This window comes from Nipponia nippon, unplaced genomic scaffold, assembly GCF_047370975.1.
Source record: "Nipponia nippon isolate SJK-2023a ecotype South Korea unplaced genomic scaffold, ASM4737097v1 scaffold_5, whole genome shotgun sequence".
NCBI lineage: Eukaryota > Metazoa > Chordata > Aves > Pelecaniformes > Threskiornithidae > Nipponia > Nipponia nippon.
Window position 1 is genome coordinate 28,388,599 of NW_028262369.1, and position 1,118,902 is coordinate 29,507,500.

General features: G+C 39.1%; 3 protein-coding genes and 3 long non-coding RNA genes across 15 annotated transcripts; 4 read left to right on the forward strand and 2 right to left on the reverse strand.

The window, feature by feature from the left end:
• Positions 1–5,577: 5,577 nt before the first annotated feature.
• LOC148052102 (uncharacterized) lies at positions 5,578–10,465 on the reverse strand. Its single transcript, XR_015699141.1, has 3 exons — positions 10,194–10,465; positions 9,819–9,888; positions 5,578–6,389 (listed from the first exon to the last, which is right to left on the reverse strand). It is a non-coding gene; the product is annotated as an uncharacterized LOC148052102 (long non-coding RNA).
• Positions 10,466–10,819: 354 nt separating this feature from the next.
• BEND5 (BEN domain containing 5) lies at positions 10,820–974,284 on the forward strand. Of its 6 annotated transcripts, none has more exons than XM_087732922.1 (14): positions 10,820–10,837; positions 11,492–11,604; positions 28,763–28,885; positions 61,867–61,991; positions 256,725–256,819; positions 402,070–402,286; positions 526,090–526,129; positions 747,254–747,343; positions 770,671–770,785; positions 810,665–810,776; positions 866,892–867,044; positions 882,653–882,815; positions 958,314–958,410; positions 971,643–974,284. In XM_087732922.1, exons 2-14 carry the CDS (start codon positions 11,520–11,522, stop codon positions 971,764–971,766), a joined length of 1,539 nt encoding a protein of 512 aa, XP_087589048.1. In that variant the 5' UTR covers positions 10,820–10,837; positions 11,492–11,519; the 3' UTR covers positions 971,767–974,284. The 6 variants fall into 6 exon arrangements, with proteins under 6 accessions (XP_087589048.1, XP_087589049.1, XP_087589050.1 ...); XM_087732923.1 differs by having other exon boundaries at positions 526,093–526,129; XM_087732924.1 differs by lacking the exon at positions 958,314–958,410 and having other exon boundaries at positions 882,653–882,859.
• An 8,467-nt stretch (positions 974,285–982,751) lies between these two features.
• On the forward strand, positions 982,752–987,509 carry LOC148052103 (uncharacterized). Its single transcript, XR_015698607.1, has 3 exons — positions 982,752–982,786; positions 985,822–986,039; positions 987,216–987,509. It is a non-coding gene; the product is annotated as an uncharacterized LOC148052103 (long non-coding RNA).
• A 9,215-nt stretch (positions 987,510–996,724) lies between these two features.
• On the forward strand, positions 996,725–1,042,782 carry SPATA6 (spermatogenesis associated 6). Of its 3 annotated transcripts, none has more exons than XM_009461282.2 (13): positions 996,725–996,858; positions 1,002,419–1,002,556; positions 1,004,102–1,004,150; positions 1,005,047–1,005,088; positions 1,006,446–1,006,570; positions 1,011,125–1,011,205; positions 1,013,871–1,014,149; positions 1,015,784–1,015,871; positions 1,017,571–1,017,611; positions 1,019,349–1,019,521; positions 1,028,785–1,028,884; positions 1,032,700–1,032,788; positions 1,036,676–1,042,782. In XM_009461282.2, exons 1-13 carry the CDS (start codon positions 996,811–996,813, stop codon positions 1,036,854–1,036,856), a joined length of 1,434 nt encoding a protein of 477 aa, XP_009459557.1. In that variant the 5' UTR covers positions 996,725–996,810; the 3' UTR covers positions 1,036,857–1,042,782. The 3 variants fall into 3 exon arrangements, with proteins under 3 accessions (XP_009459557.1, XP_087589604.1, XP_087589605.1); XM_087733478.1 differs by having other exon boundaries at positions 996,745–996,858; positions 1,006,449–1,006,570; XM_087733479.1 differs by lacking the exon at positions 1,011,125–1,011,205 and having other exon boundaries at positions 996,745–996,858.
• Positions 1,042,783–1,050,711: 7,929 nt separating this feature from the next.
• On the reverse strand, positions 1,050,712–1,078,175 carry SLC5A9 (solute carrier family 5 member 9). 3 transcript variants are annotated; one of them, XM_087731194.1, is made up of 15 exons: positions 1,078,088–1,078,175; positions 1,075,015–1,075,212; positions 1,073,535–1,073,606; positions 1,070,946–1,071,050; positions 1,068,922–1,069,086; positions 1,066,229–1,066,334; positions 1,065,572–1,065,652; positions 1,064,624–1,064,829; positions 1,063,677–1,063,812; positions 1,062,648–1,062,755; positions 1,062,313–1,062,463; positions 1,060,928–1,061,096; positions 1,060,062–1,060,277; positions 1,053,671–1,053,800; positions 1,050,712–1,051,676 (listed from the first exon to the last, which is right to left on the reverse strand). In XM_087731194.1, exons 2-15 carry the CDS (start codon positions 1,075,141–1,075,143, stop codon positions 1,051,468–1,051,470), a joined length of 1,983 nt encoding a protein of 660 aa, XP_087587320.1. In that variant the 5' UTR covers positions 1,075,144–1,075,212; positions 1,078,088–1,078,175; the 3' UTR covers positions 1,050,712–1,051,467. The 3 variants fall into 3 exon arrangements, with proteins under 3 accessions (XP_087587320.1, XP_087587319.1, XP_087587317.1); XM_087731193.1 differs by having other exon boundaries at positions 1,050,712–1,051,673; positions 1,053,653–1,053,800; XM_087731191.1 differs by having other exon boundaries at positions 1,053,653–1,053,800.
• Positions 1,055,165–1,057,201, forward strand: LOC148052104 (uncharacterized). The gene is made up of 3 exons (XR_015698691.1): positions 1,055,165–1,055,421; positions 1,055,760–1,055,846; positions 1,056,896–1,057,201. It is a non-coding gene; the product is annotated as an uncharacterized LOC148052104 (long non-coding RNA).
• Positions 1,078,176–1,118,902: the final 40,727 nt, after the last annotated feature.

The window sequence follows — 1,118,902 nt, forward strand, 5'->3', positions numbered from 1 at the left end:
GGCTATTAACTAGCTTAAGATTTCAGTGCACTTGTGTACCACTGCTCGGCATGCAGCCTTCTCACAGAATTCAAGTTGTTTGATGGCCATAGTTGGAAAGTACAGCAAATGCACTTTAGCCTATACTGTGCCAAGATAACTATTTAAAAAGAAAAAGGTGTCTTAATAGTGTTGACATGAAAGACATTAAAGCTCCTGTGGACATCATTGGTTTGGAAGAGGACTTCTTGGGAGATTCATTAGTATTAGTTGTTTGTATTATATGACAAATGGTGCTTCTCAATCCCCATGGATTATACCACTGCACAGAGCGACATTCAAGGGAAAATATCGCTCTCTCTTCACAGAAGAGGCAATATATGCCTGGCCTCTAAACCTCTTATTTTCCCTACAATTTGCAGTGGTATGTCATTCCCCCAGTACAAAGAAGATAAGCAAGAAGAAAGTTAATAAAGCAGAGTTTGCTTTGTTCCCGAGACTGCATTTGAATGGATTGTAATGGCAGGTATGGTGCTGCCAAGTAGAGACAACGCTGGAGATGCTGCAGAAGCTTGGGCCTTTCCTATGAATAACCTGGAGGCAATCTGGGGGGGTTAGGTAAACCCAGGCTGCCCTCCATTGCGAAATGTCTAGAGAAGCTCTACAAGATGCATTTGTCACTGAATTTGCAGCTACATGGACGAGTGTGTACCTGCCATTTAATTTCCATTAGTTCAACAAAACATATATATAAATATCCCTATTACTTGCAAATGAACTTTCTTTAAAAGGACACTTTGAAATAATATATGGTCAATGATACGAGGTCCTTGGGAACTGCTATAGGCCACATGGCTCAAAATCAGAGAATTTGCTCTGTGAAAGCAAAGGGCATGAGGGCGCCTAGAGCTTCACAGTGATGGGCTAATAATGTACCGCCGAATAGGGTGGAATATCCATCAGGCTGGTTTTACCACCTTCAGTGTCCTAACAAACACCGATCAAGCTTCAATCTCTATAGAAAACTGGCTGTGTTACTTAAAGAAAAGGTATTCTCTGACCTCTGGAGCATGTTATTACTAAAAGAAGGGCATAATTGACTTTTTGGATACACAATTATTTGTTCTTCCTGTTGTCCCATAACAGCATGGATTATAAACCTTATATCCCAGTCATGCAGGCAAAACTCTCTGTTACCTTAGCCCTGCTGTTTAATTAGCTCTTACAATTGGACATTGTTTATATCCCAATAAATGTTGCTTGAGTAAGGACTTCCCCTTAACCAATTATACCAGATGTTTTTTTCTGTGAAGGTCCTAATTAAATAGCATCTTTTCATGTGTTTGTTTTAAATCCTGGCTATTGTGTAAATCTCTGTAAGAGTGCAGTGCTATACTGGGCCACTTTACCAACATTTCTGTCACTTTCTGGTTCACTGGCTGGTTGCAGCTGCTCCCTTTAAAAGTTCTTGCTTACTGTATGGGAGGAAGGTCCTGATGGGTAAGCTTGAGACTCGGGAAACCAAATCAGTTCTTTGCTCTACAGCAGGCTTCTCAAGTGATGCTAAGGCATGTATGACCCCACCAGGATGGTACAACTTAAGGTGGCTGGTGGGGTTACCACTCTAGTGTGCAATCCTGCAGTTTCCAGTACAGAATTTTAAGCAAAGGTGGAATTTACTTGAAAGTCCTCCTCTATAGACATTGTCAAGTTGCAGACACTGTGTCTGGTTTGTGAGCAACTCTGCCACCCATTCTCATTTTGGCACAGTTTCAGGAATGGTCAAGGTTAGCTGCCCTAAACAGTGCTGTGCCCATTCCTTCATCAGACTCTTGGTATACTTGAACTTCAGTTCTTCTGTATAATGGAACATTACTTTCTGGCAGGTAAGATTTTAAGAGCTTTTATATTCCAGGTGCTGCTTCTAAGAGCTGGTTCCTAAGTTGCCACCACTTTTGTGTGTGCTCAAAATATGAAAAGGAAATCAGCTTCCTTTCTCTTGTATAGCAGCCACTATCCTAAGTGAGTCAACGAGCTCCCAAATGTAACATTTCAATGCCATGTAAAAAAGTAGAAGGAGTGAGAGATGTATTAATGGGAACACTGTCTCACTGCCAATCCTTATGGGTCAGAGGATTAAGAGATACAGTAGCCCATCTGTGCTTCACCAAATATCTTCATTTAGAAGATAAACATGGTATGTAACTACATTTTTTTTACGCTGTACTTCCTTCATCCAAACTTCAAGTCATTCTAATTTCATATTAATGTCTTAATTTTGAAATTGTCCTTGATTTCAAGATGGATTAGGCAGTAATTACATTAAATGATTTCTGCAGTTTTTATCAAATACATATATACCTGTTCATTTCCTTAAGATCTTAATTTAAAGGATATTTTTTCTTCTATAGGACCACTAACTCTTGCAGGGAGGGGTAGAAAGTTTGCATGCTGTGAAGGTCCCTGAAGCTCTAGAATGCAGAAGATGATGTTATGGATGCAAACTTTAAAACGTTCAAGTAATTTTTTTCTACAGACTCTATATTCAAGGTTGGGGACAGATAATTGGGTGTGATTATGTCTAACTGAACATCCACTTCTCAGCATTGCTAGTTATAACAAGGGAAACAACTTTGGTAATCGCACTGTTCAGGAATACCTAGAATTTTGTATTACTTGGCCAAAATACAGAGAAATTAAAGAAAAGATGCTGTGTGGTTTATGTCTTCAAACACATAAAATAGTGATTTTAAACTGTTACTATGAATGTCGTCTTGGTGTAACGATTCTCTAATGACGCTAAAGCCCGATCTTTGCCTCTCTGAAAATGGTCAGGCTGGAGTTTGCGTGGGCGGCACTAATCCCTGATCATCTTGCTAACCATCATCAGTTGCAACGTTGTCCTTAGAGGCATAATGACCTTTTTCACCTGAGTTCACATTATTTTGCCACAGCAGACAGTGTTTAGGACTAGACTCGCCAAACAGTGCTATTTCCTGTACTCTTGGGGGAAGGTGGTTGGCCTTGGGTAGGCCCCACATTTTGCTTTACTCTGTACCCTGGATTCCACAGAGAATGGCTCTGACTTGCTATTACCCCTTTTCTAAGCTGTTTGGAGTGCTGCTACGGGCTTGAGTTTTCCTTATTGTACTATTATTAAAAGCCAGTGTCCATAGTATTTTGCACTACAAGGACTTCTTTTGGTGGCACTGCATGGCTGACGGAGTAACTGGCAGGCCAAGAGTGTTCCTGCACCAGTACAGTGCAAAAACAAAAGGCGTAAGGTGAACTAGGACCTTGATGGCTGACAGTCTTAAGCCATCTGGTACACTGAACTCAAGCCCACACATGAACTTAACTACCAAAGGCAATCTACCTGCTGCCTTTGGATTCATTGCTTGGATTCTTTTAAAAGGAAAACAAAAGATCATTGTTAGTCCATGTGGCTTACATTGGCATAGATCTATTTCATTCCTATCTGAGCACTCGTAGGCCTTGTATATGATTGGAGAAAAAGATGGTTCTTTGCCACTTAGCATGTGAAAAAAATCCTAGGGAAGACAAGTGCATATTAGGGTGAGCCAACTGTTTACCATGATCTGCTAACAAATGTGAAAACTAAAAATGGCCTTTCTGCACTGGGATTTTATCGTGTATTAGTTGCCATGTGTTAGCTAACATAAGCTTATTGCAGTCTAAAGTAAATTCCTGCAATTTCAGTTTACCTCCTCTCTCCCAGCTGCTACATGTAGTGATTGTCTCTCAGTGATTTGCTGCTCCTTTTTCTGTGCCACTGGAACCTTGAGAAATTTTAACTAAAAACAAATCACAGATTTATTTAAAAAGTATGGAACTTAACATGGTTCCTAAATCCATTATGAACTCTCCTTTCCTCTAAAGAATTAAATTTCAGTTGGGGGCCCAATAATCAGTTTCAAGACAGCAACCAATTGTTCAGTTCATCCCAAATTAAGTTCTGATTCTGCCTCTCTCATCTTTCCAGATGTTTACTAGCTACATTAAAAGAATTTTAACAGAGTAGATGATAAAAAAGGTTAAAAGGTAGAGAAGAATTGTAGAGTTTATAGAATATTAAAATGCAATGCATAAAGTGTCTCCGTATATATAAACATAGGACAGAGTCTGGAAAACGTCCATAATAAAACAGAAATATTCATGAAAAACTAATACTTAGATATTAAATAATTTTCAGTAAATATATGAAAACATCACACAAGCATGTATTTCAGTTTCTAAGCATAGGTGTAGTAATCACTGCCACTAGGTCTGTATCAGGATCATGTAGAGCCCTTGGAAACATCCACAAAGTAACAGCTTATTTAGCAGCTACGTGATTAGAAACTACTTGAAAGTGCTTTCACTACTGAGAGCTTCCAGGAAACTGCAAGGTTCCAGTGCAGGAGAGTTCTTTGGGCCCCTTCTACCTGCCCCTGAATGGCACAGAATAGTTATTCTCGCTTAGCATTACACTTTAGGTTTGAAATTCCTAAAATGGCTTGATCCACACGTTCAAATCCCAGGAGAACTGACATAGCCCTTCATCTTTCCCAGATAAAGTGCACTTTTATCGTATACATGTGTATACCTTTCTGATGGGAACTTAAAAATGAAGGTTCCTTATTTCCTGAAAATAATTTTAAAATACCAGTTTTGTAATAGTAAGCATTTGATCCTGTCCTTGGGTAATCTTTCTTTTTCCATTCTGCACCTAGGTGGCTGGCACTGACCTTTCTTTCCTTTCCTAGGCAAATGCAGGGCGTAAGTGCACACTGGCAACCAAGCCCTCAAAAAAGCTCTGCCCTGCTTAGAGGAACAGTGGAAGAGGAAGGAACCGTGTCTGAGAACGCACTACACATTGGCAGTCCCCTGCTTTTGCAATCTCAAAAGTGCTTGTGGAAGAGTGGAAAAGCAAGGTAGCATCCAAAATCCTGGAGGCACAAATGGCTCACCTTCCCTACTCAGTGTGGTTGTAATTTACAGATTGGGTTCCTTCAGGCTGACAGTTTCTCTGTGTAATTACACAATATTGATGCGCATCCGTGAGGACGATTGCTAGGAACAAACAGTTAAAAATAGCCATAAAATGTAAAATTAAAAAAAATATTGTCAGGAGTGAAATGAGATGATGCTTTGCCTGCATGGGCACAAATTGATCCAAGTTTTGTGATCACGGTGCCTCAGGTTTCATATCAGTTATCTCAGCGTAACTTTTTGATTATTTCTAAAGTCATGCACAGAATGAAGGGAGACACAGTTTGACCTTTCCAGACTTGCTGCATTTTAATTTTTCCTATGCTTAGAAATAATGCAGAAAAATCCAAGAGGTAATATTATTTTTGTATTGAATGTCTGAAGTTATACTAGGCATGTTGAGAATACATAAAAGATACTGTCCTGACACAAGAAATTTACAATCTGTTTTAAGATATTACATAACTAATGAGAGCAATAAATGCTGGAAGAAGAGAAAGAGTGGATCAAGGTTACAATAATAAGATTATACCATTCCCCCACTATGTATGCATGTTTTAAAATTGACTTCAGTTTTGCTACCTCAGTCTAGGCTTTAGTTTTTCATTTTGACTCTCTTTTTTTCTTTATCAGATTTAATTTTCTGTCTGAATCCACCAGACCATAACATCCTGGCTAAAAACTCCGACCAGACTTTTTTATCTTTTTTTTCTTTCATTTTCTTTTTTATTTTTAGTTTGGATTGTACCTGCTCTGCTTGCACAGCCAACATTGTTGGCCAGTTTGTAGCAGAAACATTGTCATGGCCTTTTCTCTGACAGTACTTAAAGTTGGAGTACCAATAGAACATATACTTGAATGCATGCACCACTTTATTCTACACAGGAAAAGTGATACAAAAAAAGTAATTATATGTTTTCTACACAATTACACCTGGATTTTTAAATCCCCACTTTGAAGAACCATACCATATACTACACCATATATGTGGTGTGTGAAACACATGCAAAACTTGTGTTAATAGTCTATCTTCTCATTCTCATCCAGCCGTAACAGTCACTTAAATATGATTTGTGAAAAATTAATAATGCACCTTACTGGCTTTTTTGTAATGTATAAAAAAGGGTGGGTTTTGCCAATTTTTTAAACACACTGAAAATATCAGGATTGTAAAATTAGTTTTTTATTGGTTTTCTTGGAAGATCTTTGGGGTTTCGACAGATATGTATTGACAGCAGCCACCTCTAGTTGAATCGAAAGTATTGAATGTGTAATGCAAATCATTCTGTCTTCAACATATTTGAATTATACTCATGTTAAAAAAAAAAAAAAAGATCCAAAATCTTTTTTCCTTTCAGTCTTTGCTTTTCTGGTATTATGCTTTCTCATGTTCTTTAGTCACCACACAGTCTTGTGGGCTGCAGACAAAAGACAAACAAACAAAAAAATGGAATATCTAATGTTTCAAATAAAAGCACAGATAAAAAAGTAAAATATACTCCTCAAGTCCTTATAGATTATAAATAAGTAGAAAAATGGCACAAATCTGTATTTAGAAAAAATCACGTCTTTCTCAATATTTGCAATGAAGGGAGTTGTCAGTCACATTAATTTTTATGTAAATTTACCTAAGCTGATGAATAATAACCGAATTATTGCCTAATCTTCCTGGTTTTGGCCAGCATTTCCATTTTTATTTCCATTGCCTCAATTTATGTTTATTTGTTTATATAATGGATTTTAAGAGTCCATTCCAGAACCCATAACTAGCACAGCAAAAAGAGGGGGCCTGCTTCAAGTCACTTTCAGTCCAACACAAGAAGTGGATGCAAGAGACAGATCAGAGTAAGACGACACAAGTCCCCATGATAGACAGTAATCTTGGCACACAGCTGACTATTCATTATCATTCCTTCAGTAGATATCACAGCATAGGAGATTTTTAGGGAGGGATTTGAAGGAGGAAAATTAGGTGAGTGGGAGTGAGAAGCAGCAGTGAGGGAAAGCATGAAGGTGCTGGTTTGAAAATGTAACAAGTAGAGAGTTATTACTGAATGAAATGTGTGGGGGGAAGACGTTGATTTCTCTATAGGATATTAAAAGACAATAGGGTGGGAATAAGCTGTAAAGAGCCACAAAAGTGAAGTAGCTTTTGCTTGCTAAGGTGCTGAAGGAGGGGGGGATACACTGAAATAAAGAATATGGCTGAAGCAGTGATTATGAAGATAACCAGGGCAGCGGTGTTTTGCAACGGTGTTCCATTATTCTTTGTTGTTTTGTGATGTCCAAAATTAGATTATTAGCTTTGGAAGGGCAGGGACCAAAGATGTCTTTGTACTAACGAACACCCTAACATATTTTCAGGTGCTCTAAAAATGCATAAATAAAAATAAGGAACTGCTTTTCCTGAATACTGTTTCCCTCATTCTTCAGCCCTTATTCTTCAAGATACACGATTCAGTTATCTTTCTATTTTCAAAAGAACTTTCTATATGAACTTTCCAGTTCTCTCTTGTCAAATTATCTTACTGTTTTTGGAAAGACTGCATATCATCTATATTTAACACCATTTCAGCTTGGTGAGGTGACTATAACATAGCATTAAACTCAGACTAAAAAAATGAGTGTGGCATTCCTAGGTTTTTCAAGTGTGTTAACTCAGAAGAGCTAATTTGACTGGAAAAACTGCTTTCCCCCAGATGTCTTGGATTTCAATAGACCTTCTTGCAGGTATTTGAGTTGAGTTAATAGAATGGCGGTTAAATGCAAAACGCCTTTGGATTAGTATTTGTGGTCACCATAGAAGTGAGTCTCTCAGAGAAATGTGAATAAAGAGGTCATCTGAAGAACTGATATGGAAGGTTTCTCCACAGGCACTTAATTCTTAGAAATTTACAGATGAAAAATGCTATATGAGTATTAATAGATAGGAATGAAATATGGATGAGGGGACACTAAAGCTGGAATAGCAAGTAGAACAAAGGGAATAAGGGGACGTGGGGGACATGATAAGAAACCAGACTAGAGCTGCAGACTTGGACAGAACTGTCTAAGACCTAAAAAAAAAAAAAAAAAAAAAAAAAGAAAGTTTAGATAAAGGAATGAAGGAATGAAGAGGTAAGAAATATAAATTATTTGAAGGAGGGATGGGATGGGACATGGCTATCAGGGAACCTAAAAGAAAGGGGCTGTAGCAGGATAAAGAATGACCAGAAGCAAAAAAGTGTCCTAGCTACTGATACAGATATGGTCACCTTTTCATAAAGAAAGAGAAAGAAGAGAAAGCCAGACTTGATAACAGACTAGACAAGTAAAGAGGAAAAGAAACAATCAGGTTAGTTTTTTGTGACAGACGGGTAGGAGGTACTGTAATGCACATACATGGAGAGATTCCAGGAGAGACTGGTTTTGTCTATGTTAAGCCTGAATTGGTGCTGACAATGCTTCTCAATGGATGTGCAGGAACATTTAATATAAACAATCAGCCATGAAAGCTGAATGGACAGAAGAAAAAGATCAGAGTACATGTGGCATATTTTGAAAAGGGATGTCCCAGGATCATTTGCCCAGCAACAAACAAGGAAGAGCACAGGGCCTGGGTGATCTGCTAGCCTGGAGAAAGAGTATAAGGGTGAGGATATATGTGTGTGGGTGTGTGTACTTACTGTAGTTCACTGTCAGCAGTGAGACAAATCAGCCTTTGTAGTGTGCTAGTGACCCCTTATAGTTTATGAAGACTGCAGAGGGAAAAGTTACAAAATATTTTCCAGAGCTTGGATCTAGATGGCCCTCGCTGAGCAAAGAACAGTATCCACACTCCAATATTCTTCTGTGCAAGGGTGTATCTTCTAACTCCATCACAAAGCCCCCTTGTTACACCACTTCACACAGGTATTTCATTGAGTCATTGGCACAGGAATGTGGCTAAAGAAATATTAAATTAGCTTATATAATACTAAAGTAAGATACCGAGAGTGAAGAGAAGTAGATGAAGGAAAGAGGCCTAAATGCCACTGAAAATGAAAGGAAACAGCAAAGGAAGAGAAACCACAAAAATAGGTGCTGCAAAAATAACCAGAGAACTACGGACTGAAAGAAGAATGAACAAGGCCGCAAAAGTCAGGGAGAAAGGAAGCAACTGACCCTACAGAAAAATCTAAGCGTGTAGAACCTGCAGGTATTATCCATGTGAGTCTTGTTAAGAGGCGTTGAACTGGAGCAGAAAAGGCACATACCAGATAGGAAGACAAAGATGTAAAGGGATGTTTAAAGAAGAGAACTTTAGATGTAGGAAGATACAATTCTACCCGCCTTGATTTTTAAGCTTGGAGTGTTTCACTGACTAGTCATTGGTCACTAGGAATTGGTTACATTAATTTACTAACTATAAGGAAGCAAACACCTAAGTGTGTACATTGCCATAAACAGTCCTGCCAGTTTCCATTGCTTAGCATTGCATGCATGTTAACAGCTAGCCAGTTTGGGGTATATTCACCCCTGTGTGTCCATGTATGCAAATATATATGATTCTAGGCCTTGATGCTTGCGCTTGTAACACTGTGCTTGTCCCATCGCCGGCCTCGCTTCTGAGAGCTTGGAGTTCATCTGCGTTGAGGATGTACAATGAAGCTTCCGTCTCAGCCTTGCATTAGTGAGACACGCATGATCAGACCCAACCTGCTGGGTCTCTTGGGAAACACACACATAATTAGCCCCTTTGCACCAAAGACTTGATTGCTGTATTTGCCACATGGTGAGTGTCACCCAGTGGGCCTGCTAACACACTCACACAGAAACCCTCCCATCCCCAGGAAGCATCACTATATTTGCCATATGGTCAGGCTCACCTGCTAGGTCTAGGAGAAGGAGACAGACGGGCAACACTCACACACATAATGAAGCTCCCCACTGGGCTGCCTTAAGAAATTAAAAAAAATAAAAGTTGACATAACTGCCACACGATCAGACTCACCTGCTGAGTTTTGGGACAGGGTGGGGTAATCACACACATGAATTTGCCATCTCTGCTCAAAGGGTGCCTTCTCGTAATGCCTGTGCTCCACCTCAGTGCATCAGGCTGGAAACCAGAGCAAGAGGGACGCACTCCCTTCCCCACTGGGGCGAGAGAGACCCCTAACCCAAACAGGCCCCTCTGCCCACCGCTTCCCTCCGGGCTGCAAGGCTGTAACTGCTCCCTGATCTGGGTGGAGGGGGACATTCACCTCCATAACGAGCCTCTCCTCGTCGGAGCCCTGGGACTACCACAGCGCCAGACCTGACTCCCCGCCGGCGGGGAGCGAGGCCCAGGTGGGGGCTCAGGTTCCCGGCTACTGCCCGCCTCCTCCGGGGCGCTGTTACTGTAATTGCCGAGGTAGAGGCAATCACCAGGGAGAAGATAACAAGCCCTTCCTTCCCTAGGCGAGCAGTGCCTGCAAACACCAGCAGCGACAGGCGCCGAGGGGCAGGCGGCCGGCGGGTCTCTCCTCACGCACGGCCGTTCCCGCCCCTCACGCAGCGCCGGCTCCCCTCACGCACGGCCGCCCCACCCGCCACCACCGGGACGGTCGCCGGCCTGGGCGACGACGGGAGCAGGCACTCTGCGCTCCCCGCCCCGTCCCGGGCCCGGCCGGGCTCCTCGGGGCGCCGGGAAGGTTTTCCCCGGGCACCGTCCGTCAGCGCGGCGCTGCCGCCGCCCCCGCTCCCCGCGCTGCTATGGCGGCCCGCGGGCGGGGCGGGGGGGCGCGGGACTCCCCTGGCGGTGACGTGTGTTGCCATGGCGACGCTCGGGCAGCGTCTCGCTCCGTGGGGGGGGGGGTGGGGGGGATGACAACAAATATGGCGGAGAGGAGCAGGACGGCAGAGACGGGTCAGTGCCAGCCGCAGTCGCCTGGGCGGGGGGGAGAGGGGAAGAGCCCCCCTTCTCCAGGGGCTTCTCGCAGTAGAGGGGGCCTGCCTCGCAGCTGAGTGCAGGAGACGGAGCCCTTCTCCCAGGGGAAAGGGAGGGAAGCGCCTCCTGGCCCAGGGCACTGAGGTGGAGAAGGGGCCGGGGCAGAGGCCCCTGCCCAGGGAGCTGTGGAGGAGGGCAATGCACCTTCCCTTGGGGGATGAGGAGCATCTTCCCGGGGGAGAGGTGGTCGTGGGGAGTGCCCCTTCCGGCAGGGAGAGGGGGAAGAGCCCACAGGCACTCCAGCCCTGTCTGAGGGGGGATTGTCCCGTTGTGGGGAGGAAGGTGAGAGGGCAAGAGCCCTGCTCACCCAGCAAACAACATGTGGGGGAGAGTCCAGGTTGTGCAGCGGGAGAAGCTGATAGTGGGGTAGCCTGCACTGTGCACCGTCCTCCCCACGCAAGGGGCAAAGGTGGTGGTGGTGAACAGTAGAGCAAAACGGTGGTGCACAGGAGTTCCCCTCACACAAGAAACCACGACCTGCTTTATTTAAAATGAAAAAATAACATGTGAAGACATGGGGTTGGAATTGAAACTTGCAACCACAAGGCTGATAGTTTGGTGGTTGACCTGCAGGTGCTGCTTGACCTGTCCCGGGAGGTGTATGGTACCTGGAGGCTGCAGAAGGGCGGCATGCCGTACACCTTACATCTCACATATGTTATTCTGTGAGGGTCTCTTTAAGGAAGGTGCGAAATGTTGTTCTTCCTATTCAGGATGTATTAACAATGGCTCTAACTGTGTATGTGAAGATAAGTCTGTCGGTGAAACTAAAGTTTTGTGTTTCCTCATGAATGATAAGGATTCTCTAGGTACAGGGGTCTTTGCTATTGTAACAAAACACAGTTAAGGTCTTTTCCAACCCACATGAAAACAAAAGCCCCCAAAATAAGTTATGAAAATTAGAGATATTAACATTTAGAGGATGAAACAAAGATAATGACAGTTTTTCTGAATATTTAATATCCCACAGCATCATACATAAATTATCTGGGTTCCTGGACCAAAAGTTCATTTTCTTAGTCTGCTGTGTTAGCTGCTGTGCCTATGCTTTTCAGCCTCAGAAGTGGCTCGAAATGAAGAGGCATTATCCATAGAACTGATTTTGGATTTTTTGGCCACTTAAAGTAAAAAAAAAAGTGATAAATATGTGAAATGCTGTTGTGCTCTGGGAAACAATACTACAAAGGCTACATCTAAATGGATTGGCCATAAGGTTCTTGAATTCTCTGTGTTCAGCTGTGCTGTTTATGAACCCCTGAAACCACACTGTAAAATTTATTGTACATTAAACTTGTCCATGAGGCAAGTGATTATTTTAATCCACTGTGTTTTGCAACACTACTCAACATAGCTGATCAGCTCTGACTGCGCTGTGAAACAGGAAACAAATCTCCAGTGGATGTTTGACTTTGTCAGCTTTCCTACCTACTTTGTCTGCCTGTGCCTGTGCCATTGTCAGTAACTTTCTTTAGCATATAATGTAACTTTCCTACTATTTCCAGATAAGCGCGTAAATTTACTCTTATATTGTGTTCTCTGCTATATTATTTAAATCTGCAGCCTTACAGTATTTGCTTTTTATTTTTAACTTTGTCCAGAACTTTTTCCACATCTAGCCATTGCAGCTGGCTAATCATTGGTTTTCTCATAAATGTTGTGTTTCAGCTTGTGCTGAGATCATGTTTTGTTGCATGTTCCTGATACAAGTCCGCTTAAGTTTTGCAATGCCTGTCTGGCCATTTTGCAAATCTTTGTTTGCGGGTCCTTCTTTTTTGGAGAAACCAGATGAGGAATTAAAAATGCAAAGAACCACAAAGTTAGGAAAAAGACCCAAAACTTTCAGAGATCAGTGGGGCTTGGGAAGCAAACTTGTGATCTTGGCCCATTTTTAAGAAAGGGCATGGAAAGTAGGCTGTGGAAAAAATAAGGTGGGGTGGTTTGTTTTTTTTTTGCCTTTTTCCCCCTAAACTTTGGTTTCTGACTCTCACCTGACGCTAAGAGGACAGACAGGGTCTTTTAGGGATCCTTGGCAGATCCCTAAAAGAACCTGTTTGTCCCCATAGTGCCGGGTGACCTGACACTGTTGATGTGCATGTAACATAACTGGAAAACATTCTTGTTCTTGGTGCATTCTGACTGCTTAGTATGTCTTCATGATATGTCAGATCTGGACCACACTTTCGGAGATACAGGAATCTAGCTCTGGAACCTGCATTTTGCACAAATTTAAGTTTTTATGTATGGATGCAAGGAGAATAAAGCCATTACAGGACTGAACATAGTTCAAACCATATAAATCGATTTAGCCAGTATGACTATATTATACTTGCTGCTTTGTTTTTACAGCAACATCATATTTTTATTCCTGGATCAGAAAACACAAGTAATAACTAAGTCTTATCTTCCCATCTTGAAATATTGATTGTTATTTGTAATTTTCAAATGAGAAAACTGAATTACAGAGAAATTAGAAGTAACTTATCCATGCTTTATAGCAACAGAATTTACTGTTATGGACCATTCTTTACTGGTTTAGTTCAGTAACCTGTGTTTGACAAGAGTCAGTGTCAGGAAAAGATGTCAGAAAAAATATAATGTACACTTACAGAAAGGTGGTTCTAAAAATTAAGTTTCTTCCTAAATATCTGATACTGAATGATATGCATCTAAGATGCTTACAACCCCTCTAAACTCCTGGCTTTGAAAATATACTGTGTCAAAATGTTTTGTATATTAATTATACTTTATGGAAAACATACCTTTTTATAATGTAAGAATTTTTCATTTCAGTTTTATTAGTATCTCCTTATTCTTCTGTTGTAGGAAAGTAAATCTGTTAATCTTTCTTACACTGGTAATTATACTTATTGTTTTTGTATATACAAATCTTTTAATATTTCAATTCCTTTTTGTAGAAGATTTTTGTAGAAGATTTTTGTTTCTGTAGTAGTTTTTGCAAATTTTTAAACTTTTATTTTATTGGGGAGGGGGATTGGGACACACAAATTGGGAATTGCACAAAGTACTTAAGACGAGGGACTACCATCAGCTTTTATTATACTGTTACACTAGGCATTATTTTCTATATCATGGTTTAAGCCAATCTGTGTGTTTCAAATGAGATTGAGACTTAATATGGAAGGCAGATTATCTCACATCTGTCTGTTGCAGAGTTCATATTCTGGTGCTATTCTCTCTGGACTAGGCAGATATCTGGTCTAATCCATTAAAATAGTTTCTGTGTTCTGATGTTTGGTTAGAGAGCTGCAAATCAACTCACCTTACCCTGGATTAATCAATCATTTTCCCATTGCAATTGGCTCCTTAGTCCTAGCTGGTTTCTTGGAACTGCTCAAATCAGCTTTCTGCAATAAACTGTAAGTTTGTATGCTTCCCTGTTTGGGTTTCTAGGCTGAAGCCTTCATGTCTCAAGCTGGGAATCCAAATTAAAAGCTACTTAAATCTTTACAAATGAAGTCTGCAGGAGAATGAAAGTGATTAAGACTAGTTATTTACTTTCAGAAGCTTCTTGGTTTGACTTCCACTTGTTCTGCTCAGATGACCGTGATGTCTGAAAACTTTGGAAGATACAGAATATAGCAAGATGGCCAGTTTAGTTAAGTTTCTTCAAAAACTGATCAATGTTATTTTTCCAATTCTGTAGCGAAGAGGACCTTATTAACTTCTCTAAGGAAGGTTTATCAGTAGGTCAAAGTGAGTACAGAATGCCTGTATTTGCTAATTTTTTGACACGTGAATCAGATGGAAGTATTTAACTTTTCAGACATAGATCCAGCTAAAATTTCACTAGATATCTCATTCTCCCCAGGTTACTCTTATTCTTCTAGGCATCTATATTACCTTCAGAAGACTTGCTCCTAGAGGCCTGAATGATCAAAAGGTGCAGGTTATCTCTGAGTTCTGTAATAGTTTTCTATCTGAGGCAGCTGAATATTAGCCTGGATTGACAGTTCTAATATGTGTTATTCCACAGTTGCTAGTCATTTTGTGGATATTAGTATTTCTGATATTTCATTGAGTCATCGTCACTGAAATCATAGTGAAAGCAAAAAAAGGCATTTACTCACAGTACTGGACAGGATATAAATATATGTCTTTAGACCAAAGATCCTTGTTATCAGAACAAACAGATTTCCCAGCTGAATGTGTTGTTTTTCATGTTTATTTACATGTCATGATAGATACCTTGCAGAGCGATGTTAAGTCACATTTCATATTAAGAATGGTTATAATTTTTGAAAGCATTTCACAGCCAGGCTGACCTGGCTTCAGGGAGGAGAGCTTCAAACAACTGCTGAATGCTGAACCCCCACTCAAAGTTGTGGTAGTAATTAACATTTCTAAAATACTTAGTGTTGAGATCATTATTTCTGAGATCTTCATGTGGAGGGCCCAATAGAATAGCTGTGTAAATTCTGCAGTGTTTTCTAATTGATTTCAATATGATAGTGCTGAGCTGGACTATTTTGAAAGATAGCTTTTGATTATTCTTTCAAAAAAGAATAGCAATTTTAAAAATATTTAATCACATATAGTATGATACATTCTAGTATCAGGAACATATTGCTTTCTTTTAGGTGGCCTTAATTATTAAATAAAAAGCCGAACTATATAAGACAACCTAATTTATTTGTCTTTAAATATAGGCCTTTTTGATAACTGGAACTTCTCATTCACCAGCTTTATCATGAGGAAATCTAAAATAGGAGAAATCAACTAATTAACAATATTATTTAATCTTGGTCTTTAAAATAACACTGTACGTCAGTGGTGCTGCTGGTCTTCCAGGCAAATTTAATTTCTTCAACTGAATTGTCCTTTCTTAAATTATTTCTGAATTTTCAAGTATATATAAACAATATAGCTTATTTCCTAATATGCACTACTGGCCTGTAAACATAGCTGAATTCCAGTGTTTGGAAAAAGACATTGCAGTCTTCATGCTGAAAGGGATCTGCCCACTGTATCCTCCTGTCAACACGAAGAGATTTCAAAAGTCAGTGGAAAACTGTAAGGCTACTGGGCCCAGACTTGCAGATGTTCACACACCATAAAGAGCTATTTACAGTTGTTTATAAAATGCTTCAGGATATATTTGTAAACAAATCTAAAATGTGTTTTGTTCAACAAACACATTTGCCAGAACTTACTGATAGCATTGGTACATTTTAGCTTAAACAATTCAAAGTCCAGGGGATACTGGAGAAAGGTTTGTTAGTAAATTTGAAGCACTCTGTAAGACCGTTAACTACTTCAGTTTTTACTGCTTAAGTTGAAATATTCATTGAAGTGATATATAGAAATTAATTATAGTCACTACAGAAAAATATTATAATAATCATTATACTCTGTTGCCAGTAGACTGATATTCAACTAATTTCCAGCTTCTTCAGTTATCTAGTGGAAACAATCCCCACTAGAAGAATTCACTGAAGAAGAGCTGCTAATATATTTTTGGTACTTATAGCTTTGATCATATTTCTATTACATAATTTGCCATATAAGGAGACCTGAGAAATACTAATGAAGGCTTTATACAGCCAGAAGATATAATTTCAGAAAAAGAAAGAAACAGGAATATGTTGGGTATTCCAGTTGCCACTTCTTAATGGTTTACCATTTCCTAGCCGTATTTCAAACAGTTTTTTCTTTGACAAATAATCAAAGCTTTTGAAAGTTACTTACCTCAAGCCTCCCGACGTTTTTTCTTTCAGTGAAGTTCAAAGCACCCTATTAATTATTAGTGCTTGTGAGAGGAGGTTTTTGAATTTGTAAAAAGTGAAATGAGACATATTGAGAATTTTAATAGGTTATATACTGAAATTTGTAAAACAGAAGTTTCTGCAAGTTTCTTTTAGTGTTGCTGTCACTGTATTTAGTAGACAGAAGTCTCATGCAAAAAACCAAATCAACCTCAGAATGCATTTATATGGCCTACATAGCATTTCTATTTTTTGAAGTTGAGCTTTATAGATACAATACTCATTAAAATAGTTTTTAAAGTCTGCTTCCTGTGTTAAAAGGTAACTGGCTTGATCTTAAAATGTAACTGGCTTGATCTCCACATGGGGCCAGTAACAAGACTGGGAAACTTAGATCGGCAGTGCAAGCCTGCTTTCCAAATGGGACACCTAATAACAGTAGCTGTTACCTTTCACAGAAGAAATGGACAACTTGTCTACACTCAGAGATTTTCCCTCCTCCTGTTCCTCTTTCCTCAGCAACACCTGTTTAGGGGCAAAAGCAATAGAGTGAAATGACTGTATATTCATCTTTTTTTTTTTTTTTTTTTTAATAAAGAACTAGGATACCCTGATAACAGAAAGCACTAACTCCCAGATAAATGAGGTGCTACAGGATGCGAAGAGGAGTTTGGCACAGATACTTCTTGCTAACATCACTCAGATCCAGCAGTGCTGCCTCTGCTCAGCAGTGGTGCTGCTGGATGCAGACGCACCTAAGCGTATGTATCGTGCTACATCACTCTTGTTTCTGGAGGATTGATTGTGCTGCCCTTTTCCAGAACTAAGTGATTCTATAGAAACCAGCTCAGATTTCTCAAGTAATCCCCAAAAGTAGTTGGTATGCAGAGCCTTGATGCAGAATTGCGATGTTTAGATTGCATTGTACCTGAGATAAAAAGTTCTTCGAGGCTCAAGCTGTGTTTGCAATTAATCTACAATAGAGGTAAACCAACTTACAAGTAATCAAGAGTTGGTTATGGGTACACACCTATGTGTCCCATATCCCAGCTTCCCTGTCATATTGTCTCCACAGCTCATCATTTTCTTGACATTGCCACTGAGGCCAAGCCTGTAATTTAAGAAGTGATATATTTTTTAACCTTAGATTTTTAAATACTTTTTTGGAAGTAATTTCACTATTTATATGTCGCAATGGTTTGGAAAACTGCTCTACCAAAATAATAATAATTACTTCAATTTCATTTTGTCACAGGCTATGCAAATTCAGAGATGTGGACTTTAGTATTAAATCTAGGGCCCTGATCCTGCAAATGTTTGGCATTGAGTTTGATGTATATATGTGTATAGTAAAGTGTTTTCATGATTGGTTCTATTTTAGGATATTATTTAGGATATCTATTCAGGATATTCTCTTTTAGGATAAGTTAGAGACTAGAACCTATACAGTCTGATACATATGTTTTCTAATATATGTACGTGTCCCTGTTCTTTCAGTATGGTTAACTGGCTGATTTTGTAGATTCATTGTGGCAAAAATCAAGCATAGAAAAGAGGGCGGGAGAAGAAATAGTTGTCTTAAATTATTATTATTAAATAAATGATCTATCTAATTGTATTTCATTTATGTGCTAATTGATAGAGCTATTTACTTAGCAGTGGATCTCACAATCATGAGTGAAAACTGGTAAGATTTTGCTTTTACATATTGTTTCATAACCACCTTGAAAAATGTGTTGAATTTCAGTCACTGCAAAAGCAAGTGGAACGTCAGTTCCCGTGAATCACCAGAGCAGAGCAGTAGGAATCCATTCCAAAGAAAGCCCAGCTGGATTCATTACAGGTCTACTGATGTGTTTTCATTTGCAATAAGCAGCAAAATTGCTGTACGATTACAGTAAACTTTAGAGCTGGGTAACACCTATCAAGTGACTATCATGTTTTCATGCATATATAATGCAGATGAGATAGCACGATGCACTTGATTAATGAAAAATTCCTCAAGTAACCTATACAAATCCAAAGGCAGCGGCATTATTTCAGGGGAACTGTCCATGTAAAATAGGATTGTGAGATAAACTTGCCTCTGTACTGTTTACCTATACCTGAGGTCTGTAGTACTGCAGAATAACAGATGTTTTTGTAACTACACAGAATACCAGTATATCTGCAGGTTATTTTATTTCTAAGCAGTAAAAATAATCAGTAATTTGATCTCAGAGCTTTCTGTATGTAAGCCTTCTTGTAGGTAGAAGTTTGGCTTGTGGTCTGAATATTTGAAATACTTTGTATGCATTTCATATTCCTATAAATATTGTATCAACTTAACATTTGCTTAGTTAAAAAACTGCTGAACATGGTGTATTAGTAGTGTTCTCTGTAGTTAAATTCCTGTTGTTATGTTGCTGATGCAAGAGAGTTAATAGATCAAGTTTGCTTTGCTGACATTTTTATGTTAGAAAACAGGAATTCTGAAACAATGTTCAAATCTTTTGCTGTACAGTACTTATATTTTGTGAATAAAATAAAACACTGCAATGATCTAATTATTTGACATGAAATACTAGGTTATGTTAAAGTGTTTCTTAACTAAAGAGTAAATTCAGCAATGTGAGTGGGCAATGCTTGGGTGGAAGAAATTCTCAGTGGCTTAAAATATTCCTTTTTGGAATGGACTGTTTCGGAAAGTAGGGGGAAAGATGCTATTCTCAACCAAGAAGTTAAAGGAGTTGTTTCAATGAGTAATTGTAATTATGGCAGTAATTAATAGTGTAACTGATTTCAGCAACCTCGGGGAACAAATTATTCCAGAAATAGTACTAAAATCCCCAAATTATTTTCAATATGTAGTAGTCAAGAAGATTTTAACTCCAAAGTGAAGAAATTAGCTGTCTGAAACTGCTGTTGACTTAAATTGACTGACAGAAGACATGCTTACTTCTAAACAAAAAGTAAATAGGAAGTAAGGGTAAACCTATATCTTTAAATTACACATACTCAGGAGCCAAGGAAAAATAGAAATTCAACCCAAAGAAGGATGCATGAATTATGGTGCATAATACACAGTATGGAAATTGTCAGTGAACTTACATTGCCCAGTTTTCACTTATCACACTCATAACAATAACCCAAGCAGCTGTAGCGGTGTGCAAGTACTTCTCTTCCAATCATTTGTGAAGTACAGGGTCTCGAAGAGAAAGATAGTGCTATGCAAAACTGCTGCTGTGTTTCCCCACAGGATTCTGTGCTCTGTGGAGCCCTTGTGGAAAGCCTAGTTTCCCAGGGATAAGGATTCATTACTAGCATAAAGATGTTAGTGGTTGAGTCAGGAATTGAATTCAAGTCTCCTGAATGCTAGACTTACTCAGTGATAATCAAATACATCTTTTTCTTTGTATAGGTGTATCCACAACAAATTTACAATAGTCACACTTCAGATATCAAAAAATCAAAATACCTCTGAACAGTGGGTATGGTGTAGCACCACAGCTGGCCTGCGTTGAGGCTCACCAGACTGATTGCTTTTGGAGAATACCTGAGAATGAGCTAAAAGCCTGATCCAAATTAGAAGGCACAGCTGTATTACCTCAGTGCTGAACCTGAAATAATATCCATGATATAGCTTATCTGCTCAGGTGTGGCATCACAGCTATAGCTGGCTTCCTTTGGCCTTGCTGGGATCACAGCAAATAAGCTCATGTCTTCCAAAATATGGCGTAGACATCTCTTTAAATACAGGTCTGGAAAGCCCCTGTTCAATCAGCAAACATATTAAGACATTAAAACTGCTAGGAATTTGACATGAAAGGTAATTTTCATAAACAGAAAAATCACTATTTATAAGTCTCTTACTTGATGTTGCCAATACTCTTGAAAGACTTCCATAGTACTTCATACTTAGTACTTTTGGGAGATGCTTTTTGTGGGCAAGCATTTTGAACGTGATAGTCAGGACTGAGAAGTATGAAACCTAGGACAATTGAAATAAATAAACCCTTGGCCTTTTGAGGAAGCTGAAATAAACCTACTTCTCTGTTATATCAGGAATAATTATTACCTATTGAGTCTTTTTCAGTTTTCCAGCTGAGAATCAGTTGGTCCTAAAGCAGAGAGACACACAAAGTTGTTAACTTACAGAGATTTCAACTTTATTAGTCATTGAAGGCTACATAGTCATGAGTCAGGGTCATTGCATTGGTTGCTATGTATTGGATGTTTTAGTTGCATTTAGCCTGCCTTAATGTGAGTTATTTTTAATTTAGAAATTTATTTTGTCATGACTTCTTTCAGTTATGCTGTCATTAAACCAATTTTAATTATGCTGTTCTTGTAGGATAAAGACCACCTGATTCTCATAGTGCTCACTCCTGGTTAGGATATCATAATCTGACTGTTGGTTAATCACATCTTGTGCTCTTAAATCAGAAAAACCGTATCTATTCTAGAATATACAGTGCAGATAAAGAAAAGAAAAAGCCATGGAGGAAGTAATGTTCGTATACTGAAAACAGTTTTTGCTATAAAATATGATTTTACTGCATAGGAGGGAAATGGTCAATGTAGTCTCTGGGCCAGATCTCTGTTGCTTTATCAGTGTAAGTATGGATTAAGTCTGTCTGTTTCATACCTTCTGTATGAAACCTGAAGCATTATACATGGAAATTAAAGTTTGATCTGCACCAGCTGTAACTAACTGAATCAATATCCTTTCGCTGGTGCTATTTCTTGAGATTGTTCAGAAATATCTTTTAGTAAGCATTTTGCAGGTAATCATTCTGCATTTAAAAACCTTGTCAAAGAAAGGATTTTGAAAATACTTGGTATATACATATGTCTCATTAATATACCTGAAAGTTTAAGCTAGGTATCCTGCTTTTGTTAAATCAATGCTTCATACCTGGGCAGCTGTTGAAATATGGATATATACCTAGCATCCATATGTATATATGGATATATACATAGCATATATCCATGAACCTTTCCTTCCACTTTCCTCCATCCTCCCCCACATATAATACAAAACTAGGTGTATAAAAGCTGATTTGTTTCAGGATTAGGTGGCATGGGAAATACTGGTAGCATTTTAGAATAGTACCAGAGAATACTAGTGAGTGACTTCAACCATGAGCCTCTTTTTCCAGTTTTGTGGGTAGTATCATGAGCTTTTGCCCTTATCTGGCATTTTCTACCAACTACAATGCCAAACCCTGCAATTCTCTGCCTGTTTCGACTCAATATTTTTTGCAGGTCACATGCGCTCCTTGTCTTTGGGAAATCAGTTGCTTACAGGTTTCAAAAACACATGGGATCCTACGAAAGAAAGTTTTACCCATTGAAGTTCTGTAGTACCACACAAGGGATCTGCTTTAACTCTTCAGTTCTTTTCCTGCCTCAGAATCCCTAGACACAGAATTTCCTCTTGCTTGGTAGGAGCACCCCCAAAAAATCTTTTGCTGACCTAGAACTTGAATTCCTATGCACTCTTCAACTGGTGTTTCAGCGTCTCCTATTACTCATATGCAGACCTAATTCTCCAAGCCATCTCTTATCTCCCAGGAAGAACAGACTTGCTGATACAATTACTTTTTGCAGATGCAACTCTGAGGACTAGCTGAGCTCGGTAGCTATTATTTACTCTTTTCTCTGCTAGTTGGGGATGTATGTGATGCATTGCATTTTTGTTTACAATTTTTATGCTTTATGCTTTTGTTTGATCTGTTTTTTGTTTAAAGAAGTATTGCTACTATAGCAACGGTTACATCATGTGATATCTTTGATATTATCAAGGTGCCAAGTACTTGTTGAAGAATAAATCTGTATATCAGATGAAATTCACTGATTCTTACAATGTTTTTAAGTAAACATATTTTCAATTAACATATTTGGTATTTCTATTTTTTTTTCTTTTTTTTTTTTCATTTCTGGTGATGAGCGTTTTAGTGGATAGGTTAGAGATTATAAGTACAGTAAAAAGAGTAATGGATATTATTTTTTTTCTTGCTTACTGAGTTCAAAGCATTGATTGCTTTTTTATTTTCATGAGGAAAAACCGTTCAGACCTTCTTGGACTTTTTGGGTTTCACTAAAGTGATACAAAAAATTCCATGGCCATTTGCCTCTGACAGGAAGGTATGTCCTTGCAGATAGGCCACATTGAGGTAATAAATAAATATTCTTGAAGTAAAGCTTGAAGTTATGCTTTTAGGTTAAAGATAGGAAACAAATATTATACAAGTTGACTTATTTTCTTTTCCTGTAAACTCATAAGACAATGCCAGCCACTGGGAGTGAGGAATCATTGTTCAGAGCAGTATTTGCCAGATGTTGTCTTCAGTTCCATGTTCTTCACTAGATTTTGGAAAGGAGCTGTAATTGACCTTGGATTGATAATTGTATTTCTATCTGGACCTAGTTTTTTTGAATGGACTGGGAACTGGAGATTTCTCATCATCTTTCCATACTCGATCAGCCAGTAAACTTACAGCTTTGTTTTGGGCTAAGCACCTTATGTACTTTTTTGTTCCTGCTTATCTTTGGACTGCCTGCTGTCTGCTCAATATGAGCGTTTAAGCAAAGTGTTCTTTGCGGTACCACCTGGCCTTTTGTAGGGACCCCGTGTGACATCTTTAGTGATCATTTTGCTTTGACATATTTGCATATAACAACAAGATTTTTTTCTGCTCTCAGCTTCGACTGAGACACCTATGCCATACCTTCTGCTAGAGTAAATCAGTTTGGGTATGTATATCTAAAGAAGTATGAGGTATTTAGATGTACTTATGCCTTCTAATGCAAAATAAAAAGTTAATGGTGCATTAACCAGGGAATTAGTGTTAGGAAGGTTAAAAGGATATGTTGTCTGGTAGCCTCTGTAGAAAGAGTAACTTGTGCAGTAAAAGTAAAAAAACCCAAACAAGAAATTACAACGTTTCCTTCCTATTTATGCAACCTACCACAAGCTTTTTCAAGTCTGTGGCAGTAAGCTTGCAGTTTATTTTTCTTGAGTACTTTCAGAACCTTTGCAAAGCTCAGAATTTACCTGATAATCTCTTCTAAACTAGTGCTTGTCTTTTATTCTGCATGTTTTCTTGAATATGAATATCCTCTTACAGTTTGGAGACAGACTCTTGACAAGCAGTCTGTTGGTCAAACTGTAGGAGGAAAGTAATTGAAGAGACAATTGCTTTAAAGATGCTTTATCTCAAATTGGGTTTCTAAATAACAATGCAATGTTACTATTTTTTTGAACTAGACCAAGCTGTATGAGAATGCTGCCTGTGATAATCAACATTTTCCTTGTTCTGCTTGACCTTTGAAATAGGTAATGGTGAGAGTATGGGCACAGTACCTGAATGTGAGGCAGCAGGTGTGGTTGGTACCATACCAGGTATTCTCCCAAACCCTGGGATTTGTAGTTTTAACATAATTTCTTCCATTTCTTTTCAGATTACGGTGACTGTGAATTAAGTACCTTTCAGATTGACAACACTGTCTGCAGTATGTTTAGATTCTCAGGGTTGTGCCCAGTCCTTGCTGCAGGATACATAGCTGTGAAGATCAAAATGACAGTTGTGTTTTCTTCTTTTTCTTAGCATTTTTTAAGCCAGTGGAGCTGGAATTCCAAGTTCCTGCTTGTTGCTGTCTGTAGGATTTTTAGAATGGCCATAGAGCATTCAGAACTGATAGCAGAAATAACAAGTCTTCTTGAATATCAGTGCTGCTGAAGCCTAGGGACAATGATATAAAAGCTTTTATTTAAAAAAAAATAATCAAGGAACAAGAGAACATAACCAGCTATTAAGACTATAGATTTCTACAAATGCTATCATATAAAAGAATTTTGCTAAAATTACACTGTTTGCAGTTTTCTGATTTGTGGAGAAGACACTGTCATTGGCATATCCTCCATAAGCATTACTTGTCCAAAACGTGAGTTCAGCAATACTTGTTGTATTTAGGAGCTAATAGGAGTTGCTGTGGGTTGTCTGAATGAATTTTTGTTTGTTGCAAACTGTACTGAGAGTTCAGATTCACTTCTTTGTATGGGTTTACAGTAACAATACTGCTCAAGGCTGATGAAGCTCTTTGTTAAGATACCTGGGAACATTTTTTGGTCCCTGGGTGATGGGAATCTGGCTATTAGATCTTTACACTGTAGAAATTTTCAGTAGCAAAATGTATCCTAATTTTCTTCTAAAATAAGGATCTCATAGCAGAACGAGAGGCATCTTGGTGACATTTGTAATATTTAAAGAGAGACTTCTACAAGGTTCACTTGCAGTTATCATCTCTTTTCATGTTACCTTACTTTTCTAATTGGCTATCCTTGTTAGGCAGTAAGTCTGACTATAAGAATGCTGCAGGTTTTCCAGGCAAATTCACTCTATATTTTTCTATGTCTGTTTTAATGCAGCTGTGCTCTCCTACCTAATGTAGCATGAGGGTAGCTGCCGGCTGCTAACTCCGTGGATTCTGAAGTTTGTCGCGGCTGGAAGCTGAGGTTGTTGTTTACCCAGTTCAAAGAGTGACTATTACTTACTAAAGAGGTACCTTCCTCTAGGAACTGCAGTTTTTAAAGAAAATGTACCTAAATTTGCATGATGTTTATTATAGCAAATACTGTTTTCATCTTTGCCTAAATGAAAAAAATGTTGGCTTTACCCTTTGAACTTAGGAATTGCAAGAAGCTCCCCTGTAACTGATTCTATTAATTTTCAGTAGTTTGATGTGAAATATATCCATGATGACAATAGTGATGAATGCACATACCAGAAGACTCTGTCCAGGTTTTATTTTAAAACCTTATATACTTACAGAGATTTCAGACACCTACAGATTTTATACCTGATAGAAAATTACCATTAAAGTTTAATATTGTGGTAAAAGTAAATCTTAGGGATTTGCTGGAGACTCCAGGAGTTTAAGCTATGAAGAATTAGAATAAAATAGCTGTGTGTCTTACAACCTATAAGAAAAATAATTGACAAAATGAGACCTTCAGTCTGAGAAAATTTCTTTGCTAAGTTACTTTTGCCTTTGCTTGTCTTATCTAACCTTTTTTCAAAGGAGAATCTGATCTCCTTAAGTGTAACATGCAGGATTTACTTCAGTTAATTCTTTTCTTTCCCTTTCAGTTTGTTTCAGATTGAAGTACTATTTCCCTTCCCTACAAGGTTCTGTCATACATCTTTGCCTTCAGTCAGGAAAATCTACTTAGGGCTCCCCAGTTGTGAGGACAGTATCTCTTTATTGGCCAGAGGACTTACGACACAGAATAACAGTTCTCTCCATCTGAAGATGGTAATGTATTCTCAGCAACACTCGCTGCATCTGCTGAACAGACAAGCGTGAAGCCATGTCTTATAATCTAGACATACAGCAATGCAGGCTCTTTTTGGGCCAGTACTCTGGCCTTTTCTTTATCACCCAAGGAGAACATGCCAGAAGGGACATAATGCTGTTGTGCTATATAATAATGTGAAGTTCAAAGACTGCAGTTTTACATGTTTAGAGATTAACTAAAGATCATATAACTCAAAATATAACAATATGTTCTGAATATTCAAAGTACTGTGTAGTAAAGAACATGCAAGAAGAGATTAATATTATTAAATGACTATGAATTATAGGCTCTTTGATGATTTTATTCTCATTCCTGAATGGCTATATTAGGCCAGGAGGAGCAGATGGAAACTTTTTGCTAGGACACAGTTACTTGACAGCTTCCTTCTGCATCATGTAAAGACTCCATTAGCAGATTTTCTAATTTGTCAGTTAGGTGGAAAGGGAGATGTAGCTCTGTCTTCTGCCTGCTTTTCCTACACTGTCTTATGGTGGCAGTATTATGAATGTAATCTTTTCTAGTTTCTTCATCTTTATCTAAGCGGTATTTCCCAGCTATCTTTTAAGAATTACAAGAAGCCTATTACTTTTAGCTGAGACTTAAAAGTGAGCATTTACCAGGAGGAGTTCAGTCTTCTTTCTGCTCTACTCAGTTGACTCCCTGCCTCCCATTCTTTCACTTTCGTCCCTGGCAGCTCATGCATTCTTGGTGGAGATCTGCAGGTTTTCCCTAAATTTTTCTTTGTATCCTTGATTCCATGTGTTGGATTACAAACAATTAACTTGAATAACCATGGCAGGTATATGGGGACTGTTAGTCAAAGTGGCACTGAACTGAAACTGAGGAAATGGTTTTCCTGTGGCTGCTGTTCTGAATTACAGGTTGCATGATGCAGAGGGATGAATTGTATTAACTGACACGATCATGGCCATACAGATACACAGATGCCCCATCCAGGTCTAAGTTTGCCTCTGGTGTTACCAGCCTTTAAGCAAATTGTATCAGCATGCTGGTAAAAACCATCTAGCTAAAAATAACAAAAGTAGCAATTTTACATTTAAAGAAAACATTTTAAATGCTACAGATTGCTATCTGTGGGTAATTATTCAGTCTAAAACAAATAACCTTGAGTTTGCAAATAATATTTTTACTAAAAAATAATAGTATGCATTATTTAATATCTAACTTTTTGGATTATGGTAAAGAAAAGGTCTAAATTCTCTTTGTTCTGTTGTAGTACTTCTTAAAGAGAGTAAGTTTCAAATTTCTTCCCTGGGAAGACTGGGGATTTATATGCTGAGTGTTGACCTGGATATACATATTTTTTAGTCTGGGATTTATATACCTCTGAAAATATGGGTATATAATAGAAAGCCTGACAGACCCTTTAACTGTGGTGTCACTAATACATTGGTATAATTTGTTACCTTAGCTAAGGTGTTTTGCCTCAAGAGGTGGAATACATTTATATATGGAAAGGTCAGTTTTAATTAATAAGCTGTTTTCATCATTCAGGGCCAATATGAATTGCTTGTAACATTTGTGTGAAATAGTTTTCAATATAAAAATAAAACAAATTGAGCTTTGTGTCACATTCATCATCCCCTGTAACCCATTTAAATGTCAAAAAATCAGTACAGACCAGAAGTCTATTTCTAGAAGCCTTAGTAGCCCTATTTATCAGAGTGAAATAAGATATTATCATCCCATTATTCCATCACATGCCTCCTGCACTTGAAGACATACACATTTCTTCTAGTTTTCTGTAACACGGAAGATAGTTTTTCTATTGTTAAATATTTGTTTTCCAAACAGTAAATAGTGAAGAAAGTGCTGAGCCAACATCAGAAGAATGAACAGCTAGTTATATTATTGTGTATTTCTTTCACTATACTATAATATTAATGTGTAATATAATATACAAATATTAACTTACTTTCTTGTACATGTCTCAAATGAAAAAAAAAAATCACTGTGTTTTTCCATCCCTATTTGGAAACAAATGTTTTGCATACTGCAATTTGTTAGGCAGTATAATTTTACTGGAACGACAAGGCTTTCAATGTATATGCTACCGATATATTTTGACAAAAATCATGTCATTGTATAGAAAATTTATGTCCTCGTATATTTTATTATGAAATAAATGCCATATTTTAAAATTTTTTTCTTTATTTAAGTTCTTTTTCTGAGTTTTGTTTCCTAAGCAAGCAAAGCTCAGATAATCGCATGCCTCCATGAGTATATGTCTCTCCCTTCTAATAATTTTCAAATTTCAAATATAAGTGGGACTTAACAGTCTCAAAGGTTCTAAGTTCATTTAAGATGCAGGAAAATAGGCAGTGGGACAGAGGAAAAAGATCCCATTAATGCCCATAGTGAGGAAGATGCTGCTGAGGATTATGAGAAAGGAAGATGCTGCTGAGGAGTTCAATTCTAGGGAATCCATGCAGAATATATGTATTAGAGAGCTCCAGTCAAAAGAAGTGGATCCAGCTGGATATCAGACTATTGCATATGAGAGTGTTCAGCCACAGGACATGCATGTGCAAGAAATGAGGCTGTGTGGTTTGTTACTTAGAGAAGCTTTAACGTATGATGCCATTATTATATCTGAATTCTTAAATAAACTTTGAAACGAAAGAGTTAATTTACTGGTGCATATGTTAAATGGTGCAAATTTCATGTTATGTAGAAAAGCATGGGGGAATATCCTTCTACTGTTTTTTATAGTTTTTTGTTTTATGCTCATGCTTTTTTTTGCTTTTACTGCAACAGGTAGTGCCATAGGAAGTGATGAGATCATAGCAGGGAACGTGAGCAAGTACACTGTTCTTCCAGCTGGTTATTGTGGACAGCCTAAAAAAGGACATCTTATATTTGATGCCTGTTTTGAAAGTGGTAAGCATTTTCAGCATTATTTTATGTTATGGAGTTGTCAATATATTAACACTTTTAACTATATCACTCACCTTTGTATAAAGTGTCTTAATTCTAAAGAAGACTTACATTAAATACTACTTAACTCACTGATTCACTTCAGTCAGAGTGTGACACAAAATCAGACTGTTCAAATGTAAAAAGGGTTGTGAAGTTTGTTATTACCTACAATGTACATTTCATCAGGTCCATCTCTTACCACAATATAGATACATAATTGGATTTTATTCTGTTGTTATATACAGCATTTTTAGACCACTAATCAAAGATGTAGTATTTAAAAGATGTTATTTTAAAATTTAATTTGGAAGTTTACTGGGGAAGTTAACCTCATAAAGTGCCAAGCCCATCCTTGCATATTTAGATTTTACAAATGTGCACGTGCTGTCTTTAAATATATTTCTATGTTTTCTTGTGGCCTAATTCTGTATTGCTGAGGTTAATGGAAGTTCTGCCTCTGATGTCAATAGAAGGAGAATGAAACTTTAGGAAGCTACTGCAAATTGAAAGAGAAATTATTTTTGCAAGAGTTATAGTTAGCATATTAATTTAAAGAAAATTTTTAATCATGTATGTTTATATGCAGGTAGGGTATGTAGGTAAATATATATGTGAATATGTAGCATTGTTTAAATTATTGGGTTACATATATGTGTGTCTCCAGATTTTTAGCTTAAATCTATTATTATTGGCTTATAGACCTACAGAGCACTGTTAAACACCATATGTAGAAAGGCATTTGGCAGGATAAACTATAGTTTTCAGCATGGTTTATGTGAGAGGTGCTGATAAAGCCAAAAAACTGCTACAGTGTCTTGTAAAAAGAGCTTTTTATGAAGAGTTACGTCCCTCAGGGTAGAATACTGGCTGCCAGTTCCTGGATAAATAATAAACTGAGTTATTTAAATCCTTTGATTACGTCATATAAAAAGTGTAAATGATGCAGTGAATAATAAAGAGTATCTTATTTTTAAGGTATGTCTCTGAAGGTTCAGACAATAGTTATGTATTTTTAAAAATACTTTGGATGCTATTTCATAATAGTTATGGCTTTATGAATTTTTGTATCAGAAAATGGCTTATGAAATTAATCAGTTGGCCAAGCTAAGAAATTTATTGTGTTAAGCTGCTCTGCAATGAAAAGGATCAGTAGCAGCCATCAGATTATTTGTGAAGTAATGTGAATCATTCCATGATGGTTTAATTCCAGTTTTTGAACAATAGAATTAATTTTATTTTTAAATTAAAACATTTATTCAGTTCAAAGGTAATGTTCATATTTTATATACTTTGACAATAATAGCATGTGATAGAGGCAGATGCTATTTGAAATACTATGTTTATTTACATTGTAGCATGATGAAGCTGTGATGTTGCTTTGCATATTCACACACCTCCAAAATACAAATATGAATAAAATTAATACCTTCTTTTATTTTTTCATGATGATGATGTATTAGCAAGAATGATAATAATATTGTGTACACTTCATATGTAAATTCACTTCATCTTTTGTTATATGTCAGCCAAGTAATTGCTTAGAGTACCTTAACTGGTGAAAGCAAATTAATTGATTATTGGATATTTTATGAAATTGTTATTAATGCTAAAATCTATCCCCTCCTATTATCCAAACAGTAGCATACAACGTTTATACAGTAGTGTATTGATGCTCTTTGAGTACCACCTTAAAATGGTATTATCCTATTGGAATTGCCTTTTTCAAAGAACTGATTATAAAACTGATCCCACCTGGAGTATTACATCTAGCTCTGGGGTCCCCACTACAAGAAATATGTGGACCTGCTAGAGGAGTCCAGAGGAGGGCCACGAAAATGGTCAGAGGGCTGGAACACCTCTCCTATGAAGGAAGTCTGAGAGAACTGGGATTGTTCAGCCTGGAGAAGAGAAGGTTCTGGGGAGACCTTATTGCGGGCTTTCAGTATAAAAAGGTGGCTTATAAGAAAGACACAGAAAGACTTTTTACCAAGGCCTGTAGGGACAGGACAAGGAGCAATGGCTTTAAACTGAAAGAGGGTAGATTTAGATTGGATATAAGGAAGAATTTTTTTACAATGAGGGTGGTGACACAGGTTGCCTAGAGAAGCTGTGGATGCTCCGTCATTGGAAGTGTTCAAGGTCAAGTTGGACTGGGCTTTGAGCAACCTGGTCTAGTGAAAGATGTCCATGCCCATGGCAGGAGGGATGGACTAAATGATCTTTAAAGGTCCCTTCCTACCCAAACCATTCTATGATGCTGTGATTCTATGAAAACAGGTCACATTAATTTTATAATAATTCCAAGTTAGTGTTATCTTATAGACCTAAATATACCTGAAGGAAATAGGCTATTGGGATATAATATATAGATTTTTTCTAAGACTTGTGCTTTGTCTGTTATGATGATGCTGTTACTAAACATGAGGATGTCATTGAAATCTAAGATCCCTCATACTTAAGAGGTATTAAAGGTTCTTTATGGTTAAAGTTTTGTAAGGATTTATTAAATCTTTAAAAATAAACACTGCAATTAAAAACACAACAGTTACACTATACAGTGATTATAACTCTATATCTAATGTAACTTTAGTAGAACTTTTGACATGGTTTATATAACATTTTCACTGCAAATGATCTTGGTCTTAATGAAGCTATGTTATGATGGAGCAAAAGTGGCTGGACAGTGGTACCCATGGAGTATTCACTGATGATTTCCTTACAATACAGAAGTTGTGTTAAATGTGATTCCATAAGTGGCTTTCCTCTCTTTGGCTGCATTCTGTATTTTCTTGAAAGATCTGGTTGATAGAACTGGAAGTTCCCTTCTAGACCTATTTTTCAATGAATATGATTTTATATTGCAGAAATGAAAGTAAATACCTTTCAGAATAGCGAAAGAGTATTAAACTTGTAGAAAGCAGGAAAAAGATTAACACAGAGAGAAGAAATGCTATTTAATATGCTTTCATTTTTGTAATGGCTACCATTATTGTATTAACTAATGTTGACAAGTATGAATTTGTTTGAGACAGAGAGGTGTGTTTTTATGTAGACTGAAAACCAATGTCCAGTGTGCTGTTTTGAAGTGCCTTGCTTTCAAAAAATCATAAAAAATAGAATTGAAATGAGCATTGGGATTTCTTTTTAGTCCACTCCATTGTTGAGAGGTAAAATACACTATTTCTGCCATTCCTGACAGATATTTATCTATCCTTTTCAGAGACTTTCAGTGAGGAAAGTTTCAATGAGGAAGCAGCAATCCATTCTAACGCTGCAATTTGCTCAATATAAGAAACATTTTCTGTCTATCTAGAAATGTTCTTACCAAAAATGGATTAATTCTTGTCCAGTCCTATAGGCACAGAAAGCAGATTATTCCTTTCTTCTTTGACTTAATGGAAAGCTGCTATCATATCTTTCCTTGCCCTTTCCCTCCTCAGGTTAAATAACTGCTATTTTTTTCAACAGTTTCTTAGTGGTCACATTTTCCAAATTTTTATCATTCTTTGTTTCCTCTGGTCTTTCTCCAGCTGTTCCATGCCCTTCTTGACAGGCAATGGTCCAAGGTGAACATGATACTCAGATAAGTTGGTGCCAGTACTATGTAGAGTTTATTACATGACATGCCTTGTGATCTGTTTACTTCTGCTATGTGACAGTCCAATCTTTGTCACAATAGCATGGCACTGTTGACTTCTATAAAATTTATGATCCCTTATACTGTCCAGATCCTTTTCAGAAGAGCTACCTCACCAGTTTGTAGCTTGCACTTAACTTACCCTTAATGAATCTAATACAAGCAACAGAATCATTGCTGTAAAAGAAATACAATTATTGATAATGAAGAATGGTGGCTGAACCGTTTATCTTATACATAACAGACAGAAGAGTGAAGGAGAAAGAGAATTATCAACTTGCAAGTATGTCAGGAATTTGAATTTGTGTTTCCTGTAGTTCTGGCTAGTGTTCTAACTGGAATCTTCCTTGTTAGCTTTATTAATATTTAAGAATATATATGGCCAAAAGAAAATTTTTACATTAATTTATCATTAGCATAAAAGAAACTGATGAAAACTCAGATTTCTTGCATACCACAACATAATTTTTGGATAACGTCAATTTTCACAAGAAACATGAGTTAGTTTCAGGGAAAAATGGAAGCACAGTTATCTACGCATAGAACCAAGGAAATAAATGTCACATTTGAAATGTATACATTTGGCCGGTTGTAATATCTTTTCGTATTATTCATTAATGCATTAATTTATTAACATAGCTTCAGTTTAGCAGCAATGCAGTGCTGTACAAATGTTCACCTCTCATCCTATCTGTTCTGGCAAAACTGTGAATTTTGCAGAATATAGCGCTTTGGGGAAAAGGGTGTGTTCATTCTTGCTATACAAAGAAGTCCTTCCTGATTGAGTCAGGCCCAGATTTTGATGTAGAAATGTTCTTCAGGGAATCTGTCATCTTATACTCAAGGTGAATTGGTATTTCAGACATTTTATTTTGTGTGGATCTAAATGACTTTAAAGTTTAGTTTAACCAGCTGCCCCTACTGTCTTGCATTGGCTTAGTCCATGTTATTTCTGGTGGCATCAATTTAGTCAGCAGCCTCTTCTGTGTTGTGGCTAAGATTTGTTTTTGTTTGCTTAGGCATTTTATGCTTTTATTTTATTGTACCAGATGTTTTTGGAGATGATACCTCCAGTGCTGGAAAACATTTTTTTCCTGGGAACTTACATAACTGCTATAGCTTTTCTTCTGCATGAGGCAACAATTACTTAATTTATTCATTTTACATGATATACACGAAGCCTTTCACACGTATTTTGCAAAGTGGACAAAGAAAACATAAAGGAAATGTCTCATTCCTTAAAAAGAGACCAATATTTTTATGGCACTGATGCCAGTTCAACCCTTTGTGCAGAGTGCCAGTCTAATCTTCTGGCTCTGAAAAAGGGAGGATGAATTTTGGCAATGACTCCAAAGCATGGGAACTTCCAGGATTTGACCATTGCTTATGCAGACTGCAAAAATGTCATTTATGTCAGGATTCAGAGAAAAGAAATGTAGCTGACAGTGACAACACTTTTCTTCCAAGCCCCAAAGCATGTCTGAATAGGCCAGAACACTATGAGTTGTATTAGAAACATGATTGCAGCTATCCTATAGGTCTGAAATGAACCATGAAATGTCAGCAGCTCTTGGTCATGGATATTTTTCTTTGTTGTTGTGTAAAGATTGAAATCTACAGATTTAAGTTTATGCTGTCCTATGGGAGCATTGGTGATTGACTAGATTCTCTGAGTGTTGAAGCAGTTCGATTTGTTTGAAATGACATTCCATGCACACTCATCTTATATAAATCAGGAGAAACCTCAAACGTATTGAATTGTTGTGGTAGTCCAGAGGATGCCATCAGACAATATGGATTACTTCCTCTTTAAAATACCTGGTCTTGGGCTGCCTAGAGTCCATCAACACCTATTCTAGCAGGGTAAGAAGCATGGCTCACACTGTCATGCATTCAGGCTGTATTTCTACAACCGCTACAGAAGTATGCTTTCGAAAAGTATGCCTTCCACTCAGCAGCCATCTTCACTGCCGTGCTTATAGTGCTTTGACAGGACCGAAGTTCCTCTGAGCTCAGAATACACCTGTGCCCACAGAGGCATCCACACCTGTTTTCTCATTGTGCAAAGACTGTTTGCTGGGTGTAGCCACAAGTTGCCTTCACAGCTCCATCACAGAGTGCTTTCAAGGTGGGCTCAAAATGGAGGCTTTTGCCTCCCCAGGGTCTTGATGTAGAGAACTGGCATATGAAAAACTTCTGTTGACACTGCCGGATGTGGCTTCACTGAAGAAAAATGCAAGGGGAATTAAAATATTGTTCCTTTTGTTTGTTATCATCTGGCTTGCCAGTCACCACGGATATATTTGTTGGTCACTCTGGCCTGTACATACTTCTGGATTAATCACAGTGCCTTCTGTCTTGCCTGGTAGGATGTCACAGGGAACATGGAAGGTGGCTGGAGTTAAGTGGTAGACTGTAATGTGTTGTGAGGATGGTTATAGTGATGGAACATGGAACAGGAAACAAAACCCTAAAAACCCAAGCTCAACAGTTTCTGCTGCTTGTGTCTGAAATTGCTTGTTTTATAATTATTTTTGAGGATTGAAGGAGCAGTGTTGGCTCACAGAGGTTCGTAAATCTCAGCATTCATACTGTTAAATACAGGGGCTTTTTATAAGGTTTTGAAAATACATATTTTGGCTTGTTAGTCAAATATAATGCTGTTTAAATGTTAAAAAATACTGTGTTTCTTGAAATTAGAAATGAAGCTGCCGTCTGCTTTTATTCTCATTTCAACCAAAAAGTGGAACTCCGCCAAGAGTCATTAAATCTTCTATCCTTTGGATGAATTCTTATTTTTTTATGAAAAAATGTTATGATTGGGTAATTTGTGTATTGTGATTTATGTTCAAAAGGTTGTAATTAAAGTTTTGTAAAATTTTAGATTCAATCTCAATTACTGTAAACCTCATATTATTATGTTGACTGATGTACCACCACCTTTGCAGTGAAAATGATTGCAAACATTAGTTTGTCTTTTCCCACAGCAGGTTTGTAAAATATTTTGTGTTAGAAACCTGATAAAAAAATTCAGTGCTGATGGATTGCAAATGATATTAATCAGTTGGAAAAAGTTAAGATCTGCAATGTATTAAGAGATCTCATGTGACTGAGAAGTACCCTCGTATCATTTTTGTTAAGGTTTTAAATATCTTTCTATATTTCAAAAATAGCTTTACGTACTTCTAAAACTCTTTGCACAACACTCAAAATTGCAGTAAGTGATTGTAATTCCGCTGATCTCATTGTAACCACTTACAGGCGTGAAATAGGCCATTGAGCTTTACCATGAAAGATATCTTTTGAACAAAAGCAAAGATAATATAGGATGAATTGCCCTTTGGGGGTGCCTATGTCCCAGTTGCCAAGACTTGACAAGTAACTTTAAACAGCTAAAATTAGGGGAGATTAATCTTACTTGTGATTAATAAAATACTGTAAAATTTGAGTTGCAAAACATTTTCTGAAATGGACATTTTTGTTTGCAAAAAAATTTAAAAACGGAAACTAAGACGATACTGTTAGCATTATGTTCAAAGAAAAACTGAAATCCACCCTAGGAAATAGTTGCATTTTGGCCATCTAATATGCAACTGTAATATGCTTCCAAAATGGTTAAACAAGCTGATCCTGCGTGTGTTTACATTTAGGTGAATATAAATACCCTTCTTCACCTTGATTTCAGTGGCACTACTATGATATCCTAGAACAGGAGTAAAGCAATACATGCAAATATAATAATGGCACATTAATAGAAATAAAAAGTGCAAAAGCTGTTTAAAGCTACTTTCTTCCAGTGTAAACACTGTTAGTAGTAAACAAAACTGTGTTTTGGAGCAAAAACTAGTTGTTATTCCAAATTTTCTAAATTATGATATGTCATGTTTAGCTAGAATCACTAAGTAAGGTAGACTCTTTTGGCCTTCACTTCTATGAGAATGCTCATATGCAATGTAGAAACAAAAGAAATGAAAGTCGGTATATTATTTCAGTAATGATGTCTGTTTTCAGCCTACTTTTGTGGCATCAAGGTGCGTCTGATTAATGAAACACTTTAGTTATTTCCTTATTTGGTGACAGTAATTTATGCCATGTTTCACATAAAGATATTAAGTGGTTATTGCTACCAGTAGGGATAATTTAACAAATGTTTCCCTTTTCTGAGAATGTCTGTTCCCAGTTCAGAGCAGTGTTATTCTATCAGAGTATCAATACCTTTGGACTACTGCAAGTTAGAAGTCACAAAAAAATTAAGAACAAAAGATTGATTTTAATTTTTTTTTGTTTTTTAATGATGACCCTAGGCATAGATTAATGGATGTAGCATGCAGAAAGTGATATCAGTTAACATATATGACATTACTCAGATGTCTCAAACTCCGGAAAAAGCATGTGAATGATTTATGGAATTGATATTAATCTCTTTCCAGTAAATGCATTACTAAAGTTACATGGGAAATTGATGTTACTGCTGTAATGCCAAATTAATTTCTTTCTTGCCAGGTCAGCATTGCAAATGGAACTAAATATTAACCTTTTAAATATCTAAACAGAATATAGTATGGAAGACATTTTTACAAACGGGGGTGTGCTTAGTGTTGATGTGATACCAGCTAACAAATACAGCATTAGTCAAGTATTTTAACTTGTGGGAAATAGATATTAATGACTTATGGAGCTAATGACAATGCAAGAAGAATTAGTATAATAGCATCAGTAAAAAATTAGGGTGTTAATTGTAGTTGGTGTGCTGATTATAATGTTCACAGTCAGTTTATCTTCTGATTATCATGCTACCTTCTTTAAGACCTAGCCTTTCCCTCCTGCCGCTTACCACACATTTGCATCTCCTCAGCTAGTGTGCAAGCAAATGTGTTGATTTGATGTTTGACTGACCTGAGAGGGACTGGAATAAACAACTAGAAATGGAAGCAGAAATGTCTTGTAATTGTAAGTTCAGAGCAGATTTTCAACAGCCTCTGTATAAGGAACAACAAAATAGAGCAGGAATCCTTAGTCTGGAAAAGAGACAACTGAGGAAGAATATACTAGAGGTCTGTAAAATCATGATTCTTAGTCAAAATGTGAAACAGTGGTTCCCTGTCTGTTCTATTTGTACAAAATTAGGGGCCATCAAATGAAACTAGCAGTTAACGTGTTGAAAGCAAAAAAAGGAGAATGGTTCCTCACATATTGTTTAAGCAAGCTGTGGAGCTTCTTTCTGCAGGATGTTGCAGATGCTAAAAGTTTACATGTCATGCTTTCAAGCAAAAAAAAACAACTGACAAGACCAGGGAAGAGAAATGAGTTGAGAGCTACCAAACACTGACACCATCTCTGGCTCAGAAGGTTCATAAACTGTACATTGTAAATTGGGGAATTACTCTGAGGAGGTATCTTCAGATGATTGCTTTGTTCCCATGCTCTTCTCTAGGGATCCATTTCTAGCAGTTACTGGGCTAGACCTTGATCTCACCTGATAGATACATCTAGATAAATTGTTAATCAGTTTTAGTACATATGATAATCTTTTACTATTTTCTAAAAATAGATTACAGGTTATAGTTACAAGCCAAAATTAACATCATGCAAAACTATAATTTGATCAGAAAATAGGAAGGAAAATCTCACACTTATTGTTTCCATTCAAACTAATTTTCTTAGGAAGATAGTGGTTGAAGATGCTATGCTAACATTAACAACAGTTGTCCAGAAACACACCCAATGCAGATCCGTTCTTAAGATTTCGCACTATACGTTCCTGGTACTTACATTTCCATCAGACTTTCAGGTTTTGGTGGGATTTTTCTAAGCTCGCTCTTTGACAGAGAAGGAATTAAAAAAAATCAACAACAAAGATACTTTATACAAAGATGTTTAAGTCGTTTTTGAGAATAAGCAGGAGGACTTTTGTATGTACTAGGTTGTGAGATAAATTTTCTAGTTTCCTTTTTTCTGGCTGTGTTCAAAATTTTCCATCTGGAAAAATGATAGAGAGAAATATAAGAAAGAATAGCAATGTCCCTGCCAATGTGAAGGATCATTACATTACACTGAACAAATATCCTTATCTGAATATACAATCACTGAAATAAATGCAGCTGTGTTTATTTCAGCATAATCAGATATATTTGAATATAAAATCATCGACATAAATGCAGCTGTGTTTATTTCAAACTGCACATGTTAATATGAACATGAATGTGACATCAGTTAATCACTTATGAATGTATAGAGGTATGTATGTATACTGGCACAGTAGAGGCCTGTGACAGTTGAAAGTATGAAGAAAAAATCCAGCTGACTTCATGCGTTACCTAAAAATTTTTATAACAGCATTGGAAGTCACTGATGAGGATATGTAAAATTCTTCTCATATAAAATCCTTGGATTTGAATAAATCTATAGTTACTCTACAAAGTAACAGGTGACCTATTCTTCAGTTACTGACTAAGGAAATAATTGCTTTGAATAATTGCTTCTTAAAATAGAGAATCGTGTTAGTTTTCAGTGATTGGTAGGTCCAGGTCAATCTCTCCTGCTGGGTGCAGTGCAGACCTTAACTTTACCTTAGATTTTTATCTGATTTTGAGCCTTAAAAAGAGCTGCCAACCACCCTTCCAGAATTTCATCTTGCTGGGTTCTCAAACCCAGGGAAAATACAGTGAAGAGCAGTGCCAGTGGAAAAATTTTGGCATTGTTTGTTAGGGATGCTTCTTCTTCCTATTTCCCCAGAGTAGTTATCCGCCTTCACTGTCCTGTTTGTATCATAGAATTATTTAGGTTGGATCACCAAGCCCAACCGTTAACCTATCACTGCCAAGTCCACCACTAAACCATGTCCCTAAGCACCACATCCACCCGTCTTTTAAATACCTCCAGGGATGGGGACTCAACCACTTCCCTGGGCAGCCTGTGCCAGTGCCTGACTACCCTTTCAGTGAAGAAATTTTTCCTAATATTCTTAACCTCTGTCTTTTTAAATCAGAGCCAATCAGAACTAGAAGAAGTTGAAGTGTCCTTTACTCTGCTTATGCAGATGGCGCTATATAGATTATCAGAAGGAATGGCTGGACTCAGAATAAAAGATAAAGTGGCATCTGAACAGTAAATATTTTGGAGCTAAGAGGTATTGGAAAGGCTTTATTTTCATCTGGGAGAAGGTTGAAATATTCTGCTAAACTAAATAGTGGTATTTTGTTCAGTTAGTTCAATAACCCGTAATATTATCCCTGTTTTGTAGAAGACAGCAGCACAAAAGACATGGTTCTTGACTGCCTAGCACCTTTTGTAGTAAATTTCAGCTGTGTGAAATAAGTGTGAAATGGCTGAGAAATGTTAAGAGTGGTTTGAATTAGTTTCATATGAACCAAACGATGAGTGAAATTTAGGAAATTTCATATCTTGTATTATGTCTACTAGATTTGATCAAGTAGTGATGTTATAAAGAATAAGGGAACAGAAGGAAAGGGACTGAAGCAGTGAAAATGCATTCGAAACGTTTGCATCAGGTCCTGCACTCAAAGGGACATTGGCTGTGTTGCACAGCAGTGCAGTGCTGGTGTTTCTCTGTTACTGTGTGACATGCAACATGTGGTGCTGCTGATTTGCTCAGTACATGGCTTAGGCAGCACTAACTGGGAGAACAATATTTCTTTAACTTGCTTCTCAGCTCCAGATAGATGAATACATTTGTATGATCACTTTTTCTTTTTTTTTTTTTTTTTTTTTAATGAGTTGAAAACACTGGAACAGGCTGCCCACCAGAGAGGCTGTGGAGTCTCGATCCATGGAGGTATTCAAAACCCAAGTAGGCACAGTAAGGAGCAACCTCCTCTTGCTGACCCTGCTCTGAGCAGAGAGGGTGGACCGGACAATCTCCAGAGATCCCTTAGAAATCACTTAGAAGATTACCACTTCCCCCCACTTCCTCCCACCCCCGAAATTAGAATACACTTCAGATAGATTCTGTTCTTGCTGTTGTTCTCTAAATTGTTTTAAAATTCTCAACTGCCTGCTGTTCCAAAGTTAACAAGCCAAATTAAGATCTTTGCTTGTTTGAGCTGCCACTGTAACACAAAAAGAGACAAAACACTCTGAAATACATAATGGTCTGTACTTTTGAAAGAATAATGGTTGAAAAACATACTTCAGAAGAGGTGTTTCTGCATAAACCAGAAGTATTTTTATTCTTGGATTGATACTATCTGATTTTAGGAGAAAATATTTTAGAATATTTTGCTCAGCCTAACAGGAATTTGGATACAAGTTATTAGGTGGGAAACATACATTATTTTGGATACTTGCAGAGCTTCATTTTGCATTTATCGATTCTGTTAATAACTAATTGCCTTCTAGGTTCAGCCTTTAGCATGCTAATTTTGTTTTAGTGTTTGTATTTCTGAAAACAAACTGGGAACAAACCATATATTATCAATGTGTGTTCTTTAGACAGCTACTGGAATTCCAGGATCTACTACAATAACATAATGCGAAGGTAAATTACCATAATATATTAAGGGTTATTATTATATTCTAACGATTTCTGGTAGATCACATCTCTTTTTCTCTCATCTGAAACTGTAAGATAATTTTTTTTTCTGTAAGAAGTATGATTTATTCTGTTTTAAAAAAAATTGGTTTTGAGTGTTTATTGTTGCTACTGTACTACATTATGACTAATTCATTTTTAGTAGCCTTTTCTAAGATTGTAAATGAATGTCAAATTTCTGATGTGAAAAACTTTTAAGCCTTTTTCATGAATGCAATATAAAAATGTATGGAGCTAAGGAATAATACATCCAGATTCTTTTTTCCTTTCGGCATTTTGGTGGTCAGCTTAAGAAATTATGTTCAGAGTGAGTTTTGAAATGATTGACTAATAATTATTTGACATTTGTGTTCCTTTTTTGTCTTTCTTCTTATTTGCAGTTTTTATTTACTTACATTGTTTCATTTATATAAGGCTTTACACATATCTTTCATATTACTGTTAAGTTGTATGATGAAATATCTTCAATGCTCTAATGATCACATAAATGCACATGTACCTGCACTGAGCTGACTGCCACTTGTGTAGGCACAGTCAAATTAGATTGCAGAGCAATGTTAGCACAGCCCAAAATGTCTTGAGACTGGATAAATACTGAGTTGGTGAGTTCACTCTAAGTTTTGTGCTGTTACAGGTAGATTGCTGTCAGAATACCAGAGCTAGCTAATTTGTGCCTGAGCTGGGTAAGGTGACATATGATGATGCCCTTATTCCTCTGAAATACATTGTAGATGTACTCCTTACTAAACAGTAAAGTTAAGACAAGGAATGGAACAACAATGTTATAATTAATTCATGCTTTCATCTGAAAAATAAAAGATGATAGCAAGTTGAAACTTGCCTTTTGGTGTTTACTGCATGTATTTCCTGTGGTTCTCCTGTTTCAATAGCTTCAGGATTGATCCATTCTCACTTATCCCAAACACTTGTCATCTTCTTACTTGATTATCACAATGTTATCCTGCCTGTTATTTCTCTTTCCTCTCTGCATTTTTGTAAATGTTATTGCTGAAATATCTTCTTTTGTATAATGAGAGAATGTTGAGCCCCACCTCTTGAGCCTGTACATTGAATGCTATATCAAATTAAACCTTGTTATCCTCATCTCTAGGACTCTATGTTATCAGCCTTCCATTAGCATGTTTTGTTTTTCATTATTCCCATCTGTGTGCTCTTCTTTATTCTTTTGGATTTAGTGATCCATTTATTTCCTTCCCTCATATTTGCATTTGCGTTGTCATCAGTAAACATTTTTGCCCCTTTTATTTCAGTCATGGTTTCCCATTTTCATGTTTTTTCCTCTGCAAATATCCCTTCTATTTTTACTTGAAAGATTTTCTTAAATCTGTCTTTCCAAAATTCTTTCTCTTTTTTTATTTTATTTCATTTTTTTTAAAGGAACCGGGATCTGGAACTATTGTCCTGATGTTTGGTTATTATTTGTCCTTAATCAGTCTTCATGTTCTTTTGGACAGGAAACATTTCTCACCAAAAACTTCCAACTTCAACTGTGTGCTTTAAATCTTTTCTCAAGCACAGGAGATCTGTGTTGACAGATGCCACATCTTCAGTGCTTGGTCCAGGGCAGAAATCAGTGGGAAAATTTCTGCAAAACTATGACTTCTGTTGGCTTTGGGTCAGATCATAAGCTTGTGAAACTTTCTATGAATTAAGCCATGTGGCAATTGGGAAAATGTTCTGTTATTCAGTGGGCCAGAGGTCAGTAAGAGTGAATGCTAGAAGAAAGATAACTGATGAGATGGCATGAAAATAAGAACATTCTGAGAGATTACAATCAAGTTCAATTAAAAGTGTCCAGTATCTGTAGTGTAATGATCATTATGACATCTAGATACTTCTTAGGATGTGAATACATGACTTCCAAGACCTCTAATTTTATTTTCTCTTTAGACTATTAGCCTAGTTAATAATAGCTTATGCTTATAATCTCTTACTGCAGGAGATCACTGTGTGCTTTACCAGGTGCTTTTGTTTTCATTTTATAGTTCAGAAATCTGAGGCTCACAGAAGTTAAGAGCTTAAGAGTTATACAGTAGAATCACCATTTGAAGCATTTTGACATTATCTTCTTTGAAACACACTAATTGGATTTAAGTCCACACCTTTGATTACTCTTTAAAATTGAACAAAGTATGTGTCGTCCTGAATCACGGTGGATAAGACGGACTTTCTTTTGTAGGGATGCTATTTTAGAGTTTGCCATGCTTCAACAGATATTAGGAATAATAGATATTATTTCAGATATAACGTAACAATAACTGATATTATTTCAGCAGTACGGGAAAACTTAAATACTGTTGGAAAAATTGTGTCAGGTTATCTCTACTGACTCAGAGTAATGAAGAATGAACCAGCTGAGTAAAGAAAGAGTAGGGAGAACAAGCATTATCTTTTGCAACCTATTCAGTTTTGGCTGATTTAACCTAGATGAGGAGATAAGCATTGTTGTGTGCTTTGAGAGTACTGTAACAAGCTTTGTTAACTGATAATAATAACTGGAAGGCATATGTTAAATTGTTGATTCATATGAGAAAGAAAGAATACTGAAATCAGAAAGTTGTATTACTATAATTTGATAGTTGTGATTTAGTCTTTATTATCTATGTGGCTTCACAGCGATAGCAAATATAGGCTAGTATATTTTAGCAAAATAAAATTCCAAAGTGGATGAATTAGAACATGTGGAGAAAATTAAGTATAAGCTGATTAATGCAATCCAGTGTGATTTTACTGTGGATGCTACATTTGAGAGATATAGTTTGTGAATGATTTCAAATCTTGCAGAAAGGTTTCAAGACCAAGAAAATCTAACAAAATAAAATAAACTTATTTATTATTAATATTCTTAATTAACATGTTTTAGTCCTATAAAATAATCTTGTCTTGCAGTAATAGAGCCAAAAAAATATTATTAGCCAATCATTGCTCCATTTTTATTATTGTTTGCCAGATGATTGATAGCAGAAAAATGTCCTAATATGGTTTGGGTATCATTATGTCAAATGCTTTGCAGAGGATTGCAGACACTCCGTTCCTTATGAGAGTACTAGCCAGTGTAATTGTCCTGTAGTATGGTACACACAGGTGGTGCTACCTTGAACCACGTAATTTTAATGGAATGTGTTCAGGCTAAGGTCTGTGTGGGTTCAGTTTCAGGTTGGGTTCTAGGCCTTATCAGCAGTAAGGTACAGCAAGCAAATGCAAAAATAATAAGAGAGAAAGGGGAAAAAAGAAAGGTACTAATATCCATGTGACTGTGTAAACCCTGCTTCTGCAGGGGCCAAATCCCTTGGCATGTATAGAATTGGTTTTTGCAAGTGAAGTTTTGTATGCGCTTAACAAAATCAATTTGCTGATTACAAAAACTTAGTTTTTTTAAAAATTCAAAATATGCCTGATAATCCTTCAGGTTTCCTGATACCCCCTATTATATTTTTATTTGTAAAAGAAATATTTTTGTTTATAAATTGATATTTACGACACTCCTGCCATCCTAGTGAACTATAGGAAGCTGCCCACCTGTTCAGAATTAGAAGCCTTTTCAAGTTTAATTGTAATTCCTAAATTGTAAACTATTTCCATCCTTAGAGTGGACAGTGGGACTGCCATTTTTCTTGTGAGTCTGGGATGTTCAAAAGCAAAATATCATTCTGTTGCTGACTTCCTTGCACGTCAGCAGTATGACAGAAAGTCATCTTTCAGTCACAGAGGTAATGTTTTCATGTCAGTATGGTAAAAACACAAAAATGAAGACAAAGACTTTAAAAGGGCCACAAAAATAATCAGAGGGATGGAACCTCTCTTACAAGGAAAGGCTGAAAGAGCTGGGGTTGTTCAGCCTGGAGAAGAGAAGGCTGCGGGAAGACCTTATTGTGGCCTTACAGTACTTAAAGGGGGCTTATAAGAAAGATGGGGACAGACTTCTTAGCAGGGCCTGTACCGATAGGACAAGGGGTAATGGTTTTAAACTAAAAGAGGGTAGATTCAGACTAGATAAAAGGAAGACATTTTTTACAGTGAGCGTAGTGAAACACTGGAACGGATTGCCCACAGAGGTGGTAGATGCCCCATCCTTGGAAACATTCAAGGACAGGCAGGATGGAGCTCTGAGCAACCTGATCTAGTTGTAGATGTCCCTGCCAATTGCAGGGGGGTTGGACTAGGTGGCCTTTAAAGGTCCCTTCCATCCCAAAGCATTCTATGATTCTATGATACGTTCCTGGTTTTGAAGACTGGCTTTTGAAAAAGCGTGTCTATTTGGTTAAAGCTAGTGACATATGTTAATATATTTTTTATTTAAAAGTTTTTTCACTATTGATAGTAACATTTATAAATTGTTCTACTAATACATTAAATATCCACATTTTTATTTTGAAGTAAATAAATAAAAGTAGTACAAGTTATAAAAGTTAAAGAGCTAGAATATTATTAAAATTAGGAACCACGAATAATGACTTACTTCTTAAGATGATAATTGTTTTGTTATGCAACTGCTAGCACAATGTTTCATAAAGTAATAAATCTTTCTAATGCATTTAATTGAGAAAAAGATTTTTGTATGTCATAATGAATGTGTTGTAAAGTGCATGCATATAGATTCAAACTCAAAATTGAAATTAACCTTGGATATATTTAAAGAAGTAATTTTAATTAACCCTTTTATCTCATAGTTAATGTGCTTTATGTGCTAAAGGACTTATATTAATACCCCAGTACCTTCTTATATGAGAACAAAGAATTATTTTTAAGATTAGGTTTTGGTATAAAATGACCTTGCTATGGATTCACTGACAGGGTGTACTATCAGAAGTACAATACAGTATATAACAAAAGTAGTGGGTTTTGTTGTTATTTTTAATTGAAAAGGTTTGATACCCCCTCGGCTTCTTACATAAATAGAGGTAAAGTGGCACCTCTCTTTAGAAATTGTGTAAGAGTAATTTTGATTAGAAATAGTACTGCTAATTGTGTGTGTATGTCACTGGTTTTGAAGACTCAAAAGCAACATTTGAACTATATAATTGACCAAGGTCACTTCACGTCCATGAGAAACAATAATACAGCTCAACAATGACTGTATTATGATTTAAGTACTAATTGCTTTAAAAATTCTGATTTGTTTTCTGGTTTTGTGAAATAACTTGTAAGAAGATTTTGCCTGTTTTGAAAATCTATGTCTTTCTTTTTTTGTTTTTTTTTTCTTTCTTTCTGGAAAAATATGGTCCTACTAAACAGACCCAGTGAGAATAGATTTGGAGATACAGTCAAATAAAAGAAAATTTAATTTTAATCCACTTAATTAGAATCCTAAATCAAGCTTAACTGGACATCTTGATAGGCTAGAAACTTCTGGGTATCAAACAATTACTAGAAGAGCAGAAAAAGTCAGTGTGTGATGTGATTGACTTTGTCTATTAATATAGGAGCATCTCTGCCGACCATGCCTTTATATAGCCCAAACCTCCCACTTAGCTCGCCATCCAAGGTTTTGCATATAGCTTATTGACTCAAATATGCCTCTGACTATACCCTGCCCTTCAGCCTATATATAGACATGAGCAATATGAGAATAATTGGTCTGCTCTTGTTTTACGATTTCTTTCTTAATGCAGAATAAACATTACACAGATCAAGGCACCTCAGCTGAAGACCTACTGAAGGGTTAAGATTGTGTGCCTCCTCATTAGGAACAACCTGATATCTGTAAGACCAAGTGCTACCTGTCTTTCTTAGCAGATGGATGGAGATCAGACTTGCAGTATGATGGAAAGACTCAGAAAGAGAAGCTGAGAACATGCCTATGAATTGTGAGGCCACACTTCCTCTTCCAGAAGCTCTGGGTTTCCTATTAGCCTAGCTAGAAGGAGCTTACTTGCCTCTGTTTCATGGATGTAGTCCTTCTCCTGTCTCCATGTCTTCTACCCTTCCACCCCCCTCTGAGTTCTCTGGCTCCCATTAACTGACTGCTAATATAGCTGCAATATAAAGAGCTGTTTCTTCAGGATGTTTCAGTTGTAGTAATTCCAAGTTTTGACAGTCAGAAAGGCATCAGTTGTATTAAGACTCAGTTGTAAGAGGTGCTGGGTTTTTTTCCACTGTAGTGGCAGCATTTGGTTAAGAATTCAGTTAAGAAGAAATGGGACTTAAAATAATAGTCATATTTCACAGGACTTTTAAAGTCATAGTTTCCTCTGGGTTTTGTGTGTTGAAGATAAAGGTGAAAAGTAACAGCAAAAGTAGAAGAGAAGGTATGTGATTTTGTTGGCATGGGGAAAAAGGGAAGATCTGAAATCCTTGGTTACAAAGGCTCTCCTTTGGTATCCTCTCTCCCTTCCATGAGGAGGTGTGAAGGAGCTGAATACTAAGGCATGCTGAGAAGGGTCTACCTGGTATTATGAGTTATTTGATTGACTGTAGCACTTGAATTGTCCCCATGTGGATATATAGTATGTGAGAAGCAGGAGTTGTTAGGGAGAATCAGAGAGGAAGTTTGGAGGTGTCTTTTACAATGTTGATTTGATGAAGTTGAAGTTTTCTGTTTAAACCCGTTGAAAGAGATGTTGTTTTTTTCATTTGTGCCCTGTCAAAAGGGGAATGACAAAGCGAAGTGGAACCATCTAGAGGGAGGGGAGATTTCACCATCAATTGAGAGGTGCTGAGCCTGCTCAAAAGTGAGATGCTTTCAAAGCACAAAGTAGCAAGGGCGGGAGAGTGAGGGTGCAGCAAGCAGGAAGGCTGGAGTGCCTGGAGACTGCAAAACCTCTGAGAAATACAAGGAACAGATACAGGATTGGCCATAGAGGTGACAGTATTTTTCTGGGGATCCAGTGGAGGCTACCTAGAATTTGTTGCAATTCTAGCAAGTTCACTGAGTAGGAAACTAAAGGCAATTATGGGAACAGGATCTGCTTGCAAGGGCACAGTGGGCAGGGGAGATCTGTTTTGATTTTTATTCCTTCTTACTTAGTCATTTTGAGGTTTCTTTATTTAAAAGGCAATTAATCTAGTTTATTATACAGTAAAAACCCCTGCTTTTTGTTTAAAAGCTTTATTGGCTTTTTGGAGTACTCACTTATAAGAAAAAGATCTAGGCAGTTCAATTTCAATAATATGTCTGACTCAGATTCTCATCCCATCCATCTTAAATCCATTTTCTTTCCCTAATCACCTGCATGCCCTCGTCACAGTTCCCAGGCTTGGTTTGCTTGTACAGTAGTTTGCAATTTGCACTTTTTAGATACCTGGATGTCTGATAGACAAGGCAAATTACATTTCTTTTGTGACTCAAGCACAGGTGGCTGTATCCAAGAGGACACTCATTTGTATCCAACAGGACACTCATTTGTGTCCTCACTACCTTTTAACCAACTCAAGAAGTTTACTGTCAGTGAACTAAAGTATGCGACTCTATGAGGATGGAGAAAATGAATTACTCTTTTTTTGCCACACTAATGGTCTTTAGTCTCTTGCTTAGCAGACTGATTTTCATATGTCTCCTAAATATGTGGAATCGAATTACTTATGATCATTGTATAATTAATGTAACCTGAAATTTTGGGAACATATGACAGACATGTAAACACCCACGCCCTCCAACCAAGCCATTACTTTGAAACTAGTTTGGTGTTTACATGGCTAGAGACATGACTTTAACAGCTTGGTTCTGCAGAGAAAGTATTGTTGGAAAACGAAAGCTCATAAAGGAAAGTTGCACATTTTTAATGTAGATAGCAATGTATTTGAAGGTAGAAATATGTCCAAATGTCTACACATATATGTGTACTTCATGGATATAAATGTGTGTTTTCATGAAAATTCCGGTTTGTATGGATGTAGCTATTTTACAAATAACTCTCAGCTGATTCATACTTAAAATTAACATTTAACATTAACATAATACATTGAATTGTAAAAAGTACATCTGTTCTAGAATACATATTTTCATTGCCGACTGCCTCTCTATAACAGTCTTCCCTCTTGACTTCCTACCTTGCCCTCTTCTTGCCCTCCACTCTCCCCATGTTTTAGGCATCATTTGCTGATGAAATCCTCACTTTGTGTTAACATGGGGAGTAAAATGATATGTTGACGGCTTGGATTCCTGTTGGTATTCTGATGATCCCAGAGTAGAGAGAGTGATGTGCTGTCACTCTTACCATAACTGTCCAAGGTTGAGAATTTTATTACATCTTTCAAAATATCTTTTTACTTTCATCTGAAAATGAAAATAAGTTGAATAAAATCCAGTCTACATTTGAGCTGGGCTGCATACTCATTTATGTATATAAAATTAAACTTGGTTTCCTAAGGAGTTTTATCTGTTAATACAGTTTTTGTTCCTGCTTTATGACAATTATCATATATGTTGTTTGTGTTTGGTTTTTTTTTTCTTTTTTTTACTGCCACAGTTTGAAGTGAGAGCATTAAGTTAAATTAATTTGACTTTGGTTGGCAAACGGTAATAGTAGTACTTTAGCAGCTGTTTGCTTTCCTGAATTGTCCTTGGTGCTGAAATTGCTTTTGTATCTAAACAGCAAAATGTGTTTATAGGGCTACAGAATATGGAGATAAATTTTGCCTGTCAAACAGATATTATTGGGGCTTTTTTGTGCTGTGTTTCTGGGAGTGGATCCTGACTACAGTGCTTTAATTCCAAGCTGTGTGTGCCTTTGGACATCTTACAGGACTGTTTGTGGAGCTTTTCTGTTTGATTTATGACCTTGCCTGTATGGACTTCTGATCAGATTTTCTTCTCATTTAGTGCAAGAGGGGCTAATTATGAAAGTGACAAAGACTCTTTCATTGTGCTAAAGCTTTTTGAATGACAAAAAGGGGGCTTTAAATTAAAATGAACTTTAACAAGGCATTTTCACATTGAAGTGATACACACTCTACCACTGATAGAGTAATTCATTTTCAACCCTTTCTGATTCTATAAACACATTGTCTCACAAGATCAGTAATTTTTTACCTCTCAGGCTAATGAAGAGTGGATGGTAGACCAATGAATTCTCTTCTTGCAGAACTGTTTTGACATTCATAATTTTTTCTTAAATATCAAAGAAAGGACAAAGAGCTGTGATTTTATTGCATTAATATTAATAATCATTTATCTGCCAGAAAAACATTTAAATATCACTTGACATTTGCAGAGAAAGATTAATGTTTAATTTACTACAAACATAGAAATACTTTGAAATAATAGGAAATGCTTCTGGATTTGGCAAAATGAAAAAAAAAACCCAACAAAATTAAGACAGACATTCAGATATAATAAAATATTCTAACCATAGCAGAAGACAAAAACATGTTGGTGCCATCTGAAATGTCAATATTTAAATTATCACTTCTGATTGAAAAAATAACATCAACTAGATAGTTTCTTAAGGTCTAATTTAAGCTTTAACTAAATAAAGATAAATGAGGGTAAGCAGTTTTCTGTTACATTCATGTGGGTACAGTTAAGAAGGCCTGCTATAAATTCTATCAGTATTATAAAAACAAACCAACGTAATGTAATTCCTTGGTACTGTATAATTATATATAATACCTTGGAGTGAAGCTAGGGTGTAAACAGTATTGGAATTTTATAATTATTGGTAAGACTGGAAGTCAAGGAGGGCTTCCAGAACAGGCTGGTGACTGGAGGAAAGGAAAATAGCAAGGCACGGGAGTCAGGAAGTTATATAAGTAAAAATACAGGAACAAGTTCCATTACCTACAGAAGGCTCAAAATGCTGTATAATAAAGAGAAAAGTATGGAAATCACGTTGTTCTACAAAAGCACATCAGACTAGGAACTACAGCAGAGGAGTAGGTGAACAGTGAAGTAGTGTAGCAGTCTAATCTGATGAAATGGCTAAAAATGTACCTAGGCTGCATGAAAGTCTATCTGTAAATTTTATCATGGAGATTATATTATAAGATTTCACTTCTAGGCAATGAAATAATGGGATTAATATATTGAATGAGAATAACATTTCTTGCCCCCAAACTGTTTTTGTGACTAGATTGATAATGGCATAGAGAACCAAATTCAGTTTCATAATAAACTAGGACTGTTTCTTCTGCAAAAGCTGTATATAGGACAGATATTATTCAGATCCAGTATATGTACTGAAAGTCTATCCTTACAGTACCATTGTTCAAGGAAATTTTTGTATAAGATACAGAAGGAACGTTTTAGCTATAAAATCAGTAATTTAGTAGTTAAAGAAGGTTCTTATTCAGGATCCATCTCAAAAAGCAAGTTTCTTTTATAAGAATACCTGGAGCCTTTCCATTACTCTTCTTTTTCTTTTTAATAAAAAAAAGTAAATTTATTTACAGCTCTGGTGACTTTGGAGAAGTCCTTGAGAATATAATTTAACTATAGATCTCCAGACTGATTGAGGTTTCTGTCAATTACTTTTCCTCAAGTGGCAGTTTGTAGTTATACTATGGAAGGATTCCCCTGGAAAAAAGGTGCTTCTGTGTATCAGGCACCAAACTAGGCCAAATGCAGAATTACAGCATAACCGTACAGTGATAAATCAACTGGAATATCCTCACTTGTAGGATGAAAGAACTGTTTTGCCTTTTGCATTACAAGAATTCTTAGGGTCTTTGCAAAATGATGACTATATTAAGTAGGAAGCATTACGTAAGTAGGGCTACTGTAATGTACTTAAGAATAAAGAATATGTGGCTTTTAACATTTTTAACCATTTGTAATGTGTTGCTTGCACACCTGTGATGTCTAGGTAGCAGGTAAATATGAGAATGTTTTACGTTAGAGGCTATAGGTAGCAACAGATTTCAATGCTGTACATTGAGCATCAGTTTAGAGATACGTTTCTCCCTGCTACACACCAATAATGGTACATCCCACTGTGGTACAGTAGTTCATATTCCCTGTTCTGCCTTGGTGGTTGCTTCCGTGGTTAAGGCTGCAGACGTTGTTATAATTTATTTATTAACTTATTAATTATTTATTTAGGATAGCACCCATTATATGCTAAGTGACTTCCAAACAGAAATTTCCCCAAATGCTTTTCCTTTAAGAGCTTTTCTTTGAAAGATGTGGTACATACACAGTCGTGAGATACCCATTTTGATAGCATATACTTTGTTAAAGAAAGCTGAGTTTCATGCCGCTAATGCAAAACCTCTTTGTATTCTGATTTTCCTTTAACAAAGGTTCATTGCCATGGATAAATAACTGCCCATCTGTCATTGGAGGCCTTTGGGGAATTCCTAAAGAGGGAGCAGAGAAATCAGTAGTCTACTGTTTTTCTGGGGATTTGGTGGTTTTGGTGTAGTGGGTGTGCAATGGCCATCTTAGGGCGTGGGCCTCTGATTTTTAAGCATTCTTGTCACTCCCTGCTAAGTTGATGCATTGCTACTTTACTGCTGCCAGTTTCTGTATTTACATGATTTTGTGGTTTTGGAGAATTTGTCCTGCAGTCTTGGGCTCTACTGATATTTTTGTAATTCATAAGAATCTCACAGATGCGGGAGGAGGAGTCAAGAGACTGAGTCCATTTTATCCGTCCTTTACAATTTCCATACACAGTGAACATTGACATTTTATTCTTTACAGCTGCAGGTTTTTAGGTCTGTTAGCTGAAAGCATCAGTATTTATTGATAAGGGCAATTTTGAAATAAGGCTCTTTGACTGCAAGTGATTAAATATCAATCTCATTTGATCAAAACTATTGAATTCCTTCAGCAAGATTTTATTATATAATTTCTCTATACATATGTAAGCCTTCTGTTTACACAATGATATTTGTAGTATATTGGGATATGTGTTGCTTGTATATTGTGCTATTTTGCTCATGGTTTTTTTTGAGCAATGATGATCACTAAATCTTTAGGATTACTTCTTGCTGTTTTTCATTGTGCTCTGAACTGGGATCACCATTAAGACTGCTCCTCTTAATGAACATAAAAAGACAGAAAATGTTCCAGTTCTCCTAGTTGCTTGTGTTGTTGCTAAATGGTATTATTTACTCTTCTGGATTATCTTTAAAGGAAAGTTGCAAGTGATGTAAGTAAGTGGCTTTTGGGATTAACACAAGCTAGAACTTTAAAATTATTTATATTGTAAAATCTGTAATAGTATCCTCATTGCAGGAGGAGCCTCAAAAATACTGCTCAATAAATTTTAATCCCTGTATTCCCCCTCCCCCCTCCCCCAGACATCACTCAAACATCAGTGACCAAGAGAAGTTATTTTTTTCTGAAAGGAAGAACTCATCCTAAAATTGGTGCCATTGGTGGCACTGTCCAGACTGCTAAAATATGAGAATATTTTTTGTAACTGTTTTTAGTAAAAGAAAATAAATCACAGCATCCCCCTGCCCCCAACTTTCTTGTCTTTTATATTCAACTAATAAATTTAAGCTGGTTTATGCCTCTTTCCTTTTTCAATCAGTCCTTCTTTCTTAAAGGTTTCCAATTCCCTTAATTTTCTGTGTGGAAGACAATGGCTTGCTTAAAAACGGCCTTGTACGTTTTTCACTTCATTCAGAGGTTAGTCCCACAACTTCTTTTAATCTAATGATTCAGATTAGCTGCTGTGGGTGATAAATTCTGCCTCCTACTCTAATTCAGATAAAAGTTTTAATTTATAAAACTCCTGTGGGTGTTTTAGTCTAGGTCACGCTGTTCATTAATATTTCTGCAATTTAACTCAATACGAAGGAATTATAGATTTATTCATTACACTTGTTTGGGACCACTGAGAAACAGTAGCTGTGAGCCCAGATACTATAGGCAGAATGCCCTTAGGAAATGGGTCTAGTGCACCTACTTACATCACTTGTGAGGAAAAATATTGGAAAGAATGGAACTCAGACTGTGATACTGAAAAGGTGTGGAAAATCAGATAGTGCTCTCATTGTTAAGAATTAGGAGCAACACCATTAAAATCAATATTGTTACACCAAAAGAAATAAGATAGTTGGAAAGGATAAGAACATTTATAAGTTTTGGATTCATTGCTCTTCTCCATATTGTTGCTGAATCATTAGGTAGTGAAACAAACAAACAAATGGAGACCCATAACTCGTATATACCCAAAAGATGAATATAATTTATTTTAATGCTATGTTCATACATAAACAAGAAAAGCGTAAAAGCTAGAATTTTCACGTGCTGTCAGTCATAACTAGATTTTATCACATTGTCTAATTACAATAAAAGCTCAAACAGAATCGCTCAGCCTCTATAAGTTATGCATTAATATGTACATCTCAGTTTACCCTTTCCAGTGATGGGAGCTGGCCTTTTACCAATTGCTGCTAAGAGCTAAGATAGTCATTGTTCCCGTACAATCTTTTTCACAAAAGCTACTGATTTACTGTCCTTTGGATGTCACTATTGTTAAAAACTTAAAACATAATGGAAACACAGCGATTTCCACTTGTTTAACTGAGGAGGGAGGATAGAAAAGAGACTACAAATACAAGCCTGAAGCATCCAGCTTCTCAAGCCATGTACTTTTGAAATATTTTACCTATTTGATAGTCTTGAACATTTTTCAAAGGTGATTTGGATTTTGACTGAGAGCTGACTCATGACCATTGCTATTGTTTATAAGTGGAACAAAAGGTTCTTAAAAGAATATTATACTGTTCAAGAGTATTGAGTTTTTTTTCCAAAAGGTTGATTTAACTGTAGCAGTGTAGATATTACTTTGTATTGCAGAGCTTAATATGTGCAATTTTAATAATTTAAAGTATACTTTAATTTACAAGTTGTGGTAGATGTGTTTTTTGTGGTATTGTCTTTTTATTCAAATTGTGTTTTGGAGTTTCAGGAATCTTGATTTGACATATGCTTTGGGCAGGAGTCCAGGAGATGATGCAAAAACAGTCACAGGTTTTTGGAGAGCATCACTATTTCATTAGATTTTTCCCTATCATTTAAAAATCAAATGCTATTTAGAAGCTGTTTAGGACTGCTCACCAAACTATTTTTTAGAAATTCTTTTCACAGACAAAGACCATAAAGCCAGTGAGAATTTACAACTTATGTTCTTAGATGCACTCCTTTCAAAAGATATCTAATCTTTCACTCAAGAGAAGTTTTTACAGATCTTGGTCCCTGTACTTCCTGTTCCATTTAGAATGTACCTATAGAATTTCTTTGCATTATCATCTCAACGTGTTTTGTGATCTTTAAGGATGAATTCCATTGAGGGTATTCCATATTCTACATTTCACTGTATTTTGTGAAATATAGAGTTGCATGAAAATATAGATTAATACTGTTTGGCTATCTTGGACTTGATCCCAGGTTCAACTGGTGAAAATGATGTATATTCCAATCTTTTCCTTGGTTGTTTTTGTTTAAAGAATTTGTATAGATTGAAATGCAGCTGCAAGTGTATTAGTGATTTTCTATTGCTTACTTGTCAAGATTTTTATTGTGTGGATGAAAAATAGTATTTCAAAATCTGGCAGCATATTGACAAAAACAGAAGAGCACTTTGTGTAATTCTCTTTTGAAAAACTACCTTTTAGAGACAGAGATTGCCTCAGCTACTTCCATTCATATGTATCTTGATCAATAGATTTATTGATAGCTTTTAGCCGAGATTTAATTCTTTTTTCTTCTCAGTTCACCATGGTGCTCACTTTTCTGAATTAAGGAACTAGAATTAGGCTCCTATAAGCAAGGCATACAATATGCAAGTGCTCTAGGTGTAAAAGGAGGCATTTGACCTTTTGTTGCTAATCTGTGACAGGTGCAGGCTATTTTCTTCCAAATGGTGTTAATTTTCATGTGCAAATCCACCCCCTGAAACCTGCATTCTATATATCCACCACAGGGGAATTGGTGGTCATCATCAGTACTGTAATGGACAGCTGAGAGGGATAATCACTGATATTTCAGCACATTCATGCTTGCGACTCAGTCGTTTTTAGTGCACTTCTGTTTTCACTGCTTATTAGGGAGGCTGAAGTTAGTTATTCATTGCTGGACAAAAAAAGTGTCTGAGAAAGTTCATGTGCAGGGAACAGCACATTGTTACAAATTAGTTTCCTTTACCATTTCTGGCAAACTCATTACAAAGTAATCGCGCCCTGCGCTGAAGTGCACTTCCTCTGGGACCAATAACTGTAAATAAGCAGGGCTGCAAGCTGGCTGATAAGTTGTTGTTCTGAAGATAACGGTCCTTTTTAGCAGAGTGTTTGACCTTTTTCTTTATATTGCCTCAGGCTTGTCTAAGACCCTCAAGGTCTATTTTTCATCTTAAAATTCTCTGTAGGAAAGCACAATGTGTGGTTTAAGAAGATTTTAGGATTGCTTAACATATCTATATTTTCTTTTCTAGCATTTTTATGATAATTGTTAGAATGCTTAGTAAGTTTAGCTAGCATTTTCTTAAGCAGGTTTTCTTTCTTTGCGTAAAGTACACTTTTTATTGATGTAGGAAGCAATATACATTAATATTTTATGAGGACTAAGTGTATGTTGCATGATTAATAAAATAGTAACATTGGGCTTTTTTCTGACTTTTAAAGAAACTTGAAACATGCCATTGACCCCTTTCACTATTCACATTTTGAGAGAATTGCACTAAACATTACTCTGTAAAGCAATTTAAGCAAATATAATTAAGAATTTTGGCTTGAATGATTAAAGAAAAGTATGTCTCTTCTCAGTATGCTGAGAGTATTGAACAGAACTGTGACTGAAAATTGAGCATGTCTTAAAAACAAACCCCAAGGCTAAGTGAAAGTCAGTTCATAGACATTTGGGAATTTGATTTGTTCACATCTTCCCATCAGTTTAAAAAGATCTGTGCCAGTATTTCTGTAAAGTAAAATCATAATAGAAAGAAAAACCCGCAACTAATTTCAGAGTGCATAGGAGAAAAAAAATCCATAATGCTTTGTAAAGTACTGGCTACTCTAATAAATTGCTTATTTTACTTTTAAGATGCAGTTATAAAGCCATTTCACAACCAGACATGCACCCAAACTGTAAAAAAAAAAAAAAAAAAAAAAAAAATTAAACAAGAAATGTCTTAGAATACCAATAAGTTGGGATCTTACTGATCATAATGTTGTTGGGCTTTTTTCCCATGCAGATCACATTACTCAATCAGTTCATTAGTTTTATATGTACCTTAAATAACATTATTAATCTTATGTTTTATAATGTTAACCCCCAAATATAATGCTAATCACAAATTATAGAATGATTATGTTTTGAAAAATGTTTTATAATCTCATAGATACCACTTCTGTATTTATTGAATGGAGTGGTGATGATTTCATGCGGGCATGAACCCAGAGCAAAGTAAAGCAAAGCTGATGTTTTAGTAGTGTGAGACTTTTTTCTTTAATTTTAAAAGAACGTACTTAACCAATATGGTTATGAACAGACTTTCTTACTGATACCACAAATTACCAGACTAGCAATGTACACAGAATAAAAACTGTGCTTGGGAAGGGTCTTACAGTAGTGGTATCGAGACTGAAAACTATTGGTAGGTATATTACACAAAATTGGTGCTATCTAGCTTTCTCTTAAATTTATTATCATTTCAGCACAGAAACTGTCCACCTCAGGTATTGCAAAGTAGACTGTGTGTATTGTGTAATTGCACAGAGATTCCTGTGACATAGGAGGAACTTACTGTCTAACCATTCATTAAACAGTTTTCTCTCTTGCTATGCATTTAATAAAAAAAGAAGAGAGAAATTTTAAGCAGTCTTATAGAGCTATTAAAAAATAAAGGTGGTTTAGAAGTCATTTGCGCTTAAGAAAAAAATGTTTATTTTCAATGTTAAAATATTAAAATGGTATCATGGCTAAATGGAATAGCATAATCAATGTTTTAATTCCTGTTTCATAGTTTCTAATATGTTTCACTGTGTTACCTGTGGTATTGGAATATAATTCTCACTCTTAGAATAAGTCTATTTCCCATGAATACAGCAGTGTGAAGGCAGTACGTAAAATTGTTAACTTTGTTTATGAGATTAACATTGGGAAGTTTATATCCTTTCTTGGACACCAAAAAATACTTTTCAGTGGTATTACCAATTTTCTACAAAGCATCTCTTAAAGCAAGGAAGTGTTTTGTTCTTACAGTTCTAGGCTTCTTTGTACCAAAACTGCCGTCTTGTTTAATGACATTGCTATGTGGGTTGAAATTAGGCTGACAGATTGTGAGCAAAGGCTGTGATATTACAAACAATAGTCTATTGAGCATGAGGAACTTGTTGAATTGGTTACCGAAGGCATTAGTGTTCGGTCCAGCCTATTTAGCATCTGGAAGACAGAGAAGAAATAGTGCGCTAATGAAATGTACAAATGATACTAAACTGCAAATGGCTGCAGGTGACTATGGCAGCTGACGTGTACTACAAAGGAGCCTAGTGAGAGGCAGTTCTTTAGGCAAAAAGTAATAAAGTGAGATACAATTCACAAAAGGAAAAAATACTGCATTAAGAAGGAGGTGAGTATTCAAATCAAGTATTACAGATAAAAAGAGAAAACAGTGTTGGGAGTCCCAGGGAACTGTGCACACAATGATTACATTGTTAAAGGTTCTGCTGGATTTGAGATCGGTATATGGGTTTTCCAGAGCAGACTGACTTGGAGTGGTTCCAGCATACCAGCTCTTCATCATCAGTGATTTCGCTGACATCAGTACAATTCTCCAGTGCTAGTTTAGGGATCCTATGGACTCTGTAAAGTAGTTCTGAGTGGGCCATCTGTCCCCCATACAGTTCAGGACAGTCTGATGTTGAAAAAGAAGCTGAAATGTGCAATAGGTCAGAAATCAAGGTCTCATTGTGCTCTGTTTTTATTTATTCAGTTAATAATATTTTCATTTCCAATGCCTTGCAGTACAACTTTTTAATGATCTTTGAGCCTAAAATATAAATTTAATCACTTCTGTGTCCTTCTTTGGAAGTAATTCAATCAAAATTTGCACCTCTGGTCTGTGCTGCAGATAACTTAATCCATATCTGGAATTGCTGGGATCATTGGGAGGCATGTATATCTAGTAGTTTACAAGCTGGACCTAGTCCACAGTCTGTGTTTATCCAGCCTGCTGCCTTAATCTTAGGGGATCCACCAGCATCACATGCACAACTCAGGTTGAAGTGACTCCGGGCATCCACACATTAAGCTTTGTCCACAGAGAGCTTAGACTGTGATCTGTGAGGCAACTGGAATTCAATCTATGCAGTTTAACAGCTTGGAACACCTAAATTCTGAAATACGTGAGGAATATTCTTTTCCTAACAATGTCATATGTTAATGACATTGAATGAAAAATACAGTAAAGCAAAGTCCTTTAATTAAAGGTATTACAATGCAATAGCTTGATTTTACCACTCTTATTTACTTTGGATAATAATCTGTAGGAAAGAATAGTTTACGTTAAGATTCAAGTTGTTGTGAATAGCAGTGATAGATTTGACCGCTGTGGCAGAAAGTGCACTTAGGTGAGTAAGGGACTTAACCTCAAGTCAGGCAGATGTGATGGGTTGACCCTGGCCGGCTGCTAGACACCCACCCAACCACTCTCTCACTCGCCCTCAACAGGACGGGGGGAGAAAATAAGATGAAAAAGCTTGTGGGCTGAGACAAAGAGAGGGAGATTGCTCACCAATTGCCATCACAGGCAAAACAGAATTGACTAGGGGAGAACTAATTTATTTCCAGTTAAAATAGGTTTGGATAGTAAGAAACAAAAAGAAATTAAAACACCACCTTCCCCCCATTCTTCCCTGTTTCCCAGGACCAACTTCACTCCCCCCACAAGGAGCAGTGCAGGGGGGCAGGGGGCTGCAGTCCATAGCAGTTCCTCTCTGCCGCTCCTCCCTCCACACACTGTTCCCCTGCTCTAGGACGGGCCCTTCCCATGGGCTGCAGTTCCTGTCAGGAGAGCCTGCTCCAGCATTGGTCCTCCGCGGGCCACTGGTCCTTCAGGAAATATCCACCTGCTCCAGCCTCTCCCCACAGGACACAGGGGAGTCTCTGCCCCAGTGCTCAGAGCACTCCCTTCCCTTCCTTCCTCCTCCTTCTTCTCCTCCTCGAACCCTGGTTCTCCTCAGACTTCCCCACTCCTCTGCTTGTGTGGCGTTTTTGCCCTTCCTTAAATACATTTTCACTGAGGTGCCACCACCTTTGTCGAGGGGCTCAGCTGTGCCCTGCGGTGGGGCCGTTGCGGAGCCGGCTGGAACCGGCTGTGACTGGCATGGGGCAGCCCGGCCTCTCCTCAGAGAGCTCAGGCCTGCGGCCCCTGCTGCCGGCACCTGGGCACGGACACCCGATACAGCAGATGACATTATTTATATTTGGCAAAGGTATTCTAGCTGTACAATATTGCTGGTTTTTTTTTTTTTTTTCAAATATCTCATATGCCAAATGTATCCTTCAGGCAAGTGTTTAGGAACAGATTGTTAGCATGAAGCGGTTTTCTGCAGAGGGAATCAGTGAAGAGAATTTTCTTCTGAAAAGAAGACTGTGGGTAGGAAAGTAGAGGATAACATTAAAAATAGGGAAGATTAAAAGTGTTCAATTAGTAAAGCCAGAAACAATTTAGGATAAGGAAGAAATCCTGCAAATATATTGATGAACAGAGTTGAAAATGTTTTTTCCTGCTTCTTTTCCACCCCAGAACAGCATGTTGCTGAGGAGGGAATTGTTTAGCTCAAATTGCGTTATAAAAAACTATTTGAACCCAACAGTATATATCCAACCCAAAAATATGTATCTAAACCCAAAAATATATCTGAAACCATAAAACCAGGTCATCTTACAGTGGTATTTTTTTTTAATAAGTATAATTTAGCATGTGAGCTAAAGCATGGCCTTGTCTTACAAGGCCTGATAAGATGGTTTTTGGATTGGATCAGGAAAATGTGAAGTCTTATTTTTCTAGTGTATGAATGAAATGGGCAGTCTGAACCCTGTCTTTAAGAATCTTGGCACACTTCAAAGGAAAAATGCCAATTTAGCAATTTAAAAGCACTTAGCAAGTTTTCCCAGTGCTGAACTTCATTTCTATAGCCAGTGTGGCTGCTTGCTGAATAATGCCATAGGGGACAATGTAGCTCTGACTATATTTAAAAATATTAGTCCATGAAATTCACTAGCAAAAAGCTGAGGCGAAATCTTACAGCCTCATTTGTGTCTTTGGAAGGAGGTGATTGTGGCTCAAATGGTAAAGGCAAAGTATTAAGATAGCTTTTGAATCACAAAGGAGATGAAGGCTGGCCCATCTGTGGGGAGAGAGGGATGCTCAGAGCACCAGCCAGAGGGGCCAGGTGGAAATCTGAGGACTCTTTAATCTTAGAGGTGCTTGAACATAAGCAGCAAATAGAAAGAAAGAAATCCGTACAAGTGGTGGCTAATAGAGGTGCAGAGACATTATCAGAAAGTGGGGGGAAAAAAAAAAAGGAAATAATTAAAAGGATGTTAGGACACTTAACTGGAATACTCAGATAAGAGAAGACAAAAAGTCAATTTGATTGAATAATAAAAATACATGTTGTCTTCTTTTTGGTGTATTCATATGCGTGTAGCTTACACGTATCTATTTTATTTTGTGACTATAATTAAGTCTTTTAAAAATAATTCTGAACTGTTGTAAGGCTTATTATATATTTTAACCAACAGAGGTAGAAGTTTTAAAAACTTTTCTCAGCGTAGTTCCTGAGAGTTTATCAGCCATTCATTAAAATGCATTCTTTTTCATATGTTCTTGGTAGGTAACCTTGGACGGGTGGACCATATCACAGAGTTTGAGTATGACCTGTTTATTAGACCAGATACCTGTAACCCACGCTTTCGAGTTTGGTTCAACTTCACTGTTGAAAATGTAAAAGAATCACAGGTAAGTGATACTAAATTAGATAGTATGATAGCTTTAAAAATTGCTTACTCCAGAATATATTTTCTTGAACAAAAAAGATGACATCCAGGGTTTGTAACTAAAAATTTTCTGTAAAATATATTTTTGTTCTTTGAATTTTTATAAGTAAAAGCAGGTGTCAGCATGACTGGATATCACCATGTTTTTCAGCTATCCAAGACAGGAAGTACAAAGACAGTGTAACATTCACCACCTAACAAGAGTTGTATTAGTAATGGCTGCTATATATTTGTGTTAATATATACAAACCAAATATTTGTGTTAATATATGAAAAAGAAGTCCATCATAGCAGTTCAAATATTACCACTCAAGCCTTCATTTAATACATGTAGAACAATGAGACAGCGTTGCAAACAGGCATTACTCTAGTGACTCGTAGTAGAGGAGCTGCCTGCCAACATGTCCCTTGTGAAAGAGGAGGTTTAATGTGAAACAATGTGATAGGCAACTGTTTCGCCTATTTTTAAATAATGTTTCTTTGCAGTAAAAATACCTCAAGAAAGGAACTTCCTTGCTCTACTTTTTCACTTGTCTTAAACTAAGCCAAAAAAAGTTATGTACTAACTTTCACATTGACAAATCAAAAAAGATTGAATTCCTCTTTTCACATGTACCTAGCATTTTATTCTGGCGTTCTTAGTTTATCATAGTCAGACTGTCATTTTCACTTAATAGAAAGAAAACATATTTAGTAAGAGAAAAAACTACGGAAGCTTGATATTTGTATTCCTACAAGACTAATATCTTAATATCCACCACTGTACCATTGCTGTTACAACTAGAAATCCTGAAATTGTTTATCTATCTTCCTGGAGCCTGATACTTTATCAGACAGACCCTTTCGCCTGCTGTGCCTTACTCAACTATGATCAAATTATATAGTCATGAGATGAATGGGAATCTGTCTCAAGGAGGCAAAGAGATCTGGTAGAAAGATACAATATATATCTAGTGCTTACAGGATATTTGTTTTCATGGTTGTCTACATGAAAGAGAATGGTTTCACTATTAAGTTTGACTTGTGAGGTCTGTTTTTATAATGTGTGTTCCTATAATCTTTTTTTCATCTCTCCAATTTCCGTTAAAATGAGACCTGCATGAACGTAATCTAGTCTGGAACCTTTTTTAGGTCTTTGTACTAGCGGACATGGGCAGTATTAGTCATTGCAGCTCAGCTATATTAAATGAATGTTAGAAATTGCTACATCAAACATACTGTGTAATCTGGTTTGTGCATTTTGATTATTTTCTTTTATGTTTTACTAGAAAATAATAACAAGGAAACCCATACCATTCAGTATTGCTTAAAAACGTTGCACTAATACACAGGTAACTTTGATCACTTTATGTGTAAAAGTAGATATTTTAATAACTCTATATAAACAATTATCTATATAATATTATATTTATTTTTGATGTATCATGTGGAAGGAAGGCAGATCTATGCATTTATATATCCTAGGTCTGGTTTCAGCCATTTAGATGAGGACTCAAAAGGAGTAGCTACTTTTATTAGTTTTATATATTGTCTATGTTACATTTCCTTCTCATTGTTCCTCTTCCTTCAACTTCAAATTCTTAAACAACTTTATTTACTTATATTTGAAAATATGTTGAAGATTTTCTTCTCATTATAAGAACATCTCCAGTTTTACTTAACGTTTCACACTAAAGCCTTTACTCACAAAGAAATTTATTGCGTGAGAAAACAAGAAACCTCCTTTCATTACCTGAATTAGAAATCATCCATCCTGTTTTTCTCCTGTTGCATCAGACCAATCATTGACACCCAACAGTGGACAAATGGATAAAAAAGTGAACGAAAAAGACACAGTGTATAAACAACAGCCATACAAATACTAGGAATGCATAATTGTACTGCTTGTATTTCTGATTTAGGTTTCAGTTCTACTACTGGATGGTAGTGCAGATTTTATAATAACTTTAGTGCAGTATTTTGTGTTATTAATCTAGTGATAAATGAAAAGAAAGACCTGTTAGGCATTCCTGCCAGTCTCACCATCCATGCATTATTGTTCTGTAGAGAATAGTTTTTTTACCTTCCAGTTTTAATTTTCTTAAGCCATGGAGCTTCCACTTCCTATGTCTCAAAACTGTTCTATAGACTCATCTCACTTACAGTGTCGCTTGATTTTTAGCCTAAAGCTTTCCTTTATTTAATCCCACTATTCCCAGTTGCAATTCAGCTTAGTAATAGCTCCTCTTGGTACAAATAAATCCTCATCATCCTTGGCTAACATTTATATTTCTGTAAATTATAACATTCCTCATCATTTGTGTCTTAACCTAGCTATCATGTTTGGTTCTTTCAGCCCTATATCCAATAGAGCACTTTACCTTTAAGTGTTTAATTATTTTTCCACTTTGGGGCCTTTGGACTTTAATCATAAGAGAATCTTTCCAGCCCTTTGATAATTAGCCTAGGTTCCCAGGAAAAAAAAGCTTATATGATCACACTGCCTACTTGCTAGTCTAGGATGTTGTGTGGCTGCTGATCTTTCTTGTCTCCTTTCTCCCTCAATAGCTTCTTAACTCTTGGCCAGTTTTAACACCACTGGACAGGAATTCCTGTAAGTTTGAGGAAAGCAGGCTGCCAGATGGGCAAGAGACCCATCTGTGTTCCCACTGGCAGAAAGGCTGTAGTATGAGATCATTTCTTATTAAACATCAGAGAATCCACAGAGGAGATGCATAGGAGAAAGTACTCATTGGAATTTGCATTTTTAAGATACCAGAGAATCCAACTATGAAATCCAAATCGATAGCACTTAGTAGTTTTGCTTCTTGCAGAACTTCGTGTTTTTATTATTATTATTCCTCTTCCAATTCCTTCATTATTTTCTTTATAGTGTGGAACTAAAATTTAATGGAGAATTCTGAGTATACTAACATCCCAACTTACAGAGAAGAGACTGTAGTCCCTTTGCTCTGTTACTGTCTCAGTATAGACAGTTGAAAATTGCAGCAGCCTTTTGTTGCTGAATCACTATGGAAACTCATGCCTAATTTGTTGTTCACTATCATACATAAGTCTTTTTCAGAATGATTGCTTCCTTCCTCCTGTTATGTATGTCTTAGGTTACTGTTGTGCTTCAGTAACAAGGGCAGGTAAGAGAGCTAAGTTCTGTAGCATAGCAGTAAGAGCCCTAATCTTTTCAGAATTATTTTTAGAATTTTATGATAAACTTGGTTTTTTTGATGTTCACTTCCCTATGTTACAGTAGAACCAGTAGACCGAACCAGTAGACCTTTTTTTTTTTTTTTACTTGGAAGCTGGTAAATTAACTTCTTGCTCTTTATGACTTGGACTTCTACATCAGACATTTTTTGTTGTCAGTTTTATTTTATATATTTTTTGCAAGGAAAAAATCAAAAGAATTAGCTAATGGTTTATACTTACAGAAAAAAAGAACCATCATATAAGATATCTGTGAGATTTAAAATTTGGTCTTTTGGTCTCCTTATATGGTTTCTGTCTTGCAAGTCAGTTGGTCTGACAAGATCTGAGATGTGGATTTTTTTGTCATTTGTTCAGTGAATTCAATTAACACCAATATTGGAAAAAACAAAAAGAAACGGATATGTTATATGTAAGGACTATAATCATGCAATGATTACACTTACAATAACCATGAAAGGGAGAATGAAGGAAATAGGATTTGCTGTGGAACACATGGTCTCATGGGAAAAGCCTCCAATTTCTCTAATTATATACATGTCACAGGCTGCTGTCTGTTTCTGGATAATGCTCTTTATTGGGCAGGGTTTGTTTCCTATTAACTTCAACCATGGCCCTTACAACACCATCTACACTTTTGCTAAATTCCTTCTCTGTGGAACCGGAAATTGGATGAACAAATGTCATCTCCAAATTGCATTTCAAATATTTTAAATAGACAGTGCTTCAGGTGCATGATTACTTCTGAGCTAGAATGTCTTTAAAGGTGTTAGTAGCAACAGTGATTCATTTGAGATTTGGGGCAAAAAAAGACATGTGTGTACGTGTGATAAATTATAAAAATATGCTAGTATACCAATATTGGAGGATTTTACAGGTGAAAAGAATGATTATTTCTCTTGGGGACATAGCCAGAAATTATAATCAAGTAGTTGGCATTCACTGTTCCAGATAATGTAGCCACACTAGAAAAAGATGATCTCTGTCCTGGAAAATTTACTTTTGAGGAATTTGAGAAGAGATAAGAGTTGAATACAACAAAGTGATGAAAGGATTAAACGTATCTGCAAGGATTTTAATTACTCTAACAAACAGCAACCATATTATACCAATAAGTAATGCACATCTAGGCTGCGTGAATATATTCTGTATGTGTATGTACCCTGAACAACTCTGCTGTCTGATGAATCATGTTCAGAAATGGTATTTTCACTGAGATTAAAAAAAGAATTTCCAACAGAAGGGGTTTCCTAATAGTGCCAAATTTTGTTCTGTAAGTGTTGATAAACACATTTGGAGTTCTTCATCACAAAGGTACTGACAAAATATACCAAGAAGGATAGAGGAGAAGAATGGATATTTGGCAGCTAGGATTTGATCATTACTTAGAGTTAATAAATCAATCCAGATTAAGGTTAAAATCAAAGAACCAAATGTTATTTACTTCAAAGACATTCTCTCTGTTACTTCAGTTGCAGTTGGACTGAGGCTAGAATTTTGACTCAAGATTTTTTGGTTTTTTTTGTTAGGTATATGTGTGGATCAGGAAAAAGGGGTAGCCTATTCTTCTTCAGAAATTAAACAGGATGCCAAGGGAAGACAGATAATATCATAGCTGGACATTATTATGAACGCATGGAGCTCTCATTATAGAGTTTTCTCTTTTTTGTCCTAAACTGTTTTGTAAAGTAAAAAAGGCTGTAAAATCTCTGTTGTCTTTAATTGATTAGATTTTCAGGCCTCTTTCTACTGTCCTAAAACAAACCCATGATCCTTAGCAGACAACTGCTTCATTGTGATGTTACAGCTGTGGTTGTTTAAAGATATGAATGGTATATGTATAGGGAGAGATAACGTCTTTTATTATACCAATTGATACATTTTTGAGAAGCAAGGGGGAATAAAAGAAAAACAGGCATGATTTGAGGTACTCAAGCTCTTTTTCTGGCTTAAGAACTCATCTTGTACAGTTAATTCCTGCAGAAGCTTCCTCCAAAGTAAGATGGAGTAAGGATGACATCAAAAGCAGTCTAAAGTTGGAAACAGGCTACCTTTTTACATTCTTCTTAAGCAGACATTCTTCACTCTGTTGTCATTTGGTGATGTAAGTTACTGGTATCAAGATGCATTATAACATCTAGTCTTTCCAGTTTCTCATTTTATAAGACAGGTATTTTCTTTACTGTGCATTACAGGCTATATTGCATTTCCCTAGCTTTGGAAAACATATGTATAAAAGTGCATATGTTTTTATGAAGGAGTGCAGTTCTGAAATTTTGAAAACTTCTATAAAGCATTTTTTGGCTTGCAACATTTCCTAACCAATCTGAAATATGTATCTTCTGTAGTGTGTTTCATTACATATACCTTCTTACTAAATTAGGGCTAAGTAATTCATTGTTGAATAGTTTGCATTAATAATTTATTAATGCTCTTCTGGTCAGCTCATGTAGTCTCTCTAAATAGCTCTTTATAATAATTTATGAGGAGAATTGCTAGATTATTTGAATTTTGCCTGTTTAGGGAGTCCCCAGCTATTACTCATCTTTATGTGTTTTTGTTATGTTACTTTTTAGTGTGCTAGAAAGATACCTCTACCTCTTCCTGTATGTTGGTATTTTATTCACCCTTTACACAGGTAGACAAAACCTAATCTTTTTCATGTACCAGTTTTGTTTTGTCATATAAATTTGTTTCCTCACTTCTGATACTTTTCTTGAAAATCATCTAATTTTAAGAGGTTAAAGGTAAAGGTTACTGATACCTATGCACTGCCTATCCAAGCACACTTAATGAATTAAAATTTAGAAATTTGAAATTTGGAAGTTTATAACAACTAGGCATGTAGAACTAATAAGCAATCTGAACAAAGCTGTCATCTTAGATGGTTTCACTGACGTATCTGAATGTGTATAAGAACTTGATTACTAAGAATGCTTATGTTGGACTGATTTTTATACTCCATACAACCATTGCAGTGTAACGCAGCAGAATCTTGCTGGGACTCAGATTAAGAGTGCTGTGATGTTGTTTGGTACCAAATCAGAATCTTTAAAGCATAAGACAAGGTCTGTGTTGCTGAAAAGATAAGCTTTAAATTTATATCACTCTTATAAATCTGGTTTTAAAGAATGATTTTGCTTAGCTTTTAAAAGAAGCTTAGTATCTAGCTTACTGTAGCATTTATTGTCCAAAAAGGTACAGTGTTTCAAATTTGCTATTTATCGAAAATATGCGTACTTGCCTAATTCTTTTCCTCTTTTTATGTGTTTATTAAATAGTAAACAATTAAAATGAAATTCAATTTTGTATGAAAACTTTGTGGCAGAAATTTATATCTATTACTGTTGCTGCCAGTAATGTAAAACATGGATGTAAACGTAAAAGAAAAACTTCATGCAAGTAAACATAGGGTAATATAAATGTAACAATGTACCAGAATGGGTGAGTTTTACATTTATCTCTGCTGCTGGGTTGATCTACTACCAAAGAAAATGAAATATTTATATTTAAATTTCATGCAAAATTTTATGGGTGAGTAGTTTAACGCTTTTTTTTTTTTTTTGGCAGCAATAAGAATCTCCAATACTAAAAAGAAAATGAGTCTTAGGAATAGAAAGTTTTGAGATATGAGCGTTTGAGTTCTTGAAGCTTCTTTCTAACTGACTTTATTCTGTCAAAAGACAGGAACAGTTGTAACACAAGTATCAGGTGACTACTGATGTAGGCAAAACTCTGTGATTGATTCCTTTTTGTTTTACAATATTCTTATGAATTAGTACTAAGCGATCTGAGAAGAATGCGTTTTGTTTAGCATAAATGGTATGAAAATACCAAGAAATACATGTAAGTCCAGAAAGATAGAGGTTTTGTGGATAATTTTCTGTACCAACCCCTGTATCAGAACAATATCACTCTGAGTCTGAATTTTTTTTTTTCTTTCCTCCCTAGGCTTTCTACTTCCCTAAATAAAAATTATGAATCTATTTAGCAGTTCTCAAATAGGCATCTATTTGTCAGTATTTGTTTAAGTTCCTGTTCCTCAGTGATATTTTGAGTATCTGGTATCTCTGAGAAACACTGTGGATACTCTTCAGTTTTACCTCTGCTATGACTTCATGTATGGCAACTGGAGTGGAGATATTAAATGACAGTTTTCCAGGAAATCTGGTCCTATTCTACATATGTCAAAGTCTAACCTAAGTATCAAGCTGACTTAGTTTGAGTTATCAGGCTCTGTTTTCATGCTGCTGTCCATCTATTTGGTTGAGTAAAATGAAATTAATTTTAATTTGTTTGTTAACTCTCAGTGATGAAGGCTCTCAGCTGCTCTTTCTTCAAGTCCATGTTTGTATGTGTTTGCTAGCTCATGTGTTTGAAATTGGGGTCCTTCAGTCAATAGTGACATCTGAATTTCCATCTGTGTCTTGAAAGCACTTGAGCCATTCCTCCAAAGCCATAAAGGGTTGAATGGTTTTTGTCACCCCATATTTCCAGCTCACATTGCCATTTTGACTTGAAGATGAAACTGAAAGTAGCATCACTGTTATAACTTTTAATTCATGGCTTACTGTAATTTTAGTATTGATTTAGTTAGATCAGTATCAAATTTTTATTTATTTCATATGTGAGTGATGTTTTTCCTTTGTTTTTAGCTACCAAATAGTGGGTTTCAGTTCTTGTGTGTGAACTTGGTCAAGATTTAAATTTTGACATTCATCTAAAGCCTCTGGGTTTATCAGTCATTATCATTCACTGTTTTATTTTGCCTTGGAGAAAGGCATACACTGCAGAAGTGCTGAAGTTATAATTCTTTTTCTAAGCAAGATTAAAAAGGAAGTGAAGCTCTCTTGAAACATTTTCGTCAGGAAAAATCAGTTTCTTATGCAGGTAAATAAATTTAATCTGAATTAGAGAATGCTTTCACTAAAAATTCTCTAGTGTTTACTAGCAAATATGACAACAGTTGAAGCAAAATAAGAGTTATGTGTTTGTGTCCTTTGGGATGCATATTTCAGAATCTAGAAGCAGCAAAAATCTGGACTTTCTGTTAGTTTTTGTTTAGTTTGACGTCATCACTGTATACAATAATGTTGCACTGCCTATACTTCACTGGCCAAGTTCCTTAAAGCTACATTTGAGTGTGTATGTGTATTTTACGTATACATATGTGCATACATATATATCCATCTGCCTTGAAAACATGAAAGGCTGAGTTGACTGCATTTGGACAATATCTTTTAAGTAACTGCAGTTAGTACAGGGTAAGTAGACTATTTTGTATATAGCACATGCCATTCAACTTGAAAAAAAAATGGAAGAAAGAATGGTGGAGCCAGATTTATGATGCAAATTTTGTAAGATCTTATGATACCATAGCATGTGGTAATATGGATCCATTACTTTATATAAGGGAAGGGCTTGAATTATCTGAAATGTGTATTAAAAACCATAATGGATTATTTCGAAGGAGCCTTTGGACTTTTTAAAAGTAGTTTCACTGATCTGTATGTTGGAAAGTGACACAATTTTATTGTAAGTCAAAAGTGCATAGGGTTAGATGATATGTATAGTGATTGTAGTAATTATTTATTTACTGAGAAAGCCATATGAAATGTTAATTAAATAAGAAACAAAGTGATGACATTTAAAATAGATTGCATGTTCATCTCAACATTTAAAAAAAGAAAAATCAATTGAACATACTGCAGTTTTGAAGAAAAATAATTTTGCCATTTTGGAAACTTGTGCCTATATTGGTCATGTATAAAATTAGATTTATAAATGATGATTCTTCCAAGTTGGAATCCTTTCAAGTACATATAATTTTATTTTGGATCAATAATTCAGTTGTGCTTGGAATAGATTGAGGGTGCATGTGAAGCTTTGGTAAGTGCAATATAGTGTGCATCTCCATGAAATTATCCAAAGCTGTCATGACATGTATCATCCTTTAAAAAGTAATGAATACAGATAGGTTAGTAAACATAGACAGTATTCAGTGTTAGCAAAACAACTGCTGTCCTGATGAAATATTCTCTCTTGGCAAGACAGTGTTAAATTCATAAACTTTTTCTGTTCCAGGTGTCTCTAAGAACATTTTCGATGTCAGTGTTCAGTAATTATTGCATACATACTGTATGTTTCAGATTTAACACTGGCTTTGGCTTTTGGTTACGGGAAACTAATGACCAGGTGTGTTTAATTTCCTATTATGGTGGCATCTGTCACTCAAAATGTCAAAAATACATTATAAATGCCATAAACAAAATCAGCACTATGATGATCTTGATGTCAGTGATGTGACATGCTTACTTTTCTTTCAATTTAAAAACTTTTTTATTTATGATTAAATACCCGCTTTTTTAGTTCCAGTGTTAATTGTCTTCCATGCAAATTTCCTTTCATTCTGCTTTTATTACTGAAAAGTATTTACATCAGAATGCACAAACATGTAACTAAAGTAAAAGAAAAAAATATTTACATTGAAGAGATGAAGATGAAATGTTTTAAACTTTACTGCTTTTAGATTTTTTTAATCTTTCTTATGCATAATATTCTATATTTGAACCATGGAAGGTTGAGATACTGTGCAGAAATTGTTGGAATTTGAAGATAAAAACAAGCTGAAATATACATAGGTTAATTCATGTTACTGGGGGAGGGAAATCATTTGCTCTTCAAATGGCAGGGCAGAAAAAGAGAAGCTACTGCTGAAAAACTGTAGAAAGTTATGTTTTTTCTTGCCACCAAGGAAGTCTAAGAATGAAATAGTAGTGATATTCCATATGAGGTAATTATTTTGGAATTAGTTGGGAAAGAGCAGTGAAGGCAGTATTCTGGCTGCTGATCGTCGTTGAGTGTATTAAACATATGGCTGCGGTAATCCCCTATTCTGCTATTAACTGTTGGTGGTGGAACTGGACACCTAGATCTTGTAACACATTTCCTTCATTATTGTTGCATGCTGCCTGTGATTTTAACATATGAACCCAATATGAACCCAATATTGGGTCATTGTGCACAGTGTCTTTACATATCTGATACCTTACAATAAGTGAAAGAAAAAGCAGAGAAAACTTGAATTTTGATGGTGAAAATGAGAAATAGAAAATAGAAAAATTAATATTGAAAGGACAAACAAATTCCTGAAAATTAGTGTTGTGCCACATTATAGGCAATAAAAGCCTTCCACTTCGCTTCTGTGGAAGCTGTTAGGTGGAGCAAAGGAGCTGTGAAGAGCGGTAAATCTTTCACTGTTCTTGAGCACCTATAATCTCCATCAGAATCGGACATCAAGTGCCACAAAGATGTAGGATTATTGTACTTTGTTGAAAAGATTGCACATTTGAGAAACCCTCCTAGGCAGTGTGGATTCATTCTTGCATTTACCAACTGGTAACTCATTTTTAATCCCAGCATTCAGCACTTTGTTCAGCAAGTTTCTTGGACACACAAATGTAACTCAGGGCTTGCGCGTCCAAACCATAATGTTCGTGGGTTGTCCAAGAGAATCATGAGTAACTCTTGACTGAACTAACCTGATTCACTGAAAGATGGAAACTTACCTTCTTCGAAGTGTATAGTGCCAATACTGTTTATTCCAGGAGGCAGCCAGTTACTCCAGAACATTGAACTGGAACTGCCCTGTGACCGTGAAGGGGACTAGTCTGGTAATGAAAAGATGGTGAAAAAGCAATCCACTGTCATTCTTGCTGTGACTGCCCTACATCTCAGATTCTCATCTGCTCTTCCCATTCTCCCATCAACAGCCACTGTAATTGAGTCCATCTTCTCACTTATGGCATTGTCTTGGTTTTGGCTTTACTGTAAAAGTAAGGAGGTGGCACAGCAGGTCAGATAAAGGAGCTGTCTAGTCTGGTATCCTAATCTGGACAATTTCCAGTAGCTGATGCTTTAAAAATATTAGTAATAACTGGGAATAATCCTTCCTTTCGGTTCCTCTGTTAATTGTATAGGCAGAAATGACCTATGCATGCTGCACAAGTTACAGGAAAACCCTGGTGCCCTGCAGGCCAGCCTGGCAATTATTCCTCACGCACTGCATGTTGCGGCACCACAGAATTGTGAGTTCCCACCAGTCTAAATTAGGTACAGGCTGTCAGAAGTCACCAGGTTCATTGCAGTAGTTGCCTCCAGATTGTTGTTTTTTACAGGCATAGGTGGACTTTATGAATTGTATCATCCTTGTCTAATCTGCTCATACTTATTGTGATCTTGGAACACTGAGTTCTGCATCTTATTTATGCAGTTTGTATGAAAAGTACTTTTCTCTTTTTTAAATATGCTGGTTAATATTTAATGTAATTTTTGTGTTATGAGAAATAGTGAATAATTTTTTATCTGCTCACTTGATTTGTGATTTTTATAAACTTCATATTTCCGCTTACTCATACAGTTTATCCAAATTAGAGAATTTTAGTCTATTTAGTTTCCTCTTCTACACTGCTCCCACCTCTGCCTAAAGAAACTTTAAAAAACCTGGATATGCTCTATATTTACAAGTAATTTCGAAAAACAGATAAGGGTATTTTCTAGGAAAAAAACAGATGTACAATGGCTCATCAAAATTAGTTCTGTACAAAAAGGTTTTTTAACATTTTTGCCATTAGGATATGAAAATAGCATTTGTCTGTTTTATAGTAGAATGAGATAGCATATCTCCCAATGATTTCAGAGGGACCAAAGTTCCTACTATGTTAAATTCCCCAGAAAATCCCATCCTAATCTCGATTAAATATTTTGTTCTATTGCTATACTGCTTATAGATATATGCTTAGTTTATAGAATTCTGGAGGTATCAAGCATTAAGATATGCATTTTCAATTTTTTAAGGGAGCAAAGAAAATTAAAAAGCCATGGTTTGTAGCTACTTATCCTTTTTTTTTTTTTTTTTTACTGTTAATTGAAACTGGAAGATTCTTCTGCACTGTATAGGTGACCCAAGATATTACAGTACATAGAGTTAAATCGTTGTGTTTCCTCCAGCAAAAAATATTTTAAACTTTCTATTGAAGAGGCTGTGAAATACTCTGTAAAATGAGTGTGCAATTTTTTGCTTTGAGAAATTAAGGAAAATATCACTGGGTTTATATAGGGACCCTCAAAATTGAACTGCTGTATTTTTTATACATAACACAGTATAATAAACTGTGTACAATTATAGTGATTGAGTACAGTTACACCAGTTTAGGATCTGGACTGTAAACCTTAGATAGACAATATCTGCTCTTACACCACTGCTCATGATGACTGATAATTTTTTTTTGAACTGAGAAGCTTCATGGAAGCTTCTAATTTTCATAGTAGCACTACCATGATGAACTGTAGCTCATTACTGTAAACTGATGGCAGCTGTTAATACTATTACAGGCAGAGACTTTTTATTTAAGGGAAACATTAGCCAGTAACTGGTAGATTTCTGACACAGTATTACATAAAGCTTCCTGTTAGGAAGGAGAGCAAAGAGAAATGGATTTGAACCCATTAGTATCAGAATTACGTGTCAAAAAGCTAGAGCAGAGTTCAATTTATTTCTGCAATAAAGTGTAAGCTAGAGATTGACTTGACAATTATTTTACCTTACATTGCTCTGGTTGTTCTGAGATGACTATTCCAACATCAAATAATCTTGTTTGGACATCTTTTACTGAATAACATGCTAGTCTAAATATGCATTATGTTATGTAGGAGCTAAAACTCGGAAGGTTTTTCAAGTAGAAATGAGTTTTTTATTACTATTTTTACTAAAGGATGTATATACAGTGGAACATATTCAGTATAGATTTAAAACAACTGCATGTGTTTTTGCTAAATCTGGTGTATGTTGTTGAATAGGGTTTACATTGTCATTGAAAGGATAATCTTTCTGAAGCTTTTAGTAGCTTGGTATAAGCAATATAAATAATCTGCCCCCAAACATTTGTCTTCTCTAAGCCATTCACTGAGCAGGGTTGTTGCTTCTGTTTATCAGTCTCGTTTTCCCTAATAATTTTCCAAGATAAGTGACAACAAATTAGACAACCACTTCCTTATTATAATTTTCAGTTTTGAGAAGAATATTTTTATCAACATTTTTGCTCATTTCACATATATAGCCTCCAACTGAACACTGAGGTCCATGAATTCAGATCCTTAACCTTGCACATTGTAAGAGACTTTTATTGGAATGACAAATCTGACTGTATTTTTCTTGTCTTGAAATGATGATTCTTAAGAACGCTTAAGAACGCTTATTTAATTTTCTAGTTGCATAGCATAATTTTTTTGAAGGGGGTTGTGTTCATTGTCCTTGTATTACCCTCTGAAAACTCACATGAAGCTTCACAGAAATCTTTTATTAAAATTCTTATAAGTAATATATTACACTGGTGTGTGGATTTTCCTAGCAGGTTTTCATATGCCTTTGCGTATTTCAATGCAAGACCATGTCATACTCTGGGGTGATGCAGAGAAGTAGAATGCTGCTTGCGTTGCATCTTGTTACATGTTCGTATTCTGATCTGTGAACTCTGTGGGCAAAACTAATCCCAACATCAGAGGACTACAGAATATTGTGGGATTCATGGTAGGACATGCTTGCCCCTGGAAATTTGACATTGATGCTGAGTACCTCCAGTGTTAGATTTAGAATCGCCTCAATAGCCAGAGTAAACAGAATATCCTTCCTGGCAGGCATGTGGAATGGCAATTCCATGGGTTTGGAATAGCCAGGATGAAACTACAATAACTGTTCCCTGTGGGTTGTCTCTTCCCTATGGCTGCAGAAGGACCAAACAAATTTCTTTGAAGCAGAGGTTAATATAGCTACCTACCTAGGTAAATTGTTATTTTACATGGATTCTAGCTGTTTTTATCACAAAACTAATTTGAGTAACATGTATTTATTTTATTGATTTAAATCTTGCTCATTATAAAAATCAGCCTATAAAAAGAGATTGTATGTATGCAGGAAGAGATTTTGTTTTTGCCAGGAATTTCTCATGCATAAATACAAAAGAATATTCTAAATGTAAATGTTTGGCTAGATTATTCTTCAGAGACACATATTGATTTCTGTTGTCACCCTTCAGTGAGATTTAGTGTAGATTACTAGGAAATCCTTTCCAAGCACATACTGAAAAAAATGGAAAATATGATTTCCTTGACAGCCAGTGAAAAGAGACAGAGCAGATGTTAACAAATTAACTGTGTTTACTCCATCTTCACCAGTGTAAGAGTCTTTCAGCTTTTAAAAAACTAACTGGTTTGATGCTTATAGTATACAGGTCCATATTGTGCTTGATGTGCTAGAAAGCATGTTTTCAAATTCATAGCTTAGCAAAAAGTGAAGCTTTGCATTTCCTGATTTTCCTTTGCTGATATAAATGTAGAGTTGTGGATCTCTCACCATAGTGGGAAGTACAGTAGAATTTTGCAGCTTAGACTATTCTATAATGCAAGTAGTATGAGTCTCATGGTAAGCTGTGTGTGATGGCCAAGTTTAATCCTAAAATATGTTCCATTCAGCTTTCTAATAAACCTGGAATTCATAACTTGTTGAATGTTATAGTGAGTTTGATAATTATGGATTATACTAATTTTACACTTCAGTGGTTAAATACAAATATTGTTCTACAAATAAGATACTTTTCCCATTTTTTTCCTTCTTTGTTTTTTAGAAGGTACAAAATATATTTCAACAATTCAGTCAGATTGGAGGGAAACCTATGAAGAATTTGTTTTCACAAACTATATGATTTTATAGCTATCTAAGAAAATATCAAGATTGTTAAATCTTAGTCACTTCTATTTTTTGAGCATTTACTAGGAGATTAGAGAATAAGAGAATGTTCTTAGATTAATTGGAAAGAACTTTGCAAAACATGAGTATATGACAGAGCAGGTTTTTTTTCCCAAATAGGTATCAGTTTTAGTTAAAACCGTTTGAATTAAAACAAAGAAAACCCATGCAGTTGCAAACATTTTGATTAATACTATCTTTCACCTCAGTTCTGCTAGTCACGGTCACTTGTGTAGTTGGTCTATTTAGTTTGCAAGTAACGCATAGAGTTTTATATAAGAAATGCAATAAATAAAATACAGTCATTCTTATGTGAAAGTAAGAACTAAAAATATGTGACACAACCAGGTAAAAGCAATATTGCATATCAGAAAGTAAGGAAGAAAACAGCTGTGATATACTGGAAAAGAATGCTGATCTCTGTAGGTCAGTTGTATTTTTAAATGGTATTGATCATGTGAGTAGAAATTAAAGAAGTTATTTTAAAACTTACATAATATAAATGTCTTGCAAGCACTGTTAGATATCAGTGTTGAACTACTTGATATAGATGAGTGATAATATCATAATCGTCTCAGAATTCATAACAAATTATATTCAACATCTACAAAATCTGAACAATTTTTTTTTTTTCTTGGCAGTGTGGTATTGTTAACCTACATTAATTCGTTTTGTAAATGGTTTAAAAACTATTAATTAATGCCATGTCACTTATAAAGTACTGTCAATAAATGTTTGGTTTAAGAAATATGCTTTATTATATAGGAGATGACACTAAAACATTGCTCTGCATTACTGTATTGTAATAAGATTTAAATAATATTTTCTATCCACTACTTTGCTTGTTCTGTAGATAATAATAAACATACTGACTTGGAAGCAAAACTCGGCTTCTGTTCTTTCAAGGGAACAGTGATGTTTGTGATTGTATATGGTTAGTAGTAAAGTTACAAATATTAAAATTATACACCTATGTATTCGTATTTTCTCAAAACATTTGGGAGCATTTGGAATTCAGATTTTTTTATGATACCTCTCTGATGTACTGCAAGGAAACAAAGCAGAAAGACTTTGGGAAAAATATTAAACTTTTGTGGTAAAACTGGCTTTATAAAAAGTCAAACAAGCAAAGGCATTTTAACATAATTTTTCTCCTGACTTAAATAATCTTAATTTTATCACTTTTTCCAAACCGTATTCCTTTGCATGAAGTATGTGCAGGAGATACTTCTGAATTTGCATTTTCATTAGATTTAGCATGCAGCACCTAATGCCATAAATTTGTTTTTGAAACTCTTTAATTCCCCTGAGTGTTCCAACATATTGAATGCTATTTGCTTTGTATTATGTTGGCAGCAAATCTGCAGTGAAAATGCTGTCAATATATATTCATAGCTAACATTGTTAACTAAAAGCAATATTGTTTTTCTATTGTAAGCTGTCACAAATGTTTGGCACCCTGTTGTGTAAGCCAAAAATTGTCAAAGAAAGGAATGAATATTTTTGAAGAAAAGTGCAGTGATAGTGTCAAGTTCTCTGTGTTAAAATACGTTCCTATTTGTACAAACCTTTACAATTTATAAAATTGTGTTTTGTAGTAATGTAAAGTTAGAATATTGTGAGAACATGCATGCTGTTACAGATATTATATTAAATGATAGGAGCATAGTAAACGATACAGCCATTTTACTTTCCAATGTAATGTAATGCTTATCAGGCTGTAAAACGCATTGCACTAAACCCAAAGATTATTTTATTAAAAGATGTACTATATATGTGGAAAATGAATGAAAAATATTCTTCTTTTTTGCCTGTTTTTGAAGATGAAGTGTATAATTAACAAGAACAAATGCAAAGTTTTTAACATTCTCCTAGGGACTATCCTTATCTTTGTGTAAGTCACACTGATTTTGTTTATTTAAGTTTGTGTATCCCTTTTCCCAATCATTCATTCTTTTCTAATGGAACTGTTATATTTTTGTATCTGCATGCTATTAAAAGAATGTCTCAGAACAAATTATTTGAGAGAACTTCTGTGGGGAGAAAAGTGTGTAAGAACAAAACGAAAAAAACCTGTCTACCGCACAAATAACCATGTTAGTGCTAATAAATAATAAATGCCCATAAGTTAAAATAAGACAAATGGCAATCTTTTGTGCTACTCTTGCAAATATGTTAAGCCAGAGAACTTGTAACCTAAGCAATGTAAAGAGAAACTTCTAGACGAGGTAGTCAAAACAGGCACAATGATGTTCCCTTGCCACAAGCTAACTTACTGTGGTATCAGTACAGAGTTCAGCTGATAGCAATGGAGAACACTGTGAAAAATGGATGCTTCAGCCCCGTGCATGGCTCTCACTGAAGTATCAGAGCTTCATAAAGATACGGATTTTCTAGTACTCTCATCTGTCCAAGTAAAATTTTTCTATATGCACTTCGGTGAAAAGATTAATCCATATATAGTGAAATACTGGAAGATGCAGAAATGTTGTAATTCATGACGCTTTGTGTCAGTGATTAGAAAACTCTGCTGTTTTCTAAACTTACTGAATCATAACATGTTAAATTTAGGAAACATTTTTGGGAAAACCTTAATATATCAAATGTTCAATGTAATGTCCAAAAAGAAACTTAAATATTCTAATCTACTGTTCAAATACAATCATTGATAAATCTGGTTGACCGCTATTTTTCATCAGGCAATATGTTGGTGATACATATTAACGTGCATTGTCTTCTGTGATATTGGCACATATCCCAAATACATACCGCCTGATCATACTACATGATGCCAATAATAATTTAGTTTTTCCTTGCAGCTGATTTCACCTCTCTATTTCATAATAACCTTCTCTGCTTTCTGCACTGATATATACTCTGCTAGGGGAATACAGGTGCCACAAGTGATTTCACAAGGTCCCTGTTATGGACTGACTATTTTCAAACATTTTCTGAGAAGTGCAAAATAACCTGAGTTTCCATAGACTTTAGTGAGATTTCAGTACTATTAGCACATTGGAAAACTGGCCCTTATATTCCCTTGCACCAATCTCTATACATTCTCTCATGTACTTTCAAATAAGATTGCACAAAACTTCAGAGCTTCCTGCAGTGATAGTGGAACAATATATGACAGTGGCATAATTGTGCTATACGCTGCAAATATCTGAGCATTTTGAGGCATTTCAAAGTATGTATCTTTGATACTGTTTTTCTTTTTATTGTCTCCAGGAAAGTAGGACAGACAGATTCTTTCTGTTCCTGTTTAGATCCCAGCTCTCTGGAGTCATGTTCCCATATCCATTCTGAGAAGACACAGGAGAGTCACCACCCATAAATGTGGTGACATTTCTTCTGTCATTCTCCCAGGAGAAGAGCTTCTGTCAGTAATTACTTTTTCTCTCAGAAACTGTAAATACGATAGATGCCTTAACACAAGTAATGTGAGGCACAAGTGACAGAAATATCGAGGAATAAAGGCACCTATTGATGGCTCCCTTATAACTGATGTTCATGGCTTAGGTCTACAAATCATGTTTTGGATATCTGCCAAATACTTAAAATACTTTTCTAATGAAAAAGATAATATTTATTATTCACTATATATAGAAAATTTTCCTACTTCCTATGTTTTGTTTTTACACTGGCTGTCTTAGACATGCCTTCTACTGCCTTCACATTTGAAAGTCTTTTTAGATGAAAACCAAAACCAGTTGAATCCTGACATGGACTGAGGAACAACTGATGTATCCTGTGAGATTCACACTAATCACTAGAATAGTGTAGATGACAATGTCAAGAACCAAGGCTAAATTGCAACGCAAGCAAGGAAGACAAAAATGGTCCCACATCCACAATTTTTATGGTCTACCTAAATGTGATGAGTAGCAAATACTAGACAGTTTTTACCGAGTACATCTGAAGAAAATATGCTACATCTATCATAAAAATCAGGAACAGGAGAACCTGGCATTGTGTTAAGATGGTAAAGTACAATACACTGAGTATGCCATCTCTCATAATTTACTTTTGCTTATTCTAACAGCCAGTGTGGTCTAACTCAGAGACAGAGGAGTCAAGCTTGGACTCATGCTTCACTAATGGGAATGTGAAACTTAGAGGGGGATTCCTAAAGGTGGACGCCTACAGTGTCCTCTCTGTAAAGAAAGCAAGAAATAGTAGATTCTGATTTTTCTCAAAAGTAAGAATGTCATTAACTATACAAAAGGGACTGATCTAAGATTAAGAAGGTGACAACTTTGCATAGCCACTTTCATTACCAGAGCAAGGATATAAAAAATCTAGAAAATGTTTTCATTTTCAGAAGTTATTCAGCACTTGGAATATGAAGTTAGTGCTGAGAGACCATCCCACTTTAGAAAAAGGAACCAGATTTTTAAATCACTTAGAACCTTGGCATATCATGTCTAATGAATATGTTTGGGTACTATGGAAGTAAAGAGATTGAACTAGTTGTAGGCATTTCTGACTCGTTATATCTCATATTCTGTACAGCTTTAGCTAGGTAACATGTTTTTCCTAAGTTTCCTACTAATGTCCAAATTAATTTTTTCTACCTTTTGGCTCCCGATATTCTTCCCTAATTGTCATAAATTAAGAAAAAAAAAAAAAAGCTGAAATAACACCTGATTGAAGGTATTGCTTTCTGAGTCTTTGATGGGCATTATGTAATAAGGTCAGTGATATTTAAAATGTTCTAGGTGAATGTCCAGCACATTCAAGTCTAAGAGAGAATGTGCCTTGCCCCGTATTAATGGTTTTCTAGATTATTCCAAGAACTTGGGGATGATTGAGTCTAATGTGTATCCAGAGAGGCAATATACTTGTACAATTACATTCACAGGTGAATAGTATTTTTTTAATACAATAGAAAACTTCAACATGTCTTAAATAGCTCACTAGATAGGGATTGCTAATATTGAACAGGAGATAGTACTGCATCATACAGACAATTGACAAAATGGACTAGTGGTTTTCATTGTTAATTTGACTCTTTTTCCTCAATGGCAGAGAGATGCAGGGTTTTTCTAACATTGTTTATCTTATTTTGGCATAACAGATTTAAGTATGACTATATCCATTTTCCACAAAGTGTCTTGTGTCTTGAATCACAGAATGTTTAAATCTTGTATGGGTGTGGAACAACTGTGTGCAGCTCAACCTACTGGAAAGCTTTGGATTTCTGTGCATCATGGAGGAATGCACCTTTGTAGAATTTTCAGGAGTGTTTATGAAGCTTTAGAAAGCGATGTGTCATTTTATCTGGCAGTTAGGTTTCTATCATTTCTTGCTATTGTTAGAGTTCCCTTTTATTATTTACTTTAATATGTAATGTGCAGGGGGACCTTCTTCGCCATTTTACTTTTTTTACTGTTGCTTTGTTAGATATGAATTTGATGCTGCAGGAAGGATGAAGATGTGTAAACCGAGTTATTAATCATGCACAAATCTTTGTTTCTTTGGCTTTTCGACATGTGGTTGTTTAAACACTTGTTGTCCTTCTAGTACCCTTATATGAAATAAAATTATATCTTTCTTTTTTATGCTTGAGAGTTTAGACTTCATAAAAGATGAAGGCCTGTTGCTTGTGCCCCTTTGGAGAAGTGATGCCACAGAAAGAAGCAGGACATTTTTTAACTTTTTCTGTTAGCCAGAATTATGCTTACCCCTACTGAGGAATATATATGGAGGACTCCTCCAAGATGTGTTACCTGCTTTTTCTACTAGAAGGAATGACTCAGAATTCTCCTGTGGGTGGGTATTGCAACAGTGGAACACAAAGACTGAGAAATTAATAAAGTAAATAAGAAAGACAGTAAATATAGACCAAAACATCCTCATTTACTGTTAGAAATAAGAGAGGAACAGTATTAATGTACATAGATGAAACAAACCAGCACTTATCCATGGTGAAATCTATAAAATGTCTTCGATTGCTCAAGGGATCTTTAGATATAGCATTATTTTCTGTATCTTATGGATGACTTGACCACCTTCACTATGAATTTTTCATGATTTTCCTGACCCAGCAGCTCTTGCCTGTGGAGAGAGTAATACAGTATTGATTTGGGTGTTAGGTTTCTGCCTTTTTTGCCACAACAGGATTTTTGTAGCCTAGAAACCTCAATCCCTGATTACTCATTAGAGACTTGAACAACTTTTCTTAGATCTGGAATGTAAAAGAAGAATCACTTGGTTACTTTTGTCATAGGTAGTCTTTGTAGTGGAATTTCAGCTCATCTCGATAATGAGTGTTGTTACTAAGCTTTCCTGATTGAATGGGCACTACTAGGCCTTCAGATTGCAAAAATACTGTTTAACAATTAGTGTGTTTGCAGCAGAATTATACTGGTGAATGTCCTTATTTAGAAGTATACTGCAAAAAAGTAGAATAAGTAAGGGTCTGTCCTCCTGCATTCATCCTGGAACTGATGTCTTAGTGACTTATTTTCTGTGCCTCCCAGGCATATTAGAAAATTGAAAAGAGGCCATGATGTTGGTATTTCTCATTTAAACTGTTTTCTTTTTTTTTTTTTTTTAAATAAAAAATCCATATCTTACATCCTCTGAAAACTTACTTTCAGCATTGCCATGGAAACAAGATTTTTAAAAGGGACTTAACTGAAATTTAGCAGCAGTTTTTATTTCTTTGTGATTCATACTTCATAAAAATGCAAATGTCACACCAATACATATTTTACCTTAATATTTTATACTACCATTTAGTCTTAATTGTTCTAATGTTTTTCTTAATTACATTTTGAGCTTCTTTGAATGATTTTAAAATTGTACTGTGGACCTATCAAGCTTTAAATTTTGACTGTGTGACACACAATTTAAGATACTGTCATAGAGGAAAATCAGTCATTTCAACCTGTAATCACAAGCACAACAAAAGATTTAAAAGATTTAAACAGCCTTTTGTACTGACTGGAAATTTCTTGGCCTTTATAGTCTTCATTTCTAGTGAAGTATCACAGCAAAAAGAATTTTATCATTTCTATTTCTTTGTTTTTCACTTTATTCCCTCTAACTATGTGAAGTTGTTTAGAGGATAAATTATACTGCTCTCCTAAATAAATCTTTTACTCATAGTTCTCTTAAGAGGGGTATTTTGATTATCCAAAGCTACAGTGCTGGCATTGGTATACACATACTTATATCAACATGTGTAAATAAACTACATTAATTTAACATTTTATTTGGGTATAAACGTGCAGCTGTTGATAATGTTAGTTCAAAAAAGAAAAGATATCTAGCATTCCCTTCTGAGTGCCTATTTGGTCAGACCTCACATAACATACAGCATTTTGCCTTTTAAAAATGAAAATAAAGACCGTTAGAGCCGGGACCTCATTGATCAAGACTGAAATGCAATGGTAATGTAGAAAGGCAAGCTTACTTGACTTTTACTTTCAGTGTGCTTGGCTGCAACAATACTAAGGTACAGCCTGAATATAGCTTTGTACTTGTTTAACTTTAGCTGGTTTAAAAAGGTAGCTTAGTTAAACCAGTATACAACCTTGTGTTCACAATTATCTGATTTAAAAATCTGAGTTTTATTTATATAATTTAATATAGACGTGATTTATATCAGGCATAAATTCAATTAAGAATTTCCACAGAAGGTTTTGTATTTTTTTTAAATTGTTTTATAGTCTTGCTTTTATGTAAGCCACTGTAGTCTTCAATATAAACGAGGTCCATCTTTGTTGAAATCTTATAATTCTACCAAGACAACCTGAGCATTACATATCTTGTTCTTGTATTAGGAACTTACCTGATCAGGAGGACTTGAAATATCCTGCATGTTTATTACATCATTCTAAATATATTGGGTAAAAACTAGACATTTATTCAGGATTCGTTGTTGTATTAGGTTGATTTTTTAACATTTTATTACCAATATTGAGCAGTTCACTTGGAAAAAATATCAATAATATTTGGAGTAAAGAGAATAATCAAAAAGCACATGCTGTGCTCACCCTCATTTGTGTACATTTTTTTCATGATGAAAAATAAGAATCCGAAGTTCTGTAAAAAAAAAAAGTCTTCCTTTTAAAAAGGTAAAAATGTATTAGGTTAGAAGATGGTTACACCTATATCTCCTATTCTTAAAGAAATATGCTGTTCCTTTGAAGGAGATTTGTATAATCTCTAAAAATATTGCCACAAAAGTGTTTTGAATTTAATCTTTGGTTTTGAAAATGTAGTTATCAAAAGTTTTCCAACAATGTCTTTTTTAATTGAAGGGAATTTTGGATTATTGTTAATGATTAAGAAAAAATATTGTTATTGGCCTTCACTTTCAAATATAGCTTCATGTTAACTATTTTAGGCAATGAAGTGTTGGTAAGACATCCAGTTAAAGCCAGTGTCTTTTTTACAGTAGTACTCTTACCTCTGAAGCCACTGTAGCTTGTATCACTGGCATTAGAAAGAAAAAAAAACCTGTGTGCACCATGTACACTAATGGCCTCACTCAGAAATTGTTAGTGCTTACAGCTTGAGCGGTATGGATGATAGATCCCTCAGCACTGAACTGTAAATGAACTGCATTTCTCCTTTTTATTGTATTTTTATGCATGTTTTGAACATGTAAACCAAGCAGAAGGAGATTCATGTAAAATTATGCTTTATTGTAGAAAAAGAAGTGTAGTTACAGAGAAAATGCAGAAATATAGAAAGGCTTTTGCCTTGATGACTTCATTTTTTTATTAAGAAGCTATTCTCAAATATTTTTACACCCTTTATCTTATTTACTTAAGATTTGCTTTGTACATGCTCAAGAGATATAGACACATATCTTGTTCAGTCTTTGGAAACCCCTTATTCTGATTAAAAGGGTCATGGATATATGTCGAATGATGAAACGAAAGAGTCTCAAACTATATTTGAAGCTCAATTTTATGCAAATTTTCACTGAGATTAAACAGCATTAAATATTTACAATGAAGTTCTGGGTAATAGGTAAGTTTTCCCATCAGACAATGATTGCATGAATTTGACCACTTAGTCGAGTCCATGGAAAAATGTTTTGGATATATTTGTAGTGTTTAGTGCAAGTGAAATATAAGTATGTTTATTGCTGAAATTGTCAATTATTTAAATACATGAACCTATTAAATAAATGTATCATCATTGCCTATACTACAAATGCATTTAAAAGCTTAGAAACATGTTGGTCAGGTTCCCAGGGCTGCCCACGCAGAGTTAGATGAGTGTGTATAAAAGCTTTCTTTTGTAAACATAGCAAGTCCTGCAGTTTGAGCAGTGTGTTTGCCCATTTTTGCATGCTCAGCTTATGTGCATCTTTCTGAAGATTAATGCTTGACATTCTGTATAGATTGTACTTAACACAAGAAAAGACAAAATTCTTCAAAATATCATAATATTGAGGAGCATGCATACACATGCGTGCACTTACAGAAACAGTAGTGGAGAGCCAAAAAATATATTTGAAAGGTAATCAAATTGGACTTTTATACTGAAACAAATAAACAGAATTGTTCAACAATGTCTTTCTCTACAGACACTGTTACTAGTGTATTAATAATCCTACCTAATTGACACTATCCCTGTTTATATTATGGGTACTGTACTACTTGCAATGTTCAGTTTTTCCTTTTTTAAATAACAGTTGTTTCTGCCTCTCTCTAAAGATGAAGAATATTTTTCCAAGTTGATGAGATTCTATTTTACTTAAATAAGATACATATTTGCTATCTTTCTGTTGTTTTAAAATGTAATTGCTATGAATGTGTTCAACAGTTTGACTTGGGTTCCTCATCCTGTACTCCCTAATTGAGTGAATTAATTAAAAAATGGTGTTTGCCCATAAAAGAGTGAATGAACAGACTCAGTGCTTGATGTCAGAAATAAAACTGTAAATGAACATAATTATGTTTCACCTTCCTATTTACTCATTTGTGTGGGCATAAGCATGTAGTTAGTTGAATGCAGTATAGTGTCTTAAACAGTTTCATTTACACTTTCGTTTTTAAGAAGAGAGGAAGGGTAAAAGAAAAGTTAACGACTAGATAATGATTTCTTTCTGAAAGGCTGAGCATCACTTCTAATATTCAATTTGCAGAACATCAGGGTAGAAAACACCTTTCTGACAGTTTTTTTGTAACTGTACTTTATTTGGAAAGAAATTCTCAACACAGAAAACGAGAGATCATTTTGACTCCAGGTGCCAGGGTGTTATTCCTACATACATTTATGGTATAGTGTAACAACTGTAAGCAACATGATATGCAAAGATGTCTTCTCTCTGTATTATCCAATATACTTCTTTAAAAACAACAGACACTGATGATGGCTACCATTTTGTTTAAAATATCCACATTATAGACTCAATATAGCATGGCTTTTGTCCTTAAATTTACATAACCAACACAATATTCTTTTTCTATTTTGACTGCTAACTGCATGGAAAACAAAATGCAGTTCAGCCAGCATATTGCCTGTTATAATTTTTTTTTTTTTGTGGGATTGTTTTTCTTGTCCCTAGAGAAAGCCAGCATTATATTAATGATTTGGATAGGCTTATTAAACAGTAAGCAGTTGCTTTGTCTCTATGATGGATTCTACTACCCAACAGCAAGATCAGACAGGAGAACAATTTGGCATTTCTATACAGGAACATTGTCTTGCTACTGAATCAAAGAAAATTTACGTGATTGTAGACTCTTTTGATATACATCAAATAAAAAAGTGTTAACTGTGGAGAAGAATGTTGTATCAATTCATTTTAAGCTGAATCAAATTAGAGTGATGAACAAAAAGATGTACAACTGAAGATTTCAATTTTAAAAGGTTAAAATTCGAGAAAACAGGGAAAGTAGGACATAATGAGAATGAACTTAGTGGTCAGTGGTTGAACACCCCTCCACCATCATGCCCCCTGCATGAAATATACAGAAGTAATACAATGCTGGACAGGAAAAGAGTTTCTATTGTAGACAGTTGAATTCTTTGTTATCACAAATTCCTAAATTTAGCCAGCTAACCTTTAAAGTGAAGTATTCCTTTACCAAGCCTGTTCCAGATGTTAGTCCTCTGAAAGTTAGAGGCCCTCTAATTTCTTAACTAATGTATATATAACCACTTAATACCCATTTGTTCTTTTGTCAATATTATTCTTAAGATGAACTGGCAATTCTGCCTCCCTGCTGTTTCTTTCTCCTATGTATTTATGGGGAACAGTCATATCCATTTCCAGATTTCGTTGTTCCCTACAATAAAGTCAGGCCTTTGAATCTCCTATAAATATATATGCCTTCTTTCCTGCTTATGGCACTTGCATTCATCATTTCTTGTTTCTATTTGAATCTCTCTTTCTTGAGCATGCATGACAAGAAATGAGACAGGTTTGGTTTTTTTTGGTCTGAGACTTTTGCAGTTTTTTCTCCTTGCTTCAGATGCAAGTTTCTGATATTGTTTCACTTTTAAGTTAAAGATATTGGAAGTCTGTATGTTTGAACTTCAGTAAAGCTGACCTCAGTAATTGTTTTCCGTAATTTCTCAGCACATGCCCTTTTGAAATAAAGGGTGTTGTTTGCTAATCTGTTTCCACATATCTTTCTGCTTACTCTGAATGGAAGTAACTCATGGTTTTTTTCCTAAAGGTATTTTTTATGACCACTCTTCTGCAATACATCGTTTACAAAATAGATTTCTTTCTTTAACTGTATAGATTTCCTAGTTCTGCTTCCATCAGTATTGTTATTCATACTTCTGATGTTCATTTAGCACTTATTATATCCATGTTTACATGATCTTCCTATGCATTAAAACCAGGTTTGTCTTAGTTTTAAATTATAGCTCTTTTTATCAGCTATTTGATCTCAGAAATTAGCACTTTTAGAGCTCAACGGGTGTCATTCCCACTTCGAATGCTGTCTATGAATATTTCACAGTAACTGAAAATCCCCAAACTTTTCTCAAAATACCAGTCTTTGAATCATCTTTGATGTTTTGTCACCCTTCTCATGGTGACTAAAATAATTCCATTGTAGATCACTTTTGTGTCTGCTTCTTCAACTTTTTTTTCTTGTCTGGCAGATTTTCCTGTAAGGAAAGATCTTCCTTGCAAGGAAGAGGCAGTGTTATTTGCCCTGAAATGAAGAATAATCAGTGGAATTTTCCCCACATTCCGCGGGGTTCTTCTCTTTGCCCTTGATTCTGTGTCCTGCCACATCCTTGCTTGATACACGTACTTTTAGATGCAAATTATTTTAACATTTAGTTTTTTAATGAAAGTGATGAATAAACTTATAATGACTATTACTTCTAAATGTTGTAGAAATTAAAGGAGTTACCAGAATACTGAAAACAAGAAATGTTACACCAAAAAAGACTCTATCTGAAAGCAAGTGATGTTATTTTGGGAGTACCCTTATAGTCACACAAGTCTGCTAGTTCAAATTTGTGTGTATGCATTTACTGGCTCACATAAAATAGCAGGTGCAAATTTTCAGTTTCTTAAACTAGCTTAGAGCACTACAATTCTAATTCAACGTTGAAATACAGTGTCAGGACTGTACGAAGAATTGTGTATGCCAAATGTACTTTAGTTTGATCAATACATTAATTCTTTAGTTTCATTAATACCAACTATAATCTCAAAATCATAAGATATAAATAAGAAAGTAATGTGCATAAATTGTGACCTCTTATTTTCCTTGGATAGCCCCTGAGCAGTACAGAATTGGAAGAGAGCGAGCTGTAAGGCTGGTTGCTACAGAAGTGTTATTTCAGGTTTCAGGTTATTACTCAGCAGGAATTTTATCAAATATGAGAAATCTGTGGAATGTGTTTCTTTCTCATAATATTAAGTTTCAGTTGACATTCTCTGCATGAATCCTTTGAGACAACACAGATGCATTTTAAGCATTAACAAGTATTCTTAATCTTCTACTAAAATTTCTGAAAGTCTCTTTCTTTTTACACTGTATTGCAATGCAATTCCCTAATACCATTTTTTTCGTGCAGAAAGGTGACCTGAGTAACTCATAAAAGGTTGAGCATGATGTTATAATGACTGCCAGCATTTTCCATTTAGTGGTTAATAGCTTGTCATGGATTAATAAGTAGAATATTGATAGTCAAAGGTGAATATCATAACTGATGTATAAATAGAATATATAAATAGATAGTGCAGTCCTTGTTTAGCTGCTGTATTAGACAATGAACAGGTTTTTTTTAATGACATGAGACACAAAACACAGAAAAGTAAGATACTACAGTCTGAAAACTGGTATTTCTGCCTACCCTGCAATCATGAAGGCTGTATGACCTCAAGATTTTTAGTCCTAAAGATAATTTAAAGAGTTTTAAAAGATAGATACCTTGTGAATACACGTACTGCTGCCCAAGGATACAATATAATGTTTAATGTGTCTGCATGGTGTGCTTGGGAAAGGGTGTATCAAAAATGTGCTAAAGGAAAAAAACTTGACTGCCCCAAATGGTTGGCTAAGTTTCACCTGTGTTCTATTAATAAAAAATTAAATTTTGGTATAAATATAGCTATTATTTACATGACCTTTAAGGTTTCTTAGAATAGTAATAACCAAAGATGCAAAAGACATATTAAGTGACTTTTTTTTCAGTCCCTTCAGAGCCAATGGAAATTACCACCTCTCATCAGAGCCAAACATACCTATAACAAAATAGAATCAAAACAAGAGAGGAAACTCCAGTTTGTGCAGCAGGAGCCCTACACTTGGTAATAACATTTAGTATCTTATACCATGCTGAAATTTTACGTATTTCTGGTATCATCCATCATTTTTCCTCCAAGACTGAAATGCAGTTTCAGTTTGTAAGTGATAATGTTCAGTGATGTATTGATGATTATTTTGCCACGTGGGGCTTTTTACATCTTTTTTTCTTGTTTTGTTTTGTTTTGTTTTTAAGCTAGTGGTAGAGGTCAGAAATTCCACAATTCTGCACTGCAAAGGAAAATATTGATTATTTTAATTATAGCTTCAGTGGTGAAAAATAGATGTTCTGCAATAACAAATTGTACTGAGATGATTTGAAATCTACATTCTTCTTTATTTTAAATAATTCATTTAATGTAATGTTTATTTAATGATTTAAATGTGAAATAAATTTCTTTTATAATAGCAATGGCAAGAATTTCCTCAAATTCACAGGATTTTCATAATTTTAGCCCACAGCATCTCTGCTTGTGAATGGCAGATCTAGTTTTGCCATATGAATAGAGTGCAAGATGCCCTGTAAGGGTTACAGACTTTCCATTTAGAAGAAAGGAATTTTTCAGGAATACGCAAATAGACTTTATTGCAGGCTATCAGTTCTTCAGGAAGCAGATTCTTATAATTTCTGAATAGGTGGATTTTCAACACAAAGGACTTAATCAAAATTTGGACCAATGAAATTTAATGTTATAGCTGAACTTATAGATAAGAATCTGATTTTCATAATAAAAGAAAGCTAAAGAAAGCACTAACACAAGCAGTAGCATTTAAATGTAATTGTTCAGGAGCAACGAGAGTGGGATGCTCCCTATGGGCTGGGGAACTGGAAACTGAGAATGACAAGGGAGGCAGGAGCAGAGATCTCATTGATGAGGGGAGCAGGGCAGGCCTGGGGATGGTAGCCAGGTTCAGCCAAGTGTCCAAATTATTATACAAGTCCATGGTGACAAGCCAATAACAAGGCGGAAAGTCAAGACCAGGGGTCAGGGGCCACGTCAGTGAGGTGTGTGGGTGGGCACAGATTTAGACGCCATGTAGCTCAGGCAAAGGACAAAGTTGTGAGCCAGAGCTTACCTGCAGCTCCCGAGCAGAGGGGTCCAGGTCCCTGCACCTTACAGCTCTTTCCCCAACAGGCTGAAGTAAGATTGCACAGCAGCACCACATCAGGTCTGGTCTTGCCTGTGGGCAACTAAAACCTTTCACAGGAACAGGAGAGTGCATTTTGGGCCCTGACAGTAAGGTTTTACTCTTAACTAGGGAAGAATGTAAAAAAAATTACTGGATAAACAGCAATACCTTTTTTCTTTGTCTTTACTCAACTTTGAAAAGAGCACTCAGAATCTTAATGTTAGGGACTTAGTAGTTGAGAATAACTAATTTTTATTTTTTCTAATGATGAAGGATCTTTACTTTCATGTACTAAGGGGCCTTATAACTATACTATTAGGAAAAAGCAAATTAACCCTATTATTGGGAAAATAAGGAAATTAAGTCCATCCTTTTAAAATGGCTGACTTTATTCTTTCTGGTTTAGATCAGCTGAAAGTAGGAAAATAACGTAGTGTTTTTGGCAAAACTCTTTGCAGAATCTTTGGAAAGGCATACTTACGGTTGGATATGACAGTTTTAATGGCAATTAATAAATATATTTGTGAAAATTTCAGCATTTTTTCCTAAAAAAGCCCCAACTGTCAAGAACGTACCAGAAAATATGAAACAGTAAACCCTGTAAACAGGGTAATAAAATAAGGGTAAGAGAATAACCTTGGTAAGCATCCTGGAAAGCCTTATAAAATAATGGAACAAAGTTTAAGGAGACAGTGCATGTATCAGTAAGGAAACATGGACCAGTAGGCAACAGTGATTTACACACTTCTTAGTGAACACGTAACTACCGTTTTGTTCCTGTTGTAATAATTAGCAGACAAAAGCAGCAACAGTAACAGTAACAAAACAGCTAAGAAAATACAATAAAGCACTTCACTAGGTACTTTCATAATATTAATTATTTCTTCAAATTTTTATATAGGTATAAAACAATATATGTCATGTAGTACACAGAAATTCCAAAGTGAAAACAGAAAACATTTATGATTTCCAATGGGTAAACTGTAAAAAGTTAAAATAATTTGCAGGACATAGAATGAAAAATTACTGAACATACACAAACAAAAAATAATTACAACCAAGATGAAACTGCTCATTAAAGAACTGCCAGGTTTGGTGATAAGTCTAATTTTATTCGACAATTTTGTAAATGATATGGGGGAGGAATAGACCTTGAATTACATTCTTACATTGTACTAAATTGGAAACTGCTGTATATTAATGAGGACAATAATACTTCAAAGGTACCGAAAAATTTTAGAAATCTGAATATAGGGTAATAACATTATTTCAGTTTGGATAGGACATAAGAGTATAAAAATAATAAGCCCTTAAAAGAAAATTAAACCGTAAAGAAAATGTTGGCCATATATGTAAAAACTGAAAGATGGAGACTTTAGAAACAAACACCAAGTGATGTTTTTGCTGAACTTAAGCTATTGATGACTTAAAAGAGAGGAGTATACTACTTTTCAAGATTGCATTCCTTTTGAAACTCTTCTTCCATTCTAATAAAAACTATTTCCTGCAATGTAAAAAATATTTACTTAGATAGCTCTCATTGTGTTTCATGATGCAAATTACCATGGTATATATGACATTACAGAGTGAATTTTTCTCCAGATTTGAGGGGTCTTTTATATCTGCAAAAACGTATTCCCAGACAGTGATACTATGCTGTCTTTGTTTCTGTAGAGTTTTGTACCTTGATTAATTTTAAAATGAAAAAGTCTACTCCAGGTAAATAATAAAAAGTTAGGAAATATATATGCCTTTGTAGGACTGTCTTTGCAGACTACTGTCAGCAAAAAATAGACCTGTACTTTATACCTGCAAATATATTAATGTACTAAGTTTTGTGGAGTGCAAGCTGACTTCCTTCATGCATGGACTTTTCAAATTTTTCTTTTAGAAAGTTTAGAAAGAGTGGGCAGACTATAGGATGACATTGTAGAATACTGTAAGATTCTTGTAATGAGAAATAAAGCAATTTTTAATATGCAATTAACTGATTCATTTCAGTCCTATGTTACATTAAGTAATCACTTAAGAAATACTTATCAATTAAAAAAATCTAAAAGAAATACAGCTAAAAGATTAAATAATACTAAATTGCATACTGCATTTCAGTTTATTCAATTAAAGCATAGTATCACATTCTGCTTTTATTAAAGGAACACATATATTATTGGTTTACTCCTTTTATTGTTCTGAACATTTACTTCTCTAAATATATTATCTTACAAAAAAATATTTTCTTATATCTCTTTCTCATTTTCTTGTTGTATTTTGTTGCTTTTAAGTTCATCATATTTGCCACTGCCAAACAGTGTTACATTTTGGAATTCAACTCGCATATTGCAGTGATATTCTGAAATTGCAAGAATTTTACAGTGATACTGATTCTGCAAACCATAATGTATGTGCATTGCTCAAGGATGAGAGATTCTTAGTTATATGTTATATCTAGTGCACCAGATAAGCTTAGCCAAGCTCTAAAGAGACAATTTTGGAATCCCCGTCTTTACTGTCTACATCCCGGTAGACTACTTGCTTTATTTTCTCACCTCATTCCTGTGGAGACTTTTCAGTCTGATTGTTCTCTGTCTGTCCATTCCTCTGCCTCATATAAACAGAGATGTGGGTACCCTTTTTTATGAAGGGACACTATGGAAAAGTGCCTTGTCAGTCTGTAATAATACAGCACTCTGTTGTTCAATAAACAATTTCAACCACAGGCAACTTTTCAAGCAACGTGCGTAATTCATGTCCCAGGTCTGTCTTTATCTGTGAATTGAAATATGGTGGCATTTCTACTTTCTCTTGCTTCTTTTGGGGTATTTTAGGTTTCTTTTTATTTAGGTTAGGAAGAATTTCAGAGCAACAGTTCAGCGGTTTCTTCAGTGGAACACAGCTTTCCTCTGCTTCTGGTCTGTCTTGGTATTTTCATTAGTAGTTTTGTCATAATTTGATTGCACCAATGAAATTTCAACAATAATATGAAGATGGGAAGCATGGCCGTTAAAGACAAGGGTCAGACTAGATAGACCATAGGGAACTTAAGCAGTACAGTTGAAGTAAGGTATGACAGTGTGATCTGTAAGATTTAGTGGTTAATAACATAAAACTGTCATAAAATGGAAACCATTAACTGCAAAACACAAAGCATGAGAAATGGTTGAGTATATTAGCTGATCATCTGTGACTGCGAGGCATCAGAATGATGTGTTTATAAAAATGATCTTGAATATATTAAGTGAAGGTAACATTAATGTAACTATAAAAGGCATCAGTAAGACCTATTGTCTCCAGTTCACGTTACTAGCGTTAAAAAGGAATTCAGAGAGGAACCAGTACAGATAAAGATCATTACAATTACAGATAAGTGCAAAGCCTATCTTACGAGAAATGACCGATGCTTTCTTTACCTAATATCCACAAATTGTGAAGAAATTGTCCCAGTTACTGAATAAGTTGTTTTAGTTGCTAATTATCTTCATTAACAGAATGTTCCTTATTTCTTGTGTGTATTTGTCTAGTTTCAGCTTCTAACCATTGGGTCTTATTATGTCTTTTTCTGTTAGAGAAAATAGCTGTTTTTAACTGTCTGGCATTTTCTACAAAACTTCAGCCACAACATCCATTCTATTTTAATAAAAATAAAATTGCTTCAATCTCTTTTTAATTCCTTTATTCCTTGTTTGATTAGTAAAGGAAGACCGAAAACTTGCTGCTCATATTGTGCTGTCACATTTCCAGAAAAATTCCAGTCTCTTTGTAAGAATTGTGGCTGTATAGCTACACTTCTGACTTTTGAAAACAGAAATGTTTGCTTTCATGTAGTTGGGCTTCTTTACTGAGTCTTTAATCTTTGGACAGAGAGCATACAGTGCCCTTCTAACATTATAAAAATTCTTATGGTCTCAAAGTTTTGGATCATATTTATATTACATGACCTAAAATTTAACAAAAGATGTTAAAACATAATTATATTACCATTTGCATATTAAATGTGTTTACAGATAATCTATATTGTGTTTTCCACCAAATGGCACTAAAGTTATCATGGCTTAGTGAATTGGGATTTTAGAATTGCAGGGCTATTCATTCCAAAGCAGTTTTGTGTAAATTCTTTTATATTCCAGCTCATTTTGCTAAATCAGTATGTTCTTTAATTAGTAATGGCAGAAGGACTGCTGATGCAGATATTCTCTGAATGTGCAGATGAAGTCAAGATTCTGATCACTGGTGAACATTAAAGTTTCTGGGACTCTTTTCAAAGATAAAAGTATTGACTAAATATGTTGACTAGATTGCATTTTGGTTTTTGTTTCTGATCTCATGATTTCTTACTGTTCTTAGATACCATAGGTTGTATTTCATATGCTAAACACATACATTAGTAATGGTGAATTACTACAGTTGTAATGTGAGGCTCAAAATACATATCAGTCAAACAGACTTTTTGTAAAACAACTGACACTTAATTTTGTAAGGCTTAATTAGGTTCCTGTGTTTCACAGTCTAGAGTTATATCCTACAGCATTTTAGCCAGAAGATAGCTGTGTTCAGGATGATGGAAGATGAAACCCCTTTCCAACCATATGTTTGTAATAGTCTCCTGGTTGCCTGTCTTTCTTGTCTGAGTATTCTTCTACAATATTACCGTTCACATTAATTTCACAGGAAAAAGGTTTTCTATTTGAGACTTCCCCTCTTTCTGCTCCCTCATGTTATGTCGACCTTATACATATAAAATGTAAAATGTAAAATTACAGAAGCTTTGGTTCTAAAAGAGATGGAAAAAAAGAAAAGATGTTCTAACGAATGCAATTCTCAACAAAAACAGGGTTCTCTTTTGTATTATAAAATTTACTGAAAGTATATGTGTGCTTCTAAATATATAGGACCTGAGAACTGCATCTTTACCAATAATCAGTGTGTAGAACAAATAATGAAAGTGCAGAAAATTTACTCTTCAAAAAGGTTTTATTTGATGTCTTCAACTTCCTTAGCAACAAGTTCTTTTAAAATCCCGGTACACTCTGTGGTGACTGTCACAGAATGGTCTCAATTGGTAGCAAAATTTGTGGAAAATCTCCCATGAAAAAGTATACCTCCCAAATCTCAGGTCTTTGCTACCACCAGAGACTGGTCTCCAAGACTGGTATACTTAAAATAATGAGGAAATGCACATTGAATAATTGTAGATTGAGATACTTGATGTAAAAATTACTGGCAGAGCAATAACTAATTTTGTTTGTTTATACATACCATTCACAAAAACGTTAACTGTAGAAAGGCAGCTTAGAATATGTAACTAGTCTATGTATTGCAGGCAGTTGGTACAATTATGACTTCAATTATAAACAGGCATACGTAGGAAAATAGAGTCTTCTTTTTTCACTCCACTGAAAGTGTCCAACACTGAAGCTGAAAACTTTTCCTTTAGTTAGCGGAAATAGCAGCTCACATGTTCTTTTCTCTTTAGGCCAGTATTGTTAGAAGAAACCAAATAATATTCAGTCATAAACATAAAGCCAGTGCCAGGCTATCTAGCATTCACAGGACAGGAAATTCAATAATTCAGGAGTTCAGGGGAATTTCTCTCCCCCCTCCCCGCCTCGATTTTAATCTGTTTCCATTCTCTTGTTCTATTTCCATGGACATCTGGTTCCAAAGATAACTTTAAACAAACATCAAAGAAGAGGGTGAACAATATTTATATTGCATATATTTGTATTTATTTATTTATTTATTTATTTATTTATTTATTTATATATTTATATTGCATATAAATATTTTTTTCACCAGGAAGTCTTATGGCTATGTGAATTAACCTCCTCTTGAAATGTCTAGGTGATTGGGCTTAATCAGCCTTAGATGATAAAAAATTTTTAATTGTTGAAACTTCCATCCTTCTGCATGTACCAAAATAAAGTATGCTTCTGCATATACCAAAATAAAGTGTGCTAGAAACATTTAAAAACCTCAAGATGTCCAGAAAGAAAAAAAATCTTTTAGCTGAATATTATAATTGATTTGGCTATCTCTTTGAGGAGGGTGACTTCAAAGGAGGCATTCCAACATGACAAAGGAGAGCTGAGGATTAAAGCTCAGGGAAGTCACCTCTCACACTATGAACACAGAAGAGAAAACTGAAGAACGTAAGTGGTTACACCTTACTTGGTCTCATATGACACATGAAATTATTCAGTTTTTTTTAATCTTTACAAGAAAAGCTTTTTAAACTTCAGGGTCATGATTGGATAGTTCAGTAAAATGGGCCAACTCAGTGGGTTTCTTCTGAGGATGCTGGCTTGTTTATAACTTGAATTATTATAACCTCTTTTCTTCCCCAACTTGGCTGTTCTAACTTCATCAGCCAGAGTAATATAGAAGTTACTGAGCAGAAATTCTGAATTGAGGACAAGCAAACCCATCCTTAAGCCTAACAGAAAAAAATTAAGATCAAACTTAGTGACCCTAACAGACATTTTTCTCACTTTGCTTGAAACATCAAAAAAGACTTCTTTAAATTTCTCTAAGTAGTATTTTACTGACAATATGGTCAGAAGAATGAAGATTTTATATACCTGCCATAGTTGATTTGATAAAGGAAAGGAGAAGGAAAAAATATTTCTCCCAATTAACTATTTCTAAGATTGCCTGAAAATTACAAATTATTAGCTTTGAATATGGAGGATGTCCATAAGACATGCGAGGCAGAGCTAACATGCCTGCAGGGTTTGTTTTCAGGATGTACTTTGGAAAGGTGTGCTTCTGCAAAGATTTATGCGTATATGTTACATACTACAAGTAGTCCCACTGAAGTCAATATAGAGGGTAACAGGACTCCACATAGTCTGTAGAGTTAATCAAATATATAAAACAGTGATTTACTTACACAAACACTAAGTACATGTAAGAAAAGAAATAAGGAGGCTGGGATGCAACATAGTTGTATAGTTTATAGTTGCTTACTTGTACTTCTTATACCTTTCTAAAAGCCTTTTCTTCTTCTTTAGCATTTTCCTTTTAAATAATCCTTTTTGTTTGCTCTTTTCTGTTTACGATTTAATCCATTTCATTTTCAGTTTTCTTCCTTCAAGGACTTCTGAGCTCTCTTCTACCTTTTTCCTCTTTGACCCAGTCTAACAACTGTGTCCTAGCCTATTTCCCAGCTAAGTGAGGCTCAAGGGTATTTGAATTCAATTTGGGCCCATCTCTACTCCAACAACAATGTTGCTAAAGTAATACCATTAGGTCGCTAAGATACTGTATAAGGCAACAGAACATGGCTAATAAACATTATTTCTTTTCTGGACAAAGTAAACTTGTGCATTGTTGTAATTGATGTTCAAGGAAAGTACTCTGTTATTTGTAGATTCCAAGCACTGTGTCATATTCTGCTAAATGCTCATTTGACTGTTCTTTTTCAAAGTTGATTCCCCATAAGGAAAAAGGTGCTTTATTTTTTTTTATGATTCATTTAAACTTGACACATCTTAGTGAATGCAGAAGCACTAGGGATGGTATTTTTTCCCCATCTATGTTCTTACCAGACGTCTTCTGTTTGTCTCTGAAGAGGAAAGGTTCCCCACAGTAAACTCTAAAAGCAATGTGATTCTTTTTGTTTAACAAAAGAGAGTTAGTGTTAGAATGCTTTTTAAGTTTTTCTTATAGTTAAGAGGTAGATAGTTTAACTTTACTTTTTATATAAAACAATTCTGACGTGAAACAGTTGTGTGAAATCCAATAGAAACTGAGGTATAAATTCAACAGCAAAGTCTGTACAGTTTTAAAAAAGAATATTTTATAAGCTTTATGGTTGGAGAAGAAATAGTAAATGCCATATAATCTTGATGTAACAGGGCTTTTGTCCATGTTACTAATAATATTATCATTAACAAAACGTGGAAGTAAGGTATAGATGAGATTATATTATGGCTGATACTATATTGCTTTGAAAGCTATCCAGAGAGTGGTTGTTAATGGTTCACAGTCAAAACTGTGAAAAATATACTGGGTGGGACTCTGTGGCATTCTGTTCCTCATTAGACTTTGATGACAGAATTAAATTTCTATGTGATGACACCATTCTAGGAAAGATTATTGAGAGACAAAAGTAGAATTCAAAATGACCTTACACTTGGAGGGGGGAAACAGCATCCTGGGATGTATAAGCAGAAGCATAGCCTACAACACATGTGGAGTAATTTTTCATAGCACAAGTAAGGCCAAACTGTATCCTGTTTTGTATACTTCGCTTCAAGGAAACTGTGGAATGACAGGAGGCAGCCGAAAGAAAAGCAAAGAGAATGATCAGAAATGTCATAGGTTATCTGCAAGGAAAAATGGAAGAACTTAAGGTTGTTAGGGAAGAATACTGAGATAAAACATAACAATTTTCAAGTATGTGTTGTCACTTGTGATTGGGACAGTAAGTAACGGACTTGAACTGTTGCAGCACATTGGAAGTGCTGAAGGAGAATTCAGAATAGGTATTAGGTAAAGGCGTTTAGCTGTAAACGCAGTGAATCACTAGAATGGCCTGCCTAGGAAAATAATAGTGTCTATCGTTAGATATCTGCAACATAGATTAGACAAGAATCTGTCCAGAGTGCCAAAGGTAGACCTGATTCTTCTGTATGGTAGTGGGATGAAGCAAATGACATCTGTGGTCATTTCCTTAGAACAATGCCTATTTTCTTGGTAAATCAAACTTTAATTCATGTTACATTTGTACTAGCAGGAAAACAGCAGAATCTTGATTTACATCTTGATTACCTCCTTTACCTTCTCATTACCTAGGGGAAATTAAATAGTTTGCATTAAAATTGGCTGGCATATAGAACAATGTAAAATATTCACAATGAAATATGTACAAACAGGATAGTGCAACCATACTTGCATTCAAATTAGCATAGTTTCACATGCTCCTGTTGACAAATGATAATAATAGGGATTAGTTTATGAACCTTAATTCACATGTGGAAACCTGATTTACACAAGTAGCTGAGTAAAACTACTTGCTTTTGGGATAACTAATACGTTCCAGAATTAGGATATGTTTGGAAGCAGTGCTGCTAAACTGTGCAAATTGGGGCCCACTCAGCAATGACTTTAAGTTTGCAGTTAACTAAGTGTGCCCAACATCTGTGTAAGTCTGCTTGTGTTGAAAATGATGAGTATGCTTTGCTGGATAAAGGCCAGAATATGCATCATCCTGGTTGAACTCTGTCTTATTTGATGAAAAGCTTCATTTGTTATTTTCTAAATTTGAAAATCATGATGTATGATAAGATTTGAGGTAATCAAAGCATATCAGTATCTTGAAAAAATGGTGCTAGGCACGTGAGCCCAAAAATTGGGACTAAGGAAATTCTGTGCTCAGATTCCATCTTTACCTTCTATCCAGGTCTACCGATATCTTTACCTCAGTTTCACTGATTATGAAAAGATGACAGCAGTACATACTGTATTCTGGAAGTACCATATACATGCACGTAAAATAGTACATGTATCATAGATATTGCTGTTAATATTTGTTAACTTATGTTACTATTTCTTAACTATTATTTCTTTTGCACGAATAAACACCTCCAATTTAGAGCTGTTAGTGCTGCGTCTCTCTAATTAGGTTTGAGATAATAATTGGACTGATGTAATATACGTAAATTTTGGTGGTTTGTTTTTTTTTTTGTGAAATATAACAACTTAATGAAGGTCAGCTGAAGAAATATTTGTATTTGTTGCATATAACGTAAAAGGAACAAAATACTTTATAAAATCTTAGGACTGTGAGCATCTAAATTAAGCCTGTTGACAGAAAGATGAAGTTCGAGTACATACATGTATATCTATTGATTTAAATGGGTCTTACTGCCAAGGCATTACAAATGAGACTGTCAGTGTAGTAGCAGAGTACATCAGCAATATCAGGCAGACCAAGGAGACTAGGACAAAATTATTAATGGACAAATCTTGTTTAAGAGCTAATGTAACTCAATTTTCTTTCAGTGTTAAATAAAGAAAATGTACAACCTATAATTGTGAGTAAACATGATATATTATTTTTTAACTGTCACTAAAAATGAATCAAATTTGGGAAATACTGTTTCTTGGGAAAATATGTTGCTATTACATAGATTTTTTTTTAAAATGTCTTTTTGGGGGCCTCTTTCTTTGCCAAAGAATGTGTTCGACTTATACTAAAGTCAATAAGAAATGTGTTTGTCCAACTCAGAGTAAAATCTATGCCTTTGCCTTCAGTTTCTTATGCATATTTGTTTTTTCTTTCTCTCTGTTTTCAGGACTCATATTCCTTGAATCAATCCTTCTAGATTCAAATCTCCCCTTTTCCTCCCTGTCTTTCTCTTTGCTTTTAGATCTTTTTAGTTCTCCCTCCTTTTCTTTTTCCCCACTGCTACCAAGTTATATAGGTTTTTAAGTTGCAGTGACATAAAATCTAATTGCTTTCTATTGAAAAGAAAAGGAAAAAAAGAGAAAAATTCTAAAACAAACCCACTAGCCTTGAAATCATTTTCTGAAGAAGACAAGCTGTTATGTTTTTAGCCATACAATTATAGACGTACTTTCATTATGGATGATGCTAAATTCTCAGGGCTGTACTTGCACTTTTTTTGTGAACCAGGTTTGTATCTTTAGATTTTTTCCTTTAAAGACAGGATTTTGTTCTCCGTTCATGAGATTGGAAGTATTAAACTACACTTGTCCTTGATTCAGTTTGCTGCTTCTTCGTGGTCCAAATTGCCCTTCATGCAGAGCTGAGCTTGTAATATGTACTCTAGATGCTGAGTAAATGCTTTCACTGACTGTCCCTGGCTTACTTACTCAGCCAGTCTGAGTCACCTTCAAAACATCAAGATTATGTGTGTATACACTGTAATAAATAACCACCTGCACTGAGGTAATGCAAATTGAATTTGTTAAAATATGGCCTATTATATTAAAATTTATGTTTCTATTATAATTTTCATTGTACGAAACAAATTCGTCCTGTATAAAATTACCGAGAAATAAGAACTGTATCCATATATAGGAAAGCTTATCTTTTCTTGGGAACTGTTTAATAATAGATTCTTACCATGCACATATCTTCTAAGTGCCTATTTTCTTCTGCATCCTCTTAGAAATACATAGCTGGATTTTGTCATTCTTAAAACAGGCCAAATAACTTAATCATAATGTACTCGTGTATATACCCTAAGTATAGATGATTAGAGAGTTGGTTTCTTTTTATACTTGAACCAGTTATTTTATAAATAATGTCAACAGATTAGAAATAGACCCAAACCATATTCATTAAAGGGATTTCAAGCCAAAATTCAGCTGTAGGGTTGTTTTAATTCTGAATCTGTACAAATGGTGACATGGTGAATGAAGGTGAGATATGGTGAGAATAGAAGGACTTTGTAATACACAGTCCTGAAGTTGATGCACCTATAGTGCTTTTACTGGACTGAAACAAGTTACTTAGTGAACTGTATAACAAACAGTGATTTTCCTGAATGAAAGAAATAAACATTAAAGAAGAAAATTTGAAATCAATTGGTAAATATGCAGGCTCTAAATTAGTCTTATTTCATGCTAATTCAGCTTTATTGAATTCATATCACCATCCATAAAAGCTGCTTCTGCTGTTCAAAGTAATATCTAGTATATCTCAATTAGCAATGTGTTAACCTTTCATCCAAGTTGGCTAGCAGAGTGAAGCTAAATAGATTAACTATCAAAAAAGGGAAATAAAAATCTAAGGACAAAAAGAGAAGTTAAAAAAATTTATTTTTGATAGTAATTTAAAAAATGTCAGTAGAATAGACAAAATAACATTAAACCATGAGCATTCCTAAGTCTGATAGTATATATATTTGTTTGTTAAATGTTGGAACTAGTCATGAATATTGGAAGAATTTAAAAAATGTTTGGAATAACAATAGGCCATACATGGTCTTAGGTAGTGTAGCCTGCTTGGTCTTAACAAAGAAAGAATATATCTGAAGAAGATAAAATCCTGTTCCAGCAGACAAATGGGAATTTTGACAGTTTATTCTGGTCAGTGTTTTAAGGTGAATTAAATAAGTGAAATACAGAGATGGTTCATTGGCATATGCTGTGTCATAAAGTTATTACTAATAGAATGTAGTTTTTAATAAAAACATGTAATTAATAATTACATTATAATTAATAATCTTAATTTTATAATCTGGAGTAGTTACCTGAAGAGGCTAGAAAGAATTCTTTTCCCTTTGTAATGCATATTTTTTCCTCTACATTGTTGTTTTTTCCCTCTTTTCTGATACTCTCAACTAGGCTGATGTCTTCATTTCTGTAATACATTGAAAGTACTTGATTGTTCTGCCTTGCTCACAAACTCCAGGTTAAAGTGGTCACCAGATTTAGGGGTAGGACATAGTTTCTCCTCGGGCTATATTGGCAAGGGTTTTTTTTTGTTGTTTTGTTTTGGTTTTTTTTCTTTCTAAATTTTGTGTAGTAAATATGGTGCACTTGCTAATATAATTTTGGCATTTTCACCTCTTGCTGTTAGAGACCACCTCTGAGTTCTTATTCTCTCTTTTTTCTTGTGGTGTGTTAGAGCATGTGGTCTTTGGAAGTTTAGGCTATAGGCCTTAAGATTTCTACTGGGTATTAAGAAGTGTTTTGAGACCCGTATGATGTGCTGAGTACTTAATCTGTGCGTTATTTCGCATTAAATATCTGTGGTTGCTAGCCACTGAAAGGAATTAGAATCTATGATCTGAGCCTTCATTTCTATAACTGTGGCAACATTTTTCTACTTAGTTAAAATTCAAATTCAAATCACATTTGATTAGTTAATAAAATGCATCCTTCTGGTAACATAGTTTATAAAAGCTAGGGCTAAAGATAACGGTCAGTCATATTTTTAGTCTTTTAGTTGTGATTTTTAATCTTTTGGAATAGGACACTAACTCTCTGGATTTAAACTCTTTGTTTCTTTTCTTCTATATTTTGTGAGTTAATCAGTTCAATACTGAGATGTTCTTTCTTTATTAACTGATCTTGGCTTGATTTAAATCTAAGAAACTATGTGGCATTATTTTTTTATTACATGTAAAAGCACAACAAGAAAGACAATCTTTGAGGTTCCAACAACATATGCAACAGATGCATATTATAGTGTATTTAAACCTGAATTTCTTGTTAAGTATAGCCTAATATCTGCACTAAGTATTTTAGTAGTTTATGTACTAAAAATATACTATAAATTATACAGGATGGGTGATGTTTCAGAGTTATTGTCGCTATTGATACCTTCACTCTTGAATCCCAAATTTTGTTTCAGGCTTTTTCTGGTGTAATCTGAATGTGACATTAACATTTTTTTTCTCCTTTACTCACTAATAGAAATTGTGACTATCATGAATGGAGGGACCATATGCTGCTTTGAAAAGGCAGCAGGGACCATGGAGGCAGTTTATAAATCATCTGAGTAAGAAATGAACAGAGACCAATTAAGCTAGTTAGGAGGCCGAAGGTTTTGGAAAGCGAGGATACTAAATTTGGTTCCTTTCAAAAATGACAGAAGATAGAATTAAAAATTGTACATTTTTTTTTCTGTCTTTTCGCCTAATAATTTCTTCTTCACTTGCAACAAAGTAGAGTACGATTTGTTTTTTCTTTTTAATGTGGGACAAGGATTTTAACACTGGAAGTTGTTGCATGTCAGTGAAATTACCAGGATGGGACTAGTGGCCACTCACAATATGGCTTTTGTCACTGACGAAAGTCTGTGCACTAAATAATGCATGCATAGTTACCACATTAATCAGGCTGGCCAGAACAGGTGATCCAGTGAATATCTTTGTGCCCACTGCCATTTAATGCTATTCACCCATGTGTCTATTATAACTATTCATTTAACACCACAGGTGTGCTAAGTGCTTTGCAGATAACATGGAGATGAAGGTTCCTTTCTTAGAGAATTTAAATTCAAAATATCCAGAATACAAATTAGATGGTAATAAAATGTGGGAAAATCTAGTGGGTTTTTTTAACCATACTTTATTTAATTTCTTGATCTTTATTTAGCTTTTGAGAGCTATTTTGGGAATATGTTTTAGGCTTTTTTGAGTCTCTGGAAAGTATCCAATTAGTGAGAGAAGAGGACGTAGCCAAGGAATGGTTTCCAGATGTAAAGGGCGGAATGAAAAAGTGCCACAGAATAGAGCAAAAGGACAATTTGAATACAAAAAGCAGGCAGATGAAGACACAAATGGCTTATTGTAGTTACTATTATTTCTTTTGTAAATGCCAAAAAGAAATAGTAAATTCAGTAGTCTACCTGTATTAATTATATACAGAGACAAGAATGGGAAAGATATAGTGCTGACTTAAATGGGACAAAGGGAAAAATCATATTTGCCATTAGGATGATATTTATTTTAAAATAAAGAAAACTCCAGGAATAGAAAAAAAAGGGTTTCTACTAGGGAACATCCGAGTTCCCTTAGAGAATCTTAGAGGTTCAAACATAACATATCTTTAAAAAGAAAGTAAAGTTTTGATTCCACAAAGTTTCTCAAACTTTGTACTGCAATGTGTCAACAGGGGTTATAAATTAATTGACTGCTTAGTGGTTGCAGTCATTAAATTAATTCATTATTCTCTTTTCCCTTCCTGCAAAACTCTTTTTTCCCCTCTACACAGATAATGAAACAATGTGACAAGCGCTGGACTGCTGGTGTATGGACACCACAGTCATTCAGGCTGACCAATGGTGTCTTACTGCTTCCCTGTGCTTTCCCATATGTCTGCCCCTGTCTGTTGTCTTCTGTCTTGTACTTAATGCTAAAAGGTCCTTTGACCAACACCATTTCTTCCTCCTGCTTTTGGGCAGCACCTAGAAAAAAAAAAAAAGAGATGCTGATCAAGGTCTGAAACTCTCAGATACTAGGGTAATACCAGCAATACACAACAGTAGAAAAATAATGTGAAGAACGTAGATTTCTGCTTTGCCTAGATAAGTGAAACAACATAACATGGTGTATCTGAAGTGTACTGCATATCTAAGTATCTCAAAACACTTCACAGATTATAGTGATTCATTGTAATTGCATCATGATATTGCCATTATGTTGCAGTCATGTTATCATTTCCATAATAAACATTTATCTTAGGAATGTTTGTCTGCACCACACAATTAGCTCTAGAATAAAGAGTGCTAAACATGAGGTGTGATTCATTAGAAGAATGATAGAATTTGATTTTTAAATTCTAACAATTTATTTTAACTGTTACTTGTTAAAAGTGAAAATAAACAGTGAAGTTTTCTTAATTGCAATACTCTAATATAAACCAAGCTTAAGTAATGATTGAAAGCTAGTATGTATTTAAATATTAGCACAATTAGTTATTGTTGAGTTTTTCATTTCCTATCACTGTAAAAGTAATTAGTAGGTCTAGATCTGTTATATTTCTGATTTCAAGTAGGACTCTTTGATCTAAAGTCTTAACTAAGAAAGCCCTTTATTCATCAAAAAACAACCTAAAATAACAACTTTAGCCAATATCTTCTTGCCTGAATCTGACCTTTAGTATCACTCCAAAAGTAATTTATAAAGTATTTATGAAGTATTTATAATGAAGTATTTATAAAATTAAAAAAAAAATGCATTCAGCTATCAAGATACCAACCATACAAAGGAAGCAGAAAATCTTTATAAAAAATCATAGAATCATAGAATTGTTTAGGTTGGAAAAGACCTTTAAGATCATTGAGTCCAACCATTAACCTAACGCTGCCAAGTCCACCACTAAACCATGACCCCACATGCACCACATCTACACGTCTTTCAAATACCTGCAGGGATGGGGACTCAACCACTTCCCTGGGCAGCCTGTTCCAGTGCCTGACTACCCTTTCAGTGAAGAATTTTTTCCTAGTATCCAACCTAAACCTGTCCTGGCGCAACTCAAGCCCATTTCCTATTGTTCTATCGCTCGGTACTTGGGAGAGGAGACCGACCCCCACCTCGCTACAACCTCCTTTCAGGTAGTTGTAGAGAGCGATAAGGTCTCCCCTCAGCCTTCTTATCTCCAGGCTAAACAGCCCCAGCTCCCTCAGTCAGTCCTTGTAAGACTTGTGCTCTAGACCCTTCACGAGCTTCATTGCCCTCCTCTGGACACGCTCCAGCACTTCAATGTCCTTCTTGAAGTGAGGGGCCCAAAACTGAACACAGTATTCAAGGTGCAGCCTCACCAGTGTCGAGTGCAGGGGGACGATCATTTCCCTAGTCCTGCTGGCCACACTATTTCTGATGCAAGCCAGGATGCTATTGGCCTTCTTGGCCACCTGGGCACACTGCTGGCTCACATTCAGCCAGCTGTCGACCAACACCCCCAGGTCCTTTTCCGCCAGGCAGCTCTCCCACCACTCTTCCCCAAGCCTGTAGCATTGCGTGGGGTTGTTGTGACCCAAGTGCAGGACCCAGCACTGAGCCTTGTTGAACCTCATACAATTGGCCTCGGCCCAGCAATCCAGCCTGTCCAGGTCCCTCTGTAGGGCCTTCCTACCCTCCAGCAGATCAACACTCCCACCGGACTTGGTGTCATCTGCAAACCAACTGAGGGTGCATTCAATCTCCTCATCCAGATTGTTGATAAAGAAATTAAACAGAACTGGCCCCAATACTGAGCCCTGGGGAACACCACTTGTGACCGGCCACCACCTGGCTTTAACTCCCTTCATCGCAACTCTTTGGGCCTGGCCATCCAGCCGGTTTTTTACCCAGCACAGAGTACGCCCATCCAAGCTCTGAGCAGCCAGTTTCTTCAGGAGAATGCTGTGGGAAATGGTATCAAAGGCTTTACTAAAGCCTAAGTAAACAACATCCACAGCCTTTCCCTCATCCACTAAGTGGGTCACCTTGTCATAGAAGGAGACCAGGTTAGTCAAGCAGGACTTGCCTTTCATAAACCCATGCTGACTGGGCCTGATCACCTGGTTGTCACTGTAGCTTACAAGCAAAATATACTGTAAGCTAATCACTTGATTATTCTCTTCTGCGCAACTTTTCCCTTCTGAGGTTTGTCTACATAAGCCAGTGATCTAACTATAACTGAAGTAGCTTGGTTACTAGAAGAAATATAGTCATATTAGCTTCAAGTATGTTTATATAGCACTGAGTTATGCTGTGAGGACAGTACCCATGGCTTCTGAGAGTTGGGGTGTTGTTCACTTCTTGGAAGCGTGATACCTAAACCCAAAACAACCAAGCAAACAAAAACTGCAAATGCCCACAAAGAAAAAGAAGGTAGAAATAAATGAAAACTATTTGTCTTTCTTTGTTCCCAGCACTTGAGAACTTCAGAAAAGATCATATCGTGTGAGTCTTGTTATGCAGTACAAGCATATTGTTTAAAAACTTTTGTTTTCAGACTAAAGACTAAATAATAATCAAACATTAATCTTATAAAAATAAGAATGGCAGGATGAAGATCCAGATCCAATTTCAGACCTCAGTGGCTAAATCTGCAGGCTTACCATGTCAACCTTCAAGGAGCCTGTGGAGTCAGGGATATCCTAACGGTGGATGGGAAAGTTGCATGTCTAAGAACAAGAATTCAATAGGAAATAGGCTACAGGTGACCCATAGTATCTGCAGAACTATAACCAAACTTCTACATGACAAAGGATAGGCATACATCACTGAACAAAAATTAATAATTTTGGGAGGAGCTACTAGAATTCACAAGTAAACAGCCTTAGAAACTAACCACCAGGACAGTGGTCCTACTTCACTAGCACTGAAGAAAGATGCTCTTGCTGTTCTCTGTAGTAGATAAAAGGTGGATTTGCATCTATTCAGGCTTGAATAGGAAGTGAACTCAGACACCTCCTTTCTGGCTGAATATTTAGCAGATATTATGCAGAGAATTGTTGACATCACCTCCTTGATGTTTAATTACAGTTTAAAATCAAGACCTCTGTAACAAAGGCCTGATCCACTATCTTCATGCTGTAAGGAAAGCCACTTGGAGGTTTTAAGTACTGTTCCACCTGGTGTCTGATCCTAGGTTACTTGGAGTAGAGCTGGTTATCCAAATGCTCGGGCAAAGCAGTCCTGGGAATTTATACATTGAGAACACTCATGTGCCTAGAGAACTTTTCAGTCAAAAAGGAGTGTTTGGCAAGTTTCAGTAGCTTGTATTTCCTCTGAATTGAATTTTGGATTAAAATGTGGACTTAATTACCAAAGTCTGCTGAGTACTTTTTATATGTTTTTGGGAATCTGAACCTAAACCACTTTTGTTATAAACTAGCTTGAATGAGCATATGTTTTTACACAAGTGTATTGCTGATTCCCCAAAGGGTCAAAAAATTATTTAGATAACATAGTGCCTCCAATTTATTTCTGAAGCTCAGGCGTATTTATACAGACCCAAATTACTTCTTCACAGACATATACCCATGACAAGGAATACCATCAAGATTATCTCCATAATATTCATAACACACTTCCCCTAAAACAAGAAAGGTTGCAAAACTTATAGAACTTCCTAATGTTTCAGACCAACTAAATAATTTCATATTAATCCAATAGAACCACTTGTTCTTAACTCACCACTGCACGCAAATTTCTTCTTTGGGAAGGTGAAATTGTTAAAAGTGTCATTTTTGTAACATTAGAAGTTTTTGAGATCAGTGCAATTGACTGTAGATTGAACAAATTAATTTACGTGCCTTTTTTGACTTCAGCTTTTGGCACTCGTTCTGAATAGTGTGAAAGTTGGAGTATACTTTGGTTACCTGTGTAGTGTCCTATTTGGTACATTATTGCTCAGCTGCCTGAATTTCATATCAGTTTGGTGGCAATTGCTAGCTTACGTGTAATTACATGATATTTTCCATCAATAAGAATCTTTCAGAGCAATGGGGGAAAAGAAAAATATTAATATACATATTATATCATACAACGTTACATATTTCTGTAATTATCTAATTTTTTCATTATGTACTTTTTTCATAATATGATTTCGTAGAAAAAACACACATTTTCAAGTTTTAATTTTATGCAGAACAAAATATTTAATTTTTAAGGTAGTTTGATATGAAAAGAAATTTTAAGGTTAAATCCTAAATTCAAGGTAAGGTTATTTTGAAGAAGTTTTACCCTTGTTATTAATGGAGTTTGTGTGGTTGAATTGTGTACAAATGATGAAATCCCAAGAGAGTTAATTAGAAAGAAGATAGGCTTAGTACAACCACAGTATCTAGCCTGATAGATTCTGAGAAATGTTTAAATTATGGTATTACAGTCATACATTATAAAAGATTCCTGGAACTCGGAATTAGTACGTATATATACTAATATATAGTATATGTACTACTATATATCCTAATTGCTAATATATGTACTAATGATATATATATGTAGCATTTAGATTAGTTTGCACTAGGGAGAAAATTTTTGTAGGTGGTGGATCACAACTAGGCTTCATTCCACTTTTGCCTGGTCAAAATATAATGCTCGTAATGAGTACATTTCCAGATCTCGGTATGCATAGCAAAAATGATAGCTTTTGTTTATGAAGACTTTTAAGGACAGAAAGGATCTACAGGGGATGTAAGAAAACGACCTAGTTACTTTCAACACCTACAAAAGGCATCAAATAATGGCCAGCTTTTTGCAAAGAAAGTTCTTTTCAAAATTAACACCTATTGGCAATAACACTTTTCTACAGTGCTTTTAGTCATTGTAGTATTTGTCTGCAGGTTTTAAAATTGGTAGTCAAAAATTGAGTACTCTGTGGCTTTATAGGAAAAATAACTATCAGTTCTTTACCAGTTATTATAGGTTAGTCATATTAGAACTGAATAAACATTAGAAATCTGATCAGGAAGTGACCTATCCAAATAATTTTCGTCTGAGAGTAAGTCTACCCTGTATTTAAGTTAAAACTCTACCCACTTTTCTGAAAAGATCAGATCATATATTCTTCAAAGTGGTAAATGGTTATTTACTATAGGTAACAGCAGGCTTTACTTCTTAGAACATTTTTTAGCATAACATGACACGTGGTCATAATGCCAACTATCTTCTTTCTTCAAAGCTTTTCAATGTTATGTTCTCTAAGTAAATGACTCAAGTAATTTAAACCCAAACTACTAGAGACTAGGAGGTCTCTACTTTTTATTTTTATGTTTTTCAAATAAGTCCTACACTTAAGGCTAAATTTTTATTACTATCCAGGTGCTTAAGTACCATAGGAATCTTGCATTTAGTTCAAAATTATCTTACACTTGTTCCAGGACTAGCAGTTTGTAATCAGTCTACTGATTTGAGGTCTTGGGCCTTTATATGACAACTCATATTGTTTCAGCGTAGTTTGCTACAGAATGTGACTGCTACTGTTTCTAACTCTTTGCAATTCATTTAAAAATTCTTTTGCTGTTAGTGCAAATAATCCCTTAGTCTCAGTCTCCTATCCTTGACAGAGGAGAAAATTCTCAAAAGTATCTGCACTTACTTCAGCTGTGCTTCTTGGAATTTGAAAATGGAGGGCCAGACTGTGTGCCAGATGAGTATTCTGTTGTTTCCTACAGTCCATGTAAACTACGTTTTCTACGTCCTTCTTGTCTTATTAACATAGTATCTGCTTTTATGGAGACAGAAGAAGATAAGGGGCAAAGCTATAAGAACTGTTTATTGTGTCGGCCAAAATAACTGGATTTGATATAGAGGAATGAAACTGCCACAATTCCTATGAGATTATCTCCTGTTTTGATTCATTTAAGTCTAGAGAAGAGTGGAAACAATGTGAAAAAATGTATCTGATTCATCAAGTTGGCAGGGAATAAGGAATAATTGTCAACGGCCAGTATGTATTTATCAAAAATCTGTCTAGAGAGTCCAGGGTCAGAATTATATCTTAAGCTCACCAAATTTCATGCTAAAAGAAAATAAAATCATGAAACTAATTTAAACTGTTTAGACTTTATATCAGACTGGTAAACCTTTGGGATGTTTGAAAATATAATATTAATATAATCTCTGTAAAGCTGGGGTTATTATTACATATTGTACCATACTAGTCACACAGGTGATCATCAAATAAAGCTTGGTAGGTTTGAAATCCAGTGTTAGTGCTCTGGTAGTTTTTTATTTTTTTTAAGAAGAAAATACCCTCATCTTCTTTGGAATTGGTGTCTGGATCTGAAGATATTTTTCTCTGAGGAAATTTTTACTGAGATGTGAGTTAATCACTGGAAGTGGTACTCAAAGCTTTGAATATAGAACTTCCATCAGTTTTTTTTCTTTATATATATCTATATCATCTATATCTATATTTATATCTTAATGTCTGAATGACTTCAGCAAAGAACAGCTTTCTCCAGTGGTAGGTAATTTTTGAGCTCTTAGATGTATAGTGTTTAAAATTACTATCATGATTTGAAAGAAAACATAAACCACAGATGAAGATCACAGTGACAAAAAACTGGGCAAGTAATAAATAATGAAAAGGGTAGGTGTTCATGTCCATCTAGATGGGGAAACTTTGGCATAGGAATCATAGAATCGTAGAACCATAGAATCGTTTAGGTTGGAAAAGACCTTTAAGATCATCAGGTCAATCGTTAACCTAGCACTGGCGAGTCCACCACTAAACCATGTCTCTAAGCAACACATCTACACGTCTGTTAAATACCTGCAGGGATGGGGACTCAACCACTTCCCTGGGCAGCCTGTTCCAGTGCCTGACTACCCTTTCAGTGAAGAATTTTTTCCTAATCAACCTACACCTGCCCTGACACAACTCGAGCCCATTTCCCTTGTTCTATTGCTTGGTACTTGGGAGAAGAGGCCGACCCCCACCTCACTACAACCTCCTTTCAGGTAGTTGTAGAGGAAGAAAGACCCTGAAAAAAAACAGGGTTAAATCAGGTTGCTTTATGAACTGAATATGAATACAAAGTCAAGAAGGGTCTGGATAAATTGGAAATGCTCTAGAGAAGAGCCACAAGGATGAGTAAAAGATTAGAAAACAAAGCTTTGATAATGAGCTTTTTAGTTCTGTAAATAAAAGTATAAATAAAATGACTGGAAATTGAAGTTGAGATGAATTCAGACTAGAAATTATTTATAACCATTACGTTAATTAGTGTTGGAATGATTTACTATAGACTAGTTTGTTCTCCATCACTGGCAACTGATGGATGTTTTTGCCCTAAAATATATACTTTAATTCAAAAAAGAATTAATACATGCCTGTATTATACAAAAGGTTAGATTAGATGATCACAATGATCCCCTCAGGCCTTTAATCTAAAAATTTATGAAATTCTCCAGCTGCTTTGGTTGTTCCATTGTGCTAGGCCCCCGCTGTTGGCCACTGCATCTAAATGTATTGCAGTATGGCTCCACTTACGTGTAGCTGCCAAAAATGTGAATCTGTTGAAACATATATCTAGAGCTTATTTCTATTATAAACTCTTGTTTAAATTGTTTTTCTTCCAGTAAAATAAACAAAATGGCTTCTTTCAGGAAAGAAACCTGTAATTACATATACTATCAAGCATTGTCAAGAGGAAGTGATAGACCTGGAGATTCTGAGAAGTCATTCACCAAACCCAGACTATGTGCCTTCCTGAGATAAAGTACATATATGAATAGAAAGCCTATCCTAGGCAGATGCCAAAAATAAAATGTGTCATTGTATAAATATAGTGGAAATGAAGCTTGCAGGGCTATAAGCTCTCAAATTTGAGAATGTAGTAATATTTAATCAGTAGCAAGTAAGAAGACATATTTATTGTATTCCTTTTCCAGAGTTTTATGTATTTTTCTTTGAAGCAGCTTTTATTAGCCCCTGTCTAGGGGTCTGGGCTGGATAGACTAAAAATGGAATTATTTTTTTCCTAAACTGGATTAAAGTTTCAGGCTGGCCAGTATAATTTTCTCTTTTTTTTAACACTTCAGCAATAGTCTCACTGCTGTGTGTGTAAGACATTACAATACCATACCCATCTTCCCCATACCTATATAGGTCCTCCTCACAGTTCCACAGGCCTTGTTCTTAGTCATTTGTCTTGCTCTTCATCCTTGTACCAATCCCTTTGCAGACCCATTTATTGTCTCTCTGTGTCGCCTTATCTGGATCATTGTCTTACTCTAAGGTTTAGTTTCCATTTTTAGCCATTCCCATTCAATCTGAACCAACCTCACATCTCCTGTTATCCATCCAGTTCCTTCTCCCAACCTATAGCAACATTCTCTCTTGCTAATGACATTTGTTTGCCCAGGCGGTTCCACTTTCCATCATGGATTATCGCCTTTTGTGTCTTCTTTCAATATATGTCTTGCTCATGGACTTCCATTTCAGGTCTCACTGCTCAGCCACACCTAATCTCTTCACCTTGATTCTCATCCAATATCTATCTTTCAGGTTATCACCCACTAATTTCATCTCCCAGTTGTACTTCTGCAGCTTCCAATTCATTGCAGTTCTCTGATTCTTGTCCTAAATTACTGTCCTAAATTACATGTTTTCTGTGTGTTCAGCCTTTGGGGCTTCCTCCTCTGTGCTGCCTGTACACAGAAGAGGGAACATGGAAAGCACAAGAAAAAGCATTCTTTTTTTCCAAGCAACAGTGCTTGGACCTGGACAATTGCACATTACCCACAATGTGCTAAAGCATCCTGCAGAGGAGGTCTTGTGCATGGCTGGAGTATGATTTCAGCTTTTCTCTTGTTGATCCTATTTGAACTGTTATTTTTTCATGTATGACTTGCTGAGTTTGGGGTAGCTTTTAATGGGCATGGCAAAAGATGCACCTCTGAATTAAGGGTTCTTTGTGTCTCCTCCTCTACCTCTGACCTTACTACCTCACTGTAGTAGGGGATATAAAAGGAGACATCACTGAATGTTTTTATAGGCCTTCAGTATTCCTCTCTAGCCTCTTCCACAGGAATGTTTAAAATATTTTGCCTGCAATTTTCAAGACACATTAATTCTCATCAGGCAATTGGCAAAAAAGTCACCCCATTTAAACACAATGTTTGAATTTTGTTAGAGTTGTAGGCCACTCCTAAGCTGGTTAAAGAAAGAGAATTAGAACTCAGTAATTAACAGCACTGCCTATCTCACCAGTGTATCTACATATGCGTGCTATTAGAACAATTTCATTCTTATTCTTGAGAAAATACTGAAGTTATTCAGAGGAATTTTTTTTTTTTTTTTTTTTTTTTTTTAGCTAAGAGCAGCTCCAGTAATGTACTGTGTATGTGGTAATTGTGATTTGTTATTGTTGACACTTGCATTCAGAAACAGCATATGCTTTCTTAAATCTAGCAATTCTTTGCAAGAGCAGCCCTACTGTAGGAGGCTCTTCAGTCTTTATTTGTTGCCAGTCAGCCAAGTAATAAATCAGCCTCATTTGCACAGAGCTGGAACTCTTCTTTCATAAGCCTGTTCAGCTCTTTTACCTGAGTTATGCTTTGCACTTTTATTCAAGTATGTAGTATTTGAGAGTAGTTTTCCATGAATGGAAACAAAGTCCAGTCGTCTTGAATGGATCTTTATGGTTAAATGGTCACTTATAGACCTTGTGACACACAATTATTTTTATTATATCTAAAAGCACTTAGAGGCCTTGCTTCTTATTGCATTAAAAATTGTAAGGGTTATACACATCAGCATGCAGATGAAGGAATTTATGCAGTTGATTTTGACTACTTTTTCAACTTAATTTGAACCTGTGTTGTAAAGTTGACATGAAACTATACCAGCCTAGGCATAAATTCACTCATAATCATTTTACCATAATGATTGATGATAACAGACAAGACTAATGATAATTTACTTGCCTGTCAAAAGAATTTCTCACCCCAGGCAAGTGGGCAATTAGAACTTCGCAAGGCTGACTTAAGGTTAGTTATTTGTGAATTGCTTCACTTTTTAATGTTCTATGATAAAGTTTGTCTTATTTTTAAAAAACATATGTTTGTAACAATTGCTGCATTTGAAAATTGCTTTTCTCTGTAGTTGTTTTTAGCTTTTTGAATGGGAGATATTGATTTCTGTATTAATGTCCTACTGAACACATTAAGTATATTTCTCAAGACTCTAAGTTGCTAGGAAAATATCCATGGAAAATTAATAATTTCTTCTTTTTAACACCCTCCTGAATATAAAAATTTGGAAAACCTCTATGTTTTTTGGTTAGTCATTTAATACAACACTATTTGGTGGCACTAAAATACGAGAAAAGTGTAGAACTTTTTTGCTGATATATCTGATCTTTTGGTAATGGATGCAATATGTAAGTATTACCACTCTTATGTTAGCACAAGCTCACATTCTGAAAATTTGGCCCTGAGCTTAATGCCACGTGGTGAATTTGCTATTTGTTACAGGCTCACTGGCATTGAAATGATGAAAATGTTCTCATGCTTCTTTTCTACAAAGATTTCGCTTTCACACGGTTTTGTTTCATAACTAGCTGTGTTCTTAGATATGGATGAAATATCCCTACTGGTGGTTGGTGGTGTCTGGACTGGAAATATCAATTCTGACTGGGGAAATACATCAGTAAAAGTTGCTTGCATCTTTTGATAAAGTGTCCTTGTTAATCCTAAAACTCATCTCACTTAAATGTTGCAGTCTGAAATTTAGATTTCCAGTCTAGATTAGCTGTCTAAGTACTCTCTGTATATCACAAAAAAGCCCCAGAAGTCCCTCTGAAAGGCTATTAATCCCATTTTAAAACAGTTTCTGAGAGGGAGTGGGGTGATGGACTGCTCTATAGAAGTGCCTGCCTCTTTCCATTCCTCCAACCCTGTGCTTTTGATCACACCTCTCACCCTGGCCCTTTGTTCAGACTGTATCCAAGTCTTGCCATTTCTTTCTATGCCATCTGTCACAGATGTTATTTCCTCTCTATACATGCTCCTAAAACTCTTATTCCACATTCTTTCCAACTGAACTGCTGTGGTTTGAGTATGTGGAAGATGAATGTTGAATTTAAGAACCCACACTGTTGTGTGTACACACCTTATATGAGTTTATATGACCAAGAGCCACACTAAACAGAACCCTAGTGGATCCACTGCTCCGTGGAGCTTCCCATATCATATGCCCTAGGAGAGACCACATCAGTGTTCTGCTTTGTCTTCTGTCACTTGTTTGTATTTAATACTAGTGAGGAGTTAAACTCCTCTTCCCTGAGCCAATCTTCTAAGAGTCAGGCCACATCTCAACCAATAAGAGCATACTTTTATTTATATTCCTGGTGTCAGAGTCTGAACAACTTGGAAGGACTAAAATATCTCCTCAAACCCTCAGATACAAATCTTGCAACAATAAAAATTCCCCAAAGTATTGATGCTACAGAAAAGAAGTTAGTCATTTTGCTATTAAGTGCTATATGTAAAGGACAGAAAACTGACTTTCTGGAAGGACTAACTTCTTGACAGATACAATTGGCTGATTTTTTCTATTCTCTACCTTAATGGATGACACCTGTAAAAAAAGTAAATCTATTTTTAATGGGATAGTCTGCCTAAATGACCCAATTTCAGGCAGAGTGCACTTTCATGAATATTTATTTAATATGAAAACACTAAAGTAAACTAGAAACTACATTCTATAAATAAAAACAGCCCAGAGGGTCAAACAGTGATAGACTGTATGATATGAAAGCTAATTTAGTGTTGCTTTATGTGCTACATTAGGAAAACAGATCCTAGTGTGTAGCTGTTGCTCACAACGGCAGTCAAGAGGTCTTTTTGTTACCTTTACACAGGCAGCAGGCACCTTCTGGGTACCAAGGAGTGGTTGAAGCAAATACCATGCTTTAAACATGTATTCTCATAGTTTGCTGTAAAAAAAAGAACCCGTTTTCTTTTGTCCTATGTAATTCTTAACATTCATTGTCAGTATGGGTTGTCATTGCAGTTTAGAATATGTTTAGACAGGAGGTGCTTTTGAGAGGCCATGCAGAGACAAGTCCCTGCTTATCCTCCAGATTCTTGTTAGTCAGTTTAATTCCATCAAGATGTTCCTATTTAGTGCAGATTCTTTTCTGTGGCAAAACAATAACCAGTGTCCTATAGGGTGTCCTTAGGAGGTAAACTTAATAGCATTAGACAGCTGTTTGGGGATATGCAATTGTGATGTTCCATGTACCTATAACTGTATTGACAAAATAACTGGCATAATGAATCTAGTCTTATTCAACTCCTGACACAATCAAATGAGTTATATAGGCCTGCCATGTCATGTTTATATTTTCTTAGACTGGACATTTTTGTGTGCGTTTTATTTCTAAAGATGTTATACCAGTAGGATCTGAATATGAAAAGGATTTAGGAGTGGGCCACTAGCTACTGTCATAATACACATTAGAACTAGATATGTACTCTTGTGTCTGTGATGCTTACACAGGAGAGGAAGTGGTCTAGATAATGAGAAGACCAGCATTAAAGCAGAGTGAAGAATTCTACTCAGATATTTATACCTCTTTCAAATGAGTGTACAGAATAATTTAAAATAACAATTATTTAAATAATTTTATCATCAAACTGTATTGTAGCCAGAAAGCCAATATATCTAAACTCTTTATCTTTGCTCCAATTATAAGCAATTATATTTATCAGTGATTCCTATAAAATTTTTTAATTTTTTAATGTAAGTTTAGCTCTTTTTTATATGCAAGTGCCAACATACCTCGTACATGACCAATGTTGAATTCAGTGCTTTATTCATTCACTCACATGTAGGTAACCTTAGGATTTCTCTCTGTTGTCTTTCAAAACAGTAATATACCTTTATTTATGGAATACTCAGCATTTGAGGCTAGGCAACATGTGATATCACTTCTTTTTTTATTTAAGCAACACCAAATCGTCACTTTTTTGGATTTAAAAAATACCAGTTTGAATGACAACATTTATAGGAAGTGTGTGAGAACTGCTTTCCTACACAAAGACAAGCTATAGCCAAACCATCTGGTTCCAGTGAGACAGTAACTCCTGAACCCACTAAATTCTTGTACGTTCTGTGTAGCTGACTGGCCTGGGAGCCTTTCCTTGCAGAAACCCAAGATATTGCCAATTAGGTTATCATTGGTAACTTACTGCATGCAAGCTAAAGCTCTCCATAGTATCTGTGGGAACTCACCAGCTGCTGGTGCCACTTCCTCATGGGAGACTGCTGATCAGATTTGTTTTCTCCTTGTCAAGTACCAATTCCTAGCTCAAGCTATTTTAGTAACCACATAAAGTAGCAAATCTCATCATTTTCGTCTTACCTTGAGGATGGAGAATATTTTACACACTGTTGTTCTCCACATTTTTAAAATTGCAGGAGGTACAGGAAGAAGACACAAACGTTTTAAGAGCTGGAGAAAATGCTTTATAGTGGGAGATTTAAATAGCTCAGTCTGTTTATCTTATCAAAAGAAGACTGATAGATAACATGATTACAGTGTGCAAGTAAATTCACAGGAAGAAAATACTGGGTATTAAAAAGCTTTCTTAATTCAAGCACAGAAGCTTGGTAGAAACTAATGCTTGAATCTTAAACCAGATAAAACAAGTTGGAGTGAGGTGCAAATTCTTACTGGTAGGTATCATTACCTACTGGAGCGAACTCTTAAATTGGGCCTCCATGTCTTGTGATATCTTTGAAATGGGACTCTATATGCACTGGCAAAAAACATGTCATTGTACTAAATAAGAAGGTGAGTGGCCTGTTTAATGACCTATGAGCTGCAGGAAGCTAGCCTAAACATTTTACAAATACTTCTGTCCTTACCCTTTATAAAATCTATGAAATGCCAAAATTCTCTTCTGTTGGAGACATATTGAGCCCACATGCTGAGTTTGTAAAAACACTTATGCACATGCTGAACCTTAGTGGATTCCAAGATACTCAAAACTCAAAAAAAAAAAAGGGGGGGGGGATTTTTTATTTGCCAGGACTTTTAATATCATTTTTGCATGACATTTTACAGCAAAGATTCTCATGCTGAGGTTCACTTCTAGTCTGCTCACCTCTTGCAGCTGGTCATTTGTAGAGAGTCTTGTTTCTTTGTTTTCCCCTAGCAACATGTGTTAAAAGAAAAGATAAAATACTTTTTGACTCCACTGAAGTCAAAGGCACAACTCCAACAAGCTGTGACAGGGCTAAGATTTCACTCTAATATTTAGCTAATATTTTTGTCTTGATATACACAATGCCTGTACTTCTCACAAAGGTTTTAAGATTTCATAGGTTTGCAGATGGAAGGCCTTGGACTGCAGTTGTAAATGAAAGGAAGGGTAGATTATGAGATTATCTCTGTGAATACAAGATGGATTGCTATGAAAAATATTACAGGATCTTATAGTATAGTATGTGATATTTTACTTATTGTCATTTTATTGTTATAAGGCCATGGTACCACATTAAAATGTAGGACTACATAAGAATAAACTTTATGTGGGAGCATCTGGTATGTCTCTGTACATACTGTGAATATTTTTATTTGAAAAAATCAACAAAATAAGAGAATCACTCTTTCTTATTTTACCAGTGTACAACTTTTCCCTAGATTGCTGCCAGTTTTTCATTTTCAAGTCCTTTTTCTGCATCATTTCTGTCATACATCCTAATCTCCCTTTTTATAACACCGTCTCAGAGTGATTCATTTGTGACAGTCACAGAAGCATGCACTCCAACACCCACACGCAGGTAAATCTGCTGCGGTGATATATTTTAATTACAGATTTAGTCAGAAGTAATTAAGGTTTTATGTCACAGGGATAGCGGAGACTTTTAAAAATTCATGTGGTTTCAGTCTTTGTGAGTGCGGTTTGTGACACAATGGCTTGCAAAACAGGAACGACCCCTTAGTGCTGTTAGATTAATTAATAGAAAGAGAATAAACTTAATGGAGCTAGAAAAGTGCAAAAAATTGTGTTTTTTCCACTGTATATCACACAGATGGAATGGTCGTCCTGGGATTGCGGCGGGGGACAGTAATTGCATTTTAATTACAGTGCTGATGGCTTCTGCTTCCTACCAGATGGAAGGCCCTTTTAAAATAGAGGCACAATAGCAAGCCTCTGCTTATTTTCTCTTCTGATGCTGGCTAACATAAAGTGACACAAGACAAAAGCTATTATGGTATGGTTTGATCAGAAAGACTTTATTCAGTGCTATAATACTTTCTAGTATGAAGAAAATCCATTCTCTGCCAATATTAAAGAGACTTCTGTCTAGAAACTAAAATGAAAATATGCAGGGAACTACCTGCTACTTTTATTAGTAACAATCATAGTTAATCACATTGTTGCTAGGTTGATAATATTTATAGAAGCAAAGATAGATAACTGAGATTTCCTTTGTTTAGAATGCTTAGCAAAGATGGTTCTCAGGATGGCACTATACAGAACAAAGTGTGGGTTAGATTGAAGTTAACAGATAGAAAGTTTACTCTATGATGTCCTTTATAAATATTATTGGGAGTTAGCAAACATAAAAGTGCTGATTATTGAGAAACTGATATTGCAGAGAAGGGTCAGATCTGTGAATAGTGTGAAAATTACATTCAAAGCCATTCAATTGCATTAAGAAGCATACCTTTGTAGGTGCACATACAGTATTCATAAGTGAATAAATGAATTATATTTAATAATATTTCACCTTTTTGTCATAGTTTAAGTGCTTTATATATTAGTTTTCTTCAGCAAGATGCTCTTCCATTGTCATTGCATCTTTGGGACTATAGCCTCTGTTATTTTTTTATTGTAAAGATATACATGAGAATCTTTTATCTATGCTTTGAGTCTTAAAAAAGTGTAGGTAGCAATAAATAAATTTGTTTCAAAGTTAATGTATAACTGATTTATTAAGCCGCTTCTTTGTACCAAGGGTCACTCTCTGTAATTTGTATGTAAGAAATACAGTGGGTACCAGGCTAAAATAGTAATATTATTTAATACTTGTAATAATTAATAAAAATTAGCACATTGTAGCTCAGAAAGATGACTTTCAGTGCTATGCTGCCAGCAACTCGGCTGCCTCCCGGGCAGTTTCCAATTAACCCACTGGAGTCACTTCCATGTTGTCAAGGATTTATGCTCAGAAAAGACACTGAGCAGGCTGCCCAAGGTGCATGCTTGGAGAATGTGAAAATAGATGGAACTGGGGAGAGATTGGAAGGATCCAGACAAAGGGTTCATGCTGTGCATTCTCTAGCTCTGTGGAATTTCAATACTGATAATAGTGGAGCATCTCCAGTCGGATTATTCTTAATAAAAATATATTTGCATAAGCATTTATACAACCAGTATTTTTGCAAGCCATTAATACACTCATCATTTTCTTCAGTAACAAGTTTATGTCTAATTTTTTACTACTACAATCCAAAAGGTCGCTTTGAGTATAACATTAAGGGTTCAAAAATGAATTTAAAAAAAGCAACAAAGACCAAGTAAAATATTCAGTGCTTTCCTCACTTTGGTCTTCATGAAATTGTAATCAGTTAAAGTGGAAGGGCTTGCAAGCCCGTTGGAAGAAGGTCTCAGAATCCTGAGTGATCTTGACAAAACTGCAGGAATGATTCAGTAACACAAGACCAAAGCATGACTTTTAGGAAGGAGAAGTAAGTTGTGAGTACAAAATGTAAAGTCACTGGTTAGGGAGTTGCACCATCTGAAATGAGGAGGGTGACAGAGAAATAAAAGCTGAATTTGAATTATTGTAATCGAATGGCAAAAACAGGAGATATTTTTCTGAAATGTGTAACTAGGAGTGTTGTGTTTAAGACATGATATATTTATTACAATTTACCTCAGGCTCGTGATGTTAAAATGGATAACATCTCTTGCTTTAGTGTTTACTTCAAGAAAGATAGAGGTAACTTGATGAAGTTTTGGAGGAGAGCAGTTTAAAGATACCATAATCAATGGTTCTTCATATCTTCATGTCATAGGATTTTACTCACAGCAAAACATTTAAATTAGATTGTAAAGGGTTTTTCTAACTATAGGGATAATTAGTGAATGGAACAGACTGTCTAGGTCATGAAGCCTCTTTCATTAGAGACTTCAAAGACATTCTCATAATCTGACGAGGGATGTGTGGTCAACATGAAATCACAGTGATGTGACTGTATGGGGTAAATATCTGTGATGAGTAGTTTTGGTCTATGTCAGTGTATACTTTGTCAGTATTTACTATTATCTCTTATGGTCCCACAGTTACCTCTGTGGTCCCTTACAGCTCTTCATTCATTATGGTTCTCACTTATTTGGCCTTGTGCTCTTTCTCTAGTTACCTCTGTATTTTTTAATTTATGTAAAAATGTAAAACAACAACAGCAAAAACATGCTTCATATGAGATAAAAAATATGCCTCATATGAGATATGAATTTTTCGAGTATTGAAAATGATTTTTCCATTGGGCATTTGTGAAAGTCGTATAAAATGTGAATTTTGTGTTGGAGCAGTTTAAAATGTACATGCAAATTTTTTGTACTTCACATTCAATTCAGAAAGACACTGGTGTGTTGAAGAAGTCAAGCGAAAAACTTCTAAAGGAATAAGGAAATGGCAAATAATTATTTGCTGTAATAGAGTGAAAGATCTAAGGCCATGGTGCAGCAAAAGAAAACATATGCTGAAAGTTATAAATAGTTAACGCTGACATCAGGGTTAGCGCATCGTTTGGTTAAATGCTCCCCTGGGTAAGAATTGATCAAATAATGTCTAAGATTGGGAAAGGTACATGATGATGCCCTGTAAATATTTAAAAGGTAAAAAAAACCTAAGGGAAAGAATTTTGAGACAGTATAGGAAACTATTAAAAAATAATGGAGTGAAAGAAAATACTACCTTTGTGCAATATCAGGAAGTTAAAAATATCCAATTACATTTGTGGATGAAGATTTGATCATGAGATCAATAGACTTTAGAACAGTTTTCCAAGAGTAGTGGTGCATAAAAACATAAAGGTCATAGTAAGAGGTCAGAAAAAATGTCCATCTATAGCAGTCTCTTGTGGCCATCAGCAGATGTTTCTGTTTGAAAATAAAACCAGGATGAGAATAATTAGAAGCTACACTATTTAACATTTAAAAATCAGAAACAAACATTAGTATAAAAATATTGTAAAAACAATGCAGCACTAATTGTCGGAATGGGGTACATGACCTAACAGTTTTTTTTCATTCTCCAATTTCACAAAATCAGTCTTAGGAAATGTGATTTCATCATAAAATTAATCGAGTGAAAAACGTATTCTAGAATGCTCTAAGAATTCTATTTTGGGGAGTCATCATTTTGGTATTGGGTGATGCTTCTGGGTAGAGAACACCACAATAGAGATTATTCCTCATTATTCCAGTATCTATGCATATTTTTGCTTTTATTTGCAGATCTGCTGCTAAATACAGGTGCTGGGAAAACATCATGTTGACTCCAGCTTCTCTGGAAACAACAGGAAAAAGTATTTGCTAAGTAGAAATTAAGTTTAGACTTACTAAAGAACAAATAACAGTAACTATTAGTATGAGATGAAATTTAGAGTAGTCCCATACAGGAATAATTCAATAAAATGCATAGTACTTATTATGTTGTTTCATTGTGAAATTGAAGTTTATAGCGTTATTTGCAAAGATCTGAAATGGCTAAGAACTTCCCAATATCAAGCTCCTTATTTGAAGACATTTTTACAGGTATATTATTTCTGGCATTAAAACTATAAAAGTCTCTCACACATTATGCACAGACTAGGGGACAAAGATGGCTTTAAACTTGCAAGAATTAATATATAGTTCTTTATGTGAAATTTGCTACTAACCATCACAACATTTGTAAGTACTTCATATGATAAATATCTTATTGTACTGAAATGATTATGATAATCTGGCCTCCTAAATTTCAAAATATAAAATCATAAGTTTCCTTTTATTCTAAGATAGAGTGCAATTGCACAAGAAATATTTAGATCCCAAAGGACTGTAGCAACATTAGCAGAGATGCTGGACGTTTGTATTAAATATCTACTTAAATTGTTCATATTATCTTTCGAATCATAAATAATAGAAGATTCATCTAGATACCATGGTAATAGGTGCTATAGAAATTAGTAAAAAGAAACAAATATTTGACATGTGTATATCCATATTTAGGCAAATTGATGATTTCTGGCACCGTTATAAATTTCTACATTGTAGAGAAAGTTTGCCAGCAAGGAACAGAAGGAATATTGACTTTTTACTATAATGACATTTCTATCAAATTAATTATAAACTTGGGAAATATTAATCTAATTGAAATAATACTGCTTAAAGAAAAATACAGTTAGGGTTTTTTTTTCTGACAGTTTAATGGTTCACAAAAAGTGAAGGACTTGAAATACAAGAGTATTAGAGAAAATAATTGCTAGTATTATAAAAATTCATATGAATCTTGTTGAAAACTATTAAAAATATCTATTCACCTATTAAAACTCCATCTGACAACTGTGGAAATAATTTATTTTTTACTACTAATAAAGAAAGTAATATGAATAAATAATAAAGAAAAATGTATATGATACCTATTAATTTATTATCAAAACACGTGTCAATCAGCAATCTATCATATTTAAAATTTTGTCACGACACAATAAAAATGGCAATGACCAAATTAAAATGGGATTCACCTTCCCGTCACGTTTGTATTTGCCACACTAAAGAAAGTGTTCTAAAATTGAAAAATGAGATATTTAAAGATTCTAATGATGTTTCTTTAAAGCAACAAAAGACACTATTTGCCAGGTTAGTCGAGGCCTCAGGTAGATGCATAAGACTAGCTGATGCTCAGCTGAACTGCATTAAATCCAGGGTAAAGGCCAGAACCTGAGAGAAAGCTGGGAAGTTAAGGGGTGCTCAGCATCTATTAAGGACAGGATTTAAGTGTAGAATGGTGTAAATGAACACTTCTATTAAAGCACAATAGGCACACACAGAATTAGGAGACTAGTTTGTGCAAAGAAAGCATTGACAAAAAGGCAGTGGCATGCACCTTATTTGCACCTTTAGTGAAGATAATGACCTGAAAACACTGAACTTGGATGTTGATGCTGTTTTCTTTGCAGGTGCAGGAATGATATTTGGTGCATCTGAAAAATGTAACACTAAGTGCTCTTGACCCAAACGGTTCCTTTCAGTATTCCTGGCATCTTCTGGTTCAAATATAAACATTTTCTTAGCGGCCTGCTAAAAGACACTAAAACAGCCTTTATCACCTTATTTTGTGTTGATTGTCTAAATAATGGCTGCATACAGACCGGGAAAGAATGTCTTTTGGACTAAGTTTAGTAAGTGGTTGATTCTTGAATCAGGTAGTTTACTTATGAGTGCACCACACTTGGATCTTTAAAAGAATTGTTAACTCTTGAATGACATGGGTTGATCTTCATTTTTGCCTCATGCATTGCACAGTTTACTAAAGATTTCTTGTGGGACAGACTGAAATTTTCTTTCTCTTCATCGTGAGAAAACCACAGAGCTCCTTAAGTGACTGTCACTGCATATTCATTTCAATACAAGCCATACATATGTTAGGTTACACTTTTGTAAGAGGACTAGCTTGTGCACTGCAGCACTCAGTTTCAGTCCCAGCATTGCTCCTCTTGGTTTATCTTCCTTATTGAACACTCACAAGAAAAAGAGAGACACAAAAGAAGGAAGCCTCTGTGAAGCACCGTGGTGTAAGGTCAGCACAACAGGGCTTCCAAACCTGGATCCTTCTCTTGCATTAGGGCACCTTTGAATTCGTGAAAGGGGACACAAATTTCATTTTAAACAGCCACTGGATGTGGTAAGCATTAACAGTTCATACTTGACAAGTAATCCAAAAATGGGTTGAAGTGTAATGTCTTAACGTGTAAGCAATACTAACAGGTCCTGACTTTTGCTCAAGGCTGCTTTGGGCCTAAGAAACTGGTTGGCTGACTCACAAGTATTAGGATGGGCTTTCTATGCTGTAACTGTATTAGATTCAGGGGGGTTTGAGGTATCTAGAACTTGATTAATTTCTCTGCAGGTTCTGGATCTGACCGTGTGAAAAAAAATGCATCACTAGTGAAAACAGCATGAAACTTGTTTTTGTTAGATTTACAAGATGGAAAATAATTGGTGCTGCTTTAGTATTTACAACTTTCTCTTGAGAGACAGGTAGTATTCACAGGCAAAAATTGGTTTTTCTGCCTGTGGGTAGGTGGGTAATACTGAAACAATTTCGGTCTGGTTGTTAACCATAAAATAAAATTAACCCCACTCTAAATTCTTTGCCATACTCCAGAGTTGGATGTTGGAAGTAGAGCTCTTTTGCAACAGTGGCATGCTGTGATTGCAATGTGCACACACCCTTTAGCATGAGTCTTGTTGTTAATCTGGGCTTTCTAAAAATATAGGTACGCATAGGTTGATTATAGGTATGCATATAGGTTAATTGTCTGTCCCTGTTCAGGAGTTAGCTTTCTGCAGATTTTTCTAAATTGCGGTTCTTACTCTATGCTCTGAAAGAACTTTTTCTGTGTAAGGATGCAAAGTGTATTAGAAGGGAATGGTTTTAAAAGCAACTGATACTTCTGAATGATACGTTATAGGGAACTGTATTCTGCTTGTAATGACAGTATTAACTCCACCCTTATATCAAACACTTGTGCTTTTGGTATAAAAGTATTATCAATTTGTTTTTCTCATTGTTTGTATAAAATGTATTACTGTAGTATAGCTACATGTTGTTTGTTTTTATTATCTTTATCATATAGTAAAGATAGTGTAAGAGTTACACAGAAATGTCTCTCTTTTCCAGAAATGTAATTACTTAGGTATTCATTTGCAAGTTCTCCATATGTTGATTCACCACTGAAGCAGGCAACCCTTGTGTAAAGGAGTCCTACATAAAAAATACTGTAAATATATAAAAGACATTTATCAGAGAGTAGCTAAATGAACCCTGCATAATAAGAAAATGATAAACTGCTTTGTATTAATTGCTAAACGCAGTGATTCTATTTGACAGAGCACTGAACTGAGACTTAGGAGATCATATTCACTGGCTAGAGCAAATTCGTTTATCAGCTTGCCTCATTTTCCACATCTATATAATGGGAAAAATGCTATTGACTTTGTAAAGCAGTTTTGAGATTTAATGCTGAATAATGCCATATATGAGATACATATTGTTTATAATTACTGAACACAGAAATACAAAATCAAAGTGACACTTTGGGTCTAGAAACTATCTAGAGTAAGGATTTGCAAGTCTTCAGGAGAGTGCATTCCAGATTTACGGCCTTTAAAAAGCAGTGATAGAAATTTAGAGTGTTTGAACTGGGGAATCAGTAATAACAGGAACCACATAGCTATGACGTTCATGAGAGGACACAGAGAGAGGACTGTAGCTCTGTACCAGTGCCCTGAATTGCTTTCAATTTATTCTTCAGTCCAAACAAAAACTGTTCCGTTATATAAATCATGTTTAACTTCTGTACAGCTTCTGAAAGTTTTAAGTGTTGGCTATATTTTAATTTGATTTACATATGGCAAAGAATTAAGATGTGCATGTCTATATTGTAAATACAGTGGTTATATTACTCATTTGAGAAATAAAGTAGTCTGTAGGTAGGTAAAAAATGCTTCAGAAGATATCAATTCTTCTTACTTTGTTTACCATTGGTACTCTGATCCCTCATTACATCACACAGGATGAGTATGATTGTGTGCGAATCCTCTTACAAGTATCTTCTCCAGCGTTACAAGTACAATATATTATTCTCTTTTCCAACAATTCTACATAGATTTAGTTCTAAAAACAGATATTCCCTGAACAGAAAATCAGTTCCATACTGCTCATTCCCATGTCCTAGCCCATTTAGTCAGGGTGGTTATTTAGAACATCTTCACAGTACATCTCAATGAGCTTGATGAGCACAGACAAAATAGAAATTATGATTATGAAAGGCCATGTAAGATTTCTTTGCTGCCCACAACAGCTTCATTATGCTTTGGCACTTCCTGTTTTGAGTTCTGCTCTTCCTTAGCTTTCTGAGTCACTTTCTAGGCCCATCTATCACCAATAGCTTTCTGGTGTAATTGCCTGAAAATACGTTCATGTAGGTCAGCTTCTTGAAATACAAAATTTGAGAAATATAAGTAAAATGAAGCCTGATTCAAGTTCCTCCTAAAACCAAGTGTGCTAATTTAGATAACACTCTCCCTACAGTTTTTTAGAGTACAGGTCTCCCTCAATTTTTGTTTTGGTTGATTAATCAATATTTTCTTAGAAAGATCTATTGCTCTTAAAGGAATGTGTTTTATTAAAGACAATTCTTAAGGAAACTGGTCTAATGATTCCTTACAGAGAAGCCTCTTTTCAGTCACAGTTTTTGTGCATAGAACTATATGCTTTTATCTCAAAGACTGCACATGCATTTACACTACGTGGCCAGAGTATTTCTTTATAGACTGCTTCTGTTGTTGAATATCTCAAAATCTTCACATTAAGTAATATTTATTACCGTGAATGCTTACAGAGGACCTATTAAACTGTAATGTGTATCAAAGGGAAGAGAAGCAAAAAAATTACTGTGGTCATCATGATCCAAATGGCATTTATTTGGTACACATCCATAACAAAATGTGTAAAAAGAGGTGACAATTATTTATGTGAGGAGCAGTCTATGAACTTAGCCTTCATTAGACCGTCATGTCTACAACGTTACAGCAGAACTTTCATTTAGTGTTTGTACAGAAAAAAATTATTTACCAATTACAAGTCGTAGCCAAGGTCAGTGAGGTAGAAGAAAAATGTTAGAGAAGTACTTAGTACTAAATACAAGCTGTAGCCACATGTCTACTGTTTTGACATGAGTCAGCTTGTGTTTCATTTCTCCCCCTCTAATTTTTGGAATAATACATTATTTGATGCCACATACATTGGTTCATGTGCTACAAACAGAAATATCACATTTTTTTCCCTGGCATTTGACATAGTTCTGGAATCAAAGAGTGAACTTCTGTATTTCAGCATTTATTAGGGATTACTATATATCTGTGATGAATTTTGTCTTGTTGGGTAGAATGTTGAATATTTGTGTCAATATACATACCAGATAGGTTATTCATATGTGATGGTTCATATGTAGGACTATAATTGCACACTCATTTCTTTACTTCACTGCATTAAAATTCTCAACCACAGTGTTTCATTAATGGGTTTATTGCCCTAATAAGTTTCAGTGAACCCCAGTAAAAGAATATTAACTGTTGTAAGTAGATTTTAAAAGTTTAGATATAATAACCTGAAGTTAAAATATTTAATTATTGTAGTGTCGTGTGCCTTCCAGAGACTGTAAGGGGTATAAAGGAGTGAATTTAAGGTAGTGACACAGATAAGACTGATATTGTCTTCACAGAAGTTCCAAGTGATACATCCATTACTATCAGAAATAAGCTAGAGTGAAATTTCCAGAGAAATCTAGCTCATCAAGGGTTTAGAGAAAAAATCTTATATGTCTTATTTCTGAATAAAATTAGCACTTACATGTTCACCCAACACTGCCAAAGTGAAGTCCAGAAAAGAGAGGACAATATGATGCAACCTCTTGAGAGGAAGCACAAAGGTAAAAAGAACCTCACTCTTAGACTTCAGGAGAGCAGACTTTTGTCTGTTCAGGGACCTGCCTGGAAGAATCCCCTGAGTTACAGCCCTGGAGAGAAGAGGTGTCCAGGAAAGCCGGTTGATTTTCAAGGATCACATTCTCCATCATCCATCCTGACAAGACGGAAATCAGATAAAGACAGGAGTCCTGCATGGATGGACAAGTTGCTCCTGCAAAAGCTCAAACATAAAAGGAAATGTACAAGAAGTGGAAGAAGGGATAGGTGACCTGGGAGAAATATATAGACTGAGTCTGAACATGCAGGGATAGAGTTAAGAAGGCCAAAGCCCACCTAGAGTTGAATCTGTCCAGGGACTTGAAGGGCAACAAGAAAGGTTTCTATAAGTACTTCAGCAGTGAAAGGAAGACAAGAGAAAATGTGAGCCCACCGCCAAATGGGACAGGGGATCTGGTGATAAAGGACACAGAGAAGGCCAAAGAACTTTAATCTTCTTAGTCTTTGTTGGTAAGACTGGTTTTCAGGAATCCCAGGTCCCCGAGGCCAATGGTAAAGTCTGGAGCAAGAAAGGCTTACACTTGATGGAGGAGGATCAGGTTAGGGAAAATTTAAACAAATTAGTTTGGCAGGGGAGTGAATCTTATCAATGTGTATAAATATCTGATGGGAAGGTGTAAAGAAGACAGAGCTAGGTTCTTGTCAGTGATGCCCAGTGAAAGGACAAGAGGCTATGTGCGCAAATTGTAATTTCAAGAAAGTCCATTTAAAAATAAGAAAACACTTTTTTTTTTACTGTAAGTCTGGTTGAACACTGAAACAACTTGCCCAGAAAGGGCATGGAGTGTCCATCACTAGAGATATTAAAAACTTGACTGGACATGGTCTTGAACAGCCTGCTTTAATTCACACTGCTTGAGCAAGGGGGTTGAAGTAGACAGCCTCCAAAGGTCTCTTCCAAACTCAACTGTTCTGTGATTCTGTGAATACAAAAACAATTACTTTGCTGCATCAAAAAGTATTTAAGCTTTGCCCAACTAACCAATCCCTTAATCAAAGAAAATGGATTATTGTACTTTTGCAAATGCTCACCCAGAATAAAAAGGACTGTTCTTACTTCGGAACATTAACTGATGACCTCTACTTTCTTTATTGTAATTTGTAGTTTTAATATTGTGTTAGTAGCATTAATGCTTATGAACTTGAAAATGACAGTGCATTGTAAGAATGCTTTGCATAATTTTATATTTGAAACTTTAAGCTATATTGGAGATTTTATTTCAATTCACTCACATACAGAATTTGCATGAATATTCTGAAGTAAATGCTAGTAAACACTAAATATATTCTTCTCCTGCTCTTCAAAGCACTGATTCTCTTAATGCACATGCTCTTTCTAGCATGTTATCTCTTCCTAGAAATGTTATTAACATGAACAAAAATTTTATAAGATCAGTAATCACAATCAATTATTTTATCAGTCTATAATACAGATTACATTAAGGCTCATGTACTGTTGCATTTCCAATAATAAACATTTATAGCAATTATTTATATGACATATCCATACTGGGTTCCCATACTGCATTTATCATTAGGTTCCCATAGAGATGAAACGGCAAATGTAAAATTCAAAATTCATACTGGGTTTTATTAGAAGGCATTCAAGAACCTTCAGCATTTTGACTATGTTAAAATACTCTGTCAGTTCTCTGTGCGGTTACTAAGATTAATTGCCTTTTCTGTGATTCAAAGAGATTTAATGTACTCGGTCTGTATGTGAATTTTCTGTATGTGCATGCTTGTTGCACAAAATTAAACTATAAACTTTTCTGTGCACTGTGCATAATTTTGAAAGCTTATAATAAATTCTAATGTTTTTTGTATCTATCTCCTTAAATAAAGGTTAAAATGGAGAAAAAGAGGGAAGCCAGTGAATGGTGAGAGAGTCTGATTTCATCTTCCTTTTTTCCTGCAGTGCATATGGTAGTTTCTTGCTGTAACTTGTGGACCTGAGAAATGGGATTGGAACAGTTCTCCTAAGGGGAGGGAGATCCGACTTTTTTCTTAGCATCTGTGTGTTTGTTCTGATGCCTATTTCACAATGCAGAAATGGAAGACAGGATATTTGCTTTGCTTGTATTGGTTGCAGGCATCTAACTTGCTCATTTTACTAGTTTAAGAAATATGTGCATGATTAATAGAATTCTAGTAGACATTGATGATATTTAGTGCAGCTGTTACTTAAAATTCAAATGATTTCTTATATTCTTACCAATATTTTGGCACAGATTTCAGTGACATTTTGATCCTTGCCTCATTGAAATGAGTGGGAATTAGAAAGTCAGCAAGTCTTTGCAAATCTAACCTTAAATCCTCAAAAATTCTTGTATGGTAGGATAACACCAATAAATACAGAAAGTAAAACAGTCGGGTCCAAATGCTGCTTTTATTTACCTTCTGTGCAGTAAAAGTGAAGAAAGCCTTTAATTCTTTTAGTTCATAAGAACTACATGAACTGGTGAAGATCATGCAGAAAAATCCATTGCGTAGTCATATTAGAAATGATAGAGTTCTGGCTTAGAGTGCTTAAACCAGTAGGTCATATTGCCTCATTTAACTTATGAAGGTACTAGGATTAATTAAATCAATTACTTGGCATCTCAGTCTGAAGGCTGGGAACAAGGATGTCTCAACTGTGTCTGTAGACTCCATCACTGAATTACCATAAACTTTTTTTTTGCCATTTACTTTTTTTGAGGCCAAATAAGTTAATGCTTCTACTCTCTTGAAAAATTTTCAACAGTAATATACCAATGCTTTAGTATATAAATAGTATGTATTGGGTGTATGTGTGTTTGTGTCAATTTATTTGTTATATGTAACATTAGCAGGCCATGAAAAGTGGTGTAGTACTTGCTCGTAAGAAGTCAACGATTGCTATTAGTTATTACATAGTGAAGTACAATAATTTCCCTCTATACTTAGTTTAGGCACTGAAGCAGAGAACAAGGTAGCATTTCTGTCAGAAGTTGGCTGTGTAATTCACTAGAGAGAGAGGCACAGAGAGAGAAGCTTTGCTCTCATTTTCAGAGGTTGTACCTATGTGATCATGTTAGCATCTGAGCAGTAGAGAGTCTCTGCTAATATGGGAAGGTGAGCTAGGCTGTATTTCTGCATGGTACATTATTGACAAAAGTGATTAGTAAGTTCAACTGCAAAATTTATTTTGCTGTTTTCGTAGCAGCCAGGAAGAGCCCAGCTTGTCATTCAGACACAAGGTTATGTTTACATGGCTAGCGGTAAGATAAATTATCTCTTTAATAGTAATTTAAAAAATTAGATATGAACATAACTGAAAGACAATAAATATGGAACTCTACAATGCTATATTTGCCACCATTTTTTACTGTGTGGCTATACTCTGAAAGCCACCAGAAGACTGCTTATGGCAGTCAAGAGTTACTCTTCACATTATAAAACACTGGAGAAAAAATTTAAAGCAAAGTTGTTTCTTTGAAACAAAGTGGGAATGCAAAGGAAGAAACTTCCTGTTGCTTTGAGATGTTGTGAAATACATCACATTTCAAAATACTACCATCTTTTTTATATTTTAAACACACCAGACTCACTGAAAAAAGAACACTAAAGTTGCAGTATCTCACATTTAAAAGTTAGGCTGCCTACAGTTTTAATTTAACTGTGTGATGGGATACTGCTTTGTCCTACCAGGGAAGAAAAGATTAAACAGTTGTTTTTGAGGGATGATTATTTGGAAGTGTTAAGACGACTGATATAGTAGGGATTTATAACCAGGTGATATAAATGGAGGGTGGGGAAGGCAGAATTGTAGAGTCTTTAGAGTGAAGGGTTAGTGAAGTTTTTGAGACTGTGAGGGCTTGATGCTGGTGGGAACTCTTGTAGAGGTATGAGAATTTTATGTCTTATTAATGGTGAGTTACTTTAGGGTTATGATAAAAGCCCATAATTGATAAAAGGAAAGGATATGCAAAATGGAGGTAGGACAAATACTGGATATGGACTGCACCTCTCAAAAGCATGATGACTAATCATGGACTGCTGTGGAGCTGGAGTGGTTGCTGTGCTGTGAGTTGCCCATGCGGCCTTAGCTTAACTTCCTCACAGGCTTTTCTATAGCACTCATTGTGGTAAGATTGGAGCATCTTCCAATGTGAAATAAATTGCCACCTTAATGCATGTTTGTTGAGGAGAGACTATTTCTGCTCTCAAGCACAGATGAAAGTCAGGCATATTGTATATGTCCAGTTTGAAACATCTGAGACTTGATTTCTTTGAGTACTCACCAGTATACAATACTTTATTTGATGTATAGTTCCTATGTTCTTCAGTTGCAGCTGAGACTATTAAAAGATGTTATAAATAGGGAACACCTGTGAGAATCTCCCGTTTAAGTTGTTTTCACAGTGTTTGAAATTTCTGGTAGAGAAAAGTGTTATGTGTAACTGTGCTTTGTATAAATGGGATCTTGTGAACTCCTGCTGTCATGTTTAGGCATAGATGCAGTGATTTAAAATGCTCTGAGGAGACAAATGTTTGGAATTATTTATGATCTCTACGAAGTTGGGGCAGGTGAGTAAAATGATGAAAAAACTTTCAAAATTGCTTAACAATGTAGAAGCCCAACTCCCATTTTCAAAAGCACGTAAATTGCTTATGAGCTTAGGTGCTTTCAGAAAATTACTTTCTCTTTTATTCTGCAATAAAGATGATGAAATAATATCTATATCATTGTTGAAGGAAAAAATTGCTAATTTGAAAGTTATCTGCATGTAATTTCTAACAATACTTCAAAATTTAGTTGAAAGCTATTAAAGAAGTATAGCTGAATTAAATAAATGCAATGTATCTGCCTTGTGAACAGTATATAATGATAATTTTTTATCTATTATGTAACAAAACTGAATCTTTAGAGAAAGTGAATACTTTTTGAGACAACATTGTTAACTTTACTGCTGCTAACACCATCAGAAATTTTCAGTCTTATATTCTTACCTGAAATACTAAAATAAATCAGCTTGTCTGAGAGAGATGAATACTTATTTGACTTTAGAAAAATAACTTCACAACTTGTAAGTGAACATCTTGTACCATTTTAAACTCTGTATCAAATATATATTGCAGGCAAAGGTATACTTGGGAAAGACCTAGTACTACAGGCCACCATGAATATAACAACACAATAGAGTTTAAAACTGATTATTTCTTAAATTGCTGCATGTAATTTAGTGTATTAACATCGATTACTGCTAACAGCCTAATATAAAGAAAAATATATAAATTGCTTCTCAAAACTGCATAGCAAAGGATGAAATAGTACAGGCAATATCACTTGTGAAACTGAAGAACATTTTCATAATTAGTAACTAATGCATATTACATTGCCTAATGTAAAAATGTGCTTGATTTTAATTCTCTTTCTATAGTTCTTTTTTTTCTCTATTCCAGATTTCATATGCTTGTCATTGCCCTTAAATACTTATATTTGCTGTAATGCTTCTCTGAGGTATTTGAAGAATATGCTAATATAAAGTGTAATGTTTTATCATGAAACAAATAAATTACATTAGCATAATGCTTAGTTTGAACCAGCTTTTGATTGCAAACAAACCTGAGATCTCCAAATTCACTTTTGCAGTATCTTTCAGAGATTGTGGTATTGATCCGACTACCTTTGTACTTTTAGTCTCTTAAACTTTTGAAATGCAATCACTAAATCAGCTATACATGGTAGTGGCAACTAAAACTTTTCAGAAAACTATAACAGAGCTTAATTCATCTGGTCTGCCTTCTTACATGACATCAATCTTGCATTTTATCTGTTAATGATAAACTGTGTTTAACCAAAATATATCTCCTGAAAACATATCTGATCTTGATTCAAAGCTATCAATGAATGGAGGAAATAATTACTAAATTTGGTAATTTCTTCTAACCTTTGCTTATTAAATTAAAAAATAAAACGTCCAGGTTTCTAAGATGTGTCTGGCTTCAGTTTCCAGATACGTTTCTAACAATCACTTAGAACAAAGTATTTATTTTTCCTTTGGAACGTTTAATATACTGTATTTGAGTCACTTCTCTGCCCTTGTGTACACTGACAAAGTTGTGTGTGATAAGCGAGAGAGCAATTTTATTATAAAGCAGCACTAACTCTCTTTAAGAGCTGTGCTTGAAACAGGTACCTTATGCTGGTTCTGTAGTGGAAGAAGCTATCTTGCATAAAGGTCAGAGTATAATGTAGAACTGTTTGTGTACAGAGCTAATGCACTGTAATTCATACTCTGTGAAATGACACTTTAACAGTATGGTAACTTCTTGGTCTATGCTTGCGTTTAGTCTTTTTTTTTTTTAATTAAAAGTACAGTTTTGCTGTAAGGTACTTCCAACTTACAAACCACTTTGGGAATTCAGTTTTCAACATCCACTTTAAAATAGGAATACTCGAATTGTGTATACAGCCCAAATATCAGGCTTTCCTGGTCTTACATAGAATTAATGTTGTGGCTCTTTTATTCTTTATTTCCCTGTTTATGCATTCAAGAGTCAAATTTGCCCCTTTGTAGCATGGTATGGAGTTCTAGTGTTAAATTGCACATCCAGTATGAACTCAGTGTTTCCCAGGTCTCTGGTTTATATGATATGATCTATATATTTAGTGAAAAGTTTGTGTTCCTTATGAATTTTTATACAGAAAAAAATTATATCATTTAATATGTGTACATGAGACAAAATAGGTGATTCAGTTCACTTCTGTAGCAGTCCTGTCCTTTGCATTATTTGCTTGTGTAACCTGCAAATTTTATTAGCAGACTGAATCCCTGTATTCAGATATGTGATGAATATGTTCACCGTCAGGTTGCACATCAATCTTTCCAACACTTCTCTAAAACTGCTGATCGGTTTCACAGAGTAATTACCAATAGGGAATCGCTACCAAGTTAGCTGGTTCCTAGTACATCTAATATATGCTCTGCTGATATTCTATAAGGCTAATTTTTAAGTTAGTTTCATGCAGTATGGCTTGAAATAGTTTTAAAAAGTGTAAGTATATTACATGTGAGATTAACACGATCAACCACACTTTTAGATTAAAAATAATAAAATCATTTTTGACAAGTGTCATTTTCCATAAAATCATTTTGACTGGCACTATTTATGTTCCCTCCTTCAATTCTTTATCAACTGAATCCCCTATCAGTTTTTTCCTCTAACCTACTCAGGATTGATGGGGTCAACCTGGGTCATCTGCCTTGCCCTTTATGAATATTTTCATGGTCTTCTAAGACTGTAAGAATTTAATTTTTTTTCCCCACTTCTGCCAGATTTATTAAAAGCAGCACCCAGTGGTAGACCACTCCAGCATCTCTTTAAGTCTACTGGTTGTAAGTTTTTAAGAGTAACTGACTGAAAGGATTTTTGTCCAAAGTAATTATAGTTTAACACTCTGAAGAACAAAAGGTGAATCATTCAGTTACATCTAGGCAAAACTGTACAAAACTCAAGACTGGTTTCAGATTTTCTGGCCATCATGGATGGTAATGTGTTTTTTCAGCAGTATCTTCTGTGACATTCAGGAGTGATTCCAGCCCTGAATTTCCTTATGGTTCTCTCTCTACTACAGGAAAATAGAGTGGCTTCCAGCAACTCCATCTAAGATAACAAATGCCTGTCATGTGTTCTGCTATCTCTAAATCTGCATTTACAAGATTTATAATAGGCTAGTGTTAATTTTGTTTGCTGCAACCAGCTTGCTGAAGAGAAATGGATAAGAAAGAAAATAAATTCAGTATTTGTTGCAGAGTGAAGAAAGTGCAGGAAAGTACACTTCCACCAGCCTTTTATCATTGAGTCTGCTGTGCTTTGTCCTTAGCATCATTCATTCCTGTCCTGACAGTGATCAGTCTTCTTTTTGGATGATGTTAAATTCATCACATCTTTTGCTCCTTGCAGACCATTAGGAAATTGCTATAGAAATACAGTTTATAATATTACTTACCCATGCAATCCCTGCAATAAAGTTATCTTCATACATAGGATGAACATCTTGACTCTGTGTTAATGGCAAAATCATAATTTCATTTAAGTAGGGAAAGGATTTTTCTCTAAATCTTAACTCATTGTCAGGACCTTCAGTTTTCAAGGGAGAAGATGGTCCCTTAATGAAACTGAATTGACTTTTTTTTCTTCTTTGGATGGTAATTGCCACTGACCAGTCTTGAACATACTTATTTTTCTAAACCATCCACAATTACACTGGGAAAAGGATTGCTTCAGCAACATTGTTTCTCCCTAAGTTTAGGTCAGGGAGCCAGACTGCAGAAGTCACCAAACAGGAATTCCAGCCCTAACTCTTGACTTTTCCTTTCGTGACTCCTCCTTTCTTTTGTGTTTATATCTGAGTCTTGACAGACTATTGATCCAGTGTGTTAGCCCATGGCAGTGGGCAGATTTCAGCCAGATGTGGAACACATGGGGGGGAAAAAAAGTGTGAGAAACATTCCAGTGACAGAGTTGTATTGCTAGATTTTGATATAGAAAATTTGAATATCAGTAGGTGGCAATTCATATATTCTTACTGGAAAAAAGTTGAATTTATTAATTCATGTCAGGTGTAATCACTGATTTCTCATTACTGCCTGGCATATCACACTCTCAGGGCTGAAACACTTTCTCCCTTTTCTCTGAAAAGATTTTTTTTTTTTTTTTTAATGGAAAAAAGACATGTGTGTACCATATTAGGTGCTGGATGTGTATGATAGTACGTTTATAATAGAACAGAATTTTATTTTAAACAGTGCCTTTCTTAAAATAATTTTGAAAACATTAGAGGCCCTTAATGAGTTAAATACTGGAACTAAGTACTCAACGAGCTCTCTGAGTCACTTTGTGTATTCTTGACAAGAGCTTAAGCAGAATGCTGATTATCAGAACTGCACTGAGAAAAGGGATGCTTTTCAGTGTTAAGACACAAGTCTAATCTCCTATTCCTGTTTAAAAAATGTTGAACTATATTTAAGCACACCTGAGGAATTACCTTCCAAAGCTATGATTCAAATTGCATTATAATCAAGTCTGTTTTTTATGATACAATGTGTGTGTGTGCTTTTTCTCGCAGTTCTTCCCCCCCTGACTTTTGCACTATGCATGTTTCCGTTTTATTTTGGCATTGATTCTGCAGTACTACTCAGACATGCTCATATGAGCCCACACAATGTGAGATAGGTGCAGGAAATTGCACAATCAAGTCTGTTAAATAGAATTGCACTTCCATAACAAAATATGATGGCTGTCATTTAAAACTGGGAATTCCTTTTCCCAACAAGCGTATTTTATTCTGAGACAACAGCAAAGATGATCATCTCCCATTAAAAAACATAGAAAAATAGAGAATATAATGGAGGTTATTTTAATCTAGTTTAATCACCTGAATAAATAAATGGCTAGGATTTGAATTGATTTGTATGTTTGGTGCCACAAAGGGAGGGAAGGCAATTCCTAGCAACTGACCCACACTTCTGTGGCATTAAATTTGAAAAGTAAAATGGGCCTTAGAATTTTAGTTATTCCATCAGGTTAATACAGAAACAATTCTAGACTAAAAACTCTGTGCAGCATAGGCTTAAGGTTCTACATGACCTACAAAGTGCTATGTTTGGATTATTGGGACATATTCCAGCATGGAGCTGTGCCTGATTATCTGCCAGAAAATCTAAGATAATTATAGGTAGAACACAGAAAGTGAACTTTCCTCTGCATTTTGGCCTCTGCATACAGTCTGTAAATAAAGTAATTTTGAAGCTTTGTAAAGCAAAACTCGTAGGCGGACTTCCAAGAATAGTCAGTGGCATTTTTATTCCTTCCTATGTCTTTTATGAATAACCATTATGAAATGCAGATTATACTGATAATTCTGCGTATGTGTATATGCTTTTGATGGAAGGCAGCAGCCCAAAATTTGGCTAGCAAGATGAATTTTTAGTAGTTAGATTATGTGAAAGAAATTAATATGTGTATAACTCTGGCAAGTTTGATGGGAATGATAATATGATAGGCCAAAAGGATATATTGGTTCAACTTGCTAAAAGTGTAAAAAAAAATTAACAGTAGAACCTCTTTGAACAGAAACAGAAAACCTGTCAGATGGTCTGTAGGACTGAAAAATATTTGCAGTATAAAGAGATAAAACAGTAACAGAGAAGCTAAGAAAAAGTTCACGTTGAAGGACGTTATGGAAGTTACCACACCAGAACCTGTGGGACTCTCAAACTGAAGTTTCTGTAAGCTAAGTTTTGAAAGAGATCCATGAAATAAGTAATAATATTTTGCCAAGAGATGACGGAAAAGGATATGTCAGATGTCTGTTAAATTGTAAGTGGCATAGATAATTTTACTGGATGCTGCCCATTCTTTTTATCCAGCCGTGTGTTTCACAGAGCAAATAAAGATCCTGGGGAATGTATTGCTACAACTGGTTTTGAAAGTGGATTCTTGGAGTGATTGGACAAATTAATGGAGGACAATGATTCCAAGGGCTATAAATAAGGTCATCTAGGTGCAACCACTTGCTCATGAAGTTCCCAAAGTGCTGACTACTGGAACCGTACCCAGAGAAATACCATTCTGTAACTGTCCCAAAATACCATTTCTATAATGGTCACTGACAGAGACAGGATGCCATGCTAGACAGACATCTATCTGATTCAGTCCTGCTCCTGCTATGTTATGTTTACAAAGGAGCCATGTTACACTGAGAAAAAGTGTGTTTGAAAGACTTTGAGTAATGGGCTATTGAGTCTGGTGAGGTTTCTGGTGGGTTATTACTAGCACTACTGTGAGTAGTGCTACTGTGAGTAGTGCTATCATCTTATCAAATGATAAGACTACATATAATGTTCTGAAAGGAGGAGGGAATTTGGAATAAAATGTGCAGGCAATAATAAGTTACGAGAAACTGAAATTGCCAGTGAGGACCACGGCTTATTCCAGGGATCTTGAGGTCTAGTCTGAATTTCTTAGGTCTTCAGGCAAAGCTCCCACTGGATTAATTTTTTGCGATTTATTCTACAAAAATTGACATTATCTCTTCAGCTCTTCAAAATCTACCCCAAAATTGTAAGTAAAACTAAAAACTAGTCTAATTTAATTGTATTAACTTCAGTGGGATATTTGCCTGTGTGAGGACTGTGCTGTATAAAGATTGCCTCTGTTAATAGAAGGAAATTATTCCTATGGACACTTTCAGAATCATAATGGACTCGAATGTCTGTTTGAATCTTTCTGAACAAAAGACAAGATGCATGTACTACTGGTACATCTTAACCCCTCTATTGAAGAGCTTTGTTTTACTGAGGCTTGCTCTGGTCCTCTATGCGGGGGTAATTTTTGCCTGAGTATATGAAAAAAAAGTTTTTCATAGATTATACATAGAACTGGCACACAATAGCAGAGTTCATACCCTTGGAGGCCAGGCTCTGATACGAAAATTGGAATATTAATTGACAAGTATTAGAAGAGAAATATCCAAGTTACAAAATTTAAAGAACCTTTGGCTTTGTTAAATAATAATTTATTTAATAATAAAACATCAACTGACTGAGATTAGGAAGAACCATTTTGATGTAGTTTATTTTTTAAGATATTCACTTCATACAGCTGCATATTTGTTCCTGTCACTCTCCTCAATATTAAATTTCATGTCTCTAAATGGTGTGAGTTGGTTTTATTTTCCTCAGTCAGAGCCTTTAATGTTTATGTTATTGATTCATGCTAAAAAAAGGAAATGATGAAAGGCTTCTTCAGGATACTTGAAATCTGATCAATTTTTTTCTTTTAAATTGGAAATACAATATACCTATTACTCTAGGATACGTGTCTCTAAATGCAAGTGGTTGGAGCATACATAATAATTTTCTGTTTTATTTGAACGTACAGGCTCAACATCCATATTTTATAAATACTGACACCCGAAAGTTAAGTAGGCAAACATGGCAGTTTTGAAGTGGGAATTTATGTTGCAAGTAAGGCATTATTGAAGTTAAATAAGTGTTTCACAACTAACTTTTTCATGCACACTTTTCAAATACTTCATATGATATTTCTAAGTACAGTTCTAGCATATGATAAGAGTTTATAGAGCATGATCTGAATTCCTGTCACTTTCTGTCCAATATTAATTTTATCCTTGTGCATATGATTAATATGCCAATAATTAAAAAGTGAGTGACAATACAAGAGGAAGAAGGCAAACAAAAATGGATTTCTTCAGACACTGTCTTGGGACTGTTGGAATGTATTTCTACCTTTGTTTTGGTTCAATTTTAATCACCAGGGGAAAGAACATCTAAAAAAAAAAAAAAGAGATCTTTATTATGTGTTGTATGGGTAATGAAATAGGGAGAAATATATAGTCAATACAGAATTATTCAACTCTAAATTTCTGCTTTCACTGAGTCATAACCTTCTTATACTCATTTCTTTAAGGTAAAATGAGATATGCTTATTTTCTGTTCCAAAGTGACTTCTTTTTTATACTGAAAGCATAAACAGAAATCCATAAAGCTTTTGTGAGGGTAGAAAAAAATATTTAGATTTCGGTTATTTTTTTGATTTACAGACTGAATGTACAGCTAGAACTAGCAGTTAGAAATGAGCAGAGGGAAGGGAAGTTTCTCCCTGCCTGGAAGTAGAAAGTAGATAGGATTTTCTCAAACTTGTCTCCTATAAGGAACTAAAAAACTGAAAGTTGTTGTTCACTTGACTTTTGGTGCAGGTACTGGCTGGGGGCTTTGTAGGGTCCTGGTACCCTTCCTTTGTTTGCAAGTTCTGGCTGGTGTTATAGGAAGGGGTATGCATGTGTCTGTGAGGAGTCCAGTGCCCTGCTGCATGAGGAAGGGTGATCATTCTGAGGAGGGAAAACACTGCTTCTTGCTAAATTTAGGTGGCTCAAAAGTAAGGAGAGAGGGTGTCAAGGCAGTGGGCAGTATGATACAAAAGAAAGGAGAATTTTGGAGAAAGAGCCTCTGGAAGTTTCATATAATAAACTTTTAAGTGTCTAGCATTGGGAATTTACTACTAGGCAAATGGGATTACATAATAGTATATCTCCATAATTTTCATTTTTGAGGACTGTTATGCAAGAGCTGTTATTTCATGCTTTGGTTTTTCCTCCCAGTAGTCTATGTCTTGGTTCTGAGTCCCACGTTTTACAGATTGCTATTAAAGGTGCCATATTTCATTCTGAAAGGATCATAGTTTGAGAATGTTCAAAGTATAATGTAAGTGAAATAAATAATACATATCTTTCATTGTATCACAAGGATAGGGTGCATTTTATTGCATATTCCTACTCTATAAATTCCTGCTGATCTTTTTTTAACTGCTTCCTTTATCTGTTTCCACACAGCTGCCCACCTTCTTTCATGCTGTTCCCTATGCTTGTTTCATACTCCTCCTCCCCTCTCTTAGCTACCTTTATAACAGTTGTTCTAGGTCCTCCCAAGCAATGACACAATCCCTGCCGGTGAAATTTGCACTTGGTCCTGAAAGCTGGACAGCCATGCTGCTTTCTTTGTTAATAGGCTTATAGGTTTTTATAATCATTTTAGTAATAAAGAGGAATTTTAATTTTCCTTTCAAATGCAACGGCCATAAATAATTAAAGGTTAAGTAAAGAAATTATTTTTAGATGGGTTCTTCATCATGCAGGACCTAGAGTTCTTTATTCACAGTAATTAATGACAGTATTAGTACCTAAAAAGGAGTGTAAAGACTATAGCATCCTATTCTGTTTTGGGTTCTAAAGTGGTATCATCCAACTATTGCAAGATGAACACAGGGTTGAGTGACTAAAGTCAATTCACCTTAAAGCACTTCTCTCATTAAACTTTTAATAAGAACATTAGTAATTTGCACTAATGACTTCTATTTGTATTAGAGATGACCAAACTGTGTAAATTAGGAAGTAAATGAATAAATGGAATAAATAACTCAGAGATACTGCATTTTGTTGTGGATTTTATTCTTTAATTGAAAAGGGTATTTTAATTTAATTGATGATGATGATCGTGCACCAGAATGTGTTTTGGAGTACACCTTGTAAAAGAAAGGAAATCTGAACAACAGGAGAACAGCCTTCGTTCAGCACAAAGGGGCAGGGCAGGGAAGGGACCATTTTTTGATCTTTGTGACTTTCAGGATATGTAGATTACAAAATCTGAAAAAAGAAGATTCTCTTATCCTAAGACTTGTTTGATCTTTTGCAATTTAAATCTTCCTTCCCTCCAGTCAAATCTACCAAAATCTTCTCACCAAGTTATTATCTTTTTCTTTCTGTTTTCATCACTTGAATTGACAATGATTTGGTTAGAATCACTGCCAGTGTTTGGACCTCAGAGGTGTAGGATGCTTTAACTTTATTTGCAGATTTATACCTCCATCTCCATTTTACCTTGTGCCAGAGACATTTTTCCCTCCCTCAAAAACATTTAGCAAGACTTGTCTACTAGTAGAATGTACTTATATCTTGAACAATGCAACATCAAAATATCTATAAGCCAGTTCTGTTCTCAGTAACACTTGGCATAACTAAGTGACTTTATTGAAGACAAAAGAGCCAATCTACTGTCACTAACTGAGACCAGAATTTGACTTTTTTGTCTTGTGTTTGTTCAGTTTTGGACCTTTTCTTGAAAGCGTTTCCTGCTACATTGCCAAAGTAACAAATAGAGGTACAGTTTATAACTGTTGCCCTGGTTAACTTAGATTTTTTTTTTTTTTTACTTTTATTTTGCCAATGTATGCCTTGTGTGGCAATGTGATGTATTCTAGGACTTTTGCCAATATAATATGCCAAAGACTTAATTTTTTTAAACTTCGCTTATATTTGTAGTTGACATAACTGCAGTAGCAGGAACCCAACATCAGATAGACAAGTTGTTCAATGGAGTCCTTTGTCCAACTTTGGTAATTTCTTTCCATTCTCCCAAAGCCTTTCCATTCACTGCACTGATATGTGTTTTCACTAATTTCTATGTAGTGAGTTCCCTTTTTGAATAAGACAACTTAGCAGTTTAATCCACACCTGATTTCATAAGTTTGTTTCCCTGAGTGAAGAGAATTATTTCCTTTAAACATAGCAAACATTTGTAATTTTTTTCCTAGAATAACTGCAATTTCTGTCAAACTGATGTGTTAACCATGTATGTACAAAATTCTGTTCACAAGCCACAGAACTCTCTGAGCAATAGCTTTTAAACAAATAATTAGTTCCCTTATATTTTCTATTTTCACATTCTTTTGCACGATTCTTTTATTCTACCACTTTATATTTTCTTTTTTGCTAGAAGAGAAACTATAGTTAATAGAATTACAACTGTCAGCTATGCGTATATTGGCAAGAATAGTAAACTTCAAACTTCTTACATTATATCTCTTAGAAGGAAAAATTTGAATCTAAGTCCCACAACACCATTTCAGCTTCTTACCACGTGGCTGACACAACGAGTCTTATCTAAGAATAAGAAAAGCTATAAAAAACACGGTTGGGCTTTCTTTGTTTCATGTTTGTATTTTGAATAATAGGTGGCAAGACATGTTTGACATAAGACTGCAGAATGATTAGACTAAGGATTTGGAGTGCAGCTGCACTGATGATATTTGGCAGCCTTATTGACGCTTTGTATCGCCTCAGGCTAATGATTCTTGTAGTTTTTCAGTCATTTCTTGCAGTCTTTTTAGGGAGAAAGCACTTAGTTAGACCTACTTTTGAGCTGGGTTTGTCTCCAGCCTCTGTCTCTCTCAACTTTGCGAACCAAAGCAAATGGCTGCAGAGTTGACTAGTCTGCTTCTGGCAGCAAGGAGGAATACTTTCTCTCAGAGCCAAAGGCCCTACATTGGCGACCTGCCCAAGACTTAATAGATGGATTATTTACTAGGCGATTATTAGCTGCTTTTGCTTTTTCCGCATTTGACTCAAGTCATCCAAGAGTATGTTCTATCTGCCAGTTTTATTACAGTGCATCAACAGCTATTTCTGATATATGCCCAGGCATGCAGAATTAACAAATATTTGCCTACCCACAGTATCAAATGCTAAGGATACTTACTTTTATCCTCTTAGCTAATTATTTTCTTTGCCCTTTCTGTGACTTCAGTTTTATTTCAGCTGGAGTAAGGTAATATCTTTAACTGCCTTGCTTTTGCATAATGTTATAACTTGCTACTTCTAGCATATACTGAAATAATATTTCTGGTAACCATTATCTTGGAGAGGAGGAATACAAGAGCCCACGCTGGGCCTCTTTATAGTGCTTTGTATTAGGTTAAGTTCTTATTAGCTCAAATATTGTATTTCCATGTAAGATAGCCAGATTTTAATTTCAATCAATTATTTTCCTTCACAATCATTCTCCAAATCTCATTGAAATTCAAATTAAATGAAACAACATATTTTGAGGTGTAATAAAAGCATTGTTCTGCCAAGAAACAGTTATTGAGATCATTGTCCTAAAGTACTTATAACATTTGCAGACCAAATTCTAGTACGGTCCATCAAAAGCGTGACCTACTCTAGGTCAGTCTCAGGAAGCTGTATTACCTACATCTTTATTCTATGCCTTTCTGTTAGTGTAACCTAACACAGCATGTGCTATTGCTTCATTATGTGATTATGGTCAGGCTTCCCATCCTGGTCATCTAGACACAACACAAATAATATTGAAGTAATATTTATAAGAGTAATTGCTAATTAATAAATTGTTTAATGGGTTATTAATTATTTTTCATGGTTAACTTTTCTGTCTGTCTGACATACCTTGTCCACATGAATTTTATGATCCAGACACTGTCCTTACTACCTGAGATCCTTACTGGGTAGGAAATAAGCCTATGTTTGCATTTACCTGTGGCTATGCTGATCACAAGGCCATTACTGAATGAGAGAGCACTCTTAAAAAGAGTTGTCCTATGCCATGAAGCACATGCATATGACATGTTCAATAGAAATCACAACAACTTGAAAAACTGCTATTGCTGGAAGATATGCAACTGTTCCCGAGGTAAGCTTGTGTCATTAGATGTATAATTCATATTAAACATCTCATCATTGCTGTTCTATAAAATGATTTGCACTCAGTGGTCGCAAAAAAAAATGTCAGCCTTGCAGGAGTTTGAAGCTTTTTTTATTCCTTTAACTTTGCACTGCTTAAACTAAATGTTTGGTCTGATGTCCTGACTTTATGAGCAATTTTGAGGCCATTTGGTCTAATCTTAATTTTAGAAAGGCAGCTGTGCACTGTTGTGTGTCAGTTCTCACTGAGCTTTCCCATCTCCTTGAAATGTTGCGATCTTTAATATCTATAACTGTGCAGTCATCTGCGACTGAACCTTTACCTGTCCCTCTTCAATGACATGTGGGTTATTCTTTAGCTTGTGAATAATTACAGTGAAGGTAATTTTGTTTTCCGGTATGTAACACTAAGTGTTTGAAGATTCTCTTACAGAATTTTTGGAGGCTCAGACTTTTTTGATAACTTCTTGAGGTGAATTCAAGCAAGCTTGGATTGTTTAAAAACAAAACTACTTTTTGTGGTATAATCAAAGGATCAAATTATCTTTCAGAAACATTTCAAATCCAGAATTCAAGATGTGAATTTATCTGTAAAGTAACCTTAGGGAATCTTTTTTTAAGAAAATAGTTTTCATTGTTATAAGTGTCTTCCAGAGAAGAATGAAAAGAATTAAAATACTAAATTTTATACATCCACTTTTAGTATATTAAAACAAAGAAAAATATTTTCATTGTTTGGAAGCAATGAAACAGACCTGTTTTTCATAAATTATGTGGACCTTTTTGTGGTTATAGAGAAGTTAACACTTGAGAGCAGAGACTCTTAACCAGTTTTAGCTGGAACCGGCAACACTTTGTGTATAGCAATCCTGCTATAGCTTGTTTGCCTGTTTCTAACAAAAGATAACAATGTGAAGACTAATGCTATCCACTGATCAGCTATGGAAAACAATTGCAACAAAAAATGTTTTTCTTCTTCTTGACTATTGCTTGGAGGAGTGAGAGGACTGAAAGAGAGCCTTCGTTATCCTTCCTCCTTTCTAATCACGAAAGAAGGAAGTAGAAGTTGGACAGAAATAGAAATTGGAGAGCTTTATTGAGCTTTGTAGCTCTACAGAGAAATAGAGGTGATGAACTTTGAGTGAAGTTGCTTCTCCACTCTCCCCTTGTTTATGGACTGGGAATTGTGGGAGTACAGTTTAGGTTTCAAATGCCCTTTTATTGACACATTTACACACCAGAGACACATACATTATCTACAGGTATGGCAATTTCAGTAGCGGTAGCAGGATTGAGAATCTGGTCATACTATGCATGGTTTAAAGTTATCTTGTATGAAAATATTGTTCCCTAATGAGAAAACCTGTTCATTCATCAACAAATACTATCAAGCGTAGCAAACAAACAAACCAGATTTTTCAAGATTTCCAACACTTCTGTAGAGTTTATCTTACAGCAACATTATTAAATTCAGTCATTTATAAAGAATCCAAAAGTGGAGATATTTCATACAAAACAAGTAACATGTATAACTGAGTATTACACCTACTTTTGAAAAAGCAGTCTGCATTTTTTTTTTCATTTTTGTTATAAATACCTTCACTTGTTTGCTCAGAAGTATCTGACAATACATATTACAAACTCTGAAATGTCAAATATTTGACGCATTGCTACCTACTTTTAGATTCTGTTATTAGCTCCTACTAAATAAGATCAGTTTTGCAAATTGGATGTTTGCTTCCCCTCCCCTCCAGTGAAGCTTGAACTTAATAAATGAGGTCAATAGCTGAATAGTGAGAAATACTTTCCATTGTGATGTTTTCTTATTGTAACCAGTCACTAAAGAACATGTAATGAACTAAGTGTGTATGAACAAAAAGCCTCACCTTTTTTTGATATCAGCAGGAATCCTGTTGGCTTAAGCCAGAGCTGTATTTCATCTGATGTATTTTACTGATTGCAAAGGGAAGTGTGCTTGTCAGTATTGATTTTATTTAAGGTTTAAAACATGTTTTGAGTTCCCTAACACAAATATGATATTGGATAGTTTAAACCTAACTTGCCTGACAACTTTTTAAAGATATCTCAACACTTTTATACTTCAATCAAAAGTGTTCCATGGTTCCTGTAGTTTCCAGGTTTAAGATTTCTCTTTGTATTATAACCTTGCCCACAGTTAAATAGTAAAGACTTGGAAATATCTGCTGCAGTTCATTTTGTCACTTTTATAGCTATATAGTTAATTTTAACATGCAAACAAAAGTTAGGTGACTTTTTTCACATCATTTATTCCTCAAACTGCAAATAAACAGTGCCTACTCTTAAGTGCCTCATACCAAAAAACCCACTAAAATAATATATAATAGATGCAAACTAAAAATCCATTTCCTAATCAGAAATCAACTTTTTGGTCCAATGACATTTCTTACATTCCATTATATTAATTAAAGGATTAAAACTCTGCCTCGGTTTCTTCTGCATCTGATTGAAAACCAAGTTAGTGGCAGCACCCTTGCCATGAACATCCTTTTTTTTCCCTAGCAGTCAGTCTGCTTTGAGGAATTAGAAGTAAGATTAATTCGATTTAAGATTAAGAAACCATCTAGTGTAAGACAGTCAGAGAGAGCAGAAACCTGCGACATTATACCACAGATTAACTTAGCCAATTTTACTTTATTTGGTAGAAAAAAACTCTTCTCGGTACATTATTTGGAACAAATTTGTTTCAGCATTTGAAGAAATGAGAATTATTATTTGAAGAAATGCGAATTATTCCATCTCAAATCTTGAGACTAAATTAAAATAAATTTCCTGTGTAACAGGATTACCTAGGGACTGAAATGTAACCTCTATAATTATTTTCCTTTTCATTTCTAATATCCCTTCTTGTATTATTTAACATGTGAAGTGGCATGTACTGTTGGATTTTTTTTCGGAACTAAATAAAAAAAAATTATACCTTGATTTGCTCTGACTATAGTATGTCATTTAATGAGTTTAGGATATTTAAACTTTTAGAAATTATCATTACAATGATAGCTTCAAATAAGTAGCTAAATATTAAATCCAACTTAACAGAATTAAATTAAGTCCTTTTAATACAACACAAAATATTAGTTAACTTGAAATTAATGATCTGAACCAATCATAAGATATTGACCAAACTGAGAAGAGAGGGTTTTTTTCTACCATTGAAAGATGGATGTGCCAGAGCCACAGTAATTATAGGTTGAAACTAAAACTGTGCCGAGATTGGAAACTACATGTTTTTGTTAAGATTGAGTGTGAAGAACTTCTGTGGAAATAGTTTATATAAACTCTAATGTACTTTGACAACAGTGGAAGCTTTAAAAACTATATGTACTATGCTGACAGGAGTAAAAACCTCGCAGATGCGTATCTTCAGCAACAAAGTCCTATATTGCTGGTGTGTTGACCAGTTAATTTTTTTTTTAAATTATTTTACATATTTAGTTAAGATAAATACCCTTAATTTAAAATCTTCAGTCAGTTGCATGCTACAATCCTTCAGAGCACTATGTGTGGTGTTACAAATGCTTTCCTGCGCTTCCACAGTGAAATTATTGGTAATTTCTGGTTTAGTATTTCTTTCATGGAACAAAAAAGAGCGTTACAAACATGCTTTTTAAGACATTAATGCTTTTACTCAATAATGGCCGTATCCTCATGAGTCCTCAGTAACAGAGACAGAAGAAAGGAAAAGTATGAGGTTTGTTTGCTGTGTGAAGTTGCATAATTATTGTGTGACTAATGGGAAGAATTGTGCTCAGTAGGACTCATTTCACAAAAATTGGACTTTCGTGCAGTTTATTTACTCAAACTGAGTTAACTTGTCCTGGCTTTAATGTTTGTCTGAAAAGCTATTATTTCTCTTCTTTGTACTGCAAGTTACTATATTACAGCTGATACAATGCGTGCTTTATGTATTTTTATGGTGTCAGTCAACATTATGAAAAGTTATCTGGAAAGATTTTAAACCTAGAGGATTCTGCCTGAGGGACTGTAGGAAGACTACTGATAGCAATAGCTTTGGAGGGTCATTAAGAGGATTTCAAGGATTAAACCCCCTCTTTTTTTTGGGTGGAGATTAGTGGAGGAACCTGCACCAGTGGGCATTTGGTGTAATCAAACCTGACTGTGGAGTTCCTTTTGTGTTGTGAAGGCAGCTGGACAAAAGGGAGCTTAATGAGGAGCCTGCCTTGGCTATACTGTGCTTGACCCAGCAAGAACAGGCTGCGTACAGGCGAGGCTAACGCATGCTGAAAAAAAAAAAAAGGAGGGCTTGGGGACAAAAGTATAAGGTCAAGCAAGAGACAAAAGAAGACATTGTTATATGCAGATATAGAAGCCAAAGCTTGTAAGGAAAGCCAGAGGAATATATATACAAATTAAAAATAGCGGTGGTTTAGTTAATTTTCCTCAAATGCCATTCTCATTTGTAGCTTTCTCATTTTGCAAATCTAGATTTAAGGTAAACAGGACAATACATGTTGCAATTATATCAACAGCACAGGAGAAACCAAAGAAGCAAAAGAGACTCTGGTTCTTCTGGTTATTGACTTAGTAAGTACTGAAATTCATGAATACGTGTTAAAGAACATCTGTGATTGATGAGGAGAGGGAGAAAGTTTGCCAAATCAGGAGTTTCATAAAGGAAACTACTGAGGGAAGTGCTAGAAAGTCATGGAAAGGTCTTTAAAAACAGAATAATCTGGAAATAAAAATGTCAGGTATGATATTGAATACAAATGGCTGAACATGGCTGTAGAATCATAGAATGGTTTGGGTTGGAAGGGACCTTTAAAGATCACCTAGTTCCAACAGGGACATCTTCCACCAGATTATGTTGCTCATCTCCAGTGGTGATCTCCAGCAATGGGGGTTAAACAGGGAGAGATGCAGGCTCGTCAGGATGTTCTGCAGTAGCCTGTGCTCCTGGAGATGTGTGTTGGAGGTGGTCTTTTGGTTCTCCTTGTGACCTCTGGCTATTGGTGAACGTATCTACAAGAGAGAAAAGGAAAAGGACCTCTGCCTTCCAAGGTAGTCTTCCCAAACTGTAGCTGTGTACAGTCTTTGCATAAAAGTCTGTTTCAGAAAACAAGGTTGAGTATCTCAAGTTTTTCATTGATACAAGTTAGTTCAAATTATCCTCCCCTTCAGTCTCTCATCCCCCTACAAACTGAGCTGAAACAGTTTGAATAGTTTTTTTATTTAACATCCTAATAAGATGATTCCTTTTGGAATTTCTAGATGAAAACTCTGCTGTTTTCTTGTTTTCAAATTTTTAAAATTCACAATGTTCAGTGTGAATTTAATATGGAGGCCCTCCAGACTTCTATATCTGGGGCACCCAGATATTTTTTTCAACAAGGAACTCTGGTGTATCTGGATTACACGGACAGTGATATAACTCCTTTGTCAACATATTTTGCATGTCTGCTTCTGCTGAAACCTTATCTAAAGCTTAGACATCCTAAAAAGGACAAAATTTTAAATGTTGTTGCTTAAGCTGAACCAGTGAAATTATGCTACTGGTCATGTAGCTTAAGTTTACATTGTAGAGTCTGAAGAACTGTAGACACTGATGTAAATATAGCAGGTATTAGAGAATATGCTTTATCATCTTGTCTTTTTAGACTGCCCAGAACAGATCAGCCTGGGTCCTGGTGGTGTATTCTAACACGGAGTGAAAACTTTAGCAAGTTTCATGTGGAATTCTATAGACTCTGTGACTGTGAAGGAATTCTTAAATATCTTCTACCTAGAAATGTTTGTTGTTGTGTTGGTGTTTTTGTTTTTTTTTTAAATGTATTGTAAAAAACCCCTCACTGAGAAAACTGTTTTGTGAAAATACTGATAACCTAACTGATACTGGTAATGGTACTGATAATACTTATGTGCAAATACAAATAAATTCAGTTGTTTCTAGAATAAATGTGTTTTTTACATGATTCCCCTCTCTAATTATATGTGCAGTTTCAGCTCTTATTGCAACAAAGTTACTGTGAAAGGCTATCAAAGGTGATGGATCTATTCACATGATTTTCTAATCGAAATCAATATAATCTTTTTGTATGCTTTGTAGGTAATGTTCAATGAAAAATATCCCGTCTTAGGCTGGACAAGTAAATAACTAAGATTCTCAAACATTCCTCATTTTAGAGTATGCATTTGTCTTTGTTTGCTTAAGACTAAAATCTATCAGCTAAACAATCATTTCAAACAAACACTGTTTATTTATTTTCTCTTTTTTCCTACTGTTTCCTGATATTTATGTATAAGAAGCTGTACTACTATCAAAAAACTCATAATCTACAAAACTGATGAGAATGGAAAAATTCTCAAGGGATAGAAAAAAGCTTCTGTAGGAGAAATAACATTTGTTTCATTTTGGAATTTGGCATCCAAGTTCACTGCCATCATATTCCTGTTCTATACGTTTAAATAAAAGTGAATTTGATATAAAATGTGAAATCTGTTAATTGGTATTTTCACAGTCAGACCGTGCCATTTATGATATAGTGAACTTTTTGATCTTCTTTCTGTTCAACTCTAATTTAAAATGGATAAAGATATTAAACTGTGAATATTTCTTCTTCAGATATGACTTTGTTTTATTCTATATAAAAGAATATGTAACAATTCTTTATTGAAAAGGCTTTCAATGAAACATAGTAACATTGAACATTAAAGTGTGAGGGAACTATTGTTTCATCTGTACCAGTTCTGTATTATTGCAAGACTTCAGCTTTATCTTGTAGAGGTGGTAAATTTTTAAACTTCATCTTGCAACTGGTAAGGTTTTTTTGCCACCAATACTTTTATTGGAAGACTGTTCCAGAATTTGACTTATTTGCAAATTAGGACTTTTGAAAACTTTATTATGAATGGTTTAAATGAATATATTCTTGATAATGACTTCTGTGGTATACACATGAACAGAATTATACAAAAATTTTGGTTCCTCTGGAGATCCCTAGACCAACTTCCTGCCCAAAACATGACTTGCGTCAAGTTGCTCAGGGCCTTGTCCCATAGAGTTTTGAAGACATCCAAAGATGAACGTGTACAGCCATAAGCTGTACTAGTGCTTCAAGTACTCTCATTTTTGGAGTATTTTTTCTTTATATCTGATTGGAATTTTCCTTGGTGGTGCAACCTGTGATGGTTGTATCTTGTCCCTACATTGTGTATCTCAAAAAAGAACCTGGCTCTTCTTCCTCAATACTTTCCCCTTTAGATATTGGAAGACTTCAATTACATCACCCTTTAGCTTTCCCCTCTCCAGTATGCAAACCCAGTTTCCCTGGCCTCATCTGTGTTGAGTGCTCCAGCTCCCCCAAACTATCTTAGGGCTCTCTGCTCGCATGTCTCCAGTTTTCAGTCTCCTCCTTGTAATGAAAGCCCCAAACAAGGCACAGTACTCCAAATGAGTACCAAGTAGAGGACGATATTCACTTCCCTCCATTCTGTGCAATCTGTGAACACACATTGTATATGTTCAGCTTACCTAAGTAGTCATAATAAATAGCCATTTTTTTTTTTACTTTACTAGGCTACATGAGCCAGGCTGTTTTATTAACCTCTCAGAAGGTAAACACTGTCAATGTATAGAATTGTGTGCAGTATTCTAAAGAGGATCTCAGCAGCCTTTTTTTCTTAGAAATATTTCCCTTAATATACTTCAGGATCATGTTCATGTCTTATGTGAAGATATCCTATGCATCAGTGGTACTCAGTTTCTGGTCAACTAACACAGACAAATCTTTCTCCTTTCTTTGTGATTTTCAACTGGTGAATTCCCCCATCATATGAGAGAAACTGCGAGTCTCGCAGTAAGGGACTTTCCACATTATCTCAAGCTCATGTTATACAGGAAGAATTTTATTCCAATGAACATCAGGTTTGGAGTATCAGCAAACGTCATTGTTCTTACTTTTTCATGCTAAAGTCTTATACGAAGAGAGTGTGTTAGAGTAGACTTTAGTTTGATAGTTTCTCTTTCACTGTAAGTTGTTACACGTATTTCAGTTGGTTTAGTACTTGTAGGATGCGATACAAAACTCCCTGATTATGAAATACACAGATTGACTGGGTTTTCAAGAAATGTTTTCTCTCCATTATATCTCTCTTAATCCAGCTTTATAGAATGGTAATTGTTTTTTGTGTGTGTGTTTTGCTATTAAAAAGCTTGAAGTGTGACTTTTTTTTCTCTCATTAGTGAAGATGTGCATTCACCTTATGCATTTAAGAGGGCAGTTTGACTTTGAACTAGCTCACAAAATAAAAATGTAAATACTTTACACAACCCATACTGAGGTGTGTGAAACTAAATGATTGTCTGTAGTATTCCATAAAGTTGGTGAGGATTTCAGACCGAATTGATGCGGGACTGTTATTTTAAAATAGCAATGATGCTTTGACAAGCAGCCTAGAAAACGTAATGGATTTTAGAACAACACTAGTCTGGTGATGTATTGATTTTTTTATTATTATTTTCTAAGGCTTTGTAATTTATATATTGAGTGGAAATAAAGTAGGCTCAATGAAATTAGTATTACTTTAGCCATTTTAGGTTTGCTTTTTCTTTTCCTATGTCATAGGTAAAAAAAATTTTAAAGGGAAATAAATATTAGAGAAACAAAGGTCTTTCATACAGTAGGATTACACCAAAGTGCTTGCTAGAAGAATGAAAGAATTCAAGACATAATTGAAAAATAAAAATGAAAGACACTTTCCATAGAATAGTTAGGAAATAATGTTCATAGCTTTAGAGTATACGAAGCAATAAACGGCTTTCACGGGTGATTAAATGCTGAAACGAAGCTAAGATGTTTGATCACCGTGCAAGTAATTTATTTCAACACTATGAAGCATGATTCCTATTATAAGACAAGATAAAGGAAGATACAACAATATTTTTCTTCTCTTGTGAAGGTTGGTTAGAACAATTAATAATGGGGAGACCAGATGGCTCAAGGGACAGGCAGTGGGCTCAAGACTGTTCTTTTAAATGTGGAACATATCAATAGTAAATAACCATTAGTATCATCTGTTTTTCTACCATGCACAAAGTCAGTCAGTTTTATCAGTCCGTTTCTCATGGAAAGTGTTTGCAGCCTCAAAAGTCACCATCGTGGTTGGCACATTTGGTCCTGTTTCAGCAAAAAGACTAAAGAATACATTGACAGTGTCAACTGGGAGTGAAGTAAATGAATTTATAAACTCAGATTTGTGGAATTAGGTGTGTACAGTTGCCCACATATATTTGCAGACTAACAGACCATGTGTAAACACAGATGTATTCCAGGCTTCAGTTCATCTCACTTAAAAATTTTGGCTCATATCCTGTTTTCTTTTGGGGATTTAACTGTTTGAAAGTACTCTTTTATACAGTTGAGTATCCAAATACCTGAGTAATGAAATACAATAATAGCCATGAAACTTCAGTACCATAAACCACGTAGTTTAAGATTGACAGAAAGATACATAGCTTTATAAGGAAACCTATTTGGGGGTTTGTAAATCAAACAATAAAAAGTTAAACTTAAAATTCCAAAGCCTTTCGTCATTATAGATGCTGACAATAATTTAAGAAATATTTTAATACTATGTATTTCATACAGTTTCTATTACTAAAGAACTCTTTTGTTGAACTTTCCAAATTATAAGAATCTCTCCCATGTAAGTAATCAGGACTGTGTGTGGAATCTCAATGGGCAATTTTGTACACACTCATGTTACTACTCTGTACTGTTAATTATTCTACCATATTTGCATACATAAATATCTCTAGTCAGTAGAAATGTTCTTTTACAGGAAAACGTATCAGAAGGGCTAATAGATTTCCTTCACTTAATTCTTTTGTGGGGCAAAGAAACAATTTTTCTGGCTTTTGCACAGTTTATTGTCTTTTAGTTTGCTCTTTTTTTTAAATAGGAAATTTCTTTATGGCTCCTCTACTTGCACTTTAGTTGCAGACATCCCAAGGTTATAAATATTGTGTGTTGTGTTTTTTGCTATGACTTTTCTTATCAGTTGAAGAGGCACTAGAATTTTGTATGTCAAAAACAACCTTTTTTTAAAAAAGGGGGATTTTCTCCAAAGCAACAAGCTTTGACACTGACAGTAAGTAACATTTAATAAAAAATTTATTCCTTAGTCCAGAAGCCCTTTTATTCTGCAGATTAGATGTCTCATTATAATGTGAAAGACAAGTTTTGCTTAACCCATAGGTCTGTATTTGGAGTAACTTCTAGTTTGTCCATCTACCTTATCCTGGTAAGTATCAGAGCCCAAACTGTTGGAAACAATTCCTTGCTTCTTATCTATTCCAAAACTTTAGAGCTGCTTAAAACTGACAATGCAGATAATAAAGCTATGGGTGTTATAGATGAGTCATAGAGTGAAAACCTTTGAGATGGAATACAGGCTGCTTCTGTGCATGAGATCCAACCTGTCCTCAAGACATAAAGACTAAATATGATAAAGGCAATGAAAGCAGAAATAAGTTAAAAAAAATAATCCCCGCAACGTCTTCCTCTCATCATCTATTTTCTTCCTCTGTAAAATTCCCAAACAAGTACATAGCTTAATCTTAACCTCAGCAGGTCAAAGTGATTTATTTTGTGCCTTTTCAGGTATACTTAGTGCTTTTAGTTGTGTTCGTATATTTCTTAATTTTTTGTGATCTCTGGCCTTGACAATTTATCTGTACATTGTATAACAATGACAGATTCTCTTATTAGATGACTGCAGGATTTTACCTTATTACATCTCAGTGATTTAATTTTTTTAATTTTTCTGGATTAAATGACATCGAGTGAAAGATGTTGGAGTAGTGAATGTAGGCTTACCTATATCGTATGCAGCAATTCTTATACATTCTGGGAGTGTGCTTCTAATACTATTTTTCAATCGTGTAATTCTGGCCTTCATCAAGAGGGAATGTACGAAGCACTACCTCTGTAATACTTAAAATATTAAACAAACTTAACCATCTGAAAATATTCAAAATACTTGCAATAAGTTTACTGAAAAGTTTAAAACCATCTTTAATCCAGTTCTCACTTTTCCTGAAGGCTGAGATAAAAGTAGAAGGGGCAGTTTTCTAGATTCAGTTCACATGGCAACATATTTCTACCTAAAGTATCTTTCAGTGCAGCTAGTTATTGTAGGCAAGTTAATGTGTAGGCAATTGGTCATTGACTGGGAAGGTATACTTACGCCCCCTCCACAGAGATGTGTCATTTGCACAAAAACCTTAGAAAGAGCAGTGAGTCACTTCAACACTTACACTTGTAGCCTCAAGTCCAAACTTTCACAGGGTCCTGAAGTATCAGAGAAGATATTGTAGAAGAAGGGAATTCTCATTTGCAAAACGTTGGTGGGGAAGAGCAAAACTTTAGACTGTATGTAGCATTTGACAGTTTGTGTTTGCAATTTCCTGGTACTAATTTCTATGGGGACTCTCAGCACTGCAAGAGTGTAGCATTGCCACACACAGTGCATGGCTTTCAGCAAAGCAATCAGTCCTGGAACACTGTTTTGCAGCAATTCTGATTTAGCCCGATTGAGGTCTAATGCTGTGTTCGGGTTCCTGTGGTAGATTAGTATCTCAGCTAGTTTTAGTGCTCAAGGACATCTCGGCTTTCAATTCTTCCCTGTAGCCTCTAAACAAAGATGACATTCATACTTGGGCAGTTCTGACATGCAGATTTATTATGAAATTCTAATTGGAAATGACTATTTCTTAAGAAAAAGTAAAATCCACAAAAGAAATAAGTAAAGAGGATAATAGTGCAGTACTGTGATGGTTTAATTAACGTTAGGCTAACCTTAGGATGTTGTAAATGTCATTTTCTATTGGCTACATTCAGGCTGAGCTGGGGTTTTAGCCCACAGCTATGTGCGGTCGGTGGGTGGGCAGAGCACTAAAACTGTTCTGCCTGAGGATCATACTGCAGTACTCCAGTGCGCCGCCTTCTTTTCCCAACACCCTGTGGCTCAATAGACATTTCATTTTCTGCCTTTTCTGCTCTTGCTGTTTCCCATGAGTTGCCCATGGCTAATGCAGGGGCTGCAAGATAGGCATGCAAACAAGTTTGAGTACCTGATATAAGTAGGTATGTTTAATTATAATATGTAGGTTAGCTGCTGTTTGGGAGGGGTTTTTTTTTGTCTTACAGAGCTCTTTGCATATATTTGGTACCTAATAATAATACTTAACATCATTGTTACAGCATTTACAATTTTCACAGCACTGTACAAACATTGTCTAATTTATCCTATTTGTCTCCTACAATACACATATTGAAGTGGCAGTTCATGTGAAAGCTGGGGTCCTCAGGGCCCAAGCATAAGGGAAGGCCCTTATGCTTTGCCACTTGCCCTCAGAGACCTATATTTACCACAATACCCCACAAATCTCGTACTTCTCTTTTTAAAAAAGCTGAGATAGAAAACTTGGATCATGCATAAATATTCTTATTTTCCCATCTTTACCCCGCTGTTTTACATGCTCTACAATATGCTTTTTCTCCAGTCTCTGTTTCTGATGTATTTTCCCACATGAAACCCAGACCTAGTCTCTAGTATTGCTAGTTGGTACTGCAGCAGTCAAAGTTGTCCTAACCTGGATTAGTCTTTGCATTAATGCTAAACTTTGAGTTAATATAAAAACCTGCACAGTATTTCTTCTGGTGCAGCATTGCCTATAAGACATGGGGAGGATGACAAGGTATTCATTTTTTTTTCTGGATGAAGGCAAGCTGCCATAAGAATCTCTGTGGATCAATAAAGCACAATTTATGTAAATCGCAACAGCTGTCTCCCTTAAATTAAACAAATGGATCTGGTCCAGCATTCAGTACTTTAGTGGCCCTTTCCATTTTGGGCATACAGAAAGTTTCCCTGAGCAGCTGAGAACTATACTCTTGCTTCACCTTGGGTCTCTGGCAAGTTAAGTGCAATTGCCTGGTTTTTTTTCCCATTATCTGTGGCTTAGGTCAGAAAGTACCTTCTGCAGTATCATTTGGATTAGTTCATTCACATTTTCCTGTGCTGTTTTGCCATCTTATCCATAAAACCAGGGCTCCAAACTACAGTAAAAGATAATACAATATGCATGTCATTTCACTTCCATCACTGTTAGGGACAGTACTAGACAGTCACATTGTATTTGCAGCTCGTATTCATATGTTCAGTTTGAAATTTCATATCTGATTTTAAGATAACCATATTTTCATGAAAGTGCTCACAACTTCAGTTCCATCTTTGCTCAGTAAAATTATTTATTGTACTGTTATTGGAATAGGAATTATTGGAATAGCACTGGAAACCTGCCAGCTAACAAACAGTGAAGCTTTGAGGTATTCAGTCATTTTACATAATATGCTGAGGTAGATTTATGTAGACTTTTCTCGCAAATTATGGTAGTTTTCCAATTATTTTCTCCCCAACTAAGGATGTTTTGGAAAAAGATTTTAAATTTTTTATGAAATGCTAAAAAAGACTTTAATGTTAGAAGAGAAAAAATTGTAAGCCCTCCTTTCCCTTACCTTTTCTTACATAAATAAATGGAATACAAAGAAGAATGTTTGTGATATGACTGGAGAAAACTTGAAAATGTTAAGTCTGATACTTAAATGCCAGGTGCTTAAAGCTCTCCAGTCTTTCTGAAATTCATGAGAAGTAAGAATATTCATCTTCCTGAGGAGGGATGACCTTCTAAGGATAGGTTCGTGAGAGGGGGAGAAATCAGGTTGTTTGTTTTTGTTCTTAGCACATCATGCTGCAATATTTTGTTTTCCAGAAGTGAAGAAGAGCAGGTTAGACCACTACCAACATGAAAACTCAGTAAAAACTTGAAGGCACAGAATAGTAGCTATTCTTCAATCTGATTTGCTAAAGAATTTTTAGTATACATTTAATATGTAATTGCTAAATAGGAATTCAGGAATAGAGCAAAGTTCTTTTTTCCTGTGGATGTTGAGCTACCAGTGCAGCTGATACACTACTTTGAATTTGTCTTCCCTTTTATGAATATCAATACCATTTGGAATAAAAGTGATTGTAGATTTTTCCACTAATTGAATAGAACTGATGTATGTTTTATTTTTAATTCACTAATTATAGTGAAGATCTCTTTGTTTTTTGCAGTCCGGCACTGAGAAACAGTGTGGCTTGGTGAATACAGGAGTGGACTGGTAAATTTGGTTCAGCCACTGGACTGTGGCATTGTCTTGGAAGATCATGTTCTTTCAGATACAATTTATCTGCTTCTCCTTTGTGAAGTGTTCTGCCTCTCTTTTTGAAAGGTGTGGACTTAGACTAAGCTATATAAATCATGACTTCCAAAGGAAGATTTTTCAAACTCAAAAACTGCCAAAGACGACTTAAGACAGGACACACTAATAGCCTTCAAGGGTTGGCAAAAATGATATCAGAATTTGATTTCTCTGTCTAAGTATGAAATGCTTCTGTCATCTGACAGCTGAAAAATAAAATTAATATTTTATGGAAACACAAATTAAGTCCAGCTCATTTTGTAGCACTAACCATTCCTGGAATCTGAGCTCCATCCGCATCAAAGCAGCCTATGCCATCTGCAGCATCAACAGATTGGCTCTCTCACTTTCTGAAACAGAAATAACAAACCAGTCTTCCTTTAACTGAGGCTAATGAGGGTTGCTCCCTGCTACTGTACTCCTATGGTCATGACAAAGATGTAGAACAAGGCAAGCCTCTCCATTCCAGGCTCCAGGTGACTGTCTTGGCTCTTCCGAGGTTGGATCCCAACCTCTCTCTATCTTTTTTTTTTTTCCTTTTCTTTTTTTTTTTCTGATGATGTGTTTCTGTATCAGATTGCATCTAATGGCGGTCTTTATAGTCAACCATTATTTAGTTTACTATATCTGATACATGAGGTCATTCTTGGAGTCCCTTTGAACAGTTATGCACTCATTACTCTTAATTTATGGGTTTCAGACACTAAAGGGACCAAGAATTTATGTATAGCTGACCTTACAGTTTTCTTGAGCTGGCACTCCTCAACTCAACTTGAAAATCTCTGCACTGTCTCCTAGTAACAGCTTGTTCATCTTGGAAGACTTGCTGAATTCAGGATCTGAGATAAGCCTTTCTCCTAGCCCATTCTTTCTTGTCCTGTATGGGCAAGATCCCATAATTAGAAATACATTGGGAAGCAGGAACGAGTTTGTTTCTCTTTCCTGAGACAGACCATTTCTAGGAAGCAATGTTGATGTTTTTCTGTAGGTATGAATAAAGACATTGATGAGGAGAGATGACTCGTGTCTAAGCCTAAGTAAGGGTGACCTTCAAAGTCAGTTTTAAATGACATTGTAGACATGTTAAAATAACTAAGCAATATATTACAGAGCATGAAAAGCTTAATATGTCTTGAAAACAACCTTCAGAAATGCAAGAACATAGGATAAAAGGAAGACAGGAATCACATGAGTCACAGAACCTAGGGCTCTGCTATTGCAGGAAACATCATAAAAGTCCTTTCAGTTTAAACTCCATCTTAAAATAAACTGGGATTTTTCAAATAATTGCTTAGGGTATATTATTTTTTTGCTTTCAGAAGAGAATCATGTGAATAATGAAATAGAAATATGTGGAAATATTATTAAAACTAACAGTAAAATTGCATTTATGTTTAATATAAAAATATGTAGCCAACAAAGAGAAAAACATTGATTATTCTTATACAATCTTAAATAGTTATTAAGGTGCTGAACCTTTTAATAAAGAACTAGATTATTTTTAGAGCTAATGCAAAGTAACAAAACCTTTTTAACAAATTATCCTTAGGAGATTTTTAGAGTTTTAATCGGTTTCTTGTACTTAAACTCATTTTCCCAGCATGAAGTACACTATCTGTGGGAGCTTTTCATAAGAAATTCACACTATGATTACGGCACCAGCTATTTCAAGTAAAAACATTGTGAAATGTTACTATTGTTTGGGCAGTTGGAACTGAAATGATTGAGTGAAGGATGATAGTTATGCTGCAGGCTAATTACATGGCTAATGTCTTTGCTTTACATATCAATAGATGCTTCTAGAGATGAACAATAACGGAGACTCCATTATCAGTCCAATACAATGCACTTAAATTAGCCACCATTTATGAATACTATTAAAATAAGAGCTGGATAGTGCCTAGTGATGTTGCACTTGACATGTTTTTTGTTGTCAGTCTGTAGATACTGCATATGGCATACTAGGGAGTTTTGACATAGCCAGAGAAGATGTTTTTACAATATTTTGCTGTTAACTACATATTGATTAAAGTCACAGAATTTTTCAATAAAGTATGAGATCAAAAAAGGCCATCAGAACAATGGAAAACAGGCATTAGAACTGGATGTTACCTTTGCAAATGCAGTAAACTAACTAGCAAGGCGTTACATCGGTGAGAGGTTTCATAGCCAAATGATGAAGCTCATTGGAGCAGTGCTAATGTGTACTCTGTTTCAGTTTTTGATATGGAAGATCATAAGTTGACCAAATTTTCAGCTTTGAAGTCAAAATGAAAGAGATCATCCAATGTCTGAAAGTGCTTGCCATAAGTTTTCATAGATACTTAAGGAGTTACTTTACTTGAGTGAAAGGCTTAACACAGATTTTATGTTAAGCAAGATATTGTCTCTTTGGCATTGCCACTGATTTCAGTGTGTGTGGGGAAAAATGCACAGGAATGTCATACAGGCAGTACATGGATTAAAAAGAATTAAGTTTTTGCTGACAATATGCCTCTTCTAAGTGGCAGCTTAACTGTTTAAAAGCAAAGATTAAAAAGGTGGGATTAATTATTAATTCCTATTAATCACAGAGTTCTTAATAGGCTGTTGTTCCTCCCCCTTTCTCTGCACTTGGACAGCACAGTGCTTATCATATGGGATACTTCACATCTTTTGACAGTAATGTTGAAGCCAATGGTGATATCCAGAGCTGATTAATATCTGGTGACAGCAGGCTTTTTTCACCTACTTACACAACATCTAGTCTCCGATAATGTAAAATTTATAGACCAAACTATCAATCTTCAATACAAATACAATTTTTGCTGTGCTGTATAGCTGTGTAAGCTAGAAAAAAACGTAAAATGTACAGCCAAATTTCAAAATGCTTTCTAAAGCAAATGCTCAGGAAAATATTATCTAATTAAGTGGAATCAATTTACAGCAAATGCTGAAAGTCGTTAGACTTCAACTCCTTGCCTTAAAAGTAAACAAAAAGGTGATGGAAGTATCTCAGATATGTTTGAAGAATGAGGCCTGATTCCCTTGCTATCCATGATATTGGGCAGAAAAAGGAACACGTAAGAAAAACCAATCAAAACAATTGTTCCATGGAACTGCACGAAGCAAGGAAAGGTGTATAGGGTGAGGATACACAAATGATAGGCAAGTATTGTGAACCTTTCCTTAAGCAAAGAAACTGAATGCTATATGCAAGGTAAGAACTGCTATATGTGTAGTTTACACATTATTGTTTAACTGAAATCTTCACTTAAGACTGCTGGAGCAGAATGATGATTAGATTATCTTTTTAATATGTATTCTGATTAATTCTTGCATTGTGTTTTTGCTTTTTATGCTATAATAGAGATGCTTCAAGCAGCAAGGCTTCAGGAATGTTAAACACTTGCCTGTTAAATGTTTGCAGTTATGATCCTCTTGTTTCACTTATGGAAGTTGATATTAATATCAATTGATTTCATTCTGTTTCTTCACATCAGTTGTATTTAAGAGATTGATTTTGTTTTTAATCAGCTTTGTGTCGTACTTATAGATAAATATGGCTTATGCATGTAAGCCTACTTGCTGGCTAGGGTTAGAGCACAGCAACTCCTCTTGATTACAAAATTGCAAGTATATGTTGCATCCTTTACACCATGCCTAAGTCTCGGGTAGCAGGTGAATGTGAATAACTCGTGGTATAAACGTCAGTGTAGGAGTAAAGGCAGAAATATTCCTTATCCATCTGCATTTTTGTAGGCATAAAACTGTATACCTAAGTCTGAATTGAGTTACTTTTTTCTGGTTTTGCCTAAAAATCTATGGAAAGGCAAAGCTTTCTAGTTTTATTTTACTTGTTAAGAAGGGTAGAGCAAATTTTTGAACCTCCTACGATTGCATTCCTAGAAAGACTATCCATACGTTTTTTCCAACAGCTCAAGTAGAAGAGAAGTATTCCAGCATGCCACCAAGTTGGAAAAGATCTCAGTAACAGAATGAAAACACTTTTCCAACTTACATATTCCAGAAAAAAAAAAAAAGGTGCCACTGGCAGAAATGATTATACACTAATTTATTCAATAAATACCATGACTGATTTGCTAGAAGAGCTAAACAGTGGACTAAAAGAACCTTCTCTGAGAAGACACTATGATATGTCCTGCTGTCAAGACTGGTATGCCTTCTCCATACTTGTTAATCATTATTAGAACATCACTTTCCTAAAATACAACAGAGTGCTGTTTTAACTCTGTCATATCTTAGGAGGATGATTTTGTACTAATGCTTCCAGACCAAAAGTTACAGTCCTTTGAAACCTCTTGGCAACCTGCATCTTTTCCTTTATAAGTAACTTAGAGCAGAGTGGAGTGTTGCTCACTTCAAAGTCCTGCCTTAAGTGCAGTGAAGTATTTTCTCCACTACTGCGTAGCATAGTTTAAATCAAAGATTAAGATCTTATTTCAGTCCACAGATAAGCCTCTCCTCACCTGAGCCAATGCTGAAAGATATTCCTTCGTTAACTCACGTCAGACAGGATTGATTTTACTTTGTTGAACCTTCATTTATCTTCTCTCCTTTTCACAAATGGCAACACAGCCTGTACAGATCATCTCTAAAACCTCTAGGGATTTTCTTTGTTCACAAAATCAGTGTAAAAGTATGACTTCTACAATCCCCTGGATTTGGAGTTTCCTAGTGCTAGTTAAATGTGCTTAGTATCTTTGTTTATCTCATATCTGGTTGTTCCATGCCCATGAACCTATAGCTATTAAACCTTCTGCATCAGCTGCTCTTTCATAACACGAAGGTGTCCTACCTCTTGTCCAGCTGCAAGTTGAAAAGTCTCTCTTAAGTTCTATTTTGCCTTTAGAGCAAGATTTGCATCTGGATTTGCCTCTTCATTTCCCTGGGGGGTCTGGAAAGTGCATATTTGGAAAACCTTGCTTTTTGGGTTTGACTTTGGAATGTATCTTTTCCCCTTAGGACTGCTAGGTAACTCTCTTAAATAAATTTATAAGGTCCTTGCAATGAAGTATGTATAATGCTACTGAGGAAGTAAAGCTAAGCACATACCAAAAAACCCTCCCCAGCCCTCAGAAAAATCCAGCAAATGGGAGAACGGAGTCTTGCTGTATTATGAGTGGAAAGAAATGGAGGAGGATTTAGTGCAGCTTTCTTGATGGTCAGCTGCCACCTTGCTGCCTATAATTTGATTGTATTACTTTACTATAAAAGTGAATAAATGTTATTATAGTTACATAATTTTTTAGACCTTTTTTGCAACCAGAGTACTTAATTCTTTGGCAGATGGAAAGTGTGTTTTATGGCCTGTTTTTATTAATTTACATTCATGTGACACTAAATTCACTAACTAGTTGCTTCTTTTAACCCAGCATCAAAAATGTTTGTGGCCACTTTTTTATTGTGTACTTCACAGCCTTTGTTATCTACATTCAGTTCCTTTTAAACAATTTTCCTACTAAAACCAAATAATTTGATGGCCTCCAGAATCCCTTCTTAGATGGAAATACTTACTGTTTTTACTTCATCTTTGATACAGCAGTGTAGTGTTATATTGAAACACGTAATAAAGTTTCAAATAATTTCAAAGCTGGTTGCATTTTGCACATAGTCAAGATAATTGAGCAGAAATATCTCTATGTGGTTATCTAATGCAACTCAACATATATAGGTTTCCTTTTCCTGTGTGTATTATATTTGCAAACACGTTCCTGTCTGTCCCTTCCTACACCTAAGAAAATTGTCACTACCAACATCTTATACAGCTGTGAGTAAATTCCTGGCATGGATAAGTAAGTGTATTGGATTATCTGAAATATTTTTGAAAAGTAATGAATTCAATATGAGGCTTAAATTTGTCTGAATTGATTTTCTGACAACATTACCAATGATGTGCATTATATAAGTTTTAAGTTATCGTTTTGTTATTGTCCTTTCCATGTCACCCATATCTGGAGAGTATTATTGTTGCTACTCTGGTAAGCAATTGTTAGTGCTCAGTCTTTTAAAGGGTGTGATACTTTAAATTCAAGAACAGATTAAATTTTGCACATATGAAAAATTTGTGTGCTATATTCTAGAGTTCAGATATTGCCATCCAAGCAATCAAGAACAAACAGACTCATCGATAATGATGTCTATCCTCATTCTATGTGTGTAGCAAAACTCTTCAGATTCATGGAAGAAAAAGTCATGGTGTTCCAGATCAGAGGTGACTGTAGCTAATGGAGTTTACCTCTGCCTGTTTAGTAGAGAATTTGCTGGTTTTGTCAAGAGCTGCCCAGATATCAGAAATCTTATACTTTGTCTACCAGCTTTGAGGATCAATTCTATTTTTTTCCCAGTTCCACTGGCACTGGACAATATAAGATTACCTTACCCAGTAGCTGAATATCCATCCCAACATCCCAACTCAAGGGATTTTCTCAGAACAGTTTACTGTGATAAGAGATTCAATCTTTGCCATGTCTCAGGGCAACAGAGAAAGCTCCTGGCCAGATTCTGGTTAAAGCATCCATTTAATGACAGACAACTGTATAGCAGTGTTTTGCATGAACAAGCAAGGAAGTGTCACACAGCTCCTTAATGCAAAGGGGTGATTTGTCTAGGGAGATAGTGCATTTTCTTACAGAATAACAATATCCATGATTCATCTGCTGTACTTTAGAAATACATTGGCAGGTCATATTGGCAAACATTTCTCACAAAGTCTAAAATGGACGGTCAAGGATTTGATCTTTATGTCTGCATTGGATCAATGGAATTGGCTATTTAAATGCCATAAAGGTCTTTCCTGCGTTTCTTACATTTGTAATGCTTCAGAGCAAGACGAAGTATAGGTTTTTAGGGACATACTTTTCTAACACCATTTTCAGTAGAATTAAGATCTGTTAAGGCATGGCTCTTGTCAATGTTAGCTGCAATTTTGGTGTGGCAGTGTTCATACTCATTGCTTTCAGCCCTCTAGGCTGAACAAACTCAAGTCCCCCAACGTTTCTTCATATGTTAAGTTCTCTAACCCCTTATTCATCCTGGTGGCCCTCCATTGGACCTTCTGCAGGTTTTCAGTGTCTCTCATGAGCTGGGGGGGACTAAAACTAGACGTGTTATTCCTGGTGTGGCTGAACAAGTGCCGAGCAGAGTGGGATTGTTATTTCTCATTTAATTACACATTTTTAAGAATCTTGTTGGCTAAAGCTGTATATATTGACTAGCTGTATTATAAACACTTTTCAAGTAAATCTTGAAGGTGCTTATGTATGTTATAAGAAATATTATTACCACTTTACAGATGGGAAGCTGAGGCATACCATGGTGAAATGTTTTTTTAAAGGTCATCTCACACATTGAGTCGGGGAAGCATGCAGGTATTGGATCTCGCTGAAGTGTCACACAGAAAAGGTGCTAAATCAACCAGTCTTCTGATTCTTTATAAAAGAATTTCTTTTTAAAACTGTCTGACACAGATATTCACTGCAGAATAGCCTGAGATCACAAGTTGATCCTTTTGCTTCTGGTGCAAGTTACTATATGAGTTCCTATCATATCAGATTTACTTTATCTTGTCCTTGTACTTACAAACCCAATATTTTAAAAATTTTAGCATAAAGTGTCATCCTTCCCAAAACACCTTATTCTAGTATCTAAGAAATCAGTTGTGACAATTTAACAGTTGCTGCTAGCCTTGCCTGTGTCTTCAGGGTGTATACAGTGTATTCCGCAAACTGCATTGATTCAAGATTAAATTATACTTTTATAATATACTGAGATATATAAAAAAAAAAAAAAGAAATATCCACACACAGTACTTCATATGATTGACTGTAAAATTTTACTTGGAATTATCAGTGTCAGTTTGGTGAATTACTTCACTTAAAATAGAAACAGGTCACATGGATTATAATAAGATTCTAAATGCTTTGGAGACAAGTACTGAATGGAGCTTCACCCTACAGAAATATACTTGTCTACCAAGAAATAATTAGTTTCTGAATGACCAAAACACAGCCTTCTGGACTGCAGTGCTATGCAGCATGTGAAAATGAGTGTGGAACATACTGAAAACGTCAGGCGTAACTCTACAGTACGTTTAATTCATTGTAGCCTATTTCTGTTGGTTGTAAGCCACATCCCATTGCTCCCTAAACTGATAAAATCTAAACACCAAAACCAGTGTTTATGAATTTCTGCCTTGCCCTTCTTCTCCCCATTGTACTATTCCCAGTGAAGCATAAATGATTTACGTTGGTAATGTGGGTGAGTGGCCGTACTTTACCATATTCTTTCAGAAGTCTGTCCCTAGGTCTTATCTCTGTATTTTTTGTCTCCTCTCCAAGCTCTGATTGGCAAGAGGCATAAAATGTCCACTCAGCTCCATTTTTAATCTGAACCATGTTTTCTGATGTTTATATATAATTTTAGTTGTCGTCATCATCATCAAGAGGACCTCTTGTTTTTGCAAAAGGAGTTGCCATTACTAGTGGAAAAACTATTGTAACACTGATGAGAGACCACAATGATCATGTATAGAAGGCCAAATGACTACTTACTTAAGCAAACTGAACAGAATTTAGATTAAGGAGAGGAGAATAGCAACAGGAAATTACTATTGAAGGTGACCACATGTGAAAAAATACTCGACTTGGTGAAAATTATTTTCATTAAATATAAATGTGTCAGATTCAGTAAGATGTATATAACACTTCAGAAATGAAGTCAGCTTGCAATGATGGAACCAAATAAGTATACATTAGTATGCTTTTCCTATTAATTTAATTAAAATACAAACTAAATAGTCATAAAAGTGAACATTTTTTTAAAATCTCCGTTGTTAAAGAAAGTTTTATCTGACCAGACTACAGACTTAGGAAGATTGCTTTCAAAATGTGATACTATTTTTTGCATTTCAAGTTTATTGGAACTTATTCCTGGAGGAAACCTTTTTTTGGCCATTTGTTTGTTCCCTAGCTCCAAAATAATGATTCTTTTTTTGAGTGACTTTGCTAATGTTTCCAGGAAAGTGAAGTGGATTTCTGTGTCTTGTCTTTTTATGCAACAGAGAGGACTTTATGGCATAATGTCACAAAAGTTTTTCCTGATAGAAACATTTCTGCTTATTGTTATAGTAAACTGTGAAATAAACTATGTTCAAACTGAATGTCTTCAATTACAGAATACGTTCCGTAGCTGCTTTTCTGCAATTTTCATATATGTGGACAGTAGTGTTTAAAAACAAAGAGGTTACATTTATGGTACTCTGTATGACATGAAAGGCTTTCATAAGAGGAAAGATACATGTGTAATGAGAAGCATAACTCCTGAACACTTAAAATGTTCCTCTTTTTGATGTCTGAACTGACGTGTGTGTGTAAAATTAATAATTGCTTGAATTTTGAACAATGAAAATACAGGGAAAATTACAACATAACAATGGAAAACTATGCAAGTGAAAGTATCAGCTGGAAGAATAATAGCTTTGTTTGACAGTGTTTTGACATCATTGATGTACTGTTGTCGCTGGAGACCTTCCTTTCTGTGTTTGTGATATACTATTTCAATCCATATTATCCCAATAGAATCACAAACATTGAAAAGATCTGATGTGTGATAGTCTCTTACTAATGTGTGAGTTGACATGTTGATTGTTCTTTCATATCTGGGACTTGGGAGAATTCTGTTTAAGTAGTATTCACCAATACTAATAAAGGATGCACAGTTGACAAAGGGGATACAGGTGTTTTGAAAGTGATTAGCATATAAAAAAGCTTATCTACTCCATTTTGTACAAAGTGAAGAAAACCAAGTGCAGGGTTAAATGTACCTACAGCAGCTCCTGTGTTAAACTAACGACAAATTTATCATCATCATTTAATAGACTGATAATACAAATCTGTATCAGAGAGACCTCTTGTAATCTAAAACTTTAAGGTTTCTATTTTGAGAAATGCACATAATTGTTATAATTGTTCCTAATTTTTATAGAGCTCTATCAATGGATTTTTTTCCCCAAAAGACAGACACTCATCAGAAAAAGCAGGTCTGGGGAAAAGAAAGACAGGGAACCAGGGGAAAAATATTCCTTAGGAAAAGGTAAAAAATTGGTAATTACTGCAACTGTCAACCAAATGGACTAACCTGCCTATAAAATCTATTTCTGGGCAAGCCTATAGGTTCAAACTGGTAGTATTTATGGTCTGCAGTTCAGATCTGCTCATGGGTGATAATACATAGGGGAAGGAATCCTCCTGTCTCCCTGTGCCACTTCCATTTTTCTTTGGCTTTTTGGCTGTGTGGAGCACAATTTCCTCATCATTGTAGGCAGATTGGCGCATGATGTAACAGCTACATCAGGCTCGTTAAGATTTCTCTTATCATCAAGTCAGTAATTTTACAGGTTTAGGCCTGGGTACGGTGTAGTGCAGGAAGGCCCTTGGAGAAACATGGGCTGAACAGGAGGGAAACTGCTAAGACCAGGTCAGCTTCCACTCAGGTTTCACTTAAAAAAACAGTGAGAAGCAGGAGATATTGGCGGGACAATTCAGTGTAGAATAGCCCCCTGAAGACAGACTATTAGACTTTTGCTAATCTCTTCTGCTGTCATCTGTAAACTCATCTCAGGAGCCCAAAGGCACTGTGATGTAAGAAAACAGTAAGGAAAGATGAAGTGTTCTTTCTTTCCTACAAAGCCTAAGGAGTAAGGACTCCCCAAGTTTATGACACAACATTGGTTGAATGCAAGAAAACATGGGTTTGAGTTTGAGAACAGTACACTGATAGGAATTTCCATATGCAGTGATAAAATTTGCAGGAGTTTCTTTCTTGCAACAAATGTGTATCTCTAGTTCATAAAGAAATCATCGTCTTAAAGCTGCTGTGTCTTGGCTTTATTTTAGATACTTTTCCTCATCCCTGCCAAATGCTGCTTCTTTGGCTTACCAGTATGAATTAAAGGTATCCGTGTATCTGAAGATGAACAAGATGATTTGGTTTGCTGTCTACATATTGTCTCTGGAAAATGGGCTCCATTTCTTCATTTAGTTCACTAGTTACTATGTTTCTGGTAAATATTTCAATCCTAGGCATAAAGCAGCAGATGGGAATAAAAATTGTGGGTGCCAGGATGTGTGGGAGAGGAAAGGACTGTTAAATTATGGAAGGGAATGCAGTATTCAAAGAGAATAGTCCTTGTGGGGAGAGAGGTGGACTGGACAAAATCAAGGGCAGGACTTAGAGTGCATAATGAGAGGAAAGAAAGAGATTTAAAAAGTGGGAAGAAAGAGGGAACAGCAGACTCCAAAAATTGGTTAGATAGAAAAGTTCTCCATAATGCTGTCAGGAAAAGAGGAAGCACAGTGCAGACGAGAAAGCAAACAGTGGGTGGAGAGCTGTGCTAATGCTCCTAATCTGCTTCTCATGTCCTTGTTTGTTCTCAGCAAGCTTGTATCTTTGACACTGTACCATGGAGACATACATACAATGTTTTTTCCAGAGACTGAGCCTCATAGATTATTATGTGTTAGGTTATTAACGCAGCACTTATAGTAAGACAGGTTTCCACAACTTCACTTCTCAGGTAGTTAGAAATAATCATCTAATTCTCAGCCTAAATTTATTCATGGCTGTTTTCTACCTATTCTTACTCTGAGTTTTTCTTTAGCATAAACACTTTATTGCCTTCCTTGTTTCCCAATTTCCCTGATATATTCATATATATACAGTTTTTAATTCCTTATTTTTCTAATTGAAGCAAACCCCACTGAACCCCATGTGAAGGTGGCTGTGCTTAGCTGCCACCCTGCATGCTGTAATGACCCACCATTTCATGGTTGCTCTGTAAGAGCTCCCTTAATGGCAAGCAGTGCATTGTTCAATGCAGCATCTACCTAATCCGCTGCCTTTACATGGCCTGTCCCTTGGTAAAGCTCTTACACTTGACAGTTCCTGACATCCTATATATAATAGAAATAAAACAGGAGCTGACAGTTTCCAACATTATAAATAAAAACCTCATACTGCGAGTGATACACAAATGTTGTATTCCTTTAAATTGTAGAAGATGAGGCTTTTAGAATATGTTACCACTGACATTTTTTCCTGTTACAAGGGGCTTAGACTGCAGGCTAGGGAATGTTAAATAAATTTCTCAAGCTCTAATGACATCTAATTTTTTTTATACAATGTTGAATCAGAACTGGTGACCTTGTCATTGCAGACATCGCAAAATTTATTTTACAGTTCGCTCTACCAGCATTAGTAAAGAGCATGTTGTGAAGATGGGCAAAAAAAATGCAGCCATCAGTGTGTTAATGTAAATATATATGTTTTTATGACCAGTCTAATGAAGATAACTCCAGCACTCAAGAAACATTTAAGTGACAATAAACAAAATAGTATCTGCTAACACACCTTTTTCTGTTCCTTGACATCAGCAAAGTAAAATCATATTAAAAAAACTTCAAATGGAATTACCTATGCAGAATAATTTTAGTTTGCAATCCCAAAATTTTCCTCTGTCTTTTTTTTTTATGACAGCCTCTTATTCTTCTCAGAGTATTACTGCAAGCTACTTTAAGCACCCTATCATTAATCCTGAAATATGTATATATCTTCCTGCATTGTTAGTCAGATGAATGTGCTGTAGCTCTTATGATCACCTGAAGAAAATTGCAACTTTGAGAGAAATATTTATATGGTAAATTTGCAAAATATTACATGATCTCAAGTACAAATATATAATTGCCTCCTATTAGAGATAAAAAGGATGTGATTTTCAAAAAATATCTCCAGGAACTGGTGAACAAATGGTGCCAAAATTTGAATTTAGATTTATGCACCTAATTTATGTAATCTTTTAAATCCTTCCAAACTTTAGGTGTCTGAAGTCTGGTAGGTACCTGAGATTTTTCCATTGAGGTTCTTTCTGTGCCTTCAGTTCAGTGCATGCCCAGAGCTGCCCAAGTCGTGTGCAAAGATGTTCATTCCTGGCTACCCTAAGTGCAACTCCTATTCTGAAAATAAGCACCCTTTCAATGATTCTTTCATTGAATTTAAAATGGAGGCATATACCTTCTCTGAGCTGTAGTTCAGGACTAAGTGATTCTAGGGGAAAGCATGTCCTTTCAATACTGCCTGTTTTTAAGGTCTACTCTTGTTTCTAAGCTTCCCTGGTTTCTCTAGCGTCTCCAACTAGTGACTCCCTGTTGGGAATCGCTAAAGCACGTAGCCTTTCCCAAGACTTTTTTAGGGAACTCTGTCTTCCACCTGAGGTTCATGTGCCTGCTCCTTAGGTATGACAAGCTGTTATATCACAGCACTGAAATCTCTTGGTGGTCCCGAACTTCAATTGCCTTTTCAATTTCAGGGGAAATTGTGTGCCCAGCTTTTCTAGGTGTCTTCCAGCATTCCAGGCATTACAACAGGGGCTCCTAGAAAATAGCTGCATCTAGCAGGGCTTTACATTTGTAGCTGCAAAACTGAATTAGAAAAGACCATTGTAATTGTATTCAGTACTCTCCAAATATCCTTTTTCCACATGGGCAGATACTAAAATTGTTCTGTGGCTATCTTGTAAATCACTCTTCTCATTCTCAATCTCTTCTGTAAATGATAAATAAAACTTGTACCTGAAAATTATTCTTGATACTTGAAAAAATCCCCAAGCATGTACCATAACTTAAATCAGTAAATACTCTGATACTTATTCTACTATATATTTCAGTATTACAAGATGTAGTGATGCTATTTTTACTAATTTGATAAAGAAAACTAGTAAACTGGTGGGAAAAAAAGAAACACATTACAGTTTTAGCTTTTCTTTTCTCTGTGATGTAATAGATCTGTTCAACTCTAGCAGGTTTTTTTATACCTTTTATTGAGACAAATCCTGAAATCCTTATTCTTTCCTTCCTCAGGACAATCTCCTTTTAACTTCAATGAGATAATGAGGCTTATGCTGCTTTGTAAAGTACTTTGAGATCTATGGTGAACAAGATTTAAATATTATTGAAAGGGAAATTTGATTGAATTTAAATTAAATAAGGAACTTCAGGATTCAGTTTATGGAGATTGCTCATTTTTTTTTTTTGCCATGTGATTCTTTATGCATTCATAAACTCTTCATACTTTTGTTACAGTGTGTAGTGAATTACTCTGCCTTCATGTAGAACAGTGTAGGAGTGATAGTTGTGGCTGGCCTTGAAGCAGGGGCTATCCTCCTGCTCTTGTGCACAATCTGGCACTTAATGGATATATTTGCTTGCAGAAGTACTTTAAATAACTTACATGTGACTGCAGCATTACAAGTAAAATACAGATTCTTTATTTCATCTTAAGTAAAACTTGCCTTGAATAACAGTTTGTTCTGTTAGCTAGGGTCAGCTAGGTCAGAGCTTTAATGGAGAAGCCCAATAAGGTAGATTACAAGTAATTTTCAGTTTATGAACTTGGTCAAATTAATGAAACATGAATAATATTTCTTATACAAATAATAAATAAATTCATAAAATACATGTGTTTTGAGAGAAAATGGTAGATAAAATGGAAATAAAGATGGAAAAGGTGTAATCATATAATTTTCCTATTGATTTTTATTGAATTAGTCATATCCACCACTTAAGCATTTTGTAATCTACTAAAAATGCTTTTATAGTGTAGAAATTTCATTTTATGAGTTCGACATAATGCAAACAGAACATTTAGGCTAACATATTCATACTAAGAAATTTCATCCGCATGTTATTTTGCAATTCTTTTTGATTAAAGGTAATATTTTGAATGTAGACATCTAGTTATATAGAAATATCTTGACAGAAAATACCAGAGTTATGTAATAACATCGTATTCATTGTTTACCAGTGTTCTGGGACTGGAAGAAAAACTTGTGAAAGAATATGCTAAATTTGATTTAGCATTGGAATATATCTCGACACAAAGAGGATCTACTGCCACTTCCTTTGAAATTCATGGAAATCTTATAATTGACTTAAAGTAAAATCAGTTTGGCACTGAAACAAATTATATGAGTTATTTATACTCCTCTCTCTCTCTCCCTCCAAAACCAAAAAGGTAGAGGTAACTAGAGGATTAGGACCACCCAGATCTGGATCATACCTTAGATGAAACTTCATATTGTCAGCCATTTGGGAGAGGAGGAGGAAGGTGGGTATATGGGTAGGGTGGGCTGGTAGGTGTATGCATATGTGTGTAACTCAAATATGAGTGCAGCAGCCAAAGAGCTCTGCTGTAACTGAGGAGGAAAAGGATGCACTACTAACACAGTGATGTGTAACTTCTGCATTCAAAACCCGTTTTCTCTGGCATTGTTGAGGGGATTTCCTCATGTAGGCTAAGGCAATATAATTTCTTTTATATCTCTTACCATACCAATACTGCACTGTCAGTTACTTATTGTACAGCCATTTCAGACTGAAAGAAGTGGACTGAAAAGGAAAAGTTGCTTCTTTTAAAAACAGTTGAAAATTGCTATCTTCAGTGTTGCCTTAATGTCAAAATTTAGTAAGTGATGAGACAATAGATTGCATTGGGTTACATAGACCAAGGCTGGAAGGCACTGGAAAATCTGTTTGCATCTGCCCACCTGTTGGTAGAAACCTTCCATTCCTGCTTTCTAGCACAGCCCCTTTAGGCAGTAATGGTCTGAAGAGCTGGGGTTTGAGGTATAATAATTCTTGCAAATGTACATTTGAAAATTTCCAGACCCTTAATGCGTTTAACATTTCAAACTGTATGTTTGCAATATTTGTGGAGGCTGCAGTTCAAACTGTATTGGATTCCTGTATGCTTATTTGCAAGAATTTGATTAAGGATTGCTGCAATGTCTAAATTGCAGGCTGGTAAATTATATAAGACACTTTATTTCTGTCCGTCACTGTATCTATCACAGATACGATTGACTGGGTTAGAATTTCTCCTCTAGGTATTGACAGAGGAGGCTGCTGCATTTTGGCTACTACAGCAGATCTCTGTGTACTGACTTTCAAAACTATTGTGTCCCAGTTGTGACTTTCATGTAGAGAAAAGCATCTGGTTTCTTAAAATGTTCTGGATCCACTATCTGTGTAATGACTCTTTGGAGGTCAGATATGAGTATCAAAGAGATCTCTCCTCTGTCTTGTTTTTGTTTTTTGCATATCTGCTTTGAATAAAACAAAAGGTGTAAGATGTCAATATTTAATGAAATAGAAGGAACTCTCAGTCAGTGTTGTCAAGGAACAACATTTTATAGAAAGAAAAATATGGTTTCACGGGGTAAATGCCACCTTTTATAGGTTTGCAGGATCTGGCGACAGTGGGAGCTTTTCATAGAGGTACTTAATATTTGCATGACAGAAAGCTTGGTCTGTGAAGTCTCAGTGTATGTCTTTAGTCACCTGAGAGCAAAATAGGAAACAGATGATCTCAAGTGCATATAATTATAATGATCCTAAACTTCATTTTTTTGTGAGGAGGAACAGAGGCAAAGATATTGTTCCAGAACTAAGGCTAATGTAACTTCCTGAGGGCTGTTCTACATTGTATTCAAAAATACTGCTTCCCCATATCTTTAACTAATACGTATTTAAACACTATCTTTAAGTATTTAAATACTATATTTAAATAATTAAGACATTTGAATAAATTTTAATCCAAATATTTATACTTAAAGAATATCTTTATTTGCTTAAACTGGGTTTTTTCTCAAATTTTAGGGAATCTCTTTAGCCCTCAAGAAAATAATTTCCTGTTTCTCAAAATCTTCCATCTGAAATGAATGCAAATAGGAAGTCATCTTGAAATGAGAGGTTTACCTTCATGTACCCAAAGTAACAAGTACTTTATGCTCAAATAGAATTTTTACATCAACAAAGCAGGTAGCCGAGTGTACAAATGAACACTTACCTGGCATTTAATTAGCTGCTGTGCTGAATTTCTAGAGCCTGGGGTTTCAACAGGTCAGCACACACTAACTAAATACAACTTTAAAAATTTTCTTTAGTGTTTCAACTGAGAACGTCTGGGACAGTTGTAGGGTTAATATGCAGTACAGGTTCTGCTTGTAAAACCACATAAACTTTATTCTAGAACTTGTTCAAATTAGTAAGAATCTCTCCATTGACTTGGATGGACTTTGGATTGAGCTCAAAATGGATATTTTTGTTTAAATAAACAAGAAACATATGGTAGACAGCTGACTCTCTTTCTGTTGTTTGTTCAGTTAACAGCTTCTTTAGAATCACTACATTTGTTATTGGAGTATATAGATTAGGGATGAAATTAAATAGTCTTCAAGTTGCCCACCTGAATTTGTTCAATTCTTGGAGGCAAACTGAGTAAATTGATCCCTGAGATAGGTGACCAAGATATCTTCATTCAGAATATTCATCCTTCCACATCTAGGCTGCTTTCCAGAGACTGAGAGACTGGGGCATTTTTTTTTTTTTTTCCATTAGTAAATTCAGCTGATGAATCATTAGAGGCATTTAAAAAGAATTGTTGAAAATTCAAAAATCTGTATGCATATCATGTGTTATTTAGCAAATATTTGTTTAGCTCCTACCAGCACAATTCCTTTTTTTCATGTAGTTTGCTGCAGGTGTAATACATCTCTTTTTCTTGTAGCTACAAAACATTAGACTTTCCTCTGTGAAGAATGCTTATTTCCTATTTTTTTCTTGCCTATGGCTGCTATTACAATATGGCATTGGTCGCTAATTGTCTTCTTCTAAAATATATTCTCATTTGCTCAAATATTTCCATGTCTACCAGAATATTTAATCACACAACATGTCTCCAGTGATAGTGGCTGTAGGCTAGTGCATACTGCAGGGTGACTGAATGTTTTACTAGGTGGATATTTTTCTATATAGAGAAGGCAGCAGCTGTTGTCTTCCTTTAACCTGGTGTGGCATATTAACTATGCCAGCAGTAAACTGAGGCCTGCTCTTAACCATTTTTATTCACCATTTTGCATTTATGCTGTTGGGACATTTTTGTTGTGTTTCTAGAACTACTTCATATCTCAGTCAGCTTTGCTTTCTTTTCTCTTGTGTTCTTCTCTGTTGATGTTTTTAACGTATTTTTTTCTTGATAATTTCTTTTTATTCTCCATTTTATTTCAGCAGCTCAATGCCATTTAGAAAGATGCTGCACCTTTTGCCTGACTGTATATGTCATGCCGGCTAAATCTGTTGTCTATTTAACTTCCGCATCTTCAGTTTGTCTTGTCACGCTTCATTCTTTCTTGTCCTCATGCTTTTGTCTTCCTTCCTCCTCTCTTCCAGCCTCTCAGACATGTTGCGTTTCTGGCTGCGTATTTCCTACTGCATACATAGACAGCAGACCTCTGCTTGCCACAGCTTGCAGCACCACGTGGCTTGCCTTTTGTGATCACTTCAGAGAACAAGCACCCTTTGATGTATCAAAGGGGACGGGGGGAAGTTTTACGCAAATTCCTTTAAACACACAGGCCTCCTTACTGTCTTCCATCATTACTACTTATCATATTGCTGACACATGGATGGAGGCATTTTCCTTTTATGTTAAGCCTGGGCTATGCAAAGACACTGGAAGGCAATATATACACTGCTGCAGCTTATGACAACAGCAAAGTATTTTTACAAGTTTGAGATATTACCACTGTTAAATAAACCAGGATAGTGACAAGGATCGATGAAGTGAAAGAGGCTATAGCAGCTGCACATTTTGATAAGAAAAAAGATAACATGGGAATTCTGTCTTACAACTTAATGAGGTAAAATGTGTATAGCTGTAATACCTGAGGCCACAGTTGAGATTGGACACCATGGTACGTTACTTTGCAATATATATGTTTACCAACCTATAGAAAGTCTTGTCTTTGTCTTTGCCTTTGCCTTGTCAAAGTCATCTGTGACATATGACTGCATAAAGAGGTTTTAAACAAGAATAATGCACAGGAGTTGGGGAAGACTGTGCCAAATAGTAGAGCTAAAGCATTAATCTACTTCGTTATAGTTTGGTTTTACCCTTCAGTATGGCTTCAGTGTTGATATTTATGTCAGCAGGATGATTTGTGCTGATATTGCTTCAGCCTGAGACAAGATGAGGGGCCTAGACTGACAGGAGAAACATAAATGTATATAAATTGGGTTTATGGTTTTCAATTTGTTTGTAAATGTGCTAATGGTGGAATTCAGCAAATACCTTGTGACTAAAAATGAAGATGCCTACACATAGACTCCTCCCTACAGCCACAGTTTATGTTTCCATCTGCAAAGTGTACACCCCTGGCTTGGACCCGTAATTACCTTTTTTATGCTTCTCAGAGCTGAAATGTGAGTGCTAATTTAAATACTTATACTGCTTTGTTTTCCTCTTAAAATTACACCCACTTAAAGAAGAGTTGGGCTTTGACTGTTGAGAATCTGCTATATCAGGCAATGTGATTTTTTAAAGGATGTATGTTTTGCTTTTCACTAAGAAAAACAAGTTATCAACTGTACTGGAATGTAGACAATTTGAAGGGATGGGAGGGGGGTATGTTTCTCTTCCTCCTATCCATATCAATTTATTGGAGCTATAAACACTCTTTGTTAAAAACCTTGAATATGACCCATCTGTATCTATTGTAGGAGGTAATACAAAGACAAACAGAGGTAAGGTTCTCGTAGCCAGGTTGAAGTCAAAACAAAACTGTCCAGCAAAATGAGGCAGCTCATACAGCTCCGCAGTAAGCTTGACCCCTGGGCAGCCTGAGAGGCAAGTTCATCAAGAGCTCACTTAGATGCAGCTAACAGGCTGCTGGAGATGTGACTGAGGAGTCTCTGGGGACACCTCTGCCATGGCTCCTACAAGGTACTTCCTAGAGTGTGAGTCCTGCAGCTTCCAGATGGGCTGTCTAAGATTATGTCGACATTGGGCTTTGGTGTTAGAGCAATTATAAAAAAAGTTAAAACTGTCAGTTTCCATAAGAATCCATACAAAGAGTTAGCCAATTTAGCTTTATAATGCTATACAAAATTATAAGCTCCATTTTGTCTACATGCAGTGTCCCTGTTACTGGTATGTTCAGTGTCTCCAGCAGGAGTTCCTTGCAGGCTGGTGTGAAATTTAGCCTGATGAGTTTGTGTATACTACAGCAGATTAAACCTTAATGTTCACATCATCACCAATTTTATTTGGTCATTTCACCAATTTTTTTCTTCTGCCAGAGTGGTTTGGGTCTGAATTTCAAGCTATGCCTTTGTTAACAACACTAATATAGGTATAAATCTTGGATTCATAAAAATGCATACTCCTGTATACATTTTATAATATTCTAACATATTTCTAAAGCTTCAAATATGTGTTTAAATGAGATTATAGGAATTTACCAGCAAGTGGAGCTTCTTCAAGTGGAGGCAGTGGTTATTCTGTGTGTGTTTTACTACAAGTTTTTATTCAGAGAGAACCTGAGAGACTGGAGAGAGGAAAAGGAGAGTTCAGATTAAAATGTAGAAATAGTCAAGCAAGTCACTGATATATTCCAGTGTCTTAGGAGAGTTGTATCTCCCTAAAACCTTTCTTTTCTGTGATGCCTATTTAAAACTTGACAACAGTGGTGGTGTTCTGCTCCGACTACTGCCTACCACAGTGATCACAATCATCTTGTCACCTTCTATACCTCTCCATCTGTCTGTATTCCTCTGTTGTCTTGCAGATGGTAAGCTGTCTAGGGCAGAAGCTATGTTTTTGTTCTATGCTTACACAGCATCTAGTGTATAGCACTTGGCACAATGGAATCCTGGTCAATGACAAAAACTATGAAGTTTTATGATGATAAAGCAAGTATTATTGTCAACTTCATATCTGTTAGAAAGTTTAGTTATGTAAATAACTAGTTTCCCCATGAGTTTTATCAAATGTTTTACGTTGTTAAATTATTTATGATAAACATGTTGTCTTACTGCTCAGCATAAATTTAAAAGATAATTTTAGCAAGGAAAGAAAATATTTATGAAGAGAAACCAGAAGCAGAAATAAAAGTGATAAATTAATGAAAATATCCTGATGGTGGCAACAGTCCAGATGAGAATGATCTCTTATCTCAGAGGTCATTTGATATTGTAAGGATGATGTTGCACCTGTGCTGCGTTTCCCCACCATTGTGATCCATGGTACAGCTTGGGAATAGTGGAGGACAAGGGTGTTCTGAAAAGATTTTGAGGGAAAATTACCTTGAAATACAATAGCCAGTGAGGAACAGGAACACAGTATTTCTGCTGGGAGGTGTTAATACCATTTCAAGTTTCACTGGGGACTGTAAGAGCAAGGGGGGAGAAATCATGGGCATTTGGGATGTAATAACAATGAATAACCTTTAAAGAATTGCTACAAGATAGAGGTAGCAGGAGCAGACAGAAGAGTCCACGGCCCTGAAGCAAGAGGCCGCTCATAGCAAGGTGTGCCATTTTTGACTGCAGAAAACTATAGACTTGCCTCAGGGAGAGGTCCCTCATGGGACAGGAAAAGGTTGTAACAAGTTCTTTCTATACTGTAAATATCATATGTCAACTCCATATTGGATCTATCCTCTACTAGTTTATGTAGACTAAAATGTCAAAAACACACTTCCACTCAGTTTTATGTCACTTTCACAAAAGCAACTATTTGCAATAGCTAGATTTGTAAAAAAATAGTACTGGATATTATAAGTGTTTGGCTAAAAATGGTCCAGAAGATTATGGTCCTGGGCATGGCCTTGGAATCTAATTTTTAATGTAGATATAATTTTATTTTGACATTATAGAAATACAAGCAACGTCTGTATTTTACAAAAAAGATTTATGATACAAATTGTATACTCATTTTTATATTGTAATATTTTGGGAATTAATATTTTTTCCTACAGGGATGGAGAAAAAGAAAGATGTATTGACCAAGTAGAAAAGATAGGTAATGTGTTTGTACAAATCATGAGGAATTGTCAATAAGTGGAGTTACCTTGAAAATACTGTCAGTATGGACACAGCTAAGCTTTCCTGTTTCGTTCTATACAGCCCCAAAGTCCTATGTCATACTGGACTATGAAAAGTGGTCTTGCTTTTATATTATTATCCTAGATTCTTGCACAAGTTTTCTGTTTGTTATAATTACTGTTCTGACAGTAATTATAACAAAATAAGAGGCGGTATCATTGATTGTAGTCATCAAGGATTTTGATTCAGAAGGGTGTTGTCCAAAAGGCAGGATCATCCTTAGCCTTTGTGGGAATACAGCAGCTGTTCCAGATTGTCTTGCTTCTGGGACATGGAAGGCTTCAGAGAACTGATGCCCTCATGGCATCATTCTCACATGCTCTACAAATCTGGCTGGAGCCTTATGGTCTAGCATATTTATTTTTGTGTGTGCTTGTTGTTTTGTCCTCTCTTCTCTGATTGTTTTCACAACTACAGACAAAACACATAAAAAAATATGAGTTACTTACAGTGGCAGACACCAAGAAGAAATTGGATAATATACTAGATATTGCTATATTTCAATTATGAATCTGAAGTTAAAGATGGGATGCTATACAAGGCCTTTGCAGAGCTCTTAGGCTTTTGTGAAATGCAAATATCAAGACTGCACTGATGAAAAGTGATGATTCCATCAAGTTCCTCCATATACTGCACAAGGTTTGAAAAAAAATTGGCAAACCCAAAAGCTGCAAAGCTGCTTACCACAGAGATAAACATAAAGCAGAAGCAAATGTTCATATTGTAGCAGATAACTGGTCAAAAAAGATGGAAAAACTTCAACATACTTCTGTTCAGAAAAAATCTGAAAGCTTCGAAGACAGCTTGAAAACAGTCTCTGGCTGTAAAATTAGTGGTGTTATATCATTCTGTAGTGAAGATGGTCAAATGCTGTCAAACTGAATGAAAGGAAAATCCTCTGTCACTGGCACAAACATTTCAACAGTTTAAAACACTGTCTGCCTAAAGCTCTAAATGAAGTTCTGCTGTTCCCCACGTAGGAGCAGCACTAACATCTACAGCAGTTTCTTAAAGCTCTCGTGTAAGGTGAAGCATGAGGCCCCAGTGATATTCCTCCTGAAACTTTCAAATGCAGAAGTCAATGCCTTGTCTAAAAGGAGGAGGAAAAATAATACATTTACATTTATTTGCCAACTTGTGGGGTAAGGAGAAACTTTCTAAGGAGTTCAAAGACTCAGAGAAAACATCTGCCTCTGGAAACAAAAGAAAAAGACCATGTGGGCTGTGTTAGTCAGAAAAATATCTTTTTCTTTAGCTTTTTCTTTACCTGTTGGACAAAATTCTTTCCTGAGAAATGTCAGGCATGCTATTGAGTTTGCTGAATTTCCAGTCAAATTAGCTTTTGATCCAGGTGAGGCGCAGTCCAGATTACTTTTTTGCAATCAAATATATCTTAAAGTGAGTGCAATGAGCACGCTACAGCTTTATAAAATTTGTTTCAGGAGTTTTCTGCACAAATTGCACTATCAAGATAGATATGTGAATACAGTTTTCTTTTTTTTTCCTTCTTTCTTTTTTCTTCTTATTTCTTAATGGAGTAATAGCAAAGATTTTGGCCAAGATGGAATGGCAAGAATTTTCACTGTCCAAAATGGCAAGCACTGTGTCTTCATATCACCCTCATCTAACACCTTCTGTGCTGTAACAGGTACATGATGCCTTTAGAGACAGCAGAAAGCAGTAGATGGTAGCGTTTCCCACTCTCAGACCTGCATATTGAAGGCCACGAATTTGCTGTCCTGCAGTCTGCTCATTGCCAGTGACTGCAAATTCTCGGTATGGTGGTGGCATGCACACTTGAGAACATGGAGTGTATTACTGACCATTTTAGTTCTGTTGTCAAGTTTCTTGGTCTGACATCAGCACAGCAAAACAGTAGTTCTGTTCCAGCCCTGGTCTGGCAAAAAGCATGTGAAGTTAAAATTGGGAGCTTACAATGCAGTGTTGCAATCTCCCAACAAATTCTGCTGCTCTGGTGATATGCTGCCTTATGCTGTGTCTTTCTAACCTTTTTACACATCGAGGACATTTGGGGTATGTTTTGGAGAAACCTACCAAAAGCTGTTTCCTTTGGTCATTTAATGTACAGTGAATGGCACAGAGAGAGAGGGCAGTGAAACCTGATAAGGATGTGTAGAAGGCAAGTTCTTGATTTGTAGAGTTGCTGTCCTCTGTGTTGGGAACTACAGGCAATGACAGTCTTTTTGTTACACATACACACACACACACACACGCCCCCCCCAATTTGAAAGCAAAAGTGGCACTGCACTACATAAATGGCAGATGAAAGCAACTGCCATGAGTACAGAGGGCACATCTGTGACAGCTGGCGCTACCAGTGTGCTGCAAAAGTGCCCCTAATTTCTCAGGGAGCCCATTGTGCTGACTCTTCATATACAGAACATATACATATAAAGAAATCTCCATGATGATATTTAAACTATAAGAAATGACTGGACCTTAACAATAAACACTAATAGGACAGCAGAGAGGATTTTAAATATTAGTGTACAGAAAGGTGATTCTAGGTATTACTCCAGACCGCTCTGAATTTTGCTTGTTGATTCCCAGGAATCTCAGTTGTCACAAGAGGCCGCTGAAGCATTCATAGGCTATATTTTTTTTCTTTTAGGGCTTGTATTTTTACCCTTTAATTAAAAAACAGAAAAGGCGTTGCACTCCTGCTTCACTTTTTCCATCAATAAATTGCAGAATTTCCAAGAAAGAAGCATAACTATTTTGTATCTGGGAAGATACAAACTTTGTTTGGAAGTTGTGTTATCATTAATGTAAATGGTCTATAATATTCCTCTCTTGTTTAGGAACTGTTCACGAATTTTCAGAGTCACAGAAACTGGCAACGATGGACCAATCTGATTATTATGTTTATTTCTATGCTATACCTACCTATCACTATTTTTCAGAACCATTCCCAAAGTATCTCTGGGGTTGGAGACAGAAATCTGAAGAAGACAATGTTCTTTGGAACAGAAGGAATAGGTTCTGTTTAGCATATCTCCTAACTCAAAAGAAGGATGATGACCTGTGATCTGGAGTTCTTGGGGTCCTACTGCTTTTATCTACCCTTCAAATTAAGGAGGTTAACTTTTGTTAGATTTATGGAAAGACCTCAGCTGCATATGGAGATATTTTTTTCTCTAATCCTCTGCCAAGTAATGCCAAAGGGATGCATCCATCATTAAGCACTAAGAAATGTTTCTGGATCATCATCAGGTAAAAGATTTGGAGAAACCTGTGAATGTATTGAAAGTCAGACCACAAGTAGGTGTGCAACTTTACTGTGAATTTGAAGATAGATTAATCAAGGGGTAACAAACAACGCTATATGTCAGATTTATAAAGGAAAGAAAGAATACGCATAGTTGCTTCTCCCCATTGCGAAGAAGCAGTTCAGCTATGAAAGCAACACATGAAAGCAACACATTTAGCAATGGATATCTCATACTATCTGGAGGACACATTGCTATTCTTGGATTATACGAGGAAGCAGTATTTTCATCAGGTCCCAAACTGATGGTCGAATGAATTAAGTTCAAGCGAATGTTCAGATACTTAGACAAAGCACCCAAATGGACATTAAAGAAATGGGCTCATCCATCATTAAACCATTTGCATTAGAGAAAAAGGAAAATTGTCATTGTTTGGGGCCTCTTTTGCATACTTGCATACCCAGTATTCTGGGTCTTTATCTAGGTAGGCTGATTTATTCACCAGCTCAATTCACAGCCAGTTGCTGGCTGTGAGCCACTAATAATGGGTTACCTATGCAGTAGCCCTCAAAGAGAAAAAGAAGATAAATTTTTATTATCAAACCAATTCTGTGAATATGTATTTTACTATCTTTTGTTCCATGCTAGAGGAGAAGCCTTTCTCATCTGGAGGTTGTAGTAATGAAGACATGGTAGGCAAGTAGGACTGCTGGGTTTTCTCCCCACCCCCCCACCCCCCCCGAATATGACATCATCTCTGTGCTCACCTTCAAAACAGGTTAGCACAATCTTCCTGAAAGTGATAGTGTGATTAAATTTCAAAAGGTTTTTCTTCTGTTCCTGACAACTGTTAATGAGAAAAAACTAGTAATGAGAAATATGAGTCCAAACTGGGACCACAGGCGACTATTCTCTCTCACTTGTAGTACACTGCTAGCTCAGGCAAAGTTATTTAGTTGGTTCCTCAGCACCTAATTTTTATGAGTGGGGCTTAAATGCTGAAATCTAGGAAAGCACATTTCCTTGTGCTTGCTATCAGCACAATAGCATATAAATGTAGTTTAGAGAAAATCCTAGAAAGCTTCCTAAATTCTTCCTTCTTTGGAAAATGGAAAGCATTATCTTGTAATCTTTAGTTTCATCAGAGAACAAAGGTTTTTTTGGAAAAGCACAGTACTCATTTCTCATTACTTTTACTGCGAGCTTCACATAGGTATGAAGGAAGAATATGTGACTTTTTTTTGGGTGGGGGAAGTTTTGAAAATAATGCTTAAAATCCAAGGAGATATGACTCCTGTGGTCTAATACATAGTGATACTTCTTACAGAGTAGTGTGAGAAACTGAACTGATGTTGTATCCCTGTCATCTTCATCCTGTTACAATCCTTATAAATGGAGATACTGATTGATTATGTATATGAAATTGCGAAAAATTTCTGTAAAGTAAAAGCAAAGCAGTGTTTTCAATTTTCCAAACACCTAACAACAAACAGAAACAAGAATATTAAACAATAACACTGTACATTTGTTATCCAGGCAGGATTTATAATCTTTACGGGTTTATTCTGATGGCTCTTTTTCCCCTTTTTGAATGAATGTTAAAATAAAAGGAAGCAATATTTTTCACGTTAGTTCGTTGTCTTTAGGAAGCAACATAATATAAACTAAAATTATGTCTCTGCTTTCTCTTGAAATGCAGTACACTACTATGAAGTCTTTATAGTGGTCTCTCTTGTTTGTATCTTATTTTCATAAAAAGAATAACCATGATGGTATTAAAACAAAGGGAATTTATTAAAGACTAGTGTTAATAAGAGCCAAACTGTACCAGACTGATATGGATAAAGTTTACCAAACGCCATAAAAAATGGAACATATCAGTTTAATGAACAACGTGTATTACATTTTTTTTTCTCAAAAGGAAAAAAAGGGTAAATTGGAATATCTAGATAAAAAAGTATCTCCGTTCTTGTATTTATTTAATACAGATATTACTAAAAAATAATCCATGTAGACTTTATTTAATTATTGTAATGGTTTAGCATAATATCCTGAAAAATACGTTTTTTCTTCCTCCAAAACACAGCTTATTAGAGGAAAGAGCCACAGTATTTTAACACAAGTAACTGAACTTTTGACAAAGTAGAATTGAAGATCACCTGGAATTGCTGGGGAATAGTACTTACTGCAGTGTGTACTGTCTGTCTTCTGCCTCATTAGTCTTCTTTGGTCTCTATTTGCAGCCCTTTTGGAGGGATAGGTACACAGACCAAAAGCCAACCAAAACATTTAAGACTTGGCCAGCTTTCAGCATAACAGTGGCCATACTTGTTGTTGGCATTCCTCAGTGCTTTGGACACCTATTGGGCCCACAGGGTGTATCTATGCAGTCAATTAAGGGGTACTGCAGAGCACATTTCAGTATTCAGTTCTTTGTACTGTTGGTGATGGTGCTGTTTGAAACTGGGATCGTCTGAAGATGTAAAAAGAGCAACGTTTAGAGGGACGGGTCATATGTTAGAACAATATAGCTGGAAAAAACATACAAGCTGTCTGACATACAACTGTCTTGCTTTTAAAATTAAAAATAAAAATACTTGTGTTACATAATACAGTTAAGGTGGGGAATCTTCCAAAAGCCAGAAAATTCAAAGTGAAGGCTGATGTTCTGTCATTAAATTGTCCCCTTGTATGTGTCTTTTTCACCACAGTGTAAGTGAAGTACAAAGTGTCATCCTCCACATTGAATTTTTTGGTTTTTGTCAGGTTCTGTCACAACTCTACTGTATCAGGTGTTCTTGTTGTGAGCGTACAGGAAGAATAAATGGTAGGAGACCTACATTGCAATCCTGAAACACGTCTGTGTGAATTGTACAATGACACTTAGGCTTGACAAGGGGAGTAAAGAGATCAGATTGTAGCTCAGATTTGGATAAGGAGAAATTATTCCATCCAAGCACTTCCTCCTTTGAAAAGATCTTGAGGGATTTTAAGGAGGAAGAAAGTGATTTGATGCCCACAGGGAGGATATGGGCTCTTAAATTCTTTAAAACTGTGATCATCCTTTTATTAGGAGTTGGCCTGCCATGATAGGGTCCTAACCCATGGTTCAGGCTTGGTGGCATGACTGCAGCATAGGTACTTCTAGTAACAATAATCAGATTTTTAGAAGGCACTGTTGTAAAAAAATCCCTCCTCATAAAGGAGATGGAATAAATGATAAAAATAAAATATCAAACAAAGGAAAATTATCGTATTCTAATCACATGAACAAACAAAAGAGACCAGAAATAAGGACTGTGAAATCAATGAGACTGTCCTTTTGTAACATAAATTTTGTACCAATGAAATTTTACTGACTTCTGGATAGTTACTTTAAACTTGCATAATTTTAAACATATAGAAAAATGGGTCTTTTTTCTCTTTGATTTCTGTGTTTTGGTGTTTTAGGGTTCATTTGTTTAATATATTTGACACAATTTGGCTTTCACCTGCTGCTTTGTTAATGATAGTCTTTAAATATGAGGATGCTTGCATTTAAGTTTCAAAATATGTGCTTCGTATACTGAAGTCAGATGGGAGATGTTTCCATCTACCACTGATGGGAGATGGTATCTAGATGTCCTCATCCGTAGCAGCTGAAATAAAGAAGAGATTATGGCTTATAATAAAAGCTTATGCTAATGAATGAACTTCAGTACTCCAAGGTGCTAAATTTACTTGCCAAAAAAGGTGTCATAAAACCCTTCTGTTTCCAGGCAAAGAGAAATGATAGAACAACTGAAAATTAACCATCATATTTTAAAAGCACTTTATCCACACAAACTACACTTAAAAGTAACTGCACAAATCATTTAAATGTTGTATCTATTAAATGTCTGTGTATCTATGGCACAATTTTCTTTCTAAAAAGCACAAAAAGCCCACAGGCTTTGGCAAGGTATTTTAGCTCTTGATTCTCTCTCTTTTATGTGTATGTAGTTTAATCTGCCTCAAAGGTCTTGTTCACTTAAGTATATGCTGTGAATTATTCTCTTCCTATGTGCTATGTGCATACCATGTCTGACCCACCCAATGGAAGAAAAAACGGTTTCCTCGAGCATTAGTATTTTCTTCAAAATGGTCATTTTCATATTTTATGCACGAAAAAAGGGTGGTAATGCCTTCTTAAAAATAAGGTAACTTTTTGTAGTTTTAAAGGAAAAAGAAAAATAAACTCTGGGTGCCATCTGGTAGGATATAGGAGCTGCAGGTAAGCACACTAATAATACTTAATGCTACCATAACATGCTGTGTTTTCAGCACTGTAGGCATCAAGTGATGAATTCTCACATTTCCCGTGCTTGAGGTGAATGTTACTAATCTCTTTAAGGAATCTTCTTGGTCTTGCTGAGAATAATACCTATGTGCTTGCCAGCCCTGAACCCCTAAAATCGGCTTAATGTTGCATTTGCTGAAGTTTGTTCTTTCTCTCTCCACCCGTTCTTTTTCCTGCCCTTTTCACCAGCTCAGACTCTGCTTCTTCAGAGAACCCCCAGTGAAAAAAGCCGTCAAGTTAGTGGTTTATTTTTTCTGAGAGATCTGGGTGAACACAAGGAAATGGTAAGCTCCCGTCATGGGGTACAGAAAGGCATCTTTCCTTACTGCTGTCCAGCCATTGCCCCATAGAAATAGTAAATCCTGTTCTGTGCAGTTTGTTATTGTAGTAAATATACATACATATTTGCCAAGCTGGAGTCCCTGCATGTTGCTAAGTTCATATTAGCTAAAAGAGTCAGGCAGCAGTAAGTGTAATATATTGTTACAATTAATGTTCTAGCCTGTGACCATGTTTAATTTATCATTTGTATCACATGAGCAGTATGTTTAGCGTGTAATTAATTAGCCCGGAAGCAGAAGAGTAAGGAAGAACAACTTGAAAACTGGTGGTGAAAAGGTTCCTGGCATATGATAGGCTGGTTCGTTCTGTCTTTCTTCATTATGGAAGCTCTTGCAGTGTTTTTGATTTAAAATAAACAAAATTAATCCCTATGTGTTTGCTAAAGAAATTAATGCATCATTTGTTCTGTATGGGACGTTGTATTAGTCCCAAGTTAGTGCAAGATGTATAATACAAGTGCATGAATTTTTTTGATCTCTGTGTTACCCGGCAGGAAAAACATCAGCTCCTATTCAGTATCTGTCAATGCTCCAAGTGGATATGTTACATTTTTCTCACTTCCCAACATGACAGATACTGGGACTGTGGCTGAATCTTGGTCTTTCTAGTTCTGGCAGCTGAATTCTAATACTTGCTCGGGGCTTTCTCTGACAAGTACACTCTTTGGTAAGGATGCAAGGAGCTTCCTCTGCCTTTGCACTTAAAAGCACTGCAGAGGCAGCTCTGTTGCTGCTCCCTTGGGCACATGGACAGAGAAGCAGGCAGGGGGGAAGGCAGGCCATGCCCTTGCCTCTCTCTCCCTTGACCTTTGTGTCAATTCACGAGAGTTGGTGGAATTAGGGAAGCAGGCTGCACCCTTTCCAGATATGTAAGCCAGTGCACACTCAGTGGAAAGACCTGCAGGGGAAATCAGCATAGCACGGCATTGACGTTTCATCCAGGAGTGCTGAGCACAGACCGTGCAGTCTGGAAGACATGAACCTGTCACCTGACACATGTGCCTGCTGAGGTATTAGGAGAGTAAGTATGGGAAAACAGACCCCTGTGGAAAGATACGTAACACAAAATACACGTAGGTTGGAAAGGAAATAGTGGTGACTTGAACATCCGTGCTCAGTCTAGCACACCAGGACTACTGGAGTTAAGGAAAAATGCCACTTTACAATGTGCTGTTAAAGTTTTTTCTTTATTAATGATAGGATCCAAATAAATTAAACACTGATTTCACTTGTCCTGTTGTTTTTCACTGGGTTTATCTAGCTTGCAAATCAGTGTCACAACTGGATGAATGAGTCTGTGGTGATGGCAAATAGCCGCACACACATAAAATGTGACATAGGAACAATGTGCTACCTAAGATTCCTACTGGTAAATGCTGCCTAGTTTTATAACTTGCTCAATGCTACTGAAATCACAGCAATAGCATTAACAATTCAAGTCAGGCATAAGTTTTTCTGTCTCTGAATAGAGATCCCTACAATGCTTACACTCTCTAAATACAGATAATTAGAGGCTGTGACATAATTCTCCCTCAACCTAAAAGCAGTCACGAGTAAAGTCACTGAAGCAATTGGTTACTGTTGCATAAAACTAACAGAATGTGTTGGGCCTACAGTGAGATTCTTAACTTGAATATCCTTGCATTTATTTGAGTGGCAGGATCTTTACATTAGTTCTGTCTTTTTTTTTACTTGAACGGCATAGTATCATGGCAACTGTTATTTGGAGGTGGACATCAGCAGGTGAAGGGAAGAGTTGTGATAACGTCTAAACAGTAGGCAGGAGTGGGACAGTAATGCCAAATTTTAAGTATTCTTTTTCCTTTTTTTATTGTTTGGAGAATAAAAGAATCTACGCTATCTACTTTGCTTATAATTCACTAAAATGGGTCAATGCTTGAGCTAGCAGTTGCTCTGAAATTACAATGACTGACTGTAATTAAGAACTAATTTGTAGTCATAAAAAAGCCAGATAAGGGGCTATCCGCTTCATGAGAGATGAATATAATCAGGATAACTGGCACAGCTGGTGGCCATAGTCTGTCCTCAGTGAGCACACACAATTCCCATAATTTGTAACAGGACTTGTGTATCTGCCTCAGAAGGTGACTACTTAAGGAAATTTCCTTTAGATCAGTGATTTGAAGCGTTAAAGCTTATAGAGTGCAGGGACAGGGCTTGGGGAACACAGTGCAACCATTTATTAATTATACAGCATTAGCATTCTGATGGATGCCATGTCAATGAATCAGGTAGATGTGTTTTGGTTTGCTAGAACAAGTCAAGTTTTTTTCAGAGGAATGTATCAATGCTGAGTGTGCCATTTTATAAATGTAAGCAGGAATTGACTTCAACTCAAGCCATTCTTCAGTTATATTTGAATGTGTGGACTTATTTTCTTTGATATCACAGGCAGACCTAGCAGCAATACCCTGTAACCTTTTCATCTGTGATATTCAACTAACTTCTGTATGAAAACAGTCAGCTTTAGTTTTACTGCAGAAAAAATATCTATAAAACCCTGTTAACTGTTTTCCTTATGCAAAACAGCAATTATGACCTCTTTGACTTAGCACTTATTCTACAGAAATAAGCAATTGCCATTTGGCTCTATTCATTTTGTACTTTGTTTCACACTTTCTTAAGATGTATCAGCAGACTTTTAATTATCCTGCAAATGATTCTATTAAGCATTCTCCTTGCATATTAAATGCAGAAGACATTGTTTTGAGCTTCCTTTGCCTCTTGTGAATAGAATGTGGGCAGACATAGAAAAATCAAATTATTTTACTAAATGAAAACAACCTGAGCAGAAGAAATCATTTTGAATAATGACAGCTTGGGTGAGAGTGTCACCATTTTCTATCAGTTTGCTCTGCATCACATAGGAGCTCACTTGATGGAATGTTAAAAAAAAATGTGTCTAGTAAAAATAAGCTGTGACAGTCTCTAAGTAAATGTAATAAATCAGGAGGATTTTCAAAGGGAATAAAAAGTGTCATTTATGATGGTTACAGCTTATACGCCCACTATGATTCCTGTACTGGTACAGTTTATACTCTCCCATGGTAGATAAAATTATTACTTGATCTGTCAAAATGGAGTGACAAAATTTTTGTGGGTAGACAGCTTATTTAAGAATAGTAAAGTTCTATTGTGTGTTTGCTATCCTAACTCAAAGTACTGTAGAAAACAAGAAATACCTTATGGCTAGAATTAAAGTCAGCAAGGTATCAAAAGCAAATGAAGTGCATATGTTTTGACAGTGGGAAGGAATACGTAGCCTTTGGGATGGGTTGTGAAGGAATGTAATGAATCTGCCATGATTTAGAGCCTTTAACTTGTGATTAGTAGTCCTTCTAACTCCTTAAACCCACCATGAGTTACAGCTGAAACCTGAATAAAGGCCAGATATACTCTTCTGTACCCTTTTTTCTCTGCTTGCATATTTCGAAAGAAATGTTGTGGAGTTACACTTCCTGTGCTAAATGTGGAGTTGGAGTTCTGTGCTCTGTTAGAAAAGGCATTTAGAGGATGAATGCATTTGCATATTTTCTGAAGAAATGATCACAGTTGAAAGGAAAGGATGGTTCCAACATGAGGAATAAGCCCCATATTTCAATATTGTTACTAATTCCCTGTTATCAGATCCCACCAGTTCCCACTGGACAACTTAAACTCCAAGTACTCTGCAAAGAACATGGTTTTAAAAATTTTGTAGTGACTGATCTATAGTGACTAAAAGTATATCTTCACTTACAAACAACTCCTTTCTCTCTGGTATGGCTATTTATTGAAGCTATTTTCTATTCACACAGCTGCATGGAGTGTTCACATAGCTTTAGTAAGGGAAAAGGGGAGTCAAGAGAGAGGAAGCAGTCTGAATTGTGAAGCTATTCCCTTCTCTTCAGACAAACTGTAAAGCTGAATCTGGATTTTCCAAAATGCCTGGTGAGACACTGCTTTGGGGCTACCTGTGGCAAAGACAGGCTGGTTTTCATGGACTTCAGCTTGCTTCTGCTGCTTGCATAGCTGCAAGAATACTTGTTACAGTGGCTGTGGCAAGTAGATTCAAATTGGACTTCTCCCCGTGAAAAAAATGGGCATTCTAGGAAAAAGAAAATGTTCCCTTGTACCATCAGAAAAGTCAGCATAGTGTAGTCTCACTAGGCGAACAGCAAAATTCATGACAAAAGTAAGCAGAGGACATCAAACACACCATAGATTTTTCTTCCAAGAGCAGAGTCTTCTAAATATAGATTATAGTAATTTACTTTCAAACAACTCATTTTCAGCATCTGACATGTTCATTAACCCCAGGTAGAAAAATTATTGTGGTGCATTAATTTTTCACCAATGAAGACATTAGTCATATTTGCAAGTATCATTAGTGTCTGCCACCGAGGTGGAAAAGTCTTACTGTCTCTCTCCAAATGGAGGATGCATTAGAATGTTAACTAGGGTCTGCTGAGTTCTGTGGGTTATCAACCCTTGCACACTTTTATGCATTGAATTTTAATTAGACTTTTCTAAAAGTACATCATTAAAAGACATGTTTTATAAGTGAGTAGGACAGATATGTAATCCTCTAGTAAAATAAGGTAAAATGTACAAGGATTTAGTGTAAGTATTCTGATAGTTCTTCTGACAATATGAAGGGTACAAGTTCATATATTAAACTGTATGTGTGCTCAGCAATTATAAGAAGGAAATGAGATCAGAGATATTATAGTCCACTGAGGGGGGAAGGGAAGAAGGTTTCAAAGGTGCAACAGCAACAGGTATCTAAAGGTAAGTGAGGTCAGAGAGACTTGGGTGTTTTTCTTCGCACTGTGTTATGATAAATCCCTTACACAGTACATTCCTAAAATAAAGACTAAGTATTGGAAAATGTCTCAGAACAATTGGCTCCTATCTTTCTTAGATGCTTTTCTATACATTCTTTCTACTAGATGCTCATAAAGTCTTTTCTTTTATCAAATCTTTATTTAAATGGTTTTGCTTTGGATTTATCTATGACCTATTTTTTTAATCCAGGGAATAAAATAGTCCTTCTTCTAGCTTTTGTTAAAGACATAATGTAAAGGAGAGCAAGTTGGAGCAATGTTGCTCTACTTAAAATTTTTCAGATTAAAACAATGCTCAAATTTTTTTCACTGCAGTGTAAGACTGTATGTCTGTACAGTGGCTAATCTTTCAGAACATTTTTTTGTAGGTAGAAAGGTGAATGCATATCTTACTGATAAATATGACTAAATCTTAGTCAGGAGCCAAGGGGAACTGACATTCCCTTTAGTAATGCTTGTAAAACTTTGAATCAATTTTTCCCTGTTTGCCAAGTTCCTTCCCCTTTTACTTGCAATGTCTGATTTCCACTTAAATGAAAGAGGGCATAAAGTAGCTTGATGCAGAACCTGCTGAGGACAGTCAGCACGTTCACTAACTGGAGTCAACGGAAAGTGATGGAAACCATACCCAATTCCTTTCTCCCCCCAGACTGCTCCAGTTTGGTTTTGCATCTCTCCTGATATTTTTCAGTATAATAAAAGCGTCAAGCTGGCAAAAAGCGCCAAAAGAACAAAGTAGTGAATCAATCCAAAGTTATTTTCTGAATGGTCTGTGGCATTACTAGTGCAGCTGGAATGGGGTTTGTCTTGCACTGCTTTAAATTAGGTGTCTTGTCTAAGAGAATCTTTTATAGACCAGTGGAGTCAATGGAAAGAAACAGTCACTTCCAAAGAAAATGCTTGTTTTTCAGGGTCACTGAAGGCAACCAGACTCCTGGGTATAGGATTTCTTCAGGAGCATGACCAGGGTAGGAGGAGTGGGACACCTCTGGAGAGCCAGCTTGGCCTAGAGCAGTGATGGTGAACCTTTAAATGTTTTTTTTAACTTGTTGTAACAGTTATTGTTAGACCATCCCAACTAGAGGTTGCTGGAGAAACCTTTCACTACACATGAAAACCATAGGCATAGACAAGTGGTGTACCAACATAGCTCTTTAACTAAGGAATTATTCATTTTTCCCTAATTGAAAGTTTGCCCTATTAGAGTTTGAGAATGGGATAGTCTATAATTTCCTCTATTGCAAGAGAAGAATAGGATATTACCTGCTAGGGCACTCCTGTCTCCTCTATATATGACCTTCATCTAATTTTTAGTTGGTGAATGATTGGATTTGCATGAGGAATGCCTAAATGTTAAATGGTATAGCATGTACCTAGGAATCTGATGACAAACTGTGACATCAGATATAAACCTTGGCTTCAAGATGAAAATGAAGAGTTATAGTGGATTCATCCATTCTTAGTAAAGACCTCCACTATTAGGTTTGTAACTTACTATTTTTTTAGCACTCCTTGTAGGGTATGTCAGATCTTTATGATTAAAAAGAAGATTTTTTTTTTCGTGGCAATGTAGGTAGTAGCATACAATATGAAATGCCATGAGATTCTCCTAGGCGATAACAGGCCCTGGGAAGAAGCAGTATAACCGATAGTTGATATTAAGATTGTGTGAGAAGAAATGAACATATGCAAGGGGATACGAAGAACAAATGTGATCATTGTCTTATACTGTACTTGTGTAATTCTGGATTTTGCACTAGGTTTCAATGATGTGACTCCAGGTAAAGTGGGAAGGAATCGCTTGGGTAATGGTCATGTTGAGAGCTTTGGAAAAGGGTTCTTAATGTTTATTTACATTGGATAAACAAGCAGAAAAACTGGATGACAAGTAGATGTGAGCAAGTTTTACTGTATCATCATTTCTTCTTTTGTATTTAATTTCACACTAAGACAACAGTGCCTCTGTGGAAACTACATTAACCAAGAGAGCTTTTGTGGCTACCCATTTTGAAATCCAGTAAGGCAGCAAATCTGTTTGTTTAAATGTTAAAATGGGTAATACAACTGGGAAATGCAGCCAGCAACGCCCTTTGAGCTTCCTATATCAAAATAAGAATAATCTTTTTAGGGCTTTCTTGCATTACTCATGTGCTTGCCTTGATTGTAAAAACTCAGTTTAACTGGTATTTAATTTAGTCTTGCTATCTTATTTTTTTAAATAATGGTAATAAATCTCATGACTGATTATATTAGTAATGGAAACTTTGGTCCAAGCCTGTTTGGTTCAAACACCTGTTAATTTTTGTACATATGAATGATTACTTGATCACATAATTATATGATGTTTATATAGAATGAATAGTTCAATAGTTTCAGATGTTGCTTGTTTAATTTTGGTGTTATAATTTGGATGTTCGGGACATAATAAGTCCATATATGAAGCATTTGTATAACCATTTTTTGAATACAGTTTCTCCTATGAATAAAGTTTCTAGGAACTAGAAAGCTACTTGAATACTTAACCATTGTACAATTTAATTACACCTAATGTTATTTTTCTGGCTTTTACACAATACAAAAGCTATGTATTGCATTTTAATTTGTTTGTCTTTGAGCTCAGCCATAGAAAGTTATTCTCATCTCTAGATACTTGTATTATTTAAGCACTTTTTGTTTTGATGGAAATTACTTTTGTAGAAAGAAATTTACCGCTTTGACTGTGATCAGGGCCACAGCTCAGTCCGTAACATTCACTGCTGACATGCCTATTTCCTACCTGTCAGAATGAAATACTAATGGTAGGTCCTATCAATTCTGACATTGCTTTCTTATTTTTTATAATCAAGGTCACTTTGCTTCAAGTTTGCATTTGGCATGCAAATAGAAATGAAACTATAAAAAGCATTATTTTTTTTTTTAAGCAAATTTGTGCTGATCGTGTCTTATTTTAATGTTTTTCATTTCAAGGAATAAAACATTTGAAAAATTTAAGGTAATAGAAAAGGCATTTACTTGTTGGAAAACAGCAAAAAAGGTGCTTTTTCATCTTTATTATTAAATACACATGCAAAATCAGACTGGCTAATCAGCTGGTTCTTTTCTCAGAGTCTATGTTATTGCATTCATGTTTAAATGAAGCATTTGAAAGGTGTTTAAGGACTATTGTCTAACCCTTATAGAATATCTGTTCACAAAGAGTCTAAAGGAAGCTTTAGTCTCTGTAGGAAAGGGAAGTGATGGTCTTTTAGGGTAAAAGACATTGCATTTCTCTTGAACATACTAAGGGAGGCTTGCATTTCAATTCCCAGGGCCTATTTTTCACTGCATCTTTGTTCTTTAATCATAATTTTCATTATTGTCTGCTTAGTATCATGTCCTCTTTTTTATACTCAGAAGTAGGAAGCCTTGTTTATGCTTCTGAAGACTGGAAGAATAGCACCACGGGAAACCAATGTCCTTGCTTTATCTGCATGCTCACATGTAGCACACGTAAAGCTTCTAACATTACACTGCCAATGACCTCTATCATATTTTAATGGACTCTCTTTGGGTAGCTGGAAAGAAGTAATTTAGCCTGCTTAAAGTTGGTATTTCGGGGGAGAGCTTTCCGGCTGTCAAATGTTTCCAATTGCAATTCACATCATCTTGTACAGAGATCAGTCAATATTTAGGTGATTTTTTGTGTGATTTTTTTTAAGGTTTCTGTGTTTGTTTCTAAGACAAATTAAAATTCTGAATATTTAGCCAACTGGAATAAGGCTATTCTAGCACTCCTTTGACAAAGACAATCTTGGCGTAAGTTGGGGCAATATAAAGGTTTTGTATAACAACCTTTTTATTTGTTGCAAAACTATGAAACATTGTATTTTTGTTGTTAAGAAACGCCAATAAAAGGAGTAGTTTTCATGCTATCAAACAAGCTGCTCTTGTGATGGAAACTCAACACCATGGCACTTGGAATTAGAGTCTCTGGAGCATCAGAATAGATGATAAGTAGGTTCTCCTTCGTAGTTTTTGCAAGGGAAGGGAGTGGCTTCTAGACTTTATCACAGTATACTCAATTTTAGATCTGTTCCAGTATTGCAATAGTAAACTGATAGAATGCTGCAGAATACCACTCTGTTTGGGATATTCAGAAAGAAATAGTAGGTTTTGTAAACTGATTGTCTTTCATACTAGATAGGACCATACGTAAGTGCTCCCCGGTGATGATCTTTGCCGAGCCACCCACACCTTTATCAGCTTTTCATAGGTAGTAGAGCTATTAAAAAACTTCCCAGAATATAGGTGGTATGTTTGGTCTGGTGGTCACCTCTCTATTCATTATTCTTCTGTTTAATCTCTTATCATGCTGCTGCTACACACAGTATTTGATACTGATAGTGTTGCTTATTGCATTAAGGTAATTCCAATTCACTGTACTTGCTAGTCTCTTCCCTCTTCCACCACTACATTATATGTTTCAAAACAGGGCTATATTTCAGAAGGGTTAAATATGTTAAATATATATATATATCTTAATTTTTACCAGTAACGAACAACAATAATGCATAACCATAAGCAAAACTGTTCAGTTGTATTTACCTTACACCATTTTTCAAATACCATCCCATATGCAATCTGAGCAATTTCCCTTCCCATGAAGTAGAAATATAAATGCATTCCTACATTGTAGAGCATTGTTGAATAGGTCAATACCTATAAGACCTTTCAAATGCTCATAAGGAAGGTTCAGAATAAATGCAAAAGATTAAATCATTTAATAACAAGTATTACTATTACTGCAGACTATATCCTTTGCTTGAGTAAAATGTAAAACAAGTCAGGATTTTCCCATAGCACTGAATTCGTGCAGCCCCATATTATTGTTTTTGCCTACTTAGTGGATAAAACCAGACAAAACCTCCACTTTTGGGGCAATTTTTGTTATAAGAAGGATGCTGATGTATGGCATATTTCCTGCAACTTTATCCTTATTGGACAAATTCCTTTATTAAATTTTGTCTGGTGTTTTATTTTTGTTAGTATCAAAGGAGATTTCATGGGGTGGAGAAGGCAGAACAAGAAGTACCTGTTATTATCATCACTTTCCTTTTGACAGTCAGTGGGACTCTGTGCTGCTTTATGTAATCAGCTTTGCAATACTGTAGAAGTCTGGTTACTGAAATAGACAGGGTATTTCAGCAGACATTTTGGTCTAGAAAATAGCCCGACTGCTTCAAAATCTGTAGGATTTTCTCTGGTATATTGAGAGTTCTCTGATCTCAGGAATGGGAGAAAGTACACACTTATGGTGAAAGAACGCAATGTTGGGAGGACGCCAACTCTGAGGTCTGCCCTTGACTTAGCACCTGGTATTTGAAAAGCCTTCAGCAAGATGCTTAGTGCCTCCGTCCTTCAGTGTCCCACCTCAGAAAGGTGTAGGTGTATTTCATAATGTTGGAAGACACTGAAGTCCTGTGATAGGACATACAAAAAGGTATTTTGCTTCCAGGAGAAACTGATACAGCCCATGGTCTTTTCTGTGCTATTTCTTTATGCATGAGTAATTTTTTTTTTTTTTTTTAATATGAGCTCTGTGTTATTCAGTGGCAGTAGCCTTGCAGGGTGAGAAAAATACATGGAAGGCATGTAAAGGACCGATTTCCATTTTGTTGTTACAGAAAAGGTCTCAAATTATTCCCTTCTTGAGTAATAAGCCAAAAGCTTCTATTGTAGTGTGTGTACCCAGCATTGTATCTTTTCCCTTTCAGACAGAAAGGAATAGACTTATTTATCTAATCTGTCAATCTAACCTATGCATTTCTGATGTACACACTTACTAGAGGGCTGAGCACTGTTTGTGCTGCTCTGATTTATAGAGAGTTCTCACTGATATATGGCCTTGATGTTCCTCCTCTTCTGTATTTTAGCTGTCTGTGGCTCTCTTTTGACTGTTATTTGTTAAGTCTTGTTACTACTAGGCTCTAATTATAGCTCCCATTATTTTTAGGAAAATGCTGAAATACAAGCTCAAAAGGAGCTTTAGAAGTGCACAAATGAGGATTAGAGATGTGATAAGCACTCATCAATAGGCTACTGGGGCTTTTCACTTACCATCATTCAAATAATTAGAATATTTAGATGCTAAGTACAGATCTGAGAGAGAAAATCAAATAGAAAGTTTTTTTTTTAATGTATATATAAATAAAATATAATAAAGATATTCACTTGCGTGGATTCACACACAATATGGAGTTATGTATGTTTTGCCTTAGTTTTGCAGAACCATTCTTTACCGGAAGTAATCCTTTTTGTAGTAAATGAAACTGCTAAATATGGATTATGTAGGAGTTGAATTGGTGAAAGACCTGCAGAATGGCTTTGTATTTAAATGCAAAAAGGAAAGGGACAATCTAAAGCCTTAAGGTAGGGACAGTCTAAATCATTATTTCAATCTGGTTTTGACCATAGACAACTGTCAGGGAAAACTTTTAGAAACAAACAGCATAAAAGAAAGGAAATTTAGTAATGAAAATAGAGTAGACTATAGTGGTGAATAAATGGTAAATAAGAAGTTAAATTAACATTTTCTAGAAATATCCGGAGTGGTCACCATTATGCACATCTCTTGTAATCCATGTGTGAAAACATTACCAATTGCCCGTGTTTCAGGATCAGGAAGGCTGCATGAAAGCTATGCAGTTAACTGTGGTTGCAAAAATTCTAACTTTGCAAGGATGAATCTAATTCCCTTGCCATTTCTTCACAAATATTTAAGGCAGCAGACATGCCACTGCTGTATTGATGGTAAGACCAACGATTTACAATAAGATGTTTTAAATCCCCATCTTACAAAACATTTAATTTTTATAACTGAAGCCTTGCACTCTCATAACTATTGACTCTCCGTGAGGCTAATTCTGCAGTAAATATTTTTTCCTTTACCAATGTAAACGTTTCTGATTTCTTATTCATCTCACCCCCCCTCTCTATATGCCTGGTGATCTTCCCTATAGATCCCTTCTGTTTGGATAACTGTGTGCATCAGATGGCAAATAGTTGGCTGCTGGTTTACATGTTGCAGGGATCAATCCTTCACTGATAGGGCAATGGACTGGATGACCTAAGATATGTCTTTCATCTTTATTTTATCACTGCAAAATGCAAGTGGGCGTGCAAATCCTAGCTCTTTGCCAAAGCCATCTGCTCAAAAATATTATACAAACAGACAAGGAAGGTTTAAACTAATTACAACTTTTATCTGTTTATGAAAATTATTCTTTGATACTGCAATCATATATCTGGGCTTCCCCTAGTTGTGTCATCTTTTTAAATCAAAAAATATCATCTGGGCACAATCTGAAGACTTTGGGTATTTTTCGGTGATTTGTCGATGTCCCCAAGACCATCACGAACACTAGCAGATTCTCTGATGGCCAATCAGTTCAATGCACTCATTGCACAAAGACTGCACGTATTTTTCCATAGAAGATAATAGATAGATAGCAATATGGAAGCCCTGTGTTAGGCTTTTTATTATACTGTTGCCCTTGCCTAGCTTTTGCACTTTAAAAGACTGGTCTCTAGGGAAGACCTAGGATTCACATTGATATACAATTTTATGTTTGGCCTAGGAAACTCTTTACATGCACAAAATGGTGTATTTTGCCTGTGTTGAGAAGAACAGTTCATTTCACATAGGCTGAAGAAATTGGACTGAATATAGCCTACTTCCAGGGGCTCCCAACAAACCAGAGGAGAATGGTCCTTCTGAACTTCTGTGATCTCCTCTTTCTCCCAGTGCTCCCTCTGTCCTGTGGGCTGTCCTATCTCCTGATCTTATCAAGAAATGCTTCTGGAGTGAAGTGGATAGTTTCCCTAACTGGGATGAGTTGTCCCCTCTTTTGCATTGCTGGGCTGTGCTGGACAGCCATTCTCCATCCTCAACTTTGTAGCAGCCAGATAAGGTCTGCTGCCTACCCCCATCCAGCAGGTCACCAACCTCAGCACTGAGGCTGTACCATGTTATTGCTGGCTTTTTGTGTGACAGATGGAAAGCCATAAGCTTTGTCACTAAGTGTTGCCTGAGCCAGTAACAGTGTAAGTGCAGTTCAGGGTGTTGGTGTGTTCAAAGTTTTATTTGTGTGTTTTTGTTGTGTTTGTGTGATATGGTAAAAAAGAAAAAAGAAATTAATCTCTTCACTGGTTAAAGAGAGCTCCCCTTAAAAATTGTATAAAGGAAAAAAGAAAGCTGTTTACATTGTATTTTTTGTTGACAGAAATTTTCAGGTTTTTTTTCTTTACAGGCTTTTGACCAACTCTTTATGACTTTTATCTCTGCAGTGGTAACTGCAAAAATATTTTAGCCATATATTGTTTTAGAGGTATTAGCTCCAGTGAAACTGTCCTCTGTATCTAAATAAAAGGCAAATTGTTTGCTCACTGTATATAAGCTGAGAATTTGATCACACTTTTAACGTTCTCTAAAGTAATTACATTAGTTTTCTGTTCCATCAGTCTGTATTTCAGCATGTAGAAACCTTTTGCTTTCAAAAGTTTTTTTAGAATGGTTAAACTACTTATTCTGATGATGTATTTGCATGCTGGCATTTACTTAGTTCTTAGTCTCATAGAGGCTCAACTGCTGAACAATGTTAAAGGCTTAGCTTAGTGAAGGATATGAGAATATTTGCTTAGAATGTGTGAAGTTGGTTCTTTACAGAAAACAACCACCATATTTAACTAATTATTGGAAATTTTTTAGCATTATATTAGTACATAATTAACAATTTTACAACTAGCTTAATAAACAAATAACAATTAAACTTCCACATATGGCTTACTTTACAAAGTTACCCCGCGATGCATAACTAACAGGTTTGCTACCACATGCTAGGAATAATACTGTTACAAGTTTAATGAAGCTGGTGGTTTGTCTGTTGCAAGAATAACATAACATTCATATAGATATCAAATACAGTATTGGCTACAGATTGTCCTGTATTACTTTTTACTAGACTAAGAAAAGTAAGACACCTTGCATTGGGATTTGCAGAGATTTTGGTGTCGGTGAGCACTTCTGTCTTATGGTTTAATGAGGAAAATTAGCTGAATTTGGAGAGGAGTCACTGCACCGCTTTGGCATCTTAGTGATAATAATGATATAACATCCTCATCTTCTGCAGGTTTCCTTTCAGTCAAATATTATTTAGCCTGGACATTCAAAAGATCTAGGTAGCAGCTTAGGTTTTCATGGTTGTAAACTGTTTTAAGAGCAACAGACTAGTATGGCTGAAATGACATTATAGGGAGGGCTGTTAGTATCCAAATTATGAACTAGTGAAGCCAGCTGGGCACAGTGAATGTTTTCTACTTGCATTGGTGCACTTATGATGGCCAGATTTAATTGGCTGATGAGGGGGCAGAAGTTGCACTCACTGAAGCTATTGTAGGTAAAGACTAAATACTACTAAGTGTCTCATGAGCTAATGCTACCAAAGGAGTCCTCTCCCTAGGTGAGACATGTTATAAGGCTGGCCACACTGTTCTGTGAACAGTAGCTCCTGGTAGTCCTTACATTTAGTGCATTGCTTTCCAAAATTGCACCTCCGGTTTGAATTTGCAGATGCTGAGACTGCAAGCCAGGGAAAGCCCAGGAGCCAGCTGTGAGCCCACTGCAATGCTGCAGTCACGGCTGAGTGAAACTGCATTTGTGTGCATTTCATACTAGTAACATAAAGGGGTGCTGCACTAAGAGCCCTGAAATTAAGGAATCTCTCTGACTTCATTCTCATTTTAATTATAACTAAATAAAATCAGAAGCTTGTGTAGATACTTGCACAGTCTTTAATGCATTTGAAATGCATTTTGATGGATGTTTCCTTCAATAAACTGATGATAATCACTTTCTTATCTGACATCAGTATTTTCTCTCTTTTACTGTTCTTAAAAAAGTTGAATTATTTTGAAAAGAGAAACGTGTCATGAAGGGAGATCTTCAACACAAATTGTCTATATTGTTTCATATGCAAACTTCAGCTTTACCTTTTCAACTTGCCTGTACTGTTTTATGCCTTATGACATTTGTGTCAGATCTATTTTTGTTTCACAGTGCAGGCTATATTCTTGTACACTTCAGACTGTTTGTCATCCTTCTACACTAAAGAGAACTGGACAGAGGTTAGGATGCTATCTTTTTCGGGCTAATTAAGTTCCAGCATAATCATTATACATAGCCTATATTTGTTTATTGAATATAAAACTTGCTTTGAGCAGGAGCTTGGATGAGATAACCTCCCGAGGTTGCTTCTGACCTGAATTATTCTGATTCTATGAAAACAAAAGTCGAAGGTGTGTTTTCATTGTAGAATGAAATGTTTCATTGCCTAAAATTCTGTTTCTGAGAAGTCAGATTTCATTGTAGAACATTTTGACTCATGGTAACAGAAAATGAGATTTCCCGGAAGAAAACTGTAACTCTAACATGGGCACAACTAAATACAAGCTTAAAATTCCCATCCTCCAGCCTCTAGGACCTCCATCCTGCAGAAAATACCTGTTCTTTTCAAGGCTATGTAGCCCACAGAAGGCAAACTTGTTTTTCTCAAACGTAGTGCCATCCTCTTTAAAAAAAGATGGAAGTGGAAGACTATAATTTAAAAATAAAAGTCCCCACAGTTGCAGGTTGTGGAGAACTCATGCTGTATAAATTTTTTAGAACACAAATATTTCAGTGGCTGATTTGATGGATGAACTTGGCAGCCTGTCCTCAAACGATCTGGGATTTTTAGAAAAACAAAAAACAACACCCTTAATGCCAGGCTCTAAACTGTATTTAATAAAAAATAGAGCTGTGTGCAATGTGCTTATTTTGCTTTTTTGCTACAATGCCCATCGCTGCATTCAGCTATTAGCTTCTACCTCATTCTGTCAATATCCAGGATAGGAGAGACAATAAGCCACCCTGGCTGCCTTCAGGAAGATGCATACTAAGGAGGGAAAACCAGCTACAACTTAGCCATGACTGTCTTAACTCTTTTTCCTCTGGGTTGGCTGGCCATGGTTATTCTCTCATTTGATCTAGACAGCCTAAAATGTAAATCAAACATGATCAAAACTCCCTTATGGGACAAGACAGCAGGCTATCACACAGCTACTTTGAGCATGGTATACATATTCAGTCACTAAGGAAGACGTATGAGTTTGCATCTGAGGTGGATAAAAGATCTGTGGTTTCTGTATGCTTAACCTTCTCTATATGAAGTCAAAATAGATAATCCTGGCCAATCAGGCAGGAAGGGCAAGGGAATACAAATAGGCTGTGAAGAGATCATGGCCTCTGTTCTTTGTAGAATCATTTCCATTTGGTTTTCTAAAGCCTCCAAAGGTGCAGGTCATCTGGCACCTACATTTGATGGAATATATACAGAGAGTCTTCTGCCTCCATGTCCAAGCCCTTGCCCAATAATATAATTTATTGTTTTCTGTGCATGAGATTCCACAGAACTGCTTACATGTGAATTATTAAAGTCCATCTAAAAATGTATAATGCAATTTAGGGTAAGATTATAATATTGAACTTCACAGTTTCTTCTCCTGCAGTTTCTATTGCCTTTAAGATCGGGAGCTACAAAAGAAAAGTGCATGAAGCAATGCTTTAGTAAATATGCAGGAAGTTTTAAGCCAGGAAACTGGTCCTTGATTGTGTATCCAGCTGTGCAATAGTTTACTGACTTGGTTTCTTCCTTTCTTAAATTGGTCTGTGTCACAGGCAGTTTCAATATACAAAAATGTACACAGCTGGCAATAAATCCACATGCTTCCTTCACTACACCAGTTATAATATGTCAAATTTTGTGCAGTCAATCAAATAATGTAAGTTACACAGTTTTATTTACCAGAGTACTACAAACTATTGCTCCATGTCATTACTCAAAAATAATTAGAAAAAAATAGTTTGGCAGGGGGTTGGGGTAAGAAGAAAGGAATTTAATTTCTCTACAGCTTAGGGCTCATGCTCGGTTAATTACAGAATCACGGAATCACAGAATAATTGAGGTTGGAAAGGACCTCGGGAGATCTCTAGTCCAACCTCCTTCTCAAAGCAGAGCCAGCTGTGAAATCAGACCGAGTTGCTCAGGGCTTTATCCAATCAGATCTTGAAAACCTCCAAGGATGGTGATTGCACAACCTTTCTGTGCAGCCTGCTCCATTGCTTGGTTGTCCTCATGGGGAAGAAGCTTCTCCTATGCAGTCAAATCTGCTCTAATTTCAATTAACGTCAGTTGTTGCTCATCCTGCCGGGATGCACCACTGTGAAGAGCCTGCTCTCTCTTCTGCATAAACTCTTTGTAAGCACAGGGGTCTGCTGGTAGGTTCCCATGAAGCTGTCTCTTCTCCAGGCTGAACAAGTCCTGCTCCTCCAGCCTCAGAGCAAGTGCTTCTGCTCCTGACCGTCCTGCTGGCCCTCTGCTGTACTTGCTCCAGTTGATCAATGCCTTTCTTGTATTGGGGGGGCCAAAACTGGACAAGAGCCGAGTAGAGAGGGATAATTGCTTCCCTAGATCTCCTGGCCATTCTCTTGTTCATACAGCCAAGCATGTTGTCCTTCTTTGCTTCTAAGGCACATGGCTGGCTCGTATGAAACTTTGTCTCTCCACAGTCAGTCAGTTCTCAGTCCCTGTTCATTGCAAGGGGTTGTAGGACTTTGCATTTCTCCTTGCTGAGTTTCATAAGGCTCCTGCCTGCCCATTACTCCAGCCTGAAGGGCAGCCCTGCCCTTGAACATGTTGACTGGTCCCCCAAGTCTCGTCCCCTTTATCTGCAAAATATTGCTATGCATTTCTAATACAGCCATATCTGCTATATTTATTATAGCAGAAATAAAGCAATACAATTTAGACTCAGTGTTTTGACAATATAAATTTTTGTTTATATTGTAGTTGTAAAGATATGGTGCAGAAAGCTTAATAAAACTTAACTAAATCATACTGACATTTAAAATACATAAAAAAATATCTTTGTGTGTCAAATCTCTATTTTATTTGGGTTAAATTTTAATTTTTACATCATGCTATCCACATTCAATTACATTAGGACTCTCTGTGTTAGACCTGCTGTGTGTGTTACTAAGTCAGTACATATTGGCTGTAAAATGTATGATGATGTCCATTTTACAAATGGATATGAAAAGTCTAAAAAATCATGGTTTGGTGCAGAGTCCCATGGGACTGGAAAGGGAAGCCAAATCACAAGTCCCATTCCACTGCCCAGGCATTAGATTAATCTTCTTTCTGGCAGCTATTTAATTCAGAATAGATTTAGATCAGAACTTTTGTTTGAACACAGTGGCCATTTAATCATGCCAAAATGTTTCCACTGTTCCCACTTTTTCTTTCATTACACTGTGTGCTAAAGAAATTATAATCAGCAAAGCACTAGAACTATCACCTGGCTATCCTGAATCATAATGAAGTACTGTGTGGCATTTTACCATTCCAATTCCTGATTTGTAGTTAAATTTGAGATGCAGCATACTGAATTCACATTATTGTGTAAATATTCTCATTATAAGCTATAATTTGCTTTTGATCTGAAAAGGTCATAAACATGCCATCAGTTATTTCATAGTAGTATATAACGATTCATTGTTTTTTTCTTCACTTAGAATGGGAGGTATCTGCAGTAACTGTATGGTAATGGCTGGCAAATGTTGACTTTTATCAATGGCTTGTGTTTGCTTCACGCCTTCAACTCCTACATATTATAGCAGTTATTGCTGTTTCTGTTTTATTCTATGGTGGCTTAGTATTATGCTGGATATACTACTTTGCATAATGTTATCAAATTCCTACTATTAGGCCTTGGAAAATATTCAGCTCAGATTCCAAACTATTCTGAAATAATGGTAAGTTTAAATCTAATTTGCAGTCAATCATTCAAAGTCCATAAATGATTGTCAACCATCAATTTCATGTATCTTTAATTCTGTTCTGAGAAACAAACATTTGAATTTTACCTGTTTCCTGTCCTATCCCAAAGTCTGTTTTTCACTTTTTCTTGTTTTACTATTCCTTCTGGTCCTGTCACAATCTCTCCATGAAAACAGAGTAATGACTGTGGTACAGAAGCTTTTATGAGAAAGCGCTTTAGCATCTCATGAGACTGGGAGGAGGAATTTGTACTCATACTGAGCCAGAAAGTGAAAGAAGTAACAGGTGACTCCTTTCTCACATAAAATCTTGGTGATAGGGAAGGTACTGAGGCAGCAAGAACAGAAAACAGCATTTTTGTTGTATTCATTCAAGTTCTTGCAAATGATAGGTAAATACTGCTTGGAATTGTCCCAAATCCAAATGCATGCTTTACAATACAGTAGAAATGCAGAACAGGAAGACTTGTTAAATATACAGGATCTCTGGGGGCATGGCAGAAGCACGGATCCTTTGTTCGGACTACATAGTTCAGTTTAATTAGCCACCAACATTGCATGTCTATGCTGAGACCTGTGAGATTAAGCAAAAATTAGCCACTGTCTAGGACTGCCAAAACCTACCTACAATTCGGGATTTTGCAATTCTGCAAGCAGTATGTATTTTACCATTTTATCTTGCAGAGAGGAAGCACTTGTACTGTGGGTTCTTCCCTGAACTGTTATGGAAATGAAAATGCCAGGTGGCATGGAACAGAAGCCCATGCAGCGAGTTCCTAATGGAAAGCAGGGAAGAGTTAAGTGGTGACACTTCCTGCTGGCAAGCTGTGATGGGAATCTGAACCCCAGTGCAACGTCTGTGCATTAAGTGATACCTCTGAGTCAAACTTCTAAGTGAAGCTGTGCAACTTGTTGACTCATGGCTTTATTTTTATGTGCCTCTTTGAGCTGCATGTTAACTGACAACCTTTTCATTTTAGTGTTGTTGCTAGTACTTTCTTGGAGCAATTTGCAGGAACAAGTGCACTACATAATCCAGAATTAAGGGGTCTGATGATTAACTTCCAGTTTTATTTTGTGACTTTGCTGTCCTACTGGTGAAGTACATCCTCTGTATTTAAGGAGTTTTTCTGAAGACCATCACATAATATGGCTTTTATTAATTGCATTGTAGGAGCATTAAAAAACCCAAATCATAAATGAGGAATGACCATACTGGTGTCTGAAGTTGATGTTCCAAATTCAGTTGAGTTGTCATGTTATCTGAATACACTGGTGCTATCTTACAAATCTACTCAGACATCTCATTACATGCCCCTCGAAATGTATAGGGAGGTGATGAGCAAGGATTTTGGTGTTATTTGAACTCTCTTCATACACAGCCGCAATTGACTGATGCGCTTTTTTTTCTACCCTTGTATACAGAAAGGAGCAACACTCATCTTCCTTTTCCAGAGTATGTTGAAAAACAGTTTTTGTGGCTTAAGACAGCTACTTTTATGCAAGTTTCTCCTGCAGCTTCAGAATTTTGAGGGAGTCTTCAAGGATGGGCTGTGGATTTAATCCTACGGACACTGCATTTGCTCCAGCCAAAGATGTTTTAAAATCAAAAGCAAATATATGTCTAAGAACAATGCCTCACTAATAGTTCCTCCATCAATTAGAAGAAAATATTCAGGATTACCTTCACTGGGATCCTCAACATTTTGATGATAGGGGAGCGGGTTTATTTACTACATAAGTTATAGCTGAAATTCCTAGACTGTATTTGCTGTGTGTTGTCCAGGATTTTAGTAATATTGGAGATCAAGCAGAGAAAGCCCAAATTTTTCTGGCAGACTACTCTTGGCATCAGTATGTCTGGAAAATCTTCATATGGCTCATAAAAATCCATTTATTTCCACTGTTGTCTCACATGATAGAAAAACCCACATAACATCCTTATCCTTAGATGTTCCTTATATAGCTGGATAAGAAAGTCTTATAGTTCCTTGTGGCTGTTGTTCATTATTTCTACCTCAACACAGAAGTCAGTTAACAAAGAACATTCACTTTTTTCCTTACTTTTATTCAGAAAAAGAAACGAATTATCTCCCTCATTTACATTCATATTTAATTTGTGAGAGATCTTGTCTTTTTTCTGAGGACCAGGGAACAGATTTGTGTCCAGATAGATAGTTTACCAGTATCTGTCTTTGAAGGCCTTTTACTTAAAATGTGGATATATGCTTTCCTGAGTCTGTTTAAATATGCCTTAAATATGTCTTAATCTGAAGATTTACACTTTTGCTTTTAGACCAACAGCATACAAAAATAATAAAAATAGTAATTGGTAAGACAATTTTTGTGGTAAAGGAAATTATTTCTGTATAATTAACAAAGAATATAGGAATCATCAAGGTTTAAAACTTTTGCCTGCAAATGCTTCTTAATAACTGCATAATACTGAAGAGAAGCATATTAGTAAAATGCATTTTTATTTTTTTTGCTATTTATCGTTAGTGATGGATCTGTACGTAAACATCCTTTACATGTCAAGCTATTTCTAAAACATGTGCTTGCTTTTGCTGAAAAGACACATGACGCCGAGGGCTGAGGAGCAGGATCATGTCAAAATATCTGAAAGTCAGCAGGAAATTCTTTTCTAGTTAGAGGGCCTGCACAAAGCTCAATATTTCAATAGTGCCTCATTTAATTCAGGATACAAATGAGAATTAAATACTGCCTAGGACTACACATAGAGCTTGCAGAGTCCAAGAAGAGGGAGAAACAGAAAGAGGTTTTGTATAAGCATAAAATTGAAGCTGGGAGTAAGTTCCCTAACATTCAGGATAAAAGAAGATGGTAAAATTTGTTAAAAAAAACCCAACTCTTTCTTTACTCTTAAACATGCTGGTTAATATTCTAGCCTGACTGAAGTCAGGAACAAGCTCCCACTGACATCAGTGGAGCCGGGATTTCACACTCTGGCTGAGGGAAGCCGTAGATCTTCTTTATTTCTGTCTTTCTTTAGAACTCTGACTCCAAGGAGCTATTTGCTTTGCATTTGACTTTGCCCTTGGGAGATCCGCTTTTCACTTCAGTAGGTGTAGATCAGTCCTTTCCTGCCACTGCCTGGCATGAAGCTAGGAGGCTTCCCCTGTGTGTGGGGGGGGTGGGGGGGGGGGTGGGGAGGTGTGGGGGTGGGGGGGGGTGTGGGGGTGTGGGGGTGTGTGTGTGGGTGTGTGGGTGTGGGTGTGTGGGGGTGTGTGTGTGGGTGTGTGGAGATGCACCCAAGAAATGGTGATTTTTCCTTCCATCCTTTGTGATTACATCGAGGGGAGATGTTTATAAATGTGCTATTTTTATTTGGGATTTTGTTAAGGATGTGGTGTTCTGAATCAATATGTCTATTTTAACATTAGTCACCATACTACAGATAGTACTGCCAAGTCACTACAGCCTATGCAGAGCCCAGCAGAAACCACCAGTGCTGGGAGTTTGTGGTGGTCAGTCTTTATGCTCAAGAGCCACAGAAGAAAGTGTTATGGGAACAAAAGTCTTTAGGGTTTTGGTTAATTGATTATATTAAGAATTAAAAAAAAAAAAAAAAAAAATTATTCATGGAGGTTAACCCCTTGAAAGCGTTCAAAGAACTGCCAGTATCTTTCGAGGCAATATTTATCCTAATAACAAATGGAAAAAAAAAAAAAAATCTGTGCTTCTCAAACTTTTCTTTCCCTGACTTTTCTGCCTTCATCTTGCTCTTTCCCCTTCCTCCCCTTCCTGCTCTTTCTGTTTCACAATGGCAAATTCTTTTTTTATTTTTTTAATTCCTCATTTAACATTTTGTTTGCACATGATGTTGCCTTTCTGTTTAGGAAATATGGAACAGTGAGTATTCCACAGATGCAAAGTTACTACTGTCTTGAGGCTGACACAGAAACAGATACAGAACTATAGTCTGTTTAAATGGAGATTAAAATTTTATGTAGCAATTAATGGTTAACTGGGGGTAAATGATCCAAAATTACCCAGCAGGGTCTTTGTTGAACAGAAACACTGCTTAATGTCCCTTGTTTACTAACAATCTGATGATGAGTGAGAAGACATTTCTTCTTGTATACTGTCAGGTCTACATAGAAGCTAGGATGTGCTACTTTGGTACAGTGGCAAGAAGATGAGGGGTATTGTAAGATGCCCTGGACACAGATTTACTCTCCTTACTACACCATGTTAATGTTCAGGATCTATGACCACCCAGTGAATAGAGTCCACCACTAGAAAGTGCTTAACCTTCCAGCTTAATAGAGACCTAATAAAGCTGTGATTGTTGCAATACAATGCAGCCTCCAAAAAGTCAGCTCCCTGACTCCTGGACACTGCATGGAATGTGTAAGGACCCACACATTTGTTTGCCAGTTTGATCACTCAGAAAAATTACCTTCCTGTCAACAAATGTAATGTTCATTCACATTCTGGACATCAAAAGCAATGCAGGTACCGATTTAAAACTGGGATGTTGGGAATGGACTCCTGGTTTGAGGAAAAAATTCTTTTGGCCCTCCCTCCTTGCTTTTGGGTTTCAGGGAGAAATCCAGAGGCTGCATCCTGGTGCTGCAGCTGTAGGAATGAGAGAAAAGATGGGAAAGGATTGGGAAGGTGTGGCAGCAGCCTGCACCTCCTGGAGGTGAAAAGGAGGAGGGAAGTGGGACATGAAGAAATACTCTTTTAAGCAAGCTGATTTGTTTTGGAAAGTTTAAATTAATGGGCACTCATGACTTAAGGTCATTGTAGTTATCTAACTGTGCTACAATTCAGACACCTTTTTAAGGACCTTATTTCCTATATAGCCCATGGAGCTAAGTATCAGTACTGTAAATATTGGGAAGAGGTAAATATTGCCAGAAAGTGGTCTAGAGCGCCTAGGTCAAATGCTTACAGTTAGAGATGGTGATGAGCTGGTTGTCATTTACTATTTCCTCTAAATGGGAGGTGTTTTCTTCCTCTCTTAAGATTAAATACAGTCCTGTGACTGGAGTACAGTGTATGAAATAGTAAGATTTCCCTCCACCCCCCCCCACCCCCCCCGCTACTTTCCACAGCAATCCTCCTAAGTTATCCACAATAAAAGACTTCAAGCAAACAAGAGTAGCAGTTAAATTGTCTGCTATGCATTAAATGTAGAAATACCAAAAATTAAAATCCTACTTGTAGCATGCATCCCAAAAGATTTAAAGATTGTTCTGTAGGGAAGAGTGGGAAGGCAAATGTCTATCAATGCATTTTATATATGCTACCTGTGACAAATGTTTCATAGATTTGAAGAATAGAAGGGAAAAGAATCCTGGGGAATGAAGCAAAGTGCTGCTTGGTTTTCAATACTTGTAAATCAATTTAAAAATTAAAATGGGGAATATCTGATAAGCACTTTAGTTTATGTGAGAACAACTACCAGAAATTTTCTGTAAAAATTAGATTAATAGTGTACAAAGTATCCCGAAAAACCTGGTAAAAAGTTATAAATCGCCACTGATACAAAATTCAAGCGTGGGCAGATTACATTTCAAGGCGACAAGCCATTTTGCATTTGCTGGCAGGAGCTGGCATCTGTTTTTAGATGTAACATCCTCAGTGTAGCTGAAGAGCCTCTCAGAAAGAACGTTGCTGGGAAGAGCTCCAAGCGAAGACAAAGCCAGGTTTGCAAGATGTGGAAGTGAGTTAGCATTAGACTTCCACCACTCAGCAAGACCTACTATGTGTGTAGTGAGCTCAGCAAGGTACAGAAGTAGTTCATATTTGGCAGAAACAAGAGTCACTTGAGCTTGTCATGATCTTTTCCAAATAGCTCATTACATTTGCAGCTTCCAGGTGGGCTGGATGATACTCTTTGGTCTTTATTACTGCTTCTTGGATGACTGGGATTTTCCCCTGATGTTCCTCAGCTTGACTGTGTGTGACAGTTCTGGCATTGTCTTGGCAAAATTGAGAACTGGCAGAGAAGTGCCTGAGTTAAGGAATCAGAGCTCATGCTACATGGTGTCTTTACTGACACCACACTGTTAAACTGCTCAGAAAGACAAGATAACACTTTCTTTTTCTTGGCCTTGTTGCCTTGATCCAGTACTCACATGCTGAGGTGGGACTGTCAGAGCCCTGACAGCTGGCATGATGACACACATACACACATCTCTAGAGCTTATTTTTCAAGCTAACTCCTCAAAGGGGTTGAGGATGTGAATGACAGTGTCTGCCAGGCTCCACTGTACCTGAGTCAGCACCAGCTGTCTTCAGCCAGAAAGCTATCAACGATTGTTCTTCTGTTCATCCTGTTCAGGCTTTTCAACATGCAGTATGTGGTCTTCCACCTTGTGGCTATGCCCTGGGAGAGCTAGCTCATGAAGAGGCATATTTTGGAAACAAAATTGTTGGTGTATTTGTATTTGCTGAGTATTCAACTCGTAACAAACCTCTCTTAGTCCTTGAGAGATATTTCAGTAAGAAGACTCTTTGGAATGATCTTGTTTAAATAATGTATCATTCATACAGATGCAAAGGAGATGTAGAAGGCATCTTTCTAAACATATTGTAGTCAGCAGCCAGTTACAGCAACATCATAGTATAGACAAGATCCTCTCTGACAACTGCATAAAATTATCTCATCTGGTAAATTTTTGTTGTTTGAACATGTCCAGGAAAGCGTGTTCCAACCATGTATCAGCTGCTGAAGGCCAGGTCATGCACAACCCAGGACATGAAATCTTTAATGGCTAATTGACAAGAGAGCCTGAGCTGTAATGTTCAAAGACCACATACATGCTAGTGGTTATTTTCTGGTTTTAGCATGACTACTGTTCACAGACAACCTTGTCAATTTGCCTGGGATTGTAGTATTTAAAAGCAGAAGAAGCTGAGGGAGTATTTACAATGGGAAGGATGATACTGAAATTCTAGCAAGCATATCACTGACCCGAAGTCCAGGTACTCTGTTGTAAGTGTTCATGCTTTCTCAGCTGGTGCAATTTTTCTTTGGGAGAGGAGCTTTCTGATGCTACCTGTTGTATCTAACACCCATGGTCTTCCTTGCAGAGCTCTCAATGTGGCTGATGTGAAAGTCTGACTATGGTGTGACCTTAATCTTTCCTTTGATTCTTTTATAAGCTTCCATAGATACAGTTTCAGCAAGCTTTTTTTTATGGCTGACATACACTAACCAAATACAACATTACTTTGAAGAATGTTGACTTTCTGGATTTTTTTGCAGCTATTTCTAGCTCAGTAAGAAATGCCCTTTTTTTTCCTCTTGGACTTTGTCTAGTAAGATCCAAAGGGAGGTATATGTCATGAAAATAAGATTTTTGTCATTACAGTAATTAACGAAGAGACTGTAACTAAAAAGCATTGATAGTTGGTTCATCGAAATGATAGGTGGCTGAGACTGCTACACTCTCAGACTTCAGTATCCAAACACTAAAAAAATAGTTCAGAATGACAGGCTTTACAGAAAAAACAAATTTAGGTCAAGCATTTTTCATATCCTTGTGAAGCACTGGTATCTGTTCTTATAAAAATAACTTGTTGAAAATAATACCTCATTTATATCCAATAGAATGTGATGAAAGCGATTTGTTAGTTGCTGTGTTGTGGGACTCTACTGAAATAAATCCACTGTATCGTGTATCCCAATTACTTTCATTCCAAATGCATTTCCAAAGAGTACTTTTAAAAAAAGTCACCTAAAAGCATGCAAGTGATCAATGTTTCTTTGATTCTAACTGCCAGATTGTGAGTTAGGTAGTTATTTTTGTCTAAAAGTTTTCAATCTGCCCATACAACCTAGAAAAATGGTGTTTGTGATCAGGAAGTTTCACCTTGGAAAATAAAAAGAAGTCTACAACAATACTGAAAACACATTTGCTGAGCTGCAAGAATTCTTTACTGGCTATAGACTGTCCATAAAGAAAGCATCTAATTGTACGAGACACACTTTGGAAACTTTCCCAGAGGAATAATAGATAAGTTAACGGAGCACTTTTTAATTTTGCAAAGTGCACTCTTCCTTATAATTTACTTAATATAGAAATTTAATGTACTGCAGTTTACTGAACAAATTACATTTAAAGTATTTCAGAGTTAGCTTGAAAGCTCTGCTTTGGTAGCCAGTTGGACTTTATTATTTGATTATCCAGATAAGGACAAGCAGTAACAAAGTTCTCTGTTTTAAGTGGTTCCAGGGATTATCTCTCAGCCATTACCACTGTTAAATGCAGAATTTAAATTCCCAGGAAAAAAAAATAAAGTAATACAGTAGTGCTTTCCTGCCTCTGCACTAGTTAATGCTTAGTTTTCATTTGACCTAAGTCTGAGAGGATTTCTTATTTGTTCCATAACAGCTTTCATAAATGAACTATACCTTTATGAAATAAAAACCTAGTTATAGCAAAATATAAGACTGCTAGAAATGAATATGACCAGAATCGAATGTCCTCTTTGCATGTACTGCAGTCCAGCTAACTGAGGCTCTTTTCCATTTATTTGCACAAAACATCACGAAAAGCACAATTCTGGATTAGAAATAACAGCATATATAACTTGATTTTATTAATCCATTGACATAGACACAAGATTCATCATAAGTGATACTTCTGCCCTGCCCTCCTGTAGGGCAATCATGTAATTTAACCCACCCCCACCTCCCAATTTGTTTTTAAAATTATGTTATGGTTTTGTTGTCAGACAACAAGGTCAAATGAGTGTTTGTACTTGGAATGACATAGACTGTGGCATAAATTATCATAGGCTCCAAAGTAGTTCATTAAAAAGTTTCATCTGTTACATGAAGAAGCTGTACCCTTCTTCTGTGTCAGAAGTAGAATTGTGGGTAAAAATCGTTATTATGGAGGTCTTTGCTGTCTTTTAGATGCCCTGGGATGGGTGCATAGATCACTTGGAGGAGAGGCTTATTTAAACTTTATGAGAAGGCAATGTAGAGAGCAGAATTTTGAAGTGTTCTTGAAAATCTTAGTGTCTAAGAAGATGCACTGCTGCATACTTCACTGTTTGAATTTTCCTGCGAATGGTTTCTTTACCAGGAGGGGTCATAGAAAAGATAGGCCATCAAAGAAAAGGAAGTATGCCTGAGCCTTTTGGTGTCTGCTACTGTTGTCTTCTGCAAATGGGTATGTGAAGTTGTACAGTGGTGGCAACACCTGGGAAGAACTTCATGGGATGTGGGAGAGAACGGCAAGAGGGCTGGATGAGGGAAATACACCATAGAAGACTGCAGTACCAGGCATTAATGAAACCAGGTTATCACATGAATCATGGAATAGTCTTTGAGTCAAATTCACAGGTGGATGACAGATTCTGCGATGAGGTGACTGTGGAGTCTGAGAACCATCAAACTGAAGAATGGCTCAGACATTTGCAGCTAGGTACCCAGCTAAAAAAGACTACACTGCAATGGCAATTCAAAGTATCACCTGCTCTCAGAGAGTCTCACCACTATTGCTCCTGAGTTTAGTTTCAACAGTCCACCAATGGTTAACCAGCTTATCTTGTCTTAACACAGAGCTAATTTTGATGACAGGAGTGTTTCTCTAACTGAAGTCTGGAGGGGTTGCACAGTCCTTCTTCTCTGCACTTTGCATGTGTCCCTCCAGGCAAGACAGGGATCTCTAAAGGAATTTTAGAAGACTTTCCTTCCGGTGGGCGGTCAGAAAATTCTAGTGATCAAATCATAGAATTATAGAATACTTTAGTTTGGAAAAGACCTTTAAGATCATCAAGTCCAACCGTTAACTTAGCACTGCCAAGTCCACCACTAAACCATGTCCCTAAGCACCACGTCTACCCATCTGTTAAATACCTCCAGGGATGGAGACTCAACCACTTCCCTGGGCAGCCTGTTCCAGTGCCTGACTACCCTTTCAGTGAAGAAGTTTTTCCTAAACCTCCCCTAGGGCAGCTTGAGGCCATTTCCTCTTGTCCTATCATTTGTTCCTTGGGAGAAGAGACCAACCCCCACCTTGCTACAACCTCCTTTCAGGTAGTTGTAGAGAGCAATAAGGTCTCCTCTCAGCCTCCTTTTCTGCAGGCTAAACAACCCCAGCTCACTGGTCATAAGATTTGTGCTCCAGACCCTTCACCAGCTTTGTTAACCATTGGACACGCTCCAGCACCTCAATGTCCTTTTTGAAGTGAGGGGCCCAAAACTGAACACGGTATTCGAGGTGTGGTCTCACCAGTACTGAGTACAGAGTGACGATTTCTTTCCTAGTCCTGCTGGCCACACTATTGCTTATGCAAGCCAGGATGCTATTGGCCTTCTTGGCCACCTGGGCACACTGCTGGCTCACATTCAGCCAGCTGTTGACTAACACCCCCAGGTCCTTTTCTGCTGGGCAGCTCTCCAGCCACTCTTCCCCAAGCCTGTAGCATTGCCTGGGGTTGTTGTGACCCAAGTGCAGGACCCAGCACTTAGCCTTGTTGAACCTCATACAATTGGCCTCGGGCCATCAATCCAGCCTGTCCAGATCCCTTCTCTCTCATAAGGTGGTTCCTACCCTCCAGCAGATCAACACTCCCGCCCAGCTTGGTGTCGCCTGCAAACTTACTGAGGGTGCATTTGATCCCCTCATCCAGATCGTTGATAAAGAAATTAAACAGAACTGGCCCCAATACTGAGCCCTGGGGAGCACCACTTGTGACCGGCCACCACCTGGCTTTAACTCCATTCACCACAATTCTTTGGGCCTGGCCATCAAGCCAGTTTTTTACCCAGCAAAGAGTACGCCCATCCAAGCTCTGAGCAGCCAGTTTCTCCAGGAGAATGCTGTGGGAAATGGTGAAAATGGCTTTACTAAAGTCCAGGTAGGCAACATTCACAGCCTTTCTCTTGTCCAGTAAGTGGGTCACCTTGTCACAGAAGGAGATCTATTGCATGCTGCTGTGGTCTAGGAGAAAAAAAGTAAACAAATGCCCTCCATCATCAAAAACTGAGCAATGTTACTAGGGCAATCTCTAGTCCTAGTCCTTGCTGCAATACACATTGTGCTAATTGAAGATGTTGAACTCAGTCAGTTGATATTTTAGGCAGCCTTTGATCAATATCCATGGGAATATGTTCAGAAAACAAAATTTAGTATTGGATGGTAATTGACTGTCCATTTTATCAAGAAAGGTCAGGAAGGTGAAGAAGAACTCACTATTAGGCAACCTATTGCATTCTTGAAGAAGAAAAGAAATGTTGTCAAATGGGGCCAAGGGAGGACTTGTCACTCCTACACTTCTTTTACCAACTACAAGAACAGAGATGAAATTAGGAAGAATTGGACCATGTTTAATATTTTTTGTGTTGCAAGGGTGTTGAATTCTTAGAGTGAAATCAAGCTCTTTCCTGTTTGGTAGAGGGAGATTGCTTGTGTATTAATAAGTATTCCAAAGGTATATGATCAGTGAAGTAGGTAGGTAGGGTTTTTTAAGCACTCAATTCTGGGCAGTGCTGTTGTCTGCAGATAGATTGATCATACACTTCAGAGTTTGAATAGCTCTTTGGTGTGAGACTTGATGGCTGGAGATGAAGAATTAAATTTTCTTCATCTGGCATACAGCCTCAAGATAATCTCAGAGAAATATTTTATGCTTCTGCTTCTTTGAAAAACGTATATGTGCTGTTTGCTTTTAGCAGAAATATATAAATGAATAAATCAGTAAATGGCCTCATGAGATTAACATTCAATTAATGGATGATTTCCTCTATACAAAGATTTTTATTAGCATTATGATTACTGAGGATAATTAGTCATAGAAGTCTATACTATCCTCAAGTTGAAGAACATGACTGGATCTAATTAAAGCTAATGTGAAGAATTGGGTATTGCATTTTGACTAGGATGGCAATGCAAAATCCCATGCTCTTGTCAAGTATGAGCTTCAGTGACATCATGTGGTCAGGACACACTTTGTTTCATTTGAAAGAACGCATTTTCAAAACCTAGGAATGAAGACATACTGCTTTCTGTAAACCATACGTGTGAAACGTGAGCATATAACCTATGGCTATGGCATGCCATCTGCAGGCATCAAAGATCACACTAATGACACAGACCTTCTGGAAACCTTATGATTAGAAATTAGAGAGAACCTGAAGAAACTCAGTTTCCTTCTCTCTCATAAGGTGGTTCTTCAATTCAAGGAGGAACTAAAACTATTCTTCTAGACCAGGGAATGGCCAGTTGGAGAAAAAACAGCAGCCCATTTCCTAATAGTTCCTTGGAAGTGTGATTTTATTATTGGAATACTGGAAATAACTTCTTCCTACACTTGTGGATTGATTTAAAAACATAGTTAAATACAGCAAGTTGTTATTATTCACAGACAGGAAGAAGATATTTAAGGTAAAGATGATCATTAATTTCCCTGTAATGACTAATGCTTTTGTATTCCCAGAAGCCTACCACTTCTTTGATGAAATACCTGCCAAGCTTTGGCTCACTCAGGGTTTTCTGCCATCTTAATGAAACTATACTGGTACTTCTTTCAGGAGGAAAACAAAGAATCTTGATGCTGATACAATGCACATGAAGTTATAAAGGAAGTGAGATGAGCAGGTATATAAATAGTTCAGATAATATCACTGTCCACAGCTGAAACTAAACCTTTTTTTGGAGGCTAGAAAGGCTTAGATCAGAGTTTTTTTTTTTACCTCTATTTATTTTTTACCTCTAGCAAAATGTTGTAAGAGACAGTCTCCATCCTGTTGGGAAGTAACAAGATTCATGGGGAATAATCTCACAAATAAGCCAGTATGTAGATTTGGTGGGCAGATTGACTTTTTGTTTAGCAGCTTGTGATCCAAGCCATTATCCCCAATGAATCTGATTGCAAGGATATTAATATATCCCAGTTATAGTGATAGAAAAATAATAATAATTTAAAAAAATTGTCTTACTGCTTGTTGCTTCTTCGAATTTTTTTCTTTTGATGTGCACGTAGTTGATACAGACTATCTATTGTTTCTGTGGGTGAATAGTGGAAGTCATTTAATGAAACCAACTTTAATAGTGTTCCAAAGATAATCATGTGTATATCCAAAGAAGGTTGACTTCTACCCTTAACTTTTCCACTAACATTTTTCTTTGTGTTTAAAGAATGTAATGTTGGGACTGGCAATTTGAATGAATTCTGTATCATTTTGTGTAGGTTGCTACTGCTGCTGGGTGTTAGCAAGTGCATCACTAATATGGATTTAGAAGTTTTGAGAAATCGAATTTTTAAACATTTTGTCTCTTCTCTAAACAACAATTGTTGCCATCAGCTATTTTTTCTCCCATGTTTTTCTCACAGATCTTCAAGGAAAAATTAATATTTTCAACTTGCATGTATCAAGACAGACAGGTCTGCAAGACAGACTTAGATGTCTAGAAATACCACTCATCTCATGAGTATTTGGTATTAAAATCTACATGAAAGTGATGGAATGAAGGGTGAACAGATTTGAAAGCTCACTACCCAGTAAATTCTAAAAATCTGCTCTTTCTTTGTTTAGATGGAAATTTCAGAGACTTGATAACACATCAACTGCGAGATAAGCTGGAGGTGTGAAACAGCTCAGTCTATCTATCTCCTTTTCTTTTTTTTTTTTTTTTTTTACAACTCCTCCTTATTTTATTCAGGTGCATTTACAGTCAGAAGCCTCTTATCAAATGTGTGCTTATAGTGGAAAATGACACACCTGCCCAGTATCTATGGTAACAAAGGCTCTCTTCAATCTCAGACTTCTTGGTGCTCTTTTCTGCCTTTTTATCCCCTTGAAGAATAGATAATAACAAGTATTTTTAACAGTTTGTTTTAATTTCTGTTGCCATTTCTTTGTAGATTTCTGTAATAATCTGTGCATCTTGCCACTATAAGGTTTTCTCCAGTGATTGTAGTGGATTGGTCTTTTGTGATGATGCAGGGTTTTTGTTTTTCTCCTTGAAAATATAATTAAAAATGCAAGAGACTGTAAAATATACATTGTCTTTTTAGATAAGAACACCAACAAGAGAGTTATGTATAACATGTATAATACTGCATCAAAGAATTCTGATTCTGATTCTGACATATGAAACTGCAGGTCTATAGGGAAATTCTTTAATCAAAATGATAAATAAGCTCTAGTCCATTTTTTATTATGGACAACTGATCCAATGTACTAAGCTCTTCCTTCCTGTTGAAATTGGTGAGAAGGGAAGGTTTACTATCTCACAATATCAGTTAGCTTGGATCACTCTGCAGTGAATCAACACACCAGGCAAAATAATCGGATTAATATCTTTTTCTCCCTGACAATTAAAAAAAATCAAAAACATAAGGTCTGTTTTTCCTCTTAAAACCTCTCTCACTCTTTTCAGAGTTATAAGTACAGCCAGTATTAGCTAAAGGAAAGGGCTTCTGTACCATCTGTTTTGCCTGGTTCTGAGATTCTTTCAGTGAAATCAGAAGACAGCCTGGGCATATTTTGAGTTTAAGTGGTATTGTTTGTACATTCTTTTAAATCAAGGTGAAGAGACAAGTCCCCCTGTGGAGTTCAAGAATCACTTAGCAAACCAGATCCTTGTCAGAAAACATAACAATATTCTTTCTTTATAGTGCACTCTATTCAAGGCTGCCTTTCATAAGACTACCCATGACATAAGGCTGCTATTCTTCAGTTCCTCTTGCTCTCCTATTTCTCATTTGACAAGCACCTTCCAACAAGTGCAAAATCCTTCACTTCTACGAACAATCTTTCTATTAAATTGTGATGTAATCCTCATCTATGTCCTACTTATGAAACCTCATAGACCTGATATACTTCGCAAAGGTCTATGGGTCAGATTTTCTCCTTAAGAACAGTCATGTAAACCTCAGTGAGTTCATTGAAGTTACTGTAGATTTACACTCCCGTAGCAGAGCAGTGGTCTGCTCTATCTGGTACATAATTCTTTAACCACTGCATCATTTTAATATGATGGTTAGGAATGTGATAATTTATTATTTTGTTCTCATTACAGCTCATCAAATTTGTATACACAATATGCTGGGATTTGTGTAATGTTTTAAGGAGAGAAGAGTTTCTGAAACAGAATTACTGAAATGCATGGTTTAATCTGAGCCTATAAAGAGTTTTGCAAATGAAGGTGAATAACTTGGATGCAGCTGTGAAAAGAAAATCTGTAGAGGGATTCAAACAGTAATATGGTCAAAGTAGCTGACTGGGAGAACAAACTTTGCAACATTTTCTTGAACAGCTATGATCTGAGTAAGGATACGTTCAGAAAAGACATGATGAACGCCGAAAGGATTCACACCCGCAAATAGACTCTAGCCTAGCAGCTTAGACGCTCAACTGAGAGCTGGAAGGAAAATTTGGAATCTGTTCCCTGTTTGACTTCAGGGCAGTGGAGACATCCAATGGAGATTTTCCTGAGATTTCCCAAGATCTAATAAACCTTAGTTAGTTAGTTAGTTTCTTAAGGCTAAAGAAAAACTACTTTGAAAACAACAGACCTTCTAACCTACTTTTTGTTCAGCTATCTGGCTGGGAAATCAATTATTTGCACATCGCTGTTGCATGCATTATATATCTTTTAATTCTCTTCTACTGCTAAATAAGCCTTCCCCATTGTAGCTTGTTTTTCAAGTGTATGCATGATTTTCAAGTGCAGGCAATGACTGTGGGGAAAAGGGTTAGGGCTGGACTGTGCTTGCCTGGAGTTGCACGTGCCTGCACGCCACTCAGCTGGACCTTCTCGAGGGAATCCATAGCTGAGAGACAAAAATGGGACTTCATGATGTCAAGGTTGTAGCACTGTCTTAGGTGATACTGCTTCTGTCTTTCTGGTGAGCAATTTAGCTCACGCAGTGGCTGTTGAAGGCAGAATAGGTCAGGCAGGGGTGCGTGGGTATTTTGCTTGCCACCTGTGAGGAAGCCTCTCTGTTCTTCTTCAGACGTGAACAACATTGATTACCACCTGATGCTTAACATCTGGAATTTGCTGACCTTTGAATGGTTGACCTTCGTGTGAAGTTGACCTTCAGGATTGAAGAGCAGAGGTAGTTTGTGCATATAGTTGTAGGTGAGCATGCGTATGTACATATATAGAAACATATATATATTGAGTATTTACATATTTTTGTAACTATATGTATAGACTGCACTTTGCCACTCTTGTTTAGTTTCTACTTTTGTATTACAGAGTCCATGGAGGGTAGTGATAGCAGGGAGCAGAGGTCAAAAATATTAATAGAATTGTTTAATGTTATAAAAGGATTATGTTTTTCAAGGTTATTCTAATATCCTAGTCAATAGTAATATCATCACAGTGTCTTCATGTAATCAGGTTATGCTTAATAAAATATAGTGCTGAATACTCAAAATTAAAATGAAGATGGAATAGGCGAGGAAGATTGTGATAAAGAAAGTAAAGTTGTCATCATCATTTTATCAAATAACTTCTACCGAACAATGGTGAGGCTCCTCATAGGCTCAGTGGCCTGGTGCACAGAGATCATCTAGAGATAACACGTTCTTCCCCATCATCATTTCAATTATCTGGTTGTTTTCAATATTCTTACAGAGCTGGCACGCATTTTAGGAGCCATGGGACTTAATGCTTGGAGGAAGACAAATTCTCTTCATTCAAAATATGAAATCATAGAATAGCCCACGTTGGAAGGGACCTTGCTGGAAACCTTTTGTGGGAAAGGGAGCTTAGATGAGACTTTCTATCACCCTGTTCAATCACATCTTGAAAACCTCCAGTGATGGGGACTCTACCATGTTCCTGGGGAGGAAATGAAACGTGAAGAGCTATCCAGTTTTCCCCAGCTTTGAAGTGTGGCTGTAAATACCCTTTCTTGAAAAAGCTGTTTGAGAGAAAATCCTCCTTTTTTACTCAGTCACTTTCTACAGCCAAACAAGACAGCAATCCACAAAGAAATTTGTAAAGAAGACAAAAATGAGTGGGGAAGAAGCTGAAGGCTGGGAGAACAAAGGAAATGATATTTCTAAGCGGAAGAGAATGTGATTGCTCAGGAAATAATTAGACTTGTTACTTAATAAATAGTGTTTCTTCTATTTATTATGCAGTTAGAGCTTGTTTGGTGTCTATGAGGAAATAATTGATTTGACTTTTAACAGACACTTAATGAGTTATAGAATAGCTTAGAAATTTTCACACTGTGAATGGAATTGTTTTCACAGCTGATTTGTGAAATTTGTGAAGACAGGCCCAGAGTTCAAAACTAAAAGTGAACTCCTCCTACATGGAAGGTTTATTTGGATCATTTTTCATGCTCAGCCCACTTGTAGCAATTGAATTAAACCTTCAAGACGAAATTTTTCTTCCTATGCTTAAGGGTGTTTGAGCCTGAGTTGCTGTTGTGAGGTTCCCTTTGAAATTTTGTTTTACAAGTAGTTTCATGGTGATTGACAATATCATATCCTGTTGCATAGAAGAAAACGAGGGCATGCTAACTGCATTTTGGTGCACAGTAAATTTCTGATGGATGCACTCAGAGCCATGATTTTAAGCTTTACTATATAATTTTATCTTGGATTATTAACATGTTAATAGCACATAGAGTTTGGGTTTTTTTAATTGCATGGAGACTACAACATGCAGTGAGTACTTGTGCTGCATTTCTACTCCACTTTCAGCCTTGTTACTTTAAACAGGAGGGGTAAAAAATCTCCTTTGCAGGCTCAAGGGCTTAAATCTCACTGGGGAAAAATGTGACTGTGGTCAGTTACCAGGCTGTGCATAAATGATGATTCATTTAAAAATAAAAGAAAATAATCCTTTCTCCCTAATTCCAAATGTAAGGGAAAAACTGGATATACAGTCTTTAAAATTAATGTGTTGGTTTTTTTTTAATTGCCCCCCCCCCCCCTTGATCAAGGCTACAAGGCTGATTTGTAACTGATAGACTGTAAATTTTGGTAAATATCTATAAAGATTGAGGTTGCTTTTGCAGCATTTGATAAGAGCCTCTGTGGTGAACAGATAAATGAGAAAAATATTTTTTCTCTCATTATCCAGTATTAATATGTTGCACATGATTTTGTAGGTGTTACACATCTCTGTGTATACTTTTAACCATGAGAACAGATTTTGCCAATAAAAGGAAATATATTTCCAATGGAACTAATAGATTGAAATGTGGGATTTTTTTGTTCCTTGCATTTTAAAGGAAGCCAAACATAATGCAAACGAGGGATACAGAGAGTTGAAGAGACTGACTGAAGGAACCAGTGTTTTCAGCACACATAAGACAACTATAAATGCCATAAATGCCATTTTTACTTGCTTACTGTGATTTATTACTTTTATTGCTGTAGCATTGAAGGATCTGAAGACCGTTGTGCCAAACAGTGCTCAGACTCATGAAGAGTATTTACATAGGCTGGGGACAACTCATGTCTTTGGTCTCCACTGACCAAAGGCATGGGTGTATCCAGTGAGTGGGAACAAATCCAGACTATAGACAGGAAGCACACATTTGCAGCAGTGGGGCACATTCAACATTTGCAACAACTGACTTAGGAACATAATGGACTTCTCCGTCATTTGAAACCTTTAATCAACCCAATATCTTTTGTAAAGATACGTTATTCCATCAAAAATTTTAGGTTTGGTCAGAGTTATGGGGTGATGATATGTGCTCTGTGGAAGGCTAGGTAATATTTTTTAATGCAAAAACAAAACACACAACTTCTGTTGTGTTTGCAATCTGAACATATCACTTAGTCACCCTTCTGTAACTGTTCTTTTCTCCAGAATAACCAAAATTTTCTGTTGGGTAAGATGAGGGCCGGAAATGAATGGAGTAGTCCAGCTGGTGGGTTACAGATAACATGATCATAAAAATTAAAGTTATACTTCAGATAATTAGGAAGTTTGCTTATTCTATCATTAATTGTGCAGCTGTTTAATTTAAATATAATTTGATTCAAAGTGTTAAAGTTTACTCCAAGCTGAACGCTACTGTTTTCCCTGCAGTCTGCAGCATTTTGTCAGGGAAATATAAAATCTGGAAATAAAAGGAAAACACTATTTTTTGTTTGCAAAATTACATGTTATGCCTATCTGTAATTTTTTTTAATAAAAGGAACTTGAAGTAATGCAATTATTTCTACTGGGAAAACCCCTCAGGAGCAAGTTGTACACAGTAATTATGATTTTAGACTGAGCTGACATCTTTACTAAGTTCTGCGTTATCTTACCCTATATTAAGTATGTTCAGTTTTTGAAGTGGGTGTTTCAAATGTCTTCTCTTAATTATCACTGTGTAACTGAAGAAAAGTACAAACTCACAGCCCCATAAATGTGAAGACTGTTTTGATTTGGTTTGTTTTGATATTGTTTTTCACATATAAATCATATAGACACATCTGCGACTGAAACGGGGATAAGCCTCCTGGTGTTATCTTATTTCTTAATTGTAGGCTCTCATTTTCCGAGGTGTGTGTTGACTTGGTCCTTTCCGTATCATGCCCTCCTCTGTTGTTTACTTGCTTATTTACTGGCAAAGCTGCTTATATTTTAAACCTATCTAGGCACTGCAGACTTTAAAAATGCATGTCAGATTTGTTTTAATTCAGAAACCATTTTCTTTAGCAGCACATATAGGCTTACTCAATTTTTTTTTTTTCCTTTTTTCACACTAGAGTCATAGAAATGCCTCCTCCAGATAACAGAAGGAGGCAGGTGTTATTGAGAATAGTCTTTGTGAAAAAGTGGAGCCATTATTAAAAATACTTTCAGATAAATGTCAGTCTTTATACTTTCTGATATTTAACACACATTTCAACTTTTTCTACTTTTTCTACTTGAGTATCTGTGGTGTGAGGGGGCTCTTTGAAACGAGCCAGTAGGATAAAAAACAGAGCTGCTTTTGCTGTTATGCTGCTCGTCCTGAAGTTCCAGTCTGAGGCGGCCTTGCAGGATTTTGGATCTAAGCCGCATATTTTTCACCTGGCTATAATATTATCAGGAATAAAATCCTGTTGCAGTGCCTGTGGTTGGATGCTCTTTCACCTTAGCACTTAGTAGTTATTCGGAGCTGTCAGCTTGATCATTGCACAGTATCGTATTCCACTTCATTTGCAAATATACTTATGAAGTAGTACAGTTTTTTCCACTCCACTCCAATATTCCACTGGTGGAAAAACTGAAAAATAGAGTGGTTAAAGCAGGAAGGATTAATGAGAGCAATAGGAGAAAGCTGATGTATTGGCAATGAAGCTGCTCTTCCCTCTCTTTTCATTTTTTTTCCTATTTATCCATTATCAGGGATATAAGAGTAATTGCATTTATAAATAATATTTCATTTGATGATTGCAGCATTTTACAGATATTAATCAGTTAAGACTAATAATAACAACCTGGGAAGACATGTTAGTGCTACTATTTTTGTTTTGCAGTTGAAAAGTGGGGTTCACAGAGGTCGTATGATTTGCCACGAGGTTACAAAATGCATCAGTGTCAGAATCAGGGCTGAAAGATGGGATTGAACACTACTCCTTTAATAGTACCCAGTGACAAACCAGCCTCAGCTCTGTGTCACAAATTTGAGAAAACATTTTTCCTGCCATAGTATCTTGATTAATCAACTCTTGCTTGGCAGTACATGTGGTAGCAGTGTCTCAGAATCCCAGTATCCTGTTTTGTGAACCTTTTAAAGGTCATCTTTTCCATTTTGCACAGCTGTCATATCCTGTCACAGTTATTTCATGACTAAGTGGAAAGTATATTTTGCATCTAGTTCAGACGTGCCAAATAAAATGGGGAAACGTACAGTACAGGTGGATGCAAAAGTAAAGGTTTTACGTCATAGACAGTACTGAAGAGAATCTTCCAGATGCGATGAATCCGTGTCTTTAAATGATTTATGTTGCAGTTAGCTGTGCATCCAGGCAGAGAAAAATTAATAGAACAGAACCTGAAAGTTTTGGAAAAGAAACAGGACATAAAAGTATTTGGAAACACAGAAACTCTTCTCCACCACAACAGTAATTTTAAATAATTCAGTCCTGGTAATCAAAAATATTCTGAGAACAGAAAGCAAATTCAGAAGACTCCAGACCTAAAGAAGAGGCAGGAATTTCCAGAGGTTTAAAAGGACAACCTTCCCCAAATATTTCTGAATATGTTTCTAGATAAATTTATAGTACATTATGCATTTTGGTGAAATTTATCTCAACTTATATATAGGACAAGAGGAAGAGTCAAATAAGAATTGTATAACCTGTGAGTTTCCAAATAATCTAAAAATAAGCTTTTAGAGGATAAATAGAAATTTCAGAAATAGAAGTCAGAGCGCAGTGCTTTCAATTTTTAAGGCATATGTTTGTGAAATAGACACTAAATTCAGAGATCCATTCTGCCTGATTTCAGGAACACTTGGAAACATTATGTTGCATGCTACTGTGTATCTGCTAGACCAGCTACAGCAAATAAGTAATGAAGAATTTTGAGATATGTTGAATACTGTGAATTTTCTCATTTCTTCTTGCATCTGCAAAGTCATTTAGTGCATATTTTTCTGTAATTTTGTTACATTTAGAAACCGTTACATTATTTAGAATTACTCATACCTGCTTTTTTTCCCAGTTTTGATTTGTGAAGCTTTTAGGAAAGAAAAAAAGATAAGACTGGACAATGTGCAATGAACATCCCAGTTTACTGACTAGTTCATGAAGAATGACTTTTTTTCCCTAGTAACATCCTCTTAATGAAGTTATTTATTTTTTTATATTTGTCTTTCCAATTAATGTAGATAAAAAATTAAAAACAGCGTTTCCCTTATGGATAGAAATAATAGACTGGCATACTTAATTTTCTGCATTTAGATACATTCTTTTCATACAGTCTTCTCTGTGAGCAGTGTTGTGGTCACTCCTCATGATTTGCATTGTGAAGACTACAGTTTAAAACTGATCTAATTTAATCCTATTTCAATTGCATGTATTTTCATTATCTGATATTTTTAATGTGCTCTCCAGAAAGCCAGTTTGCTTTGTCTGAAATTTTAGTACTATTTTAAAGTTTGTGTGAAAAAAGAGAGACTGTCCCAGTGGCAACAGGAAGGCTAAACTAGGAATTAACAAGAATTAACAAAGAATCACCTGACAGAGCACAAAAAGCTTGCTTTTGATGCTGAGTGCAGGCAGAAATCTGAAGGCAGAACTCTCGATGTACAGTTGGGTTTCACTCCTTCTCGTCTTGGACCCCAGAATTAGAATCAAACTGCCTCGCTTCTCTTGTCTAGACAGAGTTTTACCTGGGTTCATTCAAGGAGCTTTTCCTCAGGCCTCCTGATACTTACAGCAATGATACTCTTGAGCCTGCAGCCATACAGAATCTGTAATAAAAAGAATGAGATGCTAGGTATGGCCCTGGGAATTTCCTGTACTGTAAACCATACAGGCAGATAGGTGTAAACCCTTGAGAAAACACTTGCGGAGGCTTCTGCAAATGAATCCTACAGGCTTTGTGCCACGGTACTTAAAACGCCTTACCACTGGGAATAACACTGGAACTGGTATTTTCACCCAGACTGGAAGCCACCATTTAAAGTGTCATTGTACATCCTTTTTCTTAGTAGCACCTCGAGCTGTTTATATTTCATTCAATTTAATAGTTTGTCTTCATGCTGCTGCAGATTTGCCAAACAGTTCGTTAAAAAAGTATTAAAAAAAGTTGCTGGGGTTGAGGAAGCATTGAGGAAGCTGGATTCTTCATGGCTTGAAAGATGTAAGGTTGTTTTTTGACTATAAGGTACATTTGCTAGGTGTTTGTGCTAAAATTATCCACAGTGAAACAGTTAATAATAGTAACGTCAGGGAGATGAAAAGTGCAGTTCACACAGCTTAGAGTTATCACCTCTACCTGTTTATAGACCTGGGAAGATATAACACTCTATTGGATTGTATTCTATTCATATTGTTAAGTTGTTAAAAGTCATAAAGGAGGAATACTCCACTGTGATCAAGCTGATTTTGCAGCAAAGAGGAAGAATCACAGAGCGCTTAAATACTAAGATGAGGGCAAGAACAACAGCCTGAGCTAACTGGAATAAAAACCAGACTGAAACACAGAGACATCTGTAATTACAACATGTCCCTTTCATACATTTCCCTTCTCCCTGCTTCTGGATAGCTTTAGGAGAGTTTTTTTAAGGTAATTTAGGAATGTGCCCAAGTCCTGCCTTTTTGGACTAAAAGTTTTGCAGCACTTCATACAATGCTGGACCACTCACCATGGGACTCCCATTTACATCTTTACATTGTTTTAGAGATATGACTAAACCTATTTTTTTCATTAATTAGCTTGTAAGCTTTTGTGGCAGGGACCAACTCATTGTTATGTCGCTATACAATGATTAGTCCAATGGGATCATTGCTTATTATTCATATCAGAGCCAGCTTAAGTCTTCTCAGCATTGCAGGCAAAATTGAATTTTGTTGCCCCTGGGAGAGCTGGCAGGGTCAGTAAGGTTTTTCAAGGGGATGTGATGTAGGGGACATGGAGGGCTTTCAGTGTTGGGAGTGTCAATATGTTTCAAATGATTGTGAGATGTTTGAGGATGCTGCAGAATAAGGATTATTTTACCTATTTACCTATTTAATTTCCCACCTCCCTTCAGCTTGCCCTCTCCTGCTGAAAAGCAGGGGCCTTACCTGATGCCCTTTGTCTCACAGAGGTAATTTGAGGCCAGAGCCAAGGATGCTGAATGTTGGCCCCTTCTTTTGCTGGCTGGCTAGGATGAGAACACCTCATGTGGGATGTGATCCACAGAACCGATGCTTTCTAAGCACAGGAATGCATGCAAGGCACACAAATATATCACATGCCACAGCGGTACACAAACACTTAACACCTACGTGAGGGTCATCATAGTATTGTTACTTCCCCTTTTGTTTGGGCATCTTTAGCTTTGCATAAACCAACTCAGCAAGCAGCACATAAAGAGCCTAAAATGATCAAGTTTTTACAAGGATAAAAATTTATTGTCCAACACACACAAAAAATAGCTAGGATTTAATGAGCTGCAAGGCTAAGCATTAGCATGCTCACTACCTAGAAGGGTCTTTGCTGGCCAGCAAAATCTCTGCAAAAGCCAGCAAAAGCCTCTGTGGCCTGTTGAAGCTCCTCCTTGGTGTCGCTGAGTTGCCATCTTCCACTTGCCCCAACATGGGCATGGATGCACACAACACCAATGACTGAGCAGCTCTTGGCTCTCAGCTCACCCAGTGACCAGAATACTTCTGACTAAACCCTCTGTTTTCTTTTGTTTGTGTGTTTTACTTTGTTATACCTTTCCATGTTGGTTTCTCTGTCTCTGTAATTTTATTTTTCTACAGACTTTCTTATAGCTCTGTCTCAAGATTGTAGCAATTTCCTGAGAAACCGGATGGCAATAGGGGCTGGGGCAGCTGATGACAGAAGTTGCAGTGTGGACATTACCTGAGCTTGGCTGGTCTCTAGTGTGGGCTGCATTGCAGCATCACAGAAGTGTAGAAATGAGAGCTGTGTTGTGTGGGTCAGCGAGTCATGGAGTGAAATGTAGGTGGAGGAGGAACGGTGACACTGCAGTGTAAGCCTGTGTCATGTTTTGCAGGCTTACAGGAGGGCCCAGTAAATGTGGCATCTCGTCCTACTTGCTTAAGACCTTGTCATGCTCCTCAACAGTATAATGGCAAGCAGGGACTGTGAGATGAAAGCCAAATTAGAAAGAGTGTGGATCATAAATGTAATTCTAGTGGAGCTTCCAAAACCAGAACTCTTTCAACTTTTTTTGTTGCTAAGAAATACGAAAGTATGACAAATGGTAAGGTGACTGCAGCAAACTGTGTTATCCATAGTCATTCAGATAGGTCACTTGATTGTGAAAGAAAATAGTGTTGCCTTTCAAGGTTCAACCTAGCTAAAATAATACATCTGGATAGAAAACAGTTATTTCCAAAAATAAGCTAGCTCCTTTCTTCAGGTGGGGAAAAATAATTAAAAGCTTGGTTGAAAAGGTATATTCTTCTCCATGGCTACTGATATTTCAAAACAATAATATCAAAAGTTTTTAATACTTTTTCATCCCTGTATAGTTATTTGATTACTTTCGAGAAGAAAGTGAAAGTGTCTTAGAAATATCTGGTAATATAAAAGGTAGAGTGTGACCAAATGTTTTGAACTTTAAGAGTGTGTTATCCTTTGCAGCTGATAATGCTAGTATTAACTTACAGAGGCACAAGTCTGACTGCAGACTAACAAAAAATAAGAGTAAATACTTGCTTTCAGTTATTGCCCTTTTCATAATATTCTGCATATATAGCAAAATAATCATTACTTACAGGCATTTAAACAGGAGTCCTGATATAATTTTTTCTTGCAATATTACTGATATCTCAGTTGGTCAGCCTTTGAAACATGAAAATGATGAGGCATGTCTATGGGATAATTATCTTTATATCCTCTAGTAGAAAGGATCTTAAAAAACATTCCATCTAGAAAATTTTTTTGTTGTAGGTCAAGTGAAGATTGCCCAATTTTAATCTTACAATTCTTTGAGAATAAAAAAGATGGGCACAATTCAGAGATGGTTAAATGTTACTTAGGTTTCTGTCACAATGCTTCAAAACTTTTTCTGTTTCTGGTGCTATCTAAAATCTGATCATTGCTCAATTTGACATGCCTTAATTAAAGGATAGGTTACAACAACATATTTACAACAAGTTCTTCTGTCAAAAATGTAACTCATCTGAAAACAAATCCTGATAGAATGGAAAGGAAGGAAAAGGGTTGTATTCAGTAACAAGTATTTGACTTCAGAAAAGAAAATTACCATGGCCTGTAGACTTCCATGCATACTTTTGGAGTCTTCAACTAGGAAATTGTCAATCTTGAAATCCTTTTTTCCTCAATTTCTTAAAATCTGTGGAATTCATGTCTGTTTTTATCTTCAGATACATCAAGAGAAAGAACAGCTCATTCAGTAATGCATGTAAAGGGCTTTATGGATTTATAAAAAGAAAAGATGGATTAGAAAGTTCTAAAAATAATCATAAATCTGATTTGAATAACATATTCAAGCTTGGGGTAACTAAATTTAATACCTGGTAGTAGTAGAAATGCACATCTTAGAGAAAAACACGACATGCTAAGTAAAATGCTGTTTACTTGAATTATTAGGTGTTACAGTTTTCTTCTTGTGTCTCCCCCAAATTGCTACCCAACAGGGTAGCCTCTTACCTCCCCATGTGCAGAAACCTTACAAGTTCTATGTACCCAAAACTGAGACCTCCATTTCTCCTAATGTGGCATTGCTCTTCACATACTAATATTCTAGCTGTCCTTATTATTTTAGTTGTCACTCCTTATTTGTTTTTTATGAACATGAGTCAACAAGTCCCAAGCAATGTACTTGTGCAAAATGGTGCCAAAGAATAGCTGAAACACGGTAGAGTGGTGTAGAACAACACAGCTTCCAAGATGTTATAATTAACTTTGACATGCAAAGTTATTTAACATAGAAAATGTTCTCTTTCTGATATAAAAAATAATTTGGAGAGGGGTGGAGAATGACAGAGAAAAGATGACCTTTTTGAAAGGCACCCACTCTCATCTTGCAAATTTGAAACTACAGTAAGTTGCAAATGTTTTCTGCTTCATAAAGGGACCTTGTAAGGAAGAAGCATTAATTTCTACCTAATATAAGGGATATGGTATGTTACACAGAATAAAATAAAGAAAAAATCCTGGTAAATGTGAGCCTTTTGTCTGGCTGGAGCATATTAATGGGTTAGAGGGAAAATATATTGTACTTGAGATTTGGGGGAAATTGGAGTTAATTTGGCTTTGTTTGAGTTTCATATACTTTCCTTGGAAGGCTGTTTATACAGTTGTTTGTGCATAAATGTCTTGTGGAGTGGCAGGGGTTTTGCTTTTGTTTTTGGAAATACCTTGTAAACTTGGTCTTGTTGCAGATTTTAATTACCAGTATTTAACTGATAACATGCATGAAGGAGAACATGCGTTTTCTTCCTCTCTCTCCTTCCCTCTCATTTTTTTATGCAATATAGGCTGATATACATACATAAGATTTGTTTTCAGACATATGCTTTTTTAAGAAAACACAATTACCAATAAAAATTCTGCATTCCTAAAAGTCGGAAGATAATAGTATTAGAATCACGTTATATAATGATACAAAGGGTTTATGCAACATTTATTTATACACATATCTAGATCTTACTATTGGTATAAGAAAAATAAATGAATGCATTGGAAGTAAATGAATATTTAATTAAATATTGTTCAAACTTCTCCGGTGAGAAAGTGATTCTCTTGATAGTGGGATTTAAACCCTTATCTCTGCTCTATGACTTTGGACATTGCCTTCTAGTTGGCAGCAAATGAGAAATTTCAGAGTAAACAGCTACAAGCAGGCAAATATTGTAGACAAACCCAGTTGCTGCTGCAGTTCTTCTGTGTAAAAGCTTCAGAGATATGATTAAAGTTGAAACCTAAATGGAGATAAAACAAACAGGCCTAAGCTAAGTCTAAAAGGTAAAGCAGAAGAGGTTTATTTATTTTTAGGTAATGAGATTACCGTTTAAATTGCATTTCATCTCATTATGGGACTGTTAATGTCTGTTACCTCTTTTTCTGACATTAAGTTACCATATACTGCAGATTCCAGCTAATGACTTTTTGAGGAAGACATTTAGGACATTTCCTAGGAGAGGTTATATTCATTTTTCTACTGCAGAAAAAGATTGAAATTTTTTTGAACATACCAGTGAGTTAATTTATCTGATTAAGGATTAATTATGATAATATGGTCCCAATGATTAGCTACCTTCAATGTAAAATTTGACTTCATATATTACAGATCTCTAGATTAAATAGCTTGATAGTCTTTGACCTGGTATTGACCTGATGTTTTGAAAGTAATTTTTTTTACTAAGGTGGGGGCAATTTTATTTAGGGCCAAGTTCTGCAACCTTGATTCATGCTGAGTTCCATTTTTTTTCAGTCAAATTTTTCTGTACAGTGAATATTAATGTTGGTGTACAAGAGTATTATTCACCATTAAAGTGGTCAAATCCCTGTGGGCAAATGTTGTGTTGAAAAGCATGTTTTGCTCACAGATGAAAGGTGCTGTTTTTTTTTTTTTTTTAAATCTAAGAGAGGTAATCTTCTATACGTTGAAGTTCATAAAAATTAAACTGACCTTTTGGTATTTTTTGTGAGAGTGAACCATGCAGCTTAAACACTTATTAATCCCTTTGTAAGTGATATGACAGAATTCTGTCACAACAGGTCGAAGCATGAAAGTAAATTAATGTTGATACCAGCTGAAACCATTCCTGATTTCCTGATGACTACTTCAGTACAGCGGACAGCTTACTTTTCATATAAATAAAAATACATATAAAATGATAGGACTTTCAAAATATTCTGGCAAATCCAGTGGTTGTAGCAGAATGTCATGCAAAGGCACTGAGCTGAATTTTGTCATTATAGCCCAGATTTTGTTTTTCTAGAAAGCAAGATTTTCTATTTTTCTGTAGTTTATTTCTTTTCCTTTGGATTTATTCCAGAATGAAATGATTACACATTAGTAAAGCTGAGGGAAACAAGAGAATGCTGAGACAATAGCAAATTAGTTAATAACCCCAGCAAAATCTGTATTAAATGTCTAGTGAGTTAAACACTTTCTATTTAAAAGAAACAGAACATAACTACTTGACATAAGAAGTGCATTTAACGGAAAAAAGGTCAAGGAGAAAATCTCTGTGTTAATATGACCCCATTTAAATGCATCCACTTTCATCTTTTGTAAATTCTAAACCACAATAAGTACAAATGTTTCCTGCTTCTTAATAGGAACTTGTGAGGGAGAAACATTTATTTCCACCTCACGTGTATCTAACGTGGTCAAGAAAATCTCCTGGTAAATGTAAGCCTTTTGTCTGGCTGGGGTATACTAATGGGTTAGGGGAAAAATGTTTATGATCTATGTTTAAGATTTTTGGAAAGTGGAGTTGTTTTGGTTTTGTTTGAATTTAATGTTAATGGCAATGATTATAATATCTGATAATGATTTCCTTGGGGTTACTGAATCTATATTTTTCAGGATTGACCATACTGTCTGAGATGGAATAGACTTTCATTTAGCTGTGTTGATGTAGCCCTGTGTACTGAGCTGAGCAGATATGATGTCTAATTGAAAAGAACAGCTATGTGGCTGAGAGTAACAGAGATTAATTAATGTAGTGTTATTGCTAGAGAATTGTTTGTGATAAATTTTGCAGTTATGTTGAATACAATAGGAATATGAGAGACTGGATTATAATTGGCATGGGGTTGAAGGATGTCCCAGTTTATTTTCTCTCACTATTGCATTTTTCCCCCCTAAATTGTTTTTTTTTCCAGACCAGATGTTTCTTCCTGTACTTAGTTTTAGTAAATGGCTTAAATACTTGCCATCAAATTCTGTCAATGTGTAAATAGGTTTAATGCTGCTTTCAGTAAAATTTTCCCCTATATATACCAGGGCTGCAACTGGCTGGTCAAACAGGATTTGTTCAAGTAAGGATTTCAATCTGGAACAATAATGCAGCTTTAGCATCTTCCCCAACAAAATCCCATTTAATATTCTTAAATTATTCTCTTATGTCAGTTTTGATTATGTTACAAGTACTATACAGTTTGAAACACTGGTACAATAATAATATGCTATATTCATAAAGTACTAGAAATTTTCTGTAATTAGTTCAATTTATAATTTAAAATATTAACAGAGAAAAACTGGGTTTTTTTTGAGCAAATTGCATGTAAAGGATGACTGCAGCATTATTAGTAAAAGGCAGGAAGCTATATCATTGCTAATCAATCTAGAGAGCTCTGTCTCTTACAGATGTCAATACAAAGTTAAGTGCTAAAATAATTGTAGTGTAGGCTTTCTCATAATTACTGTTGTTCATTTGGTATGTTGTGCAAAAAAAGAAAAGAGGAATTTGCTTTGCAGTCAGCAGCCACAAATCTCTAAGGAGAAGGAAAGAAGATAGCAGAAGGCTGATAGTCATCCATCATTCCTGACAATTTCACAGCCTAGAATAACTTGACAGAGACCCAGAACAAAATGTTGTTGAGAATTGAATGCTGCTAAGCTGAGTGAATTGACTTTCTGATGTCAAAGTAGGACCTGCTTGAAGTGGCTGATGATTTTCCTTTTCTGATTTCAGAAACACTGATGTTTAAACTGCCTTGTGGTATGAATGCTCTGAGCAGATTTGGAAAGTGGGGAACTGTTTTAAAACTTTCTCCCTAGATCTTTTTGAGGACTTTACAAGATAATATGATTCTGATCAGGAAGTGTGTGCGTTTGAATCACATCTAATATTAAAGAGGATTTGATCTTTGCATCCTTTTGCTCCAGACAGTCATAAGCAGGAGTGAGGAATCAGAATTGTTCGTAATGTGTCTTGATACAGAAATTTTCCAAGACCTGGCTCATGGCATCTCAATTTGTGTTTGGTGCTGTACTAGCTACTCTTACCATCCTTGGAAAGGTAGAATCGGTTTGTTACTGAACAAACTCTGTCTCTGTGCAGAACATGGGAATAAAATTACTATCTTTGAATCCCTCCCCCTTTTTTTTAAAATTAAAACATTTTTGCATTGTGTTTAGAACAGGTGCAAAATCTCTTCATTGTAACATTAGAATTATGTAAGTTGTTACATAGATTGTATTTAAGTAGCATTGGTATACAAAGGAGAGAATTTTCCAGCTATTTATTTAGAAAAAACATTATATTGGAAATGTTCCTAAATTATGATAATTAGACATTTATTTACCAATAAATATTGCCAGTTTTATCTACTATTCAAAAACTAACCTTCTAAATTGCTTACAACCATTAAAATGCATGAAGAACACAAACTGCAGGGTTTAAATGGAAAGAGCTCTTGTTTTGTAAAAGACCCGTTATATCTTAGAAGTGTAAAAGCAATGGAACGTAAATAGGACATGTGAGCTAAGCATGCCATCACTGATCAATAATGCAAAAGGTTTAGCAGGTTTATTTGTAAACTTAACAGCACAGATTTAGTCAGAATGGGGCCTTGTAATGTACACGCAGGTATTTAAAGGCTAGGAACAAGGAATTTGATTAGTCTGGCAAATCCTCTGCTGTCATTCTCCAATCTCTTTGAATTGTTTCCAAACGTATTCTCACATTTCTCTTGTGCTTTTTTTTAATTTTTTGGATTAATGGATGTGTTACTAGTACAGTGCTTCATTGCTAATTTAACTTCACTATAGATTGGCATAAGGAACAGACATTTTCAAAGTGCCTTGATTGCCAGTAATGATATTATAGCAACTATCTTTATGTTAATGTAGTTATAGCTGGTATAAAAAGGTTACAGTGTCAAGCCTACTAGTCTACAACATTTTATTCCCTTTTCCAGTTTGCTTAAAACAAGTAATGTATGGCGCCTAATAGACTGAGGCACAGATCTAGAATTTTATGGCATCCACTGCAACCTTAAAGCAGCACTGAGAGACATAAACCTGAAAATTGGCAAGCCAGTTTTATTGTATCTTGGTGCTAAAATTAAAAACAAACCCACACCACCTTATGTAGCCTAGTGTGGTCCCTTCCCTCTCCCTCCTCTCTCCCTTCCATTCCCTTCATTGCAAGAAAGAAAAAAACCTTAAGCTTTGCTAAGAGTTAAAGAAAAACATATTAATAGAGAAAAAAGCTGGACACTCTCCCATTTGAAATTTAGGACAATTGTATTCTGCATTTATCTAGAGATCTTACCTAATCAATATAGTCTATCCAAGAAGAGGTTTCTAGGGATAAAATAATTGTCATTGTCACATACTCATCAAAAGTTATTTCTTTAAAATTATATCAAATACTTTGCCTCTCAATTATTCTGTTCTTTTTCAATAAACCAGATATGAGAGCTTCATTGAAGCCAGTTTTCAATGAAGCTCTTGTATCCTATTTACTGACAGTTATGTTGTAACTAGGTAGTTATATGCATTTCTGTGATGCAAAAACATGCAGAAATCTTTTTTTACAGGGACTAAATGTTTAAAAGAATGGATGTATTTTAATTTTTATATAGATGTCGAAAAAGAATATTTGAGGTTTTAATAATTCATTATTTTCATGTACCTTTTAGTTTCAGGTTGTAAAACAGAAGTTTGTTTGCAAATTGCAGAGTTTCTACAAATGCTTTTCAAGTGATCTGAAGTTGTCATCTGTCTGACAAAGATATTTTGTTTGAGACATTCATCATTTTGTGACGTTTGTGTTTTGTTTACACTGCTTCAGTAATTCACTTCTGGGACTAGAACTTGCTTTTGAGGTTTAGGCACACTGCAGGATGCCAAAAAAGCATCAGATTTTTTCTGTATTTGAAAGCTTTTGGGCCATCGAGAGATCAAAAGCTGCCAGAATCAAACCTGAGATCTGCCATTATAAATAAGGTACTGACAATTCTTATTGTGAGAGGTCGTCCCAGGGGTGAAAGAAGCAAAGAGAACTGATTTGCCCTGGCTTTTTCATAAGAAAAATCTGTATATGCAATGGTATATTTCTTTGGGAAAATCATGTGCATACAATACAATGAAGTCTGCCATAAGACATTCTGGTGCTGAAATAACCATTTTAGCTCACTTAGACATCTATCAAGATCAAAATCAATATTAAAAGCCAGTTGTGGTCAGCAACACTGAATTCTTGGGACAAGAGCTGCCCTGGTTTTTGAACTATAATTTACTCTGCTAATCTTGTATTTATATACAGAAATCTATGAACTGCAAAGAAAATACTTTTATAAACATTGAAACAGATCTTTTAGATTTACCAGACCATTTCTCAGGTTTACATTTCATGCAGATACAAATGATCATAATTTTTTACCAATTCTAATAAGTAACACAAGTTCTCTCAGCAAAAGTAAGTAACTACAGTAATTCAGCATTGTTACCAGTGGTTATGTTTGTAATAAGACACACTTCCTTTTCCCAGCTGCATTTTAGCAGAGTTTTTTCAATAATAAATGTGCTGTTAATGTGATTAAAACCTTGAAGCTATTTACAGAAGTCTTCATATATGTTTGTATCTGAATGTCTTTCAATTTTTCTGCTTGTTTGGTAAGGACATAATGCAAAACTACTGTAGTTATCACGTTAAGACTTAGCGATAAGATCATCCAAGCAAATGCCTACAACAATGTTTTTTCAAAATGATCTATAAGAATTGTTCAATAAAGAAAATGTTCCTTACGTGTATAATTCGGCTTTATCTTTATTGATTTGTTCATATTTTTAATAAGTTTTAGAATTGTCAGTGTTCTAGTAAAATATCGTGTAATCTGGTTTATGGTTAGGGTAATAGAGTTACAAACTTGGACAAAATTTTAATCTACCCTGCAAGGCTGGGTTTTTTTTCTTATAGGCATGCTTTTTTCAGTCAATTACTTCAGGAAAAAAAGTCTTAAAACATGAGCTGTGAGGAACAATGTGAGAAAAGGAATTGTTCTCTCCAAAAGAGGGTACCTGACTGCCATACATTTTTGGAAGATGGGCATTTTTTAGTAGGGATAAATCTTCCTGGTCACATTTTTATGTCAGTCATTCATAAAAGTTGCCATGGTATAGACAAATAATCTTACAATACTATTAAACTGCCTTTATACATAAAGAAAGCACAAGTGCCACTTGATGTGAATGGATTATTTATCTACAGCTATTGATCTGAGTTTGTGGTGTGGACAGGTTCTATGTGTTGTGCGGTAACTGTCACCTGAGGAAAGAAGGTCCCCATTTTGGGGAGTCTTTGGTGGCCAAGTTTGTAACTGGTACTATCACAGAGAGCGAATGACTCAGCTTTCCTGCTCTGGGGATCTTAGCAGCTGGGGTGAGAGCGTACTATTTAGATTGCTTTGATTTATGCCAAGGAAATCCTTAGTGAACCAGAACTAGGGCAGTGCTAATCCATGTATTTTACCCTCTTGAGACACACTGTGTGCTCCTCTTGCAGCTGACACCCGAAATCTGAATCACCATTTTATTTCTCACAGTCACATTTACAGCTTAAGTCTTCATTCCTGGAATATCTAAAATTCCTGTTGAATCCAGTGTCAAGTGTGTAAGGAGCACAAAAAAGCATTTTCCCATATAATGGGTATTTGTGTTTTGTTGACAGAGCACTGGCCCAATTTTGTGGGAAACTCCTTGTTATTTTTGAAGCTCACATTAGTATTTTTTATTTGTTGGAAGTCTTCTACTCATGCCACTGCATACGCTTCTTTTTGTTCATATTTTCCTGCCTCCCCTGTGATAAGTGGGTTCCTCCCCCTCTGCAGGCTTGGCCACCAAAGCAGATTTTTGCAGACTTTTGACTTTGTGATACATGGTTATAGGCTGGCTCTCAGAGCAGTGTTCATGATGTGATAACTATAGATTTAAGTAAAATCAAAGGAAGACTTGTCATATGCATTGCAGTTCAAAAAAAAAAGTGTAAACTGCATTAGTGTTTCAGGAAGGTGTGCTTAGATTTTAAATGATACACTTGAAAACTAAAGGTGATCAGTTGGAATTACTTAGTAGGGGAACTGAGAAATGTCTCGTATCTTGGGTCACAATTTTTTTTGCTAATAATCTGTATCTGCTGCTGTTATGATTTTAAATTTCTAGGAAATCTGACAGGAATTATATTTACATATTGTTTCCAAAAAAAGCTCTTGATTCTTTTCCAACTGGAAAAAATTGAACAACATAACGTGTGAAAGATCTTTTGCAACATTATGGTTAATATTGAGATGTTGCATTAAAATACTGTGTTATGAAGCAATGTTATCAATTTTCACATTTCCCCAGAAGGGTTTTTAGCAACTTTGAGTATTCCGTCAAACCGGCATATTAAAGAGTGCAGAATTTACCTGTTAAAATGCACAGAGCATTCATAGTAGCCTCACAGCTGTAGTCTGCTGTTATTGTTGCTTTGCAGAAGAATAAGCAACCATTTAGAGATGATGTTTTCTCTACCAAGAGAGCACTTCGAAGCAGATTTCTACACTAGCTTTTGGAAGAGAGCTGAAGTAAAATCAAATCTGTAAGATATTGAAAGGGGCTTTGGTCATATATGATATGAATTCTTTAGAAATGTTCAGCACTGTACCATATTTATCTTTTTTTGGAGACTCATTTTTGGTGGAAAATTACCAGAATTTGTGCTGAGACTTGGTCAGTATCTGAGCAATGTTTCTTATAACTATATATAATAGTTTCAGCAAAGTACTATATACACAGTACTTCAAAGCCAATAAAGATGAGCGATCCATTTTCAAATTCCTTTTATTCATACAGCATTTCAGATTGATTTACATAAACTAACAAAACAATATTACACTTAAAGTTGCTGTGTAACAGTAATAAAAATATTCCTGCATCCCAAAGCTGCAGAAACGTCACTTCCAATCTACAGTGATCAGTTGCTAAGGATAAAATGTGCCTATGGGATTTTGGCAAATCCGTCATCTTTTTCCCATATTGCTAGACTGTCTTAAATCCTGAATCAGAAATCCACCCTTATTCATGGAGGAAGTGTGAATGTTTGCTTAACTTTAAGTCTCTAGGAACACTTAAAAATGAGGCTAAATATTTATGTCTTTGAGAGCTTTTCTGAATATGAATGTTCTTTTATGCATGTTTAAATCTCAGTCAGGACAAGATGTTTTACCTATGGCATTGGAAAACAAAAGGACCTGACTGGCTGGACTGCAGTTATACCGCATTCCCCAGTAATGATGCATTATCACTGTTTTTTTTTTTTTCCCCTGAAGTTGGGGCTAGTGCCAGCAAGGAATGACACCTGTGTTACAGAAATGCAGCACAGGGCACATTGCTTTAAGACACTTAACTTTCATGTTGAAATCCTCCCAATTCTTTTGTTTAGCTGTTCTGTTCATGACGCTGCCAAAATATGTTTATTGGGACACTGCGAATCACCTTTGCAAACAGACAGAGATCATAATTTAAATCTAACATTCAGCATTTCAGCTTCCAAATGGGATTTGCAAAGCTGTGAGGACAATTCATATATCCCCTTACTATTATGGTTGGTCAGTTCTGAGATCTTATTCTAAATGTCAAATAGACAGGTACATGAAAATAGCAGGAACAAGATCAGATTTCCTTCTACTTACCCTTGGGTTTTCTTTTGAAGCACAAAAGTTTGAATAGTCTGTTAGTACATGAGTTGGACACTTGGAGTAGAATTCAAGGTAGTGAAAACTGAAAATACAAGAAATAATGCTGAAGTACTGTAGAAATCATAAGCAGTTTTTTTTCAAATCAATACCACAAGCTACTGGTTGTCAATGTTAAGATTCCAATGTACAGCAACATATTGATTACATTTTCTTATAGAAATTGGTAAATTGTATGGATGTTGCAGTATTGCAAAAGAAATCAGCTAGAAAGAGCAGAAAAAAAGTATTTTAACTCGGCATTAAAACCAGAAGGGATTATTAATTTTGCAGAAGAAAACAAGAAGGTACATGCTATAACAATATCCTTTAATTTCATGAAATATGATAACATATAGTTCATATTTTTCCACGAAAACTTTTTTTGGGTGTTTTTTTCATCAGCACTGCAGCTACTCTGGTAAGCATCCAATTCCAATTCTGTCTAAATATAAGGGAACTACACAATATGGGGAAACCTTTTTTCCATTACTATTCAGAACTATGCATGGAAGAACATAGAAGGTTCAAAAGTTTCACTGTAATAGCAACCAAAACGCTTGAATTAAAAAGAAGAGAAAACCAAGGACCTCCATGAATAACCTAGACACAAAGCCCATCTGTGCTTAGTTACTGGAGAAGTAAATAGAGACTTTTTATACGTTTGCAGTGCTATGATCCCAGTAACATAACGAAGACCGCTGGTAGCAATAACTAGGGGTTGCACACATCAAAATGTCTTTGTTTTTGCAAGCCATCAGAGAATACTGAGGCAAATATATTGGTGCTGGTGTTGAGCTCTCCCATATATCCTGTCTTTCTTTCTATGTGTTATCATCTCCTACTTTTCCCCCACAGGTTTTTCCCACAAGCTCCAGACGAACAATAGTTTTTAACTGTGAAAAATGCCAGCTGCAAAAATCCAAAGTAAACAATTGCTGGAAAAGCTTCATCCAAATCTCTCCCTTAACAGGGCTTTCTTTGTCTTCCTTTTGCTTCTCACAAGGACCTACACTCAAAAAGGCTTTTTTGTTCTCATCTTCCAGCCTGGGTATCAGATGGATTGCTGCCTTTCTGTTTGCATGCTATTTATTTGTGATTATTACCTTCTGTGTTTTCAAGGGGTTAGCAAAATCATGATCCATACAAATATCACTGCCCCTCTCTCATTGTTAGTACCACTCTCACCTACTGTCTTGCAGTATTTCTGTGAGAGTGTCAGTTTTTAGCATTCCACCTGCATGCTTTAAGCTTGAATAATTATGGCTGTACATCACTTTGGTATCCATCATAAACATCTAATGTTTGTTGGTAAGTGTATCTCTTATTGGTAAGGGAGGCTTTGATTCTGGATCATAAGCTGACTGTTGCACTTTATGGAGGGCTCAAAAAAGTAGGCTTTATAGAGAAGAAGGAACGGGTGAGCAGAACACTCCCCCATGAATTTAGTCAGCGCTTGCCACTTCATTCTCTGGTCTTCAATGGCACACCTTATGCCAGTGCTCATAAACATGAGCTTTTTTTTTTTTACAGTGGTTCCCTATAACCATGATATGGTAACTTTTCCTGGCCCTTTTCCTTTTTTCCAGATAGATCTCATTGTTTTGAGCCTCCTGTGGGCCCTATACTATGAACAGGATTTGGGTCAGAAAACATTTAGTTGATAGCATTATCTTTTTGAACCACTAAGAATATTACTATATCCTACTATTTTAAATCCTACCAAACTTTGCAGCATTTCTTCTCACGGGCTAAATAATTTCTATTAGGAAAACGAAAACTTGAGTCTTTTCAGCTGCTTCCTCTTGAGGGATGTAAGATATCAGCAAATTTTTCTAACACGTTCCAGAACAGCCAGCTGTTACTATCCACCTGCAGCCATAATATTGATTGAAAAGAATATAGAACCTAAACATGGATAACTTCTGTAATTATGTAGAAAGAGTTTAATACATGACTCTACTTCAAATGTCATCTGGCAATGGCTGTAACGTGGCATGGAATATATTAGGAAGTAATTTAGCTAGTTGAGAAAGTCTCAGTGAAAGACCATGCACTGTTCCCTTATTTTATATTTCAGCTGATTCCTGAAAATATTACCCATGTATGTGGAGACAGTCAATGACAAGACCAACAGGGCTCAGACATCCTGTCAAACATCAAATAAAAATTTGCTCACATATTCCTGTAGCTCTGCAATTTCCTAGCAATGTAACTAGAAGTGGCTCTTTTGCCAAAGACTGTGTATATACGAAAACATAGGAAACAGAAAATAAAAGTACCTTTTTTTTCCAGAAGTGACTAAATAAAGATGCTTTTTTTTTTTTTTCAACTATTTTGACCTTTTGCTACAAGGAATGGAAAATGTTTGGCAACAAGTTTTCAGCTTCAAACGTGTTTTAAATACTTCTGTAGCCTGGTTATATGCCTTGTCAGGACCCTTACTATTTTCTTTTTAATGAATCAACACAATACAATATATGTCTTGTGACAGATTTGCAATTCTATTGGAGATTTTGGCCAAACGGAGCAAGGACCATGAGTTGGTCTAATTACACCACTGTTAGCTTTCTAAATGGACATTTTTGAGTTTTCAGTTGAAAGTTTCAGACTACTGATGTTCAGATGAAAAGTAAAAACTTTAACAGCAAGTTGACTTCTGTTGGCAGGGGAGGGTGTTGCATAACAAATTTGCCATTTTTCCAAGAAAGGCTGAATGGGAAAACTTGGAGTTACTCTTGCCCTCACAATGTTTAAGTCCAACAGATCATGCACAGAAGCCAGAGTAGTGGTCAGTCCACATCATGACACTAAACATGGAATAGCAACGCCTCTGTAGATCCATTTGAAAGCTTTCTGCTAGAAGATGGCCTTCTCCACAGTATCCCCCTGCCCTAGACCTAAGTGAGATAACACCGATGTTGACAGTGAAATTCCAAATGCGAAACATTGCTTTACACAGGTGTTATATCTCCTCTGTGTCTGTGCTTAAGCGTATTAGTTTGGAGACAAAGAAAGAACTGCCAGAAAGGACAGATAAGCAGGGCAAATGCCTGAATTAGTAATTATTTTTAAAAGTATTTTTTGTCATTAAGATATAGTTACTCCCCACTAAATGAAAAACACTAATACAGCTTATGGGTTCTGGGCTATCATGAACACCAAGAATATCTCAAATACACAGAAAAATACTATGATAAATGCTAAGCTCATTTTATAGTTAGCATAGTAGTATATCAGAGGTCTTACTGTATTAAAATCCTTTGAGTCTTATTTTAATGTTGCTCTTTGTATCATCCCAGACTTTAGCATTTTTCTCTTTTATGTAACTAAATGAAGAGCTCTACCAAGGGAAAAAATCCTATAATTCACAATCTGAGACCATTTTCTGCATCACTTTCCTAAGACTTTGTTACCTTGTAAGGACTTGACAATTTCCAGTTAACAAGACACAGGTGCAACTGATTAGCGAGTCTGGTGGAGCTCTGGGTGGTCCCTAACATCCTCCCTCAGTAGGTGAGTATTTATTTTCCCCTCCTGAACATAAGCAGGCTTTGTAAACTCCTTAGCTGAAGAGAAAAAAATCTAAATGCTATCAATATTAAAAACTTTTCCATTTGAAAGAATGTGTTCCTACAAAGGGAAAAAGAAAGTATGGGTTATTTTAAAATGTTAGCAGTAATGAATGATTTAAATTTTAAAAGGTCAGAAAAATGAGATTTGTAAGTTTTCATTGGAGATTTTGCACAGACCTGACCGTTATATTGTTTTCTTCAGCATTGATAACAATTGCAGGAGACGCTATTTTCCCTCTCCATTTTGAAGTCCCTCCAGTATAATTTATTTTTGTATGGCTTTGTATAAGGTGCTTTGTCAGGAAAGATCCCAAAGCCCTTCTGACAAAAATACAGAAATGCAGCACTTTTTTTTTGTGAGAAGGCAGCAATCCCACATTGCTGGTTTCTCACATTCAGAAATGGTGACTCAAAATCTCACAAGTCATGGAGTTGGCTTGAGGAGTTCATTTTTCTTTTCTTTCTGTTTTTTTTTTTTGTTTGTTTTGTTTTTTTTTTAATGGAATGTGATTCTAAAGCAGATCTGCCCTTTAAAGGGATGAAAACTTACATTTATAAAAGGCAGAGAAAGGATTTTTAAAAAAAGAAGGAAGGAAGGAATGGACAACCATGATTCCTGTCAAAGGCAAGAACCCAGCTCACAAAAAGCTGCAGGTTTCAAGAATCCACAAAACACTGTAATATCTAATGAATCAGCAGGAGAGGAAATCAAGACACCAAGCAGTGAAAGCGAAACAAAGCCCCATGGTATCCAGGACCTTTGGATCTTTAATGCCAATTCAGAGCACAAGAGCTTAGACTTTAAGCTGAAAGGTCTTAGTATTACTACTTAGTGCCCAGTTCTCTTATTTTGGCTGGTTAAATGATGACATTGTTCCTGCCTGACTTCAAACAATTGGTCCCCATGTATTTGGCAGCTCATAGTGAAGTTTGTATCGTACTTGTAGCATGCAGCATTGTCCACTGAATTGACATTATTATGTTATTACTATTAAACATATTATATAATTGTTAATATTTAATGTGTATGTTACATCAATATTAAGAATGCCTGACACTTCCTACTGCAAACCCTATTTTCAGTTAGTTTTAACTTCTCATACTTGTAATGATTTGACACAAAATTTTCTGTGCCAGGTGTCTGCCTCAGGCGGAATTTTGTGGTGTTCTTTGGTTTGTTTGTTTTTTTTTCTTTTAATGTCAGCCAAAGCAGCTCAGCTATTCCTGAGAAGTCGGCTAGGGAAAACCATGCAAAATAAACCTGGCAGTCTTTTTGAAGGGACCTAGTGTGTCCTTATCCTGGGGGAAAGCACTTAACCTTTGGAAAAGGTGTGACTTTTCTTTTGGATATCTGCTTCAGTTGGTAGGTTCAGATGGAAAACCTGCCAGAACGTGGGTGAACAATAAATGTTTAAGAGATCACAGTTCACTCTGTGGAATATGATGTCCAATATGACCATCCATGCTCGATTCCTTCAACCTCAATCCAAAATCACCCTGATGTGTGCTTGCCCTGCATAAACTAGCAGCTCCTTCCAACCCTGGTCAGGAGACTGCAAACTTCTGGTAATAAGATAAAATGTGTGACATATTTCAGCCATCTTTTCCCCTTGTGTTCAAGGTTCATCTTTATCTTGCTCATGCTAAAAACACTGAACAACCCTTAACACCATGTTTTTAATTCCTGAAATACGTTTGCAAAGGACTATTGGGAAAAGCAGATGCAATCAGTAAATTTTAAGGCTAAAGGCAGGACCAAGCCTTTCCTCACTTTTCTGACTTAATGGTTTTAGCAGCAAGATACCTACAAATGCATACTTACTGCACACATTATGGAAAAAGGACATCTTCCTTCTTCTCTCAGTAGGCAGAACATACCTGCCTTGTCTCATGTTCTCCAGCATCTGTCTCAGATCTGGCAGTCCATGCACAGGGCCTGGGACTGCAGCAGTGGTCTTCCCTCACACTGTGAAGCCACAATGCATCCTGATGCACCCCCCCAGATAGTATGGTTTTACTTGGTGTGTCTGGAGGGGCTTTTCTGCACTGTGTCTCTTCAACCTATCCAGAAGATGCAGATCAGTTTGTCAGAATGCATTGGATTGAAAATGTATCATAACTGAAGCAAAATCACACAATTTTAATTTCTGGTACAGCATCAGTTTGAATATTGCTTCTTTTAGTGGCATTCATACCCTCCAAAATGAATACAAGTATTTTTATTGTAAAGGTTTCTCCCATTTTTCTCTGGATTGATGCTCTGGAGACCAGAGCAATTTCTAGGGAATTTGTAAGTACATTTCATATAGTTTTATTTTCTTAACTTGACATTTCTTTAAAAAAAAAAAAAAAGCCAGTTTTTTTTGTCAGAGTTGAGTATCTAAATTATATTGCTCATTAAATGCCACCCATTGAACATTTCTATAATTCATAAAAACATACAGAATAATGATAATTTTCTTAGGAAATAGTGTTTTAATGTGCATAGTGTATATCTAGTCCTGTTGCTCTTTACAGTTTATAACTGGTGTGTTAAAGAATGTCAGTGTAGACAAAAATTAGACTAAAAATTAGCTTTGTTCAGCAAATGTTTGACTGCTGTATCACAGTCTTTTTATTATAGCATTCAGTTCAAAGATGTTTGCATACCTTATTGAGCAAGCTGCATATTTTTCCGGCTAAGGTGTATATACTGTAGTCATTACATTTTTGCACACTTCACTGACTGAGCTGCATGGACTACTTTAACTATCACCAGGAATACTTGACTGAGTTCAGCTGCTTATTTGAGTGCTTCGGTTTGTGTACTTTATTACTTCAGTGGTGTATGTTGATAGAGTTCTGTTCTGTGCTGTTAAATTTTTGGTTCTGCCAATCTAACTGTATACCATGCTGAGAGAACGGCATGCATTGCTAACTGCTTACTCTGCGGTGAACAGGAGTGGTTGAAATGTTATAATCTGCAGTGTTTTGTTAAATGAGCTGCATATTTTTGTTTTTATATACATTGCTTACCCAGTTGTGTACATTTGCCCAACTCATTATACAAAATAAGCTTGATTGGAATAAGAACATTCTCTACCAGCTGTCTGCTCTGAGTCAGTATGTAACAAAATTAGCAACTTTCCAACAGTGGCATGATTGCATCCAAAGTTTAAGGCAATTGGTTTGGAGATCTTGTTTGTTTCATTCACTCCATGCAAACATCAAGATTAACAAACCAATTTGTTGCAACTTAATTTGTTTTCACAAATATGAACAGAGTTAAGTAACAGAGGAAAAACTCAGCATTTTAATACAGGAAAATGCTTCCATGTAGAGTATGGAATATATAGAGACCTAACTATCATTATCTAACTTAGAACCATACTTTGTAAACGTAAGAAGATGGAAAATAACTAGAGACATCCCAAGATGGATATTTAATCAGATAAGCAATATCTTAAGTACTTAAAATTACAAACATAACATTTTGTAAATTAAGTGCATGCTTTCCTCAAGAGTTATAAAAATAAGCTCATCTCATGACCATTAGAAAATCTCAGAATGCTGCAACAGACAAAATACATGAAAACTCATGTACAGGGATATGTAGTTTGCTCATTAACGCTGGTACAAAATGGAATTATTATCATTAAGAAAGTGTTTTTCTTAACTCACTAGTTTTTTGAGTCCGTTCCAGTAAAACCTACAGGTTATTCTTAGATTTTGTTTGACTAATTTGCTGAGTTTGCATACATAGCAGCTTGTGTTTCCATTTACAAAATCTTCAGCACTACCTCACCTCAAAAAAAATTTCTTAATTTTTCATCAGTACAGAGGTACTTAATTAGGGCTATATAGTTTACCTGGATTCCTACCTGCCCCACATATAAATGTAAATGTGCTTGGCTCCTGTCGTTAGTGTCCCACTGCTGATTGCTTTCACTTTAATGTTATAATTCACTGCTGTCTGAGCAGACTGCCTGGAAGGTCTAGATTTGTTTTTGCAAAATTTTACATAAGAAAGCTTAATTGATCTTATTGCTTTAGTCAAAATTGTTTCAAACAGTGGCCATTTAATTCTCAGACTTCTCATGAACCATTATTTAAGAGTGTAAACATTACAATAGTTTATTCTAAAAACAAGCGTGTGAATACCTAGAGGCAAATATCATTTTTAGTGGTCTGTCTTCAGTAATACCTGTGGAAAATAAATTTAAAGAGAGAGGTACAAATAGAATGTATTAGTATATCCTGGAACATTATATCAAAATTAGTTTAGTCTTCATACTTTGTTTTTTTCTGTGTGCATTAATGTTGGGTATCAAAAGAGTAAGAGAAACCAGGCATTCTGGATTTAACATCTGAAAAGTAAATGTTCTACATGAGATGAGCTAGATCCAGCCTAGACTTTCTTAACAGAAATAGGATAAGTAATTTTGCATAAAATGACTTACAGCAGACAGATGGTAATGAAGAAGGCTTTTGTGTCTGTTTTCTCTTTTCTTCCCCCAGCACGAATTTACTTTCAGTATCAGTCCATTACCTGTAAAGATCTGGATTTTACTCTTCCTTTGAACTGTTAGATATCAGCTACAGTTTTCCCAAAGTTAGTAGCATAAACTAAGATCAGAGTTGGACTCTTTTCTTCTTCTCTATCATATTCAAATGAATGATGGCTAAGTACAGTTTGTACTGTGCAGGTATCCTGTATGGTTTTTGCAGAGGAAAATTCTTCCTTTTGCCAAGGGAACTGAAGAGAAATATTCCTTTCTTTGGGGAAAAAAAAAATTAGAAATCTTTATTTTTTTTCTGCTGCTCTGTGAGGCCTAAGCAGGTTGAAAAAACAACTAAGAAGCTTTAAAAGATGAAGCAGTTGGAAGCTTTTCATGAGGACTGCTACCCTGTGTCCCAGCTTTCCACCAGCCTCTCAAACTGCAGCAAACTGGACTTGATTTTCTGTTTTCAGATCTGAGTAACCTATTTCTTTGTATGTCTAGCATACATACTGAAAAATCAGTATACTAAATTCAAAACATACATTCCACGTATATCACTGCCGTGTAAAACAACATGGACTATTAAAATACCAGGAACAGTCAGGATATCCATTATCTGAGAACTATGGAGAATAACAATAATTCATAAGATACACATCTATTCCATATATTTTCTGTGTATATTTTTATGCAGCTCGTATATGCACATATAAACTCTTTCTTAATTTATGTGACCTCTTTTCTTTTTTTTTTTTTTTTTCCCCAGAGAGTAATTTTCAATGTTGTCAACTTCAGCAAAACAAAAAGCCTCTATAGAGATGGGATGGCTCCAATGGTGAAATCCACAAGCAGACCAAAATGGTAAGTTATCCTTTTACTGACTTGCTTAATGAGATAAAGGTGTTTTACTTGGCACTTTCTTGTGGCAAAGACTTTATGGCTCAGGTGCACTTTTGGTAAGAGTAGGAGAGAACTTTGATGCAAAAGCAGTGTTGTGAGGACAGGTTCTTTTTGGAGCAGATGGACAGTATGAACTCTGGAGGCCCCTTCCAGCCTTGCTGTGATGGTGTTTTGTGGGGCCTTGTTTCAAGTAGCATGACTGAAGTGATGTCCGTTCAAGCAAACTGACCAGTCAGGGCTTGGGCCAAATTATTTTTCAGTGATATCCTCACTGTCCAACTGTTAGGACAGTCCCTGGCCCAGTTTTGGTCTGTATCAGCTAGCAGTCTCCCCAACAAAGCTTGCAAGCAATATGGGAGATGGACTGGGCCTGGACTGGTTCCAAAAGGCTGTTCTGATTTCTTCTCCCTGTTTTGGGAAGATCAGATTTTAGTGGAAGAATGTGAGCTCTGCCATGGGAGTTGACCTCATGTGAATGAGTAGTCTCTGGCCTGTTTTATCTAAAACACAAGAAAGCCAACCAACCTTGTTGTAAGCTACACAATATATACAACACAGAAAGGTATGCCCATATGAAACACGTGAATACTCACATAGATGGTACATTTTCTCAAAGAAAATGTAATGAAATGTCTACTGTGAAGAATAATATGTAAATCTAATGAGTCCTAATGCATGCAAGACTCCCAAGAATTATGTGATTTGCCTTTAGCTAGGAGACTTGTTTGAATATGGGTAGTGAGGTTAGGTGTGTATAGTAATGTATTCTTGTAAGCCTTTACAGCTGCTTCTTTTTATTGGTTAATTAATAATACATTTGTTCAATCTGCACATTATCTGAGCCTTATAAATGTACTTTTCTTAAATACTTCAATTGTCACAAAATTTCCAGCCACAAGATGTTAACTTTTGGTGGTCATAAGATCATTGTTATTGTATGGCTTTCTCTTCATAGACCAACAGAATGGCTATTTGTTTTTTTATCTAGATGGTAAGGTCATATGGACAGAAGAGCTGTCTCAGAATACAGTTAGTGGATGGAGTCAATTCCAGCTCAATAGGGGCATACGAAAATTAAATTTTCACATTAATTGAAAATTAATTTAAAAAAATCCATTGTGCTTACTGTTTTTGTAGCAAAAGTCATGTTAATTGTGTTTACTATTTAACTTCAGAAAAATCTTTTGGGGCATTTCAGGGCCACATTTACCAAGCATGCTCTAATCATATTTCAAAACCTTTTCCTTCTCTCACTGCGGTCTGGTATTTGCAGCTAAGTATATTGTGTGTTAAGTTTATCTATAAATCAGATATTGCTTTCACACAAATTTTATGCCTTACTTTGGTTTCAAATTAAAGTGTAAATCTTACAAAACAATGCAAAATGAGCTTTTTCTAGAACATATAGGCTCCTTCACTATTTTTAAAACAGATTTCTCTTCCATTTCCCTGGAGATCTATTTATTTTTGTGTTTTATATTTTTAGGGGATGTATTTTGCTCCCATGAAAGTGAGGAATGAATAACATTGCCTGGAGCCAGGCAAAGTGTAGGCAGCAGGTGCTGAGCAGCTTCCTTGTGCAGGGCTACTACCATACTTTAATCCTGTTTCAGAAATTCTAGCTGTAATTTTTTTCTTTAAAAAGATCATTATCCTATTAAGGTTTTTTTATTTTTTTTCTAATACTCTGTGTATGAAAACATCTTGCTGTACTTTGAAGGTGCACATCAATTCATATTGTTATCAGGGACCTCAGTGATATTGGGGTCTACTCAGTATAATTTTCTGTCTTGAAGTTAATAGGAGTTATGCATGTGTTTTCCAAGTGGGAAAACACATACATTTTTTTTTGGATACATGTTTTCTATTAGAGCTGTCTTCCATTTGGATTATGCCTTTTACAATTACCTCTGTATCTGTTTCCATGGCATTCTAGTGAAACCTGTAAACAAAATTTTCTCTTTCTCTGTTTGCTGAAATAAGATTTACTAGTACTTGCACGTGCTAATGCAGCATACAGTTAGTTGTGGTCCTTCAACATGAAGAGGGCAATATCCAGCTGCATCAATTTCATCCTGTTTGATGCTTTGTGTATGTTAGTCTAGTTAGCAATACTGAATCATTCAATGCTACAAAAGTGCTGAGGTTTACACGAGGGTACTCAGGATTCTGAATCGTGGAAGGAGACTATTGGAACTCTCCACCTTATATTAAGATTTAAGTCAGCATAGCAGGTTAGTGGATAAAATGTAATTAAATTAGAAAATGATATATTAATTACAAAAAGTTGAAGAAACACAGAAGGTTTTAAAATCAAGTTAAAAGGAAGAAGATTACCAGAAACCAAGGTCTGCAAATATTCTGTAGCAGAGCTCAGTCCTTCATCTCTGAGCTCTTCTGTACCAAATATTTGAGGAACACATCATTTTTGTGCATGCCTGCTTTTGCCACACTGTGCCTGTGCCTTCAATATGTGATCCATACTGAAATTCTCCCAACTTCCTCTGGCCACACTGATAGAAGCAATGCTCTGTCACACGTAAGTATTCCACTCCCTTTTTTATACAATTAGGTTTGAGTTTTAGGGTGATAAAGTGTCTATTTTCCTTTTTGCTTTTGAGAGATGTAGATACATTACTCCTCTTAATAACAGATATTCAAGCCCAAGTTTTGCCCTTTTGATTTAAATGAGAAAGTTCCCACTGTATTCAGGATAGAATTTGACCATATTGCTCGCAAAAGCATGCATATCAAAAGTAGATTGGCCTCCAGAGACTGTGAATTTTAATGTTTGTTTTGAATGTGGTTACGCGAACATGGCTCTGAGCTTTGCAACATTTTGTGAGTTTGATTCTTGAAGCTGGAACAAATCACTGCCAACTGCTCTTGAAGTAGAGAGTGTGTCAAACACAGATCAACGTTTTTGACCTCTATTCTCTTGCCCTGTGGGGTAAGATCTTTAAATGCAGTCAGCATCAAGGTTCAGCTCAGTGTTACTGATGTAAATGTAGTATATTACTGTCATCAAAGCACTCTATGTGGACACAGATGTTCCGGTGTTGACATATTCTTCTCTTTTGAAGTAAGGCCAAACATTTCCAGTAATGAGCTACATAAAAAGAGGAAGCAGTATGCTGAAGGATAAGGAAAAAACAGATTTCATGCTAAAGAAAAAGATTATTTTTTTAAAAAGAAATAATCAGAAAAATAAATTCTGATTTAAATGATATCTATTTTCCCCATACATGGTAATGGATTTACTGAATATTCTTTCCCAGAGGGATAGAGCAAAATAAAAAAGAACTGAGTAGGTTAACTTCTGAGTCCCTCTACCCATTTTTTCTGCATTTTTTGTGGATGAGCTATGTTGACACTAAATAGTATGGGGTTGTGTCAGTTGCATCAGTCAAATTTCACTGCAATGAATTGCAGCTCATACGTAGAAATGCAGCATTGTGTCACATCATGTTACATCAGTTGCACTTCATAGCAAATTGGACAAGATGAAACTGAAGATTTTATTTCAAGCCAGTGGAATGTGTTGCATCTGATCATTTAGCATTTTTGCTTAAAATTAGCTGGTTCTTCAGAAGTATTACACCAAGATTTTAGAAAACTGATGTTTTTTCTCAGTAATGACTACTACAAATACAAAAAACTCAATTACTATAATAGAGACCTGTTCTGTTTTGACTGGGTCTTTTTTCTTTTTCTCATTTGTGGAGGTGAAGAATTTGAGGGGAGATGGATTTGAGGAAATTATATTTTTGCTATGCTGATGCAATTTCTACTGTAATCTTCTTTCTCTTTGCTGCTTCATTTAAGTGCAACCTAATTTTGTTGCAGTTTCTTAATCATGATTTCACACTAAAAGCTCTGTCCTTGGAAGGTATTCATAAAGCCTTCCATGTGCACTGTTGTGGTTTAACCCCAGCTGGCAACTAAGCACCACACAGCCTCTTGCTCACTCCCGCACCAGTGGGATGGGGGAGAGAATCAGAAGAGCAAAAGTGAGAAAACTCGTGGTTTGAGATAAAGGCAGTTTGACAGGTAAAGCAAAACTGCACATGCAAACAAAGCACAACAAGGAATTCATTCACTCCTTCCCATCGGCAGGCAGGTGTTCAGCCATCTCCAGGAAAGCAGGGCTCCATCACACCTAATGGTTACTTGGGAAGACAAACGCCATCACGACGTCATATGGTATGGGATATCCCTCTGGTCAGTTGGGGTCAGCTGTCCCTTCTCAACTTCTTGTGCACCCCCAGCCTACTTGCAGGTGGGGTGTGAGAAGCAGAAAAGGCCTTGACTCTGTGTCAGCGCTGCTCAGCAGTAACAAAAACATCCCTGTGATATCAACACTGTTTCCAGCACAAATCCGAAACATAGCCCCATACTAGCTACTATGAAGAAAATTAACTCTATCCCAGCCAAAACCAACACATGGGCATAGCAGTGGAAGACCATTTAAGTACATATACTGTACTATTATATCGATTGCATGAAGTTTTACAAGTTTCTCAAAGTGAAATAGAAGAGTGAGTTGTTCAAGAGGCAGCAGATTTTCCAAATGATGAAGTGAGCAAGTATTCCCTTTGGGCAGAGAACAGCTATAACTCTTGATTATTCAGTGTGAGCATTGCCTCATTGGGGACATTAGTTTTTCAAATTGTGCTAATCTTTTAAAAGTAACAACTGGCCACTCATCACCTTAGGTATTTCAGCAAGATCATGTGCAAAACTCTAATTAGTATTTATGGAACAGCAACTCCTCCCAGTAGAATAGTAGCGGTAGCTGGCAAATATCTGGTTGACACCTGTTAAGTCTTCAGACATCCATTGTATTTTATTCTGCATTTCAAATGAGCAGAGAGCAGTAGGTGAAGTCCCCATAATTAAGGGATAAAGGATAATAAATAACATGGTTCTTGAGTGGATGAACACAAGGTTAAAGGCTGTTCTGCAGTTGTGATGCCGTATTTCAGGAATTGTTTGTTTGTAAGTAATAATGCTAGCTAAAATATTATGGAGCCTTCAGCATATGAGAGAGGATTTATGTCTAGATTTACATGTGTTTTGTTTATAATGTCAGATTTCAAACTGCTTCTTGGCAAAGCCGCTGCTTTCTTCCCTGTCTTTTATCTCACTCAGCACTGATGGCTTTTAACTGGATAGCTGCCTTCCCCAGCAAGAACTCCACTGCCTCTGTTGGTATAACATCTACTGCTGAATACTCACAACACATTGCTTCTGAAGTGTGTTTCTTTTCCAGTAAACCTGGGAGTACAGAAAAACTTCTAGGTAATTAATTCAAATTTGAATCTATACGTAGCTTGGTAAATATTTTCACGATGAAGAATTTTGGTAGACATCGAGAAAAGCAATGCAAGTTTTGTGAACAATACTCCCATATGTTCCATTCATCCGAAGGGGACAAGACTGAGAAAATCTGAATTTTGAGTCGCTAAAATGTGTTGATTCTTGCCAAGTTGCTTTAACGTTTGTGTCTACAATGCAGTGCTACAATCACTACCATGTCTACCAGGCTGCATTATACATTCAGAGACTTTCAGCAGCATTTTTAGTATGTATTTATATATCTTTAGCCATAAGATAAGCTGTTTGTGAAATGAGCTGTCATTTGCGGTGAGACAGTTTGAGAATAAAGCACTATATATATATAGAGCTTGCTAATATGAAAGACTAGAATTGCTTACTATAATATATATAGCAGGCTAGGGTTAGTGATAACATCACCTGAATTTAGGTAAAGAAGATGAACAAACTGTTATCATTACCTGATTCCTTCATTGGCCTACTTTAGAACTTTGGCTACTCTCGGCTACTCTCTGAAGTTTGTTACTTTGCCAGTTTTATAATGTAATGTGTGCTTGTTCTTGCTTTCCTGAGGGATCTGGTGAGAATGCTTTTGGAGGTTCAGAAATATTTCCCATGCTGCAGGTGTGTGTTGATGCAGTCTTTGCCAGGTGCAGATCTGGCTCCTCAGAGCTGCTCCCTCCCTTGTGCTAGTACAACTCTGCGTAGGATCACCAGACTGGGAGCTGGCCCAGGTTAAAAGTAAACTTTCAAGGGAGAGAAAGGGGATTTAGTCTTGGCCTGGTTCATCACTTAGATCCAAAACGAGCTGTATGGGTCCAACTGGAGGAGCAGCGAGGGAGGTGGGAATAAGTGGCTGGAGCAGGGGCGAGGGAATGAGGATAGCAGCTGCTAGGAGAATGCCTAGAGAATTGTCTGTGGGACCACAGCCTCCATTTCAATAACTTATAGCATTTTATTTGGAGAAAATAGGGAAAAACACATTGCAGTATTGACCTTTTAAAATCCCACATTGAGTGATAAGCAGGCATAGTTTTGTCTTGGTCTTACTGTAGCTCTTTGGAAGAAAATAAGATGTTTTTAGACAGTTTTGAGGTTGGGAAGTATATGAAAGTCAAATTGCCTCTGAAGTCAATCCCTGGGTAAATTAATGTTTGTGTGAATCTTGTGAAATAACAAAAGAAACAGACCTAACCACTCTACAAACCCATAAAAAATGCATTATCTTCCCCTTTCCCAGTCCAGCAAAGGTAGTTATTCCTGGGAATATTGAGTAGGTTACATATCAGTCTTATCAGCAACAGCTTTTGTGGAAATAAAGGAGAGGTTATATTCCGCTGACACAAAGTATGAATCAGATCCCCAAACTAACATGTTTATTGTGCAAACTAAATGGGATTATTTTGTGGCAAGAAAGAAAGATAAATTTTATTGACTATTGATACTTCACTGGAAATTTAAGATGCATGTTGGGGAAAACTAATGACAAAGAAATTAAATTAATATAAAAGAAGGCAAAAGAATGTTAAGATTCAAGGAGAAAATAATGAAGAAGCCCCAAAGGAATTCTAGGCCACCATTTAAAAACCACCATCATTTAAAAATCCTAGCTATTTTATATGTATGTATGTGTTTCCTCATCATTTATCTGACTGATCTCCTATAAATCAATTTATTTAGATTACAGCAGAGTCAAAAGGCCCCAGCCAGGATCAAGACTCATTGTGCTTAGTGCCGTGGAAACATATAAACAGACAAAGTCCTTTTCCAAAGTTCTGAAAATTTTATGATTGATTTCAGTAAGAGCAAAGTTAGGCCAATACTGAGCACTTCTGAAAATTCCATTCTTAAAGATTTATTCCAAGCAGTAACTGTTTAAAAAATGACATACTGCTTACATAAGAGACTAAATATTTGATAGTTATAGTATTTACATCTAAAACACCAGAGGCTATGTGCTTTAATACCTCAATCTGTTTCCCATATACTCTGTCAACATGAGTTCCCTGCACTGACTGAGGGCACTCTGTGATCCCTAAGGTTGTATTCATAAAAGGTTACCCTTGGTACTACTTTATTCATGAAAGGCTTTAAGCACATAGGAAACAAATGGGTCTATTCCTGCTAGGTGCATTTTTTGTCATCTATAAATACTTAATTACTGGGGTGCTGATGAGAAATATAAACTCTTGAAAAAGTGAAGTTGCCTGAAAATAGTTCCCCCATCACCAGTGCAAATCACAATGAAATTTGCAGTTGGGAGGTTTTCTGGCAGTTTAAAACAACTGAATTGTAGGGTTTTCCCACTACAGTCCCTGGTATTGAGTTTAACGGCTGCAAAATATGACCAGAGCTGTGCATTGCATCCCATCAAGAAACAGGTCATTCTCTTTTCTCAGGTGATGGGCATTTGGTGGAACTGATTGCATGAAAAGTGTTCACAGAACTGGGTCCCTAACCTTGGCAAGTTTAAAAAAAAGGTATATAAAATTGAGGCTTTTTCCCCCAAAATGAGTCTGTAAGTTAGATAAATACAGGCAGCACTGAACTCAAAGCAGAGTCAAACTACCAAGAGGACATTGCAGCTTTTCATTGCAATTTTGTACTTTGAACTAATGGAGCGAAGCAGAATGAAAATCACCTCTGTTAAGAATGGCATTTATCAGCCGTAAGTACTTAGTAGTAAGAGCCCTACACAGACAAAGCTGAGTGTCACCAAGAAATGTACTTGAAAATCAGACTGTTAACACAAGACTACACAAATAAGAGCCAAAAACTGTAATCAGAAAATGCAACATCTCTTTAAGAATGTTTTAATGGTCTGAAGAGTGCTAGACAAGTTGAATTTAACAAGATTTAATAACTTATGACATAATATAATTGAGAATGCACCAGGACGCAACACAGTCAGGTTAAATTTTGGCTTTCCTTCACTTAGCCTTGCAACTTTAAGGGTCTTTCAACATATAATTTTAAAAATACATAGCACTGTTTAAATTTACATATGACATAAAAGCATAGGATGTGCAATATATCAGAAAAAAAATTCTAAGTAAAGTTAGGGCTGAATCCAGCCTAATATTTTTAAATGTTTGTTTGAATCATTAACAGCAACTTTTTCAGTCATTTCCTATGAAGAAACAATATTTAGTGCAGAGGAAATGGTAATGGGAACTATTCATTGTGAACTTCTGATAAAAGTGAGACGGTTATCAGGCACTTGCTTTATATTTGAAGTGCCATGGTAAAAGCCAAGGCAATCAGTTCAATTTCTCTTTTAATAGAACACAAAATAGAAGACAAAAACATTTTGCTGTACTGTGGAAATTGAGAATTGTAGAGAAAATAAGCAGTAAATAAGTATAGCAGGTGATAATGCAGGAGCAGAACATTAAAATAATAAGTGCTGTATCTTGAACTTTGTCTCATTGGATTCGACAGTTGTATATAAACCTAAAATATAAAACCCCAATTTTTATGCTGTGATTACGAGGGTTAATTTATGAATTAACTTCTGTATGATATGTTACTGGTTTGAAAGAATTAAAATTTAATGATAATAGAATAGAGATAAGATCTTTCCTGCATCTCTAGACACTGAGGCAGTGGCTAAAGTTTGTTTTTCCAACCGCTTCAAGTAGAATTATTGAATTCTAGCTTGAAAGCGAAACTTCATCTTCCTGCTTCACTATATCAAACATCTCTGATATTGAAAACCTAGCAAGAGCTCACCTAGCATGATTAGAAAGTATCCAGTATTTTTTGGCAGCAAATACTAATTCCAATCCTTCTGCCTAGTACTGCTCAGGCAGCACAAGGATAACTGGCTGTCAGATGCTTTGGGTAATGGAAAGGTGAGGCTCCAGGCACTTTGTGGAAAGCTGGTGGCTTTGCTGACAGTTCCCTACCTCTGGAAAATAAGAGTGGTGCTGGGGAGGGAAAGGGCTGTGCTGGGTGAGGGGGCTGGGTGGTACTAATTCTTGGCTGGAATATCATCCCTTTGGAAACTGTGAACCATTCATACGGGTTTGAACAACACAGCGCCTTCATTACTGGTCTTAGATGTTTGGGTTTCTCTGTGCATGTCCTCTCTACCACTTAGTAGACATGTTGGTGGAATTCAGGGCTGGTATTTATCTGCCCAGGGTCTTGGGACATTGAGCAGCCAGGCTGGAGAGTCTCTCCAGTACCTGTAATGGAGTCCCCAGGTCTAGGACTTACCTACAGCATGGTTATACAGATGGGCTGCAGGTGAGCTGTGCAGCTGAAGTGCAGGTGTGTATCCTCAGGGCATTATATTTGCTACAGGTGTGCAGGTAGTTAAAAAAGATGCTTGTGTCTGCCCCTCTCCTACACAACAGATGGGAGTTTCTAAGGCAGGAGGTGAGCTCTGTTTGTATTGGCTGGTAAGGGTTTTTTCTAACTCTCAAATCACAATAGTACACAAACTGTTTAACTGATTTTATCTTTTAACAGTGAGACACGCATGGCAATTATTAAAACTGACAAAAAAAGCCATGAAATATGTATTTCAGCTGGACTGCTTCATTTAAAGCAAGGTGCCCTGTGGCAGGGCCTGGCTGTGGTGGGGTTGCTCTCATCCCCAGGGGCCACCTTCTCTTAGGTGCTGCTGACGTTCCCCCCTTGTGTAGTTTTGCTGCTTTATTCCCTCATTTCTTCCCTTCTGTACTTTTGCACAGCCACCCTTTTCAACAATTCCAAACCCAGAGAGAAAATAGTGGGTGCTGGTGATGAGAGGGCTTGTGATTTGCTGGTGTGTCCTGTAACTTCAGAAGTGCCTGCAGGTGTGTAAGCAAGTTGTGGGTGTTGCTCAGGTGCCATCTGCCCACAAACAGTGTGGCTGAAGGAATTGTGTCATGAGAAACACAGTAATGAAAAGAAAGTGTCCTATCAGCAGCTCAAGAATTAGATTTTTATTAGGGATTAGTTGTAAAGTTTTTAGGGCTTTGTACTGGGTAGCTGGACTTGCAGTGAAATGATTTCAAATAGCAAAATTAGTAACTTCCAAAATTGGGAATTGCTCTTGAGATTGAAGAAGAAAATTGTGTTTGTGTTAGCTTTTTGTTTGAAGACTTTACGGTTGTTTAGCTTTTTGAGGTGCTGTTGTAAAGAATACTGTATTTATTCTATGAAGAATTTTGCAAAATAGTTTATTGGAAATGTGAGATACACTTCAGCAAATTTATAGGAAAGGCCATTGCAGCTCAAGATAATAAAAGATTCAACTTAAAAGGATAGATTCACCATAGAAAGAAATTGGGGAATATCCAAGTTAAAATAATTTACCATGCCTTTTAATATTTGATAAAATCCTCTCATAATGTTTTTCTCAATGTTGTTAAAAAGCACCAGTACCTCATAGCTTTGAGATCAGCAGTGATATAATAATTTAGCTTTCATAAGGAAAAGAATTTTCCCCCATCTGCTACTCTACTGGACAGTTTAATGCTTTTATGGTTGTCTTTTAAATGTCATTCAGTCAATGCAGTCATGCAGCATATGTATGTTTGTGTGTAGGTTTTTTTTTTTATTAAACATAATTCCCTGGGCTCTCCTGGGGGTGCTGGTGGAAGTGATTGTGGTACAAATCCTGCTTGGAAAGTGTTTGGCTCATTTGGGCTATGTGAACTTGAGGAATGACTCAGCAAGGGGAAATATGCGGCTGCAGGTGCACTCAGAAGGACTTTACCTTTGGGAGTAGCATCTGTAGCTAAAAGCGAAGTAAGCCAAGGTAAGGAAACATATTCAGATTCACTGGGTGTTAATCCTTGCAGGCAAAAGTCTGATACTTGTTTTTAAAAGGAGGAAAAAAAGCAAAATACTGTGTGCACGTGGTGAAATGAAGGAGGAGTTGATTTATGTGGGAGTCATAGATATAAATATAGTTTTCTGCATAAGTAAAAAAAAAAAAAAACCTTGTGTTGTAGTACTGTATGTCACACTCCTTGAGCATATGTGGTTAACTGTCACATTTCTGTCTGAAAAGCACATAGGCTTTAAAACCAGTAAATTACATGCAATCTTGGCCTTTAATCATGTACTGAGAATGATCACTGAATGATCACCTGGAGGAAATTTCCACTGTTGTGCAGCTGCAAACTAAGTGTCTTACTCGGAGCACAGAAACAAGGAGAGAAAAAGTGTGAGGCATCAGTTACACAGAAGAAAACATGAGTAGCTTTTCTTTTGACAGTATTTAACAGATGTAACTCTGCTTTCCTGCTATTATCTCTATGAGTAAGCATGGATCTGGATGTTTGTACATCAGTCTGAAAGGGAATACTAAACTGCAGGTCTGCTGGTAAAGAAGCCAGGTGCAAAGGGTAGAGTGCATGTCAATATTCAAGATGTCTTAAAGAAGCATGTAGGAGTCAGTCGTGCTTTTCTATTTCTGTAACTGTGGGATCTGCTCAGAGTTCTTTCAGAGTTGCTCTGAAGTATCTCTGTGCCGCCACCCCCCCCCCCCCGTGATGTGAGATACCCATACATCAGAAGTTACCATTTGTGGTCTGTGTGGCTGTATTCTTTGACAAGAGTCTCGCAGTACAGTGAAAATGAACTAAGCATTCTGGATTTGTAATTTCTAATTCTCATTGACTTATATCTGTGTACTGTGAAAGTATGGAAATCAATAACCTAGATGAATCATAAATGTCTGGGGGTCGTGTATGTGTGTATATGTTTCTGTGTGGGATGCTCCTTCAGTTTGTTTTCTTTTCTTTTTATTTTGGCAAAGAATTCCAAGTTTACACTAAGAGGCTGGGCTTCAAAACCATATCTGAATAGGGGAAATGAAAGAGTGGATAAAAATGGAGAGAAAATAGTAACCCGGAGTGAAATGTGTGACTAACTCTGTGTCTGAGGCCTCTGGATACTAAAATTACAGAAGGAAATAAATTACATGTTGACTGTGTGTTTTTCTTGCACTCTTAGAGCAGTAGAAACCAGGATGTCTTCTATATAAAGTAACAGTGAACTTAACTGTAACCAAGCATGGGAAACTGTGTTTTAGTTCTTAAGAGTCTTATCTTGTTGCACAATAGAGCATAGCATTTACATTCACAGTACTGCCACTGTGTGGTTTCCCCTGAAACTCTGCAGGTAAGGAAAGCCATTCTCTACCAAACCATCGAGACACTCAAAGCAGTGTGGACAGGTGGGAAGGAAAGTGATGGCAGTGAAAATTGCATGGGTGCATTTCATAAGACTTACTCTTTTGTTGTATTTTTGGTTTTAGCTTTGGCTTGCCTTTCTTGAAGGAGGGATTTCATGCTTGTGAAGTTTCTGCCCTCCACATATATGTTGTCAGCACAACCTTGCATTTCAATACCTTAATAATTACAGTTGAAACTGAAGATTTTTACTTTTTGTTTCAAAAGGTGGTATGCAATTTTAGGTTCAAACCAAACTTGCTGTTAGAGTTTCTTTTTGAAGTTTTAGCTCTTTTGAAAGTACAGTGTGATGGAATAAAGATATATATCCATTGACAGAATCTTGTGCTAACATAAATAAAGGCTGTTTATAGCTTTAATTTAACATGTAACTAATAAAAGCTATTTCTCTTGAAGCCACTAAAAATGTGGATTAAGGTTTAGAAACCCTTCTGGTAAGTGAAGCCGAGATACTTTATAGCAGATGCACAAGTGGTGTATATTTTCGCAGACAACATTTACAAGTATCGCCAATACATTCTGTCTGACAGCATAAGCCACATACATGAGAAGTTAATGGTCAGTAATGCCTCAATAAAAGCTATTTATTGGAATATCTTTTTTTTAAGATGCACCTTTAAGTACAGATACTTGATACTTTGAGTTCTACTTTCGAAATGCACTTCTGCTCTCCCTTCTTACATTGGTAACCAAGCATTTTTGTTTTGTGTTTGTTTGTTGATTTTTTTTTAAATCAAAACAAAAAACAGCCCACCAACATTATAAACAACTTAAAATGTCACAAAACCCTCTGGCACTTAGTGACACAATACAGTTATTGAAGTCAAGCTTAAAAAGTTTAAAAAAATACTTTAGGTCAATTTTATTAAAATATAGTATCTTTTTACTGTACTAGTGGTAAATGAGACTCAAACCTCTAGAGTTATTGAACAGTACTCATTTTTCATTTTTTTACCTCCACTTTCTGCAAGGTCGTGCTGGATATCTTCCATCTTAGTTTCAAACTAAACAGCTGTGTGTATCAAATGATAGTCAATTATTTTTTTTTTTTTTTTACAATATATAAAACTAGAAAATGGTGAAATATAAATGTCTCTTAAATTTCTGTGGCATATCTAAATGTGGCTAGGTAGGCCAGAGTCAGAAAATCTGGATACTAATAATGACTGCTGCATCTTTGACACTGTTTGACTTCTACTTTCCTGCTCCTGTTTCATGTTGTATTTCCTTGAATGTGAGATATGAACTTCAGGAAATAGTGCCTTGAAAACAAGTATGGTATATTACAGACATGGAAATTCAGCAGTAGTCGGAAGCTGAAATCATGTATTCAGTTGCTCAATAAGCTAATTGTGAAGTCTTTAATTGAAAGGAGGAGACTATTTTTATTCGGTAAAGAAAAATTCTATGAGAAATAAAGGAAGGGGAAAAAAATGACTGCTGCTTCAAATGATGGTACCACACTTGGATTGCACAACAGGGCTGAACCTCTGAAAGTGCTCCCCAGTCAAATAGCTAATAGCTGCCTAGGACATGTATACAGATGAAAACAATTGCCTTGAGTGGATAAGATGGGTGAACTGAGGTAGAAGAAGGGCTTTAAAAGTAAATAATGAGACCTTGACAGGTTTTGAAGAGTTAGGGTAATTCTGCTTGGGTTTTTGTGGGGCATAGAGTCTGAGAAGGCTGATCTCGGGAATTCAGCCAGCTCAACCAAGGTGGTTATAATGTTTAGTCTTCTGCTCTGAGTCCCATCCCAAGACAGAACTATAATGCTTACCTAGTGTTTATTATCACATTTTACAGGAGGAGAGATAAAGGCAAAGGATAATAGATTTTTTTTTTTTCAAGGTCGTTGTAAGGATCAGCTTTGGAGCAAACTCAGAATTTTTTCATTCTGTTTGCTTCTCAGTTCAGTGATCTGAAAGCAACAAAAATCTACTACTAAATTTACTGTATTATACTGTTACATTACTACCTTAAAATTTCATTGAACACATAGCTGGGCTGTAAGCAGGTCCAACTTAGGTTTGTGTATTTACTTTTTTTTTTCCAGAGACTTATATTTTAAACTTCTAGAAAAAGCTTGAAAGTTTCCAGGCTTTCAGAGCGCAGAATTTTTTTTTTTTTTGCTTTGTTTCAGAGGCATATTGCTGCTCTTGGCAGGATTTAGTACACCTTTTTAAAGGAATGTTTATATTCGCTTATTCTAATCCGAGAGCTAGAATTTGCCTCTCACAATATTTATATAGAAGTTATCTGCTGCTAGATTACTGAAAAAATCACCCTTCTATCACCTCAGAATACTTGCATGACTTTTCTTTTTTGTGTTTAACGCTGTCTAAAAATATACCCAGACGCTCCAAATAAAGCAATGAAAAGGCTTCCCATAAGCTTCAGAACAATTAAACTTGGCCCTCCCTTCTAAATAAACCATGTGCTGGGTCAGTAGAGCCCACAAGAGACAGCCTCTTGAGACCCGCTGTTTGCATGACTTTCTGCTATAGACCTGCACAGGTTTGGGAGCTTGTCTCAGCTCTAACTGCCTTGAAAACCTATACATAATGTTAGATTTAGCTTTCAGAAGTTTTGCAACTAAGTTTGAACCACTGAAATGAAGGTTCATAACACAAAGGTTGTCATACCCTTTGTTGAAATGGTGCCCCTATAATGTGGCATATTAAATATTTAACAGTTTGCAGCAGATAAAAAGCAATTTTGTTTAATTTTTCCTAAATATTAATGCTATCATGCGCCTTAATCCTTTCATTATAATAAAAATTTGTTCAAGCTCATTCTTATTAAACATTTTCTAATTTATAAGGATATGGATGTTTTGCTTCTGATCCTAATAAGTAATAAGGCCAAAATGCCATTGTAAAGAAAAAGGGTGAGAGCTGGGAAGGAGTCTTCACTGGTATATAGGGAAGAATTACAGGCTAGAAAAATAACTCTGTTTTTTTACCCAAGGACACCAAGGACAATGTCTATCTCCCAAGTAACCCAGCTCAAAGTTTTGGGTCAGTTGTCAAGGAATGAAATGATATATCTGCAAAACACTCAGTGAAACGACCTGGAAAATAATGTATAAAGAGGTTACCTTTCATTTCTGAGTGAGGACCATTCTTCCATTTGTATCTCTGTACTGCAGGAAAAAAAAAATCCTGGATGAGAATTAGTTTCAAATCAACTTTTCTCTGCATCTGAGAACAAAAATATAGTTGGCAATTATTTATAATGCTAATTAAAGACATGTTCCTCCAAACACTTACAGTTAATAGGGTTACTGGAGGCAGTAAGCCCTTGATACCATAGCAAATATTTCCCATAACCCATCCATCTACATCCAAAGACAGCAGCAAGGTATGCTACACATACAAATATCAACAATGAAAAAGAAAACTTTGAGGCAATATTGTTCAGAATTTGAATATATGTAGGCAATATTATACTTAGTGAAGCCACATCAATATAATTAGTCTAATGCAGTAAAACTACAGCTGGCAACAGGGGTGGGTGTGGCCTATTTTTGTACTTGGTCTAACGTCTCTGGTTTGTTTTTTAAATTCTTTGTTTACTCTTCCTTCTTTCTCTCATCTAATTCTAATTTATAGACAGACAAAAAAGGAAATTCACACTTTTGCTTTAAAACTATATTTTTATTATTATGCAGCTTTTCTTTCCTCATGGAATGACCGTTTTTAATTTCCAATGTCCACAGCCCTTCAGTTGCACAGAAAAAATATTGCTCATTTGCTTGTGTACAAAGAACTCTATTGCACTTGTGGTACGTGCACTTTTTTAAAAACAAAATAGTTTCTTTTAAATATTAAGCTGATTAAAACAGTTTTTGTGTAATTCTCAGGCCTGCTGAATCCCATGTTAGTTGATTTTCTGAGCCAATATAACTAGATATTTCTGTTGCGAAAGCAAAGAATGAACTTGCAATATAAAGAAATGAGTATAGTAGCTGTGGGGATTGTGAATACAATAGGTCAGTACTTGTTTTCATGTCAGTGTAAATCTGGAGAAACCTTTGGATTTAGCTGGAGTTATTTTAGATTTACATCACTGTAAGACAGGCTACTTACCTCTACTTCATTATATTATAGGATATTGTGGTCTCAATCCAGTGAAGCGCTTGCTTAATCTTGAAAATGTGAGTAGTTTACTAAGTCAAAGTTGAGCACAAATTTAAGTGCCTTGCTGGATATAGCCTTCTCCTCTTAAATGCCAGCAATGCACAGATAGTAATCAACTGTATATCCTACTTGCTTCTAATCCAAATAACTGTATCCCAAATATCCCCTGCCGAGATGAGATCAGCACCCATGTGAAGAGCAGCTGGTTGAGGCCAATCTAAAGGCAGATAGAAATGGGATTGTAGGTAAAGTCAAACACTCCAAGAATGGGAAAGCAGTTTTATTTTAGAAAATGCTTCTGGAAAATCCTAGTAGCATGTAAAAAAACGTTAATTTGCTTTCTTCTTTCACTGAACAGCTAGAAGACTGTACTCTGTTCTCTGGTTGCATACCTGCCAAGGAATGTTGTTAGTACACTTGCAGCTTCTCTTCAGCTGTACCAACTACTGAAGATACTATTGTGCTCCTTTCCTTGTGTCCTCAGAAAGCACAGGGAAATTCTAGGCTTAATCTTACAGGCCAAACAGCACTGATATTAGTCTTAAAAGGTGTCATATATCTTGGCCTAAGATAATAAACTGAGACAGTCTTTTGCAATTGTCAGAGTGACAGTTCTCAAATCCTGTGGTCAGAAGTAGCAAAGCTCAAGCTGATAGAAGACAGTTTCTCACCAGGGTTTGTGGTTTTGATCTCTTCTACAAGAACAGATTGGAAGAGTGAGGAATCTTACTGTCCTTCATAATGAAATGGAGAATTTGTGTTAGCAACTGTGGTGAAAGCTAGTAAAAACTAAGATGGGAGAAAGAGCAGAAAGTAAAAAGAATACATTTGGAATAGTAGGAGAAGCTTTAGGAGAAAGAAGAAAATATCCTAATAAATCAGCAGTCTTAATAGAAGCATGATGCAAACAAGAACACCTGCCTTTGTGAAATTACGTATTTATTCTATAAGATCCATGGTAGTTTCTTATGATGGATAGCCAAATTCTCTCTGAAATCAAGAGGGAGATAGTCTTTTTCCTAGTTCTGAATAAATGAACAACTATTGTGTCCTTCATCTAAGTGAAAATGCAAAGAACAACTTGCAGTACCTATAGGTTAGGACTATGAAGGTAATGAACTAGGGTCAGAGATATTAAGGAATTCCTCAGTCATACCTGTGACTTTGAAATAATATATTAACAAACCAATTTAATGAGACAACCCCAGAAATCCCATGCTGGATTTCTTTCATATTGTAAGTACTTGAAGCAAAAATTCTTGGCAATAAGATATATTAGCGGGAATAGTCTTGTAAGGGAAGTGGTAGATGCCTCACTGTGTAGAGGATTTGATGAAACACTGCAGAGCGGGCTGTAAGGAAGAATCCTACAAGGACAATGAAACTCCCACAGCTTTAAGCTTGTCCATGTGTAACTTCTCTCCAGCCATTTAGCTTTACACTGATGTGAATATAGGAGGTTTTGATTCTAGTTGGGATGTCTGTGCAGCAAAATATATGTATCTTGAAAGACAGGGCTAAAAACTTCAGGAATATTATTCGTTTACTTAAGGTCATACAGTGAGCATTGTCTAAATGCTCTGCTAGATCAGTGACAAAGCTGTGTACCTTTTGTTTTTAAGTGTAGGAGATGATTAGCTGTGATAATTAGCTTACTTTTTAGTCAAATTAAAAGGGGATGACTTCAAGTAAAAACTGTAAATGGTCACGTGGGCTGTCTGAAGAAGTCGTCTGCCATTTCATATCAACAAAGCTCAATCTGCATCTCACTGAAATCAATGGATGTTTTAGACAACATTTCAATGAGTGTAAAATTCCCCAGATAAGGGCCGTGATATAAATGCTGTTGCTTTTGCAATGCTTATAATATTCTAGAGTATTTTTAAACAAGAAAGAAGGGAAAGAGGATGTTCTGTGTAGCCCACAGTAAAGACAGGCAAGTGAACAGAAATACAACAGTATTAATAGAATAGTGAAGCTGGAGATTTGAGTCTAAAAGTGTAGTAAGAATTTTTTTATGGCCTAACTAAATTATGAGATATTCTTCTTTTTGGCATTAATAGATGAACCTCTGTACAAGAGATTGAATCTGGTTAATCTCGGTAGTTTCCCAACTGTCGGAATGTACCTGGCAAGCTTAAAGGAGAAAAAATGGTAATAAAGGGGAAGAAATAAGTTGACATTAATGTTACATGCCTACATACTAACTTGACTTAAAGTAGATACGTAAGTTTAGGCCTAAAATATCTCTCAATATCATTAGACAAGGGAGATTTTTAATGTTTTTCAAATAAAAAAGGTTCTTTAAATTCATGAAGATTTACAAAAGTACGACTGTATATGTGCATGTAATGGAAACATTAATTTCACAAACCTTTCAGTGATATGGTAGAATGTCTATTATATGTGTGCCTTTCTTCACAAACATCAAGTTTAAGGGAATTTTTCTTGAACCTGTAAAGATCTTTTGAGTGCAGAAAAATAGGTAGTTACAAGACCCACAGCTCTGTCCATGAAAAATACTGAAGTTCTATTTTAAGTATTGCTTGGCATATCAAAAACTTTGCACTGGTAATTGCATTGTCAATCATATACTGTCCCGTTGCTAAAGAAATAATAAATTGATATCTAGCTGTTATTTTTTCAATGGATACAAAATTGAGTTTTATAATGAGAAAATAATACAAATGATTCTCTCCAAGAATTAAGCAGTATATGTTGCACAACAAAATTACCATAAGCAACAGTTAAATCCTGAATTGTGCTTGAAATATCTGTATTTTCCAGCTTCCTACAGTCTTTTCTTTAAACACTTTGAGCTACACTAATGCGCACTGCATATAACTGGAAACCTGCAGAAGGATTATAGTTGATACAAGCTGATGTGCTGTTGATGATCTCAGTTTGCAAGCTGTTTAATGTTAAAAGTTCTACTGAAACTGTCAGTAGAAAGTCTATGAATAATTTCAAAGACCCTCCCAACCTTATCTGTTCTCTTGCTTCCAGCATACTGCTTTTTGTAATGAAACTAGCAGACTTGTAGTTGCTGCTTGGCTAGTGGAAAAGTGACTTGGATGCAGTTTTGCCACAGCCGTGTGAGATTGAGAGATGCTTCTCTTTTTCACTGCTGGAACAATTACCACTCATTCCTAGTAGTGGTGAGACTCATATTTCAACAGATAGTGGTTGAAAAAATGTTCTGTGTATATTATTTTATGGAAGTTTTGAAATACCAGTTGCTCTAAGATATTTGCCAGTATCTTGCAAAAATCCTTATGCTTTCAATAGTCTGGTCTCATCTAAGCTCAAAATAGATGATAAATTTGTTCTAGTCTTGATGAGAGTCTAGCAAGAAACAAGAGTGTGGTGATTAGGATTCAGTATTTCCCATAACCACCCATTACTTAACTGAAGTTCAAGCTGTTTGGCGGTTTTTTATTTTTTTATTTTTTTTTTCTTCCCAGGAAAGGCATGCTATCTAGCAAAAGTTGTTATTGTAGAGACTTCTTTGTGAAATCACTATTAGCTTGTTGGGAAATGTCTCGGTCAATGGAAGACTTCAAATAAGAAAAAAGTTGAAAGCATGAATGGGCAAATATTTTAGCAAGCTTTTCGGGGTTTTAGGTAATACTTCAGCAATAAAGTAGCAAAAAGAAAAATCTGTAGTTCTCAGTATGCAAAATTCCCGTTGGCTTAAAAGAGTTAGGTCTACAAACATAAGCATTTTAAGTAAGCTTAGTAGGAGCAATAGTCACTATTGAGGTGGATTGTTTCCTTTTTAGTAATAGGGTGGTGCAGTAAAAGGTGATCTACTGTTGTAAAGTCTTTACTTCTGCTACTTACTATGGTACCATGGCAACACCAGAATTAGACACAGAAAATGGGGCAAACAGCCCGGTAGAATGTAATGAAGAGTATGCAAACAATGTGTTACAGGGAATCTACAGAAGAAATTATTAATAGTATATTAGGGTTCTGGGGAGAAAGTAGGAACACTGTGGAGCTCTTCTGGGAACAGCTTGAGTATGGGATTTGTTGGTAGGAAATGCAGAAACTATTGAAGAAAGAATATTATCTAGGTCGGTTAGAGGAATGGGAATATTAAACTCTGCTGCTGCAGAGGGGTAAGTGACCCTTCTAGGTTGGCAGGAGTTAGAGACCAGTTAGCTTTTGGAATGCATGAAAGCTGCAATTTATTCTAGATATAGAGAAATAATAATTCACTACTCCTGTGCCTGTATGTTCAATCATCAGTGTCCTAATTAGGTCCTTTCTGTTATTTTTGTGTGTCTGTGTGAAAGAAGAGCGTAGGCTTCTGTGTTGTACGAGTTGTTTAGGGTAATCAGCTGTCCAGATTTACTCTGCAGTCCTAAGAGAAGATAGAGGCAGTTACTAACATTGTTCACGCTGCAGAAATGCATAGGTACCTTGGTTTTGACAGACTGCAATTCTGAGGGATAAAACTACAGTACAGTGAATATATGATTCCAGATCAAAAATATCTGATGATCATGGTGTCTCGGATCAATATTCATGTCTGAGAATTCAGCAGTCGGAGATTATAGACCTATCATGGGAAATGAGATTAATGTGAAATCATAGGCAGGATTGCATATGAGACTTTAAATAATGTAGATCACAGCAGACAATTGTATTTTCATTTTGGACTGCTTTTGTTTCTCACAGGAGGGGTTTGTTCCTTGTTTCAAAGGGTTTGTGTACACACTGCAAATTTACTGCAACAATGTTGTTGATTTTTGTTTCCCAGCTGTTGTGGGTAGCATGGGTATCTTTGTACCACCTGTGCAGCCGGAGGTCCTTACTTCAGCTGATTGCAGATTACAGGTTTGGATGTTATCAAATTAACCTTATGAACTGCTTTGGTTATTCTCAAATCAACCTTATGACCTGCATGTCAAAATTGTTGCAGCTGAATGTGTATGAGCATGTGAGGATTAAGGTGTTGGGAATGCTATCTTACCATTTAATCTCAAAAACAGCCTGGAAGACATTGCTTATGAAATTGATTGATCACTCTGGTGTGAGGAAATAAGGTTGAGACACAGAGAGTATAAAAGAATGTTTTGTGCATGACAAGTATGTTAAGCTTAATGCCCACTCTTACACCCTGATAATTGTATTGCTGGTATGACAGCACTCCCAGTGCAGGCCTGGATTTGGTTCTACAGTTGATAATATCATTATCAATCATTGCGTTCTTTGCTTCAGTCTTCACTGACAAGGTCTCCCAAGTTCTAGGACCTGTTTAGAGACAGGGTTCAAGGAGAGCTGCTAGCAGTGAATGAAGATTGAGACAGGGATTACTTGAGGCCACTCAACCCATTCAGGCCTGTGGGAGAAGATGGGTGGCATCCAAGGACAAATGTTGTACCCATCTTGAAAAATGGGCCAAAGAGATCTGCATAGGGAAGCACAAGCCAGCTGACCTCACTTTGGACCCTGGGAAAATCATGGAGCAGGTTTTCTTGGAAGATAGTTCTGGGCATGTGAAGGGGAAGGTGTTTGGATGCTTAACCAACCTGATTGCCTTCTATGATAAGATAAAGGGATTTGTGGATGATGGGGGGAATGGTTATTTACCCCAACTTTGACAAAGCTTTTGATACTGTCTTTGATAATGTTTTTGTAAGTTAAGATGATTTCGTCTGAGTGCATGGACAATTAGATAATCTTCAAATATCAACTCAGGTATCTGAATGTAGAACAGAGACCCCCAAAATATCTAAGGGAATTCAGTTAGTCTCCAGAGAATGATTCAAAATCATTCAGAATGTTTTCAAGTGATAGTTAGCTACTCTTTGTGGCTGAAAAAACATAAATAAAATTCAAGTACTGTTTATTAGGAAGGCCACACAATTTCATTTTTACACATAATATTCAAGCCAACAGAAGATAATGAATATGCATTAAAGCTAATTGTGTTTGTTTAATAGTAGTATTGTAACATTAAAAACTCCTAATTATTATTCCTCTATTAATAAATAATTACTATTTTTGCTGTTCTTTTATGATAATACACATTATATGCTAGGAGGTCATCAAATACTGAATCACAGTCTCTTCATGAGGATCTACTATGCTCCTTTGTTATTCTCAACAGCATATTTTTCAATACACTAGCATTATACTATAAGGATAATGATGTATTAAAATACTATGCAATATATTAAAGGTTGAACCAAACTTTAAATTCTTAATGTGTGCTTGGTTGGTGGCCTTTTGTCCTTGTTATATAGACTCCTAAGCCTTCTCAAGGTTTCTTTCTCAGTCTTGCTAGGGAATTGTGTGGTTAAACACAGCCCAGAAAGTCAGGAAATTGTTCTGTTTGCAGTAGTGAGTGTATGAATATATATATATTAGTGGAAAAAAAAAAAGACAGTAACAGTTTTTGTTATTGCTTTGCTTTTAATTGACTTTGATAGGTGACTGGGCAATGAGCTGGGAGGTCTGGAGGACTAGAGAAGGAAGCCTTCTTCAAAGCTGGAGCATGTGCTCTCTTTCTCCTTAAGGAAGTGGGCAGTGGCCAACTGAGAAGGTTGGTCTGTTCAGATTTCCTCCTTCCCTGTACGATAGCTCACTGAATATGCAGAGATATACTTTCTGCACAGGATTTCTGCCACTTCAGTCTGCTGCATTCAGTTGCTTCTGATAATCTGCTTTGCATGGGGATGAGGATCAAATCAGTCAAGGACCAAAGCAACTTCTTTATCACCTATTCCTGGAATTTATGGGTGCAGTGCATTGTTAAATAGCAGCTATGCAGTTAGCAGCTCACTCTCTTCTAAAGCTGACATACCATCACATTTACAGTAACACTCTACAGCACACATAATTTTTGTAAGGGCTTAGAAGCAATACAGTCTTAGGGGGTTTGGATGTGGGAATTTGTGAACTTGTGTTTATTTTTTTCTTTCTGTTTTTCCTCATACTTATCAGAGCACTGGTGATGAGAAAAAATGTGGAATGACTTTACTGTGTTAAATAGTGTTGCACTTTTGCCTTACAAGTAGTTGCACTTCAGTAACAGATGATATAATAGTGAGCAGAATTTGACCTGGCTTAAGACAATACTTCCTGGGGAGTTGCACTAAAAGCAGTTTCATGTAAATGAAGACACGTGTTGATCTGGTTAGAAAATAACCATTTGGTAACTGATTTCACATACTAGATGAATAAAAAAAATCCTGATTTTCTGGACTTGAAAAAAAATTGGCAAACATTGTACTGTCTTGCCTTAAAAGGCAAAAGCAGGGGAACAAAACCATGAGAAGAGCGGGCAGTGACTTAAGATTTAAAGTCCAGAAGAGATTACACTGGAACCATACTGAGATATGAATGTGTATGTGTGTACGTGCTGAGTCATTGACAGAGGAGCTGATGAACACCTATTCCTGTGCACTTCAGGGGCTGCTTCAGCCACTACCAGAGTTGTCCCCAGCCCTAGGGTTGTCAGTCATTCAATCCCTGCTCTGCTCACTCTGCCTGTGGTTCACAGCTGCTCAGTGCAGCATGTGGAATGGGTACCTGACAAGTGCAAACATTCACGCTCAGATGGCAGGGCCTGGGGATATTATGGGAGATTGTATCCTCATTACGTAAAACTCTATTTCTTTTTGCACATTCCCAACATTGTTTCTTAGCTTTCTGTCAATTTGTTTTTTGACTATATTCATCACGTTGTTACAGATTTTGTTCTAATGTGTATTGTCTGTGTATGAGTTTAAGTTTGGATGTGTTTTGAGATGTTTCAGCATGAAAGATCCAGTATAAATATAGAACTTAAAATGAAAAGCTGCATGAATATAAGACGTTACAATATTATAAATGAATTATGTTAAAATAGACTAAGAGAAAAGGTGCAATACAGCCAAAGCATATGGTATGAATGAAAATGCAGTCCCTACCTCTCCCTTTGTATGTGAGCTGTTACAATTTGATTTTTTTTCCTTTTTTAAATTGCATTAGCAATTCGTAGTCTTCAAAAGAAAGGCCCTTGACATTAAGTGTACTGAAAGGTCATTGAAGAGTCATAGCTTTCTTTTGATTTTAAATGCATTTATCCAAGAAAACTCAGCACTGATGCAACATCTGCTTTTCAAAAGGACTCTGTCTTCTGGCTGAGCTGACTGAGGTTTACAGAGGTCAATTGAAATGCCTAAGGTCACCCAGAGAGTCAGAGAGTAAGGGGTGGGTATCTGGAAGACATACTGGAAAAAAAACCCAACCTACTCTTTCCAGAAATTACAGGTTTCTCCTTTAAACTTCTATGTAAACATCAATATTGTTCAGGAAAAAAGAACAGGAATGTTAAAGATGGTGACTCCTGCTATGTGGATTACTATTGATAATGTGAATTATTTGTAGAGGCTTCTAAAAATTCCTGTCCAGAAAAATGAGCAAGTTGCATATTACAAAAGCAGCAAATATTGTTAAGGCAGAAGACTGCGAGATAGTTTACTGCATTGTTGCTACACACTGCTTTTTCAAATTTGTTTCTTAATACTTTTTCAGTGATTGACTTCAGTTAAATTACACTGTCTAAACTAGCTGATGAGCACACTTAAAAATCATAGCTATTTTAGGAATGAAAGATCCTTTACCCCGTCATTCAGCGGTGAAGTAGTATGCAGTGACGACTATGATTAGCAGAATACATGCATTCTCACAAGGAAAAAAGTTATGCCGAATATGAAGTACAATTTTAGCTTTGGAAATCTGTACAAAAATATTTGCAATGTTGTAGTGATATCTTCCGCTTTCATGTTTTTTAGCCCTCCAACTCTAAAATTTTGTACAGTTTCACCCAATTCAGCAAATGCTACTGTAAATAAAATGAAGAAAATATAAGTTATTGTTTCAGATGAGTTTTGCAAAAGTAAGTTTTGCTGAGGAAATGCAAAGTCTGTACAGTACACTTGTGGTAAAGAGCTCTGAAGAGTTGCTATGGATTAAAAGTAATTGATGGATGATGAATTTAACTGTGCATTCTGTACATACCTCAATCTCCCATTGACTTCCATTGACATAGAAGCTTGAGATATACAAGGAATGCAAGTTATAAAACTCAGTGTCAAAAAAAAAAAAAGCTAAGGGGTAAGTTATAAGAAGTAATCTTAAGAACAAATTATTTTAAAGATTGCCAAAGGTAAAAGCAAGGAACTGTCTTCCAAGTAATACAGTTGCATGACTATCTTTCACCTTCATTTCTGACAAAAAAAAGCATTACTACACTCTGATAGCAAAATAAGAATGTATAGAGGGTATCTTTGTAAGGTCATATGGAAAGAGAAAACATGAAGAGGAATACATGGGAAGTACTAGTATGCTTCTATTATTACAGCATACCAAAGAATGATCAAAAGAAATGTGACCTTTTCTAAAAGTGACTGATGCATGCATTGCTGGCATTAAGTTATTCTGGCAATTTTCTGATGTTTCCTTTGCCATTCGATCCCAGAAAGACTTAATTTGTCAGAGAAAATAGAGTAGCTATTAGAAATCTTGTGATTTTCTCCCCCCCTCCCCCCCGGGAAACTTATGTTACCATACAATCCTGGATACTAGGGTACTGGGAAATAAAAACCCCATTATTTCTCAGAAGGATTCTGATGTTATTTGGTAGGACACTTTACAATCTTGTTGAACATTGCAGTTCTGCTCTGTATTGCCTCTGCTTTGTCCAGTAAAAGGTCTGGCTCAAATATTTTTCTTCTGCTTTCAAACTGCACGTATGTGTTTGAAAAATGATTTTGCTGAGGTAAAATACAAACTGATCAATCATACAAACAAGACAAAACTCCCACAGAGCACATGGGGAAAAGAACAAAGATTATTTTTGTCTGTCTAGTTAGAATTTTGCATATGCCTGAATATATCTGACAGGTTGTTTATGCCTTTTAGAAGATGGAAAAAAAGATAAATATATATATGGAGAGAGAGAAAGAGGTGCTGATGAGTACAATAGCAGTGTTGATTTTCATACATTTGGGGTGCTGAAACTATTCACAAATGGCAAAGCAGACTGAGTAAGTTGTGTTATGTTGTTCCCTGCAAATGAAGATAAATGCCTTGTTCTTTATCACCTTGGGTTATATTCCTGAGAGGATTTAAAAAATGAATTTTTAACTTTACTCCTTTTTTATTTTTATATATATATTTAAAATATAAAGGAAGTATTTGAGGATTGCAGTTAGAATCTGCAAAGCTCAAAACCTTGCTGGGCTCCATCTATGTAAGTCTCTGAAGTACTGTGACTATTCTGAAAGGGACAAAAAAAAAGCTGTTTCTTCTACAATAAGTAGAGCTATAGGGATTGTAGAACTTCTGCAGAATGTGAATATAACGTTTATGGGACCAAAAACCATAAAAAGATTTGTCTTCCTTTGCTGTAGTTAAGAATTCTAAGATAGAAAATAAGTTTCAGTACCTGATTCACCATATGGAATTACACTGCTAGATTTCTTTTGTCTCCACTGATATCATACCTCCTTAATGTGGCTTAAGTAGTAGTGAACCTCCTTCATAACATTTGGTTTCAGTGTTCTCTTATAAACCTTTTATATAACAGTTACATCTTCATTTGAATGTGCACCCATTAAAAACAATGGCAAGTCCAAATTTTAAGCAAGTACAAAGAAATATTAAGTGGGTGTGCTTGGAACAACTAAAATATCATATGAATTTTCCTGAATAGTTATGAAAACCCATCCTGACTTCTTACCCAAACTTGAAGCAACTCTATTAAAAAAATCTAAACAACTATCTAGATAAGGGTCCACTTCTCTGCTCTTCCACCTCTGTCTGGAACTGTGAAACACTTCATTTTACACTGTATTCTAAGCCTCAAAGTATATAAATTTTAAAGACTAGAAGAATCTTGATGATGGACAGTAGGAATAAGGTGAGAGAATTCTATGTATTTCTATGCGTTATTAAGATGTGTTCAAGGAGTGGACTGTATGAGTGAGACTTCACCATGGGAATGTATCCACAGAGCTCAGAAAACAAAAGGCCTGACTGGGTTGTCTCTGGAGAAGGGAGAGCAGATCCACTTAGTTTACAGAAAAGAAAAGGACTGAAGTGGGGAGGAAGAGATGTCGGGTCCTGTTCTCAGGTACAGAAGGATGGATTGAAGAGTTGTGTGGAAGCATGAAAGTGTTTTGTGGTGAATAGCTATGAGAAGACTTCCATGAGCATTTGAATTGTTGTTGGATGTTAACTCTGAACCTCAAACCTGCTCACAAATACCTAATGAAATGTGTTTTGTATTCAAAAAATTGCTCAGACTTGTTAATATCTGATAGTAGAAATCCGTCCATGTCTAAATTAATGTGTGATCCACTTTGTATACTTTTGGGGAATATATACATGGTAAGACCAAGAAATTCCACGTGGTTCATCTCATTAGTGTATGCACTGAATTTCTGCAGCTTGGGAAAATATGTATGTGGTTTTTTTCTCCCCTGTATAAGACTCTAGGGATATAGCCTTTAAACCTTTCTGCTTCCCTGAGATTTGTGTAGATCCTAACATCCAACAAGGTCAGTAAGTGTCCCTGTGCCCTCATTGTAACTGCACGAGTTCTGCCTCTCCCTAACCCAGGCTGGGGGAGACTTGCAGCATCAGATGCTTCCTAGATGTGTCTCCAGGGTGCTCTTCAAAAGGAATTTGCCAGTGAAGATAAAACAAATACTGCTTGTGAAAGTATTCATCCTCCTCTGGCTTTAGGAGGGCATGTTTGGCAGGCTAACTGCCCTGTGCCTATGACCAAACTCATCCCAGCTGCAAATCTTCAGACCTGCAGAGAACCTTCTGCACAGTCCAGCTGCCTGAGCCGCAGGGCAGCTACCTTCTATTCTTGTGCAGAGATGCAGAGATCTGAGTGCAGAGTCTTCTGGAGATCAGTATGATTTAAAATTAGCACATCTGTGGCAAATAAGTTACTCTATATACAATAACCTTTGGTTTTGTAGAGCTAGCTAAAACACAGTCAATTGAATGTGAAAGAAGCTAATTAAGAGACAGTAGACCAAAGTAGTCATCACTGTAATTTCTTCGGCTTCAGTGAGCTTATTGCATGGATGAGTTTTATTGGAGTTCTTATTACTAATACAGAAAGTATGTGCAAAGTTACGAGTTATGAAGTCAAAGCCCTATTTCACCTGGGAATACTCTTTGGGAATTTCACAGAAGGCTTAAAAGAGTTAAACATAAAACTTCTACTTTTTCTCTTGCATTTGGGCACTGAATCTTCATGAAGTTTTTTAAATATCCTACCTAGTCAAGTAAGCCAGTCAGTCAGTTTGAGAAGAGGGAGTTCCCAAAGTGCTAGGTGGTATGCCAAGGAAGCTCTTGCATTAGTGTTTCTCTGAATGTAAGTAGACTGAATCTTTAGCATACTTGCTCAGTCAGAAAAGGATGGAAGAAGCTACTTTGTGCAGCTGTTTCTATTCCTGCACTTTCCATTTAAGTGGCACTGGAGATTTCATTCCTTATTCACATTGAGAAAGCAGAGTTCTTCTTTTCAGGTTAACTGGTTTGCTTCTTCTTTGGTTTTCCATCTAACTGAATCCATTCATAGTATTTCAGAAATATATTTTGTGGGTGCCTCACAAAGAGAGCGTTAAACTCTGCACATGAGCTGTTCTGTGCTGTGAGCCTGAATGGCATGTTGGCTTATCAGACTTCTGGTCTAATTGAGAGGAGTCCATCAAGGGCACTGAGGTGATACCATGGCCTTGACAAGACTCCCATAATGACATGTACTGGGACAGATAGGATAGTCCTGGTGTTGACAGATCTGGCTCAGGTCAGATCTGGCAAGTTTAATTAGGGTTTAGATCTACTTGGGTTTGGAAACCTAAATGATGTTGAAATCCTTGGAAATTTGGTGTCTAATTACCTCTTGGGGTTCTGGGACCAAGTGGTTTACTTGAGGTCACAAATGGAGTAGAAACAGGAACTGAGCAGAGAATTCTCAAATCCCAGTCTAATGCCTTTACCATTAATCTTTGACTAATCTGGTATCTTGTGATCTAGGTTTCACTTCAGCCAGCTGCTTTGTCAAGTCATTAGTGTCATCCTACACCGGGACAGCTGGCCAGAGTTTAATGCATAAGTAAGTGTCATCTGCATACTTCTCTTCTTTATACCCATGGCATTATGTGATACCCACTAGCAGCTCAACATAAATACAGATTATAAAATGGGAAAGAACAGTGTCTGTGGACCTTGGGAAGAAAAGAGAAAGTTTCTAATTCGAGATGTCGGAGTCTGAAAAACAGAATCAAAACTGCTGGAATTAAGTTCTGTTTAGTTAGATAACAGCAAATGTAGGAGCTGGGGAATTTAATCTTACACAAAGCATCTGCATTTCAGTGTTATACATGCTATAGTGAAATCCAGGTGAATGAATTAAGGTATTTGTCCATAGATCATCACTGCTGACCTGTGTGATTTCTGTGCTGTTCCTCATTTTTTTGCTTTGTAGGAAAGGCTCGGGATGACTTGCAAGGAAATAATTTTAAAGTGTATTATGAGTAATGAGATGTAAAAAAAAAAAAAATAAAATCAAAATTATCAAAAGAATGACTTTTAAATACTTAAAATCCAACCCTGATATTTGAAAAGAAAATGCTAAGCAATAAAGGGGATGAATTTCCACACCACATGTTGCACAGGAAATTTGCACACACAACCTTTTATTTGTTTAATGTATTTTCTGTGAACATCTCCCATTAAATGTTTGTAAAACTTCAGCCCAAGAAATTTAGCTATGGAAGGGAAAGCATTTATATTCATTAGAGGAGAGCAGGCTTTTTGCTCATGATTTGGGTGGAATTTAAAATGATTAATGCAGCTTAAAGTAGTTAGGTGATAGGAATTTTCTAAAACATTTTATCTGAATCTAATAAGCCCTCTTGGGGATACAAGAGCTTATGATGCATATAAGGAAATTTAGAGCCAGTTTATTAAAAACATATTTCCACTTACTTTAATGGTGTTCTTCCATTGTATCTTAAGATTGCCAGGTATTTCACTATCTGCCCTTTTATCTGAGAGGCCCATTCCTTTATTGGAGAGATTGGAGTTGTAGCTGACAAAGGATGAAATGAATTCAGGAGTATATTGTAGCCAAAGTTCAGAAAATACTTCACAGAAAGTTAGTGTCTTAAATTGAATTTGTCTAGTGAGGAGCTCTTTCTTAGGAAATATTCCATAAAATTTAAAAAAAAACCAATCCAAACACTCCAGCTAAATTTTAGTCTAAAAATTCAAAATCATGCATTTTATGTGGCTTTGATAAAGTAACTATAAGAATGCTGAAGGTAGCTTTTTACTCAAATTTTCCAGAGAAGGAAAATTCAGAGTTCAGATTTGCCTAAAACTAAATCCATATTTTTTCCAAGTTTTCATTTGATTTTGTAGCAGTAGAAATATCACTGTGGATAACTGTAATAAATCCTTTACTGTGTTTATAGTGGAAATTAAAGTGGTACACTTGCTTCTTTAGGTCATTGGTAGATCAGGCTTTGCAAAGTCATTATTGCAGCATTTGAAGCCAAGCTCACTCTCAGATGGAAAAATTAGTGCAGTAGTGTTTCAATTACCCCGGGGTAGATTATCCAGCTGATGGATGGAAAATAGGCTGCAGGTACTGAGAGACTCAGTCCTACTCTGAATGAGTCAGTTTGGCACCGCTGTGTGCGGTGATGATACCAGCTCAAATGCTAGCTCAGGAAGGTCTGATTCAGCATTGCTACTGACCTCTCTTTTCACCATTTTATTCCTACTGTGACATTCTGCAGCCTAATTTACAAGAGAGGAGTGACTATAGGCAGTAAGGTGGCAAGTTAAGCATTCATTAATCCAAAGTTTTTTGAATATCTTTCAATGTAATGTTTACTGTGCATTTCTGACCTGCCAGGTATCATTTGAGTGAATTTCTTTGAAGAATAGATTTTACTAAGTTAAACAGAAGCCAAATTTTTAAAATTAGAAGACAAAAAGCGTGAATATGATTAACTGTTCTACAGAAGTTTATATAATAAATCAGTCTCTAGTTCGGTGTCCTAGGTCTATGTATATAGTAGACACCCTTTCCCAGTATAACATTACAATGGAGTTTCTGCACTTTATGCTGATCTGTAAGATTTAGATTATGAGTATGCTAGGAAACTCTTCCCACAGTAAGTAATTTTTCAGGGATTTAACCAGTTCTTATCCATGACCATTGCAGCTATGCTGGCAGGAATCTGTAGCCTTGACATAGCCTTGAAACTATATTCACCTCTGTTCTTCCAGCCAGTCTCCTTCTCCTCACAAGGACTCACTTTAATGTGGCTATAAATTTTTTTGAAGGAACATTCTGAGGCGAATGCCACAGAAAATAGAGCTCTGTGATATAATGCAGTGATGCTTTGTTTCTCAAAGAATGTGCTTTTGATCAAAAACTGGAATAATTTGGTTTTTGTTAATATGTGCTTTATGGTCAAGACAGGAAAAACAAGACCAGTATTTTGAGCTTTTAAATTTAACTGCCAGTTAGGAGAGAACAGGAAGGAATTTGCAAGGTGGCATGATGCTATTGTTGAGCCTCCTTATTTCAGGCCTCAGTGTCACAGTGAAGCAGTAACATGCCTGATCGTCTTGCTGTTTGAGATGGTATTCAGCGATTCTCACCCTGCTTTATTGGCTACTCAGGTTGTTATGGCTATGATGTACAGCTGGCAGTACAGTCTGTATGCAGAGTGAGCTGTGGAGGCAGATGTTGGGATGTGACAGTGAAGTCCCAAATTCTTCTGGACCTGTCATAACAAAGATGGATGTTTATAGACAGGTCACACAGGAAAAATTAAACTTTTTTTTTGGGGGGAGTGGGGTGTGGTAGGGAGGACAGGCTCTGAATATTTGGGGAAGAGCTTCTCTACTTAGTCAAAAAACAGTAATAGCAATTTTCAGGTAATCCCTTTTTAGTTGCTTTTTGTTTGGTTTTCAGTGGCCTGCTTTAGGCATAGTACGTATTTAATAGATCACCCCATGCAGAGCAGAATTCTACAGTTTAAAATCAAGGGCAGAGGGGTGTCTGTTTCTAAAGATTTATTGAAAGGCCATCCACTCTTTGGGTGGAGAGATTTCTACCCACTTTTCTGCTGTCAAACTGTGTGATTCTAAACATCTCCTTGAAATACACACCGAGTATTTCTTTGTACGTGCAGATGCTTTTAAAAACTGCCTTAAAATAAGTGCAGAATGAAGAAACTGTCTGCCACCAGATGAGTGAGACTTGACTGGGCTTCTGTCTTCCTTTCATCTATGTATGCACACCTCTACAGTCATTATAAAAATATCATTTCTATAACCTGCAAGCATCTACTGTTACTCACAAATGCCCTGCTACTGTGGGGCAGTTGTGAATCTTTATAGCCATGTAGGGTATACTATATGTAGTTCTACTTCTGGTGGGGATATCTGTGCATATAGGCTGAAGGGTAAAGGCTGAACAAAAATTAATCTACATTAATCTCCTGTCATGTTGGACAGAAGGACGCTGTTGCAAAAACTATTGATACGGAGGCAGAGGAAAGGTTTGCTCATCAAGTATGTGAGGCAATGAATTATGTTCAGGAGCCAGCAAAGCCTGCCTTTAGGTAGGGGATGGTAATCTATAGCAATTATATAGCTCAATAGCGAATTGCAAAAAATAGTCTGAAAGAGGTTTGATTGACGATTCCTGATCCTTGCGTTATGAACTTACAGGAAATAGATTATGCTGGCTTGAAAAAGAGTGGTGAATCCATAGAAGTAGAAACAATATGCACCATACCAGATCCATATTCACAACTCCAAATGCTCCTTTTCTTTGCATTCCAGCATCCCAGATGGCAGATCTTAGCACAGTTCAAAATTTTCAGCATGCTTACTAAACTGGTTTATAGTTTTTTGTCTTCCCTTCACCATCTCCTTCTCCCTTAAGACCCCTTCATTTAATGAGTATCTACAGGGTCACAATGGAGAATGAGCTGACAGGATGAATGACAGTATACATGTACAGGGTGAGAGACTCAACTTCAGTTTGCAACCTTGTTGGCATACAGTTCATAGTATCTCTAATAAAAAGTCATTATAGCTCTCCAGGTTTTTTAATTATAGTTTTAATTTCTTTGCTCTGCTTATTACTTTATTGCAGCACGGGATGTTACTCTGATTATCTTTATTGTAGGGTATTTAATAATAAAACCCAACAACTTAAATTCTGTTCTGTGGTACACTTAAAATAGCTAAAAGGGGAAAAGTGTACCCATTATGGATTTCAACTGCTAGTCCTATTTGTCTTGATTCAAATAGAACAAGCAAGGGGTCAGTTTAGGTGATCAAAGACCCACCAGTCTGACTGTTTTTCTCAATAAGATGGTTGGGTTTTTTGGTCTTAAAGAAATAATCAGTGATTTAATCAAATCTAACCAAAAGAAGGCATTTATTTTAATTGAGTAAGGATTTAGTTGTTTCATACAAACACAAGTGTAACTATCGCAATTTACTTTCAGGTATACTTGATACTTAGGTCAGTGGCATCTTGCATTGTTTCTTGGAAAGTCAGCAATGTGTACAACCTTTTTCACTTAAATATCTCAAGGTTCACTTCTCAAAAGTAAGAGTTATATAGTCCTAGTGTTCTGGCTGTGTTCCAAGCCAGCTAATTATATTATTCCAAAAATTTCCCTCAAAATTCCAATTAATTTTCTTCACTTTCTCTTCTGAAGTACTGTCATGTCATGGTGTTTCTATGAAATGCCTGATAGTGTCTTGCATCTGAAGTGGCTGTGTTTAGCTTATGAATTAAGTGTTGCTGTAGATAAAGGGTCGTATCTACCACTAGCATGTGTCAGTGTGATACGCTGATTATAGGGAAGGTATTTTAAATATAGCAATAGTGAAACTGAGTCTAAATATTCATGCTTAGAGTATAAAATGAGGTGTGAATTTTCCCTCTTTTCACCAGATTATTGTATATATTAATCTACACTCTGAAAATTGCTTTCTTGTACCTTACTCATTGTGACTAGTATCTTTCTTCACTAGTGGCAGGGAAAATCCTTGTATAGTACCATGATGGATACCAGCATATTTATTGCTTACACAGTTGAAAATGGATTTTTGATACACCATTAAAATGCATACCTCTAATCAGCTATTCTGATGTTGCCAAGATTCTTGTTCTTCTCAGCTGCTGTTGAAATACAGGGGTTACAAACTTTTAGAAAGTCAATAATGAGAAATGTGGGGTTTTTCTTCCTTTAGAAAAATGGTTAAACAACTTCTGATTAAAAAAAAAAGTCCAGAAGTTTGGTATATTAACAATTTAAAAATCCTTCAAAATAGGGCTTTGCAGGAAGTATTAGGTAGATTTTAGGTAATATTACAAATATTTTCCTGGGCATTCGATTTATGCTCATAGCTACTTCCAAACAATTACAAAATATGAGTGATAGAGAAGATCAAAATACCTGGTTGGTGGAAACTCTGTGTAGCTTTAGGAAATTATTTCACAGAACCAATATTGTATTGTGTTGAAAATGTACTGGAAAGGAGTCACCATCTTGAATCTCAAATGTAAGAACAATAAATTATAAATTCAGAATCTAGTATAGATGTATCTTTTTTCTACAAACCACAACTTGAGGTGCACATCATTTGAAGATGTTGATATAAAGTACGTATCATTTCATATCGTATCCAACCTACATTAGCACAATCCTGAGCAGTACTTTGATCTGAGTATACACTTAGTTGAAAGAATGAGTGGACAAGAGAGGTGGTTGGTGGGAGATACTCTTTTCACTGTCTTTCACCTGCATATTGATAAGCTGGCTTTGAGGTATCTTTCCTGTTTGTTTGCCATTGCAAATTATTACTAAATTGTTAAATTGCAGCAGAACATCTTGTCTGCATTTTATAAATTCACAGCCACTCTACTTAAATACAGTTCTCACCCACACAGAGTTTCATTTGCACAAAAGTCATAGCAGCAGAATATCAGCAGTTCCCACGGAAATGACAGCCCAAGCCTTTAGTTCATAATATTGAAAAATTTCCCTAACTTGCAACGTTTCCTGAGGGAATGTCAGAGTTGGCATACATTTCTGATGCTTTTCTCTAATTTTTAACCTCTTGTTACAAATGAAAGCTTGTAGGGCTTTTTAACAGGTGTTTTTTGCCAGGGAGTACATGACAGAGGTAGAAAGTCAGAGAACTGTAATAAAAATTAAACTCAGCAAATCTAACCAGTCCTAGTGAGAATGCAGCAGGGAATAACAAATCCTCAGTGAAAAGAGCTAAAGATTGCTTAATTAAACAGGGTTGCGGAATTAGATTTAACTTCAAGCTTGAAATTTAAGTGAATTTCTTTGGAGAGGAAACTGACTTCTTGAATGTCATCCTAGATTTTTTTTTTTTTTTTTTTTCCCCAGGGCTGGCATGAAATGTCATTGTATATTGCTTTAAATCAAAGAAGTAGTTGCTTATTTCATACAGAAGGCTTCAAAATCTTGGGGAATAGGTTTTTACCCCCATATTTTGAAATTGTCTCAAAAAGAAATATTAATTGGTGAGTAGAGACTGTAACCAGGATGAAAACACATAACAGAAAAGGAATTAACATCTTTGTGGGTTGTGAGTACTCAGTTGCTGCACTGATTTGAGTTGGCAATATTTAACATAATTGGTTTTCAAAACCTGATGTAACAGCAAATTTCACAGAAGATCTTGGAAGCCCTTGAAATCAATGACCAAGGTTTTATAAAAAAACAGTTAAAAACAATGGAAGTACTATTAGGGAAGTAGATAAACTTTATCCTTGAAGAAAGGTTTGGTACAAATATCTGAAAATAAATTTGCTGTCCCTTGTCCAAGGCATTGCATTTATGCTTTGTCGTCCCCTTTGCAACTCAGGAACTGTAAATTTGTTTACGAATTATAATTCTACCACTTTTTAGCCTATCTGTTACTGTTTTGAAAAGGATCAAATTGTGTTAATTGAATTTTCATGAATAACCCAATGACTTTACGGTTAACCCTCAGAAGATATACCATGGGTACAAAGTAAGGAGGATTAAGTCAGCTTTTAACATCTTGTCACCATCACCTGAACATCCTTGACAATTGTCACCTGTCCAAATTTTTAAGAATGTAAATATCGACTTCATTTTCATCAAAGACTGTGACAAAAAGTTTTAAGGCATTGGACTTCATGGTTTCAGAGGTCCTTGGCATAGATCTTCCAGCAAAGGGGCCTGAGTCACTTTATCTGAAAAAGCAAAAGTGATGCTGATTGGGGATGTGGCAAGGCCAAGGTGCCTTAGGGAAATGATGGTTCAGTGCTTCAGCAGGACAGCTTCCCTTGGATGATGCCAATTAAGCTGTAGCTGTCATTTAAAGTTGCTGTCTTCTGGATTGCACCTCCTGTGCACAAGTAGGAATCAATCAGTCTCTTGTTCATTATAAATAAAAATGAAGGTTTGTGGTTTTGTAAATGTATATAAAAAAAAAAAATCCCCCAAACCCAAAACAACATGTAGACCAAATGCTCATTTCCACTAGTGGCAATTATTTCTTGGGCTGTTTCAGGAAGCATTTAAGTCAGTCATCTTAGAAGTTTCATGTAGTAGATGAATTAAATTAAAGCCGCTACTTTAAAAACCTTTTATAAGTCTGTGAATTATTTTTAAATTAAGGCAGTATCATATCAATAAATAAGCATGTAAAAAGCTATAGAATAATCAGGTTTATTGTTTCATAATAGGTTTATACAAATTATGAATACCAGAGTTTTATTAATGGGACTTTTAATTATCCACTATAGTGAAGAGTGATGTAAAATCTCTAACAGCTCTGCTAATTAATATGGGGATTCAATGGTTGTTAGTTAAGGGCAAATGGGACAGGGCTAACACAATCCACTTGTGACTATGATGAATAAAAAGTCAAACCAATAGCTTATTTCCAAATTAACATGATTGATAAAAAGTCAACTCAGAGCACAAGTCATTCATCCTAAGGGAGCTGCAATTTTAACGTTTAGATGATACAAAAAAGAACATGTCTATAGGCCTTGAAATAAAAGTAAAAGCTGCAAAAAGCTTCAAAGGGCTAAAATACAGATTTGTAAACTTGCTTTTAAATATGTAACTTTGTGCACAGTGAGTCTTTTCAGATCACTTTAATTTCTCACAGATTTAAATGAAGGTGACATATGAATGAATAGCAACCTGTAATATATTCCAGGAAAATTATCCATTATTTGACTTTCTTTTCTATTTATCAGATATTCTGAACAGCACTTTATATACTTAAAAAAAAAAAAAAAAGGCAGGGTAGAGGGGAGAAGCAGCTTGCCAGCAACTGGTTTATCAGTCTGTCTCTCTATGATCATAGCAGTCTGTCCTCTTCTGATCGCTGTCTGTTCATTACTTGCTTTCCTGCATGTGGCTAAACACTTGAAATTTGTGTTTAAAATCTTCAGAAAGTTAAATCTGGGTATGTATATCCAGAAAAAGCCTCCAAGGTAGAATCCAGAGTGTTTGGTGATGTGCTTAAGTGACATAGATAGTATATGAGGATGCTGAGGCAGTTCAGTGAAGGGTATAAAATAGCGTGCATGCTCTTCAGGGAGCCTCTAGTCAGACAGTCACAGGCAGTTGTCTGGGATCAGTAGAAATACTGAGCATAGCTGTGGGACTTAAATCTTTTTCTCCCCACCTCTTCTTTTTGCCACCTTGCCCAGGACAATGGGGAGCCATTCCCACCTGCTCAGCTTCCACAGTTTCTAGCCATCTCTAGATATCTCATGCCTCCTATCTCCTCTAAGCTGGCTCATTTAAAATGCTGTTTTCTTTTTATATGTGTTAACTTAGATATATTTGTGTGGGATGTATCGAGAGTTTTCATGTAGTATGTAAGGTCTCAAGACTGATTTACCCTTTACTTAAGGAGATTAAAGCTTGCATTTCCCATGATGAATATCTTACTACTAAGGTAAAGGCTACTTTGTTTTGGGGTTGCTTCTAGTTGTCCCATTACAGGAGTGGTGTGTAATAGTAGCAGTGAGTACCTAGGACAAGAAGTCAGAAGTCTAAATGTGGTTTCATGAGCAAATATTTAAGGCAAGTTTGAGCCTATTAGGAAAAAAAATACAAAACCATTGAAGGTTATAATTGAAACATGCAGAAAAACAAACTACTGAAAAACAGGAAAACATTTTATGAGAAACAGAGAGAGGTGCCTGTATGCTGTTTGACATAGCATAATTTGCATAGTTGAATATGAATTTAAGAACTTGAGATTGGAAGGAATCTCCCGAAACATCTTGCCTGGTCCTCTTCTATCACAGGCAATTATTTCATGTAACTTTTTCAGTCTACCACATTCCAGATTAAAAGTAAACAGTTCTTTTCTACCTTGGGATGCTGTTTCTGTGCTTTGTTTCTCTGATGATTAGAAGCCTTCTAATCTCTAGGCTAAATTTATTCATGACTAGTTTATTTTGATTTTGTTCATGGCCGTTTGTTCTGTTCCAGCACTGACTTTTAGCTTGATTTCCTTCCTTGAACAAATATTTTTATTTGCAGGCTCTTTTGACTTTTCTAAATAAAGCAATTCATACAGGTTCCTTTTATTTGATAGTGTGTCCCTTCCTAGTTATTGTAATATACTTCTCTGCATCTTTTCCAATTCACTCTTGTACACAAGAATTCAGACAGGGCCTTGTCAGTGCTTTATGCAGTCCTATGAGTATTTTCTTTATCTTCCCTGGAAATGTACTGATTGACATATACTATCTGTGATCATATCTTCCATTTTTGGAAGTTTATCCATATCATGCTATATGTCTGTCTTCCTTCTCTTTTCCGTTTGCTGTATTTATGGCTTATAAGATAATTTCTTATTAGTCACTAGCTGCATAACCTTCACTGTATTGTATTTAGTCCTATCTCTTACTTTACTCCTCAAGGTTTTCTCATTCTTTATATGTGATAGCCCAGTTGACAATGTCAACACATAAGACTCCCTCTTTTTGTTCATTAGGAAATTCTATTGTATTCTTACTTTTTTTTTAGTAAATATCATTATGAAAAGCTTGATTGTTTTAGTAATTTGATAATGGTACAGCAGGTTCTTTTTACTTTATCATTTGGTAAAATAGAACTATGGGGAGGGGCTCCACCATGCTTTATATTTCAATAATATCATAATAAGCATACATTTCTTAAATCAATATTTGCTGTGGTATTGTGAAAAGATATTGTTCATGATACAGACCAGGGAGTATGTCATGAACAGTTTGGTTTTCTAAATGTTTAGCTTTTATTATTGCCCATACATAACAGTACATATATGAAAAGCTATATTAGCAATAACATGTCCTTTAATTAATTTTTCCATGAATGAATTCCTATTAGAAATTCATTCTTACTACATTGTATTATGTTGTGATGCACTTTGGTGAAATTAACTCGAAGAGCTGCTCTTTGCAATTTTAATATTCCACTGGGTTTTCCATTCTAGAAAACTCATTATTATACATGTACAAAGCTGAAAAGAAACAAGAGAGAGGCATATTGTGTGAATAACAGTCAGGGAAAAGAGACAGCTGGCATGATAATTTTCTAATAAAGCTTAGAAAAGGCTGCTGTGTCTTGAAAAAATGAGAGAGTTTTAATTTGAGTATTCCTTTTGTTTGGGTTTGCTTTGTACTAAAAAGTTCTGAATCGTATTCACACCTTTTATGAATATTAACTGAAAAACAAATATATCTTGTCAAGTCCTTCTACTTGGTAGGTGCAAAAGAATCAGTGGTGTGTATCCAGAGGGGGATGGTATTTCTTGTTCTTTATATCCACTCTTATTCTCCTCCAACCAGACTGTACAGTTTGCATCTTGATAAATAGAGATCTGAATTGTGGACAACTTATTAACACATGGAGTCTTTAACTATCTATATGCCAAACTGCAGCCTCTAATAAATGCTTGTAAATTTCTTAATTCTTATCATATTGAAGATCATGAACTTTGGAGGCTGTGCCTAAAAGCCCGCTGTCAGGAGGCTGTGACACTGGTCTTTGTTTTAGGAAGATACTAGACAGCAATCACAGGAATTAAATGTTTCACCTATGACCTTAAAAGTCACACAAATCTTGTTACTTGTAAGTAAAACTTTATTTTTTTTTTTCCAGATATATGACATTTTTAAGACTATCTGTTACATTCTTACAGGCTTTAAACCATTTTTAAAAAAATATAGAAGTATTTACATTTAATTACAAAACTCAAACACACTCACAGCTTAGAGAGGCAAATTAGGGTGAAATTTTAAATTAATAAGAGGGAGAAAAGTTAATCCATTAAAGTGAAATTTGAAACACCAAATTCTGTGCTCACTGCTACCTTTCAGCAGTGGATTGCCAATACATTAGGTAGCATTCACTAAACTGCATTTCTGGCTGGTCTTGCATTTTGTAAGGCTTTTAGAAATGTAATGAATATGGGTTTGAACACATTTTTCTAATGATTTTTAAAATGTATTAGTCCAATAAAATATTTCTTGGCTTAATATATTGTTCTAATGTGTTGCCCTGATATTAGATTGTCCTAACTCTTCTCTATTTTCATCCGTTCATCCTTTTTATACAATATAATGCTATTGACATGAATGAAGTTACTACTAATTTATGCTACAGTGAGAGAGAAAGGAATCAGGCTTATTATATCTGGTATCACAGTTCATGAGATAATCAGTTAATTGCATACCATTAGTAATTAACGTAGAGGAATACGAAATACTTATGTTTTGTAAACCGCACATTTAATAGCCCTTATTCTCATAGCCATAGGGCTGTAGGTGACAGAGAAACAAAGGTCTCCACCTATAGGTGGAACTTTTGCTGCTGGTAAATGAAAAACACACTGACAGGGTTGCTGAAAACCATGGTACATAGTCATGGAGTATGTGGCATTGATGGCAAACTTCAGATATTTGTCTGACATTTAGTTTAATGGTTAAAATGAATTATTTTTCCTTTTTTTCTCTTTCATTAAAACATAGGTAGGTTGGGGTTGGTTGATTTTTTTATTTTATTTTTTGTCAGTTATATTCAGTACTTGAAACGTTTTAACTCATTTTTCTGTTCAACTTCGTTACACGAACTGTATGTATCACAGTGGGTTGCTGTTGCTGGGTTCATGTTCCCAGAACCCTCTGTAGACCCAGGGTTGTTGCAGCAGATTCAGTGCTACAGATGGGAGGATATTGCAAGAGGGTCAATTATAACTACATGCCTGCTCCACTGGAGGCAGAGATTGAGTGACCTGGCAGGAAGAAATCCTAATGATAAAGTCAAGAGAGTTCGAGTTAAGAAATCTTTCAATTTAAAGCAAACAGTATGGGCTCTGTTCTGCTAGGAGTGGGTTGGAAGCTCTCTGCTTAGAGCTGGAGCCAGAAAACACAGGTACAGAAGGTAAACAAACACTGGTACTGTTTTTCCACTTCTTGATCTGTAGGACTAATGCATACAGCTTCCCCATGTAGACAAAGAACTTTTCTTTACATTTAAAAATGCCATTCACAAATCTTTTTAAAATTTGTTTAGCCACACCCATTCCTTCCTTTCATTCTGTCTACTGACACAGATTTTAACTGGGCTGTGATGTACCAGGTTTCATGGCATTGTGGAAGACATGAGTTTCATTTGCAAGAACATACGGAGTTTGAACACAAGTCTGCTAATGGTGTGGCTTTGCTGTTTAGAAAGCCATGTCTGGGGGACTGTCTTTGTATTTGAGAGAATGTTCTTTTTGCACATTCATTGTTTCAGTAAACTTCATCTGAAAACATACTTTGGGGCTGGTTTTGATTCATTTGATGTTGAGATGTCTGTGTCAGTCCTAGAGCCATTCCTATATCCATTTATTTCTCAGTCTTTCATTTTCAGTAGTTTCTTCATTGCTGCACAAAACAAATCCCCAGATGTTTAGTGTACATTGAAAACTGATTCACTCCTTAATAGATGATACAGTTTTAAAATACAGTGTATACAGTGTATCTGTGAAATGGAAAGTGTTTTGCAAAATCAGTGAGCATTTAAATTTCAGTTATTTCCTAGTGGTGACTATGTAGAGGTCCTTTTGAATCTCAGAACTCATTAAAAAAAAAATCAGCAGCCTGTAGAAGGATCCAGTCTGCTCAATCAAGATGAAACAACTTAACCCATTAGTCCTAGTTTCATTTTCTGGAGGGCGTGGTTGAGTAAAATACCATGTAACTGACATTACCTCTGTGTTATCTCCCATTGATAAGTCTAATGAACTGCCTCGCATGGGAAGGCTGAAAACACAGTGGGTATCAAATTGTCTGCTGTGGTATCTAGTTATGGAATAATTTTGGTTATTACCACTGTTTTCATGAGCTTACAGTAGTGAGGGGTCATGGCTATGACATGTTTGAAATATAGGGGACTCCTAGCTTCCCTCTTAGGGAATTCTCATCTAGGAAATATCTTCACGTAAAACAAGTATAAGCTCTTCTCCAGTATCCCACCTTCAATGACAGTGGATGAGGCTGGGCTGAGAATAAAAAGTCATGGCTGAATATTGAATGGTGCTTGATACTTCACAGAAAGCACTTGTAGCTGAAGTAATAGTGTGCCCAATGTATTTCCTTCCCACTTCATGACTTCGCTATTTATTGCTATCCTAAAATCAGGGTGTGAAGTGTGTATTTAAACAGTGTTCCTTTTTTTCCCCAACTAATTTTAGTCTTTGACTTTGAATGACAGTTGATTTGTAAATTAAGAATAAGTGTGAGTAAGAAGGAATGGATATCCCAGGTGATAGGTAACAGATACATAGTCTTTCATTTGTAGCTTGCCAGTTCAAACTTGGCTCGGGTCTGTATTGACAGAAATTCATTATCATCTGATGGTTGTTTGGGAGTCTGTGTGAAAGGAACTGATGGTATTCGCATTCAAAAAAACAACAACAAAAAACAAAACCTGTCACAATTACATTCTTTTTGGCAGCCTCTGTGAGCATGAGGATGAACTTCCCTCTGACATCTTAAAGCAGTCTTTCCAGATTAGGCTTCAGGCGAATTGGCAGGATGATGTGGAAATTTGCAGACACTCTCCAAGTTCTATCTATCCTTTGTCTAATCAAAGGACCTTAGGCTTGTAAATGACAGAGAAACAGAAGTGGCTTCTACATGGCCTCTATCTTTTGCTCTTTCAGGTGCCCAATGTGCATTTGCTGCCCTCTAATTACCAGAGAATACCAAGCATCCACAGAGGCTGAAAACAGATAATTTGGATGAGCCACTCTAGCTTTAAAAATATTCATCTGAGATTTGCCCTTGGGCAAATGTAAGTCTGCCAGACGGAAATATAATGGAGTTATTTTTGTTCTTTAGCCTTGTCTACAGTTTGGTAAAATTAACTGCCAAATGCCAACAAACTGCCAAAATCTTGTAGCAAAGTTAGAGACCAAATCTTTCATGAAAGCATTTTCCTAGTGTGGTGATATTTAACTTAATTGGGAACGTGCAGTATGTCAATACAAACTTTTCCCACCCCCTTATTCTGTCTCTTTCTGAGGCAGTCATACCATTTCATTTTAGCAATACAGAAACCTTCAACCACTAAAGGATCCAGAAACCATCGCTGCCAACAATTATATGCTAGATGTGTGTGGGCAATAACATATGCACTTAAAAGGACTGAAAAAGAAGGTATGCATGGTTCTTAGCATTTTATCTTGTCTTGAGTTTGTGTCTCCCTAAAATTAGAATTAATTTCAAACAGCAAAAAATCTCTGGGAACAGAACGTGTAGGAGCCATGTGATGAGACAGGAGATTTTCAGACCATAATTTTCTTACTATTAAAGGGAATGCATAAGCAGAACAGTCTTCATTACTTCTTTAAATAATTAATGCTTTTAGTATATTTCAGGCATTGATTATCTGACCAGTTGTTAATGGACAAAGCTAGAGTGCCTTATGGTATTTTTCTTTTATTTGTCCTTTGAAGTATCAACATATGCTCAGGTTATTAGAGACACATGTAGGTATAAGAAGTAGGATTTCAGTAGTGACTGGAGTGTGACATGACTCATCTCCAACATATTAAAAAATAGACAAATTGCATTATAAAGGCAGATATAATGCAAAAAAAAAAAGTAACAGTGTAGAGGATACTTTTATGGTTGTATAGGAATGAAAGTGAGGAGATTCAAAAGGTTATTGTCTTTGATCTACTGAGGCATTTTCTATTGTATTTCTAAGAATATATTTTACTTCCTGTCCAGTGTTAACTGGATTTGCCATCATCTGTTGGAAGTCAAATTTAGGCCAATTTATATTTTAGTCATTCATGATGTAGTTTAAATACGTTTCCACTCTTCAACAGCTCCCACCTCAGCTTGCTTAGGTTATTATACAGAGTGACCCTTTAAATGAGTACTGAAGCCAGGATAGGAGGAATGAAATATCATAGGCCCAATTTGTATTTTATACAAATAAACAAAATCTTATTATGTACACCTATATATTTCTTAGTTTGGCTTTTGTGGATTAGATGGCTGTCTCATTCTTTGGAACTATTATATACTATACCCATTGAAGGAGGTAGATAATTGGCTTGGAATTACTCACACAAAGACTGTAAATTTGTCCATGCATGCCTTGTCTTTCTGGTCCGAGTACTGAAAAAATCATTCTCCAGGCTGAATGTATTCATTAAAAACAAAGGATACTGTGTGGAGCACTGTGTACATTTTTTACCATCTATTTTCATAAAAGGTGACTACCCTTGGTACAGATGCAGAGAAGGTCAGGGAAGAAAAGAACAATCATACCAGAAGAGCTTTGTTTATTCCAGTAAAGTGAAGTCTGAGAAAGGGTAAAATTTACTTTATAAATATATTGTAGGATTGATGTCCAAGAGGGAAAGCTGGCATTAAACTGAAAACAAATGGGTAACACTGTCAATGAGTGAATTTAGACTGGAAATTAGAAGATTTCTGAATACTGGAGGCGAGAGGTTTTGAAACAGCCTTCCAATAACGGGGGAAATAATGCTACCTCATTTTTTGTTTGAGGCAATTATGAAATGGCATAGATAATGTGGTACTGGAAACCTGACTTAATGTGTCAGGAAGACATTTCTAGTCAGAAGGCCTATAAGCCCAGAATGGGAGAACAGTGACTGAATTCTAACTCCTACCTTCTAATTGAACAGCTTAGTCAATGGGTTTTTATTTTATCTTGTATGGGTCTTTCACGTGAGCGTAAGCAGTATCTTAGGAAAAATGTTTACGATCTTGTCACAAGACAGGTTTCTAACAGTGTCAGTTGTTCTGTGGGCAGAAAGAGCATCTCGTTCTGGCTGTGATTGTGCTTGGGTTCCCCATCTGCAGAGCTCGCAGGTCCTTGGGAACAGGTCACCATCAGGAGCATCATAGGTTCTGAGACCTGAGCATCTGCTGTGCTGGAGTAGCTATGGGCCACTTAGTTATTGTTGAGTGCTAGGTGTAGACATGGCCATTCTCTCTGTGTCTTTCCTTCTTCTTCTGCTATCGTAATCAAACAAATAGTATGTTATTTTTACAGAACATCTATTTGCTTGGTTTTACTTCTGGTTTTAATGCCAGAGTCACTTTTAGCTACACGAATAGCAAAAAATGCAAAAAATCCAAATTAATAATCAATTAATAATCAGCATTCAAATGCTATGCAATTATCTATCATGTTTAAAGGTTTAGCATGTGCCGTAGATGTGTTTGTTTTAAATGTGGTTTGGTTTTTTTTTGGTGCCTAATACCTCTGCTTCCCCGAATTTTTGGGGTACTGCTAGAATATACAAAACAGATTTTTACATCTTACGTTTGCTTTTATTCTACACTTGTGCCATATGTTTGCAAAAGTGAAGTCTACCTTTGGAACTCATAGAAATATGGCAGAGATTAATAAGCTTCATAACGGTTTACTATTGCAGCTGTAAATTAAAACCAAATTATATTCAGATTGTGTCTGTATATTACTGCTTGAAAGAAACATTTTGCCAAAGATTTTACAACTTATGTAATTTATTCTGTTACTAGTAAAACTGCAGCTACAAATACGTTCCCTGAGCATTTGACTTTTAAAACTAGTGTACTAAGAGGTTTGTTAGTATTATTCATGAGTAACACTGAGCATCAGTCACATAACTGAGAATTATTGATAAACATCTAAACCTGTAAATAGAATGCACCTGCTGTTCTACTCTGCTGGCTTTGATTGGAGGCACAGCATTTCCCCAAAAGACTGTGTACTTGATTTTACACTGCTGGATTGGATGATTCAGTCACTTATAAGCTCACTAGTATTCCTTTGTGGTGAGCAAACAAACGTTTGAACATAGCTCTAATAAAATGGCAAAGCTGTATCAATTTTGTCATGGTATCCATCAGAAAACTAATGTTTATATGTGTCTTATTTTATGCAAAAGTCATTTAACGATGGAGTCTAATTGGTATGTTACAGGCATCTTTTTATTACCTTGGTCTTTATCAGGGTTGCATGTGATGCTTAATCAGAAAATAAAGTTCTTGTTTGCTCCTACCTTTATGTGAAGGTGTAAGACAGTCACTATTTTGTACTTACAAAGAAGTGATCACACTTCGCAATTCTTACATGAATAGTCCTAAAGAAGTCAATCTGAGAGCACTGAGTTAGGTGCAAGAACATCCATCTATTAAAATGTGATTTAATGTAGGGTATACCAAATTTTGGTTGTTGACAACCGCAGTAAGTTTCCCCACTCTATGTGATTGTATTTATGCAAGAACTAGTTTAAAAATTATTTGAGCAAAACTTGAAACCTTTAAGGAATTTTTTTCTTGAGGGAAGATTGTTTTTGGGCCCTCGCTTACTGGTCAACATAAACTCTTCCACTGGTACTGATAGTATAGAAACCTCTCAGCTTTCTTGTCCCTGAAACATGATACTCTATTGACTGAGTATTGCAAGGTTTGCCCATGTACCAAGCCCTGTGAGAGGAGAGGGGCAGTGATATTATTTTGTAGGTGAGGCATGGGCTGTTTAGCACGTTTGTTGCCCTCATGGGACCTTGTTGAGGTGGTCCATCCCCAGCTGCAAATGGAGAACCCTGGGCCTCCCTCCAGCTCTATGACTTTGTCTTTGCTGTCAAAGGTAAGCAGTTGTTTTGGCGCTAGCACAGATGACTGAAGAATCACCTTAGCTGGCTCTGATTCATGTGTTTGATTATATATTCTAGTCTGATAAAATCCTGTTATTCTTGTATTTTTGAATATGGTTAGCTAGAAGTATTGAATTCATTTTTTCTTGTTTTATACTGACCACAAGGTCATGAACAGCAAGAGGTTAGCTAAGTTGATTCCTCCCAATCGTGGCCAAATGTTTTACAATTTTGTAGTTAAACAAATCTGAGTAGAGAGAAAGGGAAGATCATTCCCACACTTCCATTCCGTGGGGACCCTTTAGTCCTTTGTCCTGCTGATTTCTATTTTGAAAATAAATTGGAAAAGCCTATTAGAGGAAAGACTTTAGAATATAAAGCCTTTGGGACTTTCCAGTTTGAGAGAGAAGCGTAGCTTTATTTGCCTTTAAATAATAAAGTTTATTTTTTTCTGTTTAAGTATTTATAACAAGTGAGACTGGGATTTACAGTATGTAGTGCAGAATTCCATTTTCCAGAATGCCCTATTACTTTTTAATTGCTTTATGCTTTTAAAAAGTGATAATATAGAATATTTAATCATTCAGATTAATGAAACAATATTTATAGAACAAGCAACTGCTTTCTATGAAGGCTGGTTTATGTTATGTATCTGACTAACAGCTGTGCATCTCATGGCTAACCCTTTATCCTGCAAATTGAAGAGGAAAATAAAAACTGTAGTAACTAAAGAAATACACTATTCTTCCTTTGAATTTTCACAATGGAACTTTCCTCCTTGTCTGTTAACGTTTGTGAACTCTTCACTATCAAATACATTTTTTCATTGACTGTATTTTTTTGTCTTAATCTGGAAGTCTCAAAGCACTTTATTAACTTTAATTAAATTTTTATATTACCTTAAAAAGTGACTTTTGAAAAATGGTATTTGGGGAATACTGTAACGAAGAGGTCATTTCACAAGATTATTACTACTCTAAAGTGCTGCTGAGATTTGGCTTTCAGTTTCTCTATCTTTGTTTGAAATGTAAGTGATAAAAAGAACCAATTTGAAATGTCAGAAATCAAAATAAGTTCCTAGAACTAGCAGAGTTCAAAAATACAATCATATATTTGCAATCTCACAGAATATCATAATGATTCATTTTTTAAAGGAGTGTTATACTGAGAAGACCAAAACACCTAGTTGAATTAGAATTTTTTAGTGTTGGTACATGAAGTTGCTTTGCTGATAAACAGATGCATAAATCTGTCTTGCCCAGTGGGCAATTGTTCATAAAAATAAGCCCCCAAATATTGGGAATAAAACAGATGAATCCTGAGTCTAAGTGATTTCCTCACACAATTAGCATATAGTCCCTGGAAGAAAACAAACAAACAAACAAAAAAAAACAATCTGGGGAGAGAGATTGCATAGGACAAATAGCATTATGGATGCAGAGTGCTTCATTAACTTTTTTATTTTTTTGCTGGTCTCTTGTTCTAGCTTGGACTCTGTTTCCTGATCTGTATATGGTTTCTCAGGTAGTGAAGCTGGAATCACAGTTACAGTTTCACCATAAAGCCAGTGTCTGTGCAGCAAACATTAGGTCTGGATAATCAAAAAGTATAACTTGTGACTCATCAGTATTTTAATGCAAAGGTGATTATCGATGAGATGTTCTTAGTGTTCTTGGCTAGTAATTTCATTAAAGCTTACTCATTATACACATATCCATCCTCCTGACTGGGCCCAAAAAATGTTTCTGTTGGCAGCTTAAGCCAAGCTCTGATGTATTATTGCAATGATGCTATATGCATGCAGTTAAGTTCTAAAACCATATCTTTATGATTAATGATAAAAAGGAAACCAAATCAATGCCAGTGTGAGTGTTGATTTAACCCACTGAATCACCTGATCCCTACCTTGGACTCCAGGGCAAGTGCATAGTCATTACCTTTTTGAGCTAAGAAATAATTTTCTTACCATTTTAATGGGGGCTTCAACTTTTTAATAGTGGAATGCCCAGATGTATTGTGCTTTTTTTTTTTCCCCCCAAGATGAGAAGTGACGTGCCAGGAGGCACTCAGTGTGGGGGTGCCTCTCAGTCTGATGACTGGTGTTTCTGTTTAGCCCCTTGTTCTTGCTGAACTCAGATTTTGGCGGAAGTCACAAGGTGGGAGCTGCTAACTTCCAGAGATGCTACATCTTCCTGCTCCTTGCCTTGCTGCTGTTCAGGGTCTGCCCGTGTACTGGCACTGGCGCACAGGCTACAGGCTGCATATCCCTGATTTAAAACCTGATGTAGTTTTCATTAGTGCTGTTCAGACAGAATATCTTGAAGGTTTCTAGACCTCAATCCTGAGGTCGTGAATGAAATGGTTTTCTGAAAGTCTAGTCCTAATTTTGTCAATGTTTGTCCTTTATCAAAAAATACCACCTTGATTAAAAAGGACCCGGGACTTGAAAGTAATATGAACAGTGTGATTCAGACGGCACGCTGCGAGTGCTGTGTGTGGAGGCTTTCACAGCGCCTGCCTGCAGTAAGGAGAAGAGCCTTGCTGCAGAGAGAACAGATGCATTTCAGAGTCGCCCGCCAAAGGGATTATATTATGCTCCCTTTTTAAACTTTCCCAAACACACACCATCTGTTTCACACTAGATACTTACAGGGTTTGATCAAATTAGAAGTCATGCTGAAAGGGAAAACTAAGGTTAGCATGGACAGCTTTCTTAAAGCTACAGAAGTCATGGCTTTGTTTCATTAAACCTTGAGTATTAACCTCGGTAAACTAGACGAAACATTGCAGCTTAGTGACGTTGCCAATTGCATGTATTTGCTTATAGTCTCAATCAGAGAGATATTTGTAAAAGTAAAATTGAGAAGATATCCTATAAAATGACAGCAGGAGAAAACAAGAGTGGTGGACAATATGAGCAGCTGATAAAAATGAGGTAAAAGTATTGAAGCAGATGTTGACTGGTTCAGAATAGCTACCATTAGACATGCCTGACTGCAGAAAAAAAACTCTGAAAACATTGGAGTTCAAAAATCTTCCCCCGGGCACAGAATGGTATGACCTAGTCCCAAAATCTGCACTAGGGAAGTCACCTAGCAATTGTATGACAGTGATATGAATGAAACTGAGACAAGCAGAGGGACTTCAATATATCGCAATTGAATAAGGATAGTTTTCATGGTAAGAAAGGAAGGGAAAGAGAAAGGATGGAGGCTCATGAATCTTTCATAGGTTTAGCAAGGCAGCAGTCTTGCGCCTGTTTCAGTTCTGAGGCTCTGATTTGCAAAGGTATTTAGTTATTGCTTTGTTCAGCATTACAGGATGTGGCTTGCATAGATGAGGCAGTGAGACTCTAGGAAAATTCATCACTTCTGAATATAAAGCTTAAGCTCCTTTGGGTGTGTCTCTCTAATAGCTGTGCTTGAGTTTAGGTGTAATCCCTTATAGCTAATTGGCTTGGGCCAAATCCAAAGCGGGTTCCCTGCCTGTCCTTAACCCCTGCTCTGTGCTCCCTGGCAGGGGCTGGATGCCAACACATAAACTGTGTGGGCAAACAAAGTTTACCTCAGCTGCAATTTTTACACACAAGCTGCTGTGCTGCCATAGACAGTAGATAAACCTGGTAAGCGTTGCAAAGCTGGGAGGAACCTGGCTTAGCAGTCCTAAAAACCTAGGCCTCAACCATTTGTAGTGACAAAGATGTGGTACAAGTCATCTCCTTTTCCTGAGGCAAAACAGTATGAAACCTGAGATATAACTGAAGAAAACATTATCACAAACTTTGTTGTTGCTGTGATAAAATTGTTGTAGTTAAATCTCAGACATAATCACAAAGAACATATGTCACAAATTATCTTGTTTTGAAGTGTTGTTTGGTTTATTTGAGACAATTCTAAAATACAAGTATAGACATATAAAACACTTCTAAAATAATGCCAAAACGGCATGCAAAAGGCTCTGTTGAAGACATTTTCAAGCCATCTAACAGCAGGAAGTAGAGGATTTTTTTCCTTTTTGAGCATCCAAGATCCAGTTGTCTCAAAAGTGTTTATCTTGCATCAAAATAAAGTCTCTTCTTGTATGATGGTCCAATAGTTAACTGCCAGATGTGGATATTTATTCAAACCAAACCTCCAAACTCTCTAAAGCTCATTCATAAATTCTCATTGTTACAATTCATTTAATGCTTACTTTTGTAAAAAAAGCCCTAGTTTAAGATATGCTTTTAAATCATTAATGTTTATATTGGCCCTTTGGGCATGAGTGGGACACAGCAGGAAAGAAAATTTGGAATAATATTTTGCTTGTTACTCTATTAGAATATTGCTTGCTTCTTTCTCTTTCCCCCCAAAATAGACAGGCAGAAGGCGTCTTTCAAGGTTTTTTTTAATTACATTTGTAGAACTTTTTAACATAAAGCAGGCAGAGACAAAGGATATTGTTCTTTTCACTACACTTTTGAAACCAGGAGGCATTGCAATTTTCCATGCAACATCTTGATTATATTCCTTTAGAAGATAGCATTTTCTAAAAATTAATTTGCTTTTTAAAGATCATTTCACAAGCCTACACTGACATTCCACATAAGCGGAATGTGATACTGCCAAACCAGATAATCTATATCACGAAGTCTCTACAATATCTGCTCATAGGACTTTGAAAGCAGAGCTGCTAGGGTTATTCCTGGCCTATGGGCTAAGGGAATTTAGACTTGCAATGTTGCCAGGATATTCTTTGCTGATTAGAAATTAATTTCAGATCCTCACTCCCATGATAAATTTCATACACTTTCACATAGGTATGATCTAGAATATATAAATACTATAGTGACATGACAGAAAAAAGGATTGGTGGAAGAACTGCACACATCTGCCAAATCTTTATCTTTACCTTGAATTATTTTTGAATTAACCTTTCTTTTAATCTACAAGCTTCTTGCTTGAGGCAAAACAGTCTTTACTTTACAAAACCATCTGCCTGGTTTCAAGACTTTCATATCAATGGACAGACCTAGAATAAGGCACCATGTAGCGACAGGCAATGTGACAGGAGCTTTGACAAATTGGAGATAAATTACATGAACATAAAGAACATACCATTGAGTGCTGAATGATATACTAATTATATTTTTGCACTTTATGAGCGAGAGACAGCTAAGACGGAAGGCAAAGTCACCAGTCACGCTAGTTGGGAGATAGATGCATTGAGAACATTGCATGCTTCATCATAGGTTCTGGAAGCTTGAGTTTAAAGCTTTAAGAGGGGGGAAAAAAAAAAAGGCACTTATCAGGCTAAAACTTTGTCTTGAACTTTTGTATACATCAGACAAAAGAAATGAATGGATAGTAAAGTAGGTTCTCTATCAGGCAGCATCATCTGCATAATAAATCAAGTCTAGTCCCATTGTTGATATTGTTATAACTTTTTTTTTAATACTATAAAAACCAAAATCAGCTAGCTTGTGCAGCAGTAAAACCTGACCTTAAATCTAGTGCAAAGTATGTCAATTGTTCTTAACTCTTTTGTTAGGAGTGAGTGTGTGCTCTAGAATCTGTTTCTGAAGGGTAGGGAAGAAAATATGTTCTTTGCAACATTTATGGGTTGTTATCAGAGCTAAATAGGAGACAACCCCCCCTACTCTTCCTCCTGAACAAGTGCAGCATTAGTGGGGAGCTGTGAGAGTGGGAGAGCCGGTGCAAGCTGTTATGGTACCACTGGTGAATTCAGTAGGACATTAGAAGTATCTAGTACTAGACAGGAAGTGTCTGAACTAAAAAAATCTTAAAATAAAGATTGCAATACAAATGCAAACAGAGCATATCTATAATATTCACATCATCCATCCTTTGTAGCTGGGCAAGTCTTGTTGTATTTGTATACCACCTCACACAGTGAGGCCTTAGTCTATAATAGGAGCTTCAAAGTACACATAAATAACAGTAAGCATTTCTGTTCCTCGCTGAGCAAATTTAACTAAGAATGCTTTCTTCAGAAATGCAATATTGAGTGAACAGACCATGAAAACTGTCACTGGGCTTTTTTCTATAATCTATCAGGTTTTATGGGCTGTTCCTATAGTACTGGGTTTAGTTGTAACGTCTCACAGGGGCACTTTTCAAAGATACACCCTGTTTTTATTTGCAATTAGAACTGTTATCACTCTCCTTAAATAATGCATTTCATAATTTAAAGCAGACAGGGAAAACTACACAAACATGAACTTAAGTGTATCTCTACAACACTCCTGCAAGGAAGTTTAAAATGATGATATTGTTATTACTTTCATTGCTAAATCAATGTACCAAATACAGTAATCAAATTTTAGACAGGGGTTACCAAAAGAGTTTTCACTGAAAATTGCTTGCAGTGTTTGGTGTTATAGGTTTGTTTATAACCTACCAAGCAGTTGGCAAAACATTAAAAATACAGCTATTTTTACAGTGCTTTCCAAATAGAATATTTTTACCAGATCTGTAAATTTGACAAGCCACTCCTGTTAATTTAGGATAACAGATACTGCTGGAGTAAAATGGAAAAAGAATGAAGACTGCTAGAGTATAGCTGCAGTCAACATGGTATACAGGTCCTTATCCAAAGGTTGCTAGGGACGAGAAGTGTTCTTTCACTGTTTTCATAGAGATTTGGATTTTGTCCACTGAGAAAAGTTAGAAATTCTTTGTTTAGAAATGGTGCAAGGTCCTACAAAGGATAAAAGGAAAAAAACATGAGTTGGGATCCTATCTGTCTCCTGGGCACAACAAAGACCTTCAACAAAACGTTACGTTCAAATGCCAAAGATTTTTGAGGAAGTGCAAATCTGGATGTAAATAGTTTGAAGTGCTTCTTACCTGCCTTGATGGCAATTCCAGGTATAAACTTCTCTCAGAGGGGAGAGAATACAAACAGCAGCATTATTAAAATATGAACAAAATATCAGAGGCTAGACTCTTTTCATCTGTTCACAAGTGATCCTCTTTGTAAAAAAGAATTTGTTCTATTTAAATATATATATTATAATATATTGAGTCAAGGTCTAATTTTGTAATGCTTACCTGAGCCTCGTTTCCACACTGAATGTTTAGTAATGTTAAGCAGCCTCTTTTTTTTTTTTTTTTACGTGAAAAAATATTCAATGCTTGGTATGGAACTTGCTTTCTAAGGTTCTATGAAATATATTTAACTGATCAGGGTTGCCTTAAGGCAACATTTCAAATACTGTTTTGAAAAACACTCATAACAGCAGGCAGACCACACATTTCAGTTCACGTAATTTATTGGTTTCCTTCCTTGGTAATTGCCCCTTGGATCTTACAGCTTCAGTGGAAAAATCCTAAGGTGCTCTAATAGAGGTCACTGTCAGTGCTTTCCATAGACTTCGGTCGAGTTAGGTTGAGCTATATTTACCTGTTTTGCAAAGAAATTATATACTGCTCGGTGCATATTTATCTGATATTTCTTGTACTTACATATATGGATCAATTAATAGAATAAGAACTCCCAGAATTCCTGTTCCTCAAGGAAATGTATCCTGACTTGCTGAAACACATTCTCGCCTTCTCAACAACCAAAGCAGTTTAATTAGGCAAATGAGCATAACTGCCTTCAAGAGTAAAAAGAAAGGAGTTGAAACAGAATTTGGGCAAACTTCATACTGAAGTCAGGAACTTGTTTTTAGTAACTGCGAAGTAATAGGGATGTGGGAAAGGAGCATAGGATTCAATTCCATATGTGACAGAAAATTGTGCTTAATTATCATATGCAAATATTGCATTGCTAACAAACCTAGATTGCAGTATATGGGAGTTGTAAACACCTGTCTGGTAGTTAAGCTTTAAGTTACTTCCCTTTCATTCTTCTGAAGTTAATATGATCATAGTGTTTCTATCTGCTCTGGCAATAGCATTCCCATATAGATCTTCATTTTGCTGCTGTGGATTGTACTCAGGAATCGGTCTATTTCCATTGCCCTTCAACCTGTCACGGTGTTGTTAACTGCTGTGGCCTTTCATTAGGCAAACCTGGCATGTGCTGGCCCCAGATGCTGATCTCTGGGAAGAATTTTTCTTATGCTAACATATGGACTTTAGCATGCCTGTCGGCTTTACTTCCTCCTTTTTGTGCCTGTCTCTACTTCACAAGAAGCTGATACAGTATTAGTGTTATTTTCCCAGTGGCTTCTTGTCCTGTTAGTTTCTTTTTATATGTACCAGTCCATGCTTTCTTTATAGCTCTATTTATGAATGTATGGAGCGTTCTTTAGTAGTTGGAAATGTCCTAGCAAAATGACAGGATCTTCATAGTAAACCACACCTAGTATGGTATGTTAGTCCTCTCTTACAGCGTTCTGGGTTATTGAATATGGCATAATAGAGTGCTCTCTTTGTCATGGCACTGCATCAGTTTATGCTGAATGTTATCTAAATGTGAATGTAACCTAAAGAAAGCAGACACCAGTGGCAACTGAGAATAGCTAGGCGGTCTTACAGGCAATGCATAACAAAAGGAATTGATGTAAAAGTTGCCCCACTGATCTGAGTATCAAACAACAATAGTCCAACTAATATGCTGTTACATTAGTGGAGTCATAATAGAAGAATATGGGACATGTGTGAAAGCTATTGATTTATACTGAAGGATGTTAGAGTAATTTTTCTAGAATAACTTGTTTTATAGAAAGTTTTGCTGAGTTCAGACTAATTCCTTTGTAACTGCCATCGTTATCACTACAGTGCTGTATTTTAACAACTCTCAGTTTTGTTACGGCTGTGAACCTTTCATAGTTTTTGTCCTTAGTATGTCAGACATGAAAGGGAGGCAGTGTCATGCTGTTCATGAATTCTAGGTGCCTTGATCACTTTGTTAAATCATTAGGGGGAGGTCCCTCTGGGAATTATCAAAAGTCTCTGAAGAGTCACTTATGAAAATGAATGTACCTCTCTCATAACAGATATCACTTCCAATCCTGTCTAGAGGCAGGCTTCTCTCTGAAATGCTTCCGAATGTTAATCAGTAATCAGGACACAGATTGGCACATGCTGCTGGGCTTTGAAGCTATTCCTATCATATGATTTGTCACATCCTTAGTAATACTTTGCATGATTTTCATACATATCCTATTAGGCTTTCTTGCTTAAGGACTTTAGATTTCAGCAAAATACTTGACAGCACCCAACTGTTGGACATTCTTGAGTTTCACATTAGCAAAATGCAAGGTGCCACTTGACAGCTCCAATTGACTAGAGGATTGAGAAGTGGGTTATACTATTCATCTCTGTTGTAATATCACTGCTGGATAGCTTTTCCAAATCTTGGTGCATACTTGTATTTCCCCGAATGGATGCTGTTAGATTGTACCCTAGCTATTCTTTCCGTTTGCTTGGCAGGAGACATTGCAATATCCTAGGCCATGTAGAGTTCAGTACAGCTGCTGCCCTGGAGGGGGCAACTAGTTTTATTATGACGTAGTGAATTTTCTTCTCTGAGTGAAAGGCTGTAAATCACAAAAATGGTTTATTGCTAGACCTGGTTGATGTTTCTTGATTAAATGATTTTTGTTGTGAAAGAGGAGGACTTTTTAAATAAACATTTTCATGTATATAAAAGAACCTACCACTTTTTTCAAGAAAATTTAATAAATTTTAATTCATATTTTGAGAGCCGTATAAATTTGATTGCTCATTATCTGTAAAAATAAATTTATAATGCTTTCATTATTAAATATACTTTGCAAGAATGATGGGTGTGTTTTAAACTGCTTAAAGAAAAAATGAAATACCTTTTAAAATTTATTTCCTCTGGTCTAGTTACAGTCACTCATCTTGGGCAGATTCTGTGCTGGGTTTTTTGTTGTGTGTTTTTTTTCTTTCACCTCTAGTTTAGAAAAGAATCTAAGTATACCTTACAAGTTATTCTAAGAAGTCGTCCAGTATTTCTGTAGGTTTAGTTCCTGAATGATATTCTGGGAATGAGAAAAAGGAGTCCTACAGTAACCAGAGAATCTAGTAAGTAGTAACTAGGAAATATCTTTCCTCTACCCACTGGGTGTAGTAAATGAAGAGGGGAAGCATACTGAAAACTCACCTGAATGTAATTCTATCATTAAGAAAGTAAATGTAGTTTTTTAGGCATGTGGTAAAAGAAGCAGAGTGGGATGGGATGATCAAATATAAAGTTTCCCTTTTAATGATTCTAAATATTATTCTTGTACCTCACCTCTTCCTCAGAGCGATCAGAAATTGTTTGGGGTGCCTAAGGTCATAAATACAAATCCAGGTAAGGAAAGTGGAAAATAATACAGCATGAGTATAAAAATTTGGTGGGGTAGATGGGTGCTTATTCTCCTGCAAAATTATTACAGTATATGTTAGCAGTACAAAACAGGAGACTGGAGTCCAGATTACAGTAAACCATTTATTTTAAGAAATAGGTTCCAATTCAAATACAAATAAGTAAAAAAAAAAAAAAAAAAACAAAACCACAAAACCAAACCAACAACAAAAAAACCCAAACCAAACCCCACAAAAACCCAAAACAAAACCCACAAAAAAGCCCAAAACAAAACAAAAAAACCAAACCAACCAACCAAAATACAACAAACACCTGCCCCCGCCCCCCCTTTCTTGTGGTCCTAATTATATCTTTGAAAAATAAAGTTTCAGCAGTATTTTTTTGAAATTTCAATTTTAATAGCATTTCCACATTTGTTTTAGACTTTTATACCCATCTTTAATAACATACAAGTGAAGGAACATTTGAGACTACCAGCTGTAGATTAGTGTTTGTGATGATTCTAATGTAACTGAGAAATCAAATTAGTTTTTAGCAAAGTCTAAATTTTAGCAGTTTTTCACTGTATTTACAGCAATTATTTACTCTCACTTGCTGCATGTATATATGCATGGGGTTTCAAAATATTTTTAGGAACAGAAACTGAAGTTTTTGTTATTAATGCAACTGATTGCCTGAAGTAAATTACAAATACCTTTACCTAAGTGGTGGGGAAAATGTTAAGTGTTGATTAGATAATGTTTGGTTGTTGATAGGGTTAGGGTAAAATAAAAAAAAAAAAAACTTGAGTAAAAATGCCTATATCTTGTGGGAAAATTGTTTTAAATTAATTACTGGATCTGTTCTAACATCTATAATGTATCCTCCATTTATACTCACTGTCAAAACACCCAGAGAATTTCTTAGTATTTTAAAATCTATTTAGGCTAGATCTGCATTTACTGGCCACTAAACTGGTCTGATCTAGCATATTCTATGTTATACTGCTACTTTTGCCCCTTTGGTAGGAAAACCCTCTGAGAGGTTCCTCTCTGGTCAACCGCTGCAGGAACGTGAACAAATATTATAGAAAGAGAAAATATAGAAACATCTGCAGTGGGGTTAGTTGAGCTTTTATTGAGGAGCACAGTCACTTCATTTTTTGCGCCAGGCTAGCTAGAAGCTGAAAAGGGAATGTGTGGTACCGTTGCCTATCGAACTCAGATAAGGAGATTGCCTTCCACAGTTGGATAAGAGGCATTTACTGAAGAAATTATTCTGTAAGGAAATAACTAATGGGAAACAGACCTGCAGTGGACATAAGAAATATCTAAAGATGCTCTTGGGAGGAACTTTCAGCTATGCAATGCTAGCAGATACAATTATAGGGAATTGTGAAGCCACATCTGCCAACTGAAATAACTGGCAGTGAACAAAAGATGATGAGTGAAAGAAAATAACCATTGGCATGGTTGTGAAATGCATTATCTAGTCATTTCCAGCATCTGTAACGGCAAGAGCATTCCTATTTTATTTGTGGAAGCACATGCGAGGTTCAAATCTGATGGTACAGCAGTGAATGAATTTGTAAAGTTCAATATTACAACTTTACAATATTGTAAGGCATCTAGAAAAAAAAAATCAAGTGTGTGTAGTGTCTGGAGTCAAAAAGAAGGAAGATTTGTGTACTCTGGAACAGGTTTTCATTTCTCATTCATTCCCTGGAGTATATATTGAAGAATGATGACTGGTGCATAATTTTATGTCACTGGTTAAATCTGGACTGACCCTGTCAAACTGCCAGGGTCACTTTCTCTACTTGAACAAGCTGCTTCCTCACAAATTTAAAAAAAAAAAAGCCTTCCAATAAGACCTTACCTGTGAGCACATTAGTTTTCTTTCTGTTATAAATGGCATACTGTAACCTGAGATGAACAAGAGCACTGGTAATACAGGTATTCTAGAAATATGTACGGATAGGTAGACTAGTCAGAGGTGTGAAAGATGGGGAAACCAACTTAATTTGCTTGCAAACACAGTGACCTCATAGGCAGTTGTGTTGGAGCAGCACACATATGACAAAAAAGAACTGACGAAGGCCAGATCAGTTCATCAACCAGCCCATATCTCCAAGTATGGGACCACTTCTCTGAGTATTCTACCTGCAAATGAGTCTGTGTCTTATGCTAACTACTTGCCACCAGCAGGCCAGGTAAGTCAGGATTTAAACATGATTTATGACATCAGAAGAAAATATGTGCTAGGAAAAACAGGTTCTCTGACAGGATAGAGCTTAATCTCATGAGCGTGTCTGTCTCTCACAGAGAAGTGAAACACATGAGAAAGCTTTCCTAAATTACAGACTAATCTACTTTCCAGTGACTCTAAAATTTATTAGTGAAAGTACAAATAGCTGTCAGCTCTGAACTAATTAAAATGTTAGGATTAACCTAAGGTGTGCTGTTGCCCAAGCTTTCAGCAAATGAGAAAGGCATAGAAGAAATAAAATGGACATTTAACTGGTACTGACCTAGAATGGAGTTCTAATTTAAGTAAAATATCTGATGACTTTACATGACACACTTAACTTCTGAAAGCTTCTAACTATTGCATAAAAAATCCATTCCTTCACTATAAGTAAAAATAGTGTACCACGTTACCTGAAGTAATGATGTTCTTAGCAGGTGGAATGGGAATCTGGTTCTTCTGATTTATAAAAGCAAATGTAATTTATGATATGCCATTCTTTACCAGCTGCAGTAGGTGAGGATTGCCTCACCCCTACCTGATAGATATGGAATACTTATTTAATCTAATGGACTGTATATATAAAAAATATAACTACACATCAATCTATAAAAAGGGAACGTTATTAAGGCAGCACAATCACTTCCGTGTGAGGTGGACATACACAAGTCTATGGGACTGGATGGGATCCACCCAAGGGTATTGAGGGAGCTGGTGGAAGTGCTCACAAAGATACTTTCAATCATCTATTAGCAGTTGTGGCTAACTGGGGAGGTCCCAGTTGACTGGAACTTAGCAAATGTGACACCTATCTACGAGAAAGGCTGGAAGGAGGATCTGGGGAACTACAGGTCTGTCAGCCTCACCTCGGTGCCGGGGAAGGTTATGGAGCAGATCATACTGAGTGCCATGGCGCAGCATGTATGGGACAACCAGGCGATCAGGCCCAGTCAGCATGGGTTTATGAAAGGCAGGTCCTGTTTGGCTAATCTGATCTCCTTCAGAGATGGTGACCCACTTAGTGGATGAGGGAAAGGCTGTGGATGTTCTTTACCTAGACTTTAGTAAAGCCTTTGACACCATTTCCCACAGCTTCTCCTGGAGAAACTGGCTGCTCAGAGCTTGGCTGGGCGTATTCTTTGCTGGGTAAAAAACTGGCTTGATGGCCAGGCCCAAAGAGTTGTGGTGAATGGAGTTAAAGCCAGGTGGTGGCTGGTCACAAGTGGTGTTCCCCAGAGCTCAGTATTGGGGCCAGTTCTGTTTAATTTCTTTATCAACGATCTGGATGAGGGGATTGAGTGCACCCTCAGTCAGTTTGCAGATGACACCAAGTTGGGTGGGATTGTTGATCTGCTGGAGGGTAGGAACCACCTTATGAGAGAGAAGGGATCTGGACAGGCTGGATTGATGGGCTGAGGCCAGTTGTATGAGGTTCAACAAGGCTAAGTGCTGGGTCCTGCACTTGGGTCACAACAACCCCATGCAATGCTACAGGCTTGGGGAAGAGTGGCTGGAGAGCTGCCTGGCGGAAAAGGACCTGGGGGTGTTGGTCGACAGCTGGCTGAATGTGAGCCAGCAGTGTGCCCAGGTGGCCAAGAAGGCCAATAGCATCCTGGCTTGCATCAGAAATAGTGTGGCCAGCAGGGCTAGGGAAGCAATCGTTGCTCTGTACTCAATACCGGTGAGACTGTACCTCAAATACTGTGTTCAGTTTTGGGCCCCTCATTTCAAGAAGGACATTGAGGTGCTGGAGTTTGTCCAGAGAGGGGCAGCAAGGCTGGTGAAGGGTCTAGAGCACAAGTCTTAGGAGTGGCTGAGTGAGCTGGGGTTGTTTAGCCTGCAGAAAAGGAGGCTGAGAGGAGACCTTATTGCTCTCTACAACTATCTGAAAGGAGGTTGTAGCGAGGTGGGGGTTGGTCTCTTCTCCCAAGGAACAGGTGATAGGACAAGAGGGAACAGCCCCAAGTTGTGCCAAGGGAGGTTTAGGCTGGATACTAGGAAAAACTTCTTCACCGAAAGGGTAGTCAGGCACTGGAACAGGCTGCCCAGGGAAGTGGTTGAGTCTCCATCCCTGGAGGTATTTAACAGACGGGTAGACGTAGTGCTTAGGGACATGGTTTAGTGGTGGACTTGGCAGTGCTAGGTTAACAGTTGGACTTGATGACCTCAAAGGTCTTTTCCAGCCTAAATAATTCTATGATTCTACATAAGCCATCAGGGTTAAGGATGTTAGACAATCTTGATTTGGACACCCTGTTGCATACAGGCATAACACCAGACTTTTGATTTGTATATGGCTCATGAGCAGATCAGAGGCATTTTCATTTGGCTAGCAGCATAGCACTTCTGAGGCAGGGGTTGTGGCATATCTGAATACCCATCTCTGAGACAAAGGTATGCAGAGGCTTAAATTGTTAAGTCATTCTGCTATCTAGCTGCAAACCCAGTTCTGCGCTGTTTTGCAGTGGAGTGGACAGGCCAGTAGGGACAATCTTCTATCTTTAAACTGTTTTTTGGCCAGTTGGTCTGCTTCCCTTTTTCTTTCTTTCCTTTAATTCCTTAAGTCTAGCTCTTCTGCCTTCAAAAGGCTTCCTCCTCCACAATGCTTCATGACTGGGAAGAGAGAAATCAGGAGTATGGGGGGGGGGGGGGGAGCTTTTGGCTTATTTTTCAGATCGGCAACTGTATCTAAGAGGAAAACATAATGACTCTGCCACAAAGCAGAACATGAATCTTTGGGGAGTGTAGCTGAAGTTTTAACAAACTTGTAGAGATGAGAAATTGTGATTTTATGAGAGTTTGTAATCTAGCCAGAATTCATACAGCAGTCAAAGGAGCATCTTGGAGTCCAAACATCCATTGTGGGAAGTTTTGGCTTAAATTGTTTAACTTCATCATAATTTCAATAACTGAAAACCACTCCTAGTGGGTAAAGACTCAAGAAGCCTGAAAAGAAGGTGCTGTCAATTGTACCTTTAATTCAGCTAGTTTTGCAGCTAGAGAGAAACTAGCATAGTAGCTTTTAAATCAATTATTTTCTTTCACTTGATGCTTCAGTCCGTTGCCTGTTCAGTGCTTTTACCCTTGCAATATGAAGCTATCACAGTTTGCTTATACTAAAACAAGATTTTGATATTTTAATCTTGAAAAAATGAAATGTTTGTTCTCTATTTCTGCCTTGAAGTCATCATGCTTCATTGATAACAATTCATTTCTGTGGAGAGTAACAAGTAAAACATAATGGCTTCAAATGAAGACAAAAGCAGAGAAACAAATAAAATTCCTAAAAATAAAGGGCTTCCAAAAACATATGCAAGTACATACCAAAATCTCCATTTTATATGAACAAGCATTCTAACTAAAATATTTCTCAAACTTTCTTTAAATTTCATGTACTAAGTGATATGCCTGGGTGGATATGGCAAAAAGTAATTGGCTAATAACTTATTAACATCTGCAATGCATTTAGGAAAACTGGCAGTCATTTGTTGTTGGTCTGAGGGGCACTGTAAAACGAAGTGGAAATTCTACATTTTTGTCTAGAAAGATGGGCAATTGAACTTCACTTTAAACTATTGTATTATTACCACAATGGAACTATCAGTCAGCCAGACAGACATATTAACCAAGCAAGCCATAAATTCCATAAGATCCTGCAATTGTACTTTTCATCTTTTTACTTCTTGTAGGTTTCTTAAAAGTTATTGTTCTTCCACTGGCATCTTCCCACACATAGAAAGGTTCTGTCAGTTTTGACCTTCAAAGTTGACTTTTTCCAGGTGCTTTCTATCACTTTCTGAAGTTACTGTGCATATCATATGCATAGTGCAGCAATCATCAATCAAACTCACGTCACTATGCGCTGTTCCCATCTACTGCCCAGTGTCATCTTGGCACTGAGGGTTACAAAAAATATACATTTGACTTCCACTGACCTGAGTTGCAAATTCGTATTTAGAAAGAGCCCTGGTACAAATTGGCCACTGTGATCATTGGCATTTCTGTGACATAAAGGATTTTGTCACCACTAGCCACTCTCACTGCTCTGCTTTCAAGAAGTGGTGAGCCTGTTGACCAGATAAGCTGTTTCCCTACTTGGCCATACAGTCTGTGCTTACCACTTCATCATACTACCAGACATACACCTGCTGTCATGGCTTCTGTAGGCTGTTACATAGCTAGTGAAGGAAGGTTATTGCAGGCCTTCAGTATATGTGAAACAACCGACTTCCTGTACCATGCTATATGACTATGACTTCTAAGGAGTTTCCGGCAAGGGGAAAATAAGATTTATTAATACTAAAGCAGGAAAATGTACCATACTGTTATTGCCAGTCGTGGTGTGCACAGGTCATGAGTCAGCCCATCAAAAAAAATCACAATACTGGCTGAAAAATCATGGGATTGAAATACTAATAATTCTACAATGAAGAAGGCTTGATGCTAGGGGGAAAGTGGGAATATGCAGAGCCCCCAAGGGGAGATACAACTTCCAGAAAGGCAGACCCATCCACAGGGTACTATCACTGCTGTGCCTTCCCACCAGCTCCGAGCCACCAAAGTTTTTCCTTGATTTTGGGTCTCTTTAAAAAAATCTCATTAGCTCCCTTTCTTACTTTCCTTACTCTTTGAAAAGTGAGGGGGGTTGGTAACTTAACTTTAGCTGAATTTAAGGGCTTAGCACCTAACTTAGTGCCCCAGGAGTGTGTTATTCTTTCATTGTAACCTTGCATATGAGAAGCCATACTGAATTTGGGTAGTGTATACCTCTGGTTCCACCCCCAAAACTATTGTGCTGAAGTTGTCCTTCCTTCTGCACTGCTGCTATGCAGCAGTTCAGTGTTTAGAGCGCTTCCCCTAATTGTGGGAGACCTGGCTTCAGTTCCCGTTTTTATCCAAAAAGATTCAAGATCTCATTCCTAGATGAAGTCTCCAATCTAGAGGTTATTTTGGAAGAGAAGGGAGAATAATCTTCTCACCTATCAGAGCTTCTCAATTTTTTGCCACAAAGTGAGAGTTAATGTATGCCTGACTGTAACATTGTCACTCTATGTTGCCAGAGAGTAATAGAACTGCCTAGTTTCCAATGATTTTGTCCTTATTTAATGACAGTTCAGTGTAAAATGCAAAACAGTCTTTGGGACCACGTAGTGGGATACAGATTCCCGTTGTAGGTGAGTGTTGTCCTGAGGAATAGCGCTGAGAAACTTTCTTTCCCTTTTCTTTCCTCCCTCTTCTTGCAATCAAATCAACAGAAAGAACTGAAGGAGTCTCTTCTCCCTGTTACATTACCCTATAGCGTAAGTGGCCAATGTACTTTATGAAGCATGGGTTGAGGTCTCGTTGGACAGGTGGGTTTTGGAAGCAAGTCTTGCATATCCTGAGTGTGAATGCTGTAGCTGCGGTGCCTTTCCTTTTGAGGAATTTTGTGAGAAAGGGCTTGTTTTGGGGATCACAGGGAAGAATGCCAGCACAGGGGGCTGATGCTGTGCAACTTGGAGCTCAAAGCATGGCTCCTGGGCTTTGGCCTCTCCCCTTTCCTCTGTGTTCAGTGTTTGCAGTTACCCCACGTGTTGGCCGGTGATGATGCTGTTCTTGAGCACCTCAAGCCTCGGATAAGGTCTTCCTTCTGGGTTTTGCTGTAGATCTGTAATACCTGCTGCTTTTTTGTAGTCCCATATTTAAAATAGAAATTCTGCTGCTGAAGAGAAATTCTTGTGCAGCTGTGTTCTGCTACCCAGACACTCATTTGAGCCTTTCTGTAGTAGAGTGTAAATTTGGAACACACATGCATAAGCAATAATGTATTAGTAATTGCTTAATAACTTATTAGAGTCTAGCTTCTGTTGAGGCACTGGGGAAAAGCTATAGCCAATTATTGTAAGAGGGCGGTGGAACAAAGTTAAACTTTAAATTATTGCTGGAAAGGTGAGCTGATAAACTTTAGTCTAAACTAGTGTATTAGCACTACAATAGAACTATCAGCTCTGTATAAAACATTAGTATGACAAATTAGTGCTTTGATCGTGCTAGATATAACCATATTCATTTGTTTAATTAAACAATCTAGGCTTCTTGTGGTGTGGGTCATTTTAAAAAATGTTAAAAATAAAATTAAACACATAATTAAGCTGACAAGAGATAAAGACCCTTGTGCAGCAAGTTGAAGGCAGTTAATTTATAAGGAGCCTGGTCCCTGAAGGCTGTGTAGTTTATTAAAGTTACTGAGGCAAAGATGTGATAAAATACTTTATGTAGTGCTTTAAAGGCTAAATTGCTCTGACACTTTAAAAGTCCATGGGATACAGTCAATTAGGATGTCTTGTTATCATGTTTTTTCCTCATAAAGTAATCCAAACAAAATCGGTGGTTATACTGATAATTTCTTAAAGTTCTCACAGTAACTTTTTTCAAATATTTCACTGCGATACATGTAATGGCCCTCATTGGTCACCCTAGTCATAATAAAGCTCATCTGAAACATTTTGTCTGTTACAAAATGACAAGGTAGAGATGGTAGACTAACCAGGAGAGGGAGTTAAGTTGGATGTTTGGTCAAAATTTAAAAGCCACCTGGTCCTGCAGGTTTCCAGGTACAATCCTCTCCAGATGTTCTTGGAGCTACCAAAGCAAAGGCCTGTAAAGGTGCTGTATGAGGGGAAAAATATCTGTCTTGCCTTACATGTCTGGAGCTGGAAGAATACTGGTTAGGTATTTTCCAATATTTTGGTTTGGATTTGAAAATAAAGCATGCTAAAATGCCTATGAGAAAATGTACATTAGATAATTCAATAAATGTTCACATCAATAATTTAATTTCTTTTTACTAGCTGATGAATATGATCACAAATTTACCATCTGCATTCTTGTAGGGTTAGACATATGTTTGAAAAGGTAGTTGCAGTACTGAAATAGTTCCTTTTTATTTTTGGGAGTAGGTAAATGTATTAGTTTTATCTCTGATATTTCTGAGGATTTGAAGGGGTTATTTCTCCTGTCCTTTCTAATGGGATATTTCCAATTTCTATTGCTGCTGCCTTTTAGCAGTTTTATGTCAAGTCTATCCTTGATCTTTATCGAGGTCACAGGGGCAGCTACTAAACTTCTACTGGACTTCAGAGAGTTTTTTTTTAATATAACCCTCAGCTTCTAAAACAAACAGGAAGAGGAAAAAACCTAAAGGATAACAAGCCATATTCAGGAGAAAGGTAAGGGAAAGGCACAGTAGAATGAAGAGAAAAGGACTTAAACCAAAACTTATAAAATCTCCTTGTTTTAAATGGACAAAGATTTCCAAAGAATGTGTCACTTTGTAAAAGAAATCGAGTGAATTCAATCCCTAGCTTCCACACTCCTGGTCATCTCAACTCCTCAAAATGTTTCTTTTTCATCTGACAAAGGTTCTCTGAATTCCAAGTCCTATATTTATCATGGAATCATAGAGTAGTTTGGGTTGGAAGGGATCTTTAAAGGTCATCCAGTCCAACCCCCCCATGCAGTTTAGTGTGATGAAGGGGATTAGATGGTGTCCCCACTTATAATTTAAGGGGGCACACTTCCTTTTTTTAATGTGTGCATAAATGGCTAAAAAAAAAAAAAAAAATTAACACAAATATATTTGCAAACACCTTTATAGAAAACTTCTGATCAAATAGAGATTTTTCTCTGGAGTTTGCATTGTCTGTGTTTTAGAAGCACACTTTAAATTGAAGTTGTAAATTTCTGGGAGTTTAAGCACTTGTCTGTAGCTGTGACGTTTGTAGCTGTCAAAGCCATGTTGAAGAACTGCAGCCAAATGCTCCATTATAAAATATCCTTATACAGAGAGAAAGGGAGTGACAGGGGTTGACTGTTCAGAGATGGGTTATTGTTTGTTCTGTAAGCAATGAACCAAAGCAATGTATAGTTTTATATCTTTATCTGGAAGTTTTTGTGCTTTGTGTTTTAAAACTAATAACAGATCAACTGTGCCTTAAATTCACTGCTGCATAGTGGCTCGTGATTTGCTGCTTTCACGTGTTTTACAGCAGGCCTATCCAATACTGAGAAGAGAAAGGGATACACAAATTTTGTGCTAATCTTGTAGGGGAAAGAAGACTACATGTGAATGGATTGACAATATTAATGTAGAGCTCCTGCCAGGCCTTATAGCCTGTCTTATTCCAGATTTTGGAGATCTGCATTGCAGATCTGAGGGCCAGCCTCAGATCATAGAAAAATAACTAGCAATAAGTGATTCCCAAATGAATTTTTGCTGTATCTGCACATTATTCAGCTTTCTAAACTTCTATTACTTTTGACTGTAGATCAGTTTTGATTTATCATTTCAACTATAGTTTATATGTGAATATAAAAAGAATAAGAAATGTTCTTTGTTATTTCAGCCTGATAAAGAAAAAAACCTCCTTTTGACTGAAAATTTCTCACTAGTTAATTATATTCAAGTACTCTGTTAGGTTGTATCCACTAACCCATAAACACAATATTTATGAAAAAGATTATTATACCATACTTAAAAAAGATGCATGCAGGACAAACAAACTGTTATAAATAAATTTCCTTTTGTTTAGCACAGGAATTTTGAAAGCATTGGAAGTTCATGCTTGAATGCTTTTGTGTTTTTTCATAAAAATTACTATTGCAGATAAAACTAAATATTCAGTGTCTGAAAGTAAAGGGAGAAATTTGGTTCACTGTGGGATAATGAAAACTGAAAAACAATTATGCTGCTGCAATCAAGATCTCGGCTACAAATAACTAATTTCACTTCTCTTCCACTGCTCCAAAATATATTGCTTATTGTTCTTAAAATATTTATGTGTCTTTGAATTATTTACTGAGCAAAGGATGCTTGCAGTCCGTTAACATAGAAGGAGATGAAAGATTATTTTGTGTCAACATAACAGAAGACAATAATAAATCCATAATGTAAATAATATGCATCAGAAAAGCACTGTGTATTATTAGTATGTGACTAGATTGCAACTGGGCTCCACTTAGAAAATACGTTTTCTAGCAGTGTGGAACCACTTGGTTTGAGTGAACAAAGTAATCAGAAAATCTTTTCTGCAGTTAGTTTCTTTTAGAAAGATACTTGAGATAGTCACTTTGTTACTAGTTTGAGATTTGATTGCAGAGAAGACTTGAGGATATGGAAACCAGCAAACAATTAATTTCCATTTTTTTTTCCCATTTCTGATGATGTAGGTTTGCAATATTAATGTGAGAAGTGTGAATTCTGACCTTTTCTGTTGTTCTGTTTGGGAATAGTGGCTGAGCTTTCCCATTCCTGTGTGGCTGTGGGCCATTGTTCTTTCCTTCTAATTTTCTTCACTAAACTCCTCAATAAATTTTCACTGATACTGTCTGCCTTATTTCAAGTATATTGAAAAAAACCCAGTAACAACGAAAAGCATCCCTAGGGGAAAAAATTAAAATAGAAGTAGGATATTTTTATATAGAATTACTTGTGCTGAAAACTTTTTTGCCTTTTCCATGTTTCTCCCTCCCTTGTTTCCATGTAATGTGCATACTCTTGTCCTTGCCCCAGCTTTGTCGTGGCCTGTGGTACACATTTGCAGAATGGGAAGAGCTCAGCATGCAGGGAGTCCTAGACTCAGTATTTGCAAAAATGTTTACTATTGGGATGTTGCAACTGAAGATTTTATTTTCCTCTTTGCCTTTAAACTGCCATATGTCTGAATGTTATTAAATACAATTAGGAATCAAACCTGTGCTGCATATGCCTTTGAAATTCCTACAGAATTTGAGAGGCCATTTAGAACTGACTTTTTGAGAATGAAGCTGCAGACATTTATAATTCTCAGAATGAAAGGCAAGCACCTACAAATTTGGCCCTGATTTTACAAAACTCTAAGTTTATAGAAAGGCAGTGGTAAATCTGCTTTCTCATGTTTATTTTCTGTAGAAGAGTGGATAGAGTTGATACTTTCATAACTACCTATCTGAAAGTCTTGAGATACGCAGAATTAATTTTGTGATGGAATAATGGAGAATGCTGTAACAGAGTTGAGTTCAGTATGCTGGGAGTATGGCTTGGCCTTATGAACTTGCCTTTCAGCACTTCCTTCCATGAAAATCTAACCCAGTTAATCTAATATTTTGCATCTTCAGGCTTAGGTATAAAAAATTAGCTATAATTTTAATGCAAAAGCCAAATATACTTCCGTACATATTTCCAAAAAATGAACAATATCCAGCATAGAAGTTGACACTGTGGAATGGAGCAGGGGTCTAGCCAGCCAGCAGTCTCTGAGAGTTGGCAGTTTAAAGTCATCCATAGGTGCCCAAGAAATAATTTCCCACATGGCAGGTTCTTTCTAGCCCCAGCAATGATGACTAACTATTAACATTTTGAAATATGGGGCAAAACAAAAAGAAAGGATAAATGTTCATAGAGAGGGAATAATGGTCGCAAATGTTTTCCTTGTTTCCTCCAGAAAGGCTCATGAATGGAGCCTCAGACTATATCCTGCTGTCATTGAAACCAATTAGATTTTTTGCATTAACTTCAGTAAGAGCAAATGCAGGCCCCTGGAGATGAAGATTTCTGTCAATATAGTATAAAAACTGTTTCATTTTGGGTCATAATGGAGACAGAGATATGATTCTGTCTTCTAATCTGGTGTAGGATTTATAATGGAAGGAGAAAGGTACTTTAATCTGTGGGTTAAAATGATTATATTTTGCATCTTCTAAAAAAAATCACATTGTTGAATTGTTCTATTATAAAACTATAGAGATTTTTTTTCTGTACTAAAAGAACAATCATATGATATTTGCAATTACTGATTTGTGTAGTCAAAGTAGCTGAAGTGTATTCTTTCTTTTCTGTTTTAAGAAGAACAGATACTTTAATGATGCTGCCAAAAATTTTTGGCTTTTTCTGGGGATCTGAAATTTGAAATGCAGTAGACCTGTACTGCAAGCCTTCATTGTTCAAGCTGCCCTTTTAAATCAGTGGGAATAAAGATCGTCTGCATGAATTACAGTAGCAAGATATGGCACACCTATGAGAGAAGATCTATATGGGAATTATAAGAAAGCTTAATAGTCTGTATTTTTCTGCTTGTGGTTCTCACCTGTAAAAGTAGATACTTTTGAATATTTTTAAATACTAACAAAAAACAGATGCTGCTCTGAAAACAGATGTTTTGAAATTCCAATATAGTTGAAGCTTTTCAGGCAACAAATATGCTAGGCAATTTTAAATTAAAATATGCTCTAGAAATATTTGAATTTGTGATGTTTTTTTTGTATTGTTCTCCTCCCCCTGCCCCTTATTATGGGAATCTAAACTATGTTTGCATTGTTGATTTAATTTTTTTATGGGAAGCCATCAAGCAGCTGATTATTCAAGTGTAAAATTCTTCATTAGCAATGAAAGAATTCATTAGGGAATTGAAAGGTGTATATGGATAGTAATCTTTACCCTCTGAAGAAATAGTTACCAGTATGAACATATAAATAAGTTATTGCCCTGCTTAAATCTGAAGTCTTTACTCTGTCCGACAACTTAATGGATTTGGTTTTAGATATTCTCCTAATTATGTGATTTATTAAATAATGTACATTTTTAAAATTAACATCTGTGAAACTGAAGAAAAAAATATCATGTGAAGACAGCAGGAATCTAAACAAATGTATTCTTTCCTCAATTTTTTTCAAGTTTTCCTTGCTTAATTTTCTTCTCAAATTGGGAGAAAATTAGGAAAGAAAAAAACCAACCAACCAACCAAACAAAAAACCCAAACCCACCACAAGCTAAATATTTGTGTTCAGTAAAAATCCTACACTGTTTTCCTTTTCAAAGACAGTCAAGCTTTTTTCAGAGAGGAAATAGGCATTATGCAGCAAAGCCTTGGGAACTCCTTGTAACTGTAGGCAGAAAGTAACACAATTCTTGTTAGTTGTGTTTGTCCACTAATAGATAACACCAGCACAACTGATCAGCCCATTAAAACAATTTCTTAAAACAAAAAACAAACAAACAAAAAAACCTGGAAAGTATTGTCAGCTTTGTTCTTCTGTTGCCAGAGTTTAAGTCCCTTGGCTCCATAGCAGCCAAACAGGCTGCCAGAAGGCCTTTAGCTGGGAGCTGGTTGAGGAGACACTGAAACCTGGAAGCCCTAGGGAATGTCAGAGTCCTGCTTACCCGGGAGGGACCAGCGCTATGAGCTAGTAGCAGAAAACAAGGCTGATCCTGGGAGTTGGTAAACAGGCAGGAGTCCACTAGAATTCTGCCTGACTTTTGCTGAATATTTAGAAATGGAACTATTTCTACAAAGTTTCTTTATTTCAATATTCAGTTAAAAACATGTATGAGATTTTTCTGAGCGGCTTTACTTAGATGTATTCAGAAGCGTGAGAAGTGGGGATGTAGTACAGTGGAGCCTCCATAAGGATATTACTTTTATGAAGTGAGCTGTGATAAATCCCTGCTGGGACCTCCATGGACAGATGGGGCAAATACCTTAACACATGCAGGAGCAATTTCTATCATCCAAAGCTGATTGGACAAATTGAGCCCATTTCAAAAAATGTCTCAAGCATGCTGATAGTATACACAGATAATCTGTCTTGTTTTGCCTCACAAATGAAAAACAAACACAGTGAGTGACTGCAGATAAATTCAATGTAGGTAAATGTCAGCTGATGCACATGAGAGGGGAAGAAAAAAACAAAAAACAAAAAAACCCAACAAACCCCACTAACTTCATATACCTATGATGATGTCTTCTGATCTTATCCTGAATGTTCTGGAGTAAGGTAAGTCTCTGAGTGTGTCAGTTCAGTGCTCAATGATGGTTAGAAGGCAAATCAAATATTAGAAATTATTAGAAAAGGAAAAACAACAAAATAGAGAATATCATTACACTGTTACGTGAAAATCCATGATCTGCCTGCACCTAGACAATGAGAAGATTTTGCTACTCCCGCAGGTCCCCCAAATCTCCAGAAGGCTGTAATAGAACTGAAAAGGGCTCTGTGGAAGGTCTAAAAAGATAAGCAAAGTGTGGAAGAGATTCTGTATTAGGAATGATTAAATAAATGAGGATCTTTCAGTCTGGAAAAGAAAGGACTGTTGGAGGCTATGATAGTAGTCTATAAAATCATACGGAGTGTAGATAAGGCTCAATTGTTCACATTCTCTTCACAGTATCTTGTCCAAGAGCCAGGGGAAATCAAATGAAGATAGTAGGAGCCAGATTCAAAACAAATAAAAAGACGTGGATTTCATGTAGTGGGTAGTTGATCTTGCCAAAAGAATGATGGATGCTAAAATTTTGTATTGGTCTAAGGGGAGACTGGGCAAGTTCATGGAGGAGAAATTCACTGAAGGTTAGCTAAACACATAGATATCGTATCTGGTTCAGGAAGTCCCTAAGTTGAAAATAAGTGGAGCCTGGGTGAATATTAGGGGAAATATCATTTATACTTGTCCTGTTTTTATACTCTTCCCTACTTATGGCCACTGCTAGAGACAGAATACCACGCTAGAAGGGTCTTTGGTCTCACTCATCATGGCTGTTCTTATGTTCTTAACTGCTTTCCAAATTTACCTGAATTTGAGGAATTGTGTACTCTGTATCCTAAAAAGAAAGTATTAGACTTCAGATTCCAAGTCTGAAGTGCTTAAGTCCAAAATGCAATTTCTGAGCTTGATGTGAACTTTTAAAATGTGGATGGGAACAGAAATTCCCCAGTAGTAAAGATATCATTATAATCAAATCAAAATTGTGCCTGAAGGTGCAAAATACAGGAATATAACCCCAAAACAATTCAACACTGATTTCCCTTTGGCAGTTCTACTATGCTTGTTTGCAATGCATTTTCAAGAACTCTACACAGAACGAAGTAAAGGGACGTTTTAGGGGATGCAACATTTTAGTTCAAAATTGTCACGTAAAGAAGTCGTAGAAATGCTATGTCGATTAATGAGCATAAGGTCTGCAATTTATGCCAATGATGTGTCAAGTGTATGTCAAAAGGGACATGTAGGCAGACACATATTTCACCATATCTGGTGAGCCAGGTGCTTATAGGATAATTTCATTGAAACTTTTGAATGGGGTACTGCTTCCATTAACTTTATTGCTTCCTTCTATGGCATGTTTATTTTTGTTTTTCTATTAAAAAGCTTTAGAAAAAATATACTCAAAAATGCTTACAAAAGTAAACCTGGATCTTGACATTATCCTTATGATTTGACACAGGCAAAAAGTGGAGTCTGGGAGACAGTAAGAGTCTGGAATCTGTTGGTAATAATCTTTGCGGCATGTTTTATGAATTGGTTATGCTTGTTTTGTAATTGCATTATATGAAGTTCAGAAATGATTCTTATAACTATTTGAGAACTGAAAATTATTCGCAATGAAGAATATCTGAATGTTAAGCAATATATGTAATTGTAAACAGGAAAATGAAAATTCTAAATAGATCTGAGGGACAAAAAAAGCTTTTCCAAAGCTGATTTGTTATTAAAACAAAGATTGTGGAAAGTAAAATGTTGATCTTTGGTCTTCATCATGTGCAATGTGTTAGTGGCATACCGGATGTAGTCAGTGCTTGTCATTCAGCCATGAAATGTCCGCTGAGATCTTCCAGGATTTTGCCCAGCTGGAGATTCCCAGTGTGATTTTCAGCAGTGATTGCAAGTGATCTGTAAGGAGCTGGTCATGATCCCTCTCTATCTGCTCCTCTTTTCTGGCAGCTAAATTCTGTTAAGCACAGTTTTAAAAACGAGTGCAGGGAGAGTGGCTCCAATTCATGAAACAACCACTGCCACTTCGCAGTACATCCTGGGCAGACACCACACAGCCTGTCTGCTTGTGCCTGGCAAGTCAGGTGAGACCAGGTTCTTGGTTAAGACAGACCCATGTGAGAGTCATCATACTAGATCTGGGAGTATTTTGTGAAGGAAAAAGTGGCATAGTCTATGGTTCATGTTGCAGATTTTTGTAGAAACTGCTATGCCAGGAAATACAACTATAAATATTCCTGATGTCTTTAATTCATGGCTTGCTACTTATTTCCCTATTATCCTATGAGGCTGGATGATCATAAGGTAAAGAATCACTATATAATCCTATTATATCCACAGTTTCTTTCAACATTCCCTCTCTTAGACAATTGTGTAATTACTTTTCATTCATTTCCACGACTTATTATGGAAACCTTTTCCTTTGACATCCTTGAAGCGTTGCATCCTGTAGGTATGATGGGATATCTTGTGCTAAGAATCATTTTCCCCTGTAATGCTTTTGAAGCATTATAGAATCTCATTTTTTCTAATCAGCACTCTAGTTTCTTGTGGGCTAAAATTAGGCTTCCTGTCTCTGACATGCGAGTCGTCAGCGTGTGTGACCTTCAAGCTGCCATCCGGCCTTGAAGTGCAATTTTTGCATCGGGAAATCTAGAGGCAGCAGCTTTACCCTTTTTTGCAGTAGCAGCAAGATCATCAGAAACAGTCAACTGAGCAGCAACCGCAGGCATATCACTCACAGGAAGCCATGTTACTGTGGTGCACAGAAAGCTCTCCAGTGCTGAAGCGCCGACGTAAAACAGGGCTGATTCTCCACTGCTCTGTGCATTCTTGCAAGGTGACCATCCCAGAGGGTTTGCATGAATATTAATGGCTAAACTATAGAATGATAAAGAATTGATACTTTAATCTGCATAAGGATAATATGCATTCCTTATGCATTGTAAAGCTGCTGCACAACAGTGTCTGAATTTCACTTATACGCTAAATTCATCTACAAGCTCTCTCCTTTTGAATTATGCATATATTACACAGCCTGTTGCCTACAACAGATTTATGACAATCTCATTGCACCTATGCAAATCTTTTTTGCTTTTAAGCATCAAGCATTTAAGGTCTTTTCTCTACTGAGGGAGAAAAATCGTTGAGCAGAAGTGGATACAAAAAGGTTTTATTACTCACGCTGTATGCTGCTCTTACTAACTTTTGTATTAGTTCCACATTGTATCTGGTCAGTTAAATGACCATTTTTGCAATGCTCTCAGCACTTTGTTCATTGCAGCTACAGAAAATAATATTCTTTGTCCTCTTTTTCTTTCACATACCAAGCACAGCAGCTGATAATAACAGAACTGAAGTTACAGCTTGGTAATCAGCATTTTAGGTGATTTTAATTATGATGGATGAAGAAGAAAAATGGCAAAAACATGCTTTCAGTAGTACTGAGCAAATATGACATGGAACTGAGACACAGAGCTTATATTACAGATCTGTCAAATTACCCAAGGATAATTTGGGTAGCTGGCAGATTCCCAGCTCATCAGTTCAGTAGCACAGGCAACACATGCTGGTTAGTTTTGCTTGGGCTTGACATATAAATGTCTGACCATCACCAGAGCAGCTTAATTGATAATGGACATCTGATTTGAAAATAGGTGTGTTCCCCTTTAAATGGTAGCTGTCACATCACATCACGTCACATCACATATGTCACGTCATGTTCCATTAAATCACATTATATGCTGGCATGATGCAAGATGGGATGATGAGGGGCTAATGTAATGTGACAGCTAATACCTGCTAACAATTTGAGTGGTGGGTATCAGATCTGAATGTGTGCCAAACTTCAGCTTAGTGTTTGTGAGAGAGTGCAAAGTCTTATCCAAAGATAGAGCTTTTCTTCAAAGGGTAACTTTAGCAGCTGCCTAGCTCCATATTTATAACTGGTAGTGGTATATTTTATTTTTTATAAAGTGACTTATGGCACCTTAAGGGACATGCTAAGGGAGAGATTAAGGCCTGTCAGAAAACATGCAGAAGTTTGACATATATGGTTTTCATTTCTCAGCTCCTGGCTCATTTTAGGTGTCAAAGTACTCTGGTGATTTACCTAATATGAAAACTTAATTTATGAATCAGATGAAGCCTTGCTTAATGCAAGAAAGTTCAGCTGAGTGATCTACTAGAAAATGTTCAGTAATCTGCAAAATACGCTATACTGTTTTAATGATCACGTTAAGTTTTCACACAGTATTTATACAGCACCCTCTGGGATCTCCACAGGTTAAATTACAGTATATGCAAGAGTGAGTTATGACTTGAGTAAAGGCAAGTGGGAAAGCACAGTACGTGCAGCTTCCATTTTTCATTGCTTGCACTACATTTGCAGCAATGTCAGTAACATAGACCTTAGGGAATCAGAGTCATTGCTAAATCACAAGGGAAATTTCTCATGTAGCTCTTCCCAAATATTGATTGTTAGGCAATCTTTGAAACCTGCTATGTAAAGAATTTTTTTCTTGTAGACTGCAGGGATGCAAAGGTTTCCAAGTTAAACATAATGCAAGATAAAAAGTCTCCTAATTGGTGAGGTTTTGCCTTGGGGTTTTTGTTGTTGTTTTCTGCACTAAGTCTCATTAAAACCCTAAATAATTTCTGTGTCCTGCATTATCTGTTTAAAGAACTGATTGGGTTGTGGGTTTTTTTTTTTTGTCCTCAGTCCATTTTTTTTTTTTTTTTTTGGACCTTAATTTAATGGGAAAAACAACAGTCATTTTCTGGAATTGCCATGGCATGATCATTTAGAGTGTAATTTAAAAACCTGGAGAAGTCTGCATCAATCATGCATGTACAGTAATTGCTGTGATAACTGTTTCTGGGTGCTTAATTATTATGAAACATTAGGACTGTATGTCCTTTTGTAATCCTTCTTGATAGCCTTTTAGCTTGCACCATATCTATGTCATATCCTCCGCTTCATAGAGCGTATCAGTCTCTGAACAGGTAAGTCCTTTCGAATGCTCTTAAATTCTGATTTCCTTGGGTACTTTAGGAACAGCCAGAGTGGTCATTATACTGAGAATAACCATTTTTCAACTAATTAAATTGATTCTGATAACTCTCAAAATGTCAAGACTTCAGCTCTCTGGAATTGCTCGTGGGAGATGCTAAATTGACAGTGATCATTAATTATAGATTTTCACCCCTTGCTGGGGTTTACCGTAATGGGGTCTGTTTAGGATTATCTTTTGAGAGTTGCTTGGAGTCTGCAGCTTGTGCAGTGTGCAGCAGGCCCCACTTCGTGCTGTAGGTTAGACTGAATGTGTGTTTCAGTCTTGAGTAAACTCTATGTGAAATTTGAGAGATGTTATTTGTGTATTCTTTTCCTTGTTGGCTGTGCAAGATTAGGCTCACAAGTTGCTATTACACAGCCTAGGAGATGCACTGATTTTAGAGTTACTGAACTCCAGTCTCCTTTAAAATCAATGCAACCTAATAGGGCATTGGCAGCAGGGGTGTTCCAGGTGCTGCCTTTGGGTGGTAGGATGAGAACAGCATCAATGTTTTAGGATATTGGTGTGCTAGAAACTAAGGCTTTCTTCCTATATCATTGCAATGATGGAAATCAATTGAGCTACTTCCTTGCTGCTATATTCAGATGGGGTAAATTCCACTTATGACTCTGATTCTTGTGTTACTATTTGACTTAGCCACCCTCAAAACGTGGAGCCAGTGACGACTGGATGCTTTTCCTGTGGATCATTACTTCAAATGTTTTTCTTCTATTGAGTGTGGCTGGTATAATTTGTTAATTTAATCCAGTTATTTAATTATTTTCACTTTTAATTTGTTGTGTTCCTAGAGACTATGGTTTGTGGATGCATCAAATAACTGAAAATATGTTACCACAGCTGTTGTGTTACAGCATAAACAAAGAATGAGAGAACAGTGGCTTGTTATTTTAAATATATAATAATTTTAAAATATATTGGATTTAAAATATTCAATTAACATAAATACCAATAAATCCTTTCCAGGCTGTAATGCAGACATGCAGGCTGTATAATGTTTGAGTTTACCAGCAGAAATACTGACATACTGTTGTGGTTCATATCACCAGCTATATATTATCTGTCCAGTCTCCGGCACATATTTTTTCTTAGTCACCACAACTCTACGAAAGCTTGCCATCCCTCATCTCCACTTTTATCTGCTGCTGTACAACTAGATCCTGCTCCTTGCTGTGAATTAGATTTGTGTCTGTCCCATCACCCTTCTTTGCAGACACTCTGAAATAACCAGTTTATGATTGTCACTTCAGTTCTGGCTTTTATGCATTTCCTTTTTGAATGGACTTCTCCCTGATCTATACATTCTAATTCTGCCTATTAAAATAGGGGGAGGCCATCTGAATATTTTATTTTCTTTCAATCCTACGAGGCCCTCTACAATGCATTCCTAGTTTTTCTTATTCTACAAACCAGTATACATTACATATAGATAAAGGCACAAAATATACAGTAATATATGGAATTTAACTATTGAATGAATGAAGACATTAAATGATGTACCAAGCTAAATTCTACTGTCCTTGGAACTCATGCAAAATAATTATCTTCATTTCAATGGAATTACAGTACCCTCTGGGTAAGGAGGGCTGAAGTTGACCTACTGAATTATTTTAATAGAATTGTTTTAAAGACAGTCTCTTCTACCTCAAAAGCAGCAGGCTGTGAGAGGAACCCCATCTATTCTCTTAACTGACTTCACCGTGGCATGGGTTTTGTTATTTTGTCTTACATGTATTGTGTTCCTACAGCAACTTGAGTTTCAGTTCAAAAGGAGTTTGCTTTGTTAGTGTGTATGTTGAGATAAGTATTGGGAAAGTGAGTACCTTGGCCAAATGGTCTTTTCCTGTTCTGATGCTATTTCATGTTCTTCATCTCAATTACAGTAGGTCCTATGGAGATAACTGTGTGCAAAGGATCACAGTAGCAGTGGGATAATGATGAGTGCGAATGGCTGCCAGTAGTAAAAGCCCCAGGTGATGAGGATTTGTACAGTATGCAAGTGTTTTGTTTCTAGGTGGTAACATTTATGCCAGTGATTACCAGGAATTCAGGTGCTTTCCTATGACTGGTTATAACCCCAAAATTATTAGCAAAAGAGTGCAATATCTAAGCTGCATTATAATTTTAACTACTTTTGTACTTCAGTTTTAAAGCACAAAATATTAGTGCTAATGTTTTTTCTTCATCATTAGTTTAATAATTTGTTACACTGTAATTTGCAATTATCTTTTTTTTTCCTACTCAAGGCATGTAAGGTCATAAATGAGTTGCAAAACTGTTCCTAAATTGAAGGGATGGATGTGTCATTGTTCAGCAACTTAAAGGAGTTCTGTTCCAGCAGCTCAGTGTGACTTCAGGTTTTTTCATGAGGTGTATCAAAACATCATAAAGGACTTCAGTCCTAAGTGTGATACAGCTTCTAATGTTAGATTCAATTTACTCTGCAAAAGCATTTTCTGTATTGGCTGAAGGCTCAGTAAGAAGGAAAAAAAAACCCAGAATGATGCATCAAATTACAACATAATTAACTGAAAGTAGAGTTATGCAATGTATTACATTTTATACCTTTTACAGTAATGCTACTGCTTTTAACCATGGAAAACATCAACCTAAATGCTATTATTTTTTCCCTTAAAATAAGGCTTTTTTATTTGAACCACATTAACAACTGTAAGTGATCTATGAGTGTCCTAGTACTTTAGTGTTTTGGTGTAAGGCCTTAAAATTCACCACAGAATGCATAAAGATTTGTGTTTTGTCATCTTGACAGAAAGTGGCTTAGGTTTAATCTACTTACTTATTTTGAAAAACTGGTGTTTTTACATTCTCTACATGTCCCAGACAGTGCTACTGCCTTGCATCTCACCTTTCCTATCCCTGGAGGAATGTTTGCCACCGCTGCATTCAGATCAGGGAGCGTCCTCCACCACCCTTGCTAGGTGTGCCAAAGGACTAACTGGAAACAGTGGTTCCACCTGCTCTGGAGCTGCAGATTCAGGGAACATCCAGCTTTGCCCATGTAGCCCTAGGTGGATATGCCCAGTAACCAGGTGGGGAAGTTGCCCTTCTCTAGTCAGGAGGAGGAGTATCTCCATTTTACCACTGCTTTACTTCACAGAATGCAGTGAAGCTTAACTGAATGTAATGCTGGGGAGGTATGGGGGTACTACAAAAATGAGTGCCATTGATGAACCCACACACAAATTTTCTGATTGTCCCTTCTGTGCAGTGTGCAGTAAGTCAGGAAACCATGTATTAAGTAATAAGGAAAAAGCAAAATATAGAAAAGCTACTCATCAATACTGTGTCCTACCTTCCATTTTCTCAATGTTACTTGAATCCCATGGAGAAAATAAGCAACAAAGATTTTACTATGCAAAGAAGATTTCATTATTTTGCATATGCAGAAAGGGGATAGGTTAAGATTTAAACAGTCGAGTATTTCATTTTACAAACTTGCTGCTATTTTGACATGCCCTTTATTTTTCTACCCATTGTGCTTCACCATGGTTTCCCATGTGTTATGTATGGTACTTGTGCTATCCAGAATGTTACTGGGCATCTGTGCAAAATAGCAGACGCTTAAACACAGCTGCTGGAGTTTTGCCAGCTTCTATTATTGGTCACATGCAGAGAATGACAGTAGCAAACAAAGCACCTCATGCAATCTTCCATTGATTCATACATTTGTGTTAAATGCTTCTCTTTAAAAGCTAACTTTTTGTTGACTGGAACACAAGTGTCCTCCTAGAAATATGTATCTTTAGTCAAAACCAAGAACATCTTGAAAATTAGTGATTTATTTCTGTGCTCCTTTTCATGTTTCAGCTGTAACACTCTGGCTGTGATGCTAATGCTTGTACACATCATGGTAAAACATGAAATTGCTGTAAGATATTCTGTCAGTTTAAGTTGTAAAAATTAGCTAGTAGTAGCGACTGCACAGTGAGCTGATCCCAGAAAAACTAAATGTATAAACACAATCAAGTTAAAGAACCTTTCTTACATTGCATGCTCAGCAATATAGTGCAGCATATATGGGAACATGTGTTCCTATATGCACAAAACTTTTAGCAGAAAAAAAAATCGAAGTTTGTAATGAGGCTTGAGAATTGTTCCTTTATTAGGGATGTCAAGAAAACTGTGTCTGCTTTTAAAATGAAGCAAATAAAAAGTATGTGTGGGGAGGAATACTTGGCAATTCTGCTGCCACCTCTTGATTGTATCCTGTAGTTACAAGTAGTAGTTGAAAATCATTTAATCCAAAGTATTAAAGCTCAAAAAAGTACATATAATTATTCCCCTACAGAAGTATATTTAATGTATTGATGCTAGAATTTTAACTGATCAGGTGGCCATCTTAGGCACTGCACTTGATGTATGGCTTTATTACACAGTTTTGTTCAAACTGTATAATAACCTATACATTTAAAATGAGAGGACTGATAAAAATGATAAATAAGTAATGAATTGCAGCTATGTTCTATTCATTTTCTCAATTTATCAGGTCTTTACTGTAATACATTTTTATTAAATGTAGCTTAAATCAGGATTGTCCACCTTCTGTCATTAAACAGATCTGGCGTTCTTGCTCTCTGCTACCTGCTTTCCTTGAGTTTGCTTGGAGATTCCTCAAGTAGCTGAAAGTCATGTCTTGGGACTGAAATGTCAGCATCTCATCTCATATTATATATGAAAGTCCTATATATTAAGACTGCGTATGTGTGTCAGATCGTATGATGGGAGTCTGTCTTGGATCAACACTGTCGTGGTTTAACCCCAGCCAGCAACTAAGCACCACGCAGCCGCTCGCTCACTCCCCACCAGTGGGATGGGGGAGAGAATCAGAAGGGTAAAACGGAGAAAACTTGTGGGTTGAGATAAGAACAGTTTAATAATTGAAGTAAAATAAATTAGAACAGTTCAACAGGCAAAGCAAAAACCGTGCACACAAACGAAGCAAAACAAGGAATTCATTCGCTATTTCCCATCGGCAGGCAGGTGTTCAGCCATCCCCAGGAAAGCAGGGCTCCATCATGCGTAATGGTTACTCGGGAAGACAAACGCCATCATACCCAATGTCCCCCTCCTTCCTCCTTCTTCCCCCAGTTTATATACTGAGCATGACGTCATATGGTATGGAATAGCCCTTGGGCCAGTTTGGGTCAGCCCCCCTGGCTGTGCTCCCTCCCAGCTTCTTGTGCACCCGGCAGAGCAGGGGAAGCTGAAAAATCCTTGGCCAGTGTGAGCGCCGCTTAGCACCTATTTAGCAACACTAAGCACTACTTACACTGATGCTTTGGTTCTTGCTATCATCGACATTGTTCTCATCCTAAACCCAAAACACAGCCCCATACCGGCTACCAAGACGAAAATTAACTCTATCCCAGCTGAAACCAGGACAGGCACGCATCCCAGTGTGTGTGGGAATGTCTCCTTTTTAAGCAGATAACGTGCATGTCCAAGCGTATGACTGTGTAGTACTCATGTGCCATAGTAAAGCATTAGATAGCCCACCCATACCAGAAATTTGAGCACCCAATAGCCTACTCGGTTCATAAGACCATGCTATGAGGTTGGATATAGTGCCTAATCAAGTATGGATTTGTTGTGGGGTTTTTTTTGTTTGTTTGTTTGGGGTTTTTTAAGGCTTCTAAATAACAGATTCTAAACTTGAACTCAGAGGGCAGGTATGACTGCCAGGTCTGGTGCTCATTTCTTGGTTCATCTTCAGTGTTTTCCTAAATTGCTAATCCATAAAGCATAGTGTGCTGTGCCAGAAAGATGTTTTGGAATTAGTTCTTCAGGGACTAAATAATCTAATGCTATGGTGGTGGAGGCCATATAAATAACTAGCTATATTTAAAAAGTATTATTTAAAAAAACGTTCACTCTAAGAATGATTTGAATATTTGGATCTGTTGCCAGTAGGGAGATAATAAATGATGTAAAGATAATTTTGTAATAAATGAACAATCTTCTTCACAGTGAAATTCCTTAATATGAGAATGTGGATCTATGCTTCACTGAATCACAGGTCAAACTCACTGCTGCCATGGAAAGCAGTGTTATGCTGGCAACACAGATGTTTAAACTTGCTAGAGAGCTACTGTATCTTTTTCAAGTTTAAATTTACACAGGATTGAATCAATGAAAGGGTTAATTTTGAGATTAATCATCTCCTTGGGCTTAGATTAGTGTTTAGAGTAGAGGGTAGCTGGGAGCCATAGCAGTTTCAGAATAGTATGGTTACAGGAAATGTTTGAGGGGCTGCCAGCAAGGGGGACTGTGGCAGGAACAGAAGCTGCCTGAAAGAGAGACTTGTGTTTGAATCGGTGACCCGTGCTTGAGATGTTTTTTAGTATGTTAACAGGCAGAAATGTATCTTTTCCAATTCCTGCTAAGAATGGGAAATAAGAGGCTTGGAGCACTGGAAGTTATTTGTCAGGAGCGATTAGCAAGAGCTGAGGCTTTATAGGAAAATCATTTGAGAGGGAAGCCACGGTCCCCCCCCTGTAGACAGGCCAATTATGGAACACTACAGCCGCAGCAATACAGGGATGGTTGCGCGGAGCCCGGAATTCATCACTGTGGTCAGCATTATGGGTAAGTAGTGTTGTTATTAATGACTGTAAAACTCGTCAAAGCTAAGGGTTTCCAGCGGGGTAGAAATGCAGGAGGGAGGTCTGGAACAAGCTGGAGTAATCTGAGAAAGAGAGGTGGAATCTAGTTTAGATGGCTTTTTTTTTTGAGGGCATGTTTTCACCACAGTACATGAGAAATCAGGTTTGTAATTCCCAATAATGGGTGATGCACCTGATTGCTAATATTCCAAGGAAAAATATAATGCACAGGAGTGCTCAATTACTTCATAAGACTGCCTCGTGAACAGATTTTGCTCATTTGCAGCTGAGTTGTTTGTGCTTCTGTTTATCTCAGATGCACATTACACTTTCATTTACACTGTGACAGTGTTTGGCTATATCCGATTCTCACTAACTCAAGGCAATTAAAACTGCTGGCCTAGTGTCACTTGTCTCAAAACATCCTCAAGTATTGTATGATTACTACATCTTTGCTCTAAGACTGAAATGTGTGCGTTTGATGGCTTCAGCTACAGTATAGAACAGGCTGATTATGAAAGGGCTAGGTAAGTGGGATTGTTGAAAATAAGATGAAAAATTAAGTGTGGAGTTATCATTTAGCTGTAATGATGCCTGTACAGAGACTTTTAGAGATGAAATAATATAGAACTCATTACGGTAAAGTGTTGACACAAGTGATGTACATGTATCCAGTTTCAACACAACATATTCACCCCCTGGTAGTTGTCCCCCATAACAGACCAAATGCTTTAAAAAGACAGCAAGGTAAGCTGCTAAAATTCATACGAACCAGTAACTAGTCTGTGAACACACAGCAATATCTTATTTATCACAAAGTGAAGACGAGTTGGAATTTCAGTGGTGAAGCCGAGACATTAATGTGTATAGAGGCTGGATTTTTTATTTTTATTGAAGAATAGCACGTCTATAAGTGAGAAATGAATGAGACAGCCCAGAAATGTTGAGTGCTTCAAGGTGAAGTAGATCAGCTGGGAGAAAACTTGATCATGAGCAAGCCTGTCAACGGTGGGGAGGCACCTTTCACCACCTCCTCTTTCTGTACTCTTTTTTTAATGTTTTGGCTTATGCCATGCTGTTCACTTCCTCTTGTTGTTCATCCATTCTTGCACATTAATTTATTTTCTTGTGGCAGGCCTGAATGGGCTCAAAACAGTTTGGTGGTGGTGGGGAGATCACAGCATGCCTAGGCCTATTATATGGCATAACTGTGAGACCTACCAGCAGGATAATGTTCTCCCCAAAAGTTTGCCTGCAGCACTTGAATGATGATATGTAATTTCCAGAATGCCATGCCCTAAAAAGAAATGTTGGTCTCATCTGCTTCAAAATGATAGTTGACTCTACACAAGAAATGAATAATTTTAATCGTTAAGTGTGGTAATGGTGAACCTTGTTGATGTCTAGTACTAAGTATGTAGATAAATTGCTTTTTAACTGATAGTCACTGACGCTGGTCCAACTTTGGCACCTACACCAACTGCTTTGCTATTGCTAAGAAAGGTAAAAGTCAATAACCTGCTACAAGAGTGAGAGGGTGAAGTAACTTGTTGAATGTTGCCATCTCCTGATTTTATAGCCACAACTATGAATAAATTGGACTTTTCAGAATCTTTCCTTGAATCTCCTGTTCAACAAAACTTATAGGAATATGGTTAACTTTATAAGCGTGCATTTAAGTTCCAATGTGATTTAAATAGATTTGCGTGTTCTACTGTGCAGAGTTGGATTGAAAAATGACAATGTCTTTTGTTATGCAGGCTCAGTTTGGGAAAGTACTTAAATGTGACAAACAGCAAGCATCTGGCCTGTTCTTGCACTTCTTTAATAGCTGCCCCAAATGAATGATTTGGGGCATTCCAGACCTCTGGTATTCAATACAAACTTCAGATATCAGTGAGACCAGACTGGATTGACTACAAAACAGACTATAATTGTCTAGCTTTAATAGAACAATCAGAACTCTTACCTGTGGCAGACAAAGGTTTTCTTTTTTATCTAGCAGGTAAAAGTGTCCATTAAAATATCTCAGTCATGGTATTTCTTAGTTGCAACCCTTTATTCTTTCAACATATTCATAAAGATGAACTGGACAAAGGTAAATGCACTGCCTGAACCAACTTTCTTACTGTCTTTGAAGCTGTTCTTTTCTGTTCTAGATCTGTATTTAATACCAAAATTTTATTTCTGATTATTTAATGTTATTACATATAAATTGGTTTTTCTACAGCCAATTTTTGCCAATTTTTGCCTTATCTGTCTTTATGGACTAACATTAGGAATGTTTCTCTCATGTGTTCATTAATGAAAGCTCTCACAGCCTTCACATTCAAATAATTTAGTTCAGTGGATGATGACTCAAATGTATAAACCACTTGTTTCTTGTCTTGCAATTACCCAGCTGCCAGGCCGTAATAGAATCATTCCATTGGACGTTTCATCTTAGCTTATGCCCCACTTTTGGCAAAATAGCCATATCACTTACAATATACTTCATTTCTGAGAACGCAGCTACTACATGAGTCGTTATAAACTGGAAGTCTTGGTTTAGGACATCTATAACTGTTGCCAAATCTTTTTTGGGGATATGAGTGTGTGTGTGTGTGATGCAGTGAGCATCACTGTCAGCTGCTTCAGATGACATAACTACCTCAAAGTTAAGGCTGAGCTTTTGATTCCTTTCTTCAGCATGGAATTTATTTTTATTACAAAGTATTAGAAAAGGCTCACAGTAAAAAAATCTCTTCTGACTGTATTGTAGTTGAGAGCAGAGCAGCACAGCCTCAGTTGCATCAGATGTTCTCGATCACGTATGTCACACTCATCATTAGTCACCTCCACAAGCTCCTGCTTGTAAGCAATAACTAAGTTACTGAGTTCTTAGTAACAGAGACATTTTAGTCAACTTGGGAAAGAATTGAAAGGTGCATCTCTCTCTGCTATGTCACCTTCTTTAAGAATCCTCCCAAGTTCATCCCCGCTTGGTCTCTCTGCTCCATTACCAAGAAAGCAGGAGGTCTCAGCTTAATTCTGGAAATTGCATGCTTCTTCCCAAGGGCCCAATCTCCTGTTACATAGCATCATTTTGAAGTGCTAAAGACAAAAGTAGGTATTCTGAGAGAGGCAACTATGTCCCAAAGCCTACTGCCTCATTAGGTGATGGCAGAAATTTGTAACAGAAGCTGCCTCTAATATCCCTGAGTAGTGTAATATGATTCTGCTGAAGCTTTGACTTACTGCTTTTTCAGGATGCGATCTGATATACTTGTTGGATGAGATGTGATCAAAATATTTTGTTTCTCTTACTCTAGTAATCTAATTGTCAAAATGTAACATGACCCCTTTTTCTGGAGCATAATATCCAAATTGGCATAATCTGTCTGAATAAAAACTACCAGTTATTTCACATAAAGCACAGAGAACTTGTGACTTCAATTTTATTGATTATGGAGATAAATATCTACTTTAATATGTTCTTGGAAATTTTGTTTAAATTATATACTTGGCAAGCCAACATTGTACTTTTACCATTTTAAACTACTTATTAATCCATAGAGAAATGTGGAGGTACTTGGACATTATTCTCAAATGTCCCTGTGAATTTTCACATGTAAAAAAGGCCATAGATTTGTGAATTGCAAATCTATATGATTTGTCTGGTGTTTGCAAATGAAAAACCAGATAAATGGCAATCTCCTGGTTTCTTTAATTTTCTGTTGTAGGTTACATGAAGAATACATTTAAATATAGAAATATGAGGGGAAAGGATGAATGATTTCATACCTTTAAAATGACTACAGTGAAACAATAGTTTTGCACAGTGTCTATTTAACTAGATATGACAAAAGCCACGTATAATATATAACCTGTTGAGGGTTTTCGTCTGCAGGCTACTGGTTCAAAAAAGCGGTTTGGTTGCATTTCTTTCTTGTATGAAACTGTTGTTGGCATCTGTCTTATGATTGGGGAGCTTTAGTTTTCATTTGTTCTTCCTAATTTTTCAAACAATAGTTGGAATGGACCATGGAAAACACTGTAGAAGTTATTTGTGAGATTTTCTCTATTTCTGTCTTTTATTTTGACCCAAAGGTTAAAATTCTAATTTCATCAGGGCCAGGCTAATATTTTACCATGCATGATTTAGCAAAGTGGATGGATATCAACAATGGATGGATATAAGGGAGCTAAACTGATTTCTTCCTTTTTCAATGTCCAACTTTTCCAAATTGATGATGCTTTTTAGGAAAAGGGCGTTAGGAAGGCAATGTCCAGTTGGCAGATATGAAATGCATCTAAATAAAAAGCCTGTTATTACTTCTGTTTGCAAAACTCTGACTTGAGGTATGAAGTCTCATGATTTTGTCTTTGTATCAGAGAGATGGCAATGCCAATAGCTATCCCACTGAAGCTGGTAGCTGTGTTATCCACCTCTCTGTCTCAGTGAGTGGTGGTAAAGTGTCCCTTTGTTTAGAGATAGCAGATGCAGTAGAAGCTGTATGCCACTGCAAGGAACAGCCTGGGAGGGTGGACTTTACAAAGCCTGAGTCAATACAGTAAGACTGGTTTTCCTGGGAATGGTTGAAGCTAGGGCTCCCTGTTAAAACTGTCTGTACAAGGAGCTACACAGAGAAGGGAGAACATCCTCATGTAGACTTGAGGTGATCTATAGTGGTTACAGAGCGCCTACCCGGAAAGAGGGCTTATCTTCTGCTTAACATGAAAATTTAGAATTAGCACTGGCTTTAGATGATGGAGAATGTGTCAGTCACTAGAAGGAGGTAATTGGAATCTGGAGTCTCCCAGATTTATTACATGTGATTTTGGTATTATGATATTAACAAGTAAATTATCATTGCAATGCTGATGGAAGTCAATGTGAGCAGTCAACATCACTGGTTATCTACAGTTTCAGGGCATAAATATATGCCTAAAATAAAAATTGGTGCCCACAGGGTGGGATACTGAAATGATGTTGGGCACCAGTGGCATCATTGCATTTGTAGTTCGCTCACAGCAAGCAGTGGAGAAAATCAGGGCTACCTATATGTTAACAAAAGCTGAAATGCTGACCAGATGTATCTCCATTTGCAGGGGTGACTTCTGAATAAGGAATGAGTGGCAAAACCCAGTAGTTAGTAGGGCTGGACACATAGGTAAAAACTGTGGGAAAGCATTGGAGAAATATCTATGGATGGGTAGTACAGGTGTGAGAACATGTACTTTAGCTGTTACCATACATTCAAGGTGCACCATATGCTTTCCCTAGATGCTTAGCCAAGTATGCTGGCACAGCTTTAAAAAGAACATGAATACATAGATAGGGGTTCACGTGTAGGTTGTAGAGAGGATCACAGATAGCAGCTTCTGCAGCATCCTGCTGCTAGTGTGCATGTCAGATATGTGAAAAGTCATGGAAGTGACTACTTCCCCCATTAAGAAGGTATGGTTGCCTCTGTGCAACAAATTGGTTTGACCTCACCCTTGCTGTTTGCTGACCAGCTCCAATGTGGAGTTTAAGGCAGCGTGGATCAGCTTCTGCCTGCTCTTTGCATCTTGGGTAGACTTCCTTGCCTATTTCTCTGGTCATTTTATGTCTCACAAAACAGCAGCACCTTAAAGCAACAGCACCTGCCCCTTCCAAAGCAATAAAAGTATGCTATGGAAGCAAGTGTGTTGTAAAAGAAACTCTGCAATTCTTCCTCATAACAGCAGTGCTAATGGCTGTTGCTGTAATTAATAAAATGGCATAGACTGTTGTTGTACAATAATAATCTCCTGCTGCTGCATAAGTGTTGAAGAATTTATTTTCTAAGCAGGAGACATTGATCCTGTGGCAGTGTTGTGTTGCCATAACTTTGTTTACATCATAAAGAAAAAAATGATAGATGTAATCATTTAATTTATGGCATTAAGAAGTGTCAATTGCTCACTCTGCCAGTATTGATCTAAGGTGTTCTGACTGGCTTATGCATCGGACCTGTTAAAGTTTCAGATAATTGGAGACCAAAGTAAAAGAGTAGTTTGGTAAGCATGATGTTTCCCAATTACAATTGTTTCATTGATTGCACTTTTTAATAAAAAGGTATGACCAATGAGTAGTCATTATGAAGTTACAGTTTCTAACAGACATCACATGATGTAAGAAACTAGCTTTAAAAAAAAAATTAATAAGATATTGGGGTGTTTGACTGCAATTCTTCCCAACAGTTCTTTTAAATTGGATGTGCTTGGATTCTCTTTAGTTGCAAATATCCACCTGGGAAGATTAATTTTCATAAATAGGATCTTGAGTTCATTTAATTTTTTATATTTTAGTTTGCATATATGTTTTTATACATAAAATCAAGGGCTTCTCTTGAGGCTATATGGATATCCATGATCTATGAAGAAGAAAAAATAATTAACATTAAAAGAGTATGCAATTTTACAATAAGCAAGGGTTATAAAACATGAAAAAGAAAGTGTAAACCTTTTTAAGGATTTCAAAGGAGTAGTCTTTACTATTTGTAAATTCAAATTAGTGGCATATAAAATTAGTGGAAACACCATTCAGATAAAGTTTGTGTTTGAATGCAGCTGTGTGGGAGCATTAACCTTCACAAAGTTTTAAATATATTTGAAAAGAAAACCCACCAAAACTAATTATACACCATTTTACTTCCCATCAGCTTCCCTGAAAAATGAAGAAATTGCCCTCTTTACGTCCTTTTCTACAGTTTATTCCACTAAAAATAGATCTTTCTTCTGCACAACAGGAAACAGTGAAAACCTGGTTTAAATTTTCAGGAAACTCCCTTTATTTTTGAACCTTTGAAATTGTAATGTTAATACATTTTCAATTAAATATGAACAACTCTGTGCATCTCAGCATGAAACGCAAAGGGGTTTTGGGACCCTTCCAATTACTAAGGCTTGAAGATTTTTCTTAATTATTTAACTTTTACAGTATTTCTTTTTATTTAAAATACAAGTTGTGCTGTGGGGCTCCTTCTAACACAGAGATGAATATGACAGTATTCTTTTTGTCCTTTCAAGTAATTTCTCGTATAAAGTCTGGATGGAATTTTAAGACACATCTTTTATTATAATGTTATTTCGCTGTTGCTTGTAGTATCTGCATTGCTGTTCACTATAAAAGCTTTTGTTTCTTCCTGAAGAAAGGATGAGGACTGAATCAAAACTGTAATAAATATATGTTCAGTTATTTAATCTGTAAATAAATATGTTCATTTGATTGCCACAAAATGATGTTTACATCTCCCCAGCCAATTTGGGTAGTCAGGATCCTTTGTACAATACCCTGTCTAGCTCTGACACTGTAATACAAAGTGTTGATGAGTGAGAAAAAGGTGTTTTACGTGCTACAATGTCTAAATATGACTTTAGGTGACAACAGTTCAGAGAACCTCAGATTGACAGACATTGGCTATATGGTCTCCAACTGTGAATAGCAGAGCATAGGGAGAGTGGCTAACACTTATATACAGGTGACAGCATCAGTAACAAATCATTATATTTGATTGATACCATTTAACAGTTATTTCTTTCTATCAGCCACAGGGAAGACACAATGCACTAATAACACCCAGTATGGACTTTTCACTTCATGCTCTTCAAATGCTGTTTCTTTAAATAGCTGTCACCTACATGCCTGAGTGAGGTTAGAAGTTCAGGGTGCTGCATCCACCTAACTCTGACTCCACAGGTTGTGGCAGGTGTTGCAGAACAGCCCGCTATAGATGGATTGTGCATATTACTGCCTTCCATTTTTTGAATTATTTTCCTACAAATGGGAAAAGAAAATACTTTTCTCATTTTGTTTCCTCAGTGTAACAAACATTCTGCTGTGTTACAAATATTATCAGAATTCAGTTTTACTCATAATGGTGACAAGTCTGTCCATGTCTCTGATAATGGTATCAATGGCTGCAACCTCAAAGCAAGACAGTATGCAAATAACAAAATGTCTGAGAAGTTTTATTTTTTGTTTTCCCATATGTTAATTTTTTAAAAAAACAAAACCAAAACAAACCCCAAACAACAAAAAAAGCAAACCAACAAACCAAAACCTGAAGAATAACATAGAGGCATAAAGCTGTGATATCTAATGTTGCTCCCAATAGTATTTATCCCCACTTGGTTTTACATAGTGTTATGTCCAGGGTGGTCCTGGGACTGTGTCATCATATTAACCACTGTATAATTAAGAACATAAGTATATTGTTTCCAAATTTGGATTTCTAAACTGTTACTTTAAAACTGCATGTACAGCCAGTTGCAAGGAATTTGATTTCCAATCAGAAAGCTGCATTTCATGTAGTGAAATCAGGATTCAAAATCTGTAAGTACTCTATAATGGATTTATTTTTCTGGCTTTAGACAAATAGGAATGAAAATAACAATAGTAGTGTTGGAGCTTCAACTTTTTTCAGACTTTGTAATTGATATCTGTTGTTTTAGGGATTCTCAATATGGAAGTCAATGTTTACCACATTTAGTAGTAAACTTTATCACCGTGTATATCCTATTCTCTACTCAGAGCATGGAAAATACCAGAGATATGTTTCACAAAGACAAATATTACTGATATTTTAATATAGCCATATTTTTTTCATTGAATGGAAAATGTATAGAGCTGGCAAACAATTCACTGTGGAATTCAGAGCTTTTGTTTCGTGGTTCAGCAGCATGTTTCACATTGTCTTATTAACTTCTAAGTAAATGAAAGTGACAGTATCTGAATTATGGGTTGGCAGATTGTGGAGTATGTGGATTTTGTGGTTGGATATTCTGTCCTGCCCAGATCTGTATAGTGCTCCCATTATCAAGCATTTGAGGTTTTCGCCAGGTATAAAAGCTTGTTAAGTGAGGTATGCAGTCAAAGCAAAATTTGTATCATACCCGTATCCTTCCTCTGTTTCAACTTGTGGGAATAAAAGTATATTTCTTTCCTTCTTTCACAAAGGTGGTATTATGTTAAACAGGATTGAATAACTTTTGTTCCTCACTCAGCTGTACGGCAATGAGTTGCCCAGTTCTGTTTCAGTGATGAGAAAGCTGTAGTGCTTGTGCATAGCTTGTTAAACATGTTTCATTGCTGTGTAGCAACACAGCCATTTGAGGCAGAAGGAGCACAGGGGGATAGTGGTTCCTTGGTGTAGTCCACCAAGGGCTGTGAGAGTAAAAGGCCCTATTTAATAATTCATAGATGCCTTGTGGAACAAGCAACATGAAGATATGGTGAGCTTTTGTTGAACTGTGATACTGGGGAGATGCAACAGACATGCAATGCATCATTATGATACTTTCAAAAGAAGAGTTTATTCTGCTTTCTAATAACCCAGTCCTCAGATAAAGATTTTTTTTTTTTTTTGTGCATGGCTGAGGTCAGGTAGTTTCTGGAAAAAAAAAGATGTGTCTTACAGCTAGAAGTGGACTGTAAAATATGTTGTCATTTTAGCTATGTAGGTCTGCTGCAAGGAATCTAGAGGGGGACATACAGGCCCTAGGCTTGAAAATGCACATGTATTTCAGTATTTGAATGGGCTTGTGGAAATAGAGGCGTATGCATTAAGAAAACTAATCTCATGAAAATGCTTGCATAGATATAAGTGGGGGTTACCCTAATGGTATGGAAATATGATCTGTAGTATTTTCTAGTTATTTTTACACTCAATTCAACAACAGCTTGTTTTTCTAAAAGTTTACAATCTTTTGGGTTTTTTTTGCCAGTGAAGAAGTAATTTTTGAAGTAAAACTTCAAATAAGCAGTTTTGAAGACATTTTAAAGATGAGAATAGACAAAAATAAATAAGTGTCCTGGGAAGACTGCAGCCTTTAATTAAGCATTATATCTTAAATGGTGTTTTTTAAAGATTGGTTACTGTACTTTTTATAGATCATGTGTGCTGCATATCCTTGAGTTACTCTTGAGAGCTTTCATTGATGACAGTTTGGTTTAATTTAGCTACCACTATAAAGAGATTAGGTTGTCAAGAAGATACCGTTAGGAGGTTTAGGGATTGCTGAAATCCGTCTGAAATGAAAAGTAATATACACTGTAAGTTTGTTTGATAGTTCTTTCATGAAGAAACTGGATGAAAATCAACCACAAGGGAACTTCTTTTTTCTGGACAAAAAAGAGAAAAAAATTCTTCTCTTGTTTAGCAGTTAATGAAAACTAAGACACCACTCCCTGCCCTGCTAAAACACCCAACTTAAAAAAAAACAAAAAAAAACAAACAAAAAAAAAACCACAAAAAAACCCAAAAAACCCCCAAAAAAACCCCAAACCAACACACACACACAAAAAAACCCAAAAAGACCACCCGAAAACACCACAAAACAAAACAAAAAACCCAAACCAAACAAACACCAAAAAAACCCCAAAACCAAAACAAAAGAGGGGGATGGGAAAGGAAGCTGCAGCTACTAACTTAACTCTTTAATGATGAAAGGAACAATTTTTTTTTTTTTTCCACAGTAATAGGCCATCCAAATTTCTGTTACTGTGAGTAGACTAATAGTTCAAGGTATCCTCCTATCTAAATATCATTTTGCTTCTTTCTGTCTATACAGATGTGACCACTCAGGTCTTTGCGCAGTTGATTTCTTCTAATTGTTGTTCAGTAGCTGATGCAATGTAGTCATTGACATAAAGTCAAGCCTAAACCACAGAAGAATATTGTTTAAGAAAAAGGAGCTTTTCTGTCCTGTTTAATTGAGTCTATATTTTGCCATAGTTGAGGAAACATGAAGCTTGTGCAAATAATTTTGTGTGTTGTCTTTGCCAATACATCTGTAAAATAAATCTCACAAATAGTCAATTTACAAAGTTGAAACGTAATCTGCATCTTTGCTGTTATTGCAAATGCCACTGGTTTGACTCTTTTTGTAGATGTAATGTGAGTTTAGAGAATATGAACAATGAGGAACTGGTAGCTTGAGAAATGCTGTTTCCTACAGTAGAGAAAAATTACAAGACCGAAGTGCTTCCCAAAGTGTCCAGTCAGTATGGATTTCTTCTCCGGTAGAGGAATACCCTTGCCAGAAGTTAGAGTTCATTCTCCAAATCCATTTAATGTGTGACTCTGCAGAAAGCTAACAACCTTGCCCCCAGCTAACACTGGTGATTTTGATAGGACATTTGTTGAACAGAGACAGTCAATATAAATAAATGTAACTGTTTTCATTATTAAATTGGCTTAAATGAGGAACCCAACACTGAAATACCTGTATAATTTCATTTTCTAGGTCTCCTTTTAACAAGCATAGTTCATTTGATTCATACTTTAATATATATGGTCACTTCACTTTATTTGAGCACTCTCAGCTGTTAATGGGAATATGCCAGGAACACCTGTGAAACTTAAATTTCTATAATTTTTAGACAGAGATTGTCGGTGGTATATAGTTCTGTCCTATATAGCCATTACTAAAACCATTTTTTAAAAGATAATGTCATATTTCTAAGCCAAAACTTCTAAATTTTGTTAGTTCTAGGTACAATAATAGTAAATGAGTATGGCTCAATTTTTCCCTTTGTTTTGTTTTTGCTGCTCATATTTGAAGAAATCTGACTCACTGTCTCAGTGCTAAAATAAGCGTAATCCTTGATCTCCCATAAAGACACTTGGATTCAAAGTCATCTGTTGTACTTTGTTTGAGATTAACTAATCCTCCACAAAATAGTTTATTCTATTTTTTCCACTTCAAATGACATTTTATTGTGCTGTATGTGAATTCAGGATAGTTGCAGTTTTCCAATATAGAAACCTTTACAAGAGACAGTTGTAATTAATTGACCTCACAGGTTGGCCTTGGACTGTGTTTGGATCATCTTCTGAAGTCACAGATATGAAAACTGAGCTCCTTGTCCATGTAAATAAAATATTTTGTTGAATGCAATTGTAGAAAGATACTGGCCAGTTGGAGGGTTACTGAAACTATGAACTTGCAATTTCTGACAGTTTTTTATAATCTCTAGTGGTTTTATGTGTCTTGGGCAGTGTTTTAAAAGCTGTTTCACAGAAAATTGTTTACAGCAGTTTGTATCTTTTTTCCTGAATAGCTGTGAATCCTTAGTTGTATGTGCTGTTAGCTATCTTGTGCAATGAGCTGCATTATCTTGTAAACGTTTTGCTTTGTCTTGTGAATTTTGGCAGATTGGTACCAAACAGCTATAATTCAGTTGGCGTAGTTTCAAGCAAACTGAATCATAAATGGCTATGGAGAGTTTTCATTTTACGTAAGAATGTGTGGGATTTGCCCATGTAATCCCCAATAACATGATCTCCTGCCATTGTTCTTTTGCTCTTTTGTCTCAAATGGAGCTCTTATGCTGAGAAAAAGCAACAAAAAAGGACAGTAGTCCTTGTAAGCATTCACAGTCGTATAAAAATGCCAATATATTAGCCACCTATAGAGGGGAAGCTAGTTGTGTCCTTGAGTTTGACAGTTCTCTTCCTATGATTAATTCTGAGATTATTTTGTTTTGGTCTTTTTCAGAAACTATCTTAGATTGGGGGCTTATTTATGCTCTGCAGGGTAAGAACAACCAAATGCTGGAATTCCAGTTTGTACATAATATTCCTCCAGGTGAGGAACTGCACTTCGTATTTGTTTGCAGATCAAAGACAAGCATCAGAATGCAGGTTTCTTTAAAAGTAGCAGCAGGCAGCATTGAGCTTGAAAAAGTAAACTTGACCCATTATAGAGCTACATTTGTAGCTGACTACTATTTATTGTAAAACTGAACAGTCTGTAAGTTTTCTAACCTTTAAAGTGGCATGGTGTAGTTTAAGCCTACATTTCTGATTTAAACCCCTGAACATCACAGGAGATGCTAGAGAAATTATTTTTTTGTAACCAGAACATAAAATGAGCCTTCTTCCTACATAAGGCAAATCCCAAATCTCTCTGGAACTGTAATTGACTCAGAATGTGATTAATGTAACTTAATTGTCTTGACTGTACATACATCAGGCACATCACCACCATCTGAGTCCGGGGTGCATTGAATCACTGTCTAATTTCCAAAGGCACTTTAAAGGATGTCATCCTCTTTGTCTAGACACCGACACCTTTTAAGATGAGGAATACCATGTTCAGCAGGAAGACTGAAGCTCATGTTGCACCTTGTTTATACCAAAGATCTGATTGCTGCCTACAATACATTAGGCACATCAGAATGGCATTTTCATTCATCGACTCCTATCTGAACTGTCACTTGCAGAAAAATTGAAGAGACTGACAAAACCTTCTTCCTTTTTAACCTGAAATGAAAAAATATATTAAAAATATTGTCCATTAATAGACAGCAGCACATGGCAATAAATTGCAAAGCTGCTCTCTGATACAATCTTAAAGAATAAAGCAGAAGTACAGTTGATTCACTTAGTATTTCTTTGTGTAAGCTCAGCCATAAAGTTTCAAACTGAAAGTCATTTTTCTATAACTAGTGATTTAGCTGCCTGTCCCTCCCTCTTCCAGGTCATTAAGTAGGTGGTGATTGTGTTTTTGTTTGGTTTTAATATGTCTATTCAATAAAACTATAACAGATTTCAATCTTTTATCAGTTTGCTCCTGAAATGGAGTATAAATACATTGCACCATGAGGTACAGAATGGTATAGGGGTTCAAATAGGTGACAATACCAGCATATGAATTCAAATGTATACACATGTATACATTTAAAAGGACATTGAATTTTGACAGAAAACATTAAAGACATGAAATTCATGGTTACAAGTGAAATGTACCATATGTCCTCCAGCACTTAGACACAAAGAGCACATTAACAGAGTAATTAAAGGGCACCCTGTTGTGGCTAGGTGGTGGAGGACATATGGTGTATCATGACTAACCATGACTTTTGAAGTTCATATTGTTTTTCGATCATAACCTTGTTCTTTGTATTTAATATACTGTAATTTCTGTGCGCTAGTATATGTTTCAGTTGTGTTGGATGTCTCAGTTTCAGTACAGAGTTCTTCTGAAATTGTCAGCCTGACAAATGCATGTTATTTGAGAATCTCCTATTTTAATCTAAAATGACTTAAAACATTGGGTTCACAGAACATTGACTTTTTGATAAAGGGGCAGCATACGTTTGTAGCTTTACTCTGTTTCACACTTGTACCTCCCTATTACCGATGCAAAAGGCAACATGTGACATGGAGACGCTTGGAAAAGGTAGACTGTTGCAGGCACATTCTGCAGGTTTCACTTCCTCTTGAAAACAGAACTCTTTTTGCTTCTTTCTCTTTGTCACTAATAGCAAATATCATGCAGTCAAAATTCAGCTCAGAATTTTGCTGATAATGTACAAAGTAAAATAGGATCTACTTTGCATGATTTCAGGTGAAAGATATCCAGCTGGAACATAACAAAAACATTGATTTGCCTGTAAACATGTGTTATTCAGGGACCCAGAATTGTTTAGGACACTTGATTTACATAGCTGAATTTCTAAACATAGCCATTGTCTGGAAATGCAAGTATCTGTTTGAGATATAAAATCTGAGTGTAAGTAAGCCTTTTGTCTTTAAGCAAACAGAATAACTTAAAGTTTTATGCTAAGACAGCAAAGTCAAACAGCTGTCTCAGCATGAAATGTTAGTTGAAACCAGACATTTGCCATATTTTTTCACCTGGATGTAGCTGATCAACGTGAAACTTGAGGCTGACCGTGGGGAAAATACAATGAGGTGATGAGTACCTGGCTAGATTTAGGTATACCAAGATTTAGGTCTTAGGACACTATTTGCAGCTGAGATCTTTGAAACTCCTAGGTAATGGTGGAGGCAATCCAGTTCAATACATAAATTTCCACTGGCAGACTCCTATGTTTTTGAGGCATGTGAGTGAACACACTGAGCCAGTCTGTGCCACTTGCACAAGAAATTCTTGTCAGGAGTTAATTTGGCTAATGTTTCTCAAACCACTTCCAAGCTTATAGTAAAGCACTATTTTTCTCCCTCTTATTCCTTAGTGCCTCAGAAATTAAAGCTCTTACTTGAAAAGTAGGAAATTGACATTCTTTTATTTTTCTCTTTGTTTTTTTCCTTCAGGGATTGTTAAAGTCCCAAGAAAGTGCCCCATCCAAACTATGGTGATACTCTCATCTATTTTCAAAACAGTTCCACTTTGCATCAAATGCTTAAACTTTCATAGTATCAGAGACATCAGCTGACACTCAAGATTTCTTTTTATCCAGTGAAGATCTCTTGTAATATATATATATCTATATCTATATCTATATGTACATGTTGCAGGGAGTGGAGTCTGGAAACTCACAGTCATCAGGCTGGAGGCAGGGAGTTAGTCATTCTCCCAGGACGTGGAAAATACAGATTTGGTTCCCTCAGACTGTTCAGAGCTTTGAATCCAGTGCCTCCTACTCCCAGTGTGAGTAATCCAACCATTACATTGCTACAGAAAAGTGGAGCATCAGCACCAAAGAATATAGTCCTGAGCAAATTTGCCTTTCCAAGTGTCTCCAGGAGACTTTAGAGAGGTTCAGGTAGTTTTATGATAAAATCAGATCATGGAGGTTCAGCTCAGGACATTAATGCTGAACTCCAGAACTTTGAGTTGTCTAATAGTTTTTGGTGTCTTCAAGGTTAGGTAGTCCAGAAAAATCAATGGCCTGGAGAGTTGCTCAGCACTCTGGTGGACTTCAAATGCATAAATGGACTGCATTTGAGCTTCATGGCCCACTTCCTTCTTGCTCTATTTCTACAGAGTTCTTAACACTCATTGCAGCAGAGAATAAGAGCAAATCACCCAAAAAGATAACTGTATCTTGAGGGTGGAAGATTTGAACTGAGATCCTCTTGGGCAAAGAAACTAACTGAATGTGTGTTTGGCACCCCACCGTAATGTTCAGTCTTATACTCCATTGAACAGAAGGTGAAACTTCCTTCTTAAGTTTACTCTCGTTTCAATCTTGACTATTAAAGATGGCGGTAGGTGCCCAGTTCCAGAACATGCCTAACCAGTGCTGCATTAATAGTTCAGAAACAAAAGAAGATAGTAAGATATCCCACATTTGTCAGATAAGAAACCAATTTTCTCATTATCTCATGCTGGTTCCCTGGAGATGATTTGTTAAAATAAGTATTCATTTGGTGGGAGCATGACTCAAGTGTCTCTGTGTTTTTCTAGCCATTGAACAATGAGCTTTTCTTGTATGTTTGTTGATTTCTGACTCCTTCCCCCCCCCCCGCTTATTTCCGGTGAAAAAAAGTTTTAAAACATTTTGGCTTATGCATAAGTATAATGGAAAGTGCAGCATTTCAATAGTCAAAGAAACAGTTTGATAATTTGTCATAAAAATGTCTTCTTATGATGTTTGTATTTCTGTCAAACTGCATGCTTTTTATTCCTTAGTGGTTCATAGCTCTTTTCTTCAGAAGTGAATTTTTAATTTTTTTTTCCTGCTATTGTTATATTGCATTGAGCTTTTTTTGTGGACAGGAATACATCTTTGATAACCAATACTTTTCTGATCCAGGAGTTGTCTGGGATGTTATCTCTATTTTGTACCTTCTATCCTAGGCTGTACTGGAACATAAACACTCTGGCATCGGGTGTTGTCTTATTCTCTTGCTCCTTCTGTTTTTTGTCCCCTGCCCCCCCCCCCCCCCCATTACTCAAGCCTGTGCTGAGTTTTTTGAAAGATTTTTGCTGATTTTCATTTCTGTTTAGAAAATTAGGAGTAACATGTAGTATTCTACAGCAAACCAGCAGTGATTAATTTGTAAATTGTTTGTGTAATTAACAGTCTAAACACACAAAAATGGAAAAACTGACATAGATAACTTCAGGGAAAATGCTATGTGAAAAACAGCTCCCTGTTGAATGAGCAAGGCAGTGGTCAAGGTTATGCTAGTTGCATATTTTGCTGATCCCAGGGTCTAGCCAGGCAGAAATAAAGTGCAAGGATATCTTCAGGATGCCCCTTTGGTTTAATGAAAAAATATGCTGATGCTCCACAATGTTTCATCTTTGGGATTTAATCAAGGACATGAAATCTGAAAAGCACACAACATTTTGTTTACAGAAGTTTATTTTTGAAGTTACATTTTTTGCTTTAAAAAGCCTATTGTTTTTTTCCTTCTGCTTTCCTTTTTGTTGAAAATGGCTTTGGGGGGGTAAATCAAAATCTTATGGGAAAAATAATCATTCTGAAATGACAACAAAGCCTACTTTTCTCTGTCTGGTAGTGGTGGCTGTTACGAAGTATGGCAAATGTCAGCACTACTGAATTCTGACGCTGGCTGTACTGTTTTCCTGATCTCCATTTAAAGAAGTATAAAGGACTATTTTAATTTAGTAATGAGATGTGATTGAAAAAAGTAGCCTTGTTAGATTATTATCGCTGGAAGATACCAAAAAATTAATGGGAGTATTCACAGCTTTCATTTAATTTCTTTCTATGCAGTTATTCAGTTGCAGTATTCAACCTTGCAAATGCAAGGAAATGTATGTCAGGAGATTCAAATCTTTCACACAAGTTCATTTTTTCCCACTGCTGTTCCATTTAAATCAATTCCTGAAAGTTACTTTTAAGTCCTTTGTATCCTTTGGAGTATTTATGTAAGCTGTCAGGGAACCACCAACATTAAAGAAGCAAAATAACTCCTGCTTTGAATGGAATCCTAAAAATCCAACAGAAACTTTACAATTGCTGTTAAGTATTCAAATCCAATTGTTTAATGAAGATGTTAGGAAGTGATTTTTTTTGAAGCAGTATGTCACTTTAATACCATTCTTCTTAAGGCAGCTGTTTTTACAAAAAGGAAAAAAAAATGGCATTGTAAATCAAAGTCTGTTTAGCAATGTACAGGTCAGTGGGAATTGAGGACTCACTGGCCCAAATGCTGCAGTTCAGGTGCCTGGACTCTTTCTTAAGGATAAATTCTGTTAAAAGGAAGGATCTGATCCCAAATATCGTACTGAAGCTGCATCAGGAGTACTGTGAAAGTTGTTAAACCTCATCTGCTGGCAAGTGTCCAACACATTTGCCTTCACATTTGGGTCCTCCTTATTTTGTAGCTAGGGTTCCTGGAGTTCCCAGTGAGGTGGAATACCTGGACACAGCTATAATTTTACCTTAAGCTTCTGGTTTTTTTGCTTACACATTTTTTGAAAGTGCCGGTGGGAGAAATGGTGATGCACAGATAGCCTTAACTGTCCTGTAGAACACAGCTGTGGTCCTGCTGCTAGTTGTGATGTGTATTTCATATGTATGTATTTCTTTATTTTTTTACAGACATCAAAATATGAAACGTTATTGAGGGAGGTATAGGTAGGCATATATTTAACTTTGGAGGTGATATAGAACCTCTGCTAGGTTCATACTAATACAGGATAGTTTACCCAAATCTGTGTATGCCTGTGTTCATGTTCACTATTTGAAGGTTCTAATAGCATTTCCAGCTTTTCCCTATCTGAGAGTTTGCAATTTAGACATCAAATCACACCCTTTTAAAAGTGGGGCTGTATGGTAAGACCCCATCATGTGTTGTACAATCACACTGCACTGGCATTATTGTAGTGGCACGTGGGGCATTAGGAGCGAGACTAATGTTTTCTCACTTCTTTCTCTCCCATCCTGACATCCCCAGCTCAGTTTAAACCTTCATTTGTGTAACTCCATCATCTATTTCTCAGATATCTTATCTCAGCAAATGAAGCTCAAACTCAGAATAAGTTGTCAATATGACTCTGATAATATTTGCAGATGTACAGAAAAAGGATTTGGAAATGGTTTATATTGAGTATTGAAGACATAGGCAGCATTTAAGAAAGCTATGACTGAATCCAGGCAGTGTTCAACCTTAATTTCAACCTAACATTGAATTTTTTTCTCTCCAAGTCAGAGTTCACACAGCTCTAAATATTAATTTCATTGCATGTATTTGGGAAGCAACTCAGATACTGTAAGTGAGGAATGATGGTAAAATATTGGAATAAGTGATATACTAGGGTTTTTTTAAACCTCTATTATAGAATGCTTTCTTCTCTAAGGATTAGGGGAATAGAAACTGGGATTTTTTTTTCTTCTCCTTGATGAGTGTAAGTGAAGCATATTTGCTAACACAGTTTGACATACAATATATTTCAGTGTTTATGGTACCTTATGGTATGGTACTCCTGGTACAGTACCTTATGGCATTTTATTTAATGTTTGTGAAGTTTTCTAATTGCTTCCAGATTATTTATTTTTATTGGCAGCTAGCTTTGTGCCCTTGTATGGAAATCAAGATGAAGCAGGATGGCTTTTTACATCTATAGAATTTCCAAAGTGTTTAAAAATAATAATCCATTGTTTAGTTGCTCTTTGCTAACAGACATGCCTTTAATCAGTTGAAAAGTTGGAAAATTCTCATCTAGAATAGTTATGTGCTATGAAATTAAGATAAAATCAGTAAGATACCATAGAAATTTTCTTAGCTAGAAATTTTAAGAATCTAATGTTCCCATAGTAATTTTCAGTCTGTCTGTGCAGTTCCAAAATAACATTTTTTCTGTTTAAGCTATGAAGGGTGGACTCAGCACAAGATACAAATGTTCTTTGTTACTGTCCGTTGATAAAATGTGTCTTAGTTATATTTCTGCTTTTGCTTATGTGCATAAGTTCATCTTGGTGTGCACTTCACTCCTATAGTTTGTATTTGTTTGCTGCCATCAGCAGCTCTGGCTTTATAGAACCTTATTTAAATCACAGTTAAAATCAAATATGAAGCAACACTGGTATTTTATAATTTTTATAGTGCTATGTCTCATATGATGATAAAAGAGAGATGACTTCTTAAAAAAAGAGAATGTGTAAGGTCCTTTCCCACATACAAAATACACCACAGTTATCCCTATTTTAATTTAGAAAATACTTGCATCATTGCAAGTAGGATTATTAAGAATTTCCTTCAACTGAAAACATACTATAATGGTGTAAAGCATAGTACATCCTTTTTCTTCAGCAGATGTTTTTCTGTTTCATCACTGATTTTAATTAAAAAGCATGTGCCCAGTTATTGTATTTTATATGGTCCAGTCACGTATACGGTTCACTTTTTAAACTCCTTCACCCCTGAGGAGCAGATGGTTTGAAAAGAGAGCCTTAGTGCGACAAAATCCAACATCTCACTGCTTTCATTGTTCAGAGCCCTGCCCTTGTTTCTTGTGGCATGCTCCCTAGTGCTCTGCCCAGCCAACTTTTTAATTTGTTCACAGGGAGTAATTTCTTTTGCTTGTCTTGGGAAACCCTATCGGAAACCATATCTGAAACCATATTGAACTAGCTTAGCTCTGTACTAAAATATTGTTTCCTATTTCTTTTTTATTATTATTCCTGTTTTTCTTTTGCTACAAAGCAAAAGATGCTTTATTAATTCTCAATTTTACTCGTTATTTTCCAACTTATTGGTAAGATTCACAGTGAGTTTCAAGAGAGATGGAAGAGGGTAAATATAGGTGAACAGACAGGAAAGGCAAAAAAGGGGAACTGAAACTAGTGATCCCAAAAGTAATAAAATGGGTCTCTTGGAGACAATGGGCTAAATGTTGAAACACAAAGAGGTATCTTATATGTTTCCCTCATTACAAATATACTTTAAATGCTAACATAATCTCCTCTTCTATCCTTACAAATTGATTACAATTTGTTAGTCAAAGATTGTAACGAAATGACTCAAACCATAGTCTTGTTTCATTAAGCAGTTTGCTACAGCATTTTTTTATTAATTATTTTCAGACTGCAAGAACTGTCAGAATGTTAAAATTCCTAAGGATAGTTTGCCAGCATCTATCACTGGATTAGAAACAGCTCTGCAAAACCTTCAGCAAAGCAGATAATATTCCATCATAAAATCAATAAAACTAAGCATTGTCAGCATAGTGCTGACAGTTCCAGCTAAAACAATTTATAATTTTTAAAGAAGATATATTGTAAATAGAAGATAAGAGGCTTTTTTCTCTTGGTCCATCTCGAAAGATACAGCCAGTAAACAGAACCCAGATGTAAACATTTTACTACTTGTTTGTGTGTGTCAGCCCTGCTTGACCTTTCTCTCTTTACGTGAGTATTCCCTACCACAATTTTCTGTGTTGCATGGGTAGAGCTTATCTTTTCTGAATGGTGCAGCATGCTATACTGCTAATTATGCTAATATACGCTATACCTTGCTAATTACATTGGCTGTACACAAGACAGAGTCCAAGGGCCTATTTCCTCTTCTCCTTCACTGGAATAACTGCTTCTAGGAAGGCTGAGAAACACCAGGGGAATAAAACAATATCTGCACTCATAAGAATGCAGAAAGCACTACTCTCCTAGATGCTAAGAATATCATGTACCTCTGTGGTCATCTGGTATCGCTTCTCACAAAGAACAGATTTTAGAGCAATACTCTCATAAATTCTGCAGTGAGCCAAAATGTTAGTCTGGGCTATAGTGTATCTCTAAGACTTCCAGTCTTGATTTTCAGATGTCAGGTAATAGAGATTCAGTTACTCTCCCTCTTAAGATATTTTTTTTTTTTTTTTTGGTGGGCAATAAACTTCATGTTTGAAAATGCACACCCTGTTATTAGTGTGAATTACTTTCATTTCAGCTTTCAATCTTGGGCCTTTGCTAGCCTTTATTCAGCTTTTTTATGAATGCTGCCGCCTTCTAAATGTAGTAATATAACTCCTAGCCACCTTTTTGGTAAACTAAACAGCCTGATTTTTTTTTTTTTTTTGTAGGTATGTCTAACAGCAGCTACTGCAGGCTATGTACAGCTACTTGTTTACCTGGGCAAGCTAGGTTGGGTACTATCGGTAATATGACTGCTTGGTCAGTGTGAGCTCTTAGGCACACCCATGACGCTGGACAGCTTCTTGGGCTTTTACGGCTGCCTGAGCATGCTGTTTACCAGCATGCAAAGCCAATTTGTGTATATCTGTGCTCTCCAGTATCAGCAATGATTGTACTGTAGACCAACAAGGGACATATGAAATACGATTCTCTTCTGAACTTTTTAATTATTTCAACTTTTTTTTGAAAGGTAGCAATCAAAATTTTATTCTGCCTGGTGGTGAAGACCTGAACTCATTAAGTGTACGTGATCTGTGTTCTTTCTTGCCATTCCTTGATTGTTCATTGAAGATATTATTACCACAGTTCTTTCATCCTGCTTTTTCATCCTTATTTCTAGAGTAAAATAATTGCTATATGATTTACTGTTTCTTCTTAGGTCTAGGATCTTGCGTTTAATATTAAAAACCACAGTTGTGTCCTGCAGAAATGGTATTTGCCAAATCCAGAGACAGCATTTTGAGCTAGATGGACCACTGACCTGACCCAATATGACAATATATGTACCAGTGATTTCTCCACATCATTATTCTCAAAGCTTGGTGTGTTCTGCTGATTTTATCAGGCATATTACCATATTTTCTTCTAGTTTATTGGTAAAGCTGCCAAGGAAGAGTAAATTTCCATGGGGCCCACACTAGAAATATTTCATGGAATGATTCTTCGTGTACAGAAACTTTTTGGGCTCCATCAATCAAGTCAACTCAATTAAAGAAAATGGAGATTCATGATACTTGTATAGTGCTGTTTTCATTCCAAATGTTATGTGACAGGAAGCCAGATACTTTGTGAAACCTGAACAACAGTACGTTGATAGAGTGTCTCTTTGCCCTGTGAAAGATAGATTCTCTCACCAGGAGGATAACCCAGCTAGTTACAGAAGCGAAAAGTGTAGAGTTGCTTCCATGCGGTGCTGTCCCTAACTTCTAGCCTTTCTGAGAAGTGAGATTTATTCTGTTCAAGGTCAGTACTTTGATAAGGCACACTGTTTCCAGGACCCAAGTTAGGATCTCTCTAGTCTTATTGTTATCTCAGAGATCTCTTAGATGGCATAACTTTGTTTTGTGTAGATGCTCTGTTAACTTCATGAAACTGTAATCTTATTTCTTTGAAAATACCTATGCTCTGCAAAAGGTATTGTTCACTAGTAATTATCATACACTTTTCTTCCTTCCTGATTTTTGTATATCTCCTGTACGTTTATCCGTGGATTGTACACGAGAAGTAAAGGTCACTTGTTTGAATCTCTCTGCACTTCAACTCTTTTCATAATACTTTTATTGATATGGTTATATGTATCCTCAGAACCTATTCCTGTTCACTCTTAGTGACTGAACACCAATTTGGATGAACCTTTGGTCTGTCATAATGCAGCAGCTTGTACACAAATATATAGCTGCTCAGTGTTGTCTTTTTTCTGTAATTTATGCCATTGGGTATTTGGCCCGTCTGGAACAATAAATATTTGCGAATGTGTTACACCTTGAAGATTCATCCAGATTCAGGAAAGAAGTGTGATGAGTCATTCAGCAAGAAGTCTATGCTCTTGTTTGGATTTTGACTGTAACTGTGTGCAGTTGTAATAATTTTCTTCTGCAACTTAAAGGCTTATTTTTCAAAGCATCTTTGAACAAACAGTTGGGAGCAATGATTTGCCAAACTGTAATTAAAAGGAAATAGACTCATTCTGAGAAGTGTAAACAATGTGCTAAAGATAAAAATAGGGTCCTTAAACTGATCAATCTTGAACCCAGAACAGGACTTGAGTTTGCAAAGAATTTAATTGCTGGGGTGAGACCCAGCATCTCACAGGACTATGCATTTAGTGTCCTGCAGTAACACGTGCAGTTTCTATGGGTTTGCCAACAAATTCATGGAATTTTTTTGTCCTCAGCTGTATCAGCTTCCTGTTGCTTGTTAACATACTTTGCCAGGAAATTCATGGCATTTTTAGGTCTTCAGCTGTGTGTTAATCAACTCCCTGTTGCTTCTTAACATACCTTATTTTTCCTATCTGTGATCACAGATTTTTGCTTTACAAACAAATTTTGAAAGTAAAATCTTGGCCTACTCAAAACTAATGTCAAAACCCCCTTTTTCTTAAAAACAAAGCAATAATTGAAGCTGTGGATTTCTTATAACATTGTCTTTAGAACAGTTTTGTAGAAGCTGCTATTTGATTCTAAGAACTGTTGGTCCATGTTTTCATACTGAACCCTCATCTCATGTTTTTCAGTTGTCTTCTCTGATCTAAACTCTTTGTTAACAGCTTCCAGTAGTATAATGTATTTTTATTCATCTAAGAAACCCCATCAGATAAAAGAAGTAGAAGCAGGGACAGGTGGCCTGGGAGGAATACAGAGATGCTCTTCAAGCTTGCAGAGATGGGGTTAGGAGAGCCAAGGCCCATCTAGGGCTGAATCTGGTGAGGGACGTAAAGGACAGCAAGAAAGACTACTATAGTTGTATTAGCAGTGGAGAGAAAACTAGGGAAAATATGGGCTTGCTGTTGAATGGGGTGGGGGACCTGGTGATAAAGACACAGAAAAGGCCAAGGAACTTAATGCCACCTTATTCTCAGTCCTTACTGTTAAGACCAGCTTTCAGGAATCACAGGTCCCCAAGATCAGTGAGAAAGTCTGGAGCAAGGGATACTTGCTTTCCACGGAGGAGGAACATCTAAACAAACTCAAATGCTGTGGGACTTGATAGAATGCACCCCAAGTGCTGAGGGAGCTAGTGGATATCATTGCGAAGCCACTCTTCATTGTCTTTAAAAGGCTGTGGTGATTGGAAGAGGTTCGTGAGGACTGGAATAAAGCAAATGTCACTTCTGTCCCCAAGAAGGACCATCCAGGGAACTACAGGCCAGTCATTCTCACCTCAGTCCCTGGGAAGCTAAAGGAGTAAATCCTCCTGGAAGCCATTTCCAGACACATGAAGTACATCAAAGTGTTTGGGATTAGTCAGCATGGATTTATGAAGGGGAAATCATGCTTGAACAGCCTGATAGCCTGAGATGATGAGCTCTGTGGATTAGGGGAAAGCAGCGGATGTTGTTGATTGTTTCTTTAGCAAGGCTTTCAACTCTGTCTCCGGTAGCATTCTCAAAAATGAATTGAAGTATGGGCTGGTCTATCTGGAGGCCAGTCACTAGTTGAGGACCCCTGGGATTGATAACGTGGGCCAATACTACTTAACATCTTCATTAATGACCTGGACAGTGTGGCAGAGTGCACCCTAAGGAAGTTGGCAGTGATACAAAACTGTGAGATGTGGCTGATAGACCAGATACTTGTGCTGTCATTCAGAGGGACTTTGACAGGCTGGAGAAATGGGCTGACAGGTATCTCATGAAGTCCGACGAAGAGAAAGGCAAAGTCCTGCACCTGGGTGTACATAATCCCATGCACCAGTACAGGCTGGAGGTGACAGGCTGGAAAGCAGCTTTGTAGAGAAGGATCTGGGAGTCCCTGTGGACAGCAAGTTGGACATAAGCCAACAATGTGCTATTCTGGCAAAGGCGGCCAACAACATAATGGGCTGTATTAGGATGAGCATTACCAGAAAGATGAGGGAGGTGGTCCTCCTTCTCTACTCAGCAATGGTGAGACACATCTGGAGTTCTGTGTCCAATTCTGGGCTCCCCAGTACAAGACAGACATGGACAGCTCATTCCCATAAAGATGATAAAGGACTGGAGCATATCTCATATGAGGAGAGGCTGATACAGCTGAGGCTCTTTAGTGTGGAGAAGAGAAGGCTCAGGGGGGATCTTAGCAATGTCTATAAATACCTGATGTCGGAGACTAGAGAAGACAGAGCCAGGTTCTTCTCAGCGGTGCCCAGTGGCAGGACAAGAGGTAGTGGGCACAAATGGAAATTCAGGAAACTCCATTTACATGTAGAAAAAAGCTTTTTTTAATGGTAAGGGTAGTCAAATGCTGAAACAGGTTGCCCAGAGAGGTTATGGAGTCTCTATGCTTGGAGATATTTAAACCCCACTCGACACGTTCCTGAGCAACCTGCACTAGCTGACCCTACTCTGAGGAGGGGGTTGGATTAGAGAATCTCCAGAGGTCCCTTCCAACCTCAACCATTATGTGTTTCTTTAAAATCCAGGAAGAAAAATGAATGAGAAGCAGAAGATTTTCTTGGTTAGACTAACAGCTTGCTGTTTAACTTAAAATATGTACAGTCATTTTTCTCTGAATCACTTTTATAATTATTTTGATATATTTTGTCATGTATTATCATTTTGAAATATTGGCTCATTCAGAGACAATTTTTTTGTTTAAAAAAATGTCTTTTTGTTATATTTCGAGAACGTGTGATGAAAACATGGGAGAAAAAATTTGCCTATGTAGTTTCTAAATATCTTTTATATTTCCTTGCACTATGAAGGAAATCTAATTATTTTATAAAGAAATATCAATCAATAAGTTATTTTTTCTGAGTAAAACTGCCAGACACCTATAAAGTGTTTCTCTCATAATTTATCTCCATGTTTAATTTTTTATTTTATTTTATACATTTGTTAAACATGAGTGCTGGGCTTTCCAGGATTTTTTAAAATTCAAACGCACTATGTAGGAATATTAAAAATTGAAACATTTTTCTAGGTATGCTTTTGGTGTAACATAGGGCTTTATAATAGGATATTTTCTGTTATAGGTTTCTGCACATTATTTAGAAAACTGTACACTTTTGACTGGAAATGTAACTTTGGTGGTCAAGTGCTGCATAGGCACAGGTATAGTTTCACACTGGGTTTCTCTGTAGGCCAAACATACAGTTTATGAGAGGTTCTTTTAGCCATTCCCAGCCTTCCTGCCAGTATGTTTCCTCTCTTTTCTATTTCTGCACCTGTTTTTGAGATAAGGCTTTTATGATATCTGAAGTGGTTTAAGGGTTATTTTAAAGTCTGTTTTTTTTTTTTTTTTAAATCTCTAGATCACTTTACTGGTTACTTTAGAGTCTAGTCCTACAAACAGATGGAGAAAGGATGTGGTTGGAACACCTTAATTTGACCATGTAGCCTGATATATTAAGTCCTGGATCACACTTTTACTTTTTTTTTTTTTATTTTCTGTAAACTATGGCTCTGTGTGCACATCAGAGTGTGTATAGATCTCTTGGTAATATCATCTGAAGAAAAAAAAAATGTATTCCAAATATTCATTTTTATTGATGTCCAGAAATCCATCATCCAAGCTCAAGTCTGTAGCTATGCTGAAGCTCAAGTCTGTCAGCTATGTTGAATTGAAGTGACCATGGAAAGTGCTAGGTGATGGCCAAGCCTCATTAAAGTGAGGAAGTTTAGCACCCTGTGTAATGGCACCCTTTATTCAGTGAATGGCTCTTTTTCCATTGATTTTTACATTCTTGTTTCTGTCTGTCAGTTGGTAGTAAAACTACTTCAATTTTCTTCTGTAACACAATTCTTTTTGCCTCAGTTAAAATTAGGATTTTTTTTCCTCAGTCAAAACTGGGAAAATATGTGGATTAAATGTTCTCATGTGCTCACTGGGAAATATGAAATGAAAAGTATACTCTCTCCTTGGTAGCAACTCAAGATAAAATTTTGTTTTTCTGTATCATCCTATTTTGATAGAAGATACTACTAGTTTTCCTTTTGACATTTCTGATTTAGAATTTGTGTGATTTTTATCATCTTTATCAGAATTTTTGTTTCAACTTTGTTCTAAAAAAGAATAGAAACTTAAGTCAAGATATTAACCTTTTTAGTTAATAATTATGTTCTTACAGAGTTATTAGTGACTGTATAATCAAAGCAGTGTCAAAAACTGACAAGAAATCTGATCTGACCAACAAAGAGTTCCCCTTGTATAGCCTTCTGTCTCATGAAGAAGAAAGGCCATTCAGGGCATTCTTTCTCTTTTTCGTAATTTATTCATCTATTTATAAATTCTAAATGTCATTGCTTGGAGGCCAGCTTTAGGATTTGGTGGATTTGGTTTATAAACCTTGACACTTCAAGGTTTGCAATACTTTAGTGGGGGGAAAAAAATGTGTGTTTGGCAAGACTGGTGATAACAGTATATGCTAATCATAGTGTTATAGAAATCACAATTTTCCAAATTCTTTTGCTTATAATGCAATAATTGCTTATCTTGCTATGAAGCGCTGTAGTGCTATATGTGTCTGCGTTACACAAGACTGTACTATGGAAGAAATCCTTGTAGGGGGAGCTAAGTAGCAGGAGTACTTGCTTTCTGCCTTACACTATGTTGTATTTTGTTCTCTTACTGGAATGAATTGCTTTCTACGGTCTTGGTGTGAGGATGATATTTCTGAAAATGTTGCACTATACTGTGTTTGATTATCTTATTTCAGGCCTTCAGAAATGCATAAAATAAAAAATTTTATGTCTTTGACATATGCATATCGTAACCCTGTAGAACTACTTTCTCCTCCAAGTTGAACGCAGCCATGAGGTCCACAATCTCTGTTTCCAGGAAAACACTGATAAAAGAAAGATGAGCAACAACATGTACCATTATTACTGGTTATTGTTATTCACACCTGCAAGTCTTCTGAGGTTGTGAAGGTGACCTAGGTTGGACTGTAGTAATTTTTGGAGCATATTAATGTGCAGTATTACTATCTGTGTTCTTTTTCTGGGTCACTGTCTAAGCCTTTCCAAATACTTTCAGAATGTCTGGATTCGCGTACTAATTAGTCCGAATCAAGTATTCATCACATCCGTGTTGATGGGATTGGTTGAAGATCTGATTAACCTTCAAGTGGCTCAGTCACTAAACACAGATTCTTGTCTAGCTGATGGGATAATTTCTCTACTATATATATTTCTTGTTCCTCCAGCACAGAATTATTTCAAAGATATGCCCAGTCTGAGCCGCCTTTGCCCTTAGTTAGACACAATATAAAAATCTAAAATAGAGCAAAACTATCATTTTTTTTTAATAGAAGAAAGAGTAAGCTATATTATTAAACAAAAGGAAGACTTTTCTTTTGAGGCAAAAGATGAGGCTATGAAAATGCTGAAGGTTTTTTCATGTCTTATCCTTATAAACCTATTACTATGGTTCACTAGGATTAATCTTTGAAGGTTATGATCATGTTATAATAGAAAGAAAGCCACATGGAAGTAAAAGTAAGTTTGCACATGGTGTGTGTAGGGACCAGGTCATTTCTATTAAACATACTGAGGCCCATTGCAGGGACAGTCACTGCACTACAGTTGGACGTTTCAGTAAAATCTGTGACCAAGGCTATTGGAGTGTTCTGTTCAAATATTCAAAACTGGCAAAATACTCAGAGTAAAGATGAGCAAAAGGTCTCTTGTGTGTTCCTGAGCAGACAAATATGAGTTCTATAAAGCTTAACAAAACCCAAGTAACAATGCACAATTTGTTCAATAAAATCATTACAAATATTGTAGTAGTATAGCGGCAACATGCACTTATCAAGAAAATGTTCCTAAAACAATAAGCTGCTTTCAATAAACGAGCCTTTAATATCTCTAAGCATTAGAATATTTAATTTCAATTTTGGTGTTGTGATGGGGAAAGTAAATTAACTTGTGAAATTAATCATTTTATTTTTAATGAAAAAATATAAATACAGAAGCAATTCTCTATCTATAATATGACTTGAGGGGATGATGGTTTATATTAAAAATACTATTCTACTGGAATTTCTGCTAGTATTTGAGATAATTTAATTTGTGTCATTTGCATATGAAAATATGCAGTGAACTAGCAGCAAAATAACCTTTACACAATTCTATAATAGCATAAAATACAGTACATTACACTTTCAGTTATTAAGAATAAAAAATGATCCATCTAATTTTGCAAAGAAAATACTTCGTATAGTTTAAAAAAAAAAAAGAATACGCTATAAGAATTTGTATCAGAACTTTGCAATTTGTATTGCTTTGTTATCAGCCAGAGATCTGAATTAAAGGTATTTTCAGGTATTTTATTCTGTAGCTTTTTCTTTTTAATTAGCTTCCTGAGGCAGAGATGCATCCTGTATTTTGCATGCTTTCCAATAAGGTCATCTTCACAATAGCTGATATAGTCTATTACAGATGGACATGATAGAATGGCTTGAACCTCTGTGTGTTGTACTCCTATTACATGTTATTATACTCTTATCAAATAGACGTTTTCTCTAACAACAGTCCTTCACTGTCATATGAATATCTTGCTAATAAATTGACAGTCAGCATTCTTCATTAATGCTTGGTCTATTACTATCGAGGGTGCTCACTGATAGCTGATTAGTGCTGTTAGGTACAGAAAGGGTGGGCTCTATTCCTTATCTTTATTTTGTCTCAACTACTGGTACATTCATTGCGGTAAACAGATTCAGAGTGTAAGATTTGCCCTGAAGTGGGCCAAAATGAGGAGACTGTAAAAAATATGCTGCTGAAAATACTGAGGAATGTCCCTTCCTGTCTGATCCTTGTCTGATTTGGGCATGTTGTGTAGATCCTTAAATAATCATTAGGAGTTGTTCTAAAGCTTCTCCCAAATTCACCCTTACTTAAATGTGCTATAACGTGTGGGTTTTTAAATGTATTTCAGTTTGCCATTCTGTCTCTGGTGGGTTAAGCAAACAATCCTGGGTCACCCAAAGTGCACACGGGTATTCTAGCCAAAATGCCGTTCTTCCTCTAAATTTAAAAATATTCCTGAAAAGAGTATTTCTGCATTCTGATAGCCACCTTCTCTAATCATTCCAAAATTATGTTTCTTATTTTCTCTAGTCTCTACCCTGATAACAGAACCAAGGCCTACCATATTGACTCAGATCATACACTGGCTGGATCTTACCCACTCATCTTCAGAAAGCCACTGTAGGTTTCTAACTCCCCTCAGCAGTCTGTCATGCAGTCCTTCACCATCATATTTACTAAAAACAGCCACTTTCCAAAAAGTTATCACTCCCCTCTTGTGTTTACAGAAATTTTCCCTAAGCATTTGGCCTACATTTTAATTGGTTTCTGGATGCTGTTTTTTTAATATATCTTTCTGAGGTACTATAGCAGCATCATTTCCTTAGTGACTGCAGTGAAATTTTGGTGAAGGCCAAGAAGCAGTGTGAGATGAGGAATTACTTCTTGCTCCTCTGGTTCTTTGAGTGTGACTATCTCAGGACATGCAGCCCAAAGCAGCAGAGGAAAACTGTCTCCTTATTTAATCCCACTGTCCTTTGTCTGTGAGGGCTGGCACATAGCACAAATCCTGCTGAATCCATGAGGTGAGATCTGGCTGCCATCACTGACTTCCTGAAATTGCTGCTTGTTCCTGTGGGAAGCCAGCAGCTATCCCTTGATCACTGTTGTCCGCCCCCCCCCCCCCCCCGCCCTGCAGTAAGGTTTTTTAATTCTATTTAAAAAAAACAAAACAAAAAGAATAACTGTCCTTTCCTTATAAGTTGTCTTTTTCTGCACACTTCATAATCTTGAAACGGCTCCATGCCTCCTTTTGAAACCGCTCTAGGTTCACTGGCAATATATGTGATCTCCTCCTCTGACAGTGCCAAGTCTTCTCAGAGGGCCGCCAGTCTTTATTGCCTTGTAAGGCTGCCCAGCGCTATGTTTAGAAATAGAGCTTTACGCATAATTTTATTCATGTTGCCTACTTTTAAAATAGTTATATTTTCTTTTAGACACATCTTTTGGAAATTAAAACTTGATAACTTTCAAAACTAGTTGTTTTAAGACAACCTTAGTGTTTTATTCTGAATAAATCAAACCAAAGTGTTTGTTTCATGCTAATTCTTCCATATCTTTTTTCTTCTGGATGAAATCTGTTTTGTATAGTTTAGGTCACTCCAAAGTTGCATTTTCACATAAGCACACTTACAGTCCAACTGTAAATAAAAATTTTACAGTTCTGGTTGAGTGCCTCATAATTGTTACTAAAGGTAGTAAGTGCTATCTGCTTTATGTTCTCCCTATTCTCTAAATTCTTCTACACAGTAGAATAAAGAATAATATTCAAGAAAGAAGCAACATAAACCCAAGAGTGTTTAAAAAAGAATAATCTTGAAAGACTGAACAGACACATATGCAGATCAAATATAATTACAAAGAAAAGTACTACTTTTTTTTTTCTCCCACTGTCAAGATAAAATGCAAGAGGAGATACACTAGCTCTATTCTGATGTTGATTTTATCTTACAGAAGGGTTTAGTTTTATGGTACAGGCAGTTTACTTCTGCAAAGAGAAATGGATCAAGAAGCCTTCTCCTTTCTCAGCTTTTGACAAACAAGAAATCAAATCAAAAGATCTATTAAAAGACTAATTAGCTTGATTTTCCTGTACTTTCTCAGAATAGACACACACACACAACAAAAATGCATTATCTCTTTCAAAAGTGATAAAAAATGGGTGTTAGTCTTTTAAAAATAAAAATTGAAGTGCCATCTCCTGTATGTACTTTATAGAAGGTATTAGACTTTCAGTACATGAGTAATACAGTTCTGTGTGGGATCTATGCTGTCTACCATTGTAGCTGGTAAAGAAACCTTACTTTATAAAATAAATACTTTCTGCAGCAACAAAATATCTTTAATGGGTCAGAGAACCTAGAGTAACTGTGATTCCCCCTCAAGAGTGACTTGTATCAATTTTACAGATTAATCATGAGTGAGGTAGAAAAATTCCCCTTGAAAGGGCCTAGAGGAGACAAAAACCTCTTACCAGTTTTATCTGGTATGCCTCCAGTAAAATGTGAACTAGCCTGAAGAGTTCAGATTAGAAGTCTGAAGAGTCTGCTAAGAAGAATGAGCAGTTTTACAGCCAGTTGCGAAGTTGCCACCTCTTGAGAAAACTCTCAGGACCCAACTGCCCCTTGTATCACCATCTCCTCATGATTTTAGACTCTAGACAGAAGACTTTTCTTACACTTGAAGTAGGTGGCCTTTGGAGGGCCCATGATGTCTTCAAGCTTTTTCTCTAGAGAGCGTAGAGATCAAATTATTTGTTTTTTTCTGAGTTGTCCCCACCTTGATGTTCATTGCCTTATAGGCCAGTGCTGCAATTTCATAGATTTATTGGTCTGAGTGTATAAAGCTCCGTGTGTGTGCATGTGTGATTGCCAAATCCAGCACCTGAGAGTTCTCTATTTTTTTTATAACAAAGGCTTCCCTATTCTTTCTTCTTCATGCCTCAGGTATAACATTTTCTTCTCATCTAAGTCTTACAGATTTCTGTAAGATGTGTGTTTTGTTTTAGTGCTTATTGTGACTCTCTTTTGTGCATTGATCTTTATATCTTTACGTGTATGGTTTGGAATTATTGTGACTAGCAGATTTCCCGAGGACAAAATCTGAAATCCAGGTTTATGTACCAGAATCATAGTCCTGGCCTCCAGAGTGTAAGCACACACAAATCTTTTATCTGAACTGCAACAGGGCCCAGAGATCTCACTGTGAGAGTAAGTCAACTTTTTGTAAGATCCTATGCAGTCAGATGAGGGAAAGTGGGCCCTTTTTGATAAATGTACAAAAAACCAACATGTAGCTTCTTGAGAGAGAATGTCAGCAGACCAATGCTTTTTGTTACCCTTGATTCCTTCAAGAATGGCATCAGGCAGAACTATTCAACAAGGTTGCCAATAGTTGTGGAATAATTTCCATCTGTGGTACTTCTTTAGTGGCCAGATGCTGATAGCCAGAGCAGCGTGGTTGTGAATACTGAATGTTCGCTGTGTTTTTAGTGACAGTGGAGCTGTTTGAGAAGAGATGACAAAACATAACTGGCGTATACTGAAAGACTTGCATCAGACAGATACTTTCAATGTCACATATCTGGCATTTACTGGAATACCTATTCTAATGGATGTCACTCACCATATAGTGCATGTGTCACTGTGCGACTCTTTATGCCAGTTCTGTTCCAAAAGCTGTTGCCTGCTGCTCTATTCTGGGTGTTGGTAGGAAAGAGAGCATTTTAATGCTACTGAAAAGGGATGTACAATTATTTTTTTCCATGGAATAGTATTTACTTCTGTAGAAATTCGAGGCAGGTTAAATCCTTCAAACTCCTGATGGCAGGCCGACTCCATTGCTTATTTATTGTCCAAATACACATTATATAGGGACTTTATGCCCCCTGAGGGATGGGGCACCAAGCTATCCTTTGTTTTTTCAGGAACACTGATGGGATGTGCAGGCCAGGTAAAGGTATCACGCTGGGTCAGTTCAGCACACAACTCGGACTCATAGACCAGAAATTCAGAGTGTGGGTGTCCTTCCTTATAGTCATAGTACAATATTGCTTTCATTCTCTGTGCATAAAGTATGCTATGCATGCTCCTCATCAGTGCAGGCAAGTACAGATTAGAAGATAAAAAGAGCTTTCTAGTCCAGTGGAGGTTACTGTATTTATTGTTTGGGGCTCTTGAGGAGAGTCACCAAAGCAGCAAGTCCAGCCCTGCCTGCATCCTGGCTGGTAGTGCTGGCTTTCTGCAGCTTCAGTCTTTTAAGTAGAATAAATGAATCTGGCTATCTGTATTTACACCTGTTCTCTCACCAGTTCCCAGAAAGCTCTTATATTGCTTATATATACAGTACTTTAATTATATGGAAATTCACTAGTCACAACTTTAATGAACAACTTTTCTTGTATTCAAATGAATAAGATGCTGATGGCTGTTTCTTTGTACACAGCAAATAGTACTCATATAAAAGCCATAGTAAATCAACAGTATAAGCTGATTTAATTTCTAATTTGTTGCAATGGCTATTCCCATACCTATCATAACACCTGTGTATTTAATTATCTTTTACCCTAATGCAGGTATGTGTTTTGGGTTATATCTCTAAGTAGGAAAACTGGTTTTGAATTTTTCTGTTTGTTTTTTGTTGTTTCTGTTGTTTGGGGGGGTGGTGATGGTTCTTTTTGCTTTTCTTTTTTCCTTTGCAGCTGGTAAAACTAGCAGCAGCTAGCATGTGTCTAGTGATTAAGACTTTTTCTCTTTGTAATTGTCAGATTGATTGGGACAATTGAATGATAATGAAAAACAGCTTGTTCCCTCATTTCCAGAGGTGACACTTTCTGCATAATACTGCAAAATATAACAAAAGGGTTTTCTTGGACGCTGCTTAAAGTTAATTGACAGCATCTGTTGTTTGGAACAACGGAGAGAAATAGCATTCCCTTGGCTCTTGGGCACGTTACTCAGGATTAGGCACTGTCACGCCAGCTGATATCTGAATACACTGTATCTATCCACAGGGTCTTAGCTGGGCTTTCTCTTATATCAGGGTTCCCCTTTATACACAGCTGAGTTGAAAAAAATATTTACAGTTCATTAAATTAATGATAAATGTCCTGAAAAATGTATGGTCTTCATTAAAAAATGGATAAGACAAATTGCAATAAGCAATGTATGAAAATAATATAATAGTTATGAACTATTTTTTTAGAAGCATCTTTTATTTCAAAAATCTAAAACCAGACGACTTCTGCCATTTTATATCTGCTTGGGCTCTATATATCCATAACAGCAATAATCACTGGCAGGCACAGTGTTTGTTTATCCTGGCAGGTAAAATTCTAAATAGTTTTGAGAGCATGTGAAAGAAATTTTCATTCTGCATTTCTCACAAAAAAGATATAGCTTAATTTTGCTCTTATACTGGCTGTATGTGTTCTGAGAGCCTGCATATCGTTAAATATGTACATCCTTTTATCTTTTGGCAAACTTTTACTTTCATTGCTGCTCTTTAGTCAGATGTGCATTTTTCTTTATGAGATTTAATATTTCTCTTTTAAAACATTGATCAGTGTCCAAAGTCACTTAAGACCAGTGGAAAAATCAATAACGAACACCGATTGGCTGACTTGGAGGCTGCTGCTGCAGCTGATCACCAAGAAAGCAGTGATTTGATTTGATTTTGCATTTTCAAGTCATTCCCTTTCTCCGTACTGTCTGTCAGTAAACTTCAAAATTGCTGATTTGAAAATAAATGAACACATGTTACTGTTTGAATCTGTTTCTTTTACTTTTTTTGGTACTTAACACAAAATGGCATACACAAATATTAGCATTATTATTGCTTAGATGGCTGCAGGTGTGTGGCGAACTCCAAGCTGAACTCAAGGTCAGATACTTTATGATGTAAACTCTTGAAGTCAAGATTTGTGTTTACATGGAGGGTTCATCAATCAGCATATGTTAATGAGCCAGTTTTGTCATGTAATTCTGGCAAGTAATTTGACGTTTTGCTGTATTACTCTTATATTCAGCTCAGTATCATTGACAGTCAGATATTGAACTGATTGTAATCAGAATCAAGAAAATATTTCATGTTCTATGCTGTAATGTACAATATGCTGTAATGTAAGATATTCTCTATAGCGTAAAATATAAAAAATTGTCTCTTATTCTGATCTCTTTAGATATTGGTACAATTACTGAATTGAGAACTAGCTTGTTTTTCTGGGGTTTATTCTTCTGTTCTATTTAAGTTTGATGATGCACTGTATTTTATTGTTTGTATGTAAAAATAATGCTTTGGAGAGGAAAGGGACTAAAAATGCTAAATGTTATAATAAAATACAGACTAATCACACTGTGTTAAATTAGTTGATTTTAAATTATACCTATGCCTTTAAAATATGTCTGGTTTTATGTATTTATATATGTACATATGTGGCTATTACTGCATAGTGTATACAATAATCTTTATACTAACGCTTATCTCAGATTTATAATTAGGAGTAGCTACACCAAAACAGAGTGCGGTGTTCTGTTTCAGAATTAAGCAAAGCTACACATGTGAGGATCATGTTCTTTTTAACATCAACTGAATTTTAGCACTTGTCGTAATGTAAATGATGCAATATGCACTTTTCTATATTCACACTTCAGCAACAGATCCAAATGATGTTTTAAAGAGAAACTGTAAAGATTTTACATATTCATACTATGTTAATGATGCTACTACAATATTGAGAAACATAGATTTAGAATTATATAATTTGAAAGTCCTTAATGTAATTGAAAAATATCTTAATGCCATAAATACTGATATAAAAGTTCAGGAAATCTGTTTCTCGCATAATACCTTCTCTTCCCTTTTGGACGGGTTAGGGCTGATCTCAGCAGTGTCAGTAATTATTATTCTGATGACTTGCCCCTGAAAGGCATTCACTTGTACCTGTGGGGACAGAGAATCCATTTGCCTGGCGCCGGGGAGTCGGAGGCACAGGCTGGCGCCAGTGAAGAGAAGGGAAAGATGATTAATATGTCTTATAGATTCACTGCCTCTTCGCTTGTCCTAGACCTGCCAGTAATTCCACTCCCTTGTGGTTCCACCTTGATCACAGATAATGGAGGCAGATTGAAAGTTTGAAGACACAAGCCTTTCTCTCCTCCTGAACTGACATTACTCACCCAGGCTAAATGAGCTGTACAACCACTGGCACCTGCCTATGGGAAGGCATCTCAGTGCACTTAGCAGTAATGCTGCAATAAAGCAGCAACCATACTCTAATTAACCAGGTTTCTTTTTTTTCTTTTTCTCTTTCTTCCTTTTTTTTTTTTTTTTTGGTAACTGCACAGCAGGGTGCCATTAGCAAAGCTATGATATTTCAACGGAAACAGTAACATAAGCGTTCTTTCACCTCTGCAATTTATTATAACATACCTTTTCCTTTTTATTTCTTTACAGAAATAGTATAATATGAGGTTATTTTGTACCAGCAAGGTAGCTGTAACATTCTAAGAAGTGAAATTATGAATATCAATGAAAAATAATTCTGTAAAGAAAATCTGTTAAAAATATTCTTACGTAGGTGTTTCTTTTTAAAGATAAACCCCTGTTATTTACTCATTTTTTAAGCTAAACTGGACTTTCTAGTACAAATGTCAAAGTATAACCTCAGAAGACTGTCTTTGCAAAACAGCTTCTAACAGAAGTGTGTATATATATTTATTGGTAAGAAAATTAGCTTTATTTTAGAGACAGTACAGCAACAACAGAAAAGAGGGTAGTTACTTTCTAGGGGTTTTTTCAGGTGATGTGACAGCATACAGTAAAATACAATATGCATGTGTATATGCCCAGTTTGCATCTTACTTTTAGATAAATGCCTTATTCTGAATCAGATTGTTAGAGATAAAATGGCCTTTTTTCTTTCCAAAACCAGACTGAACAGAACGTATAAAAAGGTTTTGCAGAAGGAGAAGACATCGTCTTATACAGTCCCCAGAGAGATCAGTCATAACAAGAACCACTGAACATAAGCTTTTTTTTTTTTGTGTCCATGAAGTATTTTGCTCTGTAGTTCTCTGTCTGAAGGATTGAGCATTTTACAAAAGATATCTGGTATTTTAAAACCTCTTTGATTTCTTGGGAGAAAGCCTGACAATCCTTAATGGACCCAGTAATTTTTGTACACTTTTGGCTTGTCTTGATTTTAAAGGTTTGTAAAAGCACATCTGTATTGTCTAGGTAGTGCATAACTGTTTAAATCAAGTTAAGCAGTATGCTGTATGTAATTGCACTTCTAATATACATACTCCAAGAATCTGTATATTGTGAAATGTATTCTGGTTAAAATAACAGATTCGTATCTTCTAAATGCTAAAGACGACTAGTTCTAGCTAGAGAGCTAAATTCCAGAACTTGGCAGACAGCCCACTTTCATATAAGAAAAGTGATACCATTTTTAAGTATCTAGGGTATTATTACAAGTAAGGAAGACAAGAGGAATAAATAATCAGAGTAGTCCAATATATTTTCAAATGCAATACAACCAGGAGTATAAATCTTAAGCGTCAAGTTTCTTTAGCAGAATAACTACTAGATACTGTATAAAATAGGAAATGTTTGCATGCTACAAGGTCATAGAGAGTAATTTTGTCAGCAGCAGAGAATGCTAAATCTATTTTAAAAAACCCAAGAAATTCTCTATGTCATTGCTGATCTCATGTTGCCACTGGGGAGATATCAGTTTGGGGGTGACCTTTGAACTTCCAATTCCTGGTCCTGCTAGCTGGCTTCTTGAAAGGATTAGCTAAGCACCAGGGGCAACCATATTAACAAGGAGAGAAAATTGGGGTTATTGTGAGAAAATACATGCCCCATTCAAATTTAAATTCTGGGCTCAGAAGTTGTAAAGGTCACCAAGCTGGTTATGGGTAAAGGATGATTTATCATAACAAATAATGGGGGAAAGTTGTAATGATTTTTCAAGGGGAAAAATCCTAATTTTAATTTTAAGAGAGAAAAAAAAAAGCATAGCATATTAGAATTTCATTATTAGTCTACGCTCCATTAAGAACTTCATAGTCGTGATCCTTAAAGAATTGTCAGACAGATATAAGACAACTTTTACTGGTCTCCTAGGATCAAGGACTCTATGTTCTAAAGACTTACACAAGAGTCTTCAGTACATTACAGAACGTGTAAAAAAAGGCTGTTATCTTTTTAAAAACAAAACAAAAGAAAGCACCTGCTCCTTTTAAAAATCAAGACTTTTTTTTTTGTTACAGAAATAGTTCCTTGACAAACTTGCAATTTTAAATATAATAGGTGAGATAATATATCTGGTTTAAGTTATCTTAAAAGATGGAAATGTTATCATTTAAAAGGAGGAGATGAAGACCTAGAAAGATGAAGTAATTTTCAAAATGTCATAAAGCAGCACAAGAATAGAGCTCAAGACTTAAAACAGGTCTTCTAAAGTCCATTCTACTATTGCAGCTGTGGTAGTGCCTTGTCTTTTCAGCAAGATCAGCTGTGTGAAAGGCATGTTCAGAAATGTAGTCACTGATTTGGAATAGTCACTCTGCAAATGCTTGTGGGCTATTAAGAAACAACCTGTACTTCACTTGTCATGTTGGGTATAGAGCCTTGTGTGAAGATATTTTCTTTTTGGTATGGGTGCCATCTGCATGGGGTGGGATGTAGGTTAATCAGCTATTTTAACCGAAAGAAGATCATTCCATGATTAGCTATTTCACTTGCCAAAAAAACCAAGGACACTTCTCAATTTTGGCGCAATGGAAAAGTGTCGTTTTTCTGTTTAAACAGACCTACAGATTCTTGGAAAAGAGACTCACATTTGAGTCTGAAAAAAATAGTTTGTTATTTACTATATCTTCCTAATAATAAAATATTATTTTGGTGTTCTTAATTCGTTCTTTATTGCTGAGCAAAAGGAAAAACTGATGATCGTGGCTGTAACTGGAAGCACCAATCTAGCAAAGGACTGTAAACCCTAGAAAGTATGTGGAAAAGTAGGCTTCGTGTCTGCATGCTACTTAAGATTACTTACCAGTAGTCAAAAAAATCTGCAGGATGGAACAATATACTATGCAGCACGTCTAATTTATTTCTTACAGATCTGGGGCAACAGACTTCTGTATCCTCATTGGATCTGTATAGAGCACACATGGAAAAAAGAGAAAAGCCAAAAGCCAAATAAGTTTTCAGAATCTACATAAATTTTCACAGTATAGTTTGGCCTTTTATTACTGATACATTTAGAAAAAGCATAGTATGTCATTTTTTGTGCTGGCAACTATAAACTCTTACTTCTGGGCATAATGCTTATTGCCATGAGCAGTCTCTCTGATTTACTGTGGCATGCAGTTCTTTTAGATCAGTGCTGCTAATGATAGCAAGCATTACACCTGCTGGTAAATGTTTTCAGACTTGGCATTTTTAATAATACTGGAAATTGGAAGACTAGATGTTAAGTTTAGATGTATAATTTTGTACACAGTGCCACCTGGAGAATTTGGGAATAAGGTTTTGAATATTGGATTATTTTTGCTTCGTTTTTGCCTCATATTTATTCAAGCTATGTGGGACTGTTAATGAGCTTTCTCGAAGTCTGCTGTGTTTTGGTATGGTTACCATTTGGTATGTTAACATTTTGCTGGTTGTCTGGTCTAGAAGATGGATCTTCACAAGGACTTGGGTGAGAATCCTGCCTGATTCCAGTTCTTGAAACCCAAGTATAGAAGTGAAGATGTCAAAGTCCCTTCAGAGCTGCTGTCTAGTTTTGCAAGTTCGTAAATATTTTTGGTGTATAAAATCCTGTGTTTTGACTTCTGAATTTCCTGGATGCTTAAAGATCTATGACTGGATGTGTCCATACATGCTTCAGTCATAATTCAGTAGCCAATTCCTATGCAATGGGTCCTGACAGGACCTGTAAACTGGGCATTCTTCCGCTTGTGGTGCCTTATCTTGATGGGTGTGATCAGAGCACAGAGAACTTTCTAGGTTTTGCAGAAAACAAGTATTTATAAAGTGGTTGGATAGAGAACCTTACTAGGGTCTCCCTGTGCAGGTGATCTCTACAGGGCTGCTGAGTCCTTTTTTACACAACAAATCTCCTAATCACTTCATGTAAAATGGAACCATGTATATAAGAACAGAGGTTTTTCCTGTCCAAGCCAAGCCAACAGCAGACTGGTTAGTCCCTTCCCTGAAGGGAGGCCTCTTAGGCAGGGGTGAGAACCATAACAGGTCTCCTAAAGCTGGGCGAGTGTCCTAACTGCTAACATAACTACTGATATAATGCGTAACAAGTAGCATTGCCACTGTCTCCAGTGTCTGCATGTTGGAAGAAAGGAATAGTTTCCAAGTCTGTGCCTGGAGTGGGAAGTCTCTAATCCCATTCAACTGTGCAGGGCTGTGAATCCTATAAGGCAGGAGACATCTTGCAACACCACAGTTTGCTGTCCTCATAGTTAAAACATTCAGACAAGCATTGGAAAAGGCAGGCTAAAGAGGATGTGCAGTCTCCATCCCTGGAGTTTTTCAAGACCTGACTGGATAAAGCTCTGAACAACCTGATCTGAGCTCATAGCTGACCCTGATTTGAGCAGGAAGTTGGATTTGATGACCTCTTGAGATCCCTTCCAACCTGAATTATCCTACGATCCTGTGACCACAGACGAATAAAGCAGATGAAATTGCCCGTCCTTGGCATTTTCTGCTGCCTCACATTCAGAGGTGCCTAACACTTTGTATGTATTGGACAGGGAGAAGATACACTTTATTTAGATTTGAGAATTTTTTGTAGATTTAGCTCTAAACTACCAGCCAGTGTTCTAAGGAAGAGTCTCCCATACAAAACCACTTTGATCCTTCAGCTATACAAAGCACAATGAAAGATAAACAAGGTAATGGTAAGCTTTCCTGCTTCATTGCAACTCTGGGTAGATTTATGGAAGCCCTCAAGTAAATCTGTTCCTGCATTGAGCAAATATAGGCCTAGATTTTAGGGAAGACTTGTTCAGTTTATGGTTTACATCAAGGTCATAAGAAATGTTTAAGCTATGCATATTTTTATCATGAATCATTATGGTTTTGAACAAGTGTTATTTTGAGAGTTTGACTTTCTACTTATACAAATGCTTTGTAATGGTGAGAGTCTCGGGTTAAATTCTCTAATTTTGGAAGGATATTATGGTAAACAAACCCACAATAAACAAATACAAAGCAGTATGAAAAATTAATGTTTTTAATATTTTTCAATCTTTGTTTTCCTAATTCCAAAGACAATTTTCAAAGGTTCTGCAGTAGATTCACTCTCACACTGTAAACAAAATAATCAAATAGAGAATTTTCATATTCTTAGCAGGTATCATGTTGATATTCAACTTTGCCAAAGATCTTATCGTTCTTCAAGAGCACTCTACAATTGAGCAAAGTTGGTGAAGCTTTTATAATACAGTACTATCATCAGATGGTCCTATTTTTTAACTATAGTTTAAATCAAAGAGCGAGTAGATAACTTGGTGTATAAAAACCATGAAACTTAGTCAATATAATGCACGCTTTCAATTGATGACGATAAAATGCACCAAAAGCCATTCTCATTCCTCAGTGGAGCTAGTTAGGGCAATTGCTTTGGTCTCTAGGTTCCCAGTAGAATAGGATTCCATGGCCAGGGATCAGAGAAAGAAAGAATGAAAGCAGGTTTCAAACTAAGTATATGGGACCTAAATTACCCCTTTCTTTGTAAATTTGCATGTCTAGCAGAAATGTCATGAGCTGGTATGAGGATTTTGAAATTGCCTTTTCTTTTTAATGTTTGCTATCTTGAGGAAAAAAAGGTTTCATTCACCTATAGGTTTTCCAAACTATAGTAAGAGCCATCTCTTGGAGAGACTTGTCAGAATTTTCTCCAGCCCTGCTATCCCTATCTGGCTGTCTACCCACAGAGTAACTGGACTGAAAAGTGTGTTGCTTGGGTAAAAGGGCTGGGCTGTTACCCCAGAAGTGAGCTTCTTTCATCTCTCAGTGTTGCCCACTTCCATTATGCCAACATAATTTCCCTTGAAAGAACGCTCTGCTAATATCTGTAGGATCTTCTCACAAAGTGGTTTGTTCTGTTCATTTCTGTCATGTGAGGCAAGAAGAGGAACACAGAGAAGAGTAGTCAGAAATTAGCATTCCCTCTTTCTCATCATGCAATTGGATTATGGGAGGAAGGTAGAATTTACCTATATCTGCAATCACTGTGTGGTTCTAGGACTCGTTTGTTTCTGTCCATGATTTTTTTATGCAGAAGGGGAACATATGGTCCTAACTCCCTCACTTGTTCAGAGAAGAATGGCAAAGCAGAAAATCTAAACTGCTTCAAGTCAAAGCCTTTCATAAATTAAGGTTTTTATATTCTGCTTCTCCACTGACTGGCATAGCATTTTTTGTTCCTGTATGTTGTTTTGGTGTGTTTAGTGGCTACATGTGAGAGTGGTGACATTTATACGAAGTGAATGTATTAAATTCTTTATAATGAATAGCATGTAACTGTAAAACATATACAGTTTTCTCATTTTGCCCTCCTCTGGGAGACTGCGACAACATTTTGGCAAGTAAGAGTAAACAGCTTTCTGTTGGCATGCAGTAAATTAAACTGAGTAATTAAAATCAATAGCAAAACAATAGCTAGACAGAAAGGTCATATAACACAACAGAAAACTGTTGGGTAGCATATTGCAGGAAATCAAAATAAATTTCTGAAATTTTCATTATTCTTTACATGCCTGAAACTGGTCTTAAAAGGCTTGTGAGATACAGCAAGGTATTGATAGAGACAGGATCATTCTCTGAGATGGAATAAAAATATTTAAATACTGATATATGAGTATTTGCAGGGTACAAGGCTGCCAGACACAATGGAATATAGGAGAGAGGTCTTTAATTTTATTACCACTATATAAACTTCTGATTGTTTAGGTTGTCTTAGTATATTACTTAGTAATACCTGCAAGAACTGAAGTCAGGTACGCCAGTCACTGGTCTCTGTCAGTACAAGTGTCAATTATTAGTTTTATGTTAATGATTCCCTGGTCAGTTGCCTAGCCAGTAATGTTCTGCCTTCAAGAGGAAAAAAAATGCATGGACAATTTTGCAAGACATTTCAAGTATTCCGCTTGCAGCTCAGGAGAGGGAAGTGAGAGTCAAAATCTTTAGATCCAAAACAGCAATAGTCCCAAAGTGAACAATGACTGAGGTATATGGCCTAACAGTTTAGGGAATATGGCAAGTTGGAAGCTACACATAAGGTCTTTGCTCTGATTGTGAGGTTCGAGTAAATAGATAACACTTCTGATTTTAGGATGCTGTTCTAAGTCATTGCACTTCTCTTATGGCTATGGCTTCCAAAAGGAAGCCTGTGGTAGGTTTTCACTTTTTTTGCTGATGAAATGTGTTACGGTGGTGGAAGGAAGTGGGAGGAAATCATGAGACACGACTCTGGGAAAAGTGCAGATGTAAGAGGAGTTGTTTAGAAGTGTTTGCTTGGAAGAGACTGAAAAGGAATCAAAGGCATAGCTAACCTTCAACAAGTATGCTCAGTCATGAAGTGGATATGGATTAAAGGTCACATATTTTATAAAATGAACTGGTTGAGTTGGGAAAAGCAGAAAGCTTTAAGGCCCATGAGCTCTTCTGGCTGGACTTGTTTGCTTTTTCCGGCTCAATCTGTTGTTCTAATAGGCACAGTTACTCTGCCTTTCTTATCTCTCTTGAATTTGTCAGCTCCATTAGCTCTCTCTCAGGCAACTGCTAGAGAGAAGAAATCTTGTTGTGTCATCATTCAGGAAGTATGAAATTTTGCATTTATAAGCCTTTCCTTAGGTCTTAATTTTTGGATTTGCAGCATTTCTCCTACACAGTTTTGAAGAGCTTACCCTGATTGTGCAAATCCTGATACACTGTGTGGTTATAACAGCTCTCAGCTGATCAGTGGTTTTTGTGGGGTAAATGCTGAGATACAGTGCATTCATCTGACAAATCAGAGCCTTCAGCCAGTCAGGCACTGGGCAGATAGCTGTGAAGCAAAAGCACTGGGTTGTTGTTGGTCTGTGCTGTTCCCGAGGTCATTTAATTTCCCTTCCAATATCCATAATTTCAATTTAAAACAATACTTTTGGGGTTTTTTTTCTGCATCCATTTATATTGTCTGTTTTGAATTTAATCTTAGTAATTTTAAAATAATAACAGTGATGGGCAGTTTTTGTACTGGCTGTCTGTGAGATAGCCATGTCTTGTAATTTAAAGCCATACCGTATTCTAATAAATGAGTGCTAGAAAATGGTTGGGAGCAGGAACTGTGCAAACTGATCTGTCATTTTAAGTTGTGTTCAGATTTGGTTTGCTTGAGTTATGAGAATGGCTTGGCCTTTTACCCTATTCCCTTGAGAACATGTGTCCACATCCTACCGTCAGCATGGGACAAACACAAAACAGGCACTCTCATCTCCTGATGGGAGACTCCAATGATCTGGAGAGCAGGAATATTGCAGGTTCACATTATCTGCATTAGCATTACTGTGTATGGAACATGTGTTATATCTGCTGTAAATGGTTTAACAAGCCAGGCCCTCGTGGTTAATGAATATCAAGTTTAATGTTTCCGAGACAGATATTCAGAAAGCAACATGACCATGATCACATCCAGTTGAAAATGCTATAAGACATAACATTTATAATATTTTTCCCACTTATAATCCAGGTAAATATAGTTAAAGAGCTTTTGTTTTGTTTACATTTTCATTTTTAGACATGTGGAACTTAATACATATATATGCTTTTATATATAGAAATAGTGTCTGAAAATACATAGAAATGGTTTTTGTTGTTCTGTTTTCATATGTATTAATGTAGTATGTGGGCTTCCTTTTTTAAAGTTGGCTGTTAACTTTTAAGACCTTTCAGTATATACTTTTTCCCGTGCTTCAATTTTTATAGTCATTAATGGAATAGGAAATGGCATCTACCTTCCTGCCTGTTAACACTTAACCCTAATTTATGAATCCTGTTTAAAACTGTGGTTCACGTTCAGCAGGGACTGTGCATTTGCTTAAAGCTAAGCTAAGGTACAACTGTAGGCAAAATGAGATTGATGCAAAGTCCTCTACAAACATTTCAAACCATTCTTTAACAGTATGCTAAGTAGTAGCTTCATGTAATTTTTTTTAATTAAGTGCATGTGTATGTGTATCAAATTTTCCCTATTATTACAGTGAAAATACCTTACCTTTTATCTTACTTCAGTATTACGTGACTAAATTTCCTAAAATGCTAGCCATAATAGCTAATACAAACATGTACGTGTATATATAACACCTCAGTACATTCTTGTCTCAGTTAAAGACCAGAGGGACAATGTGTGATACATGGTATAGCCTGAAAAAGCAACAGATATGAAATTGTGACTCCTGCTTGAAAGCCTTTAAGTATTTAAGGTTATTACAACCTATATTTTCACCATCTATGTGTTTAACTTCATAGTTGTATAAATTATACGTCAAGTACTCTTACAAACATTTCCTACAAGTGTATTGACAAATGTCCTATTATTTTCCTGGAAATACACAGTATATAGAGCATTTTGAAGACAATTTGCTTATAAAACTTTTTGTATCCTATATGTTGCTTTCTCTTATTTGCACCTGCCTTTTTATTTATCTAAGCATACCGCTTCTTGACACTATTTGGAAGATTTTTAGATGCTTTGTTTCAATACCTCAGCCTTATTGCAGTACAGACTCTTATTTTTAACATGAATGCCAGTCCTACAAAGCCTTACTTGTCTAAAATGGAAGTTAGTTTTTGGGCCATACCTACAGAAATGTGAAACAGATGAGTTCCTAAGACACATGTAAAATAATCCTCTGGAAACCTTGCCTCAAATAAAAGCAAAATGCCATGACAGTCCTACTGGCTTCTCTGTAGGTTAATATTTTCTATTCAGGCTGGTCTAACGTGCTGATGGTAATAGTACTGTAAAAGCCTGAAACAGAGGAGCATTACTGCTACCTACTAATATTTTGTTTGCAAAACAGAAAAACAAAGCTGATAGAATTGATAGTATTTTTTTACGTAAGAGTTCTTACTGAAGCCTTCTATATATGACTTGATATTTGAATTACATTTTAGAGTTGTTAGTGCTTATCAGTGCAGGAAATACTGAGGTGCAGAGAAGGCTCTCCCAACCTCTCAGGATTTTTTCTGTATTTCCTTTTCTTAATTTTATCATTAGAGACTGTGACCTAAGATTCTCTTTTAGGGTTTAGTCTGCCCACTTTTTCCTCCTCTGAAATCTTACAGCATCACACTCATTCCACAGTGTTAGGAATATGTGATTATGGGCCTGGACTGGCAAATTGTGAAGCATCTGCTTAGGTAATCTCATTGATTAGACTCTCGAAATGCAAACATTTGAACAGTGATTTTAAGAGTAATGTCTCTGGAGCCTTACAGCATGTGTCTAGAAATCATTGAAGGCATAGTTTTTGCAAGTGTATATATATCACCTGGAGCTCAAACTACCTGCTATAAATCTCCATACCTTTTCCCAGGGTATGCTGAGGATTTGGGTTGCAGAATCTTTGAGGGGTGAAGAGGGGGAACGGTCTCCTATTGTTTAAACTGATTACATTTCCTGAGAGCACAGAAAAAATACTTTTGTTGGCAAGACATAAAGTTTTGCATTGCACTAGTGATCACTGACTTGTATATCGTGAGTCATGTTGCATTTATGGTTCACACCATATTCTCATGGTGTATCAGCCTCCTTGCTGACCTGTGAGCAGTGTGTACATTATCTTGCTATGTTTTATAACAGCATAAAGAGGAAGGAAAGTGTCTAGAACTTTGTCATTACCTTTAGCAGCAAGAGAATGTGAAGAGTCGTTCAAGGCTAAATAAAACTTTGTGTAATTTAACAAAATGTATCTTACATTTCCCTTCCCCTCACCATCGTGTCTAGTTATATTGCAGAAGAGGGTAAAGGAGGTAATGCTCTTGTAGTCTAAACAATCTCAGCACGGTGAAATGGGACAGTACTTTAAAATATGCATAAGGATTGCAGATGCTCCATTTTGTGACACTGACTGTTCAGGTAGAGAAAAAAAAAAACAAACCACAGACTTTTCTAAAATGAATATTTTTTTAAAGAGCTATCAAGAAAAATGATGCTGGAACTATTATTGTGAAAAATTGGAGTGGCCTGGTTGATATCACGCATACAGTTTGGAAAAACAAGATTAGTGCAACACATACCGTTTTTCATTTTCTCCTGTCTTTAACGGCACCAACCATTGCAGCATCTCATTTTTTTAACTTTGTGTTTAGGATGAGAAATCCCATGTGTGTACAATTGCTTCTGTCTGCCTGGTCCCTCTGCTCCTAGCTTTCCCTCTGCCTGCATATTTCCGTGTATACTGTAAATAAGAAGTGACCGAGAGGGCAGGATACTTAGTCTCCTCTTAGATCAATACTACTCTGTGGGTCAGCAACTAGGAATGTTTGAAAAGAGAGGAGGAGGGAATTGAGTTTTATTTCCCCTGTAGACTGAGGCCAATGCCTTTGCATTGGGTTAATCTTTACTACCTAGGGAAGAAAGGCTGTGTGGGGTATTTCTGAACCAGTATCAACTGGCAAAAACACCACTGTAAATACGATAGCAAAGAATTTAAGTAACAAGAAAATCTTACATGTTTTCGCCCTCATTAAAATAAGAATTTTAATGCCTAGGTGGCCACCTATGTGTTTTCTTCTTGGAGCTGGCCTCAGTGGGGAGAAGGATGAAGATCAGCATGTATCAGAGTTGGGGGCCCAGGGTGTATGCAAAGCTGTAGCTCTTGGTCTGTGAGCCAGAGTATTGAAGTCACTTTCATCTTTCAAGAGAGGGGCTTGCCATATTTGTTGTTCTCCTTTTAGCTAAGAAAACTGAGACTTCTCCTTCCAGGCTTCTCTCCCTGCCCTCTGTGTTTAATATGATAGCTCTGAGTGCTGTCTCTGAAAGGGATAAATGAAGGACACAAAAGGCAGGTCTGCACAGCACAATGCAACTTTAGCCCTGGAAATGCAGTATTGCCGTCGCTAACAACAGGCCACATGCTGGTATGGGCAATAAATGGGAGACCTACAGACTCTCCCTGTAGCAGGAGAAATGTGAGCGTGCTTGGAGATAGTTACTCTGTGACACCCTCAAGAAGAGGGGGATGTTATAAAGTAGTTTTTTAACAGAGGAAGATGGAAGGAGGGAATATGAAGGAGCTCATGGAGGAGAACAGAGAATAAAACTTGTGTATGTGCAAGATGTGTAGCCTGGGGAGAAAATAAAAAGTTTGCAATGCTGAATTTAAATTATTTGCCCTCACAGTGTCACATCTTGTGCATGTTTTAAAATTATGTGCTTTCATGCAAAGAAATCAGGTGGTTCTACATCATAAATCAGTCTTTATAGCAAACAAGGTTTTGGAGGTACCTATCTTAGACCTGTTCTTTTCTGGGAATAAAGATGAGGCGCCATCAGAGATCGAGAAGATGGGGCAAATTGATTAATTAAAAAGCAGTAAATCATCAGCCTCACATGATTTATGTATAAAAGAATTCTGAAGAAGCTTAGAAATGAAGTAGCTGAACTGCTAACAAAGATATGCACTCTTATTAAAACCAAGCTCTGTTCCACAGGGTTGGCAACTATCTGGGGTTTAGCCTATATTTAGACCAGTAAGCATTACATCTGCACATTGCAAATGGTCGAAACAGGAATTTAAAAGGGAATAATAAAACACCTGGAAGATTGTGATGTGAGAGACTTTAATGAGAACAGCTTCAGCAAAGAAAAATCATGTCTCACTACATCGCTTAGAACTCTGAATGTGGCCATAAAAAGAAATAGGAATGGCCATACTGGATTAGACCAAAAGTCCCTCTAGCCCAGCACCTGCCTCTGACAGTGCCTGGTCACAGCCACGTGGGAAAGAGAGGAGAATAAAAAGGTTAAGATAACCCTTTTTCCCTGCACTTGATTGACAGCAACAAGGGCCAGGTTTGAATTTAAGGGGGTCACTGCAAACATGCTGACATCATCCCTTTCCCAGAAACCGCTCCTGAGCTTACTGGTGCTCAGAGAGAGAATTTTCCCCACTCACAAAAAGGGATTAGATGGTAAAATAAATCATGTTTTCATAAAAGAGAGAAAAGAGAAGTCTGACAAGCTAGATGCTCAGAGTAACAATAACCAATTCCTGAGGTATAATTGTAACAATAGTCTTTTCATCTAGCAAAGCTACTAGGTTGTTTTCATTCACAGTTCGAGATTAGCAAGTATTGCCGGGTAGTGAAGCCAAACTGAGGCTATGCTAACCTGATATGATGCATTTTTGTTAGGTGCTCTTCACTCCTCCAGCCATAAGTTTCCCTGCTAGCCACACATAGTGCTTCTGCTAGCCATGACTCTGGGTGGTGCTCTCACCCACTGTTCCCATTAGCCTGCACCCCTCTACTGACAGATTTTGTTGTTTCAGCCCTTGGAAGGGTAAACACAGTGCTGAGAACCAGGCACAGGCTCTCAGTTCATAGGAGAGACTTAGGCAGCTTCTGGTACTCGCACATCTTGCAAAAGGTTTAAACTAAAATCTCCTTTTTTTTTCCCTCTTCTCTTGTTTAAGGTGTAACCTTTGTATTTTGGTGCTAAATGCTTTTCCTGGATTGACTGTCTTGGACAGAGTTAGTTGGCCTAGGCTTCCCTACATTTCCTCCACATGATAAAGTAACTTCCTTTGTAACAGAAATGTCCTTCAAAAAATAAAATTGCAATATGTGCCAAAGGAAGGTGTTTCTGGCTTGCCCATCACTCTCTTCTGTTTCTCTCTCTTTGATTCCATCAGATGCCAAGGTGCCTTTTCCCTTTGGGAATTCCTGGGATGTTTCCTCACCTTTAGGATTCAGCTACTAGGCTTATGAGGAGAGCTGCCTGACATAATGTATTTTGACTTTTTAAAAGCTTGTGACAAAGTCTGTCACAAGACACTGCTACAAAGGCTAAGTAGTCACATATGGTGACAGGGCAAGTATCATCATAGATCAAAAACTGACAAGGAAACAAAAAGGCAGAGGGCTAAGTGGTCAGTTTTCATCACAATAAAAGGCTAGCAGCTGCGTTCCTTAATGTTACCTATCAGGTCATATGCTAAATATATTTATTAATGATCTGGGGAGAGAGGTGAAGGATTAGGCAGTAACATTTGAAAATGATGTAATTACTTAAGTAATTTAAGCCTGTAGCACACTGTTAGAAACTTCTGAGTGATCTAAACAAGTTACTCAGGTGGATAAAGAAGGTTCAGTCCTGGTAGATGAGAAGTTAATATGTGGAGGAAACCACACAATAATCTTATCCTCTAACTGAAGGGTAAAAACCTGAACATTGCTGTTGGCAGTTCCATAACAGAAGCTATTTGAGATGCTGTTATGGTAGAAAAAGTGAACGAGGTGCTAGAAGGCGTAAGAAATGGGACATTAAAAATGAATTACTGAACTCAGTCTTCATTGCGTGGAGACAGAGGATAGGATGAAGCATAATATTATGGGTAAGTTTGCCCAGCTAACAAAGTCTGATCCATGATGACAATTTCCTGTTTTCTTTTGTCTTTATCCTGCTCATACATCACCTACTATCAGAGATGCTCTGATCTTTATCAGGAATAATATAGGTCGGGAAGGCTAAGGCTTCCAGAAGGTTTCAGTTCTTACTAAGGACAGTTCAGTATCAACCAAGCTACAATTGGTAAAAACCTGTTTCATATCCATTCTTCTTCCTTTGGTAGTTAGTTAAAATTTATGTCAAAATGACATAAATTAACAATCTCAACTTTGTTTTTAGACTGTGAAATCATCAACATTTTAAACATGGATTTCAGAATTCAGATGTTACTGAAATGCTCTCTCAAGTTGGGGCTCTTAAGAGACTTATAAATTATTCTTGCATGGAGGAGAAGTCACCTGAGACTAACCTAAATGAAGTTAACATAGATTTTAAAAATTATTCTTGCAGAAGAACAGGGAGTGGTGGGAATAGATGAGCAGATGGGAAAGGGAGAAGAGGAGAGTGAAGAAAAGGCTAATTAGGTAATTGAGGCTAAGAGGCTATTAGAGCTGACCCAGTGGTCTACTGGTAGTGCAGTTCAGGGACTTGAATTTGGGATTGAAGTTGATCCCTCATTCCCAGGCCAACACATGCTCCAAACATTGCAAGGATTCGTTTTTGTAGTCTGTATGGTCCTGTAAGTATGTGTTTCGCAGTCAACATAATCTGGAGGGATTGTATGTCAGATTATAGTGGAGACAGGAAAGAATAATAGAGTAAAATGCTGAATTTGGACATGAAGACACTAAAATACTATGCTAATGGTAAATTGTTTAGTGAAATTCTTTAGAATTCCTTTGAACTGGCTGTTGGAGAAAAATCTGATTGAAATAAACATATTTTGAAGAGATTCTGAATGCAAATAAACTATTTCTCACCGAGCAGCCTTTCCTAAAATTTGTCCAGTGTATGATTCTCTCAAGCATGGGTTTTTCTTCCACAGATAGTATATAAGGCCTAAAAGGTCATTTATTCTAAGTCATTTCATTGCCTTGTTTCTGGCCAATTTGAAGCTGGTATGCTTGTGGTGTGCCAGTCTTGTCTCCTTCTTTCAGTCTACTAACTTATCTTCCTTTCTGAACCAGTCAGTGATACACTTTCTTCTGGTTTTTATATGCTTATTTTCTCCCTGATGTCAGTATATTCAAACTGCCTTCTGAAGTTGTCAGTAGACTTGTTCTTTTATTGCCAGAGAGTCTGGTATAGGTCAAAGCTAGGACAAGCATTGCTATGTGGTTTTCAGATTTATATGTTGAGGTGGAGCGTTTCTTGTCCTCACCTTTTCCAGTATAACATTATTCATGCTGACTTAATTCTTATAAATCTCTCCACTTCTGTAGCAGTATTTGTTGCTGTCTTTCTCAATCGCTTCCAAAAAACTTTGGAACTGCAGTGGTGCATGCAGTGTTCTGAGATACTGTTTCTTCCCTCTTTCCTTACCTTACTCAGTGCTTCTTATCACAAATTCTTATTTGCCAATTTAAGTATTTAAAAAAATTTTTTTTGACCCTGTGTGTGTTTTTTTTCCCCCCAGTAGCTGCATTTCAGGACAGAAATGCTGGCTCGTCCATCCTTCTCTTGCATTCATGACATCTTCAGAGGATCACAATGCATGTATGGCTATCTTTACTGTTTTCTTTTTTTGTTCCAGTATTTTTGTGGAAAGTCAGCTTTTCTCCCTCTCTTCTTTCCTTTATAAGTACCGCAGAGAGATATTGCTATTGAAGCAATACATGGCTGAAACACCTGTGGTCAGTAGGCAAATCATATTTTGACAGCAGAAAAAATCAGCACCATTCATTATCCCTGCCGTTTAAAAGAGAGTTTCTGTAGAATAATTGCAGTATTGGAACTGCTACTTCAGAGGAAAGTCACTGCAGTTTAAGATTTAGCAACTGGACAGAATAAAGAAAAGATGGAGGAGGGAGTATAGCTTTGGATACAATGGTAGGCAGGAGAAAAGAAGGCTGCTTGTCCACTGGAGACCCCACTTGTACCTGCTGCTGTCAAAAGATTTTGGATTTAGCTATCAGCTGACAGCTCCCCTAAGACATATTAAAGTCTTTTGTCAAAATAGGGCACAGTGCCAAATCTGGACTTCCATGAACATGTTGTATGTTCAGGGAAGATAGATGAGTGATGGACAACACTGAAGGAAACCTCCTCCCACAAAATCATATTGAGGTTTAGAGAACCTGAAACAACACTTCGTTTCGGGGATGCAGTGTTGCCCTGTCTTATGTGAAGCTGCTTAAAAAACAATTCAGTCATTTTAAAAATTATTTTTTGCCAGCTTATAATTTAGCAGCCCTCCCCTTCATAATGTTATGCTTATTCTGGTGAATCAAAGGATGATTTTATTTCTGTCATCAGAACCCAGGGGCAGGTTTTCAGCATTGCTTTATATTTCATAATCATGATCTGCTAGTAGGACCCTTCCATAATGTTTCACTATGCTTCCCACGTGGTATGCCCTTTCCTCAGCATTTCTTGTCGCTTTTAGGAGTAATGACTTCCACTGGTTCCATCTGGTTTTAGGTAGAATGGTTTCATTATGTTTTTGTTATTGATATTATTGTAGGGCCTAGAAGACTGGCCTGTGGGCAAGGACCATATTTCTGTAAGGTATTTTGCAAACGCAGGACAAAGGACAATTCCCACTGCTATTTTCTATTTCGTATTTCTCCTCACCACTGAATTTTCCTTGTCAGAACGCTGCACTATGTTGAAGATACAGTTTTGTTAAAAACCTTTCTTATCAAGTTCCCCCTGAATGTATCCAAGCATGTATGAAATGTGGGGAATTATTCTCATAGTACTTGCTCATGCAAATCTGTTTCTAGGTTTTGGCTTTCAAGTTCTAAAACAATAATAATTTACTTTCAGGATATTTTTGCTATCTTAGTATCAGATGATGGGACTGATTTGTCTGACGTGTAGGTCTCATAAAAAAAGTATGCCAGGTTAGATTACACTCATACAGGTACCCAGTACTGATGAAGTTTTACTATGTTTATTACAAACATTTAAAATTCAGAAATTCTCCAAAAAAATTAAATGTGCCACCTTATTGCTTAATTATTTAATTAAGTTTTAGAGAAAAAAATAGTAAAAAACAGTGTTTTCCCCTTGCGGTTGTAAAGAATGCAGAAAGTTTGCAAGCAATCTTTGTACAGTTCACTATTATTTGAATTCCCTAGCAATCTTTATAGAGGTTACTTAATGATTTCAATTAACATTAACCCTTAGAAGCTGTATGCTTAATGTGTAGATTTTCTGATTTTTATGAAAGTCATTGATTTACACAATATATTGATTTTTGTACTTAAGAAGAAAACAGTTATTGGTAGAGGTGGAAAACCTTGAGGTGCATAATAGACTGCTAAAAATGATAAAAATATTTGGAGAACATTCTAATACATATTATATTAGCAAGAATAAAAGCAGGACTTATTTTGCAGTGTCTGAAACTGAGTTAGCTGTGCCAAAACCCGTTCAGTTATCTGTAAACAATATTTAACACCATCTGACATATTCACTGTCACTCCATGCTCTGTGAATCAAATATAAAATTATGTGCAAGAAAAAACCCTACAAACTTATTTTGTCACAAATAAGCTAGGAATTTTGAAGATGGTCAGCTCCACTTGTCAACAAGAATAAGCAAGAAGAAAAATAATGGCTAAGACTAACAGAGAAACAAGTCAAGAAGGCTTTCAATCTGAAAGGGCTGCCTCCCAGAAGAGGAGTTTGCAGTGCATGATTAACTTCCTTATATTTTCTCCAGAATTTGTTAGATATCTTGCAGTTAATAAATAGGGGCGTCCAGCTTTAAGAATAAAATTTGAACACTCAGAAGGAGTAGCTAGATCTACTACTATTTTCAGTAGTGTCAATAAATTACCTAAAGGTTATTTTCCAAAGTTGAATCAGAATCAGGTTTTGTGCTTCAAACGTCTTTAAAATTTATGCATGATTTCCTCTGACATTGTGTCTCAGGCCCACCCCTCTGCATTATATACACAAACTTGGAAATTTGTGAAATTGTTAAGTTGTATTCCTCCATTTGCAGATTGATGGCAATTGAAAATGATCACCACAGTGTGTCACCACAGCTAACACTACATTGCAATCAGATTCACTTGAGCATTTCTCTACAAGTCAGATCACTTAATTTTTCTTTTGGCCATTGATCTTTTACAGCACCTGCAGCTTTTTGTTTTTCCTCCAAAGATCATCATTTTACTTTGAAATCTATTGACTGCGATATGTCTAACCCAATCCTGTAGAGGCAAGGAACTGAATAATTACTTCATGAATGCCATATTAAAAGTGGTCCAAAGACTGTTTAGGCTGCTCATTAAAGTCATTGGGAATTTGGCTGGGCAAGAGCTCCCTGCTTTGGTCATGCAACAGGGCGGGGGGAAGTGCTCCAAAGATTGTTATTTTCTAATTATTTGTGTTGTGGTACCACAAAAGGATTTGATTAGCACCCTTATGTGCTTAAAACTTAAAGAACAGATGCCACACGCTGGTACCCCCCCCCCCCCCCCCCACCTCGCAGTGTTTATTCCCAAAAATCTTGATTAACTCCCAATTTTCAAAGGGAAATAAGGTAACAGAGGGGAAAAAAAAAAAAAAAAGCAGAACAGATAATAAAGTTTGCCTTTAAGATCAAAATTATTAGAGTTGAAATTAAAATAATGTTCAAAATAGAAGTATAGTTAGGATAAAATTTTCAAAGCTCAGTTATGTGTAATACCGCTCAGTGCCTATTGTGGTAGCAAAGAGTAAAATCCTGGGGCCTCTGAAGCTGTCAGGTTTTTGAGACTGAATGAGGACTCCAATTTTTTTTTTTTTTTTTTTTTTGTAAACTGACAAATTTGATTTTATTGCATGCTACTGAAACAGAGTAAATGTCCTGACTTCAGACTGCAATGTAGCAAACATATAGGAACAGACAAGCACATATAGATTCACAGTTGGAGTAAGAAATCTGTTGGGTTGGGAGTGCTACCTTGTCAGATAGAAGACACTCAAACCCACTGGCTCAAGCCTTTGACTGGCACTGGACTATGAGAGTCAAAATAGAGAGAAAAATCTCCATTTCTGTGCTTCCTTCTTCCTTTGACAGAAAGAATTTTATATTTATCTTTAAGACTAGGCAGTCTGAATTTGTTTCAAAATGATGTATAATATCAAGCTTCATTTCTGTAAATATATTTCTGAAAACAGACTGGAAATTAGTTGCTTGCATGTTATGCTCTGTGGCTGTACTTAGAATTGGGGTGGTTCTCCTTTAAATAACCATTCAGAAGCACCGAGATCTAGGCAGTTGTGTATCAATTAGGGTGCATTTCTTAGTGTGAGCTGCCTGGAAATGCAAAATGACAAATCTGAGCATTAAGCTTCCTACTATCATTTTGCTTTCCTACCGCTAACTACAAATCAGCTTCATTGTGACTTACAGTGTAAGAAGTTGGTGCATTTCTGCAGATCCGTGATAAGATATTTTTCTCTAGTAAGAAACGCAGTTAGACTCTGCATTCTGAATCTGTCCCTGCCAGGCCCTAGATGCATTAGTATTCCACTAGCAGCTGCCTGTAGGTAGGAATATTGTTTTTGTCCATAACCAGAGGGAACAATCAGACTAAGCCGTTCCCCGGCTATAAACCAGCCAAAGTAATTGGGTTTAATTTTAATTTTTGTAATAGCTTTAAATTAATAGGAGCAGCTGCTGCCACAGTGTGTGGGTGTCCTTTTCCAGAAGGCATAGAACAAAAAAGGGAAAGAGTAAACAATAGTGTGTCTAGGACACAAAGGTTAATTCAAGAACTGAGCAATGTCTTTTCGTTATCAAAAACTCAGTTGGTGATATCTAGCACTGTGTCTCTTTTCTTTCTTTTTATTTTCCTTTTTTCTTTTTTTTTTCTTTAATTCTCTGATAAGATCTCAATCTGATTAGGCTCCTGTGTGTAAGCTGTGTTGTTGGTATCGAAACACTAACTCTCTTTCTCTATATGACTCACAAATAGATTAGCAGTGACAAAGTGCTAGGAGAGATAAAAATAGATTAGCAGTGACAGGAGTACTATTATAATTATTTTTGGAAGATATGGTTTGAGTTAAGAGTTTGGGCACTTTCTGCCCTGAGAGGGTGAATTTAAACCTGGGAACTGAGGATGGTTTCTGCTGTTGTGTCAGACACCAGATAGTGAAATGTCAATACCAGATGTCCTAGAAATCAAGATTAGCCATAATAGCCAAATGCAGCCATAAAACGATGTGTCAAAGTGGATAATAAAACAGATGCTTAGCTTCTATAATGAAGGGGAGAGGGAATGAAATATCAAAAGTGCCTTTAATACATTAACGAAGTTGTCTTCAACTTGCCTAAAAGTAGAAAGTTATTGAACCAAGGAGAACTATGTGTCATTTAAACATTAACTATCAGCAGATGAATTTCAATTAACATTAGCCTTTCTAAAATCCTGAATTTCCTCCTATTGGTCTCATTTTACATGAAATTTTTATAGCATAAAGTGGGGCTTGTCCTTTCTTATTTCTCCCATGTTAATTTGGAAACAAATAAAGTTCAACAACTCAGCAACATACTGTTTAAACTTGCATTATGGTTTGAGGACTGGGAGCTAGAATACATTTACCCACTGCCATATCATCTGCTTGATTTGAGATCAAATGAGGGATGTCCTATAGCACTCCAGAGTAAGGGCAAATGATAGAAATATGTTAAGATACTGGAGAACCCTATTAGGTTAGGGTACTGCATGCAGACAGCTGGTGGCATTTTTCCCCTACTGATACTTAAAAAAAAAAATTAAAAGAATTGTTAATCTGTCCTTCATATTTGTGGCTTAAAAATCATTTTCAGATCTTAGTGATAAGCAAGTGTCTTATTTAACCAAAAATGCTGAAGTAAATTCTTGAAGCCCTGAATGTTCAAGAACCAGGGCAATAAAAGGGGCAAATAAATTCTTATTTCAAGTCTAATTAACTGCATCACTGGCTCTTTATTGTATTTTTTTCAGGAACATCTCAATTCCTTTCTGTTTCTCTTTGTAGCTCCTGAGTCTTGCTGATCAGACTCCTTAACTGCTGCTAATTGGCAAACGCGTACTTCTGCGTAATGAGAGGGTTTTGTTCTCTATTTCATATTAGCAATGAAAGGCCAAAACTGATGCTCTGCAGTAGACCAGCTTCTCGGAACTATTACAAAGAGGCACATTACTACTGCTATGTCTGTAAATCTTATTATGTTTTCCCTCACCATGATCCTAGTTTAGCTGATATCTGCTCCAATCGCTAGATTAGACCTGTTTATAATGTTGTGTAATTGAATCAGTTAGAGTCTGCAGGACCATAGTGTTTTGTTGCCAAACATGACTGGTAAGTTAGTTACATCAAATTACAAGTGCATGGCATGACTAGAGAACCTCCCGTTTTAATAAAGCTAGAAAATCCATCTACAAAATGAAGAAAGAATACAAACAGAAATATAGAACATCTGTAGTCCATAGAACAAGTGTTTGACCCACCTCTGAAATGTTACTCATTTCTGTTGAGAAATAACAGAATAATTGAAGTTGGGTGAAAGATGTCAGCCAGACATTTGTTGTTCCTTAAACAGATACCAACTTGATAACAATGACATAAATGTCTCTATTATAAGTATTTACCATCATGTATATTCATTTTTATCTTGTCAGCACTATAAGCCAGAACTCTCGAGGAGGGCAGCAATCCAATTTGGAACATGACCAAATACCCTTTTCTCCTTTGCTTACTAATTTAGGACCAGGTTATTTTCCATACCTGCAGTTTTTTGTTTGGGTTTGGGGTTTTTTTTTTTTCATCTCAAGAATTTATCTTTTCCTCCATTCATTGACTAGGTGTTGACTATTAAGGGTAATAAAAATATAAAGACATCCTGAATTTTGGTAACAGTTCTGTCAATGTTGCCTTATACTGACATTCCTTCACTAATTATGTCTTGCCTCTGTGCTGGTGAATTAGGCCTGTATGTAAAGATGTAGCCACACTCCAGCCAGCGGTTTGGCTGAAGCCTGTGTAGTGGTATGAGATTGCACCAGCTTGATAGCGAAGTCGAGGATAGCTTAACTGCCTGTGCATCCTTTTCACTTCTTGGGAGTGGGTTTCTTTGGTTGTGCGATGCTCTCCCCTGCTATGGTGACTCTGCCAGCTTGGGCACTGGGAGAGAGCTGCAGTCCCTGTGGTCACTGATGCACCGGCACAGTGGCTGTGCTGTGCACGGGCCCCTGGCATGGAGGTTGTTTGCATGAGTGCTCCAAAATGCAGGCTCTGGGATCTGCTCACCAGCTCCTGAGCTGTTCAAGCTGTTACATTTCATTTGCTTTAAAGGAAATTTGAATCTCACATAGCCTTTTTGTTCAGATTCCTTATGTTAATGTATATATATGTCAATGTATATATATGTTATTTTTGTTTTTTAGGCAAAGAATACCCTCTAAAAATGTGTATTACTATCGCTGCCCAGACCACAGGAAGAACTATGTCATGTCATTTGCTTTTTGCTTTGACCGAGAGGATGACACTTATCAATTTGCTTACTGCTATCCCTACACCTATACTCGCCTTCAGCACTATCTTGACAACCTACAAAGGAGGAACATGGACTACTTTTGCAGAGAATTGCTAGGACTCAGTGTGGTAAGTAATAGGCATACTTGCCAACTAGCAGGCTTCATTATGAATATCTACCGTTAAATGCTTATAGAGTATAATTCATCATCGCTGCTACAGTACGCACATGCACATATTTGTTTTACTGCTATCAATGACACCATGCATACCTGCATGGTGAAATATAGACAAATGTTAATTTAATTTCACATAGAATACTTCCTTTGTGATATGCAAGGCAATGCTAAATTCCCATGCAGGATCAATTCACCTCTAAAGATGTTAAAAGATGAAACTGAAACAGCTTTATTTAAGAAATGTGATTTTGAGAGTACTCTGTCTATTTTTCTTTCTGGAAGAGCTTTTCTGTTCAGAAGAAAATATGTGTCTTTGGAACTAGAGTATAGCTTTTCTTGGTAAAATCATAGATTCGTCAAGGTTGGAAAAGACCCTTAAGATCATCGAGTCCAACCGTTAACTTATCACTGCCAAGTCCATCTATACCATGTCTTCGAGCACCGTATCTGTCTGTTCTTTAAATACCTCCAGGGATGGAGACTCAACCACTTCCCTGGGCAGCCTGTTCCAATGCTTGACCACCCTTTCGGTGAAGAAGTTTTTCCTAATATCTAACCTAAACCTCCCCTGGCGCAGCTTGAGGCCGTTTCCTCTTGTTCTATCACTCGTTACTAGGGAGAAGAGACCGACCCCCACCTCGCTACAACCTCCTTTCAGGTAGTTGTAGAGAGCAATAAGGTCTCCTCTCAGCCTCCTCTTCTCCAGGCTAAACAACCCCAGTTCCCTCAGCCGCTCCTCATAAGACTCGTGCTCTAGACCCTTCACCAACTTTGTTGCCCTCCTCTGGACATGCTCCAGCACCTCAATGTCCTGCTTGTTGTGAGGGGCCCAAAACTGAACACAGTATGATGCAAAACATACACAAACTACCTATTTTATTTACTCTTAAAATGTCTGCTTTGGTAATTTAAAATTAAAAGGCGTTTAGTGGTCTCAGTATAGATCCTAGTGGCCACATGAAAATGAAATGTGATGGTTCTTCTGGTGCAGGAAGGAGGGTTAATGGTAAGGCTGAACTTCTGCTCACTTTGCTATAACCTTTCTCTGAAATGTTGCCTGTTCTGAGGATTTGGAAAGCATGACTCAGCCACTCCCATATCAACTCAGAAATCATCACATTAAAAAATAATAGCTGAAATCTTGGGTTGTTTTTTTTTTTTTTTCCTTTTGTGTTCTCAGACTTTATAGTGCATTTGTCCCACATTCTTAATCTTTTCTCTGAGATTTGATTTGGTCTATACTTGTAGCCTGTGTGTCAGAAAAAGAAAGCTGCGATTCCTATGAAGGCTGCTAATCCCAGCAACTGGGGCTTTATAAGAATCCCAGCATAAATTGTGAAAATCAGAATGAAATCGTATGTATAACCTGCACTGGAATAAATAAAAGGCTTCCAGCATTAGAGCAGGCCTTTGAGATCCCTACAGTGGCATAAAACTTGGAGGAAAAAATTAACTTATGGAGAAGAGTAAAAACAGAATTAACAAAAGAAAGCTTTTTTTAACCCTTTTGTCAGTTAAGTACAGTTCTTGTTCTAAAGATGACTATTACATATCCCTGAACTGGTATTAATTATTAATCACTCCAACTACAGGGACAAACAATTATAAGGGAAAGGGGTATTAAAAAAATAGAAAAGTAAAATCTTCAGAGAGTGGCAGGAAGGAGCACTACCATTTTAATGTGTGTAGGGTTTTAATTATTAATCTTAGAGGACAGAACTGTCATTAATTCTATAATGAAACTGAATTTGTTTCCTTTCACTCTGAAAATAGTGTATAAACAGCCACATTTGCATATTCATCAACCCCCTGATCTGACTGATTAAAACATTGAGATAGAAGGATTTGTCTTTTATCTGCATTTTGACAGACAGAGCTATACTCTTAAATCTTGTTAACATTGTGTTACCAGTAGTTGCTAAATATTATTTTTCATATTTTAGCAAACTAAACAAACAGATGCCATTCAAAATGTGGCAGGAAATGCGCTGTGTATAAGTCCTGATTTTATATCTATATGTACACACACAGTATGTTTTGCAGAAATTGATATGGTAACATTTTGCAGCTCACCATGCTGATCTGTATAAAAAGCTTCTGAATCAGGCTCATGCTGTAATCTTTGTAAGTAACATTACAATCTTGGAGCATTTCTGGCTTTTCTCCACACACAACTGTCCTAGAACAGCTTGGTAATTTAATGTCTTTGCTGAGCTTGAATAGACAATTTCCATAAGTTCTCTGCAAGTTAAATATTTTAACATAGAGCTTTGTTGCTATCATACATCTTTAAACGGTGAAAAACAGGATCCTTCAGTCTTCGCTGCACAGTGCTTCATCAAAGCAGAAGCTGGCTGTACTTTAGAGAATTGCGTGCCATACAGGATAGATTTAGAGCTGAGAAAGTGAGCTCCGTCCCTGCTCTGGCCCCTTACGTAAGAGAAGAGGAATCAGATCGCCATAGAGAGACCCTTAAAAACTCTATTCCTGGCAAAGGAATAGACACCCCTGGTAGCACATGGTGAAAGGTAACTTAAATATGCCATCTGAGGACAAACTCAAAAGCCCTTATGCTGGGCACAGGGCTGAAGCAGAGTAGCATGTTGGGCGAAAGGCTGCGGCATATCTGTCGAGCTGCCATGTAGCCACCAATACACTCTGGTTCATTCCAGGGGAATCTTACAGCTCCCTGCAGCAGTTTGTGATTGTGAGGATGGAGAATGGTTTGAAACAATTTCACTTCTCCTGGATTATGAAGTTTTGAACTGTGCCTCTTGGAGACAACAAAATCTTGCCACAGATCTTTGGGTTTTTTTTATTTTTCTTTGTCGTGGAAAAATAAAATGCAAGTCACAAGAAACCATGCTTAGATGATTACTCCTGAAGGCTTTCTGAGTGCACATTTTGCTGTATGTAATGTTTTCAAGGCAATCTAATTTCTAATCTAATTTCATATTTTCTCTAAAGAAAGTACTATGCCTCCATTAACTCCTTAAATACTTTCATTAATTCTATGAAAATTGAAAGTGAAATATCAGTATGGGACATGTAATTGTCATTAGGATGCAGAATGGCAAAGTGGTTCAGAGCCAAATGGCAAAGATTCCCATCGCCAGTGTGAATGGATAACTTAGCTGTTCTATTTCTGACCTTTTAACGTTTATATTCTTTACTTCAGGGAGCTATCTGAAAGCCTAGATGTGCCAAATGGTCTTGAAAATAGTCTCTCCTGTAAGATAGCTATGATGGTCACCCAGGTATCATTTAAACTGCCGTTTTCATTCTGCCATTGTTGGCCTTAGGTAACTTCAGATAAGTTCAAAATCTGTGAGCATTTTTTAAAATTGTGAAATTATTTTTTTGCATATTATTGATGTCTGTCATCTCTGCATATATTATGCAATATTGTACAGCATAATATAATGAAAAATAATTTTATATTTCTGTGAAAATATAAGCACAGGCTTAATTTACATTTATAGTACCTATTTTATGATACTTGTACAGTTTTGTGTGTAGTAACAGTTATGTGTAACATTATAAACAATATTTCAGAGTTGGCAAAATTTTTGAGTGTGTTGTCATTTGAAGGTGGTAGTCTAAACTAGCTGTACATATTTGAAGTATGTGGAGAATTGATGAGACCTGCACCTCTACTAATATTCCACCGTCACACATACTATATTAAATGTGTTTTGGTGAGCCTGGCTCAGCTCCTACAGCCCACTTTACAAATCACCACTGGCTTGGCAATATTTTCATTACTCACTGAAAAGAGAGCCAAGATTAATTGGAGACAGATACTTCCTTTCACCCCATTAGGCAATGGTGCTTCCAAATTACACTTGAGGAGAATTGCAACTGCACGTACAAACCACAAGCCTCAAAGGGACTTCCACAGTACACAGAGACTGGAATATGGAATTCTGTTAAATTAAATATTAAACATACATATTTTAAAACAAGAAGGCAATATGCCTAATGCAGAGCTCTGTAAGTGAGCCAATCTCTTAAATCAGACATGAGATACTGAGTGAAACAGATTGGAACACAAGGTGCTTCATTCTGACTCCACACCACTTTGATGCGTGCTTTTAATTTACATAAGATACTCCGGACTTATGCTGGTATCAGAGAGATATGAATAAGGCCCTAAGACTGTGAAACTGCACACCAGATGTCACATTGCTGGTTCATTGATCAAATATCCATTATTTACTGTCTAAATGACTGGGCACCCCAGTAAAAATAGTTGATCAGTTCTACTGATATCTACTGGTCTGTTTTTAACTGCTCAGTTATGACTGCTTTAAAGCATGAAGCAAAAAAAAATAGACAATTTTTCTAAGGTTAAATTTCCCATTTCTACGTTCAGTGTTAGGTTATGTAATAACAGTTCTGTAAAAGAAAAGTATACTCTTTGTCTTTGAAAAAAATAGAAGTTACAGGTTTCAGTGTGATACATCACACCTTTGAAATCATGCTGGTATCAGATTTTGTACTTTCCAATGGATCTGGCTGCAACTAGGTTGAAATGTCATCTAAATGCAATTTGTGGCAATTTACTTGGTCTGAAAAAGGCCACGGAAATAATGCTTAAAAAAAGTAAACCCAACTTCTCATTTCTCTAGAATGTAAAAGTGCACCTACATGTATGTTCAGGGCATAATTTCTTTATTCAGTGGTGTATCTATTTGCTCATATAGTACTGCTTTTCCCATAGCATTCATAAAATGGATGTCATCCCCAAACTGTGTGTGAGATTTTAAATGTTCCTATGGCTATTTTCTTAGCTGGGTTGGATATCAGCAGAAGTAGAGTTGGACCTAAAAATAACACCACCAACAGTTCTTTCTGAAATAAAATAGGATTTATAGTATATAATAGCACAGTATGCTACCAGGGAAATTATATAAATAACATGAAAAATAACAGGGAACTATTCTATATGATCAGTTTTAAGGAAAATTTCTTTGTTAGAATTTAAAGGAAGTTCTGGGAGATAAACTGGCTTGTGGGAATCATAGACAAGGAAAGACAGGCAAAACTATGTTATTGTTGAAAGTTGCCATCTGTCTGTAGGATATATACAACTGTTCATGGTAAAAACAAGAAATACTTTGGTTTAAGTTGGCAGCAATATATAGTTTTAGAAAAAACAAACTCAGTAAAATAATAATTTACAATTTATATTGTTCAAGGTTACTAAATGTATAAGCTGGTTATTTCTTAAATTCCAGAAAGAGCACTTTTTCATATAGTCAAATAATTTCTAGAAGGATTTGCATAAATTATTGTTTATCTAACTATGAGTAAAAAATCTTAAACTGGGAAGAGTTCAAATCTTACGTCAATTTTGCAGCTCACATTTTAAAGCTACCCTTGTCCATTTAAAAACTCTTAGGAAAAAAAATGCTTGGAACTTCACAAAAAAGAAGCTTTGAGCATAAAGAATCCATTGAGTTAAGAAATCACCTGCAGAAAAACTGTTATGATCCACTTTATAAGAAGAAAACCTCCTGAAAGGAATGACAGTAAATGAATCGTATGTGGTGGTGTTAGTCTATACAAACTGTTTTCATGCGTAGGTCCCGTGTTGCACCCTTTCATCCTATAGCCACACGGGGAAACCTTTGGAAAGTCAGTGACCTTTCTGAAGTTTTCACTGGACTTTCTGTAGCTGTGCAGGTTGGCCTTTTGCTTCACAGCTCTTCCATTTCCATGTCAGGCTCTTCATCTCACCTTCACTCCACACTTGTCCTTCATCTGGCTTGCACTTTCTTTGCCTCAAATCTAGCTTTCCCTTTTCTTTCCATTTAGTTTATACTTTCCTAAGCTAACCACAAAAAGAAGGTTGTGGCATTTGTTTGCTGCTCTTATGTTACTTATTCTGCTTTGTTCTTTCCCATTCATTCCCCTTATCTCTTTGAGTTCTGAAGAGAAAATCCAAAATAGCTGTTAGGTCTTTTAAATACCAAGACTGCACAAGGTAGTCATGTTCTTTTCTGTGCACTCAATATCCCCATCTCAGTGCCACCTAACTATATACTGGTCTACAACCTGTCTTCCCTGTCCTTATGTCTTTTGTGCTCTCTGTTTTCTCCACTCTAATACGTATTATTTCCAGAGAATACGTATTTCTAATACTTGCATTTCCAGAGAAGCTGGCATAATAAGTGGTTTGTCCAGGCTTCAACCTGGAGAGGAAACATTAATAATCTAGTCAGTTGTCCTGACACACCTGAAATAACACCCAAGTGCAGGAAGGCATTTCAGGTTCTGAAACCTTGTTTCATGGCAATGGCAAATTTGAGATTTTACTCATTCCTGTCCTCAGCACTTTCTACTGCTCGTTTGGGTGCCACACAGCTCAGTGTAATAGGTGTAATCCCAATAGGAAACAAACTGTCTTTGTCCACACAGTCAGTTCAACCCCCAGATCTGGGCAGGTGCCTTTAGTTACTGCACCCTAAGCTTTCAGGGACAGGGAACACCTATTTTACTTTCCATGTTTAGTGCCTTGCTCACCAGAACTCGTTTTTTGGTTGGTGCTTGGGAAATAACATAGTACAACCAATTAATATCATTCCATCAAAAAAGCAAGCCTAAGGTCCTATATCTACACCAATGTAAAGCTTTTTATGGTTTTAAAATTTACCTAGTTGCCCTGACATGCACATGTGTTGAATATATGTATGGCCCTTAGAAACAGGTAAAAACCTTAGAATACATTCATTCTTCTTTCACTTCCATTTGCAGAAATTTGTTTTCCCTCTTTTGTAGCACAGTATTAAGCAATAATTACCATGTTGATAGTGATGCTGAATGTACTTGCATGTAGGGGAAATCGTGCTATGTGGAGCTATTAGCTACATTTGCCCTGTAGCACTTTACTGCATTGACTCTGCTGGGATTTTGACTGTGTTTGAGTTGGTTTCTATTTAGATCTCCTGAGTAGTGACTGTGTAATGCATCTGTGGGGCTGGAGTTGTATTTTAATCTGTATTCTTTGACTGTAGACCCAGAAGATGGTTAGCTGTGGCCCACATTACCTGTAGGGCTGAGACCTTGGGATTGAAGGCTTATCTAACAATTTTAGTCTGGTCAGTCCGAAGGATTTGGATTTATGCCTTTTAATTTAACCAAAGAAAGAACTATTTATTGATTTAACTTTATACTAGCTATATAGTGTATATATAATGTATTAAAATCTCTAAATACCTTAGGCAAAATCTTGTTTACATAATTTGTGTAAACCGAGCATTGTGGCTCTGATCCAGCAAAACACTTAAGCATAGATTTAAACTTAAGCATGTTAAATAGTCCTGTTGAAGACACTGGCACAGTTCATGGCATCAGGTTAAATGTGCATAAAAATGCCTTTAAGCTCCAAGGTCAGAACAATCAACGCTTTGCAAGATCAAGGCCTGGTGCCCTAATGTTTTGCTGTTATCTTGTACTACCACTATAACAACGTGACTACAGGATAAAAATAATAATAATAAAAAAATCCTGGACTTTAAGCCCAGATTTTCAGTGTTACCAGCCAAACCTACTTACAAAGGAAAGAGGAGTAATGATGTTTTCAGTCTTATATGCATATAAATGGATCTGGTTATTGGTTGACTTATATTTCAGTTCTTTTTAAATGTTTGTTTTAATATGCTCCCAGGGGCTTACTTGTCTAACATTTCACCTTTACCTACCTACAGTACACCGACACCACTGAAGCTGAGAGCTAAATTAGAGATCTGGTTGTAGGATATGGAAAGAATTTACTTGCCAGTCATTGGTAGCCAATGGATTTGGCCAGTGACTTCATTCACTCCTTGTAGTGATAAGAATAAAACACATTCACAATGAGGTAGATATGGTTTCAAATAACTTTCCAGTATTACAAAATCCTCACTGCACAAGATTTTTAAGACTTGTGTGTAAGACTGTGAGCCATTTACTCCCACTTTAAACATAATGTAACAAATAAAACATTCAAAAATAAACAATTTTTTTTTGTCACATTCAGTCAGGGTTTGAGGTTTCTACATACCATCCTCCACCCTCCCTTCAGATTAATCTTCCCTCTTGGAATGGTATATACCTAATAGATAATACCAAATAACTAAACAAATGAAAAGTAGCCTCAATTTTGATTTAAGGAAGCATTTATTTGTCTGTCACCTCGTTTTTATATATTTCATCATTTGTCCACATCTAGTTGGAGAAGCTGGTTCAGGTAATGTATTCTGCAACCCTTTTTGCTGTTCTCTATAAATACGCTAAATGTCTGTGTGTAAAGTGAATCCCACCAATTCTCAGCAGTCCTTTTTGTAGTGTATGAGTAAGGTACACACTTGAGGCCTTCTGCATAAGAGATCCATGCTAATCCTGGAGTTCTTTGTCCTTGCTATGCACATGCTCCGTAAGACTTTACCTCTGTTGTCCTTAAGCCTTGAAAGCTGAAAGCTGGCTCTAAAAAGACTTCAGCTTGTATGTCAGAAGGGAATCTGGGATATATCTTTGTATCACATAAGTATGAGAAAATAAAGAAATAAGAAAAGGTTTTGATGAAGATTATAAGATAATGTAGACCAAGGAAGTGTAGTTCAGGTGGCCCAAGCTGGCTAAGTGCATCCTTACTGTTGACCCCAAGTGTCTGAATGTATGTGCTTGAAGAGAAGAACCTAAGGCTCATGACAACCTAATGGATTTCTAGAATGTGTAGCTGGGAGATATTATTGTAGCCTGTGATCTGTTCTTGATTGTAGTGTGTTTTTAGTGGCCCTTACTTTTCTGCACTGTTAGGAAAGTATTTTTGAATCCAAGAACAGTGCAATGAAGAAGGACATCAGACTTACATGTAAGGGAGGAGGCTAGTGCCATCCTTATTTTAAGACTTCATGTTACATTCAAATGTATTTTATTTTAGAAGATTATAATAGTACCAGAAAAAAGAAAGAGTACATTTCTAGAAAATCCTAGCTCCTGTTGAAGTACTGCTGGTATCCACAAATACTGAAAACAATATTTATCTTTGTTTTGAAGACAAAATAACATACAAATAACATGAGGAGACAGGGGCTTTTTAATGTAAAGCAGTTGGTACTTAATGAAAACTGTTTTTTTACTTCTTAGGAAATATAAGATACGGCTTAAAGCCTTTTTAATGCTCTTTAAAAGAGATCTTACATGGCAACCAATCATATTGGTACATGAAAAGAACTGCATTCTCTGATAAAGATCCTCTTTTTCATGTTTTCAAACAGCAGCTGAGCACCATACTGTGGCAGCAGAGAACAATCTGAGAAAATGAACACAGATTGAAAAGGTCTCAGTTACATCACATTTTCAATGAAAAAAAAGTCAGCCCTAGGCCCACAGTTAAAAGTTTTCACTCAGAATTCCCTAGAATTGTGGACATACCTTTCTACAGAAAGTGTTTGTTTTTCTGAGCTACCTTATCTGATGTTCTAATAAATGTGTAACATGGAGGAAGACAAAGGAGTGATACCATCTATTTCAGAAATTTTCATAAGTATGCACAAAAGAAAAATGAGTTTCAGAAATCAGTTTTCTCCCTTTCATTTTTAATTTCCCATTAATTGCATCCAATTTTACACTTAGTCTTAATTAGTTAAATTTTAAGAGGACTGTTACTTTCTCAAAATCTAAAGATATCAGGATTTTATAGTACATATATTTCTTTTCCATTTCGATTTTCTGCATTAAGTTGGATTATAATAATGCATTAATATCCATCATGATATTTTCAATCAGCTTCTTAGTTCATTAGTAACAGCTGCACATTGTTAAACATTTTATTTTTTTTTAGAATCTAAGTTGCTTAGAATTAAAATATTAACTAGTCTTCCCCATATTTATGAAAGCTGTACTGTTTCTGCAGCATGGAATGAGGGAAAGTCTTATGCCTATCATTAAAGAAAACCCAGATTTTTTTAGAACTTTTGCTCTGACAGCCTCCAAAATATTGCATAAATGTCCCTGAGTTAAGGTTCATAACATTCTTCTGACTGTAGTATCATTTTATGGGGAAGGAGACTATTGCAGAAACCTGCATCATTTAGAAGCAGTCTTTGGTAAAGACTTTGGTATTCATTTTCGGAGCTTAGCCACACTAAACAGCTAGCTTATATGGAGTTTCACTTCAGAAGAGAGTTGTCAAACCTCTGTCAGGACCACGGACAGTGCATGCGATTTGTCTTTTCGAGGCACTCGCACATTTTCACATACAGTTTTGATAAACTGAGAATACAAACAACTTCTTTCAGAAGTCCTGATACGCAAAATTGAAGCCCAGTGTTTGATAGATACACACCAAAAAGAAGTTTAATGTTTTGGAAACCAGGCCTTATTTGTGACTGCTGAGATCTTCAAAGTATGGTCCACGGTGTTCAAGAAAATAATTAGAAATTGAGTCTGCTATTTTGCAGAGTTCATGTGATTCAAGACCTCAGGTTTGTTTTTCTTATTTGCCTCCTGAGAATGAAAAATGGCAGTAAGGTGTTATGTCTGATGGAAAATTTATAGGAATGTCAGAGATGACTGATTAAGGGTACTTTATAGATTAACAAATGAAGACTAAAACAGAGGTTGATGGTACTGTGTTGGAAAAAAAGGAGATATTTTGGCAATACAGTGAGGCACATCAAGATATGTCTTAGACCTGGACATAGATATTAATCCAAACAATGACTGTTTCAAAATCTGAAAGGTAATGGGTAGAACAAGAATAATGTTACTACTCTCAACAGGGTGCTCAAAAGCAGTGCATCTTCCTTTTCCACAGTGAGTGGAAATGCATAATCTCTATATTGCCCTGCAGTCTGTCTTCCTCTTTAAAGCTTAAGGAAATGGTCTAGATCTTTAGCATGCTATAAGTAATCAAGTTAGGAACTTAAAGTACCTTGACATCTTCTGCGTGAGAACCACCTCTTCTTATAGGAATTAATGCTATTGTAGGGTCCCACAGAACTCATAGTTTGGTGGGTTTTTTTATTGTTTGTTTTGGGGTTTTGTTTGTTTGTTTGTTTTTTAAAATTGTGGTGGCTTCTTTATCTTTGTGAAGAATCCAGACAGTATATATCCTCACTCTCAAGAGAAGAAACTGCTCAGAATGTGAACTCAGGAAAAAAGAATATGTGTTTCAAAGGTGTACTTTTCTGCTGTTGTAATCACCCTTACAAGATACTGTGGCAGCACCAGATTTGCCTTCAGCTCCAGCCGATTTTGAAATCCTTTGGAGCTTTAGGAATAAAACTGCACATATCCTCTAGATTTCTTTTATAGAAATAGATAAGATTTTGTCACAGCAAATAACACTGCAGAACAAAATTGTGCTCCCATAAATGAGACTTGGAGGCACTCAGACCAAATAACATTGTAGACTCATACTACACAGACTCATAGAAAGACAAAGATGTTATATTCCTCATGATCAAACAGAATTCCTATATGTCCATCTTGGCTGAAATTCTCATTAGCCATGGCAACCAATGAGAGAAATACACGGCAACAGATAACATCTAATTTAATGCTGACAGAGAGGTGGGATGCATTGATTTGTTTGGCAGAAAACTTCATTCTTTTTCATTCCTATAATTCAGATTTTCTCATTACTGGACACAGATGGCAAAATATAATTTTATTAACTATAACCATTTGTTTTGCAGTCCATCAATTAAATTCCAAAGAGTACTAGTTTATGGTGGCCATTAATGAAAACAAGTTAGTAGCTAGAGCTACACTACAAATGGCTATAGATGTTGCATACAGTGTGTCAAGATCATTTGTTGCTATGACAATAATGAAGCAGAATAGCTGTGGTCTCTGAAATCTCAGATTTCTCATCTTCCCAGAGAAATACAGGTAAATACAAACTCTTCTTTTAGAGAGCTGGACTTCCTTTAGAACTACAATGAATTTATGTATGTATGTTGCAAAATAAGTCACTCTCTGCTCATTAGAAAGTTAAATCAGAAAAAAGGAAAATGAATGGTTTGTGAAGCTCCCGGACAACAACCATCTCCACTGTTATCTACTGCCAGTGTCAGTATGAACTACCAGGTAAGTACCAAGGAAAGTAAACTGATGGTTCCTGTATTACCTACCAATGATCTCCAAAATCTCCAGTATCAGCCAAGCACACTTTTGGTAGAAGTGAATGAGGACTGCATGTGAAAATCCTTTCCTGATCTCATGCATGTTTCCTTTACCTAATAAGAAGTGTGCCTGTGTTCATTTTTTAACATTTGGGGAACAAATTGGATTCTGGAAGTTATTTCCACCCTTGTTTTGTCTATTTCCAAATAATGTCACAAATTTCCTGACATGCTCCATCTGAAAAATTAACTCTGAAAGTAAGGAAGTTCTCTCCTGCAACTGGTGACCACAGAGTAGTTGCTCCATAATCCCTTTTCCTAAATAGTCTGCGGGAGTGACCATTTTTATGTCTATAAATTTTTAAAAATGCAGATAAGCTGTGTTTTCTTTCATATTGTCACAAATTATTAACTTTACCTGCAATAATGCTGTATTGCAACAAGAGGTTTAAAAAGATAATGGACTGGTGGTGATTAACGTCCATAAACTACTAGCTCACAAAAGATACCTACTTTGATTAGTGTCAGAAGTTGCTGAATGTAATTTGAAATTTGCTCCATGTGCTAGGATGTAAGGTAGTCTGTACTCTGACAGCAGCACACACTATATTGGAAAGCACTTGGAAAACATCAGAGAGGTGTCTTTAACAGAATAGGGAGCCCATGTGCACAGACAATTTAGAACATCGGGCTTCTCTGGGAATTGTCATTACACAGCAATTTACTAGAAATAACAAAAGTGTTTGGACTTTGAACATTTTCTTTCTTTGATTCAAAAATACCCCATAATGATTATAAGGCAATGATCAGAGTCTACTGCATAAAAGTAACGTGTTATGATAGTAAACCTCTGGAACTGATCACACATCATCAGATCTCCCTGACCACACTTAACTTACCACTATACCACTGATGGCAGATGTATTTCCACAATGATCACGGATAGAACTCCTTACAGCAGCTTCATATTATATTCTATATGCTGGGAATACCCATCTGCACCCCTGTTTGCAGCCAACATGAAATTTTACAGCTTCTGTTCCAGGGACAGTCTGAGTTAAACCTCTCTAGGAGACACCTTCACCATGTCACAGTTGAGTAACTGATTGTATGTTGTTTACTCGAATCATCCTGAATGCCAAAAAAGTAAAACAATTCTCATGTTAATAGATAACATATAGCTAAGATTTCTTCTTTTCAGATGTCCATTGTATATTTTTCTCTTATTCTAACACAGAAGAAAATTGTTTCATGCTAGTCGTCGTCTTTTGCATCTTAAAGCACTACATGTGGATGTATCCTGATTTCAGAAGGTCATATTCATTACAAGTTTAAACATGCTATCTAACAATAAACTGGAATCTACTAGAACGGCATGAATTTCTATAAGGAAAAATGTTATGTGATAATTTTCACATTTCCTCTCTTCCAGTCAATATTATTTGAACTATTTGTTGTTACTAATTTTAGAAAACCTCTTCTCTCCTTTCCCTTTTTTTCCTTTTTTTTTTTTTTTTTTTTTTTTTTAAATCTGTAGAGCATCTGAAGGTGCCACGGTCAAACTGAGTATTTCATAATATTGCATTCAGTTTCTATAAAATTTATCAAAGACCTTTTAAGCTTTTTTCACTATTATCAAAACTATCTCAATTGTTTCTTTCATTTCTCGTGACACCTACACTGAAGCATTGGTTACAGTCTTATTTCTCTCTCTCCATCAAAGTTACCTTCCTTCTGAGTATAATGTCTGTTACAGAGGCAGCGGTGCAAGGATATCTGACATCTGACCTGTGATGTGTTTCATTACAACAAAGGTTCTCCTAGATTATATCCAAAATGTTTTCTCAAAGTCATTTCAGCATTAACCAAATTATTAAATTACCTGTGTCTTTTCCTAAGCTTCTTGCTAGTTTTGGGGATATCATTCACTTCTAAGATTCTAGAAAGGCTTTAGACTTCTCCTTTCACAGAACTAAATTCTTTGGATATCATCTTGATGTATTATCTCATTACATGATTTCAACACAGGGTCTCTACTCTTGACAATATCAAAAAAACAAAAGACAGACAGACATGAACTGCTTCAGTAGCACCTTGTAGATAAATTCTATCTGTTGGGTAAATCAGTGGGGGACCTATTGGGAATATTTTACCTGCATTATGTCATTAGGATTCTGTTCCGATTTCTTTGGATAGAACAGTTCTGACGTAGTTTCTTCTTCAGCAGAGTAAGCATTCACTTGTTTAATTCACTATTTGGTTGTTTCTCACAGTGGCGTGCATACAGAGGCAACCATGCATAAGAAATGTTAAGGTTATGTACAAAGAAATGCTTATTTCCTGTAAAATCACCGTGCACCTTCCTGCATCTTGGGTTCATATAATTTAATATGGCAGAGAAAACAAGAGCTCTAGAGCCATGGCCAGGAGTAAAAGCAGGGAAAAACTGGACATAAGTCTTTGAGAAAAATAGATTAGGTCATCCAGTTACCATAAGATACGTGTAGACGTTTTCAGTAGCTGTTTGTCTTTCAGTGTCACGGATGAGCCCATGATGACATACAGCCTTTGTGCTTGCTTAACGTTCAGAAGACACTTGTGACAAATAGGGTCATGTAATGATGATGCTTACCAGATTTGGGAATATGTATTGCTACCATTACTTCAGAGGTCAGTTTTAGCTTTTGAACTTCAAATTAGGGTCCAATCATCTTCAATCCCACTGTAAGTTTTGGGAAAATGTCCGTAGCGAATGAAAGATACTCAGAACTGTTTGGTTTTGTCCCCTCCCCCCCATATATTGCTAATGACTGTGAAATATGAGAGTCTTAGACCAACTGTTGCATATCAGAGAACTTGAATGTGACCATGTTTGTGTTAAACAGGATTGAAATATGCAATACTTATCTTGATTCTGAGACTAGGTACTAATATGGGTGAATAACAATACTAATATGGGTTCATGACAATAGTTCCAAAGGCAATTTGTAATATTTTAATGTCTATAATCCTCTCCAAGTGAGCCAAGAAATGCATTCAAGCGTATCTTCATTCTGCTTGAAGTCATCTGCAAGTTCCTACTACACTCAGTGAACTTTCACAAGAAAGGTGATGCTTGAGAACTTGTAGAATTTATATATAGTGTTACATTTCCAGAATGGATATTCAGCCCCTGATAAGTTGCAGTTTATTAATTTAAGACATCTATTTTAATAAGTCCCAAAATAAGATTATTTCTGTCATCCTGATCTGTATTGAAGACCTCTGAGCATGTCCCTTGGAAGATGGAATGACTTATAGTCACATGTGACAAGTTGTTCTGGAAGGAGAAGTGTATCCGTTTGGTTTCGTCCATCAGAGAGCTCAGAGACAGAATAATGTTCAATCATGATGTTAATCACAGCACAACAGTTTCTACCAAAGTGACTCTATAGAGGATTTATTCTCCCATCTATGCAGGTGCATAAAGAATTCTTTTAATGGGTGGTGCATATACTCTTGTAAAAGAATTGACTCCTTTGTATTAAAATTACATGCCTGGGATTTTAACATGAAAACTGAAAAATCCCACTGTGCGAAACTGACTTAAACTCAATCTCCCTCTCCCCCTTTTACAATGTCAAGATGCCTGAGTGCTCAAGTGACTGAATAAGTACTAAATATTTAATGCATGGAGGTTACATTAACTGAGTCTTTGATCTGAAACTTCTTAAAAACATCTTAAAAGCCCTTCAAAAACGGGTTAGTATTTTATTACAGTCACTTAAAATAGATTTATTTTATCAAAACATCCTGTCAGAAACCCCAAAGCTGTGATAAATAACCTACAGCATTTTGACTAGAGCATCTCCTAATAATAGTTTCTTAGTGTATCAATAGATTGCCTGTTGTGGGTAAGAAATAGCTGGCCCTGTCACCTGTCTGGCACTTGCATGTATGCAAAGTTTCTCTGCTGAGAGATTGAGCAGCTATATACACTAGAATCCACAGTGAGATTTCCACATGCTTGATTCAAACAGAATGTTTCTGATTCAATTCTGAGATTAAATTAACTTTTTTTCTTCATGGAATAAATTTAGTAAGGCAGTTTTGTACAGGTGTTTTTGTATAGTAATATTTACAAGAATTTTGGCAACATGAACAATGGGATATATCAATTATTAATATCATCCTGGGAAAATCCTGCTTGTTTTTAATCTGTACAGCATAATTTGAGAATATGTCTGGCTGTGTCAAGACTGTGTCCTTTAGATTATTTTTTATTGTTCAAGGGCAACAAACTACAGTATGATATTGTGTGAGTATCTGCTAGATGTGTAGAAGACAGAAGTATATGCAGAGGCAGGTTTCTATATGATGAATTTCTACTGCATCCAGCAGACCTTTCACGAGAGAACTTGGCCCACCCAAATCTATCCTTCCCCCTTGTACATTTCCTTCTCATTGGCTTTGTGCACCTCTAAATCCCACTCTGAACTTCCCACTGTTGTTTTCCTAACACAACTTGTTGTGTCCTAACACAACACGGACACACAATTTAGGATCCTAAATGAATAATCACAAACCACCTGGTTACTCTGGTGCTGAATTTTAAAATGTAGTTCTGAGTTCAGGAGTTTTTAGCTCATGCCCATCACTTCGACTTCTTAATTCATACCTGCTTAACTAGTGGCAAAGAAGCTGAAAAGATCAGTTTAGGAACTGGCCTGTTTCTGTCTCCTTAGGAATTAGTAGATTACAGCAAAATGTTAAGTATATTCTAGGATAATAAAGGAAATAAACACTATATTCTGAGCTCACTGTAGGGTCATATGTAGTCATCTGCCATTACTTTCTCAAAGCAAATATTAAGGCTTTCTTCTCGAGTCTTCCACAGTACTAGTGAAAGGCACATGGCTAAACCCTCATGAACCATTTTGAAAATATATTTCCCGTTTCTTAAGGGAAATGCGCCTTTGTCAGTGTATAGCTTGTGTAGAAGATGTTTTGCATATAAAAACCACGTGTAGATTGAATCCTGTTATATAAAGCAAAGCTGGTTTTCTGTGGAGTTCTTTTGTAGTACCAACATTAAAAGGGTTGTTATAAATAAAAGTGGAATATAATTATAAATGCCCTTCTGAGGAAAAAAACCCCTTGATTACCTTTGAATTCTTTTGCCCTTTAAAAAGGTTATATTTAACTGGTTCAGTTTCTTACTTGATGTTTCAGTTCCCAAGGGAAATCAGCCTCCCGTACGAACTGTTTCAATTGGGTTACACGACTTTACTTTGTGTCTTGCATTTGTTAACAGACAGGTTATATAACACCGCAGGCTAAACATACATTGCTCTGTTTGCAGCTACCATTGGTGCTCCTGTGTTCAGGGGGATGACCAGAGAAGTGGGAAAGGGTTTTCAAAAGTGCTGCTGAAATTAACCCCTCCTGATAATAGCATAACCTGCTTGGAAGTAGAGACTTCAGGAGTAGTGTGAGGCTATAAACCTTAAACTACAAAAACATATTTAATATTTTGATGTGCTACTTATCCACGGGTTTTTATGACCAAAAAAAGTGGGTCAAAATCTGTCCTTATTCCCAGTGGCATATAATCTGTGGAAGCGCTATTGACAAGAACAGAATTTCCTTGAGTTACCGATGTAACACAGAGTAATTGGAGCATGTGTGTGCTTCCTCACTGAAATGCAGGAGGCTGAATTCTAGGGGGATATTTTCTATTTCTAGGTAGTTTGGTGTTGAACAGCTTTAGATTCATTATTCTTATATTTCCGTCAAGTAATGCCTTCCTGGTAGAGGAGGAGATGAAAAGACCTTTTAAAAAAATATCAATAACAAAAAAGAAAGGAAAGAAAAAGGAGTTTCATCCAGGCTTTTTTTTAGTCACTGATCAATAGCCCCACGAGAGTGCCATATTTAGAGAAGAAAGGCAAGCAAGCAAGAATCTTAACTAACTGGCGGGAAGTTGATTGTAGCGTGCTGGTGTTCAGGCAACTGATAAGAGAGGAGGAAACATTTATGCTGAGAATCAGCAAAGCAGGAACATGCTTTACCACTTTGCTTATTTCATTTCACAAGTGCAACATACTGCACGTAGGCTCTGGAGATAGATTTAGACTAGTTTTGTTAAGTGCATGGCATAAAATTTGGAATGGGATGGACAATGAGCTATGGCAAATGATATTTTGATTCAGTATATAATGTTTGTCTTTGAGATGCTACATTCACAGCAGAAATAAGAGTAAATTATTATATAGATTGGCAACAATCTGTATGTCCCTTGTGCTGTAAGGTGGTACACTGGAGGTATCCACCAATCTTTGTCCTGGCAGTTAATTCATTGTAATAGGCGATGATGTATACGGTATTATTGTTTTTACCTATATAAATTCAGAGAGCTTAGTTAAAGCTTGTTGTGTTTCATTGTTGTACAGTCTATGTGAGCGAAAAAAGACCTAGGCTAAGACAACAAGCTTGTATTTCAGAGCTGGAGAAAACTTTAGGGCCTTGTTCCTGTGTTGAATTGATTTCTTGTTTTCTTTTTTTATTTATTAAAAATGCATATTCTACCTAGAATGATTTCCAGTTTTTTGAGCACTGCTGAGTAAGCCAAACTACCTATATATTTCTTTAGAGTCACCAGTGCTCTTGGCAGGCACCATTATTTTTGCAGTCACTTACTGATTGTATTTTTTTAAACAAAGCTTCTGTGCTTTTTTTGTGTTGGATTAAAAAAAAAATTACTTTAAATTTCAGTATCTAATAAAAGAACAGTATTTAAAAAAAAATCCTTCCAGAACATTTTTTTCTGTCTCCTTCCCACCCTTCCCACCAAATTTATTCCTTTTATTCACTGTGAGCATGTCTTGTCTTGCCTTTAGGCTGAATAAACTGCTGTACCACATCTTCTGCGTGAAACCCATCCAGTGACAGACTCATGTTACATTAACTCTTTCAAAGTCTTTTTTTAAGTATTAGTATAAATTGTTTGCACGCCACTTTCTGTAAATTAAGTTTATTTAAAGTTGCGTAAGAGGCAAAAGTAAGTCTATCTCTACCTTCTCCATTCTGGTTTACTGTGTGCCTCAAGTTATTCTATGTTCAGGGTTAGTAGTTAGGCAGTGAAGTTAGACTTCTAAGAGAGTTGGGAATTCTGAATTATACTTGCAGTTCTGGAGTTGTGTGTATTTTTAGCAAAACCCTGGCATGCTTTGTAGGGTTTTTTTCCTATGGTTCTATTCATATTTGCACAGGAAGTTTGAATTAGAATGATGAAATATTTGCTCTGATGCATAATGGTGTGATCCCCTTCACAGCCACACCCTTCACAGTTGGGTTTTTTTGCTCATGCTGTTTTGCATATGACCATCCATTATTCAGTAAATTGATTTTCCTGTCTACTGTTCCCATCATCTTAAGCCTTCATGTTCCTGCAGAGTTGACTCTGCTCTCCCTTACTTGTCCTATGTATAATTTCTTTGTTATGACTAACTTTAATTATGATACGTTTTGTAATTCTTAGCTAAATGATTGTTACATTTTAAAATGTGATAGCTTAATATTCTCTCTTCAGGTAAGCTATTGATTATTTTTTTCCTTTAGGGAAATTATTTTAGCTCTTTAGGTTGTGAGCAATTTTTTTTATTCAACCAACTGCTGTAACAACTATCTTTGTCCAAGAAACTTTTCAACATGTAAAAGATTGATCTGTAATCTTTTATGCAGGAAAAAGACTTATCAAAATATGATAAGACTTTTACCACAAAACCTTAACTGAGAATTAGCTTCAGTCTTAATTTCTTGTGGGTGCCATCTCTATACGACTTATTTTCCGGATTGCGTTTGGTCGTGCAACTTGGTCAGCGAACTAGGGAAGAATGGAAATCTGCCTTGAGAAAAATGTTCCCCTGCCTTGCTTTTTGCATAGTTGTTATTTTAATCAATATCAGAGTAGTAAAGATTCAGTGTGATCAAGGTTTTCTCAGTTTCTATCTGTCTGTAAAGACAGTTCCTTGTCTAGGTTCAGTAAGTGCCCTGAAGGCCTGCAGCAGTATCCAGACTCTTTGCTGCCTTTAACTTCTCCCCAGCTCTTTCTGCTGTGTCAGCCAAACTGTTTACAGCTTACCCTTTCTACTCTTCAGCATCACCCAAAATCAATGTCGCTTACTTATTCCCTACTTTGATTTGCTGTCTTAGCAGACCATGTATCTTGATACGTAAAGTGCTTCTTTGGTTTTCATCAAGCTTATGGTATTTAGAAGCAGAGTTCTGTAATTTATTTCAGAAGTAACTAGTATGATTTGCTTTTGTTCTACTTTGCTTAAAATTGTTTGATGTCATAACTGTCATTCAGGGCAGTAACTTGGGAACAGGAGCTCTTAACCATTTTTATTCTTCATCATCTTCATTAATATTGCTCTAACATTCAACCTGTAACCAGAGTAATAGCATGTATATTCTGTGGTTTCAACGCTCTTTGCATCAATGTTAACTTTGTGTGTGTGTGGACAAGATCCCCTAAACCTCCTAATGCAAAATAATTTTATTGGCAGGCATATGGGAGTTAAACTTTCTTTCCCTTACAGTTTTCATTAGAGAGAGGCTTACTGGTACCATGGCAGAATGCTCAAATAAGCATTTTAATGTTGAATAAAGGTCAACACACTAGAATTTGAAACCATTAATCCTTTTGCTCTTAAAGCAGGCAGAACTTTTACAGACTAAATAACGCATTAAATAGTAGACTCTTAAAGTTCTGAAAGAGGAGTAACGTACCTTTGAATTACCAATTTAGATTTCTAGAACTTTTCACCTTCTGTTATTTTAAGCAAAATCAGTTTGGGGTTTTTTTGGGGGGATGTGGTTTTTTAACATTATTTTATTATTTCTCATTTTTCTGGCGGGAAAGTGTATTTCTGAGTTTATAGAGCTATGGAAAAAGAGTCCCCAGTGTATGAAAAGACCATGTGTAGTGGAGACAACTCCAATACTTTTAAGTTGCAATAATTATATCAGTCTATGGGTGTAGAGGTCCTCCTATCCAGAGGAAAAGAAGTTCAGGCTCACTTTAATTTCTGGACTTTGAACAATTGTGGCTGCTCTCTAGGACATCACAGACTATTAAATTAAACCCGTAGTGCCTTGTGTTGAACTTTTAACCTATGTATGACTGAAGCCTGTCTTTTGGGAAGGTATCCAGTCTTGATTTCAAGGCATCAGGAAACAGAGTATCTACTGCTTCCTTTGGTAATTTGTTCCAGTGTCTGATTACTCTCGCTGTTAAAAACACAAATCTAATTTTTGAGTTGAATTAATCTTGGATTATACATTTATTTGTTTTCCTCTGGAAGCTAATTTTTTACTACAAGACTAACAAATCATTTCTTTTCATGGGGGGGCAGGGAGCGGAAGGTAATGGTAATGCAACAGATTGTAGTACTTCATTCTCACTTCAAGGTATTTTATTCAAGCTTCAAGTATTTTCTGTGGCTTCTTGCTGCATCTATTTCAATTTCTTAGCATCTTTTAAAATTGTAGGTTCTAGATTTCCATCATTTTGTTCAGCTTTACAAATACTATATTTGGAAAAATTATGTATTTAATCCTATTCACTGCTCCCCAAACAGCCTGTGCAAGGATCTCATTGCTGGGACATTTCAGTGGGGCTCATGGAATCACAGGAGTGGGAAGGACCTTTGGGTAATCTTGATCACCCTTTAGCATGGCAGGATCAGCACTTATTCTGGACAGATTTCTGTGTTATTTCTGACAGCTTTTTCCAGGAGTATTCCAGAACTTCCACAGGCAATCTGTCTTCTCTACACTTTACTGCTTCTTGCTACTTCACAGTTTTTTTCCTAAAATCTAGCCTTAATCTCCCTGGCTGCTCTTTAAGTCATTTATGTCTTGCCCTATCTAACAGCACAAAGAGCAGCCCAGCAGTTTTGTGGTTCATTTTTTTTCTTCTTTTTAACAACCTTTTGCTTATATCCATATTTCTTTTTCTTCTTTAACAACCTTAATTCTTACTTATAGTGATATTTTCTAGACTATAAATTTCTTCTGGATTATCATCAGTTGGTCCTCATTTTTTGGAGGTGCAGTTCTTCAGACTGGATGAAATAATGCAGCTGCAGCTTTATGAGTGCTGAGTAGAAGGGTCCTTCTGTTACTTGCAAGCTATACCTAATTTATGCATTACAGTAGGACACTCGTCTTTTCTGGAACAGCATGATATTGCTGACTGATTATCCAGCTTATGATCCACAACAACTTCTCATTTTCTACAGAATGGCTACCAAGTCAGTGGTTCTCCATCCCAAGCAGTTAATTATTTTTGGCTAAATACGGTACTTTGCATTTATCCCTACTGAACAAGGACTATGGCTTCCAAATCAGATCCTTAAATTCGGCAAGGTTATTCTGAATTCTGGTCTCTTGTCCAGTGTATTTATAATGCCTCCAAGGAGGATATGGTCACAGCAAGTATGTTTGTGATGCTGTTTTCTAGGTCATTAATCAAAATACTAAATGCTTCCAGACCTAGGAGAGTCTCGTACAGATTCTCACTTTGAGGTATCTTTACATGTTGACAGGATCATTGCTAAGCAGTCCCTGAGTATGATTTTCTGAATCAGTGTTGCTCCCACTTCGTGCTATTTTCATCTGAATCATGCTTCCATGATTTGCTTAGAAGATTATTATGTGGAAAAGGATCAAAAATAGTCCCAAGTACACATGACATCTGATGCTTTTCCTCTGTCCACAAGGCCTGTTACCCTATCAGGGAAGAAAATTAGATTGCTTTGACATGATTGTTCTTGACAAATCCATGTTGGATATTATACATCCTCATTACCTTACAGGTGCTTACAAATAGTTTGGCTATTTGTTTCAGTATTTTTCCATGAACTGAAGATAAGCTGATTAGCCTACAATTGTCAGGCTTGCTTTTTTTTTTTTTTTTCCTTTAATCCTTTTTAAAGATAGACATTACACTTGCCCTTTTTTGGTCTTCCAGTTTCTCCATTGTCCTTTTTAAGTTCTCAAAGGTAAGCCCTAATGACTTTGAGATTCTTTGTTAGCTCTTTAAGTACTATTGGATGAAATTCATTACACTCAGCCCGTTTAGAAACATCCACCTTACCTAAATACTCTGAATACTGTACCTTCCCTATTTGAGGCTCACGTCTGGCCCTTCGTCAGCGATATTAATTGTGATAGCTATGCAATTGCAATTGACCTTATAATAAAGACTGAGGTAAAAAAAAGATATTCATTAGTCTTTTTGGCATCATCCATCATGTTCCATTCCTTTCTTACGGAGTGGACTAGCCTTTTCCTTGATATCGTTCTTACTGGAGTATCTATAAAGTGATTTGTATTACCCTTCATGTCTCTTGATGTTTGCATCTCATCTTACACATACTTATTTGGATTTTTTACTTTTACCCCTACCAGATGGGTCGTTCCTTTCTACTGATATATCAGTCCTTGTTCTGTAGGTGTAGTCTGTGTTTTTATTTATAAATGCATAATTTCATATTTCCTTGCATCTAAATCACACAGAGTTTGAACTGGCTCAAATAACATAGTGACCCAGTTTCTATGATTAGCCTGCCCCTCATCATCATTCAACTTGCCAGCTGTCTGTCTTGTCCATAGATGACAGATGTAGTACACCCACCTTTTCATCTAGATCCTCAATTAAAAGATTGGACAGTGTTAGGATAATACCTATTTTTGTGGATTTCCATCAAAAACATCTGCATTACATGTTAATTCTTTAATTACTAGTTCTGGGGAATTTCCTTTGATTAGCTCTTCATGCATTGAACATATGCTTTATTGAATTTATGGAATTACCAGTTTTTAAATTCTAATGACATTTTGAAGTAAGTCAAAAGCTTCATGAAATTATTTCTGCAGAAAACAGTTGCATTTCTTGTCTGTACTGAGATCTTTAATTGTACAGAGATGGAAATTCCATCTCTGGAATTCTGGAGCCTTCCAGAAGCAGAAGTGGGGAAAAGGAGAGGTTGGATGGAAAGGCTGGATTTGGATGAGTAATGACTAATATAGAGATACAAAAAAACATCCATCTTATCCATAACAGAGTATAGACCTTTATTTGTGAAATGGGGAAAAAACAAAGAGAGGACAAGAAAAAGACTCCTGTACATGCAGCTTCCTTTCAAGAGTATATTTTCTTAATGTCTGCTCTGCTGGTTTTCCCATTCCTGTAAGCTTTTCTGATAGAGAGATGCAAAGCTCCACCAAATGAATGTCCTTGCACTTATATCTACAGCTTGCCATGGGAAAACCCGTAAGCCTGTGGAGCTCAGCTTATTCCTAGCCTTTGAATCTGGTCAGTGCTTTGGATGGTGGCTTTCACTGTTTCAGTGATCACATTGTATAATGCAGTACTATTGCTTTTGATGTTTATATTGAATGAAGGGCAGCTTCACAGAGGTCTATGATTGCTCATAGATCAAAGACAGATTTGCTAGCTGTCACCAGCGCTGTCCAATATAATGATATGCATTGACAATTATGATACTAAATGCATTGCGATTGTTTATAGATCATTTCTTGATTTAACCAATTGAAGTAGCTATAATATCACTGGCAATACAACAAATATAAAGAGGGAATAAAAGATTTGATTAATATTGTGAACTAATGAGATAGGCCATTTGCTTACAAGGAAACCTGAAGGTTAGTCATTCATACTCTAACAAAAATCAGACTTTGTGAGATCATATTATAGTTAATTGAAGAAGGCAAATTCTAAGTATGAGAGCCATTCATTACTTATGTGTAGCCTTGTTTATTATATCACTAGATGTGACTTGCCAGTTAGGATTTCCTCATGTAGAAATGTATTTCTCTCCATATTTGGAGGATGGCAGTGAATGTGGCTCTGTCACATTTCATTACTTTAGACTTTACTCTGTTTCATTTCAGTCTGCAGTATGACTGCTTCTGAAATGGGATTATTGACCCCTACCATTGATCATGCTGCCCTGGTGTGTGTGCCTGTGTGCAGTTAGTACTACTATCAAAATATGAACATCTGAAGGTAAAAATAATACATGATCTGCAGTGTAAATAATATCTATAGATCTTTCCTTTTTCTTTCTTTTTTTATCCCCCTTTTTTTCTGAGGCTAGCTTAGTCTGTCAGCAGGATGAAAGGAAAAATTGCTACACTTGTGCTAAATTTCCCCTGGGAAAGTAAATTATGGACAAGCCTCCAAGGACAACCCAGAAAGAAAGGGATAAGATATTGATGTGCACTGTACCTCTCACTCTTTCTTCCTTGTCCCACAATTGAGCCCTCCTTCAATGAAAAGTTACGAGTTCCTTGTTAAATTGAATTTCTCTCCTCCTTGTCTCACAATTTATTGTGATGCTGAAAATTTTATAACTTGGTAAAAGCTGGCAGCAGCCTCATTTGTCCCCACAAAAGGCTATCCAAGTTTGAATATGTTTTGAAACAGAACTATGAACGCTCACACTTAGACAGATAGTCACGTCAGTTCCTAGTTTACAGGAACTTTTTTAGTTACTGTATTTTTTCATCCATTTTAACCATTATGATCTTGGGGGTGGGCAGGGAGGGAAGGGAAGGGGGTGGAAGGAAGATTGGTAGGGAAAAAAAACGTTTTGAATGGCAAGTGAGTATCATACCAGCATCACTGTAAACATTGCCTGCTGATTTGTTTAAAGAGGTATTGACAAACATTGCCACCTGTTTCATGCTGCAACATTTTGGTGGCCACCAGAACCTCAGGGGACAGTTTTAAAGAGAGGTTTTAAGGATTAATTTTTAAGCATGTTCATGGATGCTTTGCTTGTTTACTCCCATGTTGATAAGCAACCTTCTTGTTTTTACTCCACTAAGTAAGGCCGTGTATCTTTTTCTTTATATATGTTTTAATAGAGGATAGAAGATGGGAGATGTTAGATTTAAATTTTGTTGGCAATAATAGTGATCTCTTTCTCCACGGAGCCAAAAAACATGAAATGCTGGAATTGTTCTACTGAAAAAGATGGTGAGGGCAGGAAAGGATCGGTCTGGTTTCATCTCCAGATACTTTGACCCACCAGTACTTGACTCCATGATGTCCTGCAGCTCCCATAACCTCCCTTGTAGCATGGCTCCTTGTGTCCCAAGAGCTGCCAAAATTGTTAATGCTTTCAGGTTTTCTAAAGGTTCTCAGGCTTTTCTTACATGTTCACAGGTAACCTGATGAGAACTGACTGATGTTTTAATTGTCCACCACATTCTCCATCTGCCTTTGGAAGATTTGCTAACGTTACTGATCAGTCTCAGCTTTCACTGACTGTTCATAGTATGGTGCAGGCCATTCATAGTATGGTGCATTGTGGCTGTGTGTTGGTCTGAGAGATAGCAAAGAATAGTGCTGTGAAGGGACTGCTCTTCTGAATGTGCAGGAGGAAGGCCAAGTGATGAGGTTTCCTGATGCTGATGGGGCCTGATACTGTGGCTGACCAGGAAAGGCAATTAGTAGTCTATTTGGCTATTAGAAACAATGTCTAGTCTCTCAAGATAGAGAAATCTTTTGAGACTAACGTCTGATAGCCTTAGATATTCAGCCCTTGGTGTGGTTCCTGCTGTGATGTCACGCAAGCCATAGTAAAGGTTTGAAAGAAAAAAGAGCTTCTAATGATTTGTTAAGATACACAGTGAATGGCACCTCTTGTATAAAATCTAAATGTTGGAAAGAAATTGGCTTGTTTGGTTGTTTTTTTTTTTTCACCCGGTAGCTTTCTCTGCAGACATGGAGGGTGCTTAATTCCAGTGAAAGGGAAAGCAGAAAGACTGACATGCTACATGACATTCCAGTTATGGAAGAAAAAAAAAAATGTAGCAGATTGACAGGCCAATAAAAATACACAGAAGGTTTTTCTCCTTTCCAAGGATACGTGTGTGGGAATTGGGAGAGGAAAAGGCAGGGGAGGGCGAAATATGTATGATTACATATAGACACACACATATATATGCGTATGCATGTATGCATATAGCTACGTGCACAGTCAAACATTAAATCAACAGGTAATGATGTATGTTCAAAAAATCCTTTTTGTTCATGTTAGCCAAAATGGTGGGATTTTCACTGTTCATCATCATACCTTAAGCTGGGCCTCCCATTGGTGTGACAAATGGAGCAGAATTTCTTCTATGTGAGTTGCTGCGAAGGAGAGAAGCCTAAGCTGTATTGAGCAGGAATTGCTTCTTTCCTGGTGCACCACTAACCCAGAAATATGAATGACTCTTTGCTTCTTTTGAATCACGGTTGTCGGATAGAAAGACTAGAAATGGGAGGAGACAACAAGTTTAAGTTATGAAAAGAGAAATATCTCTAGAATTTTAAGATGGAGTTATGCATATTTATCAAAAAGTTTATATAATATGGTAGAAATGATCTTGACATTGGCAGTTAAATGATAGAATATTTTACATTGTATTTTGGATTTGATATGTTGGTTTGAGCTCATCACATGGAAAAGGCAGTGGTGGTTTGGATGAGTTGACCCTCCTGAGGATGGCTGCTAGTCTGAGGTTGCAGAGATTTAAGAAAATTATGCCAGTCTCAAGTTAAGCTGTGGCTTCCTTTCATAGGGGAGAAGACTGAAGATTGGGTCCACTTTTGGCCACAAAGGTAGTTCCACCATTTGCAAGATCCTGAAGGCCCATTTGATATTTTTGTAAGAACATGTTGCAGTCTGGCCTGTAAGAAACTACTTGGTTTGCATGTACAAAACAGTAAGTTCAGATATTTCTGATAGTACTTAGTCATTTTGCTTAAGCATCTGGTTTTCTGTGTTAGATATTAATCAAAGGCTTTATTTCAGTCAAGACGAAGCCCCGTAACCATGATGCAGTGGTTGTGGTTGTTTTCTCTGTTGCTCATATAGCAATGTCACTTCCTTCAGTCTCCTCACCAGCTTGTTACTGCTATCAAATTCAGTCTGCCTTTCCCTGTCTCTGCATCAAGGCTTCTCAGTCACATCACTGATCTCTCTTACTGCTTCTGCCTGGCTTATTTTCTATTCTCATCTGAGTCCAAAGTGATAACTTAGTTGGCCATTGCCTTGCTCTTGGCCCCCTCAAATGCCTGCCGTGCCTCTGCAGGTAAGCAGAGGAACAGAACCAGGAGGAGTCCCAGCAACTCTGACACCATTTGGGGTAAATAGTGAGAATGTAGGAAAACTGAACTGGGAAGAAAGAGAAAGCAGCTCTGTCTTTGGTACATAGCACGATTTATAGCTTTGCCATAAATCAATCCTTTGCACACGCCCCCTTGTGACATATAATAGATAGAATGGAGGCACCAAGGGAAACGTCACCCATTTGCTGTATATCCTCTCCCATCTCATCTGTCTTTTACACTCTTTTCCTCAAGAAGTTATTTTATTGCCTGTAGTCCTGTGAAAAATGTAATATTTACCTGTAGGCAATGGAGAAGAGAGGAGGAGGGGTGAACAGCAGAGTGCCGTTGCTAGTATTCAGGATGCAGAAGTATTTTTGAGACTAGCAGAAGTGGAGTGGATGGTGGGCTAAGGGTTGGAATAGCCAGGTTTAAGAGAGGTTGTAAAACGGGATACGTGTGCATTGTGAGAGAGGCATGAAGCGCAACTGTTAGAAAAGACAATTTTGAGAACATTGCCCTAAATTATTAGAAATAACACTTCTGTCTGAAGCATGTAAATAATACCAGGACAACCTTTAAAATTGCTGAATACACCGTCCAAATATTCCTTCCAAACATGCTTGGAAGTGTTGGACTGCCAATAACAAACAATAAATAGCCCTAGTGATACACACCTTATGATTACTTCTTCCAGTTAAAGAGTACATTAATCTTTACATTAAGGAGATGAACATTTTAGCTATTGCAATATAAAACTATATATTACGTATTTGATACATTAGACACCAACATCTGTACTTTGTATGTCTATAAAAATATTTTACCATGAATAAAGAGAAAACAAGTATTTGGATTCTACTGCCATATATTTGTTTTGGGTTTTTTTAAGAATGTGACTCTGGGAGTACCTTTCAAACAACACTTTACCTTGCTAATAAAAAATATTTCTCTGTGTGTTTTCTGTCTCCTGTGAGAAAGAAAGGAGATGACAAAGATCACGGATCTGTTCTGGCATTGTATGACTATAATACAAGTAAATGGTTTTTGCCCTCTATATTTGCCACAGCCTTTCTTGCCCATCAGCTAAATCACCCATATTTTTTTACTAAAAAGGACAATTCTTGTATCTTCTGTTTTCTTTATTCTTCACTATTGCTGGTGAGCCAGGGAGTCATTATTATGCACCAAAAAGTATACATTTCCAGCACTGAGATTAAGTGAGCATAAGACATAATAACTGATGAATAAACATAAGTTCTATTTATTAGCTAAATCCATCTTTCACGACTTTGGAATACTTTAATTCATACTTTTTCTACAACTGTTTTGTTGAAATGTTGGTAGTTTATCAAGCAACTCTTTGACGATGATGTATTTTATGTCCATATGTAGCAGTATACTCTGCATATCTGCAGGTACTCAGCCAAGCACTTAGGATGGAGAATCCCTTCCCTCCTTAGAACCTGCAGAAGTCCCCGGGTGCAGATAGAGCAGGGATCACCTGAGCCTGCTGCCTCTTCAGTTCCTTACTTGGGTTTGGAAGAACTTTTGTTTACTCCCTCCCCTTTGCTACTTTTGGGAGAGCAATTCTTCCTGGTTTTATTCAGCCAGTGTGGTTAGTGCGGTTAGTCAAGGAATGACATTTAGTCTATAATACCGTTTAACATTCCCCACAGTGTGAGGGTGTATATGTGAAAAAGCTTGAAGGAGAAAGAAATGTAACAGTTCTTGCTCAAAATGTGTTGTTCATACCTACCTTCTCAGCCCTTTTTCCTAGTGCCTTTCCCTCAGAACGCTTGATGGATTTCCAGGGATGTGGAGGTTGAGAGGAAATGATGCTGTACAATGTGCAATTTTTCTTTATGGTAATAAGACTTGTTTACTTCAAGGTACTTGTGTACCTTGTCAAAGACCTCTGTACCTGCTTTTCAGTTTTTGACTGTGTGCACACTTATAGAATCATGTTCATCTGAATTCTACATCTCAGAGAAGAACACTTAAGTTAAATAACATTTTTGTGTGTGGTGGTTGGTTTGGGTTTGGGGGTTTTTTTTGGTATTTTTGGGGGTTTTTTTTGTTTGGTTTTTTTTTTTTTTTGATAACTCTCTTGCACTGTCAAAGTGCATAGATTTTGTCATTGACTTCAAAAGGAGCGCCAGGTATCAGCTTCCAGACCTGCCCATGGATGATGATGATGTGATTTATTTTTCTTTGTTTGCTTTTACATTTGTCTACAGAATTCAGAGTCAAACAAGAGATACTGCTCTGTGACAAAGTTCTAAGGAAACAGCAAATGTCAATTTTCTCAATAGTATTCAGTTGATACCCAATCTGAAACTCCTGTGATATAATTTGCCAAATTGTCAGGCATTCTCAGCTATACGGGACTTTCACAGAAGCTTCAGATATGTAGCACCATCAGACCTGGAGATGATTGTCTCCAACGAGCTCCTGAAAGGTGAGAAAGTAGCGACAAAGTTTGAGTACTTTGTGACTGACAGTTTTCAGTTTGCTTTCTAAGTTCCTGTGTCTGCAAAAATATACGTATGCACAAACACTTAGTTAGATTTTGTTATCGCACCAATGTGTTCCAGGAAGTGGATAGAGATACATCATAATACAGACATAATATCATCCTGGGCTGCTTTAGCATAAGAGCCAATGTCTGGTACCATTGTGTGCATAGAAAAGCCAAGGTCTTAAATGCCATGGTTAAGCCATTTTGTACCTCTGCTAATTATTAGAATTAGTCTATTTCAGCAAATCAAAAAATGCATTTCATTCTCCAAAAACTATTTTCTTTGTTATCAGCAATGCCAAGTCTCCTTTTGCCTGACTGGGTTAAGAGCCAAGCTGCTCAGCTCTGTCAAAACTCAGGCAATTCTGTGTGGGTGCCAAAGCAGAACTTGCTAGTCTCTAGTCAGCTTTACAGCCACAAAATGCCGAATGAACGGGATACAAGTGGCAGCTGAGGTTCACAACTCAGGATCACAGCTCTAGGTTTCTGTACCAAAATTCCTCCTGATTTCAATTTTATGCCTTCCAGTCCTTTTTTAGACAAAGTCCCAAGTGATGTAGCTGACACTGCTGTCAGAATATAAGCTTTATTGCGGCAAGATTGTTTCTTTCCTCGCTTAAAATGGCATGTACATATACGACTGCGTAGTCTGAATAGATTATTTCTGTGAGCGCATTCTCGTGGTCTTATACAGTCATTCATCTTTTAAACAATAACAATGTGAATGTTTATTCTCAAAGTATCTCTGAACTGTACAACATGCATACCATTCTGATTTCTGAGCAAATTCTGAAGTAGATTGTGTACTCTATGCAATGATTGCCATAATATAATTTACATTCGGTATCCAGCTGAGATCCTTGGAGCCAGCTTCTGAGCATCTCTATGCTTCCTTGTCCTGTGGCACATGCTATCTGTGTCAAATCTTTTGTTGGGCTTCAATCTTTTAGGTTGCACAATTTGGTGGCCTGGGAATACCTAGTAGGACAGGAATATCTGGGTGACTTACCTGGCTTGTGCCTCCATGCCCTTCTGCTGTGTCTAGTTATACACTAAATATTTCCAATGCTTACAGTGGCTTGGGAGTCTGCCAGAAGCTGAACTGGACCCATGGTGTGTCCCAGGATTGTGATTATAAGACTAAAGAAGAACCCAGGAGAAGATAGTGCGTGTTTCCCTCATTGTCAGGTGAATTGTGTGTGCCACTACCAGCATCTTGAACATAGTCCATTTAAATCCTAGTTGCCAAATCAAGTGGGTGTCACTGTAATCAGCTCTGTGTTTACCCTAAACAGTGTGTGTCCTTATTAGTGCCTTTTCAGTCCCCTCAGACATGCTGATATTGATTGAATAAACACTAACGATAATCTCAATCAGCAATAAGACATGATACGCACACATACTGTAACCTCGGTGTTACTGTCAATGCTGGAAGATTTCATTTGCATTCGTTGCCTTGGTATAAACACCACAGTGTGGTTTTCTCAATCTGTGTCTACATCTCCTTCAGTGCTGTGCATTTTCTGATCTGGTTCTTCTGTGCGGAAGTTAGGTATCTGTCCTTTGTATTTCTGTTGTTCGTTTCACAAAAGTATCTCAAAGCAGCTTCTAACCGTTAATCAAGACAGCAGCACACAGACACACTATTCAGGACAGAATGTACAGTATTCTATATCCAAATGAAATTGCAGGAGCAAGTTGAGATAGGCAGAAAGTTACAGACCGGGAGTTTGGCTGGGACATGTTCCTATTACAAAAACAGCCTGGGCATCTTTAATTACAAGAACGGTCAGGATTATGATTCTTGTATTGCAGATGAAAGATTATGTCCTGTACTTAGAAAGTACACCATTTCACAGACTTAGTTCTGACTCATAATAGTGATTGGAAAACAGTGACCTACTGAGTCATAAGCGTCTTTATGGAAAAGTTTATTTACTTGTATTTTCAGTTCCACAATGTTTATGTTACACTATCGGTAGGCAGTGTGTGAACAAATAAGAAAATTTCAGATTTGGTCAAAAGATGTTAGAAACTAAGGAAAAGGCTCAAATAAAATGCCTTCATATTTGGTTTACTTAAAATGTCTTTTTTGTTGGAATGGTACACAAAATACCCACGCTTCAAACGCTGAGCAGAGCATGTGAGCTCTGTTCACTTTTCCTTATGTGGGAAGTGCTCCCATCCATGTACGACCAACTATATAATAAAAGCAGAAAGACAGAGCAAACATGATCTGTTTTCTTTGATTTTGCTGTTTGCTATCTGCCTGCCTTTCATGGTTTCTTTATGGAAGCAGAAATATTTTGTGAAGCATAAAGCCCTGTGGCAAATGCCAATCTAACCAACAATCAGGAGAATAATTGTTTTGCAGGGAATATTCTCATTCTATAATAGAGAACAAAAGCCTTGCAATTAAGACAACAGAACATTAATAACACACATTTATCATTCTATATGAGCTTATTATTTCCAGTCCTTTGCAAATAGTTCTAATTTATATACCATTCCTTACAAAGCTGTATGTTAATGTGATCTGTGTTGCTGTGTTAGTATCTAGAAATATTTTTAGCATCTTGCTCTATGTAATTCTCTTCTCTGGATTCTTTGAAGGACAGAGCACAACCTTGAAATCCACGAAGCACACTCTTAACTTAGTCTTTCTAGCCTGATACTCTCTGCTACCCTCTTCCTTGAGTCTAAAAGCTGGATTATAGTTTCCTTTTAAAACAAATCAAATTTCTTAATTTTCAACTCAGTGTTATCAGTCGTCTTCCTCCTACCCATCTCATTTTGCCCTTCATTCTCAGACTTGTTTCTTGCTCTCAGCTGGCTGTTTATGCTTAGCCATTCTGGCAGTCCCATGCTCCTACAGGAGAATCTGTGCCTTTTCCTACACCGTCCCATATGTCTGGGCTATTTTTCCTTTCTTGGTCAATCCAACTAACTTTCCATACTTGGTTCTCATGCATAATCCCAATGTTACTTTCTCCTTTGCTCTCTAAGACAGATGAATTTACTGGGAACGAAGCCATGGTTTCATACTGGTGTCTGTTGGCTAACAAGCCACTGGCTGAATTCAGAGGGAAGAATAAATTGCATATGTTAAAATGCCATTGCTGCTAGTTTGCAGATGTGAGTACTTAATACAGAATTCTTACCAAAAAGGTGGCTTTATTCCATTTTAGCTACACTCCATATGCATTGCTCTAGCATAAAAGCTTGTGTAGTTACCACCATTCCCCAATATGTATTTTGTGCATAGAAAGCTGAATGGTGGTGGAATGGAACAAATACTAGTGCATTTTATTCTTAATAAATTCTCTTTAGCAATATATAATTTTTGTTTTGTAAATACTGAGGACTTGGGTGTCAACAGATTATTTAAAAACATTGTAAATCATATATATAAATGTGGCTAGCTTGTAATTAATTTTTGTCTTTCTATGGCTGTTGCAGTTTGATGCAATTCTCTGGCTGAGATTAAGGGAATGAGCATGTGAATAAACTAATGATATTTAAACAGAGGTGTTAATTTGCAATGCATGAGCTGCTCCATAGTAACTGCTTATGTGCATGCTCTGACCCGGTGATAAATGGCAGATGCTGTCAGTAGTTTACGTCAGTTAAAGTTAGTCCAAAGAGAACAACTCTTCTTTAGAATGACTTGTCTTTCCCCTTTGAGGGTATTTGTAGTGCTCATGCAGCAGTGCTGTTAGCAACAATATAAAAGATAATCAAAGACAAAAAATTGAGTTAGAAGTGTGAGAAAAATATTTGCTTATTGGATCTAGAATTACAGTCATCATATATTGAATGAGATAACTTTCCCAACATGGTTATTGGTTTTGCAGAGTGAAAAGTGCATAACATCTCTGAGATCGAGTCCTTCTATTTGATCTTTCTTCCACTTGTTTAACTCCATTTTGTTGGCATTGTTTGAGATAAGATTCAATTGTTCAGAAGTGTTTTCTAGTGCTCTTTTAGATACCCTTGAGTATCTGAGGCATTCGCATTGGGCTAGCAAATATGGCAGAGATCTACTGGAGACTAACACTCTTCCAAAATGGCAGTAGGAGGCTCTTGCAGTTACACTAAGTTCCTATGTTTGGGCAATTAAATTAATCCTGTCTTCCCCAAAAGACAAATTTATTCTCCATATTTCTGTTAAACTTGTAAGTTTAGTGACATATACAGACTGGTCTGAGCCTTTGATATCTATTGGTCTTTCAAACCAAAATGGAAAAAAAAAAAAAAATTAACCTGAAATATATGAACTTGTATCACAAAAACATTTTCACCAGTTTTACCCAGTTCACTTAGTTTCTTGGTTTATTCAGTTACCAGTGGACCTGAAGAATTCACTACCTTTCTTAACCAGTATTTGTCAGCCCTCTATAGATTGGGGGTACAGGCAACAGTCTTTAAGAAACAGTTATTAAAGTAAAAAGGATGTTTTAAGAATCACTAATAACCACTTCTAAAGATTTAGTCTTCTAACTTGGATTCCTAGACCAGTTTTATCTAATTTCAGTCTCTGTGTAACCCCCTTTGTCTTTGCCAGGGGGCAGGGTGAATTATAGGTGGGTCAGTAGACTTTCCTTCGCAATTAGAATTATTTATCCAGGCATCCTGTCCTGGTTTTTATCACTTATCACTAACTATGCACATATTCATTATTTCATACATTCTTATGGTAAAAGAATGTGGAGGTTAGATATGGTCCCACAACAGAAATTGCAAAGAATGAAGATATGCAAGGGAAAGTCAAAGACTTCAGAACACGGTATTAAATTTTTATCAATATAACCACTTGCAGGAAAAAAATTAACTCAAAGAATAAAAGGTTATGCTGCTAGAGATAAAAGCTCTATATCAATATAGAGAATGAAGGAGGAGGACAGGAGCAAGGAGTGTATATACTTTTGTTTCATTTTGTTTTGTGTTTTTTGGTGTTTTTTTTTTTTTGTACCTTGGAAGCCTGAGTTCAAATTTGAGTTTGACAGTGAGATAAATATAGCAAATACCTTTTCCACTTTTCCTTTCCCAAACCAAAACAAATGTTTTGCTCTAGGGTATTTTTGGAATGTACAATAAATCAGTAGTAAAAAGAAAAAAAATATTTAAACACTATAAAAGTGTTCTTAAACAACCATTGCCATAGCATAATGGTATTCTAATGCAGCCACATAATGTGGAAGGAAAATAGGACACTTAAGGAAAGTAGTTTCTGAGATAAATTTGATGTATTTATTTTGGAAGGAAGAGAAAGGGTCTTATGAGAGTGTCTTATTTTAATGATTTGTTTATGGTAGCAAATAATTTCTTATCATATGAATGTGATGTGAGACAGTTATTTTTTTGTGTCCCTCAGAAGTACATGATGAAACTTGCATGGAGATGGATCCTTCCTCTGTTGAACCAATGGAGGTTTTTTTGCAAGTGAAGCAATGGGATTTTGGCCTTTTTTTTTTTTTATTATTAGAGCAACTTCAAGGACTCATTAGACAACTGTATGTCATTTCATTCAATACGATGCCAGACTAACCAAAATGTGTGGTAAAAGTTGTTTTGGACTGTGCTTTTTTCCATTCACCTTTTATATGAGTGGCTGAAAATTTTTTGATATTACAGGCACATCCCTGATTTGGCCTGTTGTTATAACCATCACATTTCTGGTGAAGGGAAACAGAACAGGCTTCAGTGGGAGCTCACATACTGTTGGGATCTGGAATCATTGCAAATTAAATGGCGTTATATAAGTTTGCCCTTCAGAAATTTGCTTTGGGAATTTCTAAATCCAAATAAAAATGTCCTTTGTTGCCAGTTAATGGAAAAGTTGCCACCAAATGATATAAAGTACATGCTGTTAGGTATTAGTGCACAGTCTCCACAATGTTACTAGGGGGCTTGAAAAGCTGGATTAGCTATCTTTTGGGAATTAATTTGTTTATATCACTAAGTACGTGGTCAACCATACAGCAGTGTGATTAGCTGCCATGGATTTCTGTTGTCACAGTATCACTTTTACTCTGTCATGTAATTATTGTGTTTTAGACAGGTTAGCAAAGGAGAATTCTTAGCCTGTCATTACTTATTCTCCACTATCTTGGAAAAAAAATAATACCTCTCACCACTTTATATAATCTTCTATTACAGAAAGTGTTCTCTATCTCAGGAAATACATAAAGACCAGATTTTGTCCTCTGGATGCCTGCAACTTAGTGGTCAATCTGTAAAGCTCCTGTTAAGTAACAGAGTGACTTCTCAGTATTTCTTTGTCCTTCATCTCTGTTCCATTTTAAGGATCTAAGTATCTGAGTAGAAGCAAAATGAACTACAAAATGAGCCATTTCTGATACTTTTGTTCTCTGAAGTCTGGATTATTATAACTTTGTTTGGTTTTCTCATGTATTATGGGCAATTTGTCAAGTAGATAACATTAGTAGAATTGTAGTTTTAAAACACAATCTGATCACAATCTATTTGGCTGCAGTAGGAATGTGAAAAAAGTTGTAAATTGGTTATTACCCTGAGTGCAATTTCAATATAAAAAATTCGTCTTAAAGTGAGACAGAAAAATGAGAACTTAAATCAATGAGAAGGTGTGTGCTGACTGTACAAACATGAGGTCTCGTTGGTTTCTATGTTATTTTCTGTGGAGGGTAAGAAGGATCACAGCCCATTCCCTTGCAAAATAATTGGTTCCAAATTACTGAACCTGCTCTGTGCCAGTGTATGAACTGCCTGCAGTAGCCTGAGGCTCGTTTCCAGTAGTAGGAGGAGGGAAAGCAAGGACACAATTGGCATTGGTGATGGACCAAACTCTCATCCATAACTACATAGTGTCAGGAAGATCATGTTTGAGACTAAAGCTTTATATATGTCTATTTTGACCTTGCCACCTGTTTTGCATAAAACAAGGTCCTCTCGAGTGTGACTTGTAATCTTCTGTAAAAGGACAAGGTGACATCTGAAGAACAAAGGTATGGACATTAATATAGGACCTACACATTCAGCCATTTGCTAATTACAGTGAACACAGTGGAGTATCCCAAATATATGGTGTCCAGGGCTCCCTGAATTCTATAGCATATTGTGTGTACAGTATTCTGCACAGCCTGGCAAATGTTAGTGAATTCAGCAGCACTTCTGTGGCAGTAACGACATGTAACCATCTGTGATTTCACACCTGCAGAAGCCAGTGTCAGCTGTTGAAGTTCAGCAGCCCTGGCTTTGCATGAATTTATTGCCAAAAAACTCACTCACTTACTAGCCATGGAATTCAGATAACCCTTTCAGTGAACTTAAAGGTCTTACATATTATATAGCAAAACAGCACTCCAGAGAGAAAATCTCTACCAGGCTGCCTTTCTTAATAAATACTGTTTGTACACTGCAGTGCTTTTATAGAGTAAATAAGAAGTTTATATAAAACTAATAGCACTGCTGGTACTGGGACACTGGTTAGTGCTCCCACTAGTACTGGGGCCTTTTCATGCAGGAGTTGTATGAATGCACATAGGGAGACAAGCTTTCCTCTAAAATGTAGAAAGGGAAAAAGGTAAACAGAGGCACAGAATGGTGAGCTAGCTTTACAGGCTGTACTGCAGCACCATGGGGAATCCAGGAGTAAAATCTCTTTCTTGATTTTCCCACCAGTGCCTTAAGCACCACTTTATACCATCTGTCATGAAAATGAACAGGATTGGCTGGCTTTCTCTAGCTTCAGACTCTGCTAACAGGCACTCCCATTAAATGATTTTATATAACTAACCTCAGAATAAATACAAACTTTGTTTATTCTGCTAACAAGAGATGTAGTTCTATTAAATGGGAACAGATCTCAGCTGTTTCTTACCAGAATGTGTGCTGAGCTTGGTATTTCTCACATGACCACTCTGATTCATCACAGATGTCATTGCATTGTTTTCTATATCCTTTTACAGAAGACTTCTGTGGAGATATGCAGGCTTTATGGTTGGCACAAACACCATCATCCTTTTCACTTAAGTCCTACTGCATGGGCAAAACATGCAATAAGGAGATGAAAAGGACAGTGGGACCATGAAGCATGTGACCTGGCACATCATTCAGTCTCTATGTCATAAATATTTGGCATCATAAAAGCTTCTCTCTGTAGACAGATACATATTTTTTAGTTTTTTATAATGAACATGACCCAATTGGTTACTTGTTAAGTTCTAGCTCATGGGACAAGTGCTTTAGATTTTAAGTTAGACAAAGAAATAAAAATGTTTTAAAGATCTTACTAACATTCCAGTCTTCAAAACACAAGGGAAGTGTAAGAAAAAAATGTCTAGAAAAGTTTTTGCTAGGAGGAACAGAAATAAGAGGTTATTTTAAACCAAGATTTTCCCATATTTCAAGTTCTTCCAACATGCTAATAAAGTCACACCAGATACAATCCAAATCTTATTTTTTTCACCACATGTTCTTGTTTTCAGTGGGACAATTAAAAAGGTTCAAAGATGATTATAATTTTTTGAGGAGTGAATGAATGAAAAAATATTAGTTGCAAAAATTGGCCTAATGTAATGGCAGCTTCCTACACAATGACAAATGTAATAGCTTTGCCCAACTTACTGACATCAGATAAATGATCATTTTTCTGAATTCTTGCCATTATGTGATTTTAAGAAGAAACATACGTTGCCAAGAACACACAAAATGAATGAATGATTTTCTTTACCATAGAGGCTGGGGGGAAATCAATTTGTTTAATAATAGTTTGGTAAAAAATGATAATGGTTTAAATGCTGTTAGTCACAGCCTTTGAAGCTGTGCTATTTCAGCTGCAGAACAGGAAATGATCTATAGCCACTGGAGGAACAGGCAATGTAGAAAGGAAGAGCTGAGAGAAAGTCACATCTCTGTGCTGGGAAAACTCATGCAGAACTCATGGAAAGTTAATTATAAAGAATTCACACTAACTTATTTAAATCTGTCTCTGTTCCTTTAGCCCTAATTAGGTTGTTTGCAGTGCAAGATCTTAGACATAGAACTATTACAAATATGAAGGGTTTTGTAAACCTGTCAAAGGGGGAATAGCCCCTTAGCTTTTAGAATATGGAAAATAAGTCCCTTTTCTTGTATGCTATAATATCAATGCACTTACATAAAACATGTTCATAGACTCACAAGATTGGAGGCTTAATTAGTAGTTAACTCTGTTGATGAAAAACCTCTTATTACTAGCACCTAAGAACTGGATCCTATTGGCAATTTGTTTCTAGTACCATAAGTTATAACAAAAACTTTTTTGTGTAGTTATTATACAGCTTCTTCTCTGCTTCTAGAAGTAAAGATCCTAATGGATGTAATGAGTATTTATAAGTTAAACAATAACAGTGCATAACCTCTAGGATCAATGTAATTAAGGAAAATCAATAACAATAGCGAAATCTCAATATGTCAGCATTTAACTGGTAGTTGGTATGGCCAGTATCTACCACACAGCACATCTTCATGATCAAATAGAATTTTTTTCTATGCTTATGGTATGGTGGCCATCTTTTGGCAAGTGGCTTTAGGGTAAAATAAAAACCATATTATGGTGTTGTAAATGTATTTATTTGGTAAGAATAACGTTATGACTTTCGATACTGCCCTCCTGGTCTTGTGCTGCATTTAGCATATTAAAACTGTGTGCAAGAGCCTAAGATCTATACTGAGTGAGGGAAGTCAAAGGTCTACGTAGCTTACTTTCTGAACACAACTTTCTTACGATCATTTACCTTTTTAGGGAAGGTTGGAACAATATGGTTTTAAATACTTCAGCAGTGTTTGCTGCTAGTTTTTCTTCTGTATGGACACAGTGGACTCTTTTCTTGATATATTTCTACTGTTAATGAAGTTAGAGAATGTTTTTGTGTAGAGATTTCTGGACCTGCCTTGCCGTATCTCACTTTGTGTCCTGGCCTTTTTGTTTGTTTGTTTCTTCCCATTCTCCATAGTCCAATTCACTTATTACCTTTTGTAGTCTGGTACACTTTTCGTGTTCTGTACTATTTCTTACTGTGTTTTAGCTCATTGAAGTGCTCATGATTTCACCAAGTTTGTCTCTTACTAAAATGAGCAGACTTCTTTCATGCCGGGATAAATTGTACTTGTATCCTAAATAGTGTTTCAACTCTCTTGAATGGTTTTCCTCTTTACACTTGCTTTCTATGCTATCTAACCCTGCAGTTCACTGAAGTTATTGGTCTTGAAAGCAGGCCTTTGTCTTTATTTTACTCTTCTCTGCCTTTCCCTTCTCAAAACTTGTTAACTGATTGATGTCCCCTGTCACTGCTTTCTTCTTCCCTGTAGGTCATAATCAGATGCCAGCTAGCCTTTCTGTGTGTAATTTCTCCTAGATCTGCTGCTTAACAAAGCTTTTTGGTGAGATTACTATTAGTTGACTAAGACTTCTTATTCCTCCTGCTTATTTCCTGTAAGTCTTGCATTAGTACACACATGTGTCTTAGACTGACCTGCTGTTTTCTGTTTTGGCCATCATGTGATTCCTGGAAAGAAAACCATCTGAGTGCCTGACTCCTTTCTGGTAGTTTCTAGAGTTTCACGTTAATCTACATGATTACACAATTGGCAGAGGCTAGGATAGAAAGTTAGATTTGAGAGTTCTCATTTTTTGTGATGAATATGCACAATAATTGAAGTAACCTAATTGAAATGGATTAAAAAGAAATTACATGTTGGTTTTTTTTAGAGGCAAGAAAAACTTAGTTGCTGACAGTGTAAGCATTGTCTTCTAGAGGTAGCTCTGTTCTAAGTAGCAATTTCATCCCTTTTTCCTCTTTTATCTCCTACAATGTCTTTTGTGTAACAAGATCAAGGGTCAAGTTGAATCAATTATCACCGACTTTTTGTCCATTCCTTAAATATTTCTTCTTAGCCAGTTGCTCTGAAAAGGAAGTTGAGAGGCAAATGGCTGAATTTATTCCTAGATGTCATGTAACGATTGAAGGGTGTCATGGTTTAACCCCAGCTAGCAACTAAGCACCACACAGCCGCTCACTCACTCCCCCCACAATGGGATGGAGGAGAGTATCAGAAAAGTAAAAGTGAGAAAACTCATGGGTTGAGATAAGGACAGTTTAATAGGTAAAGCAAAAGCCGCACGCACAACCAAAGCAAAGCAAGGAATTAATTCACTACTTCCCAGCAGCAGGCAGGTGTTCAGCCATCCCCAGGAAAGCAGGGCTCCATCATGCGTAACGATTACTTGGGAAGACAAATGCCATCACGCCGAACATACCCCCTTTCCTTCTTCTTCCCCCAGCTTATATACTGAGCATGATGTCATATGGTATGGAATAGCCCCTTGGCCAGTCTGGGTCAGCTGCCCTGGCTGTGCCCCCTCCCAGCTTCTTGTGCACCTGGCAGAACATGGGAAGCTGAAAAGCCCTTGACTAGTGTAAACTCTACGCAGCAAGAACCAAAACATCAGTGTGTTATCAACATTATTCTTATCCTAAATCCAAAACACAGCACTATACCAGCTAGTAAGATGAAAATTAACTCTATCCCAGCTGAAAACGGGACAAAGGGTAAATCCTTTGCTCATATTTTAAGCTTTCCTCAGTCCTTTACCACAAGACAGCATTATGGTTATTCTCTGAGTCATAGTTATTTTAGATAAATAGTGCTCAAATAGGATATAAAAATAACACTCTGGGAGGTAGATAATGAGGTAATCGAAAAAAGTTAATGCAATGCAGTTGAAAGAAGTGATCCACAAAATTTGGACAAAATTGTTTCTTGACATGAGTCGTGTAACTCATCAGACTGCTAAATATCTAAATTTCCTTTTAAACATCTTCAGTATTTACTAAACCAAAATTATTATACTTTTGACTAACACATATGCATTATTACTATGATACAGATCTAGCAAAATAAATTCAGCTGGCCAGTTGCAGGGCAGAATTACAAAGTACTTTGTATTTATTGCCTACACAGGTTTTTAATGTATCTGCTAAGCAAGGTTGTCTCAAGTTTTCAAAAAGAAGGTATGATGAGAAGAGGCTGAGAGATACGCCCCAGAAAAATGTTTTCTTCCATAACACTGTCAACATGCACTCCCAATGAGCACCAAAATAAATAGTTTTATGAAACCTTTCAATTTTTTAATAAGTCAAAATACACTTTTCTGACAGTATAATTGCTTTTCATAGTGGGCCTTAAATCTGCACCACTATAAAAGAATAATGCTACAGTAGATCATTTGTGAAAACTTAATGAAAACTGAGTTAGTGAACCTCGGAGTCAGTAGACCTTGAAATTCACTTTCAAAAACTAATTTGCAGTAAATGTATGAGAAACATATTTAGACATGATAAACTTTCAGTCCTCTGTTAGCTAGGTGCAGAAGTTTATCTTGATTAAGTATTTTTTCTTTTAATTAATCATTCATGTAGGTAGCCAAGATATTGTAAGTTACACTTCCATTAGTGACATTCATCCAACAAGAGCAAAATTATTTATTTTTTTTTAGCTTGCATAAATGATGTAATATGCCAAATCGTGGTATTTCTTCAGAAGCCTTCCCTTTGTGTATCTTACCTATCACTGAAGATCCATGGGCTATTTTGATTATAATTAGGGCAAGTGAAAAAATATAAACTGTGTTGGCAAACAATAGCTGTTTAAAAGCACTAAGCATTAACTTTATGCAAACATAAATGCTTCACATTACTATCAGTGTGTATATGAAATTCTTACACAGTCAAGAGATCTTTCACACTCTTGCTTCAACCTTCTGCTTCGTCTGTGTAATTTATGTAGACACAAGTTAGTAGCAACAGTTTAGCCCCTGTGTTGAAGGGAAATGAGAAGGGAGTTGCACTGATTTCAATGGGAGATCCATGATAAAAAATAGCATGTGATTTGATGATACTAATCTATTTTCTAATAAATAAGAACAGGTTAGCCCAGAAATGTTTGTGCTTGTGAGTTCTGCAGTAATGCACCCTCTTAAATGAGCTTCCTACCTCAGAAAGTGAAGAGCATTTTATTTAAAAGAATTGTGAAATGTGCAATTTCAACTCTCTTATCTCAACTTTCTAGAGCACAGGTAAAATACTCTAGCCTGGAGATGTTTGGCCCTCTGACTGGCAACTGCGCACAAGTCTTTGGTGTTTCCTTCTAACTGCTAATTCCTCAATTTTTTCCAGGACTTGCATCAGTTACCCCTGCAAATTGCAAAGCATGGAATGAAGGTTGTGCTGGTCTCAGTGTGATTTATCTCCGGTTCACTGTGAACAGGTTTCAGATGGGTTATATGGGTTTTAACACCATAAAGTCACTGTTCTTGGAATAAGAATGATGTTTAAAAGGTACCAGGCTGATTAGCTATTTATTTCAGCTTTCAAAATCTCTTTTGTAGCACATGAAAGAAATTTAAGCTCATAAGACACTGGAACTCCAGGTTTACAGTCCAATAGATTTCCATGGCAAACTTTCTGCACATTCTTTTTCTCAATAGCTTTTCTAAATGTAGGAGGGTGCAATCATTGGATTACCAAGGAAAGAAAGAGAAGGAAGGCATAGATATGTTAGTTCTGTTACAACAAAATCAAGTTCAGTTTAGCTTGGCTCACTGATAAACAGAAATGATTAGATTTTGTTTTATTATCTGATCCATTGCAAAGCTTTCACTTCTGCTAATAATAAATAATGGTGAACAGTTACACAGCCATTGTCATCAATAACTCAGCCCTGCTTGAAGATGAATAATATATATTTAGCCTGATTTTAAAGATGGAGTAAATAAGATTAATGCTTTTCCCATGGTCACAAAGGAAGATAGTATAAAGACTAAGTTGTTTCTCACACCCATTATTCATCCACAAAGTCTTCATGAATTTCTCGGTTAAAGCTGAAATATGCTCTAACATACTCTGGCATATCGAGATATAACAGGTAATATTCTGTTCTGTTGTAATTCCATGCATCTGGATCAGTTAATTTGAAATCTACTGTTAGCACCTAAACTTTTAAAAACCATCTTCTACTTAATACTGTCTCTTAACTTTCTACTTGAAAATTTCTTTTTGAATGCCAACTGACAGTAGTAATGCACTCTGAACAGCAAGTGTCTCACATCTGAAGAGAGGGAAGGCCTGAGCACTTCTTATGGCAGAGGTAGGATTTTTTGTTTGTTTTTTTAGTCTTTGTACAGATTGTTGCAAAGTGGACTGGTCCACGACTAGGGCTTCTGGATTTCTCAGAGAAAAAAGCCAAGAAAAATATCTCCCTCCTGCCCCATCAAACCCAAACACCCCACTGTAACCATAATAATCAGGGCCTTACCTCTATAATATGAAGACATGGGGTTTATTCAGTCACTTTTTAGAAAACATTTGGACTTTCAGGTGTCTGCCTAAAGACATTCGGTAGGTCATTTAGCCAGGTAGAGCAACTAGAGTAAGGATGCTATGAAACAAAAATGACCAGCAGTAGCAATTCATTGGGTCTGCAATAGGAATTAAATGCAAGGATTTATTTTTAGTTTCCGTTTGTCTGTTCCAAGCTCCAAATGAAACATATAAAATAACTTTTTCCTTTGCAGTGATTACCTCATTCACTCTAGAAGTTCATCCTTCCCTGTTCTGGGCAAGTAGTTTGTAGCCCAGTGGACCACTCCTGTTCCCGTTGAAGTCAGTGACAAAATTCCCTTGTATTGACAAGCAACAAGACTAGACCACTGAGTACAAGCCCACAAAGGATGTGAATTAATTTACCTTTAACAAGTAAGGTTCCTCCTATCTATCGCCTCCTACCTTTACAGAGGTGAATAGCAGCTAGTTTACTCAAATGAGATTGAACCATCACTGAGCAAAGTGCTTTAATATTTACACAGATAAAGCATTACAGGTGCAAGTCATTGCTTTGTAATAATAAAAACAAAAAAACGACACAGGTGCACACAAACACATTACTGGTCAAATCGTTCAAGAGTTGAGTGTTTCTTTCTCTTTCTTAATTGGATAGATAATGCCCTAATCTGTTTGGTATTGTTTCACTTCTCTCTCTCAGTCCCTTAAAAATATTGAAATGAGGTTATCACAGAGCTCCAGATTTTCCCAGCTTTGTAGCCCAAATGTAAATCATTTAATGGGAGTGCTTTTCCAATCATTGTTCTTTAATTGGCTCAAGTGGAAATAAATGACACATGTCGGTTGCAGTCTTTGTAAAACTTTTCAATATAAGGTATGACAGGGTGATAAAATGTGTATTATTGAGCAGGATATGTTTTAAATATTAGGTAACAGCAGAAGACTACAGTAGCATCCCTTAATGGGCTGCCATGGAACTCTCCTACCAGCCTTTGCCTGCTGTTGCTCACAATTGCTGGTATGAACCAAAACCATTTGTCTTATGAACTTCTTTGGGTGAATATTAGAGCTTTCTTATTTTCTTAATGATTTGGTAAAGTAATAAAAAAAAAAAATTGGTAAGCTTTTTTTCTATTGAGAAATCACAAAAAAAGAACTGCTTCCTCATAATCTGGAGTTAACAAAAAGAAGAGGTCTTCCCATTTGATGAAAAGAGAAAAAAATATAGTTAACTTTATCAGAGAGTACTGATTTATCTAAAAATACTTTTTTGTAATGCTTCCATATTATAAGCAATTCTCAATTAAAAAAAAAAAAAGGGGGGTAGCACAGTCTGTCATTAATGTGCTTGTAACTGCTAATATAGAGACAGCTCATCATAAATATATGTATCAATCTATTAAACATCTAGAACCCTTCAAGCTTTACAAAGCTGAAGACATTCTAGTGGCCTTCTATTTGCCTTTGTGTGCCCTTGGCTGGTTGCTGCTGCACTCAGCTGGACTCTCATGTGCAAATCCCAGGAAAGGACCAGTCCTTCACCTCTGCGTTCTTGGGTTCTAGAAGCACTTGGAAGAAAACGCCTTCCCAGTATGCACACAATAAAACAAATTCAAAACACAATGTGGTTAAAATAACATCTCCTCAATTTCATCTATTTAAACATAGATCCAAAATACAAAATAAAAAATAGTTTAATTATTTGGTCACTAATACATCACTGCAAAGAAATGGGATTATATGCTTAATCATAGACATATTTGCTGTCACAAACAGGGTAAATTGCAGAATGTGAGGTGAAGAAGGATTTTTTTTTTCTATGAGGAATATTGGTTGGCACCTTACTTGGTGGCACAGGGGAGGGATAATGCAATATATATTGATTTTTAATCTTTTCATTTTTAGAAAAGCAACAATCCTGGCATTTGTACAGCACCATTAAATTGCAGTTTCAGAGCTTATCAAACAGTTGAATATGCAAAGCATCATTTTACGGCTATCTGCTTCTGATCGCTCAAGTTTAAAGTTATTCAGAAGCCTCCTGAAGTACAGGGCGTTTTTACTACGTTCTTTGACACATATAAAACTGACACAACCTGGAAATCCTTCCAGACGGTATCAGCCGCAACATGCAAAGCTGGCCTTTAGTTGGTTTCTCTTGCTATTTGACCTGGGATTTAAAGCCTTTATATGTGGCATATCTCTGATTTAGAATAGGAGACCAGGGTAGCACTCAGTGGGACTAGCAGTAGGGAGGAAAGCAGTTTCCTGAGAAGTAATGCATGCATTTGGATCCAAATTATGTCAGTGTGATTCTGGATATAAAAAAACTTTCAATCCGAACTTAAGCTGTCTGAATCATCCTTCCAGATCCAGGAGCCTAGTTTGCAGGTGTGGAAATTAAGCAGCTTGGTTCTTAAAATAGGATGTGTGAATATGGCCTAAGTGCCTTAAAGGCAACTCATTTTTGTTCATCACTGCTAATTGCTAAGTGAATTTCAAGGTTCTTCATTGTGTTAATTACAGGATACTAAGAAATCCCGGAATGAATCTCTGTGAATTCAGAGAGCATTGCTATCACTGTACACCTCAGTCTTTAATTATGATAAAATTAAAACAGGATTGCCTAATTTTAATACTTCAGTTTTTAAGGGGAAAGAAAATAGAGCCAGCTCCTGTCCCTCATGCAGCAGTAAAGAAAGCTATTACTGTATGCCAGCGTTATACCAACCTGACTCATCCTTCAGATGATCAGCTTCATTACAGATGAGGACAGATGAATCCAGTGTGGAGGTGGTGTTTGGCTCACATAAGAGTCCCACACCTCTGCAAATCATCTTCTCTCTGTGGCCTACATCCACTGATGTACATAAATATATGGCTAACTCATATTTCAGGATTAGTTCTATTGAAGTTGGAAAACACAAAAGTACTCAGTTTCTCTGCTGCAAGAACCAGACACTGAAGAAGAGTTTTGGAAGACAATCTTGCTTTGCATTAGGATGGAGGGAATCATAAATTGTCATTGCTGTGGAGAAGACATTTCCAAGAATTCACAGAAATGGTCTGTGGCCATCGGTTCCTGCAGGCACATGTACAAACAGAATCAAGTAAGGTAAATAAAATGCTGACCAGCGATGTTACTGACATTGCAAATTTTCTTCCAAGTTGTTCAGGGACCTTTCATATATATGAAGTCTCAGCTACATTTCTCAGTAAGTCTGTAGCCCTTGTGGGTCAATTAAAATTATGTCATTAAGTTAATGTGGCAAAGAAAAAGGATCACTGCAAAATAAAGCAGATTCTAGCATATTCCATGGTAATAATGAGACCTGATCTTTATTCCCTGTTTTGAGCAGCTGAGTAATAAACCTTGTTGAGACTTTGCTTGATTGATAGATGGCTTCTATCCAGTGACTCCAGATAAGACAGTAGGGAAAAAGCAGCACAAAAACAAAAGGGAAAAAAATAAAACTGATCTCAGGCTGTTATGGTCTGATGGCTCAACATGCTACTTTGTGTCTGCCAGCATATTGATTCTTTGCATTTGATAGCACTAAACTGGCACTTTTACCAACTGAAAGGATAGGATCAGGAATGACAGAGCAGAGGGAGTCAGTGTCTAGTTTCTGTAGCTTCAAGGCAAACAAATAGCATGGCAATGATTTACTTTTGATAGGGATAAAAGAAACTGGTGAAGTTGACTGTTGGTTACTAACCTCATGTTTTACAGGAAAACCTTTGAATGATTTTCTCCTTACTGTTGTTTTTCAGCTCTACAGAGATATTATAATGCAGAACTAACTTACAGGCTTCTCTATGTGAGTGTTGTCAGCAAGTTTACCAGATGCATGTGTGCATGTGGTGTTGCTAGGGCAGAGAAAAGTGTTGTAAATTAGTATTTTCATATAAAAACAAAATATAATTAGCAATATATTCTCCACGAACTAGTGACTGTGTTTGAACGGACAAAGACTGTAGGACAAAAATGACTAATGGTTAACTGAGTAAACCTCACAAATAATTTACAGGAATAATCTTGTTCGAAGTTCTACGTGATTAATTTGGATTCAGTCTCCCTATATATACAAACTCCTCTTCATATCACTAGGTGTCCTATGCATGGAGAGAGAACAGAATATTACAGAGAGGATCTGCCATGTAAATAGTGCATTGTTTTATGTTCAGGAGTTAGAGTAGACATGAGTGAAACTCTTGAATCACTTTATTTTGATTTGTATTGGATTTTTTGTGTGTGATTTTAATTGCATGAATGTTGCTTGGAAAATGTGTTTAGATGACTTATACTAGAAACAGTGCTGTATTGTTTAAAAGGGGTCATTCTGTTCCTGGATTTTAAAAGGAAATGCCTTTATCCTCCTTTATCCTCCAGTTACACATAATGATTAACATTCATGCTAAAGATCTTTGAATTGTTTCCAACTTTCCTCATGAACAGTTTAGTTTGCTGCTTAGAAATGTATTATGCTCTTGGACGTGTAGTTGTGGAAGATGAAATCAGGGCAGAGATACATACATGTGTCTGAAAAAAACATTCAGAAAACATTCCTCAGATGTTGCAAATAGTCAGATTTTACTATAAATGAGCAATATCTAGCAGCGTGCAGGGAGTAATGTGGGAACATTACAGAAGGCTGTATTTCCTGTGTGTGGGTTAGTTAAAGATTTAATCCTTTATGTAAGATGAAAGGCACTGTAGGTTTCTGAAAGGGTATGTGCATTCACTGAGCCAGAGAATAATTATAGCACAGTGAGTTATAAAATTGATGTTTCTATGTTCAGTTTCATTGTCTTCTTGTAGCCTGTGTCTTAATGGATTAATTAGCACTCCATTAGTATGTTTACTCTGGGAGGTGGAGTAGTACCTGCTTTCATTTATCTGACTTGGTTTTTAACTCTTTTATGAAACTTGTTTTTTATGCACTCATTTGATTGTGAAATTTCCATTTCCTAAATGGACAAAAGGTGAGGGGAAGAAGGAATAAGTATGTCATAGTATTTCAGATTTGGTTTGTGTCCGGTTTACATTGGATCTATTCAGAAGTCAGATTTTTGTAGACTTGCCGATGCTGATATTTAAAGATTAACTTGCATTTTTTAACAAAGAATTGATATATGTAAATTGGTTTACATTTTTGTTACAAATGCTACCTTTGTTTATCTTGCCACATTCATTCTCTCACTGACTCAGTCACCTAATGTTGCTTACGACCACCAACTGCTGGGTTTCATGGCGCTGATCTCAGCAAATTGGTATCTGATATTTCAGTCTGTTTCTGCCTTAGAAACCTTTGAGGACTTTGGATCTTGTTGAGATGATTGCTTTTTCCCTTTTGTCTGTCCTTCCAGGAGAAATACCATCAGAGTCAAATTATCAAAACAGCTGCCTGAGTATTGATTCAACAAATATAGCCAAGGCTTTAAATGAGCTGTAAGAGTAGCAGATCTAAAAGGCTTGAGCATTGGTCTGGTTATACAGCAGCACCATCTCCACTCCTTTTTCTGTATAAATATGCTTCATAAAAAGACGCAAAGAATTCTAACCACATTCCAGTTTCTTCTCACTGACTTCCTCCATTTCTTTGTACCTGCTCTTTCTGTTCCTTATTTCTGGCTGCTAGCTATATTTAGTGTTGATGTCAAAGCCAGTCTGTGAATCCTACAGCAACTAAAATTTCCTTTCTTATATGGGATGAAATAAAGACTCACAATAAGCTTTTGCTGTACCAGTTGCTCTAAACCAACTCTAGGTTTTCTGTACACAGTTCTAACATGATGCACTGACAACTGTAATAATATTGACGTTAATTTTGTGGGTTTCAGTTGCATGCTAAAATGAGGGGTTTGATGTAAGACTAGATCATGTAAGGGCTGATTACACAAGGGGAAGCATTGATTGCTTTTACAATCTTTCATTTCTGCCAGAGAGTGAATCTTCTGTACTTGCTACACATCAGAAGCAGCATTACTTGTCCTGTGGAGAGGTAATGTCCACAACATGGTTTACCATGTGACTAGAAGAGCATAGATGAGTGATGCCTCTTGCACTTTTCAAGACACTCTTTGGAGGAACACAAGAATCAGCTGGACTCCCTCCTGAGACTCCTGGGACTTTCCCCCCTTCTTTGCACATCCCACCATTTTCCAGATACAACCAGTGCACAGTGTGAAGGAGGCTATAATATTGTATTTGATTTAATCATGTATCAATGTTCCTTCTTTAAAATAGGCAGGCTGTTGATAAAGAAAGAAGCATACATTCTATTATTTCTTTAAATAACAAGAATGAACTCTTCAGCACAAGTGAAAGCAGACCATATGCCTTCCCTTTGGGTATCCCTTGGCACTGAGGTTCTGGCATCACACTCCTTCGCACAGAAGCCAGCAAAAGATGTTTAATGGCTTTCAGACTCCGAAATGAGTTCTGCGTCCATGTGTGTCCCTCTCCAGTTGTCTGAGGAGATGAGCTTGAATTACAGCTCAGCCACTGCTGCCAAGCACTCTCCATTATTCCAGCAGACCAGGCTGCCAAGCAGGATTTATGGTCCTTTTAACTCAATATCAGGCGATGGAGCAGCATTGTGTGATACAAACTGTATACCAGAGATTCTTATCAATGGAACAGGACTCTCTAAAATCAGGGAGATAATCAAGTCTGTAACTATCACATTGGTAATTGGCACCACTCAGAACACAGTTAAAAATACAAACTAGGAACACAGAAGAAATGACTTTGTTTTCGCTGTAGATTAATGCACTATGCAGATCATACAAATTGCTTTCACATTAAGATTTTCTAACCTCCTTCCTTGCCCTCTGTCCATGAAGTTATGAATATGCCTGCAATACAGTAGCTCTTTTGATTGGGTACAATCTTGATAATTACAATTGAACATTATTTTTAATCAGTTGCGATCTGAGGGAAAGCAGGCTTCTCTGTTGCTAATAGCAATGAAGCTCTGAATATATTAAGCTCTATTTTTCATTCCTACTAACAAAGAGATAGTTATACTATAGAAGTAAACATTTACATTCAGATCTAAAAGAACAATTGGTTTCTTCTGTGATAGTCATAGTTTAAGACTCAGTTTTAGCATGAACCAGAAGTCTATCTTTCCAGTTATTTATAGCCAGGAAAAAAAAAAAGCAAATCATTTTACAGTGGTCTACATATATTTGCAGAAAAGATAACCTATATAACTGCCTATGCTGTTGTATCTCTACTAATTTGAATATAACGAGCAAACTCTCACCTCGCAAAGACTGGGTCCTGGGGGTTAACATATTAGCTCTTTATCTCCAGTGCTATAAAAAATGTCATCACCATGCAGCTAATTATATTAAATAATTACAGATATAAAACACACTGGAATAGTTGTTTAATAGGCAGGCAAAAATAAATGGCACTGCAACTATAATTTTTTTGATTCTGTTTTTCCAAAATATTACTGTTTTCTAAGATTTTTTTAACACCCTTGCCAGTGATACAAATAGCACCGTTGACCTTTAGTGTAAGCTCAAAAATAACAGCTGTAAAACACAGGTAAATTAGAACATGGCTTATGTCAGTATGATTACAGTACCTCTGTACAACCCAATAAAAATAAGAAGTTATAAAACAATGAACAAGATTTGCTCTTTACTGTTCACCATAAAGTATTCAAGTATTCAAGCAAATAATTCTTATGTGATAAATAACTGTTGATGGATTTTACTGGGTGTTGGACTCAGCTTCAAAAAACGGCTTATCCAGTGAATCCTTTAAAAATCTATTTCTTTTCCTATGTCTGTGCTAGACACGAGGTCCAATACCTTTTATGTTATATACGAATCTGCTCAGATTTTTGGTAAAAACTCCTTTTAACTGCATATCTTGTCCTGTCTATCATGAATACGTGTATGTTTTTCCTCTTCTATTTCATCCTGTTGCTTGAGAACAAAGGCATTGCATTTAGGTTACAAGGCAATCTAACTAATGGCTAAATTAGTGGTATTCAGAGGATACCAACTAAAGCTAAATTTGTATTGATGTTTACAGTTTCCATTAGATTTCTGGATGACTAAAGAAACCAATTATTAAGCTGAAATAATGAGACCTGATATTCTTCTACCATCTCAGACTGTGCTGAGAGAAGCACTATAGAAGTCATCCCAAGTTATGAAAAAAATAATCCATGGAAAATACACTCCCAACTGTACTAAACTGTTAGATAAATAAAACATGACTTGAACAAACCTGTACTGGAACCTCAACTGCTTTCTCACAGCAGTGTCAGTCAGTCTTCATAGAGTGTTCATGGTTTGCTAGTAACTCCATTTTAAAATCTGTTCCTTTGGTTAGCTTTAGCTGGATTTAAACTTAAAGAAACCCTCAAATAGCCTTCAAAGAAAGACCATTTTTTCTTCACTTTATTAGGAAGTGCCTCAGAGCTGCTCCTTTCTCTCTGTGTCACTCCCCACACCAGTGATGAGTTAGCATCTGCTAGGTTCAATTAGACATTTCCCACCGTGTTCATAGGGAGTGGGCGCCTCGGACATTTTCTGTGAAGCGTCTTTGTCCTTCCTAAATTGGATCCATTTGATTTATTTGTTGGTATTTTTATTTGAAGCAATAGAAAAATGAGGTTCTGGTAGTGCACAATGGGGCTGAAAATGTTTTCCTTGAGGAGGCCTTTTTGGAAGGAGCAAGATTTGTTCCTCTATGGCAGCACTTCTCAGAGATGTGAGACTTCATTTCTGAGCTCCATGTGGCTATTTTATTCTTTTATGCCAGCTTTAATTTCCCTTCCACAGAAGTTTTAGTGGGTGAAGGATGCCATATTAAAAGTGAACAGGCTGAGATTGTACCACATGCCTGCAGATTTTGGAAAGCTAGATGAATTTCTGTCTGGTGGTTTTCTTCTTGTTCTTCCTTCACCTTCCAGCATGTGGAGTGCAACTACCTGGAGCACCTGTGAGTGCCTGGAGGACAAGCGTTCAGTGTGGGGCACCGCAGGGGATGGGATCATCTGCTGGGATCTCTTGCCATCCTGGTGCTGATTCACTGGCAGAGATCCTTACGCAAGAGGATTCCCATCCCCACCATGGGCAGATCTGTGAGAACAATTAGGCCTGTGGAGATCTCTGGCTTTGTGCACACTATTCATTGTGCTCCTTTGACTTAAAGGCTGCTTTGGTTTGTGTAATTTTACAAGCTACTGAAGCAGGACCTATTGATATTTAAAAAATAATTAAAACAGTCAGAGTATTGAGTATTAAAATGCTGCCTTTATGCAGTATCTACTTTTCATATTACAGCGTAAGATTTTCACTCTACTTTTGCTATTATGAATCCATTACATGTAAATGAATGAATACTATTGTTAATAACCATTTACAGCATACAGTGTAACAGCTCCAAAGGAGCTATTAGAGTTTACTGTATGCTGTGAATATATATGAAGAACAATACACAGACCTCAGCTAAACTGTAATGAGTGCATTGACATAACATCAGCTCTGAAAAGAATCTAAGACTCCATAGCATGTGAATGGCAAAACAAAGAAATTCAAAGTCCAGACTGCTCTTCTTTAAATCACCCAGCTACAGTGTATGTGATGGGTATCATTACTGGTAACAGTTCTGCAGTGTTGCTTGCAATGGAGTATACAATGATTACCTCTTGTACTGCGGATGCCAGTGTTTAGTTCACAGTGTCACCTGCCATAGTGCTGGGATAGCCCTTGCCATTTGGGTTATCTTGCATATCAGCAGGCATTGGAACAGGCTGCCCAGGGGTGGTTAAGTCTCCATCCCTGGAGGTATTTAAAAGGGGTCGACGTGGTGCTTGAGGACATGGTTTAGTGGTGGACTTGGCAGTGATAGGTTAATGGTTGGACTCGATGATCTTAAGGGTCTTTTCCAACCTTAATGATCCTATGATTCTGTGGTTCTATGCAGTGTGTATGGGGAGGTTCATAAACTTACATGTCTGATTTGGAGTGTTTTAGGTAGAATACAGTCTAGGTTTTGTGTAGGTAGGTGCACTTGTGCCAGAAGAGTGTTATGAGAAAATGTTTGCTACATGTGTGCATGTCTCAATGTTAGAGTTTTAGCAACACCTTCAGTACAGATGCAGATCTGAATAAATGCAAACATGCAGTAGGTCTAATCCAAACCACTGCAATATAAATTTCTTCCGCTCCTAATACAAATCTGGAGATAATTTTTTCAGAGGTGGGATACATTTTGCTTCCTTGCTAACTTGATTCTAACACTCCTATGACAAACTTTATGGTCTACTGCCTCGTCACCAGTGTGGTAGGGGAATGCTCAGAGGGAACTCAACAAGGGCCCACAAATTGCTTCAGTTGCTACATCCATTAGGCTGACCAAGGACTTTCAGTTCCTACTTTTTCAATTATATTTTGTGTTTTAGTTTATTGCTTTTGATTGTAGCTTTAATCTATTCTGGAGGAAATGTACTGAAATTCTTCATGTTCATTGACCACACTTAGGAATTAGTGGAAACTGAAACTTAAATGGCTGTCCAAATTTGGTGCTAATATTGATACCCTTGGCTTTTTATTTTCATGTTTAGAGCTTTTCTTCCTGGACATGTTCTACTGACTTCCCAGAATATGAATCAGATTATTGCTAGCTGCCACAGAGCTGCATGAGGAAGGTCACTAAGGTCATCCTTTAATTTTAGTTTCCTCTGAGCCAGCTGTAGCTCCTGAAACTTTCCTGAGAGCCAGGAGTGCTCTCTAACAAGCAATCTTGTGATGCTTGCTTTTCTGAAATGCAGGTGGAAGGCAAGATAGGAAGCAAAGTTTTGATCTTTGGAGTCCAGACACAATTCTCACAATGTAGACAGCTCCACAGGGTAATGCTGGCCAGAGCTTTCTTATTGCCCATGGCTGTGTGTCCTGCAGAACACAGTCCTGAACTGTAGTGGCTCAGTGAAGTCAATGGCAAAATTATGTTTGAAGTTTTAAGTAGAAATGATTTTCCATCGCATGGAAAAAGTGAAATTCTCTCTCTCATGAAGTCAGAACATGAATTAAACTGTTTAAACCAAAGAAAGGAAAATAAAAGGCCCATATGAAGTAAAAAAACCCAAAGCAAATATCCCTCTGGTGCCAGGGATTAACTTCTTTGGACCAGAATGTGAGTGAAATGGAGCAGCCCCGCAGCAAAGTTGTTGGCACAGGCAAAACCACACTTTTCAGTTTGGGTGTTAGTTGAAAAGAAAAAGGTAAAAATGTGCAGACAGAAACTTGCCATATTAGGCATTTATCTTTATACTTCTGGGAAGTATCAATAAAACATTTAAATAGTAAATTCATAGTAAATCTGTTCTATGTGTTTACCTAAGGTATACTGAAAGACATGAATGAAAACTTCTCCTCTCTTTAGCATATATTTCTGATGGAAAGGTATATGCTCATACCTTCATGTAGTGTTCGTAAAGTTCAACTTTTTGACATGCACTTAAGGATCAGCAGTCAAGGGAACTGTTAAAGACCAACAGCATTATGGAGGAGTATTGCCTCCATGGCCTTTCCACCACTGTTAGCATTGTACTGTGCTGGTACCCACAGAGTTTTAACAAGTAGGCTGCCTGACAACATCAGAAAATCAACACCTTAAAACTTATACTCTATCTTCATAGTTTCTCATCTCTAATCCAAAACTAGTGGACTGTTATTTTAATATCTGTTTTCTAAGCATGTCTCCTTTAATTAGGCCCTGCGCACTTCTTAGATTTGTTTCATTGCCAGTATTAAACTGTTTTCTGTATAGCAAGCAGATTCCAAGGCAAATGTCCAATCCTTTCGGATTTTGCTTACTGATTGTAACAAATTTATTACTTCTTTCATGCAAACATAGAGCTAAATTCTTTTGTTGAGCAACAGACCTACACTGAGTATCTGTAAAACCCCATCAACACAGCAGGAGCTCAGAAGTGTTAGTGGTAATAATTTCCTCTGTATGGCATTTCCATGCATTTTAGTTCAAGTTTCTGTTTTTTCTCTCTTCCATTTCTTTGGCACAAGCTTAAACTTCACTTTGTTATATGTGCTTTATTCAAAAAGGCTCAAGGAAAATTGTTCAGGAGGCTTCTCAGACAAAACGAATACCCAAGTTTAGAGTGTAAATCAAGTATATATCAATAGAGAGTTAGAACTAGCAAAGGGAAGAGGTAGTGTATGAGAGGACTGGATTAACTTGGAAAGTAGTCTTTCAACAGATTTACTATTAGATACAGCAAAGATATAATTAAATACATTAAGATCTAAGATTCTTTTCTGGCATAGGGGCTGATATAAAGAATTGTAATAGATGCTTGAAATACCCAGACCCAGGTTTCATTTGTTTCAGATCCCCAACAGCTCAGTTACGCTCAGTGAAAGAGCAGAATGAGGTTAGGCAGGAAGGATCAGACTCTTCATTGTTATTCTGCTGTCTTTAAGTAAGAACTTTAAAAAGGAATAAGCTGAATAAGTTCCTGATTCTATCTGAAGTTATTGTCATCTTAAGAGACGGGTTCCCAGAGGTCCAGGCTGTACATCTGCAACTTGAGGGAGTCTCCACAGACCCATCAGCCAGTGCTGTAATTGTCAGCTGTCTGTATTGTATCTGGTTTTCCATATTTTAAGTCCATTATAAAAGGCATGTTAGACAAACTTCCTGAACTATTTTTGGAGGAATCTGCAACTTTTCTAAAGAGCTAGAACCATTGTGAAAATCAGCTACAATTTATACCTTACTTATACATCATAAGTCTATACTGACTCTGTCAGACTAACTGCATATCCACAGAGTAATGACCCAATGTATGTGCGGTGATTTGACTGGCTTTGTTGCAGGCTGGAGAGACTCCGGAGCAGCACAGTTCCCAGGGCCACCACACTCCTTAGCACTGACCATGCTTGAAGGGTTTATTGTGCAAATGTAAAAATTCAGTGAGCCTGTTTGAATGCATATAGTTGCACATGGGGTGAGCGTTCATAATGTTGGGACCGTATTGAGCTCAGCCACGTTGTGCTGCTGTCAGGCAATTAACTTCCCAAAAGAAATAAAAAATTTGTCATTTAGGACATTCTGTGTGTTGTTTGTATGTACTGGAAAGGAGAACAAAGCACATGCTCTTAACAGCTAATAGGAAGAGTATTTGTTTGTTTTCTCCTTGTCCCTATTAAGACACTCTCAACATGTCAGAGCTGAGAACCTTTAATTTATCACCTTCCTGTGCTTGAGGCTTTATTGCACTCATTGCTTAAGCCAATGCAGGTGATTGTGCCTTGCTTTGCAGCTGGTTTTGCTGTTACTGATGGTTGCAGTTTAAATTTTTTTGCTCTGCCCCTATTTCTTAGACATAGAAATTGTTGCTTCAGTTTATTTCATTTGCATTTCTCAGTTCTTTATTTTATTGCCACTTCTCTGCTGTGACTCTAAAGCAAGAACAATGTTTATTCCCTCTGCCCAGCAAGCTTTAAAACTGATTCTGTGTTACAATTGTTCTTTGTTTCTTTATAATGCAGCATCATCTATTGTTTACAGTGTATTTACGAGCAGCAGAGACTGGATGGCTTTTACAATGAAATGCTTTCATTCTTTCTAAAAGTCTCCTTGTGTTTTTGTAAAGCACTAAGTATCCTGGTGGTGTTAAAAAAAAGGAACATGATTAGGAGCATGATGGAGAGGAAGAAAACTGTCAATCCAAAAATGGTTCCTCTTACTCAGCAAATGCTCTCTCTCTGTATTCTGAATCATCGTCTCATGGTAGTGATACAGAAAGCTTCTAGTAATCTTTATTATACCTGTGAGTACTGCAGAGCCAATGTAACTCTGAAAGCATAAGCTGGATTTTACTTTGACTCACACATTTTGGTATCTACAACTTCAATCTCGAAAGAAACTTATGCATGTAGGGAACAACTTTAATTATCATTAAGTGATTTAGGGGCTAAGTTGTATTTTCAGACATAACTTAGGTACCTCAGGAACCAAAATGTCTTGGCATTTTCACATCAATGGGATTTTACAGAGTTTTTCTTTGAAGACAGTGATCATAGTCGTATGGTAAACATATGTTGTTTACAAATAGCACACGTAGGCTTGAGGCCAGGTACCCCCATAACAGAAATTGTGTAGTGGACATTAACAGTGAACATTATGGTATAGATTCATGTTAAATTACATTAAATAAAGTAATGTCAAGTTCCAGCCATTGTCATAGAAATACATGAAGGGTAAAATTAAAATTTTACTGAAAATAATATGCTAGTATGGAAATTAAGGTCATAAAATGAAAGGGAGTATGAAGAAACAAAACAACCAACTTGGTATTAATTTTTTTAATACTAAAAGTTACAGCTTGAAGGCTCAAAGGGCTTTTCAGAGATGGAATGTGAGCTGCTTGCATTTTCATGAGGCCGACTCTAAAATAACATCCTTCCTGATTTGCACAGTGAACATCATTGCATTTAATTGGGTAATGACCTCTGCTTAGTGAATGTTATAAACTAACGTGAAATTTAAAAAGAAGTACAATAGCAAGCTGCAGTAATCATGTTTCTATTAGTATTGCCAGTTGAAGATCATGAATGATAAACATTAAACCACAACATGTAAACAGTTTTTTCCCTGCAGAATTTAGGCTCAGACTGATCACTTGTCTCTCTTAATATGATTTGTCCTGGCTATTGAAAACAAGGACTCCTCCCTCCCCCGATATCTCTTCTAATGTAATTAGCATCTAGTCAATAATGTTCAGCATTTCATTTTACCTCTTTAATTAACAAATTCAATTTGTTCAAACCGCTGTGAAAACAAATTAGAAGCCCAGTGAATAAAAACCTCTAGTGCCAGAGATGTGTCTAAGGTGTTCACCAACTCTTCCTCTATTAAAAGACCATCTTTTATATTTTTCCCCCTGTGAAAATGACGGATTTTCAAAACTTGTTCTGATTTTTGTTCCACTGGAGCAAGTTCAGATTCATTGTGGCGGGGTTTGTCAGGATTTTTAATACTGAAAGAGATGGTTTCACACCCAAAATCCCAAGTCCAAGGAACAAAGCAAGGCTTTCTTGTCATGGTGCATAAGCTGTGAATGCTGAGCATTTACTTTTAAGCCTTTCCAAAGGTTCACCACTGATTTTCAGCTTGCCTCTTGCTGTGCCTCTCTCCAGTTCCTCACCAAGTTGCAACAGGGTTTTGTGGTGTAAATGCAGCAGACTCTGTGCTAGCCACAGCCGCCTCCATAGCGGCCTGTGTGTAGCCAGGACAGAGCTGCTGCTTTCTGCTTTAGCTTTTAAAAAGTGGAGTATCCTGAGGCTGCAGCATTGGTTATCCATGCTGGTCTCATACCTCTCCCATGCCCCACCTGCCTGTGCCTAGGAAACCGTGGAGGCTGCGAGGGCCTCTGTGTCCAATAATGTCACGCTTTCATTTTATTTTTCCCCCGTTTTCTTTTGTAGATGAGAGCATTTACTGTACAAACATTGGCAGAGCTCTGGAAAGGTTGAAACAATACAGATCGGGTTTAATAACTACTGTAAATGTCCCACAAACTTGGTCAACAGACCGGAGTGTATTTATATGCACGATAAACACAAACACACACAACCCCTGTACGGCTGTTTGGAGGTCGGCCTTCCCTTCCCGAAGAAGGTCACTGGCAACTGTGGGCTTTCTGCCAACATGCAGCATTTAGCTTTCCAATATTCATGTGATGGGTTTTTAATATTTACAGCTTCAGGTTTGACACAGGTCTCCTGAAGTATTCTGATTGCTTTGGCTTTTTCTGAGACCTTCCTGAGGTGGCTGTTTGAGAAACACATCTAAGAGAGTAAATGTTAGCTACAGAGCAGTGCCAGGGTTGGAAATCGAAGCTGCTGAGGTGAGCATCACACCTCCACCAGCCAGGCGAGCCTCAAGGAAATTACTTGGTTGAGATTTGTTTTGCAGATCAATGTGGAAGCAGTGGACTATGCATGCTGGCTCCTTACAGCGTTGCTTCATTTGGACACTGTGGTGTGTAACAACACTGCCAAGTTTAGGTTGTGAGTTTTGCCTCAGCTGGGGATCTAGTTGGAGTGTCTCTCCTTTATCCATCTCTGTATAACTTGTCTAACTGCAATATCAATCAGATGTCTTTGAGAAACTTAGTTAAAATTGGCTGGTGGGTGCAGTGGTGTGGAGAAGACTGACAGATTAGAGGTGATTTTTACATAAACTCACTTCTTCAGGAAGCCAGGCTGAAAAAGACCCTCATTTTGCTGTGTTTCCCTTTGTAGTGCCCTGTAGATGATTTGCCATGTCTCAGTTTGAGAATGTGGAGCCTTTACTACTCCTTTGAGTTCATCTCCACTTTTAGGTGCTTTGAAGTTCATGAAACTGCACTTGAACATTGCATTTGAAATTTTTTTTAATATGATCACATCTAAGAGTGATCTATTATTAGCTAGAATTTTGGCTGTTTTGTCGCTGTAGAAGAAAAATGGTAGTATTTACTTCACGCTGAAGTCCTGGAGGAAGTAAACCACTAAAACCTGAGCTCTTATGATGAACGAGAATATGAAGTGAAAAGCATGATCATGTATTAATGTAAACAAATGGATGCAAGAGCTTTCTGAGATCCTCAAATGGGAATGTTTAGAAAATTAGTGTTCATATTGTCCACTCTAATTTCTCTGCAGTGGAGTCACCAATCCCTATCTTTCATTTAAAATTGCCATTATAATATTTAGTGACATACTGGTGGTGTTGCCTGAGCAAATCTGTGTCTAAAATGATTGCATCTCTGCTCAGATATGTATAGCTCATGTCTGTCTGTCTCTCTCGGTTTCTTTTCTTTTCTCTTCTCTTCTTTTTTTTCCAAATGTAACTGCATGCCAAATGGTATAAATTATCCAACCATCTGTCCCCCTTCTTCAAAACCCCGAGGGAAAATAGATCTGAAGTGTAGCTCATTTTCATCAAAAATGCCAGTTGTAATAGATCCTCACTTTTGCATCCACTCAGCTTGTAACTGGCGGGAAATCCCATAGCCTTAAAATTTTTTGGAGATAACTTGGACCCTTTAATTAGCAGGTGGCCAGTTTTGCCTCTGCTTAGTGAAGGCAGCAGCTCCTGGACCTTCTGGTTTTTCTTTTGCCTCTGACCAGTAGAGTAGCTCCCCTGGCCTGTTACTTCTACAGCACTTTTAAGAAGTGACTGAACTGTTCACATTTTCCTGATATTTTCTTTGAGATTTAAATAATTTCATCTAATTATATATCCCCCCTTAATTTTCTGTATTGTAAAATAATAATAAGGAAACTGATTTTGTTGCATGAGTCAATTTGCAAATCAAGCAGCCTTTACATTATTTCCCTGTCTGCTGAATTTCTGTGCCGAGTATCGCTGTCTTGCATATATGTTTCCCCCACTCTGTCTTTCTGACTTGTCAGCTGAAGCTGAAATGCTAATTGAAATCGAATTGGCTTGTCAGTGTGTTGCCACTGTGCTGCTCTCCCTCCGGTATGCTTAGCTGGTGTGTTCGCTAACTGGGAGTTAGGAGCGTTTATGCTGAGGGATCAAAAGTGCAGGTGAGATACTCTTCTTTCTTACCTCTGCTACCACATCATGCAGTGAGCCAAACTTGTTGAACTTTGTGGTCCTGTGTAAACTTACTGTACTGGAGGCATTCTCCAAAGGCATGTCTATAAATCAATCTTCTGCTTAACTTCCAAATATGGAGAATGAGGATGTGCAAGGCAGTTGACTCTGGGACAGTTCTGAAGTCCTGGAAATGTCTTCTTTTTAGCTTGAGTTGTTATTAAACGGGGAACTCATCAGCTATGCTCCCATATTGCACTCTAACATACTGCATGCTGTTCTGATTTGAAGAGATAAAGAGAATCAGATCTGAGGTTAGGAGAGCTTCAAATGCAAAGGTCCTTCAAAGATACCTAGCCCTGGTGGCATGATGATTTATATATTATCACTAGAGCTCTATGGCTGAGGTGAAATGAAGTACATAGTCTTCCATACCTCAACTACAAAAACCTTTTATCTTTTGAAGGGATCCATATGACTCTTACACCAGTCTTCAAAATCTATAGAAGGTTGAAAAGTGTCCATGTTACATTTAGGAACTCACATTGTACTTCTTGTATCACTTCAGGAAGAAGGTAAAGCAAATAATTTATTTCCACACATTAGTAATAGCACTCATATTAGGTGAGAGCTTTTTTACTGGGATTGTAGCCAATATTTCCTCATTGTTGTGTTAATTTTATGTAGCAGTACATGAATAATACACCAACAACAGTACACTCTCAGCATTTGCTGTGGTCAGTAAGATCTGTCCTGGCTGAACCCAAGGGTCTTAATAAACCATGTAATTCTGGCTTGTCCCCAGGATGTGCATCCCAGCCAGAGTTTTCATCAGTTTGAAGCTCACCTATTCACATTCTTGCATGACTACATTTATGCCTACAGCCATCAAGTGAAGTATTATTGCAGTTGTGCACAGGAAGGCATAGTTAGACATTTTTTGAATTTTACTTCTGTTAAATTGACACTGTGATAGGAGCCCAGTTATGATAAACACAAATATATAAGCAGACACAGAGAAATTCATATGCGTTTTGGTATGTGAACCTCTGGTATCCTTTGAAAATATTTGCTTTGACTTTGTAGAAAGTAGGTTAGCTGGAACTGTTTACCTTGCTACAGAAAGAATTTCCAGATAACAATTTTTAGTAAAACTGTGGTCTTCAAGCTTATCTCAGTGTGACAGCTCTTCCTTTTCAGACAGATTAAGATCTTTTCCAAAGTACACTGGATTGGTGGCTATCCAAGCATATGTCATTAGGCAAAAATGAAGGATAGATATTGAAAGATGTATTTTAGTACTCAGGTATTTGATGTTCTTTTCTAAAGGGACTCGTTCTGAAATAAATTTTATATATTAACTAAGCACACATAGTTATTCTGTTAACAGAACTATTTAACCCTGGTATCCTGTAGATCTGTGTCCTGTGTCCACTGACCCCACCATGATAACACCAATTCTTCCTCTCTCCCCAAAACGTGCTCTGTGAGATCCCCTGGGCAGAAGAAAACAAACTATGACTTGTCTTGAGTTTTATGTTCATGATGGCTATCGGGCATTGTTGCCAAACAAAAGATCTGGAAAATGTAGAACTTGATGTCAGAGGTACACTATGTTGGATCTTTGCCTTCACTAGCCCCCAGACTTCAGGAGGAAATTACCAATTATTGAGACTTAAGGTCTTTCAAATGTCACTGACCATCAGGTTCAAAAACGATTTCATATGATCTGGATTATACTGACGGATGAACTGATAATTTTGCCTTGCTTCCATAGAAGACCAGTGTTTCCTGCAAAGACTTTATTTAAAACTTTCTCCAAGTGTTAGTCTAGCAAGACATTTAGAATCTGTTTGCCTTCAGTTTGCTATCTGTAAAACAAAGATAATGGTACACCTCAAAGGTGTATTGTCAGGCTTAATCCATTAATTTTTATAAAGTTACTTTCAGCTTCTGAGATAGAAGGCACTAAAACAATGCAAAGTATCATTCATACTATTATTATTTTATGAGTCATGCCAAGACGTTTCTTCCTCTTCATAAGAATTCCAATAAGATCTCATTTCTTTATTGCACAGAGATGATGATTTAAGTTTTCATATTTCCTCAGGAGCAAACTACAATTGTTGAAGTGGCCAGTACATTTTTAAGAAACTGGTTCAATGTCCAATTCCTTCTTTGTTCTTAACCATGTTGATATTTGGACTTGATGATCTTAAAGGTCTTTTCCAATCTAAACAATTCTATGATTCTATGATATATAACCCTAATCTGACAGATGCCCAGAGATTGATACCTTCCAATTACCTGTGGTTTGTAATGTCAACTTGATAATTTTGCATTTCTACAAGCTCAGGTTAATAACCACTGTGCTAAAGCTGAATAATTTATGAATTTTTTGGTCTTCCAACTTTGGAGAGATCCATAATAATGCATTTAAAAAAAAAAGAGAACTGATTACCTCTAATTGCTTTTTTATGAAGATATCCATTCTAATAACTTCAACCTGGGTAGGAAACAACACAACAGGCATATTAAATAGATAAACAAGGACTGATGAGGGGTTGTATGGGCAAGATGATAATTCTAAACCAAATGCATTAACACAAATGCAGAAATCTTAGCTTGCTGCTTGCCTAACCAGTGCCAGATTGGAGTGACTTATAGCTATCACTCAAGAGGCAGAGGAAGGTGTTAAGAACATGTTTAAATGAGAAGACGATGGCAGCTCTACAAATTTTGACAATCAGTTTATCTGAGGCACAAGTTCCTTGCTCTTTGTTCTTCACCAGTTTCCGAAGGGCTTGATTTTCAGAAGTGCTGAGCACTTGCAGCTTCTATTGACTTCAAGTGGAGTTTTAAGTGTTGTGCACTTGTGAAAATCATGCCCAACTGGATTAGCACAAAGAGGTTTTTCTTTCAACATCAGCCAGAAGTCTCTTTTCTTCCTACCTGACTTTTCCAGCAAAGCACAGTTACTGTTTCCTAACAGGCAAAGTTGTATTATTCTATTATGTATTTCAGTTCCTCAGTGTCTTAGTGAATATGTGTTGGACTTTATTATGCATTTGTACCATTTCTCACGGAGTCAAAGAAATAAGACATGGAAAAGCCCTGCTAGGTCAGCTAGCTTCATGTCTCCAGTAGTACAGCATTGTTCCTTTCAATATATTCTCTTGTGTTTTGTCCCTCCTAAATACTGGAGACATCTTCATTTGAGGTTATAGTGACAAAAGCTGCACAACAGTTTATCTTTCTTTCAAAAGTAATACACATACTTGGAAAGCAAAGAAAGCAGAATATTTTTAATCCTCCCTCCAAATTGAGAAAAGTATTCCTTTTATTTTACAGGCAGTTCTCTTTTTTCATATCATCAGCAGAGGCAGCTGCTGTCTTTAGAAATAGGAGTGTAAATGCAGGATTCTTTGCAGATTATATTTTTATTTAAAAAAACAGGAATGCATAACAAAGGTGATCTTTGCCTTTCTTTATTTCTGCTCATTTGCTGTTTCATGGCCTCTCTCTCTCTCATGATTTCTGGATGCTTCTCCACTTTGGCATGTGACCAGGGATGCAAAATACCCTAAAGAATACATTCAACAATGTGATTTAGTTCCACATTCAAATATACCTTTGGCCACCCTGTTCCAGAGAAGTCATTGCAATAGACATAATGGGCCATAATTCTGGCATTAAATCCAGGCTGATAGGAAGAAGTTGTAGTCATTCCAGTAATAAAACTGACTGCCCAGTACAATATAGGCTTTCTCCCTCCCCCATCTGCATTAAATATAATTATTGGAAGAATAATCTCTGGATACATTTCAATAAAATACTTTCCCATAGTACTGTTTTCTAGGGCAAAATAACTTGTTGTCTGTTTTAAAAGCCCTTATAAAAACAGCTGTCTTTCAAAATTTTTGTTACTTGCATGGTGAATCTCCCTAAAGTTTTCATAGAAGATAATATTCATGTTCTTTAAATTTTCATTGTTGTATCTATTTAACATATAGTACCTGAAGATTTTTGCTTTTATTATTATTAAAATGACTGACTAAAAACTGAAGGAGGAAGGTAACCTTTAATTTATACTCCTGCTCAAGAAGAGGTCTTTTTATAGTTACATTCAGGTCATTTTTTTTTTTCCTGTGGATCATCCATACTATTAAATGGGTCTTTATTCCAATTTAGGAGACGCTTCATCTTTAAACCTGTACTTACATTAACTTTTGTACATGGTTGCCCAGGCAACAATGTAATTGCATGAAACAATGGCATTCTCCTATGTACCATTTATGGCAAGTTTGCATTTGAAAAAACTTCTTATCTTATCATCAAAGCAGAATTTGTAACCTTCTGACAGCTGAAGGAATGTTCAGGGGCCTTGATTTATATTCATTTTCCCTTGTAATTTTAATGGGTACCATCACCTTTCATTTTCAGGGTATTTCTTTTTTCCCCCATGATAGTTACTGTTTTACATGAAAATTCTAGAGCAGGCAGAAGAAACTGATTAAAAAATAGCTCCAAGAAAAGGCTGCAAGTACCATTCTTCTAGCTTGTAGCCTGTGAAATTGCCACTGTTTAATTGATCTTCTATAAGCTTATCTTTCCAGTGAGATGTACCATTATTGTACATTAATCAGTGCCTCCAGACATTATCACTGAGGTAACCAAGAGCTAATCAAGCAAGAATGGAGCTGGCAGACGCCAAGATGTCACGGATGCCTTGCTGTGTACGAAGTCTGTCAGAGTTTCAGCTTCCAAAGGAACCTGTTTTCGCAGGGCTGCAGACTTTGTATAACCTTGTCATAGCAATGGAAGAAGGGGCAAGCATCCTGAATGTCAAATAGGAGGGCCACACGGGGAGCCGACGCTCCTGGAATCCTCTAGATGGCAAACAACAAAGTGACACTGTAATAATAATAATAATAATAAATGATGCTATTTAAGAATAAACAAAATGTTGACATTTTGATTAGTTTTTACTAAATAGCAGTTTCCAAGGGAAGAGAATCAAGCAAAGCAAATTTACAGTGGAAAATATTCAAAATATATTAATCAGTTATTGCAAAGTGCCACTAGAAATTGCATTCCTGCTTTTTAATTGATTTTATTTTATACATGCTCATATCGAAAAAAAAAAAATCACAAACTTCTGAGTTTTCCTTAATGTTATTTCTGGCAGCTAGATACTATATTGGGAAAATAACAGAATAGAAAAACATTAAAGAAGTGTACCGGATTCATTTAATTAATTTAACTAAAACTATGCTTATTCTTGCAGAAAGATCTGTGTGACACTTCACTGTCAATTGAAAGAATCTCTAATTTGGGATAGAATGGAGCCTAAATTGCGAAGGGAAGCAGCTGAATCTTTGTGCCGTAGGTTCTGTCATGTGAGATGAGTTTCAACTACTGGCATGTCTTAGCTGATTCTTTCTTATTGGCATGTCGATGCCTTGATGGCATCCTTTAAATATTTCCTCCTACCATCTTGCTGGTGGTAGTAGAAAAGCAACTCCAGCGCTGGCATCAGCAAGGTGAAACTGTACTGGTGCAGGCCTGTTCTCCAGTCTGCTAGTGGGATTCATTTGTAGGTTTTACCCAAAAGATACCCAAGGACTCGCAACCTACAAGTGTGCCTTAATTGTACCCCTTACTAGATTCACAAATGATGCAATGGAGTGAGAACAAGGCTTTCCCCTTAAACAGAGGGTAAAAAAAATAGCCTATGGTTGATTACCCAGAGCTTCGAAGCTCGGTGTTTCTGATCTGCTTTTCTGCTACTTGAAGAAGCAGCCAGGTTTTCTCCCCACACATTTGTAACCCACTGATTTTCATGCAACTTCGAGGTGCACTGGAGGAAAAGAATTACTTCTGGCAGACACAGCAAACAAAGTCACTGACATACAGTTTGACTTCTGAGGCTTTTTTCTTCAGATTTTAAAAAGTCATGATATTTTGTATGCTGTATTTTGTTCCCAGTTACCAAGAAATTGTAAATTAAAGAAATACACTGTGAAAGCATTAATAAGCAGATTTTGCATATTTTTCACTTTGTAATTCCACTGACTTCTGTTGATGTATTCCAAGTATAAACAGGTAACAGATCAAAATTCGCCCACTGAATACATATACAGTAAATGTAAAACATTGAACCAAATTGCCTGCTGGCGTACATCCATTGACAAAAAGGAGTTTTGCCAGAAGGTAGTTTGGCTCATTATAGCTAGTAATTTGATTATTAATAAGTGGAAAAATATTACTAATAGTTGCTAAGCTTTATCGATGACATTCTCAAAACTCTATTACTTCCGTAGAGTGAATTTGTCAGTACTGCCTTACACGTCTTTTTTATTTCAGTGAGGATCATATATTCATGATCGTTCGCAAGACCAAGGTCATTAATGAAGATGTTTTCTGTTGGGTGGGAGGGAAGGATTGGTTTTGTTTAATTAAAAAACCGCATGAAATAGAAATACTGCAGAGGGATAAATGTTTCTCTTTCTGAATATAAACATCTTGGCATCACCTCACTGTTTATTTTCAAAAACTGCCTAAGTTTTGCTTCCATATTTATCTAACAGCAGGGGATCATTATCCTGTGACAAAGTTCTATTCCACTGACATTATCTCTTAATTAGAATTCATCCTTTTCTAGTTCTACGTAGTCAGCCTGTAGTTCCCGCAAGTCCCATAAAGCAATGTACATTTTTGGAGGCAGAGGGAAGAGGGAAGGTCTCACAGACCATTAAGAGCTGTTTAATAAGCAGCCTGGTGTGGAAAAGGCTGCTTTTATTCTACATGGGCATGTCTATGCAGAACTGCTGATGAGGGCCAGCCTCTGCCCTCCCTTACATCATGCCAACTGACTTTAAGTGATGTGCCAGGCCAGGAGGGAGGACACTGCTACAGCTGAGAAAATAAATTGCTTGTCTTCCTTAGGAGACAAGGAAAGGAATCAGCTTAGGGCTGTAATCACGCTACCCTTGGAAGGCAGTGGGGCAGATAGAGGTAAAGAGCAACCTTGTAAGGTTCTCTGCAGTACATAGTGAATGTGCACTGGGATCATAGTTGTGAATGGCATCATTTCTACTGCTAAGGTCGGTCACGCTAGTCTCCCACGACTCCTGTTTTAGAGATGAAGGCACTCGCAGCTACTAATGCATCTTTCCCTTCTCTCAGGAAGCATGAGCGGCATTATTCTGTTAGCCCCTTCACAACAGCAGATGAGCAGCCTGACCCCAGAAGTATGTGTTTGGGTGTGTAAAACAAAAAACAATGAAAACAATAATGTAGAGATGTTAAGGCCTTTGCTCCTGCATCATGACTTTTGGTAATCTATTGCAGTGAGACTTACAGCATCACTAAAAACATTTTAATGTCTGAGCAGCGAGCACTAAGTGAGAATATTAAAGTAGAAATCTCAAATAGATATTAATAGTGCCATTTCCATGTCCTGCATTTCAGTGGGTAGAAATGTGAGTAGTCCTCCCTACTCGTGTTTGGACACACTACATCTTCTGAACTAATTGGCATCTCCTACCCAAAGTCTGCCTGCACGAGTAAGAGAGCTGCATAGCTTGGCAAAGATAGTGCAACATTCAGAAGCTGCTATAAAGCACCTTTTCCTTTACATAGTGCATTACAGCAAAAATCACAGCAAACAGACATAAATCTAGGAAAAATAACACCTACCGCAGGTCAGCAAGAATAGTGCCTGCTACTGGAATAGTACCCGTGTAAAAATCCAGTGTGAAACTCTTAGCTACCAGGTGTAACAGAGACAAAAATATAGAAACACTCCCCTAAGATCAGATCGTTGAATGCATATGAAGGAAAACTAGAGTTCTAATTGCCTAACAAGTTTCAGATAATATTAAAGCATATGCTTCAGCATTAAATTATTTCATTTTAGGGATTAGGAAGAGACCAAAGGGAGTAACCTTACCTGTACAGCTGTGTAAAGTAAGGCTTTGGGGCTCTTTCGCATTTTGTTCCAAAATACATGCTATTAGACATTGTTAAAGAAAGAACAATGGAAAAGATTAGTCCATGAGATTCATTAATTGTGGCAATTCCTATGCTGGCAAGATTTTTTGAAATAGTTTCCTGATGATGTTTTGTTATGAAGTAGCATGTGAGGATAAAAGAAAATGCCATTAAAAGTCCCTAGTCTGTAAATTAGCCCATGTATAATTTCACTTAATGTTTTAAAGAGACGTTCCCAGTTCTGCTTTTCACATTATTATCATTTCCACTTACACCCTGGAAATTTGTTCAGATGTTCAAACCCTTTCTCTGTCCAGATATGCAAAGAAGAAAAACCGCAAAAGGTACAAAAGCAAACTATTAGCAAGTTTATTAGATCCAGGAAGTGGTGTCTAATTGAAAAGTTTGCTAAATTTATTTAATGACGTGGTGCTACTGAGAGCTGTTATAACTTTATTGTATTGAATTATGCAATATCATACTCCGTTGTCAAATGTTTCCTTGGTTCTTATTAAGGCTATGATTCATGCTAATATTATATCATTTAGACAGGTTCCTCAAGCAGTGTTTTATTATTATTTGTTAATTTATGAAGCACAGTTTCAGTGTATTGTCATACTTTATAATATTAAGGAGGGATAGAATATTAAACGACCAAATGCATCCAGATAGTCAGGGATAAGTCAGCTTCTGGGAGACAGCGTATGTAAGGAGACAAAGGAGATATATTACATGCCCCTCAGGAACATCTGACAGTTTTCCTAAATGCTGTCTTTCCTTTTACATGGGCTCACATTCCTTTCAGTTCTAGCCTGCATTTCAGCAGAACTATTGAATTTAGCTCCTTTTTCTTAACAAAACTATGTGAAACAAGCATTTTGGCAAAACTTGTGTTGCCAAGGGTGGGTTTGCTGATTTCTCAGTTTCTGATGCTCTTGTTCCAATCTTGACATTTTTAAATTGCCTTTACAATAATTTCTGGATTCAGTAAATCTATATTTCTTCTTTAATTCCCTTCTATTATAAACCATTCTTGAAACACACATGTTATGCTACATGGATATGACCATGCTTTTACAGTGAAAGTTCAGACGAAAACTTTCGGAGACCTGGTTAAGCATATTTTCCACATGTCTCCAGTGTGGCACTTGGGACTTGTGTCCAGTGTTCATTTCACAGGCTGAATGCAGAAACATTTTGCTGATCTGTTGGCCTCTCCTTTAGCTGCATCCCACTCCCTGCTTGTGTTCCACTGTTACATGACAACTTTTCTTCTTGCACCCCTCACCTGGAGTGGCAGAAGGATTGCATCCATCTTCAGGCTTCTGACCTGCAGTTCATCTGACCTGCTATAATTATAATAGTTTCTCTGCTTCTCCTTCCCCAGGAGGACAGGTTTTCTTTTTAATTTGACATATGGTTGAGATGTGGGATAGAGTCTTGGGGCTAAGTAGGTCATCAAAGCCCTGTCCAGTTCTTAAAATACAATTAGATGCTTAAAAAATATTAGCATTCACATCCTGACATAAGTATGGTGTCTGTTCTCCTCTTATTCCCCTGGTTGTTGTGTTTGCAAGGCATTTCTATGCTGTTGTCTTCCAAAAGCCATAGGTATGTTGTTGCTTGCTATTTAATGTGAGGGTTTGCATTTTCATTAAAGTTCTGTGAGACCCCCAGCCCCACTGAAAGCCACCACCTTGCCTTTGAGGAGTGGTATCCTGTGATTCTGCAAACTTTATGGAATCTTCAGCCATCCTGGGTCTTTGCTGTGGCTTCTGGTCACCAAATTACTTTGCTGGGCTATGAATCTCTGTTGGACCATTCCAATTAACCCAGCTCTGGATCTGACCCAGTGCATTTATTTGTCTGCAAAAAGAGTATGCAGGAGTGCAAGGGCAGGCCTGGACTTGGTTTTGACAGGGAGAAAAGGTTGGATGCTGAGATACATGAATAGTTAGATTTGTGGCACAGGAATGTGTTTCTCATCCTCTGGTGCGACTGAGATGACTGGGAAGAGCAAGGCTCTCTGAGTTCCTGCTGGAGACACCCTTGGGGAGCCTAAAGCTCCTCTGCCAGTTCATTATTTCCACTGCTTTGTGGCTGAGAGAGCAATTTGGAGCGTGAAGCTATTTAGCTAGTTTGGTGCGTTTCTGTGATTTCTGAAGAAAGGTATGAATTTCCTGACTGTAAACAGATAAGAAGTCACTTGCCCTCCTCTGCCTGTATCTTTCTCTAATTTCTCACTGAATTTAAATCAGGATATATTTTCGAAGATGCATAATTGCAGAACGATGTGTAACTTAGTCAAATTTTTGAAAAAAAAAAAAAAATCTTATATATAGAAGGAACCAGATGATTTGAAACCTAACCACCTCAGTTTCCCAGAAATCTTTATATTAGATTCATAAACTCAAAATATTTATTAAAATAATATATAAAATAGTATAGCACAAAAATGGTTCTCACGTATAGAAACTTAACGGATCTTCCAAGACAAGACCTGTTCCAGCTTTGATCTTTGCATTTGGCTTTCATTTAGGGAAGGGTAATCTAAGTTTCTCAGCAAGTATCTGAGATGTTTGACTGTGTATTCATCACACAATGCCAAACAGTAAAGAGCTTACAAAAAGTACTGCACTGAACATTGTGATATTTGTCTCCTTTCAAACACTGGCTCTTCCTAAATTCTTCCAATTCCATTTGCTATGAAAGAGAAGTATTAAAAGCACAGATTTTTTTTTTTTCCCCCTGTTTTCAAGTTCCCCATTAGTGGTCATTATTTTCCTGCTTTTGTCCTTTTTTCCCCCCTTGCAATTTTGCTGTGAGTGATTCTCTCTGTCATCTTGCCGTAAATTGATTAATACTGCCCACTGATGCAGTGCACCACATGGCTAATATATCAGTTAAATGGAAACAGCAAACACCACCTGCTCCTTCAGGCAAATGGCACTTTGGAAAATGGAATGTGTAATCAATAGAATTAAACCTTAAGCAAAGCACTGCAAACAAATCCAGGGGCAAGGTCTTCTTAACTCTGTGGTATGAAAGATTTTTCCTTTTTCTTTTTTTTTTTTTTAAATGATCTGTTTGGCTTTCTTTCAGTATATCAATTATTTTCATTGTGATATACAGTATTCTCACTCTAACTGTTGTTATACAATTCAGTATTGCTTGGATCAAAGGTGATTTTTTTTGTATTAAAAGTTTTAGATGGATCTGCTTCCCTTTATATGTCAGAGATTTACAGGACCAATTCTTGTCAATGGCAGTGATAGTTAATAGGATAAATCCTTCCCATTGATGGGGAGATAAATGCTACTTGAATTTAACTTTCAAATCTGCTAGAAACTGCTTAGCATTAAGGCATTTGCCTCGTTTGTGAGCACTTTAAAGATTAAGGATTTGAAGCACAGATGGAAAAGACACACAGAACTTTTCAGCTGGTGTCAGAATGATCTTCCCCTAATAAATATTTTTTAGAATTAACAAAACTGGTCAGCTTTACCAGTGAAAGAGTAACTTTTTAAACCAGGTTTTTAAAGGGAAGGGTAATAAATACAGGGGGTGATATAAAAGCAGAGGACTTTTGCAGTTTGCCTACAAAGAGAGAAAAGGATAATCTGTGCCTGAGATCATTTATAAATAATGTTCAGCTCCTTCAGGAAGGCAAATCATTGCTTGGGAACTCTGCCTAACACAGAGTGCCTAGTAACTGTTTTGGTTCAACAAATGGTCAAGAAAAATGAACTCTGCCCTTATACGTAGCCTCCTGTGGATCAGAGAAGGCTCTCAGGATACCTTCCACATTCAAGTAGCATCAATGGCTCCAGACACTTCATAAATCTGTAGATGAAAGCTCATGTAAAGCTCCTCTTATACTATATTCCATACGTGTAAATTGCTACCCTTGACACATCTGTAAGTTTGTTTAGAGATATATTTTGTCTCAGATAAAGCTTGTTAAAAAAAGAATAAGGCCAATCATTAGTACATACCAACTGACAAACAAGTAGTCAGCTCCAGTTACATGAAAATAGCCCGGGTCTATCTCACGGCTGCTTCTAACAACTCACAGCAGACTCCATTCTCTGTTTGTGGTGTACTAGTAATTATGTTCTCGCTGGCAGGATTTAGAGTTTGGTTGCCAGGGCCCAAGCACCATGTAGCAAGTGTTTTGGTAATGAATAAAGACGGCAATCAGCAGCAACCTGAGAGCTAGCTGAATGAGACAATCTGGCGGGCACTGAGGGGGTCCTGCTGGCTTGCTCAGATGGGCAGCAGGCAGGGATGAGATAATTGATAGGAAAGGGTAATGAAAGGAAAGGAAGTGGGAGGGGGGGGGAGAGAAGAGAACAGATTTAGAAAATAGACAAAGATTTTGACCTTAAAGCTAATAGGCTACTTAGGATATTATTTTATAAAGACCAGGATAAAATGAGCTAGCAGCTGAATGTCAGTATAAAATAATTCTTTGTGTATGTGTGTGTGCTTGTGTGCATGTGTGCACACACACATGCGCATGTGCTGGGCTGGGGAGGGAGGAAATCCCCATGTGCAGATCTTAGATGATTTCTAGGAAATAATAGAAAAGACATGAGCGGTTATTCGTAGCATCTGTAGTATTGTTCTCTTACCTACATAGCCTGCTAAAACACATCAACCAGGTTTTGAAGTCAGGAGCTTAGAGGAGATAAATTCAAGGCAAGGGAGAGATATGACCTAGACAAATTCATGTAAATATGGAAGAGTTTCATACTTTGGAAAATAGAGTCCTCATTTGAGACATATTGAATTCAATAAAAAGAATTCCACTGATTTTCAAAGACCTTGAACTATTCTGACTTTGATAAGTGGAAATTTGTGTTGCCAACAGGAAAATTATGAAAAATGCTACAGAAAGCAGCGCATTTTCAATTGCAAAACCTGGAAAAGGGGAGATCTTAAGAGTAACAAATGAAGTTGTATATACTTTTTTTTGCAAATAAATAATTTTCTTAGACTGAACTCTTGCAACAAATTACTCTTCTTAAAGTGTAAGAACTTACTCTCACAGGCATGAGAAAAAAACATAAGTCCCAGATAAAATCCTTAGTTGCAGAAGTCAAACTCCTCCCAAGATACAAGAGACAGGTTTTGTGGAAGGAAGTTCTTTTCCTATAATGTTGCATCCTTCTGACACCAGGTGTGCTTCCTCCCAGCCTTGTGGGCATAGGAAAATATTAATGTTATTGCATTGGTGTTTCATTGGAGATATATATATATATATATATGTATTTTTAAGAATGAGCACAGAGGTCAAGACAGGTAGGACGATGGCAGTACGAACCAAGTGGAGATATTTTATACTTGGTGTTAGGGCTTTGTTTAGATCCTCTTACATACTTTTAGGATACATTTTTCCTTAATATTGACAAGCCTATCAGAGACAAGCCGTTGAAGATTTCTCTTCAGCAATCTATCTGTTCCCTTGTTTATTTTTGTTTTATTTTTTAAACACATTATGGATTTTATTACAGGTCATCTTCCCCAGATTTTCAGGTATTAGGAAGATTTCAAGAGGGTTTTTGGTAGCTTATTGACTCTGTTGAATGCTGTAGGAGTGTGTGATTCACTGTGTCCCCAGGGCTGGAATCTTTTCAGGTCTGATAAATTGGATTATCTTGATCTGAGGTAGTACTTCGATAGGAAACCTCAGTATAGCACATTGATTTTGAAGGGTATACTCCTGGTGATTCACTAACTAGTGTTCCTCTTCTGAATTTATTCTAAATAAGTTGTTACAAAGTGCAGAGCAGTGCTAGATGTTCTTGGCTTTGGGCAGAGGTACATCAGCACTTCAGGATGTTTGCTATTGGAAATGTACTATGCTAGCTAGAACTTAGCCACAAATGCACCTTTTTCCTGCCCAAATTTCAAACAGAAATGATATTCTTCACTTTCTGGGATTTTGAAAATTTTCATGCTGTGCTACTGTGTAGAGTTCATCAGTGCATTGCTTTCTCAGAAATATAGAAACACATTAGTGATAAAAGAAATTATTCCATGTAGAGTTTTACAAAGCGCTTTGGGATCCTTTTAGATAAAAGATACTATACCAGACATTATGATAGGTAGTAGTTATTAATACCTGTCATATTGTGACTTTCTCAATCACTTTTATTCTGCTTGGAGCAGTCTCATGAAACTGTCTTTTACCCAATTTACCATAATTGTGATGTGACCCATATCGTACCCTCCTTCTTTCCAAGACCTTTTGAAATATATTATAGATGCTCTCCACGACCTTTCTTAAAAGCTTTTTAATTGAAATGTTGTCATGCAGCTTCCATATTTAAGATAATTTCATATTTTGATGGCCTTCAAACACAAGCTGAAAGTGTATTACAAATAGGGAGGAGGGTAATGGAGTTGGTTTTTATGTGGGCTCCATCTAGTGTTTTGTTGGACCTGTCAGAATACTGCATGGTCTAAGACATATGCCAGATTCATCTCCATCTTTCAGTTTTACCAAATAAATACCAAGGCTGCAATGACTTCCTGCAAACACTACTGCCCAAATTATACACAGAGAGAAGATGAATTTTTAGCATACAGTATTACGAAATGTGTTTGTATTGACTATGTCTTTGACTGCTCCATCATGCTTGGATGGAGGGCTACTCTTTGCTCTCGGGACTGTAGTAGAGGTTGTGACTGCACTTATTCGATTATTATTTTTCTGGGAGGGGACTATTGCCTTGGTTTGCAGTTGTGCAGTGCTTAGCATAGTAGAGTCCTGTCTTCTCGTTAGGACATTATGGTACTATGAATTATTGTTGTTAAAAATAATATTTGTGGCTTGGGAAAATGAGTTCCATGACTTAATTAAAACTATTGTCCAAATGTTTATATCTGATCAACTGAATGCTTGTGTAGAGGCTTTTAACTTCTAGAAATACTTACATTGTAATCTCATAAGCTGTAAGCTAGTTCAAATATATTTTCTTAGGAATGTGGATCCAGAAATATCAGCCAGGGCTCTAGATTGGGTAATTCAGATTCAAACAAGAGGATAGAAAGCTACATACTTAGCAGTGGCTTCATCTTAAAACAAACATTCAAGCTATTTCCTTTTGCATATAATACAGAGGACTACAAAAATCAGCACAATAAGTGGGCAAGTTACAAAAGTGATCATCCACTCTGTTCTGAACTGTAAGTAGAAGCTTGTAAGATAGTAAATTACAATATTGCTCCATCACAAAAAATCCAAACCTGCACTAAACTCAGAAAAGAACATTATTTATTATATTAGGGCAAAATGCTGTATTACAGTCCAGAACTGAATTTATTCATGCTACAGCTTTCTGTTGTATATTGTTCACACAAGGTTCCCACCAGTTTCATCTTTTGACCTTCCACATGTGAAGAAGCACAGAATGTGCAGCAAAGATCAGTCACGGCAGATAAAAAATCTGTAATGTTGATTAGACAAGAGAATTATTCATTGGGCCAGATATTCTATGGTGTAATTTTACTTAGCTGTATTGAGTTCATTGACTGATCTTTATTGACCTTATTTCTTTGACTTCATCGTGAGTATTGTGATTTACATCAGCTGAGGATCTGGCTCTCAGTATTTAATTTGCACAATAAATGATGGAAAGTCTTTTGAAATGGAATCTGCAGTGTAATTAATGAGAACTGGTGCTTAACGTTGGATCCTTTCCCAATAGCCTGTTATGCGGCACTAAACATTATGGGCCAAGTACTGATTTCACATTTTTACGCCAAATTCCTATTGACCTCAACAGGAGTTTCATGTGAGGAATGATAGCAGGATATATCCTATTATTTCTTGAAAAGGTCAGTGTTCTGATAAAAGTGGATGAAGCTGTCTTTTTCATAGCTGTCAAGCAACTTGGCGTAATGTAGTCATGGAATCTCACCATGATAATAGAAATCTGGCATGCTTGCCTTGGTACACCACATTGTAGCTAACCGTGAGTCCTTGTCCTTGCTTTATATGATGGCTGAAATTCAGAATTTCTGAATTAGATATTAGTTACTGGAAGTGTGAGCAGCTCCAGTTGGAGGAAAATATGTGCCTCTCTCACCAACATGTATTAACCATTTATATTTATATTAATTCTTTGCTGAGTTCTTACTCCTGGATTTCATGTTCTGTGCATGAGGAAGGAAATCCTTGAGTAGATTTTTGATTCTCAGATAATAGTAGCATAAAAACTACAATTGAGATACTGAACAGCATTAGCTTACACAGAAAAATCAATCTGTTGCTGGTCACTCAACACTACTTCTACCTCTGGCAAAGACTAATCAAAATATTCTTAGACTTTGCTATAGCTGTTATTTACCATTATTACAGTTCTGTGGCACCTTGATTTTCCATCTGTGATTTTTGTCTGTCTCTTGATCTCCCAAATTGCTTTTAAGTGTGCTCAGATAAAGCTGTTTTGACTGTTTTCTGGTGTCGTGCAAGGAGATTGCTTGTCCTTATAAACCCCCAGAGGAGGGTAGAAGAGTATAAAATCAGAGCAATAAAAAGATATTTTGTGCCACTTTTTTCCCTGCAGAGTTGTTTGATGTGCCGACCCAAGCTGGAAGTGCACTAGCCCCACCTACTTATAGGTATACTTGTAGGAACTGACTTGAAGCTTCAACTCCTTGGTTCAGGCTCAGAAGCCTTGGATGTCTCTATCTTTTCTTCATCCCCTGACTTTCCATTTTGTCTTTCAGCTGCCAGGCTCTTACCTGCTGAGCCTGTGTTCGCTGCTTGTTCTCCCTGCTACTATGGCTCTGCAGGTGCTCAGGCACGTTTGTCCCCATGTAGTGTCTTTTTGGCTCAGTCTTTATCATGACTCTGTATAAAAGCCTACTTGTTTGTTCAAATCACTTTTTCAAGCATGCACTTTGGATGCACTTCATATGTTCCTTCTTAAGGTGTTTGGTCTTGCTTGAAGCTGAAGTCAGTTTCTCCTTTCCTCCTTTCCTCTGCATATTAAAAGACAGAAGGATTCAGTGACTTCATAGCATTCCCAGTAGCTTCCCAAATCCTGTTGCAGGGAGAAGATTCAGATGCTTCAGTCCTGATGGTTCTTGGTGTCCTTTAGTTTGTATTTCATCTTCAAAGCTTCTGTGTTGAGAGAACCCTCCACATGAGCTCTCGGGAGAGTGACATACATGTGGGGAAAAAGCTGCGGGGGTACCTTCTATGGCATTTAGAATTCTTGCCTTTCCTAGGCAAAACTCAAAAAGAAGTTTGTTGCACTATATCTTGTTACCTAGAAAGACAGGAAAGGTCAGAAACTTAAAAACATTATTTAACTTTTTTTTTTTTTTTTTGTAATATGCATTCTGGGATGCAGCAGATCACTTCTGGGGAAAAATGTCATTAATCTCAGTATCTGGCTTTGAGAATTGGAGAAGTGATGACCAATTTTGTATATTGTCTTCTGAACAGACTTGACACTATGTGTTGTTATGTGTTTGAACAGCTGGTATATGCTACAAGCACAATTTCCCTAATATAAGTGGCTGGTTGATGAGGAACACCATGGTGGAATCCTGGACTCAGGCTCATTTTGTCCACATCACCAACACTATACTGGGGTCATTAACTTGCATAATATATTTCCCTCTTTGGTATTCATAGATGAACAAATATGAACAGAAATGGCTAAATGGAAAGCCTTCCTGTGTTGTTGTCATTTGAGAATGGAAGAAGGGAGGTGAGTTTAGGTCATTTTTGTCCTGCATCTTCACTGGTGATCTGAAGTCCTTCGCATGCTTTGGCTTTCTTTACAGAACATTGGTGCAAAATGGGAGTACATATTGTTAGTGAACTGTGATACCTACCGTCTTCCTGGTTTGGATTAAGGTATTGGTCTGCCTCTGTAAATGTCTACAGCCCTAACTGATCCTTTTTTAGCATTTTGCTGAGATTTGCTCCAAGCTAGGAGCTTGATCTGGGGCTTTCTCAGTAATCAGTGAAGAAAAAGGCACTTCCAGAGTGAATTTGATCTTAGGTTAGCTCAAATGCTTTCTGGAGGTGTCTCTCTCTCCTCCTTAGCTGTATAGGTTGCTTAGGGTGACTTAACTCCTAAATAAGCTGCACCAATTCAAGTACAAAAGAATGTGTCCTCAACCTAATCTTGGGATGAGTGGATTTAATGCAGTGTAAAAGAGAGGGAGCTGTTGGCAGGATATTTCCTGGAAAGGAACCCTGATTTTGGAAAAAGCTTCTGTCATCTGAAGTAGCCTGGATTCTCCCCTTCCCCCCCCCCACTTTGAGAGGTGTGTTGTGAGGCTGCATGTGTCCCCAGGCTTTCTTAGGAAGATAGGAACAGCATGAATGTTTGAGGAGTGGTATCGTTTGGGTAAGACTTGATTTGTGACAAGCCATGGTACTTAGTAAGTTTGTATTGCTTTATTATTATAAAAGCAGACTGCTGCAGTGAATAGCACAGAGGCTTCTGTATGGACTTCTTTTTTGGGAAACAATGATCCCATCAAATTGCCAGTATGACTCATGCTAAGTGTTTGAATCATTTTTATTACACTGCTGTTGATGGCTTGGAAAAGTCAAGTTTTGGTCATCAATTTATTCTGCATCTTTTATATTGACTGACTCTTGTATATCAGAAACATGGTCATTTAGACATTTTTATGAGTTCAAGGAAAGATGTTCTGTGTAAATAACATCTAGTCAGGAATGAAAAGCAAAATGTGCACATACAACCCGATAGTGTATAAGTATGATGGCTTTAAAGCTGTATTTGTTTTGTAGTACACTAAATCAGAGAACTGGATAAAGAGATTGCTTAGCTGACAGAAATACACATTATGATGTTAAAGGCCTGAAAAGTTTTATTTTTATGCAGAGCTAGCTAGGTCCTGAAACACAACTGAGAACTAACTGTTTCAGGGGAAAAAAAAAGTACAGGGAAAAAAAAAAAAAACAAGGAGGCAAACTTTCCCCCTCCTTTCTTCTATTTCTTTTCTGTCATGAATTGTCTTCCACATATTTCCATCTTGGTTATACAGAGGGTTGGGGGGGGGGGGGAAGTCAATTAGATTATTTTAAAGTAAGTTATTAATAGCCTGGCATTGGCTCTATGTGTACTACTTAGGTAGTGTAGCTGCACTGTGGTTTTTCAGGATTTATTTTTTACTTTATAGCTCTTTCTTTGCCCCATATTGCAATTAATACCTCTCTCTGCAAGTCTCCCTCTTGATTTCTTTTATAAGTCTCAGCTATACTTTAAAACTTAGGCTTCCTTTACGTTGAAGCCTCAACTAAGAAGGTCTGAGAATGTTAGGCAAATGTGGGTTTGGAAGCTGAGAAGAAAACTGGGTGATTTCCCCCAATACTTGTTTTGCAGACCCTTGTGTGACCTGATAAGGGTACATGTCAAAAGGACCTTGGTGTGGTCTGAGCACCACTTCACAGGCGAGGTGTAAGCAAAAAGAACTAATGAAGGAACTGATGATTTCCCCCTCCTCCCATCATCACTCTGATTTACAAATAATCCTGTTAAAAAGCAAAAAATGGTAAAAGTTGTGGGTTTAGACCTGAAAGATCACATGGCTTCTTTTGCAAAAGGATGCTAAAATATATTATATTTAAACACTTCGAATACCTATATATAAATACTAGCTTCCAAATAGCTAGAATCATTTGAAGCCTTTTTATCTCAGCATAAGCTAAATATAATAATGTCTGCACATTCTAATGAAGAAGAGGTTTTTTTTCACTTCAGTTGTACTTTAACCACTATATTAGACTGTGTTTGAGAAACTCAATAATATGCCTTAAGAAAAGCTCCAAGAAAACCCTACAGCAGAGTCTGAGTACATTAATCATATTTCACATTAGTTAAGGGTAAGGCTTGCATGTAGTCCCATGATAATCAGTGGGACTACTCCCATTAGTGTGGCAAGCAGGATTTGGCCCTTTGTTTGTGATTACACATTCTCTGCCTGGTCTGTTAGACTGAAGGGTATAATAAAATTAAACTATTGGATTAGAATGGTAATTTCCAAACACAAATCAGCAAGGGAATATGATTATATTTGCTGTTGGAGGATAAAGTGAAACATTCCTATTTCTCTCTTGGCGTATCTAGGCTGCCTAATGGGAGTAATCGTGTGTATCTGGAACAAAAATGTGAAAAAATGAAGAAGTATGGGCAGAAAAATGTGTTCCTAAAAAGAAGGAAAAAATCCCACAGATTCTTCTGATTCTTCTTGACATTTAGATCAGCAACCACATCTAAAAGTTACCAAAAATCATTAAGGCCTGCTCCTGAACAGATTTCATCTGTAGGGGACTAGGAGTAACTTTTCTGTATAAACAGCTCTCTTTATCCAAAAAAGAAGCCATCTTTTTCCTTTCTTGATTAACTAGGATTGTGATTAGAACACAATGTGCTCTGGAAGGAGAAATGACTTCCAGTTTCAGTTAGGCTATAGGTGTTAAGAACTTAAAATGTTCATCCATCCCTGTTTAGCTTGAGAAGATGATGAGAGTATGGTTTACAAAACAAGTGTTATTATTCAGTGGTTTGCTGTTAAAGCTGGTGTTCAGTAGTAAGAGCTAGCTTTTACAGGGCATCAGTCACATTCTTGGAAATTACTGAAAATTTCCCTATTGAGTTATGCACGTTTTGGATCCATCTCACAGCAATTTGCATTTCAGCTTCTACAAAATTCTTTGAAACATAACAAATTAAGCTTCTGTGTTTTCTGTCAGGATAAACAGCATAAACCTCATTTAACACAAACTAAGGCCACAAATGATTCATGCACTTCCATCTGCAGTTGGGTATCTACCACCTTTTCAGCCCTATGAAAACCATTTCCTTGCTGTATTTCTGGTTTCCATTCCTGTCACCACTGGTCCCTGACATTTCAGAGTCTTTTGCACCATAATAGACTCCAGTATACTTTCTTTGTAACTCCTAGAAACATGTCATATTACATTTTTTGCTCAACTTTCCTTTTTTTTTTTTTTAAACCTACCGTGTAAAGGTGCAATCTGCACATCTTTCAGAGTGTATTCACTTTTGCAGAGCAATATAAAAACATCAGAAATGCCCTACTGAGTCAGATAGTGGTCTGTCTAACTCAGTGTACTGTCTCCCACAGTGACAGCAAGAGATGCTGCATAAAGAGAGTGGATGAGCCTGGCCACTACCTGCAGTCCCTTCCCTTCTCAACCCCTCGGCAGCCACAAGCACTGGATTAGGGATACTAGAGAATACATCCCCGCCTATTGCCTTTAGGATCTGTTTATGGACCTGCTGTCCCTGAATCATCTAATCTCTTTTTGAACTTGCTGATACTATCTGCTTCCATGGCCTCCTATGGCCACAAATTCCAGAAGTTCAGTGCCTGCTATTTAAAAACTATACTTTTATCTGTTTTAACCCTATGTTCCACTAGCTTCAGTAAGAATGATGGCACCTGGTTTTAATTGTGAGATTTGGTGAGCAACAGCTCTGTTTTCTGAATTCCTCTTACCCTCTGCCTCCACGATTTTGTAAACCTCGATCACATCTCACAGCCACCTCCTCTCCAAGTGGAAAAATCCCAGCATTTTCAAAATCTCCTCATTAGGCAGCTTCTCCATCACCTTATTTGCAACCTTCTCTGTACCTTCTCTTATTCTGCTATGTCCTTCTTAGGATGCAGACACCAAACACAGTACTCAGAACATTTACATTCACAAGGGTGTGTGTAGCAGCGAAACCATTCTGGCATGTATTCAACAGGTTTTCTGCTGGTTCCCAACATCCTGTTGGGGTTTTCTTGGCTGCCATTGTAGAAAATACAAGTGGGAAGTGAATATTTGACATGTTTTTTCTCAATGTGGAGGGGGAGGAATGGAAATAAGTAGTTTACTTAAGCTCTAAATTTTTCAGGATGGAGTCTTTAAAAAATCATTTGAACACAAGCTGCAAACTTTGCCATTTGACATTTTTCTTGTTTTTTTACAGGTCAGGGATTTTCTCTGTTCACAGTTTAAGAAAGAACAGAAATGTAGTGCCAATGGTGATTAGGATGGTTTATGGTTAATGCCAGCAGTTTATGGTTAGAGTAGATTATCTTAAAGAAGTCTGCTTAAAGTAGTTTCTGTGGCGTTTATTCTTGTTGTTTTTCAAATTAACTGATACTGAAACTGGACCAAGATTTAAGTAAGGGAACAGAGAACAGGCAGAAAATGTATACTCAGTTAAAATGATACCCAAATGTTTTAAATAGTCTGTCATTCTAGTGGCCTATGGAGGGTATATCAAACTCCTTGCAGACCAAATAAAATGATAAACATCTTCCTTTTGTCTGATATGCTGCAGCTGTTGCAACCTTTTGGTGTGATTTACTTACAACACATGACATTTTGTTAAGGCAGACAGACACAGTAATGACTGTAGGATTAACTAGAGATGTGGGTGGAGCAGAGGGGACTGTGCACCAGCCCTTGCCCAGACACTAAGTCAGGACGTGGCCAGGACGTGCACCTGGATCTGGGAGGCACTGCTGGGCCCTGCACAAAGACGTGCCCAGAGAGGGAAGAAGAGATCTGGGGTCCACTGTGGAGAGCATACGCTGGCCTTCCTGCAGCACCTGGAAGTCATGTTTCGCTTCATCCTACAGGCAGCCCGAACTATTTCGCTAGCATTATGTTCCCTCTCATGCTTGTTGCCTGACCTAAGCAAGCAGGATTAGGTGCAGTACAAACACAGACCAAAAAGACAGTCTTCGTCTCTCAGTAGTTTACAGGGTGTGTTAAATGGGATGACAACATTTTTCAACCTCTCAAATGACTGTGAAACCAGAATTGCCCAGGGATCCACATAGTACTGTAATGGAGCTGTATATGTACTGAAAAGGACAGATAGCTGCGTAGAAATTACTGTTTCAGTCTCTGTTCAAAATTGAGTAAACTAAATTTTATGACAATTTCATAACATAAAGACTACTGAAAGTATATTTTAATAATCTAGTAAGTTACTAAGAAAATAAAGGAGGACTATTCAAAAATATATTTGTTTTCATGGCAACCCGTTTTAGATCATCAAGGATCCTCAGGTGAAGCTGTACAAAAAAGACATACAATTGTTTCCCATACTTGCTAAGGACTCCCAGTGATATTAATTCTTCAATTTCTTTGTCTTTGAAAGAAGTAGGTAGTTAGTAATTAAATACTTCAAAAAAAGAAAAAGAAAGGAAAATATTAATTAAGGATTAGGTGAAGCTTATTTAACTGAACACGAGTAATACTGTAGGAAGGAAACACGTACTTGCTATACAGGAAAGTACCTGCAGACTTTGCTGTACTAAAGACTCAACCTAGTACAAGGGATGGTGATGAAGTGAACAGATATGGTTTATCTAACAAGAACACAGCCTTTAGAAATTGGTGGGGCTTGTTCCCATTAGGTCTCTGGAATTTACAGTATCATCCTTTTAAAGACATAGTGATGAACTTACATTTCCATACACTGTGTTAGGTTGAAAAGTTGTATCATTATGTTCAGGAAACAGAAGAGAGCTTGAAAGTCTTTTAAAAACATATTGGGAAGACATTTTGGTGTTGTATGTAACAGCAATTCAAGTAAAGGCAACTGATTGAAACAAGATATAAACCAATCCTCTTACCTTGCTATAACCCACAGCATTCCTTAAGTCCTTCTGGAAAGAGAGTCAATAGTACAGGAAATATTTTTTCTTTTTATGACATCTGATATAGACAAATTTAGAAATCTCACAGAAAAAGCTTATCCGCAACATTTTCAAATTGCATGGCAATAAAGTTTCAAGAAAGGCAATGCTCTCTTAGCCCCATTGCTATGTGTGGGTAGTTAGTGACATGATGAAGCAGTACCTTATGCTTGTCTACAGAAAAGAGTATTTGCTCAGCTCTATCTGACAAACAGACCTGGAAATGAAAACTGCCATGATACTTCAGTCCAGCAAGGCATCAGTGGAGTTAATACATTTCAGCTGCATAAACTGCAAATATATATAACATGGCATGTATAGAAAGGCCACTGAATCTTTAAAGGGAAACAGGCAGAGCTAATAGGTTTCTTTGAATATAAACATCAGTATATATTTTTGTGACTCAACTCAGCATATTCTATATGGGTTGTAATTTTAAAATTAGTGGTTGGAGGGGGAGATAAGCACCATCAATAAATTAAACTGTAACCCAGCGGTTTAGTCATGAAAGGTTAAAATAAACTTGCTTGATTGATTATGAATTTTAAACAGTTTTTCTTCAATGTAATCAGTGCTCTACCAATGTCATTGCTCATTAAAGAAAAGATTTTCATTCCAACATTTGATTGAGGATGTTTTTTCTCATTTGCATTTTGCTTTCTACCGAGTAAGCATCTTGCCTTCAGAATTATTAGATTTTTTCCCCCCCTTGTCTGTCCATAAAAGCTGTAAAGTGGGATGGAGCAGTGATTTAGAGGGAAACTACATAAAGATTGAATGAAGATATTGACTACCAGGCCCTAATGCAAACAGGACTGTCTGATGGACTGCCTTTGACAGAATGATGGAAGGGGGCCTTGTGGCCTACTTAGCTGCCCTTCTAATTGGCCTTTATGAATATTTAATGAAATCAAGATGAAATTCAATCAGAGCTTTTACCTGCTGAATCTTAGGGAAAAAAGCAGGATATTATTAGATTTTCCTAGCCCTTGTATACAATAAAACTGTACTGAAATGTCTGTGTGTTAGTCAGGTGGCTGAGATATGCTTTTTGTCCAGGGACTTGGTTTCTTCCAAAGGAATTAACCTTTTTACCACAAAAAGCAGCATGATTTTCCATTTGCATGCATCACTGGTATTTTATTACTGGCATAGTATAATGTTTAAGCCATAAACAAGCAACAGCTATTCCCTTTGAAAACATATCCTTAGCAAATTCTTACTCTATGCCAATTTGAAGCCTTTTAGGGAACTTTGAGGTCATATAATAGTTTCAGAACTACATAATGTTGTAGCCTAATATTTTGTGCCACATTGGTTGATGTATGAGAGAGAATTTGAACGATCTCATTTCTCAAACATAATCTAGGTTGCATCAATAACATTACATTATAGCAATGAGGTATAAAACAGTCTGACAGGCTCCTGCTGTAGTACACTCTTACATTCATTTAAATGTAGATTTTGTTTTTCTGAGTGGAATGCCAGAAAAGCTTTTCATAGAAGCACAATGGACAGATTAATCTATAAATGGTAAATTCAAGAGTAAGGAAGGTTTTCCCCATTTTTAGTATTGTGAATTTTATCTTTCTCTCCCAAGATAAGCTGTTTATTCACAGTATGTTGCTTTTCTGCATTTTCAATATCATTTTTTGGACAGAAAGGAGTTTGGTACTCAGAGATAAACACAACATGTTAATACTAAGAAATGCATGAGTAAAACCTTACAGATGTGACTAAATAAGAACAGTTCAATATAATTATTTAAAGGCTTGATCTCTTTAAAAAAAATTACATGGGCATCAATAATCCTCCCTTGGGTCTCTAATGCTGATGTCACCATGTATATAACACATACTTGAGCAACAGAAAGGTGCATGGCATTATTAGGTGGGGCATGGATGAATCGTTACCTAGCTTCCCTCTATTTTTAGATATGTGTAACTATCTCTTCCTTAACGCATATACTAAGGGTAATGTTATTAGGATTATTTATACAGGGCTGTGCATGAAGACTGTGTGATAAGCTCCCAGATTCTATGAGAAGCTTTTAGCCTGGTGCTTGTACTTCCATGTGCCTGGGTAAATATCAGGATTAATAGTAAATAATAAAATAACATCCATTCTGGGGGATACCACAGGCCTGTGCATTCCAGCTTCTTATTGGAGTAGATCCCTGATCCTAATGGGCTTCCACCTTAAGTCACACCAGTAGCTGTTCCAGCCTCTACCATGGCGTGGGGCTTCTTGAAGGCCTCCACAGGGCCTCTATGGGTTGCTGTAGGAGCTAGAAATAGTCGGAACATAAAACAAAAAATAGAAAAAAGTGATAAATTTTACAGTGAAACTAAACAAACTGGCAGCACTGGTCTTTTGTTGGTATTTCACTGAGCGGCACCTGTGTTTACTAATGCCTGACTCTTGCTTTACTGTGAAGGCCTAGGCTGAGCTGACACTAAACATGCTTGGCCACAAAGAGCCCCAGGGCCATGAGGAAGCTGCTACAAAAGCACAAGGTTAACAAAAAGCTGCCTGCACTTTCCTGTTCACTTCTTACACTGACTCATACTTTATCCTCTAATTGTATTTTTTCTTCTCCCTTTCAATGGTGTATGAGCTGTGAAGCTTGGGAGTTGGGAATTCATAAGCAAAATCTGAATTCACACAGGAAAAGCAGTTCTCCCCAAAGCTCCATTCCTTCAGGTAGCTCTTTACCCCAGGGACAGTCATCTAGTGTAAACAGCAGCCTACACCCTGATGACTAAAACCATTTTAGAAGCAAACTAAATGAAGTTATATCAGCATATTTTGCTTTTTTGAGTCTTCTTAGTGTATACCAAAAATTGAAGGATGGATAAAAGAGTGAATGCTCATGCATGTATCTGCATGGATGAATGCTGAGCTAAGAAAAATAAACACTTGACAGTCTTTCAGAGGCTAAAGACTTTGTATAAAGTCAGGCACAGAACTGGCAATGAAAGTACAAGGCTCTCCACGTCAAACTTAGTTTGGCTTTGCATGAACTGTACATATGGATGAGATATTTCAGCCCGCTGGTAACAGTAGTGTGTTCTTTGCATCTTATTTTCCAAAGTCCTTTTGTAATCTATCCATATGGAAGATGTAGATAGCATGTATCTTTTCATACATCTGAGAAAAGAGTGTGCACCAGATACTGAAATTCAAAAGTACCTATTGCAGTATTTCACAGTAACTACTCAAATTATTTTGTGAAGTTTTGTTTAAATGGACTTTGAATATGAATGTCACAGATTTACTTTCAGTAGATTGAACACATTGGTTTGTCTTCAGAGCAAACAGATATGCAGTGGATTTCCACATAGAGATTGGATTGCTTATTTAAGCACAAGTTTTAGTGGTGATAATTAAAAAGAAAAACAAACGGTTTTTGCATAAACATGGTCAAATCAAAGTAAATTTTGATGCATACACAGAGCAGTGCTTAGAAAGATAAGTCTACTTGCTTTCTCAGAAACTATACCCAAGATACCAGTAGCCTTTGGACAATGAAAGCCATGACAGTGAATGATAATTTTTTGAATGTTTAAGAATTCATTCTGTTTATCCCTCTGTTAAAATTTATTTAACATCCCACTTTAACGTCTCACTAGTCTGCACTTGTTACCTTGGAGTTTCATCCAGCTTTCACTCTTGCCTGAACCCCTAACAGTGTCCTCAGCAGTACTAAGGCAGAATATAATTTACCAAGTGAATGATGGTATGGGGCTGATAATGAAGTTTATGTTTCAGTCAAATTCAGCTGTTCATGGGGGATGCATTCCTTCCTGATGTTGATCAGAAATGAAAGCAGATGCTTTAGATTTGGGAAGGATTGCTGACAGTACTAGAGGTGACATGAAGGTGGTAAAGTACACCAGTGACTCTTCTAATACCCCGAAAGGTCTGAGATGAGTGAAACATGTCCTGATTTAGGCTTAACGCATTTCAAACAGAAAATTCATGTGTGGTGTATCTCTATGTATTTCTTCTCTCATTACTTCTTGGCAGAAAATTCTGTAACTTGAGAAACCAGTGGTATCTAGAAATCATGGATTTGATCTGAACCTCTGTTCACCCTGGGCAGAACAAGGTGCTCGTTATTTTGTGGCTAGTTACCAGTGTGTGAACATGCAATAGAAATCAGAAGGGGTATTAGCTGGTATTCTAGAAAATTAATACTTCCTAACATTTCCGAAATCCTACACATTTAGAAAGAAATCAGTATTATTTGCTTCTTCATTTATAGATTTAGAGACTGAGTAGCATCTGGGAGTTGCTTTAGAGGCCTTGGAAAGGCTAGGAGTAGAGTCAGGGGCAAGGAGCTAACATGACTCTGTCCTCTTTCTGTTCATCACGGAGTTGGGGGAAAATGTTTTAGGGGTCAGGCCAAGAAGCAAGGAGTAGATGGAGTCACCAGACAAGCAAGGGAAATTTAATTCCCAGGACAGGAAGCCGCAACAGCAGGTGCAGAGGTTGCAGAAGGCACCTTTCAATAGCCAGTGCAAGAACCAGATGTGGTTTTAACAGCCTGTTTGACTGAACAAGCCTAAACCACTTCCAGCACAGCTTTGTCTGCAAAACCATTATAATATTAACTTGTATCAACGTTTATTTCAATATCCTGTATCTAATCATGAACTCTAACAAGCAGTATGATAAATTAAGAGAATATATGTGTATTCAGCTAATAAATGCCTCATCCTTCCAAAGGTAATGTGCCTTTTTTCTCTGTTAAAGAGGCCTTTGCTCCTTTATTTACAGAATTGAGGAGTGACTAGTGTCGGCTTCTTAGCTATTGGACCTGAGAGACAGTCTCCTGGGATCTGCTCCCAGCTGTGTAACTGATTTTCTCTGTCATCTTAGGTTTATCGCTCTTACCTCACTCCAGCCGTTTGTAAAACAGTAACCACACCAAATCAGATCAAAGATTCACTTAGTCCTGTAACCAGTAATGAGCTGTAACAAACACATCATTGAGAGTTCCCATAGCGGGCAGTTATGGAATAGCTTATCTATAAGCCAAATTTCTTCCTAAAAATATGAGAAAATGGTTAAAGTCTTACTTGAAGCATAGGAGCTAATTCCTCTACTTCCTTCTACCAAAAAGTAAACCTGAATATTTTCATTAGATGTACAGAAATCAAATAATTGTTAAATCATACTAAGTTTTCCTTTACTGACTTGTGCTAGTGTGTTTCAGAGATTAGCTATGCATACAGTAAGAATTATTCATATAACATTTAAAATGTTCAGCCTTTCTGTTCCATTGAACTATCCTTGTCTCCCACCATTTAATAGTGGTAAATGGCAGTCAGCTTCATTCTTCTATACCATTACTTACTGTGTCCTTTTTTTCCCTCTAAATTAGGAGGCCCCAGTCTTTGATATATGCTCTGTTGATATAGAGCTATATGTCCACAACACTTGTTTCATCTGTTTCAAACAGTTAACACTCTTTGAGATACAGTGACCAGAACTTAATGCAGCAGGTAAAGAAATATTTATAATGTCTGGAGTACTATTCCTGTCTGATAATCAACTCATATCTTTATGCTTTACAGAACTGCTGTGCAGTTCACTATATGTAACACATTTTCAGATCATTTGAGGATATATACTACCTAGAAGCAAAGTACTATGACGATATTATCCGGTGCTTTGTATGCCTAAGAAGCGAATTCCATTTCCTGGATCAGAGAGAAATGAAACCAATATCCGAGCCACTGTATTATCTATATACAAATTCAGAATACTCTGATCTCTCACCCTCAGAACATGACACAAGATCTTTCCTCAACTGATGTGGTATTAAGTTGATTAGAGATATTTTATCTAAGAGTATCTCTGGACTCCAGAGCTCAGCAGTTAGAGCTTGTGCCCAATTTGATTTAGTTTAATCCTGCTATTCCTGTAGAACTTCACCAGAGGGTCTTCTCTTTTTCACATTTTGTAGAAAACAGAGCTGAGCTGTAAAACAACATTCAATCCCAGCAATTCAATTCCAATCCAATTCATTTGATTCCAGTCAGAATTGCATTCAACAGTGATCACCAAACATTTATAAAAACAAAGCAGTAAGCAGCAAATATGGCATGATGCCAATAAAGAGGGTGTTTTCACTCTGCATCGGATCAGAGATCTTTACAGAATTAAACTTCCTGAATAGGTTATATATACACCTATCTTCAGCAAACAAGGGGAAAAAGAAAGAATATCACAACTTCACAAATGGAAGTGATCAAGTTGATGAATTATCCCAAAAGCCTGGCAGCTGAAATGAAACACAGTTTGACATGAGATACGAGACCTTCAGCAGGTATAAATCAGCTAATGCTATAGCACCTGAAGAGTTGGTCCAACATCCTCAGACTGGGATAGGACAAAAAATTTTGTGCAGAATTTCCAGCAAATTGGATTCTTTCACAGTAGCTATTATTATTATGAAAAGGACAATTAAAGGGGAGGAGTGGCATGTTAATATTAATAATATAATATGAAAAAAATCAATATAAATTAATCCCAGAATACAGGGTATAAATGTTTCATTGTCATGAATCTAAGAAGTAGGCTGCATTTCAAATAGAATGCATAGGAAAAACAATTACACAGATGCATGTACATTATTGCATTGCAAGGAAATAAATGAAAACCTTAAATTATTACTAAATAGCTACAATTCTTTCTCCCCCTTTTTTTGTTTTGTCAGGAATAATGACTATGTTTGTGTGCCAAAGGAAGGCAAATATGTATTAGTCAGACTGCTGGTTCAGGACTGAAGCCTATGACAGTATCTTTAATAATATACAGTCTATTTAATATCCGCTTTTTTGTGTCCTGCACAACTTATAATTATTGCCAGCAGGCAAAAAAGGGAACAGTAGGGGGAAAAAATACAGTGGAAGAATCTTTCCTGATCACGAACAAATGGTATGAAAAAGACAGACAGAACATACTAGAGACAGTGTTTGGATTCAAGTGAGTGGAATGAATTGTACATACACTGTCAGACAGTTAAACCTTGAAAAGGTCTTACAAAACCTCCGTTACATCACATGAGATGGAGGATTTTTAAGATCTAAAAACCTAAAGCAAAACCAGTTTCAGCCTGCAGGCCCCTTTGGAGTCTGGACTGTGCAATTACAGGTACTGCAGATGGTGGAAAGCTGAAGGCGCTATTTATTTTTTGGTGGCAGACCAAAAGTACTCACATGGATTTGAAAAAATTGCTTCCTATTTGCTTTAGTCTCTGTGTGCCCTCAGCAGCGCATTCTGTGGTTGCTTAGAAATGGACAGGTTTTCAGAAAACTGACTCCAAGTTCAAGGGCCAAATTCTCTGCTGGCACAACTCCACCAGCACTAATGGTGTTAAGCCAGCAGAAAATTCGGCTCCAGATGCTGTCTGATTGGACAGTCTGTCCATAGACTCCAAGAAGCCCAGAAATTTTCAGTACAGTTTAACTCAGGCTAGAATAGAGTCTGAGTACAGGCTGTATTTTTCATAGTAAAATCAGGACTAGAGATGCTCTACGGTATGGGGTAGAAACATAACATTTATCTGTGTTACTAACCATTCATTTTTGGAGGACTTGGCTCAAATCTGTAGGACCTCCGGAGTCAGGAGTTCAGCCGCCAAATGTTATTTCTGTTCCCTTAATACAGACACCAGAAAATCACCATACCAGGGACTCCTGATTCCATTATGGAAGTCTCTTCACATGACATTCCCAGCTGGTCAAAACCAAGACACACTGACAGTGCTGTGGTAGGGTGGGAAATCTGCAGTAATGTCCTGTCCTTTCTGTTATATCACTAAACAAATTTATTTCACAAATACTGTTTCTCTTTTTCTGGGTTTTTAAGGACAATGTATGGTAGCTCTCCATACTGTTAGATGTTTCAACAATTGATATTTGTCATATTTGAGTGCTTTTTGTTTCCTTTCAGATGGGTATAATGAGATTAGATCTCTCAATATTTTCAAGTGATTTTGGATGCTAGATATTTGTAGGAATTAAGACTAATGTTTAAGCTATGCCTAACTGAGCTAAGAAACTGAAATCTTGCTTAATAAAGACTTAGGCTTCTAGGCCAGGTCAGCATTTTCAAAAGCTTGTTAGCTTTTGTTTTAATTTGACGGTCATAAAATGTACTTCTTATGGAACTAAAATAAAAGTTGACAAAGATATTCAAATATGATTATTTACACATTTATAGACAGTAACTGGAACCAGGTTAACTGGCTGGCATTGCCTATTTTAGTTTGCTGGATGCAAATGCATGTGAACCTCTTATGTAGAATGAATAAGTCCTCCAATATAACTGACATTGAATATTTACTTGGAGAGACATTTTGATTCCATAATTATTCTCTAGAAATACAGTTGCATCCAGATAGCTGAGGCTGTGAGTTGCCACCCATATTGTTTATTTTATTGTGCCTACAATCCCTCATTAACAAATGTTCCCCTATCTAGATTGATAATCCTGGCCCAGACCATTTAGAGAAATCCTGTTTCCTTTCCTAGTTTTAGTGCCATACAGCTTTTCGGTTCTATCTACTATTTCTGTGAAATCTCCAATCTCTGATTTCACAGAAGCAGAATAAATAGAGATTTTTTTTGTTATTAATTTTTTTTTCGCTGCTACAGCCACAGGCTCAGAAAATAATTTATAGAAACATGGTAACCCTCTCTCTAACTAAAACCAGGCACTGCTTCCCTCACAGTGTTCATATCAATGTGGATATAAACTCCAAAGGCCTCTTTACTAAAAGGACTGATGTGAGAAAAGAAAACTCAGTGGTTTTCACAAGCAAGCCAGAGCTTGCTGGCATGCTCCCAACAAATGCTTTCACTGGCGCTGGTGCCCCATAAGCACTGAATTCATTTTCTGATATCAGGCTATTTATGATTGTCATGTGAGGCATGACAGTCATTCATATTTCTCACAGGACAAGCAAACAGGGCAAGACCAGTACTAACACTGAGCATGTTGTTACCATTACTCAGTACTAGATTTATTGGCATTGTATCTTTCAAAGTAACAGTAGGTAGCTCAAAGCCGTCCTCTACAGTAGCTGTTTCATATTTTAATCCCAAATCAACCAGATTAAGGAGAAAGAGGAGAAGCAGCACTACAGGGAATAGAGAACTGCATAGACAGCAATGAGATGGAGAGCTGATTTCATACCTTTCAGCTATGGCCAATTTTGTTGACACTCTGTCTAGCACTATAGGGTTCCAATTCTCCATTCCCTTCCTCAGCCAAGTCTGCTCTTTATTTCTGAAACATATCTGTGACTCAAGGAGAACGCGCTAATCTGTTGTCTTATTGGGAAGAATTCTTCTCGCCTAACTTTATCAACTAGAGTTAAGCATCTAATTCAAGCTCATTGTCTAGATTTCTTCAGTAATAGAGGGAGGGAAAAAAGCACATCTATAGGGCAATATACTCCATCCTGAGCTTGGTGTTTACAATAGATAAGACTAACTGTCCTTTGGAGGTGCCTGTTTCTCTTATTTTAAAAGAATCCTGTTTGACCAGTTTAGCTTTGATGCGTGTCCTTTAAAGATAAGTGAGATAGATCTCATATACAGTGACTTGACAGACTGCCATTTTCAAAACACGTCTATAAAGAGAAAATTTTTCTTCAAACTTACTGTTTGAGAGACTGTAGATGGCCCAGTAATGCTGAAATCCTACTGACTGTAGCAGAGCACAAATTGTCAATTTGTATGGTTTCCCTTCAGGAATTTATCTATCTATGCCTCTATCTACACAAATTACAATTAGTTTTGGTCTACCATTTTTATTTTACTGATATCTAGTATGTCCTAACTTACTTTCTTAGTATTTCTTCTTCTTACCTAAAACTAAACTAAAACTGCATGATGGAGTTATAGAACTTTTGGGTGAAAATGAGGGAATGATTTTACAAGCAATTATTTGAAACTCCTGTTCAGAATAACGAAGTTGCTTCATCTTGTCACTTCTTGCAGGGGCTTCATTTACAGACTTCTCCATCCCAACAATTACATGGAAAAAATTAACATTGTGCCTGTCATTTCTCACATGAACTGTTTCCATGCAGATGGGTTTTTTTATATACATGTGCAAGTATAAGTAACATTAGGCATGTCTAATTCTATTACAGCCTAGTAGTGTTTTGGTTTTTATCTGTCTCTGGAAGCTGGAGATATATATGTGTGTGTGTATATATATATATATATATTTATTTGGTTTTGTGTTGTACTTGTCCCTCATGGATCAATTATGACTGTTCAGTATGATGTAGCTATTTTCTTTTACCTTCTTTGCACTTGTTCTTGTGAAAGCAGAACAATCTGTGAGGAACAGATAGAGTAACAAGTTGAGCATGCATGGACCTGGTGACTAGAAGGTTATAGCTCATTCTGTCAGAGTTTACTTCTCTCTGTCTTGTTCTCCAGTGTGGCTGAACGTTTTTTCCCCCAAAGCTGCAAAAGCATCATGACAGATTTACCTGCGTACATATTTGTCAAAAGTTTTCCTAGTTACTGAGCTTACAAACTTTTGGTAAGAGTGTTCTTAACACAGCTATATTCAAGTACAGGAGCTTGGGGTTTTTACTGCATCTTTTTTGGGAATTTTTTTTCAAATCACAAACAAATTGGTTGTGCAAGACCTGCTTATGCATCTCAACTTTTCTGCTTGACTGTGCAATCAGTGCAACACAAATGAGCCCCTAACCTCAATACTGAGCAAGCTGCTACAAGATAGAGCCTCAGCAATTGTTATACGCTCATACTAATGAATACAGGTATCTGGCACAGGCAGCAGTGGTGGATTTCAAGCTGCTGGAGGTGATGACTTTAGAGGCACAGAGAGAAGATCAGAAATTACAAAAAAAAAATCTATTCCAGACTGTTGGGAATGGCTCTTGTTTTTTTTCATGCCTAATTCAAAGAATTTGCCCTGTTGGATGTGTGGCAATATTTGTATCAAGAGTTCTTCCTGTTCCTTCAGGAGTCTCGATCTCTTACATTTCTTCAGATGTGTTTTTCAAGCTTTGCCTTCTCAAATAACTGAAGTTAATTGAATTTCAGAGAATAAACAGAACAAAATGTGTTCAACCCTTAACCTCCTTTCCTTTTGCTCTCTCTCATAGAAGTTATGTCCATTAATGTTAACTGGCTTTCTGATTCAGAAAATCATCCTTCTAGAATGGTATTACTTATGTGATTATATTTAGTGCCACTTGAAATTCATCTGGCTTGTTTCACTTGTTATTTCTGCTTACGTCATGTGGTTTAAGTATTTCAAAACTCCTTTCCCTATTTTTAGATTTTTCTTATTCTATAGCATCTCTTGCTAAAGAGACTTAAACTAGGAATGAAAGTTTCTGCCTCCTTTCTTTACTACTGTGTTGAAAATCTTCCTACCAAGATTAAGTTTAAAATGCCTAATCCGGAAAGGAGCATCAGCAACCAGATTCTTCAGGGAAGTAGCTGTCCTTGTGTGCCTTCCAGTCTTTACAAACTTTAGGGTGAAATTAATTTCACCTGGTGATGAACCATAGTTGAAACCTTGTTCAAGCCACCACTTTGTGCTCTTTTTTAATGGCTTGTGTGTGCAAGGAAGCTCTAAAAGATGATTCACTCTCTCCTAAGACATTTATCTGAGAGAAGTAAAAAGATTCATCCTATAGAAGTGATTTTCTTCCTCCATTGATAAGAAAGAGAGCCAAGATGACTAGTTTCTAAAAATCCAAGGTTGTGAAATCAGTCAGTCCTATGAAACATGGAATACTCACATATAATCTTACAAAAGTTACATACAACCTTATGCAAATCAGTGCACCAAATTATTTCTGAGCAAGAAATATAGCTGAACTTGATTAGGGCTGCTTCAATAATACTTTAAGTTGTCAGTGGCTCTGGCATGGCAGCATCTTCTTGTGTGAGATGTATTATAATGTGCGCACTATAAAGATGCAGGAAAAAACGTGTTGACTCCTGAACAAGACTGAAAAAGCCTGGCATTCAAGGGGCTACCCTAACTGTCACACTGAGGCATATAAGTTAAGAGGCTGATCAACTTAGGATGACTGTATAGCACTGAGAGTTGCCCATAGTAGTAGCCTCATGTGTTCTGAATTGCCCTCTGGATCAGCCTTTCTTTACACTACTAAAAAGGGAGACTAGCCAGCTAATAAAAGCTCCTAAATTGAGTACCTAAATTTAGATACTGTCAATACACCAGTACAGCTGAACGCAAGTTTCAACAGTGAATGGATTAATCATTTTGTGTTTCTGTTCTGAAATTGCTAGTAATTTACAATCTAGGGATACAAACATTGTGACTTTGTGGGTCTTGCTTCTAGTCATTTTCTGAAGATGCAGATCTAGAACCATTTACGTCAAGTGGAATTTCTCCTGCCGTCTTTAAAGAAGTATAAAGACAATTTACGAAATGTTTATTAAAAATAGGCAGGTTTTTTCCATCTTACGCCCAAGAAAATTCTTATTGTTCAATCTCTTTGAGTAAGTATTTTAAAAATAGCCTGGTTGTAATATATTCTATGTGTACTCGGGATCAAATGCAATTTCTTCTTAGAGATTTATATGCAATTATTTTATCCGGTCTCCTTCCCTCTTTAGCCATCTTAAAAGTGCCCAAGGTTACTTTAGACCAACATTGATAAAATTCATTGTCTGATTAAAAAATAAAGTCTGATATCAAAACTCTATGTACACTGTAGACTTCCGTTGTTATAGAGCCCTTATTGTCTTGGATTCATAGGCTGCAGTCTTTGAAATATTGAATTATTCTACAGCTTTCTATATTCTCTTTTCCTCTCTGCATTTTAAAAAGTGTTCATATATGATCATTTTATAGATGCCATTTGAATACCAACAAATTTGCAAATTCTTCTAAAAGAAGTGGATGCCAGGAATACAACTATTTCTCAAAGACTTCCTTTAAAGTTTCCTGGCTGTTAGCAAAAAAAAAACAAACAAACAAACAAACAAACAAAAAACTAGTAAGTGTTTTGGAATCACTTCTACTTTAAAATACTTAAAAATATTCTACTATCTCTTATTGTCATTATATTTATTAAGGAAACCGTGTAATGTCTAGAACAGGTAGGGCACAGCCTGAGGTTGATTTCTGTAGACAGGAAACTAAGAACTTACTGAAGATTACACAAGAAGTTTATGGCAAAACCAATAATAGATAACTGATATTTTAGACATGGTATCATCTACCTCTGATATAATAAACCCAAAGTGTCCTGTGAAGGATTAAAGAGTATTGTTCTACAGTAAAAAGATAGAAACAACAGGGATTGTTTCTGTTATGTCACTAAATCAGGGTTCTATTCAGGCTACATTGTTAGTGAATTTAAATAAAACTAATTATCAAAATCTGCAAGACTTTTTTTTCTAGGAATTTAATGAAGCATCACCTAACCAGCCCCACCCACAAAAAATCAACCACTGTTTTAACAAAGCTGGGAAGCAGACAGTCAAATAATATTACATATTTAAAGTACATGATTGAAATTCCAGGTCTGGAATTTTAGCAGGATTCAGCACTGCTAATACATTTACTGGTATTTAACATGTGAGCACACTAAAGACAGAATATACAGAAGCATAATTCTGTCCCAAGGAAAAGGACTAAATAAAAATTACCAAAAAGCTGTTGAGTTTCTCAATTGGACAGTCTCTGCTGAGCTCTGTTGAACTGATGAAGCAGGTCATGGAAGATTCCCTTTCTAAGACAACGATCCTACTGAGGGAACTGAAAACTTGCAGCAAAGTGTTCTGCTGCCACTGGACAGGTTCAGGGAGGGGGAATTAAATGCTGAATGCATTGAGAAAGGGACTGAATGTTCCCACACTAGTGCAATGTTGCCAACTGAGCCAGTCGCAGCATGTCTGATTGTGCAATAGGGCCCCCCCCAAGGCCTTGGGACCAAAGCCCTTTCTAGGAAATAAGGAGATATGCAGGAAGAGGGGGGTGCTGGAAAAACATTAAAAACAATTTTTAACATGCAGAAGAGCTGAGGAAAACAAGCAGCTATTGTTAGAGAAAGGAGCCGTGACAGTCAGCAGGAGACTGAGAAACACTAATCACTGCTAAATCACTGGAAGATGTCCCCACTAAGCAGAATTGCCACCCCTGCTAACCAGCAGCCATTGACATTAAATATTGTGGAGCTAAGCACGGTTCTCTCAGAGGCATGCTGATTAAAAATGCCCTGATGAAATGGTGTATACTATAAGAAGTGGTACTTAGTATTTTGTCTTCATAATACTTTAAATTGCACTATATCCCCATATGGTATTTTGCCATTCTCCATTAAAAATGGACAACTGACTTTCAGAAGTACAGAAGAGCTGCAGTACTCAGCTGACTTAATTTGGGGTTTGAGGATGCTCAGATATTTTGAAAAGGCCCCGAGTTTTCACTGTTTGCTAGGTAATAATGAATTGTTTTCCTTTACCATACCTGTTTTCAAACCCTGTCAGTGTCTCTAAGTCAGTCTTAATACTTCTTGCCTAATGTAGATTCAAAGTTATATGAAAGGCCTGAAACTGTTCGTCTCACATCAGTGCGAGATATTATGGTTCATTTTTTTGACCATGCTGATTTATGGTTTCATAGCAGTAGCTCCATCAAGGTCTAGAATGGGTTTTCACATCATAAAAGCACAATGTTTTGAAATTCTTTGTATTTTAGAACAATTTAATGAAGTAGTTAAAAATTATTCCAGACTGAAAATGTTTTCTGCAATCAAGGAAAAAAAAATCTGGTAAAATATAGGAAAGCAATGAAGAAAAAAATATCAAAATAACTCACTCCTGATCATAGAAAGATGTTTCTGAAAAAAGAGGAGCTCAGTGGAAGAGTTTTCCTTTTTCTACCCTACTCTCCCAAATGCTTGTGATGTGCCCTGCACTAATACTGCTTTCTTTGTACTTTGGGGGATTTTTAGGGGAAATTGAAAAATAAATAAATAAGGCTCTCTTTATTACTGAAGAAGGTCACATTTTGATTTTTTTACAGGAATTTAATAGAATCTTCCCCAAACCAGTAAAACTTACAACAGAAGTAGAAGGAAAACATCAAATCCTGCTCTTGCATGAGCAGAGGACATCCTCTTGTGTCCTACACTGCTCATATGAAATGACCATGTCTTTTTCTGCTTCCTCTCCGCTATGGTTTCTGAGGAGAAAAAAGCCATAGCTACATGCAAGGCTTACACTTCACCCTTCTTCTGAGTTTTTACCTTGTCTTACCCCAGCCTTCTTTTTAAACTGCACACTTTTGGAGTAGGAATCTGAATTTGTCTTCTGCCGCCCCAGGGATATGCTCTTTACTTACCAATTCAGATGAGGTTTAAATACTGTACAGTTAGCAAAGTGAATGAAACATATAGAACTCCATTGCCCTTAAGGAATTGTTAGAGATGACAGGAATTTCACCCTGCTGTCTCCTTGCAAGGTACTCTGATGTGTAGAAGGGAAAGGGTAAGAGGCTGAAAGGAAGAGGAAAGCAGTAGATAAGGAGATTAGGCAGGATTTATCCATGGAACAGCCTATAGAAGACATACCTGACCCCGCGCTGCTCTTGTGAAGTGCCCCAGGAGGCAAGAGGCTACCTGTGCTGTTTGGATGGAGACCATCTACTTAGGCCTGTCAAATATTTTGCAAAAGTGTGGGTCAAGGACTGTCCCTTGTCCCAAACACTTGAGAGTTTTTATCTAACGTTGCAGTATCTGAACATCTTCCATGTGAAGTTAATATCAGCAGCAATACCCATAATTTACTTGAGGGAAATGGAGATTTTTCCCTTTTCAGGAAAAAGAAGTCTGCCTGGGCTAAAATGTTGGGGATGGTCTTGTTTGTTTGTTTCTTTTATTTTTATCAATATCTTAGATTTGGGGAATAAACTTGTGGAATCCTTCAGGTGCTGAAGAGGGCATCCAGATCCTGGTACAAAACTTCTACTTTGAATAGTCCAAGAAAAACTTTGCAAACCCAAAGCAGTATTGACAGTCCTAAGAAAGAGCTCCCTTCAAAGCCACATGTGTTTTGCTTCTCTTGAATCTGTAGAGAACCCTTTGAGGCTTTGAAAGAGAGACACAGTAGTGGAAAACATCCTTCATCCTCCCCATCACTTGACTAACTCACAATGTTATATAGAGAAAGAAGGCTGCCTCAGGAAGAGGAGTGCTGGAAATCAATATTTGATCAGATCTGCTTGTGTTTATTGACATAAAAGAATATTTCATAGAATCACTGAGCTTGGAATGGACCTTGGGAGATCATCTAATGGACGTTTAATGTCAGTAAGTGTTTTCTAACCTGATTGGTCCTTTTCCATGTACAGAAATGGTCAAAAGGTACTTCTGCCTCCAGGCAGTGATACCGGCTACTGAGAAACTTATGACAGCTGCTTTCAGTGGTGGCTGAGAGAGACTGGTTGGCAAGCAGAGTGTCCACATTGAGACTGGAATAACTGTTTTTATAGCTCGCTTTCCTGGATGTTACATGATATTCATGTATGGTACACAGCAGAATTCTTCTGCCCTGATACTGGGGTTTGTCCTAGCAGTTGGCAACGCAGAGAACAATTGCTCATGTAATGAATCAAGGTGAAAGATGACGTTACACCTGTGATAAGTGAAATATTGGTAAAATGGGCACTAATCTTCAAGGTGGTTATTAAAACATTAATTTAGTAAGATCTTTCTCCAGCTCTGGAATTCTCGTGCAGCCAATGTCAAAGTTCACAGGTTACAAACACCCAGTTCAGTAACTGGATGTTTGAAAAAGATATTCTACTCTTGTAAAAAATTATTTTCATTATTTATTTATTATTGCTAACTGGAGATCCTGTTCCACAAGAGAGATATGCATATGCCCACCCCCCACCATGATTTTGCTATTTTGAGGGCTTGTTGATACGCAGTTTGCAGGTGGCTCAGAAGGTGACTCATGTAGAGTGTTTCTTATATCTCAAGAAAAGGCCAGTGGCTCTTAAACTAGTTTTGGCTGGTTTATCCCTCATACAGCTGCTAGACCCCACTGTTACTGCAGTATGACCTTGAATTCTAGTGTAACTGTTCTTTTTTTCCTTTGGTCTTGCAAACCCGGTCATAACTACCATGCTCCTACATGGAGCAATGACCTCTATTTTAAGACATAATACTTGAGACCAGACATTTGTAAGCACTAAGATACATAATTAGATTTTTTTTTCTTTTTAGGGATTTATAGTGTTTCTCGTCACCGTGATATATATTGCTTACACGCAATAGTTAATTATAGTAGATACTAATAGATAGTCCTTCTGTAATAGCTAGTCATATCCTAGGTATATTTCTCTATATTACACATTATTCTCTGAATATATCTTCTCTGCAGTCAAAGCTGCACTGCCAACTTGGGTAGAAATATCCAGTCTAGTTTTAAACTTTCCTGCGTACTTACCAACAGGAAAGCAGCTGGAGCAGAATGGATCTCAGAATGGGCTGGAAAACTTGCTAATGTCAGTATAGCATTTCCTCCAACAGGTTACAAATTATACTGTTCTTATGCTGTTGAGAATGGGGAATAATACACCTCTCAGAGCTATCACTGCATATTTGTTATCAAGTATTGCTATAGATAGGTGATTTCCATAACCCTATTCATACCCCATGGAGTCAAAAACTAGTTTATCAATGCATCTGTAATGAATATGTGAATGCTGTGGGGAGGGGCGAAACAGGGCAGTGCTGAAAACAAAGGAAAAAAGGACAAATACTCTAGGCTTTGGATGGTAAAATGCCAAATGATAACAGAATATTACATGTTTTGTTAACTGTGGTTTTCTATGAGTTGTTTAATATTGGGGAATGGAATAGATAAGCATATATGAGGGAGCAAGGATGAGGAGTAAAAAAGCAGGAAGAAAAGAAGAACAGGTTTGAAGAAGCAGAAAGTTGTTTGAAAACTGATTGTATAACATATGTATAGACACCTTAAAAGATCAAAATGGCTGTTGAAAGTGAAGCTGTAAATAGAAACCTTTAAGGGAGGTTTTCTACATGCCCAGATTTTCATTGCTGTTTTCTCATTTCTATGCCATTTCTCGGAAAAGACTGTTGGGTGTCCGGACACTCAGACAGGGTTGCTGTGCATGCACAGTAAATCCAAAATGTCTGACATGCATTGCTCTGACTGCAGGGAAATAACTGTACATTACAGGCTGGTTTGGAGGATGAGATTGCTTTTTTTCCAATTCATTGAACAAATGTGTTAAAGAACTAAAATGTGATGCTTTTGTATTTCACCAAAACTGCAGGGAAATCACATTTTTTCTCTTTCTTGTCATCAACACATTTTCTTTATTCATGTAACAGTAGGTGTCATTTTTCTTTAATTATGCCCAGCTATCATATGTTGCTTTTATTTGTTGAGGATGTTAGTTTCAGGAAAATAATTTAGACAGTTCCATTTTTCAGGCAACAATACACTAAATCCTGTGCTTACAAATTGCAATTAGATAAGAATTCTTCTTTCCACAATCAAATGTGGCAGTTTCTTACTGGAAAATAATGATGAATCAAACTTATAGTGTAAAATGGGAAGATCAAAGCATTCAACGAAAATGTAATGAAGAAAATACACTTTTATGGCTTGGCATTTTAAATGTCCTCTGTTATATATCACCGTGGCAGCATACAATAGTATAAGTCTTTCTTTGGGAATGAATACAGATTAACGCAGCCTCATTTTCTGTGTCAGAATTTACTTCTTACTGTGATGATATTTCTCCCCCCCCACATACCCCTGTCTTCCCACCCCTGGACCCTAAAAGTACTTTAAATATGTTTAGCCTGTCAACAAGCCTTTGCTAAAGGGCTTTGTAGCCTTTGGTAATGACTTCTAATTTACGTGACTAATTATCCCAGGATAAGTAGAGATGAGGTGCTTTAGGATAAGGCTAATCTGCATGTCTGCTGGAAGCTTGAATAGTGCATTTTATAAAGATACAAACCTCAGCAATTCAATGAAATTAAGGTTGTGACAAAAGGCAGGCAAATTCAAAATGAAGGCAAATACTTCTCTTCCTAAGCTGCTGCAGTTGGATGTGAGAAAGACGCTGACGGCATAGCACGAAAAGAAGCATCAGCCCTGATTCTGGAGTTTATTTGGATCTATATTGAAGCTTGAACAGATTTTGCCTATACTGTTTACATAGATATATTTTCATACAGAATTGCGTCATGATTTGCCTGTCTTCACCATCCATCTTGTCCCAATTGTGTTGCCTTATTCTTTAAAACATAGTGGTGATCCAGCTATGACCACCTGATTTATGCCACAGTATAAACAAGCCGTGATGTATGTAATTATGTATATACACATAGCAAAGAACAATTCAAGCACCAAAAACTTAGTCTAACATCTCAACGCTGCAAGATGTTATCCTAGATAGAACCAACTTATGCTGGTAACAGAGGAAAAGAACGAAAGAAAGGAAGGATAACACCCTTTCTGCTGAGCTGTGTGGTTCAGTTTTCAGAAGAGCTCTTGAATTTAGAGCTTGACCTCCACAACACTATGCAGAGCAATGCATAAGTACTTTAGGAAGTTTAGTCTCATTTTCAAAAGTGATTTAAGGTTTCAGACTTCTTAGGGTGCTTTTACAAAGTCAGTTGCAGATAGGTCTAGTGTTGCTTTAAGCTAGAGGGACTCACTCAGTTCAGCGCTGTTCTGCACATTTTATAGATGTTAGCAGCTACTTCCCATGCTCACATTTCTGAATGATTTTACAACTACAGTCAGTTCTCACCTGCAAGCTTAGAGGTGGGCAATGCTAGACTGTACCTGATCATGTGGACATGCCTTTAATTCTTACTGTACTGGCTGTTAAGGTCAGCTCTTTTAACCATCTCATTTCAAAGGCCAGACTTCTAGGATGTGCAAAAAGGAAGAATCAGACTTGTGTTTAGGTATGTACCCAAAATGTTGTCTTACTGGAATTGCTTTTGAAAACATGATGTCTAACTCTTTTAGGAGCCTACAATGCAGTGCTTAAGACATCTAGAGCTAACTTGCCCAGAGCAGAAGAATGACAGATTAGTTAATTCCCATTTCAATTACTTAACCACAGGATCATCATTCTACTTCACTCAAATTGTGGTATATTGATTTCTGTTGTGACTCAAAAGATTTTAATTTTTAATAAAAAGTTAGCATGATATTCTCTTTATGTATATAAATCCAGAATAATCTGCCTTTTGCAGACAGTGTAGTTAAATTGAAAGACCCCATAATACCTGTAATGTTTATAAGGATCTCTCCCAGAGTTCACTTAACTAGTACCCCCTTGCTTAGCTTCCCCACAGGACAGCAGTAATGCAAAAGCCTTTGAGGCCTAGATGAGAGAATTGTAACATAATGAACTTTTAAATTTCAATAACCCTTAACAAAAACTGCTATAAAGCTCCCATGGTATAGAATCAGTGTTTCAGAATATCAGCTGATGTAAATTACAGGGAAGTAAAGGGAAAAAGTTAACCAAAGCCTTTCACTCTTTCCTATCCAAGGCCAAATTAAAATTAATAGGTCTAGGTCTTTGGTACAGGCAAGTACTAAAGAACTTGCCTTAAATTGCTTGTAGGCTCAGCATATTGACCTCAAACTCCATTTTACTGAGAAATGTAGTAACAACTCAGGTGAACAGATTTCCTTTGGAAATCCCAGCCCCTGGTCAACTGAGAAATCAGGTGTAGCAAGTTTGCTAATGCAACCCACGTTCAGGGCAGTGCTCCTTCCTAAGCGATCAGCATGTCTTTGAAACCCTGTGTCCAGGTAAAAGCTTTTATACCAGCAATCCCAATAGTGGTAAAAAGTTTCTAGATGTTTTTCCATTTCACAGCTTATCTAACCCTGAGCTTCCATGGAAAAGCTACAGAGTGTAACTTGGCCTGAGTATTAAAAGGAAATTTCTTGGGGACCCTCTGTACTTTCTGGCACACTTCCCAGGAAAGGACTAATCAGTAAAAAGCCATTCTTCACACTTGTTCTTCGGCCTGTCCTCTGTGACCTGTTTTCTTGACTAATCCTGTGATTTTTATCCCAGCCAATACCAAATTGCCTCTGTTTCTGGCTGCTCCTGGCCAGCCCTATAACTCTTAGCTCCCAGCAAGATCCTGTGGGGAAATGTGGAATTCTGAGTGTTTTTTCTTGTTCCAAGATCTCTGCAGAATCAAAGGACAGTATAAGTAACACCAAAATGTAAGAACAGTAGCTTTCTCTGTATTGGTAAATGAAGACTTTTGTGCAGATGAGGTCCTCCCTAAAAGATAAAATGCAATAAGGTCAGTCTGTGTTATTGATGTTGAGGTTTCTAGTCCTGAAAGCAAAGAACCTCTTGTGACAAGTTTTACAGTGATGATCTGTGAAGCTTTTTTTTTGTTGCCAAAAGAGGGAGCCCTCACAGAATTATATATGTTCTTGGTGATGTTTCTGCTTTTGTGATCTGGTCTTTAAAAAGGTTGGATTTTTTTTTTTTTTCTTACAAAACTTGGGGCCTTTTTGGTTTATAAGAAAATAATTTTGTGGCACAGATAACTTGAGCAGTGAGTTTTGCCCTTTTCAGGTTCATGATGACCTCAGGTCACAAAGAAAGAAAATAAGCTTTTCATTTTCAGAGTTATACTGGCTGGCTATTATTAAGTACATGATGTGGTTTCATTAAATACCATATTTTAGCATTACAGTGTTAGAAATAATGATCCTGCCAAACTGGACAATACTGGTTGGGCACTGAACTTTTAAATGATCCATGATTTTTTGTGTTGTAATTTGGGTTCCATGCTGCCTTCTGTTTACGTGAGCTGGAATTATCAAAACTGGTACCCAGTTCACCTCTTAGCCATCCCAGAATGATTTTTTTTTTTTTTCTTCTGAAAGACAGTGTCTGAGAAGGATGAGTAGGATCTTTCCAGTTTATCTGATGATGTAAGGGGTAAATTAGTGCTGGGTTTATTTGTAATCGTTTGTAGGCAGATTCAATAAATTTGGAGAGACTTTGAGAATTATGCAACTTTTTATGAATTTTTACCAGTGGATTAGGTTCAAAGCCGTGAGAAAGTACAGTCACTTTTATTAGTGTTTATCTCTCGGGGGAAAGCCTTTGTCTCAGGCTCTGCAATAGAGACTGCAACAAATAATAAGTTTACCAGAGAGACTCTGTAAATGTTGATTCATGGTTCACCCTTACCTCTTTCTGAGCTTGAACTGGTTAAAGGAAACTCTGGCCAAGAGAAATTACAAGTATTTTACCTGATCTCTGCTGTCTTTTCTGAACCGGTATTGTTCCCTAGACTTCCCCTTTTGAAGAATTTCTTTTCAACCTAATGGCTTCTATGACTCTACGGCTCCAATACCCCATTTGGTATTTTCTCTGTTCTACACAGTAGCTCTCTTTTGTATTGGGATGTAGTCTGAGTGGATATGACAGTCCAGCATTTCATCTCTCCCCCAAATCAAAGCCAAACTTACAAAATAGCTTAACTTCATGGAGTTCAAAGCCAATAATTGGGCAGTAGGATTTAAAAAATACTTTTATTTGATCTTTGAGATATTTTGCCTTACTAGTTTTAAATGCAAATTCAGACACTCAAGCGTGACCTGTTTTAGCAAGATTTTGATGCTTAGGACCAGATTCTCAAAAACACGTTGGCACTTAGAAGGCATTTGGGTGCTTAATTCACTCCTAGGTCAGCTGTTCTTATAAATGTCACATCCTAGCTCTTGGCAAGACTGGAGCTTTATCTAGCAGGATTGTTGCATCAGAGTAAAATCCAGTTTAGAAATGCATATTGATGATTTGTTGTTAATAGGTATTGTGTGAAGATTGCTGTGTGATTATTGTATCATAATAGGGGTGAGATTCAGAATAAATGCAAGGACTAGAATGGCTGAGATAGGAAGGATCACATTTAGATGATAACTTTTCTTTCTCTTTTCCATTATAATGTTCTTGTCTTTTTGAACACTATTAGTATTCTCAGTGCTGTACAGAAACATTTGGGAGACTTAAGGCAGGAGCTAAGTCGATTGCAATCAAACTACATGATAAAACAGAAAAATCAACCCAAAAATAATTTTATGGGTTTTATTTAAAAGAAGAACATTCAGAGTTAAAACTGAAATGGCCAAAATGGGTGTTTCTGACATTTTATGGATGTTCTTCATAGGTAGTGTGCCTCCAAATATTGGATGCTCCTATGTACCATATGTGCTGCAATTCCTAAGCAATACAGCAGATGTTTTAGGTGATCAATTCAGAACTCACTGGCTTTGTTTAGTTCTCCCCATTCCCAATTTTATATGATGTGAATGTGCCTGTCATCATAAGTAGAGGAACAGTTCCATATTTAAAAATCTGTGCATAATTCAAAGTTGACACAGTAGCAATACTAAAACACTCTCCAGCCTAGAAAATCTCATGTTCCTCAGAGTCCAAAACATCCAGTTAGGAGAAGCCGTGGCCATCAAAAATTAGCTTTATGTGGCTTGAATCAAAACTTAACTATTTTTTTGAGTTTAGGTTTATTGTACAAGGCAGATGAAAGCTGACAGTTCTGATTTCTTTGCTGATCAGAGGGCTGGGTGAGCTGGTTTATTTGCTTATTTGTTTTTAAGAAAAGTTTCATCTTATTTCTGTGTAATCTCCGCCAAACCCAGCTTCCTAATGGCACCTTTTTATCTTCGGTTCTTCTCTTAACATTTTCTTTGTCTCTGCTCCTTTTGTGTGAAATGCTTTGCCAGCTCCTAGTATATGAAGTGCCTTTTTTGCCCTAAGATCATCTTTAAACCACCATTTTTTTTTTTCCCCTCGAGGACCTTTTTAACAGTAATCCCCAATGATTTTACTTAGTTTTCTGATCATGTGGGCTAGAAATCTATTCAGACTTCATTAAAAAGCTCATTTGAAAATACTAATTCTATTGTATTGTCTGAACTGTTTTGTCTATTTATTTGGGGATATAAAAAGACTTGAGATCTTGTATTTTTTCCAGTTGTAAATGAGTACAGATATGTATCTGATGGCTAACACATTAGCGAGACTCTCTTCTGGAGTGGTCTGTGGGGAATAAACTAGCTGCCTGCTAACACGTGTCTGCCTCTGTGGCGGCTGGGACTGGCGAGGGCAAGGGTGGCTGTGCTCCTGCACCCGCCCTGCATCTCCCCTGCAATCTGAACCTGCAGGACCCCGGTGGAGGGAACTACATTTCAAAAGAAAAAATGTTCTCTGTCTTCAGTGCCCAAAAGAAAAATTTAAGCTCACTGGGAACAGGAATGAACCTGACACCTAATTTTGCCACTATAAATTGGAACATTTACATTTGTGTTGGTCTTTAAAAAAAAAACAACCTGAAATATAGCTGTCTGACACAACAGAGTTCAGGCTAAGAACAAGGATAAATTTTCCTTACATGTTCACCTATGGAAACTTTGTTCACCTTTCCTGCAACCATGAAATTGGTTTGAAATGATGGACTGATAATTCCTCATGAGTTACTCTTGACATACCAGAGCGCTTTTGCTAACTAAAAAATATGTACTCTTTGGTGAAGCAAAATGCTTTTCCAAACACAGTGTGTAAATGTTATTGTTAACGTCTAAAAAATTAATTTTTAAGGCTAATATTCAATGAATGTTTGGAAACCTCTTGGATTTCTTGTAATAAAGGAAATGGAAGCAGCTTAAATGCAGAACTATATTTTTCTGAAAACCGGAAGTTTCAGAATGACTCACAAATCACAGGTAAACATCCACATTTCAAATTATCCAGATACATATATTTTCTGTGTAGCCCAAAGAACAACTGCTTTTTAGTAGCTCCATGACACAGTTACTACATTCTTGGTTAAATGTTTGTTACAGGTACATGAGTAAATCTCAACTTTTGTCTTCTGGAGATCTGATTCTGAGAGACGTGGTCTATCTTCAGTGACTCTCTCGGCAAGGGGAACTGGGGAAACTCAGCCTTTGGTTGGACTGAACCCTGAAACAACTGCACATTTGTGAGGCAAAATCACCAGTTTAATGTAAAAACTGGTTAATAGGGTATTTGGTTCCTTTCTCTCTTCCAGTGAAGTCCCTGTGTTTTGGGTGCTTCTCAAAACAGGCTTATATTTGTCAGTCACCACACAGATTTTTCACAAGCATTTCTTCTGTGTTTTTTAGCCAGTATGAGATACATATATCAGATAGCAGATCCCCAATGAATTGCTTATAGAACAACTGTAAAAGAGTGATAATTTGAAACAGTTAGCAATGAGGCTAATGAAAAGAGGATTTCAGACCTCTTATCTCTGTTCAGTGTACCGGACAAATGTTATTCCCTATTTTATTAGTCAGAATAACCTGACATGGACTGAAGAGAGGAACAAAATAGTAATATCTGGGTGGCCTCATTTTCTTACGCAGATCTCCATTCAAGGCTGCTCTCAAGCAAACTAACTCAGCTCAGTGATTTTGATGAACCAAACTTTTTTTTCTCCTTTAATATAACATGTCATATTATATATGACATATATAGCTCTCTTCAACAGTTGTGAATAAAAATGCTTCTGGAATGGTTTTCACAGTTTAAAGCGCCTGGGTGAAGGGTTTGGGCTAAAATGCCAAATTTCAAAAGTGAGATAAAAATGTTCAAATTTGGATGTATAGATCTAAATGCCACCTTGGTTCCAGTAGCCTTCATTTTACTGTTTATATTAACAATTCTAGAGACACCACCCATAGATTAAACGTTAATTGCGCTAGATAGTGTACAAAGGCAGAGTGACCCTGGTAGTGGCTGTAAGGAGACCCAACACTGCCATGTTAGTCTTTGGGAGTCTTGATATGGGTTGCAGCCTGAGTGGACCTTGTTCCAAGTTCTGTGGCTCAAGATATTCAGATATAGGGATTTAGTAATGATTTTGGCATGTACCATAGAAAACTACAAAAAAAAAAAAGCTTCAGAAATGAATGAGAAGGTATTGGGTCAATCTGGAAAGTAAGACTGTTTTTTTTACCTCCAGGACAGCTCATGCTCATTGCTGCCATTTGACTTCTCCAGACAGTGCTTTCATGGGCTGTAATTAAATATGCAGTTTTTAGAAGAATGAAGATTGGGATGCTCTGAATCATTTGTTAAGTGAATATGACAAGCAGGGGTCTGGTTTGGAAAAAGAATCGATTTTTTTGAGCAATAGAAAAACTAACTCACTACCATGGATTGTGAAAGGAAACAGACTCAAACTGAAATTAGATGAAAAGCTTGAAATTAGATGAGACCACAATAGTCGGACATATGAATTTATATATTTGTCCATACATACTAGATGCTAATTTAACTTTTCACTATTATTTTGATCACATTGTCTTGACTTATGCACAATAAACAAGGAACTTTGTACAGTATGGAGGGGGAAAGCTTTTCAGATAAAGTAATCCTCCTAAATTAAATGTGAAAACGCACAGTTATTTCCCCCTTCTCTCCTAGCTGTCCTTATTGCAGAAAAGTTTTTGGCTGTAATGGTGCCTCGACAGACAGAGCAGAACTTGGAGGGGTGGAGTTAGCTGCCTCCTTGCTGCAAAAGATAAAATTCTGATTTTGTCCAGCTTTTGTGCAAGTCTTTGGAATCAGATGTTTCCTGTCTTATTGGTTTACATTCCTATAATATTAGCAGTTTGAAAATGCACATGAAACTGGGCTACAGCACTTCCGCTGGATGGAGCAAATGAGGAAATAGGGAAAGAGAGAGGAAAAGTGAATGTGACAGGAGTGCAGGGCCAGTGAATTTAGAGCCGAAGATTAAAAAATAAAATCGTCCAGTCTGGTGCATTGGAAATCAGTCCCATTGACTCCCCTTACACTGATTTCCTTTGGCTCCTTAAAGAGATGCTGCTTTAACTAGGAAATGTGTGTGCTGCCATGTTTCTGTTGGTGACAAAATGCTAGCTTGGTCTTGGATAGGTGTGATAATTTGGAGTATTTCCTAGATTTTTCTTCTGTATCTACAATACGTAGCCTATATCAATTCCTTGTCTGTAAGTGTGGTGTGTGTATACAGTTTTATAAACATTTACTCCTCTCCGTACATTGCAGAAGTCAATAGGCACACCTCGATATGTACACACCTGCATATACATACATGAATATTTATATGTGTCTGTGATTGTATATACATACATGCAATATATTTTTGTGTGTACATATATACAATCATAGTAACGGTAAGTGCAAAACTAACTTTCAAAACAGAATAAGCTCTGTCTTTTCCTTTTGAATGCTTGGATGCATGGAGCTGTAGGTGTGAGACTGGTAGCTTTGAACCTGAATGGTGATGGCGCAAGTGGAAATCACTACAGCAGGATTTTGGAGATGCTATAGCCTGTAGATCTCATGCATACCGCTTTGCAGTCATAAAGTTCTCCCAACATTTACTCTACTTTGTGCTATACAGAAAGCCCAGGTGGGCTTACAGGCAAAAAGTTTAGTTTGCTTGTAGAGCTGAAATATGCTCTGTTGAATGTTTAAGTTTCTGAGATGTTTGAATGTGAGATACCAGAAATACAACCTATTATCGAGGCTTTCTTCTAAATAAAATGGCATGCATTACCACTGTATACGAGTCACTCGGTTGCCTTTAGATATTACCATCTTTGAGTGGAAAGGGAGTATATTTTGAGTGTTTGCAGAATACCTTCAACCACTGGAACTATGATCTGGAAATTGCTGTGCTGTGTTCTCACACAGCTTGCCTGCATCTCAGGCAAACTCCATCACCTTAAGAGAAAATAACACCTGAGATAAACACAACCAAATAATTCCCACAAAATCAGAAATAAAGGCAGGGAGCTCTTGGAGGGGGAGGGATTTAGGCTCTAGGGAGTCAAAGAAAATGGCAACTAGAGAAGTTGTGTTCTCTCATGTTTATTTTTACTCTGTTGCTGAATCACAGGGACTTTTCAGCACATAATTCATAAGTTTTATGCAAGAAAATGCAATAATTTTGGGGAAAATTTATATTCAGAAGGAATTTACTCGTGTTGCATCTTTTATATATCTTTTTCTTCCTTCCATTTGTATTGCTATCCTTATGGTGTGAAACCACAGGAGCCTTGTTTCTTAAAAGTTTATCAAAGATGTGTTTCTTTTGACTGGGCTCAGGTGTATTAGGAAGTGGATCGTGTCAGTGCTGTAATTCAGAGCTTTGTTTTCCAGTTAAGTGCTGCCCTGAGCAGAATTCTAATATGGAGCAGGAGCCAAACCAAGTGCAAACACATGCTGGTCCCCAAACAAGAAGGTATTTAACTTTTTACAAAGAAGGACTCTTCTAGTGAAAATTTCTTGTGTTTCAGAAAACTTCCCAGTAACTCCCTCAGAGTTCTAGGTGTTTTTATTTCTCTTTTCATAGAATTACATTTTTTTTCAAAACAGCATTTTCTTTGAACCCAAGTCAGCCTTCCCACCACCAGTGTGCTGGCTATTCTGGCATGATGACAGTTCGTTAAATTTAGTTAGTGTTAGTCAACATGGAGAGAGCAGGACAACTGCTACTGGTTTAGCTGGTAGCTAAACTACTCAGGTAGGATGCGGATATTGGAACATAAGTCCCAGTTTCAATAAATATTTAGTTAGTTATACACAGCAAAAGGAGGTTTGGGAGAAATGATCTGCTGGTCAGAGCACTCATAGCTGGATGTAAGCAGCTGAAGTTCAATCTCAAGGTCCAGATGGGGCAGAGCATGGACGTAAACCTCTGGATTTGTGCTTCCCTTATGGTGTGATCACAGGCTCTTACAACTGCATGTTTGGTTTTAAAATTGCATATGTTGGGGGTTAATCTGTCTTGTCTGTTATCTAAAACAGCCCATAAACAATGGCTAGTTAGTCGATATCCCATTACTGGTATAGGTAGATATGCTTTGTTTCTAATTAAACATTCACTGAACACTGTTGCTTACCCACCACCCCCCACCCCACCCCCCCCCCCCCCAAATGGTGGACTTTAAAGTTCAAAATTGCTTTTACTAATGCTGCTCCTTTCCTTCGTACGACTTAATGCAAGACAGGAATTCACAACTAAAGAATGGCTGTGCAATGCCTAAAGCGATCTGCATCATGTATAGATTTTGGTTGTTAATGGCACCGTGTGTGGTCTCTATAGGTTTTCCTGCCCTTGTTTGCTCTTTTTTTCAAAATAAATAAAATTCAAAGAGAAGCTTTTATTAGCTCCTGCTGCTTACTGTGTACTTCAAGACATAATCCACTGTTTGTGGCATTACAGTAATCTCTATGGGCATTAAGTAATTGATGTCACAAGCACAGGATTCTAACCACAGCTCTGCAATTTACATAATAATACACCAAACTATGAAAAACCTGCATGGCGATTTGTTACCAAAACAAACCTTTTAAAATGCTGAGTTAAATTGTGGAATGAGTAGATCCCGAACCCTTGCTGTGTAAGTATATATGCTTCATTTAAAACATGCACATAGCCACAGCCACCTTCTTCTTAGTGGAACTACAAAGAGGCTTGATTCCAACCTGAATGTGGGGTCAGATAATGGAGAAATGGACCTTATTCTCTTCCTTCATTTCTTGAGGGCCCAAAGCTTTTGGAGAAAAGCAGAACAAAGTTTGACAAAGTATTGGCTATATCATCCATTCTTTTTCCCCAGTCTTTATGGGGGCAGAAATGCTAGTGTTTGTGCATGTACTCCATATACTCACATACTCTACACAGGCTGCAGACTGACTAGAGCACTGGCTATCTGTACATTAATTTGTCTCAGCATTTCAGGCTTGAATTAATGAGAATAGAAGCCTATGAAATCGGGAGCTCTGAGTCAAGTTTGCCAGTTGGGTTCAATAGAGTGATTGGATTTGCTTGCCATATTTTGACTTGGGTTAAAAAGAGACTGTTACTAACTAAGCAAGGATGTCCTTTCACATGCACGTCTGAGAAGACGCACTGTGTATGCATATATCATCAAACCATACAGTTGCTATGAATCTACCTTTATGTTGCTTCACTGAGGTGCATAAGGATGCTTGTTATTTTACAGATGCAGAAGGATGGAAAACTTAAGAGGCTTTCTGTCATCGTAACTCTCATTGGCAAAATTAAGGATCAGTTAATTCCAAAGCAGTTCATTCCTCCTTCCTTCCAGAGATAATATAGTTGTTTCAATGACTTTTTGTTGTGATTGTAAATATTTATAGTGAACTGATGTGCTTTTTTTGGTTCCTAGTGGTTCAGTAAGAATCTGGATACTATCTTTATGAGTGCTCTCTGTATAAATATGGCAACCTATAGAAAAAGCACCAGTAGACGTCACTCAAGAATATGTGGAACAGACTGTGAATTTGTGTGACCAATAAAACTGAGTGTGAACATTTCAAATGGCCTCTGCTGTGCAGGTGCTCAGGTTGCTCAGCCTCCCACGGCTGTTCCTTTGGACAGTGGTCTGCTGCTTTTGGTAGTAATCTGCTCACCAAGGCTTTGGGGCTGTGATGTACTACTACTGCCATAGGTACTACAGAGTGTTTGTATGTATGCCCAAAGATACTTTGCATGGCTTTTCAATCTTTCCTTAACCTTTGTTGTATTAATCTTCTTTCTAAATAGCTTTTGAGCACAACGGGACTGTAAGAACATTATGCATGAGTTTTGTGTTCCTGAGATAAATAGGTGAAGGGGGGAGAAGGAGAGGTCTTAGCTACTTGTTAGGCAGTGTTTCTGAAAAATAAGAAAGTACCATGTATCCTTGGCACTTAGGTTTTGGGAAAGAAATATGCAGGTGTCAGATATTAAGTAGAAGAACTGGAAGGATGAGTAAAGTAGCTTAACGGTTTGGTGCTGCCTTTCACCATTTGGACTTGGTTTCGATTCTAAACCAGAATTGATTTACCAAATATTGCAACGATTAAATGTCTGTAGAGGTCACTGTTAAAATGGTTTAAAATGCTCATTACAGCTCTTAGCGTGAGCGATAACATATCCCAAACCACTTTATAAATGTTCTCCCACACCTATATTATCAATAATTGATTCCACAGAGTAGGCTACAGCAGATGCAATTTACTAAAATCCCAGTCAGGTGTCAACAAGCTGACTGGCTCATTTTATCATTATACCAGAAAACTTTAGAAGCTAATCATAAAGGAAGTACAAAATGTGAGATCTTGCTTCATTATATGAACAAAAGCCTGTGATTTCAGGATGGAAAGAGAAGATTATTGCTTGGTATAATGTAATTTGAAAAAAAAAAAAGAAAGCTTTAAATCATCAAATTATCCATTTTAACAGGATTTGAAGTAGTAGTTTATTGGGGTCATTACTTAAATCGAGAGTTTCTCTTTGGCGATAAGTCTTGCACTCTGAAGAGAAGGGGGTACAAGTAGCAAAACTCGCATTTGAGAAACTAGACAGATGTGAAATGCTCACTGAGTTATATTTACTTTTTTCTAACACCTTCCTTTATCTAAGCCTTCATTAGAAAGTTTTCCAGGTGTTGATTAGCCCTGAATACTTCTTAAACTGTCCAACAGCAAACAACTAAAAGAAGGCTTACACTCCTCTACCACAGAAGCATCTTTTGCATAGGAGCAGAACACACCGAGGTGCACAGCTTGTCACCTGCCAGGTAGCAATGTGAAAGGATGGGACACAGCCTTTAACCTCTTCCTCTCTGCACCTTCTCCCTCCTCCCTCCCTTCGACTGTAAATCCCACCAGTGCAAAACCAAGGATGCCTATGGTGGTGCTTGTGGGCAGCCGTGTTGTGCCATCCACACCATGACAAGTTGCATACTTGGGATCTCTTTGATCTTTTTCTGAACTTTTGGGTTCTTTCATAATATAGAGAATAGCTTTCAAAAGCATTGACATTACAGAATGTGGCAATAATAAAGGCCACAGAAATGTGAAATTCACCCTTCAGTACATACTCAGCTTTATTTTGTGAGAAGATGCATTGGTTTCAATTACTCTTATGTCAACACAGCTAGTTTATACAAGAGAATCACTAATTTAGAAGTTAAAAGGAAAAGGCACAATTAGTAACAACTTGTGGCAAAGCTTCCAGGAAAAAAAAAAATCATGCACTTGATTTCAATTTCAAACCCTCTGAATTGCATAGTAGATTGAAGACGGTAGGGAGAGACAACTGTTCAAACCACATTAAAATTAGATGGGAGAGATCAATAGCAGAGACCAGGCTGGGTAAAATACATTTAGGAAGACAAAGTCCTGCTGTAGTCCCAGAGAGTCAATTCTAGCTTCGTTTGGATGAACTATGGCAAGAGATGTTAGTGAGATGGGCAGCCTGCCTTTGGGTTCATAGCTGCAGAAAATACTGCACGCAGAGTGAAGGCAGTGAAATGGCACAAACTCAACAAGAACTTTCTAAAGCTGAAGTTGATCTCAGCTCTGGGATTAGGAGTTTCACATGGAGATTCAGAGCAAGGCAGGTATAGATGCCCTTATGGTCTAGAGAAACCCCTGCCAGAGCACACTGTCTCCTGGGATGCAGGTGCACAGGACTGCTAAAGGAGCTCCGGCACATCAGCCTCATGTGTGTGATATATGGGTGGCTGGCTGCCGTCTCTGCTGACCAGCTCTGCTGGATGTTGCGGGCTTGGAGATGATGTGCTGGGACAGAAGGCAGGGGTAAGGATATCTTTCAGATCCTGGCTGGAGGAGGAGTGTAGGAGTAGGAAGATGACTTTATAATTGCTTTTTTTTATCACTCTTTCTGACTATATTGACTTTATACTTGACACAGCTTTGGCTGGCAAGTGAGGCCCAGATACATTCAGAATTAGATATGACTAGGCTCATTCTTACATGAGAAGAAAATTGTCGGTTGCTACAGAAACAGCTCCATATCAGTCTCATGGGGCATCTTTGCATCTGGCTTTTTTTCCTTCTCTTTTGCTAATCTGTAGATAAGAGTCAAAGCAAGTGCACCAAATCCCACATCCATATAAAAGGTTGGAGGAACTCTGCAGAGAGCAAAGTGTGAAAGAACATCTTGTAGATAAGCTAAACTTAAATGAATGAGTTAATTTACACCCCCCTACAATTTTTTTTCTAGTCTTGCAACTCTCGCTGAGCTAATTGAGGTGAAAATTAAATGACACCAGTCAGCAAATATTTTAAAGACCACCAACATCAAGAAAGAGAAAGGAGGTACTCAGAAGGGAGTTACTAAGAAAAATTTAGGAAACTATCCGAGGGGTGAGTTAGAATCTGTGTTGGGAAAATTGCGTATTGCAGTGGAATAATAATCCAGATTCACTTTCAGGCAAGTTGTTTAACTTGATAAATTAAGGAATTAGTTAAAAATAAGTGTATATTATGGGTGAACAGGGACCATTCTGCACACTTCAGACCAGCTCACCAATGAGGTTTTTCAACTGGTTTTCTAAAATGTAATGAATTCTTGATGCTTAGTAGATTAATATTTATTGAGTGAATCAATGTTTAATTTATTAAAAATTTGCCTTCCTTGTATTTTAATATGATTTATTACTCGTCAGTGCTTATTGCATTAATTAAAGATTGTGTTAATTTTGTGGAAGTGAACACGATCTGCTGCAGGTTTGCTGCAGAGCCCGAATGCACTGTAGGGACCGTGCCTCTGGGTAGTACCAACGATAGAAAACTGCAGGAGGTGAGAAGCCAGTATGAATCACCAATGGCCTCTTCCTGCCCTTGGGCTTTCAAATAGCCAGCAAAGTGAAAATGAGGATGCTGCCCCTTAAGGGTAGGACAGGATTATAGCAAGAGATACTGCGGTGGTACAGGGAATCTTTCTGTTTGCCTCTTATGAATTATGGCTGATGCTGTGGAAGTAATTTTGAGTGTTTCTCATGGAATGCCTTTTTGTCAATGTAGGTGAAATCCAGCCCTAGCGATATGGGAAACTGTCACCTCTCGCCCGACCAGGGACAATAGTCATTACATTTCAGTGCTCAGGTTGTAAGTAATTCTTGGGATAGTAGGTTGCCTGAAGACTGAGATAGTCCCAAGCATCTCTGCAAGGGCAGGTGTTCGAGAAGTGGAAAATTACTAAAGGCAGAACAAAAAAAGCCAGACATCTTGTGAGATGAGTCTTTCAAGAAATCTGTCAAAACAGGGAGAGGGTGATCATGCTGGAGGGGGGCAACAGCTGCAATTTGCATCTTTCAGCACTGAAGGGAGAAGCGGATATATAAAGCCCCACAGCCATGATACTTCTGATGCAATTATTTTATTAATCTTTGTGACACTTGTAATGTCTCTCTCTTTAAATTCAAATCCTGCTGCTTTTATAGCTACTTATAAGTGTGTCTGTATGTTTTTTAAAAAAATTCATCTAGTTACTAGACTGCTTGCATCCAGCTGAGCCCTGGAAACAGCGGAGAGCTAGCCCCTGAGATCTGAGAGTAGGCTTGAATTTCCGGAAAGTGATTGGATCCATAATTAGTGCATTTTTGCATGTTTAAATGCATGATTCTGGAATGCACTTTGCTGTTTCCTCCTCTCCAGGGCTTGGGTGAGTGTGCACAAACTTCCCTTGCCGAGCTAAATTAGAGAAAACTCTTCAAGGTCTGCTGAAGGTCAGAGCAGAGAGATTTTTTCTCTCTCAGTGCACTGGTCAGGCAGTAACCACCGTGCTCCAGCCTGGAGCGTTTGGGAGGAGCCAGTGCCAAAAACCTGGTGGCATTTCAAATCCCTTGCAGCAGTTAGGTGTTAGTTGCAAAAGATCAGTGCTGCTCCACTTGAAGTCAGAGAAATAACTTGTGCTTAAAGTTGAGCACATCCACAAAGATTTCCTGGATCTGGAGTTAATTTGTTTTTTTTTCCAAGGCCAGCTTGAAGGCAATGTCCAATCAGGAAAAAAGTTACAAACTGAACATTTGACTTGTAATGATTTCATTTTATTTCCTATTTTGTTTAGCCTATTCTATATGCTTTTGTTTTCCTGCAGTATCAAGTTAAGCTATTTAGTTTTTTATTTAACGTTTATATTTACCCTAGTTAATAGAATCAAGTTAGGACTGGGGGCCAGTTGGGCTACATGCCTTTCTCTCTATTCCAAATCTCTACATTTCATAACCTTCTTTCATGCAGGATATTTATATTCCACCTTTTTTCCCAGTAGAGAAGCTTTCACAGAGTATGGGCTTTGGATATATATTTTCTGCTCTAGCTGTTCATTAGATATACAGCATTTGGAGTTCCAGGTGTGCTGAGAAATGTAAGCAAAGCTTTTGGCCCAGTGGGTGCTATGCCCTGACATTTCATAGTTTTCTATATATGAATCAGGATTAAGGCACAGGATCTATATAAAATTCAGCTCATTAGGAGATGTTTTGTCTCATGGCTCGCACTGGGGAGGTGGGTCCTTTGCTTACACTATTGCTTACTTTGCCTTATTGCTCCCTGGGAAAGGAGGATGGGGTGAGCAGACCCCAGCTGAGTAGGGACAGCATTTCTCAATGACTCTTGTGGAGGTGACAGAAGACAGCAGCAGGGTCTTCTGCTCCCTTTAACAATTACCCTGGCACACCTGGAAAAAGGCTTGGCATAGGCTGGCTTTAGTATTTGATAATAAAGCAAATGTGATCAAGCACACCACTAAGGTCATAGAATGACTTGTCAGAGTTAAAAGAACAAGGAGTACCTATGAAAGCAGACAGGAATGGATTTTCTCACAAATATGATTTGTGTTGTACATGAGTTAAGGTACTGAAGGCCAGGAAGGTTTCAGAAAATGTGTTTTTTCAGCCTGACACCCCACTCAGCTTCCCAGCAGGCCTCATTCACTGTTGGACATATAGCTTGAGCACATTCAGTGCATGATCAACTGTGTCCGTACACTTTAGCCACTGAAGCTTTACTTATAGAGAAATGATGGGTTTGGAAAGGAGTTTCATCAGTCATAATTTCCAAGGAAGAGCGTTCACAGTAGGGAATACCAAGTCAATGTTTCCTCCTCAAGGACTTTCAGCTGTCACCCAGGGAATACAGTGAATGCTGTGATGAGAATTAGATTAGAAAAAGATCAATAGGGCTGACAATAAATGAAAGTAACACAGACATTATTGAGCAGATTAGGAGAGAGAAATTAAACTGGACAGTATAATCTTCAATGCCAGCTAGACACACTAATGTTGAGCAAAGTTAGGAAGAAGAAAGTGCTATGAAGAAGAGGCAGTAACAGTCTGTCTGTGAGATGGGGAAAGCCCTGCTGGTGATGGAAAGCTCTCAGCCCACAGAAAGGTGGAAAAGGATGATAATGGTCAAGGAGCACTTGGATTTCAGTGGCAGGCCACAGAGAGGCAATGGTGGGGAGATCACCTAAGGCTGCGAATATGGAGTAGGCAACAGCTTTGGCTACATGTTACAGGGGAAAGGGAACCTCAGATGCACTCCACCATCACCAAGGCATTGGTGGGATAGCTTGTTCTAGGCAAAAAAAAAATTCCTAACCTTCTCATAGTACTGGTTGGTTTGCCCTGTGAAGGTCTGCAGCCCTTCCAGAAACCACTCTTCTGTTTAAACTTGATTATTTGCCATAATAACTCCCTGTGTTTTGCTGTCTGTACAGATATCCAGTGATGATCAAGTCTGGCAAGCTTTTGGGGTGAGGGATATCTGGTGCAATGAGATCCATGGGCTGACTGCGCTCACCATGAAAAGCAGCTTTCCTTTTATCAGTCTTGAGTTTGTCTAGATCCTCTTACATGTCTTTGAAAGGTTCACCCCAAGGCAATATAATTGTGTTTGATCACATGCAGGCTATGAGTCAGTGATTGATATGAATAAAGAACTTAGAGTTTCTTGTCTTGGTTCCTTGTCGTCTTCCCTGTGGAATCAGAAATCACTTTTATAAATATATCGGTCCATCTGTGCTTCTAGCTATCCATTTCAAGTATATATTCCAAAAAAGAAATAGTAACACTTTATAAGTGCAAATAAAAACACATTAAAAGGACTGAGCGAGGGGTTTTTTTTCCTGCTCATAAAGTACATGTGGATCCCATCCAAAAGAGTTGCTGTGAGCCATGTAACTTGTAATTAATTCTGCTATAAATGTCAGAACACTTACTTTGCAGGTCTAAGCTGACCCACTAAAATTAGTCCCCTTTTAACAATTCCTTTTATAATTTGTTTTTCAGCAGAAACGGCAGCTTGACCTCCTGACAATAACCAGCCCTGGTAAGTGAGCTCTGCCGCATGGCTCTCTTCTTTTTCTTAAAGAGATGGTTGTCTAAATGTCTTTTTCCCCCCTCTCTGACATGCAAAATGAAAAACACTGTTCCCCAGAAAATCTTTCACGTAATAACAAGTGACAGCTATATTGTGCTTGGCAAAGCCCCGGGCAGTTATCCATTCACAGAGCTGCCTCTTCAGACCTTTACTCTATGAATTTGAGTGCTGATATTTCTTTAAGCCTCCTGGGGTTATAGTTAGCGGTATGTCTGCAGGGCAAATGCCCTCGAATTCACAATGTGTGTTCAAGTATCACCAAAATGCAAGTTTGACTTTCCTTGGTGGCAAATGTGAGCAGTTTGGGGAGTAAGGAGATGGTGGCCCTCTGTGCACGTGGTGGGAATCAGGAAGTCCAGGCATAGGTCTGGAGAAGCCCAAAGTGGGTCAGAAAATATTTAGGGAAAATTAAAATGCTCTAAACGATCTGCTTCATAATGGCTTTTGCCATTTTCCTATTGAGGAGATAAACCAAAATGTGTTATACTGGGAAAGTGTTGGGCTTTTTGGCATAGTGAGTTTCAAGGGTCTCAGCACTGTGATTGAAATGCAGGTCGTTTGAATAGTGCTTCTCTTTGATCTCAGCTCTTAAGGCTGGGTGGCTTTTAATTTATTGCTATTTTTTTCTGGCTCAGTTTCTTTCCATTAGCTGCTAAAGAAGTTTGCTGCCCACCAGCTGTAGATGTACACCATGCTTGAATGGTGCTACCTTTTTGTTTAACTTTTTCAATTTTTCAGATGTATGTACGTATTAAGCTTTCAGTTTGGCTTTAACTGGGACTAATGAGTTCTGGCTTTAACTGGGAATAATGTGTTAGCAAAATGAACAGGTGTTATGGGAAGTGAACAAAATCTGACACACATTTGCTTGGATAACAATTTTGCATCAATAATTGTTCTGACACTCTAAATGTAGATATCATCTGTGACATGGTTTCTCCTTCACTAACCTTGTTAAAATAATAAGAATTAAAATAAGGAGGAGGAACACTTTGTTGGGACAGATGTTTGAGGCTATTGGCAATTGCATCACATTTTTGCATGTTCACTTTTCATGCAGTTTGCAATTATGTTAATGTATGCTCAGGGCACTTGCTGATAAAAGCAACAATACAGTGTGATACAGCCATTGTCACTATTCTGTCTGTAACTTCAAGGACAAACATAGCACATTTTTCATTTTTCGTATCTTCAGCATTCCCTATTTCTAGAAGAAAAAGAAAAATATCTCTGAAGGTCTTAATCATAATAAACACTCAGATCTTGGATAAGGGCACCAAAGTCCACAGACTTTTCTTTTAATAGGAGAAAAGGAGGGCTGGGGACCAGAATAGCTTAATATGATACTTTTCCGTAAAACAAATTCATAATACCTTCCTCATAATTTCAGATACAGTATTCACTGGAACAATGAAAGGGTTGACTAAGTTGAGTTTGTGCATAGATGTGATCACAGCAAGTAGCTATCACTTCAGATCTCTCAGTTTAATACAGCAATCTACTAAATCAAAAAGCAATTAGGTGGAAGGATCAAAATAGCTAAATACTAAACCAACTTTCAATGTGTAGTTAGACATACTGCACTAAAAGGGGGGAAAAAGCTTTCCATAACATGTATTTTTTTTCTGAAGTGCAAGTTTTACCCTTTGATATTTAGCCAGAAATCTACAATAATTGGCTACATAGGAAAAAAAGTAGTATTTGTGCCATGATTATATAATTGAGTGCCTGCAGTTTTGCTTTCAGTAAAGGCATTTTCAAAAGAAGCCTGATGCTGGATCAGGCCGAACTTACTTAAGAGCCTAAAGCTGAGATTTTTCAAAGAGGCTGAAAGAGTTAGGCACTTAATTCATAGTAGGATTGGAAAACGTCAACCTGTGGATTAAAGGGTCCAGTCTGGGCCTTACAAATAAAATAAAATAAAATAAAATAAAATAAAATAAAATAAAATAAAATAAAATAAAATAAATCACAGTCTTGAGGCTTTTATCTATCTTTGGAGACTGCAACTTTTAAATATTTCATTCTTTCAATCCAAGCTCTAAGATCTGACATCAACAGTCTGCTTTTACAAAGTCGTGATATCGTTTATGATGGCTGAGATCAGCCATAATCACTGCCATCCCTTAATTTACTGATTAAAGTTAGGGAATGGGCTATTTATTTGCAGCTGTTAATCCTTTGGGAGTTGTTCCTGTTCTCCACCTTGCCGCAGGCAGGCAGCCTTCGTTTGTGGTGGGGGTCACTCAGCCTTATTGAATGAAGTTTGAATTGAAGTATGAAAGTCCTCCATGTCTCACAAGCAGTAGGAGCCACCAAAGCCTTATTGCTTAATTTTAAGAACAGACAAAGGACTTCAAAACCAAAGGTGACCTCTGTGATTTGCACTTCTGTCATGAAGAATATCATCTTTCTTTTGTGTGTGTGTGAAATTCTCGAACCAGTTTTCGTACATTTAATCAAGAATTGCTTGGTGATCCCTTGCAAGTATTACAACAGCTCTTCTCCATGTGCCACTAAAAAAATTTCCAAAACTTGATCAGCCAATTAATGAGATTAATTGCAAGGTAAAATAATGCCATTAATGTCAATAAAGGTCTGTTGAGACACAAGTGCCTAAACATTCAAAAGACAGTTTGTGGGATCACAGAGACCTTATGTTACCTCATGGCAGTTGCGCTGTCTCCCCTGGCCATGGTTGTTGCACGATTCTGCAGGAATCATTAACATTAACATTAGCATTTGCATGTTAAACTGAACAGGTATAGATCATTAATCTGTAACCTGGACTGAGGGCACTCTGGAAAAAAATGGGAAAAAAAGGAAAAGGAAGAAATGCAGAGGGTGAGAGCTGCAGCTCCAGCTACAGATTTTGTATGCAACATACAGAGCCGACCTGTGCCAGCGTCCCTAAGAAAACAGCTACGGAAAGCTCTGTGATATGCCCCAAACTGGAGGAAGACTTTGCTTTGCTGTGGGTCTCCAGAAACAGCCAGACACAAATGATGCATAAGCTGGGAGCGAGCCAGACTTCCTCATGCTCAAATATATTCCTTTGAAGTAACTGACACCCATGTAAAATGTGGAGGGGAGTTCACTGCTCTGCCTTACTGCTGAGTAGCTGGAGGAATGTTAAGTTAAATTTATCAGTGCTCTCGCCACACTCCTTTCTTCGTGCCCCTTGACATGTGAGTTACAATTAGACTGTAACACGCTGTATGGTTCAGGGTGCCAGAGTCAGAGCTGATGTGCGCAGTGGGGTGGGGGAAAGATGTTAAAAATTCATCAGTAGCTGGCAGGGACGTGCTGGCAGGGAGTGGGACATAATGAGGCTTAAGTTTTGGTAATTTAAATTTTCTTTAAACTTAGTTTTACCTCTGAATTTGATCCAAAACATTTCCTTAACACTTCTTCTAGTTGACTTTGGGTTTTAGAACCAAATCTTCAGGTGGTTTAACTTGGCCTTGCTGCACAAAGGACCTGAGGATCTGCCCTTAATTTCTACGTGATCATGTTCTAATAACGCTTTGAACATGCACCATACAATCACATCACATTTTGTGGTAACCACTCAATAGTTGCAAATAAGATATCCCTGTTTCCATAGTTTTTCCATGGAGACAAAGCTTTTTGCATCTCCTGTGTTTACGATAATAATACAGCTTTCCAATTTCTCTTCTCAGTAAGGTAAGTTCATCTCCCACTGAAGGATTTTTTAATTATTGATACCATAAATGGAAGTGTGTTGGAAACTATTGGCTTTGAAAATAGCTAACGTGATATTATCTAAGAACCATCAGGAAAATTCTTTTGAAATTCTTTTTGATTCAGCCGTCCTCAGGGCTTTATCCTTCTCTACCAGTCTCTCTACTGCCAATTTAAAATAACATTCTCTTGAAATCAGTCCAATGTCAGGAGAAATTCATCAGCACCGTAGGTGCATGTTTCCCAGATGTATATAAACCTACTACATTTGGCAGCAGTAAATTGATTGCATTTAAAAAACCTGGGGTAGTTGAATATTCCATAGTGCCCAGCTTGGCTACAGCATGGAATATAAAGTATTTTAAGTTTCTTTCAGCTCTGTTTTAGGTAAGAGTAAAAAAAAGTAAGAGCTTAAAATAAAGTAAGAGCTGACTCCATAATTCCTGCCTTTTGATTTACTGAGATTTTCCTCTCACCACGTTCGAGGTTTACATGCAGGGATGGAGTAAGATATCCCTAATCTCTGTGGAGCGGCATTGAGATTTGATCAGAAATGTTAATGAACTTGTGTGTGCTTCCCCCTAATATTTAAGCTCTTACACTTTTAAACAGGGAAAAAAGCTTGATTTTAAAAGTATTTATCAGACTGATGTATGTGGTGAAATATTCTCCCTCCTTTAATATCGTCAGTGCTGCATGCTCTAAAAATGTCTCCGTTTCATTAATTTGTGATACACTGCTACACTGAATTCTTTTAAGGTGGCTTTAGTTTCTGCCATACATATTTTACTGCTTTAAATTATAGATATAGGACTGTTGCCTAGTTAATTTCCTCTGGTTAGGAAAATATATTTCTACTCTCCTGGCATTGCATAAAGTGATATGTGGGACTTGCTGTATTTTTTAGCTGATTAAGTTTTGCATTTCTACATATTACTGCTTATGAGATCTCAAGTAAATCTGTGTAAAGGAAGGAGAAGTTTTATAGTATATTTGAAAGTTTCATTTAACTATAAATTCCACCACTAAGCCCACCTACAAGACTTTTCCATTACCTTCCTGGATAGTCTGGCTATCTACTTCTTTCTAATTGAAGCATGAAAATAATATGAACTCAAAGTCATGAAGCTATAAGACAGGCATTAGTAAAAATGATACAGAGTAATAAAATGTGACAGAAAGTTGTTTGCTGTTAAAACTTGGGTACTATTTTTGCTAGTCCTTATTAATTAATAGTACATTGATTTTGGTCTAAGTATGTGTCAAGGGATAGCGTCTGAGTTTTTAAACAGCCTAACATAATTACTGTTCATGTTTGTCAGTGAAGCTTCACATGCTATTTTATTTGGAAAGGTGGTGGAGAAAAGAAATTACTTACCTTTCCAGTAATAATTGAGTCTTTTAATGCTCAGTGATGGATAGGAGTGAAACTATTTCTCATATCACTAAGACACTGGATGTTAATCCACCCATTTGCCCACAATAATGTAAAATAACTGGGGGGGACAGTACCTCATTGCTCAGCAAGGCAACAGACCCCAAATGGTTTGTTTAAACCCATAGTACAAGAATTTCTTTACCATACAATAAAAAATATACATGCTGAAGTCTCAGTTCAAAGTGAAATTCCAGTATTGTCAGTCTTAGCTGAACCCTAAAACTACAGGATGAAGTTTGTTCTAGACTTGAGGAAACTTTAGCAAGATGAAGTACTAACAGAGAGCAGAGAGAAAACATGGACTTTTTTCTTTTTTTGTGCCATTAGGTTGGTTTCAGCTGTCCTGAGGCTAATTAGGAAATTTGACTGTATCCAATTCCTCATCTTCACAGTATCTGAAGAGCTATAAGAATTTCCATTTGCTGTGATAAGGAGAAGTAATATTGTTGCTTGTAATTACTTATTCGTGCAGATCAGTACCTTTCTAATTCTTACTTATACTTCTCCATTTGCCAGAATAATGACTGCAGAGATGCTACATACTCACTGAACGGTGTTGCTGTTCCCACTGTCTTTTCCCTGTGCAGACAGTCTTCACTCACAACGTGTCCCAAGAGAATAAGTCCACCCTGATCTGTCTGTCTGTCCCCTGACCTATCCCCATCTGTATCCCCAAACACCATCTATATCCATCTCAAATATCAGTTTTGAGATCTCTTGAAATGACACTTTTCTGATCCCATAATGAAACGAGATTTTTTTTTTCCATTTAGTTGCAAAATATTTACTTTTAGTAATGCTGTTTCATCCCCACCTTTGCATTTAAAAAACTGACCTTTTTTTGGATACATGTAGAATAAGTGATATTTGCAAAGTCAAAATAAGACCGCAGAGAAGATATTCTAAAGGCTAATCCATTACTTTTGAAGAAAAATATCAAGCTTTTCCACAATACCTTATTATTATTCTGGGTCACCATGATGTTTCCATGCACCTTGGCATGTCCCTTTAATTGGATCCTTACATAGGAAGGTCCAGCATAGTTGCATTGAAAGCTGACATTTCTAACTAACTGACCTTTTCAGGCCCAGTGATACTCCTATAATGATTATCCTCTAGCATTGTTTGGACACAATACCACATACTTCACAGCACATAAAGAATATGTTCTTTGAGAACTATTCAAAATGCCCAATCTCAAGTTAGCAAAATGAGAAAATTGGGTGCAAACATTCATCAGAGTGTTATTGTGCAGGTATCGATTTGAATGCCCTTTCATTTCTGTGGGAAAAAGTGTTGTATTATAGAGCTCTAAATTAACTTCTGTTCTGTTTTTTTTTTCCCCAGTAAGTATAAAAAGGTCAAATTCATTCATAAGGCTGAATAGATTTGCAGGATATAAGCAATAAGATAGCAATCAACCTTCAAATAACCTTTATAGAGACAGTATCTTTTCTTATGAACAGTAATTGATCTGCTCGTTAAGTCACTGCATACTCTTTGGGGCTCACCTAGGCAAAAATGTGTAAGACCTGTGACAAAAGGATGTCAGCTAGAACAAAACACGAATAAATCTTCATGTGGAAATACAAATATTTTACAGGTTTTGGAGGGTGTAAAGTTGATGAAAGGATTGACATTGCAATGTGAATTCCTTGACTGTCATAAGGCTGAGTGAAAAAGACACAGAAAAGACCTCAAAGTGCGAATTTGGTATTAGTGAGGATGATGCTGATAGCATGTTCATACATGCCTCAAACCTGAATACATCTTCAATGTCCCTTCTGAATTTAGTGGCTAATGCGGGAGGGTGATCATTGCAGTTTGCCTCTGGGGAGTGTACGTATAGGGGAACTTCTGCAAAGGAGCCTGCTACACATTGCATCTGGCTTGCCACCGTGTATTGCAGTCCTTCTTTTAAGAAAAGCCAGGTTGTCAAGTAATGGCTTTCTTTGCACCATGAGTGCTTTTTGGATGTATGGGGGGCTAATCATCTCTGCCTATGCAGAAAGAAAACCTGTGTCCAGCTTGTTGTAGTGCTGATTCCCCAATTGCAGCCTGCTGTAACCTTCACACAGTCCTGGGCTGTGTCTCTGCAGCTCCTCTTGTGTAAGCAAGAGCGGTTAAAGGGCTGCTGGAAATTTTTTCAAGGAAGCACTATTTAGCCAGAGACTCGCTTAAAGAACTGGGATTGTCGATTTAAGATACCAATCAGAAGATTAGTGTTCTGTCCATGTCTGTATTTCATTTCTGCATGTAAATCCATGTTATGTTTTTAGTATTATTTTTATGAATTGCACATACACTGAGGACTATCTGTGCATAATTGATTACAAGGAGTTGTCTTGGTTTTTATCTTTGATCAGAATTTTCAGAAGCAGCAAGTATCCCAGGTGACGGGGCTTTTTATGCTGTAAATGTTTGCACATAATGCTTTCTGTTTTACTTCACAATGTGCAGAATGAGCGTCTGGCTCATTTAGAAAGAGTGAAAACGAGCAATTCTGTGCACAGGTGTATTGTGCTCCTTCTCTTTTTGTGTAAGCTTGAGGGAAACTTAAAATAATCTTTTTTTTCCCCTCCAAAAAAACCCCACTCTTTCTTGAGTATCAGATTTTTTTTTAGAGAGAATGGAAAGCTGCTTTCCTTTTTAATGAAATTTTAATTTGCAAGGGCATCTGTATGGAAACAGTCTCTTCACTTAGGAATATATTTGTTTGTTTGTTTAATTCTCTGCTGAGTGACCTGAACAAGACAAAGTAAAAATCAGTGTCTTAAATATCCAGAAGACAGCAGAGGATCATATTGACACCACAAAATGGAGTACAGTGCAGAAATGCATGAGCTAGCAGAGACCTAAATAGCAGAGCTGTGCAGCTCACAGCAGACTCACCAGCGTGGGTCCAGATGCCGACAAGCCATGTTATCTGGGTGCTATGCCCGAGATAAAAAAGCCCTGACTTTTTTTTTTTTTTTTTTTTTTACTGGCTTTAGGGTGCTGTCATTGCAGTGCTGCTGAATTGCACCGGGACCTGAACCTTTGCTTGTGACCTTCTTTCTGACCTAGCCAGGCACATACAGCTAACTGTGCTTCATTTCTATTTTAGTAGCACGCATGTACCCCAGTCCACAAGGATGTCATTGCGCTGGATGCACACAGTGTGAAACCAAGCTGCCCCTGAATAGTTGGGGACTTAAATAGATAATGCAAGGGGCAGCAGGCAGGAAACATGGAAAAAGAATGTAAAAAATAAAAGATTATTTTAATAGAACTGCATTTTATTTTTGAGAAGCTGCCCACTACTGTAGTTTTCTTTTTCTAGACTCCTCTGCCTCTTTGCTACCCCTTTCCTCCAATCTCTGGTGTAACAGAAAATGGCAAACCAGTGATGATTATACAGCTAGAATGGATGGGACTGAGGAAGAGCAGAGCTGGAACCACACAAAGCACTTTTCTTTAGCTCATTTGTTTCTAAGAATTGCCAGTGGGCTCATTTTTTTTGGTATGCAGAACATTTTCTGCTAAAGCAGTCAGCGAAGGTCACTGGGAAACCCATGAGAAAGGATAACCTAGAGCCTTTATTATTATTTTGAGCTTGTGACTTGAAGGCACAAAGGAAATTTTAGGAGAGATTTGAATGGGGAAGGTGTGATGGTTTTGTGAATTCAGACTGAAAGTGCAGGATGACCCATGGTGGAAAAGTGACTTGTTCATCACACAGCTCAGTGCAGTATTGGAGGGAGTTATCTGAGATGCTGCTAAATGAGATAACGTGAGTACTGTTAGGCAGTAGTGTCACTGCAGTGTCCTTAAAAAGTATGTTAAAGGAAGGTGAAATGCTGTTTTAACACCATGGTCTGCTTCTGATGTTGCAGCTCTCTGTGGTATCTGTACAAGATGCTGCACTGGACCGTGTAGATGCTCTGAGTGCCAGGACAGAGAGTGCCAGCAGAGGAGCAAGGCACGGGAGGGGAAGGGACACAAGGCAGTATGGGGTAAGGCCTGCAGAGGGGCTGGGGAGGGCAACATAAACCATAAAGTTGTACTTGCTGGTCCACACAAATCAAAATGAAAATAAGTGTGTTTGAAATATCTAGGAGACAGCAGGTGATTATATTATTCTTGGTGTTTTTATTATATTACCTGCCCTGTTACACAGATGCATTCATTGTCTTTATCCTCTGGGGACTACTGGAAGGAAGAATCATCTGTAGAGACCCTGATTTTTCTTGCCCATACTCAGGGCAGTCTCAGAGCTGCTGTCATCTCCTGTGCTAAACCTGCCTGCTTGCTGTTCCTCCCAGGGACAGTGAGGGTGCAGGTCCCATGGCTCGATGCAAAAGGAGTCCTCATCTGGTTGGTCAGACCTGCTGCAAATTTGCTTTGGGATCTGATCCAGAGCCCTTAAGTTGCTTCTTACTTGGACCAAACCGCTAATTGTCAAAGTTTTGACAAACCTGACACAGAGATCAACTTCGTGCACTGCATTAGTGTGTGATCCTGAACTGAACCCCCTCGTTCCAGCAGATGGGCTTGAATTTTGTTATTTAAGCACTAAAATAGTCTTCTCTATACTAGAAAAATTTCCTAAATGGTCTAGTTTGAGTACCTGGGGCAGCTGCTCTGGGCTCTGTGCTGGACCACTGGCAGCAGCAAGGCCAAGCAAGACGTTCCCATCCCTTTGCCCCCCTGCACCCAGGCACAGGTGGTCGCCTCTGCTGTAGCGTTGGCTTTCACACCGGCCGCATGGACACTTGTGGCATCTCAGCAAATGCCTCTCAAAGCAGGAGCCATGGTGCCGTGTACGTTGTACCTAGCACAAATAGAGATGCTATGTAATAGTGCTGCTACTAATAAATATAAACCGTATAGCTGTCAGGTTGCCCTGAGAATGTATTCTCCCCACAAACCAGGCGGCTCTACCATGGTGCTCAGGAATTAACTGCAGGAGTATTACTCTCTTAAGGCTTTGTGTTATAGTTCTGTTTTCTTCACCTTTAACCCCACAATGGATTATGACCATACTTTCTCTGATAACTAAATGCTCTTCTGTCCTTTGACAAAACAGATTTGTGTCTTTTCATAGCTTTCTGTAGAGGGCTAATAATACATGGGAAAGCTTTACTGCCCACAGGAGACTTTGCCTGGCTGTAATAATAAGAAATGCTGTTGAAAAGTCATGATCAATGTTAATTCAGTTATTTTTCATTTTCTTTTTTTATAATGAAATCTTCTACTTTGTGCATTTTATCCAGTGCTACCCCACAAATTGCTCGTTGGAGGGAGGGGTCATTGGTTATAAAAATGAGTTCTTGTTGTTTGTCCTCATACAAAAATAACTGCAATATTTTGAAATGATGAATTTAAGGGAGGAAAAAAAGTGGAATCTTGGATGTACAAAAGATGTAAATATTGTTTTCCAGGTTTTATGGTTCCCAGATGCCTCCTCTAATTGCATAGCTAACCCTGAGTTTATTAAGTTATTTTCCAGAGTCAAACTCATTTGTAAACATGTCAGAATAAAAACTAAATTTAAAAAACCAAAACCTTTGGATTAGAACTCTGGAGTGATAAACAAACTAATTTAGAATGTATTTGCATGTAATTTACATGTGCCAAAATAGGATTGCATGTGGTTTGTAAATACAGGTCTTGAATCTATTTAACATTACAGAATAGCACAGACAAAATTAATTGTAGTTTAAAAAAAAGGTTAAAATAATAAAAAGATGGCTTAAAATGGCCCATGTTTGAATGTGATTCAACATGCAGAAACTGGTGAGGAGAGATAAGCACGCGAAGAAAGCTGTAAATTCTAGCAGCAACATCTGTAGTAGTTAGAATACTATGTTTTATAGCAATCCCTTACCTCCCCCCATGGACGTTACTATGGCATGCAGAATATTTATTATTCACTTTCTGCAAAAGATGTTTTCCTAGCACAGCCTTAAAAATAAGGTCTGTTTCCTTTCTTTTAACATTCAGACTTGTTCAAAGATAATGCCGTCAGCTTCCGTTTGAAGTATCTTGGCCAGTTTGGCCTGTACACTTTGGCACAAGATAACAATTTATAATTATTCTGCTTATTACAGTTGTACCAAAGGATCAATCAGCAGGTAGATCCTCTACTTTGCTAAGTACAGTCTCCATCTGTAGAAGACCTGTTGGTCACTGGTACCTGTGAATCTTCCAACCTGAGTAGACAAGGCAACTTTAGAGAGGGAGGAGAAGATCATGCAAGCCAGGGAGCAGAGTTGGTGATGGGATTTGTAAAGTGATGCTGGAGGGAGGGAGAGGCTTGGAGCAATGACCACGTGGAGCTGGCAAGGTCTTGTCAAGAGTGTCACAGGTGCTTGGGGTACAAGAAGGTTCATGTACTGGTTATTTCTGTTGTTGCACCTGCCAGAAGGAGGCTCTGACTGAATCCTCCACGTTTTTTCCACCCAAAATACTATATGTCAAGAGGCAGGATGGAGGATACCATCTATGCCTGCTGCTTCAGAAATATGCAGGACAGAGGGAAACATCATCTGTGGAGATCTGAGGTAGAAGGAGTGACATCAGCCATGATAGGTAGCAGGGCTTGCTTTGGCTACTTGGCTTCTGCTCCTGTTGTCAATGCTGAAATGTATTCTGGGCCTTGGGATTAAAGCAGCCATGGTTTTGAGGGAAGAGGAAATGCTCTTTGGATAGAAAGAGATTGAGTAAAACCAAATGTAAGGACTGAACTTAGTAGTACTGAAATGCATTGCTGGAGTTATGGGCAAAAGGATGCTTTATTTACTTAAAAAATAAAAAATGTAATGCATGTTTTCAGGTTTGTCTTCAAATACCAAGGAATATCCTTTTCTATATTCATAGCCTAGCAGCTCAGAGTTTAAAAATGGCAGCAAAGTGGTCCTGCAATACTTGATGTAACAGCATCTGTAAAGCTCATTGGTGTTGAATCTCAGTTGTTTTCAGACTTTGCTGAGAATAAGTAGAGATGTAAGTATTTCCCCTCTGAATCCTGTGACTTTTTTCTACACTGGCTTCATTTCATACATTTTCTTTACTTTTTAGACAAGGGGGAGAAAAAAATAGGAGCGGAGTTGGGAAAAGCAAACTTCTTGGGGTAGGAGACAGAGCTTTGTTGTGTATTTGCTACTCAGCATTTTGCTTGAGTACCATGGAAGAATATTTACTATCAAGGAGGACCAGATGTCAGGAACCTTTCCATAATTTTTTCAGGTCATAATACTTCTATTTCAATGTGTGGATAAATGTCTCTAAATATTTTTTGTACTTCTTATAATTTAATCTTTAGAAGAAATTAATTGTAGCTTTAAAAAAAAGGTTTATTTCCCATTTGGCTATGATCCATTTTGTATATCTGCTTTAAATGTTAATTATTAATTAGGATATAATCTATTTAATTCTCTTTAGCCGTCCATTTCTTCCAAAGAAGGCAGCTGGATGAAACAAGAAAGATGCATCATTATATAGATGATAAATTAGCCTCTTATCCCAGGAGAAGACAGTTTCTCAATACCAAGGCTGAGATATACCAGGGGCTGGAGTGGAGGAGCCTCCTGGCTTCTGTCCACTTTGTGTTTGATACATAGTGTGAGTCTACTAAGATGGCTTTTATAATTAAAACATTGGTAGTAGTGGAGCATCATTCCCGTAACTTCCATTCTACCAGGGTTATTGTTGCTGGCGAATGGACTTAGTAGGAGGTTGGTGGGAGGTTAAATGTTTCTAAGTTGCATTTGAAAGTGAGGAGTTAGAAAAACAACAGCAGGTCATATTAAAAAAAAAATAAAATCGAACAAGTAATAAAAAGCTTTTGCACATATCCCAAGTAAAGCAAATCCCTTACATGAAGATCAGTGAAGCTGCAGCCCTAGTATGTCTTGCAAAATCTGCTGACTGAATTTGCTATTTTGAGGGGGGGGCGGGTAGTGTATCTTTATACAAATGAATGGCTTTTTGACAGAAAATATGTCATGGCTACCTTTATCAACTGAGTCCTGAAATGTGAGGATGGCAATTAGCACCAATGACCAGCTGTGAAAACAGGAGTTTCTCTCATTTATTTTAATTATATTTTTGTTCAAATATTTACATATTTTATCTCTTATTTATTGCAAATTTTATTATCATTTTCAACAGCAAAGAAGACACTTTGGATTAAAATTTTGTATATTCGTGTATTTAGTTCTTTCTTTATTTGCCAAGTTAAATGCAAAAAAGAGCCCTTGTTTATATGAACAGTATCTATATGGACTTATCTATATGAACAGTTGAAAAGCTGGGCATTAGATTGCACAGCTCATCAGTCTAGCTTCAAACCTTACCTAGCAAACAACTGAATGACTTTGGAAATCTCCACTGTGTTCCTGAAACTTTAAATGATACCATTGTGTTGCCTGATGCAGCTTAGTGGTTCACAGATCAATGGCTGGTGAAGCTGGAACATTTTCTCCTGTATTTTATCTGTATCCATTTTTCATAGATGATCAGTTCCAGAAACTCTGTGTCCATGCTGATATTACCTCCAAAAAGTTCCCTCACTGGAGCACAGACACCCAGTCCAGTTCAGACGCACGTGCAAATGCTGTAGAGTTAAATTACAGACGTGTTTGTAATACTGCCAATAATATGGCCTGACTTCTTTTATTGTAACTCAAACTGTCCTGTGCTGTTGTGACATTGCTGAGAAACATGGAGAAGACAGACACAACTGAACTGTTCTTCTCTCCAGGACTTGGGCAGGCAGCTCAGGCAGATGGTCCATTTGGGATCCAGAGCCAGAATACTTGCATGCTCCTCATTTCCTTAGAATGTGGCTGGCAAGAGTGATGTTCATCTGTGATAGACTTACCTTGGATGATGAAATCTAGAAAGCAAGTCACTGCTCCCAGGATTATATTTCATCATATAGAAGCTAAAAGCTCCTTAAGATAAATGGATGCACTGCCCCAAATTTCTATGCAGTAGTATTGACCTAGCTTTTACCCCTCAGGACTGGTATCTTAGAGTCATTGCAAATGTCTGCTCAGAGCACAAAAGCAGTCAAAAATGCAAAGAGAGTATTTAAGAATATTAGGAAAACTAAAGGACAAATTAGATGTAGCAAAACACTGTTTGCAAAATAGGTGGCAGAACTAGCAGAAGTGCTGTGAAAGACAATGAGGATGATCAGTAAAATGGCTTCCATCTGAAAAGAAACTGAGTAGAAATGTGATTTTTCTATAGGAACTGCCACTATGTAAATGGAGCTTGAACTGAGTTTCTAAAGTTCATGGGTTTTTTTCATAGTTAAAAAATGGTGCAGCCAGTGCTGCATAGCTTTATTTTGACCCTGATGGTGATAGATAAATACACCAATAAATACAAGTTACTACTGACCCAGGGATCATAACAAGTTTATATTCTTTAAGGGTGAAGAGAAGATGATTGCAACCTGTAATATGGTTTGCTTGAGAAGGACTAAATTACCACAGCTGTTGAAATTTCTTAGCATATATTTGAACAGAAAATGTGCTTTTTTCTTCTTTTTTTCTTTAAAGAAAATGCATTAATTGTATATCTCCAAAACCACATACTTTGACATGAAAGAAAACAACTTTACCTAAAAATTCATTCTGGTTCAGTGATACAATGAAGAGAGCATTAAAAAGTAAAACTCAAATATTTATCCTTAATGGCAATATGGGACATAAATAACTATCAAGTATAAATAGCAGAAGGGGAAAAAAGTAGGGAAAAAAAAAGAAAAAAGGGGAACAAAAGACATGAAGGGGAAAATCCATGTGGGCAAAACTAAAAGTTCTAGGTTTAGTATATTTGCTAGGACCTCTTTTATTATAAAAAAGGTTAAAGCTCTACAGGTTTTCGTTCATAGTGATGATGCAGAAAAGGCAAATGTGTTCAGTAAGAGTTTCTTTTGGTTCTGTCACCTTAGGATGAAATGCTTTGAAGTCCAGTAATAACTGAAAAGGATGTTGTTCTAATCTCTGTTAGGGATAAACACCTTAAATCAGCAGACTGAGACACACATTTCTGGTACAGGAGTCCTAGAGGATCTGGGATCACCTCAGACCCAATGCCACTGCTAATCAATGTATCTTGGAACTTGGGGGGATGCCATTTTATTGTGCAGATACTCAAAAAGGCAACTAGTGCTAGGTTAGCACAGACTGGTATTTTGACAACAACCCCCAGGAAACTAATTAAAAGACTGATGGAAGTTTAGTTAGCAGAAGTTAAACACTATTGAAAGGCAGTCAGCGTTTCATGAGAAAGGATTTGTCAAACAATTCATCTCAGCCTTTGAGTATGTGATAAATTTGGTTGATAAAGTTAGCTGCATAATCTTTTTAAGGTGTTTGATTTAGTACCTTACGACTTTCAAAAAATATAGAACATATTAAATAGGTTAAACATCAGTCAACTGACACATCTCACAAATCACTCTTCATGGGGGAATCTCACTTGAGTAGGGCTCTTTTTAATGGGTTTCTTTTCATGGTAGTGGGCCCAATGCTATTTCTAATGATGATTTGTTGGTGATTAAAACATCACTGTTGAGTGGTAAAGAAAGATGTAGAGAGGTTAGTCATACAGTGCAACCTTGATCTCTTGATGGGCTGGATCCATTCACACAACAGGCCTTTCAATATAGCAAAAAAACCAGATTTCTGCTTCTTAAAGCCAGGAATGCAGCTGAAGCCTGCTTAATGGAGCAGTATTGACTGAAAGAATTTGGGATTGTGTGTGTCAAGTAATTAAACTGGATGTAGCCTGGAAAGGTATATACCCAAACCAATATTTTTTTTTCTGAATATACAGAATATACACAGGGAAGTCGAATGGATCAGAATGTCAAAACTATATCTCAAAATATTTTATACCTCTACATGTGTTATTATGGTATCCACTTACAAAGAAAAGGCACTGAAGTATTGGGGAGTTGAGAAAATATTTAAAGATACAAGACATTAAACTCTGTTTAGCTCATCAAAAGTGAGACAGGGAGGTGATGTGATAAGTGTTTGAAGGTAGGCTCTGAATCTACTGATAGCATATGTGCGTTTATTTTGTAATACAGACAACTGATCCAAATTACGTTTTTACTCATATGTGATTTACCTTTTGTATAGCAGCCTTTTGTGCATGTACATGTTCATGTCTGCATAAATGAGAGCATTACACTCAAAGGCTTTAATGGAAGTTATGCCCCTGCATACACACAAAATAAGAGGTCAATTTACAAGCAAGAACATATTTACAGCAAAGAACTGTCAAAAGATATTTTGTGTCTCTCTCATAATCAGGACCAGAATCCCACGGCAACAGGCAAAGGTCTTTTGTACAGCATGATATGGACTTTAAAGTGTAGTATTTACAGTAATATTAACTACACTGGATGGTGCACAAGCTGGACTGGTGTTCTCCAAGGTTGGCAAAAATGATATGAACTTGCTTACTATGGAGGGATGAAATCGTTGCTTGCCTGAATTTAGATTCAAGTAGGTAAATAATTTACAGCTTTGTTTTGCTCTGGATCTCTATATAATGCTCAGACGCTGTTGAAATGGGCAGAGTATCAGAGATAGATTTCTGGGAAGATCTGCCCTTTAGTCAAAGGAGATAAACATAGCTGAGTGTTACCAGGGTGTGATCAAAGTGAAGAGTTATTATGCTAGTAGAGAGCAGTATAGTTAGAAAAGCTACCATGGAGAAGTGATAACAGTCAGAGTTTAATAGAATATGTGAAGTTTTACTGTACTTTCAACACATGAGCAGAGCTCAGAAGTAAGCTCTCAAATACTCAGTGTATTTTTTTCTGACTTCTAGGTGACCAATTACACCATGTAAACTAGTAAAAATATTTCATGCTGTGTTAAGCAAGAAAGACATAAACAAGAGAGCAACATGGGAGTAAAGCATGGTAATTTGTCTGCTGAATACTGTGAAGTTAATAGCACTGTATGGACAAATGAGAAGATGCATAGAAAACAAAAAAAATGGCTGGATCAGGCGTAGCATTGAGCAGTCTACCAAAAATGACATTTCTGTTGCACTGCCTTCCTCTTCCACTTTGAACAGTGTCCAATGTGATGAACTACAGCTGGAAAACTTTGGGCTACATTGCAATGTCCCAGAAAAGAAAAAGCTGTTGAAAGCATGCAGAATAAGGAGCAAACAGAGCAGGGATGCTTCTGAAACAAAACTATATTGCTCTTATTTCGGATGTGGAACTCTGACAGCATCTCACAAACGTTAAAGATCAAACTAGAAGTGAGGAGCTCACATAACTAAACTAATAACATGGAAGAAAAATAGCTTGCATGAAGTTGAACGTTACTTTGCTGCTTTACAGGACCTTTTTATTTGGGTGGTTGGAAGTTTGTGTTTCCGCTTAAAAAGGCAAAAGAATTTAATGGTTTTACATTGTTTGGAGTTGAGTGAGTGCCTGCAGGCTTGCTTGATTAAAAAAGTGACATCCTGAGGAAACGTACAGCAAATTGCAAACAAAATCCTTATTAGTAGTGGCAGTTACCTCCTGGAGTAGGATTGATTTGGAATCCCTGTAAGGATAGTGCTCTCCTCGCTCAGCCAATTTGACAAATAAAAATGTTTCTTAGGAGTTCGTATTCAAATTGTGTTGGTGGTAATAGAATTTAACTTTCAGATTCAAAACAATTAAAGCAAGGTACTGAATGTCACTGTGTCTGAGAGATTAATTTTAAAAGTTACACATACACCCCTTTTCTATTGCAAATGCAATTAAAAAAAGCTGCTGCTTCTGCTCATCCTTAGAGCAGTTATGAAGAGCAACCAGGATTCAAAGATTCAGGATGTCCCCAAAGAATGACAGCATTCACTGTGGGGATCCATGTTTTGTCTCCGCTCAGAAACCCAGAATATGATTTTGATCCATCCTCTATCATACTCTGGAATGTGACAGGGAGGACATAGAGATAGCCTGGACTATTTGACAACAGCAATGTGAAGCAGCAGACACGTTATCTTGGAAACTTTTTCCTAAAAAAAAAAAAAAATTTTTTTGTATGCAAGCAGTGTAATAACAGCCTTGATGGGAATCAAAACAATCTGCAGTATTTGTTTCATTTCCCATCAGCCACTACTTATGTCACTGCAACAAGAAGTGAAAAGTACAAAAATATTTGTTCCTCTTTGCCCCTTGCAACTAAAATATCTTACTTCAAGCATGCAAATAGGCTCTGGAGTGGAGACAATTGAGAGAAATACTCAGATCTAATCCCAACTCATGTTGCTCAAGCTCTCTTTAGATTAGCACTTTGTATGGAACGATAGAAGTGGATTTTTGGAGCAGAACAGTTGGCACTGAAGACATTATACCTATTCTATACATTTCTGAGGTTTTTACACTGGACGAACTCTAGTCTGCTCCTGTGACTTGAATGCTTGTTGGTGGTTGGAGTACATCTTCTAATTGAATTTCTTCTGAGGGGAATCCATTTTGCGTGCCTCAGGATTGCTCTGTGATGTGAACCAAAGCATGAGAACTGCAGATAATCAGGAGACTGGCTTCAAAACTTAAAATGCTTAGGATGTCATACAGAGGAAGTAAATGTCTCGTTAACTTACTGGTTGTCAAACATGTTTCTCCCAAATTCCTTTTTAATTCAGGGCACCACCAAAATTCTCTCAAATTGAATTGGGTTTAGTATTTTTTAATTTAGTGAGAGAAAAATCACTGTTAACAAAGTAAAACAACAGCTGTTATTGTAGTGCATCATGTGTAAAGGCAAGCATCTAAGTACTTGCTATTTTATGTTTTGAACCATATTTAGTAGTTGTTATCTTTATCTCTGGAAGGTTGGACTTCCGCACTTGATAAACAAAATGGTGTTGATCTTCACATGTGAAACCATTCAGAAATGCTATTAATACAGCTATTAATTAAATATATGCTCATGTCCTGAATTTTTTACCTTAAAGTATATTTTACCATTTTAAAAGGGCCATTAATAGAAAGGACCAATGATACCAGAATTGAGCTCACTAGCCTTCTAAGAAATCACATATTGCTACCCTGCAATTTGGCTGCAAGCCTTGAAAGTTGCATGCAATATTTAAGGCTTCAGCCTGCCATGAGGTCTGTTAGGCGTATAAGTACGTATTCTGCAGTATCTGCTTACGTTGCATCTCATGTATGGTAATAGCCTGTTGTGGGTGGATTCTTGAGCATCTAGAAACAGTCTTCCCTCTTAAAACTGGCAAAACTAGATTCTAAGTCTTTTTTTCAGTTTTCTGATTTGAATTAATATTGCACTTGTATATGCTATATTTTCTATAGCCCAGGAGGAAAACCATGAAGTATTGCCACATTTCATGCATCAGGGCTTGATACACAGGGTGTCCCAGCACGCTATAGTACTCCACTGCCAAATGCATTTTTCTTCTCAGGAAACGATTGACATCGATTGCTGCTGGAAATGAGGCAGTAGGTTAGCCAGTTGCCAGTCTGTTCCTCTAATGATAATGCTTTGTTTTTGAGGAACTCTCAGTAATCAATTGATCTCCCTTCAAGAAGGATTTGATAAGTATCATTGATACTATCTTTTATGGATTTTTTGGTTTCTTCTATGTGAATTATTTTTAGAGGTTTCCCTTTTATGAAGCGCTTTTTTCTCTTCTCCCCTTGAACTTCTATGACTTCTTACTGAACAATATGAAGGTATTTTTTGCATTTGCCTGCTATGGGGGAAGCAGTCAAAAATTTGATCAGGGATTGGACTGAATACAACGAAAAGGTTTTTTTTATGCTGTATTATTCATTCATCTGTTTAGTTTTGATTCCTTAAATGGTCTGTGAGGAGAGAATCTATTTGATAGAAGTCTGAAGTAAAGCCAAATGAGAGACTGATCTACCACAGAAATACTACTCTGTTTAGCAGATTTGTTTGTATGACTTCTCACTTGGTAGCAGTCATTTCCTAGTTAGTATAAACATGGTCCACCTTCGAGGGTTACTCTTTGTTTGTATAAGGGCTCTAGTCTTTTACACACTAGCTATCAGCTTTAAGAGTGTGAAGACCTTATTCAATGACATGCCAAAGTCATTACCTTCTGAAAAAGCTGGTACATTAAAAATGTCTGAGAACATTTCTTCAGTTTCATCACAGCACTGGTCTTTTCTTCTCAGTGGCAGACTTGAAAAATTTGACAGGGTAACCTAACACTTCCAAAACGGTGTTAGAAGAGAGATGCTCCTGTGCATAAGAAGTAGAAATAACATTACATAAACCATACTTCATACCCGTAAGCCTTTTGGGGTCTGGGTTATTTTTTTAATTTTAATGAAGAGTATGTGAATGCTGACAAACAATTATTGCTAGCTTTGTAATGTCTTTTCTAGGTTCTATTTGTAAATTGTGCCTTCTGTTTCTTTTCTTGTATGTGAATGAATTTGCAGAAAGCCAGGTAGACCAGAAATTTCCAGCAGTGGGTTGGGTGTATTCATGCCCAGAACAGACACAACGAGTCTCTGGCAGGCCAAGCTGTCTCCTAGCGTGCCCCAACTCTTCCCCTGAGGGAGAAAAGCTAGAGGAGGAAGAAGGCAATCCAGTCTTTATGCCCATTCAGCCCCTGGCCTTTTCCCCTGAGGCTGTCAGCAAGGGTGTTAATTAGTGTCAGTTGTGACAGTGAGGAATGGGACTGGTGCCACAAATGCATTTGCTAAACTAGTCTGCCAGCAAACAGTCCACAGATGGACATGACTTTCATTCACTACCAACTTGGGCTGTGATGTAATGGCAGACCCAAAGGTAAAAGTTGTCTAATTTATTGCTATTCCCTGTGGACTATGCATTCCTCCCATATTCCTTAGTTTTAAAAGAAATACTGGAAGGCTGCAGTTAAAATGTTTCATTTTCCAGTTTTAGTTCTTTCCCTCCCTGTGGTAGATTGCTCTGTAATAATTCGATATTGATGAGGATATTTTCTCAAAGGCATCTGAGGCTTCTCTTTTTCAAGGATCAAAGGAAGGAATAATCTGGATTTTTGTAAATGGATACATGACAACATTGATGTCATATCTTCAGTGAATTGCAGAGTTAATGTGCTTCATCTGCTCCAGAGGCTATTCTAATATTAATGTGCTTTTAGGCCTTAAAAAAGTCCATGACCCAAATACAAATAGGAAATACAGTATGATTTTACCATTTAGTTGTTGAGAGATGCAACAATTTCTGGTCTATCCTGGACGTTCATGTCCTAGTTTAGCTTCGCTCTTGTCCATTTTTTTCTTTTCACTGTTTTCTGCAATCGCTGGCATTATCATTTCAATCCATTGATTCTTTGGCTCTGGGATCACCAGATACTAAGGTCTCATTTGTACTCCTCTCCACCTGTTTGAATGGCAATCAGAGACCCCAGCTGCTAAGCTCTGCAATATTTTACTCAGTTGAGGACTGTGGTTGGCATCAATGCAGATTTCATTTAGTTACGCTGGCAGCTTTCACAGTACCACTGGGCTTCCTATAGGTGCAAAGACAAGTGTTTTGGTCACTTATTCTTTTTCTATAGTCTAAAAACATGTAAAAAATGTGCCCAGGCAAGTTGTTCCTTAATCCAAATTTACTTTATTAAACAGGCATGCCATTTTCAAGGTGGAGGCATGCAATTGCGCTCTTCACTTGGCATCACGTTCTCGTGCTGGCGGAGATGTTTGTGCTGCCCTTGGCATTCCTCCTCTATGTTTTTCTCTATCACTCTTGGGGTGGCTTTGGCAGCTGCACTGGCCAGATGCAAAGCTCTCGCCTCTTTTCCAGCAAAGGCATGTGAGGTCTGTGTAAAACGCTTTCTGGCATAGACTCTGCATTTTGCCTGGCTCTGCTTTACTTCCCCAAGATTTGCTCTTCATCCTATAGATGTACTATCTTCTGACCCACAAACAAGCATGAGGAATTCAATTGCATGGGGGGGGGGGTGTTTGGAGAAAAAGCAGCTTACCTAATGCACACAAAAAGCCCTATTAGTGCCTGTGTCTGCTCCATTTCTGATGTATAAACAGTTACTTTGACATTTAATGAATTTGTCATCTTATATCTTGGAAGCACAGCAATACCATGCACCCCTTTAGAATAAGCGGTCTGTTAGCAGAAAGATTAACAATGCCTACTTGCAAGTATGGATTTTCTGATCTTTAGTAAGTAGTGAGCACATACTACAAATTTTCCCCTGATGAAGACATTTTAATAGTCTCTCTCTCCTTGAATGGTCTGCCTGATTTCATAAAAAATGAAGGAACTTCTTCTTTTGCAGGCTACTACCCTTTGTCTAATAGCTTGAAATTGTTCAACAGGTTCAAGAGTTACTGTAAGCATGCATACTCCAGGCAAAAAAAAGGAGATACAATTTTCCTTAATCTGTTGAAACACTCAGGACAAATTCAAGTAGGAATGTTATTACTGACCTCTGCCAAGCTGACATTGTCCTGGAGCAATTGTGCTGGCAACAAGCAATATGCTTCAATAATTTCTCTCCAAAGTTAATTATTGTAAGTGTTCCTTTTGTTAACAAATAATAAAGATCCACCTTTGGAAGATTTTGACCAAGTTAGTGAATTTGGTAGCCTAACGCTTTACTTCAGGATATTTTAGTTAAATAACCGGGAAAAATTCTGTCTTCAGTCACTGCACCTGTAGGAAAGAATAGTGAAATCTCATGCTCCCACTGGAATACAGAATTTAAAACATTCATATATAGAGCCACACAACAGTGGCAAAGGAGATAAAAGTGGCCAGCAGGTCCCCTAGACTTGCATGGGGAGAGCATTTGGAAAAGTGGGGAATATTCTGCAAGTCTGATGGTTACTTCTCTTTTGAGCATGAGAAAAACTTGATGGTTGTTCTCTTCAGTCTGTAAAATGACTTGCTGTTTTGACACTTGGGATTTGGCTTGGAAATCTTTTCATGTTAAAGTTGGTTATTCACAAGTGCTAATGGTGGTAATATTAGCAGTATACTTTGTAACTTGTCACTTTATAATCTCAGTCTTTATGTAAGAATCAGGTTTGTGTTGTTTTTTTTTTTTTTTTCATCTCTTATGATTAACAGGCTCGTATGATGTGATTCAGTGTCAGACTCAGGAACAGGCTGTGGGAGTCACGGCCTCTGTCCTGGGTCTCTACCTAGTAAACTGCCACAGAAGTATGTTTCTGCTTTTTCCAGTTCCATTTTTCTAAATATTTTTGCTCCACCTTACCCGTTGCATTTTTATAGTTGCAGACATTTACAAGGTGCCCATCACAGAAGCATTCACGTGTCACAACATTAAATGAAAGGCAAAACCTTAACTCTAAATAAATAGTTCATACTCAACATTACCTGCTTTACCTGTAAAAGTGTTGCTCATACAGAAGTTTTGATGTAAAATTGTTCGATTTTTCTAAAGAAGATTCCTGAGGGAATCACTACTGCTGTCATAGAAAAGTCAGATCCAAGATGCCTCATCTAATGAAACCCACAGTGAGGATGTTCATGTTCTGATGGACCGTTAGGTGGAGCACTGTGTACAGAGACCTTCACCAGTAATGTGAAGCCAGAAGGCTGCCACTGAGGGTGATGGGCACTTGGGATGGTGATCAAGCAATATTTCAGTTAGGTCAATAGTTTTACTGTATATAAAGATCACAAGAAAATCGAGCCATCGAACATGTTTGATGTTCTGAGGTCGCTGAGTTGCTAGATCACCAAAGACTTCATAGTTAATAACCAGCACTTCAGTTTGCACCTGGAATGAGACTGGCAGCCAGCAAGAGCCCAAGAGCAGATGCAATATGCTCTTGTCCATTTACTCATCCTTTATGGCAGGCAGCCATGTCCTGCACTAGCTGAAGCTGCCAGATGTCCTTTGGGTCAGTCCCACATCACATGCATTGCAGTAGTCAAGAGTTTTACTTGCTGTTTGCTTTTGTTGACTGTTCCCGCCAGCGTTGCTTACCTCAGTATAAAAGTCCCAGCATAATTCTGCATGCCTCCTGGGGAATACCCTTGGGATGAAGGGGACCTGTTTTGAGGTGGAAGTCTCCTATTGCATGTTAAATTTTTAGTTTTCTCCATCTGATCAGATAGCACATTAGCTATCATTGACACCTTTTTAGATTATTATCTTTAGTGAATCACTTGTTTATCCTTCATTTTATCCGTAGAAACACTAAATTTCCCTTTATCAAAAAATTTCTTTAAGTCCCTTCAAAATGTTATGTTACATTTTGTAATTATTAACTTCTTATCTTCTTTTTTCTTAAACACCAAACTTAGTAGTGCTCCCTTTCAAGCTGAATTGGCAGAACATGCTGTACAATATACTATTGTCATTCAGTGCAGGCTTTTTCTCTAATGGCAGCAGTTAGCTGAAGTAACATTTCAGCCCCAGCTGACTGTAAGCATAGGTTATAATTTTCTGAGACGACTTCTGATTGTAGTGTTTGCCTGCTTCATGAGACAGTGAAGAACATCAAACATGTCTTCACAAACATCATAATTTTTTATTTACAATTCTAATTGAGGTACATGTTTAAAAGTTTTGTGGGTAGGAAGCAGTATTGATCACTGGTTGACATTTTTAAGAAAAACTACTACTGCAAGATGAAATCATTCACTCTCCTTAGGCCAAGCAAAGTGGAATAGCGTTTGTTTATAAGAAACAAAGGAAAGACTGGAGATTATTAGGTGATCAATTTTATATTCATATTTTATGGGTTTTTTGCATTTTTTGTCGCAGTAATCCTGCATATCCTGATTTCTAATGATTTGCCTTTTTTGTTTTCACTGTTTTTCAAATTGTTGCTAAAAGGGCAGAGTTAAGGTTGCTTGGCCTTCTTTATCATGTGCCTGTATAATTCTCTTAGCCACAGCCTTAACTTGTTTTTTCTGGGCTTTTATTTCTTGGGTTTGGGGTGGGTTTTTTGTTTTTGTTTTGTTTTGTTTTGTTTTTTAATTGTTTGGGTGTTTGTTTGGGTCTGTTTTTTTTTTTTAAATAGCTATGTAGATTCTTGCAGAGGTTTGTTTGTTTGTTTGTTTGTTTGCCCTTAATTTGCTGATATATACTCTTAAACCCTACTGTTTTTTTTCTCTATGAGAACATGAAGTGTTTGCTCTCATGGCAACAATGCCCCTTTTCCTGTAGTCTTGGGTTTAAAGTGTAACAAGCTTGAGTGTATTTGTTTCTACTTTAATAATATGCACATTCCCTATGTGCCTATGCTGCTGTTTCCCTGATGGTAACCAAGAGTGCTGTGAATCCTCATTCACCAATCTTTCTCTTCTGTTAAATGTCATAGCTGTCAGCGAAGGAGTGATGTAAAAAATATTAGAACAACATTTTCTAGATTCTTCTGTGATCTGCTGCTACTTTCTCTCATGCAGCAAGTGATGGGAATCATTCAGCAGAGACAGATTAGAAAATGATAGCAGCTGAGTAAATCTGACTCACAGAATTAAATATCATGGATCAAATGGGCTTGTGCCAAACTTTCCCACTGGATTTAACGTAAGACTCTGACCCTCACAGTATTACAAAAGTGGGTCAAATTTTCTGTGCTTGTACAGTAGGTCTTTTGACATTTTGCCAATGCCAGTATGCACTATCAAAGGTTTTATCATCAGCTGCCAAAGAGATAACTACAAGTTTTGAATTCCAATATAGAGTGTAATTGAATGGACTGTGTCTCAAGAAAATAACAGGGGGGGAATAGATAACAGTGTGTGTTATGCCTCTGTGTTGCCATGAGGAAATTTGGCACTGAGGCTCAGCTGGAGACTAGATGGCAAAGTTGACAACATCAGAAAGGAGAGAATTTTATCCTTGCACATTGGAAGACATGTCAGTGCTCTTCTCACCACCAGTTTGAGGCTATTTTGTTGTGTTCAGGAGGTGCAGGTGGGTTACACTGGGAACATGGTTCATGGCCCAAAAGGGAGCTTTTCTTCTTTGTTTTCTCTCCTTAAGTACTAGTGGCCTAGTCCCGATCTTGACTATTCACCTCTCACTTCTACTCTCCTAATTTTAATACAAAGCTTTTGCAGTCCTTCTCTTTCTTTCCTTTTTATTGGTTGTTTGCAGTCCTCAGCCCTAAAGATCCAATGCCCATTGGTAATAATGTAATAATGGTTCTCTTCTCCACAGCCCCTCTTGTGAGGTAGAGCTGATGAAATTTTTATTGTTGCAGTGTACATTTCATCTGACTCTGAGTCCGTAGCTTTGCATCTTTTCCATCTTGTCCACTTTGCTCTGTCAGGGGGATTCCACAAGTTGGTGAAGCTGGAGTGCTCAGTGCAGTCACTTTTTCCCCTTCCCATATTAGCGGCATGACAGCTTGTCATCACAGAAGCATTTATAGTGTTGCTAACTGCTTCACAGCCTCAGGTGGGGGATAGGAGAACCGAGAGCTAAGGATAAACCAGTGTTGGATGCCCATCATCCACAGCAGGTCTCAGTTCATCCAAGGCAATGGTGAAGTGATGCCAGAGGCACAGGGCAGCTTAATGGTGTGACAGCGAACGTTGCAATTGTAAAAACTTGACTTTTGTCCAAAATGAAACAAAATCGAGTCTTCTAAAATGGTGATAATCCTTCTTATATTACTGGGGTGATACTTGAGGGGATCATTTATCTGTGATTGTGCTGTGTAACTTCAGACTGGTTCCATGCCAGACCCAGCCTCCCTTGCAGTTCTTATAACTCTTAATTCTGACAGCACAGAAGTTAATAGTTTAGGAAAATTTTGCTTTTTTTATAATTAAGTCTGTAGAAGGTAGAAATCAACAGTACAGTGCGTTTTCCCAGCAGAGACCATAAATTAATTAGGAGCAATTTGCTGTCAGAAACAATTTCCATAATTTTAAGTAAAAAAGCAGAAACCCCATTTTTATCCTGAAGTGATTTAACTCCTGTGATGATGAATTATGTGAAATTGTGATTTACCTGCTCCTGGCTCCTGGTACCCAGAATGATGTGGATGACAATTCAGGTGGTGGTTACTACTGCTGGGGCAGAAATTCTGAGAGTGATGCCCTCTCCCCCTGCCGTTCAGTTCTTGACCTTTTCATAACAGAATTGTCTTTGACACTTGCAAATTCCTGTCAGGAGATAATGAACAAATTGCAGTGCTAATCGAACACAGGCCTTTTCTAGGCTTTTGCCTGATAGTCACGCAGCAAAGGTCACAGTCTAACTAATGAGGGCTTTGGGTGATACCTACACAATATGTGGGCTCTTCTGAAAGGCCAAAATTTATGGGTGCCACTTGGGGACAATTCAGCTATCACAAGCATCTTAGAAGTACAGGAAGGGATGATCCATCCATCACTAAAGCTCCATTATTGGACTTAAACACTCAGCCTCATATGCATAATTGCCAGACCTTGGGCTCCTCAAAAGGCCTCAGTGTCATTATGATAGATCCTCCTCCCTGTTTACCAGGAAGAATGAACATGAGATGGTCCATTGTGGCATTTAGTATTTCAGCCCATCAGGATTTTAGGGTGATTTGCAGATATCAAGTCACTGGAATGCTGATTTAAATGAAGGGAACATTTGCAGAATCATAAATTTGTCTTATGAAGTCTATTATGTGGATACCTTTCTGCAGCTGATAAGCATTAAAAAATTTACTGCTGCACACTTGCATTTTCTCCTTTTTTTGTGGCCTTTTCAGGTGTGAATATATTTATTAGTCCTTTCTTTCTTTGCTGCTGTACAATTAAAGCAGTCTGACCTCTAGCTGCCAAAGGTTTCACCAAAATACATTTTAGAAACTGTGGCTTCTAGAGGATAAAATCTGCTGTATCATTAGTTCTTGCTTTAAAGTGACAAGTAAACTTTATTAAAAATGTTTCCAAATATGAAGGAATTATAGGCTAGAGATGAAAAGACCCGGGAAGATAAATTAGGGTACTATCCTGAAAATCTGCAGGTTACCTTCAGAATATTAAACCAGCCTGGAGAACAGTAATGCAGCAATGGTGCTCAGCTACTTTCTCAGTGTGCTAGCACCAGATTGCACTCTAAGCAATTACACTTGGGCTGGTCTCAATCCGTTTCCTCTGCTTACAGTCTGATGCTGTTTCCTCTCATAAAAAGGTCTGTAGGACTGCTGTGTGCAGTTCAACAGCTGCTGCATTTCAGTGGTGGGTGAAGCGATCCCTGTGTATAGTTGATATATCAGTTTGGCTCGCACTCTCGGATGCTGTGGGATGTAAGGTGCGACATAAATGGATGTTATATAAATATTTTTGAGTTCTAGAAATACAGGCTATAGCAAACGCTTGAATTAGAATTGACAGTGTAATCAGAATCTACATTTCGCACTACAGGGATGGCACCTTGTGCAATACAGTCTGCTAAGTACCACCCAGCATGACCGTACACTTCCAGATCTTCAGAGGAATTATGAGATTTGAGTTTTGTTAAAGTCTGTGTACTCTCTTTCTTTCGTATTTCTTTAAAAATAGCTTCTTTTTTTTTTCGTTAAATGATTATCTTGAAACTGTCTGCTCACTGACAGATTCAAAAACACCACCAGCTGAGGATTTCTGTTTCAGCAGTGCAATACTTGCTAAGCGTCTGGGCACCTCTTAGCTCATAGAACTGCTGAAAGGCAATGAAGACACCCTCTCCTGGTCATCCACTGAATGCACTAATTTATTTTTAAATAAGCTTGCAAGTCCTATTTGTGTGTGTGTGTTTATTTAAGAATATGTTTGGAAATTAGTGCTCATTTGAACTCAGAGTCTGAGACAGTGATGTGAGACATCTCTTTCAAACTAGCATCACCACGTGTGTCAAATGCCAGCTTCAGGTAACTTGTGCTGGATGTGATAAGCTTGGACGCATCAGTCCATGCAGTGAGAAGCATCTTGTGTAACAGGGTTTGAACACTGCCATCAAGACCAAAGCTGAATGACTCCAGGGTTTATCTGTCCTTAACGTTTTGTTTTGGGTTGTTTTTTTTTGTCATTCACCATAAGGTGCCTTAAGTCAGTGAGTTTTTGGTTTGAGTCACTTTGCAATCTCCCCTCCAAGTAAATCCTATGGCCATTGCTTTTCCTACTCACAGTGATTGCACCTGAAAGAGCAGATGTAACATTTGTTGAATGACAGGCATGTCTGGGTTGCAGCAGCAGGTTTGAGAGAAAGATCAGAGATATTTCTGTGTTTTGCTTCGCTAATATCTTCTGCTTTGTGGAACCTTGCACTTTTGAGGGAAATTGCCAGCCATGGACTATGCAGCCCATTTCAAAACCCATAGTCAGCTCTTTCACATACAACATCTAGTATAAACCCTCAGAATTCCTGTTGTGTGTATAACTTGTCCTGACTCAGACAGAATCAGCTGCTATTTTGGGAAGGTGTATACTGGCCATCGCATGATCTTGTTTGGAAATAAACATATAAAAACAATATGAAAGCATGAAAAATCTGTGCATATGTTATACACAGCATGGGTGCATTACCTATGACAAAACCTCTCCAAGAATATATACATTTTTGAAAAAAAGAATATATACATTTTCAAAAAATGTAGTTGGGCACATAACACACTGATGATTATATTTTGGACCACTTAGGCATTGCTTAGATATAATCTCTCTAGCTCTTCAAAGCATTCAGCTAGTCTGCCATCTTATGAGATTCTTCAATGTGTTTAAGAACTTTTGCTCTTGCAAGTCATGAAAAAAACAGTTTAATAGGAATATCTCCCTCACTGGCATCTAGCCTCCACTTCAAGGTCTTCCTTTCAGTCTTACAAGTGTATGTACTACTCTAGAGCTGCTCTTAGATTAACAACTTTTGGTTTTAGTTTAAATTTCCAGTAAGGCGTTTCTTGAGCCAGAATGGGTTGAATTAGAAAATACTAGATCAGTAGGGGACCTAGGATAAAAAATTTGATTTCTTTTTGCCAGAATTAGGTGAGGATTTGGAAAGTTCCTTGCAGTCCAGACCTGCCCTCTGCAAATGGCTATTTCCTCATCCTTGTCATGCTCCTGGTCCTGGACTTAAGGATGACTGCATCCTCTGGGGTTCACTGGGCTTCTCGTGGCTTTCTTCAAGTTGAACACAACACATCTGAGCCTACAACCTTCCTACTAATCCCAAATGCTTGTCTTACCTGTAAGCATAGACTCCTATATTTATTTCATATGAACAATGACGTCTTTGTGCAGGATGTTTTGATGCGTCCTAATCTGGATATACTCTCAACATAATGTTCCTGCAGCATTTCAGTAAACTTCTGCTAAAGTGTTTGAGAGAAAACTTTTAGGAGGTTTATCAGGGCAGCCCTGAGCATACCAATGAACAGCTTGGGTAAATCAGTGCTAAAAGTCTTCATTAACAGGCAATTCTATGACCAAGATAGTCATAAAACTGTTGTCTCCACAATTGTTAATTATCTTTTGGGAAGGTTGGGGTTTTTGTTGGTTTTTTTTTTTCCCTTCTTCTACATAAGTCTTACTTGCTATTAAGCAATTGAAAACGTTTTTGTCATGGGATAGGAGAAAGCTTCACACCTCAGACCACTAGGAACACACTGATCTCTTGGTGCAGATGTATGGGAGGAAATGTGTGAACTCTCGCAACGTGAAGGTGTTAAACTTTATCAAATGGACTCTCCTGTAACCTCTTGGAGACCTGCTGCTATCCATTATAACAGAAATAATTTCCATCTGATTTTTCAAGTGGTTGCTGCTGGTGGGATTTAAGCAGTAGGGCCCTCTGACGGTTCCACCTGAATTTGCTTTGAAATACCAGGTGAGTATTGGATTCTTGTATGGACTGCACTTTTGTGTATAATAATGTTAAATATAGTGTGTTCTTAGCCTTGTCATATAATTAAGAATGGTAGTTAGTTAAAACAGTTCCCTAACTGGGAAGATCATTGTAACTCAGAACATATGTGGCTGGGAGAGAGGCTCAGTGAAGGCAAATCATGAACTTAACAGTGTCATATATATTAAATGTTTTGTAAAAGATTGGAGCTAGGGGAACAAATAATCCAAGTACATGAGTAAAATTCCTTGTGTTGTCTGGGGGGAGGAGATATTGTTTGGCTTGAATCCAAGAAAGTGCTTAAAAGTGTGTTAAACTTTAATGAGGTAAATAGTCTCATCTCTGTGGTGCAGAATGTTTAGGCTTAATTTTAGGCACATGCTTAAGTTCTTTGCCAAATTGGGGTCTAAAAAAGAGTTATGCTTTTGCATTTGAGAAGCAGGAATGTTATCACATGACTTCTATATTTAATCACAACTAGTGAAGGCAGCTGGGATTTTGAATACAGAATACTTAAAGCAAACTGTTCTTGATCAATCCATAGAGAAATACTCAGAGGGAGAAAAAATATATACAGTAAATTTGAATAATGAACAATTTTGAGGAAATTGCAATCTGCTTGCAGACATTTGGAGAGCAGAAAGGAAGCTAAATTTGTTGAGTAAGTTACTTGCTGTGATCTATTCTCTTGGCTCTAATTAGAGGGAAGTGAGCAGTAAGGGAACCCAGAAAATGAGACTGCTGTGGACTGAAGTGCCCAAAGAGAAGACTTCAAGTTGGAAAGGTTTTTTTAAGTGGATTGTTTTTCCCCAAGTATTCTTTAAATAGAAGGGGAAAAAATGGTGCTTTGAAATGTTCATTTGAAAGAAATGCTAACTGTATAAACAAAACAGCATTGATGCTTGACAAATTTGACAGAAAACATTTGTGTTTTCTTTGGAATTTAAATCTGAAAGTTTACTATAAGAGTTAACTATATCAGTTAACAGCTGACAACTTTGTAATTTTTTAACGCTAAGGTTTATTACTATATAACCTAAGTATTTTCATTGGTTATTTCAGCTCAGACTTGTTCATTAGTTGGATTTAGTTCACGATACAGCAAATCATTCTACCTTTGAACACCTTACATGACTGATGGCTGCTGTGTGAAATACTAAAATATAACAACTGTTGCTATTGTTTCTTCTGAACAAAGCTTCCAGCCATGAAATGCAGGGTCATACCTAGAAACTATTAAATTCAAACATTTCCCTGACAAGGCCCCCCCTCATTTGTGGAGGGCAGGACTTTCTCAGACTGGTGGTGAAAAAAAATTCTGTCGGAATGCAAAACTATCACATATGCATCTGCTCCAAGCTCAGGGCATATTTCTTTAGCCTTATTTTCTTCAGTACGAAATATAGAGCAGCAGTGTATGTTTATAAAAAACCACACTACCAACTAATGAAGAGAGTAAATGGAACCTCTTCCCTCTTCTCACCAGTCTTAGCAACCCAGCGTAACCCATGACAAGACGGCTCTTAGTCATGTTTTGTCATATCTGTTGTACCAGGGAGAAGAGTTAGGAACTCCTACTTTGCAGTTTTGATGTGCTTGCAGTCCCCAGTTACTTTACACTTTTTTAAAAAGATAAATTATTTTTATTATTTTTTTAATCTTTCCTATGCACTTAAAGTACATATGGTGGGCGCTCTGAGTGCTTTTTAATTGTTTCCATACCTCCTTTTAAATAAAACTTCCATTCCAAATTTCCATAACTTGTAATGCTTCTTTTTGTGATTACTGCATCACCACTTTGAATTCTCTTATGGAGGCTCTCCTTATACACAATTAATTGGACATGATTGCAGTACTTGTGTCTTAATACTGCAACTGGACAAAAATACAACTGAAACAGTTTCTCCCCCATGCATTTATAAATCAAAAATAATCTGCCTGGAATTACTCAAGTTACTTCATATTTTTCACAAACAAAACTGATAGACTTTAGTCCGATACTTTTCTGTTAGTCAACTTCTAACAGAGGAAGTGGTGCCCATTCTAGCTTGAACAGTCTTAGGCAGCGAATGTCAGCACCTCATTCCTTCCTATTTCCTCTCTCTACCAATGACATTCTTGTTCGTGCCACTCAGATCCATGTTTTCTCCCCTTGATTTCATTCATTGTATTGTAGCCTTGCAGGATTGTTCTCAGGGTAGAACAGCTTGTTGAAAGGTGTTTATAATAACAATTACACCTACTCCAATCACTAAAGTGTAATCTTTATCTTAATCAAAAAAAAAGGGGGGGGGGCGGGAGAAGAAAAAATATACATCGCAAACTACTCCAAAGTTCTGCTTGAGTTATTTTTCAATTACAGCAGGTGAAGCAGAACGAAATTGTTACAGCCATTTATTGATTGTGTTACTATCCATTAAGGTACAACAGAAGAAGTCCATCATATTGTGTAACAACTTAACTATTTAAAATAACAGAGGCTTCCTATTGTTTCCCTTTTTGCCATTATCCTGACAAATACATTCTACTTCTGTGCTGGAAATCAAATTCAGGAATCATAATGAAGAAATTCTGTATTCAAGTTGACATTATTTCTTCCCCTAGCTATTGAAATTCTTCAGCTTTTTCACTGAAAAATAACTGAAGCAGAACAAAGGTAATGAAATATTTTAATTATATTAATGATGTTTTACTGAAACTGGCTGCAAAAAGAGTGCATATATAACTATAAGAAGAGATTCTATCAATGGGTAGATGATTAACAGGTAATACTGTCACAGTTGTAATTTTAGCTGCTGTGAACTAGTCAGGCACCTGATTGACAAACCCTTTGGAGTTTTATGATGAAAAGCAAAGTTTATCATGTCTTCTAAGGTGAGTGAATGCCCTTTGGCAGGGAGGAAGACAGTGGAGTTGTGTAATGAATGGCAGATTTAGTGGGTGATATTGTAGCATTTTGATGTTGGTGACAGCATGCCGGACGAGTGCTCTCAATCCAGCAGCAAAGAGGTTCATACACCAGGTGTTGAACTGGAGCTTGTAGGTGTTGATCCTGATGACTGGATACTGGCATCCAGAAGCAATAAATAATGATACATCATTGCAACTAAAATGCAGTAGATGTTGTTTAGTCTGCCATAAGTCTGATGAAGAACCACAAGGTCTTGAGCTGGCTGCTGAAACTTCCCTGTAACTTTTTTTTGTGGACATGTGTATGCATTTAATAAGCTTCTCTGCATCTTCTTGGCAGCCCAATGGGAAAGACTTTCTAGACCTGTTTGGGACTGTGGTAAAAATGGGTCCCCCCCAAAGAGGGGCGGTTTTCCCCAGGTGAGGGGGAAGAGTCCTGCCCCTAGTAATGCCAATTGCCACTGCTTAGAGAGAGGGGTGGGAGAACAGGGCTGTGCGCAGTGTTACTGCTCATTGCAGGATCTAGCAGTTTTTGCTGCATAGGATCAAACCACAATATATCAGACCTGTGTGGTATTCAGTTTGTTTCATGTTTATTTTCATGAGTTCTTACTTTCACCCACGTACCAGCTTAAACTTCCTACTCATAAGAAAAAAAAAATCTTAAGAAAATGAAGATGACAAATAAGATCCCTATTCTACCAATGCCAGTAAAGAAATTATTAGGACAGGAACCAGAGTCCTTTTCTCCATAGTATTGACCATGTCTTAACCTTGTTGCCACCTCTCTTCCTGTTTTCAGTTGTCAGACCATTCTTCCCTAGCACTGAAAACCTCATGGTGTTGTGACAACTGCTAACATAAAATATCCATTGCCTGTTGCTGTAACCACAACTTCTCTGTTTGAACCTATTCACTACACATAAGCTTCATGTTTCTTGTACTACTTCTACTTTCTTCTTCAAGTAAATTAGATTTTCTATTTTAAATGTCTATTTAAAGACAAAGCACGGTTGGCATTCAGATTACAGCATGGCTTTGTTGCACAGTTATTTCTGCCTTAAAATCCCTAACGATCATTTTTGGGTTTATAATCATTGGGAAGTTTTGTTGCCAGTTCCCGCATCCTGCCCTGCTGTCACTGCGTGTTTGTGCTCTTGCAGCTCTCAGATGTCTTTTATTTGACTTGTACAGTAAATACCTGTCAAACCCCTGAAGTTGTTTCATCAAAAAAACCCCCTTGATCTCCATAACCGGTGCTGAAATGCTTGATGTGAATAGCAGTTGTGTGTTGCAATGTTCTTTAGGATCAGCTTGAGAAATTTTTTGGTGGGAGGAATGCCTCTCCTGCATTTGTGCAGTTTGGCTGAGGATACACTGAACAAAAATGAGCTATGCATTGGGACTGGGTCAACATTGCTACCCGTTGTGCTTTCAGGATCTCTGAGGTATTCTTTCCGAGCACATTAAGAGGTTGAAAAATAGATATAAACCACCTTAAAATATTATTGTGCACACATATGTTATTTCTTATTTTACCTCTATAAATGTTAGGCAAAATGGCACCTGTGTAACCATCTTTGAGCCCAGTTTGGGTCTTGCATTAGTGAAGTTTCACTGACTGCAATACAAGTATTGCTGATTTACTTGGTGATGAAGTAACAGGTCATAGATAACTTTGTTTCACTGAACAAGCAGGTACCATGCAAATGTGTTGTGTGATTGCCCATCAGGGGTTAATTTTGTTCTCAAAGCACATTTGGGAGTGTGTTCAGGCAGCACACAAAATGAAGGCTAAGAATCAAAGCAAGCAGGCTATCTCTTCCCACAGATCTCACAGCAAAATTTAGGAGCTGAACGATGCAACATGTGCATAAAAGCTTGATAATGTTTTTAAAACATATCACTTGAAATATGTTAACGCATATGTTCCTTCATTTAGAACCCTTTCAAAACACATAATTTGGCCCTTTAGCTTTATACCCAGAGCATTATGGCTCATATGCAAAGAGAAACCTTTTCAAAATTTTCTCCTGGTCTTTCCCCAACACCAGCGTGACCTTTCTTTCCCACCTACATCTTGTAAAGTCCCTTCTCTCTCTTTGCATCTTACCCTCCAGCTCTTTAAATGCCATTTCCAGTCTGGTGGCGGTTTATCCCACCAGCATTTGCAAGGGTGGCAGCTAGCTGCAGTCTGCCTGAGGCAGGATTCAGCTCACTCTCATTTCAAAAGTTTAAAGGTTTCCCATGGTTCAGAGTTGCCTTATTGTCTGTCTGTGAATAATTGGTTCTTTTTAAGCATGAGGTTAGGGTTTTTTTTTTTTTAAATTATTTGTATCAAGATTAGATAAACAGGAGAACAGAACTCTATTGTTACAGGAATTGTTGGTCAACCAGGAAAATCAAAGTTCCATGTTAGTTTTACAACAAGGTTTAAATTCAGGTGAGAGTGTACACTCACATGCACACAAGCTCTATATAAAGACCAGTCTAATTTCTCAGTCCCACTAAGATAATGAGCCAGTAGGTAGAATGGCGTTTTCTTTTGAATACTGGAGGAGAAGCAGGTAAATCATTGCTCAGAAGTTCCTCAGATAAGTCAAGGTAACTCTTTTCATACCATATTTTCAGTTAAATAAAATATGACCTTTATACAGTGCTGTAAATTGGCCTTGAGTGTACCTCTAGGTGGAATTACCTTCGCTTCCCAAGTATCACATGCTGCAGTCTTCCACTGAGACTTTTGTGCATGCATACATATTACAATGCTGATTTTGTAAAGTCTCCAGTTACTCAGATGTATGGCTTAATCAAATCAGGCTCTTTCCTGATTTCTGAATTTTATATAATTTTGCTCTCAATAGTTCCCTTTCAAGATCAAAAGCAATCTCTGTGCTTCTAGGAATATTCTACTTGTAGAAATTTTTGATGCTATTGCAGTTCATGATTTTTACTAGAAATTCATTTGTCTCACCAGATACGGGGTGCTCAGATGATATTGAACAATACCTGCAGGGAGCAGTGTTCTTGATCTGTCTCATTTTGTGTAAAGCAGGGTAGAAACTTCTGTTTTAATTATCACTATTAGATGACTTCCCTGTGTACTAGGCTCATGAAGCCTGAGTCATGAGATTTCAAAATACCAGATGCTGATCATGGTGAGAGGAACTAAGATGCTCACTTACTTTCTTGAACATCTGAGGGTGCCTATCGATGTGACCTGGTACAGAAATGTGAGAATCCAGGGAAGAAAGAACAAAACTGTTACCACACTTTTCCACCAAAGTCTAGCATTGAAAAGTTGAAAATTGGGTTGAAACAGGAAAGAAGCTTCCACATGAAATCTTTTTTAGTGATTTAACAGTCTGTTTTCAGAGTTTGAACCTTGCTGGTTTAGCCTTTCATTTTGTTTCCAAATCAACAATATTGATGGATTGGATTTTTTTTTATTTACACCATATTCCCACCTTCCTTTCTTGCTTCCCACCTTTGTTTGCTGCATATTCTAACAGTATGTGAACAGCCAGAAAATACAAATAAATATTTTAGTGTGAACTACAGCTCCATTTCTAATGCCTGGTAAACATAACATTTTTTAGAAGTTAAAGTTTTACCCTTAAATAGTTCAAAGATCTGCCTAACAGTATTTTCTGTATGCTGTTTAAACTAAAATACAGAAAATACCTCAATTCTTGAAGTAAATTAAGTCTATATTTTGATAAGCCAGTAAGCATGACAGTTTATTCTTCATTTCCCCCACAACATATGGGGCTTTCTGTTTATTGTCTTTCACTAATTTTCAGTATTTTCCTTTGAGCTTTTGTCAGCAAAGGCATACACTTCCCTCTGTGGTTTGTATTTCTTCAGAAAAACACTAGGTGAATTTGAGTAATTTCCTTTTGCAAGAATGTATTTGGTTTGAGAGTTTAGGTGAATTATATTCTGCTGATTAGTGAGGCAAGTGCTGTGCTCCATCTGCTAGAGAATGGGAATGGGATATTTATAACGTGATGGATGTTACTGTTGGGTGGGTTTGTAGTGCTTCAATATGACTAAGCGGTTCACTAGGGTTGTAGGCTGCTTCATTTGGTTTGTCTTAAAGAGGACATGCTGACTTGGGGATAGGGAGTATTACTGCAGAATTGTGGCTTTGTGCAAGAACTACAATTAACGTATTCAGCAACAGGGACAAAGTCAAGGCATACTACCCTTTTAACAAGAATTTCGGGAAAACAAATGCAGAGGAATAGGGATTGATACACATGGAATCTGATTTCTTAGTTATACATGAATATTCAATGCTAGATTTTTTTTCCCCTCAGAGCAATTAGAGAAGGTGAAGATGAAATTTCTTCTGTGCTCGTTGTGCAGTGTCTAACAGAATGTTTCTATTGTCCTTGTTTGCTCAGAATTACCCATCTACATATAGGCGTTGTTAGGGTGGCTCTAGCGAATGCATTCATTTGTTTCGATAGTGGAATAAACACTTGAAAACGCTACCGTTCATTTCTTAACATACTTCTTGCAGTATGACCACAGTGACTATTTTTCAGCTTATAGAGATGACATAGTTATAATGAACTAAGAAGTCTCAAAAAGAACCCCAAAACCAGGAAAACTAATTACAGCAGAACTGCGCAAGGATGCCGTGGTACTGAACCATGTTGAAATCTGCTGCTCTTTAAAAGTCAAAGGGACGTATTCTGCTCTGAAGTAAGGCGCTTGTTTTTCTTAAGGTCATACAAAACAAAGCACATTATTTGAACAAATGTCAGAATAATATGTCTGTAATGAAATATAGTATTTCCTTGCTTTCAGCATTTGAACTGTGACAAATCTGGAAAGGAAATCAACAGTTACTGCTCTTGTTAAATAGTCCTTTTAATATTACAAGTAAGTTTACATTGCTGGACCCATGTGTACCTTAATGATTCCTGGAAGTACTATGACTTGGCCCAAAGGACAAGCCTAATACTTTATTTTGTGTGAATTAAATGCAGCTAATTAAAGTGAAGGAAAATTAAAAAGAATTAGGCGAAATAAAAGCGCTACTGTAAAGCTTTTATTAAATGCTTATACAGTGAATAAAGAACGTGCAGGAAAAAATGAACCGCTGATTCGTTTATCTGAAAGCAGCTTACTGCAGCCTCCTGGTCGGTAAGCAAGGCACAGTCTTCTGTGCCTTACACATCCTGAGTCAGAGCTCACACAGGTTTGGTCCCCATTGTCATCCAGAAAGGTATCATGTATGAAATGATCAAATCTGAAAATGGGATTCCACTTGCCACCCCACAGAATGATCTCCTGCATGGATGGAACAAGTTACCTATTGAAAATGTTATGGATAACACACATGCTCTTCCAGTTTAGTTGATGCTAAATGAACATTTGCTTTCTTCTTGATGGAAGTGAAGATCTTATAACCCACCCATCTCCCACTGATGTGAGTGGAAACCGGAATAGATCCTACATGGGAATAATACATAAATAAAGACACACAATGCCAGAGAACTTGGTGGTGATTAAATCTCCAAGCAGAAGAGGTTCAAATTCACTCACTCTGAATATTTAAAAGAAGTTTGTCTCTATCATTTATTTCTGGGGACTAATACTGATGTACTTTATTAGAAAAGTATTTTTAAGAAGTTACGTGCATGCAGAGTGTGTGGGTAGAGTTTCATGGTCAGATTAAGGGCAGGCAAGAAGTCGATTGACAGATGTGCATGGGGTCTAAAAGACCAGGAAGACAGTTGACCTCCTGGGTAAGAGCAGCATATAGACTACTGTTCTTGGTAGTCAAACATCCTAGGTAGATTTTGATGTCAAAAAACTTAATTCAGAAGTCAGATGTTACCTAATAACCAGGTGAGGCTTTTTATTTTGACAGAAGTGTGACAGTAAAAGCTAGGAGGAGACAGCAAGTAGGCAAAATCGAGGTCACAAACATTGATTTTGAATGCTTTGTGGCACTTGAGATGGACAGTTGCTTTCATGGTAGTTACTAGGAGAGACAGAAGGGAGAATTTTATTAAAACTTACTAGCATCTGTTCCTCTGAGGAACAGGAAAAGGCTAAGGAAAAGCGAGAGAGGAAGTACCAATGTCTGGGGGAAACTATAAAAGACAAAGCAAATGCATAGGGGAAGAGGAGTTATAGTAGATGAAACAAAAGTTGACTTGATGAAGTTGAGACAAAACATGGAATTATTGTAAGTTTGAAATTATTTTTTGATGACATAAAACCTAAATGTTTCAGTTTTTGAAAACAAAATCTGGTATTATTGTCCTCAGGACACCTTAACATTTTTTTTTTTTTTTGCTTATTTGTTTGTTCTGACTTGGAAATAAAATACTTGCAATGCCAACATTTCAAATCCTGGATGGTATCCAGCTTTTGCAGCTTTTATTGTACTGTAGATCCCACAGAAGGACTATATTGCACTTCCAACAAATTACAATGTGTTTTTTCTAAACAAAACTTTCCTCTCCTGGCTTTGTTAGTGAGTCAGGGGTTTTACCCTAAGTGACTGGCTATTCTTTATATACCCAGCAGAACTCTGTATTGCTTGTGATGAGGGTGACCGCTCTGAAGAGGGCTAATGCAAGGGATAACAATCTCCGAGAGTGGGCTTGGTGCTCACATTGAAACGTACACTGGGAAATATCACTGAATGCACTAGTTTTATATATTTAGGTTCATTTTCTGTTCTTACTTATGCCTTCATATCTCTTATTTTCAGGTCATTTAAATAAGAGACATGTGGTGGGACTCTATCATTTAAGCAAAATTGGTATTCTGCCATCCATGAAATTGCATGGACACCTTCAACTTATCCCAAAGTGCAAATTACATGTATTTCTCTCCTTTAAAGTCAATGTGAATAAATGCTTAAAAATATGGGTCACAAAAGCCATTAAAAAGGATCTTTTTTTTTCCCCTCCAGTGTTCATTTTATTATTTCCAGCTTTCCTCTCCCTCCTTCACAGCAAATTGAGTTGGATTGTTGTTGACTAAATAACAGGAGTGTTTGACACACCTGCCATCAACTTATTGTCTCAGTCCAGATGCTTATATTTCTCCCATTTACTCCTGCTGGAGTAGCTTCTTCATATAAGCTACATCTATACTTCCTAGCCTGTCCATGGGAGCAAGCCCAGGAAGATGGTTTGATGTGTTCCCAGCCTATGACTGGCGTGACCACATTGCTATGTAATGTCTTTAACTCCACTCCCTGTAAAGCCCAGCGGTGTCTGAAGGAGGCTGTTTGACTTCTCTGCCTGATGGTTATGTGACAATATTCTCCCACGCTGCAGGATGTGCATGGCCATGTGGCACAGGCATGTATTCGGGTTTGCTGCAGGCAAAATACAGGAGGAAACATCTCACTATCATACTTCTGGTCTCCCCTAAAATGCCAGGTGCTTGGGTTCAAATGCACTCACGAATATACAGTGTAATTCTGGCGTTTTGCAGGACCAGAAAAGTGTGACCGTTTACTGTAAATTGCTTCCTTTATGTTAGCAACCTTATGTTAGCACCCTTATGTTAGCACCTAACCAGCGATCACACCACAGTCTTTTCACAGTCGTCCCAGGAGATTTCTGGAGTCGTCATCTGGTCCAATACCCAGCCCAAGCCAGGGAAACCTGGACCATGCTGGAGGGATGTTTCTCCCCATCCTTTGTAGCAAGTAGCCATGGTATCTTACAGTCTCAGGTCAAAGCAGTCTACTGATGTCTAAACTAAACTGACCTTGCTGAAATAAGAAGTCCATTGCTTCTACCCTCTCCACTACAGAGAATAAATCATTCCTTTCCTTTTCTGCAACAGATTTTTAAACATCTGAAGTTTGCTCTTCCTGAGACCAAACAACCTCACTTCTTCCAGCCATTTGCTGTGTGTCACCTCTGTAAACTTTCTTGCTCTCCCCTGGACTCCCTGCAGAATACTTTCTTCACTGCTCCAACTAAGGCCTTATAAAAGTTGAGCAGAGTGAGCAGATGAAATCCCATGTTTGATATTTGCCTCATTTGTACAGTTTGATGCTGTTGACTTGTGTTGAGTTTCTGATTTAAAAGATGCTACAGTTTTTCTTACAAAATCTCTCTCACAAGTTGTCCTCTAGCCTGTATTTGTTCAGTTATTCCTTATGTATGACCTTGTCCTTATTGATCTGTCACCATTTTTTCATCAGGCTCTTTCTCCAATTTGTCATGCTCATTCTGAATTTTAATCCTGTCCTACAATATTTTTGTGGTCTTTTCAGCTTGATACCAGTGACAGAGTCCCTGAAAATGATGAAGGGGGAGGAACAGTACTCAGTCTGGATAACTTATTTCCTAATTCTGTCATTTATTACGAATTGTTTGGTCTCTATGAAATGCTGTTAGTAAGCTGATGCCCATAGTATCAGTAAGATGTATGTATAGCTATTATTTCCTAAGGTACATTGTTTACAAAATATTGAACTGTTATGAAAAATTATGAACCATTGAAGCTGAAGGTGACAAAGAATGGCAAAGTACCAGTATGGATAGATATTCTGGGTTCAGCAATCTGAATAATCAGAGTAATACTGGCTGTTTGCAAGCCTGGAGAGCAGAGAGAGCAGTTAAAGCCTACAGAAAGGTTAGTCCTCAACTTCAAATTTACATTACTATTTCAAAGATGGTGAACACTTGCAATTTAATCTGGAGTAACACCAGCTTGGTTTCTCAAGATAAGAAGATAGCGATTCAATTAGTTAATGTGTGTGCCTACACTTAGAAATACTAGCCTAGCTTTTAACGATGTAACACCTTCCTCCACTTCTTCGTGTAAGGTGACTTGCAGACTTGTTTCTGCCTGCAGGGTTAGGATGTAAAATGGGATCTTTTAATAACCCCAAATGGCAGGACCTGCCTGCTCTGTGCCATCTAGGAAAACTTGATTTGCTCTTCTGAGCCTGCTCCAGGTCTTGATGATGGTGCAAGCTGGATTCGATTTTAACAAGCTAGAATAAGATGAATACATAACAAGACCTGATCCCATCCTTATGTCATTTGAATGTGCTGTAGTTGTTCCAAGCCTACTTGCTTCACCGGCTTTTCAAACTGCTGTTCACATACTGTTGGCTAAAAATGAATGAGGAAAAATACATTTCCTTACTGGTTGTGCCTGAATTTATGACTTCTGAGCCTCCGACTTTCAGTTATGATCTGTCTCATATATGTAATAACACATTTTCTGCAGGTGATGAGGTTTCTGTAACTTATGATGAACTGCAGGCAGCAGTTTGGTTTATTTTGTAATACTTCTTTCTGTGTACCTGAAAATGGGTCATTTTTCTCCTGCAAGAATCACAACAGGTATCTCTGCAGGGGGACAGTCAGCAGCTGAACTGCATAGGGAAGGAGAGATGCTGGTGTTAGGTTTACCCCGATTAAACTATTGCTGTAGCTGGAACAAACCTACCCAGATGCAGGCTCTAAGCTTGCCAGGTGAAAATTGTTCCCAGGAATAAATAAAAATAATAATGATGAAGATTGCCTCTTTAACACATATAGTGGGAGGAATGGAAATTTGTCACTTGTGGGTTCTGGTTTGGGGATGGCAGAGACTGTTTCCTTGCATGACCTTTATAACAAGAAGTGTCAGACTTCATCCTGTATGTATCAGACTAGCGTGGCATTGGATATTAATCCTGATGGAAAAGGATTATGTGATTTTCACAGGCACTGAGATAGATTATCCTTTTTGGCCTGCCTGGAAGGCAGTGAGAGTCTCTTTCTGCAGATGCTGGCAGGGAGCAGAGTGTTCCCGGGGGAGCAGTACCAGAATAACCAAGCATGAACAGCAGCTCTGACTTGAACTTTCTTTTCACTTTCCTTTCATTTCTGTTGTTCGAATGTGTTGCCTTTGAGGACTTGCTGCTTTGAGCAGGGGCGGTGGCGTGGATAGCAATGGTACGGGCTTGGAGAAGTCTGTCTGTTAACAAGCTCTTTGAAACATTGAGTAAAAATACCTGAAGGAACTTTTGGGATAACATTGCATTTAAAAAGAAGTCATTTTGCCTTGCTCCTATAGCTCCCCATTCTAACATTAAAGTTTTTGCCCAATATTTTGATAAATAATATTTTGTCCTTAGGTCTGGACACAACTGATAATCTTGATGTTTCATAGTGTCATGTTAAGCCCTAGTATCTCTCCTGGGTTTCACACTGGATAATAAGTGAACCAGTCATGTTTTTGCTGGTTTGGTACTCACTTCTCACCTCCATCTCTCCTAGGGACCATGTCGCATCCTCTCACCCCCTCTAAGCTGCCTCCCTGAACTTCCCTAGTCTGTCCCACAGAAAATGCTGCTCCCAGGAAGGGGCAGGAATGGCTGCTCTTGCTTGCAAGAAAAATTCAGGTTGCTGAATCGCTTCAGGGGCTGAGGGGTCTTGACCACCTGTGTGAAAGGTGTTTGCTGTATGACAGCTGTTCCCCATTTCCAGGAGAGAAGCAGCGGTTTGGGTAAGGGGTTCAAGGGTTAGATCCTGCCCAATGCTCACCAGCTGCACTGTGCTGTACCAGAGTTATGATATGGGACAGATCTGCATGGGGTAAACTGGTGTCACTTCAGCCACTTCCTAGGGTATTAATTTACAATAACCAAGCCATCTGAAATACAAATATGTTGGGTTTTGGTGTTTTGTTTTAAATTACAATAAAAACTTCAGCTGTATAAAAAGCCTTCAGGGGAACTAGCTAAACCCATAGGCTTGCACTGGGACCCCCTGCTGAAGTCCATATAATTTACATCACTTTTTTTCTTCTTTGCTGTTTATAGACTCAAGCATTAAAAAAATATGTGAGCAAATACGGAAGTTTAAAAAAATATATTTTAAGCTCTTCTGTATTTGCCTTCTGACTTCTGAGAAATTTCATACAGAGAGTATTTTCTCAGACCTTGCAGAGAACAACTTACTCTTTCCTGAAGTAGGTAAGATCAGTTTCTCCCCAGAAATGTACAGTTTTCCCTGGTGCCTTGGCAGGAACCTCATGGACTGGACACCTAGCTTTCAGACAGCCAAAGTAAAGAAAAATGAGAAAAAAAGTCCCTCTCTCCCTGATGTGAAAGCAGAAATGTTTGCATGCCATGTCAGTAGCTTCTGCTCGTTAGACCTGCAAACTGCCCAGTGAAAAATGATCTGAAAATAAATGTGCAGTGAGTCATTTTTTTTCCTTCCCTGAGTTATACCTTTAATTAATCTCAATCAGTTTACAAAATCCATTTTTACTCAGATTTAAAAAGCATGCACTTTGACAAATAAATCTAGTAGCATGTGTGCAGTGTTTGTGATTGTTGCTGCTTAAGTCCTGTCAGCAAATGTATCATTACTAATTGCCCAAGTTTCAATGAATCAAAACACTATAGTTTTATGTTAAGGAGGGAGCTGAGCCCTTAAACTACTGTATTAGCTTTAAACTGCTTTAGAGCAGTACATGGAGGCGTGTCAGTTTAAATTCAAAACTAATAATTCAAAAAGCCGTCATTAATTGAAGACAGCATATATAGGCTTATTTATTTTAATCCAGTTAGTCTTGTTCTTTAGATTTGGTTTGTTTTTATTTTTTCCCCTGTATCCCCACATCCCTTATGGACCTAAGAGTCCATTATACAAGCAGCAGGTGAAGGTCATTAAAAAAATTAGTCTATTTACTTCAATGAAACCCAGGCTCAACTCAGGATATTGTGTGCAAATTACAAAGAAAACCAAAAAACAACCCAATGATAGAAATGTGAACCAAATTATGTATTTTATTACAAGAAGCGCAACCATTCCACCTCCCTTGTCTCTGCAGTAGTGCTTTACATTTCATGCTACAAGCTTGCTGTAAGCATTTGTTGCCTCGTTGTATTTTGACTTATTGCCATTCCTGAGTTTGTACCCATCGTCTCCATGTTTATGCAAGTTCGTGTTGCTGCAAAGAAGCGAAGAGTAAAAACCCTTTAGCTTGCATTGTTGCAACTATCTTGAACCACTTAGTTTATTCTTTAAAAAAATTTTGAACACAAGTGTATGTTTCTTCTCTTAATAGGGACATATTTGCGACTTTGAGCTGTATTTTGCAGGAGTAATTTAAAAATATTTTTTCTCTCTTGTTTGTTTTTACATCTTTGTTAGCCATACTTCTGCTTGGTGTTTCATCTAAAAGTTGCTGTGCATAGAATCTGTAACCCCAAAGACCTGTATCTCTCAGTAATGTACTAACAGCATTTAAAAAGAAACCCAAAACCAAACAACTTTGAGAAACATAAGATTTTCAGAATAATGTAGCCATTATTTACATAGCATGTTACTGAAAGTATATCTTTAATGTTCAACAGGCAGTAATTTATTTCAGAAAACTAAGGTAAAGGCAGCTCAATGTGGTCTCGCACTGTTGGGAAGGCTCTTGTTCACTGTGGGCATACCAAGAGCCTTAACACAAACCTTAGAATAGTCAGCAGCCCCTTTCTCAGTTACATTGCGCTGTAAAAATAGTCACCCAGACTAGCAACCAGAAATTTGACCTTATAATGCTCTACACTAAAGCTAATCATTGTTACAATAATCTTGCTTTCTTGCTTTATTCTGTCCCTGGATTGTTGCATGATATTGGTGACTTTTTAGGGAGATTTTTATTGTATGTGGAAGAATATGGTAATACTCAGAGACTGTAGAAAGAACTCTCCCTAAACTCAGGTCTTTACTAATACAAGGGTATAGATGGAGAGAGAATTGCTTTGTTCTGGGTGGGGATGAAAAGAGATTGATTTTAACATTGTGGATGTTTATCATTGGAAATGATTTTTTAGTGTGTCTTAGAATTCTTACCTGTCCATGAAATAGAATGGGCATAATGTAAATAAAAGGTAATAAATATTCAGGCCATGCTATTGCTGAATGACAGTTGATGCTTTCAGTGGATTTTTTGTATCCATCAGTGATAACCTGCAAATAATTTATTACAGTGTGCCTTCTGAAACGATGAGATTTTGTTAAGTAACATTCAATTAATGAAATAGCACACCTTAGACAAAATACCTACAACACATGCCACTCATTGCTCCCAAAGACTAAAATCAGTCTTTAAAAATGAGACAAGCGAAAGGCAGTTACATGTTGTACCAGGGAATAGCATATTCCTTTCAATTCAAGGGCATTTCATCTCAGGGTGCTCACTACATGAGCTACTTAAATATAGTATTTGTAAGGTTGCTTCATTGCATGACTTACACTACGTACTCACTTGCCAAAATAGGCACACAGATCAGAAACCAGTCTAGCAGAGTGTCTTTTCTCTAATTGGGCAGTTTTATGAGACTTTTTCATGGACATTGCCTTCTGTACCCTGGCTTGGGACCAACAGCTACTACCAAAGTGTAACAGAGTGGCTAAGAATCACCTCTCCTGCTGCTCACGACTAAACCTCTTGCTCTTTGAAGCCTTTTATTACTTCCTCCTCTTTTCTGTATTGGCGCTGAGCCTTCTGTTCCTGCTGTCTAAGTCCCATGTAATCCAAATCTTGTCTTTGGTACATCTCTGCAATTATCTCCTGTATGCCTTCTAGTCTGTGTACTCCTCTTATCTCAACTTCATCACCATCATCATCATCATTGTATCATAACTACCCAATGTCTTCCTGATACAGCTTTCCAAATTCTGTTTTCCTTCTTTAAGCTTATTTCTGAGGGGAACCACTACCTGTTCCTGTACTTCTTACTTGTGTCATCTCACAACCAGCCTGTTGTCCTGGGCTGTGTCTCAAGTCTGAAAGCATCAACCCTCTAAATCTCAGCCTGCAAAAGCATAGCCAGATAGAAAATGTTGTGGCCTGAATATCTTTGTTAGTCATATATGTGAATCAGAGCTCTTTGTCCCAGCCATGTGAGTTGCTGGTAGCTTCAGTGGGCTTACTCATGATAGCAAATGCTACATTCAATAGCAGGCATTTGCAGGATCATCCTCTATGATTGTAATCCAAAGCTTTTAGATAGGGAATGTGTCAGCATTTTATAAAGGGATGTAAAGATGTGTGTGGCCCATACAAAGTCTCCATAATTAATGTTGCTCCATCAGTTGATTACAGGAATTTATAGATTGCACTACCATGATACAACAGTCTGTTTGAATTTAGTATTTATGAAGAAAGGATAGAAAGACAAAAGGGGGAAAGTTGTGTCAAATGTTTCTTGATGCAGTAGCTCTTTCTGTGGATATAATGTCCACGTGTTTAGAAATACTCTTGACAATAGAGAGATGTCCCCATGGTTTCTTTCCCAAATTCTAACTTCTGCTTGTATCTCCCCTAGTCTGTGTATATGATATTTGGGATTTATAAGCACATAGAACCTTTACCTGTAAATTCCACCAGGTGTTTCTCTGTGAACTTTGTGTAAGCATCAAATTGTTGAACTGTTTGATAGATTGAAAGAAACAGAGAACGAAGCTCAAAGGACAATAATTCTCCCTTACGCAATCTAGAAAACAATACTATAAAATATTACATCAGCTGCTGGCAGCTGTAGGTTTGCCTGCCCACGAATTTACTATCACAAGTGTTCCAGAATCCTTTGTAATCCAGCCATTGCTATTTATATTTGTAATGATTTATTTAAGGACTCTGTATACGTCAGCAAAAAGTCACTAAAAAAAGCAAAATGAAGATTAGTTGGCTGAAAGCGCATAGAATAGAGATGAATAACCTGACAGTGGAATTGAGATAATGTTTATACACAGTAAATAACTAAAAAAAAAAAGGAGAGAATACCTTTATTTTCAACTCATCATCTAGGAGCCAGAGCCTCTGATTTTGGCACTAGCTAGTTCCCATCAGAGGCTATTAAGAGCAGGGAAACAGGTGTCTGGGGGCCAGGGAAGGAAATGAGAAGCCGTGACACCTGAATTGAGATCACAGACCTGCTCTTGCCTTTGTGTCTGGAAAAAAGGTATTAACAGCTTGATGCCTCAGTTCCTCTGCCGGCTGTAGTGGCACCCAACTCTTAGCTGTTAAAACTTTTTGCTTATTTATAACATGTTTTTCCTACAGAGAACTGTAATGATGCAAGGCAACTTTATTATGTTCTGTGGAAAATGCTAAGTTAAGAAAAAACGATGAAGGATTGTGTAGTGGAGCGCAACACTTTTTAGCATCGAGTCTCTAGGTCATTCTGAAGCAGGGATTTGAGTGGTGTCCCTTAGGATTTGCTGTTATACATGCTGAAATGATCAATCAAGGATAAAAAATGGACTGTTCTCATCTCATAGATCATTTCACAGTGAAACAGTTAAACTCCTGGCTGCTTTCTGAAAAACAGAGATCTGCATTAATAAGGTGACCTTATCAGAGCCACCCCTGGGGGGAAGGGAGGGAGAAAAAACGTTGTGGAAAGAAAGTGAATCCTATTGTTAATCTTTTTTCAGGGAGACTTGGATTCCTGAATGCAAATTACTTTATATTTAAATTGTGTGAAAGCACAAAAGGTTCGTGTCTGCAATTGACAGTTATTTCATTAGCTGACTCATGGAGCCTTGCAAATGGTTTCTAGTGTTAACTTTCCTTGGATTTGTTTTCTTTGTTCTTAGCAGATCTTGCAACGGTGATAATTTTGATTAATGTATTCAATGCTCTGTTTTACTCCCAATTCATGTTTTTTGCAGCAGTCAGCATTCTGGCCTGGGTAAGGTGAGGCCGCAAGGTGGCTTCAGTGTTTCTCCAGTAGTGCCAATCTGATGGGCTGGCTTTCAGCTGGAGATGAGAGAAGCATGGAGGCCACTGTAATGTATTTTGCATGGTAGTGACCCCAAACACAAGTTAAAATAGGCTTTCATCGTCAGATGTAGGATTCTCAGCCACATCCCTCTGTGACAGCAGACGGACGCTGCATGGGCTCTGTGCTGCTAGAATATCATCTTTGTATCACTGTGAGCCTCTCAGGGCTATGTATGCTGGCTTTGTGCCTCTGTTCAGATAGGTTTGTGGTTCAGAGTGGTTCACTACATCCCAAAACTAGAGTTTGTGGGCTTGTCTGTTTAAAAAAGCTACCATATTAATTGAGGTATTACTTTTGGGGGGAAGGAGAATGCATAGGTTAAAGTTCATCCTGTCTTGCTTCAGGCACACCAATACTAGGTGTCCAGCCTATGCTACACATTGAGGAACCAATAATAAGTTCAGAGTGGTTCTTCCTATCCCTAAATTGATGGGCAATCTCTCCTCTGGAGGTGCTGGCCCTCCATTGACCCAAAAGATGAGCTTCAACGAGCTGCTCAAGTTTTAGTACGTTGAAGTTTAGGGTAGATCCTGTCAACTCCACCCACTGAACTAGACTGAATAGCAGCATCAAAGTTTACGCATCAATGTACAAAGCAGTTATGAAAATTGCTTGATTAATTGCCCCAGATACACATCAATATGCAGGCAAGTTGCCAGAGGCCTGCAAGCTCTTAGTATCCTTTCCCTCTTTTCTTCTTTCTTTCTTTTACTCAGCACTACATTTTTGTTCTTTTCAGAACTTTTTGGCATTTGTTGTTGCAATCAATCTGCTGTTCCCTGCTGACGCCTCTTATTGTATTGGTTTTTCAAAATCTTTCATCAGCGCCTCAAGCATTACATTGTTCTTCAATCTGCATCAAGCTCCTACTCCTAAAATACAAAGACCTCAGGGGCTGGGGCCTTAGTGTCTTCACAAGTCACTTGTCTCCATTACCCTTCCTGAGAGTCGCAGCTTCAGGAATCTTATCATAGAAAGATCCCAGGACAAAACGCTTGAGATACAAAGGCAGAGCCTCAGCAATAAAATCAGAAAATGCTCAGGCCTAACCACCTCTGTAAAACATTGCTTTGAAATGGCTGTTCATATGCAGGGAATGTGAACTCATCAGAAGACTTTTTACTTTCTTGTGAATATTTTCAAGCTATTTTCCATTCTTACAGGAAACTCAACATACAAAGGGTTTTCTGAGAATGTTTGTGAAAATAGAAAACTGGTTTTTTTTCAGGTTCAGATCTTTGATTTTTTTTATCCTGATTTTACATGGTCAACTACAAAAAAAGGAAGAAAAGGTTTTGAGGGTGACTATAAGGGAGGCTCTGAGAGAAAGCAGTGGAAAGGTAGATTATTTTTTGCTTCACAAGTCCAAGTATTTTTCCCTGTTCTCTCTTCTGATTCACAACAAAAAATATAAAATGATTTTTGCAGCCTTTTATTTTGGAGTTACTTGCTTTTTAGCAGTAGATGTTTAAATTAAAAAAGTGAAAGAGAAAAGCAAGGATAAATGGGAATGAGTATCAGAGAAGTATAATAGTTGACGGACACTTGAAACTCAAGGGGAAGGGAATAACAGAATGACTCAAGCTATGTCAATTGAAAAAAACAATGGTGTTCATTTTCTTTTAAACTGTATTTTGAAGCAAAAAACTATAAACATATATTCTTAGATCAAATTCCATCAAACTGCTTTTTCACACAAAATTCTCAAAAAACATGAGTTTTTTGAGACAGCTCTGGACAGCTCTTCCAGTTGATCTGGAAAAATTATTCTGATCTCTTTGTCCAAGATAATCAATAGCACTTAAAGCATACAGGAGTTCTACATGCAAAATGTTAAAGAGAGAAAAAATACTTTCTTCTGCTTAATTTTTGCTTTAAATAATTTTATGCCAAATGGTAGACTTTCTGAACACTGTGACAGAGAGCTGTTACTTATGAACAACAATTTCAATGTTTTTTGGTTGAGTTTTAGCTTAATGTATGAATCCCACGTCCTTGCTGTCACGAAATCTCCATTTTACCACTTTTGCAATATTGCTGGCATATGTCTCCAGCTGTCTGTTGCTGACATAGAATTGCTTGTGATTATCTGATGCTGAGCTGTTCTGCTCTGTTTTTGTGTTTTTAATCTCTCCAACAATACCTGAACATGCTGTGCAGATCGTGATTATAGGGGCAGAATACAATCGTCTTTGAAATTCACTGTCCCACACAGAACATTGGAAATTTTTATGATCTTTATATCCAGGTTGCATGTGAACTAGATTTCTTTCTGATTTCACAATTTAACATTGCAGACTGTTGATTTATTGACTATAACATTAGCATTTTCCAGATTGGCAGACAAATTGCCTTGTACAAGTGTCTATGTGTATTTATACATCACCCAAAGGTTAAACTCTAGAATATATTTTAATTGCCTAGAGATAACTTGGTAAATTATATCACTAGGACCAAAACTTCTAAACTCAAAAGATGAAAGTTAGGTACTGAAATCCTTGTTACTTTCCAAGTAAATAAACCACTCAGCAATACTGATTACTGATGTTCATTAAATATCATCCCAAAGAAACAGCTGCCATTTCAGAGGAATTGTTAAGACAGAGGAAATTCTAATATTCTTCTTAGCCTTCCTCAGCATGGAGTTTATATTGATCTTGCTATTTCAGCGAGGACCACAATTAAAAAGACGCCAAACATAAAACAATTAAAATGGGGCATTCATATGTTAATTTTTTTCACTTCCAATTGTCCTAAAATCTGAAGGTGTAAAAAACCAAAACCCCAAACAAGCCAAAACACATAACGCACTGTAAGAGCAGCAAATATGCTCACTGAGAATATTTTGTCAGAGGAAACATAACCTTGGAGCTATCTGAGACATTTAAAAGTAAGCCTAATTGTTACTTACATTTCTTACTTACACTTCGGCAACACTTTTCTCTCTAGAATACAGACTCCTAAATAAATTACTGAGGACTAACAAGTTTCCTACAAATCAGTTGATTTACAGTAACTGCCCATGTGTGTGCTCTTACAACTGGTAAACATGAGTTAATTCAAACTAGTTTGCTCTCAGTGGAAGAAATATGTTACCCTGCAGTAGCTTGGTCATCTACAAGTGATCAGTAAGAAGTCAACTGGAGTATAATACATTGAGCCTGAGCCTGGGAGACACATGCATTCCTTTCCTGGGGGTTTTGACTCAGTGAAATTATGTGTGTCTAGATGAGTAAAAGGATTTTTACAACTTGAGATGCAGAGCGGGGGTCAGAACCCCTTCAGCCAGATGGGGGAACCAAAGCCAGGCATTTCATTTGTCAGGCAAGGACCCCAGTGAGGAGGTAATTAATAAAAGATGGGAGACATCACTGTGGTGTCCTCCTGGCCTTGCTGGCCAATTTTGAAAGAAGTCTCTCTAAGCCTGTGTTTTGAAAGGAGGTTTACATACACATACCTTCAGGTGAGAATTTCAGGCTGTTAAAATAAGAAGATGGAGGTATCCTCTTTCAGTCTTTTCTCCAGAGGAGGATGGGAGTTACAACACTCTGTGCTCCATGGTTTCTGTGGATGGGATTTTGGCAGCTTCCACACTGAGCACAGATGGTATTTGAGATCTTGTTCTGAGACAGCCCTGCAGGCTAAGCAATAACTCTGTGGGATTTCTTGGATTGTAAAGCTACAGGTAGGTATCTGACGGCCACTGGAGTCCTTTCTAGGTCCAGCCTCTCTTTGAGTCCATTTCACAACGTGAGATGTGAGCAGGAGTGGTTACTGTCCTTGTTCTTTTTGATTAACAGATTTAAAACAAAAAATACTGTGATAGTGGTCAGGAGTGATTTCAGTGAGTTTTGGAGACACCACAGAAAATCAAAATATTTGTGTCACGCATGGTGTGTAAAATGAGTGAAATGCCTCTGTGGGCAGTAGCTGGTCACAAAGGTATACATATAAGCCTCAGTGTAGTGAAATTACACTTTCCCCTTTTTGTTAAATTATAATTGGTGTCCTTATAAGTAATCACACTATGGGATTAAAGACTGTCCTGCTTTTGGACACTGACTATGCCTTTCATTGTAGAGATAGTCCCTCCAGGTCAGAGGCAAGGCAGATAAGGGCGTCTACTGAACTGTCCTTACTTGTTAAGAAATATGCCAATTCTTCACATTTCAAAATTTATCTAAACCATTATTAGCTTACTTCCCAACCAGGTAACTACGTAAAGCAGTATCTTGTGCTACCGCTCTGTGCTGCTTCTGTTTTACCACTTGAACAAAATTCAGACTTCCTTTGCTCTGTGGTCTTTTCTGTCTTGTGTTTTTAGGTAAAAACTGTAGGTATGCTTATTTATGTTCACTAAATACTGTGATATATTCTCAGCAGTGCCACCTTTTGCTTGTAATATAATCCCTGTTGTCTCCTCACGTATCTTATCTTTTCTATTTTATTACCTCTTATATGTACTAGTAAATAAAAAGGCAGCGAATTTGGAAAATATGGGCTATTCGGAAGAAATTCTGTGTGTATCATACCAGAGAATTTGAAAGATTATGGAAATATTTACAGCTCCCAAAGTCAATCTATACACAAAACTGAATTTAGGGATGGACACAAGCCCTGTTTACTCTAGCTGTTCTGGAAAGACTGGTTTTGCAATATTTTCTGTCCTCAGAATAGTAAAACTAGTTATGGTGAATTTAGCAAAGTCTGCAGTGTCCCAGACAGTTTCTTATTTTCATTGACATTATTTTTTCATCAGTTTGGACTGTGTAGTATCTGCAGACAGTGTATGTTCAAAATATTGGATTGCTGTGTTTTTGCATACAAACCTTATAAAGGAAAAGAAATACCAGACTGTGTGTACAAGCATCAAAATTTGATTATATGCAGGATCTAATCTTAATATCACACCATCCTCACTGAAAAGCGTTGCGAGAATATTCCAATTCATATTCTGAATGGTGTGTTTCTCTGCAGTCACGTTGCAGAATTCTTACTCCTACCAGGAGAATATCAGTATATTGAACTGAATAAAAATTTATACATTAAATTGCTTATTCAGATGTCCAGCTTTGATGTTTGTAGAGAATTTAAGCAGGAAGCAATATAACCTGAGCTTTGTTTTATTGATATGAGAGGCTAATGTGAGTTACAAAACAGGAAAGAATGAGAAGTTGTATAATATGCTGGAAATGTGAAAAAAATGCAGATTTCAGTTATTAGCTTTCACAGCTGTATTTGCATAGAAATATACTAACGGCTGGATGACATTTCATGCATGAACTTGACAGAGCATCCTTAAACATATTCATGTTAGAAGAGTACTTAAAGGGAACCTCAAACTCAAAAATTCCCATCTGTGTTTAAAAAAAACAGAACTATAGTTTCCCTAGGGTATTCTAGTACAAGATATTTCTTTATGAAACAAAGCTTTCTTTGTTATGAGGAATGCTGTGACAGCCTATGAAGGGCCCTCCTTTCTGATCACACTTTAAAAAAGATCCTGATTCCCCTGAATGTTAAATATTATTGCACGCTAGATGTTGCTCAGGCTTTTGTGGAAAATACTAGCAAAGCATGAAGCCCCTTGAGGTTTCAAACACCTCTTGGGTTATCCATTTCCTATGCTATTTTCTATTTTGAGCGAACACCTTCCTTGTAAACAGGGCAAAGATGAATGCTGATTTTCTATGCTGTCTGAGATAAAAGGAATTACTCTTCCTTGAAGATCTAGAAGAATTCCTGTTGGGGTCTATCATAGTTATCCTATGATACGAATTTTTGGGAGTTGGGTGACATCAACTCCGTCCAGTTAACGTTTGCTTGTTGGTTTTGGTTTTTTGGGGTTTGTGGGTTTTTTTTGTTTTTTTTTTTTAAATTCACTTAATAGTGCAGACCAGGTGCAACTTCATTTGTTGCAGTTGGTAAAGCTGTCTGGTCTTCGTAGGAGTGGAGAGGTTCATGGTGAAGGTTTTTATATCAGTGAGCACTTGCACTTTTCAATTTCCAGCAGTTTCAGCATTCAGTTTGCCAACTGTGAAGAATTATGTTCTTCTAATTTAAATGTGATTATTAACAAGACACAGCTGAGGAAGGCACTTTTCTGAAATATTCCGAGGATTATTCCTGCTCTATTATCTCCCATTCACCTTCCACAACAGGATTTTACATGCTCACATTAGCTGATGTTCTTCAGAAGAGTTGCTGGTCCATCTCTGATTGTGACTTTCACTAGAAGTAGGAAACTCTACCTTCTCTTCTGAAGTGGTGAGATGTGAGCACTAATTCCTGGGAATATTTTCTAAAAATTCACTTTATACTGAAATATAGCCAGCCCTGAAAGGGATTAGAAAGAGTATGACAAGAGTATGAATTAAAAAGCACTGGGGTGTGAAAACATATCTCTTTAAGCAGTTTTGACTCTGCCCTCACTTACACAATCCCATTCCTCCTGCTGCTGATTGTCAAGAACCTTCCAAAACAGCAAGAACCATCTCTAGAGCCTGTCCAGTCTCCTGCTAAAATCAGACTTCTGAAGGAAAGGGAAACTGTATGTGGAGGTACCATTCTGGACAAAATGCAGTCAGCAGTTGACCTCCTTTTCTTCTGTTCGTATCCCATATTACTTGTGCGAACCTCTCAAGCGGAATAGGTCTATGCAGAAAAGGGCTGCAGGATCGTTTTCCCTGTCAGTATGAGATATAAATGATGGTTCAGGACAGAACAGTGCTGTACAGATGTGAGAATAGAAAACCAAAATGGAAATATTATGAAAAAGGGTCATTAATACTGTCTTACTCAGAAGCTTTGTCTAAAGCATAACATAATCACAGGCAGCGTCTAGTAATGATTTTACACTGAAGCCCAAAGGTTACAAAAAGACTTTAGTCCTTGCCAAATGAAAGTCCCTTTGTCATCTAAGGTACAGAAGGAATCAAATTCTTGGAGTGGTGCAAAATCTCTGTATGTAAAGCTACTTTTAGAGTCATATTAGTAAAATGTCTGTCAAAAGCCAGGGAAAAGTCTGGTTTAAAAAAAGAAAGGGAAAATCTCACATCAAATTCCCAGATAGAGTGAAAATATATAGGCTGAAGCCATCAGTGGATGATAGTAGCAATAAATATCATTTGGGCTGCAACAGCAATATTGTCTTCAGAGCAGTTCTGGAAGACAGTGGCAGTGGTACCAGAAGGATGTTTTAAAGGTAACTCCATGCATGAGTCAGCTCAAAGAAAATGTATTTCCTGCTTTCCTCTCAGGCAAGAAGTTTATAGCATGGAAAACAGCATACTGCCTGAGTACAGAAGATGGTATTTAGCAAGATTTTGAATGGTATACAGCAGGGTGGGAGCTGAAAGTCATGATGATCTGAGAGTCATTTGCAGCTCCTAGACAACCCAGATTCTGGCTCCCACTGAGCAAAGGACTGGGTGAGAGTGGGGCGAACTACTGCCTCACACGGAGGCAAGATAGTGCCGACTGGCAGTGTCTCCTGATTCCTGTTGACTTTCCGTGGACACATTTAACCTGTAATTTGGAAAAGGAAAATACAGTCTGGCACACATTATTGAAGGGTTGCCAATCCCAGATCTATCCATTGCATAGAGTGCCAGAATGGGAAAGATAAGTATCTTACAGTCCAGTATCCACAGCAACAGACACTGGAATTTTATCTTTTCAATACATATAAAAACCCAAAGAAAATAATTACTTTTTCATTTTCCAGGTTTATAATAGTAATAATGACCTTTAGGTCAGGAATTTTCAGCAGTTAATGACTGTCTGGCTTTTTCTTTGGCCCTTGGTTTCTCCAGCCAGTCATTAACAGTGAGGAAAGTGCCTTCTCCAGTGGTCACTTTGGCTTAATCACTACCTTTTCATACTACAGAATATACCAGCTGGGAAATAAGTGTCTCCTATGTGAATGGATCCATAAAGTGTTCCTTAGGTTTCATTTCTTTGAAAGAATATTCTGTTAGGATGTGAGAGTTTAACGTAAAAGATGATTGAGTATAATCCTCAGCCCCAAGAAAGGTTAGATCACTCTCAGGAATTGGGACTAAATAGCTTTGCAGTGATGCCCTTCCTCTTCTGAGGATGGTTTAAGGCCATAGATTTCAAAAGATTAAATCTTAAGAATTTATCTATGTAATCTAGTTATCCTCTTGGTATTGGAGTGCTTCGGAAATTACATGTGGACACAAATATTTTCTCGTCCATCTTCTAGGATCATACAGGAACGGGACCTTCCCCCCCCCCCCCCCCCCCGCCATTGAATTTTATAAGTAATCATTGTGACGCTGAAAGCAGAGTGTGGCAACAGTGTCTCGAGAGTTAAAAATTATTTAAAAATCTAAAGGGGAACAACACTCTGGAATCCTGCCCTGCTCTGTTTGTCTAGCTAGTAGATTCCTCCCTTCCAACCACCTCACTATCTCAAAACACCTAGAAGCTGTATATGACCTTGTTCAGAGGAAGATTCATTTATACCTGGAAACGACTTTATTTTGTACTTTATCATAAGATAAAAAATGAGATACTATGGAACAGAGGTATCTTCTGACCACCCTATTGATCATATTCTTGGTAAAAAATAACCAGATTGTGAGTAGATTGTATGCATGTACATACATAAACCTTTGAACAGTCTTCAGTTCTTGTGCATTGTTATTTAGTTATTCTTTAAGCTTTATGACTTTAAATGCCATTGTTAAAATACAGTGTTACCTAAAAATATTGTGAATATATCTTTCCTTCGGGGTGTATTTGAGCTTGAAAACAATTGTGTAAGAAATGCACTACTTGGAGTACAAATAAATTCACAAGAAAACAGTAACATTTTCTAAACCACACGTTGAATGTGTAGAGATTCCTAGCAGTGGTCCAGTGTACTGGTATTGCTGAGTAGTCAGGTAGTAGTGAACTCCCTCCACTTCTCCACTTGAATGGTAAAACAAAATGGGAATTTCTTCAACAGTAGATTTAAAATCAATATGGTGCCCCTTGAGGCTTTGGTATTAAACATGGAAGTAATGTGACTGATGAGCCCAATTTTAATGTTTTGCTGTGAAAGAGATTTAGCACCTGCATAACTATTATTGGTACTATTAGCTTTTCATTTTATATCTTTAAGTGAAAACACAGCATGCACATCAAAACAGCAAGTATCAGCTTTTGCTTTAACACTTTTTTTACTTTTCAAGAAAAATAAAAGCAGCAAAATATAGGTAGTGTTCCAGGAAACAGCCACTCAGGAATCCCACAACGGCTGGGACTGTGCTTTGTGGTTTCCTGACTCTTGGAGTGACGCTTTTACTTTTTAAGCTGAAGCTTCATTTGTATTTTGAAAGTCTGACAACCTACTTCTCAGCAGGGTTGTGTTGTTACTAAAAGGCTGGACTTGCTAGAGGATTTAAATCTGGTGAGAATCCAGTAATTCCCCTAACAATAAGTTTTAAAATCTACACCTTTAAAACAGCTTTGTGTCTTTAAACCTCAAGCTAACCTCAGTGTTAAAACAGCTCGCTAACCATTAGTAGAAATGGGAAAGGTCCAAAGGAAAGGAGTGACAATACTTGTGTGTTTCATTCTGTGCTTAAATGGATCTTTTCCTCAGTTTCACAGTTAACCAGTGCAGATTATGTATAGGTTTTAAACCCAGAAATTAACACTGTTCTTGTAAGCAGAAGAGAAATGTATGGATCATTATTAATTCTTTAGCATTGTAATGCCTTCTGGCTCAATGTGTGTGCTAGGGACCAAGTGTAAACACGCATTTATCATCCCGACTCTTTAATCTGTTCCCAAAAACGTCCTTCAGTGGAGAATAGAGAAAAAGCCTTTCTAAAGGATCTGAGACATTTTTTTGCTGCTGATCTTTACGGCCTTTGCTGTAATTGAACCTTCAAATGTAAAATGCTGCAAATACCAGTTTAGCGTGTTCCTTTTCTGGAAAAAAAACCAAAACAACAAACAAAAAACAACCAAACAAAAACCCCCCACTATGACACTAGTTGCCTTCCCATGAAGTCTTTCAGTTTTCTTTCATTGGGGCAAATTACCCAGGCCTCGTTGATTCCTGAAGAGATCTTTCCCCTTCCAAGTCAACCTAATTTTTGAGTCCTTAGCTTCTCTTCGTTTCCCCTGTTATTTCCAGTTTCTCCATTTTCCTGTGTTCCTTTTTCTCGATAGCAGTCTTAGATGTTGCTAATAGAATTCAGCTGCAGAAGAAATACAATCCTGGTAAGAGTCAGTGTACTCCATCCCTCACTAGCCACTGAACTTAGTGGGACAAAATTGTCCTTCACATAATTTTAACAGTGTCCACAGAATAATTCCAGCTATCAGTCTGTCCTGTCACCTTTCTACAGCTCCTTTTACCTCCATTGTAACATGAGGTAGAGGAGATAGGAGAGCTACAGCAGCTGTTATTGTTTGATCAGCAACACAATCTTTGCTGGAATTTCATTTCCCTTGCAGCGTAGCTACTAGAATACGTTTGTCATCCATACTTTGTAGCAGACTTATATTTGCCTGTAATTACATACCAGTCTGGCAAAACTTTATTGTTAACATAAAGTACTGCCATTTAAATCCCCAACCTTAAACTGAAGTATTTGCAAAACTCTGTAATTGCTAAAATAATAAAGCTGCCATTATTGTATGGGAAGTTTACAGCTTGTTACTGAAATACTTACATCGGCTTAACTACACCTGTATGCATTTCCATATGTTTTCATGTGTTGCTTAAGAGACAGACAGATAGACATTTTTCTGGGCATAACTATAAGTTTCTGATACTTCCACAGAATGGCTGAGGTTGGAAGGGACCTCTGGAGGTCACCTTGTCCAGCCCCCTGCTCAAGCAGGGCCACCAGGAGCAGGTTGCCCAGGACCATGTCCAGATGGCTTTTGAGTTATCTCCAAGGATGGAAACTCCATAAGCTGTCTGGGCAACCTGTGCCTATGCTCAGTCAAAACTTTACCTCAGGTTTTCCAGCTTGCGGTCTGTTCCCATGTACTAAGAAGTCTGTAAAAGATAACTAGGAAAAACAAGTTCAGTGTAGTTAAACTCAAGGTAATGGGTAGAGATAGTACTGCAAAGGCTTAGGGATACGCAAACCAGAAAATACATTTTGGTTTCATTTTGTTGGCTTTTTGCAAACAGAAAACCAGCGAAGCCTCTCACTTGCTGTTTATTACTCAGTGATTTTTTTTTTTTTTTGCCTTTAAATAATTCTCCATGTATTCTTGTTCTGCTCCTAAGACTGGTAAGGTAAAACAGACCTCAGCATTAGAAACTTGGGTAAGAGTTTGCTGTGAACCATAGGCAATGTTGCCACATTATTCTTTTTTCTTACAGGAAGCTCAAAGCATCCATACTCAGTATTTATGCATCTAAAACCTTGGGAATTTGTGCTAAAAATGTCACTCACTCTAGCCCTTGTTCTTACACACCTGCCGAGAATTTCTCAACTCTCCATGTTGTTTTGGGGGAGGGCGGGGAAGCTTTGTGCTCCCCCAGTGATCCGTACCATTGCGTGCAGGTGGTTCTGCATTACCCTAAAGACCTTCAGGTGAAAACAGATGTTCAGTCTGTCGATACTTGGCAGATGAGTGTGGCGTTCTATGTTGTTTTGTTTGGCCATGAAGAATCTGGTCTCCTCTCCTCACATAGCCACAGCCTCTCACGGGTCCCCCCCTACCCCTTCTCTCTGCACTCGCTGGCACTGCACTGGCCTAGGAGCAGAGCGCCCCGTGTGCCACCTGCACGGGTGGCCTGTTTCTCTGGAACAGGTGTAAGAAGTTTTTAACTTGGAAAAAGAGTTTCCCGGAGGCTTTACTGGGGAGGAGTTTGAGCAACGGAGCCTCAGCCAGGGCCCTGTCAGCCCAGCGACGCCATCGCCTAGGCCGAGGCGCGGGAGCCGTCCCTCAGGCACAGGTGCCTGGCGAATACGAGCTGACACCCCGTCCGGCCCTACCCTCGAAAGCCTCTCGGACGGCGGCACCTGCCCGCCCCGCCTCGCCGCCCGCACCAACACCCGCCGCGGCGGAGGTGTGAGGCCGCTCCCGGGGAGCCGGGACAGGCCCGGGCCTGCCGGGCGACGAGCCCGCGCCCCGCGGAAGGGCCGGGACACACCCGGGGCCGCCGGAAGAGGTGTTTCCGCATGGGCCCCGGGCGGGCCGAGGCGGGTGAGCCGGGCGGGGGCTGCTCCTCCCGCGGCCCGCCGCCACCCGGCCCCGGCCCCCACCCGCCCCTCGCCACTCGGCAGCCCGGCTCGCGTCGCTCCGCGTTGGATTGCTCGTGCCTGCCCGGAGCTAGCGGCTGCCCGGCTGGCGGCGCGGCCAGGCGAGCTCAGCCGAGCGCAGAGGCGGATTTTGAGGAACAATAACAGAGCGGGGAGCGCGGGACCGGCGCGGCCGCCCCGCCCGCCGCCGCCGCACCATGTACGCCTTTGTGCGGTTCCTGGAGGACAACGTCTGCTACGCGCTGCCCGTCTCCTGCGTCCAGGACTTCAGCCCCACGTCCCAGCTCGACTTCGACAACCAGAAGGTCTACACGGTGTACCGCAACCCCGAGGAGGCGGAGGAGGACGACGAGAGCCCCGGCGAGTGGGGCGACCGCCTGCTGCTCCACAAGGCCCAGATCCTGGCGCTGGCAGGTGAGGGCGGGCCGGGCCGGGCCGCGGGGGAAGGGGGGGGCAGGGCGGGCCGGGCCGGGGAAAGCCCCAAATGCCGCCCCCTCCCCGCTGAGGTGGGGGAGGGAGGGGGAAGGGGAGAGGGCAGGGGCAGCGGCAGCATCGCGCCGACACATGCTCAGAGCCCGGGCGGCACATGGCGGGCGGGGGGCGCGGTGAGGCGGGAGGACGGAGATGGGGGGGGCGGGCGGCGGCGGGGCTCCCACTCCCTCCCGGAGCACGGCGGGGCCTGGGCGGCCCCAACCCCGGGAAGGGGTCGCTGGGGGAGGTGGGGGGAGTCCCAGGGGGCGGCTGCTCCCGGCCGGGGAGCGTCGCGCTCCTGCATGAACTCATGAACTCTCAGGCGTGGTGCTTCTCCGGAGCGGTTTCCAAAATAAGCGTGAGCCCCTGGTAGTACCCACCGTTACACTGCGGCGGGGATGAAATCAGAAACTTAAAAAAAAAAAAAAGTTAAGGTTTTCATACACAGTATATTTATAGGGCATGGAGTCATTTCTGTATCTTTGCAGTTTGGAGGCATGTTGCCAAATTAGAAGGGTGCTGTTTTATATCTACTTTGTTAGTTTAAGTGTCTTCACGAATTGGAAGGCAGTAGTGGAGCCAGACCTTTAGATACTATGCTTGTTAAGCTTGGTGTTGCTACGTTTGGTTTGTTTCATGTTTAACTTATGAATGTCTCTCTGGCTAAGAGGACGAATTAAAGTGTGTATTAAGAAATAAACCCATATTTTGACCATTTAAATGAGTTCAGCCCTTGTGAGATAGTGCTTCTGGTATGTGTCCCCCCAAATCACAACTCTTTGGCAGCATATTGCCTTGAAGACTTTCTGTGGTTCCGTTGCAGCCACAGAAAACACGCTGCCATAGTCAGAGTTGACATAGAAGTTTGATTTTTTTTTTTTTTTTTTTTTTTTAGCAAATTACTGGCTGGTGTGGACTTGCCCAATCAGCTATTGAAAGATGGCAACAACCATTTGAAATGTCAGTCTGGGTAGCAAAGAGGACATTGGGTTCTGATCCTGACTTTTCCACTTGAAGAGAAATACTGGTTACATCTGTGTTGCCAAATAAGGAACGGGCTTAATAAACTCTGCTGTCTAGTATTGAGTTCTAAGAAGGCAACACTGAGTTCTGATCTCTCAGAGTAACTTGGTGTTAAAGTCATGTAAAACTAGTATTTTTCAATTTTATTTTTGAAAATAAAACTTCCTAAACCAGTTCAGCCTGGTGGTGGTCCATTTGGTCCCTGATTTGGTGACTTTTATCATTATCCTGTTTTCAGTAGTGGCCATAAATGGATGCCTGGAAAGAACAAGAAACAGGCAAACATGTATGTTGTTTCCCTGTAAATCTTTTCCAATTTCTGAATATTTGCAACTCCAGGAGTTCAGGAGAACTAATGAGATAGCGGGAGAATCCACTTCTCTGGTAGGCTAAGTTTTTGTTGTCCTGTGCCACCCCGTGTTTTGTCTGTCCTGTCTATAACAGAGGAGAATTGGTATATGAAGTATTTCTTGCAAGTTATCTGTCGCATCCATGGAAGACAGCACTGTCAGTGTTCTGGGTTTGCTTGGCCTCTTCTCAAAGGCATCCCAGTTGGACTTCACCTTCCTCTTTCTCAAGAGGGAACTGCAGCAGCAGTGCCCTTTCTGTTCCTCGTGTTCATCTCAACATAACTAAAGCATTTCAGAGAAATATTTAGTAATAGGCATTTTGCTGACATGTTGTGCCTACCAGGTTGCCTCAGTTTTCCAGCAGAAAGCTCACCTACTTTCTCAATTCCCTTGTTCCAGGCAGAGTCTGTACGTACCTAAGAGAAGTGTTCTTCTGCATGGTTTCCCTCTGTTTCATCTCTCTTGAACCAGAACAAACCAGTATAATGCTGTTTTCTCCAGAGAACAAGACTTGTTACCTGTATTAGTGATTTGCACTAATTGTTCCCCAGAGATTTTAATTTCTACAGGAAATTCTCCTGCTGAGCCAGGAACACAGAGAAACATACAGCTATCTTTATTACATCTGTCACCTCAATATATCTGACTAGATCTGTAATTTGCATGCTTGGAAAACTTCTCACCTGAACAACAAATGAATCTTTACTTCTGTTCTTTCCACCCTGCAACATGTAAAAATGCCATAATTTAATTAATCCTTCATATATAACATGTGTTTACTTACTTTTAAAGTTGTCGCTTTCTCCCCAGAGTTTTAATATTGGTGTTTGGTTTTATTATGGTTAAAGTCTTGGGGAGAAAAGTTGATGTTATATGAAGACATCTTAGCACAATTTTTTGTTTATAGTGACCAACTCTTATGACAACTTTTTATGGCAAACACTGCAAGTCTGATGTTATGCAAACTGCTTATTTAGTTTAAAAAATAATTTTACAAGCCTGCAGTAACGTTTCATATACTAGTATAGAACTTTTCATTCTAAAGGATTCCAGCCCTCTTAGTAGTAATGTAAACAATGTGTATAAAGTTGCTTTTATATGTAAAATATACATACTAAGTTGATTTTGAATTTTTGGAAGGAACCTTTGCCTGCACAAGTTAGTTCATCACTGACTTCAAGGATTTACTGCTTTGGTCCAAGGATTCCCCATTAAGAACAGGCCTCAGGACCAAAGTCATGGTACAGATATTAAATTAAAGAAACAAACAACAATAAAGAATAAAGGGGGAAAAAAGTCATCTTTTTTTGAGCCTGCACAGTATTCTTTTACAGTTTGAATGGTGCCTGATTTTCATATACTGATTTAACAAGGCTGCTCAAGTAAGCAAAGTCGTACCTATTGATATATATTTTCATGATCAAACACTACCCATGCAGTGGAAGTTAATCATAGTCTGAGAAACAGATCCACTTGGTTTTCCTTTCTAGTGACCTAAAAAAAGGAACGAGTAGAGGAAGAACACAGGTACAAGACTCATATTAGCATCACAGTTTTTTTTTTTCTTTTAAAAAGAGTTTTCCTTTTCTGTTTCATTTAAAGAAATTTAGGTACTTTTCAAACTTTTACCCTTGTGAAGTAGGAGTTCACACAGGGATAAATACACATTCAGCCCTATAGTACAAAGTTTTATTGGAGCATTGGTTGCGTAAAGAGTTCATGAAACAATTGTCTTTATTTGAGAGAGTCTGGAAGCAATTCTTTGATCCTTTGTGGCGAGGTTGGATGGTTGGAAGCCTGTACACTTGCGAGGAATATTGTTGCTGCAGAGGAGAGAGCACTGCTGTAAAGGTATCACAAATTTAAAAAGAAAAAAAAAAAAGAGCAAAGTAAGTTGGGCATGCTTAGAGCATCAAGTAATTGTGATAGAGTTGGTATGTTGAGGAGATAAACGCTGTCTTCTTTTGAGTACTTAAGTAATATGTAGTAGCATTACATCGGAGTGATAGGTGAACCCTGAGCAGCTGCACACTTTTCTTGCGTCTGTGTGTGTATGGCTGGGAACTGCTGATAGTGGTCATATGTGTTGGTCTGGGAACCTTTGACTTTTGAAAAAGTTAGCCAAAGACTAGGGCTCAAACCAGACAGGTTAACCCCTGACGGAGACAGTTCTAAGACCTTTGAGCCGTAGAAGGCGTATCAAAATAAATGTTTTGTGCCATAGCAAGTTCAGCGTTTGGTTAACAGGCAACTGATGCTATGTAGTAATAAAGGAATAATTTTATTTACCTCTTGAATGGAAAATATAGCTCAGCAGACTGGAGTTTTACTATATAGCAGCTTTTTGAGGCAGCATGTTAACTGGTCTATCTCGTTGAGAATACAAAAACAGTAGATGGTTTTCCAGAAAGAGTTTGAGTCTGCCTTTCTGATCATCCACACCCTTCATTTTTTTTTCTTTTCTGTCCTCTCCTCAAAATGCTGAAAAGCTGTTTTACTGGTCCCTCTTCTTGAAATATGTGTGCTACTTGCAACTTTTTCACATTTGTTCAATATAGTCACTAGCAGAATTTTGTCTATAAGCACCTTATAGGAGCTAGCGTGATCCCTACGTGACCCTGTTGGAGCCTTTTCTTGCTTTGGAAAGTGATGAGTATTGGGTGGAATGAACTGAAGTTCAGAGACTTTTTAAAGTTCACTACTTTGGTCTACATTTGTTAACAAGTTGATAGTGACTGTCTTCTAATTGGAGGCATTCTTTCCTGTCTACAGTAAATAATTGTTCTCTCTAGCTGCTGCCCTCAACATTTCCCACCCACACAATCATAACAAACGCATCTCCATCAGCTTCTCATGGTAATTCCCTAGCTGCCACAGTAGTTGTGTTAATACCTGTGTGCATTCATATTCTTTCTTGCCCCTTTATAAAATGTTATGCTCCGCTTCTTATTAAAATAGGTTAGGCAATTTTTTAAATCTTTAAAAGCCTGTACAGCTCATGGTGAGGTAATTTGCTGTGTATTTTAAAAAGAAGTAAAATCTCTGTTTCTAGAACAATTTTAAATTAAATGATTCTAGGACTGAGTTTTGAGTAAGGTTGAGGGTGGATGCAGACTAAGAAGTTGAAGCAGGTTTCTTCAATATGAATAACTGATGGAGGAAAGACCATTTGTCAAGTGCTAGAAAAGGTGAAAATTTACAAGATGAGATCTTGGATTATATCAAGAATATACAAAATTTAGACGAGGAAGTGGTCTTGATGTATAACAGCAATATGAAACTTTTACAGCTATTTCTGTAGTCTTGTGCATCTTTATGTGTTTGTTTTTTCCTTGTTGTGCTATTCAGACAGCTTGGGGAGTTGGAGTACGTAGAGCGGGTTATAGCTGTGGCCACTGTGTACCCATGCTCTATCCCACGTTCATACATAGCCCACATGTTGCATTTTCTTTCCTAGGGCAGTCTGTAGACCAAATGAACTATTGTGGTAGGGACAGCATTTGCTAACTCTTTGTTCCTAGAAAGCTCTAGGTCTATCCCCTGTCATGATGTGCAGCTCATATGGTGTGTGACAGAGACTTGGGGAGAAATGGCACCAGGAAAAAAACCAAAAGGCCTGCAACTGCTTCTTGGGTGTTCCCAAGTATTGCCCTGAGTAACGAAGTGCCAGGAGGAGGATGTAGGAAACCTTCCAGTAGTAGTAGTGATTCCTCACAGGCTTTTTTTAAATTTGTTTGATTTTTTTTGTTTTTCCTGGGATAGTTCTGGGGCACCTGTGGATGAGCTTGTGTGTTGCTGCCCTTGAGCAGCAAGTCCAGCTCTTCATAACTGTGCTGTCTGTCTGCTGTACCTGTGCATTGGGTCTTGCCACGTGAATGGCCCTCTGTGGTCATTGAGAGAAAGTAAGCCCAGCAGGTTAGGCAGTGCTGAAGTAATCTTGTTCAAAAGATGAATTTTTTTTTTTTTAACTTTCTACTGTGATATTTGAGGTGCATGGCCTACTTTGTCAAATACTTAACTGGCATGCTACTGCTGTGTTACCTTTTCACCAGGTGAAAGATCTGGCTGTATGCAGAGGTTCACCAAATCATTTTGTGTAACAGAGTAACTACATCACACTCTTAAATACAGTCCTGAATACAAGTGTGGCAGTATCATAAAGAATATTTAAAGCTAAATTTTACACTCATTTTGTGTTTGATCCATTTCTGGTTTATTATTAACTCTTTTATGATGAAGGGTGGGGTTTTTTTTCCCTTCTAAATTCTACTGTAGGAGCATATCTAAGGTATGAAGGGCTTATACAAAGGGACAGGTTTTTTGGGTTTTTTGTGTCATTTCTGTTTGTACAGCATTGAAGTCTTATTATGGCACATTCGTGCAAAGCTTAAATGGCAGCAGCAAAAAAATTTTGGAACTTTTAAAACTGTAGCTGGTAAGTAGTGACTTGGAGTAACCCTTATGATAGTGGTGATGGTTATGTGTCATCAGCAGGATAAAGTGCCAGTAAAAAGGAATTAAAAAACTGGGATTTATCTGTGCAAGAAGATTTTACTGTTATATTTAGTTTTCTCTTTTCCTGTATCACTGTGCTTATTCTGGAAGTAAATGTCTTTTTTTTTTTTTTTTTTTTTTGGTCTTAAACCCTTCCCAACTGACCTGCTTGTTCCTCAGTCACATTTGCTTTTTGCTTCACCCTAATAGTCAGAAGTCACTTATTTATTTATCTTTATGACATAAAGACATACAGGTGACCTACACTGTTTTTATTTCTCTTGGTCTTAGTACATACATTGCATTACATACAACATTTATAAGCATAACTGGTGTTATAAGCTTAACTACAATACAATAAAAGTATGAATTTCAGGATTTTAATAAAATTGACTGCAAAGATAGTATGGTTATGGTAGCTATGGTAACTAACACTTACTAATTGAAATATGCTAAAATTTGCAGGGGAGTGAAAAGGGGAAAAAATGTAAGTTAATGTTTTTATTTTCATAATTTAACAGTAAAACATTTTTTTCCTAGTGTATTGCCTAAGTGCTAGTCAGTCGATTATTTGCTTTTTTAAAGAAACCCTTTAAAAATAGTAGAGGCTGAACCACATTGTAATTTTTGTATGTAAACTAAAAAAATGCATAAATCTACCCACTATTTCCATAGCAAGCTCGTTCCTTGGGCAGAGGTAGTTGTGGAGGCTTCCTGGAGAGTTCCTGTAGGCTGCTGCTTTATCTGCTGAATAGCTGGTAGGCAATATCTCCGTGGCTTTGTGGCTTTTGTGATCATGAAATCATAATCAGGCTTTGGTCCTAATATAGTTTTACCGTATGATGCAGACTGACTGGTCAGGGCTGCCAGATTGACAAATTGTAGCTGTCATTGAGATTGATGATCTGTTTAAATGAACTTTTGAACTTTTAAAGAAAGAAATAGCTTTTATTTTAAATAGTTTTTTGTAAAATATTTATAATGTTCAAATTTTTGAAAAATAATTCCCATAGTTGAGTTTCATATGCAGGTACAGAGGAAAGATTGAAAAGATAATGTTTTAACATCCTACTTGCTTTCAGGGTTTCTTCTTTTTACTTTAATGGTAATATTGTATTATTGTATTTGTTTCAAAAAGGATTAAGAGAGTTGTTCCATAATAGCTATAATCCTTTGTGTTCGACATGTTCAGAGTATTGTACAAATATTAACAAATCTGCACAACACTTCAGAGGGGTAGATAGGGACAGTAAGATGGAAAGGTTGAGTTATTCAAGGTCGGTATTTAAGTAAATATTGGATCCAGGATTAAAACTGTCCCCAGTCTTGTAAAGAGCATGATTTCCTGTTTCTCAGCATAATGTCTTGTCTTTACTTGATCTTCCAGCTCCATCAGTTTCTACTGCAGACAAACACTCTTCTAATACCACTAAAAGTTAAATGGAAGGGAGAGTTTTGCTGACAAAGAATAAAAGAGTAATAATTATTTCTAGCAGAGTTTTAGTTTTGAGCCATGTTGCTTTTGGTTAATTATTTTTCAAGACACTTTGTATTAACTTTTAAGTTAAGAAATAGATTTCATATTAATAATGGAAAATAAGAAAGAAGATATATTTAAGTTTTTCTTGCAGCAGGGGTCTGACTTATATCTGGGCTGATACTCTGTAAATCAGTCTGCTGCTGAATGAGCGTGTGCAAAAGGAGAATGTTACAATGTCACCTGTATGTCTTTATGTCATAAAGATAAATAAAAAAGTGACTTCTGACTATTAGGGTGAAGCAAAAAGCAAATGTCTTCACGTGCATTAGAAATTTGACTGCAAATGGGGGTGCATATCAAAAACTCTCACTCCTAGCAGTATTAATTTTTCCACTAGAGGTAAAAGTGTGCATTCTCACCTCAACATTTGTTCCTTCAGTAGCTGGCATGGTTGATTTGTTTTATGTGAGAGCAGCAGCAGGTCCGTGCTCTGTGAATTTACTTGTATTATATCAAATATTAATGAGAGACAGCCAGTCTTGATGTGGGACTTCGGACAGAACTTAGAGATAGAAGTTGTTGATATTATCTGCTTTTGTAGGAGTTTGGCTCCTTAATCTTCCTCTCTGTTCTTTAGTGCCTTTGTACGAAACAGGTGTGTTTTTCTCTCTGTCATCAGTGATCAGTCTTGATTCAGGCTTCTGGCACATCATCCTTCTTACCCATCATCTCTAAACCTGTCAAGTGCTAGTTTAAGACCTTTCTATCTTGCCTTTTCCCAATTTGATTAAGAATTATTTTCACTCTGTTTCCTATTCTTTACACTTAATTGAAATTCACTTCACAAGATTTAAAAGCCTTTTTGGCCAGTTCCTCAAGAGCATGTCTTCACCTTCACGTGCTTACTGGCCCTGCCTGTCACAGTACTACTTGATATGTTGTTCTTCCCTGACTTCTTTGTTCACTCTTCTTTTTGTTCTGAAGACATTCTTCTAGTCACTTGTTTGTGTGTTTACTGTCATCTCCTCTTTCTGGAGAAGTGCTGCAGGGCTATTTAGTTCTTAAATTTTTGGGGGTGATACTAGCCCAGATGTTGGCAACTCTCAGCTCTACCTTTTTATTCCTGACTTTTCTCAGTTAAATTTGTTGTCAGCTTCCCTTTCTGGTATTCTTATGCAGAAATCTTTCTTTCAGCTTGTGCTTAGGATGGCCCAACATACTCTCCCACCATTTTTTATCTGTTTCTCTTGATTTTAGAGTGGGGAGGGGAAACCATATTTTCTGTCATTCCCATCCCAAAGTCTTGCTGTTTCTTATTCTTCATCTGTGCTGTTGCTTATGTCCAGCTTTACCTTTCTGTCAACTAAATATACTTCGTGTAGTGTTTTCGTTGTGCTCTGTGTTTATTTTTGTAATCTCTTTCTCTGTCCTTCCAACAAAGCTCTCTTAGTCTGCAAAAAAATGCAAAACAATATAGTAAATTATACTATCCAAATACTGAATTGACTGTGCCAGCACCGAGTTGAAGCCTGTTTTGCACACAACTCCTCCTTTTAACTGCATCGAGTTCGATAGCACCTGTCCTCTTCAAATAACTTTTGCATTTCTACTGCTGTACGTTATCGTGTGTTGTCTGTTGCTGTCATTCTGAGTTTCTTCATCTTAATCTCTTAAGTGGTCTTAATCTCAGCATACTACTAGCTGAGAGATGTTTTTCATGAGATGAGTTTTTCTTCCTCTGTATCCTGAATATCTTCTGAGCCTGCAGGATCATTACATTTTCTGAAATCTCTTCTGTTCTTCCTCTTAAAGTCCTTCTTTAATGTTTGCATTGTTAGCTAAGAAAGTAATTTATAATTCGTTTTTTCCACTTTCAAATAAACTAGGTGGCTTTTTTTTGCCCTCTTTTTTTTTTTTTGTACTATCATGCTGTTTTCCTTCTCAGTCACAGCAATATTGATTATTATTTATTTGTGTTTAAGTGGCACTTAGAAATCCATCCCCTGTCGTGCTTGGTGTGTGTATTTGCTTTGAAGTACCAAGTATACCTTTGGTTGTGGGTTTTTTGCTTTGGTTCTTAAGTGACTTTACTTTATGAACTGTAACCAATGCACAACTGCCGAGGCAGGTGACATTCTCTGCTCTGTAGAAGCAACCTGGCTAAATCAGTAGCGAAGTGGTTCAGTGCAGCAGTTTGGGGGAAATTTTGTATAGGTGTTGCCCATATGTGTTGGGTATATGCCTGGAAATGGGAAGGGTGATGGTAAATTTTTTCATCTGTCAGTGTATCATTTTTCACAAGGGGTGGAATTTTTTTGAAGGCTTAGGGGAAGGACGAATTTTGCTCAAGGTTCTTTCGTTTTATTATTGTAAGATTGATAGCATTGCCAAGCCCCTTATTTGGACTGATCCCAGACCTGCCATCCCTCATCCATTTGGAGTACAGAGCTCTCTTCCTCTATTTTTCCAGCTTTTACTCCAAAGGTGGAAAAAAAAAAAATCAGCATTTAAACTATTTTTTTTTGAAGGGATTAGTTTGTTCAGTCCTTCTAAGTTAGAAAATAAGGAATGTTTTAAGGAGACTTTGAGATTTCCATAGTTTTATTCTACATCCCACGATAGGGTTTTCAGTTTTAGAGCGCTAACGTATTTCTACTTGAATTTAACCAGCTTGCTTCCTTCCCTGTTAAAGTTGCTTTGTCTGCCTCAGTTCCCAGCAGCTCTAGACTTAAAGCTATTACCTTTTGGCCTGGATCCACCCATCCTGACACTGAAACGAAGGCCTGACTGAAGAAAACATTCCAGGAACAGTTTATCCTTTTCTAGTTGATACAGACTCTCTAATGCAGGGTTGCTTTTTTGGCTTTTCTTTCAGCACTGCTGAGGCCAAATGTCTTCCCAGCAACTCGGAAATTTCTCAACAATTCACTTTCTTCTTACTACCTGAACAACTTTGGTAGATGGCCGTATGGGGAGAGATGCTATCACGTGCACTGGCTCTTCAGCCCCGTACTTCAGTACCTTGTGGAGTTAACTGGCAAGATCTCTCCAATTCTGACTTTTTCCTGGAGTGCAGTTATTCCAGCATGCTTTATTCTGTATATCGAATCGCAGAATACCATGTTCTCTGTCTGGCATTATGGCTATTGTGCACAAAAGCAATTTTTCCTAATTTACGTTTGTCTTCCAGCATGTCCCTCCTTAAAGGACAGAGGGCACCAATGTTGTCTATTCTTGTATGGTGCTTCTAACCTGCGTATTTTGTTACACATACCTAATTAAGTGTGTTAAGTGCTAGTTCTCAGTAGCTAGTATCACTGAACCACTTATGCCATGTATAGGAAAAACAATAGACACAACTTTATGACAGTCTGATCATGGCCCCCTAAGGGAAGGTATAATTTTTAACTTGTAGCAAGGTTTAAATGACTGGGGACAAAGTCCAGCCAAATGCTTGGGATCACTACAAAATGAGGCTCTGAGCTACAACGTTTCTAGGACTGCCCTTCTCTGTCTTAGCATGTTCTGTAGCTTCAGGCACTGAATTGCAGCTTGTCCAGCTGGTTGGTTCATATCCTGGTTTTCTTCTGGTTCAAAATTGTGTGTGTTTTGCTTTTTGCTGGATTCTTCTTTTGTACCTGTCTTTTGTAGGCTGGCACAACAACAGACAGAGTCCTAAGAAGAACTGCTCTAAATGCATGTTCATGTTTCTCCTACCCCTCCCCCTGGGTCTCTTCTCACTCCCTCCTGCCCCTTCCCAAATTCCATTAATATTTACAGAACAAGAGCCAGTGCTCCAGCATTAGCCTCAAATTCAGAATAAGACTTTTCTGGCTCTATCTGCAGCTAATGTAGAAGACAACAGAAGTTAGAAATGCACTTAAAAAAAAGAAAAACAAAAGGCCTTTTCATATCCAACACACTAGATGAATTATGTTAGGTATAAATAGGCCTACAAAGACCAGAGCGTATATAAGAAAATATTATATGTATTGTTGTTGGAAGGCAGAGGAACATAAAATTATTGGCTCATTGACTAAATTAAAAATTCCTGAGCTTTAACTTATATGAGCTCATTTTCACCTTTGTTTCTTCAAATTTTGTGTAGGGAGAAAAGAGTTCCATTCTTCAACTTACTGATTCATTTACAGGAAAAGCAGTAAAATCAAAAAATCAAGTGAAAAGATTTGCCAAACATGAAAGAGAACTGTGTTGATAGTTATACACCAAAAATGTATAAACTAAACATTTGTAAGGAGGTATATAAATAAACTTTTACCTTCAGTCCAACAGTGAAGTTTTGAAAACATAGATTTCATAGACAAACTGAGAAATTAGGAGGGGAGTGGAGAGTATGAAGAATTCAGATAATTGCATTGTTTTATTTGACCCCAGACTAAGTATTTTCTTTTATTTCTGTTGTTCAGTGCATAAAATGTGTTCATAACCTTTATAAATTGACTTAAAAATAAAGCCAAAATCAAAAGATAAATATTTCTGTTCTTCCAAAATGTTTTTATTTTAATATTGTTTTATTTGTCGGAAAGTATTTGCTGACTTCCACTGTAGTCTGCACATGCACTGACTCTTCTGTGACCCCCTTCCATGAGTGTTTCAAGACTTGCATTTCCCTGGCCATGGGAAGGATAGGTGGTGTCTGTTACCAGTTTGCATGAGGTTCTGGCTACTGGTGACCTCACCTAGTTGCCAGCAGACAATTTTTTTTAACTATGTGAAGTAATTGGATTGTGTCCATCTTGTTGTGAGGCCAAAGGTTGTTTTGGAGCATAGAAACTGATCTGCATTCTTTAAATGTAGAAGGAGTTCATCTGCACGTTCTGTGGAAGAGGATTTGGCAGAGCAGTCTAGAGAAGCTGGCTCTGCAGTATGCATGTGTTGCTCTTCCTGTAAGGAATTTTGAGAACATATTTTAGCAAAGGATTCCTCGATCTATCAGATACCCCAAAATACATAATCACAGGAAAAGTTGGTTGGTTGATTGGTTGTTTTTTTCATCCAATATGGATTTATTTATTTATTAAATTTCTGTCCTTCCATGAAGATACCAATACCCATCAGTCTGTCCTTTAGTCTGTAAATTTGCATTTATTTTTTTTTTTCCTAAGAAGGGCTCTCTTATTTTCTTCTCTGCTCTCTGAGAGTAGAATCGGGTTATCTCACTTTTCTGATGAACCTACATTTTCCAGATAAATGAAAACATAGGGGTTTATTTTTCAAAACTGAAACAGTTGGGTTGCCTTTTTGTTTTACTGGGATAAGCATCCGTGATGCTCTGGGGAATGGTGAATGATCTAAAATAAGCCTAGCTGTTTTTTGTTGTTTATCTGTTTCTTTTTGCATCTGTCTTAGTATTTATTGCTACCATCTGCATTTCATTTCAGGTTGTCTAATGTCTTATTCTGCATGTTCTGTGCCTATTCTCTTTACATAGCCTTGGGCTGTAATATCACCATTTGCCTACAAGAGATCCATTTCTATCTGTAACAAAATGAATTGCATTCATCTGTGTAATTCATTTCTAATGAATGCCTTGCTCCTCATTAAACAGTGATTTACCTTTGTTTCCCTTTTCTACATTGTCAACACTAACCGTTTTGAGGTCCTGTGGAGAGATGCTAATTTGAGAAAGCAAAAGTCAATGCAACTAAGCACTCAAAAATGCCATCCTCATTGGCACTTTCAAAAATATTCATGGGACACTTTGTGAAATACAGTTTACAGGTGGATAAGAAGACTCAAAATGTTTTCTTATTCATAAGCTTTCAATGTACAAAGACAACGCTTCAGAGTTTAAATGCATTTCTCCTTGTCAGTGTCTTGAACAGGTAGCCAAGCTTGTGAATCTTTTAAGACCTTGTCTGCTCTGCAAGAATTTTATGGATCACAGGCACATTTGGGGAGACTATACTCTTGATTCCCTGTCCCCTCTGCCCCTTTTCAGGACTATTAAAATATTTCAAACTTATTTTCAGAATAATGTTTTGAAATATTTGCTTTTGAGGTATCTTATAATGTTTCAGACTTGAAAATATTTGATTTCAATTTTTTTGAGATTCAGAGATTAATATAACCATTTATTGGCCTTGTATATCTAAAGGAAAAGGATTAGTACCATTAACTAATGAAATAGGGGTCATATAGTAATTTTGTTACAGATTTTGTCCATATGCAACTTTTTGGTAATGCCCTTTCAACCTGTCCTGCAGCATCCCCTTTCCCAGCTCTGCACTTTGCAGAACAACAGAATCTGCTGTGTGTGCAAATAGATCTGTACTGCTGGCAGATGTTGGTTGAGTATAGGATCAGTTACCAAGTTTATTTTCACTTTAAACCTAAGCAGAGTTTGAACTGCAGCAACAGATTATGAATATGAAAATACTGTTAGTAAACATAATTTAAAGCAATACAGATGGTTTTTAGGAAGTTGTTTTATTTACAGCATCCTTAACTCTTATTTTAGTGATAGTACAAGCTACTCATTGACACTTTTGATCACTCACATTAATTTAGCTTGCCATTTTACAATATTTATTCTTGTGTTTGGCCAGATTGATCCCCTGTTGAAACACTAGAACTGTCAGTGGGCATCAGTTGAGTTACACCATGGATTAATTTGATCATAGTATTATGAGGGGATTGAAGCATGGGAGGTGTTTTTTTTTTTAACTGGTCTTGCCTAAGTCATGTAGTATTTGGAAGTAAGAACACTGATTAATGTAACAAAATTTTATTTTTAATATACATTTTAGAGGACAAAACTGACCTTGAGAACAGTGTGATGCAGAAGAAAATTAAAATCCCCAAACTCTCTCTCAATCACGTAGAAGAAGCTGGGGAGGTTACAGATTATGGGGAAGAAGATGTGGAGCTTAGACACAGTAAGGTACTGAAGTCTTTCCTTTTTTTTTTTTTTCCCTTTACTTTCTTTTTTCTTTTTTTTTCTTTCCTTTTTTTTTTTTGGAAGTGCTTGGGGCATATACAGATGTCATAGCATAAGAATTCCAGGCCTGCTTTTGATCCCCTTAAAACACTGTGTTTGGTGAAATGGGGTCAAATTGTGTGTGGGGGTGGGGTATCGGTTTTCAAAACCTGATTTATGTGCAATCGAACATTTCCCTGTTTATTCCGTCTGCACAGTTTAATTGCCATTTGAGATTTTTGGAACAATGCTCTTCCACTTTGGCCCAGAATGCTTTAAAAGTCACCAGTTACATGAATGTCGAGCAGCTGTTCTCAGTGGCGCTTGTGGCCTATTGCGCGCTGCTTGTTTGGAATTGGAAGGGGTGCTCTGAGACTTCCCAACTACAGCAGTGGGTGAGAAGACAAATTGACAGGACTGCATCCCTCCATTATAACTGCCAGTTGCCTTTTTAGGTCCAGATGCCAGAAACCCGCTATGTAAATGTATTTTTTTTTTGATATCAAATGATTTCTTTAAAAGTCTGCCAACCTTCAGAATAAAATACTGCTCTGTGGCTTCATGTGTTTTGCAGCTGCAGGAATGATACTAGTACATTTCTTTATGGTGGGCCAGCTTTTTTTTTTTTTTTAAAGAACATGCATGGAGCAGGCGTAACATCAAATAATCTCATTTTCTGCCACATTACTCATGGATATTGTGGTATGGGAATTGATAGTGTCAGCTTCTCGTCTCTAAGCTATGAGCTACATTTGCTTTCCTTGCAGTTGCTTGGAAGTTCAAATGCTTTTTCCATATTTGGCCAATAAAACTTAGTGACTTTTACCCATACTGTCACATTTTAATACCACTACCCGGGCCCCAGAAGAGAGGTGTGCTTCAATTCATAGGGTTTGTGCAGATGATTGAAGGTAAATTTCTGCTGAGAGTTCAAAGGAGATGAAGCCTCTGCAATGCAGTGCTAATATAGAAGGAATCAGTTGATCAGGAAGATGAGATTGGATGATAAATTCTGTCTCCAACTTCTGTGTTTTCAATTCCCTTTTAGTGTGTGCTGGTAGTGTTAAGTCACTTGCGTCAGGCATTTGGGTGAACGTGCTAGAGGAATAGTCAGAGAAGGTTTTGTCTCCCAAAGTGTGGGAAGGACAAGCCCTCTGTTCACAACAGCTTTGTATGGTATGCCGCTTTCATCTGTGATGTCATTACAGGTGACAAATGTAGCACATAGTTGATTCTTTCTCTTACTTATCAGAAAATCAATTGCTGTCGGAAATCTAAATGTTAGGGGTAAACTTTAAAGGAAGAGAGATCCAGATCCACTTTTTTTTTTTTAAGAAATTAATTATCTTTGTGTATGGAATCAAGTGACCTATATACACTCAGCTTGCAAATGTTGCACAAATGCAGAAAGAAAGGCCTTTAACTGCCTCAGAAGTTTGTATATGCATTTAGCTGAATTACACGTGCATGAAAGTTATGATGTATATCCACTAGAATCTGTTAGGCAAAACATTTTTGCAGGCAGACTTTGTCCTGCTTTTTTTGGAAAACAAGAATATTACTGGTTCCCAATTTGTATTACAACTTACTGCTCTCCTAATTTATTTATTTTTTTATTGTAACATGCAGAGACAAGATGGGAGGAAACAAAGTGAAGGTACACACAAAAGCATTGAAGCAGTTGTTGCTCGCCTTGAAAAGCAGAATGGGATGAGTCTCAGTAATACTTCCAGCCCTGAGGAGGCTTTTATGGAGACTTCGGAAAGCATGAACAACATGGACGATGCTGTAGTTCCTCGGATTCTGTATGAAGAATTGCTGAGGAGTTACCAACAGCAACAAGAAGAAATGAGACACATTCAGCAGGAGCTTGAGCGAACACGGAGACAGCTTGTGCAACAGGCAAAGAAGCTAAAGGAGTATGGGGCACTCGTGTCAGAAATGAAAGAGCTCAGAGACTTGAACAGGAGACTCCAGGATGTACTGCTTCTAAGACTAGGTAGTGGTAAGTGCCGGACTTAAATGGGACTAGTTTTAATGAATTTTGCAGGTGTGGTCAATAGTAATGGAAGTGTATTTGAAGAATAGCAGTGGTTGTTAAACTGGACATTGAATGTTAAAAGGGTTTTCTGCTATGGCTGTACAATATGTGTCGAATTTGTATGCTATGTATGTCTGGGTTTTTCTTTAATGATAGTAGAGGTCTTTGTGCTGGTATGGTTGAATCAGAGTTCCATTTTAAGCAGCTGTATTTTAAAGAGTCTCTGACCTTCCAGTATATGCTGAAAAAGATAATAAAGCATCATCTGCAAAATATACCAATATGTTCCAGTTTAAAAAGAAAAAAAAGAAGAAAGGAAAGGCAGTGGAATGAATATTTGGGCTAATACTATTTTATTCATTTCAGTTAGGGATTTTGTTTGTTATTATGTAAGTGACTCTGTTACCTTCCGTTTTCTGCCCCCTCTTCCCATTAGTAGTTCATTAGAGTGTGATATATTCTTGAACTTCTTAGCAGTGGCTTTAAACAGCCGTGCTATTTGAAAAAATAATGGATTGTTAAAGAATAATTAAAAAAACTTTTTATATTAGTGTCCCATTTATCGACACTTGTTACAAAATGTAGGTTTGTGTAATTTGGATTTAAATTTTAAATATCCTGAGTTAGTTGCTCATTTGTTTTGGTTTATAACAATTATTTAACCATTATGTTGGAATAAATGGGAAAAAAGACAAAATAAAAAGGTCATCCTTTTCATTAAAGATGGTACCCTTGGAATACCTTCAAATATCTTATTAATTTATATTTATTTGCTATTAGAATGTGGTACTGCTGTGTTGAAGATTTGCTCGGTGACTCAAACTTGGTTAAAATTTGTGCATCCAAACTTAGCATGCTGTTTCTTATGTCTGCCTTTGTGTATCTGGAAACTTAATTTTTGCATGTAAATCAGATATTGGCTCTTCTACTTGACTTGAATGAGTGCATGTAATTTGCATGTGGATCTGAGTTACATTCATGTATAAACCTGAAGTCGAGAGAGCATGTGCCTGTGCTGTAGCATGTGTTAAGGTGTGCTCGCAAGTTTGGAGCAAGGTTCTTGAAGTAGCATCTGACGATTTAAACTGGGTGTTTGATTGTGAATGCTCATCATTGTTACACTATGCATAATTAAAATGTCATTACTTATTATAAACATTCTAGTTAAATTTTTAAATAAAACTAAGTAGGCAAGGTTTCCACAGTCTGAAAAACACGATGTGGTTGGCAGTAGATTCCACTGAGCTTTCTAAAATTTTCCTTGGATGGAAAGATGTTTCTTCATCTGCAAGTAGTTAGCTGGAATTTATGTGAATGGAGCACCAGCCAGATGTTAGTAGGCAATGGGGCTGAACAGCATAAAATACCAATTTAGTTGGTAGACTTGACAGCAATTTGAGTGGTGAGACCAGCAATGAAATGAAGACAGCTTCTGAATTCTGTCTCGTTTCTTTCACTTTAAGAAAGAAGGGATGTGTTTTTTACTGAGCTGAATCAAGAAAACTTAGAAGAAAAACAAAAACCAAAACCAAAAAAAACCCTTCAACAAAACACCCAAAACCTGTTGGAAAAAATGCTGAATTTTCTCTAAATACTGGGCTTGAATTTCCATTGTATCAGTCTGGCACCTTCTTTACAGCTGGAAATAAATCTCAATTACATTGAATGCAAGTTCTTTTAATTTAATCACATACCTGGACAAGTATGAATTATAGGTAACTTCCAAAAAAATCCCTTGTTATTATTAATTGTGTGGAATTTTTCATGGATGACAAAGGTAGAATTTGGCCCTACGGGCCGTGTCCTTCTTAGGATGTGTGTTTCCTAAGACTCAGTGTATTAACCGCTGATAACGCTTCCCTTTCCTTGTAGCCTCATTCACAGTAGAGAAACAACCAGATTCTAGAAATCAGTACAAAACTTATGAATGATTAGAAAGGGAGACATCTTCAGCAAATTATAAATTAGGGAGTCTGATGACAGTATGAAAAAGTGCTACTTTTAATCAAGAAACAGATATGTAAAGACTCCTTCACTCTTCCTTACTTTTCCAGATTATAAATGAGGTATGTTTGGGTATGTGAACAATCTGTGAAGATTGTTCAGAAAATAGATTACATCCTGAATTCATCTTCGGTTGTTGCAGCGATCTCTTAAACCTAGAGTTTCAAATTACATGTAATTTATGTTACGCTGCACTTCTAGCAGGCTGGACTTAATGCAAACTAATTGCATTTCTGTTTCACCTTAGAGACTTCTGATTTCTTTGCATGAGATGACAGCTGTTTTGTGCTGATGAATTGTAGCTGTGGGAAACGCGTGCCTGTTGCCATTTTAAACTTGCAGATCAAATATAGAACAGCCTCTTGAGCTAACATTCAGTCAAGTATTCAGTCTTCTAATTTACCATCAATATGTTGATTTCAGTGAGAAGCTAGAAGTCAATGTATTCTGCTTTAGACCTAGGCCTTCATCTCTGCTACTAAACTTGAGCCACTCTTGTGGGAAGAGTGAGGTTCTTAATCTTCCACATGGTGACACTGAATTGCTCTTTGTTTTAAAAGAGCCTTGAAAGCAGATGTGGCAAATGACAGTAGTGAAATCAGTACTGATCCATGGGGATATGTGGAAGCTTTTTCATGATTTCAATATGCTGTTGCCCAACAGATCTGTTCCTGGAGGAGCCAGGCATTTGGCCAGGGCTCTAGGGACCAAAGCAGTGGGGGAACATGATGACTGCCGTGGAAGAGGTTACGGTATCCCTCGCCTGAGCTCCCTGAAGAACGTGTGCAGCCAAAGCCTCTTTTCCCTTGCCTGCTTTGGGATCGGGAAGCCCCGTGATCATAGGCCTTTGCAGTTTGTCTTTGTTCCGTTGCACCTGAAAACACACTAATTTGCCCTGTTTTTATCAATAGAGAGTAAGGTGATTTAGAGAATTAAATCACTGACTCTTGCCTATAGGCCTAACTTTAAATAGTCCTTGGATTGCAGAAGATAAGAATTTCAATAACTTCTTAAAAATAGTTGTCACCAGGGTAAGATCTGTGCAGTTTACTATGGTTGTGTATGGCCAGAAGTAGTGAAGTTGTATCAGGGATAATGTTTGGATGTTGTTCGCTCCCTGATAAATATTGCGTTTTCATGTTGTATTGCTAAGAATTAGTGTTGCTCTAAACTCAGGGAGTATATTTACTTTCATTCATTCACATTCATTCGTCAACACACACACAGCACCCCAGGTGGTTATTTTTAATCCCAGTTTAATTTCAGTGATCCAGTTTACAGTGTCTTGGGACTGACACCAGGATAGGGAGAATGAAATGGCATTTGTGTCTTACCACATGTAAGGAATTACTATTATTCAGCTTTTTTAGATTTGTGTGGCTTTTTGATTTAAAAAAAAAGTGCGAGGTTTCTATCAAGTACAAGAGCAGGAAGTACTATATATATATATATATAGTATTTCCCCTTCTCGGACTCCTGTTGTTTTCGTTCAAATTCTGGTAGACCATGTGGAAAAACAGCTTGCTGCTTACAAATGTATATTGACCACTTTATCAGTTATTTTGGCTTATTTACTAATTTTTGAGTAGTGTGTAATCTAAGATGCATTTTTGAGGAAAAGAGGTGATGAAGGGAAGCCTTCTGCCTTTTCATCCTGTATTTGAAGTTGCTGGCCTCTCAGATATTATGGAAACTTTACAGTCAGAAGGAGAAAGATTTTGAAATAAAACATTTGTTTCCTTTTTGCACTCTGAAGAATTGTCTTTATTTTTCTTTTTATCATCCTTATTACATAATTGGTAATTAAGCCTTTAGATAGTGGTGTATATTTTTGTATTTCCCATTCATCATCTTTAAAATAAGATGTAGAGCATAAGAGCTACAGAGAGAGGAAACTTCTAGTAATTGGTAAAAGTAGCTGTGAAGACTACCTAGTTAGAGGCAGATTTCTGTTTGGGAAGAAAAAACGAGTAGAATATAAAAGACGACGTTTTAAGACCTTTCTGTTGGTGACTTCGAGGCAAGCAGTAAAGCATGAATTGAAACAGAGGTTTTTCTGACCTGTTAGAGCTATGGTTATTGTGGACTTTAATCAACTGTCTGTCTTGGGGAGCTCTGGAAACCAAATCCCAGCTGTGTCAATATATGACTATAAACAAAACAGTAGAAGACTTCTAAATCACAACTAGTAAAAGCATTTGAACTAGGTGTTTCCTTCTAGGAAGAAGGTGGTTGTACTTGGGTATCTTCCTCAAAGTGACTTTAAAAGTATAAGAGAACTCAAAATAGCACTTTGTTGAAGAAAGTCTTCTTAAAGTAACAACTAAAAGATCCCTTCTTAAGTTCACACTGGCAGTTACGTCACTGCATCTGCTGGTACGGGTGTGCCCACACTGAGATGTGTGCAGACTGGGTGGTTTAATCAATTCAGGTCTTTCCCCCAATCTGAATCAGTTTAGCAGTCTCAAGTACAGAAAGTTTAATTAGTCTTGGTCATATCTTTGCATATACATGATAGTAGAGGTGCTGACTAAGTTGACCATGAAATTATAATGCAAATGGTATGTTTTTTGTGATTTCTCGATTTGCGCCATGCTTGCATTGCATATGGCTCTTAAGACACACTGTTGGTGGCATTGCAGTATAGGGTTGTCTGAGTTGCCAAGACAACTTTTAGTTGTTGCTGAGTGTCAAGTGGCATCAGCTGAGAGCACTTAGCTGGCTATGTAGGTGTAGAATAAGCTATAGGATAAATGTCAAATGCTGACAATGGAGGAAATGCAGGTATCTTTGTATAAGAATCTGTAAATGAAACTGCGCAAAGTAGGAGGAATGAATACTTGTTCCAGGTACAGGAACTATTTAAGATAACGTGACTCAAGACAGGAGTTTTGGTGCCAGCTTGACTTGCAGAGTTAGATCAATTCAGGGCTTGATCTATGTGTACAACCACTGAGGAGGGATGCTGAACAGTGACAGTGACCTGGTGATTGAATTGTCATTTGTTGAAGATGTCAAGGTTGGGCTACAGAGTGCTGCAGCGCTCTCAGCACCAGTCTGGTACAATATAGTTCTTACAATTGTGTGAGTTTATCCTTAAAGTTCTTGGAAGTGGCTGATTACCGTGGTGTCCAGGGTCTAAGCTGGCAGCTTTGTTGTGTTAACAAACCACCGCCCCTGCGTGGAACTTCAATGACTGCTGGAGCTTCTCGTGAGCCCAGAGACAGACGTCAAGAGACAATAATAAGCTTGGGGCCGTAGCCTTTTCCTAGATTTCTGGTCTAACTGCTGCAATGAATGGAACGATGAAATCCAGTTCACAAATTATTTTATTTTATTCTTTTTAGGAACACTTTATAAGTTTGATCTGGAAAAGAAAAGTTGATGACTGACAAAATAATTATCCTCCTGTGAAGCCTCAAACATATGCTTTGTAGTATTCTGTTGTTCAAGCTGTGCTTAATTTTTGTTGATTACATTAAAAATAAAAATCAGTGTGTTGGATGGATTGGACAATCAAAATTCTAATTTATGTGCTTTTTTTTTAACCTTGGATACTCTTTCTATGCATGGTACTTTAGCATAAGTAGCCTAAGCCTGTTTCCTTTATAGTATTTCTGTAGATCCTCACTATTTTTAATATACCTCCTGTTATATCTACAGAGATTTCAAATTTCTATAAAATTTGTAATTCTATATGGATAACTTATATAATTATCACAGTAAATTATGCAGGTTTCTATGGAACTATGTAGTAATTCTTATTTGAAGAATTACTATTGTTGCTTTTGGTTTATAGTTTCAGTGTCATTTTAACGTAATTTCCGTAGTGTGCATTGAAGCAGTCTTATCCATGTCTGTAATTGTCCATATGCTTTAAGAATAAAAATAAACAGTTAAATTAAAATTAAACATTTTAATATTTATAAAGCAGAGTTACTTATCCTGCTTTTATTTATTGCCATTTGGAAGTAGGATTTTGGTTTAGACTCTTTCTAACTTTGAAGTGAACATTACTAATGTGTTATTTTATGCTAACCATGGGTGATGAAGTGATTGATTTCATGTTCTCTGGGATAGCAGACAGCTCTCTTTTCTTAACTGTCTAGGACCTGCCATTGAGCTTGAAAAAGTAAAACCAGAATCAATTGAGCCTGAACCTGAGGTACAGAAGACCTTCAGTGAGGAAGCAAATACATCAACGTACTATCCTGCCCCTGTTCCAGTAATGGACAAGTATATTCTCGAGAATGGAAAGGTATTTTAAATTAAATATAGCATGAATAGTTTGTAAATGTCCATCAGGTGATTTTTTTGTGGAATTTTCATATCAGGGGTTTTGCATGGTAGCAGCTTACACGAACTCCTCAGTTTTTATAAAGGCATGCTATTATGCTGAGGAAAATTATGAAATTACACAACTAGGAACAGCATAGAATAACATCCTCAGTGATGAGAGCATTGAATGCTGTGTAACACGATGAATATAATTATTAAATATGCATGCACAAGCACATTGGCATAGTCTTCCATTGGTGACATACATAAATCCACCAAATACAGACCAGAGTCAGTAACTCACATTATAAAGTTATATTAGCTTTTTTAACAGAAATACTTTTTCCTAAAAGGTCTTTAACGTTTTTAGTGTGCTGCAGTCCGATTGCAGAGAAGCCTTCATGTTTTGGTTAAATTGGAGACCAGTAGATAATTATGAATCCTGGAATGAAAATGGGCTCCCTTGAATCTGGTAGGATTGGTGAAATACCATATAGCTACAGTTTGCCAGAACCTGACTGATAATTTTTCAGACTTCACCATGTTTAACACATTGTCTGCTCATCTACTGAGGCCTCCTTTTACAGCTGTTGCCATTATCATTAAATGAACACTGTATTTATTTACAAAACCGTATGTCCTTCAGAATTGCTGATGCAGATGTTGTTTCTTAGGATATGTATGCATTCGGTACCATAATCTGAGAACCTTTTAGGAGGAAACGTCCATTTCAGCTTTGGCATACAGTGGAATTACTGATAGAATAGCATGAAATATTACATTTTCAGATCTGTGTTACAAGATTGACTGCACAAATGTCTGTCATTCTTGAAGATGAATTCGACATAATTGTTGAGGACAAAATGCATGTGAAAAATAGTATAATCTTGACAGTTTGACAGGTATTTGGTTCAGATAGCTTTTCTTGCCTAATATATTTAACATATGTCATTTGCTTGTATATTTTGTGTATTTTTGTGCAATGAAAACTTAGCATATGTTACTGTGAGAGTTTGGTTTACCTCCTTTTTTTCTGCATAACATCTGTGGGATAGGGTATGTCCTTTAGTATTTGTATGCAGCTTTTTCTGCACCTTTATTTCATCGCCAGCTTCTCAGCACTTCTGTTGCTGAAGTTTTCTCTGTCTTTACACATATTAATATCCCTTTAACTTTCTTCTTGTAATTTTGGTCTTTCTTGAAGTTAGCCATTTATTGGGGCTTCAGCCAGCTCAGATGCCAGAAATGTGAACTAATAATGTATTTAGAGTGTTGGAGGGTGTTTTTTCAGTTTTTCTTATTTATGCCTTTTTTTCATTACTTCTTTATTGATGTGTGCTGAGTAGTTGAAATACTTTTTTAGAAATCTCGCCCTTTGTGGCATCGGATTTGATCTTAGTAAGATTCTTTCAAAGCAGATAAATCTCTCCCCTCCAGAGGGAGAACAGTTACCAAAAAAGAGCCTATGGCATTCATTTAAAGAAAAGAAAAGAAAGAAAGAAAAGAGTTCGTCTTCTGAGACACATTTTAGATATATTGCACATGTTAGCACAGTTAACAGTGGTGAGCATTGCTTTGAATTTGCTGTTGTTTATGTTGCCTTGTGCTTGAAGGTTGATCCTGCAGTTGCTGAAATTGGGGGTAAAGTTCCCATTGATTTCATCAAGCCAAGGGTCTGGCCCATGGGGCAGCTCTTCCAGCAAGAAGGAAATGGCTTCTGAATCTGGAGTACAGTAAGCTTCCCATAGCTTTGGGAGTAATAGGAAACAGTACCAAGCCTGTTTTACGGAGAGGTAAACTGAGACATGGACAGATTAAATTCCTTGCCTTAACAGTGCTAGAAATAGAAAAAGGGAGACATAAGATTTCTGTGGCTGGCTGTCACGTAGTTGCTGTTACCATAGGTGTTTCATACCAGTGATACCTTTTTTCAATAAATGAAGCATGTTCAAAGAAGAGATGATCTGTCTGAAAAATAAATATTAAAAATATTTGCTGCAGCTTGTTTTCTTTCAAATAACTTAAAGCTAATGAATAATGTAGTATCTTAAGAGACTAAACAACCTTTTGCAAAGACAAACCCTAATTTTGGCAGAGGGAAATCAGATTTTTGATCAAATACAGCAGTCTCTACAACTAACGTAATACAGGCATCCAAAACTTGGCATGTCACAACATTCCTAATCTCACTTATTTTCTAAGTAACTTATACTAATTCTTACAGATAACCTTTCCAATATCAAAATGGAAATAACTGAATTATAACTGTAACAGACTGCTCCCTCTGATTGAAGTTGTCTTACAAAATATGTAGAGAGCACCAAAAGACTGCAAATTCTTTAAAGCAATTGTGAAGAGGCTCAACAACAGAGAAGGAAGGAAGAAAAGGGGTGTTCGTGTTGTGCTTATTAGTAGTTCCATTTCTGTCCATTATGAAATCTAAATACCACATGGACTTGTGAAAAGCTTCTTAGAATCTCTTTAGTGTAGAAAATTCTGCAGGAGAGGCAGCTTGCTTTATGGTTTTATACTTTGAGGAAGTTAGACTTCTCATTTGTTTTTTATAAGGTAGCTGGTAGCCAAACCATTCATATTTTTCTGTTTAAGTTTTTAAACAACTAGTTGCTTTTGAAGGATGCTGTTGTAATAAAAAATTTCTTCGGGTTATAGCCCTCATTAATAATTAAAATAGGTTTCCATTTAAAGGAAAAATGGTGTTTGGTTGAATACAGGCAGTAAAATTATGGGTATATAAAATTTTACAGTAGCTTTGTCCAATTTTCATTGCATTTAATGGGACTTATGTGATACTGTTCAGATCTGTATGGGTAGCAGGCACAGTTTGTGTAATGCCACATGAAAGGCGTAAAACCACAAAAAACTAAGAGCAAAATGATTAAGGCAAACAGGGTCTCCTAATATATTTTTGCTATAGAATTTTGTTCACAGTTGTTTTTTTTTTTAATTGTGAGGAGGCAGTAAGTTTTTATTAAAGTACTAGTGTTACAGAAAGAACCTCCATTTGATCAAATTTTATGAAACCTATATTTGGGATATAACAATCCAATTGGTGTATGTTTTTGGTATTTTGCACTTTTACAGAATTATCTGAAAGTAAGTTCTATGTTCTTCCTTTCCAGTGCAGTGAACTCTTAGCAGTAATTAGAATAGCTAGGTCATGCATTAGATTGTCATGGATGATGAGCAAGTGTGGGTCCAACCGAATGAAGTTCTTCACCATGTGAACAAAGCTTTCTGTGTGCAGAGGTAGTTCAGGTGTCTGTACTACTCTAGGAATTAGGAGCATGGACATACACAATACAAATGATTCTGTGTGGTTCTGCACAGGGCCAGCATTTGCGTCCAGTTGGGCTTACTGGTTGCACTCTTGTCAGACCTGTGCTTATTACTAGTGGAGTTATTTTCCTTGCTGTTGCTTGAAGGTGTCCTGGTTATCAGGAGGACTATCAGCTCAAACATATGTAGTGCTAGCCGAAGGACAGTACTTAGATTCTTGTCCTGCGTTCATCTGAAGTCTGGACCACTGGGAATCTTGTGGTAGAGATACAGTGTAGCTCTGTGGGAGTCAACCCAGCATAGTCAATGCTGAGCAAGGCTAACAAGCACAACTAGACTCGAGCAGCTTCCTTTTGGAGACTCTACAATGACTCCACACTGCATTGCCCAGTACCCATATTATCCTGCTTTACTGCTTCAATGAAATCTCTCTGCTCCCCATTGTCTGGATAGAGGAAAGTTTATAGTGTTGCAGCAATGGGTCGTTGCCTTACCACAAAACAGTATTTACCTGGATAGATTGATAGGTGATAGATGATAGGCAAGCTTCATGATAAAATTGGAAGTTTACAAAGCTTCCAGACTCTCTTGGCTTATATTGAAATTGGAGGTCTCAAAATCCCTTCTCCCCTTCTAGTTACTTAAAACAATTCAGGCTGAATTTTGCCAACAGGTATAAGGATGCAACTTAGGAAGTATTTCCCTCTCTACTGCCTCTGAAATATGCTTTGGGTAAAGTCTGTTTCAGCCAAAGGGAAGCTTTCATATTAAAGACAATGTTTCATCTTGCTCCTGAATTAGGCTGGTGCAACTGCTTGGTTTATATGCTGTGCATACCTTTATAATATTGGATGTGTTTACTGTTTCCTTCTATCTCTGTTCCTGACCATAGTCTTTCAGGAGATAGGCTATGTGGGGGGAATAAGTAGAGAGTAAGAAAAATTGAATACAAAAAGGAAGAGGAACTATATTATATGAGGTTGACTTGAACTCCCTGACCCACAAAGTTGGAGAAGTTTCAGAATTAGGCAAAATGGATTTGTTCAGCCCTAATTACTGTTATTATAGTACCTAATATTAATGTTCCTACAGCACTTGGATACTGTTGTGTGCTACATACCATAGATAAGTTGTTATTATTACTACCTTCTAGGTCCATCTTGGCAGTGGAATTTGGGTAGATGAGGAGAAATGGCACCAGCTGCAAGTAACACAAGGAGATTCAAAGTATACAAAAAATCTAGCGGTTATGATTTGGGGAACAGATGTTCTCAAGAACAGAAGTGTCACAGGAGTTGCAACCAAAAAAAAGAAAGATGCCGTTCCCAAGCCACCTCTCTCACCTCACAAATTAAGCATTGTCAGAGGTAGGTTATTTGAAAACTTTTGCTTCCTGCTTTGGAGTTTAACTAATTAATCATTGAGTTGAAAGATGCTTCTTTTCAGCTCATATAAAATTAACTGTAAATCAAATTGCTATTGCATTGTGAAGTGCGTACATATCCAGGAGAAGTAAAACACATTGCAATAGCTGTGCACAGTGCAGGCCTTCACAGCTGAAGAGTTGTACTTGTACAGTAAGGTTCAAGAAGATCATCACTTTGAACCGCTTGCAGGACAGGACTTAGAGCCTGGAGAAAAACACATTGTTCTGGAATTCATTCATAACGTAGTGATTTTTTAAAATACCTATATTCCTTTTAACAAGCTTGAGAGTAGCTTTACCACATTCTTTCATCCAGAATGTAACCAACTCTGGCATGAGGCACAGAAACCATTATAGCTGTGACTATAAAAATACGCATACCTTCAAAGGCGAGAAAGAATAGTTTTACCCTTTTAAATGGAGAAAATGGAAATAGTAAAAATTAATTGTTGCACTTGAATTGGAATTTGAACAGCAAGTGTAAATTGCTGACCTATCTGGCAGGAAAAATTGCAATGACACTTTCAGTAACTGCAAGCCTGAGTCCGTGTATGTAGTACTTTGAGAGAGAGAAGGCCTTCTCCTTCATTTAAAATGAATAGTGAATTTCAGTCCCTTTGTATCATCATGCTCGTGTTTCGCATTCATTTCTGTCTCTCTTGGTATTTCAGGCTTCTTTTTAAGTCAGAACTGAGACGGTTCCTCATGGAATACATACCAAAATTGGATTTTTAGGTTTTGTGTCCGTACTAAACTGCAGCAGGGCTGAAAGAAATCTCCCCATTTGATTGAGCTTCATTATTCTGCATTTCCTGTTCTTACTTGCTATGTGCTGTTAACTATGAACTCTTTAAGAGCTGTTGTAATCTGCCTTGCGAGTACCATGTTTTGGAAGTAAGAAATGTGATCCATCTTTGAGTGTGTGCGTGTGTCTGTGTTGTGTGGGGAAAAGTTGGAAACTGATCTTTGTACTGTCACCTTTCTTAGTTTGTAAGAAATGAGTAAAAAGCATGGGTTTTTTTTACTAATTTGCTTTAAGAATATATGTGGAAGTGCAAGCTGTTCCATACTTATTTTCTAGTTCTGGCTGGGACTTTTTGGTACTGTCCTAACACATGTAGCAAAGTAATGATGTGTGGGCCACATAAGGAAACCACTCTGTGGCTGTGGCTACCCTTGTCAGCTCCTAATGGGAAAAGAGAATTGGTTACCCAGATGCATACTTCGAAACACGCAGTAAAAAGGAGTTGTTGTTCACTGGCCCATTGCAAAGAGCTTTTTAGTTTCCTTGCTGGACGCTGTTGCTCCTCAGCGCTGCTGGCAAGGTTGCTTATGTGAGAATTTCCTCCGCTACTTCAGTCAGGGCCAGTCTGTGTTGCTTGAGCCCTTTAAATGATAGCTTTCTTCTAACTCCCCTTGTTTTGACTATAGTGAGTTTGGGAATATGCTCCAACAGGTACATGGTGAAAGGCAGATAGGGCCCTTCCCTTTCTTCTCTTCCATACCTTTACACTCTCCAGCAATTCAGCTCTTCCCAATTTCCTTGGTTTTCTGTGTTTTCTGTCATATTTTTGCTTCCAGCCTCAACCCTCATTGGAATTCTACTGTACCATGCCCTGGTTTTACATGTTCCTCCTTCTAGTGTTTATTTCACGTTGTCTTTGACTCCCTTTTTGTTGGACTGTACAATCTCTTCTTGAACCAGTTAAACTGCATGGCCAATGTTTTAGGTGGCAGCAGACAGACTTCCTGTATCAATGGTACTGGGTGGCACATAACCATGATTTTCCACGTTGTTGTGTCCTTTGCATTTGCGTCAGTGTTAGCAGGCCTTGCCCCATCACGCCAGCAGTGTTTCCTGGAAAGCTGGAAGTGATCAAATAAGAAGTTGTTATTACGTTATGGAGAAGAAAACAAAACAAAAAAAATGAGTAGCGAGCGGACAAATAGTGAAATGTGAGAAAGTTAGAGTTTACATGGCCAATGACTTGCATCAGGCATCACAAAAAGAAGTAAAGCTCCTTGTTAGTCTTTGAGTCTACTTGAATCTTTGGTGCAGTCAGAAATAAGCAGGGGTATCTGTATGCTCCTCTAAAGCCAAAAGACAAAGAAGAAGCAGAACCCCCAAATCATTCTTTGGAGCCCCTAAGCCCCTTAGCATCCTTACGTGACTACTAAACTACTATCTCTGCAGCCCCGCATAGAAATGGAAGAGATGGAAGAGGAAGAACTGTGATGATCATGGATCTATCTGGGTCAGACTGACTTTAAGAATCACAGCTGATGCATGAGTTCTGTCAAGTGATTCTTTGCTTGACATTGTGGCTAAACGAATGACATAGCCTGTCTTTTACTGGAAGTTCACCTTACTAGGTGTATCTGCCACAACTTGGGAGTATTCCTGAGATTGTTGTAGTACAAGTTTATGTCCTAAAAACACACTGGGTTTCTTCAGGTTCTCAGTGACATGCCTCTTCTTAGGTGCCGTGTTTCAAATCGTAGTTTACTGATAATCAGCATTTCAGCTATCAGGCTGCATGCTGATTAATTTTATTTATTTTATATTCAGTACATCTTGCAACATAAAAGTCACATTGTTTTAGATGTTCTCATCATTCTGTGGACACAGACTAACTTATTTAAAATAGATTTTTGATCGACAGTATTAGCTCTTAATGTGTCTGATATCTCTAGCTTCTTAAAAATCCCTACTGTGTAGTATGTAATAAAGAAATTATTAAAAGTATGATGCATGAGCACTGTTATAAACCTTGTTAATGCAAAATAACCTTTTATAAAACTTCTGAGAGGTTTCAAAATGAACTACAAAGCATGCACAGTATTTAATTTTCATAACTTTTTAATGTGACGCATTAGAAATGTTATAAACCATGTTAATTAAGCGATAATCTCTATGGCTTTCTGTATATGAAGCAATAAACGGCTACTGGAATAGATTACTAGGCAAAGCAGAACAGAGATGGTTTAATCAATGTGGGAAGCCTACACAACAAAATACACTGTTCTGGTTATGAAAACAAAAAAACAAAACCTGCCTGTCTCGAAGAAGTTGAGTGTGTTGCACGACCTCTGATTTCAGTAGCCTTTGCAGGATTCTGGCATCGGAACTACTGACTGTAGAGCAGAATTGTCTCGACTTCCATTGCTGTCATTGCTTTTGCAGTTATTACTATTGCTTGCTTTTTGTATTCCAGTTAAGTTTACAAGGTGCATTGTGCAAACATGCAAGAAGATGACTCTTGCCCTGAATAATCTACTAATAAAAGCAAAATATGCCCAGGGACAGGGCGTCTGATAAAGATGCAGACATTAGTGTATGTTGTACAGATTTAACAAATAAAATAAATCAGTTAATGTCTTCTCCTACTGGTTACTGCTTCTCTTCCTAACCATTATCATTTACTTCGTATCATGGAAGTGTGAAGGTAGGAGTGACTCACAGGGAACTGTAGATAATGGTTCTAGTGAGCCGGTTCAGCTGGGAGAAGATTTTAAATCTGCTGTGGAGATATGGACAAATACAAGAGTTAGGCAGGCAAGACTGACACTGTAAAATGTTGGATTTGACCTTGTTTCTGTATAGAAAGCCTATTAATATAGTCACAGCATAACTGGAAGTTGGTCATGCCAAAGATTCGAGCCTGGTAAAAAATCTTGTCTTTAACAAGATAGCCAGTGAATCAATGAAAGCTTCTGTTGTCTTGCAACAAATATACACAGTGCTTACTCAGTGCTGTCTCTTGAGTAGTTAGCCCAACACAGGGCTATATTCTTTTCTAAAAATGTCCTAATGGCTGTTTCCTTTTTTTTTCTCCCCAGAATGTTTGTATGATAGAATAGCACAAGAAACTGTGGATGAAACTGAAATTGCACAGAGACTCTCCAAAGTCAACAAGTACATCTGTGAAAAAATCATGGATATCAATAAATCATGTAAAAATGAAGAAAGGAGGGAAAGTGCAAAGTACAATTTGCAATAAATTTTGGATTTTTAATAAAGTCTTAGTGTTTTACTTAAGTGTTGTTTTTTGATTTGTGTGGCGTTTTTGCTGGTGGGAGAAGCTGACTTGAAGCATTACTCTCCTTCTATAACTGATTCATTTTTTGAGCAGTTCTGTCAAAAGCCTTTCTATGGTGTAACCTGCTTTTAAATAATGTAAGATATATTGTAAGTCCACTCACAATGAAACAGTGAATTTTCAAAGGTTTTTCCAATGAGTTGCAGTATGTTACCTGCAGTTCTGTATATAGGTTGTAATTCTGCGAACACCAACCCATTTTGCCTACATTTTGTTTTACTGGAGTTAGTGGATCTAGGTACAGTAAATATCTGCTTGGAAGGAAGAACTGTACAAAATCCTCTTTGCTATTGAAAAGGGTTTTATTGTATTTTACAAAGTGTTTTTCTGAACTGAAATTTTAATCGTTTGTTTTTATAAATCTTTGTTTTGATCTCTAACAATATATTTGGTCAAAAACACACAAAGAACGCTTCTTTTTCACTTATTGTCTTGTAGTTAGATCACCATTGCCATCATAGTTTAAAAAAAAACCAAACAAGGAACCCAAAGCTGTAAGTTGTAAAATCATGATAATTTATTTAAAAAAAAAAAAAAAAGGCAATTCTTTTTGAGGTACTAAGGCACTTTTCAGATTTCGCGTTATGGTACAAAGCTCTTCAGTATGTCCATATTACTGTTCTTGAAACACTCTATGATTTAAAGATTGCCACACTATGGCAAGATTATGCATAATAGAAAACTTAGTGCCATTTCCTCTGAGTCCATAATTTAACAGTGAACACTTTCAGCACAAATTTAAATTAAAAATAATTTTCTACACTGAAGTTAGACTCGCAATCCAAAGTTATAAGGAATAATTTGTCGTCTGAATTATACCTTATTTTCTGTAAGTGAAAGAATATAACCTGAAGTCTTGTTACATGAATGATTTTGAGAGTAAGGTTTGTAGAGATAACTTAGGGTCCGTACTGATCAATTTTGAGGATTTGTTACATTAGCGATCTTAGTAAACCTTCCATTTGTTTTACGCACGCAGATGTGATTATCTGCCTTTCCGGCTGTCTGTTCCTGAGTATCGGCATTTGTTCCATTTCTACCACAGAAATTCTGCTTCCTGTAATTTTGAAAGACTTACCATTTCTTATCGTCTTCCTGTAGCACTGGTATATGCTAATGTTAAACCTATTTCAATGTCCTGTATGCGTAGATAATTTGAAAGGAGCAATGCAAGGATTCTTTAAGGGGCTGGGGTGGATGGAGGAAAAGAGGGGAAGGGAGAGGAGGAGACGTGCTAGAACTGCAGTGCCTGTTTCGGAAGAGATGGAGAGAAACACCACATTGTCTCTTCCTGTACACCACATGTGCTTAAATGAGGTCTTAATTCAGGGCCTAAGTATTTGGTTTATGCTTTCTAAAGTGCAATTTTGTGATTGGCTCATGCCAATCTAAGTATTGTGCTGCCAAAAGAGTAGGCCCCACTTTAGCTGCTCGTGTCCCTGCATTCCTTTCCCTTCCCTTTAACTGGCACTTGTGGTCGTGCAGATGTGTCAGATATCATTGATTTCCAAGGTTCATTTCATAAGGGCTGGTGCCAATAGGATGGAGCCAGGGAGCATTCATAGCGAGGGATGAGAAGAAAAGGAGTGTCTTTTTACGGTGGCTTGCGCATATTCTGAAATTGCATTTAACAGCCTAGCTTGTCTTCTGTTAATCTCAAAGTGTTCTTAGGTAGTGTTTAATGAAGTGCATAAATGTTTATGCTTCCTAATTTGGGATGCTAAATAGCAAATTAGTGTTTATAATGTCAGTGCATGTATCCTTTTATTAATTAAAGAACAAAATAGAGATAACATTGAAGAAACACTCAAACAGCAAGTTCCCACTTTTCAAGCAGACTTGCAAATGTACAATTTTTTTTTTAAGTGGTACTAGGACAATCCACTAGTTTGGGGGAAAATGTCCATAATTTCCTCAGTCTTTTGTGGCTTTAGTACTAATGTGTTTTCATTGTAACAGATTCTTTAATGAGAAGATGATGCTGCAGTTCTTAGAAGATAAGCCTATTTGAGACAGCATTTTATGAAACCTGGGAAAAAAGCAGATTAGAATTTAATTAGAGTTAGGACTCCAGCCTAGCCCCAAAGTCAGAGATTCTAAGTCTTTCTGCAAAACCACCGTCATCTTTCTAAGGCTTCTCCTTGACAGACTTGTCCCATCAGATGTTAGTGCTGGATATTGCTGAAGAATTTCAGTTTTCTCTTTGGGGAAGGTATCTTGGAAGTCTTCATTCATTTCTTCCTCAAGTTTCTGTCAGCCTAGGTCCAGCAGACAGCTTTTAGCGGCGTTCAACAGTAGTATTTGGGTGGCACAAAAAGGTTAACTTCCCTTTGAAGTGTAGTATTGTGGGGGGCTAATACTGTGTCCTGGGCAACTGGCATTTAATGTGAGCATCACCTGAAGCTTTGTTGAGTTATGGTAAAGGAATAGGACGTATTAAAAGTAATATACCTCTTTTTTGTATTATAACTTGAACTAAATCTTTGGATTTATGGAAATAAGTTTTTGCTAATAATAAGCCAGTTTTGCGCACTGTAGTTGTAAGGCAATGTGCGGAGGACTCTGTAATGGATAACAGGTGTATATGAATAACACCTTTGCACTTATATTTGGTTATTGCTCTTGTCTTTTCCCTCTCTATGATCCCATATGAAGACCGTACAAGTCTTTCCCAGTGTGCGTGTTTCAAGTAGGGAAGTAGGCCTACAGTTGTCGTGTATTCCAGCATTACCCAAGGAAAAATACAAACTTCAATGGGGTGTGCTTTTCTGCATTGAAATACCGATTGATAAATTAACTGTGAATTTCATTGAGCTACGTTATACTGCATTTACGGCCAATGCTTGTCTTGTTGGTACATTAATTCTTCCGTGATTGTGCCTGCCTGTACATAGTTTTGCTGTGCTCATAATGCATCTGCCATGAATCTATCATAGGAAATTTTATGCGAAAATAGCACCTACTAACTTTTCCCTTCTCTAGCTTAACTTCATACCTGTACATCATGTGAAACAGGAGAGACCTTTGACATAAAATGAAGTAGGTTTTTTTATACCGTCATACCCCTCGTTCATCATTCTAAGGTTTGTGCTGTGTCGTTACTTCATACTGTAAACCTAGATTTGTAACTATCAGAAAAACAGATTTAAGAGGAACTGACTTTTTGTCCAGAGAGATTATTGCATACTGTTTACTCCTGTATCAAAGAAGGAAGAAGGTATTACTGTTACATGAATAATCTGGTCCTTTGTTACCACACATTGCTGCTGTAATTTGTGATATTCATGACCTGATGCATATTAAAGTGCCTCTGGCACACTCGCAAGGAAGCAAGTTTAGAGTTAACAAAAAGGGCTTTATTTTCCATTAATGATTTTATAAGGGAAATGAGCTTCCTATTACAAATTTAAATGGAATTCCTTCTATATTAAAGGGAAGAATCCTACCAGAGATATTAATACCTCAGTCAAGATGTCTAGCCACTCAATTGAAAAAAGAAAGCTAGTATTTGTTAGAGAGAAAAAAAAAATGTTAGGGTCTGCTGTTACAGAACAGGTTTGGATTTAGTGATGCTTTACAGAGATGGGAGTTTGTTGTTTTTTTTTTCAATACAGCCAGACTGAAATACTTATTTAGTCATGTCAAAGTTGACCTATAATTAGAAGGAATTTAAGGTTGCATTTGGTTAGCTGTTGAGCATGACTGTCAAAAGAAGGTACAGTCTCCCTGTGGGAGGTCACTTCTTTGCACTGTACCTTTGATGCTGTATCTGATAGATTACTGCAATGCGGCTTTGTTGTTTTAAGCATAGATTATTGTCCTCTTGGAAGTTTTAAGTAGCAATAAATTTAACTTTTTTGGATTTAGTGAAATTGTAAAGATAATTCAGCCTCACGCTTCCAGAATTTGTAGACCTTTAAAAAATAAAGCTAAGTGCTGGTCATCATTAAAATAATACCATCTTGATGCAAAACCCCAAAGGACTGAGAATGTTCTGAATTGGGAACATTCTGTATTAGCTGTAGCCTAACTGTGCGTTGGCTGCCTTTGCAACTCTCGAGAAACCTACACTTGCACTGTTTCTGAAAGGGAAAGTAAGGTTGTGTCACAGGGAGCTATATTGAGGATTATTTCAATATTCCATCTTTTGGTATGAGAATGGCCACTCTTCAGAAAGGTACAAAGGAGAAACTTGTGCTTCTTCAGAAGGAGATGGTAGTTTTCTCGCTGTTCTTGAAAATATTTGTCATTCTGTGCATGCCTTTAGTCTCGGATTGATGAAGTCATAACATCAATTGCTTAGACTTTATTGGTGTCATTTTTTTTCATCGTAACAGTGTGGAACTGTGAAGTGATTCATACAACACTGAGGCAATAAAAATGTTATGAAGTGCAATCATTGCATGTTTCATGCTCAGTAGCTAATTTTTAATTTCACCATCTTGGACACTTTTTCATCCCCTCAGGCTTCCTAAATAGGAAAGGAGAATCATTTGGACTAGGAAAACAGGGACAGTGATTCAAAAAGGAATTCATTTACGTGGCTGTTCATTTGCTTTACTTTTGCAATTATTTCTGCTGTTTATGTTTGAACAAAAACTTTCGTTCTGTGCATCAGAATACCCACTTGTTCAGTCTTGCAGTGAAATCACAGTCCTGTGGTTGTGACATCATTTGTTTATCATAAAGATGAAAATACTTCACCTATGACATCAGACGAAGTTCCGTTATGTCTGGATAAGAACAGATGTGAAAGTGAGTCTGGGAGGAGAGGAAGAAGCTGAGCTTAAAGGGTTTTTTTCTGTGCTGCCTTCTGACTAGAAAACTTCCTATGAAGGAAATGATTTCCTCTGCATTTATAGTAATGTTATGTTCCTTGTTTATTGATAGTAAAACCTTAATGGAACTAAACTCTTTATTAGTATATATTTTTAATGAATTGGGCTACCTTCTTTCATATTAAATTTTAGTCTTTAGTGATTTGAAATTAAAGAGTCACAGAAAATTTACTGAACGCCCAAGGGAGGGGGAGGCTGGGGGTGCCTTAGCTTTTATTGTAGTATAACAACTACTAGAAGAAATATAAGAAATTATGCTTGTTGGTGCTTGTGTATCCTTTATAGTTAGCATGAGCTTTCATGCTTTTGGAGTGGAAAAAGATGCAGGTTTCATGGGTTTGGCTGATCGTCAGAAGAGTTGGCTGTGAACACCCTTTGGTGTGAAGGATGTACTGGGACAGCAGTAGAGGAAATATTTCTGATAGTGCCATATCACACTGGTACCAGCCCCTTCCACGTGAGACTCAGATGACTGAAAAAGCTTACACGGGAGAGTTTCATGTTCTTTCTTCATAGTCAAATATATCTTTAAAGTCTTCCCAAATGTTTATAGAAATCTTACTGAATTGTAGTTTAGGTTTTTTTTAAATAATGTATTTTGATGTGTTTCATATTCTTCTTGTGTTATCAGAATAGAAGTTTAATGGGAGACATATTTCTAGATGTTTGAGTTGGGATATCAGCCCACTGATAGTTCAAAATAGTCTGTTTTGATGCACCGTATTGTTCCCTTTCCTTAGGGAGTGCTCTGCAGGATTGATGGAGGTGCCTTATAAAGAATAATTCTCAAAATAAGCAGGATTGGAGGTGGATGGGGCAAAGCACCTGCCTCCAAGTTAATGTTCTGTGTTTCCATTTCTTGAAGAGTCTTACATTATGAAAACCTGAAACTCCTAAAAGTAGGATTTTACATTTTTTTTCCTGCATTGTATATTAAAATGCTTTGACACCTGCTTGTTTTTTTGTATTTGCAAGGATGCTTTCATCCTTCCAAGACCAATGTACACTGGAAGTTCTGCATTTCACTGTACATCCTTATAGGAATAATCAACTGAGGATGTAAATTTGGGGCTAATCAGGGGTGAAGGTGATGTAGCATCACCTCTGCTTTGGAGCACAGTGCAAGGAACCACCCTCCTTGTTAGGACAGGGTAGGACAACCTAGAGGGTGTCCTTTCTTTATGTACAGTCCCCTAAAGGCAACTCGTCCACCAAAGATTGTTTGTTGCCACATTGGTAAATATGTGTAGCTTCCACTCTGTGGCATTCCTAAACTTAAAAAGTAACTCAGCAGCAGCCAAATGTGGAGGAGGACCTTATGTCTGATGGTACAGGAAGCCTAGGAACAGGTTTGGAGGGGTCACGTAGGCCTTTTTACCTTCCCACAGATAATTAGCATGTGCAATTTAGATGAAGTCAGTAGCCAAATAGCAAAATCTCAAGCAGTTTGACTGGCATTTAAGGTTTCAATCAGTGAGAAGTTTTATTAATTAAAAAAGTCCAATCACTTTTACGTGCCAAGAATTTAACCTTTAATAAGTAGAATAATCAGCATTTTCTTCTGCAGCCAGGGACCTCTATCTAGTGCAGTTACTCAACTGTATGTTTACAGATGTAATGTACTGTTATTCTGTATAAAACTGTCTATGCCATGTAAATCCACAAATTGATAATTTTCCTGATGTTAGCCAGCCCTGTCTATTTTCCTGGTCTTCATCTGTGTTCCTTCTGCAAGTGGGAGTCAGTCTTCTGTGCTTGCCTTAAAGGTAAGGAGATGGAACTGTTTCACAATTCCTGCCTTGCAAGTTGTCAGCAGGGTTCTGAAGTGAAATACCTGCTTGTTATTCTTGAAGAAAAGTGACACAGAGCTAGAGCATTTCCTTAGGAGATCTGGTAGTACTGCTGTCACCGTAAGGCAGACTTTGCAGTTCAGGGACTTCACATAGCAGCGTTTCCTCTTTTTTCCTTGCTGTGCCAAAGCGTAGATTGTAGCAATGAAAATTTTACTCTTATATGAAGGTCTCAAAGAGGTAAGATGGAATAAGCAGATCTTTCAGCAGTATCTCTTAAACACTTTCATTTCTCAAAACAGAGGATCCATTGCTTTTTCAGAGGCTCAATGGCCTGGAAGTTTCCCACCTAATTGCAGTGCCTAAGTTTGAATTGTCATTTCCATCGGATGAGCAATGGAAAGCATTAGGCACTTTGACAGATTATACTGATTTATGACTTCAAATTGCCTTCTGGGACTCCCTTTTTCCATTTACTGTATGAAAAACAGCCACCTGTTGATCTTGGAAAGAAAGAGCTATTTCAAAATTCTGTGCTCTAAGTACAGTTCTTGAGAAGGATGTTCTTAGCTGTCGAGCTGCCTAAAGGTGGGTGGAAAGACTGCAGGCTGTGGGGCGTCTGCAGGTGGTCATTCGATGAGATGGTGTGGTCCCCTGCAGAACATGTCAGAAAGCTTTGCTAGATTGCTCCTTTGAAGAGAAACCTTGGCTGGACTGCAGCATGCTGCTTAGAAAAGCAAGCAGTCTTGAAAAAGCATCAAAGTGTTAAATCCATCTTTTCCTTTAGTAGTTTATTCCCGTGGGTAACTACCCTCGCTGGTCAACTTGTGCCTTATTTCTCTGTGAATTTTTCTGACTTAACTCCTAATTCCTGGTTCTTGATTTGTCTTTCTTAATATTCGATTGGCTCTGTGTTTCTCCACCTCATGAACATCTCAATGGACTGGGTGTCTTCAGTCTTCGACTACCACACATTTTCTAGGTTGTGACTTGTTTTTGTAATATTTTTCCTTTACGTCTACCCAAATTAATTTTAATTTTATGGAAATAGTTTCTATAGAGGAGTTCTTGATATTCTCTTAAATACCATGTTAGTTAATGTGATGCAATCTCATGTTTTAGGACACATGTCACTTTGTGTTAGAATGTTATATACAACAGTTATAATTCCCTCTTGTGGGGCAAACTTAATTTGAAAATTAAGTCTTAATTTAATCAGAAAAAACTGATATTTAATTGATTCTTAACCAATTGATGTCCCAGTGTAATTCCCTTTTTACTGTATTATTAAATAGAGCTCTGTCATAAAAATACTGTTCTTGAAATGAGTATTTATCTCTAATATGCTTTCCTCTTTGACTTGGTACTATACGTGTGCCAGCGACGAGACAGAGCATGTTCTTCCTGCTTGCCAAACTGCTTATTCAGGTATTCATAGCTCAGGCAGGCAGGTGGGTGACAGTGTTGAATCGGGCTGCAAAGAGCAACAGGTGAGCAGAGTTTCACAGAAAAGAGGACACTGAAATAAGAAAACTTAGAAGAAAGGGAAGCCACAGTCGTTTTACTATTGGTAAATTTTGTACCATCTTCAAGATAGTTATGGAGTTTTCTTGGTAATGATACCTATGCATTGCCAAAGAATGGTGAAGACCTGCTATCATTATGCTGTTACATGTGCTCAAAATGAAGTGAGGGTATCCTTAGGGAGAGACAGCATCTTTTTTGGAATTGTTTCATTCTGGAGCCTCCAACCAAACCCCATAAAGGGAATCAGACCTGACAGGAGAAGAGATTGCTATACATCAACCCTCGCTGTGTCTACTTTGATAAATTAAAGGTTGCTTTGGATAGGACTTACACATATTTTGTTTGACCATGCCTGCTAAATAATTAATATTCTCAGTTAACCTCAGAGACAAGATGAGGAACTGCCAACTTCCTCCACTGAGATGGTTTAATGAAAATTGTTCTTTGCCAGAATTTTGAAGGTCAAAACCAGCTTAAATATGTAAATAGAAATTATATCAAGGTAAAGCAAAAAAACTTGTAATTAATCTTTTTTTAAGAAGTCCCTTCCTTCCTTTGAGAATTTCGAATAGTGTCAGGCAAGGTTCTTCTAAATATCCTTCATCATCTCTCTGAAGATTCCCTGTTAATTAACTTAGTCATTTATAAACGTTATGAAATCATGTTATTGGCTTACTTCTATTTGTAAAGGCATCACGAAATTTGTGTACTGCACCTTTTGAAAAGTAATTAATGTTTCACTCCTAAATGCCTATTGATAATTTTGTATTTCCTATTGATTTGAAATTAATACCTCTGCCAATTTAAAGCTCACATGCTGGTTTGTCCAGGTTTCATTTACAAAGAATGGACAGGACAGCATTGTTGAGCTGATCCAGTTAAAATGACAGCCCTCATCTGATGAGCTCAAGAAAAAAATACTTGTGATGTTCTGCCTAATCTAGGCTTCCTTCCTCTCTGGGGGTGACCGAAGGTGGCCCTTTCCCACGTGATTTGGGAGGGGCTGTGTAAGTTTTAACTAACTAGAAGCTTAATGACGGGAGGGGTAAGATCGGAGCAGTTCAAGTGCATGTTGTAATACCGAGGGCGGAAACCAGTTGATTCTCTTATGATCCCACCTTGGTGCTGCAGTATTATTAAACACTCTGGGCAAGGCTTTGGTGATGTTTTACAGGGTTATGGGTGGTGCAGAAGTTGCTCTCATGGTCTCTGGGCTTACCTGACTGATCCAATCTCCTGTTCTGGAGGTCAGGCAGAACTTGTACCTAAGATATTTCAACTTCGTGGTGCAAGATGTTGCCAGTTTTTCATCCTCTGTGGGTAGGAGATTTGCTGTTCCATCGTAATCTGACCTGTGGTGGGATCCACAAAGCACCACTTGATCCACTACCTGTGCCAGCTCAGCTAGCTTTGCTAGGGTGAGAAGGGCGACATTGCTAGTCAAGAGGAGGGCCACTGTGCCCTGCCAGCCTCCCATGCTCCACAGGTGAGGGTGTGAACTTGTTACTACTGACACAATTTGGGTATCTTTCTGTATCGGGTTTGATTTGGATCGTCAGTACTTCCTGGTGTATTATCTACCACTGCACTGTCAGCTTGTAGCATTTAAGACTCACCTTATGTGTTTAATATAAAAATTGATGGTGGTCAAGTTATTGTAACTTGTGTGGCATTAACAGTGAGGGGGTCTGCAATTGGGAGATAGCCTGCACTAGTCAGGCTATAGAGTTTGGTATATGCACTTATGGGTGGGTTTCTCCCAAGCTGGTACGTTATAGAGAAGTTCCTCTAGCTTACTCCTCAGTGAACCTGCATGGCACTTTCCTCTCCTTGAACAAGGAATATACAGGCAGTTCTGCAAAATTTGGGGATCTTTTGTTGCTGGCTAACAATTAAACTCTTTTCTGGTCTGGGAAATAAACTTTAGTGGAGGTCTTTTAGCAGAAGGGTGTCTCGTTGGCCCGTATCGCCTCTGCTCTGCATATGAGAATTACCTATTTGTCCTGCCAGGTACCCCAAATGTAATTACTGGAAGAATCAGATACAGTATGATTAAAGGAATTCATATTTGTCATTCAAGGGTTTTCCCTTTATTAAATGCTTCAGCAAAATTTCAGTAACCAGTGACCTCTTTTGAGAAGTGACTCTCATTGCATTTTAAAGGCTTTATAACCAAGTCATCCCTTCTCGTCAGAGACATGAAAGATGAATAGATGGTTCTTGCCTGCGATTTCCAGTCTCAGGGGAAGTCCCTTTTCACTGCCTGTGGTGATGCTCAGCTGCATCACCGCTTTTAATTGCCTCCAGGCTCCTGCAGGACTTCGTGTGTCCCCTCTGGCATGACCTACATCCTTGCAGAACCATGAATCCCTCGGCACTGGTTAGTGGAGTCTAAGCTCAGGACAGAAAGTCCTGTTGTTGCTAATCCCTAGCTGTCTCCCAATGCTGTATGTGCCAATCTCTTTCTTGTGTCCTTAAATTCATCTGGAGTTATTTTGCCTGTAGAAGGATACAAATGAATTTTCTGTGTTAAAGACAATGGTAGAAAATGTGAGTGCTGTCTTGAGCATTATCGATATTGGGTGTATGATTACACTGAAAACCAGAGAAGGATGTATGAAGTAGAGCACAAGTACCTTATCAAATCAGAAATTCATACATCATAATATATATGTATTTTTTCCCTTGAAAGAGGGAATAAACAGTGAAGTAATGATTCCAGCTGTAGCCTGAATTGCATTGCTGCAGGTCAAATCAAAGACAAGTGTATCAATGTGTCAGATAATTCAGTTTAATTTGGAAGGCTTAGATTAATGGAGGAATAAGATGATGATATTTAGGGTGGATTAAAGTAAACACTACAGTCTGTTATGGAAACATTTGTACAATATAAGATCAACTTGTTGATTTTTGGGAAGTATAGCACTGTTCTCCAAGAACGTCTGTTCCACCATCCTGTAGTACTGAAGGCATATTGACATGCTGTTGGACTTTGTCACACAGGGTTGAAGTTTCTGGAACCGTACTGTTGAAGGCCCAATGTTACGCAGGTGCATCACTTCCTATTTTGCTCTTTCTACATGTAATGGTAGATAAGCCTAGAACGTTGATATTCAGGACTTGATTATTTCCCCCCCCCCCCCAGCTTCCAGTTTGAATTTACCCATGAGCACCATGAGCAGTGCATGTCTATTTGTTCTTGAGCAAATGTTGCTGCCAACTTTTAGCAGCTTTTTTTCTGTCTTTGAAGAGTTTATGTGAGATCATATCCACTCTACCTTTGCTGGACAAAACTGTCTTTTAAATTTCATTTGGGAGATACACTCACAGATTGATCTGCTCTTTTCCTAGTCAGCTTCTTACGTACTTGCCTGATCTTTCTTGATCAGTGATGTTTTATGCTGAATTTTATCTGGGGTGGTAACAGTACATTATGCAGTGACATTATCTTTCCAGAAGTGCCTTTCTCTAGAAATATCTTCTGTGCTTTTCATGGCTTTGTCATGCTGAGGGCTCATAATTCAGCAGTAATCAATGGCTGTGCTGAGGTTGTTATCCTTCCTTTGAGTTCCTAACATACACCAGACTTCCTATCAGTCTGTAGGAACTTGTGTTTAGGCTGTCAAACTTAATCTCACCTCCATTATTCCACTTCTGAAAGTCATCTTGAGGGATCTTTTCTTCCCTTCTGATATTTCTCTGCTGCTGCATTATACTGGTGTTTCCTTCCAGTATGATGCCATTAGTAGCTGTCTCTAGGGTCCATGCTTAGCCAGTGCTTATATGAAAACTATCTTTCCTTTTATGTAGATTTGTACCCATTCTAAAACTGTTTGTAAACATTTAATGAAGCCTCAGATTGTCCCAGTGGGGCAAGTAGTTTTCCTAAAAGGAAATGAGTGATAATGCTCAGAAATAGGAGCTGGTGACTTGTTCAGCATCATGCCTTAAGTCAGAAATGAGCACTGATGACATAATCCCAAGTCCTCTGCTCTAAAAGTCAAATAACACTGTATGCTTTTTATCAGGAGACTATCCAAAGGCTTTTAGAAAATGTGGTATATGTCAGTGCAAACTTGAGGCTGGGATCTGGAAAGCCATCTGGAAGATAAATTTAACAGGAACTGAGTTTTCAAAGCTCTTGGGTAGCTTCAAAAAGTGAAGCCTGGATATTTTAGCCACTGGTATTTTGACAGATATGCTTTCTTGGGGTACCATATGTGTACTTTTCCTGGGTACTGTTACAATACCAGGCTGAGCTTCACCATTGTTTTTATTTATGTATTTATTAAAGATGAATAGCTCAGATGAGCTGATAGTACATAATGCCACACTCACCTGTATTTGCTGTTTCAGTAGCACTTATCTTGAGGACTTTTGGCAAGATTCATTTGAAACTTTCCAACTCTTGAACTGCATGTGTAATATCTCTGAAAAAAACCCTAAATATGCATGTTTGTTCCTGATGCCCCCAATTCTGTCATTGTTGTGTTTATTGTGCAGATTAATCTCGAAGCATGGAGTGATTGTGAGCTTAAGTAAGTACAGAGTGAAATCTCCTGAGTAACCAAGTTACAGGGGGTGTGTTCATGAAAAAACGAATACTAAGCTTCACATCTGGCTGTGTAACATGGCACCTCCCTTGTAGTTTGGATTAGCATAATTTCCTCTGCTGCCTCAGCACCGCCTTGACTTGCTTCATTTCTTCAGAATCCAAAACATACATGTTTCCACAAAAGTTGCCACTTTGGGATTTGCACACAGCTTTACCTGTCCATCCTTTGAAGCCACCTTTCTGCCTCTGAGCCAGGGAGAAGGCACTCCAACTGTAAGATTCTTAACTTAAATGAACAAACAAAAAATTTTTAAAAATTGTGCATGTTACCTTTTTTGTTTGTTTTGGGTACAGGGTAAGATTACCCCAGTGGTGTATGAAGATTGAGAATAGCATTTTTTTCCCTAGATAGGATAATCCTTTGATGACAAAGGTTCGTATTTGCAATTAAATCACTGCAGCTTAGCAAATTGTAACTTTGCATAACTGTTTCTATATGACAGCATTTGGTCTACAGCAAGTGCAAGCTTAAACCTCTTCTCTGCAAGCCAATAAAAGTCAAACTGCTTCAGGGTTTTGCTGTGGAAGTGCACAGATGGAGGGTTACTGAGGTTCCCGATGCATAGTAAGAACAAGAGTCTGAGTGCTTCTGTGGGTGAGGTGGATGCCAAGGGTTAGAGTGAATTGTGTTATCAGGATCCCACTGGAAAAAAGGGATTTTCTCCCATTTCTCACCATTTCACTTGAAAACAGAATGACCCCAAATTAGCTTTGTTTGCGGGAGTTTCCTATTACACAGAATCACAGACCTGTGCTTGTTCACAGGTCCTAGGGCAACACAAATCTAAATAAAAGTGTGTATTTTCTTTTTAACTATCTGGATCAAATTCCAAAGATGTAATCTAATCCTAAAGCCCCAAGTCTGATGATCTTGTGGCATTCCCTAATCTCTGCATGTTCTGTGCAATTCAGCTGCAGCCCTGACTGGCCCTCCACGTGGGATGTGGTGCAGAGCGGTACTGTATGCCTATTAAAGTCAATGGGAACCTTTCCAATGGGTTACAAACCAAGTCTACAGAGAAGGAATCTGCCTTCTTAAGGGATACATGGTAGCAACCGTATTGCTCAAGCTCAGAGCAGATACAGCGAATCTGAGGTGGACTTGAGAGGAAGTTTCTTCTGTGAGATTTCCTAGTATGGTATGTTTACATTGCTGTGCATTGTAAAGAGGATTTCTTATGAGCAGCTTTTAATCTTCTCTGATGTGGAGTGCAAATACTGTTTGACATCAATCATGCTAACAACACATTTGTACACAGAGTAACAGTCACCTTTTAAATATGGGAATCACAAATACACGTTGACAGAAAAATATATTTAAGCAGTTTCAAGTCTGTGCTGTAATAAGTAAACCAGCCATTGTATTCCACAGAGCTGCATGCTTTAAATGCTTTACAGAAACAACAAACCCTAAAGTGAATCACAGTAATAGAAAAGGAAGTGTTTACATCTCTCAAAACCTTTTGTACAATAATCATTCCTTCTTTTTAAATTTAATTTCAGCAAATTTGAACCCAAATGAGATGAAGTTTGAAACATAAGCTTTCATGGTAAGGTACAATTCTGCATGTAATCTTTTGCAGGTGGCTGTTATTCGTTTATTATTTGTATTTCCATATTGCTTAGCAACCCCAGTCCTGGACCAGGACCTCGCTGCTGTAAGTGCTCTGCTAACATCAATGGAATGGATGGTCACTGCTTCGGAGAATGCACTATTTTGTATTGAAGCCAAAAGTAAACTAATGATTTTTCATTCTGTCCTCTCTGAATGAGAAAAAATGAAAGCCAACTTAGGTATGCGATTATCAGCGTCTCTCTTGAGTTACTGAATCAACACAAATATTTGGGGGCCTGTCAAGCATGCAGGCTCAAATGTGTGTAGTTTTTCCAGATTTCGTGTCCTGATGACTAAAACGGGGAATGCAGCCTTCGAGAGTGGGGTGCAGGCCAGGTTGCTCCTCTCTGAATAACCATTTGCTGACAAAGTTGCTCATGCAAGCAAATAACTGCTCATGCTTTGCGCGTCTCTGCAATTAAAAAGAAACAGCCTACCCCACATTGCCAAGTACTTACTAATACCTTCTCTGCAAGTGGCATAGCACTTGTGTCCTTCAGACAACTGATGCACGCTACGCTACGTACATTTACTTGAGAAGTTATGTAAGTCAACATTTGCGAATCTGTATCCAAGTCCTCATTTAACCTCTGAAGTAGAAATGTCCTGATTTTTGAAGGGAAGTAGAGTTTGTAGAAAACGATAATACCTTCATTTGAGAGCTGGAAAATAGGAAAAAGTAGACAAACTTTTGGTCTCAAGGTCCTTTCATCAGCAAATTCCAAGCTAAATGCAGCTCAGACACAACTGTGCTTGAGCACTTGGGAGTAGAGATTGCTGCTGCAGAGCAAAGAGGAGCATCCAAACATTGGCAGCTTCTGCTTGTCAGTCATGACCAAGCTGTTAAATGGTGGTATTCACATTTCTGCTTCAAACCCTCCCTCTTGCCCCTGCAGCAGCCCTGCCCACGTCAGGCAGCTTGGTCCTATTGCCGTACCGTAGCTGCAGGCAGGATGCAGTGTGATACCACTTTAGATAGGAAACGTGCTTGTCTTACACTAGAAGAGGGCTTGGATGCTAAACCTGTAAGAACTAAAACTTGAATACTCTTAAAATGCACCAGGGGCATTCTAGTGCTGCGCTAGGATGTGTTTGGCTCAGAAGTGGTGAGAATAACTTGCCACTCCCTGATACTGCCCAAATGCCACACAGGACCAGGCCATGGCCAAGCACTTCTGGACAGCTATCTCAGGACATTGGTGGTTTGCATTTGGTGGCTTATTTTGATAGCAGGCTCTTGTGCACGGAGGTCATATGGGGGAACCATGTAAAATGCCTTTGTATCAAGAGGTTAAAAACAACTTATGTTAATTCTGGATTCCAGCCAAAGTTACCCAGCTGTTTGGCTGAGACTGGGAGCTAACAGACCAAAAAAGGACAGAGACAATTAAAATGTCACTCTCTGGAGGGGGCTGGGGGGGAGACGAGGAGAGAGAGAGGTGGTCATCAATGAAACAGAAGTGAGGCAGGCTTGACTGCAGCAAATGGCTTGGGAGAGGGTGGCCCATGTGTGAACACTGTGGGCACATGTTCAAGTTCTCACTGAGTGCCCTGGGAGACGAAATGAACCTTCCTGCAATGCAATGGTGGGTACTGGGATGCTCGTGATAATGGAGGACACCGTAAACTTTAATTGCTGGAGCTGTGGGGCTGCAGTGTCACTAAATGAACTTAACATTAGTAACTAAGGATGACAAATACCTGGTGTAGAAATTACCTTTGTTGGGGGGGAGGAGCTGGCAAATAAAAGATTTTTAAAAATGTTCAATCTATTATTGTTCCCAAAGCCATAAGTTTCTATATTTCATTTCACCAGCTGTGAGTACTGGTTTACTAGTCTATAACTGCCATTTTGTAGACAACCATTCTTAATTTCTAAATAGTGTCTTATTCACAGGTCAATTATTGCTCTGTAAATGTCAAATATTTGGACTCTGAATGCAATGGCCCATGATTCTACTTTGAGTTTTCTGCAACTTTACTATCCCTTCCTCCTTTCTGCCCATGAAAATCAAGTTGCCTGTGTGGGAGCACATTTTGTTGTGTACTTCCCCTTCCAGTGGTTTAACAAGTTGAGCAGACTTACTCCTCTCTACCCCAATACAAAGAAATTAATCTGAACGCTCTGAACTTTCCTAGCAGAAATGTGGAAAACGGTGAAATAGCCAGTTTGGATCAGTCGAGCCTCCTCTGTCAATAAACGATTCTGTTGAGAGCTTTCCAATGCCTGGCTGCATTGGTCATTGTTTTCACAGCAGCTGTGACCCATACAAGTTCTCTGTTAATAAAGTGACATCTTTTCAATCTTGAAGTCATTGCCAGTGGACATGTTGCATGCTGGTTAAAAATCCAAAATGCCTCTATTGTTCTGTGTTTTCTGAGTTTGTCTAACTTTGTTCTACCTGATATGACACTAGATAGCATGGTGTTTGTCTGGAATACAAACGAAATGCTATCATATGCAAGCCAGTCCAAAAGGTCTAAGGAAGAAAAGTTTAATATCAGTTTAGGGGAAAAAACAACAAATGTAATTTCATTTGCTATCTTTATAGGCCTACAGATCATCAGTGATAGTGATGCAAAACAGCAGATATCAATCTTTTCCCTAACAAAAAAGAAGCATAGGTTGTCAAAAGTGATTTACCTTTTAAAGGACCTTGAGGTGTGAAAACAGAAGTCCTTTACATAGGAGTAGGGCTGAACAAAAGGTGTGAAATATTTTTCATGGATGCCTGATGAAGTCTGATTCTTTGTGGCCTCATCACATGTTTTCAATGAGAAAAGCAGGGTAATTTCAAGTTCCAAATCTAGCTTGGCTGTGAATCGAGGCAAAAAAAAATGTTGCATGCATCTTTCCAAAAGAGGGAAGGGGAAAAAAAATCTTACTATAATCTTCCCGTAAAATAATCTAAAACTGATGCTTATTCTGTGGTTGTATGCTCATAGCTCACAAAACACTTTCAGAGAAGAACTTGCCTTCCTTGCATCAGGGACTTGGAAACTGAGATGTTGTGTGGCAAAGGTTTCTTAAACTCATTGCCTTGGTTGCTTTCAGAGCTATGAATCTTAATCCTCCTTCCTCCCAATGTAGTTTCCTGTCTGTTGGAAAAAATCTGATCTTTTATATACACAGCCTGTGTTGGTGCTTTCCTCTTTCAGAATGTTTCGTTCATCTTAAAAATGCTTGTCCTCGCTTGCTGCCTGGAGTACTGTCCCATCTGCCTTTTGCCTTTCGACTCTTTACATGAGCTGTCTTCATTTGGAGGTTCTTCCACCTGATTGCATCCTAGATCATCTTTGATGTGACTTCTGTCCTTCCTGTGTCACTGAAGTTTCTTCTGTACTTGGTCTCTTCTGGTTTTCCTTCTCCTCTCCCTTTGTTTCTTTGGCTTATTTCTTGAAGGATCTGTCACCTTCCCTTGCTGGAATATTATAGGGGACTCCAGAGGTCTCTCTCATTTTCTTCATTCTGTATCTTTAGGTAAATTAGATTGCTATCTTTATGGGTTCTGACTTCTGCTTGTCTCTGACAGACCTGTCACTTTCTGCCCAAAATAAATTATAAGTTGTCCATAGTAACTCCATAGGTAGCTGGCTGCGAAACCTGAGGTTGATTAAAAGTAAGCGATGAAGGAGAGAACTGGGGGTTTTATGGGACGAGACTAGTGAATGTGAATGGGATGTAGGCATACTGCAGGGAGGTCTTAAGAGATACAGGCCAGGGATATGGGTGGTTGACTTGAAATGGGGTAGTGAGAAAAGGAGCTGGGGATGTTGGGTGAGGAGAAGCTATCAGGAGGACATTGTACTGAGTGGATAAAGGATGAACCTGGACTGTTGTAGAGGGCTTGCAAAAACAACGGTGTTGGGAGGCAGGTGGAGGGTGTAAGACCTGAATTGCTGAAAATGAGGCTTTGTTAGTCGTGCTGCACATGGAGCAACTTGTTAGAGCTGTGAGATTAATGAAGGAAGAAAGGAGTGCCTGCAGACACGAGACATAATTTTACAAAGGCAGCTCAGGGCTGGTGAGGGAAGAAAGGCAGGCAGATTTGTGGCTATGAATCCTTTGGTTGAGGTCTGTAGATGCTCAAGCTAGTTGGTGGACAATGGTGGAAACTCTGTGGGTAACACTGCCCTGTGAAGGAGGGGGAGCAAGAAAAGCGTAACAAGGAGAGTCAGTCCAGAAAAAGCCCAAAGGAACGGCAGGAAAAGCCACTGAGTATCCACATGCAGCAGAGCGAGTATCTGGGCACAGAAGAGCGTTTACAGGATCAGAAAATTAAAGTGGTGCCTCTTTCCTTGTCAACAATGCAACCTCTTCTGCCATTGTGCCAGTGGCAGGAGGGAATTGCCCTCCCCAGGCCTGGCCTCCCTCACCCAGCACAGACACGACCAGCTGCTTCGTGTATTTTCCACTAGCTCTTCTTGCCTTGAACAGAGACTCTGCCGCTGTTTTCAAGAGGGTGTTAACGCATGCTACTCACTGAGCTGGAAGAAGGGAGAAGTTTTTTCTCAGTACTGACACCTTAGGAGGAGAGGGTCTAAACCTTAAAATGTTTGTAAGGTTGTAAATGTAATAGCCTGACTGCTACTTTGTTTGCAGTAAGTTAAAAAAAAAAAAAAGTTCAAGCAGGCGTCTGCTAATTAATTTCAAATTATTAGGAATGATCATGCAGTTTTAAGGCTAGAAAGAATCATTGCCTTTCTTCACAACCTCGTCCTCTGATTTCCACAGGCCGCCTACTGCTCTGTTTGAGCTACAGCATCTTTCTGGATATAGCCTTCTTGCTCCTGCCTGCTCAGGCCATGGCAGTGTCACGGTGATCTCAGCCTGACCTACAGATGCTGTGGTTTTCCACTTCTTATGTACTTGTGCTTTGCCATAAATTGCAAGTAATGTGTACATAGGTGCTACATGAAGACCACTGCATTTAGAAAACTAGAGACTTAAACCACCTGTTGGTTTAAACCTGGGACGGAGAGGTAATAATACATTAGTTTTCTACCCTACCTGAAATGCTAAGTTAAAGTAAATCCCTGTTTGTTTGTTTGTTTGTTTTTGTAGAATTATTATTTTTATTATTAGAAATTAAAGCACTAGCCCCAGATTTAGATTCTTTCCCCCCCCCCCCCCCCCCAATAAGCCTCCATTCTGCCCAAAGGTTTCTGTAACTACATTGTAAGATTAATAAAATCCCCTGGAACCTTCAATTACCACTATTTGTGGAGATTTCTGTTTTTCTGCAGGTCTGGAATCACAAGAGACAGGCATTTCTGCCTTTGTATGTACAAGAGCATATGACTGGAGTCAGAAGCTGATCAGTCTAATGTCATCTGACAATGGGCATGTGGGATTTTCCAGCACAGAAATCACTGAACTATTCAAAGTTGCTGCACCAGCCCCTGTGTTTCTTTCTCAAATCAGAACTTACAAATCTCAAAAGAAACACATGGAAGTTGGGAAAAGCCTCCCAGAGAGGCGAAGTGCTGCCAGGCTGCCCGGTTTTGCCTTTCTGCAGGTCAGCAGCTCTCAGCTTTGGCTGGATCCAGAACCAGGGTGGGAGTGGAGGAGGAAGGGAGCTTCAGCTTTTGCTGCTCTGTGGCTCCCAGCTTTGCACCGCTGTTGGTTAAGTCACTCAGGGTATTATTTTTTGCACCTGTGCTGCAGGTTGTTGCAGATTTGCCTGGTGTGGGGCCTAGGGGCTCCCATGTTATCAGCTGTGGGACTGGAGATGACCATTTCGTTGATGCTGTGCTGGCTCTTGTGTCATTTTTCCCAGGCGTAGAGCTGAGAGAATACTTCTTCTGTCTTGCACGGTGCTGTAGGAATGGCTATCCCCTTGCATACTGCTTGGAAAACGTAAGGCTCAGTAAAAATACTAAACTGTGGTTTTTTAATGCTTTCTCTCTTTCTCTCAATAGTCTAGGGTGTTATTTCTAATATAACCACAATTTTTTTAATACGCCTTTATGTCAGCATTGTCCTTTTAGACAAGGCCTTTTAAATTTGGTGATAACTCGGACGGTGGTCCATGTGACAAATACTCGGTGGATGGACGGACCATAGCTACAATGGGCTCGTTCTGGTTTGTTGAAATGATAAACAGCGTGCAGGGAAAAACTTTTTTGCCTTTCATTCTCTGCGTAGCCTTTTGATATTAGTAGCTGACAGATTTCCACTTCTTAGCATTTGTTATCTGCTTTGTATATGCCATTTGTTATCTCCTTTGTATATGACAACAGCGTAAGGCTTTTGTTGTACATATTTTTAATGAAAAAGCCAAAATGTTTGAAAGCTAAAACGGATATTACTTTTCTCATGGAGCATGCAGCCTTCTTTTGATAGCCTAAACCTTCGATAAAGTGTGTTGTAAACTAGGCACTGTATTCAGAAAGCATTTAAATGTTTGGGGGTGAGCCTGTTTTCTTTACAACAGACTAGCATTTTGCTCTCAGAGACATAGCGACGAACAGTTATAATTATAGATAGTGCTGAGATGTGACATTCAGCCTTTAATTCAGAGCTGAACTCTTTCAAAATCACATTGCTTGGATTTGGTGTCTGGTTTCATTCTGCTAGAGGGAGTGGGGGACAAATCAGCAAAAGGAGGTGTAAACACTTGGCTGTGTGGTGGGTAGCTGTGATAGCCACTCATCAACCATAGCTACAGCCAGAAAAGAGCCCTATCCTTTATCCAGGATCCTGGTGTGCTAGGCACTGAGAAAATACCTAATGAAAGAGCTGATGTTGCTGCAAAGGTTTTGTAATCTGCTTGTGAGATATGGCACAACAGGCTGAAGAAGGAAGCTCCTCCACCAGGAAGCCACAAGACAGGGTTGTCTCATGATCAAGGCCATCAGCAGCGGTTTCAGCACTCTGGCAGCCAAACTGCTGGCAACATTTTTGGAGGTCTCCCGAGAGTTTCAAAAGGCTTTGAAAGTGAAGGCACGACCCTAATGTTTGATACTGTAGGGAAGGTCAAACCAAACCAGCATACTATTGTACGCTGAACTCTTGCGAACTCTTCTTTCTCACTCTGACGTTTGTCTTAGAGGCCCTGGGCTAGAATATCTCTGTGGCATTTCACCTCTTGGCCCAGAGCCCATCGCGGTGCCAGTGCAGCAGTGCATAACGTTGCATAACTGTGCCTTGTTACGAATGGCTGGAGAAGGTGCCATTACACATCTGCTTCTGCCAGGGGGCACACCCCAAAAAAACCCACAACACCACCCTATATCTAAAAAAAACCAACAACCCAGACACTGTATGAATTCTCAGAGCCTTTGGTACACTGATATTACAGCAAGATCTGGTGCTGCACATAACCCACAATATTTTCCGTTTGGCATTTTTCACGTAGAGGTCTGCACTTCCCCCTGTGTTATGTATTTTTAAAGTCCATGCTGATTTAAAAAAGAAAGTTAAAAAGAAAGACACAAAAAAAGACTTCTCTATAGCTGTGGCATATGTCCGCCCATAAATTCCTGTGTCATTATGATTTTCACATTGGCCAGTTCTTGCATGTCTTTGTTACCTTGCCTTTCTACGGGATATTCCCTGTTCTCACACTCCCTGTCCTTAGCAGTCAAGGTGAATCTAATGCGCACCTGTCTTAGTGCACCCGTCTCTCATCGCTGATGATCTGTGGATCATGTGTGAAAGTGCCTTTATATTACAGAAAGAAAATAATGAACAGGAAGGAAATAATGAACTTAAAAGGAGAAGTGCTGAAGCTGCTCGTAGTGAAAGTTTTTCCAGCAGCGTAACATAGATTGAACCATGGTGACATGAACAAACTGTCAGTAGGAGAGCTAGAAAGTGTTCTTCCTTTGTAAATAAACTGCAGAACTCCTCTCTGTGATGTGTTTATGCCCTCTGTGAGAGATAGGCATCTGTTCATGTAACCCTTGGTGCTAATCAGAAAATCTGAATCTGCTTATCAGCTCTGCTCTCACCACGCTCACCCTCCTGCTTGCGTTTGGCTTCTCTTTTCACCTCTGCTGCCTGGTTTGGGATGGTTTGAAGGAGGAAGTGGGGTGAAGCTTGGTGCAGTGCAAGATGCTTCCTGAGTAGATCAAGTGTTTCATCTGGGTTTGCTACTGGAGCCCTATTTTCAGGGCAAGGTGGGATCCCCTTCCTGGACCTCATCCCCACAAGAACCTGACCCGCCCTGTGTGGCAGCAGGGGGGCTGCCTGCAACTCAGAGAGGTCCAGTTGAGCTGATGGCAGACCAGTCCGTACAACTTAATTTAGTGTAATAGCTACTGATAGCTTCCACTCTGTGAAAGTTTCTCTACCTCACAGCATTGCTCCTGAACGAAATGACGTATCACTGAAACACGCCCCCCCTCCCCCCCCCCAATTGCACTTTTTTCTACAAGATGGCCACTTTTTACATCTTTTAAACTTCAGGTAGTGTGGCATTATTGAGATTTAACACGCACATCACACACACTGCATGACTTAGAGCATGGAAGGTAATCTAAGTGCTGCACTGCAAGTTACGAATTTGCTAATTAGCACCTATCCTTGGCATTGACTTCTGGTTATCGAGGAAATCCCATAACCTTTCTGCCTGGAATTGCTCTTTAAAACAGGGATACTAATCTTTATGGACCTGATGGGCATGCTATGCCGATTCACTAGTTAATATTTTCAAAGCACTTTGAAGATGAAAAATGCTGAGTATTATTGGCCTTTTATCTAAAAAGACATTTTAAAACATGAAGCTAGGGAAAGATCTGCATAAATTAATGCATGTGTTGATTATGCTCTATCTTTCCTTTTCATCTGAATGTATTAAGTAGCAAGAGAACTGTGAGAATTTGTATCTTTCCTTTTCATCTGAATTTATTAAACAGTAAAAGGACTCTGTGAATTAGTAATCTAATTTGAACATCAAACCAAAGGCAAAATTCTTCCTAATCCATCTTGTGGATCTCTCATCAGCAGTAGAGATTTCTCGCATATCTCAGGTTGAAGGATGATATTTCAGGCTCAGGTTTTGATACTTTCTGGATTGACAGGACTTCAACAAAGAATTATTTTTCCAGTTCAATCTGGAAGGTCAGTAGCAACTCTACTTTGTAGTAAAAAAAAATAAGGAGCATCAATCAAAACTAAGTTGCTAACACAAATCAGTAATGTAGAACCAGGTAGTTTCCACTGATTTCAGGAGGGAGCTCAGCTTTATAAACTCCTCTGATATTCTTGTCATTTAACAGAGTAAAATTAGTTCAATCATTTGAACTTTTTTCTTCAGTAAATGTGCATGATAATGACAACTTTTTGCACTTTGTGAGATTTAATTCACACTTGCAAGGCCTTTTAAATTCTTAAGTGCAAGATAATACCCCAGTGTGATTTGTTAATTTTTTGCTTCCCAAATGTGAATTTCTGGAGAAGCCGATATCGCTAATTTTGATAGAGTGGATATAATACAAAAACTAGTGAAGGATTCTGTCTTGGCTTCATGATTTCAGACATGTTGCAGCTGGAAAACTATCTTTTTTCACCTTTCAGTTTCAAATCTCAAGGCGGGGGGGAGTTACAGGTGTTTAGCGAAAATCTTTGAGGAATTTCAAAACTTCTAAGTGAGTGACTATATGCAGATGTGGTGAATGGAGACAGGCTCTTGATGGGTTGGGAGAGGAAAGGCGAATTCCTGGCTACTTTGGGAAAAGTTCTGGAAGTTAGGATCTCTCCAGCTTGATGCTGATTTCAGCAGCAGACATATATTTGATTTTATGTATTCAGCAAATGAAATGAGAAAAATGAAAGTGTTGTGCTTATTTGGTTTGCTGCTTTTGTTTTGAAGTGTTGCCGGTTTTTTTTTACAATTTGAAGCAAAAACTAATCTTTGAAGTGATAAAATATTCATTTGCCAATAAACTTTTATCCAGATGTCATTGCCACTGGTTTCCCCAATGCCAGGAGGAGTGGCTGCAGAAATGGTCTCCACAGTGGTCACTTAGGTTAAGGGTCTGCAACAAGCAGCTAGAACATCATTCCAGACTCCTCATCCTCAGTTCCCTGCATCTGAGACCTTGAGGTGACAAGACAGCCCCTAATATCTTGTTAGCAATATGCTATTTCTCTGACAGTGAGACTTGGAAGAGGTATTCGTATACATTTGCTGTGCTGTGAAGTTCCTGTTTCTGTTTTAATCTCTTTGCACTCCTCTTTGCACTATGGTGAAATGTACTGGATGGATGTACCTCCATACTGTGGAATAAAAATTAAACTGCATCTTTTTCACAAAAATGAAAGTCCTTGGTAGCCACCGGAGTAGCTCTAAAGCACATCTACCAGTCAATTTGGTGTTCAAGTAATTAAAGAGGTCAGGCACAAAAATATTATGTACCTGGGGCTTTGCCAGCCTCTTTCTCCCATCTCTTATCATGCTTGTCCATTTGGGATTCTCCCACAAGCTTTGTTATATTCATCATTTAGATCAACGGTCTGCCACTATTAACAACAAACTTTGATGCTACAGAGTGGGAATTGCTTGAATAAACAATTTCACAAGTAAATGGAGTCACAGCTCTGAACCAAGAGAGCTCCAAACATTTTAATTTACAGAGGTCAAAAAGTAAATGGGATTGTTGCTTAGGGAGGTAACTTGAGGAGAACATGCACCATTCACTCACAACAAAGGAATGGAGGGTGAAAAACTCGATTGACTTCCGGAGTTTGATTTTAATTGCCTTTATTCCTACCATTACCAGTGCAGCGGACAACCCTCGCAAGCAGAGGAGAGATACTGGTAGGTAAAGGTACAATTTTTTGCCTTCTGGTATCAGTTCAGAGCAGTTCAGTACAAAGCCTCCATGAGGGATAAGCAGGTGAGAGTTTGCTCTGCTAGGAAACACTGAGAGGAATGAGTCTGGGGCACTCATTTCTGCTTGGGTTTCCTGAGCATCCTTTTTCCAGATGCCCCACAGCTGCTTCTGAGGAAGCAATTTTGGGTTTGCTTGCTTGTAGTCTGGATTATTTGTGCAGACAAGTGGAGTGCCATTTCCAGACATTTTTAATTGCAGAAGACTATCACTTCCAGTGCATAGGCAGTAGGGTTTACTGAGTATTTCCTGAGAGATTTAACAGGATATTAGGAGATCAGATAAGTATCTGTAAAACATCCGACCTAGCACTATTCATTCTGGATTTATTCACTGTCGTCCTCAGTTGCCTACAGTCATGGGGCTATTTCTGCCTGTTTGTCAACCCCTTCCATCCTGCCCCAGCCACCCCTTGTTTGTGAGACAGAGTGGGCAGCCAGCCTGCACTGCAGCTCCTCAGCCAGGCCGCGTCAGATGGGGACAGGAGATGAGGGACTAGGGAATAACGTGGAGAAGGCCCAGGGGTATTTTGCGGAAGGGGTCACAGAGCACAGGGGTATCGGGATTAGTGGAGGGGCACAGGGGAGATACAGAAAGCACAGACTAGGCTTCATTTGAGCTCAGCTGCTGATGAAATCATTTACCCCCAGCCTTAGTTTCTGTTAGGAATAATGGGAAAGGCTATCACTGACTTTCCTCCCAACCTGCCAGCTTCCCACCATTTCGTTTCATCCAACTTCAACGCATGAGTCAGTGGTCAGAAACTTTACTTCAGTATAATTCCTGACAGTATTGTGTAAAGCTCCTCTTTCTCCATGTTTTGTGTTCACTGACAAAGAGACTTTGGCTCTGCATCCCAATATGCAGCCTCCCCTTTTTATCCTTACTAAGTGCATGGTGATAGCTCTGCTTTCTGCAGCTGAGAATAAGCCAACACCTAATCTAGGGTGTTAATAATCGTCGCCCTCACCAGGGTGCCTCCCAGGGGCAGGTGCAGATTTCAAGCACGAAGCCTCAGCTTTTCGCTGTCAAATGGTAGACTGCGCCTGTCCCTGTAATGCAGCCTGTCACCTACCGCCGTGCTTGCTAGTGACCAAACATGGCCCTTACTCTCGGCACAAGAAGAGCTCATCCGACATATGCACGGCCCTGGTGGCAGCTTTCTGTTTTCTGAATGAGTTGTGAAATATCGTGCATGCACTTCCTATTGATAATTAAAAGCGACACAGATGGCGATGCCTGCAATGTTTTCCTTAAGTCACAGCACGTAACAGAAAATGAAGTGATAGTTTTAGGTGGTGGCACATGTAGCTTCAGGTGTTTGTTTAATATTCAGCGTTCATGCGTGGTGAGAGCTGGGACGTGCTTTCAAATGTTACTCCATGGCTGTGCATCACTGCACATTTTTTCTTGTTTTTCCTTTTCAAGGCCTGACAGATGGTGATGTTTAGATTAAAAGTAATTTCTTTATTAAGCCAACGCCCATGTTGTCAGTGATTTTTAACAGGAGCTTCATTTGTTTAAACAGGATGGTTGTGTAATCGAAGTGTTTGAAATGGATGGAGGGCTTTAGAAAGACACCTAAGAGAAATTCAGTGTACTGAAGAGGAGGTAGGGATAGTCACATCTGGGGACTGGAAGATCCAGCTTCTATGTCTTCAGTGTTGCAAGTGAGACCTCAGGGACATAATGAAGCCTTCCTTTCTAAAGCTCTCTGATTTTTGCATTCCTTAACAGGGATAGGGATACAGGAATTCCCAATGGGAATTCTGGACAGAGTAAAAATAGGCTATTTTTCTATACTGTTTTTCACCCAGGTATTTCACCGTACTGACTATGGATGCATCATATGAAATAGGTACTATAGGCGGCTTATTGCACTGAGTCAAGGCCAGACCACTGAAGTATCTAACTTCAGTCTAAGATTTGGACCAGCTTCTGACTTGTGGGCTTCCTGAGGAAGGACTGTGACCAAATCTTGGGAGCTTTGGTGTGCTTAAACTATGTCCTTCAGCAAACAGGGATACCTGGTAGGGGACTGATGGGCAGAAGGTGGAGAATCAGAAATGGTAAGAGAGGATCACCATCTGTTACAATGCAATCCAGTGCCTATGGAGTAAACGTAACAGACTGTAACGAGCCATGGATGCAGTCCTCAGAGTCACTTCTGCCACTGGTCGGTTCCCTGCATTCCCGTCTTTACATCTGATAGTTGTTCAGCTAGTTTCTAGAGGGAATCAAAATGCCCTGCAGGTCCCATTCCCTATGGGCAGCCACCAGTGTGCTTCACATGGTCTTTTACAATAGCGTAGACTGCTGCTCTAGGTTGACTCTGGGTTTCTGTACATGGGAGGTGGGTATTAGGATGCTCTACAGCCTACTTGTATCATCAAACCCATTTTGTAGACTAAAAACATAATATCTAGTTAGCTTTAAGTTTTCCACACAGCACTGTGTCATAACATGTTCTTTTTGGGAATAAAAATGTCAGTCAAAGGAAAATAAATTTTAATTCTGCCACTGAAAGCCACACTTTTTTTTTTGTTTTGAGTTCCTTTGGGAAGGTAGATAAACCTTCAAAAAATGAAAATACACTCTCACTTAAATTATTCTGCTTTTGGGGTCACATTTTAATCAAAACCATACCTGCCTTCAGGAAAAAAAAAGAAGTAAAACTGATTGAATTTAATAACTAAAAGAACATAAACTGTCTGCTTTGAAATGTATAATCTCACATGACATTTATTTCATAATGTGATCAAATCATATATGTTGTTATGGGGACAGTCTTTATTAAAAATGCCATTTATTTTAACAAGCGCAATAAAAAGAAACCCATACTTTTTTATTGTGGCAGAGAAAAAAACTGCTATTAAGCTGCTTTCAGCTAAATGAAAACATCTTTCAAGATTTGTTCTAAAATATTTAAATAAAGTGCTATGGAATTTATTCATTTGCTGCCTTCCAGCATGAATAGAAACCCATTAAATTATCTTAAATACAATAAATGATATAGAAGAATTTGTTTTGGTTAGGAATATCCTTTGCTGATGAAGAATAAGATCATTTAAATATAACATTTTAATATAGGCCTGTAATTATGTCATTGAAAGCCCGGTTTCAAGCGTAGCAAAGTATAGAGCAGGCTCTCCAGCTGCAGCCAGAGCTTTTGAAAGGCACTGAAGGGGAACTGCCAGTCCATGTCCTCATTAAAATGGGAATGACTGGGAGACCACGAAGCACATATGGTTTCAGTGAGGCAAAATGCACGGCCTGTCACCACACAGTGGAGTCAGGGAAGGAGAGGGATGGCTTCCTTCCCACGTGGGACAGTGGTGGAGAGGAGGATGAATGCAGTTCCTTGTTCTTCCACTGGAATTCATGGAGCAGATGCCTCATCGACAGGAGGATGTTGTACCATGAGAGCCAGATGTGAATGAAGGATGGTGATGTTTCTTTTCTTGTGCTGGCCTCCACGCTTCCCTGGAGCAGAGTGTTCTCCCAGCAGCTTCAACATGGTGGCCTTGTGCCACGGTTTGCGCTGCAGTGTTTGAATTGCCTGATTTCCCACTTGTGGTGGGTCAGTATTAGTAAAGAGGTGTACTGAATGGTGGTTTTCCACCAAACAAGTCATGGGCCAAAAACCACATCATAGTATCTGGAACATGTCTGATCTGGAAGACTCGGCAGGATGGGACCTGGTTAGCCCTTGGCTGGGAGAGCTCCTGGGAGTACCAGGGCCGGGGTGCCTCTCCCTTGGCATATCCAGCTGGCAGCCCTTAATCTCTGCCCTGCAGACTTGCTCCTGTCTCCTCTTACTCCAGCCCAAATGATACCAGAACCAGAAAATGTGCAATATTGCTTTACTACAGCTGCCAAATTTGCAGATACAAGTTAGATAAAGATGGCCTTCTATTATTTAAAATTCCAGAATCCAGACTAAAAGGCAATAAATACAACTTGGTTCACTTTGGAAACAATTCTCACATGAAAACATTTAAGATATTCTTGTTCCCTGCCTTGCTGGACTTTATAAGGAAGCAGGGCTGCACCATAGTGGAGTTAGACTTTATTCTCTACCTAAAAAGTAAGACTTAAGGGCGTAACGTATTGTATCAATAATTAGCCTAGTACCACGAGAAGCACTGAGAAGCTAAAATGTGTGCAGCATCTTAATGGGATGAAGGGCCTTTGTTACAAGCTGGATGAGGTAGTCTAATGGTTCTTTCTTGTTTTAAATTCTGTGGAAAAAAAACACACCTCTATTAGTCATTATTTCTGCAGCTTTCTGGCACTTTTTCCTTAAAAAGCAGAGGAAAACACCTAGAAAAAAGCAGTTTGTCAGTTTAGTTTCAAAGAAAACTCACTTTATGGTATATGAAAAGTGGAGGATAGTTTGTGAATGTGCTTTATCTGTGATGTTTTCTTGAAGAAGTCTTTGAAGCTTCTAGCCATGTAACTTGTAGCTATATAGCTTGTATCTACAGCTGTTAAAGAAAGGAACAGTTGTGCAATTGGGTCAAAGCTTGTTTAGGTTTTGTATGAAAAACCACAAACTTCTTTGCTGTGGGGGAGGTCATGATGCTGCAGTAAATAAAATGAAGATGTACTGCTGGGCAAAAAAGGAAAAAGCGGGAAATGTACCTGATTCCCTTAAGTCTAATACTCCCTGTACTGATTCTCAGTGTGTAGGGGAAGGCAAAGTGGGGCTGCACCCAATTTTTGTCTGGTCCTTTAGGATGTACTGTCCTGACGGTGGATGGGAACAGCCTGCAGGTCTCTGTGTGCAGGAGCTGTGGTGGGGCAGGGAGCTGTGGGCTGTGCAATGCTTTTCCCTGAGCTGCTGCATGTGGCGAGACCAACAGCAGCAGAGGCTCCAGCTCCACATCTGTGCAGATACATCATGTAGTCAGCTTACACAGAGATACTGTTCGGGCTTGTGGGCACTGGCCTGTGGGATGCTCGCAAAACCTGCTACCCCTTCCTGTTGATCTCTTCTAGGTCATGTTATTTGACCAATCATTATAACCTAAAACACCCACAGACAGCAGGCTTTTTCCCTCCCCCTGATGCTTCCCTGGAAGCATATGCTCACAGTTTTTTGTTTGTTTCCTTGTGTGGGTTTTTTTTGGGGGGTTGGGTTTGGTTTTTTTTGTTCTTTTTGGTGGGGCTGCTTCATCCACTGTAGCGTTTATGCTGTCCCAAAAGTAATAGAGCTCGGCTTAGCTTTTCACTGACTTCCTTGGGACGTTTCTAGTGATGTCCTGTGAGGTTTGCTCTGACAGTCCCTGCAGTCTCCTGGAGCACAGAGGGTCATGGACTGCATTGATTCATGGCAAGGAAATTCACTGTAAAAGGCATTAGGGACTTCAGGATGAAATGCCACAACCAAGCTTCTTTTTGAGTATCTAAGAAAATGCTGAACTGTAGTTTGGGCCTGAAAGTCAATGAATAGTTAATGCAGTTTCATGACAGCAAATGATGTTAAGGTCAACAGCGTTCAACCAGACAAAAATGGGACTCTCTCTCGTACGAAAATCCAGAGGCTTAAGGATCAGTCTTAACTAAGTATTGTTCCCAATGATGTTTACTCAATACCTAGCTAGCACTCTGATCACAAGCTTGCAGATCTGTTATAGGTGGAGAACTAGGTCTAGGTACAATAACCACATTTGTGTTTACATCCACATCCAAAGCTCATCCTGTTTCTCAAGAGGAAACAAAGATTCTTGATCATCAAAGGGGATCTATTTGCTGTATTTTATCTATACAAGTCTGTTTCAAGAAATAAAAAGCATAGTAGAAATAATCTTTGAAGGTATAAAGATGCCAGCAAGGCAGAGTAATGCTCTTGAGTGGAAGTGTTTTAGGGTGAATCATGGTTGTGCAACTAGTTTACCTAAACTCATTTTAAATCAGAAGAGTGACAGGCCCAGAACACTAAGTGATGGAGGATTGCTCCGTGATGCTGTTTGAGGCATCGGGTTGGACTGTGTGCAATCATTTCCTTCTAAATTGGTTGTAGTCCCCTTTCAAATTGTCAGAGTAGTTTTCTTCTGCTTCATTGCACTTGAGAAGCAGGTGGACGGCAAGCTGCTCAGCCTCGTTTGATCCACATGCTGTTGTTTAATGGATAGAGCAAATCAAACTGGAAAGGCTTTCTGGTACGGCTATAGCGCTGCCTCTTCAGTGGCGAGATTAACAACAGGAAGCTGTCGGCAATTCAGACAGGAGGAGATCTCTGATTTTGTCTTTCTTGGGGCATATTAAAGAAGACAATGATAAATTTAGCTCCTCGGTGCCATGAATGGCAAGTGTCAGTGTGACACTTGAATGCAAAATGTATCAACTCAGGTCATCGCTACATGAAGCATCAGTTTATTGGTTTTGGAGCAGAGAGTGGTCTAGTTCCTGAAGTACAGGAGATTTCATTTGATCTAGCTCCCAGATCACTTTGGTAGTTTACATAGGCCATCTCTCCCTGAGGTTCCACCATCTAAAAAAGGGGGAAAAAGTATAACTTGGCAGGGTTGTGGGGCACCATTCATGGAAGTCTGCAAAATCTCTTTTATTTCTTGCATGCAGTATGAGGGAAAGGCACAGCTTTTGTCTATATGTTCCTGTGCTTTCTTGCTGCACTATGCAATAAAAACATAAGAAACCAATGTGCTCTACGCTTTTGTTTCCTATAGATGTTCCTTTGCAACTACGAGTATTGGCTTATTTGAAAATTCACCTGAGGTTTAGGCCATAGGTTGTGAAACAAAATGAGAATGGAAAGAGAACATTTCTTTTCAAATGGATTTGTGTTCTCTCATAATGAGAAATCAGCATCCTGCAAAATGAATTTGTGGAGAAATTCCTCGGAGCTGTTCCCTACCTTGATCCTAGCAAAAGCTTAGCTTGATTCCAGAAAAGGGCACCCAGGAAGTAATTTGAAGAGCACCCCTGCAAGTCTACTTTCATCTCTGCGTCTTACAGGGTGCCTCAAAGTAATGACATGAGCTGTATGAAGCATCCAGGCACATCAAGAGTGGTCATGCAGGCTGGGTGGCAATATCTCTGAGGTTTCTTGAATGATCTTGTCTCAGTGGACAGTAAACTGTTCATGCCTTTGAAGGAACCATACAGAAATCATGGCTAGGGAATGCTAGTCAGATGTTAGGGAAGATGTGCACATTAGTGATGGTCTTATTTATTTCCTCTTTTTCTGTAACAGCTTGGCACAAAATGTTTCCTAAGCATCTCTCTGCTTCATGAGACCAGCAGACTGGGTTTACTTGTGTGCATATACATGGTATGCTATTTTATTTTTTTTTTAACATACTCTGGTATTTCTGTTGTGAATCTCTGCCTAATACGCGTTTTTCCCACTTGTGGTTTGCCTGAACAGGGCATGGTCAGTTAAGAAACGCACAGGCAGTGCAAGTTGCCTTCTGGGTTTATATACTCCCCAGCACCAGTACAAACTGTGTAATCATCTTCTAATTTTGAATGTACTTTCCTTAACGGCGCAGCGTGTTTGGAGATGGATGTGCGTGCTGGAGGGCTCAGATGCAACGTCTGGAGGAGCAGGGAGGTCAGCTCCATCAGCAGGAGCTGACACAATGATAGAGGAGGAAGAAATGACATAGCAGTGTGGAGAGAGAGAAAGCTGAGGCCAGAGAACTTTCACAGCACCTGCTCTGCTGCGTGATGATGCTGAAAAAGACCAGGTGTTTGGAGATGAGAGGAAAGCATTTGTGAGTCTGTCAGGGGGAGATCTTGTGCTTTTAGAGAAGGCTGCGTATTTCTCCTTGCTGTTCAGCTCACAGCCTGATGCTGGTGGCTCAGAAGCTGCCCTGAGACTGGAGGATGGAAAGAGCAGTGGAGGGAGGGTGGGCAGGACATATCCTGAGTGCTCCTCGGCAGGGCAAGAAGTCTCAAGGCTTTTCTCCCAGGAGCAGCTCTGTGGGGGGGGACCAACAGCAGACCCATCCCTGAGTGAAGAGGCAACTGCTGGGAGCACAGGCCAGGCAAGGCAAAAGAGTGCGACAAAAGGGAGGAGGAGGAGCGCCCCTACAGGCAGGGCTTTATGTCTTGTTGAGATGGTTTTTGAGCATGTACTGGGTATACGTGGAAGCAGAGCCCTGCCGTGCTGCTGCTCCTTGAGTCTCGTCTCTCTGTTAATTCCGCCACCAGCGACCACACATGGACGTCCAGTTACTGATGCTGCGACTGAGTGGCAGCATGGAGAGATTTGTAAACCCTATGCCAGAGAGAGACAGAGCTGGGCTGAGCAACAGCCTCAGGGCACGTACTTTGTCCCTGAGTTCACAGCCCCAGGTACCACTGTGCACGTGCACACACAAGCCAAGCTTCTGGGAGACCATCATTGCTCCCTCGTCGCAGCAGGGTGGACAGCCCCAGCTTGGAAATGGGCACTGAAACTTGCTGGCTTGAAAAAGGAGGCTCCAAATCTAGTTAATTTGGGTCATGTCGGTGCCAGGTTATAAAGCCTTCCACTGCTCTGCAGTGCTGGGATTTTCTCATGCTGTTTCCTGGTGGTGGCCTTCCCTGATGAGGCTTTCTTTCTCTAACACTTTATACAAATATAAAATGCAGGGAAGAAACAAAATGACACATAATTCTTGACACAGAATAGAATAAGGCTGGATTTTCATTTAAAATCCCTCTACCCACAGATACTGTGAATTGCAATGGCACAAAATTGTTAAATTGCTTTACATTTGGGAAACCTCAGTTCATAAAAAATTGCTAACAATTTATTTTTGTACTACATGGTTGACATCACTCTCTCTCTCTCTCTCTCTCTCCTCTCGCACTCTCTCTGCTGGTTATATGCTGTTTTTTTCACTGCATGTCTGCTGAGATTCCAAGAAAAACCCAAGTGTGTCATACAACATTGCTTTCTGATTTGCAAGTTAAATAGTTTACATAGGCAAAAATGTGGAGCAATTGGAATATTCCCTACCCAAACACTTAGGGACTCAAACTGCACATTTTAGCCTGGCAGGCCTCCACTGATATTTTTAGCTAGGAAAAAAAAAAAAAACAAAACCACAAACATTTTGAAGTAACAAGGAAAGACAGATCAGATCTAGAAAAAAATGAAGTTAAACCACTATTGGGCATTTTTGTGAATGTTGTACTTTTGGTGCTAGTATACATCCTGCCCTGTGTATACAGGAGCACAGCACACGTAGACTTGAAAGTTTAGGCCCTTCTGATATTAATGTTCCCGAGATGGGGTTAGCCTTCTTGCTGATTGATTTAGTCTTTTGGAAACAGGCAAACCATCAGGAGCTTTCTGCTCAGAAAGATTAGCATTCACAGCCTGCTGTTTTTTAATTAAAAAAGCCATTTAAATACAAGGGTTGGGGTTTCTGCCAGCAACCATTAAAAATACCTGTTTTGTAATTATCCCCCAACCCCTTTTTCTATTTAATCCTTTTTTTTTTCCTTTTTGTTTCTCTTAAATTCTTGACAGATTCTCCCTCTTTCATCTACCTGCTCTTGTGGCATTGTACCTCCTGCTAAGGTTAGCAGCTGGCTGTAAATCTCATGCCAACTCTGCTGCAAGCAGCTGGCAGGAGGTGTGGGAAGGATGTGTTCAGCATCCGTTTTCCAGTGACTGAGTTTGTCCTCTGCCTCCTGTTCGGAGGATTAGGGGCACAAGCCGAGCTTTGCTGTGATGGTGTAGCTGTGTCAAGGACGCGGGACCTCAGGGGCATCGTCCCACTAGGAATTCCCCTGATGTAAATATGTCACCATTTGTACACACAGGAGGGGTGCATGCTGTGGGTGGGACATACCCTGGGTAGAAACTTAAATAGGTATTAGCTAATTAGTATGCCAGGTGGTCAATAGGTATTAGCTGTGCTCTATGGATCTCTGCTTGTCACTCTTATGGAGATTGGCTTACAGACAGTTGTACAGACAACCTTACTGGGGCTGATCCTCAGTTCATGTAGGGCTTGGTTGAATTTTTCTGTTTCATCCAGTTCTAAAATCACCCTGGACCTGCATGCGCTATGCCTGTGGTATATTTGTAGCTGTAGATATATTGTTAGACAAGAGTGTTTGGGCATATGTATACTCATTAAAAAAGAGGTGACCAAAGCCATTAACCTGAATGGTGGCTGCTTTCTGACTTCCTTCTGAGAAATTTACACCTAATGATTTTTGTGTTTTTAGTTCTGCTTGGACTTTGGCCTTGGACTAGTGCAGAAACCCTGACCCACAATATGAGTGTCTTCATCCAGCAGCCTCATTTGCACAGAGCTTCTCAGATTTTTACTGCTCTGCAGCAGTGTGTGGGGTCATATAAGTCAAAGGGTGAAGAGACAATTCCTGTTTTGGTATCTAACAGGTGACTGACAAGATCTTAGTTCATTATCGTTCACAGTAAGAGTCTCACTTGCAAAGTTTCAGCCTGTCCTGATCCTGTTTTGCCCCTTCTGCTTCCTCAGCCCATTGCTGTCTTCAGCTCCATTGCCTCTCCCTGTACCTGCATCTCTCTCACTTGATCTTAAATTTCTGCCACTTTCTTTTTCCTCACTAAAGAATCCCATGGCTGAAATCTCAGCTTGACAATGATCTTTGCCTCTCCTGGCATGTTTCCAAACGCAGCTTCCAGATTAAAATGGGGAACATGAATCTAGTGTTTGAAAACTGAACAAAGGCGGTGGTTCTTCTCTGCAAAGAGAACGCAAATTATGGAGGCTGTGGGTGGAAGCTGATACCTAGGGTTCTGTCTCCCTTTCCATCTGCTTCGTAGGTAATTTGAAACCATGTGTTACAGAGGCCCTGGACAACTGGTGTAAGAACCCAGGCCAGCCTCCTGCTCACCTTGGAGCTGATGCTTGAGTTAGAGGTGCCAAATGTCCTTGACTACACTCAGCTCTTCTCTGAAAATATAGTGCTGTTGCTGGAGCATCAGCATGCCTCTTTAGAGGGTGTTTTATTACTGATAACTCAGTGTAGCATTCTTCAAGCCTGTCAAACCATGAAAGCAAGATTATTAGTGACTGGCTTGCACTGGTGCTGCAAAAAGGGTAGAGAAATTTCAGGTTTTGTCACCACTGATAAAAACAAAAGGTCATCCTCTTTGCTGCTGCCTTGCTCTCCTGCTACTGCAAGCTCCCTGTGCTGCCTTTTCCTTCTCCCACTGCTGCAGTCCTCTGGTTTAGTGTTACTGGTTTGAAATGTCCCGGTGATTATAGTGCTTTTTACAAAATATTCTGCAGTTAGGAACAATTCCTTGGGGCAAACTGTTGGTACTAGGTTGAAGGCCTAACCTCCTCCAGCAAATATTTAACACAGGAATGATCTCAATTTCATCTGGCTGAAAACATCCCACTGTAGTCCTCAAATCGCATGAAAGTTTTCCCCCAGTAAATTCAGAACATTTTATTCTACACAAATCGATAGCTGAATAAAGGACCAGATGCCAGTCCCTCATTTGCTTTTAAATGCATACATCTTCTAAATTTCCCTTTAATTTTCTAATGCCAGTTTTCGGTTGTATTCTTCAAATGAAAATGATCCACATGCTGTTTTACAAATATGCAAATACCATTCTCATCTAACTTACTGACGGCACAAAAGCTTAGTAAAAAGTGTTGGAGAAATATTAAGGCTCATAAATGTCTCTATTCAAATCAGTGCTTAAAATTAACTTTAATTTGTGGTGGAAATGCAATAAGACTAGAGCAGAATACTTTTGAAATCCCACTTGGAGAGATTATATAAGTTATGAGATATCTACCACCCAGCTGAAAGCCCATGAGGATGGTTTAATATCAGGGGGTTTCTTTTTGAATCAGTATTTCCCCTGCCCAGGTAGAGCAGTGGTATCAAACATCAGATTGTACTTCCAGCATAAATGCCAATAAAATAGCATATTAAAAACCCCAGGCATTGATTTTCTTTTGTTTATATTTGCATTTTCTCTTCATAGACACTAACTGGACGAGTGCAAACTCTTAGCTTTAAGTTTGTAGCCCAGAAATGCCTGAGGACAGTCTGTGCTGGCTGGTGGCATCCAGACTGCCTAGTTATAATGTAGGAGGGACTCCAGCAGTGTCCTGGGCTCTGCTTCTGTCTATAGAGAGTGGCCCTTCACACGTTGACCCGAAAGGCTGTGTGCCGGTGGTGGAACTGCAAAATACAATATAGACACATACAACACTCACTTCTTCAATACCTGGTGAGCAGATTTTCTAAGCAACTGGATTTCTCTACCAGATCAGGCTTTCTTGTGCTGAGGAGACCATAGCAAAAGTTTGCTCCTATCCCAGTAAAGGTTAGTCTTGCTCTTGCAGTTAGCTGCAACGAGGGGTAAGATCTGCTTTCTGACAACGAATGCTATAACTAACCAAACCGTGAAGTGGAGATTTTGACCAACGATTCAGAGTTTACAGGAGGAACTGTGCCTGCCAGATCATACCCTTTTAAAGCAGCTGGAATGGGTCTTAAAGTTCTTTATTCTTACTACTATTTTGCTGTCAGGAAACAGCCATGAAAGCCAATAGCAAAGTATATGTCTGATCTCATCTCCTTTCAGAGCTGATTCTCAGATAGGATGAAGGCTTTTTGCTGCTTTTGGTTACTAGATAAGCTCACATGCTGAGAGCTCTAGGTGGATCTGAAGGATGAAACCCTGTTTATAATTCATCTGTGCTCAAGGTGAGGCTATGTGACAGAATTTCCATTTTTATAAGTTTGCTTAAAAAAAAAAAAAAAGGAAGAAGAAATGGAAATACACCAAAGAGTTTTGTTCAAAGAGCCCCATCTTAGGAAATGGCAGAATGAAGCTGGTTTTGGTCTCCTTTCTGAACTCTTGCAGGACAATGTTAATAACCTTTTAATGCAGATTTTGAGTGTGCAATACATGCAGAGAGGAGAGTGTGCTGTGCTTTACACATCTGTAAAACACAGATCTTATAGAGTGCAGAAGTCAGACTTGTGTGTGCTGAGAACAGCTGAAATCCTCTTCTTTCTGTGTGTCATTTATATTTTGAGTCAGGGTTTTTGTATGGTATTTCAGATGTTTACAGAATTGCTTTATTAATTTTGTCATGCAAAATGCAAAGTTGGTCCTTATATGAAAGGTTGGACCAAGAGAAGAAGCAGTTTTAAGGTGTTGCCAATGTTTCCTCTCTTAGTCTGAGGTGCCCTCAACACGAGCACATCGTGGGATTGCCACCTAGGTCTGGAGAAAGCCCAGATGGCCCATAAGGAGTGAGAGATGGTGAAGCATTGTGTTTTATTATGCAGAACAGAAGATACTCATGAAAAATAATGCACTGGTGTTAGATCTTAGCACCTTGGTGAAGATCCTGTCACTATCCAAGTGATTTTCCTGTACAACAAAAGTCTGGGGAAAGTTGCCAACGCCTGTTATATTGAACAATCTAATATATGCACTCTTTTTTTCTCACTGCAAACATTTTTGTGTAATACAAGATGCCGATCTGTCTGAAATCTATTGGTAGGTTCTATGCTTCCTCATGGGAGAACAGGGGAAAGAGTGAAACAAAGTAGTATTTTAAGTGATATAGTTATATAATGTCTTTGTTTAAAAACACAAAAATCTAACTGCCTTAACACTCTACCACATAATTCCGCAGGACATGTGAAACATAGCACACTACAGCACTTAGTCTGCGAAGGATTCCCTTGTCACTGTCAAAATTGTTTTAGAAGTCTAAATTAATGCATAGCACTGCATTTATTAAAATGTGAAATAATCATAAATTTTTCATTCTTTGTACACTTAAGCTAATTTTCACATAAATGAAGCACTTGGCAGTTGAAATTCCACATATGGTTGACAGTGATGTTTGATGTCAGAACAATGCCCTGAGCTCCATGCAAATTAAACATATTTTAATTATTCCGGATATCCATTCTTCCTTTACAGTGTGTCTAAGCAGAATATTAAAAGGAATTTTAAGTGTAATGTATTGTCAGCAACTGACTCGAACAGCCGGGGTGAATCCTCTTGCCTCTTCTGCTGCTGAAAGAGAGGTGACCCAAAGTGAAAATTATAAAGGGCACAAGTGAAAGCAAAACTTTTCTTAAGCTTTGGAAGCCAGTCTGGCTTAATGGGAGCATACTGAAACTCCCTCTCCAGCAGCGACCTTTGTGGCTGTTGGACTGAGTGGTGGAGGCTCTTGAGGGGAGGGAGCCAAGCCAGATGTTCACATGTTGCATTTGGAATGGGAACTTGGGCTCTCGTTGTCGCTTCCCAGGCACCAAGTTTCAGTACTCTGTGACAAAAACACTGGGTTTCCATGACGGTGACAATGTCCTGATTTTGCCTGGGCAATTCCATGGGAAGCAGTAATAGCAATCACAAGCATGCTCCTGGCATGCCAGGCAAGGATCTGGAACTATCCATTTTTCTTGCTGTTCTGCAGCAATTTTTAAGAGATCGGGAGCTGGGCATCCCTGAAATTCAGTTTCTCTTTTGACCCTGCCTTGTGTGATCAGCATGTTTATGGAAAACACGTTTCTACAGTTGACTAAAGGGCAGGTAACTAGACCCCAAATTCATGGGTGTATTTAGGTGTCTTTAGTTTCTGTCAAGAAAAGGAAAGGAATTCCCCTTTCCATGTCTCTTTAAAAATGTCTAAACACTAATTGAAAAAAATCTAGCCTGGTATATCTAGAGCATGGTTTAAAGGGTGCCCCAGCCCTTCTCTCCCTCTGAAACTAATGAGTGTTAGTCTGAAGTCCAAGTTAAATGACTGATTTCTAAGTAACAAAAGTGCTTCTAGGAAAAAAATAATGAACAAAAACTCTTAGGCTCCAGTTTAGGCAAATGAAAACTTTTTCTTAACTTTGGCTAAGTGCTAACCCACTAACTGGAGTGGAGAGACTTTCTGAAACACTTTCTTTATCACATCTGTTGTTGTAGGATTGCTTATGAACATCGAGCATTGTTTTGCTAGTCTGCTTAGAACTTATTTGTACTTATAGTAGCACTTATTATTTTTAGGCATAAGTACATTGATTTTAAGAAGTTGGAAGCAAATAAACATGTAGCAAGTGAGGACTTATGGTCTTTGATTATTTGTTCTTCTAAAAGAAAAATTTTAGTTTGAAAGAGAAAAAAATCACCCTGAATGGAAATTAAAAGAGATGTTCCAAAATGCTGAGGAAGTTTTGCTGAATTTCAGCAGAAGCCATGGATTCTTCCCACTACATTTTTAATAGTGAATGACTTAAAAAATTAAATGGACTTCCAGTTTCCCTTGGATTACTTTTTCTTGTGTATAAATGAAAGCCTAATCCTTTTCCTAACTATGACTTCTGTAAAACTTTACCAGTAGGTTCAGATGCTTTTTTTTCTGAAGGTGGAAGGATCCTATTGTCACGATCAGAGGCATTTGACTTAGACTTTGTTCTTGAAACAGAGACAATTGGAGTTGCCTTGAACCTTGCTTGTTGTTTCTGGAGGTTTTTTGCATCATCTGCCATCTGGGTAAATTTAAATCTCTGACCCCCTCTAGCCACTGGCTAGAAGAGCTCCTTGTCTCCTTTCCTTCCTCTTCTCCACTGCAGAGATGAAGGGTGAAGTTCTGAGGAGGTCAGGGCCTGGTGGGATCTGCATCTCTAAGCTGTGTCCTGTCCTGCTGGACTAGCTTTGCCCCCACCCCAACCACGGAACACCTCCAGTTCTACCCTCTGTGTCTATTCATTATGGTCCCGGTGGCAAAATAGGAGTCCTGGTGCTTCAGTGTGTCCTAGAAAATCTCAAAAAGAAATTATTAGTGCATTTGCCTAGGTATGTTAATCTCTGCTAATTTTAATCTACTAGTCCTTGTTACATTTTGCTGTTCATTTCTGGAGCTTTAAGCCACTATTTAAACAGTAGATGGCTGCAGGAAGACCAAGGAAGATTTTCAGCCCCAAGGAAGACATTAGGAGACAAGATTGAAGGCATGAAATCAGTGAACCTTAATGGCTCAAGAGTCAAAAAGTAGCTAATAAGCTTCTAGAGTATATGGAGGAGAGAATTCTTGCCGTTTTTCAATCAGTATCTTATTTTCTGTGGAAAGGCTTTTGGTTTTTGAAATGTGGATGTAAGCACTCCAATAAGTTCTGGCTCCCTAAACCTTGCTCCTGTGGGTTTCACGTGGAGGAGCAGCTATTAAAAATGTACAGAGGCACCATTAAAGATGAGAAGTAAAAATTCTGATGCTGTAAAAGTATTTTTTTCTCCTCTTAACTTTTCCTGTTTCAGCTTGAGGAATGAAAGCTTCAGTGCACTTATTAACTTCCCAGTTAATGAGATCTTGAAACAGGGACGTTTTGCTTTGCTTTCCTCTGGCTCATCACACTGCCTTCTCTTTGGAGAGTGGCCACAGAGTGAAGACGAGGGAAGAAGACTGTAAGACTCATTTATGTGCTTGATGGTTGTTGTGAGCAGATAGATACTAAGTTGGCTTTTTTTCAACTCAGCCCTTCCCCTGTGTGTGTTTCAGGCTTGCTTTTTTGGCACCTTCAGACATAGCAAATACTGGTGGGTAGTGTGCTGTTCACAGGCAAAATATGCTTGCAAACTTTTGCCAGGCACCTCAAAATGCAGATATAAAACTCTTGGAGATTGCCTCTATTCCCTTTCTCATTTTAAGAACCTCTGCCACCCTCTCTATTTGTGCTGCTACAATAAGGCATATATCTAGGAAATAATATGGAGCATCAGATCAAGTTCCAGCAAGAAGTTTGCAATTAAATAAGGTTGACAAGTGTCACATGTAGGACATGACATGAAAACTACTTATGGCTAAAGGAGAACACTTATTTCTTGTTGTTCCCTGTGGAATTTCCAACAGGTGATGAGACTGGACTAGAAGACATGGGAACGATAGGCCTTAGTTGTGGGAGGAAGGTGAGAGTTAAAGACATTCAGACAGGGAAAGCGATCTTGCTTAAACTGGTAAAAGATGGAAATATTTCAGAATACCTGAGCATTGGATACGGCTCGAAAAATATTGAGTAGCCCTACCTCTGCTCGGTAAGGTAGTTCATATATTCCCAATTATAAAGTCAACTGTTCCTCCAGTAGCCATCAATGCCCTAGAATTAATGCATATTATGTTTGTTTGTGTGTGTGTGCACGTGTATTACTCTTTTTCAAGCAGCAGAGTGTGAATCCAATTTTAACGACAAGTTGATCCAGGTTACTGTGAGAACAACAGGGGCAGCTTCATAAAAGAGGTGGCAGAAAGACAACCAAAGGAATTGTGCGTTTGTCTGAGTTATAGGAGAAATTAAAGCTATGGGCTGAGTTTGGATACAGTATTAACCATGGGTCCACGCAAATGCAGAACTCTGAAAGGAGAGGGAGATGCTTAGTGAGTTGGTCTTTTAGTGGATAAAAGAGAGAAGTGAAGCCAAACAGAACATCTGCACAGGGCAGCAGAACCCAAAGAAAGCAGAAACTCCTCCGTCCCTCTCCTCTGAAAAAAGCCAGACTAAGCCCGCCACTTCCTCACGTCAGGAGGCAGAGTTCACTTCTAATGTACTCACAGGGCTGATGGGCATATGCCCAGCCAACAGCCTGGGAACAGCCAGGCCAGCATGGCCAAAAGATGTTTTTCCCTTTTCCACACACTCCTACCATGTGTTTATCATTTCAATCCAAAGTAGATGTTTAAGCAAATAACCTTTTTTGCTGTGCTTAAAGGTTAATAAGGTTAATGCTGGGAAACAATGCAGCCTGAGAAAAATGGTTCTGTATTGACTTGCTACCTTGTAAGTATTTAACAGGCTGCTTTGTAGAGGCCGTGGGGGGACAGGCTGGTGGCTATTACTTAATAGATTGCATCAGGCTAATGAATTGGTGGTCACAGCAGATATTGTTGAGGATGTGGCACCTAAAGATGGATGGGATTGCATCCCCGGGTTTTCCTTGCTTCAGTTGCATTCATCCTCTTTCTGCTATTGCTGCACATTACTAATTGTTCCTTTAAAGTTCAAGAACAGTGTCCTGAAATTAAAGAAAGGTCTGTAGATGTGGCAGGATAATGTATACTCTCTCTTGGCTCCTCACTTACAGTAAGAACTACTCAAGTGATTTGGAGAAAGCTGGGGAATAGATTTCAAGCGTTGAGGGGGGGATTCCTCTTCTGTTGCTTTTGTTACATCTAGGAGGGGTGAAAATGAGTGGCAGAGAGGTCAGTATGTGTAGGAATAGCAAGCATGAGTTTTCATAGTGTATTCTCATCAGCTGAAATACAAACTCCTGTATTGACTGGTTGAAAAACTCTGTGAAGGTGCTGAGAAATGGGAATACCTATTGGATAGGCTAGCAGGATGTCTGTACTCATGAGATGAAAAAGGAGCTTGTGTCTCAAGGGCATTTGTATATGGCACTATTTTGGGAAGTGTGGAACAGCCAGATGATATGGTTGGTATGAGACCCTTTGCACTTGCTATAGTTCTTAAAAATCCTGTTTTGCTTGTTTGCACAAGTAGGGAGGGCACTTTGCTTACCTAGGAGCAAAAACCCAATAAAATAAAAGGGAAGTTCCGGGGAGCATCAGACATCAACAGGACAGTTTAGCAGCTTTTTAAAAATTAATTTTCCACTTCATTTTTACACAACACTAAACCAAGCATTTTTGTTGCCTTAATAGGGGAACAGGCAAGGTCCTGAATGTTGCATTCTTGGGAGGAGGCAGTGGCAGCAACAGCAGCAGCTGCAGTCATAGTCATCCTTCAAAAACAGGCAAAAGGCATCCTGTCTCTTGGTTTTGTCAAACACACCACTGTTTGGCTGTTTTGCTAAAATGAATGAAATTCCTCCCTTTTGACAGGGAGCCTTCTGACTGCTGCTCAATAGGATTAAATTAGAACTGGGATTCTTTAAGAAAAGGCCTGGAGTCAATCGCAGTATTGACACTATTCCAGAAAAGAGAGAGTCAGCATATATTCAATAAGCCTCAAATACTGCCTAGTGCCTTTCACTGCCCAGTGCATTACTGCTTGCTAAGGTGGAAGGGCCTTGCATTTTCAACATGCAACTGAAACAGCTGATGTACCAGGGAGTCCATGAGGTGCTGCAGGCTGTGGACTCCATCTCAGAAAACACAGAGGCAGGGACTTGGTGCTGGACAGTGTTTTTTACTGGAGTTTCTTACAATAAGAGTTGGGACTAGATTAACTGCAGTCCAGCTGAAAGTACTCGTAGTTTTTTTTCTTCTTCTTTATTTAAGTCAATTGTGGTGCTGCCATTTGTACAGGTTATTTTAGGAAGTTCAGCAAGTTATGAAGCAACGAGATTTTCATTCCAATCAGAAAAGGGAATTAAATTATTGTTGTGGTGAGACACTCGCTCACTCCCACCCAGTGGGATGGGGGAGAGAATTGGAAGAGTAAAAGTGAGAAAACTCATGGGTTGAGATAAAGACAGTTTAATAGGTAAAGCAAAAGTCCCACATGCAAGCAAAGCAAACCAAGGAATTCATTCACTACTTCCCATCGGCAGGCAGGTGTTCAGCCATCCCCAGGAAAGCAGGGCTCCATCACACGTAACAGTTATTTGGGAAGACAAACGCCATCACTCCGAATGTCCCCCCCTTCCTTCCTCTTCCCCCAGCTTTATATGCTGAGCATGATGTCATACGGTATGGAATAGCCCTTTGGCCAGCCTGGGTCAGCTGTCCTGGCTGTGCTCCCTCCCGGCTTCTTGTGCACCTGGCAGAGCATGGGAAGCTGAAAAGTCCTTGACTGGTGTAAGCACTACTTAGCAACAACTAAAACATCAGTGTGTTATCAACATTATTCTCATACTAATTCCAAAACACAGCACTATACCAGCTACTAAGAAGAAAATTAACTCTAGCCCAGCTGAAACTAGGACAATTATTCATCCAGTTGGGGTGATTGAAGGAAGGAGAGTGGTTGATGAACTTTGCCATGCTACCCTTTAGTTGCAGAACTGACATCTAGATACAGGCCTTAGCCACTTTTAAATCATAGAAGATAAATGTGCATATGATTAATTTAATGTTTACTGAGATCTATGAGAGCAAATTTATTCCAAGCTCCAAATGTTAAAGCTAGATGTTTTTAAAAATGCTTTTTTTCTTGTCTAGGTTTTTAATTAATCCTTTTTCTCATAGTTGTCTGTCATCTCCACAATATTTAAATATTCTGTGTGAATGACTCTTCCTGTTCAGTGTAGCTGGTTTATGAGTTTGGATTTGTGTATGCACACAATGCTTGCAGACATGGGGGCTGAAGAACTGATCCAGTTAAAGCAACTTAACTGGCTAAAAATGCCTGTTAGTGCTTTGTGAAACTTTCAAAGGCTCTAACATGGCTGAGTCAACTAGTAGGAATTAGAAGAGTTGGAAAATCTCCTTTGGCCCTTGTATGCATCCTTAGGTGTGTGAGAAGCATTAAATGTTTTAAGAGCTGAACCAAAAGATGTGTGGAAGTCTAAAGCAAATACCCATTAACTTCTGTAGCGTGGATGAGACTTCAAATAACTGGAGGAGGAGCCGGAGAGCGCATGTGTGTGTGGAAAGGACATGCTGTAGGCTGTGTACATCCATCATCTGGGTCAATGAATATTGAACCAGAATACAATTCAAAACCAGAACTTGAAACCAGAATATAAATATGAACATCTTCATTTTCAGTGTAAAATGTTAGGATGAGCTGGCTGAGAGAGGGGATTAAATGGGCTGAGAGCTCTCCAAAACCTTGTACGTTAGGTGGCAGCCATGTTTTCAGAAGGTGGAGCATTTCCTTTGCAAGGGACAGGTGTCTCCCTTTACTCTAGGGAACATATCTAGGGATCTTCTTGGGATTACAGAACACACTTCATATCTTCATCTATATATGTATCAAAAGCTTGCTAGAAAGTAGGTAAGGTTCAGCACTTAGACTCTGTACCTGGGCTGGGTACAAAAGCTGCCTGCTTTGAGATGTTTCCCCACTGTATTAACACTGAGATTCCTTGGCACCGCTGTGTTTTTTTACCATCACTAATGTTGATGTAGGACAATTTACAGTGCCTTTCAGGATGGCAATTAAAGAAGCCAACAACCAAACAGTCAATTAGTGGGGAAAAACAATCAATATAACATACAATGGGCCCTAACTAGCAGGAAGACAATTAAGACAGTGGAGATAAAACAGTGACCAGTGACAAGTGTTAAATCTCTTGCCAGGAGAGTAGGTGAGAGGAATAAACTTGGTCCCTAGGGATATCTAGGTTCTTTCCTCAGTCTTGCTACTGACTCAGCCCATCACCTTTGCCATATCTATTAAGTCCTAAATTATTTGCGCCATGGTATTAGTCCCCTTCAGGAACTGAAATAGCAATGTGAGTTTGGGCCTTCACACTTCTTGCGAGCTCCATTTTGATTCTGTAGGTGCTGACTGGTCAGCCATAACCTCCTGGTGCAAGTTGTTATTCTCAACAGCCCTCAAGGGGTCCTTTTTGGATGTGAACTTCAAAAACCACGGAAGTGATTTTCCAGGGTGTGAAGCTTTTTGGATTGTCTGCTTTGGCCCAATTAATTAGCTTTAGTTTAATGTGAATTGTACTGTAGCACGGTTAAGGAAGGCCATTGCTCTGGACTGCGTTGGGCTTGCAAAGAGCAAGGGAAATGCCTCTATGCTGGCACTGGGCCACCGTGGCCGTGGGCCCTGGAGAGACGAGTGCTGCATGTTCGGTCTGGCAATGCTCATAAGTATTTGCTGAAACAGGAATCATACAACAAGTTATGAAAGTATACCCAAGATTAAAAGATTTAACGTGCTCTGTATCTGCCAAAGGCATCTAAGACCCAGTGGGGGTAGTGATGCACTGAGGGCCGATCTTTTAACAGCAGTATCCATGTCTGCTTGACTGATCTGCTACAATCTTGAAGAGCAATATATAGGTTTAATGTGCAATAGCACCAGAATCGTGTTTCCTTTCTCTTTGGTGCATTAGTAGTGTTGTTTGTAAGTGTTACCCTGCCATACTGTAGGAGTGAAAAGTGCAGAAGTTCATGAATAAGTTATAACCTGTACCCTATTAATAGTCTCACTGATGATATGTTACGGCAATCCTCTAGCTTCTCCCCCACACTCCAGCTTAACTCTTACTCTGCCTGTCAGGAACTGCACTGTGAAACGCCTTCCCCGGCACTGCTGCAAAAGCTGACTGTGCTTCTAGTCAATATTGGTGAGCCACAGTCTGGACATGTATGATGACTACTTTGTTCTTTGTTAATGGGAAGTATCTCTAGATGTTGTCAGAGTAACCGGTTTTCATTCGGAGTCAGTGAAGATGGGATTTTCCAGGGCAGAAACACCATTTTTCATTCCTGCTACTGCTGGAAGACAGCTGGTGCTGTGTTTCCTTACTCTCAGCCAGGATGGTAATGGTGTTTTCTAAGGCTAATGTTTAAAGCCATTATGATAATCGAGGAGGTGTCAGAGGGTGTTGGTGGAGCATGGCTGAGATAACCTCATCCAAGAGACAGGAGAATGTGTTACTTACACAGAACCATTAAGCTTCTGACTTCAAAATACTTGGTGTTTAGAGCAAGATAGGTTAGAAAAATGCTACCTGGCCTTATAGAAGTGCTTCCGCCAAGATTATAGGGGGGCTTTCATTGTGTGATGGTTAATGTCAGCATGATATGTACAAGCTGTTCCTTGCTGCTGACTTGAGCTTCTGAGCTGACAAAGTCTTTCTGCCCTTCTTTAACAAATACCTCTCCACTCCTGCTCAAGGAAAATAGTTCCTCATTCCCTCTGCAGGCATATGTTCTACTCCTCCATCCCTGCTCCAGCTGCATCACTTATTTCCTCCATTCTGCCTGCAAGAGGAACTCCTTCAGATAAGTCAAGAATAAGGCTTCATAAACGACTGCAAACTAGATCTTCATGTTTATCTACATCAGGAAAATTGCATAAAACTAGAGTGTAAATTTGTTGACTGTTACTCCATTCTTACTAACCTCGGCCCAAATGTATGGCCTTGCCAGCAGGATCAGACTTCAGCTGGCCACAACCATGATGTAATTCAGCAAAATAATCAAATATTAGTGAGCTCAAACAACTTTGTGAAACTTTTAAAGAAAATATTTTTGAAGGCCACTCTTAGGGGTAGGAATGGAAGTTTTCTCTACACCATGTGCACAAGTACAGCCCAGAAATCTTCAGCAGTTCTAAAATGATACTTAATGTAATTACTGAAAAAAGCACCTACATTGCTGTGTGCCTGTGCCATGCTGGAGCCTCATCAGAGCAATGGTTAAATTTGCAAACAGGTGACCTTTGGGGAAGCTGTAGTGAACTGACATGAAATAAGAAATTGTTCATGGAAGAGTTTATGAAAGTGTGATGATCCCAAACTACCAAACCCCTCTAAAAATCAAGTTAGAATAACTTTTAAAGTACTTTCTATACATAACCTCAGACTTCCCTATTGCATGTGTTGTGAATCTGGACAAAATCGAACTTTGTTCCTTCCTTATTAATGTAAAAAGGATTAATTCTAATTTTATGGAGAACAAGAGATTGTTCATTACTGATAAATGTTGCATTAAGACTCTATATAGTTTTATGGAAGGGAAAGTGGGGAATTTATCCAGTATTTAAAAGCATATGCCCCACAGACTTTCCAGCACCATGGAGAAAAGCTTTATAAGCTAGCCCAGATAGATGGAAGGCTGTGATAGGTCTTCAGCTGAAGGCATTGCTGAGATATTACAGTGATAGTCATGTTAGAAAAGATGATAGATTAGATGCAGCCCCACTGGAGGGGGCATGTGTGCACAGACTACTGAATGCTCTATGCACAGAGATACAGCTTTGGAGCCATCACTTAACAGCTCTGAAATGTCTGTACAATTTTTTATGCTGTAATTTTGTATTGTTCATAAATATTCATAGGTACTGCTGCTTTTCTTGATCTCATTTTAGTGAAGCAGCACAGTCTGTTGGTTAGAAAAGGAAACTTGGAGCCAGTCAGAGCTCCAAACTTCCGCCCAAATGCCACTGGATTCCCGGGTGGCTGTAAACTAGGCACTTAACCTCGTCATGCTCTGATTTTCCTATCTGTAGATTAGCTATCGCATTAATGAGTGTCTTCCTTGCAGGGGAGTGGAAGGGATTAATTAATGTTTGCAGAATGACTCCAGCCCCTCTGTTGAAAGGTGCTCCAGAAGTGCAAATGGATTATTATTATTATGATGCTTTTCCATACTGAGCCATATTGAAGTGAAATGCTCTACTTTTACTAACTATCCTGGGGCTGGATCAATATGGGTGGTGAGACATCTCCACATTTGGGAAGTGGTTTTCCCATTCCCTGCATTTTGGACAGGTTCCACCTTGTTAAACCCAGCAAAGGTGGAGATCAGAGCATCAACTGGTTAAAGTAAAAGGGGGAAGTGCAGGAAGAGTGGAAGTCCCATGCTTTTGAGGAAAATCGGCATTGAAGTCCTGGGGACATTATGTTAATGGCATTACTCAATTTCTGGAAGCAATGCTGATTAAATATTCATTGACTTTGATTATACTGAAATTAGGACTAAAGCGTGAACTCAAATTGAGTGGAATAATGGCAGTGTAAATAATGCATACTTTCTAAATTGAAAACACCAGCTTGTGCTCTGCTCCCCCTCTCCCCACCCCTTCGGTTTGTCATTGTGCCATTTGTTTAGGAGATGATTATACTGATGTGTGCATATCTAGCTATCATTTTTACCAGCTGGGAAAAAATGTGAAATTAAAGGTTTTCTACATTGTTTGCTTTTCCTTAGTATTGGAAAACAGAAGTAAATACAGTGCAACAAAGACTAAGCTAGTTTCATGAGAAGGGGTTAGAAGCTGCTGCTCAGCATTAGTCCTCTATAACTTTCCTAAAGGATGAGAAATGTTGATGGAAATTGGGCCCTCAGAGGATGAAACCAGGAAGCAATCGATGTGGGAGATTGCGAGACACAAGCTAGAAGAGGGTTGGTCTAGGTGTAAATGTTGCAGCTGGGGACTTGGTTCAGTTCTTTGGTCCACCAGAGGCTCCACATGTAACCTAGGGGACAACATCTGTCCTGTCCTGGGTGTGTGCCGAAGGCTGAATCATGACTGTTCATGGAGACCAGACTTCGAAGGGCTCTTCAGGTGGTGACAGGGGCAGTGAGAAGAAAAGTCTTTTCCATGCAGATAGCACCTAACTTCAGCATTTTCCTCCAGATGAAGCTGGGTCTTGCAGAGCCTACCAACTTCTGTTGCAATATGTTTATTGCATTGGAGAATACTCAGCCACCTCTCTGCAACCAGCTGTGCATCCAGGGTCTCCCTCAGGAACCTCCTTCCCTCGAGTCCTCTCTCTGCAAAGCGGTAAAAGCAGAGGCTGGGCCTTGTCCTCTACTTCCACTGGCCCTGATGGACCCTCCACTCCCACTCCAAGCCCCACTGGTTTCAGAGGGGCTCATCTGACTCTGGGGCTGCATATGTGCAGGTGTGCCGTACTGCCCTGTTGCAGACTTTTTTGCTTATATTTCTGTTTCTAAAAATGCATCTTTTTAGCTTTTAGGAATATGACGTGCCAATAGCATCTTTTTTAAAAACTCTTTTTAAAATCAGAAGCATATTATTTTTAATACAATACATAATGTAGAAATTGCATAGAGGCTCTTGATGGCAGGGTTGCCAATCAGGCAGCTCATGTGCGGGGAGCAGGGAGCTGCGTGGGTTCCGTGGGCCCAGGACTACACATTCTAGAAACCAAACCGATGGTTTTTCAAAGTTCACATGCTGATTGCAAAGAAAAAGCCCATTAAAGAGCAAATCGTTTAAGGCACAGCCTTCCTTCAAGCCCCAGGGAACTTGCTTTCTGTGACAGCGTGATGGAAGGGTTTCTTATTCATACTTGGCTTTTCCCTACGCAGTGGGCCTCATTGCTACCTGAGATTTACTCTATTGTGAAGTTCTCACCAGAAAATAGCGGGGGGGGGGGGGGGGGGAATACTCACTAGATCTGCCTTTTCTCCTTACAGGCAGAGCAGTGCCTGCTCCTACCCCATCCTGCTCCAGGAGTGCATTTTGGAGCAGAGGGAGCAGGGGTGACTTGCATGAGGAAGATGTTGCTGCAATGCTCACAATGCTGCAGTGTGACTGCAAACACCACAGGCACTTGGACCCATCCAAGAGTATTTCTGCTTTCCTTTTTACCTTAGTGTGTGTTGTCTTCCCCACCACCCAAGGCTATGAAGCTACTGGGACTGTTACTTGCAGTTCCCAGATAAACAAATCTGTCTCTTTCTTGCTCCTTTCCGAGAGTGGCTCATTTCCCTCTGGGTCTTGAAGAAGCTGAGATTCATCCTTGGTCCATATTTCTGCAGCCTTTGGTGTGGATCAAGGCTCTTTCTGCAGCTGTGGTATCACTCCATGGCTAAACCACGACCTTTATTAGTTGTATGATGCATGCATGTTTCTGTTCCTAAATCTCTTCCTCTTCTGCGAGTGTGTTTGTGCAGACATGGGCTATCACCTCACGTGGTTCCTCTTTGGGCACTGAAACGATGGCTCATCTGCATTCCAGTGCTAGGGATTAGGAGGGGTCTCTTGTGTCACTTTGTCCTCCAGCCACTTGGAGGGTATCGCATGGGGACAGGCAGGGATGCTTCCCTCCACTGCCACAGCGGGGTCCGTGATCTGTCAGGCTGGCGGATCAACCTGTGCATCTGTGGTTGCCTGATCCTAGTGGGGGAGGAGGCATCCCCTCCATCTATTATGGTAAATTTATGCCTGGAGTGATTTACTTAATCCATCTGTGATGCCATGAAAGCAGAGGTGAGAAGAAACTGCATGCCCTGCTAAGTCTCATAGACTCCTGCTTTTTCTCCCACCTAACCTGTGAGGTTATGGTGAGATTTTAGAATCACTCCAATTAGATTTTTTTTCCAGTCTCTTTTTCTAAGGAGTTGCTTTTTTGTCCTCTCCTCTGACCTCTCACTCATGTTTTCATCACTGCAGATGAGGTGGGTAGTGATGGTTCTGCTTTTGTTTTTTTTTTTTTAATGACCAGAAACTCCCAGTCAGAGGAGGAGGCTTTGGGGCATTTTGCACTAGAGATTCTTCTGTTCTGTGAAATATCTTTTATTAAAACTGTTATTCACAAATCAAAGCAAAGTTGCCACCTGATTAAAACTTGATAAGATTAGTTTCTTTCCAGGCTGAATGAATTTAATGACATAAGCATAAAGAATGGTCTTTTTCCTCCTTAGGAATTTCCTCCTTTAATTTTACCCCTGCAGCAAAGGAGGATAACAGCACCATTTCCTATAAACATCTGGACTTGTGGAAATTTAGCAAAATGATTTTTGGTATGCAGAATGATAAGCAAATGCAGAGGAATTTGCACAGATGTGAAACAGATTTTTGTTTCAGACTGAATGGTTGTACACAGTGGCCACGGTTTTCAGATTTCTATAAGCTGGCAGAATTTTATCTGTAGCCTTAAGAGTGTCTCAGGCTCATTTGAATTTTTTTAATGAATATTCAAAATGAGATCATCCCACCTGAATAGCTGGCCAGGTTCAATGTTGCCATTTAGCAATAAGTATCCGACTTGTCTGTTAAAGTATATTGGGGCAAATCTCCAAGAATTACTTGATCTTAGGAAAAGATGATAAATTTTAGACAGATGCTGTTGGTTTGGGTTTTTTTAATAAAAAGGAGGGAAATGTGTGCTTCCCCCAGAGTACAGTCTACTTGAAGAACTCACCGCTGGACTTTGAAATGGGTTGAGTGTTTGACAAATGTCTCTCTGAAGTCTTGGCTATTCCTAAGTTTTCTCCTGATTCCAGTTAGTACCTCAGGGATGTGTTGCATGGAGAGTAGGTGAACAGTCATTGCAATACTGCCTGCGTTATGTGATGTTTCCCAGCTGTCATGTACTCCTGTGTGGCATTTTGTTAGGCTTATAGCTAAACACAGCTTTCCTTGACTGACGTGTTGACATTAGAGTTTCCTTTCCCTACTGTAGTTTAGTACCAAGCTAGGAAGTTACAACACTACCTTTAATGTCCTGGATCAAGCCTGCGCTCTGAGCCAATGTACCAGTAGCCTTGATGCAAAGTGCTGGGTCACAGGATATGGAAAAACTTGGATGATTGTTTTCAAAAAGTTTATATAGTCTGTTTCTTCCCTTTTCTTTTTATAAATCTCTTTGCAGCCTAGTATGGCACACACGTACTTAATAATCTAGGCTTGTCTCTGTGTAAATAATTAATCAGAAAGGGAAAATAATATAAATCCTAGCTATCATATTGCTATTAAAATTGCAGAAGCATTAGTGCATCCAATAAGTATTGTTTCTGTAATTAGATAACCTTTCTGGGCTGTATCAGCGCTTAGAATAGGGAACATATGACCATCTGCTTGGAGGCACCCATGGTAGGAAGGAGGAAGCTTTGTTTCATTCAGAGACATGGATTTCCTTGCAGAGGGAAGGTATTAGCCTAGCACAGGAGCAGAGATAATTTATGCCTCTCTTATCCAGTCCCTGGCTCAAGCAAAGTCATTTCTCTGAGAGCTGCCCTAATGTGCTTCGGTAGAGGTCTGCCTTATCTAATCCAAGGTCAGGATCACCGGGACCCAAGTCAGCCCCAGCTGCGCACCTCCATGTTTCATTCTGGGTGGTTAACGGCCCAGCTTCGCCCCTCCTCTGCCGTGCTCTGCACTGCTGCTTGTGCCGGCAGGTGGGCAGAGACCCAGAGCTGGGCAGGCATCTGCACCCCCGTTGGGGGCTTCACTGCTGCACAGGTAAAAAGCTGTTTTCAACTCAAAGGAGATGTCCTCTGGACTTGTTCTTGACCTGGAATAATCATTTCCACAGACCGATGAGGTGAAACAATGGGGATGGATAGTTGAGCTGAGTAACTGGGGACCAGCCAAGTCTTTTCCTCAGATTTCTAGTTTTTTCCCTTGATTGCAGATCTTTCAGTCTGCAGGGAAATGAGTAGGTGAGGGGATTCATTGCAGTCGCTAGATTCTTGCCTGTGACTTAAACCCACATTCTATTGGGCAAGGATGGGCAAATATTCACTATTTCTGCAGCTGTGTCGCCTGCATCACTTCTTTCAGACTACAGCATGCTTGTTAGCAGCATCTTAACATTGAAAGGACATAAATTCATAACCATGATTTACTTGTTTGCATAAATGATACATCCTTTTTGCTGAAATGCTGATAAAATCCCATCAAGACACTGCTGAATTTCTGTAAGAATGGCATTCTCAGTAATACCAAAAAATTCAGGTTTTCGCTCACAGTTTGAAGTCTTAGTACTCATGGCAGAAAACAAGGTTTTTGGATCTGGGTACAATATTATAAAATAATTATGCAGAGAATTCACCTTATTGAAGAAGATGTGTGAGAATTTTTTACAATGTGTTTGCTAGACAACTTGGGCTCTCCCCGCAGGGACACACATGGGCTGTACCTGGCTTTCTCCTCTGGAGAGACCTGGGTTTAATTCTGTCTTACTCTGGATTACATATGGAAAAGAATCTGGCTCTGTCACCACTCTCATTCCTGCATATTTTTTCCATACGGCAAAGATAACATATGGTTAGTGGAAATTAGGGTATTTCTATTGCCCAGGTCCAGGACTGAATTAGAACGGATGGTGTTGTCCAGGACAGAGACATATGGGCAGATGCTTTAGAAGCATCTTATTTAGCATTCATTAGATTTATACAGTGTAAGAGTCAATTCTACTAACTCGTAGTCTCGAAAGTGTGAAGCTTCTCCCCAGATTAATTTAAACTGGATTTTTCAGGGGAGCCTAAACAGATTAGGTATCAATCCCATTACATTTTAATGGGAACCGGACACTTTTCTTTATTAGGTTCTTTTGAAAATCTATCACTTAAAGATCAATCAGTGGAATAATTGAAATTGGACCATATCTTAGTTGCAAACAATTAGTTGAGGTTTGGGGCTTTTTTCAAGTGTCTAAATCACTCTTAAATGATTTGAAAAAAAGCCTCTGTGTGTGCTGGCATGGTGGATGGGTTTCACAGCCTCTGTTCTCATTCAGACATAACTGCTAGAGAGAATTAAAACCCCAAATAAACTAAACCGCAGCAAAAAAGAAGGTTGTTTCCCTTTCCCTTTCCTTGGGGACAATGATTGAAAAATTCTGGTTTTGACAGAAATTCTCAAAACAACCAAACCATCCCATCACTGATGGAGAGGATGGTCCATGTCTCCTCGCTCCCTTCACTACTGTGTGAACGTCTGGGGCCTGTAGTTCTGTAGGGCTGCTGGGCAGCTATCTCTTGCCCTTGTCCAGCTGTTTTCAAAGTTTGTAAGCCAGCCAGGTCTTGTCTTTCTTTTTTTTTCACCTGCTGACCTTTCCTTTGCAAACAACCATGTGTGCATGCATTTTTGCTGTTACAAATGAAGACTGAAGAAAAGTATTTCCTCTCCTGTAGGCAAATAAGCAAAGGGGAAAAAAAATCTGCCTGTAGTAACAGTTCCAGAGTGGCTTTCTTTTTCTTTGAAGCATCTCATAGATGAAGCTGGTCAATCATCCAGAAGCCAGTTAAAGTTGTTATACAGGATGAGGACTCCAAATCAAAAATAAATTATCCTCCAGCTGCTTCTGAGTTCTCCTTCATGTCCTATCACAAGGATGCTCCTTGTACAAATGTTTCTATGGGCAACACATCCTGTTCTGATAGCTACTCATTAGCTCTCTCTGTTGCAAGCTCAGTGCTTCTGCCAGTCCGGTTAATGCTGAATTATGGAGAATCTCCTTTCCTACAGGGGCAGTGCAGTGGGTAGGCTGTCCCATTGGTGTGCATATTTTTCACTTGTAAAACACTCCAACTCCGCCACATCAGGCACAGCTACAAGTGCATTGTAAAGGAATATGTGCTGGATATGAACTATTGAAATAATTTAGTCATTTGTTCACATTAGCTGATGACCTGATTTTCAACATGGAAATCCATACATATGTGGTTTTTGAGTTGCTGTTAGTAAATGTTTCCTCTATATTGATGTTTAAAATAAAATTAATACTAATATTGGTTGGAGGTGATAACAATTGAATTACTGCTGTTACAAGAAGAAATAAACTATGGTGTATAAACTGTTGAAGTTAAAATAGAGTAGTGTGGGTTAATTTTATATTGCTATGAATTTTTTAATTGCAGTGTGCCTTTCCAAATTGTTGTTTTCAATGACTCTTGATTCCAAACCCAAAAATTTTCATTTGTTTATCTCTTGATCTTGTGTCTATTGATTTTTGCCTCCTGAGGTTGCGGTTCTATACTTTTCCTTATTTTTCCCACTCCTAACCTGAGAGTGAATGCATTTTAGCTGATTCTAAGAAGCTAACTATAAAATACACATTTAAAAAAAAATTGAATGTACAGTTGATATATCATAAGAGTAAAGGGGGCTCTAAGCAAAAAATATGCAGGAATAAGGTGTTTGTTAGTTTGCTACACCTGTGACTCCTTAGCAGCATGTGTTGCTGATTTTCATTTTGTTCTGCCAATTTACTCAATTACTTAAATGGGTAGCTGAAGGTTATATTCCTCAAGTAGGGTAGAAGCAGGAAAAAGGAGTTAACTGGTGTGTGTGGGATACAATTGCAGTTGAAATACAGTTTCATCTGCATGGTCTTTCTAACTGTTAAGTTCTACAGTTTATTAAGAGGAAGATTTGACTGTCTGTTGGCTAGGAGCTGCTAATGTGGGACCTTGCCCTGTAAGCAGAGACGTCTCTGTAACCACTCTGCCAGCAAGGAGCTCTGACCTTCGTGGTTTGATATGGGCCCTGGGGTTTCTGCAAGTCTTCTAGTTGCAGAAACAGCATTTTAACTGTGTGTGACTCTGCAGGTATGTGAGAGCGTGGTTTGTCAAAAGTGACTTGTGGAACAGTGGTGTAGGACTCTTGCTAAGTAATGTTCATGTCTAATTTCTAAAGCAATCCCTTTCCACAGTAATAAGGATCATCCTCCAGCATACGTGGAGGAAGAAGGTCTTGGCTACAAACATTCTGATTTTTCTTTGCAAAGGTGCTCTGTTGCTTTATATAGCTAAGGGCACCTAGGAGAGGTTTTAAAGAGAGTAGCTCTGGCCTAAAGTTGCTTGTGTTGGAGGTGGGAGGAGCAGCTAAGCCTAAGGGGAATCATTTTGGGAAGTCTTACTGTATTGGGCAGTGCTATGGGAGTGGAGGCACTGTGAAATACCTGGTGCCCAGAGTAGCAGTGGGCAAGCCTGCCCTGAAGTTCTGGGAGATTCCTGTATATGTATGTATACAAATTTATGTATCTATATGCCTGATCTGCTTATGTAAGTTTATGTGTTAGAGATAGCATGGTCTGTAGCTGGTGGTTTGAGCCTCGGATGAGCAGCTGCCTCTGGAGATGGAGCAAGGACAAGGCAGTTCATAAAGACTGGCCTGGCCCTGGGTATACCCCCAGGGATTTACCTGTCGGGTCTGCATCTGCTCTTACTTGGAGGGGGCTTTCAGAAATGAGCCAGGAGAAATCTCTGCCTATACAGACACCAACCAGTGTTAATGTTGCAGGGTACGCTGGCAGGTAAAACTCACTTACTTGTGTTTGAAAGTAGGAGTGTTTAGAGGTGTGTCTGTGATCAGAGGGTTCACGTGTAGCACTGATCACTTTGTGCCTGTTAACTGTAGCATGTGGCCACGTGGGATGGGATTGGAGATGTCTACATTGCCTGTAGAGGAGTCCACATGTATAACTTGGTGGATTGCAGGGCAGTGAAACCAGACTGAGCAGCACAGCACATGGCAGAGGGATGGGCGTCTGGTGCCACTGCCCCTGCACTCCCGTGCTGCAGTATGGACTCAACCAGAGTATAATGTGCGTTGGTGCATGGCAGCTTGCGTCAGATCAACGTATATGTGTATATACTCTGTTCAGTGTATGTGTATTAGTGCACACACTCATTTAAGCAGAGCAGCACATCATACAGATATGTGCAGGGACTCTGGCATTGTGCAGAACTGCTACTGCAGTGCTGATGTGTGAATGTGAGCTGGGGTCTTGCTGGTGAACAAATCTGCATTTTTCCTAACTCAAATTCCCTGATAAATCCATTAGCCTTGAACCTCTTTCTCCCCCACCCCTCCCCTTTTCCATTGTACAATGCAGGCAGTCCTTCATCATGGCACTGAGAATTATTTTCTTGTTTTAAATCTCAGTTTGAAAATGTCAAAGTTCAGATTTTGGAGAGAGAAGTCTGGGTGCTAAAAGCAAGAATGTTCTTTTTAATTAGAGTTATGCCCTCGAGCAGTGAGAAACCATTAGGCTTTTATTCTTCCTCTATACTTGCTCCAAAACCTTTTACATGATCGGACTAAAAGGTAAGTGCAAATGAGTAAGCAGCTAAAGGAGTAAAGTAGATTCATAAAAATAAAAACCAGGAAGTGCAAATCTTGCTATTTTATATTTATGAAATAACTGACACTTTAGACTATGCTGCTGTTTCTAGAGACAAAATACTTGAAAAGACCATTTCCCTACTGGAACATTGTGGTTTGGGTTGTGCGTGTGAAGCTAAGCACTGTTTGTATGACATCTTTTTTAGCATTTTCAGTAACTTGATATGATAGGTGACGTGATGCTTCAGCCATGGAGCCTGAAAAAGATGCACCTCTCCATTACCAAAGCCTGATATAGCTGTGTGTGCACCAGTGGGTGTAATGCCCCTGTGGGTGTCCAGGGCTTCTCCCCCTTGCAGCACAACCAAAGAGAAATAATTTACTCCTTGTTTTGGTTTACTGCTGAGTGGGCTTAAAACCTTAATGATCATATTGAATTTTGGGAATGAAAGACATTAGATTAGTAGTATAAGTTACTGGAATACAAAAAATGAGATATTTGGAAGGGGGGGGAATGGGTATTTTAAAAAACAAACAAAGAACCCAAAATCCCCAAAACTTCAACGCAGTTTTTTTCTAAAAAAAAAAAATTATCGGAGTCTCTGATTTTCTTTTTTGGTGGATGCTGTGGTACCCACACTAGTGACAGAGTCCTTCTGGTGAATGGATGATAAATGTATTGCATTTACAGGTTTTGCCATGGGTCTGTATCCCTTTTGGCACTGGAGATACATGACTGACCTGGAGATGCCAGGACTATGTTGGGCTTGAAGCTCCCCAGCTGTAGCTGAGAGTGGCAAACACCATGCATCCCTTTTGTGAGCCTATGTACCAAAGCCCAATTCAGGTCACACAGCTGTGCATTTCCTTCCCAAATGGTCTGCGCTCTGCCTGAGCACTGTGACCCTGGCTCTGTGGAAGTACCAGTCTGAGAAAACTAACTGAGCTTTCCCCCATATCCGTCAAATCTAACTATTCACACAGCCTCTGTGTAAGCTGTTTGCCCCCAGATGTGCTCGTATGCGTGCACAAGATAGAGCCCCCTAACACATGCACTTGCAGATACATTTCTGCATAAATTATATCTATGTATTACATGAAAGACACATCAGCCAATGTGTGAAACTCTGACAGGCAGGAAACTTTGAGATAACAGAGAGGGGAAAAAAATATCACCTTTTCTGGCTTATGTTTTTCCTGATAAATATTCTTGCTGTGAGTGTTATAAAGGAGGATGTTATTTGATGCAAGATACAAAAATAGGAAGGTGTTATCGTGGAGAGGAAGGCACTCCATTTACTCTGTTCCATCCTTGCCACAAGGCTGTTCTCTGTCTGGGAGAGTGGGGGGGGAAAGGCCTTATTTTCAAAGGTATCTGGGGCTTTATTTTCTTTTTTAAGGCATATGTTTTAATGTGGGCCTGTGCATGGCTCCATGTTGGGCTGCCTTGTGGGGTTTGTAACCCTCAGGCTGGGAGTGGTGCTCACTGTTAAATTAATCTGCAAATCCTGAAATAGAGGAGGAGGTGAAAGCTGCAGCTGTGTGTTTATCTTTTAGTGCGTTGGGTGGTGAGAATTCAAATCAGGGCTAGATACCCTTGAATATGATTCAAATGCATGGCAGAGTCGGTTGACCTGAAAGCCAAGCATTGCCCAAGCTTGGGCAGGCTGTACACTGTGACACCTGAGCGCAGGAGGAGCTGCATGGCTGGCCCATGGCATGTTGGAGACCCAACTGGGACAGATGCCTCTGGGCAACAGTCACATGCAGCGTAATGCAAACTGGGGGATTTCTTGCTGGAGTACCTATTTGCAGAGGCAAACTGACTGGAGGCTGCCAGCATATTATTTCCCAAAGTGGCATTGCTTTATGGCTAGATACTCGTAGTGTTAAGGAGACCTGCAGGCAGTCCCTGGTGCATGGAGGCTGCGTTCACACTGACCTTTGGGCTTTCTCTGTGCCTGTGGGAGTGTGATGTCTGTGCACAGCTGGGATGGACCTGGCCTTGGCAGGGCTGCTGGCTGCCTCGCCTTGGGCTTCACTGCTGCTACAGCAAACAGCTGAGAGGAGGTTTCTGGGTTATGGTAGCTGCTTTTCCAGCATCCGCTAAGCTAAATCATCTCATTAGAGGGATGCCCGGAAAAGATGCATTGTGGCTGTAGTTATGCTTTGGACCTGTGATTTGAACAACAGATGCGTCTTGTATCCAGAAGCCTGCATGTGTCTGAGACCAGATTTCCTCTTGTGGGTGAGAACTCAGGAGGATGAAAGGGACCATGAGGATGGTGATTTAATGGAGCACTGATAAAGTCTGACTAAAGAAAACAGACTTCTGTGTTTTGTTTTGTTTTTCTCTTGCTTTTGCTGGTTCATTAAAAACTGTTTTATTTACTTTAAAGGTTTTGTATTTATTCCCACCACAAGGGATGGAGTGAGGGAGGGCAGAGAAATCAAAAAGAAACATTTTGATAGCAGTTGCTGTCTGTCTAGATGCCAGCTTTCTTCAGGGAAAATCTAAACTGGCATGCTAGCTTGTTGAGTCTTGAATAATAAATAATGAGGTGCAAGGTGGACAGATGGGTGATGGATGAGTTTTGCAAGGCTTAAAGGAAGGAGAATTTCCTTTTCTTTTACTGGATTTTTTTTAAAGCCTGATTTAAACACGAGAACTAGATTATCAGCTGGAAAAATCCACATCCTCCCACTTACATGGAGTTTCACTTCAACTAGAAGAAAAACAAAGTTTGCCTTATTTGCAGTAATTGCATCTCCAGGTGCAGCAGTGTCAGGGATCCCTGAGCTGCCCCAGCAGGCTGGGTTCATGTTATTCCCCCAGGCATTAAAACATGAAGCAGTGGATGTTAAAACAAGGTGTTCTCCTTTAGTGACACTATCTGCATTTTCTTTGTCTGTTCTTCTTAATAATGAACCATTTGAGTCTGGAAATGTGTCTTGGGCTGTGTGTGGCAGTGCAAATAATAAGTGGAAATGTGCATATGTTTATTTTGACAGGAACCACCTCTTGTGAAGGTGTGTATTATTGGTTCCTGTTTTCCAGTGTGTTGGTGGTCATCTCTATTCTCTGCTATGTAGTGTAGGTGTCAGGATTTTATGGCCTGGATTTTTGGATTCCCCATTTTTAAAGTGATTGAAGATTATTCCTGGTAAATCAACCTGTGAAGGGCTGGGCATTTTCTGTGACATTGAAATGACTAAAAAGACATCATGTTGTGCCTGTGTGGGGCTGAGTGTGTGTCCCTGCATCCCTCCACCAGCTGAGTTTCCCAGCTGCTCCCTGCCAGGACATGAGGCAGCTGTGGTATGCCAGGAGCAGTTGAGCTGAGAGGGGGATGCAGCAGGATGAAGCTGCTCTGCCCCTGTTGTTCAGCTGGGAGATGCTAAAACTGTCTCCTGGCTCTTTTCCATTGGGCAACAGTGCTGGAGTGTTCACTGATTCCCCTGGGGGATTACAAGAGTCAAAGACAGGTTAAATGAATGAAATTTGATGGCCTAAATAGGAGCTCAAACTGCATGATCAAAGTCCCTCTAATGCTGTTGCCAACTTGTCCTCTCCACTCTCCTAAGTCAAGTCAATCCCTTTCCCCAGGCAGTAACTTCAGCTCTCATGAGTAGATGCAGCTGGCTGCCTCCTTAGAACTTCTCCACAGAGATTCAGCCCTGGCCTTCAGTCTGAGCCGCAGCCCAGGGCTTGGCTGCTTTCATCTGTGCTCTCACTCTGCACGCTTGCGAGCCCATCCTGCTGCATCAGCACCAGAAAGCATGAGCCACCTGGGAAATGAGGATGTGTCTCTACAAGAACTTTCTCTTAACAAGGTATTTGTGTAGCCCCCTACCACCAAGCTTGGAGTACTTACTGAAGCACACCTAATCGTAACAGTGGCACTTGATCAAACTCTTTATTGGCACATATTGAACTAGTGGTGAGAGACCCTGGCTTGTCCTCTCCCCATGCTACTGACCCCTGCCAATTCCATCCCTGGGGTTGTCGGAGTATCGAAACGCCTGGACTCTGGGTGACTTTTCTAAAAGGCTGTGTCTCATGCAAACTGCATAAGAGAACTTCTAATCTTTCAATTAAAAAGCCAGCTACAGAAGAGGCTGTCTCAGCTGCTCTGCCTTGATAAGAAGGGAAAGCTTTACAACTCACTGTCAAGTCATAACTCCTTTGCGCACACACAAGTGTACTCTGCCAAAAGCAGCAGAAATGCAGAAATAAAACCTCCCATCAGTTTCATCTCTTTATTGAAAGCTATCTTGTCTGACAGTGAGTCTTTTGAAGATAGATGTTTCCCACCTGTAGAACTCACCTAGGACTGGCAGGATCCCATTGCTGTTGCCTGAGGTCTTTCCTGCGCTCCCTTGCTGAGTCTTGCAGTCTGAGATTCCCTTTCTGCTCCTGCCTATTGAAATATGAAAAATAAAATAAACAGACCTTAAGAGCGCAGGTCTGGCTGTTAATCCCAAACACATTGGTGTTTAGGCCTCAAAAGCTTAATCATCCACTATTTATCCACCGCTGGGAGAACATGATGTCTAAGTTGATGGCAACAGAAGAATTCCTACAAGTGTTTCTCCACTCGTAAACATTTAGGATGAAGAGAAGTAACTGCCTTCAGTTAAAATAAAAAACTTGCCTTGGACTCCTGGGTTACTGATTAGGAATTTCTATTATTTGAGCAATGCTTCTAATCAGCTGAAATAGCAAGTGCTGTGTCAGAGGATTATTCTAGGAAAGGAGTATTATGTTTGATTATAACATTGATTTCGCACTTATTAAATCCTAGCCAAAGAAAGTGTCGAAGAATATTATTTCTATCCAAAAGTGTTTTGTTACAGGCAGCATTTGTGCTTGCTAAGCCTTCTCTTAAGCTGGTGGTTATCCTTTAAGAATGGTGTTCATTGACTGAAGTGAGGGCACTGGTATGCTTTGCTGAAAAGAGGGGAGCCTAGACATTTAAAACAGCTTTTCTTTGCTACCTGTGCGTGCCTGTGTCTGTCTTTTATGGGGGTGATGGTCCAGGTGCCAGACTGACTAGTGGCATGGGACACATTTCAGCGGTTTGGGGCTTTGGAAAACTTCCATAATTGTTTACTGGGAGAGTTTGTTTAACAAATGGGAGGGAGTAAGGACCTGACTCCAAGATCTTAGCATGTCTGCCTTCAAGCACAGGAGTCTCTTGATGTGCTCGAGTCTGGTGGCCCTAACCAGGCTTAGGGGGTGGGGTGGAAGCTCCCATAGGAGCAGGGTATCTGGTAGAAAGAAAATATTACATAATACAAGTTTAAATAAGAAGCTAGACACCATTTCTTTGATATTTTTTGTAGAAATGGAGGATGGTTACTGTTGAGGTTATTTAACAATCAGAAGAGACTTGTAAGTCTCCTTTCCAGCACCCCAGTGAATGTTACTCAGTGGTTCCTAATTCCCTATACCACCAAATGAATCATAACTTCAGCTTGTGCTAAGGTGTTTCTGCTGGGAAGATAGTCAATCTTGCATATGAAGTAAACCTGTGAATTGGTTCTGATTCTGTAAAGGGCAGCATCTGTGTGAACGTGTGGTGCTGCATAGTGGGTAGATGAGTGGGCATGAATGTTGACAAATACATTAGAAGATTCAGTGGTTGAGTATATATTTATTCTGAAACACCATCAAATGACCATGATAATGCCACTGATGATCAGTGTCATGCAGAGTTCAGTCTAGTAGAGATGCCTGCTGAAGGCTATGATCAGGATACTACATACCATCTGAACCTCAGTAGCAGCCCAGGTGTGTGCTCTTTGCCCATGGCAAGTGAAAGGAAATGCAATTTCATATCTATTGATGACGTAAAGGAGGATTAGGAGATGTTGACTGTCCTAGTCATAATGCACATCTGTGGGGGTATTCCTAGCCCACTGCCTATGACCTGGCTGGTTCACAGCAACCTGTAAAATCCTGGATGCTAAGAGGTTAATTAGCTGCTTCCTATCCACCAGCTAAAGACTATGTGCTGAAAGAAGTGGACACCAGAAACCTGGAATGTGGTGGTCTGCTTCTGAGTCAGCTAATCTATAAACATTAATCTATTATGCCAATTAAATGCTTAGAGAAGGTGAAGCACTATGTAAGTGCCAGGTGTTGTGGGAAGCCTGGGTCATTGCAATGCCAAAGGTGCTATCTGATGGATGGGAGATTAAACAGAGGTCTCCACTACAACTGCTCATTAATGATTCTGTAGCATTTTTCAGGACAGAAATATTCCCTGGGAATTGAAGGTGAACTCCTGATCAAGATCTGAGCTTATTTCTTTTTTTAGCTGCTGGTCAGTAAAAATTGGATGCAATGCTAAAAAACAGTATGAGCTATGAAAAACACTAACCTGAAGGTAACAGATGGTAAAAGAATAATGATGGATCCAGTCAACAATAATTTCCTGTCCTATAATTTCTTCTGGCTGTTGCACTATGCTGCAAGCTGAAAGGCTGAGCTAATTTCCGGACTGTACCACAGTCTTTCTGTATGATGTGAGATCAGATCATATAGGTCCGTGCTCCTCATTTTGGATGCCTGGCTTGATTCCCCTGAGGTGATTTTGAGTTGATTGTTCTTCCAGTGCTTGCACTGACTGTGCCTGGGACTGGACCTTGTCCTCAGGCTTTGCAGAGGGCTTGTAGTTCCGCTTGCCAGCAGCCAGCTCAATGGTGCTGAGAAATGTCCAAGTGCTTTTGAGGCTGAATCCTATGCAATTTGGCCAGTGCCACACAGGAGAGAGCCTGAGCCGAATCCCCCTCTAGGTATAGGTTAGTCCTTAGCCAGAGAGGGAGACTTCCAGTCAAACCAGTGCCTAGCCCCTAAAAGTGGAGGCATCCAGAGTTAATGCTTTTTGTAGGCTGGAAAGGGAATGAAAACCCATCTCCTTTACAGCAGCATAATATGGCCAAGTTCATTAACATTTATTAGGTAATGATGAACTGTACTATTGAAATGCCTGTAAATAAGCAAACCATCTACAGATGGCCACTTAATAGGCTCTGCTACCAGGTTGTAATACCTGACCCCACACGCAGATGTTGCTTTCCTCGAGCAGCTGTGCTGTGCAGGTCTGCTTTCTGCCAAGGAAACCTTCCCTACCTTCTCCAGCTGAATTTCAGCTTCTTGAAGTCTGTGTTTCCGCTCCCCCCCCCCCCCCCCCCAACCCTGTTCCCAAGGTATTAGCATTTCCACATTTTGTTGTTTGGAAAAGCAGGCTGTGGTGCCTGTCATCCTTTGTGTGTGCTTTGTCTTTGTGCCAGCTCGCATCCCGAGGAACTGCAAAGTGGCACCCGCGCTCTCTGTCTCACAGCAGGCATGTTTTGCATTTACTGACACATGGGGAGTGACTGACTAATACTAACATGAAAACAATTCTGACAGAACAAGGGCTTGATGCAGGGGGAAAAAAAATATCCAGGAAAACAGAGCGTGTTCAGCATATGCTATTGCTTTCACCAGTTCAATAAATATTTATTGTATTTCTTATAATTGAGTTTCTCCAGTGTAAACCTAAGTGGAAGAGAGTGTAAGAAGAAGTTTAGGCAGATGGCCTTTTTTTAAAAGAAGCAAACAAACAAAAATAAAACAAGATCCCCCACCCAAGCTCACCAGCAGAGATTTCTCACAATATAAATGAGAAAATATTCCAAAAGAGATTTTCCCCAGCAGTGCAGATAACGGGGGAAAAAAAAAAAAAAACAAACAAAAAAACAATAGAAAAAGCGGAGGATATGCAGCTCTCAGAGCCACTTCTCTGGTTGATCTGGGACTTGGGGTATGCTGGTGTGGGGGAACCTTCATCCAGAAAATCTTGATATTAGATGAAGCCTTTCATCATCAGAGCTTTTAGACACTTTAAAAAAAATAAATTTGTGGTTAGGAGAAGGCAATAACTGAGGCCATAGTAACAGATGGTCTGAATCCATTAAAGATGAGATGATAGAAAAGATACCTGATCTGGTGGGAATAAATCTAAAAATCCATAGGTCCCATGTTGGCTGATTATTCTGCTAGATAGTTTTTCCCTGGTCACCTCTCCTTCATTTCTGCAGCTGACTGTTGGACCTGATTTTCTTTTTTTGGTCTACCCACTCTGCCTTGGTTGAGCTATTAAAGCCCTGCTCCTTGGATTTAACGAGAGTCTTCAGGCTGTTTGGAATTTGTCATTTTTAATGCTGCTTTTTGGCAGAAGCATCCATGTTCTGTGACATTTCCCTTTAATTTAGAGCCACTTTGGAGCATCTGTAAATGGTCATGAGATAGGAATTTTAATTGTTTTAATTATATTTCTATCCTTCCCAACCCCCTCTCTCCAATGGACCTTTTTACATTGCATCAGAGAGAATTTTCTTCCCCCCAATACATTTTTCAGATACTGACATCTGGAGACATTCATCAAAGAATAACTTCTACTAGAAACCAAAAATCCATTAATGAAGCTGGAACTATTTGCATAGTAGAAATTATACTTAATAACCTTTAAGGGGAAAACTCATGTGATTGATGTAGAATACAATTATAGTTAATGGTCAGGGTGCAGGGGTGTTAAAGCCTGTTTCTTTTTCAGATCCACTCTTCAATCTCTGTCATGCTAGGGCCAGTGCTCCTTTACAGGGCACGGGAACTGGAGGAAGGGGCTGTTCCCAATAACCCCACTGAAGGGCATCATCTGGGGTGTACATTACACCTGAAAGCTGAGGGGGCAGAGGCACCTAAGATGTAGCAGAAAGCAGGGCTAGTTGGCAGCAGCTAAGCTTTTCACCAAGGCCTGTAGAAATGCAATACCTTTTCTTGGGTTCTGCTGGGAAAAAGCCATCTGTAGGGACTGCTGCATTAGGAAAGGGGAGAAAAATGAGGTTTGCTTCAGACCTGAGTATCTAACCACCAGGCTGCTTTCGCCTCCTTCTGTGAAAGGCACAGGGAGTCTCTAGGAGGAAAATGTTGCCTGTAGTAGCCATGGATATGATAGGCTTTTTTGGAAAGTTCAGGTATTTCATGTGTCTTGCAAAGATGGGTTAATGGAGCAAGCAGGCATATAGCCCAGAAGGTCACTGGAAAGACGAAACGTGCAAAGTTGACACAGATGCTGATAGTGTGCCCTGCAGGGGAGCTGCCTAGAGCAAGTCACGGCTAACTCCATTAAAAGAAATGATTTTTGCACCAGCATGGAGGAGACAGCTGACAGACCTGTGTGTCTGTCTTCTGCCCCTGTGATTCAGAAGAGAGCTTGACTGACTCTCCTGCAGCTGCACTGCCACCCTGGTCCCAACAGGAGCCCACTGAAGAAGGTCAGCTAATCCAGTTCAGCTCCCAGCTGGGGAGGGGTAGAACCCAGCACATAGCCAAGTGACAAGGGGATCACTTGGTAAGTCTCTGTAACTTGATTACATTTGTATGCCTGTGTAATCAAGTGAGCAGGTTGCACTTGGATTTATAGCAGATTTTGATCTTTTGTACTGAAGTAGGTGATATTTCCATAATTTGGAGCTTCTTATGTCCAGTGCATAACGTTAGTGTTAGTTCTGTGGTGCCAGTATCCAAGAAGGGTTAGTGCTGAGATCTTTAACAAAGTCCTTTAAAGTACTATCTCAGGACAACTAATTGCGTTACTACAGAGCTGCCCCTTTCTCATCTCTGTCCTTTCTGCCCTTGGGCACTACCTGCTGCATTTTCATTCCAGCACTTGGGTCCTGGCCTTTGGCCAAGCAAACAAAAAAATTTATTCTAATTCAACATAAAGGTAAAGGCATAGTAACATCTCCTGTGTTCAAGGTGAAGGGCTGAGTTCTGGGGAAGCAGACCGATATTTCGGAGTCTGTGTGTACTAGGAGCATAACAGAATGAGGAGAAAAAAAAAAAACTGTGTAGAAGAACCTGAACTCTTTAGGGGACTTCTCGTTTGCTAGAGCTGGCCACTCAATCCTCTCCATTTTTGGCAGAGAAATATCAATCCTAAATTCACCTTCTTTTAAATCTACAAAGCAGCAAGCGAGCCATGAGAATTGCTGTGTTCTCTGAGTGGGGCTGAAGAGCAAACTCTCCTCTTTCACATAATACGAAGAAGGGAGCAGAAGACACCTGTGTTTCACCATGCCCCCATGCTGGGCCTGGGGCTGCTCGGCATAAGGCACAAGCACTGCAAAGGAGGGGTGTGGGGACCTGCCACGTTTCTCCCCATGGTTGCAGCATTGCACCAAGGGTGCTGCATAGGAGGATGCTGAAGTTCTGTATTCCTCTAAAGATTTCTGGATTACAGAGTTTGTTTTTCTGTTTTTAAAGGCATCAAAGTTTCTAAGCTGATTTTCATTCAGATGTCTAACTGATAGTGGTGACAGCAGAGGAAATCAAAGGAGGGAATTATTGTCTGTGCATCTCAGTTAGTCATTCTTGTGGCTGCCTTTATGTGTGAGAACATGTCTGTTCCTTAAAGCCACACTTAACATAAACATAAAACCTTTTTGGCAGGTGGGCTCTGTGCTCGTACTTGGATTTTTGGATTTCTCTGTGACAGATGGAGTCTTTGTCCCTTTCAGATCTGGGGCTTTGCACTCGCATTCTGTTTTCAACTGCTTTTTTATTTATTACTCATCAAAGGGAAACAAAATAAAGGAAGCAGGAAAAAAAGAATGTTTAGTACTTTTTGAGCAAAAAAAGGACTTAAATGAAGACCTTCCATCAATACTTCATGAGCTTGGGGTCATCTTAATACGTTTTTGCAAGCTGACTTCTTTTAACCAGGGCATGATTTGCTATCACATGTAGGCTTGCAATTTAGAGTTGCAGAATTCTGTGTACCAAAGAATTTACCCTGAGAAATCGTCATTGGTAATGATAGAGGACAATGGCTTTGAATCCTTTTAGATGGTGACCACCATATTTAAAACTCAAGCAGTACCAGTCCTTATCTACCCATAGTACAATCTGGTAAGATATCCTGGTACAGACTAGCCCAAGCATATAAGTGTTTCAAAGAGAAAGGGCTCTTTGCTGCATGGCCTGTTTGCCGCTGTATGCTCTTCAGTCATGCCTGTAACTGGACTGCAAACACTCTCTGTGCTGGATGTGCCAGCCTTAGATGAATGTGAGGCCTGGAGGGGCCACATGACATCCAGACTCTTCATAACTCTGCAAATTCAGACTTGAAGTTTAGGGCATGGCCTGGCCTTCTGTGGGAGGCAGCTGCAAAGAAGCAGGTGATGCCTGTAGCTCTGGTTGAATCAAAAGGTGTGAAAAAAGCAAGGCGCAGTTCTTCCTTCTGCTCTCCCTCCCTCTCTACGGCAGACCTGATTTCATATTCTAGACATCCCTGCACCTGATGCCTCCACGGTGTGAGTGGGAGTTCAGTGAGTACGTTACAGAGCAGCCTTGTCCAGGAGGCAGAGCGAGCCCAGCGTACCCACCTTGGACAAGAAAACAACCCCTCCTTCCCCAGGTGCCTTGCCATGTTGTTTTCATTAGCCACTCACTCAAAAAATAAATAAAACTTAAAATTTGCTGGACAGTTCAGGCAGGAGTGCAGATCTCTCTGAGAAAGCAAATTGGCTCACCTGCTGAAAGCTACAAGATGGAAGATAAGAAACAAGATGCTTAAATCAGGATCCTATTCAAAACTAAGTCTGTGCATGATTATTCTTTGTCTTACCACTCCTTGAGGATGTTTAGAGGACTTTAATGACTTGTCTTTCACTCAGAGAGATCCCAGAGCAAATCGTAGATTGTACACAGTATGATAAATCTATTCTGCAGTCAAAGGCATGCCTGGACCAGTCTGAGGCATGTTTCATTTGTATTACAGTGCCATTAGGTGGCATAAAAAGTAATAATTTGTCAAGCTTCTACTTTGCACTGCACTTGAGCTAATCAATGAGCCAAGAGCAGGCTACTGTCCTTCACCCTGTGCAGCTGGGGCTGGGTAGCCTATGCAGAACTCCAGGTGCTCCCATACCCAGGCTTAGACCTATGCTAGGTGTGTGCATGCAAGTCGAATCTGTATTTGTGATGCTGGACTACAGCTATCTATGGGGGAGTTGTTCCAACGAATGCTGAAATGCAGCCATCTCTGGGGTGAAATGTACAGGTTAGCTTTTCAACCAAGCTGCTTGGGATTAGTGTCAAATAAGTTTGCATTTGGTAGAGATTAGCAAAGAAAATTAGAATTGCTCAGATAGCAGTTACTCTCTGGAGTTAGATTCTTCCTCTTGCAGAAACCATCCAGGAAATAACTGATTAAGACTTCAGTCTTGAGTATTCTCTAAAATCCTATTCTTTCTTCTCTCCCTTTTCACCTCCAATCTGATCAGCAGAGTGGGTTATAAAGTGATGCCGGTGAAATGACATTCTGGTTTGGGGAGAAGCTCTTTCTGAGAACCAGCAACACCATTTTTCGTGAAGTCCAAGTTTGAGTTTCATTGACAATCTCTAGTTGTACTACTGATCCAGCCAGATGGCTTAGCCTATGAGGTCTGGTGGGATCACAGGCAGAGACAGTGAGAGGAACAAGTGGGTTGAGTATTACGGTTTCCACAAAACAAATCTCACAACCATGGATAATTGAAAAGATCTTCTCTGTGCTTATTCCAGTTTTGTGAGCTCGAGAGACACACTTTAAAGTGCTTCATTTTACCCCCAATTAACTTTAATTCATCTTGTCTTGAGCTCTTGAGAATGGAAACCCTGCCAGACTGGTTGTCTTAAGTCCTTTTTTAAAAAAGGCAAAGATGTGATGTTCACACTGATTGCACCAAATTCTTTAAAATAAGAGCATTCGAGTGAACTATTAAATTTTCACCTCTATGGAAATAAGGCTCTATGTGCAAAGTGGAGCGCCTGACAAGTGATTATTACTTTCTGTGCAATGTAATGGCCTTGAAGTACCATAGAAAAAGAAAAAAAACAACACAACAATCACTAACTCATTCACTTGGTAAGGTCTAATGAGTAATATTAAATGCTCCTACCAGAAAATCAACATAAGCCACTGTCATCCCATTTTGTACTAACACTAGGATGTATTAGATATGACTGCAGTTCTAGTTTGCCGCAAATGCATAAAACTTGCTTTGGAATGACAAGAGTGGAAGGAAATAGCAATTTTTGTGGGTCTGAATGTGGTCTAAGTGATGCCATTTTGCATAGAGACTCCATTTTATATAAATCAATAGTTCTCATACTGCATTTTCTTTTTCTTACTCCCTCTGCTTTTCAATACACAGAGCTGCCAATTTGGTTAGACCTTTGACTGCTGCAGCAGGTTTCTGGAGGCAAGTAAGGGTGAGGTATAAAATAAAGGCTTGAATAATGCTGAGGAAAAAAAGAAACAAGGCGCTGGAGGTGCAGAGCTTCTCAGGAAAGGAGTTAAAGTAGGCAGTAACCTGTTGGACTTGGATTCTTCCAACACATGAACATTTAAGTATAGTCAACTAAGCAGTAATGAAGTTTAAGAGTACAAGTGCGGTAAAAATAAGAGACTGAGCATAAGCGAGGTGGAAACTGGAGAGCAAGTTACAGAAGTCCCCATTATCTTTGACTGAAATCCTTGCCAGCAAACTCATGAGCAAAAAGTTATTCTTATTACTTTGTTACTCTATTTAATCTGGCAATAAAGTCTTCCGTATAACAAGAACACTTATTACTGCCTGACCACCTAAAATTGCATTGCAACAAGAGAACACCTAATAGCCAATGTGTTATCCCCATGGAAGGAAATGATCCATTAGCAAAATGCTATAAACTGCCAGGCAGGAGAGCAGCTAAGCATTTTGACCCTAGTAGCCTGGAGATAGGAAACCTCGTAATCCTAAATGTGATTGCCTCAGAGATAAGTTTAATTACTGAAAATGCTAGAACTGCAGAAAGCCTGCAAAAATCCACCTTTCTTTGGGAGCAAAAGGAAGCAACGAGGTAGTCTAGCAGCTAGAAAAGGGCACAAAGAGCCCCATAATTAGTCCATTTCATCCTTATGTAGTACTAATATAAAATATACGGACTATTTGGGGTTATGGAATGCCCTCTTGAATAAGTATTTCTACAGCATCTTTGTTTCCATTTAGTGCTTTTCTCTAGCATCTGGATGATGCCTTCAGTTCTGAAGCTGAGTGTGCATGGAAGTATGTTGTGTCCCATCCTTCCATTTAGAAGGGTCCAGAGAAAGTGTGGTAACAAAGAGCTATGTGTACACAGAAGTTAATTTTATGAGCATAAGAACTCCATAGTGCTATTAATTGTGGCTATCACAGGAAATCATGGGAGTTATGTTGTATGGGGTGGAAAACCTCTTGGAAACCAACGGATTGTTCTACAGAAAGTTTTAGTATCAAACATAATAACTATGAATTCAATCAAGCACCCAACTGGGGAAGTGAAATGCTGATGTGGGTTCTTTGTGCCATGCATGTTTAAAGGGCTGCTCTGTGCCATTCCTTCAATAGTTAATACTTCTGGGAATGCAGGTGTAAGAAGGCAGCTCATGCTGCAGCTGAGATCTGCAGGCAATAGTATCAAGTGACAGGTAGTTATGTTGTCCAAGTCCTGTGTCCTCAGATCTGTTTCAGTGCTTCAGGGGCAGTGAAGAGTAGCTCAACTGTAAGACTATACAAATCATAAATATCTATGCCTATATCCAGCTGTAGACTTATGGAATATTTTTTCCACAGCACTATCTAACTCTCTTCTGTTTATCTATGAAAGCAGAAGTACTAGTATTCCAGCTTATCGTTAATTTAGGTCCTTGCTGATGATAGTTGATCAGTAGCTGTTGGCTACTTTAAATAAAAGTGCTGTTTACATTGCTTGAAGTTGTTATAAGAAATTCCTCCATCAACAGTTAAGGGAAATTCCAAGACAGTCAAAAGCTTAGCTAGGTGTAAGTCCAAACAGTGATACATCTTCTATACCTTTGCGTGCCTGCCTGCCTTTAGCCTGTGGCTGTTTAAGTGTCTGTATCTATGGAATAGTTGAAGCTATCTCAGTGAAGTCTTAATAATCTCCACCATGTTTCTGAAGTCAAAAGACTAACCTGAAGAGAAGTCTTATGCTAGGAGCGTGGCCATGGATAGGGGGTAGAAGGAAATGGTTGACATAAAGTGGAGCTGAACGTAAAGGTGATGATTCCTGCCTTTTTTTCTGGGCTTTCTCAGGAATAAAATTAAGAACTAAAATTCAGAGGTCAGCTGCATCAAATAATGTCAATCAATAATGTTCAATGCCAGTTGTACTGTGATGTGCTTTGGGAAATAATAATCTCTTTTCTGGAAGGGTTTGGCACACTCAGTATGGGTCCCATGTGTTTGGTTACTAGTATGAAAAGAGATGGTTTTTAGCTTCTTGAAACTACCTGTTGTGTGAAATGGTGGGAGCCCTGAGTGGAGATTTTTGTATCTGTTATGGTATGTCAGAGCATCAAGCCAGGGAAGCAACTCTGCAGAAGTTCCACAGATGTGTCCTCAGAGCCTTGTTAGTTTAATGCTTAAAACCATTCCAGCTAACTTGTGTGAAAGAAAGCAACGACTCTCTCCACAGGTGAGGGGCTCAGGCAACCCAAGCCAGCAAAAGGCAATCTTCCCTCCCTGGTGGAAGAAGGTGGAGGAGAAAACGCTGTGATCCTTGGAAGCCTCATCTGCAGTGTCAGGGGCTGGAAGTAAAACCAGCTTCTCTACTTAGCTGAAAGCCAATGAGGACCTTGCAATTGTTATTTCAAACATGGTCAGATGGGCAGGAAAAGTTAAACTTTAAGGTACGGTTGTGCATGTTATCTGACCTGAATGGTTTACAAAACAGTCTCTATGATTGAGGAGAAATAATTGTGCTCTTTATCATCTCAATAGCAGAGTATATCGATCATGTGGGAAAAAACCCTACCCTAACCGCTAATTGAAATAGCAGTTGATTAGCCGCGGGTGCAGCACCCGCTGTCATGGCAGGGAAACTAGTTGTTAAGGAATTGCTTGGAAAGGACTGGCATCACTGATGAGCTTAAGGAAGAGCCATGCCCTTACGTCACTGCAGGAGATGGACCAATGAACTGAGACTAAAAGAGGAGGCAAATGAGCCCCATCGATGATGGCTTGCTCTCTCTTTCCCAGGCTTCAGTGTGCTGTCATATGGGGCTACTTCAAAAAGCCTCCAGCAAGTCAGAGACTTCAAAAGACCAGATGTGAGAATTTCATTTTAATGCACTGACACTAAGCCCAGGGTCATTGGTAATATCTTGAAAAAGTAACAAGTGATTGTGTAAATATGTGTCCCCCAGCCGTCTGCTTCTGTTAGACACTGCTGGGTATTTTATCACAAATTAATCACGCATTCTGACAGTAGCTGGAGTGGCACTTTCTGCTAAACTTATCCCTTTAATTAAATGTAGATGCTCCATCTTCAGGCTGACAGTCTTGGGACACCTGTTTAATTTTTTAATTGGGGCCAATGGTTTGCCTGTTCATCATGTTTTTCCTTTTTGCATCTTCTCATCCCCACACATGTTCGCAAAATGTACGAAGCAGAGCTACAGATATTGAACAGGACAGGCTGGGCTGACAGCTAAGGTCACTTCAGCGAAGAACTGGAGCGCTCGTGTGCTTGAACTGAGAAGGCTGCTGCGTCTGTTAAATGCAGATTGACAGAAGTGTCCAAGGGACAACCTTTCTTTTCTATATGAAGCATTTAATTACTGCTTTGCATTCAGTGGAAAAGCTCACAAGTTTCTGCACTCAGATCTCCCTGAATCATGATGTGTCTGATCACAATTTTCTTTCTCTTCCATCTAGCCTGCTTGAAATGTGTTTGAGAGATTTTTGTGGGGGATTTGGAGCATTAAAATGGCCCTTTTGATCCTCTTAGAATCTCAAAACAATGAGTGGGTGAGCTGTTCTTTTCTTGTGAGAATCTAGGTGTATCTGCCCTTGCTGTGCGTAGTTTCAAAAGGCTGGTTTGGAAATATTGTCTTGTTTAGTGATTATGTTCTGAATGGAGTGTTTTATGCTTCATTCCTTCAAATGGAGGATTTGGCTTTTTCTTTTCTTTTCTTTGGATTCATAGCGCTTTTCTGAAGTCAAGAAAGATTTTTATTATTATTTTTAAGTAATACACTTCGCATTTCCAGCACCTTTCCAGCTAAGGATCTTTGAAGACCTCACAAATTGTGACTAAGCTATACATCACTCGAGGGCTGGTTTTCTGCAGGGCTGCCTTGCTTGCCACATGAGATGGCTGCTGGAAGCACCCCTTTGTGAAAGAGACTGAAGGGTCTTCATGGCCTTCCAGCTCTCTGAAGACACAGTTCTTAGTAAACATCTTTTCTGAGTGCTTCAGTTCAGTAAGGAAGAAAAATGGAGCTCTTTCTGCTCATTTTGCACCTGTTTCTACAGAGTAATTTGCAAGGTAACAGCTGTCAGATGGCTTCTTCTGGAAATGAGGCCTGGAATAATATCCCACTTATTCAATTGACTTAGGTCAGCATATACCAGGGCTGTTAGTATGGTTAATTCACATTGCTGTACCTTGCACCCTGTTCATGCAGCTGATGTCCTAGGCTGCGGCAGGAAATCCTCCCTGGAACAAAATAACTTCACGTTGCTAATGTTTTGTATGATGTAAGAGTTGTTCAGAACCCTTCCTGATTACCTCATTTATCGCAGCCTGCCAGCTGCAATCCCACACTATATTGCATCATATCTGTTTCACCTTGCCTTGTGTAAGGGTGCCCTGCATTGCCCCACAGACACCTTAATGTGATGACACTTTTCTGTCTTAATGCTGGCACTAAGATCAAGGTGTCTCTCTCTTTTTTTAATTGTGTTAAGTAGTTATGAACTGCAGGAATATCTGTATTTTATAGTCTCTTGTGTGGACTTCACTATCCTGTTAAAGCATTTCATGTTTGACTTACCTGGACTGGACTCACTGGTACTGCAGAGTTTCACCAAAGTCAAAAGTCTGGGCCTGAAATCATGCACAAAAGGTGCGTTTCAGGCACATACAGCCTGTATCCTAGTTCAGATTGGAGAGATGGGAAATCTTTCAGTGACTGTCAGAGGACAGGACTGGGGAGGGCTGTTGAAGAGGAGATGGATCGGGCTGCAGTGAGGGAGGGACTTCCAGGCACTTTATTGTTAGATGGAAGTTGGAAAGTGGGGGATAAGGACCTCCCTGGGAGTTATTCTCAACTTTGGAAAAGATTCTGCTGCTTAAATACAGCAAGTCTGACAATGGGCAAAGGGTGCTTCCCTTGCCGCTCCTCTCCTCCCCACGGTCTTTTAAGTGACACCCTCGGGAGCTCAGGGTTGCTATCAGCACACCGGCATGGTGCCTGGAGACATGGCTTTCCCAGCCGTGCTTAGACTCTGAGTGCTTCCTGGGGGAGCAGACTATGTGTTCAATGCCCTACCATATTCAGAAACTCATTTATTTACAGCTAGCTTTTTTTCTATTTTCTTTTGCCATTTAAGATTATTTTAAAACAGTCATTTAGTCGAGGATGTTTGGGCTTTTTCTTTTTGTTTTAATGTCCTCCCTTCCAGAAAAAGGCTTGACAAGAAAGAGAGAAACTTGGCTGCTTTCACAGAAACACATGTTAACAAATATTAGAGTGGGACACTAATCTGCTCTTTGGTTCCTTTCTGTATTGTTTTTGTTGGTTTTTTTCCACAACATGCAGCACAGAGCAAATTTGGTGGGTCTAGAGAGGACGCAGAAAGAGGCAATTGGTGCTTCCCACTTGACCGAGCACAGAACGCTGTGTGGAGTGGGAGCATCTGAGTGTGAAGAGTTAGGAACAGTAATGAAGTCCTGACGATGAAATATAATCCAAACTTGACAAGTTTTGGTGAAACACAAAACCTGACAAATGCTGATACTTGCTTAAAGCACTGATGACCACATCCAGGTGCTGTGCTGACTATCAGATCTGTTACGAGTCTCCAAAACAAAGAAAACTAGAATAGCTCTGACTGCATGCTGCTTAGGTGCGGTTGTGAGGATATTGCTCATACACCTTTCTCTCCAGGGCTGGACTTCGTGCTGGTGTAGACACAACACACAATGCAGCAATCAAAGGATTCTTGCACTGGCTCTGGATCTTTCTACCACGATTCAGACCACTGAACCAGTGCAGAGCACCGTATGAACAATATACAGAACCACTCTCAAGTCTGGCACTCTTGGCAGGCTTTGATGTGGAGGTTCATACTAAAAACCTACTGTTTAAGAAATATTTTCCCTTTTACCCTTCTCTTCTGGGATTTGCCCAGAAATGGCTGGTGTCTCATAGCCTGATAGCATTTGTGAATGAGTTGGTCACAGTCCAATCCTTAATAGCCATCTGTATTTCTCTGCTTCAGACTGCGATCCAGCTCAGATGGTCTGATTAGCACAGCCCTAGAGAGGCCACTGGCTAAATATCACAGTGAGTAAACCTTAGCCTCCAGCTCTGGGCTGGGTCCATCAAGCCAAGAGGTAAAGGGATGCTTTTTAGCCACTGATGATGCTGTGTTCGGTCAGAGTGTCTGTTTCTGATCCAAAATGTTTTGGGACAGGTTCTGATTCCCTTAACCCTAGCTTCATAGTAACTTAATTTACCTGTAGCCATACTAGTGAAAATACTTAAAGTAAAGTATTATTTGGTGTGAAGAAAGTTGGAAGAATTGGGCCCTTGATTAAAGCACTAAAAATAGCTAAATAGAGTTTGAAAGAAGATGTAATTACTTCTTTTATCTGCCCAGCTCTTATCATTTGTGAAAGTTACTGGATGTTTCTTGGTGTGTTTTCAGACCTGTGACTTGATTGCATATTGCAGAGTCTTTTATGCGGCTCCTGAACATTGCAGCAATCTCTGCTTAAACAAATGTAACAATGGTAGTCAGGTACCTATTGCATTTGCTATTTTTGTCCTGTCAACTTATCCTTTCAAAAGACACAATTTGAAATCAGTTTCTTCCATATTTATTCTCCATCAGTGAACTCCCAGATCAGATTTGCTCAGGTTTAAAGTCAAAACAAGGTTTCTGTACCTGCCAGTGCTGAATGCTCAGCCTGGCATCTAAAACTCAAGCTGTGTTCTTCCTGCCGTGTGCATTACCATGTCAGCAGTCACGGCTCTGGAACCAGCTCTTCGCTGGCAATGTTGCTGGAGATGCATTAGGTGGAAAAAATTTTGCTTGCTGGTCTACATAAATTTTGTTTTTATCAGAAAACTAAACAGGCATTAAGCCAAACTTCTTTCTCTTTTGCAATGGGCTAACTGATGTTTTCAGAGCTGCTCCAAGATTGCACAGGTGCTGTAGAGAGGAGAGTGGGACCATAGACTTGGAATAGGCTCTGAAGGCAGCAAGGAGTGGTACCACAGTGTCTTTTAACTGATGTTACCCTTCTGCTTAAAAGCAAACAAAGAAATACCTCCTTCAGTTTATAGTCTTTATTATTTCCTGATGCAGCCTATTAAAGAGACAAATGGGTTTACAGTAGCCTGCAGTACTGTCCAATGTGCTGTGGTTGATATATAAATGACAGCTTGACAATTTCCTGTGTGTTTTCTCAGCAAGGCTCTTTTTAATTGTTAGAAGGTTTTCTCTTCTTCTTCCATTATTGTGATGTCATTATACTGCAGCTCATGGGATTTTACACTAAATATTTCATGTTGGGAAGCAGAAGTGGTACTATTTTTTTTTTTTTTTGCTTGTTGTGGTTTTGATTAGGAATTCCACTGATCCCTGTCCAGAAGAGCCCCTACTAAAATGCAGCTAGGGAATTAATAAGTAAAAAGTACACGAAAACTTTTTGTCAAAGTTAGGACAATAAGAATCCCTACAGCTTCTTAGTCTTCTCTGTCTCGGCCCTCTTAGGCTGAACAGAGACACAAATTAATATTCTATTAAGAATGAAAATTTTTCTTTCTGAGTCGGTTTTGGCTTGAATTCCTTGCTGTGTGCATGGGAAGTTGTTAGGGATATTGGGAGGAATAAACTGTGCTCTGGATATTTAGGAATGTTCTGGGCGCTCTGTTCATTACAGTATTTTTTTTTTTCTCTCCCAGCTTCAGTTTTTTGGATCTAGTTGGAAGACCTTTGGCAGAGGCAGAATGTCAGTGAGAAAGTCAATTCAATTTTTTGAAAATATAAAAAAAGTTAAGTCCAAATGTCAGTGTAGTTTCTGTGTGTTCTTACAATTGGGCTAGTTGGGTAATCTACTTCCCCCCCCACAAGGTGAAATCAAACCATGCCTATTTATGTCAAAGGAAAAATGTCCCCCCCAATTCCTTCCTCTGGGACTAGACTTGAAGTGTACAATCTATGGGAGGCCAGCTGCCAGTGCAAAAAAAGTGAGCAGAAACGTCTTTCCCTTAATGAATAAGTTTATGTGCATTAATGTTGTTGATTGGTTTCATGACAAAATATTGCAGTACAAAACAGAGAGCTGCCTTGTCTTCCATCCAGGAGCTGCTTATCAGCTTTGACGTTACAAGCTACTTCATTGTACGTTTTCAGAGGATTGTGAAATTTCTTAAAGCAAGTGGCAAAAGGTGATTTTTTTTTTGTTTGTTTCTTCAAGTCTGTGCATGCCAAAGTCTTGACAAGGTGAAGCCCTGTATAGTGTATTTGTTGGCGTATTTCCTTGCCCTTCTGAAAGTCTGTTTTGATTTTGTTGGTTTTCTGCTTTGTACCTTCAAGCAACAATTCAACTTTAAAAATGCATGTGAAAAACTCCACAAAGAGTTACTTTTATGTGATGGCTGGCTCAGAAACAACTCTTTTCTGTGACTTACATCCCTACTTTCAGCTGCCAACTGAGACATACAGTGCTTGCTCCACTGGATAGCGGTTATACAAATTGTACTTGTGTGGGCAGCACCTGTCAAGTCCTCAACCTAGGTACTCAACTCAGAGTCCTTAAGATTTTGTTCCCATGATTTGTTTTTATTCCTCCTCTCTGTAGCGTGTCATCATAATTTCTGGAGCCACTGATTGCTATCAGCTAACCAAATCTGACAGAAAAATGGTAGTCTCAAAGATGAGTTTCTAAAATCTTTGTGGAAGGTAGTTGATGAGGCACTTCTATGACAGTCTCCTCTACCCATATTGAAAATGGCCGCATGGGCTTAGCTATTCTTAGATGACAGAAAACTCACATGGGAGAGCTCTTGGGAAGGCCTGGCTGCAGGAGGGATTTTGGATGAAGGTTACACCATCTTGGTTGCCCACTTTGGTCAGTGACGAGATGTGAATCTGCTGGGAAGGAGGCTTCATCCTATGCTTGCAGAGGTCCCTATGCGACCTGCAGGGTGCATACTTTGCTCTGTGCAAATTTAAGTTCAGCTGCTGAAGTCTTCCTATGTTGGTGGTGGGCTTTTTCAGACCTTTCATGGGGCTTTAACTTCTCTTTTCAAGTGCCTCAGTCAAAGTTTCCCATACAGGTCCTGTTAGGAGCAGCAGACAAAGACTGACAGATTTGGAGGGTTGATTCAGCTGCCACTCAGGAGTGTAAGGCCTAATTCAAGGCATCCTAAGCATTTACATCTGCAGAATTAGGCTGGGAGCAGTGGGGTCAATAGACTCTTTAGCATGTGAGTTTCCCAGCCTCTAAAGTTGTTGCCTGTACCCTCAGGGCATGCAGCTTGGAGCAAGGACTGATGAGCCAAAGGAGTTCAGCAGTACAGAGGGAAGGGCAAGGGGAGAGCAGGAAGCCTTCACAAATCCCTAAAGTTTCCATTCAGGGTTGGTTCTCAACAGTTTGCCTGTCCTTCTCTTTACATTTAAATTTTAAAGTATGTGAAAACATTGGTTAGGGAAATGGTGCTGTTTTGCCTTTGGAAATGTAATTGAACTCTTCTGTAATCCTCAGTTGTTAAGTCTCAATGATGATAATGGGAAATCTGGATGAAGCCAGGGTGAGAGATGTTTGTCATATGTTCTCAAGGAGTTTGGGAATCACCGTCCTACATAATCCCTCCTGATTATGAACACTATTACTGTCTTCCTCCCCAAATAAGACTTGTTCCTTTTCCCCTGTCAGCCCAATCTTCATCTTCTCTGTGCTGAACTGTACCCAGATCAGTATCCTCCAAAACCTTTAATTTTACAAGTGCTATGAAATCTGTAGCCTCTGCACTGTTTGGATATAATAAGAGTGACTTCATGTGATGGCTCACCTGTTTGTGGCTGAAACCATAGCGCAGCTTTCCTTGCTATCTATCTTGGCATGCCCCCATACTTTATTGGATGCTCTGAGATTAAATCTGGTTTCACTTCATAAAGTCACTCTGAAACATGGACGCAAACCAAAGCCCAAACAGATGCAGAGAGTTGATAGCACTATGTGTATTTTTCGCTTCTTTGAGTGGATGAATTTGTAGCTTTCCTAATGATGTTTGGCTGGTGTGTGAGTGAGGCCGAGGTGGCAGATTGCCCAAAATGTTGTGACTGATCTAGGATGAGCTAGGAGCCTCCACATCCTGGGGGGGAAGAGGGACTTGGCAGGTACCATGTCCCACCTTCTAATGTCCTTGGCTTCAGGAATTCTTTGTTTCTTTAGCAGAGAAGCCCAGTCAGGCCCAGCATGCCATAAAACAAATCTGCTGCAGATGAAAATGGCATGCTTGTTTCTTAGCAGATCCCATTTAAATGGCAGCGTGAGCCTAGATATCATCTGCTGTGTGCACTCTTTGTTCTGAGCTTGTACAGACGGGTGATTTGCATGGCCATCATTTCCAGAAGTGTCGTCTGCCTCAGACCAGATGTTCATCCTTCCTCTGCTGAGACTCTGCTCTGCTCTTTTCTTCTTGTTTCTTGCTCTTGAAACAAATCGCCTACAGATATTGTTGTCAAGACTGAAACTACGCAGTCTCCCTTCAAGTGACAGGCATCCAGCTAATATTAGTGCAATTAATTGTACTGAACCCTCCCCATGACATCCGCTGCCATTCTTGCTGCCAGTCCCTCCCAACATTCTTTGCTCAGGCCTTTGCATACCTAGGCACAAGATGGAAGTAAGTCCCACCCTACTATAACCTACTGCCCCCCAACTAGAGGAGCATTTAATGAAGGCTCAATGTGAAGGTTGGCGTCCTGCAGGAAATATCCTTTCCCACTGCCAAATCAGCATGGAGGCTTGCAAAGATCAGCTGCTGTTTGACTAGAGGGGCTGAGGATTGCAGCAGCCCTGATAAAGCTGATGGGTGTGGTGTTATCTGATCAAAGCTGGATACTGGTATGACCATGTCATTGTAGGTTTTGAGGACAAGATTAGGATAAGGTCTATTTTATATCACGACATACAAAAAATTCCTGGCTATATAATATCTTATGTCTTTTTTTGGCTACACTGGTACCATGAAAGCATTTCCAGTTTGTTTTGTCGCTTGGGTTACTCTTCCTGCACTTAATTCTGCCTCTGGAGTTCCTAACTCCTCTTGCAATAATTGAAACCAACAATCATCCACTGGGAAAAGACTCTGAGATCTTGAGCTGCAAAAACAAGTACAATATGTTGCACAGTAAAAGGAAAATTTTTTTTGTCCTTTCTGTTCCCCTCTTCTACCTCCCCACTGTGCCCACCAAGCATTTCTATAATGTAAAGATCATTTTGGACAGAAATTTCTTTTCGAAATTTCCTTTCTCTGTTTGAATAGGGCATGTAATCCCTACAGTAGGATTACTTTAGCTTATGATGATGTCTTTGAAGATTTATTGTTCTTTAACCATTCCTTGGATGCTGGTTTTGAATTTGATCCATTTTTACAGATAGCAAGAATCCCGTCCATTGCTTTTGTGCCTCCATTTCTGCAATATGGGTCAAATGATGCAACTAATTATAGGGAAATGAAACATTGCCCAGTGTTTATTAGGCCTTGACAGTGTGGTCTGTGCCTCACGAAACAGGAAATCACAGTCCCTGCTTCAGTGCTTTCATGAGCTGAGCAGGGCAGTGGATATTACATCCAAGCAAGCAATGTCTGGGATGAATCAGATCACCACAGCTTGGTCTTAAAGTGGTACACAGCTTTTTGTTACAATTTGGTGGTGAATTTGTTTGAAAGGTCTCACTGAAGCAATGTCTCTGCAAAGATGTGAATGGAAGAAGTGTGGTCAGGCCCGTAAGAAATAGGAGACTTTTATGCATGGGTGGAAGGTGAGGGTTTCACAAGAATGAGCAAAAGATAGAAACTGATTGGGAGTCTTAAAGGGAGCACAGGGACTAAAGGGGGAGGATGAGATATTGGGGAGATGTAAGTGGGGAGCTAGAAGCTTGGATTTAGAGCAGTAGGTGAAATGAAGCCAGTGGTGCGATTAAAAAACGGGATTAGAACAGCCCAATGCAGGAAAAGAACAGAACAGCAGAGGAAGTGCATTGGGCAGGTAGAAAGCAAGACAGAGGCAGACAGCACCAAGGTTGGACCACAGATGGACAGTGAATATGAATTAGATTGGACTTAGATCTCTGAAAACAAAACTCAAGGTTAGACTGAGCAAATAAGAAATGAGAAAAAGCAGATGGCAGGGTGGTTTGAGTCTCTGCAAAGTTAAACTGGAGAGTTCAGTGCTTAGCAACTTCAGTATTCCCAAGAAAACATTAAATAAGTATCTTTCAAACTGTTTTTTTCCTCTTTATTTCTGGAGCATAAAGTATTCCTGAGTTTACAGAGATAGACTCAGACCTGACCTGGGAGGGTGGAGCTGCAACAGGATGGTCAGCAGTGTTTCATGTGTTGGGCAGAGTTTGCTATTCCAGTGGTGCTAACAGCATGGGTTGGGTGTTGGAGTCCTCCTTCGCTCCCCTTTCCTCAGTATGTAGGTACCTGCCCCTAATGCTGAGTAAAAAGGAGTAGAGGTAAATGGAGAGCCAGTGCAAAGACTGCAACCTGTTTTGCAGGAACTTGGATATAACTCCTGCATGGGGCTGGCAGCTGGGGCAGGCTCAACAGAGTGACACCTGCTGAGATTATAGTTTCTTCTTTTCTATTTGCATTTTCTTGGAGGTTGATTTACATAATGTAATGCAGTAATGGGATGCTGACATGTGGCATGGTTGCGTTAAACTCTGGAATGGCTTATTTGCATTAATGCCAATCAGTTGGTGCTGGCAACTGGCTTTTGTATTTAAAAAGGGAATCTCCCAGGTCGCCTTGCTACACCTGCCAGCTAATCAGCAGGAGATGGGACATCAGATTCCTTGTCTTGTCTTGCAGTGTCTCTGGATTAAGACTCAGAGATGATAATATTCAGGAGAGGCAGACAATGCAACTCAGCTGGAATGTTTCCCTGATCTGCTTGTCGATGTGTTTTTCAAATGGCTTCAGTGTCAATGAAGTGAGCTGATGCACATGCCAAATTCATACTGAACTCACCCTGCTCCTTGCTTCCTAGCACAAATTTCCACCCACCATCCAATGCTTTGTGCCATATCTAATGATGCCCTCTCCTAGCACACAGTTCCCCATAGTGCTCACACACTTCTTGCTGAGATGGTTTCTTGGGTTTTCTGCATCCCTTGTGGCTGATGAAGACAGTGCTGAAGTTCCCTTTCCTTTTAGTCCAGCTGGTGACCTGGTCCTGCTAGGCCCTCAAGGGAGAGTCTTTAGGTGGTTGTATATGTTGGTATGCACTGGGCCAAAAACGATGAGCAGTATGTTCAACTGTAGCTATTAAACCTGAAAGCAGTGCTGCCTGCCAAGCTTAGAAAGGATTTTTTCAAACTGGAGTGTAGAGCTTTGGTTTGTACAGCTAAGAGTGCCAGGTGAACTATGAATTAATGTGTAAAAAGCTTTCGGAAAGTTCACAATTGTGTACATTATTGTTACAAAGTCAATAAGGAAGTTATGACGGGTATAGCTGAATATATTTTGTGTTCCTTTAATCCTCCTTTAAGCTTTACTTCTCCTCCTCTAGTGTGATTTCTTTTTTTGTTTTTCTCTACTCCCTCATTCCCCAGCACTGTAACCACACCTCTGTGTATTTTTTTGCACACCGTAAGCTAAATAATAGGGACAAGTTTTATAGCTGCTGAGATTAAATGAGCCCTTCTGGAGTATTTGAAGAGGGACCAGGCCCCTTGAGCAGACTGGAAAGGGCCCAGACTTGCATATGGGCAGCAGGCTCTGTGAGTTGATGAGACTGCTCCTGCTGTGAGGGGTGAGCAATCCCTCAATGTATCAGCTGCCTGCAAATGGTTATAAAACAATCCACCACAGATTGGGGAAAGGTTACAAACATATGGAATCATTCATTTGGCTATCTTTGAGCTAGAAAGGAAAATAAAGCTGTGCAATTTACCCAAAATATGTGTAGAATACAGTGTCATTTTTGGAGGCCTGTTTTAGAGTCTGGTGCTAAGGAAGGATGTGTGTGCTAGGAGCCTTCTTGGTACAGGCAGGAGGCACTCTCAGGTGAAGCTCCAGCTAGTTTCTGCACCCCCAAGGTGACTGTGATGTGGTAAATAATCTGCTGCTTGGAAATCAATTTTTTTTTTCTTTTTTTGCTCTGCACAGGAAGGACAGCAAAAAAGAAGAGAAGGTGCAGTAGGTGATTATGGGAGAACAGTCACACTTTGAAATAATTTGCTAGCCAAGTACTCTGTCATGAGTCCTGACTGCCTCAGGCTGGGATTCGCCATGGTAAATCTGCTGGGCTTTCTTCCCTAAAAAGTGGGACTGTAGCAGCCTGTGTGTCACTAAAGATGGCACTCCTTCCTCTTGGGCTGAATTGCCAAGATTCAGGATCATGGGTGAGGGCGTTCTCTTTCTCATGAGCAGAACCATGAGTTCATGGTGCAATTCTGTTTAATTGCAAATAACATGTTACCCTGGTCTACTGAACAGAGCAGAACCAAATGTCAGTTTTTGAGCTGCCTTTTCAGACACAATCTGACTCAAGGAGCTGTTGCTCAGTCCCCTGCCTGTGCCTCCTGCCTATTGGGTTCCTGCCCAGCCTGCAATGGTTTGCTGGTCTGGGCACTGCCTCAGCCACTGGACTTGCTGTTTCATCACAAGATGAGCATGTTGCCTTCATGGTCTTTTTTTATCTATTGTTATATGAAGGGATGATACATGACCATTCAGACAACCTAAATTACAGTGGTGACCATTATCCTGGTTATCTTTTTCTAGCTACACTTGTATGGTACTCTAGTGTTGCAGAACATATAGAATTGCTGTTAGTGGGGATGCATGTCCACTAAGATGTAAAAAACGAGACTAGATTTTAAGCCCATCTTATGGTAGGTGTATCAGCCTTGATGCCCTCTTCCATGAGGTTCTGCCTGTCTGCCATGGGTTGCAGTGCTCTTTATACACAGTCCTTGGGATTTAGTTGGTGATGGGTACTGACTGACACCTGTCAGTTTGGCATCAGATCTGGCAGATGAAACATGCTTTGAGAAGCTCACCTGAAAGGGAAGAGAAGAAAGGGGGAAAGCAGACATTATTAAGGGCCTGTTTGATCCTGACTTTTCTTACATGATTGCCTGGGGTGGAGGAGGGAACTGATCGAAGCAGTCCCTTCCAGTCCTTGGACAGCGCTTGCTAATTTGCAATTGCTTTTTACAATTGCCACTCTACAATGGATATTTACACAAACAGCCATGAGCTGGACCAAAACAATCATGAAAGAAGCCGGACTGTATTGGAAGCTGTTTCTAGTAGCACTGTCTGCAAACAAAACAAGATGTGCAGTACAAAACCTATTAACTCAATTTGCTATATTTATGCTTTGTGTATTCAAGAACAGCATGTTGCTATGGGCCATCGTGTAATCCAAATTGCCTTGTAGGGACTTAGAGTTTTAAACCATTCCAGAAGTTTCACAGCACTTTCTTCCCTCCAGAGGCCACCTGGCAGCACTGCAGATTTCCACATGTGATTTTCATCTAAGGTCTTACCCAGCTATATATAAATCATGGTAGCAAAATTATCTGAGGATGCTAGTAACTTTGAAAAAAGCCCTTTGGGGATGGGATGCAAACAGGCCTTTCCTGATGGGATTAAATTTGTTTCGTTGGGACTAAATTCTTTCCTTGGACTCACTATGCAGTTCTTAAATAAATGGTTTAAAATAGTTTTTTGGGATACTGTATAAATGCTCTTTTATGTCTGAGCTGCACTGGGTCAGTTCTGCCTGAAAGGCTGATGCTGTATTTCAAGTATTGCACAGAAAGTAGCTATTGATGTTTTGTCTGTGACGGTGGCACGAGTGCCTGACAAAGTCTTCACGTGGTTACTCTGAGGAGGGGAAAAAGGAGGCTTGCCTGGCTGAAGATCCAAAACAGGGCACTTCTTTCACGACAGGCCTTGGGGGCCACTCACCACACCTTGTATATATCTGACATTAACAGGCACCAACATTTTAGCTAAAAATTAGGAAATTACAAAGGTGTTACTTATGTAGCACTTCCTCAGTCCTGCCAGAACTTCTCCCTTTAAAAACAACAACAAAAAAATCAGTGGTCACTGATGAAAGAGGCTAAGGATGGCTCTTCTACCTTGTGAGAAGACAACCCAGCTTGGAGAAAGTTGATCTAGGCTCCTCTTCCTGTCCTTGCAAAGGAGAAGGTTGTAAAGTAACTATATGCTCCCCCTTGGAGCAAAGGTGATGATAAAACCATCCAGCAGTGAGGCAATGGGCAGGGCGTCGCTGCTTTTCGGGTACATTTGGACTGGCAGGAAAAATAATGGAAAAGCAATGTTTCTCTCTTTTTTTTTTTTTTTTTTTTTTAGCTGGAAGGTGGAGTCAGCAATTTCTCCTGCCCTGGGCTACCATGGCTTACTGTGCTGTTACTATCCCAGCTAACAGAATAAGTCCATGTACAACTAGTCATGAGATAAAACATGAAAGCACTGTTATTTTGTTAGTGTTGGCTCAGAGGTTGTGGACCCAGGACTAATGGACAGTCAGCAGAATTTGGCATAACTGCAGAGTTTTTGGCCCAAACCTTGTAATTCATTACCATAGCGCTCTGGAGAAATCTTTCAGTAAGCAGCTATTTCTAATACCTAGTACCTAAGACTGGTTGCTGATCAAAGGTTTTATATATTTTTAAAATTTTCTTTCTTTAAGTACTAAAACTGACTAAAACCACTGATATCAGTGGTGGGTAGAAGTGATTAATTTATTCTAAGTAGGCTTTAAAATATGTACAAAAATGTAGCAGGTGGATGATGTAGTACTGTTACATCTTTTCTTTAATGTAGGGAAGTGGAACATAATTGCATCAAGTAGTGGTTTTGAAATATCAGATGTCCATTAGTGCATAATTAGCAAGTTAATGATGTGTTGCCAAACATGTGATGACCTCTCTTTCTCCGCCAAACTTCTAGGTACTGTTACTTATTGCATTAGCTTCTTGGAAAACGTGCACTGGTGGCAGTACGCTCAGCAGCGTGTTCTCATAAGGCTCGTCTGGCTTAGGCCTATTTACATGAAATACTGGAAGTCCTGGAAGTGGACTGAAGGTCTCTGTAATGCTGAACATGCACGAAAACATTATCCTTAATTTTTGCTGTTGCCCTGAGTACATCTGGGCCCAGCAAGCCTGAGCTACCTTAAAATACGAAGAGTATAACAAACCCAAAAGATCATCAATAAAAAGGGAAATTCTGAGCGGTGCATAGACAGAAGTGAGTTAAATTCTTATGAAGTTTACTCAAATGGGATGTAAGCACCAGAGACCAGGATCTAGCACTCAGTCCCTTTACATGATTTTCTGTGGTACATACATAGTATATGATCGTCTGAAGGAATAATTAATTACAGATTTACCTTGATCTTTTATTCACATAAGACTAACTAGCTTAGGAGAGCCAGGTTATTCACTAAAGTAAGTCTCTTGCAATAAGTTTTAATCCAAATGTGGACATTTTAATTGAAAATGGTTGCTGATTAGAAAGGAATGCTCTTTTGTTCATTTCTGACATAGTGTATTATGTTAGGTCAAGTTCCTTTTGGCTCATATTAATGAGAAGACTGCACTGACGATTAAAAAATAATAATTAAAAAAAATTGCTCTCTTTAGCTACAAAATCTCTATCTGTTTGGACAGCGAGTGTTGTCTAGGGTGAGCAATTGCACATTCCATCAGAACCAATTTTGGCATTTGATTAGGGCCTGACAAATAGCTTTGTGCACATTGTAATATTCCAAGAATGATACTGGCTTTTGAAGTGCATCATGCTAAATAGAAGATTCAGTGCACATTTCAGTGGGTAACGTAAAATCTTTTTAAAAATTTCCTTATAATTTGACAGCTACAATTTAGAGACTTGCCTGTTTTTTAGGATAGTCAGGTGGATTTTTGAATGCAAGAATTTTTTATTGTCCCAAACCAAGCTTGGATTACCTTTACCTGTAAGTGTCTGGCATACCTTTTTACTCCTGAGTTCTTTTCCTTTGCCATGTTCAAGTGTTCTGTTTATAACATCTCCCTTTGTTTTGATCACCAACTCTTATCATCATGCCTTTTTCCATGCTAGCTTTCACACAGATCTGCCTCCATTTCTTGAAAGATTAAGTGATCTGTCTATCTCTTTTCCTGTTCTTTTTGGATATAGTTAGTTTCCCCCAAGAAAAATGATGCTTGTCTCCTAATAAAGATGAGTTGTGTTATGTACTGGTCTGGACGGTCTTGTGGTGTTACCTTTAAAAAGTTGTATTTGCTAGTGCTGTTTTAAGGTGTATGGATAGACAAGATATATCTCTTGCTTTGTTCATCTCAATCTCAAAGGTCCTGTTTTTTAGAGTGGTACACAGGCTACTGCTCATGTTAAGAAATAAATATATACTGGGCCAAATTATTTGGTTACGTAACTCTGCATACTCTATACTTGTTTGGACCGTGTTTTTATTTTATCTTATTGCTTGCAACATCAGATTTATTTAAGTCAAATTGTAGAATGATTCAGAATTTTTCAGAATTTGCTGAGGAAGGCAGGCTTGTAGCCAATTTCACCACCTCTGAAACTTACTCTCTTTGTGCTTAGCACAATCTAATTGTAGATAAATAGAACATAAAACTTTGCCACTTATTCTCCTCCATTTGAGATTTTGGGGGAAAGAGATTCCTAAAAAAATTAGAAGTTATAGAAGAAAATGGTGCAGCTTTTCCCCCAGAGGAACACAGAGGTACTTAAAAGTGTAAATGGGAATTGGAAAGTGATATTTTCTTTGCAATGACAAAAATAAATGTTTGATAAACATAGAGGGCAGGAGAGGAGACCTTTTTGTCCCCTGTTCAAGAAAATGTTACTAGATTCCAATCCACTGGAGAATATATTCAAGAAAACTGTGGTTTGTTTGTGTAGAAAAAATGGCTGCTGTAAAGTTGTGAAGGTTACCATGACCTGTCATGCAACCTTCCAGCTTGCAGATGGAAGCTCAAGTCACACAGCTTAGCTCTGCCTGGGGAATGGCTGCACCGTGCACAATTGCCCTGAGATGCTGGAGAAGAGAATGTGTGTTTGGTACCAGCTCACTTGGGTTTCCACCTGCTACTGTTGAGGCAGCTTGCAAACAAGACAGGACTCCTTGACTGTCTGTACTGTCTTCATAACACGTAGCCTTTTATATGGTGTAGCAGCTGCTGCTCTGCTCTGGAAAATGGATGTGTTGATATTCTGCTCACCAGGTACAGCTGTTAAATAAGGTCCCACCAAACAGGATCACTGGATCCTGTGTACTTGGCTATGTAAATGGTGGTAGTCTCCAAACGCCACGTTGGTGTGTTTGTTGAAAACAAGACAGGAAGACTGCAAAAACAACCTTCTGCAGTGTGAAATCTTTCTTTCTGAGCTAGGCCATTTAATCTGGGACGTAAAATTGTATGGGAATGAGACACCTTGGCTTAACTAAATCCAATTTTGAAGCTAGCCCTTCTGGAGTAGTGGGTTGGACTAGACACAGCCAGAGGTCTTTTCCTATCTCAATTCTTCTATGGTTCCTCTACCAGTTCCAACAGAAGACGTAGTATTTCCTTTAATAATGTTAGCCTGAGTGATTTCTATTCTGTTGTGAAGAAATATCTTTGCTGTGAGAGTGGATTTCCATATATTGTCCTTTTGTTTTGATGTTTATTTGAGGTGGTGGAAGGGGCAGACAGAATGTCAGGATCTGATGAATGTAAAGAAAGCTAAAAGAATAATCATTAAAACTAGGCAGAAAGTGGTGTCACCATTTGACAATTTAAGAGCTTAGAAATCTTTCCCATTTTGAGCTGGATGAAGCTGTGAAATGACAAGTGATCAGGGTTTTTGGGGGTGAGCTAGGAGAGGGAGGATTTGCTGTATCTTTGTTTGAGAACAAGTCAATTAAAACAAGCCTTTTTTATTTTTAACCCCATCCTGCCTTCCTCACTTTAACTGTAAACCAGTCAAAAACATGAGGTCACCTAGAAAATGCAGATATGACAGGCATTAACAGCTAGGAAACTTGGGAAGACTACCTTAACTTTGAAATTCAAATTGTGTTAAAATTAATCCTTTCTAGCAAAACACTCATTTGAATTAATTGGTGTGTTATTTGATTTTATTTTCCCAGATAATACCATGTATTTCAAGCTTCCTATTTGTTTAAAGGCCTTATCTTTGATCAATGGCTGGGATATTCCATAAGTAAGCAGGCTTTTTCTGAGGTGAAATATATGTCTAGAAAGTATAGTAAAGAAAATCAAGGAGTCATACCTTTACCTGCTCTTTAAAAGATTATTTTTAATCTTGACATTCTAAATAACTGTTTAAATCATCTACAAGAAGAAATATATCAATACTATGATCTTATATTAAAAAAAACCCACCAGATGTGACTGGCAGAGTATGTGTATTTATAGCTTCTCTATTGCTGCTGTAATCTACATTCATTTCTCTGTGACTCCACAGAGCTGTACAAGCAAGACTGCATCTCTTAAAAGCATTTGAATGATTACTTGTTCATGTCAGTTTGTGTAGCGAAGCAAAGGAAAATTCTTTTCCTTTCCTCCACTAATATACTCCATAAATAAATACTGTTAAAAAAAAAATCACCTACTTTTTTGATCTACATCACGCATATTAATTCTGTAGAAAAGCTGTGATCTTTCATGGCCTTGAATGAACTGTCTCTTTTTTACAAATTTTTCCTAGCTGTCTTTTTGGAAATGGAAAATGCACTTTAAGTTTTCTGTAGCAAAAGATGCTGTCAAGTATTGTGAGCAGTTCAATTAGAATATGCTTATTTTAGAAGGTTGCTTAAATGAGACTTAACAGTAGGAAAAATTGGTGCTAACTCTGCTTTTTAGAAGTGGTGCACCTGGGTTCTGATACATTACACTCATGTGAAGAGGACAGGACTGTGTCTTTTTGGAGCACTCATTTAGCTGTCGGCAAGTGATTAAGTGGTACTTGAACAGGTTCTGCAATATGTGGAAAAGCCTGATCTCTGGCTTCTTAAACTAGAAACTGTGAAGTAATAATGAAGGAAAGAAATAGGCGGGATGTACTTAATATTTTGGTTTCGCATTTTTCCCACTCTTTTTATCTTAGACTGAAAACAAACTGTGTCTTTAGTGAACTGGGATGATCAGCTACTTAGAGATATTCCCATTAAAGGTTTCTACTGCAATATCTTTTTAGAAACTCTTTTTTAGTTTTCTTTAGAATGAAAATGTGCTGACAGTCACAGAGAAAAAAATCCATTCCCCACTATATTTTCCCCGAGGATTATTTTCATTACCAATGTACATGAATTACAGTAGGATGCAGTAGCTAGATCAGGCATTAATACAACCCTTCAGTGTAACATTTCAGCCCTGAGATTAATCTAAATCTGCCCAGGCATCTAAAAGCAAATGAGAGGAAGTAGGAAATGAAGGTAGAAAAAAAAAGGGGAAGAGGAGATCTATCTTGGGAGAATGATTTATATAGTTTTCCAGGATTATACTGTGATCTGTAAGCACTGAAATACAGACTCTGGATGCTGTAGAAATACAAACCAAAACATTACTTCAAGTGCCAAAAAGCCTTTTCTGCCAGCAGAGCGGAGTCCATGTTCCACTAAAGCATGCCAATGACCTGTTTGCTCTTCATCTGCTTTTCCATAGCACGTAGATGATGTGCTAGACAAGAAGCCTGAGCACTGTCATTTTTATTGGGGCAGGAAGATTTGGGGAATTCTTGTCAAAGTCCTCGTGTCTGTAGAAACAAGGCTGCCTAAACGGGGAAGGGTAAGATGTCAAGGTCACTACAACTTGACTTCTCCGCTCATCTTGTTAATTGACAGAGCCCGTATCTTTAACTGTCTCTCAGCTTTCCTCTTCTCCTTCCTCCCTATGCTTATGAAAACACCTCGAAAACTAATTTTTTTTTAGGTTTTGGTGTTTTAGAGGGCTATTATAGTCTGGGGCCTAGGAACCCTGAGGCAGACTCCTACTGCTCTGAGCTCTTTCTTTCCCCTGCTTACGCTGGTGTGTCGAGATGGCAGGGAACATTGGCACTGCCTTTCCCCCCACAAATGTGCAGTGCTTACTGCAACAGAGTCCCACCCTTACTGGGGGCCTCCAGACACGAATTAATAAAGAATAAATATGATTTTTACAATTTTTTGGAACAGTCATAGCTGACCAAATATATTCTTACAATGCTTTAAAATGTAATTTAAAAAAAAAAAAAATCATGTTTAAAGGCAAAATTAGCCACACAGCACCTGCCCTGATTTTTTTTTTTTCTTAAGTAGCACATCTCTTTGCTGACGCTTGACTGCAGTGACTCATCATACGAGGCTAAATCAGCCTTGTAACGTAATGCAGCGTGACTGATTTAGCCAGCTCTGATGCAGCATGATGAGAGCAACTTGGACCAGGAAATTTCAGCTCCTTCCCCCTCCTCTCCAAGACTAAGAACAAAGGGAAAGTTGAACATCTTTCCAGCTGTTAAGTATTTTGCTTAGGGGAGAAGCTTTTTGTTTGTTTGTTTTCTGTCAGCTAAGAAGCTTGTTTTTAAGAAATAAGCATTAAGATCTTGAACCAGAACTATTGAGGGATCTGTAGGCAGAGCTTGCTAAAAACATCTGAGTATAACAAGTCTTTAGTGCCTTCATCTCCTCAGACATTCACCCAAATGCGCAGTGAGGATTTTTGAGGATAATTCCTTAAAATATTACCTTGTGCTGTATAATATACATAGCATATACACATGCTGTATGTGCTCACACACATGTAACAGCTGAAAAAGTATACACGTTTAAGACACCTCACTAAATTACATCTGCTCATCCAGCTACCCTGAATCAGCTGAGCCACGCTAGCTGCCTCCGGGGCAGTTCTTATGCCACTCTAGTCAGAAGCAGTAACATCATCCTGCCCAAACACCTTTTGCTGAGATTTAAGCTACGATAATTTACTTCACAAGCTTACCATGCTGAACCACAGGAATAGTCTCAGCTGATACACAGTAGCTTCTCAGGCCTCAGCAATTTGATTGTGTGTCTGAGCTTTTATTTTTGAATGCTCCATGTATTTCCGCTGACATGAGTGAAGCTGGCTTTGCACACCTGCCACTGAAATTCAGACCAGAAAGTTGTTTGTTGCAGAAAGTCAACCAAATGGTGGCATTTTGAGAAGAATTGTAGGAGAGCAGGTTCAGAGACAAAGGGTAAGTGAGGGTCTCCTGTCTGTGTTGTGTGTTCCCATTTATAGGAAAATCAAGTGGATGCAAATATTACTGAACAAGAGTGGCCATATTTTGCAAAGGGGAAATGTACTCAAGTAATCTCATTTGAGGTCAGAGAATATAATTGGTCTGTTTATGAAATAAAGAGGATCATTTCGAACCGGAGCCTAAAATGGAAGAGCAGAAAGTAGAGACGTGTGAAGAAGGAGCTCTTCTAAACATCTGTGTTTCTCCAGATGTTTGACTGAACCATATCAAAGAACTAAGTGTGAGTGGCTTTTACTGTTCTTTCCAAAATTAGATATTAGGGTAATGATGAGGAACTCGGCTTACACAGTCCTTTCTCCCTTGAATATGGTCCCTCACATCTTTTTTTACCGAATATCATTGATTTAGGAGTCTGGCAACACAGATTATTTTTTTTTTTTTTGTGCAGGTACTCTTTTAATCAGTTTGAAGTGCTGTCCTCTGTGTGTGTGTATATATATATATATAAAAATATATATTCTTTTCCTTGTAAGACAAGAGATGCACTGAATAAAATGGGTTTGACTTGACAATTGCCTTAAATCCTACCTGGGATCAGCTTCTGAGGCCAGAAAAATCAATCATCAACCCTTAGTCCAACAGAACATCTTGAGAGACTACATCCGATTTTAAGTTTTCTAATATTTCCAAGGGTTTTGATTTGAAACAAGATATTTCAGCCTCAGAGAATTCAGCAAATAAGCTCCTCCACCTTCAAGTGAAAAGGAAAATTTCATTATAATGCATACAGACATTTTTCCCCTCCTATTGCTGTTCTGTGAAGGGTAGATGAGTGTCGACACCTGTTTCTGCACAGCAAATGCTAGCTCAAATCCCTCTCTTGTGCTGTTTCCCGTGTATTGGTTTTGAAAGTCTTATTGATTGCATCGTTTCTCAAGGTTTGTTTCATGATACCACCTAAAGATTTTTAGATATTAGGATAATAATGATTGTGATGTACAAATTGCTATGCAGCCTGGAGAATGTCAATGCTAAGCATAACCAGAAACCGTTCAGCTGAACTGGATCTTGTTAGATATGATGGTCAGCCAGCACAGCTGGGTTCAGAGTCTTCTGTGGAGGCCAAAATTTAGTTATAATTTTTCTGATAATTTTGTATAAGACGCATGATGTTAGTTCTGTAAAGGACCTAGGAAAAAAAACCCTGCCATGAATTCTAATTTTTTTGCTCTTAGATGATCAAAGGAGTAGGAGTAAGTGGAACGCAGAGTTGCATAGTGAACGGTGAGGAACACAGGCATATTATCCATTCACTTGGAGTCAGTCTTTCTGTCATGCTTACGGACTACACACCACAGAAATCTATATTGAATCTGAAAGAAATACCTGAAACTGGCTCTTTGTGCTGAAGTGTAGAGTCAAATAACTATGTTTAATAGTAAGTGTATGAACTTAAGGCAAGAAAATAGGATGGCATAACCAATGCACTGATAGAGAGGACAAGAAGGGTGAGGAATTGGTGTGTGGGTTGGGTTTCTGGTCACAGGAGAGGTTTTTTTTGTGGCTACAGGATGAGAAAAATATTAGGTATAGTAAGGCAGATGCTCAGGAACTGCATAATGCAGAAATGAAAGGCTTCAGCAATTTGCTTATTAAAACAAAGCACTATTCAAATAAGCTCCACTGATTTTTGTCATTCATCTAATATTTTGTATAGTTTCTTGAACTTGTATTTCTGCACATACTTAAAATGTTACTTTCCTGTATAGCTTCTTTAAAATCTGGTTTATCTCAGATTTAACGTGTTTTACTCCTCTTTAGTTTTGAAGTTTAAACAGCACTTTATTAAGCAATTCAATTGTGTTCATTACCTTCTACAAGAATTCTAAATATTTTTAAATATTTATGTAGGATTTCTGCCAATACCTGCCAGGTACTTTCCAAACATACTTAGTTCATGAGAAGTAACTTAAATATTAAGCACAGATTTAAGAAATGGTTACCGTGTTACAAATGGTTACAAGTTAAATGACAGTTCTGCGCTTTTTTTCTAGTATTAAGCTTAATTGTTTCATGTTGGTGATGCAGAATTTCATAGACCACAGTATACAAACACTGAGTTCATGTTTCTGCTGCAGTCCTTTCAGTATCTAGACGTTAATAGTGAGTGGTGTTCTTCAGTGTCCTGCACTTCAGTGGAAATCCTGTTATTTATGCTTGTTGCCGGTGGCCTGAGGTTAGATTTGGGGTTTAACTCTATTGGGAGGTGATAGATGATCTGTTGTTGTCTTCAGCAGGAACCAATTTAAGCCCTAAATTCTTGTTAGGCCCACTCTATCCAGCCTCCTCCAACACCATGTCTTTCCAGCCTGAGGCCATCTTCCTGCCCACTGCTGCTTCTGTAGGATGTATGAATTTTATTTTAACACCTATGATGATTTTCTTTAATAATTGTGTGAAGGTGTTTATAAAACTATTTTAAGTGAGGGTTGACATGCTTGCGCAGCATTGCATAGAATAGAGTAGGTTCAAAGGGTCCTCTGGAGATCACCTACCCCCAGCCAAGGCTGAGTTCAGTTACCAGCTCTACGGCTCATGAACTCTGTGTCCTTGGATAAGCTGTTGAACACTGTGTCCTCCTGCATGTATGAGAATGCTTATCTCACAGGTAGGGATTAATCAGTGTTCGAAAAGTAATTTGAGATCCTTGATGAAAGCCACTGTGTAAGAAGAAAATATGTGACCACACAGTAGCATCTCAGAGATTATGATCACCACCATTTCCTTGCCTGAGCTTAAGGGACAGTGGTGAGAGAGTTGTAAAGGAGGGGGAAACATGCTTCTCTGTATGGTGTTTGTTTATAACACAAAGCACCAGCTACCCCTAAAACCTGTGTGTGTTTATCTTGCATATGTGGTTATGTGGTTTTGGTTATCTTTGCAAGAAAATGACTATTCTTGCTCCTGAGACCTATTTAAGTGATTATGACCTAAGTTAGTTCACAACAACCATCCTTTACAGTGCTTAATCAATAAACCCTGAAAGCAAACTAATCTTCATTTACTTTCAGAGGCAACTGCAGGAAAACAAGAATTGTCAGATAAAGCTGGGGATCAGCATTCCTACCTCAAGGCCAAGGGTCAGATATTAGTACACAGAGATTGTAAATATAGTTTGGTCTAACAGATGCTAAAATAAGGACAGGATATGGTGGAAAATTATACCTCCAGGGGACAATACTTTAATGCATGCAATAACTGATAAGATAAGCTTCTTTATTACCAAAAGAATGAATTTTAAAACCATATATAATTTGTCTTCATGCTTAGGGGAGTGAGGGAAGAAAGGGGACTATTGGGTGGAGATAAGTGGATCACTGGAATGTTGTATTAATATTGTGCTGTTTCCTGAGGATACTAGGTACATTAAGAGAGGGACGGGAGGCAGGATACCCCAGGTAAAACACAAATCAGATGGATGTTTAGCATTGTTTTTTTCCTATTATGGAAAGTTTTCTTCATAAAAACTTGATTCCCAGTATGGAGTTGTTAGCAATTAAATGTGAAAGGGGGAGTGGATACTACATTGTGGGTTACTACCCTGCATGATGTAAATGGGCAAAACTCCACAGATGCCTTCCCAGCATCACTGCCGCATCTGTCTCCTAGCTTTAGAAATGCAGTCTTTTGAAGTATACACATCATCTCCACATGAACGAACAGGCATGGCAGGTTTGAAAAATAAAGTTTGTATGTGTTCACAATAAACAGAGGGCTAATGATAGTGACAGTATTTTATGTGGTGAGCAGTCTTAACCCCACTGTGTTTGACTCCTTCTCTTGCACCTCAGTTTTTCTTAATTTCATCTTTCTTCTCCCTTCTTTTAAATTGTGAAACATTGGAATGTGGAAAGGATATAGTAACTGTATTTGTTCTTATATGTACCTGGCCTCTAAGATCATAAATATAGTGTTTCCTGTAAAATGTCAGTCAAAGCCTCTGTTACTAGTTTCTTGCCTATTTTCATTATTTTCTTTTCTAAATGAATGAAGGTGATGGTGGGTATGCATTACCTTTAGTGTTGGCAGAGAGAGGATATGGGTCATTTGACCAGAAAGCGGGTGGATGCTGGAATGCAGATTTTCTATGTATGTTTCTAAAAGTAGTATCAGAATTTTCTTGCTCTACCCAGTGTGTGCTCTGTGTGTATGTTGAAGCAGATGCCAAAACTTCAAATTATTGTGCTTGAATGTTACAATTTCTTGGCAATCTTCAATGGGCAAAACCTTCTGATTTTCTCTGAAACAGCTGTGTATGGACTTGCGTTGTACATGTTACTTTTGAAAACTGAGAATAGCCTCCTTATTAATTATGAGAAAACTTGACATAGTGAAATTGATGACTCACTTGTAATTTAATACTGTCCGTATATAATTTTCGATGTGCTGCCTGCAAATATCCCGTTTGTCCACCATCTTGTTTGACTGAGACATCACTTCACTACAATTCCCTGCCAGAAAAAATCATTAGATGAAAGGCTTTCATGTAGCTTTTCATTGGGTGAATAAGTGACTTCCTAGTGGACCTATCTGATTTGAAGGCCAAAACTTTCTTGTAATATAGACTATATAAAAGTAGTATAAATCACAGTGGCAGATGAAAAGATGCATTTAAATGCACTCTAAGAAAGAAAGAAACTGCAGTATAGTCAAGTCTTTTGATTGTTCTCTAGCCAATTACTCATGTTATTTAGGAATCATCTTGATCTTAATCTTTTCAAAAGCTCTTTTATATTGATATCATTCTAATTTTTAACTTCACCTTTCAAAAATATGTATCTCAAATACAGTGACTGCTTTGTCCAATTTAAATATATTTCACCTTATCAATTTCTTTTGCTGTGCCAACTTTCTGTTATTTTGTCTTCTCATCCCAACACTGTGGATAATTGACAATTGATGATAAGCTTTACAGAGGACATTATGATAACATTGTGTTTCATTAGGCTGGAGTAATACAGAAGTGCTAGCCATGGATAAAAGACAATAGTACTATTCTTGTCCAACAGAATGCGTAGTGTGAGGGATGACCAAAAGGTTACACATAAAAACAGAATTATAAATATATTTATATAAGGTTAGATAAATATAAATTACTTACAACTGTTTTTCTATCAGTTTTCCCAACCTGACAAAACTTTTCTTTTGCTGATATACAGTAACTTACCACTATACCCTCCTTATCTTCTTGGTCCTTCCTTTTCTCTCTACTCTGCTGTGAGCATGTTGTTCTAATGGCAGACTAGATGATCTTGGTGTTCATGTGCATTTATTTCAGAAACAACTGTCTTGAAAATAGGAAAAGGCTTTGCAAGAAGAAGTAGTGAGACAGACATGAAGGTTTGAGTAGTAAAATACTGAGACATCTCTGTCTCTGAGTAAGTTTTTCCCAGAAGTCTTTGATTCTGAAAGTTCACTGTCCCCATCTTTGTTATCTACTTGGAGAGTTCAAATTGATTAGATTTTAGGTTTACATTATTAAGGGTCAATGTTAGCTTTTGCATCCTGTACTGTATTAAAGGCCATTAATATAGGCCATTTTGACTATTTATATTGTACTATTTCATTAAAAACAGTTCAAAGGATAAAACAGCTAAAGATGTTCAGGATTAGCTCTTGATATTCTGGAGAGTGAAGGTCAGTACGCTGAGGCCTGGACTGCTGTTGTGCAAGTTCTCTAAAGATTTGTTGAGACCTTTTTTAATGCTAAATTAACAATCCACAGCTGATAACTGTGTATGCTGTAGTTCTGAACCAGCCAAGCAATTAATCCTAAAAAAAAAAAACCAAACCCAAACCAAAACAAAACCAAAAAACCCAAACCCCCCCACCCCCCCAAAAAAGCCAAAACAAAACAAAAAACCCAAACCCCCCCAACCAAACAAAAACCCAACCACCCCAAAAACCAAACTCCAGTGACCTGAAAAGAAATGTGAAACACAAGAGATCATGAAATCAGCAAGGGCTTTTTGAGTATATGCCTACAGCAGTTGTGCCAGTGAGAGAATGAAAACACACCATGAGCTGGCAGATGTATCTAAATGCCCTCTAGTCGTTCTGGTCATTGTAATGTGAACTTCAACTGGTTTGGGCCTTAAAAGCTAAAGATGGTTTTCTTTTACCTTTACATCATTCTCTGGATGCAAATTGAATATCTGACAGTTTTAAATCTCTGCAAAAAGCCTCAGAGAGCAAAATTGGTTTTACTATGGTAAGTGTTGATGTGAGAAATATTTGGATGCTGGTGCAGATCATGAAATGGGTGTGAGTACTTGAGTCGAGCTCTTTGCATATAGGTTTTGAGTTGGGGTGGTTGGTTTGGGGTTTTTTTTGATTGGGGTTTGGGTTTTTTTGTGTGTTTTTTTTTTGTTTTGGTTTGGGTTTTTTTTGAGCTGATAGTATGGCTATCATGGGTGGCTGATCTTTTGGAGACAGTTGTCTTGCCTTGTAATTCCTGTGTGACTACAACAATCCCTCTCTCCTGAAAACAATTTCTTTGTGACCAGCTTTAGGAAGTTGGTTATCCAGGTTCTGCCACTGGGGAATCAACCTTGGGAAGAGTTTATGAAGTTATAATTAGGTTTCTGTCCGAGCTTCAAATTGTACTACTTCCATGGATATATATGCGGTGCATTTTGCCTGGTTTCAAACTCCTGCCAAGTTCTTGCCTCAAATTTAAGACATCTGTAGGTAGAAAGAGACAGCAGAGCATTTTAACTTAGACAGGGGAAAACTTATTATAGGAGACATATTTCTACTGTCAAAAGCTCAGCCACCAGTCATCTGTAACCAGATTCCCCTCAGTCACCATTGAACAAGGTCATCACACCTTAGTAATGGGGATAGGCATGGAGGTATTTTTTTTAAGTTAGTTCTTCTTATTCTCAGTGTTGTTTTCCTCATGATTTTAGCCTCTGAGTAAGACAAAATGATCAAAGAAAGTGTTCATGGGGGTTCAGTGGATTGATGCACTGGATTTTCACCCATTCAGACCTAACTTCAAAAACTAGTCTGACTTTCAGATGAAAATGAGCTTGCTACCTGCCTGCTCTGATACTGGATTTTGCACCTTCAATAAAAATGCTGCAAGTTTTGCCTTGACTGACTGCTGGCAGGTTTACAAAGGGAGACATAGTGCTATTTAGGTGTTTGCAATGATAGATGCTGTATCAGTACGGCAGAGCCGTTGGTCAGGAGTAAGGTGAAATGTCGGAGTCAATCTGTTTCAGAAAAAGGTACTTTCTAAGGACGGCTCGTTTACACTGAATTTTTAACAACACATTCTCCTTCCCCAAATGTATCTAAACATAGCTTTATTTTTATCCAACCAGGAGAGATCCTCTTGTCCCCCACTTCACCTAGCTTTCTCCTCTTAGGTGCGTGTTAGTCATTGACTGATGTACTCTTGTGAAGAATAGCGTGACAAGGACATCTAAGCAAACTGTATTTTCGTTAGTATAACATGTTGCACCTTTTTTGTACCTGCAGCGTTCAGGCCATATTTATAACTGTGCTTGTATGCAAAGAATGGAAACATCTTCTCTATTCTTAGTTCAAGCTGATGACCAATACCCAAAACTGTCTCAAAAGACACTCCAGGCGAATGTTAAGAGACCTAGATGGTGTGTTCCTTTTCCTTCCATCTTTTGCAGCAGTCCAGATTCATGTCTGTTGTGGGACAATAACCTCACAATTCAGGAACAGGTCTATTTACAAGTTTCAGATCCAGTTTGAGTTCAATGCTTTGGTTTTGTTTAGTGGCCCCAAGATCTCTCCTTGAGCTTAGATGACCTGAGCCTGTCCTTTTCGGTCTGGGGACTGAGAACTCTTTCCTCTGACAGAGGGTCTTTCAACAAATGGCACCCAGCAGGTCCTGCAGACATGACTGTATTTCAGAAAGGAAGGAAAGGGATTCCTTACTGGGGCTACAATAAGGAATCATCCAGCTTTACCTACAAATAACATTAAGTGCCTGATATCACCACCTAATGTATATCCGCAGGCTTGAAGTGACTCTCTTGGCCTGACTTTCTTTGCCAAATCCTTGGGGCAGCATCAGGAGATGTGTGAGCCTAGCACAGAACTTGGCATGTTCATATATAGGTGACCCTTTAACTGACAAAGTTACGTAGCACTTTCATTGTCCTTCTTTCTACTAGCTAGAATAATCCATCTGGGACTACCCATCAGGAAAACCAGTGTAAGGGAGAGGCCTGCAGAAGTGATGGCATGGTCGTGTCTTTTAGGATACCAGTGCACATGAATATTGCTTTTGCCAGGATCTGTCACCTCATTTCCATTAATGCAGAGTTAGATTTCAACAGCAGGCAAACTTGTGTTTACCATGGTAGTGCTTGCCCTGTTGACAGTGCTGAGTGATTCTTAAGTGTTTAGTAAATCAGTGAAATTTTCTGAACAGTGGGAAGTTTTGATGTCATTAACAAAAAATGCATGTTAACTAGCAGCTGCAAAATAATTAGAAAAAATAGTAGAAATTCTGCTTTTTTTTTTTTTTTTCTGTTCTGCTGCACATTGTGTGAACCACTCAGTCTACAGCAGGGATGGCCAGTGCTCCAAAATGTCTGTAGCATTCAGGACTGAATACTCCAATTTTCCAAACATTGACTTAGCTTTTATGTCCTGTGCTGACTGCTCCCAGAATATTACAGGTCAGAGAGTTGCCTGCCTTACAATTCTTTTCACTGTCAATTTTCATATCACGCTTACCTGGGGAGTGTATGAACACCTTTCAGTTCTGCGTTAGCCAGAATGACCACATGTCTGTCTCTGATCAGGGCACAGTCTTGCCAAACGGGCTTTGTTTGTGCTGAGGCTACCATCCAAAAATAGGCAAATGGGATCAGAGAAGGCAAGGCAAACAGCATTAAATGTGTAATGATACCAATTAATGAGTACTTGCCTCATGTTTTGGAATATGGGAAAGCATTTCACAAACCTGCCAGGGTTGTGTTTAAACAATAACTGCCTGCTTTCTTTTAAAGGGAAACAATCTTACCTTATTTCAGTTTGCTGCTTCTAGCAGTGTCAGCTTCTTTAATTATTGCTATTTAATTATGTCTTAGCATTTGAACTCTCCTCATTAACCTTCATCAGAGTGAGACACCTAGGATAATGCAATGGCAAAGCCAACATCTTGTGTAATTTTTTTTTTTTTTCTCCCTCCACCCCCTTCCCAAATCTTTGAAATTCATTAATTGAATGTTAGAGCATCTGGGCCACTTAAGTATTCGAATCATGCAGCAACATGGGTAGTGTTAGCCTGCTATGGCTCAATAAACCTCTCATTCTCTTGTTCACGGTTCATTTGAATTTTGCAGAAAACTCTGGAAAAAAAATGAGGCATTCAAATAAAAACGGTGCAGATAATGGTAGGAGGAGATGAAGAACTCGGACAAATGTTTACCCTAAGTACCGTGTGTATGTGGCACTGTCATACCTCTAATTGAAAAAGGGAATGGGCTTTAGAGCAGAAACCCACAAGCCAGAGTACCCAGGCTCTATTCCTGTGTGACCTTCAGCTGTCACTATAGCAGTCCTCTCTATCTGAAAGCAGAGTTTTTATTTTATGCTGCTAAAGTAGCAGAGCCTAATTTCTTATTTGACAAGTGCTCTAAGATCCTGGGAGGAAAGGTATAATAAAAGTGCAAAATAAAACTATATGTGGCAGCATTACTCCTGATTCTAATGGATTTTAGTAGGATCTTTAATCCCTTTATCTACCATGAATAGAGGTATTGTCTATAAAAGAAACTTTAAGCTGTTTCACTTCACTTTGGTAACACCTTGGTAATGCAAATATGCCTTTAGAGTGTGTCTCATGACAGTGGAAAATGAAAGTGCAGGAATAAAGTGTAATGACTATAATGGGGATTCTTTAATGCAGTTGCTGGACCTAGGCAGGACTTCTGTAGTTTTCTTCCAGTTCTTTGCTCTCCATACTGCACAAACCTGGTTTATGCCACCTTTTGTCCCACCATAGTGGATTTCCAAGACCCGGTTTGGATTAGGCCATCATGGAATAAAATGTGGGCTGTGTTACACCTAACAGAACCATATCTGTGAACTGAGCTGAGGTTTTACTCAGATCCCCCAACTGTAAAACTCCTGTGTAAAGCAGAAGCAGGATGATGCTTTCACACTAAGAATTGCTTGTGGTAAGTATGGATATGCTAGCAATAGGAAAGGGCTGATCTTTATTTCACAGAGGGAGAAAGGACGAGAGACTAAAGATTCATTTTAGCTAAATATGAGCATTTGCTTGAGCTGCCCAGGTTGGAGACTCCAGGCTCACTTTGCAGTCAGAGCACGAGACTGGAAGCTGCAGAGGGTGCCTGATCCCACTAAGACCTGCTTTGCTCTCTGGAGGTAGTTGGCTCATTACTTAAATACTTAAAGCCAGGTGGCATGAATTCTTGTTGAAAGCCAGGGTACAAGAAGACAGTTAGGTGGCTGACTCCTCCTTTATCATCTAAATCCCATGGATTCAAAAAGGACAGAGGTTTTTTGAGTATCTTCTTGGATCTGTTCCTGCCTAATCTCTTTCCTGCAGCCTCAGGACTCTCCTTTGTCAGACTTTGCTCTCCTGTATTTTTCCTGGGAGCCAAAGGAACTCTCCATTCTTCTGCCTGAGGCTACAAGTGACCTTTTTTCCATGTAACATTTGTTGCAGTGCTGGCAAAGGGGCTCTCACATCAGCTTGGCTCTGTGCTGTTTGACTGCTGGGACCGATGTACAAACCTTGCCATTGTCGGCACACTAAAGATATCCAAGGTTTCTACCTGTAAAAGTCAAGCTGAATGGGAGAGGATAGCTCTCCTTTGAGTTTAGGATCTGAGGCACTGTGCCTGACCCAGATATGGTTATGTGTTGCTCAGTCATGCAGTGAAACATCTTTGCTTTTCTTCAGGGAAGAGTTGTGTTGTGCTCTTCAGTGGTCACATCAGGTTGGTCGATTCTGTGCTGGCACTCCTGCAGCTCATACCTGCTGCAGAAGTAGCATCCCTACTGAGACTGTCACTGTTTCATTTTGGCTGCTTGTTATTTCTCACTGAACTTGGTGGTGCTTTGGATTTTCCAAGGACAGGTTCTTCCTCTCCCAGTCCTTGATAATTAGGAGTCTGGAACAGATGCTCATTTTGACTCTCTTTAGTGTTTACATCATGCATTTGTTGAGCTTCAGTTAGACTGTCTCTCTCTCCATCCGCAAATAAGTGAGTGAAACCTCCCTTCTAGAAACCTTTGACCTTGTCTCTACAAAGAGATCTTGCATTGCCCTGAACGAGGCTGTTCAAAACCAGGCTATTTCACTGCTTGCCTTTTGTTAAGAAATTGATATTTTTCCCCCCTTCATGCAGAAGCAAAGAGTTTTCTTTTCTCATCTTGTCTTTTTTTTTTTTTCCTCTTTCCTTGTCTGAAACTGAAGTGGAAAAGAGGAGTGGAAGAGCCATAAGCAGTGTGAAGAAAATGACAGACTGCTCTGTGTCACTAACTCTGCAGAACAGGTCACTGGTCAGAGACATTAGCCTCTTATTGCCTATGCTCAGTGTTTCATATTTTTTATTTGTCTTTACTGTTATTTATCCGATGTAGACATGCATTTTTTTGACAATCACCAGCCGATAATTCCACATTTGTCAAAGAGAAAATGAGATAATCATTGTGTGGCCTGGTATTACTGGAAGGGCAGATTAGATTTGCTCAAACACGGTGGCATTTTATGGTTACTTTTATGCTCTGTAAATAGAGGAAGAGACAGATTGAAGAGATCACTTCACAAAATATTCCATTTCAAGTCACTGGGGAAGCAGGTAACCTTCAGATCTGAGCTTTGCATAAGAATGCAGTGGAAAAGAGAGGATTTCTATTAATGCTGCCAGCTTCTTTAAAAAAAAAATATATATATACTGTCGTCTGCTCTACATCAACCTTCCTCCCTGCCTGTTTTCTCCTTTCCACCCCCCTTGTCCCCTGGCAGTACCATTAGAGATGAGCCAGTGACTCAGGGCAGTTGCTTAGCTGAGGCAAGTAGTCATAGTTCCACTGGCTTCAATGGAGCGGTAACAATTTATGCTGGCTGAAGGAGGGTCCCTCATGGTTTGAGCCTGACCCAGTGGTTTTTTTTCTACAGTACTGGGATTTTTGTTTGGTTCTCTGTAGTGATAGAGATCGCCTGTAAAGTTTTCACCTGTATCCAAAGTTTGAGGCAGTTCATGACTGGGGTATTAATGTTTTTCAGAATGGTTCTGAATCAAAAGTTGGGTAAATTGGTTTGGTTTCTGATAGAAAAATCTATGGATGTTTTAAAACAAATAATAAAAAAAAAGCCTAGTTGTCAGAATCCGGGAGGGAATGGCTGGGGAAGGATCTCTTTCTGTGTACCATGTGCTTTTCTTATTCCATAGGTATTCAATAGTGACTATTGCTGGAGACAAAGCAGGAGGCTAGATGGACCTTTGTCTTATCCAGATCATGTGTCATCAAATCAGATTTTTATTCTCCAGTTTATGCTTAGATTGTGGAACAATGGAAATATTCTGCCAGTTTTGTGACAGCATTTGAGGAAGGATTGTGTTTTTATGCAGAGCATAACCTAGTGCACGTCTTATTTCTTTAGTGAGCCACCAGAACTGCCACTGTAAAAGTACTCTGATAATATTGATTGTTTTCATGCAAAACCAAAAAAATTGTGACTATTTGCATACTTTTGGGTGACAGTTGAGTAAAAATAGGAACTTCTCGATGTTTGTTAACCCAAACATCAAAACTATGTCTATCTTTGCACTTGAGTTGTCCAGCTGCATGGGACTATTTCGAGAGCAATAAATGAAATCAGATCATGATCTATTATGCTTGCCCGTACCAACCACAAAAAATAAATTGAGGCAGTTAGGGTAAAATCGTGTGTCAAGCTTGGATGTGTATCTATCAAAATATCCAACAAACAATATATTTATTTTAATAAAAAAGACTCAAGGAGGATCTCTCTCATCACTGTTTTAATTAAATGTAAATAAAAATTATTTTTATGCACAGGAGCCACAGATGGAACATTTGCTTTTCCAAATACTTCAGATGATTGTCCATATTCCCCAGATTTGTCATATTTAACTTATTTCTGCTAAGCTTTTTAACCTTCTGAAGTGAACCACCAGTTTCTTTGACACCGATCATCCACCTGGTGCAGCAAGCTATGTGAATTCCCAATTGCAGTTTAGGCTTACCTTATTGTTAGTCACAGAAACTTCAAGTAGTAGGAGACTCTGCTGTGCTGGCTAGTCTGTAAGCGCACAGGGGAATCATGGATCTATTGAAGTCACTGCCAGAATTATCTTTTTGTCAACAATTTCATGTTCAGGGAGAAAAACTACTTACCTGAAAAGCCCGAGAATGTAAATAGGCAAGACAGGCAGCTAAACATGGGAAAGGGAACTGAAAGGTCAAAGCAGGCTGTCGTTTGGGCTGTGATGAAGCTCGGAGGCCGAAGGTCTGTTGAAACCTACATCAGCTCCATCAGCCAGTTATGAGGTACTAGTTTTTCATCACAGTCCTTTGGACTCTATCTCTCCTTTTGCCGAGGTTGTCTCACTTCAGAAACAGGAGATGACCCTTTTCCTTGTTTGTGATGGCGTCTGGGTGCCCTGTTTCCTACACCTCCTTACACAAACAACCCCTCTGTAGAGTTAGCTGTCCAAATAAGAGATAAGTAGTAGATCTCATGAAAAGTCAGGTATTTATTTCTGGACTACCCTCTTCTGCTGTCACAGGATTTTTTTCATATAATTCCTTGGCCCAGCTGTTGTTGTAGTAGGTAACTTATTTTAGGTGTGTGGTTTTTTGTGTTTTGGTTGGCTTTTTTTTTTTTTTTTTTAAATCGAGGAAATTTAACACTGTGTAAGCTCTGCACACAAACAGAAAAACTGCTGTAACTTATGTCTACTGTTGAGCTTGTCAACCCTGGCAGTGTCCTGTTGAGAGGCCTCCTGGTGTCAAGTGCACTCTCTTTCTCAATATGAAAAGGAATTTATATTTGTAGTGAATATTCATATAATAAAGACATGGGTGATCCACAGACAAAACAAAGGGTTTTATCCTCACAAAGGCAGTACTGTGAGAATTAATATGAAGGGAATCCTATATTGCACAATTCAATCTATCTCATCACAGGAGCCAACAGGTGCAATTCTGCCCAAATTGATGGAGTGGCTTTCATTTACCCCAACAGTGAATTTGTTACCTACCCAGCCAGACCTAATACTTTTTGACATGAATAGACGAGAGGATCAGTCCATTAATGCAGAAGATTTAGTAGCTATTTGGTGAGTTTTTGCCATCTTTGACATTTCAGAATGGAGCTTAATGATGCAGCAGTTTAGCATAAACAACCTGACTGCATGGGGACATTTCTTTTCCTTTCTTCCTGCTACCTTCTCCAGGCTTGACATTCTCAGTGTGTATGTGACTTGGGACAGTAGGGTCCCTTTTCAAGTGTACCTACAGGCTCTGCCACAGCTGTTAAGCTTTCTTTGTGAAGCAGGAGTTCTACAAGGGCACAGGTTAGTCAGTTTTTTGGAGCTTAAAATAATCCTGTTTCCCTGGTTCCTCAGAAGATGTTGTGTTTAAAAAAAATAAAATAAAAAAAAAGTTACACACTTTAATAGAAATACTTTTCCTTCATTAAATTAAATCTCTAAAGCCCAATAGCATTTTCAGTGCTTATATGAAAATGCCAGTGGGGATTTGAGATTAAAAGTGGTATTTTTGTACAAGTCAATGAAGATCTCAATAGGAAAGAACACTCTTCAAATATAAATTCCTGCAGTATCAAGAAAGACGGATTTTCTACTTAGGTCCTTGATAATACTTCTCCCAGCCTCGTTAGGAAATTCTGTTTTCACATATCTGATATAAGGCTGTTACACATTAGCTCTCCATTTAATGAAATCTTATTAATGGTGCCTTCTTTTATTATAGAGATATGCCAAGCTACTCAGATTTAATTCATGTTTAAGAGTAAACATGAGGTGCTGTCACCCATTTGTATGCAGCTCAGGTTCTCTTTTTCTATCCAAAAAAAGGATTAAATGGCATATTAAAAATAAAAACAAAATATATCCACTGTTGACTTCTATTGGTATCATCTGGACTTACATTGCCATGAAAGGCCACTACACATGTGTGACCCACAGCTAGAGAAGTAGGAAAGGAATATATTAAAAACCAAATTCTTGATAAAGGTTTGTTTGTGTTGGGTTTTTTTTGGTTTTGGTCCATCCCTGTCTCCCCCTTTCTGATGTCTCCTATCCATTCAAGAAGAAAAACTCAACAACTTGAGGTCTGTGTTTTTGTAGTTAAAATACTGAGTGATCAAGGTGCAGATTTTGGGAAAGTGCTTTCCAAATTGTTTCTCAGTGAAGAGAAGAAACAGGCATAAATTGTTTTTAGTAATAAATGCATGCAGATATAAAGTTTTTTTTCCATTCAAGGATCTCAAAGCAATGTATAAAATCAGTAATCATTACTAGTGTTACTAAAATGGAGGAAAATAAACCAAGAATTGTGAAAATAGATGTCCAAAAAGGTAGTGTGGGTATGTACAGTCACTGTTCCAATTTTGAAGGCATCTGATCTGCTGCTTACAAGAATCATCAGCCCTTCAGTAGTGATCTGTGCTCCTAGAAAAAGCAAAGAATAAGATCTAGAAAAACAGGCAACTCAATGCACGCAAGTAGAGCTTGCTGAAGAACAGACCTTTAATTCTGTCTGTATCTTAAATTCACTTGTTTTGTCAGCACTAAAAAGGTGCTCTCACTCTGTATTCTCTCCTAGAGTTAGACAGGCAAGTTGAGGATGACTGGGAAAGAGAAACAACATTTTGACACAACCCCTGTAATTTTAGGCTTTCCAAATTGTGTGTTCTAAATTTGAGCCTTCAGAGAGGGCACATCTTCAGGCTTTGGGGGTGGGAAGAGGCTCTTATTTGTTCATGCTGAAGCTACTTTTCTGTCATCCAAGTCAGTATTCAGTGGGTTAACTGTTGAGCAAGAGCAATCATGATCCTGTAATCTAGTATTCAGGGTGCCAGTGTGGAAGGAGGGAAAACAGGATTATGGTTCATGTGCTATTTAATGCTATGTACTTAAAAAAAAAAAAAAAAAAAAATCCTGCAATATATCTGTTTAGGGTACTCCTGGAAGTGCAAATGTAGTTTCAGATGTCTTCAGGCTGAGAAGGGGTTTTGCTTGGGGATTTCCCACATGCTGTGTAAGTCTGCTGAATCTGTAAGTATTGAACAAACCAGGGATTGTTGCCACTGCTTTTTTACCACTATTTTTTTGTGGTGCTCTTCAGTTAGGTACAATTTGGAAATGCCTGCTAAAACTAGTGGGAGAGGCAGAGGTATGTGGACTTCTGGGGGACTCAGCCAAAGGGAGAACTCTAGTTACCTATGGATACTGACGTCTCCTGAACTAGGTGACAGCTGAATGCAGTTTTTGAAGATCTAAACTATGGACTTAAATGGGATTTAGGCTGCTTTAGTTGCTAAATCTGTTTGTGGATTTATTCTTGAGTGTCTTTTGAAAGGTTACTCATCAGTTCTGTGGAAAAGCAACAAAAAGAACACAGGATTTTTGACTTCTAACCTCATATTTAGAGAATGCTACATCATGTGTTTGATAGAGGACAATGACCTTCAAAAAGTTTTCCATCATTTTAGAAGCTTTCTCAAAATTAGGACAGTGGTCTGGGTTGAGCCTTGAAAACTTCTGAAAAGTCTCTCCAGGGTTCAGTCCTAAATGTCATCAGTGTGGACATGTCTGTTTTGAAAGTTTAAATTCTGCAGTGCTGAGGAATCTGCTTGAACTTAATGGCATGGAAGCTTTATTCTTTCTTCTCTGCCTTGGAAATATGCAAGACTGCATTATACCAGCACCCTGGAAACAAAACTGCTTAAATCCACTCTGACTTTTGCATGCTGTCTGTATGGTAATAATTCTGGCTAATGGGAAGATAGCTTCTACAATTATTATAATCAATAGATCAGGAATGCAAAGATAAAGCAAATTAGGAGTAATCTGTTCTCTGTTTCTTCTAAATCAGTTCATAAACTGAGAAGACAGTTGTTGCAAGTGCTGACCTAGCTTTTCAGTCAAATCAAGCTTTTGTGTCACATACTGGTAAGGCCAGCAGGGTTAAGTCCATCAGTTGCTGCTGTTGTTTTTCCACTTATCTGGAGTATCTTTATTAATTTTTCTTTCATCTGAAATAGCTCCAAATCTCTCAAATTTTTTTAACTGGAGAACAGTATGGTTGAGTAACGTGGCTTCCATCAGAGATGTGGGTCAGACCAACTAGGGACTGTCCCCACAGCCTGGTGGGGACATGGAGGTGTGAGGGGATGTAGTATGGATGTTTTTCTGGCAGTTATGTCAATGATTTAGTAGCCTGCATTGGGTGAGCTGTTTAACCCATCTTTGCTTCAAGTATTCATCACTTGAATGGGCTTGAAATTGTTTTTCTCTTACTGACAAAGTGCTGCATGAAAAATACCTGTGCTATAGCCTGAGGGATATTTGGGAGGGCTTATCAACTCCTGTACAATTGGGGGACACTTAGCACAAACAGGGATGTATGTGGTCATGTTGTGTTCACTGATATTTTTTTTTAACTCCACGAGAAACCCCAAGGTTGACTGTTCGCTCTGAAGTCTACCTTTGATAAAGGGAAGTAGTGCTGGATTCCAGCTCAGCTGAAGGTCATTAGCATTCTCCTGCTGTATTACATGCAGATTTTCCTGGCTTACAAGAATAGCATTACATGAAGTATGCATTCTATATCAGCAAAAGAAATGCATGCATGCAGAGATATAGCCAGGGTTTATAGGCTTATTAGAAGAAGTATAAACAGTCCTCTCCTCCACCTCCTCTGTCCTTATTTCCCACTGACATTCCCCCTGGCTGTGTTTTCCCTTCCTCACCCTTATGTACTTTCAACCGATTGGGGTGAGAAGGGTTGTTTTTGTTTTTTTTTTTTACTTTAAATAACTTAAAATCAGCAGCATAATCTTTGATCTACCACTACCCTCTATTGGCTGACCCTTTGGTGCACTTGGGTGTATTTGGGGGTAAATATAAGCTCAGCTCTGTAGCCTTGGCTCAAGAATTCAAATGCCAGGCAGTAAAATTCCTTACAGCGAGGGAACGTGGATACAGCCCCTCTTTCAAATAGGAAGTGCTGAGCAGCCAAAATTGTATCAAATGACATAGGCATGCATGTTGAAATTTTTCCAAATATTTGTTCAGGAACTTCTGTACCATGAATGAGGCAGGAAGATACAGGTGGGCAGGGAAGTTACTTAAAGGTCATTGAAGTGATTTTCTTGCACCTTTTTCCATTTTCATAGGTCTTGTAGAGTCTGCAGAGCACATGCAGCTGGCACCTTTGATAGTGCTGGATGGATAAACATATCACAAATGAATTGCAAGTGGCAAAGTCCTAGGCTTTATGCTTCTTTTGGCATTGAGTAGCTCCTCAAGTTCAAGCCACTTAATTAAAGACCAGTCAACAATGTGTCAATGCTGATGGAAGCAATGACACCATCTCAGGCTGTGGCATCCCTCTGTGATGTCAACTGGTGTCTGAATTTTTTTCTCCTCTTAATTTTTTTTGGTAAATATCCCCATTGTGCACACTGACTCACACTTAGTATTAATGAGAAATGTGAGGCTTTAAAAAAACAATTGCACTGTAGCCTCATTACTATGAAAAATCCATTACGTGGAAGTCATTTGTCAAAGCCAACTGTTTAGTTGCTGTAATTTACATATTTATCAAGTTTGATTGGAATGTAATGACTTTGACTTTCTTCATTTTTTTAACCTTTCTAACCCTCTTTCCATGAAGAGGGCATTTTTTTTTTCTTTACGGGAAAGGGCAACACATAATTCAATTTACATTCACTAATAAATATATGTATTAATGTTTCCAATAATGTCAGTATTTTTTTAATGTTGGAAATGAGTTACACTTCCATGTTTTTGCATGGAAATTGACGTAAGATCTTATCAATCGATGAAGTTTTTGTCTCTACCAAGGGATCTGGCTGGCAAAGAATAGACAGCACAACACTCTGTAAATGAGATAATGAGTGTCAAGATATGCAGTTAATATTGGATCTCCATAATTCTTGTACTTGAAGGATCAGACACGCATGGGTTTCCAGCATAATCACATGATTTATTATGGATGATTACTTTCATTTGCATCTGATGCTGGGAGGTTTGTGACAGAGCACCGACTAGAAGCATTATATTCCCTTGGATACTGGGCTGGAGACCTAGGAGGCTGCTGAGGACACTGATCCACACAAGCATCTTACACCCCAGTGAGCTGTTACAAGACAGACAGGCGGAGGTGACGAGAGCTTGCTGTAGCAGCTGATACTGGGAGCTGTTAAAGCTAAGCAATGTGGCACTGCTTGTTTGCAACTGGCCTCAAGTGAAGAAATCTCTTCCCCCTGCTATGGAAAAGGCTAGAAAATATGATACAGTGGCTGCAAGAATAACAGGTGAAGAGCAGAATGCCAGCTCTCATCTGAGCATTGAAACTTTCTCTATAAAAAGATCGTAAGGACATGAGAATTGAGCGGATCTGTGTTGTGCCTGTGTTCATCTGAAGGGGTCAGTTAGTTTCTCTGGAATATTCTATGGCCCGAGCAAAAGCTAAAACAATGCATACAAAATTAAGGAATTTTAAAAAATATAAACACCAAGGGAAAAGGCAAGTGAGAAATAGAATGAAATTCAGCAAAAGAAATTGCTGGCTGAATACCAAGAAAAATATCCTCAGGGTGAGACGATGGAATAGTTTTCCACTGAAATTGGGTGCTGGCCAGATGAGGATGGTCTAGACGGGCTAAAAGGTCCTTGCCAGATCAAATGTGAAAGGGAATACAGATATTTTAGTGACTAACTTTGAGAGGCAGTGAATATCAAGCAGCAGGTGGCCAGCCACAAATACAACCTCTGTGACAAAAAATGATCTGCTACAGAAGCTGTGGCATCCAGTTCGTCAGCCCCTCTTCTGTCCTCTGCTGCTTCACAGCATCTCCCACTTGACATTCCTATCTTTGACGTGTCCCGTCCTTTAAATAAATGATGACTGAGAGTGATCCCCTTGAGCTTCAACTTGGAGCGTGTTTTTATTAATTTATTTCTTGCTGTGCTAGATTTCTCCCCCTCCGCTTTTAAAGGCTCCTTTGACTTTAATTAAAATTCTCCATAGGCTTATTGCCTTGAGAGAGAGAGAGAGTGTGCGCATGTGTATAAATTGGTTTTAACAGTTTGCTGACTAGATATGGTTTACAATGCTCACACAGCCTTCCAGCGTGCGTGTATGCAGACAACAAAATGTGTTTTCACATACGCACCATGCTATTTTGATTGTGCCTCTGAAATATATTGCTAACTAATGATGGGACAAAAAGGACAATTAGGATTGGTAGACACTTGTGCGCACGTGAAGCTAATGTGGTGCTTACAGGGACCTTAGAGAAGAATCGCATCTGTGATAGGCACTGTTCTTTGTTTGATGTAAGGCAGGGGACAGATGCAGCAGGTTGGTTAGAGTGGGAGAAGGTTTTATGTGTCCAGGTGGAATTTAAACATCTTTGTGATAATTGTTTTTACAGACGGGGAAAATGTCATAAGCAGCATCTGACTAAGAATGGTAGCTTACTTAAGTCTTGGCCCTTAATGAGGACGGAAAGTGCCCTACCTCTGGGCATGCTTCTCACCGTTTTCTTTTGAAGCAAAGGACAAGGGTGTCCAGGACTTTCTCCTGTCAGACTGTGGGATATGTGGTATAGGTCAAATATTCTTAGCATGCTTCTGTCTGAGGTCGTGTCTGTGACACTTGCTGATGCTGGAGTCATAGTCAAAAGTGAGTGGAATACATACACCTAAGCAAAGCTGATTTAGGACTGTTGAGACTCCTCCCAAGCCACAGACTCCCTGACATCACGTCTCTGTGATTAAAAACTCTGAAGAATCAATGAACAAAAGCAGGGGCCTGGCAGTGTGTCCAGGAGTGGTCACCCCACTTCTTTTTGAAAAGGGGACACTTTGCACCCCATCTTTGCCATCCCCCTTACAATAAAAAGGACCTGTTTCATATCCTGATTCAAAAACAGCAAAGAAGGATTTGCTTCTGGCTGGTTTAGGGATATGTGAGAGTGTTTCAGTCCTGAGAGTAGTCTGCATCCCCCATCTTGCTGAGGTATTTCGAAGTTTGAATTTGGTGTGTAGGAACTTGTACTCTTAATTTTTGGTGCTGCATGTTCAGGTCCGAATTCTGACTTCATGCAAGCTGTGAATGTGAAGAGAGGCTATTCACTGGTGTCCTTTTCTTGTCTTGCGGGCTCAAGCCTCTCTCTCAAGAGCGTGTTGGTGCTTCCTGGAGAGGTCAGTGTCACATTCTGAGGAGCACTGCTCTTCATGAATCTCATTTCAGCAGGTTGCTTTTTATTGACCACTAGCTCAGCTACTGAAGAACACACTGTCATAGTTCAATAAAGGCCAAAACCTCTTGCAGAACACCTTGCACGTCCTGCCTGGGATCACTGCTTTCAAGCCAGGTCTTGTACACTGAAGGCTTTATTCTGCTTAACCCTGTCAGCCCCTCTCCTACCTCCCAGGGAGGGTCCAATGCAGCAAAAAAACCAAGAAAAATAATCATCTCCTGTGTCCTGTAGTTGAGCATGGGTTATCCCCACTTCTTTATAATTAGTGTTTTGGGAAGAATAAGAGAGAGAAGGGTTCATGTTGTTCAAGTCAGTGTCTAAAAAGTGGAATACAGGAGATGAATGCAGTGACAGTGTTGGTTGTATTGTTGTTGGTTGCAGTGTTGCCACTGCTCCCCCAGGCTTGAGCCTTTAGCCCAGCTGGCTGAAACCTTAGTTGCCTTTCACTTTTTTTTCCCCTCTCAGAATGAGACCTGGCCCTACTTAGAATAAGATACTTGAGTAGGTATCTGTCCAGCTTTGTCCACCATTTGATGCTTCTCCACCTTCTTTTTTTTTTCCACTTCTGCTCCTGTTGTACTTTTTGCCTGTTTCTTAAGTGAAGAATATGAGGTATAGCCCTAGTGAGTAGAGGTTTTCTGGTTACAGCTTCCCAGAAACACCTTTCCTGATTTCTGCATGTTGTCTTGCAGCTTGTTCTTTCCCTGTTATTTTATCCATTGGCCTTGAGAGGATAGAGATCCTGGACCGGAGGATTCTGGAGTTGCATCTCATGGCAGCTATAGATGTCCTTTTCAGCACTGCCTTCCTTGGAAGGATCCATGATGAGTGCAAGGATGTGGCTCTGCATCTCAGGGAAACCAGAAGGAGTTTCGAGTATAGCTGTACTGGGACTCTCAGTTCTGTTCTGAAGTGCACATGGTTTTGCTCAATTTTTATATGAGAAAATCTAAGCACTGAAGTTAATCACAGGCAAATCCACAGCAAAACCGGAAAGAACAGAACAAAGGTGTCCTGGCAGCTCCTGTAGCTGCTGGACTACTCTGTGAGTGGTTGGTAATTCCCTCTTTGCTATCTTGGCTGAAATTCCAACATAAATTATTCTCTTATCTTTCAGCCCATGCATACTTGTAGCAAACAAACATAGTCTTAGCCCTCTGCACTGGAGAGAGCTGATAGAGAGTTGCTTTATAACAGGCCCTAGCAATATCTTTTGAATCCCTGGATTTTAAAGACAAACTGAAAAGATACCCATGTAACTGTAGTATTGCAGGTAGAAATGTCTTGCATCTGAATATTTTATTTCTATCCCTTTGTATAAAGTGAAGGCTACTGGGATGGTGAGCATTTCTAGAGGGATGATAGCTGTGAAAAGAGAAAGCAAGATACGTACCAGTTAATATCAATTCCTTCCCTAAAGATGAGGTCCACTTCCTTTGTGGCCGCAGGCAGCTCCTTAGTGTTTCTACCTTATCTTCACTGATGTGGGGTTGTGGAGCTCAGTTAAGAGAACCATGTGGAATGGCTGAACATCTTTATTATCGTCACTGGCGGTAACTGGAGAAGTGCTGCTACATACATAAGCTACTGCATTTCTATCTGCTGTAAAATTTTTAGAGAGATAAATACGGTGTGTTATAGTTTATTCAGTTTGTAATTTAATGTCAACCATTGCAAGGAGAAAAAAAAAGAGATAAGTATTGTAGATCAGAGATCATGTATTCAAATAAGATGGGTGAGTTCTGACTATGGAATTTAAGGACATAGCATTGAAAGGCACTCAAGTAAAATGAAGACTTTTAGCAAATTGTGGCTAGAATGTTTTTGGCTTGGTGTTTTTTTTCTTTTCCCTGCAGGTAAACTTTACTTTCTTGTTCTATATCATCTGAAGGACACATGCATTTTCTAGGATTTTGGGAATGATTTCTGGGGTTCTGGGATTAGACATCAAATTTAACAAGATGATATATAGCTTTGAGGAGACACATTTGATGTACCACTTAGCCTTCCCATAATTTACTGCCTGCCTCTGGTCTCTGGAGGGCAAGGGGTTTATCTACACTCCAACCTGACTTTATAAATAGCAAAGCAGGAGAGGGAAAAAGAAAGCAAGCGGGGGACCTGCCTGCTAAACTGTTATGATATGACGGTGATGCAGGTAGGTGACATTAAATGTTACTGTCTGCATCCTTAATTGTGAGTTGTCATCACCTTGGCCATTTGAGGATGATAATGTGCTGTTCATATTCCAGATTTCTATTCTTATTCATAGGACTATATGTTCCAACATTCAAAAGCGCATGTATAATTTAAAAAACAAAACCTCAGGTTTTTTGGGAGTGGTTTTTTTAGTGGAGACGAGGAGGGAGGAAAGATGTGAGTGTACCTTGACTGGTTTTGCATGCAGTTAATTTTCCTTCCTCAGAAGTGTAGCAAGCTGCCGGTATCAGAAAGCCCAAATGGAAAAATGGTTGCTTCCAAGAGGTAGTGAAGATTAAAAACAAACAAGTGGGGCTGGGAGGTAAGGGGGATCTTGCTCTATAGTCATTTGCCATTTCTGGTTTTGCAAATAGCTCTGCAGTGTCATTTCATCTGTGCTTCAGCATAATTTTACCAGGAGATGTTTCTGGCCTTTTGCTTTACAGTCAGATCCCTTTGCTGGGCTATTAGGTTGAAAATGCAGTCAAGTATTAATATCGAAACTGTTTATGTAACCTCCCACGGCATGGAACCCCTCCAAAATACCCTGCAATTGAGGGAGGGAAGGGGAAGGAGGGGATGGAAAAACAAGAGCTGCATAGAAATAGTGCCTTCTCTGGGATTTAAATAGGTCAACTAATTTCAATAAATAGAAGTTAGGCTGGTGATATATGCCCATCTACTTAAACTGTCATCGAAGTTCACTTAGCTGCATTCTAGCAGAGATTGTTGGCTGTTAAAGAGACGAGAAAGGCATTGTTATAGAGGACTTAAAGAGGGAAGAGGAAGGAGGAACAAAGGAATAGCCAGGCAAGGAGATCATACAAGCATTACACTTTCAGATTCCTGGTGGCACTGACAAGTGTTGATAACTCTTTCAGCATCTACCTTCAGAACACTGAGTCCCACTTTCCTGCCCTGCCCCTGTGTTTGTCCCTATAGGATGCTCACATATGGCGTAAGTCTAAATGTTCCTTTTTCCCCTTTTCTGCTGGAATATATTTAATTTCCTTTGAACAAAAGCAAACTCAAATCCCAGGGCCTCTGAATAAGGGGGAGTTATGGAGGGGGAATACAATGAATGTCTTAATCCTGTGTCACCCTGTCTTTGAGACACTGTGCTACATTAAATTGATTTTGCAAATGAAAGCTAAAAGCTAAGCAAAAGCCACCAATCTGTTTTGCCTAAAGATGATTTTAGTGCTCTTTATGTTCCCCTAAATGACAAACCAATTTGTTACCTGCCTACATAAACATTTGCCTATATTAGCACCAGAAATGTTTTATTTTTATTAGCTCAAACTTTATCTTTTTATGAAGACACAGGGGCCCAATAAAATTAGTGTGCAAATATAATACCCAATTTGCATTTCTCCATGGTCAGCAGAAATGCTGAGCAAAATCAATTTGATATTAGGTCAGCATATACATCAATAAAGCATACGCACACACAGGACCATTGTAATGGTCCCTGTAATTTCTATGCTGCCAGAGTAAAGAGATTAAATAATATTAAATGCTCCAAAATAGCTTTGCTTTTAAGAGGAATGTAAAAAGAAAGAGAGACTTTGGCATAAAATGGGCAATAAAGCATAATAGTTGCACAATCTCCAATCTTAAAACATTGTGACGACCTCAGAGGCAGTCTTCCTGCTGAACAGCCCCAATTCCGCAAAACTCCTATGACAACGCTTACGCTTAAGCACATTTTTAAACACAATAGAAGTCTGTCAAACAAATCACATGTTTAAGCACCTGCCAGAGTCAGGGCTAGAACCTGAATGAAAATCTGGAACTTGAGAGGTTTGGATACAGTTTTGAGCATTAGATGCAGGACTGTTGCTGGGTAGAAGGTCCATGTGCAAGTAAGGCTTTGCTAAACAATAAAGCCTCTGGGCTCCAGATGGGACTATCTAAAAATGGTGGCAGGTGAGGTCAGTCAATGAGCAAGGAGGGCACCTTGTAGCAGTGCTGCCCCTGCGCAGACCTGACCTCCCGTGGATTCTGCATGGGAGCCAAGATACTGCTGCCTCCCCTTCCACGTAAAAGTACATAGGAATAGGTGTCTGACTTTCAAAAACTGTAATCCAGTCTTTGCTTGTGTCTCTGTCGTACAAATGGCATCATTATTTATCTTCTGTGCCGCTTAGTTTCTTTGTACCGCTCAAGTCAACTATAAGAAGGCAAGAAAGAAAAGCTTGTGTTTATTTGACCTCACCAAGTCCAGTGGGATTTGTTAGTGACCAAAAAAAAAATGGTGGCTTTTTGCACTTTGTGTTGCTGAGATGTTGCACTCTTACCTGAAATGAGATTTGTGACCAGAAGTAACAAAAATAAATGGAATTAGGTGCTAATCTGGTCTCTTAGGAAAAGCCAGAGTACAGTAAACGCTGCTTGGATCTGATTTGCTAGAGCAGGTTAATGTGGTAGAGACTAGGCAGTCAGGACAGCAACGACATCAGTGTTCGCTGTTGACGCAGTGTTGGACACAGACAAGCCAAGACAGCACAGTGAAGTCTAATGCAATAGAGTTCTTCTGATTTCCTCTGTGGAGTCTTTAACTCACAGGGTTTTGAATAAAATATGCTGGCAACAGCCCACCTCAGGAAGGAAGACAATATGGAATTTATTTGCAATGGATACACATATTTCATGAAAATATATATGGATATTTAAATCAAATTATTTTTTTGGGCATATGTTTTTAGGTTGATGGATTTCTGCTTCTTCTAATTGGAGCCTTCTGGTCTTCTACAGATGGGGTGAAATGTGGGAGGGGAGAAAGGCAAGCTCTTCCTATTACCTTGCCCCAAATTTGAAGTCCTCTGCAAAGGAGTGGAATTCACTTCCAAGTTCTCCTGATGGGTGCCCTTTAAAGGCTTTCTGAAGTAGACTTCTAGGGTCAGACTTGCTCTTCCTTAGCACTCCATCAGCCTTAGTACTAATTTGTGAACTGGCATCATTACCATACCATGGCTACAAGACTTAAAGAAACCACAAATCTGCAATGTCTCTGCAGTCTGCTTCTGGTCTGACATGGTAGCAGGAAAGATCCTGGATGTTGAGCGAACTTCTACCTCAGTTCTGTTACAGCACTTCATTTTGGTAGCGCAAATGGGATTCCATAAATTTAATATTTCTGCATTAAATTTCTTCTTATTAAGCTACTACATACAAATACTGTTGTTTTTATAGTAGCCTAAAAATGAATATGAATTAAAATGGCTAAGTGAATTTGCTGCCTTCCCATAAAGGTTTAGATTTTGCTCTGACTGTCTTTTTTTTAGTAGAAAATGTTTTCTCTGGGCCTTTGTTTTAGTTGCACTAGCGTAATATGTAACCAACAGTGGAAATCGCTGTTTTCTGGGTGTGGTGGGCAAGTGTTGCTAGTGGGATTGCTTTAAGTGGTTGGGTTGTATGTGCGATAGCATTAGAGGAGAAGGAACATGAGTTGAGGGCCAAACAACGCAAGTTATATTCAGAGTGAGAGATTTGAGTTGCTTTCTTGCAGCTCACTGGATTTCTTTTCAGTATGACATTCGCTTGGTGTGTATCAGCATTGTGGTAGCTTTAGAGCCAGAATAGATTTTAAGGTTAGTGTTGTTTATTCTGACTAGCACCTTAGATCTTCTCAGCTTTGCCCAAGGGAATTCTCCTCGGCAGCAGTGACAGGATGGTGGTGGGTGAGTAGCAGGCTATGAGGGTGTAACACGTAGTGGCAGATTGTTTATGTCCCAGTCGGATTCTTAAGTCAAGGCAAATATTATCAATGATGATGGTAGCAGTAGCCTTCAGAGGGAAAAGAAAATGTTTAGTTCAATCTTCAAGAAACTTTCTGGAAGGGAAAATGAAAAAGAAATAATTCAAGAAATCTATAAATTTATTCGCTTGGAAAACTTTTTCATCAAACAGTTTTGTTTCTGTGATTCACCGCTATGGCAGTTGGAAGAGTAGAAGGGGTACCACAACAGACTATTTCCCTGCATTTCCACAACTGGCAAAGTTGTGGCTAAATGGAGCATGCCTTTCTGTCATTTTGCTTAAGTGCTTTTGGCATCTACTGAGCAAAGCTATACACTTCTAATCTTTTTAATTTTGATTGATCTTTTCAATCCTGAAGTAGAAAATAGGATGCATTTTCAATGTAACATTTAAATTGAAATATGAAATGGTGTTTTGTAGTTATATCCATTATTGGTTTGGTGGGTTAATCCTGGCCAGCTGCCAGACACCCACCCAGCTGCTCCCTCTTCTACAACACAGGGGGAGAAAACAAGGTGAAAACGCTTGTGGGTCAAGATAAAGACAGGGCTATCACTTACCAATTACCATCGTGGGCAAAGCAGACTTGACTTGGGGGAAAATTAATTTAATCGATTGCTAAATAAAATAGAATTTTACAGTGAGAAACAGAGAGAAAAATTAAAACAATACCCCCCCCCCCCCCATTTTCCCAGGACCGATTTAACACCCATCTCCTCTACCTGCTGCTCCCCCCCCCGCCACCAACGGTGCCAGGAATGAATGGGTAACAAGGTTGCTATCAGTCCAAAACAGGCCTCTCTGCTGCTCCTTCTTCCTCACACTTTCCCCTGCTCCAGCCTGGGCCCCTCCTGTGGTCCTTCAGGAGAATCTGGTCTGGCACAGGGTCCACCATAGGCTGCAGTGTGGGTATGTGCTCCAGCCTGGTCTCTCCACAGGGCCACAGGGGAGCCTCTGCCCCAGCAGCTGGAGCACTCCCTCCCCTCCTCCTCCTCCTCCCCTGGTGCTCACTAGGCTGTTTCTCACTTTTTTCCTCTCGCTCCTCACTGCCTCTGTGGTGTTTTTGCCCTTGCTTAAATGCACTTTCAAGGAGATGCCACCACCTTCGTCGAGGGGCTCAGCTGTGCCCTGTGGTGGGGCCGTTGCAGAGCCAGCTGGAACCAGCTGTGACCGGCGCAGGGCAGCCCGGCCTCTCCTCAGAGAGCTCAGGCCTGCGGCCCCCGCAGACATCCGATACAACTGGTAAAGGAAAAAGAACACAAAGCTGCCTTTTTTTTTTTTTTTTTTTTTTTTTTTTAAATCCTGACTACTGTAGCCTGATCATAGTTATCCTTTCTTTCTTTTTTCTTTCACCCTTTTATTTTTAGGCTATATGTAAAACCACAGAGAGAGAAGACAGCACTGTTGCTGTTGAGACTTAGGGGAGTGTTTGGAGGTGTGTGCATGTACATACATACTTGCCATTCCTTTTATCACAGGATGTTATGGAGACCAAGACAAGCGTGAAAGGCTGAATATATGATTTCCAAGGCCACTCGTGGGATGTCTGGATGGATGGGTTATAATGTGCTGACGCTGGGTTAGGGTTCAGGCTGGCAGCCCAGCCTGTAAATAACGCATGCCCTGCACCAGCCAGGTTCAAAGTCCCCATCTTAAACTCAGGTGTTATGGTATTAAGTATGAACTAGTCTTTGGTTCATACTGGAAGCCCTTGGTGCACCTTGTCCCATAGGTTGGTTACTGGGCATCCATGTTGCCTCGTATGTCCCCATTTTACCAGCGTTTTCAGAGTAGCTGAACTGTGATTGAAGAGGACCTGCAGCACTGAAAGCTTGTCTGCCAGTTTAGTTTCTTCGCATATATTCAGAGCCTTGTATTTAGGCAGGGACTTTACTCACCAGAGCAACTTGTACCAGATTCACCCACATTTAGAACACACTACGGAATTTTCTAGGCTTTCCAAGCTGCATTAAAGATGTATGCTTTTCCAAAATGTTAACAGAAACATTTAAGAAATGTTTGTTTGTTCGTGCAGATGCACACATTGTGAAATCCAAACACTGAAAATGAAAATGACTTTTAAAAAAAAAGTTAACAGGTCATATTATTTCATCCAGCTCAAGTACCAGAAAGAAATACACGTGTGCAGTCACACATGCCATGTGTTTTATTGTTTCTGTATGAATAATGCAGGATATTGCTTAAAGGAAAAGATTTATAAAGGTATTGTTGGGCTTGACAAACTTGGAGAAAATGTCTGCTACATGAATATGAACAGCCAGCTGTGCCTGTGCTCATTTTGAGCACTGGATGTCTAGGAGGCTGGGTACTATGGAAGGGTCTGTATATTGCAAGGTTGTGCAGCAAACCCACGATCTGCAGCAAATATACTGGGCTGGAAAGTGAGTGATGCACTGAGGATTGTAAGCCAAGGTGGAGTGAAGTCGCTAAGCACTGAGTGCAGGGTGGTAATTTGGTGCTCTTCCATACCCCAAGGAAGGAGGCAAGCGAGGTCCTGGTTTGCACCCAGTGTCATATGTCCCATTGACTCCAAGCACCTTTGCACTGAGCCCTCAATTGGGGAAGTTCTCTTCAGTTCCAGAAGAGAATGAACTGACTAATGATTTTAATAACTCTTAAAAAGATAAAGCATAAATAACAAAAATGTTGTAATTAAAACCATACAAAACCAAACACACAAAAAACCTCAAACTAATCCTCTGTCCAAAAGATTTCCTAACCAAGGAGCTGTTCCAGCTCCAAACAGTGGCAGTCATGTTGATAAGCATCACTTCTGTGCTGAGCCACTGTCCCTTTAATGTAATGCTGTTTTTCCAAGAGAGGAGGAAAACTCCTTTCCTCTTGCAAAAGTGATCCCAGCCTTCTCCTTTTGCTTGTTAAAGGTGGCTTGCTGATTTATCGCCTTCCTCCCACACTACTTAATGTTAATGCAAATAACGTGGGGTGGTCATCAACTTCTACCTGATGGTGTTGTGTTCCTGTTTGCTGCCTCCTACTTTTCTTCTGCAGACAGAATTGACCCCACCAGCTGCTATGTTTGTCAGAGACATTCTTCCTTATATTTCTTTGCCTCTGGGGCTCAAAAACACCAGAGAGTGGTGAAGCTGGAGTATGAAAGAACAAATGAATGGCTGAGTTACACGGTGAGCAGCTGTAGGACATTTAGAGAGGCTAAGGAAATAAAAAAGAAACCTGCTGAGATTGTCTCCTGAGGACAACCAAAAATATATTGATTATTCCTGTGGTACTGTTAGGTGTGATTTACCATTGGGGAAACTAAGCATTTCTAAGAATTCAGGAAATTAAAAAAATAACTCAGGTATGGTCTTGAGGACTCCCAAACATCTTTGAAATTAAAAGTCTATGTTTGGATATATATGTAATGCATCTACCTAATTAAAAAAAAAAGCTTGGATTTAGTTTCCAGTCTCCTTTCAGTGTGTAAACTTTTTATTTCAAAACAAAGATTTAAACTGTCTCTAGCAATTGGATCCTGCTGTGTTTAGTATTACCCCTGCTGTGTGTGTTCAGATCTAGATAAGACATCTAACTGAGGTCCTGACCCCTTATGGTCTTTAAAAATCCCAGAACCCCTTTTGAAAGAGTGTAATTTTTATTTCCTGTTTATTAAATGCAGTCACTGCACAAACAGAGAAAACATCCTGCTTGACCCATGTAGTTTACGGCTGAAGCAAGTGGCCAAAGTAGTATGATTTCAATACTGGGGGATTAACCCACGTTAGGTTCAGTGTAGTTGGGATCTAAGTCTCCTTTCCACCTATCTGTAATTTGAAGGGGACCTGGCACATTTTCATGCCCTCAATGGAGAAGGTTGCTAGATTTAATCCTGGTCTCTTCTCCATACTTTATTGGTTTTGAACATCTTTTAAGTCAGGGCAGATGCAGTCCCAAATAGTTAAGAGATAAAAAAAAGTAAATCCCAAAATCCCCTAGAGCAAAGCCTAATAAATGTCATTTGTTAGCACTTTACCCTTGTTTGGCACTGTTAAGGCTTGTATCAAGCATAACGCATTGGCTTTACGTTGTGAATGGACCCCCACTGTTGTTCTTGTCACCCCGGGGGCACATTTATCACAAGTGAGAGAGCAATTACAGTGCAGTTAAACTCACTGTAGTAAATCTTGGTTTTTAAAAAGAGACCTAACTTTGTTGTTGCAGGTTTGGCTACATGTCATTAGTCTTGCAGCCCTTGTGCAGTCTGCTATTATGGCCCAGTATTATGGAGACTCAGTGATGCTGCCTTCTTTTATTATAGATTGTGCTTATTTATAATGTATGACCAATTTTTATGAAAGGATATGCTTTAATATTAATGGCCTTTTGGGTTCTACATATGGGACACCCAGTCTAAGGATCTTTATCTCTCTTTTTCCCTCTGCCTACTGCCACCCCCTTCTGCTGCAGCAAACCTGCGTCCAGGGGCTGAACAGAAAGTGGTGTTCATCACTGCACGAGTCCACCCTGGGGAAACACCATCTTCCTTCGTGTGCCAAGGTGAGTGTCTGCATGAAGATGGCGGATCTGATGAGATCTGATTTCCTGTCGATGGGAAACCTATTGGGTTTGCATAGCTTTGGGTCTGATAGAAGGCTGAGTTCACACAACAGTTTTTTCCACAGTGAGGATGTTAGCAGAATCTCTCCCTGTCACCCAGCTGCCTGCCTTCTTGGAGGCAGTAGGAATATATTACCTGTGCATCTTGTGAATGTTTGCTGAACTTGATCAGAATTGGACAGTGGGCTCTGAAGCTATTCAGGAAGAATTGACAGTCACACTCGTACATATGCAATGTGATCATGTAAGGCTCCTTTTCTTAGGAGAACAGGCTGGAAGAGCTCTGGGAGTGGTTCTCTATTAAGTGCTTATGTTTTCTTGCTGTCTACTATCTTCAGCTTCTTTTCCCCACCACAAAGTAATGACCCTAGTTCTCCAGTTTAATTCTAAGAGGCCTCTATTTGTCTGAAGCTGCTGCTCTGAGGAGCACAGCTCCCAGTGGCTGACAGCTGTTCCCTGCACAAAGCATTCCAGCTAAAAATAGAAAGCAAATTGCCCAGGTCGTATTTATTAAGAGTTGTAAATCTCAGGCTTCTGGGTACCGATAAATAAATAATCCTGGCATGTGTTCGTATAACTTCATTGTATCGGTCTGAAATATTGTACTTATGGTATGTGCCTTTCTGCAGTGTTAAATTGTCGGTGGTGTAAAGCAAGGTAACTTCCCTGAAGCCAAAGGCAATATGCTAATTTACTATATCAGCTTGGATCTGGCCCTGCCTAGCCAATGAGTTGCATCAATCAAGCATATGCAGAGTTTATTACGTTGGCTGCTTGTAATGCCACAGATTGGTTTGTGACTGGCCCTGTTGGTACCTAAAGACCTCAGTGGGAAAGGTCTGGCACGGTTTCATGGTCTTCTCTGTGTGCTTCTCATCCTGGCAAGGTCCTGTGTCTGGCATCTCTCTAAGGCAAAAGGTCAACAGCTGTCACTTCTGCTGTCCTAGCCCAATGGGCTAACAGGACACTGGGCCTCTTCCTGCCGGCCTGTGGAGTAGCAAAGGTAAAACTCTTCCTTTAATAAAAGGGTGCTGCAGACTGAGAGCAGGAAAACTCAGCGAGTTTCCCATCTCCTGTGGTGGCATAGTCAATGCAGGGCATTATAGTACACATGGTGTTTGTTAATGAATATGGATTTTTAATTGGATGCTTTGATTCTGTTTGTGGCTGCTGGCATAGCCCTGTGAAATGAGGGCTGAGGCATGCTGCTGAGGTGGTACTTTGTAAACGACATTATTTTATTTTGATAATGGAGGGTTTATACAAAAGGGGAATAAAAGGGAATGTGAAAAAGCGGGTGGCACGCTTAGGCTCATGAAACAACTGGATGGAAGTCATGCTCTGATTGTCTCAGAGAAACTTCATGTTTTGTAGGAAAAATTTAAAAAAAAAGATGAAAGGGGGAAAAATAAGAAAAATAAAAAGGAGGGGTTGGTCTTGGAGAAGCACATCAGAAACTTGCTGTGACTGCAGTTATAATGCACGCTTGACTCGCTTGGAAATGCACAGATCTGAAGGCACTGAACTCCGCTGTGCATTGAGCCATTCTGCCCAGTGCAGATGAAGCTGCCTTGTGTGTATAATTAGTGTCAAGACAAGTAGAAATGGCAAACATTTCAATGCCATTGCTGCGTTGTTTCTAGCATTGCCAAATGTGAAATTGGGTGCTTGCTCCATCTTTGGAAACTTTTGTGCGGGAGGGTCAAAAGAAGGGATAAAAAGGATCCCTTTGGCAGTCAAGTGAGGGCACAATGAGGAATTTTATTTCTGGAGCCTTGGGAAACATTTTGGCAGAGTTAGGTGTTGCAGATTTAATATCCAAATGCCAGCCCAGTGCATATGGAACATGTTAGGATTTTTTTTTTTTTTTTGGTAGAGAGATTTCTTCTTGAATGTTTGATTATGCTTACCACCTGAAGTATTAAGATATGGATGCTAATCCTAAAGATTCCCCAGGTGCAAGCAGCATCTCGTATATGGAAGAGCAGAATTGTGACTGCCGAGGCCTGGAGAATCAGCCCATGGGGAATACATAATGAGTTACCAGCTTTCTTTTTTTATTCTTCATTTTTTCTTGGGTTTCATTCAGTTCAGACTCTGTTTTCCTTTTTAAAACTCTAAGCTCATAACTAAGTCCTTACTCATTTTTCTACCTATCTTTGAGCTAGCCACGTCTCTTTCTGCCCTCTTTGGCCTGCTCTCTGCTAAGGATATATAGCTATGTGTAGTCCAAACACCAGCTTCCTGGGGCCTTCTGGAAGCTTCCTATTACATCTTCCACTTTTTTATTAGGCAAGATAACCTGATGACAAGCAAGTTGTCTGGCCTTGATACATCAGGATATACTTGGTCCTGTCTATTGGTCCTTTGTCCTTCACTTTACCCACAGATTAAATCTAAGCAAGGATCTTTGTGCTCCTGTGGGAAAGGACCATAAGGTTGTCTCCCCATTCAGAGCTGTATTGTTTCTGTGTCTTCCTTCTTCATATCCCATTATGAAGAATCCACTGAAAACTGAATTTTGGATAAAAATACCCTGTATTCCTGCAGAGGTACAAGTATTGTAAATTTGGATACACACCTCTGTCTCCTTACGGCTGTGGAGTGCTTGCAGCAGTAGCCAGACCTCCCCAGAATCATTAGGCACCTCATCCAGCAGTTAAAAACAAATGCTATAATATTTCACACATGGTGCAGCTGCTGAGCTGTAGCTCACTTCCTTAAAAGGCAAACCCCAGAGGGCCTCTTCATAGAAAGATGGATTAAGAACCTTTTGTTTCTGTTTTAGTCTTTTAAGAGTTATTACAGTGCTTCAGGTTAGCCTTTTTAGGAAGTTTTCCTGATAATTCTTAACTGCTTGTTGTGAAGTTCGGGGACAGAGGTGGAGAGTTAGTCATCAGAGAGTATATTTGCATGAGTACCCTTTACATCCAAAGGTAGAATGGTGCTCTCCTCCTCAGACTGTGACGGTCATGAGCATTGATGCTTGTGTCAGGTTTGGGGATGAGTAAGGAGGAGTAGGGTTTAGGGTGAAGAGGACTCTGTTGTTTTCACTTTGCTCTTCTTATAGACTATTTTCTAACCAACTGGAACCACTGCCACTCTTGGAGGGCTTTTATAGTGCAACACAGAACAGTGCGAATTCATCTTACAGCTTGAACCCATCTCTCATGGGCTATTCAGATTTCTGAGGGTTTTTTCTGAAGTTATGTTTTTAGATTCTTTTCCTTTCTTAGATATTTTTCCTCATTTTCCTCCTCCTCCCCCCCCCCCCCCCCCCCAGTATTTTTATTTAAGAAAACATGCTATTTTCTGTCTTCCACATTATACTCTTAAAGCGGAGTGGGGTCAGATGTCAGATAATGCCTAGATGTGTATGTATTGTGCACAAATATGTGTGTGTAAAATCTGTAAAAGTCCCTATCCTCTAAACAGTGATGATAAGTCAGCTTTCCAAAGGCTTGGATTTTATCCAAGATCTGGCAATAGGAGTATTTTTTTCCCCCAGTTTTCTTACAATCTTATTTTCCTTCCTTTGGCTGCTAGATTTTATTTTCTTTGTGGGAGATAAGCAACTGTCCCTCACTATTCATGTGCATGGAAAGTTGTAGGAGACGTGGTGACTACCATGTTTAAGTTTGTCCTGTATGCTTTGGCTTTTGCCAGCAGTCGGTAATTTCAAGCTTAAGCATGTCTAGATATACTTAGACATGTACTTTCCTCATAGACTTAGCATGTTCTATTAGTACGATGTCATTTGTCGTCTTTTTAACACATTTGCAAGTGTGGCATCTACCATGCCATCTAAAGGCAAAAAAGAAAATTTGTACCCTAAGCATTTTACTTTAATATCGTTTGCCAGGCAGGGAGCCCAGAAGACCCAGTGCAAGAGGGGAGGAAGAGGGATCCCACAGCTGGGTTTGCAGATGCTGAGCATCTTGTGCTAAGTGTAATTTGACCTGAAGCTGACCTTGAAGCTTATGGGCTGAATAGGGAACAGCCATTAAAAAGAAAATATAAGGAAAACAGACACCTGGGACTCTTATCCATAAGAAATGGAGCAAAAATGACTTTTCAATCAATCTTTTTTCATTACAGCTGCTTAAATGAATGCTCCCTCTCGCTTCACCTTAAATCAGATGATATGAAATGAAAAACCAGACTACACTGGGCAATGTCTCTTCGTTTTCTGTTAACATTCTTGGTCTGTGATTTTAACCCCCACCCTCTTGCCAGGAGAGGTCAGGAAAAAAAAAATCTGAAAACTTTTGTACAAATTTTAATTCTAAGTTTAAAGAATGGGGTAGAAGGGGGCAGACTGCCTGAAAACAAGTCTCCCACCAGCTGTCTCAGGAGTCCTGCTGTTGCACAATAACTCACTGGGCTAGTGTGTAATTGAACTTGCTCTCTATGTAACCAAGGTGCTCCACATGCTATGAAGGATTTCATTCCTGGACAGATTCCAAGGCCTCTTAAAAGTGGTGGCACTTTTCTAGTTCACTTCATGAGGCAGTGCCTTCAAATTCTTTGAATTTGATCCTGCAGGATCCCCGAAGGAGGTAGAGAGTAAAGTTGCTACAACATGAGTGGGACTTGGCTTTTTGTTTTGGGTTTTTTTTTGCTTGTGGGAAAGGCAGTTGTATGTGTGAGAAGGGCATTTTGGAACTTGTTGGTCCTACTTGGAATTTTAGGCAACCTCTGTCTTTTATTCCTCTTCTTTCTTCATAATAAACTATTGGGGTTAAAAGCTGCTTTTCTGCTTCTTTCATTAAGCATGAATCTTTTGAGCATTAGAGCATAAGTGATACTAACTGAAAGACAGGACAGGGCATGTTTTAAATGGAAGACTAAATGCAGCTAATGAAGCCTTTGCATGTGAAAAGAACCTTTCTGAAATAACAGGGGTGATGACCTTGCTTAGCTGTTTCCAGGGGATAAATATATCTGAAAGAAATGAAACTGAGTTCTGTAGGCATTGGTATAGGATGCTTTTGGTAACAGCAGCTGTACTGGAGAAAAATGCTGAACCCAGAAAGTGCCTGTTGTGGTAACGATGGGGCCCTCAGAAGCTTGAGGGCATCATCTGCCAGACTTCATATCGCACTGAAATTGCATCTGAATAAATGTATGTGTTGCATCAGTTCTGACCTCACTTAATCTGTTGTACTCTTCCTTCTTTCTAACAAGCCAAATCATCTTCATTTCTCAGCTATATTTCCTACCAGAGGAGGAAACAAAATAGGATTCCATAGAGACTGGGGATCTTATACCTGCATGTTTGTTATATTACTGTAACGTCTCAGTTCTGTCTTCTCTGCCAAACGAAAGAGACTGGAAGCAAACGTTTATGTTCTCCTGGCTACTTCTAGACTCAAGTGAATGCCTTCATATGTATAAAGGCTTAGTTTGTCATTCATCTTTGGATGCAGGAGGGTACTCTGCCTTGACCATGCAGCAGGCCTGTGAGTGCTCTCTGATGCAGGAATGCCCTTTGTGGGGGCTGTTGCCAGTGTTTCAGTTTGTGGGCTGCATTGCTAATACTGAAGAGAACTGAACTAGACAGAAGCTCCACTTTAAGAGAGTTTTATACTCTCTTGCCACCCCAAAGGTACAGAGAGACAGAGCTTCCATTCCCTTTCAATACTTGTATCCTTTGCTGCACTCCATAGGAAAATGCACATGATATTGTACAGTTCCACCGTAGAGGTGACTGCTCTTGGTCAAAAAAACCTTTCTATAAAATGAATGGTATTCTGCATGCATAATATAATATGCATAAGTTGTGGCAGGAGAGGATGGGAACACTCTCCTGTTCATTTAGCCACAGCTTAGCACTTACAAGCAATGAGGGAACATGGTGAACAGAAGCTGCAGTTCATGGTCTCTTTTATAGGGGTTCAGGAAACCAAATGATGAGAAGCAGACAAAGACAACAGAATTCAACAGCCCAACCATAAAATGAGCTGCAGGGCTCTCTTAAAGTTGTTAGACTGCATTCATCCTTCTCACTAAGATTTTTTTTTTTTCCTTTAAGTGCACAGCTCCTAAGCTTTAATACAAAGGGAAACACACTCTCCTTGACTTCTAAAGCAACATGAAAAACGCTATTGTCTGTCCCTTGTAAATCTCCTGGATGGGATTTTAGTGTGAAGTATCCCAGGAGAGAGAGAGGTTGTTCTGAGAATATAAAACTTCCATATTGAAGTAATGGAAATAAAAGCTCCTCTTAAAATTGTGTTGATGTAAATAGACGGTTAGAATTTCTGCTACCCAAAGTGACATTAGCTGTTACAAGATACCACAGGTTTTGAATCAATTCACTATGGTGTTAGGAAGGTATGAGAGGTTATACACCTGGTTTCCTGAGCTGGAGGAAATTTATAATGAGGTTAAATTTCTCTGGCTATAGAGTTATGTGATTCACTCTCCTACCACATATGCATTCTGGATGTGCCAGGGAACTCCTACAGAGAAGAGGAGAAGGTGTGATGGCAGAGGGGCTATGCAGAGGCTGGGGGCTGCAGTCTGCAAAGGGAAGAAGGAATCCACAGAGCTCTGGAGACCTGAGCTGCCTCTGAGGGAGGAGTTGTCATCTGTGGAGAAGACTGTTGCAGGGCTGAAAGACCCCTTCCCACCAACAGCAGAAGTTGCTGCCTCATCTCTTCTATCAGTTGTAGCAGGAATGGCAAATTGGACCCACCAGGTAGGCATACCCCCCAAGCCTGGCCCTGCATGCTCACCTTGCATCTTCCAGTTGGAGGAATGGATCAGTTCTAACTCCTCATCTCTGGGACAACAAGGTCAGCTTTGCCTACGAGCTAAGAAATGTCAAGTGGCTTTGTTTGATTCAGTTTGCCCTTTGCCCAAGGCAGGCCTTTGACTACCTCTGCTTAACTAATCCTCTTTACAATAATGAGAGATCTAAAGGAGCCCTTGGTCTTCATGAGGGAGAATTGAAAAAGGTTTCACTAAACAACAGCAGGCAAATTTGCTTTGTCTCCGGGTCAGATTGCCCAATTAATCTCTTAAACATACTGGTTTTACAATGTTTCTTGACTGCTCATACTTCCGAGTAACACTAGCTTAAAGTTCATTTCCTTCCAGCCCCAACTAACCTACCTGTAGGGCAAAGCACATCATCTTTGTAACAGCATGCTATGGCACTTTGCTGATGTCTGAGGAGAGGAAAAAGAGAAAATATTGATTCAGCTCAACTTCATGGTCACTTGGCTTTCCTTAATATGGCCTGTTTCTCCCACTGGAAACTGTAGTCCAAGTGGACTTTGAAGATGCTTATCCATGTTTTCCCAGTTATCAATTAAGTCAGAGCCATTTTCTGTGTGTATTGCTCTGTATGGCCATTGGCAGCCAGTCCTGCACTTACAGCGAGCAATATTATGCCCATGCAACAGATCTGCTCTGAACCTACATGGAAGAGCAGACCCTCTGGAAGTGTTAGCTAATACCTTGCTTGTGGCATTGCCTGCTGAGTCTGTGGCTGTGCTGCAGTCCAACTGGCCAAGAGCATCCAGTGTACTGTGCATGCAGGTTTCCCCAAACTGGACTTCACATGTATGGGTCAAACAGTGCTGGAGCATCTGTTGCTAATGGGGAAATCCCCAGTAGAAATCTTGAAGTCCTGCCCCAGTTGAATTAGACCAGGGCATGAAATGCAAAAATCAGAACAGGATTGTAAAGACCACAAGAAGTTTGGGGTTGTCTTTAGATCTCATTTGCACGGCTCTGTTGTTAATGAAAAAAGAAACTGCTCCTAATGAGTGACCATCGTTACTTTCAAGGAATCTAAGTTGTGAGATGAAGCCCTTTCTGTAAGTGCAGCAGTGTGTGAGATCTGTACTGATCAAGCTGCAGGTATTGTAGTGGTATGTCAGGCCTCACAATTAGGAATCTCTCCTAGTTTTTATACTTTTCTTTAAGCCTTTTGCATTTTCCTTCAGTAGTGTCCCAGCTCTTCCTCACAACTGATATTAATCTTGCTGGTTTGTTGTTTCCGACTTTGTCTTCTGACCCTTTGTTCTTTGCCTGCCCTGGCTCAGTTCAGCTGAATTGATTTTTTTTTTTTCTGGTTTCATTTTGTTTTCAGTTCTTTTGTCTCCAAGGTGCCCTGCACTTGCCTTCTTGCTCCTTCTGCATTGCTATAGCTGCTGCTCTGAGGAGCCAGCATTCATGTGTGACTAGGACTTGGCCACTGGAAACTCTTCATTGACACAAGGGCACCTAGGTGAAATTCTTCCTCTGCCCCTGCAGATTGCTCACGTGCTCTGTGTGTGTGTGTCTGTCGCAAGGTATTGTGTACATGTTTATAAGAGGCATGTCTCTTTGACTTCTGCAGTTTACAGAGAAAAGGGCGTAAAGCTTGTTTGGAGGGTAAGAAGAAGGGACTTAGGATGAAAGCAGGCTCCTGCCCCAGACAATAGCCCTTTAGAGGTTGTCTTTGCTCTTTCAATGCAGTCCTGCTTCTCTGGACTCTGAGGATGGAGAGGAGGGGTAATGGGGCACATGCCCCAGCCAAAAGGGGACACAAATCCTTTACCAGTCCTGCTTAATTTTATCTAGGAAGAAATGTAGGCTGAAATTGCCTTGCTGGGACCCTAATGCATGGGCACACTTCTATTAAACACTTTGTAGACAGGAAGTATGGATTTAGGGTGGTTTCGAACAGTGGCACACAGCTCTAAAAAGTCATCTTCCCCAGAAAGGTTGGTTCCTTAGTGACGGATGTGGCCCCTAAGTGCCAATTTCCGGATGTGCCCTATAGTGTTAGTTCAAGTGTCCAGTTACCTCTTACATGTTCAGCAAACGTTAATAGATCCCTGGTATCCATGCTCTGATTTGGAGGTTACGGTTTTAGTCTTTGCTGCTGCTAAATGTAGAAGATAACTGGAGATGGATGAAAAATAATTAATTTTTATTTTTTAATGCCACAAGTTTTCAAAGAGAATGCTTTATTTATTTTGTACAAGCTCACTTTTATTTTTCTTTTATTTTCTCTTTCTCTCTTTTTTCCTTGTCTCCCCACTGTTTTGTCACTTTATCACTGAAGGAAAAAAACATGGGAAGGAGAAGGAAGAAACAAAAAGAGGCAAAAATCTGTTTCGGTGTTCAGTTAATAAAAGGAGGAAAGGAAAAGTCTGTAGGTCATCTTATGACAAAGTTTCTTCAAAATTTTCAAAGTTTACTTCAAAATCTTCAGCCAGTGGTACAGCATGTAGGCAACATATTGCAAAGCTGGACTCTGCCTTATGTAATGGTCAAGGTTAAGCCAGGTCTTTGGGTGACTACAGAACAGATGTGGCACAGACAATGACAACAAGGCAAGTTCTTGTTCACTAGGGCCTCCACCTACCCAAAAGAAGCTATTTTTAGCATCACTGAAAGATTTCAGTTTTCATGGTTATGAAATTTCTACTGCCATGGTGGCTTGTGTATGGCAGTAATCACTATTGTGGCCAATCCCCTTACAAACGCCAGTGCTTGGTGTCATAACAGCAAAGTGAGAACAGGAGGGTGGCTAATTCCCTGGTACAGGAGAACCCATTCAGCCTCACTGAGCTTTAACCATCTTGTGGCAAAAAGGAGACAGTCTGTCATAGAATCAAGAGTGGAGTTCAAAAATGCTGTCACCCAGCCTTCTCTCAGGTACCATCTTTCCAAAGTTGGGTCTGTCTCTTACTCCTGAGGAGGAGCAGGGAACAGCAAGCTCTACTGTCCTGGGTCAGAACTGGAAACCCCTTAGAACTGAACCCCTAATTCACTGCAGGCAGGCTGCCTGCCCTGCACGGGAGACGGCAGCCGGGAAGTGCCTGCCACCATGCTCAGCTAATGGACCCCTCTAGTGGCTTTGAAATAAACCCCTGCTTTTGCAGTGTGCATGTTAGTCTGGGGTCTCAGTTTGTCCAACATGTTCAGTGGCACCTCTCCCTTCTGATGTCTGTATCCTTTGTACAGTAAAAGAGGCTGTTTATTAAAGTTAAATTTACCTTTAAGATGTTAAAATTCAGTCTGACTATTCAAGGTAGAAAGTTAGACAGTCTTTGCCCCTGGTTACATGTGAACTCTGTTTTTCTTCTTCCTGGCAATGTTCCTAATGGCCAAGGATATGAGGGAAAGAGCACCTTGACATTAGCTTATGTGGTCACAGTGCTGCCAGAGTTTAAACCCATTGCTGCAAAGTGCTTGGGGAGAGCTTCTGTCTGAGGGCTTGCTGGCACTTGAGAGTTCGTTTGCATCTGAGGCAGGCTGTGAATGTAGAGTGCAATAGAATGATTCTTGAGCAATTCTTATTCTGGAACAAAAGCATCTTATTCCTCCTTAGTTCAATATGCTTCAAAGTAGATTCTGCAATAAGACTGTCTCCAAACAGCATTCTTTAGGAAATGGTGTTTCTTCTTCTTCTTCTTAAAACAGCAACAACAAAGCCCCTCAATGCTTAGAGAAGCCCTGAAAGTTATATCCTTCTGACTTCCCCCATTGTGTTCTTCAGATGGAAACATGTACTTTATACCCTTCTGGAGAATTTTACCTCTTCACAAGCAGAGATGTTAGGGGTCTTACAAGTGACTTTGCCTGAGTGGAAACAGGCGAGCTGCCTTGCACCTTTTTAGTTGATTTGAATGGAAGGTCAGGAAAATCCTATAAAAGTGAAGCAGTATAAACTGCAAACCTAGTAAAGTGGAAATCAATGAAGCAGCCAAAAGGTGCCATACAGCTGGCTTAGTTTAAGTTTTCGCATATCAAGAGTAACCAGAAAGCGATCACTTCACTTGTCCCCATAGGGGAAATGAGGGCAAATAGTTGTGCAGGTTTCCTATAGGGACAGGCTGCCAGCTGCCATTGTTAGGATCTGGGGAATGTATGTATGTGCCATCTTCTTATAGGAATGGCAAAGCAGCAGCTCCAGTAGAGGTGAGCAGCTGGGGTTCAGTCCAGAGGAGTGGACACCTCAGCTCTCCTCTTCAGCTGAGTGGACTAAACTTCTGAGCTGGAGCACAAGAAAATGCAATGTGTGCTTCTCCCTGAGCTCCTCTCAGCTCAGATTCCCACTTTGTTCTGCATCCCTCGTGTATCTTCTTGAGAGACCTAGAGTGTTAGGGCACCACGTCCCACCTCCTTCCCCATGTGCTCCTGCTTCTTTCCAGCAATATGTGTTCTACTTTCATACTGGCAATGGGTTGCACCAGGAGCCTGTCTAGCTGAGTAGCCCACTTGTGACAGTGGCCAATAGCAAGTGCCTAGAGGTTATTAAAGATCAAGGCAAATTAGTAGAGATGCTCTCCAATATACTCTTGCAACACTTTACAGCTGAAGGAAACTGGAAAGGATAATTGTGAATAACTGACCTTCCACAGTGCCCCTCTGGTCTCTGTACCACACAGCTTTGTGTGCCTGCCTGGTTCATACCTGTTGCTTCTGGGTCTCTGCTTGACTGAGCAACACACTTGCAGATGTTGGAAAACATTTTTAGAATGTGTTTAAAAATAGATATTTTTCATTTCTTCCCTAGCATTATTTATGTAATGCCCTTTTTCTTTTTCACTGTGTATTAGATTTTCATATGTAAATGTATTCTCTGTCTGCCTCCAGAGAAATCTACCTTTTGCCTTCTTTGCTCGGGCTGATCTATCCATCTTAAGACTTCTTATTGTTCTTATTGTTACCACAGTTAATGCTATAAGACTAAGAGCACAATGTAGCTGCTTGCTTGTGCTTACTGAACATGCAAAACAGCACTATATGACAAGCCCCCGAGGGAGGTGTTTAGGTAAAACTAGCCCAGCATTCCCAGTGCCCACCTTTGTTAAACTAAGCACACTGAAAACCCAAAGGTTCCTGGTCCCCAGAGAAAGGCACTGCTGCCAGATTGTGAAAAGGTAACTCGGCACAGGAAGTGCTCAGAGTCCTGGTAAGACAATTCAGCAAAACACTTGAAAGGAGAAGTGTCATTATCTTTGGCTATTCCTCCTAATAGAGCAACCTTTAGTGGTTTCCCAAGTAGAACAAAGTCTGCTTAGTCCTCCCTGGGTCCATAAAGAGCTTCTTTTTATCACTTATAAAGCTCTGCTGGGAATCTTTTCTCTGGTGCAGGCAACTTTGGAAACTTTACACTTGTGATGCAGTCTCCTTGCTGGCCCTGGAAGGGTTTCGGATGTCGACATGTCCAGTTGTCATGGAGGGGAAGAGAACAGTCATCTTCCAGGTTCTGGGGAGCTTAGCCTGGTCCTAGGTGGAGCAGCAATAACATAATGATCTAGATTATTTTTCCCTGGAAGAGCCTTATAGCTCTAAATCGAAAACTGGAGAATGAAGTGATTTTCTATTTCTATTTTTTTCCCCTCTTCACTAGTGCTGTGTGAGCCATTGGTGTACAGCTGAAACTCCCCTTTAGGGCCATGGTGGAAAGACTGATGTTTTGTAAGTCGATAAGGATAGCAGGAAACAATGCAAGGATGCCTGAGTTAATTCTGCCAAGGTACATGCCTGCCTAATTCTGGTTCATGCATTCAGGGTCCTTCTACTCTTGTATCTAGTTTTCCCCCCTTTGCAATCAAGCCAATTTTCTGGGTTGTAACGCTCTTGTCTTGCACATCAGGGAAGGTGGGATCTGCATATTTCTGTTCAATTCTAAGGTTTAAATCTTGGCTATATTTAACATTAGTTAATTCTGTAAAAATTGAGGGCCATAATCCAGCAAATGTTTTTAGAGCTGTCTGGAGGACTCACACTCATGGGAAGGACAGACTTTGAATAACAGTGACCAAACACATCATCTTCTGAAGCATCATCTTTAGAATGATTCTGATAAATCCCAAGTAATTCATTAATAAAGCAAGATCATCTGATTCCTGCAGTGTTTTTCCAGGAAGCCTTTTGTTTCTTCCCAGGAGGAAAAGAGAGGCATCATCTAGGGGGTATTGGTAGGCTCATTTTGATGCAAAGAGAACTCCAAGCTCCTTACAGCATATTGGGAAAATTAAAGAAAACAAAGCCAAGCAACAAAGCCACCCACTCAGTCTGTGTTGTGCACTGAATTTATGAACCCTTCGGGCAATCCTGCAGCAGCTGTATACTCCTGCACATTTTTTCAAGTCAATTCCACAGGTCTTTGCTGTTGTGTCAGTTCTACTGGAGAACTGTATGACTGCCCTCCGGGTCTGGGGGAGATTAGTTTGTAGTTAAGCAAGCTACATCAGCCATCAGGGTAATAAAGTGATTGAGGTATGGGCTCATCACTACAGAGGTCAGGAGGCAGTCTGCTCCTCTCTGTTCTATTTTGCACATTTTACCAGACAAACCCAGCCTTGGCCTCATTCTACTCCCTTACATTGATCTAATTTTTTGAAGCTAGTGGGGGTCTCATTGCTGTAAGGAACAGGAGAGCCAGATACCATGAAATATTGGGAGAGATTAACCTGATGTACCACCTGGACTCACAGTGAGTACCAGGTGCTGCTGCAGTGAGTGTATGAGTCCCACATGCTCAGCACTGCAGTGGGATGAGGTAGATCGTGCCACTATCACCCTACTGCTTCTCTGATCAAGTGTTCAAGCAGCCTGCTGCTGCCATAAACCCCCAAGTTTGAAGCTGTTGACAATCTAGCTTTTTTGTTGTTCTGTGTCTTTTTCTAAAGTCTGAAAAGACCCACAATCCAAATCAGTGGCACCAAAATGAGTCCTGAGGCCATAAATTGCTGGTTCCGACAATTGAGAGAAAGTGTCAAACTGGGCTTCCTTGGGGTCTCCAGCTGTTAAACTGCCAAAACATCAGAGCAAATCTTAAGGCATACTAGAAGACTGTTTTATCAGAACAGCATTACATAAATATGACCTAGGCAGTCTTTCGTAATGAGACAATTCTCTTGGTCTCATCTTATCATCTACTAAGGTCAGTTTAGTAATGTTATTTTTTCAGGCGAAAGTAAAGTATCTGGAGAACTTTCAAGTAGGAATTAGACTTTACCTCACAAAATGCTTAATTGTCTCTTTTTTGGTTGACAATTTTAACAAGCAATATTCAAATACCACATTTAACCCTCCCCAGGTGATTCTGTGAGGTGCTGAGCACCACCTATGGTTTGTGGAACAGTTTCAGTGCTCCTTGATTTTGTTTGGAAGAAAAGAAGACAGCAGAGCGGAGAGTACTCAAGCCTGCCTTTCTGAAGTGTCCAGCAATACTGGTTGTGTCTATTACTAAAAGGCTTTCCATCTTGACCTCTACAGGGCTGGTTTTTAGAAAGTGCTTATCTTTGGGACAGAGCGGTGAGGGAATGGACTGTCAGTGGTGCAGATCTCCTCTAGTGGCAGCTGGATAAGAATAGAAAAATTTCAGAATTTGCTCAACACCTAGCAAACCCTTTTTGCTGCCACTTGCCACATTTCCAAGTGCAGTCAGCACCAATGAGCTTCATGAGTTTGTTTGAAAAATCCATCTGCTGGTTTTGGCCCTAAAGATGCTAGCTTTGTTGCCCTGCAAATCTAGCCATTGTTATCTCAAGTTGAATATCCTAAAATAGCAGACTCTGGTAGCAACCTGCCAAAAATCAGCAGTCCTAGAGACGAAGATCAGGCATTCTGGCTCCTGGTCCCACATCCTAGTCACTGAGAATGCCAACTTTAATTATGTTTTACTGGCAATGTCTATCTATATCTTTTCAGTACTGAATCAGGATGTTGTGCTCCAGCCCAGCACCAGCAGTCACATATCCTCCAAAGCAGATGTGAACCTTTTTATGAGGAAAGAGCCACAGCTCATAAAAATATATAGGAAATCCCAAGCACTCATCACTTACTAACTTTTTGCACTGAATTGATTCTGCTTCTAGACTGCTGATTTGTGACTGACTCTGTTCCAGTCATATCCATTTCTCTATGTAGTCTCCCTGCTTGAAACACATCTGGAGCACCATGGTCTGGCACTCTTTGGGGTTTTGAGGCAATGTTTGCATGGTCTAAATGTAGACATCCAGCAAAAAGAGTGAGATAGTCAGTGCACATGAAAGGTAGATGGTGTGAGTGTACCTCCTTTGTGTGAAAACAAGGAATATAAATATAAGGAAATACATTCACAGGGTGTTTTCTGTCCCCAGTCTGTCCCATCCATTCTTAATCAGCAGACACATTAAAATAGGCAAGGTCTGCCTAGTGGCATCATATGTTCCATCTTATTACCCAGTAGTTCTAGAATGTTTTACTATGGCAAGATGTTCCTGAATCCACCTTGAATTTGCAATCTTAATGTTATTTGGGGCTGTAATGGCAGAAATGTCTCCTGTACCCATACAACAGTGTGAGAAGGAATTTTATAACTTTATTGGGTGTTCTGGAAAGCAGTTGAAGTGTTTGGGTACCAGAATGGCTAGAGTCTTATTTAATTATAGAGCTGTGATGCAGTAACACACCTACTACTCGCTGTCCTCACAAACTATGGTCTGCTCATCTGTCTAGAGAGGCCTGCCACACACTTGTGGTCCTCCAGCAGACTTCAGTCCCCTCAGTTAGATCATTACATGCAAAAGTATATAGTGGAAAAAGCTGGAGAGATTGAGTGGAGGTGAGGGGTTGGGATGGCCTGATTCAGGTCAGAGACTGACAGAGCAGTCTTTCTCTCTTATGCTGGCAGAACCCATTTGGGAGGCTCTTGAGTGCTATTCCCACCTCTTGCTTTCTTCACATGGATTTGTGTTTCAGCCACACTGAATGCCAGATTAATTATTTGTGGAACCCTATGCTAACTGGAGGAGAGAGGGAGGGAGAGGTCAGGAACAATAATTTTTTAAACGCTCTTTAAATCAATTACTGCCTGTGCTTACCATGCACATTAAAACTTGAGTTAAAATCCATAGTGCCTTGCTCTGCCATTTTAAGTATTTGTTGCTAGTCATTATCAATTCCTTTGCATGCAGCCCCTACAGCAGAAGCACGGTTTTCTCTGGAGCTGACATTAGCACTGTTTCACTGGGCTGGCAAAATGCAGTGAGCTAGTGCGTTCCCTGGGAGACTGGCTGTTTTCCATTTATTTCCCTGCTCTGGAAACAGGCCTAGCTGTAATGGTCTAACATATCTTAAAACAGGGAAATTACTAATTCAAGTCAGTGAGCGTATTTTCATTTTAAAAGAGTAACAAATTAAATAAACTCCATGCATTTTGCATTTGAGACCTCAGTGTTTCATCTGCTGTAATCTAATTCACCCATTCATTTCCTGCACATTCATTTTATCCCATTATTTGAGATTTCCTTCGCTTTTAATCCTGTGTTTTGAGGAGACAGAGTTACAGCAGAGAATAGATGAGAGAGTAAATGGTAAATAAAAGAACAAATATGCTGTAATACAGCTTGATGTGCTCCTAATCAATCTGCTTATCACAGCTGAATCCTTAAAGTTAGGTGTGCAACTTTTCTGTCTGAAGTTGATTAAAACTTATTTAAAAATAGGTGAAGTGGGACCATGAGTACAATCCACCAGGGGCTTAACTGCTGTCTTTTTTTTATTTAAAAATAAAACCACAATAACAGTGATGGTTGCAGAAAAAAAACAAATGACCACAGGGGCCTAAAGGCTATTTGGGGTGCTTTTAACCAACCATACTCAAGTAATGAGATCTTAGCACTAAAATATTTACTTGTCTAGTTGGGGACACTTTAGGTGAACCATAACCAGGAATGTATCTGGTTCACCTACCGCATCCTTCCTAATGCTGTCTCAGCTGCCTTCGTTGGCTCCCATCTGTTTTGTCATGGGTAATTGTGTTGTTTATCTGTTGTCTCCCTTGAGAGCTTCCTGTCCATGGGAACCTCTGGGAAAAATTGGTAACTTCTCTGAATTTTTGAAGAACTTGATTGTTTTTCATCATATGGCACCTGCAGGCCTGTGCAGGGCCCCCTCTGAGCCTGTCCAGGGAGAAGGTTAGATGAAATTTGAGCATCAGCATAGAGGAAATAGGAGGAGCAAAGGCTGAGGTGAAAAGTAGGACCTGATTAATACTCACTAAAGTTTTGTGCATGGTACTGCATTCCTCTCTGAGTGCAAGCAATTCCCTTGCACTTTTGTGTGTACTGAGGATGGCCAGAGAGGGTAGTTAATGAAAAACAGCCAGTGTTCTGGATCTTCCCACTCTCACTTAATTGCAGTAACTACTCAGAGAGAGCATATGCAGATATACATCAAGTTTGGCAACAGAAATCTGTTGGCTGATATACTTCAGGCAACAAATTTTCCTTCATCTAACACTGTAACCAGGTGCCTGTTTTAGTTTTGCAGTTCTCCTTCAACACCCATATTATTTTTATAATTTTGATGAAATAAACTTTCTTTTTGCTGTGGATTCCAAAAGGACCTTTGGAAAGACAAGGAAACCAATTAATAAACCATTACAAATCTATAAGTTCCTTCTGTATTCATGTTAGAATCATTGTGCGCCCCCTTGTGTGCCTTCCCCGCCCCCCCCCCCCAAACATCTTTCTAAAAAGCGTTAAAAAAAAACAGTTGAGTTTGGCAATCTGTTTTTACACATTAAGAGGAGGAGCAGCACTGTAAGAAGTAAGAGTCAGCATCTGCAACGATCTTGTGCTTATGGATCACTCTATGCGATGATCTTTTGTAGGGATAATTTCAGTGACAGCATGATGTTAGATCATGTCAATAACCCTGCTGTGAGTCAGCTCTACTCATTTATCACCATTCACACGCGTGTTTTTTTTTTTTCTTGCTGTTGCGCTGAATATTGGAAACACTTCAGGCTAAGACATTATTGGATCATTTCTGTCTATTGGCCTGTGCTGGGGGCTGCACTGGAAGCACAGGTATGCTTTCTGTAGAGACCACGCTGGCAGGGCATTGCTGTGACCTGTGCTGAGTAGGGTTCAGTGTGAGTGTGACACCTTTCCCACCATGCTGGGATGGAGAAGAGTGTCCATCTGACTTTTTCATGTTTCATTTTGTTGGTGGTGTTTGGTTGGTTTTTTGTTTTTTTTTGTTGTTGTTTTCTTTTTTTCTGGAGGCCCACGAGAAAGGGCAAAGGCTGAACAGACAAGGGCCCTTTTGCCAAAAGAGAGTTCCTTCACAGACAAATGGTGCAACAGCAGTGGCTTGCTGTTGTTTACTGCTTGTGCTGTACTTGTTCTGTGGAGACAGAATATTGCAGCTACTTGGCCGGCCCTATCATCTGATTTTTTTTTTTTTCACCATTACATTAAATAACCTCTCCAAAAAGCCCAACCCCACATTTTTGTTTTCCTACTCTCCACAAAAGTGTAAGTATAGTGTCTTTCACATTGGTTCAGTCTCCTTTAACAGAACATTTCAATAGTTTTATATAAGCATAAGCATTCAGGACTCCCTTGTATTTGTTTTCCAATGAATATATCCTGTTGTTGTTAGAGCCTAATTGTTACATTCTCTTTAATCTGCAGGCTATGGTGAGCTGACCGCAGGATACCAGCAGTTATTCAGTGTTAGGAAATGGGTCTGAAAATACAAATCAGTTCTTTCTTGGCATATACTAGACACAGTCCAGGATATGTTTGTATTGGAAGTTGCCATATTGCATTAGGATCTGTGATGATTAGATTTTCAGTAATAGAAGCAGGGCAAATGTATTACATAGTTACACAATTAAACATATTGTCAGACTGAGAGTGGAAGGATGTGGTAATGGAGAAACAGGGGATAAGACAGGCTTTTCTTTGGAAGAAGCAAATGTGCAGAGGTCATGTTAGAGGTGGCAGGAAGTTTAAACAGAGTTTAAGACAGTTATTTGAAGGAACACCCAGACAGAACAGTAGAAATCATGTGAGCAGAGAAGGTTGACATGTTATGGGAGAGGGAATGATCAACTTTCTTGTCAAGCACCAGTAGATAATTTGAGCTGGATTAGGGCGGGCAGAGAGATGCCACATGATCTGGTGTTAGACTAGGTGAGAGGTGCTGAGCTGCAGAAGGCAAGAGAAATTTGAGAAAGTACATTTAGTCTTGAGAAAGAATAATGACGGAGAAGTGCCTTGGAGTAGAGGAGATTTGGTCCTGAATTAGCACAGTTTCAGTGAAGCTGTGTTTACCAAGAAAGACTGGTAAAAAAACTGCTAAAATTTTTGGAGCCGTTGTGACTGTGTATCTAATGACTCGCAGTTGTCAGCATTGTTTTCCCTTTTCCTTGTTTTTGATTCTTTCTTTCCTTTCCCTCACAACTATGAAAAGCTCCTTGAAATTAATGTAAAGAATTTGGTTGATTTTTAGTGGACTATGGATAAGCCTCTTCTTATATCATGGCTGAATGCTGATTTCTGAGCTGTTCCAGTTCCAGGCAGCATCTATAATTGCATGTTATTATTTGAAAAATAATGATTTTAATTACTTTCCGGAAAGGATGATACAAAAATAATCTATATTGTTTCGCTTCTTTTAATTTGAGAACTTTTCCATACTGTAATGTGCCTGAGTAGGTCCATTCCATCATGTTCTCCATTTTATTTTAAAGTAGCTTGAAGAGCTAATACTTTAGTTATTGGGCTATTTTCCTTGATCTCCAGCCACAGAGTTTTTTTTTTTTTAAATAATACTTGTCTTAGTTTTCATAGCTGATGTGACTGATTCAGATTGGATTATTTCATTTGACCCAAACTGGGGCTGCGGTTCGAAGATCCAACCAATCTGTGGGCAGCCCATTTTTTTCTTTAATAGCAGACTAATTGGCAGACCAATTAATCTGCTCATCTGTGAAGAGAAAATTTATAGCAATAAGTAGTTCTATTTCCAGAAGTCATTCTCTAAAGTAACATTGCAGTGGCCTTGTTTACTTCATGCCCTGCAACACGATCCAGTGCTTCAACAGTAGCATAGGTCAATTAGTGGACAAATTAAGCAATTATTAGCCACTAACAAGGGTGACTGGCATCATTACCCTTCCTGTTTACCACCAAACTGTTATTTTAATACAAAGATCAACAAATAAATTAGGGCATCTGTTGTATTGCCATGTCTGCCTTGAAGTAAATGATATTAAATGGGCTTTGGTTGCTGCCAAATTCTTAACCCCAGCCTAATGAGATACACTGATATGTCTCTTGCTGATTATAGAAGCTGTAAAATTTAGTTTGTATTGATTTATTAACAGGAGGACCAAGTTCTCTGCGATGGTATTTTTTTTAATAGTCTTATATCTGTCTTTTTACTTTAAATGTTATTGATCCAGAGACTATTGGGTTCCTCCGAAAGACAAAGCTATTTGTTAATTGTATTGATTATTTGGATGCTTACAATAATTTTGTAGAGAGGTTTGTATACATAGATGTATGCTTTCATCTGATGTTTCGCTTACGTTCCTGGGAACTGCCTTTACTTCCAGGTTAGACTTCTGTGAGTCAGTTATTTTTAACTCTTGCTTTGTATTTTTATCATGGGGTAAGACTTCTTCAGATTTAATTAACTGTCTCCTAAATAAGAAAATACAGTAAATCTCTTTGGATTGGGTGAACTTGGCTGCAGTACCCCCTAATAGGTTGTGGTACATTGGGAAATGCTGGGTGTTGTTTGCCACCAAGCTGCTGGGTGCCCAAGGTCAGTCTCTTCCCTTTCCTCTGGTGTGTCTGGTGCAACAGTGAATCATTCCGAGCAGAGGCTCACCCATTACGTGTTTATACACAACCTTCCATGTCATAGCACGTTCTTGGTTAGGGAATAATAATTCCCTGCGTGAAGCTGAAAACTGTAGCTTCTGGTTGCCAAGATGCTTTTGCCAAGCTCTGTGAGTGACGCTGCATCCATAACAGGAGCAAAATGAGCAGAACCTGGACAAGCCTCTTCCCTGGCACAGTTACAGCCAGAGCAAAGCTATGAGAGTTTGGGTTCTTGTCTTATGTCTTGAATGAAAAGCAGTCATGTTATTCCCAAGGTATTTGTGGTCCTCCCTGCTGCGTGAAGAGCTGTCACAAGTACACACTTGGTGCACTGCCAGTTTTCATGGCAAAACTGTTCCACCAAGGTCTTTGATGAAGTGATGACCGTGTACACAACGCGATATTTATGCCGCATTTATTGAGGCTGCTTTGAAAGATCGTACCTGACCTAGGATAAAGTATGTTCTGGACATACCGATTTCTGAATAGTTAACTCTTCCAAGTATTTTAGAAAACACGAACGGATGTGATGTTTTGTGATGTTTTGAGTCTAGTTGCAAGCTCTTTAAAACTAAAACCAGCATAGTGTCTCAAGAAGCCACGGACTAAGTGTGGGATTGTATCTCTTTAAGTAGTCTTGAGTCTTCCAGGTGTGCATACTGTGGATTATGTTTTAGACACTGCCAGAAAACAGTTAGAGCAGCAGTTTAACATAGCTAAGCCTTTTGTGTTTGCATACAGTTAGGAAACCTGGGTGTTCAGGATCCAACTGTGTCCTTGTTGTTTCTTCGTGTACTTGCTGTTGTATAATGAACAAAAGACACAACACCAGCCAAAAAGCAGATCGATGTTCAGTTTCCTTCATTGAGAGGAGGTAATTGTGGAAACATTTCCTGAGCAATATAATTATGTATATGCTAATTTGCCTCAGAAATTCAGGTTTAGCCTCTTCTCAAGTGGAAGACCTGGTTACAGAAAGGGACTTTCTCTTCTTCAGGATTAGTTGCTAATAGACGAAAAAATTGCTGATGTTTAGAGTCAATTATACCTTGATCATCTTAGACATTTCAGAAGCCTCATTTTTCCCCGTGTGCCTCAGCAAATTAGAATTCATTCCAACAGCAGCTTAGGTTCACATTTGTTAGTATTTGAAATACAAAATAGGCCTTAGGAAATAGGCTAAATGAAGGAGTTGTACAGAATGTGAGATTTTGGTCCCATCTTTAATGTATGTTTCAGCCAAGCTATAAACAAGTGTGGCTAACCTGGCATGTACCTCAGTTTTAGTTTGTTTGTTTTTAAAGATTTTGATTGCATCACAAAAAATCAGGTCTAAAATCAGCTCTTTTGAAGTCAGCTAGTTAGCCCATGCCATCTTTTCTATGCTGAATTGTTGCTTGTTATATCTATTCCCTAGGGCTTTGCCCTGTCCAGCATTAAATGTTTCTGATGACGGGATTCCACTCTTCCCCTGGAGAGACAATTCCACAGTCTAACAGAGCTTGCCATTAGTGAAATTTTACTGATGATCAGCCTTAATTTTTCTCTGCTTAATTTTATCCTGTTACTAGAGCATAGAGATTGATTTATTCTGGGGAAATTCAGTAAATGGTTCCTGCTTCACAGGATGGACCTTACAATAAATAGCAAATTGTCATGACCTATCTGTGGGTGTCCTGAGATTACACAAGAACTCAATTTATCTCAACATTCATTCCCTGGAAGCTATTTCTCTCAGTACCAACTCAGTGGAGGAATAAGAAATGAATTTAACTGCCAGACTGCCTGCCTCCTGCCCCAGCACCAGCCTTGGAGCAAGGAGATGTTTAGTCGCTCCCGGAGCACAAGGCCCAGGGCTGGAGCTCCTGAGGGGTCTGGTGCTGTGACTGTGCCCGAAGGAAGGGCATTTAGGATCCGTTTCCCCTGTCACTTGCCTTGGTTCCACATTAAAGGAGCTTCACTGATGAGGTGGAGTTACTCCTGGTTTTTATGGGTGTAAAGTAAGTGAAGAATCTGACCTTATAAATTCCAGTTTATCAATCCCACAGTTTCCCTGTGCCTGGTACAGAGGTTTTGTAACTCTCCCAATTTTAGTGCGGAATTTTATACCTCTTTATATATGCAGATGATCTAAACTCTGTGTTCGTATGTCAAGGGTAGGTGTGGGCATGTGCTCAAGCAAATTTGAGGTGCCTCAGCTCAACAAATTGCCACTCATGAGCTGAGCTACAGTATGTGCCCATGTACGCATGCTGGGTATGTAAGGTGCTAGGCTTCAACTAGCAGGTTTTACTTCATTTCACCACTTAGGAGGAGAAATGTTTTGTTATTGTGGCTCAGCTGATGAGCAGTAACTTCTCCCTCTGGAAACCTGACTGTATCTGATAATGTAGCCATATTGTACTTGCATTATGAGGATGGACTGAATTATTTATCCTTAAAAGTTCTTATTTCTGGAGTTTTTAGAAGGTGGCAAGTGCTACATGATTGCAAGTGGTTTGTTCTTTTGGAAGCAGGAGCAGTGCCAGGAACCAAGAGGAATGATCATTCTAATCTTTTATATGTGAAATTTCAGATATCTGGAAATCATTAATGTCATAAACCCCCCTCTTCAAACTCTTCTTTCATTTTTCTCAGGTATAATTGATTTCCTTGTGAGCCAGCATCCTATTGCGAAAGTACTGAGAGATCACCTGGTCTTCAAGATTGCACCCATGCTCAATCCTGATGGAGTATACCTAGGAAATTACAGGTATGGTGTGGAGTATGAATCTGCGTATTGTTATATCTACCTTATACACCCTGCACTGTTTTGTCACTGAATCTCATATGGCTTCTTTCAATTCATTCCTCTTAAACTGGAGGTTCTCATGTGGCCATATGCTTCCTGAAGTTCCCATCGAGGAAGGGGGCTCAATGGAAAATTTGATTGCTTCAGGATGTAGAGAGCAACTCTCCAAGATAGCAGGGTATCTGCTCTGCAAGCCTCCTCTAGGTGTGGGAGTTAAAGTTGGCTTAGAGTTAGACCTTAGCTGTGTTTTATAAATGCATTCATTATGCTGCTCATCAGCCTCTATGTAAATGTGTCAGTCAATCACAGTTCCCTTCAACTACCCAGATCATCCATTAAAGTCACAGATTTCAGTCTATTATTGTACTGTAATAGATAGGGATACATAGAATGGAATAATCATTCCACCCTATGCTAATTTTGCTTCATTTTAGTATTTGAATTACTACTTTACCACCTCCTCTGTTGAGAACGTATTCAGATAATCTTTTGTTTTCCCTAAAATTGTTTGCTTTTAATGCATTTATTTACAAAATAAATGTGCTGCTGGAGGTGATAATGAAAAGCAGTTGATTAGTTGATGATTTGTTTGTGGGGGCAATTACATGTACCACATAGTTCTCTGCAGAAGCCCCTGAGAAATGTAATAATAATGTATGTGGTTTTGCTTACAGCACAAGACTAAATAACACAATATGCTCTGTAGCCAGGCTACCTTGAGCTTTGATCTAATTAGGTATTGCATTGCTAAGCAGAATAAGACTGGGTTATTGTGTGGATGAGGAGACCACCGAGGAAGAAGGTAGAAGTTGCAGAAAATGGTGCTGCTGTCTCTGTTTTGATATGTGCTTCTTAGCCCTCCTATGCTTTGCTACTTACTAAACTGAAATAGCAGGGAATTGCGTGGGTGATTTCAACAGTGCTTATATACATGTTTTATAAGTGAAACTTCCAAGGGCACATGGTCTCCTTCCAGCTACACTGATACTCCCTCAACTCTTTGCAAATCCAAAACCAGGGAGCGATGTTCCAGTAGTGGCATCTGACAGCACTAGGAATTTATTATAAAGGTTATGTCACCTTACAGGAATAAAGCCCTAAAATGGCTCTAGAATTTGATACTACACAGCTTTACTCTGTTCCAGGTACCCTACACGTAGGCAACTCCATTTGCAATTAAGTAGCTTTTGTTTTCCCCCATAAATTCACTTGCCCTATAGGTTTTTCTCCTGCACTATTATTTATACTTTTTGAGAGGCATGCAGCTTTACAGACATGCATATGGCTCATAACTTGAAAAGCCTTTTGGGAACCCAGGTGTCATGAAAGGGCATGTGAATTAATTTGGAATTGCTGAGCCTCATGGTATACTATTGTTTTAGCTTTTCATGATATGCAGAATTTTCAACCCTCCTGAACTAAAGAGACTTTTAATGAGGTAGTTGGAAAAGCATTTGATTTTCTTGCAATTCTTCACTTTATTTACAAAAGGCCTAATGTAACTAATAACTTAAAAATGAGGGTAATAAGCAAAATGCTACCTATTATCTTGAGAAGAATATTAAAAAGCCTAGTAATGTGCCGGCGTTGTAGTTAACTAGTGCTGAGTGAATAATTTACAGCAAACACTTTATTTCCTGCTCATACAAAATCCACAAGCACATCACAATTTATTTGCTTGAGTTTACTGGATGAATTTTTAAAAAATCTCTAAGGATCAATTGCTAGTATTTGAAAATTTAACTCTGAGACTTCTCTGTGATTGGCTAGATAAGTCTGTTTCATCTCTTTTGGTCTTTGTTTAGATTAGCACATAAATAGGACTTTCAGAAGTTCCACGTAGTGTGGTATAGCACAGATCTATTGGCTGGGGACATTCCCCCTGCTTTTGCAAACAAGGTCTGTGGTGCCATATGCAGCAAGAGCAGTTTTAGGCATTTGAACTTCTTGTTATCTCCCTCTTTCTCAAAGCAGCAGCTAGTGACTATTTCTTTGGTTCATCGAAGGTTCACATTCAGAGCTATGCAAGCTAAGATAATGAAATGGGTAATTAAACGTCATGCTTGAGTTTGTAAATTGATCTCCTGCCAGTGTGAGAGATTTTTTTACCCCAACCCCATAGCTTTGTACAATTGGCAAAGTATACTGTCGGATGCACTTCGCTATCCTCTGAAATCCCAGGCGCGGTGGGCACCATTAAAAGCCTGAGTATGTCAGCAGTTCTCGTAGAAGGGATGGGATATACTAGTTCTCCTGTGATCAAAACAGGAACTAACCACTCATTTACCCATGATGATATGGTAACAGTTGGCTGATGGGATTTTCTTCATCGTCATTGTTTGGGATGCAGGACTTTCACCAAGGATTTGGGTCTTGTGCTCTTGTCCAAAATCCTGGTTCCTTTGTTCTGAGTGCTTGTGAACTGAGCTTTAGAAGTTTAAGCCAAAACAGCAACAATAATGCCAAGAATTGTCTGTTATCTACAAACTGTTGCTCATTCTCAAGAGAAGAGACCAAATGGGTTGTGACTCTAAAGGGACTTTCTTGTGGTGAAATGTTCATAACCAGCAACAAGTGACTTTAATATCACAGCTATAAAGCACAAGTGCTTGCAGCACAGACACATCTGTGAGGAAGGTTGTTTATATGTTGTATGTACATTCAGGCAGCTCTAAAGGAAATGGCCGTGGAAGTGAACATCAATGCCCAGTCTATCAGGATGCATGGAAACAGGGTGCTAAACTTTACTGTTTTATTCAAGCATATGCAAGAGTTTAAGAAGTGTATTTGTGGACCCATATAGTTAGGAATGAAAAGACAAGGTGCCTTGTGTGACTTAAAGGGGTGGTTAAGCATCCCCTCTAATTTAGAATGTTTGGAAGGTCTGTACACAATTTTAAATAGTATTTTTTAAAAATAAATGGGCAAAAGTTGCAATTTGATTGTAATCTTAGAGCATAAATCTTATAGCAGAAAGTGAACTAGTACGGTTCTGTCTCTTAATAGCTACTACTTATGTACATAGACCAAGAGAGTTGGTGAAATTACGTCTACTAGACTATTTCCAGTGAAATTTCTGACTGTTTCAAAATCAGAATATTTAATTTTTGCTTTCACCTGTTTCTTTCTGAAAAGAGCTGAGAAATGAAAAATCATGGGCAAACGACACTACAGTAGATCAGATTTGGCTGGGTGTAAGTGTGGGAGGGGTTAGGTGCAGAGAAGTGAAGCCCTCAGAGTGCTAATTCACCTGCAAGCCAAAGTACTGAATATCTAATTGGAATTGCTCCTGCTTGCAGTGCTAGCTGTTGTTTGCTGGTTCGCTAGCATCATACCCTTCTGTGAAGATGACTACTACACTGCACTCTCTTCAGTGAAAAAAACCTCCATAGTCCTTTTCTTGCCACATGAGTGTACCCAGATCTTTCTAACATACAGGATAATGATAAATACCTGCTGTTTATTGTGGACAAGGATGTAGGGTCTCTCCCAAAACAGGAAGACAGGCTTTATCCCTTTCTTGAAGTCTTTAAAGCCTGGTATTACTGCACTTCTAAGTGTAACTGGCTTTGCAGTTACAGTGTGTAGAAAATATTATGCCATGTGGGCTTGTTAATTAAATTGCCCAGGAAGATGCCGTTGGTTGACCTAGCTAAAATAGTGAGTCTTCAGCATAATTTACCCTCTGTTCTGGTTGGTAACTTGTCCTCAGCTCTCACTTGAATTGAAAGACGCCTTTTGCCGAGGATGGTGCATGACTTGGTCTTTAGCTTCATGAAAGAACATGGCAAAAAATAAGAATAATTCTGAGTTTCTCTATAACACTAATCTCACCCTCTCTGATGGATTAAACTGTGAAAGAGTTTTAGGAAATAAAGGAAAACTAGTGCTGGAAAGAGAGATTTCTGACTTTTCTCTCTCTGTTTGCAGTACAGCATTATCATCCTCTGAACCTATTATCATCCCCAGGGAGATGGGGTTAGACTAAGGAAAAAAAAAGTGTTCTTGATTTAAAAGTCGTGCATCCCCAGGCTTGGCCTGAACTTTCCTTTATTGAGAGCTCGTTCTTAAGCTGGCATTCTGCAGCTGAATGCTGAAATGTGTCCCTGCAGGCGAGATGACTGTACCACACCATCTTAGATTAGTTCCAATTTGTCAGCCTCACCTTCCAGAGATGAAACCCTATACTGGCACCAAAAGGGATGTGTTTCTTAGTCTGGGCAGCTCTTCACTGAAGTATCCCAGAAATGCCATGACAAGGCAGTTGAAATATCCTGACCGTTCTCTAAAGGCTTTGTTGCATGACCCAGTAAGGCTTCCCGTTCCTTGCCATTTCTGTGTTGCCTTCAGTTAGTTAGCTGTGACAGTATCAGCTTTCAGTAAATTAAAGCCATGAATTAGCTGAAATGTTCTGAACTGTCATCACTATGATATCCTTCTAGCTTGATTGTAGGGACTGCAAGAATTTGTGTGAATGGGGAGAAGAGGGCACACACTGATTCTAATCCTTTCTTGTTTCACTGTCAGGTACAATATTTTTGAAGTCAACACAATCTTTACTGCTTGCTTGTGTGAGGGGTTAACAAAGCAATTTGTTGGTCAGAAAGGGGGCCAGTCCTACCCAGACTGGAAAGCCAAATTCACCATGAACAGTGTCAAAGTCCATATTGCAATGAAAGCTGTGTTGGGATGAAGCATTTTGGACAACTGGTATATTTTTTCCCCAGAAAGGTAGTTTTGTAAGGACTGAAATGGTTTGTGGAAGTGAGTTAAATTTGGCAAGTTGTTTCAAGTGAAAAAAGGGAGCTGGGAAGGCTTGAGAAACATTTAAAGTGATTCATATCAGCATTTTATAAAGGACAATCTTCTCTTGTTTTTGTTTGTTAATGGCATAATTTGTTTAAAAATTGGCTTTTTTTAAAGATGCCTTTTGAAGAGTCTGAAATGCAAACAGAAAACTAAGCTTTGGACCAGATGAAATGTTGCAGATTTATCTTGAATAGGTTTTTGTGGACTTTATTTCTGCGATTCTAGAAATAGTCAAAAGGTCAACATTCATGTTCACGTGTAATTTATGAGGGGTCTTTTGACAATAAAAGCATATGTGGACTTTATCCAAATTATTTTAGCTATAAATCAGAGCTATATGTTGTAATACTGAAGAGTGCTGATTTTGGTCTTTGATAATATCACTTTGGGGGATATACCTATACCTGCATACATACATATATGTATGTATGCATACATAACCATACATACATCCTATCCATCCATACATACGTACAAACATACAAACATACATACATATGTATGTTCACAGTGACTGGATACATTACGTGGTTCTTAGTACCACTTGTCCAGTTGTGAGACATGGCTACTCACATGCACACTGTCATTTGCATAATATCTCTTGATTTTTTTTCACCTATTTTTCTGGTGGGGAAGGTTTTTTTCTTAGCTTCATTTAATGCATGTGAAATTCATGCATTGCCTTGAATTGAAAAACAGAGTATCCATCTCAGATGACAAGATGAAGCTCTCGATGGAGTTTATTTTTCCTAATTAGGCGTTTGTCATTGTGTATTCTATATAACAACGTATAAGTAAACAATCATGGACCTTTTGAATAAATTTATTGGTTTTATTTATGTTACTGGGCATAAAAAATCTATAATTACCAGGTACAGCCGCAATATAACTGGTATTTAATGACAATTACTTTTTGTTACCATAGAAATGAGTCCAAAGTAGTTACCTATAATTTCTCATTCCCAAACCTCACACATGTTGTATTGCGGTATTACCATAGTAATTGCCTATTAGTCATCATAAAATAAGCAGTTACCCAGAAGATATCAGGATAGTGTGAAATTTCTCATCTCCTTCAAAACTTGTAGCACATGCCGCTTCTCATCTTCCTTTAGTTGGATTTTTGCCTAAATGTCTGTTGTACATTAACCCAAGGGAAGAAGGGATGTACTCTAAAAATACACCAAGTCAGGAAAAGTATATTCCATCCCCTGAAAATATAGAACTATTTCTTATTATTGAAAAACGGGGATTTTTCAGTCCCATGAAATAGAGGTTTGTTCCTTGCCATGAATTTCCTATTTATTTTTTTTCCACTTCAGTTGTGATCAAAGCAGAGGCTATACATCTTAGGGGGTCTGTGAGAAGAGCTGTGTTGTGTCAGACCTCATAAGTATCTGCTAATGCAGCAGTGGACAGTGCCATTCTCCTTGTAAGAGCAGGAGATGCTCATAAGATGCTTTCCCCCAAGTACTTTCCCAGCTTCGAGTGATTTTTCGTTTCAGACGTTTCCTGAACTCATGGGATATCTGTCTGCTCAGTAATGTGCAGTGGATTTGTCTTCCTAGTACTTGTCCAGTTTGCCCTCAGATGGTAAGCATTAGCTCTCAGTCTCCTCTGGCCTGAGGCTGTTCAGCTCCTGCCCCAGCGCAGGAAGTACCACCCACTTCAGCTTGCTGTGAGCTTCATGGACTTCTCAGTGGCCCCTCTTGCTCCTTGTTTGTCTTCATAATTTAGATTGCATGTTATTGAGGCCAGTGAATGTCCCTCTGTGCCTGCCTAGATCACATTTAGTATCAGCTGGGCGTCAGTGACTCATGTGGATGAAAATGATGTTCTCCTTCATAGCCAGGACTACAGGAGAGCCAGGCCATAGGTGCTGAGTGCGTTACTCACTGCCTGGTAGAGTGGTGGCAACTGAACTCTTCTCCTCCCTTTCTAATCTCAAAATTGGAAATCCAAGGTGGCTTTCAATGCTTCAATGTCTTTTGACAGCCTGGTGGATTAAAAACATAACTATGACCAGGACCAACCACCCTGATAATGGGGAAAAAAACAAACAGAAAGAGACCTGCCACAGTGAGGAAATGGCCTTTTCCTTGTATCGCCTTCTCCCATGCGGCTGGGGGAGAGGGTGAGGCATGGCAGAAGCTTTATTCTCCCCCAGCTCTTGCTTGGCATTGAGGACAGGTCAGGAATTTTCTGTGCTGTCTTCCTCCCGCATCCTGTGTGTGTTTGCATCTGTTTTCGTTCTCCCAGCTCATGCAGTGTGCCCTGGAAAGCAAAGTCCAGGGTGGATCTGCAGCTGTGACACAGGTGTGCTCTGAGCAGCAGCGATGGAAAAGACCAGGGAGGCAAGTGAGCAGAAGAGGTTTTCTCTAGCCATTACATTCATCTGGCTCATAGCATCGCCATTCCTTTCCTGCTTGGAAGTTTTCTTTCCATTGTGTCTTTTATTGCCTAGGGAGTGGTGTGATAGTAAGACAGTTACAGTGGTTCCTGTTTTGCTCACCATTACTTAAAAAAAGCTTCCTTGTAAAAAAAGTTGTCATCCAGATCTTAAAACAAATACTAGGTTTGCAAAAGGGTTCCTATCTACTGCCATCGAAAATGCTCTTTATATTGATGTGGTAACTGCTCATTTAAGCCATATTACAGCTCCTGAGTATTTTTCAGTTGCTATTGATGTGACAAATTCTCTTGCACAGAGGACTGCACCAATCAATAGAGTCAGTATATGTGCTTTAACAACAAAGCCACATGCCTTGGGGTTCCAGTTGAATCTGAACCTTTTAGAAGCATTAAATAAAGCTATATTTATTTTGCTTTTGGTGCAAGAAAAAAAAATCGGAAACTAACCTAATTTAATACAACCTGTTGGAAGGGTTTGAAGGCAGCATTATGGGGCCATTTTCACATGTGATGAATATGTAACTAGTGTCAGAGCTGCTATTTTGTTGTTGTAAGTGAAGCCTTCTCTTTTAGTTAGATTGATCTGGGACTACAGAGTAGCCTTTTATTTTTAGACGAGCAGGGAGAGAAGTCATAATGAGAAATATTGAAATCATAGCTTTTTTTATATCTGCCATTATTCCACTGAGAATGAGACATGATGTCCTTAAAGAGACAGGGCTATTTATTTTCCATTTCAATAGCACCATTTGTGATTATTACCTTTGAGCCATTATGCAGAGAATAAGCACCCAACTCATGAATCCCAGCCAAGTGAATCAAAGTTTTGTACCTAAGTGCCATTTATGTCTGTGAGTTCCTGTAGGAGCCTATTCTTGACCTTCACTGACTTTATTTTTTGCATGTTTTTGTCTTCTAGAATGTATTTGTAATTAACAGCGGTCTTGATGTCAGTTTGGTTGAAATGGTTGTTTCCTTTCCTCACCTCCTGAATAGCTGATCTTAGGTCTGAATAATCCCATCTGGGTTTCTTAGCTTTACTTTCAGTTAAGTAACTAAACATATTGGGCTTTCTTCTCTTTTTTTTTTTTCCTCTTTTTTAAGTCTGGCTTGTATCTCTGGTGATTTGAGTTCTTGTTCATAGCAGCAAACAAAGGACCAAACTCTCCAGTGTTTTGTTTGTTTGTTTTTATGTTTTTTTTTTTTTTTTTTAAATTCTGCAAATGACTTAGTAAACTTCAGCCAATTTGCTGTAGATCTTTGTTTCAGTTTACCCATCTGCAATTTAGGAATAATTAGGTCTCATATATCTAAAATTAGCTGTGGAGCTACATTTATTAGTGTGTGTAAAAAACCATGTTGCATTCCTTGGATTTGAGGCACTGTGTAGGTACCAAGCAGTATTGTTTAGAAAAACGATATCTTTAAATATACCCATGCAATAAAAGCAATGCTTTATTGTTAGTTTTGCAAGTGAGAGAAGGGAAAAACACACTGAGTTGGACTCTGTCTGATGTCGTAACGAGCTGAGCTCTACTTCTCGAACAGCACTTGCCAGGCCACAATCCATGGCATTTAAGAGCTGATACAAAAGACTGGAGGGCTGCTCTGAAAGGGCTATTTGCCAGACACGGGAAGTTATGGCTGTGACACAACCCAAGAAATATGCTGTGTATTCACAAGTGCCATCTGCTGGTACAGTTTATTGAGCTATTTCCAGCGACAGGTGCAAGACATGCCTGTAACTGGCTTTTTTTTTATTGGTGGTCTTCAGGCAGCTGCCTGCTTACACGGCACATATCATTAGCTTCTAACATGCGTTGCACCTAGCTGCAAATGCACCAAAGCGATCCTCCCACCCTAGCAGTTGCCATAAGGATGCTGTGCTACAGTGCCTCGAAAGAGGGGAGGTGTCAGCACAGTATCAAGGGGCAGGAGAGGTGTCCATGGGGCACTTATCCCAAAAGGAGATGGTCTGTTGTATAGAAAGTGTTTGTGTAGCTGTCAGCAGTGGGGATTATCCAGCTTCCAATTCCCAAGGCTTTGTCTTCTCCCTTCCCGCAAATGAAATTAGTGATACTGCTGCTTTGCTGAAGGTCTAGTTCAGGGTAGTGCTCAGAAGTGTCTCTTGCAGTGAGGGCTGTGACTCAGGAGTGTGTGTTGATTCTCTGTGGGCTTTCTTCCCCTCCTGCCCTTGCCCTTTGTTTAGTTTTCCCTCCTTAACACAATTACTGGCCCAAACAGAAGGTGTGGTTCCTTGCAGAAATCAAGAGCAGCTGAAGCTTAGTGTGAACTGTGCTGCCTTTGTCTGCATTATATTTGCCTTGCCAGCAGCATCAGTAAGTTGTCAACTCGTCTGGGAGCAAATCCCAGAACCTGAAGTGTTGATGAGGTTGAGCTCAGCTCCAGCCCTGCCTGAATTCTCCTGTCCTGGGATGCAAGAGCTGCGTCCAGCCCTGTGAACACCGCCGCAACTGAGGCTATAAACGGGGATTCAAGCTGTCCTTGTGCTGTCAGTTGTTGAGTGGGGCTGCTCCCTAACTAGACTCCTCCATTCTTCCCCATCTTTGGGAGTTACTTTGGGAGAGGTTTCTCTGTCCCGACTCCCGGCTAGCGTGGAGTTACTGTAGTACTTGGCAGTACTCTCCTGACTTCCTGGGGAAGAGAAGGCTCCAGGGAGACCTTATTGCGGCCTTTCAGTACTTGAAGGGGGCTTATAAGAAAGCTGGGGACAGACTGTTTAATAGGGCCTGTAGCTATAGGACAAGGGGTAATGGTTTTAAACTAAAAGAGGGTAGATTCAGACTAGATATAAAGAAGAAATTTTTTACAATGAGGCTGATGAAACACTGGGACAGGTTGCTCAGAGAGGTTGTAGAAGTCCCATCCCTGGAAACATTCAGATGGGACTGGACTCTGAGCAACCTGATCTAGTTGAAGATGTCCCTGCCAATTGCAGGGGAGTTGGATTAGATGACCTTTAAAGATCCTTTCCAATGCAAATCATTCTATGATTCTTGAGAAGAACTGAGACCCTTCTGTCTGTTGGTCCAGGGGCCAGAGCCAGACTACTTTTGTATTTTAGCTTTACAGGTTACACTTCAGTGCTGGCTTGTGTCAGCATGGTTTGTCTTTGCAACAATTAAGTGAAAAATGGAAACTACAAGTTAAGAGGAGAAATATTTTCCTTAACCATAGAAATGACCAATTAGAGGTCAAATTCTGCCTTAATGAGAGCACCTGTTGTTCCTTCTAGGTGAACAACCTAAAGAGGGAGAGTGAGGAAGGTGTTTTGCCTGCTGTCTGTGAGCATAGGAAGGCTCAGCACGGGATTAGCATGTATCCCAGTTTTGGATTGTTCCACCCCAAACAGCATCTCAGAATCTTTTCCAATGTAACTAACATAACCCTTTTCTTCACCAAAAGGGCAGTCAGGCACTGGCACAGGCTGCCCAGGGAAGTGGTTGAGTCTCCATCCCTGGAGGTATTTAAAAGACGGGTGGATGTGGTGCTTAGGGACATGGTTTAGTGGTGGACTTGGCAGTGATAGGTTAACGGTTGGACTCGATGATCTTAAGGGTCTTTTCCAACCTTAACGATTCTATGATTCTATGATTCTAACACTCCATTCCCCACTCCCACCTCCCATTCCAGCAACATCTGCTCACCTAGACCTACAGATTCACCAGCTGCCAGGGAAGGCAGTTGAGGGATTAATTCTTTATGAAGAGCTTTCTGGACAGACATCCTGGGATCTTCTGAAGTTGCATCCATTTACAGAAGATCACCAGCAAGTAGTGATCACTCCCGTGGTCTCTGCAAGGATCCCCTTCCTTGTAGTCAAGTTTTATCATGTTAAACCAGTGAGGGGTTCAGTACTCACCTTCAGGTCACCAAGGAAGAATTTATCACCTATCAATAGAAGAGTTCTGTCTTCCTGTTCCAACTGCTGCTATGTGGGTGGGGAGGGGGAAATCCCATCCAAGTTATTAGGAAAACCATAGCAGCCTAAGGCAATGTTTGTTTATGTTGCTTTTTTGTTGTTTTCTTTTCCTGGGTGACAGCTGTTCTTTTTTTTTTTTTTTTTTTTTTTTTTAAATTACAGCACTTAAAATTATGGCAGCTTGCTGTATAATTCATAATATTAGTCCTAAGGGCAGTGTCGTGTAACATGAAAACAATCCTAAGCAAATCTAAATAATAAACATCCATTATCTAAAACAATATTGTATTAATAAAACAACATTAAATAATCTGAGGATGTACATCTTTTCCAGGGAGTATAAAGGCAGACACCTGCCCAAAGTTCCCACTCACGTGTCTTGGTCAGCGTGTTGGCTCCCAGACACTGTAATCTTGAGCCTTGTTTTCATTCTTTGCAGTAAAGTATCTCTAAGTGGTTCAGAGTTGTGATGTTTCCTGTTCTACTGGAACAGGAGAAGATACCTTTTTTCTTGGGTTAATTCTCATAGGTGAAGTCTCCCAAAAGAAACATGGCTAAGTGTTGAGTTTCAGGAGTTTGCAAGGTGTTGAGCTCTTGAAAACTAGTCCTGGTGCTCATTTGAAAATTTAGGTTGTGGCTGTAAAGGAAACCTTTTATTTAGGTACTAGTACACAAGCCTTTTCTGCTGAAACAGAGTGAGATTGGAGACTGCTGTTTCACAGTTGCTTTAAGCTAAGGGAAGTGCATGCTGTACCCAAAGGAGCAGTTCAGTTCTGTTTTCCCTCCTGGCTGTGCATCCCTGCCATCTCCTTTTTGCCAGGACTGGTGCTTGTGTGGCAGTGCTGTGAGCCAGAAGAGGACTGATCCTGCAGGAAACCAACCTGACAAAACAGTTCTCACATGGCTCCCTGTGCAGCCAGAAAAATGGAACCAGGACAGGAGGGAGGAATGAGCAGAGAGGGATCCCTTTAAAGTGGCAGCTTGGGTGTAGATGAGCTTAAAGCAATTTTGAAACCAGAGCCCAAGATCTAGGTGGCTATTGTGCAGTTTTTCCAGGGATCTTGGAAATGAAAGACAGTGCTAACCCAATGATTTCTTGGATGGTGGTTGGTGTGCTCAAATGCAACCATGCCTATATGATCTCTTTCTTAGGAGTATTATTTGCCAACAGCAGCAAATGATTATTTATACTACTTGGTAACAGTTTGGGTGACTCGACACATCCATTCAGGAAAACAGGGTGTCAGAGGCTGGAAACGAGCTGTTTCCATGCAACTGTTATACCCTGTTCCGTACACATGGTGAAAACTATCCACAAAATCCTTTTCTCTCTCCACTCCCTATAAATACAGAAGCCATCATAGCTGTGTTGACGCAGTAGTGGGAGCAATTAATCTCATAGCAGATTAATTCTCTGCTGCCCCTGGTGCCAGGCAGAGGGGGGATGTCAGGGTAGTCTGGGAGGAGGTAGATGTGACAGCTGATGGCTCTGCCTTCTTGGTGCCTAAGAGCTGGAAGAAGAGTGCTCCGCCAACATGGAGGAGTTGGGATCAGAAAAGGGATGTGACATTTCTGGATACACAGTGTTGAGCCACAAAAACATTAGCTGTCTCTGCCAGTGTGAGTGGGACAGGTATTCTGCCTCGTCTTCCCCTCCCAGACTGGAAAGGATGTATGTTAATAGAAATATATGCGACTTAACGTGCAGCTACTTGGTGTTAACCCAGGTCCCCAGAGAACAGAAGTGCTTATTTCAGGTTGCGCAGATCATAAACCTGCTGCCTTGTGTGGTACGTGTGCTCTGAATACTAATGCTCCCTTTCCCTTTTCTTTACTGACACGGCCGTTGAGCTGATGAATTGTATAGATTATACAATGATAATGGATGGGGAAGAGGAATTTCATCTGTCTCTTTAACCAAAATATGAACAGTACATCCTGCCTGTTTGCAGAGAACAGCTGGATTTCTAATAACACTGGAATGCTGTTGTGGTGGTGGGGGGTGGGGGGTGTTGCTGCACCCTCCCTTTCATCACTGCCATTCAGATATCCAAATGCTTGCAAAAGGACTGGAGCTTTCCAACGCCCTGAGGCTAATGCAGCAGTTATCCTGGGAGTCTGCCAGGTCTGTTGGATCTAGGAAAAGCCTGAACCCCTCTATGGTGCCTCTGCACCATGCCCAGGGGAAGAAAGGGAGGCAGGGGCCTTGCATTTGATTCTCCAAGTACCAGCTGGGTGAGAGAATGGGTTTTTCTTGTAAACAAGACCAGTCTCTATTCATAGAGTGGGCTGAGCTGTGATCTGATCCTGTGCAAAGCAGCAAGTGAGATGCATTGTGGAAGGGCTTATGGTACAGTTGTATGTATCTTTGGGAATCTCAATAACTGAAAAAAGGATGTCACAGAAATGTGCAGTGTCTCTCATGCGGGTCACATTTTGTACTATTAATAATAAATTTTGTATATTAATTTGAATTGAAATAGGTTAGCAAGGGAGCCTGAATGTTCAGAAGATTTATAATGCATTGACACTGCAGTGCTGACCAGAAACCACAATCGTGTTCTGCTAGGTGCTGTACAAGTACACCATAAATGATCCTCACTTTCCCAAAGTGCTTTCAGAGCTAAAAGACTGTGGCACAGCAGGTAGACAAGGCAATCAAGCAAGCCGTTATAGCAGGGGAAGACAGAGTACTAAATATAATAGGATGAATAGTGGTAGGTTTTTTTACTTTTTTTATATGGTCGTTCCGCCCCCCCCCCCCCCCCCGGTTGGTGGCAGGAAACGCAATAGCTAACTATACAATCAGGCTGAATAACCTTCATATATCAACTGATAGTAGGACTACTCTAAATTTTGTGAACCCAGGGAAGGAGCTTTCAGTGACAAAATACATTTGCAAAGGAAGGTTGACCCAAAAGGTGTGTTTCTTCAGAATGGATTACTTTTGGATGTTCTTCTGTTCTCCTATTCTTTACTCCTTGGGCAAAGCTCTACTCAGCTCCCAGTTTAAGCATCATTGAAATTCTAGCACTAGCATTTTCATTATTCTGTTGCAGCTGAGCAGTATTATGGTTCTACCCATTGTTTTACATCTGGATTAAATTGTCATTTTGTGAATCTGGAGGTAGGTTTGTTCAGTAGGTTTTGGAAATCCACAGATGTTCAAGGCCCAGTCAATCTTTTGGCAATGCTTGCTAGTGGGGAATCTACACAGTAAGAATATCTATTCCATGCAAGCGCTCCCAGCAAGTTTTGTTGCCCCGGCAGTTGTTCTTGGATAGATCTTCTGTCTGCTCTTCCAAGACTGAAAAGAATCAATTGACAAACTGCCAGTCTATCTCCTTTACTTTCTGCTATGCTTTTGCTAATCTTCTGTACATTTTCAGCTGCTAAAATCTTTTTTGTTTTTAGTTCTTCCAGTAGGGTTTACTTTTACTCCTGCTGTTGACATGCAAGGAGGAACTGATGCTGGCGTACGTTTGTTCTTTACATCTCCATCTTGCTGATGCTTTGCTAACTAGTGTAAAAGAAAGACAGGTCACATCTAGGAGATACGCTGTTATTGGTATGGGTGAGAGGCAAGTGCAATCTTAGCAGACAGTTCTTATTCCTTACATTGGTCACCTTTTCAATTACAGATCTGATCTGCTAAAGTCTTGTCATTCTCATTCTAGTTTCTGTTAATGAAATGCATTTAACTGTCAGCTCTTGTTAACAGTAACAACGCAGCCAAGGATTCATAAATTCCCATGGAAGTCAAATGACTGCTACCTTAGAAGAACTCATTCAAGTCCTTTTTCATCTTGAAGCTGGAGGAGGAGACAACCAGAGCTTTCTTGATCCAGCCAACCAGAATATTTTGAACAACGAATTGGTCTCAGACTTTTATTTCTGATTCCTGTCTGAAAAGGTCTAGATAAATATTCTGTTTCTAAGAACCCTGGGTGTTTGAGTCCATGTCATCACTCAATTGTGTATCTTGGATCTAACTCAAATTATTACTTGTTACCTGGAATATTCAGAAGTCCAACTTTTCAAAAGCCAGTCAGACAAGTGCAGTCCATAGATATGTAAACAGTTGTGTTTGGCACAGGTTCAACCTGTTCAGAAGAACTACAAGAATGAGAAGAGAATTAGAAAAACTGCTGTGTGACAAGACAGTTCTGCAACTTAGTTTTAGATTAACAGACAGCAGGCAAAGGAATGAATGACATGATCTGAGGCTATATGCTGGGGACTCATTAGTCCATGATCTGAGTCTGAGTACATATATTAGGAATATACTAATATGGAGTAACACGAAGGTTACTTTTCAGTATAATAGGGGAGGGCATGAAAGAGCAGAACGTCTTAACATGGATGGCCAAGAAATGAAGATTCAGGTCCTTGAGGGGATGGTTAAAGACTGTGGTGTATTATTCCTGATGGACTGTTTAGAAATAAAAATATTTTCCTAAAAGATCTGTTGGGGGGTTTGTTTGGTTTGTTGGGGGTTTTTTGTGAATGGGAATGGCTTCAAGGGAGGTCTTTGTGTGTGAATGGTAGATCAGCAAAGATGATCACAGTAGGCTCTTTTTGGCTTTAAAATGCATGATTTTCAAACTATTGTACAGTGCCGATAGTTTTCTTTTGCAAGAAGCCCATATGCCCAATGATCTCTTGGTCTTTCTTGGTATTATAGGTTTGTTTGACTGGAAAAATTGGGCACACTGTGTATAAACTTAAATCATTCAGTCCAACTGAAGTATTCTACAAGTTCTGGAGAGAATTTCTTCCTTCCAAATGACAAATTCCATTAGAATCAGTGGAAGCTAGAGGCTTTTTCTTTCAACTGTCCAATGCAGAGGGATTTATGGTTTGGTATTGTGTAAGCTTAACAGGGTAAAGAAGAAACATCACAAAATGAAACTTCATAATTTCTCAGAAAATCCAGTTAACTTCTGCTGATGCCGTCCTGAACACTTGCCTTAAACAGAAGCTGTTGGGCTGAAGCTGTATAAGCCCTGTAGTTGTTCCAGGTCTGCAGAAGCAGGAGGAAGGTCAGCTTTGACCATTTGATCATTGCTGGAATGATCAGAAATGGTTTGTACCTGCATATTCCTCAATGACAGTTAGATCCATTACAGACATGGTGCCTTGTTTTAAGTTAAACATGATTTTTTTTTTTTTTTTTTTTTTATTGAAGAGATACAATCTCTAACCTGTAAAGTAAAAGGCTGGAACATGAAACTGGGAACAACTAATTAAGTTGGAAGCAGGCCATGACTAAGTGCTGGAATGAACAAAGAAAATAGTGTGGCCACATTCTTTATAAATGGATCTCTCAGTCCACATCTCTCTTATTTAGTCCTGGAAACAATCCTGTATTTTCCCATATGTGGGGACATAAATTGTATTAAACTCTGAGCTCTTAAATGGTCTCAATGTGACTTTGACCAGTGGTCAAGGTGAAAGCTGGTATTTAGTTCTGTCAAGAACAGAATATTTTGTCTTTGGTCATCTTATTTAAAGTGATCACCTAAACTTCTCCCTGTATATGCGTTCATACTACCATTTAATTACCTGAAGAAGTTATCTTGCAAATTAAAATTACTGCCAATGATAAATCAATAAAATACAGTAGAAATGCCAAGTGATCATTTACATGATTGGAACTACTTTAATATAACTGGTTGATATAAAGAGCTTTGTTTTATACCACTCCATGTTTCTTAATCAATACTTCAAGAAACTGCAAGGGAGATGGAGTCTGGACATCAGTTCTGTGCTCTTCACATGCTCCCTTGCCTTTCTTACTATGTCCTGTTGGAGCAGGATGGTGTGCAGGTACTCAGCTAGACAGTCCTATTCTACTCATGAGGAAAGCTTTAGGTCTGCACTGGATTTGGAGGTTTGCGCTCAGGTGTTCATAAGCAACTAGTTGTTCTCAGGTGCTGAAGTTTTTGTTGCTGACACTGAGATATGTCAAAGGTTTCTGGAGTCCAGATGAAGACTGTTTAGCAGTTTTTAAAAATACAGACGCTTCTATAGAATGTCTCAAATCAGATGCCTAAATAGTCAGTCTTGAAATTTTTGGCTTTGGAATTTAAATTGTAGCTCCTCGTTGATCCCATAGAAGGGCTCTACAGTTATTTGTGTTGCAAATGGAATAGAGAGGGAAGTAGATTTTCAGATGTATGAAGCTTTCTCTTTTGATTCCTGTTTTATTGCTTTTTTCCATTTAGATGCAAATGTATTGGTGTCCTGTTTGGCGTTTCTCATCTCCCACAAGCCAGAAACTCAGTTCTGACCCACAAGTGGTGAAAACAGCTTGGCTTCCTAATACAGCTACTGCCACTGGATATTGTTCCTTTGCACGAATGAGTCTAAAAGGACAATCAGGACTAAACCAGCTGCAAATAAAATTTCCCAAGGGATTGCCTGCAGGCATAAATGCATCAGTGTTGGGACCAGAGTAGCTGCCTCTGTCCTGTTAGCTAAGGATCTGTTTTGGGGCAGGATGGGGCATCTCAGGACATACAACATATGAGGAATGGAATTTGGAGGAGAGTGTTCAGCTGCAGGACAGAATTATGCCTTGCTGTAATCTCTCTCTTTTTTTTTTTTTTTCTCTTGAGACTGTTAAACTTCTCCCAAGAACAGCCTGGAATCCCAAGCTTCTATATCTGTTTGTTGAAAGACAAAAAAAAAAAAAAAAGGCAGAAATATTTGGCATGTATAGTTTGAAATGTTTCCCTTTGTCTAATTTTTTTTTTTTTAAGAAATAGGACTTTTCTGGGTGCTTGTGGGTTATCGATTAAAAAAACCCAAGAAAACAGCAAAGGGTTTTCTAGTAAGGGGATGATTTCTAGAACTAGCTCTGTAGTTCTTCTTCTGCACATAAGTGAATGTAGTTTTACATGAAGATGTATTTCTGGAAGCCGTTGACGCCATCACAAATAAGATCCTGGTTGTCTCTGTAAAAAATTATTAGATATGTAAGTAACAAGAACATGACAGCTGCATGTTTCAAGGCTCCACTGGAGACTATTTCCAGTTGTCCTAAAAGATCAATATGATTTGAGTTGTTTTCAGAACTCTCTTTATCCCAAATTAAAAAAAAAAAAAAAAAAAAAATCCTTCAGAGGGGGTATCGTTTGCCTATATAACACACCTCTCTAACGACAGTATGTAGGAGTCTCAGTCTTCTAATCTCCTGAAAATTTAGTGTAGGACAGGCCTTTAGTATATAGACGTGAACAGGAGGGAAAGTGCTGTCATCTGCTTTTTTGTCTCTTTAAAATACTGAATCCTCTGCCCAGAGATTAGGAGCACAGGTCTGGCTTTAGTGCTGTAATACCTAATTGAATTATGAGTCTAGGTGTAGTCCTGAGAGAGGACTTAGCACAAATTCTCATACTGATTTTGGCACTTAAATTACCTTTCAACCAATGACACTTGCTTTGAGTACCTGGACTGCAGCTACTCTGGGGCATATTTTTAAAGGTAATCTGTGCCTAATTCCCATTGATTCCAGGAACATGTCATGGGACAGAACCTGCTGACAAGAAATTAAGAATTAGCTACCTTATAACTGGCAGACAAGGACCTGATGTCTGCCACCCACAGGACGTACCAAATGTGAGCTCCAGTAGGAAATGACAGAAGATTGCCATTAGTGGGAATTTCTGTGGCAATCCTTGACTTGAGAGGAGACAGAGTTCAGGAGACTTTTGGGAATGTCTGTGGAGAGCAGAATCATAATAACATTTGATACTCTGTTTTATGCCTGGACATAAATACAGCCAGAGTGTAAAAGCTAAAATCTGCTCTGAGCATGGCTGATCATTTGCTAAGAAGGAGAGGGGCCTTCTCTCTCTCCTTGCTTGCCAGTCTGTGTTTGTGTGATTTGCTCGCTTGTTTCTCATACCAGGCTGATATGCCATTGCCGCTATTGTGTTTGCTACTATTCAATGTGGAAATACTGAGTGGAGTAACTGTAAGATACCTTTTATTAGCCTGGTCTTGTGTGACATCCTCCTGAGAGTTCAGGGAAGCTTATATGCGTGTGGGCTACACCGAGATACTGAAAGAGCTTGGTGGTTCGCTCACCTAGCTAATATGCCTTCTTGCACTGACTCTGCTTTGGAAGGTTTAAAGTGGGAGCATGGAAAAGAGAGGCAAAGATCTGTCTGAGGTCTGGAAAACATATCTTGTAGTGCAAGATAAAGGAGATAATTCTGTTTAATATAGGAAGCTGATACCACCATCATGCATGCATTCAGAGGGGCAAGGCAGGCACCAAAAACTTTAACAGAAGAGGGTACGACAGAAATATTTGAAGAATGAAACTTTCAAATAGGAAAGTAAATGTTTCAAATGGGGAAACAAGCTACCAAGGCAAGTAGCAGATTGTTATCTCATGAGGCCTGCAGATGAAGACCAAACTTTTTCCTCCCTTATGGGTGTGTCTGTAGAAGCTTGGTGTCATCGAATGGTCCATTGTTTACAAAATTCAGCCTAGATGAATTAAGGGTCTCCCCTGGCTTTTGAGAGTATGTGAATATTCTGAAGTTCATAACAATTTTCAGGGCTCCTCAAAGTCTGGTTTTCTGGTCCCGTTCTGCATAGCTTTCTAACAATGTCCTACAGGAGCATGCTCTACTCCCCAAAAGATCAACAGCATTTTGCAGCACTTGGCACCCTGCTGACCAGGGCTTCCTTCTATACAAAACCACATTAAGTAGAAACAGAAAACTTATTGAGAGAATGACACAAAATTACAGATGCAATAATTATACTCACTGGTGTCAGAGCACTGTTATAACAAGAAATAATAATGAAACAACATTTACTTTATCCTTTTTCAGGGGCCAGTAAAGGATAATGTGACCATATTCAAAAAGAATCTTTTTTTTAATGTTCCATATTGCCTTCATTAACTACTTTTTTCATTTCTTATTTTATAAACCTTTTAATTGAAGGGGGGGGAAGCATAAGAAGGACATGTTTTGGAGGAACAACAACCAAGAAAAGTTTCCTCTTAAGTATTATTGGTTCCACTACAATATCAAGAATGCTGCTGCTACTCTGTATTGCAGTGCCTTGGATTGGAGATTTCATTAAAATCTTTTTTGAAGGTCTTTTCACACAAAGTTTTTCTTTGGAAGTCTCATTTCCTCCAATTAACTTTCCTGCATCTTTGAAATTCAGCCAAGATCAGTGAGACAGTGACTGCTTCTTCCTGGGAAGCAACATATAGGAGCACAGAAGTCACGTAGGGTAACAAAGCTCATTTTTTTTACTGCAAAAGAGGTAGGGAGGATTTGAGAACCCTTCAGCTTTGGACACCTTTTGCCATTCTTGAGGCTCATTGATTTGAGTGCTGTGGGAAGGAACTAGCCACTTGGATGCTTTTTCAGTGGTCTTTTGCTGTGCACAAGAATTCAGTTGCCAGAACTTTACAGCTATTAATGTACTTTTAGATTTATTCACTATGCAACAGCGCTTTGTATGTTTGCATTTTTAAGAAGGATGAAAGTATCCTTGTATACAAATTCCTTGAATATAGAGAAGCATCCGATGGAGAACAGGACTGATACAAAAGAAGACAAGTCAGTGAGCCAAAACTCTCCTTGTCTCCCCCAAAGGGTAGACTCCCAAAAGTTAACCTAATTAAGAAGGGCACTTAGGCCACGGGGTTAACAGCTGTTCGGGAGACAACAGAGAGCTCCTTTAGGAGCTGAGGTTAGACTTTGGAAATAGTTCCTCATGGGAATATACAGGAAAATTGCTGTGCATGTGTGCATGTATGTGCATAGAATTCAGAACGAAGGGTTTAGATGCAGCAGCACCGACAAGGATGGAAATAGGTCAGTCAGTTGTTTAAGTGCTCTCTATGTGTTCCTTCTCTGTGACAGCTCTGAGTAGCATTTGGAAGACAGCCTGGGATTTCATTTAGAAGTGTGAACCAGAAGAAAAAGAAAAAGAGAAAGGAGGGGGTCATTTTGCTTGTTTTGATGCCCACGTGTCCCATTTTCAATTATCCCTCTCATCCATTCTCACTGGGATGCAGTGAGATGCCTACAAATGAGCCATGAGAGAATTTCAAAGGTTTGGATGCTCCATTCGGAAAACTCAGTGAAAAAAAACCTGTGCACCTCTTTGGGTTATGAAACTTGACTTGCAATTGCTTGAGGACAAAGTTTCCCTTGGCATTTTAGTGTTTTGAAAAGCCTGAAGGACTTTGTATACCTGATTAGGGGATTACTATCTTCATGTTGTCATATCTTGCCCTATAGATTCTGGACTTTGCTTAGTAGGTATAACATCACCTACACTTCAAATGCCTTTTTGAATAATACAAGTTCAATTAATTTTATTTAGTGCTTAGCCATCTAAATGTTTGTCATCTACTCTAGACTGGTGGCTTAAAGCTGTCTGTGGTCAGTAGGGCATTCCCAGAAAGTGATTTGTATCATCGACAGTAAGTGGGCTAAACTGCCATATGGACAGATTTCTCTAACCCTGTTAACTTGCGGGAGTTGAAGGGGCTGGGGTTAGAAGACTAAACCAACAGTCTTATTTAGTTAAGTATCTTGTTTGTGACGATCTAGTGCCGTATTCTGGCATTGATATACTGGTCTCAGTAATGTGTAAAGTATCTTTTTTTTTTCTTTCTTTCTCTATGGCTTCCTCGTGCCGTCTTTCTGTCTTTCTTTTAATTTTGAGATATTTCCAAACACAACTTTACCCATTTGTCACCTTTTTGCCTGGGAATCCTGTATGTGTTATGATGAAAACGACTACATCTATGGGCTGAGTTTGGATGACGCTCTAGAAATAGATCCAGAAGCCAAATGTGATTGCTCCCATTCTCCGTATGTCATAAACAGTGACACAGTAACCTCTGGCCGCTCTGAATGTCTCTGTCTTCTGGCTAGGCACTCTCCCCTTTTTGTGACCAGCTGTGTCCTCAGCTCCTCCTCCCTTCCACCTTTATCCCTTTTATTCTCACGCTGCTTTTCATCACTCCCTTATATCTTATCTCTTATCTCTCCCTTATCTCTTATCTCTTATCCCTTATCTCTTAGTCTCCTCAGTCCTTAGTTTCTTATCCTGATAACTGATCTACTGCTTTTATACATCTTCCCCACCACCACCATCTCCTTGAATTGTGAATCTAACACATTTGCTGCCATTTGTCATAGTGCTTTTGCATCATCCCTCTTCTCCCCGCCTTTGCCCACGACTATCTAGTCTTAGTGTGTACATTCCATTGTGTCCAGGGCTGGCTACTACTCTGTGTAGTACTCCCTTTAGTCTCTTAAGATTAAAAGTTTCTCTTCAAAATTTTTTGTCATCTGCTCATATATTAGAGCAAGCAGTATGGCACAGTGGAGAAAGAAGCAAACAGGGCTAAAGAGATTTTGTGATGTAAGACTTTGTCTCAAAATGTCCCTTTCTTGCAACAGAGGAGTAATAAAAGCCAAATGACCTTGTTTGCAGTAGGACTTTGGGTTTTTGCAATGTTAATTTTTTTTTTTCCAGTTTGGTCAAACTGTGAGCCAGGTTAATGATCCTAGTTTGCTGAGCAGTATGGCCACAGAGATGGCTGCAGAGCACATTTTGTGCCAGCGCAGAGAATGCCGGTGTTGCCAAATTGAAGTCTTGACTTCAAGGGGTGGGGGGAGATCAGAAGAGCTGTGAACACAAATTTGGAGAAAGACCTTTTTTGTTTGAGAATTGTCCCAATTATTGTGCTGATTGCCTCAGGTAAGCCACCTTTCAGTTTTCAATGATATACTTGTGTATTGTTCATGACTGGGAAGTAGTTTCAAATATTTCTGGAGGAGAAAAAAGTTGGTAATTGGACTTTTTCTGCTTTACATCTATCTCTGAACCTCCATTTGATAGTCATCTTGTCAAAACTGTCAAGAGAAGTAAAAAGCAAACAGCCTTTTTAGCCCAAATAATATATTTTAAGTTTTTCAGTTAAGCTTGAATATTGCATTCTCGGGAGCGGGGAGGCATCTGTAGTGCTTTGGTCAAGCAGAGCTCTTTGGGTTTATTCATTTACACACACACACACGAGTTAAGCTGTTCTGCTACATTGGAGAGAGAAATATCAACATTAATTTGTTTTTAGCTTGGCTAAAGTTGCCCGTCCCAGTCTAAGGCAAGTTACTTTTTCATATCTGAAGATAATTCTGCTAACCTGGCATATTTAGCTGTCCTGTGTCCACTTGGTGAATGTCATTTGCTGTTTATTCCTGCCTTGGTAATTACCCATGAGATAACATGAGTAAATTTGGAACTGGGGTTCTCTGCAGATAAATAAGGCTTATTGAGATATCTCAAATCCTTATACCTGTATCTTGGATCCTAAACATTCAAATGAAATTCTTGTGAGGATATGTGGTTTTTGCATGTGTTACTTATGGTGAAGGTCTGCCTGGACTTTCTGTGGGAATGACCTTGCTCAGAATAGTGATATTTCCTTTCCTGGCTGTAACCCAGAAGCATGGAAGGATGCATGCAGTTAAAATTAACCAAATATTTTGCTGCTTCTTCCAGGGAGGGAGGTGATTTATTTACTTTTTGCAGAGTCCTGATTTCTATTTATGACTCTGTCGGACATGTCCCAGAATGATCTTGGATGATTCACTCAATCTCCCTCTGTTTCTCGGTCATCTTAGTTGCAAAGTGAGACTAATACTATGCACCTGCCTCACTGAAGCATTGGAGAACATTTCATTAATATTTGTGAAATGCTCCAAGAACCTCAGTGAAAAGCAAACCATAGATGTCTGAATTTTAGGGGATTTGATTTAGCTCTTGAAGTACAAAGTCTTTGGTTCTTGAAACCAAGAAAACTGCATAGAATTGTAATGTCTGAATGCAAAAATCTCTATCCCTAATTACAGGTTATGTGGAAGTCACTCTATTAATGTTGGATACCTAGAAATAAACAAAATGGCCACGTCATGCCATGAAACAGTTTATCCGTTTGATAAGGTATTGCATTCTTGTGACCTAAGGGGAACACAACACATTAGTAAACCTGTAACTAAAGTGTGGATCTTTATGAGGTGGGGAAAACAGAGAGAGCAAGCTGCTGGACATGATTACAATAGCCAGAATGGTGAGGATGCCATGCATTTATGCTTTCTACCTGACTGGGATTTAATGCAGGATGAATTCCTCTTAAGATAATTTGGACTTTTCTAGATACATTTAAATTCTTTTTTATCCTTTTTTTCCTCCTCTCCTACAGACAAATGTTTCTTCATATTTTTTGTTATGTGTAGTGTGTTAGAACATGTTATTTTTGCCTCTGGCACTAACATATGGATTTTCTATTTGTGTGACAAACAAGATAGCAGTTTACTCAGGAATTTTTGTTCCACCTGTTGCTCAAGAGCCCCAGCTTTAAATTTCACTATTTAGTTGGAATTGTTTTCAAGGCATCTACTGTGACACTTGATGATGTTACAAAAAATGTAAAAATGCAGCGTGTGAGCTGCATAATTTCAAGTGGCTGTCCAGATATCACATCTTTCTTTTCTGTGGATTTTTCTATCACCTTGCATTGTGCTAAACAATAATACTAATCCATTCAATCACCTTGAATATTTTGCTAATCTGTACTTATCCTGTGAAGCTATCTTCAGTATTTAGATAGGAAATGCAAGCTGAGACCAGGGAAATACAAAGTGATTGTGATGTTCTTTTTCTTTTGAAGGAAGCATTTGATGTCATCTCTCTTAAATGCACATGCTTTCCGATTTGGTCTCATGTTATTGATAATCATGGACAATTTCTGTGCCCTGCTTTTGTTTAGGAGCCATTACAAAGCAGTCTCATGAATCTTGCTTTCTTTCATGTGTGGCAGTGGCATTAGCATGTTTCTTCGCTGTGTGGCAGTGACATTAGCATGTTATTTTTGTATTTAACCTACTTTGTTGGGATGTTTTGCTCAGAATGTTGTGTGGTGTTTTATCCTGTGGGTTTTATGGGGTTTGCTGTCGTGTTGTTTATCTCGGTTCATGTATCTTTTGTTCCATTATTATCATATGTTCAGAAAATAGATGGACTAAATGGAAGGTGGCACCTGTGTTCTTCATTTGAACAAAACAGAGGTTTGTGTAAGAAGTTAGTCAGAAACCATGTAGGAACATGGCCTAATTTTTGAAAGGATGTTTTGAAAAAAAAATGGCTTTATCTTCCTCTACCTGGATGTTCATCTTCCTTCTCATAATTGCTAATCCTGTTGCCAAAACTGCTTTCTCAACTTTAAAATCTTTCTGGAATTAAGTGGCTTCTGGATCTTGACAATGCAACATTTTGATGCATGTGTTTGTCACATGCTGATTAGATTGGTATAACTCCTGCTCTCTCAGGTCCTGCTCAAAACTCAATTCATAAACCAGAGTTTCATACAAGATGCTACCACTAGGGTGATGAAACAGAGAAATTCAATCATACCACGCATAGGTGATCCATTTTCCAGAGGCTGATGGGAGAGATTGGATTTTCAGAGCTCTTCTGGGCTGTTTTGTTTTGTTTTTTTTTCTTTGCTTCTGTTCTTGTCTTCCGGGCTTCAATAAATTTTCTTTTGAAGTGGAGAAAGTAATTTTCATCTCCTCTTTTCCTGGCCATGAAACTATTCTTTCCATGTGCTTCCATTACAGGTGAGCCACTTAATTTTGTAAACCTCAAATTTGGTTACCTCCATCTTCTCTTTCAAGCACATTCATGGTCAGGGTGTGACCCATTTCACTGCTGTCAATGTTTGTTTTATTTTATTAATTCTGCCTTGTGAGTTTCAGATAGGGAGACCACAATGTTCTTGGCAGGCATTCAGGTCAAGCCAATGTAGAGGAATGGTTTGATTTTGAAGGTAGTGAATTGCTCTTTTCTCTACATGCCTTCAGTAATCCCATTTCATGAGCCTTACAAACAAGTTGCTTTGCATTTTTTTGTCAGGAGGCAAGAACAAGAATCTGCTTCGGAAATACTTGAAGGTGGGAGCACTAACTACCAAAATCAAAGAACTAAACCAGTCCACAGCAGAAGCCACACCCCTAAGATTTTAGTCTTAGCTTGGACAAACCAGGTATCAGGACTGTTGAATGGTTTTCTGTCTTGCCTGCCAAATATTGAAGTACTTCTCAGGGCAGAGTATAGCCGAAGGACTGATGCCGGAACCCCACCAGGAAGATGACATTGTGGGATGAGATGAGAAAACAAGGACTGACACTTTGCTTCATCCTATCAGAAGCAGCGGTTTTAGAGGCTTAGGGGTGTAGTCTGAACTAGCGATACTCGTTTTTGTCAGTAATGCTTTGAAACAAACTTACAATGGGAGGCACTGCAGGTGCTAAAGCATTGAGCAACAATCTACGCAGTTAATCATTGCTTTTACTACTGTGGGAAACAGCAAGCTAATGGGCAAATCAGCTGGGAAGATGAACTTAGTTTGTCCATTTACAGCTTAAGTGAATGTCTACAAGAATCTGCAACAGAAGCCAGCCATCTCCTTAATCACTTCATAATCACTACAAGATCACTGCACTGTCTGTCAACTAAAAGGTGTAGAAATGGGACCCCATCTCAGATGAGTATTTTGAGTTCTAGTCTCCTGTCAGCTTGGATGTGGGCAGAGGATGAATTTATGAAAAATAAAGGAGGGGAAAATAGAAAATTCAAATAGACTTTGCAGGGTTATAAAGAGACTTAGCTCAGTGTGAGTTCTTTAGAAGGTATTTCTGTGGCTTCCTCTAGAAAGTTATTAGACTGTTCTTATTTTTCAAAAATCTGTTCACCCATTCCGAATTTAAGTGAGATTTTAAAATGTCATCTTTGTTAAGGAGAAAGCAATATTTGACAGAGCTGGCTTATTTTTGACAATTTGGGGAGTAGCAGTGTATGAAGAGAATCGTTGTTACAGCCCCAGTGCATGAATCAGGCAAGCTTCATCTTTGCTTCTAACTTTCCTAAGGCTTTAAACAGTTTTTGAAATGTTCTCTTTGCTCCAGGCTCCCTAGTTCTCAGTCTCCCTGTGTGTCTAGAGGACGCTGTCAACATCCCCCTCCCACCTCTGTATTCTGAGGATGAATTGTTTCATGTTTGTTTATGCTAAGCCATGAAAGCTTGAAATTGAAATCTGTTTGCTCCTCCACTTCCCACTCATATATGTTCTCATTCATTGTACATTTTTGCTATAGGATTTTATCTCAAGGGTGCTGAACTGTGTGAGGCTGCAAATATGCATAAAGAAAAATAAGTCATTCCATGAGCCTGTGAAGTCTGCTGCCCCACAGCTGAGTTCTCTGGTGTCTACCAAGGTATGAGCAGTGATTGAAACTTTCCCTATATTTGAGATTTTCATAGAACTATAGGAAAAAGAGATTAATGTAGACCTCTGGAGGTCTTCAGTTCAAGTCCCTTCTCAAAGCAGGGCTAACTTCAGTGTTATGTTGGTTACTTAGGGCTTTTTAGAGTCAAGTCTTGAAAATCTCCATGGATAAAAAGTCATAATGTGGGAGGTTTTCTTCCCCCATGTGGATTCTCTGTTGCCTAATAAAGATTGACTTCATTATATAATCTTTCCAGTGGAGATGTTCATAGGATCTCCCTCTTTCTCTTCTGCCTAGCTGCCTATATTCATAGAGCTTACAGGAACTGAAAATCTTTGAAGTGATTGTCAAATTTGATTGAAGTTCACCAGTTGACCCAAAAGTTACTGAAATGTAACACAGGCACAAACAGCATGACCTAATCAGCCTTGTTTCCTTTAACTAAAAGGAGACAAGTCAAATGGTAAATCTTCGCCCTCCAGTGCTAGAGGACAGGCTTTAGAACATTATATGCTATGATCTCTAAATTCCTCTCTGGTTTTGGCTGGACATGGTAGAGCTTAACCCTCTTAAAGTAACAGCCTTCGTTGTTACAGAGTGCAGCATTCTCCTGCTCAGAGTCTGAATCCCGGGACAGGAGGAAGTGATTTCTAGTGCCAGGCATATCTGCTGGAATCTCTTTCAAGCAAAGAGCCAAAACCTCACCAAAAACTCCTCTCAAACTTCCAGTTTTTCTGACATCTGTACATTGCTGATTGTCTGTGGGGACCGCTTCTCATGGCACTGCCATGTCACTGTACTTCATCTCTCATCCATTTAGAGGTGCACAGGGAGCCAGATGAAGAGCAGAGCTCCGGCCTGGCTGAATTTACAAAAGAGCTTTAACAGCACCTCCCTGAGCCTGACCTTTTTCCCTTATGCACACATGCATTTTATATGTACATGTAAGCCTCTTTACCATTATGTCCTTTTCTGTGAAATAGAGTAAAAATTGGGCAGTGGGTTTAAAAGTTAGATGGGTTACAGGTAGAGAAGGACAGACAGGCAAAACCACACTTTTGTGCATGATCAGTATGGTTATTAAAGTCTTTTTTCCTTAAGAAGGCAGACTGAAAAGTAGTACTTCTGTTGCTCTAGTGCAGATGTGGTGAGGAAGTGGAACTCTGACAACAACCAGCATGGAAAAGCAGAAGATATTGAGTGCTGCAGCATGCAGAAGCACATAAGCATTTGTATTTTCTAACCATGAGATGACCTTGCACTGAATTTCCTTCCACTGCCATGGTATCTTTCATTTCACATGTAATGTGCTTAAGAGAACAGGTATAACATTCACCATCTCAACAGAGGATGACATAGGCTGACTCTAACACTTGTGGTGCTGACAGTGTCAGGCGTAAGAACTTCTCAGAGGTGCTACTGGACTAAATACAATTTTCCCTATAAAACTTGGCTAAAGTAATATTGGGCTTGTACTCTACCTATTCACTATACTTTTTGAGCGACAATGGACAAGGTTGCCAGTGAACCAATATATGGTCGAGCTCTTTTGTTTCAATTTGCTTACATGATTTTAATGTACCCATGTATCTTACTGCTTTAATATTCATCAGTAATTTCTGGCTGATTGAAAGGAGGGTTCACTAGAAAAATAATACAGACCGTAGTGCCAGAGAGATACAGTTAGACTGAAGGGTGTACTCTTGTCTGACAATTATGGAGTGCTCAGCCTTCTACAGTTAAGTTTGAAAGTGAAGTATCTAAGGATGAGAAGAGATGTATAAAGCCAAGTCCAGTGGCATGTCATAATTTCACATTGGATGATGTCTCAAAGGATTACATAAGAAAATAAGATCAGTTCTGCATCGCAGGTTTAATTCAAGTAACTGGACTGACAAGAAATCTTTCATTCATGAATGTTTAGGCAACACAGCTGCCTTTTTGATTAAGTAAGCTATATGTATGTAGTGGGATAAGAAGGATGCTAAGATCAGCTTCCACCTGAACTCTTTTGTGGTCTGCCTGTATAACGGTTACCTGAAGATTTTAGTTTGGCACGGTGTTTGATCCTCACCTCCTTTCTTCAACTGTTACATGTCTTCAGTAATTGTTGCATTCTTCTATACATCACAGAAAAGGGTATAAAAATAAAATTTTCTATTAACTAGTAGACAAAAATTGCTTTTCTGACCATTTTTACCCCCAAGTGCCTATTTTTGAGGGATAATAACAAAAAAAAAGAAAATGCTCCGAATCCCTGAAAGTTTAAATTTTTCAGATTTAACATTCTCATCAGGATTCTCAAACTAATCTTTCATTGTACCATTATTCATTGCAATGAGATGTTTCAGTGCTCTGGAATCAAAATGTGTAGTTTCAGCTTGGCTTGGTATCAAATCACATTCTGCTGGTGCATTGCAGTGATTGATAGAAGTTACAGTTTGAGTGCTTTACATTCCCATTCTTCTGCATCGGACAAGCATCCATATCGGACAACTGACCCATATCTCATGTGATGGCACCAAATCCCCTCATACATTGTTTTGAGTTAGTAAGAGGAGATGTCATGGAGTATGATAAGAAATATATCTTTGCCAGATAGCTTGCCTTCTAGGGCATATATTGTGCTTAACTGATGGGATTCGTGAAAAATATAAAGCCTAAGTGATTTGAGGTAGAAATTGGTAATGGAACAGAGACCACCACGCTGTCAAATAGTTCCTCCTTCTCTGTGTTGTTTGAGCTGAGGCAATACCATGCAGTGAAGCTCAGATGGTAAAACTCTGCCCCTTAAATTAACAAGTGATTGGAAAAGATCTAAGCCTGATTTAACTCCCTTTGAAAGCATCTGGGCTTTTTGTTGATTGCAATCAGAGACAGATCAGGGCTTTATAGCTTGTCTGCCATCTTCTGAAATGTTATGTGACAAACAAGACACTCGTATTATTTCTGCTATGAAATGTTTGTTATTTTATCATAGCAGTGATTATGGGAAGAACATTTGCATCATGCTTAGAGTTTCTGGTGGACTTTCCAAAGATGAAATGGTCTGGTTTTTTGGTGTGTTTTTTTGCTTGGGCTTTGTGGGTTTTTTTGTTTTTTGTTGTTTTTTTTTTTAACTGACTTGGCCACATTGTCCCTTTGCTAATGCAGAGTAGTCAGCTGGCAGGTACTAAAACAATCTAATAGAATAAGGTTAATCTTCTCTCTTTAATTATACAATATGTAACACACCCAGTGGGCCAGATGACCTTGAAAATTAAAGTGAGAATAAAGAGACATTTGAGAGGAAAATATCTTTAGTTACAGGGGGTTGGGGGTGGAAGAAACAAGAGGAAATGTTCACGGATATAACAAAACAACCCCACACAATCCCCCTTCTCCACCCAAACCCTCAGAGAATTTCTCTCATAAAATGGACTGGGATATCTTATTGCTCTTACAGGCATTTCAGAAGTGTTTGTTAAATGTGAAGTAGTGCAATCTTGTTGGAAGCGAACCTCACCAAAATTCAGGGTCTGTCAGAAAACATTTCTGTGATATCATAAATCACTTAATCTCCATCTGTAGAGCCTAATATATCCCCATCGCTGTAGCACCAAAGTATTTCATAATCCTTCATATATTTTCTTTCAAAACACCATGGAGGGTTGATAATATAATTATTTTTACAAGGTACGAACTGAGGCATTGCAACTTTTCCCTACGTTGCATAAGAGGTGTTAACAGTCTCATGTTGTCACCCTAAGTGCACCACTGGGTCATTTTCCCCTCTCCTGTAATACTGTGAGACCTGGGGTTTCATTCAGGACTTACCATACAATTGTAAATTTTTCACTTAGTAGTGGTAAAGGGACTTTGTATTGGAGTGCCTGGCTAATGGACCTATTCCTGACTCTAACTTTTGGTGAAAATTACACATGCTAACTAATGAAGCGGGGGTAGGCTGCTTGCAGGCAATGTGTATGGGTTGAGTAATGCTGTGCAGAAACAATAAAAGGGGCCTTCTCTCCCACCAACCCCAAATAGATGGATACTTATGTATCCAAAAAGTCGTTTGCAAGCTGAACAAGTTACAGACATGGCAAGTCTATGCAGGAATACATTCAGTATTCTGGCTGTGCATGGGAGTGAGAAATACCTAAGTGTATTAGAGCCTGTTAGCAAACATAGCTATAAAAGGAAGCCAGCAATGGTGCTCTCTGGTGCTGGGCAGTTAAGCCTTGCTAGTTATTACTCAGCCAGCAGTTTTTCAGTCCTGTGTTGCTTTTCTCATCAGAATAGCCCACCCCTTCTTGACAGTTTTTGTATCAAGTCAGTCGCTTCAGGATATCAAAGAGGAAAAGGCCTTTGTGATGATGGAGATGGATTTCTTCTGGCTGAATTTTGGCATGATTTATTGAGAATGTGTGTGCAGCATCACTGCCTTTGCATAAGTGACATTCGGGATGCAAATAGTCTGGTACCCTGTAATGTAGTGGAGTAATCATTTAATCCTAGTCAGGAGAGTAAATGCAATATCAGGTACAGTACTAACTCTAACCACCACATATTAGAGCAGGTTCTCAGACACAGTTGAATGCAGCAGTATTGGGATCCAAAGCCAAGCCAAATTGCTGAATGAAGGTATAACTGAAAAATACCCAAAACCCATTTGAGATCCAGTAATGTCTTACCATTTTATAGTAACCTCTGACTGTCCTAATTCCATAAACTTGGATGTTTCTAATATTCTATCCACTCACATTGCCATTTTGGGGTCAGATTTGGAGAAGCCTTGAATACAGTCAGCTTCAGCTCAAATCAAAGTAAGTTAGATGCTGAACATGTAACATGCTATATAAATGTAAGTTCTCTTAAATAAAAATCCTGTCCTTGGCCTCTCAGATATGGTGGCCCAAATTAGTGTGTGTCTCTTATGTAAGTCACTTTTTGTCCCAGTTGCTCTTTTATGAATTGGGGACAATGTGGTCCTCGCTTCTACCAGTGCTGTTAGGAAAATTAGTCCATCAGTGTTTATAAAGCAGTTGTCTCCTGCAGTGCTAAGCACTTTAGAAAAACCATGAAGAACTGAATAGCTCTGTCCTCAGAGCAGGCTTTGAGTAGCATGCAGTAAGCAGGAGCCTAGGGCTGCATATTGAACAATAAGGAAAAGCCAAAATATTGAATAATCAGCTCATTAATGAACAGTGTTGATCCTGTGCACAGAATAAAGCAAGAGCCCTGTGGAAAAACACCCTGTGCTCCTGTAGTTAAAGGCTGTGTCATAATAATGACAGACACAGGGCTGAATGAAGATTGTATGCATCTGTGCAGCTGTGGCATATCCAAACTTTTAAGAGATCAACTTTGTGACATTAAGGTTGGCTCCTTTGGCTGCAGCTTTCTGTGTGTAATAGGTCTGATAGTAAGAGCTGAACCATCTTTTGGGGGTGTTCATACAATGCCAGTCTACAAGGAACGTGACAGTCCTTTCCTCTTGCCTGAAGGTGAGTAGGTTAAGCAAGACTGCCAGCTTCATCTGCCAAGAAGTATATGAAATATATGTTGTAATGTGGGGGAATGTCATTCTACAGCAGCTGGAGTATTCATTAATAATTGTGAGGTGTGTTGTGTATCAGATTAGTTGCATAGTCTGAGGAGGGGCAGAAGTGGGAACAAAAGTATAATTCAAGATGAGCCATGTCTCCAGAAACGCTTACGTGTATATTAGCTGTTTTCTGTGAACCACTGCGACAAATTTACCTTATCTCCACCCAACCTCCACCTCCAGGAATGCAGAAAGACAGAGAAATACAAATAGTTTAAAGAAGGTCTGTCTGTCTGAAGGGAGAGGTTTGTAAGGAGACAGGATTAGGGCACTGTGTGGAAGTGGAGGGCCCAGAGGAGCTTGACCTGTTGACAGCACTCACAGAGGTGGGAGTCCAGTACATTAAGCACATGTGAAGTTAAAATTCTCTTTCTCAGTGGTTTACAGCTTGTGATCCATGAGTTGCAGGTGGCTTTTGGACTACATCAGGAAAGAAAGTTCATATAATACTATATTATGGTCTATGTATGTGAAATTTCTGAAAAGTCAATGCCTGCAGTGGAAATTTTTTGGGATCCAAAAGCTGGAAAAAAACTGCTGTCTGCTGTGTTCCTCTCACTAAGTCAATGATACGTTTGGTTTTGAAAAGGCCAAACAATGAATCAGGCTTTAAAATGGAAGTTCTGTATGTGCTCTCAGTAACTTGGTTAAAGCATCTGGGTGTGCAAGATTGATGTGCTAGTGTGACTCAGCGTGCAGCTGGGAATGGGAGTCCCAAGAACACCTTCCAGGGGCAGGACAGACGAGACCTGCTCCTGCAGAGCATTCATTCGGAGAGATCCACACATGGGGCCAGACATGAGCTTCCTATAGGAGAATTTTGCTGAACTGTGACTTGCCTCGTAGGGGTGCGCTGGAAACCCCGTCCCTTGCAAAACTGAAAATTGGACTGGGCAGTGGGCAGGAAAATATGCAGGGGGGAGATGAGCCCTATGCTAGCCACAGGGATGAGCTATGCTAGTGAAAGGATCTTACCGTGTTACATCCCAGACACACAGGGTGTGATTCTCCTAACTGCAGGCTGGGTTTTTATTTCCAGCATTCTGCTTCATGCCCAGGAATCCTTCTGGCATTACTGGGGACCTGAGGTGTGTAGGGAGAGTTAAATACTGGAATTGAGATATATCCTGAAGATCAGAGAAGGGAGTCTGCCTGTGTCAGGTGGGGATGCGTGTTCTCCTTGGTGCGTGTGTCTGTAATGCCTATTACCAGCTCTGAGAAATGCATGTATTCATCAGAAGAAGAAAATATCCCTTTGTGTTTATTCTTATTTAACATTGTTTACACAGAAAATGGAGAAACACATCTTTAACCGTCATGTACTATTTAAAATTATGTCAGTACACCATGCAGTGCTCATTCTGTAAACATCTACTCCACCATGTGGTCTCTGGGAGCTAATGCTGTTCTGCTCTGTATGGCCACTTGTGTTCTGCCTGGAGCACGCTGCAGTGGTTATGTTAAATAGCCTTTGTGAAGGTTTCCAGAGCTCTAAATTAAAAATGCAGAAAGCTGGGGAGGGGGAGAGAGAGTTGGGAAGGGGGGTTCTCTGTAGCTGGAGCATTAGGATGTCTTGCTACCTAATTGCCTTAGAACATGTGGGCTTGAACAAATCCTCTTTAATGAATAACAGGCAAATGCATAAATCGCAAACCCCAAGCACCCAAACAGTGAAATGCACAATAATGAAGACCCTGACTTCGACGATGCAGGTGTAGAGTTGATTTGTAAAATGTCATCAATATAACAGGTTTAAAATGATATATTTATTAAAAGAAGCAAGTCTTCCATGTGTTCCCGTTGTATTCACTCTCTCATACTGCACACCTGCTCTTCCTGCATGATATTGCAGGCTGCAGTCTCACAGCAGTTTCTTGCTATAACTCTTGCTTCGAAGAAGTGCAACAATAGAGACCAATTACCCTCTGTCTCCACTCTTATTGCAATAAGCCTGAAGAAAAAAAAAAAGGGAGTGCACCCCCTCCCCCCACTACCTTTTCAATTTCAAATCCTAACCCTGTTGGTAGTGCCATTTGTGGATTTGAACTCCCTGGCTTTGTGTGCAGTATTATCTGGAGATTCACCTGGTACTGATCCAATGAACCAACACGACCTTACAAAGCTGAAGGGAAAAGTGTAGAGTTCTCTTTGTAATAAATCATATGCCATGAAAAAGGATTTCTTTAACTCCTTTCCTCCATTATTCTCCATATCTCACCTTGTGGAAATGGGTCTGTTAGTGAGAGACTTAGACTCACATAGTAGGAAAAACGAACAGGGGAGGGAGAACTGAAGTGAAAGAAAGGCAGAGTTCCTGGAGGTTTCTGTAACTTGGAGGTTCCAGAAAGAAGAGCCACAACTTGAAAGAACAGGAAGCAGCCCTAAAAATAAACTCAGCATAGGCCCTGGTACTAAACCTTCCTCAGTTCTAGAAAGGGACAAGGTTGTTTTCATTAAAGCAGCTGCATGAGAAATCCTTAAAACCAGTGATGAGTTAAGCCCCCAGAGGCAAGGAGGTTCTGTCCAGATAATTGCCCAGGAAGCTGAATGCTGGTCTGAACATCTTTGGTTTTACTGAGTTGAGCTGGTAACCTCTTGAGATCTGGCTGTCTCCCAAGTAGGGAGGGATGAATGCTGCAAAATGTTTCAGTTTCCATTTCAATTTTGAAACTCATTTGCTTTGACTGAATTTGCACTGTGTTTATGTAAATTTATAAACACTGTAATAAATTTATCTACTTATAGAAAACAGAAATTTTAGAAAAAGGCTGGAGAACATTTGTGAAATGCAAATTCTAATTCAACAAGTATAATCACAGAACCTGATTTAAACGCACATTCAATCACAAAGCAGAAACATAGTATGTGGTCTGTATAGTTAGCAAACCCTAAGAAGCATAATCCAAAATTCAAACAATTGTTAACGGCTTAAATATTTTACACTACATACATGTCATTTTTTGTGGCAGCAATGACTATGTGACACACAACCCAGGTCTTCACCGTATGAATAAAGACCACAATCGGGTAATAGTAGCAGTTTGCTACTTTGCTTGCTGTAGAAAGCTCACCTACTTCTGATTATACTTTTTCTAACCTATGAGAGGCTGTGCCAGCGTGTCATTCTTATCTGATTCCTTGTCAATATTACCTGCCACATTTATAAGAGCATTCATGGCCATGGCCATTAAACTTCATGGAATGGGATATTCTCCAGTGACCTTATTCTGGAAATGTTCACCTGCTCCAACCCTCACTAATTTTGAAGCTACTTTTGTCTTCCCTTGCACCTCTTGGAGTCTGTAATGTCTCCTGTTTTGCTCTCTTCCATATCCCCTTTCAAAGATCATCCTTAAACAGTCCTTTGATATAATATAGGGGTTTTTCCCGTTGTTGATTTTGTACTGAACACGTTAGTTTATTTAGTGCACAAAATAAACCTCATCTGTATAGGACAGATTTGATGGCCCTTTCTAAATCTGGGTCACATGAGAAACCATGCTGAAGCCAATGACAGCACTTGCAGTCTGAGTAAGAGAGCGGTTCTTAAATATTGAAAGATCTTGTATTATATTGGAACACAGTTGTTTCCCACTGTAGAGCTGCTGTTTCCAGAGTGTACCTATGATTCTACTTTGCCTACCCAGTGCTTGAAGCAGAAGGTAAACAGTTAAGCAATGGAAGCAGCAAGCAACATGTACTAGAAATGATCTGGTTTAAGATTGGTAGAGGGAATTAAAAAGCAGTGCAAGATGCAATTTTTAAGTTATCCTGTTCAAGTTCTTGCATTGGAGGTATTAGCCACAAGGGAGATCACGTCAGCTGGGAGCAAGAGAATATAATGAATGCAGGATCTGTAATAGGCATGTGGGACACTCTTACCGTATGTTTTGGTCATGTCCTGATATACGTGAGCTTTGGGAGACAGTTCTACATGTAATAGAGTCAATAATCAAATCTGAAGTACCAAGGAACACAACTTGATGTTTCCTTAGAGAGACAAGTTTTCAACAGATGAATAAAGAGAGAATGTGGTAGATACAAATTTGTCTTTAGGCAAAAAGGAAAGAAAAAAGACTTAAAAACATGGGGAAAAAAGAAAATTTTACACTGTTCCCAGACTGGAAAGAACTAGTAATGCCTACATCAGAAATTTAATTAATTGTTGTTACATTGATAAAGATGTGATATACCACATCAAAGGCTATCTAAATGATATTTGGAAATTAATTTGGGTTCCTATTAAATAGAGCTCAGAGGAGCTTCCCAAATGAATAACTTGTTTGTCAAGCATTGATTCCTTCTGTTCATAAAGTTTTTTCAAGTAAAGACAACTATTTTCAACTGTTCTTGTTGCTTGAAATGAACTATGAGATTCATCACGAACCAGAAATTCATGGCAAATTCAAACATTGCAAATCACAATGCTTTAGTATCTTACATAAATTTGATATTCCTTACTTCTGTTCCCTATAGGGATGACTTACATAGTTATCTAAAAAGTCCCAAACCCCAAATTTAATATTGACAACACATGTTTGAATTTAAAATTTGCTTTTGGTGCTCTGTAGCTTGGCCACTTCAATGTGCTTTGGAGATGAATATAATGGAAGCAAAATATACTTGTTTTCTGTAGTATTATTAGTTTTAAATATTCTTAAACCAAAATGTAAATGGGACACATTAACCATATAAGGGGATATGATTTCAGGTACTGACCTCTTAAGAAAGTTATCCTGTAGAGTGAGCATGCTGTTTTCTTGGGAACTGTGCCAAAATACAGTAAGGCTCATGATGATCACCACAGTTTCTGCATTAAATCAAAAACTCATTCCCATCATTTTGCTCTTATACCAGTTTTATCCCAGTGTAATTCCACCTATGTCTCTGGAAGTACTTCTGATTTTATATTAATGTCTGTGGATTCAAAAGAAGATAGGATTCAGTAGAACTGAGTGGAGAGAGTTTACATGAAGACAAAAAAAGAGAGAGAGAAATCTTATAGAACGTGTTTTGCTTTGTAGTTGGATGGAGACAACTTTCAGAGTTGTTGTGGAATTGTAGCTGTTGGAGTATCCAGAGAAGAAATCCATCTGTTCTCTAGACAAGCAGACAAGTGACCACCAAGACAAGGAGGTAGCTTTCTCCACCACAGCAAGCCATCCAGCTCGTCTGTACACCAAGGCAGCAGTGATAGAGTTGCAGAGCTGGCAGCTGGGTGTTTGAACTCCCAGACAGCCTGATGGTTGGGTTGTCTAAGGTCAAGGAACAAGGCAGCTCCTACCTACTTAGCTTCCCATAAGAATTTTTACAGAAGAATGTCCCGTTAACTTTGTAAGTTTTGGTTCATAGGAAAATATTTATTCATCATTTTTGGAAATTAATTTAATCCTCCAGTTTCATCTCCTCACTTTTCTTAGCATTTCACCTCTCTGTCTTAAGTTTTTATTTAGGTTTGAAGTATTCAATCATTTGCTTCAGCTGTTAGAGAAGTGAGGCACTTTCCTTTCTTTTTGCCAATTAAACTTCTGTTTTTCAGTCATCAGATTCTTAAAATTTTTGTCGAGGTATAGCGCTACTGGAGTAAATCTCTATTGTTTGCATAGGTGTGTTTAAAAGATTAAGGCTGAACAGACATTCTCATAATAGACCAGGGATCAAGGAAAGCTCTTCTTTTCTCAAGAAGCTTTAACGCTTAGCAGTGAGGTTGAGTTTTTGTTTGTTTGTTTTAAATATAGAGGAAGTTGCATCTCTGCCTGGGCATTTTTTATTTGTGTGGTCTTTCATAGAATTCCTGAGCAAGATCTCCCCAAGGTCCACTGGTCCCAAGCTCAGCTTGAGAAGACAGAAGGGACTTCTCTCTCTGCTTGCATCAGTGACCACAGATTGTCTAGATGATCTCTGCAGTAGGCAAGGGACATGATTTCCCCTTCCTACTTGTGCCACTTCCAGCTGTTTAATTTCTTCTGTGTTCACTCTGCCAATAGCCCATTGAGTTTCAATGGGACTTCACAAAGAATGGGATATTACTGCACAGGACTGGGAGCAGCAGAATCAAACTCATGACAACGTACTGAGAGGGATATGAGTCAGGGCAGGAAGGAGAAGCCAAGGTGGCATACATGCTTCAATGTCACAAGATCTGATGGCCAATAAGCATTTTAACTTAGTGTCTTGTTTGGCTAACTTGTGTAGGCAATTGCAGGAGGGGAAGAGACTGAGACCCTAGGTTGGTGGAACAGTTACATTCATGCTTTAAATCCTTTAAGCGCATACTTAATGGCCGTTGATTTCAATGCTTTTAACAGCTTGCTTAGTCAAGGCCTGACTGAGGGCAACGTAAAGGCCTGGTGATGCAGTTTATGAATCATCCTCATAGCTATAGACCCCCAGCTAGAGCACTGAAGAGAAGGGAACCCCAAAGGCCAAGCAGGATCTTCCAGTGCCAGCATGGCAAGCTGGCAAAAGGCAAAGGGTAGCGTGAGTGTATGTGTTGTGGAGAGGAAGAAGTCTGAATGACCAAAGATGTTCCGGTCGATACTCTGCTGTTCATATTATTTCTAAAAGTGGCCATTGCTGCAGGCTTTCTTTGTCCTCGGAGGGGCATTTGCTTTGTTTTTTCCATGAGAATAACTTGTTTAAATACATAAGATGCAGAATATATCCCTAATTCTGCAGCTGAAGCCAGAAGAGGCTGCAGCCCACATATGTTCTTTGTGTGTGTTGTTTTTTTGTGTGTGCAGGTGCTCCCTGATGGGGTTTGATTTAAACCGGCACTGGGGAAATCCATCTCCTTGGGCTCATCCCACGCTGCATGGAGTGAAACAGCTCATCATTGAGATTTACAACAATCCGGTGAGTGGGCAAAGGTGATGCCAGAACAGCCACTTGCTGATGTACCGACTCTCTCCTGCTGCGGGGTTGTGCAAGATGCTAGTAACTCTGATGTGGCTTAATCCAGTGGCAAACTAAAATAAAAGAGAAGTAAGCAAACACCACCCCCACTGCATGAGATCAGGGAACATTTGTGTCTTTTGTCACAGGAAGCATCAGAGTGCAGAGAGCAAGTGAAATGAAGTTCAGCTCAGATTAAATATGGAATAATTCTGAAAGCAGGGCCTAAATTCAATCGAGCTGCTCTCGTGATGTCCTGAGCTGGATTCAAAACAGCAGGCCCCCCAAATTGAATTACTGAATGGCATTGATGTTTAATCCAGAGCTCCGGCACGGGTTGCTATGTAGTGTGCAGAGCAGGAGGGGGATAATATTTGCAAATATTATATAAACACACACGCACACACTCATGCTTACTCAAAGAAGCAGAGGTGTTCTTGAAGGTGAAATCTTAGCTAATCAGAGGAGATAGATTGCAGAGAATATGGAGAAGAGGAGTGGGAGGGAGGCAGACAGCTATTGAATGTTTGACATCAAAGCACAGAAGGATTATTGAACGTGGCACCTAAGAAAAACTGCTGAACAAAGATGGAGATGAGTAGGAAAAAATCACTACCAAAAAACTAAGAGGAGATTTTATAGATTATTTTTTCTGTATGGAATTCCTGGTATTTGTCCTTTCTTTTTACTTCCCATTATGGAGATGTTATTTGGATCTTTAATTCCCTGAAGTTTTGCTAATTTTTTTTTTCTTCTGTTACTGTGAAAAAGGACCTGGTTTGCCTTGCTAATAAAAAAAGAGGATTCTTACCCCGGCTACATCATGTATAGGATAAGAGCTTCTTTAATTTAACTCCTGGTTCTCCCAGTACATCTTAATTAGAATTTTTATCTTCCAGCTAGTAGTAATACCTGTAGAGAAGGGGTTTTAGATACAAGGAAGATAGGTTAATAGATAAGGTCCTTACACAGGGAGTGGAATCCAATTGCATGGAAAATGTTTTCTTAGACTGCTAATTGTTTGGCACAGAATTTGTCTTTCTATTCTGTTTGTGCAGCACCTAGCATTGTGCCTGTGCCCAAGGCTCCTAAGCCCTGCTGTATTAGAGTGATGACGATGGAAAGTAAAGAAAGGAGCTTTACAGCCAGCCTGGTCTTTCCTGTTTCCTACCCCAAATAGCAAGACAATTTTCCTTCTAGATGATGGAGAGAGTATACAGGCTGGTTTGTCCGAGAAGAAAGTTTTTTTCCAAGAATAAAGAGGTCCTTTAACATTACAAGAAAGTTGGGTGTAGGGGAATGCTTGTAGCTAGTAAAGCAACAAATCCTGGCACTATTAAAAGTCACTGTCAGTAAAATAAAGCTATTCTTGGGGGGGGGAAAAGTCTTTTCACCTTTGTCCCATTTCTGGAAAGCTTTGAAAAACTGGTAGTGTCCAGCTGCCCTATGTGTGAAGAATGAATTTATTTGCTGTGGTGGCTAAAATGAAAAATCAAAAGAAAAGTTTGGTCAGAGTTGGTCTGAAATGGAAATCTTTTTTTCTCCTTCATCTCTCTGTTTCCCACCCCTCCCCAATGATCAACCTGAGGTGAACCAGTTCCAGTCCATTTCTTTCTGACGGAAAGAAAAAGGAGCCTTTCAAACACAAATGCAACATTTCATTTTCAGGGTTATTTAATTTTTTTTGAACACTATTAGGAATCTTTTTTTGGATTAAACTACAAGCAAAGTTCAGGTGGCTCTTCAGAGTTTCATTTCTCAGTGAATTAGCTACTCACCAAAAAATCTTCTTGTCTGGTTTTATCATCCCATAGTCAATACTAGCCTTTCTGCCAGTTTTAGAGACCCTCTGCAATACAATGCAGGTATAAGGGATTATTGTTTTTTTCAGGCAAAACCAGATTCTTAGTCCCTCTGATCCAAGTAATATTTGTATGAACAGACCATATCCAAAGTGCTGGGACAAAAGGGGAAAACACTCCACCTGCCTCAGAAAGCAAGCATGGGACTGTACGCATGCCATCCTGCTTTAGCATCAGTCACTACTGGTTTTATTAAGTACTTGAGATAAAAAAAAACACCTCTCCCCTCCTGACAGTGTCAGAATAAAAACTGTCTTTGAACCACTTCCGGCTGGTGAGGATTTTAAGTACTGTCCAAGTGCAGAGTGTAACTTTTAGATGAAGAACACATGATAGATGGTCGGCTGCATGCATAGGTGAACCAGTTGCGGGGGGGCTGTTGTCAAACTGTGACAGATCAGGGATTATGCATTTGAACATGTCTGTTCTGCCACCCTCTCCTCACCCAAAGTCTTCCCACACTGGGGAATATGAAATGAAATAAAATGCAAAGTAAGGTTCCCTGCAAAATACCGTAATAAAAAGTAACCTTCATCCCTCCCATTCTAGACAAGATCTGCTGTGAGGAGCTGCCCACAAGAGACTGGATTGTTTAAAGCAGAGGAAGTTCAGCTTCATGTTGCTATTGCAGAATGGCTCAGTGCAGGCCTTTTAGATGTATTCATTCCCTTAAATCATTTAAGGAAAATTAGCTGCCATAAGAGCATAAAACCACATATTAAATATTGCTGTATCGGAGGATTTTTTTTCTGCTGCTGCAGTGTGGAAGATAAGTTGTTTCCTTCAAAAAAATTCAATTCTGGAGGGGGGAGGATCACTGACACAGAAATAAGTGAAGTGGGTATGAGGCGCACACACAATGCCATAGCTACAGTCATTCCAGCACTTAGTGGTCCAAGACTAAGTGTAAGACTACTGTAGCCACTGTATAAAGATAAACCAAAGCACCTGCGGTTCTCTGTTCTTCTGGGTTTTACAAAGTGTGCTTATTTTATTTTTAAAGTGTTTCAAATTCCATAATGACCATATCATCTTTAGGAGGGAGTAGATGGGTCAAGAAATCAGAGAACGATAGGAAGCTTTAGTTCTTCATGGCACTGAGTTTGAAACAATCAATCCTGATGGTAAGTCACTGTCATTGTGTTGGCCTGTGTGAAGTGATGGGATATTCTCAGCTGTTTCTAGTGGTGTCAGTCTTGCAGATGAGACTGAAGTGACAGACTTGCTCTTCTAGATCATGTGTTTTTGGCTGAAGATATTTCTGTTATTAAGTACCTTTCCCTGCCCATATGCCAGACATCACTGCCTTCCCACCTCTCCAGCAGATGATACGTGTAGATGGTTCCTCTGTCCATGCTGGAGCAGGTTAGCGGAATTAGCTCAGAACATGACTGTATTGTTTAAACCAACTCAGTTGACTTTTGTCCGAACTACATCAAAGGATGTTGATATGAGCTGTTCCAACAGCTGAATTGTGGGGCCAGGAAGTTCTGCTTGGGCATGATAACACACTTCATGTAGAGAGCTGTTTGGAGACGAGTGTCTAGGTAAGGAATCTAATAAAGCGTGTATGTACAGCTAGATTTAAACACGTGAACAATCTGATTGAATTCAGGAGTGTTCCTTCTGTGCTTACGGTTAAGCAGGTGCTTAAATGTTTTGGACTGGGGTCAAGTGCTCAGGACTTGCAAGCTCAAGATATATATGGCCATAAACAGCCCTTATCTCGGGGATAACATGAAGCCTCAGAGACAGAGAGAGCAGTAGAACTGTTTGATTGTCGGACAGGTTTCATGTGGCCATCCACCACTTTTCCTGACAAGCAAATGCACTCTTTAAAACAGATTTAATGAGTGAACTTAGGTAGCATGTTCAGTGTCAGCTCAGTCCCCTTGAGTACGTGCATTGTGATACGGTCTTTAATCATAGGGGCTCATGTAATTGTCTCAGCTAGACCCCTGCCACACTGAGTTCTCCAAATGGAAAACTTTCACATAATAAGCAGCTATTCAGTGTTTTGTTTTAGCTTCAGTATTCATTGTGCAGCCCTGTTCTGTATTTACTGTGCACTATTCAGATCCTGCTCTGAGGATGGAATTGTTAATCTCATCATGGGCTTTTTTGTTTTGCTCATTGCTATACCCTGGGAGTATTTCAGAAGCATTAATTATTTTGGGGGGACCCCTGTGTGAGGCAAATACGTTATCCTTGTACAGATAGGAAACAGAGGCAGAGACAGTTATGATCAGAAGTACCTACTTATTTGAGATAGATAATTTAAGATGGTTGGGATCAGATTTGTTTCATGTCATTCACCAAAGCTTGAAAAGTTCACTCTCTCATTTCTGCTCCTTCCTTCTCCAAGGAAGATTGGGATAGACTACTTCTGTCATTTGGAGTTCTTAGGACTTAGAAGACAAGGAACAGGCAGTGACTGACTGCTTGGGAAGAATCTGTTTCAAGTGATTTGACCCCTCAAATGAAAATGCAGAGATGGGATGCAGTGCTCCCTGGCACTCTCATTGCAACACTGTACTTTGTCTTCTTGCAGCCATCTTTCTTCTGTTCTGCCTGTTTTCCATCTCCTGTTGTCATTGAAGCTGGAGTCCTACATGCGGATGATTCCTATGTTAGACACTATTCACATTGTGACCTGAGTCACAATGGAGACCTGACCAAAAAGAAAAGAAAACAAAAACCCACCCACCTGGGGTGTGCTCATAAATTATCATCTCCTTTGTCATGTACACATATACCAGAGTCTTCAATGATTTCTGCATAGGCAACCTTTCTGTTTCCATTCCTGACTTTGAGGTGCTTGATGTTGCAGCCTTTACATACTTCTAATACTATTCTGCATGAAAGTTTTCATTGATTCAAAGCAAAACATACAGCTGAAATGAAGCCCCAGCATGCTGAAATCTGAGTCATCTGCTAGGCTGGAACCTTTAGATCCACCACACAGACATCTGCCACAAGAATTAACTGATAGAGTATGGCAATCTGCTATTGCTGTGGACTGGTGTGAGAGAGGGAAAGAGACACTTTGCCTGTGGGCTTTGTGGGTATCTGCTGACAACAGAATTAATAATAAGAAAGGATGAGTAAACATAATACTGCAGGCATGAGGGGGGGATATTTAAGGCTGAATGACACCTTTTATGTTTTTGAGGTTTTTTAAGATCCCATGTGCAGGCTTAGACTTGAACAAAATCATACATTTCCAATCTTCCTGTTTCTGAGGAAGCCTTGTTTTCGATCCAGGTAGGCTTGGATGTGCAAGCAGTAAGACTACAGATGAATTAACATTTGTCTGATAAGTCAATGTAACTTTGGATTCTTCAGCAGATGACTACATTCCTCTCCATAAAGAGAATATATCTACTTTCTTCCAAACGTACTGAACATACACTCTTCTGAGTCTGCGTTATCATCTATCTCTAGACCCTTCTTTAGAGGCAGATGGATATCCTTCACTAGGGTTGGTTCCTCTCAGTACATCATGCACCTTCACTACTGCAGGAAGACAGTAGAGAGAGCTTGGCCTGGGGAAAAGGCCTGAGCTGATCTCTGAGTTCCAGCTAGTTGCTGTCTCTGCTGATAAACCAGATACTAGAAAGCAGGTGAGGGTGAATATTGAGTGGTGTGTGAAGCAGGTTAGCATAGCCAGTTGAAGGGAAACACATTCTCTCCCTGACAATCTGTAATCATTAGAGTTGACTGTATTACTCAGCTAAGCAGTTTCTCTAGGTTTTCCCATCATCATTGCCAAAGAGTACAGGCTCAGCCCTCCCCTGTGCTCACAGACTTTCTTTTCACCTTCTGTTTCTCCTGTTCTCGTACTGAGCTCTGTTCATCCCTGTCAGGAGATTACACATGTTCTTACCACTCCAAACAACTCCCCATCTCTTTCAAAGATGCAATTCAGATGTTAATGCTTGACGTAGGCCCTTAGTTGCTGCCCCTCTGCATGCTGCTCTGAATGACCGGTCTTGTCTTCAGACACTGTTTAGACTGGTGACAGTCAATGCTGTTGTTCAACCTACTTCTTTCCTAGGTCTTCAGTAGCAGCATCTAGAGCATACTATTAAGGACAGTAGTTTTGACTGTGCAGGAGCCATGTTCGAAGTGTGGTGATGTGGGGGTGCTCCATGTGCTGCACATCCAACCCCCAACTTTCTTCATTATCCTGAATTTTTGTAGTGATGGAAATCAGGATTTTTTTTTTTTTATATAGTTATAAAGGCAGTGCCATACTTCGAGGGAAGCATTCTTGTTCCATGGAAAACTAGGTCACAAAATGAAGACTTATGAACCTGTAACTGATATTTTCCAGCTTGCAACTATCCCTAATGGCAGCATGGCTTTAGTGACCTCCCATCCTCTCTGCCTTTGGCAGTGCTACGTTCTCCACCAGACAACTCCACTAGAGCAGCTGGTCTCTGAGATATATGTACTTTGCTGGAGCATGACATAATTTCTATTTTTGTCGGTCTTGCAAATTGTGTCAATCTTAGAGGCTCTACTTCCGCTTGTCTTGTGAAATGATGTTATTAGTATTATCCTCAATGTGATACTGGATAGTTGACAAAGTATAATAACAGATTTTGCAAGGGTTTCACATCAAAATTGTACACTCAGGCTTCTTATACTATAAGCCCACAAGTAGTATTATCTAATCTAACATTTGAATGACTGGAAGCAATTGTTTTCTGTTCAAAAAATCTTCTTTTCCCTCATCATCTGTTATAAATTGAAGCAGGAAAGTGGAATATATTTCACTGGAAAATTATAAGCTGATTCTCATTCCAGCCAAAGCCAGTTTGGATGTTAATAAATGTTTGGAAAGACTGTGGCTTGGGGTTTGGTATTGCTCAGAAATCACTCAGAGCCAAACAAATCAGCTGAGGTCTGTATCATCTGGTATATGGAGTCATAACAGATTAAAATAGGGTAATGAGATCTGTAGCATAACACGCTACCTGGCTCCATTTTACTGTTAGCAGAGCTCTTAGACTTCCTTCCCCAGCTAAACAACACAATAGTAATGAATAATCATTGTTAACACAATATTGAATTTTAACAACCTACTAGGATGTGATGTTCAGATAGTCCCTCAGATATCCTGGGTTGTCATTTGTACCTGATGGTTTTCACCAAACACCTATCATCAGGCATCATTTTTTGCCAATAATTCTCAATATAGTGCATGTTACTCTGAGTTCTTCTCAGGAAAAATGGCCAACGTGCTGCCTCTTATTTCTCTCCTCCTGAAATTATGACTTATTACCTCTTCTTATGCAGCATGTGTTCAACTATGATAACCCTGTCGCTGCTTTCTGTGGTAATGTTTGTGTTTGTGCCAGTTTGTTGACATTGTAGAAATGCCCTATACAGCTTCTATCTTGCAAGTCCCTATTGACTGAAGTGTAACTTTTTAGTATTGCAAATATTCTTATTTCAGTTCTCTGTTGAACAAAATGGTAGTAAGGGCAACCTTTGTTTCACTGGTGCTAGGGTGTAATTTAACAATGTGATATACAGATCAGTGTCTGATTCTGTAGCTTTTGCTAGTAGGTGCTTAGGATTTTTACTCAATTTCCCACCTTACTGTTGGGCTAGCATAGTCAGAGTTACTAATGCTCTAGCTAACATTATACTTCATATAAACTGTTTAAAAATATTCCCATTAAACTCTTCCCGTTGTTAAATATGAATACATTGGGTATCTGCTGACAGAAATGAATGTGATGTGCATGATCAGTTTGTTAGCTGTGGCATTTTCTGATAAGCAACCTCGTGAGAGTGGGAGTAACAGTTGAGAAGAATTCCTCAGTTTCTTTCACTCAATTTTAACAAATCTACTTCCACTTTTTTCTGGAGTAAACATTCTTTCTTGATCTACTAATACATTCTATATTTCTGCTACGTAAAGCAGCTTCAGATCTTAGCATCTTCCTTCCCACGGTCCTTTAAACACACACAATATTATGAGAAACTTGCTAGCAGCAGAGCTAGTTTAGCACTAGGATAGATTATTTACAGGAGATGCTGAATCTTAGCCACTGGAGGGTTTTATGACAGGTATTTATTGGGAAAGGTTTAGATAGAGTTAATTCCCATTTGAGGCAGTCGAATAGACTCAATAACCTCTACAGATTCCCTTCACATCTCCAATTAATCTATGATCTTTGCCCTTCTCTTTGATTTGTTTTCAACATGTAAACTGCCTACAGGTATATCTTCATATATAAAAATGTATATGTAAAAGCAAATATGTAATTTCTCTGGTAACATCTTAGGAATCATTGACACCATTAGATGAAGTCCCACCTGGAACTGCAAGCTCCTTCTTAAAGTGATAGTCATGGAAGGGGAGTGCTGTTCAGGCCACCCTCTGCTGACAGCCTTATTTTTTGCAAAGGCTCTGGGAATTACAAGCCACATTTCATCTAAACTAGGCAGGCTTTTTCGTTGGTTTTGTTTTGTGACATGAAATGTTCATAATCTAGCTCTGAATGATGCTCCACTATGCTTTTGTTAAATACTCTAAACTCTCCAGGGAACGTGTCTACAGCTACCAAATTTCTCTGTTTGTACTCAATGTGCTAATCATATTACCGCGGTGGTAACCTCTGACACAGGTTGTGGTTTCTTTGGTTGGTTGGTTGGGGGTTTTTGCTATCCCCATTTAGTAATCTTTGTATTTGGAATAGGAACAGTTTCAGCTAAAATACATCTCTCAAGGAAGGATGAAACATTTTAATCCCAGAGACTAAAGCCAAAATCTCCTTTGTTTCAACACAATGATGGTCAGTTTTTGTTTGTACCTAAGCTGTTCTTCTCCATTACACTCAAACACCTGCTTGAAGCATTTGTAGACAAATTAGTGTGTGGTTCACTATCATATATCTAGATAAGTACCCCTTTAGTTAACTCTTTCAGTTTCTCAAATGTATTAATATTTGCATCCTGTGACTTAAGGAATCTGTGCAGTAGCATTTGCAGGTTGCTGCTATAAACATCCAAATCAGGCACACGTTTCGTTTTTTCCCTGTAGTTCACCATTCTGAGAAATCTTTGTATTGCTGTTTTTTGTTTGGGGCAGACATGTTAGTTATGACCTCCACTTTGCAGTGATCTACTGTACACCTTACCTTTTATTCCAGGTGTTTGATTGCTATTACATGGAACTTTCATTGTTGCTTTCTTCGTTTTAGCCCAGCAGCTCTGTCTCTTTCCATAGCTCTTTAGGGCCTTTAGTCAAACTCCTCTCTTTTACCTTGGAGCAAAATATTATCCATCAAAGCTTTAGTATCCTCTCTACCATCAAAACATGGTTGTATTTTCCTGGGACATGCCTAGGGGGCTGAACACAACTCAAATATCCCTCTGAGGAAATAGTGTCTCCTAAAATAGTTTTTTGAAGATGTACAGCCATGTTCTCTATTTTTCTAGGGGCATCTGCCAGCACCCTGCTCATGAATCAGAGCCATCTCTTCAAAGAATTTACCACTTGTCAATGGAGGAAAATATTCCCTTTATATAATACACACATTTTTTTCTTGGTCTGAGTCTACAAGAGAGGTTCAGTATGGATTCTTTTCTTGCATCTTCTTTCTGCTTCTGCTTTCTGTGATTCTTACAGCCGTGATGTTATCAAATTCCTCTTTTAGTATCTGCATTGGAGAGGGAGGCTTTTTTTTTAATTTTAAGTAGCATTAATCAGGGAGTGGCTGACATGTTCAGTGCTGTGTTGAGAGTTTCCCTGAGTCTGGGAGACATGTTTAAGCTCCTCCTCAGTAATTCTGGTTTCATGCTTCTCCTCCCCTTCTCTGTTTTTCAGTGAGACACAGGGTTTGAGATTTTGTTTTTATGCACTTATGAAAATTCCCCCTTTGCTTCTGCTCCTCCCCCAAGTGCTTCTATAAACTGGGTCAGAGTCAAGGTCACTGACAAGTCTGCTTCAGTCAATGATTGCATTTGAACTGATGAGCACTGAGGAGAATGAGCTCCTGAGCAATACAGCAGTCAATTCCAGCTGGCTCTTGCCAGAACTTCTTAAGAGATGGAGCTTCTCACAGGATGCAAGTGGAAATGCCTGGAATGAGCTGATCCATTTTATTTTTCCTACTTCAGACAGTATTGGGAACATGCCCTTTGTTCATGTAGCTCAATTTTCCGCCTGGGATTGCATTTGCCTTTTAAGACGCAGGGGCAAAGTCACTGCCAGGGCTTTTTTATTTAATACAAAAGAGCTCTTAGTATTCAAAAATGATTTACAGACAGCTGGCCAAGTGTTTGACCTAACTATGTCTGTTCATGCTATTCTGCTGGTGCAAGATAGCTGTAATAGAGGCTTACCCAGCCAGTGGACAATTAGCCCAATGTATGCAATGAAGATGGGTAAAGTGAAATGCTGATTTTAAATGAGGATATTGACATAATAGCATCTCAATCAGTGAGCACTGGAATAGCAGTGTAAAATTACTCATGAATAGCAGAGGAAACCACGCCAGTGGAGGAGTGACATTAAAAAAAAGTTAAAAGAAAGCTCAGAAGCAAAAAAGGGAAAAGAAAAAAAATGGGGGGGGGGCAGAATCTTATCAACAAGTACTGAACAATCTCACAATCTCTATGCATTAAAATTCTATGCATTAAAATTTCCTGCCAAAATGGGATGGTAACAGTAAGCTTCTTTATAACGGCATGCTCAGACTTACCAAAGAAGCAATGAGGACTCAAAGAATGTCATGATCAGATGTGATGTAGAAACTGCATTTATACACTTTAAAAATTATGTCTTCTTGAAGCAAGAAATCAGAGAGCCCAAAAGAGAAGAGTAGATTTTTTTATTTATCCCTGCGCAAGGATTAAGTCTTGATTGAAGATGTAACTGTCAAAGAATCATTCTGTAATAATAAATAGAAACATGCTCAAATTTGTCATTCCTGGTGGAGTACAAAAGCCAAAAAGTCCTTAGATTGGCTCACACTTCTGAAAGGGGACCAACATAAAATGCAAAGAAAACTAAAAGTAGTAGCTAAAAGCACAAAACAGAACAAAATAACACCTTCAGGTGACATGGCAGCTATATAAAATCACCACTGTAGGAATGCATTTTTGCAGCTTTACCATTAGAGCGTAAGCATATTACCCCTATTTGAAAAACTCGGCAACTTTATAAAAGGTCGCATGAGAAGTTAGCAAAGGAGACTATTAGACTGAAGAAGGCCATTAGCATTAAAAGGGCACCCTTTGAAGTCTTGCCCAAATGAACTAAGGAAAAAAAAACAACAGTACACTCTGGCAAGTTAAATGCAAAACCATAATAATAGAGGACAAAAACAATTTTGAAGAATAACTTGCTAAAGGCATAAAAACTAATAATAAAAACTTTTTCAAACACATCAGAGGCGGGAAGCCTGCCTGAAGGTCTATAAGGTTGATAGATGATCAAGATGTAAAAGAAGTGCTCAAGGAAAATAAGGTCTTTGCAGAAAAGCTAAATGAATTATTTGCTTTGGTGTTCACTGTGAGGAGCCTAGAGGGAATTCCCAAATTAGAGCCTCTCTTTATAAGGGACAAGTCAGATAACATGGATAACAGTGGTTTAATGGTACGTATCATTTTGGAAGAGGAATTCTCTTCCTCGTACATCCGTTAGCCTTTTTTGGATGAATTGACAAACATGAAGATAAAGGCAAATTTTGAATTTCTGAAAAGCTTTGGCAAAATTGCTAACCAAATGATTTTAAAGAAATTAAGAATCCAAGTTGTCATTGGATATGTCATCCCATCCTTCCATAGGATGGATTAATGAAGTTAACGGAAGAATGAAGTTAAAAGTGAGTTTTCACATCGGGTGAAAGTTACATGTGCAGATTGCTTGGGATTATTCAAAATATTCATAAATTATTCAGAAAAAAGAATGAATGGATTTTCCTGATGGTATACAATTATTTGATGCAGTCAAAGATCTTATGATACTGAGTGATAAAATGGCAGATGAAAGCCAGTGTCAATAAATGCAAAGACATCTGTGTGTCTTTCTGATGAAGAGGGAAGGAAGTCAAGTCAAAGCAGCAGACTATAAAAAGTCCAGTGCCAGTTAGTAATATAATATCACTTGGGAAATAAGCTCATGAGATGGCTTTCAAAATACCCTATCAATGATCAGCTGTGCTCAAGAAGGCAAAGGCCGTGTTAGATTCATCACTATGGTACTTCATCTCTTTACCTATATCTTGGGAACAGTGTACAATTCTGATAACCTTATCTCAGAAACAACTGAACAAGGATTTTTCAGAAAAAGTTAAGGAAGAAAGAAGACAAGAAGTTTTAAATTAGTTATGTATGAGAGAAGTTTATATAGTATAGGCCCTTCAGCTTGGAAGAGATATTTGAGGAGAGATAAATTAGTTTAAAAAAAAAAAGTCAAATATATGAAAGTTATCAAAAACAGAGAAACAAGAAGTAATCTGTCAAAGGCTATTAATGCCGTCCCTGGAGTTGGGAGATCTAGAAGCTGCCAAAAATAGGGATGCTATTACTCGGGGAAACATTGTTCATATTTGTATTTTTCCTTGCATTGTATTCTTAAACATCCTGTGCTGCCCACATCCAAGGATCTCTGTATGGCCACTCTTACATCAGTTCCTGCATGGCAAAGAACACAGCTTCTGCTGCTGCCCTCTGACAGTCTCTTGTACTATTCCCAGAATAAAGTAGAAGGGCGTGGCTGTACAATGGCTAGATTGGGACTATCAGTTTTATGGGCAAACAATAGTATTTGTTCTGCCTAAAAGAAAGCTTTGTTCTTCCCTTCTGATTATCCTGTATACCTCTGCATTCCTGTAATTATGGTGCTTGAGGCTACCTGAACCTTGGTGGAGGCAGTATGCAGTGCCGTATAGTATCACTAAATTGCCAAAACAAAGATGTGAAACTGTATTTTGAATGGGAAGAGGAAAGCCTACAAACTACATGATTTCCCTAGATAGAAGAGAACTATCCTCAGTGGAAGCCATTATGTTGTCTTTGTGACAATACACAAAGGTATAGGCTAGGTACCTTGATTTCTTGGCATATCTCATTCCAAAATAGTAATCCCAAATAATCATGTAGATTGGATTCTCCACTGCTTATTTTCATCTTGTGCCTGTGTTACTGTGTCATCCAGAGCCTGGCCTGAGAACAGGAATCCTGTGAGGAGAACACAGCAGCTGCCTAACAGCTTAAAGAAAGGTATAGTAACTAATGGATCCAATGGGGATATTTTGGGCAGATAGGCTTTAGTTACAGAGTAGATGGCTAGAGCTGAACGAATAATACTGTTGCTCTTTTGAAAAGTATAACAGATATCCTTTACGATTTCAAGTTGCCAGGATCTTTGCCTTTTTGAAAACTCATCCTACGAGAATTATAATGAAGCAGAGCTGCTTCCAGAGTTGTTATTTTTCTTAAACCTGAAAAACTGCACTTTTAGACTCATAGGCATCAAAAATAGCTTAATGCCAGTAGCATTGCTAGCTATTTTGCAGGGAGCAACCCTGCAGTTTTGCATATGTTTTCTTGATCTAGAGCCCAGTTTAAGCTGTTGAATGGGGTCTGTGTCTGTAATGTTCCCTAAGTGCTATTATGCAAAGAGATTGCTTATTTGAATCATTAATCAGTCTCTGGATGGCTGCAAGTTCTTATATTTCATGGCTGGTTTTCATGATGTATGTGACCTATTCATAGTGTTGCTCAAGCTGCACTGGAACAAGACTTAATTCCTATTCTTGTTAAAGCTTTTCTGCTGACTACCTTAACTAGTATATGCTTAGAAACTATCCCAAACCCAGAGGACCACTATATGCAAAACTGCTGGAAAGGTTCTTCGGACAAGAAAACTATATTAGTAGCTTAACTCTTTCAAGTCAGAGTTAATATGATAGATTGTTGTTTCCTATATGGATGTGTTCAGTCATCTTTTCAGAATCTGATTACTATATGTCTTGTGAAAAATCCAATTAAATTAATGTATTAATTAGCAGAAGTTTAATTTTCTTCTTGTCAGGAGATACATCATGATGTTGGAATTTTACAGCATCAAAGTTAGCAATAGTCCCCATCTTAGAAATATTTTGAAAGCTTTTACTTGCTGTCTTCTGCAGTGCTGACACCAGTGGATCAATAGGTTTTTAAAACCAGACAGGAATCACCGTGATAATCTAGTCTGACTTACAAAGTACTAAATATCATCCATCATGGTTTTCCTAAATGGGCATCAAAGCCTGAGCTTCCCCAACTTCTGGTGGCTTAGCTGTTAGAGAGAATGACTGATCTAAAAGAGCTTAGAGGGTTTATCTCACAAAACCATCTGGTATATCAAATCTTTCTCCAAATATCTTCAAACCCGCATCCCTGTGCTGGCAAGGTTGTTAAGCTCTTTTTTTTTTCTTTTTTTTTTTTTTCTTGTTTTTAGACGAATTATTTCCTTTTCTCTTCAGTATATCTACCTTCTGGGAACTGACATATAGGACACTGCAATGTGGAGCAGGATTACTGAGTTGGGTCACTTTGATGGCCTGAGCTTCAGAATCTGAATATACTTCATGTGATAAGTCCGCCTGAGCATGCAGAAAGGTGGGGTAGTCCAACATGTGAGCTGCCACCTTCATTTCTCATGGGGTTGCTCATGTTCCAGGGTGACTTCTTTAGAGACAATGCTGATAATGATTTCACTATTTCTCAAAACATGGAAGGAAGAAGAGGAAGGATCACATTATGAGGACTGATAAACCTTGGTTCACATAAATGTATGTCTAGGAGAAACAGAGGGTTGCCTGTGCGTAAACAGCCAAACCTAAGTTAAGGAGAACACATACCATAGAGTGTTTGCAGCAGGGAGGAGAAGTGAACAATGCACTTAATATTGCTGAAAAGGGAGCTCTGCAAAATAATTTGCATGCGAAGTTTGTAAAGCGAGTACAGCTTTGCTCCCTCCTTCATTATGGCATTTTGGTCTGGTTTACCCTTTTTATGTGTTGATGTATAGAATTTGATGAGGTTTTTTGGTGGTTTTGATGCTTTTGCTCAATTAATAACACTGCAGAAAATGTAATGCTACTAGCGTTATCATTTTATTGTCTTAAATAGGTTGTTGCTTTAAATGTTTTTATTTACGGACCGTCCCCTAAAAGATCATTTTCTAACTGTGAGAATATTGTGCATTTAGGTTTGGATTTTCAAAAGCATCTTCTGAAATAGGATCCTGTCCTGTCTCATTATAACTTAAATCCAAAGTTACAAAGTTTAAATGCAAGTTAGGAATCAGTTTATGCCCTACTGAGACGTAGTCACCTCTGGAAAAGACCCCATCAGCAAAGCACTGTTTGAAGGCTGTTTACTCAGATGTAAATTAAGAAAAATCTTTTTCTGTTCTGAGTTCAGCTAATCTATTGTTTTGTATTTTTTGAAAATAAACTGCCTTCATCTTAGTATTGGTCTTCTGCTAGGGAATTTGTGGTGTTTTATGACTTCCCCCAAAAAGAGTACTCACTGTAGAATTAAATCTCAGCAGGAGTAGATTTAATCCTCCCTTATGACTTGTAGTCTATGGAAACATTATTGTCTGTGCTTGGTTGGTAAGTCTGCCCTTCAGGAGTTGGATGTTCTCCTCTTGCTGCAGTTAACTCATGCAATAGAGACAGCTTTTTATTCTGTTTATGTCCCTTGATAATGGCTGTATTGATCTGGCCTGATGTAAGCAAAGGTTCACAGTTCACCAAATGTTGCTAAGGGTACCAGACTATTGCTGCCACCATCAGATGCATTCCATCATCCCTCAACCTCAATGTGTGAAAGCCAGAGCAGCAGGATGCCACATGTTGGTGACTCAGGAAAATGGCATGTGTCGGTATCTGGCATATGTCAGACTTGGATGCTTCTAAAATTAGAAAGTGTATGTTTTTTGTCATGTTTGTTTTGTCTCTCAAGCAATACAGGAACATTTAAAGGTTAGCCTAATTTTCAGTTGTTTGGAAATAAAAGCCATGATGACAATGCTGTGCAAGAACATCTCTGAATTTTGTTTTCAAATAAGGTGAGCATTCCTTTCCTTTAAAAAAATATAAAAGTTGCTGAAACTGACCCAAGCTGGGAGTAAGAAGAGTGAGGAAGGTGGGCTATTGTCCAGCCTGACAGCTCTAGGCAAATGACTTAATTATCTCCTTGCTTGCTCAGTTCAACAAGGACTTTTCACTAGAACACAAAAGCTAAGAGAAAAGGTTTTGAGCCTAAATTCTTACTTGTGGTAACTCAAAGTACAGCTGTAGAAGTGAGAACTGCTGAATCTCCTAATACTGCTTGGGGGATTTGGTTCTTTGTTTAGAAAACAATTTAAATCTGTTTACCTGATTTTCCTAGCACAAAATCCCAGTTGTCCTTTGAAATGAGAATTATTCTAGCTCTGCAGTGATGAATGTCTCATCACGACAGAATAATTTGATGGGTTTTAGACCATTTTTAAAAGCAAGAGGACTGAGACTATAGTTGGGAAGGGGAGATGGTGAGAGAACAGGACTAGCTATTATTAGGTTGTTTTTTTCCCAGAGTCCAAAGTGGAGGAGAGATTAGCTGATTTAAAGGGCAAACTGTTTTCATTTTTTTCTTCTCATTGAGAGCCGAAAAATGCTGATTGCTTGATCCCATCTTGTCCTGGTTCTAGTCTGTTAATTCCAAAGATCATTCTCCAAGTGGCACGGTTACTTTCTAACAAGATTAGAGGGAGAAAGAGGCAGCGAACTGCTCAGTTGCACTCTAGAGACCCTTGGAAAGTGTGATTTGGAGTGGGTTGGCTAGACAGTAGTGGAAAGAGGCCTGTCCGACCTAGCGAATTATTGTAAGGATTTTACATCTGTCACAATAGTGGATTGTACTCTGCAAAAACAAATATTTAGCAATTATTGCCTGTGTTAGTCAAACTGATATATACCACTGTTGTATAATAAGGTGGTATTCTGTGCAGAGTGTTTGCAAACGAATTTGTTGATTTCTGCAGTATTGTAATAGCAAAGGGCAATGAAAATTTATATCATAACAGACATTGTGATTTTATGTTGTTAGTGAAAATAACTTCAAATGCAGTTCGCTAGATCTGAAACACAGAAATTCATCCAAGTGAAATATTATTTTAGCTTTCAGTCTTTTTCTGAAAGTGCCAGTATCTTCTACTGAAGTCAGTGGAAGCTGTAAATTATTACTGTGGCTGCTTTTAGCTATTCAGATTGATTTATCATCTGAACCCATTAAAATCTGTGCACTGAGAGCAGTAGGAAAAGCATATGTGTATGTGTCTATACATATACTACACCTATAGTATGTTTTATACATTGTTTTCCTGTTGATTATGTATTTTGCAAAGGTATTTATCTGCATTTCTTCCCCATGCAGTTCAGAAGTATGATTGGATTTAGTTATGGTGCAGTTCAGGGAGAGACCGGAGCATTTGGAATAAAGCTTGGGAGCCATTTACCAGGCCATTACAAAAACTGTGGTCTGCACTGGGTACCCAGGCCCAAAATGCCAAGAAGCAGCTGCCATCTGGCTTTGCAGGCTGGCCAGCATCAAAAGGGTCTGTGCTAATTGGAGCACAGCCCCTCAGTTAGCTGTAGGGAGCCATCCTGCAGGAACTCAGAGACCGGCCGGATGACCTGATAGGAATTTTCCTTCTCTAACTTGTGTGATGGAGAGTTGGCTGGAGAGTACTGCCAGCTGCCACCCTCTTGCAGGACCCTGTAGAGAGAAGAAAGCTGAACTTTGGCTAACTGGCTCTGTACTCCAGCTAACTTTGTTAATAATGAAGTTGATGCCCACTTGAAACACACTGGGACTTGATGGGGTATTTTAGGTTTTTTATGCTTTGGACTGGAATTGATAGAACAGACTGCAGACAGAACACATTGAATTATCCCTCCCTAAGTATAGTTTTCACTTGGCCATTGTTTTCTTCAGCCTCATAGAGTAGTTGTAGTAATGCATAGGTGAAGCTCAAAAAGTTTGCTTAGGGAATTGCCACATTTCACAAAGAGGCCAGAGTGATACTGATTTACCTTAGGGTATACAAATGTTTAAAGTCATCCTGAAATCAGTACTGGCTCCCTATGTACTCTGAAAACCCTTCAGGTTAGTGCTTGGCAGCTGTTTGGACTGAGCGTGAGAGTTCTCCCCAACACTGTGTCTTGAGTTTAACCAAGCCTCTATTCAGCCCTCAACCCTGCAGCTTGCCCACTCTCCCTCAGTCTTCAAGGCAGGGACTTGTCTGGAGCATCAGTTCCTAGCTCTGATCCAGAAGGCTTCAACCCTTTGGTCCCCAGATAGGAGATGCATGCACATGGGATCTTCCAATGCACACTGTAGTCTCCCTGTTCCTGGAAATGGCCCTCTCGTGCCTTCTGCACCCAAATTCCTGGCCATAGAATGACCATGGAACCAGTTAAACTCCCTAGGATGGCTTGAGGAACAATGTGCTCTGTAGGTGGCTTTTGTCGTGGCCTGTAAGATGAGATCTAAATGAGGAACGACAGGTTGGTGGAAAAATTATTTCCAAAGCCAACCCTAAACATAGACTTGCTTATTTACACATATGTATGTTTGGGTCAAATTTCTCTGATCTGCCTGTCTAGAAAGTGACTCTGCATCCATACTGAAGCTTTGCAAGACAAACAGCATGATTTCCATCAGTCCTGGGCATGAGAAGGTACAGTTGGTTTCTGAACATCTGAAAATTAGGCTGCTTTGACTGTCACTTTCATAAACAAAATAGCTAGTTCTGGTATGCAAGCATGTGGATGCTGTTGCAGCTTTCTCTGAGCTTTATTATTTCAGTACCAGTAAAATCCATTTATTTTAACTTTCCTCTGCTCATCTGAACTAATTATACTTTGTTGTCCATACTTTTATCACGGTGCTATTCAGTCTTTGTGCATTAAAATTAAAGGAAAGGAGGAGGGTAAGACACAAAAATTCAGAGGGTAAAGTGACTTATGTTTAAAAACTAAGAATATGGAAAGGGACAATGTGGTTGTAACAGATTGACATCAGAAATCGTATTTGCAAAAGGAGGATATTTTTAAGATCCTCTGCTTTTTTCTCCCCTCTCACAGTATCTTTAAAAATGCATCTGGTAATGGCCTTGAGGATTGTAGCTTTCAAAAACAACTCTCAGACAGGATATGTATGAAAGACCTTGCTGAAATTCCACTGAAGGTGCAAAAGGACAAATAGTCAGCCAAACAAATGGAGTCAGAAGGGCAGAGAGAGAATGTTAGCTTTCCCCTGAACTTCTTGTAGTAGTAGGCATTTTAAAGTAATTTTGAATAACCTCATGGAATATGAGGGAAACAGCTTTACTGTATGTTGGTCAATAACTGAGCAGGCTTGACATATTTTGCGAGGTGACACCCTTGGATGTAATAAAGTGGATGGATTGAATATAGTAGCAAAATAAATAACACACAGGTTATTAAATTCCTTGTGTTATTCATGACCATATTGCATTCAGCAAAACTTTCCATTCTTAAATCTGCTGCAAGCTGCTGTGGAAAGTCTAGTCTGTCCCAGGGGAGCAATGCAGGAGTCCAGGGAATGCCACAGCAGGCACATGGCCAGTTTGTTTTAGAGCATACAGAGCCTTCCTGATGCATTAAGACGGTGTGCTAAGAGAAGAAAACCTTCTAAGAAACAGTTCATTAGACTTCTCAGGGAAGTTGCTGGCTATTCTTATGGTATTATAGGAGGGGGTGACTGACTTGTCTCCTTTGAAGACTTGCCCTGCTATCCAATGTCCAGCCAAATGCGGCATCCCGAGACAAAAAACTCCACCTGTCTATTTTTAAAGGTGTGTCAGAGAGGAAAATTAGTTACAAATTTTGCTTCAGGGGCTGCTTGGTGCCAAGTGGCCTTCAGGTATTCAGTCGCCTGGCAGGGGCACTTCACCGCTTGAAGGAATCTTAGAGCTATGTGTGAGGGATAGATAAGAGTGCTTGGGAAGAAATGGCATTTATTCTGAATAAAGATGCATCTGCAGCCTCCCTACTGGAATATAATCCTTGCAGTTCTAGGGTTATTTCAATGAACCTTAGAAGACCGCCTCTTAAATCTGGCTGTCATTCAAACGGATTTGCCCACTGCAGTGGTACCACAGCCACAACCAGCTGTGGAGCACGCTGCTATCCCCACCACAAGATGATGCATTGATTTCTTTGTTAACTTGCACCTACAGAGCCAAAGGAAAATTGAACAGGAAGGTGAGCCTAATTTGAGGGGGAAGGGGAGGGAAGCAGTCAGGAATCAAATGAAGCATGTACCTTTGCTAGAAGTTATTGGGCATGTCATGGTTGGCTGAGTCCATGCAAGGAAAACTAACCACTGTTGTTATGAAACCTGCCTATTTTGTTATCTGATCAAATTCTGTCCCCCTGTGACTGTATTTGAAGTTCAAACCTTATAGTTAACACATTTGGGCAGAGAGACCATTACAGTTTCCCACTTTTTCCTTTCTAAGCAATTGAGGTTTTAAAAGTTAGGTCTTAAGTTTCATGTCCATCTCACACTGGATCAGCCACCAGGTTCACCCACCCAAGGTCGGTTTGTACGCCCTGCCAGCAGAAAAAGGAAGGTGGAGGTGCTCTCATTTTGCTCCCTCCGGGGAGCATCATTTGGTAAAGGAAGGAGCTGATCCCTTTTGCTGTAGGTGGTTCACAGGCTTGAAAATGACTTTTTACTGGTGCAACAAATGTTTCACTTTGTGCCAGGAACTGGCCTGTCCCTTTGGACATTGAATCAGCAGATGCCTAATTAGCCTATTATTTACCATGGTTGAGATAGCTGAATTTTGATGAAAGAGACTTTACTTTAATCATTGATTCATGACACAGATGCTCATATCGTGCATTAGGCTGTTTAACCTTCTGCAAATATAGTTGCCCCATGCACCCTTTTATAAATATCCTGGCAACTGCTCTGTCTTCCTTCCTTCTCTGTGAGGGGGAAGCTTGGGAGCTCCCAAATTGGTCCTTAGTGCCGATAATGCGTGTATCAAATGCAAGCAGAAGACAGTGAAAGGCACCAGGGCACTGTGTGGCTTCGGGATACTGCTAGCTTTTAGGGGAATGAAGAGATCCCTATACTGGGGTGGAGGGGACTTGCTCTGAATCCTGCCATGCACTGCCTGAGTCTGGAAAGCCAAGCTGGGGAGTCCCAGAGAACAGGTCTCTCAGGAGATCCCTGTATTTTTGGGGCAGGAGTGCAGCTGTAAACGCAGGACAGTTAGATGAAGATGGGATTGTTCACGGCTTCCCTTCCACTGCTCCCAGTGTGGTTATGTTAGACCCTATCACCCTTACTTGTTCATTTTCTTCTCTGGAACAAGAATTGGAGGTTCTTGGAGGAGGGACAGTGCTGGTCTGATCACTGTGGCTTTGAAGAAGCTGAATCTCCACATGGCAATACTTCCTCCCCGTATTCTCTTTCTTCTTCTGGTCTCCACTCCTGAGCTGATCATACTTTGTTATCAGAAGGACTAAGAAGAAAATGAGAAATTTCTGTGTCAGAGAAAAGTTCAGCCGTGGTGATGAGTAAGGCTGTGTGCTGATGGGCTGGGCTGCTCTGTGCACCTTGCAGCAGCCCATTCCATGGTGGTTTCACAGATGGAGGGCTCCTTGAAAACTAGCCAAATCTGTTTTAAGGAGGTGCCAAACTTCTGTAGAAAGCACAGCAGAACAATTACCTGATGCTGTCTAAAGACCTGAAACTGTCAAAGAATCCTCTTCCTCAGTAATGACAGACTTCCCTAGAAATGATCCTGAATTCAGGAGAGCATTGTCACAAATATCATTCGAATGGGCTAGGTCTCAGTAGCAAAGCCTTTAAAAGGCCTTTTCAAATGCGTGTTTTATCCACCCCTTCACACCCATCTCCCCAAGACACATTGGTTCTCATATGCTCCCTGCTTTATCAGTTGCCTACTGTACCTCCAGTGGTTGGAGAACTGAGGAGCCCAAAGAGGCAGAGCCGTAAAAAGAAGCTGGATAAACATCGATTGTGTTTTAAAATCTGAATAATTGTTGGGTCTGTACTGTTGGGAAGAGAAAAGGAGTTAAAGATTTGCTCTCTGTTTGGTGTGATAAATGGCACATTCTGTGTAATACCAATGATGCATGCAGCCTGAAAGGTCAGGGGAATTCCCAGCACAGGGTCTGACCTTTATTTTACTCCGTTCTCTGCACTGAGTTTAGAATAAATTCACTGGTTAGAAGGAATCTACCACTGGAGGTTTTATCTTTGTGTTTTATTTTTGAATGAGCTCTTTCACTTTAAATTCTTCTCAGGGATTTTTATTTTTGTGGGGTTTTGTTTGTTTGTTTGTTTGTTTGTTTGGGGTTTGTGGGTTTTGTAGTTTTTTTAGTAGCAGGAGGAGGTGAAGAGAAGGGAACTTTTTTAAAAAATATTTGGAAGATTTCAGAGGCCAAACAAAGAAGAGACGCTTTCTTTTTCGGAGCTTTGAGATTAGTCATGCTGCTGTCTGTTTTGGAAAAGTGTTGATACAATAGAGAGCCCAATCTTGTGTTAATATGTGTGGACTGATATAGCCTCTCTATGCTGCAGAAATCCTTCCAACTGTAATAAATTGGAAACGCTTTATTCTGAGAAGAGCAATTATCAGAATCCAGCATATTTCTCCCCCTCCCTGTCACCTACCTTTGTTCTCTCTTCTAGATTTTTTTGACTTGCATAAGCCCCAAAGAGAAAGGCATTTATTTAGTGTTGACCAAAGGTTTAGCAGTGTGAATTAACAGGAACAAGTTAAGGGGAAAAGTTCCCTTACTATGGGTTCTATTAGACTGCTGGAGTAGTCTTCCAATTAAAACAGAAAAAGGGACTAATTTTCTAAGTGATTGAAAACTGGCACAGAGAAATTCTTTGGATATTTGCCGTGTCAGGACCATGACCCACTGTTTAGTAGTTCTGTGGAAATCACTAAGAGGATACTTGTAGTACATGATCCTAAATAAAAGGATATGGACTGGTGGAGGATATGACATTGGAGCAACTCAGATACTTCTGGAGGCACTGGTGGGCCTGTGCGTCCAAAGGTATTCACTGTGAGCTGGATGAGTAATGTTATGCCAATATTTCTAATTAAGAAGCTGAATTACAGAGAGACTTAGAAACTGCACTGGATTCTCTGAAAATGGATACACTGCAGCAGCTGAAGTCATCAGGAGAGGACAGAAAGGTAACGCTCAGCTGAAAATGTTGCTTGCCCAGGAAAATTACTGCAATTGTGTGGGTTAAATTAAGAGCAGCCTTTTCTCAGGCCAATAAGTGATGCAGTATGGTGCAGAAACCAACTGTCTTCTGCCCTGCGTACTATTTCACAGTGCTGTCTGTGTTCATCACCTGCAGTTTCTGTGAAATTGCCTTTACAAAAATGTAAAAAAGATTTGTTGGACTACACAGTGAAGACTTCTGGGAGATCTGAGGGTGTTCTTGTGGGATGAGGTGTAATGTTATTGTGGCCACCATGGTGTCAGAACAGAAAAGAATCAAGGCTTTTAGGAGGAGAGGTAATAATTTTTCTTAGCCCAGCTGATATTGTTGGACAAGGAGGACAAGTTTGTCATTCTTTTGTGACGCAGACATTCTGCTAGTAAGTTGCATCTTATGAATCACATCTGGTCCCTGGAGAGCCAGGTTGGATTTTCATCTCGGAAATACAGGCTCCTAGAATTCTATTTAAATTATGTGTATGCTGGCTTTATAACCAGGTGTTCGTAACAATTTGTTCAACAATTTTGGGGCCTACTGAGTGTAACTTGCATCTTTCCCACCCAGTGTGGTGTTTGTGAAATAAGGATGGAGGTACCATTTTTCTTTTCTGAAAAAGTCCCACAGGTGGCAAAGGTGAGGAGCCCGTAACATCTGCTGGACATTGTTGGCTATTGTCCTTGGACTGGTCCTGATTCACCTGAGGGAACTGTGGTTTCTCTGCCTCAGTCTCACCCCAAGGAGTTTCAAATCATCCAAAGCTTCTGAACATACTAAGCATACCCAGAAGAGCAACCCAGCCCTAGTGATAAGCCTGTCTTTACCAGTTTTGAACCAGTCATAACAAAGATCTTTCTTTTTTTGATTTAAAGTTCAGGATTGTCTAACGGGATGTTAAATCGTTGCATACTTAGGAGAGCAGATCTTTCAGGAGAAACCCCCACCATAATCCCACTGAAAAGAAGGTAGCTGAAAACCAGTGAGAATTGCAAAACATTGTCTTGCCTTTTCTTTTGATTAATTTCCCACTTATGTTTCAAATTACTTCAAAAATACCTGCATTTCAAAGCTGAAATTCAGGAGAGCACTTGCAATGCAGAAGCTTTTGTGTTTCCTGAATTTGAGCCTAAATTCCAGTGTTATATAAATTGGAGGATATTTTTTTGATATTCATTTTACTTGTTCAACAGTTGTAGATTCCCATCTGAGCACTGCTGAAGATACCATCTTTAGTTTGTTCCATCTAACAGATGTCATTTGCAGAAGACACTCAATAGGCCTATTTCCAAAAAAAACATATTGAAAACGTGATAGAAGAAATATTTTTTAAAAAAATCAAATGAATGGGTTTCTACCTTTTGCATATAGCAATTCCTGAAAAGAATTAACTTTGACCAGTTAATCAGTACTAACATTTATTACTCAAAATGTTATCCCTTTTGATCTGACAGGCTTGTTTTGGATAATTTGTTAAAGATGACAAAAAGGCTCATATGCCTCTCGTTCATTTTGACCTTTCTTACTATTAGGAAATTAATTTCAGAACTGAAACAAATGTATTAGTGTTGTCATTTAAAAAAAAAAAAAAAGATGAATACCTTGCCTTCAAGCTGTTTCTTCATATTAATCCATCACACTGTAACATGATCGCTTTTTGACACATAACATCTTACCAAGACACTTTCGACATTCACACCAGCTATTAAATACTGCACATAAATTCCAAGTGCTGGAAGTTATTGATAGAAAAGAGTGAATAATAAAAGGTATACATACGGGAAACATATGGAGGGGAGAAAGGTTTTCTTTACTGAAAAGGTTTATCAGGTCTGGACATGCGGTTTTATGATTGTCAAGGGTGAAAACAAGCAAATACTCAGTTTTTCCCTTGATAATGTTTTATTTTGTAACTCACAAAGCAGGAATCAATAAATACTTCCAGTCAGTAGCTTTCTTACTGAGAATTTTTAGGTTTTCTTTCACTTTTGCTTAGTGGAAACAAGTTTTGATCCAGTTGGATTTCAATGCCTGGAACTGCATTTTCTTCTTCTTCTTGTTGTAGCAACATTTGTTTTCCTTTATTTCATTTTAATATTTACTGCATAATTCCCACCACATCCTCCCCCTAAATTGCCTGTAGCTCTCGGAAAGGTGTCGGTAGGTGCCTTACTGAATAACAGTCATGAGCAATCCCTTTCATCCTTTTCAGTTATATATCAAAGCAAACGTTTGAGCTATATGGACAAATTAAATGATGCACTACTCCAAGACATAAAGAACTACAGACTTGCTAAGCACTGGCGGCTGTCAAGCACAGTCACTGGGTAATGTTGAATTGGAGTCACAGTTGTTAATGAGGGCTTAAGCCTGGCAGGGTTTGAAGTTCAGGTGGAATCTGAATAAACACTCAAACATTTGGACGCTTGTTCGGAAGAAATTTTATGTACTCTTACTCTTTGTATTGATATGTCTGTAAATCTGGGCTTCACAGCTTTGGAAAACTTCAGTAAGGGTCGTGATGTAGGAAAGAATGAGAATCACACTAAGATACACTTGAGATGCCTTTTTATCCAACACACTTAGCATGCGATGGGGTCTGGCTCTACAGAGTTACATTCACTATGTAACCATATTATTGAACCTTAGCAGCCTCTTTGATTTGGGAATTCCACCTTTCCAAGAAATCCACTTAATATGTGGATTTTAAATCTACGGTTCATGGGTAGACTAGAGCAGAAGGGTCACATCAGCTGCATTTTAAATACCATGTGGATAAATCAATCAAGTATTATCACATCAGAACAGCAACACCTATTATTTTGCAAAGATGAGTTCAGCGAAGTGCCAGTTATGCACTGCAGACAGTTATGTTTATGCAGCTATCAGCAGCTGCTCCTTTCCATTTTCATAGCTTAAATGGAAGGCAGACTGCTGAAAATAAAGGACACATATTGTTACTGTTGGTGCTGCTGCTTTCTTGTACCATGAGAGCAGAGTAAAAATAACTTTGAGAATGATTTTTAGTGGGGGGGGAATATACAACCTCGATAAAGGGAAGGGAGTTGCACAGGGATGGAGCATCTGTTTGCACTGGAACACGATGGCACTACAGGGAAGGATGTGTGTGCCAGGCCATACGTTTCAGCTCCTGTGGTCACCACCATCTCCCTGTTCCCCCCTGCCTCCCCATTCCTAATAACTTGGTGTCGGACTTGAATCATGATGTTGTCTGTGGTCATGCAGATGACCTTGAATACCAAATCCAGTGTTCTGGAAGGGGCATATTGAGATGTATATCGTAAGGGAAGACTTAGTTAATTGTGTCACTTGCTATTTGCTGGCTGTTGGAAAAAATGTCAAATAAACGCAGTTATGCTAAAGTTAAGGGGAAAAATGGACCCTGTCCCACCCTTTCCATTGCTGTTTCAGATAGTGAACAAGAGACAATGATTTTCCTTGAATGTCATTTGAGGAGCAAAGCTAACTTTTCAGAAACGATAAAAAACTTTGAAAAGAAGAAATAAAGCTGTAGAGTCCAAATAGATGTTTAGAAGGCTTTGTGCAGGGGAAAGAAATGATGTCTGCTAGGAAGGAAAGACCATATGCCATAAAGAGTTGATCAGTTATCTGTCCATGTGAATCAAAGGCGAGTCTTGGGTATACGTAGACCATTGCAACCAGGAAGCCTCTCCTGGCTGAGAATCTCTGGTGAGGACTGGGTTACCTCATAAATTTGATTTCTGGAATTTGAACTTATTTTGAAGTGTGAGAAATAAGGGAGAGGAAATATATGAATAAATGTATTAGTGACGGAAAACTATGCTTCTCCCCTCCCTCCCTTTATATTCTTTGTGTTGTGCTCAGAGGAGTTGAAGCTGGTTTTCTTTGAAGTTTTGTTTTGTTTTGCTTCGCTTTAAAATATCCTTTCTGGCATGTGAGCAAGCATGAGAAAAATGCAATCCAAATAAAGGGGAAATTTACAAACTCTAAGGATGGGCTGAAAAGCTGAAAAAATGGTGGTGATAGCTGAAAGCACCATCTCAACCAAAAATATAGCATCACAGACATGATACTAGAATACCTTGATTTTTTTTTTTATTATCGTGAATATATTTACTAAATTGGCTAAGTGAAATAACTTAGATTTTAGAGATTTTCTGTCTCTCTCATCTCACTTCACTGAAATTATATGTGTATATACATGCGTTCTGGGTAATATTTCAACAGAAACAGTGAATGGATACATTGTTGAAAAATTTGCTGGTGGTTTGCTATGTATCTGTAAGACCAAATGCATTGAGCTCCATGTACTTTGCGGAAGATAATGTCAATGTGAGTTGTGGGTACACATTGCTTTCTGAAACTAGACCCCATCTGATCTTCAATCACATCATCACAAACAGGGGGCATGCTTGTGAAATGCAGACAATTGTGAGTCACCAGTACTGTCTTTCTGGTAGATTTGTCATTTCTGTAGCAACTTGGAAGACAGAGATGGGAACAATCTGTTAGATTAGCCAGTCCACCCCCACAGCCAGCCAAGTTGTTTCTTACCCTACTGTGTTTTTAAAAAAACACTTTGCTCTGTTCTAACAGTTATTTTCTTTACTGTTATGAAGAAACCCACTATCACATTGAAGTTGCATTTACTGAAATACACAATGATCACAAAGGGACAATTCTGTGCAGCATGTAGGACACTTTGTACTACATACATGAAAATGGCCATGTTAAAGCAACGTTAGGAGAGTTCTGGTCCTAGGTTTTTTGTTCTTTGTAAAGCTTGTTACATGCATACTTTAGTTTTTATTAAAATGAATTCTCTCTGTGATATTTAGCTTAAACACAGTTTAAGGATTTTTTTTGGTGGGGCATAAGAACAGAAAAATACATAGTACAAAGTATAATACATACATACAAAGTACTCCCTTCTAGGCAAAAAGTTTATTTTTTTTTCCTGAAAAACGATGGGCTCTGTCATAGTCCTTTTTTAGCTGGAAAGGCTCAGCCAGGAACACTTCGGCCAGCTCCACTCTCTTCTTTTGGACAATATGGGCTTCTTGCACCTACTCCCTCTGTCAGAGGCAGAATTCCAGTTGGTTCCAGTAAAAATGTGACAAATATCTTGTTTTCTGCTAGGCTTCCAGTGTAGGTAGGCAGAGGCACTTACATACTGTTGAACACACAACTAAAATATCAGCTGGGCTTGACTCCCCATCCAGCTAGCTGGTGAGCCACCAATTCAGTGAGTCAGAATAATGAACTGATTGAGAAAAATGATTGATTTTGCAATGTGATTGGTATGCTGCTGAGTTCCATGAAAAGAATGGGATCATTACAGCCAGTGGCTTGGTTTTATGGATCACTCCATGCCATTTCTTGGGATCTCTGTTTTCTCCCATCATCACTGAGATATGAAGAGATATTCCATAGTTTCTTTTCAGGAATGTAAGAACATTTAAGCCCAGCAAAACAAGCTGTCCCCTTTCTCATGCCACAGATCCATAGTGGTAGAGAATAAGTGGGTGATCGAGTTGAAATGAATCTCTTTTTAATGAAATCTTTACAGGACATTCACAATTTTTGGAGGATCTTTGATTAAAGGAATGGAAAAGAATGACAGGTCTCAGGTCTCAGGAAAGAGTTTGTTGGTAGGGAAAGGTAAAGCTGGTAGAAGAGATCTGCAAATCAAACAAACCAGTTGAGTCCAGTTCAGCTGATGGCCTGCAGCTGGATTTGGCCAGAAGGATCCTTCCATCTTCTCTGCTTTCATCCTCCTGGGAATAGGCAACACCCCAGCAGACAAATCGCACCTCTTGGTCCTGTGCTTACAGTTGGAGCTTGCTGCATCTACAGACATGGAAGATATTCAAGGTAAAGAAGGACAGGTGGCCCAACCCCAGACTTGCCTCTGGCTGGGGTTGGGCCACCTGTCCTTCTTTACCTTGAATATCAGTGGTCCTTGTGTTGCTGGTGGCACTGCAGGCATGTAATGGGGAACAAGGAGAAGCTGCTGTGTTGATGAGGCTCTGAAATCTGCTCTCTGCAGCTTTTATGGGGGAACTGCCTGGGCTTTTCATTTATTTTTCTTCTCATGGGCTTTTCATCCAGCTGCACTCAAGGAGTGAGTGAGCGTGCATGCGTGCGTGTGTGTTACCCCTTGAGGTTTCTTGGACAGGGCCTGTGACTCTCGCCCTGTTGCCTCCTTAAATCACTTCTGACTATCCTGGAGTGAGAGAGCATGACTCAACCCCCAAAATAATATCCTTCCTGCCCCTTCCCCAACAGCTCAAAGCTGGGGAGAGTTGAGGTTGGAGTCTAGACCCACCTCCTTGCTCAGACCCTCATCTTGCTCTATAGAAATAGGAGATATTATTTAATTATTTACCCAGCTACACACATATTCTTCATGCAGGTGGTTTCTGTACTTGCACTGAGGAGGCAGCTGCAATGTTCAGACGCCCAAGCCACAGAAAATGCTAACTGTTCCTTTAAAGCATCTGTACAGTGACTTTCCTTCTCCCTTGATCCTGCTTCTCTGTGCCATCTTCCCAACAAGGGAGTTGTTACCCAAAGACTTGTTATCCCTCTCTCTGCTGATGACTCGCCTGACAGCTCTGTCTGTATGTAAATTAACATTTCTTTGGTTGTTTTATTTTTTATCCAGAGGCATCTCGGTTTTGGCAGTCTCATCAAAAAAGCATATTCTGCTTTAAATTACCCCCCAGTTCTCCAAAATGTCTCCCACACCACGCTTAAAAATCATTCTTTTTTCTTCTGATTGGGAATTTCAGCAACACTTAGGTCTTAAAATAAATGGCTTGTTTGTGGTTGAATGCTTCCCCCACGCGACACCTTTTGTTATTAATATCTGCACATCTGTTTGTTTAATTATTTGATCTCCTGCATGAAACCAAAAGTCATAATTTTTTTAGAAGTTTGTGTGAGCTGATCAAAGGAAATCTTCTCATTTGGGGTCACAGCAGCTTTCATTCCTTCCCCTTTTGGGCAGCAGTCCAATGTCAGTCATTTATCATAAATAATCAGTTTCATCAGGTTACTGCAGAGATTCAGCCAATTGCAGACACGCAGAGGGTAAATCTGGCCTTAACTCCAGGCTGAAAGTGGCCTTTCAAAACTAATTTGGGGATTTACAAAACGACAGACAGGCTCTCCTTGTGTGCTGAGTTGCCTGCTCATTGTTGTTGCTGGTTGGGTGTTTTTTTTTAATTGCCTAGTTAATATAATCTGACACACTTCTAATGACCCGCTGGTGAGTTCAATAGGGTAGTCGTTTTCATCAGGTGCTGGTAATAGGGTAAAGGAGCTTGGTTTAAAACCTGTTAAAGGTGCAGCAATCTTTTTTAAAAGCTCACTGTTAGCAGCTCTTCTGGAGCCTGTGCTGAAGGATATTAATGTTAGGAGTTGCTTTGCTACCAGAGGCTCAAGCTGAGTTCTGCATGCTCTTGTGTACATTTGGTAAGTAGGAAATTGCCAGCCCTTGTGACACAAATCCTGGAGTCGGGCTTTGGGATGCAGAATTTACAGCTGAGTCTGGGGCAGAATAAACTGGGCCCCAGGAGAAAAAAAAACCCTGAGTGTCGTAGGAACACCAAAGGGCTTAGTGCGTGAAGTCCAGGTCCCAGGCTCAGAGCAGGGACAGATCTGTTCCTGGCTATATCTCTTTGGGGAGAGGTTGTTCAGGGAAGAAAAATCTCCATTTTTAGAGAGCACGCAGGAGGTGAGAGAACTACTAGAAAGCCATAGGCTATATGTTTGGAAGGTTGGATAGGAACTAACCAAGCATACTGTGTCCTTCTGAGCTCGCGTTGAGTATTGTGTCTTGTGCCATGACCATTTAAAGTATTGAAATGTTTGCTGTTTCTCCTGATAGAGTATGATCTATTTAAACACTGCTGCAAAGAAATGACCACTTTTAAATTCCCTGAATGCCGCAGCAGCCGCTCTTGGCTCTATTTCTCATCAAGGAGGAGCTTGTAATGATGGGGTGAAAAGTATAAAGTCCCAGTGAAAAGAAAAGGGTTTTTTAGGCTACAGTTTCTTGCTGAAATATGTTGCTTTTTTCCAAAACATTAGTCAGACTGCTAGACCTGAGGAAGTTTCCCATTTGTGCACACTTTTAATTTCCTGTTCTGCATTTTGCCTTAATTCATGTTGTAGTTTTTCTTAAGAAATTTAAGCATTTCTTGAAATTTCTTCTGCTTGACAGTCCTGTTTTGGAGTGAGAACCTGCAATAATTCTTCCTTGCCTCTTGCTGTGAACTTGCCTTCTCACGTACCTGAAGAGAGGCAAACATAGCCAGCTGTCAGCCCTTCTTTGCCTTTGCAAATAGGGACGGATCGAAGCTGTGGGTTAATTTAGTTTCAAAATATATACAGTTTGGATACAGGCTGGAACCTGAAATTTGAAGCACAAGTTCACTTCTAATTGCAAACCACTTCAGCTTTGTTGAGGTGGTCAGTGTTATTTCATCAGAGCCTTTTGATTTTCATGGTTTCTTGGTACAGATATTAGTGACTGAACTACTGCATGTGATCTCTGACCCATGCCATGCCTTTGTTACGCAGCCTCTACTTTTTCTGCCTGAGGGTCTTTTGATTGACATCATGAGCTAGGAGACCCATAGCATGAAGTATGACGTGGAGTTTAGCCTTCTGTGTATTCATTGCAGGTGGACCACACATACTGCACGTGAAATTTTATCCATGTAACAACCTGGGGCAGGGAGGGGGAAGAAGAGAAAAAATCAGGACTCTAGCTTCCAAATGGTAAAAGGAGAGAGGACATTTGAACCGGTTGTTTCATAAGTTTTTCTGCAGCAGTGTGAGTGTCTGTCTGCCATGTCCAGTCACGCCCCTGTCACGGCAACAGTCATGCTGCAAAGAGCACCAAGGCAATTGCAAAGGTGATGTTTTCATTTTGCAAGGGGTCTGAGCTGTAGGGAACCCCTGAAGATGCTTGTATGCACGGTGAGCTGTAGGACTGCCCCATCTGTTCTGGGACAGTCAAGGTCCAAGGACAAAGATACCAATTTTCCTTGGTATTGAGAGTGCATTACTTTCCTTTTCTGTTTTGTATTGTGGCTGAGATGGGAAAGCCTTGCTTGTGCCCTCATATCACATTGCTATCCTTTTTATTTTCTTTGTGATCACCGCTGGAAATTTTGTCCGATTAGAAGAAACTTTTACCTCTATTAAGCCCCTGAATCTCCATCAAGCGTCTGATAGACTGGGCCCTAACGGCAGCCGCTTTACTTCTTTTCAGGCACCATCCATCAGGCTGACAGTGACTGCCGATGGGCCAGTCATATTGTCTATATTTCATACACAAACATCAGGCCTGCTGACAGCACTTTGCACACTCGGAAATTGCTTTTGCTGTGAGCTGAATTTCAACTAGAGCTTTTTTGCTGGCTCCATCTCTCAGTGTTTATGACCCTCAGGAGCAGAGGAACTGCTGTGAATAGATAATGCTGAAAGCACTCTTGTAGCACAGAAGGTTTCATGTCTGAAGTATTTAATGTTTACAGCAAATTTGGTGTTTGTTAATTTGCATTTTTATTCTTTCCTTAAAGAACTGTCACCTTATTCTTCTGCTTGTCCTTTGTACAGATGTGTGGCAATTTGTGCTGGGGGGACAGTGCTGATGGAGTGGGGGGAAAGAGGAGAGGAGGTGTTAAGGGGTGGGAATAAGGCTGGGTAGAGTTACAAAATGCTCCATGGCTTAGGCAGCAATTCTGAATAATGTGGCTTCGGAGGATGGGGAAGGAAAGGCTTCCAAGCAGTATAGAGCTACCCCTTTGCTCTAAGTCAGAATAATTTTGATAGATAACCCATCATCAGCTTAAAAATCAAATACATTAGCATATGGGGGGGGGGGGGGAAGTAACCTGGAAGGAATTGTATCTGCTTGTCCTTTCCTCTTACAGAGCAGACAAATTATTTTCGTTACTGGAAAGGACAGGTCGCTGCTAATAATACACCCCTCCGAGCAGCTGAATTGTATTTCTTGTTGGTATAGAAATACTTCTGATGGAGTGTAATTATCACGTTTGTACATATATGTGAGTTTGCACTTGGATTGGTACACAAAGGACTGTGTGTTTACGGGTAGGCCTGAGTCTTTATGTATACTACTGTGCATGTTTTTACAGGAAGAAATGTGTTCGTGTTCCGCCCTGTATTTGTTTCCAGCTATCCTTGAGAAAGTATGTGCCTGGAAATCACTCAGGAACTGAAGAGCAGATGAGGAGGAAATAAAGATGGCTGTTTAGAAAGTTGTGCGGCAGTTTCAGATGAACTATGGAGGTCATATAGATTAACCTACCCCTACCAAATGTTCCCCAGGCAATCAGAGTGCTCTGGCTGGCCAAGCGGTTTTATAAGGACTGTAAAGAACGTACAGAGACATATCCCTGTAAAACCATCTCTTACCTGAAAGCTCAATGAGCCATCAAATTCAGGAAAAGAACAGCCATTTCTTGGGAAAATGTAATGTTAAGTGTCCCAAAATTAAACTCCAAGCCGGTATATTTTGATGTGCAGCTAGACTAACCTATGTTCAAGTAACATTAAAGAGAAATTGTCAGAGTAAAAATCCCATGTTAACAGGAAAAAAGAAACAAACCCTCAGACTTTTCCCCTGGTATCAGGGACAGCTTATTATATGTGGTTGAAACAGAAAGATTTTTAAAGTGTTATTTATTCTTCCAGTTGTCCTAATGTGTTTTGTTGGGGTTTTTTCTTTTGTTCATTTTTTCAGCTTGGAGAGAGCTGGAGACTTGACTAGTTGGTTTGTCTGCATATGTGTGGTAGATTTCATTGTCATGCTCTAGCTCAGTGATCTTCTGTTTGGGTTGCAAACTATAAAGGGTAACATTTAATCTCTGTTCTTTTTCGCCAGGCCCAACTGACATTTTGTTAGTGACTTTTGTTGGTTTTTTTCCCCTACCCTTTTACACTTTGATTTTTAAATGGAAACCTGAACATTGGTCCTGTAACTTCCTGACAGGATTAAAGACTGACACTTTTATTTCAAAAATAATTTGACTATATGAAAACTGTGGGGGCAAACTGATTTCAAGAGACAGTATTTTATTGATGATATATTGTATGACCTTTTGCATCATTATTGTTGAGATATGGGAACAGAAGGAGTATTTCCTGCACTGATTTAACCTGAGGTACAAAACATTAAATACAAAGTAAGGGTGGTTTCTTAAGTAAACAGCACCTTTTCAAATAACAGGTTAACTGGATGTTCCTGTTACAATAACTCTTGTGCTTCCATCCTAAGCACAATGAAAGGGAGCTGTGTTTAGGTCTGTGTAATCACAGGTTATTTGTAGTACAGCAGTCCCTGGGAGCTCCTGTTCTGATCAGCATCCCTTTGAATTTGCGCCACTATACGCTATAAGAAAGTGTCTTCCATGAGGAGGTGGTGATTTATGAAGATTAGACAGACTGGCATTCTGCAATCCCCATTATAAGAGTGACAGCTGAGAGGAACTGAATGACTTGTTGAAGGTCAAATGCAAAGCCCATGTCAGAACTGAGAAATCGACGCACCTATCATTTCATGATATGGAGGCTTCCTGCCCCTTCCATTTCTACTGGTTTGGGAACAGTGGAGGCAGGGCCTCCTGAAGCATTGTACTACTCCATTGTAGCAGGAGTATTATGAAACAACAATCTTCAATGTGTGATAAATGAGCACAGTGACTTGGGAACCAACCACAGAAATCCGCAAAATAACAGGGTGCTGGGAGTTATGCTCCCAGGTAGCTGACACTGCATCCTTATCTCCAGTCGAGTGAAACAGAGCCAAAATTATGAATTCATATTGTTATATTTCTTTATATCTCTGCCCCAAAATGAAGGAAGCAAGGTTCACAGTGCAAAAGTGCAGAAAATAGCAAGGATGTGTAATAGTTTACATGAAAACCAGCTTCTTTCTACCTCCTTTGCCCACGTTCATGAGTGGTAGAAGCTGGATTCAACTATGAAGACTTCCTGTCTCCCCTAAACTAATTACTTATCCAGAACAAGTAGAAGAGAAAGAGATTAGTAGCCTCCCATCTCCATCTCGTTTTTGCATTTACAACCTCCACCTTTGCTCTACTTGAAAATGGGGTCTAACATTAAAAAGATTTCAGTTCACTACTTGGAGCCTCTACCTACTGCTTCAAAACGAATAAGAGCAGCAGCATAATGGACAGAAATTGAAAGTGTTGGTTGACTTTTTCTAACATCCTGCATGACCTTGGGCAAGTTGTTTTACCTTTGGGCTTCAGTTTGTCAAGCTGCAATGTGACACCGATAACTTTAAGTTAATTGGTGAAGTGTTTTAAGACCTGCTAAAGATTAAAAGTGCCATAGGGAGCACAGGCATATTGAACAGCAGCCACAGTTATCTGTGATGCTTATTGAGACTTGTTCCATTAGGAACACGGTGGTGGTGGCTAGAGTGCATGAAACAGTAGATTAATAGATTGGGAATCTATCATGGGACCATCTCTATGATTTCACTACAGGAAATTTGACAGTGTTCCTGAGCTTTATCAAGCTGCAGTGTGAAGGAAGAGGAAGGATGCACAGCTGTTATACAATGTAAGTTATGATGGGCTTGACTAAAGAAGAGTAAAAAGGCAACCACTTAACTCTTTGCTTTGATAAATCTGCACACAGCTGTTGGAATATAAACAGTTGTGAAGCAGTGAAATAAGTGCTTGATGTTTTTTATCAACTTCCAAGCCCCTCATAGAGCAATAGGTGACTTTTGGGAGTCATGGGGACTTTCAGAAGTGACTATCTAGCATATTAGGCAGCATGATAGTCTAAGGCAATAAAATATCCTCCAGATCCCCTTTGATGTAGAGGATGTGTGGCAGGTTCCACCTTGACAGAAAACCTCATTAGGTATTGCTAGAAGGAAGTGACATAGTCAAGAAGCTACTCAACCTCTCTCTTTTCTCTCTTACCGCATTAGCCATTGGGAAGTGATTTTCTTTTGTTGTTTTGTGATCCTTAGAGATGAGCTTATGACCATAGCCTTATTCTCTGAATAAGAAGAAAAAGTTTTGAGGGTTTTTTCCCCTCTTTACTGGTATTCGAAAACTATTTTCCCAGGCCCTGTTTTGATAATAGCAGTATCTATAATACATATCTGAAATATCAGGAAGTCCCGCACAAGCTGTGTTCTATTTAGGAACACTGGAACCTCATATCTCCCTTACCCCTCCACACATGTATGTGTGCATGCAGTTAATCTTTAGCATTAAAAATAACATTTTAAATCTTCTGAGAAAACTTCAGTGATCCTTTCAGGTCACTCACTGCAACAATTCCATTTCAGTTCAATAATTTCTAATCAGCTGAGATTGCTTAGCAAATACATGTGGGAAACTTTTTTCCTGTAGATAAAAAATAAGAATTTATTTTCATGTCAAAGGGTAAGTAAATTTTGCCACATCATTACTAATCTTTCTATTTTCTTGATGATTCTACAATAAATGACAATAAGTTTTTTTGTTGTTGTTGTTTGTGTTTTGGTTTTTTTGTTGTTGCTTTTTGTTTGTTTGGTTTTTATGGAAGAGAGATCTAAAAGGTGTGTAGTTCCCATGATTTGTTACCCTGGAGCATTCCTGATTATTGATACATTCCAACAGTTAAGATTTACATCATTGATTATTGTGATTTAGAGTGTCATGGCTTCACATTCTTCCAGCCTTTCTAGCAAAGCAAGCAATTTAAAGTCGTTGCATGTGATACAAGATTTCAAAGCAGTAATTCAGCTGCAGTGTTATGTTTGATCCAGCGTTTACTGCGTACCTACTATAGCAACTGGCAGTTTATAAACTTGGAGATTAAAATGATGAGAGCTTTAGAAACTCATATAACAATAATGAAGAAGTAGTGTGTAAATGCCGGGTTGTTGTTTTTTTTTTCCTGCAGTTTTCCTCTGCATGCTCGGGTATTTGGCAGATATTGGGGATGTTCACAGATGTGTGCCCAATCCAGGAAGTGCATACTCAATCAAGCCAGAGAGAGTTCAGAGTGGGAGGTTTTGTTCATGTCTGTCTCCCAGATAATTTTAAGCAATCTGAATATCTGTCTATCTGCAGTATATCTCTGCTCGAAGTGTGAAAGTGAACTGCATTTTTTTTTTTTTTCATTTCCTCCAAACCTCATTGTTATTTAGGTTATCACTGGATGTTGTATTGTCTAGGGCTTAACAGTGCCACAAATTATCACAGTCAGAAACGAGTTACTGGAGTGGATGAACTTTAGGTCAGACTATGTCAAGTAATCTTTAAATTCCTAACAATGTCCATGCTTTTCAGGAACTGGACTGGACATCTCTGATTCTGCCACTAGACTTAGATTTTCATAGCCCTGAATCTTCATAGGGGAAGTTGCTTAACGGTTGTCTCAGCCAGAGCTATGCCTCGGCTTATCAGATATTACATTATGGCTGTTCCCAGAGAACTAAATTTCCCCAGGTCCTTTCATGCAGCCTATCTGTAACATACCTGTTGACATGAAAACAGAAGTTTAAAAAAATGTAATTCATAAGAAAAGTCTAATTATTTGTGACATTTCATCAATCATGTCCTAAGCTTCTCCAGAGGAAAGTAGTAACATTTCGTCTCCTTGACAGCAAACAACACACTGACGAACTGAAAAATGTTCTGCTGTATTTCAAACTGCAGCATTTATGAGTAAAGAGCAAGTGCAAAATAAATAGCAAGAGTAAAGAGCAGGAACCCACATAAGTAGGGGGCAGAAGCTCGGAGAGCTTTTTAAAAGCTTTCTCTTGGGTTAAAAAACAAAACAATCCTTCAAAAATAACCAGAACGTTTCAGGGTAAGCAATCTGTTGGATGGAAACTATAGCAATACCACTCAGCTCAATCTGCATTGACTTCCCTAACCACTCCTGTGAGGAGATGCCTTGGGTGGATGTGGCAGCATAGTGCAGTTCATGGAGAGCTACAGAACCTGACTGAAGACTGGGATATCCCCCAACTCTGCACCCCCAGCACCTCAGGACTGCAAAAGGTGTGCTTATATGATCTAAAGGGAAGAGAAGCAGAGCAAGACTGTGAAGCCTGCCCTCCTATTTTTTTCTTTTTGAAAATGATACTTAAGTACCTGAAGCAGTGCTGTTAGTTCATACCAAAACTGACTCTGCTTCTGAATGCTCTCTCTGTGACATGCCAAGTTAGGCAATTCCCCATACTGGCATTCTCTCTCTCTCTCCCCCCCCCCCCCCATTACTCTTCGGCTTCAATCAAGTTTTGGTGACCATCTGTTTATGATCTCTTTCTGCATGGCTTTTGTAGTCCTGCTTTTGGATCTAGATGCCTCTGCTCCACAACATGCAGGTCTCTCCCACTTCAGGAAAACGGAAAAAGAAAATCTCTGTTAGTAACCCAGATTCCTACAGACATTTGGATATTTAAATCCCACTGTTTTCCTGGGTATTCAGAGATCTCATTTCTGTGAAACATGCTGTTTACATCCATTGACGGAGTGTGAAGGTCATCTGTGATGCCATGCACGCACAGCTCTTCAGCTGTTTTTTAGACCCTTATTGGTATCCTGTTGGCAGATCTCGTGCTCTCCAAACTTTTAAACATCATTTAAACAAACATTTAAACAAAGAAAAGTGCAACATCCCAAAGTAGGGTATCAATCAAATCTTCCATCTGGGAAGTCTAATGAAGAATAATAATGAGTTGGAGAATGTTGGAGTTGTTTGGGCGTTCTTTCTTTTCTTATCTCTTGTTTTAGAAGAAATCCTGAAATGCAAAAGCTATAGCACAGTATTTCTCTTCTTAACTCTGAAAGGCTGAGATTGTTCTTTGAGGAAAAGGGAAGTTTACGCAACCATTCCTAATCTTTCACAGGGTGGGGGCTCCTTCTTTTTCATTCTTTCTTCTTTTTCCTTTTCTGTTATGCACACACACAAAAAACTCAGGAGTACATCATGAGCTGAGCTGTATTTTCTGTTTATTGCCACCAGGTTAATAACAGTAATGGTGCGAGGAGAAAATGAAGTGTTATGTAAAATCCTGCATTGCAGATTTTGGTGCTGATGCAAAGAGCTCAATAAAGTGTAACACTTTAATCATGGAGATAAAAATCACGCAGCAGCTTCACAGTCTTCCAAGATGCAGAGCCTTAAGATAAAATAAAAGTGGAAGAGAAAGAGAAACTGACAATATTATTGAGTCCTAGAAAAGTTAGGGAAGAAAACAACTCACTTTCTTTTCTTGTGATGCTTTCATTCAGTCTTTGTATTCACAAGATAAACAACTGAAAATGCGTGTCTATGAATTTCCTGGTATTAGAGAGAGCAAAATGCCACTGCCTTATACACAACTCGGTGACATTTACAGGAACCTGGAAACCTTTAAAAAACAAAGCAAACAACTTCCTCCCCACAAAAAAACAAAAACAAACCACCAAATAAACCCATCAAAACCAAAAAACCCACCACCAGAACCACCCCCTATCATGGTATGATGATATGTATTGTTTTTTTTCAAGTAGGCAAGCAGCCCAACACAGTTTTAGCCATAGTGGTCTTGAGTAAAAATTCAGCATGCTAGCACAAAAGAGGACTCAATTTTGGATGGTGCTTATGCTCTGTATTTCTTCACTGTACTGAGCTTTGTGGCTCTGCTTCCCATCTGCAGTTTAAGATTATAGACCTGTCAAATGACTGACTGTACATAAAGTTGTTTGGCTTGTGGGGTTATTTGGGGGAGGAGAAGGAAGAGTTATGTGAAGAAGATCTCTCCTGTACAGGCAAATTTGTGGATATAATGATATGGAGCACTGTGCTAAAAAGTTGGGACAGTGCTAAGGACTGTATATCTTTGAGCTGGACCAGTTGCTGTGAGGCACTTGACTGGAGTTGTGTGCCAAGTTTATTCTTCTTTGAAAAATGTTTCCAAAAAAGTCCCTTTCCCCACAACTTGGCTATGGGAAAGAATATAAGGATATTATTTGTTGGAACAAACACAACAAATGTGGAAATACCTAGTTCAGGGCTAAGAAGAATGCCTCAGGTAACTCAGAAAAGTGTCACATAGCTTTGCTCCTAGTATCTGGAAGCAGAGTAGCTGAATATCATAGAATCATAGAATGGGTTGGGTTGGAAGGGACCTTAAAAGATCATCCAGTTCCAACCCCCCTGCCATAGGCAAGGACAACTTCCACTAGACCAGGTTGCTCAAAGCCCCATCCAGTCTGGCCTTGAACACTTCCAGGGATGGGGCATCGACAGCTTCTCTGGGCAACCTGTTCCAGTGCCTCACCACCCTCACAGTGAAGAATTTCTTCCTTATATCTAATATATATACACAAAAAATATATATTAGCTATATTATAATAATATAATATATAATTATAATAATAAAATATACTTAATTAACCATACTATATTGATATTGAATGTATCTATTAGATATATATAATATATCTAATATATAGAGGGAATATCTATTGCAGAGCCCAGTGACCATCCAGCCAACCCAGAAGATGTTTCAGGGTGGTACAGTGCCAGCAGAGAAGCCATTCTAGAGAAGTCACATATTCACCATGAAATGTAATTCAGTTTTAGTTGGTGCCTGGCCCTTTGGGCATCAGTTGCCATTACTTGGAGAAGCACAGCAGCCTGCTGAACCAAGTTGTCTAGTACTTGGACAAGCAGAAGGAAGGGGACAGTACCTTAGCTTTATTGTGGGGTTTCCATTGGCCCCGTTCTGTCCCAATGCCTGCATGTTTGCAGCTGGTTAGCACTGCCTGTTTCAATCTAATGCATGGTTATTCCCTTTGGTAAGATTCAAGGTTAATTCAAGGGCATGCTAAACCTTGCTGGGGCTTGAAGGTAACCCAGAAGGTTTAATGTTTCCACCAGCTGTGATAACCATGTGCCTAAGCTTGGGACCGTTGGGATAAACTCCTACAGAGAAAGAATTGGGCATACGTATTAGTGGGTTTTGGTATCTGATAAACTCTGTCATCACTGCTTACCCATGACATGCCGATCATAAAGAGTGTCTGATTACATGGCTGGCTTAATCCGTATACTATGAAAGCTGACATTTTATATTACTTTATATTCTCTTGTCCAGCTGAGTTCACTTGCACGGAATTAAGAGATGTCAGATTTGGACATTACGGGCATGGATGCCACAGAAATGTGTGTAAATAAACAAACCCTTGTGTAGTATTGTTAGGTCATGGTAAGAGATGGCAAAGAAAGGGAATGTTTCACAGGACCCCGTAACATTTTCTTGGTGGATTTTCAGGATTTTCAGGAGAGCTGAGGGATGAATCAAGCTGACATCACGTTGGAAGCTAAAATCTTATCCTAAGGGTTATTTGATGTAAAAACCTGCTTTTTCGCTGAGATATGTCTGTGTCCATGAAGCGCATCCGTTTCCCTGTGGTGCGTTAAAACATTCATTACCCCTTGATGCAGCTGTAGTAATGGCATAGCGATCTCAACATTATCTTAGTGTTTTACTTCATATTTTGGGTAAAGGACCAGGTAGCCTTTAATTACCTGCATGTCTTGAAAGACAGCATATCCGGTAGCCTTGAGCTCATCCATAAAATTGAAGGGACAGTGGTTCTGGGAAACCTGCCACATCATGTCAACAGGCCTTGTTTGCTTTTAAAGATTGCAGGCAATGGAATGGATTTGAAGAGCTGCCTTTTTAAGGGCAGAAAAAAATAAAAACAAGGCGCTGCGGGTGTTGAGAAACAAAACCTCTGTGCAGGCTATGCTTTTCAGGGCAGGCCTTTGCCCAGGTTGGGGGTTCATCTGGAGTCTCTGCTTATATGCCTGGGTATCCTCCCAGTGGAAGCCAGGGAGCATGGGAGGAAACCACCCCCTTGGCTTCACATTATAGATCTGTGACTGGAGTGGGGCAGAGGCCTACAGAGAGTACCACAGAGCACAGGTGGCCCACAAGAACAGACACTTTTGTAGAAACCTGAGTTTGGGAAAGGAGGCATTGATCATCTATTTCTTGAGCAGACTCCTCAGACCCATCTTGAATACTACCAGACGGATAGTACTCAGATCTCAGTGCTCCAGATGTAACCAGATGCTCCTGGTGATTTGAGGAGAAAGCTGAGAGACAGATTCTTCATATGTTCTTATGGCTGTCCTGCTGGCTTAGTTAAAACCCTTTTTATCTCAGGATAAGGCTTAAATTCAGAATCCATTGCTTAAGATATTCCCGTTCTCTTGTATTTTTCCTTTCCTTCGCCCCCACCCCTGCACACAGTAATTCTGTATGAATCATGCAATTGATTCTTTGGGTGGGGGGACAATATATGAACAGCTCAAGCAGCTGGTTGGGCTGGAAAAAAGACAAACCTCCAAATATTTAGACTTTTTTTTGCCTAGCTGAATTGGTTCCCAAACACCGTTTGTTGCAGAAACAATAGACTCTTTTGCTGTTTGTGAGCATGGCAAAAAGTGCAACTTGCCAAAGACAGAGGGAGCAACGTGATGACAGGTGAACATTAGAATATACTTTCTGGTAGTAACGCAAGTGACTGGAATAGCTTCTAGTGTTGGGAGACTAGAAACACTGTCTGTTTGCAACTTTAAAAACAGCAAGTCAGTGATTTCCTAGTGCTGGGTACATAGTGATAGCGCTGTTACCTCCCAGACATTTAGACTTGGTGTGTGTGCCTTTTCCAAACATTTATTACTATTTTTTCTGCTTTTAAAACACAGCCAGACTATTTTTACTGGGGGTGGTAGTGGTGGTGGTGGTTTTCCGTTTTTTTTTGTGTGGGTTTCACTCAATATAACACAGAGACAGTTAAAACCAATCAACATAAAACCCTACAAAGTGCTGGCTGGATTTGTGGTTAACCCTTGTTTTCAAAAATATGAGGTTACTTTTTGCCTGTGTCCTTTTAATACTATGGATCAACTCTAAATCTGAAAAAGCCAGAGAGGGGCAATCTAGCCCAGAATTGAATGAGCTGCTATGGTACATCATCTGTTACTCCTGGTATGCTCCAGTGAAGCATAGTGGTTAAAAAAGTTGCTACACCTTTCCATGGACTAGGGTGGCATTCTCTGAGCATGTTGTGTGCAAGTGTACTTGTTTGATAGACTCCCTAGTTACAATCAGTACTCATTTTCCTTGCCAGGAAGAAAATAAGAAAAAAGAAAAAAAAAAAAAGGAAGGTAATTGATGGCGAGCTTTAAGGGTCATCACAGTATTTGCTACCACTTCCATTCTTTTAAAATGGCTTTAATACTGTGCAATTATGGACTTGTTTTAAGTCTTCTCGTTTTCTCTTACAAGCAGACTACCTCACGTTTTAAACATCTGCAATAGTTCAGCAATGAAACCAGGGTTATTGTGGCACTGAAATCTCTAAAATTGCAGTGATTTTCAGTTGGATAGTGACCCACTGTACATCTGGAAATGTAGGTGTTGCCCTCAGGGAGCTGTGTTTGGCATAATTTCCTCCTTGGGACCAGGACACAATGAGATCACAGCTTCTCCTGGTCTCAGCTGTTGAGCAAATCGCTGTCAGGCCTAATAGCCAGTGCTCTTTTCCCCTTGATCAGCTGGGCTTTGGTCATTGCTGAGTTGAACATTGTTCGCTAAATGAATAGCTCCCAGAATGCAAACTTCACCTATTATCCTTCCATTTAGGAAAATTGAGAGTTTTTAGTCTTTTGTACTCTGCATTCAAGAGATGAGAGGAAAAAAACCCCACCTAAATGCCTCCATTTAAATGTAAATTTTGACTTTTCACGTCTGACAAAGTAGGGTGTTTGTTTATAAAAACAATACATATATAAATAAAAGCCATGGAATTGAAAGAACAAAACCCCTCTCTTGTTGATATTGATATATTTTCCACATAGTAATCTTTGCTCTCATCATGTTATGTATTTTTCTGTCTCTTTTTACTTTAAAACTAATTTTGCTGTGAGAACAAGAACGGGAGATTGTTAGGAGGAAATACTCTGGTGCTGGCTTGTGCAGAGAAAACATGCCATCTGCCTAATGTGTTTCATCTTGTGTCAGTCTAAGATGTGTTGTTTGGGTTTAACATGCCAGTCACTAGCCTAGAAAGAGTGCAGGCAGCATCTCTGACACATATCCTGGCTAGGGTTCCAAATCCTTCCTGCTTTTCAGAGACTACACTCACTATGAAATAGGCCACAAGATTTTGGACAAAAGGTACAGTTCTCATCATCTACCGTGTCCTCGCAATAGAGTTCGAGAGGCATTTGTGCAACAAACTGAAGTGGTTTGGGGTATATCTTCAGTCTTCACCATATCACGTGGTTAAGAAGCAAAAGCAAAGACCCAGCCTGAAAGTGGGTTATTTCAAAGAGGTTTGGCTGGTGGGTCTGAGGGGCTGGTGGTTGAGGATATGGTGGTGTCTTCCCAGTGGCAACCACACAGTACAAGCTTCACCCTTCTCTGCTGTCTTAGGGAAGAGCTGGAGAAGCCATTTGGCATAGCATCACACAGAGGCATGCACTTGAGTCCCGAAAGCAGAATGGTCATGCAATGGAGCCCTCCTCGCCCTGAACTGGCAGGTCTCTACTGTCTGTCTGTCTGGAGGCGGGGCAGAACAAGCTCAACCTCTGGCTTACTGTGCAGTGTGGACTCAGCTGCCTGCAGGGATGGGGCACGTTTTGGGGCTCAGTGCTGTGGTCAGGACCCATCAGTGGGCAGGTTTCAGAAATGGGGCCTCCTTCTTAGTCAGATGTTTCCTCTTTCAGTCACAGAATTCTTGCCTGAGAAATGGATGGTGCATGTCCCAGCTGGGTAAATGTAGCTGGTCATATTTTGTTACACTGTGTGTAATAAAGACTTTAGCTTATTTTTTTTATTAAGAAAAGAAGTTGGCAGACAGCTTTAAATGTCTGCCTAAGGACAAAACAAACTGAGTTTTGTAGATAGCTGCTTTTTTTTTCTTAATAAATAAATAAATGGAAAGATTTTTATGTTGATAATAAAAATAACTAATGCAGAGCTTTTTCCACTAGTGCCTGGAGACATGGACAGATGTGGGATTTTGAAGGGATAAAGAATTGAAATCTGTTGGCAGGTAGTTGCTATAAAAATGACTATCCTTCTTGCCTCTTATTACAGACCAACATTCAACAAATGAAGAGTCTCTGAGAAAGCTAATGATGACAGGATCAGGTTCCAACCATCAGAGATAGAAACCTCCTCCCTTCAGAGAAATCTAAAGTTAAAGGGAAGTGGTTGGGAAAGCTGGGAGCTTTATTAAAGCATACTTCCGGACTTTCTCCGACTCACGATGTGCTGTGTAGGAGTGTGGAGGGGAGGAAACTGCCAGGGAAACTATGAAGAAACAGAGCGAGTTCACCAAAAGTTTGGTTTGCCCATGAGCTGTCTGCTGAAGTTTTGTGCGATCACTTTCCACCTCCAGAGAACTTTCACTATGCTGCTGTTGCATGTAGTTGGTTTCTGTCTCACTGTGTGGTCTGTTGTTGGAATAAGAGGGTAAACCTTGTTTTCCCACTTTTACCCTTCTGATTCTCTCCCCCATTCCACTGCGTGGGAAGTGAGTAAGTGGCTGTGTGGGGCTTAGCTGCCTACGGGGTTAAATCACAACAATATTGTTTTGCACGCAATGCAATCTTCTTGTAGGGCCAATCTCCTGAAGCAGTCAGTAACGTGTATCATAGAATTGGCTAGTTACTCTAGCGTTTGGTGACTCAACCTGAAAACAGCATGTGGACCATCAGTGTTGATGCAGCATTTAGGAGAGCAAAGATCAAACGTTGATCTGATATACCTACAATTCAGAGCAAATTGCTTTGCTGTCCATTAGAGACGGCTGTAACAGTTACAGAGGAGAAGGATGAAAACAAGTTTAAAATATTTCTTTGTATTTAAAGATGTATTTTTACACACACACACTTATGAAGGTGTATATATACACACATAGAAGAAAAAGCAGACAAAAACTGCCTAGATCTCTAAGTCAACCATTGGCAGTGTGGGTCAGCTGCTGCTGCCTAGGGTGGGAAATATTCTTCTTTAGAGTCCTGTTATACCTTTGTTTAGTTATGCCCTGGTGAATCCCCTTGAGATTGTCACTCTCTGATTACTTCTTATACCACTGTTCTGAATCTTGAGTCCCTGATGTTCTGCAAGACTTGAATATTCTTTCTGTAGGAAATGGTAAAAAAAATAGTGGTCCCCAATATGTGCTTGCAGGGGATACATTGTCTTTGACATCTTGTGACTTTACTTACAGGCACAGTTAGCTGCCCTGCTCTTTGGTCTAACAGGCAGAGCACAAGGTGATATTGCCTGCAGCAATATGTTTACCTATTGGCCACTGTGGGTAGGGGAATACTGGATGAAAAAAGTTTCAGATACAACTGATGCTGATAAGTGCCTTGCAAAAGGCATGATATGTTGTGCTTTCAGTTGTAAAAGCAGATCCTTCCAAAATGACCATTACATTTTAGCTTTTATAGCACTGTACAGATAAAAAATACTACTAGATGTAAAGCACAGAGAAAACATCCTGCACTTTGGTGCAAAATGCTATGCTGATCTGCCTCTGAGTAGGTCAAACCCAAGAAAACCTATTCTTCCAGTCGTGGATGAATCTTGGGTCAACAAGAGAATATCAGGGAGAATTCTTTTTCTTATTCGTTAGCATGCTGTCCCTCCCCTCAGTAGCTATGTCTGATGTATAGCCCCTAATCTCTCTTGTGTTCCCGTTTATCGGCTTTCACTTTTATCTCTTACTTGGATGTGCTTGTTGCCTGCACCGAGTACAAGGAAGGAAAAGAAAGATGCAACTTGCAAAAGAACAGAATAAGACTAATGACCATGGATAACTTCTGCTTGTGGCGAGGCTGTGCCAGGAAGATGAAGAGAAAGAGTTAGTTTGCTTTTCAGCTGTCAATCACTAGTAAAGCATGTGCACAATGTCCATTCACAGCCTTCCTGTCTTTTCAAGCAGGTAGATGGCCACATAACCCTTGAATGACACAATTCATGTTGTTTCCTTCCACCTAACTGTGCAGGTTTGCAGTTTGTGTGCAGGTATGTTTGTTTCTTTCTTACTCCACGTGGATCTATGTAAAATAAGAACAACCACTATAGGTCCTCTCATAGGTCCACCTAATCAGATTTTCTGGGTATGTTGTTAGTAGGCAGAAGATGACACTCAGGGGCCTGTATAAGAAATTTTATGTGTGTAAAATGAACCTTTACTTTTGATGTCCAGCTTGTAGTTATCATTGGTTTAGGGGCTTCTTGAGCTGAAAGCTTTATATAGAGCAGGACCTACTTTACAGTAATTTTTCTAATCTCTTTTTAAAGTAAACAGTTTAAATTGTAGAAATATGCATACTTTTCACCACCAATCAACACCTTAACTTTTTAGAAACTACAAAAGTCTCATTCTGCAGCATAAATTAAGGTCTAACTGGAAAACAAGAAGAGTGATGCTGCATCAAACCCAAGGTCTTATTTGGCTCAGTATCCAATGACCTACTGAAGTTGCTAAAAGATAGACTAAGAACAGGGCAAAGCTTCTGGCAATGTGTAATTTGGGGATTTTCTGATCAGGAAATTGTGTCCACTGCTTTGTATGTAATAACATAATGGAATCTTTTTCTTTGAATTTATCTAATTGATCTTTGAGTTCATCTGTGTTTTGGCCAAAATCTGGTGGCAGAGAGTTCTGCAGTATAAGTTAATTTAAAAAGCACTTTATTTTGTTTGCCTTCGGTCTTCTGCCTAATGACTTTATATTCTGCCAGCTGTTACTTATTTAGTAAGAAATAGTGAATGATGCCATATATTACTTGAGAGACTAGAGAAACTGGTTGTTATAGAGTTTGATTTGACTACACGCAATTTGTCCAAATGAAATAGTTCTTAGGAAATTAGGGGACAGGGAATCATAACTCTTAGCCATTGTTTTTGAGTGTACCACTCTTTGCCTTTGTAATTGCATGAGAGGCAGGCAATGTCTTTGGGCCTTATTTATGTACTTGGAAAGTAAAGACTGTATACCTTGGTCAGAAGGTTCTGTAGAGGTATAATTAAAAGTTATTGGTAAAACACAAAACTATTAATACTGCTATGAAGTGAATAGTTGAACAGGAAGTCTTGATCTTAGTATAGTTTCAGGTGTGTAAGCAGCAATTAATGATGCCTGAAGACATTAAATGACTTGCGTATGGTTACACAGCAAGCAAGTGGCTGTCTAAGGAACAGTACCAAGGAGTGCTAAAACCCTCAATGCAGCTACTGGGAGCATTTCAGCTGAGCAAATTTTCAGAACCAGACCAGAGCCAAATTGAATTATTCAGTGAAAACATGGTCATTTAGATATTTCTCTTTCGTAACTCAATTTTCTTGCTTTAATTATCAGAATAAGGAACAGTTACTGCCTCAGCTTTTTTCTCCCTTTCTCCCTTTCTTTCTTTCTTTTTGTTTCTCTCTATTTGTAGTAGGGTTCCTTCCCTCTCCCCAAAAGCTGTTGATTCTTTTTCCACAATTGTCCCATGTCTTTTCTGAAAAGCCTTCTTTCTGTAGAGCCAATACTCTTCAGTAGCAGACAAGTGAGCAAGGTAGGATTTACAGACCTTGTTCTGCAGGGCGTATAGTGGGGATGTGCAAGTGAGGTTTGAGATAGGCAGAGCCAAGTGGAAAGCAAAACAGCAAAGTTTAGGGTGAGGTAATGCCCCAAGACCCAGTTCAATCTTAATGCTTTATTCTAATTATTCAGGCAACTAAAGACTTCAGAGCTTGCAAAGGTCAAAACCCATGTTGCTGAGTGTACGTGCATGTTTGCTCCTATATGAGGGAGAGAGAAAGGATGAGACAGAACAATGACTGTCCTTGTTCAGAGTCACCCTTCTAGTTTTGGCATGGGGTCAGGCCCCAAATCCAGAAGAGTGTATTTCCTGGTTCCTATTCATTTAGAGTAAAAATTATACAAGAATTGTCCATGCAGCTGACCCAAAAGTCTTGCCTAAACTTGATCTGGGTCTTAACATTGTCTCTTTGGCCCCTCTATAATTTAATATGCATTTGAACAGAAGTGGCTTTTTGATAGAGCCTTTCACCTTCAGGTCACCCTTTCAAATCCAATTCAGGCCTGTCGTGACCAAATGTTACTACCATCTGATGGCTCTTCTGTGTCCTGTGTGAATTGTTGGCTTCAGTCCCGTAGCTGGTGCACAGGTGCCTGAATTGCAAAAACTGCCAGAGCTGACACTAACTGGATGTCTCTGCAGAGGGGTCAAAGAGTGAATCAGCCTGGCAGTTGAATTAATACTTAACTTGTATGCACTGTGATGCTTTATATCTTCAAAGTGCTTTACAAATGTCAGCTAATCCTCAAGAGGTGTTGTTATCTGCACTGGCAGGTGAGAGAAGCAAGCAGATAAAGAATGAGGATCAGAATATGCATGTTGCTGACCTCCCACTCTGAGGCCAAAACTATGAGTTTAGCTTCTTTCAGGGCTACTGATGGGCACACCAGAGCAGGGTTCAAGCTCATTGAAGGGGCTCCCATGTTCTTCTATGGATAAAAGCATCCTTTACTTTTTAAGACAGGCAGGAAAGCAGTGTTGATGGACACGCCATCCTTTTGCTGTATGAAGCCATGAAACCAACAGAAGTCTCTTCTCCATCCTCTTTAAGGCACTAATGAGTCATGCCAGATTATGCCTATCATTAAGATGTATCATTATTTAGATTGAGAACTTGCTGTGTATCCGGATCAGTAAATAACTATTTTTGAATGGCAGCTGGGTTGGAGCGGTTCATTCCAAAAAACAGCTCTTGGAATGTCATTGAAAAAAAATGCCTGAAGTGTTACGAAGAATTGCTAGAAGGTCATGCAGAGTTAGTGGTACGTCAGTGTTTGCAAGCTGCTTCTGCAGGGACACTTAAAAGACATTGTCAGATTGTGTAAAGGTGTCTACAAGAATAAGGAGAAATTGGCTTCTGTGCTTCAGATCAGTGAGAATAAGAGGGGTTCTAATCTGGCATTTTCCCTTCTCTGGAAGCAAGATGAGGAAACTTTTTTTTTTTTTTTAGCTTTTTAACCTTTAGAAGGTTTTTTTATAATAGTAAACCACTTTTCTACTATTAATTTCTTACGTAAATAATTGCTGTTGTTGCCATGGTGTTTACAAAGGTGGATGGAGCAGGTGGTTCATGAGATGATGAATGGAAGGAGAAAGTTGTCCCTATGGTTACAAAGGGGTAGTGGCATACCTCTGAAATAGTGCCTCTAATAAGGTGTGGTTTACATCATCTGCAAAACTGGAGATGACACTGTGGGACTGACTTGTCAGAGGTTATAAAGAATGGCAGTAGAAAATGTTCTTGGAAGTATTTGGCTTTTTTTTTTTGTGAGGGTTTATGCTGGCTCTTTCAAATTTGGGGGAAAAAATATGGGGAGAAGGTAAATGTAAGAAAAGTGATTTCGGTAAAATTCACCTTACTAGGCATCCAAATCCATGTATTTGAAGGGAAGCTTGAAAATGTGAACCATATCCAGGCAGAATTCCACCTCATGTTCATGTATAGTCAGGAGACAAGTGTTGTGCATCCCTAAAGAGCGATTCAAGGAACTGGGCAGTGTTCCCTGGAGCTGAAAGGGCCAGGACTGGTGCTTTCTAGCTGAATGTAGGCTGCTGAACATGTGATATTGAATGGTCAGTTTTCCTTTCTTTTGCTTATTAGCACATTGTGCTTGTGTTTTCTGGCGTCACCCCTGTAGGCGTTGCCAAAATAACTTAGTGTGCGGTACGGTGTGTATGTCAAAATGGATATATTTGAGACCCATGCAGAATTTTCTTTTAAGAGATTCTGGACCTGAGGAAGCATCAAACACCTGGTCTTCTGGGAATTTCTGATTTTTTTCTGAACCAAAAGGGGCAAACTCCTTATGCTGTGCCAACTGTTGTATGTCCATTTGCTTCAAACGGTGGCTTAGCAGTAAGAGTGCAAAGTCTGCCTGGAGCCTGTTATGTTCTCTACCACTAATGACAGGCCATGGTTTTAGTGACTTGTATAAAACATTGCAAGGAGTTTATCCCATCCCCTGTACGAAATATTGGAGCGAAGAAGGCTTTTGGATGCTCTCCCTCTAAACCAATTGCTATGCACAAGAATTAATAAAATCCATATTGAAGTGACAGCTGGTGGACAGAGCTGGCTTCTTCCTGCATCACTTGTCTCTCTAGTGGCTCGTGTTCTGGGCTCAATGCACATTTATCCTTTTATTATGGCATTTATTGATTTTTATGTATTTATTTATTTATTAAATCTCTGTTTCCTTAAGAATCATAATTGCACTGTTCAAAATCTAACTTTGGTCATATCAGCATTAGCTATTAACATCGTTCTTTGCTTTTGCTCTTTAATTACTGAACTTCCAAAGGTATTTAGCTAATGAAATAAAAATGCAGACAAGTAAGAATATATTTTCTCAAAACTTTACATGGCATCATGCACCGGTTTCTGTGCTACTTTGACTATTTCATATCTTGACAATGTACTCTTATTTTTTATCCATGATTTCTTTCATTTTTCCCCCTCCCTAATTTATATGCATATTTCTGAAGCTGCCAGAAACTTTAGACTGACTCAGGAGAACAGTAGAATGTGTGTGTCACAAAGGCAGGGATTCAAATGAACTTCAGCACAGGAATTTGTTTGCTTATTTATTTTTTCTGTTTTTATGTGGTAAGTGGCAAGAAGAGGCAAAGATCGTTCTTTTCAAGAGAGAATGTTAACTGTTGTTTTCTAGAAAGTGGGGTTCAATCATTGTCTCTGTCAGTCTAGTGAGTGATTTCTGGTTTGACACACAGAAAAAAGAAAGACCAAGTCTGCCTTTGTTTTCTCCAACTCTGTAAGCTGGGTCATCCAGGTAATTACAGCTTTACTTAAGAAAGAGAGTGTGAGAGAGAAAATCTCTGCTGCTGCTTGTAAGCACAAAGACAAGACACTTGAGGGAATTAAATTGCATGATCATTTTTATAAGGCATCTGAATCATTTTGCATTCCACCTCTAAAGCAGAAAATGATGAGTTTAATATCATATTGTAGGATGTAACTTGTAAGTCTCTCAGAAGGCAGCTATGGCATCTAGAGATGTTTGAGCCTGGTTATTAATTTTTTTTCTGCTTAAAGGCTGAAATAAATGTGACTATGAGACTTTGAGCCACCTCTAAATTTATTCCCATTCTTACTTGTAGATGCTACTGCATTAGAAGCAATAACCAGGGTTGGTTCTGCTGTGTAGATACTGACAGATACCCCTGTGGTTTAACAGGAGATAGGACTGGTTTATGTTTTAAGTGTGTTTGTATGTGCTCATGTAAATGCACACTTACATTTAACTTCGTTCTCCCATTAAAATTCTCCCTATCTCAAAGAGAAACAATTTCAGAAGGTCAGGTCTCTGCTGATTTTTCTGAAATTCCCATCAGTAGGTGACATTATATATTTAATAAAATGTTAATTCTGTGATCCTGCCTAAATTGCAGGAGATCAGTAATTATGTCAAAATCTTCCACAGAACCTCAACTGAAATATGAAACTTTATTCCCAAGCTTAAATTTGTAGTGTGGCAGTGGGTGAAACAGTTCCTACATGTAAAATACTTATGAATATGTATGATTCTAAAGAGAGAGAAGAAATACCAATATTGTTCAGGAACATATATTCATTCTTCTGTGAAACTTGTCTGCAAACAAATTGTCTACTACTTGGTCTACTACTCGGGGCATGAGATGGCAAATTTTGAGTTTAATGTCCCAGTGACTGGGCTGGTATTGTCCATATTAAGGTCACAATATCTTTGTGACTGTGAATGAAGAGAATTTTTCCATTAGGAACTTGTGTCTTATATTAACAATGCACTGAATTATTCTGTTCTGTAATGGAGAATGCTCAAGATGTTTCCCTTTGATAAAATAATGAATGTGATGAGAAGAAATGTGAAACACTGCAATACTCTTCTGCTCACATACAGCAGTGTCTGAGAGTAATACATCTAACTGGTAATTACTCTAGCAATGTTTAACAACTTACTGAATAGGATGGACAATTGCAAATTTGGACTATATTTAGTGGGCAGGAATACGTGAAATAGACTTTTTTATATGTTCAGTAGGAGGGTAAGGAACAAAGACCAGAAAAAACAGTTGAATAGTTATTGTGGGCTGACTTAGGAAATTACTTTTGAAATATGTTGTAACGAATGACTGCATAGATGTTTTTAAACACTTGTCTGGGTGATGAGCTATCTGTTGAATGTCGTGGTTTCCAAATAAGCGATCAGGAAGCTTACTCTTTAGGTGAAGGTGATATCTGTGAAGGACACTGTTCCCTCACAAATAACCATTGTAACCAGACCCTTTGAAAATGGTTTTGATGATGAAGAAAGATCTTCAGAGAAATTTCAGCACCCCAAGAGTTTCTCTGAAATTCTCTGGAACACTTTTATCAGCAATTTTTTTAGTGAGAATCCTAGGAGAGTTCAGAAAATATTCTCTAGTGACTCTGTGTTAGACTGGATGACTTGACCAATTGAATACTAAGCTGAGGCTCAGGTCACCTGTGTTCTGCAGGTGAATTTCTTGCTGGATAGCCTATGGAAAGTTATTTTTGTAATCTGTGCCTCTGCGTCCCTGTCTGTAGACACGTTCTTTTGGAAACAATTTGATAGCTATGGATGAATAAGTATAGTGTGACATAGCACAAATCATACAGTTTATGCCAGCACCTTTATTTGTGTTGTTTAAGATGCAAATTATACTAGTCTATTGTTATATACCTGTGCTTCTCAATTACTTTATATTAGTAAATATGGCCCTATAAAGACTTCTGTCTAGTTGTTCTAAAATAAGTATGACTTAGGTCACTGACTGCTATGTGAAGGACATTCGTGCTTTACAAATACCCAGTTTAACTAGATTATCTCCTCACTTCATCATCAAATCACCATTTTGAGACTCTACAACATGTTCTGTTTTATGGTGATATGCCAGTGTGCATCTGATCTCATCAAATTCTGTTTCTGATGGGGAAATTATCTTATGAAAAATAATATTACTCAATCTTGGTTTTTATTTCTGTATGCTTGGAAAGGAAGAAAATCCTATGTGGTATTTCATCCTGTCAGTGCTAATCTTTCTCCTCAGTGCTATATCTCCGAATAGCAGATGTGTGCTTTATTGCAGTGTTGGTCCTCTATAGCACAGCATAATGTTTTGGCAGGAGCAAGCAATTTATTGTATTAGAGTCGAATATGATCAAATGTTCCTTTTCCTATGAAGCATGGTCAGATATTGATATTGCATTAGCTAACATTTTAACATAGGAGAGGCTTAATAAGATACAGTATTACTCTCTCTAAGCTGTTTAATTAAACTAAACAGTCACTGTGTATTGTACATTGGTTTTCTGCCAAGGGAAAGTAAATCTGTATCATATTAGTTTCACATACCGAATGATGTTTTCCCCCCATCAGAGACTCTTTAGAAGAGCTGACACTGCTGTCACATGAACTGCATAATACAGTGTTTGTATTACATTGGACTGTCTTGTAGCTCAGTATTCTCCAGTAGCCTGAGCAAGCTTTATGTGCAGATGAGACATGTGGCAGGAGAGCTACATGTTGTATTTTACTGGCCAGGTCCCTATTTGCCACTGAGGGGTACAGGGCTAAGCATCATAATCTTTGTCCTGCTAACAGAGCTCTTCTCCATTCCCCTGTTGGGACAAGGAGATCTGAACTGTAACCCTCTGGTCACAAGGAAGGTTCTTACTGGCCCCATGGTGGCCAGGTGACAGGGGTGGGTTTGTCACTGTCTAGTCACAGAGCACCATTTGTTCAGGACTAGAAGTTGCAAGAGTTTGGGGAAACTCTGGGTAATCCAGTGGCATCTGCTTTGGTAGCACTTCTTAGTACTGGATTTTGCCTTCTCACTGCTGTCAATGGCACTGTACCTGGTGATCAAGGTGAATATTCACTCTTAGCCACTGATGGCAGGGGAATTATTATCACTTATATATGATGTGAGGAAAAAGATGTGTCCCTGGACTGGAGACTTGAGCAGTGTTTTCTTACAGAGCCTTCTGACACTGAATTGCCAATCTAGGAAGGGTATGGGGAGAGCAGGCACTTCTGTGTTAGTGGGTCCTGGTATTTTCTTTTAAAGCAAGAGCTGATGCAGAATCATGTGGGAAGTTACAAGCTGGGAGGAATTCAAGGCACTTGTTTTGGGGAGTTGTTCTGTTGAATTACTACTACAAAGCAGAGTAAGACAAAAACATTTGCGGTATTTCTCCTTATAAAACAAAATAAACTGCACAGGAAATACTGAAGTCTTATTTACACAATTTTGAGCCTGTCTTTCCTGGCAGAAGGGTACATCTGCATATTGTGATGCAGAACTGTGCAGAGATGGCAAAGCTATGCCCGAACAATCATGCTGTAGAACTGGAAGGTGCACATTTTTACCAGTGGCACTAAGCCCTGTATTAAACTGAAGGATAATGCTTTGGCTCTATTTTGCACAGTGACCGGTGCTGCATAAATGTTCCAGCCTTCTCAGAACAGGTAAAGAAATGGTCCTGTTTTGCATCTCACATGCACCCGCAAAGAGGCATGAATGGCTGGATGCATCAAAGCAATGCCTTTAACATGGCTCTCTGATGCTGGCACCATGGTTAGATTCAAGGATGGCAGTATTGGATTTATGGGAGGCTTCACCTACGTAACAGAGTTATGATTTATTTCATGCTGAATGTTATCTTGTTGTTGTTTTTCCTCAACAGAAGATTAACCTGGAGTTCTATATTGACATCCATGCCCACTCCACCATGATGAATGGCTTCATGTATGGGAACATCTTTGAAGATGAGGAAAGATTTCAGCGACAGGCTGTTTTTCCCAAGTTACTCTGTCAGAATGCCGAAGACTTCTCTTATGTAAGCAATGTTTCTCTTAATTAATTTTTTCCTAATTTATTTTTTAATGATAAATGTCTGGCTTAATTGGATTGTGTGAATTTTATTTTTATATGAATAGAAGGCTACTTAAAATTTTTGTCATTATGAGCTACCATCGTCCCTCTTATACTTAGCATATTGAAAAGTGGTAAGTTGTGATCTTATGTATTGTCATTAGACACATGAACAGAAGCAGGTTCTTCATCTTCCATATTGTAACATTTGGCTCTGAATTACTGGAACACTTAGTTTTTATCAGAACATCTTTTGTCTTTTGATCAACTAGATCAGCTTTATTTTTTCATTTTTTATATTATATTGGCTTTTTTTTCTACTTGTACACTTGAAATAATAGTATAATAGCAAATAGAAGTAAAAATAATAAACTTGAAAGAAAAGGTTAGATAATTTTCTGTTGAAAGTTGTGACAAAGGCAATACATGCTTTTGAAATTCTTTGATATTACCATGGAAAACTGTTCTGCAAGAAAATCTGCAATTGCTCAATACGTGTCTTGTAACTTGGAAGAAAGTATGTGTGTAGGTATCTCTGGATACTGGAAATAAATGGTAAACTCCTATAAATGAGTTGGAAAGTGGCATATGTTTTTAGAGCAAGTTTCAAGTAGAGTAGAACAGATCCTTAGCACACATTGGTTGCAGTAGCTCTGCAGAAGTCAATAGATTTAAGACTCTGGTCCAGCGTGTAGCAACTTTGTGTCCAAGTATGACCTCCTGGCCCTTTCCATAGCCTCTTTTGTGCATCAGTTTTCCTTGAAAGCAGTGTAAGCACAACATGCAATGCCCAAGCCTGCCTGCAACTGCTTGTTTACTTCTCCAGGCCCACCTTAGACACCTGTAAAGCTGCCAGCTAAGCTACTTCTATACAGCTATCCCTTGCTCTGTTTCAATCTCTGCACTCCAGGTTTGCTTAAGTGGGCAGTCTTTCAAGAAAGAGGTGTTTGGTGTTCCATTTTGCTTTGACTGGGATAAGGAATATTCAGAAACGTATCTCAGCCAAGACAGTGGGAACTTTCAGCCACGAGCTGTGAGGAGGGAAGGCAGCGGATGACATTTGGCAGCTATATAATGGAAACAGGCTCAATTAAAAATTACTTTGGAATCCTGCACCAAGCAGAGAAGAACAGAAGAACCTACTGTTTGGACCCTGATTTTGTGTCTGTTATGTTCTTAACCCTCTTTGTTACCTACCATATGTTTTCCCAGTCTCTGTTGTCCCCTTTTTGCTCATACTTCATCCTCCTGGTACTGAGAGATAAAGCTGGGTCTCCTCTCAAAGATGGGGACAGCTGGGGCATGGTGCCTGCCTCCTCTGCAGTGCCATCCCAACCAGCTTGTGGCAGAGGTGGTGGGTGGAAGAGGATAGGGACCCCGTAGCATTCCATCTGTTTAGCTCTAGAGAAACAAAATCTAAAAACAGATACAAAAGCAGATGAGTCTGCACAGCAAATGAAACTGTGATTGGAAAAAAGGCCATTTTCATCATGACAAGAATGCTAGCCTAAAGCTTTCTCATCAAGATGCGGTAGAGAATTTTTTTTGTCTTGTGTTTGTGCATATTGCACTGTGGAGTTTGAGTGGGAAGTGAGTAGAGAAATGGAGTTGTGCCACTGTTTTCTTGACAGATCTGTTCTAGCAAATGGAAGGAGGAATTGAAACCTCCTGATTCCTGTCTGTTTCTTTATTCTATGGTAGTTTGTTTTATGTAAGAGTGGGAAAAAGTTTGGATCAGTCTCTGACTTTCCTAAGGCTAGGCAGAAGATATCCTTTCCTCTGACTTCTCTATTCCCAGGATGGGGGGCTCTAGCAGACCAAACATTTCCCTTTTCTTCTTGGGATCAGCAGTGGCAGCTGGCCTGGTAATGCCTGGGCGGGTGTGTGGCTGCTGCTGCTTCCTCTCTTGCCTCTTAGTATTGTTTAACCATTGTCAGTTTTGTTTAACCATTGTCTGTATGTTTTGGGGGTTCGGGGGACTGCTGCAGTGTGAAGCTTTCTGTGGTCAGCCACTGCAAGGGTTTCTCAGAAAACCGTCCAGAGTCCAGAAGACCAAATCCATACTAAATGAGGAGGGACAGCAGCTGCATCTGTTCGCAGCTGTTTGGAGCCTGGGGAAGAGGGAGTTGGGTTCAAGGAACAGTCTGTTCTTGTCCGAGAAGACCTCAGTGATTGAATTTCTTACCTGCACCTGGTTGTTTCAAAACCACACTATACATAAGGGGGCATTCACAAATCATAGCAATGAAAACCTGCAATTGATAAGAGTTCAGAAATTTTGTGCTCGAGTGTGGGATTTCTTTCTGTTCCTGTGGGAGATTAAGTGTTCCTCTTAGCACAAGCCTCGGTTGACAAAGGGAAAATCTTTGAGAAAATGACGTAGGAAATAGAAGCCAATAACTAAACAAACAGCACAGTCTCTCACCTTTGACTCTCAATCTCTTTTCCGTAGAAGCTGGCAATCGGATATGTATGTTGGCATCCAGTGCACCACAGTTTGACCTAGGTGCTGCTGGCACTCAGTACATTGGGCTTTCCACTCACATCCTACTGGTCTCTTGAGACCGGAAGCTTTTCCCCTGCCATCCATCCAAGCCATTCATCTCAGGGCAGCTAAGGGGATAGAAGTGTTGGAAAAGCAGACAGCCACAAAGTGTCCAACGTGTGTGAAGCAAGAGGAGTGAATATTACTGCTGTCTCCAAGTGGGAAAGTCTCTGTTCTCTTGTTTTCAGCTTCAGCCATGTGGGTTACGTGACTGGTTGGAAATATCAGGGGTGAAGTTTGCTACGGGAAAGAGAGGAAAGGAATCCAGAGCTTCCTGCATTTAAAAAGGGGGGGAAAAAAAGTGTTGAAGATTAAAAATAGTGTATGTAAATATGCCCTATTGACTGCTCAAAGGGAAGGGGGGTAGTGCATCGTTAACATTACCAGGCTGGTGTTTGAAAGTGTGGGAATGGACCACTGTTGTTACTAATTAATTTTCCAAAGCTTCAGGAGGTCTCATTTACATTGTATGCTGCTGCGGCCATTTGTTGGGATTATAATACTTCAACAGCAGCACTTCAAGTGAAAACTGGCGGCTGCATGAAGTGTTGTCCATAATTGACTAGCTCCATGTCTTCACACAGCACAGAGACAATGTTCCATTATGTTATCCATTGACAGTATCATTGAAAAGATTACTCTCCTTAAAGCATCTGTCAACCTTGATTGATTTACAAGGGACAAAGAACTGAAAAGGTTTGAAGTGCGGGTACAATTTTTGCCACCGTTTAGCATACATAATGGTTCTCCTTTGATGTCAAAAGCTCATCTTCTGTTAATAATGCAGAGGGCTTTTGAATGCAGGCTACTTGTATGGAGTTCCGCACTAATAACCTACTTGCTGTGAAATGGGATTCACTTTGGAGAAGCAGTCATTTGTCTGGGTTTTACATGTTCGGAATGAATCCCGACTCAAAGGGATTTCTTTCAGTGCTCTGCATGATTGCAGCTGAGCCCAACACGGGTTAGGGAAAGCAGACAAATCCTAGCCTGCTCCTCCAGCCGAGAATCTGGCAGAAATCACGCAGCCAGATGCAAAGGAGCATGAACAACAAGCCTAAGATGATGCGATCAAATGCCTTGTGCCGTTTTGTCTGGCAACCTTCTATTAATATACTTTAGAGTGCATTTCATGCCTGGACTGCTTTCTTCACCTGTCATTTCCAATAGGTCTTTTTATTTAAATGGCAGCATCCAAGGGAGATTGGTGATTAGAGTAGGGGATGGATAGGGGATTTGTGCCTGCATGCCTGTTGTAGGACCAAAGGCAAGTCACCCAATGTCTCTGTACCCTATCTGTTGAGCAGAACACTTAACCTCACAGTACTGTGGAAGGCTGACTGTGGTTTGTAGGTAAAAATTGTGAAAGGAACCAGAAATTCTTCATTTGTACATGCCTTCAGAAACAGAGGCCTGCCTTTCGTTTAGCTGTCAGCACATGAAGAGGAAAGTGAAAGAAGAGCTAGGAAGTTTTGCTCCCAAATAAATACATGAAACATTCTTGGGCAGCTGTCTAGGGTAAAAGGACAAATTCTGTAAGGAAAACATTTTATATTTTCAAGGTTTAAGAAGGATATTTTTAAACATTGGGGAATAAATATAATCTGTATGAAAGCTCTAACAGTGAGAGCTGACAAACTCTTTTGAAAGGCTGACTCATTGGGGTTTAGGAGCAGCTGTTGACACCATGTCTGAGTGCATTACACATCAGCCATGGCTAGGAGTTGTTGCAGTATTTGGAGGGGTGTTCTTCATTTGACCTTTCTTGTTCTGGAGAGTGGATTAGTCATAACGACCAGACACAAGCACTTGAGCATTTCAAGAACCTGCTAGTCTTAGGGGTGGCTAATTTTGACCTTTGTGACAGTATGAGAGGAGACCATCTGTTCTCCCTGGTTCATTTAAAAGAAACAACCGCGGCCATTCTTGGATGGCTTTATCACTTCATAAAGATTGCTTTTCTTTGCAGTTAAAGGAAAAAGACTAGCCAGAGGTACTTGGCTTAATCTTGTTGGTTTTTTTTTTCTTTGGACTCCGAACTGGTGGTACTTGGGATACTTTTGAGTTCTCATTTCATTTTCTTGTATTCAACCTCCCAGCAGAGCACCTTCCTTAGAAATACTGTTTGTCATCCTTTGTGTGCCATGGTTAGCCAAAGACCCTCATAAAAAACTTGGGGTCCCGTTATGTTGGGCACTGGGTAACTACTGAGAAAGTCCACAACCCCAAGAGCTTCCAGTCATGTTGGGAAAGAGGCAGAGAGTGGGTGGCAAGTGACTTGCTTGAGGAAATCAGAGAAACCCAGGTCTCCAAAGTGCCAGTCTGTTTTCTTTGTCAGAAGTTCCCTATGTTTTATGCCACGCTGCGTACTGAACAGTGAAGTCTCTGAACAACAACCCACCCAGTTTCCTTTAGGGAAACATGTTGTTAACCCCAGTGCCATAGCGCTGTGACCTAAAACATATTTTTGAGACTATCATTGTCTCAGCAATATGAGAAAATTCAGATATGGAATGATTTGCCCTAGTACTTGTTGTTGTGGTTTTTTGTTTGTTTTGCCTTTTTTAGCCTGGATATCTACAATTGAGCAACCAAGGAAAATATTTTAATCTATCGATATTTTCTATTGTTTTCCTTTTATCCACATACTCCGGGTCTGTTCTTCTTATTTCCACAACACCGCCCTCATCCATCCAAGCTTTCTTAGGGAAGATGTGTTCCTTCCAGCAAACCTCCTCCCATCTACCTATGGCAGCCTTGTTGGGCTGTTATCACTTACCCTGGCTGGACATACCCCTCTTAGTCTTGTGATCCCTATCACTTATCCCAGTGTGTTTTGGGCCATGTCTGAAGGAAGTGCTGGCACAAGTGCCTGAGGGAATAATAACAGCTCATGAACATTGAATGAGCAAATCCCAATAATCTGTTCCAAAATAAAGAAGAACCAGTTTGTGTTGCATGTGGCTGGGCAGCAAGCAAGTTGCTCAGACCTAGAATTCATCTTGACGTAAAATCCTCACTCACTTGCACCACTGTCTCCTAAATGCCTCTCTGCTGTTTTTGCAAAAAAGACCCTTGTCCCAGAAAGGCAAAAGCTGTTGCATTCAGGTAGGTTTTGTTAACATCGTGCAAGCTTAACAGATCTACTCAGAAATCTCTTAAAACCTGAGCACAACAAATGATCCTACCTTCTTTTTTTGTTTTCTTGTACCAAGGCATTTCCAGGAAGACAAATACAGCTATTACATGCTTTAGCACCCCTCTGAGATGCATTTCTGCTCGCTGCTCCTTGGACATGTTGCTCCATAAGTTCATTTATTTATATATTTATTTTTCCTGGAGGATGGGTGATGGGAGAGAGAAAACATGTTTCTGGTGGCACAGGGAACAGATTGTAAAGCCTGTGCTTCTAAGCATTATAGGTTTTGGTCTCACAAGAACTCTGCCCTCTGGAGAGTCATGGCTAAATGAAACTGCTCCATTACATCGTGCTGAACCAGTCCACCCCTCTTTTTATACAGAGGGTTGAATTAATTTGTATTGCAAAGAAAAGGAAAAGGAGGGGGGAAAAAGTGCTTGAGTAAATGGATTTTCTTTCAGTGCCTTCTTGCTGTGTTGTTTGTGCATATAGGAGTTGACAGTCCATTCTCCATCCCCACACAGGTAGAAATTTTGAATATCCACAGAAGAAACAGGTTTTCATAGTAATTTTATGGTGTATTTTCAAGGACCATCATTACTCTTGCCTAATGTCAACAAGCTCGGAGCAGGTGACAGCCTCCCACAGTAGCACACATGAAAGGAGCTCCTTTACATTCAAACACAAGCTCTCCCTCTTGCAGGGCGCTGCAAATTTCACTTGGCTGGGACAAACTGTGCTGTAAAGGAGGGGTAGGAAGTTGGTTAAGAACTGGACACCCATCCCCCTCCCAGGATGTCTTTCTGGGTATTACCTCTTTAACTGTGTGATATTTTAACATATGTAGAATACAAGGCTTGTCAGAGAACTGTTCCAGAGCAGTGAGAGAGCCCAGGAGGAGTTTGAGCAGTGGGCTGTACTGGGTTGCTCTGGGAGCAGTGTACAGCATGCCGCCCCTCCTTAGAAGGGATTGTAATCTCCTGATTTAGACCTACAAGTTAGCGCAACATCTCTTTGCCACAGAGCAAACCACTTTTTGTGCAGAATATTCAAAGCAACTGCATGCATGATGGTTGTATTTTCCTTTCTGCTTCTCATTGTCCTAAGTTTCTGTCATTTGTATAAATGATTATGAAAGCACTCCCAGGAGATCGCACACACGCTCATAAAACTATTGTAAAGAGAAGTATTGCAGGCTATTGCTAGAGGCTATTTTATTGTATATTTTGAGGAAATGTCTCGTTTTCTACTGACAAATAGGGAAACTGAGAACTCCAGAGACACAAGTTATTTTCTAAACGGTGTGATTATTCTGTAGAGCTTAGACTAGGAAATGCCAGCTTCGGCATCTTTGGGGAAGGATGTCGTCTGAGAAGCAGAGCTTGCTATTAGTAAAAAACAGGGAGGAAAAAGCAGATATTTTCTTCGTTATTACCCTGAAGCATTTGCAGATCCCTTTTTTGTGCATATCAGTGGTCACAGCTTGGGCTGGCTCTTTAAAGGGAGATAAGTTCCAGACTAATTCTCTGGTTTATGGGTGATAGGTTTGTGCATTACGTTAATGGTTGAGTAGGTGACATTGTCACGTGTGGCTAAGTGCATTTCTGGTGACAGGGAGAAGCAGACTCACTGAAGAAGGAGCTGAGAGGACCTGAGGAAGTATGTTCTGAGAGACAGCACACCCTGTGTCTGTGGTGCATGTGTTTGGGGTGGCAGAATCTAGTGGCAAGAGGAGCTCTGACTGAGGTTTGCTTAGAGGATGGGGTGAAATCTGCCTCCTTCGCTTGCCTTTTCTGAGTAGCTTGTTACGGGCTGCTCAACTCTGTAGCGGAGTCCTTGACTGACTTTGTGAAGGTCCCAGGTAAGGCCATCGCCACCATGCTTTGTTTGGATGCAGGGTATTGTTTAAGAAGCTCTCTCAGAAAAGCTGCTGTTTTGATTTGGATTCTAGTTGCATTCGCTGCTATGGTGAAGCCAGTGAACTCAATAAGCATCTTCAGTGCTGTAGCACTCGGGGAAGTGGGAGCTGTGAGTACAACGAGTTTCAGTGCATGTGAGGATGAATTCTGGGGAATGTGAAACACAGGCCAAATCCCTGCACTGGTGCTGCCACTGTAACTGGTACAAGGTGCAGAGACAGGCAGCAGGCTGCAGAGACCTTCATCAGTCCTGGAGCTGTACAGCACAGAGCACTGTAGAGAGCAGAGCACAGATATTAATGAGCAGTGAAAAGTGCAGCTATTGTAGTTCTCGCAGGTGAACAGCTGAAACCCTGAAGCATGAAACCCGGTTGCTTTTCTAACTACAGAGTTTCCAAAAAGGGAGCTCATTTGGTAGTTTTGGTTTTAAGGCATAAACTGAGAGCTTATAAAGCTCCTTCCTTCCAACCCCTCTGCTAATGACCATGCAAATATGTGTTTTTATCAGCAAACTTAAGCAGGCATGACTGAAAGACACTTGGAAGGGATGGGGAGGGGGAAAGATCTGGTATTCCTTCACTACACATTAAAGGGATAATGAAGCCCCTCAGGGAGCAGATGTGTGTGTGGTGACAAAGTACCTTTAAACTGTTATTTCGCTGAGGAGAACTGCACTTTAAAACCTGACAATGTGGTGCTAGGCAGGTTGTGTTCGTGGTACTCCTACAATGTGATGCTGCCTTTAAGAAAGGATGATTGCTGTCTGCTTTCCGCTGAGCACTAGGAAGAAAGCAAAAAGAGACAGCTAGTAGAATGGTGAAAATCTCTTAGGATTTGAGGCCATTTGGTCTTCAGGTTTCAGTTTCAGGCTTTTCTCTCTCCCATTCTTAGGACAGGTCAGACTGTTTCAGATCTCCTCTGCACACCTTTTCTCAGATTTCTGCAAATCAAATTCTAGTTCAGAGAATATTCCTTTGTTAAACCAAAAGTTTGCTGCCCACCTCAGTGTTTCCTACCAGGCACCGAAGTTATGAAACAAAATGCTGTCAACTGCAGAGCTGTCAGTGAGAGTGAGCGAGAGCCCTTTTCACAGGAATATCAGTCTAATCTGTCTGTCCCTAAGGGATCTGGAAAATTTCCAAGTAATGGGATCCCTCTGAAATGATACTGAGCTTTTCAAAACCTCCTCTTCCCAAATTTCAGTGGTCACAAAGGATTTTGAGATGAAATACGTTTTCCTCCTGTGCATCAGAAACACAGCAAAGCTGCAAGGTGAGATGAGTCAGGGAACAATTTTGAGCTCTGTTCCATTTCATCACATCTCTGCTCCCAGAATCCTTCCTCTTTACCTGCTGCCTCCTTCAGATCGGCTTTCTGCTACCATCTGCCTTTGGGATTTTCTCTCTTTCTCTTTCTCTTTCTCTTTCTCTTTCCCTTTCTCTTTCTCTTTCTCTTTCTCTTTCTCTTTCTCTTCTTTCTCTTTTAATTTTTTTAAAATAATCCCATGTACATTTCAGGTGCTGGCTGTAGCTTGTTTGTAAAATAAATTGGAAGAAGGCTGACTCATAGCAGCCTCCCAAATGCCATGATTTCCAAGTCTCCAGACCCTGTTGGCATGGAGTTGATAGCCTATCACAAAAAAACACTAACACATGTGCTTTCCAGTCTATTAAGAGAGTTAATGGAGCTGGTGAGAGGTGGGTGTCAGGAGAGAGTTAAGTTGGCTTTTGAAGTGAGAAGTTTCCTCAGTGCTTCCAGAGAAGTAAGGAGATAAGTTTTGCTTGTAAGATATCTTGATGGGATACCAGCTGCAAGAATGGCAGGGTCAAAGCAGTGACTGCTGGGCACACCATGGCAGTAATTAGCTCTATCCATATGAGGAAAGTGAGCTGCCACTTGCACCCCTCTTATAGCACCCTGTGTAGGGGCAAACAGAAAAGTCACAATTTGTAATATCGCTATTTACAATCTTCTGTGGCAAAGATTTCAAAGCCAGTGCATTTCTGTGCCCTTTTCCTTACTTTTGCAGACTTCAACAAAGGGTTCTAGAAAATTAGAGAGAGTTATAGCTGATACTGTAAAACTCTTCACCAAGATGGATTTGACATTGTCTGGGCTCCAGTCCATTTCCCAATGGCACATCTATTCTTCCTTGATGACAAGTGTGTCATTCCTTTTTTCTAGAGCACTAACTACTAACTTTTTTATTATCGCTTTTTTCCTACACTGGGGCAGTGAGTTGAGGGCTCATAGAGGTCAGACCTGCTTTAGAAAAAAAGCTTGCTCTTCAGCAGAAAACTGTGGTAAGGTTGTAATTGAGTCCTGATTACACTTGGCTGTTGCTGGTGTGATAGGCGAAGAACATGAAGCAATTTGTATGCATAATTCCAGTTTACCCCAGTAGGTAAAGTGCTTATTGCTCAATTACAGAACAAGCAAAATGTGGGCAGTTTTTCTGGTTTGTGCGTTTGTTTTTTTTAGGAATAGTTACCTCAGTTGTGAAATACAGCTTATTTCCCAAATGGAAATGGCATAGGATGACCCAGCATAATTTTAATTGTGTTGTAATATGAAACCATTCTCTAATTATGAATCGTCTTAGTGTTTATGTCTGTGCTCTTCTCCAGGGAGGATTTCTAACATGATTCTCTGATTCTTGTGAGCACACAGTTGAACATGCTACATCCTTTTGTAAAACACTTCCTGGACTTACATCACCTATTTATATCGGCAAATGGAAGATCTCTTTATTCTGAGTTTCATGCGGATACGCTGTGAAGACAAATGATCATCTGGGAAGCATTCATGTTGCACACTAGAGCTCAAGTTTTTGAAGAGATATGCAGTTTGCTACTTCCTTCCATGGGCGCATAAACAATCAGTTTATGCAGTAGACGTGAACAGCTGGTAAAATCTGTCTGTTGGATTTCAGGAGCCCCCTAGACCTCACTACATCAGAAACTCATCTTTCTCAATCTGTCAAAGCCTGTGACGAGATTTCTGGCTGGTTGATTATTTCTCTTCTAATTACTTTCTGAGTCATTTGTACCTTATAGTTTCCATTCTTGCTGGGCTGGAGAAATGGCTTAGGATTGATCATAAGTGTTGTGTAGTCCATACCCTGGTTCCCATGCTAGGAGCCTGGCAAGATCTGACTCGCACTGTGGTCATACCTTGATCCTTTTTCTCCCTAATGTGTTGAGCAATTTCAGAAGACGATGAAGATTGATTCCCCAACAACTCCTGTATGAGAAAGTACCCTTTTGTACCCTGTCCCTTTGCCCTGCCATCAGTGAAAGGTAGAACTGAAGCTCCCATCCATCACTGACTAGACACTAAGCCTGCCTGACATTTCAGCCTTTTTTGGCATCTCTTCTTCTGGACCCAGATTTACTGGGTTTTGCTTCCAATTTTTCCTTTTGTGCAACCTGATGTTTTCTGATGCTGTAGCAAGACAAGTCCCCTGTGAAGCCACACATCCACTGAGGAGGAGGTCCCATCAGTGGAAGTTCCCACCAAGCAGAACCACTCAGATTCCAAGTCCATCAGGACACCAAAGGGTCCCTCTTTGTCTTTTGGAGCCCCTCTTGTGATAGGTTGATACAGGCATGCAGAGGCAACCAGTGAACTGCCTGACCTTACTTGGTGAACATGGACTGCTCAGGGCATTCATTCTAGTAGTTGTTAGCAGGATGATGGAGCAGTGCTGAGAAACCAAGAGTATCCGTCAGCCATATGGGAGCTGCCTAAGGTGTTGAGCTTGTAAGCTAGCTACCAGGGTGTTGAATTCACTGTGGAGAGACACTATGTGGTAGAGAGTGTCCTTACCAGCCAAGAGACAAGACTGCCCTGAAGACAGGGGTTCTGACACATTGAGAGGTCTGACCAAGGGCCAAGATTTTTTTTTCTGCTTTGAGACCACTCCAGAAAGAATTCGTATGCATTTTTTTTTCTTATTTCCTTCCACACATTCTCTTCCCACCAGAAAGTGGGAGAATCCTTCACTCTTCCTGCTCTGCTCTTTTAACACTAGATTCTTGTTGCTTGGCTCCTCCTAATCCTGTAGACGGCTATTTGTTCACTGAATTTTCTCACACAAGCTGGGAAGCAGAGTCCTTCTGTAAGCTTTAATGTATCTGTGTGTTTTAATAACAAATTACTGTTGATTTTATACAAATATCCCTATCTAAGAACTTCAAAGTCTTTGGTGTTTCCCCCCACCCTCCAGACTTTGTACTTTTTGTTGTTGCTGTTGTTGACATTCCCATGCGATTCAGCCTTGGAGAAATAAATATTTGTTTAGCTGTTCTCCTGCTGTGCCTGCTCAGTGCATTTGCTTAATGATGACTTCAGTTAAGCTTTGCAAGGGTTTTAGGGCAATAGATTCTCCCAGAAAAACAAGAGACTCATTTGTGGACAACCTTACCTGTGTTCTTTCCCGCCTCTTGCCCCCGCCCCTTTTCCCCAGATAAGAGTTTGGTAAAATAAATGTGCACACAAAAGGCTCTTTCTTTGCCATGATAATGCATGGCTTTTCATAGCCTTTGTTTCAGCATTATCTGTTGCCAAGATCGGTTCTGGTGAGGAGTCAAAGTTTTGCCTGTTTATTTCTCTACTCCATTTATCTTGACTTGAAACACTGAGTAGAATGTTGGACTCAAGCAAGTACCTGCTGCCCGCCCTTGTCATTAGTTGAATTTTCTTGAATCTGTAATTTTCTTCTTTTCATCTAAAACATCAAATCACATTCTGGCTTATAACATTTGCTCTACAGCCAAGCCCAAGCCGCTGTTTCAAAACCTGCATGTGTTCATATTTGAAGGGTTTATGTTATGTTTTCTCAACTTCAACCTTCTTGAGTCAAATTGGAGAGAGATTTTACTTTCTACTCAAGACATCAAGTTGGTTTATGCCATCAGATTTTTTTTCAAAATAAGGACAAAGTTAACCTCCAAAATCTACATTTATGCACCTAAATGAAGGTTCAGCTTTTTTTATTCCTGGAAGTGCAGCACTAACTGGCAAAGAAATGAATGGGTGATTTTATTAATGCCATTGCCATTTCAAGTAATTTTGCACAGCTGGAAGTGGAATGCTTCTATTTAAAAAAAAAAAAAAAAAGGAAAAAAAAAAATCAAAAAACCCTCAACCCCCCCCCAATCCCTCTCTGGAAAAACTCTGGAAAGATCCAAATTTTGTTTTCTTTTTTTGTCCATGTACAAAACCTTCTTCAAATTATTTAAACTACTTATGCTTCACTTCTGAAATATGGCAAGTATAATTTTGCCAACAAGTAGATCCAACTTCTGAGCTATTTTCTGCCAGAAAGCAAAAATCACTTCAGTGAAGTAATACATCAGACTCTCTCTTCATCTATTTCCAGCTGATGAGGTTTCAGCTTATAGCAGAGATTGTTTTTTATTAGGCCCTGAGTACATGACCTGGCACTTGTGAAGCTGAGTTTCATCTGACTACTACTATCACTCCAGTCCTCATCCCACTGCTTTTTTTATGTGTGATATTCAGAGCCTCCTCCATAATGATGATTCATTCCACAGTGTGTCATCAGCAAATTTTGTTGGCACGGTCCTCCTTTACCGTGCCAAGAACTGTGATGAAAATATTATGTAAGATTTATCTCAAGAATCATCTATGAGGAATTCAACTCGTAACCTTCCTCTAGACTGACTGAAATCATGGGAAACAGCTGAAAAGGACCTCAAGTCCAAAATGTATCCCAAAGACATGAACTATATTCAGCAGATACTTGTCCTATTTGTTCTTAAACATAGTTGATGAGATTCCATAATCTTCATAGATACTCCATATCAGAAACCGAGTCTCCTAATCACTGGAGTACTTCTGTCCCTAATGTCTGCCCTGACTCACTTCTCTGACATTTGCCTTGTTTTCACTGCGCCAAATACAGCCATAGAATTAGCTCATTCCCCTTGTGAGTGATGCTTCTGCTCACAAACCACAATACCATGTTCTGACACGTTTGTTGTGTTCGTCCTTTGAGCTGGCTCCATACACCCATATTCATCAGCTGATGCTTTCGTGCATTAAAAGTTCTACCACAGACATTCATTTGAACACGAAGCACTATCCATTGAAATCAATGTTTACTTGACTTATGAAGCAATTCCCAGAACGTGATCATCTTCCTTTATGTTTCTGAATTTTAACTGAAGACAAAGCCTCCCTCAATTTCAGGGTGTCAGTAGTCTTTTGAAGGCTTCTTTTGCAGGTAGTCAGAGAACATTCCCTCTTGTAGAGCTCCTTGAGTATTTTATTCCACATATCAAATTAACAATTAATTTCCCCATCAGTCTTATGAGCGCTTTACTTTCCTGTCCCATGGGTACTCAGAATATCCGCAAGGTTTCTGCCATGTAATTTGGAGGAAATTATATGATATGTACATAGCAGAATACATTCTGTGTGCAATTTACCACAAAGCTAAATATTATGTTACCACAAAGACAACAAGTTGTGTTTGGAAACTCCTATATATAATGCTAATAAGAACCCCCATTCCATCTTATTCTAATTAAGCTGGAAAGCCTTCCTTTTTATAACATGTGAGAGACTTCAAAACATTCAGAATGTTAATAAACCCACAGGTGTTTCCATTCTTTATATCTTCTGGTATATACTATTCATCAAGAATTGTTGCTCATTTCAGTAGTAGTCTGATTTTCTCAGTCTAGAGAAGTTTAACATTTTGAACCACTGTATCTAATTTTTATGTAAGAAAGAAATCTTATTTTCCCTGTTTTTGATAAGAGATGGAGTTGAGAAATGCTAACATTGTGTTAGCAAGAAAAGATACTACTAGCCTTAAGGTTCAATAGGAGGACCCTGGATAGCTCAAAGAAGTCACCATGGACACAATGACTGAACAGTACGCTATGTTAAGAGTCCTTTATGTTTCACTGGCAATGTAAAAGTCTTAAAGCAGGTGATATTAAGGCCTTTTATGCAACAGATCCAAGCTGGATCTACTAAGTGCTTTTTTTTTTCTTTTTTTTTTTTTTTGTGGTGGTCACTAGCTTGTGCTGAGCCCAGATTAACTCAGTCTAATGGTTATGAGGTTTGTGAATAGAGTCTGATAACCAAAATGAAATCAGAATCCATTTTTCTATCTAGTTGGTAGGAACAAGCTCTGAGACTTCAGTCAACCTGAAGATGAACTCCCCTTTAGTTTCCAGATGTCATGTCTTCAAAGAACAGCTAGAACTTGTTTATGGAAATACTTGGAGTCCTCCTCTCCACCCCTCAAATGAATAGTCCTAAAACTGTAGGGTTCTTAAAGCCAGATCTTCAGTAATAGTACAGAATACTGCCTTTTATACCATGCTGCTAATGCTGTAAAATAGTGCAGTATATTTTTCCACCTAGAGAGCAACACCCAGTTAATATTTAAGTTAGTGAAGTGGAAATTTGTGTGACCTAATTTAAGAACCAGTCAAATGTCTTAGGTGAGAAAGTTTCACTAAAACGTAAATGCCACTGTATTTCTACTCTGCTTAAAAGATTCCAGGGTAAGGGGTAGGGGAGAATGGTTATAATACAGGGGAATGCAGTAGAGAGAAGGAACCCAATATCCAAATAATAGTCCAGCTTAACTTTTGAGAATGGAGGGTCTGGAAGGTTAACTTTCAACTCATGCATATGACAGGCTTTCTTTGTGTTATCCAAAAGGGGAGGAGAAAAGCTGATGTTACTAGTGAACTGAGATTAATTTTGTGAAGGTCTGCAAGGTATTATTTATAGTCTGTGCCAGAACTATGTTTCCATTAATGGTTTCTCCAAGCCATGCTTGAAAAATAGTGCAGTCTCATATAGTGTAAATGAGATTTGGCAATGTGAATTTAACTGTTTTCTATTTTAACAGACTCCTTCCCAACCCTTCCCTTGTTCCACTCATGAACTATCTTTATGTCTTTGGGTTCTTCCTCCTGCAGTCCAGTACATCATTCAACAGAGATGCTGTGAAAGCAGGGACAGGCCGGCGTTTTCTTGGTGGGCTGTTAAATGATACATCCTACTGCTACACTCTGGAAGTCTCATTCTACAGCTACATATTGGGTGGACCTAATTCTGCTGTTCCCTACACAGAAGAAGCATGTATCCTTCCTCCTCTTGCAGCACACGTGAACTGGGCACTTAAGGTAAATACTTCTATCTCAATAAGAGTTTACTGAGATAGGAACACAGAAGTGGAAATGTGAGTCTGCTCCTGATGCTTTAATTTCCCTCATATTGATTCTCCATACTGTGGAAATTCAAGAAGAGAAAGGCATATTAGATCAAATAAGCCATTTCCCTCTTGTAGGAGATTGTCTCACACACTTATTATAGAAACTAGTCCTGGAGAGCCTGTGACCCATTCCCTTCCATAGTCTTCGATTTCTTTCTTAATTTCTCTCCTTATTCTCTCATTACCCCTGTGTTTGTATTATTGTTTTAATAGCAAGTTGAAAGTGCATCTTTGGTACTGAGTTAAAATATCTTCTCCGCCTTTGAACTGCAGCCAAAAGGTTCTAAAGGACCCATTACGTTCTGCAGCTGCCTCAGGGCCAGGTCTTTAATACCAGTTGACAAAGAAATGGAAAGCGAGCTCTGCAAACAAAACCAAGATAGTTGTTTGCATTTTTGGGTGCTTAAATAGAAGCAGTATCTTATTCTTCAAAAAACACATATCCATCTGGCTATCTCAATGTATTAACAACTTGTAGAATTGTTCTGACTGGTCTTATGATCTGTTTTTATGTTTTTCTTCTTGTCACCATGCTCAATCAAATAACCAGGGCCACATACTTCAAGCTTGGGTGTGTTGTTTCATTTTGTCATTCTATCTTGGTAGCTTTTGAAATTTCCACAGGTTTAGAAACACTGCAGAGGGAGAAAGATTAGCTGTGATTGCCTATTTACCTCTTCACTGAATTTCAGAACTTGGAGAAGGTTTACAGCTTTAGGGTAGCGAGGGGGAAATTTTCATGAGACATAATTCTTCACCATCCATGCATATGTGCACACTGTGTGGGAATGAGAGTGAGAAACAGGGAGCAGGAAAAGTAATTCTTAATCATCTGGGGTTTTCTGGTTTGGCTTCTCCACTGAAAGTGAAATTTGGGGGAAGGAGGGGGATGAATATATTAAGGTGACTTATCAGACTTGAGCATTTGGAATACAAGGTCTTTTTTGCCCAGTAAGTTTAACTGTTTCCAAGGAGTACCTTTTTGCATCATAGACGTATGTAGCATATCTTGCCACTGAGGAAACAATTGTCATTACTGTTTGGGTTAGGTATTTATTTTCTTATGTTGGTATTTTGGCATTTTAAGAACATGTGCCTTAGTTTCACCTTTAATTTTCCTCCTCACTTAGTACTCATTGTACTGACAACTGCTTGTTTATCTTTCTTATTTACCAAGAACAGTTTTTGCAGTGAGGAGTGGGAAGAGTCCCTACACAAATGCAATCATGATTCCCTTGAATATATTTTTCTTCATGACTTGTAGGTCATGCTGGCTTAGTTTCCTTTTCCATAAAGATTTTTGGTTTGTGCTTCACATTACAGAGGATTCAGGTGTGAGGTCTGACGTCTCCATCTGTTTGCTTGGCTTGCCTTTTGCAGGCAGAGCTGCACCGTTCTCCATTCATTCATTGTGACCCTCAGCAGCTAGAGCACAGAAAACAGGTCCCAGCTCAGAGATCCTTCTTGGTGGGGATGTGTGGAAAGCTCAAGCAGCAGCTTGATTTCTACAGTTAGGGTTTCACCTAGCTGAGTGAAAAAGGAGGAGAAGATGATTTTGACTGGCCTGGAAGACAGCAAGCAGGGAAGGCTCTTTGCCCATGTAGTACGCTCCACAGGCATTTTGCCCTGGTAGGTTTTATTATTTCCTTTTCAATGGAGGGATTCTATCAAGAGTGCTGCTTAGGACAGCTCTTCCTCATGTGTGCAGTTTCCTAGTTAGAGAAAGAAATGGAGCTGCTTGAAGCACTTTCTAGGCTGGTCTGCTCTAACACAGGAGTGGCTGGATTTATGCACATCCTATCTCCTGGCATGGGAGAAGTTTCATATCACCAAAGTGCCTGTGACCAAAAGGAAAACAATTGCAGAACGTTCCAGTTTAGCATGAACAGCTCTTCCAAGCTATTTGCAAGTCAGTGATTAATTAATGCTCAGATTTTTTAATGGACCTGAACCAAAGACACAGCCAGTCAGTTCATATTGGCCTCCAAGGACAGGTGTGATTCTGTTAACTGTCTAGCTACATGCAGGCAGCAAGTCAAGCAAATAAATGAAGAACTGATAGGGCAAGTATTCAGGAAATCTGCCTTCAAAGATGTATTTCTTAGGACTCTCTTCATCCCACTGTGATGTTATTGGGTTGTGGGGTTTTGTGTTTTGTTTGGTATTGTTTTGTTTTTAATAGAAACAGGATCAGGGAGGCTGGAATTGTTCAAAGCTTGTAGTGTTTGATTAAGGAGTGCAGACTGAGACTCAGCCTCAAATTCAGGGAACCCTTGGCCTTGAACAGAGACTACAAAGCAGATCACACCCCACATTCAGAAACTAGCCATACTGGCTCCATGTAGAGACCAAAACAAATGAGGATCTCCAGGTTCTACAAAAATATTAACTTAGCCCAATGTTGTTCCTGTTGACAGGTGAGAAAACTGAACAAACTCTGAATAGTTTGCGCTGGTGGCATATAATTCTACCTGTCAGCTTCTTTCCTTTACAGCATTCGTGGTAAATAAGATCATAGTACTACCCCTTTTCATGCCATTATGTAAGTGGATTAGGTTTGTTGTTGTTTTTTTTTTTTTAAATCTCTTCATGTTCTTCAGGGTTTATGTGCTAACTCTGTCATCTATACAAACCTCTATGTGAGCCTGTAATAGATACATTTCTACATTGGGTAAGATTATGCTTTTTGTTCAGACTCGTGGACTGAAACATACTTTGTAATTATTGAGATAAATGGATAACTTACATGAATGAAAATAGGAGACAGACCTTCAGCCTGATAAGTGTTATCTGAATTCTGACATTGCTAGTGTGGACAGTAACTTTTTTCAATAAAAAAGTAAGGAAATTTTAAAAAAAGGAAAGGAAGGTATCATTAAAAGTGGAAATATGTTCCAAATTACTCCAGTTAGTATGACTGAATGTATTCTCTTAAATGAAATACCTCAAAGATTCAGAATTTAGAGGATTACACCTGGTATGTTCTATAAAAACAAATTTGCCCCTGAGGCTGCACTATTTAAATGAAATCCGGGAATGAAGGATCTTCCATCAGTCTGTGCAGGGGTTATATGTTTGGGACATATATGGTGGGATAAGAGCGTCCTGTGGAGTGTTGAATTTCTGGCCTCTTTTAACATCGGGAGTTAACGTGGTTGCATGAATGTTTCAGGCCTCAATTAGCATTATATCAATAATGGTTACTGCTGGAGTGTCTCTTGTATTTTCATCCTGCAAAGCACTGTATCGAGGGTAACTTCCTGAACGTCCTGTTATACATTCCTTCAGAGGTGTGTGCCTGGTAGGTCTGTGTCTAACTGATATGTACCTGGTGTACAATAAACATTACGGATATGTTCTCTAAGCCTGGCTCTGCAGAATACCCTACGATAACATGTGCTGTAGATAACAGTGAATGGACTCTGTTTCGAAGGCATAATAAGGGGATTGTAGGCTTGTCGGTTAGTTGCCTGGAAGTGGACAGAGAAATGTTTAAAACCCTTCTCACATGCACACACATTTGGTGGTAACTGATTAAAAAGGCAGAGCAGCAACAGTTTGCTCAGCACCAGGTAAAGAAGCTTTAAAATGAGCTGATATGCTTCCATTAAATACCATGTTTTACTAGGCATTTACAGGGCTTATGACACAATGCATGTAAACTGCTCTGTAACATTCACCACCAGCAGCTCAACTGCTGAGCTGTCTAGATACACACCAGCCTCATAGCTGGGCAGGGAACAAAGGATAAAAGAAGGGGAGGAAGGATGAATCCCCAGCTGTAGGACTCTGAGCGCTGCTCTGATAGCACACCCAGAATTGCTTTCCACTACAGCTGCTGATCAGCAGCTGTCACAGCCTGACCTGAGAGTGGCCAGTAAAAGAGTCTCACATCAACAGTTTTAAAATCTATTTGGTTCATTTTTTAGTGTTTGAACTGGATCCCTGCTGCACAGCAGGCAGCCCATAAGAGAGCATAAAAGGTTTTACTCTTCCAAAGACTAGCCATGAGATAGGAAGATAGAAATGATAGAGACTAGGCAAGAATTGGTATGATTGTAGCCTGGTAGCTGTAAGGGAGAATAATCATCAAGATGTGTGGGCACCACAATTGTCAGTGTGTCCATGGCTTTTTTTGTGTATTTTAATCTTAATTCTAAGCTTCCTCCAGGTGGGAAAGACCATCATCCAAAGATGGGCCTTTAGTCATTCATGTGTATAGCTTGTTGAAATCACTTCTGAGTGGAACAGGAGACTGGAACCCTGGACTGAGGGCCTGGTGGAACAGTTCTGCTTTGTACGGCTTGTCCAAGCACATCACTTCACCCCTTTGATTTAATGTCCGCAATACAAAGAAGGAATTTAATGAAACTTCTTTTGTAAAAATACAAACAAACAAAACAAAAGAAACATTTTGGAAGCCAAGGGGGAAGAACACAGAAGAAAGAGACATTATTAATGTTATCCCAAGATAGGTCTTTTTACATTACAAACAGCTGAGAAATTATCTCAATACTTTAAAACAGTATAGCTGAAACAACTTGCAAAGATATCATTTGGTATTTTCCATTTCACTGAATGTGTTGAATTGGAAGCTTTGCATCCCTTAAACAGGGCATACTTGCACCGCTGAACTCTCCTGTTTATGGATGTAAAAAAATGTATTTATATGGCTACAGCCACAGAATGAAAGCTTGGATCAACTAGAGTATCTTCAAGTGCCTAACAGGAGCTTGCATCTTGGACTCTCAGCACAGTTGGGGCCACTGGGTTCACTCTTATTCTTAGCTTCAAGCAGAATATCAGCCTGGTGCTTGACTGGGGACTTGAGAAGTTAAATCCCCTGGAGAAAACAGTCATTTGTTTATATCCAGATTCCATTTTAAAAGTACTTGGATCTCAGTAAATGCCTGTCCTGGGGAAAAGAAATCTGTATGCAAACTACAATTCCAGTAAAAGCATCTATAACTTTTAGAGCTTCATGGACCTGCCAGTCCTCTAGGGCAAATGTACTTGGTTATTTTGGGCTTTTTTTACATTTCTTTTTTTGGCAACTGCCTGTCCTGATCCTCCTAGCTCTGTTAGGAATATCCTTAAGAGAACATCCTCATGAGCCAGATTATGGCCTTTGCAGGTTCATTCCCACCCAGTAAAGGCAACATTACTAGTAAAAGCCAATGAGGTATGAAAGGCTGTGCTGATAAAGCTAAGGGAACTCTGCAGAGGTTATCCAGTGTGTCTTATGTTTGAACTTGAGTTAGAGCTTGTTGCCAAGATGATTTCAAAGTAAATGGGGCACATGCTCAGGAAAAGACCTCCAGAGGTCTACATCTTCATCCTTCTTCTGCTAAGCTCCTAGAAACAAGCTCCTTTCTGTGTGTTGCAGAAAATGGCATTAATCCTAATCCTGCAGATTTTCTTAAGAGTGACCTCCTTGCACATCATCTCTCCAGTATTTGGTTATTTCTCAGTACCATGTTTTGGGCTGTCTTTGAGGAAAGAAAACAAAATCCTCTTTCAACTCCCCAGTCTGTGTGAAAGCGTCAAAGTTTACAGCCACAATTTCAAATGCTCTTAATATTACTGGAAGCATAGAGTTAAATTATAGAGTTGTAAAGTTACTTTATAGTGATAATGCTGTCAAGCATCAATATCTCTGCCCCAGGGCACCATGGAAACTCAGTTAATGATATAAGAAGCTGATATTTTTCAGGGTTGCAGCTGTTGGCTCATACCCAGAAGGAATCTGTGTGTTTGTTCATATTGGGTATATACAGGGGGACCTGCTCAAAGAAAATTAAGAAACAGTGAAAGTCTTTAATGAAGTGCACTGGAATGAAAGTGCAAAGCAGTATATGGTGTTGGAGTATGCACACCTCTTTCCCTCACGGAGTTCAATACAGTGGACAGTGCTGTAGAAAAATATTTATTTTACCGTAAAGAGAGGGTGTTTGTGGGGGAGAGTGTATATTTGTATGTAGATTTGTTTATCTTGTTGCCTGTAGCACTGACTGCATCAATCTATGCACACACTGTCTGCAAGTATCAGTAAAGAAATGGAAATTAAGGCAAGTGACTACAGTCAACTTAGGAATATCTATAATTTTTGTAATGGATTTCTTAGCATCTGTATCCCAAAGTGCTTTGATAGCCTCAGATGAAAGATGCTATAAAAGTGCAAAGTGTTATTATAAAGGTGTTTTTTTTCTTTTAAAGAAAGATGATTTTTTTTTTTTTTTTCTGAAATGCAGAATATCAGTCTTGGAAGCCATCTTCAAAGTATTTCCTGGGGATTTAACCATATGATTCCAGTTACCTTTTGGCTTGGAGCCAGGTATCAAATACCATGGATGTGAGTGGAGAAAGGGTCTTGCCGTTTGCTGCGGTAAGAGTGGTCTTGAGTAACTGGTTTGTTTCTCTGTGTGCCCAGGTGCTTTGCATGCTGCCTGTTTGGTAAGCATTCACATGGCTTTCTGTGGGGAAGGAGAGAGAGCAGGTCAGACACGCAGGCCTGTTTTAAGTAGAAGTGAAAGGGAGTTTGAAAGCTGAGGATCTAGTCTTAAGGGGAATGAAGCATCAGAGATACTGAGAACCTACCTGTCCTATCAGATTTTAAGGCACAAGTTAAACTGAGCACTGTGGTTTGCTCCAGAGTTGTGTTGTCCTGAGCATTGAAAAGGAGGACCCCATGAGAGTGTAGATCAATTTCCTTCCTCTTGTGTACACAGGTCTCTTTCCCAGGGATATTAAGGTACAGGGAAGAGAAGAGATGGTTGTTGTGGGACCAGAATGTAAGCAGGGTGCATATCCAGACCCATAGAAATGCTCTCAAGTCAGTTTTAGACATAAATGCAGGAGCTTGTCTTCTTTGAAGAGTAGAAAGACTTCAGTAGCTGTGAGTCTGGACTAGGGAATTTGCACAGGTTGACTTGAGAGCCGTCAATATTTACAACCTTATTCGGGAACAGGGACCTTGTGGACTGTGGGAGCATAAGCGTCTTACAGAGACGCATGTGCAAATATCGTCCCTGCTTCCCGCCAGCTGTCTTCAACTCAGTGCTGGCAGAGAATGTGCTCTTTGGCCTAGGTAGGGCTGTATCCAGTGACATGGGAAGACTGATCCTTATAAGCCAGCCAAGACGAGGAAGCCCAGCTCTAAAAATGATCTTACATCAATGCAGCCTACATGCTACACTGCATGCTAACTGGTGCCAAACTGTCACTGAGGTTTTACTGATTGAAATCCTCATCAGTGCTTTCATTCAAGCTGTCAATGACTTATGGTTGCTATCAGGCCAGCTAAATCAGTGGCCTGCAAGCACAGAACTCTAATTAAAAATGGTTTTGATGGTGGTATAAAAAAAACATAAAATGTGCTGGTTAATAATAAAAATTGTTACATTTTTCTATTAGTATTTCTTTTATACACAGGAGAAAATAACTTAGACCAAGCACAAGTGATGCTTTCGCTGAATGGTTGGAAGGTGAAGTTGATTACATGAGTGATTGCAGAGTTGTGGCTAATATAAACAAAGGGGGAAGCTCCTTCCAGGCACTGCTATCCCTCTTGGAACTGGCTTTCAAGGTCTTGAATGCCTCTCTTATGAACTGGCTTTTCTATAAACTTGTATTTTTCCTTTGTCTTATAAGCAACTTAGACAAAGCTAAGCATATGGAACTGATAGTGAGGCTCTTGGGTGCTCAGAACACCATACAAATGCTATTAGACCTGTAGTTAAAATAATTCTTTGGTAAATGTTAAATTCCTATTAGTAACACTTGCTAAACTTAAGTGCAAAGGAAAGGGCAAGGCTAATCTGAAAGGCAATGGAGAGCAGGGCTTAAAAGATGTTAACAATTTGTTGGAAATGTCTGAGGGGAGTGGTTAATATGACTAAAGAGAAACGTCTGTGGGTTGAAGATTTAGGTTGGGAGAGGGCTTTAGCCAGTGCTGTGCTTTGGAGCTTTCCCAAATGTCAATGGGAATGAAGAGAAAAAAGCCATTCAGAATGAGGCATTTTTCAAAAAGCAATAAACAGAAATATTGCAGTGTCTCTGTGATAGGTCTCTGCTTTTCTGCCAGCTTGTAGTAGTGTTTGTGTGTCTCCATGTTTGTCATCATTTTCCTCTTCTCTGTGTCTCTTCACTTCGGGCTGAGTCTTCTTCCCTGTGCCTGCCTGTCTTTTGTCTGTATCCTCACCATCTTGTTTGCAGTTTTAGGTCATTACCCCTACCCCATGCCTTTCTGTCATCTCACCTGATTTTTTGCAGGTGGTGTTTCATTAATAGGACACATCCAGTCCCTGCTTTTTGTTCACTTTGTGCTGTCTTTCACCTAAACTATTCCTTTTTTCTTTTGTATTTTGCCACCTAGAGGCTCAGCAGGCTTTTTGGTGATCAAAAGGAATTCTAGGGGGAGGGAAGAAGTTATTGTTTACTACTACTTTTTCAGTCTGAAATACCAACATCCTGAAAGGGAATCAGAGACATTTTTTAGGAAGCTCAGCAAAGAAATGAGTGTCTTTCTGTCTGTATGCCTGTCTTTCTCAGCTACTTGACCAATTGCAACTGAATCTGACAGTGATGAAAGTCTCAGAGATACTACATTCCTATGAGTTTCATGAAAAATAGCTGGCTAAATGAGTAGAGAGACCAAAAATAATCTCTCCAGTAGGGACAGCTGCATCTCTATTGTTAGAAACCAGAGGACGACAGTAGGCATGATAGTCACAGGAAACAGATCCCACATCTCCTTGCCTTCACGGGTGAGTAGAGACCTCACTTCACTTTCCTTTTCTCTGCAAACTTTTACCCCTAACATCTCTGCAAACCTTAACAAAGGATATCTCATGGCATCCGGAAAAGCAGATTGCATCTTCTCCACCAAGCCACTGTTGAAAGAGGCCAGAAACCTGGCAGGTACAGTTCACAGGTGAAGAGAATACCCATTCAAACCAAGGTCAATACATGCCCACTGCAAGCCAGTGGCGTTTCTTGTCACCTAGAGGTGAAACTTTGTCCAGGGTTCAGATCAACAAAGTCTGAACATGTCTCAGGCAGAAACTAAAGATAATCTGCAGCTTTGACCTAGTGTTCAGAAACCTTTGTGTTTTGATGAGAGAAAGATGGGTCTGATTCTCCCGTGTCTCATCTCTTAATGGAAGAACAGCCAAATCAGTTCAGATCAAAATCAGTCCTTGGCAATGTCTTGTCTCTGACAGAGGCCAAAAGCAGATGCCTGAGAAGAATATAATAATAGAATAAGCATATAACAGTACTTCCTCTGAATATTCTTCCAGCTTCCAGCAATTAGTGGTTTGGGGATCCCGCAACCAGAGATGTTGATTATGTCTGTAGTAACACTCAATGGATTTGTCTCCCATGAACCTGTATACATTTTTAGCATCCACAGCATTCCTTGCTAGGGATTTCCACAGCTTAATAATATCTTGTTTGTTTTAAGCCTACCACCTGAAAGCTTTATTTTGTGATTCCTAATTGTTACACTGGAAGCAGCATTGATCCCCATCTGCTTTCCCCATGGCACTCAGCCTTCTTTTTTTCACATTTGAAGTCTCGTAGCCTACCTAGTTATTCGCTGCCTGAGTATTTATCCTATACACTGTAAGTGGAAAAATATTACCAGATCATAATCATTCCTTCATTTCTAGAGTTGGTATATCATTTTACACTTTCTTTCTAGGTACACACAACTGTATGAGCTGTCAATGCAGAATAAACTCCAGTGACTCTAATGGCAGAGTGTATTTGCTGTGCATTATGATTTTTACTTGTGCTCAGGATAAATCCTGCCCGGGTCACACAAGCAGCAGGTATAAGCACCAAAATGAGGAATACAGCTTTCAGTTTCAGAGTACACACTGTAATCATCATGTGTTCAGTTCCTCATGCACGTAACAGCCTGTGTGTGTTCTGCTGTACTCTTTGTTTTCCCAAAACTTAGGAGAGATTCAAAGCTTGTTAAAATAACTGAATTTCTGTTCAGCATAGGCTGGAGTTTTGGTTATCTGGATAAGAGAGTCTAGGAACCAACTCCTGCTGGAGGAATACATAGGTTTTGAAAACTTCAACATCCCAAATACCTTGCTTTCTGTCATTATGATTGGTGTGCATCACTCTTCCTCAGCAAACCAACTTCTGGATAGCACATTCCCACAGTCAGGTTGCATTCATGATTCTGTCAGGCCAGTTATTTCTTTCTCTAAAACTAGGCAATCCTTATTAAACCAGCAACTGTCATCCGGTGCCACAAAAGACCAAATTATAGGTGACAATTCATTCATCTTTTCTTCATCAGCCAGTCCCTCAAGAAATCCAATATGTAGGTAACTACTCAAGACCTCTCATGTAGCAAAGAGGGATCTGCAGGGCAGTGGAGTGTCACATGTAGCAAAAGATTACATTGGACTGGTTTCTGCAGACGTGGCTGGAGCAGTGTTGGATAACATGTGCAAAGTGACATCTCTTTCCACCATATCAATACATGACAAATCTCAAGCTTCCTTTCAATAAATCATTAACAGGCTGTTCAAGTGGAACATAGCTGGTTTAATCAAGGTAAGGGATGGAAATGGCTCAGAGCATACAATTGTCTTCCTGGTGACTTTCTATAGCAGAGGCAGCTGGACTGCTAACACTCCTATGTGGTGGAGCCAGGACTGCATGATTCTGCTAGCCCAAGGGGAGAGAGTCTACAGTACTTCAGTCCCCTTATTCCTGTTTTCAAGCCTTTTCATCTTGGAGTTTCTGTGGATTTCTTCAAGGTCTGGTAAGTGGCTGGTTCTGTTGGCAGAATACAGCTTCAAGCTCCTCGTCTCTTACTGTGCGGCAGTAATACCTCCTCTTGAGAAGATGCCCATGACTGTGCCTGTTAGCAGTCCCACAATCTCATATTCTTGCTGTGATAGATACTGTGAAGATTTTGAGACTAGGCTATTTCTGGGCCAACAGGGTTATCATCCTAGTGTCCCTTCTTCCTTACTTAATGATTCCTCTTTGCACCGCATCCCTCACATCTGCCAAGTAAAATTTGTTGCATTGACTTTCTTTCCAAAGCCTGTCCAGAAGGACAGCTTTCCTTCAACCAGGACACAGAAAGGGCCTATGTCTCCAGAACCATCAATATTTTTCTTGAGATGATAAATGAACTGCCAATAAACCGAGGCAGCTGCCAGATCCATCTGAGAAACAGACCTTCAGACCCGATTTATCCGTGCTTGGTTTATTTATGTGTCTGGAAACTTTTGAGATGCAAACAGAGGACTAACCACTCTGAGGCAGCCACTGAGAATTAGATAGTATAGATAGATGCAGTGGGAGTTTATGGACTGGTTCAGATACATTAGCTATCACTCTGTGCTAGCCTGTCTCAAACAAGAAAATTGCTTGAGATTCATCGTAGGGAACACCAGAGAAAAGAAACAAAACTCTCCAAGCCAGACCTAAATTCTCCTACTTGCTGTATCATTCAGTTTGTTTTTCTCCATCATTTCTGGTATTTCTTGCCTATAATTCAGGTTTTCGCATAATCCCTGAAATTTGTGTTTTCAAGATTTTTCTAAGGAGATGAGACATGGCTGATCATGTTGTGCCTGGAGGGATGGGACTCGTGTATGTGCTTCAACAAGTAAGGTTTGCAGGGAGACCAATCTGGTTTTGAATCAGCTGATACAGTTGGAAAAAGCAGACAGTCTTTGTGTTTAGGGTCCTTTTGCTGGGCAGCAGGGGTGTGTGTGTGGTGTGTGTGTGTTTCATATACACTCACCCCAAAACTTCTGAGCCTATTTTTTTAGTTCCAACCAGAAAGAGTTCTCAGAGGTATTAAGTTTGGGCAAGTTCTATGAAAACAGGCAGCTGAGGAAAGGAAAGAGACTCAACTAATGCCTCTGCTGGGGGAAAGGCTGGAGCGAGTTTAAATGTTATTACACACCAGAGGGTCTGTGTGGGGGAGCTGCTGTAAAATGCTCCAGCACAGGGAGAATTTCAGCTGGCACATGATCCATATTACTGGAGAAACCAGGGGTAGGGACTGGGTCTCAGTAGTTGCGCTGTCGGTGGGACAATTTCTTTCTATTTCAAAATAGGCCTGGCCTGACACAGAGCCTCCGTGACCCAGGAGCAGGAGCTCGAGCTCTTTGCTGATGGGGGCGGGGGGACTTGAGCAAGTCCAAGGCAGCAAAACCAGTGAGGATGAGCACTCAGTGTCAGCTCTTAGGAGGAGAGTGGAGGCCCAGCAGCCTGGTGGCTCTTTGAACCTCCCTGTAGTTATTTCCCAGTGTAAGGTTGGGCCTAATGAAGCGATTTCCCCCTCCCCACCTTGTTTGCCTGCCTGCCTGGGTCAGCACAAGGCAGCACAGCTCACGCTTGCCTGTAGTTAAAGTGCCCTCTTCTGGCACGAAACGTTTTATTCCTCAATGGCAGTCGATTGAAGAGAAGTGGATGTTTTTCTGATGGTTGCTGAAATCAAGAACAAAGCAGGTTTTCTCTTCCTTTGCTTCCTCTCTGTGTCCCGGCCTGTCTTGGCAGGCAATAGCAGTCAGAGAAGAAGGAGCCTCCCTGTTGTATCACCCCAGCTAGGTTAAAGCTTTTCTGTGCGACAGTGCTATGATGAGATTTTGTTTGCGTCTGAGGTCATTAAATAAAGATGCTTTTATTCTCTTTTGTCTTTTTTTCCCTCCCTTATCTTTAGCTGGTGTAAATCTGTAGCTATCTTGATTTACACCAGCTGAGAATGTGGTGGCCTTTTCCTGCTTATGTTTTCTGCTCTGTGTTGTATAAAGCATCTCTTCGCTATTCTTGACCTGTTGATGTCAAAAGTTTTCACTGTGAATCCCAATGGGATCCAGATTTGACCTCTATTGATTAGCAGGGAATGCTTGGTGATGAAATGTGGGGAGAGGAGAACGCGCAGCCGCTGTCAGAGAAGGTCCCATACTAAGCACTCGGTTGGAAAAGGAAAGTTTCGATACACTTGTTAATGTGAATTCAAGGTTAGCAGTACACAGCACAGCAACTGCATCTGTCTGCAGAGGGATTTAAAATCAGCCTTTAATAAGAAAAAGGAGTTTCCTGCACTGCTTTATCGCATTAGTTACCATCAGAGGCTTTTGCATGTGCTTTGGATTTTTCTCTGTATTTAAGGAGCATTTCAAGCCATAATTGATTATAGCTGAATTTGTGTTACAAAGTAGGGAACAGCAGGTCAGGACATTTACGCTATGAGACGAGACTGAGCCTGATTCCCATTTAGATCCTTTATAGCAGAAGGGTAGTGTTTTTTCCCCTGGTAACAAGCAGTGTCTCAGCTATTGAGTACAACACTGTATTAATAATTCCGTACTTATTGTAGGCTCTCTGAATGCAAATCCCTCACACACAAGCTGGATTGGCATAAACCAGTTTAGGAAGCACACATACAATTTGTACTGCCCTCCACCGGGTTTATGAGGAGTAAAAGGAGCTGGAGTCAGGATTGCCAGGTTTTGCAAAGTGCCGAGCTGGAAGTGAAAATCCAGCTTTTCCCTTCAAGGTGAAAAGGACGTAGGAGATTCTGGTGGTTTTGGTCTGCCTGAGGATCTTCCTACAGTGGTCCCTGCTCTGTTATATGCACTTTAAAACTGTCATATGCTGACATTGTTTTTTCCTGGTCACTTCACTATTAGTTAAATAAGGTCTCAGGACTGAAGTTCAGGAAATGTGGCTTCTAACTATGCAATTTTATTTAAACTCTGTACCTGTGTTTCATCTTGCATTCCTTCTCCATCCTGGGTGCTTACATGGTGTTTAGGCAGAGATGGTCTGTGGCTGAGGATAAGTACAGCACTCTCACAGTGTTACCACACCAAACCCAGGAGCGCAGGGACAGATAAGATCACGTGCCAAGAACCGAGATGAGACAAGCTGAGAGTGTCCAAGCTAATACTAGTTGAGATATTAAAGTAGTTAATGTGAACAGGCATCACTGAAGATAATAGACAATACTAAAAATTTACCTTATGAATTTCAAAGGATTATCCCAATTATGATATAAGGATAAAGTGAACATAGTCATCTTCTAACATTTCACTTTAAGGCTGCTGCTCTGCGTAGAAAAATATGTATGTGTGAGTGCATGCATACATTAGATATGCATATATACCAGAACTTTTTTTCTTCTTTTCTTAAGTACATTCTCAAGATTCATGAAAGAAATGAATTATGACAGGGAGAGAAACTCACAGGCCTCTCTTTGTGTGGGGGAGCTCCAAGCCACCACTGCAGTGAACAAAGATGCCCCTCTATCAGTCCTCCGCAGGCAGCCCTGAGTAATGGTGCTGAGAAGTTGGTACGATAACAAGGCAAAGCAAAGTATAGCCTAACAGGATGACAGCGCAAGGCAGCAAAAATAGGTGGCTTTTGTATGACTATAATAGCACTACCTGCTTTCAGAACGTTAGTCATCCCGTAAATGTGTCCATTCCAGCGAATATCCTTGAGGGAGCTGACACAGAAATCCATAGAAACGAGGCACTGAATCTGAGCAGAAAAAAGGGAGAAGAGCAAGGACTCGCCAGGCTGAAAGGAGCCTGCTGGCGGGGGGAAGAGGAGCAGCCTGGAAATGTGTGCGTGCATGTGTGGGTGTGTATGGGGTAGCAGAGAAGTACGTATGCTTCTCAAAGGGAAGAATTTGTTTCCTTCTCGTCAAACCCCAGCCCCTGCTGCTTTCTTTGATTTTTCTCTAGCAGGGCCAATCTAGGCACTCAGTGATGATAAATAACCCAGTATTACAAGGTGACATGCACAGTGACACGATAATATGGAGACAAAGAGAAGAACCCAAAGGGACAGAGTTTCTGAGCAATTTATTAATTTCCCAAGTGTGCTCTGCAGTGCAGGCAGTTTGGGAACCCCATCCCACTGGCTCCTGCTGCAGCCTGGTGGGGGGTCTTAGGGGAGCCTAGCAAGCCTCAAACCTTGCTAGCATGAACAGTCACCCCAAAAAGCTGTATTTTTCCAGGTGAGCTTTGTTTGCAGTGCCCTTGGTAGGATGTTTCAGTCCTGTTTGATTAAGGGCATTTGGGACCTTGTGTTTGATCTGTAGTTAAAGGGTAGCTCTGCATGTCAGGATACCTGCGTTTGGCTGTGAGCTCCATCGCCAATTCCTTGCCTGGCCTTGGGCCAGTAGCACAATCTTCCTCTCTGCGTTTCCCGATTAGCAGCCTTTCAGCTTTGTGATCATAACGGGTTTTTTAACATTGCATTTGTGTGCAATTTCCTGAATTTTGTCAAAGCAAACTGAGAGCAGAAGTGTTGTTGTGCTGACACACACAGTACATCAGCAGGGCCAAGCCTTCAGCTTCACCGAGCAGGATGCTGCTGCTTGGGCTAACAGAATAGCAAGTTGTCGTTCTTTGTTGGACCAACATAAGGAAAGAAAAAAGGTACATTTTGCCAGAGGGTTTTCTGGCCATTTACTGATGACTAGGGATGTTAAGACTTGGTGATCTGAATTCTGTTTGTGGCTCTGTAAAGAGCTTGCAGACTCGGTGCCTGTCCTTTTCCTCTCCCAGCCCTTTCTTGGATGAAAACACAGGACAGGAGAAATGGCATTGTCTAGACAATGACACAGGGCTAGGACACAGTCTAGTGAGATAAAAGGAGAATGGAACAGGCATACAGAGCAAAGTGATTTGCCTAAATCTGCACAACCAGATCTCCTGACTCCTTCACTCTCCCTCCTGTGGCTTCTCCTTAGGAGATGAAGTTGATTGACTGAAATTGCCCTTTTTACTGATTACCATTTTAATAATCTTACCAGTAATCCAGCATGAGGGGTGTTTTTTTGGCGCAATCTGTTACTTGCATTTCTCTCAGGTGGACACCAAAATCGGACTAGTTGGGTTCTCTTTTTTTTACATTTGTATTTGTGGTCTAGTCATCCAGGTATAGCATATTGTTACTGTTGCAGCTGCATTCTCACACGACAGGGGAATATTCTTATTACAAGGAAGTGAGAATTACAAACAAAACCACATACCCCCCGCCAATAAATAAATCTGCAAAAATAAATCTTGATCTCATAGGTCTTGGGAAAATCCTTTTGTGTATCCATCCATGCATGCTTCGTCTCCTTGGCAATCGTCATCTTGTGTAAAATTCCTGTTTTCTGAGTGTGGGATGGAAACTACTACTATCTTCTGCTTTGACATTTCTGTCTCCTCACAGACCCCTTTGCGTGTTCTCTGTTGCTTCTCATGCCACATCTCACTGGTATTGAGTGCTGATAGGGAGTCTTCGCCTTGGCGTCTTACATGCACTTAACTGACCACCCAGTTCCTTCCAGGTTTTAAATAGGTGAATAATAACCCAGCTTCATGCCCCGGGGTTTTGATTCTTGATGGGTTTTCCCACATGCTGTCAGCCTGAAAATAAATAATACCTGCAAGAAAAAGGGACTAAAATAATCTCAGCTCTTTTTGCTGAAAGCCAAACAGACCAGGGCTGGAATGCAAGAAGAAAGGATATTCTTATTCCCCCCCCCCCCCTTATTTGGCTGACAGCGTAATCACTCAGAGTAATAAATCTTCATTGGAAACTTAGATGAAAATGGAAAAGGAATGAGAGTGCTTTCAGAGAAGAAGCTGGGAGGGGGCTTGTGTCTCTGTGGAAGCCCGGCCCCAGGGGGAGAGCAAAAGGGCTACAGAAGCCCCCTTGCTGCTGGATGCAAATGGCCCTTAGTGGCCATGACTGTGCCTGGCAGCTCGCTCCCACTGGCCCTGGCCACCCCACCAGCCCTGGCCTGTGCCCTCTGTTCCCCACAGCCCCAGGCTGCGAGGAGCAGGGGTTGTGTGTCGGCCCTGTAGTTGCCTTAATATGCACCTGAGCAGGAGCAGGGGCCTGAATAGGGGCCAGGAATAAATTATAGAGATCTAGAGCAGCTGGCTACCTGCTGTGCTAGCTCTTTAACCCTTCAGGAGCTAGCGCTTTCCCACAGCCTCAAGAACAAACAAGGACAAAAAAAGCAACCACAGAGCTGAAACATTTTATTTCCCCTACTGGGCCTGCCAATTAACCCTGTCAGGAGCTAGAAAACCACACTGGGCGCATCAACAGAAAATGAGCTGAGGAGGGAGAGTGTTTGAGAAAGACAGTGCAGAGATCTAATCAGCTCCCCATCTGCCTGGAAGAGCTGAGCTGTGGCACAGGGACAGCGGGAGCGAGTTTGCAAACACCTTCGCTTCAGAAACCACTGCAGGGCAAACAGAGACGTGGGAGTCTGTCTCCAAGCTATCTGGCTGCTGTGTGTCCGTCCCTTTGCAAATGCCACAGTTCCTGCCCACCCCCTGGTTGCTGTATTATCTGTGTTGGCTTTGCAGTGTGTTTGAGGGGTTTGAAGAAGGCTGGAGAGAAGAAGGAGGCAGCAAAGGCTTCCCTTCTTCAAGAGCAGAGAATCACTGTCTGGGACTCATCCTGGTCTCGATCTGCTTCAGTGCTTGGGTCTGCATGTTTTTCCTGCAGCATCAGGCAAGCTGATTGCCTCTTCCTTTGCTCCAGGTAGTGGAAACTTTGAACTGGACTGAAAATAAGGGTAACTGGATGAGTTGGATGAAGCACAGGTCACCCAGGACGTATTTTGTTTGTTCCCCTTTAACAAGCACACCAGATGATGTGTAGAGAGCGGGGTCAAGTCAAGAGACAGTGGGCAGAGCGGGGCATTGGGCTTGGTGTCACCCAAAGGGAGGATTGGTCCATTCACTGTGAGGATGATGAAGAACTGACTGTACATTGGGGCTGTTTGGCGTCTTGAGTGCAAGTTTGTTGAAGTAAATTGACTAATTTCCTGCAGCATCAGCCTGCCGTGTTTCTATCTAAATCATTCAAGTGACACCAAAGATGAAATCTGTCCCACAGTCACCTCTGTAGCCTTTGGATCAATGAATCACATGGAGCCAAAGTAGAGAGGCAGGCACAGTGTTTAATTATCATTGCTTTTATTCCTTTCTGTAGAAAGCAATCCTTTTTTCCACTTGTTACTTTCTTTGGGAATAAAAATCAGGTGTTGCCCCATCTGCTGTGGGACCTTCTGACTGCCAGAATGGTCCCACGTGCAGTTATGGGTGAGCCCAGACCATCCCTGCAAGCCCGCTTGCCTCCCTGGCCTCTCACCGCACCACGCATGCTTCACTGCTTGCTAATCCTCTCACTGCTAATTGCTTTTCTAGTGCCTCTTGGACACTGGTGAGCTGTGAGGGGGTGACACGCAGCGCTCTCCCAGCCTCAGCAGAAAAAGGTGGAACGGCTTTGGCTGTGAAGAATAGCACAAATGGAAAAAGAGGGGCCGTTTTGGAGTTGAGTGATACAGAGTTAATATTCTGACTCTTAGGCCATGAAATCAATCTTCCAGGTGAATTTGTGGTCTCTCGAATTCATTTTGGGCACGACACGCACCTCAAATGGAACTGGCTGCAGCTCTTGACGTCAGTAAATGCTTTCTTCCCTTCAAAAGAACACAGCTTGGATTTCATCTTGTTTTTACACCTTCACTTCTCCTTGTAAGGCTCATTGTCACCACTGGGTCTGGTGTCATCCAACTGCGGCAGTGAGACCAACACTCTGTGCTGCAGAAATTCCCAGAGCACAACACTCGGCAGCTGCCAAAGCTTTCTGCTGGCACCTGCTCAAGGCAAGAGAGAGAAAGAAATATCACTTTGTCTGCCTCCCTTCATTGCTGCCCACCAGGAAACCAGCATACACAGCACTTTGTTCCTCTGCTTGAGAGACATGCAGGTTAGATGAGCGAGGCGGACACCTTGAGCGTTTCTGGCTTTTCAACAACCCATGTCCCCTTTGTCCCATCCCATTTTTTTCTGGTCAGATTGCTGCTGCCCCATATCCCTGCTTTCTAGAAGGCTGACAGGGAATAGCATTTTGCTATGCTTTTCTTCTGCTGTTTCCCACCTGCCAAAGTCCTTCCTTTAAATGGCATGAGTCTAATTATTTTGGGCATGAGAGCTTGTGATGGCTGCATTTGGGCAAACAACGAAAGGATACTTTCAGCAAGTCAGCTCTGATGAAGATCAGACATTTCTGATGGTTGTGGGGACAACTTTTCTTTCACCAATTTTCTCCACCTGCCTGCCTTCCCTTCTGAGTCATGGGTGGCTGCTGTCTCCTTGTCTTTCCATCTAAATTGAGGTGGTAATAAATGTACTAAATTCCTTCTTTGTGGAAGAAATTCTGCAAGTTGAGAATGTCAGCTTATGCCTCTCACTTTTCCAGCTAGCTCAGCTCTGAGCAGCAGAGCAGCCAGTTTGAAGAGGAGGCATCCTAAGTTCAGATATTTCAAGGTGTCCATGTGGGAGAAAAAGCAAATTTAGTGCTTGCAATAGCTATGCAATGAACAGTACAAAACTGGCTGCAGGAACAGAAAAGGTGCAGTGGAAGTGTTGTGCTGACCCATGCCTGTCTGGAGCTATCTGGGGCCTTTCTCTGAAACTGCCAAAAAGGGGGTGGGCATGTTTGTACATGTCTAGTGCTGATTTGGTGGGTGTTGTGCTGGCTTGGGGACCTGACATGGGCACACAATGTGTGCATAGTTCCCTGTCAGCATTGTCATCCTTTCCCCAGTCCTCCACCAAACAGCAGAAGCAGGACCAGGACTGTACCCAGCCCGCAAATCTGGCCATGACGCTTTCTGTTTCCCCCTTGCAGCAGCAAACTCCCAGGGTGACCTGAGAGGCCCATATGCTTATCAGTGAGCTGTGCAGTTTCTTGTCCACTGTGTTCCTGTAAACCTGCTGGGTCTTTCTTCTCCTCATTCCCCCACTGCTCACCCTGCATTCTCCCCTGGTCTGCAGGCTAAAGCATGTTTCCAAGATCTGCCTCTGCCATCTCTTCTATTTTGATGTTGTCAAGCTCTTAACATCCTTGATATTTGGCAGCAAGGAGTTCCACAGGTCACCAGTGTATAGAGGGAATTTGGTGTCCTGAGCAAGCCCTCTATAGAAAGTCAAGATCCGCCTAGTCTGGCCTCTCTGTAGCAATGCTATACACTTTGGCAAAGCTTCTGCTTGACTGAACAGATACAAAACTGAATTAAACTGGGAGATGTATAACTACATCACCCCAAAATGGCTTTAAAATACCTAGATATAGTATGAAGAAATATTTTGTTACATTTATTTTGAATTATATTAGGGAAAAGATCTTTCCTTCCTAGGGAAAGTGGTAGAGACAGTTCAGAAATGGGAAATAAACATTCATTTCCAGTGCAGAGAATGTAGCCATACCAGGCACCTGGTGTGCAGCAGAAAATTCAGGCAAGGAAACTACCCAAACTTGTTTCCATGTCCCACTAGGACAAAATGCACAAAAATGTAATAAAAGGAATCCTGATTAACAGTTAAGAGTGAATCAGGTAAAAAAATCTTTCTTCCTGGTGCTATTTGCAGCACAAGGCAGAATACATGGAGGTTAATTATATTTCAAAATCAGTGTTCTTTAGAGATGGGCTAGTTTATTAGGAGAGGCTGGAATTGTTAAAGACAGATTTTCCATGCATCAAAACAGTTCATATGAGGCTCAAGACTTGGCTGGTCTGACCTCAGGCAACACTATGCACTTTGATAAAGCTTTTAGTGGCAATAAAGTTTTACTGAATAGTACTAAAGATGAAGCAAACTGGGAGACATAAGGCAGAGGAAACTCTGAAGAATTTACCCAGTTTTTGCAATCAGGGCATCAAGAACTTCCTGATCCAAAGGATGCATCAGGCCATCATCTTTAATAGCCACTGATCTATTTGTGATTCTCAATTTAGTATCTAAATATTAGTTACAGCAGTGACTCAAAGATTAGGAATCTCTAAAGAACATAAAAAAATTAAGAAGATACAAGAGTTTAAAAGGAAATAAAAGATAACAATTCTTTTTCCCAAGCTCATTCTCTAAGAGAGGGGCAAGAAATTAATTTATAAACGATAAAAGGAACACTATTTCTTGACCAGTTATGTCTTGACCTCATATGGAAGGTTTACTCGGTAAGATGAACACCCAAGATTTGGAGGGCAGATCTACTGTGATTCCTCCAATCCTGCACTGGTAATGCAGCACTGATACTCCTCTTCTGATTCAACTGGGTGGGTGAAGCTGATACTGGTACCGTGATCACTGCCCAGCCACGCTTATGTCCTGGCACAGGGCAAATGCTCCCCAGTGTTGAACTACAGCTTTGTGGGGGGATTTTCCAGGTTCTATGTGGAGAATGTGGGGATTTTCCAGGTTCTATGTAGAGGAATGTTCATCGCCTTGTGACACTGGGTCAAGAAAAAGTTGAGTGATTTGCAAAATGCAAAGCATTGTTTTTTTGAGTTTACATTTGGAAATGACTGGCATCCACTTTAGACAGGATAGTGTGTAGAAGTGGGGACTTCATGATAAACTTGTTTATGTTACCCTAGGAATGGTAAAGTAAATTAGTATGTTAAAATATGTTGGTTAACTAATGGTAAAGTACAATGCCTGTCATTCATCCTTGTCTTTTTTTTCTGGTGTGGGCTTGCTTGTTGCTTTGTGATTGAATTGTATTAGGGAAAAGATCTTTCCACACCTCTCTGGATGTCTAGCAGGCTGTGAGGCATGCTTGTGTGCAAATCCTCCTAATTGCTTTTTAAACTTTGGGGAGTAGAAACCTCTGACAGTGGAAGGGGGAGATTTGTACCATTCTGCAGGTTCTGTGGTCCAGAGGTATTTAGCTTAGGGTAAGAAATATAATGCCTTCTTGGTTGTTATGCTAAAGGAGATGACATTCATAAAAAAGTTCAAAATGGAGTTCAACTACACAATCATAACACCTTGACAATGTTGCAAGCATTTAACTTAGAGTAGTAAATATAATATTCTAACACATAGTTGGTGATTGAAAGACTACCCAAAAAAAGGCAGGTAAGGTGTTCTCACTACGTAGATTGTGTTCTGTGTATTTTTGGTCTGATGCAATGTGCATTGAAGTCAGGAGCAAAATTACTATGAACTGAACATAGAAAGATCAAACCTTTGTGAAGATTAGATCCCAAATCTATACTGACTGAACCTGCTTTTTATTGTCCCTGAAAGTTGTATAAGCTCAGGGAAGAAGATAGGAGTGGCCCTGAATTCCTCTTTTTGTCCATTTTATGATTGCTTGCTCTGAACTGAGGGAAAAAAATGAAACATGTTTCCTTGACTACAGCACTTGTGATGTCATCTGTGTTGTATTTTTTATTCCTTCCCTTTTAGGTTCCTTTCTGAACTCATCCTCATCTGCTCTCCCTTTATAGCCTACAGTAGTCCTATAGGTTTTCCTGCTGCTCATTTCACTATTACAGCATGTATCACTTTGTTGTATCTAGGTCAGTCACTTCTCACACCCTGTGTAGTGTATTTGTCAAAGCATTGTGCAGTCTGGTTTTAATGTCTGAATTGAACAATAGTATTCCAAAGGGTTACCTTCTATTGCTTTTTATGAAGATTGAGGACAGTCTGGGAAGCTTTGGGTTTTTTTCAATTTTAGGCTTGATATCTCTAGCCTGCCCTATGCTGCAGTGTGGTCAGTTGGCTATGCTGGAGTGGACAGCATTAGAACCTGTGTGATAGTTCTTCTGCAAAATTGTCCTCTCACTGCCTCATCTGCTAACAGCTTTCAAGTCCTGACTGTTTGGAAGAAGCCATCCTTGCACACATTTGGGTATGAGGCATTGGAATCAATCTTGAGGTAATGGACAAGTTTCCCTAAAAACACCTTCTCTCAAAGGCTTGGTTTTCATTTTGGAGCTCATCATTTTTGTACTCTAGGACTGCTAGTGTAACATAGGACTGAAATTTCTAAACCAACTAGAAAGCAATCTTTACCAGAAGTAACGCTATCCCCTTTCCATCTGGCTCATGCAAAGGTTACTGCATTCACCAATATCAAGGTCCTGCCTATGCTCAGACTTTGCAGAGTATTAGCTCTGCAGGTTTTTTGCCAGCTAAAGACTTTGCTGTAAAGATGTAATAATAGATGCAGGTCCATTTTGTTGCTTTTTGGGGGTTGTCTTTAAGCAACCTGAATGTTGTTGCCTTTTTTTTTTTTTGTTCACCTTGATTCCTTTCTTAGCTTAAAAATTAATTACATGGCTGTGCCACCTGGCCTTTGTGAGAGAAGTGAGTCTTCCTGATGTAGCCATTTTAGCCTCCCCTTGCTGAAGTCCAAGGCAATTCCTATTTTGTCCTGAGATCTTGCAAATAAATTGTATTGCTTTTGCATTTGTCAACATTAAGAGTTATTTGCTGCACCTTGTCCAAATTACCTACCAAAGCTAAGGACTCTGTAGAATTTCTTTGCTTGCTTTTTTTCTTTCCTCTCCATGTCCACTTCCCCAATTTTGTGTTGTCAGCAGGCTTAACCAGTTTGTAGTCAGCTTCTCTAAGCCATTTATATAAATTAGGCTTAGCAGGGGTTCCAAGGATCGTGTGGCGATGAACATTACTTTGCATTTGTTGACTTTAATTTTCTTTTGCCGTATGTTGACCCAGTTCTAGAGTAGATCTAAATTGTTGGATATTTCTTGGCTGCTTTTCTCACGTCCATTATATGGCCCCACTGGCAACTGCAGGGACTCTGAAAACGACCTCGCTTGAAGTCATTTGCACAACCTAAAACTAGAGCAGGAAGGGGCATATTCACTGACCTAATTCAGTGGGTCTCATCATTTAGGTCTCTTAATTAACGATGACTCTGTTTTGCTGTTCTGTAGCCTGATCACTATCTGTTCTCATTTGCTACGCTAACTCCTTGCAAAATTTCTGCTGAATTTGCAGCTTTCCATGGAGTATTTAGCCAACCTGCCTAAATAAGCCACAATAAATTGTATGATGTATACCTTACTCTTTGATTTACTCCCCTCTCCTTCCAAGCCAAGGAATCTTTTAAAAGTTTTTGTCATCACTTCTCACCCTTAAAAAATTAAAGCACTTGGATGGAGATCAGAAGCCTGTACTTGTCTTCAAGCTACTTACAGTGACTTGGTAGTAGCAAGAAGTACTTTACACCATGCTCTCTAGGATCCCATGTGCAGATCCATCCCTCTGTGGTGGCAGCAGCCCATGCCACCCATAGTCACTGGGCCCTCTGGAAGCCTCTCTAGACTGGGAAGAACTCACAACAACTCCTTTCTCCTCGTCTGGTTTCTGGATGGGTTCAAGAAGGCTACAGGGAGCTTGTCACAAACTGACCTCTGCCTTTCACATCCCTGCCCAAAAGGAGGAAGATGATAATTAAAATGATTATTTCTTTTAGGGCTCATTTACCCTGTTGTTTGCAACACGCGCTGTGGTGCTTATGACTGCTCCAAGGCTGTATCTAGCAGAGCTCCCAGGAGAGAGAACATCATGGACGTGCCCCCAGGTCTGCTGTAAATTTGACTGAGCTGATCATGTCTCTTTTTTTTTACAGCTTGTCCAGGACTTTTAATGCTTTAGCTTAATAAGAATGGACTGGTCCCATGCTCTCAGCTTCAGGGCCTTTACTCACTATCAGTTTGGAGCAGCTGCATTTATTTGCTTCTGGGTTTAGGGGAGAGAAAACCCCTCTTGGAGCTCTCCATGGGATTGAATATTTCCATGTAAATTGTATCTGAGGGCACTGTTTGGCCCAGTGATTTTAAGGACAGTATGCTGAAATTAGACCTGTGTGATGTTTTCAGAAAGGCATGTAGATACTACAGCATCCTTTCATCCTTCTCCCTGTCCCAGCTGTTGAGCGGACAGGAGACTGGAGCAAGTGAGATTTCTGCATTTAGAGAGAGACACCATTGTCTAGCTTGTGGATGCCACAGTATTCAGCTATTGTTTGCCAGCCTGCCATGTCTCCAGTAAGGATTTGTAATCTGCACACAACTCAAGTAAAGCAAAGTAAGAGAGCTGCAGCACTTGTTTTGCTGCAGTGTCAGAACAAACACTGTGGGATTATGACTTTGTCCATCCAGCACCTGAAAACAAGAATCCTATCCTTATTCTTCCAGGCAAAATAGTTCACATAGGTTCATTGTCTTCTCCAAGGCACCTCCAGATAGGAAAGGCAATTCCTATCTGCCTTCCTCCTATGCCCCCTGAAACTGGGTTTCCAATGAGACAATCAGCTTGTTTCATTTCTCCAGGGAAAGGACAGTCAGGGCTGTATTTCAATACATCAGGAGCCTCTTGAAAAGGTGAGGCCCTTTCTGTTAGTGCTGTAATGGAAGTGAAGCCTAAAGAGAAGAAAAGTGACCATTTCAGGGGCACAAAGTCATCGCATTTCTGCTGTTACATTCTGGGAACAAAAATAGCAGGGACAGGTCCCAGCTGCCGGCCACAGTGTGTTTGAAAAGGTTATCAAGACATTATAGCATGTAAACAGCAAAGCTATTAGGTCTGAGCTGTGAAAAGTTTCTAACCTTCACCGCAAAAACCTTAAATTATTTTTGAAGTGTTAATGAAAGTCAGCTCTCCAAAGATAGATGTGGAGCATGGAATTGCATTAGACAAATGGCAGTAACATTTTAATAGTTATTGCTTTGAAAGCCCCCCTCTGAGACAATTCAAGGGGGTTGGAGACCAGGCACTTTCATGAGCCTCTTTTTAAGAGGGGGTAAAAATACATGGTTTATATTGAGCTATTTACAAAAGCACACAGACATTGTGGTTTTGTTTAGCATGTGCTTGGGACCTGTTCTTACCTCCTTCAAACTCTTAGAAGTGTTTAGTGGCTCAAGGATGTTTAACATGATTTTAAAGCTAGCGTTACCTACTCAGCTCAGGCGTGGACCAAGGGAGCCCAAGTCTGGCCCTGCAGGTATTGATATGTAGGTGTAGGCAGCCCTGTTATGGAGCTGCCTGTGGGGTAGGGACCTCTCTGGGCAACAGCCACAGGCACAGTCTGGGTGCCATCCAAGCAGGCTGGCAAACTCCCACCCAGTTCACTGAGGTCAAAGTTTCATCCTGTGTCTCTATTTTCTGTGTACGTGCCACTGTATGGATATGAAAGACACATACTAGTGCATGGTACTTATCTACATATGTGTGTATGTCTTTTGTGCAATTGTATATAATTCAATTACTTAATTGCTAATTAACTCTAATAGGCACTCAGAGAGAAAGGCCGCATGGGGTGTGCCCTTCATCTTCAAGTGCCTGTCTTAGATGCCCCCTTTCCACTGCACATGCAGCCAGACTTTAACACTACTACATCACCTCCAGTTTGCCTCAAACAGCACAAAATGCTGTCTAAATCACAGGTATTCAGCAGGTAATGCTTAGGTTGGGAGAGATGAGCCTCTAAAGATCAAGGTGTCTTGACCTATCACAATGGTTCTTTCCCACCCTCAGCCATATCTTGACTGTGTGCATATATTTTTATGATTTAGTTTATATTAGGAAAGATGATTCTTGCTGAGGCCTTTTGATCCCTTGAGGAACTTTTACAAATGCTTCATTTGGGACACAGAGGTAGAGTGAGTACATAATCTTCTGCAGGACTGGAGCCAGGGAGAGCACGGTTTTGCTGTGTTGTGCCCTGGAGTACCTGCTAATGTTTTATGGTAGAAGATCAAGAAAAGAGGTAAATGTGCAGACTGTGGTTGTATCTAAACACTGGGTTATCTATGAGCAGAGATGGATTTTAGCCGTTCCCTGCACTGAGCAGCACCAAGGCTTGGTGAGGTTCTCATCTCATCCTTTGAACTCCTCTGAGATCCATTTGGTGCTTTTGCTTCCCTTACACATTTTTGCAGGCACAATCAATTTTATATAAAAGACTTATCTTTCTTTCAGTCACCTTTTATTGTCAGGTTAGGTATTTCCCCTCTCCTTCCCTTTTTGCAACAAGGGGCAAAACCAACCCTTTCATCAGCTCCATAACCATATCATGCATAATAACGTTTTAGGCTTTAGAGTAATAACTCTGTTGAGACAAAGCAGGGTCTGATGAATTTCAATTCAGCACAGAATCGACCATGCTACAGTGTCTAGTCATACAGAGAAGAAAACCTCTCTCCAGTTCTGGAAAAGGTTGAAAGACCAGCAACTGTGATTATAATACCAGAGTCAATAAAGCTTAAAACTCTGTCTGGCTTCCCCACTAAGGAAGGTGAAACAAAATCTTCCTACCCCCCACAAATCAATTTTAAAGTCATTGCACAGTGATGACGTTCACCAGCATTTTCATTGCATACAATGTGGACTCATTTTTCTGCTGAGTGTGTTCAGTTAAAGGGACCCTGGCAGCCCGGGCAGGTTTTGTAAATGAGTTAATTTCTGGCACTGCATCTTCTCCTAATTCTCAGCTCAATGTTTTTGAACTTCTATAATTATGTTTTCCTCTTCATTTTTTTTTTAATTCTCTCTTCTGTTTCCCTGTGCATGCAAGAAAAGCTCTAAGTACAAGAGAACGCACCAGTGAATCTGGAATCTAGCATTGCCAGGTGTATTTGGGAGTCTTTTAAATTTTTTTGAGTCTATTTTTAGGTCTGCATACAGTCGCATTATTAAGCTTTTCTCTCCAACTGTGAAGCTTGCAATTGCATTTTTAAATGAATGCTGGGGAAACCTCAAACAATCCTATGGCTCCCAGAGCCATAGACTTTTACAGAAAATACTGTAGACCTGAAAAAACCTGCAGTTCTTTGTAAGCCTAGCTGCGTAGCCTGGGAGAAAGGGGAGCTGGATGAGGGTGGCAGCTCTCTTCTCGATTGTGTGCTGTACTTGAGAGTGGCCAAACTTCTGAGCCAAACGGGTGAGGTCCCAGCCATACAAGTCTTCTTGTGGACACTCTCACCATGCAGCTCTCACATCTCTGGTTGTCAGGTCACATGGATGGGGGGCCCACATGGTCCTCTTGCAAAGCCGCATTAGCTCAGGCTCAGCAGGTGAGGCAGAGGGATGAGAAGGGACACTGATGACTTTAGGTACCTTATTCATATTTTCCATTTACCACTTAAGCAAAAAAAAAAAACCTGAATTTGATCCTCAAGGTAACTCCTCTAAGTACTTGCCTGTTTGTGAGTGCAGGAAGAGATACTTTGCTGATTCACTGTATGGTGCAGTTCCTTACCTAGTATGAGGATAAGGCAGCCAGCTGGGTAAAGCTGTCTTGGACTTCAGACTTCTCTTTCTGCAGAGGAGTTTATCCAGCTCTTCCCTGAATTTGTCCAACCTTTGCAGTATTTGGTTCAATGACGGATGTTTTGGCATTCTTGCTGATGCCTCACGTACTCATATTGTTCCAGTGCATTCTCCTTCTCTGTGGAAAGCACTGGACCAGTTTGCCAATGTAGCTCTGTGAAGTCAGATATTGCACAGGATAGAGAGAGCCTGCTTTGATCAGCCAGGCATTAAACTTACATCCAGGCTAAGCAAAACCCTCCCTGTATTATTATTCTTGGAATCTGAAGTCAAGGTAACATTCTTCAAAATAAAGTGGCATGGAAAACCTTTGTAAAAGTGACTCAGGCAGCCAGCAGCAGGAGCTTTGAATTTGAATTGCCTAGAAAGACTCCTACAGCTACTTGGAATATCACATAAACTTCCAAGAAGAAAGATTTTGGGGAAATGCAATGGAGGCTTCACAGTTTTTGGACAGCAGCTGAATCGAAATCATATGCTTAAGACATTTCATATACTCACTTTGAGCCTTTTTCTTGTGAAATGTAACCACAGTTAGCATGGGATGAGTTCTCCTCCTCACCAATAGTTACGTAAAGAATTTTCTACCCCTTGGCCCTCTCATGAGAGTTGACTAATGTATTTCAGGAAATGTCATAGCACACTTCTGAGACAGGCGATGATGCTTATTACTGTACTTAAAATAGGTGAACTGAGGCAAAAGACAGGTGAAGGTTTTTAGAGGCATTTAAAAAGCAGAAAGGTTTCTCCCAAGACTTTGTAAAACACTCAGGGTTTGAACCCCTTTTAATTCCAGTGATGTCCTAGGAATTCTGGTTGCATCTTAACTGCTTGTGGAGGTAGCTAGCTCTGCTAGCTCACTGCCAGCTCTCTTTGCGCATCTGGCCTGAAGGGATCTGTGGCACATTTCAGGTTCAAAAAACCCACATGGGCAACCCAGACATCTGGGCAACGTATTTATTGCTTTTGAGTACTGCATAGACACTAGCAGCCTTTTCCTTATTTATTCAGTGCCATGCAAAGGGAAGGCAGCAGGACAGGAGGTTAGCTGTCCCTCCCCATCTTCCTTTCAGTTTAAGGCCTTTGGCTCTGTGGCAGCAGGAAGATTTGGGGCCCTGAGACCCTGAATGCCCTCTGTTGCAAGGAAAAGTTGCTTTACACAGGGCAAGTACTCGATTCAGAGCCTTGTGCAGGCACCTTGTCAGTTCAAATTGAGCTTAGAGTGCTTCAGCTGATGAGAATTTGGCCCCACCATGTCTTCTTCCAGTGCATTATTTCATGGTTACTGTTTGGAGTGGGGAGAGAAAGAGATTTTAGGAAATTAAATTAAAAGAATAATAAAATTACATAGAAGTTGCCTGGGGGGTTTAAATATCCTGCTCTTGGCAATATAGCTTCATTTTCTGTATAATCCTTGCTTTACAGCTTTTGCAAGGGGTAAAATCTATCCCTCGGGGTAAATTTTCCACCCCACTTGTATCCAAACCTCTTGACTCTATTGACATTCATGTCTTCAATTCAAGCCCAAATTACAGTGGCATAAGCCTCCATTTAGTGATGGTGAAGCTAAAAAGGCTTTGGGATTTGGTTTAGCTTAGCTGAAACATATCAAAACTTCTCCCAACAGATTAGTTCTGGCGCTCCTCAGGAGAACATGGTTTCTTAAGGAATATTTGCGTTACTGTGTTTTATTAATTTCAGAAATGTTTTAAATCCCACCCCCCTCCTCTTTTTATGGTTTCCCTTTTTTTTTAGCTTTGTCCTTGGCAAGTGCCTTACTTTTTTTCCTTTGTTTTCTGACATCAGTACAGATGTGCAAAGTCACTTCACTAAAATGAAACACAACTGAATGTTTTAGGCTTGGTAATTCTTGAGAAAAAAAAAAAAGGGGGAAGAATGAGACTGAAAGGGCTGTTCTGATGATTAAGTTGAAGCAACCCTAGCAAAGAATGCTCCACTTGGGAACACGAAGTGCGTTCTTTTGGTAGAGCCTTGCCCCCACACCTGGACAACCCAACACTACAACAGTCAGGGAGTAGGGAAGATGGTTTATGGATTTGAACTGGTTTAGTGAACCAGTTTAGTGAACTCCCAGAATAGTTGGTTCACTCTTCCCAGTTGTTTTGTTGGAGTCAGACATGTCTGTGCTGACTTGTATCAGCCTGAGGAATTGATGCTGTTCAAAGACATAGTTGGTCTTTCAGCCCGAAGTGTTGCCACAAATCTGTTTACCAGTGTAATTTGTTCTGAAACACTGGAGAACCCAATGAAACAGTCCTGCTGAAACACTCAGAGAGCTGGAAAGTGGACTGAGGACAAATGTGGCTTAGTAGAGCCACACTGTGATTGTGTCATAATGACATCACTAGCAATATCATTGGGTCTCAGTCTTGACCCGGTGGCTTGCGATTTTGTGCAGTGTTATTACTATTACCTGCCTACTTTTCCTCCTTGTTTCTGCCTCCACACTGCAGTCTCCAGCTCTTTGGAGGAACAGCCTGTGCTTGGCAGCGTTCCACCGCACTCCCTGACCCCCGCCTCCTTCCGTTGGATCACCAGGTAAAACCAGCATGTATTAGAATCATTAAGGTATTAATATTTAACAGTATTAGCTGTGGAATCAAAAACACCACTGGGCTGTAGGTTTTTTCATCTGTGTGCAATAAATCATCATCAACCTCTTTATTTTGTTTGTGTTTTCATAGTGAGATGGGAGCATCATGAAAACAAATGCAAAAGCTTTGGTTTGTTTTTATTTCATATGCTAGGGACTTGCTTGCGAAAGGCAGCGTCATTGCAGTGGGGGATCCCCAATGCAATCAGAAAGCCTCACTGAGTCCAGGAGGGGGTGTGCTTACAAGCCACCATAATCCAGAGGAAGCCTGGAGTGTTCCAGATATTATAGCGGCACTTGATACGTCTGCATCTGCTGCTCTCCATGGATAGAGAGTACGGCAGAGCAGAAATTGCCCTGGAAAGTAATTATTAAATGGTTTCTGCTGATCCATCTGAACAGCACCGTTTGCTCTAAGCCAGTCATGGTGGCAGGACTAACTCAGGGACTTCCTCTGCCAGTGGTTAACTCTCCTGTCAAGCAGATAAGAGAGTCACTGGATGTATGGTGTCCTGCCTGCCCTTTGCATGGCTGCCTTTGGATCATCTGTCTGGATGTGTCTGTCAGTGCACAAAGTTGTCTACTGTCCAGCAGTGTAAGCAGACATCCTTCTTGAATCCAATCCCCTGTTGTTGCAGAGAACCCGGATATTTCTGGGGTCCTTTCTCTAACTTGGGTTGCTTCACCCTGCTCAGAACCATCTATTTTCATGCTGGCTATCCAGCATGGCTGTATGTCAGTCCAGGGTGTTTCCCCTCTTCTTCCCAGGAGAAGATGTGTTTCTCATACACAGTGCATACGGGAAGAGTTTCATCACGCAATGAATAACGACATCACCTGTTTGAAATCTGGAAGGTGTCCTGGAGATTAAGACAACTGCATACCTTCCCCCCCTCTTTGACAATGGCAACTGTGATCTTTGTTTTAATCGGAAGAGTTTTTCTAGCTGGTAGTGCAAAAGCACTGAGCTGTCTGTCTAGCCATCACTCCGAGCCTGGTTAAATTAATATTAGCTCTGAGAAATAGGTAATTATTTTCCCTGTTTATTTGGTTGCACCTATAATTATTACTTTACCTGGTGGGAGCCATAAGCTGTTGTAATTATGCTTCGTTAAAATGCTGATTAGTAACGGCTTGCTTCTGAAAGGTGTGCTGTGGGACCTACTTTTCCCTGGCTAGGCTTATTAATTGTAATGTAGATCTATGTACCTATCTATTAACTCTGAGCTAATATACATAGAAATGATGCTAAGATCATATTTCAGCACCTGACTTAGACTCACTAACACTGGGAAGTCCAGACCTCAAGATATTTTTTCTGGTCAAACAAAGATTCTTTCTTGCTATGAATCTGTTGCACATTTCCAAACACATCTAGAAAGGACAAGGTGAAATAATGATAGTAAATGTGCCCTACATAAAGAGTACTTCTAGGCTCTGATATAATAGCCTTTATGTTCATGAATTTTAGACTGCTTTAGAAAGGAAGGCCAATATTCTTTCCATTTTATACATCAGGAACATGAGGTTTGGAAACGATTCGCTGGACTACAAGATATGTAGAGTATATGTTTTTATTTATGAGCACAGGCTTTGTCATGGGTCAGTTAGACAAACAGTAATAGTGCACCTTACTGCTTGATCTTCAGTAAGGCTGCAAAGCAGGATTTCAGCTAAAACCTAACTTTATCAGCTACCTGCTAACTTTTGCAGTGTTATTTTGAGATACCTGCTCCTACCTTTTCATCTCTTTTGTCCATGAGCTCTGTTATCAAGCTGGAGCAGGAGGTGAAAAATGTTGAACCATCTTGATCAAAATACCACTTTCTCCTTTGAGGCAGAACCAGAAGGTGCCTTGAATCATCTGACAGCAATTGTTCTTAATACAATAGTGGAACAACAGTTGAAGTGCCACATTATCTGAATACTTAATGCTCAGAAGTTGAGTTGTTTTCCCAAAGTTTTTTCAATATTTGAGTTCCATCTGTCACCTGTATGCACATGTGCTGCAGAGAGTGTCCTGCCTTAGTGTCAGCTTAGCTGAATGGTGCTGAGATTTAGGATACGTTTTGGGGGGAGAGCGAAGGATCAGTGTTCCTAGTGTTATTGAGTGCTTTGGTGGTTCTAGGATTCAGTACTTTTAAAGAAATAGGATAAATGTTCCTATGATATCACCCTCTTTACCAAGGATACCCGCCTTTGAGGTTTGAATCCTGCAAGACTGGTAAGCTTTTTGACTTGTGTGAACGAGAAACAAATACAGATTCCTTCTTTCTCTTTTTAAAAACCCATTCTGTTGTGAAAATAATGCAGGCAGACTTTGATTTGAGAATTCCTTAGTCCTGAAACAGTGAAGGAATTCATAGATAAGGTTCCCATTTGCACCATTTCTAATAACATGCATTAATCAAGCATATTGTTCAGAGAATTTTTTTGCTTTGTCTGGGCTTCCTAAAGGTCTTCTTTCTCTTAATTTTTCTTGAGTAAATGGCAACAGCTCAACCCAACCAGTACAGAGTCCAGTCACAACAAAGCACCCTTTAATAACTATCCATTCTTTAGACTTTGTATCAAAATCTGCAGCATATGAGGATCTCTGTATAGGACAAAAGAAGCGGTTGATGCCAATGAGTGTGTTAAGGATGATTGAGTGGGTAAGAGCAGCCAGAGCTTAATGTAAGTGAGGCAAAGATTCAGTCTATAAGTCCATGAGATTGAGTCTATACATCTTCATTTGTGCTTTCTGCCTTAAAACATGGTAATGGTTTCAAGAGTGAACACTGTATTTGTACATGAACTTTTTCACCTCTGAATACCTTTTTTATACCTACTTTGCCTGGATCAGAACTGATATCGGGATCATTTACTGGGCTTATGTACAGAGTGGTCCCAGCTTTTGTATGTTCCCTGTTCTTGACTTCAGTTAGATTTGGCCATGCACTTAACTCACTACAGAGCCTGTTCTGCTCATGGGTTGTCTTGTTCAATGCAATCTTACTAAGTGCAGTTGTATGGCAGCTCCAATACAGGAGCTAGAAATTAGGGCTGGGAGGGCAAAGGTTCCCTCCTGTCATGAAGAATCTGTTTTCTGATGTCTTGATCTTGTTTTGATTCAAGTCCATTTGCTTTCAGGATTTATTACTCTCTTTCCAGACACGAAGAAAGGATACTGTGGGTAGGACCAACTACTCTGAGGTGAGCATTTCACCTCCAGCCTCGTCTAAGCATAGACTCCATTTTGTGACTAGACTAAAAGCTTCCAGAACTGTGAAGCCCTTGGCTACCTCTGCGGTAGAAATGCTAGTGGTTTGGAAGACAGCTATGTACCCCACAGGAAATGGAGCAGAAAGGCCCTGTTGTGAGGAGGTACAGGTCAGTGTGTGCATATGCTGGAAGGAAAAAACATTGTTGTTACATAGCTGGATCACTCTAGTTCTTCCAGGTGTGGGCTACACTAAGCAGCTCAGGTTGGTGTCGAGGTTGCTTAAAGTAAATCTGTGATTTACCACTGTTATTCTGAAACATCTTCTTTGTCATAATCCCCTCAACTTGTCATGCTCATAGAATATAATGGTTTGATTCCAGAGCTCAGGTACTACTTTTTTTTCAAATGTGCCAACTTCATTGTATCTCTGTGCATCCCTTTGGAGTGCAGTCTGGAACTACTCAGCACTGTTTTGAAGTCAGGGAAACTGAGGCACGAGTGACTTGCAAGGTCACGTTATAGGCCAGAGCAAGGATTAGGTGCAAGGCATCCCAGTCTGTTGGTGCTGGGGAAGGTATAGTGTGAAATTCAAGCCTTTTAATCTGAAATAAAGATAAGTTCAGCAGAAGGCCAAAAGAGTGCAACATTTTTGGGAAGGGCCAGGCAGCGGAGTATGGAAGAAGGTAAAAATTTAAAAGTTTTGATCAGAAACTAGGGTTGAGCTGGACTAGAACTTATAGAGAAACATGGCAAATTAAAGAGAAAGTTTGTATCTGAAACTGGACCTTGCTCATTTTCAAATGGACTTTACCGTTAAAATTGAGCTGATGCAAGATCTGAAGAAGCAGAGATGTTTGGGTGTTGCAGAAACGCCTTCAAATCTTAGTAACTTGAGTTCTGTAGCCAAGAGAAGAACAGTGATCCCAACAGTGGTGCTGAGTGCTCCTCCATTCCCATTCCACTGGAAAAACTGAGCTTTCAGAAATGTGAGTGATGTTGTAAAATATGTGGTAAACTTTGGGATTGCCAAAGCTTTGGGGGTCAAATCCCTGGATAATGTGTGACTGTGATGAGGATGTAACAGTATCTGTCTGCTGAGAATCTTGCCATTTTTGTGTGTTTCCTGCATAAAGGGAAGGTTGGTAAGAAAGGGATCTTTTCATTCAAATATATTTCCTCCCTCCCTTTCTAAGAAGCTGTTCATATCAGCTAACACATCTAATTGCAGGCCAGCTGATATCACTTGTGTGGCTGGCTTTACTGTCCTATTAATCTCTTAAAAACTAGCAAAAACCCTTCAGCCTGCTAGTTCGGTTTTGGGAAGGACATAGTGTTATTCACAATCATTTCCAGCTATGGTATAAATTATTTGGAAAAATTGACACTGCATATTTTAAGAAGCTAGATTTTTCTGTTCCTTTTTGTCCCCCTCCCTCTCTTTTTTTTTTTTTTTTGTTCTGATTAGACAAATGAATCATGCAAGCGAGTGTTCCCTGCAATGCCACTAATTGATGGGATGCTATACAATTGCATTGCAATAACAAAACACTTTCAGCCTCTGAGAGATTAGTTGCATTGGCCTGGGATTAAGAAACCTTTGAAATCCTGAATCTAAATTACCATTCTTTTGACTGCTGTTTGTGACGCTAATTAGCTGTGTTAATTGGATGTTTTGATACTTGAAGAGCAGAGCAATCCAAATCTTTCTTTTTTTGGAAAGCCAAAATTATTAATGAGTTTGGCAAGGGAGCCAGAGTTTATTTTAATGCTGTACACTTCCATATTCCCATTTTTGTTTTAGGTTGGTATTTTTGTTGTTTTTTAATGTTGCTATTATTATTTTTTTAAGCACTCTGAGTGAGTAATCAGCGTAGGAGTGAATAGTAAATGTTTGAATGTGCTTTCCAACAGAGAGCTCTGATGCATCGCTGTCTCCAAATTATTGAACTGCTGGAGAGAAAACATGTCCAAGCCAACATCATTTGTATTGTTGGAGAAGTGGGGAGATAAAGGAGGGGAAGTGTGAAACAGATGAAGAAAATTAACGTGGAGCCATTTAGATGGAGGGGCGTCCTTTATAATCGCACGGTAGGCGATCTGAAAGGAGCTCAAATTTAGTTTCTTCTGGATTGTCATATACTAGCTTGCTATTCTTGCATCAGGCATCATGCTGGCTCCCCAGGCTCTGGACTCATAGAAATGAATTGGTGTAAATAGTTGCATGGGTGTTCAGGAAGGGGTAGAAATCCTTTACCTTTTAGGATCAAAACTCAGTATTTTCTTGTAGCTACTCTTCCTATCTACACAACTTTATGGTCTTGATTCAGTTCTGACAGACAAACCTTCTTGGCAATGGCCTTTTCTTGTTTCTGAGTTTAAAAGAAAAAAAATAAAAAACAAAACTCAACAATAACAACCTATGTCAACTTCTAGAGGAACTGCATCATGTGTTACTTTGAACCCAGGCCATCTTGGCTTGATATTTTAGAAGCAAAGACATATGTGGGCTGTGCCTTACAGTTCAGGTATAGTTATTGACTCCATGCCTGTGCCTGAACACTTTCATCCAATAAGGTCTCTGGAGCCTGCACACCATGAGTGGCACATCAGGGAGGCCCTTGCTATTGCTTGCTGTTCTTCAGAGTTCAGCCTATAGGAGGACTGCAAGAGCAGTGGTATGGGGGTTGGTGCAGTCTGTGGTGGAAAGGCAGTGGAGATCTGCAGTGTTGCTGCTCTGTAAAATACAGGATCTGAAGTTAGGATCTAGGAAGGGACTTGGGTACCCAAAACAAAGTCTGTAGGGACTTCTGGCATATACTTCAAAGATTATGTTCCAAAATGACCTACCTTTTAAACGCCACCTTTTAGAGCCCATCTTTTGAAGCATTTATTGACACCTCCCTTTTTTTATGCCAATCTTGTCTAAACACCCAGACTAACATCTGTGCTCTATCAGCATGTCTTGGAGCCTTACCATCACCGAAACCACAGAGCGGTGCTGCAAAGGGCCCACTCTGACCCACACCCTCTGAACAGACGGCACCCCGTGACAAGGCGAGGCTTTCCCCAAAATCAGGTGTAACTGCTTTGTTCTGAAAATGGAGGTAGGTAGCACCTTTAGTGGAATCATCTTTTAGATAAAAACCTAACCCCAAAGCAGGGCATCCCAATTAATGTCATTCCCAACTCGAGAAGCACATTCTTGGCCTGTCTCCCCTGGTGATGCTTTGGATAGGAGCATCTTTTGCTTAAATCTGTGCTCCCTTGCAGAAGGGAGTGGAAGAGCTGTGGGGTCAGAAGGAGGGTGAGAGTGGCCTCAAGGCTGTGGAGCTCAGCAGGCAGGACCTCCCTCTGGCAGGAGGGAGCTTGGAGGCAGCATCTCGCTTTCCAGGCTTGTGCATGGGATTTGTTAAAGCATCCTGACATACAAGTGGAAATGAGTTCAAGGACAAGGGCCTGTGTGGATGGAGGAGCCTTCTGCCCAGCCCTGCTTCAGGTGCCACAGAGCAGGAGGATTTATGGTGCTCCCTTGTGCCTGTTGTTTCCTTCTGGCTCCCTCTGCAGAGCTCTGGCTCAGCATGCAGATCACTTCTGTTACCTCCTGGGGTGCCAGCCTCTCTCCATGTGCCCTGCAAGGAGTGGAGGGGCCAGATCCTGACCATTGGGTGCCACCTGAGCCCTGGCCACCAAGAGTCAGGTCTGTGTGTCTCTTATGGATGGACACTTGAGGCCTTTAGGGGATTTGGCTATTTTTCTCCAGCTCTCTTGCAGCTGTGTTTCTTTCACAGGCACAGAATTCACTCAGTTACATTTGTTGTTGTTGTTGGGTTTTTAGTTCAAGTTTGAAAAGTGTTGTCTGAAGATTCGCATCCAGTTGGAGCACCATCTGGATGGGACAGGCCGGAGAGACTCAGCTGCCTCTAAAAAAAACCACCAGAAAAACATTCCAAATCTTAATGTGTAATTACAGTGTGAAACAACAAAACCCCGGCTCAGCCAGCTTCTTGGCAGCTTTGTGCTTTGGCCCTAGGGAGATTCGTCTTCCAGGGGAACTTAGGGAATCAGTTCCCGGGCGAGCCAGAGGAGTGAGACGTGGTGGGAAGCTGATGGATTTGATCTCTAGGGCAGGACTGGCTTTTTCATTACTTTCAGTCTCCATCTGTCAGTGGATTCATGTGCTGATGCTGACGACTACTTTAGAGGAAGCAGCACCTCTTGGCTTGGTAGCAGCCTGCTAGTGGGAGGGCAGAGGACAGAGCTGTGTGTGTGTGAGTATGTCTCCAGGGGAGGCTGGAAGCTGTACAGAAGTGAAATGGAGCCAGGTTCAGATGTCTGCAACCGAAACACTTCCAAAGCAGAATAAACAACACAACATTTCAGCTTTTCACCATGAACAATAATCAGCTTTCTGTTTTCAAACAGTTTTCTAAAAACAACACAAATGCAGGAAGGGCATCAAAACTGTTCTACAAATGTTGAGCTTACAAGGGAAATCCTTTTGCAAAATGCTTTTTAGCAGCAACTTCTTCTGTCTCGCTTATGTCAGCTCTGGGAGCCAAACAGCGGTGGGCTCCATGAGGGACTAATGCTTCTGAGAGTCAACTGGAGATGTGTCAAGAGTGAAGGGCCATATTTGCTTGGGGAACTCTTGATCGTTCTGGCCTTCCTTAACCCCTAAAGGTTAAGGATCCTAAAGGAAGTTCCCTTAATAACATCATTGTGATTTAAGGGGGTGTAATTGCTCACACCTTACACAGACAGTCCAACTTGCTTATTTCCAGTGTCAGTGCAGACCAAGTTTGGCCACACATGCCAAGGCTGCATAGGAACCCAGCAACAGAGCCCTGAACAATTGTCCAGCTCAGCTTAAGTTGTTCAAATGCCAGCTCAGGGGTCTGTGATGTTTCAGAGGGCTCAGCCCTTGCAGACATTGTGGCCCTTGTTGCTGACACTTGGTATTTTGGATGAATGCATAGCCTACAATTCATAGAGTAAGAAGCGACAGCATCTGAAAACCTGTCCTCCTTTGCTTGTCTGGAGGAATATCCTGTGCAGGATTTTGAAAATGATGCCCTACAGTGCACTCATTTTCAATCAGACCTTGCTTTATAAATGGTGCTACATCTAAAACCCATGGAATGTGCTCGATGCAAACATTTGCAAGCCTGGCTTTCTCCTCTGAAGAATATGCCTTCCTCCTAATTAAGGCTGGTTGTCTACCCAGCTATTCCCACTGCTACCTGCCAGCAATAATGCCCATTGTAGTGTGGGTGGAAAATATGCAGTTTTCAAATCTCATTTATTCCATATAGTATTATATTCTCTCATGAACAGGCTGCTCGTTCTCTGTGAAAAAACAAGCCAAAATGCTCCGGGAGCAGCATGGTCTCTGCCCACACTTATGGATAAGATGAGGGGACATTTACCTCAGCATCCCTTTTCCTCTACAAGCTCTACTGCTTCTGACTCCCACAGTCTGCGCCTTTTTTCCTAATAGTTTCTCTATCCCTGGTCATCCCTCCACATCTGATTTGGTGGATTATTTGACTGTGCGGGTTATCTGAGGATTTATTTTCCCAGGCTGGTACTCTTAAATGGGTGTGAATTATCTGATATGGGGATTAAACACATGAACATAAAGTAAAGGCTGACATGGGGCATCCCAGCCCACTCCAAAATGCTGTCTGTACACATGGTGATTATTAGCAACTCATTTCACAGTGGCCCCTTCAAACCATCGTCATTGATTCAAACTAATGATCTAAGAAGGAGTGTCACTGGCATTTCCTGGGGCCAGTCAGTACCAGCAATGGCTGAGGTTTTCATATAAAACCTCTGAACATCAGTTAGCAGATCCATGTCTTTTACTGTCCCTTGGTGAGAGAATGTGATTATTTGGTGAGCAAGAAGGATCAGAACACCCAGATTCGAAATTTCAAGTGATTGATCATTACTCTAAATGCCTGACTAAATCTTATGCCGAAGTGGTATTTTGGAACACTGCTTAATTTTTCCTCTAAGCCTTAATGTGCTAGAAAGAGTTGGCAGAGAGTCCTGCTCAGAAAGGTTCAGACAGACTCAGAGGATGGACTGCACTTGCAGCTGATTTGACTGATATGCAGGGCATCAACCTTGCTAAAATATAGGATTCTAATAAAAGAAGATCCTTCACTAAGAACCCATTCTTTCTGGTTCTTTACACCACTGCATTGGTTGTAGATATTGTTGGGATATTGCTGTTTTCCGGGAAAGCAGATGACAAAAGCTGTGTCATAACCTTAGCTCTGATTAGAAATGGACACACACTTTCAGGAACAGCGACAGAAGCTGTAGACTGGGAATAATCAATAATTGCTCTTTTGGCAAATAGATGACCCTGTGGACTCACAGAAAAGATTTATGGAAGGCAATGTGTTTTTCTTATGAAAAAGAACAATAAGGGATAAAACGTCTGTTCCAGAACTGTCGTCAGTGGCTGATTTAAACTGAAATTCTGTTCCTTCCTTGTGGTACATTCACATTGAATGTGACGAAAAGGCAGGCTAGAAGTGCTGTGAAAAGAGTACGCATGCACCACATCAAACAATAGGTTCAGTGATGCTGTGACAGCTGCCAGTGTGTCTCATTGTACAGGATGCGTAGGCACATCAACTGGTTAGTGAGTGAAGATTAGCACAGAGAGTGTAAAGGGAGGAACAGATATTAGGGATAAAGTAGCAAAGGGCCATCATGATGGGAGACAAGTTTTAGACCTTTCTTCAGCCCTGACTGAGATGAGCATAGAAGGCAAAAAAGGAGTAACACCACTCTGAAAATACTAAGCAGGTGCTTTTGCTAAAACTGGTGTGGTCTGAGGAGAAAGGAAGTTTCCAATTTTCATTTGGTATAGAATTCAGAAGTTGGACTGTCTTAACAGATACAGCTGAGCAGGGGGAATCATCTGGTATTATTCCCCAACTGGAAATGTTAGACAACCCATTTGCAGTGAACACTGAAATGCTGTGACTTTTGAACCATGAAATGTGGATCACTTGAACACACGCTAAAGTACTGAAGGCAGGTGAAAATGTCCAAAGCAAAGGCTTGTAAAATGTGAACAAATATTCATGGGCATTTGTTTGCATTACCCTCCAATCTCTGTGAAGAAGCCCTTTAAATTTCATTTTGAGATGCTCTGGCAGTGTGAATACCTGTGCTTTAATTTAGTTTGCTTTAGCTCCCAGGAAGCTCTATTTCCAATAGTGATTTGAACTCCAAATCCTGGCCTGATTGATCTTGTCTCACCTGACAAGTCACAGTTGCTATTGTTTTAGTACCTGGCTTGGTGCCCAAAAATGTACGTATTTGTACAGGGGTATGACTGCCATTCTACTAAATGAAGCAATACAAATAATAATAGTTTTCACTCTGAAAGAGCTTTATAGCCATCTCTGATTTCAGCCTCATGCTGGCTCTGTACAGTGTGCTGCTAGGATTTATTACTGTTTGGTTCATGTTGAAAGACCCAGATTTTCTTGTGTAAATTGGAGCCCCCTTGTGCTAGGGACGTTACTGGTGCTCAGGGATGAAGTCTGAGATGCAGCACAAACAAAGGGAGGAAAAAAAGGGTTTAATGCTTTGATTTACAAGGTTAGGTAATAGAACACATAGACAAAAAAGTATTTGTCCATGGGATCATATGCCCTCTCACAAGATGGGTCCTATATGTCAAGCTTCAGTGGGAGCTCCTTTCAGAGCAATGACAAAGCCTGATGTGGCAGAGGCTAGGACAAGCTCTCCTGCTCCACAACCCTGCACGCTTCCTGGTGAAAGAGACCGCAGTGAGACTTCGCAAATACACCACCTATCAGCCTAATTGACCCTGATTTAGGCTAGCTTTACAGAAAAACAATTGATTATATCTTATCTCTGTTTCCTTCATCACTGCCACACACACATAACGAAATTTAATATATTGCAGAGATGACTGTTTAGCTGAGTATGCTGTGAGCTGGTGGATGAGCTGAGATGGGTGACCAGTTGATACGAGGCACTTGGGATTTACTGCATCTCCACTATGTGCACAGCCCCCTTTGGAAGTCAGGCCCTGCAAGACATGCCCAAGGTCACCTGGGAAGTGTGTGACAAGGACAGGAACGAAACCTGATTTACCTGAGTGTCCCAGGTTACTGCCCTGCCCCAGCACTAGTTTCTGTTTTAAGGATGACCTCATGTCCACAGATGGAAAAGAAATGTATTCTTATCTATTTATTTATACCAGTGTAATCCAAAACATATTTAGCATGTGTATAACTTGAAATAGTAATGCTATTCCATGCAGGAGTGTATTGATTTGCAGAGAAGGAATGGCACTGTCAGAATATGGAGCTTTTATCGCATGGACTTATTTTCTGCAAGATGTCAGGCTGTGCAATCCTGCAAAGCTATGAGTCTGGCTGCCATTGGAGGAGGCTGACAGTTTTTCAGCAGTTTTTTAAGCTCTACCATCCCCCCTGAGCATTTGTTCTCTCTGTGTGTAGGTGGATTGATTGCTAGGTAGCTCAGTAAATAGGTTGGGAAAATAATACTTAATTGATTTGATATTACAGGTGACTTGAAGGAGTTGGGAAAACAATGTCAATTAAACAGTGCAAACATATATATGTATGTCTGTGGATAATGTTTTTAAGTGCTTTTGGAAGCGGAAAGTCCTATAATTTGAAATGCTATTCAGCTCTGTAATGTATTTAATTGTGTGTGTGTGTGTAAGTGGTAAACAGAGCTAAAGCTGTAGTTTAATCAATAGCTTTTCCATAAATCTCATCTAAACCAGAGCCCAGCTCAGCAGATGTTAATAGCTGAATTTCTAAGATGTAAAGACCTCTGGCAGATATTACCTGTGATTCTGGATCTCTTGTGTGCTCAGATTTCTGTATGCAACAGCTCACAAATTAATACAGCAAAGTATTCTCTCCAATACCAGCAGTGCTTTGAATCACTTCAGTTGATTGAATATTGCATGAGACAGCTCCTGAAAATATCCTGGGCATCTTTATAGTATTTTCTTAGAACTGCCTGGGCTATAGTAGAACTCTGCAATCCAAATAATGTGGCAGTCTGGCTGTCCACAAAACATCTGTCATTTGCTCCTTACTAAATATGTATTTGTGTTGATTTAGCATTCATGACATCTCATAATGGACCAGGATCCCACTGTGCTAACTGTTGTATGAATGCAGAGCAAAATCTGTGCCCTGCAGAGTGTGCAGTCCAAGTCTCCATTATCACTAGTGAAAAGGCCTCTACTGGTGACAGCAAACTAAGTATGCCCATTTGTGTTTAGTACAGTTTGTGCTACAACGTTAGCTCCTAGTTTTGGTTAATAAATCACTCATAAATGCATAGTCACTTGTTATTTATCAGTATTTGCCGAGTGGCCTGGACAAAAAATTACCAACATCCAGCTTGTTAAGAGAGCTGCTCACAGTTGACTCTTTGTTGTGTAATGGAGCAAAATAGTCATACGATGTATCTGTTCTCCCATCTGCACAGTGTTAGTTCCATTGCAGACTTTTTTTAGGCAGAATAATCAGGGTTTTTGCTCTTCTTAATTGCTTGAGTTACAATACTGCTCAAGACTCAAGAGGAAACATGAGCCCTATTGAGTGATGCCAGATACAAACACTAAGAGAAGGACCATCCTTGATGAGAATGCTGGTCAATTTAGATGGACAAATGTATTATGGGAGAAGAAAAAGGCATGTGCAAAGTGATATAGGAAATAAAACGCAGAGCTGAAAACAGAACTTATGTCTTGTGCCTGCCAAGTCAGTGCCACTTCCTCCCAGGAATGGTCTGGAATTTGAAAGCTCAGCTGCAGCACTCAAGAATGCACTGACCCCACACATTATAAAGAAAAAAAAAAAAAAACCAACAAAACAAAATCCTAGTAATCTAGAAAAAAACCCTGAAACTTGCAATTGAGAACATAATGACCACTTGGATTTGTTAGTATACATTTCAGCTAGCTCTACCTGGTAATTCAACTAGTGATGGAAGAACTGAAAAACAAGAACTCCTTTGGTAGTTCTCCTAGTACCAACTACTGCTTATAACTCATGGAGAACCTGAACCCTTGTGTAATTTAAAAAATTTGTTGAACTCCGACCCTATTGTTGCCTATTCTTTTCACAAGGTTTTCAGGAGGAGGTGAAAGGCCTGACATGAGAACAAATACATCTCCAGGCCCATCAGACAGTATTCATGTATAATTGTACGCATGTTTAGATTAAATAGATATATTTTTGGGGTGCTTACCTGATTAATCAAAGCTTTTCATATCATCAGAATTCCTCTCATCTGCAGGAACACACATTCTTTACAAAAGAATCAACTCTTTTGTGGAAATCAAAATAGTAAGTAGTATTTTCACAGCATACCATACAGTGATAAGCTGCATTTGCCCATTGCTTATTAAATGGTAAAGCTTCAAGATGGCCTCAAGTTATCCCACCTGCTCCTTGGTATAAATCAACACTGCAATAAGTTACTCTCATACTGATAAAAAAAAAGTCCCTGCTTCTGAGGCTTCTCTGAAAGAAAATGAAGTATTGGCTCTGAAAATGGCTGGTGACAATCGGATTGGAAATTGAAAATTGGAGATAATAAAATACCTGAATTGGAGATAATAAAATACCTGAAATTACATCTTCCTTGCTTCCTTTTAGTCATGCCACTAGCTAGTCAACACGCTGTATTTGCTGCATTCTTTTCCTGTCTCTGTCATTCCAGTGATATGTTAGAGAGATGAGGACAGAGAGATTTTTAGTTTCTATGCAGTATGATGCTAAAGCTACTGAAATAGCACAAGAAGTGTTTCCCCGAGTGCCTACACTAAGCAGTAGAAATAAGTACCAGTCAAAACTGCTCCAAGGACCATTGACTTTGTGCACCCCAATGGTAAACCAAATGTTTTGTTGGGTTCAAAATATCTGCGTAACATCCTTTTGTTGCTCTTTTTATTCTGTGTTCTGGTAGAAACCAGAAGTAAGAGTGACCATAAATAGCTAAGAAAAGTCCACCTATACCCATCTGGAAGTGGAACATTGAAAGGGCTGCTTTTTCAGGACTTTCCATGAATCCAAAATGTTGAGTGAAATCTAGCCTTTCACTTCTCCAGACCCCTCCATTAAGCAGTTCTGAATGCACAGAATTAAGTCTATGCTGCTGGAATAACTGTCTGTCTTCCACTGGCTCAGAGGATACAGAAATAATTCACTGCTGCTTTTTTTTTTAAATCCATATGCCTTTGTATTATATGATATATAATACTAAAGCCTGACATTAGTGTTTGATGTTCTAGCTGCTATCTCCCTTAGCCAAATGGTGATGCAGATGTAATGATCTTTTATCTCTCTGAACTTCTCATGCAGCCTTGTTGCTCTTCGTTCTTTTCTTTAAGTTTTTTTAGCGTTACTGTATGCTGTTAAGCAGTTACTCTTCATATTTTAATGCAGAGGTAGCACCTTGTTAGTGGTGAGTAAAAGTCCAGAACATTTTGGATCCTTTGGGAAAGGAAATATTAGTGCTGTTTTGTAAGATTATTCCAGTTCATATGTTTTTATTGGAGGAAAAGGGGGTGTAAAATGTAAGGTAGGAATGCAATTTCAGAGCATGCTGTGAAATTTAGAGACATCATTAGTTAAAAGGAAAACATGTCTGAATCCCCATACCAAATCCCATAAAACTCTGTTGTCAAGCTATTGAGAGACTTGCTTTAGGCCAAAAGATAGTGGTATGCTTTAGGCCCAAAGATAGTGGTATCTAAATAAAGAAACTTAAAAATTCTGTGTTTATAGAAATCTATCAGTTTAATTATATCAGACAAAATTTTGACTTTTTTTCTTGCTTATTTTTATTTTTATATAGCTGTTTTTCTACACTCACTAACTAGGTACTGTTCTACCTTTGGCATTTCTTAAAAGAATTTAGCGTCTCTTTCCCTCCAAGAGTAAACCATGCTTGTTTAGTGGCACATCTGTCTCTATTCTAGAAATGCGATAATGTTTTGACCTAACACTAGCTAAGGGGTTAAACACCAGGACCTGGATACCAAGATGAGCAGGTCAGGTCTGTCCACCAGAGGCTTCCTACTTCTTAGCATCTTTTTTATTTAGCCACTAAAATTCAGTGCTGCTGTTATACCTGAATTCCTCCTCCTGTGTCTGTGCACATATCACCCCTGAGTTAAGTCAAGCACTTTCTCATGAAGTCTTTTTGTCCAAGCATGTCTGCTGTTTCCTTATGGTTATCTCTTTTATTGGGGGATTGCTACTGCTTCTTCATTGTAAAAGCAGCCTGGCTGGGGAACCCTGCTAGTTCGAAATGTACAGTTTGCACAGTGCAGTGTCAGTGCTTAGGTTACTGCTGGTAAGGAAAGAATTGGCTTTGTTTTGCCACCTGGACTGAGAGGGCACAAAGTTATGCTGCCATTTCTGTAATGCAGAGTGCTTCTCCAACAGAGTCCAAATTGGAGTCTGCAAAAATCAAATGTGCCTGTGGAAGGTTCTCGCCGAGCACGCTTTCATCAGAGGTGTTTTGAAAGTGGTAGTAACTGTTTCCTCTTTCCCGTAGCTCACAAAAATAAAAGATTTCACTTAGTTGCTGGCAGAGGTGGAGCTGGCAGATCCATGTCTCCATACTTTCCCACAAGATGTGTAAAACAGGTGAAAATTGGTGAATAAAGAGGACTTAGTATCCATGAAACTTTTTGCCACAGATACTGAGCTGTGAACCTCAGTGAAGAGGGGTATTATTCAGAAAAATATTTCAATGGATATCTTAAAAGAAAAAAGGACTGGCTATGTCATTACTTTGAGAAGGTGGTGTTGAGGGAGGAGTTTAGCACACAAAGCTTGCAGTCAAATGTGGCTTGAAGGACAGGCAAGGCTTGACTTGATGGATCTTGTGGAATGATGCAAGTGAGTCATCTAGCAAGGAAAAAGTGGCAATTTGCTAAGAGGTGCCCAACTGTATCGGGGTATTTGGTGTATGAGGCAATTGCTTTTGGGCACAGGTGCCTAAAACTTTCCTGATTTGTCTTCACCTGCGGCAAGTTGTGTGTGGGTGTGCGAGTGGATACAGTGGCTGACAGGTGAGTTTTAAACTCACAAGGCTTAAACTTCCTTGTAGAAGGAAGTCTGGAAGAAGAAGCTGAAGAAAAGATGGTGCGTCTTGAATGAGCATCATTTTGCTAATATTTATATTATAAATAGCCCTGAAGTGGTTATCCTTAACCCACGCTAAATCATAGTATCACTGGGTCTCTGCCTAGACATACTGTCAAACCATGGATGTGTCATGCAGTAAGTATTACAGAGAACTGAGCCATATCAGAAAGTGGGTATTGTCTGTAGAGGGTCTATCAGTCTGTCCCAGTCTGGCAGCAGATATGTTCCCAGAGTTCTGCTGACCATTTAACATGTACATTCACTCCGAGATGTTTATTCATGCATTGCGTGGAAACTTAAACAGAGCTTTAATTTTTCTCTGTTTCACTGCTGGCCTACTACAAGCACAAAATACTGAGAGGTGCATTTGCTCTCTCTTTTGGATTCACAGGTCTTTGTGCATTATAGATGCAAACAGACAGGAGCGTGAGTGGGGAGTTTCTGACCATATTTTTTCATTGGACATGCTCCACAGTTGTGCTTTTCTTCCCTCTGATTAGAATTAATTACTGCTGCTTCCCTTATGCAGCATGAGAAGAAAGCTGAAGGTATCTGTCAGTGGTGGTTGAAAACAAAATGAGAAAACAGGGAAAAGAAGACAGAATTGCTTTTTGAGGCCAATGGATGTTGAGTGAATAGTTGTGCTACTTGCTAAAGAAGTATGTGTCAGTTCTGCATGTCCCCCTCCCTCCGAAATCAATAACATATCAACCAGTCAGTCCCCTGAGATGTACAATGTGCATATAGCATGGAGATAAAAGCAGATAAGGAACTACTTTTGCTTGGAAAGTAAATGTCTCTGCGTAGGAAGTTTTTGATATGTTTATAAATTCAATCCTATTGGCTTTATTTATTTATGTACTTTGTATTTTTATTTTTGGTATGTATTAGTTTTTCTTTTTCCCAGATTGCTTCAGCATGCCATGCAATGCAATGCCACTTTTGTCCCAGTGAGCTGCTATTTCCATATAAAAAGTAGAGTGTTTTACAGTCAAGCATATATTTTTAACACTGGGGAATTTAAACTGCACCATGTATTTGTAGAGGCTGCTCAGTGCAAGAGCTTCCACTTGAGAAGATCAAACAAATTGGAGAAATGTTCTGAAAAAAAATGAAAGGGAGGGAGGATGCAATTCAGTGAAAGCGAAGGCAGGAATTTATACATAGGCAGGAAGAATCGGCTGTACAGATTGAGGCAGGCAGCAAACTAGTTATGAAAAGGGTTTGGGAACTGTGGATCACCAGCATGACATAAATTCTGTTGTGGAGGGAAACCAGCTTTCTCTCTTGGAAACAGGTACTGGAATGACCCCTCTGCTTTTCTCAGCATTAGTTAGGGCACAGCCAGAGCACTGTGGCTTGTTCTGGGTGCATTTTTTCACAAAAATGTGGGTTAGGAGAAGAGCTGCAAAAACAATTGGAGATCTGGAAAACAGGATTTGAGAGGAAAGGTCAAAAGAACTCAGGGCTGTTCAGCCCGGGAACAAGTTGGATAGAGGGAGAACATGTTATTCTTTAAATACCTGCATTACTACAAAGAGGAGGAGAATTATCTGTTCTCCATGGCCATGGTAGTTAAGAGTAGGAGGTAGGAGTGATGGGCTTAACCTGCAGCAAGGGGTGGATTTGTCTGAGACATGAAGAATGTACTAAGGGTGTGATAGCAAGGTCTGCATTTAAGCACTGGGATGGGAGGCTTGGGGATTCCCATTGCTGCTTTCAGAACAAAGGGGGCACCCATCTGTCAGGAGCTGTCAGAGCAACCTAGGCCAGATAGAGGAGCTAGATAACCTCAGACGGTCCTTTCCTAGAAGTCTCTGTGTTTGAATTTAACAGGTCCATTTGATCTCCAGCCCCTCTGCTAGACTGCAGATGTAGGCACAGCAGCCATATGATCACTAGTGTGACTCAGAGAAGCTCTGTGACAGGCAATTTACTTCCTTGGTTCTCCCACCCACACCCAGCTGGAGGGTTAGCTATCTGATAAAAGAGCTGTGCATCTCAGATTGTCCCTTCCAATCTTGTCATGGATAGCACTGCTCAGTCTGTTCCTATAATCCTTCCTCAAAAGCAAATGGGTAGAATTCATCGAAGATCCTCCATGCTGAAATATGTCAGCCTAAAGCAACATCGTGCTGTCCAGGAAGAATCAACGTGGGACAATTCACTGGCTTTATACTGGCTAACAAGTGGAAATGACAACTATAGCCAGATTCCGTCCAGCAACAGATAGGCAAAACCGATTCCCTCGCATTCTCTGTTTCTCTTGTCTAGCCAATTCTTTGCACTTTTCTCTTTCACCATTGCCAGCTTTTGAGGTTAGGCCATAGACAGTTAACCTGGAAGATCTAGGAGCAGCAAATCCACAAGTAGGTGTAAAGAATGGAGAACTACTTTGTTCTGTTGTTTTGCAGGAAGATTTTGTTATCCAGTGACTGGAGGGAGAAAAAAAATAAAGAAGTAACCTTACTAGTTACTTCCAGCTGAAATAAATCCAAAGGAGGAACTATTCATACAGCAACAGTCTCTAGATCCCAAAGTCTGTAATTACTCAATGCCTTCAATTCACTTTCCTTTCAGAAATACAGGGAAGCATCCTTAGCAGTAAGCTGCAGAGGAAAAACATATTCGTATTTGCCTCTTCTACAAGTCACCTGTTAGCCCCACAAAGAGAACTGCTCTGATGGAAAATTCACCCATGGAATGTTTCAAAGTCTTTAACCTCTGAAATGTGATCTCTAACCTCTTTCCATTTTCTGGAGTGTTAGATATTGAGTTATGATTCCTGAAGACTTGTGTGACTGGTACGCCAAAAGCCCCAAATGATGATCCTATGTAACACAGTTTGCTTAAATTCCATGCTGGTGTAGTAACCAGCAAGCACATTTGGGCCTCTTTATTGTTTTATCTGCTTTCTGCATATACACTGACATAATTTTATCTTTCTCTTCCTGTTTTATATTTGGGGGAATCTTGCCTGGATTAGAAGATCACATGTTCCAGTGCTGAGAATGCAACATTTCAGCATCATAATTCTTGCAGAAAGCCCCAGGGGATCATTCAGAACAGGAAAAGAAGACCTGGAAAATATTGTTGTGAAAACTATGGTCAGAAGCATATTTAACTGCCATGTACCCTGTGTAATGGGATCAATTCAGGATCAGCAGAGAGGGGAGAGAGCTGCTTGTCGAAACTCCAGCACCACCTTGTACAACAGCTGACTGGTCCTGGGAGGTTTCCCATGCAGCTCATAACCAGGCAAGGCTCTGCTTCATGCCTAAGAGTTGGTGGATTCACAGCCCAAATTGCTGGCTCTGTTTATCTCTCTGAGTGTGGTACAAATCCTAGTTATTAAAAATCAAGAACAGAAAATCCAATTCTAGATGTAATATCAGTCCGGGTCCAATTTTGAGTAGGTGAAATAAACTAACTTCAGACACCAATGGACAGTTGACTGCTGCACAGTAACACAACACAATTTAGTACAATTTTCCACAGTTGACATATGTTGATCAATATAGGACTCAGAATTTAACAGGCATAGAATTTCAATTAAACTGAATTACAGAAGAGTATAGTCATCACCGTGCTAGGGAAGAGGTATTTTAGCAAATGAGACAGACAACCCCACTTTCTGCATGCTGTGCTGCAGCTGGTCTGTGAATTAAAAAGTGGGCTTTAGCTTTCAAATTTTCATCAACACTTAATTCTTAACTAAACCGTATCATTAAGGTAAATTGTTTTGTTTCTCTTTTTCTTTTTCTTTTTCTTTTTCTTTTTCTTTTTCTTTTTCTCTTTTTCTTTCTTTTTCTTTTTCTTTTTCTTTTTCTTTTTCTTTTTCTTTTTCTTTTTCTTTTTCTTTTTCTTTTTCTTTTTCTTTTTCTTTTTCTTTTTTTTTCTTTCTTTTTCTCTTTTTCTTTCTTACCTTTTCCATTTCTATTGGGGCATTGAAAAGGGTAAGCACTGATTGTTCCTAAACTGACAGGCACTTTGTTCTACAAGTGGGCATGAAGCAAGATAAGCAAACACAAGCTCAGGTGGGTCAATTCCATTTTGATTGCATTGGTCAGCAGCTGTGGTACGCTCAGCCAAGCCAATGAGGGGCACAGCCACACGCATGTGCTGTGTTGTGCATATGTATGAAAAACCTTGTGGATGTGCATTATGGGCTTGATGCTCACTGAAATGCAGTTGTGTGAATGTGCACACTTCAGATGCCCTCCTGTTCGTTGCTCTTCATGCAAAGACTGATGGCTTGAGTTCAGAAGACCTCACTTCATGGTTTTGTCTGTCCCAGTGTCCACTGACTGTGTCATGAAATGGTTGAGAACGTTGACAGAGAGAACCCAACTGTTGTCACTTAGTGGTGTTTATATTCTTTATAGAAAATAGCAAGGAGGAATCGATTCATTTCAGTGAGGTAGATGAGTGGATTTTGACTGAGGTTAGGAGGTAGGAGTAGAGCAACACAGTCACAAGTGACTAAATTCCTAGCTCGAGAAATTTGCATTATCAACACTGTCTTCCAGCCGTGGCAGAAGTGTTTGCCCAAGTTGAATGAGAATGTAGCATAGCAAGACAGACTGCTATTTACCATGCTGCATCTGGGTGTTTCAAAAGGATCTCTCCCAGATACCAAGAGGCAGGTCTAGGTTTCCCTGAAGAAGCAGGTGCTTTCAGCTGCCTCCAGCTTGTTTTGCTCTGGAGAGCTGTTGAGTGCAGGCCATCTTTTTCAGAGCACAATGCTCTAAAACGCCATTGGTGTGAGACAGTTTCTGTGTTTCTGGGCTCTTCCCTGAAACATCCATTACCAGCCAGGCCACCAGGGCATAGGGAGAGGCTAGCAACTGTGCATTCAAAGGAGACCCAGTGTCTCTAAGTCTCGGTAGGTCTGATTGTGCTGTATTTCAATGCCCCAGAGAGTGGCTGTGAGATACTGTGAATGGTGTGACATATACAAGGAATTGCTTTTATTTCTTCTGATGGGAGTGTTGTGCATGTGTGTGAATTTAGTGCTGAATTAACAGCCCAAAAAAAGGTATCCCCGGGAGAGCTTACCCATGCCACTGTGTCTTAGCCTTCATCTGGAGAGACCAGATTTAGAGGTGAAAAGTAAAGACCTCTCAATAGCCCACTGAGTGCCTTGTTTCTCTGTGAAAATATGAAACAAGGGTGCCAACCCTGGCAGCAGGTTTTGTCTTGTGGACACATTTCCACTGGCAAATGGACTTAAGACCACCATACTCTCTTCAGCTGCATGATGTACGCAGTGGATATGCTTTTCCAAATGGTCATCAGCTCCAAGCTGACCTTCTCCAGCATTTTGCAGGTGCCCACCTGACCTTATTTCCCCCTCTAAAGCCCAGGACGAGTCTGTATGAAAGCCTGTGACACAACTGGTAAGACGTGTTTATCAGCTTCTGGCCATGGCAGCAGCAGACTTAAAATGCCTGTTCATCTCCATTTGGAGACAGACCATCTTCACCTGCCAGCCTCTGGTGTTTTTAACTTTAGATCTGAGTTTGTCTCTTTGGATGCAGGTGAGCATGCTGGAGTTCTGGCACGTCGTCTCTCTTCATTTCTTGGTGTTGGTCATCTGGAAGGGATTACTGTGCAGGCCTTTGGGATCTCTCTGCTTCCTTTTCATTTAAAGTCTCCTGCAGCCTCAGATACTGACAGTATCTGTACTTTAAATGACTGTGCTGTCTTGTCTCTCTCATACACTTTTGCAATGTGCTCCTTCTCTTTGAATATTCGGGGTCTGATTCTTCTCATTTAGAGGGTAATTGACATTTCCATCACGCTGTACTTGTAGCTCTTCCTACTAAATGTCATTACATTCACTTCTCTGAGGCTAAGGATACCTCTTATTTACACAAGAGTCCCAACATCCCTGCATTTGCAAACACAGTAATTACATATCATTTTTCTGCTAGCTCTGGCAGGTTTGGAGCCTAACTAATGGCACGGTGGCTGCGGTGCTCCATGCAGAGTAGCTCACTTGGGTCTCACCTGCTCCAGAAGACAAAGCCTTCAGAAGCAGCCCAAATTTTAAGCTACACTGGGTATGCTCATGTTCACTTCTCTTCCCAGGCAAGCTTTGTGTCTTCTGTGGCTTTGTGAGGTAGTAGGATCTATTTGAATCCTTCTCTGGATTGAGAACCAGACTTTTTAAAAAGTATCTGTGACTACTGTGAAAGTGGTAAACCTTTTTGGAGAGGGAACCAGTGAAATCTTTCTGGATTTCATAGTGCTCTCCTGGCATCAAACCATATTCAGGTTACATACAACTCGGGCAAGCTGTGGTTTCTGTCTGTTCAGGACACTGCAGAGCATCATTGGGTGGGCCACAAGTTTAACACTGGTAGTCCTCGGGTACCATCTGGTAGGTCTGTACTGCAGTGGAGTCATGGCAGTGACTCCACTATGGCTCTAACCAAGGTCAGATCACTTAGGGGAACTGAAGCTTTGGACGGTTGGACTCGATGATATTAAGGGTCTTTTCCAACCTTAATGATTCTATGATTCTATGAATATCTGTAGAGATTAAAATGTCTGCACGTTTGAACTCTAGTTAAGGAAAGAGAAATATAAAAAAATCATCTATATACATAACATATATACTGATTCTCCTAAAGTCTGTTTTTCGTGCTGCTGTATGGGAACATTCATTAGCGAGACTAGGTGTGATCAGTGTAAATCTCCTGTGCTTCAGTGGAAGGATCAATTGCATTTATATGACATCCCAAAGAGGATGGTTTTAGTACAGATCAAATACTGTCTGAGCCAAGTAGGGCCTTGCTCATTTTACAGACTGCCTGTAAACAGATACTGTTAAGTTTTTTGGGTTTTGCGTTTTTTTTTTTTTTTTTAAAATTATTCTTTCAGGAATTACTATTACTTCTTTTGCTGTCACTAACACTTCTGTCTGTATGAAATAAAGGGAGAGAAAATACAGTCACTCTCTACAGCATTGCTCTTTTCTTGCTTTCTGCAGTACCTGCTAATTAAATGGTTTGTTTGTTACATTTCCCCTCTTGTATGAAATGTATTTAAAAAAAAAAAAAAAGCAGCCTGGCTGCAAAGACACAAACCCTTGCTGAGAGAGTCAGAGGCATGTGGCCCATTGCATCTTTTGGGTTTCAAATTTAAGATTTTCCTTTCGCACAGGAGTGCAGGAGGCCATACCCAGTACTTGAGTTGGAGATGGCTGACCCCAGAACTAATGCTGTAAGGCAGGAAGGGAACTGAGCTGCTGGCAGACCAGCACCAGGTTTAACACTTGTGAAAGATTCTCTGCACTGTGCTAGCTCAAAAGATTACAACAGCTATTTCTTTTCAAGTAATTACTACCTGGTTAGAAGCCTGATCCAGGTCCTGTTGGACACAGAGGAAGGCTTCCCACTGTGCTGGTATTTGGATCTCTTCGCCCTTTGGCTTGGGAGTGCCTAATGATGGAGCACTCAGAAAAAGGCAGGTTGATCTGCAGTTAGTAAATAGAGAAATTGCCAATTGGTGGCCATCAGGCACCTCTGAGAATAGAGCTGTGTAGGGCTAGTAAAAGTTAACTCTTGTTGACAGCCACCAGCTCTGGAGATGGTTTTTGGTAATGTTGGGGATAGACAAGAAAGCTGGGCAGGTCATGGCAGGTCAGCACACCAGAAATTGTTATTGTTGCTTTTGTCTGAAGACTGACAATAAATAACAAGAAGGTTTGACTTTTAAAGGGAATGTTAAAACCGAATTGGACTGCAGCCCTGTACAAATTTTGTGTTTGCACACATTTGGCATAGCCAGAGGTTGTCACCTGAGGTCACCACAAGCTGATAAGAAGGGAGCATTTCTCCATTCTTGCAGTTACAGAAATCCACAGATGAGGTGAAAGGAAGGGATCAACCGTGTTTATGCTTAAATCTGTGATCCTTGAGTGAAGGTTATATAAACATCTAGGAGTATAAAACTGGAGAGGAACTATGTACTTACTGAAACAGAAGAGGAAACAGTTTTGTATAGAGAGGATGAATAGTTCAAACAAACCTATATTGTCCCTAAAAATATCATCCAGCCTCCTCTAAATGCTATTGCTGGGTAAGTCTTGCCTTGAAATCCTTCAGAGATGCATCCCCAGGAAGCACTGCTTAGGAACATGTCCTGGCTTTCTGGAAGCACCAGCCTGTCATTTCTGTTTTCTGCAATGGGCTAAGAGAAAAGAAGGGTCCAGTTTTTGCTTGACACCTTCATCTAACTTGAGAATATCCTTGGACATAACTGGGTTTTGAAATTTTTGATCATAAAAATTAAATGAAGGTAGGGGCTAAATCTTATTTCCTACTGTTCCTGCTCTCGCTCATCTCTGACACCAGTATCTGATGTATGTAATCAGCTGATCTGTGCTGGAAAGGTTAGAAGTGAAGGATGTTCCTGTCTGTTACAGATTAGCAAAATGTTAGAGTAGCTTTGGCCTTATGAGACTTGAGGTAAATTGGCTTAGCCCACATAAGTGCAAACTCCCAGTTTGCTGGACAGGTTGTAGCCATAGACAAAGAAGGAGAAGTTTCTTTTGAATCAAGTTTTGCTGTACAGACTTGAAAGGAAACTAAAGCACAGGGTAGATTTTAAGCTGCATAGTGCCAAAATGTCTTTAGGTTTTGGCAAGCAGTCTGGCAAAATCAGGTTACTTCACTACTACTGTCATCTTGCGCTGCAGAAATCTTGTATGACTGCAAACTCTGCAGAAGTTTTTCCTCAATCTTGAGCTCCCAGGTAAAGGATTAAGTTGAAGACTGATTCATGGAAATCAGAGGCATGTTCATACTGCAGATTTGAATCCAGTTCTTTTCTTCCCTTCTCTTCAGTAGCCCCATTTCTATTCCTTGCATAGCTAGACATAGACTCTCAAAGAGAAATGCTTTATAAGATGCTCATGATCTCCCCTAAGCCATGGACTGTGGCCCTTTTTTCAATTACTACTGTTTTTGTAAGGTACAAATATGAGTTTGCCCAGGGGTCTGTTCAGTTGCTCCAGACAATCTGGATATGCAGAATCTGTCTGTCAGGATTTGAGGGTCAAATGACTGTGTCACTTGAAAGGCGGCTTCTCCTGAGTTGCCATCTGTCTCCGAACTGATCTTGCTGGGCCTTCAGCTGCAGATGGATTGCCCCAACACACCCCAGAAACTTGAACTTTTTCCTCAGCACATGCCTGCAGTAAGAGTCACCACTCAGCAAGAACAACTTTTACCTATTAAGAAGCAAAACCTCAAGGAGGTAGACACAAGGAGGAAGTATTCACCTAACCAGTAGACGCCTTCTAGGTTCAACTGATGACTTTGCTTCACCAATTCCATTTCGCTCCTCCTATGAAACTCATCCTGTGTACCTGCATCCTAATTTCAGTTTCCACTACCTCCTCTGTAGTTAGATTTCCATATGAGTTAGAGCAGTTCTAGTTAGCACAGGTTTCCTCATGTTAAGTGACTTGTGGTTTTTGGTTTGTACCTCTCTCCTGCATTTGTCCTTTGCTCCCAGCCTCTTATGCCCTGGCTTGTGGGCTGTTCAGAAGGGCTGCCTTTGGTTTTTTTGAGTCATTCATCAAATTAACCACTATTGATGCATCTTTTATTCTTCCATATGAAGAGGATGAGAAGAGAAGAAGGGTTTTGCTGTGAACAAATGTGTTCGTAATATCCTTTCAGCCTGAAAGGCATAAGAGGGCTGCCACCAATTCCTGACAATAAGAGGCAGATTCACAGTCAAATTGGCCTATTATTATTACCCATAAGGAAACCGAGTCACAAACATTACAGCCCGTATTTCATGTGACAAATCTGGATGTCTTTTTAAGGGCCTTCATTTGGATTTAGGAGCCAAGGTCAATGTTCATATCTGAATATTTTGGCTTCTCTGTCCTCACTTGATACCAAGCTGGACGATGCGGGCATAAAAGCAGGGTGTCTCAACTCACAGCCCTGTGCTTTGCCAGTTGTGGTGCCTCTGATCTCATGAGAGTTCATGGAAATCACCCTTCTCTACTGTGCCTCAGTTTCCCTGCTTGTAAAATGGGGAGCCTGCTCAGTTTGGAGAGCGGGTGCAGAAGCAGTGAGTAACTTACATCTTGATGGTGAGACAGGAAAATGTGGAGGTGACTCTAGTTACTGGCTGTGCAGCCTGTGTGACCTTTGCTTTTAACAGTGCCACAGGATATGCCCGTTTGCAAAGCCCCAGAGAGTCTGACTGCAAAGCTTTCTATCATCCAGACCCAGTGAGAACCGATCCGTCTTCAGGCAAGATCCTCATCACTCACTGCGCTTTTAATTCCTTAGAGAGGCAGAAGAGACAATATTCAGCAGCTGGTTATTTCTTCCTTTCCCTCAGTCCCTCACACGGAGTGTCAGTTTAAAAAAAAAATGGCAGAGAACTGGCCATTAGCAAGGAAAACAGTTTAGGGAAGAGACGAAATAAAAATGCAATCAATTATCTCTTGCCGTGCCCAGGTGTGTGGGTGCAGTCAATTTTCAAAGTCATCGAGAATTTTAGATGAGAAAAGGGAAGCTGTTCATGGCAAATTGCAAGTGTTGGAGGAAGGGGGAGGGAGAAGGAGAGAGAAAGCAGAGAGGGGAGAGAAGGAGAGATTAATTTCCCTCTTGAGTGAGAAGTGTGTTTGAGACAGACAGATGGGCTGTAAATACTCCAAACCAAGGACAGGAGCTGAGACAAGGGAGAGGCTGGTGATTGAAGTGTGACTGTGATGGAGGTAGTACATTTCCTGGCCAAGGTGACTGGTTTTGTTCTGAAAGGGGGAGATTTCTGAGATGTGGCTGCCGCACTTCACATCAACCTGGACCAGGACAGCATATTTAGACTTGATAAGTGATACCCAGGTCCCAGTGGGGTTTTCCTTAAGGGTCAGCTTCAACTGCCTGCCTTTTAAGGGAGGTCTGAAGCGGGAGAGGGGAGGGGAAGAAAGAAAGAAGAAAGGGAAGGGGGAGGGGAAGGAAGGAAGGAAGGAAGGAAGGAAGGAAGGAAGGAAGGAAGGAAGGAAGGAAGGAAGGAAGGAAGGAAGAGAAAGACGCTCTTCTTTCCTCGTTAAAATTATTGAGCTGTCTACCCGTGGTGAGCGAGGGGACCATGTGACCAGCAGTTAATCACATTGCTGTGAAATGTGACTGCTGCTGATAATAGGATCTTTCCTTCAGTAGAATTTCTGTTCCAGAAGTAGTGATTTTCACAAAGAAAAGAGGCTGAGGGAGATATCATTTCAGATCTAACAGAGCCTGTGTACATTTTCTTTAGGGAGAAAAACCTCCTTTTTCCTTTTGGCGTCCCTGTTTGTATTATTATTATCACCATCAATTTTTCATTTTCACAGCCCAAACTCACTGAGTACAAATGTAACCCAGCTCCAGTCTGTCTGCTAGCAGATTAGTTCCCATTTAGTCATAAAGTTAACCAACCTTGTTCCAATCAATTAATCCCTGGAAGCCTTAATTTATTGATGCCCCAGTCTATGCTAGCCGTCGAAAAGATGAACATCCTGCTTCAAAATGAACTGGTCTGACTTTCCTCCAAGATACAAGAATTTTAAGAGGTTGGTAGTAAATAAGCATTTAGAAATCCCTTCTGTACAATCAAAGGCAACAGCAGCACAGAGAAGAATAAAGGGGATTTTAGCATGCATGAAAAAGTGCAATAAATGAATCAGGCTCTTGGGACAGGAATAGCAGGGCTGTGGAGCCACTGTGGGCTCGGCTGAGTTGGCTCCTTCTGTCACAAATTGTTCTAATGTACATCAGGTTACTGCGAGAGTCACAGGCAAGTGAAAGGGTGTTGATCTACACACCTTCCCACCTTCAGATTTTGCTTGCCAGAATCTCTCACTCCTTTTTGAGGGGCCTGAATTACTTTCACCCTTGTTCTCTAGATTTTTGACTGGATTTACTGGTTAATCCAAGAGGAAACTTCTCCAACTTATCCAGTTTTCCAACTGAAATAAGTAGGAGTCTCTCTGTTGGTTTCTCTGGCTTGTAGATCAGGTGTTGCTAAAGCAGACGCTTTAGTGAGAACTAATTAGAGTTGATCTGGTTGCATAAGAGAAAAAACTGTAGCAATGAAAGCATTGAAATACTGAGGTTTTTTTCCATGTGACAAGACTGGAAAGGACCTATTTTTAATTTTCTTTCCATATTTTAAATAGTAGTTGTTATTAACACATGTTCTTTTCTGAAAAGACCCAATTTGGAAAACAAAAAGCACCTATAATTATTTTGATATTAAAAATAAAATAAATAAAAAAAAAACAAAATTGCAATCAGCTCAAGTGTTTCTGGAAAGCAAAAAAGTGCAGACTGAGGTGCTCAGAAGGGCCTAAATAAAGGCCAGGTCTCAGCTCTTGTACCCTTTTAGCAACAGGTCACTCTGTGGCTCCTCTGACAGCTTTTGCCTTCTCTGATCAGTCTGGCATACTCTTCTGCCTGACAAATGATCTGCAAACAGACCCACATTTTCTCAGCTACATCAGTTCAAAATTACTTTGCCAAGCAATTCTTGGGTAGTTGTTCAATTGCAAGCCATTCTTCATGGGAGCTATGTTTTGACAGGCGATCTGCTTCAAGTGGGCTCTCCTCTCCCATGGGTTTGTTTCCTTGTGCCTGCATTGGCTGAACATGAGTGAGGCATCACTTTGTGGCTGTGAGCAGCGAGGCAGCAGAACACTTATTTCTTGCAAACTGTGAGAAATGTAATGTACAGCAAGCACAAATGTAGCTGGAGCAAAGGGATTTTCTCCTAGAAAATCTTTGTGGAAATATTTCTGATGTTATGCCCTCCTTGGTCTCCTCACCAGACAATGTGTCTAGGCTGTCTCCTCTCATGCAATAACCAGCTTGACCAAGGACAGGCATGTTCTTATCGACCAAGTGAGGAAATTGTTCCTTTTCTCATTGCTGTTGCTGCATTTCCTTGGTAGGGTTGGAAACATCACATCTCCTTTTGCACCTTGGTTTTAATCTACAAATGGAGGAGCCTGGCAGCCTTTGAAAGGTTTTTACTATTGGCTGGTATGGTTTTATTTGTTGTTGTGACCAGCTCTTTATGCCTCATAAGTTCTGCATTAATTTTTGCATTTGGGAACACCACTTAAAAGAATGTGCTGCAGCAAATGTTGATTCCTGGCTCGGTACTTGAAGCTGTGCCTCTGTGGTGTTCCCTGTGGTTCTCGGTAGGCTTTCCTGGCAACGGAGAAGGGGAATTGATCCCTTGGCTAAGCCATGTTTGTCTAGTCCTGTGCCCAAGATAACTGGGGCAGTTAACTGATCTGCTCAGCTCAGGGACAGCACCTTGCTGAGATAGGAATACTGCTGCTCCTCATACCAGGAGAAGGGTCTCTTCATTTGGAGTATACCTTATATTCTTCCTTTGAACACTGGCTGGTGACAAAGACAGGCTTTTGGGGTAGGTTAGGTTTGGTCTGACGTGGTTTGGTATTTCTTGTGAAAGAATCCTTTATTCTTGCTCTCTGTGGGTTTTTTGAGACAGGCCAGAAATTCCCTGTCCTTTGTGCTTTCTCTGCTCTTTGTCTGCTAGACTAGCTCAGGTATATTTCTCTGTCAGCTGCTTCAGTCCCTGCAAAGTCATACACAGAGCAAGGACCAATTTCCTGTACCTTCTTACTAAACTGAATGGTTATTCTACCAGAACACAGTCCCAAACACATCAACTCTCCCCACCACTGCCAGGCCCTTACAGCGTGGTCCAGCTGCCTTTCCTTCAGGTTTCCAGCATGCTCAAGGTAGGCCTAAGGGCCCTATTTGAATGCAGTTCAAGATACATAGTTCTGCCTCATTTCCAGCCTCACAGCTTCATTCTCTAACCTGTCATCCCTCGTCTCCTGTTCCTATACCCTACAGCACTGCAGCCCTGCTTGCATATGCTTCTTGCTTCCCCTTGATTGCTTTTTGCACTTCCTCCCTTTGCCCATACTGGCTTGCTTTCACAGGCAGTGTATTTATTGCTAGCTGGCAAATGCAAGCGCTTGGACATACATTCAATTATCTTTGAACAATTTCCATTTACTCTGTTTTTGCTTTTTTCGCTTTCAGTTTCACTGAACACTGCCTGTATTTTCTCAGAGCTTGTTCAACTGCAATACAGTCTGCTTCTGTTCTCCCTACTTTTCTTTTTTTTCTTTCTTTTTTTCTTTCCACATTTTCCATGTTTTTCATTAAGTTCCCTCACTAAACTCTGATGACCATTTCTCCACTGCTGCCCTTTCTGTACATTTGCACTGAGAAGGGTCCAAGTTTAACCTCAGTGTGTTAAATGCTCCCTTCACCTGGAAGGAAATCAATGGTACAGGCAGATTGGGGTTTTATCTACTCCCCCACACCAAAATGTCTTTCTTTTTGATATACAGTAATCTCCCCCTCCCTTGTGGTTTCACTCTTATCTGTTTTTTCCATTAAAACTTGACTTATGCTTTACTTTTACGCCAATGGACTGCACCGTGGAGATGATAAGGGTCATTTCTGCTTACTGTTCAGGTGAAGGTGTGTTTTTGATCTTCAGATCAGTTCTCAAGTACGTAATCTTCCCCGAGACTTTGCCTATGCTCAGAGTTGCTGCTTTCCACTGCTTGTTCTCTCTTCCCTCTGGCTGGTAAAACATGACTGTATTTGGACCAGCTCTTTCATAACATCTCTTACGTTTTTGTGAGAGAGACATTTTTATTTGATATCCACAAAGAGATGGGATATTACAAGAAAGGACAGTGGTTTGATTGTCCATCTCTGAAATCATCCAGACTGGATGACTGTGGAAGTATTGCTTTGGTCAAAATCTTTAGGAGCAGGGAAATATCCATAGCACAGAGGTACTCAAGCTATTTTTAAACAAGCTGGCTTAGGCACAGGAGAAGCAGCATGAGGTGAGCTGTGCAGAGACACATGATGCTGTAGTTTGAGTGCTTCTAACGATAGTTCAAGTAGCACTGTAATACACCATGGTTACTTTTGTGACTGCGGCATAAAGATACCAGCCTGTCACACAGCAAAGGACTCCTCACCTCGGTGGGGCTCTCTGTACTGGTATCCCTTGACTTAATCAAATTGTGGTCATCTGGGTGAGAACCTGTGGAGATATCTAAAGTATGGAATTAATGAAATATATGAAAGAAGACGGAAGAGGCTGATCTACCACTATATGACCATGAGCCACTTGTCTGAGCTGTCCTTCTCCACAACTCCATTAGAAACATTAGCTAGTGATGAGAGCTATCATGATGGTATCTCCTTTAAATTATCTTTTTCCACCCACCCACACCAACAGTTTGTAGTTTCTGGTGAGTACACCCACGAGACAGAGGCCTTTAGCCTTTCTCCTGTAAGTACTTGGGTATCGCTTACTTATTGGGCATGGAGGTAATTGAAGGGTAGTTAATGCCATCAAGCATTGGGATGTATTTATATTTTTAACTACATGTAAGTGATTATCAACATTATAAATAATTACAGTCTGCCTCCCAGCCCCTCTGCTCCATTCCACCCTGCTAATTGCAATGCTTAGATCTCAATGAGCTCATTATGTTTTGTCGATATTCAGCTCTTTGGCTTGCTCACTTAGCAGGGACCGGGGGGACGCAAATGGGAGCTAAAGATTGAAAATGCCAAGCTCCTAGGGATTTGAGTTAGCGATCATCACTGCTTCATCTCTATGCACAATTTATTCAGCACTCCACCTTCCCTAATAAATTATAGATCCCTCAAAGGGAAGCTTTGCCAAGGGATGGGCAATTGCCTCACTCGCGGGGGAGCCCATTCTGTGCGGCATCGAGCATCTTTGACATCTGGTCCTCGCAGGATTGGATCCCTCCTGCCCTTCCCCTCCGCCCGTCTCTTCCACCCCTTTTGGGAAGCATTAACCTTTTCAATGTGATGTATGCGAAAGGGCGACAGTCAGCAGTGGCAGTTCCTAATGGATTCTGTTTGTTTGGTTGTTTGTTTGTCTGAACTGCCTGCAATGCTGTCCAGACCTCTTGGAAAAGCAAGCCAGAGTGCAACCAATATTTTAATTAGCAGCAAAAGGCAGAGAGGCTTTTAAAGAAGAACAGCGTTTGAATTCAGAAGTAAGGAGGAGATGAATGTGGGCAGGGGACTTGGGATTCAGTCCAGCTGAAGACGGTAGCAAATAGTGCCTTTAAGGAGGGGCTAAATTTTCAATTGCAGGCCATAGTGGTGAGTGGTGAGATGGCTATGGTGGTCTTTTGGGGCTTGTGGGCTACAAAGAGGTGAATTTGTGCCCCTTACTCTACTTCCTGGCAGTGCAAAAGGAGCAGAGACTTGTTATATTTGCCTTGCCAAGAACTGAGAAAAACCCCAGTGGAGAGTGCTACTATGCGACAAGATCTGAACCTAAGGAATTGAGTTACAGGGGCAAACCTTTGCCCACTCCTCTGTCCTCAGACAGGATCAGTTCTACTTTCCCCGCTCCTGATAGCTGCTGTCCTAATTCTGTCTTAAGACAGGGATGCTGCAGCCTCTCCAGGAGATATTTTTCTAGTGTTTCGCTAGTCTTATCGCTGGAAAGCTTCACCCAAAATCTAATCTCAATCTCTTTTATTGTAAATTAAGGCCATTGTTTCTTGTCCCATCACCAGCAGTTGCAGAAAAGTTTATCCTGTTCTACAGCAGCTTTACTTATTTATATGCTTTCTCTTTTCACTATTCTGTGGTCCAAAGTCCACAAATCTTTTCAGTTTTTCCTCCTTGGGCTTTCTGGACTTCTGATCATCCTTTCCAAAGCCCTTAAAGTCCCCAGATAATTAAGCTGAAATTAAACTAACTTCAGGAGTGGCAGAGTCTAACACAGCTTTGTGACACCACAGCCAAACACTGCTTCTTGCAAGAGCCTGGGACGCAGCTGGGAGCTCGGCCATCCAGCTTTGCAGTGACCAGAGACGGGTGCTCAGTGAAGAGAGTCAGTCAATCTCAGCCCTCTGCATCAGGGTCGACAGCTGCAGCGAACATCCTTTGGCACCTGTGGGTGAATATTCCCCAGTGATTCAATGCAAACACCTGTGTCAAAAGTGGATCTGAGAAGGAGGAGCTCTCTCCAAGTCATGCAGAGGTTGGTGCTGCTGTGTCACCTGAGCTATGAATCAGTAAGAATTCTCCAGGATGATACTGGAATTTGTGAATAGAGGCAAACAGGGCTCCTGGAATTATTTCTTGTCACTAATATGGAGATAGAGATAGGCAACACAAGCAGACAGTGAGACTGTGCCAATAGCAAAATAGGACGTGGCCTCAAAATATCAAGGTTTAATAGGAAAAAACGTCGTATAAAAGAACTGGGTTTACAAAAAAAAATCCCACCAAAACAAAAAACCCAGACAGACAGCCTCCTATACCTGTTATCTTTATCCACGGGGACTGTGACTCAATCCAGCCTCTCATTTTGTTGCATAGGCGCTGTGCCAGAGTAAGGAACAGTGCAGCAGACAGGCCTCACCACTATAAGGAGAGTTTGAAGGGGAAGCGATTTTTATAGCTATAGGTGACAGTCTGGAAAATGGAGAGATGCAAAGTTGCTGCTTAGGCCTCTTATAAATTCCAGAGGTTGCTGGTTAAATTATGGTCACAAGCGTTGTTATTATGAAAGCCCTTTTCACCAGGGAAAGCAGTGACTCTAAAGCTGGCCCACCAGTTAATGCTGAATCCCCTTGCAAGCACTTGCTTTGAGATGCCACTGCTACACTGACTGTACAGAGGTGCACTTCCAGCCACTTCAGCAAAGTTGGCTATTGTTTCAATGAGAGGAACTGGTGTATCTGAAGTTTGGCAATGGTTTATTCCTACCCCATCAGAGAAGTGAGGGGAAGAGACAGGCAGTGGAGAAGGGGAGAGCTGCAGACCTTTCCAGCATCTTTATCTGGACACAGACCTGCTGCTGCCAGCAGTCCTTCCCCAGGCAACATGATGTAGGAAAACAAGCCAGTCCGGGTGAGTAGCTTTTTTAGCAAGGGTTTTGTGACAGCAGTCAGAGCAGTGTTATTTGTGGCAGGGACTATATATAACTATATTTGTGTGTGTGTAGATTAAATATATATATATGTGTAGTGCCTTATCACTGCATTCCAGCTTGAATTTAAAACACAAAGGAAAAATCAAAGGTTTTAGAAAAAGCTAAATTTATCTGGGAATGGGAATTAGAATAGCAAAGAGGCAATTAATTGGGGTATGTGCGTGGAGATTATAGTAATATTTTACTCCTTCCTTACAAAGACTAAAATAGCATTAGTTTCTCTACCTACTAGTAACAGCTCTAATTCTCTTATTCCCATTCACCAACACCACTCTGGAGTGTCCACCTACAAATGAGGTGTGTCCAGCTGATATGAAGAGAGTTTTGGCCCAGCTCATGTGTGTCCCTGCTTTGGGGAGGAAACCCCGCTACAGCAGATAGCCTGAGCTTAAGTGTGGCATTGACCCTTGAGTCTGAGTCAGCAATGTAGGCAGAAATGAGGCCTTGACATTCATGAGCTGATACCCCTTCCTTCTCATTTTACTTCATTTAACTCTGATTGTCCTCTCATCCTTTAGTGCTAATCAATGCCAAGCAAAGCGCCCAGAGACACCTTCATAATTGATTTATCCCTTGAGCTGGACCCGCTCTGCCACCCCAGCCCAGCCTGGTCCTTGCAGAGAGGCCAGGTGCCCTGTCTCTGGTTTGGTCAGGCATAGTTCCCATCGCAAAACCAATCCGCAGATCATTTTTGTGCTCTGACAGCCCTGGAAATGCGCCGCTCCCAGCAGAGCTTTCTGCTGCCTGCAGCCTACACCACAGTGCCTTATTCTGAATCAATACTTGCAGATACTGGAGATAACTCAGGGAGAGAAATACATTAACGTAGCAGAAGAAACAAAGATAATGATATTTTTTCTTCCTTTTTTTTTTTGTCTTCCCTCCTTTCTCCCACAGAAATAAAACTTTCTTTGTTTCTCTCCCCCATCCTCATCTCTATGATCTGCACCTGGCAGGGCTCCAGACTTTTGAATTATTTCCCACTTTTCAATAAAGCCTTAAATCTTTTTTAAAAACTGCTTGTTTTAATTGAAAAAAATTCAATCAATCAATTTGCCCCTTCTCTACCCTTTTGCCTTCCTCCCCTCCCCCAAACAGACCCATTTGCAGTAAATAATCTGTAGCCAGACTTTCTGCTCTAAAGAAATAAATAATTCTGAATTTGCTGAATCCCGCCTGATCTCCCAGCTCTAAATCATTGCACTTTGTACTGAGCTCAGCCGAAATGTTGAACACACTGAAGCATGACTATTACTTGGAGACTGCAAGTGTTTTTAAAGGTACAGCCTCTGAGGCCATGGTCCTTTTTTCTCCCAGGACAGTCTGAGAGAGGAGCTAAGCCAATTCATAGAATCATAGAATCATTTAAGGATGGAAAAGACCGTTAAGATCATCAAGTCCAACCGTTAACCTAGGACTGCCAAGTCCACCACTAAACCATGTCCCTAAGCACCATGTCTACCCGTCTTTTAAATACCTCCAGGGATGGAGACTCAACCACTTCCCTAGGCAGCCGTTCCAGGGCCTGACTACCCTTTCAGTGAAGACTTTTTTCCTAATATCCAACCTAAACCTGCCCTGGTGCAGCTTGAGGCCATTTCCTCTCATCCTATTGCTTGTTACTAGGGAGAAGAGACCAACCCCCACCTTGCTACAACCTCCTTTCAGATAGTTGTAGAGAGCAATAAAGTCTCCCCTCAGCCTCCTCTTCTCCAGGCTGAACAACCCCAGCTCCCTCAGCCGCTCCTCATAAGACTTGTGCTCCAGACCCTTCACTGGCTTTGTTGCCCTTCTTTGGACACGCTCTAGTACCTCAATGTCCTTCCTGTAGTGAGAGGCCCAAAACCAAACACAGTACTTGAGGTGTATTGTATTGTATTGTATGTATTCCTGAGGATAAGTTGTGTCTTCCCTGCATTTTGCCCACTACAAATGCAGATGTTGCCTTGTCTTGAAGGGACTTATCAAAAGTGGGAGAAATTCAGTGGGTCTTTGAGCAAATCCCGAAGAAGAGGTATCTTGACTGAAATCATCTAGGAGCCACTGGACTGAGTCCTTTTTCAGATGGGTGATATAAGGTAGGTTCCAGGAGGTCCTCTGCATCTGCTCAGACACTGGAGAGCAAATGTCCATGCTCCCAAGTGCAAATAGTTGCACTTGAACTCAGAAGAGCCTGGGGTATCCCAGCCAGGGGAGGAAGGTCCCCAAAATCATTATGAGTCTTGCAATGACTGTCAGCATTCGGCAATTCTCTTTATCTTTCCTCTACACAAAAACTTTAAAAACAATTATATGCAGGTTTATATCACCAAGGAACACAATCCTCATATTTCTTAATTTCTCATATTTCTTATTTAATCATATTTCTTAATGTCTTCTTTTTAGAATTGGTCTTGTCAAAGCTATTGACTATGCCCTGTCTCAAAATGCAAGCTGCAGCTGAAGAGGGAAAATGCAGCATGCCAACAGACTACTGATGCCTAGTTATGATTTATACAACTCATGAGCTTCCAACAATTTAGAGATGAAAAATGGTTTATCCACACTTTGGTGTGTTGAAACACTCTTTCTATCATTTATCTTGAAACCGATTTTGTTTGGGTGGTGGTGAATGTTATGCACAAAGCCGTGAGTGGAATGTCTAATGGGAGCTGTCAGACATGGAAGAATGGGTGTCATCATGCTTCTGGGCTGAGATGTGAGGGACTAAGAGGATCCCCAAAAAGTTCAGCTCATGATTTTCCAGTGTATTTGGGGGGTTTTAATTAGAATTGGAAAGTATTGTACTGTTCGTACATTTCCAACCAAGCTGAAAACAAAAACTGTTAAGACTTAAATTTTCATGCTGTTTTTCCCTTGTGCATTTGAGAACATTCATCAGTGATAGGAGAAGATTGTAAATGCTGGATTTTCACTTGGAAATTGCTTCTCCTCTCCTCTCCTCATCCCTTTTCGCTATATCAGAGAGAATCAGCTCTGTAATTTTCATTGACTGTGTAAAGAGCTGAGGTCAGCTAATCCACAAGGGCTCCTTCCCAGATTTGGCAAGTGACCAGAATTAAACAATACCAAGATCAGAAACGTTAAAATCACAAGAAGAGACTCATCCTAGTGTTTTCGTGATACTCTAAATAAACATCTGTCAGACATTAACGCGAGACCAGTAAATGCAGGCCCAAATTAATTTTGGGACAATTTGATAGAAGCTGTTATAATCAGGTTTTAAGGATATAATATTTAAAGTATACCAACATACAGAGCAATGCTGATGCAATATTTTCATTAATTAAAATATATTGGTGCTGAAATTCACTCTTTCTGGGTTTTTCTTTTTCAGCTGTGAGCCTGGTTCTGACCTTTGTCCCTTAGATAACCTCATCAGGAGTCAGCACTGCTAAGATATTAAATAAACCATTTTCTTTGGTCATTTTATAGTTTAGGCCAGATTACCATTTACAGGAGGGCCCACTTCCATCTCCCACTGGTGTAGAGGGACCGTAAGATGGATACAAAGTAACTTACACGGAGCAATGTGAAGATGGCATTAGGATAATGGAGCAGCAGTCAGAGGTGTCCCTGCAAAATCACGCTTATAGTGCTGGTAAATGGCACGTGGATTCAGAGGTAAAAATGGGCAGTAGCCCTGTTGTGTTTCCAGTGTTACTCTGGCAACGTCTGAGACATCTCGCCCCTCTCTGTTTCTGTGCTTGCTCTGAACAGCCTGATTTTCCTTTCCCCAGCTGTGTGTCTCGACTCCCATGTCGAATTAAGTGCTCCCTTTTCATGGCCACATGTGGGAGCAGCTCTGCAGCTCAGTATTGCATGGAGGTTTTAATCAGTAGCAAAATGTGTTCAGTTGGGTGGCTCCTTCACCGGTGCTGCTGTGTTGCAGAGGGAGAGTTGGGATACACAAGCACTCCACCACACTCCCCGCTGCTCCCCTTGAGTCTCTGCCACCCTTCGATGGCAGCACCTCTGCGGGGTCGGGAGTGCTTGGCTCTATCCTGGCACTGGCTCCTGTGCAGCACCTCCACCACCTTGCCTTTTTCTCCTTCTACCTCGAGATCCCTCTGTTCCCCATGTCCAGGTGTTAGCTGGGATCTGCCTGTTTCAGTTCAGTTCATGAGAAGGGCAGAAGCAATAGCTGATATTGAAATGAGTTCAAGGGAAGTACAGTGTGGTCCTTGCGGCACAGTCCCTCTGGCAGAGAGAAAACAGTGCTCTCCAAGATACCTATTCTCCAACCTCCTCTTTCAGAGGAGGAGGGAAAATTACAGGCCTCTGATTACTCAGGGAGAAGAGCACACTGCTTCCATCTTCGTAATTTCTTCCACCACAATCAAGCATTTCAGGAAAAGGGCCTGAAAGCCTGAAACAGTCAGTCACGGATCTTTCCGCCTGGTTCCTTCCCTGATAACACACAAGAGGAATAAAAACGAAGACTTGTCATTGCTGTTACGTTTCATTTCCAAAAGCATTTGTCCCACGGGGGATCAGGAACTGAGGCTGTTGGGAATGGAAATACTCTCCTTGGGGAAAGTCCCTTTGCTGTTTCCAGGCTGGCTGTGTTCAGGGCCTTTATAGATTTTAAGGCTGGATGGTCTGTTTGCATTCCTCTAGCTTGACCTGCTGAGTATCATGAGAAGGTGTCACCAGTAATTTCCACATCAAGTCTTCCTCTTAGACTGAAGCTACGAAAAGCCCCGTTCTCATTGAAAGTGGCAGTCTCCCCAGAAAGCATACCAACCTGCACCTCACAGCTCTGTAAAACCAACAGCCTGAAGCTTTAGTGCTTGCATGGCCAGGTCCTGCTCTCTCAAAAGGCAGTAGGGAGGACAGGGTAAGTCCTGTCTCCTTCCCACACTCCCTTTTAGAAGCTTCCTCCTTTGATAATGATTTTGAAATATGTAACCAGATATACTAGACATTGTGAACCTTGTTTCCCTGGAGTGATAGTCTCAGGGAAGGACACATCATCAGCACCCAGACTTGCACCATGTTAAATGCTGGTGAAAAGCCATAGCATAGCCCCTCTCCCCCTCAACCCGCCCGCCCACTGCCAAGTCTCTATACTGCCCCAATTACACTTTGCTTGAAGTTGGCCCCCCAATTAGATGTGATATGGGCAGCATCTCTTATTTATTAGAGAATAGTGTCAGCCCCGTGAAACAAAATAAGTAAGTAACTGGTGAAAACAGCTCTGCTAAAATAGAGGACTAGTTCTGATCCGGCCGGGTGTGATATAACACAGTAGTTTAAAGCTGTGTAATGCCATTTTCCATTAGAGCTCTTGTTCGAGTCAGGAAGGGGTTTGATCCATTGATGGAAGCTGCTACAAACAGACGAGAAAACCTCATCCATATTTCTCTTGAGATTGTACAAAGCTGACAGTATGCTAGCTGACCACAGTCATCTGGGACTCTCCCACACAAAATAACCTTCTTTTCATAAATAAAAGGATTGTTGTTGTGGTGGACTGAGATTTGCTGTAGAATTCAGTTTTGTCAAACAAAGAGCTTCTGGTTTTTAATTTGAGCCATTAATAAGATTCAACTTTCTCTTTGTGTCTCATTTTCCTTCCCCTCTTTTTCCCTTCCATATTTTTTTTCTTCCTCTCTGTCTGTCTTTAAGATAACTTAAAGCTGTTTCTCTGAAACAAAAGATTTGCATGGGTCTGGTCAGTGGTGCCTCTAGATTGAATGGTCACAATTTCAAATCCTGTTTAGGACTAAACTTGGACGAATTCCATAAGCTAATAACCTAGTGCAGTGTTTCAAATTGATGGAGGTGCCGTCCTCTAGATGAGACATAAAAACAGAGATCCAATCTGCTTGGCAGAGACCCCACAGGACTTATCAAAGATGAGTGGGGGCTGCTAACTGTTTTGCCCTTGTCAAATCCTTACCACCACCACAGCTTCTCTTCCTGTTCCAAAGCAATGACACTGGACCTTATGAAAATGAGATGGTGAACTTGAAGGAGCCATTCTTTTTCTAATTATTTAAAGCAGTTTGCAGTGTCTGGCAAAAGGGGGGAGAGAGATAATCCACTCACTTGAAAGTGGAATGACCCTGAATTTTAAAAAGCAAAACAAAAGCGAGCGAATGGTGCCACCATGCTCTGCAGCAGTGACATTATTAAATGATCAGTGAGCTATTAAAGCAGCAACATTTAGTACCTCCCCTAATGACTTGTACTGCTAACTCGTTTCCAAATTGAGATTTTTATTGCCTCCATGCACAGACAGGACAAGGCTGTGTCTGTGCTTGTAGAGGCTCCAGCTTAAGCAGACTGTTCACAATAGGATCAATGAATCTTCTCAGTTGAAAACCAGTAATAGCTTATGAGATTCTCCACTCCTCTGTTCTCTTTTCTTACTGGGGCTGGAAGCTTTGGGGTGTGAGGCATGGTAGGGATCATAAATATGGGGGATTTTGCAGAGAGCCCGGCATGATTCTTGAACTTCCTAACATCTGTGAAATTTGGCAGAGTTGCGCATAAACAGACTGTTCTGAAATCTCCCCAAAATCACAGATGCTATTCAAAGAATGAATGTTGTGAGAATGGCGTTTGCAGGAGGGGCCTTGGGCATGCTGGTTTCCACTTCCAGGTAAAAATATGGAAAATGGAGGAATGAGTCTATGGAGGAGGAAGGGAGAGGAAAGGGAATTGCAGATGCTAGCGAAGGGCAAGATTCAGCCAGATGTTTCCACTGTGACTCTCCCAAATGGATTTCTAGTGTCTCATATGAGCTGAGCTCCTGTGACGGGAATAGCTGGGAAATGGCCTTCTATCTAGTGCAGTTCAAGCTACATAGGGAGTTCCTGTGGGCAAAAGCACAGCACGTATGATTGCAGAAAGGAAGTTGGTTAAAAAACAAGCAAACAAACAAACCACCCAGAAAAAGCGGGTTCTGACTGTAGTTGCAGTTATTTATGTGCTCATGATATACTGTAAGCCAAAGTGGAGTCTGCGCCTTCCATGTACCTGAAATAAATGCAAATGTTATTGCTTTGATTTGTTTTTCTCCATCGGTTCTGCACACGTGTGCCGTCTGCACTTGCTGAGTGAGTCAGGCCATTTCTCACCCAGGCTAGGCAGTCACAGGGAGAGACTGTTACTGCTGTTCCTGGTTTTATGTATCAGGTGCCTGATTTCCATGACAGAAACCGCTCATCCTTTGCAGAGGCAGCAGGCAGAGCAGAGGGGGTAGGATGGCTTGACAGACTAGTATTAGAAGATGCACATTTTGTATCCCATGCTGGTTTGAGTCTCTTTCCATCAATGCCAACTGCAAGTTGTTCCTATTTTGTGACTCTTCAGTTGGTGCATGTGGCACAGGTTTGCATTTCCAGTTTCTTGACAGTGTCCATCTACCTGTGTGTCCGTGCTCCGCAAAATGCCTTTACCTTTCCTGGTAATATTAGCAAACAGGAGGTCTGTGTGGGCTGCAAAACATGTTAAGAACGGTAGAAAAATGGGCTGAAGTGCCCTTAGAGGCCCTTCTATACTTCCCTTTCTGAACTTCATGCAGCACCAGTTAGACCTAAACCATTCCTGTCTGCTGTGAGTTTAACCTGTTCTTGAAGACCTCTGGTCTGGAGATTTCCAGATGTGCTAAGGCAGGTTATTCCAGTGGTTAACTGTCCTTACCTTTATAAAGCTGTTCCTAAGACCTATGTTCAGCAGTAGAACTGGATTCTTCTAGGTCAGGGTTAAGGCAGAGTTGTAAGGCACCACATAGGAGCCCACGTAGCCACTTCCTCGGCTGCACCCACTCTCATCTAAGGGCTTCCTCCCCCAGGAGAGCAGGTCAGGTGTTTCTCACCATGCAAACACAAGCAACGTAGAGAGACAAAGAAAAGGGCAGCAGGGCCATTTCTGGCAGAGGAGCCTTCTGAGATTGGCACTGACAAAATGTCCTAGAGACTTTACTGAGTCCAATTACCACTTTATGTCTTTAAAGTGCCAAGTAAATGAAAGAAACTACAAGATCAAGCCATGTTAGTCGTCTCAATCCCTTAAATGTTTGACAGCCCTCTCCCCTTCTTTCTCGCTTTCTCAGACTACTTTGAACTCTTAACCTTTGCCGCTGCTTTGAGTTCACATCTGCAGAAACCAAACTACCCCCAGCCATCCCCAAATTCCAGTAACAATCACAAAACACTTTCAAAGCAATGCTGCCCTCCCTCGAATTGATAAACTTTAAGCTGTCTCCCAACTTTCTGGACTTTCATGCACGTATGGTTAGTCTCGTCCGTCAGTGCTGGCAGGCTGCAGGGGAGCTTACTGGGTACTGCAGCAGCCGTGAAACAGCCGGTGCTGTTTCACACAACCAGCTATCCCTGTCCACACAGACAACAGCCGTGAACACCAGCTGTTCAGGCTGTGCTGTACTGTTGGGCAGAAGAATATAGATGCCCGCAGCACATATGGTATTAGGATTGCAATGAGCATATCAGGATAGACCCTGAAACAGAAGGGATAGATACATTTAACCATCCCCAGGTACAGCAGTGGGAACAGGACAAGTGGGACCAGATCACTGGAGAGAAAAGCAGTGTCAGGAGTCATCCTCAGCCATTAGAACTGGGCTCAACTGCAGCACTAGCAGAGCTGGTGGCTGGCTTTTTGCAGAACTAGAGCTAAAGACTGAGCCACATCAGTTCAACCTCCCCTTTAAATAAATAAATAAATGATAAACAGAGATCTCACAGTGATGCCCAAACCTGATGTCTCATGCTCACTTGTTTGGATGTGTCTAATGTAAATGGGTGGGTAATAAAAGCTTCATTTAGAAGCTAGCATCTTCACAGGCGCTGCTGGAAGCCCCTGGGACACTGCACTTCTGGAATTTTCCTCTAATGGAAACATCAGCAGATAACTATTGATAAAGCAGAACATGCATGCATGCACACAAAACAATCCAGCAATGGTTTATTTCCCTGGTCTGCTGGGTGTCAGATGCAGAGGTGTATTTAGATTCCCCAGGTTATGTACCCACCGCAGCTACTGCATCAGCATTCCTGAAATGGCCATTTCGATGACCATTTGGGGCAGTGCCCTGGAGAAGTATGTGGTTATTGTAGCATGGATAGGCATCAGTTCAAAAGAGGCAAAGCAGTCCTCAGCCCCTGTAATACAGCTGCGGATAATGGCATCGACTGCATTTCTCCCAGCTGGACATCACCCTGTAGATGATAAGCAGGCACTGCTCTGTAACGGGCAGACCTAGTGCTGACATTTTACACGAGCAGGAGATTCAACCCATAGACGCGTTGTCTAGGATATTATTTTTCAATGCATTCGCAGGTTATTCAGCTTCTTTTTAGGCAACTGAGTCTTTAGGAAGGTCTGGTTCCTGTGCCTGCGAGGTCTCTGTGGCAGCTTGGATGTGCAGCACCTGCCTAGTGTTGGGCTCAGCGTTAGCTGAAGGAGGAATCATGGCTAGTGAGAAGAGCCCCTGGAGTTACTGCTGACCTCCTTAAGGTAATCTACTGTGCTTTCAGTTCAGTGCTAAAATCACCACTTCAGGTCCTGAATACAACACAATTAAAGAACATTAAAGAAAAGTATATTTTCCCAGGACAGTGTGGGGGTCAGTGCTAAATGTTTGGAGGGCTACAGCTTTAATCCCAACCTTGAGTTTGTACACTGGTCCATGGCTGGTTCATACCATGACATTGTTGACCTCATTTCCTGGATACAAGCACAGAAATACTGCCTGTATCCAAGCATTTTTAGGTAATTATTTCCTCTGAACGTGGAAACTGGAAAGCTCCTGTTGTTTAGTGTATTACTTCATGACGATCACAGGGATCTGCAACCAGGCGTGGGGGAAAGGGAGATTGTTTCCTCCTTTCTGTGGTTTTATGCAGCATCTGCCTGTGAAAACAAGAAGCAAAGAAGATGACCCCCACTTTATCTGCTTGCGTAAGTCATTTTGCTTGAAGCCTGAGCACTGTGGGATGGCTAATGTAAAACTTGCTCATGCATCAAATAGCAGTAATTTACCTTTAGACTCTGCTTTTTTATTATTATTATTTTTAATTATTTCCAAAAAATGCTCCTTAATTAAAAACTCACAGATATGAAGCTGGGAAGAAATGTGGCCAGGACATTCTTGGATTACTACAGGCTGAACTCCTTGGTGGAAAGACCACTAGCACCTACTCCTAAAACTCGGTAGGTCAGAAAGCAATTTCTCTTGCTTTAGCAAGGCTGCTTTTTTAATACCTTTTATGACTAAACTTCAGTGCTACTGCATTATGGCTTTATAATAAGCGTGCTAGTCTAACTGTGCTTATTTTATTGAAATTCCATTCGGAAATAAAGCATTTATGACCAGAAAAGATACTTGGTTTATGTCTGAAAAAATATTCAGAGGATTTTGAAGATATAAATATTTTTCCTGGATTCTGTCTGCTGTACACCAATCTCACACCAGTATCTTTAACGGACTTACCCTTCGTTTATCTCCTGGGAGTGAGAGGAGAATCAGACCCACTTTATTTTAAAAAGTTTTAATTCTGGAAGTGAAAACTTTTTCAGTGCTTCAGGAAATTACTGGCAAGCCTGTGCTAAAGGCAGGGCTCTCCATCTCCCCTTGGACCTGCTACAGTGCTGGCAGCCAGATGTCAGGTTCCTTCTGCCAGTCCAAGTGGGACCCTTTGCCTGGGGATCCCCTCTCGCCATAAGTCCTTACGCCAGCTTTACAACCAGTTCAGTGGATGTTTGTCCAAAAGGAAGTCTTTTTGGACATGAAGTAAGGCACTGGTGAGCAATGCACAAAGGTGTGAACAGAGAGTTTGAAATGCTCAAGCTTGAATCCCCGCGGTACTGCTGGCCTTCTGTCTGGTGTTGGCCAGCTGGTGTCCTTACAGTGACTCTTAGCTTGTGTGAGGAGCAGGGGAGATGCCATTGAACTGTCAAGAACTGTCATTCCTTGAACAGGCAAAGCTGTGTAATAATGTGAGGAGGGGAGCAGAGCAGGAACCAGAGCTCCTGTTCCATGGGAAACACCATATTCAGAATTTGCCTCTGTTCTGAGAAAACAGCAATAATGCCTCCAAACGCAAAATCTCCAATTAAATGCATTTGGCCCAATTGGAATGTTTCATTTGGGTTTCAACTCTTAATAGCACAACCAAATATAATTTATATTTTTCAGTGGAAAAGCAAATTCCAAATTGGCAAGAGAGGCAGCTGAGCCTTGAAATTCACTCCCTTCTCCCTACTTTTTTCCCCCTTTAATAAACTACCTATGGAAATAGTTGCTTGTTTGCAAAGGAACACTTTCCTACTGAAGATTTTCTAGTGATGCATAAGATGGATGTTACAAATATCAGCCCAGACCATAGAGCAACTGCTGGAGTTCGTTCTGCAGCCCTTAAAAATCCTCTCAGTGCAGCCATTCTGGCAGTTCCTTATATATGTGGTCAGGGCCAGCCTGACTGCATTAGTGTTTAAATGCCCTGCTTTGAGTCCATCTCCCTTTCTCTGTTCATGATCTTGACACAACAGTTTAGGCTGGCTCAAGGAGGATTGTCAGCACTGCAGTTCTGAATGCTCTTATCTGCAGAGACCTGCAGGGTTAGCAGAGAAAAGCATCCAGCATCTTCCTCTCCTCCAGAAAATGAATGTATCATTTCTCTCAGACTCCCAGGGGCCACAGCCTTCAAGGCTAAAAACCCACAACTATTACTGAACCTAATTACCACCTGACAGCAAAGTACTTTTCTGTAGCATCATTCAGTTACCTCATCAAAAGGAATGTTTGTTTGCTTTCTTCACTTTAAATTAAAGAACCACTGACAGTGGTAACTGAAGCATTTTAATCTCATCAAATATCCATGTCCATCTCTACAGAGACAGCCACGCCAGCAGGGAAAGATACACATCTATAATCGGGTTGCAGAGAGCAAATTTTTCTTGTTCCCCCACCAGAGTCTAATGGGGTGAGGGATCTTTTGTTTGGGGAGTGCTACCTCGCACTAAAATCCTAAATACGGTAAATGTTCAGCCCAAAGCCAACAGATGTTTAAGGAATAGATTTTTTAAAGATTCATGTTGTTAATTTCCTGATAACTTTCAAATACCAGCTTTTCCCTGTAAGCAGATAAATGCCTTCTATTTGTATCCTGGGCTTTGTCACCTGACATTTGATCAGAGCCTGTATATACATAAAATGTACATCAATGAAATGAAATTGTTCTTTGAAGCTGTCGTGTTAACTGCAAACCTGTCCAAAAGAAAATCTTGCAAACTGCTGGGAAACAGAAGGGAGATGGCTGTGGCTTTAAATATGCCTTGGCTAGGCAGTGGCACTAGGAAGGGATTGGAATATGTAAAATGATACTAAATATCTGTGTAATCAGGACTAATTATATGGCATGGTTATTAGCTTTGAAACAGGACATGTTGTGCCCACAGTTTATGAAAATATATTAAAACATTACCAGATTCCACATACTCATTGAAAGAAAGCTGCAGAGTTAATAAACGTGTAAGGGACAACTAATTGCCTGCTTTGTCCCAGCCTACTACAGGCAGAACAATTTCTGTTTGAGGGAATAAGTGCAGCCAAAATGTGTTATAACGATAGCCCTGGAAATAGCAACAACCTGCAACACTTCCAGAGCACATCTGACTGAAAGATCTTAAAGAAGGAAATGTTTATGCTGGTATCACCATGTTGCAGAGAAGGAAATTAAGGCACAGAAAGGGAGAGACGGTCCTGAGAGTCAGAAACATGGCTGGTACCCAAATTTAGGCACCTTTTAAGAGTTTAGTCCACACAGTCAGGCTGTCTGACAACAGCCATACTAGAGCATAAGCAATGCTGGCAGTTCAGTGGGAAATGAATTAGGATCATCTGGAGCAAGAGGCAAGAACTGATGCAACAGCTCTGGCTACAGAACCAAGATTAAGGCTGGGGCTAGGGTACCCTCTGCTATCCCGTATACTTGTGCAGCTTATTTCAAGAGGTAAAGAGAAACAGCTATATCTGTATAAGGTGCTTATGTGCCTGCAAGTGAATCCAACTGTTTGGCTGGACCTGTGGTTAAATTCCACCTGCCCTTGTCTACAGCAGCCCCTGGGACAAGTGTCACCTGTAGATGGGGCCTTCAGTTCCTCACTGTGGAACTGTGCCCACCAGGAGTCAGGCTTCATCGGCTTCCCAAGAGGCCACCATGAAAGTGAGGCTAAGGCTGGAGCCCTCAAGTATTTGCTGAGCCTGCCAGTGGGGAGGCAGTACGGGTGCTGTGTTTTGTCCGAGCAGCTGGTTGCTAGAAATTAACGTTGAACCCATCATTGTGCTGGTGGTCTCTGAAGGGTTGGGGTAAGCTTCGGTGCACCTAACTCTGCACTGGGCAATCCTGTTCCCTCCCAACATGTCCTCACCAGTGAGAGGAGGTGTTCACAGTTGCAGGCCATAGACATCAAGCTTAGAAGCTTCTGCTCCCTCTATAACCAAAGGAACCTCTGGGCAAACCTCAAGTCCCCAAGTAGCTCAGATCCCTGAAAAGACCTCTGGACTGTGCACTGACACTGTAGAGAGGCCAGACATGAAAAGAAATGCTTAAAGGTTTTTTTTTTTAGCAGTCTTTACTTCTTAGACAGTTCTTTCTTTATACCCTCCCTGTCCAGCATGGATATTCTCCTGTGCACCCTGCCTCCCATTACAGCTCATCCAGTCCCTCCCAGAACCCTTCAGCCCCTTCCCTCTGGCTGAGCTTCCTCCAACCTTCCCCCAGTTCCCCTGGGAGCCCAGCCCAGTGGCCATGCAGGGTTTCCCACAGCCTACAAGGGAATGTCAGGAAGGTCAGGACTTGTTTCGGACAGTAACCCCTATGTGTCCTGCAGTCCTCAATGTGGGAAGACCCTGTGATCCCAAACAAATGCCTAGTTCAGAAAGATAATGTCCATTGTTATCAGCATGCTAAGCAATTATTTTCTTGAAGGTGATGTGTCTGTGGCAAGATAGGAAAGCATCAATGACTCAGCTGGGGAGGGCAGGAAGGTTAGAATATTTTCCTATGTGAGCTAATGAATTAAAAGTCCTGCTGAAAATGCTGGACATTTTCTGGAGCGACAAGCTGTTAGGCCTATGAATTTCTAACAGAGTAAAAGAGACCTCTGTTCTGCCTACTGAAGCTGCTGGAGAACAGAGCGCTGCCACTTAGACGTGCTTCAGAGAGGCTCAGCAAAGTCCGTCCTGGATACAAAGACGTCTCTCTAAGGCTGGGTTAAGTGGGCACAGAGCAAGAGAGCGCAGTGCAGAAAGGGGCTGTCAGGTGGCAATGAAGGTTCATGCCCTTCCTCTCCTCTTGTTACTGTCTTTTTTTAAGCTGCTTGGTGACCAGCAAATTCTGCTCCCATTGCACTCACTGGAAAGCATTTGAGTGGGGCTCCCTTTGATGCTGCCAGTGGCACAGGGAGCTCTTCCTCTTACTGAGTCTCTGTCCTGCACTGACCTCTTTCTACTTGTGCCAGAGTAAAGGTTAAGATTGCTTGGGTCGAAAGTGAGAAATGTCCTCCACCGAAATCTCAGGTAAAAGGTGAAAAATTTGTAAGTGGTTAGGAGAAAGCAGAGTACAGCTGTTACAGAGAATGGTTAAGGTAGGAAAACAGATTTTTTCCTGAAAAATTCGCAAATGCCAGTCACCTTGCACTGCCTTAAGTCCACCTCTTTGCCCATATCAGCGTTGCTCTGTTCGTTCACTCTGGCTCATTGACTGCTCAGCAGACCCCTGCTCCAGCACAGCATCAGCAGAGGAGCTGTTGCCTCTTTAAACCACTGACATTTTTTCTCTGAAAGCCACCAGTTCCATGTTTCTCATTTTCTGGACACACTGGAGTTCAAATTATAGAAGTGCTGAGTGCTTACAGCTCTGACCGAGGTTAGGGGAGCTGGGCTTTGAACATACACAATGTGGGTACCCTGAAAAATCCCACCTGGGCCTCACTAGTGGAGCATTCTGCAACTCATGTCTGCACCATGTTTTCCTGTAGGTAAAACCCAGGCTCTCTGCTCACAGCAGTGTTGGAAAAGAAATTCCTTCCTGGGTGGGAAGTTCATGGCTGCTGCACTGATACACAAGAGAAAGTCCAGGAGAAGATGAATAATTCTGTCTAAGAGCAGGGATTTGATGGCATGCAGCAAATAATGCCTGGAGCCACACACTGAACAAAAAAAGGACAGAACAAAATATTGACTGGCCCCTCATTAATTGCCATCTCTCCATCGTGCCCTCAATGAAGCAGTAGTCTTGTTGAAGAAAAAGTAGGCTGTGATGAGCTAATTAAAAGACCACATCAGAAGGCATATCCGCCAGGAGGTTGAATTAAAATTGCTCTGACAGCCTTTATTCTGGCAATTCCTCCTTCTGCTGCTTGACTTTGCAGCCTTAATGATGATGTATGAGTTCACAGCTGTGTATCCAACAGGCTGGATAGGCCCGTGGGACTGTCCCGTCTTCCTCGGAGGCGATGGGCACTGTCATCTGCATCACGTTGGGTGAAGCTGGGGAATGTCTTCCTGTGTATGGGAACAGTCTGATCAGAGGCACTTCTGCCAGGACAACTCAGCCTTTCAAGTTTTGAGCCCCATCGTGACACTAAAGACCTGTGTCTAGGGGTTGTGTGGTCTTACGGGCTCATACTGATACCATCCCAGGGATTTGCTGCTTTCTGGCATGTGCTGTGTTTGGATTCTTCTGTCCTACTGGGTCTGGGATGCTCTTCCCAGTCCCTCTCTTCCTGTGTTTCAGAAAAACTCCTCTCTACACTTTTAAGCTCTACCTTCAGGATTTTTGAGGTTTCACCTACATCTGGTAGTGCATTCTTTGACCTAGCCATGACTGACATGAGAGCTGGAAGTGAAGTGAGCTGGGAGTGAAGCTACCTGTCTGCTTTATATAGATGGCTGCTTCTTGTCCTTCTCTAGGGGCTCTCTTTGCTGCCATCCCCAGCTCATTTCTCCCAAACTTAAATCACTGTCTTGTCATCTTTTTCCCCACCATTTGCAGTGGCTAAGAGGATAGCAGAGTCTACTAAACAGAAAAAATGTTCTATACCAGATTTGATCTCAGAGCAACAGAGATCTGAAATACTCCACAGCTTCCAGAGCACAGTAGCATTGCAATGCTGGAAAAGTGAGAGAAAGGAAAATCGGGCACCTTTTCTTTTTTTCTCATGGCTTCTCTCACATGGAAGGAGATGTTGCTGGCCATCTTTGAGCCATTCATTCCTTGGGCTCTGCTGCCAGGGCATAGGCATGTGTTAGTATAGGAAAATATAGCCCAGTTAGCAAACTGATTTGAATGAAATGTCTGTGTGGGCCAAACAAACTACACATTCTCCAATACATGGGCAAGGAGGCAGCTCAGATTTCAGCTGCACATTTCAGCCACGCTGAGAGGCTACCACTGCTACTAAGAGCAAATTCAGTATCTCCATATTTTTTGTTGTTGTTATTGCAAAACAAAATTGACTTGGGTCTTCAAGGAGAAGTTCCCCAGAGCAATTCTGAAGACATTTGTGGATCTGGCCATTCCCCTTGCCTACAGAGGATACACGCAGGCTCTTCACCTCCCTAGGCTACTTGTAACATCAGCAGCTCACCCTACTATGCCCCTGAGGGGGTGAAGGGACACCCAGAAGGTCCCAAGGCACCAAAATGGTACCAGTATCATAAACGCTGCTGTCAATGTGTCTTGAATTGTGCAGACACAGCAAAGTAAATGGTTTGTTCTCCTTCCTCCAGTGCTGCTCCAAAGAAAGGTCAGCAAAACCACTTAACAATTTGTAGAGAAAGAAGAAAATTAAATGAGGGCAGGGGAAAAAATGAGAGAGTCAGCTGCAAAACTCTCCATCACTATCCCAGCTCCCTTGGAGGGAGGACTGCAACCTATCTCAGGGATTTCACCAGAACCTGGTCCATGGGTGCCCTATAGCTGTGTCGCTTTTGTAGAGACAAGTGGGACGAGACTGTATTTAAAAGTATTCCTTATGTTACTGGCAGGGCCGGCCAGGGCTGCACTGGTGCACAATCCTACCAGCTAGCACAGAAACGCCACCTTGCAGCTGGAGCCTGCAGACTGTCTTACCTGGCTCCCTGTGTGTTCAAACAGTGCAAAGCTCATATATATGAGTGTCTAAAAAAACCCTTGCTTTATCCTCCCACGTTGGCCAGTGCACCTTTAAAAGGAAAATTAAAAAAAAAACGAAAAACAAAAAAAAAAACAAACAAAACCAAACTGCTGAGGAGTCAAACAACTTCAATCTGATTTCCAGGTCTGTAAATTGTATTAGTAATGGGAGCACTACTCTGGTTTAAAGGCAAATTATATGTCTTGCCTCAAAAATTAATTTTTGTTTTTTCCCCCTTCTCTATGGGTAATTATAATCTGTCAGCTCACTCCCACACACGTCTGCACGTTTTATGCAACTCTTGATATGTGTAGCTGTCATTAAAGAAAACCTTTCGGGTTTTAAATGGTGACACATTTGCGTGGGTTCAATGAAAAGGATCCATTTGCAGGGTTTGGGGAGATTTGCAGTGCTTGGCCAGCTCCCAGCAGAGGGCTCACCAAAATACCACATTACAACAATTACCTTGTCAAGCACTTGGGAACCAGAGTGCTGGCTGGAAGGATTTTACCCTGGATTTAAGCATGCACACACTAAAGCACATGCAAACAGCCAAATACACCTCCGGCTTGGTCCTCCTTTCAGACGGTCCCTGAACAAAGGGTGTGTAAAAATACTTCAGGACTAGCCCGGGGAACCAGTGTGCCTGACAGGTGGCCCAGCAGGAGAAAATAATCTGCATTACTGTACGAAATAGATTGGGCCCATGTTAACAATCCCTTTCAAAATGAAGGTGCTGTCAGCTGATTTAATTTAATTTACTCTACCTTAATTTACTTTTGGAAATGAGCTAAATGAATAAATTGAATTATGGCTACTTTAACTCTGAAGGAGCATATCCACTTAGGAGCTTACTGTGGTTTCACTAATCAGCTTTACATTTACACCCTAAATGTATTTGGATTAGCTCTCACAGGCATCCTCATATAGATATGCCTGGAGATACCCACCTGCTTTCCTTTTCCTTCCTTGGGCTTGTTGCTCTGCGGAAGCCAGAGCTCAGTAAGCAGATTTGCAGCATCTGTGTTTTTTCCTTCCTCACAACTGTCTGGACTTTCCCTGTATTTCTAAAGAGCAGGGCAGAGCACTCTGCTCTCAAAGCAGAGACAGCTGCTATGTGTGGGGTGGGCTGACATGGGTAACGTCTGATGTACATAGTACATTAATCCCAGTATCATAGTGCTAACTTGAACAAGCTCAAGAGACCATCATTTTCTGCTACATCTCATCAGGTAAGTGCAACCTGTTATTCTCCTGCTGCTCCTTAGGAAATAGGACAGGAGACAAGACAAAACCCATTCCCATCCTCTCTGCAGCTTCCTGCTCCAGGGTCAGTAAAGATATACAATGATGGCTGGGTCTGAGCCACGTGCATTGCTTGTAATTATGGCTGCTTCTTCTCTTGTGTGATAATATGGTTCCAGTTACAAGCTAATTATTCCTGCCTCCATGCACTGTCTCCTCAGTGAAGCAGGTGTGCCTTGCTGCAGTGAGCTGGTGAAGGAGGGCAGGAACTGAGGGATGGACGACAAGTAGTAGGATCCCTTCTGTGGCAGAGGGAGAGGCATCTGCAAACTCCCCTGGGGAGCAAGCTCTAATATGATGCCTTCTCTATAAGCAGCATTGACCAGCCCCTGCATTCAGAAAGGCAGGGTCTCAGGGTATGGACCTGATGAGATTTCCAAATAGTGCTGGGATTCTCCATGCACCACGTTAGTGGGGTTCGTACGTCCCAGAAATCATAATCTGCTGTAATAGGTGGATGGTCATCTGGCAAGCGTAAATTTGTGCTCGCTGTCTGGAAATAGGCACTGGTGACTGCTTGAAAAAAAAAAAAAAATCAAGCCTGTGGTAACAGCTGAGGATTTCTGACCTTTGCTCTAACAATTCAAATTTGTTTTTATTGCTTCTAATTGGCCTTGCTTTGGAGCACGCACATTACCGAACTGCCAGGGCACTGGCTGTCATTATCTGCTGGGCCATTTGATTTGTGTTTTTTATGTTTGAAACTTGTCAGACATTCCCAGAAAATACTGTGCTCCCCTTGCAGTGTCAGAGATGGGCCTGGTTAACTGTGTATCCATGAGAGTGAAGCATTTGAAGTAATCAGGCATTGATTGTTTAGCTGTGATGGACGCAATGGAAACACGTCTCCTCTGCGTGGAGGGGAAAGTGTAGAAATTAGATCAGCAGCTACATGACAGCAGCCAGCTTTCCTGGTTTCAGGGATGAGAGGTTAGCCATTTTCTAGCCTTGATGATTCATTTTTGATCCCACTCATGTGGCTTGGATAACTTCGTTTTCTCCTCCCTTTCCAGTTTAAACACAAATTCTCTTCCATTTTGGCCCTCTTTAATACACCAGCTGCAAACTCACTATTTCAAATCTATTGCTCCCCACCTCAAGTTGCTTCATGGAATGGAAACAAAAGTCAAGAAATGTGTGTGAAAGAGCTCAAAATGCCACAGTGGCACAAGTGTGCCTACAGTGGTGGCTTTGTAAAGCTCAGCTCATCTAAAACGTTAGCCCGGTTTGAAAGTCTGCTGATTCATTTTAAGACCTTTAAGGCTTAAGGTTTTGTAACAATTAGAAATCCAGATACAATTGTTTTAGATGTGAACATGTACACCACATTTGGAGCAGAGGTATATAGGGCCTGTCTCCTTGCAGACGGGCTGAGAGCACTGCAGGAAGCAATAGGAACATCCCCATTTTGCAGAATGTAGAAAAGAGCATCGCTGAAAACACCAAGATGTTAGACCTCAATGTGAATTATGCATCTGCTGTATTTAGATAGAAGCAATTTTGCTGTTGAAATCAGAGGTTGGCATTTTTTCCCATGGGGTTCTGTAACTCAAAATTGTGTTGAGATCAAGCATGTAGTGGTTGGTTTTTTTTTTTTTTTTTTTTTGCTGTAAAGGTGAATGTATTCAGATTATTCAAGTGGTGATTTTTGGATGTACAATTAGTTGACTGAGAGATGTGGTATAAATTTGGTATTGTAATTGCTATGCCTCTGAGATTTCAATTTGCAAAACAGTTTGCATGGCTGCAAGATTAACTGTTGTATGTGCGATGAGCATGCAGCAGAGTAGTGATTTGATCATGACTGTCTGTCAATTGGCTGTAGGTCCAAAAAAAATCACTTTATCAGAAGTACCTGATGTGAACAGAGTGGCTGATACTCACGATGCTTCAGTTCAGTGGATGCCTGGGTGGCTGCTAAAAAAGGCCAGTGTTTAAAAATCCCACCTGTGAGTGCTGTTGGTTAGACAGAATTTCCTTTTTCTGTGTTACCCAAAGAATGAAAAAGGAAGGAGTTTTAAGACCCATTTTTATCCTCTTTGGATGTTTCATATTATATTATTTCCTTCACTTGCAGAGAGGAGAATGGGAATGATGTTCAGCAGCACTGCTCTAATGGACTGGATGAGGGGGTGCAGAGAAATCAGTGTCTGTACAGAAGAGCCAGCCTCAGCACGGGCAGGAGCTGAGCCCTGCCTGCCCGTCCTGCGCTGGCTCAGCCCCTGGGAGCGGGCAGGCAGGCTGTCAGCAGTGACAGGGGCAGTGCTGATGCAGCCCCAGGGCAGGGGATCGATTGACTGGCTGCCTTTCCTGTGTTTTGCATGATTCTCCATTTGGTCCACAGCTGCTGCTGTGTTTGGGTCTCCAGTGTTGTCTAGGAACATGTCAATGTAATTATACACAAAACCAGAGAAACTGCTTGTTCTCACTTCAGTGTGCCTTTCAGGTCTCCCTCCCAGGGTCCTAATTTATTTATTTTTGTCTCCAGTGTTTATCTCTTCAAAATACCACTGTGCCTTAGGTTGGTGATTGAACTGTGGAGATGCAGGAGATCCTGAACTGGTGGCAGCTGTGACAGCAGTGAGGAGGGGAGGGCTGGTGGAGGTAAAGCCCTCTAAGCCCTGCATCTCATTGGCCCCTACAGTTTTTCAATTCTTTTAAATAGTATTTTAAAACCTCCTTCTGCAAATAAAAGCAGAAGCACTGACACACACCTGCGTGGTGGGAAGGCAGGTTTCTCTGTGTCGCTACAGCAGGCAGGTTTAGAGGGGCCCAGGTCCTCAGGGGTGAGTCAGGGTGGAGGGATCAAGAAACCTGGGTTTCCATTTCAGCTCTTCTCCTTCCAGTTCTCCTCAAGTCTGCTGCACGGCCTTCGGTAGGTCACTTCACTTCTGGTAACATGGCTATGTGAATGGATAGGTCCTCCACTTCCTAGTGTTTGTGGCTCAGTATGAACTGGTACAGCACCAACACCAGCTTGGCTTGGGTCTCCAGATGCTGTAGCGAATACAGATAACTGACATTAGAGTGAGCAGACTGAGTGCTTAAAGAGTAGATCAGGCACAAGTACAGGACCCTCTCCATTTGTGTCCTGACATTGCAGTGGGGGGTGAACAAACAAAATCGGCAGGGCATGGCCGGTACTGGGGGGCCAGGAGCTCTCTGAGTGGGCACCCCAAAGGCTCATCGGAGCCCCGTGGCTGGTGCGAGCAAGGCTGACAGCGTGGTTTGATTTCCTTCCTCGGGATGGGAACGGATAGTCAGGTTTTGCCGCTTTTACAAAGGAGAAGCCATCAAAAGGTATATCTGCTTTTATAGCCGCAGCACAGCCAGCTTGGCGAGGGGAGGTAATTCACGCCCTGCCAAGATAAGTGAGAGATGCAGCACCACGGGGTTGGAGCTTGGTATGCGCAGGGGATGAAGATGGCTGCTCAGAGCTGGTGCTGCTTGGGGTGAGTGCAGAGGGACCCCACTCTCTGCTGGCAGTCCTCAGGCAGCGTTGTAGGGCTGCCTTGGCTGCCAGCGGGCAGCCAAGAGCTGGCTCCTCTGGCTCCTGGTCCCAGTGTTTGGCCCACAGGCACCTTTGCGGTTCCAGTGTGACCTGCTGGTGCTGGCCGAGTCTCCCTGAGTGAGGGATGGTGCTGCAGGACCCACAACCCTTGTCATTCAGTCTCTCATCAAAGCGAGGTCTCTGGGTACAACAGTGTGAGTTGTGCCGCTTTTTTTCCCAGGCCTGGCTCTGCCCAGCACCGAGACAAACCAGCGCTGAAGCTGTCCAGTAGCTTGTACCTGTCTTGCTGTAAAACACAAGTATCAGAACCCAGAGGGAGGAGAGGTGGTGAGAGTGCTGGGCTGTGAGATGGAGGATTTTAATTAAGGCCTCTAAGCAAAGAGGCTCTATAAGTAAATAGAATAGCAATGTTACAGAATTAACTGATAATAAAGGATAGAGATTTACTTTTCCTTAAAGTAGCAAACATTCATCTTGTACACCATAAACACACACTCAGCAGTACTTTGTCTGGGAAACAAGTAGTGAGATTTATCGGGAACCAAAGCCTTACAAAGTAGGTTTGTTCCCCCAGACAAGCTGCAGGAAGCTGAGGAGCTGTTTCTGTGGTGCTGAGTTGTGATGAGCTCAGTTCTTATCCCATAAACTCCTAGGGCATCACTGCAAAAGTACTTTGTATTTAGCGTAACTCTGCTCCTTTGGAGGTCAGTAGTTAAATTCCCACTGCTCTGCTAGGGCTGCAGCCCAAAAGGTGCACTGGAAATGCAACACTCCAAACAATAGTCACAACTGAAGTTTTGCATGACTGTTAGATAATTGGAGTTAACGGGCATGGAGAAATAGCAGTATCGCATCAGGCTCTTTGAAGGCATTGGTCTGGATGCTGGAAGCACTGGCATCATGTGTCGAGCGACAGGTGCTCCCCTGCCACCCAGCGGGAGTCTGTCACCGAAGAGTTTGGCCCCAGCTGTGAATATCCCTGGCAGCGGGGGCAATCCGCTGGTGAGCAGACCCATGAACACAGCTGTCCTGTGAACGGTATATGCCCCAGAAGGAAATATTAACAGTGATAGGAGGGCTGTTAATGAGCAGAAATGAAGTGAAACCTTTCAGGCATGTGGGTGCTGCTGTGAGGAGAAAATGGTGGTAAGTGCATTAGCCCAAAGGGAAGCAGTGGGGCCCTTCTCTTGGAGAGCTCAGAGCTAGCGCAAAGCCCTTGAAGTCTCCTGGAAGGACTAACCCTGCTCTGGCCAGAGGAGGATGGGACCAGCTGGTGTTTAACCACCTCTAATTTGTCTCAAGCTGCCAAAGCCTTCCTTGCAGATGCACTTCACTGTGAGACTTTACACATGGCTTCTCCTCGGAGCACACCCCACACACAGCTTACCTGCTGCTGAAACACACAGTGTTTTACAATACCTGTCCTCTCTCTCTCTTCCTTTGGCAGGAAAGAAAAACTGCCGCTTTTTAAATGCACTACCCAGCGGGGCCAAGGGAACAGCCATGCTGGTGGCAAGCCAGAGAAGAGGAGCCAGGCGCATCTGAAGGACCAGTCTCTCTCCATGCGATGAGAGGCGAGGAGGCTGGTCTGTGGAACGAGGCGGAGGAGCATGTCTGGATCTGGAACTGATGATGTTTCTCTTTTTTTCCCAGAGAGGTATTTCTAAGATAACAAATAGTCCAAGGAGGAAAGAGGGAGAGGGAAATTAGCTAGAAATTTTACTATTGATTCTTTTTTTATTTATAGATGGTAAATCAATTTCAGGGCTTTTTTTTTTCCTTTTTTTTTATCTCATCTCTGGGAAAAAAAGAGCGACTCGATAGATTTGCAGAAATCATTTGCGGTGGCTGAAAAGCTATTTGTTAAAATGAGAAAGTCTCCCCTTCCTGCCCGGCCTCCCTCTCTCTCTTTAAAGGGGTAATCCATATGATGAGCTAATGAGGGAGTCCTGGCTCCCCTGCTGCACCATGTGATGTATCCCCTTTTAGTGTCGGGCTCAGAAGCTCTTATGCCAATTGCATGTGCTAGCCCTGTTAGCTTGCATTAAGAGAGCCTGATAAATAGCTTCTGGGAGTCAGGCAGGCGCTCCTCAGTGTGCCGTTTATCATCCGCTGCATGGTTTAGGTTTTTTGCTCTTCTATCAGATCATTTGAAGGAAGGGGTCATATGAGCAATGTTATTGTCAGGCTGCAGGCGTGAAACTCACTGCAAGACCTGTCTAACAGGCAGGAACCATGGTCCTCCAGCAAAAACTGGCTGGGGGCCTAGAAATACTGGACTTCCCAACAGATGTATGACTGAGGCGATGTGAGCTAGGGGTAGTGCTGAAAGGGATGAACAAACAGTGTTGTGCCGCTATGGTAAGAAATTCCAGGTAAAACTTCACCATCTTCCCATTACATGGACAGCATGTGAAATCTCTGCTCGAAGTCACTGTCACTAGGCAGTCTTGTTTCCTGTCTTGTGTGATTAACTGAAACATCTGTCAATGATGTGGATTTGAAGCGCCAGGCAAGTCGTTCTGAAAATGGAGAGTAAAAGAGCGTGACCCTGAGGGGAGTCCAAGTGTCTCCCAGAGGATGGGAAGGCAGAGTGCACTTAAAGTGCCTCTTGCCAACCCATCAGAAGACTCAGGAAGCAGCTTCTCTTCGTTGTCTTCTGCTAGGAGTTGGGCTGCAATGGTGGCTTGGAGGAGAGAAGGTGCCAAGACCCAGTGGACAGAGCGGGAAAGGATGAACCAGACTGGAGGTGAACAAAGATGTGGGAAACAAGACTGAATGAGCTCCTCTTGGTGTGGGGTGGCCCTGAAGAAGTAGTAGCCCCAGACAATCGGTTCTCTAGTAAAAGAGCTGGGTTGGTTGCTCCTCTCCTCTTTACCAGGACTTGAGTGCCATGATCTAGGAACAGAGTCAGACTCAGCTGGGTGCTCTGGCCTGTGTGTGAGAAGAATGCATTCTAGGGATAAATGAAAAGGTATCAGAAAAACTGAGAATTATAGCCTAAAATAGGCCTTCCAGGTAACTTAAATTTGCTGTCCCTTGTGAAAGTACTCTGTGATTCTTCAGCAATGGAGACCTGGCTGCAAGGCCTGAGCATGACCAACACTGAACCAAGGTGTGATCCTAGGAAGAACTGAAAGCAGCCTGGATTGCATTTATGCAGCCAGGAAGCTAGTAGGCCCTCATATGTGCTCATCTGTCTTTGAATACAGTTCCCATATCTATGTCTCAATGGATAGAAGGGAGCTCTGTGTAAGGTCCTTGAGCTTCTTTCCATACAAGTAAACACAAAGCAAGCAGGGTCAAGGCTGAGGTCTGCATTCTGTGTCTCAGGACCTCATGTGCACTTCTGGAGCCCCATCACAACAGACCTCCGGGGAGCAACTGGTACATGGTTTCCATCCAGGCAGCATTACTGCAGCCAGAAAGAGTGAGCAGGTACAAGTCAGGACAAAAATTTGGCTGTGCATGCCTCTGAAAAAAGGACAAGCTACTCAGAATCTGACAAAACTTGAGCTGATTGTGTCTGTGCATTAGCCACCCAGTAGCTGGGCTTTCATTAGGTAGTTAGTTATTCTCTGATAAAGGGAACTTGGCTGAAAACAAGAAATAGATATCCCACTGGAAGGAAAATGATTTAAAACACCAAGCCAACCTGATACTGTCAGTATTTCAAGGTGAGGGTGTTAAACTGTGCATGTTTTTAGGGGGAATGAAATGCCTTCATATGATGAATTCCAAGGCATCCAAAAGGCACAGTGCTGGCTCTCTGTCTCCAAAAGCAGAGTAATGAATAGCAGTGACAGTGTGATAATTAAAATGACCTCTTGGAGATATGGATTAGAAGGTACGCAGAAGGGGGATAAGTTCTCCTTTGAATTAATCTAGTGTTAATTTATGACTATCATTGGGTTTTATAGGGTTTTAGTGGAAGACTTTCAAAGTTGGTTTACTGGGGTGATAATGTTCCTTCTGCATATTCATTGAAAAAACACTTGCAGAATTCCTCATTCTTTCTTTTTGAATGGTTCTATATACACATATATATCTATCTATATATATAATGAAAGAGTTTCAGGTATTTGCTTAGCTGCTAAAGAGTCTACTCTAGAAATATGAATAAAGCGATAAAAGCAGCTGTAAAATGAGTGTGTTGTTTCATTTTCATTCCTTCCTCCTCACAGGCCCCCAGAGTCACTTCAAAACCAAGATGTGGACAAGCAGGTTCTGGGAAGCCCTTGTGCTGCCCTGCTATCAGTTGTCAGAGGCTCCTGCTACCCAACTTGTAAAAGTCAGTCTTTTAAGTTCAGATGTAATAACTGAATCTTCCTGGAAATCACTGTCTCCTCTACTTACTTGTCTCCTGCCACCTATACCTGCCCCACAGCCTGTGATTTCCAGGTCTTAGTACTTAGAACTAATGCAGAATGCTCACCTCTGCCAGAAATGCTTCCCTTCTGCTGAGGTATCCCAAGCTTTTCATTGGATAGAAAGGACAGATTGGAGACAGTTACCCATATGGGAAATAATGACATCCCATTTGTCAACCCCCATGCTGGTAACCTTCTTCCCATCCTCTCCACCTGCCTAGCAATACCATAACATCTGAATGTAAGGTTATCTGCCAAGAGCATCTGCCTAGCTCCTCAGTCGGGCAGCACGCCCATTCAGGAGCCCACCTTCCCTATCCTTGTTCCAGCATGTCATGTTCAAACTCTTTGCTCTTGCCTCCCATTTCACGCCTGTCTCAGTTTGTCTCTGGCACCTTCTGGTCCTCCCACAGCCACAGCTGCCCCTACCCATTTTTTCCACCCTGAGATCCTAATCACATCTCCTCTGAACCCTATAGGCAGACTTGACTCTATAGTGCTTTCTCCAGAGACCCACCTCTGTTTTCCAGGTTCACCAATAAACCACATTTCTTGAAAGCTCTCCCTGACCTGCTGGGGATGGAGCTGGAGCCTTTCACTGCAGGCTCTTTGCTAGCTTGCATGATGAGGGCTTACACTTTGGTGTGGCAGAGTATGTGTGATGTGCACACACCATTTCACAAATGCTTGGGGAGAGTATTATGGGACCTGAAAATGAGGGACCTTTTGCTCCCAGTCTGTAGTTCACTTTCCTCCCACACGAGCACTGAGGTCCTTTTCCTCCATCTGAGCAGACACATCCTGCTTCAGAGCCTACTTCTGGCCTGCCATGAGCCCTTTCTTCCTGGAGAAGATGATCTGTTTCTCAGACGTAAGTAATGCACGTTGTACATTCAACAACTAATTCTTTACTAGTCACTGATGTCAGGTTCAAGGTAAGGTAACACCAGGGATTTTGAAAGGTTCAGAAGCCCATATGGGTCCAAAACTGGGTGCCTAATTTGACAGAACAGTATTTACTCTTAAGAACAAAGGTACATGTTTATCTGAGCACAAGTGGAGGGCTCTTCTTGTAGACCAGAGCCCCGTTGCCCTGCCTGTTTCCACTCTCTGCTTGGGGAGCTGGAGAGCTCTCCCTTGGAGCAGCAGCAATGTATTTACCTCCCTTTGTACAGGACTGGGTGATGAATATTAAAATGCTGAAATTAACTTGTTTTCTGTGCATTCTGCTCTCCTGACAAGGAAATCCCACTACAAACCCCTGCACAGGCAGTCTAACTGCGCTGAATTGGACCCTTGCTGTGAGGGGATTATATATTCTGATTGGGGCTGCGTTTGCAATTATTTTCTCTGCCACACCAAAGACCTTTACTGCAGAGCTGCAAACCAGTTATAGGAACATGAAATGCTTTGACTTCTTCACTAGGGAGACATTAATCCAATCACAGGTTATGTCCATTACAGACTATGGCAATATTGTATACAGGAATTCCCAGGAGAAGGTTCTACAAAAATTGGAATCTCTCTATAACCATGTTATGAGATTTACTGGTGTGGATAAAATGGGCAGAGTTAAAATTACCAGGCTGGCTATCTCTAAAAGACAGGTGAAGTCTGCTGGCTATCATTGCTTCATAATATTACAAATGGAAAAGCCCTGAAGTAATTGAATAACACATCTGCTGAAAAAACCTTGTGAACTGCTATAACCTAAAGATAGACTGCAAGGAAACAATGTATGTACAGCACCCGGTTAAAAGGAAAAAGATGCTTTCCTTACCTGGTGCAGGAAGATATCGCAAATGTAGATACAGATTCTCTCTTTGCCTCCTAGATTATATGCGTGTGTGTGCTATATATATATATATATATATATAAGTGCGTGTGTTTGTGTCTGTCTATCTCTTTTCATATAAAATAAGTTAAACCAGTTTCCTCAGCAGCCGGAGTCATGGTGCTGGATGGTAACAGTTCATAAGCAGAGCTCACTGCGTTTCCTTTTGTACTGGAGGTTGCTAAAAATATTTGACATGGCTTGCAAAGGAGCTGATTTCTGTTCCCTTAAAGTCTCTCTGTCCTAGTGCAGAAAAAGATTTCAAAGCACTTTGCAAGAGTTGATTAAGCTTTTCCCTGTGCTTTAGTATCAGTATTCAGTGGTCCATAGCCATGGTTTAACAGCAGAGAGCAACTTCACTGGGTCGCTGCAAGCCCAGGGCTACAAGGAATATATGTATGGGTACGGCTGCTGCAGCCACAGCCAGGAGCAGTCTGTCCGGCTGCTGCAGCCACAGCCAGGAGCAGTCTGTCCGTGTAAGTGCACCCTGCACACACCGTTCAGAGGGGGAGGATGGCCCACAGCCTGCCGACTGCCTCAGCATCGCCCTGTAAATGCAGCCAGGTCACCTCCAGGCACAGCAGAGCCAGGCTTCCTGCAGCCACATGCTCCAGACCCAGAGGAGCGGACCAACCATCGTCTCATCTGTTCTCCGGAGGTAAGTGCACTATGGGCTGGACATTTGTGGTGCATGAGAGGGGATTTCAGATCAGATCAGCCACAGTACCTCCTTCTATGGTTCTGCCTGGGCGTGGAGGAGCACCTCTCATTACTCATGTTCTTCCCCATCTGGTAGCTCTGAGCAGAGATCCAAGGGCACCTGACATGAACTGCATAGCAGCAGCATGGCTGTCAGGGGTTGTCATAGCTGGTCAATACAGGGAGGTGTGATTTATTTCACGTTTCATGCGCCTCTCCGTGGCAGACTAGCACACATGGAAAGAAGATACACTTTTGAGAGAGCGAGTCTGGAGGGGTTTGAATCCTCCTGTGGAAGGAACACAGGGGAGGCTGAGAGCATGAGTACTGATGGGCACAGTACGTAAAAGAACTTTGAAATCAGAGTCCTTTTTTTTCTTTTTTTTTAATGAAGTTGTTCATTAAAGAAGTTCTTTATCATTGAAAATGTTTAAAAATATCCAAATTTACAAAATATAAAATGCTGCTTTTCCAGTAAGGCTTCAAATTTACTGTCTGGAAGCAGTGGGAACAGAAACCACCCAACTCTAACTTAAGCTGCATTTATCAATAGCCTGGGTATGCGAAGGAAGAGTTTCTTACCAGCTAGTATTTGGAAGAAAAAAGTACTAGAGCAAGTTATGCCACTGGGGACAAAGTCTTTCTCACAGTCATAAAGGAGCCAATATCCTACTGTGATCCCCCGTTACATACACAAAATTATACTGAGTATAGAGTTCCTTGTTCATTTTGCACATTTAGGGCTGTTACCCCTGGTACTTCCAGCGAAAGCAGCCTGAACAAATGCTGAGGATTTGTACGCATTCCCCTTTGGTGCCAGGTGAAGGCGGGGGATTTTTTGGGTTTGCTCCATGTGTGTACCACTAAGATTAATGAGGATTGTTCTGTAGCATTTATGACCCATTTTAAGGCTGGATTAATACATTTCTAGAGGTGTAATTTTTTTTTAGGCCCTAAGTTTAAGCCATGTTGTGCGATGCAGTTGTGAGATGCCCCCTTTACAGAGCTGTGCTGCCATAAATGATGAGGCCACTTGCTGGTGTTTGCAGTGCTGAAGGCAGAGCACGCTCCTGCAGGGCGACAGTGTGCTCTTGGTGGGGAAGTTGTTTTCTGGCAAATCCTTGTTGTACTTCGCACTTTCATTTCTTTCCCCCCTAAGGCAGATCTCTTTTTCCCTCTCCATCGGTCACAGCCCTGTCACACTCCCAAAGAGTTAGAGCAGCTGATCCTGAGTCACCAAGTGCAAAATACAGAGCATGTCCAGGGAGGCTTGACTAAGAAGTAAGAGGAAGAAGGGAGAAAAAAAGATGGAATAGCAAGATTTAACTTTAGCTCAGGAAACTGGTTAGAGCATAGGTGTGCTCTTTAGCATGGGAGTGGCTCTTGCAGAGCTTGTGGTTCAGCACTAAGAGTTGGGTGAAACCTTTGGTCCTTTTAGGTGAAGAAGAGCTTTGCTATTCTAAATAAAGCCAGGACTTCACCCTGGAAATCTTGAATGCAACTCTTAGCTCTTCTACGGATTGGATGTTGCAAGAGTTAGGACAAAGTGAGGAATATTTATTTCTGTGATTCATCTCTACCATCCAAAAACCTCATGATATTTCTACCTTATACTAATGTTGCTTTATATACCTTTTTTTCCACATGAGGAAACACCCAATTCTCACATGGTGGCCCAAGACTCAGGCACCTGAAGTGAGGTGAAGCAGGACAGAAGTGGGCCACAGAGCCAACAAGGGAAGTGAATGAGACTTCACGGCTGAGCCACAGCAGCAAGCTGAGTGATGGCAGTGGGTGCTTGGCTAAATCATCACAGATGCTCCCAAGGCAGTGTTGGCAGAGAGCAAACAGTAATTAATAATGGCTGTTAAATGCAGATATTTCATACCTCTCAACCTTGAAAAAATGGGGAGAAGGATTTTTGCAAAATACTTCCTTTTCTGTCACTCTCACATTACATGTTCAGTACATCCTCTTCCTAAACCCAGCTGTCATTCAGCCATCCTGAGGCTTCCCAAACCATTCACTTCAAGATTTCTGACTGAAATGGCTGTAAATATCACAGTCCGCATGTTATTAGTTAGTTCCATGCCCATGATACGATGGGGGGATCTGTGAGACAACAGAGGTTGTGTGGAAAGCCACACAGAGAACCCCAGAAACCCCCCTGCCACTTGCTATAATCAGTGTAGGTGCCACTTTTTGGGGTTCATCTTATTTGCCCAGGCCAACCTCCAGATATCTTTGATGACAAATCAAGATTTCCTAAGCTTCCTTGCTCAACTTCATCATAATTTCACACTTACTACATCCACATAGCCCATAAACAAAAAGTTAAAAAGAACATACTGCATTTAGGCGTTGCAGATAGGTACAGTGATGGTTGGCTGGAGTAGTTCTGCCATGAATGCCAACTGTCCTGCCTTCTGATACAGTGGAGGTGCAAGACATAATAGGGACAGTATGATGGTGCAAAAAAAATGGTCACAGCCAAGTTCTCCCTTCAACCTGAGGCATGTGGTATTTGAATGAAAGTGTTCCCTGGTGCCAATGTCATTTTTAAAAAATTTAAACTATAAATTTCAAATCTGTAACTGGATTTAGAGCGGCTCATGTATGGGTTGAACAAAAAATGTCTAATTTTCAATGATTTAGAAAAATAGTGCAGTCCGCACAGTGTGGGAGCAGAGGTGGAAACCCAAGCCCTGTTTTGAGCTAGGGTGCCATGCGGTGTGGAACACATCAGGTTGAAATGAGGGCACGTTCTGGGAAGGGGAACCTGTATTTGGAAATCATCAAGGGCCATCAGAGAAACTAGTGCTGTCCAGCATAAATTTGCCTGAATTTTGTTCCAACCTCCTTACTATTTCAGTATCCAAATGCCTGCAGTGTGTATAAAAACATTTGTACTCCAGGCTGTAGGTTCAAAACATCAGACTTGACCGAAGGCACAACTGAAAGGGACAAAGAGATGCATATTGCTGCTGCTTTGACATGATTTTATCAGCACATTTGTGGTCAGTGTCCTGTCTGCATGTTTCCATGATACAGAGGGGGTGCCTGGGGGCAGCAACAACCCTCAGACATTTTTTTAATCCCTTACTCTTAAATGCATGTAGGCCAAAATCCTTTGTTAGAGTCCTCTGGGTGAATAGCTATAGGTGAGTTAATACAAACAATAATAACGATCACAAGCATATGTATCAGCAGTGGTACAGACTAGCCTTGTGTTTCTGTACTTGAGAAGGAGAAGCACATCCAACATATTCAGCCCTTGGCTGCCCCAAAGCATTTTCTTGTGCTGTTGGGAAGATGGGAGTACTCTGTGTTTCTGGAAAGGGGATTACTCAGTGGAGCTAAACACCTCTAACCTCTTGTTACTGCCTGCCACAAACTTAACCAAACCTAACAGAAAGCAGGAAGCTGTCCTGCTGTAACCACGGACAGCAGTCTGGCATAACCCACACGGACCACGCACCCAGGCAGGGACAGGGCTGCTCACCGTGAATTGGGTACGTCCCAATCCCACCTGGGCCAGTTCTGGCATCAGAAAAGAAGTTCAGTCCCAAAGCAAGCCACGAGGCTCATCATTCGTCAGCACAACGGCACTGATGCCACTGCAGAATAGCAGGAAAGACTCTATCCCCACGTACTTTTAAATCATCAAGCTAGTAAGTACCCTGGCTTATAAGATGTAATCTTTTAAATGCAGTATGGATTTCTTCCCTGAATTATGCATGATAACATCTTTAGTCATGAGATTTGTATTTTTTTACTGAAAGAGCTGTCTTTTGATGGTGGTGGCAGTAATCACTGTGTTTTACAATTCGGCAGGCTGGCCCAGTGAAGGCTCCCTATTGCTAGACAATCTCTGCTACCTTTGTAGGAGCCCTGGGCCCTAGGATGGTGCCAGAGCATCTTCAGGAGATGGGAGGCTGTTAACGCACTGGTTCAACAAGCTGATACTGGTCTCCAAGCAAAAGTAGCCAAATCTCTTGTTGAGAGAGATCAACAGGGGAAAAGGGAATGAATACTAGCATTTCAAAGGTGACTGGACAAATTCAGATCAAATCTGGTCACATGCAGTTCCCATCTGGGGCTCGCTGATTGCTCAGGGGTGTATGGGGACCACACGTTACACAAGAGGCAATGGGCACAAATTAAAACAGATACATGAAATTCCATCTGAACACAAGAAAACACTTTTTAACTGTGAGGGTGGTCAAACACTAAAACAGGGTGCCCAGAGAGGCTGTGGGGTCTCCATCCCTGCAGATATTCAAAACCCAGCTGGACATAGCCCTGGGCAACCTGCTCTAGCTGACCTGGCCTGAGCAGAGGGGATGGACAAGATGATCTCAAGATCCTTTCCAACATCATCCATTCTGTGATTCTGTTTTCTGTTTCCTGTTTCTTATACGTGTTTCTGACAGTTTTACTGGTCGTTTTGCAGAAAGCAGTGCAATAATATCAATATTTAGCTCTTTTGCAGCATTTTTCACTCCTTGATCTGCAATGCCTTTCATGATGTTTGTAGTTCATCATCCCTTTTTAACAGATAGGGAACTGGGGCAGCCAGAAAATAAGTGATTTGCTTAAAGACCTTCAGGAAGATAGGGGCAGAGAGACCAAATTTCCTGAGTGTCACCTGCCATTCCTGCACCGGCACTGCAACTGCGACGCCTATGCAACTGCGACGCCTATGCAATTGGTATTTCGAGAGAGATGCCTGATGTATCCAGCACACAGTGAGAGCAGAGGCTGAAGGCGCTGGATGCAGCACTCTATCCACGGATGCGGCCCTTGGACTGTAAATCACAGCAAAGGAGAAATGCTTCTGTGCTTTGCCAGGGAGACAATGGTGCAGGCAGCTCTGCTCCGGTGAGCTCAGCTGAACCACAAACAAGCAAGCTGGTGCTTTGATGAAGGCGGATTCACAACTGGTAAAAACAGTCTTTACCCGCCAGTGCTTCAAGCTACAGGTCTAGTTTCTGTGTATCACATGATATTTTTTTTTTTTCCAGTGCTTCTACTGCAAGTCTCAGATTTGGCCAAGTTGCAACACATAACAACAGAAACATTCTTTCTTAATAGTACTATTATTACCAATCCTTAGAGATTGATGTTTCTAATATCACAAAAATTCCTTAACTAAAGCTCACATTGCTGTGATATTGCATCTCAATGTATTTTGATCTATTGACAAGTACTCCTTTATAAAAAAAATAACTTTCTGATTTTTCTCGTGAATATTGAAAATGAGACAGAAGAGCAGATGTACGTGCATGTCTACAGACACACAAGCACAGAGCCCTCACTTTAAGTACTTGCTTAAATCCCAGATCCTGACAAACAGGAACAATCTGCTTGTTACTTTTTTGGTGAGCTGAATAAATACATGTACTGTGTTTGCATGGAATAGAGGAAGCAGGCAATGGCCATTTATGGACGATTAGTCACAGCCATGTATTCTTTATTTCCTATTTATGGGTGATACAGTGGGCTGAATTTTAATCAGCTCTCACTATGGTGGGTTCTCATGTTTCTGCTTTCAGCAGTTAACACTTTAGAGATACCAGAAAAGGAAAATGAGTAGAATAGCTGTGGACTGAGATCACACTCTGGTTTTAGCGATGACTTTGCTTACTGCCTTCAGAGAATGTCTCGTGAGTGTGGGCTTCTAGGAAGGTAAGTCACTTGGAAATGGGTGCAGTTAATGATAACATCACATAACAGTCAGTAGAAAAGAGAGCTGAGTTCAACTAAAACCAAATCTGAACCCAGCTTTTCACTGTCTCTACCTAATACAATTATTAAAACTAATGCAAAACAGGGAACAAAATGCTATCACTGGCATGCAGGGAACATTCCTATTTGGAAGTGCTTTATAGCCGCCCAAGTGAGACAGTCATAAGCAAGTGGAAGTCATAAGCAAGTGGAAAACGGAGGCTCCAGTCTTGTGCCCCTCTGAGTCTTGTGCCCCTCCGACAGCAGGAGCATCTACAAAGGAACATGGGGGTTTAATGTTTTCTGAACTTGTTACTTGGTAGACGAAGCTGGCTTCTGTTAATGGTCAGAACTGGGAGCTACCCCTGCCTGGAGGGGTAAAGCTGCTGAACTCTGATTCTGGTACGGTTGTAGCTTGAAAGATTGGCAGAGCAAGTGCTGTAAGACTTCAGGTAGAGCTCAGCAAGGCTCATTTAGGATTACTGCAGGAATGGGTCCTTCATTGTTCCTTGTTTTTTAACTTAAATATGCAGTACGGCAGAATGCTCTTCAGCAGAGATGCAATCTTTGTTCAAGGAGTGGAGAGAAGAATAATTAACAGAGCCCTTACCTCTTCTCCTTGGATGATGCTCAGTTTGACCTTTACAGTACTAAAGTGTTATTAAGATAAGAATCATGTACTGAATCCTGACCTCAGTTACACCATGGTACATCTGAATTTGGAGTCAGACCACTAAAGTAATTAGAATTGACTGGGACTTAGACTGGTGCATGCGGTATTTGATATTTCTGGCATTTATATTCAAGGCAGTCAGTGGGATCCATTACATCACCCCACACCTGACCTATGCACGCCACACACAATGTGTTTATTACGCATGGTACTAATCGCACGGTGGGTGATTAAAATGGAGAGCATTTTAAAAGTCAAATTGGCCTTTTACATCACATAATTTAGGATGGGGGCCAGATTGCTCTGGATGATTTAGATACCTAACTCAATCAATGAGTATAAGACATCGAAATGCCTTTGGAAAAAAACCTGCAGTCCCTAATCTTTAAATTTCATCTTTAATTTTGGAGTGAAATTGGTGCTTAGAAAATATAGCTCAGGGAGAGCAGGGAAAGAAGAGTCCAGTGAGCAAAACTGAAATCTCGCAGAGCCAGGAACTGTCGTCAGCCGAAGAGGAGATGGGAAATTAGCACGCAGCTCAGGCTGGCTCGCTCACAGGAATACATTGACAAAGTCAATGCAGGGAGATGACGCCATCCAGCCCCTAAAAACCTACAGTCCTTTAATATGAGGGCCCCTGGGTGACAGATACTTTTTCAGGCATTAAGACTCTGGCAGCCCAACCAAAGTACAAGATCAAGAAAGTAAATTTGAAGGAGTTACTTTATTACAGATAACACTGCCTTTTCCAGATAGCCACGCTTCAGTTAAGCCCACCGAACCAAACACCACGTTGCAATTCAGTCGGGAAAAGCAGCTTGCCCTAAGATATGATACAGGACAAGCAAAATTAATAATTTTGAGACGTATCATCATAGGAGGAATTTTTTTCTTCATTTTATCAGGACTCTCGAGATTCTCCTCCTGGGCTACTATTTAAAGTCCAACTTTGTTCGTGCTGCTTGGATCCAGTTTTAATACCCTAGCATAAAAACAGACCTCGGAAAAGAAAGCAGCATTATATTCTGCCATATGCAGTGGGCAAAGTGGAGAAGAGCCACTTCACCAATGGCTGTTACTCAATGATGGGAAAAATTTAAGTGATTTTCATGAAATGAGGATTTAGCCCACAAAGAGGCTTGGGGACAGGGAGACTATTTAGAGATTCAGAGGCAAAATGATAGATCCTTGCTCTGAAGTCAGCCATAGACTGCAGAAAACCACTCTGAAATTACTCACTGGCTTCAGGTTATCCTTGTGTTGGGATGGGGATGCTTCTCCTGTCTCTTCTGGGGCTAGTGAAAGATCTCAGTCTTCAGAGCTGCCAGTACTCCAGCACTGGAGGTGTGTGTAAGTTGTGGCAAATAAGAAAGGATTTACAGAGCAAGAAGTGCTGTGCGAATACAGTGATGGGAGATAATAAAGAGTTTCCTCCTGGATGCACAAATGCTTTTGGGGTTTCTCAGGGTCTTAACTGCTAGCCCAGTTTGAGAAAAGAAGAACATTGCTTGTTTGGGTGCGTATATCTGAGTGTTCATCCAAGAGCACACACACATGTGCATGGGCAGTCTGGTGTTAACAAAAGATTTCTGTTAATCCCCAGACATGGCCAGTTTGTCCTCTGCTACACCTAGAAAGTGTGAACAGCATGGAAATGAAGATCTACTCCTCATGAGTAATAATTTAGCTCTTTTCTGCTGTAAAGATGATTATTGAAGCTGCCTTCACAATTTCCAAGTCCAATTCTTTTTTATTTTATTAGGAATTAAACTTTCAGATCCTACATGTGGCTTTGAAAATCTCAGTTTGTAGGTCAGAAACACCACAGAGATTTGTAACAACTTACTCCTTTGTCCACGGACACAGATCGATGGAGTGGGACTCAAACGATGGATGCAGGCCAATGACCAATACTTTGTACCTTCCAAGCCCTGGGACCACAACACAATGTATGTGGGAACCACAGCAGAGGATCCAGGTGGCAGAACATGCACAGGCCAGTCTTACTGCATGAAAGCTTCATCCAGTTGCTCTTGTAACCCCATGGCTTCCAGAGAATACCATAGTAGAGCAGTGATTTGATCTTCAAGGGCTGGACCATGCAAGATGCAAAGCAAGCCAGCACAATTCCTCTTCAACACTCAAGCAAATGAATATTAAATTCAAGTGCATATTTGATTGCCCAGCTTGGGGGGCAGAGGGCTCAACAATGGGGGATGATGGAGACAGCCATTACAGCACTAGCCTGGGCTGTGAGGATCCTTATACTAATTTCCTTGTCTGACCTCTAAAGTAAATCTTTTTCTTTTTTTTTTTTTTCCAGTTTCTATCTAGATCAATGTTCAGAGACATTAAAACTAGTGAAGAATAGACTAAAACTTGAGCTAGAGTCCAAGCCAACAGGTCAATGAAGACATAGTTCAAGACGGCAGCATCATTCAATCACCTGTGCCTATGTGTCAGCTGAAAAGGAGTCAGAGAAGGATTGTGCCTTCAGTCTGCTGGGTTTTGTCCTCCATCAGGCCTTTGCAAGTCACGGCAGTAAGTGTGGTCCCCAAACCCCAACAGTTTAGAAGACAAAGCTATTCCCAGGGTGTCTTTTTGGAAGCAGCAAAGTTGCAGCTTTAGATTGATGTTCATTTTTATTTTGTGATCATAGCTAATTAAAAGAAATTAATAGAAACATAGCCAGATCCAAAACTTTATTAGAAAAGAAGCATTGTAGTTTAATTATGCCACTATGTTGTGTATGACACAAAGCCCACTGAAATCTGAATACTTGATGATCTCTGGAATTTGACTAAGAGCTCTTCGGCCTTAGGGAGAAACTTGACAATTACTAATCTACATATGCTGACAATCTCTACATATCAGGGGCCCCATGAGGGTCTTTAATTGCTCTGTAAACTTCAAACTGGAGTGTTCTTCAGTAGGAAAAAACAAGATGCTGCATTCAAGCTAAAGAAGAGTGGTAGTTGACATGTTTATTAAATACCCCCAGGCCCCGAAGGATTGCAGGGCGGAAGGTTCTCTGGGTAGAAGTTATAAACGCAGCATCACATTTATTCAAGACAGAACAATTATGCGTGAATGCTCAGGTGCAACTACGGCACGATGGATCCAGGAAAACTTTCTGCAAAAGCGCTTCCACAATTCCAAACCGTGTTTCTGTTCTCTCGCTTACACAGCCCTTTTTGCCGTGTTTGCTTGAGTTTTACAACTGCCCGTATGAAAAGTCCGCATGATTTGAATGGAAGTGGGCAGTGGATTTTATAAGGTGCAGACCTGAGCTTTTTCAAAAGCAAAATCTGTGATGTTTGCCTTATTAGTGCATAATTGTAGGCAGTGAGTTTTGTCCACGTTTCTGACAGGGGAGGGACTTCTGTCCTCCAAGATACCTTCAATATAAGACTTGAATTTATGCCAGAAATTTTAGTAGGTCTGGCTCAAAATGTAGCTGCAGGAAAACCGATCGTTTCATAGGAGAACTGATAGCTTCATATTCCTTCCCTTTAATTTAGTTTGACACAAGCTCACACTCTGATGATTAAGGTTACTTGTGTGTTATGGACAGTGCAGAAGGTTATTCTGGCTCATTCTCCTGTTGCTGTATTGACTTGATGATGTCGGCTTTGACGTTTACCTTGTACATTGTTAACAGAATCGCCAAGCAAATTCTGATCACTTCATTTCTCATGTTATTTCTTTGTATTTCAGGAATGTCTAGAGCTATCCTCCTGCTGCTGTGAGGGTTCACTACCCCTACCAAACTGGCCACAGCGCACAGAGACAGAAATAACACTAACCCCTCCAGAAGCCGTCTGACACAGCAGCGCTGGTCTTGGCGAGTGGTTTTACAAAGTGCTTTATCATTTCTGGGGAGCAGAAGGAATAGACAGAGCTTGGACTGCACCCCGATGGGGCGTGCAGCACTCGCCATTAGGGGAACTCCTTGCCTTGCAATGAAGTTGATCAGGAAATAACTGGAGGGAATAAATCTGGAAACTCCCAGTGCCAGCTTCATTCTGGGCTCTAACAACACAATCCAAACCTTTGAATTTGGGGAGGGAGAGTGTTATCGACGCAACACGTTAAACAACCTTAACTCCAGTGAGCAATGGCACCACTATAACACTTGTTTATTAGCAAAATGCATCTGATCTCAAAGGCCTGCATGACAAGTTCATTACATATCAATTTAATTAGCTGATTTACATTTAATTTACATTTCAATTAATGTCTTTAGCAACAAAACGTTGCCTTAATAGGGTAATTGCCTGTTAGGCAATATGTAAAAGAATAAATAGTCACATTCTGACGAAGAATTCCTATTTTCAATTTTTTATTACCATAAATAACCTAAATAATTATTGCTCTTAAGGGGCCACGTCCCAGTTCCCTTCTGGGCCTAATTATAAAGACTTAGTACCTCATTAAGCAAAATGGTTTCAGAGTCACAGAAAAGCATTACTCTAATCGTGACTCATTAGTTTCAACAAAAGAGGGGAAAACTGCAAAAGTCGGCACATTTCACCACATTATTCTTGTGGTTCATAAGCAGCAGCACATTTGAGAAGTGGCTGTTACAGCTGTGTAGGCGTTTCTGTCATGAAGCCCTATTTTCAGAGGGGGGTTTTTGTGTAACTTTGGTCATTAAAAGAGTCACATCCGACTGGAAAATCTGGCACGTGCACACCTAGCACGGAGCAAGAAGCTTGAGCGAACTTTTGGTTTTCTGTTCCCTGAGAGCTCATCTTTTCCCCATGCAGCCATATGCATGGTGGCTTGGTTTGAGGCTGTAATGTAGGATCCATCTTCTTCTACCATGCAAGAAGGGTTGCTTTCATCACCATAATGTATCCCAGTGCACAGAAAACGCACATGCCTTTTAGGATTTCTTTGAATTCAATGATGCTTTATCATAGTGCTCCTTCCTTGTAACTAGAGAGCAAAAATTGACTGCAGGCTTGGGTGTGACCAGACTGAGACTTTAAGGCTCTTAGTGTTGGATCCAAACTACTGTGGCAATGTGATGTAAAACACGGATCTCACACACACTCACTCTGCTGGTTTAAATTTGTTCTAAAAGCGTGGATGGTTTGGCATAGTGTTGGTGGGTTTTATACTACATTAGGCATTGACTCCCTGTGCTAGTCTAATGTTACACTGGATCTGGCATCGTCTGTCCTTTGGCAGCCAGTGCAAAGCCAGTGTTAAAGCATTAAGCTGGCACCAACTCTGTGTCAGGACTCTGGCTGATTTGATGTACAAGTCTCTGCTTTGTTTGGATTAAGTTTGTTCTGCTGGCGATCCAGTGGTGCAGAGATCCAGAACTGATGACTGGAACCAAGGCACTGATTGCATTTGCGTAAACAGTATCATGAAAGGAAATAAAAAGGGACTGATTAAGATTTTGTTTAGCAAATAATAAGTTCATAATATTCCAGGAATATATAAAGCTTTTAAAAAGAAAGTGTTTAACTAATGAGAAAACAACCTTTTCATATAGTGTTAGTTTCCTCATTAACCTTTAATGATGATTCACATGTAAAAGAAAGCCAAACTCAAACACCATGCTATTCTTTCTTACGTTGCAGATAAAGCCAAAGCTAGAAATAGGATTCTTTAAATTATAGTATTGTGCAGCTTCTAAGAACTGATCATCAGTGGGTTTTTTCTTTTTTTCTTTTTTTTCCTCTTTTTTCTTTTTTTCCCCTCCTTTTTTTTTTTTTTTGTGTGACTAAGTGTTACTGTCCTCATTTTACAGGTAGTTAACTTGGCAGCATAGAAATGCTAAGTGATGTTTCCTAATGTTTCCTATCTCAGAGCTGTAAGGCGAACCCCCTACCCTCACAGTCCAGCCATCCTGCTCTAATGTCTACTGAAGTCAGTGACAGCTTTAGTGGATTTTGGAACTCATCTTCAATGCCAATGTCGTCAGACAACTCAAGACTGTGATGCAAACACTGCCCCATACTGTGCCAGATTCCTAGCTGGTGTAACGCACCCGACTTCAAAGGCAATTCATCTGGACTATGTGCCTGGGCAAATTTATTGCCAGAGACTGGGCAAGTTCTAGTTCCTTAGTGCTTAATTTTCCTGTAGCAGGGTGCTGTATGTATATATCATTAGGACAGCGAGAAAGAAATCAGGTGGGAGTCACTTTCTTCTAATACCAAATGTACCCTTTCACTGGGATAAGGAAAACAGTGCTGTCTTTAGAGGGAAAGGAAGAGAGAAAGAAGCTTCCACTTCCAAAAAAATGTCTTATTACCTTCAGAAGTTAATTGCTTAGGACTCAGATGTATCTCCTGGTATTCTGCATTTTATTTTTGCTGCTACACTTGATGGATCTGGAATTCTCTTCTGAGCTGCTAACTCAATTTTTGCTTTTTAAAGCTCATTTAAAACCTTTCCTACTTTCCTGTGTCTGTGATTAACACTAATCCACTCTACCCTTTCTTTTCCTACGGCTTCTTATATTCGCCCCTTGCTGCAGCCTGCAAGAATTCTAATTGGCATCTGCTCTTCTTTTTGGGTTTCCATTTTTTCTTTCTTCCTGCTCCATTTTCTCTGTTGCTATCTGGGCTGCTCTATGCCATCCTGTTATACTTTATAGCCCAGATCTGCCTAGTGCTGTAAAGGATTTGATGATTTTCTTAAGGAAGGACTCTAATAATAACCACAATCCTGCCCCCTTACAAATCTTCCTTACAATGAAAAAAAAAAAAAGAAGTTCTGCCCTCCAGAGCGAATTCCATTGAAAACCAAAAGTTCTTGTTAAAAAAAAAAAAAAAACAAAAAACTCTCTCTCTTCCTGATGGATTGGAGACATTTTAAAGGAGCAATGTTATAATTTATGGGGAATTTGGCCATAGATCTCAGAGGTCTCTATTAGACGGGGTAACTTCAGCTATTATTTAAAGAAAGCGTTTCAGTTTTCCTCTCTAATACAACAACAACTTACAATTTATAACAGGAAAACAAGCCAGCCAGAAAGTCGTTGAGGTTCTCTAGCGACTTTGCTGCTGTCAATCAAATTAACATGGAAGATGCTCAAACAATGCTGCTTTAATGGGCAGTGGGACAAAGCTCCTGACACACTGCAGAGAAGCTTTTGAAAAACAAGCAACTAGATGCCATCTGAGCTGGATGAGGCTAACAGAAGCCAGAGCCTAGGACTATAATGGGATGTGATGGATTTTGAGCTTTAACTGCCATTTCAGATGGTCCATGCCAAAACTGCCCCTATTCAGCTGCTGCCTCAGCCTGGCTGCCCAGAGAGGAAGCTTTTCCCCCTGAAGCCTGGTGTCTGACGCCCGCCTCCTGGCCGTGCTCAGAAGTAGCTCAGTTAAGGCAACTCAGACAAGCTTGGAGCTGCGTTGTGCCTTTGCCCTCAGAGCCTCAGAAGCCAGTGCTCCCTGCTGCCCTCCCAGCGTCTCCTTTGGCAATGCCAGGTGCGGCAACGCACGACCTCCAAAGCGAATTGTTCAGAGCCTCTCTCCTCTGTTCTCTGCTCAGTAAGCAATACTTTACCATTTACTTTTTTAACACGCTTTAGAGAGTCAGAATGATTACAGAGAGAACATACTGTTAGACCGTTAGCATAGCCTCCTGTACATCACGGACCATTAAACACTGTTGTCACTTTTCTTTTTGTTTGACTAAAATATGTTTTGTTTTGACAAAAGCATTTCTTGAGTCAGCGCCTCATTTTCCTTCGGTATTGTCACAAGATGGAGAATTCACTTTCCCTTTGATAGCTTGTTCCAGTGGTTACTCACTTTTTCTGTTACCATATAATCTAATTCAAATTTTTCTAGCTTTAGCTTCTAGCAACTGCTTCTTGCTATGCCTTTCCCAGTTATATTAAAGATCCATTTAGCATCCCGCATTTTTCAACACAAAGGTACATATCCACCAAAATGAAGCCACAGCTTCTGGCTTTCTGCTCAGGCCACTGTGCTATCACTGCTGCAGCTAGAGCCATCGCAGCTAACCTTCCATTAGCAGAGGTTCTTCAATGCAGAACACAGATGCCCTTTTGCACACTTCCAAGCCAACTGCTCTGAATTACTGCAGGACCAGAGTCATCGTCTCTGGGATGGCAGAAGAGTGGACAAGAATAGTTGGTAAATTTCTGCTTCCTCCATGACCATCATCTCGAGTTGCTTTGCCAACCCGACAATGTTCTTTTCTTTGCTTTTTAAACACAAAGCCATACATACATAAGGAATAAAACGCTCTAATTTATTCTGCAAAAGTGTTCATCAAGTGAGAGACAGGACTCGGGGAAGAGATTAAGAGCTTACATTTTTCATTTGACTTATTTCACATAAAATTTCATAGAGGATAAAATGATGGGAGGCAAAGAAGCAATGATATTTCTGTTTTATCTCTGTCTAAGGACCATAAATCTTTCTGAAGTATCATTAATTATAGCAGCGCCATTCACAACGCTGTTGTTAAGGGTTTATCAGCAGTCCCATTATAAGCCCCTATTTTCAGGGGTTTATAACTTGGTTAGAAGAATTTTGTTTCAGGCAAAAACTTTGCTGGGGCAATGTCTCCATCCAAGACAATTTTTTAAAAATGTAAAACACAAAGGAAATTGTTACCTCTTTTGAACTGAGTAAGAGAGAGCCCAGGAAATTTCTAGAGGTACAAAGCTAATACTGTGTTGGCTGATTGTATCCGTACCATTTGTGAATCCATAAGGCTGTATTCATAGAGGTTATCTCTTAGATGAATTTAGACCATTCCTTTAAAATGCAAGTTTCCAATTACTACAACTGAATTCAAGATCTGCAATATTCCTCTAGTGGCTGTAATCAAATCAGATCTGATTTCTTCTTTAGCGGCAGCCAGTCAAGAAAGAATTTAGCAGACCCGGAAAACAGCTTACATGTTAAGAAAACTTCAGTGTCGTTAGGTAGCTTGCCTTTTTTTTTGTTGCAGGCATCACTTACATCAAGAATCAGTGCAGTTAATGGTCACAGCCACCAAAGCGAGTATTGGCGTAGCAGCAATACAGCGGAACTGCTCTGTCACGGCTGAGCCGTGGTGAAATGTTAAGAGAGGTGCTGAGTCTCTCCAGATGTGTAGGGAAAAATGCTGTTCGATAGGCAGTAGTGAGACTGGGAGGGCACAGGGAAGGAAGGTCGCTGCTTCGCCTACATAACAACACGACCGGGTGGCCTTTTGTCTGTAGCAACTTGTAGGCTCATCAAGGAAGCCTGAGAGCTCTGCCCAGCTGCGTCCTTGCATGTTAGGAAAGAGCAAGATGCTCAATAAGATGGGATCGACAAAATCATTGTGGCCTTTTTCTAAAGCAATAGATATTAATGAATGCTAACTTCTGGGCAACTTTTTTTCCTGCTTTAAAGTAGAAAGATTAGATGAAAATGTATTTTGCGAAGAGTGCACTGACACCCTCAGGTAATCTCCATCCTCTGTCCTCATCAATAATCTAACACTCTACCTTCCCCGTTACATTACTGTCTCCAGTAATGGAATTCACTTTGGTCGCCTTAGATCCTATTAGAATCTCTCACATTACAAAATTCTTCCCGCTCTGCTCTATAGCGTACTGGGATTGTTTAGCCTTAACTTCTGCTGGCTGTTTTCCTCGACTACAATTCTTTGCACAGGAATTGACTTTTGTGACTTGCACAGTTAACCTAGCAGTGAGTCTCCGATGGGGTCCCTAAAGCACCCTGATTCTGCTTTGAACACTGTTGAATGTATCTTGTGATAATGAGTTCCGCTATCTAAAGTACTTTCTTCTACCAGTTTTGACTGTGTTGTCTTTTAATTTCATTGCATGTGTCCTTTGAAAGGATAAATAGGCATGGGTAAATAAAAGAACTCATTTCTACATATCGCTCAATCCCTTACGTACCTCCTTTGTATTACATCTTATTTTTCTCCTCTCCAAAGTAAAACAGTCTTAATGTTTTGTTTGTTTGCCTTTTCTAATATGGAAATCTTTCCATATCTCATAATTTGCTGCTGTTATTTGAGCAGATGTCTTCCTGGAATTCTCTACAGTTATTAATGACAACACAATCGTACTCAGTGACGATATCTAAATAAAGGGCTTGATGTGCAGAAAGACAGAGGTCTCTTGGCTGCTCCGTCAACATCAGGGGCTTACAGTAGGCAGAAATGGCTCGCTGACAACACTCACAAGAACTGCAGTAGAAGGTGGAAAAATGTGGAAAGCTCCTTCATTTCCTTCATTCTTATTGCCAGAATGACCGTGCAATGCCACTTTGCACCCAGCGCAATGCTTCCTAAGTTTAGGAGAAAACCACTCTTGGCTTCTTAGCCGAAAGTGATCCTCTGACAAACTCAGTGATCTTAGACTTGCTCTCTGATCTCCAGTCTTATCTGATCTAATTCTGTCTAATCCACAGTATTTTTTAGATTCTGAACTTTAGAATACCCACTGTTTGCAAACCTGACTCTTCCCATTTTTCCCACTTTACCTATTTTGTAGCATATTTCAATACATTGAAACTGCTGAGGCCTGACCCTCAGGAGCACTGGAACAATATGGTATAATTATTGTGATAATTATCTTAAACCAGTGCAGCCTCACTCTTTTGACAGTTACTCCTGGTTGCAATGACAGAAATAAGAGCAGAACTGACTGTTTCGATGATACCAGGGTTCTTCCATAGCAGGCATGTCGGAGGGGCTGAAGGACAGAAAAAGTTGAAGCTTTTAAATGGAGGAGATTGCAAAAACCTTAACATGATCCAGAGCTGTCATCCAGGCTCTTTTATTGCATGGAACTAAGTATAAGTAGCGTTACAAGAAGATTTACTTTGGTAAAAGCAAAAGAATTCATGCACTTTCACAGGAGGGAAACTTTATAGCAGTTAAAACCTCAGGTCTACAGCTCTCTAGCATGCACTTTTTGTGGTTTTGCTTATCAGTTTTGCTTATTAGCAAATGGATTTGTGCTGAAAGTCAGGGTTTCCCCTTGTTGTCCCCCAAATCCCTGCATCATTGTTCCTGCAGTGCAAATATAAGACTAAATTATGTGCTTCATCATAACGAGAAGGTCCAGATGGATCTCACGCTGCTGCAGAAAGGGCTGGACAGGAAAAACACTGCAGTAGCAGCAGCCTTTCTTTCCAAGGCCCAGCGGGGCAAAGTGGCAGAAACTCTGCAGACCAGAGGGATGGAGAAGCATCTCTGTGCAGAGTGCACAGCCCTCCAGTTCACTGCAGATTTTCCCTGGTTTACCAGTGAAAAGCACTGAAATTCATTGCTGCCTTATCACTTTGGAGCTTTCTGTCCTGCCTTGTGCTCCTTTTTCAAGGGTTATAAAGTACTTCTGTTCCAGGGCACTGCACATGGATATTAAATTTTCATCACAAACATGATGCCATTTTTTATTTCAGCATTTATCTATCTTCTGTTCTCATATGGCCACACTTACCATAATATCTCATACTTCACAATCTTTAACACATTATTTATCCCTCTAAAATGCATGTATATGAAAGGTACCTGAAAACAAGCAATAAACCATTTTAATACTGTTACCATCTGAGGCTATGGATCTTTGAGAATTTTCTTCTCATTAACTCTGGAATGCTATTCATAACCTTGAGACTGATAATGCATAGAAAATTATTTTATCCAAGTGTAAACCCCTCTTAGTATATGTATTAGAGGTCTGCAAATCAAATATTAGTCTTTTCCAGGCCCTAAATACAGAATCCTGTCCTTTGCTCAGGAAAAAAAACTTACAGCTGTTACAGAAGTCACATTAATGAAAATAAGGCCTGCATTTCCAGTCATTTATTTATTTTAAAAGATTCAAATTTATAGATGGATTAAATATTAGTACTAATAGTTGATACCACTTTAGTCTGCACTGACATAATTATGTTCTTTGCATAGTTTCCTTTAAAAAAAAAAAACAAACCCCAAAACATTTTGAGAATGCTGTTTCTTTCCAGATCACTTAGCACTAGCTTTCTAGATCACTCTGCATGATTTTTCTTTGAACTTGTAAAATTAAAATGAAGCAAGCCATGGGATGCATTTGACCCACTGCTCTCTTTTGGAGGCAATTAAAATTGTCCACTGAGTTTCCTCCCCTCTCTACAGCTGTACTCGTGAATGTGAAAGAATATTTAAAGGCTTAAACCCCCTCACAGTCTGAGGCTGAAATGAATTGCAGTTGCCAAAACAGAAAGTCAGACTATTTTGGTGTTGTACACGACTGTAAATAGAACTCTGAGAACGACTTAGCAGCAAAGAAGTTGGGGAATACCCTTGATGTGGTCATAATGGTGATCAAGATCAGTGGCATAAATTTCAGTTTGTCTAGAAGCGAAAGCAGAAAGGTAGGCCTGAAAAGACGGTTTCAGATGCGAGTGTGGTGACAAGTCTCTAAAGATGGAACCATTCAGAATATACCACGTCCACTCTTGTCTCACCCAGAGAGGACACTGTAACAGGACCCACAGAGTCAAAAAGGCCCAGATGCCTAAAATGGGACATACGTGAAATCCAAGTATGCAAGCATGGAAATTCACTGCTTTTTAGCTATTCAGCCCTGGAGCAGTGTAAAACTTGGCTGCTGTCCCGCTTTTCCAAGGGGAAGGCTCTCTTGGCACCTGTCTGCAGGGGGTCCAAGAAACTGCAGGGATACAGGCATATACGTGCTTCGCTTTTGGACACCCCACAGCAGCTCTCAGCTCTTGTGTGGCCTGTCTGGTTCCCTGCTCCATGCCAAGCACTTTTTATTTTGCACCGGCGACCCATCACCCAACACAGCACCCATAATTGTAACTGTCTGTCCTTTGGGAGGCTGAGGGGTTGGAAATTATTGCACTTTTGATACACCCCCAGCAGCTCAGGACCACAGGCCCCTGAGGGAAGTCCCAGCCCAGGCTCTGGGGACGAACAGGGGCGAGGACTGAGGGCCCTGTGGAGCACGGAGCGAGGGCGGCACAGGCCGCCCGGGGAAGCTGCGGGCCGGCTGAGGAAGGGGCATAGAAGAAGGCACGGCGTTGTAGGAAGCGGCAGCAGCCGGTGGCCCAGCGCATTGTGGGAAGGGGCGGGAGTGATGGCGGCCGTGAGCCGGCCGAGAGGCGCAGGGCATTGTGGGAAGGAGGGGGAGCCGTGCCCGAGGGCGGCCCGCCCGCCAGGGATGGTGCGCGTGCGCAGCGCGGCAGGGTGGGGCCGGAAGCGCCCCGGTTGCCGTGACAACGGCGTCGGCCCCGCGGCGCGGCTGAGCCGGAGCGGGCCGGGAGCCGGCGGGGCCCCCGCCCCGGCCCGCCCGCCCATGCCGCGGAAAGCGCTGCTCTGCGTCCTGCAGCTGGACGTCCGCTCGGTGAGTGCCCGGGCCGCGGCCCCCCGCGTCCTCAGCCGGGGCGCGCCGGGCCGCAGGCTGGAGGAGAAGCAGCGGTTTGCCCTTCCGGGGCCGCTTCCCGCCCCGCTTCCCTCTCTCAGCCGCCGCCCCGCTCTCCCGGCCCGGAGGTTCTTCTGGGAGGCTGCTCCGGGCCCTGTTGCCGAGCGTGCGGCCGCCCTCCGTCTGGAACTCCAGCTCAGGCTGGCTCCTGGGCAACTTCTGCCCCTTCTGTGCCTGCACCCTCCGGCAGCCGGCCCCGGTGCCCCTCTGTTGGTATTGGCAGCAGCCGTGCTCCTTCACAGCTCTCGCTTTCCTGTGGCAAAGGTGTTTTTTAAGAGACACTGATTCTTGGGAAGCTGTCTGGTGTGGGAAAAGCACTCTTGAAAAAAACCGAGCAAAAGAAATCCCGGGAAACAGCAGCTTGTGTGTGGCATATGCTCCCCTGTGAGTGACGAGGTCCCAGTGAGGGGCAGGAGGTGGCACTGGGCAGCTCTGAAGTACCCGGGTGTTACATGGCGGGGTTCGGGTCAATCGGTGTGAAAGTGGAAAGTTTTTACGTTAATCATGTTAGGAGACTTCCTTGGGCACTTTGCAAAGTTTTCTGGTTATATTGAAGGTGCGAGTAAAGTAAGACTTTATGTCATTCTCCTGATGACTTTTAAGAAAGAGTTGAGGTAGATAGTGCTCTGTTACTCTGGAGCTGTTGGCTTTATAGGCCCTGGTTGCTGTAATCCAGAGGTTAGGCCTCCTCATGGGGCGAGTGCTGCCAGAACACTTGCTGCTGAAAGGAAAACCTGAGGTGCCATCCAAAAAATTCAAGTGCAGATCCAGAAAGTAGATACTGGGAAATGGACCCGGTATTCCTGATTACTTAACCACTTTTGTTCCCAAACTTGTACAGCTGCTCTGAAATAGAACTGTGAATTTTTATACGTAGATGATGAGGGTATCACCCTAATGGTGTTGCTCTGTTGTCTCAACAGTTAGTGTTTGTCTTCATAATGCCAAGGTCTGCTTGGTTCCTGGAAAGGAGTAGATGTGCTTTCCTTTTCTGTTCCTACTGCCGTGGGCTATTCCTGTGCCAGGAGAGAGTACAGGGTAGGTGTTCCCCCAGGGTCAGGCTTCTTCAGTTGTGGGGTATTCATTATTCACCCTGCTCTCAAGGCTACAAATAATAGTGGAAAGGGCCAGGATAGGAAATCTCCAACACAGATCTGAGTGCCCCTTTCAGCACATGTGGGTTGTTCAGTTATATCCCTGCTATGTTATATAATTTCTCTCAGATAACCCTTTTAATAAGTGTATTTAGTCTGTTTTTGAAACACTTATTTTGCCTTTTTTTCCCCACTGGAGCCTACTTTGGCATTTCACTCCTGTGCTGTTTTGAAAACTTCCCAGCCTAAATTTCCTTCTGGCTAGTTGATGCCCTGCTCTTACACAAATGTCAACACTGGCCTTTTACTTAAATAATTTTTTTCCTTCCATGGTGTTTGCTTTCTTGATATATTTTTTTGGGCTCCAGTTTTGTCATTTCACAGGTGATTTTTGTCAGCTAGAGAGGCCTGGTTCTTTTGGCAGTATTTTGTGTGATAGGCTCACCAGTCTTCTAGATCATCTTAGGGATGGGTGCTACTCTTCCACTTTGAATTTGCATTGATCAGGATTGGAATTGAATTCAGCATTCCAGATGGGGTCTCACTGTTGCCTTAGGTGATGTCAGGGAAAAAAAAAGTCCAACATTCATCCTATATGTCTTAATATTAGTCTCTTCACAGCTGCACTGCAGTTATGCTGTCATTTATTAACAAACTCATCATCTTCCCCTCAGCCAGCTTTGAAGGTTAGCTCCCCGAGAGAAAGCAAAAACTGTTGTTAATACACAGTAGGTGCATCTCATCTCTATTACTGTAGGTCCCACAAAAGGTTTTTCTATATCTTTTTGTTGACCTCTGATGATTTCTGAATTTTAATTGGACAAATTTCATGAGAACATGCTGACTTCTTGTGTCAGGGTCATTAAAAGTATTAAGTAGCATGAATCCTAGGATATATAAAGGAACGTTTTTAATAGTAACCCTCAGCTTGATGCCTCCCAGTTTTTCACGTTATTGATGCTGTCCTTTGGCCAGTTCTGTACCACCTTAGGACTTTCATACTAATTCCCATCTTCTGCATCATAAGTAATAATTTCTCATGTGGCACTATATGATATCCTTTGTCCAGAAAATAGGCTTTCAAGAAAATGTCAGGTTTTGCTTGATTGATCTATTTTTACGAAGCATGTGCTTCTGGGCTTCTTTCTGGTCATGTTTTCCTCCATGTCTTTATTCTTTACTTTTGCGTACTTAAATCTTCTGATTGATTGGGGTTATAATTTTTCAGATCTCTTTTTCTGCCTCACATGGGCCTTGCATTTGTTGTTTTTCAGCAGATGGCACTATCCTTGTTTTCATAACATAGGTTTTTGTTATATATAGATCCTGCAAGAAAAATTACATTCTTTCAGAACCTGGGCTGAATATGATTCAGCATCACTTGGTCCAGGCCTAGTGCATATTGGGTAACTTCTGTTTCCATCATCTCGTTCTTTAAGTTGTTTTTCTGCTCCCATATTAAGTATCATTAAAACCAAGGCAAAATATTCAGTTGTGTTTGGGACATAGATTTGTTAGTTTTCACATCTTTGTTGATTTATACTACATCCACTTGTTTTCTCCTTGTTCGCTTTATTTGTGACTAAAGTTTTGTCCAAATTTCTGATTCCTTCTCCTGTTCTTTTACAATGCTCTGTGTATTTCTCAACCCTCTTTGAAACCTATCCACTTGTGCCAGAAGTTCTGTCCTCTTTGTTTTTCCCTTGCTTTAGGATACAGATGGGTTTTGCTCCTTTTGACTTAGTGAAATTCCAAGATCTTTTCCGATCTGAGTCCACCAGCTCTTTGGTTTATCTCACTGCTAGTTTTCTTCATTTCTGAAAGGCTGCTCTTCTAAAATGGAAAACCTTAGTTAAAGACCTTATTTGGTTTATCCTGCCATTATTTGAAATTGAATAATTCATGATTGCTCAGACTAAGATTTCATTGTTATTTGTTTTTTTTGAGACTAATTTTGGTGCCTACCTCTGCTGTTGGCATTTAGATTGCTCATATAGGAACAGAATGAAATTCACATTATGCTTCATGTCATTGCTACGTGGAGAATTCACAAATGCAGCAGTGAAGGTAGGTAAAGTTTTAAGTGCTAAGATGAATTAGTAGCGTTGTGGATTACTGCCAGGTGAGGAGACTAAAATGGCATCTGTTCACATTACTTTTGCAACTCTAAGTCCAAAATGCTGTTCTATCTGGAAGTTTGCACTCAGCAGAAGTTAATACTGTCCATTGCCCTTCATAGGGAACTCTTCTTGTTTTGATGGTAATAGGCAATTAAAGGGATTTTTCAAGGCCAGCCTTTTTCATGGGTTATGTATGCAGCTACAGTTTTAGGACTGCATGTAACAAACAAATGCCATAAGGGGTTGTGGATCAGTGGAATTCTGTTCCTTTCCATGAGATGAATTCAGTGATTTCTTTATGGCTATTTGTGATGTCCCAACAATAGGGCTGGTACATGCTGATCCATAGATAATACTATTACAGGTTTTAAAATGGTCCTTCATCCTACCTGAACAGTTTGCAGTCAGAGAAGAGATTCAGTTTTGTCTCCTAAGTGTTATGCAGCTCCATGCATCACATGTTACAAAATAGATTTCATGAAGTGCAGATACATGTGTCATTCATTCTTGGGGCTGGTTTAAAGTTACATGAACATGTAGATTTGGTGTTCCAGCCCAGGCAATGAATTGTGCTGTTTATCTCAAGGGTAGTAGAAGCACAAGTTAACACATGTGCTATCTTGCCCCGCATGCTGATTTATAAGAAATTATTTTCTTTTACAGGATAGCCAGAATAAATGGCACCTGTTGTTTGCAGTTTTGGCCTCTCTGATGTCTTCAAACCTCTCACTTTTCATCTCAGTAAATAGGCAAATATTGGTTGCCTTCTCTAGGGTGAAAGACATGAAACCCCAGCTAAAAATTATTGTAAATTCTACAAAAATGTCAAGAAGAAAAGCGAGAACTAAGCTAATATGCCTTGTAGTATATAGTTTGGGGGATCTTGCCTTGTATGAATGAAATCTGTCCCTTTCACTCACTCCTATTCATACTTGCAACTGCATGAGTGTCATACAAGCTGTTTAATGCTTGACAGTCTGTTTCAATTGGGATATCTATTATTCTGGCACTTTTCTTGCAGATTTGAAGCCCTCATTTACATGTAGAGAAACTCCTTTTTTTTCCTCTTTGGATATTTATGAGTAGAAGCACTATTTTTTAGCCTATACTGTATCTATAATAATCTACCAAACATTGGTTTCTGTTATTTCTTTCACCTGAGGCTGTTTTTCTGCTGTTTATGTAGTTTTCTTTTAGATCCAGTTAGTATTTCTCAAATAAAACATTCATTTGGGAATAGGAGACTGTAGCCAAAGCACTTATTTTAATTCCTGTCACTCTCCTTCTTTGTCTTTCTACCTGGCAACTGAAAGTCTGAACACTTTCTCCAGCAACCTTATGTTGGAAGAGACAACCTCATATTTATTATACTGTGATAAAAAGTGAGCAGTAGAACTGAAGTGAAAGGTGACAATTCTCTATCTGGGTAATAGAATAAAACCACGTGGCTTGCAGACAATAGCAAATAGTTTTGCAATGAGTTGTGTCCATCCTTGCAGTGAAAGCATGAGTAAGACCATCTGCTATTCATCAGAGCTTTAAAAAATACCCACTTCTTCTTACTTAAAGAATAAGAATTGTCCAGAGAACGTTGAGAGATTAGTGGCAGTATCTGACAGCCTAATGAGGAGCCTTCCATGCCTTGAATACCCTCTAAGGTGGCCAGACTTCTCAGATAAAACTTCGTGTGCCGTGTGTCTGCTAGTAACGGAACAACAGTTGCTTTTTCTCATTTACATATTAGAAGGCAAAGTTAATATAATATTTGCAAATAAACTCGCCCTTTTTGGTGATTGGACAGAGTATGGATATCTAAGCATGTACATTTACCAGCTTCATTCTCTCTGTGGCTAGGCTAAAATTTGGATGGGTTTTTGTGGCTTGGCATCATGTAGACTTCATTGTACATGAATCTTCATACAGAACCTGATGTGACCCTTGATGATTAACTCATATAGTCAGTGCACGCCTTTAACTGTGTTAACCTGGGATTGGGATACCAGGTTTTGGTTTTGGTTGAAGACAGTGGAGTATGTTTACTTACAGTATTTGGTCCTAATTATATTAAAATGGTGACTATTTTTACTGGTCAGTCTGTACAAACAGGGTTGCTGTAGAAAAGAAATTTCTTCACCCTAATCTGACTGTTATAATCTGACTCTCAGAAATCAACCATTTCAGCCTTGACCGTTTCATTTTTATCTTGAAAACAGCCATTACTTCTATAACTAAAGTTCAGTTTGTTTAATGAATGTGTTACTCTTACAGATAACTTGCCCCGGAGTGCTGCTGAAAGACAAAGAGGAACTTTATCTCAGTGTCTCTGTACTTGGACAGTACAAAAAAACTCAATGCGTCCCTGCAGCATTTCCACTCTTCTTTGAAGAAAAACTAGTATTTGAAAAGGTAAGATAATGTCGAGAGCTAATACAAGCCAAATAAAACCCATCCCAAACTCCACAAAAACTCACTGCAAAACCCCTGAGCACAGTAATCACACTGAGGATGGCATAGCATTGTAACTCCTGCTTCTCTTCAGCACAAAGGAGGTGTGCATCTATATTATCCGCACGGTGACTCAAGAATTATATGTACTGAAGATTATAACGTATGATGAGGCTTTTTAGGTGTTTGTTCATTCTTTTGTGAACTGTCCTTTTTCAGCGTCTGTTTTCCTGGCTTGGAAGGAACTGAATGTTTTTGTTCTAAAAATTATGGCAAGGCGAAGAACAAAGACTCTAAGATATAGGAGAGTCAGCTTAATTTAGTAGAATGATAGAATAGCAGCTCAAGCCTTTTTGGTGACATCTTTCTCCCTTTGAGATACTTTTTTCATGGTTTGTCACCAGAATTCCCAGGTCGGTACTCTGGCCTTATAATTTATAGTTGTTTATCAGATATTCTGAGTCCCTACTAGCTTTGTTATTAGTACCACAGGGATAATGAAACACAATATCTTACAGATATGATCTGGCTTCTTGACTACCTATGAATAATAATACTTTGCCCTTTCTAGTTCTTTTCCTTTAAGCATCCCCCAGAACTTTGAAAACCAGACTGAGTAAACATCAGTGATGCTCTGGTGATGTGGGTAAGATACAAACAGTGATAATTTCAGCAGCTACTGAAGAGTAAAAAAGACCACAGTTCTTTAAAGGCAAACATACCACAAACTACTTAAGGGAAATGTACTGAATGCTGTTTTCATTGTAATTTAGGGGAACTCCAAGACACCAGGATCTATCTGCTTACAAAAGAGGTGAACGAGAAAGCTGAGAATAATATCTGTCGTCTTACAAATAGCTATTGAATAGGTCTAGATACTTGTGGAGCACTGGTACTTTGGTATTTTTTTAGCGTTTGGTACCTTGAAGAGCAAAGTGATCTACACCACTCTGCTGAGACTTTTGTACAGAAATAGGGTGAAGTCTATTAGCTGCTGAGTAGTCAGTGCAACATCCTCCCCTATTCCCCATCTATTCACATGGGATTCGGGTTAAAAAAAACCCTGAACAGTACTCTGTACGTGAATAGTCACTTCTATGAAAATGAAGCTTAAAGCATTACTAATATATTAAAGAACATATTCTTAATCGATCAGAATTCTAGTACATTCAGCAATGTATCTTTCTCTCTTGAAATTTTCTCAGACAATACTTATCTCTACGTGTTCAACTCTTCACAATACCTCTTAATTTAAATATGGAGAGGTAACCCTGAATGGCTAGAAAGCATATGACAAGAACTGCTCACTTTCAATGAATTTGATCATGTGCCAAATGATAATTTTGTTTTCCTTTCTTTTTCCGATGGGGATAGGACTCTTGGCAACCATCTGAAGCAAGGAAGAATATTGATTTCTGCACCACCCCAGCCCTCCCCCCTTTCCCCAGAGGTCCATCTGATGACTTGGACCGTGCTAGTATTATTATTTATTAATTTCTTTTCCAGGCATTTGCTGACATAGTTGATCCTGGAGACCTCGTGGAGTTACTGGAACGTAGGTTCTGCTTTTTATGTATACTGTGTTGTATGCATTAGTGTCATGCATGTATGGGCTCTAAAGACTCTTTGGAAGTTTAAAGTGTGTGATCATTTTTCTATCAGGAGCCTGTTCTATGAAAAGCTAGTGGGTAATCAATGTAGTATATTATGTACTAAATAAGTACGACCCTAGCACTAGTGGGTTTTCAGAATAGAAGATTCATTGTCAGTGCAGGCAGAGTATTTTTTGCTGTCTTTTGGTTCCTAGTAACTTACCCAAAATACTGTTAACTAACAAAATGCCTCTAGAAATGTATGCTACCTGCTTTAGAACAGGAAAAGGGTTAAAAGTCGTAATTAATGGAAAATCCAGCTGGTTATCCAGATAGGTAATGGATTCCTTTGTCTGATCATTTATTTGATTAATTTTCAAATAATATAAGCATAAACCTTCAATTTTTGTAAAATTATTCAATTCATTTTTTAAGAAAATTATATGTCTTGCCACATGTGGAGCATAATCAATTGTAGTGAAACAACACTGGCCCTGAGCTCAAACTCCAGGAATATGCTCCCTCATACTGGGAGTTATCTGAAAAAGTGGCGAAGCTTGCATCATCTTCTTTAAAAGCTATCTTCAAAGTACAAACTTGGCAGCAGATAGAACTGCCCAAGTTCTAAGTCAAACTTAGAGTTGTCGTTCATACACTGCTAATGCCATTGTGTTCATCTGTGGTATTTATGCAAGCTGTTCTTATTTTTCTCTTATTGTTGGTGTAGTGGAAATAGTGTAGCTATATACAGTGCTATGAAGCTTAAATCGGTGAACCGTTTTTCTTGGGTTTTGACTATGAGAATTACTTTTCCATTTTAGTTTTTTTTAACTCATGAAAAAACTTTTTTCCTTTCTAGTTGACACAGCAGTACTTGAACTAATACAGCTCATTCCTCCAGGTATTGTACCAGTCTCTTCATAAATTATGCAGTTTAATAGGTGAATTTCCATGAGGACATTGCCCATTACAGCACAATCACTTTTTCCAACACACAAACAACATAGAAAGCTCTTCAACAAATAGTCCTCTGAATGTAAAATGTTAATAGATCAAGAGGATCTCATTCTTGAAAGTGAATAATAACTGAATATTGAAATGTACCATACTCAGGCTTAGGAAAGTGATAATATTTTAAAAATGGAAAATAAACTGAAATCATCCAGTGCACACTTATTAACTGCATCACAATTCACTTGCAAAGTGACTGTATGTGAAATTTCAGAGTACATAATCTTGTTCTCAGAATGACACTTTTTTCTTTCAATTTTAATGGTGACCATTGGGAAAACTGTTATCCTCACTATAAGTATTACAGGTCTCTTGGGATATGTGAAGATAATAAATAGCGATTTGTCATACTTCTGTTATTGGTTTGTGTGATTATAAAAATCTATTTTAATGAAATTCAAGAGTTCCCATGAATAATGTAAATCTATATTTTATTGGAAATAAAGTCAAGTTTTAAAGAGGACTCATTTGGAAACTGTGGTATTAAAAGCACTCTCTGTCACTTGTCCTTAGTACTTTCAAGGAAACAATTGCTTCTCTCAGGTGGCTCACCAGACTGTTTACTTAAAGAAATGTACTGAATGTGGATTTTTGTTGTGCGAAGGTAAAAGATCTTGGATAAGGAATTTAATTTCAGGGGTCAGAGAGAGGTATAATACAGCCCAACATAAGCTGACAAGATGACTGCAATAGCACATTTTAAATTTTTTTTATAACATACATTCAAGGATTTCCCCTAAAGAAAATAACTTTTTTAAAAGTAGCAAACAAGGATAATGAGCAAATTTTGAGATAATGAATTTGATGTTGCTTGTGTTTCTTTCTTACTACTACGCCTACTATTACTACTACTATTACTATTCTGAATGATACAGTTTTTCATAAGGGATTGGCTGCCATTAAAAAAAATACTGGTTTCTTCTGTGGCATGGAAGGGAAAGAAAGAGGGAAAACTACTGAAGAATTGCCTAGAGAAAACTTCTCATATGACTCTTAAAGAAGATTAACTGTTCTATAATTTTTTTTTTTAAAATAACAGTGAGACATACTTTCAGAGTAGATTCTGCACATTGCTGCTGCTGATTTAACTTGATGAGGTTATATCCTAGTGTGATACAAGTTTTTAGAGCCATGCTATTAATTTTTAAAGAACAAAATTTATCTTAGTTTCAATATGGTCTTGTATGTGGTGTCTGTACTATATGGCTTTGTCTATTTTCCAATTAAAGTATATATTTTCTTTTTAGTAGGAAGAATTCTAGCTACGTATGAAGAAAATACAAGAGATTTCCTGTTCCCTGACCCTAAACTTACCTGTGGGCACCACGGTTTAGATCGTGAGATTTTAATGAAGAGGTCCTCTTCTTTTACAGTGAGTGAATATCTGTGGATTGTATTTATGATACAGTGTGTTTCACTGAAGAAACCCCTTGAACTACTTCAAATGAAAAGCGATTACTTCTGTCAGATTTTGCCATTTCAGGTGTTGAATGTACAAATCCACAGTTGAACTTTGGTGAAGGTATAATCTTTTTTCAGAGTGCTTCAAGAAATTATTTAATGTGAAAAAGTTAGTTTCCACTTGGTTTGCAGTGTGACACCATGATGTGTCTTCCGTTCAATTTAATCTGTGGTGCAGTTGGTAGCTGAAGGGATGCAAGAGAAGAGGGAGATGTCATATCAACTTCACGGTTCTCAACAGATAAACCATGTAACCCTCCCTCCTCAGTCTCCCTTTGTAGCATTTTGTTTCAGACTGTTTTTGGTACTGTTTAGGACAATGACAGTCAGTACAAATTTATAGTACTATGCCATCTGACCTGTGGGTCTCCCTGCGGTGCAAGATCACCTCTAAAATAGTAAGTAACTGAAATTTAGCTTAGTGCTGCATGATTGTTTTTCAGTTTCAAAACCTGTTTCTTAAGGTCTATTCAGGCCATTCATGCTCATTTAGTAACCTGCCTTTTCTACAGTTTCAAAAAAGCTATGGTAAGTGACAACTAATTGGCAGAATGAGTGCAATGAAGTAATGTTAATTTTCTGGAGATAAGGGCTCAAGTGCATAGCAAATGAAAATGGATTTATCTCACACTTCCCTTTTTTCATAAGAGTTTGACTGTTGAATCTTAGGTGTCAGTGGAATAACTCAGGAAGGCACTTTGAAGATGATGGCTATGATGTGGGAGATGTGTTCTGCGGTTTGTTTTGTTCGTCTTATTTTTGTTAAATTTTACTAGTGGAGTGGCAGGATATTTGGATTGGGAAGACAGGGACTCAGTTGCCCTGTCTGTTGTGATTGGATTAAAAACACATGGCAGGAGGGAAATGCTGATGAAAGGTCATTAGTATCTTTTAGCTGGTACAATCTTTACCCTGCAAGGGCAATCTGGAAATTGCCCACTCACTTGTAATTAGAAGTGCTAAATTGGTGTCTAATGCTGTGTTACATTTGAATGAATTAAAGCTGTGATTTTGTGATACCAAATGTATGGTTCTGCAGCAGCTTAAACTCTCCCTGTGACAATAACCATCATTTTTTGGTCATAGCATCTCTCTGATATGGCTTATCCTATGCACGTTAGTGGTGGCTCAAGAGAGGAGGTGGGACTGTATTGCTTTCACATTACTTATAGAATAGGTACTTCTCTGATGTTGAGAAAGAATAGATAGGGAAGTAGTAATAAATGAGTAGGTATTAGCAAAATTATTTCAGATTTTTTTGTAAATGCAATATAATGCATCTTTGTAGAAGCAGACCCACTAGCGAAGTTTTCAGGTTTTTTGTTGGACTGACTTCTTTAATACAAAATTTATGTATATTCTAAAAAAGAGAAGGTACCATAATTTGTGAGCTGTGAGAAGATGTGATCAGAGTCATTTGGATGTGTAGCTGAACAATGACACTGTAGTAGCTTTATAAAGTTGACTGATGTAAGACAGAAATGTACTTCTGTGTCCTTGGGAACAGTGTAAATGAAATCCATCTCTTCCCTGGAACGAGCACTGCAGAAGCATCTGTTGCTCCATTCCATTTCCATTGCAGACAGAACAGTTTAAGAAAGGGTTTTGGCATACTGACCCCATTTTCAGGAATAATAAAGAAGCTGTGTTTGATGGAATTGGAGGGAGGCTCCTAACAAGAACTTGTGGTTCCTCTCCTTGCTTGCCAAATGGGATAGCTGTGAGAGGATTTTAACCTCCAGTAGAAATGCAGTCTCAAATGCCTCCATCTTCTAGTGTTCCCTAAGCTTTACTGGCAATTATCTCCTGCTAACTCTGTCAGCACCAAGCACTGCATGTGAATGCTAAGCAAAAGGGAAAGTGCTAAACAAGGTCTTGAGAACACTTGCGTTATTCGTATGCTAGTCAAGCCATGTTCTTCCTACATGAAAAGTTATTTATAGCTAGCTGAGATGTTGAGTATTTTTGACTGACAGCTGTGCTTCAGTGGCACTTTGATTCCCAAGAAATTTGTCTTTTATTAAAAAAATAAAGGTAGCAACAGCAAGGTTACGGTTGTGGAGTTCAGATAGGCAGTGACAAGCAGTGTCTGATTAACACTGCTAATCTGCCAGTTGGAAGGAATCCCAAGTTGAGAGGATCAGAACTCCTCCAGAAAATCTGGCACTTGGCTGATAATGTCTCTGGCTAAATGTCTTATGAGGCTTACAAACACAATACGCATACAAGACGTGCCTCGAGTTATCTCTCCTGGTCCAGTGTTGCCCAGCTGAGGCTTTTGCTGGCTCTTCTGTATTTCTCTGCAACCCTTGCTTTTCAGAATTTGTTTAAGCCTTGACTGTTGGTGACTTCTTACAGACATTCTTATCTCCATTCCACACCCTCATGCAGTATTCGCCATGTTACTTAAAACAGTTTCTTTTTAGTTATGCTATCTTTCGTTAGCATACCAATATGAGACCTTGTATTATATTCATGTATACTTTTTTAAGCTACAGACTTGTACTCCTTCTCCTTACAGTCAAAAGCACATATTAGACTTGTTTTCTGACTTGGGTTCTTCTAAATATGAACAACCTTTACAGTTTTCCTATGATCAAATTAATATGTCCATATCGCTTCTTTTTAATGACTGGTGCAGAAGGACTGGCAAGCCTGTTCAGGGCTGCAGGCACCACTAAGCCAGCAGCAGAGGAATAGATCCCAAAAACTTTCTGGATGGATTTTCATGTTTGGGGCTATACAGCAGTCCTTACGTAATACTATATTGAATATCCTTCAGCAATCCCTAGTTTGGGAACTGCAGAAAACAGAACTCCTCTGATTGCTTTTGACCTATAAGTTACTTTTGACATATCCATGCCTATGTATGTGAGTGCCATCCTGTATTCCCTCTCCACAAACCATTTCTTTGAAGAAATCATGGGTTTGTGTGATTTTTTTAGCTATGAGCATTTAACAATTCTGTAATCATTCTCAGTCTCTGTAAGAGCAGTAGTGCTCCATTGTTGCTTTTTATAGAAGACTTACTAATTCTGATGTGTCCTTTTTTAGATTGTTAATAGCACTTGACAATTCATTAGTAATAAAAATGAGTTGATTAAAGATGGTCAGCTTTAAAATCTCTTTTATATGCCATAACTTGACTTGATTGAATCCTGGACTCTATTAATTGCTATGACTGAGCTTTCTTGGCATTTTTGTCATTTCATTTCCATAATCTAACCTGGGGCCAGGTCATATTCCCTTATGGGAAATCAGTTTCTGTTTAGGCAGGTGGTAGAGAATAGTTTCATTCTGCAGTAGACTTCACTCATGAAGTTCCTGCTAAGTCTTAAGAATGTGGGGGAGAGTCACAAACAGACCAGCTCCTTTTCATTTCTCAGTGATTTCATGTGTTCATGTGCACAAATGCCCAGGCACACAGATGCCTCGGGGCAGCAAACTCTGTCCGTGTTGAAAGAAGAGAGGGTAGAAAGTTTTAAGGACACCTGATTCTCTCTTTGCTTCTACAGAGCTGTATAAGATACACACAGATGATTCCCACTTGTTTATAGCATATGTGGCCTTTAGTTCTTTTATGCCTTTTTCAGTGTTCCTGTTTTGGGAAATAATACTTGTGTGTCATAATCTCTGCCATTTATACCCAGTAAATTTTGCATATGTTAGCCAATTCTAGCTAAATTTAACAGGAAGTAGAGCTCTCAAAGGTATTATGTTTCTAGGCACAGCTGAAGTAAAAGAGGATGAGTTGAACAAGAACGGTTAGCCGTGTAAAGATGGAAGGACCTGCTGGCCATTAGTACATGTGTGCTGGTTGACCAGGAGGTCCATTTGGACCCCACTGACTCCAAATTGGTTAAACTAGGGCTGCCTCTTGCCAGCCACATGTGTAAGAGGGGATTGAGAGGAAGTGGAACATGGTTACAGAACGGGGGAGACAATCCACAGAAATCAGACTTTGCTGTAATGATTACAGAATAAAGGGGATTCTTAATCATACCGTTACAAATTAATAGTTATTTGCAGTGTAATTGACTAATTTTCAAAATGTTTTTACAAAAAAGATTGCACAATTGGGACTATTTATAAATAAGTTTCCAAAGTTAGCATTAATGAAACTTCTAGAGCATGACTGGAATTTTTCTTGATGCTATATAGCATGGCATGAAAAATCTTTAAAAGTGCTTTTGACAAAGAAATGTATTGAAATAAAAGTCAGACCTTAATTGTTGTACGAAAGCAATATAATCATCTGTAATTGAATTGTCAGAAATGCAAATGTTAGCATCTTGACATTTACCATTGCTGTTCTGTCTTTCCTAATTATCTTTATTAAAGGCTGAAATTAACAAAGGAAATGGCTGAAAATTAGGAATGCTTTGTTACATTAGGTGACATTTACTACTTTGATACCCTTTATCTTGAGTTGGAGCTTGATGTTCAATTATTGTCTCTCTTCTAGGGAATTGCACCAAAATTGAGATTTTCTACAAGCTCCCTTATTACAGAAAGTCTGTTGAGCTCAGGAAGGAGTCACATACAGGTTAGCATAATTTAATTGTTTGCAATTTAATTTCTAGATTTAATATTGATAGCCTTGGTTCCAATTTTTGCATGTGCTGCTCACTTCAAACTTTTCTCATTCTTTTGTTGTGGTTAAAGCAGTTGTCATGGGTGCTTGACAACTTGATTAAATTTTTAATCAAGTATGAGTAAAGAGTGGGTTTGGTGCATGACAGTAAATGCTGAGAATTCCTTGAATCTGAAACAATTATCAGCTGCTGTGTTCTATGATCAGCTGAAGTGTCAATCCCTGGTGTATTTGTAGGTGGGAAGATGCCTTCTCACCATTTCTTACTGACACTTAAAATTAAGGTGGGACAATGAAAGCTAGGTGAAGTCAGAGAAGGTACATTATCAAACAAACCAATTAATTTAATTGTTTTCCATAACAATATCGGTAACAGTAACGGAAATTAAGATTTCTGTTGAAAAGGCTGTCACCAATATTAATCTGGAAATGCTGCTTCTGCAATGAGCAAAGTTAAAGGTGAAGTAGCTGAAGAGACTGGAGAAAAAAAAAACCTCTCTGATGTGTTTGTTCATTTAATAGCACTCTTCTCTGGTCTCACAGATTGAAATTTTGGTCGGGTTTCCTGGCACAAGCTGTCACAAAGTTACTCTTACATCCTCCTTTTCATTTGCTAGATTATTGAAAAACAGTGCAGCATCATTAAAATGGAATAGTTTGTCAGGAAGTCTTGCGTGCATAGAGGGATGGGGGGACTTTGACCTCTTTGTGGCGTTGCTAATTAGTTCACTGAGAAGTTTCTTCCAAATTTAGCAAAAGAAATGTATTGAGACACTTAGGTAAAGACTAAAAAAAAAAAAAGTGGAAATTGTCATTGTCAGAAAACTAGCTTCACTGAAGGTGACTTCAAGAAGGGCAGTGTGATTTAAAATTAAAAATGTCCTTTAAAGTATTTAATGTTATGAATGGCATATCAAATTTGCATGTGTTGCAGTGAAGGTCTGGTTTCATGATTGGTGTAAGCTAGAAGAAGCACAGCCTACTTCTGGTGAAATTGAAATTAGTCTTAGAGAACTAGGTCTGGTTTTGTTTGGGCCAGTTCCATTCCCTGGCTCACTACCAGCTGCAGAAGTGCTAGTACAGGCATGAGAAAGGCAGTGGCATGAACAGTCTGCGTGATGCCAGATTCAAACTATGTTGACGCAAAACAAACACACAACCTCAGCCTCTTTCGTTGTTGGGTGTAGAGGGAAAGGCTTGAAGGCAAGCTGGACATTTTATTTCTAGGTTCCTCTGAACTGAAGTAGTGCATGCAACATTCAGATTTATAAGTAATGTCAACTTCCTCAAGCTTGAGAAAGAATTTCTAACAGGAAGAGAAGTCTTGCTATACCCTTATTTTTGATCTTTTGTAACATGTGAATTTGAGCAAAACTTGACCAAAAAGACTATTTATCCATACTGCGGTATTCAAAGTTAAAACATGCTGCTGACTAAGCAGCCTGATAAGAGTTGTATAATCTAGAGTGCCTTGACCTATAAAGCTTGTGGAGTAACTGAACACTCATTTAATGCCAGGAATTACAAAGGGATGATAATGTATTTCAAACAAAACTTCAGTGTTGGAAACAGTTTCCCAGAATTTGAAATCAGTCACTGAAGAAGTTAATAGTTATTTGCAAGGGGTGTCAGTCCTGATTGTTAGGTAGCCTTTGCTGGTAACAACAACAACAACAAAAACTATACCACCATCACCCCCATCCTATGTTGTAGGAAGGGAAATGGTGAGGTTCATTGTTCTTCCATTTTCCTTTATTCTGCTGTATGTAGGTATTTTAAAAGCAATATCAACTCAGAGGTAGACTTTTAAGGTAATATTTGATAATGGTGTGATTTTTATAAATTTTAGCTACAAAATCCATATTTCAGATGTCACGTGCCAGTTTTATAAATAATCAGCTGCTTTGCCTCGTCTTTTGCAAAAGTATTCACATGATTTGAGAGGATCTTTAGAAGATGGTCTTTAAAGATTTTTTGGCGGGGGGGGGAGTGTGGTGGTTTGGGTTTGGTTTTTTTTTTGTTTTGGTTTTGCTAAACATAGCTTCTTGATTATAACTAAAGAACTAGTAAATTCACCATGATCCAAGAAAATATAAATATCAGAGAATGGAATTACACTTCTTGTGAGGCTTTAGGCAACTATAAATGAATATAATTTAAACTATTAAGCAGGCTTCTATTTTAATTAATGTATTTTATTTTAAAGGATAAGAATTTTAAAAGATTAAAAAAAGTTTAAACAGATGAAAAAATTCTTCAAATCTGTGTATGCCCAATCCAGGTAAAGTTTGTGTTAAATGAACTTGTGACAAAATTCAATTTAATTTTTTACAGTCTCTGTACACTAACTGTGTGAGAAAGCTAATTGGGTAAGTATGAGATACAACCTTAACATCTAACATGTAGTAATGTGTGTTTTAACCTCCTTCTGGTTTCAGAGAAAATGGTAAATATGTTGTTGTTTTTTAAATTGCTGTTTGATTATAGTTTTGTGAGGGGAACATCAGCTGACATGCCGTTTATTTCTGTTAAAATTATTAGTTCCCTGTTTGCATTATTTTCAGTGATCTTTGTTCTGCATGCTGTCAAACCAGATAATTTCTCTTTTTCACTTTAGGGTGATTTGAATTGGGTACATCACTCAACCCCAAATGGAAAATTGCAAACAAAGTTACCAAAGAAAAATACTCTTTCACCTGAGAAAAGCAGGCACAGCTTAGCAACAAAGAACTACGAGCAGCCTACAATAGCTTCTAAATCACGTTCTCCATCTCCATACACAAAAAGACGAATGTGTGAGCTATCGGAAGAAGCCAGGCAACGACTGGCCCATTTAAACCTTGGTCCTTATGAATTCAGAAGAGAAACTGATAAACCTCCATTTGTAGTTAGACGGGTTTGTATTCTCTCCAAAGTGCTTCTAGCTTAAGCTCAGATCAAATATTGTTCTTTCACTAAATATTGCTCCAAAAATTCATTCAGCTCTTAGTTTAGATGAATAATTTTACTCTCCTTAACAGTCTGTCACATAGTGATTTAAATGTAAAATTCACTAAAATAAAATTTCTTTTATCTGCGTTAGTAACAGACAAAGATCAAATTCTTTCATGAATATCTTGGTTAAATTCTCTGAGGCCCCATTTCTTTTCTTCCAGCGCACTAGACAGGATAATAGGTGTATAAATTCAGCTTGGAAGTAATTGATATTAGTATTAAAAATTCCTGAATAAGACTTTAAAGAAAGAGTGTCTAGTCACATTATGAACATTTACACTTCCTCTCTCTCAACTTTTTTTTTTTATGTTGGCATCCTATGATCTTTGAAACACTTCCTTTGCTCAGAGCTACATCTCTAACACTTTGACTCAGGTTCATAACCAACCTGATATTAGCACCCACATAAGGACTTTTTGCTAACCATACATGAAAAATTGTTCTGAAATTAGGTACTTAAAGAAACTGTGTTTAAGTGCTTTAATACGAAGGGGCCAGATTTTCCAGCCTCTTAGAGGATCATATTCTCATATATTTTTTTTCTTCTTTATTTTTCTTATGATTGCAACAATCCTTTATTTTTAGAATACCACTTTGGACGCATAGGGGCAGAGATGGGATTGTTCTGATTCTGTGCTATGACATTATGATTTGGCTACAATTCCAGACACTTGTCACAGCCATTGAGATAATTTAGTTTTTAACTAGTTTGCTTCTCACTTCATTTAATTTTTTTCAACTTTATGTACAAATGAATTAATAATATCTTGTCAAATTTTAAAATTCTTTTCCAAGTTTTATTCTACCTGTAGGTACCTTTTAGAAATTCAGATTAGCCTTAATTAGCCATTAATCATTCATCAACCTACTGCTCATCTCTCACATATTTTTCTTTTAACTCCTTTTAATCAATTCTTCTGTTTTTTGATCTATAGGTGAAGTTCACAGTTTAATTATAGCATCTTTAAACACTGATTATTGATTTTGATTGCTTGGTTATGTTTGTACAAAAAAGGAAAAAGCTTGTCTCTTAATGTACCATATCCTGACTGTCGTGGCCTTTCTAGATTGAGAATGCTCCTTTTAGGGCAACTTTATTGCTGAGGACTCTTTTGGCCTGGAGATTTTGTGTTACATGAAGTTTAAAATTAGATGATGTTAAATGTAACATTTTTAATTAGGAAAAGATTCAGACCTCTCTTAGCAAGATCTGAACTGTTTGGAATAAGTATGAGATACCAAGAATTGTTTAAAAAGACTGCAGACATTATAGATGAAGGAGAAACTGTCTGCATTTTTTTTCTTTGAACAATATGATATTCAGAGTTTTTTAGACCTTTCTAGTACTGTTGTTGTTTATGCACAGTAATGCTAATACACATAATGAGCGAAGTGTTGTGAAAATAATTTTAAATAACATTTAAATAAGAATAAATTATTTCAGAATGGACTAGATGTGATCTTATGAACGAAAACAGAAAAAAGTAGAAATTCATGCATCTGATACTGAGCATTTTAACAGTATTTTTGCTTCAGGTTGAACAACCAAGTCCTGGTATTAAACTTCATACCTTGTGTCCCACACGAGAAAGCATAGTGGAAGCCTGGACCAAGGTAGACCATGGTCAGTATTTTCTGCTATGTATCTCATTAATGCTTTTGTTTTCTGCAATAGTTCAGTGAGGTTATTTTGTTTGGGGGGTTTTGTTTTGGTTTTTTAGTTATTAAAGAGTCAGTCTATAATGGAGAAAAAAGTGTTCTTTCTTCCTAGGAGTAGGAAGAATACTGAATAAGCTACTGCTGCAAAAGGTGGTTTTGAATAGTTCTTTACCTCATGAAACTTGGAACATAGTTCTACATGATATGAAAGTAGTAGTAGTAAATACCAAAGCCCAGGCGAGTGCTCTGTTTCACTCCACTTGTTTTGGTGAGTTGGATAGTGGAGTAAATCTGCACCAGAGTCTCTGGGTGTGTTGATCAGGCTTGGAGTATTGATCATTTTGAAGGTCAAGGGCTCTGTTTCTTCAAAAATGAATAATGTTTATTTCAGCAGTGTTTGTGAATAGTGGATCAGTGACTTACCATTATTAATGAGCATACAGGATGTACTCTAAGATCTGCTTCAGCATTCATTGGTATCAGTAAGTGAGGGTTTAATAAAAGATGTGGGACCAGAAACTTAAGGAAGTACCCTAAAACTTGATTTTATTGCGTGTATCTGGCAATATGAGGATTTTAATGAGTCTCATCAGTATTTGTTTGTTACGTGTGCTCTACCTCTTTTTTTATTGTGCCTCCTCACTAATTATAAATTGTTATGTAGCAAATCATTATGAACTTGTTATTTAACATTTGTTCTTTGTAGTAGCACTGAGTGTAGGGTCTTAAAGGTTTCACATTCCCTTTGGGGTCATACTTACCAATCTGTAGTAGCTGGATAATGTAACAGACCTATTATCATCTGATACCGTTGCATACTTACAAAATGAGTTGATGGTTTCTGGCGAGTGGTTAGGAGACTGAAATCTACCTCACTATTAATATCCAGAGAATTCACTGGTCACCTGCCTGTGTCTTGAGGCTTACCTGTAACTTCTGAAAAAAACAGATTCCTAGGATTACAAGTCTTAATACTGACAGTCCAGTTTAGTCCTTTTTTGCTTTTGTGCAGGTAGCTAATAGAGGGATGTCTTTACATTGCTGTGCAGCAATGGGTCACAGTATGAGGGTTGTTCAGTACAGACTGATATAACTGATCAAGAAGCCAGGCATAATTTAATGTCAGTCCCTCAGGGATGAGGTGCATGTTGACATTGGTGGAACATGCTAACCTGGTATGGATAGTTTCCCCACCTATGGTTCCATGGGCTTTGTACTCATGTTTGTGGATCAGTGGTGAGGGAAGGAGTGACAGAAGGAGGGAGAGGGGGTCATTGGGAAGCTTGTTCAGAAAAGATTAGTAAGGTAGTGTAATGTATGTAAGAATTTTTGGGAATGGTAGAGCTTGATTTTATATTGATTTGGGCAATTAATAGCTTAACAAAATGTGCCGCTTCTGTCTGTGCAGAAGATGGTGCTTCCACGGATTCATTATTATAAACATTGTATTCCATTAAATGTGAAGTCATTGTTTTCAGCTAAAGGAAGTGATTTCCTGAAATATTCTGAGGAGACTGTTTAGAATTTCACAATGTCTAATAATAAATTGCTTTAGTACTGTTTGGGAGGAGAGGTAAGCTATTTTGTAAAAGATTTCATAAAATTTAGGACATCTGGATTTTCTTTTGAATTTCTTCTGGGATGCACCTTTTTTCTTTCTCCAGATCCTTCTCTTCTTGGCAGCTACAGACCCAAGAAAGCCAAAGTGAGTACTTTGAAGTGCTATTGTTTACAAATTGTTTTTTGGGAAGCTCTGAGTGAGAAGGATTACCCCATGTAGGTATTTTTGAAACTTTATCTACTATAGTATCAAAAGCAAGAAAAGGGACATTTTAAATCTTATCTAACCTGTTTGAGGCCTGCTGACAGATTGTTTACAAATAGAAATGTGAAACTTAACACTCTAAGATACTGATGCCTGTAGGTACAGAACTTGCTTCTCCTTAGCGTTAAGGCTTGTAACAAGGCTCTAGATAGAAGAGCCTTTACAGGCAGTTTGCATTTGCCTTCCTGGTCGTTCTGAGATCACGCTTCATTCCAGAATTGTATGCAAAGGTAGCACTGGTACAACAGACAAGCCACTGTTCTGTTATTCCACATCCTTGCTTTTTCAGATTTTAGCTGCTTTGTGTGTTAAATGGATCCAAAGATTAATGTCAGAGTTCCTTTGGTTTTTGGTGGTTTTTTTTCTTTCTATCCTCATTTGGTTGGTTTTGCCTGTGTTCCTGAAGTACTGCAGAAATTGTGGATTTAGGCACTTCATTATGTATGCCCTCTTATATCTCCTAATGGCTGGGAAAACTGATGATAACAGAGAGGAGGAAAGAAGGGTAATTAAAAGGATAAACCTTGATATATGTTAAGCGCAGTTTTGTCAGACTCTAAGCTTTTATTACTAAGGATTGCAGTTTTGCATACCATGTGAGACTAATATTTTGTGCCACTTCTGGATTGTTCCATGGCTGTAAATGAGAAACTGTAAAGAAAATAGAGAATTTCTGCTAAATATGTCAAAATTGGTTTTTTGTGTTTTTTTTAATGATGTCTATTTTAAGGTTATGGTTATCCCCCCTCATCCCTCTACCCCTCAGTGGGAAAGTAGATTTTAAGAGCAGTCATTGTTTGGAGAATGCAGATAGCTGAGCTACAGGTTAATTCATCATGTTCTTGATGTTTCTAATCATTTGTGATTCTCACAAAATCAGGGCTGAAGAGAATGTATCTTTGCCTTGCCAGAAATATAATATAGCTTTGTTTAAGAGGAGCTGTTTCAAAGCTGAGGAAAGAAACCCTGCAGCCTAGAAAGAGCTAATGAATAACCTGATTATTGTTGGTCTGGTTTTGTTATGATTTTGGTTTTGTGGGTTTTTTTTTCCTCAGCTTTGGGAAACAGCTCCTGTAAAAGTCCCCATTCCAGGTAAAAGGGGGAGACATTTTAGTGGTATGTTCAGGTTAAGAGGAACTATGAAAGGAGTAACTAGTATAGTGAAGAGTGAGTAGAAGATGATTAGATGGGTCTGTGTTTTCCCTTGAGGAACAGCAAATAATGAGGGGAAAAAAGGTCTAAGAACAAGTGTTCCCACAGTGAAGAGAGGTCTGAGGTTTGTGTTGTTTAGACTTTCAGGCATCATTCCGAATCTGTGAGATTCTTGGGAGGGGTAAGTCTTTAAATTGTGCAGTCAGAAAAGGTGATAAAAGGCCTGTTACACTAGACTTTGCTATAAGGTGGTGTGTTAGATACCAACAGAGTCCTCTGACACTTATTGATTTAATTTAAATCAGGGCTCTTTCTATGAAACGAGCGTCCTTGTTCTTTCCCCAGCAGGCAGATATTCCTGTATGTGCAGCCTTTAACCTTTTGGTTTGAAAAATAAAACCATGAAAACTGTACATCTTGATATTCATAATAAATTTTAGCAAGATTTGGTGGGTTTTTTTACAGGCAAAATCTACTCATGGAAAAGACTTTGACAGTTCCGATGTTTGCCATGAGGATGCAATCTCAGGTCCACCCAACAGACAGTCCCGTTCTGGTTCATTAGAGCATTCAGCACCTCCAGCATTTCAGAAGCATTCTCTAAGTTCTGTGCTAAATCGATCTTCTCTAAGGGAAAGGTAATGACTTGGTTTTGTTTGTGAAGTTCTGGAATTATTAACATGAGCAGATGATAACAGTACTTGCATGACTATAGTTTGCATGTTTTGAGGCATGCAGGCTGAAGAGACTGAAAAATCTTTCCCCAACAACTGTGTTGTTGTTTGACTTTTCCTCAGGTGCTGTGTTTGCCGTCACCTCTCTGCTTAGTGAATACAATCCTAATAATACGTCAATGAAAACTGTCTTTGACATCTCTGTTGCTAACCTTCTCTGAAACAATGAAGCCCCAGATTTCAGGATGCCAATGTCTGTCTACAACAGAGAGTACTTAAATAAATAAATAATCACTTTTTCAGAGGCGGTTAGAATCTCAGGAATGTAAATATAGATACATGTCAAGTAGGCTTTATGGGAAGTACTTGGAAACCTTTTTTCCTTCTGACTGTTGTTCAGCCTAGTGTTTGTAAGCACATACTTGTGGCTATTCTGTAGTCTGATGTGTGATTAGGGTGCATAACACACTTGGGCTAGCTTTAATCTAGTCAATGTATTATTTTCCAATCTTTTTGCTTTATTGACATCCTAAGATGTTGTTTTGTTTGAATTGAAGTGTGGGCCTCTGCAGGAATTGTGTGTATATTATTTGCTATATATAAACTAGTTTTCTTAGTAGTCTCTACCGACCTCAATGGGGTTGGGGTCAAGACAGTTTCTAATATCCCTTAGTTCAGTGGATTTCAATCCCTGGGTTAATATTTTGGGCAAGCCTTGCAGCTTCAGTGTCTCATGAGGCTGGGATGGAAGAAATGTCAAAAAGCAACAGGTTTTTTCATGCTTAAGTCCTCCAGTCCTTCAAAGAGAGTATTCCCTACCTCCTGCTGAGTAGATGTGTACTTGGTGCACAATGCTTCTACTGTACATTCAGTTTAGTAAGTTACTAGATGGCTTTCTGGGAGCAGAAAAACGATATACAAGGCTGGGCCTGAATAAGCGAATACATAAAATAATTGGGAGAAGCTGAGGATCAAACTGATGGCCTGCCCTAAATGCTGAAGTGTTTGCTGAGGCCCTACTTGGAGATGTACTTTGGTGGCTAGTTCACACTTGTTCCAGGCTGTTTCATCCTTGTTACCATTGGTACCTCTGTTAGTCAATGCTCGCAGGGTGCATTTTATAGCCTACGCACAGCCTAATGCTTTTTTTCAAAATAGAAAAATTGTCTCAGTTTTTTTCTTTAAAAAGAAAAATGACAGATGGCAGGTGGGGATTGAATTTTTAATACTTTTAAAGATCAAGTTGGTGTTCTAACATCTTTCTCTGCTTGAAAACTTGCTTGTTTGTGGTTCTGTGTAATAGTATTTCTTGAGAACCATTATACAGAGATTAGGATGTATCTGGGGTTTGGAGGAGGTTTCTTTGTCATCTTGTCTACCCCCCCACTCTCTCCTGACGTTGTTTGTGCATTAGTTACCCGTGTCTGGGGAAGAGATATTGTAACAGTGACTTTTTCATCCTCCTTTTTTCAACTAGACTCCTTGGGGGGTGGGGCTAAATTTTAAAATTGATTATATTTAAAGCTGACAGGGTCCCTTATATTGATAGCAGGAAGGTCTTGTATGTTGTGAGCTGCTGTTACATGCACAGTAATTTAGTCATCTACCAGTTAATCTCGAAATTATCTGAATATTCTTGCTTTTTCTCTTTATGAGCCCCTCTCCAGAAGAGATTTGTGATCTTGTGAAATTGTGTTTTCTTCTTATTAGAAAAAGTGTTCTCAGCTCTTTAGAGATGTAACATCTCTTTATGGTAAAGATGTAAGTGTTTGCTTTTGTCATCAGAAAAAATTCAAAATGAGAAGGTAAAGGGCATAGTCTAAAAAATTTGATCTCTCTTTCATGCTGCTGAGATAACAATGGCTTTAGCTGACTGTATACTGAGAGCTATAGTTGGAATGACAAACATGGATCAGAGGTCAATGTTTGGAAATGCATGCAAACGCTGCTGTTCAGATCATAGAAATACAGAGAAAATCAGTACTACTGAAAGTATACCAGCGTTAGTGTATTTGCAGGAATAGAGAGTCTTATCTTACAGTGTTTGATGTTTATTTCCTCAGTTTTATTTTGAATTACAAAGACAAAGAGCCTAGCATATCCAAGCTATTTTTTTTAATGCTAGTCAACCCACAGTCAATATGAAACTTGACTCCCACCTCAACCTTTAGTTCCCCTTTTTCCCTTTTTTTAAAAAAAAGAGTGTGAAGTGAATGTCTGCCTTCTTGGGAGTATTTCCCAGAGCACTGCTGAATAGTTGTTAAGCCACTGCAATACTTTTCAGTGATACAGAAATTGGGGCCTTGCAAAAGGTCCTTGGAGCCCTTTTTCTAGCAGTTTCCAGTCCCTTTCTGTGAGCCTGCTAGAGAGACCACAAATCAATCCTCTCCCCTTTTCCACGGAGTTTAAGCCAGAAGCAGAACTGCAAATAGATTTACTGCTGAACAAGTCAGCAAAGTTTTGAATATCTATTTTTCATACTTTATTTTTACGTTTTTTCATTATTTAGGTTACCTAAGGAAAGCATTTGCTAGTGTTGCAAACTGACACTAAGCAGAGTGATGTGGCTGTACAACTCTACTTCTCATTTTGATTGTAGCTCCTGTGCAGAGCAATGGTACATGCACACTCTTCAGTTCCTGCCCATGATGTGTGGCCAGCTTCAGTCAGTGCAGGTGACTTGCCCTACAGACTAGTTGGTTGTGCATAGATAGGTATCCTTTTGTGCATACATAAGTATCCCGTATGCTTTGTGAAAGAGCATTAGCACTATATTCTCTCAATGCTGCTGCAGGAAAGCAGAATTCAAGTCCAGTCCTTGCTTTCATAGTGCATGTACATCCTCATGTGCTCCTGGAAGATGGTGTTTTTCTTGGGACTTACAAGCTAAGCCTTCCTTGCAGCACTGAAACCTGCAGCAAAGTACCTTTCCTAAAGAAAAGGAGAAACAGTGAGGTGGATTCTGTAAGGTAATGACAGAAGTCCTCTGAATGGAGCTATCTGCTAGCAAAAGAGAAATTCTTTTCTCAAGAGACTGCAGAAGTCATAGGAGTATTTGACCATTTCTGTTATGTTGAGAGGCAAAGCTACTTCTCATGCATTTGGGATCAAAGGATTCTTTTTCCTACTCTGGACATGGCAGGCTTCTGCTTTTGTTTTTTATCATTGATCTGAAGAATAAGCGTTTCCAGAGTAAAGTCCAGCTTGATGTCTTTATGTTCTCCTGGTTATACTGCTAATATGTGGTCTTACCTACTCTAAAATTTAATAAAAATCTAAGTTCTGTTTGAAGTAAGACAGATGTTAACTATATGGATCAGATGCCCTTTTGTAATATTCCTCTATTGTTTTACTACCATCTTTTTATGTTATATTTTTCAAATACTAGGCAAATAACATCATTAAGTTAGCTATTACTAATGATAGATATAATGATAGATACTAATGAAAGACTAGATCCTACGTGGAGTCCTTGAAAATTCCAGTTATGAAAAGCTTTGGCTTCAGTGATCTTGAAATGTCACCCCAGGATCTTGGGTACTAGTTTTGTTGCATAGCAAAATCCAGACCACAAGCAGTTGACCTAATATTTTAGAGAGTGGCATGCATCCTAAGACAGGGTTTACTTCTGTGAAAGTGTGTTTAAATCCTGAGAACTTTCTACTACAAAGTGGAACACTGAAAAATTTAGCAGACTTCTTAGAAAAAAAGCTTGCTCTAGGGAGAGGCTGCAGCTGGGCTTCCTGTCTATTTATAGCTATTTAAAAGTCATTATTTCTGATTTTTTGGAATTTACTTTGGTAGTAAGGTTGTTCTTGAATCTTGCGGGTTTATCAGTCTCACCTCTTGGGGAAGTTTCCTCATTTTGCATTCTTTAAGTTAACCTCTGGAATTCAACACTTGAAGATCAGTTATTTCATACTATATTCTGCAAAACTGAGCAGTACCTAAGCCTTGTTTCATATTTTTGACCAACATCTGTACTATTTGTTATCTTCATTTGGTAGATTTTGCTGCAGAAGTAGGTAAATTTGAAATTGATTGCTGTCAAAGCTGTTTTGTGTATAAATGAATAAATTCAGAGACAATGGAAGGTAATGGAAAAGCTTCCAAAGAGGATAAGGAGGTGCAGCCCATTTATGATATACTAAAGATTTAGTACCAGAATGACTTGAACCTTTTTGGGGCAACTGCTCAGCTAGAGTATTGGTCCTTCCTTGAAATCTCAGAAACTGACTGCCACTTGGGATTTACTTTTTACATGAGGATGATGTATCTTGCCCCAGTTTTAAGGACTAGATATGAAGCTTAGGAGGGAAAAGAAAGCACTTACATGCAGTGCTGAGTTTTTAAATTAGTATCTCTAGTGCTTCAAGGCCTAACTGTAAACAGAGCTTTTGAAAGTAAGAGAAACTATTTAGAAAGCATGAGAAATTTTTACTTTTTAAAAAATTCTTACTGAAGAGGGAGAGCAAATGGGTCCACAGCTGAAGCTGTCAGCTTCTGCTTCCAAATATATAGGCTGATTTAAGGCCTTGTCTATGTGTAATTGTTTCTGCTTCATAGTAGTATCCTGGCATTGTGAAAGCAGCATACTTCTTCCACTTAAAATGCTTGCATTCTTACAGTATTTGTATTTTGATACATTTTCATTACAATTCAGGAACTGGTATGTACCAATACAGTCTCTAAAACACTTTTGCACTGGAATAGCTGCATCTACACTAAGGTTCATAGCCATCAGTCATTTCAAGAAAAAGCAAAACAAAATTGCGTTCTTTACTAAGTAGACCAGTAAAGCTCTTAAGTGTAGCCCAGCCTTTTTAATATGCCTCCACACAGACCAGTAGGCACTAAGAGCCAAGTTCATCGTACTGAATTGCTACTTCATGTCCTCTTAAATGAGAATAAAGCAACTTCTCCACTTACCTGTGAATGCTGCATAAATGCCTACTTGGATATAAAATCTGTGAGGTTTATTTCTATTTCAGAATTAAATATATTTGGTTTTTTTGAGAATCTCTCTTGTTCCATGTATAAGTTCTTGCAGATTGTGGTTTTTCAGATTATACTTAGCTTTAAGAGTTCTTTCTTCCTCTTCTCCCCAATTACAGTAGCGTTCTCTCCAATTGTCAATCTAGTGCTACAGTACTTCATTGATTTCTGTCCTCTGATAGTTTGACCTTGCATGTGGTTTTGCTCAGCGTGAAGTCTGTGTCTTTGAAGCTGATGAATTCTTCATAGAGGCCACATGCACCGAGTTGTTCACAAGGCTAGGAGGTGTGACGATGGGGGAAGGGGTCACGATAGGCATTGCAAATATTCTGCAGTAGGCTTTTGCATTAATTCTACTGATATAAAATGTATTAGTCTCTCCTGCTGAAATGTGGTATTAACATTTTTTGCTATGTGCAAGTGGATGATTGGATTGTCTGACATTTGAAAATACTTATTTATTGCAGCTCTCAAGTTCGCAAGCTGCTGTTTGACTAGAGTACATGGGTGGTTGTATCCTGTTTGTATTTCTAATGGAGTATTTCATCTTAATGGATAAAAGATAAAATTATACATGAAAATAACTTTAATCTTTAGCACAATCTTTACGCTTTTTTTTTCATCAAGGTAGATGTTGTCTGTATGACCTTAAAAAAAATCCTTATCTCATAAAAGAAAATAAATGCCTTTAGTCACATTACAAGGGAAAATGGTTCTGTTTCCTTGATCGTACTCGACACAACATCTTTGAAATTAATCTTGAGAAGTTCTCTGATTGATCTGGCTTTTTCTAGGTCACTGAGCTGTATTTCCAAAGTGTTTATACAATCTATTGGAATCAATAAACAATTTAAACTGATGTAACTGCAGAATGTTTGCAAGTCCCAGGGAAAATTGAAAGTATGACAAAGAATACAGCTGTAGAAGTTTATTTCGTTTATCAGGACAAACAGTCATTGAAGTGAAATGACTTTCCTTTCAACATTGCAATATGATAGTGACACCTTAATCACATAAATAAGTAGCTAGTCATTTTAAAAACTCGTTATTGGTGATTTTGGGCAAATGGAATCCCTTTATTTGTACTTTAAGAAGCTGTGCTCTAAAGCCTGTTTTATAAAATATTTTCAATAGGAGAGTTAGAGTATCATAAAAAGGTTTCACTTCAGATTATGGCTGTTACATTTCAGGCACAATTCTATTTTAGTTTGAGTTTTGGCTGATGTAAATATTAACATTATGACTTTAAGTGTGGGTTAGACTCTGTAGTTATTACTAAAATTAGATGATAACAATACTAGAAAAACTAATTAAAAAGGAGTTGATACTGTTTTTAATCACACTTAAGGTTTTGATGGGTTTTTTCCTCCCCCCCACCCCTTTTTTTGGGGAGGGTTGTAAATTGTTTGGGGTATGTGTGAATGGCTAACATTTCTTATACCACAGCGCACACTAGTGGATTGATCAATAAAATCACCTGAAGAATGAAATCTAATACTTCTTGAATTAAGTGCTTAAATCTTCTTCTTGCAGACATAGCCATGTGTTTTCTAAATGAATACAATAGCAAGCTGGGTTTTCTTTTTTCTAAAAGTAAATACATTTATCTCCAAGGATATTTGTAAATTTAAGATTAATACCAATGATCTGAAATCTTACATACGAATTTCATAAAATTTATTTCCCAAAGGCAATCTATTCCAGCTTCTCTTCTCAGTGCCAGCAACCTGGATGTTGGAAGAACAGCAGCTGCTGTATAAATAAGAGAAAATGCCATGACTTCATGAGTCTATTTTTTATTTGTCAAATGGGAAATGACTCACTCTTACTGCATCTAGGATGCAGATTTTTAAACATGCATTTCGTAGGTTTTTTTTAATATTAGTAAATGTTTGTAAATGCTAATGGGAAGTCATAAGATGATAGTACTACTCCAGCCCCTTTCCTTTACCTCTCTTTTTGTTAAAAAAAAAAAGGTTTTTTCAAAGCACTGCTAGCAATAGAGCACATGCATTGTCATGCAGTACATCAAACCGGGTTTGACTGTTAGGGAAATTAATGTTCCTGCCTGCTTAAGGGACTTAGACTTCTATTTCTTTTTAAAGGCGATGCGTTCCTCCCCTAACAAAATTCTTAAACCGTTTTGCTTTCTTTTAGGGAAAGTTATGCGAGATCTTGCAGCGCAACAGATCGTTAGATTCTAGCATGCAAAAGAATTGAACAGTATGGATTTGCCATACATGCTGTTGGGTTTGAAATTAATTGTAAATGTTCAGGATGCTAATATGAATGTTACAGCCAGCTTTGTGAAGATTCTTGCCTGTAGTGATCCAAAGATAAACAACGTCAAATGTCATTAGAAATGTGGAACATACATCCCCCTATAGATTATATGATTCATCCTTCCAATATTGTGTCATTTCTTGGCACCCTCTCTTGAAGAAAAATAGAAGCATTCAGAAATAGATGGTTTGATTTAAGGAAACTCATAAATAGGCTGAAAATATTGGGGCTCTTTAGAACAGAAGGAGGTATTTCAGAACGGTAAGTAATAATAAGTGAGTCCAAATAAGTTGATTAGTTACAAGAAAATAGAAGAAAGTTACTCAAAAGCAGAGAACGGGTCACTTCCTACTTATATTTCTAGCTCTCTCTGGTAATAGAAGGAATGATCCAAAAGATTGCAAAGTGCTCCCAGCCTTGCCTGTAACCTTCAAGGCAGCCTGGCATGTCCCAATTTCAGGATCCTTCTTCCATTAATTTTAACATCGCCAAGTTCCTTGTTTTGGACTGAAGCTTTCTATGTGTACTTGGTTTGTTCTTTTTGGAAGGAGCTGTACAGTTCTTTAGCTTTATTGAAATTTCTGGAAGTTTGATGAAGGTAAACTAAGCCATGCACAATGAGATTGGATATTTCAGAGACTGGATAACGCAGGGAATGTCATAAATTGGAGAGAAGAGGGCAGAAGGGCTTGCAGTCTCAGTCCCACAAACCCATCCAGAGCCCAGTGTAGCATCTTAGGATTCAGAGTCATGATGTTTCTCCGTTGCATCAAATTTGTGAAGCCAACTATTGAAGCATGTTGCTGTTTTTTGTGCTTCTAATCCACCCAGAGTATGGCAGCCCACTACTGCTGTTGGCTGCTTTTCCATTAGCTCAAATTGCAGCCGTACAGCATGCCAGCTCACAGCTTCCCTGATGACCCACGTTCATATTAACATGATACCACATCATGAGTTTTTATTTTCTTGGTGCAAAGTCAGGTTCTCAGAGGTTAGGAAACATTGAAATGAAGATGCATGATCTTGATTTGGTGCTCTGTTTCTGTCCACTGTGATGAGATTGTGTAAGCAAGCATTTAATATAACTTTTCCCCAATAATTCTTTCCTTATGTTGATCTCTTTCGTCTTTTTTCTTTCTCTCTTTCTTTTGTCTTTTAAAAACAATTCATTTTTGAATGTACTAACATGTGGAGGTTGGTGTGTAAATGATCCTATTCTTAAAATCTTAGTTGCCTCCCTTAACAGTCTGAGAATAACTATTGATATGAAACTTCTGCCAGCTTCTGAACTTGCTGAGAAGGCTGAGGTTGGTGGGTTTTTTGTTGTTTTTTTTTTTTTTAAATGTGCTGCGAAACATAAAAGGGTAAAATCTAAAAGTGGCTGTTGGTTTTCAGTCACTCCTATCAAGCAAGCTACCTGGTTTTTAATATAAAAAAACCTGAAAATGCAGTTCCATCTTGTGAAATAAAGATTGTGAATTTGCATTATTTTTAACTCCATGGGCTTTCCAATTTGCATGCATTGGGGTTACCTTCCTGTTGATTTATTCCAGTGAAAAGAATTTCACGTGTGTAATACTTCCTTTAAAAAGAGGAAAATGAAACCTGATCACTGGGAATAGAATAACTGTATATCTTTTCTATTCTGTAGGCACAAGTCAGATATTACGGAAATATTACTCAAGTTACAAAATCATCAACATTTTCTATGTTTTGCATCTTCTGTTGGTATTGTGGATGCATACATTTATGCACTGCTTTGAAATGTTTCTTTACTTGTACCCTAGAGGAGAAAAAGAATCAAATCTAAACATTGTGTATGTTCCAAATAGAAGGAAGTAATACGTGCTTCATAATTAAAAAAAAAAAAGAAATCTGAGTCAAAAGCATGTTTGAGCTTTTCAACAAGAAAATATTTCTTCTGTTTGTTTTTCCTCTTCCTCTTGCAGATTTAGCTCTGGTTGGCCTTCACCAGCAAATGGAGATGAGATCCATAAAAGAGTGAAAAATATTTTAAGGACACACAGTGCTAGGCAGCGCCTAATATTTGTAAGTTTGACTGCAAACTAAATCCTTTCTTTTCTCCAAGATGACTGAGGAAGAGAACTGTGCCTATAGTCTTGGATTTATTATAATGTTGTCCTTTGAGGCAGCCTTGATTGTAGAAATATGGATTCAGTATATAAGCTGAACTGTTTCACACTAATTTCAGTAGCCTCCTTATGTGTAGCCTTTATGGACAGCTGGTATAGGTAACCCTTTCATGGGGTATTGAGGACAATTATGGGGTTTTTTATATCTGGTTCTCCACTTCCAATTTAAGCAAAAAATGTTACAGATCTGTAGAACATCAAGGCTTAATATGTTGTGCAGCTGCACATCAGCAGCTGCTTGTGTCCAGCTGTTTGTAGAGCTAATATTATTCTTCAGATGTGTGCATTTTTCCCTTAATTACCTGGCTTTCAATGAACAGAGCTCTTTATCTAATGAGATTATGCCTGGGATCAGAATATTTTGTCCTTGAGTCTGATGGAATTTTGAAGTGTGATTTTAGACAGGTAAAAATTTTTGCTATTGCAATTTATGAGAAACCCAGTTGTGGCACAAGATCTCCCTGGCCAAAGCATTGTACAAACTGAATAACAAGGTTGCTCATCTGCAAAGAACTTAGGGTCTTAAGTGTGAGGTGAGGTAAAAGAAAGGTAAGGTAAAAGGGTGTAAGGATGAGAGGTAGGTAAGATCAAGATTAGGAGCTCAGATGAAATTACTATTTTTGTCTGACAATCTTAACACACAAGTGTTATTAATTGGTTAGAAGAGACATGAGTCTCTCAAAGTGGAGAAGGACATCTTTTTTGCTTCTGTTTCTCCTCTTAGAAAAAGGAGTGTTGACAGAAATCTGGTTCTGAATGTTGCTGCAATTTTAAGTTACTACTGTCCCCAACTGCCCACCTTTCCCCTCTGATGTAGTTTACTGTATCAGTGGGAAGCGTGATAAAGAGTGTGAGAGCCCCAACCTCCCCACCTCACACTTCAGCACAGAAATGGCAGGCATAGCACTAGTGCACTGGCATATGAGCTGTGCTTGCTGGGATGCGGTGACTCCGCGGACTACTGTAAACCCACGGCAGAGGGCTGGGGCAGAAGTGAAGGTGGTTGTCTCAATCCAGTGCTGTGAGATGTACTGAGGAACACCTGTCCTAGCTCTGAAGTCTCGATTTATTTAATTATATTTTCCCAAATTTAGCCATCCTGGGCAGCTCCTTGTGTTGCCCGCATGCTCTCTTAATCTGACTATTTTCTCATTTCTGTTCAATCTTCATTTTTAGCTTAGTTGTTGTTGTGCTTTTTGTTTTAAACTTAGAAAAACCTTTTCTCATGCATGCTGAGACTGTTTGAGCTAGTTCATGCTGTACCTCCCTGAGTTTGTATACAAACATGATTTGTGAGCTGCTGCCTCTCAAATAGAAGATGCCCGTCACATTTTTCTCTGTTTCAGTCACTCTAAAATAGGTACAAATCATGTCAAATGCTTCCCTGATGTTTCAATAAACTTAAGATAACAAATTGGATTTCATGACGGTCCAGCACCTACATATAATGAAAGTTTGCACAGCCTGAGCTACCTCCAGTGGTCCTTGACTACTTTCCTTGAACAGGAGACCATGACTTTACAGTAAAAGATTTACTAGTTTGTTAGGAGAGCTGGATGGCTGGTTATGTGGTCTCCCCATACAGTCATAAAGACTTAAATATAATAATGGGTAAAGGAGAATTTGATCATTTTCTTCCTATTTACGTATTTTACTTATATAATTTAAAACATTCTACTCTAGAATGACTTACACATATGCTGGTATTCACTTGTTACTGCAATATTGCACAAATGCACACAAATTTGCAAGCATGGTGTTAGATTCTTGAAGCATGGTGCTTTCCGTTGGCTTTCTGTTAGCGCACCCTGTCACTTCCAGTATCAAACACTTGCTGAATACTCACAGGGATTAATAATCGGAGATGATGCTTTTCCGTTTCCTCTCCTGCTGGAAAACCTCGTGTTTCTACCCAAAAAAATCCAGATGTCAGGGTATTAGCTAAGATTTTTTGAGTCCTTCCTTACCAATCTGGTCAGAACAATGCTGGAAAAGGACCGTTTTTCTCACTTTGTTTTCTTCCACTGAGCAAAAAGAATGGGAGGATGTTAAGAGAGAAGTCTCATGATGTTTGATAATCGTGTACAGCGAACTTGTGAAAGGTGTGCTAACAGCAGCTGACCTGCTTAAAAAATAAAATCAGGTCTACTTGGAGTGAGTAGTGTAAAATACACCAGGATTCGTTGTGCTTCCCCGTATGACCTGAAATCTAGGCTGCATTGTTATGCAGTGGATGGATGAGGTAAACGAGTCATCTTGAAAGTGAGGGAATAGTAAAGCAAGTGCACTGGCAATGTGGTGAGTAGATTTTGGCTCCAGTCTGGATCCTCTTCCAAACTTTGAAAGGTTAAAAAGTATCTCTTATTCTGTTTCATTCCAAAGAGCCTAATGCTAAACAACCATTCCCAGAAGCATCCATCTGTGTTTTCCAAAATTTTGTTTCCATAGTGCTCTGTAAAAATAATGTGACTGGAGCTCTGCTGCAGATTCCTTATGCTGTCCACTGTAGCTTTCTGCTGTGACATTCTGACAGTATTGCAATGTTTCCATCTTTTTTTTACTTTCCAGAACATAATTTGCCTCTGGCAAATGCTGCAGAGTTTTATTTACTGCTGTACCCCGTTTCCTCTTCAGTGCTTTGTAGTCTGTGACTGCTGAAGGAAGAGAGTTTTCCTGTTTACAAACACACTTACTACCTTGTGTTTCACCACAATAAATTGTGTTAGGTTTTTCCTCATCCATACACCTACCATTCAGCTTGCTCCGCATCTTATTGCCATCTACTACTATATATTTATCTATCTACTACTACTATATTTATTGTTGTTTCTCCCAGTTTTGTGTTACCAGCAAGCATGATTATTTTTACTGCACAGTCTTTTTTTTCCAGTTATTTCCTCTATAGCAAGAAAGACGATTTTGTTTACTAATCTTTACAGCATTTGGCTTCTGCTAAAAGCGTCACTTAATATCACCTCTTAAGTAGTGTCTTTGCTCTTCAGAGTAGAGTGAATGTGGTTGTGTGTGGTGGAATGTCTACCATCCTGTCTCAGGTGAGCAACTGGCTCCCTACATATGAGGTGTTTTGTTTCTTACTTACCGAAGAGGGCAAATATGGGTTAATTAATGTCTAGATAGCATTTGGAAGGTAAGACTGCTTTCTAGCGACTCCTAAGAATACCACTGAAGGGTCATTAAGTGTATCATAGGTATTTTTTAAAGTTGGGTAAGCATGTTCTCAGCCCTGGATATGGAATCGAAGTATTCAGATGTGTAGAATGCTTCCGTCTGGTAAAATGCATTAAATGGGTAACGATAGCTCATTATAAAAGCTAATAAATAATAAGTTTTACGTTCTTTTTCCCCTCTTCTGCAAGAAGCAAAAGTAAGGCAGTGAGCAGTATGTCTCATACCATTTAACCAACATGTTTGTTGGGGATTATTGAAGCTTGGGCTGTCTGCATAGTTCTTTAGATCTACACTGTCTAGAAATTCTTTCCAGTTTATTACCTGAAAATTATTAGCTGAGTTGTACTGAACTTAATTAAAAGTGTTCATAAATGGCATTTGGCTCATTACACTTTGTCCCTTTCTCCCCCAAGAAATGTAAGCACTTTAATAGTCTTATACTAAATGAAAAGAAAGTATTTTAAAATGAGATCATTGTAATCAGAAACCAATGTAATGAGAATTTGATTTCTGTTTTTTTAGGATGAGAGTAATGCATCAAAAAGAGACTTGACTAAGACAAGAGGATCTTCACATAAAGCACCCTTATCCATGAATGAACTACAGAGCAGGTATGGAGTTTTTCTTTGACCAAGACAGAAGAGTCATACTCATGATACTGCCCTTTAAATTTAGCTAAAATTTCTCTTTCTATTTTGAGCTATGTAATATATTGCACTGCGAAAAGGCTTCTGTAGGAGTTAGTCCTACCAAGCTTTTTCACCTAAAAGCAAAATACAGTTAACTATCATTATGCCTTTCATGCTGTTTGGCACTGTGTCAGTGTAGTCTTCATAAAAAGCTGATTTTGGAACTGGACTTGGTCATAAAAATGATCCTTGGGCAGTAGTTTTTGGGTTTTATCAACCAGAGAGCAAATGTCACTTTAAAAATAACCGATTGGTTCTTTTTTCTTAAAACTATGGGAATGCAAAAATAAATTGAAGTTTGCTTAGTAATAATTAGTTTGTTTAGTTTTGGGCTGTTCTGTTGGTTTTTGGTTTGGTTTGGTTTGGTTGTGGTTTGTTTTTTGTTTTTTGTTTTTTTTTTTTTTTCCCAGAACCACGTATTTAGAAAAGAGAAACATCTTAAAAAACACAACAACTATGGTTTAGTGATTCAGCATACCATATTTCAGAAGACATCTTGAAAACCTGAGATCTTGAAAACCTGGTTTATGTAGGTTAATTATACTGCGTACTCCTCGCATATATGACTAGAGTTTCATTTGAATATTTTACTTAAAAGACACCAATTGAATTGATTTTGACAACTTCTGTAGTAGAAGTTATCAATATTGATGTTCTCTATGTATGCACACAGTATTTTGTAAAACGTTCTGGGTAGTTGTTGGAGGAAAGGTACTAAGTAATGTAAAACATTTTTTGGGTTGTATGGCTTTTCTGTTTTTCTTTATATTAAGAGGGAAGTCCTAGAACTGTGGTACTAAATTTGAGAGGTCTTGACATTAGGAAAAAAAGGTTTTGTTTTGATAATTAAATGTGATGCAATATTTTGTAACGAATGCTTCCTGAATCACCACTGTATACCACTGAAAGGAGCGTAATTCAATATGGGTATCATAGTGAACTTCTACTTGCAAGTAGTAAGCTCTAAAAAGTTAATTTATGATTTGTTGGCTTTTTTAAAATTCCTGTAATTTGTAGTCACCTCTGTGCAAGGAATCTAGTTAGTCTTAGATTGTCACATGTATGTGAAGTTACTACTAAAGTTGTTAGTATTTCTATACCCGTGCTCACTCGTGTATTCTGCGTGTACCCTTTTTGCTCCTTTATCCTTTGTCCTGACAGCTGCTGCAATTAAATTGTGTAGGATGTGTTTGTGAGAGAGAAAGTGCACGTTTTTGTTTTGAGGCAGCTTTGGGACTTTGAGATTGATGCTGAAACTGCAGACCATGAAAAAAGAAGAAACAAATCCTAATAGTACAGAATCAAGAAGTGATGGGATATGAAATGTGGCCCTCAAGTTGGGAAAGGACTGTTCCTTGGAGTTAGAGCCCAGCAGCACTAGTCCCATTCACTGAAGGGCGAGACATAAAAGGGCTCGAGGACAGTCTGATTGCTGAGTGTTTGCCACACTGCTCATAAACAGGATACAAGGACAGAGACAGAGTTCATAGAAGGACATGGTACTGTCGACCAAATGTTGGCACTAAAGTAGATGATTGAAAACCACTGGGAGTAAGGAAAAGGTCTGTGTTTTGTGAAATATTTAGTATATGATTCACTCAGAAAAGAACTTCTGGGACTCTTAAAGGAGATGTATGAGGGAACAAAAGCATATGACAGGTATTTCAGAGCAGGGAGTTGCGTGGAGAAATCCTGCTGTTAATGTGATTTGTGAGTCTAATTCCCAGATTGCTTAGCTCAGGTTGTCAGCTGGTTTCCAGTTGAGACAGGAGAGGGACTCTTCCCTAGCTTGGCTCTACCTTTGTCCACACCAGTGCTGAGTATTTCATGTGCAAGGACTGGCTGATGGAAGTACATACACGCATACAGCCACACACCACACACACACACCCCTCCCAAAAAAAAAGAAGAGAAAATGAAGCTTATGTCTTTTTTTTTTTTTAAGTCTTTGTCAGTACCAGAATAAGGAACTTGTGAAAGTTACTATCGTTTTTTGAGTCTTTCCTTTACTGCAATTAAAGTGGTTGGATTTTGAGAGTCTCTATGTAGATTAAGCTTTTAGTAGAAGAAAAGGCAAGCACAAAGCTGACTGCAGAAGTGGATTCCAAGGAAAAGAGTGTCAGAGCTGTTTGTAGTAGAGTTACGAGTGCCACTCCTAGTACTATGCTTATTTGTTGGCCTGAGAATTCTCCATCAGAAGTGAGGTAACACGAACTCCAGAAAGGAGGAGGTAAAACTTCAGTTGTTGATGGGTCCCCAGGGTATTGACTTGTCTACATTTAACACAGGCCTGTGTAACTTTTCTATTGATTTTGCTGTTTGGTGGGTTGGTTTCTTTGTGTCCAAACTGTGAAGCACAGTTTGCCCTCTCCAGGATGATAAACAGGTTTATATTTTCTTCATGCTGTTGACTGACTTTAAATGTTGGAGCTTTTTTGAAAAAGTGTGAAAGTGGCCTTTCTCCCCTTTTAATATCAGAGGAACATAAAGATCTTGTTGTTTTATGTAGTGTAGATTGGCATCACCATAATATTTGAATATAAGAAATGTAAAAGCAAAAGCTATTCCTTCTTTTGTTTTCCGTGGGACACTGGAAGCTTAGAAATGTGATTTTAGAAAATGGATCCTACATCTTCCTCTTCTTCCCTCACCATTTTCCTTTCTTAAAGTCAAAACACAAGGTTTTCATGCAGCTAGCTAGAAATATATTTGTGAGTCCTTTGACATAAGGTTTCTTTCAATTTGTCACAGGTGTTTACTGATATCAACTTGAGGACAAAGGTTTAAGTACTGGTTTGACCATAGTAGATTAATAAATAATATGTATATAAGAAAATGTAAAGCTTCCCTGTGAAATGCAATCCTTTTCCTAAGTGAAAAAGGTCACTGTAAGCTTCACGTTTCCAGTTTCATTTCCCAGACTGAGAACATTCACGAAAGGCTGAAGATAACTTGGTCCTAATATTTAAGTGTCTTAAGTGCTTAAATCTCTGAGCAGATGTGAAAAATGTCACCTCGGTAGTCATTTTTTGCTTATGATTTTTGAGCTACTTGTTTCATGCCTTATTACAGGAAAATGGCTCATTTCATTATATGACACAAGCCTTTGTTTTGAAAGTTTCAAGGGAAGGCAAATAGTCATGAAGTTTAGATATACATACTTCAGATTTGTCAGTGTTTCGTAATGATTTTTCAGAGAATAAATTTCCCTTCATAGATCTAGGAATAATTTCTCAAAGCAACTGAAATATGAGATGGTATTTGTGTTCAGTATTAAAACAGTGACACAGAAGATGGGGTGGGGAAGGAACACTCGACTGCCACTGTATCATAATGTATTTGGTAGAATACTTAATCCAAGATGCTTCCGATAGAACACTTTACAGCTGCAACCACAGTAATTTAATATACCTCTGATAGATTGTCTTCATATTGAAATAGCTGCTTGTGGTTACATTTTGACCTTCAAAGGACACAAAAATCCTACTGTGCTGTTCTTGCATAAGCTTAGTGCCTAGTCACACTGCCTATCAAAATACAGCAAAATTACTGCATGCTCTTTGAAAATTAATTCTCTTTCTATTTGGGAGGTATTAACAAGTACACTCAGATAAGTGAGAATTTGTGTGAATGAATAATGTGGGGCTCCCATTTCTTACAAGTAGCTGCAATGCAGTTTTTTTATCAATTTGTGAAAGGTAATCCTTGATTAGCAAGTTCTACATTTGGATTTCTGCTCATTTTGTGCTTCTGATTCCTCTTCCTTATCTTTATTTGATCATTATTTCTTATCTTCTTTCTGTTGACAGTTCACCAGTGCAGCAGAATGCTACTGTTCACTTGGATAATGGTGAATACCGGTCTAGTCGTGCAGCTGTATACAAAGGGAAGCCTCACAGAGCAATCTTTGAAGAGAGTCTCGAGAAAATATACAGAAACATGTACCAAAAAGCTTCTGGCACTGTTTTGGACCAAAAAACGCACTCCTGATAGCAATTCACCTGGAAATGCACAGTAAACAGTGTTCATATTTGTAATGGAACTTATTTTTATGTAACAAATATTTGTACTCTATTTTTAAGGTGTAACTATGGTTGGGCAGCGTTTTGGAGAAATGGGGTTGCCAAAAGGAAATTATTAACATCCCCCTGCCCACCCCCCCCACACCCCCACCCCCCAAAAAAAAAAAAAACTAACAGCAACTAAGCCCCTCCACAGTTAATCTAGGTGGTTGTTGTGGTTGCTCCTTTGAGACCATGAAAAGATAGACATCGGAAGACTAGTAAGTCTGCCGGACATTCCTGTCTGACATCAACTCAGATATCAGCTGTAGCCAATTCTTATTAAATAATTAAAACCAGTAACATAAACAGAATTGGTTGAAGAAGCAATATGTCCTAGTGTTCAGGGAGCGGGTCTAAAGGGGAAGGTGAATGTGAGTGTTGATTTAAAAGTGTCCCATCTGGGACAAAGGGAATTGTTTTCTAGAAAATTGCCTTTGGATCGTTTGTTTTTGAGACGGGCAGAAACTCTGATACTGACCTATAGACATGCTTTCAAAGCGGTTTCCAGCGCCTTTAGTCACAAATTTTCTAATACTGTTAAATTTTAAAAGAAACTCGCCCAGCCCAGCAGCCTTTTTATCAGAAGAAAGGTCATCTTCTCACACCCCATGCATTTGGAAGTTTCCAGGTTCTCTTGAATGCAGCCATGACATTTGCCAATATACTTGTAATTTTAAAAAATATGAATAAGAAAGGAGTGTGGAGGGGGAAAGACTGGAGCTAGTCAGTAAGCTCCTCATACGCCCCGTACAGGCCTTCTGAAGTCCCTGCATCACAATCCCACCTAATTTGGAGCCTGTCCTTCCCAGTCTGCTGGGATCCTGTTGGCAGAAATCGCATCATTTTCGCTAAAGGCCACCAAATGTTCATCAGCAGTTCGATGCTTTCCCTGGGGATGGAACCTTTTCAGCCTTGCATTGAACAGATCCCACATTAGCAGACCGGGGCAAATTGCCCATCTATTGAAAAGCAGAATGTTTTAAAAGGGCAAGAGTGTCCATCTCCTGCTTCCTTTCAGAATGGGGGAAAAAACAAATGCCTGTTCTGGCTCCTTCCCTGACTGAGTGAACAGATTCAGTTACACCAATGCCATTTTACCTGTTACGATTGGATAAAGGATAAAGCTAGCAGTACAGATGGCAGAACATACGACTGTAACCTGCCAGCATGCCTAGATAAACAAAAAGTTGGTCTACTCTTCCTGCCATCCTTTAATGCTGAGACAACATAATTGATTTGAGAAAGCAGTTGGTGAGCAATTATGCTAGTGGGAAAGCACGTTGAAAGGCTGTGTGCTTCTGTTTCAGGAAAGGGGACTCTCAGAGGAAGTGTCTTGCATATAAGACATTTCTATTCCTTGTAACTGTTAAACCAGTTGAAGTGGATTAACACTGATAACTTCCTGTCCCTGATGCCATTTAGCACATTAGTGCTTTCAAAGGGCATTAGTTGCACAGTCTTATGCTATGGATAAGTGTAGCAGTACACTTTTTTTTGCAGAAGTGCAAAGTAAGACTTACCCAAGCTGGGCCACTGAAGGCATGGTGGCAATAGACTATTGTGCTACCAGTAGCTGGTATTCATTCATTAGCCTATTCCTGTGACCCCATATTAGTCCATAAAGGAATAGTTTCTTTCTTCTTGCTGCTCAGGGAAGTAGGTATATTCAAATGGATCCTAAATAGGCAGGGCACATTCTGAGAGATACTTTCCACGCTTTTGGTTTAAAATTAATCTACTGAAATCTGAAGGTTGCTGCGGTTTCCTGTATGTGTTTCAGCCATAAGATTTACTGTTCTTCTCATGGTATCCCACAGCTTTCATTCAATATTCTCTGTCTTCTCCCTCCCCAGTGTCATAGCTTAGTAAAAGTTACAGTCTTCTGAAGATTGGCTGCTCCCCTTTAGCCTAATCTGGTTCTGTGACATAGAAGTACTGTTCAATTTTTCCCTCCTCAGCAATCCAGCGGATTTTAGTTCCTGTTTGTTCAACGTGTAAGAAGGCCTAAATGCTGAGGCTTTGCTTTTTTTTTGTATGGATGAGTAAGGACACAAGTTGCCATCAATTCAGATGCAAGGCAGGCATGAGGAAGGTTGGAGGCCACTGTGAAAAAACAGGGTAATGTTTTCGAGGGGTCCAGAGGAATGGAATGGCATGGGTATATCTGTTTTATTCTCCTAGCTAAAGAAAAAAAGAATATGGTAATATGGCAACCTTCAGTTTTTCATCAAAGGTGAAAAATTTTTCATCAAAGGTGAAAACTGAATGGGAGAAAAAAAATAAGTATCATATTTTGAATTTTGACCAGCATGAATATTCTCACTGTAGCCTTTGTATGCAGCATAACAACAAATGAAGCAGATAGATAGACTATGAGTGCCTTTGGCCCAGCTCCAGGTGCGAGGGGAGATGGTGTGTATAATGTCTTTCTGAATCAGCTGCTGCAGGATATGTGCTTCTCTCTTGGGTCAAAGTTATTCCACAGCTTATATGCTGCGATACAGCAGAGAGTGTTGTCTTCTAAGCACTGTGCTAGAAATCCGGTTTGGTTAATGGAAAAGTTTTCTATGAAATCTGACTTAAGACCCAAATTACTCCGATCTGTCCATAAAGTCTGCAAGCCACTTCATTTTCAGAAGCTTTCGGACCCTTCCCTGTTCGCTCAGCTAGCCTTCCTATTAATATGCATACAGCTCGAGTGCACTGAGCACTGCTGCTCCTTTGCTACTGCAGTATGTGATAAGTATAGGTTCAGGCAGTGAACCAACATAGTAATAAACTGTAATTGTTTAGTGCACCTTGCCTTCTAATACAATTTAAATCCCTTCTATCAAATGCAAATTTCTAGGTTCCTGAGTGGAGCTTTAAACAGCATTTTCGATGCTCATTCCTTATCTTTTGCCATCCACAAAGTGGTCCGTTAGTGACAGTGGGATGGCATAATTCCACCCCCGTCATTTTACCTCCTAAAGGAAAGCTGCCTACTCAAATCTAGAAACAATGGGCTAGATTAAGAGTGAATTAGTGTTTTTCTGTAGAGTCTGTCTCTTTCTCTTGCCCTCCCCAAGTTATTATAACCCATGAATATTCTCACCAAATGCTATTCGGCACCCAGTGTTGCTTGCAGTATGCAATCAGTGCAATATTTTAATCACTTTCATTTTAATGTTAGAATCTGCTTCCTACTTGCTCCCTTCCTTCTTTCCTACAAATAATTTGGTATAGTTTAGGATCTTGGGGTGGCTTTAGACAAACTACCTGCCTGTGTTCAGTAGAAATGCAAATCCTTTGCTGAGTAGTAGTTGCTTTGGAAATCACTCAGTCATTGACCTGTTGTGGATTAAAGGGAAAAATGTCAAACTCTTTAATGATTTTCCTTATTTAAGTTTTCAACTAGAAGAAGGGATGCTTAAATTGGTCCACTGAGGACAAGAGGCATAGAGATGGCTAGAGTAAGGGGAATGGGTAGGAGCAGCTTTTTGAGATAGATGGGCAGCAGTGTTTATACCCCAAATCTGAGCAGCTTGGAAGATGATGAGAGCTGTTCTTTAGATTGTGCATCACAAGTTTGGATGTTACTATTACTTAGGAGGCTGCCAAAATGGTGAGGGGAGAAAGAAATCTACCTATAGGTGTTGGGAATCTATTTTTTGGGTAAAATAACCAAACATTTAGCTCTGCTCAGTATTAAAGAGTCTATTCCAAACTCCCTCTCATTGTTACCTCAGCTGTAAAATGGGGAGTTCGTGCTCTGCTGAAGCTTAATTAAATGACTATGAAGTGCTTTGGGATCCTGAGGTGAATGTTACAGAAATTATTTTGTGGAAGCCTGGCTGAAAAGTCCCATCTCATCTCCAGGTTACTAAAAAGGCTTTATTTTAATTTTCCCAGGTTTATTATGTTTTAACCAGACAATTATTAAGCAAGTCTTAATCTTATCAAGACAGAAACCTATTAAATCTAAGAGACGGCTGAAAAAGATAATGAACTGCTTTACTATGTGTGCTTTTAGGAGCTAATCTTTACAGTGGGTGTCCTACTCAGCTTCTGTCTCCTGAATGATCTGAGTTCATCATACTCATATTGATTGCTCTCATGATATCTTTTTTTTTTTAAAAATACAAATTATTTTTTCGTGATCCTCATGTCTTTGTGCTTTCTGCTATGTGTACTGATCAGCACTATTAACATCTGTCACATCATTGGTTCTCATCCTCTCCCCAGGAGGAAGGGGTGCAATGGTGTGTGCAGCTTGACAGTGGAAAAGTTTGTGTGGTGTGCCATAGGTTTGTCAGAGGATGTAAGGTGGAAGGAATCTCTGCCTTTTCAGTCCGTGTGCAAGGAATAGCTTACTATATAATTCTGCTCTTCCTAATTTCTAAACTTGAAAGTGTTTTCTAAAACACTGAACTATGCAAGAAAATTCTTAGCCTTTAGCAGTGGTCACTTAGCTGTATAAATCTTGTAATGTGGAATCTCTGGGTCATAGGAAAGCCTACCATGATGTTAATTACTTCAGTGGTTACGGAGTGATCATCATCAGGATGCTGAGAGTATCTCAAGAGATTTGTTTAGTAGTCAAGGAATTTAGGGAGACTTTCAAATCAATGCAACTTAGCTTCTTGGTTCCAGTGAAAACAACTGAAGCTAAGAGAGAACAGCTCTTCTGTGGATGATCTGAATGAGCCACCTCACTGACAGAAATGATGTCTGGTTTAGGTGGTGGTCTCTGGTCACAGCAGAGAAACAGTCTTTGCCCAGTTCCTTTCAGTTTCAACAAATAAACCAGTGTTAACACCTAATATTCCTGTTTCTATTACATAGTGAACTATTAAGCACAAACCCCATTGATTGCATTGGTTTTCTACTGCTTTCTCCATGGAATTCAAAACATCATCATCAACCAAAGCCCTTAGTAGATGAGGCTGTAGCTCCTTTTGTTAGCAATGTTGGCTTGCCAAAGACAGGCAGTTTGTTCCCTGTTCGTCTTCAGTGAGAAATTCGCTGAAGTGCAGTGATAATTTGTCTGGATGGCAACATGAAGGAACTGTAATCTTTCTCTTTGCTTGATCAATGTGGAGATTGTGCTTTTTCTTCCTGTGTATTTCCATTCAATTCTGGGTGATTGCTTCTGACCTAGCAGAGAACTCTCTGCAGTCTGAGAAGTGGTGATCTGAGCCGCCTTCTCACCTATTCAGGGAAAGGAGTTTGCTGTTGCAAAACAGCATCCCTCTTGGTTCATAAGAATTTACTGATCCTGAGGATACAGCACAAAAATTTTGTTCTGTGGTCAGGCATTTGTGTAACCCTGTCGAGCTGATGCCATTGAATGAACTGAGCTTCACACAAAGTGGAGGTGGGAGGCTGAAAGCAGGGTTAGACTTTGAGGGTGGTTTGATGCATGCCATGCCATGAATGATGCATTTGTATACCATGAATTTTCAGTGTATTAAATAACCTGTGAAACTTAAAAGTAACAAAAGCACCATTTACATCGCTAAACAGTGGTGAATTCTAATGCTTATATTTGTATTGTTACACTGACTTGAATTTTTGAATGTTTAGCTAATTGTGTTGTTACTAAGACTATAGTTGTATGAACTGTTTCATTCAGTACTCCGGTAGTAAACATTTGCTAAGAGGTTGCTTTCCCCGCCTGCCTTGTTTTCACCACAGTCATCTAGTGTTTACATACATTTTAGCCTCTGTGCCATTTTTGAAGGCTTTATTTGTCTCATTTACGTTTTTGGTTTGGATAATACTTAAATATGAAATCCATCTGGGAAACATATTGTATATTCACGTTGAGGGGTAAAACCAGTTTTTAATTAAAATTTTATACAGCACTTGTATTTCACTTTGTCCTGTTTTATTATGAAACACTTCAATCTTCTTCCTAAAACACATATGTCTTGTGCGTTTCAAGATGTTCCTTGTTGCTCATGCAGAACCAGTTTCTGAGCTCTGTCAGCAGAGTGCCATATGTTCTGGGGTTCATTTAGCTTCTCTGGCGTTTGTGTAGGCAGCATATTGGATGTAATGCAGCTAAGCTCTGCTCCATTCTTTTCTTTGTAAACTTGTCAAAAGATGAAAAAAGCAGGGAGAAGAAAACACTGAATAATACGCAAGTGATTTGAATTATCAGTAAGTTATGGTAACTTGGCCAATCAAAATTGAGGTTTCTTATGTACTTGAGGATTTTCCTTAATTGTGGCTTATGCATAGCCTATAAAGGGATGCATCCCTCAGTGCTACCCGGTATTACACCCAAAATGAGTGCTGAAGATTGAGATATAACCCAAGCCACTTGGAAATGACAAGCATTAAGTGCTCTTAATTTTGTATTGATCTGCTATTTTAAATTTTAAAAAAAGAAAAGTGAGTAATAGCAGATGGGCATGTGAAGGGATTGTACTCCTCTTTGTTGTCTTCTGGCTTTGTGGAAAATAACTCTCCACAGTTTAAATGTCTGGTACAGAACAGAGAAATCCCAAGAGTGATGGTGCCCTCCTGTTTAAAAAAAAAAAAAAAAAAAAAGTCATTTTTCTTACCAATCCATTTCTGTTTCTTCCCTGACCCTCATAATATTGACCATGAACCGGTAGGTACCATCAGTCTTTAATATACCACTGTTTATTGATAGTAGCCCTGTATTGTCAGATACTGATCTGATCTGATCTGCCGAGAGCTTTTCAGAACCATCTCTGTGACTGCGACAGAGGACCAAAGTATTTCTGTGATTCTGTAACTAGAGCTTAAAAACAACCAAAAAAGGAAAAGAAGGAGTAAGAAACTAGCAAGAAGGGAATACATATTAAACTGTTCCTCCTTTGCTGAGGTATGAGGCCAGAGGGAAAGGGCTTGAGCGGCTGCTTGATATGAGTGCATGGAGGAGTGGGGAGGGAAACTTCTGCAGTTCTGACCTAAGGTCGGTCAGAAATAACCAGCTGGAGTGACACGAGTGTAAACCTGGTTGAAGTGACAGGCAGCTCAGCTCCTGGGACTCTATTTACATATGTTTAAAACAAACAAAAAAGCTGCCTTTGTTCCCCAGGAAAATCTATTGACTTGGCATTCAGCTCATGTATAAGCTGGAACTTCTTTTATGGAAGATGTAGAAACAAAGCAACTGACATTTCTGCTTTGATGTGAGGCTGAAGCTAAGATTTGATTTTGAAATATGAAAGTAAACTGAAACTACCTCCAATTTAAAGGTAGGGTTTTTTTAATGACCTTAAAAGTTTTGAGAAGTTTTTCTTCCCTCCCCTTAGGGACCAGAAGAAATTATAACAGTAATCTTACTTATAGCTGTAAGTCTACAGAGACAGTGGCTGTAGGTTAATGAAAAATTGACACTGCTACTTGCCTGTGCTTCCAGCATAATTTTTTTTTTCTTCAAACTGATGTGAACTATGGCACTGCATGAGCTGGTTATGAGTCTCACATATTAAATTAAACGCTGCTTTTGTGGAAGCTACAGGAGCGAGTCACAGCTGAATGTTTTGAACAACATTTCTGTTTTGAACAAATGCAGCAAAAATTATGGATTTCTTAAAATGGTTACCCTGGTCCTTTCCCCTACACACACGCACTCAGAAATAAAGCCTGCTGTGTTAGTCTAAACCAGAAAGCAGGCAGAGGAATTGTCCCCAGCAATCTCCATCCCAGTACTGAATCCAGAGTGCGGTCAACCCAGCCTGATAGCAGTCTGGTAGAGAGACCACACCACAGAGCAGTAACTCTTGTTGCAAGTGCCGTTGCTCTTATGTTTTGCACACAGGTGTGCACTACTGTGCACTCTTATGCACGCTGCCCCTTGTGTGGCACTGGGACTCCTCGGGGACACCCTGTGGCTCACAGAGCGTTGTTCAAGTGCCCTCTCCAGGAGCATTTCTGCAGTGTCTTTTGGGACAGCTGGTTTCTCGTTCCTGGGAATCGTGCATGGAAATGGCACGAACTCAGCAGCTCAGGCTGACTTTGGTTCGTACTCTGACAACTTAATATCTCTGTTTGTTGTCCTTGGCATGGTGGTGCCATCTGGTCTTGCTTGGACAGCTTATCTATAATATCGCACGGCATGATATTTCAGTTTTTGCTTATGAAATCTTGGGCTGTGCTTGAATGGCACACTGATACCTTGATGCCAGCCTTTGACCAGATGGCACGTGTTTAAATAACATCCCTCCATGTACTGTGATGGAGATGGATACACAGATCTGTTGGAAATTGCATTTGAGACAAGGGGAGAGAAGGCATGAAGATGGCCTCAGGTATAATATGGGATCTCAGGTCAGGAATTAAACAGCCATTGGATGTCCACAGACTTTCCTGCTCCCCTTGAAGGACTTTAAACCTATAACAGACTCTGAAGAGTGCCCAGTTCTTGGGTTGAGGGGCTGTTCTGGGGCAGAAGCATCCTGCATCTTTCCTGTAGGAGTTTCAAGACTCACTGAGTCACAGAAAGGTGAAGAAAATGCGTGACTCTGAGGGTCAGGGTACACTTGGGAAAAGGCACCGTTGTGTGCGGTGGAATTTGGGGCTATGAAGGGCAACACCAATAAAGGCTCTTCTTGAGCATTTCTCTAACAAGCACATCTGTATTTTGGTGTTCCCAGTGGATTTGCCATCTCCACTGGGAAGAATGTTACATTTGGGTGGTGAGCAAGTCGTCGTCTTTCACTTCTCTGAAGAACAGGCAGTGATGTTTCCTTGCAATCTTTTGCAGCCTGGAAGGTTGCCTTCATCGCCATTGCAGCAACGCTGTGTTGGGGCGGCAGCTTGGCAATTGGCTTCTTCAGTCATGTTCACCTGTTTCAGAGGAGGTTGTACAAAAATCTCGAATTGTTGTGACACGAACATTTTACCTATGCTAAAAAAATCACTTTCATTTATTGCTCCCTGTGTTGCCTTCACAATACTCTGTACATTGCTCTTACTGCTCAAGGCAAACAACTAAAAACTATTCCTACCTGGCTTTGGGGAATCACCAAGGTTGGATGACACCTCCCACATTATGCTGGCATTAGTCTGAAATGGGAAAATAAATGTGTGCCATTAAATCTATACACAGGACTGTGAGATGAGAGGCCTGAATTTGTTTTTTTGCTTTGGCTACATTTTGTCCTTTGCCACTTCCTTTTGCCTTTATTCCCTTTTTTTGCCTTTCCATGATTATAAAGCCCCATTTCTCTGCATGCACTGCCTATGATTTTTATTTATGATGTGGTGTAAGTTCATAACAGACAACTGCTTAATGTAACAGAAGAGGCTTGATGAAATCCAGCAATTGAAAGCTGGAGCAAGATGCAGTCACAGTAGAAGGTTAGATCTTTTAGAAGCTCAGAGTCTGGTCCTAGTTCAGTATGCGTGGCCTGGACATGTGCAGCCTGAGCTCTCGCGGCTTATGAAGCGACAAAGTGTCCCCAAAGTAACTGGAGATACATCTCCAGCTTAAACAGAGGGCCAACTCGCTTCTGTTATTAACTCGTTACCTTTTAATCTGCAGACAAGCCAAACCCTGCTTTGGGGTATGTTCTGGCTTTTCTTATTTGTTTTAAAGTTTTGAAGACCTATGCTATATTGATGACTTTTTAATTAAAAAAATCCAGAAGACTATGTTATGTAGCTGTAAAACGTATGGTTACATACCAGCCAATTTAGCGAGTGTGCTTTTGCTGCTCCGCAGAGATATACAAATGCACACTTGGAAATCCTTTTGCCGATATATCGGCATTTGAAACTGCTACAGCTGGAGGTTAGCAGGGTTATTTTCTTTTGTCCAGGGTTTAAAACATTGCTCCTAACCTGATATCTGGGTAAGATAAGATGAATCCACTGAAGCTAAGAAGTTGACTTTATTATCTGTAGGAGAAACGCTTCTTGACTACGTAATTCAAAATCATTTTAAGCAACTTTCTCCTCTCCCCACCTGGAAAGAGGAGTAATTTGCTGGTGTTGGAAGCACTGGGCAGTGAGAAACGGTAAGTGAGCTGCAGTACTGGGGAGTGGGGAAACACCTTCCAGGCACAAGGCTGTGGAGAGGACTGGTGGGATTCCTATTGCCAGAGATGTCACAGCCCAGAGCCAGGCATGTAGGGAAACTCCTGCGGAGACACCGCAGTGGGTACATGCACCCAAACGGGGCTCAAAAGATAAGTTGTGGGTGTAAACAAAGCAATGCAAAGGCAAAGCTAATATTAAGTCTTTGCATTACTATTTGCAGTAAAAGTAGGAGGGGGTTCTGATGTGTTCTTTGGTGTATATTTATTGTTTATTATTATTTTACTCAAATGAAGGGAAGAGAAAGTAAGAAGAGAGTACAGAAGAAAGGAAACTAACCCATGTAAATTTACTGAGTTTGCTTCTTGTCCTCATAGGGACCAAACGTGCAGAAGGGTGCTGGGACTCTGTCAGCCCACGTGTCCCCTCCTCTCCCTCAGATCTCCATGAGCTTTACCCTAGTGAGTTTCCCTCTATAGGAATGCAGGGAGGGCAATGCTGCCTGCAGAGATGAGAGCTTGTGATCCCAGATAGGATCCACTTTAACCCAGGAACAGTGACCTCCAGCTATGATTCACCCGGGCAGGTCCCTGTCTGTGCACACCAAGAAGGCTGCGTGCGTCACTCCCTCCTTGTCCCAGAAAATGAGTGTGAGGAACCAGAGAAAACACGGTGCCCTGTTTGCTAACTTACTTTCCACCCTGCTAAAATGCATGTGGTTTCATTTCTTTTCTTTGTAATAAACTGTGCCCACCCTAGCGTATATACTTTTAAATAACATTTAAAAATATTTTCCGGTAAATTAAAGTGATGACATGTTTGTAGGGTTCATTGTTAATTTCATTTCCTTTGGCTCAGCCAGCCAGATAAAATGCAATGTTATTAATCTTTGTTTAAAAGAAGATCCTTTGCCGAACAGTAATAAATGATCTTGATAGATTTGTCAGGAAAATGAATGATAATCATTTGCAGATAGACACAAGCCCAGTATGGAAGATTAATATGAAAATATGTATTGGCATCATTAATAACATCTGCTGCCAATGGACTTGTATATTGGTTACAGCTCTGAAAGCAATGCGTTCTTGTTAGGCTATTGCAATTCATCACGCACTGTGAGGAGCGAGGCTGTGTAGCGCTCCTGGGGCAATGACAAGCTACTCACTGGGAAAGGCTCGCGAGGAGCCCAACGCCGAGGCTGTGCCACAGCCCACCGCATCTGCTGTCGGATGACCCTGTCATTGCCGAAGCCCCCGTTCTGCTGGGCTCTGACTTCCCATGTGCGTTTCCCCATGTCACTGCTAAAAACTCTTCCAGACACCATGGATTTCCTCATTCCTTGCTTTTGGGGCTATGGCTGGTTGGATTTGCAGGTAATCTTTGTTCCCTTGGGAGCTCTGCCCTCGCAGTGTGGGCTGAGCAATGCTGGTGGAGAAGCTGCTCCTGGTGCAGAGCAGCTTGGGCTGCAGCAGCTGCAGCACCTGGTGTTTGACCTACACTTTCGCTCAGGGTCTGTGCTCGTCCCACCTCATGTATCTCTAAAAAGGTTCCTTCAGAACCTGCCACAGGCATTTAACCACTTGCATTTCTTCAACTGACACAGCTTTAGAAAGTACCCCCGCTTCACTGGATGCACAACACATTAGGAGATAAAGCTCTTCACAGGTGCTGCATGTGACTGTCATGGGCCTTGGTTTTTCGACCTTGATCATCCTGTTAGGAAAAGAGCATTTTAATTTGGGCTTATAATCATTCCACCTGCAGAGCCTCTGTTGGGGTTTCCCTCTTAAAACCCCCAGTGCATATCTGAGATGGTTCAAAGAGCTGCATGCTTACAGCAGCACACTCTGCCACAGCATCACCCCTGCAGCAGCAGGGAGCTGAGAATCATCCCATCCTGTCCCATCCCATCCCAGTCCTTACCTCTATCCCTGTCCCAGCAGCTCCTTGGCACGCAGGGGTGAGGCTGATGGTGAGCTGCCAGGGTGAGCAGGGTCCTGCTTGCTGCAGGGAGGCAAGTGGGAGCTGGGGCTGGAGGGACTCCGTGTGTTCAAGTGTGATCCATGGGGAGATGTAGCATAAACTGGAAATTATCAAGGCTGGGAAGAAAGGACTGGGAGATGTGGAGGGGAAGAGCTGCACATGGATGTAGGCGGAGGGAATGGGTGTAGGAGCTGAGAAGCAAGGAGCAGAGGGACTGAAATGAGGAATAACATGAAAAGGAACCTCCCGTCACCCCCAGTCTTCAACTAGGAGGAAAAATATAATCTCTTTTGTTTGATTTTAATTTTTTTTCAACTAAATATGGTGTTTTCCTAGAAAAGGCAAGGAAAGGTCAAGATGTTTTGAGATGACTTTGGTTTATGTCAATAAAACATTTCAGACTCCCCCTCCCCAATGATTCTTTTTTTCTTTTGTTTTGCTTAAGTGGTTCAAAGCAGAGTAGTAAGTCAAATGAATTTACCAATGAAATGCGTTTCTCCTGTGGGGTGCACAGCTGGCTGCATCTGGCAGCATGGATGCCTCCATTTCCTTCTGTGGGCCGACCTCAGGGATGCATTCATATTTCTCAAAGCGCATTACTTCGTTTAAGTGACATAGACATCATCATTTTAAAGGAAACCTTGCCTTCCAGGGTCCATGGGGTGAGATGGGAAGGGGAAGAGGTCAACAGCTTATAAACAAAGATTAAAACTATTTCTGTCATTTAAAAAAGAAAAAAGGCTTAGTAAATTTCACTTCTATTCTCTGCAAAAATGAAATTTTCTTAGGGGAAAAGAATAATCTCAAACATTTAAAAAACTGCCCCGGTATTCCTCATCCTGCTCCGCATTCCTTTAGCGGATGTGTGGTCTGAAAAAGCCAATAAAGCCTTTGAGCTAAGCGCTGCTGAGGGGCTCTGTGGCTCAGGAGCACTGAGCACCTCGCTGCTCTAGGCGAGGAGGCGAGAGCCCTGGTATTTCTAAATGCATTAGAAATGTGTTCGTTATTATTAGACATTTACCAGCTATTAATCACAGCTGGTAACTTGATTTCCTCTAAATGTTTTGAGGCACCCTCTGATCTGGGCACCACCTGCTAGAAATTGAATAGTGGAAAGGCAAGGCAAGCTCTGCATCATATGCCTCTTCCCACGGGGACGGACGGGCGACTGATGGGACTGAGATCTCCCTTATTCAAAGAAAATCTGCTTTTTCCTCTTAGAAAAAGCAAATGCTTGTATTGACCTGCATGAGCACAGCACAGACCCCATCCTGCATGGCTGATTCAGTCTCCTCCATCCAAACTGAGGCTGAGCAAGGGAACCGTGACCGGGGCTCTCTGTGCCAGGTGGGCACAGAGCCTTGTTTCTCCTCTCCTTGCTGGATCATGACTCATTTTCTTCATCTTTATGGCACTGTGCTTCACTGCATGCCCTTGCCTCCCCCCACAGCCCATGCCGGGTGGCTTGGACATGCCCCTTGGATGCTGCAGTGGAGGGGTCACATCTCTGTGGGCCTTCTCCAGGTGAGCATCCTAACCACCAGACAAAGACACTAACAGTGAGTACTGCCACCTCTTCCTCCGGAGGTGGTTTAAAAGGTTATAGCCATGCCACATTGCATGATGATACCAAGTTGGGTCAGAGGGGCCTGGACTTGCCGAAGGAGGGCAAGGTCCAGCCTTGGACCTAGCCCAAGGAGGAATATTTCTTTTCCCTACCACAGGCAGGTGACCGTGGTCCCAAGGTGACCTTTGTGCGTCAGTGGAGGATATATAACCACAATAACCCAAAGTCAAAATTGGCTTTGTTACTAAGGCACCTTTATTGCTGGTAATGCTGTTAAGGGACAGGATTGGCGCGATGAGTAAACAAGGTCAGGCTGTTGTAAGACCCACTGTCACGCGGCAGAGTGGGCAGACTGGGGGGGGCTCAGGGAGGGTGGGAAAGCCCCTGTCCCCCCTGCTGATGCCAGCTGGCGGGGCGGGGGGGTCTCACACAGGTCCTGGGGTGGCTGTGGGAGCCAAGGTTGTTGCTGCTGAGCTAATCCAGTGGTCCCACACTAACCCCATCTGAATTTTGGCCATATAAAAAAAAAACAAACCTGCAGATAGTGCTTAAGTCTCCTTTTCCACACCAGTGTAAAACAGAAGTCCTTCCACTAAGAGCAGCGGTGCAAAGTCAGCCTTGAGCTGGTGCGTGAGGGGAACACAGACCCGGCCATGCCACAAACAGACTTTCCAAAGCTCCTTGCTGGGCTTGGCTCTGCACCTTTAAAATTGACCCCAGGTCTCCTGACTTCACCCACATGCTGTCCCACACATCCTCTGCATCATGGATGTGACTAGTTTTGAATCTTGGTCACACCTTATCTTATGGAGAAACAGAGCCCCGCAGTCATTTCCAGCAAGCAGTGCCTCTGGGGAAGGGCTGCGCCAAGGTGTGCCAGCGCCTCCAGGAACCATCACCAGGGTCTCTGTCACCTGACACCTCTGGCTTAGACATGAAGATGAGGACCCCTGAGAGAAACCAAAGCCACGTGCTGCCTGACCCCACCTCAGCCGAAATATGCCCACAGAAAGACATTAACGGTCAGCAGGAGAATAGCATTAACATTGCAAACAATCTTCCACAGGGGCTTTTCCTCGATGCTGGTGAGTCTCCGCTCCAGGGCAGCTCTCTCCTCCTGGGACAGGGTGGGCGTGGGGCCGGTGGACAGACCACAGAACCATAGGTACAGCATTTTCCAGCAGGGAGGCTTGGCTGCTGCAAGAAATGGATCAAAGAATGGGTGTTATCATCTAGCTGGGGCTTTTCCCTCCCTCCTTCCACCAGTTTGGAGGTGCATTGACCAATCTGGAATGGGGCTTGCGATGTATCTTGGATGGGAGATGAAGATGATGATGGGAGATGGGAAGGGAAGGAAAGGGAAGGGAAAAGAGAAAGCTCTGTCTCGACCATGTCCAGCACAGCCTGATTACAGTTGGTTGATTGCAATACCAATCGTTCATTAGTTAATTAACAGACCTTTTCCCCCTCCTCCCCAAGCCTGCTTCCATCCACTTTCACAAATTCCTGACAGCATGATGGTCCATTTAGAGATCTCCTGGCTTATTTATTACACTTGACATGCAGGGTGAAGTATGTGTTTTAATTGTCAGCCCTGTGCCGTGTGTATTTCACTGGCTGTGCTTTCCAAATATTTTTTGAAATGCAGTGTCATAAGGCCTTGAAAAAGGTGTTACCTGAAAAAAAAACCCTCATTAAACTGTCAGCTGCTGTGTTTTGCATTTCCTTGACCATCATTACTAATTACCAAAATACTAAGACATCTGTTTATAAAAATATGAGCTAGTTAAGTGAACTAGGAATTGATAAGAAATAATAGATAATGCTGAATGGCTGCATTCAACTTAAGCCCAACATTACTCTATTGGGAAAAAAAAATAAGATATTTCTTTAGTTGTTCACTTCTGTTTAGCTTGGCTGTAATTGGTACCGGTGTCCTTTGGATAGACCAGCAAAAGGAAGGAGTGAAGAAATGTTGTGTATGTGCCTTTCTTCTGCGTTTTTCTGCTCTGTAACCTTGGAAGGTTAAACTGAAAACCAGGAAGCTGTATTTTTTTAATGGATTTGCAGAATAAATCTCTGTCCACTCTGAAAAAAACTTGCCTATGTAGCATCTTCTGCTACTGTTCTGTCTCCTGACAACTCTTTAAGTTCATTTGACTCTTTGCCTTCCTTCTTATTAAATACCCTTGGTAGGCCACACGGATATTTAAGCAACTTGGGTCTGAGTTTTAACGATGCCTTATATCCTAAGGGAAAATGAAAGATACTATTGGCATAATGTAAATGAGAAAACTGAGGCTTGTAGATTTATCCTAGGACATCCACAAAGTGCACACACCTGCTCCCAGTGTCTCATGGTCCCGTCAGACCGTGACACTATTTTGATACAGTATGTTACAGCATCACTGAGTGAGTTTGGCCAGCAGAGCTCACACAGGAGTAAGAAGGAGGCATCTCTAACACATACACAAGGGTTTTATCTCCTAGCAATGATGAGGACAGGAAGGGATGCCATTTTTATGTGCTGCAAGTTGAAATTACAGAGCCTGCCACGACTATCACAGCTCTAGTGGTCGCTGCTGCTTTGGTTATGGCTGCAGTAGTGCTATGGAGCTCCTCAAGAGCATCTTGGTGAGACAGAGAAATAGATGCAGTGTCATGGCACAAAGCCCCAGTGTCATCGGGGCAAGAGGCAGAGTCCCAGCAGCACAGACCTCCACCCTGCCAAGGGATGTTCGTAAGTGGACGTTGGCTCCCATCTAAGGCGTCCAACACACCATTAAGTGTCCAGGCCTGAAGTGCTAAAATAACACTGTGACTTGGGCAGGGCTGGACTGGGGTAGTTTGCCTGCGTAAGTAACTTGTTCTAGGGAGGAGGAGGAAAAACATTTTACTGAATGGTGAGTTTTCTTTGTTTTTCAGCAATGGCAGCTCTTCTGAACCATTCAGAGGATTGTGACATGAAGGTAAACGCTAGAAGATATGTTGGGAGGACCAAGAACTGCAACAATTTCACTTGTCACATCCTCATAACTGGTATACCCATAAATACAAGCCCCAACTCCAGTGAATGCAACAGATGGCCTCTCATGAGCTTTAGAGGGACTTGCATGAGATCTTGGCTGTGGACTCACCACATGAGCGTGCTTGTTCACAGCAAGCCACCCTACCTGCCTCCTCCTTATCACCTGAATCTGTACTTTCGACCAAGGCACTCTCTCCGTCGGCTGGATTGATCTGTGCTGCACGACTCTTGTAATTTTTCAGGTCAATGGTAGGTGCTTTTCTGTGTCTTGTCCACCACGTCAGGCAAACGAGCTGCAAAGTGGGACAGAGAACAAACAGGTTATTGCCTGTCAGTTGCAAACTGGCATGCCAGTCACCTCCCTCTTTGAGGGGGACAGATCCAAGATGGTGCTGAAAGACCTGTCCTGGGGCAATGGTTGTTCCCCCACTTTCTCTCACCTCCCTTCTGCACAGGTGCTCACACCCTGAAAAAGAAGGCTGGTACCATCCAGCTGGAGCTGAAAAGCTGAGAAAAAGTGTGAATTAATCTAGTTTCTTTCCTTCTTTTTTTCTTTTTTAAACAACCTGTTCCATCCCTGTTTCTATCAGGAGTAACCTTTTAGTAGACATTGAAGAAGCAGCTTCCTATTTGCTAGGCTCACTTGATTGACATGAAGTAATGATGATCTGTGTCCAGAATGGCAGATCTCCAACAGGGAAAGGTAATAAAGTCAATTAAAATAAAAAAAAAAAAAAGAAGCCAAGATAATCCTCTCTGGATACAGTCAATCACAGACAGCAATTGAACCCTCAGCAGAGAAAGATCAGTTGCGTGCTGGCATGCAGATATATGGCTATAGGGGCATGACGCAGATATATGGCCATAGGAACACCAGTATTTGAGCAGCTCCTTCTCTGGGACATGGGGAGGGACTGAAGGATCTTCTGTCTCATCTCAGTTGTCATTTTATAGGAAAAGAAAACCCAATTTGAACATTAAACCCCACAGTTGGGACAAGCTCACATCAAAGTAGCAACCTGCACTTCCAAATGAGATTATCTCAGGGCTTTTAGTGGGAAAAGTAGCAGTATTGTGTCTCTGCTCTGTGACTGCAAGTACGTGTTCAAGAAGTGCAACTACGTGGGTGTGACAGCGAATATCAAGTCACAATTCGCAGGGAGGATTATACCATACATTAGACCAACAGGTGTAGTTACAAGTAGAAAAAAATGAACTCTTGGCACACACTGCAAGACTTACCCATCCAAATGCCTTTTCTCTTTTTTCTTTGTTTGTTGGTTTGGCTTTTTTTCCTTTGTTTTTTAATTCTAGTTTTCTCTGTTGGGCCAATACAAGACATTACCTCTCTCTGCAGTCTTTCAGTGAAAGAACCATCGCAAGTCATGAGAGATGATCAGTGCTGGACAGGCTGCTGTGATTGCAATCTGCTCTGCTTTACCAAAGCAGGAGATCTGAAACTCTTATCCTTGAGCAAGTCTGAAAGTCTTCTCCTCCCTGGGACACAAGGAGTGCACAGGAGGCATTAATCTTGCCAATCTCACAGTGGTCCTTTTTCAGCTGTGGGGTGGGGTTAGCCATCCCAGGGGCTCAGGGCTTTGAATTTAAGTCAGACCTGCTGCTTCTTTGGCTGACCATAGCACACCAAGCAGCTTGATGGCGTCAGCACTTCCTTAGCTCTGTGTGTTCTGGCCAAGCCAGGCAGCAAGGACCACGCTCATCAATCCCACTCAAATGCAGCTGTCCATGTCCATCGGTTGAGGATGCAGAGGAGCCGCAGGACGGGACCGGGGTAGCAAAGCTGCAGCGGTGATAACAGGTCAGGCAAAGTCACGTATTTGCCTGATGAGTGTCTGCCTCCCTGCTCTGCCCGTATGGAAATGAACGTCTCAAATGGGTCACTTACAAAGTAATGTGAGTTTAATTTTTGAATTTTACACACACAAATCCAGGCAGGAATTTCCAGCTGACACAAAATGTTGCATAATTTCCAGAAGATTTATAGCTTTATTTAAATCATTTTCAACCAAGATGAGCATTGGGCAGGGCTAATCTTTCTTGTCATGATGTGCTAAATTGCTTTGATTTGATGATCCTCATCTTTCTCAAGGATTCTTTTTTTTTTTTTTTAATCACTTAGGAAATGTCACTGGAACATAGCAAAGTTTCAGGGTACTAAAGAATTTCCAAAACTTTTTTCTTTTCCCTCCTCTTCCCATGTATCACTGAATGACTGTCTCTTCACATTGCAGCAAAATCTGCAAGGGCTGGACTTTACCTGGGGCTCAGACTCTGCCAGATGGGAAGGATTCCCAGTTGAAAGGAGCATAGACACACAGGTAACCTCATCGCATATCATCCACTGACCCACCCAGGAGCTGTTTTTTTGACCATGGCCAAATAAAACAAACCACCACCCTAGAGGGCTCCTCGGTGAAGCATCACACCCACGCTCCAGCTTCAAGCTCCCCTGTGGTAGGTTTTGACTGGCTGAATTCCTTGAGGTTTCCCTTTCTCCTCTTTGCCATCACCAGAAGGGCACATGCTGGGGCAGACCAGCAGCATTGTGTGGCCATGGAGGCCACCACGGGGCTGGCTGTGCTTCCTGGCACAGACTCACGAAGGGCTGGGAATGGGGGAGGCAGATGATGGCATGTGTTTTGCATGCCTGGAGAATACAAGCAAATACATAAATAAGGAGAACTGCTGACAGGGGAGCTGCGTTAGCAGAATTGACTTGGACCTTGGAAATGCTGCCTGAGGCTGCCATGCCCAAGGGCAGGGGAGTGGGGGATAGTCACTTGGCGGGTCCCGGGGAGCCCTGTGGCTCTGCTCCCCACCGCAGAGCCATGCGAGGGCACTGCTCAGGGAGCCCTGTGTCCCCCCTTAGTTTGTGCCTCTGTAAATGCCTGTTTCCCACAGGAGCTGAGCACACTTTGCTGTCAGTGGCACTAGATGATGCTGTGGGAGCTTCAGCTCCAGCACCTCAGGAGTGCATGGTGTGGGTTCAGACCAGCCAAAGCGGGCTTGGTGCTCGCCCTAGGCCATGCACCTAAAGGAGTCACCAAAGCCAGACCTCAGGACACAGGGAAAACATCCCCAACTCCAGAGCACATTAAGTAGAATTGCCAATTCATCAGCCTGTCTGGCTGAGCCCTGACCCCTGGGGAGGTGACTTGCTCATGTGGCACTTGTGCTTTGTGGGCTGTTCCTCTCCCTTTCCACCCTCACGTTCTCCCTGGACAAGGGAGTTTGCAAGAACTCAGCAAAGTTTTTCTTTTGTTGTTTGTAAACTAGAATAAATCCTTCTGTTCCAAAATGCCATCTGGCACCTGACAGTTGTGTTTCAGCTTCACAGTCTCAAATTTAATTGTAAGCTCTTTTGCAGGGTTTTCAAGGACAGCGTGACACAATATGGACTACCTACAATGAAGACATATGAACTCTGGAGCATACCAAACAAATTCCTTGCATACTTGTTTTCCAGCACAGCATCAATCACCACAGGGATGGGAGAGTGTCCAAAACAGCAGGAAAAAATGCTATAGCTTGCAGTTCTTGGATTGTAATTCATTTAAAGCCAGGCACATTAGCTGTACCACTGTAACATCAGATACAAATCTCTTCTCTCCTTTTGCCCATTTACTATCTGAAAAGGATTGAGATTCAATATTTAAAGTTGTCCAGTGTAGATCCTCAGCTGGTGTAAAGAGGCATAACTGTGCTCAACAGCTGCTCCTGGTCTTTGAAGGCAATGGAGCTATGCTGATTTACATCTGCTGAAGTATGATCTATCACTGTATTTCCTTGGCTTTTTCTTTGGTGGCTTGTTTTTCTTTTCCTTTTGCTTGACAAAATAAATGGCATAATTCCTAGCTTTTATACAGAGTCTTTCATCACTAAATCTCAAAGCACTGCACAGATAAGCGCTAGCAGAACTAGTCCCATGTGATTTTTATGGGGGAAATATCTGAGGCTCATAAAGTGAATTGGCCAACACATGGGACTGGGAAGCACCAGAGCTTCAGATATCCTCAGCCAGGACACCTGCTACCAGCCCCCCTGCCAGCCACTATCATGGGGACATACAGGCTCTTCACCACAGGTTTGCCCACTTGCATGCCAAAACCCAGCAACCTGAGGTCACTAATGGCCAAACACAAAGTTCAGGTGCTAGTGTCTACCCAGAGGGCTAGAGCCTGACACGTCCATCCTGCTTTCTACCTCCTGCCCTTCCTTCCCAAAACCCTTCTGTCCTTGAGCCATCTCAGCACAGCCACAGACTAACTTGAGATGAGGAGACAAGCCCTACTTGCAGGACACTGTGAGAAATCATGCCACCAGGAGTGATGGTCCATATCTACACCTGCACTCATGGCTAGGGCAAAAGTTGGGGTAAGTCTGACTGAGGGAAAATGAAAAATGTTGGTTTTAATGCTGCACACTCAGATTCGTGCTGGACAGGCAGCAACCCAGCAATGTTGGCACCTACCTCAGCTTAAAAACCAGACCTTCACTTTGGCTGTTCTCTGAGGAACAAGGTCAGACCTTTCCTGTTGAAATTGGGGATAAATAGCAGAAACTGAATGGAAATCAGACTAAAACCACAGGGGCAGACTCTCCCATTCCTACCGAGCTATGGGAAGAGGGAATTAGCTACCACTTACTGGCACACATTGCCTGGCAGCCCATCTCATTTTCCTTGTGGTGGGAAGATACTGAGGGCGAAGGGGCACACGGGACATGGATGGTCATCACCATCATCAGATGATTGATCTTGGTCTCCATGTCCAGCCTCTCACTGTCACAGGCAATATCATTAATTCTTATTAATTTTCTTCAATGGAATCTCTTATACAGAGGTCAAGCACTGAGCTCAGCACTACGTGGGGTCCATAGCCTACCAAAAAGTTATTCTGAACATCCCTCTTTAGAATACTTCCCCAAAAAAGCCCAGCCTATGTTTGTTCATGACTGGCACTGCCCTTTAGCAAGCTCTCCTCCCTCCCTGGCTCTCCAGATGTTCCTGGGGGGGGCAGCCACCACCCCTCACTTTTTGTTCCTCTGGGATGACTGCACACAGCTGTTTCAGACAAAATTCTATCCTCCCTGACCATCCCATTGGCTTTGCTCCCTCGACTGCTTCCAGTCTGAATCCATCTTTTCTGAACATTGGCTCTTTGAAGAATATGTCAAATAAGGTCCCTTAAGTCCAGCACCTATAAACTCACCTATTTCTACTGAAAATCTCCTCTGAGGAATCTCTTATGATCATAACCTCTTTTTCCCTGATGCTGTTACAGTAGGTCTTCGTCCTGACCCTCCCCCCTTTAAAATGTGCTTTAAATGTTTCTATACCTCTGAGGTCAGACTAAAAAGCCTGTAGGTGCTGTGGCCAGTTTCTTCATTTCCTAAACTGTTGGTATGATGTTCACTATCTGCCCGTGCTATGTTAATGCATCTTATCTTGCTATTGCTGTGGGCAGGGAGCACTGCACATGTTTAGTTATCACAGGTCAGATGATGAGTGGGAACTCATTAAACTACAGTAATTAATTGCTGGCAACCATCTGGCCACCCCTGAGCAGTAGTGAACAACGTAAGCAGCAGAACTAATGGTGCCTCCTTGCCAGTATTTCTCTCTCCCATGTGGATCCTCTGATAGCTAATAAAAGCTGAGACTTTATCTCAAAGCAGACACAAAGACAGGCTCTCTCTCTCCCCCTCACCTCTATCTGAGCACCTGCTTTCATGTAATCTTTAGGAGCTGGCTATCTTTGACACAACTAACATTCGATCAAACATTGACGGAATTGGTTAATGCTTTACAAGTTATGAGGAAGCAACAGATAGAAAGTGCTATAATGGCATCACCCTCATTTCCTCATGCAGTTAGACAGGAAAAAGTAACTCTCTTAAATCTATCCAGTAACCTTTGTTTGGAGGTGGATGGCAGGTTTTCTATATTGACAGCTGCTTTAAAATTTGGGACTGGGAAGAGGTGCTTTAAGGTTTTATTATATAAAGCCTTCAAACTCTGCACCATTTTAATGTGTTAAGTAAAAGAAAGTTGTGCCTGACTCAAAGTTATTAAATGTAATTGAGATCACATTGGGACAAAATGTTATTTTCCTAAATGCCCATGTTGCAAAAGATATTAATCTTGTTTGCCTGCAAGATTGATGCTGGCTCTGCTGAAACAGGGTAGATGCTACAATTAGATATATTTAATTCCTCCTCAGCAGTGCTCTGTAATATGATTTCATCTCCTTCCCCTTCTTCTTTTCTTTCTGTTCCAGTTATGATGGGCTGTGGTGTCTGCCTAGCTCTAGGCACAGCATGGGAACTCACACTCAATTTGAAGCACTCAGTGCCTCAAAGCATTAACACTATGTGACCTGGGGAATAGAAAGCTGAGGAGCAAGGGCTTCTTTGCAGCATATGCATTACACACCATTTCTTAACCATGGGAGGAAAAGAAAAGGACAGATTTCAGAGATTTTTGGAAACCAAACGGGGACTCTGAGAAAAGGGTGCCACTGCAAGTCACTTACCTTTTCTTCAGGGATCGGTGGGGTGCAGAGACTAATAAGGACAATGACAATTGCAGTGAGGACACAGAGGATGAGGGCAAAGTAGAGGTAGTGCAAGTCCTTTAGCACAGCTGGTCTTCTGTCCTCCTCACCACAAGACGGTGTGCTATAAATAAACTCGAGGATCATCCGAACGAGACCAACAGCTAGCCCAACCATGAGGCCCCAGAAAGCACCCTGAGGAAAGGCAAGCATGAAGAAAAGGTCACTGCATGTTACCTTTGGTTAAGTTTTCTTTTCTTTTCTTTTCTTTTCTTTTCTTTTCTTTTCTTTTCTTTTCTTTTCTTTTCTTTTCTTTTCTTTTCTTTTCTTTTCTGCTCTGCTCTGCTCTGCTCTGCTCTGCTCTGCTCTGCTCTGCTCTTTTCAGCTCTTTCTTAGACCAAGACCTTTTATGCCTGACGGAAACCCACACTGACATGCATCAAAGGAGGATGTTTTCAGTTAAAAATCCTCGTTTTTTCTTTCTGTCCTTGAACACGGAACAGATATAGCACAAACAATGCAGGAGTCTCTTCCTAGCAACATGCCTCCAACTAGAGTTTGACACATCATCCCTAAAGTGTGGAACAATTTTGCCTTTCGTGCTTTCAAATGAGACTGCCAAGAAGTACCACTTGCAGTGGCTTCTTGGAAGCAAACACACATACACTAGAGACTGGGCTAAGATCCACTAATGCATGCCAGGGAAAGGCTGTCTAATTGTCACATTTTAGCTGGACTGGCTTTAAGTTTAAAGAGTCTCAAAGGCTAGGTAGTGAGGGGAGAGTTATTTATTTATTTTATCAAATTGAATGTGTATATCAATTGGTTTTTGACACTCCACTTACAGGCTCATTAATCCTCTTGCAGAAGATTGCCAAGATGAAGAGAGCTGTGATCGGTGGGGCTAGATAGCTGGTTATGGACTGAATGTAGTCAAAGAGCTTGCCGCTGTTGGCTGATTGAATGATCGGGATCCAGAGAATACTGATGACTACAAGGATGAGGATAAAGACTCTGGAAGATGAGGACAAAATTATATTAGCTCTGCAGGTGGTGGAGTCTACCTGAAAATGAAGTTTTGCAGCAAAACACGCTTCCAATTACTCTCAGAATTTCCTAAGAAAAAAATCCACAGATCACTCTCAAGAAGAACCTTTCCTTGTGTACACAAGAAAAGAGAAAATTTTTCTCTTCTAGAAAGTCAATTCAACCAACTGCCAGAGCTAACTTCACAGATTTCAGAGAGATCTGAGCCAGGACTTGCCAATCAACATGCATGAGAGATCCACAAGGGCATGGTGGCTCCCATCGTGAGCTGGATCAGTGCAAGCCCTTCAGCCTGGTGTGTCCTGGAGAGTGATACATTCTTCGAAGGACTAGCTCTCAGATGCAACAGAGAGAACAAGATGAAAGCTTGTGGAAGCAATCTTTCTGCCACCTTTCCAAGCAGATAACATGCTCAGCCTTGTGCTTTTGCCAAATCCCATTTAATTTGCTGCTTATTAAAATTGCTTCTGGGGTCTCAGGTGCATACCATAACCCTCCTTCATCTTTGCACCGTATGTTATAGAGGTTGCTCCATATTGCTGAACAAGATGTACTTTCCCTCTCACTGCTCTACAGTGGTGGAGTATGAGATTGCCTGCAGCCTTCACCCACCCCACAACAAAGTTTAGAAACTTAATGCTTATGACAGAAGAGGAAAAGCACCACAAACAGGCACAATGCAGCTTAAATTCTGCTATCAGGAGGAGAACTTTATGTGCCCCTGATATAATGCAGTACCAAAGCTTGCTTGCAAAGGGCACTATAACTTATCAGAGAGACAGAGAGCTGGGAGGCCCAGCTCTCTGCACTTTTCCCTGAAAAAAGGAGTAATTGCAATGTGTTAGTCCTGTCTGATGCAAAAATAACATGTTCTTAAAGACCTCTGGTGACAGTGACTCCAGAGCACCTTTGGCTTTTCTAAAATTTAGATTTAAGGCAGTATTTATGTTAAGTTTAGAGAAGAGAGAGGCAATGATCTACCTAGCTTAGCAGTGCGCTCAGTGTTTCTCTTTGACCAGGTCTATCTGAGATGAAGCTGGAAAATGTAATGCTCTTTCCCATGCTGCATTCCTGTTCTGTATTTTAGGCACCAGATTTTTCTCAGTGAGTCCAGACTGAAGAATGTAAATGCTGCACTCAAAACAGATGATGAGAGCAATGAGACATAAAGAAATGTAAGGACCTGCCCACAATCATCAGCTCCTGCTCCGAAGCTTTTCTGCGGATCCGCTGCCAGATGTCTATAACGAAGAGTGTGCTGCTGCTGTTGAAAATGGAGGTGAGGGAACTCATCAAGGCTGCCATCATCACGGCAATCATCAAACCCCGGAGCCCTGGGGGAACAAAAAAGGGAAGGAAAATCAGGACTGGACCTTTGGCCTCGGAGTACTTTTTTTTCATCCTGATGTCTGGTAACTGCAGAAAGATTTCCTCATCCATAGGATGGATAAGGGCAGTCTGATCCCGCTGTGCAGAGCATGACTCAAGCCCACCTCCACAAGTGTAAAGGTTTCTCACCATCAGGCAATAGTTCTATCACGAGTTTGGGGTAGGCAATGTTGGAACAACCCACCGCAGCTCCACAGACCCTTTGACAGATGTCTGGGTCCACGCAGCCCACTTCATCTGTGGAAGATAGGAAAATATCAAGAAGTCAGTGTAAACACCGTTGAGCCATAGGTTGTTTAATTCAAGGGAACAAATCTTGATGCCTTGTGCGGTTTTGTATAATTTCAGAGGTGCAGCTGGAATACAGCTAGAATGAGTGGAGCTGAATAACATTTTACATCATAAAATAAAGGTGAAACTTCGAGATGACATTTTGCAATTCTGTTCAGGGTACAGATATAACTCTCCTGGATGTTGCATAATTGTAATTCTTGATTTGTCATTTGTGGGAACTGGACTGTTTCCATGAACCTGCCAGCTGGGTTACCAGGGGTGTTGCAGGATGAGTTACTCCTATTTGAGGAAATCTGGGAGAGAGGCACTTGAGACACTTACACTTTCCTCCAGGAGTGGTCCTCCTAACCAGGCTATTCTTCCCGGTAGGTGGCATGCTCTGGAGAAACCAGCAATGAGAGCTCCTTGGGAGACAACATGAGGTGAACACTTTCTCTTTCACAAAGGATGGCTGTTTCACATAATCCACGAGGAATTGTATGAATCTGTGTGGCAGACGATTGCTAAAAGTCTCACCAAATATCTAATGAAAGTAATCCATAGGATGGACAACCTCAGTCCTTTGTTTATTTCATCTCACTGATTTCCTCCAGATAGACAGATGCATATGATGTCCACAGCATGGAGTTTTATGCCCCCAATGGCAAAATATGCCCCATATGGGTAGTCCCAGTTACTTCTACCAGTGTGGGAGCACTGGAAGTGGAGGAAGGGCATGGGAACATCAGTGTACAATGGGAGTATATACAAATGTGCCTGCAGGGCAGCAGAGTTTCTGAGGTGTAAAAGTGCTGGAGAACCTGTGTGGGATTAGTGGTCCTGGCAGGTGTAAATCCCTGTGGCAAGGAACATAAAAAGGCTTACCTGGGTAAAGAGCTCTGCTGATCATTCCTGGCATGACAATGAAAAACATAGGGAAGATTTTCAGGTATCCTCCCAGCACTGATCCACCTTTGGCATGGGAGAGGTTCTTGGCAGAGAGAGACCTCTGGACTATCACCTGCAATCAGTGCAGAAAGGGAGCAGAGAGTAAAATAGAAACACTACAGAGAGAGCAGGATCCATCCTCTGTCTCTCGTTCTCATGGATGACTTTCATCCAGCAGGATCCCAGGGTGTTTTGCATGCCAATGGCAACTTTCCCATCTCGGTTGACTGCAGCCTGCTGCCACTGCTCAGAGCTCAGTGCACAGGCTATAGGAGAGGGCAGTGTGGAAATTTCCTTTACAGGAATCATTTCGCCCTTGACTGAAATGAAGCCACCTTGAGGACTGGAGGCAGTGGCTGTACAGCAGCAAGAGACAAGGAATGAAGCAGACCGTGGGTGTTTTGGTAAAAGTTCAGTGGTGGGTTTTCATAATTATCCCGTCTTAAAGCACAAAAGCACTGCGTCTTGAGAAACAAATACAGTTTTCCTTGGTTGTAGCTTGGAAAGGAATAAGAAATGTGAGATCTCTGGGAACAGGAATGGCTTGTCTGGAGGTCTACACAAGGTCACTGCAGAGCCAGCTCCAGATCCACATTTTCATATTCTTGTCACACTAACTGCATGAAGACCCTCAGTACTCACCAGCCCACAGTGGGATAAAGACGGAAGAAAATAACCTGCTCTCTCTGCACTAAGAAGTGCACAAAATTAGCAGCTTGCTGAGAAGGTGGAAGGAGTGAGATATTCTGGTCTAGACCAGTAAAATGTTGTAACTCCTGCACAGTGAGACACAGTCATGTTTCAGCTCACAGATCCACAAACTGAGGAGTGGATTGGAAATAATAGTGTGGTGGTTTGCCTGTAGAGGGAAAGACTTTCTTTACCTGGTCGGTGCACCAGCACCAAAGAGCCAGCACAGAGAGGCCAAATATAAGGCCAGGCCAAGGAATGTCTCCTGTGACTGGATCCCTGAACAAATGAAAGGCATCTGCACGTGGGAGGTGACAGGTTGTGTTTGGGACTATGATCTTCGGTATTGCTGTGCTGTATTTCTCCTGAAGTCCTTCATACCAGCCAACTTTTTCAAATCCTGAAAAGAAAATGCCAGTGATTTAAGGTCTGGTGCTCCCTGCAAGGTTATTTCCTTATCTGAGTCTCATGATTACGTTTCTTTTCTCCTATCATCCTCTCATCTCCTTTTCATTCCACCCTTGCTTTTGGCAGTCAAGGTTTCTACAAGAGTCAGTCGGATTTTGCCCGGAGTCCTTGTGGTTTTAACAGTGCATCCTGGAAGAGGATCAATGCAGGAAAATCTCCATGATCCTAATCCCCATGATGTCCTCAGCATCTAGTCTTTGCTCATGCACCCTCCAAGAGCGGAAGCAGGAAGGTATGACATGAAACAAGATATATCTATATTTCTGTTTGTCAAGAAGGCTTAAAGCAAAGACTAATGATGGCCAGTTCCTTGTTGCTTTTTCATTTCTTTATAATGGTCAGTTACGCCCAGATGAATGCACAGTAACTCCCAAAGTCAACACAGAAAGTTGGCAGAATTACTCTGAATTTACATGAGTATAGTGAGAGCTGAATTTGGCTCTGGGAATGCAGTGTTGCAAGCTCTGGTTATCCAGAACCTCACTTCCGTACAGTTAGTGCAAAGGATGAAGCAAGTCCGACAACTTGGCAAATGAGAGTTGTGCTGGCACCACTTCTGTGAGTAGTTAAAACTAATTTCTGCACCATACATGAAAAGCTGAGGTACCCTGCTAAGGTCTAATGACCTTAGGACCATTAAACCAGTGTATGATGCCACTGCAGGTTCCCCTTACCTATGAACATGAGGACCAAAGCTCCCAGCACCATGATCAGGGTCTGCAGCGCGTCTGTGTATATCACAGCGGTTAAACCACCTGTCATGAGAACCAGAGACAACAGGCAGAGGGAGCCATCATGTGCAATGAAACAGGTACCTCACCTGGAAAAAGTTTACCTTGGCCCCAGCCCTGTGATTTCAGGACAGACCTATTGGGAGAAGCTGGCACTGAGCTGGTCCCCAGGAGCCTATAGCTGTCACAAGCCCTCCTGTGACGAATGGCCTAAAGGGCTTGTCCATGTTCACGAGAGGACTTGGAGGCAGTCCAGCATCTTAATATCTAAGGATGCTAATGTTGCAAAAAGAGAAAAAAAAGAGCAAATATGGGCAGTGGTAGCTATCTGCATAGAGGGAGCCAGGAGCCTTCTGTAGTGTTAGAAAATTCTCTATAAAACAGTGATAATCCCCCCATATCAGTTTCCCTTGGGCCAGGAAGGGAGAGGAGAATAGCCAGAGGTCTCCAACAGCTGGGAGTGACAGGGCAGGTACTACCAGCAACCAGGGGAATCTCTCCCACAGACCAGGACCTGAGTACTTTCCCCAATGTAGGAAAGGGGAAATTTATGTCCTAGGCTCCAGTTTTATAGTGTTTCTTTTAAAATCAGCTATTTACCAGCTATGGTGTAGACAGCAGTCACTGCTAGCAAGACCACAGTGGACAAGTAGAGGTTCCAGCCCAAAGAGATTTGGATGAACAATGCTCCGGAAAAAATGTCTGTCTGGAATAAAAAAAAAACAAGGGCAGTCTGGCATTAATAGTGCTTCGTGCAAGTGAAATCTAATAAAGCAGCCTGCAGCCCTCTGCGGCTGAAAGCATTGACGAGGGAGGACACCACGAAGGTGAAGTGGAAGAGGAGGAGAGAGCATGGGGCTGTTGGCTGTGAACCTTCTTGTTCTCAGCGCAAGGAAAATCTTTCCTCCAGGTCAGAGCTCTCAGCATCTTGGAGCTGGGGCATCAGGAGGGTGAAAATCAAGGTCCCACATCAAGGTACTACAAAGCAACCAAAAGGCTATCTTACAGGCAGCCTTCATGGCATGTAATCCTCACTGGCACATACAGGTATTGGTGGAAACTGCCACTCCTTTTGTTGACTGTGAAGACACCCGTGGGGAGCAGGAGCCAATGTATCCACAGGCAGACACAGGAAAGAAAGAGGGGCAAATAACAGAGACCAGGTTCTTCCCAAGACTACATCTTGGTGGCCTAGTGGCCAGTAGACACTCCTGGTTGAAAGACCCCTAAAGAATCACTGATATCTTGTGCCATGATTTATTTACCTGAAAAGGTCAACAGCTTGCTTTTCTATTCATGTAGTTCAGCATACTAGAATGACACCAGAGAAACAGGTTATACCTGCTGAGGACCTCACTAGAAATACAGAAACCCGCATCGGCTTTGTTTTGTTTGGATCTACTGGCAGAGAGAGTGAAGCCAGAAACTGAGTGAAACCTGGAATTATACAGATAACATCATTCAAATGCAGAAGGTGATATGGGGGATGTGTAGGTTGGGAAATGGATTTGAAGGACACCTGCAAATCTGGTACGGGGTGAGATACAGGTAAAGACATTTGCCAAGGGAGACAGAAGGGATGGGCAAGATTTCTATTTGCTGTGCCTGAAATAAGCACCTTAAAAGCAAGCAGCCAGTGCAACTCCCGACCTCTGTAACCCTGAGACAGGACAAACACTGCCACTACACCACAAGAACCACTGTGTCTTCTGGTTTTTGACTTCCCAGCAAGAAATACAAACACCTCTGTAGCCGTGCAGGATCAGTCCTTTGACAACACTGTTTATTGAGATCTCTGTTTTCCTTTGCGAGCAGGGAAGACTGCAATGCCCCAGTTGCTAACCTATGTTTGGGCAAAAAGCACAGGGAGAAAAATTCTTCTTGTAACCAACTGCCTGCTGTCCAGCCAGCCGCTAAATGAGCTCTCTACAAACAATAGCATCGCTTAATAGAAAGCACCTGTCATGCCCATAAACTCCACCAGCCACATCCGTCAGCCACGCGTGAATTAGCTGCACAGAGGAGAAACTACTGAGATGAAACAGCAATGACTGAGGCCAGGGTCCTGCTCTGAAAGGCATTGGCAAATACTGCTCTGCTGAAGGTCATTTTGAAAGACTGGTCTGTTTTTGGCACATACATTGACTGTGTAGCTGTGCACATTGTGGTGCTGTTGCCAGAGAGATCTTCCACTTATCTCTCATGGGTGAAGATGCTTCAAATGCCGCTTTACCCATGCAAATGCAAGATCTCATCCTGGGCAATGCCTCAGTTCCCCAGGGCAAAGGGTGACATGACCAAGAGCTGGCCATTTGAGGAGGAAATCTATCCTATACTCCCAGCCTGGGACTTCTCTTAATGCATCTCCCAGGACCTGAGATATAATAAGCCTGGGAGAAGGACCCTGAAGCCAATTGCAAAAGGCACATGGGTGCCTCATCTCCAGTCAATGTTTTCCAAGGCAATTTGACATCCAAATACTTCAGTAGGATCTAGTGAAAACTGACTTGTACTGGCTATGGGACAATCAGCTGGAGACAAAGGACTGACATTTTCAGTCCCTGTAATGGACTCTGAAATACAGTCCTCTCTCTCCAAGGGCACAGATAGTTCTTAGCAAATCTCTGAGCTTAAGTTCTGCCTCTTTATTAATGGCATTTAAATGAAGGGAAATACCCAGAAGCTTACCTTGCTTTTTGACTACCAGCAGGGTACAATGCTACAAGCAATCCAGGAAAGATGCTGAGTTTTCTCTTAAGCCAGAACCTACCTTCCTTTCACCATACCCTTTTTATACAACAAAAGCAACAGAAAGAGAGAGGAATAACCATAACATACCTAATGCTGAAAACTCAGCTACAAGAACAACAGCAGATTTATGATCATTTAAGAGAATTTCACATGTACAAGATGCAACCAGCCAGATTCTGAGATGGGGTAATGCTGCAGTTCCTCTGTCTATATTGCCTAAGGTTTGATCTGATAGAAGAGGAAAAGCAGGCAGACAGCTTATAATACTTATACTGTTTAGTAATTACCTGCCATATCCCTGTAAAGTTCTCACTGTGCATTGCTGTTTAATGAAGGCTCGCTCTATTAGGATAGGTCTCCATGATCAATGCAGAGGCAGGTATTGACTTGAGCAAAGCAGCAAACTAACACACTGCTACTGTTTCTGGTAGCTGAACTGGTCCTTTCAAGGACATCTGAGTTCCCTCTGAGCAGCCCTGCATTGTACCAGGATGACCTACCCCTGCCCTAGACACAAGGGTTGTGTTCAATTGGATACATACGGATATCTTGGTGAATATATAGAGAATGAGGGACAGTACGGACATATAGATTTGTATCCTCTGCCCTCCAAATCTCTTCTGCAGGTATTCAGGCATGGTGACCACTCCTGCTGCGATGTAAACCGGCACAAAAATCCAGCCGAGAGCCAGAAGTGCCCAGGTAGCCTGTTAATGAGACAGAGAAAATAAAGGCACATGATTCAACACAAGGGAACGTCCTTCTCCTCTGCTCTTTCAGTGGATATCCTAAGAAAGCAGAAGGGTACAGTGCAATGCAATATATTTGGGAAGCAGTCTGACTTTTTCTCCCTGCTCAGAAGATGAGATGACAAGTGGAGGAATTATTATAATATAATTAGAAGCTTTTGAAGTTCTCCTCCTAAACCCTGTATGTCTCTGTCATGGGTGACACGTCCTGTTCCATCTCCTGGTCTTTTGGGCCAGATGGTGTATTCTGTTGCCCTGGATCTCTGAAAGATGGTGCTATATTTGGTGGCCTTTGAAGCCACTGATGCTGTGGCAGTGAAGAGTTAAGTGATTCAGAGAAGGATGGGAGCATCTGTTTGTTGCTTGATTAGCAAGTGATGAGGCTGAGGCAGCAGACTGTCCCTGCGGAGCATAAAAATAAGCAACAGCAAGACTCTGCCAGGATGTTCTCCTTGCAGGCTGATGCAGATGTGTTTCTGTCACTGGTAGATTAAGGGGCAGTTCAGTTGCTTTGCCACAGGTGAAGGGTCTTTTGGAAGGTGTAAAGTCATCTCCCATCATGTGTTTCTTCTCTGAAACCCAGCAAAAGCCCAAACAGATCTTGAACATAAATAAAAGCCATTGGATTATCACCTCCTGGCTGTCTCAGGCCATTACTTTGCATCCAAGTACATTACATATTAGTCCAGATTTTACTTTGATCAGTTATTTAAGTTATCAGAAATGAAACTGATCCCTGTAAGCAGAGATTGTGAGTGACTGAGGAGAACAGCCATGGCTCCTGCAGTGGCAGAAACTGGCTTAGGTAAAAGATGCTCATATGATCACTGCAGCTGAGTGATGTTCCATGACAAAGGGAGAGGATAATGGCATATCTAAGGTCCCTTTCCAATCTGAAAGAAATTAATCTAAACTCATGAAGTTAGATTTGCCCTGACATACAATCTTATCTTCACGGGCTTCTAAAATGACTTGAATAGATTTACTTAAAGCACAGCAATATTGGTATGTCCTACATGCACCAAGCAGAACACAGGCTCTGGTTTCTCACAAAGGACTTAAAGGTGATCTTAATGGTTTAGAAAAAAAAAAACAAACTAGTGCAGTGAATAGATACCCAAGGAAAGAGTTTTTGGTGGGCCCTGCCTGTGCTTGGCAAGTATCCGGCACTGTTAGCAATCTCTACTGACACAGACAAGAGATTTAGAGTTAGGTGAGTGATGTTTATTGTGAGGCTGGCACTAATCTCACTCCTCATCAGTGCAGCTGAGAAATTTCATTAGCATCACACACAAAGGACCTGGTTTTCATGCTCTGTGTGGTGTCAGTGGCAATTTTCCAGGCCACTTCAATAGGGCAGAATGAGACCTGCCTTCACACCCAGATGTTCACCCCAGAGATGTCACATTTTGGCAGCTGACAGGTGAATGCAGTGTTGCCAATTCTCGTGGCTTTACACTGAATTTAAGGGCAAATGCCGCTTTTTTTCAAACTCCCTGTACCCAGAATCCTGTGATGATCCAAATACCTTTTTAACATTTATTATCTTTTATTTTAATCTTGATGAGTGCAGACCAAAGCCTAAAAATATGGCCATGTGCTTCTGGGAAGGTCAAAGAGCTAATAATTTTAGTGGATTCCACTTAAACTAAAATAAAGATCTCATGTTTTTAAGGCTATCTGAATGTCTGGAGGCTTCTTTCCTGAGGCTTCAGAACTTGCAGTTGCCAATACTGTTAGCATCTGATTTTAGAGACAAACCCCCCCGTCCCTTTATAAACAGTGACATCTTAGTTGACAACATAACTGACTCTTACGTTCCACTCAAAGCCCCCAACAGCAAGGCCCCCAGCTGCTCCAGTGCCTGCCAGGCCGATGAATAAGCCACTGCCCACATTGCTTGACATCAGGGATGCTCCAATCTGAAACACATGGTACAGGCACAAAACCCAGAAAGTCACCTTGAGGAACTTCTGTATCAGCTCAAGCATTTCCGTCTGGCACTCTTTCCCCAGGGCCTTGTCACCTTGTAGATAGGTAGCTGGATGCTAATGGAGAGTTGGGTTTTCCTTTTAAAGAAAACTATGTTTTTATATCTTAAAGAGGGTGTGCCCGCTCCCTTCCACTGCCCCCACTCCAATGCAAAGCTTAATCTCAGAATCAGGGTTGACTTTGGTAATGGTTCTCCTGAGATACACGACTGTTATGGGGACTACAGCAGGGTGACGGAAGTCTGGTGGCAGCCACAGATACCTTAGTGTCCATGAAACATGGATGGATTTCTCCATTCTCTTGTTACTCAGCCAGAAACGTGCCTTCTCCAACCTTGCTGACCCTTGCTCTACCTCTCCATGTCTTGCTGACAGCCCAGCCTCTTTTAAGTCTTGCACTAAACATGCATGTGGTGGTCTACACAGCCAGGGTGATGGGAGTGGTCTCTTGGAGCTCCTCCTAAGGGAGGATATTCCTGAACCATAGCAGGGATGATGTTAGAAACATGCAGGCCTTTTGTGTTTAATGTCTATACGTAGGTTCAAAGATATTCAGCTCTGCAGTAGGTTGGAAAACACTAATGCCTCAGGTTAGCTTTAACTGTAGGCCGTAGGCATGGTAGGCTGTCCCTACCATGGCTCATTGACACCCTAATTGGAAGAATGCAGGCTCCAAGGCACTTTAAACAGGGTAAAGAATATCTGCCTTAATTACTACTTTTATTTGGTGTAAAGCCTCACCTCCTTTCTGTATGCCAATGCCAAATCTCTGTCAGAGTCAAATGAGAATTTACCCAAAGGACAAGTCTAGCCATTTTGTCTCCAGAGAAAGTTTGCTTTTAGCCACATCACCTATGAAGAGCTTTTCTCCCCTTAGTACTGCTAAATGTGAAATAAAGAATGATGGAATTTGATCTGCTTTTGAGCAAGGTAAAACATTAATATGGCATCAACACCCACACTGATTCCTGCCAACAGCTCTGCCTTCTTGTCTGTCTAAGAAAACTCATTATTAGAGAGCTGGCTGCTGCAACATGAATTTGCAACTGAGGTGGGGACTGGTGCTCTCAAAAGATGTAAACAGTCTTCCTGATATCTATATCAGACACAGAAATACAGAAGATACATTGCACAGGAGTAGCAATGTAATACCAGGGTTTAGTTGAGGCTGCCTAACACACAGCAGAAATCTGTCACCCCTGTAAAAAAGAAGTAAAATACGTGTAAGCCAGTCATGTACTCAAGGTGAAGGCCACGAGGAGCTGACCCTGCAGGAGTGCTGCAGAGGTGGAATCAGCTTTCTGACAAACAAAACTGAAAAGTCAACCTAGAATGGTAAATCAGGAGAACCAAGAGCCAACCTGTACCCAGCGGGCTCTGTGACCACCTGTGGCTGGAGCCAAAAGCAATAAGAATGTTTTTTGGGTTTGTTTTCTTTTTTTTTTTTTTTAAAAAGAATAATGTTTGGGAAAAAATGTTCCATTTTAGTATCCTTTGATTTTTCCCTTCCTAATTAGAGAAAACCATCAAGTTAAGCTTTTCCATTAAATGTCACTTGGCCAAGACAGAAGTATAAAGAACATTTAAGAAATAACAGATTTTAGAAAGGTGTATGTGTCTCTGATGAAAGAGGTTGAAAATCTAACCTAGTGAATTTATGGGCAGTGTACATCCGAAGGAAAAAAAAAGAAAAAAATACAGTGTTTTGGTTGAGAAGTGCATTCCATTACCCACGACTCACTGGAGAGATATATGGTGCTAGAGTCTGGCATTGGCTGAGAAGGATCTTTATTCCTGTGGCATTTTTATTCCTTTCAAACTTTAAATTATCTTTATATGTACCTTTCACTCCCAAGAAAAGGTGCCTTCAATAGATTTTTTTTTCTTCATAGTGAATATTTTTACTTCGGTGGTTTGAAGTTTATATCCTTTGCATCATTAGTCAATAATCTCAACTTTACTCTAAATAGCAAGGGCTCAGAAAGTCCTGGGCTTTGCGATTATTTTTTTCTTCAGTCTTTAAATGCTTTTTTACTGGAAAGAACATTCCTAGATTACCTAATGCTCTCTTGGCTTGGGACAATGGTATCTTTGGCGAGTTGGAGCCAAAGAGTTTCAAACCCAGCTATGCAGTCAGCACTCCCTCATGTCCATCAGTATGAACATTTTTATTGCTGACTTTAGCAGACAAATTGAGAGTTGAAAAAGCCTGAAGGTGCTGAACTGGGCTTTTGGCCCAGCAGCTCCACACTGTAGCCCATTAGCAAAACTGCATGGGATGATTCCTGGTGGATCTTCTTCATCTCAAGGCTACTGTCAAAACATGTATAGACTGGGTCCCCTCACTAGACCTGCCCTCCTTACATCTGGAATTGCTTTTGAACCATGAGAAACAGAGGGATGCATTTCACTCACAGGCCACCAAGTCATGGATCGTCCAGCTAGGAAATAGCCTCCAATGGTCCCCCGGCTTGCTCGTATCGATGACTAGAAGCACAGGAAAAAAAAGTGTTTTCCTCCGTTCACCCACCTTCAAGTCAGATTCAATGCCCATCCCAGTAGCCTTGAAACATCCTGTCAGCAACCTCTTGCACCACCCCAGTCCTACTCCTTCAGGCATCACTGCAGTCAACCGGCTCACCCTACTCAGAGCAGCACAGATACGTAGTGTAGGCTGAGGCAGGGCCCCTGTGAAAGGCATCCAGTTTTGAGAAATCTAGGGGTCTGGCTGCTCTCAGCCATGTGAAGATAAGTGTTTGCAGCTCCAAGAAAGGCTGCCCAACTTCTGATCATGGTATGCATTAAGAGGAAGCTTTTCCCTCCTCACAGTCCAGCACCCCTAGCAAATGCCTTCAGAGCCAAATAAGGGAGAACATGGCAAGGGGTGAGAATCAGAGGACAACCTTGTATCCCATGGGATGCCATCAAGGACTGCATTTGGGCATGACATGCAGGGTCACTCCAGGATGGCTAGCAATGCCCTGTGGCAGCTCCTGCTGCCTTGCTTCCTTCCAGCAGCCCCACACTTACATGGCCACATCACGCAGGCCCATCTAGGAACTGCATGAGAAATGCAGGGATTTCAAGAGCAATAGGATGTCCATAGGCCAGCAAGACCCTCCGATGTCACTGAGGCTGACTGTGCTTGCTGTTTGCAGCAACCGGGAACTTGCAGTTGGACACCATAATAAAATGGTTTGCTGCAAAATGCTTATGCAGATGGCAGCGCTCAGACTGGTGAGCAGCACTGCCACCAAGCCAGGAGAAGCCTGAATGCCTGGTCTAAGCATCAGCTCCAAAAATTGTTTTGTGTATCTCTTAAGTATGCCAGGCTTCACCCAGTGCTTCTGTCTCTCTTTGTGCAGGTTTCTGGTAGTCCAGCTTTGGAAAGAAGCTGCTTGTGCCTATTTAATGGCTTCTCCTTGAATGTACCCATTGGGAACGAGAAAAAACACGTCAGCCAACCAGAAGATTGTAGGTCTCTCTGAAAGAGGCCTTTGCAAAACAACATGAACAAATAATTAGTAACAATCTTTCCAAAGCTTTTTAAAGTCCCATTTCAGTCTTCTCCCCGTCAACCCCAGCTTTTCTTTTGCCCTTGCCCCCTGCCTGCCCACACCCCAGCGTAAGACTACTTTGCAGCATGGGAGGTAGATATCATCCCCAGAACAACCTCCAGGGAATGACCCCTTGGTTGTCCCCATGTGAGGGTAGTGGTGAGGACTCACGGGAAGATCACTGTCACCCCACAAACCTGCTCAATAGGCCATGTGATAACGGTGTGTGCAGAGGATGCCCTTTGCAGGCAAACACCTCTGTACCCAAGAGGGGTCCAGGGAGGATCAAAGGCTCTCCGCCTCAGGCAGACCTAAACAGAGTCACCTTGGGGACTCACCCATATCCCGACGATGAGGACAAAGGCAAAGTAAAAAACCACAACGATGATGTCTGCCACCCCAAAGGCCACTGTCGTGTCTCCTGGCAGTGTGGGCAGCTCCGCGGTGGCTGTGGTCGGCTGGCTCATGGCTGCAAGTGAACTGCTGATTTTCTCTCTCACACTGGACTTTGGTGCACGTTGGCCTTCATCGCTTCCCTTGTAATAATTAACAGGGTGGAGAAGGTGTGAGGGGGGAGCGGGAGCCAGGCAGGACTGTGGCTAATGTTTCCCAGCAGGCTCCAGCAGGAGCTTTGGCCCCACAGTTCATCAGTGAGGACCTCCCAATAGCTCCGTGGTGTGAGCATCCCTCGCAGATGCTCCTGAGTCCTTTTACCGGTGGTCCCCTCTCCTGCCCATTTACCCATTGGTGACACCCACTGGGATGGCAAATGGATAAATGTCACATTGTCTTGTCCCTCACCCCTCTTTCACATCACTTTCACTGCAGCATCCTAGAGACGAAAGTTCCTCCTAAGAGGAGCTGCCATAGAGGGGAGCTGGTCTTTCTTCCTGGTGTGGGTGGTAAGGATACCGATCTGTGCAGGATGGGTGCAGCACCTGCACCCACCCCACAGGGGCAGGATCAGCCACAGGCAAGGGTGACAGTGCCCCTTTCCTCACTCGGTCCAGCCCTGTGCTGCCTCCTTCTCCATCCTGTGCTGCAGCTCAGGGATACTCCGTGCTGCAGAGACCCACAGCCCCGGTGGATGGTTAGCAGGCAGGGAGCACGTGTTATGCTGTACATTCACTGTGCAGATAGCAACAGGGGGAAGTGCAGGGAGGAGACAGCTGAGCTTTCTTGGCAGGCTCTCCAGTGTGCACATGGCCAGCAGTGAAGGAGTTAAGCTGCTGGCGTGACAAGCAGAGCCAATGCCAGCTCACCTACATGAGTCGGGAAAGCTGCAGTGGCAGCAGGAGCAGTAGCTGTCTTGGGGCATGGGCAGGTAGGAGGGGGCTGTCCCCTACCACAGCAGCAAACTGCAAACCACAGGTTCGAGTCATTTGGGGAGAGTAATTTCTCAGCTGCATGGGATGTCTCACTCTTCTCCACCTCTTAACGCTGGTGCCAGGCAGGACCTGTGCCTCCATCTCCCTCTCCACCAGAGACCTGCTCAGAGGTGCCGAGAGGATTCCAGGATGGTCCCTGCGGGTGCTTCAGTTGATGGTCATAACCCAAAAGCCTGAGACAGGCAGATAGGCACAGCTATGGCTTCTCAGTGTGATTCCTAATGATGCTAAATGACATTTGCCTCCCACAGATTTGTGGCTCCTGACACCACCCTCAAAGCCATGGGGGCTTGTGGCATCCATTCCCCCCTTAGTTCATAAATACAAACATCTCCAGACCATGGCTGGCCCAGGTCACCCTCTGGAGATATGTCTCCTCTCTCTCTCTCCACTGGCTGAGGAAGAGCTACTTTTCTGCTTTCTGCTGAGTTCCCACAGTGCTGTGAATGTTCCTCCAAGACAGCGTCAGTTCCCTGCCTCACTTTCCCCACCCACAATAGCACCAGGGAAATCACAAGTATGCTGGAGGTGTTTCCTAAGTGCTCCTATGGAGGGGTTGCTGCTGTAGGAGAAGACAGGGCAGTGGGTTGGGCTAGCAGGCAAAGGCAGGGGCTACAACTGCTGTCCTTGGGAGGGGTTAGGTTTGGGGCTGCCACCCTGTCAGGCTCAGCAGGGCTTACCCTGGGGCCTGTCAGAAAAGAAATTATGAAGGGCTGTAGCTGGATGCTAAATGAAAGAGGATAACACTTGGGACATACATAGGGTGGTCCTGACTGTGGTACCAGCCCCCAAGACTCAAGCTCTGACATGGCTGCAAAGGTCCCTCCGTTACCTCTGTCTGCAGCTATCTCATACCTGATAATGGGGGACAGGACACCTCAGCTGAGGGCACCAGCCTGGTCTGGAGTCAAGGTGGGGACCCTCCAGCATGAGCCCAGCTCTCCTTGACACCACTAGCCCTCTGAATCAGGGCACAGGGTGTGGGTCACACCGCCCCTCTGCTCCTCTGTTGGGACAGCTTTGGGAGGGTCACCCAAGGTTTCTACTGGGTTTGCAGAGTCATTACAGAGAGACTGTAATCAGAGAGCCATTACAGAGCTGGCTGTAGGGCACAAGCCTTCTCCAGGCAATCCCCCGGTCCTCAAAGCAGAACCATCTCCTACCTCCCCCACCCTCCGCTACCCATGGTCCCTCACCCCATGACTTATTAGGTAGGACATTTTAAACTTAGGTGAGCTTTGCTTGTTCTTGGTTTCAAGGGAGGCAACAAAACCTCTCTCTCATTTTGTTTTATCCCCCTCTCCCCCAGCGTTTTCTTGCAAATGCTGGCTACCTGCTTGCTCATTAATTGCACTGCCGAAGCAAGGTCCCCGTCCACCCCTGCTCCCCAGTCTGAGGCTTTCTGGGAGCAGTGCCTCCCCGTAGTCTCATTGCCCACAAAAGGTTTTTCAGGACTGAAATGTTTCAACAAGCTGAAGTACAGTTACCAGAAATTAAATATCTGGAAGCCTAAATCCCCTGGTGTAAACAGGCAGCTCTCCCTGTGCAGAGCTGATTTACACTCACCCACACGCTTTTCCCTCTTAACACCACAGCACCTGAAAGCAAAGACAGTCACCTAATCTTGAAATGCATCAAATTCCTGCCCAAGAAACAAACAGAGCCAGTATCTCTAGTCTTTCCAAACCAGAAACCCTGCTCCCCATGGGGACCCCAACCCAAAGTACTCGCCCAACCCAGCCCTTCACCCCACTTTCCCAAAGTACTGTACCAGCAGTAATTAACACCTGCAAATGCTTGAAAGCTTGCACCCCTGAAAAGTAAATACATCTAATAAGCCATTCCCAGCAGCTGTGAGCTATCACGAGGCTGCTGGACCCACTAGAAATATGTTGGCTTATGGTGGCAGGACCCTATCAAGTGTTACTACACTGTCTGGATCATCTCAAGCCATAGTGGCCAATCCCATTGCCAGTGCAATCGGGTAGGATTGCAGTGGCTGCACCTTGAACATGGATGATACCTCAAGCGCATCTGCAGCAGTGCCCTTCTTTGCTTCTCGAGGTCTTGTGGCCCTCCTGCCCGCGGTCCCATTCAGGCAGGAGTTGTTCTGCTCCCCACTCCTTGGGGCTGGTTGCAGAGGTGTGCTCCTCCCATGCTCCCCTGGGGACGTGGCCGTTGTCCCTGCCCACAGCCAAGGGGATGACGCAGCCGGTGTTGCGTGACACTCTCCCTGACTCCCAGCCCCATGGCAGGAGCCCCAGGCAAGAAGCGCAGTGCACAGTGAGAGGCGCACGGCTCCACCGGGCCCTGGCAGCAGGGCAGCGCTTACCTCCTGCTCCACGCACTCTTAAGTCAACATCAGCAGCTATCCAGCCCCAGGAGACGTGGCACTCCTTGTCCTGGGAACGGATGGGGGAATTCACGTGCCCAGGAAACAATAAAAATTCAACACAGCTGACAAACAAATGAGCAGCCATTGGAATAAAAGCTATTACAGCAGCATAAGCCCAGCAGGTGCAAGCAGGCAGATCTCTATTGATTCTGGGGGAGGCACACTCATTTGCTCCCGCTTATTCCAGGGGACCTGGCAAGGCACCTCAGACACTCTGGTTGACTGCTACGGCAAACACATCTTCCCCAGCAGGCAGAGCTCCTCAAAGCCTCTCGGTCATGCAGGCTAAGGGGCAGGTTGGCTTATGTTGTCTGCGTTGGTGGGAGCAGTGGTGGTGGCAGAGGAATTGCTGGGCACAGTGGGGAGGGTGAGCTGGTGAGCATGGGGGACAAAGCTATTGTGGGGTGTCACCCATGGCATGCACAGGCACTGGTGGAGATGTTGGCTGTACTCATGGGGGTAATGGGCACAGAGGGCTGAGCTGAGAAATACAGATCTCCATCCCTTCCACATTCCCCTCCTGAGACCTCGCTCCTCTACCTCCCAAAGAACCTTTCCTCCTCCCTCCAGGACTCACTGCCTGGTGCATGCCTGGCTTCATGCAGTCTTTCTTTTGCCTTTGTGAGGGCTGAGAGCAGGACTAGCAAACTGGGGCCAGAAGACAGCTCAGATAGCAGGGCTGGGGCTACCTCATGTACCTCATCTCCTTGGCCAGAGATGGGCCCATCGGCATTGAGCCCTGCAGCCATAGCCTCTCCCAGCACCATTGGAACACCCAGCAGAGGTGCAGGGCAGGCTGCAGAGGAGCAGCAGCCCCATAAAACTGCACAGTTTAAGCAGTACTTCAGAGCTACAACTGCCTGCTGGAGGCCTCCTGCAGCACCATTAATATGCTCTCCTTTCCTTGCAGCAAAAGTGACAGGACGTTTAGTGTCCTCTCATGGAGTGTGCTCCCTCACTCATGTCACAGCAGCTGAGAATGAGCCCTTCAGGGACTGGAAATTATAAGTGGCATTTCAAAGCATGCAGCTCAGAAAAAAAAAATGTGCTGAAGAGCAAGTGTTTCTGGAGCAAAGGATGTTCGGTTAAGTGACAGGCAATTATTTTCGTAAATGTTAACGAATAAATGGACTTCCTCTTCATTACGAAGCTACTTCACAGTCGTCAGCAAATAGCTCCAATGACAATTAGTGGATTTCTAAATGGATTGAGAAATTGGCTTATATACAGATAACAATGCAATGAGGCAAGGCGATAGCCAAGCCTCACTTCTCACCTTACCTCCTGGGGGGATTTTTTTCTGTGTGCTGGATGGGTGAGGCATCCAGCTAACCATTATTTTCTTCTCAGCCCTTTCTAAGGGGGAATGACTGTTGAATAAAATCCAGAAGTTTAATTTTGGTTTGATATGAATGGGCTTTAAATGTATTTAACGTTTAAAGGCAAGCTATTCAGCTCAGAGCGTGCTCCGGATGAACAGCGCGGTGGGGAGCAGGCACAGCGGCGGGAAGAGGAGCAGACCCCCGGGAAGCTGCGGCAGTGCTACCACAGCTCTTTTCTTCCCTCTGCAGGCCACACTCTGATTTTCACTCCTGGACTGTCCCACAAACCTGGAGCAAGTCCATCACTTCAAGTCTCCTTGCTTTTTTTTTTTTTTTTTTTTTAGTTTGTTTAACCCCAGGGTGAGTCAGGGACACCTGTGCTGAAGGCAGTGGTACAAACACCGTGCAGATGAGCCAGGGAAGGTGCTGATTTCAGCGGGAACCTCTGTACCTTGGCAGGTTCCTTTGCGCACCCATCACACCAGGGGGAAAGCTCACAGCGCCGTGCACTGGAGACTGCTCCTGTCCACTCCTGGGGCAGGGGAGAGCCATGCGGAGGATGCTTTTGCTCAGCCCCAGCCATGCAATGCTGGCGCAGAGGTAGGTGGGCTCACGTGGTCTGAGCTTTCCCCTCAGCAGGGAGCTGCGAGCATGGACCTCTCCCAGCAAGTGGCACTGACCATCCCTTACCCGCTTCTCACTCTATCCCGAAGTTCACCTGCAGCTCCTGCCTGAGCACTGTGGACCTGTGACCCTGTCATCTGTGTGTGGATTAAGGATAGCCTTGACAGACAGGGCACTTTCAAGTTAGCATATAGTTTTTGCTGCACTTAATTGGGACAGCTGCTGAGAGGAGATGCCTTGGGCTAAGAATGGTGTTACCAACCCGTCAGTCTAGGCTGAAGTGAACATGGCTGAGAGTGGAGTCTCATCCCATCTGCCTTTATCCAGATGACTCATCTGTCACCCCAAACAAGGGTTTGCACCTCTTTGTTCAGCTGAACTGCGGTGACTCCTCTGGTTGCCCCTTCCATCGTCATGTGCCCTGATGGGAAACTTCAGTGAGTGCTAGGAAACTAAGGTGAGAAGCCACAGGAGGAGTTTCAAGCTGCACTTCCAGCCATGGCTGCCTAGAAAAATCATTCTAGGACCAAGTAGGCTTAGGCTGGGTAAAATATGTCACATTTACTGAGTGACTTTTCTGACTAACAGCCAGACTTTGAAAGATATTAGCAAGGGTAAAACATTAAGTGACAGAACAAGGACATTTTAGATGAAGGATGTTGTTCTCCCTTTAATTTACTCCCCTGCACAGCCTTGCAAAGATCTCAGCAGAGTAAGTGTCCTTATTGATGAATACGCTATCCTTGTTAAGATGGGACAATATACTTATTTACAGCTTTCATCATTGTCACGAAGGCACAAAGCAAACAGATATAACTAATGAAGATCTAGCTATTACATAATGTCTTTGCCAACTCCATGCTGGGTAAAAGCCCTAGGAATAAATCTTTTTATAAGAGCATTTTTAATGAATTTAAGACATGAAGAGATCTACTTGTAGTTTGTATTAGGACTCTGGGTATTGTTTTTCTGGAAAGATGGTTCAGGTTTGGAGTACAATGAAACAATGGTCTGAGAAAACCAAGGAAGAACTGAAAGCCACATAAGCCCTGTGATCTGAGCCACAAATTACTGTGTTCACAGGGATGCTGGACGATAAGGCTGTTGTGAGCTCTGACCATTAGCTACCACCAGCAAGACGAATATTCAATAATAATGACTCAACATGCAAAAGAGATGGAGGAGTTGCAGTAAGAACATGTCCACCTCATTTCATCCTCTCCAGATGACAGCCAGCCAAGGGGGAGGGCAGGAGGAGGTGAGTCATGCTGCCTGAGACAGTAATGCTCCACAGCAAAGCAGGTAAGGTAATGCTTCACAGCCCCTGCAAAGGGCATGTTTGGTAGGTACTACAGGAACAACCAGTTTCCTTTGGTGCTGTCCTGCTATCAATTGTCTGAGAATCAAGAGGAATTTAGACCAAGACTGGTAAAACTGGAGGTGGTGCGTGATCACCTGGAAAGATCCTGTGGGGCAGGGGAGGGGGTGGGCTCATACCCATCTCCATTTCCTGGTATGACCTTGCACAACCCTTTTACAGATCACACAGTGGGGAAGAAAACAGTCTGCTGAATGATTTTGGTATGTGCTCTGTAAAATAAAAGCACTCCCTACACACAACTAAAAAGTGATCCAATGCATTTAAATTTTCACTGTGTGGCCCATTTCAAAAGAAAAGGCTCCATGACAAAACCAGATGTCAACAGCCTGGATGTTTTGGAACTGCAGATTCAGGCAGGTATCGGCAGCTTTGATCCATCTCCACTTGGTGACTATTGAGAAAATCCTTCTTCCTCATGTCAGGGAAAAAAATGGCAAGGAAGAATTAGATCCTTCATTTTAGAGTTAGGAGGCAGGACAAGGACATTCTTTTGACAGATTAGTCAATGTCTGGGGGTTTGGCAGTTGCTCTCACCAGGAGGTGAAGTCTGATACAAACCTGCTTGTTTAGAAATATAGAAGTCCAAGAGAAGGAATCAAGGAAAGGTTTCTTCCCAGATGGCACTTTGTCCCAGGGCTCTGCAGGGCTCTTATTAAAGATACAAGGTCTTCCCCACGATACTCTGTGCTCTTTCTTTCCCTCCCTCATATGAAGCTCCCTCACTCAGTGTCTGTTCCCCATGTCTGCATCAGGGCCCCAGGGAAAACATCTCTGCCAGCATGATTTGGCTGCTGACCCTCCCCTGAATACGGTCTTGAAAGCCTAGGGCAGCAGCTCCTCTTGCTCCAATGAGTGGTCTATGAACACACCTAATTTCTTTTCACATCCAGGCTCAATGAAAGACAATTGTAGTTCATTGTCACTTCCCCGTAGTCACTGTGTTACAGACTCTCATGGAACTGAAAATGAAATCCATGCCTTTTGAGTCAAACCCTATAGCTGCAAGATCCTCTTTTTAGCTTCAGCAAGAGCTTTCTACAAAACCTGTTGATCCATTTCTAGTTGGAACACTTTTCAAAGCAAACTGGACAGATAAGATACAACTTATTTTTTTGTAGAAAGGAGAATTTTTGAAGGATGCAGCATTTTCTTTGACTAGTCAATAAAATAGATGTCGAAAAGCTCTAAGGATGAAGGATATATATGGAAGTGAGTACAGTCTTCAGAGTTACTATCCCTAAGGAAAAGGGCCATCAAGGAAGGCTGAGCCAAAATCGTTACTAAAAGAATGGGGAGGGGGGAAGAAAAAAAAAAAAAAAATCAGACTTAATGGTTTGTTACAGTTTGTGGGGACTGAGGAAACAAAGTCTGGAACTGAAGGAGTTGTCAGGCAGTGAGATAGGGTTACACTTCCTCCACACAGAGCCTGCAGTGTTGGCTTGATTAGGCGAAAGAACTTGGGACTGCTACAGAGAAAGCTGCCTTGCTCCCTGTCAGCTTGCAAAAGCTAATCAGCATCCCAAAATGACAGCTCCCTCCAGGGCTGAGATTTCTTAAAACAAAACTAAAATAAAAATAAAAAGTCTGCTTCGTCCAGTTTCAAACCTAGCTGCACTACAAAAAAAATTAGAATGAGACAGAAAGACTACGACATTCTCCAGCAGCACCCAGCACCCCCAATGCTAATCTTCCTCGTGATAATAATAATAATAACTTACATGACTCCTATACCTTAGTCAAGCAGCTTGTATCCTGAGGAATACATCAGACTTGACAAACTACTGCCATCAACTTGCACAGTGTGATGAGACTTAGCGTGGGAGGATGCTGCTGTTTCGTGATGCCCTGGAGAAGCTGAGGACAAAGCGTGATAAAGAGCCCCATGCAGTGCTGGATTTCCAGGGGAGGGTTTTGAGTACATGGAAAGGGAATCATCTGGTTTGGGACACTGGCCAGGACACAAGAAATAATGCCCTTATTCTTGGCCAAAGCATCAGTGGAGTTTTGTTACTGCCAACTCCAAGCCTTAAAAATTCTTAAGTTGGGGGCCAAAATTGAATGATATTGGCTTAGATACCATGAGGATTTTTTTTTTTTCCTCTTTCTTAGCAGTGAAGCTTTTTTGTTCCTTCTGGTTTCTGTTCCCTGAGGGTGCATCTTTATGCTTTTCTCCATCACAAGGAGTTCTAGCAGAGAGTATCATATTTGCATGAAATTTGGGATGCTTACTGCAGTCCCACGACTCCAGAAACTGTGACTTTAGGGAAAACAATAAACTTCACCAGTTCCATACGAGAATTGCCAATGCTGATGCGCAGTTGAGGCCTCACCCTTACATTCCACCACTCTCCTCGCACAGTCTCTGCTCTTCAATGTGCAGCCTTCCAATTTGCAGCTCCAAGGGTGAGTCTCCAAGAGGACCTCAAGAAACAAGCTCTTCTGTGAGCAATTAAACTGATGAAACCTGCTTTCCTTTGGATGTGCATCCTAGGATAGGAGGCTCTGGTGCTGGAGGGAGGTATGAGGTCTCGCACATCCATTCTGGCAGTACACAGCTGCTGTGGATTCTCTCCTGGCTAATAAGGGTTAAAGCTCACACTTTAATTTTAACTTTGCTGGTGGGACTGATGGAGTCTTTTTCCTCTGCTCCATCATTGATTTTCATGAACCTTGTAAGGACTTCACATATTCAGAACCATTAGTTCTCCACCACGTTTAGGTGGTGTTAACCAATGCATCCACTAGTGACTGAGGACAGGGCTGCTGCACACAAAGACCAATGCACCCTTGCCGCCACCTCCTCCCTGTGATCACCCCAGGAAATCCCTCTTCCAAATCCAGTGAAATAAATTACTCAGATGACTTGTAGCAGTATCTGTGCCTTTTCGCCTCCCACCTGCAAGAGTCCTGAATGCAAGGAAGACAGGAAGGACATCACAGGGCCTGGCGCTGTCTGGGACATTTGCACACCTATTAGCTTTATACCATAACCCAAAGCAGAAGGGGTGATGTGTTGGGCTGTACGCAGAGGGGACAGATGCCTGCTGGCAGGTCATGCAACAGGCCATGCCTGGCCACCGTGTTACGTGACATATCTGACAAGGTCCAAGATAAGAGGCGCAGCTGCAGTGTGGGGCTGTGGGCAGGGAGAGGTTCTTTCCAGTCCAGCCAGAGGTGCAAATAGCACTGTAAACCTACTGTTCATGCTGTGAGGGACAGTTAGTATTCATGCAATAGCCTCAGGACCCATCTGATTTGTATCTTCTTTGGAAAATATGCAGCAGAACAGCTCTGAAATTGCAGAATTCAATTGGAAAAAAAAAACAAAACAACACAAACAAACAACAAAACCAAACCAAACAAAAAAACACTATGCAAAGACCCAAGCTCTCAAAAACCACTTCACTTTTTGCTAACTTGCTTTTCTGTGCCTAAGTGACCAGAAAACAGCAGAAACATATTTTAACAGATTGTTGCCTGCCTCTTCCCTGCCTCCCAAAGGCCGATTTAATATGCCTCCAGAAAACAATTAGCCCCCAATAAATCATCAAGTTCACTGCAGCACTTAAACCCTGCTTGTCCTTCAGTGCTCTGCTATAACAGGATTGATTCACCCACACACACCTTGAAACAAGGTCCCTTTAGTTCAGGTAGCTTTTTGGCATCTCTCGTGCACTGCTTTGCCCCGACTGGCATGGGAAGCCGGTCCCCAGGGATGCCCAGCCTTTGCACCAGCTAAGGAAAGGGGTCCAGCAGCGAAGCGTTGGCGGTCCGGCTCCGGCACGGCGCAGTTACCAGCAGATGGCAGCTGGAGATCGCTGAGGTGCTGCTCCACAGCGGCACGGAGGGAAATTTGGGGTTTCTCTGGCCTTGCAAGTGCAGCTTGCAAATACTGGGTGACCTTGGTGCAGACGTGGCCTCACCACGGAGCGGGGATGTGACCTTCCTGCTTTTCACCCCGACTAGGGGGTGAATGCACTAGGAGCCCCAGCAAGGACAGAAAGAGGCTGGGAAGGATGCAGTGCTTATCCTTCCATGCATGGGAAAAAGAAAAGGAAAAAAAAAAAAACCAAACAAAAAAAAACCCAAGAAATCAACCAATTCACAGGCCATATCTCCTTCCACCCCATACTCGACCTCTCAAACCACAGAATCATTTAGATCTCATTTTCTAACCTGATCTCACCTCAGACTTGCTCATGCAGGTCCCAGCCAGTCCCCAAATGCATTTTGGGTGGAGTAACTCAGAAAACAGGAGCAATCCCTGCTCCCTCTCTGCACTAAAGCCTCACCCACAACACATCACACTGCTGGATTGCAACAGTTCCCCACAGCACCAGGCCCAGAAGCAAACACTAGCCTGTTATTATCACTTTCTCCTTTTATTTTTAGGCCCCACTGCTCAGGAAGGTCCCTCCCAGTCAGTCCTGCAACAGGGGCATCTCACCACACCATGCCACAACTCCTGCTCCACATCTTCTTCTGAGATGTCCTTGTTCTTGTCCTTCTTCTTTTCCCTCTTTTCCTTCCTCCTCCTCCTCCTCCTCCTCCCTGCTGATGGCCCAGGTGGGCTGTCTCAGAGGAGAGAGAGATACAAATCCCAGCTTACACAAAGCAGCTGTGGGATGTGATCAGTCTCACCTGCTCACCCAGAGGGGCTTGCTTTGAGGAGCTACAGAAATGAGAGGATCTGCCCATTCCCTATACATTGACTGATTAATTGATCCTCTGTCAAGAGGCCATGATGGGCTCTGCTAATGCAACTGCTTGGGTTACCCTCTCAGGCCAGGCAATAGAAACACGTTATATTAAAAGACAGGAAATTCCCAGAGATATCCCATCAGCTTACAAAAGTCCGCTGTTGCCCAAGGGCCAGATCCACACCCGATCTCAGAGAGGATGAAAGCAGTGTGCATCAGCTCAGCCCCCTGCGCAAACATGTAAGACAAAGAGTAGGTGGTGTGTCCCACCAGAGTGACATCTGGGGAGCCTGCAGCACAGCTGAATCTGGGTCCACTGTCCCCCTGAGCAGTGTTTTACCCCCAGGATGATCCTTTCTGTCCCGCTCCCTGCAGCCTTCCACAGGCAGCACAGAGATGACTCACACACAGAAGCTTTTCTTGGCAAGGACAAAAAAATGGAAATATCATTTTTCCTCCCCCTCCTCTCCCCAACCCTCAAAGCTTCAGTTCTGCAAAAACCAATGGGGCCAAAAAAGGGACTAGACAACACATTAAGCACTACCAGTTTCATCCAACCCCAGTTCCTCATTTACCAATGTCAGCCTCCTGTCCAAGCTTTCTTTGGCTTTCATCTCTTCTTTTATCTGCATGCTGTCTCTGGTTTGCCCCTTCTGGTTGCTACTGCTTTGATCTCTTGAACCGCTGTAATCCAGAGCCGAATCCATGACAGTTTATGCTGAAGAGTTTGCATGTTTTTCCTGTTGTTACACTCTTTAAATTCTTTGGTTTTTTCATCCCTGAAACTGCAGGCAGATTCCTTCTGTGCAGCAAATGGGCATTTTACATGTCCAGTCTGGGTAAGTTCCCCAGACCCTTGAACCTTTGCATCCCTGTGCTGCTGGTTTTTGGTTTCTTCTATCATGACATAGTAGCAGTTCCCACTGTGCAGGTTAAGGGCTGTACCTGGCTTGTGGACATCTCCAAGAGTCCCAGGATTAATCACAGAGGTTTGCCCATCATGTTATCTGGTCCCTAAGTGTCACAGAGAGTATCTACTGTTCCATGAATAGTTTCATCAGACAAGCATGAGAGACACAGTGGGAACTCAGTTTGTGAGCAAACTCATTTGATTTCAGCTATTTTCTTAACCCAAGGTGGATGGTGATTCTTTATTTCACCATGAGTATAGTGAGAAGAAGAAAAAAGACAACAGTAAGAAGGATGAACAGGGTCTTTAAGAAAGCTTTGCTATTACCAGGTAGGGATGTAGCCATCATGCAGTTACAGCAGCACTCATCTTTCCCACCCTGGAGAGTGGAGGAGCACCACTGTAGAGCCAGAGCACTGCAGTAACCATGTGGATTCCATGTGAATGGCACTCCTAGCTTGCTTGCTCAAAAAGCAGCCCCTCGTGTTGTTCACCAGTAGTTTTAGAATAGCTATGTGCAAAGAAAGTGCCTTCCTTTTTAAATGTGGGAGAAGGAAAACATTAGAAAATATGGTTGTGCTTTGAACGTCCTAATTCTACACTGTTAGGGACAGTGTCAGGGCAGACCTGTCCAAGCTTTCCCTTGTGGCCCCTGGCTGACATGGACCCAGTCAAAAAGGAGCAGTGAGTCACTGCACTGAACTTTCTGCCCCAGTTTTCTGGGGTACAGACCTACCTGAGACCAGCCATTTCCCCTCATCCCCAGAGCCACTGCAGGGTGGGGGCTCTCCTGCCCCCGGCCCCCGCGCTGCTGCAGGGGTGCAAACTGCTCCTCGGCTTCATCTCAGCATCAGGGGGCGGCAGCTGATGCAGCAAGATCTGCCTCTCGCTTACAACCAGCCATCCGGAGCTAAGGGCCCTGCTGCCCCTCCTCAGGCTGATTCCTTTTGAAAGCAAAGCACATAACAGCAGGCCTCTGTTTATTTTCCCCTTAAATTAGGGTGGCTTGATTTTAATTGAGAGATCTGCCAGAATAAGGCACGTTTGTGCAGCTGTCATCAGAAATGCATACTTGCTTTTTTTCTTTTTTTTTTTCTTTTTCTTTTTCTTTTTCTTTTTCTTTTTCTTTTTCTTTTTCTTTTTCTTTTTCTTTTTCTTTTTCTTTTTCTTTTTTTCTTTTTCTTTTTCTTTTTCTTTTTCTTTTTCTTTTTCTTTTGTCTTTTTCTTTTTCTTTGTCTTTTTCTTTTTCTTTGTCTTTTTCTTTGTCTTTTCTTTTTCTTTTTCTTTTCCTTTTCCTTTTTTCTTTTCCTTTTTCCTTTTCCTTTTTCCTTTTCCTTTTTTCTTTTCTTTTTTTAGTTTTTTAAATATTTTTTCTTCTTCTTTTCCTTTCTTCTTTCCCTTTCCTTCCTTTTCTTTCTTCCTTCCTTTCTTCCTTCCGTCCTTCCTTCCTTCCTTCCTTTCTCCCTTCCCTTCCTCCCTTCTTTCCTTCACATATCAACTTGCTTAATGCAACCCTTTCCAAGCTAAGCTGCCCCACTTGCAGACAAGAAAGAGGAAAAAAGCTGAATAATTCCCAGGGGAGCTCTGAGGGACCCAGCTGAAGTGCATGTGTCACCTTCCTATGAGGACAACCCTGTCCCCCATATCTGATGTGCAAAAAGGATACTGTGGTTCACCTTTCCCTGTTCATGGTTATCTGGCACATTCATGCTCATATACTGGGCTGCACACTGGTGGGGCTGGGCAACCTGTGCACGGTACCCTCCAGGGAGAGGGCTGCAGGGGACAGTCTGACACAACCCATGTCTCACAAGAAGTTTTCCACTACTGTGGCCCAGACTTCCCTGTAATACATGGAGTTTGGGAAGCCAGATGCTGAAGGAAGGCTCCAGGTCCATATCGTTCCCAGACCCAGAGCTGAACAGCACAGCTCTGTTTCAGGGCTTTGACAGACAGTGGTCCTGGATATATGACACTGGGAATGGCTCTGAAAAGAGCAGTTGCCCAACAGGGAGAGGAGTCTTGCTGGTGCCCTGTATGGCATTGTCACCCCAGCATCCTCTAACCTCTCTAACCCCTCTAACCCCTTGTTTTATATCAAAGAAGTCTACCTTACGCTGTGGAAAGCAACCAGGGAGATACAGCCCCCCCGATCCTTTTTCTCATCTGGAACAGCTGGAAAAGACAGTAGCCTGAGAAATTGGCTGACCTTCTTGATGCATTCAGCTGTCTAGCCTTATATTTGTCCTTTAAATAACTTGCCAAAATACAAACAAGCCCAAAACAACCAATCAGTGGGGAAAAAAGAGCCCAAACAAAACAAGAGAGACTTCCGTTTCGAGCCTTGCCCTTCTGCAGTGGCTGGTCTGAAGTAGTTTAATCTAAACCAGGCTTCAGCAATTGCTGAAGAAAGCAATGTCCATGGTGGGTATTTAGAGACTGGGGCTCGCCTGCCATACACTATCCAGGGGTTTATTACCTGCTGAAAAAGCTTAATGTGCTTCAGGTGCTACATGATGTCCAGATGTCATGGCAGAAGCAGCTTGGAGAGTGCTGGTGATAGAAATGCTGCTGGGTGAATGCGGAGACGTTAGTGCCGAATGTGATATTCAGTCCCAGTTCATCTATTAATACAAAAACACGGGAATGGCCAAACTGGTTAGGACCAAAGGTCCATCCAGCCCAATACCCCATCTACGGCAGCCAGCCGTAGTAGGTACTTAAGGAAGGATATCAGAACAGGGCATGCAGATCGTGGCTCAGGGCCAGTGATTTGTGGTGCTGGGATTCCCAGAGCCAGACATAGTGTCTTTGTATTTAATAGCCCCTGGTGAATTTTGCTTCCAGGAATTTATCCAGCTACTTCTAAATCTCTTTGTATCCACAGTTTCCTGTGGCAAGCAGTTTCACAGCTTAACAACACGTATTATTTAGTGTTGCCCATTTTTTCATACCCTGAGGCTGGGTGAGTTTTCCCTGTTGGATGCCACTCAAGATTAGCCCTGGATCCAGCTCACACATGAGAAATGGATGGATGGGTGGATAGAGTCTGAAATAATGTGGCAGTTATGATCAGATGTGCAATTATCAGTAGGCCACAAGCAGGATGCGTTTTAGACGCTGAGACATGGCTCCTCACCTGTCTGGTTGTTAACAGGTCACATGTTGCTGTCTGCATTACGGAAAAAGGGAGTTTTTGAGGGTGAACAGGAACAGAAGTTGAGTGCAATCTGGGTAGTGAATGAAGGACAGCATGGGAGAAAATGTGTTTGTCAGATTGGTAGAGAACAGTGTGACTGAAGGAAGCATCCCTCGTCAGAGAAGGCGAAATTGTGTTCCAAGAGCTTTATGCCCAGTTCAGGTAAGTAAAAGAGAGTTGCAGGCCATGGTTTGTATGTGAAGACTTGGGAGCAAGACCTTAAAGTGGGAAATCCTACAGGGAGAAAGGATACAGCACCCACTGTTGCAGCATATGATGGCTGATTTCTCTGAAGATGTCAGACCTAGCAGACACCGTTGTCCCTTTCATTTGAGAACTGACAGCTTTCTGGCTAAAGCCCACCAAGTGGCTAGGCATTTGCAAGGTAAAATAGGAACAGTAGTTGATGGGAATTGTTCAGCAAGCTATGGCTCAGGCATGGGGGATTTAGAAATTATTCTGAAATCCACATATGGTAAAAGCGTCACAGTGCTTTATTTCCTCACCAACACAACCGATGGAGCAGAAGTGAGAATGTTTTCTACTTAAAGTCCAATTTCCAGAATTGCTCAGCTCCCGTTTAGGCAACAAAGTCATTGGCCAGATGTGGGAAAGAGACAGTCAAAGGGCTGGTGCTGAGCAATTGCATGTCACCCCTTCCTTGAATGAGAAAGTCAAAGCCTTCTCAGCTGACTGGCAGTCTTGTCCAAGGGCTATTTATGGATCCAGCATGAGTTTAAAAGCTGCACGGTTGACCTCAGGCACACGATAGATGGTCAGCACATTTTTCTGGGAAAGTGGAGTGCAATTCAAGATTTCTTGTAACTTTTTTTGTTCACCTGACACACGTGCTCCAAAGACAGTGAAAGATGAGAAAATAATATGGGCTTGATAAATGACCAAGAGAAAGTTTCCGATCTGTAGCGGTTCCCATTATTCTTCTTATTCTTGGCATCAGCAGAGTTATGGCAATCTTCCCCCTGTTCCCCCCCAAGCTCTACTCCCCCTTAACAATTTTTTTTTCCTGTCAAATTCACAAGAGTGGCACCTGGGAGCATTTTGACCAAAGGGAAATTGACTGAGCAAAGTTGCCTCTTTTCAAATACATTTTCTTAAGCGACTGGAATGAATGAGAATCATAGTCATAACATGGCTAAACAGTCTTTGTTTAACTTAACGCAATATAATAACCTAAGTGTTGCAACACAGCTCCTTGCTGTGACATCCTTTTTCCATTTGCTTAATTTTCACCCCAAACACACGCTGTTAATAAGCTGCTGAGAAAATACAGCTCTTGTGACAAAATCCAGAAACTGAGACCCTGTATGGTGTGTTAGATACACAACTCTTATTTGGACTGGCAAGTGGCACTGAAATTGGTATTGCAAAATAGATCCATTTTTCTTGCTGCCAAATGTGACGGACAGATGAAAAGTGAGGGTTGGAGAAGTGGATGGCAATAAGCAGAGAACAAATAAAATAAAATCCCTGACAGAAAGTAACATGTGAGTTAGAAGAGACATGTGATTGCCAGCAGGGAAATGCAGGATGCGGGGTGCTTTGTCAACAGCCAAAGTTAAAATAAATGTCACACTGGCACTGAAAACTGCAAGATTAAACTTCTCCTGGTGATTTATAATTTAAAAGAGAAAAAGGCAGACAGACACCCAGTGACTGGGCTCAGAAGAAAAACTCCTATTGACTTTAGTGGGTTTTGGAGCAGGTCCAGCGCAGTGAAGGTTCAAATCTGATCTCTGGAGTCAGAGAGTGTTTGGTCACTGATTTTAATCAGCAGAATCAGGTTCTTAATCAAAATTTGGTTTATATTTCCTGCTTTTTTACTTGCTTTGTAGCAAATCTGAAAGTCATACTTGTTTGGGGGGGCTAAGTGAAAGTAAATAAAGACTGCCATAAAATTCGTGACATCTTTAAAGTAAAACACAGTTTCATTAAGGAATATGACTAAACCTTTCCCTTTCATTTTCCCAAACCAGCCCAATGCTTTAGAAAAGCCTGAGATAAACTTTGGTTTTGTACAAACAACAATATTTTGAAAGTTTCAGAAATTGTCCTGAAGATTGTTGAAGGGGATTTTCCCTAAAAAGAAATATGCAAAAGACTGCCTTACTAAGTGAAAGCTGCAAAATGCTGTATTTTATACAATGTATATAAAACAATTTATACAAAAATGACATGGGACCATGTGGAAAATAGGAAATAAGATGTAAAGACATTGGTTCCCAGGTCTTTATCCTTCCCACACCTATAGTATTCTGTGACTTTTTCACCAGGTATTTCCAAACTGCAGTTCAGGAATGTATTTGCCAGGCACTGAATACTGAGGTCCAACCTGCAATTCAAAGACAGAATAAAAAAACAATAAAAAATTTCAACTTTGGTCACTCAAACCCTTTCTAAGAGTGTAAGCATGTTTTAAACAAGATCAGCGTTTGTGGAAGAAGTGTTCAGCACCTTATTTCCTGTATAGAAAAGGAAATGTCTTACAGAGGTGTTCACCTCTGTGAGAGCAGATGGTTCATAAGCATATAGAAAAGTAAATACTGTCGAGGCTTTCCACATTCTGGAAGTGACTGTTCAGAGGCTCTGCTGCTCCTCTGGTTGCTCTATTAGCCCTGGACAATTTGGTATTAGCATTCAGGCCAAAGCAAAGTTTGCTTATTTGACGTGCTTCCTTTGCGATCAGATTCATAGAATCATAGAATCTTTTAGGTTGGAGAAGACCTTTAAGATCATCAAGTGCAACCGTTAACCTAGCACTGCCAAGTCCACCACTAAACCATGTCCCTAAGCACCACATCTACCCATCTTTTAAATACCTCCAGGGATGGGGACTCAACCACTTCCCTGGGCAGCCTCTTCCAGTGCCTGACTACCCTTTCGGTGAAGAAATTTTTCCTAATATCCAATCTAAACTTCTCCTGACACAACTTGAGGCCATTTCCTCTCGTCCTGTCACTTGTTACTAGGGAGAAGAGACCGACCCCCACCTCGCTACAGCCTCCTTTCAGGTAGTTGTAGAGAGCGATCAGGTCTCCCCTGAGTCTCCTTTTCTGCAGCCTAAACAACCCCAGTTCCCTCAGCCGCTCCTCATAAGACTTGTGCTCTCGACCCTTCACCAGCTTGTTGCCCTTCTTTGGACACGCTCCAGCACCTCAGTGTCCTTCTCGTAGTGAGGGGCCCAAAACTGAACACAGTACTCGAGGTGCGGCCTCACCAGTGCCGAGTACAGGGGCACTATCACCTCCCTGGTCCTGCTTGCCACACTATTTCTGATACAAGCCAGGATGCTATTGGCCTTCTTGGCCACTTGGGCACACCACTGGCTCACATTCAGCTGGCTGTCTGAATACTGCTGAATACTTAGCTAGTGAGAGAATGGGAGGGAACCAAAGTTAAACTTCAGCCTCACCCAAGTGATCTACCAGGGATGGTGAATTCAAGCATATTTTAGTTGGTTATTGATGGGTTTACTCTTTTATTTATGTATTGGATGAGTAAATTTTGCTTTCAGTTAGACCCTCTGAAAGCTGGAGCTTCAGCAAGTACACCCAAGCTATTTTTAAAAGCACACACAGGAAACTTTGGTCACAAAGTCACGGCAATTCCACGCAGAGCTGGGATCTTCCTTCCTCATCACCACCCTTCTTCTAACCAGCTATGGGCAAGCGACAATTTTATGACACCTGTGAAGGCTTTGGTACAAGCTTAGCAGAAGGAGAAGTAAAACTGCTTTCATACTACAAATTTATTTTCAGTCCAATGAACAAACTCACATTGCAGTGCTAAGGAGAAACTGCAATCCACAGAGAGAAATGGACTTGGTTTCTTTAAAAATTTTCTAAAACCAGGCAGATGTCAAAACTCAAAAGCCTATGACTTATCAAAAGAAGCAGCGCACTAATTTTCATTTCATATGATAACTAACAAAAATACTTGGTTTGTGCTTAGTTTTCTGTAGCCTGACTGTAGATTTCTGCAGAATCTCTTATTTCTATCTGCTAAAAATAAGTAAAATGGATGATTAAAAGTTTCCAGTGTTTCAGAAGTTATTATCAGGCTTTGTCAAAGAGCTCCTGGGCAGTTCAAAGGGCTGTCTGAAGGGATTACAGCTCTTTCTTGTTAGTGGGATCCTCTGCATAGAGACCTAGCGCAACAAAACTGAGTCAGAGTCATGGTTTTGTGAGCAGAATCCTTTCTAAGAGTCAGGAGAAAATCCTTCTCTGTGCTGTGCTCCTTCATGGTTCTGACTCTTGCATAGAACTATAGACAAAAGTCTCTGGAGCAGAAATTTCTGGTGGACAAGAGCCAACATATGGAGCAGGTATTGTTCTGGCTCAGAGACCATGTCTGTGATCATCAAGGAGAGGAATAACTAACTCAGTGGGATAGCTAGAAATCACGTAGCTGAAATGGGAAGATGTCTTAACACCAACACTAGGAAAAGAAAGAAAAGCTAAAGACATAAAAGAAGGTAAAAGTTTTTCCCAGCAGTTGAAAAAAAAAAGTTCTTATAGCAGTTGCTCTAATGCATAAACATCAGCAAAAACCTCTAGAAAAGATCTCTACTTTGAAGAACGGAGACATCTTCATCATTTGAAGGAGTTCCTTGGTGCTGGAGGTGAGAAGTCAGCATAGCTGCAATGTCTTACAGGCCTTTGGTTCAAAGGACAAAATTACTCAGGAGAGTATGGGCAAGATTGCCCACATAAGCTACAAGTGGAAACAAACATGGATCACACAGACAAATAAAAACTCCAAGAAGCAATACCCAGAAATGTGGCGATGTCTGTCTCTGTGAGACTGGGATTAGATCAAACATTAATTGTGATTTTTGTTTGACATTAGAAATACCTTTGGAGCAGGCTTTTTTTAACAGCAGTGTCGCTGGAAAGAAAAGGTCCTGAAAAATGTCTTCATACTTTTCTATATATGTGTATAAATATTAAACTGCCTTCCTTTCAGACACGCCACTGAACTCTGTGCTTGTTTGGATGTTGAACCTGGAAACTTCTCAAAAGTTTTGCGTACGGATAATTCATGAGTTAAAGCCCAAATTGAAATGCCATGTTACAACTTGTAGAAATGTTAGACAAATATAATGACCATATTTTCCAGTTACCTAATACCCACTCAAAATATAAAACCCAAAAGAACGGAATTGTTTTCATTGCTGTTAACCAGACAATATCACTCCAACTAAATATAGTATGTGATGAAACCAATTTAAATATTGTCCAAGTATTTAACATTGTAAATATTAGACTTAACACTCCATAAAAACAGGCTTTGATGATGCAGGCTGACAAAAGGAGACTAGTTAATTGCAGATTACATCATGGCTAGGACAGCATCACTGCTAGGACAGCCATGATAAATGTGAGGTGCAAAGTAAATCTAATAAAATAAAAATAGTCTCTGTTCAGTGTTCACCTTTATCAGTTTTGCTAACCTTTCTTAGAAAAGATGGGGGAAAAATGTAGTCCCAGGTAAAGGAGTATCCAGAGTTCAATGCATTTGTGAAGCTTGCATTTAAGGTCGGATTCAGTAAAAGAGCCAAACCTGTGTTTAACTTCTAGGATGTGCTTGTGTTCCTTTCACTACAATGGGACTCATATGTACTTCTGACATTTTCCTATGGTGGGAAACTTTCCTGAGTTGGGGTCTGAAGTCTGTTAAATCTACTGCAGGTTTTGCAAGGGATAACCACATGCTATCATAAAGCATGGCACGGCTCCATCAACGGTGAGGAAACAAAGGTCTAAAGCTCTTGGTTATTGATGACTTGAATGGGTTTATTAAACTTCTGAGCTCAGGTAACTATGCTGAAAATGGGGACAATCTCCTGGCATTGCAGGTCTGACTTTCTTCTCATAGTAAACCTGCATCCTTGTGTGTCTATCAGCTTGAGTTAATCTTCATTGATATCTGCCCAGATATTAAAGTCAAGATGGATTCTGCCCCGTGTTTTAAGAAGGCAGGTCAGAGCTGTGGTACCAGGATGTCCCCAAAGCCTGGAGGTGGGATGTTTCTATACGACAATAGCTTCAGTTCCATATCAGTAGGCGATACAGCTTCCAGGTGAAGCCTAGCTTCTCACTTGCACTCCTGAATGATATGGAGGCAACAGGCGATCACCCTGTCCCCTCCACTGAGTGCTCCCAAATGTGCCACACAGAGGCCTGCATTCTCACTTGCCCAAGATAACGAAGTGCAGTTTAATGGACTACAAAAAATGTACTGATTTCCTTGAGAGGGTAGCGAATAACTCCTTGTAAGGTCATAGCTGCTGTGGCGGTGAGCTGATAAAAGTATCGCAGGGGGGAGACATTCATTGTTGAAATCACTGAAGGTGCTTCTGGCGGCTGATGCTAGACAAGTCGTTGCCACCATATTTTGGACATAAAGCTCACGTACCTCCCAGAGTGCTGTTTCCCTCTCTTATTTCATGTATCTTTTTTTTTCTCTCCTTCTGCTCTGTATAAGCTGAGTTCCTGCAGTTTGTGCAACATCCTTCAGTGCCTAGAAGAACAACTAGAAATACTGATGCTGGAAGGAACCTCATGCTAAGAAAAGGTCTGGTCCCAAAGTCGCTCGTGAGGCCTGTTAACATGTCAGAGTCATATCAAAATAATGATATTATATAGAATAAGTGAGTCCAGCTGTTGATGTTAACACTCTTGAGCCATGGAAGGAGAAAAGTGATATAACTTAGGATAACTGAGGTTTGTGCAGGCCCAGCTACATTGTCTGACTTTGTATTTGCATCACACATGGAGGTGGTTGCCTGCAGACATGCAGTGGTTTGGGTAAGTTCATCTTGAGCTGGTGGCCAGCATTACTTTGGCAGCAAAGTTAGTAACTGAAGTCTGCACCTGAGATAAAAACTGTCTTTTGCGCGCGTGTGTGTCTTTGCTCCTCCTCCTTATTGCGTGGTTACTTCCCTCTGTCTTGAGGGATGCAGGATCACCGACAGCCATGGTCCACTTTGGTAACTCTTGCTGAAGAAGGGTATGCTGTGCAGATTACAGCAACTGAGCACATCTTCCACAGGCCAAGAGCACACTGGTCACAAGTGCAGGCAGGAATGGGATGCAGGCACCCCTCCAGTTTCCCTTGTTTCCACTGTATTTGTCTTTCTTAATTAACCCTGCACCATATTACTGACCCAAAGACATTGCAACAGCATTGTTGAGAACTGCAGAGATTAAGACATTTGCTTTATAATGCCTCAGCCATGAGATCATAAATGCCCTTATGCTCTATTTTGTTATGCTGGCTTGATAACAGAGGCTGATAAAACTCCCACTTTCTCTCTGTATTCAAGTGAGCTAATGTGTCTGGGCTCATGAGATCCTGGCAGGCGGGGAAAGCAACAGCACAAAGTCCCCAGTCTCGGATGTAATCAAATAATGAGGCTGTTTGAGGACATTACTTGTTAACATATTAGCAGGTACCAGGGGTAAGTGAGTGTTTATTTAGTCCTGGTGTAAAAGCATGTCTAAAATGATTTATGCCGGAAGCTGTTTCACAGCAAACAGGCTGCTTTCATGAAAGCGGGTCAATCACCATCTCCCGCCTGCCCTCATAAATCATATTCAGGTGCTAATGTAACCAAAAGGTTTATATAATCTGCACAATCAGCATGGAGGTCTGGATGGATACAGTAATAGCCTGCCTGCATAAATACCTTCTGCGTCTAAAGGCTGATATTTGAGGGGAGTCAGATGATTGATTTAAAGAAGAAAGAAAGAAATAAACTGCCATGACAAGTAACAAAGTGTACGTTTTACGTACACAGGAGTAACTTGCCACTGTCCAGATCTGCTGCTAGGACTGTTTTTGCATCAGGATAGCTTCCATGCACGTGCTCTAACAGAAAGTAGACCATGATTTTAATGTAATAATGACAGACACCAGAAGCACAGCAGCGTAATCAGAGATTGGCTTTCTACGATCCCCAAACTTCTCTAGTTAAAGGTCAGTGTCACATGATCGACCTCTTTTTCATGCTGCTGGAGTACCTCTTTGAGAGAAGACATAGGTCTGGAAGGATGTCATGGATCTACATCCAAAACACAACTTCAGAAGTTCCATCTTGAAACTTGCCACAGATCTTTTTTTCTGATGTTTGCTTCTTTGTCTTCCCTCTTCTTGTTGTAGAGTGTTATGAGACTGCATTTCCCTTCTTCCCAGTTTTCAGCCTGAACTTATTCATGGACAGTTCATATTTGCAGCCAGATTTTATCCCATTCTTCATGTCCTCTTTCCTATGCCAACATTGTCCTTTGGTTTAAATAGATTTTCTCTCCCACATGTATTTATCACTGGGTATGTTTCTAGCTTGGGTCTTCATGAGGTCTTCAACCACAGAGCACATGACCCCCATAATATGGCATGATCCAGAACTTGCATGATTTGTGTTCCACTTCCTTCAGACAAAAATTTTATCATTTTGGTTCATATCAGTCAATAGTATCTTCTCTCAAACTTCTGTGGTTCATATCAAACAAGAGAAACCATTTGTCACATATAAACCAATTTGGATTGGTCTTACAATGGTGCGTATCCTGGAGTAGCATCAGTAGCACACATCTTCTACTTACAAAGCTGCAGCTATCTCTTTTGCTAACACAGTCATCAGCCATCAACTTCACTAGCACTGTTAGTGCTGAAAAAAAGGTTCCAAAATATTGTACCATAATATTTTGATTTGGGGACAGTATTTTGTCAATATAAGTAGCAAATGTATTTGTTCTGAGGAGTGGCATCATATTTCTTGTTTGCTGAAAGTGTCTGGAGACATTGATGGGCTATGAAGCCCAGACTGTAGGTAATAACTGGGTTGCTAGGACTTCAGTAGTTAATTGCTCTTCTTTATTTGCTTCTTATGAGTCATATTATGCCATTATGAAGTCAGAAAGCATTAGGAATTGAGTAAAAAAACAGAAAGGGATATTGTGTAACATAAATAACCAGTCATGTGCAAAGATCAGTGAACAGTTGGTAGGAGCAGATTGAAGGTAACAAATATTGTTAAAAATTAGTATCTGTTGACTAGATGTGAGTAAGAAATGAATTTGTGTGAGTATTCAATAATAAACAAGTATTTCTGTGAGCGGCAAAGCTAATTAAGATGCACTCTAAGGATCTGTGTCTTTTTTAAATTATCTCCTCATCACAATAACCCACTTTTTTTTCTTGCTAATAACCTGCTACTAGACTACAGATAGATGAGCTTTTTGTATACACTGAACTTCTTACAAAATCAAACTAAAAAGATTAAGTAAGTCCAGACTGTAAACCAGCTCACTGGGACATGTGAAGGTTGACTTTGTTTGATGTGCGTCATAGATAAACAAAGCTGCATCTGGAAGGCATGCAGTAGTTTGAGTTACAAACACTGCATGTTTGTAACAATCCCTGCATGATGTCCTCTTTGATTAATTTGTGGCAGACCCACAGTATCCTTTACAGAAAGCATAGGTGCAGGTCGATTGCTAAGAAAGCTGATTTGTGAAGAACGGAGGAACAGTGAGTCCAGGAAAACCCAGATCGGTGGGTTAGATGCATAAATGACACGTCCTTCTTCCTTTATTGGGAAAACTGATTTCAGGATGTCCCTAGGAAAAGAGGATCCCAAATGTTCCAGTCTTCGACTAGAAGATCTTTAGACAGTGACTTCTTTCTTCTACAAGAAAGTAGTGGCATCAGTCCTTCTTGTTTTTTTTTCTTTTGTTTTTTTCTTTTTTTGGCACTCTAGAAAAGATGATGCAAATCATGGTCAGAACTTGTATCACCTTGTATTTTTTATGATTTTTTCCATTCCTGTTAATATGTTGAATTATTTGAGCTAATCTAACAAGGCACGTTGACAAATAGGGTTGTCTTAAATATTACTCTCAAGTCTCTTTGAGTTGCATGTTAATTAGGGTGTGAACTTAGTTGGGTGTTGGTTTGACTAGTTGGCCATCATCAGATGGGTACCCACTGTCAACTGCTCTATTCCCTACTCCTCCAGAGACTTGCTGCGTGATGTTGGGCAAGTATTTTTGCCCTTCCAGCTTGCTCTGTTTAGCTTGAAGTTCTTTGGCACTGAGGTTTGTGTCTGGCTGTAGACATGGTTAGCGCTCAGCATGGGGATGGAGGGCCTCAAACTACACAATTCTAGTACAGAAACAAATTTACAATAAGACTGTTTATTGCACATAATGGACCAGCTTAACTGTGTCAGTTTCATTCTGAGAATCTCATTTAGGCATCAAAGCCATCACCACAGGATGTAAATAGTCTTTCAAAAATTAAGTAAAGATGACACACGAGCTGATTTTTAATTCTTTTAATCCAAGTCATGCACATATTGAGGCATTTTTCTGTGTTGATTTATTTCAATTTCTTCCTTCCTCCAAGAACCATTTATTGACTTAAATCATCTGTCATTTAGACAATCAATGTGATCTTGAATTCTGACTTAGAAATCAATATAATAGGAGACATAATTAATATACCTATTGCCAATGATTAGTCAAGTCTAACCTGATTAGCCAGCCACTAACACACATACAAAGAAGCATACTAAAAAGTTCCTTTTGGTATTACCATTAAAATGTACAATTAATCATCAGCCCAACAGGAATCACTTGTTATTTGTCAGTCCTAGAAAGGGAAATACTTATTACAGAAAGGCACAGAAGATGAAACGCCCTTACAAGTCTTTTCAATGCTGTTTTGCCTAAATAAAATAAAAATTTATATACTTGCCATGTTGTTCTCAAGACACTGTTGTTGTGAGGTACAATACTGTTTTACCTGTACAAAAGGAGAAGAAAGTAAAAGTAGGTATTAGCTTCCCAAGACTTGTTTAGGTCAATCAATAGTCACACTGACTTGATTAGACACTATGTACCTCTTTATGCATAATCAGACTAGAAAGCAAGCTGTTCTGTCTATGCCACACTTGCCCGCTTGTGGATATATGAATGTGGACTAAGGAAGAAGTGAACTTCACTACAGAAGAAAACGCTCTTATTAAAGTCCAAGTGACTCTGTGGCCCAAGCAACCATACAAACCCCGAGCAGGAAGATCCTGCTGCCACGGAGAACTTCCAAACTGAATACATGAAAGAAGGCAAATACCAGGAATTTTCAAACCAAAGTCGAGAAGTGACCTAAAGTAATGTGTTAACGCTACACTGTGGGTTGTTACCTTTAGGACCATGGCTGCTGCTCTCTATTTCCTGCCTGAGGATCCCGGGCTGGGCTGTCTCCCACCTCAGTCAGGCTGAATTGCGTGTTGTTGAGCTGAGTTTCACAGTTATACTAGCCATGATGCCTAAGATGTGAACCTCTCTCTCATTATGGGACAGTTCATGGCAGGATTCCTCTAACCTAATTGTAGTAATTTCAAAGTTTGGTTTCTGGACTACGCCGTTTTTGGAGAAATACATTGCAGGAGTGAAGAGAGACCGGCATCTTCAGTTGTGATTCAACTATCATGTCCAAGATAGCTGAGATGAATGGGAGAGATATTGTGTAATGACCTTAAACGAGATACCTGTTGTTTAAAAGACTGAAGTTACAGGAAACAAATTTCACCCTTTCACTGCAGAACTAAAAGCCAAATTACCTGACTCCTAAAACAGACTCACTGAATAACCCTGCTGCCTAAACCCCTGTGACAGCATTTCCTCAAGGTCATATGATGAATGTAGGGTAATATTTAACATAGATGGGAAGAGAAAACAGAAAGAAGCAGCATGTGGTGCTGGGAAAGGCAGAAACAATATCTCTCTGATACCACTAAACAGAATTGCAGGGACCATGGAGACACATCCTCCATGCCTTGGGAGCAGTCCCAGGTAAAGGTCAGGAACAATAGAAGCAAATGCTCATTCATTTCCTTACTACAGTTTTGTTACTGCTCATGTGTGAGAAAAACATTGCTGAGTGGCTAACCAGGCAGCAGTCAGAAGTGTTTTCAATCTATAATAGCACTCATCCATTAACCATAAATAATCTATATTTATTCGAGGGGTCCCTAACAAAGCCATGTGTACATTGCACAGAGCATTAGACTATCAAGGTATAAACTATTTAAAGCAGCCGGTGTTTGAGTTGTCATTTTTTAAGTTTAACATTATGTTGTTCCAATATCTAAAGCCTCCTTCCCAATACAGCAAAAATGCAAAACACATTGAAAGAAAATGTAAAACATACTAACTTGATTATTATGAGTGCTCTGGATTGTGTCACAATTCACTATTAATTTAGACCACATTCCAGTGGCTTCTCCCTTCCCTCTGCATTCTGGACCAATCTGTCAGAGAAATACAACACCGATTAAATAAAAAATATATATGTGCATATATATATTTTAAAGCCTGCTGCTTCGAGGAAATGTTTTGGATATGCAGTTTAGGCAGAGTTGTTTTCCATTAGCAACTTGAAATGATGGGCTGATTTTGAGGGTCATTTGCATAATGAATTTCATTTGGGCATCAGGGACATCCACACAGTCAATTCTACCAACACCATCATGGGCTTAATGGTGAGGTTTGTCTCAACTCCGCCCACCCATGACGCAGACCCAAATGATGGTTAAATCCCCTCATTGAGAAATTGTTGCAGCCAGAACCAATTTCTGCTTTGGGAGAGGAGGAATGGCCTTGTGGTTACAGCTCCAGAAAACGGCTCAGCAAAACCGGGTCATGTTTCTGCCTCTTTTATAGACTTCCTGTGTGACCTTGGGCGAATCACTTACTCTATCCACCTGTAAAGTGAAGAAAATGAATTTTCCTATTTTCTCAGCTTAAGAACATAAATTCTTTGGGGTAAGGGTAATCTTAGCTTGTGTTGTGTTGTGACAGTACTAGGCACAATGGGATCCTTGTCTTAATAGAACTATTGTGAACATAATATTTATTTAGGGCATTTTGACATCACTTTGTCCAAAGCAGCTTTTGGAAGGTATTTTTTTTCTCATGCATATATTCAGACTTTTCAGAGATTCTAGGGGTGTTTTGCCACTTTTCTGGCCACATAGCGGGCAATCAGTATGGCAGGCATGTATTAAAAGGCAACAACTATTCCTAGCCATCTCTGTTGCTCTTTCGCAAAGCCGAAAAGCCAAACTTCAGAGCATCTTTCAGAAACCCCACAGAAAGATTTTATCTCCCAGTAGAAAATTGCTCAGAATTCACCCTACATAACAACAAAAAGACCATGTCATGGTTTAGCTCCACTAGAACAGCGAAAAGACCATTCTTGATCTGTGAGGTTTTGATGTACTCGCTTTTTGTGCTCGGTGGTGGTAGTAAATTTTGGGCAAGAAACTTGGGATCCAAACTCTTTGTAGTGGGACAGCACAGCTGCAATATCTCTATCCAGTTTGTACCCAGAAGGAACCATAAACGCCCAGCTGAGCACTCCCACTTCTAGTTCCTTGCTTATGGGAGAAGACCACGTCCCTCAGGGAGGACATCAGCTCTCCAAGTCGCTGTCAGTTTGCATGGGACAAAAGTTTCAGGGATTAAGAGAGAAAAAGAAAAACTTTGTGATCTGTGCTGGGCAAATCCCATAGGTACATCTCCTGAATAGCAGAATTTTTCAAAGGCTGCCTAGGGTGATCTAACTGCTGAGTCCTGACCCCAGTGGGAGCAAAGTTTGGCAAATACGGGGCAGGGGCTGTGGAAGATTCTTCCCTTGCTGAGTGGTTCTGCTTTAAAAATTACCTCTTCTTTCTCCAGAGACACAGGCCTTTCGTGTGCTGATGCTCAGCTGCTCCTCTGGGGAATAAAACCAGACTATGCAGGGTTTACTCTGGAAAGACTAAAGCTGAGTTCCAGTCTGATAACTCAAAGAAAGTTATGCTCTACAGCTCCAGTGTATCCTTGTCATTTTCTGTCCTTTGTTGTGGTGTCCAAGCTAGGAGACTCATCACCCTACGCTCCTGCTGTAGCTTCCAGCAGAGCAGAGTACCTCCAGGAGAACTCTGACAACCCCACTGATCTTTTCCACTGACTGGAGAGGGAGCCTAATGCAGGTGTTTCAGTGAAACTTACACAATCCAGATGTAAATCCAGTGGCAAGTCCCTCAGGATTAGACATGTCTGGAAATGAATATTATTGGACTGATAAGATTTCTGAGCATTTTTTCCACAGGAAACCCACTGATTTTCATCTCTGGGTTTGGCATGCAAGCTCCCTAAGGCTCCTGGAGAGGCATACCTTGGATTGCCTGTGACAACATATGAACAGGAGAGCTCAAGCTGACATGAAGACCCAGGCTGGGATGGCAGTTAGGAAGGAAAAAACACTCTATTCTTTACTGTTGACTTTGAAAATGTGTTCAGGAAAGGATTACAATGTCAAGATTGTAATACTGGTTGCGTAAGATTCACTGTTCGGAGGCAATCTCTATTTGGAGAAAAAGCTGAGAGAAGAGGCCATTCACTTCATTCCTGCCGATACGCCAAATAAAAAGGGATCAGCTAAACCACAGACAAGCCCCTTTTTCCTTTTGTAGCTGTTCATTTTTTCCATCAGAGCTCAGACCATGGAACTAAAATTCAGTAATGAAAACCTTCCTTGCAGCCCATGGTTTTGCAGTGCCCTAAACCAGAATGAGACTGAGGTGAAATGGAGTCAATCCCAAATTCTCTGAACTGCAGTGGGACATACAATGATCTGAGCTTTAATCTCCACACAGATGAAACTGCTGCAGTGGGACTGTTTTCCGGGCTGATGTTTCTCAACGCTCAGTTATTGAGAGCCTGACAGGAAACAGAGAAATGTTATCAATTCCCCCTGCTCCGGACCATCAGTCTTGCTCTGCTGGCATGCCTGACAGCTCGAAAATGATCAGGTAGCAGCTGCTTTTTGATTTCTTCTATTATCTCTAATTCACTGTCTCATGAAATGGTTTGTTAATGCTTTAAGGCCATCCTAGCGAGGTGAGTGTGGTTTCCCCTCTAGCCAGCAGGTAGAGCCAGCAAGCCTTGCATCGTGTCACAGGTTAATAGCAATTTCACAGAAACCTGGATAAACAGATAGCTTCCTCTCTCCCTTCCTCCCCAAGAGAAAGCACCGAGTCTAACAGTAATCCTAAAAGCCTGTGTGAAGCATTTCACAGTTGGAAAATACTTGCACAGGTGACCTTCTGTAATGAAGATTTCAGCATTTGCTCAAGTGACTGCACAAGTAAGACCAGGGGATGGGAATCTCATTGGATATAAACCAGCATCCAAACTGCACTAGCTCTGTATTTGGCTTTTTTGTAGGAAAACAGAAAAGAAAATAAGCAACAACTTGCTGCTTTCCACAGGCTTGTTCCTTACACTGCAAGGGGTGGTGGCCCCAGGCAAGGCTGCTATGGGCATGTTTGAAGCCACGATGCACTTCTTTCTTCTTCTCCACTGCAAACATGACTTTGAATCATTATCTCCTTTCTTTAGCATTTAAAAGTGAAAACAAGGTCGTGTGTCCCAGAAGCTCTGTTGGTCCATGCACTCCACACCACAGGCAGCAGAGCTTCACGCTAGCCACCACCTGTGCTTCAGTCACTGTCAGAACTCATCTGTCTGTCATGGTCAGGGACATGGCCTTCAACAACATGTTTTACAAAACAGTATACTTCAGCTTAGATTACACATTGTGTTATATCTAAGACAAAACCTAAATAATTCTACAGACAATAGTTATATAGAAATAATATATAATTTCTAATAATAGCATATGTACACAAACATCTTTGATTATTTTTGTGAATCCTTAGACTGTTCCATTTCAGCCTGTGATCACTTATGTATAATTTCATTTTAATATCATTAATGACCATAGGTCTAATTTCTTGTTTCAAAAATATACTGAGATTATCTACCTACACTTTTTATATAAAACATGTAGTTACACTTTTTACCCCAGTGCTTTTAAAAAACCTTTTGAATTGCTCTCCAATCCAATTTCCAGGCCTTCCCAGCACAGTCATTTATCTCTGATAGGCATAGTTTTTCAGAAAGAGGTCAAGGATGGTGAAAGTTGCTATCACATCACAAGAGCTGATAGTGCTACTTTCCCCTCAATGCTTTCTTTTGCTTGCTTTGCAAGGCCTCTTTCAGTTCCCTTGACCCCACAGCCCTGCTCCTTTCTACTGATACAAGAGAATAATAGAGCTCCAGCTTTCACTGGAGCTGCATAACCGCTGGGATATGGCAGTAAAACACACAAGCATACGCTTACAACAGCTAACCCCTCCACCTCCTAAAATCCATTTTCCTTGAGGCCTTTGATCTGGGGCAGGTGGCAAAGAAAGCAAAAAGCCCCTGGGAGAATTACAACTGCAGTGCCTTCCCAGGTGGCATCACCACTTTCTTGGGACTCCCTGTGCCATTAATGGCTCCTTTGTGCCAGTGTGTATCAGACCACCAAGGCATTTACCCAAAGGCTGTGTGTAGAATAAGAAGTAACATTTTGCTGCTTCTTTTTGAAGGTCAGATTCATTTCAGTCACACAGCAGTTCATGCACAAACAGATGGTTAATGGGACAACAGGTTGGGGAAGAAGTGGTTTTCTCATCACTTTCTCTGTTCTGTGGGAACAGCCATGGCACCTCACATAAGCATGTGCTCCCTCCCCCCCGATGTAGACCCCCAATCTCCTTAAACCACTTGATAAAGCCCCTTTTTATTCACCTTCCAAAATTCACTAGCAAAGAGAAATAACCCATCTCTTTGCAATGTCATTGTGGCCTCAAAGGCCAGGACTGAATAAACACCCAGCTCTGCTCCTGGACATTTTCTGCTATTGCAGTTGTGTCTTGCCATGACTGCCAAAGGGCTGGTAAGTCTTCCCATAATTTGCAGAGATTACATGCTGGACAGGTGATATGGCTGGTAATCAGCTAACTGGGACACCTGAAGGAGACCTCTGCTGTACTTCTGCACCTAAGTTTCAAGGACTGGTGAACAACTCATACCTAGCCCTATGTCGGTTGTGTGCAGGAGAGGTCAAAGAACCATGGAAGTTCCTCCCCAGTCTTGTGAAGAACCTTAAAAAAAGCAGAATTCTCCAAAACTGGTGTTTTGCATCTAATGGACATAAGGGAGAAATGAGTAGATTGTACAAACTCTTTGTGTGTGCTCTGCCCCATCAGTGGCATCAGATATGAGGAAATTCTAATTTCAGGGAATAACCAGATGTTTCTACGGAACTGGCCTGCTGCCCTGAAGCGGAGGTTCATGGAGAAGACAAGCATCTTGCTCATCCTTGTTTCCTCTTTCCATACTCTCAATCCCCTTTTGGCAGCAGAAGCAGCAACCCACAGCCCCAGGGACCTTCCTCTGCTTCTCTGTCCAACTTGCCCTCTCATCCTGCTCCTGCCACCTCCTCTCCTGCCCTTGGGCCTGGTACTCATCTATAGACCACTTCAATGCAGCTGTGCCTATTTCATGGAAGAGCCTGGAGCCAGTTGTGCAGGACATGTTCAAGTTAAGGAGACTGCTGTTCTCCACTAGTGAATGCTTTTAAACTACATGGAGGGTGTCCCAGACAGAAAGTCTGCTGGGTGTGCCTCAAGCAATGCAAGAGCTGTTTTAAACCAAAGGCAGAAATGGGACTACCAGGTTAATCTGACCCCTATTCAGCTGCCTTTCTTTGAAGAGAAACACAGGTGCATTATTTCACCAGTTTTCCTGAGTCTCCCAGAAACCCTTTACACTGAAGGCTGCAGACACAAGTGCTGAAGTGCTGGCTGTCCAAGGCAGTGTCCAAGTGGAATTTTGATTTACAGCCACAGTGGCTTTGGAAAAGTCATCGTATTTTTGAAACAAAAGAAGGAAACAGAAAAGAAAACTAACAAGGGCTGATGATCTATCTCCATACAATCTCTTGTGATATATTCTCAGCAAGGGTCAGAGAAGCCCATTCAGACTGAATAGAAAAAAGTATGCTTGAACCCATGATCGTTAGGCTGACTTGGAGGAAACACTCATTGACTTCTCAAATCTCGTGCATCTGTGAGTGAAGTATTGAAATCGGATATTGAGAGTGATTCCTTTCCCCAGCTACCATTCTTAGACAACACTGCTCAGGCGTGTAACCCCCTGAAGACATTAAAATGTCTTTTTCTTCCTGTAAGAAAAGATTTTCTTTTCCTTTCCTTAAGTCATTAATTACAGGGTCACTGACTTTGGCAGATTACTTGCTAAATTGAGTTGCATCCTGATATCCTATATTTTATTGTGATGACCACCCACCTTGACAGCCACTTGGGCTTGACCTGAGATTATCCAATACTGAAATCAGTACCATTCACTGGATTTCCATAAACCCTCACTCTTCTACTGGGTCTTTGAAGTGCAGCCCATTATCAAACTGAAACAAGTTCCCTGGCATTTGAAAATTGAGATATTTTTGTAACAAAAATTGTTCAGCTTGTGTTTTGAAGTTGATGATAGACAACGTCATAATTTAGTAGCTATCACAACAATGTGAGTTGATACAGAAATTCAGCCTTCCCAATGCCAAAAAGAAGTGGCAGAGGGGTTTTTTATTGTCCAACATGCAAGGAGGGGCTGAAACCCCTGTTGCACCCCAGGGCTGGTGGAGAAAACCCCTACTGCAGTTTTGGATCAGCATGGTGTCACTGCAGAGTCGTGGGTCTGGCTGAAGCATTTCTTCATCAATAGGCACCATTTATCACCAAGATGCGGCTGGGTTCCAACAGCGACAGAAGGAAAACACTGGCAATGTTTTCATTAAAAGGTACAAAAGATTTGCAGTGTAGCTGACAGAGGCCATATGTGACCTGCTTAGTGTTCAGCAGGGCTGATAAAGAGCAAAAGGAGTGTCCTGTGAAGGTAAAGCTATACCTCACCTTAATGAACAGCAACTCGGGGTAGGAGGTGGGAGAGGATGATCAGATTTCCTCTGACCTGGAGTTCAACTTCTTTGGATGCAACCAGGAGTGGCTGAGATAGCAAGGTAGCTCAGCATAAAGGGGGTGAGAAAAGGGGAGACTCTTCTTTCCTCCTTAATAGAAAAGCTTGGCCTGGGGATGTTCACAAGCTGCCAGAAGCAGCAATGATCTGCATGCAAAATGGTGTGTTTCACATGTCACAGCAAAATCCTACCAGGAGAAGCACTGGGATCAGTGCAAAAATGTCCCCTTCTTCCACACATGTGGACATGCAGAGACACATGAGCACACACACACTTCCCTCTGCTAGGGCCAATAAGGCAAACTCTGGGACCTCACAGTGATGAAAACAGGGGATGAAACATGTTTTACATTTGGGGAAACAGTGGCTAATACTGTGTTTTGCCCAGCAGACTCAATCTCTTTTGAAATCAGCCCTCTTGGGTGAGCCCTTTCTACACCCTGATCTTGCCCTTTAGTAAATCCAAGCTAGTGAAAGAAGCTAGTATGAGTCAACCTGTGTGAGACCATTTTGGAGGTGTGGAGAAGCAAGACCCACCCACACTCACCAGCCAGCCTTGCACATCCACTTTATACACATGTGATTAGCCACAGCAGCAGCAGTTCTTGGCACACAAAGCAAGTCCCCTATCACCCTGGGCTCTGTCAAGAGTCCGGAGAGCTGCATCTCATCTTCTAATTTTATATCCAGGACATACATAAGTGCTAAGGGACTGTGGGCAGAAATTGAGACTGTTTCTTACAGTAAGGAGTCTGGTCTTCTCTCACCTGATGCAAGACAAGACTCCCATCAGTTCTGTTCATCTTGTTGCTAATCTTCCCATCTGCCTGCTGCATGCACTTGCTGCATTGTGACTGACTTTTCTTAGTTACATATTTGCACAGCATTTCATATTTGTCACCTTTATTTCATTCTAGTGTTTTCAGCTGCTACTGTGAAATCAATAAAACAATCTTACTGAAGCAGAGTAAGAACGATGGTCTGTATAATCATACCAGCTGCAAGAGAAGAGAGAAACAGACCTTCATCTTGTTTCATGCAGCTGAAAAACACTTGAATAAATCCAAACATTTCCTCAAAGTTAACTGGAGGTCAGGGATAGAGGAAGAGACTCAAAGTTACTTCATTCCCTGTAGACTTGAGATCAGAGTAAACCACAGCTATCTCGTAACACCAGCCACTGACACACAGCCAGCTCTGGGGTGGCACTTGGCAATGTTCAGTACAGCCAGACCAGAGGCTGCGATTTCTCTGGCTGAAGGCATTTGAGTGCTAGTTCACCTGCCGGCTGCCGGGGCCCTGGTTACAGCAGTGCTGCACGGAAAACACTGCAACTGCTTTATCAATTAGGGAAATGAACCACAGTGAAGAGCTGAATGTCCTTACAGCTAAAAGGTTAATATAAATAATTATATTAAAAAATGTTATTTATTGTTTCTTCAAGTAGCAGCCCTTCACAGCCCCATGGCTCTGTGGCTGGCATATGGTTTCACAGAATTTACGTGGGCATTTGTTTAGGTGTGTGGGGGGAAGATGTATGTTACAGCATCCTGACACGCTCTCATTGTATATCACATGTTACTTGCCTCACTCCTGCCCTCTGCTCACCTCCTTCACTGCCCCATCTGTGCAAAGGAGGCTTTGTAGAGCTGGCAGGGTCAGTGATTAATTACACAAAGGTAAACAGAGTTAATATTCTTCCTGGATAGAACTAATTACTCAAGTGTTTGCTTTTATAAACCTCAGATTGATTGTCTCAGGGACAAATCAGTCTAATTGAAAAGACCGTTTGTTTTCAAAAAAGGAAAAATAACATGTTTGTGCCTCATGGGTTTGGGGGGCTTTTTTTTCCTCTCCTTTTCAAGGAAATGGAGGCAGTGAAAGAGTTGGTGCATATTGTTGCAACACTCACTAGACATCACAGCTACCCCCGTGGCTGTGCCCCAGCTGTTCCCCAGGCCATTTTCCCTTTAACACAATCATCTGTTACTTCTCTCGCCAGCACTCTGTGGAGGATCCTGGTGTGTGAGGTGGAGGGTATGCACATACTGAAAAGCAGCCCCAGCCCAACAAGCTTAGGATTCAGCTGAACAAAGGCAGGAAGAGAGACGGGGCATGACTTGGTCAAGAGCACGAGAGTACTCTCACGTCTTTTGCTTGTATATTCTCTGATTTAATTCATGAAGCCTCTCACATCTTGGAAACTGAAAAAAACTGGCACATCATTTCTGCTCCAATGGACCCAAAACACTTTACAGCCTTTCTGTTGCCTGAGTCTGCTGTGTCACCTCCTACTCTCTTCTCTCCATGGCACCTCAGCCTCTCAGAGCTCTTTGAACTACTTTGTCTTTCCTTGAAGCCCACCCCCTCTGATGTCTTCTATCACTGATGTCTCCTCTGCCTTTTTTCATTTGTCTTTGTTCCTCTCCAGTAGATTTAAGCACACAGGATTAGACTCATGGGGCAGCTACAGGACAAGAAAGCTGCCTGGATGTCATAACAGAAAATACTGACACATAAGAAAAAGTATAATAGAGAGTTGGCACAAAATGCATGACTGGGTCCTTCACCCCTGAGAAACCTCGTCCAATGGATGGAAGCAAGGAACTGGAACGGGGTTGCATCTCAGAAGGGACCTTGATTATTGCTAGATGAAGGTGTTCAGGAGTGTAGGCTGAGGCTGGGCAGCTGATCTCCAGCTCCTGATCCCCACTTACAGTACCAGCCTTCTCAGCTTATGTTGGCATCACTGTCCACATGACTTGTGAGTGGAAGAGGGAAGAAGTTCTTGCGAGTGATCAGGACACTGGCATGCCATTCAATTAAGGTAAGTATTAGCCAGGGAACTACACTGGCCATGATAATGCAGGAGGCGGGTGAAATTCTGTGTACTTTACCACATGGAGCAGAAGACCACTTCCCATTTTCAGCTCTGAAAATCTCTCAACAGAAATGAACCCCGTCAGTCTGCTTCCTGCTACCTATCACCTGAGTGAGGCTGCGGGACATGAAAGCCACTTTCCATCCTAGTTAAAAGTAATCAAACTTAAATTGTCTGTGCTTTGTGATAACTGAGACAAGGGAAAACCACCTCCCAACCATTCAGCTAAGTATAAGCTGGGTCACTGAGGGACAGGAAGCATTTCCAAAGAAGGTGATGGTTAGTACAAGGCCAAGAGGTTCATCTGAGAGTGAAGAGGCAGAACAGCCCCAGGATCTCTCAGAGAAGACATAAGAGAAGGGTCAGAGGCTGCCAGGAGAGAGTTAATAGCATCATCCTAGAGAAGAAAAAGCAGAGGCTTTGCAGGCAGAAAGAGGCTCAACACCATGTGCAAAGAAACCATCTCCCACTGCTTGTTTTCATGTGCTTGTTTTCAGCTGTCCTTGGGAAAACATACCAATATGGACATTCTTCATAAATAAACATACATAGCACCCACTTCTTTGCCAGTGAAAATAACCTTGCAGACATTTTGCTAACTAGTCAGGTCTGAAAGGAACAGAAATACCACTGCTGAATTAAGATCAGAAAGAAGTGGAGGGAAACCCCAACAAGCCAAGTCTGGCCCAACTCTCTCAAGCACTTTTTTCTAAAGAAAAAAGATTTAATGCAAGTTTCTCCATTCTCCACCACCAAGAAAGTCAGGTGAGCATTTTGCTTCTTTAAAGAATGCAAACCATAAAGCAGGCAAACACTTTTTCACAAATACCTGCATCAGGCAATTAGCCAGTCCTTTCATTAAGCTGTGACAAGGATGATGGTATGCTGTTGCCTCCTGCACTTTGACTTAGGATGAGAAAGCGCAGCAGCACCTTGTAAATCCCAACACTGCTGACAGCCAAAATCAGCAGCAGCTCATTCCCCTGGGAAAAAGATTTGTGAGAAAGGTGCTGAGCTCTCCTTAACCATATGCTTTCTGTTCTCACTATATCTATTCCTTCACCTGCTTTCTGTTTGTCTCTGTCACAAAATTCATGTGTGAGATCCCAGAGATGAGAAGGATTTTCCTTTTCCCTTCCCCACTTCCCCCTCCCCCAAGAGAAGACACTTTTAAGTGTTTGAGCATTTCCTTAAAAAGGGCTTTTCTCCAACTCCTGGCCTTCCCTTGCTGTCCCTCCCTTTTGTTCTGGATGAATTATACAGTGTCAAGTGTCCTCAGCAGCCATCCCTGCTCCAGTCCAGCACTGCAATGTGAAAGAGATGCACGGCAGGGAAAGAAAAGTGCAGAAAGAGAGAGAAAAGGAATTACCAGATATTAAAAATTGCTGACCCTTTACAATTGTTAATGCCGAGAGAGGATTTTTTTTTTTTTCATGTGGGAGGGTTGGGCAATTTTCACAAAATAGCTGGGCTGTTTGGTGATCAGGCAGAAATTCAACTGCAATAACATGTTCTCCAGTTTCCTGCCCAATTATGGAGAGGTTTGGAGGTGAAGCCACAAAGTTTTGACACCTTTGATCAAACCTTTCCTGCTATTGGCAGGAGTTTTCACCCTGAGCGCGATACGCCTCGTTATGGAGGTAAAAACAATAACTTTCCTCCTCCAATTTCAGGGCTGATGCTACAAAAAGCACCTGCTTATTGATACTGGTGTGATGGAGAAATGCTGCAGAGCAACAGCCTCTCTCCAAGCTTAGTGAGAGCAGTTGTCAGTGGAAATTATTTGGGACATTTACCCTTTCCCTGTTGCAATAGCTGCTCGCATTTCATATTTCTAATTGCTAATAATAACTATCAGACTGATAAGCAGCAATTCCTATCTGTACATTGCAAAGAAAATCAAGGTCTTTTTTTATAGAGGGGCAAAACGAAGGACAGGGAAAGGCAGGGGTTTGCCCAGCATCACCCAGTAAACCAGTGGCATACAGCCAGATCTCCGAAGACCTGGTTCAGTGACACAGCTCAGAAGAAATGCTACCTGACAATGAATGTTTCATAAGCATGCATACATATATACATGGAAAACAAGGTAAAAATTGCACGTGATATTTCATGACAAGTGCTGCAAATTGGTTCATGTATTTGCCAAGATGTTTTCCAGAAGCAGCCTCAACTTCTGCTGTCCAATGGGCAACATGATCAAGCAACTCATATCCTTGTAACCACCTCCCTCTTGCTCTCCTTCTTCCTGCCACCTCAGTGATTTTATCTCATCATTGAATGCTAAAAGTCAAACCCCAAATTTGAAGACCTTTCATAGTGTTTCATGACAAGAGGTTTGTGGAGATTAACATGCCTGAAACCATCTTAACTCTGCAAACATCAGGCTGAAATGCTTTGGAATTTGCTACACAAATACATCCTTTTTACAGGTATTTCTGTTTGTTTATTTCAATCAGTGTAGCCTGGCCAGAATTTCCTATTCCATCCAGGGCAGGGCAGGGCAGGGCAGGGCAGGGCAGGGCAGAGGAGAGGAGAGGAGAGGAGAGGAGAGGAGAGGAGAGGAGAGGAGAGGAGAGGAGAGGAGAGGAGAGGAGAGGAGAGGAGAGGAGAGGAGAGGAGAGGAGAGGAGAGGAGAGGAGAGGAGAGGAGAGGAAATGTATCCCTAGGATACATATATCCCTAGGTCAGCAGACCTGACACTAGGTGCCTGAGAAGAAAGGAAATAAAAGCAGGGCAATGGTTTAGTGATATTTTCCCAGAAAACTCTGGAGATTGGTCGGTGCAGTCTTAGGAAGGGTAAGCTAATGGGGGATCTTATTCCTGTCTTCAGCTACTTGCTAGTTGATCTATAGGGAAAACAGACACAGGCTCTTTTCAGAGGTGCACAATGACAGGACAGAGGCACTTGGCACAAGTTACAATACGGGAAATTTTGGTATGATAAGAATCAGGAAAAAGTAATGATGAGGGTAGTCAAAGAATGAAAAAGTGCCAAAGAGGCCTTGAAATTTCCATTCTTGGAGCTATTTGACACCTGACTCAACGGGACTCTGAGCAACCTTTGAAAGGGGGTTTGGCCCAGAAGCTCCAAAGTTCCCTTCCAACCTAAATTACACTATGGCAATCTAAGGAATACGTGGTTCTGATCTGTCTTGTTCTCGGTTCTGACCAAACCTGCAAAGATCAGTCACTCAGCTTAGATTTAGCTGAACTGCCCAATTTAAAAAGAGAAACAACCTTTAGATCACAATACCACCAGTCAGGACAGACAGGTCCATAGTGTTCACTCTGGTCTCTGACTCCATCCTTAATACACTGTGTGACTGTGGGCATGTCTGGGAGTGCCACTAATGCAACAGATTTCACCCTTGCAAGACATTTTTCCACCTCCCTGGGATGTTGAGAGGTTTAGCAATGACTGTTTTGAGGTTCTTCTGAGACAACAGCCAAAAGAACACTATTATTTAGGGTGACCATATTTCCATAATAAAAACTTGGGGCATTTTTAGTGTCAGTATTTCTCATGATTGCAAAACAGTCCAAACACCCCTTTTATAGTGTTATGAAAATGTCAGGCTTTGATTATGCCTCAATATGTATATATTTCTCAGAGCAAGGACATAAGGTTTTATTTTGCCAAGTAACACCACATTCTGATGAGGTTCATTAATACAGCTGATTGGAAAAGGCCATCTGTGTCCCTGTGGTAAATGCCATTATTTTGAAATTCAGATTTTGGCCTCCACTAGGGTCAAAGAGAGAAAAAAAAATCAACTAAACTCTTACAGGATGTAAATACTAAAAAAAAAAAGTTATTTTTTTGTTTGTAAATCAGAACAAATCCTATAGTGCACAGCTACAGAGCTGCACATTCAGGAAAAGGGAGACTGACTGAGACAAGGGCCTGAGGTTTAGATTTCCTAGAAAGTACTAAAGGAGCTCTTTAAAAAGCGGCCATATATTTTCACCTGAAAAAAACCCAAAAATTTCAGGACAGCAAAATAAAGTTTTACTTTGACTCAGTGAATATTCTCAGAATCTCCTTCACACACAGAAGATATTGAACAAACCCAATTTCAAGCAGAAGATGGGACCAGACAGGAACCTTAGTGAACCACCTGAGCAAACAGTGGGTTCAGGTGCATTTTCACACATCTGTCTTTGCCCTTCACTAATGCGGGTGCTAGGTGCACCTTTCTTAAGCATCTAATGTTCTGCCCAGTTTAGAGTTGCATCTTGAACAAACATTGTGTTGCTATGAAAATTGAACACTGATTATGTTGAAATCGATTAACAGGAAAACACTGAATGAGCCAGATTTTCTAAAGTAAGCTGCTAAACAATAAGAAAAAGTAAGTTTTGTCTCACAAGAACTGAGCCAGAGTGAGGGAACTGCATCATATCAAGTGCAGTTTAAAACACTTTGCTTTTCACATATTAATTTCTGACTATTTTCTTCCAGCTTAAAATTTCTTGTAAACTGAATCAGAATACTGGCATGAAAAGCCTCACAGTTTATTACCTCGATGTAGCGTTAGCTCAGGAAGTCAAAAACAGGAGGTCTTAGTTTTAAGCCAGAAAATCTCTTTGGAAGGTAAGATTGTAGTAATTCTGGAGGACTTGTTCATAGCTTCATAGCATGAAAACATCCTGCCATTATGTAGAAAGCAAGGCTCCACATCAGCAGTTTATTCCAAGTTATTAGCTTTTGACCTGCCTCAGAGCAAAGCCCCAAGTTTAACATTCGATGCTTGAATCATGCATTACAAGATAAAACAAAGTCCCCAACGTCCTCCTCCCTCCTCCAGCTAAATAAAAACAAAATTATTTCAGGCAGAGAAGTCATGAACAAGCCAAACACAGCAGGCCCATAATGTGCAGCCTGACATTGTTGGCTCTAAAAAAACAAACAAACAATTGCACATTCATTTTGACAAACATCTGAAGAGCTGCACTGCACAGAAAGAAGAGTCCAAGGGCCAATATTCATTCCCAGGGCAAGTACGTTGGCTTTGGTGGAATTACTCAATAGGTTTGCAGAGCCATTGTGCTTCTCTCACTTCCAGCAATATCCAAGCACATCTGAATCACATTCTTTTGCTAACAGTTTCCTCTCCCCCTGTACAAGAGCAGCCCTAATGAAAGGAGCAGCAAAAAGATCAGGCTTTGTTATCTTTTCTGCCTGCTCCAATATTTCAAGTACTTTGGGGCCTTGCTAGTTCCCTTGAACAGCAGCCATTTCTTGGTTTATTCGGCATAAATTATACAATTATGTTTCATATCATCACAAGGCATCCGCAAATGAATAGCAGACACCCCTTTGCACTCAGCCTGTTTAAACAGGATGCCGACAGAGGAAAGAATGTGTAATACAATGAGTGCACACTATTTCCAATGGCAAGAGCCCTTTTACACCTGCATAAATAGAGCTGGGCCTGGCTGGCTGTAAAGGCATTGTCTCTTCCAGTTACATGCCCAGCTGTTATAAGTACCATTGTTTTCTTTATGGTTTGGTGTGCTGGCTTGCCTTCCACATTGACTTAAATCTCTACCTGAGTGATTATCTTTGTGAAAAGACAGACAAGTAACAATATACTGCAAAGACATTGCTAGATCTCTTTAGCATAGCAAAGAGAAGTTTCACCAAATAAATATGCTGCTGAACCTGACCCTTTGGTTGCCATAGATGTGAAAAGCAACTTGTTTCAGTTCCCCCACTGGCTATTGTGAAATTTGCTATAAATGGTCCTAGTGTCAATAGACTTCAGATTTTGCTGACCACTATGGGTCTGAGCTCTGGCTGAACACCTCTGTTCATAGTTCAGGTGCAAGCCATAATTTTCAGCTTTCATTCAGGATCACTTTTAAAGCACTCTCCCTCCTCACATCAGCTCTCCAGAGAGCCTCACTGACTCTTCTCTTTCCCTCTGATGGGGTCTGGCCCAGATGTTGCAAATAGTGATGTGGTAGAGTCTGGGAATTCAGATGGATCACCCTGGACATTGAAATGGATCACCTTGGACAGTGAAAGCCTTTTCAAGCCTAGCCTAGTTGCTGGGTTTATATTCAGACTTCCTGACCTGGTCTTTAAAATGGCCATGGGTGCCTGCTCTTGTTCAAGTGAATGACAACAAATCCTGCTCCCAGACTTAATCCCTGGAGGGAAGCTCTCCAGAAATAATAAGGAACTTTAATCTGTCTTGGGTATCAGAGGTGATTCCCCAAACCTAGCCTTGGCGATAAAAGGTTTTGTGCACAACTTGTCATGAATACACTGAGGGAGGAAAAAAAAATAGAAGAAACATGAATTCTCCAGACACTGCAGTATGGATGGGTGAAATGCCCCATCATCAGCTGTCAGCTGCCATTGGATGATCAGAAGACTTTGATATTTAAAGCAGACCTTTAAACCAGATGCAATGTTAGATTAAAATCTATAAACCTGTTTAATTGTTTGGTATTATGCAAGG

Bases quoted from the DNA above. Each gene is read 5' to 3' on its own strand.
- BEND5 (XM_087732922.1), top strand. From the start codon at position 11,520: ATGGTACCTGGAGGCTGCAGAAGGGCGGCATGCCGTACACCTTACATC. The intron at 770,786-810,664 runs GTATGGTGTGGA...TTGTGTGTGCAG, and splicing joins GTATACCTAGGAAATTACAG to GTGCTCCCTGATGGGGTTTG. The intron at 882,816-958,313 runs GTATCCTTCCTC...AAAAACTCACAG, and splicing joins TCCCTACACAGAAGAAGCAT to ATATGAAGCTGGGAAGAAAT.
- SPATA6 (XM_009461282.2), top strand. From the start codon at position 996,811: ATGCCGCGGAAAGCGCTGCTCTGCGTCCTGCAGCTGGACGTCCGCTCG. The intron at 1,004,151-1,005,046 runs GTAGGTTCTGCT...TTTCCTTTCTAG, and splicing joins CCTCGTGGAGTTACTGGAAC to TTGACACAGCAGTACTTGAA. The intron at 1,019,522-1,028,784 runs GTAATGACTTGG...TTCCTCTTGCAG, and splicing joins CGATCTTCTCTAAGGGAAAG to ATTTAGCTCTGGTTGGCCTT.
- SLC5A9 (XM_087731191.1), bottom strand. From the start codon at position 1,075,143: ATGAGCCAGCCGACCACAGCCACCGCGGAGCTGCCCACACTGCCAGGA. The intron at 1,071,051-1,073,534 runs GTGAGTGAAATG...CATGTGTTTCAG, and splicing joins GATCCATGACTTGGTGGCCT to ATTGGAGCATCCCTGATGTC. The intron at 1,053,801-1,060,061 runs GTAAGTGACTTG...CCCACTTTGCAG, and splicing joins CACCGATCCCTGAAGAAAAG to CTCGTTTGCCTGACGTGGTG.